General features: G+C 44.4%; 3 protein-coding genes across 3 annotated transcripts in view; 1 reads left to right on the forward strand and 2 right to left on the reverse strand.

The window, feature by feature from the left end:
- Positions 1-112,630: 112,630 nt before the first annotated feature.
- On the reverse strand, positions 112,631-622,980 carry LOC147679577 (solute carrier family 2, facilitated glucose transporter member 11-like). The gene is made up of 12 exons (XM_086943162.1): positions 622,846-622,980; positions 484,572-484,670; positions 470,823-470,983; positions 360,035-360,159; positions 356,485-356,614; positions 292,098-292,246; positions 275,677-275,864; positions 223,866-223,976; positions 213,564-213,665; positions 147,156-147,231; positions 120,963-121,090; positions 112,631-113,480 (listed from the first exon to the last, which is right to left on the reverse strand). Exons 1-12 carry the CDS (start codon positions 622,978-622,980, stop codon positions 113,283-113,285), a joined length of 1,602 nt encoding a protein of 533 aa, XP_086799288.1. The 3' UTR covers positions 112,631-113,282.
- A 180,622-nt stretch (positions 622,981-803,602) lies between these two features.
- Positions 803,603-1,043,580, reverse strand: part of LOC147679578 (solute carrier family 2, facilitated glucose transporter member 11-like) — a 573,370-nt gene continuing 333,392 nt past the window's right edge. The window contains exons 9-14 of the mRNA XM_086943163.1: positions 991,847-992,034; positions 905,684-905,794; positions 902,349-902,450; positions 810,449-810,524; positions 806,809-806,936; positions 803,603-806,084 (exon numbers count right to left, since the gene is read on the reverse strand). Of these exons, the coding sequence (XP_086799289.1) occupies positions 805,887-806,084; positions 806,809-806,936; positions 810,449-810,524; positions 902,349-902,450; positions 905,684-905,794; positions 991,847-992,034 (803 nt within the window). The 3' untranslated portion in view covers positions 803,603-805,886. The remainder of the gene's footprint in view (positions 806,085-806,808; positions 806,937-810,448; positions 810,525-902,348; positions 902,451-905,683; positions 905,795-991,846; positions 992,035-1,043,580) is intronic.
- LOC147679579 (uncharacterized) lies at positions 1,032,330-1,033,390 on the forward strand. The gene is made up of 2 exons (XM_086944665.1): positions 1,032,330-1,033,246; positions 1,033,327-1,033,390. Exons 1-2 carry the CDS (start codon positions 1,032,330-1,032,332, stop codon positions 1,033,388-1,033,390), a joined length of 981 nt encoding a protein of 326 aa, XP_086800791.1.

Consider the following 1,043,580-nt stretch of genomic DNA (forward strand, 5'->3'; position numbering starts at 1 on the left):
TATCACCTGCACCCCCCTCTTGCGAATACATTTGGCTAGACATCAACAGCAAGGGTAAACCTGTGTGTACGCTACACACCATTTATCACCCTCCTGGAGACAACCCCATCTTCATAGAACACCTCATGGACGTGGTCACCACATACACGGGACGACAAAACACCCAAATTTTCCTGGGTGATTTCAACCTTCATTGGAATGACCTCAATTATACTGTGGTCAACAGTCTTAAAAACTTCTTCAACGCCCTGGACCTCAACCAAATTTGCAACAGCCCAGTACACAATAAATGCGCAACTCTGGACCTAATAATCTCCAAGAGCGATTCCACTCACCTTGAGTCGATCCTCCCCTGCGATTGGTCGGACCACCACATCATCACCTTCTTTATCAATGAAACTATTAAACTTAACTCGGCTCAACCCACAAAATCCAAAGTTTGGAAAAGAGACTGGAAAAAACTCAACCCAAACATCTTACCCATCTCCAGCCACAATCCGCTCCTGCCACTCGCTGATGCCTACAACGTACATGATCTCACCAACCATTATCTCAACTCCATGACTACCATAATCAACAAATTTGCCCCCCTTCAACTTAAGAGAGCTGCGACAAAAGTCTCCAAACCATGGTTCAATGGCTCACTTAACGATGATAGGCGCTCTCTTAGAACTGCCGAACGCAACTGGAGATCGGTCCCATCCGCCAAGCGCCTTATGATCCTGAAAGAAAATAGAAATGCATACTTCCGTAAGATCAGGCTCACTAAAGCAGACTTCTTCAGTCATCAACTTGACCAAGCAGGAAACCGACCAAAAAAACTCTTTGAATTAATCAAAATACAATCTAAAGACTCGCCTCAGCGTCCACCAGACCTATCGCAACCATAACCCACATGTGAAGACTTCTCTGCCTTCTTCAATCTGAAGACTGAGAACATCAAGAAAGATCTCTTCAATGATCTTCTCGCTCACTCCTGTCCACTCACCAATACCTCCCATCTACCCATAAGTGCAAGTCCTCAATCACCCGCAAAGTATGTTTTAAAAAACAATGCATCATGGTCTACCTTTCACCTCTACTCTGAAGACGCTTTAGGTGAGTTTCTCATGGCCCTGAAGCCTTCCAATCACCTCACCGACCCTCTTCCCGCAAATGCGGTTAAGGAACTTACCCCATTGCTTCTCCCTCTCTGGACCTAAGTCATTAACAGCTCAATCCTACAAGGTTGCATCCCTGACTCCCTTAAGGTTGGGCAGGTCTCTCCCATCCTTAAGAAACCCACAGCGGACCCTTCGGACCTAAACAACTACCGTCATATCGCCAATATTCCCACGCTGGCCAAACTTCTGGAAAAATGTGTTCAACACCAAATAACTAAACACATTGAACGTGTTAACCTTCTTAATAAACACCAGTCCGGTTTCCGAGCAGGTCACAGCACGGAGACAGCCATGACTCATATCATTGACGATGCTCTCCAGATACTGGATCAGAATGCTTCATGCCTGCTTATCCTCCTAGACCTCTCATCAGCCTTCGATACTGTCAAACACAAGAAGCTGTCAGATCTTTTGAGCTCTAGAATGGGCCTGTCTGGATCAGTGCTCAACTGGTTTACGTCTTTTCTGCAAAACCGGACCCAAAAATTCAAGGTCAACAACTCCTTCTCCAAACCCTTGAGTGTCTCGCTAGTCGTGTCACAAGGTTCCTCGCTATCACCAACACTTTTTAATGTATTCATGGGACCACTCACAGATATGCTTCAAACGTCCAATGTGCAATTCCACATGTACGCTGATGATACCCAACTCTACCTTAGATCAACACCCTTCAAGACATCAACCTTCTCAACGCGACCCTTAAGACCACCCAAACATGGCTGGCAGAGAATCACCTCAAATTGAATGCCTCTAAAACTGAATTCCTCCTAATTGCCCCTCCTGCCAAAGTCCCCATAATGCACGAATGGATCAAACACCTCACGGCATTCAACGTTCAGCCAACTATTGTGGACTCAGCGAAATCACTGGGCATAACACTGGACTGCAACCTCAGCATGCAGAAACACATTGGGATCGCTACTAAGGGAGCTAACCTCCAGATTAACACACTGAGGAAAATGAAACCCTTCCTACCGGCCAACGACTTCAAAATGGCGGTACAAGCTCTAGTTTAGCTCTACCTCGTTTGGACTTCGGAAGTGTCTCACTTTGCGGTCTCCCTGCAGCTACTACTGCCCCCTAAGAGTCTCTACCAATGCTGCAGTGAGACTCATCACTGGCTCAAGAAGGACCCACATCTCCCCTGACCTTAAATCTCTAAACTGGCTGCCATTTGAAGCCAGAATTCACCTGAAAATAGCGTGCATGACGCATAAGGCCATACACCATAAGGCACCCAGCTATCTCACACAGAAACTTACATTATCAGGCGAACTAAGATCCACGAGAAGCTTGGAAAACCTCCTTCTGAAGCCACAAAGATTCTATAAGAAAAAAACGTATAAGCGCTCCTTCTCTGGAATGGCGCCCAGGATCTGGAATGCCCTCCCCCCGGGAACAAGGCTGAACCCTTCCACTGCAGCTTTCAAACGGTAAGTAAAAGACATTCTCATGGCAAAATTCTCTTAAACACAAGCGTTTGCTTCCTTGAGTTCCTATATACTTGTTATCAATGTATAGCACCCTATCTCTCGTTATCATCCGTCATCGTACTAGTCCGCTTTTCTCGGTCGCTTTGATGTTATTCTTGTTCTGATCTATTTACCGCTACTGTTTTAACATCACTCCTGTACTAGTTTTGTACTTGTGGTGCTATTATCCCCATGTACTGTAAAGCGCTCTGATACCCGCAAGGGTCTTATCCGCGCTCTATAAAACTTTTAAAATAAATAAAATAAAATAGACAACACCCTTGAATCAACCTCAAAATAACACTGTACTCACCACCCTTGAAAATATAACAGAATTACACCATGAAAACACATGAATGTCAACAAACACACAAACCAATGCATGACCCGTAAAACATAACAAACAACAGAAAAAGTCATTAAACACCAGTGAGCGATCTCTCACCCAGGTTATGACTCTAAACTCCATATGGGTGTTAACATTCAAGCTGAAGTAGCACAGTGGCTCCCTCCTGTATTGTTCCAAATGAAGTGCTTCACAAATCAAAATTCCTTGTTCCTCACCGAAGTACAGCATAGTTCCTACGCACAGCTATTAAGAAACAAGAGGGACACCGGCAGACTTTCTGTAGAGATATCCAGGTTCCGGTGATTGGGTAAAGTATGCGCCCTTATCTCTGGAATAATGTCCAAAAATAAAGAGACATAGCAAGTGATAGCTGAAGCAAGCCCCTCATACTGCCCACAGTTTTCCATGAGCTTTTAAACACTGGTACCAAAGAAATGAAAACAGTAGTTGAATGTTTGCATGACACTCTAGATTAGCAAGAAACCGGTCCCAAATGCAGCGTAAATCTCCACAAAGGCATACCAGGAGTCGAAATGGAGACTGCAGCAATAGATCCTGAATGAATCTTTATTAAACCAACAACGCGGTTGGCACAAAGACATGCTGGAGACTGCAAATAAGCTGATATATACTACAATCGAAACATGGCGGCATGTAATCAACGCCACGCCGGCTGGCTCACGGCGCATTGCTGCTTTGAAGGTGTCAATGGGCAGTGGAGAGGAACGAAGGGAGAAGGACGTCATCAAAGATTTCCCCTGCCTCCACGCAGCACCAAGAAGACGGTAAGGTGCGCATGGACAAATTTTGAATGTAAACGGTCTTCAACAGTTACGAGGGAAATTAAATATACAATGCGCTTCTGAAAACGTGCCGTAACTTTACAAAGTTAATCACTGCCACGGGTTATCCACACTGGCTCTTCCAAAGAGACTCTTGAAACACAGATCCCGTCACTGGCTCCGCCCAAAGCTCTTCCACGAGCACAGACCTACGAAGTGCTTGAAGTAAGCGCTACTTTTAACATCCATTTCGGCGCTAGACTTTATGGGTGTCAAAATCATGCTTCTGAGTAGACAGCCAGGCATTGACAAACTTTGCAGATGGGTTGTTTGATGTGTTGGCAGACAATGTAAACAAAGGATTCATGCCATAAAAGTCACATTTGCCAGTTTTCCCTGCACACATCACTGCTGCCAATTCCCAGGAACCAGTTGCTACAGCCACACCAAATTAGCAGCTTGTCCCACGACGGTAGAAAAAAAAACAGCTGGGCAAGAGCAACTCCTCCAAGGCAGTAGGATGGCAGCAATCTCCACAGTTTCTGCACTAATACCAGCAGTAGAAGGTCAAACGCCTTGGGATGCAGGCTGTCCAGATGACAAAGGACATTGGTGGTGTTGACCAAGGCATTTCCTTTCCTTAAGTTTTCAGTAGTTCCAAAATTGTATAGTAAATCCCTTCATTGCAGTAGCTTCGTAGCGCCTTCAAACACAGTCTCTTTCTTCACGCGTAAGTTCGTTAAATCGTCGCCAAATGTGGTAATTAAAAGTCCTTGGAGCCAGGTGTATAAAATAGATTGGATTTATTAAAGCTTAGTTCCAGGTTAAGTTCATTATAAGAAGCTTGGTAAAGGAAAATAAACTTCACCAGGAGCAGCCTCCCTGCCACTCAGCCTGCCTGCCATCAACTGCCACTCCACACACCAGCCATGTACTCAAACATTCCATGAGGTCAACAGGCATTCTAACACTCACACTAGCTGAGCAGCAGGGAAGTCACAGCCAGGGAAAGTAAAGACACAAGTCAAATATAACAATACGCTAGAGGAAGAATATTTTGTCCTCATGGACTCAGAAGAGAATTCACCGAAACCTTGACTGACGGCGCTTTACCTCAACCTAACCTGCAACCAATCCAGCCCTATTCAAATTTGGATAGCGCACTTGCTCTACCCAGATAAGTTCCCTTTATGTTGGATTCAGAACATCATGAAAAAGGGGATGGACGCAATTTTATAAGGAGAATCTATCTTTTGATCTTCAGTATGCCAGTGGATTAGACACTCCCCCTGGCACTGGTTTACATGCCCTACCTTGTCCCTCCACAGAGGAATCTGCTTCATTTTCCATTGTGATAAGGAGAGCAGCATACGTTTTGGAACACCAGCTCCAATCTGTTGAGGTGAAGAACTGTGTCGTCTCGGAAATCTTGCTTCCGAAACATACTTCCTCTGAACCCCCCATTCCATTCAGCAAAGATCAGCTGTATGTAGGGTTCGCAGGAGCAAAGAAAGGTAACCAATTACATAAAGGAGCCATTTAAAGGTGGATGGTCTTCGTCGTAACGATCTGGTATAAATTGGCTAAAGATTGTTTGACACTGAACACCTCACTCAGCTGACCATCCTGTCAGTTCTGGTGGTCTCTGTTTTTTGCAGGGACAGGGCGCTCTTTTGCAGATCTGGCATTGAATTGGCTTGAATGTGCAGCCTGTAGGGGTGTCCCTTGAGGCTTCCTTTGTGCTGTTGCTCTCAGGACAGACTCTTAAGTATTTGCAGCAAGTGCTCACTTCTCTCTAGGATGTTACACACAGAAGGCTTCCTATGGACCGTTGCATGAGTGCAGGGTAAGCAGTGTATGTTTCCAGGGTGAGTGGTGTGGGAGTACAAGGTTCAGTGGTGCCTAAGTGCAAACGTTAAGCGGTGCTTGACTATTCAGTCTTAATGTGATGTCAGTACAGGGTGGGCATACTGTGTGACTGCAAAGTGGGATGTATGAGTACAGATTGAGAGGTGTGTGAGTGCAGCATGTTATGTCTGACCACAGTGTGAGATTGCAAAATGAAAGGGGTCGGAGTCCAGGCTCAAAGTATCTTGCTGCAGGGTGAGAGGTGTGGAGGGTCGGGTGGCAGTATCTGTGTGCTGAGTGAGTGGTGTGAGATGTTAGGTCAGCTGTGTGAGATGCTAGGTGAACTGTGAATGCAGACAGGTGTGTGAGCGTGCAGGATGAGCATTTTGTTTATTGCGTCTAGAGTATGAGCAGTATGTGAGAGTACAGGGTAAGCTGTATGTCCATGTGCAGGGAGATTGGTATACGAATACAGGGTGAGTGTGTGTGAATGCAGGGTTAGTGGTTTGTGCATAGTGTCTGAGTGCAGGGCGAGCAGTGTTTGTGTGCAAGGGGAGAAATGCAGAGTGAACGATGTCTTAAGTGCAATGTGAGTATACAGGGTGAGATGAGGTGTGTCTGAGTGCAAGATGAATGCTGTCTGAATGCAGGGTGAGTGGTGTGTGAGTGTACAGGGTGGGTTGTGTGCGTATGGTCAGTTGTGTGTCTATAGTCAGTTTGTCTGGTCAGCGCTATGCGCAGGGTGAGCAATGAGTATGCATGGTGAAGTGTGAACACTGAGTGAGCGGTTTGTGCAATTGGTGTGCTACTAATGAGTGAGTGCAGGGTCAGAGGAATGAGTGTAGTATGAGGTGTATATGTGCAGCATGATTTGTGTGGGTGAAGGTTGAAGGTATGTCAGTGCCGGGTGAGAGGTATGTGAGTGCAGGTTGAGGGATGCCAGTACAGGGTATGAGTGAGCAGTGTGTGAGTATGCAGAATTAAAGGTATGTGAACTGTGTAATTGCAGGATGAACGGTGTGTGGGTCTAGAGGGCGAAGGGAATGAGTTCAGGGTGAGAAATCAATCAATGAGTGTTGTGTAAGCAGAGGGTGTGGGAATGTGCAAGGTGAGCAATGTAGAGTGAACAATGTGGGTGCAGTATGAGCAATGGTGGGTGAATGGTGAGAGGTGGGTGAGTACAGGGTGAATGTGCATGATTGTTGGGTGAGTGTGAGGTGTAGGAATGCAGGGTATGTGCTGTGTTACTAAAGAGTAAGTGCATGGTGAGTGGTTGATGAGAGGTGTATGAGTGTAGGTTGTGCAGTTTGTGAGTGCAGGGTGATTGATGCGCATGTGTGATTGCAGGGTGAGCGATGTCCCTCTGTGAATGCAGAGCGGGTGTCGCACTTTTGTGAAGTCAGGGTGCAGCACATTAAAGCCAGACCTACTGGCATTATAAATGTTTGTTTAAGAATTTGCAAGTTTGTATGAGTTTGGAGTGAGTGGTATATCTACTAATCATTATGCGGTTATAAACAGCTGTCAAAAAGCATAAAAATTGTGAAACATTTAATTAATGCTCTTTATTTAGGTTAGGCATGGTTTAATGTTGAAATATCGATGTTTTAATAGAATGGTAGATTTGCTTGAATTGTGATAAAGCATGAAAGTGGTGTTTTTTAACAAGCATTGGCAAAGGAAATAGGTCTATCCTATGCAAGAACTATCGGATTTAGAGTAGAGTGTCAATGTGGAGAGGTGTAAAGGCATAAAGCATAGAGTGTATCTCTCGCTAAAAGAAAAAAGAAATAGCTCTTGCTATGAGAGTACTGTGAGGCTACTCTACAGCAAAACCAAAGACTGGTGTAATACGCCAATTGAGTATTGTGATTTTCTGCACTATTTGTATTATTACTTACACAATTATCGAGTGTTGCTTTAACTTGTTACAGTATATGTTTTTCTTCACTTGTGTTTTTCAATGGAAAATTTGTGTATAAACTTCTGTACAAGCTCAATTGAAAGTATAACTATGTACATAAATGTTTGAATATTGGCAAAAAATTTAGCCTGAACCAAGAAAAAAGAAATATTGGTTTAGATTCCTGTTTGAATAAACAGCAAGATATATAATTAAATTGGCCAGATTCTCTCTTTTCACTGTATTAATCACGTTCTATCTGGCCACACTAGAACGTAACCCCTAATTGACCAAATGGAATAGAGTAGCATAGGGTGGAGTAATTTGAAGTGGCATGGCATAGAGGAAAGTGACGTAGACTGTTGTAGAGTGGACTGTCATAGAGTGAAATAGCGTGGAATGTGGTATAGTGGAGCTATGTGAAATGTCTGTCGTAGATTGAAGTGGTGTAGAATAGAGTGGAGTAACTTAAACTAGAGTATGTTTGTTTGGTAGCCCACTGCCATTTATGACAACACGTTTTCAATTTGAAATTACCATTACATTTGCACATCCAGTTTTACTGCTAAAATTGTACAGAGCTCAAACAATAATTTGTGGAAATTGCACCAACTAGTGTATTGATTTGTTTTGATTATATTCAAATGTTTATTTCCACCACACTTCAGAATTACAAACATGTGCTTCATTTATGTTTTCCTATTTCTGATATATTCTGAAATATTTGCACAGTTCATTTACAGACCATTAAATGTTGTTGTAAACTAGGAAACAACCTTACCTTTGCCCAATACCCAGCAAGATCGTCACATAAATCCTCTTACTTTGACATCAGAGAAAGAAAAGTAAACGCCAAGCTCCCTGGAAAGACTGGGTCTGACATTTGACCTCTGTCTTTGAATACACAGCAAATGTGCCAAGGTAACAACAACATGTAAAGGCCTGTATACAGAAAGCAAGCACTCCTGGACGAATACAAGGAACAAATCAGAGAGGTGGTAAACAGGGGCATGCTGGACAGCCTAAAACAAAGCTAGTAAATAGAAAGGAAGCAAATGTGAGTTACAAACCACGAAGTCAATGGTAAGCAATGGGCAGAATGCATTTCCAAGGAAGCTTTCAGCATGTCCCAAGACGTTTTTCCCCAACCAGACAGCTCCACAGTGTCGTAGGCTCCGACCAAATAAATAAGCCAGTGAGATCTTGACCCTTTGTCAACAGATCAGTAGAACTTCACACATGTTTAATCTTTGTAAGAAATTACCATTTCTATCTAATGAACACGTCTATTTAATTCTACATATGCGTCTGTTACTGTTGAAAGAGAAAATAGTAGGAACCATTCCACTGGGCAATTGGTCGCTTGCTAGCACAACGTTCCTTTATCTATTCCAAGCATATCTTGTGTGCATAGCCGAATGTTGTGGAGATGTCCTAATGTTTGGCAGAGTTGGAAAAAATGTCCAAAGATCTAAGAGCTAGCCAGTACCCATCGTCATTATTTGAGTTTAGGTAAAAAACATTCTAGGGAAATCAAAAACTGTAATTTGCCAATTATTTAAAAATTTTAATTTAAAAAAATACAGATTAATCAAATAATTAAATTGAATTTCAGTGGCAAAACAAATAAATTAAAATACTGGTTGGTTGAAAACACTAAGAAAAAAGCCAAGAACAGTTATATGCAATATAATACTTATTTTAAAATGATTTTTATTGAAACGTTGGTCAAAACAGAAAACCTCCGCTAAAGAACACAGTTCTAATATTTAAGTGGAAAAAACAGGTAAGGTGGCAAAGGTAGCATGCAGCTGTGTACTGAGAGGATAAAGACGGGGTCCCAACCTTTGGTGGGCAGTGAGCAACATTTGAGTGTCAGAGGAAATGGCAAGCAACATCTGGATTTCAAATACTACCTATTAATCTGGATATGGTGGTTAAGTAATTCATATGTGAATTAAAACAGAGAGGAACTTTATTTACATACTATATTAAGATATATATATATTTATTACATATTACCTACTGGCGGTCGCTATAGTTAGGACCTACTATCCATAGGAAATCCACAACATTCTATTAGGAATAACTTTGGCGCCGCATGGCAAATCTTTGCAAAATTTTAAAAACTGGTGGGGCACTCCGGTCCGCTCCTATCCTGAAAGTTTCGGGGTAATTCGTCAAGCGGGAGCCGAGAAAAAAGGGGGATCCCAAAACATGTTTCTCCATGCAATTTCCCATAGGAACCTTTAATCGCAGCTACAGCCCGAACTGCTGAACCGAATTAAACCAAAATTGGCAAAATGGTCGCCCTTGGTTCAGAGTCGTGCCTTTTGGTTAAATGGTGTAAATCCGTTCAGTAGTTCCTTAGAAGTAAAATCGCATATATATCTATGGCCGCGCAGGATCCGCGCACCCTGTTGTGCACGAGCTGTATGCTAATTGGCTGTCAACACTCCAAACCAGGATGTGTTGGCAGCCATCTTACCTAAGAAAATAACGCGCAAAGGAAAAATGGGGGCAGTGTAGAAACACCCTGACCCCCTAGGCCTGCTCAGGGGTCCCACAAGGACCCCAAAGGCCCAAAAAAAATAGTTTTTTTTAATCTGCAAAATCTGGGCAGGGTGCACAGATCCAGCCGATTTTGAAGAAAAAAAAACATGCGGGCTCTCGCGCTTCGTTAATATTCAACCCCCGGGGGGCCAAATCCTGGGGCCACTGTAAGAAATAGGGTGCAGGGCATTCTAAAGAAGAGAGTGGAGGGGCTCAAAGCCCCCCCCCCCAAGCCCCGGGGACCGCCACCCCCAGGGCCTTGCAGAATATATGCGGGGGGCTCATGGCCCCCCGCAGCCCTGGGAACCACCACCCCCGGGGCTTGTTTGGTGATAAATACCCTGTGTGGGTGGGCTCAAGCCCCCCCACACGCCCCGGGGATCCCCACGTCCCGTGGCTTTGTAAAATATGGGAGAGGGCTGCGCGGCCCCCCTCCTGGAGCCTTGTCATGGCCCTGGGGATCGCCACCCCCCAGGGCCGGCTCCTGCAGTGTCCCGGGGTGCTCACCCCCGGGACTCTGTAGTTTATAATGACAGAGCGGGAGCCTCGCAGTTCCCACTCTGTCATTGCAAACTGCTTTGCTTCATTGAAGCGAGAGCAGGAAAACCTGTTCTTGCTTCAATGAAGCAAAGCAGATTGCTTTTCCACATGGGGAGCAGCATGTTAGCTGCTCCCCATGTGGAAAAGCAATGTCGACTCCCTCAGAATGTGGGAACTGGCTGGGACAGTCGGGGGATTGGGGACCACCCACGGTCCCCAACTGAGAGGGCCAGCACCAGGGGATGGGGTCCCCGGGGCTACAAGTGGCCATGCGGCCCCCCTCCCCAAAAGTAAAAATAAATAGAAAGTCCGGCCCGAGGGATGGAGTCCTCGGGGCCATAAGTGGCCCGGGAGGGGGGGGCAAGCGGCCCCCCTCCCCAACAGTTTAAAAAATAAAAAAGGAAAAAGGCCATGCCCCGGGGGATGGGTTCCTCGGGCCGATTAAGGCCTCAGGAGGGGGGCCACGCTGCCCCCTTCCACAATTCTTAAATTTTAAAAAAAAATAGGGGGCTAGCCTGGGGGGATGGGGTCCCCAGGGCCAAAAAAATAGAAAAAGAAGGGGGGCTACACAGCCCCCCTTCTTAAAGAAAAAAAAAGACCAGCATCGCGCCGGAGGCCATGCCCCCTCCTTTCATCACTCTGCAAACGCGCCCCCTGGTGTGTTTGCAGAGGGGGAACGAATTCCCCTTGTACACTGGGGGTTCCTGGGGGCCAACTAGCTCACCAGGAACCTCCAGGCTGCGCCAAGGGGCTGCGTTGCAGAGAGGTGTTCTGCGGCCATGCCCCTTTTTACACCTCTCTGCAACGCAGATCTGTGGCGCTTACTGGAGGTAGCTGGTGGGCTAGTTGCATCCCAGGGACCATCAGTATTCAAGGTGAGTTAATCCTCCAACTTAAAACGGCCACAGGGAGCGTTTTCACAGTGGTGAAGGGAGGGGGCGGGGCCTGAGTTCACATGTGTGCAAACAGACCCTGTGGCGCGGTTTAAGTTGAGGAATTAATTCCTTGTCAATCCTGGGGGTCCCTGGGGACCAACTAGCTCACCAGGTACCTCCAGTAAACACCCTCAGGATTCAAGGCGACTTAATCAGACAACTGAAAACGGCCACAGGGAGCGTTTACACAGTGGTGAAAGGAGGGGACGGGCCTGAGGTGATGTGTGCAAACACGCCCTGTGGTGCGTTTTAAGTTAGGGAAATAATTCCCCTTCAATCCTGAGGGACCCTGGGGGCAAACTAGCCCACCAGGTACTTCCAGTAAGTGCCACTGCGCTGCGTTGCAGAGAGGTGGTCTAGGCCGTGCCCCTTTTTACATCTCTCTGCTACACAGCTCTGTGGCGCTTACTGGATGTACCTAGTGGGTTACTTGGACCCTAGGGACCCTCAGGATTGAAGGGGAATTATTTCCCCAACTTAAAACGCGCCACAGGGCTTGTTTGCACAGTGGTGAAGGGAGGGGATGGTGTAGGAAAGTGGCTCTATATATACTGGACCGAAGTAAAATCAGCTGAACTACGAATTCTGATTTACTCACCTGTTATCAAGAGAGACCTCAGTGCTGCATCTTTGAGCCCAGTACTGATCCTGAAAAGTAATTCTAACTGTATTTAGCAGTAACTTGAATTTCCTTCCATAGGTTAACATTGACTTGTTTCACTTGGAAGTGTGGAGTTTTGGAACTTTAAAATATTCCTCTAAAATCAGCCGAACTACGAATTCCGATTTACTCACCTGTTATCAGGAGAGCCCTTAGTGCTGCATCTTTGAGCCCAGTACTGATCCTGAAAAGTAATTCTAACCGTACTTACCAGTAACTTGAATTTCCTTCCATGGGATATCATTGCCTGGTATATAAAAAATATATAAATACATAAGAAATATATAAAATAAACTAAACAATATTAGAATTTCAATATTTAAAAAAATTGTTTTTCAATTTATATAAAAAATATGTAATGTAATTTAAAGGATAAAATATCTCAAAACAAATAGTTTAAAAAAATGTAGTAAATCGGTATCAAAAAATAAATATAACAATACATTTAAAAATTGTCATTTACAAAACCTTAGAAATTCATTGAAAAAAACACAGGTTTTAGGGGAGTTATAGTTAGCTGGACATTTCACTCGTACAGAACCATTAAAATTCCTCCGTACTAACTGTAACTCGCGCGCCCGCAAACCACTGCTGATGATGTCACATATTGCATCATTCATGACATGGCCAGTGACATCACTGATGACATCTCAAATGACATCACTGATGACATCATCCACGTGACAATCTGATACATCTCATCATACACTAGTATAACCTTTCAACACTCATTATAAAATATGGAGTACCATATTTGAAACCATTGACACACCAATACAAGTTTCTAAAAACCCACTCAGTGATTCACACATCTACACACACATCTAAACACTTACCTGTAGATTCACTCATACATGCTAACAAAGATCAATAGAACACTATTAAATATGCCTATACCCTACATCGACATTACAAACCAGCACACATCCTATTTACTTATGCAGTCATCCTACTCCCTTATGCAAACAACTGATCATACTTACATTTAGTAAGCTACACACTTATACAAACACCACTTTATTTATTCATATAGATAGTAACTTATACTTAGTGTGTTATAAAATCACTATTACAAGGATACAGTTATCCATACAGTCACTCATACAATCACAGAGTCTTATGTATACTTATTTATATAAGACAACTGTCACAAACCCTGCCTTTTATATTTCTACTTTGTTGGACATGAATGAATGAACAGCGTTTTATAATGCGCTACTTAGCCCAATGGGCGTCAAAGCGCCTAATCCAAATACCTGTCTTATGCCCGGTGAAAGCTTACTAATAGGCCTCTTTAAAATACGAAGTTTTTAAAGCCTTTTTAAAGAGGGACAACGATGGTTGCGCCTTAATCTCCGCAGGCAGGGAATTCCACAATCGAGGAGCCACAGCAACAAAAGCCCTTCCTCCCCATCTGACCATCCTAATACGAGGAATGCACAGAAGATTCATGTTGGAGGAGCGAAGGTTCCTGCTGGGAATATAACACGTTAGCAAGGAGCCTAAGGCATCCGAGGGGCCCGCAAATAAGGCTCCGAAAACCAGACATAGGATTTTAAATTAAATTCTAAACTGGATCGGAAGCCAATGAAGGTCCTTCCTGGCTAGCGTGGCAGAGGAAGAGATGGGAATGTCCAGAACAAATCTGGCAGCCGCGTTCTGAACACTCTGCAGGCGTTGGTTCAGGGCCTTATTGATATTTGCATACGAAGCGTTGCAATAATCTAGCCGGGAAGAGACCGCGCGACCACGGTCTGTTTTCGAGCTTGGGGGGACAGATAGTGAGCGATTCTTCTAAGAATCCTAATGACTCCTCAGCATGTGGCCACAGTTCTATCTAACTGAAGGTTCATAGACAACGAAGTGTCTATAAGAACACCAAGGTTCCTGGCTGAGTGCGATGGAGTAGGACAGGCTCCCAATGAAGGGGGCCACCACTCACTAGACCACACATCCCGGTCCTTGCCGAAGATCAGCACCTCGGTTTGATCACCGTCTAGCTTTAATGAATTTTGAATCATCCATTTAGAAACTGCTTGCATGCAGTTCCTGAAGCTTAATGCAACGGTGTCGACCGAATGAGCCAAGGACACCATGATCTGAGTATCATCTGCATATGATACCACCTCCATCCCCTGCGATTTTACTAACCTAGCAAGTGGGGCCACATAGATGTTAAACAGGGTCGGGGTTAACGCCGACCCTTGCGGCACCCCACATTGCACTGGTTTGGCAGGGGAGAGGAACTCTCCAAGCTTGACCCTCTGCTCTCTTAGAGCTAGAAACGAGGACAGAAGGCCAAGCGCTGGGCCCTGTACCCCTATCTCCCTCAGACGAGCTGTTAAAGTTGAGGGAGACAGGGTATCAAATGCAGCCATCAGATCAAGTAGGACTAGCAATGTGGTCTGTCCTTGGTCCACCTTAGCTCGAATGTTATTCATCACCACCGTAAGTGCTGACTCAGTACTGTGGAGTTTCCTGAACCCATGTTGGGACTGGTCCAGGAACCCAGAGGAGTCAAGAAAGGTGGTAAGATGAAAATTAAGGTGGGATTCCAACATTTTAGCAGGTGCTTCAACAAGGAAATGGATCTAAAATTTTTGAGTGTATTCGGGTCCAGGGTGGGCTTTTTAAGTAAGGGCTTAACTATCGCCTTTTTCCAGGCTACCGGGAAGATTCCCTGAAGTATCGCACCATTCATCATCTCCAATAATGGAGGTAGCAAGGTGTCCCTACATTCCTTCAAAACTTTCAACGGACAGGGGTCCAGTGGAGAGCCAGATTTAGTTTTATTCAGTAGGAAATCCAGATCTTCAATATTAAGAGGTGGAAAGACTGTAAGAGTCTTGGATGGATCTCTAGTCCAAGAATCTAGGCTAGTGTGGAATGGGCTGGGGCTAACAGCTAACGTCCTTCTTTGTGATTCTAGCGTCAGATGAATATCTGCGTTTTTAGTATGAAAGAAGTCTGAAATCCTGTCGCAGAGCTCCTGCGAGCCCACGACCGGGTCAGGCTCTTGCAGGGAGCACAGGGAGTCGACGATCTTAAAAAGCTCCCTTGATGAAGTGAGGGACGTCGTCCGCTTAGTAAAATATTCCTGCTTTTCCTTAATAATCCTAGCCTTATACCCTGCCAGCATCCGCTTAAAGGAATCTCTGTCAGAAGGCTCCCAGGTTTTACGCCATTTTCTCTCCTGCCTCCTACATCTCTGTCTCAGGAGCTTCAAGGGCTCTGTGAACCAGGGGGCAGTGGGTTTGGCCCTTGCTGAGTAGCGAAGAGATGCTGGCGCTATCACATCCACTGCTCTAGAGATGGAATTGTGAAGTTCCTGTGCAGCAGCACTGGCATCCCTAGAAGCCAGGAGGCCAACAGACCCTATTAGGGGGGCAAGGGCATTATTTGAGATGTTCCCATAGCATCTCTTAAGAGTTTTCTTGACGTGGACCAGAGTGGACCGTGGTTCAGAAGGAGATGCCAGTTCTAAGGGTACAGCCAAGTGATCTGACCAAACCAAAGGTACTGGGGGACCCGTGGAGAGCCTCGGGTCATTGGAAAACACCCCGTCCAAAATATGGCCAGCCAGATGAGTAGGGCTGTTCACCAACTGAAGCAGACCACATGTGGTGAGTGGGTCCATCAGGGACAGAGTATCTTTCGAGCTCATGTCATCTAGGTGGAACTTTAGATCCCCCAGAATGGTAAAATGAGGTTTACCAAAATAGGGTTCCAGGATTCTAAAGAGATCATGGCTAAAATAAGATCTGGGGCCAGGAGGTCTATAAATGAGAAGACCCGTGAAGGATATCGAAGGGGAGGAGGAAATAACGAAATGCAGAGCCTGAAAGGAGTCGGAGGGCTCAGAGAGAACTTGAATGCGGCAGACAGCAGAGGTTTTATAGAGAATCGCTAAGCCTCCCCCTCTGCGTCTCAATCTGTCCGATCTCTGTAACGCATAGCCTTCCGGGATCGCATTTAAAAGATCTGGACCCGATGACTCCATAGCCCAGGTTTCCGTCACAAAAACCCAGGAAGGGTCCCTAGCCACAACAAAATCATGGAAGGCTATATTATTCTTAATCAATGATCGAGCATTAATCAAGAAACCCCTTTCCGAGGATAAACGATCCCTATGAGGAGAAAGAACTTGTTCGCTTCCAACAGGCGAAACAGAAGAGGTGTCGCTGTAACACATGGGGCAGATGGGGGTGCTCAGTAGGTCCTCAGGGTGGACCCAAAATGACATGGTTGAAAGGAAGGCTTCAAAGCCCACATATCCCCAGAGGAATAAGCGTAAAGTACCTGATGTGCTGTCAAGGGCAAAACATCCTCCATAAACAGCCCGTCCTGCAGCCCGTCCTCAGCGCGGACGGGCGCAGAAGGGCAGAACTCGGGCATAACTCCGGCAGAAATCCGGCGATCCCGCAGCGCGAGTCCCCTGCGCGTCGACCTGACCTCTTTAAGTGGACGACTAGCGTCCTTGTGACGACTAGACCGTTACAGCGTCAGAATGGCGCCGCCGGACGTGCCTCTACCCCCCAATATGGCCGCCAAGGTGCTACAATGGAATACCCGGGAAAAGGACCCGCCAAACAGCGGTGCATGCAACTATTATTGTGCAAGTGAGTGGGCAGCTTTTTAAAAACAAATAGAAGTCAGATACTCCTTCAACTAAGTTTAAACAAATCAGCCAAAAAACAAGCGTATTAAAAGCCTAAAGCACCGCTATCAAGCGGGAAATGCAGCACAGCGCATTCAGGGCGTTAAAAACAACAGGCAAGACATGTATCATTGAGAAATATATTTACTCATCACCACACCCATAAAGAGATTCACTCACCCAGACAATCAATCAATCAATCTATCAGAGTACTTGTAAAGCGCGCTACTTACCAGTGAGGGTCTCAAGGCGCGGAGGGGGGGGGGGGTGCTACTGTTCGAAGAGCTGTTCAGGTAGGCTGGTCCGGTGTTGTAGAGTGCTTTGTGTGCGTGGGTGAGGAGCTTGAAGGAGATCCTCTTGTCAACGGGGGGGCAGTGAAGGACTCTCAGGTGGGGGGTGATGTGGCTACGGCGGGGGAAATTGACGATCAGTCGGGCGGAGGCGTTTTGGATGCGTTGTAGTCATCGTAGGTGTTTGGCTGGGTATTCCTGCATAGAGTGCGTTGCCGAAGTCCAGTCTGCTGCTGACGAGGGCATGTGTCTCCATTCTTCTTGTTTCGGTCTGGATCCACTTGTAGATCCTGCGGAGCATGCAGAGGGTGTTGTAGCAGGAGGAGGAGACAGCGTTGACCTGCTTAGACATGGAGAGGGAGGAGTCGAGGATGAATCCTAGGTTGCGTGCTTGTCGGTGGGTGTTGGTGGGTGTTGGTGTTGTTCCCAGTGTGGTCGGCCACCAGGAGTCGTCCCAGGCTGAGGGGGTGGTTCCGAGGATGAGGACCTCCGTCTTGTCCGAGTTCAGCTTCAGACGGCTGTTGCTCATCCAGCCGGTGACGGCCTTCGTTCGCTCATGGAGGTTGGTTTTCACGGAGTGCGGGTCCTTGGTGAGGGAGAGGATGAGCTGGGTGTCATCGGCGTAGGAGATGAAGTTGAGTTCGTGTTGGCGGGTCACTTGTGCAAGGGGGGCCATGTAGACGTTGAACAGAGTCGGCCTGAGGGATGAGCCCCCGGGGAACGCCGCAGATGATGTCGATGGCCTCGGATCGGAAGGGCGGGAGGCGGGCGCTCTGGGTTCTGCCGGAGAGGAAGGACGTGGTCCAGTCAAGGGCCTTCTCTTGAATTCCGGCTTCTAGGAGGCGTGTCTTTAGAGTGCGATCGCAGACCGTGTCGAAGGCGGCTGACAAGTCCAGGAGAATGAGGGCTGATGTTTCGCCGTTGTCTAGTTGGCACCTGATGTCGTCTGTGGCGGCGATGAGAGCTGTCTCGGTGCTGTGGTTTCGTCGGAACCCGGACTGGGACGGGTCCAAGATGTTGGTGTCTTCCAGGTGGCGGGCCAATTGTATGTTGACGATTTTCTCGATGACCTTTGCCGGGAATGGGAGCAGGGAGATGGGCCGGAAGTTCTTGAGGTCCTTGGGGTCCACCTTGGGCTTCTTGAGGAGGGCGTTGATTTCGGCGTGTTTCCAGCTTTACGGGAATGTCGCTGTTTCGAAGGAGATGTTGATGACCTTCCGTAGCTGGGGTGTGATGGCTGCGTCTGCTTTGTTGAATACGTGGTGTGGGCACGGGTCTGACAGAGATCCTGAGTGAATGGAGTTCATGCCCTTGCGTGTCTCGTCGTCGTCGTCGTTGACGTTGGACCAGGAGGTCTGGCGGTTGGCGCTGGTGGTGTTCACAGGGGAGGTGGAGTCTGGCGTAGTCGGGTGGTCTTGGTGTTGAAGCTGTCATGGATGTTAGCGATCTTGCGGTGGAAGAAGATGGCTAGTGAGTTGCACAGTTCTTGTGAGTGTGGTATGTCGTTGGCGCTGGGGTTGGAGAGTTCCTTTACGATGCTGCAGAGCTCTTTGCTGTCGTGAGCACTGTTATCCAGGTGGTCTTTGAAGGAGGACTCTTGGCTAATCTGATGAGGTGGTGATGTATGTGAGTGGCGTCCTTGTGGGCTGTGTGGTTGTCCGGGGTGCGTTCGTGGAGCCATATCTTCTCCAGTTTCCTGCATGCATGTTTGGAGGTCTGCAGCTCATCAGTGAACCAGGTGGCTCTCTTGCTGGCGTGATTGGAGGGTTTCCTAAGTGGGGCAAGGGTGTTGGCGCAGTCGTTGATCCACTCTCTGAGGTTGTGGGCTTCAGTGTCTTGGTTGGTGGGGCCGGTGGGAGGGTTTTGGGTGAGGGCGGTGATTAGCTGGTCTTTGGTGACTTTGCTCCAGCAGTGGCAAGGTAGATATTGGGTGCAGTGGTGCGTGGTTGGTTTCTTGAAGGTGAAATGGATGCAACGGTGGTCGGTCCAGTGGAGTTCAGTGGTGTGGTTGAAGGTGTCGTGGGTGCCTGTGGAGAAGACGGGGTCCAGCGTGTGGCCAGCGGCGTGGGTGGGTGCAGTCACGAGTTGTCTGAGGCCGAGGTTGGCGAGATTGTCGATCAGGGCAGCGGAGTTGGCATCGTTGTTGTTCTCGAGGTGGAAATTTAGGTCTCCGAGGAGGTGTAGTCCGTGGAGGCGAGTGCGTGGGTGCTGGCGAGGTCGGCGATGGAGAATTGAGCTCTGGTTCAAGGGGGCTTGTAGATGAGTTTGCCTCTGAGGGTGGTGTTGGGGTCGGTGTGGATCCGGAAGGGCAGGTGTTCAGCGGTGTTGAGGGTGTCGTCTGTGTAGGTGGCGACTTTGAGGGTTGACTTGTGGACGATGGCGATTCCTCCTCCGATTCCGTTGGTGCCATCACTGCGGGTGATCTTGTAGCCGTCTGGGATGGCTATGGCGATGTCGGGCGCCAAGGAGTTGTTCCACCAGGTCTCGATCAGGAAGGCCACATCTGGGGCGGAGGTGTCAAGCAGATCCCAGAGCTCGACGGCGTGTTTGCGCGCGGAGCGGGTGTTGAGGAGTATGCAGCGGAGGTGGTTGGGTCCAGTCCTTGGCGGTTTGGTGGCTCTGTCGCAGGTGAAGCTGCAGGTGTGGCAGGAGAAAGGTCCATGAGTCCATTTCGGGGCGGCTTGGAAGCAGTTGTAGTTTCGGCCGGCCATTCAATATCCCATACAAATGCTCACTTAACTAATTATTAACTAATATAGACTTTCACATACCTAGTAACCAACTTATGTAGTAGTTTAGACAACAAGAGATAGAGTGATACAGATATTCACACAGTTTAATCACTATCCCATATATTTAGTGATACACTTTAAATTAGTCACTTAGACAGTGAATCACAGTGCTACTAAATCCTCCATCCAAACACTTATACATCCACTCAGTCTTTAATGCAGATTGCTATATATATAATACTTATTTAAATATCGAACCAAGCCACATTCACTGGATGATGTCATCAGTGATGTCATCAGTGATGTCAATGACCTCAGTGATGTCACTGACCATGTCATGAATGATGTAATGTGTGACATCATCAGCAGTGGATTGCGGGCGCCCGAGTTATAGTTAGTACAACTAACTATAACGGAGGAATTTCAATGGTTTTGTACAAGTTAAATGTCCTGCTAACTATAAAACCCTAAAATCTATGTTTTTTTCAGTGAATTTCTAAGGGTTTTTAAATGCTAATTCCTAACTATAACATGTCTGAAACCTATGTTTTTTTCAGTGAATATATATATATATTTTTTTTGTCGCTCCAAAAGTTGTCCACCTTTAAGTAGCACACGACCAGCAGCTTGATTTATGTGTAGGTAAGGACGGGGATCCGCTTGCAGATGCCGCTCTGCAATGGATTTGCCTGACGCGTTTCGAAGCTCCATATGCTTCTCTTCAGAGGCTTTAACGGAAGCGGTGTGCTCAATCGCTGACCCACTTCACCATTTTCCATATGACACACCCACCAATGGGATGCTCAGATGAGACTGTGTATTATGTGAAGTGTAGTGCGGAGAGCACACAATCACGTCCTGTATGGACCCTGTAAGTAGGCCCGTTCACGATCCTGTATACGGCTGCTGTTGCACTTTCGTGACCCCCAAGAAGACAAGAAGTCCGCATTGTGATGAGACATGTGATGTTAAATTGGGATAGGTAAGACATTTCAAAAAGGGAGCATTCAGCAGCCTGAGCCAAATTCAACCAGGCTTTTTCCCTGAGTTCCTTCCTAACTGCTAGCGTCTCATATTGTTTCTTTAACAACTTAGGGCATGATTACGATGTCGTCCGGCAAGCAGTCCAACCGAATCAGTTTGGGAATGCTTTCCGAATGACTCGGGTTCGGAGAGTCTAACCGACCGATTACGGTGTGTCTGAACAATGTTCGGTTGGACTTCCATTGACTTGAATGGGAGCCTGTGTTCCGAACAAGAACACAGGCTCCCATTGAGAAAAGGGGTGGTTGGAGAAAACCTTGCCCTCTGTGATAGGCACCTATGGTGCCTGCCACACTGCATGCAGGAAAGGAGGGACCCATGGGTACCCCCACAGGCCCAATTTGCAGGGCCCCGGGTAAAGGGGGGCCTTCTACAGGCTCCCAAAGTCAGATTCCGGCAGCTGATCCGTGTTGGAACAACCAACTAGGAAGCGCTGTCCGAATCCAACATCCTAAATGCTTGTCCGGAAATGTGGCCCGTAGACCTGAACGAGTAAGCTCCGAACGACACCGTTACTCCGACTGCCATTCGGAACCGAGTCGGACAGTTCAGCTCTTTCAGGAGATCATGATCAGTCGTCCGGAAATGTGTCTGAGTCGGTCTGGAACAAGGCTTCTGAATTGGATGCCCTTCGGAGCCTTTCCGGACAGCATCGTAATCGACCCCTTAATGGTAGAGTGTTATTTTGGAACATGATATCAGGCTTCCCTTTGCTTTCTGGAGGCCTGTGAGCACTTGTGATTAAATCAACCGTGTCTTACATTTGGCCAAGATTTGGCAGGGCGCACTAGAAGAGAATTAAGGGCCCTAGTAATGAGCTAGAAGGCAGAAATCACATCATCATTGTCCACAACAGAAGCTAAACAGGTGTCAAACTCAACTGAAGAAACAAACAGGAGGTACCTGGTCAGATTTACTTATCTACGTGCTGTGTCGTGCCCGAGAGACCATTACACCAAACTGTCCTCACAGTGATAATACTGGGTTAGAAAAATCCCATCAGCCCACCCTTATTGGTGGAGTGTCGTCATGTGGGATGTAGACCATGAACCATGATTTCTCCCAATGCACCTAGTGATGATGCTGAGATAGGTTCTGGAAGGTGATATTCTTAACCACAGTATTTCAGAGGTAGGACCAATGGAGTGCAGTGCTTGTGAAAAAGAAAAGTGATTGTAAAATTGGCTCCTGGGACAAAAAATATGTTTATTCAGTATTGTCCAGGGTCAAGAGTAAAAACAACACCTCATAGTCTTAAAGAATGGCTATGTCATGGCGTAGTGCATAGTGGTCGACATGTTTCAGCTGGGGGGACAACTAGTCCGAGCTTTCTTCAGGACCTTAAGATGTTATGCATCTGCACTATGTGAAACAATAGGTGTAGTTAACATTTTGGATTAATCCTACCGGATCTTTGAGCCCAAAGTATTCCCTGATAGTCATCCAACTGGTCGTGATTTTCCTGAATAGGAAAAAAAGGGGGGTGTGAGAGGCAATTGTGAAATAATGGCACTTTAAAAACACAACACAACAAGAGTAAGCAGGGCGGCAGAAAACTGTTCTCCGCCTTTCAGAAGCTACATCAGTCTCCTGATTTATAACTCAATTAGTTACACAATGTTCATTGATCTATGTTCTACTCACCCAACAATCCGTGGGAGAACACCTCACCTCACCCGGCACCCACTCGGGAAGAAGGAGGCCCCGCTCTGTTAGAGATGGAAAAGTATGGTGACCTCTAATGAAAAATCTATTGAGGTTCAGAGTGTATATGCTCTACTTATCCATATATATATATAAACACTAACAAAAACTAGTTGATTAAAAAGAGACTCAACCCAGACAGAAAACATGGTTATGACTAGGCTAGGGGATGATACTAGTTGTCAAAATGGTTCTATAGGTGGGCTGTGGATACTGACTAGACCCACATTTAGGAGTTTATGTAAGAGAGACCAAAGAGGCTAAATTGGTGTAAGTGGGGCAACAAAACTAATGTTAAGTAAACCACAAAACTAAAGTTAAGTAAACAGGGCTCAAGCTTAATATTCCTAGTTACAAAGTCTTAGGTTCAGATGGAGCCATACCTGTCCGTCGGTACCCCAATGGCCAGCGTCCAAGTGGGAGTGGAGGTGATCTCAGCCATGTAAAGCTCTGTGTTAAATACACACTCTAATTGGTCAATTACGAGAAAAACGCGCGAAAAACTGCGCTTTTTCAATAAACCGAGCATGTCCATTGGTTTGCGCTGCCTGGCTCTTGTTACAAATGGCAGCGAACGGTTAACGCGCTTGCGCTAGAAGCTAGCACCACTCTGAGACGCTAGCGCACTGGCGCGTGTAGTGTGTAGGCCGCCGAAGTCGGAATGTGCATGTGCCGTGCAAGAACGCTGTGCGCCTGCGCGAAGAGACAGCACAGCTCGCGTATAGTAGCGGTAGCGGCTGCACTAAATAGATTGTAATTTAAGTGCGCGCATGCGTCATCCGGGGGCGCAGTGCGCATGCGTGAAGGGAGAACATCCTTCGCGTGTAGAAGCGGTAGCTGTAACATTAGATATATCGCAGTAATGCATGTGCTAAGCAGGCGGATTGCTCGTATTGTATGTTTATGTGTACCCAAAGCTGAGCCATGCCTTTGGAGAAATTTGTAACCACAGAACATCATAGCAGCAAAAGTAATCTGTGTTGCACAGGCATAAAGGGATGTAAATAAGCAAGCCTATTAAGGGAAAGCAGTACTAGGGAGGAGAGGATGTCGATCCACACACAGGGGACTCAAAAGTAGGCCATACATCTATAACTGTTATATGTGTTGTTAGCGCAGCCATGGTTAGTTATAAAGTCTTCTGCTGTGTGTTTGCAGATCAGGAAGTGGTTAGTGAGTTTGGTTGCCTGCTTGTTGCACCTGATGGTGCTCTTGTGCTCTCCAATCCTGATTTTGATTTTACGGGTTGTATAGCCAATATATCTGAGAGAACAAGGGCAGGTGATCATATAGATCACGTTCTCTGTATTACAATTAGTGTGTTTCTTAAGGACCCAGGTCCTCCCCGAACCCAAATCAATGGTATTGGTTTTACTAGTCTGAGGACAGACACTACAAGATCCACATGGGTGATGGCCAGTGACTGGTGGGAGATCCCATAGAGTGGTTGGTCCTACGGTATTTTGTATCCTGGGTCTCGTATGGACCAATGTGTCACGTAAACTTTGCGCTCTTTTAAATGAAAAGAGTGGTAAGGGGATGTTGGCATTTGTAGTATTGAGAATCCCCCAGTGTTTTCGCACTGCTTTCTGAAGTCTGTTGGATTGTACGTTGAAGATGCTCACGAATGTGAGTCTCTCAAGAGGTGGTTTAGGGGGACGTCTATCCAACAGTGCCTCACGATTGTTGTTAGAGGCCCTTTTCCATGCTCTTTTCACAAGATGTGTTGGGTATTCTCGTTCTTGTAATTGTTTTGAGAGGGTCTTTGCATGTTTATTGAATAGTGCTTGAGATGAACAATTCCTCCTCACTCTGAGGAATTGTCCCACGGGGAGGTTTTCCTTCAACGAGCGTGGGTGGTGGCTGTTGAAAAGCAGCAGAGAATTTCTCGCCATAGGTTTAGTGTATAATTCACTTTGTAGACTGCCAGCCTCAGGAAAGATAGACAGGTCTAGGAATGAGAGTCTGACGCAACTATGTTCTATTGTGAATTTTAGGAACTGGTTTCGTTCGTTCAACCATAGGTGGAAGGACTCGATCTCACTCTCAGTGCCTCGCCATACCATCAGGATGTCATCTATATACCTCCTCCATAGCACCACTTGGTGGAAGAAGGGATTACTATGGTGGAGAACAAGATCTTGCTCAAATTGATGGACATAGAGGTTGGCGAGGCTAGGGGCAAAAACGCTCCCCATCGATGTCCCTGAGACTTGAAGGAATAGTTGTTCCTCAAATTTGAATTTTTTTTCTTTCATGGCTATTTCTGCGCATGCAAGAATGAAGTTCACGGGGGTGATGCTGTCTAACTCTTCCAATGATAGAAGGTGTCTGATGGTGTCAAGAGTATCCTGCTGGGGTATGCAGGTGTAGAGGGACTCGACATCAAAGCTGGCTAAAATGTCGGTCTCTACATTAAACTCGATATCAGGTAGTAATCGTAGTACATCGGCAGTGTCTTCCAAATACGTGGGCATTTTCTTAACAAGTGGTCTGAGAAAGACATCTACGAAGGTAGACAAAGGCTCCAGTAAAGAGCCAATCCCGGAAATGATGGGACGTCCCGGAGGTGGTCTGGTGGCCTTGTGGATCTTAGGTAAACAGTAGAAACCAGGGGTAACGGGGTTCTCTGTTACCAAAAATCTTGCCTCCTGCGATGTGATCCACCCTTCATTCAGTCCTTCATCTACCAGATTCTTAATCATTGACAGTAGGCGAGGAGTGGGGTCTTCTGTCAGACGGCGGTAGAATTGCTGGTTGTCCAGTTGTCTAAGACATTCTTGTCGGTATTGGGCCATGTCTAGAACTACCGTCGCACCCCCTTTATCCGCCGGTTTTATAATGATTGTCGGATCTTTGGTGAGACTGGTGACAGCCTGTCTTTCTGCTTTTGAAAAGTTTTGGAAGGTTGTGGACTCCATGTCTTGTATTAGTGCAGCCTCATGTCTGACTGCTTGTTCGAATGTGGTTACAAGCGATGGCACTTGATGACTCAGGGGGGTGAAGGTGGATTTTGGTCGCAACCCGGTATTCCTGGGTTCATCACTGCTACTATCAGGAGATTCAGTTCTGTCTTTGAAAAAGAAATGCAGGCGCACCTTGCGAAAGAATTTCTCTAGTTCAGTCCTCATCAAGAAGGGGTCCCCTTTGTTGGTGGGGACAAAGCCAAGGCCTTTTCCCAAGACTGTCTGTTCTGCCGGTGTCAAAATACGGGAGCTTAAGTTCACTATTAGATCCCGTTCGTCTCTGCACTGCTGCTCTGTTGAGCTGCCTTCCTGCTCCGTGTGTTGGGAACTGAGATGTCGGGGTCCCATTGGACCGTTTGTTGTCCTCTTCTTTTGCCCCGGTTCTGTCCTCGGCCACGTCCTAAAAAAGACTGGTTAGGAAAAAACTGGGGGGGTTGTCCAAATGGAACTCAACTGCCCTTTGAGTTACAACTTCCTCAGTCTGCTCACTGGGTCAATTCCTGACCATCTGAGACATACTCCATTCAGTCAAACGAGAACATTATGTAAGATCTTTAAGGGTCTGCAGTGAATAAACTAAGTGTGCCGGGTGCAAACAGGGAAAGTGCGCCATAATACATAAAATGAGCTGCCCCCGGGCAGTAAAGGACTCGTGCTAACCTGGGGGCAGTGCATTCAAGTGAAATACAGAGCGGCTTTAAAGCAGCCACTTTGTGTTTCACTGTGTAGGAGGCAACCCACCTGCACTTATAAGGGGGATTAGAGATCCCCTTGCCGACTGGTGCAATGACTGACTACACCCACCTGCAAGGGGATCCATAGGACCCCCTTGCCCCCTCCAGAAGTCTGCTATCACAGGGCACAATGACAGTGCGCACCCTGACAGCTTCTTTGCCTCTGCACCTGCATCTATTTTAAGGCGCAAGCACAGAGGCAGAACACCCTCTACAGAGGCAGAACGGCCTCCGAAGAAAGCCCTGACCCTTGATGTGCGACAACGCTATCGGTATTACAAAAGAGGGAAACACAAGTGTCTGCGCCCCCTTTTGTAATACCAAAGTGCCTCGGGCACACAAAGCAGGCGCATGTGCCTGTTGAGACCATGGAGCACCTTGTATAATACGGCCCCATATGTTCATTTGTCGAACTGATTAATAATGGTCAATAGTAGAATGTGCACCCCTTCCCACAAACGTACGAATCGGGGGTTACCTTCCCGGATATGGGATTCCAACAACAGTACATCATATTTTTGTATCAACGTATTTAGATTCTTACCATACTCACTGTGTTGAAAGTGTATGGTACCTTCCCCAGCCCACTTAGTTAAACCACACAATTTGTCTAGGCTGATGGCTGCATCCTTGAATATTAAAATCCCTGACCATGCAATTGAACAAATACACTTGAAATGAGATAAGAATACATCCAAGTCAGATTCCAAAGCAGTGACAACCTTGCTATTGGTAGAGTAAAACACATTATTGTAGTCATTAATTACGATCATGTCATTCCCCCCCTTAAAAGTCAATCAAACTAACTGATAATATGGGTAGGGACCGATTTTCTAATAATTATGGACAATGAGTTTGAAATCAACACTTGTAGTCTATCCTTAGCTCATCCTGCAGGAGAAGGAGTAGATGCTGTGAACAAAGAAAATAAACCATCCACATGCAGAGGTATCACCTGCCAGGTTTCCTGAATGCATATTATATAGGAAGTAAGAGCAATAATTAGCCAATCTTAAAAGGTTACCTTACTCTGGAGCCCTCAAATATTCCAAGAAACAATATTACAAACCCTGTGGAAACTTGGTTCATCCATAGGGGGTAGTTAAGTTGACCCGACATGGGTTCCTGACCAAGTCCTCACAACTAGACGAGGCGCTACTATATGAGGCAGGAGTATCAACGATGACTAAAGGGATATTCGCATAACTGTGGGGTGGTTTAGTTAGAATTGAATGTTCATGTAGACCACCAAAGGGGGAGTGACCTCCGCGCCACACGTCAATCCACTGCATGCAGGTCATTGAGGGCATCATACCTATTTGAAAGTGTTAGGGGGAAAGATGATTACCAAATGGGGAAGGGCCACTTACACAGCTGAAAGTAATGACTGGAGACTGGGTTAGATGCCTATAAAAAAAAACCTAGGGTAGAAGCGAGATATTACCTCCCAACAGGGGGACAGATGAAGCACTGTGCAAATTCATCCCTGCAAATCTAGGGTGCCTAAAATGTATAATAACACAATTCCCACCAAATAGTTATTTGAACAGGCTAATCCAGCCCACCCTCCGTGTTAAAAAGATTTGATCTGCAGGTGTAATTGAGAATACAGATTTAGACTGTAGCAAATGAGGAACTGTATTACTTAATTGGATAGGTGGCTCAACCGAGTCCTGAGTCAAAAGAGGCACATTTGTTATTACTACTACCCATAGGCAACAGTCTAGAGGTAATCTAATCACATCTGGATTGGTATACCCTGCCCCCTACCATGCAGTTCTCTATTCCCCTTGCCCAGTAGGAAGTTGTCAGGGTGAATAGCAACAGGAGTGGGAGCTATATTAAAAGGCGCAACACAACCTGAATATTGTGTGTCCCGTGAAAAGTTGGGACCCTAATCTTCTTTTTGACCCCACCTAAGAGTTTTTAAAATGCCCTCCCTCAGTTGCCTGGGTGCCTCTTCCTAAATGCAGGATTGTGCATGAGGACGCTGAAGTGATAAATAGGAGCCGTCCAGCGAATTCTGCTGGAAATGAGGTGTACTGGAACAAGGGTCGGGAGGTGCCAATAAAGGGAGTGGTAGGGGCCCTCCAGGCTCCTTCGGGTATATAGGTGCATTAGTGGTTTTATGAGCAACTCCTTTTGTCTTCAAATTAATGTAAAGCTCTTCAATGGTCCCCATGCTAGAATGCAAAGGGGTGAGCACATTATTAATCACACTTCATACGTATTCTAGTAAGGACTTCTGAAAGAAATCCAAAACCACTGGATTTAGCAAAATAGGGTTCATAGTATGAACAGTTTGAGGTGCAGCAGGAAATTCTGACTTCCGAGTCCATTGATGCCTTTTTCGCTGCGCAGCTGGGATTATCTTGCTTGGTGGGGTAGAATCTATTACTGAGATCCGGTCAGTCTCAACTGATAGAGGGTCATTACTAGGTGATTTACATTTTCTCATACCCTTACACATTCAATATCTATCTATGTTCATTTAGATGCATTTCCTGATGAACTTTACGACTACTGAAAATGGGTCAGTCCCTCCTTATCCTCACCCCCTATTATGCACACCATATCTGTAGGTGAGCCTATATCTCCATTTCCCTCTTCCTGGGGTGATGTTGATGCAATCACCCACATGAACAATTGTTAACCCATTACTTGGGATGCATATGGTAAGGAGAGTATTCTATATCAGAGCCATCTTCACCCCAAAACCAAGTAAACTCTGATTAGTCATGAGGAAAACAACAGAACACAATATCAACAGTGTTAAATCGTTCCAAATTGAATGCGTCCATTTAGTGGTTCTTATTTTGGTCACCCCACTAGAGGTCCAGACAATATTTTTGAACAGGTAGGCTACAATGCCTCTATACTTATTTATCTTCCCAATGTATCTAGAAATGCATTCAAAACCTTAAAACACAGATGTCTCAAATCTCATAGAGAAACGCTAATTTCGGACAGTTGTTTCTTCACTATAAAAGAAGCTATAATTTCAGATCTAAATAACATAATGGAGGAAAGCCGCCCCAATCTATCCACAGACCAACCTCCACTCCATTGATTCTCCCAGGCCAGGCGCACACTTATAATACAGGCATGAGCAATGCCCCCTTCTCCGGGCATATAGACTCAGGCATTGCCCACCTGTTCTCACACATCTTTAGAAGCCAGACTAAGCATGATGGTGCAGGACCTCCAACTACTTAAGGTACATGTAAATGTAAATGTACAGGAATTTATAAAGCGCAAATCACCAAGCGGTTTCTAAGCGCTTGCTTAGGGAACCCGTCCTGGTATTCCCCATTGAGATAACCCCGGCAGGGTATCCGCAAGGTGAAAGCCAGGCATCCCGCCGCGAGGGGCCGTTGTGGAGATTAAGCAAGCTATTGCCCAGAGTCGCAGAGTGTGAACCAGTGAATCGAGTAGGCACCTGAGCGAGAATTGTCGAGTCCATGGACATTTTAGGACTCAAGACTCCGCCGAGCCGGGAATTGAACCATGGTCCCGGGCTGACCTCTGCTTCCAGGTCTGCCTCCACTAACCAGTGAGCCGCACATCTAAAAAGCCTCATAGTCATCACCTCAGGGTTGGCAAACAACAGAAGTAACAACACCCTACCTTTTAATTACTGCACGAGACTGGATTCACAACCCTCAGACAACAGAATCTCAACTGTCTTGGCTCCCCCCACCTGAAATACATAACCGTGCCCTACCCCAACACCATTTTGCAGCCCGCAGACTGAAGTATCCCTTTTCAGATAAGCACAATCACTCTCTCCTCCTCTCATATATCCCTATTCCGCTAACAGAGTCGGTGTGGCCCAAATCCAAACAGTTCCTACAAACTCACACAGAAATACAAGGCATAATCACAGAGCTGTAATCAAGTCGAACTTTAAGCAAGTGCCCATCACTCAGCCATCCTCTGTTGACACCAAACCACTGAAATTCATGCTACTTAATTCAGACCGACAGTGAAACATGCGGTGGACATCGTGGATCTCATGCTCACACAAAAGCAAGACATACTAATCCTGACTGAAACATGGCTAAATGAGACCTCCTCACCTATCCTTGACATACTAGTCATATCTAATCATGACATCATTAGATTAGATAGACCACACAGACCTGGTGAAGGTGTCACCTGCATACACAGAAACAACATCGCAGTGAAACAGTCACATAAAATGAACATAGCTTTATGCGAATACATGAACATTTTGAGCAACAGCAGTTCATTGTGCAAACTGCACACGATCGATCACCCAGCAGGTGATGACAACATCACTTTTATAGAACAAATGATGGAAAGCATCTTAATCAATGCAGGGCATCACAGCACCCACATTTTCCTTGGGAATTCCAACCGCCACTGGAATGACCCAAATGACGACGCAGTCAACAGCCCAACATCCTTCCAGCAGACCTTAACTTGACTCAATTCTGTGACAGTCCAACCCATAAGTTGGGTGCGACCCTCGACCTTATCATTGCCAAGAGTAACATCATACAGCTGTAATCTATCATCCCTGTGACTGGACAGATCATCAATGCATCCCCTTTCTCATCACTGAATCACTGAAGACAAGAATGGGCCAACCAAAGCAACCCAAACAATGGAAAAGTCGCCACCAGAGTATTAACTGGAACGATCTGACATCCATCAGCAACAACATCCTGATACCTCCCTTGGATATTGCAGATATCTATGACCTCACAAACCACTACAACAACTCCATGTTGAACATTTTAGACTCAGTAGCACCCTTTCAAAAGACTACAAAGCTTGGTTCAGTGGCTGCCATGATGCAGAAAAACATATGCTCAGACTGGCTGAACAAGCATGAAGAACCTCACTGTCCCTCAAAAACCTCATAATCCTGTGAGCACAGAGGAACACCCACAATAGACAAATTAGAAGCTCGAAAGTGAACTTATTTAGAACTCAATTATACAAAGCTAGGAATGGCCCAAAAACACAGTATGAACCGGTCAAGCTACAGTCCAATAAGCAACCCAACACTTCCCCCACAAGTTCTAAACCACAGCCTAATTGTTAGGATTTTGCCTGCTTCTATATGGAAAAGAAAAGAAGGATTGAAAATACCCTGGGTTAGCTGCAGAGCAGCTTCCTCTCACACCTCATTGTAGCACCCCCATACCCCTGTTTGATGAGACACCAATTATCCTCGCACGGACCTCCAAAAACAATGCTATATGGAGCATAATCAAATCTTTTGATGAAAGTGCCAATTTCAAAACCTTAACAGCACTAATACCCTCAAACCACTTTAGCAACCCTCTACCAAAGAGCGTCTTTAGTGAGTTCAAAAGGTGCCTCTCTGGACTAAAATAGTCAATTCAATTCAATCCACTCAGCTTTATTGAGTTAAAATACAAACCATAAAAGCATTCTCAAATATGTAAACCGTAAACATACATTATGTACTAGTTGTCGTTACCACAGTTTAAAATTAAAAACAAGATAAAAGTTATATCAAATTCCCTAAAAGGGTTTTACAGTAAATCAGTGGAGGACAATACTGAACATGTGATTAACAACTCATGTTATATTTCATCTTATCCATGAATAGTCTAAAACATTGAAACACAAAGAGTTACCCTAAGAGTGTATTTCCTATACAGTTTCATAAACTAGTGCCTCAAGATGCGAGTTAGCCTTCCTTCTTTTAATAGCTAATTAGACAAAGGAGGCCACAGCATAGCATGCTCTCTCAATAAAATTAAATGCAACTTTGTAAGAATATAATTTGTTGCTGTATAAAAGAGGACGTAAAATTCTCTTCCTAATATCCCTAGAAAAATTGAAAATGTAAAGTTGACTGATGCGCCTTACCAGAGTTACCAAATTGCAAGGGCAATTTGGTAACTTTTGATTCCATTTGCCCATGTCAGGCAAAGCTATTAAAAAATGGAGGGTACCCAATCTTAGCCTGGTAAGATAAAATCTATGTTGTAGTTTTAGTGCCCAAAGCAGATATTTTTGTATGCCATTCTAAGATGACCCTTCGCTGTAAGCCTTAGTTATTGGCTTTGCACATTCTCAAATTTTTCTTAGGGATTCTCAGGCCCCTATAAATCCCAATTTCAGTTTTTTCTTACTAAAACATAGTACTTTCATGGGGTCGCTTATATCAACATTCTCATCAAACTCCTTTAGGAGATTGTTGACATACGCCAGCCATGGAATTTTGTTGTTGTAATACGAGTCACACAATCACCTGTAATATCCTGAGTAAATTAAGTTCCAATTTTGCACCAGATACCATGCCAATGACACTGATATAGGCATTGATATAAGGAACTACTAACTCCTTACGTGCTATATAAGAAGGGTTGTATTTAGAAGCTGCTACTAATCCTTAGGAAGATGCTCTCTTGGAACTGGAGTGAGGCACAATTAGTCATTCCCCATAATGCAGAGCCATAGCAAGTTCCAATTAGGCACTTGCTCTTATAAAGGTTCAGAATGTCTCTGATTGGCTTGTTCCCCATCTTGGGAGAAAATCAAAAGATGGCCTCTATTGACCGTAAAAGGTTTAGTGTACACACTTTTATCTGCAGCCCCAATGACCTTTGGATGTAAAATATATGCCCAAGTATATAATAAAAATGTGGGTTTCAGCTATTGGTTCCACCTTGACATGACGTGTTCCACTTTTTGATTTCCCTTTTCCACATACATTGTACTGAAATAGTCAATGCCTCATTTCTTCAAGGATCGATACCTGATTGCTTTAAAACTGGGCAGGTTACCCCATTTTAAAAAACTATGGCAGTCATCTCAGACCTAACAACTTCTTCTCAATCTCTATGATTCCAACACTAGCAAAACTCCTTGAGAAATGTGTATATGTTCAACTGTGCATCCACATTGACTAATTCAGTCTTTTAGATCAATTCCAATTCGGCTTCCGCCGTGGCCACAGCACTGAATTGGCGCTCACACACATTGTTGATTATGCGATAAAGGACCAGAATTAATCCTGCCTGCTTATCCTTGTTATCCTCCTTGACCTCTCGTCAGTCTTTGATACTGTCAAATATGACAGCCTCCTAGACCTACTTAAATGCAGGATGGGCCTATCATGGACTGTTCTTAACTGGTTTGCCCCTTTTCTCCAGAACAGAACTCAAATAATCAAGGTCATTATGACTCTACCCAACACTTCACAGGTCCATCTAGGCGTCCCTCATGGATCTGCACTCTCATCCACACTTTAACTTATTGTTGCATGGATCCTCTAACTGATTTGTTGAATTTTTCTAACATCCACTATCAAATGTAAGCAGATGACATCCAACTGTGCTTAAAAATCTCTTCTCCTAGAAGGTATTAGGTCTCTAAACTCAACCCTACAAAAACCACAAAGCTGGCTGACAAGTAACCACCTCAAACTAAACGCTCTCAAAACACAGTTCCTTCTAATCAGCCTTCCCAAACACTTTCTAGACATCACAGAATGAATGAAACACTAACAGCACTGAATTGTGTACGTACCACACATAGTCAGTAGGATCTCTGGAAATAACGCTGGATAACATTCTGAACATGCAGGAGCACATCAGCTCTGCCACCAAAGAAACAAACTTTCACATGAGCATCTTAGGAAAAATAAAATCCTTCCTTCCCCCCAGTTGACCTCAAGTCTGCTATTCAAGCTTTAGTGATTCCCAGGTTGGACTATGGGAGTGTGATAGAGCTTAAACGTTATCTTTCATCTATCTCTACAATTTCACCCTGGAAAAATTATTTGTGACATTATTTTACCATAATGGCAATGTGTGATAAGTTTTCGAGTTTAAAGAAACACACAAATGAAGCCTAATTTAGATACTGCATTGTAAAAGCATGCAGAATGTTAGACATAGGTTCTGGTGACACTTAATCACCAATAAGCTATAGTAAAGATTTACAAATATATTTGAGATACGTTTTCTTTATGCATAGATGAACGAGGTAAACAAACAATACCATAGTAATTTCTATATAACAATAAAACTGTTTATGTGGTAGACAAATGGTTAATAACACAAGAATAACACAATAATGTGTAATGTGAGTACTGACATTGATGAGAGAGCTATACAAGAGCTATTCAAGAGATGTTATAATTTGTGCTATGTAAAGGTCTATTTTAAATATGCATTTCAAATCCTGAATGATTTACTAACCTCTAACATGCAAAGAGACTTGCAAAATAATAATAAAGTGTTAAAAAAAAATTAGGAGTACCTTATACTTCCATGATATAATTACAAATCCTTAATCTGTCTAATTGAATAACTAATGCACTGTTTGAATAATGTAAATCTATATTTTAGCACAAATTCATTTTGCACAAGCTGTGTTTCATGAAGGCCTAGTATGAACTTATGAACTGAATAGTCTGAAGCCTATGGGAAACGTTCGTAAAAGTTCTACTTGTGCCCTAACACTCAATGCTTCTTTTCATAGTTATAGCTTACTTGACTAGACTTGCAACACAATTGTTACTTGCTAGAGCACATGCTCGGGAGAGGACTGACACATGTTGAGAACATGAACTCGCCTATTTCCTAAATGTCACAACCAATTATATGACTAAAGTACAGTGGTCCTAAGGGAAAATGCAAAGTAATGGATTACTTAATTCTTCCTGATTTGTATACTTTTACATACTACACCATCTCATCCTACTGAAACTGACCAATGGAACAGAGTGGTCTGACAAATTTGGTGACATCATGGGGTGTATTCCAGAAATAGATGGAGTATAATTGCCTAAACTCGGAACAAGGGCAGTTCCTATCTTGTTCATCTCCCCTCTACCCATCTTGCGGTACAAAGTCTGAAGATTTGGACTTCCGGATACAACGCGAACTGTGATGAAATATTGCGCTGCTGCTGCCTGGTATGATTGCGTTGTGGAATGTTTCTGACTGGAAGGTTTCTGAGAATCTGCTGCATTACAGACAGGGATACATAAACCTGTCCATGAACTGGAACTGATCATTAAGAAATTTACTGAACTTTCATTAGTAGGGTTTGAATTGAGAGACAACTGATTTGTCTATAATATTTACTTTCTAAGGACAAAACCTCCCTCGGCTAAGGAAGATAGTTCCCTTAAAATTGGATTTCACAGCCTGTCAAACTCATATTAAATCTGTTCAATTTAAAACTAGATTGTATGCTAATCATTTGAAATTTGATAAAACAACAATTTGAGATAAAATGCTCTACTGATTCTGCTTCATTATTTGCTGGGGCTAAATTAAGCTGATCTATGCTCAACTAATTGGGTGGCAGAAATTGCTTTTTAAATACTAACATTTATCTTATTCCAGGTCCTCATATGGTAATTGTTCATCCTTAAGTATTCTGGTCCCTTTCAGCACAGAACAAGTTCCATTGGAGGACCTAATGGGATTGATGTGGAATCTGAGGTTATTCAGAGATAAAATAAAACGGGATCGACTAAAATAATGTATGAGGCCTACCCAGAACAAAGTTGATAGTGCTTGTGGCCTATCTTAGCTCTGCTGATAGACTCATTACAGTATCAATAAGAAACAATCACATCCCGTCTGACCTGAAATCACTTAAGTGGCTTTAATATGAGGCAAGGATTAATTTAAAAATTACCTGCATGAACTATAAAGCCCTCAATTTCAACACTCTGAGCTACCTTGGACGAAAACTAGAGCTGTCAGGTGGCGTCAGAGCATCTAGAAGCACTGGTTCACTACTGATGAAACCACCAAAATTTTATAAAAAGATTTACAACGTAATCTTCTCAGGTATGGCCCGAGAATTCCGTTACCCCTGAAATCAGAATGAATCCCTCATCTGCTTCATCCAAGAAGTCAAAAGGATACTGATGGACAAATGTATGCAGTTGAACACATGAACTATACTTCAGGACATGATTTATCCCTTGGACTGCACACATGCTTCTCTCTTGCAGACTACGTTCTTACTCGACTTTACTAGTTTTATCCACCTGGAATCTGCGGATTTCTCTTTATGAGATTCTCCCATACCTTGTCTCACCTTGATGATGTTATTTTTACTCATGCCCCCTTGATAATTGTAAAGTTCTCTGTTACTCGCAAGGATCATGTTCACTCTATATAACACTTTTAAAATACATATAAATAAATAAAGACAATAGAACTGGGGCTGGCTTATGGCCTTGATCCTGGCACAACATTACTCGATGGCACAGTAACAATATCCCCTGAAGATGTATGCCTAGCCACTACTGCCAGTGTGCCGGAAAAGCAGCATTCAACATGTTCGATCTCCTCATTTATTTCCCTATGGAGCCATTAATATACCATCCAAAGATGTAGAAAAGGTGCTTGGTTTGGATAAAATAGGGTATTACGTTTCCCCATCTTCACTAAAGTTAAATGTTCCAGACAGATGTTTAAAAAAATAAATACATTTAAAAAAAATATTCACTTTGTTACATAGCCTTTGAGATATCTAGGTTAACACAGTTTCCTTTGACTCATTCTCACATTAGACTCTTTAGTTGTGGACGAATTTGACCGTTAGTTGTGGATGAACCTATTTCTTCCTTTTGGATTTTTACCCTCCTCAGAATCAAGAAGAGCAACTCGACTTTTGTTCCATATTCTTCCATTTGCTGTCATTATAGCATTTTTAAATATTTTAAGATCTTTTTGCTCCTTTGTAAATTTTGACCACTTAACACAACCAACAGGAGCTATTATTTTAATCCAATCCCCAGTCTTAACTTCTACACTTCTGACATTTATTCTCACCATCAAAGCGTGTCTTCTGTTGTTTTTGAATGTCAGTTTCTCTGTACCTTCACTCACCAACCCCATTGAACTTCACTCCTTTGTCCCAATCCTTCCAACCAGGACTTAAGAGAGTTTTAGGTGTTCTCCTTTCAAACTATTCAAAAGGATACCTCTCTGTTGGCGAATGTGGAAAAAATCGATAAGCAGTGATTCTCTGTTGTAATTCCTCTTTCCAACCAAGGGAATTACTCTTGGCCAATTAAATGATTTCTTTAATGGTTTTATTGACCCTCTCAATGGCTCCATTCATTTTGCGATAATAAATTGAACTTCTTTTATGACATGCCACAAGACTCAAAATATCCAGTCTTTTCTCTTGAACAAAATTGAGGTCCACTATCAGACAAAATAGACTTCGTAAAATTCTCTTGTTTGAAAATTTCATTAAGAAATTTTATAATGCTAGCAGATGAGATGTTTGTTACATTACTGCCTTCTACCCATCTTGGATACAAGTCTACCAATACCATCAAATAATGGGTGTGGTGTTCACCTTGTAAAGGCCCCACAATGTCAATTGACACCTCTTCCCGAGGATGACCTGGTAACTTCCTACACACCATAGGCACTTAGTGAGATTTTAAAATCACTACCTGTACATTCAACACAGTCTCTGACTGTTCTTTCAATTTCAATATCCATCCCTGGCCATCAGAAATTGGTTCTCAAAACCTTTTTGGTTTTCACTATGCCAGGATGTCCCACATGTGTTTGCATCGTGAGTTTGCTTCTTAAACCAGTAGGTGGAATTAACTTAGTCCCTCTCAACAGCATGTCTCTATCAATGGGCAAATCCTCTTTTAGTAAATACCACTTTTTGTGCTCCTTCTCATACCTGCCACTTCCCACTGTTTCCATAACTCCTACTAGAGTTGAATTAACAACAACTCCCTCTTCTACTCTTCTTCTGACCCAATACATAACGTAATTTCATGTCTTCCCCCACATCACCCCCTACTTCATCAAGACATTTGTCATCCACCAAACGAGAAAGACGAACTGCTGGTAAATTCTTAACACCTGGAACATATCACACAGTAAAATCGAATTCCTGAAGAGCGAAGACCCACCAACTGTTTCTCGCAGATATAAGATCCACCTCTTTCTTCCTGAAAATCTCTACCAACGGTTTGTGACCAGCGTTTACTCAAAAACAGAGCCCCATAAGAAATTCGGGAATTTCCTCAAAGCCCAATAGATGGCTAGAAAGTCCCTTTCAATTATGGAGTACTTTTTGCCCTCCTCATTCAAAGTCCAGGAAGCGTAAGATATCAAATGTTCTTTGCCTTCCCTTCTTTGCATTAAGACTGTTCCTAAACCTTTTGAGGTGGCATCAGTCACAATATATGTGTCTTCACCAGGGAATAATACCTGCAAACAGGGTGCATGTATCAACTCATCTTTCAACAAATCAAACTCAATTTGACATGAACTACTCCACTCGAATACCCTACCTTTCTTAAACAATGATCTTACATTTATAGTCTTTCCAGCTAAATTCTTTATAAATCTACGATGCCTAAGAACAAACTAATTTCCTCTTTTGATTCAGGTACTTTTAATTTTATGATGGTGTCTACTAACTCTTGCTTGACTTTAAAACCCTCACCAGATAGTAAATGTCCAAGATAACCAACTTCTATGACACCAAAATGACACTTCTCCTTCTTTAACGTCAAACCGCTTCCATTAATCTCCTCAACACTAGCCTCACCCTTGTGTCATATTTAGGCTGTGGGGTTTTAGGTTTAAACCTATAATAACTGATAAACCCCACTGAAAGAAAAATAGCCCTCACCGGTGAAAACATATAAACACTGAAAAAACACCTGGACAACCACAAACTAAATGCCATTCAAATAAAGGAAAAAGAGTGAAAGATTCATTTTTTTCTTCCTGAAGGGGTCAATACAATGTAACTTTGTTATACAAGCTAGCAGTAAGAAAGACTGGCTAACATTATTCTGCTTGAGTTTTGTTCTTTAGGGATGCCACTAAAATATTGTTTCTTCTTCTTTTTACTTTTTTCAGTTTTGTGGCCTTTGGTCTAAAGATGCAGGGTTTAGTTTCATGTTTTAGGTCTAGTTTAATTATTTTATAAACTATAGAGAATCAGGAAATATCAAACTCATATTTGATATTTTGGCTGCATTTGATTCTTTCAATGATGGGGAAAATGGCTGGTTTCATAAAAATCTTTCCTAATATGTGTCATCACATTTACCCACAGAGAATGGGTAAAAACCCTTAACATCATCAGACCACAGTTTCTAGTGGATCAGTAGTGATAGAAGGTAAATTGCCAACACCTCAGGCTTTAAACATTCAATGCAAGGTATAGTGACAAGTATATATATATATCACCAAGCTTCTGGGACAGTGGTGAAAACATGGCACCAGACTTTTGGAAAACATGGAACCCAATGTCACTTGTAATGCTCTGCAAAAAAGGTTCTTCACAAGTTCAACAATGATTGGAGTGATATTTTGTTTGTATTTGCAGTGATTAAGCTACGTATATAAAAATGTTGTGTGATGACCCGTCAAAATTGATACCCAAGCTGAAGTGAGTCCCTGTAGGAGATTCTTGCCACTTGTTAGATGGTATGCTGAAAGCATCTTTACAATCTTCAGAGTTAATGAGGGATGCTATTGACTTTTTAGTCCATTCTGGTGCACTGTTTTCTCATGCACAGGAACTAAAATGCAAATATTTATCATTTTGTGCTTTATGTGGCATCAAAGAAAGACTCATCCCAACTGTGTCCCTTAACTGATGGTTCTCAACCCAAGGGGCTATGAATGCTGAGAGGGCCTTTCACAGAAGTTTACATGGGAAGGAAAGAGCGAGTGCACATGACCCAAAGACTCACTGAAGAAGTATTGTATGGTGTACAACAATAAGATTATTTTGCAAAAATCTATTTGGACCTCATATACACTACAAGTACACTGTCTAAATACCATGTTCTTTCAGTGCAGAAAGCAAGCAATAATAAAAGCAAAATGTTGGATAAACACCGGAAAAACACTTTTTCTGTTGTTTTTAGTGCCACGACAGTGTGTAACCACTGATAACAACTGTTTTTTAAGATTTTGAAAACACTTAAGAACCCCACCAGAATTTACCAAAAATAGAAACTGAAAACAGGAAAGCTTAGTCATATTCTTCCATAGTGCTACCGAAAACGAAGATGTCATCTTGATAGCAACGATTACCAATTATGTCCTTTAAAACTTTGGTCATGACATTCTGAAAGCCTGATGCAGCAGACACAGAGCAAAAGACATTCTCTTAAACTTGAATACATCCATGAGTGTAATAAAAGCAGTGAGTTCATGCAACGTACTATCCAAATCAATCTGATGATGCACCAAGCTGAGGCTGAGGTTTGTGAAAAATGTTAGCCCTCCCAAGGTTGATGTAAGTTCCTCCATGTTTGGGAGCGGAATTGTGTTCACTACTACCTCTCCATTCAATGCTCCCAGATCTGTGCACAATCTTAAATCCCCATTTCCTTTCTTAGTCACAACTATGGGGGCCAACCCCTCCATGGCTTCCACAGCTTCAATGACCCCAAATTCAACTAATTTTCTAAATTTAGTGTCAAACTATTTTTGTAGCCCCAACAGAATACATCTCACCTTAGCAGACCCGGATTGCACCCTTTTTCAATCTGATGTGGTGCTTATAACCTTTCATACAGCCTAAAGTAGTAGTTGAAATAATGCTAAAGTGTGAATTTGAGTAAAACCTCAGACGCAAATCTACTCCATCAACCTTCACCAGTTCACTGGGATGTTCATCACCTTGTCCAGTGTCCCAAGGTTGAAAAACAATTCCTTAGAAATATCTTGCTTCTCTTCTTTCCTTAATCTTTTCCTGCAGCATTTCAAAAAATGTCCTTCTTTCCCACAGCCATTGTGATATGCATTCAATCCTGGACCCACAACAGTATTTGCCCTGTGCCCAAGTCTACCTTATCTGAAACACACTCCAATATACTTTAAACATATCTCTTTCTCGGAGTCTTTTGTTTTAACTTCACACACCATTTCCCTTGTCTTCTCTGTGATTTAACTTCATTTCTCTTTCGAGCTGTTCAATTGAAACGTACATTTAAGCATAGGTCCTACTCGTTTGGCCACCAACATTACCTCTTCTAATGGTGCCCCATCTTTTAACCAAGTTCTTCCCTGATCTTATCTCTCATTCACCTCAAAAATTAATTGATCATGCATCCTCAACTGTTGCATCAAACGTACATGTCACAGCCAATTTCCGGAGACTGGTGATACGCACGGGCAAGCGTAGTTTGCAGATTTTCACTTCTCGGAATTCCACAGAAAAAATTCAGTGAAATTTTGCATAGTTCAATGTAGAGACGTAGTATTCAAGTTACTACAAGTGCATCAACAACACAAATTGAATTGGAGTAATAAGGTCTCTTGCATAAAATTGTTTTGCTACCATTTGTGAGCAAGGTATTAAAGCTGCTGTTTTTCTTACTCAATTCCTCCCCTTAGGCCTATTTCTCACATCACTCTCTCTCTCTCTTAAATCCCAGGCAGCTTGGCATCCACTTCCAAAACTGCCAGTGCCTGCTGTTGTCGGCTACCATGTTGTGAAGCCCTAGCTGGCAGCTACAGGAGCAGAGCCCATTACTGCCCCTTTACTGGTTCCTCCTCAACCACAGTGCCCGGGCTCCAGAGCCGCTATCCTGGATCTAGACGACAGGAAACAATCCATTGCCTGCCACACTTGGACCAGCCTTCCACAACCAATCCAAACGCACAATACTATAAGGTGGCTCTGATGTCATGGCAGGTGAAAGGAACTGTTCCTGTGTCTGGCAACAAACACAGTAGTTAAATTGGCAGTAGACAACGACCCACAGGCAAACCCATCCACCCCACATTATGGTGCAACCAAGGGAGACATCCAAAAAGAGCTGTGTATGTAAATAAACAGGTTGTGGTGGTGATGACAGCCAAGGGAGAGCGGTGGCCACCGTGTTAATGCGAATCTACAGGGAGTTGTGTGGGGGTAAACCATTTATGCAGACAATCAAGAATGGGCACAGGTAAACACAAGCTGATTTGCACCAAAATATGGGAGGATCAGCAACCATCCCTGGGCACCACGGATGAGGGCATTTACCTACCAGGATGACCTTGCCAGGCTGGGTGAGCTTAGCCTTCCCGGTGGCGGTGCTGCTAAACGGTGGGAGGTGAGTGGCTGGGTGGCTGCGCGGTGCCCAGGGCTGGTAGCATGATAGAGGGGAGGGGTGTGCGTTCTTCACAGAGTCTTCCAAGAACTGAGCAGGGAGAGAGGGACAGGCTGGAGAGGGGTGTGAAAAGGAAGTGAAGGGTAGAAAAGGAACAGGCAAAGACGTGGAGGTAAGGAGACCTTGAGAGCCAGACGGAGGGGGAGGCGGGATAAACCACAGAAGCAGTGAGGAGAGATGTGTTACAACCTCTAGGGTGAGGGAAAGGAAGAGGCATGAAGGGGAGAAGAGAGGAGGCACTGAGGTATGCTGCAGATCAGTCAGAGTTTGTGGGAGGTAGGACAGAGAGGGAGGTGTGAATGAGAAGTGGCGTAGCTAGGGGGGCAGAGGGGGCGGTCCACCCAAGCCGGCATTAGTCTGGGGGCGGCGGCCGCCCGGCAGATGGTGGCCCATGGCGGCAGCCGTTATCATTTTTTTGGGTACACTTGCTCTCGCGCTGACACTACTTTAAAATCGCAGCTTGTGTTTCACTTTAGTATCCGATCTTCGTTTGTTTATATTTCATGCTTTTTTCAGCTCTCTTGCCTGTGCTCGTCGTCATTATAGGAAGCTGCTGACATAGGCCCAGCACCAGTAGGAGCAGTGTTAGCCTGCCCATGGTGAAACACGATGCCTGCCTTCTTCTGTCTGCATCGTGCTCTTATCCTGCCTGACTTTGAGGCCGGAGCGGCAGCCTTGAAAGCACAATTGGCTCTGCATACCACAGCGCAGGAGATGCAGCACTTGCCACGGGCATCAGGTTTGTAGCCAGCCAAGAGGAACGTAATTTTTAAAAAAAGAAATCCCATACAATGAATGCTTTTTTTCAGGCATCGAAAACACGAGCAGTTTTCAATGCTCAAGAATCTTCAATGCCTGAAAAAACACGACAGGTGTGATTATATGATGTTCCAGTTCTTATTGGTAGATGGTATAGTATAAATCAATAAATGAAATATTGTTTAAACCATTGGGCAATCGCAACATGGTTACATTTTTATTAGAACTATGGAACCACCACAGTTCGCCAGTGGCAGTGATGTTTTGCTTGGCGCTGTTAATAGTATCTTTCAATATTACACCAGGCGACGTGCACTTGCCGCTTTCAGTTCAACCAGGCTCTTTCTATGCTGGACTACTGGTTTTGGGATCCAGCATGTTTTATAGTTCATGCATTAAGTACAGTGTTTATAATTTATCCGATAAACAACACTATTTGTTTCACATCCCATAAAGTCCGTTTTGCCCAGTGTGTGTCCCTTTGTGGTGTCTGGACCTTGGGGGATGTCTCATTTTTTATGTCCTCCTTTCCAATAGATATGAAAACATTCCAATTACGTTCCAAAATGTATTTTGCTTCCAGCGTATACAGGTAAAAGGTCCTAAAATAGGAGCTCATTTACCTGTCCTTGGTATCCCTATTCGTCCTCTAACCCCTGCATTAAGTGGCACCTGCCCTTAGTATGATGTAGGTTGTTAGACATTTCCACCCTTCTCTAGCTTTTAAGTACATGGAATTTGGGAAGTTTCCCTCATGATAGCCATAAGTGCTTGTGTGAAGTACACCTTGGATCATGGCTATGCAATGTGTGGTTTACAATGTGATTTGTGCTGTAATGTAGTTGAAGGTGTATAATGCAATGGTAACCATACATTGATACAGTATTGAATTAAAACAGAATACCCGGAGATCTCTATCATAGGGAAGCCACTATCTGGCCCCCCTTTCAGACTCAGCTTTTTAATGCTATAATGGAGGGTATGATCATGCCTCCCACAGGGGCAGGTGCTGAAATCATACCTATTTTCAAAAAGGGATCCCCTCTTCTGCCCCTGAACTATCGTCCCATTAGTCTCCTGGATGTGACCCGGAAAATATTTGCACGTGTTTTACTGGAGCGATTGCATAGCTGGATGGAGGAATTTAACATCTTAACACCTCTCCAAGCAGGCTTCAGAGCACGGGTTTCGACAGTCGATCAGATTTTCAGACTACAAATGATTCACTGGAAGATCGTGAGTATCGAGGGTGGTACTCTGTACCTGATCTTTGTAGATCTGAAATCTGCATTCGACTTGGTCCCTAGGGAGAAGCTGTGGTCGATTCTCTTAGAGATGGCAGTCCCGGAATATCTTTGCCATATGTTCGCTCGCCTGCATGAGGGCAATTATGTGCAAATTAGATACGGCAAATATGGCAACTTAACTTCCCCTATCCCAGTAGAACGAGGTGTCTGCAAGGGATGTGTTCTCGCCCCAGCTCTCTTTTCCCTGTTTGTTAACGGGCTCATAGACCATTTGAACAAGGGTTCCAATATTGATGCCCCTAAGCTTGCAGGGCGCAGTGTACCCGCCCAGATATTTGCCGTCAACACGTTGTTGCTCGACAACTTCGATTCCTTCTGCAAACATCGGGGCTTGGAGATTAACCTCCAAAGACTAAGTATATGGTATTTAATGGGGGCAAAAGTACACGTAATATCCCGACCCTGAAGGGGCAACCACTGGAAAGAGTTGTGGTGTTTGATTATCTTGGTATTACTGTGACTGAGAAAATGGATTGGGGCGCACCTACCAGCAAGGCTAACCTGAAATTAACCCAGGTTTCGGGAGGCATCCTAAAAAGTTTTTTAAAAGCAGCACAAAAGCAGGTTCTTCCGCCTGTGGAAGCCTATAGGGCACAGGCAAGAAGTGCTCCACTATATTGTGCAGACATTTGGGGACATTGTGCGCCATTAACTTTAGAACGCACAGAGAATGCATTCATTAGACAGCTCTTTAGCCTCCCAACAAGTACACCCCTAATTCCATTGAGAATGGACCTGGTAATTAGGTCCATTTGCGAGGAAGCTGCACTAAGACCGCTAACCTTCTGGAGATGCTTATGGAGTACCCCCCAGTTATCCCCGTACAGAGAGGAATTAACTGAAATATTGGATCTGAACGGGCGGGTAAGATACAGTGACTGAGACACCTAAAGTTGTTATGTGTGGAGTTGGGAAGGGTGGATTTGTGGGGGGAGCCTCGAACTGTGCCACAATCCATTACTAGGAAGGCCCTGGTTGAGGCTTACAGTGAACATCGGCTGTCCAATCTGATGAGTAAAGGTACAACAGGTCGGCTGACCAATGCTTTTTTTACAGTTAAAAGCACTTATTTGGCCAAGACCATTTTGGATAGCATCCAACCAACGTTGGCCAAAAAATTGTTTTTACAATTTAGATATGGGTGCCTCCCGCTCGTTTGTCAAAAACTGGGGGGACCATGATGTGATAGAATGCCCCACTTGTGGTGAGGTGGAGGAAACGGAGCTGCACGTTCTCTTCCACTGCCACTCTTACAGGACACCTAGGCGACGCTGGTTGGTACAAGTATGTAAGAATATGGGCACAAGACACTCCAATGAGGCTTATAGAATACTCAAAACTGAGTTGCACACCCCAATTGGCTATTCAGTCTCCCGTTATTTATTCTCCATGTGGTGCATAAGAAGGAAGTTCTTGGAGCCCGATCCCTAATGATTGAACACAACTTACGGTCCTTCCTTTTTTTTTAGAAACAAAATAATATTTATTAATTATGTTGCAGGATAAAATTTGTTTAATTGCAATTTTATTAATAACGAAGCTTCATCTTCTGTTCTGACAAGTTATTTTATTATTACATGTGTGCGGGTCCCGAGTATGGTTTTACCCTAACAAATTGCACAAACTATTTGCACTAGCACTTTATGGTCATGCTTATGTGTATGGTGATTTAATGGAAGAACTGTATTAATTTTTTTAATCGATTTTTTAACTCAAGCTTTTATGTACTGTGGACATTTATATGCTTTTATGGTCAATGTACCGAAATAAAGCTTTTCAATGAATGAAAACAGCATTTCACACGCATCTTTTATTTTTAAAGACATAATATACCTTACACATTATTCCTAGCCACAAAACGAAACCAGAACATAATTGTATGTCTATTCACTACAAGTTAATGAAATAATGGGGGATATGTAAAATTAAGCTCCTGGCTCCAGTTTGTGCACATGGAGAACTTCCAAGAGGTGCATTATTTAAAAAAACTAAAAAAAAAAACTGTAAAACTGTGCCGGGACCAGGGGCCAGTCATAATGCCGATTTTATTACCTCCACCTCGTCAGATCTCCACAACATGCAACATGAGGGATCTATGAACTCTCAGGCTAGGTGGGCAGCACTTAACTCTGGTATCTATGTCTCTAGCCCTACTTGCATTGGCCAACACATACGACCACCATCTGTTATGCTTCCCGAGTCCCCCTATTACCCCTCAAGACCGACATCCCCGGTCTTAGCCCCATTAGCCGTCACTTATCTAAACACACGCTCGATGGTGAAACATCAACTGGAAATCTTCCAATTACTTGACGCCAATACTATTGACATTCTTCTTTTGTCAGAAACATGGTTAACGGATGACTCTGCATTTATATCTTAGCCGCTATTCCTACTGGGTATTATATACTTCCATCCAATCGAACCCCGGGTAAAATAGGCTGAGGAGTTGCAGCTATCATCCATCAAAAGCATAATTTTATCATCTTAGAAAGGGTCTGCCTTCCCCGTGTTGATAGTCTTATTTTGAAATTTACCTCTCCTAAGTTTTCTTTTATTCTTACCCTTTTCTATCGACCCCCCAATCATATGCCTCTATATTCTCAGCTTTTTGGAGAATTGTTTTCTCAACTTGTTATCAATCATGCCAGAATCTTCGTCATTGGCGATTTAAATTATTGGCCTTTAGAGCCACGTGAAAGTAACTTGTCGGTTGAATTCTCGGAGCTTTTGACTGGCTTGAATCTCTCCCAACATATTAATAAAGCTACCCATATCAAGGGGCACATTCTGGACCAAGTCTGGACTGCTAACATTACAACCCCCCCCATCATTTCCCCTTGTCCCTGGTCCGACCATTCCTTTATCACCTTCATCATCACTCAGACCCCTTATGTTTCTCCGATCCCTATTAATAACTTCTTGGTCCGAAACTGGAAGCGGGCTGACCAGAACGAATTCCATAATCTCTTGATCTCTACTGCTCCTAAAGAACCAGCTTCCATCTCCGACGAAGCGTTAGGCATAGCGAGCTGGTTGGAATCAGCAAGTGATAAAGTCACTCCTTTGAAAATAATTAATACCAAGCGACCTCATGATGCTCAGCGATGGTTTTCGGACGAATTGAAGAAGGAAAAATTGGCCCTTCGGCAGGCTGATTGCCGCTGGCGGCGTCAATATACCCCCAAGGAGAAAACTAGTTATATTACCTTGTTAAAACACTATAAAAATGCTATATTACAAACTAAAACTACATATTTCTCTCAAAAAGTTATTCATTCTTCGTCAATCAATCAATCAATCAATCAGTGACACTTATAAAGCGCGCTACATACCCGTAGGGTCTCAAGGCGCTGGGGGGGGGGGGGGAGGGAGCCGCTACTGCTCGAACAGCCAGGTCTTCAGCTTCTTCCTGAAGGAGAGGTGGTCTTGGGTCAGGCGCAGGTCGGGAGGGAGGGAGTTCCAGGTCTTGGCGGCCAGGTAGGAGAAGGACCTTCCTCCTGTAGTCGCTCTTCGGATGCGGGGGACGGCGGCGAGGGCGTGGTTGGCTGATCGGAGGTGGCGTTTGGGAGCGTAGAAGTTGACTCGGCTGTTGAGGTAGCTCGGGCCTTGGTCGTGTAGGGCTTTGTGTGCGTGGGTGAGGAGGCGGAAGGTGATTCTTTTGTTGACGGGGAGCCAGTGAAGGTCTCTCAGATGTCCGGAGATGTGGCTGGTTCGTGGGATGTCGAGGATGAGTCTGGCTGAGGCGTTCTGGATCCGCTGGAGTCTCTTCTGGAGCTTGGCGGTGGTACCGGCGTAGAGGGCGTTGCCGTAGTCCAGTCGGCTGGTGACGAGGGCCTGGGTGACGGTCTTCCTGGTCTCGGTGGGGATCCACCAGAAGATCTTCCGTAGCATGCGTAGGATGTTGAAGCATGCAGAGGAGACGTTGTTGACTTGCCTGGTCATGGAGAGGGAGGAGTCCAGGGTGAAGCCCAGGTTTCGTGCATGGTCTGTCGGTTTGGGTGCGGTGCCCAGGGCGGGAGGCCACCAGGAGTCGTCCCAGGCGGAGGGAGAGGAGCCCAGGATGAGGACCTCCGTCTTGTCCGAGTTCAGTTTCAGGCGGCTGGTCGTCATCCACTCGGCTACCTCTTTCATCCCTTCGTGTAGGTTGGCTCTGGCGGCGGCGGGGTCGTTGGTCAGGGAGAGGATCAGCTGGGTGTCGTCGGCGTAGGAGATTATGCTGAGGTTGTGTTTGCGTACGATGGCCGCGAGGGGGCTCATGTAGACGTTGAAGAGGGTGGGGCTCAGAGATGATCCTTGGGGGACGCCGCAGATGACTTCGGTGGCCTCTGATTTGTACGGTGGTAGGCGGACTCTCTGTGTTCTTCCGTCGAGGAAGGAGATGATCCATTCCAGCGCCTTGTCCTGGATTCCGACGTTGCTGAGGCGCCGTACTAGGGTGCCGTGGCAGACCGTGTCGAATGCCGCGGAGAGGTCTAGGAGGATGAGGGCCGCTGTTTCTCCGTTGTCCATCAGGGCTCGGATGTCATCGGTGGCGGCGATGAGGGCGGTCTCGGTGCTGTGGTTGGCTCGGAAGCCAGACTGTGAGGGGTCGAGGGATCCGTTCGTCTCGAGGAAGGCGGCCATCTGCTTGTTGACGGTTTTCTCGATGACTTTGGCTGGAAACGGGAGGAGCGAGATGGGGCGGTAATTCTTGAGGTCGGTGGGGTCCGCTGTTGGTTTCTTGAGTAGAGCGCTGAGTTCGGCGTGTTTCCAGCTCTCAGGGAAGGTGGCGGTGTCGAAGGATGTGTTGATGATGTCTCGCTGGTGGGGTGCGATGATAGTGTCGGCCTTGTTGAAGACGTGGTGAGGGCAGGGGTCGGTTGGTGATCCGGAGTGGATGGAGTTCATTGTGCGGATGGTGTCTTCGGTGCTGATCGGGGTCCAGGCGTGGAGGGTGGTGGTGGGGGGTGGTTGTTCGGTCATGGTGTGCGTTGGTTGGTTGTTGAAGCTGTTGTGTATGTCCGCGATCTTGTTGTGGAAGTATGAAGCGAGGGAGTTGCAGAGGTCTTGCGATGGGGTGATGTCGTTGTTTCCTGCGCTGGGGTTGGAAAGCTCTTTCACGATGTTGAAGAGTTCCTTGCAGTTGTGTGCGTTGTTGTCCAACCGGTCCTTGAATGCTGTTTTCTTGGCGGCGCGGATCAGCTGGTGGTGTTTCCGGGTGGCAAGTTTGAAGGAGGTCCTGTTGTCCGGTGTTGGTTCCCTTCTCCAGACTTTCTCGAGGGCTCGGCAGTTCTTCTTGGAGCTCTTGAGTTCGTCGGTGAACCATGGGGCTTTCTTGCTGCCGGGTCTGCTGGGCGGGGTCTTCAGTGGGGCGAGTTCGTCCGCGCAGTTGCTGATCCACTTCGTGAGGTTGTCGGCGGCCTGGCTGGGGTTCGCTGAGCTGGCAGGAGGGTGCTGGCTCAGGGAGGTGGCGAGCTGGTCTGCTGTGATCTTGTTCCAGCTTCTGCGGGCGGCCTGTTGCTGGTGGTGGTGGGTCGTTGTTTTCTTGAAGGTGAAGTGGACGCAGCTGTGGTCCGTCCATTGAAGCTCTGTGGCGTGGCTGAAGTCGATGTCCTTGCTGGATGAGAAGACAGCGTCGAGTGTGTGTCCGGCGAGGTGGGTGGGGGTGGACACCAGTTGCTTGAGTCCCAGGTTGGCGAGGTTGTCGAGCAGGGTGCTGGTGTTGCGGTCGTTGTTGTTCTCCAGATGGAAGTTGAGGTCTCCCAGGAGGATGTAGTCAGCGGAGGGGAGGGCATGTGGGCTGACGAGGTCGGCGATGTCCTCGCTGAATTGTGTGCGTGGTCCAGGGGGTCGGTAGATCAGGGTGCCTCTGAGGGTGGTGTTCGGGTTGGTGTGGATCTGGAAATGCAGGTGTTCGGCGGTGGTCAGGGAGTCGTCGGTGCTGGTCGTGAGACGGATGGTGCTCCTGTGGATGATGGCGATGCCTCCTCCCATCTGGTTGGCGTTGCGGTCCCTCCGGACGATCTTGTAGCCCTCTGGGATGGCGATGTCGGGAGCTGAAGAGGCGTTCATCCAGGTCTCCGTGAGGAAGGCAACGTCTGGAGCTGTGGTGTCGAGGAGGTTCCAGAGTTCGATGGCATGTCTGTGGACGGAGCGGGTGTTGAGCAGGATGCACTTGAGGTGGGTGCTGCTGGTGTTCGGCTTGGTGGGTGCTGGTGCGAGGCAGGTCCGGATGCAGGTGAACTTGCAGGCGTGGCAGCTGAAGGGTCCGTGGGAGTGACGTGGTGTGGCTTGGTGGCACTCTGGACGTCGGCCGGTGTTGAGTGCGTTGAGGGTGGCGGCTGAGTACGTCAGGCGGGTCGGTCGGGGTCCCCGTGGGCCAGGGGTCCTGGCACTGGGCGCGGTCCAGGCACGGACGGGCGCAGACGGGCTTACCTTTGGCGCGCCTTCGGCGCACAATCGGCGCGCCCGCTGCGCGTGACCGCTGCGCGTTCGCACGGTCGCCATTTAAGGCGAAGTGCGCGGGTGGGCGGAGCAGCTGGGAGGCGGGAGCGGGGAGGGTACAGAATGCAAAAAGGGGCGGGGAAAAGCGGCGGTGGCGGGAAGGGAGGGCGGAGGGCGGCGAGGTAGGCGGACAACAAGGAAGGAAACCACAACACGGGGGAAATAAAATCTAAAGATATTTTCTCTATCGTTAACAAGCTCAATCAACCAGACCGGGTGCTGGTAAAACCGGTCCCCTCCCAGACTTTGTGCGACTCATTGACTGCCTTTTTCATTGATAAAATTATCACTATAAAAAACAATATTCTCTCTTCTATCCCATCCTCGGTTTCCATAACCATCTGTAAAAATCCTCTGGTGTTGGATCATATTCCTCTGATCTCTAAGGCAGAGTTTCTGACCCTTTTGAACAGAGTAATCTCAGACTCCCCATATGATTGCTGTCCTCCCCAGATTCTAAAAGAAGCCTTTCGGGCCTGTCCTGATCCCCCACTCTCATTCCTTAACAACTCCTTGATTACAGGTATCATCCCTGATACCTTTAAATGCGTCGCAGTGGTACCCATCTTTAAAAAAACTAACGCCGACCCCCTGGTGCTGAGCAATTTCTGCCCTAACTCCCTGCTCCCGTTCCTTAGTAAAATCTTAGAGGCTTAAGTGACCAATTGTCTCTTCCAAATTTTCAGACCCCCAGCAGGCGGGTTTCAAGCCGGCCCCCTCCACTGAGGCTGTTATTGTGGCTGTGATGGACGAGCTTAGGAGGGGAGCCGATAATAACATCACCCAGGCGCTTGTGCTTCTGGATCTATCGGCTGCTTTTGACACGGTCGATCACGATCTTCTGATCAACCGTGTCAATGGCGCTGGTATCCAGGGTGTGGCTCTGGAGTGCATCAGATCCTTCTTACTTCACCGCTCCCAGGCTGTTCATTTATCCACTTTTTCAGCCACTCCTAGGAAATTAACCTGTGGGGTCCCACAGGGGTCTGCTTTATCGCCACTCTTATTTAACCTGTACATGAAACCCCTGATTCGATCCCTATGTAGTAGTTCAGCCACTATCCTCAATTACGCTGATGATATTCAAAAGGTTTTTAATCTTGACTCCTCTCCCACATCCATTGATGACTTTTAGTCTACTATGACTTTTATTGGCGAATGGATGTGCCAAAGCCAATTGAAACTTAACCCCGACAAAACGGAGCTTGTTCTAACCGGAGGGTCTCTTAATCCATGGAACTCCAACTTCTGGCCATCTTCTTGGGGCTCCGCTCCCTCCCTTGCAGACTCAGTGAATAGTCTAGGGGTTATCATCAGCAAGGATCTTTCTTTAAAACCTCAAATTAATGCAGTCACCTCATCATGTTTCTTTCATCTTTGGAGAATCCGAAAAATTTGCAGGTTCCTGACCAATGAGGCCCTCATATTAGTCATTATGGCACTGGTCACCTTCCGCCTCGACTACGCCAATGCTCTTTATGGTGGCATTCCAGCCTACCAGCTTCGCCAATTACAACTGGTTCAGAATCAAGCGTCAAGACTCATTTTTCATCAACCTAAACACCAACATGTCTCCCCTTTGCTGAAGATGCTCCATTGGCTTCCGGTGGCACAACGCTGTATTTTCAAACTTGGCTGCACCACCTTTAGGTTTAAAGTATTTTATTAAAGTACAAAAAAACATGGGGAAGGGAATAGGAGGTCAAGCGAGCATACAGTACCAAAGGCGAAACGTTGCAGCGGTTCAGAAGGAAAGTAGGGAGGCAGGAAGCCCCAGAGGGTAACAAGGCATAAGTCTTAAGGCAATAAGGCATTGTGAATGACCCCCCCATAGACCCCCCTTCCCTGAGCAAGGCCGAGCTGGAATAGCGTCCCGCAACACAGTAAAAAAAAAACACACCATCCCTCCGACCCCCCGACCCCGGAAAATTAGAAGAAAGAGAAGCAAAGGAGGAAAAGGAAAAAAAACAATACCCCAACATCCCCGTCCGAAGGTCAGCATTAGAAGCATATAGCCCCACCTCCCACCCCCAGCCCCAGACCCCTGATCCCGCACATTCAATCCGCTGGAGCCACCGGCGGCGTCAGCCTAAGAAGTCGCAGGTACCGTGGACATGTGAGCTCGCGAAATTCCGTGGACAGCAGTGCCAAAAAGGGGTGCCAGAGCTCTTCAAACTGGTCAACATTCCCAGCCACCGTTAGCGACATCTTCTCCATGCCCAGTACCTGCCAGAGCCTGTGTAGCCAACCAGTGATAGAGGGGGCAGTGGGGGTACGCCAGAGTACAAGGATGTTTTGAACCGCGGAGCCTAGCGCAATCGCAATCTGCCTACCCCTGCGGGACTTCAGCGGGTACATCAGGTCATTGGGGAGGCCTAGCAAGACATACGCAGGGAAGCGCGGGAGCTCGATCTCAAAATGCCTATCCACCTCATCTAAGACCTCTTTCCAATAGGCCGACAGCACCGGGCACTCCCAGAGAATGTGCGTGAGGGTACCCTCCTGTCCGCAGCCGCGCCAGCAACCTTTATCGCCGAGTTTGCGCATCTCGTAGAGCCTCTCCGGGGTGTAATACCAATAGGTGGACACCTTAGTAAAGGTCTCCGTCAGCCCCGTGTGGTACGCAGAGTGCCTCGCCCGATACGCAATCCTGTCCCACTCCTTGTGGCTCAAGGTCCTGCCCAATTCCCTGTGCCAGCGCTCCCTCCCGGGGTTATGGTAATGAAACGGCGGGGGTTGGAGAAACTTGTACAAGTCGGTGATAAGCTTGGCATCCGAGGTTCGGGTCACCAGCCATCGCTCATAGGGCGTAATCGAACGGGCAGCGACGTCGCGCACTGGGGGTTAAAGAGCCCAGTGGCGGACTTGCATATAACGCAGTCTGTCCCCCTCCGTCAGGCCAAACTCCTGTCGGAGCTGCTGGAAGGGGAGCACGCCCTCCGGCCCGTAGATCTGGAAAAGCGCCCTGCAACCCGCGCTCACCCAGTGGGAAAAGGCTCCCGGTTCCAGGCCCGGAGTGAAGTCTGGATTGCCAGCAATGGGAGTGAACGGCGATGGAAAAGTGGTGAGCTCGCGAAGCTCACACACCGCGTCCCACACTCTCAGCGGAACCCGGGTGATAAAAGAGGCGTAGAGATTAGGCGGGCGGTGAGTGCGCCGCAGGAACGGGACTTCCTGGAGGGTACGGCCCGCAACTGCCTGGTCTTGAAAGAGCCAGTGCTTGTCCGATTCCCACCGGCTCCACTCCACCAGATACCGAAGTTGTGCCGCTTTTCATGCCGCCTGAAAGTACTTCCGGAGGTCCGGGACCCCGAGACCCCCCGCCTCCGGGGCAAGCATGGAGAGGACCCGCTTCATCCGAGGCTTACGGCCCTGCCACACAAAGCGGGAGATGTCTGCCTGCGCCAGCCGTATCCAACCTACAGGGGGCTGGAGAGGTAGAGCGCGAAAAAGATACAGGATCTGAGGCAGTATCGTCATCTTCACCGCTGCGATACGGCCCAGCCACGAGAGCAGGCCTTTGTTCCATCGGCCGAGTTCCTCTTTGATCTTTTTGCCCAGAGAGGAATAGTTAGCTGCGACCATTGCAGGCAAGGAGGGTGCAAGCAAAATCCCCAGGTAAGGCACCGTGGAGGAGGACCATTGCAGAGGAAAAAGACGCTGGAGGTCCCGCCTGGTGTCGACAGAGAGGGACACGTCCAGGGCGGCCGACTTAGACATATTCATTTTGAAGCCTGCCACGCGGGCAAAGGAATTCAGCTCCTGGACGCAGGCAGGGAGCGACCGCCTAGGGTCATCCAGGGTCAGCAAGACATCATCCGCATATAAGCTGACAGTATGCGTGTATTGCCCCATCTTCACCCCGATAGCGTCCGGGTTATCACGAATCCTCTGGGCAAACGGCTCCATATAGAGGGCAAACAGGAGCGGTGAAAGGGGGCAACCCTGTCTCGTGCCGCGCTCCATGCCAAAGCCGCTGGAGCTGTGTCCGTTGACACGCACCGATGCTGACGGTCCCCTATAACAATTAAAGACCATAGTGCGGAACTTCTCGCCGATCCCCAGTTTCCCAAGAACCAGCTCGAGGTACGGCCAATGAACCCTATCAAAGGCCTTCTCCGCGTCGACCGATAGCAGCATCCGCTCCCCCGGGACGCGCGAGGCCTTTTCTAGCACGTGCGTCACCCTCTTGGTGTTGTCGACCGTCTGCCTACCGGGTACAAAGCCGGCCTGGTCCGCCTCCACCAAACCTGGTAGATGTAGACCCAGTCTGGCCGCCAAGATCCCTGTGTAAAGCTTGAGGTCCACATTTAGAAGAGAGATGGGCCGGTACGAGCCGCATAGAGTCCGGTCCTTTCCCGGTTTCGGGATAACCGACACAGTCGCCGAAAGAAGGTCCGGTGGGATGGCTCCCGGTTCGGAGAAGGAATTGAATAAGCGAGCCAGGAGAGGCGCGACAGTGGGGCAGAAGGTCTTGTAAAACAAGGCCGTATAGCCATCCGGGCCTGGGGCCTTGCAGTGCCTTAGCCGTGCAATAGCGGAGATGACTTTCTCCACGTGAATATCCCTCTCCAGGTGGTCCGCCTGGGCGGAATCCAGAGCCGGGAGGGTTACTGATTCCAGATAGGCCTCAGCCTCTCCCGGTGGGGAGGGCTCTGCAGCGTACAGCGCCTCATAAAAGGCACGGAAGGAATCTGCCACCTCCGCGTCACCGGAAACCGGGACCCCATCTGCTCCCACTAGCTCCTTTACTACGTTGCGTTGCTGCGCAGCCCTGAGCCGGTGGGCCAGGAGCTTACCGCATCTATCTCCGCCGGTGTAAAAGGCATGTTTCAGGCGCAACGCCGCATACTCCGCTCGGTCCAGGTCCAGCGCAGAGAGTAGTTTCCGCGCCGCCTTCAGCTGCCTCCAAACACGAGGAGCCCCCGTCCGGCGGTGAACCTGTTCAAGTTCCCTGACCTGCGCCGTTAGTTCCTCCCTCTTGCGTTGACGCTCCTTGTTCTCCGCCGAGGAAATGGAGATAAACTCCCCTCTGATGACCGCTTTCAAAGCCGCCCACTGCGTTGCCAGGGACGTGTCGGAGTTGCTATTGTGGGTCAGGTACTCCTGGATGACCTCCTCCACTCGCATCACCACCGATTTCTTATGGAGAAGCGTGTCCCGAAGCCGCCACATCCCTCTGGAGGGGGGGGCCGCCGGCCAAGCAAAGACTCCGGAAACCGGCGCATGGTCGGACAGGGACAAAACCCAGATGTCTGCCGCCGTGGCGGCCAAGCGAAGCGGTCCGCTCACCAAGAGGTAATCCAACCGCGAATAAGTGCGGTGTGCGTGGGAGAAATATGAGTAGTCCCTATCAGCGGGGTGCATGGTGCGCCAGAGGTCATGCAGATCCATCTCTGCGATCTGATCCTGTACCGCCCTAGAAAGCTCCCCCGTCTGCGGAAAGCGCTGGGCCGACCTATCCAAGGTGGAGTCGAAGACCATGTTCAGGTCTCCCCCCAAGATGATGTGGCGATCGGGCGAGGCAGTAACGTCTACCAACACAGATTCCAGGAAGCGATCCTGGTGGTCATTTGGGCTGTATACGGAACCAACCGTAAAGGCAACACCCCCAGACGCATGCGATACACTAGAAGCCTCCCCTTCTGCTCGGCATGTTTATACAACACCTCACCCCGGAAGGAGCTGGCTAGAAGAATGGCTACCCCTGCAGTCTTAGTCGCAGCCGAGGAAAAGAGTTGCGTGGGGAACTTGGCAGAGCGCAACCTATGGCAATCTTTAGAGAGTAAATGGGTTTCCTGCAGGAGGCAGATGTCCGCCTGCGACCCTTCTAGCAGGGAAAGGATCGCCCTACGCTTCACAGGGTTATTCAGACCCTTAACGTTAAGGGTCACTACTTTCAGGGGCGGCATCACTCCCAGGGAAGCAAAGCGCTATGCAGCAAGCGAGGGATCAGTGGAAGGGGCGCGCGGGGCAGGGGCGCAAGGAAGGCCAGAGTCGGCTCCGCATGTGTTCGGACAGTATCGGACGGGACCCCCCCAACACCAAACCAGCTTTGAAACCCCCCCAAAACCAGCCCATGGCAACCAGCCAAAACCAAAAACAAGAAAAAACACCCCATTGTCTCAGTCTAGCCCAAGTGGGCGAGTCTGCAGAAAACAGTCAAGTGGACGTCCAGCCACACACCTCCAACCTCTCCCCCCCAACCTCCAGCCCCAACCCAGCATCGTAGAAGCTAAGAGTCTCTCCCCCCGGAGTAAAGTTAGGCCGTCTGGGCCACGCCATTGGATTCAGGCAAGTTCCTGGCCGCAGTCCTCAGGGCCTCTGCCATATCCGCCCTGATGGTAGGGGAGTCAGGGCGACTCGCCGTCGCCGACGATTGGCGCCTCCTCGATCTCCGTCGGCCCCGCCGCTCGGGGCGCCTCCATGCGGGTGTGGCCCCTTCTTCCTCTGTAGCTGTGAGTCCCAGTACCCCACAGACATCTTGTAAGGAGCGCAGTTGATGTAGCACCCCATTCCATCGGAAGATATGACGGAAGGGGTGACCCCAGGAATAGGCCGTCTCATGCTCTCGCAGAAAGTCCGTAGCGATGCGGAAAGACCTGCGCTTCTGCAGTGTGATGGCGGACAGGTCTTGGTAGAGCGCCACGGGTCGTTCTCGAAAGGACAGCGGCTGCTTCCTGCGGGCCTCCGTCATAATGCGCTCCTTTAGGGGGAAATCCGGCAGGAATGCCAGGATATCAGGCGGGGGTGCCGATGACTGGCGCTGGCGGCCCACCCTGTGTGCTCTGTCGATGCGGATCGGGAAGTCCGCTCCTTCTCCCAAGATGTCGCGGAACAGGTCCTGCAGATAGGCCACTAGGTCCGCACCCTCATCCGTGGACGGAATGCCTCGCACCCGGACGTTATTCTGCCTGGATCTGTTCTCGAGGTCCTCCGAGTGGGCCTGGAGCTCGACACACTGCTCCCGTAGGCGGAGGACGTCCTGCTGGAGATGAACTATCTCTTCGTCGCGACGCTGGGCCGCCGTTTCCACAGTGTCGACTCGCTCGCCCAGGCCTTCGATTTCTCTACGCACTTCACGGACCTCTCCGGCCACCTCGGTCTTGAGAGTCTGGAATTCCTCCTTGAGGGAGCTGAATAAGTCCTCCATGAATGACCTCGTGACCGGTGGTTCGCTCCCGGTGCCGTCCGTTGAGGCCCGGGAGGACCCCGGGGACGGCTGCGCCCTGTCGCGTAGTTGCTGGGCCCTGCCGAGCATGTCCGGTAAAGTGCGGTCTCCCCGTGCTGCGCCTCGTCTCCCAGCCATCCTGGCCTCCGCGGTGGGTGAAGCCTAGTGCCGGCCGCTGTAGACGCGCCCAGCCGCTCGTGGGCACCAGATGTGAAGCCCTCGCCAAGGACAAGGGTAGTGCGTCACAGGCGACAAAATGGCGGCTCGGGTCAGGGCGAGTCGACCATCGGGCCAGTCAGGGCAGTCAGCAATGTTCAAGTCGGAGGCTTTCAGCCGCGTGCTCCCAGGGAGGACAGCAGATGTGTAGGCACCAGGAGAAACCAAGGCGCCCGCATGACAAGGGCGCGGGCGAGGGTCACCAGCACTAGTCCCGCAAAGACAAGATGGTGGGAGGGCGGAACCCAGGAGGGCGACCCAGGCCAGCCAGTCTATGGGCGACCCTCAAATAGCAATGGGTCGGGAAAGTGCGAAACCAAAGTCTCTCAGTATCATCGGCCAGTACGCCCGGCTCGGGCACCGCTCAGACTCCACCGCCCTTCACTTCCAGGCTCGGGGTCCGCAAGGCGTCACACACCAATACCCATGGCAGGGGGGTAGATCGCCGTCGCAGGGCTGGGGTCTGTCGTCCAGCGATGGTTCTGGCCACAAGGGCGCCGGGCAGGAAGCCTCCACACTCCACGGAGTCCATCTAGTCCGCTCCCTCGGGATCTCCAGCTTTCAGCACTCGGCCCAGCCGAGGCGCGCGGACAGCGCCGCAATACGCTCCGCCTCCAGGCCCTTCTCCTCGGGGCGACCCAGGCTCCCCTCCTCGGATCGGTCGTTGAACAAACTTTTCGGGGACTTCCCCCGGGGCAACAGAAGTCGAAGTGGTATCAAAACGTGCCCCAAGAACTCCGGCACAGTTCTCTCGCCCGCAGTGCAGCCGCGGGGGGAGAGAAGCGCAGGAATCGGGGCTCGAGCTGAGCTGGGCCGGAGGAGCTACGGGAGGAAGCGTCCGCTCACCCCGCCATCTTGGCCACGCCCCCGCTGCACCACCTTTAAGTCATTAATTGGCCATGGTCCTGCGTTTATTGCATCTAGGATTCACCTTTATGTTCCATCCCGCAACCTCCGTTCTTTACACCATAACCTTCTCTCCGTTCCTTCCTTTAAACGGAAAAAACATGGTGGCCTTAGGTTTTCATTTCTGGCACCTAAACTATGGAATTCTTTTCCACACAAACTTAGATCTATCCCCAGTTACTCATCCTTCAGGAAAATGTTAAAAACTCACTTGTTCCACCAAGCCTACGATTAACACCTGCACCCTGTCTCCCACTCCTGCACACCCGTTTCTTAGCGCCATGAGACCGCTTGGTGTCCCAGCTTTTACATTACATTTAATTTAATGACAACAGGAGAAATTTAAAATGAAGTGTTAATTTCATTACACAGGAATATAAGGCTTAACTTTTCACTTTATATTTATCCCATTAAAAAAAGTATCCCACCACCGCAGTGGCCATATATATCTGTTGTAGATAGGGCCAATAAATAACAATAATGCAAATAGTGACACAAAATTCATACAAAAATATAATTGAGTCTTTTAAAAAATCATTATGTTTATTTCTCCTTCATGCAGAAGCATTTCATGTGAACATCAGATTACATCACTACATTGAGAGGCATTTTTAGAAATAATAGCTTTGGAACATGAAAGGATGGACTCTCACCATCCATGATGACAATGCTATATTAACAAACTAAGTGGCAAGTCGTGCACCATACATGTGGCATAAATTATTATCACATGGAGCAAATGTATAGTCTGGTAGGAGAGATTTTTGTACAGGGTTTTTGTACAGCGCACACCCTGAACTCGGGTATTTCAAGGTCCTGGCATGTGACAATGTGGAAAAAGGAGGCATGATGTAATAAAATAATTGTATTGCTGGATTTATATAGTGCTTACTACCCTTATGTGGGGCACTGAAGCACTACACGGTCAGCAAGTTGGTCCATGTAGGCTGTATGGTTGGAAAGGGGTTGTCTTTATTTTGTGAATCTATGTGGTAAGTGTTTCCATGTTGTGCGTGATGACCACTGAGGTGGGGTTACTGAGTTATGGAACATAGTAGTGTGGTGGATGAGCAGGTGTGAGAGACAAATGTGTAGCTTATGGGTTTTAGTATGCTGGCAACCGTGAATAGCACTGCAGCACTGCAGGGCTGTTTGATTTATTATGATTGTAGTCTTCTTAGCTGGTTACTACAGAGGTCAGGAGTACACACTGTGTTGAAGAGGGAAGCCGGGACTAATACCAGGCTCTCTGGTTTTATATTGTGCATTGCAGGCATTAAATGGATATTATTTATCCCTAGTCAGTAAAGCTGGGCAAGGGTGGGAAATAATGCACACATTACTCAGCCTTTTCTACCTCATGATGATTTTCATGGATCAGAAGTAGCTCTCACTACAGAAAAGGTAGGAGACCCCTAAACGGTTGGTTTGTCATGAGGGGAGGAAAGTATCTTTGGTGACTGTGGTGTGTGAGCATTCTCATTTTGGGAGTTGAAGAGACTGCGTCTCTCAAGAATAAATGAGCCATTACTCCCCTTGACTGGAGCCCTTAGTTTCTCACCCCACACCTCATTCAGTGAATCAGTGAGCCTCAGTGGCCTGGCAGCTTGTGCCTAATTAACCCCTAGACACAAGACAGAGGCTGATTATGAACCATGGAGGGTTTTACCGGATATCAAACGCCAAGGTTTGCTGCCTAACCGCTGAGCAGCCCCCTCTCCTGCTAGGGAAGTGCTGCTGGGAAAGCCTGGATTTTAGTGCGGGGGATCCGAACAGCTGATTCAGGTGGAAGTAAGTGGTGGAAAAGAGCATCTGTACAATTATATTTTAAAAGATGAATGAGTTTCTTGTTCCCATATCCTTAAAAACCCCAGAACACACTCATGCGAGGAGCTCTTCTAGGGTACCATCCTATCTCCAGGTCATTACTTTAAACCTACAAATGTCTGGTGTCAGGTGTCCTTGTCTAAGTAGTTCAATGGAAGCATAACATCACTACAAATCCAAGCCTGCATTAGGATGTTACAGAATAATCCAGGCCTGGAAGCGGAGCCTGTAGTGACCTGGAGTGAGCCAAACCATGGAAGGGACATGTTCTCAGCCCCTTAGTATGGCTCATTCAGAAGGTTGGGCCCTGATTATGAGCTTTGACCAACATCTATGCAAACAGAAGTTCCTAACAGGACTTAGATTTTGATCTGTGGGATACATATTGCATCTGCTGTTTTCCCGTGACAGTTTTTGGCAGGTCAAACGTGTGGAAATGTATTCGGCGGAAAAGGATTTTGAAAAAGAGAAAACTTGTTAAATTGGGTGAGTTAAATACTGATTCTGCACATTATGCCTCATTTCCAAGTGAAAAGCTTTGAGTGTGTTCTATTTCTCACAACCAGTAAACACCTCACTTGGGGTAAGTAAGTGTGTCTACTGGATGCAGTAAATACAGCATTCTATTCTCAGTTATTCGTGATCTAGTAGAACTAGCAGTAGAAAAATCTGCAGCAGAAAACCGGCATAGAGAAACTCTCTCAGTGGCCACCTCTCAACTCAAGACTGGATTTCTGTGGCCCCCAGCCCGACACTATACTTCTGCAGCCCAAGGGTGTGTCTGCACAATTATTTACTCGTATGAACTGACAAAACCTGACCAACAGGAATACCTTGGGTGCCTTCATTGGTCAATATCATCTCTGGTACAATGCAACAGTAAATGCAATTGGTTAGCTACCTCAGGCAACTGTCTGTGTTCTCCGTATATTCTCTCTCATGAAGTATTACATTGACAGTGATATGTGCAGACCCTTGCGCCAAGTCCACACTCTACAAATATTTATCTTGGTGTCTTAAACAAGTTAAGTTCGTCCAACAAAAGGCACCTGGATAGAAAAGACGAAGAGAGCTTGAGGCTGCTTAAAAGGAAGAGATAAGAGTGAGGGGTCTGGGCATAATGTGGCTCTGAGTGCCAACTGCATCCCCTGCTTTCTTTGAAAAGGGAAAAACACAGAGGGAGCTAGTGAAAGGTATAAAAGATGCGCCTTCCTACCTACTGTGTAGCCTTGGACAGTGTCCTGTATGTGCATGTAACTTGCATGATCGAGGTAACTATTACCCCCCCCCTCCTGCCTGCCATGGGCGGCAATCAGAGTGGTAGCCCCGGGCGCCAGAAGCTCTAGCTACGCCTCTGGAGTGGGCAGAATGAGGGGGGGAGAATTTGTGACTTGCGAGGGCAAGAGAAGTGCCTGATTAATGGAAAAGAGAGCGTCAGAGCCAAGGGGAGGGATAATGGGAGGAGAATAAAGGAACACGTCACAATTGGGGACACTTGGGAGAAGGATGCATGAAATAAACATAAGACACGGTATTTATTGTTCATTGACATGACAAGGCAGCCAGGGCTGTCAGATTAAATGTCAGAACACAGGCATATTAAAGGCCCCGCCCTGGTAGTGGTAATTCCACCTTCCATCGTAAGAGAAGGCCCTATTGTTTGAGCCTATCTCTTTTGGCGAGGTCACGTGCTGAAACTTCGCTCTGCAGCGGAATGCGAATTTAGCGGCATTCCCCTTTCCACACGGAGTGCGAAGTTCCCGAATTCTGCACTGCCCACCCTTAGTGATTTATTACTTCACCGATTCTTCTTTACCTTTTTTCCGCAGCCCAAAATGGTACCGTTCCATTATTTAGCTTTTCCTTGGTAGGTAATGATGATCCAAGCATAACAAACATGCCTAAAATTCATTCAAATCCCTCTGCTGCACTGCACTTAAATCTGGTGGATGTTCCAAAATGTCCTGCCCTTCAAACTCCAAACAATGCACCACACTCAAATTAGTACCTCACACCCTGGCATAATGCCCCACATTTTTTTCCATTTACTCCACCTCACTGTTTGCTCCCTGGGCTGCTCAAAACAAATGGAAGTGGAGTAACATTCTGAACACTCTCAATGAAACAGTACCTTAAAATACAAAGATGTCAATTACAACAGAATACAGCTGACACTTAAAAAAACCATTTACACACAATCTCGCCAAAATATTGTCTTGAATCAAACACAATTTGGCATAGAAAATATTCCTGTTTGTCCAAAAGTTAGAAAGCCCACCATTGGAAATAGACAGTTACCAATGGTATACATACCACCGCAGACGAGCTTCTATGCACTTGCAAAATGGACCAATCGGCAACTACCCAAAGCAAATATCTCAAGTGTGCCTGTCACTGACTGACAGCTTGCCAAACAAAGCACCCTTCGCAAAAGGCAAACAGACTGCCACCCGAAGCAAGAATGTAACGTGTGTCTGTCACTGAATTTTACAAACACTTTCTTCGTGATGCAGGCCGACACACTGAAATATGCTGTTTTTTCTGGTTACTGCAGCAGCAAGTAGAAATTGAAGCCCTGAACTCAACCTCCGTAGCGCACTTCCTCGACAAACGTACGTATGTTGTCCTTTTGTACCAGCTATTTCACAGTACCACTAGCATCTCCGTGAAACGATATACTACGTTTTGCTCAGTCACTCGTGCTGACTTAGTCTGTCTTGGAGAGATACATAGAATAAACAGGCTGGGCGTTTTCAATAAGTATTTATTGTTTATAGTTGTTATTCTGGTGTAAAATAGATGAGTTGCAAGAACTGTGAGACAGTAAAAGATATAAATGATTAGCAATACTATAAAAGTAAATGGATGGTAAAGTTCTACCATCTTCCGATACTGATGAATACATACGAGTATATAAAATACTTGACAATAAAAAGATGCATGCTCCTACGATGCCTCCCTAAATAGATGTACCTAAGTGTACCTAGCCTGTGTGTAGGTGTTAAGCCATTACCTGAAGTGAGCGACTGTGGGACCCCGTCCTGGTCTTGAGTTGGACACCCCGCGAGGGATATGGTCAGACCACTGCGAGCTGGAGTATCTGCATGCAGGATCCTCAGCATCTCTGGTCAGTGTGTCGGCCGGGAGTTCTGGTCTTCTCTGCCTATCTTAGCAAGATGTGTTGTATGTATACCCATAGGGTTCCTACCTTGCTGTATTACTATGTCGGATCTAGGATGACATTGGGCATGAACCTTATACATGGAAATTATACAGGAGATGGTAGTCCGGCTGCGCTTCCAAGAATCCTCATGCATAACGTATGAGATTTCGAACTAGGGAAAACCTGCGTTCTGAATGCAGTGTCGTATCTAGGTAAAAGGTCAGTCTCTGTAAATCGTTATAAGTGTAATGTAGGGAAGAATATAGGTAAAGGAATATGATGTTACCTGGGCCAATAAACATGGTACCTACATGGAATATAACACCCACTCCTCTTCCAAATGGACGACATAGTTAAATTCTAAACGTACTGCTAGGTTGACTAGATAGTGGTACGCAAATAGTTAAAAAAACATTAGTTTCTTGTTTTGCTAAAAAAAAGCTCAATTTCTTTTTTAAAAGGTGAAATGGAAATTGTCATTCAAGCCATAGCTCTAAGATGTCCGTAGGTATAATTCGAACCACTACAAGCAATTTGAAAGCCATGCATGCCCAAAAAGAATGCCAATTTTGTTTTGGAGTTCCAATTTTAGTTTGTTTTAAAAGGAAAACAATGTTTTCTTCCAGAACACGATGAGCCAAATGAGTCAAATGTTTGTGTCCTGGCTGGTAGAGGCAACATTTTCGTTGCCTGCCTCCGCAGACGACGGTCCCTGTAACAACTTGCATATTAGGTCAATTGAGCACAGATGATCTTCCATACTGTCCACAGCCAGTGCTTGGGCAGCCTGTGTGCCATCCAAGGCCTGGGTGTTAGAGGAGGAGCCATTGTCCATACCAACAGGGGCCAATACTACCTTTGGTGGCTCTAGGAAGGCCACCATCAACATTGCAATACACTGGGAACACTGCAGATCATGAGCTGTTATCGGGTCCAGTAAAGCATCAACGTTCGGTTACGCACATGATGGGAGTGTCAGACAGAGATCCAACATGCATTCTTCTCTCCAAAACAGGCAACGCAGGACAGGTAAGATCCAGTCCATCTAGACTGGATCTTAAATGACAAGAACCAAGCTGCACTTAGATCTCTTGGGCGGGGTGTGCCTAGATGTTGTACCATGCGCTCATGTTACTTACTCTCCTGGAGGGCCTTCTCCAGCTCCTTGTAAATGTAAATGTGTTTCGATTTATATAGCGCACTATAACCCAGGGGTCTCTAGGCGCTTGCTTAGGGAACCCGTCCTGGTATTCCCCTGTGAGATACCCCGGCCGGGTATCCACAAGGTGAAAGCCAGGCATCCCGCCGCGAGGGGCCGTAGTGGAGATTAAGCAAGCTATTGCCCAGAGTCGCAGAGTGTGACCCCATGAGTCGAGTAGGCACCAGAGCGAGAATTGTCGACTCCGTGGAATTTTTGAGCCCGAGACCCGCCGTGGCGGGGAATCGAACCCTGGCCCACAGCCGATCTCAGCTTCCGGGTCTGCTGCCTCTAACCACTGAGCCACACTTCTCCTTGGTGATGTGGACGTCCATTGCGTAGCAGAAAAATAACAATCAGGATGCCTGCTATTGGAAACAGGATCAGCAGCAGTCCTCCAAAAATGCTTCCAAATACGGAGTGTATAAAGTTTGGTATAACTCGGAGAACCTTCTGAAAGGTGCTTAATAGTCCTGAATCTACGCTCTTAAATAGGTGGGCGATGTCTGTCATATCAGACATGGTAAAGATACAATTTACCATTTCTGCGAAATGGAAGGGGCAGTTCGTACGTATGGGTGCCTGTTTCTCTGCTGAAGATCTGGAGATCAAAAGTCTCTTGAGCGAATGTTAAGGGCACATACATCTGTAAAAGCATTATTTTTATTCTGCTCAAAGCATCAAACTATTGATGAAACATTTAGCGAAAGCCATAACGCCACCTCCCTGACTGCATGTGTTGGTGGAAACAATAGTTGCAAACAGCAAGTAACCCTGGAGTTGACGGTCACCGAATATGTGATGCTCAGAAGCATCCCACAGCAACCTTGATCGTTCAGCACAAGTAACTCCCATTCGAAAGTAGCCTGAACACTGGAGTGATCACGGCAGCTGAGGCACCCCTCAAGTGCCAGGATAAGTTTGCTACTGAACCGGTACAGGCCCCATGCAGCATTATATCCTGACATATGAGTGATCTACTTAAAGCAGTGGTTCCCAAACTTTTTCCTCGTTGGCCGCGGCTCCCTATTATTATGTGAAATTTTTTCGAGGGTGGAGTGGACGGATGTAGAAAGGGATGGAACGCCTAGTTCAGTTGGGGCATTTATCACACACAATAAATGTCCATTCTTTTATATTTATGAAATGAAATGAAATGAATGAAACTTATATAGCGCACGACTTACCCTGGGGCATCTCAGCGCTTGCTTAGGGAACCCGTCCTGGTATTCCCCTGTGAGATAACCCTGGCAGGGTATCCACAAGGTGAAAGCCAGGCATCCCACCGCGAGGGGCCGTTGTGGAGATTAAGCAAGCTATTGCCCAGAGTCGCAGAGTGTGAACCCGTGAGTCGAGGAGGCACCGGAGCGAGAATTAACGAGTCCGTGGAATTTTTGAACCCAAGACCCGCCGAGGCGGGGAATTGAACCCTGGTCCAGGGCCGAACTCAGGCTCCAGGTCTGCCGCCTCTAACCCCTGAGCCACACTTTATAAGAAGGAAAAATGACTTAAATTACCATAGGAAGATCTACTTTATAACTTCAGGATGCCAAATATTGCAGTCTGTTCTCAGAATAAATGTTTGTGGTTACTTTGTAGCTAAAACTATGCTGTGGGCTGTCTGGCCATCAATGACAGAAATACAGCTTTAATGGTAAGTTTATCTTTGTAGTTAAAGTGTAAAGTCAGGGCACAGTTTTGCAAGGCCCTTGGTTCTGCAGATGGAATACACTGTTGGGCAGCATTGGTGGAACTGTGCTGCTCCCCCACCATCCAGGCTGGTGGTTGGTTGTGGTTTCTTCCTATCTCAGTTTCGTTTTAGCTCAGGGTGTGTGCTTCTGATGAGCAGATGTGTTTTGCAGTTCTGAAGAGTCCATAGAAGCAACTGACACTGGCACTGTCAGAACTGCCAATGTAGAGGTTGAAAGTGCTACATTGGTATGAGGGACAAACTGAGGATTATTGCAGCTTGTCATTGACCAAAGGTTCATGGGTGGATGTGAATCGCTCTCTGGCCCTTTATCATAGCAAAACTGTTGGAGTCGGTGGTGAGAAGGTATGCACTAAGGTTGTGGGTTAGCCACCGGCGACCTCTTACCATGCAGAGGCATTTGGTTGCTGGCTTCTTAAGCAGGAAATACGAGTAATCCATCTCAATCAGTAACATTGGGCTCTGAACTATCTATAACAAATGCTCTGCTGCCATCTGGTGGACAGAGGTTTTGTGCTTTTACTAAATAACTGCACATGTCAAAGAAGTTACCAGCAATTTATGACGAATTTGAAAATCTGAAACCTTTGAAGGGCGGCACCCCTGGCTACTTTGGAGGGCACACCCGGGTGCTGCGGCGAACAGATTGGGAACCACTGACTTAAAGTGTTCTCACAGTTTGTACTGTTTAAAAACACTTCTCTATCCCCACTCCGGCATCGAAATCTGTACGGTAAATCCCAAGATTCCTTGATGAATTCCTTACCCATTTCTTCATATCTGCCTGCTTGCTTTTGTTCTAGGCAATAATAAAATTGGAAAGTGGTGACCAGTAGAGTTATGTGGCCATGGATTAGCCATTCTGTGGACTGTGACTCTGCCACTGTAAAAGCTAATCTGTCCAGTTTTTCAATACTCAGCATAGTATATTTTGCTCCCCTTTGTGCCATTTCTATCTGGTTTTCTGTTAAATTGCATGAAGAAAACAGAGATGTACTGTTGCTGAAACGCCAAGGCACATAGCCTGCGCGCAGATTGCAGCGTCCAGCTTAATAACATAATAGAACGCAATTGTGATTGCCCGTGCTGTAAAATGGACAAATCTCATTCTAATATCTCTATTGCAGAAGATACAATGTTGTCCAGTGAATATATCCTGGAGGTTAGTGTAGTTAAACCATTATCAACCACGGCTAAAACTTTTTCTAGGTTTATACAATCTATTTCATGTAATCTTTCAGCGACCTTTTGTTGTGATATTATCCAAATCTCATTATAGACAGCCTAATAGAAATTTTTTTGACATGGCTTTCAAGGACATAATAAAATATCTTGTAGGTCCACCTCCTATGTAAGTAATGATAAGTGTTGTTTCACCTGTATAAGTGTTGAGGTTTTTTGCCAATTGAGGCATAACTTCCCAAGACTGTACGAAGTCACTAACCCTGTATGTTCTCTCAGCACATAGCTTGAATCCGACCTGTGGATATTAAATCCTTTAGTTTTACCCATGAACCTTTCCTGACATCTATTAGTGTCTGTGGGCCAACTCAACCATCCCTTCCAATCGGGTTCTGATCTATTGTATTACATGATTTCATCAAAACATAATCCCTTCTTGTGATGTTGTGTTACCCTCGGTGTGTGATGGTGTGGGCATCCGAGGTGTATTCAAGCCTTTGTTCTTGGCTATTCCAAGAAAGGACGTTTGTTGCACCGTGTCATTCGAAACCATGCTCTAAATAGTGCCTCTTTCCCCTGGACCTGATTTTAAGTCTATAATAATAATAATAATGTGATTTATAGAGCGCGAACAGCTACCTCACAAGGAGGTGTCCCGGCGCTGTAGGAACGTAGCACAGAGGTCCAGGGGCAGGAGGGGGAGACCTATCGAGGCTGGGAAAAGAGCCACGTTTTTAGCAGCTTCTTAAAGCAGGGTTCAGCAGGGGCCTGCTGGATTGCTTGCGGTAGGGAGTTCCATAGCGCAGAAACATTTGCTGAAAAGGTGCGACCACCAAGGCGTGCCTTTTTTGCTCGTGGTACAGCCAGCAGGATACGGTCATTCGACCGTAGTACACGATGTTGTGTATACCTAGGGAGGCGTTTTCTTAGGTAAGGAGGGCAGGAACCATGCAAAGATCTGAACGCGAGTGTCAGGGCTTTGAATTTTATCCGGTTGGCGACAGGGAGCCAATGCAGGGTTCGAAGATGCGGAGAGACCGACTGTTTGAATGGAATTTGCAGTAACAGCCTCGCAGCCGCATTTTGAACCACCTGCAGTTTATGGATTAAGAATTTAGGGAGGCCCAGGTAGAGACCATTGGCGTAGTCCAGCCGTGAAGTGACAGTTGCATGGACTACCATCTTTCTGCAACTCTCGGGAAGGAGTTTGAGAAACTTGCGAAGGTTTCTCAATTTACTTAGGCAGCAGCCGGCCACTTGCTGGATATGGGCAGAGAAAGACATCTTATCATCCCATCTCACTCCAAGATTTTTGGCCGAGTGACTGGGCAAGGGTGAGGGACCCATTTCCACCGGCCACCATAGCTCTGGGGTGGGGACAGGACCTTTACCAAAGAAGATGACCTCGGTTTTGTTGGCGTTTAATTTTAATTTGTTGGTATTCATCCAGTGTGCAATGTCCTGGAGACAGCCTTTAAAATTTGCAAAAGATTCCTGAGTCATTTCCGTGTAGGGGAATACCAACTGGGTGTCGTCGGCATATGAAATATAGTGTCTTCCCATAAGTCAAAACCTTGTTCAGACAACAGGGCAATAAAGGTAGCAGAATAAATCTGTTTGGTGTTTGTCAACATATGTTTCTGTGCTGGTTGATCAAGTACCTTACCTACATTGAATGTACCCCTCCCTATAAGGGCATATATACAATCACACTGTGTCTCTCTTTCTGGACCTTGTAAGGCCAACCCAGAACCACTGTACTCCCTAAACATATTACAACCCCAGGTTCTCATATCGGGGTACCCTTGTTGTCCCATACTTTCTCTCACTACAGCAGTTTGTACTGCAGTCAGAATTTCATCTGAATACAGAAACAATTAGCTCAGCACACTTTTTTCAAAAGTCAAACAATTAAAATATTCACAGTACAGTTGTCACACAAAGACAAGTCAAAGACGTATTTTTCTTATTGAACTTCATCCTTTATTTTCCTTTTTTTTTTTAAAGTTTTGCAACCGCCAACGCGTTTCGTCCACACACGGACTTCTTCAGGGCTCACCATGTTTTTTTATATATATGATGCGCTTTCACACAACCAATTTTGACTGTATTTGTGACCAGTAAGCCAGTGGGGTAACTGTACCAATCTATGAGGTATAGGGGATTGTGCCTCAAGCCCGTTTTGCACCTTTGAATTAGACATCTGGGGATGTCAGGTCTAGTGCAGGAACCTATGCTTTGATCCCCAAAAAATTGCTGTTAGAATTTTATTTGAAGATGCAAAACACATCTCAGCATTTGTGTACAAATGTGATTTGTATGTTATTGGTACTGTTTCAGCTTCATTATAAGTTAGGTAGGTGTACCCTGATTGACCTGCAACTATATGGATCACTAAGTTGCGTACATTTACTCACGTCTGTAAGTATTTTGAAGTTATCATATCAGCTTGTAGGGAACTAAGAATATCTGTTTGTTCATGTGTCCATTGCCTAACCGAAAAATCAGGTCTTATTAGATCGTAAAAAGGTTTAACCCTTTCTGTGTAATCCAAAATGTATGTTCTGCCAAAGTTATGGAATCCCAGTACTTATTGTAAGTTTTCAAATGATTTCGGAGCAGCTAACTTTTCTAAATAGTTAGCTGCTAAGCTTTTCCCTTCACTTGAAATCTCATATCCCAGGAAAAGGACATTGAGGTGGGCTATCTTTGATTTTTTTAAATTAAATTTGTAGCCTTCAGAGGCAAACCCCAATATTATGGTATTTACTCTGTTCAAGTGTTTTTCCAGGCCATCATCCATTAGATAAATAACATCCACATAGGACAATGCCTCTTCATCCAGATTTTGAACTAATTCAGTTACTCTGTCCGCAAACAACCCCAGGCTTTTCTTATACCCCTGGGAAAGTCTCCAAAATTGCCGCTGGGAGCCTAACACAGAGGATGCGTTCAAATACCGGCTTTCATGCACTATATTTTGGCAAAAAAATTCATTTGCGATATCTAGTGTTGTTTTGTATTTTTTCCACACAATGTTATTCATTAGTGCACCGCTGTGTGCATTTTGTACTGCAAATGTCTTAGTGCAACTGTTAGTAATCTAAATCTTGATGATATGTGTTGTCTGGTTTCATTACCGGAAACAAAGGATTATTAATTTGAGAGGTGCAAGTTTCAATCACGCCTTGGTATTCAAGTTGATCTAAGATCTCCCTGGCCTGTTTCTAAGCTTCTTGCTTTATTGGATACTGCCTCTGTGGAGTCAGAGTATTTTTTAATGGAATTATGTGGTGGTTTGAATCCTCATCCCATCCAGCATGGTTTCTATATAATGCCGGTGCTAGGGCAACCGCCCACTCCCATGCATATGTGTATTTTAGATATTCGGGAACCAGGTCTGAAAAGGCTGGTACAATTAATGTTTCTCCCCTAGGGCAGTCCATGACGAATGCCGGCGTCCAGTCTTGTCAGCTATAGGATGTCATATGCAAATGCCAGGTTCTCCCAAAGGAGACTACTAACGTTCCTGGGATTGTCCCCCTCCATATGGAGTGTTATTTTGTATAATTTATGTGGGACACTGAGCCTAGTGTCAGGTGTTTACATACGGTGATATAATCATTCAAGTCTGCTGTCATCAAAAATTCCATCAAGTTCTGGCAAGCTATTGTTACTTCTGTGGCACTGTCTAGCATCTTCAGAGCCCTTCCCCATTCAGCAGTTGAGTCCTCAGAATGCTGGGCATGTCTGATCTTCAGACCTGCAACCTTCTTCTTTTTGAACTGAGGTTTTGGTTTGGCTTTATCTTCTTTTTTGAAAGTATAGTCTTGCGCGAGCTGCTTGTCTCTGGACTTTGTACGCTCTTCTTGTCTGTCTGACCGTCCTTCTCTCTCTGAGTTTTTTGTTGAACCCTAAAAGGAACAAGAGGAACAAACAAGAAACCAGGGACCATCAAAGTCTTTTCTAATAGACTACGTTTTTGCCCCTGCGGGTGAGATAGTCAAGGTAGACAAAGCTGAATACCTTTCAGACCACTCGCTTCTCAGGGAAAAGGGAAGGGCCCCTGTTGGCCAGCAGGATGAAACTCAATGCATGGGACCTTAGGCTCCCGGAAACTGTGTGTGAGCTATGGATAGACTCTGAGCTCTACTTCGAGGAGAGTAAAAGTTAGTGGACTTGGCTGTATTATGGGACAGAGCACAGAATATACTGACTCGTAAAAGTAATGTGTCAAATTAGATGGAGGGACTTGAATGCCGGTTGAGAGATGCTGAAGGTGCCCCTGGTGAGCGGACAGATCCCATGAGCTCTTTGTGAGTTTGGGAAGTTCATAAACATCTCATGACCATGCCACACCGTCTCTATGATGCTAGTGATAAAGTAGGTAAGGTGTTCACATGGCTGAGCAGGAGAGAAGTAGAGGCACATTGGGTTAAGAGTGTGTTAGATGAGGCTGGAACTACCTATTTGTCAGACAGCAACATCGCAGAGGACTTCACAAGGTTTTATGCCTCCAATAACAGTGCCAGGCCACTGACTGACATGGCGGCCATACAAGCATACTTAAATATGGTGGACCTGCCAATGGTCCCACTTGAGGACCGATGACTTCTAGAGGAGGACATTGCATTTGAAGAAGTCCAGGCTGCAGTCAGAAAACTGAAACCCAGGAAAACCTCAGGGCCCAACGGCCAACCGGACACATTTCTTAAGCACTACTCCAACCTGTTGAGTCTCACCTGTTGGAACTTTTCTGGGAAACCAAAGACTCGCTGCTGCCGGATTTGCAATGTTCCACCATAGTCAATCCTTTAGAAGGGCAAGCAGGAGGCGTGTTGTAGTTCCTATCACCCCATTTCCCTTCTAAGTATTGAGACCAAGATACTAGCCATGATATTAGCCACCAGGCTCCTAACAGTGATTGTCCCGCTCATACATAAAGATCAATCTGACTTCATGTCTGGTTGGTACACCAGACTTATCCTTCCTCAGCTCCATAACTGGTTATCAGAGGTGGCTCACAGGACGGCGCCCCATATTTTCCTAGCACTTGATACTGAGAAGGCGTTTGATGCAATACACTGGCCCTACCTTCATCAGATGCTGCAGAGGTTGGGCTTTGACCTTGAGTACTGTTAATGAGTGAAGCTGTTCTAGCAGGCCCCCACTGAGAGTAAAGAGGGTACTCTCCTCAATCTTTCTAATTAGTAGGCACACCCACCAGGGTTTTCCCTTGTCCCCATTACTTATCATTCTTACCATTGAGCCCTTGGCGGCCAGCATTCTCTCCTGTCCTGACATTCATGGTCTCCACATCTATGAGGCTGATACTGAGGAAGAAAAAATCTCAGTACATCCAGATGGAATGTTGCTTTATGGCTCTTACCCTACTTCCACTATTCCAGTTATCCTCCATGAGTTTGACTCCTACGGCACTCATTGTGGGTACAGCATTAACTTGAGGATATCTGTGCTCTGTCATCTCTTTAGGCCCCTGGAGCTGACTACTCTCCCCCGAACACTCCAGGTAGAAATAACTAGATTCCAATATCTGGGCTTATTTGTAAGCCAAACGTAGGGAAACATGCATGTCCAGGAATCTGGGAAAGTGGTTTCCCAGTTTCAGGAAGAGGCGGAAAGGTGGATTGCAATTCCCCTCACTCTGATGGGAGGGTGACAGTTTTTAAAATAACTCTACCCCAATTGCTCTAAGCCACGCAAATTACGTACTACCTGGTTTTCAAAAGCCACATTCACTAAGATCAAAAAAGACCTGTGGACCTTACTATGGGATGGTGGTTATTCTAGGATACCATTTAAACCCTTCAAATCAATCCATACAATGGTGTGACTGCTCTCCTAGATGTATAAGCCTATTACTGGACCTCTCATATGGTGTTGTATTTCTATCTAGGACCCTAATTCGATATTCCCGATTCATGCCCTTATGTGGTTATAACTAATAATATCCTTATAAAGGCATAAGAATCATATCCATATTTAGTAATAGCCCATGCAGTCCAAAACACTGCAAGGCTACTCCCATAGACTCCTAGAAAGCACAACGCGTTCTTTAAACAAACCAAGCCTTCAGCAGCCCGGGAAAACCCCCTGCTTTTGTTTCGATTTGCACAAGAACTCCTAGAGTCCAGAAAGAACTGTTAGTTCTTAGTGATGTCTTATGTCCAACCTTACGTCATGGGAGAAAGTGAAGACGATAGGGAACAAGCTAGAATAACAGCTCAACTCATAGCGGATGACAGAACCATCCAAGAAACTGATCCGAATGCTATACTCATTCCGGTCAATATAAGAAGAACTATAACTCTTAAACTTATAGAAAATGGACTATCACCCAGAGGTGGTAACCTTATAAATATACCAACGTTGCCTTAAGCAAACACACGCTGGTTGGGAGCAGAGCGATGTTCTACTTGCCCGGGAGCCCAGCTGTTATGAGAGCCGACGGAAACCGCCCCTCCCCTTGACGCACTGAGAGAGACGCTGTCTTTTTCTCCAGCCGAGAATATCCAGCTCAGGTGTTCCCAAGTCATCCTCGCGGGTTACTGGGAGATCGAGTCCTGAGAAGCGAGATACAAGACCTCCTTCATTCTATAACCAAGGTAAGGAGCTGATTAAAACCTTAGAGAGAATTCTTGATTCCGATACTTGGCAAAAACTTAACTTAACTTAAAAACTGCATCTTACTTACTCCTTCCCACGTATTAGGCTGAGGTCAGGTACACCAGGGTAGGCGTATTTAGAAGCACCAGTTGAGTTCATTAGTCAATGTTTTTATGTATGTATATATTTTATCCATTTTAAAGTATCATATGGCTAAGAAACCATATCAATGCTTTTACAGTATTATTTCATAATACTACTTTTACTGTAGGCACTTTACTTTAAAATAAGTATTGCAATTGTGGCAATTCATTTCTCTTGCATGAGAAAGAAGACTGCTCAATAAAATAACACCTTTTATTGAAAACGCCCGTCTCTCTATTTCTCTGCACTCTGGTGGAACTAAGCATGCACGATTGACTGAGTGAAATAGTTGTCTATTGTTTTCACACGACTCTGGAGATACACTCTTTATTCTGGGGTTGCAAAGTTGTCATGCTTATGCGGTTGTCAGAAACTAATCCCTTCTTGTCTAAATCAGAACGGTTAACCCTTTCCTGAACATTCAAGAAAGTTTCTAGTGACCTCTGAGCTAGCTGGCAAAACTAATTAAGTCTAACATAGTCAGTAGAGACCTAGATGACCTCGGTCCTACGTCTACACTGCTGTTTATGTTATTCTAATGCGCAGAGCCTATTGGGAATATAGGAACTACACTACATGGCGCCCAACGTTTGGTAAGGCGATAAAACTAACGCAAGACACTAGAGTAACTCAGTCGTGCTTTTCACACAGACCCCTTTCTCCCGTAAAAACTCCAATAGACGTCTGGAGTGGGTGAAAGGTTAATATACGCCGGAACTTAGTAGGATGAGAATCCTAGGTATTAGTTCTTGTTTTAGTGAACGTTGAAGGATACAGTGTTCCAAAATATTGTGCACCTAATCTTTGTTTCCTTGAAACTTGATCTGCAACAAAACTTTCTGTCAGTAAGATGGGAGAAAGTGAAGACGATAGGGAACAAGCTAGAATAACAGCTCAACTCATAGCGGATGACAGAACCATCCAAGAAACTGATCCGAATGCTATACTCATTCCGGTCAATATAAGAAGAACTATAACTCTTAAACTTATAGAAAATGGACTATCACCCAGAGGTGGTACGGTCATATTTGTGATAGAGGCACATGAGTATCGGCAGACAGAGGTGTTCTACACATGGATACATTTTCCAGCAGCACAGGCTGTGACAAAAGATTTACACTATTACAAAATAGAGGAACCTCCGGATATATACACTCCTTTCGAGGACGTTGAAATCCCACTAACTTACCAAGAGCACCTGCTCTGGTTTAAAGGCACCCTAAAACATCAAAATCACCTCACCAGGCACGGTCCACTAGGTAGACCAGGAGCCAAGTGGCCGGTTCTAGCCAGCTACGCAACACATCCAGACATTGAAACAATGTCAAGCGAAGAACTCCTAGTTAAACTAAAAGAATTAACAAAGGAATATAGAGAATTAGTTCAATTGGCAAGGGACGATATAGAGTACCTCCAGAAATTGAAGGAAACAGATATAACAGACCAACCATTTGAACTTGCCAGAATCATAGAAAAATCCTATGAAGAGCTAGGAAGAGATAGTTTGGGTGGGAAACCGGTAAAACCCCAACTAATTGAAAATCCTGAAAAAACATTTATTAAAAATAATCTAAATACTCCAAAAAAGGGTCTGGAGGGTAATAAACAATCCACTCCCAAGGAAAAACGTTTCCAGTCCAGAGGAAGGTTTCCTTAATGGAGAGAAAGATATCCTGGCCGAGGAGGCAAGTCTCCCCAAAGGGAACCCTCTGAGAAAAGATACAGCCTTAGAGATACGGATAAATTAAGAAAACCTGATAGATATCAAGATATTGATACACGTCCCCCTCGATCTTTTCAGACTTCCTCACAGAAATCGGAAAGAAGAGGACGGTCTGAACACAAGGAAGAGCACGTCAAGTCCAAAGACAAAGAACCTGCTCATCAAAGTAAAAAATCAGAATTTCCCAGAAAGAAGGTAGCAAGTATTAAAATTAAACATGCTGCGGATTCTGAGGACACAACTGAAAAACGGAGAGTGGGCCCAGACAATGCTAGACAGCGCAGCAGAAGTGACAATAGCTCGCAAGATCCTGATGAATCTTCTGGAGACAGTGGACACGAATGAATACATTCAGGTGGAAACTGCAGACACACGAGTTAGTGTGCCCCATAAACTATATGAAGTAACATTACGCATAGAGGGAGATAAAACTAGGAAAATAAAAGGTCTCTTTTGGGAGAAACTTTCTAAAGGCTATGACATCCTGTTAGCTGAAAAGGACTGGCCACCAGAGTTTGTCAGGGAGTGCCCTCATGGCGAAGAAATGATTATGCTTGCCTTCTCAAATCATATTCCGATATATAAAAAATACACATTTGCAAGAAAATGGGCAGTGGCCCAAGCTCCTGCTTTATATAAGAATCATGTAGGATGGGATGAGGAGTCTCCTCCACACAAAATCCAGTTAAAAAGTCAACCCACTGCACAAAGGCAGTACCCAGTTAAACAAGAAGCTAAAAAGCAAGTCAGAGAGACCTTAGATCAACTTGAATATCAAGGGGTGATTGAAACATGCACCTCACAGATGAACAATCCTTTGTTTCCTGTCTCCAAGCCAGAATATTCATATCGCCTAGTTTTGGACTACAGACATTTAAACTCCTGCTGCAAAACTTTTGCAGTACAAAACTCACACAGTGCAGCACTAATGAATAACATCATGCGCAAAAAATATAAAACGACATTAGATATCTCTAATGGATTCTTCTGTCAAAACATTGCACCTGAAAGCAGGTATTTGACCGCTTTCTCAATAATGGGGTCGCAAAAACAATTTTGCCGACTCCCACAGGGATTCAAGAATAACCCAGGATTATTCTCAGAAAGGGTAACAGAGTTACTACAAATATATGATGATGAGGCATTATCATATGTCGATGACATCTATCTTACAGACGATGACCTGGAGACTCACTTAAAAAGAGTGAACACCATAATACTTGGGTTCGCATCAGAGGGTTACAAATTCAACTTTAAAAAGTCAAGAATTGCCCATCTAACAGTCCTATTTTTAGGATATGAATTATCAAGTGAAGGCAAAAGCCTGGCAGACAACTTCCTAGAAAAGTGTGCAGTACTCCAAGCACCAAAAACGCTGAAAAATTTACAATGAATACTAGGCTTCCTGAATTTCGGTAGAACATACATTCTAAATTATGCAGAGAGGGTTAAACCTCTCCATGAATTAATAAAACCTGATTTCAAAACAATAAATTTGACTCTGAAACACACAGAAATTTTAAGATCACTACAGACAGACATGTTAGCTAAAACAAAATTGCAAACTCGCGAAAACGTGCGCAACCTTGTAATTCGAGTCATCCCAGGAAGATGCGGATTCACATACCTGACCTCTAATGAGGGAGAAACGGTACCTATAGCTTACAAATCACATTTGTACACTCAAGCTGAAATGAAATTCAGTTCTACAGAAAAAATTCTGACAGCGGTTCAAACTGCTGTAGCAAAAGAAAGAGCCCTAGCCCAAGGCAAGAGAATAACTGTTTATAAAGCAGAATCAGCCCTTGAGGCATTAACAAGTCCACACAATCTGAATACAGTGGCATTAGATCCAAAATGGATACAATGGGAACATTCTCTTGCTACAGAAGACGTAAAATACTATTTTGACCCGAAACTGAAAATCTAGATGATCTAGAATATGAAAAAGAATATCCTCTGCCAATCAAAATTCTGCCTCTGGAACAATACACCTGCGTAATCTATATGGACAGATTCGCACAGCACTACGATGTAGGTAAAAAATCCTACAATGCAGCGTGCACGATTGTCAAAGTTCGCTGGCGCTCTGGTAAATTCAGACCTATGATTACCAAAACTGAATCACTCAGAAACTGTTTAGCTGAACGAGCTGAAATAAGATCTTTAAAGATGGCGCTTGAAAATGCCGATCGCGAATTCCCCACACTAAGAGTGTGCGATTTGCTTTACTGCGTCAAGTCATACAACAGTGAAATACAGACATGGAGCAAAAACGGTTACAAAAATGACACAGGTGCCACAATAAAGCATAAAACGCTTTGGGAACAAGTAGTTCTTTTACAGAAAGAACTACAAAAGACTTGTGTGATACATACACTGAGTCATCAATGTGATGGCGTTCACGTTGCAGGGAATTCATTGGCTTACACAGCCACAGCGGAAGCGGTTCAACCGGCTTCCATAGCCACAAAAAAGCGTTTGGAAAAACACATAGAAACCATGCTGGCGGTAAAAGCCTCACTAAAAGGCGATTATGCAGCATTAGCTCTCAACTATCCACTCAGTAATACATACATAATTGATGCAAACTCCGTTCCTTTTGCTCAAATCCCTGGAGTGGGGGATAGAGTAATTCCAAACACGAATCGGAGAGTTTTCTTGATTGAAGACGCACACATGGGACTGGGTCCGAGGCACCAACAGATCTTGAAATCTCTAATAGAATTACAATCAGAATACTGGTGGCCGGGGATGAGCTTGAAAATTTACAAATTTGCAATGGATTGTCCAGACTGCAACAGAGATCGCAGTTGTGAACCGGACCAGACTATTGCTAGGACACCTTTATTAGAAAGCATCAGGCGATCTATAACGCAGGAATCCAACCGGAGAAATGCGTCCCCATAATTATTAAGACAAAATAAACTTGAAAATGTAGACCCCAGCGCTCGGCTGATGCCAGAACTGTTATAAAAGATTTGCGAGTCTTTATCGGCACATACGCAATTGACATGCTACATTCTGACCAGGGTCCTGCGTTTAGCTCTCGAGCTTACAAAGAGGCCATGACCAGCATGGGCATTGCATTGCGGTACTCTTCTCCCTTCCATCCTGAGGGAAATGCGGTAGTGGAAAGAAAAAAACGTGACATAAAGCAATCTATAATGGCGAGGGTATTAGGTTCGGGTGATGGGTGGGTCAAACATTTAATAAGTGTCCAACGTAGTCTTAATAACATGCCAAGAAATTCTCTAGGAGGTATCAGTCCGTACGAACTATTGTTTGGTACTAGAATGATTATCCAGGATCTGGATCGTCAAACTTCAGTGGTGAAAGAAAAAATCTTTGATATCAAAGATCGTTTGACTGTTTTACAGGACTTGAATGAAACAAGAAAGAGTCAAAGTAACATAAAGTTTAAGCCAACAACCACTGAAGAACCACCTGTCCCAGCAAGACCTGTCTGGATTCCGAAGATTGGGGATCTGGTCAGAGAAAAGATTGCGGTGAAGAAGGAATTTGGGCCTTCTTACAGAAAAGCAGTACCTGTCTTAGCTGTCAGCAGAACAAGATCAGTAGTACTACTGCCACTTGCTGGTAAAAAGGAAAACAGAATTGTTTCCATCGATCTGGTGAAACCACAAACATGTGGCGGATAATAAATAGCAGGCCCAATGGACTACCAAGAAATAGCAGAAGACCAAACTTTGCTACAATCCAAGAGGTTCAAACTGAGTGACTAATCACATTTGATAAACCTGCAGTAAATAACAAGGGACTATGCAACAAAGCCATGGAACTTGTGCCTCTTGAAACCCAAATTGCAACAATTCGTGATGATACACCAATCTACAACGATGTAGCATCAGACTGTACAAATGTAACAAAAGAAAATGCAAAGATCAATGGAAATACCGAAGCAATCCCACCAATTGACAGGACTGCATCTGGCTATTTTATCAATTTTGATGTCTTTTCCGATGATACAAGTGAACATGGAGACAAGCCAGCAACAAAAACATTCAAAGAAAAAATAACCGAGCTTTTTCACCAACTAAGAGAAACATATCTGATTTCACCATGGATTGAATTTTGGACTGTGTTAGGTGTACTTTTTCTCCTACTTTGGCTCATCATGGTTTTATACTTGGGTAGATTCATTGATGGAAAATATAGTACAATGGACACAGCAAGCCAGAACATCAACTTGGTCCTAAAGTCTCACAGATCCTCTCACATCGAGAAAAGAGAACTATCATCAGTGAACATCACAGCCAACCGAATACCTGGTGGTATAGCATGGGACAAAACTGACTATGATATTTATGGCCCGATTGATCTCTTAAAGTATCCACACCAGTTTAAGGTTTCCTTAAGTGACTTTGTGATACCAAGTTCCTTCTCTGATGATTGGGATTTTGAAAATATTAATAATATGATGTCAGATTTGGTAATGTCAGCTAAATTCCAATTATGAAGAATTATACTGTTACAATCACTATGGTCATCACTATTTGCATAAGTCTGCACAAACCTAGAAATGTTTTTAATTATAATCAATGGGAACATTGTCCAACTCCGCCAAAAGGCAGCTCGAAGACATTCTATGAGAAATTCCCATACTTCTCAGGGTTTAACAATAGTGATCCAGAAATGTTTTATTTTAAAATGTTAAACAAAACAGGAATGAAAACAATGTTGACAAATACTACATTGATTTATTCTGAAAATTTTTATGACAAAATGACTACATTTGGTTTTGAGTTCTGGAAAAATAACATTGAAACAAAAACCATCTGGGGTACAAAAGACTGGTAGGTACAAGGTCTAGAATCATTATTTAGAGCCTGCATGATCCCAGAACAAATAATATTCCTGAATGATACCATTCAACAAACGACTTGTCTTGGTTTAGCTCAGATAAAAGACTTAAATAAACCGTCTATTCCGAAGTCTATACCTGATAGTAATAGCACTGCGGATGTGGAAAAAGACGTATCCCATATTTTTCACCAAAACAGAACAAATCCTGATTGGAAAAAATGGTTGATCTGGCCCACAGACACAAACAACTGTCAAGATAGATTCCTGAACAAAAAACTGGTTTTAAAAATGACCAGGCCAGACCCAAGATATTCCCAGAGAAAACATCCAGGGATAGTTACAACATACAGTGTAGGGAAATTATGCCTTGAGTGGCTACAGAAATCCACACTGGCTGAAATTAAGCAACACTTGACTTTACTTAAAGAAGGTGCTTACTTGCGAGATTTCATAATGGGACCTCGCAAACAGCGTCAAAAATGTTTCATAGCAGCCGGTATATACGCTGCATACAACGAAGCTTGGAAAGTAATGCAAATTGAAACAGCAGAAAAAATACGAGAAATTGATCGTATAAATTTGGAAAAATCACTTTCTGCTGTGGACAATGGGTTAACGACTCTGTCTTCCAGAATATATTCACTGGACAGTATTGTATCATCTGCCTTTGATATAATAGAGCAAGACTTACTAATGTTACAACATGGTCAGTCACTATTGCGTTCTATTGTACAGCTTGGCTGGATGTTGCAAAACCTACGTTCAGGCTACGTGCCATGGCGTCTAATCAACATAACGTCATTATTTTCTATCTTTAACCTTACTGATAAACAAATCAGTTTGGCACAAAAAGGAGCAGATTATACGATTCTGAGCATTGAAAAACTTGAGAGATTACCATTTACAATGTCAGAGAGACCTGTCATTGAATGGATAATACACGGAACCATTACAATTCCGATAACAACTTTCCAGTTTAAATATTGCCAAGAATATATACCAGCAGGCCAGTATAAAAGGTTGAGTAGAGGATGCATCAAATCAACCTGGGATTTACCTTACACACACAAATGTTATAGTGAAGGGAAAAAGGAGGTATTCCTTAGTGGCAATAATTATAAAAAATCACTAGGCGGTACACTTCTGTGTCAAGGTATTAACTTGCATGGACTCACATGATTCAAGAATAAATAGCGGGGAAAACATGGCGGCCGCAGGCTAGTGTGGTACGCATGTCTCACCCAGAGCTCCTGTTCCACGGCTCTACTGCTCCTGCAGGTGTGATGGGCCGGTGAAAACTCAATCTGAAAGCGGCCGACTACGGCCGAGCAGGACCATGTGAGTTAAGTCTTTTTTTTCTGACCCCCGGCGCTCAGAAAAATGAAGATTCGCGGCACACGCTTTCACAGGACAGAGATACCGTGAAAAAGCGGAGCAAACAGCGGAGCAAAAGCGTTCAGCAGCCCGGTATTGAGGCTTGGATTCGGCGGTTTCTGACCCGGGCCGTGTGGCGGTTCCTTCACCAGCGGGTCTTAGGGAGAGAGTCGATGTGCTGGGACTCGAGGGAGAGACTCCACCCCCCTGCCTGCCTGCCGAAGTGGAGACAAGCAGCCGTGGGTCTAAGGAGAGGATGCAGGGAGGCAGCTCGCGGGCTCCTGCAGAAAGGCTTGACAGGGGGAGTAGGAGGGTGGGCAAAGATTGCAAAAGTGGACCTCCAAGGCAAAGTAGACCCCACAGTAAGTCCCACGATACCTGTTAACAATAAAGGGCTGAGCGAAGCAGAGGGGAATAGTGAGGCTGAGGGAGAGCAGGAGGAAGGGAAAGTAGGCGCTAAAACTATAAAGAAGCAATCATTTGGGACACATCCGTAAAAAATAAAGGGAAAAGACAGGGAAGAGGAAAGGGCGTACGTGGTGTAAAATTGAGCGCAAAAACTGGTCAAAGCGAATTCGAGGTGCAGCACCTTCCTAAGATTTCCAGTTCAGTTAAAGATAAGGCAGAGGGGGGTTGTGGTTCAGATAATTCCAGCGAAAAGGGTAAAGGAGCTCAGGTGAATAAGGAGATTGGAAAAAGGAGAAAGGGCAAGGATAAGAACCCAACAAAAAGTGCAGCGCGAGTTACCCCATCACTTCGCTCCTTATTCAAAGTGCTACCTCAGGTCTTCGATATTAGCTCTGAGAAGTCCGGTAACCCAATTAATCAGGCAGGTATGGCAGAACTCAGTCAGCCTGTTTTTCCTGCATGATCAAAGTCCCTTACCCCAGTACTGCACTCATCTTCACAGACTCTTGCTCTAGGGGCATCGGTTCCCCAGCTCCCCCCTGCTCTCCCCTCTCACTCTGCTTCTTTTATTTCTACCCCTACTTCTACCCCAACCTCCAACAATACCTCTACTTCTGACCCTCCCAATGCCATTAAGGGTAATATCGAAGCAACCCATGTCCAGGATAAGGGGGGAATCAACTCTATGCCAGATATTCACATGGGAGACGGGGCGGGGGGGGGGGGGGGAGTCAAACAATCCTATTGAAACCATCCTGACCGCTATGTCTGCCATGAGGGAGGAGATTAGGAGTGATTTCGCAATATCTAAGGCAACCCAAACAGAAATAAGAGCTGCCTGCGAAATATTGGAAAAAAAAGTGGATGAACTGTACAAGAGAACAGAGAGTTTGGAGGGAGAGGTTGGGTCCATAAAAGCAAATTTGGAGGCGGCTCATTGTAAGATCCAAACACTGCGGAGGGAAGGAGATGCTATGAAGGAGAGGGTAGAGTCGCTTGAAAATTTCTCCGGAAGGAATAATCTGCGGATTTTGAAAATCCCCGAAGGAAAAGAGGGGGGCGACTTTAAAGTGTTTGTGATCACGTTACTGAAGGACTCTTTAAAATTAGATGAGACAGTCAAACTATTGGAAAGAGATATCCAACGGATCCATCGAGATCTCTTTCGCCTCAATCCTGCGAGAACTAAACCACGAAAGATCTTGGTAAACTTTCAAACTTATACCTTGAAAGAACATTTTTTGAATCTTGCTCTAAAAGCAAAGACACGTAAGGGACCTGACTTTCTGTGCGAAATCAGGTCAGACCTCTCCAAAGTCACATTAGACCGGCAATAGGAGCTGGGTCTGGGGATGGAGGGGCTCAGGGCAGCTGGGGCCACGGTCCAGATGCGGTTTCCCGCCTTTCTGCGGGTAATGTACAACAATAAAATGTACAATATCCGATCTCCCCTTGAAGCGGATGAATTTCTAGGGAAAATGGGGGAGAATTCAAGGGGGGGGAGCTAATAGCCTGGGTTAGTTGGATGTTTTTGCATCTTTCCCTTTCTATAGATAATTGGTAAAACACAGGTTGGGTCAAAGGGTTTTTTAGGAGTGGAAACTTCACTTAAAAAAAAAAATATATATATATATATATATATAGAAAGAGGGGAAGGGGAGGGGGGAGGAAGAGGGAGAGGGGAGGAGAGAGGGAGGAAAAAGATTTAAAAAAAGGGAGAAATAGAAAATAAAAAAGGAAAAAATAAATAAAAAATTAATAACAAAAAATAAATATATATATATATATATATATATATGTAGATCACCATCGAAACTTTAATTTGAGCTCTAAATAAAGTTTATATCTACAACATATAATACATATTAGAGAGAGATGAGACAGTAAGAGAAACTGTATCTATCTATACGATATCAGCTCAATACTTTTCTTTATTTTTTTTCCTCTTTTCCTTTTTTTCCGCAGGAGTAGCTCTCCCTGCCTCTTTTCTCTCTTTTTTGATGTAGTTCATATAGCAGTAAGCAGCAAGAGGGTCCAAGGGATAGGATTTTTAACCGGTATATATACTAATGAATATATTGCACTACCACCAATCACTTTAAGCCGTGAGGAAAACAGGGTGCAGAAGGGTAGGAGGGAGGGGGGTGAGACGTAAACCTTGCCATCCATTCGGCAAGAGTAAGGAAGGAGGGGTTTTCCAGGGGTGGGGGTGAAGTAGGGGGGGCTCAGGGGGGGAGGGGGGAAAGCATTAAAATTCCTCAGGAGCCAGATCTCATAAAGGCTAGAAAACCAGTCTGTCCTATAAGTTCTCTATCACTAGATAATTGGAATATCCAAGTTTTTGGCAATGCTGTTTCTACGGTAGGGGGAAAAAAATGTAGGGAGACGGCCAAAAGGAAGAAGGAAGGATGGGAAGAAAAAGATGATCTCCGTAAATTTTTTATCCTGGAATGTCAATGGCCTGCGTGTAAGGAGCCGAAGGCATAAAATCTTACAATATTTGAGAGACTCCCCAGCGCAGGTCATTGTCATTCAGAAGACACATTTACTAAAAGTAGAGGTTGGTGAGATCTTAAGGAAACAAATATGGGTAGAAAAGTTTCTATGCACAGACCAAACAGCTAATATTAGAGGGATAATAATAATTTTCAAAAAAACAATAAAAGTCCAAATTCTGGAGTGTAAGGAAGATCATAGCGGGAGATGGCTAATTTCAACACAACCCCTCCCATTTGAAAGCAATCCAGAACCATCTTATACTCTTTCATGACCCAGTTATCTGGGTTGGCGATTTCAATATTGTGCTCAATCCTCTTTTAGATAAGTCCTCTAAGTCAAGAGCTGTTGTTTAATCTAAATCAAGGGTGGCTCTGTTGGATATAATGGAAAATGTGGGTCTAGCTGATGTATGGAGGGAAAGGGCAGGAAATAAATTGGGGGTTTCCTTTCAAAACTGGAAGTACAAACATAAATCAAGAATTGATTACGCTTTTTTTAGCTATAACTTAAAAGACTCCATTATGAGGTTGGATAACCTCCCCTCACACATGTCAGACCATATGGCTATTGCATTCGACCTCCAAAGGGTTAATTATAAGAAAAAATCCTCCTGGTCTTTTGACCGTACGATCCTATTAGAAGAGGAGGAAACAACATTTTTGGTATCGGAGGCAAAGTTCTTTCTGGAACTAAATTTGTACTCGGCAGACATTAACATAGTTTGGGATGCCATGAAGGCTTATATGAGGGGTTATATTACCAACAGAGCTACCTATAGAAGGAAATTGTATCGGGAAAAAATCAAAACATTGAACAGGAACTCGCCAAAATAGACCAGCAGTTGGGTCCCGGTATGGCATCCCCGGGGGTGGCAGAAAATCAGGCCAACCTAAGAGGTCAGCTAGAAACCATATTACAAGAACGGTTAACTAAGAGATGGGAGGCCAGTAAAATCTCGAATTTTGAATTCGGGGAAGCAGCGGGAAAGGTCCTCGCATGGAAAGTTAAAGCAGAACAGGCAAGAAAGCACATCAAAGAGGTAAAATGTGAAGGAGAGACCACTGCTAGGAGCTCGGATCGAGAGATAGGGTCCGCTTTTCAAGAATTGTTTCAAGAGATTTACAAGGAAGAGGTTAGAGATGACCTGGAGGCCAGGGGTAGGTGGCTACATAACATTGCCTTGCCGTACCTGCAAACACCACAAAGGGTCCAGTTAGAGAGAGAGAGCTCAGAGGAAGAGGTGGGAAAAGCGATTAGTCACCTGAAAAAGGGGAAAGCGGCGGGTCCCGATGGGCTATCGGGGGAACTATATCGGGGGTTAGGCTCTACCTTAGTTCCAGTATTGACAACTCTTTTTAATGGCATCCTTCTGAGAGGGGAAAATCCACCTGCCTCCTGGAATGAAGCCACAATCGTCCTCATTCCAAAGCCAGGTAAAAATCTTTTGGAATGTGGATCCTATAGACCAATCTCCCTCTTAAACAATGATTATAAGATTTTTACATCCATCTTAGCAACCAGATTGGGGGAGGTAATAGGTTCAATAATACACTCAGATCAAAGGGGCTTCATAAGGGGGCATCAGCTGGCTGACCACACTCGAGATTTGGTGGGGGCGATCGATATTGCGACTACATTTTCTCTCCCACTGGCCACTCTGACTTTAGACGCCACTAAAGCCTTTGATAGGGTCAACTGGCCCTATCTGGTGGACATGATAAAAAAGTTTGGGTTGGGGGAGGCCTTCTGTCGGTCTGTCGAGAAACTGTATAGGGCTCCCACGGCTAGATTGCTGGTTTATGGCGCTCTAACAGATCCGATAAATATCACTAGAGGCACCAGACAGTGTTGTCCGCTCTCACCCCTTTAATTTAATCTTTACATTGAGACGTTTGCACAAGTTTTGAGAGAGGAGGTAGATATTTGCCCTTTCGCATTTGGTGAGTGGGAGAAACGATTAGCTCTTTATGCGGATGATATTTTGGTTTATACATCAGACCCGCAGAGAGCTTTCCCGATTGTAATTAAAAAGGCAGAGGAGTTTGGGCAAATCTCTGGCTATGACATCAATGCCAGCAAAACAGAGATCATGTGTTGGAACGTCCCTAATGTACAACTACCAGTTGCAACATCTATGAGATACATGGGAATACGTATCACTACAGAAATAGGTAATTTGGCACAGACAAATTTAGATTGGGTTGCCTCGGAGTGTAGGAAACTTTTAAAATCTTGGCCATTTCTGCCACTCTCCATCTTTGGCAGAACAAACCTAGCTAAAATGTACATCCTTCCAAAGTTTACTTTTATTTTCAATTCCATTCCTTTGACGTTCGACCAAAAAGCATTGGAAAAATGCCAATGAGAGATAAATTCATTTATTTGGAACTATAAAACACTTAGGTTGTCATGGAAGAAGTTGAGAAGGAGGAGGGAAAAGGGATGGCTAGCATTGCCAGACTTGCTATACTAAGCATGGGCCTTTCAGTTGACCTATTCCAGGATGCTTCTTAAAACTCCAGCAACATCATCTATGGGGGATATGTTCAGGGCTATGTTAGGAGGGGTGGAGATCCCAGTGGACGGATTTCTTTTCAAATTTGGAGAAACGAAGTATTCAAGAAAGTCAGATTAAAGACTTTACAGTCCGTTATAACAAACTGGGTGCAGATCAAAAAGAAAGTCGGGTTACACTACTATTCTAACTTCGCCCCGGTATGGGATTCTCAAGGGCTGCCACCATGTATGCAGGACAGTTTGGCAACCCCGTTAAAAGAGGCAGGTATAATTAGATGGGGCGAACTATTGGTGGAAGGGAGGATACAAGATTGGCAGGCGTTGAGGGATAAGGTGGGCTCAGCCCTTTCAAAGTTTAAATATATACAGTTAGACAGTTGGGCTCGAGCAGTAAATAGAAGGGGCTCTCAACTGGGGAAACAGAACCAGCTCGAATAACAACTGATAGAAAAACGAGAAGGGGGTAAAGAGGTGGCAATCTGGTATTGGAACATGGTTGAAGAGGCGGATGGGGACTTCACGTTGCCGGATAAGCTATGGGGAAATGAGATGGCCCTCCAGTGCGAAGATATATGGATGAGATCGTTTTCTCTTCTCTATAAAACAGTGAAGCCTGCCGGGTTAAGACGTAACAATTTGTTTACTTTGCACCGTTCTTATTTTTCACCCATGAGGTTATCAAAATTTCTGCCAGGGAAGAAATGTAATAAATGTAATCTGGGGCAGCTTCAGACATACATATGTTTATGGAGTGTCCCGTCATTAAACAGTTCTGGGAAGAAGTAAAGGTCACAATGGATTCGATCTTATGCATATCTCTGAACATAACACATCCATTAATAATATTCGGACTGGAGGAAAACGTAACCGGGCAGGCAAAGTGCCTTCTTTTTTACTCTATTATCCTGGTCAGGCGACAAATATGTAAATTTTGGGTCGAGACCAAAGCCCCATTGCACGCAGCCTGGTTAACATCGTTGTATGAAACCTCAAAGACTGACCTGGCTAGATCGTGTAACAATAGAAACATGTCCTTTTGGAATTTGTTAATTAACTGGAGATAGGATTACCAGGGTTTTTTTTAGTTTTTTTTTCCCCAGGTCCCATGATTATGCCGATGAGTCTTCAGAGGCCTTGGGAATTGGCCCCCCTCGAAATGCAAATCCCGGGTCTGTCAGGTGGGAATAACACTGTTGACTGGAGTTTCTCCGTTCTCCACTTTGGATGGAGGCTATGGCAAATGAGGACAAAAAAAAATGAGGACAAAAAAAAAAAGGTAATAACTTGCATGGAGCTTGCGAAGGGTCTTCAAATAACCTTTCATGTCACCTGCAAGGCACTCCTCCAAAACATATAGAGCCATTCTTCAGACAACTTTCCAACCAAAGCTACATTTTAATAAATGACCACAGATGTTGTGGAATGGTGCCAGGAGAATGTTATCTCGTAACTGTTACTTCCAGGGTCGTTTGCTGTATGCAAGAACTGTATCCAAACAGCAATCCAGACATGGAGGCGGCAATATGGCCTTATGTGAATATCTCTTCTATTCGAATTGATACTTTAAGCAGAATGAAGTCTATTCTTTTACAGACTACTGTGCCACTGACGTCGTCCAAAGAAACGTATGATCTACAAGTTGCAAGGACGACATCATAGATACATACCCTTCCATCAACAAATTGCCCCGTGCATTTCGTAGAATTGTTAAGTCAAATCTTAAACATGTCTGATACCAGAGGCATCGCACATGTATTTAAGACAGTTTTTTCGGGACTGTTAGCACCCTTTGAAACAGTTCTTTGCATCTTCCTGAATTTTGCCCATTCTGTCTTTGGCGGCCTACCTTTAATTTTGGGACTCGTGGCAGGAATTTTATTTTTATTCCTTCTGCTCCGATAAGGCAAGCCAATCCACAGACAAGACTCCAGCAAAGATGGAAGAAACGATCCTAGCGATACGATACCTAGACCGTATCACTAAGGTCCTCGGATTGGCCCGGCTAAGAGATCTGAGTACAACCTGGTTTCTTTCATTCAGACCAATCTGGCAGGATTGCATCTTACCAGTGCTTCGATGTCTGCTATGCGGAGAAGAATGCGTGTTGGACGTCTGTCTTACACTACCATCAGCAGTACCAATGGATATCGATACTTTGCTTTGTCCTGTAACGACTCATGCAACGTGTTGTCCCCAGCGGCTACCTATTCTGATGACGGCATTCGTTGAGACTTCACCATTACGAGTAGGAGGCGGTGAAGTACGAGAGGAAAGCAGCACCAAACAGGTACAACCTTCTGTGAGCATTGCTGATCCAAACATTGATGATAGCAATCACGCACAGAACTGCACAGTTTCAGTATTTTCAAACTTGGTCGAACTTTCACCTGATGTTGTAGACCAATTTTTTGCAAGCCTGTCTGATATGATGTTCTCCCCTGAACAACGAGAATAACTTTTAAAAACAACAAGCACACAGCGTTCCCTGAACTCTGAATTTGGCCTTCAGTTTTGTTAAACAAAGCAACTGAAAACTTTTGGAACTATTTCTTCCCCTGAAAGCAAAATTATTTTTCTTTCACATCAAAAATATTTACCATTTTTTCCGGCACATGGTACTCTGCTTAAAGTAGAACTATTCTTAGAGAACAGAGCTTCTATTTTTAGAGACGTTAGAGACAATATTTACCTCAGCCTCTAGCATATGTACAATATCGTATAAATATGTGATGAAATGGTCTCGACCTTCTTTTCTGTATACAGAGCCATTTCATGTGTAATTTCGCAATTCATTCAGCTGATATATATATGCATTTAGCTGAATGATAACCCTGCTTGAAAAGCGTACAGTGCCAATACTCATTTTTTGTGTATAAACCATACACCATTTAAAATGCAATTTATGTATTTTGGGGTGGGTTGGAAAACACACATTCATCGTTATATGTTTATATTGCTTATTATTAAGTAATGATGGACATTAATACGTGGAGTGGGTGTTGTATTTCTATCTAGGACCCTATTCCCGAATCATGCTCTTATGTGGTTATAACTAATGATATCCTTATAAAGGCATAAGAATCATATCCATATTTAGTAATAGCCATGCAGTCCAAAACACGGCAAGGCTACTCCCATAGACTCCTAGAAAGCACAACGCGTTCTTTAAACAAACCAAGCCTCCAGCAGCCCGGGAAAACCCCCTGCTTTTGTTTTGATTTGCACAAGAACTCCTAGAGTCCAGAAAGAACTGTTAGTTCTTAGTGACATCTTATGTCCAACCTTACGTCAAACCCGGCACCTTTCAGGTATAAATATACCAACGTTGCCTTAAGCAAACACACAGTGGTTGGGAGCAGAGCGACGTTCTACTTGCCCGGGAGCCCAGCTGTTATGAGAGCCGACGGAAACCGCCCCTCCCCTTGATGCACTGAGAGAGACGCTGTCTTTTTCTCCAGCTGAGAAAATCCAGCTCCAGTGTTCCCAAGTCACCATCGCGGGTTGCTGGGAGATCGAGTCCTGAGAAGCGAGATACAAGACCTCCTTCATTCTATAACCAAGGTACGGAGCTGATTAAAACCTTAGAGAGAATTCTTGATTCCGATACTTGGCAAAAACTTAACTTAAAAACTGCAACTTACTTACTCCTTCCCACTTATTAGGCTTAGGTCAGGTACACCTGGGTAGGCGTATTTAGAAGCACCAGTTGAGTTCGTTAGTCAATGTTTTTATGTATGTATATATTTTATCCATTTTAAAGTATGAGAAACCATATCAATGCTTTTATAGTATTATTTCATAATACTACTTTCACTGTACGCACTTTACTTTATAATAAGTATTGCAATTGTGGCAATTCATTTCTCTTGCGTGAGAAAGAAGACTGCTCAATAAAATAACGCCCGTCTCTCTATTTCTCCGCACTCTGGTGGAACTAAGCATGCACGATTGACTGAGTGAAATAGTTGTCTATTGTTTTCACACGACTCTGGAGATAAACTCTTTATTCTGGGGGAGCAAAGTTGTCATGTTTATGCGGTTGTCAGAAACTAATCCCTTCTTGTCTAAATCAGGACGGTTAACCCTTTCCTGAACATTCGAGAAAGTTTCTAGTGACCTCTGAGCTAGCTGGCAAAACTAATTAAGTCTAACATAGTCAGTAGAGACCTAGATGACCTCAGTCCTACGTCTACACTGCTGTTTATGTTATTCCAATGCGCAGAGCCTATTGGGAATATAGGAACTACACTACAATGGTAGCTCTCAATGACTGGTCTTTCACACTCCATGAACATTTGACATTTAGGCTGGAATGAGCCAAGTCAACATTCAGCCTTACACCCACTATTTATATGGCAGTATGGGTGCGCAGGGGTTGCTGCCAGCAACTCGAGAGGTGGTGGAGGCCTGGAAGATGACCATTAGGCATATAGGCTGGGCAGGGAGGGTTACATGAGACACTCCGCTCTGGGAGAGGGCCAGGCTAAGTGGACTGAGGAAACTTCAGAATTTCAAACCCTGGGGCATACTTGGGATTTCCCAGGTGGGTGACCTCCTGGAAGAAGGTAGCCTTATGCCCTGCTCCTACCTTCAGAGATATTACCATATGAGCCCTAATCAGTACTTTAAATATGCCCAACTGTGCCACGTCTTGCAGGTGGGGGCCCTGGGGGATTTGGATCTCCCCGGATTTGCCCTCCTCAAGGGTAGTCTGGTCATGGCAGAACTGCACTCAAAGTCATTCTCCTTTACTTATTAAACCATCAGTAACAACATGCATGACACACTGGTCCAGCTGAGGTCCCACTTTGGGGGGGGGGGGGGGTTGAGCTAGGGGGAGAACTTGAGGACATAGATTTGGAGGCAGCCCTGATGTACCCAAGAGAGGTCGCTATGAAGTCACGACTTTGTTTGGTTCAATTCAAGATTTTGCATTGAGTCTATTATGTAAATGTAAATGTAAATGTATTTGAGCTTATATAGCGCACAGCTACCCGCAGTGGGTTTCCCGGCGCTTGCTTAGGGAACCCGTCCTGGTATTCCCCTGTGAGATAACCCCAGCAGGGTATCCACAAGGTGAAAGCCAGGCATCCCGCCGCGAGGGGCCATTGTGGAGATTAAGCAAGCTATTGCCCAGAGTCGCAGAGTGTGAACCCGTGAGTCGAGAAGGCACCGGAGCGAGAATTATCGAGTCCGTGGAATTTTTAGCCCAAGACCCGCCGAGGCGGGGAATTGAACCCTGGTCCAGGGCCAATCTCAGCTTCCGGGTCTGCCGCCTCTAACCCCTGAGCCACACTTCTCCACTATTATGACGGAGACCTCTATACCATATTGGGAAGGACGCATTTTTGGATTGCTCAAGATGCGGGGAGACTATGAGAACGTTTATGGATGCAATTTGGAGCTGCCCCGCCATTCAGGGGTAGTGGAGGCTGGTGGTGGGAGAGCTTGATAAAGTGCTGGGGACCACATTCTTATTGAATATGTTTTGCTGAGGGTCCCATGTGATGTAGATATCCCAAGAGTGAAACTCCTCTTTTTTAACTTGGGGCTGGTGGTGGCCAAGCGTGATGTGGCAAAACACTGGGAGGCCCCGGAAGTCCCTACCATGAGGGAATCGAGGTCATGGATAGATCTCTACATTGCGGCAGTAAAAGTTACTTATACCAACAGAGGTTGCCCAGGCACATTTATTAAAGTCTGGGGGTGTTGGTTGAATCATTATGGAATAAAGTTTTCTACCACAGTGATTAAGGATGTTACCTAGAATACCTTTCTACATGTATTGTTCAGCTGTGAAGTCAAGGCAATTTATCCTAGTGTACCATGTTGATTTGGCTTTGAACTGGCCCTGTGAGGGGAGCAGCCTTTATATGCCCACCTCGTATTGCTGTACAGGTGTATCTATGAACTTTACGTTGTTTGTTTATTCCACCTTAAAAGAAAACAAAAATAAAAATATTAAAAAATGTGCTGGACCTCTGACACTATGACTTCATTGCAATTCTAGACCTGCGACTGCTCTGCCAGGAAGAACAACTGCTGAGCTGCTGAGAGGACTGGCGCTCTGCTGGACTGCTGCTTTGCTATATTCTTGCCTTGCTGTGCTGCCCTGCTGTCTGCTGTTCTCCTGCATGGGTTAGAAGTACTAGACCTGCATCACATAAACCCAGAGTGACGCCAAGAGCTTGCTGGCTTGCTTCCTGGACTGACGTCTCAGGGACATAACATAATTCCTACCCCTCTGCTGCTGCACCTGAATTCTACCATCTGTGATTCTGCCCTACCAAGTGGTACCACCCCAGTCCTGGACCCTAGGAAGTGAGGCCTAGGGTAGCTGCTTCAACCAAATCCATGCATCCTCTCTGGAACCCGCGCATTGACACCATTACATGTATCAGAACCATAGCATCAACACTGTTGTGTGGATCAAACCCGGCACATCGCATTCAGAATCAGCTTATCACATTTGGAAACAACACATCACTGCCGTTGTGTGGAGAAAATTGCCGCCTCTCCTCCACTCTGTGGTTCGACACCAACACATCACTTCGACTGCAGCCCGCTTTTTCAGTGATGCAACCAGGATCAAGGTGCTTTTGTTCAGCAGGCCTAACTAGGTCCCTGTATCCGGCCCGCACTCCATCATGGTCACCTAAACTTTTCACTTAGTCCCATTTCGGCATGACAAGATACCCCAATAAGCGCTTGCTGCTTTTAAGCGGTATTTTACAGTTTATTCTTTAAAAATCATATCTCAACTTCTACTTTTTGGAGTGTTTTTGTTTTGGTCTTGATTTATTTATAAAAGCTTTATTTTTCTAACAGGGTGTGGAGTCTTTTTGTGGTGTTTTCACTGTGTTACTGTTAAAAGTCTTGCAAACATACTTTACACATTGCCTCTTAAGTTAAGTTCTGTGCCAAGCTACCAGAGGGTGAGCACAGGTTAATTTAGGGAATGTTTGTAACTTTCCCTGACTAGGATTGTGGTTCTTGATCAGACTGGGTGCGTACCTCTGCCAACCAAAAACCCAATTTCTAACATGAATGGCATACAAATCAAGGCACTAGAATGACCTCCCTTTCCATTGCAGACATGTTCTTTCAGTAGTGCAATTCAGGAAAGATATAAACTCACCTTTTTCTATCTTCCCTATCCTATATTGCATCCCTTATCTTGCCCACCCCATTTGAAATGGTTTTGTCTGTATTAAAAAACATTCGCTGTTCTAAGTTCTCTTTGTAAATATACCTGCATGCCTCTGGCTTCACATATTGACTTAGGATCCAGTTGCCTTTTGCAGCACTCTGCTACCTTCTGAGCCTAGGTTTGTGCTCTATGTAGACAGCCAATAAAATAAAAGAACTGATAGAAGATGACTGGCCTTTCAGCTGCTTAGGAGAAGCGTCCTATAACATTCATATTGCACTATGGGCTACCGGTGTATTGTCAATAAGTAATGTGCAAGACTTCCGTTGTGTATAACTGATGGGTGGAGGACCTCGTTTGGGGCTAATCTTTATAAGGAGGATCTAAGTGTCAATATTATCAACACCTACGAAACTCTACTTTATTCTAATTAATTCAGTATTTATTTTGTATGTGTTATTTTAAGAGAGCACAAACCTAGCTAAAGAAATACAATGTCCTTTACATTATATTGAGGAAGGGGTAGCAGAAAGAGGCTACCCTAGTGTCGGGATACCCTGTTGGGTGATAGTGCACTCTACATATAGCATAACATTTTCCGGGGAAGTGACTAGGCATGTTTGGCAAATAAGTTAACTATCCAGGTAAATTAAGATGCTCTTGAATATCATGTCAAATAAGATCAAGAATTACATCGCATTACATGCACACAGCAGAGCTTCTCATAGTAAAGCTGGACTTCAGTAGAATTGCAAATTTTCCCAATGTGAATGGTGAAGGGTGACTCAGAACCATGATTTCAGTCCTTTTTTTGTCACTGAACACACAAACAAGATTAAAAAAAATGTTGTTCAATTAACATTACAATGTTGTATGACAAACAAAATAGTATCACCAGTGCAGCAGCAAAGTAAACATGGAGGATTCACAGAACTGATTTGAGACAAAATCCTAAACGTACTTCTTTGGATATTCACAGAAGGCATTTAGTGGTAGTAAAGTTAGGATTTTGTCTTAAATTCGGATTTTGTCTTAAATTAGGATTTCATCTTAAATTAGGATTCAAAAATTAAGACAAATTTAAGATTAACTTTTATGTTCAATTTATGACAAAATCCTAATTTAAGACAAAATCCTAACTTAAAGCAAAATCCTAATTTAAGGCAAAATCATTACTTTACTACTACTAAATGTCTTCTGTGAATACCAAAAGTAGTACATTTAGGATTTTGTCTCAGATTAGTTCTGTGAATCGGTCTCTTTTACTCCATTATTTTCAGAAACTGTAACCTCAATGCACAGTTAGCACATAGAACTTACCTAGATGAATGGCTGTAAAGCAAATGTGACTACATGTTATAAAATCTGGATTAGCAGTTAAAATGATTATTGTAAAATGCAAGTACGAAATTATATGCATTTGAAATGAGCAGACTGCAACAGACAGTCACAGCTAGGTGTATAGGCCATAGAAATGCTAAGAATTATAATATTTCTTGTTTGTATGAATGAAATGCATTACTGAACAGTACTTGCGTTTGATGCCTATCGGAACTATAGCTTATGTTTCCAGAACTTATCTATGTAATAATGTCTACAGTTAACTTGTGATAAAGCTTTGCAAGCTGCATGTATTTTCATGGGAAAAGGAAGAGTTAAAACAGTTCACAGACAAGTGCTGCCACTTGTCTGTGAATGGAAGAAGCTTGCTACAATGTCTCCAACATTTATTCAGGTTTTTTATATTAGTGCATGTTAGTAGTTAGATTCATGGCTTATTTTTGATGCTTTTCGATGCATGTTTTTCCTCCACTCATTACCCACCTTCATGTCCTAGACCAGTGCTCTTCAAAGTATTGCCCGTGGACCAGCAGACCTCTCCTTTTGGCTGTGCAGACATTCCTCTGGGAAAGAACAGCAGAGTAATAAAAGATGCACAAGTCATTTTTTACTACCCAAGCATTTTCTGCTTCTGGAATTCCTTTTCTATAGTGACGATTCAGGAGGAAGGCTCAAGATTTTTGAAGCCCAAAATGGCTTTATATTTGGTGTCTCCCACCTACAATTGCCTCTGTTTCAACATAAGCCATTGGGGAAAATACACTTCCTTGTTTTTTTAGTAAATCTCTCATTTTCCAGTTTTGCAAATGTGTTTGATTTTAACTTTCCTGATAATCTCCCATCCCTCCCTGTCTCCTTGAGGATGGGCAAGCATTGATGCAGCCCTCAAGCACATCCCAGATGTACTCTGTGGCCCCTGAAATAATATTTATGAGAACCCATGTCCTAGACTGACGGGTTGTCGCTACTGCTGCTTCTGGCAAAAATACGTCTTCCTGGAAGCGGAAAATGTCCCCACCGTGCACACCATGAGAACAGTTATCACTGTATATGTTTGTTCGAAGTAAACAAGTGCATATCATAACAATATAGTCGTTAGCTTACATGCACGTGCACCGCCCCCCATGCAAGCTCTGGATAAAGTCTCACTTGCACCCTACCACAGGGACGCCACAGCCATCGCACCGAGCTACGCTGGACAATCATCTGTTCCCTCGAGACTGCCCATTGCACCAGCAAAGCCAGCAGTGTCTCAGCTTATATGCTCCGTGCAAAACCCCTCCTCCCTTCCGCCTGATGTCTCGGTCTCATGTGCATCAGACTATGGTGTTCGACTTTGGCAAGGGATGCCTTAAAGACACATTTGTCACCTACATTGCCTGTATCTTGGCTGCTCAAAGCTACCTCTATGAACATCTGCATTGTTTACTAATAACTTGAATAGCCTTCAGTTATTCTTGTATGCAATATAGGTGCGACTTGACTTCAACAAATTGCTTAGTGATAACTCTATAATATTGCAAACATTGCAGTAGAAAATCAAATAAATCACACTTAGAGTAAGTAACATGAATTCCAAGGTGGGTGATTATTTTTCCCAATGCCCCTCCCCATCCCCTTGAGATTGAATGCCAGAACTAATTGTAGAATAATAGAGACGGCTATGTTGCCAAAAAAGGCAGTGAAAATGCCGGTTTAGGTTTTATTTAATACATTGTGATGGGCCTACAATAAAGAATATTCCTTTTCATTTAGTTGAGAGGAAACTTGTGTGTTAAAAGAATAGATATTTTGCCTCAGCTGACTGAAAACAGCTGAAATTAGATGCTTGCATTTCTCACTGGTAAACACACCCGCGTTCAGGATAAACTAAATGGTTCTGACAGAAATTGTCTAATGAAAGCCTTTGAAAATTCACGAAGGTTTAGAGGGGAACTGAGGAAGCAGCAGTTTTAAATACTTTTATTTAACCTCTATCCTCCCTGTGATATTTAAAATGTATGCTATTAGCTTTTCACAAAGTATTTCTTGTTTACATGACAAGAACTAAACAGTTTGTTGGATCTGGTGGTCTCAAGTTGGCAATGGTATTCAGCTTTGTCCAAATAGCGACCCTTACTTCTAAGTCAGGATTATGGGATTACACTCCTTAATAAAACCCGCTCACCCCCCTGGTAGCTTGGCACGGGCAGACAGGCTTATCTCAGAGGCAGTGTTTTAAGCATTTGTGAATATACATACTAATACAGGGATAACACTACAGATGGACAGAACACAGGTTTTATAAAAATAAGTATTCTTTATATAGACTTAAACACAAGACCCTAAACGACAAAAATCCATAATACTACACTTAAGATTACTTAAAAGTCTCTCAGATCAAGTTGCTGTTAAATGCGACAAGGTTCTCAACAAAGTACCTGGATGCATAACGCAAAGTAAACAAAAGGCTCGCAAAAGGGGAGATGCGTTGGTTCCGTGATCCGGGGGAACGGTTGCGTCCTGCCTCAATGCTTGCGCAGAGTAGGGGACTCGTCGCGAGCCTTACCGGCGGAGGTGATGCGCAGATTCTTGGCTTGCGGGCCTGTTGCGGTGCGCAAGATGGCGCCTTGATGCAGTGCGGGGATCCAGTTGCGATGCGAGAAGATGGTTCCCTTGATGCTGCAATGCGATGACGACCTGGCAGCCTTGCGACGACTCTGTACTTTGGAGCCGCGACAGGCCCTGCAACACGCTTCTCCGGTGATGCGGTGGCGACTCTCACGATGGCATCATGCTTCTCCGGTGATGCAACAGCAGGCAGCTTCTATGAACACCCGCTTCCAGGAATATGCGGCGAAGGCTCGCTTCTCCGGCGTTGCGATGATTTCAGCTGCGGCGGCGACTCGCTTCTTCTCGATGCGCCGCGCTTCCAGCTCCCAGCGGCACGCAAGTGACTTGAGTTAGAATTCCCAGCAAGGAAATTCAGGAGGGAGCTGGAGGTGAAGTCTTTTGTCCCTGAGACTTCAGCAGGAGGCAAGCACAGTTCAAGTCCTTGGGGAATATTCTGTAGATGAAAGTCCTTACAAAGTTCCTTCTCCTTTCCCTTGGCAATGAAGCAACCACTGCAGGCCAACCCAGCAAACAGCACACTGGCAGAGGGGCAGTCCAAACTCCGGCAGCTTCCTTGGTTCTTTTCCTTCGCAGACGGGTTTCTTGTTCCAGAAGTGATCTAAAGTCTTTGGGTCTGGGTCCCAATATTTATACCCCAAAATCCTTTGTTCTCTGAAGGCAGAGAGGCCTCTGCCTAGTCCAAACCAGTTCCTGAGCACTTTTATTTTACATGACTCTCTTCTTCCTTTCACTGTGCAGGGCAGAGATATCAGAGGCCCCCAGGAGGTGGAGCCAGCACAGGGGAGGGAAGATACAGCTCCGGAGCACTCTGTTGACATGATTCCCCTTCTTCTTTCACAGTGATGTAAATGTAAATGTACAGGAATTTATATAGAGCAAATCACCGAGCGGTTTCTAAGCGCTTGCATAGGGAACCCTTCCTGGTATTCCCCTGTGAGATAACCCCGGCAGGGTATCCACAAGATGAAAGCCAGGCATCCCGCCGCGAGGGGCCATTGTGGAAATTAAGCAAGCTATTGCCCAGAGTCGCAGAGTGTGAACCCGTGAATCGAGTAGGCACCGGAGCGAGAATTGTCGAGTCCATGGACATTTTAGGACTCTAGACCCCGCCGAGCCGGGAATTGAACCCTGGTCCTGGGCTGACCTCTGCTTCCAGGTCTGCCTCCTCTAACCAGTGAGCCACACTTCTCCACAGTGCAGGGCAGAGACATCAGACGAGCCACAGGAGGTGGAGCCAGCATTGAAGAGGGAAGGCCCAGCCCTATTCAGGTCCCAGGTACACCCCTCCCTCCCATCTGGATGTAAATCTCTCTATTCACCACTGGGATGTCCCAGCTTGTCTCCTGGAATTCCCCAGCCATGTCACTCACAAACCCAGACAAGGAATACACAACCCAGCAGAGGCAGGCTCAAATGGTTAGGCAAGCAAATACCTGCTTTCTAAAAGTAGTATTTGCAAACACAGAATATTGCAATAAACTTTACTAAAAGATGTATTTTATTATTCTGAGTTCAGGCATACTAAATTCGAATTTCTACCATGTTCCCTGAGTCAGTTAGGATTATAAGAATGTAATAATCGAAACTGCCCATTCTAACCTATGAGAACAGGTAGCCTTCAATATTGAAAAACAAAAATGGCAGTAATTCACTATTAGAACATGCTACATACATCAGAGCATGTCCTACCTTATACTTACAATTCACCCTGCCCTTGGGCCTACCATAGGGGTGTCTAATATGAAGCAAAGGGAAGGTTTAGGGACTGGCAAGTGGGTGCACTTGGCCAAGTCGACATGGCAGTGCTAGACTGCACATAGGCCTTGCAATGACAGGCCTGAGACACATTTTACAAGCTACTTCTAAGGGTAGCACAACCAGTGCTGCAAGCCCACCAGCAGCACTTGACTTACAAGCCCTGGGCACACATGGTACACTGTACTAGGGGCTGACAGATAAATCAAATAACCCAATCATGGAATCGAATCAGTATATCAATTTAACATGGGGAGCACTTGCACTATGGCACTGATGAGCAGTGGCACAGTGCCCAAAGCATAAATCCAGCAAAAACATATCAAAACAGAGGAGGCAATCCGTGAAAAATGGAAGGGAGACTCACGCCAATGATGCCAGGTCTAACACAGTTCACTGACCTTGACTCTGGAAATGCTACCAACCATCGAATCTAAACCCGGTGTGCATGCAAACTACCCTGACTGACTTCCACAACGCCCATTTGCACAGAGCAATCTTGGAGAGTGTTTCACCAGAGTGTGATTAACCTAAATGACTAGACTGCTACCCAGCGATATGCTGCAGCAGTGTTGGAATGTTGGCAGCCATGTTGGAATTTCTACGATGCCAACTTGTTCTCCAACTCCAGGGATCAAATGCTTCTTGATGGTTTTGTGAGGGGGAAATGGTGGCCAGATTTAAATAAGAAGGAAACCTACGGTGAGTCCTGACACATGGATTGTGCCAATCTAGCCATGAGAGAGAAATATTTCTCTTTCGAGGACCAACTTTACGAAGTGGATCAGCGACTCCTCAGATGAGCTCGCCCACCTGAGGACCCCGCCTAGCAGACCCGGTAGCAAGAAAGCCCCATGGTTCACCGACGAACTCAAGAGCTCCAAGAAGAACTGCCGAGCCCTCGAGAGAACCTGGCGCAGAGACCCAACTCCGGATAACATGGCTGCCCTCAAGCTCGCCACCCGAAAGCACCACCAACTCATCCACGCCACCAAGAAAACCGCATTCAAGGAACGACTGGACAACAAAGCACACAACAGCAAGGAACTCTTCAACATCGTCAAAGAGCTCTCCAACCCCAACGCCGGAAACAACGACATCACCCCTTCGCAAGACCTCTGCAACTCCCTCGCCTCCTACTTCCACAACAAGATCGCGGACATACACAACAGCTTCAGCACTCAACCGACGCACGCCACGACCGAACCACCGCCCCCCACCCCCACCCTCCGCGCCTGGACTCCGATCAGCACCGAAGAAACCGTCCGCACGATGAACTCCATCCACTCCGGATCTCCGACCGACCCCTGCCCTCACCACGTCTTCAACAAGGCCGACGCTGTCATCGCACCCCACCTGCGGGACATCATCAACACCTCCTTCGACACCGCTGCCTTCCCGGAAAGCTGGAAGCACGCCGAACTCAGCGCCCTACTCAAGAAGCCATCGGCCGACCCCACCGACCTCAAGAACTACCGCCCCATCTTGCTGCTCCCGTTTCCAGCAAAAGTCATTGAGAAGACCGTCAACAAGCAGCTGGCCGCCTTCCTCGAGACGAACGGATCCTCGACCCCTCGCAGTCTGGCTTCCGGGCCAACCACAGCACCGAGACCGCCCTGATCGCAGCCACCGATGACATCCGAGCGCTGCTCGACAACGGAAAAACAGCGGCCCTCATCCTCCTCGACCTCTCCGCGGCCTTCGACACTGTCTGCCACCGTACCCTAGTACAACGCCTCAGCAACGTCGGAGTCCAGGAGAAGGCACTGGAGTGGATCATCTCCTTCCTCGCCGGAAGGACACAGAGAGTCCGCCTCCCTCCGTTCAGATCTGAAGCCACCGAAGTCATCTGCGGCGTTCCTCAAGGCTCCTCGCTCAGCCCAACCCTCTTCAATGTCTACATGAGCCCCCTCGCAGACATCGCACGCCAGCACAACCTCAACATCATCTCCTACGCCGACGAAACCCAGCTGATCCTCTCCCTCACCAACGACCCCGCCACCGCCAGAGCCAACCTTCACGAAGGGATGAAAGAGGTAGCCGAATGGATGAAGAACAGCCGCCTGAAACTGAACTCGGACAAGACGGAAGTCCTCATCCTGGGATCCTCACCCTCCGCTTGGGATGACTCCTGGTGGCCCCCCGCCCTAGGCAGCGCACCCAAACCGACAGACCACGCACGCAACCTGGGCTTCATCCTGGACTCCTCCCTCTCCATGACCAGACAAGTCAACGCCGTCTCCTCGTCGTGCTTCAACATCCTGCGCATGCTACGTAAGATCTTCCGGTGGATCCCCACAGAGTCCAGGAAGACGGTCACCCAGGCCCTCGTCACCAGCCGTCTGGACTACGGCAACTCCCTCTACGCCGGAACCACCGCCAAACTCCAGAAGAGACTCCAGCGGACCCAGAACGCCTCAGCACGACTCATCCTGGACATCCCCCGTCGCAGCCACATCTCCGGACACCTGAGAGACCTGCACTGGCTCCCGGTCAACAAGAGAATCACCTTCCGTCTCCTCACCCACGCACACAAAGCCCTACAGAACCAAGGCCCAGGATACCTCAACAGCCGCCTCAACTTCTACGCTCCCAAACGCCAGCTTCGATCGACCGCCCACGCCCTCGCCACCGTCCACCGCATCCGAAGAGCCACCACAGGGGGACGGTCCTTCTCCTACCTCGCCGCCAAGACATGGAACTCCCTACCGACCCACCTCCGCCTGACCCAGGACCACCTCGCCTTCAGGAAGCAACTCAAGACCTGGCTGTTCGAGCAGAAGCGGACCCCCCTTCCCCCAGCGCCTTGAGACCCTCTGGGTGAGTAGTGTGCTATATAAATGCGATGATTGATTGAACTTTACTGGCAGGTTACTGGCACCTCTATGAGCAGTACCTGTGCTCCCAGCATGGCCAACCTCAGCATACCCAGTGGTGAATCCCTTCCACAGCAAATTATTACTGTGGAAGCGTTACATCAATCATATTTTGGTTATTTCAAAGGGCGGCCAAGACTCCTTAGTGGAATTCTCCATTTGGTTAAATTCTCTCAATATCCATCTGAAATTCACAACCTTTTCTCAATCTCAGATTATATCCAAAAGAAGGACAGATATATACTGAGCTGTATCAGAAGCCCATGTCTCCGAACGCCCTTTTGAACTACAGAAGTTTCCATCCTCATGCCCTCCTGGATAATCTTCCGGTGGGGCAATTTCTACGGGTGAGGAGGAACTGTTCTAACTACATATTACAAACATGCCAGCAATCTCAGTAAGAACCTTTTGATACATCAGTATCCTTCCCATCTGGTACATAGGGCAAATAAATGGGCCCGCAATAATAACTGGGAAGCACTGCTAGAGACCCACAACAAGGCTCCCTCTAACCATTTGGTGTGTGTGAGCACGTATAGTCATCTAAGTGCAAACATAAAGAAAGCAATCAATTCCACCTGGTACATTTTGAACAAGTGCAAAAAGGTTGCTAATCTGACCTACACCTCGGACAACTCACAAAGTATTTGGATGGGTCTACCTGTCCAAGGGCATTTCCCTTGTGGCACATGCGTGATTTGTCAACTTACCACACGTACATCACAACTCCGACTTGGGACTGAAAACACCTTGGAAATCGATGAGCCACACTAATTGTAATTCGGAGGCAGTTGTTTATTTGATTCAATGTTCCTGTAAGTTGAAATATGTGGGCATGACTACCCGTAAAGTAAAAAACTGGATTATAGATCATAAGAGCTCGATCAAACACAAGAAATCCAAAGCTAAGCTCACCCGCCATTTTCTTGATGCAGGATCTTCAGAGGAAGACTTTAGGTGGGTGGTCCTAGACAAACCTCACTACCAAGAACATATGGGTCCCCTAGAGACAATCCTGTTTCACAGAGAACAACGCTGTGTGTTTAGATTGGGCAGCCATCAGACAGGCCTAAATGATGATATACTGTGGTGCACCATTTGATGTATGTTTATGTTGCACACACTATGGCATGCAGATGCATGCTATATTTCATGTTTATGTAAGCACACTCTATATCTGTTCCTATGCCTATTATCACCATACTCTAGTTGAGGCCATCCAGGGCCACACTTATAGTCTGGTGTTGTGCACATGACAAACAGTTTGGGCACAATCTAATTCCTATATTGAGGCCAGTTTTTATGTATATATGATTGTTAGACCCGTCTGCTTCTGAGAGTCCCCTCACCACTATGATTTCTTTTGTTCCCCTGTACCTCCCAAAATTTGTCGCTTTTCTTTGTCTGCCAGGACTTTTTATCTGCTGTTTCATGGGGCTAGATGTTCCTTGACGCCCAGTTGCTCACAAGGTTTTTGGCACCTATTTACAAGGCGCCTGGCGAAACCTGCAGCATTATAGACTGAGATTGGCAACCTGTATGAATGGCCCTAAAATGGTGGCCATCCTTTTCCCTCTTGTGAGTGACTCCCCTTGGAGCCTCCATGAACTCTGGCTTTCCAAGGTTTTGGCGCCCTTTTGTCTGGCGCACATTCCTGACAGGAATTCCTTTATTTCCCTCAGGTACACAAAATGGCTGCCCTAGAACCACGGTATGGTGGCTGTTAGGGTCCAAAATACACCTCAAAAGTGCCATGTCATTGACATAGCCAGAGAAGGTTCTAGAACCTACTGGCACGAGCCAGCAACTCAGGGCACTGGCTATATAAGGTCCAGTCCCTGGCGGCCATTTTAGAGTAGGAGAAGAGTAGAAGAGAGAAAGGAGTAAAAGAGAGAGAGTAAGAGTAAGAGAAGAAGGAGATTCCAGACTTGACACCAGATTGACACCTGCCCTGTTGACCCCCGAGGTGGCTGGTAGCACGGGCAGTAGAGTAGCAAAGGTCATTGGCGTTGATTCTGACTGGCGTTCCAGTCAACTGCGTGAGCGGTGACCTTGCGCCTACAGCGCCTGCCCAGCGAGTGCCTCATTACCCCTAAGAGACTGTGGCCAATTTCGTGTGTCTCCCCGCCCCGGTGGTGAATCGCGACAGACTCCGCATGTCGCGAGGCGAGAGCAAGTTCGCCGCGACCGCGGTCGTCTTCTGTGCCCCCTTCGCGACAGGCGCCTCCAGCGAGGAGCTCGGACGTCTCCGAGCCCTACCGGCGTAGAGTGCTTCCTGCGCGGACTGAAGGTGAGGTGGTGCACCGGGGCGGGGAAAGGCCGGCCTTCGTTGGAAGGGACTAGTGTCTCTGCCCCTCCCCAGTGAATCGGCAGCTGTAGCTGTGGGCGGGAACCATCCCCGTATGAGGAAGTCGGAGGGAGGTCCGTGGAGCCCCTGAGAACCCCGTCGCTGGCGTGATAAGTGCTGTGCCCTGACTGAATCGCTTCCCGATTGCAGCGGATGTGAGGTGGGCCCGTTTCTTCAGGTGGGGAGCAGCGTTGTGAAGGAACTGTGAACCAGCATTTATTTGACTGAGCGCGAAGATTGTGTGACCTCGCCGGCAGCCCGTTCGTCAGTCTAAAGACTATGAACTGGTGCCGCCTGAGTGCTAGCGGTGACAAAGCCCGTAGGGGCGCTTAGACCTCACCGGCAAGCAGAGATCTCATCCCGTTGGCAGCAGAGTGTAAATGAAGTATTCATTGTGTTTCCTTGCCTTTTAGATACACGCGCATACTCCCCGAATGAACCTTAAAGAGTCCCAAAACTCCTTCTGTGCCCAAAGAAGCCTGTATACATTATCATTGAAACCAACACAAACTGTAAGAGTTATCTTTCCAAACTGAAGCGTATTGCAAGAGTAATGTTTCTGAAGTATTTAATTGGTGGCAGCGATACCAGAATGAACATGTGTTTGTTTAGTTAAATGAACCAGTATTTATTCTGCTATACAAAAGTGATATTTATTCTATTTATTGGTGATATTTATTCCTGATATTTATTCTATTTATTGGTGATATTTATTCCTGATATTTATTCTATTTATTGGTGATATTTATTCCTGATATTATTTATGGTATTTATTTCAAAACTGAAACCCAGAAATTTGTGACTAAAAGAAATGTGTATGTGCTTTCCCAATTGAACCCTATTCACAACAGAGAGTTTTTATATAAAGGAATCGTATTTTTCTACAGCAGTGGTGTGGTGTCCTTCTTTTTGGTGACTGCACAGGGAGTTATAATTGGGTCAGAGCCGGCTTAGCACTAAAGCCTTCACTTGCCTTGTCACTTGAGCCAAGCTACCCCCTTTGTGCTGGGCTTGCCCATCGCAGGTCCAACAATGATCATTACACACGATATATATCACCCATCTTTATATCCTTGTGCTATGGACATTGTACTTATGAATATAGCGACATACACTTTATTTAAACCTTCCTAATACATCTTTTCTAAGGGATTCTTTTCTACTGTTTCAAGTACTGACAATAATGCACTGAGCTTATTTCTGTCCCATCTAGATATCTAACGTATTTGTGCATTTTATCTACATTTTTCTGTCAAGGTCCACACTGACCTCTGATGAATTATTCTAGCCATTGACGCTGTCCTCGTTTTCTATTTACGGTTTGAGCAACGTGGAGGTATTGACATTTGATCATCCCACTATCATGGGTTTCAAAGCATGACTGTCATCACGTTAGTTTCTAACATTGTGTTTAGCCCTTTGCCATGGTTTTCTGACGTGTGCCCATCATCGAATTAGACGTAGATGCATGACATCATGGCTTACCCCTATCACTTCCATATATCTATGACACCAGTTACACGGCTCCGCACTATCTCCTGAGTCCAGAACGAATGCCGATACGGTATCAAAGGTGAGCGAATGCTCTGTTATGGTTTAGAATAAAATATAGCATGTAGTGCACACGTAAGACCGTGTGATGATTCTCACTACAAATTACCATATAGCCGCATTCTGGCTCGCATGCATCACGCTATTTAGCCTGACTAACTGTACATATTAGATTGTACTCTATATGAGTGTTTCATTTACTACAACTATGGGCCTATTTGTATGCATTTTTTCCATATGTTATCCCTTTTGTATGCACATGGAACGATGTATTACTTTCATGACCATCTTGCACAATATACGCTCCCCACCGACACTCTATTTAGGTTTGACCCAGAGTTATCGCGTGATACACTGCTACTACATTGTGTCTTATTTTGTTCGTAGGACACTCATTTCTATTTGTAATATATTTGTGTGTTTGGTTTTCTTGGTATGTCCATATTGCTGTATAAAGTTTCAGAATTTTAATTTGTACCTCCTACTAGTGGAACCGATATGGTGAGGGACTCTGTAGACGGTTGAGTCGGATTAGACACATTGATCATAGGTAAGATCTTTTTGCCGGCAAAAACATTTTTACCAGAGTAAAGGGCGATGGTGCACACTGGTAACATGTCATTTGATTTGTTATGATGTTATATTATAATTTTTTACAGAGCCTCCTGACCTATCATATTGATTGATACCCCGGTCAATAGTTGAGGGCTAAGTATCATTTTATTTTAGTTTTCGCACCTATTATTATTTTTGCACCATATGCCAGGAGAGTGACTTAAAGATACTGGTCCTGCTGAATGCTCTGAACTTAATTGTCAACCATGTTACAGAATGGGGGGTCAACCTAGAGGGTCATCAAAGGGACCAGGGTAATTATACAATATAGACAGAGTGGTCCCTGACCAAAGTGGAATTATTAAAAAACTTTTCAATGGAAAAACAATTAATGTCAAAAATATTTAAGAAAACACTATTGTTTATTCACATAGTGTTTCTGAGCATTTCATTGCATTTTTTTCTTTTTTGCATTGCTGTACATATAAATAACATCATTCACTGCCAAGTATATAGAGGGAGGTGGGGGGTGTGCAGTGATCAGGATAAGTGCAGTTAAAGGAGAGTGACAAGTCAATTGTATATTTCTTTTAACAATAGACAATGGCTTCTCAAAGGAGCCACAAAGGAGTACATCCAGAATTCTGTCCCCTTAATCATCATAACATCACATTACAACTGGTGTTCAAAATCACACTCTAGTCATGTGTTCCGATATAAAGGTCAACGTTGCGTCCCCGGCAGTCTCCCGTTTAACAGGAGACTGCCGGGGACACGGTTCCACAATCCGATTTGTCAGTGGCCGAGTCATTAAGTAATACGAACCCTGGCCCACGTATCCGCGCTGTGAACCAGGTGCACATTAATATTGAGAACCTACTGAAACACCAGTAAGGAATTATAAATTTGGAGGCAGCTCCACGTTCCATTATAAGGACATGCCCACCCCTTCCCCGTGTCCTGAAGAAGACCCGCCGTGTAAGGGACATCATCCCTACGACTAGGGTCGAACCGCTGACCTTTATAAGTTGTTGCCCCTACAGAGTTAGTTTTAATGCAATTTCACATTTTTGTTTGCACTATGTCCCTCATTGTCCCCTTAAGGTATTGAAAATATATGTGCTTTGCACTCCCACTCCTTTCCTCTCGTGGAAGTCATAGACCACACTGGGTACCTTGCAGTCCCTGTGTGTTGCATGTCACCCTTGGGTGAGTGAGGTTTTTCATCCACAACACTGTTGTGCCCTTCCCCTCCAGGCCCCTATACTAAGGGATAGGGGCCTGGTGGGAGAGTCTGATAGAGAAACCGCCTGATAGAGGCATATCAGTGTACATGAAGGCTATGTGGATTGAGTGTGTGGCTCCATATACATTCTCCACACTGTACCATCTAAAGACTTATGGTTTTACTGAGACTTTTAACAAGACCTTGAAAGTTATGATCATGGGCCTTTTTGACTCCCTAAGACATAAGCGGGATGTCTAGTTGCCACACCTGTTGTTCACTTACAGGAAAGCCACCCAGAAGGGAGTGTGCTTCATTTCTTTGAACTTCTGTTTGGGCACCTGGTGTGAGGATCTCTCAGTCTTGTGAAAGAAGGGTCAGAGAGGCATACAAGAAATCTTACCAAGATGTTAATTATATGTTACCCGTCAGAGTGAAAAAGGGGCACTACATGAAAGGGGCCACTAAAAAGTAGAGGCTTTCCAGGAAATAATCAAAAAATAATATGACTCGAAGCCTCCTCTGGTAGGATACCAAACTGGCCAGACAATGTGGGTCATGGAGCCTCGAGTCCTCCAGGATTGGTGGACCAGGCCCTATGTCATGAAGGAAAAAGAGTGCTGCCATCTAATTGGTTGACTTCCAGACAACCAGAAACACTTTGAGGGTCTTGCATAACAACAGTTGGCAGCCATACTATTAGAGGTCCGAAATAACAATGCTAATGGTGAGAGATGTTGGAGAGAAGGAGTAAAGTGAACCCCTCCCAGATCAGTAGAGGCAGTAATCCTCTAAAAAAACTGACAGAAGCAGACGGTGACCAAATGGACTGTCGCCAGTTGCTAATTGTTCTCACTAACTCCAAGGCTCACGAATCAGTGTGTCCATGAACTTGATATGGGGGGGCAGCAAGCCTGTGAAAAACAAGATTTACAGGCTGACTGATTAAGTAAGAGCCAGCATTACGGATGAGGAGCCCAGGATGTTGGATCTAAGGGAGATTGAACCCTCTAGTAATTCTAGGTCCCGTTCAGTAGTACTGGTATCATGGACTTCCCCACTAGAGAGCCTCCCAGAATAACAGTTGTGTGTGGACTACAGGGGCATTCAACTGAGTCACAAAAAGTGATGCACACCCCATGAGCTCATGGACAGCTGACCAATTACTCAGTAACTTTGTCTTGGTATCAAGGTATACACAGGGTGCCCTAAATGAGGTAGCCAAGGAAAGGTCAGCACTCTCCACACCAGAGGGGCACTTTTAATTCGGAGTTATGCCTTTTGGGTCGAAGAATGCCCTGTTGTCTTCAGCTCCAGCTAGGAAGACCACCTGATCCACCTGAAGGAAGTACCACAGGCCTACAACAGGCAGGTCTGACTATGAAGGCCTGTAAGTGACATATAGGGCAGGGCTCTGTCGCGCACATGGATTACCTAGTTGGTGGAGGACATGTACAGCCTCCCCAGACAAAGATCCAAACCATCCTGGCTTGGGAGACTTCTAAGACAAAGACCCAGGTGAGAGACATTTTTAGGTCTCACTGGATACCACAGGAACGTGATCTGGACACAGGTGTGTCAAAAAGATTTAACCCCTTTAAGAAGGCCATGTGCACAGCACCAGTACTCAAGGCGCCTGACTTTAGTGTGGAATGTGCTGTGCAGACAGATGCTACAGAGAATGGCATTGGGGCACTTCTCTTACAGCTCAATGAGAAAAGCCTAGACCAATTTGTACCATTTATCAGTAGATGGTTACTACTTGGGGAGCTATTGTGGAGTGGAATTGAAAGAAACACCTTCGGATTGGTCTGGGCACTGATGAAATTAAGACTACACTGTTTTGGAACACATGTCCAGGTTCACACATACCACAAGACCACAACCAGAGAAAAGACATATATGACACAATGCTCAGCTGTGGCAGACGTAGAGCAGCGCAAGCCTTGTTCTTTCCGGGAAAGTTTTTTTATTAAAAACATTATATTTTATGATCCACTGCAGATATTGTATGTTAGTAAGATTTATAGAGCCCGCGAATACCCAGAATTGTCTTGGCGCTGTGATTGCGGTAAGCCCAGCTAATGCCTTTAGTTCTGAAATAGCCACGTTTTTAATCCCTTTCTGAAGATGGTGAAGGAGCTTGCATTTCTGAGCACTGTTGGGAGCATCTTCCAGAGTTTTGCAGTGCCGCAGGAGAAACTTCGGCCGCCCCACTTTGAGGACTGTAATCTCTGAACTTTCATGAGTCTAGCACCTGTGGAACGTAGCTGTTTGGACGGTTCATACCAGGCAAATCTATGCCTCAGGAATATAGGTCCTGTATTGCTCAATGTCTTGTATGCTAGACACAGTGACTTGATTTTAATTTAATTTAATCCGTTGTGCCACCGGAAGCCAGTGGAGTTTATGAATTTCCTTGGCTACTGATTCATGCTTTGGGATGTTCAACAGAACTCTTAGTGCAGCATTTTGAACTGTGTTAAGCTGCTATTGATATTGCTTCTGCATGCTCAGGTAGAGCTCATTGCAGTAACCAGTTTTGACTGAATCAGTGTTTTTACGACCTTCTTTCTAGATTCAGTGGGGATGTACGGTAAAATCTTCATAAGATTTTTATCAAAAAATGAGAGGCAGAGACGACGGCTTTTGTCTGATAGGATAGTGTTAGTTTATTATCAATCATAACGCCCAGATTTTTGACCTTCTGAGCTGGTTCTGGCGGTTCACCCATCTCTGCCATTCACCAGATGTTATCCCATCTGGGTTGCAGATTACCGAAGACTACTACTTCGGTCTTCTCAGAGTTAAGCTTAAGACAGTGTTTTTTTCCATCCAACTGTTTATTTCCTTCATTCAATTTTGAAACTGTAAAGTGGGGGAGGCTTGATGTTTGTACACTGCCAACACTACCTGAGTGTAATCGGCGTAGGACGTGAGACTAAAGCCAAACTCTCGGATCAGAGGGGCGAGTTCAGATACGTACATGTTAAAAAAGTATGGACTCAGAGATGATCCCTGTGGGACTCCGCATGGGAGGACATACAGAACCAATTTATACCTGTCCAACGTCACTGTTTGTCTCCTTTCTGTTTCTGTAGAACTGGTGGTCTCAACATTACATGGCATTATTTATAAAAGACGTTTATACATTTGTGATGAATACATATATATTTCACATGGTGGACAACAATAGTTGGATCCTAAGCATAAATGGTAGTGCAACATAATATTTTAAGCTACACACTTTGTTGCAATAAACAGCAAATATACATGTGACTCTATGTTTAAGAAAACATCGAAAGACATAGATTAACACAATAACTAAGTGTTTAATATTTTTGTGCCATTTACAAGTCTGTGTCAACCACAATCTCTCCATTTTGTACAGGATTCAGGATGATTTTCCTTCTGTTCAGATGTTGAAATGATTCCTTAATTTCAAGAAAAGATTTGTTCTTGGTCTCCGGAATAATGAAGAAAATAAAAGTTGCTGCTAGAGAACACTCGACAAAGAAGACAAGGAAACAGTAGTGGTTTAGTCCATTCTAAAAAGAGAAAAGGTTTAATATTTCATTAGACGTCGGTGTGCATACACCGTTCATAAAGACAGTAGTTTGTAGATACCTACAAATGTCAGCCAATTTCACAAAGTTTAAATAATGCTCTTCAAACCCTAACTAAGGTCTCCAAACCATTATTTTGATTCAACCTCCTGCCTTAGAACACCCTCTCCAACATGTTTAGAATAGGTATTTAGATAAATGCTTTGGAAGTGTTTAGTAGAAGTTGTAATTCCTTTTCTGCATGTTTGAAAGGATGAATGAAATACTACTTCCATAGCACTAACCGCTGCTTCATAGAAGTATCCTGGTGCTAACCAGTAGGATAATTATTGATCAACAATTAACTTTGCTAAAAAAGGAAAGTCTTCATTTCCTTTTTGAACCAAGATGTGGAATCCAGTTTTCTAAGCATCAAGGGCAGGCATAGTTTATCTGCTAAACATGATAAGGTGCGTCCCCCATTTCTATCTCGATAAACTCTTGGTATAGCTAGGAGCTACTCATTGATGGACCACAAGTCTATCTTTGGCCTATCCCAGCTTAATCTCTGGTGAAGAAAGAGCAGGGCTTTCTGTTGTACATCTCTAAAAGTGATTAACAATGATTTGAAAATGATCAATTTTTCTGTCATCAGACAGTGCAACTCCATGAGATCCTGTCTCAGAGGGTGTCTTTCGGGATACCTAGAATGAGAGAAGGAGCTGAGCAACAACATTTTTGATAATCTGTAGTTTGTGGAGAGATTTAGCAGAAAACGCGGGAAAAGAGAGAGTTGAAATAGTCTAGAAGGAAGGTCACAAAGGCTTGTACAATTAATCTCCTGGTGTTCACTAATAAACATTTTGGAAGCTTAAATAGAGATTTTAAAAGTCTAAAACATAATCTAGTAATATCCAGATTATGGCATTTCAAGGAAAGATCTGAATCAAACCTTACCACAGGTTTCTGGGGGGAGGGGTTGGGTGAAGATCCACAGGGATTGTGGCCATAGGCAGCTCTGATCGAAAAGAGAGGGGTTGCCAAAATCCGATACCTCTGACTTATCAGTATTAAGTTTCACGCAAATTAACTCCATCAGGTTTGCAACTACCTCTATGCAGCCCTAAAATGCACTTCTAGTGATCTGCCATATTGGCTGAAACTAGAGTAACACTAGTGTGTCATCAGCATACAATGCAAGCTTTAAGCCCTATTCAATCACCTCTGCTATACACATGTTGAAAAGAGTAGGGCTTAAAGTCGAAACTTGCGGAATACCGAATCATAAATCTGTGAAACCAGATGTAAAAGGGGGGAGATGAACAGAATATTATTATTCCTTTTCTTATTTTTCTGGAGCATACTTTCACCTGTAGTTTCTTAACACTTATAGTACTAGAGTGGTTGAAAACCTAACTAGAAGTCCCTTAATGCAAAAAGCCTGTTTAAATAACAATGGGGCATATTATCAAGGGGGTTTATCTCCGCTTTTTTGGCTTTAAAAGCTAAGAAAGCGGAGATCAAATTATCTCCCTATTACCTAGCTGTCACTAACACCAGTTAGCGACAGCTAGTAGGAGATAGCGACCATCTTGGGCCCCACTTTGCATGTCAGTGATATTTATCACTAATGACATGCAAAGTGGGTGTGCCAAGATGTTAGCGACTGGAAACAGTCGATAACATCGCTATCTCTTATTAACAACTTTTGGAGATATTCGCTCTAAGCGCAAATATCTCCAAAAGCTAACACCTGCCCTGAGCAGTTCTTAGCCATGTTATCCAATGGGAGGTGGATAACATGGCTAAGAGAATTAGCTCGGTAATGCATGAATATCGCTGACTTTTCAGCGATATTCATGCAATGCGGCCGATTTCCATCGCATTTGCGATAAACCTTGGTAATACCAAGGTTTATCTGCGATAAAAATCGCCGCAGCTCAGCTGTAAATTTTTGTCTCTAACCAAGCAATAGCGATAATTATCGTTATTGCTTGGTAATATTCCCCAATGTTTTTAGCAATCAGAAAAAAGTTCATTGTCCTTCTCCAGCAAAATTCTATCTGATAAAGCATTCAATGTAGATGAGGCAAATGCAAAGAAGCTACAACCTCTTGTCCTATATTTTACACAATTTCGGAATAACCAGCTAGTTTGCCTCGCTGGATCTCAGAATTTTAGAAGGTATGCCCTTTTTCACTGTTTATGCCAAGAATATATTGCCAGTGTTGCATAGGCTTGAACACCATGCAGTACTCCTTAAATCAAATACACTCCTGCATTGTAAGCAAGGGCTTCTTTCTAAACAATGGCATAGAATGTGAATACTGAGGAAGGAGAAAAGTCAAATGTGCTGATTTATTCTGGAAAATCTGAAGTTTATTCAGGGCGTTGTGAGGAAGATCCGCAAACACCTTTTTAGCATAATCAAGTCTTGAATTGATAGCTGAAGTTACAATTAACTTCCTTGCTTCAAAAGACAGCAAATGTGCGTTCTTCCTCAGAGTTATTCACAAAAAGAGCAGTTTTACACTAAAGCCCCTACTTGGGTTTTTAATGATAGGTTTCCATCTATCACTACCCCAAAACTCCAAGCAAGGGAAACTGGAGCGGGTGTTGGACCAAGATCTATTGGCTAGAAGTTGGCACTCCAAAGATTAGCCCTATTAATCACATTATTTCAGTTTTATCAGTATTTAATGTCAAATGAGTTCTAGTTATCCAGATCCAACTAGCGATAAACCTCATAGTGTTTGAAACTTTTCATATGATGCTGGGGTATTAACCATGTGAAATAATAGTTGAAATATTTGTTCAGAATCATCCCAGTAATTATAAACGCTACATCCTGATGTTGTTACTGCCACTTTTAGTGATTTCATTGACAAATTAAACAAGTGAGTTGACAGGTAGGAGCCCTGTGAGACTTCACATTCAAGTCCACTTGCTTTGAAGATGTAATTTCCAAGCTTCACTGACTGTGTGGGACCTTGTATAAAGGACTTGACCGACTCAAGGGATTTGCCCTACATCCCTGTCTCTGTTACACAGTCACCCCTGTATCTGTTACACAGTCAAAAAATGGTATGATCAACTGTGTCAAAGGCAGCAGAAATATCTAAAAATAACCCAGGACTCATTCCTTCCATGATCCTCTTCTCATCTTAATTCATCTATAACTGCTGTTATCACCGACTCTGTACTGTGAGAAAGTCTAAAACCTGCGTGCAGTGGGGGAAGGAAGGTAGTTGTCTATAAGGAAGTAACGAGGTTGGAAAGTAGTTTTTCAAAACCATTGTATAGTTTCCCTGCTTCTTAAGCAGAGGAATTGCTTCTGCAATTTTAAAGTCTTAAGTACAGGTCCCTGCTGCAGCAACTTACTATTTAATGTTAATAATGGGGTATTTATTGCAATAGCCATTTGGTTTAGAATGGCTGGTGGATAAGTAGCCTTAGGAGATCCTAATTTAACTATGTTAAGTAGTTGTTTTAATGTATCCTCCCATATGACAGGGAAGCTGGGCATCACCATCGTACACAAAATCACCCTTTGCCTCACCACCTACACGGACAACCTCTCATCCAACATGGAGCACCTCAACTTCCAGGTCCAAACCATCCCGAACAACACCCTCCATTGCACCCTTATCTGCAGACCCCCTGGACCCCGCCCACTCTTCAGCGATTTCATCATAGACTTCACGGCATGCCACACTCTTGCCTCCACAGATTACATTCTCCTTGATGACCTAAACTTTCGCCTGGACAACCCCAATGACAAAAACACCTCGTCCGAGAGACTAGCCACAGTTGGACTAAAAACAACTGATCACCTCCCCAACCCACTCAGCGGGCCACACGCTTGACCCCATCTTCTCCGCCAGCGACAACATCACCTTCAGCCACACCACCATACTCTTGTGGACTGACCGTTGCTGCATCCACTTCCCGATCTCCAAACCCACCATACACCACCACGCCTACATCTGCCCTCGTAGAAGCTGGAACAAGGTCACCGGAGAACAGCTCACTACCTCCTTCAGCAAAATCCCTCCACCAACATCTACAGATGCCAACACTGCTGCACGCAACTTCCACTGATGGATCTCCGACTGCGCCGACACTTTGGCTCCTTGATGAAAGACCCAAGAAAGTCACTCTCTTGCAAATTTTATGTTCATAAGCAGTTGTTACAAAAATACGACTACAGGAGGAACGAATTTGATTTTAAAAAATCCTTGGTAGCAGCCCACTCGCTTGTAAGCAATGAAATGGGTATGGAATCGTATCTCTTTTTAACTCACAGTCAACATGAGAGGTTTTTAATGACTCGTTTTAGGCTCAACTTGTTACATAATATTTTATCTTACCCGACTGGTTTTGCACTAACAATTGAGCAGAAGGGTGCCTGCGGTTGCGACAATAGGTCTCCGCAGGACACCCTTCATTTTGTACTATTTTGTTCTTTTTATAAAATGCCGCGTTGAAGATTCCTGGTGGACATTTTAAAGGAATCAAAAATTTATCAGGCAAAAACTGCTTTATTATTTCAGCAAAGAGCAACTGAGACACGTACTCTGTGTACTATTATGAGCTTTTTAAAAATTGTGGTCAAATTAAGAAACACAAGGGGCTGAGGGAGGATGTTATGAATTTACTGCCCCCCTCTTTTGGATAAAGCTTGTAAATAACAACAATTCTTTTTATATCTGTTTTTTTATATTGTTATGTTCAGTTTGATTATATGTGGATATGTAATGTCATGAATTTTTATGATGGTTTTTAACCACCGAAATAAATAAAGAACTGAACACTATCCAAGAAAGCCAGATGGTTGCCTACCGCCCTTCATGAGTCCAGATGTAACTGTAGGCGGCTCAAGATGAGATGGAGTAGCACCAAGATCCCGGAAGACCACTCAGCCTACAAGGCCACTGTCACCGCACACCACCATCTCATCATTACAACAATGAAATTGGCCCTACAAGAAATGATCATCGCCAATGCACTCAACAGAAAGAAACTTTTTACCGTGGTCAAAGAATTTATCAGACCCAGCACAGAGACAGCAGACATCCCCCCCAAGACCTCTGCAATAACCTTAGCACCTACTTCCTCTGCAAGATCAAGGAGATATACGACAGCTTCAATAGCCTCGATACTCAAGACCCTTCCAACTCACCCGCAACCACCATACCCTACAACACCCACCCCAACAGACCCTACTCAGCTGGACCCCCCTAACCACAGACAACATCCTAAAAATCACGAAGAGCATTCACTCCGGAGCACCCTTGGACCCCTGCCTGCATCACATACAGAGCAGGCATCACTATCGACCTAGAACTCTGCCGGACATTCAACCCTGCCACCTTTTCGGAAGACTGGAAACACGCATAGATCACCCCCTTGCTAAAGAAACCCTCAGCTGACTAGACAGACCCTAAGAACCTCAGACCCATTTCTCTTCTCCCCAGCCAGGGTCATCGAGAAATGGGTTTAATGCCCAAGTTTCCGAGTTCATTGAAGCGAACGCATCCTGGACCTCTCTCAATCCGGCTTCCAAAGAAACCACAGCACGAGACCACCCTCCTCGCCACCACAGAGATGACCGAGTGCCCTTCTCAACTGAGGCGGAACTGCAGCCCTTACCCTCCTGGATTTCTTGGCCGCCTTCAATACCGTCTCTCACCACACCCTAGGCACGAGACTCTATGATGCCGGCATCCGCAACAAAGCCCTGTAATGGATCCGCTCCTTCCTCACCGGCCAAACACAGAGTCAGACAACCTCCATTCCTCCCGGAACCCACAGAGATCAGCTGCGGAGTACCTCAAGGCTTCTCCCTGAGCCCCACGCTTTTCAACATCTACATGGCCCTGCTTGCAGCCCTCCTCAGAAACCAAGCTGATTCTCTCCCTCATTAACGAACCCAGAGTCGCAAAGAATAACTTTCATGATGGGATGAAGGCTGTCGCAGCCTGGATGAAGCAGCTGCCTCAAGCTCCACCCAGGAAAGACCGTAGTGTTCATCATGAGCTCCACCTCATCTGCCTGGGATGACTGCTGTAGCCTGCTGCACTTGGAACCTCTCCACACCCAAAGACCACACGTGGCACCTCCGCATCATCCTGGACTCCTCGCTCACAAAGAACTGCTAGATCAATGCTGTCTCATCATCCTGCTTCCACACACTATGCCTGCTTTGAAAGATCTTCAAACGGGATCCCAACCGAGTCCAGAAAAATGGTCACCCACGTAATCATCAGCAGTAGAAGCTACAACGGCAATGCACTCTACACCGGCATCACCCCGAAACTCCTCAAGAAACTGCAGAACATTCATAATGCCTGCCAGATTCATCCTCAAAATCCCGCACCGCAGCCATATCGCCAGCCACCTCAGAGATCTCCATTGGCTCCAAGTCAACAAAAGATCACCTATAAGACCTCCACTCCACCCAAATGGCCCTGGCTACCATCCCACGTAACCCTATCCGCAAGACCACAACCGGAGGAAGATCCTTCTCCTACCTCACAGCAAATACCGGGAACGGCCTTTCTATCCACCACAGGAAATCGCCATCACTGCTTTAAATCAGAAAGGACCTCAAGACCGGGTTCTTCAACTGAGCCAAAACGCCTTCGATGGACCAGCAACTCCCCCCAGCATCTTGAGTAGTCATGCTTTACAAGCAATTGATTGATTGATTGATTGACTTTGTATTCAACTTGTCCCGTGCTATATTTTGTTTTAAATTCTTCTAGATGATATCTGCCCCACAACTGGTGCAGTTTAAGTTTGGCCTTCTGCAAATATTTGTTGAACCACGGAGTCGGTTTAGCTCTCTTGGTTATGTGCAGGACCACTGGATTTACTTGATTATGTAGCCACAGTGTTTTTTACATATTTGTAGATTTCTGACATTTCACACTATCAAGGGTGCCCCTATGAGTTAGTTTTGAGGTCTGGGAGAAAGGGGTGAAACTACAATCATAAATCAATACAGAGAACACCCACTGGAACTATATTGCTTTTATGTAGGCTGACTACAGCTCTGTGGGGCTACTCGCAATGAGTACATAATAAACATACAATTTTTATTTTATTTTATAACAAAATAGTAAAAAACATTCATTTAGTCTGTAGTTTCCTTCCATATTTCCATATAAGCAGTCAACAATTTCATCTATCACAGAAAGTCATCATGCACCTTATATTTTTTGACATGGACAATGCTATCTGTGTCACTCAGATACATATGTGTAACCCCTATAAATTGACCACATTGGAATACTGGCCTCTCACACCAACATACATACTTATGTCCTAATCTACCAAGCAGGCCTTAACAGAATGATACTGAGAAAACAGACAAAAGCTAAAAAATATTTTAAAGAAAAAAAGGTAGATTCATACCACAAGGGAAAGAAAAAACAATTTCTTGTTAAATTATCGTTTCATTAAAAAACGGTAAATACATACCACTATGAAAGGCATAAGCATCCCTATTATGAAAGAACTGATGCCTGACACACTCGCTCCAATCATTAGAGCTGCTGGGCGTGAAGGCTGTGTGAACATTTCAGTCATCAAAGTGACTGTAACACCACCTAGAAACGTAGAAAAAAAGACAACCTCAAAAATGGATTTCTACTACAGCTGTTAAATGTTCTTTGTTTTTCATGTAAATGGTTTATTAATATTAATATGTATTAAATCAATAAGAACTAGTCTGTCAAGTGTATAGATCGCACTTTTTCACATTTCTAGGTCCTGAAGAAAGCCAGTTTATATGAAAGTTCTGGCTGAAACATGTAGACCACCCACTGGATGCAGGAATTCCCTAATCACCACTCCACCTACATCCGCTGCCTTGTATTTATTGCTGCCAGAGGCCCAAAGATTAAAGTTAATCTCTTCTGGGTAATTGGGACCATAGGACAGCTTTTTATCTCACTCTTATGTCACCTACACTGCACACTCGATAAGTATACCAGCTCCGCTGTAACACAGGCGTTGTAGCACACCAGGGACACACTCAGTGTCACTAGGTGGGCCAGATGAGGAAGCATGCCACCAACTAGGTTGGTGGGTGAGGGCTGCATAAGAAAGAAGAACTTTCTTTCCTTTTCTGGTAAACAACACACTACTTAGAGTTTCTTATCACGTCTTGACAGACTAGTTCTTATTGATTTAATATATAACCTAGGGGATATGGACTAGTTCTCAAATTCCTCCCTCTCCAATTGATACCCTTACATTATTAATATTAATGAAATATATTTAAACCTGAGGCACATACATGCATACATATAAGTTCACTGAAATAAAACACCTTTATGGAGGAGTTATATATCGGAAATTATCATCAAACACCCTACAACATTTGCAAGTCATGGTTAGGACCACCAGCCATCACTTGCACAACCGACATGCAAACCATAACTCAAACACCAAATTCAGTCCTCATGACCTCAACCACTTGGTGTGACAGATGAAATTACAACTGTCTTAAATAATCTTTAAATTAGATTATATATCACAATACTCTTAACACTATGAAAGCAATGACTATGAATGTATTATTTTTTTGTGGTTTGAGTATGTATGGTTATTTATTACACTATGCTTTTATGTTGGTATTAATATTGTTAAGGCTTAAGCTTTGGATTTGGTGTGCAAGTTGAGGTTCAGTCTTAATTCACAACATTAACTACACTTTAACTGTAGTTTTAAGTGAATTTCTTTGTATATTGAAACATATGTTTAAGATGTTAGCAACAAAGCTAACCGTAACTGAATTTTAAACTTTTGTTCTAGTGTTTTTATCCTATATAACACATTCCCTGGTCAGCCAATTCCCAATTGCACAAGGCATTTGGCCATGCACAGCAAGAATTGGCAGCAGAGTGAGTCTGTGGTTGAGGCTGGCAGCCATCCTGGGCAGATAGCTGTTTGGAGTGTACAACTGTACTGCAATAAATTACTTTATTCATTTTTCTTCTTATTATTTTCATGAATCATAAGTCACCCCAGGAAGTTTACTACGGGACCTACAGAGTAGCAAGATGTTCGAATTTTACATTAAAAAATATAATTGTAATGTTTATTTTAATTCAAAGGCATTCTTTGGGGCCCCGCACTTGGCCCGGGTGTCAGGGAAGGCTCACTTTGCCCCATGCCCTTTTTGTTTTCATTTTTACCAACAGAGTGCATGGTCTACCATGTTGAGTAATGCCAGCCACAACTGGATTTTTTCAGTAATGGCAAGTCAATCGGAGTGGGTTGGATTTGTGAAACCTCTCACTCACGAAGAATCCAGAAGACACCAGACTCTGTTTTCAGGAAGGTATGAAGAACGTGGCAACCTGGATGAAGTACAGCTGCCTGAAGCCTAATTAAGAGAAGACCGAGGTCCTCATCCTCGGCCCCTGCACCTCTGTCTGGGACAACACCTGGTGGCCCTCCACCCACTGGAGCCCACCCACCCCTACAGACCACGTTTGGAACCTCTGCATTATCCTTGACTCCTCCATCTCCATGAACCGCCAGATAAACGCCGTCACCTCCACCAGCTTCAACTGCCTTCGCATGCTCCGTAAGACCTTCAAGTGGATCCCCGCTGACTGCAGAAGAACCATCAGCCCGCACTCATCACCAGCAGACTAAATTACGCCAACGCCCTTTACACCGGAATCAACAAAACTCTTCTACACAGGCTCCAGACCATCCAGAACGCTGCAGACAGACTCATCCTCGGTTTACCACGCCATAAGCACATGACCCATCACCTACGAGGTCTCCACTGGCTAACCGTCGAGAAGAAGGGTCACTTTCAAACTCCTCACTTTCAAACGCCTACAAATCCCTCAACAACATCAGACCCAAACACCTCAATAAAAGAGTATCCTTCCACGTACCCATGAGGAACCTCCGCTCCACCGACCTTGCCCTGGCAGAGGTCCCCCGCATCTGCAAGAACAGAACCGGCAGAAGAGCTTTTTCCCACATCGCAGCCAAAACCTGGAACGAGCTTCCGGTGAACATCAGATGCTCCCCGACCCTGCACACGTTCAGAAAGGACTGCAAGATCTGGCTCTTTGATTGATCTGGAGCCGCCCCCCCACCCCCACAGCGCCTTGAGACCCTCACAGTTGAGTAGCGTGCTATATAAACCCCTGATTGATTGATTGATTGATTGACAACAACAACAAAAAATTCCCTGGTTGAATGACCTGCCTTAACTTTTTTTAATTGGATCCGCAAGTTTGTAAAAGCACAACAAAATACCGATCCAGATATATCTGTCTTAAATTTACCCTTTCAAGCCCATCCAACAAAAAAATTGCACTAATTTCTAAAAAAATATTTACCATTCGGACATTGTTTTTGTATCAGAGACCCAGGAATCCTATTGGTGTTAAAATGAGAAATGTCCTTTTTTGACCCCCTTTTTTTGGCCCTGCTTGACTAGCATAACCCTCCTCAGGTCACAGATACCAGCGAGGGGCATGCCAGGCCTGAAACACGTGTCATTCTTGGAATTATTTGCTGCTTGAACATATTACCTGGCTTGAATTTAAAACTAATTATTCCACAATTTACCCATGATGTATTATTTTATGGAAATGTATTATATTAGGGACTTTAATTTGGAAAAGTTGTTTTCTGCAAAGTACACCTAATAACTGGCACTGAGTGGAATTAAAATATCTGAATTTACCTTTCATGAATAAATTGTGATACTACAATGGACATTGGTGACCACCAATGCATTTATATGATTAGGTGGCGTCAGTCTTCTCCAGCTAATTATGGACATATGACATTTGTCACTTATGACGTATAATTTGCAAAACTCATAAAATATGTTGTTTTAGCTGAAATGGATGAAAGTACGATTTGACAGAGAATATGCTGTATAATCTGCCTTTCTTACTACTTAATTTATATAACCTTGTCACATCATCCTAGTGGCCCTAACAGTGGTAACTCTGGAGAGAGATTATCTACCTATTGATATATGTGTGAATTTATATTACCTATTGGCGATTGCCAGTAGGTAGTTGTAGTTAGGACCTTGTTTCTATTCAAAAAGCATTTTTTCTTTTGCTAATACCTTTAGCGCCGTTTGACGAATCTTTGCGAAAGTTTCAAAACTAATGAGGCGTTCACGTCAGCTCTAGTATTGAAAGTTTCGGGATGATTCGTCAAGCGGGCCAAAAAGGGAGTGTCCCAAAAAGTGTTTTTTCCATGTTCATTTAAAAAGGAAAATTTAGGCACAGCTACGTTTGAACTGCTGAACGGAATTGCATCAAATTTGACAAAAAGGTAGCTCTTTGTCCAGAAAGCACTCTTTTTGTTAAATGGTGTAAATCTGTTCAGTAGTTGCTGAGAAATTTTAACATTTCTCAGATATCCAAAGTTCAAAAGTTCAAAATTACTTTACTCAGATAAGACCATATCCATAAAAGCACAATCACATTACAACAAGTTGCAAAATATGTTAAAAACCCATACAGCAAGTTTCTAAAAGGAGACAACACATTTCAAAATAACCACTAAAAACAAAAACAAAAACGCATTCTTCATAAGTTACACATTGTTATGCGAGCCCATACAACGGTTCTCAAAAAAAGTGCCAACTCGAAAAACAAATTCATCATCTTCGAGTTTAACACCTTAAGTGCTAGCGGTTTTCCCGCTGTGTGCTGGGTTTTCGAAAATCCCGAGTAACATGACGAGCTGAGCTCGTCATGAGTGTACGAGAGGCGTAACTCATGACGAGCTGAGCTCGTCATGAGCATTGAAGGGGTTAAGTATGTTCCTATATGCATCTTCTGAGTGTATGGGCTAAGTTGTTTTTTTAAACGGTATTAAATGCCATTTTGCATATTTTATATAAAACTTACAGAAGAATATATTTTTTTTAATTGTTTGACCACTCCGACAGTCACATGGACATGGCAAAGAATCTAAGTTTTCATTGTACCCATGGGGAAAGCAGAGCAGGAATTTTACAGTACCAGCCATTTAACGGAAAAGAAGTCCTCTCTCCCAATTACATATATGTTTTGTGAGATAACTAGGCGGCAAATCAGTCTGACCCAAGCCATGGAATGCCAGAAACCGGTCCTCGGAAGCTTGTTTCCGGTCCAGGGAAGACATGGCTTGGCAGTTCAGGCTGAACTGTTCCCATGAGGCACATGGTCAGACTGATTTTCATATAGCCATGTCTGAACTTGGGTGGCAGAGTGGGCTAAAGAACGGTGATGGATTAAACCCAGATCTTTTGACTGGGTGTGAGTGTTTGATTGATTCAGATGCTCCGTCCATCACCACCCCCTTTTGTACCGCTTTTGGACTTAAAAAGAGCCAGCCATAATTAACAATACTTAGACTCTGGCTCACTGCGGCAAGCCAGGGCAATATCCATTCCCTTCTCACAATTGAGGCAGTCTACTATCATCTCTCTTGTGAGGGATGCTGCAGGATTTTTCCATATAACTATCTAAAATAAAGCAGTACAAGCCCCTATAAAATCCTCAATGTAGTGTAATTTCAATTCACTGTGGCAAAGGTATTGAGAGGTCGATTTCTGTACACCCAATAGTTTCCGACAAAATTATTTTCCTCGCACTGAATATTGTAGTTTTTTGTAGTGCCCCAAACCTCTGCTCCATAGGTAGCTGTAGGTAAGCACTGGGATTTCAAAACAATTTAAATTGCTAAAATGGCCCCTGTCCTCTTTGACCGGGTGGGCTTAGAATTGAATTTGTGGCCTTTGAGAACTTATTCTTACAAAACTTCACATGATCAGACCAGGTGCCGTTCAAAGACCAACCCAAGATAAGGAAAGGAGTTAGGGATTGGTGTCACTACAACGCATGCTTTTACATCGCATGCCTTTACAACGTGGTTTTTACCACGCAGTCCATTACAACGCATAATGCTTTTAGGCGCTGGATAGTGAATTATTTAATTTACTATTCCAACTCCAGTCCCCGTGGATAGCAGGGAAGGTGTTGGATAGTAAATTAAATATATTCCCTATCCTAGAGCGCCCCCCAGCGCAATGCGTTGTAATGGTATGCGTTGTAATGGTTGCGATGTAATGGTAGTGCGTTGTAAAAAATGCGTTGTAAGTGATGTTCCCCGGAGTTAGTGCATTGTAACTTTTGATGACCCACAGATATAGAATTTAAGGAATGTTTTCTCAGCCCACAAGACATTATAAAAGGCCATGAAATCAACAAACCCCTGTACTATGGTGCGTAAAGGATTAGGTGTGTGGCCCATTAAGACCACATCAGTGTGTAATAACACGGGGAGTATGTTGCCATTAGTGAGCATGGTCAATGATTTACGCAGATTATTATTATAAATAATAAACAGGAGAGGAGCCAGGGCGCATCCCTGCCTGAGCCCTCTACAAACTGTAAGGTCATTGGAAACCTCACCTCCACTGTTGATCCTAACACGGGCCTTCACATCTTTATGTAAATAGGCCAAAAACTGCACTAATGTGTCGTCTAAACCATATTCTAAAAGAATGGACCATAAACATGAGTGGTTATCTGAAAAGCAGAGGCCAGGTCCATAAAGGCCAGGTATATTGGGGATCGCTGCGCCATGGTGTATTTCCCAATGATTACATTAATATTTAGGCATTGTTCATTTGTGCCTACTTTGCTCCTAATCCCCAGTGGACATGATTCTAAAATGCGGTTTTCCTCAGTCCATGTTTTGATCTTATTGTATAAAACTCTGCCTAAGATTTTCAGGGTGTTATCTATCAAGGAAATTGGTCTATAGGAGCTGGGTTGGGAGCAATCACCCTTTTTAAAAATCGAGACAATAATACTTGTTGACCATGAACTTTGTAGCAAGGCATTGGTTAGAATATTAAAAACATTTTACAAAAGTGCCGCCCACAAATCGGGCTTGTGCTTGTTAAAATCAATGTGTAAACCATCAGGACCTGGGGCTTTGTTACCCAGGCTCTGGTGGATGACTTCCTCGACTTCAGACAGCAATACTAAAATCCCAGTTGGGGCCCTATGCTCAAGGAGATCTACATCTTGTCCTGGGGCTGTGTAGATCATGGATAAATGGGCTTCCCATGCTTCACTGGTTATGTTACTGCTTATTGGGGTCAGTAACTGTCCCATTGACCTCAAATCCTTAACAGCAGCCCAAAATGCATACCAGTTCTTTAGGCTGACGGCATTAGCTAGAGCATCCCAGTGATCTTTTAATAATTCTTTCTAACTTTTAGAGGTGGCTAACTTATACTTTTGCCTTAGCAATTTAACAACTAAGTGACACCTCAGGTTAGTCGACAGGGCCTTGTGTAGCTGTCTGTTAGTCTCCGAACACTCACGATTAAACCATATAGGTCCGCGTTGCACAGCAGTAGTGGGTTTTGATAGTATGGATTTGATGGCCTCATAGAGTTTAATAAAAGCGCTGATTACCTCAGGATTAGGATCCAGTGCTGACAGACAAGAGTTGATGAGGCTCAGATTATTCTTTGCCATCGTCTAGAACAGGTCGGTATCATTGACACCCTGCCAGACCATTCTTAAGTTGTCTGTGGAGGGTGTTAGGTTCCTGGCACCACATTCATTATCATATGTTGACCTAGGGGACAGTCTGAGCACTGTTTTAATCAGATTGTGATCACCATAAGTAGTAGCAACAACTTTGGCTTTCAGTTAGCAGTCCTCAAGCGCAGGAGAAATTAAAACATATTCAATGGAGGAAGCGCTACCTCTCCCTCTAAATGTCGGCTCAGAGGAGCGTTATTATCAATTGTTACAGTGGCAATATCCATAAAGTTGATTAGATTACAGTTATTCGAATGTTTCATTAATTCCTCACCCCTTTGGTAAATTTGCCTTCTGCTGCTGTACCACTTACTGGTCCTTGTACAGCATAGCTTAGCATTGAAGTCACTTCCTAGACAGATACCAGCTATTTTATTAAGTACTTTAAAATGCTGTAGGGTGGTCACAAATTCGAATAAAGTATTAACATTTCCATTTGGTGTGGACTGAAAGTCATTGATGTAAAAATGAATTAACCCCTTCCAGGCTGATGACGAGCTGGGCTCGTCATGGCGTAGCCTCCTCGCACGCTGATGACGAGCCCAGCTCGTCACGTAAAGTGCGTTTTCGCAAATCTCAGCGTGCGAGCAGAATAACGCTAGCGCGCATGAGGTTAAATAGATAGAAACACCCCTTTTGTATAATAAGACTTGGAATCTGTCACCTTAACGCTTAAATCTTGGGTGGCCCAAGTCCCTTGAGGATGTCCTGTTGTCTTACCATTTTTAGCCAGGCAGGTTGGTTTATTTTTGACTGTAAGCTGGCCATGTTCCCACTTAATAGGTTCAAATCTGAATTGGTGGGAACTTTGGTTGGAGCGCCATGTCCATGAATCTCGATTGTAGGTGTAAGAGATACAAACATATGGTCAGCGTCGTAAGACTCCAATTGTGACGGTAGTCAATCATGGGTGTCCAGGTCAGACAGAGGCAACAACCTGTTATGTACTGTCGGGAAGGGAAGCTCATTTATGGAAGGACCAAAGCTTGGTTTATAAAAATAGCCCAAGGGTAGTGACCAAATGTTGGTACAGTTGGTTGTTGTAGTCTCATGAACTCTCAATAAGGATCTTACCATAGATGGTCTACGGAAGTTGATCACAATACAGTCTCCTTCTATAATCTTTGGAGAGACACCAACCCACCCTACTCTGCGGACCATAATGATCTCACTCATATCTAACACATTAAACCTCCTATTCTTTGATAGCCAATCCACGCATTTATGACGCAGATTGACCCAAGTTTTTCTCTGGTCCCTCTTAAGGGTTGGTACTCCTGCCAAAACCAACATATAGGGTAAGCAGCCAGTGGTAGTCCCAAAACATCTAAGTTGGGCCTAGGGTGGTTCCTGCTCAGGATGTCAAATGCATTATTACTAGGTTTGCCTGGCTTTTCCCTTTGCTGCTCGCCAACCAATCTATTAGTAAGATCAGGCATATGATAAAGGGCCACATTCGGGGCTGACTCATCTGCACATGACTGGCCATTATTGTTACGGAAAAAATTAGATGTTACACTCACCTTAGGTTAGAAGCACTCCCTGACTAGTCTACATGTTCTGAACGACCTACCAGCCAAGCTTGATACGTACACAGTAGGCAGCAACCCGAGAGGAGACAGCAGTGCAAGTCTGAGATCTGAGTACACAGAGCTCCTGCTGCTGTGCATACTTGGAGTAGGCAGTCCCTTAAACCTGCGACCCCCCAGACCGACAGCATCTCTGGGTGAAGGCAACACTGCAGAGAGCAGGCAGCACCACATCTCTTGAAGCCAGTGAGGTGCTTCAAGCCATCATTTTGAGGGACGTGGATGTATACGGAATACCCCAACCTAGGACTCTCGGCTGAGAACCGCAGGTTGAAGTGAGGAACCACGCGGTCCACGTGTTGAGGGCAGAAGCAGATGTGAAAGCAAATGAACCGCCCTGGTGTAACATTTTACTGATGTGCAAGATAACACTGAGCGTAGGCACATGAACAAAGAAGGACTGGAGTGAAGAAATCAATTCCAACCAAATCCTTTCTCTGAAGGTTACCTGATCCAACAAAAACATGTTATTTTTCTTAATTTAATAAGAAATCCATGTACAACACTGTATTCCAAAGAGTCATAAAATATGGCAGCTGCGTGATGGATCAACTCATTGCAAACAGCACCGCACCGAGGTATAAATCATTTATAAATAATCCCACTTGAACATAACAAAAATGTGTGAAAACAATTTCCTGGAATATATCTTCTTCTGTTTGATCAAGACTATTTGACTTGGCCTCCTAGTCATTACAATTGTGATATTTTTATATAGTGCCAAAACCCAGGGTATCTGTCATTATGGAGAAGTGTGGCTCAGGGGTTAGAGGCGGCAGACCTGGAGCTTGAGTTTGGCCCTGGACCAGGGTTCAATTCCCCGCCTCGGCGGGTCTTGGGCTCAAAAATTGCACGGACTCGATAATTCTCCTACCCTGACAGGGTTATCTCACAGGGGAATACCAGGACGGGTTCCCTAAGCAAGCGCGGAGATGCCCCAGAGTAAGTCGTGCGCTATATAAGTTTCATTCATTTCATTATTACCTAATCCGCTATCCCTGATTTATCGACAAGGGAAAGATGAGAGGCCAATGAGCGCAGTAGAAATGTATACCTTTTGGGCGCTAGTACGTTTTGCATGTGAGTGCATGGGTAGTACCTCAGTGAATGGTTGAGTGCTACGGTAGTGCCCGAGTGATTTGATGAGTACAAGGGTAGTGCCTGGGTGAATGAATGAGTGCATACGTAGTGCCTGAGTGCATGGATGAGTGCAAGCATAGTGCCTGGCTCATTGGATGAGTGCATGGGTACTGCTTGACTGATTGAATGAATACATGGGTAGTGCCTGAGTGAATGGATTAGTGCAAGGCTAGTGCCTGCGTGATTGGATACGTGCATGGGTAGTGCTTGAATGAATGGTTGAGTGTGATAATAGTGCCTGGGTGAATGGTTGACTGTAATATTAATGCCTGGGTGAATGGATGGCTGCACGAATAGTGCGTGTGGGATTGCATGAATGCATGCTTAGTGCCTGGTTGATTGGATGAGTGCATGGGGAGTGCCTCAGAGAATAGATCATGAGGAATACATGCACCTTCTTCTACAGAAACTCAGAGCACATGCGGTCTAAAACACAGGTATTCTATTATTTCTAGCTTTCTTTTCATGTATCATATCACTAGGAAAAGCACAGACACACGCATTGAAACCTTCGGAAACATGGTGAGACTTGTGTGGCATGACAAGGGTCGCTGTTTTATATTTGGCTAGGCCCAACATTCTGAGTAGTCGGTGAATAGTAAAGCTGCCAGAGAAAATTGAGGTTTAAGACTTGTTGGCAGTGGGATAAAGGATTAGGCTACTGCGTTTGCGTCTCTGTAAAGCTACACTTGAAGTAGGCCGTATAAATGTATGTGTCTGCTTACAATAGGAAGTGCGCTCTGTCAAGTTTAAAGGTCTGCATGCTCTCGTGACTCAGGTGTGTGTCTACTTGTACATATATTCTTACACCTGCTGTGCATGTGAAAAGCCTATCTTAAAAAACTGATAGCTTCTCATACAGGTGCACAAATCTTTTCAGTTGTACCATACCATTCAGTCACAGAAGCAGAGATCTGTTATCAATAAAACGTGTCACAGAAGTCTTACTGCAGCATTTGGTCACTAAAGTCTATCTCATTTACCTAGATATCGATCTTAGAACCGCTAGAATATAGAGTTAAAAATCTGAGTGCTTTGTATAATGAGCAAAAAGTAATGCATACATATTCTTATACAGAAATTTTTAAAATGAAATATACAGTAATTTATGGAAGTTTCTCATAGACTCTCAACTGTTTTCAGCTTTGCTAATGTACATAGTTAGGTATCCTACATATTTATTTGTTAAGAAGATAATGCCAATGTAATTGTAAGCAACTGCTTATAGGTTATTATGAATATTAATATACAATTAATCTAAAAAATGTAATTGATGTAACAAACTATTGAAACTATTTGTTGTTGTTTAGATATTTACTTTATTTGGAGAAAAAAATGAAGATGGCAAGAAAACATGAAAAGAGAAGAGAATAAAAAACAGTAGTACTTAAAGAAATGTAGAAAGAGCAAATTAGACAAAGTGCAAAAGGTTATACAGGAAAAATCGTCTAGTAGGAGAACTAAACAGATTCTTAAAACAGTTTTACAGAGGTTGAAAAATGTCGAACATTTTGAAAAGAAAAAAAGTTTTACGACAAATCACGAGGAAAACAAGAATTGTCATGGTAACATAACATCATTTTATGGGAGGAATTCATATTACAAGAAGGCAAAAAGAGCATAAGGATGTAAGAAGAAGAATGTTTAGAAGTAGTGTAATTCAAAATGTATTTAACCATTGTAAAAATTATAAAAGAAGATCAGCAGCCTTTAAGAAAAAGCAACAGACTGGAAGAGTAGTAGACAGAGCTTTCAAATTGAAACAAAATTATTCAAATTAATATTGAAGAGAATGAGGACATTGGATACAATAATGGTGTTTATAAAGGACAAAAGAAAAAGAAAAAGAAAAAGACTGGTTAATAGAAGTACCTTTTGTAAAACTTTTACTGGTAAATGGTAGCACATATCCAGTTTTGAGCCTTTCATTAATAAAGAAGGATATTTTAAAGAGAACACATTCGTACATGCAGTTGATACTAGTAGTTGATGCTATGAGACAAACGATCGTTCCCTTATTCAAAAATAAAAAATGAAGTTCAAGGGAGGCATACACAAGCTCCTGTATATAACTGAGATTGTAGCAGTGTTCATCAGGAATCTATTTACATAATATGATTTGGTATTGAGTATATGCAAAAAAAGATATTAAACATAAGATTAAGATGTTACAAGGACTAGATCCATGTACAATAAGAAAATATACTAAATTGCAAGGTCATTCCCTGTCTTATCTTTCAGGAAAAGCACGTCAAAGTATTTTTCATCATTTAAGAATGTTAGCTGTAAACAATTCTAAAATGCAGAAGTTAGTAAGGAGACTCTACTATTTAAAAAATCTTTCATTATATGTTTAAGTGAAATGAACACAGCTCTTTTGCACAGTTCTGTATCAGATTTACAGCGGAAAATCCGTTCCGCTCGCGGATTTTGCGGATTTTCGGGAAATTCGCAATCCGCGAGATTCGCGAATCTCCCGCAAAATCCGCAAATCCGCGAGCAGCGGATTTTGCTCGCACTGCTCGCACTGTTTGCGTGAGTTCGCGCCCCGCGAATAAGTGCAAAATTGCAGAAATACGATCTTAGCAAAACTGAAAGTAACTACTTACCAGGTTCAAAAGTTCAGGCTCATCATTAGTAGCCATTTCCTGTAGTGCTTCCTGAGGGGCCCCTCCAGAGTTCAGTTGCCAGTTGAAACTATTATGTGACCCTGCTCTGAACCTCAGAATAGTTACACATATGCCACAAAGGTCCTGAATTACAGCTAAGGGAGACAAGCAGGAGCCAGGCTGGAAGTTAAAATCCATTAATCAGCCCCTAATTCATTATTGTCAGTTGGGGCAGGGCAGGTGTTGTAACTAATTTTGCAACAATGAAAGCACTTAGCAAGTGCAAAAGATCACTAATCAGGGCGCACTAAGGAAGCAGGTGCCAGCTAAAAAAATATTCTGTGACACATTAATCAGCCCCAAATTAATTCAGGTCACTTGAGGCAGGGAAGGTGTGCTTTGCTTTGCCGAAAATAATGTACACTGGACAACCAGAGGGTGTGGTGATGAAACAGAGGGTGGCATGGGTGGGCCAGAGGGTGGCATGAGTAGTCAGAGAGTGGCAGTGGTGACAGAGAGTGGCAGTGATGAAGAAGAGTGTCCCAAACAGGCTGGACACGTAGAAACAACAAGTTCGCAAAACTTGCGACCCGACAGGTAAGTTCGCAAATTGCGAAATTGTAAAAACCCTCGCGAACTGGCAGAAACACGGGCGAACACAAAAAAAAAAAATCCGCAAATTCGCGGGAATTCGCGGATTTTGCGGATTGCGAGTTCGCAAATCCGCAAAATTTGCGAACGCGAGATCCGCAAAATTCGCCCATGCTTAGTGATGATATACAGTTTGATTTTTTTTGGTTCAGAAGAGGAGTGTAGACAAAGTGAGAGTTTGATAAGTGTAGGTTTAGAAGAACACAGGAAAGTCTAGATTAGTATTGATATGTTTTCATAAGAAATTACAAAGTTTAACACAGTTTCAGCTAAAAAATTAAACTGTGTTTGTATTTGATACCGACGTACTCACTATAGAAGTCAAGCTGGGAATGTTGAATTGTATTTAAAAAGTGAAAAAGAAAAAATGATAAGTGGCAGCAATTTTGTGTTTATTTGTTTGTTGAAAGTCTGTTTGACTTGGATAGTAATCAAGTTATTTGTAAGTACTTGTAAAACAAATTAAAAGAAAACAAAATGCCAGCTAGAGCAGTACAAAACAACTTAGAGTTGGTACCTATTACTCGGGAACTGGCAGATTTATATGCATATGAGTCTATTCTTATTCAATCTGTACACCCATTTCAGACCATGGCTCGTATGTAGCCTAAAACATGTAAGCTGCCACCAACAGTTTTGCAAACAGGTCTCAAAGGAAGAGTTGTCTATTTACCTTTAGAGTTTAAGAAAAACATTAAAACTGTTGGTGTAGAGAGAGAGGACAATGAGCCAGCAGTTTTCTAGTAAATGGTGTGCCAACAAGGAGTAGGAAAATCTGGCAAGAGTTTGCAGATGTTCATAAACTTCAAACTACTACATTATACTTGGCACAAGTTTATTATAAGAGTGTACATGTTGATGAACAAGTAATATGCTTACAAGATGAAACAGCAATGTCAAGTGGCCAAATTGAAAAGACGGACAAGTCCAGCAGTGAAGAGATTTATGAACATTATACAATACATCCTCTGCATTCGAAAGAAATCATCGGACATAGTTGTGAATTATTTCAAATGAAAGAAGCAAGGGAAACTCCCATGAGTGTATGGGAAAAAAGTTTAGAAGCTCATTGTTTTTCACAGCTATTCCCCACTGCAGAAGGTTGACGATTTGATGAGCGAAGTGTACGGATTCCAGCTTCAGAATACCGATCAACAAAAATGTAAAGATCCAAGATTTCGGCAGTGCATTCTGTATATAATTCATCTTCTGTTTGAATGCGATTTGTCAGCACATTTATATGCAGTGAACCATATATTAAAAACAGGAGTTCATCTTTACCATATTTTTGGAAAAGAGTTCATGGACACAGTTCAACAAAGAGATGAAGAGGTAGAAAAGGTAGAATCCCAGTTAATTGATTTGATGGCGTGCCAACGTCGTACCATTGAATACTGTTGTCATGGTGAACTTAAATGCATGTTAAGAAACTTAGGTACACCTACATGGTTTGTAACACTTAGCTGTGCTGAATATGCATGGGCTGAGTTACTTGAATTTCTATGAGAAACAAATTCAAATGGTAAAAACATTGAATTGAAGACAGCTGATTCCTTGGATACTGTAAATGGCTGCAGGTATTTTAACCATAGGTTTCAATATATTATGTCATTTATATGCAATAAAAACATTCCACCTCTTGGAGGGGGAACTGATTTCTTTTGGCGAAAAGAGTACCAACCTAGAGGTGCTCCTCACAAGCACATGCTATTATGGATAAAGAATGCACCAACATTTGGAACAGATAGTGATGAAACTGTTTTGTCATTCATCGAACAATATGTTACGTGTGCCATTCCAACAGAAGGAGGACAAATAGCTTGAGGCAACAAGTTTTACGCTTTCAAAGTCATAGATTCCCATGTCCTATAATTTCTAAAGGTAGAGTAAATCATTTTTTCTCAGCATTAAGACATACCATAACTCAGAAATCTCCCAAGAATATGTACAACTTAAAAAGAACAGGAGCTTCAAAGTACATTAATGACTACAATCCAGTTATTTTGAAATTGTGGAATGGAAACATGGCTATTCAGTATGTTGCAGATAATTCAATTGCTGTTGCTCGTTATGTTACATCAGATATGAAAACATTTGAAAAGACAGAGAAGAAAGAAATGTGAGAAGAAATTTCTGCAGAAAAGAGTCTTAGCTAGAAATTGTACAGCTTCAGTTTGGAAATGCTTTCCCATAGAGAGATAGGATCCTATGAATGTTCGGATGTCTTGAGCTCAGCCAGTTTATATTCAAAGTCAAGAGGAATACATTTGGATAAGTCTAGGTTTTGCCTCCACCCAAAATAGAGTATTGAAATCTTTACAAGAAATTGAATACTTAGCACAGTATGAGCCAGAAAGTTTTGATATTGTCCGAACTAATATTTTGGATAATTTGACGGCTTAATTTCTCTGGTTTTGTACGAGTTAAATTTTTGCCTAACTATAACTTTCCTGTAACCTGTGTTTTTTTCAGTGAATATCTAAGGTTTTTCAAATGCTAATTTTTAACTATAACGCACCTTTTCAGAGAATAGATATATACACTCTCCAGAGCTTTACCATTGTCAGTGCCTCTAGGAGGATGTGAAGACTGATTTTGGACCTTCCCAATTTGAGTTCAATCTCTGCTACATTCGAAAACTGCAATGGCTTCCTACCCAGAAGTGAATATTGTTTAAGGCTCTATGTATTGTTCATAGAACACTTCATGATGCCTTTCTGTCTCTCCCTCAATGTAGATAGTGAGAGGTTTTAGTCCCTACCCCCACTCTTAGTTCAACCCAGGGATTGGTGCTTGGTATCTTTGGTCTCTCTCAATCTGTTTTTCTGTACATGACTGGAGGTATTGAAGTTTTTCTCCTACCTCCTTACAGAAGGACCAACTGCTCCATTCTTCTGCTTGGCATTCACAGCTGTGGGAACCAAGGCTGCTCAATGGTTGTCTGCGTCATCTTCCACTCTCCTAACCAAGTGTCTTGCTGGGATGCACAGCAAGATTTTTTCCTTCCAGGTGTAATTCTTTTCCCAACTCTTTCTCCCACAACAGTAAGTAATATTTGTGGAGGTTTGCTGACTTAACTGATTCTTTTTTTTTCTTCCCAAAACCTTTATTGAGGCAGATAAAGATGACACAGCTTTTTTCGCCTACAACCTGGAAGCACAGGCCGGCAGCTACATCAGTGTCATTAAAGTAAATCACTTACTGAAAAAGAAACATATGTCTAACACGGCAAGCCGCCTACAACCCATCTGGGCCGGCCGCGATGAAGGCTACTGAGAGCTGCGTAAGGATGCATTCTGAAATGATGGAGAGAACTAAGTATACCAAACTGTGAATGCTTGAGGTTTCTTGAATTTTTTACTTTTATTTTACTGTCAAACCTAACAAACTTGTGGGTCTAGTGCAAACTGTTCCCTCCCATTGTGTGTCCAGCATACCGGGTATGTGGAAGAAAGAACCTTTCGGCGCGGAGCGCTAGTGTTGTATCTGTGGCAATTGTGTAATCATAACAGTCCAAACCTAATTCTCTCCGCACCTGGTGGATCGATCTAAAGAACATGGGGGGATGATATGACTAATGATTAGATAATGAACTTGACTAGATGTTGTCTATTATTACGTCATGCTAAGTGTATGACCTTAGGGTTAGGGGACTGCAACTAGGGAACGAGAAGTGTGACTATTTCATCGTTGTTACGACCATTGTAGCTGGTGTAAGATGTATATCACTAATATCACGGGTGCATAGCGGGTGATGATAAAGTATTGCAGGAGCTCTGGTATGTAGTACCACATATAATGGTACATGTGATGGACAAGGCCTATGTAATGAGGTGGATTTGATAGGTGACGTCATTTAGGGGTTCAGTTCAGGGCCTGGTATCGCAGAAGCGTCTTCCTGTTGCACAGTTTCATCCTCGGCCTGGGTACTGGCCTGAAGTCGGAGAAGGTACGCCGTAAGGGGACCCCATATGTCTCTGGGCCGTTATTTATGCGGCAAGAGTTCAGCATAATTATGCAGTTGGTCTTGCCATGTGGTCATCGTTGTTAGCCAGGTCTTGAATTTGGGTACCCGACCGCGCCCCCACCGGCACGCCACTTGTCGTTTCGCCAGAAAGAGGCCCAGCGTGAAAAATTTACGCTGAGCCTTCAACGCGGGACATGCCTGCCCCAACAAAGCAATTTTCGGGCAAGGTGACAGAGTCGTGCCAACCATGTCCAAATGCCCCAAACACTTCATCCCAGAAAGTCGCCACAGAATGACACGTCCACGCAAGGTGTAGGAAGTCCACCCCCTCGCCCCTGCAACGCAAACATCAGTCATCATCCCGGAGGCGAAAGCGGTGCAGTTTGGCCGGGGTATAATAGAGTCGGTGTAGAAATTTATAATGGACCAGTCTGAGACGCGTGTCACCCGTCACTACAGCGGTATGAGCGCAGCTCTCTTCCAATTGTTCCTCCGACAGTGGGGCGTCTAGATCATCGTCCCAGTCTCGTCTCCCTCTAAGAGAGGGGGGAGATGGGGCTGCCTGTGTATGTTTGTAAAGCATGGAGACAACATGTTTCGGGGTGTCTGACAGGAGCAGGGCATGAAGGGGCGCCACCGTGTTCGGTTCATCCGGAAAGTGGGGGGTGACCGCTTTGACTCTCTGTCTTAGTTGCGCATATAGAAACATATCCATGACCGAGGGGGTGTCATCTCCAAAGAATTGCGCCAATGTGCGGAAGCTGCCCTGGAGATACAGGTCACCCCATGTGTGAATTGCTAGCTTCGTGAGCATTTTACGGCCAATTTCCTCACAAGTTACACTGAGTCTTGGGTCATGCGCCAGGGTCATGTGTGGCGAGTGGAGAAACGGTGTTCCCATGGCCTCGGCTAGGCGCCTCCAGGCGAGCACCGTACAGTCAACTGTGGTGGGATCACGGTCTACTATCCTGGCTCCAGAGTAGAGATAGCCCGACGGTTGTTCTGGTCTCATATAGCCATCTTCAACAGCCAAGTGTGCCATGAATGGAGGGGGATGAAGCCAATATGCGGCGAAGTGGCTCTGTGCACAGTCATAGTAGCGCTGAAAGTTGGGCATATCAAATCCCCCTTAGTGGTAGGGTAGCATTAGCGTCTCTAAGCCAATCCGAGCTTGTTTCCCACCCCAGATGAGTCGTGACATTTGTGAGTTAAGGGCCCGGAAAAAATTGGGCGCCTGGATTATACGGGATATTAGTAAAAAGATACAGCAGTTTAGGTAATACTACCATTTTGATCAGGGAGATACGTCCCGCCATTGACAGTGGGAGATGAATCCACCTTGTTATGTTGTCAGTCAGTTTGTCTAGAACTGTACCGTAGTTGGCCCTGATGTGGGTATCACGGTTTTGAGTCACTTTGATGCCCAAGTATTTGATCTCATCCGACTCCCAGATTAAGGGATAATCCAAAGGGAATTGTGTGGTCCTATCAGTCAGTGGAAACAGGGCTGATTTTGACCAGTTTATGTGTATTCCCGCGATACCCCCAAACTTGGTGATCTCGCGCAACAGGGGGTTTAGGTTCTCCTGAGGCTTGTGCACATAAAGGGTCATGTCATCGGCATATAATGCAATAAGTAATTGCCTCTCTGGATATATGAGAGAGCGGTGATTGTGGTGTTTTGATTAGTTTGGCTGCTAATGGTTCAATTGCAATTGCGAATAGAACCGGGGATAACGGACATCCCTCCTGTGTGCCCCGGTGTATCTCAAAGGGGGCAGAACGGGAACCGTTTAACACCACAGAGGCCTGGGGTTGGCGATAAAGTAATCGGATCCAGTCAAGGAAACTAAACGGAAAGCCCATCCGTTCCAGTAACGCCAGGAGGTAATCCCATTCTAGTGAATCGAATGCCTTCGTGGCATCGAGGAAAATGGCGGCCGCCTCGCATGTGGGGTTGATGTCTTGTATTACTGCCTGAAGCGTTCGCAGATTATGGGAAGTCGCACGGTTTGGGACAAAGCCAGCCTGGTCTGGTAGTACAAGCCGTTCCATCAGTAAGTTGAGGCGTGATGCAAGTACTTTTGCCAATATTTTAATGTCCGAGTTCAAGAGGCGGTTTGCCCGGCTTTAACAGTGACGTTATAAGGGCTTCACGCATAGTGGTCGGCAGAATACCCTCCTCGAGAGCCGTGTAGTACACTTGTTGTAAGATCGGGCCAGAACATGAATATAGGCCTTCTAAAAATCAATTGGTAGGCCATCCGAACCTGGCAATTTGCCCGATTTCATGGACATTATGGCATCCGTTATTTCCTCTATTTCGAGTGGGTGGTGTAGGAATTTCTGTTGGGACGGGCCCAGTAATGCTAGCGCAGTGTCGTCTAAGTAAGTATTTAAATTGATCGGGTGGATCTCTGAGAAGTGTAAAGCGTAGAGTAGTGATCAGTAAGGACCCTGAGTTGTTCTGATAAGTTCCGCTGGGGCACATTATGTTCATCCAGTAGGGTGGCGATATAGTTGTGATATCGGGGGGGGGGTTAACAGTAGACGCTAGCGCCCTACCCGGCCTGTCTCCCTCACCATATCTACGTGCAGTGTGTGTTTTCCCTGGGAACTTACATTCTTTCTCTGATAACTCTGCATATTCATTTAGTTTCTCCCGAAGTTGAGCTTTGGTTGTGTGGCTGCGTGTGGTGTGGTCAATATCACGTTCCAATTGTCGTAGCTTTAGTTCAAGTTTGTGTAGTTTGTCTTGTAGGGATCTGAGGACACCTCCCCCCTTAGCAATGCACCACCCCATCACGGTGACCTTGAAGGCCTACCAGACTGTTGTGAGACTGGATACCGATGATATGTTATGGTCAAAAAAGTCTTTTATGCCTTGTTTTAGTTCCGCCTTGAAGGCCGAATCAGTTAGGTGTGTAGGATTGAGACGCCAGTTTAAGTAAGGGGAAATATCTAGAGGGATGGGTAGTGACAGGACTACTGGTGAGTGATCGGAGAAGGTACGGGCGAGGTGTGAGGCCCTGACCAACCAGGGAGAAAGGCCCGCTGTCAAAAATACGTAGTCAAGACATGCCCAGGTAGAGTGTATAACTGAGAAGTGTGTGCCCTGCTTGAGCGAAGGGTGTGCGTGCCTCCAAGCATCAATCAGGCGATGTTCTTCCACAATGTCTGATAGGGTGCGTTGCGTGTGAGTGTAGTGTGTCGCCTGTGGGTGGGATCTGTCCATACTTGGCCGAAGTGCGGTGTTAAAATCACCTCCCAGAATGACATGAGCAATACCCATTGATTGAATTTTACCCCAGAGTGTAAGGAGTGTAGTCGAGTCATCTGTATTAGGCCCGTAGTAGCATGCAAAGAGGACTGTGTGTGAGTGAAGTCTGCCCCATACCATGCAATATCTGCCACTCGCATCAGCTTCAGTCCCTGCCGGAGTAAAGTGCACCCCTCGTCTGACTAAGATCGTAACCCCCCAGCGTAATTTGAATAGGACGAAAATGCTCTACAAGAGGCCTAACGTGATGCAAATAAGGGGGGTTGCCTGACATTAAGTGCGTTTCTTGGAGCATGGCAATGGACACTCCCTGTCTATCCAGGTAACTCAAAATCTGCCTTTTTTTCCTCGGGTTGTTAAGCTCCCGTACATTCCATGAAGTCAGTTGCAGTTGTTGGCAGTTTGCGTGTTTGTTACGTCACCCATCCCAAGAAATACGGAAATTTGCAACACGTAAGCATGACATCAAAGTTCACATAATAAACAACATCATCAGTGCATCTAGAAATCCCGTAGCCCGTTTTGGCAGTCACGACCCACAGTAGCACTAATAATGATACCACCATCTCAGTAGTGTGTCGGGACATCCACCCTCCCACACCGGCAACCCCAACCCGCCGGGCAAAGAATACCCACCCACCCACCCAAAGCCAAAGAAAAACAAAACAACATGCTACGTTTGCCCCTACCCTATGGAGGGAGAGGTCGCAAAGAGGCTCGCCGGTTGGGGAATCGTCTCTAGGGGCGCCCGACCTGCCTCCCACCTCCTTACTTGCACCCACAAGACACCAGGTAGTAACCCGGTTTTCCGTCATGGGATGGAGGTGGGGTGCCGAGCACATAGTGTCACTTAGACCAGTGAATAGTAAGTCAGTAAAAGTACCTCACCGGAGACACAGCACCTCGTGATCAGCAATGTCCAGGTATGCGGGTCCTGTGGGCCAGGCAAGAGTCTAGCCATTTTCAGTCCTGTTGTTCCAGCGGTGAGCGCGATCTGGAGCGGCGTCCACCCATATCTCCCCCCGCACGGTCCCTCTTATGTTGCTTGAGGAAGTCCTCCGCTTGTTGTGGATTTGCGAAGATGTGGTGTTTGCCCTGGTAGGAGACCTTTAGTTTCGCAGGGTAGAGCATGGTGTAGGGGAGCTCCTGGGCTTGTAACTTCTTTTTGACCGCCACAAATTTACACCTTGCCCCCTACACCGAGGGGGTAAAATCCAGGAAAAAGGATAAGGTTGTGTTGCTGTAGTTCACCGTGCCAATCTTGCGCGCAAGACGTAGTACCGCGTCGCGGTATCTATAGTTCAAGAAACGTGCTATGATGGGCCTAGGTTTAGCCCCTGGAGGAGGGCGGGTGGCAAGGGATCTATGGGCTCTCTCAACGATAAGGTGTGGAGAGAAGGAATTTTTCTCAAACAGTTCGATCACCAGGTTCTCCACGAAAAGCTCAATTTTCCCCGTATTTGTGGATTCCGCCAGGCCTAAAATGCGGACGTTATTGCGGCGGGACCTAGCCTCCAAATCCTCGTTTTTGTCTGTAATTACCTTGAGGAGTCTGTCCATTTGCGTGACCTGTCGATTGGTAGAGGTGGTCCCATCTTCCAGTTCGGAGATCCTGTCCTCGGTCTCCTTTATGCGGGTGTCGTGTTGATCCAGTTTCACCACAACTCCATCCATGTGGGCATTTATGGTGTCGATCTTGGAATCGATTGTCGAGAGGCTTTGTTTCATGCCTAGAAGTAGGGATTTCCAGTCCTCCTCTGGTGGGGCCGATGTGGTAGGGCTACCCTCCGGTCCCGGCATCGTTCTGGAAGTCTTTCTGGCCTCAAACAGAATTTTGGACTGTTTGGCGTCGCCACGGCCCATGGCATGCCTCGGCGTCCGTGATGTCGCGGCTGATGAATCCGCCAGATTCGTGGTAGTCGAATTCGAGGGGGAGGCCGCCGGCCTGGCGAAGAGAAGGAGGTTGTACGTGGTCCTCCCGGTGTCCCAAGTATCAGTAATCGATTGTTTGGGTCCCCTCAGTACAGCTTGGGACGCAAGAATGAGATATCTCGTCTTTGAAGTGTCCAGAGTACCTTTGGTGGGTTCGCTCGATATGACCGAACCGTGGTGGGCCAACGTATAAGGCCACATGAGGGTAGCAGTGCAGAGCCCAAGGTGGGATCCAAAAGTGTGCCGTTGGCCCATATAGTGCGCAGTCGACGCTTTATGGTTGGGAGAAGGCTGCTGTTGAAGGCGTCTGCGAGCGGCACTGCAAATGTTCTTGGTTGCGGTATAATTGCGGGCTTAAACAAGCATTGGCGGTGCAGGCGGAGATGTATGGCGGGGAGGGGGGGCACCACCTAATAGAGTAAGCAAGGCAAGATGGATGGGCCTTGCCGGAGGGACGCGGCAGCCAGTCCGCGCCGCACACCACCCCAGACCCCTCGATGGCAGCGCCAAACAGTTCAGGCCTTACCCCAAGATGGCCGCGATAATATCGCAGGATATCTCCAGGGCGGACTTTTCCACGACAGGGGGAGCAATGGAGGTCCCGTCTCTAGCAGTGGGCTGCGGCAATGTGAGGCGTCCAAGCAGTCTGCTATGAGACCCGGCGCAAGCAGAGGAGAATCAGCATGGATTCAGGTAGGATCCGGGCGTTACACCACGTGTTGTGCTGTGGTGGCCATGCAGCAGTGGTTCCTCTCCCGACCCTCCTCGGGGCCCCAGAGGTGGCGTCGCTGTGGGGGGCCCAAGTCAGTGGCGTGGGCTGGGCGACGCGGGCCAACACAGCACTGGCGGCCACGGGGCAAGGCCCAGCGGCGCGTCGGGGCCGGCGTCTCCCAGCGATCCCCGGCAAGGAGAAGTCACGCAAAACAGGCCGCCCAGGCACAGGAGAAGTCAATTGGCAGTTCCGTAACTGCAGGGGCCTCTCACCTCACCGTCAGGCAGCCTCGGTGCGCCCCGCAGCAGTAGGGGAACTCGAACGTCGCAGTTGTCCAGGACGCGGATCCCAGGTCTCTCTTAGTAGGCTCCCCGGCAGGAAGGTACCACAGGACTGCGAGAGGAGCCGTGCGCAGGAAACAGGGCAGATTCCTCCGGCCCCTGATGCGCCACACGGGAGGTGCAGGTACCGATGTGTGCCTCTCGGCGAGGCGATTCAGGGCACACTTCAGGCGAGAGGTTTATTCCGGTCAGGATGGTGTGAAGGATGAATTCAGGCCCGGCTAGGCGAGAGCCTCACTACGGTCAGCCATCTTGGTCCGGCACCACCTAGCGCCCCCAACTTAACGGATTCTTTAGTGTCTTAGTTCAGTATCAATATGGACCACCCTACCATCCGTGAAAGTCACTTTATGCATAACTTATTGTGCACTGCAGTGCTTAACCAATAGCATATTGTCAGTTAATGGTCCATCTCTCAGTGTAGTCTCTTCGTGAACCAGATCTACTGTTTCACATCCTACACAAAAAGAAGGGTATTTAAACTACCATAATACCATGACATACCTGCAGCTACTGCAACATTAAAGAATCTGGGGCCAGATGTAGGTGTCCAAATACCGGTCGGAAACGGACAAAAATACTGATTTTCGGCCGTTTCCGACCGGTATTTGGACATTGGTATGTAGGGGTTTGAAAAACCTACAGATTTGGTCATTTTACCGAATCGGTAAAATTACAGAATCGGTAAATTTACCGAATCTGAAAATGTTACCGATTCGGTAAAATTACAGATCGGTAAAAATAACGAATCTGTAATTTGCTATGTAGGTAGCACTGTTAACTGTGCTACAGGCCATTCAGGATTCTGTATTTACCATGTAATACTATTACATGGTAAATAACGAATTCCTGTGTACATGCACATCTGTGCATGTACACCTGTGCCATGTGGCACACAGACATGCCCTTCAAGGCCCATAGGATTCCATAGCAAATACCGAATCGGTAATTATCGAATCGGTAATTACCGAATCTTACCGATTCGGTATTTTTACTGATTTTTTTACCTACATAGGGCCCGATGTAGGTGGCCATTTACCGACCGGTAATGGCCGATTTCGGCCGTTACCAACCGGTAAAGGGTCGTTTGTGATGTAGGGGCCCTATTTTACTGATTAGGTAAATTTACCGAATCGGTAAAATACCGAATCGGTATTTTTACCGATTCGGTAACTTGTAGATGTAGGTGGGACTCTTCTGAGTCCCACAGGCCTTACAGAATCAGTATTTTACTATCCAATCCAATTGGGTGGTAAAATACCGAATCCAGGTGTGCATGCACATGTGTGCATGCACACCTGTGCCATGTGACAGACAGACATGCCCTTAGGGCATGTCTGTGTGCCACATGTCGCACGTGCCTGAATTCGGGGTGCTAGAGGGTGTCAAAGTGACACCCCCTGCACCCTTGCAACATTCGGTATTTACCGAATCGGTAAATACAGATTCGGTAATGCCTATTGATTCCTATGGGCTTCAATGCCCATAGGAATCAATGGGCATTACCTAGTCGGTATTTACAGAATCTGTAAATACCGAATCAGAACGATTTTGTATTTACCGAATCTGAAATACCTACATCATCCCCCCTCCATGTTACCACTTCTTAAATACTGAATCGGTATGATTCGGTATTTATGAAGTGGTAAAATGAATTTACCTACATCGGGCCCATAGCAATTACCGAATAGTAAATACCGAATGGGTAAAATTGGTATTTACCATTCGGTAATTTGCTATTACCTACATCTGGGCCCTAGAGATCAATTTTCAGGTAGTGGCCTAGTCTCTAACGTATAAATGTAAGCAGCGAAAGTGAAAGTGGATGATCTAATGGAAATTGGCAAGTGCGTGTCTCATTTAAAATGTTGGTACGTCAGGCCAAGAATGAAATAAGCTAACTAGCAGCCCTTCCTGCAAAAGGGACAATTTAGGCATAAGAAGGGTCTGAGTTATTGAAGAATATCAGCACCCCTTCTAGGAACTGGGGTTCTATCTGACAAGCTGATTGTCATCATAAATTGCAATGCATAGTTATTAAAGGAAAATGCTGGCAGAAAATAAAGGAGGTTCGGCAAAGCAAAAGATGGTAAGGAAAAGGGAAGCAATGACAAACTCGCTCAATAAGTAGGAACTTGAAGTGACCTTTACAAACTTCCTTTCTATTAGTGGAATAACAACTGTGTGTTCTCTGGTGAGTGCTCCACAGAATTTGCAGGTCCTCTGGACATAACATGTTTAGGAAATTGCCATTGTTTTTGTACATACAGATGTTGATGTCTTATTCATGTAATGAGCCACAGTCATGTTTCTGTTTTCTCTCCTCATATGCACAATATAGAGTTGTTATTACTACAACTAATGCCTCACAATATAGAAGCTTGAGGTTGCAGCGACGTTGCCCCATAGTACATTTTTAGCTGTGCTTGGATATCTTTAGAATCCGTGACGATGATGAAAACAATTAGATAACAAATGGATAATGGTGGATAGGAAAACAACTTCTTTCACATGTATTATTACTACTGATGGTCTCTACTGTAGCACATGTAGGTCTTACTTAAACTTACTGTTTCACAAGTCAAGGTAAGATGTATTCTTAAAAGGAATGGAGATGGACATAGAAAAGGATTTATCTAACATGAGGGCTAACTCATTAGAATAGTATTGCGGTTCATACACGAGTTAGCCTCCTTTAAGGTTAAAGATTTCAATCATATGAACTGGTGTAAGAAATTATCATTACTATGTAACTCTTCAGCACACCTTTATTGAAAAGACAGCTACATCTGAAATATTTAATGAACAACAGCATAACTTGTGTAGAAACATTGTACAAACATACCTGGTCCTAATCCATAGCTTACGATATATGCAAATATGGCTGTCATGCTTAGATACGGTATCCAAGAAGAAACATCCTGAAATGACACACTGCATAAATCTCAGCTCTAGGAAAATGACATCAAGTTTTCAAGTATCTTATAGCTCAAGGGTAGTAAACATTTATGATATATGCTGATATCATGATTATAAGTAGTCATCAGTAAATGGAAATGTTCCATAAATTACAACATATAACTTTTTAACCATAACAAAAGATCCTTAAAAATGACTTACACATATTTTATGGAGCTCTATTGGGAGACTACACAAATAGCTCACTAAAATGTACATCACAGACTACTAATTTCTAGTTGTCTGCCAAAAGGCTGGTTGAACCTCTAATTCAGATTCATTAGTCGATAATTTACAATCATAAAAGTCACAAACATACATAAAAAGTGTCAATAAAAAGGTTTTGCACCATAAAAACCAACAATTCATGCAAAATGTTATACCAAACATTATCTAATCCTAACCAATACTATGAAGGTAAAAATCATCTGTAACATTTCCCTGCAGTTACTCTTTAGAAAGGAGGACTATATACATTAACATAATCAGATGCTAGATCTGGTTCCTCAACAGCCACCAATTTTTTCCTCCTCAATACCCAGGACCAACTCAAAAATGTTTTAATAGCAATGACTATATCTGGACGAGTATTTGTTAACAATATGCGCATAACTGTCATACAGGATCTAGAATCAAGGTTTGTGCACAGTGGCTTGAGCCACCTGCGGCGAGGGCTCTGATAAGCTGGGCACACAAAAAGCAGATGAGATAATGACTCTTCCCTGGTATTGCAAAATGGACAATTAGTGTTCAAGACCTTGTCCCATTTTGCAACAAACGATCTTAAATGGAGGGTACCCACACAGAATTGATGATATAGTTTCCTATCTCCGGGTTTTGTAATCAGATTCCAGTATGGTTGTGCTTTCGTTACAAACTTATGGTCGAAAAAGATACCTGTGAGCGACATACTGCTCACCGTTGACAGGGTCTTCTTAGTTATCATAGCCCAGTAAAGCTCTTTATAGTCATTTTTACTAGGGAATATATTCCCTATTGGGTCATCCCACAGATGGCTGAGGCCCATTTCAAACAAGTTATAATTCAAAAATAACTATGTGTTATATAACTTCTGAGGAAGAGAAACATAAAGGTATTGACCTTTGGCTTTTAGATACATGTGACAATAGGTATTTTAATTTCTCAATTGTAACTCGCTTACGCCTATGGGCATATGTGATTTTGAAAGATAATGCATATTACCTTTTTATTTTGAAATTACCTAGACTTTCATCATGATGCTTTCACTCGCTACACCACTCATATCTTTCAGGGTCCCTATTTTTGTAAGAAAAAGTAACTATGTTGACAGTAAAGGAGAAGTTTACAAAATAGAAACACCTGTAAGGAGGTAGTAGAGACAATTTCAAAATGTATACATTAACGTTGATCTAATCAATATGACTGAGCATTTCTATCTTACTGCAATTTCAGTAGCATCGATATTATTGGATACATATTTATTTTATTATGACAAAGTTAATAATTTCTGTAAAATGGTTTCAGTAAAGGTTATTGGAATGCTTTGTCTTAATTATTTAAATTGTTGAAGGCTTTCTTTGCTATTTAATCTTATATCAATTGTATCTATCAAAAATAAAACTATTGCCTTACTTATGGTTGATGTATCAAATAAATAATCATTAAAAATACTCCAAATTATATTTTCCATCCTGATTGCATTATGCTTGTTGATATTGCCCATGCCTTTTCTATTCATGAGCAGATGAAAAGAGTTTTGTTTTTCTCCCCCCGCCACCAAGGTTTTTTTGAATACACAACAGGAAAAGTGCCTTAATTGTTATACTGGATGAAGTGTCCAATCCTTTATAATTGTAATTATTATCTTAGCATATATTATAAATATATAGCAAAACTATTGTTTTTTATTCTTTATATTCATAACCTGAGTCTTTTCTTAACTACTGCTTGCAAGGCTGTCCATTTAAATGTAGTGTGGCTATTCCATCATTGTGGTATGCAGGTGAAGCAGTCTTAATAGCCTGGTCACTTTATGCACTATGTATATTAATTGTGTCCTTCACGGGCAGTTTCCACTTATCAACCATTTTTATTAAACCACAGATTATGGCCTGTGGCCCTACAAGATGCTGGGTTACATCATTAGACTGTGGGAGGAAACACTAAACCAATGTACACAATTTTTCAAATCTGGGAGTCATGTTTGACTCCTCGGGCTCATGGATTGCATATTTCATCCAGCTTTTTAAAACTATGTAGGGTGATTGAAGCACTTGAACCTGCTGTGGCCAACTGGTCAGGAAGCCTTGACTCGCTTCTGACTATATTCAAGCTTCAGTGCAACCCAATTATTTACCTGACTGCAAAGTGAGAGGATTTTGTAAAAGTGTTCTAGATGACAATCCTGCTGGGTTACAAGAAACCAATAGAAAGGCTGTAGGATGTCAGCTGTTTTCTGACGCACAACATTTAAAATTCAGGAAATTAACTATACACATATTTCAAATTATTTCAGCAATTAGGAAAGAACAATTCAAAATTTTTTCTGAAATTCTGAAGTAGGAGCAAAGCAAATCAAGGCACTTTACTTGGTGATGCACCAAAGATAAAATTTGCTGAAACCTAATTTCCACATATTCTCATTTTTGCGCTATATAACCTAACCTATGCAAATTTAGTGGCTGTTTCAACCAAAAATGTTCTGTCTATAAATGACACTGTGCTACTTCACCAGTGCTCCAGAAACCACAAGTCACAAATTAGATAGTACTGCTGGTGAAAGTGCCAGGAGTGGCACTGTTATACTGCCTGTACTCTACATGCTTGTGCTCTCCGGCCGGCAGGTGCTCACCATTCTGCCAGTCTCGAGATATGTACTCACCACTCTGCTAGGTGTGGGGCTGGTACAAACATCTCTGCATGGTACAGGACTGCTACTCATCTCTCTGCCATTCGTGCGGAAGGCACTCACCCCTCTGCATAGGTGTATTCACCTGTCTGCCATTCTCAGGGCAGGTATAATTACAGAGTGTAATGTAATGTAATGTGTCTTGTAAAGCGCACTGCTGCCCTGAGGCGTCCTGGCGCTGTAGACCGCTGGGGAACCCGTCCTGGCTATCCCTGTGAGATGGTCCCTACTGGGTATCTCCAAGGTGAAAACAGGTATCCCCGGCGAATGTGGGGGGCCGTTGTAGAGATGAGGCAAGCTAATGCCCAGAGTTGCCGAGTGTGATCACTGGTTAGAGTAGGCACCGAGGCGAGAATTATCGAGTCCGCTGACCCTGGTCCATGACCCTGCTGCGTCAGGAATTGAACCCTGGTCCCGGGCCGTTCTCTGCTTCCGGGTCTGCCGCCTCTAACCAGTGAGCCACACCACTCCACGAGTGCTGATTGTTCATCCAGACCAAAGGCAGGTTTCCCTGCCCCCTCAACTTTCTTTCTGCTTACATAGGAAAATACATATATTTGAAAAAAGGATGGCCATGTGTCTGTAATACATATATCGCTGCAGAGTTCAGTGTATCATATTACCCAGTAAAGGCTGTTTACCAGGGCCTTCCAATAAAATGCAGCTTAGAGAGAGAACAAGCGGGCATGTCATGAAATTAGTGTTGTGTGAGGAGAAAAGCCAGGTTTGATATCCAATCTTAAATTGTCAGAAACAGGTCAGACATTTTTTTCACATAGTAGTAGAAAAGCTTTATTCGAGTTATAGACTCATAAAAGCACAACATACATATTTATAAAAACATCACACTTAATCAAGGCATTTCATCCAATACATTAAAACAGTTGCGCAAGCTTAATCATTGTAAAACAAAACAATATACAAGTAAAACATAGTCAAGAAACATTAGGAGAAACAGAAAGAGCTCTCCGCCTAATGGACCAAGCCCACCCCAGGTACTTTGCTATTCCCATGACAATAGGCTCCTCAGAAGTAGTACAAATAATTCTCTGCGCCTCAGCTGCACTAGATGTCCCAAAGTTCTTGCAGGTAGGGGTTAACCAGACCCTTCTTGGGGAGGCATAAGCCTTACAAGCAAATAGGAAGTGTCCCACGCTTTCTTTAGTTGCGCCGCACGCTGGGCAGCACTGGGTATTCAAACTCTTCCACCTGCCTGTTAGATCTCTCAACGGGAGGGAACCAGATCTTAATTGGAAGAACAACTTTCTGTCCATAGGAACAGTTATACTGTCCCAGTAATTTTCTAGTACAGGACACATTTTACTTTCCAGAAAGCGACCTCCCATTGAGTCAGATTTAACCCTTCTCCAAAGCCTCTCGTCTATCCATTCCCAATATAGTGCTTTAAGTGTATTTTTACTTGGGAACACTTCCCCCGACAGATTGTCCCAAAGGTTGGAAAGACCTAGTTCACCGAGCAATACCCTTAGGTTTTTCAGCCATGGTATTTTATGGAATGTATCAATCTTGATTATGCCAGGAAGCCTTCCCCATAATGCCTAATTTCAGGGGTGGACCAAAGTCGCCTCCAAAATAAGATGGGACGCAGTCTGGCTCGGTCGGTTACCGATCTTCTTCCCAGGTCGAGGCTAAGAGGGACTAAGGGTGTACTCTGGGGCAGTCCCGTAATACCCCTAAGAAACCTGTTCTCAGCTATCTGTAATGAAGTTAAATTGTCAAAACCAAACAGCTCCGCCCCATATAAGGCCGATCCTATTGCCTTGGCATCATATACAGCGAGGACAGGTTTTATGGGTTTAGTTTTGGATCTATTGTGCTCCACCCGTAAGGCCCCCGATATTTGCTGATGTTTCAAGACCGACTTTTCTATGTGGTGGGACCAACCATAATTACTTGCGATTTGTACCCCTAGGTAGGTGAACTCCCTTACGACCTCAAGCCCAATATTATTCAAATGTATCCTAGGGCGAGGCTTCTGTCCTCGGGAAAAAGCCATCAGCTTGGTCTTGCCTATGTTTACTTCCAGGCCATGCTCCTGGCAAAAGTCGGCAAAAATATTCAGGGCCCGTTGCAATCCAGCTGGGGTTTTGGACATTATCAAAGTGTCGTCAGCGAACATCAGGATCGGAACCCTGATGCCCGCCAACGAAGGCGCATCCACACTAGCGTCCTGCATCCTGCTGACTATCCCATTGATATATAATGTGAAGAGCAAGGGCGCCATTGCACAACCTTGGCGCACCCCACGCTCCACAGGAAAGTCAATTGAGGATTGGCCATTTGTCCCCCACTGTACTTTGGCAAAATTGCATTCGTGCAACCTCATAATCAAAGTAAGCAATTCTGCGGGAATGCCTATCTTACTTAACACTGCCCAGAGCTTACCCCTTGGGACTAGGTCGAAGGCAGCCCGCAGGTCGACAAAAGCGACATACAGGCTGCCCCCACCAAGAAGAACTGTCCCCCACCGTAACATAGTAAACCGAAACACCTGGTCGATGGTACTGGTAGCCCTCCGAAAGCCTGCCTGAAAAGGAGAAAGAGAATCATTTTCGTCCACCCAGTCCATAAGTTTGTTTACCACCATCTTCCAAATTACTTTTTGGACGGTGGCAATCAAACTTATGGGCCTGTAATTAGCTGGAAGGGATCGATCTCCTTTTTTGTGGACGGGTATAATAATGGCTCCCTTCCACTGTTCTGGGACTTGCGCACCTTTTGCAATTGCGTTCCCCAATAGGAGCACATATCTGCCCCACCTATTTTTATCATTTTTAAAAACGTCCGAGGGTATCCCATCTAATCCGGGGGCCCTTCCCCCTTGAACGGAGCTAATTACAAGTTCAACTTCCTTGGCGGAAAACAAATCATCCTTGGGAAATACAGCCAAGATTACATCCCCACCACCCCACTCCTTTGTCTCAGCATATTGGGGCCTAAAGTAATTCACCCAGTCGGATTCAGCGACATTATTATCTGGTTTTTTTGGGGTACCGCCTCTGCCCCACTTTACTATCTTCCAGAAAAGCCTGGAATCCTTTGCTCCAGAGGCCTCCTTTAGTTCCTCCCAATACTTCTCATCCCAGTCTTTTTTGGCCAAGGAAATGCTAGTGTTATATTGCTTCCTGGCAGTTTTGATTGCTACCCTGTCCCTGCTTCTGATAGCATTACCCAGTGTTAATCTGGCTGCCCTGCACTGTTGGTTAAACCACCCTGCTGGTTTAGAGGAAGCTGTGCGATTACCCTTACATGTTCTCATAAAGTATGGCTTTAAGGTGGCGAAAAGATTATTGTGGATTTCAGTGATCGCCCTAGATCCTGGCAGTGTGGCACTAGCTAATTCCATGGAAACAATTGCTTTGTCCACTTCAGACCCAATAAAATCCATGGAGGCTGCATTCGCCGACACCGAGGGCCATTTCAATCCACGCATATTATTCGCCATGTCTTGGAGCAACCCATTACTAGCTTGTAGATTAGGCTGAGTGTGCTTCCACCAGGTATGGGTCACGCAAAGAGGGTTGTGATCACTTTCTATCCTGCCCTTGACTTCCATGTCACAAACCCCCTGCCAAAGATTAAGACTACAAATAACGTAGTCTATCCTGCTTCTATTGTGACCATTATCATATGTGCACACACCTTCCTTATCTCCCTTTGTTCTACCATTGAGGGCACGCATCCCATATTCTAAACACATAGCATTTAAGGATAGAATATCTTTTGACCAACGTTTGACAGGGGCAAGATTCAGGGAGGGAACACCCCATAGATTGTCCTCTTCCTGCCCTAATGGGTTTTCGGTACTGTCTAGGGGTTCAAAAGTCCTATTTAAATCCCCAGCTATTACTATTCTGTTCCCAAGGGACTTTGATTGCAGAAAATTAGATAGAGCCTCTAAAGTGGGGGAACTCCCATTATAGCAACCTCTGGCATAGACATTATATAAATCTATCACACCCCACTCTACTGAGGACATTTGTAGCATTTGAATATCTCTACAGCCCAAGTCCCACATTTTCACAGTAAGTTCGGAACTCTGTCTAATCCAGACTGTGAGGCCTCCTTTGGGTCTGCCCCTAGGACCTCGACATGCCGGAATCGAAAAATTTAGGTAGCCGTGGAGGTAAATAGGATCACAGGCCCAAGTCTCCTGAAAGAGACACAGTTCAAACCCATTAATGAAGTCGGCCCATGATTGTAACATCAACTTACTCCCCAATCCTGCAATGTTCCAAGATACAAAACTTCCTAGAGCAGGGCTATCACTACCCATTATATCAACAATGTGCAATCCCATGGAACTCAATTGTCCACCATCCTCGTCTCCCAAGTTGTGATCATTGTCCACAATATTTTGTTCCGTTAACACCTCACCACTCATGTTTTGCATTAAATCCCCGGTATTTTCCTCTACAGATGCAACCTTTTCATCATCCTCTGCCACCTTCAACACAACATCAGCACTCAATGCCGGGGCTTCAGGGACCCAACATGGCTTCCGGTGTGAAAGGCATCCCCTTATGTTAAGCCTTGGTCAGTATCCCCAGTTCAAACATTGAGTGTCTTCCAGATTATTATAATTTAAACCAATATTTTGGGGTTGCCATTGCAGTAGGGTGGAGGGTGGGGGTGCAATCCTTACCAACGGGGGATTGGTGGAACTATTTAGATTCATGGGCCCACCTTTTAATAAGCATGTTTGCCTTGGGTAAAAAAAAGAAAGATCCACAATGCCAATTCCACCACTACTTGTACCCCAACCCTTCCTTGTTATCCAACCAGCCACCCTGGGGTCTTGAAAATTGATGATAATACAGTCTCCCCCCAAGTTTTTACTGGTATACCCAATCCAGTCGATCCTCCTTGCCCCTATTATCAACCCGTCCAGCCCCCCGGTAGTGGTCTGTTTTCCTTCAACCAGTGCATTACTTTGTTTTTGAGCATCTGGAAGGTTTCTCTTTGACCGACTAAAAGAGGTGGAACATTAGTAAGAACCGCCACGAAAGGGTGGGAATCCGGGGTAAGATTCACAGGAGGAATCTTTCGGGGTTGTTTCTCCAAATAAGTCGGTGGTGGTCTATTACCCGGGGCACTAGAACAAGGGTTAGGGATATTTGATTTTTGTTGAGGATTTGTGGATAAAGCTTTGGTTGTCCTGTGGCCATTAAGGCCCTCTGCTCCAATGTTTGTGTGGGGATTGGAAATACTTGGCGTTGGCCGGTGGTTACTTGCAACGGTGTCGCTGTTTTGTAGACCCTTCTTATTCTTGTCCTTTACCATAGGGTTTTGGACCTTAGATACTTCTTCCCTTGCACTAGTGCTCGGGCAGACCTGCTCTGGTGAAATAAGCGGTTGACTTGGTCCCTTTGCCTGGATCTTACTTATAGTGCAGCCTGCTTGGGGGAATGTTACGACAACAGGCAGATTTTGTGCTTTTTCCGGAATTTCCTGAGCCCTACTAGACTCAGTTATCTTGGGCTGCAATTTAATTAGGGACTTAGTATGGAAAAAATTGTCCAAGGTAGCCTGCTCAAAGTGGTCTAGTCGGTCCATTAACTTATTTACTTTGGCCTCAATGGGTGTCAAAAGCGACCTTAGTAATTTTTCCAACTCAGGTATCAATGAGTCTATTAGAGGAATGTTCACAGCCAACCCGTTCCCCAGGGGCTCACTAAATGGTGGATTAGAACTCTCTAAAACTGCATTGTCCCCCTCATTTAATAAGTCGCCACTTCCACTTACCCCACCATTTGCCTTTTGTGTAAATAAAGGATTTTTTACCACTTTTCTAACCTTGTTAGGAGGTTTGGAAGGATGGGATTTCCTTGGGGCAGTAATCCTTTTCCTTTTTACACATGGTTTTGGGTCTGACATACTAGTTTTAACTATGGTTTTCACTGTAGATGGATGAACAATGGGGTTTATAGGTTGAGATGTGGACAAAGTGGCATTGTCCGATGTATGTAGTGAGCCGTCCTCAATCTCCAAAGTTGGGGGAGAAGTGTTTTGTATTTCAATCACCCCAGGCAAAGTTATAGAGGACAGAGGGGTTACCAATGCCGGATAAGCTTGCGGCAAACGTTTTTCCATGGAACTTTTAAGAAGCTCAATGGACAGCCTACGGTCTGCACGTTTTTCTGCCAGTGAGATCTCTTTGTCTATATCTTGGTTGGGACGATTAAAAAAGAATTTGTCCAAGGGACCTAGAATGGTCGTGCCACCCTCAGTATGGGGAGGTGGTAAGCTAGTGGTATTTAACATGTGGGACATAGCATGACTGTTTTCCCCAAAGGCAGTTTAAATTTGGCTTGGGCATGAAATTCCGCCCTGCTTGGGAAGTTTGCAGAGTTCTTTCCGCTCTGCGTAGAACACTGAGTTCACCCCCAAATGTTTTTTTAACCTTATTTATCACGTTTTCAGCTTACATAAAGTTGTACTGTACATTAATGCAACATATATGCACATAATGGAGAAGTGTATCACATACTTCAAATAGTCGTATTACAATCTAGTATGTACTTCAGATCACAACAGCTTTTTAACAATTACTTGTTGATAGAACATAGATGCGCACTTGGGGGCCGATTATGATGGCGGACGGACCTGAGTCCGTCCGCAACCATAGAGTAGGAGGGACCGTCCGCAGGGGCTGCGGAGGTCCCTCCGTGCAGATTAGGATGTGACCGCCAGGGTGGCGGTCACATCCTCAATCTTTAACATTGTAGCGGGTGTAGCTTCAAGCTGCACCCGCCGCAATGTTAAAAAAGTATGCATGGCATTTGCGTGCACAAAGCAGCAGGCACCGCGCGGTGCCCACCGCTTAGTCCATGCAAATGCACTGGGGTACCATAGGTACCCCCCATGTGCACCCCCTACCCCCATCACCAAGGGGGCCCGCAACGGGCCTCGAAGGCAATCTCCGTATGCTTTTCCACAGCGGAAAAGCCGCCGTGGAAAAGCATATGTTTTCCGCTATCCTAATATGGCTGGCGGTGTCTGACAGACACCGCCAGCCATGTTAAAGCTTTTTTGCCACGGTCGGAAGGCGACAGCGGCGGAAAAGCAGCGGACGGATTTTGAGACCCACCGCCATCCTAATTTGGTGGTGGGTCTTCTGTGCCTCCGCAGCGGTTTTCCCGCATCCTCCGGGCCGGCGGTGGCTTCCGGCGGCCCGGAGGTAGAAAAAATATTAAGTATTTCCTGTGACTTAATGTGCCTGCATCCTGTCTCATCTATTATTTCCAAAATTTGATTAGCGAATCTAGGGGGTCTGCTTGCTTCAGACAGGTCTCTACCAGGGCATTCACCCTCGCCATAAGATCTGGCCACATGATATTTGGAGCGAAATTTGAATTCTCTGTCCTCCTCCTCGGTGTACTTTGTTAATAGTTCTTTAAACTGTGCCCTCTGTTGTGGGGTGGGTGGAGGCCAGGAGCTCCTTTGTTTTTTTAATGTCCCTCTCTAGCCTAGTTAAGGTTCCCTTGATGGACTGCAGGATCCCTCCGCTTTTGGCTCTACACGACCCTCTAACAGTGACCTTGAAGCTCTCCCATACACATGCCAGTGTTGAGACACTGTCTTTATTGTGGAAGAAGAACTCAAGGATTTCTTGGCATATTTCTTCACAAAAGATGCTATCTAGCAGAGTTCTGGGCTGGAGGTGTTAAGAACGGTATGGAAATGTGTTGCCCGTCTCATGCGAACAGGGGAATGATCTGAGAAGGTTCACGCCAGGTGTGTCACGCTTTGGAGCCACTTGTTAAGACCTCTCAACATCAACCATAGATCTATACGGGACCAACTGGAGTGCACGCTAGAATGGAAGTTTCCTTCCCGGCCTGTGAGGCGTTTGGTTGCCTGTGGGTGTGAGACTGGGGTGTTGTTGGAGCGGTCAGCATGTGGGTATAACGTTAAATTAGAGTCCCCTCCCCATACAATATAAGTGGACCCTATTGCCAGGATGTGGCCCCACAGCATGTCAAAATACCAGGCGTTGTCAATGTGTAACAACTAGAAAAACCAACCCACCCCCCTCCCACAACCATGGCCCAAACCTGTGGGAGAATAGTGTCCCTCCCCCACCCCACTTTTCTTTCTGCCATACATATTATTTCTAATTAAAAGCTGGCACTTCCCATAGGATATGTTACTTAGCAAACATGAACCAATGTGCCAGAAGTAGGTCTCATTGCATCCTAAAGCTGATGATAACAGTGTAATCAAAAATGTAGTGACCAATGCACTAATTACAACAGAATACATAATTCGGGGAATTTACGCAGCGGGGATGCCCCTTCAACGCCGGGGATGCCTGGCTCCACCTTGGGGACTCCCAACCATTTGTGCTGACTTTTTTTAGGGTGGGACAAATACCCAGTGCTAAAAATCAGCACAAACTGCGCAATCTAACGCACTCCATTGTTTGTGTAACTCCACATAGTGCAGCAGAGTTTTGTGGTCATTTAGAACTCCGCCTACACCTAGTTTAAAGGAACGAATTAACACACACATTTTTGTTTACTTTTTTGCCTCAGGAGTTTCAGGGATGCAGATAGAATCACAGAATGTTGAACCTACGTTGAGACTCCAACCTAGCTCCCCAGTTCAACAGGTGGCGGTTCTGGTCATATTACTTGCCTTCCCTTCTCTGCTACAATATTCTCTCCCTCGCATTTGCCTCCTGTTTCACCTATCCACCATTTGGCCGCTCACCGCCTGCCTGAAAAATTGCTTTCTGGGCCATCCTCCCTTTTCGGCCACTTTTACTTATTCTTATTGATAGATGTCACATATTATGCCTCAAATTTTGCCTTCTGTGACCCGCTATCTTTTATTACCCCCTTTGGTTTTCACCACCGTTATCCTGCACGTTCCTCCCCACAATTCTGCCGTAATATTGCTTGTAATTTTACTTGCGCACTGATGCAAAGCAGGTAAAAAAATAGCAAAGCCAGTACATTTCGCTTAGTGCAAAGCATATTGGCATTGCTAATGCCTGTTTCACTTTGTGCTCGCTCACACTTTATACTTGAGTTTAGAAGTTTGGCTACGCCACTTTTAAAATCCACCAGCTGTCACTAATTTGAAGGGGGAGATAAGTGACTGCAACTGAATGGATGTGTTTATATATGTGTGAGATGCAATTAGCCTAATCCTGGCCACAAACCATCAAGGTCCTGTTCAATGGGATGCAATTATCTAGAGGTATTACAGAGAACGGTGAAGAGTAGACAGGGGTGAGGATCAACATGAAGGCTAAAGTGTCTGAAGAGTTAATGCATGAAAAGAAAAATCTTCCGCTCCTTGATGAAGTACAAGAGTGTGGATGTCTGTCAGAACCAGACGGGGTTGCAGTTCTTGAGGCACAATACAAGAATGCTTGATCTCTTATCTTCTGCTTCATGCACTTCTTGTCCCAAGGTTGGTGATTTTGATGCTGAGAGAGTTGCAGTAGCACTTGTTGTGGGTGGTCAGACAGGACAGGGTCCTCCTGTGAACTGCCTTGTAGATGGTACAGCAGATCCTGAATGTGAGGCATGCCAACTAGGGAGTCAATAGAGTTTACTGAGGGCAGCTATGTACTGACCTTTTTTTTAATTAGTTTATTTATCAGCTTGAAACACGTGAGTACAGAGTTCCATATGTGAACCCAGCCAGTTATATAACATCTATATAATATACAAGCATTTTCTTTGAGAAGTACAACAGCAAGCATAAACGTATCCCCCCTGCCAGCATCACCCGAGCTGCAATCCCTGTTGTTAGTCACATAGCAAGTTACACTTCACAGTTGTGGCACCTTAGATGAGTAGTAGCAAGCCGTTTATTTTTTTTCATCGTACACAGTTATGCAGTATACCTGCTGCAAGTCATGGTTCCCAAGTAGGTACATGGTTAGCGGAGTCCAGAAGACCTTAGATCTTGAAGCCTCGGGCAATTCTTCAGAATATGTCACCAGCTGCTCTTTACAGTAAACTAAATCCTGAACCCACTTTTGAACATTTGGGAAGGGTCTGGCGCCCCAGCATTGGGCCACTGCAATCTTGCCAAACAGGGTTGAAATGCGAAAATTCGCCTGTTGCATTGCTTAAGCTTCTTAACTAACCCCAGCAAACATAATTCCAGATTACAGGCCACATTTCCTAAAACAACCTCGGTAAGCACTCTAGTAACTTGATTCCAAAATGCATATATCTTAGCGCAGCTCCATGCGAGATGCATAAAGTCCGCGTCATCCTGCCCACATCTTGTACATTTGAAACACAGACATTAACTCGCACACAGGCCTCTGGCTCAGCATACGTTAATTTAACCCATTCAATGAAGAACTGTTGTGAATGTATCTAGGACCCTAATTAAGACATTCCTGATGTATGCCCTTATGTGGTTATAACAAATCATATCCTTATAAAGGCATAAGAATCATATCCATATTAAGTCATAGCCAATGCAGTCCAAATACAGCAAGGCTACTCCCATAGACACCTAGAAAGCACAACGCGTTTTAAAAAAAACCAAGCCTCCAGCAGCCCGGGAATTCCCCCTGCTTCTGTTTTGATTTGTCCTAGAACTCCTTGAGTCCTGAAAGAACTGCCAGTTCTTAATGACGTCTTATGTCCAACCTTACGTCAAACTCGGCACCTTCCAGGTATAAATATACCAACATCTGCCTTAAGCAACACACAGTGGTTTGGAGCAGATTGGCTATGTACTTGCCCAACGCCCTGCTGATGCGAGTGCCGAAGGAAGCCGACCCTCCCTGCTGACACACTGAGAGAGACGCTGTCTTTTCTCCTGCCGAGAAAATCCAGCTCCAGTGTTTCCCTGACACCCTCGCGGGTTGCTGGGAGATCGAGTTTTGAGAGAGAGATACAAGACCTCCGTTATTCTATACCCAAGGTAAGGCGCTGATTAGACCCATAGAGAATTCTTGATTCAGATTCTTGGCAAAAACTGTAACTCATCTACTCCTTCCCTGTACAAGGCTTAGGTTAGGTATGCCGGGGTAGGCATATCTTAGAAACACCAGTTATGTACGTTTAGTCATTTTTTAATCGTTGTATGTATTTTATCCATTTAAAGTATCTTATGGCTTAGAAACCATATCAATGCTTTTACAGTATTATTTCATAATACTCCTTTTACTGTACGCACTTTACTTTATGACAAGTATTGCAATTGTAAAAACAACAAGTGATGGACTGAATGTGGATCAATGTCACGCACTCCCCCAGTCAAAAGATCTGGGCCCAAATCCATCGTTTTTTGGACTGTATTGCAACTGTGGCAATTCATTTCTCTTGCATGAGAAAGAAGACTGCTCAATAAATAACCCTTTTATTGGAAACTCCCGTCTCTCTATTTCTCTGCCTTTCTGGTGAAACGAAGCATGCACAATTGACTGAGTAAAATGGCTATCTATTGTTTCCACGACTCTGGAGATATACACCTTATTCTGGAGGGAGCAAAGTTGTCATGTTTATGCGGTTGTCAGAAGCTAATCTCTTGTCTATTCAGGAAAGCTAAACACCTTCTTGTTTACTCGAGAAAGTTTCTAGTGACCTCTGAGCTAGCTTGCACACACAATTAAGTCTAACATATTCAATAGAGACCTAGTCGACCTCAGTCCTACGTCTAAACTATCGTTTATGTTATTCCAATGCGCAGAGCCTATTGGGAATATAGGAACTACACTACATGGCGCCCAACGTTTGGTAAGGCGATAATTTAACGCTAGATACTAGAGTCAAGTCAAGTCAAGTCAAGTCATAAAATTTGTATAGCGCACTACATACCCAGAGGGTTTCAAGGCGCTTAGGAAGGGGAGGAGGATTATTTGTCAAATATCCATGTTTTAAGCTGCTTTCTGAACGCTAGGTGATTCTGGGTGAGGCGAAGGTAAGCGGGGAGTGAGTTCCATGTTTTGGCAGCCAGGTATGAAAAGGATCTGCCTCCCATGGTGGTCTTGTTGATGCGAGGTACAGTGGCGAAGGCTTGGCTGGAAGAGCGAAGTTGGCGGGAGGGGGTGTAGAAGGACAGTCGAGAGTTGAGGCAATCTGGTCCGATGTCGTAGAGTGATTTGTGTGCGTGGGTAAGCAGTCGGAAAGTGATCCTCTTATTGACGGGTAGCCAGTGGAGGTCTTTAAGGTGACCAGAGATGTGTTCGTTGCGTGGGATGTCTAGTATGAGCCTGGCTGAGGCGTTTTGGATTCGTTGTAGTTTCTTCTGGAGTTTAGCGGTGGTGCCTGCGTAGAGGGTGTTTCCGTAGTCCAGTCGGCTCGTGACTAGAGCGTGGGTGACTGTTTTCCTTGTTTCGGAGGGGATCCAGCGAAATGTTTTTCTGAGCATGCGAAGAATGTTAAAGCAGGAAGAGGATACGGCGTTGACTTGTCTGTTCATGGAGAGTGAAGAATCCAGGATGACGCCAAGGTTCCGTGCGTGGTCTGTCGGGATGGGTGCTTTTCCGAGGGCTTCCGGCCACCAGGAGTCGTCCCATGCAGAGGGGGATGTACCTAAGATGAGGACTTCTGTTTTGTCTGAATTCAGTTTCAGACGGCTTTGTTTCATCCATTCGGCGACTTCTTTCATTCCTTCGTGTAGGTTAGTTTTGGCGGTGCTGGGGTCCTTGGTGAGAGAAAGGATCAGTTGAGTGTCGTCCGCGTAAGAGATGATGTTGAGGTTGTGTTGGCGGGCGATGGCCGCGAGGGGTAACTCAGTTGTGCTTTTCACACAGGCCCCTTTTCCCGTAAAAACTCCAATAGACGTCTGGAGTTGGTAAAAAGGTTAATATCCGCCTAAACTTAGTAGGAAGAGATTCCTATGTATTAGTTTTTGGTTTAGTCAACGTTGAAGGATACAGTGTTCCAAAATATTGTGCACCTAATCTTTGTTTCCTTGAAACTTGCTCTGCAAACTGTCATTAAACAATGTCAACCAATGGCGACAACAACGAAACCGGTGGAGGTGCAGTTGATGCAAATCAACCGGGTTTTGACGTTATAGGGTTTAATGAAAATGACCTGGATGCGAAAAACATCCCGGTAAATGTAAGGAAAACCTTAACTATAAAACTTATAGAAAATGGAGCATCGTCAAGAGGTGGTACAGTCATATTTGTTGTCGAGGCACATGAATATCGGCAGACAGAGGTATTCTATTCATGGATAACGTTTCCAGCAGCAAATGTTGTAACACACGAGTTCCACTACTACAAAACAGGGGAACCTCCAGCGGAATACGTTCCTTTCGAGGAAGTTGAAATTCCACTAACTTACTAAGAGCATGAGCTCTGGTTTAATGGCACCCTAAAAACATCAAAATCACATTACCAGGCTCGGTCCACTAGGTAGACCAGGAGCCACATGGCCGGTTCTAGCCAGTTATACACCACATCCTGACATTGAAGAAATGTCAGACAGAGAACTTTTAGTTCAAATAAAACAATTCATTAAAATACATGGACAATTGGTACAATATGTCATGCGGACTTTAACAGTCCAACCTGCTATAAAAATTCCACAGCACATCCCTCACCAGGGTAACACTAATAAAATTACACCACAGACCATACAATCAGTCATTGGTAAATTACCCGCAAAACGGGAAAAAATTCCGTTCTGGTTAGCTCAAAAAATTACCCAAATAAAGGCAGTATTTCCTGATACTACCCCTCACGAAAAACACAGAATTCTGACCATCTGCCTACCAATGGGGATTGCACCACATGTGGAGGACTGTGACACTTGTTTTTGCTTCAATCTACACAAAAACATATGGTGTTCCCTCTATGGCGGTTATACCAGATGTACTAAGACAGATTCAAAATGAGTACGGTCCAGAGCCTGCTTTAAATCTAGGTATGAAATTACTGAAAGACTTTAAGCAAGTCTCGGCTATACTACTAGCCAACATAAAAGGAGAAGCAGCATCCGTGGCAATCCGCCAGAAATTAAAAGAAACAGATATAGCAGACCAACCTTTTGAACTTGCCACAATAATTGAAAAATCCTATGAAGAATTAGGTAGAGATAGTTTGGGTGGGAAACCACTAAAACCACAACTAACTGAAAATCCTGAAAAGACTTTCATTAAAAATAATCTCAATTCCCAAAAGAAGAAGTGGGAGGGTAACAAGCAAACCACTCCCAGAGGAAAACATTTTCAGACCAGAAGAAGGTCTCCCCAACAAAGAGACAGATCTCCAGAAAGGGGGAAGTCTCCACAACGGGAGCCCTCTGAAAAAAGATATAACCTTAGAAATAGGGATCATTTGAGAAAACCTGACAGATATCAAGATATTGATACACGACCCTCTCGATCTTTTCAGACTTCCTCACAGATATCAGAAAGAAGAGGACGGTCAGAACATAAAGAAGAGTGTGTCAAGTCCAAAGACAAAGAACCTGCTCATCAAAGTAAAAGATTGCAATTTCCCAAAAAGAAGGTAGCCAGTATTAAAGTAAAACATGCAGAGGATCCGGAGGGCACAACTCAAGAACGGAGAGTGGGTCCAAACACTGCTAGACAATGCAGCAGAAGTGACCATAGCTCGCAAGATCCTGATGAGTCTTCTGGAGACAGTGGACACAAATGAATACATTCAAGTGGAAAGTGCAGACACCAGAGTTAGCGTGCCCCATAAACTATATGAAATAACATTACGAATAGAGGGGGACAAAACTAGGAAAAAGGTCTCTTCTGGGAGAAAGGCTATGAAATCCTTCTAGCAGAGAAAGACTGGCCACCAGAGTTTGTTAGGGAGTGCCCACATGGCGAGGAAATGATTATACCTGCCTTCTCAAATCACATTCCAATTCATAAAAAATACACATATGCAAGAAAATGGGCAGTGGCCCAAGCCCCTGTATTATATAAAAATCATGTAGGATGGGATGAGGATTCTCCTCACCATAAAATCCAGTTAAAACATCAACCTACTGCACAGAGGCAGTATCCTGTTAAGCAAGAAGCTAAAAAAAGAAGTCAGGGAGATCTTAGATCAACTTGATTACCAGAGGGTGATTGAAACATGCACTTCACAAATGAACAATCCTTTGTTTCCTGTCTCCAAGCCAGACGATTCATATTGTCTAGTTTTGGACCTCAGACACCTAAACTCTTGTTGCAAGACATTTGCGGTACAAAACTCACACAGTGCAGCACTAATGAATAATATCGTGTGCAAAAAATATAAAACGACATTAGATATTTCAAATGTTTTTTTCTGTCAAAACATTGCACCAGAAAGCAGATATTTGACCGCTTTCTCCAGCATGGGGGGCTCAATAGCAATTTTGTCGTCTCCCACAGGGTTTCAAGCACAGCCCAGGATTATTTTCAGCTAGAGTAACAAGGTTACTACAAAAATATGATGATGGGACATTATCTTATGTCAATGACATCTATCTTACAGACAATGACCCAGGATTATTTTCAGCTAGAGTAACAGAGTTACTACAAGTATATGATGATGAGACATTATCTTATGTCGATGATATCTATCAATGACCTGGAGACACCATCATACTTGGGTTCTCATCTGAAGGGTACAAATGTAACTTTACAAAGTCACAAATTGCCCATCAGACTGTCCTATTTTTAGGATATGAATTATCAAGTGAAGGCAAAAGCCTAGCTGACAACTTCTTAGAGAAGTGTGCAGTACTCCAAGCTCCAAAAACGCTGAAAAACTTACAATCAATTCTAGGTTTCCTGAACTTCGGAAGAACCACTCTACGAATTAATAAAACCTGATTTCAAACTAATTAATTGGACTCAGAAACACACAGAAATTTTATGATCATTACAAACAGACATGTTAACTAAAACAAAACTGCAAACACGCGCGAACGAACGCAACCTTGTAATCTGAGTTATCCCAGGAAGATGCGGATTTACATACCTGACCTCTAATGAGGGAGAAACAGTACCAATAGCTTACAAATCACACTTGTACACACAAGCTGAAATGAAATTCAGCCCTACTGAATTTTTTTTAAGTACGGTTCAAACGGCTGTAGCAAAAGAAAAAGCCCTAGCTCATGGGAAGAGGATATCTGTTTTAACAGCAGTATTAGCCCTTGAGGCAGTAACAAGTCAGAGCATTCCAAATGCTATGGCATTAGATCCAAAATGGATACAATGGGTTAATTCTCTTGATACAACTGACGTGATACACGCATTTGATCCCAGAATGAAAAAGCTAGAACATCTAGAATACGAACAAGAATGTCCTCTGTCGATTGGAATTCTACCTCTGGAACAGTACACTTGTGTAATCTACGCAGATAGATTTGCACAACACTACGTTGTGGATAAAAAAGTTTACAATTCAGCGTGTGCGATTGTTAAAGGTCGCTGGCGCTTAGGTAAATTCAGACCAATGGTCACTAAAACTGAATCAATCGGAAACTGTACAGCTCAGCGAGCTGAACTACGAACGTTGAAGATGGCGCTTGAAAATGCAGATCGCGAATTCCCCACACTAATAGTGTATGATTCGCATTACTGCGTCGAATCTTACAATAATTCCACGCAGACCTGGATTGAAAATGGTTACAAAGATGAAAGAGGTGGCACAATAAAACATAAACAACTATGGGAACAGGTAGTTCTTTTACAGAAAGAACTACAAAAGACTCATGTGAAACATACACAGAGTCTTCAACGTGATGGCGTTCACGTTGTAGGGAATTCATTGGCTAACAGAGCCACGCCGGCAGCTGGTCAACCGGCTTCCGTAGCTACAAAAAAGCGTTCTAAAAAACAAATAGATAGAGAAACGCTACTAGCAGTAAGAGCCTTAATGGAAGACAATTATACGGCGTTACCTCTAAACTATTTACTCGGAAATACATACATAATTGATGCGAACTCCGTTCCGTTTGCTCAAATCCCTGGAGTGGGGGATAGAGTAATTCCAAACACGCACCGGAGGGCTTACTTGATTCAAGAAGCACACATGGGAATGGGTCTGAGGCACCAAGAGATCCTGAAATCTCTAATAGAATTGCAATCAAAATACTGGTGGCCGGGAATGAGCTTGCAAGTTTATAACTTTGCAATGGATTGTCAAGACTGCAATAGAGATCGCAGTTATGAACCCGACCAGATATCAGACTCTAGCACAGTAATAGCAGCCCAGACACCTCGATTAGACAGCATTAGACTATCTACACGCAGGCGTTCGACCAGACAAATGCGATCCCATAAATATTAAGACGAGATTCATTTGGATGTGGCCCCAGCACTCGGCTGACGCCAGAACTGTTATAAAAGATTTGCAAGTCTTTATCGGCACATAGGCAATTGGCATTCTACATTCTGACCAGGGTCCTGCGTTTAGCTCTCAAGCTTACAAGGAGGCCATGGCCAGCATGGGCATTGCGTTGCGGTACTGTAGTCCATTCTATCCTGAGGGAAATGCGGTAGTGGAGAGAACAAACAGTGACATAAAGCAATCTATAACAGCAAGGGTATTAGTTTCGGGTGATGGGTGGGTCAAACATCTAATAAGTGTCCAACGTAGTCTTAACAATCTGCCAAGAAATTCTCTGGGTGGAATCACTCCATATGAACTTTTGTTTGGTACAAGAATGATAATCGAAAACCTCGATTGTCAGACTTCAGTGGTGGAACAAAAAGCTTTTGATATCAAAGATCGTTTGTCTGTTTTACAGGACTTGAATGAAACAAGAAGAAGTCTAAGTAACACAAAGCTAAAGCCAACGGCCACTGAAGAAAAACCACCTGTCCCAGCAAGACCTGTCTGGATTCCAAAGATTGGGGATCTGGTTAGAAAGAAGATTGCGGTGAAGAAGGAATTTGGGCCTTCTTACAGAAAAGCAGTACCTGTCTTAGCTATCAGCAGAACAAGATCAGTAGTACTACCGCCCCTTGCTGGTAAAAAGCAGAACCGAGTTGTATCAATCGACCTGGTAAAACCACAACCATGTGGCCAATAATAAGTAGTAGGCCCAGTGGACTCCCACTATGTAGCAGAAGACCAAACCTTGCTACAATGCAAGAGGTTCAAACTGAGAGACTAATCACATTTGATAAACCTGCAGTGAATAAAAAAGGACTATGCAACAAAGCCATGGAACTTGTGCCTCTTGAAACCCAAATTGCAACAGTTCGTCAAGAAACACCTGTCTACAATGATGTAGCCTCTGACTATACTAATATGACAAAGGAAGAAGCAAATCCAAAGATTAATGAAAATACTGAAGCAATTACAACAATTGACAGAACTGCATCTGGCTACTTTATCAACTTCGATGAACTTTCAAAGACAAAAATTACAGAACTCTTTCATCAACTTGGAGAAACATATTTGAATTCACTGTGGATTGAACTGTGGGTCGTGTTAGGTGTACTTTCCTCCTGCTCTGGCTCATCTTAGTTTTAATCTTGGGAAGAATGATTGATGGAAAATACAGTACAATGGATACAGCAAGTCAGAACATCAACTTGGTTCTAAAACCTCACAGATCCTCTCACATTGAAAAAAGAGAACTATCATCAGTGAAAATCACAGCCATTCTTAGACCTGGTGGTGTAGCATGGGACAATACTGATTACGAAATCTATGGCCCGGTTGAACTCTTAAAATATCCACATCAGTTAAAGATTTCTTTAAGTGACTTTGTAGCACCTAGTACTTTCTCTGAAGATTGGGACTTTGAAAATATTAATAATACGATGTCAGATTTAGAAATGTCAGCAAAATTTCCAGAACATGATTATTTACAAAGTTCATCGAATGATGAAGAAAAGTATTGCTTTAATCATTTTTGGCATCATTATTTGCATAAATCTGCTAATCCTAGAAATGTTTTCAGTTATAATCAATGCGAACATTGTCCAACTCCGCCAAAAGGCAGTTCAAAAACATTTTATGAGAAATTCCCATACTTCTCAGGGTTTAATATCACGGATCCAGAAACGTTTTATTTTAAAATTATGAATAAGACAGGAATTAAAAACATGTTGACAAACACTAAACTGATTTATTCCGAACATTTTTATGAAAAAATGTCAACATTTGGTTTTGAGTTTTGGGAAAACAACATTGAGACAAAAACTGTCTGGGGTGCAATAGAATCGCAGGTACAAGGACTAGAATCATTATTCAGAGCCTGCATGATCCCAGAACAAATAATGTTCCTGAATGACACCATTCAACAAACAACCTGTCTTGGTCTAGCCAAGATAAAATATTTAAACAACCTGTCTTTACCAAAGCCTATGCCTGATAGAAATAACACTACAGATGAGGGGTTAGGCGTGTCCTATATTTTAAAACAAAACAGAACAAATCTTGATTGGAACAAATGGTTGATCTGGCCCACAGACACTAATAACTGTCAAGATAGATTCCTGAACAGAATACAGGGGTTCAAACAGAACAGGCCAGACCCAAGATATTCCCAGAGACAACATCCAGGGATATAACATACACTGTAGGAAAACTATGCTTCGAATGGCTACAGAAATCCACAAAAGCCGAAATTAAGCAACACTTAACTTTACTTAAAGAAGGTGCTGACTTGCGAGATTTCTTACTGGGACCTCGCAAACAGCGTCAAAAACGTTTCATATACGCCGGTATATACGCAGCTTACAATGAAGCTTGGAAAATAACACAAATTGAAACTGCAGAAAAAATACGTGAAATTGATTGTATTAATTTGGAAAAATCACTTTCTGTAGTGGACAATGGGTTAACGACTCTGTCCTCCACAATTTATTCACTGTACAGCATTGTATCATCTGCTATTGATATAATAGAACAGGATATGTTAATGTTACAACATGGCCAGTCCCAATTACGTTCTATTGTACAGTTAGGCTGGACGTTACAAAATTTGCGTTCATGCAACGTGCCATGGCGTCTAATCAACACAACGTCATTATTTTCTATCTTTAACCTTACTGATAAACAAATCTCTTTGGCACAAAGAGGGGCAGACTATATGGTGCTGAGCATTGAAAAACTTGAAAAATTACCATTGACAATGTCAGAACGACCGGTCATTGAGTGGATAATACATGGCACCATTACAATCCCGATAACAACTTTTTAGTTTCAATACTGCCAAAAGTATATACCAGCAGGCCTGTATGAAATGTTGGGTAAAGGATACATCAAGTCAACCTGGAATTTGCTTTATACACATAGATGTTGGAGTGGGGGCAAGAAAGAGGTATTTCTTAGTGGTAACAACTGTAAAAAATCACTAAGCGGTACACTTCTGTGTCAAGGAATTAACTTGCATGGAGCCTGCGAAGGTTCATCAAATAACATTTCATGTCACCTGCACGGCACCCCTGCTACACAGATTGTGCCTTTTTTCTGACAGCTTTCCAACGGCAGCTACGTTCTAATAAGTGACCACAGCTGTTGTGGCACAGTGCCAGGAAAAGCCTATCTCGTGAGCATTACTTCCATGGTCACTTGTTGTATGCAAGTATTGTATCCAAACAGCAAACCAGACATGGTGGCGGCAATATGGCCTTCTTTAAATATCTCTTCTATTCGAATTGATACTTTAAGCAGAATGAAGTCTATTCTTTTACAAACAACTGTGCCTTTAACCTCGTCTAGAGAAACGTATGATCTGCAAGTTGCAAGGACAGCAGCAGAGATACATGCATTATTATCAACAAATTGCCCCGTACATTTCGTAGAAATGTTAAGTCAAATCTTAAACATGTCAGATACTTGTGGCATCGCACATGTATTTAAGACAATTTTTTCGGGACTGTTAGCACCCTTTGAAGCAGTTCTTGGCATCTTCCCGAATTTCGTACATTCTGTGTTCGGCGGCCTGCCTCTCATCTTGGGACTCGTAGCAGGAATCTTTTTTTTGTTCCTTCTGCTCCGATATGGCAAGTCAAGTCACAGACAAAACTCAGGCTACAATGGAAGACACGATCCTAGCAATGCAATACCGAGAACGGATCACTAAAGTCCTCGGCTTGGCTCGGCTAAGAGATCTGAATACTACCTGGTTTCTTTCATTCAGACCAATCTGGCAAGATTGCATCTTACCTGTTCTACGATGCCTGCTTTGCGGAGAAGAATGCGTGTTAGACGTCTGTCACACACTCCCATCAGCAGTACCTATGGATGTCGATACTTAGCTTGGTTCGGTAATGGCTCATGCAACGTGTTGTCCCCATCGGCTACCCATTCTGATGTCGGCATTCATTGAGACCTCACCATTACGATTAGGTGGCAGTGAGGTACGAGATGAAAGAGGCATACAGGATCAACCTTCCGTGACCATTGCTGATCTGAACACCGATGATGGCAATGCTTCGCACATATCACAATTTCTATTTTTTCGGACCTGGTCCAACTTTCACCTACTGTTGTAGACACATTTTTTACCAGCCTATCTGAGTTAATGTTCTCTCCTAAAACCGAGAATAACTTTTGAAATAGCGAGCACACAGCGTTCCCTGAACACTGAATTCGGCCTTCAGTTTTGATAAACAGAACTTCTAAAAAACATTGGAACTATTTTTCTTACCAGAAACAAAATTCTTTTTCTCCAGTTCCCAAAATATTTACCTTTTTTTGGCACATGATACTCTGCTTAAAGTAGAACTATTCTTAGAGAACAAGATTTCTAATTTTAAAATCTCTAGAGACAATATTTTTACTTAGCCTCTAGTACATGTACAGTCTTGTATAAATATGTGATGAAATGGTCTCGACCTTCTGTTCTGTATTAAGAGCCATTTCATAAATGTAAATTTCGTGATTCATTCAGTCAACAATCTAAATGTACAAAATATGCATTATCTGAATGACACCACTGCTTACTAAAAGCGTACAGTATTATACTAATTTTTCGTGTATATACCATTTCAAATGCTAACTATGTATTTTGGGGTGGGCTGGAAAACACATTCATCATTATATGTTTAGTATTGCTTAGTATTTAGTAATGATGGACATTATACGTGGAGTGGGTGTTGTGAATGTATCTAGGACCCTAATTAAGACATTCCCGAGTTATGCCCTTATGTGGTTATAACAAATCATATCCTTATAAAGGCATAAGAATCATATCCATATTAAGTCATAGCCAATGCAGTCCAAATACGGCAAGGCTACTCCCATAGACTCCTAGAAAGCACAACGCGTTCTTAAACAAACCAAGCCTCCAGCAGCCCGGGATTTCCCCCTGCTTCTGTTTTGATTTGTCCTAGAACTCCTGGAGTCCTGAAAGAACTACCAGTTCTTAATGACGTCTTATGTCCAACCTTACGTCAAACTCTGCACCTTCCAGGTATAAATATACCTACATCTGCCTTAAGCAACACACAGTGGTTTGGAGCAGATCGGCTATCTACTTGCCCGACGCCCTGCTGATGCGAGTGCCGAAGTAAGCCGACCCTCCCTGCTGACGCACTGAGAGAGATGCTGTCTTTTCTCCTGCCGAGAAAATCCAGCTCCAGTGTTTCCCTGACACCTTTGCGGGTTGCTGGGAGATCGAGTCCTGAGAGAGAGATACAAGACCTCCTTCATTCTATACTCAAGGAACGGAGCTGATTAGACCCATAGAGAATTCTTGATTCAGATTCTTGGCAAAAACCTTAACTCATCTACTCCTTACCTGTACTAGGCTTAGGTTAGGTACACCGGGGTAGGTGTATCTTAGAAACACCAGTTGAGTACGTTTAGTCATTATTTTATCATTGTATGTATTTTATCCATTTTAAGTATCTTACGGCTTAGAAACCATATAAATGCTTTTACAGTATTATTTCATAATACTCCTTTTACTGTACGCACTTTACTTTATGACACGTATTGCAATTGTGGCAATTCATTTCTCTTGCATGAGAAAAAAGACTGCTCAATAAATAACCCTTTTATTGGAAACGCCCGTCTCTCTATTTCTCTGCATTTCTGGTGAAACTAAGCATGGACGATTGACAGAGTAAAATAGCTATCTATTGTTTCCGCGACTCTGGAGATATACTCCTTATTCTGGAGGGAGCAAAGTTGTCATGGTTATGCGGTTTTCAGAAGCTAATCCCTTCTTGTCTATTCAGGAAACCTAAACACCTTCTTGTTTACTCGAGAAAGTTTGTAGTGACCTCTGAGCTAGCTGGCACACACAATTAAGTCTAACATATTCAATAGAGACCTAGTCGACCTCAGTCCTACGTCTAAACTATTGTTTATGTTATTCCAATGCGCAGAGCCTATTGGGAATATAGGAACTACACTACAGAACAGTGACATACACATTCTTAGCAGGACAGTAAACATGTATTCCCACTGCAAGAAGTCTAATGCTTTTGCTTCATCAAGCAGCACTGCCACTGCCTGCAAATCCGACTCGAAGTAGTGCAAAGCTTCAAAAATAGTGCGCAGGTTATGGGTCGTAGATCTCTTGGGCACAAACCCCGACTGGTCCGGGAGAATTAATTTGGGCACCCAAGGCTGTAACCTATTGGCAATCATTTCGCTACAATCTTAGCGTCTATATTTATGAGAGACAAAGGACTGTATGATTCGCACCTATTTGCCACTTTTTCTGGTTTCAGCAGTGTAACAATAAGTGCTTCCTTTAGAGTGGGAAGTACATTTCCAATTTCATATGCGTCTGCAAAGACATCGAATAGTCCAGGTGCTAGTTCTTCTATATACTCCTTGTAGAACTCACTCAGTAGCCCATCAAGGCCAGCTGACTTGCATGTGGGTAGGGACATCATAGCTATTTTTACATCTTCCACGCCAAAGGGTTGCGTAAGGTATTCCCCTTGACCCTCTGAGAGCCACCGAAGTGCGATATCATCCAGATATGCCCATATATCCGCTTCAGATACCTGTGTCCTATCGCCATAAAGTTCAGAGTAGTCCAGCACTACACTACGAATCTCTGACATATTGTGTTGCTCCTCCCCATCCCTGTATAGCAATTCAGTGATGTTTTCCTGGTTCTTGGCATGGCTATCTTCTGGGCCAATGGAAGGCTAGGCCTGCATTCCTCCCCATAGCACCTTGCTACACTCCCCTCGGATTGTAACTTTAAAGGCCTCCCATAGCATACCCGCACTATCAACTGAGCCCTTGTTGTCCATGTAATAGTTTCTGATTGCATTTCAAATAGTGCTCTTGAAAACTGGGTCTGCCAAGGAAGCCTGCTCCAATCTCCACATAAAAAGGGGACGCGCGTAGTCAGGGATCTGCAGCTCGAGAAGTACCTGAGAATGATCCGAGAGCATCTTAGCCAAATGACTAATATGGACTGCCCATGTGCATGTCACCTCGGACACGAGCCAATATTCCAACCTGGACTGTGACCTGTTCACTGATGAAATAAAGGTGCTCTCCCTTGTCCCTGGGTGGCGCAATCTCCATATGTCTTGAATATAACCTGCTCCCATCAATCCTAGCAAAGTGTCTGACGCCTGCTTGCCTTGTGCTACTGCACTATCCGACCTGTCCATGTTCACATCTAGCAAATGTTAGTCTCCTCCCCATAATATCTCCACAGGAGGATACATAGAGATACGATGCCAAACATCAGTAAAAAAAAAAGCGGGATCGTCCACATTTGGGCCATATATGTTTACTAGCAGTTTGCCCAGTTTGCCCAGGAATATCACCACCCTGCCCTGCTCATCTGTCTCTGAGCTAATCATAGTGAATGGCACACCTTTCTTGACAAGAATAATCACCCCTCTGGAAAGGAGGAGAAGAGGCAGCCACACGCACCCCAATCCGGCATGTTCCCTCATTTTTCTCTGAGATCTTAGTTAGGTGGGTTTCCTGTAGGAAAGAGACCTGTACATCAAACCTGTCCAGATACGCTAAAACAGAGCAAATTTTCTTGGGACTGTTAAGTCTGCGTATGTTCCATGTGAGAAATGTTATATTACTACCCATACCTGCTTGACACAATTTACATGGTCAGGCCCTTCTTGTTAAGTCAGCTGCAGTGTTTCAGAAGCTGTGCCCTTGCAGAATTTCAAGTGCCTACTTCCTCCCACCATTCCCCCACCCACTTCAGCAGCCCCAACTTGCTAAAGCCATCCCCGTTCAGAGAAAACAATCCACCCTGAATAAAGATTAACATTTGAAACATATGGGGTACTCTCATGAGGGGAGCGCCAGAGTGCTACTAGCCTCCCACAGAAGCAGGAGGTGGCTGATTTGTTCTACATCAAATCTAATAATGTCACAAACATATTCGAGGACCCCTGTGTGCCTAGCTAGTTTTAATTCCAGTTTACACCCAAACATCCCAGAACAGCATTGGGAAAAGTCTAAGGAATTTTCAACTACCCCAAGCTATATTCTCCTATAAGTAAAGGTCTCATCGCATATCAAGCTTTGAGCCTCTTCGTCTGGATCATTGGAGGATTCATACTGTCTCCTTTTCATCTTTTTTGCATGGTCGAGCGCAGCCTTTGGGTTAGTGAAGATTTTAAAGTCACCCTCCTGGCCAGTTCTGATGCGGGTGGGGTATAGCATGGCATATGGAATGCCCTCCGATTGCAATAATTTCTTCACTGTACCAAAGTCCCTTCTTGCTGCCTACACTGCAATAGTGAAGTCCGGGAAGAAGGCCAGTGTACACCTTTCTCTCGCAATCCACAGAATGGCGCTGCGGTCTTTATAGTTTAAATGTCTGGCGATGATGAGGCGTGGCATCGCCCCAGAGACTGGTCGCATCGCCAAGGAGCTATGGGCACGCTCGAGGATCAGCATAGGGGACAGATTCTCAGGGCCAAAGATATCTCTAATCAATATTTCGAGGTAGGTCTCCAATTTGCTTGTGTTTGGCCAGTAATTCTAAGGTTGTTCTGTCTGGACCTAGCTTCTAAGTCTTCTTTCTTCGCCTGTATGAGCACCAATACTTTCTCCATATTTAAGGCTTTGTCGGAGACCTCACTATGACCATCCTCTGTGTTAGAAACCCTCTGCTCAACCTCCCCTAGTCTTGTGTTTTTTTTCTCTAACTTTGCAGACATGTGGTCCATTCTTTGGTTCAATGCATCTATCTTTACGTCTATGGATTGTAAACTGTGCTGCATTGCCAGAAGCGTCGCTTCAAGCGACGGGGCAGCATCATTTTGTGCGTCTGCCTCTGAGTCTGATGCTGCCTTTGACTGTGTCCTGCTAGGCTTCCGCATTTCAAATGTAAGGCAAGGTTGAGATTTGTCTGCTTTCCCCATGATTTGTACCAGGCACTGAGGTCCTGCAGCTCAGGAATACTGCCACTACTTATACTACAATGAGTCTGCACTATCCAAGCCTGCACCGGACAGTTACTCACTTGTAGTGAGTTGCATGAGTACAGGCCCTGGGTTGTTTTTATCCCACCCCTCTTGACCAACATCTCTTTGAGTAGCCTTTTGTGTTATCTGTGGGAAGGTGCCTTCTATTCTTTATTACTAAGCACTACCAGGATTTTCAATACTGTAGCCCAGATTTACTGCCTGCATGCACTGTGTCTTTGAAGTAATTGCTTGGTCCCCTGTAGGCTGTGACATGCGACTAAAATCGCTGAAACTGTCCTTAACTAAACCATTTACATCACTTTTCTCGCGGAAACCTGGCTTAATGACCTTTCAACGAGCATACTCGACCTACTCTCCCCTCCCGGATACTCTATCCTCAGGAAAGACCGACCCATCAGAATAGGGGGTGGTTTAGCCATAATCTACAAAGATGAACTTCAGCTCTCCCTTGTTAACAACTCCAACCACACTACCTTCAAATACCTTGTAGCTGGACTAAAATTGCAAGGTTCCCACTCTATTCGTCTACATAATATCTACCACCCGCCTGGAGATCCTCTTCCCTTCGTTGATGAACTATCTGACCTTCTAACTCAATCCTCAATTTCCAATTCCAATAACCTCTTCCTTGGAGACCTTAACCTCCACTGGAACGATGATGATGATCCCACTACCACCCTCCTCAACAATCTTCTTGACAACTTTGCCAGTCCCCAACCCACACCAAAGGAGCTATCCTAGATGCCATTATCACCTAGAAGGATTTGGCCACCCTGTCCAATATCCTCCCCTTTGACTGGACCGACCCCCACCTTATACTGTTCCATAGCTACCATGGGCCCCCAACACCCACTAAAATGATTAAACCTCGGAAATGGATCAGAAATCTTAAGCTTATCCCCCATGGGGAATTGGAGTCTAAACTCCGAGCCCAGCTTCTCCTCACTCCTCTCCCCCAAAATGCAAATGACCTCACTGAACACTTTAATAAATCAGTCACTAATGTCCTAGATCTAATGGCCCCACACAATCTACAAAATCAAAGAAATCTCCCATTCTAATTGTGGTATAATATAGAGCTCAACAGCAAAAGACACTCACTAAAACTAATGGAAAGAACATTGAGACAGCATACTTCGCCCTCACATCTGGCACACCTCAGACTAGCTAGATCCATATACAAAAAACATATCTTTAACGAAAAGGCTTTCTTCTTCCGTACTCAACTTGATTGGGCCAAAAACAGACCCAAAGAATTGTTCAACATAATTGTTAACCAAACTTCCTCCGCTCCTCAAAAGCCGATTGCCTCTATTGCTAGATGTGAAGAAATTGGCAACTTCTTCTCTGAAAAAATTGCCAAAATTGACCAAACCTTCCTTTCATTCCAGATCCCATCCAACTCCCTACACTCTCTTGACATCACCTCTAACATTCATTCCGCAGTCCTCATTTCCGCTGATCCCACCTCTCACTTGCCCACTTTGCCACCTCTGCCTAACTACCCCCCATACCTACCTACAACCACACCTCCCCTGAACGATTCTATACACTTTCCCACTATGGCACCTCTGGAATCCAACAACCCGACCCCCAACTCGAAAACAATGCCTCCTGGCACACTTTCCACTCTGTAACTCAACTCGAAGTTTCCAACATCATTGCTAAACTAAAACAGTCATCTCATACGAAAGACCCCCTCACTTCCAAACTAGTCCAAGATCTCAAGCACATCATTGCCCCATTCTGGACTAAAATCATCAACAGCTCCCTGGCCACAGGGTGTGTCCCTTTCTCCCTCCAATTTGGTCAAATCACCACATGCCAGATGTAGGAAGCCTAATACCGGTCGGTAACGGCAGAAATTACCGAATTTCGGCCATTACCAACCGGCATTAGGCTTTTCAGATGTAGGAGGCCACATTTCAGGATTCGGTAAATTACTGAATCAGTAATTTAAGAAATCGGTAAATTCCTGAATTCTCAAAATACCGATTTAGTAAATTACAGCGTCTGTAATGTAGGGAGCACTCAAGTGAGTGCTTCTTTCATTTAAGGATTCGTTATTTACCACCAACTATTAGTTTGTGGTAAATAACGAATTCCTTTTAAAAAGCCTTTTTTTGCTTTTTATTCAGTGCCATGTGGCAGACATACATGCCCTTTGGGCAGCAGCCCGGCAAGCCTTCCTTGGCGGCCCGCGGACCTTGCAGACAATCATACCTGTGCTTAAAAAAATAATTTATTAAAGTTAGCAAACACCGCCACAGCAGCGCTTGACTCAGAGGACTCAGAGACTGATAATCACTGCTCCCCCGGCCCCCACAGAGCCGAGGCTTTGTTGTATTTCACCTCTTAGCGCCCCTGCATCTTCACTCTGACAATCACTTCTCACCCCGGACGCCACAAGGCAGAGTGGAGATGCAGGGGCGCTAAGAGGCGAAATACGACAAAGCCTCTGCTCTGTGGGGCCGAGCGAGCGGTGATTGTCAGAGTGGAGATGCAGAGGCGCTACAACAAAGCCTCAAAAACATGTAAATGGTCTTTTAAAGACCTGCAAAGTACGTTGGTGTGGCTGTCTGTGTGTGCGCGCTGAGGAAGCTGTCTCAGCCCGGGCTGAAGGCTGACACAGACAGACACACACACAGTGAGATGACAGAGGGGGAGGGAGAGGGAGGGTAGGAGGGAGAGAGAGATCGAGAGGGAGGACAGGAGAGAGAGGGAGGGCAGGATGGAGAGGGAGGGCAGGAGGGAGAGAGAGAGATGGAGAGGGAGGGCAGGATGGAGAGGGAGGGCAGGAGGGAGAGGGAGGGCAAGAGGGAGAGGGAGGGCAGGAGGGAGAGAGAGATGGAGAGGGAGGGCAGGAGGGAGAGGGAGGGCAGGAGGGAGAGGAAGGGCAAGAGGGAGAGAGAGGGCAAGATGGAGAGGGAGGGCAGGAGGGAGAAAGAGGGCAGGAGGGAGAGAGAGGGCAGGAAGGAGAGAGAGATGGAGAGGGAGGGCAGGAGGGAGAGTGAGATGGAGAGGGTGGGCAGGAGGGAAAGGGAGGGCAGGAGGGAGAGGGAGGGCAGAAGGGAGAGAGAGGGTAGGAGGGAGAGAGAGGGCAGGAGGGAGAGAGAGGGCAGGAGGGAGAGAGAGATGCAGAGGGAGGGCAGGAGGGAGAGAGAGATGGAGAGGGAGAGAGAGGGCAGGAGGGAGAGAGAGGGCAGAAGGGAGAGGGAGGGCAGGAGGGAGAGAGGGCAGGAGGGAGAGAGAGGGCAGGAGGGAGAGAGAGGGCATTAGGGAGAGAGAGATGCAGAGGGAGGGCAGGAGGGAGATGGAGAGGGAGAGAGAGGGCAGGAGGGAGAGAGAGGGCAGGCGGGAGAGGGAGGGCAGGAGGGAGAGAGGGCAGGAGAGAGAGGGAGGGCAGGAGGGAGAGAGAGGGCAGGATGGAGAGAGAGATGGCGAGGGAGGGCAGGAGGGAGAGAGAGGGCAGGAGGGAGAGGGAGGGCAGGAGGGAGAGAGGGCAGGAGGGAGAGAGAGGGCAGGAGGGAGAGAGAGATGCAGAGGAAGGGCAGAAGGGAGAGAGATGGAGAGGGAGAGAGAGGGCAGGAGGGAGAGAGAGGGCAGGAGGGAGAGGGAGGCCAGGAGGGAGAGGGTGGGCAGGAGGGAGAGAGAGGGCAGGAGGGAGAGGGAGGGCAGGAGGTAGAGAGAGATGGAGAGGGAGGGCAGGAGGGAGAGAGAGATGGAGAGGGAGGGCAAGAGGGAGAGGGAGGGCAGGAGGGAGAGAGAGATGGAGAGGGAGGGCAGGAGGGAGAGAGATGTATGTATGCTGGGTCTAGTAGCTCAGTGGATGAAGGCATCTGATGCAGGGACTTGTGTGCAACCTCATGTTCACAAGTTTTTATTTTTCTTTAGCCCCGCCCCCTCCCCCTCTGACCCCACCCCCACCTGTGCGGCCCTCGGCCACAAACCACACTGTAAATTTGGCCCCCGAGAGAAGGTTTGTGAGTACCCATGCCTTAGGGCATGTATGTGTGCCACATGTGCACCCATGCACTATTCAGGGGTGCAACAGGGTATCAATGTGACACCCTGCTACCCTTGAAAGGGTTCCCCCTATTACCGATTCGGTATTTACCAAATCGGTATTTACCGAATCAGTAAATACCGATTCTTAATTACCGAATCTTACCGATTCGGTAATTTTTACAGAAAAATGATCTATATCCCATTTACCTATTCTTAAATACCGAATTGGTAAAATTCGGTATTTAAGACTAGGTAAATTGAGATGACCTACATCTGGCCCCCCATCATCAAAAACCCAAATGCCAACCCGAATGACCTGAACAACCTCCGCCCTATCTATACACTCCCCCTACTTTCCTAAGCCCTTGAAAAATGTGCCCTGCTCCAATTAGACAAACACATCAAAAACACCCTACAATCAAGCTTCAGGAAAGGCTGCAGCACCATAACTGCCATGCTAAACGTTGTTGACGACATCCACCACTCCCTTGACAATGGCGAGTTCTGCCTAGTTATCCTCCTTGATCTCTACGCAGCGTTTGACACAGTCAACCACCTTGCCCTACTTAATGTGCTCAGAGATCGCTTCAGCCTCAACGATACAGTCCATAAATGGTTTGTCTTAATTTAATTTTAATTTAATTTAATTTAATTTTGCGTGTTTATATAGCGCTAGAATCACTCAAGGGGGAGTATCTCCGCGCTTCGACCGCTGCGAAACCCTTCCTGGCTTTCCTGAGAGATGGTCCCTTAATGGGTATCTCCAGGGTGAGACCAGGCATCCCCGGCGGTCTGGTGGGGCCGTTAGTGAAGATGAGGCAAGCTAATGCCCAGAGTTGCCGAGTGTGATCGCTGATCAGAGTGGGCACCGAGGCGAGAGAATTATCGAGTCCGCTGACCCTGGTCCAGAAACCTGCCGCGCCGGGAATCGAACCCTGGTCCCGGGCCGTCCTCTGCTCTCGGGTCTGCCGCCTCTAACCAGCACCGAACACAGCAAATCAAAATTCATGACTGCCTATCTAACCCCACTCCGGTCTCCCTAGGAGTTCCTCAGGGATCCATTCTCTCTCACTCTCTCTTCAACCTCTTAATGGAACCCCTCCCTCTCATTCTGAAGCAAGCCAGAATCCAATACCACCTCTATGCTGATGATACCCATCTCTACTACAAGATCAAAACCCGCTCGGATATCATTCATCTTAATAATACCCTCTCCAAGATTAGATCCTGGTTCCAATCAAATCATCTTAAACTCAACTCTAAAAAACTGAAATCATGTTCTTCTCCCCAAAAAAGAACCCACTCTTCATCCAATCCTGGATCTCCGACCTGAACTCCCTCAACTGTTCAATCACCCTGTCCAACTCCGTTAAATCTCTTGGGATCTACATTGACAAGAGCCTAACTCTCAATTCCACACCAAAAACTCAGCTAAGGGAGCCCTCTTCACTCTCTGTCAACTTAAGAAAATTAAACACTTTATTCCAACTGACGACTTTAAATTAGTTGTTCAATCTCTGGCCCTCTCGCTAATTGATTATGGCAACGCCATCCTCTCCGGAATCCCCTTGCTCCTCTCAAATCTGTTCTCAACTTTGCCGTCAGGCTCATTACCAATGGCAAACGTTTCGACCACATCTCCCCAGCCCTCAAAACTCTTAAATGGCTCACAATTGAAGACATATCCTCGTGCAAAACTGCATGTATAACACAGAAACCCCTCCATCAAAAAACACCGCTGTACCTCGCCAACAAACTCTGCAAAGCGGCAGCCCACGACCAATGAGAAGCACCAACACCCTCCTGCTAGTCTCACCCCTACTCAAAAAGAAATCCACACAATCCTGCTCCTTCTCAGGAAACGCCCCACAAATCTGGAATGCCCTTCCCAAAGACCTATGATGTAACCCTTCCTACATCAGCTTTAAAAAAGAGCTCAAAATTCACCTCCTCAACAAATATTGGGGATCTTAACCTATGCCCTAATTTCACCCGCACACCATTACTACTCCATTCAGCCCCTACTGCCCTACTGTGCCTTGAGCTGCTCTAATTATCTGCTTATCCAATATGTGGTAGCCCAAAGTTTTTCTGTTCTGTTCATCCTGTTGTTACTCCGGGCTGCTTACATTTTGTTTATACCGCTTATTAGAATCATTCTCCTGTCTCACATCTTTATACAATAGTTTGATCTCCCGTATCCATGATATATATGGTCATGTACCCTGCTTCTCCTATTTGTTCTATTTGATATGTGTTAACTCTAGCTGTTTTCTCTTCTGTTCACCTGTTTTTATAAATCATACAGCGAAATTATTGTAGTTTGCCTTTACTATCCTCATTCTCATGCACCTCCGGGTTCAGGCAGCGCTATATAAAACCTCTATATAATAGTTGTGACAAGTTCCATTCGCACACGCCGCTTTCACAGGTGGCTTATTTCCCCTGAGTTCGCCAGCCGCTTGAGCACTCTCTTCCAGGCAAGAACGGCCGCCATTTTACCCTCACTCAGTCGGGCCCTGTCACTTCAAATTTAAGCGTTTTACCCCAGCACAGCTGTTGTTCAGTGCCACTGCCCCACTCTGGGATGCCTAGCAGCTCAGTACGTCCCCTTTTTCAGCATAGATGCAGCATATTTTGGACGGATTATGGTCTGATTGTCTTCAGAACTGACTCTGCTTTTCAGACTTCCTTAGTCAATTTAGTGTATACCAGATAGCTTGTCAGCATTTGATACTGTTAAACACTATAACCTAATTTACCTCTTGGAGCAAAGGATGGGGTTATCTGGACCTGTACTAAACTGGCTTGCCTCATTCCTCCACAATAGAACCTAAAGCTTCAAGGTGAACCAGTCCCGTTCTCATCCTTCTTCGATCCCGCTGGGGTTCCACAGGGATCTGCGCTCTCACCCACGCTCTTCAACCTGTTCATGGAGCCTTTGACAGATATTCGGAAATCATCCAGCATTCACTATCACATGTGAGCAGATGATACCCAACTTTACCTGAAGATCTCCTCCCCTGAGGACATTAGATCCCTCAACTCAGTCCTACTGAAAACACAAAGCTGGTTGACACATAACCACTTGAAGCTAAACGCTCTCAAAACGGAATTACTCCTAATCGCGACACACAAGCAATCTCGAGTCAAAGAGCAATGGATGAAACAGCTGAAAGCTCTTAACTGTATGCCACACAACGTTGATTTCACAACCTCTTTTGGAATAATGCTAGACAACAGTCTGAACATGCAGGAGCACATTAGTACCCTCTTTAAAGGAGCAAACTTCCAACTCAGCATCTTAAGGAAAATAAAACCTTTTTCCATTCACATGATTTAACCCTTTGCGTCCTTCCAAGTTCGAAGACAGCTTCTCTTAGGGCTGCCCTCAATTTTGGTGCAAGACTCTTAACATGGGCTAAAAGATACAACCATATCTTGCCAGATCTGATATCCCTAAACTGGCTCCCACATGAAGTTCAGATAAAATAAAAAATTGCATGCATGGCACATGAAGCCATTAATACCGCCGATGTACCTTGCTCAATAACTGGAGCTCTCAGGTGGACCGAGAGCCTCTAGAAGTGCCTGCACTCTACTGATCAAACCACAAAAATTCAAGAAAAAAAACCCCTTCAATCGAGCCTTCTCCGGTATAGCCCCAAAGATTTGGAACTCCTTGCCCCTGAAGTCCTTCTACTGTCCTTTTCAAAAAGGAAGTCAAAGTGTTATTGTTGGATACATTTCTGCCTTACAAAGGGAGCTTCCAAGGAGACTGAGGACACCCTCACAGGTTTGAGTCTTAGCTGCCAAGGCTCCCGAGAGCACCCACCTCTACAAGACCGTTAACTTTGTTATTTGTGTATTCGGTTTTTACCTCTTGTAACCCTTCTTGACGTATAAACTGTAAAGCGCTCTGATAACCTCGGTGGTCATGTTCGCGCTAAAGAAAACGTTCTAAATAAAAAAAAAAATATATATATATTTCTGTAATAGCTTGCCATTTGAGGCATTATGAATTGTCAAATTCAACAGTATATCAACAAGAACACATAGATTATTGGTTTTAGTCAAGAATGTTCCTTTTCCATAAGTAACCAGTTACGCTACCATAAGACAGTTACCGCTGGCGACATTTGGAAGTGTTGGGGCCAGGGCCGGACTGGCCGTTACGGGCACCGGGCAATCTCCCGGTGCGCCGCACCGGGGGATTGCCCGGGGGCCTCTGGGGGCCGTTTTTGTTACAGGACCGTTTATGCAGCATAGCTGCAAAATCGACCCCGCAACAAAATCGTCCGAAACCGGCCCCGGCAAAGAGCTAGGTCGCACCCCCAACCTCGCCCCCTGGGGGCCGCCCGAGCACTTTGCCGGGGCCAGCTTTGGTTCCCAATCCGACTCTGGTTGGGGCAAAAAAACTTGGGATGAGCGCCCTGTGGCAAGAGAGCGAATTTGAGATATTCGGGGGTTTCTTCCCCCAAGAACATTTTTAAAAAACGAGTTGGCAAATGGTGCATCTTGAGGCAAACATGAGAAAGCAAGAAGGTTAATAAAGCAATTGGGATATTAGAAATGACCAGTGGGATTAAGTGGACACTGTTGAAACGCAAAAATACGTCCCCTTATGATCACGCCAAGCCCCCTCTCTCAGGGGTGTCAATCAAAGGGCCTGCTAAACCAGACCCATTCATAGTTTTAAAGATATCAACACAAGACATATGTACATACAATTAAGCTGAATAGGATCCATTCATTTAGTGAGTGATTATCCTGTAAATGTCACATGAAACCAGCCCCCCGGGCCTAGACTGGACAGCCATTGCATCGATAACACAGTGAGTAAAAACATGGTAGCAAGAACATGTCATGAGGGATTTCACCCCTGATTTGAGAAGAGATATGCGAACCTAGAAGTCGTGATTTAGAAAATCCTTCTGAAAATAACTCCCCTACCCACCGCAAGCCAACCTCACATCCCCCCGCAGTTATGCAGCTCATGTAAAATTCATTGTCACAAAATCTCTACATTCTTACAAAAAAAGTATTACAATATTAAGTGGTGCTTTAGAGACTGAGGGAGAAGAAGCGCTGACATTTATATTGGGAAGCAGGGGCCTCCAACTTTTTTAAGTGGGTAAATATTTTTTTTAGCCTCTGTGTGAAGAGAGATGAAATGTTACAGCTGAAAATAATGGCCGTTATTTCAGGGCCCCGTTTTTTTAATGGTATTACAATGTCTCCCAAATCCCAGTCAGACCTCTTATAACAAACGTCACTGCTGGCAATGTGGGCTTGGTTAGAGCGACTTGGCTTTCTGGTAATTTTTGGTCTACTTAACACTGGCTGATGCCTTTAAGAGTGTACTACAAGTATTTTGTGCCGAAACATTGGTCAGCATTATTAATGGAGGTAACCCACTGTTCAAAGAAGCCACACTTTCCCACTATTTAATCCATGTAATAAGTAATGCCACGAGCTGCCCACACCTTCACTGTAATTGCAGCAAGGAACCACACTTTCATCTCACCTGTGGAAAGCGTAGGTCATTTTCCCACTATTTCATCCCCCGAGAAATTTTCGCCAGGCTCTATGCCGGAAACACAGTTCATAACACCCTGATGTAAAGAACAAGTCTGCGCTGTAGTTAGGTTAGAAACGGGTCCAATTCTGACAGCTCTCCTGACCGATTCATTCCACTGCCACATCCTCCGAAAGTATTTCCCACAGCTTCTGGCCTATCAAAATGATATCAATACAAGCCTGTGTCTATTGATCAAGTTATTACGGTCCTATTTTAAAAATATCGACACTATAGCGAAATTGAACGATTCCATATCAGGCGCTCACCTGTTCAAGGTAATGCACTACAATCTACAAATCAGAGTTTCCTCGCATCTGTCATTTCCGCCTACATACCATATCCACTCCACATCAAACTGTAGCAAAAACTCAAAGAGAAAGAAAAAATGTCAGAACACTTCGGACATATTTAGAACGAGACTGCACTGTAACGGGATAGAAAAGCATTCTCATATAAACCCTCACCTGTCTCCATCTTAGACAAATGATCCATCCACTTGTCTGAATTTCCAAATAGCTAATGGCCAGTTGGCCACAAACATTCAGCCATTATATATGCTCCCAGACCTGCCTTCATCATTATTAATTCCATAGCATTAGTGACTCACTCACCGTCTGGTCTGGTCCGTCTCAGAGACCAACACTGGTTGTGACTTTGCCTCCAGGCGTGCATGAAACTTATGACCAACAGCTTGGCCCTCAGTCCCACTCCTGTGACACCTGAGCTCATCTAGATACTGCTCCCTTGCTGTTTATGTTGGGAAACAGCATGGGAGCAGCGCAATGATTGGCTCGTCAGGCGCTGATAACGCTCCTTAGAAGACTTGGGGGCTGTGGCGGCAATCACCCAGAGTCCTACATTGCAGCAGTAGGCAAGGGTTTAAGTGCACATGTCGAGCTGGTCAGAGCAAGGCACCTATCAAACCCGCAATGTGCACATCACTACAAGGAGCCTGACAATCTTCAGCTTTCAGTTTCACCCTCTCTCTCATGTTCGCCTGCCACACTGTCCTTTTATAAAAGAAAAACTTTGGGGCATTTGTACAAGTCCTAATCGCCACCACAACGTCACCTAAAGTGACATTGTGGTGGCAATAGGGGCTGCGCCTTATGTACAAGGCAGCGTTAAGCCACTTAACATGGCTTAACCCTGCCTTGTACATAAGGCCCCCTTTCACACTATAGTTAGCGTGATAGGGGTGGGCAGTGGGTGTTTTGGTCGGCATTCCACCGCAACACCCATTGATTTTTACTCTGCCCCTTATATACAAGGGTGGTGTACATAGGAGGCAGCGCCAAAATTAAGACCAGATAAAAACTGGTCTTAAGATGGCGAAACAAGGAGAAGTGCATTATTTCTCCTCGTTTTTGCTTTTTCCATGTGTACTGCATTGTCCAGCACACATGGAAAAAGCAAAATGACACTGTTTGTTTATTTACAAGAAGGTGTCCCTCCTGTACATAAACAAACTTTTTGTTTTAAATGCAGTTTTGTTACTTTCATGTGTGCTGCATGAAGCCGCATGCATGAAAGTGACAGAATGGCATTTTTAAGATTGTTTATGTGCAGGAAGGGACACCTTCCCACATATAAACAACCCTCCCCTGAACGCAGACACCCTTGCACTCGGTGCAAGGGTGCCTGCCAGCGGCGGTTCTACCATGGGGGCGTTTGGGCGCCGCCCCCCCTGCTTTCTCGCCGTGCGAGAAGAAGGCAGGAACAAATGGTAGTTCTTTATTTATAACTACCATTTGTTTCTGCCTGCCCTCCTCGCACGGCGAGATAGCAGTCAGCAGAACAGAACTTCGAGCCTTAGGGCAGGGGGAGTGGCTTGGGGGAGTGGCTTGACCAATGTTGTTAATACTGATTGTTTGGACAGCCTGGAGAGGCTGTCCAAACAGACAGTATTAGCAACAGTGGGCAAGCCGCTCCCCCCAAGCCACCTCCCACTCTCCATTCTGCAGGATGCAGACTAGGGAACATGACGAGTTTAGGGCAGCCGGCCGAACCAATCAGCGCCGGCTGCCATGGAGGGGAGGGAGGCTGCCTGCAGCCTCCAGTGATGACGAGAGCCCACACGACCACGTCAGACGCAGCGGTGGCACGGGCATTCAAATCTAGGAAGGCGGGAGTTTGCACTGCAGTTTCGGGACGGGACTCGGGAAGCCAAGGTAAGTTTTTTTTATATTTATTTTTGCCAGTGCCATGTGTTTTGATTAGCTTGCGCGGTGAGGGTGTGCAGTGGAGCTGGCATGTTGTCTCCTGGCGCTGGCGCTCCTTAATGGCAGTGTGGCAATCGCGGCAACTGGTGGAGGAGTCGGAGTATTAACCTGATGTGATCTGTGACCAATTTCAGGAGAAAGTGGACAGGTCTGCTCTAACTGTTTTGCTGGGGAAAAAAAAGGAAAATGTTGAGGCCCTATCTCTAGAAGCAACGCAAACGGAACACAGTCTGCTAGAACGTCACCTATCGGAACTGCGCATTAGAATGCAGGAGAGTTATATGGTCCGTTTTCATTTAAAAAGTGAACTCATTTGAATGAAGGCATTTGTGTGTTCGAGTCAAGGGAGATACCTTTACTTTGGTGGACCTTAAAGAAAAGATATGAATGCAATTCTCCTCCACCTTTAATTGGCTCAGCCTTGTCTGGAGCCCTCATTTGCCGAACAGCCGGAACAGGCCATCTGAGGGGGCCTTAGTATTCTCAGAAAATGTATTATATAGTCCGATTAAGCTGCTCTTCTCATTCTTACTTAACTTCATCAGAAGAAGCCGCATTTGCCTTTTCTACACAACGTTTGCTGCTTGTACCTGTATTAAACCCACATAACTCCGCTGAGAGAATGGGAAGCAATCACAGCCCTTTGAGCGCTCAGCCTCACAGAGGAGTGCCTCCCTACGGATCCTCCTGTTCTGCTTCCGCACAGTCTTACACAAAATGGCCGGAAAAACTTCTTACATCATTGGCAGGCATACTTAGAAACGGTGCGCAACTTGCACTGCCAGTCCCTGATTGTTATTGATTTCGGGCACGGACCATTTCATTATAGGAAATGTTTATTTTTTCTTTACCAAAAATCTAAAAATGTTCATGCTTTCCCTTACTGGCCGAGAGTTCAATTAAGAATACTACGACTTACAGGTTCTTGTAGTAAAAAAGATAATTTGCTGGCTTTTATTACACGAACCTGCTACCAAGCGTCATCCTGGTGGGAGTGTGTGTTAGGGCAGGTGTAAATTCACAGATGCCAGAGCCCATTCCCTGTGATCACGCACTCCCGTGTAGTGTGTCTAAGAGGCGTGTGTTACCAGTGATTTGCCTTTTCCCAATGCTTTTCAGTTTCTGGCGTCCAAGGTTCAGCAGGTTTGGTGGTTAGGGGTGATAGCTCTGGCACCATGTCCTTCTGCATCTTGTCAATTACAGAGCCATTCCTGCATTGGAGTTCATAAGTCATTCATTCAGTGCGGCAGTACGCCTTCAGTTCTGCAGCACTTCATTGGTTGTGTTGCATCAGGTTCCTGGCACCCTTATGGTGCCCGGCTGAAAGTGTCTTTGTTAGAGTTTGGTATAAATGGGAGCCGCTGGGTGAAGCGCAGGAGGTTTGAGGTGTGCTAGGACGCACAGGTATGAGGTGTTGCAAGAATATATGCATCCAAGCACGCTAATACGTAGCTCCTGTGCATGGGCAGTATTATAAATAGAAGTGGCCTTTGAGGGGGTCAGTCTGGTTACCAGAATAGGTACTACGTGATTTGTAAACAAGATCCCGCCATTTTGATTGAGTCCACCGTCAAGCACTAGGAGGCCTAACCTATTGAGACACTGAAAGATCCTCAAGTAACGGTTTAATGTGTGTGTCAATGACACTGTGCACACCTAGTGGAGGGTACCCTGTCTGGGGCTCCCTTACGGAGTAAAGGAGGAAGGGGGTGCGTCTGGAAGAAGGGGGGGGGGGACTTTGTACTATCATGTAATGGAACGGGAATGGCTGGTGAAATACGTTTCTATTTATTAGTATGCACTCGGAGTACAGAAACAATGTCATTCGCTACCAGTCCTTCATCTTGAACATTTACGCCCTACCACTTTCAAATGTCACCAGCCGCCACTGGTGCCTGCGTTGGTGCTAAGTTACTAAACTTAGCACCATTGCAGGGTAAAATGCAAGACTGCATCACATTCTTGTAAATATGGTGCACCACCCGCCAGATTAGGAGTTTCCTCCTTATATGGTGCGATTATTTTGGGCATTCCCACAGCAGTGCCTCTAAAAACGGGCTCTACAATGGGACCGCCAAAAGCAGTTCCTGTATGGCATGGACTGAAAAGTCCATGCCATTCAGAAACTGGTGTGCATCCACACAGGGGGCACATTTTGTGCCCCACTGTGTGCATCCGCAGGGCTCAGAGGCACAGAGGGCACAGTAGGGCCCCCTTTGTTTCCTCTCCACCAAAGTTTACATGGAGGAGGAACTGCCATGTAACGCCTAGCGGAGAGGAAACTCCAAATATGCTGTGCTGGGCTGCGGCGGTCCCGCCAAACATAAGAATGCCTCGTAACCGAAGCAACAACAAATGTTCCATGGCGCACGGGAACCCTTTTTTATTTTGGTGTAACGTTAAAGTGTTTGCAATATGAACCAAAGTAAAGGTTGGCGGATCCTTGCATTAACATCCTAATACTGGTCCATCATATTGTCAGCATCACAGACTCTGACAATGTATGTTTATGTTGACCTCCGTAACATGGCAGATGACTTACATGTCGGCCATGGAAGATGGATTATTAATGTAAGTCTATTTTTGTATTACAGTTCAAACATAAATAATGATTAGTTAAAAACTTCAATGACTGACGCAGTGTATTTTTACATGCATGTTAACATAAGTGTCCATCACTTTGGCCTACGTCAGTTACACGACCAAGCAGAAAATCATGTAAAGTGTTGTGTACATTATTTTAATTTGTAGTAATGTTAGAAATTTTGTACAATATGAGTCTGGATATCTGTTGTTTAGATTTTACAAAGCTTATTGTTACATTAGTTCTTTTTTTTTAAAGGCAACCTTTCACAAATGATAAAATGTATTAATCAAACATTTGAGATTAAAATTATACTGAAATATTTACATTAAAAGTAGAATGTCTAAAGAAACAGCATCATTTTACGTTGCAAAGTATAATGTGTGATTGCTACATTTTCATATATTAAGCAATTTTATGATGAGCTGCATGTGTTTTTACATTGCAATTGTTTTAAATTAAAGATTATTTTATATTATTATATTTTAGTGGACAAGAAACATCTTTCAATCAAATCCACGCAAATGTTATTTTGAATTTTATTTTCAAAATACAAAAGAAGTACGTTGTGTAGATAAACCTGGCTTACTATTTACTAAAAAATAATTCCTAGCATTTTCCACTTGTGGCCACTGAGGTTTAATTAAGTTGAAATATTTTTAAAACTTATAAAAATATACACCCATGTCAGCAAACATGATGTTGTTTGAATTATTGTTATTGTTTTCTGAAGAAGAAAATCCAGCATGTTTACATAAATAAAAAAGAAAGAATAGTTATCCTAAAGGTATACTTAAATATGTCATGGATCCAGGTAATGCAATATGATTTTATTCATAGATTAACAGAGGTTGGAGACAGCCACGGCCCGTGGAGGGAGTTCCGTGGGGCAGGCAGGCAGGGCAGGGGATGGGCAGGGTGGGGGTTGATAAACACCGGAATATGGATGATTGCAGGTAAGTAAACAATTAAATTAATAAAACGAATTTCGTGCTGTGCCCTGCATTGCAAAACGTGATGCAGACAGGGCCGGACTGGGAACCAAAACCGGCCCTGGCAAAGTGCTCGGCCGCCCCCGAGCTCTTTGCCAGGGCTGGTTTTCGGCCGATTTTGTTACAGGGCCGATTTTGCAGCTATGCTGCAAAAACAGCCCTGTAACAAAAACGGCCCCCAGGGGCCTAAAACCGGCCCCCACCCGTACGGCGCACCAGGGGATTGCCCGGTGCCTGCTACGGCCAGTCCAGACCTGCATGCAGGGCACAGAACGAAATTCGTTTTATTAATTTAATTGTTTACTTACCTGCAATCATCCATATTCCGGTGTTTATCACCCCCCACCCTGCCCCTCCCCCGCCCTGCTTGCCTGCCCCGCGGGAGCTCCCTCCACGTGCCGCGGCTGATGGTATTTGAAATGTAGCTATTTACCATTTAAGAATAAATGTAAACATGCTATATTTGTTTTACAATGTAAATTATTTTAAAGATGTCTCTAGGACTAATGATGTCACATCATCTAAATTTCTAATTTTCCTGCGTAGTAAAATCCACATTTTTGTTTTACACAAGAATAAGGAAGTATTTTCCGTAGGAACAAAATATTAAATAATAATAAAACAAATATTATACATACTAGCCATTAACTGATTGTGTTTTTAATCAAGATTAAACACATTGATGTGATACACTATTGTACAGCTACATTGGGTGGAAGATAATTTGTGTAATTACCCACACTATATATAAACCTTATTTTTATGGTACTGCATGGTACGTATGTGTGATATGGCACAGCCTGGAAGGAAAGAAGAATTAAATACAATGAGGACATTTTTAATTCATTAGTCAGAAAAAGATTATCAAATTGCAAACTAACGTTTTGTTATTGATTCCAGACAAACACATAAAACAAAGATAATTTAGATCCAGCTTATATAATTGATCCATAGATAAACTCTAATATAACAAACATTTTGTTGTTGTGATTGTTATTTGATGTACAATGAAATGTGAATACGTTATTATGTATTTAAGAAGAGGTAATGTTATCCAAATATGTAGATTGAATTAATTTATATCAATGGTGTTCTTCAGTTTTTCAAAAAAGTTATTTGTGGTATTATATGTAATTTATACATGTGTATTCCTGGTCTGGGAATTTGGTGGTTAATATATATTTATATGTACGTTTAGCTGTTACTGTAATTTTTAGGTTTGCTTGTGTGGTTCATTCATATTTGTGATTAGGCTACAGTTTATTATTAAATATTATTTTTGACCATAATTGACATTCAACATGAGACACCTAAAATGTATGTAAGAATAATGAATAATTATTGGCTAGTCGTACATGGCTATTGTCAATTTACCATGATCTCCTGCTTACCAAATACTGGGATCCTTAAATCCTCCCCTGAGCTCCCTTCCCTCCACTACCTCCTATTGCCCTCCTCCCCATCTCTCATCCTCCTTCGCCCTTAAACTCCTCTCTCCAGTCTTTCCTATATGACCTGCCTCCTCACACCTGGTGTTACCGAAACCTCCCTCCCCTCAGCCTCTCCCCATTCCCTTACACGTCCCCCATCTTCTCCATCCTTTCCCTCCCACACAAAGCTAATCTCTCAAGATTTGCTGTAACCCTTTGCAACACATGTAATGTGATGGTATAAAACTAGAGTTGTTTTTGACCTTCTTGTTGGGTTTTGAATACCACCTCACTGTAAACCTGTTACATGCAATTAATTTTATCTATTTATAGCTGTTTGAAATTGCGTTAGCTATCCCCCTCCCATACCTCTCCCCTTCCTTATCCTTCCTCCCTATTTTACATCGTTTCCATCTCTCTCTAGCCTAATCCCGCATGATTTGCTGTAACCCTTTGGCAACTTGTTTTGTTTAATTAGATTGTGTAATATTTAAATTGCTTTCTATCGTCTGTATTAATTTCTGAATACTACTTCATTGTAAATTTCGCTATATTACAATGTATACTCATGTAAAGCGCTCTGATACCCCCGGGTCCAGCTAGCGGTATATAAAACATGTCAAATAAATAAATAAAGAAAAAAAGAAAGAAATCCGATTTCCAAAAATATTGACACTTAAACAGGATGATAAGAAATACATAAATATTTTTAACAAAGGAATGCTCCTAAATATTGTAGGTGGCTGGGACGCTCACGGGCAGCCATGCGCTCTACAAATCAGTCAAATAAATAAATAAATAAATAGGTTGAGCATTTTTTTCAAAATGTTAACATATTGCACTTCTAAAATAGATTCATATGTAGATTGTTTATTCAATTTTATTTTTAGTGTTGCAAACACCAGGAAGAATGTGGATGTGTAGAAAAAAAGCAAAAGATTTGTTTAAGATAATACTTGTAAAACATATATTTAAAGAAATATTTCTTGATACATTTTTTTTTAGAGTTTTAAGTAGCGCAAACTAGACTGGAAGATATCAGGTATCAGAGTGCTTTATGTGGTATTCCTTATGTCATCTAGAATCTTCCCATGTCATTCCATGACCCTCTGTCATCTGGAATCTCTTCATGTCATTTAGAATGGTCTGTGGGGCTTAGAGTGTTTTCCCTTGATTGTAACAGTTACTGCCTGGCTGAGGGTATGAAGACATTTCCTGCTACCTGTGGTTGTCAAGCTGTTCTTCTTGTGAATAAATCTACTTGAACCTACTTCCAGTGTAGTCTCCATTACTACACAATTATTGGCGACGTTGGGAGCAGTGGATTTATGAAGACACCGTTCACTTATTTCTCCTTGTCTTCAATTTTATGCAAAAATTACTTTTGCCAACTCAAAAGAACTTCATTTGCGGTGAGAAACCTCATCTATACTCCAGTGAACCTTCTAAAGAAACTTCCGGACATTGACATTTCTACTAAAACGTAAGTGAGCCCATTTAAGTTTCTTTTGGATTCTCATCTCTATTTCAAGCATCTGCTTCTTCATCATCTAATCTCTACTCGACCGCATGCATCGAGCAGTTTTCACATTTATTAATTAAAAATACTTTGGCTTGCTCCTTTGAACCATCGCTCGTTTTGGAAATAAACCGCTCGTTTTGGAAATAAACATTTCAGAGAACTCACCTCGAGCTTCTGTCTCGAGCACTCTGTGTTCGTTTTCACTGCCGATCATTCGCAGTGCATCCTGGGACACGGGCGTCATCGCGCACGTCATCGCGCATGACTACACCCTCACGGCGGCCATCTTGATGTAGTTTGAAGCAATAGCTTCGTGTTTCCAAGCAACCACGTTGTTTTCTTCGTGGATTCAACGCGAACATTGGGATTTAAATACTTTCAACTCTATATCTACTTTAACGCTTTCCTGTACTCTTCAACGGTGATTTGCACACCTCTTTGGAATATTGCTGCAAATTTCTACGGTGATTTGCACACCTCTCTACAAAAAAAAATAATAATAATTTTTACTTTTAAACTTATTCACTTATATTGTTCTAAAAATCGTAAATTGTGTATTAACATTAAAATTTTATTTTCAGGATGTCTAATATCGCAGCACCACCTCACTTCCTTCAGATTGCAGGTGATCCTCCTATTGAATGGGATCTTTGGTTCCCCATGTTTATTGCATATGTCGATGTTTTAGAAAAAGAAGATTGTTCGTCTAAAAGAAAACTTGCCCTTTTAAGACATTGTCTTGGTGGCGCAGGGATAAAAGAATTTGACAATCTACCACCTCTTGAGGATGCAGGTGACATGGATGTATTTAACAAAGCCTCTAAACAAATGAAAATTCGTTTTGGTAGGAGGATAAATACAGTGATGGAAAGGTTCAAATTCTACTCTCGCGAACAAAAACCGGATGAAACCATTGAGGATTACGTTGCAGCTTTACGTTCACTTGCTTGCACTTGCTCTTTCGAAACTATATCATACGAGCAAGTTCTCAGGGACCAAATCATGATAAAAACAAAAAGCAAAAAGATACAAGAAAGGCTTTGGTTGGGTACTGAGACTACTCTTGCTGCAGTTGTGAACATAGCTAAGGGTATAGAACATTCTGAAATGTTTGTATCTGAAATAAGAAGTAAAAATCTGAAAGGAAATGTTCCTGAAGTTGAAGTGGCCATTGTTAAAACTCAATAGTAACTCACTAGTAACCCCACTTCGAACACTTTCAATGCTAGACCTACCTTTAAGAAGGAATATGTAAGGAATTCTAGTGATAATAAGAGTTTTACTAAGAAGAGTACAATAGTTTGTTACAGATGTGGTAGCACCAACCATGTTGGCAATTACAAAGGTTGTCCTGCCTGGGATAAAATCTGCATCAAATGTAAAAAGAAGGGACATTTTGGCAACGTGTGCAGATCTGGTCTTAGAATTAATTATATCTCTCCTGAAGAAGAAGAAGTCCTAAATAGTCTAAACTGTATACTTTCTGTTGATGAATGTATTCAAAATAATTTTCCTTCTTGTACAATTTGCACTGATGACAAACCCATTGAAATTTTTGTTGATTCCTGTGCATGGTACACCATCATTGGTAAAGATATTTTTGAACAACTGTGGAATAAGAGAGAACTCTTAAGTCCAGATATATATCCCGGTGGGTACACAGGACGTAAGATAGCCTTAGAGGGTTTCTTTTGGGCTAAATTGTTTTTTAAGAACTGGGATATCAAAGCTAAGGTTTATGTCGCTACCAAGGGTGTTTCTATTCTTGGTTGGCCTCACCAACGTGCCTTAGGGATCAAGCTCGATCCAAATTCTGTTCCACCAGTTTATGTTGATGAGCCCCGGCTTGAAAAGCACGTTACTGACTCGTTAGTTAACTTAACTTTGAACACATTTAGCAACACTGATTTCACTAAGAGTGTACTGAAGAATTTTCCTGAAATTTTTAATGACAAACTGGGAAAATATATTGGTTTCAAGCATAAAATTGTCTTAAATGATAATGCTGTTCCTGTCAGGCATAGGGTAAGGAATGTCCCTTTAGCCTATAGACCCAAATTAAAAGAAATCCTAGATGACTTAGTAAACAGGAATATAATAGAACCAATTGAATCTTCCCCTTGGGTTTCGCCTATTGTGATTTCTCTTAAGAGTTCAGGCGAACTTCGTTTATGTGCGGAGTTGCGCAGCCTCAATAAAGAAATATGGATTGATAAACATCCTTTGCCAAATATTCACGAGTTAATTTCCGCATTGTCAGGCGCTACTGTATTTTCTTCAATTGATTTGGCTAGTGCCTATCACCAAGTAGAATTAGATGAAGACTCAAGGAAATTGACTGCTTTTGTTACCCCAGAGGGCATGTTTCAGTATTTACGCATGCCTTTCGGGTTGGCAAGTGCAGCCTCCGTCTTCCAGCGTCTTATGAAAGAACTATTGACAGACTGCAAAGGGGCCATAGCTTTCCAAGACGATATTTTGATTTTTGGGAAAGACCATACTGAACATGATGAGAATTTATCTTGTGTTTTGGGGAAAGTCCGTTCTAAGGGTCTCACTCTGAAATATAACAAGTGCAAATTCAGACAAGACAAAGTTGAGTACCTTGGACATGAAATATCAAGTCATGGAATTAAACCTAAACTTAATCATGTCCAAAATATTGTCAATGCTCCCTCTCCCAATTCAAAGGAACAGTTACTTTCTTTTCTAGGACTGACTGAATTCTATGGCAAATTTGTTAAAAATTATTCTGATATTGTGCATCCCTTGAGAATTCTACAAAAAAAAAATGCAAAATTTGTCTGGGGGAAAGAACAAGAGAATTCATTTGGAATTTTAAAACGCAAAATTGTTGAAGCCCCATTTTTGAAACCTTACTCAGTGGGTAAAGAATGTATTGTTTATGTTCATGCGGTAAACATCGTTTACAACGATGTTTTCACAACGCGGTACCTTTACACCGCGGCTGTGACAACGCAAGTCGTTACCACGACTTGCGCTGGAGGGCGCTCAAGGTCTAAAAATAGATAATTTACTATCCTAACACCTTCCCTAGGGTCCACGGGGACTGGTGTTAGAATAGTAAATTAAACTATTCGAAATCCGCGCCCCCCCAACGCAAGTCGTGGTAACGACTTGCGTTGTCACGGCCGCGTTGTAAAGGTATGCGTTGTGACGGTACGCGTTGTACCGTCATATATCCGTTGATGCAAGCAATGTCGGTTTAGGGGCTGTTCTAATGCAAAAAGATAAATCTGGTGAGTTTGTTGTCTCTTATGCCTCTCGAGCTCTACGTGATGCTGAGAAGAATTACTCAACTATAGAGAGAGAATTACTTGCTTGTACTTGGGCTTCTCAGCATTTCAGACAGTTTTTGTGGGGGACAAAATTTTCTTTAAGAACTGATCATAAGCCCCTGATCACCATGTTAGCTGCTGGTGGTGGAAGAGTTCTTACTGCTCGCTTAGCGAGACTAGCGGCTAAATTACAGGAATACCGTTGTGAGGTTGTATATATTCCAGGTCGTTTAAATGTTCACGCAGATTGCATGTCGCGTTTTCCAGCCAGTGTAGAAGTTGGTGACAGCATAGATTGTGATGTTGCGTACTCATTTGCAGATGTCAATATAATTTCAGATCAGGAAAATTGTTTGATTCTTTCAGAAAAGAATTGGTCAGAAGCTATGGAGAATGACGTTGTCTTGAATCTAGTTAAGCAGTATTTGATTAAAGGTTGGCCTGAAGAAAGGAAGCTTTCTGGTGAGTTGGGGTCGTTTTACAAAGTTAAGGATGATTTAATGTTATGTCAAGACATCATTCTCAGATCAGATAAAATCATACCTCCCACAAGTCTGAGAGAAAAAATTTGCAAATTGGCTCATGAAGGGCACATGGGAATGTCCACCACCAAAAGAAGGATCAGGGAACACTACTGGTGGCCTGGTATTGATGCCATGGTAGATAGTTGGGTCAGGAATTGTTCCCCTTGCTCGTTGAGTGACAAATCTGTGAAGAGTTTGGCTGTTGACACTACTCCCATTGAGTACGCTAATGGTCCTTGGCGGAGGTTAGCAATTGACATTATTGGACCTTTCAGTTATCAGTCCGGTAAGGAAATGTTTGCATTAGTTCTAATTGACTACTTCTCTAAGTGGCCTGAATTAAAAATTGTTGAGAAAATTTCCTCAGAGCACGTAATCGATTTTCTTGATGAGATATTTGCTAGGGAGGGTTTACCGGAGGAACTTATCTCAGACAATGGGCCACAGTTCATTAGCAATGAGTTTGAGTGTTTTCTCAGAAATTGTGGTATTATTCACAAAAGGACCTCTAATTATTTTCCGCAAGCTAACGGCCAAGTTGAGAGGTTCAACAGAGTCATCAAAGAATCTTGCCAACTGGCTATTAAAAGTGGTTTGAAGTGGAAGAAAGCACTTCAAGCAACCTTATTAACCTATCGGTTGTCTCCCAATTCAGTCACTGGTCTATCCCCTTTTGAATTATTGCGAGGGAGGAAACCAGGCTCTCGGCTTTTACCCTGGTGGTTAAAAGGTGATTCTCCCTACGAGGTAGACTTTAAGGAGTTGAGGGATAAGATTGGGAAATACCAGGAAAGAATGATCCAGCATTCTGCTAAAAAGAAGTATAATACTTGCAGTATAAAGGTTGGTGACCAAGTTCGTGTAAAAATGGGTGGTTTGTTTCACAAGAATGTCTCTAGATGGTCTGATCCTGTCAAAGTTATTGAAATTTTTAGCAAGGCTGTCAGAGTCGAAGGGGGGAAAATATGGAATTTGAGAAGGATTTCTTTATGCAAACCCTTTGTTGCCCCTTCTCAAAAAACTACTCTTCCAGAGAAACTTGTCTCAGACCCTAATCCAGATGGTTTTTCTGGTATGCATGAGGTTTATGACAATTTAGAAAAGGTCATTGTAAATAATTCTGATGTTGTGATCAACTCTGATGTTCGACCTGTTCCATGTGTCGCTATAGACAACCGATCAAATGTAGAGTGTGAAGATATTTCGTTAAGACGTAGTGAGCGCGTGAAATGTGCTCCTTCAAAGTTTAAAGATTATATTAGAACTTAAATGCTTATTGTATTTTCTAGTTTCTGTTAAGGCTTTAGTTTTTTTTTTTTGGTTTTTTTTAAAGGGGGGGAGGTGTGTGGTATTCCTTATGTCATCTAGAATCTTCCCATGTCATTCCATGACCCTCTGCTATCTGGAATCTCTTCATGTCATTTAGAATGGTCTGTGGGGCTTAGAGTGTTTTCCCTTGATTGTAACAGTTACTGCCTGGCTGAGGGTATGAAGACATTTCCTGCTACCTGTGGTTGTCAAGCTGTTCTTCTTGTGAATAAATCTACTTGAACCTACTTCCAGTGTAGTCTCCATTACTACACTTTACATGAGCACCTGTTTCGTTACAGACTGACACATTAATTTGTTGTTAGGCACGGGGAGGTTAAATGATTTGCCCAGAATTACAGGATGTTGAGCGTTGGTGCCGAGACTCAAACCCAGTTTCCCAGGATCGAGGTCGACCGCTGTAGCCATAAAGCTACATCCTCTCCCTGTTATAGGTTTGAAAACAATCTTGACAGTCATACTGTAGTATTTGATCATTAAAACAAAAATATTTATTTTAAATTTTAACCCCTTTGGTGCACATGACGGAATGGCTCCGTCATGAGCACTAGTGTGTGTGTGCTCATGACGGAACCATTCTGTCATGCACACACAAGCACAAAATCCCTCTTCTGCAGACTGCAGAGGGATTTCCCTTTTCTTATTTTTACCTCAGGAGGTGGGGAAACGCTTCCCCAACCTCCAGAGGCTTTTGTTTTCATTTGTAATGATGATAGCAAGCATGGCGCGCTTACGTCATAACATATGAAACTGAAACTGAAATGAGCCGATCAGCTCGTTTCAGTTTCAGTGCTCCGGTGCTCGTGAGGCTGTGTCAGCCCTGGAGCACCCAATCAAATGGGAGGGGTATTGTTGGAAAGGGGAGAATCTCCCCTTTCCAATGGTACCCTTCCCTGGTGGATCTCTGCTTGGGGATCATCCCAGGAGGGCGATCCCCAGACAGGGATCCACCCATTAGGCACCAGGGAGGGGGGAGCAGCCCCTTGGCAAGGGCCTTTGCACCCCCAATAAAAATTTGCCATAATCAGTCTTTCTGTCCCCCCTGGGGGGCGAGGGTGGGCAGAAAGCAATCTAGACACCAGGGACTATTTTTTTATAGCTCAGGGTTGGGGGCTGCCCACATTGGCATGCCAATGCCCCCACACTGCCCCCCTCCCCAAATGCAATAGTCTTTCTGCCCCCTCCCCCCAGTAGGCAGATGGGGGCAATAGCTCCAGATCTGTTCCCCAGGAGGACAGACAGAAAACCCACTAGGCACCGGGGATTCGTTTTTTTTATACGTAGGGGTGACGGATTTCCCGAATGGGTCTGCCAATGCCCCCACCCCAAACAAATTGCCACAGTCTTTCTGTCCCGAAAGGCAGATGGGGCAATAGTCCCTGATCCTCCCGGGGCAGAAAGCCCACTAGGCACCAGGGTTCAAAGTTCATGGGTGAGGGCATTGGCCATTCAGTCAAACCTACAAAACCCAGACATTTCTGAAAACTAGACACCAGGGGGAGTCCAGGGAGGCATGGCTTGCATGGATCCCTCAATATTTTCCTTCCCAAAACCTTACATTTTGCAGATTTCTTTTCTCACATGTTGGTGTGAGAAAGTTGTGGGAACACTGGGCTGACACAAGTGTCCTACCACCCAGCAGTACCCCAGGTCTCCCGATAAAAATGATACCTCACTTGGGCGGGTGGGTACCCGAAGCAGGGAAGGGCCCAAAATGCATTGTGGAGACATCAAAATTCTGATGACTGATCTTTGAGTTAATGTAATTGAACTGCTTGCAATTAATGTTATAATATTATTACTTTCAGGATTGCTAACAAATTGAGAAATGCAACATTGAAAACATGTCTGGAAATGTAGCTGATTTATTAACATCAGAATATAGAACACTTACAGATAAAACTTATAAAAATATCTGTTTTTCAAGTTTTGTATCATATATTTTTTATTAGTGTATTTGGCCAGGGTTATACAGCACAATAACAATGAGTTGTGCAGTGATACAGTCTAAATAATAAATGTAGTAGATTAACACCAGCATTTAAATATTTAGAAGCTGCCAACATACAATTTTGCAAATTTTTTGTTGAATTTGTTGTCCTGGCGGTGTGCGAACATCTGCGGTCCATTCTGGATGAGGGTCAAACAGCGGCGCTGATCCTGCTCAACCTCAGCGCCGCGTTTTATACCGTCTCCCATCAGATCCTTCTGCGCCACCTGGAGGAGGTGGGGTAGTGGGCCGGGCCTTGGACTGGTTTCGTTCCTTTCTTGCAGACAGGACGTTTCAGGTCACATCGCCCACCTTTCTTTCTCAGGTCCATCTGAGCAAGCAGGGGGTTCCTCAGGGCTCGCCTTGAGCCCCTGCTTGTTCATCATCTATGTCCAGCCTTTGGCGAGAATAGCGCTTGAAGTCAGCCTGACCTTGGTGTCATATGCCGACGACACTCAACTGGTGGTAGCCCTCTCGGATGGCGGGGTCTGTGGCCCTGTGCAGTTCCGGACTGGGCTTGAGGCGATTTCTGAGTGGATGACCAATAACTGCTTACAACTTAATGCCAGTAAATCTGAAGTGTTGTTGGTGGGTAGAAACAAGGACCTCTGGAGCACGCAGTGGTGGCCGTCATCTATGGGTTATGCTCCAACCCCGAAGCCAGTGGTAAAGAATCTGGGGATTTGGCTTGACTCCACCTTGGGGTTTCAGGATCATACTAAAAAGGTGGCTGGCACTTGTTTTGGTCTCCTACGTGGCCTTAGGCCCATCTTGTTTTTTTTTTATTCTGCCACGCGCCAGTTGATAGTTCAGGCCACCATCTTGTCACGCATAGACTATGCAAACTCCCTTCTGTTAGGGGCTAACAAGGCGGACGTGCATCGCTTGCAGAGAGTCCAGAACGCTGCGGCATGGGTCCTGCTTAGGCTCCCTAGATTCTGTTCCACTTCCGGCGCCATCAGGCGACTCCACTGGCTGCCAGTGCAGAATAGGATCGAATTTAAAGCACTTTGCCTAGCATTTAAAACTTTCAAATTTTCCGCTCCTGAGATTCTATCGAAATTGTTGACCCCTTATATTCCCAACCGCCAGCTTCGTTCGGCGGAGCAGCTGTTGGCTGTGGTACCCCGTGTGTAACGTGCTAGAGCCGGGGGGAGGTCCTTCTTCTTTTTGGCTCGAGGCTGTGGAACTCCCTTCCTGCCCAGATCCGCCATTTGGATGATTTGTTCCCCTTCCGTAAAGCCATTAAAACTTTTTTATTCCCTTGTTAATAGTGTCGTTGCTTCTGCTCTTTGCCGCTAGCGCCGGGACGCCTCTTTGCTGGGGCAGCTGCGCGCTTTATAAAATTACCTAATAATAATAATAATAATATGAGCTGATAGTAAAACCAATAAAAACATAACAGCCATCCTAATCCTCATCTCACCCCAACCTAGCTGCCCATAGCCTCCAATACCAGTATATCTGAACTAATGCCAGTTTTCCACAGTGCTACGAATAAGGCAAAAGGGATGGAAAATCATCTCAACATATCGATATTGGAAGGTAGTTCATTAATTTGCATTGTAGTTACATGGCGTAAGAATAAGTAGTGAATAAAGTTAAAGTTTAACCCCTACATTAATGTATCTCATGGCTGCACAATGAAGTATTTCTGTAAACTGGCTCATTCCTCTCTGTGTAACACCTTCGCCTCACCCAGAACCACCTAGCGTTCAGAAAGCAGCTTAAAACGTGGATATTTGACAAATAATCCCCTCCCCTTCTCAAGCGCCTTGAAACCCTCGGGGTATGTAGTGCGCTATACAAATTTGTTGACTTGACTGGGTGAAATGAAGAGCACAAGACTGTTGTCCAGGCTACAATAATCGGGTAGTTGAGCTCTTCGTATATTGTGACATTGCATTTTGCTAGAAGAAGAGCAAGGTCAAGGGACCATTTAGAGGGGTTTAGGTCCAGCTGAATCTCTTCAGAGGAACTCGTTAGCGTGCGACCTGTTGTGCTGTACAGATACTCGAGGATTCTCTTCATGAGAGGAGCAATCGTGGGACTAGAGCATATGGAGCAGGTCAGCATTCAGGAGTGTATAGGAGTTTACAGTGAGATCACATAGCCACAGCGCTCCAGGATATATTTTTTTAAACCGGGTATGCCCGGTTATGATTATTAACTTGAATATATCTAAAACAGGAGTCATTTGATACTTTGTGGGGACATTCCAGAATCTTAGCCCATTTGGAATAATGCAGTGGTTTGGCCAAGTCTATCTCCAAAGTAGTCAGAGAGAAGCACTATATTGGCCCCCATGTTGCAAGAATGCTCTGTACACCCATTTTGCAGCTAGTCTCTGCTGTGTGAAGCATCTGGTATATATAACGTCTTTAGAGACTGCCTAATATGTTCTTGGGTGAGGAGTTGACCTGGTAGGAAGTCTAGCAACTAATTTTAACAACAGGTCCTCCAATGATAAAAGTCCTGTGGTCTTCTACTGGTAGAGTTGTACTGAACATACCCGACCAGTGTAAATGGGGAGGCCATGTAGGGGAATAGTGTGGGCAAAGGGTGTCACCACTCTAGTAAGCTTACACATTCTGGTGAGACAGCACAGGGCTGCGTGAAACAGCCCTTTGAGGTGTGGATTGAAATGAGTGGTGGGGAATAATATAGTAAGCCATCTTTAAAGTCATTGAAAGTAAACCTCATCATGATAGCCATCAAGCCACCTATTTAAGCTGTGAGGCAAAATAATAGCATTCAAAGTCTCGGACAGCTAGGGCACAAGCCACAGCAGATAAATTCAGAGTTGAGGGACCTACTTGGCGTCACTCCCTTCCAAAAAATCAGTGCAACAAGGGCTGTGCCGTGGTGCTGCAACAAGGAACAAGGGATGGAGCAGTGGGAGATTCACCACAAAACAGTACAATAAGTGAGGCAGCACTATCATCTTTACCAGAGCTATGCACCCCATCACTGACAGAGGAACAAAGGGCCAAAAGGTAAACTGGGCTCGGGGGCCTTAACCGCTCTGCCCAGGTTTCCAAACTATAAATTCACAGGGGAATAAGGGATGTTTATCCCCAAGTATAGAAATGTGACAAACTCAAAACCCAATCTGGGGTCCAACTGTATATGAAGGGGAAATTTATAATGCTCACGTAGGGGAAAAATAAAGGTCTTTTGCACTGTTTTTGCGGATGACTAAAATCGCGCAGAGTCTCACATGTTCAACCGAATGTCATCAGCACAGGGAGACACAGCATGGATAATGCAGCCAATCTCTACACCTTATTCCGCTCCAAGGAGATGCATGTAAACTAAGAAAACTAACGGATGGGTCCAGAAAGCCAATTGTCGAATGTGTGGAGCATGAACAACCCACAGATTCAGAGGTTCACCATCCAGATGGGCCTTCGCCTTTGCAAAACAGTTCTCAATGTCAGTCCCAACCTCCTACATCTGTAAAGGAACACTTGCCCAGATCCACAGTACAACCCCTGAGTGCAGGTTGAGAAGCCAATGCCAGAGACTTGACCTTTGCTGTTTTGATTGCTATTTGAAAACCTCAGAAGCTTGCAGATGTATCACCTGCAAGACGTTGAGCTGAGCCTTCCAAAGAGTCAGGGCCACACATACTTTGTATAGCTTTTGCAGCAAGTTCATACTCCTGAAATTCCATGAAATTAAATTAAATTATAAGAGGTAGTGAACTAGATAGACAGAGAGTGATTGCGCGCAAATGTGAGGAGCTATGGCATAGGACACCATAGGAAAGAAGAATCAAAGCATTGTGGTGTACTAGGACAAACTTTGCAAACAAACTGTAAATAAATGTGAAACTTGGTCAGATAGATCCTCAACTTATCTGTCTACAAAAAGAAAGAGAAAGCCAAATTGTAAATGGAAGGGTTTAAAAACAGTGACCCTTGGGTTCCCCAAGCAAGAAAAGGCTAAGGAATGGAAAAAATATAGACAAGGGCAGCACAGAGAGCAAACAATGATGAACTCCAAGTCAGACCCCTGGTCACAGCACAATAAAGGAAGCCATCAGTAGCATTTAGCATTTCAGTGAAACCCATTACATCCACCACAGACTGCATACACAAGAGTGATAGGATACAGCACTGAAATGAACACTGCCCCAATCTCTGAGAAGTCAAAGCATATCATTGATGGATAGCGATATAAACACCAAAGGTGTTATGGAGTCATAACCAAGTTCATCAGACAACTGGAGTCAGAAGAAAGCAGGTGTGATGTCACAGAGGAATCATGCAAGAAAGCTCCTGCGACTACCTCCTCCTGCTGCTCCTTCTAGCTTCGGCATGAATAGGACCATGCTGCTCAAGCCATGGCAATCCACCCTTTGCACAGTGGCCGAGAACTGGTCCATTTTAGGAGCGCAAGGTGAAGGGCAGCAGGACCGGCCTCAAGAACCCCTGTCAAAGGCATCTGCCCAGTCCCATAGCACCTCTGGTTGAGTAAAGAAGTGTGATCATTGGCCGTCTCTGATCTGTAGCTTTGCTGGGACAAGAGGAGTATATTTAAGGTCCATATCTTGTAGTTTCTTTTTGACCGGATGAAGGAAGTCTGTTGGCATTGGACCACTAAAGTGTAACCCGGAAAGAACATCACTCTTGTATTGTCCCAGTAGATTGAGTCTCTTCCTGGGGCTGCCGCAAAGATAGCATCACAGTCTTGGTTATTCAGGATCTGTGCTACCATGGGCCTGGGCAGTGCCCTCCGCGTGGGCACAGCTCTGGGACCCTCTGTGCTTGCTTGTTAATAAAATGAGGAGAGAGTGTATTGGGGGACATGTGCTTTTTCAGCCAATTCTTCAGGAAAATTGTAGGGTCTCCACCTTTTGCCCCTTCAGGCAAACCAGCAGTGTGGATGTTATTACGGCTCGGAAGTCCTTTGGCATATTCGTCTGATTTCATCAGTGAGCTACCACTGCAGAATCTCTTCTTCTGTTCTGTTCGGATAGGTCTTGAGTGCAAAGACAGAGTTCATTATCTGCCAGATCTTTTCCATTGACATTTTCTGACAATTTATGCTGATTTTTTTCAAAAGAATAGCAAAGTCATTTATCAGGGAATCAAACATGGCCTTAAAGGCCTTTTGAGAGTCTGCTATTGCCACCAATATTGTGTCAAGTTTGTACATAGGGGTCCCCAGCCCTGGTTAGTGTGGGTGGTTGCAGCCAGATGGGTACCAGGATTAGATTTCATGTGGTCCTGTCCAGGTGAGTTGAGAGCTACCAGGGTCTGCAAGGTCTGGGCCGGTTGCCCTGGAGGTTTATCTACATGAGATCTCCATGTGTCTCTGGACTTGCCCATTTGACAGAAAGATAGCAAGTGAAAGACAGAAGATAATCAATAAGTGGGAGTCACGAGGCTTGGATACCGCCTGATACGAGGCCCGTCTCGCCCAGAGATGACTTGCCAATGTTACAGCCAGTATGGGGGCAAAAGTATCATCAAAGTCAAAGCAGTTCTCTCAGAATCATAGAATTGTGAAGTGTTTCTGGTACTCGATGTAAGGCAGGGCGGTGGGTGAACTAGAAGAGTTTGCAAAGTTGGGAGGAGTGCACCCCTTAGGTACAATACCAGCAGTGTAGCGGTAACAAGAGTAGATATGATGACCGCGTCGCTCTGTATTTCCCAAGTCGTGGCCAGCAGTGTAGATGCAACAAGAGTCGGTATAACGACTACCTGGATCTGTGTTCCTCAGGCACTACCTCTGCAACCAGCACAAATCTAGGCTTCCTCCTGGGGCACCCCATGTACCTCCAATGGTGTCTTGTTGAGACTAATAACCTCTATGTATGGATGTGAGTGAGGTAATGGGAATCAGGCCTTATTGTCGAAGTCCCAGGGCCGCCCGAGCTTTTGTGCACTGAATGTAGGGGGGAGAATGGCCCACTCCATCAGGCACCAATCGCCTCAGGGACCCCAATGCTGGCCCATGTGGAGTCCCAGGAGTCTCCCCTCTGCGGCGGATGGTAGTGTGGAGTCAACAAGGCCCACAAAAGGGCTGCAGTTGGGTCCAAGTCCCCTGACACCCCCTCATGGGACTGCATAAAGCAGTAATCACCAGGGCGGCCAAATCAGGAAGAAGGAATGCATTTCCCCATGCAAGGCACTGGGCACAGGGGACTGGGCTGGGGGAGCCCGGCAACATTCCAGAGGAAAGGTCCTGGCGATATGGACCCCCTTGCAAGGATGGTGCCGACTGACCGTAACCACCACATCTGTATCTGGGGGCTTTTTTAGCATTTGATTCAAGGTACTATAGTCAGTTACATAAAAACCGAATCTAAATATTTCTATAAATCTCACTATATTTTGATATAAACATCAATAAAATATTATTATGCAGCGTGTGACTTGACTGCCAAGCATGGAGCTGCATTTTAGGAGAGCTTGGGCTCTCTGCTCCCCAGGGGAAAAGGCTTATTGTAGTGGGAGCTCCCCTACAAGACACCTTCATGCTTAACTATCAAGCCACAACCTGTACTATAATATTTTATTGATGTTGTGATCAAAATATAGTGATATTTATAGACATTTTTAGATTCAGTTTTTAAGTAACTGGCTATAGTACCTAGACTCAAAAGCTAAAAATTGTTCATTAACATATGTGAGCATTGGTACTTTCAGTTTGTGACCTAACCATATCACAGACATTAGTGAAATATCATTTTGGGGTGATATATGTCTGATATAAATAGGAAGGGAATTCTTACATCGCTCTTTTTCAAATAGCACCTAGGTATGTACATAATAGTTGAAGGGAGCACCTATAGAATAAGGTATATATCAATAACATTGACTCCCATACACATTGTGTTTCTTCTCTTTCATGTTACCAGCATGACATATTATCAGCCTTGAGAAAGTTCATTGTTGGATAAAACGTGTTGGCTCAACCATCCGTATTTTATATGATAGTGTGAAAAAAATAACTGCAACTACACTCACCACTTCTTTTGTGTTCCTGATTACTTGTTTGAAGAGGAGAAAATAAGGACTGATGCATTTGACCACAGGCAAAGATATTATATTTGTCGCAACACCATATGCAAAAATACGACTATGAGTGCTCCAATACTAATTTGTCAAATGTGATATGGGAGAGATACTCCATGGGTTTATGTTACTCTGTTTATAGACATCTTGCAACAGATGTCCAATATTGTATGAGCACAAATACTTGATCAAAAAGAATTGTATCTTATGGGTTGGGACGTGCAACAGTAGTACCATAGTTGCCTAGCTTTTTGTAGGAGTGTTGCCTATCTAGAAGAAAAACATCGTAAAAAATTGGGCTTTGAAAAATATTGAAAGTGTAGAGGAGCTCCAGAAGTCTGGATGTAACCTGGTTTTGGTATTCGACCTGCTCCCTATCATGTTCGGCCTACATTTAGCCTTAGGTTCTGGTGTTAAACTAACATTGGTAATGATGTTTTTGAAAATGAAGGTACATTAATAAATAAAAAATGCATATCTTTTCAACATTATGGTTTAGAAGCATTTTATATATGTTTACAAGTTGTATTATTTTGAAAGAGATATATGTAACATAAAATACATTTTCATATGTTATTAACATTCATTTTAGCTTTAAAAAAAAAGAAAAATGCAGAATACTCCTTAACTTCGATTTTCTGGTGGATTGCCATGCTTCTCTTCCAGCTGACAAAGGAGGGGGCCTTGTTATGATGGATGTGGATTTCTAGCTAAGAAAAGGGACAGAACATGTCACGGATGAAAACACCTATCTAAAACTAAATCAAGACCCGACAACGGAAATTTCAAAAACTCTTGATAAAATTCTTGACCAAGCAGAAAAGCTCCACTGGATTGACGAAAAGACAAGAAAATATCTACACCAAACTTATCCCAGGCATCCCTGGATTTACTTCCTGCCTAAAATACACAAACAATTGCACAATCCACCGTTTCGACCGATCGTATCCGGTTGTGGATCTATTTTTGAAACCCCTGGCAGATTCATCGATCATTTTTTAAAATCCTTTGTGTGTAAGTGGCCAACTTACATAGAAGACACTTCTGATTTTCTGAGGAGTTTGACAACAATTTCAGTAAACAACACAGAGGACTGGATTTTATGCACAATAGATGTTGTGGCGTTATATACGTCGATCCCACACCAATCTGGATTGGAAGCTGTTGAATGGGCACTACTTCAAGACGAAGGGTTGGAAAGCCAAAAATGCATGCTGCTACAACTATTGGAGTTCTATCTAATGAATAGTTATTTTGAGTGGCAGGGTGTTTTCTACAATCAAATGAATGGCACATCCATGGGTTTTCCTGGAGCACCTATGTATGCCAATACATTCATGGCGAAATTTGAACATGACCACATACTGACTGACCCTTTCTGGAAAGAAGGCCTGGTATACTTTAGACGCTACATAGATGACATCTTTGTAATCTGGCGACAATCTGAAAGTTCGTTGTTGAATAACATCACCCGCCTCAATCAAGTGGATCCAAGGATACAGTTTACATTCACTATCAGTCATGATGAAATTTCCTTTCTGGATGTCATGGTCCAATTGAAAAATCAGATCATTGAAACCAAGTTATTTAAAAAACCGACAGACAGGAATAATGCACTACTATATAGTAGTTTTCATCCTAAAAACCTTATTGACAATCTGCCCACATCTCAATTTATGAGAATCAAACGGATCTCTTCAAATCCAAATGACTGCAAAACATCACTTCTTGAACAAAAATCTAGATACATACAAAGAGGATATCCTGAACCTATTCTAAATAGACAAATTACAAAGGTCAACAACATGACAAGAAGTCTTTTGCTCACAAAACAAGAAAAAACCAGCACTACCAGAATGATATTTGTCTCCAAATATTCTTCAGCATCGAGAGACATTAAAAGGATCATTTCACGTAGATGGGAATTATTGGAAGTGGAATCTGATTTTCAGAATCTTTTCATAGATAAACCACTATTCGCATATACAAGAGCACAAAACTTGAAAGAACTTTTAACTAAGCCTTCAAGAGTAAAACCAAAAGGAGGATCCTTTCGCGGCACTCCTAAATGCTGGAATTGCAATAACTGCAACAACATGATACTGGGTAATACATTACTACATCCCAGAACAGGCGAGCAAATACCACTACATCATACGTCAGATTGTAACACTGATTTCATTGTTTATTCGATTAAATGTCCGTGCGGACTTTTGTATGTAGGTAAAACTACAAGAAAATTCAAAATTCGAGTATCAGAACATAAGAGCCGGATACGAAATCAGAATTCTACATCACCACTGGCGGCACATTGGATGGAGAAAAGACATACAATTGCGCAAATCAAATGCCAGATCATTGAAGTAGTACCCCGATATGAAGGCAGAGATAATGACCATACCCTCCTCCAGAGAGAGGCTTTCTGGATCAAAAGATTACAGACTTTGACCCCATCTGGGTTAAATGATAAATTTGAAATGAGCTGTTTTTTATAGTATGTTTACGCAGGCTTGATGACAGTTCTAATAAGCCACTAGGAATCCGTTCTAAAAATACTAGGTAAACACACATGATTACATATTAGATGTTTACAATTATAACACACTGGAAGATCTATTATGTTTTCTTACTAAACAAGGTTATTTGTTGTATATGCATAAGGTGTAAATAGCAGGCAGGTCATTCACAATTATTGTTGACGTTATGAGATTTGAATAGTAAGGTGTACCATAGGTATGTTTTGCAAATTCATTTTTTTCTAGTTTCGAACACATGCAGTAATTATCTACGTTTTTTTCTTTGGATAATATCACATGAGGTCCTGTATTTGTGAGGAATAAATGGTGCGTTAGGTTTTTGTTCGTGGCATAAAGTTTTAGGCGTTTTAATCATGGCGCTTTGTTTATCAGTTGTGGCTTTTCATCTATTTTTTACATTGTATTTCTTCATACTGAGATTAGCGCTATAGTAAATATATTCTCAACAAAGCTAGAAGTGTTCATACACATAATAACAATATGCGCGGTGCCTTCACATGGTTGAGAGGTACTAGTACGTAGCAAGGATAGTCCGTTGCCTATTTTTATTGACTACCCGGAAGTTTTGCTTATAAGCCGAGTACGATGACACGGAAGTGCATCATCGAACCAGCCAGGCATGTCAGTTCGGAGCGTCTCCGTTTGTTAAGAGGTAAGCTTGTGTGTCAGTCGTTCCGTATCTACCGACTAGTGATATTTTCAAAGGTACTGATGTTACCTTTACTCCTGTAGGAACAGACGACTTTCAGAATGCTTGTAGACGGTTTTCACAACTTCGTCTTGTTAGAGGTGAGCCCTTCTTTATATCGGCTTAACGTAATGGTTTGTGATATACTTTGCTGGTACTGATAGCATACACTTGTTTCCTCACAGAGTCGGCTATAATTAATATTTCATTATCGCTCAACCACGACGTTCGTCCTTTGTTGAGGTGAGCACGCGTTTTTCTAACGTGCATGTGTAAGTTTGAATGCTCATGTCTAATAGCTATAGCGACTGGTTCATTTCCATCTCCTTTTGTAGATAGAGGTTTTTATATCTTTTCGAGGCATGTGATTATGTTTACATTGGTAACAGCTTAACTCACGAGTTTCATTTAGGTTTAAGATTGTGTGCTAATGTACTTGCTAATTATAATTGACAGCGATTTTGTGCTTATGTACCTATTGGTCATACATGACTGTGATGATTCCTTGTTTATTGTAAACTACCATTAAGTTCTACAAGTGTAATGAAGGAATGGTAATTACACATTACTTAATGCTTTAGAGTGTATAATTGTTTATTTCAAACATGTATGTATGGCATCGTTTATATATTGTTTCCTTGTTTTTTCAGTCCACAACAGGAACCCCTGACGAATGGACAAGAACGTCCCGAAATGCATTGGGTGGTTGTTCATGAAATATTAACAAAATCTATATTGCAAGTCCAATATGATTTGATGTAATGAATATTGGATCGAAATGTTGGTTCAACATTTGAAAATGTATTAAATATACAGCTGAATAATTTGAAAAGTTTTGCATGAATGTTTATAATTCATACCAAGTAGTGCGCACTGTAGTCCTAGCAGCCCATGTGGTGTTAGGCCTTTTTTCATATCTCTTCCAGCATTGTCAGATACAGACCGATGCCTTGTAGCAACAGCAACATGTTTTTGAATTTTAGATGTATTTGTTGTGCCATCCTATTTATACTTTGTTTCTGTTGTCTCCCGTGTGGAGGTGGCTCTGCCATACCTACATCATCGAAAAGCCAAATTCAAATAGGGTGGCCAGAGGGCTGAGCTAACTTCATCTGTTGTGATTGGCTGATAACTCCATTGACAGAGAAAGAAAAATGTGTCAGAGGCAGCAGAAGTTTGATCGAGTGCCATCTATCAAACCACCAACTCTATATAGTGTGACCAGAATTCCATTGTTGAGAATGGCTTTACACGGACATTTCAACAGTAATACGGCATATGTCAAACTCTAAATCACCCTCGAAGGCTTAAACAACTCTTCATATTAAATGCGTTTGCTACATAATATTTGGTAGTTGAACTTGGCTACAAACCTGAAATATCAGTGTGACTGTTGCTACGAGGCACCAAAATGCCATTAACGAATATCCTCCAATAATGAGAATCCTTCTTCCTGTATATTCTATTAAAATACTCTGAAATCAGAAAGAAAAAGTGTATTTAATAAAAACCTTTACGCATCCTTTAATCCACTGATCATGACCATGTCTATTTGTATTTTTGTTGGTCTTACTTGGAATCGCACATTGCAATCACACATTATACCCCATTGGATAATCTTGTATCATATGTTTAGTTTTTAGATGAAAATGCAGACAGAACACAATATTACGAATATCATGACTAACATGCAGACATACTTGAATTGTACTTAATTGGAATGCCCACCCCCCTCTGGGCAGCATCACGCAGCAGAAATCAAGGTCATGTTCGAAGAATTGTAGTTCTCCACTATGTAATGATCATTTAGGCATGGGTTCTACTTCAATCTTAAAACTGTGCTATATTTTTAAACATCATTACCACATACATGGCTTTGACTGATTGTAAGACAATCCCATTATTAGCGTAAATTGAACTCTTGTGAACTAACTGAGAATTTGACAATGAAGATCCTGTTATTTCAGAGCCAAGTGGGTCTCCTGTTGGTTTAAAAAATGTATTTCTAGATCCAAACAACATTCATGATTTGCAAAGTTAGAATTTATTTAGGAAATTAATTAACCAATGTCAAAATATCTTGGACCCTAGGTGGTTATTTCCGTGGAATAAATAAGGGTTAGAAATAGGCAAAGGCGAAAACAGTATGCGCTGGTCATGAAAAAGAAAGAAAAAAATGTTGTGGATGTTCTGGAGCAAATGTCATCCTAGTTCCCACTTTTTAATTTTTTAAGTGGATGTGTGAAGGGAATAGCTCCTTATTTCATGCAGGTGCAAGAAAAAGAGCTCCTCTACAGGAAGACGATTTTCATATTGTGGAGATGCAATGGCTGTAAAAAAGACACAATGCACTTCAAACCAACTGCTAAGTGCAGAAGTAGTCTGCATGTACAGATCTTGTGTATTAACAAAAATAGGTAAATCTAAAAAAAGTAGACAAAAGTCTGTGAAATTTAGAATTGCTAATTTGTTGGCAAATTAGGAATCTTGTTTCTAACATTTCTCACACATATGGTTCACTTTGCCTAACCTATCAATAGGTGACTTGCCTCAGGGTCTGGCTGAAAAGGCTAACATCCTCTGTCGGATGTTACCTTCTTAGAGGTTCGGGGGTGTTACAGGAATAACAACTGTCATTATGTCCGCTGCTTTCCAGGGAACAATGAAGCGTTTCTTATTGACTCTTTACTGTGAGATGTGAAATTGCAATTCTTTTTTCAGGATATTGCATAATTTTCTGAATTACTTATTTCTCATCAGGTCACATTGCTTTAAAATATTTCTACGAAAGCTTTTTAGTGAGAAACCTACCTGCTAAAAGTCTATTTGAATTATTTTCATTCGAAAAATAATTAAGAACATCATTTTTCTTTAACTTGCCAAAACAAATCTTCAAAACATATTTTATGGAATTCGTAAAACACCTCTGCACTTTTGAAGAGAATCCGAAGCTTTTCATATTATCATGTAGCACAATTTGACTTAAGTTTTATAGTTACCTTGGGTGCCACATCTTGAAAGTTTTTTAGTTGTTTTCATTCAAAATATGGCCCAAGATGAGGTTTTCTACACCCTCTGACAAAAGCGCAGCCTCAATGCTAACCTATCAATTTGAGAAGGTAACCTGGTATATTGTAACCTCCCAGTCACCAGGGTACACTTTTAGGATGCTGAATTCGGCAACGATCAGTCCAGTAAGACTCACATGAATGTTTGTTTTTATTGGGGTTCACAACTTTTTTCACAATGAACCAACACACAAGAATACGCACTATGAGTATTTTTATGTTTTCAGTAAAACCGTGTTCTTATTCTTATGAAAATCCGTTGTATAGTTGTAATTATAAATATAAACAAAAAAGTGTCAATGAAGGTGAAGAATAGGCAAATATCAAAAGGAAAAAGAAGATACCTTGTATGAAAGGCAGACTCTGTGTTCTTATTCCTCTGTTGTTGCCTTCAGCAAAGCTGTCTTAGCACTAAAGAGTCTGTATGAGTTTCTAAAGTGGCCTTTTTCCGGCATACCTTGGCGAACAACAGACATGTTGTTCGGTATTGAGAAGGTTGTTCTACGCTTAGTACGTTGTGGCTTCCCCAGCAGATGGGTGACTATAGCCTTAGTTAAGGATGTTTTCAGCAGTGATTGCTTTAATCAAGTATACCAAGTAGCCAACAAATGTCCTCTCTGCCTTATGTTTGTCTGTACCGAGGTTACATACACTTTTCTGAAAAGGGCTGGCCTCATATTGAATGATGGCAAATAGAATAATTCCACAAGACATTGTAAATCATGGGAATACATTCATAGTTATTTATTGCACTATCAAACTATAATTAATCAAATGCATGTTGGACATGCACAAAAATAGTAAATGTAGCATGCATTCATAAGTGAGAAATCCGCACTCAATAAAATGAATATATGAAAAGAATGAGATGCAATGGGTGGGTGAGCAGAAGGAGAAAACTTGTCACTGTTGTTTTACCACACTATCTATATGAGCTAGTTGCTGTCTGTGACTAGTTTGGGATGTCTAGATACTTTAGATTAAAGAAATGTTATTAACCTGTCAGCCTTAGAGTGGTCTTCTCCCAAACGTTTTTCCTTCGCTCCTCCTAATTTTGCGGAAGTTGTTTTCACTGGCCCTAGGACTCTGTGAACTTTGCCACTCCTTACCAGTGCTAAAGTGCTTGTGCTATCTCATTTAAACATGTTAAAATTGGTTTATACTAGATTGGCTTAATTAATCTACTTATAAATCACTTTTAGACTGGTACCATATACCTAGGGCCTGTAAATTAAATGCTACTAGTAGACCTGCAGCACTTATTCCTCCGCCCACTTAAGTAGCCCTTTAACCCCTTCTCTGCGGGGTTTTTTCACCTCCTGTGTGGGGGGAGGGGGGCCGCGTGCGGCGCCGCCGTGCTGGTGACGAGCTCAGCTCGTCATGAGGCACAGCGGAGCTGCACTCATGACGAGCTCAGCTCATCACGGCCACACCCGTTTTTCGAACGTTCAGCACAGCGGGGAGATTATCCCCGCGTGCGAACGTTCCAATGGCCGTGACGAGCTCAGCTCGTCATGAGTGCAGTTTAACTGTGTCTCATGACGAGCTGAGCTCGTCATTAGCACACAACGGGTTTAAACATGTCCCAGGCTTGCCATTGCAGCCTGCATGCAGTTTTAAACAGCTAATTCGACTTAGCAAGATAACTTCTTTGCTAATCTTAAATTCCCATCTTATTGTATATAAGTCACCCCTAAGGTAGGCCATAGGCACCCCATAGTGTAGGATACATTGTAAACAAAAGGTGGTACATGAACGTTTATGTTTTATGTGTCCTGATAGTGTAAAAACCCCTACATTTATTTTTCCACTACACTACTCTGAGCCCTACCTCTCCCATAGGATAACATCGGGTTGCCTTATGATATTTAACAAGTGCTAACTGTAGAAATGCACCTTGTCAAATACTGTTATAGGCTGTTCTTTATGTCAGCAGCATTTTCTGTTGGAATGTTGCCTGTTGCTAAGATTATGGAATGTCAATGAACAAGCTCACAGTTGGAGCTGAGCTGCACTGAGCCTGGTGGAGTCCCTGCTGTTGTGGGCTCCAGAAACATGTAGCTGCAAATAAATCTACTTAATCTCACCCTACTTGCAGCGTCATCACTACAGATTTTTGGCGATGATCCTAGCTACATGGTGATACCCTGCATGCACTACTATTTCTACAGTTTTTCTCTGCCACATGGGCACACCTCTACACCCAGCTTTGGGCCAAAATTGGACAATAACCATAAGGTATGGTGCATGACTTTGTTATATTCGACCTCAGCTGAAAAATATTTCGATATTGCGTTTTTTTGCCTCTCACATTCCTTTTCATTGAAAGTACCCAACGGCCGTCTCGCTCAACTTTACCTGCATTAAACAGCTCGAGTGAAAGCCCACGTTTGCTCGTTGATATCACCTTACCAAGAGAGGACAGCCAGCATACTTGTTCCTCGCTCTACGCATTGAACACCTCGCTCTAAGGTCTGTGATCATTCCCAATGACGTTGTCTTAGCTTGTTCATTCCTACTTTGATTGTCACGCTTCACGTAACGCTGTCATGTTACGGTGGCAATTTTTACAGGCTGGAATAACCTGCCCTTCATTTCTCCTTCTTGATGTTGTTCGACGATGATACGAACGTCGGTAAGCTAGTGCGTGCATTCAACTCTTTTCTAGTATCAGCTAACGGTTAAACATCATGGCAAAACTTTTACGAGCTGGCAGAATCTCCACCGCTCCTACAAGTTCTATGATGACAAGCACATCCAACTTACACTGGTGCGTGTTTTTTTAAAATCGTGTCAGCTTACATTAACCTGGGAAGTTACGATTTTAAAATGTGAGGTATTTTTTTTCATAACTTATTATTCGTGTGTTTCTCGGTGACACACACCCCTCATGTGCTCACTTTATATTTTCTGCGACACACCTTGACTTTGCACTGTAATCATTTGTTTGTCACACATTGATACGCACACCTACCTCTTCGGCATCCTATTTCTCTGTCCTCTTCAATTTTGATTATGGCTACATATTAACCTTTTTAGATCTAAGCTACAGTTATAATGTGCACCATGCAAGCTGTGAAGCCTCCACCAGTATTTTTAAACACTCCAGGCGACCAACCTGTTGGATGGGAAATGAAATATGATATGACGCATCTGAAATATATTTAGGGGCAAACTCAAGAATAGGTTTGATAAACAGCCAAGCCTAATGGTACTTATACACTAATTCTTTAAAAGAAAACAGAATGAAGAAAAGGATGTGGACTCATACATATCAGAATTGCTGAGGTTGGCTGCATGTCAAATTTGAAAATGTCACTGATCAACTTATATGAGACCAATTTGTTTGCTAATGCAAGGACAAACACATAAGACAAACATTGTTCAGTTTGGGTGATCTGTCTTTAGACGAAACTATTAAGATTGCTTAGAGCATTGACATATCTATGTTCTCTTTGAAGGAGTTAGATGACAAGAGCACATGGTGTGTTAATGTTGTGAGTACTGGGAAATCACTTGTTAAGTCAAGAAACATTAGCTCCAATGTTGTTCCCAAAGTTGTAAAACCTGAAGGTCAAACTGTAAGTACTTCAAACACATGTCTTAGGAGCGCGAATGCCTCTCATTAAAAAAGTAGCAGATGTCCTGCTATTAGCCTGCAATTACTGCAAAAAGGAGAGCCGTTTCACAAACGTTTGTTTAAAATAAATGGAAAGCCATGTTTCAATCAGTGTTTGGTGACACCCTTGGAAAGATTAAAGGTTTTAAAAACTAAATTGTGGATAAAGATGGTACCACACCTATCAAACACAAACTGAGGAGTGTGCCATATAGTGTAAGACTGTCCTAGAAAAGGAATTCAAGGATTTGTGTGCGAAAGGAATTATCGAGCCTACGGAATCTTCATTGTGGCTTTCCCCATTGGTAGTGCTCACAAGAGGAGTGGTCAACTCAGAGTTTGTGTTGATTTGAGGTCTTTAAACAAATAGATATGGGTATATTTGCATCCTTTGCCCTAGATTAGTGACCTCTTTGCTTGTACCAGAGGAGCAAAATTCTTTTCCAACCTCGACTTGGCCAGTGTCTACCACCAAGTCGAGCTCCATCCTGAGTCCAGACATCTTACAGCTTTTGTGTCTCCATTGGGTACTTATCGCTGCATGCTGTTTGGGTTGGCATCGGTGGCACCTGTCTTTCAGAGAGTTATGAATAACACCCTTAAAGAGATAGATGGCGTTCTTGTTTTCCAAGATGACATTTTAATTTTTGCTACAGATTCATCCTCCCATTATCACACTCTTCCCAAAGTGTGGACATTGTTCAAGGAACATGGCAATGTCCTGAAGTCTGATAAGTGTCAGTTCTTTTGCCAGAACAGCTTACTGGTGGTCTGGCCAACCCCTGGAATTCCAACTTCTGGCCTCCACTATTAGGGAGTCCTCCTCTCCCAGTCAGCTTGGTAAAAAGTCTGGGAATCGTCATCAGTAACAGCCTAACCATGAAGGCTCAGATCAGCGGTCTCTGAGTGTTTTTTCCATCTCTGAAGAATTCAGAAAATTAGCAGATTCCTTTCCACCGCAGCTCTGACCCAAGTGGTTCTTGCCTTGGTCATCAAGCGTTTTGATTACGCAAACTCCCTGTATACTGGCATACCGGCCTACCAGTTGCATCGGCTGCAACTGGTCGAAAATCAGGCAGCTAGGCTTTTCTTTGGTTACTCCAAACACCCACATGTGAATCCATTGTTGAAAAGCCTTCACTGGCTTCCTTTGCCCCAACGCTACCTGTTTAAACTGGGCTTTACCATCTATAAAGCCCTCTCAGAACGCAGGCCTGCTTTCATCGCTTCCAAAAAACAGAGGTACATTCCAGCGCGTGACCTTCATTCTTCAAATAAAAATCAGTTGGTTCCCCATAGCTTCAAACGAAAGAATCATGTGGGTCTTAGATATACGATCTTGGCCCCCCAGTTCTGGAATACACTCCCCTCTAATTTGCGCATCGCCGCCTCCTACACAGAGTTTAGAGAATTACTTAAGACCTGGCTATTTATCCAGGCGTACAACTGAAGACTCATTCACTCTTGTACAACTGCCGTCCTCCCTCAGCGCCAAGAAACCACCTGGTGAATATGCACTCTACAAATTACTTTTAACATAACATAACATAAGAAAAAGTCGAATAATTGGGGCATATTGTTTCTCACCAAGGTGTCAGCCCCAAACCTGGATTACTGGAGGCTATTGTCAATGCCCCAGCTTCTTTTGATAAAACTAGTGTCCAGTCTCTTTTGGGGTTGTGTGAATATTACTCCAGATTCATCCCTGACTTTGCCACTATTGTCTGCCCCATTAGTGGGCTTCTCAAAAAGGGGGTGCTGTATCACCGGGGAAGTGATTGCGTGCAAGTGTTTGACCGCATGAAAACCCTGCTAAAACATTTCAAGGCCCTCAAACCGTTAGACCCTAGCCATACTTGCTGTGTGACGGTTGATGCCAGTCAGGTGGGTTTGGGGGCTACGTTGACACAGACCGTGAGATGTGTTGAATATATCATTGGGTTTGCCTCTAGAGTGTTAAGAGCTGCTGAAATCCAATACTCTTTTATCGAAAGGAACTTTTGGGTTGTGGTTGGGCAATTGAGAAGTTTCGCCCCTATATCTGGGGAAGTGTTTTTTTTGTGTTTTTTTACAAACTGACCATAAACCTCTAGTAAATATTTAGGGGGATAACATGGGTAAATGCTGTACACCAAGGATTTTGAGGATGGTTACAAACCTTTTACAGTATCAGTTTGATGTTAAGCATATTTCGGGGAGGAGGGGGGAGGGGAGAAACTGCAGACCGGATTCTTTTTCCCATTTCCCTGTGGGAAATAACGAACATGATGAAACCAAATTTAAGAATCTGATTGATGACATCTGTGAAGATTGCCTTGTCACTGCATTAGATATTCTAGTGTTGAGGATATGCTCTGAAGAAGAATGGAGATTCGCATTTCTTAACCTTTTCGCTGTGGCTCAAATCCGGCGCGCGCGGGCAGGGCTAGGGGGCGGGCGTGGCGCTCCCGTACTCATGATGGCTCCACGCAGTCATGAATCACGGGCGGTGTGTGCTCATGACGGCATGGAGCCGTCATGACCCCGCCCACTCACAAATTCACCCACACAGGCGGGGAATTAGTGCTGCGTAGGCGGAGCGTGGGCAGAGTGGCAGTTGCATGAGAGCTCCACGCGATCATGAGCACAGGCCGCCCGTGACTCATGAGGGCGTGGAGCCGTCATGAGCACGGAAGGGGTTAACGATTCTGTGTTACAAGATGTGTGTGCTTTGGTGAAGAAGGGATGGCGAAGGGAGAAGATTTTATCTCCTCTCCTACAACCGTTTTACAAGGTGGAGAGTGAAATCTCTTTGGAGGATGGTCTGCTCTTGAGAGGAGACAAGCTCCTTCCACCACATGTGTTCAGAGTAGACATAATAAGGAGGGCATGAAGGACAACTATGGGCCACGCTCACCAAACGGCACGTCCGGGACACCTTTTGGTGCCCTAGAATGGACACAGAAGTCGATGAGCTGGTCAGTGAGTGTTGTTTGTGTGTGGAGCATTGGACAAAAGTTTGAAGGTGTTTCCTCCTCCCATACTCCCCATTAAATGCTCTGATGGTCCATGGTTAAATTGATGTCATGGGACCGTATGATACTTTGTCAGGGCACTCTTAATATAATTAGGTTCTATTGGGATATGCTTCCAAGTGTCCTGAAAGCAAACTTGTCAAGAATGCAAACTCCAAGGTCAGCATTGAGTTCCTCAAGGAAGTGTTCATGAGGGAAGGGTTTCCAGAGGTTGTCGTTTCTGACAATGGTAAACAGTTTGTGAGCAGTGATTTTCAGTCCTTCTTGGAGCTCTCTGGAGTCAAACATTTGCGGAGTTCCCTTTATCATCCTCAAGCTAAAGATCTTATTGAGAGGATGAATTGTGTAGTAGGAGAGTGTGTCAAGTGGGCCACAGCTAATAATTATGATGTCAGTCAAGCCCTGAGCAGTATGATTTGGTTCTACAGGACTACACCTCATTCTTCTACTAAAATATTACCATTCAGACCCATGAGGGGAAGAATGGCGTGCACGACATTCAGGCCTGGATGGATGTCAAGGTTGTTGAAGTCTGATTCTGATGTGATGAATTTGATGTCTATTGTATAGGAGAACATTTGTGTGACCTAAACCAAACAGAAAGAATGGTTTGATGTGAAGGAAGGAGTTAAGATTTTGTTTCTAAATGTTGGCGACATGGTTAAAATTAAGTCCAAGTGCATGTGAAGAAAGGTGAAAGAAAATATAGTAAGCCTGCCAAAGTTGTGAAAATGGTGGGTATGCATACAAGTTGAGGGAGGGCATTGGTGGAATTTGGAAGAAGTCTCAAAAGTTCAGAATCTCAAGGTCCTTGGATGCTATGATCAAGGTCGTACCAAAATTTGTTTTGCTCCGCATCAGTTGAACTTGAGGATGAGTGGAAAGACATGTACTAAACCTGTTAGATTTAGGTAATTCTAAGGTCATTGTGTTTTTAATTTTTTTTTTCTTGATTTTTTTATTGTGGAAGAAGGAAAGGAATCTAGTAATAGACTTTGTCAATTGTTGTTATAGGCTGTTCTTTATACCAGCAGCATTTTCTGTTGGAATGCTGCCTGTTGCTAAGGTTATGGAATGTCAATGAACAAGCTCACAGTTAGAGCTGAGCTGCACTGAGCCTGTTGGAGTCCCTGCTGTTGTGGGCTCCACAACCATGTAGCATCAAATAAATCTACTTAACTTCATCCTGCTTGCAGCCTCATCATTACACTAACGCTTGATTGGGAACAGCAACATATTTTGTGTTTGGTGTCTGGGAAATTGTCAATAAAATCCTCTTTAATGGTAAAGTTGAATTTTAAGTTACTATTTTGAAAAGGCCAGTTTTGGAAAGTTGGAGCATACCACCACACTAGGGCAACCCAGTAACCCTCTAGAGGAATGCGAAAAAACATCAACACACACAGAAATCCCCTGAAGAAGAAAAAATTCATAAGATGCTTTGTTTGCAAACTAGCAGTAAGAATATCTGCTAACTTACTATATGCAAAAGATCGCAAAGACAAAATAGATTGTATCAGATATAAGAAGTTCATCTCTATATAATGAATATCAAACCCAATTTAATAATAAAAAACATTGAGCACAGTTCACCAGCATAGAGTCAAAACAATCATATCCATAAGTCGCACTATCCTGTGGTCCAACTCGGATCATTACTTATGAGTTTCAGTATTTACCATATATATAAATGTGGGCATATTGATAGATCATAATCCGAAATACTTTCAATAAACATAATTACTGTGTCTGGGGGACATGATGATAATCACTGCTCCATTGCAAACCTCGGGATGTAATAATCTTTTTGCCTGGTAACTAAGATTTACCACAACCTTTCCTTCTCTATTATTTGCCATATATTTTGAGAAGATCAGATACATTCATTGTCTACAGCAGCCAGCTGTACCTGTGGATTTTAGGTTACTGTAAATATTTCCATTCAGATAATCGATCACACTGATCATTACTTACACAAGTTATCACAGCAATTAATTCAAAAGCTCCTGCACCAACAGCAGCATAAGGAATATTTTGTTCAGGAAGTCCAGCGTTGGAAAAAATATAGGTTGCGTAGTAGTAAATCTGCAAAGGCAAATTGATAAAAATAAATCTATTTTATTGGCAATTTGGAGCAAAATTAAACTGAGCATCCTCCTTAGAATATCTAGTTCTATTTGACGCTGTTAAAAAACATCTCAGCTAGCCTTCAACATTTTTAAGGATTTTGATAGTAAATGCTCAAGATTTTTCACTTACCTGCAACTTTAATTCATATTTCAAATGCCCACAAATGAAACGCTCATGACTTCAGCATTGATGTGATAAATGTATTTAGAAATGTCATTAATGATCTGTGAATAATGTATTATTTTTTGGTGTGGGTATTTTTTGTTATTTAATGTCTCGATTTTAGTTGTTCCTTATTGGTAAAAATACTAAGAGGTCAAAAACATTGCATTCGGTGGTCGATTTATGGTTTGCATGACTGCTTTGAGAGTTATGGATTGCTGAGCTAACCATAAAAGGCCAATGTTAGTTGGAGTTCAGCTTTAATTTGCAACCATGAGAGTACTTACATGTCTTTTTTTCCCAGACAATGTCAAAGGGTTGTTTTAATGTATGTTAAGTGTGTTTTTGTGATTTTGGTGTAAATCAATGTAGTAGTTTTAAAAAAAAATGAAGGATCTAAATATATTGCTAAATGCAGGAGTACTGCAGGACCAGCAGATCAACATTTTAAATATGATTGGCTGCCTCACATCAACAAAGATGTTTGGCAGCCATTTTGGACTCGGGGCTCAGTCACAGTGTCCTGACAAAAAAGAAAAATAATATATACCCTAACCACCCTAGGCCTTGTGGGGGTGTACCAGAAGGACCCCCCAGGGGTACAGTAGTACGGCAGTACATTTTTCTTCTTTAAGTTGGACATGAGCCAATGTTGGACACTGGTCATTGCCCTTATCCACATTTAGTGCCAGATGTTAAGGCCCTTCTACCTGCCTTGATTAATAATTTCCTTTGCTGAGTGATGGGCATGTTTAAGATAGTGACATTGGCTATCCAAGGGTTGAGTAGTCCTAAGAAGAGACAGAACGTTCTGTTACACCTAGAAAGACATTCCAGTTTCAGTGCTGCAGGAGATGCATTTGTGAGCAGCTGAGATCTATACATTTGCTAGATCATGGGGCCAAAGAGTATACAATACTTCTTAGAGCACATATACCAGGGGAGTCACTTTGCAGGTAAGAAAAAGTATGCTTAAAGACGATCCGCTTTCGCGGGGATGAGCAGGGTTGATATACATATTTAGCTGGGACACTGCAGGGCATGCCAGTTATGCTGATTAATATCTATGCCCCAAATGTATGTTGCCTGAATTCTTTAATGAAAAAATGCAATTATGCAGACCAAACAATGTGATATGGGGGAGGGAGGGTTTATTTTGACCCCAAACAAGATAGTAATATTTAATCATCCACACGTGTCAAAGTTGTAGAAACAGTTGATTAAAGTGATTCGGTGACATTTTGAAGGAAGAATTGGGGGAGGAGTGGGCCTTCTCATTTTACTCCACGGTACATGTTGAACACTCATATCAATATCTGGCTGTACTCAGTGGAGGTGTTACTTTGGGTGGAAGACATCTCTAATCTGCCAAAACCCTCTCTGACCACCCCGTTTACTCTCACACTCGAGCTCCTAGACATTGGACTGATGCTTCCCAAATGGCATCCTTAGAGATTTTGCATTCTGAGAAGAACTCCAAATTGCCTTACCTTTTTTTTTTTAAAAAAAATAGGCTTAGTTGAATTGTTTGCTGCTATGTGGGAAATGTTCAAGGTATTTATCCTGGGGACTGCGCTGAGTAAATATGTGAGCGTTCTCAAGACAAAATGGACGCAGTTAGCCAAAGCACATAGAAAAACAATAAGAAAATGGCCCCAATAGGCAGACACTACTAGAGTAGAGCAAAGCCCTACAATCATTTCAGGAGTTTGCAGTCTAAAGACACAATAGCTCAAAACTATGGGGAAGGTAAATGGCCAAGCATGAACCTCTCCTGGCTACTGTAAAAGGCGCACCTGCACAATACACTCACACCTTTAAACCTGACACAGGAGACTCAGTTGGGGCACTGCAGCAATTGTACAGAGATTCCAGGCCTTCTACACACATGTATATCTCAGTAGAATTACTGCCAAAGACCTGCAGAACTATGTTGAAGATATTGCTCTTGCATGGATCGAGGATAGGGCCAGAGAATACTTTCTTGAAATACGAGATTCACAAAAGATAACACTGGCGATCAAGAGCCTCAATGGAGGTAAAGCCCCTGGAACGAATGGCCATACACTAGAGTTCTATAAAACGTTTAAGGTGATACTGGGACCACTACAGGCAGACTTGTACCAAGTGCCAGTGAACATTGGTGAATTAGACCCGACTACTGGAGAAGAGGTCATTTTCCACCGTACTAAAACCTGGTAGGGATGAACAAGATTGCAATACCTCTCTCGTTACTGAACTTGGATAATAAAATGCTTGCACATATTATTGCAAATAGACTTGCACCACTGATGTAAGTGCTGTGACACCATAGCAATACAAATTTATATCACAGAGGGCAACATTTAACAACCTTACAAATCTATTTGCTGTCATGCCTCAAGTCAGACCTGATGTGAGGGCTATTTCAGTCCAATTGGATGCTCGCTTCGCTTGAATGGCCCATCCTTTTTGCGGTCCTGCCTTAACTTGGCATACCCATACACTACAATGATCACATTGGAAAGGCACAACTGTACTTGCTGCACGTTCCGATCGCCAATAATTGTAGTCTACCCCTAATGCTCGATAGAGATGTGATATGCAAATTGCAGGGAGCTGGACTGGTGATGAAATAATAATTGTTTTTTGGTGGTAGATTTATCACTCTCCAAGGATGGAAGAGCTGTGACAGGTACAGACCACTTTCATGTCCTACGTTACTGACATGCTGCATCAATGGCGTCACCCTCCTCCTAGGAGGAACCACCTGAGTTTTCTCCTCTCTCCCAACCAGTCCGGAGAAATGATGGGTGTCTAGGCTGTATACACTATACACAGAAGCAAATTATTTTCTAAAAAGGCACTTGAAAAATGGAGGAATATCCTGGGGATTTATATCAACCTGGAAGTGTGGAAAATGGGTGTAGCCAAAATAAGCTCATATCTATCAACTATAGAAACAAGTTAATACATTTTACATTTCTTAACAGATTGTATTGTTCTCCCAGTTATTTGCACCAGATAGACCTGGATAAATCAGCACAATGCTTATGATGTATGTGTGATCCCACTATTTTTTTCCTCTGGCAAAAACTTTGTGCCTTTAATTCTGACTTTGTTTTTGCTGGCCTTAGGACTCATCACAGTTTACCACTGCTAACCAGTGCTTGTGTGCTTGTGCACTTTTCCTAAAGCACAGCAATATTGGCTGAAACCCATTAGCATATTTACTTTACTTAGTAGTCCCCAGTAATGTGCACTGCATGTGTCCAGAACTGGTAAATTAAATGCTACCACTGGTCCAGCCACGCTAGTTGTGCCACCTACTTAAGTAGCACTATCAACATATCTCGGTCGTGTGATTGCAGCGCCTGTATGTGCGGTTTTAACCTGCCATGTTGACCTAATGAAATCAAAATTTTGCCTGACCCAAATCTTCCTTTTTACTACATGTAAATCACACCTACGGTTGACCCTAGACACCCCCAAGGACAGGGTGCACTGTATTACAAAATGGTTGTGCCTCAGCACTCTAACATTTAACGGATACAACTTTAGTATCGTGGTTGGCTTCAAACAAATGGCCTCATCGAATAATCTTGTCTCAATGATTATTACTTGCATATGTTAGCTCGTAACTACGGAAACATGGAGTATTCACTACTTTCCACAACCTTTTGGATCTGTACATAGATAACCTTGGAAACTTAAAAGGGAGATTTGAGTTACTTTATTCTCAGCAGGTATTAGTGATGTCTTTCGGGATACAAAATAGATCACCGATCAGAACATCACTAGCAGACCCGGAATAGAATAATTCAAAAATATTACAATTATTTTGAAGATTACCGTAGTTTATTTATACATGGGACGGAATGTCTAATAATCTTATCTCTTTTACCTCTGAGATATACTTCATTTCTAAGACACACTATCCGATTTTGATCACCACGGATTAGGAACTTAATATTTACTATGGAATCTTCCGATTGACGTTTTTCTCACAGGTCCATCTATACCAGATCAGCCACTAGATTGAGCTCAAGTCCAGAACATTGTCCCTAAGGGTTAGACATTCGATAACAGGAACAAGGTCTGTCTTGAGTGTCTGCACATTTCCAGACCTCAAATCATATTTGACAATAAGTCCTAACCTAGGGTGTCACTATACTCATTGTTATACTTATGCCCTACAGGATCAATCAAATATTTCCAAATTTAGGTTTGGCAAGATTTATCTACTTTTATTCCCTACAACAGATTCATCAGCAACATCAATAAGGTACTTGATGTATGCGCTTTCTTACCAAACGCTTCATAACTTCTAGGCCACCAGTTTCTTAGTGAATGGGTCTTTTACTATACACACTAGACACTTTCTCTTTTCTGATCACTTCTTGGAGTTATTTCTTTGGGGTCTTCTTTTAAGGTAACGTAGGTGTTTTCAAATCTTCCATAGACATCACAGTCACTCACATATCACTATTATTTGTTGTAAAAATGTTAGAGAACATCACTGTATTCATTATTTTTTTTTAAACACATACTAATCACAAACACATTTCTATTGGGCACTATTTGATATACATACCAGACCAAGTATTTTATTTATGTATTTATTTGAGAGTTTTATAGAGCGCGAACAAGATCCTGACAGATATCAGAGCGCTATACAACCATTAAAAATTACTTATACATGAAATATAAACATAACCACACATATGTACACAGCATATTGTAAAAGTTGCATAGTAAGATGTATCATCCAAATGTCTTGTGGTTGAGTGCGCGTGTGCATCTCGTCACAGTGTTTCCAGAGACCATATTCAAGTGAATTTGGCCATGAGGATGGATTTTACTTCCTTTTTAAAAGAGGTAGTGGATGGGTTAAGTCTGGTTTCTGGGGGTAAGGCATTCCATATTCTGGGTGCCATCCCAGAGAAGCATCGGTTATAAGTTTTTTTCTTGTGGAATTTTTTTGGTTTCAGTAGTAATTTTTCAGCATTTCTTGAGGATCTGGATCCACCCGAAATCGTCAATTTCTATGCCAGGTAGCTTAGTGTCTTGTGATGCATAGCCCTGTACGTGATGCACGCAATTTCCAGCTGAATTCTAGCCTTCAGGGGTAGCCAATTCAGGGATTGTAGGTCCGGGGACATGTGGGAGCTGCGTTTAGACCCAGTTATGAGTCTTGCTGCGGCGTTGATCGATGCCCTTAGTGGTGCAGTTGATGCTTTGGGTAGGCCACAGAGAGAGACCCATCCGTATTCCACTCTAGGAATAACCAGAGCCTGTACTGCTTGCTTGAAGTCATTGTGTGGTAGGAAGGGTTTCAGTTTCCTCAGTGTGTTTATCTGGAAGTTTGCTCCCTTTGTGGCACTGCTGATATGTTTTTGCATGTTGAGGTTACTGTCTAAGGTTATTCCTAATGACTTGGCTGAGTCTACGACGGTGAGTTGAACATTGAGTGCTGTAATATGTTTGGTCCATTCTTGCGTTTTGGGGATTTGGGCCGGAGGATCTATCAGTAAGAATTCAGTCTTTAGGGCATTCAATTTGAGATGATTTTCTGCCAGCCAGATTTGGGTATTCCTAAGCACTGTATCAAGTTGTTTGATATCCTCCAGGGTGTGGATCTTGAGGTATAGTTGTGTGTCGTCTGCGTACATGTGATATTGCACGTTAGATGTTTGTAGCATTTCGGTGAGAGGTTCCAAGAAGAGATTAAACAATGTTGGGGATAAGGCAGATCCTTGCGGGACTCCCAGAGATACTGGGACGGGCTTGGACAGGGTGTTGTTGACTTTGAATTGTTGAGTCCGATTTTGGAGAAATTAAGTGAACCAGCTTAGCACTGACCCAGATATGCCCATTCTGTGTTTCAGGAGGTCTAGCAGGTTCTCATGCTTAACCGTATCAAAGGCAGAGGAGAGGTCGAGTAGGATGAGTAAACATGATCTGTTTTGATCAAGTATTTGTAGCGCATCGTCAATAATATGTGTCATGGCTGATTCCGTACTATGGCCTGCCCGGAAACCTGATTGGTGTTTGTTGAGAAGGTTAAAGTGATCAATTTGTTTCGTTAGCTGAAGATGCACACATTTTTCCAGCAGCTTGGCTAAGGTAGGGATATTGGAGATGGGGCGGTAGTTGTTTAGGTCCGTTGGGTCTGCTGTGGATTTCTTTAGAATGGGTGAAGCCTGGCCTACTTTGAGGAAATCTGGGATGCACCCCTGTTGAAGTGAGCTGTTAATGATCTTGGACCATAGCGGTAGCAACAGTGAAGTAAGGCCTTTGACTGCGTTTGCCAGAAGCGGGTCAGAAAAGTGGTTAACGGGGTTCAATGCACAGAGTATATTGCCTATGGCATCTTCAGAGTAGGAGGTAAATGATGACCAATCTACATTCATTTTTGGGTTGGACTTTGAGGGCCTCTGGCATGACGCAGTTCGGAGGCGACGGAGGAGTTGGTGCATTCATTCTTGTGTATGAGGTTAGATCCTTAAGGAGGTCGTTCCTGATGGTATCCCTCTTCATGGTGAAGAAGGTGGAGAATTCTTCACAATCTGGCTGCGGGCATTCTATACTTTGTGGATGATGAGTTGCCTCCTTGGATTGGGTATTGATCAGTTCAAAGAGTTTGTTGGGACGATTTCTTGCCTGGTCAAGTTGTAGGCTGAAAAAGTCGGCTTTGGTGCGCTTGATCTTTCGGTAATATGCGTTTCTCTTTGTTCTGAGAATCTTGAGGTGGTTGGCGGAAGGTATCGACCTCCAGGCACGTTCTGAAGTTCTGAGGGAACGCCTGTCCTTGTTGAGAGTACCGTTGTACCAAGGTTTTGAATCTTTCGAAGAGACTCTTTTTAGTTGTAGAGGTGCTACCTCGTTTATTATTGTTGTCATGGTCGAGAGGTAGGGCGCCCCCCTTGGGGGGCCCCGCCCCCCAAGGGGGGCGGGGCCATACTGCAGCTTCCTCGGAGCCTCGCCCGGTCTTGCTTTGCGTCTATTATCAACCCGAAATTGTTCCCTATAGACTTGGTCCAGCTCGGCTATTCTCCAGTGTCAGCACACGAGGGGGCCGGAGTGCGGGATGCAGACGCGAGTGTACAGCGTGAGTGTGATCTCCCTGCGGCAAGGGCAGCCCCCCTGTCTTTTTAGCTGCGGGGCTTCGCGCCTCAGACTCCGGTGTCCACTTCTGCCTCTACCGCGCAGCCCAGGGTCAGTGCTCGTACTCTAGCCAACCTGGGAGTCAGTTACGCTTCTGTAGGTGTCTGCCGAGGGTCGCTGACCTTCCTTGCAGCGTTGCGATTTATCGCGGAGACTGCCAGACGTGCGGATCAACTCTGCTGTTCATCGAGATTTAAAGCACACATGGAAGTCCCGATGAATAGCGCTTTCGGACCTCCAGTCTTCAGCGAGTCTCTAGAACACTTGTGTGAGTCTAAATCATGAATTCCAGTTACATTTGCGATTTCTTCCTGTTTCCTTTCAGTTTCTTGCGGTTTCTTGCATGCACTATTAGGGATATTCCGAGCAAGGGATCCCAAGCGCTTAGAGCTCTTTCACAGAGCTCCTATCGGCACTATTTTTTTTGCTTACTTTTTATTCACAGCCATGAGAAAGTTACGCGAACGTAACGAAACATGTGTTGGCTGTCTTCGGCTACATTTCAACTGCCACTGCTTCAATGGACCTAGAATTAGGACCTACATGTTTTCACATCTGTTTATAGTGCTCAACAAGATGAATATTCAAATGTAATATCATACACTCTAAACCATGTATTGAATCTGAAATTATATGGCTTGTGTTTTGAATGACATACAGTTTGTGCACTGTGTTTGGAATCGCACACAGTTCAAGTGCCAAAACTTTTGGATTGAATGACATTAAAATCATATAGTGAATACAATTCTTGGATGTTCTCTTCTCCTTAGACAACAGATAAAATCTCCATGTTTCTGTAGTTACGAGCTAATATATGCAAGCTATAACCATTCAGACAAGATTATTCTATGAGGCCATTTGTTTGAACCCAACCACGATACAAAAGTTGTATCCGTTAAATGTTAGTGTGCCAAGGTACAACCATTTTGTAATGTACTAACCAACTGTTTTTTTTAGACCTGTTGATCTATCATCCTTGGTAGTGGGATGTTTCTGTTACCTCGAAGGGCACTGCAATTTCAGCAATTGATACAGTAGAAATATACCTACAAGATAAACTTAACACTAGAAGTAGATGTGCGACTGTTGAAACCACCACTACCGCTGTGTGATATTGACAGGGTGCAGTGTATTGGACATGTACTTTTAAATTTTACATGTCCTGGCAGTGAAAAACTCTTGCATTTGTTTTTTGGTACTGCAAGGGCTATCTCTTTCATAGGATAACATTGGAGTTGCCTTATTACATTTTATAAGTGTGTTTTCCAAATAGAAACCGATGGCTGGTCCATGTTTGGTGTTTCTTAGCCTCTAATTTAAAATCCTAACTTAAGGTAAACTTGATTTTAAATGAAAATTCTCAAAATGCCACTTTTAGAAAGTTGCCATTTTCTTGCCATGGCCATTTGGTACCTGCAGCCTGTCTCTGGTCACATGTGTTGCTGGCAGTTGAGCTTTGTGCATTCCTCGAAGACAGCCACATATAATGAATGCTGAGGTGTGACTGACAGTGCCACCACTGTGAGGAACTGGGCCTATCCTCACTTACACCTGAATAGGATGTGTCCTGTCTCCACACAAAGGACTACATACACATTGTAGTTAGTCTGGAGCCAGGGCAGAGAAGCTATGTCTTTAGAAGGTACTCCACACTTCAAAGGCATAACTGTACATAAAAGAAGGACCTCAGACATCACCACTTCAGTACACTTCTGGATTGGTGGATACTTTGCCAGGAAAAGCACTGATGTACAGCTGAAGGACTGTCAATCTGCTGGACTGCTGCTCTGAAGGTACTGCTGCCCTGCTGCTTGCTGCCCTCTTGCCTGGGTGAGAAGGACTAGACCTCTTTAACCCAGAACACAGAGTGAGTCCAAAGACTAGTTGGCTGGCCTTCTGATCTGAAGCCTCAGAGACATAACAGGCTTCCAACACCCCAGCAAAACTGATAATGGGTAGTGATGGTTCACTTGGGGCGCACTACTATTTGGCAAGTGCCCATATAGGTTTTAACACAATTTAAGGAAAATGAAATTTAGGATGTGGTGCTAATAGGTACAGATACACCATACTACCCAAAATGTATCTAGTACTTTTGTGAAAAATAACTCCGTTAGCATACAAAGATTATGTACCAAAGCACTCAATGTCCATAAGCCAGTATTCTTGTTGTCATGCATAATATTACCGAACATTTCTCAACTTTAGAAGACAGGAGTCACAGATTTGTAAAATTAGTTTTGTATTGTGGTCCAAGATACTGCTGCGATGGCCCAATAGTACATCTGGGGGCCAATATTTTAGCATTGTTATTCTGCTTATTATCTATTCAGTTCCTTCTCCATTTGAATATGAGGTTGAGTGTGGTATGATTGTTAGCATGTGAGGATGTTGAGAGATATGTTTGTTACCAAGGGGTTATAATTTTTATATATTAATTGTGTTGTATATATTGATGATTCCTCTGTTTTTTGTCAGGGTTTTGATATGAATTGTAATTTTTTCCTTTGTGATTTTTGTGATGAAAATTAGTATTTAAATGAATTGAAAAACTTAAAAAATAAAATTTTGTAATGTTTTGAACCTATTTAGTATGTTTGTATTTATCACCCAAATAGAAAATGTATAGAAGTAATTGTACAAATTAAAATATAAGGCCATTGCAGGAACGTCCTCACATTGCAGTCCAAGATACAGCCAACACATGTTTCGTCACACAAGTGACTTCTTCAAGGCTGTAGTCACACATACATATAAATGAGTGTATCATGAATACTGACGTGTAGTTTTTATTCAAATCTTCGCACAATTCACTGTGTAGTGATAACTTATTTCAGTGAAAAAGTCACCTGGAACCAAATTACCGAAACTCCAAGCAAGAGTAAGTGATTCAAAGTGCGCACATGCAGGAAAAGTGTATCACAAAAACCTAAAAGAGAATTTCCCCAAGATTAATGCTTTGTGATTATCCTGATATGAAAAAGTAAGAGTTGGTAGATGGATTGAGATCAAGAGAAGCAAGAAGAATTTGAATGTCCATCACCAAGTAAAAAATAAAGTATAGTGACCCTGTAAAGATTTGAACAGAAAGTGTTAGGATGACTGACCTAAAAAATGAAAGTCTGTTGTCACCGTCCTATGAGTCAACAGATCTGGCAAAACAGTCAACCCTTGACTGTACAAATAGACAGGAAAGCAAAAATACATGGATAATGAGTAATAATACACAACCCATCAGAAAAGAATCTGTCTCTTGATAGTCAAGAAAAATTCAGAACTAATGTTACACTCACAGTCAGGTCCTGAGTCAAGTTGGTGACCCAGATCAGCAAAATGTGTTTCAGTCTCCTATGTACTGCTGTGATCTAGGCTTCCGTCTGTCAATTGTCACTTATGTTTAAAGGGACATATGATAGCTTTAGTAAGGTTAAACAGTTCAGAATCTAATGGTAGATAAACTACTACCGTAAGTATATATGTTACTCGAAGTAATAAACTCACAGCAGAGTGAATGATCTATACTTCCAAAGAGTCATACATAAAGGTGTTGTTTTGTCTTCTGGAATGAATAATACTGTAATCCCTAAAATTTCAGGGGGTATTCTGTGTGTATAGTCTCAACAACTACCTGTTCGGCCCTATTAAAGAAAATTCAATTCACATGATGTGGATAACGAGTTACAAGTAAGGAAGGACTGATAATTCAAGCAACAGAAGCCCATCTGAAGCTGTCTGTACAACAACCCTGCACCTGGGGTCTGCCATCTGTAAGTCTACCCTGCCGAGTGCTGTCACCTCAGTGCTGGACCCTTGGAAGTGGGTCTAAAGTGCTTGCCAGAAGAACCAATGCACCTCCTCTGCTGGGCGGCACATTTACAAGCAGAACTGATGCATCATCGCTGCTGCATGTATTGGACCCGTCGCAAAGAACTGCATCGCTTCTGTAGTCCTCAGAACCATTACATTTCCCTGATGGTGCGGTACATCACAGACCCAGGTCCTTGCATTGCTGGCCAAAGGCAGCCCCAACTACACAGTCAAACTCCGCATCACAGCCTCACAGCTCCTCAGAACTGATGCAAGATTTTGCATCTCAAGCCTGAAGATGGGATCCTCGATGCCGACGCACCAGGACCTCGCACTGCAGCCTCACCACATCTCAGAACCGAAGCATCAGTACGGCTGTGTGGCACATCTTTGGCGCTGATCCACACAACACTCCACAACCAGGATTTATGGTACTTTGGGGCATATTACCAAGCAATAGCCATAATTATCGCTATTGCTTGGTTAGAGACAAAAATTTACCGCTGAGCTGCGGCAATTTTTATCGCAAATAAACCTTGGGATTACCAAGGTTTATCGCAAATGCGATAAAAATCGGCCGCAATGCATGAATATCGCTGAAAAGTCAGCGATATTCATGCATTAGCGAGCTAATGCTCTTAGCCATGTTATCCACCTCCCATTGGGATAACATGGCTAAGAACTGCTCAGGGCAGGTGTTAGCTTTTGGAGATATTCGCGCTTAGCGCGAATATCTCCAAAAGTTGGTAATAAGAGATAGCGATGTTAGCGACTGTTTCCAGTCGCTAACATCTTGGCACGCCCACTTTGCATATCATTAGTGATAAATATCACTGACATGCAAAGTGGGGCCCAAGATGGTCGCTATCTCCTACTAGCTGTCGCTAACTGGTGTTAGCGACAGCTAGGTAATAGGGAGATAATTTTATCTCCGCTTTCTTGGCTTTTAAAGCCAAAAAAGCGGAGATAAACCCCCTTGATAATATGCCCCTTTGTTCAGTGGTCAAAAAAACAAGTGTTCTTTAGGTTGATCAGGGAGAGGGTATATTTAAGACTTCTGTCTGAATATGCTGCACACTGTCACTGGCTAAATCAACTCTCACAACTGTGTATGTGTGTCTAAGTAGTCCGCCACCGATCTAGCACCTCCCTGTATACTCCAATTGTGAAGAAAAAAGGGGAGGGGAGGTTGACAGTGCCTCACGGAAGCAACACCAAGGGGAGGATCTGACAGACTGGTACTCGCCTGATTCCTCACTTCTCATCATCAGCTGCTGTCAACCCAAAACAAAAAGGGGGAGAAAAATGGTGCAATCAAACCAAACAACCATCATGTGTTACACGTGTTACATTACCCAATTGTGGTGTTCCAATACCTCTACCAAAATGAGATACAGACATACCACCATTAAAAAGAGCTGAGCAAAACTGGCAACTACAACTTTATTCTGTGCTTTTGGCTCACTCTATTAAAAATCAACCAAAATGTTTCATCACCGTTATTTACTTTACCGGTGACTTCTTCAGGGTTTTGGGTCAGCATATAAATTGCACGTTATGGATTCTCCCCTTATTGTACCAGGTGGCCTCCACTGTGGCGCCTACCTGGCCCACGTGGAAAAATGTGTAACTGTTGGGCGCCCCTACACCTTTAGTGGGTCCCGTGAACCGCCTGTTGGTCGGTATTGTTACCGCGTGCTGGTGTGGTCTCTGCTCACCCTGCGGCCAGCAGAGGAGCCCTCGGCGGACCAATCCTGGCCTTTCTGTTGTTCCTGCTCCGCTGGCGCTGCTACCTCTTCCTCCTCTGTCCTCTTGCCCCTGGGGGGAGCTGATGTACAACATGAAAGAAAGACACAAACATGGATGATTGTTGTCAACCAAATCAAACATTTAAAAAAAACAATAACAAAATAATTTCGGGGAAACAGACAACAATTGCACTAAATTTATTGACCTATTGATGTGGTCTTCTTAGGATATTAGTATTGCTGGATTTGCGGACCGTCTAGTTGGAAAGTTATGTAACTCACTTAACCAACTACAAAAAGGTTCTACTAGGTCTGGCAGGCAGCACTCCGCAGCACGCGAAGTGACAGACACAGTCCGTCATGATTGCGGATCACTAAAAAGTTTCCTACTAAATAGTAAATAACCAGTCATAATATACTTAACCTATCAATCCACCACCACTATCTCTTCTTAGTGGCAGGAGTACAAAGGAAGGACTGGACTTGAATCTCTAGTATCTAGTATTACGCAGTTCTGTAAGGTACACTCATACATAATCACTCAGGCTAAATGAGCACAAAATTGAAAACAAGTAAGCATAGTAGCACCGCCAGTGAGCAATCACAGAAGCTTTTGAAACATAATTTACCTGCAATGTAATCTCTAGTGTCTAGCATTACGCACTTCTGTAGAGTACACTCATACATAATCACCCAGGCTAAATGAGCACAAAATGTAAAACAAGTAAGCATAGTAGCACCGCCAGTGAGCAGGCGAGCACCTGCAATCACAGAAGCTTTTGAAACATAAAAATGTACCTGCAATGTAATCGTCAGATTCTTGCTCTTTGGAAAAACAAATATTTGCAATATCATAACACAGAGCAGGAGGAAACAAAGTAGTGATTAAGTAGCTACTACTACTCACCAAGCCCAGGGATCTCCACGCCAAGCAGGTCGAGCAGGTCATGTTCCCGGTCCAGGATGTCGCACCACCAGTGCGTCGCCTGGTTGTAGGTGCGCCGGACCCCAGACTCCTGATACATGCCCGGCACACCTTTCCCCATAGCTAGCAACGCTCCCAGAGCCCGTACCCGGTAGCGGGCCTGCCGCCTGCCGCGACGGTCTTGGGGAGGTGGCGCTGGCCGAAGAAAACAAGTGCGGCCACCTCCACCGCGCTAAAGATCTCCCCGGCAATTACATCCTACCCCCTTAAGCGCCCGCAAGGGAGCCGGCTACGGGGTGCGGGACACTTCCCCTTAGACTTGCCGGCTCCATTTGCCATGGTCGTGAGTGAAAGAAGAAAAGAATAGGGAAAAAATAGTAAGTAAAAGAAAAGAGAGAGCTAAACAAAAAAAGCAGTTATTAAAGTAACAAAAAGTTGAAAAAAACACAATATATAGATGTAAAAAAAGAGAGGGATAGATAATGAGTAAAAAAGATTAAAAAAAAGTTCAAACAAACAAAGGATTGCAAATATTAAAGCATGATAGAAAAAAGCATGCCCAGAACCCTAGCAATGAATGAAAAACAAGATGGCTGCGCCCATTGCGACCACATGGGTAAGTTTGTGCGATATTTTCCCCGCGAGCACGCAAAAACAGACGCGATCACGTAATTGCGCCCCGCACGTAGGAAATGGCCAACGCGAGAATGCATATAGCACCCGGTAACAGAAATAGGCAACACGAACACTGAAAACAAGATGGCCGTGCCCATGTACGACTGCATGGGTAACGTCCCGGTAGCTGCGCTGAAAAAAAAACATGCGAACACGCAAAAATAAAAAATCCACAAATTCGCACAGATTCATAAATTTTGCGGACCGCGAGTACATATTCGCACAAATTTGCACTATGTGTGCCAGATATTTTCCCCGCGAGCACGCAAAAACAGACGCGATCACGTAATTGCGCCCCGCACGTAGGAAATGCCCAACGCGAGAATGCATATAGCGCCCGGTAACGGAAATAGGCAACGCGAACACTGAAAACAAGATGGCCGTGCCCATGTACGACCGCATGGGTAACGTCCCGGTAGCTGCGCTGAAAAAAAAACATGGGAACACGCAAAAATAAAAAATCCACAAATTCGCAGATTCACGAATTTTGCAGACCGCGAGTACATATTTGCACGAATTTGCATTCCGTGAATTTACAAATTTCGCCCATACTTAGTCCTACCTTTTACATACACTGCACCCTGCCCAGGGGGTACCCTGGACCTACCATGGGGTGTTCGATGTGCATAAAAAGGGAAGGGTAAGGCCTAGCAAGTGGGTGCACTTGTCAGGACAACATGGCAGTTTAACAAACTGCACATAGGCACTGCAGTGGCAGGCCTGAGTTCTCTCTTTAGGCTAATGATGTGGGTGGCACAATTAGTGCTGCAGGCCCACTAGTAGCATTTGCATTACCAGCCCTGGCACACATAGTGCACTTTACTAGGGACTTTACTAGTAAGGCAAACATACAAATCATGGACAACTAATTACCATTACACTTTACACAGGGAGCACTTGCACTTTGACACTGCTCAGAAGTGGCCAAGTGCCAGAGCATCTAAGTTGGCAACACTATGTCAGAAAAAATGTCTAGGGGGAAGGCAAAAAGTTTCGGGAACTTTAGCCAAAAAGGGCCAAGTTCAACAGTGTGCAGTTTTTTTTCACAGGCATGCTGTCTCCAGTGTCAATCTCATCGGTTCACCATGTAGTGACTCCTAGGGTGAGTGAAAACATAGAAGCAAACTGGTCCAGCATCTGGTGATATTCCCTCTGTTGAGCTACGGTTAGTGTAGGGGAGAGGTTTACGCCCTCCATACATCCATCCTGCTCCTTGGTTGAAAGGAGGTCTGGAAGAGGTTCATTCTCCTTTTCCATCCCATCATGAGTAACCAAGATCATGGTAAGCTCAGAGGGGATAGGATGCAGCCTAACAGCTAGGGCTGTCGAGACTCAAACCCAGTTCTGTGGAACCGGGTTTGAGTCTCTACAAGAACGCCAACATCATGTGATTCTGGCCAAATCACTTAATCTCCCTGTGCCTAACAAAAAATGAATGCGTCCTCATGTAATGCAACTGGTGCTCATGTAAAGCGCTCTGATACCAGAGACCTTCGGGTCAAGTTTGCGCTATATAAAACTCCGTAAAAATAAGAGTGGGACTTGAGACAATTGACATGCAGGGTTCCTGGAAGTTTTGAGGTCCACCAAGTAGTCAGTGCCCTGGCCACAGCAGGCACAGTGACAGTTCCCTGAAGGGTCAGCCTCTTCCTGGACCATGGGAGTTTCAGGAACGGATTTCATGCACCCATTGCCCTCCCTCATCTTTGCAGGCACATGGGCAATTATTTTCAGCACAGGGTCTTCTTGACCACCCTCATCAGCTGCCATGGACCGTGTGGGCAGGCACACCATCACTAAGGCAGCCCCAAAATCTTAAAGTGTGACCTGAGCGCCACTCCTTCCAGGCAGTATGCTCCAGGTTGTTACCAAGCTGACAATCCACATGCATCGATGGACTCACAGCTACCTTCAAGGAACCTGAGACCCCCCACTCAAAGAGAACCAGAGCCACTGAGTATTGACTCCCACGGGTGTCATCAGCAACAACTTGGTGGAACACATTAGAGACTACTTGCTCTGAAGATCCCACAGATGGTAGTCATGCTGTCTCCTTTGTCTCTCAGAACCTTCACACTTTGCCCATTAATGGTGACCCACTGATTGTACTTCCTAGTATTACTAAGCATGTGGGTTTTCTGCACCATCTCTGTCACCCAAGAAGTGTGGCTCAATGATTAGAGCGGCAGACCCTGACGCAGAGGTCTAGCCCGGGACCAGGGTTCAATTCCCCGCCTCGGCGGGTCTTGGGCTCAAAATTCCACGGACCTGATAATTCTCGCCTCGGTGCCTATTCCAATCATGGAGTCCCACTCTGCAACGCTGGGCAACAGCGTGCTTAATCTCTGCAACGGCCCCCACAACGCTAAGGATGCCTGGCCTCCACCTTGGTGGTGCCCAGGAGTGGACGCCTCACAGGGAAAGCCAGGATGGGTTCCACAGCGGTATTTGTACAAGCGCCTTGAGACCCTTGCGGGTGAGTAGTGCGCTATACAAGTATCAATTTACATTACAATTTACATTACAATTTACATTACCCAGGGATGCTAGGGTTACCTAGCTGGGACACATACCTCCCCAAGGGCTATACTAGTCAACTCCAGTGACTAATCACCAGTAGGGGGCTATGCCTGCTTGGCACAGTTGGCATCCCCTCTTGTAGTGTCCTTCTTGATGACAGTCATAACACATAGGGGGTGCCCTCTCTGTAGACTTACTGTGAGGGCATCACTTATTTTTCTACTCGGGAGGAAGATCGGAATCCTGACCTATGGAACTAGTTTGGTGGCCTTTAGAGAACTCTTTGCTATTGGTTTTGTCCCCCTCCTTCTTCTGGTGAGGACCATGCCCACTCTTGTGTGGATCCCCTGATACCTTCGTATGGACTCCTGGTGGTACCCAGCGTTCCGCCTTCTTAGCAACCTCCATGGGGGCAGAGAGCTTACTATCAATCGAGTGCTGGCACAGATCTGTAAAACAGAGACTAAACATGTGCTCTTTTGCAATCAAGTTTAACAGCACCTGGTAATCTTTAACATCCCTTCCCTTCACCTAACCACCCAGTGCCTTGAAAAAAGAGGCAACCCAATCCAATCAGGTCTGTGGGATAGATTCACACTGACTCAGAACTTCTGCCTATACTTTTCTGGAGTCAAACCATACTTCCTGATTAGGGGTTCCTTCATGGCAGGATACCTCATCCTTTCACTCACATCTAGTGCCAGAAGAGTGTCCCTTCCCTTAGTAGAGATATGCTTCTACAGACTAGCCCCCTCCCCCATCCACCTCAGGGATCTTGTGCATGTGTAAAGCAATCTCATATGACTTAAACCATTTGTTTATATTGCCCCCTCCTGCTCCCACACCATTCGCACATTCTGCAGAATCTTCAGATGGATCCAAATCAAAATCAGAAAGACCCTTACCCAGGCCCTCATCACCAGCGACCTCGACTATGGCAAAGCTCTCTTCACGGGCATCTCCACTGAGCTTCTCAAAAGACTCCAGAACATTCATAATGCGGCAGTCAGATTGATCTTGGATCTCCCCAAATGGACCCACATCACCACTACCTCAGAAACCTCCACTGGCTCCCCATTCAGAAGAGATGCCAGTTCAAGATCCTCATGCACACCTACAAAGCTCTGCATGATCAAGGACCTGTTTACATCAACCATTGACTGAACTTCCACCTACACACAAGACACCTGCGCTCCCCTCACTTCCTTGTGTGCACCCCCCACATCCACCACAGCTGTAGCTGGGGCCACTCATTCTCCTATATTCCTGCCAAGACCTGGAGCAACCTACACCTACATCTTTGAACAGCAACCTACCGACTTAAGAAAGAAACTCACGACCTAGTTCTTCAACAGAGACGTCGCACCCATAGCGCCCAGTTACCCATAGGGGTGACAGTACTGTGCATTGCAAATGCTGATTGATGGATTGATCTTCCACTCCATAGTCATGCACCAGACTGTTCGGTATGTTTACTCTCTTGTCAGAGGACAATGAAGAAATGCTGCCACCATCCTGACCGAAATCAGACTTTCTGGCATTATGTCAAGCTCTTTAAGGCTTCTCTCATGAACCAAAGACTCCACAGTAATTTTCTCCTTAGACAGTGACAATTTTTTATTAATCTCCTCTCTCCTTTCCCTTTCAGTTAATCTGGGGACAGTCCTTTGTATGATACACTGTTCCCTGCCGTGGTGGTCACCATTGTTCCTGGCAGGATGTTGGCCTCCTGCCCCACAAGTAGTCCCAGATTCTCTGGTGAATCCTGGTACAGATCCTCAACACCATCAGTTCCTCATTCTCTTCTTCTGGGGTTACAGGCACTGCATCATGAGCTTCTATCTCATCCTTCAGCACCTTTTGCAGCTCAACCTTTTTGCAGATGCTTCTCCAGAAAGAGACATGATTTTGGAAAACATTTTCAAGTGCCATTCAGGGAAAATTTAAAAAAGTTCGAATTGGTCTGAAATATGGATAATAGTGTACACCAATCACAGTGTTCACTGCACAAATACATGTCATGTACTCATCGCTGATCACCAATGTTAGAAATTAGATTTCTTGTGGCAGAGGTATGCACCCTGTCCAAGCAGGAACCACAATCCTAGTCAAGGAAAGTCACTAACACACTACAAATTAGCCTGTGCTCACCCTCTTGTAGCTTGGCACAGAACAGTCAGGCTTAACTAAGAGGCAATGTGTAAAGTATTGTTGCACACAACATGCAGAAAAACAGTGAAAACATCGCAAAAGGAGTCCACACCAGTTTAGAAAAATAACCAATATTTTTATGAGTAAAACCAGACCAAAACGACAAACAATCCAATAGGTAGAAGGCAAGAGATTAATTTTTAAAGAATAAACTGTTTTGTAGTGCTTAGAAACACAAAGCGCCAACGGGAGCTACCTGCTCACGCTTGACCAGGGAAAATCTAACAGTTCAGGCTATGTTAATATTGATGTTGATGTACACAATGATACATTTGTGCATGAAAAAAAAATCGAATCACTTTTGTCAAAATCACCTGAGATGGCCTCTCCATCAACCCTGAGTCAGAAATACGCAATCAGGCAGGTGCAGGCAACTAACTGACATATCACAGGTGGGGTGGCATGTAACCAGAAGAATAAATGCATGATCAGGAAATTCCCTAATGAGTCCCACAGATTAGCAGTGACACCACAATGGTCCGGGGAGATTGGCACCAATAAAACGCTCATGGCCGGAGAGGTAAGCGTTCCCAAAACATCATAAAGTTAGATTCCACATGAAGTTAGGAACACTCAGCCAATCAGGACACAGCACGTGAAGTGATCACATAATCCCCATAGCGAACATCTGGACTCATTACCCACTGGTCTTCACTCTGAGCAATGAGGAGGACAGAGTTGCAAAAACACAGTGAATTCAGCAGGCAGAGTGGTGTTTACTGACCACCCATAGTTGAGACCCACCTGCACTTATCATCAGGTGGGAGTCATTTATGGCTCCATGACTAGGCCCACATTCCTCTCCCTAAGCAGGATCTATGAATTGTTCTTTGATGCTCCTACCTCCTGTCTGTTTTTCTTTTGTTTTTCAGTTTTTTGTCTATCTGTGCCTGTTGTTTTTATCTCTTTTTGTCTGTTTGCTGCTTTTTTGCCTCTTTGTGCCTATTTTGTACTGTTTCTTCTATTTTCCCATTTTGCCTTTGCTCCCTCTTCCTGCCGCTGCTGTCCACCAGCCCCTCCCCCCACATGTTCCCACTCTCGCCTCCCAGCTGCTCTTCCTCCACCTGACCCCTACTTAATGGCAGCCGCTGCACGATAGGGTGAGCAAGACCTCTGACATTCTGGTCAGGGAAATTGCTCTTCCCTCGCACAGCTCCATCGCTGCGTCTCTGCCCCCTGCACCTATCTGCTTCCAGGTAGGTGTTCAAGACCCTCCTTCACCCGCAGGCTCCTGGCTGCTCCTCATCGCTGGTGGTTCAGTGGGAGAGCCTTGCTCTTCGTCTGGTCCACTCTGCCATGCTCCTGTCTGTTTTTATGTCTTTCCGTTGTACCTGCTGTTTTTATCTCTTTTTGCCTTTTTGTCTGTTTGTTGCTTTTTTGTCTGTTTGTGCCTATTTTGTACTGTTTCTTCTATTTGCCCCATTTTGCCTTTGCTCCCTATTCCTGCCGCTGTTGCCCCTGTTGCCCCTTCCCCACGTGTTTCTGCTCCCAGCTGCTCTCCCTCCCCTGACCCCTACTTAAAGGTGCATCTACACCACCGGGCTGCCCAATCGTGTCCGGGTGCGATTCAATATTGGAACTGCTGTCCCAAGTATGTGGATGTTTCCCTCAAACCCTTCCTGCCAGAAGTCCGCTCTTATCTATGGGACACCATGGAATTCATCAACAAAGTGAAGGGATTCCTGTTTGATCCAGAGATTCACGTCCTGGGGACAATGGATGTCACATCGTTATAAACTCAAATTCCCCAACAGGATGGGTTGGACGCAATTGAAATATACTTGGAAATGAGACCCAGACCACACCGGGTCCCAACGGAGTGTATCTTGAAATTGGCGACGCTGGCTCTCCGACGCAATTTTTTCAAGTTTGTGGATGAGTTCTTCATGCAAGTGAAGTGGATAGCCATGGGCTGTCACTTTGCACCAGAAAAGGCGGTGCTGTATATGGCCCAGTGCGAAGAAAAATTTGTATACCATAAAAATCCATACAACACCCACAATAAACAGTGGCTAAGGTATATCAACGATGTGTGGTGCATCTGTGAAGGGTCGGTACCATTGCTCAAAGAATTTCACGAATGGCTGAACAATCGCAGTCCTGATATTAAATTCAGTTAGTGAACGCGAAGGAGTATAGAATGAAGCACTATAGAGGGGGCATCTCATGCAAAAACTCCAGATTTCTAAGCTAAGTCCTTAATGACCCTATCCTCGTGGAAAGAGCTGAGCTAGGAGGTTCGTATACATCATACACCATCCACCTCAAGATCTATATGTAGTCAGAGAAAAGCCCAGTCTCTGAGCGAGCGCTCCCTGCCCATTGATTGGCTGTAGTAGTAATTTCGTACAGCGGTTTCTGGGTTTCTCTTTGAAGGCTCTCTACCAAGTAAAATTAACAATCCAGGGTAGATTAAGGGAAATTGTGTATTGTTAACTTTTAATTTTAATTTTAAATCAAAATACACAGCGCCATAGGAGTCTCGAACTCTGAACGCCTAGTAATGTTCCGAGTGCAGACTACATTTCCCATGGTTCCCTTCACAAGCGCGAGAGCGAACAACGTGACGACGCCTTCAGCGCAGTCACGTGGAACGCCCCAGCTGGTTAACAACATTAAGAGAACGAGGAAACACGGTGCGTATTATCTATGCAGTGTTGCGGTTTGTAGGTGACTGAGCCAGGGCGGGCCTACGGAACGGTAAGGAGAGGGCCCTACGGGGGTGAGCGCTTTCAGCGCAGTTTACAGGCAACACTTTAATCTTTAAGAACAGCCTGCGATATATCTATCAACAGACGTATATCAGGAGGGGGAGACTTGGCAGGTAACACCTCCTCCCGTTTTTTTATTTTTTTCAGATTGTGTTCTTTGGCGTCCTCCTCACCGGACACCAGTTCGAGTTTGTAATTTATATGAACTCGGTAAGTGAACCACACATTATATGTCATCATGAGTGGGGGCACGCAAACAGCAAGAGTTACAGATTGTAGTACAATGATGGTCCCTCGGTTATAGAGTGGGGCTAGGTACGCGGTACGGGTGATTACGCTAATACAGAGACATGGTTAATCATAAGGAACGGTGTCTTGTATACATTTGAGTACACAGGGACAAGTGATTAGTTGAGCAGGAGTCCGTGCATTACTTGCGTACGGGGTCTTTGACTCAACATTGAACAATGGATCTTAATGGCTATAGACATGGATGACATGTAATAATTTGAAAGAAAGAGATATGGATGACATGTAAAAAATTTGAAAGAAAGAGTAGGTGTATACTAATAAGGGATTATATCACCTTCTCTCTACTCTCTCTCTTTGCTGAAGTGAATGTTCTCCCACATTTGAGGGGACACTCTTCACATACAATACAGGAGAGGTACGGATCGATTTGACCTGCCCCCCTGTTGGGATAATATTTCTCCGAAGTACGGGGGTACCCAGAGTGACACCAAATGCGACGGTCCTCAAGAAGACCGGAGTGACCTTACAGGCGCATACAGAGCGGTTGAAACATGTTGACTCTGGCAGTGGTAGGAGGGATGCCTTGAGGTTCCTAATTACTTCTTAGAGGCTTATTCCCATCCTTTTCATCTATTTTTTAACCCTGGTAGGGGTGTCAAGGAAAGCTTAATAAAGGTTGTAATCTGGTTGACACCTTTAATCAGTTTTAATCACTCCTCATACTGCACTTTTTTGTCGCACTCCTCGGTTGAGATCACTTGGTGTTTGTACGATTCTCACCAATTTATGTGTTTAGTGTTGTCTATGTCCATTTGTCCTGACTATATGTCGTGTTAAGAGAAATTTATTATTTTTCCCCTCCCTTATGCTCCACCCTGAGTGGGGTACACCAGGACGTATTGTAAGCAGGCCCGATGATGAAGCATGTCACATACCTTGGTGGTATGTGAGTGAGGGCAGTTTTTTCAAATAGAGTGATTTGCCCTATCAGGGCCCTCTCTGTTTTGTTGTGCATACATGTATTTTTATGTTACCTACTCAATCCACCCCTTATGTGTGTACAATTGAGGTCTTTGGGGGTCTGGGGTGGTAGAGTTTAAACTAAGTTGACCCTCGCCCCTCTTTTGTGATTGAATATTAAATTCAGTTTGACATATGATTCCAAGAGTCTATCCTTCCTGGATGTAGAGATGAAAGCCACTCCAGAGGGTCTCATGTCTACCTTGCATATAAAACCTACGGACAAGAATAACGCTCTACATTTTCATAGCTACCAACCCAGGAGCCTCAAAAATAATCTCCCATATGGACAATTCTTAAGAGTTAGGATAAATTGTTCCAAGATAGAGGACTTTGATCTACACGCTCAGGAGATTTACACAAACTTAAGGAGAGAGGATACCCTCGGAAATTGTTCAGACATTCATTGAAAAGAGCCGTTGGACACCCAGAGATCATTTGTTGACACTGTAGTAATGCAAAGACCGGTCCTGTGGGTCTTCTCTTTGCCGAGGACACGCTGACTAATTGAAGCAGCTGTCAAGATCGGAGCGCAGTGAGAATACACGAGGCAAGTAGCTTGCGGCTGAATGCTGAGAACCTGCTAGGTGCCTACAGAGGCGCGCAATATTCGCCGAGCCTAACTGTGTAATTGTTTGTAATTGTTTGAGAGACGGCCCGCGGCCATTTAATCCTCGCACTCCCATAACTCTTTCAGAAGCATCTACCACAGACCGGCGCTGTACAAGAGATTAGGGCTATAACACTGCTTAGCGCTTCGCACTCTTTTTACAAATTTACTTGCACTGCCGTTTTAACGCAGGCCTTTTTTCTATTAGGATAAAGGATCACTGAACCTTCATAGCATTTCGAGGACAACGTTGGTCTATTAACGAGCCAGCACGATGCCTTCAACTGAAAGTATGACTTTTTTTTAGTTGTAAGCCACAACTTGCTGCTACTGAATTAGTTACACTCCGGCCAACATCTATATGTTGTGTTTGTCTTTCACAGCCTGATTAACGCCTATGACCATCTCACCCATGAATTTTAAAACAGTATATAGGAGCCTCCCTTTAAATCAGGTACTGCATTCTGTTCTAAGAATGTTGCAATCTATGCCTACATGTAACTAAGTGGAGGTGGGTCTACAAAACTTTAATGACACCACATTTTTTATATTCTTTACAGTTAAGACACCTCCAGTCCACGCCCTGAGGGGAACCCTAGAACACAGAAGGGTTGGCATTTTGGCTGAAGCTAACTAGCTTGTTGGGCCAAATATGGGAATTGGTCAAAGCAATTAACACCCACTAGTGATAGGACCCATGTGATGATGTTGTTGCCTTCAGCCTCGTATAAAGGCAGGACCTTTTGGAATTTTATAAAGTCTGCCTCCCCTGTATGCTTCATACAAGGACTAGTGCCCTCTAAATTCTAGGAGGACAATGAGAATATGAATGGTGGTAGTGTAATGCCCGGTAGTGACAGGACACAAGCCTTTTGTTGATAGCCCTACTTAATGGTGGCAGCTGTGCGGCCACACAGCGGCCACGCCGCTGGTACACCAAAGGCATGCTAAAGGCAAGCCCGTCTGCGCCCATCTGTGCCCCAACCACGACCAGCACCTGGTACCCTGGTCCTTCGACCACCCACCGCTACGACTCAGCTACCTTCCACACACTCAACCCCAGTAGAAATAACAGCTGCCAGCTGCCAACACCGAACACCACCCATGGCCAGTTCTCCTGCAGACACTGCCTCCGCACCTTCACCCACCTCTGGACACTGACTGCTACCTCCAACCCACCAGACACCAGCAAGCCCAAACCAGTAAGCTGCCTCCTCCTCAACGTTCTCTCCCAAAACAAACACACAGTAGAGATCTGGCACCTCCTCAACACCCTATCGTGTGACGTCGCCTTCCTCACAGAGACCTGGGCCAACCGCAGCTCAGCACCAGACATCGCAACCGCCATGCTGGATGGATAAAAGATCCAGAGGAAGGACCTCCCTAACCACCCTGGAGGTGGACCCGCCATTGTACACAAAAACTCCCTCCAACTCCACTACAGCCAGCAAGAACGACTCCTCGTCCCCTAAGGAACACATTCATTTCCAGATCAACCACAGGCCCTCGCCTCTATTGACTACATATTGCTCGGAGACCTGAATTTCCACCTCAACAATCTCAGTAACACCAACTCCACCTCCCGCCTGGACAACCTAGCTTCAGCCACACCAAGCAACCCCTCTGGACAAAACACCACTGCATCCATTTCTTCCTTTTGAAACCCAGCACACACAAGCCTACACTACGCCCCCCACGCAGGAACTGGAGCAAGGTCACCGAGAGCACCTCAACTCCACCCTAAATCGTGCTCCTCCACCCACCACGACCGACGCCAACGCTGCAGTTAACGAACTCCACAGATGGATCACTGAATGCGCAAACACGGTTGGCCCCCCTCCAGAACTCAGTCAGACAAAACCCCACAAAAGCCACCTGGTTCACCACCGACCTCCGAGAATCCAGACGCACGTACCGATGTCTCGATAAAACATGGAGGAACATGAAGGAACAGCAAAACCTTGGAAGCATGCACTGCCTACAAAACCGCCATGACAGAACACCACCTACTCATCAGATCCACGAAGAGGAACTTCATCCTGGACCGAACCCTCTCCAACTCCCACAACTCTAAAGAACTCTTCAGCATCATACAAGAATTCACCAAACCTCCCAGTGAAACCTCAGATGCCCCTCCCTCCCTAGACCTCTGCAATAAACTCGACTCCTACTTCCATCACAAGATCAAGACTCTACGAAAACGTCAACTAACAGAACCAAGGCACAGACACCACACCTACCACCAGCAGCACCACCCAGCCTACTATCACCGTCTGGACCCCTGTCACTACAGAAGACACCACTAAGATCATGAGGAGCATACACTCATGAGTCCCCACAACACCGGCTCACTGCACATCCTCCACAGAGCCGCCACCGCCATAGCACCGAACTACAACGTACTATCAACTTCATCTTCAAAACCGACACGTTCCCCGATGGCGGGTAATCCACATAAGGCAAGCCCCTTCTCAAGAAGCCCTTCGCAGACCCTACGGCCCTCAAGAACTACAGACCCATCTCTCTCCTCCCCTTCGCAGCCAAAGTCATAGAGAAGATCGTCAACAACCAGCTCACGAACTTCATAAAATCCAACTTGAACCTCAACACCACCCAATCCGAATCTCCCAGCAACAACAGCACTGAGACCACCCTCCTAGCTGTCCCAGACGACATCCGCACTCTCTGCAACCAGGGCCACAAGCCAGCTCTCATCCTACTAGACCTCTCAGCTGCCTTCGATACCATCTCCCACCGCACACTAACCACCAGACTCCAAGACACTGGCATAGAGGGAACTGCCCTAGATTAGATCCGCTCCTTTCTCCCTGACTGTACCTAAAGAATCAGACTGCCACCCTTCTTCTCCGAGCACACAGAGATCAGCTGTGGAGTACCCCAAGGATCCTCGCTCAGCCCCACGTCTTCAACATCTACATGGTCCCCCTCGCTACCATCGTCAGAAAGCACGGACTCAGCGTTGTATCCTAGTTCGACGACACCCAGCTCATCCTCTCCCTCATCAAGGAACCCGACATCACCAAATACAGCTTCCAGGAAGGAATGAAAGACTTTGCATACTGCATGAGCAGCAGCTGCCTGAAGCTCAACTTTGAGAAAACAAAAGTTCTTGTCCCCAGATCAACCCCCTATGCATGGGACAACACCTGGTGGCCCACCATCCTCGACCACCCTCCCACACCCATGGACCACATCCACAACCTCTGAATCATGCTTGACTCATCCCTCATCATGAACCGACAGATCAATGCTTTTTCTTCCATGCGCTTCAATACGCTCTGTATTCTCCGAAACACCTTCAAATGGATCCCACATAAATCCAGAAAGTCCATCACTTACGCACTCATAACCCACAGACTGGACTACAGTAACGTCCTTTACACCAGGATCAACAAATCTCTACTCCAGACCATCCAGAAAATCGCAGCCACACTCGTCCTCAGCATCTCATAACCACATCACCCAGCACATGCAAGACCTCCACTGGCTCCCTGTTGAAAACAAAGTGGCCTTCAAACTGCTCACTCATGCTCACAAATCCCTCCACAACACTGGACCCCAACACCTCCACAAAAGAATCTCCTTCTACGCACCCAAGAGAAACCTCCACTCCACCGAATTTGCCTTGGCCGAAATCCCACGCATCCGCAGAGATAGAAAGGGAGGAGGAGCCTTCTCCTGTATATTGCCGCCAAGACATGGAATGAACTCTCCCTCAGCATTAGACAAACCCATCACTGCAAGTGCCTTTGAGTAGTGCTCTTAACAAATCCCTGATTGATTGATTTATGCTCCAAGAAATGTATATAAATTAACCTATAAACTACTGTACTTGGAGACAGTCCTTAGTCCCAGACTCTGTAACTGTACTTCCAGCAGAAGTGTTTGATTAAACCAACTGTTTTTGTTTGGCCAAACGTCTCTTGTCTTTGTTTTTTCATGGGAAATTGATATTCGAGCAACATCACGATGGAGCACGGGTCAGATACTGGGACCAGGCTTGGCCCTCTAAATAATACCTTGGGTGCATTGACGTCGAGGGAAATGGGCGCAGTGAAGGAGGCATTGTGTCACTGTCAATCCTGCAGATGTAGGTGATGCGCCGGTTCCAGGCTGCGAAAAGTCAAAGATGCGTTGAGAGTCAAGATGCAATAAACATATGTGTGATGGGTCATTGTCAAACCATTCGGCTGTGGGCAACGCATGCAGCACAAAGCGATGTGTTGGCACCGAGCCACACAAAATCATAGATGCTTCAGAAACAGGGCACAATGTGTTGCGTCAGTGGCGATGCAATGTCCATGGGAATGCTTTGGTGTCAAAGGAAATGCGCCTTTTCTGATATGTGCAACATTGTAGATGTGTAGATTTATGGGTTTCAGCACTAAAAACTCACTTCCAAGGACCCATGACTAGATTGGCAGAGCAGGACTCACAGCAGGTAGAGTCCAGGTACTGGTTGTATTGTGAAGTACTTAATATCACTCAGACTTCAAAAACAGGAGGCAAACCAACAAGCACTTGGAGATACTTTAGTTCTGTGATATAGAGATGCAGGTCCAGTCCTTCTCATTCCCAGGCAAGAGGCAGCAGGCCAAAAGAGCAAAGCAGTTCAGCAAAGTGGCAGTCCCACATGGCAGCAGATCAATTCTTCTTTCTGGTAAAATGTCCTCAGTTCCAGACATGTTCTTTTTTTGGTGGTGTCTTCTGTTTTGGTGGTGTCAGAGGTCCAGTTCAATTACCCAGTTGAAACCGGGGAGAGTTCAAAGAGATGCTTTGTTATGTTTAGTTATGTTTTCTAGTTTTCTACAGTGCACAAATTACTCAAGCAGGAGCGCCCATTGCGCTAGGATTGCTGTTCTAACAGGAATAAGAAAAATCGAGAAGCAGCGCGAAAGGTGAAAAAGCCTCAAAAAGAGGGGAGAATGGAGCGAGAACCTGGTGAAAGCTGGTGCAATGGCACTAGGAGGAATAGCTTTGTCTAAACAGCCAGGTTTTAAGAATTTACTGAAAGTAGCCTCAATAGGTTCTACTCTCAAATTTAAAGGGACGTTATTTCATAACCTGGTGGCCCAAACAGCAAAAGAACAGCCACTCATTCAGGCTTTACTAACCCTAAGAGTCACCATGAGTGCAGTAGCTGAAGATCTGAGGCAACAGCCCGGTGAACAGGGTTTTAAAAAGTCCAGCAAGTTGCAAGGCCCTTGGTGGTTGAAGATTTTGTGACACAAGCTCATAGCCTTAAAGCTGATATGCTTTTCCAGAGGGAGCAAATTAGTTCTGCCAAAGGACACGTGTGCTTGTCACAGGAGCTTTAAGAGAAGGCAGGCCGCTGCATTTTGCACTGTTTGCAGCTTCTGGATTTTTTTTGTGGACAATCCAATGTACAAGCTGTTGTAATATACCAGGCTAAAGTTCACAAGTATGGCACAAAATTTTCCAGCTAGGCAGGAAATGTGGTCTTCAAAAGAAAGTTGAGCATCGAACCATATTCTGGGATGTTTTACTTTAGGCTTGGGGCAGGGGAATGAGCCTAGCATCCTCAGCCACCATGTAAAGGACCATACTGAGAGTTGTTTCCCAACTATGAGAACCTCAGCATTATTGGTCACCCCTCTGGCCAGTTCTACCATGCAAGTTCTAAAACGTATTGCAATCAATCAATCTATCAATCAATCAATCAATCAATCAATCAATCAATCAGTCAATCAATCAATCAATCAATCATATCATTTGTAAAGCGCACTACTCCCCCATGAGGGTCTCAAAACACTGGGGTGGGGAATGCTGCTATTGCTCGAAAAGTCAGGTCTTGAGGAGTTTTCTGAAGGTCAGCAGGTCTTGGGTCTGCCGTAGGTGGATAGGGAGGTTTTCCAGGTCTTGGCGGTGAGGTGGGAGAACGATCTGCCACCGGAGGTCGCTCTTCGGAAGCGGGGGACTGAGGCGAGGGCGAGGGCAGTGGAGTGGAGCTGGCGGGTGGGGGTGTAGAAGCTGAGTCGTCTGTTCAGGTACGTTGGTCCGGTGTTGTGGAGTGCCCTGTGTGCGTGGGTGAGGAGCTTAAAGGTTATCCTCTTGTTGACCAGTAGCCAGTACAGGTCTCTCAGGTTGGGTGTGATGTGGCTTCGGCGAGGGATGTCGAGGATCAGGTGTGCAGAGGCGTTCTGGATGCGTTGGAGCCGTCTCAGGAGTTTGGCCAAGGCTCCTGCATAGAGGGCATTTCCGTAGTCTAACCAGCAGCTGACGAGGGCCTGGGTGACTGTTCTTCTCGTTTCAGTGGGGATCCACTTGTAGATCTGCAGAGCATGCGGAGGGTGTTGAAGCAGGAGGAGACAGCTTTGACCTGTTTAGTCATGGAGAGAGTGGAGTCGAGGATGACCCCCTAGGTTGCATGCGTGGTCGGTGGAGCGGTTCCCAGTGCAGTCGGCCACCAGGAGTCGTCTCAGGCCAAAGGGGTGGATCTGAGGATGGGGACCTCCATCTTGTCCGAGTTCAGCTTCAGTTGGCTGTTCCTCATTCATTCAGCGACGGCCTTCATTCCTTCGTGACGGTTGGTTTTGGCGGTGTGGGGGTCCTTGGTGAGGGAAAGGATCAGCTGGGTGTCATCGGCGTAGGAGATGATGTTGAGGTTGTGCCGATGGTCGACGTGGGCGAGCGGTGCCATGTAGATGTTAAACAGAGTTGGGGTGAGGGATGAGCCCTGGGGTACGCCGCAGATGATCTTGGTGGCTTTGGAATGGAAGGGGGGAAGGCGGACGCTCTGTGTTCTGCCGGAGAGGAAGGAGGTAGTCCAGGGCCTTCTCTTGGATCCCGGCGTTGTGCAGGCGTGTTCGTAGTGTGTGGTTTCAGACCGTGTCGAAGGCGGCTGGCACGTCCAGGAGGATGAGGGACGCCATTTCTCCGTTGCCCAGCAGGGACTTGATGTCATCGGTGGCAGCGATGAGGGCAGTCTCGGTGCTGTGGTTACTGCGCAAAACCCGGACAGGGAGGGGTCCAGGATGTTGTTCTCCTCGAGGTAGCGGGTCAGTTATTCGTTGACGGTTTTCTCAATGACCTTTGCAGGGAACGGGAGCAGGGAGATGGGCTGGAAGTACTTGAGGTCCTTGGGGTCCTCCTTGGGTGTCTTGAGTAAGGCGTTGATCTCGCCGTGCTTCCAGCTCTCCTGGAAGGTTGCTGTCTTGAAGGAGATGTTGATGACTTTCCAGAGATGGGGTGCGATGGATGTGCTGGCTTTGTTGAAGATGTGGTGTGGGCATGAGTCTGACAGAGATCCAGAGTGGATGGTGTTCATGATCTTGATGGTGTCGTCGTCGATGTTGGTCCAGGAGAACAGGCGGTTGGTGCGGGTGGTCGTCGTGGGGGCAGAGGTCTCAGTGATTGTCGGGGTGGTCGTGTCAATTAAGCTATCGTAGATGTCTGCGATCTTGCGGTGGAAGAAGGTGGCCAGTGAGTCGCACAAGTCTTGCGAGGGTGGGACGTCGTTGGTATTGGAGCTGGGGTTGGGGAGTTCTTTCATGATGTTGAAGAGCTCTTTGCTGTTGTGCGCGTTGTTGTCTATGCAGGCTTTGAAGGAGGCCCTTTTGGCGGATCTGATGAGGTGATGGTGTCTGCAGATGGCATTCTTGTGGGCTGCCTGGCTGTCCGGTGTTCGTTCACGGAGCCAGAACTTCTCCAGCTTTCAGCAGGTTTGCTTGGAGGCCCGGAGGTCTTCAGTGAACCAGCTGGCTTTCTTGTTGGTGTGACTGTTGGGGAGTTTCTTGATCGGGGCGAGGGTGTTTGCACAGTGGCTGATCCACTGACTGAGGTTGCGGGCGGCGGGGTTGGGGTTGGTGGTGTCGGCGGGTGGGCTCTGGGCAAGGGTGGTCGTTAGCTGGTCTTCGGTGACTTTGCTCCAGCAGCAGCGAGACATCTGTTGGGTGCGGTGGTACGTGGTCGGTTTCTTGAAGTTGAAGTGGATGCAGCGATGGGCAGTCCAGTGGAGTTCGGTGGTGTGGTTGAAGGAGATGTGGGGGCTTGCAGAGAAGATGGGGTCAAACGTGTGACCGGTGGAGTGGGTGGGTGTTGTGATGAGTTGTCTGAGTCCGAGGTTGGCTAGGTTGTCGATCAGGGTGGTGGAGTTGGCGTCGTTGTTGTTCTCGAGGTAGAAGTTCAAGTCCCTGAGGAGGATGTAGTCCGTGGAGGCAAGGGCGTGTGGGCTGACGAAGTTGGCGATGTAGTCGCTGAACTGTGGTCGGGGCCCGGGGGGGTCTGTAGATGAGGGTTTCTCTGAGGGTGGTGTTCGGGTCGGTGTGGATCTGGAAATGCAGGTGTTCGGCGTGCTGAGGGTGTCGTTGGTGTTGGTCAAGACTCTGAGAGTGTACCTTTGGACGATGGAGATTACTAGTCCTGCTTTGTTGCAGACTCTCCTTCATCCTGGGCAAGAGTGATAATCAATTGTATGTCATCAGCATAAGACACCATGATCAAGTCAAGTCAAGTCAGAGACTCTTGTATAGCGCACAAATTATCGCTAGGTCTCATGGCGCTTGCAGAGGGTCCGGCAGCCTAGACCAGGTCCTGATTACATAATTATTGGTCAAACAGCCAGGTCTTCAGTTCTTTAGGAAAACTCCAGTGGTCTGCCATAGAACAGCAGTGGGAGGGTAGTTTGTTCCAAAGGTTGGGAGCAAGGAAGGAAAACGATCGACCTCCACTACGTGACGTAAGGACACAAAAGGGCGTGAGCAAAGATTTTGCACTAGATCTTAGTGTTCTGCTAGGCTGATACTTTTTAAGTTTTTTCACTAGATTGCCGGGACCAGTACCATATATACTTTTATGGGTGAGGCACAAGATTTTAAAATTACCTCTCTTCCTAACTGGAAGCCAGTGAAGAGACCACAGGCTTGGGGCAGGGGAAGATCTAGATGGAAGATTTAAGATCAATCTAGCCGCCGTTTACAAAACTGGCAATTTGGAATAGAGGTCTTCCTTTAGGGAAGCCAATAAGGCATTGCTATAATCCATACGGCTCACAATTAAGCCTTGGATCAGTGGCTTTCTGGCTTCGATAGGTAGCCATTTAAAAATGGTACACAGCTTCCTCAAAAGCCCATAACAAGTGCCCAGCACAATAATACCATGATTTTTCATTGATAACTTGTTATCAATTGTTACTCCTAAGTTGCCGACTACTTGTTTAGGGAGCGGGCAGGGGGATAATGCCAGAGGTCACCAGCTGCTAGACCAATACTCCTCGGCCCTGCCAAACAGAATGATCTTGGTTTTACTGCCATTCAGCTGCAGTTTGTTTATGCCCATCCAGTTATTGATATGAGTCGGGCAGTTTTTAAACCGGACCATTGTGTCAGCGGGGTCGGGACCAAACGTGATCAGCAGCTGAGTGTCATCGACATATGACACAGCCTCAAACCCGTATGACCTGTTTTTCCTGGCCAAGGGAGCTACATAAAGATTAAAAAGCATCGGGCTCAGGATAGGACCCTGAGGAACTCCGATGCTTACTGGCCTGCTACAAGCTGCCATGAAATCTATATGAACAGTAGTGGATCGGTCTTTTAAATAGTTTTTAAACCAGCCCAGAACTTTCCCTCTGACTCCCATCTCCCAGAGCCATTGCTCTAAAATGTCATGGGAGATGGTGTCGAAAGCAGTGGACATGTCCAGAGGAACCAACATAGCTGATTCTCTTTTATCTAGAGCTTACCGGATGTTATCCACAATCTCTACTACTGCTGTTTTGGTATTGTGTGCTGCCCGAAATCCTGAATGTGATGGATCAAGTAATCCATGACTTTCAAGATGGACGGTAAGCTGTTTGTTTACCAAGGATTTGGGCACCTTCCCAAAATAAGGCAGTAGCTAGATGGGACAGTAATTACCTGGCTCACTAGGATCTTAAGATGGCTTTTTAAAGATAGGCTTAACTTAGGCTGCTTTCCATCTTTTGTGCACCATCGCTTGATCTAGAGACATGTTCAAGATCTCTGTTAACTTTGTTATCAGCAGAGGTGCAAGTTTCATACAAAAACAGGGAGGTATGGAATCTGCAGGGGAGCCAGATTTAATCTTAGTGATGGCTTCTAATACATGGTCAGAAGTTACAGTTGCAAAGACATCCAGTAAAAGGTACTTGCAATTGACTGTTGGCCACTGATTGCGAGTCAAAACTGCTTGTATTGTCCTGAGGAAAGGATCTATAGATGGCTTTGACCTTTTCATCGAATGAAGAGGAGACTCTATTGACCCACTCTTGAGTGGGGGAAAGAGTACACTGATTGGCCTGAGGAGTAGTAAACTCTTTCAGAATTTTATATAGCTCTTTACTGGAGCTAGAGATATTATTAATCCTTGCTGTTATGTAGGTTCTTTTAGCTTGTTTAATCTTATTTAGATAAGAACAATGGGTGCGTTTATACTTAGTTTGATCTTCAATGGTTTTAGACTTCCTCCAATGCCATTCAGCAATTCTACAAGCAAGTTTCTCATTTTTTAATGCAGGTGTAAACCACGGGGATGCCTTGGCCTTGATTTTGACTCTTGACATCATCAGCAGCAAAATAAGTGGCAAATGAATTGGGAGTGATCTTACATCAAGATCTAGTTGAGGTGTAGTCATTGTCCTGATGGATTATCGGTGCCACCATATTGATGCCAAATTTTAACAGATGATGGTCCGCCCATAGCAAAGGTTGAGGCTGTTCCACAGTACATTTAGTTATATTAGTAAACAATAGGTCTAAAGTATGACCTGCCTGATGGGTGAGGCCCGCTACCGGCTGCATTAATCCTAAATTCTGTAGTGAGGTAAGCAATTAGTCTGTATCAGAATCTTGAACTACATCCACATGATAGTTAAAATCTCCTATGAGAATAAAATTCTTAACGCCCAGGACATAGGGTGCAATAAATTCCATAAGAGTGTTTACAAAATTGTTTTTTTGTCCTGTGGTTCTGTAAACTAACGGCCCCTATCCAGGTTTCCGATAGTTAGGTCGAGATTTTGAAAATCAATATCTCAGCTTTATCTGAGGAATAGGAATCTAACATGGTAATGTCCAATTTCCTTTCAGTAATCAGAGCTATCCCCCTCCTCTACCTATTACTCTATCTAATCTAGTCTGCTGATATTGGGAAGGGAAGGCCATCGTTATATCAGGGGAATCCTGATCATTGAGCCATCTTTCAGTTATAAAACAGACGTCTGGTTTTTCCAGATCCAAGAGGCTCCACAACTCTAAAGAGTGTTTAGGAATAGATCCAGCATTAAGGTAGAGCTCATGCAGATAATGTGAACTGTCCCTCGTTATCTCAGGACTAGGAGTGGTGATCTTAGATGGCTTAGATGGCTTAATCCTGAAAGTCTGAGCATCTCCTGTTGATGGTTTAAAATACACCTCAGTGCCTAATATATCTTTTGATTGTAAGATGGTAGTAGGCCTGTTTAAGCGTTTTAGCTCTTCACTAGAGTTGCACTGCATGGCCCAAAATGGATAACTCACCTCAGATTTTGTCCTGAGATCTTTGGGGCAGTGGGTATGGCGGCTGGCGGCAGTCAGGCGCGGATGGGCGCGGACGAGCTTGCCTTTGGGGCGGCTTTGGCGTGCTGCTGCACCCGTCCGCGCCCCTTCCTCGTTTAAGTAGACCAAAAGTCACTAGACCCGGGCAGAAAGTGTAGACATTATTAAGTATGGGCGAAATTTGCGAATTCGTGATATGTGAATTAGTGCGAAAGCGAATACGCGGTCCGCAAAATCTGCGAATTTGAACGAATTTGCAGATTTTTTTATTTTTGCGTGTTCGTTGGTTTTTTTTCAGCGCGGCTACCGCGAAGTTGCCCATGCGGTCGTACATGGGCGCGGCCATCTTGTTTTCAGTGTTCGCGTTGCGTATTTCCGTTTCCGGCGCTATTTGCATGCTCGCATTGTGCATTTCTTACGTGCGGGGTGCAATTGCGTGTACGTATCTGTTTTTGCGTGCTCGCGGGGGAAATATCGTGCAAACTTACCCACGTGGTCACAATGGGCGCGGCCATCTTCTTTTTCATTCATTGCTATGGTTCTGGGCATGCTTTTTCAATCCTCCTTTAATCTTTGTAATCCTTTGTTTGTTTGAACTTTTTAAAAATCGTTTTTACTCATTATCTATCTCTTTATTTTTGTACATCTATATTTTGTGTTTTTGTCTACTTTTGGTTACTTTACAACTACTTTTTTAAACTATCTTCTCTTTTACTTTACATTGCAGGTAAATTATGTTTCAAAAGCTTCTATGATTGCAGGTGCTCGCCTGCTCACTGGCGGTGCTACTATGCTTACTTGTTTTCAATTTTGTGCTCATTTGGCCTGGGTGATTATGTATGAGTGTACTTTACAGAACTGCATAATGCTAGACACTAGAGACTCAAGTCCAGTCCTTCCTTTGTACTCCTGCCACTAAGAAGAGATAGTGGTGGTGGATTGATAGTTTGAGTATATTATGACTGGTTATTTAGTAGGAAACTTTTTAGTGGTCTGCAATCATGACGGACTGTGTCTGTCACTTCTCATGCTGCGGAGTGCTGCCTGCCAGTCCTAGTAGAACCTTTTTGTAGTTGGTTTAGTGAGTTACATAATATCCTAGTAGACCACATCAGATAGGTCAATACATTTTGTGCAATTGTTGTCTATTTCCCCGAAATAATTGTATTGTTTTTTTTAAATGTTTGATTTGGTTACAACAATCATCCATGTTTGTGTCTTTCTTTCATGTTGTACATCAGCTCCCCCCAGGGGCAAGAGTACAGAGGAGGAGGTAGCGGCACCGGCGGAGCAGGAACAGGAAGGCCAGGATAGGTATGCCGAGGGCTCCTCTGCTGGCCCCAGTAAGTTTTCCTGTTAATATTATTAATTATACTTCCCTATCTTTTACAGTACCTATTTATTCCAAACGTTCCTCATAATTCTATTTTTTCCTATATCGTCTTTGATCTTCTTGCAGACTGTTTCTAAATTCTTATCCTGCCTCTGCTGTGACTCTCTGTGCTACTACTAGATTATTATTAGTCTGTCTGTGTAGCTAGCTAAGCTTGCACAGTTGGCAAAAGGTGTTAAACAAAACTCCTATTCAGCAATAGCTCTAGGCACTGAGTGCAGTCCTCTGGGTTGTCCATAATGTCTAATTGAAGTCTTCTAAATGTTTATGCTTTGACAATTCCCAACAATAAAATGTCAATGGCCACCAAGAATAAGATACTGGTTTACTTTTTGATTGGATAGGAGGACATACTACTACTGTTGCAGGGACTATTCTGCACATACAGAACTATGGACAAGAAATAGGGCATTGGTGATAATAGGCGCAGTTAGACTTTCCACATACCTCAGTCATAACAGACGTTGAACCCCCAATCTTTTTATTGACTAGCTAGTGTGTCAGAGTCATTATTTAGCTCCCAAATGCAGCAATGATCCCCAATGATTATACAACCCAGAACATAAGACTACGGAGTCAGAGTCCCGTCCTCTCAGAGTCATGGACTCATGCTTGCAAATTGCAAATCCTTTCGCTTACTTACTCATGACCAAGAATCACAGAGTCTTTGTACGTTTTAAAGCTTTATTAAAAGTAAAACAACTAGCTATTTGTGTACTCTGTATAAAATTGTGCAATAAAAACATTTATTAAAATTAACTTCATAGAAGATAAACTGTGAAGTCATGAAAACTCAACAGTGGCTGATTTACACAGTAATTGTGGGAAACCCCTCACCTGGTTGGAACTTAAAGTCTTGGTGGTGATGCTGACGACTCCGAAGAACATTCATATGATCTTGCTCTTGTTCGTAGAGGGGTTGCTTCTGTCTGTTATGAGAAAAATGGTGCATGTTAAAAAGCAAGCATTCATCAGTTGTGCCAAAAAGTGTAGCATCACGTTATGACTAAGCATAAATAAAAAACACCCTTCCCTGAAGAAGGGGAATTTTTACTTTGGAATAGAGAGTCACAAATTATTACATTTGTTTATGTAGTACTAGTAACATAATTTTTCATTCCTAGACAAAATAGGGAGTGGTGTATATGGCATCTAAAAACATTAAATGTATTTTCTAGGCATAACACCATCGGCACAGCCCACCACCAGTGCCGGGGCCAGCGCGGAGGTGGTAACTCCAGGGGCGGATGTGGTGCCAGCAGGAACTGCTGTGGGGGATGCCACGGTAGTGGCGGGCAGTGGTAAGCTATTATAGGCCAGATGTAGATAAAAGTAATTTACTGATTTTGAAATACCGAATTTTACTGAATCGGTAATCAAAAATCGGTAAATGAGATGTAGGAAAAAATCTGTAAAAAATATCGATTCGGAAAAATTCGGTATCGGACTTTCGGTATTTACCGAATCGGTATTTACCGAATCGGTAATTACCGAATCGGTAATGGCCATACAACCCTATGGGCCAAAAGGCCCATAGGAATGCATTGAATACCGATTCGGTAAATACCGGTTCGGTGACTACGGAATCGGCAAGCAAGTAAAAGTGAAACTAATGAAAACAGCCAATCAGGTGGTACCACCCTCCCCCACCCTACCAGGGAGTGGCTACCCAGGCAGCTGCAACTCATTAGAAGGTTCTGGGGAGGCAGTCAGAGCTTAGCAGAGAGACCGAGCAGCAGGGAGAATTTTGTGTGAATTGAAAGACTGTGATAATGGCAAGCAGCACAGAGAGCCAGAAGGCTGAAAGGAAACAAAAAATTAAGTTTAGCAGCATGGAGCTGCAAGTACTGGTGGAGGAAGTGGTGAGGGTCCACAGACAGCTCTTTGGGAGGTAGTCCCTCACAGTTCCAGAGTCAGCCAAAAGAAAACTGTGGACTGCCATAGGAGAGAAGGTGATTGCTGTGGGTGTGACCCCCAGGAGCATAGAGGACCTAAAGAAAAGGTTCTACGACATCAGGAGCCTCACCAAAAAAAATGGCAGAGATCCACAAGCAGGCTGGTGTCACCGGTGGAGGCAGGAACCCCGCGCCCCCCCTGACTGACCTGGAGGAACTGGTGGCCTCAACCATCGAGACGGACAGTGTTGTGGGAGTAGGAGATGTGGACAGCTCAGCCAGAGCTACTACAAAAGGTAAGAGGCTTGCGCAGCATGATACACCCAAGCAAACAGCTGCCCTTTAGCCTTTGTGTACAGGCCAACCCCAGTCCAGTACTGCTAGCACCATACGTGAGCAATGCATTATGGGAAATGTAGTCAGCTAATGTAGGACCATTTGTCAGTGCACATAAATCAGCAAGGCACTGAAAGCAAATGAGAGTAATGAAAGTGAAATGTGCAATGCTTTTATTAAAGTGACTGTAAGACATTTGCACTCAGTTTACATACGCTTCTTTATACCTAGGGGCAACATCAGGCAGTGGAGCATCTGCTTCACAAGGGACAGCACCAGCGAGGGAGGAGAGTGTGGTGGCAGGGCCAAGCACCATAGATGCCTCGCAGGAGGAGGAAGACAGCACTGCCATCTTCCATGAGGACGACCCTGTTCATCCCCTCGTGTTTCCCCACTCCCAACAACTATCTCAATCCCCCCATTGGTGTTCTCACCTGAGAACTCCCCGTCACGGTCCCTGCCAGCACCTGCTACTTCACCAGCCAGGAGGAGAATTGTGGCCCCAATGAGAGTCATGGCGGGAGCTGAGGGTGAGGCACCAGCACCCACACCAGTCACTCCTGCTGCACAGCAGTCCACCCAGCAGCCCAGCACCACTCGCCGCCGCCAACGCACTCCCAGCAGTGCAGGTCCACCTGGATAGGGCACTGTGTTCCGTGGCCTTGAGGGGAGCATGGTAGGCATCCAGAGCATGCAGGGTAAATCTATTCAGGCCTGCCACCGCCTATTCCGGACCCTCAATCTGCAAATGGGAGAAATGGGCAAGGGAATATGTGAGTTAGTGGAAAGCAACAGGGAGGTAGCAAAAACCAACAGTGACATTGCATCTGGAATGCTACACATGACCACTGCCATCAACCAGCCATGTGCTAAAATGGAAACCATCGAGCACACAAGGCGCAGGGATGCGCGTTTGCACAACAGGGCAATGAACAGGCTGGCCACGGCAACTTCCCAGCTATGCCGCAGAGGCGTGAACATGCAGGAGAGCCTAACTCAAAACACCGCGGAGGTGACCAGGGGCATGGCCAGGATCACCAGTGCCCTGGAGGCCATGATCATCTCTAATACTGCTGTCAATCCTGCCCTGGACGTGGCTGAGGCAGAGGACAGCAGTAGCCGCTGCAGCCTGGCTAGCGCTGTTGTAGAGCCACGCATGAGCACCAGGCGCTCAGCAGAGCCTGCAGGCCATGCTGAAGGGAGTGAGCAGCATCCCAATGGCACTGGGAAGCGCAGCCAAAAATGACATTGACAGTGTGGGTGAGGCAACCCGGGCATTACCAGTCCCCACCTTTAAATTAATGTTTTTTTTTGTTGCACATCAGTGCATGAACGTTGTGGCAACATTAAATTTAGTTTTTCACATTCATAACCTGTCTGTGTATTTTTACTCACTCAGAAATAGTTGTCTGTAATCTCCTCACGTCTGTATCTGCCATCACTTGGTGTTGACACTCCAGCAGGTTGTGTTTCTGGCACAGCAATGACGTCGTCATGGTCCTAGTAGTCTGACAACTCCACCTCAGTGCCCTTCTTCACCGCAAGGTTGTGCAACATGGCACAAGCAGCAATGATCTTACAGCAGGTGATGGGGGTATACTGCCTTGCACCTCCACTCTTGTGCAAGCATCTGAATCTGCTTTTCCATATGCCAAAGGTCGGTTCTACTACATTCCTTGTGCTTTTGTGGGCCCGGTTATACCTCCTCTGACTGGGTGTTGAGGGGTTGAGGTAGGGGGTCAGTATGAATGAGCGGAGGGCATATGCACTGTCGCCTAGAAGGATAAGGGGTAACATTACTCACATGCATACATGTACTTCACACTGCTATTGTTATTATGGGGGTCTGACAATGTGTCTCACCTAGGAGGTATCCTTCACCAAATTCCCCTGCCGTCAGCCGTGCATAGATGCTGCTGTTTTTAAATATGTAGGAGTCGTGGGTACTCCCAGGGAATTTTGCCACCAGGTCAGTGATGGCGCACTTTGCATTGCAAATCACCTGCACCTTGATGGTGTGTGTTGACTTCCGATTCCGGTATATGTATTCTGTGTCAGCAGGGGGGCAAATGGGAATGTGCGTGCCATCAATACAGCCAATGATATGGGGAATCGTGCCATCTGGTAGAAGTCTGCTTTTGTTTGTACCAGTTCCGCATGGGTTGCAGGAAAAGAAATGTATTGGGCCATCCTCTGTAACATGGTGTCAAGGAATTTGTGGAAAAACCTTGACAGGCTGCTCTGGGTCACCCCACCTACCGCAGCAACCACACTCTGATAGCTGCCAGACGCAAGCAGGTGTAGGCTGCATAGCACCTGCACGTGCGGTGGGATAGCGTGTGCCCTTGGGGTGGTGTGCTCCAACAGTGGTTGGAGGTCCCTGATGCGGTCCAAAATGGCGTCTGAGTCCAGCCTGTACCTCTGGAGGATCTCTGCCTCTGATCAGGGTGATCCTCTGTCTGTAGACCTGCTCCTCTCTCTGCCATTCCTTCTCTCCTTCCTGCTGTAGCCGTAGCCGTATTGCAATGACATAAAATGCTGCCATACTGCAAGTTGAATTGCATTTTGGGTCCTTTTTTATGGGTTGCAGTTGGTTACCACCTGATTCCAATCCATGGTAAATACCGACTCTTAAATACCGATTTTGAGGCTAATTCGGTATTTCTGTGCTTCCCTACATCTCAAACAACGTTTTTGCCACTTCTTATTTTCCGATTCGGTATTTTACCGAATCGGTAACTCTTCCGATTCGGTAAATATACCGAATCGGTATATTTACCGATCCGGTATGTTAGCGAATCGGTAAATTTACTGATTCTGTGTTTTTTCAGATTCGGTATTTTACCGATTCGGTAACTTTACCGATTCGGTAAATTTACCGATTCGGACGGATTTCGGACTCCTACATCCCGATGGCTGGATACCGGTCGGTAACGGCCGAGAATCGGTATTTTTGGCCGTTACCCACCGGTATTGGGCCACCTACATCTGGCCCTATATTCCTTACTTATTGAGACCGCAGAGTAGGCTCGCTGCAGGGGTATATATGTTGTACAGTACAAGTACACTTTACTGTTAAGAAGACCTACAAATTTAGAATGAAGTTTTTGTCAACCTAGGTAGAAGACAGTCACCTTGATTTCGTATTAGCAATAGCATTAGCGGCGGGAGTTGACGAGTAACCAATGGCCTCCTCTAAATTTGACTTCAACTCAGCTGTGAAAGTTTTATCGAGAAGCCAAGTCAGATCAGAGATGAACTTGATGGATTGGATGAACGAAAAGGGAAAGAAGGGTGTAAGGAAGGACGAGCGAGTTAAAATTAATTACTGGCAAAGAATGATACGTGTTTTTGAATGCTGCCCGAGGTAGCTGGGAATCTGATGCATGGCCGGTTGAAGGCTGAAGCAAGTATGGGTGGAAGGACAAAGAAAAGAGGACTGCCTGGGTGGGTGAAACAGAAACTGTATGTGTGTGCAATATATCCTTTGGTTCAAATTCAAATGCAAGTCACGCACGGATGCATGACTGGCGGTTTACAAAATAAAAAGGTTGTTTTTGGGTGAGAAAAAGTAAGATTTGTCCAGTTGAGACATTATGAAGAATGATTGACATTTACTTTGAATGGATGGATGCCTGGATGGTATCTTCCTCATAGATAGCATAGGTGTATGTAGACAGAGTAGACAGTCACTGGATGAAAAGTGTTACTTTGAGGAGCATGTAACACCGCACATCCGTGCCAGAGTAGCAAAGCCGAGGAAAGAAGTTGTAATTTTTCAGAATACTACCATGACTAGTAACAGTAGTTTGCAAGCCCAGCATATATCCGGCGATTACGGGGACCACTCACTACCTCTGTTAATAATTTTTTTACAACTCTGTCATTCATGTGTGCCCTATTGGTGTTCATTCAATTAAAAACAAAGCACCTAAAGTCATCCCATATGTAAGCAATATCCTGTGAAGGGATAGATGATCATATTATTTATCTTTTTCATTCTTCTCCTTTTGTAGTAGTCAGGGGCAGGGCAGGGTGAAAGTTAAATTAATTGAACAGTAGCCCTTGTAACAGAGTATGGCCAGTGCCACCCATAATAGAAAAGTAAGAGTTTCCCCACCTGTATGTACTGGACTGGTAACAGTAACGCAAGTCTGCGTCATCATGGCTTGCATCTGTTTTTCTTGGGTGCAAGCTGACTGAGCTGACATTATGCCGACTTCCACAAGTTTACGTACTAATTTCGCTAAACACGAGAGAAGGAGACTGGTGTACTGTCTGAGTCTAATGTAGTGAGTCCATACAGTGCTAGTAGAATTCCTGAAACTCCCACTAATGTTAGAGCAGAGGCCGACGAAGTTGGAGGTTCGATAGATACACACCACACAAATGTTATGTACTGTGCTTGCAAGTTGCTAGTGCTACTGTGACACAACTTTCTGTTGAATTATTTTGTGTTAGTTTTAAAGAGTATTGGACTTGGTTACAGTATTTTTCTTTTTCTTCATCTAGATACTCCTTCTTCTAAACTATCTTGGAAGGAGTTGGCTATCCAGGCCAGGCGCCGGAAGCTGGAGGCAATTTTTGCGGAATATCAGCGGCTGGTGGCCCAGGAGGAGGAGAAATCGCAGTCGACATCGACAACAGCTGCATCCTCCTCCGCTGCCCCTGGTTTATACGGTCAGCGCAATCCTCCAGCAGTATGGCGCCGTGGTCTGGTAGCCACCTGCCGCCGCCAAGCAGCAACAACAGCTGCCCCCCACAGTGCCTGCAAGGCAAGGATGCACCGTTTGTCCCTGCGAGTGACCTACCCTGAGCAGCAGGTGGCCCAACTGTCGAGGCAGAAAGCCCTGTTTAAGACCCTCCGTCGGGAGCTCCGCGACCACCTGGCCACAGGACACCGCCGGCGGAATTAGATCATGGAGAGAGACTTTCCCTTGCCCCTTTTTAAAAGACTTTTGGGGGGGTGGGAATTGGGCGTTCGGGTTTTTGAACTTTTGATTTCATTGACATTGGTTGGGGTTAGGGAGGGGGGTGGGATGGGTCTTGCGGGATAGTTTATTTTGGTTAGGGACAACATCATTATTTATTTTCTACTTAAACATAGCATACGCGTTTTATGTTTTGTGGGGGAGGCAGGGTGGGGTAACTAAACTGTACGTTTGTTTTCCTGAAACTTAACTGGCTGCTTGATTCTAATTGGACTAAGTAATCGCCCAAATTTCTACAAAAGTGCCACTGACAGAGTTAGTGAATTCAATTGTCCTACTACTTTACTAGTACTACCGTCAGTCTCTCCTCTCCTCCTACTCCATTATTCTTCCTCCCACAAAATGCTTATCTTACCTGTCATTAGTGTTTGAAAATAGGGCTAGGCACAGGGCTGGCTGCATGGTAAATGGCAATTAAGGTTGGCAATGGAATCCTGGACGGATGAAATGTCATTGTTGTGGTCTTAGTAGTAGTGGTACACATTGGCAGTAGCAGCATATGAAAACAAAGGAAATGAGACATTGAGTGGCCTGAGAGGAGCACTAGAGCATAAAGATAGTACAGTACACAAGAACTTTGCCATAAATAAAATTGTAGACTAAGCAATGCTAAAGTATTCAATCAAAAGTTAAGTTAACTAGTAGTTGCATGGACTATGGCTACTACAAGAACTAGTACTGAAGCACACAGCAGTGTAAACTTTCGTCTCATGTAGGAGGAGGTTGTTGTTGATGAATCCACTTGATGGCGGACATGAAATTCTGAAATGATTTGCAAATACTCATGGGTGTGTGTCAAGCAGAATAGGAATATATCCTCAGATTCTTTCACCTGCCTTTAAATTTATTTTCTGATGCTTTGACCTTATCCTCCCCAGCAAGTGTGTGGAATTATTGCTGTCATTTACTCACACACCTCAATGAAAACCACACAGCCTGGGGGAAGAGGGTTAGGTTTGAAAAATGGATGGGAATGGGAGTTTATGGGAACGTTTTTTGGAGAGGGAAAAAGAAAACACAGCATGGAGAAACAACAAATGAAGAAAAACAAATCTACGATACGACCATATCCATAAATCTTTTAAGGGACTTAAAGGGTGTGCATGCATGAAGTTGTTTGCTAAGTGGATGCTTAGGTTAATGAAAAGTAGTGCTACTTATACTACAACTTACTAACTAGTACTAAACAATTAGACAGTAAACGGCTGCAAGAATTACGCAATTTCACTTGCATATCTGTCCTCAGAGAGAATAAACACTTAGTAGTACATTACACTAGTTTTACAAATAGCAAAGAAACATATCAAATAGCTGTAGGGATGAATTTGAAGCAGAGAGCAAACACACCGAGTCACACACTCATAGAAGTTCACAAGCAACAATAACATTATTTAAAAGATAAGGACAAGTGAAATGGATACTGTAACTGTATGTTGTAGTTATCCTGGTCAAATTGGGAAGTTGCATGCATCCAGCTATTCCTCTTATTCGCGATACTCCTCCATTCCATCGGGCGCTCTGTCGATCAATCTTGGTGACCACACTGTCCACTGCCTGCCTGGCGGATGCGGAATTGCGGATTGCTGTGGTAAGTAATGTGTTTCCCATCGCACAGGGTAAGTGCCGGCCTGCAATTGTCGATGGAAAAACAGAAAGGGAAGGGATATTAAGACACCGCGGAGGAAAAATATAAGATACACAGGCACATGCATCAAGAGATTTTGGAATCGCAAACGGTGCGAATCGCAAAAATCGGCCATTTGCGATTCCAAAATCACTTATTGGGATGCATCATTTATTTTTCATGTATCGCAATTTAAGATTTCGCAATTTTTAGCGATTTCTCAAATTGCGATAGCATTTAAGAAATCGCAAAATTTGCAATTTCTTAAATGCTATGCATGATTCATTTTTTTTGCGAATTCGCAATTTTGTAGGAAAAAACTTACCATGAAGTACACCTTCATGGTAATTTTGCGAAAAGTGTAAAAAATGCAAATAAATGCATATTTGACACTTACATGTTACACACACACATGCCCTTGGGACATGTGTGTGAGTAAAATGTACTTACGTGACATTCCAGGGGTGCAGGGGGGGTCCTTTGGACCCCCCCCTGCACCCTTGAAATTACATTCTCATTTTGCGATTCCTTAATTGCGAATTCGCAAAATGAAAATGCCTTCCCATTGATTCCTATGGGCCTCTAGGCCCATAGGAATCAATGTAAAGCGATTCCTTATTTGCGATTCGCAATTAAGGAATCGCAAATAAGGACTATTAAGAAATCGCTAATACTTTTGCGATTTCTTGATGCATTGCCGTTTGCGATTCCTTAATTGAGATTCCTTAATTTTCGCAAATAAGGAATCGCAAACTGCACCAATGATGCAGGTACCTGACAGTATATAGTTCAAAAATAACACTTTCACTTTCAGAGGCGACAGTATTACATACATGCATCATTTCTAAAGTGCCTACTCTGAGTCTCTGTTTCCAGGATATAAATTAGCACACAGCAGGTCAGGGCCATGCAGACTGTCAAGGCAGGCAACACTGAGTGAACCAACCTCCATGTAGCCTACCTCTTGACACAGACTAGACAGACATGTAGTTCTGCTGTGGTTGTTGTTGACTTGTTTACCTGTTTGCCACTCACAAAATGGCCATAGTTCTTCCGTAAACCGACAACGATGATCCATCCATCCCAGTGAGTGACTGTACAGATATTATGTAACGTTTATCATCAAGACTCATCATCATCATCATGGTATTGGCAAACTCAATGTTGTTCATGCAGTCACAGTCTACACACAGTGGGGCATATTACCAAGCAGGGCGTTAGGCAATTATCGCCGGTTTAGCGACCGTTTTCAGCCGCTAAGCGGCGATAATTCTATCGCTCTATTAGCAAGCTGTCGCTAACAACAGTTAGCGACAGCTTTAGGCGATAGCGAGCGGTTTTGGCCTGCTTTGCATGTCAGCGATATTTATCGCTAATGACATGCAAAGTGGGTGTACCCAACCTGTTAGCGACTGAAAGTAGTCGCTAACGTCGCTATCGCCTATTAGCAAGGCAGGCGTAGCGATGGAAATATTCCCGCTATCGCCAAAAACCAACGCCTGCTCAGACCAGTTCTTAGCCATGTTATCCAATGAGAGGTGGATAAAATGGCTAAGAGCATTTCGTCACTAATGCGTGAATATCGCTGTATTCTCAGCGATATTCACGCATTTCGCCTGATTTTTGTCGCTTTTGAGATAAACCTTGCTAATAGCAAGGTATCTCAGCGATAATTTCCGGCGATGCTTAGCGATAAAAAATTTGTTGCTAAGCCTAGTTAGCGATAAATATCGCTAATCATTGGTAATATGCCCCAGTGAGTCCAAGGACATTTTCCATATTAAAAAATACAACGTAGTGGCCCCTGCAGTAGAAGTACAATTTGCATTAAACAAGGTAAAAACAGAGTAGACTTGAGTTACATTTAGTGTGTAAAAGATTAAATAATAACAGAACACATAGGATTCATTTCATGCACAACAAACAAACAGCAATTGCTTTCATCAGAGCCAGACAGCCAGTGTTGTCCAGTGCATGCCATCTCACCATTCATTCATTCATTACCTGTCCCACTTTTTGTCAGCATCTTATTTATAAGTGAAGGGCCACAGGGCAGACTCTCGTGTGAATTTCAGAAGTAACAGTCAGCATAGTCAGTAATTCCAGTCCCACTTCTTTTGAGGGGACTCGTCTACGAAACAACAGTTTCTTGATTCTGCGTAATCCGGCCATCTGCCTTGAGGGAAATTGATAGGGGGAGTCTGGAGGAGGAGGATAGAGGAGCATGACTGAGTTGCGAACTTGTGAACTTTAGGAATGCAGACAACGGCACCTTCAATATGGAAATAAGACGAAGACAGTGCTGCTGATGGATTTATTGTGATTAAAGTTTTGTTGTGCTAAAAGTTGCAAATCAAAGAAAGACACCCGGAAATAAAAGTCAATAAGGACGGACGAAAACAAAAACGTAAGTATTTCAAGCCTAGTTGTGAGGGAAGTAGAGCTCGTCCTCAAACTCTGTGAATTGAACATGGAGTAGATCAGCTAACAGAGAAGAACTTCTGTCAGCTAAGTCGGTGTCCTCTTCTTCCTGCGTGGATTCTGATCCAAATCATCAAATATCAGCAAAGAAGAAGGCATGGAGAACAAGAAGATTCTGTCCTGTCTGAAGAACCTTCTCCCAACTTGTCAGAAAAAAACATCTTGTAGCATTTAAGGGAAAGGTTTGCAAAGATTTTATTCACCGAATGAGTCTGGGCGCACACATGCAATTTCCATTTACAAACCACCATCAAATCAGCAATGACAAAAACTAAATTTTAATTAAGTTAAAAAATTCGCCAACCACAATATCAACCATGCCATATATAAAAAAACACACAAATGGTGGGAGAAGGTGGAAGAAGGTAGCGGAGAACCACAGAAGAGGTCTACATGGGCCAGGACATCAGGAGCTACCCCAACCCAGCAACAACTGACATTTAGAACCTCACACCTTTTTTAAAAAGCATATAGTACAGTTGCAGTAAGAAGCTAAAAATACATCTAAACTACACCCAAGTTCCTAGTGCAGGGCAGACTAGACCCCAAACAGTAAAACCACATCACAGTAAACTGAAAAATCAGTATTAATTTCACAAAAACACACAAAAAATTGAGAAAATATAAATATAACTCCAGGCCTCCGCCATCTAAAAGCACAAACATTTCTCCTTAAAAAATTGTTAATCCCACATAGGCCCATCTGCCCCAACCCAAATTCCAACCCACCCACCAACAAAAAAAATAAAAAATACATAGAGGAAAACAAAAACACTGTTTCATTTCCTTCCTCAAAGATCAAACTTTTTACAAAGTGCTGCATTTAACTTGATTTTATCCAAAAGTTAAGATTGCAATGGCATGGATGCAGAGAGAGTGATGCTTTCCCTCCAAAATTCAATTTGAAAGCGACCAAGGGTTGGACAAAGCAGAGGGAGGAGTCTTCAGGTCATGAAGAGGAAGTTGCTGCTATGCGTACAGTAGCCTTCTATGGCACTTCCTTCCTGTTTAAAAATAAAAAATGAAAAGTGCATTTCACACAAAAAATACCCAAATTGTCGGCTGGGGTAAAATATTAACTCAAAAATACTTTTTGTGTTGATTTCCCGGCAGCTCAAGTAAAATAACTGCCCGAAATGCTGATCGACGACTGCCTTTGTTTAATAACTGCTGCTGGCATTCTCAAAAAGGCAACTAAACATTCACGTTCTCACAATCTGTATTTTCCTGAACAGGAGAATCGGTTATGTGGTGTGGTGTTTTAGAGGTTAAATCGGAAATTACGCATCACAAGACTAACGCAGAATTAGCCAATTACTCCAGTGAAATTAAAATTCTGCCCGGCCTAGCCATAATCTTGCCATTCCTGGCATCATGGTATGCATCCCTTAAATGATGCTCACCATCTTTGCAATGTGGAAGCATTTGTGGCATGATGATAGACATCATTTGACAGTCAGCAACACTGATATACGGTGGCAACTCCAGGTGTGTGGTGACCAACCATGTGAGGGTCATGGTCATCCTTATCATCTGCCACTCATTGCTGACACAAAGTATGGATATCACGGCATGTGAAGCTGAAAGTTAGCATGTGAAGGTGTTCAGGAAAATTTGGGATTGTCTCTGTCCACGTGGGACGTAATTAAATGATTGTTTTTTTCAATCTGGCATATAAAAATGAAAAAAATAACCCAAGCATTTTAGTAAATAATGTAGCAGCGACTACAAAGATCTTCCTTCTGGAACATGCCTAAGACCTCAAACTTTCCCCCTCAAATTTGTGTATTTCAAGTATCAAACACCTTTACAATCATCAGAAGATTAACTGGTATTTGATATGTTCATTTTGGAGGGTGCAAAAACTAATGCATTTCTAAAAGAGTGGGGACTCTACTTCTGATGCTCGGGCTTTATTTTCCAGATATAGGTGGCATTATTTGCTCCTATGGTAGATGTTTCTCAACTTATTTGGAGGAATTCCATGTTCTATGTGGATAGTTTTCTTTGCATTATTACCATTATATAACTACTGCTTGTGGCTTGTTGGATCCAGATAGCCTACTGGATCTGCCTGCGGTCTGAGCCTCTATTCAGAACTCGACTCAAGATATAGGGCCATATGTATCAAGGCAAAATGGGTTCGCAAACGCAGAAATTCGCAGAATTCCGGCGTTTGCAAACCCATTTTCGCTAAATGGTATGCATGAAACATTTTTGTTGCAAAATAAGGAATCGCTAAATTTGCCATTCCTTATTTTGCGATTGCATTTAAGGAATTGCACATTTTGCGATTCCTTAAATGCAATGTATCAAGGAAGAAAACATTCCAAATTGCCATTGGTTGGTGGTAAGTTGCGAATTCTTTCAAAAAAGCATTATTTTAAAAATCAAAAGGTGCCATGTGACGCTCATACATGCCCTTAGGGCATGTATGTGTGCCTTATGCGCACATATGTCATTTTCAGGGGTGCAGCAGGGTGTTCTTGAGACACCCCTGCACCCTTGAAAATATTCACAATTTGCGATTAGCAAATTGCGATTCACAATTTCCCCTTCATTCCTATGGGTCTCCTGGCCCATAGAAATGAATGAATGAATGGGAAACTATTCCTTAATTGCGATTAGCAATTTGCTAATCGCAATTATGGAATTTTAAGGTATCGCTAAAAAGAAGCGATTTTCTACTTACATACCATTTTGCGATTTCTAAATAGTGATTCCTTAAAAATCGCTATTTAGGAATCGCAAAACGGAATGTTGATACATATGGCCCATAATTCTCTCCTATGCCACCAGTTAATTTATCATTTTTTTTGTATCTCTTGCTTCATGTAAAAGACTCATGCCATTAGGTCTATCCTATGTTCAAATTTTTTATAAATATATAATTAAAACACATTTTTAAACAGCATCTTTGAAAATGCTACTGTAAAAAGCACAGTTTGGCTTCAATTATTTCACCAGTAGCTAGGAGGAAACAGTCCAGCTCAGTCATTTGCTCGGTGCATTATCCAGCTGGCATTAGTTCCAACATTCGGAAAGTTGACTCGCCGACACTGACCAAGAATTTCTTTTGACTAAAAGCAGTATCTCACTATAGTTTTCATTTAATTTTGTATTGAATAAATCCTAACACATACCACAGGCCTAGTTGTTGCTAAGCTAAAATTGCTCACATATACAATTTTTGTTCTCGGCAATGATGTCACTTTGCCTATAGGCTCTTAATAGCAATTTGGGTGGAAACCAGTGTTTCAGCCAAATCAGTTTCGTGAGGCATGTGGTTATCAGGAATACAGATTTACCTCATGTTATATTTCAGCATTTCACTCCAGGGACAATTCCTCAAGGACAAACCTGGAGGCATCTGTACTACAAAAAAAGCACGGAATTATGCAATCATTAGAGCAAATAGATGCAGTGACATCAATTTCCACATTATTCTCTATTTAAAGGCATTCATTACATCTTAACCCCTCGTGCCCTCTCCCGCCCCCATGCCCTTGCACCTACATCCCAAGGTTATCGTAAAATCCATGTGCAGTATAAAAGCAATGGTTTTACCACATCACTTGGGATGTGGCATCTGCATTTTACGACATACTTACTGCATGTGTTCCGCTGAGTTGACAAGCAGCATTAAGAACGAAAATGGCAATGAGCTGCCATTTTATACTTGGATCTGTGAACATTTCCCATATTTTCTTTGTTTTCTCGCCATTTAACGCATACATTTCTTTCTTAATGTCATCAAACTCTGGCAGGTCATTCACAGAACCATGGAATGTCTTCAATGCTAATTCAAGAAAAATACATAGTTTAATCAGTGATATCCATTATATGGGGTGACATGCCTATGTTTTTATTCAGGGAAGGGGAGGGGTAGTGCAGTGTTCAGGATTGGTGTGGCTAGGTGAAGTGACAAATCAATTGTAAATTGCTTTTAACAATTGAAAATGGCTTCTCAGGGGAGCCTTGCAGGAGTTAATCCAAAGTCAAGTTAGCATTATTATAACATCATATTAGACAGGTGTAAAAAATCACACTCTAATTATGTGTTCCAGTTAGTAGTCAACGTTTCGACCCTCGTTGTAGGGATTGTGCCCCTTACATGGCGGGTCTTCTTCAGGACAGGGGGAGTGGGGTGGGCAATTCCTATAGGGGAAAGGTATTTAAAAGAGATTATTAAAAATCCACTCAATGAAGGCTATATACACAGGGGTACATCAATTGGCAGTTGAAACGTCACTTCACCTACCCGCACCAATCCTGAACACTGCACTACCCCTCCCCTTCCCTGTACAGTGGGCACTGTAAAGATGTTATTTATATGTGTATAAAAAAAACAATAAATGAAAAAATACAGTGAAACACGTATTGACACTATGTGAATAAACAATAGTGTGCTATAAATATATTTGCCAATGAATGTTTGTTACTAAACTTATAGTTATTCCTAATTGGTCAGGGACCACTCTTTCTATATCACTTAACTACCCAGGTCCCTCTGACTGCCCGGTTGACCCCCTAACTGTAATCCTATGTTTTAATTCAGGCATAAGAAGGTTGATATAGTGTGTATCACTGAATTGTGCAAAAACGATTACACCTTTATCACAGTGCTTTGAAACTTACAAGGAAGATATATAAATTACTAGTTATTATTATAGCTACAGGTCAAACCTCTGCAAACATGCACCAAATAATAAGCCCGTTATCGTGTCCTAATACCAAAGAAATCAATCAATCAGTCAGGTGGCTTGTAAACCATAAAGGTCTGAAGGCAACGGGGTGGAGGGACAGCTGGTCCGTCTAAGGCACTGTGGTTCAGTCAAAGAGCCAGGTCTTGGAGTCCTTCTTAAATTGAGGCAGTGATGGTGATTGGCTGAGGTGGAGAGAGAGGGTGTTCCAGACCTTTGCTGTGAGGTAGGAGAAGGATCTTCCTCTGACCGTTGTCTTGCAGATACATGGGATGGTAGATAGGGCCAGTTGGGGGGAGCGGAGGTCTTTGTTTAGTGCGTGGAAGGCAAGGCAGTGGTTAAAGTATGCAGGTCCAGTGTCATGAATGGCTTTGATGTGTGTGAGGAGTTTAAAGGTGATTCTTTTGTTGATTGGGAGCCAGTGGAGGTCTCTCAGGTCGCTGGTACAGTTGCTCCAGCGAGGGATGTTGAGGATACGTCTAGAAGAGGCTTTCTGAATGTTCTGCAGTTTCTTGAGTTTCTGGGTGATGCCGGTGTGGAGTGCATTGCCGTAGTTGATTCTTCTGCTGATGAGTGCATGGGTGACTTGATTTCTGGACTCAGTGGGTATCCACTTAAAGATTTTTCAGAGCAGGCATAGTGTGTGGATATAGGATGATGCAACAGCATTGGGCTGGCGGCGCATGGTGAGTGAGGAATGCAGGATGATGCCATGATTTGGTGCATGATCTATGGGTGTGTGGGGGGTTGCCAAGTGCTGCCACCAGGAGTCGTCCCAGGTGGAGGAGATGGAGCCCATGATGAGGACTTCGGTCTTCCCTGCGTTTAGTTTGAGTTAGCTGTTCTTCACCCAGGTGGCGACAGCCTTCATCCCGTCACTGTAATGTTTATTTATTATTACAACACAATACCTACACAGTAGAGTTTTGTTTTCAAACGAGCCAACCTAAGTTTAGTTATACTGAAAACCCTTTATTAAACGAAACTGGTAATGTTAGGATGAGGCGGTAAGCAACTACTGAACATTAAAGCTACTCAGAAATTGGTAAAATAAAAGTTAATTTTAAAACATTAGCTCGTTACCCAAAAGATTCACAAAGGTGCACTTTAGATTGCTAACTCTAAAAGAATGTTCAAAGACAGAGCCACCCAGTAATCCCGTGAGGACTGGGTATAATCAATAACAGAATTACAATCGTCCTCAAAGGAATTATTTACATAATCTTCATTAATTGATACTGTCACTCTAAGTGATCAATCATTCACCAGAAGCAAGGTAAGTACTGTATATTACTGTTTGTTTATTTTTCAACAGTTTTTGTTAGAATATCTTATCAAAATTCAGGCATGGCAACATAGATACTACCATAGTTGATTGATTTCAGTAGTATATAACACCTTATGCTATTTACATGGATAAAACAAAATACCATGTACAAAAAGAACTTCTCAATGTAATATGTTCTTTGTTGACAAAAAGAATTATATCATTATAAGCAAAACGGTGTCAGGCGTCGACGTTTCGGTCCTTCTTCGGTTAATCAATTCCATAGGACCATCATCAGGACCAGTTGCACAAATATATCTACAGATAAATATAAATACATATAAAAATATATATATATAAAACTCCTTGCATACCAGGTATCGTCTCATCACCCAAAAGGAAACCAAAGGGACCAATGTGTAACGAAAAATACATAAACCTCCACCAAAGTGCTCAAAGTGGGTTATAAAAACAACTTAAAGGTCTTACCAATAACCACCAGCCAGTGGTCGTAAGGCCTAAATGAGCAAAAATGTCTTCCCAAGATCTACAACCAAAACCAACATGCTATTAGACTCCAGCGTCTGAGTTCATCAAGTATGTCTAAAAACAGCAAATTAGGTACCATACTCACTGGTTGCTTGAATCAATCTTGCATATGAGCTGGAAGATTAATATTCCCTGTAACAATACACAATCAGTGCCAGTTCTATATTCGTCAGACCGGACCAACTATATCACCATATAAACCCCACCATACCACAGAGTGTAATGGACAAGATACTTACAAACAAAACACACAAAGCTATTTCGAACACCTAGAAACGAAAACAGACTCATTACTGCTTGTTGCATCAAGCGACCGAATGTAAAGTCCACGGAAACTTCTCATTCAAGAGGTCTTTATTTCTATAGCCAGCCAGATAGAGGAATGCCTCAAACAGCCCAAAGTGTTTGGGCACAGTGAGATGTATACTTTTCCTCGGAGGCTAACATGGTAGAAAGATTTCAAAGAATGAATACACCTGTGAAACTCCTCTTTCAAACTTAAGGGTGTACACCACTCAGCCCTTTCGGCAAAAGATTTACAGTTAGACTAGAGGGACATGCCAGCAATGCAAAGGTCTGCTCTGTTATTCCAAGCATCTCACCGGTGAGCGTAAATTTCTTCAGAATAGCACTACTCATTTAGCTTAGCCATTACTATTCAAAATCACAGGTCTTCCGGACAAGATTTTTACTTTGGTTAAGAGGTTCTCTATAGTCAGCTCCCCAACCAATCGATATAGAGTTCCCACATACCCTCAGTTCTATCTTTATTACAGAGTGATGCAGTTCCTTTGTGTGGCACCAACAATATCCCAGTGAACTTTGCTCTTTAAAATGAATGAATGCTCTGCACAATTTTAGAAGGTGGGTTGCACTCATTTTCCTCTCAACTCCATCTAATACAATCCAGTTCATTGCACTGAACATCAAAGAAATTCCATTGTTCCCTGATGACAGTCTCACAGTACTATGTTGTGACTTAATTCTCCCTAGTGCATCCTCTTCTTAGTTGCTCAGCCAGAATGAATGTGATGTCTGCGTGGAATGTTGGAATGCCTGATGACAGTGTGATTGGAATGTGAGTGTGCTTGTTGGGATGTGAGGAATGACAGTTGAAGAGTGTAGGCTGAGCAACAACCATCTAGCTTCTGGTGGGATTCCCTTTTGGACATCTAATGAACTTAACTTGACTTATAACTTATATCTAATGAAGCAACTAATAAACCTCTACATGGTAATACTTCATGGCTACCTCTTGTCATCTTTGGAATTACCTACAACATTTTGGCGACGCTTGGAAAGAAACTCTTTGTGCTGTGGACTGAAGTTTACTGAAGGTGAGACAACCTCCATCATTTAAATGAACTTTATTGATACAAGTAACCAATGAAAAATGAGAAACTTTAAAGTAAAGGAAAAACAAGGAAAAAAAACGCCCTCAAAAGTCCCACCAGTGTCCTTCTCCACCAGGACAGCCTACCCAGGGCGCTTCACATTTCTTGTAACTGTGGAACTTAGTTTTTTTTAAAAAGGAAAAACCACAGTGCTGACATGTTTTTCAGTTTCTGCCTATGTACCTTACTAAGCGCTATGATGTTCTCCGGCTTCAACTTGATCCACAAAGTCTCTAGAATTGATTACCAGCAATATCATTGACTGTTGCTTATCCATGGACTTGCCACCTACTGAAGCTATTTGTGAGATGACATTGGTTATGCTCGTAAAGTTAATTTATGGATGCATAAGAACTCAGTCTGCGTAAGACCCCCACACTACCAGCTGTGCATTTTTAATAAGACCTTGAGTGGGTATGATTTAAGTTACAAAAAGAAAGCTATCTCTTTGTCTTCGCTTTTTTCACCCGAGGCAATTTGGACTAATTTGGGTCATTTGTGCAGAGTTTTCAACGTCTTGAGTTGGTGAGTCTTTATTTTAATTTGGACCTCAAGCTTGTGTTATGAACAGGGTACACGTTTGTGCTGGTGAACATTGGGACTTCCAGATACGTGTGGAGACTTTGACTTTGCTGTCCGTTGGTAGTTATGGCGAGGCCGCTCATCAAGTTGCTGTTTGAATTGTTCACGAGCCATTCTTTTAAGATGTAATGCACGTACCTGCTACCTGCCTCCGTCATAGATCCTTCGTGATCGAGGCATTTCTCAGACGTTCTGCATCTCTTTTGCTGCTGAAGGACACTCTGCTGCGCTGACGCGCCGAGAGCCACCCGGACTAGCGTCAGAAAGCGTGCCACCATTTTGAGTTTGATGTGCTTGTTTCTTGCAATCTCCACCTTCAGTTTGTTCAGCAATCTCCAGTTGCTCTATGCCATCCGTGTTCACACGTTTTTTTTGGACAGTCAATAAAGTTATATTGACAGAGTCTCCATCCGGCTTCCCGTTTTCGTTTAGATGTTATTCACTGCCTGTGGAACTTGTCGGAAATGCCAGCGGAGACACGATGTCTTTTATTGGATGTTTATTGCTTTGCTAACGCAAATGAACTCACAGTTAGGCAACTTCACCTTTTAAAGAAAAAAGTTTTCACCTGCAAGGCCTCCACCTGCATCAGAGACATTAAGTCTTTCAAGGAAATTGGATCCTGTCAGTACATCTTAATGTGCAGTTATGTTGCAGAGGAGCAAAAAGGGAAAAAAACTTTGGGACTAACTTACAAGATGTGCAAAGAAGTATCCCTGAAAATGAGTCGACAGTGACAACCTTATTTGTTTTAATTTATTGTTTTTACAATGGTTAGCGTGTTGAACTGTGTTTACAATATTCTTTACTCATGTGGTAATCGGATGTTTGCTTACTTAATGTGTATTTAGTGGGATTTTAAGGGCACTATGTTTCTTTCTTATATGTTAGGGTAATTGTGTATAGGAGCTGGTCTTCTTGCACCCTTTCAATACTTCAGTGTGGGTGGTGCACACACCTTCTCACTGTCTTTACCCTATACTGTTTATTTTGTTGTACCTTTGTTACACTTGCATCATCCTTTAGGCATGTTTATTGAGCAGTGTGGATTTTGTTCTTTAGCTGTATTTTAAAAATCTGGTTTATGGTGCACTTTATTTCGTGCTCTTATTGTGCACTACTCTTGATACTTTATACAATGGGTGGCCTACCCATATTCTTGTTTATTCTGTGGGCTGTGTACCCCATTTTGTGGTGTGGCCTGCGCTTGGGCAGTGTTTGTTACACACTTTATTTTGTTTGCGCAATGGCACATCACTGTGTTTTTATTGGTTTGCATGCATTTTTATGGAGTACACCTTTGGTTCCGAGGTGTATTACTTTATTATGGCAAGTTGGACTGTGACAGTGGTGTGGAATTTACACTTCATGGGTCTCATGAGTGTCCTCTTCTCTCTGTGTCCTATGCTTTGCCTTGGTTTGCGCAGTGTTTCTTTTACATTTTGTTTTGTTTGCGCAATGGCATGTCTCTGTGTATTCAGTGGTTTGCATGCATTTTTCTGGAGTATACCCTTGGGTTCGAGGTGTATATTATTTTATTATGGCAAGTTGGACAGTGACAGTTGTGTGGAATTTACACCACGTGGGTTTCCTGGGTGTCCTCATCTTTCAATGTCCTACACTTTGCCTTGGCACTTGTTCTTCTGAGGTGCGTTGTGGGGGTTTTACCCACTTCTTGGTTGGCATTGCTCCTTGGGCGCTGCATTATTGTTGTTTTGTGCCTTAGTTGTACTTTGGGCTTTGTATCCTTCTGTGGATATATATATATATATTACATGACAATCCATACTGTGTTTGAGGTGTGTGGCATAGATTGAGTGTTTGGATATTTTTTTCCTTTCCTATTGTGTCCTCCACTCTCTGAAATCCACACCATACCTCCATGGTGCGATGTGTAGAGACATGGTTGGGTGTGGTACTTTTAGTACCGTATTTTCCGGCGTATAAGACGACCCGGCGTATAAGATGACCCCCTACTTTGCCTGAAAAATTTTAGGTTTTGTGCTATACTCGCCGTATAAGACGACCCCCACTTCCAGCGCAGTCCAACGCAGTCCTGCATAGCCATTCCGAGAATGTACCGGTATTTTGAACTTACCGTATTAGTCTAGTCCTCCTCCCTGTGGCTGAGCAGTAAGGCTTTATCAGTGGACAGTGTTACCTAAGCGTTTATTTTACAAACTCAAAGACTGAACTCAAACAAATTGGTTGTATAAACAATCTTGCTTTACTCACAATATTTTTATTTAGAACCATATGAAAAACTGTCACTTCTGAATATACCGGTACGGTACGGTAAACATAAATTAGTGCATGAAACAGTGCAAGTGGATTAAACTTCCCATAACTTTCCATAAATCCAAGGGATTTCTACAGGATTTACAACGTTCCCTTTAAAAGCCTTCAAAATCCTCCTCTTCGTCATCTGATCTCATAAGTAAGTCAATGAGATCTTGTGGTACATCTGTAAGGCAGTCATCGTATGGATCTGGTACCAATTCCGTATCAGATGATGTGGTCTCTTCTTCGGCATCCTCTTCACCTTCCCACAAATAGTCGTCCTCCATACCATCTAATGAATTTGATATGCCACACTTCTTGAAAGACTTTATTACAGTTTCTGCATCAATGTCGTTCCAGGCCTTTATAACAAAGGTGCACAAAACATCCAACTGTGGAGCACGCATGTTTCCTCCTTTTGTGAATGTTTTTTCACCGCTAACCATCCACTCATTCCACTGTTCTCGGATGCGTTCTTTAAATGGCTTGTTTAGGCACACATCCAGTGGCTGCACCAACGATGTCAATCCTCCAGGTATAACTGCAGCATCTGTTTTCATTCTTGCCAGCCTTTGCTTGGTGCTTGGAGTTAAATGAGCCCTGAACATATCCCACACCAGTAGACTACGTCTTTGTAGAAGTCCACCTGGTCGCCTGCTCCATACATTATCAAGCCATAGCTTTACCCCTTCTTCATCCATCCATCCTTTCTCATTCACATGCACAAAACAACCAACAGGGAACTTGAGTTTCGGCATTGTTTTTCTTTTGAAAATAACCATTGGTCTCAGCTTTGCGCCATCAGCTGTGCATGCTAGTACCACTGTGAAACTGGACTTCTCATGTCCTGTTGTTTTTATTAAAATTGTCTTTTCGCCTTTTTGATGGACAGTTTTGTTGGCAATCATATTGAAATTCATTGGAGTTTCATCCATATTTCCGATGCTACTTAGCGCATAGCCATGTTCATTGCGCAGCCTAATAACGTAGCGATGGAAGCTATGCATTTTGGCATCAAGATCCGCAGGTAATTTCTGGGCAATTTTTGTCTTTTGCCGCAATACCAGATTATGCCTTCCCATGAATCTGGTACACCAGGATACAGTGGCCTTAAATCTGTGGCTGAGATCTGGATTAGATTTGGCCCACTGAAGTGCAACCAATCGGATTTTATTTCGGGTCACGACATAACCGCTTTGCCGATGCTCGGCCATCATGTCTGCTACATGCTTTTCGAGTTCTGGCCAATGTGGGGTGCCTCTTCTTAATGCACACTTGCCCCTTGGCATACTCCGTAATGCTTTCTCATTTGCTCTCCAGACCCGAACGATCTTTTTTGTCACTCCATATTGTCTTGCAGCAGCACAGTTATTATGTTCCGTGGCAAAATCCACAACTTTAAGTTTGTAACTGGCTTCATATTTCCTTCTTCTTGCCACTCCTGGAGCCTTGCTGGGTTCTTGACTGCCAGCCATTTGCACTGGATGCGCTGCTGGAGCCTTGCCGGGTTCTTCACTGTCTGCCATTTGCACTGGATGTACTGGTGCTGTACAGTATGAACAGGTGCAGAGACTGTCTTCAACACCACACGTACGGTACGGCAAATACGGCATCTGCTCACCAGACTGCCTTTCCTCTTCGCAACAACCAGCCAATCACGGCAAGTGCTCTACTGCCTTCGGTAACATTCGGGAACATTCTACAATCCCCTTTCTATGCCCACGCCCATGTCAAGGAGAGAGGGGCGCGTGGCAAAACGTGCCAAACGTGTCAACACACCGGGCGCTGCCATCTTCGGCGCTGGCTGCCCGTTACCATATACCGTATTTCGGACGTCCTGCTGCCTCGTCCTGCTGCCTCGTCTGCCTGGGGATGTGCAAGCGGTTGGAGGCGCGTGTACAGCGGCAGCGGCAGTCGAGGTAAGACTCATGGCGCCATTTGCTCACTTGTGAAGCGGTTTGACACCTTCGAGTGAAGTCCTTGCTATGAAAAAAACGCTCGCTTTCGATACTTCATGGCGCGGGGCCTGGGTGTGGACGTTGCCAGGGCCGGTGGCTGTATTTTTTAACATAAGGTGTGTTGTTTCTTGTTACATACGGTATTTCCTATTGTGAAGCGGTCTGACACCTTCGAGTGAAGTCCTCGCTATGAAAAAAAAAACGCTCGCTTTCGATACTTGCACAATTCATGGCGCGGGGGCTGGGTGTGGACGTTGCCAGTGCCGGTGGCTGTATTTTTTAACATAAGGTGTGTTGTTTCTTGTTATTTCCTATTGTGAAGCGGTCTGACACCTTCGAGTGAAGTCCTCGCTATGAAAAAGCGCATGAAAACATACCATAACATTTTGTACCCGGCGTATAAGACGACCCCCGACTTTCCAGAAACTTTTAAGGGGTTAAAAAGTCGTCTTATACGCCGGAAAATACGGTATCTATTTTACTTAGCCTCCGGCTACACTTATGACCTGCACCTTTTACTCTTTTCCTATTCTGTCTCAATTCTGATTCTTTCCTTTATTCATCACTAGTACAGGATGCTTGAATATTTAAATTGTGCACCTTTTCTATTGTTTTCCCTAGGAAGGGGGAAGTGCTATCTTGCATCCTGAATAAGTACTGGGAGGAAGGGGTCCCAGCGTAAGTGTGATATAATATAAACAATCCAAAAAATTATTTACACAAACAATAAATGAATCCACATTGTTTTATTCACAATGGGACTAGGTATACTGAATATACAGATAACTAAGCAATAATTTCAATTGGTTGTACAGTGCCCTGGGGGGGAGAAAAGGAGGGGTGGTGGTAAGTGATCAGGTGAGGATGAGGTGATGGAAAGGAATTTGTGACAGTAAAATCAGTCAATTCGCAACACTGTATTAACAAGTTATATACAGTACAGTGGACCAATAGTTCAAAGCATTAAATCAGGAAATCATACTTCACATAGTACAATGAATGAAACAAATAATGGCGTGAAGTTGATGGCTAGATAGGTGACCATCAACTTCACGCCATTATTTGTTTAATCTAGATGCCCTGCAAGTTCTGTGAATTCTTGCCCAATGAATTGGGGGTCCATTGTCTGCCATGACTATTTCTGTGGTGTCAAAATCCACAAATATCTTATCCAGTTTTGGATATGCAATTTTACACTGGCAGGTGAGATTTGCTTCGCAATGGGGAATCTTGAATTTTCATGTATCACCACCATCATGTATGTGCTTGATTTATTGGCCAAGACGTTGAGTGTGGTGGTGTTCAAAATATCCTCTGGTAGCAAAGACATTTGAATTGAAGGTGGCTTTGATTTGTCACTCATAATTTGGCACTGGTGACATTCCTTTAGTGTGTCCTCCACCAGTAGGTCCAGTCCTGAGAACCATATACGATCTCGTAGCGTACCACTCCTTGGTTTCCTTTGCTATTTTTGGCTGAAGCCAGCATGGGAATTATTATCTTGGTATCCCTCAGTATTATGCCTCTTGGAGTCATTGCCAATCCTTCTTGTATTTTTCAGAAGACTGATATGTCTTTCAGGTTCAATCTCTGTGTTTAAATTGTCCTTTTTGTGTTCATCTCCCCACCCTCTGCCAGGGTACAGTCTGCTCGGGTGGCTTTTTCAATGTCTAAACAACATTATGGCAGTGGCGATTGACTCATTACAAAGTGTAGATATTCTTCGGCTGGTGTTGGTGTGCTTTTCCTGACAGTAAGTGGGTGGTAAAACGTAATCTGCTGGGGGTTTTCTTTCCCTATTTTGTGTCAGATAGAGTAGGAGTATTCCTGTAAACAGATTTACCATCCCCCAGTTGTCTGTGGCATTTTGGCATGGGAATTTCTAAGTATTGTCACAGTGACTTTTGATCAATCACTATTTCAAAATGTATTCTGAAGATGAAGATGTGGTGGTGGTTGTACCCGGACAACTTCTAAGCTCTCTTTTTCTGCTTGTGAGTAGGATCTTTCGACATCCAACAATCAGTAGCTTACCTAGGATATGATGCATCCTTCTTCACAATGTCATTGTTGTGCCAGAATGGTTCCCAACCCCACTAGACTGGCATCCTCTGTGAGGTCTGAGCGCCCCATTGGGTCAATTTATGTCACCTGAATGATACTGCTAACTCTCTTTTTAAATTTATTTAATGATTTTTCTCAAGCTGATTGCCATTCAAACTAGTACTCTTGTTTCATCAGTTCCCGAATGGTGGCGCCGATGGTCACATAGTCCTTATGTAATGCACACATTAGCATGCCCTTCCTAGGAATCACCTGACACTGCCTATATCTTTGGAGGTGGTGTCTCATTGAGTGCTTTGATTTTATTTGGATCTGGTCTCATAACTTGATTCAAAAAAATGTATCTGTAGAATTTTAGTTGGGTTTAGTGAAATTGACACTCAGCCAGATTTAGGATTAGAATGACTTTTTGGAGTGCTTTGTACACCTTCTTTAGCGCCCTGTCATGTTTTTCTGTTGTTTCAAACATCAAGATGTTGTCTCTATAATATACTGACTATACACCCAAACTGAGGACTTGTTATGCTGTTATTTTTATAGCGCAACGGTTACCCGGGGGTGTCCTGGTGCTAGTTACAACTCCTTGGGGCAAGAAATGGAAGGAAAGAGTATTTATTTAGCAAAGAGCCAGGTTTTTAGGGCCTTCCTGAAAGTGAAGAGATCAGTGGCATTTCTCAGGTGAAACGGCAAGTTGTTCCAGGCTTTTGCCGCACAACCTTTATAACCCCACAAAGCTTTTTTTGTGGTGCGTGGTACTGAGAGCAGTGTTCTTTTCGGTATGTACCAAGTGAACTGCCATTTGAGATAGTATGGCCCTATCACTTGAATTGCTTTAAAAACCAAACAGAGAGATTTAAAAAGCACTCAATTCTTTTCCAGGAGCCAGTGCAGTTCTTTTATTTCCTTGGATATGGAAGAGAACCTGGACGTGCCAGTAAGTAGTCTGGTGGCTGCATTCTGCAGCAGTTGAAGCTTATTCAGGAATCTTTGTTGAATATTTAAGTAAAGACGGTTGCAGTAGTCCAGCCTCGACATTACCAGAGCCGTGACCACTGTTTGCCACCTACCCGGGGGCAAGAACGGCAGTATTTTCCTGACTGTTCTAATCACATAAGCTGTTTTTGATGCCACTGAGTTTACTTGGTCACCAAAGGGAAGTCTCTCATCCACTAATACACCCAAGTTTTAACCTTTTTTGAAGGCATAGGGAGAGTGCCTATCGAGTCCGGCCACCACTTAGGTGTCCAGAAGTTGGTATCATTGCCAAACAGTATTACTTCGGTTTTGACTGTATTGAGTTTTAGGCAATTCTCTGCCATCCAATGGCTTGTAAAATTTGTGCTGTAGTGATGGTACTCCAAATGGAGTTGTTTTTAGTGAGATAACCCCAGGGGTATGGTAAATGTGGTAATGTGGCTCCATTTTTCATGAAGTTCAAACCGGTGGGTGTCCCTTGCAGAGGTCTAGCTTAAAAAATATTCCCACTCCATTGAGGAGTGGGATCATGTCTGACAGCTGTCTTGGGAAATCTCATGTCTACACATAGTCACATTTGACATTCATGTCGTACTTACGTACTATTGCTAATGGAGATATCCATGGTGTTGGCCCTTGTGGAAATCTGGTTTTGTGAGTTCTTAGAGTTATTGCTCCGCTGTTTCTTTTTTTTATAGCTGAAATGGCATTCTCCAGTGCTGCTGAGCCACAGGCTTGACCTGTTTGTTTAAGTGTAGGCGTACTGCAGAGTCTTTTTTTTCTTTTCTCATATCAGTGAATCATTTTTGATGTTGTTTCTCTATGAGTGTTACCTCTTCTACCATGTACAGGACTGCAATTAGCTTGAGTTGTTCAGCGGTGAGTTAGGCTGTTATTATGAGTCTGGTGGTCCACGGACTACCAGATTCACGGTGGAGGTCCCCCGACCGCCCTATTACTACTTAGCAGTCGGGCTGCCCTGGGACTGACGCAACCGTCACAACCGCCAGGGAACAACTGGTCCCTGGCAGTTGTGTGGTAGTCCTGAGGTCTCAATATGATGTGCGATTAAATGGCATCTTCATCTGTGAACTTGCTAAATTCACAGTTCTTGACTAGTCGACAAAAGCTTTTGATGAACCTTGCTATTGAGTTTCTTTTTTCTTGAGGCAACAGATTGAATGTGTACTGTTCACTGACATAGTCAATGGTCTACTTTGGTGGGAACTTTGCATCTTCCAAGAGGGAGTAGAGCTGCTGGGCTCCAGTTTGTGTTTTTTTTACCTTCCTGGTTTCGGCTCTCACTCGGCTTAAGCCACGCCCCCTTTTAGAGGCAGGCTATTTAGCCATGTCAACTGCTTGACTGCTCAGAGGGTGCACTGCATGTGTGCCAAAGGTGCACCTAAGGTAAGCCTGTCTGCCTCCGGAAAACACCAGGTGCAGGCCCCTTGCTCGGTCACAGTCAGCTCACTTGCAATACACTTCTGAGTTAAGTAATTCAGCCCCATTCACCTCGAGCCAGTGACTGCTGTCAGACATTGAATCCAACACAAGTGAGGCTCTGCTGCGGTAAGTGTAGCTCCATAGTTCAATCCCTGAAGGAATACCCAATACATCAGGGTATAAGATCACATGGTCTCTGCTTACAGCATACTTTTATTCTGTAAATGGCCATTCACTAGTTAGAAATACACAACTTTCTGACTGATTTACACACCTGATGCTATTTTTTTGTCTGAGACATGGCTGACGTAATGTTCAGCACCCAATGTACTCATGGCTATTTCCCAGGGATTTGCAATTATTAGACAAGACAGGCCTCTGCAAAGAGGTGACAGGATTGCAATTATTTTTAAAAATCCTGCCGCTGTTCTCTTTTAGGGGTAATAATTTCAGGAATAGAGGCTGCGTTTTTCTCTCTGGAACTATCTAGCCACTTTACTTCAGCAGGATTTTTTTTATCGCCCTCCCGGCCCAGCTTCATAAACTCCTTAGCTAATATACTGCCGGTGTAGATCATGAGGTATTCACATTTTACAGTTGTTGGAAATCTTAATCTCCATGTGGAGGACGCTGATTGTCAGGCAGCAGCCGCTCTGGTGGCCGATTTATAAGCTCTTCAGCTAGTTCAGTTGGTTCTTGTACCTACCCACATGATGGGAAATATTTTGTACTACATCTTTTACAACTTAACCAACCTGGTTGTGGATCCTCCCTTCCCTCTTCTGTGGTCCGATCACTTTGCAGTGCATTTTCAAATGTCCAGGAGCACACCACGCTGCCACCATCTAACGCTGGTCATTCAGGTATGACATGGAGATGGGCAAAGGTGACCTCGACTGCATTTACCCAAGTCTTGGATATGAGCTGCCCTGTTCTGGAGGACTGTGTAGACACAGCCAGCTCTCAACTGGTAGAATGGATTAATGGGGCTTTGGATAAAATTGCTCCAATGTCTAAGCGTGCCGTAAAAAGTTTAGAACGTATTTGGCGCAAACACTTTGATCTTACCGACAAGGCCAACTATTGAGCAGCCTTGAAGGACTCCCACAGGCGTATTAGGAGCACGCATCACACATTTTATGCAGGTAAGATAGAGATGGCCCAGGACTCCTCTCACAAACTCATATCGATAGTAAAATCACTTTCCTCTCTGGATCGTGTCTCGGCGTTGTTTCCTTTTAAGCTATGTGCATTCGCTACAGAACTTTTAACAAGGACCCACAATACCTCCTCTCTTGAGTCACATCCTACTCCCCAAGAAGAAATCTGAGGTCATCTGGGGCCTCTTTGGCCTTTATCCCCATCAATTAAAGAGCTCACATCAGATGATGCTCCTTAGGCTTCCTGGCCGCTAAGATGTGGCATTTGCTATTTCCTTTGCTTATGGGGTTCTCTCATTCTGGATCTCCGAATTGAACCCTTAACGCTGGGACACTTGAAGTAACTAAGTGGTCTATAATACCTTATTATATATTATTATTATTATCTGATTCCCAGATGATTTTTTGGGTCTCCTTCCCAATTAGGTTTTTGATTGTGGATATTATTTGCTTTTTTAAATCTTTTTCTCCATAGGGTTCTATGAAATTATTTAAATCGTCAAGACAGTGCTGCCATTTCAATTTCAGTCCCATAGTATTTTCTGAGGAGAGATATATCTGGTCCTTAGATTGGAAATATGCTGCTAATCTTTTGCCTATTTTTTCTCAGACATCATTATTTTGCCTTTAGTTATGTCATTGGTTTGCTTCCTTTAATGTTGTTTTTGCACAAAATGTGGTCTCACCTGTTATTAAACTGACAGATTCACTGTCTTTGGTGGCCTCCTGACTCTAAGATGGCATCTTCACTTGTTTTCAATAAGGCACCTGACTTCAAAATGGTTGCCTTATTGGCCTCAATGGTTTCTAATTGGCTGCCTGGTTTCAAAATGACCTCTTCATTGGTTCATATTGGTAGGCACCTATCTTCAATATAGCACCTCATGCCTCTGCTCCCACTTCGCTTCTTGTGTTTCCTGCCAGCTTCTCTATTGCCAAATTGTAAGTATACTGTCCTCTTGGTTTGTTCACTAAAAGTAACATTTTGGCCGCACTTAGTCTGTGGTGTGCTCAGGCTCATAGCCGCATTTTCTTACGTGCCTCTAATGTGAGGTTTGTGTTCCCCTTTGTCATCAGTGGTCTGTCCTCCAGAGACAGGCTGGAAGACTCATTGTATGTCATGAAGCAGTAGGGTCAGAGAGGAAAATTGAGGTGGCACATGGGTTACAATTCGTTTATTTAGCTACTTCACCCATTATATATAGTGGCCTACATGTACACAAATAACCTTCCCTATGCCCATACTCAGCCTTTGGGTCATTTTCCTGTGTCCTTTCTGGTCCCACAGCCCAGTTCAGGAAGTCCTGTTGCCAAGATGCCTAAACTGCTATGTCGCAGTCTGTCCATGTGTGGCAACATTGCAACACATGCCCTAGCCAAAGTAGACATCTCATTAGGTCACTGCAGTTGTGTACTGTCCCATGTCTCAGAGTTACAAAACTAAAGGAAGGAGGTCATCCCTAATTACAGATTTGAGTCTGGCAAACTAATTAAAAACTTCACATAAAATTATATTTTTTTTAAATTCCAGATGTGGTTTACTGCTGAGCAAAATCAATCCAATTGTTTTCTACATAATGCCAATCACATAGACCGAGGACATAGACCACGTTATGCACGTGCATATCACAGGCATTCATCAGCTGTTATTTGTTACCTTTTTTGCATTTTGTTTCCTCATTTCTGTCAATCAAGAGGTATCTTGGACTGTCAGGAAACCAGGGAAGAACCAGCAGCTGGGTGATTGCTGGAACACCACTTGTGCACACTAAGATGGGCCAGTACTCTTCTCCACCAAGGAGTTCCCTGATGAAAAAATAATAAAGACTGTAGAAGTACAAATTCCAAATAACGACACTAAGCACATTAGATAGTATTGTGTAAGGTAGTATCTTTCCTCATTATAGTCAGACACGCAAAAGTTTTAAGACAGCTTCATTACTGATTCAAGATACGATTTCCATACAAAAGGGAATACATTTCCAACAAGGAGCACAGAGGTGCTAACGCCATATCCTGGGGGTTGTTCATAAAGGTAAATTTACATTTGAGTAAATCTGCACATGTAAGTTTACTCTTAACTTTTGATTAACTTTACTATTATTGACTATTCACCATTTAAAATTAGCAACTCAAAATTGTAGACTTACATGTCCCCACCACTTCAAATAGGGGGTGGAGTCAGCGAAACTGTCAAATATGACTGAAGATTTCCTAATAATAGTGACTTTACTACCATCTGTGACATTTCACACACTTGGTAGAGACCTTGGCAATAGGTGAGGGAATTTCCCTATGGTAATGTATAGGAAAATTAACAATTGCTTCTATTACATTTTAATGTTAAATAATTTCACATATGAATTTTTGGAAACTCGATTTATTGGTTTTAAATTATTTTATTACATGTAATAGCAGAGGACAAGTCACTACAGAGAGTCACTGTTCCCGAGATTAATATTGGAAAAAAGTTTTTTTTATAGAAATGGAAAAGAGGCAGAGAGACTTTCACTTGATGCACTCACACACCCCGAAGGATGTCATGCTTTATCATGCGGGGGTGCGCCTTGTTGGGCCAGAGTTACAATGCCCTACGGGTCTCCTGAAGGGTCACTTTGTCAGAGAACTTTTTTGTGATTTAGTTGTATGGTGTGTGCGGGTTAGTGTGCATTGTTATTTTAGAGATGACAATTAAAAATGACTAGAGGGTATCTAAGGTAGACTAATTTTAATGAGGGGTGTCCCTCTGTCATAGTTTTAAAAAAACAAAAGGTTGTGCGCTGCTTGAGGATAGTTATGCTCCTCATTAGCTAGAGAAGTGCAGTGTTTGATTAAAAGGAGAATGGACTCGACATGTTTCATGCTATAGTGTGGTCTCAGGAGGAGATCCTTTGCGCTTCTTCAGGACCATAGGGAAGTGATTCGGTAATGGGAAAAAGGGGTTATGTGGTGGCCTTATTGAGTCAAGCCGTGCCACTCGGAGGACTCACATAGTGGTCCTATCTAAAATGACAAAAAAGAAGGAAGAAGGTAAGAGCACAAAAATTCAGTGAAGCAGTACTATATTAAAAAAGAGTGGTGCTCACCATTGGAGGACCATGGTATCTTGGTATGAACAAAGCCCACAAGTCACTATTACCCACATGTGGATTGGGTATGCGTGGGTAACATGAATAAACAAAAGAATGGAAAGTCTAGAACGAACAAACAAGCAACATGAGGAATAAGCCATTAAGGGCCAGATGTAGGTGGCCAAATACCGGTCGGTAAAGCCAAAATTCAGTAAATTTCATCTTTACCGACTGGTATTTAGCCATGTGCGATGTACGTATTACCGAATGCCTTCGGTAATAACGAATCGGTAAATCCAAGGGAAACAGTTACCGATTCCTTATTTACCGATCGGTGAACACCGAAACAAACAATACCGAATCGGTAAATAACGAATCGGTAAAAATTCCGAAATGCGATGTAGCAAAATTCGGTAATACCGAATTTGACCAAAATCGGTATTAACGAATCAGTATTTACCACTGATCCAGAGCAGGTGGTAATCAGGTGCAGTGCATAAAAACAGCCCCAAAATGCAACAGTGTGAACACAATGGCGGGCCTCTACCTCATAGCAAGGCGGCTACGTTTGAGAGCAGCAGGAGTGAGGTTTTGGAGACGGGAAGAGCATGTGTACAGACTGCGTGTCACACTGTTCCAATTGAATGAGCCTGAAACCCATGACAGGTACAGGCTACACCCACACACCATCCTTGACCTGATACGGGACCTGAAACCATATCTTGAGCATCAGATATCAAGGGCGCACACAATATCCACCCATGTACAGGTGCTCTGTTGCCTACACCTCCTGGCATCAGGGAGATACGTTATGTTATGTTATGTTAACATTATTTATACAGCGCACAGCTGCCCCAGCAAAGAGGCGTCCTGGCGCTTGATCAAGTACTAAAACATAACACGCAAAAGGAAGGAAACAGACGGCTAAGCAAGTACAGAAAACAGGAAAGTTTTGATAGCACGCCTGAAGACGGACAGATTATTCAGAGCTCCGAATGTGCACCGGGAGAGAATTCCATAACCCAGCGGCAAGCACTCGGTAGGAGCGGCCACCCATCCTGCTGAGTTTAAACCGGGGGCAGACCGCGAGATGAAGGGCCTCCGATCTCAAGGACCTCGAAGGAACATAGGGGGTGAGCAAGTTAGCAAGTGCAGGCGGCGAGGAGAGCTTCAAAATTTTAAAGGCCAAACAGAGTGCTTTAAACTTAATTCTTTGCCTAACCGGCAGCCAATGAAGGGCAGAAATAGTGCTGGAGACCGAGCAATGCCTAGGAAGACCAACAATGGCCCGCGCCGCAGCATTCTGTACCCTTTGTAGCCTAGATGCCTCAGCCTGGTTTACCCCCAGCATCAGTGCGCTACCGTAGTCCAGCCGAGACAGAACTGAGGCTTGGACCATGAGCTGCCGAGTGGGGGGGTCAAAAAATTTGAGGATTGGCCTTAATCCTCGCAGGATTTCATAGCAGGTAGCAGCAACCTTCTTCGTGTGACCCGTAAAGGTAAGAGCCGGATCCAGCCATACCCCTAAGTTCTTTACTTCAGAAGTAGGGACGGGGGTGACGCCCAATTCTGGAGGCCACCACTGATCTCCCCAAAGCTCTGCATGTTTCCCCAAAACCATAACTTCGTTTTTTTTGGCATTTAGTTGTAAACAATTGGTTTTTAACCAATTTGCCACTGCCACAAGTCCTGCTCGGAATCTGGGGGCATCCACTTCAGGGTCTCCACTCAGTGTCACCGCCAGCTGCGTGTCGTCTGCATATGAGGTCATCGTCAAACATCCACTGTTTGACGATCGCAGCTAGCGGTTTCACGTAGAGGTTGAACAAAGTCGGGCTCAACTAGGAGCCCTGTGGGACCCCCAGGTTCAATGGATGGAAGGTGGACTGGCAAGGTGGTATAGCCACCTTAAAGAAACGATCAGTAAGAAACGAGCGGAACCACTGAAGAGCAGTCCCTGCTACTCCAGCTTCCTCTAGGCGCTGAATCAGAATACGGTGGGACACCGTATCGAATGCGGCGCTCAGGTCTAATAAAAAGAGCGCCGCTGTCCGCCCAGAGTCGAGCTCCAGACGCAGATGCTCGGTCATGTAGAGCAAAGCGGTCTCGGTGCCGTGTCCCGGTCGAAAGCCATTCTGACTCGGATCTAATATATGGTTATGAGCAAGATGGTCAGTCAAGATGGAATTGACATGAGCCTCGGTGACTTTGGCCGTCCAGGGAAGAAGGGATATGGGGCGATAGTTCTCAGGCAAGAGCGGGTCTGCATTTGCCTTCTTTAAAACTGGGGTGACTACCGCCCGCTTCCATGCGGAGGGGACCATTCCTGTAGACAACGACAGGTTGATCAAGGTAAGAATCGGGACCCGACACAAGGGGGAGAGCATCTTAATTTGAGCTGGCTTCAGCGGATCCAGAGGGGAGCCTGATTTAATCCTGAGGCTCAGTTTATCAAAGGCCTCCATAGACAAATCAGGCAAGGAGGTCAGAGGCTCATAGCCCGAGAGATTCGGGCCAGCTGGCTCTGGATCAGGCAGAGACAGGTCAAATCCTCGGTAGATAGCCTGCACTTTCTACAAAAAGAAGGAGGCTAGACTCTCACAATGAGAGTCGGTGCAGATTTCTGCCGAAGTGGCTCTTTTATTCATAAGGTCTTTAAGGACCTTGAAAATTAATTTAGAGGGGTTGGTGCTGGTTTGGAATTCCTGGGCATAGAATGCGGCCCGAGTTCTGCAGATTGCCCTGTGGTAGGTCTTCAATTTGGCAAAATAAGAGGATTTCAGACTGGGGTCATAAGACTTCCTCCATTCCCTCTCAGCTTTCCGGCAGATTTTTTTAAGCTCGGCAAGAGAGTCATTATACCACGGGCTGGGTACCTTGGAATGACATTTTGACCAGCGCATAGGTATAAGGGAATCAAGGGCATCCGAAATCCATTTGCAGAACAGGTCGTATCCTTGCTCCACATCCAAAAAAGGGCTTAAGAGTTTCTGCTCTAGTATCCTATAAAACTCCTCAAGTTTGAGCTTGTGCCAGTGTCTTTTAAGGATCAGCCTATCCACAGGTTTGAATGGCGAATTATCAATGGGACAGAAGACTTCCACCAGTAGGTGGTCGGTCCAGCCAACCGGGATCGGGTTGGACACCTTCATCCTCTCCAAAGTGGAGAAGAAGGGATCAAGGATGTGTCCCCCAGTATGGGTGGGAGGTGTAACAAGTTGGACAAGTTGCAGTGCTTCAAGATCTGCAAGCAAAGTGTCTATGGCTGTGGATGACACGCGATCAAAGTGAATGTTAAGGTCGCCAGTGATGTTGAAGTTCGCACAGCTAGGTGCTAAAGAACTAACCATATCGCCAAGGGCGGTCTTGAAGGCTGTGTCATTGCCTGGAGGGCGATAGATAAGAATGCCACTCAGCGTGAAATGATGACTAAAGGACACTTTAAAGAGGGCGTTCTCACAGGCTGGCAACCCAAGGGCTTTCCATTCCGCGGGAAAGCACGATTTTACCGCCATAGCGATGCCACCTCCTCTCGTGGCACGATTCAGTGTGAAGACCGTATATTCCGGAGGAAAGGTAAGATTAAGAATAGCGGCATCCGAGTCCTGGAGCCAGGTTTCAGTGAGAAAAAGTAGATCGGGAGAGTCCTTTTCAATGAGGTCATGTATAAACTGGTGATGTTTGACCAATGACCTCACGTTCAGGTTCCAGATCCGAAGTGCACGAGCCGCGATGTTATTGCTCGTGACCAGATCACTCCCTTCCAAAGATCGGATCCTGACCGGTCTGTCAAGGGACCAGCCCCTGCAGCCACAAGCAAATGGGCAGGATAAGGGGTCCACAGGGTCGCATGAACCAACATCGACCCTATTCCCAATGGACAGCAGTTCAGCCCGAGTATAGCTGAATGTAGATAAAGCAGGCATGATGGTAATCAAACCTTGTGCCCAGAGCCCTGCCGCGACTCGCGCTTCCTCGTCGCTGACGGGCGCAGACGGGCAGGACTCTGGCACGACTCCGGCAACGCGACGGCGTCCCTACTGCGCGTCCCCGCTGCGCGTGGAGGAGCGACTTTAAGTAGGCGTCCCGCGATGTTGTCAGAGCGCTAGAACGCTCAAAATGTAAGATCCTTGTCCTGATCCAAGATGGTGCCCACAGAACACCAGCCCCGGGAACCGTACCCGCCCAAATGGCGGTGAGTCAACAAAATTATATGCAGTAAGTGGGCTCCCAATAAAAACAGGGTAAAGACTCTAAAATAGGCAAAAGCAAATAGCAAAACAGGGTTTTTAAAATATGCGCGAGCGCGGCAGAGATCAGCGCAGCCGCGTGGTAGCTTGTTCAGGCTACCAAAGAAACTAAGACCGCCTTAAGTAGGCGTCCCGCGATGTTGTCAGAGCGCTAGAACGCTCAAAATGGCGCTCGCCGATGTAAGATCCTTGTCCTGATCCAAGATGGCGCCCACAGAACACCAGCCCCGGGAACCGGACCCGCCCAAATGGCTGTGAGTCAACAAAATTATATGCAGTAAGTGGGCTACCAATAAAAACAGGGTAAAGACTCTAAAATAGGCAAAAGCAAATAGCAAAACAGGGTTTTTAAAATATACGCGAGCGCGGCAGCGATCAGCGCAGCCGCGTGGTAGCTTGTTCAGGCTACCAAAGAAACCAAGACCACCTTAAGTAGGCGTCCCGCAATGTTGTCAGAGCGCTAGAACGCTCAAAATGGCCAGTGTGTGATAGCCGCAGTAGGCGGTGTGTCACAGACCTGCCTACCCCTTTTTTTCAACACCTTCCTGGATGCCATGATGGACAGAATGCATCAGTACACAACCTTCCCCAGCACACTGGCAGAGCTGCAGAAGACCAAGCCGGATTTCTACCAAAAGGCACAGTTCACACACGTAATAGGCTGCATCGATGGGACCCACATACCAATCTGCCCACCAGCAGCAACAGAATGCATTTACCGCAGCCGCAAATTCACTCACTCCATAAACATGCAGGTGATATGTGATGCAAACTTCATCATCACTGACATTGTTGCCAAATTCCCAGGGAGTACCCACGGCTCCTACATATTCAGGAACAGTGGCATCTACACACGTCTGGCTGCTGGTGAATTCGGAGAAGGATACCTACTAGGTAAATCAATATCACACCTTGGATTACCCTATTGGTGACACAAATGAATGGCACTTTCTTTCACATTTAGGTGACAGCGCATATGCCCTCCGGCCTTTTCTACTCACCCCATATCTCAACCCATCCACCCCAAGGGAGAGGAGATACAATGTGGCACATAGTGGCACCCGCAACGTGATGGAGCGCACCTTTGGACTACTAAAAAGCAGGTTCCGTTGCCTCCACAAAAGTGGAGGTGCACGTCAGTACAGCCCCATCAAATGTTGCAAAATAATAGCAAAATGTGCAAAGCTACATAACCTTGCCACAAAAAAAGGAACAGCAGTGGAACTAACTAACTCTGAGGACGAGGGCGAGGACAATCCCCTGACAGAGCCCTGCGCAGCTGGTGTGGCAGCAGAACAGGATGGGAGACACAGACGGGCTGAGATAACACGCAACTATTTCTGAGTGAGTAAGGAGACAGAGCCAGTTACTGTATTTGTGTGATGGTGTTTAATAAGCAAACCACCAGGATCACATCACCCATCAAATGAGTCCCAAATCCTAGTTGGATCTATTTCCTGCAGCTTCTGCTCTCGGTGGGAGGGGGCGTAATGGTACTACGGCTAGTAGCTTCCTCACTGTCCCCCCGCTTCCATAGTGGCCACCTTCTCATTCTGCTGCAGTTCCAGTGCAGAGGTCATTGACACCATACCCCAAGCCACATCCCTACTACAATGTTACATCTTCTCCTGCATGGCTATTGACCGTCTGCACATTAGGGAGGTAGCAGTGGACAGCTGGTTCACCACCTTGGTATAAGCCTCAAGTCTCTGCCTCTCTGTGCGCCTAGAAAGACGGTCCTGCTCCGATTTGCTGCAGAGCTGGCTCACAGACGTCGCAACATCTCTCATGCCCTCAGACATGTTGTTGTTCATTGCACTTATACCCTTTTCAATTCTGTGCATGTGCTTGTTCATGTGAGACATCTCTCTATGCATTGACTGCATCACTCTCCATTGCAGGCGCTGGACCTTAAGCATGTTGCCTTCCAGTCCAGCGAAAACACTTTCACCCTGCTCTAAGACTTGAGGACTGGCTGGCCGTGCCCTGTGGCGTCTTGAGGATGTGTGGGCCCGCTCTGATGGTGTCTCAGCCCTTTCCATGTTGCCATCCTCGTCCACTGGACACTGTTGACCCCCTGTGCCCTCCTCCTCCGACTTCTCCATCTGCTGGAGGGTGGCCACGGCATGCCTCCTGCCTGACTGTGGTGGTGGTGGTGATTGTGGCAGTGGGGATAGAGTTGGGGGAGATGGCGACGTTGTCTGGTGCTGTGGTGATGGTGGGCAAGGAGAGGTTGTTGGTGGGGGTCAGTGGTTTTGTGCCCTGCAGGCGACCTCTCATCCTCCTGTTGTCTCCCTCTGGCCTGGGTGCCTTCGCTCTGCTCCCCTCTGCTGCACTACAAGATGTCTCGCCTGTAATGACAGAATGTAGATATACCCACTTCTCTGGCTGCATATGCATTGCATTAAACGTCATGCCTGCCAATCACACTGCTTGCTACTTGCTTTCACATGCTATTGGGTTTGCTAGACCGACCGTTCTGAACATGTGTTTCCTAAGACTACATCTCCCACAATGCATTGCAGGTAATGAGTAAAACATGAACTCGAGTGGGAGTCCCTATGCCTCTATGGGGATTGGGGTTGGGCAGGGGGAAGCACAGCATGCTGGGCATGCATCTTACCTTGTTTCCTGGCAGCTCTGGCAGAGCTGTCTGCGTCTCCAATGCCACTCACACTCTCCGGCTGGAGGGTGGACTCTACCATGAGTTCCAGTGCTGTTGGTGCAGGTGCTGTGCTCTTCCCTCCACCAGTTTTGCTGGCCTGCATCTGCCTCTCCGCCATCTTTGCCTTCGCCGTCTTCCTCAGGTCGTACCACCTTTTCTTGATGTCCTCAATGGAACGCTGAGTGACCCCAATTGAATTGATTTTGCTCTGGATCCCAAGCCAGATCTGTCTCTTCTGAGACTCAGGCACATGGAGGGACTGCTTTCCAAAAAGCTTCTCATGGTCCTTGCTCACGTCTTGGATTAGGACCTCCAGCTCCTTCTCGCTAAACTTCATCTTCCTTTTTCTTTCTGCTCCCTCCTTCTCTCTCTCCTGGCTTGCCATTTCCAAGGTTTGTTGTTTTTTATTTGAAGATGAGAGGCGGTGTTGCTCCTGGCTCCTCTGCTCAGCTACCTGCCTCACAGTCAGCTCCAGTGTAGCTGCCTGGGTGTGGCCACTTCCTGTTTGGGAGGTAATTGGGATGCACAGGATTGGCTGATTCATCAAAAACGGAATTTCTGAGTTACTGATTCGGTATTTACCGATTCGATAATGGATTCGGTAATAACGATTGGGTATTGGTGTTTCAGTTTTTTTTTTTTAACCGATTGCTTCCAATTCGGTATTTTTTTACCGAATTTTACTGAATCAGTAAATTTTACAGAATATTTACGTACATCGGAGATACCGATTCCTTAATACCGAATCGGTAAAATACGGTATTAAGGAATCGGTATTTCACGTTTACCTACATCTGGTCCTAAATCATAATGAGTGCTCATGGTAGTCATGTTGCTGTAGGCTGCCCCTTAGATGTTAATATTGACGAGGAACAATCTATGGTAGACAGTATATGGTCCAAAATTATCATATCGTGGCCATATAGCCTATTTGGTGTTCGTAGTCAGAAAAATGATTACCATTGATGGCAAAACCTTTTGATCCACACCGTGATATCGAGGGTAAAGGGGTGGGGGTAGGAGGGATGGGGGAGGAAAAGGAGATAGAGTTAAGGACCGCTTACCTATTTAGTATAGGTAGATTACTTCATAAGTCATAGTGAGAGAGTGCTGGCTGTCGCAATCTACATGAAAGAGTAAGTATTACTGTCACATATTCTAGTGGATTGATAGCAAATGCAGCACAACAAGGAGGAGTGATAGTACCCACAGTTTCAAAGGAGTAATAGTAATCACAATTTCAGCTCAGGGCACAGATTATCGTGGGTCAATGAAAAAAACCCCATTGATCAGCATAAATGTAGTTGTGCTATTGGCTATTGCTACTAGAGGTCATAGTGAAGTAGGGTGATGTGTAGCACTCGTGCCCGAGAGAGGAATCTGATGGTTCATCTATGAAGTTAGCGACTGTTGTGGTGTGTCATTTAGGGAAAGAGTCATCATGATGTCGTGACGAGAATGCCTGAAGGTGGCCAGAAGGATAATTATCTAGCAATTGGTGCAACATTCATCGTTGGAGGGACCAGCGCCTCTCTTGTGTGGCCTTATGTTTGTTATACAACACCATTATGGAACGACATTTCGCGCCAATCCGTCGCACAGCATCACAATGCCTTCTGGCACATTATCCATCACGTATACCATTTTTTATTCCAATTTATCATCCTTCTTCCAATACTGGTTTTTCCACATATTAGCATATTCCTCACTTGGACTGATCATGCCATTTATCCAGGTTTCTAATGTTCCCACCATGTCCATCCAGACCTTTCAGTGAAAACACGAATGAAGCATTCTTCGTTCAGGACAGTGTTTATTTGTTTAAAAACCCAATGCATTTCGTGCATAGTTGCACTTCTTCAGGGGTCACTGCGCTGAACTTTTACAAAACACCTCCCGTCTCTTAGACGGCTGAAATACTTTAACAATGATATGTTTGTTATACACACCGATCATTGTGTCTCTCTAAAATTCAATCCTGATTGAGTGTATTTAGGCGATATATCAATAAACTGGGGACTGGTAGATATGAGTGCTGTTGTATGTCCCTAAAGTGTATCTACATAATATAGAGAGTTACACCAGATAGATGATGGAGTGGCAGGAGATATTGATGATTCATAATCACAGAGTACCTACAGGGTAGACTGAGAGTTTTGGTTCAACTTTGTTGGTTGAAATGGTCATTGAGACCATTGATGTTTGAGTGCAAACGGAACACCCAACATTGTTTTTTTCAGAATAGGTTAGTTGTGTTCCAAGATGTATTGGCCTCCAGAATAGTCCATGTTAGTTTGTCTATGGTGTGCCGTTTCTCAATATAGTGGTTGCGCATTTTAGTTGTGCTGCAGCCACAGCAGATATTGCTCTTATGTTCACAAATTCTGATTTTTACTGGTCTGCAGAGGACAATGTCATACTCTACTCTTATATATGTATTTATTACTACAAATCCAAGCAACCATATTTTATATATGTATTTGACATGCAGAATTGTTTTTGAAAACGTCACAGTACTATTATTTGCTGTTATATAAATGTGTAATATATGTTAGTATATTGACCTATAATTGTTTCATTCATTTATTATGTATTGAAAGTTACTAAAAATTATGTGTAAAATAATTTTATTTATATTAAAAAAGTCATTACATTATTTTAAAATGAAATAATATTTATTCGTTATTTAGTTTACATTTCTAACATTAAATTAATTTAATGAATATTGTTAAAAAATCACATTAGTACATTTATTTCTTTTGAGATTCTATTTTAGTCCACACCTCCATTATTTTCTATGGCGGCTGTAGTAGAACGTGTGAGTTGCCACGGGTGATGCTGCTCTAGATCTGAGGTAGAGTATATTTATGATAGCTTTGGGTCCGTTTTGGCTGTAGTAACTATCAAAGTGCAGATTGTGAATAAGATGGGCTTGTGAGTGAGTGCATTTCCCTCCCTATTCCTCTCCCTAGCTCTCCCTTAACCCATCATTAATCCTCCTAAAACCGTTTCTCAATCATTGTAAATATACACCTTTTCCCAGCCACTTAACCCATCCCTCCCACATATACTACTGAAAAGTATACCTACGTATGTGGAGATAACTGCAGTAAGGGCAGTCAGGGCAGAGGTCTTCACACATAAAAGATAGGAGAAATGAAGGCATATATCTCTGTACTTAGGTTTGCAAATAGCATTTTGTGTATGTTAATACTACTATTAAAGTACTGCAAAATATGCTACAAAATGCAGTTTGTGAGTAGGTCCCACTGCCTCTAACTCTTCAGCTGTTGGTTTGTAATTTCTCACTGAACACTTCCTCATACCACACTTCATGCATCACTATACATGTACTAACACACGCAATCCAAGCATCCATTCACTCCAAGCAGTAGAAAGGCAGAACACTACAAGGCACCCAGATGGACATACAACACACCTCCCTCCTAACACAATAAAGAATATATTAAGATAGATCACACTTTCTACACAACAACACCCAAAAAGAAGACCCTTTGAATCAACAGAGGGATCACTGCATTGTTGCCTTGATTTTATGTTGGGGCATCATAGAACATGATGTAATTGGGGAATATGTATTTCCTATCAGACTATTCAGATTTGTTTTATCCAAAGCAACCTACTTCAAGCAAAAATGGCATAAGGTGAAGCTTACATAAATAGTAATTTGTGGCAAGAGAACAAGGAACCACAGCCTAGTCTAAGTACAGAAAAACATGATTTGTAATACAAAATGAGGTATTCCAGCACGTTTTTCCAAATACCATTCTATGGAACAGTAACAACGGTACCACTGTAGAGGTTCGGAAGAAGGCCATGAGAAAGACTAGTCCAAGCACACAGCAGGATTACCCACTTTAATGGAAGGAAAAAAGATTGCTTGCACCAGAGTAGTGCATTAGTGTAGGCCAGGGGTCTCCAAGCTTTTCTGTAGTTAGAGCTACTTCTGATCAGCGACAATTATTATAAGCTACTATAAGGCAAGCAACTTGTGCATTTTTCTGAGAGAGATCTCTGGCAAAGACCCCCTATAGAACATGCCCGTCGGGCATTGCAGTGCTGGAACAATGTGGAGCAAAAACCCAATGATGAAGCATGGCACCTACCTAGGCGTGGGAGGGCATTTGTTCCTACAGAGTCATGCTCCCTGCGCACCTTGTGGAGCTAGACCGACCTGAGTGGACGAACACCTACCATTTGGAACTGAGTACCCTTCTGACTTTGTCCTGATTTAAAAAGTATTTTGGGAGGTGATTCAATGTAAGTAAGCTTTGACAAAGCCAATAAGTAAAACTCCCATTTTATGTCCTGATTAAAACATTACAAAGACTCTAGCAGTATAAAAACAAAATGAAAATGATTGCTTTCTGTATGTAATGCATCTAACAGGTAATTATTATAATGTTTGATGATTGAGAGTACTTTTGGGTCTTCGAACTAGTTACTTATGCATTATAATGCAAGTATTCCATAAGAGTCATAATGGTAGCAAAACAGCAATAGAATGGGATGAAATAAAACTACTCCTCAATGCGGATTATGGCGCTCTCTTTGTATATTGTAAAGAATTGTATACAGGTCTTATAATGCAGTCTGTCTATTTACAGCTCTTTATCAAACTATGTTTCCCACAATGTATTTCTTCTTGTAGGAGAGTAGGGTCTGCTTTCCTATGGTCACCCCATTTTTTTTGCTTTTTGCTTCACTGGTTTTCGACTTAATGTGGCTGTGGGCCTGCTATTCAGACCCACAGCCTGCTGTTCTCTCTATAAATTCACATCCATGTACGTTAGGTACATACCCAATTGGACATTGGGTCACCTTATCAGCCCCTGTACAGTGTACTATAGGTACCCAGGGCATAGGTGTATCCAAGGCCTACCAGGGGCTGCAGCATATCTTTTGCCAACCCTGGCTGGCTATCCAAACTGACACAACTGGCTGATCACTCAGCTGGGGCAAGGTCGTGTAATCACCCCTTGCTTAAATATAGTATACCTATATCTAAACCTATATCTGGACACATATACACCTATAAGTCACTCCTATGGCAGGCCTTATCAATCCTGGAGGCAGAGTGCTTGGTTTTATGTGAGATGGTGCTCTAGCTTGAGCTGAGCATGTCTGCAGCTTTCGGGACCAACTCCCTTAGCTGTTCTGGGATATTGCCATACCATATATTCTTAAGTGCATTATAATCCTCGCGGTTACTTGCTAACTTTGGTTTGGCTTTATCAAAACATGTCGTGTAAGGTGCCATACGCTTTGGAATACTACCGCCTATCCAGTTCTGGCGATGGGGTAGCATTCCACCCTTCTAGAGGGAGAAGACATGTTACTTTGCTTAAACGCGGTTAAATCTAAGCAGAGCCCCAGCATCACAAAATGGATGCTGCTGCCACAGACACGAGTCTGGCCTCCTGCTGCTGACCAAAACTCTAGTAGGAGAGGCCTGGACAAATGGTATCCTGTCACAGGGAGGTGTTACACCACCGCAGACAGGAGATAGTGGATTGTAGCAGGGAGGGTTGAATGAAACTAGACCCTGCCTGGGGCGCACAAGGCACCCCATGCATAGTCCAGAGCTGGGGCACTCCAGCCCCAGCTCTGGCGCGAAACTGTACAAAGGGAAAGGGGTGTAACCACCCCCTTCCTGGGTCCCACCCATAGGAGGGACCTAGCAGGTGATCCAGCCCCTTGATTTGGAATAAAGGTAGGAGCTGTGATAATGCAAACTAGATTATCCTGACTGAAACTTTGAAACATACATCTGTTCCCTTCGACATCCTACTCGACGTAGAAGACTGAAGAATCTCCCTTGTGGTCAAGGAGTGGCCACCCTGTGCAAGCAGGCATGATCAGCGTGATGAGACTTTCTTTGCCGTTGCTCCTGCTGGAGCTTGAACAACAGAGACCGACAAGACCCAGACTCCCAGGCATCCAACAGCCCGATCCACAGTCCTGGCAAAGCTGAGACCCATGGAGGCGACGTGAGAAGTGGGACCGGCCATCTTGAAAAGTTAACGAAGGGCTTCCTGTGCAGCTCCCGAGGCTCCCTCGATGCTGTGCTTTGGGGTTTGAGAAGCCCCAGCCCCGAGCAGGCTGTGCTCCAAAGATCACTTGTCCACACTTTCCGAGTGCTGCGTGGGACCCTTTTGCACTTTTTCTGCTTGACGTGTTGTCCGGTCGCTTGCCCGTTGGCTAGTGGCCTCTGTGACGATGAAACACCAAAACTACACTGCTGGTCTGGTTGCCCCAGACTTGCCCCAGCTCCCCTGAAAAGGAGCCATCGATCTGACGTTCCTGGTCCGATCAAGAAGACATCTTCGAATCCTGCGTGGGTTGCCTTTGCCAAGGCTTGGTGACTCTGAATCGAGTACCGACACCGCCAACAGCAAGAGCATTTGTGGGACAGCTCGAATTCACCAGCAGGTCATCCTCGATCCTTCCTGGTCCACGTGGCAGCGGAGACAAACACCTCAACATCACTTGATTGCAACCCGACATCGCCTGGTTCCTTCCTGGTTCCTCGCTGGTCACTGGCTAGTGACCTGAACTCTGTCACCTCTGCTTTTAGGTACTTTACATCTTCGATCCACCCTTGGATCCAACCGGACTCTTCTCTCCTGGCCGCCTACAGCATCTTCATCTCCAGGCTCCATAGAACTTCACAACGAAACCCGACACACTTTGGCACCTATGCACCTGCTTCCTGTGGGTGAGGTAACCAGTTAACTCCGGTGCTCCTATAGTGGTTTACACCTCTAGTGTCCTAGTTTTAAGTGGCTAAGTTCTAGTCCAGTCGGAAGTCTCCGAAACCTTTACTTTCTGATTTTTACGCACCATTGACTTATATGGTAAACGCGGTTGCCTATAGACTCTGCACCCGTATCCTGTGGGCCTCTCCGACCTAACCTTCGTTAGTCCAGTGTAGGCCCAGCGATTTAAGGCCCTTGGCCTGTTCATTGTTCGTGTCGTGGTACTTATATCACTTTCTTAGTATATGGTTTGAGTGGCCACCCGGCCTATCCATAATTGTGCAGCTTATTGTATGTTATACTGTGTTCTTTGTTTAACGCTTGTGCTTCTGTGCTCATAAAGAGTTAAGGGGATTATTCTAGAAATAAATACATATATTTTATAATATATAACTTGTGTGGTGTCCTTTCATTTGGTATTTAAAGGGATTGCATATGTTAAAACAGCTGGCTTCACATGCCCTCTTGAGTTTAGCCTAAGACTGCTTTGTCCATGCTACCATTAGGATAGCTGGTCTATAAGGTTGACTTACAACTAATCACCATAGGGGCGTTTGGACTGGTACAAGGTGCTCACTAGAATTAGTGGTCATCATATACCAGGCCAACTTCTCACACTGCTAAATCAGGAAATACACTGTAAAGAGCAGCCAATATACTGAGGCTACCTGAGGACCATTCTACATTGGCTCCTCCTCTTTTCTGGCTGCTTAAAACAAATTAAAGTGGTGGTGCTCTCTTTAAAGGACAGAGCTATTGCTCTACATATTTATATTTATCATAGCACCCTTTTTTCCACTGTGTGTTAGGCATTGCTGTTTGTACTAGTTGTTAAATAGAGGATAATCGGTTCTCTTTGTTTATCTTCTTTTTCACACTCAAGTTGGCAAGGTAATTTGTTTCTTGCCGAACCGTTCCTTTCGACTCGAGTAGCAGAGGAGGAATACGTTTGTTTGTTTGTTTGATGTGCTCTTGACTTTGATCAGGGAGTTAAGATAATTGCTCCCCCAGGAGGTGTGTTTGTTCTACTCACGGAAGAGATTCTATTATAACATTTAATTTGAGTGCCTTCTTTCTGTTTCCAGCTAGGAACATTGCTAGCACGTCCTTAGGGTATTTTGAAGTGATTTTACTGTTTTTGCATATAAACTGAGAATGTTGGAATTAGTTTGCTATAGTTATCCCATATGATAAATCTAAAAAAAAAAATAAGGCAAAAAAGTGGCATGAAAAAAGAGAAAAATCAACACAAGTGGGGGTTCGAGAATTGCCGCATCTATATCTAAAGTGACGGTCTCTTCATTTAAAACAGTAGCTTCTGATATTGGGCAATCTGTGGTATCTGCCACATCAGGTTCCCGTACAGAATTGGGCGTAAAAAAACTGACATGTCAAAATGCAGTGGTGTGCGAGGACACACAGATGGGTGCGGTTCAGCTCCTGAAATTCGTGAGGACATCACTTCTTCTTGGCATGATTCATATCTGTATTCCATGACAGGTCGACTGAAGAGAGCATTGATTGAAGTTAACATGTTTATAATAATGACGACAGTTATTGTGACATGTTGTATGACAATGCAAATGTATCTACTCCTAAGAAGGCTAAGATTGATTTGGCAGGGGGCATGGTCTGGCCACGCAGGAAGATGGCCGCCTGCTAAGGGAGCTCTGCCGAGGGACGGACCCCTGACGAGCTTTTCTGACCTACCTGCTCAAGTGAGTCTTCTCTTTGGCGATGACAGGACTCCGGAGACCATGAGGGTTGATGCGGTGGTCTCTTCTTTCGGCTAGCGGCTCTTGTTCTCATCGTAGCGGATTGACGGTGAGGCGGCCGACTTCAGCAGTGCACGCCACGGCACTCGCTCGCTCCTGTGGCCGCGCCTCTCCTCAGCTAATGCTGCGCCTTCGATACCACAGGGCCGCGCCTCCTCAGATTCTGGGCCGCGCCTCCTCAGTCGGTGGGGGCGCGCTTCATTACGGCTGCAGGCTGTCTTTCTGTGTTTCAATTCCCATGTTGACAGTAAGCAGCACCCTCCTCAGGCTTATTTAATACTGGTTTTAATCACAGTTGCTAGCGATACCTTTTGATTGGAAAAGGCACCATAACAAGCAAGAAGGGAAAGCTGAAAGACTGGCACGCCTGTCATCCCACTGCAGCGCGTTTACTTAGTCAAATGTGCACATCTGACCAGCGGAAATAACAATTCTGGCAGGGCTCAAGTTGCTCGAATATTTACTTCTAATATTTGCCATTGCATGCGGAAGCAGACTATGACTGTCATTTGAAAAGGAAACAAAATACCGGTCCTGGCAGATTCACTTGCAGGAGTACTGGTCCATTTATCGCCTTGAAGCTCACCAACTGGTTTTGGCACTTCTACTTAGCCGCTTTATGTGCCATATGTGTAATTTGAGTCAGACTGATTTTTCCTTATCAGATTTATCATTTTATCATTCACGCTTATAAAGAGGGAGGCAGGAGGAAAAGGTGGTTTTTGGCGCGCAAGGCCTGCTGCTCTTGCATTGAACCCATTTTATACCGTATTGCTTGCTGTTTTGTGTGATGCCATAGTGATTCTTCAATTTGATACATTTTCGCTCTGCTGCATATGCTAGTCACTACCTAAGTGCATATACTTTTTTACTTTTGATTAATTGCTGTAACCTTGGTTTCATCATTGCCTCACACTCCAATACTGTATCGATTCGCTTTTGTAGAACACCTCTACAACGGTGCGCTACAATGTCCAATAACAGAAATGGGGGGCGTGGTCTCAAACCGCCACTTTTCACTGAAGTAATGAAACAACACTCTAATCCATTGGTGAAAGGAAATGGCTCCGGATCGCCCCCCTCATCGCAAACTGCAACATCTCAGAGTGACAAGTCATTGTCAGACACTATGCAACGTATTCTGCTAGAACTTTCTGGGGTTAATCGCAGATTGGAGGGGATGGACATCACAATGACATCTTTGGCTACAGAGACTGTGTCTATACGTGCTGAACTTACTACTTTCCATACACGGATTGATGCTATTGACTCTAGGATATCGGATGTGAAAACTTGACTGGATGCTGTCCAAGGCTCAGATCAAGATTTATTATTTTTGCATAGTAAAATTATTGACTTGGAAGATCGTAGTCGTAGGGACAATATTCGATTTTTTGGATTTCCGGAAAACATTGAAAAGCAGGACATGAAGCTTTTTCTATATGAGACTCTTCCCTAACTGGTATTTCTTTTACTCCTCCTCTTGAAATACAACATGCTCATAGACTGGGTCCTCCACGCTTTGGTGCTTCTGCTCGACCACGTCCAATTATTGCCTGCTTTCTCCGACATGAGCACACCCAACAGATCCTATCAATGGCTCATTCTCGTGGCTCTTTCCTTTTTCAAGGCCATACTATTCATATGGCGGCGGACTTCTGCAAAGAGACAAATGAAAGACGGAAGACGTTCCTCTCTCTTAGGCCTCAGTTGCGTCGAATGGACATCAAGTATGGATTATTCGATCCCGCACGTTTTCGCATTACCAGGAATGGTGATTCCAAAGACTTCTACGATCCTGCTCTTCTTCAGCAATTTTTGGATACCAGCGCGTCTGATAATATGGTAACTCAATCTGCCTCCGGTGCTCAGTCTTCTCAATCCATGGCACCATCTGCAAGCCCTACAGCGTCTCCTTTGAGATTCACTAATGACCCTCGGCAACGTGGTAGGGATATTACCCGTTTGCCTCGCTCTCAGGATGATAAGGCCTCAGCACTGCATTCAGTTTCCTCCCTCACTAATGTACCACAGCGGGATAAGTCTAGGTCACCTCTTAAACAGCTTTCAGATGCTGATTGATTTCTTGTTTCTGTTCTATTGTATCTTTACTACTTTTTCACTTTTGATAATTCCTGTTATCAGTGATGCTTTAACTGTTCGCTTGGCTATCTGCGGATTTCTAGTATTTTATAATATGATTACTGTGACTTTCTTTCTATTTATTTTGTGCTTTATGTCTTACTGTTATTTTGTATGCTTTCAAAAACTTTGCATTTTTATATAGGCTCTCTAGGAGTATTTACACATTTTAGGCATTGCTCATTGTATGCTACATATGTATTACCTGTTACATGGGAGCTTTCTTCCTGTTCATTCCCTTCTTCATGTTGTGGTTACTGTAGTTCAGCTTCATGCTGTTCATTTACTTAATTAGATACTCTGTTTTTGGCATAATGTATTTTTATTATAATGTTCTCCTTATTTAATTCTAAGCTGTTTCTATTTATACTCTCATGTTTCCTTATATGTGCTTCACTCCCCCTTTCTTTTTCCTTTTTTCTTTTCTTATTTACTACTTCTTTTTCTTTTCTCTATTTTCTCTGTTCTTTTTCATATATTATTTCCCATGTTTCATTAACTATTTCTTTTCCTCTTCTTTTATTGTATACTATGGGGGTTCCTTCATTTACTCCAACTCTTTTAGTTTATTGTATTTTCTTACCAAGTTCTTCTATATCGTATGGTAATTGCGCCATGCCTTTAATCATTTTCTTTATTCACTGGCTGTGTTTTATGATGGTATTTCATGTTTTCTTGCGACTTTTGAAAATGTTATCCTACTCTATGGTGCCTCATATATTGCATATTGTTCTTTGCTCTCTAGATCCCCACTCTCCACTTTCCTCGGAGGGGGTCCGGTTACCCCTTGGCGCTGCTTTCAGTGCGCCCATACCCGTAGATAACAGTCTAGGTTCTCTTCTCTTTTCCTATCTTATTTTTTCTTCATCTTTAATACTTGTTTTTCTTTTATGTCTACCTGCTTTGTTTTTTTTTTAGATACCCACTTTGCTCTTCTAAATTACTTTTACATCTTCTTTTCTTTTTCTTTTCCTTTCTTCTTCTCTTTCTTTTCCTTTCTTTTATTCTTATATCTTATTCGTTTTCTCCTTCTTTGACACATTTTGTCTTTTGTTTCCCAGAGTAACATTTTTCTTCTCTACCTTCTGCCTACTTTCTTCCCTTTCTTTTTCCTTACCTCTTATGTTTGCTTACCATGTCCTCCCCTCACTCGTTGTCTGTGATTTCCTGGAATGTTCATGGCCTCACTCATTATATCAAACGTAAAAAAGTCCTTTCATACTTGCGATCTAAGCATGTGGACGTTGCTTTATTGCAGGAAGCGCACTTAGATGATATTGACTCTAGTAAACTCAGCAGAGATTGGGTTGGTAAAGTGATTCATAGTAGTGTCTCCAAGCATGATCCTACCAATCCTAACCCTGTTCGCAAGTGTGGGGTAGCCATCCTTTTACGAAAGTCACTTCCTTTCACAATTCTCAAAACATGGTCAGACCCGGAAGGTCGATATGTGTTTGTAAAGTTGAAAATTGGGAACTCTTTTATTTGTCTTGGTTCTATTTACGCTCCACTAGGCGCTAAAAAACTGTTTTTTCTTTGTCTGAACTGCCTTTTCACTGAAATAAATGCCTCCCAGTTTCTCATTGGAGGAGACTGGAATTTGGCTCCAGATCCTGCTTTGGACAGGCAGGTTGCTTTGATACCATCAATGCTCCAGATAAAGCCATCCTATGGGACATTCTTGCTGATACTGGTCTTGTTGATCATTGGAGACTGAGTCACCCTCAGGACAAAGAATACACATTTTTTTCCTCCACACACGGTACATTCTCGCGTCTGGATTATTTTCTTCCTTCGCAACAGGCAGTACAATTGGTTACACAGTCCCAGATCTTGGAAGCAGTCATCTCTGACCACTCCCCTGTGCTCTTATCTCTCGATTTGGGTCTCTCCAAACCAGGACGTAAACCATGGCGCTTGAATATAGCCAGATATAGAGCTCCAAAAGGTAAACTTCTTTTGCAATCGCATCTCCAAGATTACCTTGTTCTTAATGATACCTCAGTCTCTTCTAAGAGAATGGTTTGGGCATCAGCTAAAGCAACAATTAGGGGTCAACTCATGCGGGACGCTGCTTTCGTAATAAGGAAAATGCAGCTAAGCAGACTGCTTTGGAGGACGACATTCGCCGACTTTCTCAATCATATATTTCAAATCCATCCCTCCAGGTTCGTAAATTACTAGAGCAAGCGCGTATGTCTCTTAATAGTCTCTCTACCTCTAAAGCCGAATATGCTCTGCAAAAGATGAAAGGACGTCATTATGAGCAGGGGGAAAAAGCTGGTCAGCTATTGGCTGTGCAATTGAGACAGAGGGAGGCCGCTATGGCAATTCCAGCTATTAAATCAAGTGGTGGCGATGTACTTACTCGACCAAAGGAAATAGTTGAGGAATTTGCTTCATTCTATCGATCTTTTTATTCCCCAAGCACTCATATAGACACATTTGCGATGTCCAAATTTTTAGATGCAGTCCATCTTCCAAAACTTTCTGATGAAAGCAGAGCCCTACTGGATGGTGTTAGTACAAAGGATGACATTTCTTCAGCTATAGCTGCCTTACCATATCATAAAGCTCCGGGAGATGATGGTTTTCCTCCCAAATTTTTTTAATGGACTGGTCAGAGTATGATTGACACATTACATGCTGCATTTGGGGAAGCTGTGGAGGAGTCTTCTCTCTGTCCTCTTTCCAACAAGGCCGTTATAGCTGTCTTGCCAAAACCTGGTAAGGATCCTTTGTTATGCAGTAGCTAAAGGCCCATATCTCTTTTAAATTCTGATATTAAGATACTTGCTAGCATTCTTTAGTAGGTTTTCTCGGAACCATTTACGCACTTTATCTCACGCTTTATGGTCAGCTAAACATTTCACTGACGATGCGTTACTTCTTTCTCTGGATGCTGAAAAAGCGTTTGACCGCATTGAGTGGGAGTACCTTTTTCATATCATGCAAAGGTTTGGGTTAGGCGATCAGTTTCTAGATAAAGTGTGACTGCTTTATGATGACCCATCGGCTCAGGTCAATTGCGTCGGTTTCTTATCTACTCCATTTCCAATCAGGCGAGGTACTCGTCAAGGCTGTCCTCTTTTCCCTCTTCTTTTTCTTCTTGCAATGGAACCTTTAGCTACTGCAATACTTCAATCTGCTACAGTGGTAGGTGTCCCCCTTCCAATTGGTCACTCTAAAATTTATTTGTATGCGGATAATATTCTCCTCACCCTCACTGATCTTCCCTGTTCTCTTCCTTCTCTCCTTCGCATCATCAATGATTTCTCTTCCAGTTACAAGATAAATTGGGATAAAAGTGAAGCATTACCCATGTCCATTGTACTACAAAAGCTGTGATATCCGGTTTCCCTTTTCATTGGCAATCATCCCGGCTTAAGTATTTAGGAATCTTAATTAATAGAGGGTTGGATAATATAGTCACGGACAATTTGACTCCTTTAATTGCGCAAATGCAAAGAGACTTTGATAAATGGAAGGCCTTGGGTCTATCCCTGTGGGGGCGTGTCCAGGCGGTCAAGATGGTTACTCTTCCTAGATTTCTTTATGTTCTAGGTATGCGTCCCTTTCACATCCCCTAACCACTCTGAGATCCATTGACTCCAAAATAAAACTTTTTGTCTGTGGCATGGCTAAACCGCGTCTTACCCTCGCGAAATTAAAATCTCATCAGTTACAAGGGGGTTTGGGTCTCCCCTCTATCGAGCATTACTCACTTGCTCTTCATCTTTCGCTACTTGTTTTGTTTCTGCCTAAATCTAAAGACATACCTCAATGGGTCCCACTTGAACGTCACTTATTGGCTTCTGGTCTTGGTTTGCCCCTTCTCTATGGCAAAGGGGTCAGTCCTTCTGATCCTAAAAATCCTATCCTATCTGCAATGTATAAATCTTGGCAGAGAAGTCATCGTATACTTAAATCTAATTTGCGTATCCATATCAAAGCTCCTTTATGGCTCAATTCTGCTGTTCGTGTTAGGGGCCGCAATTTGTCCTGGCCTGTTTGGCAGGAAGCTGGTATTCAGACTATAGATAAGTTGTTTCACAATGACACTTTTAAATCCTTTTCTCAACTCCGTGAGGAATTTCGTCTGCCATCCATGCAATCCTGTAAATACACTCAGCTTCAGCATGCTCTCACAAAACATTTGGGTCCTCCGCCTGACTTGATATCTGTATCTCCTATTTTGTCCTACCTTCAATTATGGGGGAATCTTAAAGGTGTGACTTCTGGCCTTTATAGGACTTTTTTGCATCTTCTGTTTTCTCAGCCTCTCTCACAAGCTCTTCAGCTAAAATGGCAATCTCGCTTATCAGTTGAATATTCCAATACTCAATGGGATCAACTATTGGAAGGGTTACATAAGGTAGTACGAGAAGCCTGTCTTACATTTTTTGCATTTTTAAAATTATACATGGATGGCATTGGTCTCCAGTTAAATTGCATCATGCCAAGTTATTATCACATATTTTGTGTTGGAGATTTTCAGCTTCTGATTGTGATATTACGCATATTGTTTGTGAATGTCCTCGTACGACTCCCTTTCGGCTTTTTGTACGGAAGACATTGGCCAATACCATGTCACTTCCTCTACCCTCTTCTTCTGTAAATATTGTTTTGCATGATTTTCGTAGCCTTCCGAAGCTTTCTAGACCACAAATTCGTATTCTTCATATGGCTCTAGCCACCGCCAAAATTTGTATACTGCGGCACTGGAAATCTCCTCTGCCTCCCTCACAGGAAGAGTGGTTGGTGGCGATGATGCAAATAGCTCTACATGAACGTACAATTTATAACTTGCAGGATCAAGCTTCCATCTTTCTCCAGGTGTGGTCCCCCTTCCTGGAAGCCAATGTGGATAGTGATCTTGTTTCCACTCCTCCTTCTCCTCTGATTATTCTCCCTTCTTAATTCCATTCTTCTACGTTCTTTTTTTCGTATCACTCAGCTATGCATTCTTTTCCCCTTACTTCTTTTCATACATACTCGTATTGCTCTGGGATTCTTGCTTTTTCTTTCTTTTTCCTTTTATTTTCCTCTTTCTTTCCTATCTTCCTTTTTTTTCTTTTTCCTTTCCTTTATTCTTTTCCTATAATATACTAATTTTGAAATTTCTCCATTATTATCATATCTAGGATTATGGAATTTGTCATATTTTTGCGTCCTCATATTTATTATATCTTCTGTAACTCTTTTCCTTATTGGTACTATATTTATTTATCAAAGATGTTATTCTTCTTCTTTGCATTTGTATTTTTATCTCAAAATTTCTGATAAAAAATGTCAACAAAAAAAAAAAAAGATTGATTTGGCACGCTAAATTTTTGTCGATGTTGAGGGAAACGCTAGGTTTGGCCCAGGCCTTCTCCAGCATCCAAACTCCTCAGAATGCTTTCCGCTCATGCTTATTGATAGTAAGGCTTTCTGGTTTTACTTTGGACAATTCAGGCACCAAAGAGTTGTCTGTTTGTCTCTCATTTTTACTTCATATGTTAATGTTTTGTTTACCTCTTTCTGCATAAGAGTTGAGCAAGCGTGGCAAGCAGAAGCCACATGACAGCTCAGCTCGATATGGGCTCGAGGTTTCAACAGGACCCCGAGCTGAGCCTGTGCCATGCTTCAGGCTCGAGCTTCCAGTGCCCCAACCACCTCAACTCAAAACATCGGAAACTTACTATTTTTGTATGTGTCACAATACTAAACCTTAGAAGTTTTTGCAGGCGTCCTCTTAAAAAGTCTGTTCAGGCAGACTCATTCATGCATGCATGTATTTGTCTCCAGCAAAAAAAAAATAATTTGGCTGATTACGCTTTACTACATATGACTCCACCCCCACAACATTGCTTTATATGATTTGCTCCATTGTGATCTTATCCTCTGTGTAGTTTGGTCCCCTGTGTGATTTACTCTATGTAATTTCCTTCATGTGGTTTGTTCCATGCTTGGTGATTTGCTTCACGTGATTTTTAGGTCTAGCCTGGGCAGCACTTGGCTGCTGCGAGGCATGCAGTAGTGGATTATGTCTTTGAAGCCCCGCCCATATTTCTTTTAATTTGCTTGTTTTTGTTATTGGTAAACCCTGGCTTCCGAGTCATTATTAGGCTTGTTAGTCCCTACTTGGTACCACCTTGTCTGCATTTGTTACCTCCCATAACAACTGGACTTTTACTAGTGTTGTTACATGGTCTGCTATATAAGTTGGTGATCACTATTTTCTTTAATGCTTTTCCCCTATTCCACCCACGACATCGCAGCACCCGCCCGCTTTTATTTTAATAGTGTTTTTTATTCAAATTACAACGCGGTTCGCTTAAACTATAGCTGTTGTACTTATTTAATTAATCAATATACAGTGCAGTCTGCTTTCACTTTAGCAGCCGTGCTACATACGTTTTTAAAATTCATTATTTTTAGGGTGAAAGAACCATATGTGCTTTCACTTTAATGTTGGCCGCACCTCTTTGTTTAGACGTTGCTCACTGTAGCCTGAATATGCGTGCAGCATCTACAAAAAGGGGCGCGGCCAACATTAAAGTGCTCTCGCATTTGCGAGAGTTTGAGCTCATGGCACTAAAAATAACAATACCTTTTATGTATGTGTTGCTCTTAAAAACACATAAATAAAAGGCATTGTTATTTACAATGACAGTAGCTTAAACGCTCGCAAATGCGAGACCTATTGCATTGAAAATGCTTGTTATGTACTGATGCTGCTGTTTTTATTTATGCTGTGCACTCGGACTGCAGCGCCTATTGTACCACTACTAAAGTGACAATGCAAAACATGTCTCCGTACCTTCCCATACAGCGTGGAAATGTAGCTTTAAAACTGCAAATTCAAGCTGGCAAAATAAACAGGTGCCCTGAAATGCATTGGGCATCAAAAAGTGGAACCTGCAAAACAAGAATTGCTGGATTGTTATATATGCTAAACATATAATCGAAATGCATATGAATCTGCAATGTAACTTAAGAAAGAGTTGTGTTTGCATATATTTGTTGAACAAAAACTATTAATAAAATTAAGTATTGTAAAGAGTATAAGAGTATTGGTGTAAAATGGGTAAAAGAAATATTAAATATTATATCTGTGCTCATGGGTTTGAGGTAAATTCTTACTTGAAAACATTTTCACATTATACTCATGGTGACAGCCAGCATTCCGTTCCTGTACAGCACGCTCAGCAGTGTAGCTTGATTAAGAGATAGGGTACAGGAAGAAGACAGGTGTGGTCAACTGTGAATTTGTTTTATAAAATAAACCTCCTGCCATGCCTAAAACGTCCTTTTTAATAATTATAAGTCACCCCAGAGGTGGGCCCTAAGTTCCATTGGGCAGGGTGCAGGGTATTTAAAAAGTAGGGCATGTACATTCTATGTTTTGCATGTCCTAGAAGTGAAAAACCGCCAAAGTAATTTTTCCCTTGAGCTAGACTGTCTCTCCCAAAGAAAAGACTGGATTATATTATAACACCCTATAATGTTTAACTTCAGTTTTGGAGTACCTAGAAAAATTATTCATGGACTCATTTTAATTGTAATCTGAAATACAATTTAATGGTCAAATCAGATTTTACATTACTAGTTTGAAAATGACACTTTTAGAAAGTGGTCTTATTTCTTCCTGAGCCAAATGTGCCTTTCTGCCAGTGTTCTCTGTCACCCAGGAGCTAAAAGGCTGAATAGCTCCTTGATTACAAATGAAGCGGCTCCCAGAGCTGGGAAAATGGCAGATGGCTGACCATCCCCTGGCAGGATGGCTATTTGAACTGTGCCCAGGAACTTAATTAACTTCAAGGGATGCTTACCCTCTCACCGGCAGATGTAGCTCACATGTGGGTCTGGCACATTTGTTGTCCTGCTTGCAAGCCAGGCACCAATCTTAGTCGAAGAGGAGCTGCCCCCAGACTGGTTTTTAGTGACCACAAGAGAGGGTTTGCCCATATGGCACAAGAAGCTCTGCACCTGGGATAAAAGTTCTGCCAATGTAGATTTTGGGAAGAGAGGGACATTGTGGGATAGTTTACAATAAAACACACAGGCAGTGCTGCAAAAGTAGATAGGGTCACACCTTGGAACTTGTACCCTGTTGGTTAGGGAGTGGCGACAGGCTAGACATGGGCATACTTGTGGCACCCCCAGTTCCCTCTTTGGAACATCTCCGGGCCTGAGGAAGGCATAAGAAACACTGCTCTTGCTGTTGTGACCTGTGAAGAGAACCTTAATGGCAGGACCTGGTCCCACTTGTACCCAGGACTGAGAAGTGGTCTGCAAGCGTCATTTGGCTGACATCCTGCAAAGCTTCAGAGACACAAAAGCTACAAGAATCCTCTTTCCTAGGAGAGCCTAGCTGACCAGTTACAACTGGATCTGCTCCAAACCTTGCTGGTGGCTTTTACTGGAGCGACTCATGACCTCTAAGTGGAGTCCCTATGGTCCTTGGGGCCTTCGGTAAGTGTCAGAGTGTACTCCTCCTGCCTACTTCTAAAACCGGGACTTAAAAACCTTTTCAAGGATTTTTGCCTGGAGAACTGACAAAACACTGGGATAAACCTGCTAAATCAATCTGATGAAGGTGCATTGCTACTGGTTCAAAAATTCAAGCTTTTCCCCAGCAACATGCAAATCCATTTCATTGGGACATCGCAGAAAAGGTATCCAGATCTGTAGAACCCTGTTTGGCTACACCTTGCAACCTTGCCCTGCTGAATCTGTGTTTTGAAAAATGTGACTAAGCTGAAGGTAAAACTCTTCACCAGGACGAAGGTGCTAAAGGTATCCGGCCAGCGAGAGAGCTTCCTTGATCTTGAATTTTGAATGTATCCCATTTAGAGTACAACCAACATGGATCGCACACATTTAGAGCTTTCCCAGCAAAAGTCAACAGCTTCACCGGGTCTGACGGCTATCCGGCCTCGTGGAACATATCGCGACTATAGCCTGGTGCCTTGTCTCCCTGCAAATTCTTTCTTCATTTTGAGAGGCCATGTCAGGAGGTAAAACTTTCAAATGGTAGGAATCTGGTCTCTGTATCTGACCAAGGCTCTATCCCGGGCTCCCTTAAACCTTACCCTTGTCCCAGTCAAGCACAACCAGATGACTGTGTTTGATGCTTGATGCTTTTTGGTGCTGTTTATGTCTAACACTTTAAAAATCATATCTCCAGTTGTTTACAAACTGAAGAAGGATTTTTATTGTGTTGTCTTTTTAGACGTTGGGTTTAAATATCCACGACTCTTGCCACCACTGCACATCTTTATATCACCACCCGTCACTGTAAACCACCCTCCTCCAGTACAATCCTATCCAAATCCCTCCACTCCATTCAAATTACCCCACTCCAAACACCCTAATCTAATCCAAGCCACCCCACTCCAATCTGATCCACCCCACCCCAAACCAATCTTATTCACCCCACTCCAATCCATACCAGTCAAGTCCACCTCACCCCATTTCAATCCATCCCAGCCCACTCCAATCCAATCATGCCCATCCAGTCCACCCACCCCAATCCACCTCACTCCACTCAATCCAAATAACTCAACCCCAATACAATCCACCCCAATCTACTCCAATCTAATGCACTCTACGACTCTCTTGCCCATTAAATCACTCTACTCTCCTTAACTCAACCCTGCAACACTCTATTGCCACTACTCCACTCTATTATGCTACTCCAACAAATCCAGTCTATGACACTCTACTCTGCCCACTCCACTCTAGGACACTCCATGTCACTAACTTTATAGCAAAGCTGAACAGGATCCACACTGGTTAACAACATGGCAAAAACACGTTGCCAAAGGCAATACCTCTTGTATAGGCGAGACCTGTTGGCTTTGCCAATTCTTTTTCTGGAATGTGGGTCTTATATAAGCAATTGTAGTAGTAGGTATTTATTATGGGATTGGGGAAGGGTCAGACCTGTCTGAATATGTGTGGGATGAGCTCAGTGTCAGTATAGATTAGGCCTTGCATTCTTTCTTTGTTACCTGCAGTATGAAAGAAGTGTTGGAACAGCTTGTGCTTGGTTTTATAGAGAAGTAACATATTTGCATTTAGGGTTGCCGCAGGCTGAATTGGAATTTAGTAAACATCAAGAGGTTTGAGGAGACATATTGTGTTAACTGGTAAGTGATTTGTGGTTTTGGTTTTGGTGGATGCTAAACTACATGGAGTTATAATGTGCTGGTAGGGAATAATGTCATGGATTATTTTAAACATGTAAATGTGTTGGGAGCAAGATGGCGGTGGTCGTGTGAGGTGCTATCCCGTAGCTCCCGGTCAGCTTCCTTATCACACGTCGGCTACGCCGTTGGCTGTGCCGGACTCGAGGTGCTTCCACACCTGCGTTTTCACAGGTGTGCCGGGCGGTGGTTTGTGCTTTGTTGCAGGAGGATTGCAGAGCCATTTGCGTCCAGGAGGCGAAGGTGATTTGGACCCGGCTCCCGCTTCAACCTGCGGGGTGTCCTCGCAGACGCCGACGCAGCGGTTCATTTAGTGGTGTTTCTAGTTCCCCATTGCTGCTGCAGCTGTGCCGGACGGGTGTGTGGATTCCGCTGCATCTCTACCTCCCCTCACAGCGCTCTGTATTATGTTCACTGGTGTTGATGCTCCTCGATACTGGCTGTGAATGGGACTGGAGAAACGGGAAAAGGATTGAAAGACCCAGTACTACTCTGCAACAGGCAATGCTGAAAAACAGCGAAAACAGCAACAACAAGTAAGCTAGCCTGGTGGATTCTGGGACTAGTAGTTTCTCGTCATTTAAAAATCTTTTTCTTAAAAGCATTTTGGACAGCTGTTGTTTAGAGAGCGGCATAACAGAGACTTGGCAATATAATTGCATATTGAGGAGGGGATACTGTGTCCTGATTCAACCTCCAGTTCAAAGGATGGCACCGAAGGGCAGGGGCACTGCTAGGAACAAGGGTGGGGAAGCGGTTGAAACATCAGCTGGCGCTTCAGCTACTGGAGAGCAAAATCCGGGTGCTGTAAGTACTAATGACAGTGACTCTAAGGCTAAGGGGAATGCTACAAAGATTAAGTCTGGAGGGGCTAGCAGCAAGCAAGCTCAGAGCGCGGCGTCCGAGGATACTCCGCTAGCTTCATCTAACCAAGCACTGGCATCGCAAGGTGCGCTAGTAGACATACAAAGTCAGTATCGTGACTCAGCGGTCCACCAGCCTCAGGTACAAGAGACACCTATCAAGCAGAAGACAGTCGCAGCAATATTCGACAAGAGACGAACTGTGAAGACCAAAGAGACTATATTGGCTGCAACAGTGTCATCAAGTGAAGTCAACGACCCTGTACAGTCAGGCTCAGGAGTTGTGCTGGAATCAGCTGATAAAACTGTTGAACTGGAAGCTGATGGAAAATTTTATTCTATGCCGGATCTAACTACTTTGTCAGATAAGGAGCATGAGTTAGATAGCTCCAGCAACCTGGGGGACTGGGCGGACCTACCAGACGATTTTGAAGGAGATGAGTTTGACCAGTCTGCCTCACTGTCTACAGTGACGAAAACGACTGATCTCACGGATGGAGTGCAGCTGGGTCCAATCCAGCAGGTTATGCAGCTAAACCTAGAGGAGGAGATGGAAGAGGAGCTGGAAGAGGGCTCAATAACTCTCGGCTTAATCTACAAGACTATCATGGCTCATCGAACCAAGACGAAAGCGGAGGGCTTACGCACGCAAGGAGCAGTAAGGAAATTACAGAATACCGTGAGACGGCTGGTCAAAACCTGTGCTGAAATAACCACAAGGGTGGTTGAGGTTGAGGAGAGAGTCTCTTCAGTTAAAGATACTTTAGTGAAGCAACAGAGGGTTGTGGAGTCCTTGCAAAGATCTGAGTCTGACGTAGAATGGAAGTTCACGACTTAGAGAACCGGGCACGCCGTAATAATTTACGCGTGCTAGGAATAGCTGAATCGAAGGAGGGTGCAGACCCTCGCAAATTTATTGTACAGCTGTTCAAGCAAGCTTTCCCCGAATTAAGTGCTTGGAATTGGGAAGTTGAAGTAATTCGGGCTCATAGATTCCCTTTTGTGCTGAGAAATCGGGGTAAGGAAGGACAAAGCGGTCAGAATCTCTACCCAAGGGCGATTCTAATTTGCCTGAATAATTACCTGTTACGTGAGGCCCTGTATGACTTGGCAAGGCCGGAGAAGAAAAGAGCCGCTATGGGATGTGAGTTTTTCGTTCGCCCAGATTTCTGCCCAACGATGGTTAAAGAACGCTGGCAAATGCGAAAATTAATTGCTCCCTTTCAAGAAGCAGGAGCCCAGGTGTTCCTGCTCAATCCTTCAATGTTAAAAGTTATTGTGAATGGGAAAGCGCGGTTCTTTACATCTTGTAAATCAGCACAGGACTACTTAAAGGAGGTAGCTGAGCATACTAAAAGATAAACACTATAATATAAAGCGCTTGCCCTGTCTAGAGGGAAAAAAATATTTTTCTTTTTTGCTGATTGGGCTTGATTTGTCTGTTGACTACATTTTGGACCTAGTTGGGGATCACCACTTAATTCGCTGTTAGTTTATGTCAATAAGTGCCTACTCTTTTTCCAGTGAACTCTACTCCTAAATTTTGGTCATTCAAATGCTTATGTTTGATATATTCGAGTACCCCAGAATTTCTCCCTTTATGACTAAGATATTAGTCGGGGCATAGAGGTTGATCGTAATGATTAGGCTATGAAGTTTAATAGTGTGTAATTGTGTGGGGGTCTTTTTTTTTTCTTCCTTTCCTTTTTGGTCTTGAAAAAAAAATTAGTTTTTCTTCTTTTCTGTGGTACCTAAAATTACTTGGATGTTTTAGGAAAGGAAATATGGTGCAAGGAGTAGAGGGGAAAAGGGGTGGCTCAGGTGCTGGTAGGGAAGCTGACGGGGGGCACGGTTATAGCATCGCAAAATCACTGAGGACTTGGTCCTTATGCCTTACTACGGGTGGTGGGGGTGTGGGGTGTGGGGGGGGGGTGGGGGTGGGGGTGGGGGTGGGGGTGGGGGTGGGTGGGAGGGCATAAGGGGGGAGGGGATGGGGTAAAAAAACAAAAAGAGTATTGGTTTGCATTGCAGAAATGGTATTACAGTTTGAGTATATGCACATCTTGTTCTGGTTTCTGATTTCTCTTTTTTGTTCTGATGGGGCAGGATAAATTGGCTCTATGTACATGGAATGTATGCTGCCTTAACGATGACAGAAAGAGGGCTCTTTTTGCTAAAATTGTTCATTTGATGCGGGCAGACATTCTTTGCATACAGGAAACTCATGTACCATGGGGGAAGCGAGATCTCCTCAGGCTGGCTAGCCATGAGCTCCTTATTTGTTCTAAACAGACCTCTATGATTAGAGGGGTCGCTTTATTTATGAAGCGGGGTTTAGGCTCCTGTAAAAAGACATTGGGGGACAGAATGGGTAGGTGGGCCATAGCTGATGTTTGTGTAGGTGGTAAACAATTAACGATTTGTAATGTGTACGGGTCGAATCTAGACGATCCGGAGGTGGTGCAACAGCTAAATGTGGAATTGGCAGCTTGGCCTACCCCACTCTTACTATGTGGTGATATGAACATTAATACTTTAAGTAATTTTGATTTAGCCAGTGATGCAAAATATGTGGGTAGAAAGCTAAAAGAATTTAAAGAGCTTCAGGCTCTCCACCAGGAGCATGGTTTGGTTGATCTATGGTTCCTACATAATAAAATGGAGGATGGGTTCACATATCACTCTATTCCCCATAACAAAAATGTTAGGTTAGATTATGTTTTTCTCACAGAGCAGGTGGCAATTGTTTCTTCTATTTCCTGTTTTCCTCGACTTATATCAGATCATAACCCATTAATAGCAGAGTGCGAATGGCCTTGAATTAGGAAACCCCCTAGGGAGTGGACGTTTGAAAGGAAGCTGCTTTGCGAAGATGAGTATCGGGCCCATATTAAAAAGTGGTTAGTTCAGTTTCTAAATATAAATATTGGGTCGGCATCTGATCAAGTGGTATGGGACACGCTGAAAGCTGGACTACGGGGGGAGACCAAAAGCTTCACTTCGTACAGATGGAAGTAGGAGCAAGAGCAGATGCGCAGTCGCGTTGAGGAGCTAAGAGAGGCAGAGATCGAACTAACTTTGAATATTAAGAATGGTTATGAAACTCAGTCAAGTCAACAAAAAGTAGCAGTCTTGAAAGCCCAATTATTGGAGCCACTCGGAAAAGATCTCGCATCGAAGTACTTGCAATATCGTACAGAGATGTTTGAGTTTGGGGAGAATTCTGGTAGGGTTTTAGCTAAGAGACTTCGCCAGCGCAGTATACAGAATCAGGTAGTAAAAATCCAAGATCAACATGGAATACTACATGATACCCAGGAGGCAATTAATAGAGTTTTCTTGGATTTTTACTCCTCTCTGTATACGGAAGATAGGGAAGATATCCCTAGGCCGGATATTGAGAGGGCTATGGAGGAGTTTCTTATTGATATGGAGACAATCAAAATTTCACAAGAACAGGCTAAATTTCTGGGCTCTCCCATTCAAATGGAGGAATTGGAACTGGCTGTTAAATCTTTAGCCAACGGCAAGGCCTGTGGTCCAGATGCCGTTCCACTGGAATTTTACAAAATTTTTCTGGACGAGATTAAATTGTTTTTCCTCGAGGTCCTTAGGGCAGCGCAGAAGGGCATAGTGCCGGAATCATGGCAAAATGCAACTATAGTCTTGTTCAAGAAAAAAGGGAAACCAGAGCTGCTTCCGTCATCATTCAGGCCGATATCATTAATTAATGGAGATTCGAAAGTCTAATCTAAAATCTTGGCTGGTCGACTTGCACAAGTGATTACTCCGTTGGTCTCCATATATCAGCATGGATTTATTCCAGGCAGGGACACAGCGGATCATGTAAGGCGCTCCATTGCACTGTTAGACTGGGCCCATGTCACGAAATCTCCCCTCGGGTTGATCCTGTTGGACTCCGAGAAGGCGTTCGACAGGGTCTCCTGGGGGTTCATGTGGGCGGTACTCAGATGGAAGGGTTTTCCAGATGGATTTATACATGCAGTGTCTGCTATGTATCATTCCCCAAGGGCCCAACTGCGTATCTCAGGGCAGCAGACTAGCTTTTTTTCTATCACTAGAGGCACACAGTAGGGGTGTCCCTGCTCACCCCTGCTGTTTGCCCTATATATAGATCCGTTTCTCTCTAAAATTATGGCTAATCAGGCTATAGTTCCAATTAGGGCTGGTGGCATCTCCTACAATCTGCTAGCTTACGCAGACAATATAGTTGTGATAACATCTAATGTCCCATCTGCATTTTTGGCATTGAAGGAACTAGCTAAACAGTTTGGAGCAGTGTCGGGTTATAAGCTCAATGTTTCAAAAACGCAGGTGGTTCAGACTCCCGACATGCCTATATCCGATGCCCCAGTTGTATCTGAAGCTACGTATTTAGGGGTGCGGATAAGTTGCATAGCCGATAGGATTCCGAACCTAAATATCCTCCCAACGATAGAAGCAGTCAACACTAAATTAGAGAGACTTGACAATCTACACTTATCCTTGTATGGATGTTGTAGCGTCCTTAAAATGATAGTCCTCCCAAAATTTTTGTATTTGTTTAGAATTATTCCATTGTTATTTTCTCAAAATAGTTTGATTAAGGCAGAGAGGGTGTGCAGTAGGTTTTTGTGGGGATATAGGCGATCGCGACGAGCAGCTAAGTGGATGTATCTTCCCCGAGATCGGGGGGCTGGGCGGTTCCCAGCCTTGTTATGTATTTCTGGGCAGCAATGTTGCAAACTATGGGAGTGTTGATATGTGGAGATAGGGCGAATGTACAGATGGCGAGTCAACCTACTATATATGAGATAGGGTTAGGTGAAGCTGCCAAGGGTATACTGTTGGAAGTTTTGGAGCCTAGCTATTACAAAAGGACACACTTCAAAGTTCTGATCGCTGCGTGTTCTATCTGGCGGAAAATTAGGAAAAATTTAGACATTCCAAATTTGAATCTCTATACACCATTCAAAAGCAGCAGAGTGTATCCTAGTATCTTTCAAGACTATGTAATGCTTGGTTGGCAAAGGAAGGGTGTTCATATGCTGGGTGACTTAGTGGAGGATGGGCCACCCTTAACATACAGTGACATTAGGAATAAATATAAATTACCCCAGCGCGATTGTTTTTAAATATTTGCAAATACAAAGCTTTGTGTACAAACAATTGAAGACCTTACCATCTATACTTAATAAGTTACCAATTATTGAGATAATTGGGAAAAGAAGTAGAATAGGGGCACTTTATCAATGTATAGTATCAACTTTTCCTGATGACTTGTCAGTACAAAGTGCCAAGTGGGAAACTAAACTAGGACAGACAGGTATTGACTTAGCCCCGGTAATGGAATTTGCCAGTAAGGTCATTGTATCAGGTTCGTTGAAGACACAAAGCTATATGGCCATGTTAGATCTTTACTATACGCCAATAAAAATCGCAAAATGGGGTGCTAGGAAGGGCAATACATGTGCTCGTTGTAATTCATCGACCGCGGACATAATACATATGCTTTATGCTTGTCCAGTATTAGTAGGGTTTTTTGACGACATCGAGCATTTTATCAACTCCGCACTCAAGATAAGTTGTTTATTGACTCCAGCACTAGTAATATTCGGGGTTGACGTGGGCAATAGCTCAGCTGGTACTCATTCCTTCTATAAATCCGCTCTTCTATTCATTGCTATGTCCCAGACACGTCTATGTATTACATCTCAGTGGTTATCTGCGGAAACCCCAACGTTCGCACAATGGCGAGCAAGATTGTTAGCCCTTCATAGGTTAGAATTTTCTGTATTTTCTTGTAAAGGGGGGAGGAGCCGGCAATTAGCAACTAGGATTTGGGCGCCGGTGGCTGAATGGGTTGGTTAAAGACTTACTGTGCTACGGGGTATTGATTGATTTGTGTTCTTTTTTGCTATGATAATTGCTCATTATTTCTTTGTTGATATTGATTCCTATTTTGTAAACCGCTACATTTATTTATTTATTTATTTATTATTACATTTCTTAAGCGCTCAGCTACCCATGGGTTTCCCGGCGCTGGGAGTAAGTGCCTATCATTAGATTATCTATATGTTATTTTGTAGCAATGTTTTTTCGGGTTTAAAAACCAATTCTGCAATGTGTATTGTAATGTGTCTCTCGTGTATTAACAATAAAATAAATCCAAAAAAAAAAAGTAAATGTATTGTGAGTAGACCAGAGCTTAGACCAGCAGAGAAGTGAATTGTGGTGTCTGTCAGCACGAATAACATTATATTTTTCTGGGACACCAAGCCAGTGACATACTGGGAATGTGCCTTCAACTAAGATTTAGTGAAGCAATGATTGTCAAGATTGTGGTCACAGATGAAGTTGAAGTGTTGAGCATTGGCCGTTCTGGCATTAAGGAGTATCCTAGTTAGAATGTACCTGGAGCTGGGTGATGGAACTAATGTAGTGAGTGTTTGCATACATCTGGGGGTAATGAACGGTTTGGTCTGAGAGTAAATGTGAAGAGAGCTTGAGAGGTGGATGACTGGAATCTAATAGTGGAACAGGATGTGGAAGCATTTGAGTAGAAAGTGTCCGTCGGCAGGCGTTGATTGTGAAGAAAACTAAGAAGAACGTGGTTTAGGATTTGATTGAGAGCAAGTTGAATAGAAGTTTTTTAGTATATAATGTGCAACAAGCAGTGCTGCAAAACTCCCGTTCTGATGGTTAGAGTAATGATATAAAGGTGGAATGATATGGAGGTGGAAGAGCAACTGAGAGGGTGGACGATTGGGAAGATAAAGCCCTAAATGGCAGTGTCATTGGCAATACGCGGTAAAGCTAGTCTGAAAAAGTGGGATCTAGATGCAAATCAGGAAACATTAAATCTGTTAGTACAAATATTTAAAATGGGATTGCCATATGAGGTTGAATAATTCAGATCAATAGAAGGAGGGTCTGCGAAGACTGAGAACAGGTTAGCAGTTGCTACAAGGAGTTATGGCACTGAGGTCTAGAGATGGAAATAGCATTCATTCAACTTGAGAACAGTGACAATGTTAGATAGGTCAGTGAGAGGAACGTGAAACCTACAACTATTGCAGAGCTGATGATAATAAGCTTGAAATTGAGGCTGTCCTGTCTGTTATGCAGATGTTTTAGTGCAGCATGTAAGGAAAATAAAAAGTACTCTTGGGAAGATAAGAACATTCACAATAACACCTAATTCTCTCTCTAGTGCCACTCCGTTCACCAGCTACACGCATTCAAGCAAAAAGACCCCAGACCCTATTGACAATTATAATACAGGTGAATACAAAAAATGCATTAAAGGAATTTGTTATTATTAAAAACTATATCTTTTGTCAAGTTCTCTTGATTTCATTCGAATGATCCAATTAATCACAATACATTAAAAATACATTTAAAACACATTATTATATCAAAATGATAATAGACAAAAACACACAAATGCAACCTATTAATCACATCTAGTTTTGGTTGTTCCCTATGGAATTCGTTCCATTATTTGTTAAAATGTCCACAGCCCTTCATATTCTATTGGGAAAAAACAAGTTCCCTGGATACAACCATATAAAAGAACAAAGACGGATCATACGAATGAAATCAAGAGAACTTGATAAAAGATACAGTTTTTAATAATAAAAAATTCCTTTAATGCATTTTTTGTATTCACATGTATTATATTTGTCAATAAGGTCTGGGGTCTTTTTGCTTGAATGGGTGTAGCTGGTGAATGGAGTGGCACTAGAGAGAGAATTAGGTGTTACTGTGAATGTTCTGATCTTCCCAAGAGTACTTTTTATTTTCTTCACCTGTGGTACCCCTTCTCTTGGGTAGTGGGGTCACTCCCTTCTCTTTCCAAGTTAGTGCAGCATGTAGCTAGAACATCTTGAGCTGAGTATAGACACAGAGACTATCCTCTGAACTGAGTGGGTCTGGTAATAGTGGATTGGAGGCTCTGTGAGTACTGTGTTTGTCAGACTGAATGTACAAGAACAGTGCACTGGAGAAGGGAGAAAATATTTCTGATATCTGCATCTTTCTTGTAGCTTACTCTAACAGAAGACAAGGAGAAAAGTTTGTTCACTGAACATTAGATGAGTTACCCTTCAGCTGAAGGTGGCAATGATTTAGCATGCTGTCTACTGTGAGACACTGTGTTAAAACCCCACTCAAGCAACAGCCACAGTACTTGTCAGACTGAACCACAAAAGTCACAAAATTAACCTGTGCTTAACCCTCTGGTAGCTTGGCACAATGTTGTCAGGCTTATATGAAATGCAAAAGTGTAAAGTATTTTTGCATGACAGAAACAGTAATGAAGTGAAAATACAACAAGAGAAAAATCCCAAACCAATTAGGAAAACCAGAATACGTTTCAATAAATGAAATGAGATCAAAATGAGAAACATTCAATCAGTGGAACTAGAGATATTTAATTTCAAAGTTTCAGGGGAGTATATAGCCTAACAGCACACATTGTCACATGCTGTCATCTGGTTGTGCTAGACCAGGGGCAAGGTAAAAATTCAGCCCTGCCATGAAGGAGTGTGGGTCAGATACAGAGACCAATGCAGTCAGTGACGGCTGGTGACTTTTGAAAGTGGTGAGCCGTAAAATGATTGTCCTACTGCACAGTAGCGAGCGGGCCCAAACAATCTAAAAGGGGTTCGGGGGGAGGGGGTTTCTCCCCCCCCACTCCCCCTCCCGAGAAAATTTTGAAAAAAGAGTGGACAAATGGTGCATTTTCAAGCAAATTTGAGAAAGCAGTAAGGGTAAGAAAGCAATTGTGAAAGTGCCGTTATTACATTAATAAAGAGATGTCATATAACATAGGTAGCTGCTTATTCACTACGGGCAGATCTACCTCACAGACACTCTCACCATTACACAGACCCCACACAGCATCTGGAAACATTATAATGAACTGAACTCACATGCAGATGGTAGAAACAGGCACTTGATATGATATTACATATACCATTTTGTGTAAGAACGAGGGCTTGGGGGAGGCAGTCGACTGGAGGGAGGACCCCCCCCCCCCCGGGCGGTTTGGGAGGGGCGGATGGGGGGATGGTTTGCAGCCCAACCGGCTGTTTTTTTCGATTTTGGGCTCCTTTTTCCTCCTAAATGGAGCCCAAACATAAATGCTCCTTGCTCCGCCTCCCTGCCACCATTTTAGGTTTGGTGACCTGGTGGCCGGGAGGTTGTGCTTGAAAAAAATTTCTTCAGCGCAATTCTATAGTTAGTGAGTGTATTTTTGTTAAGCCTAATGACGGCAGAGAATTATACGGTTTTAGAAGCCATCCGGCTTCTTAGTGAGGCTGGCAGGTTGGATTTGGTGCTGGGTGATTCGGCCGGGCCATCGCGTCCCTCGCGGCAGGCCTCGGCTAGAGTAGCGGCGGTGGTGGCGGCCTGTTTAACCCCTAAGCGCTCGAGGAACTAAATGGTGAGTGAACGGGCCGCTCCCGTTTGAGGAAGGCGGCGCGGGGATTAAAGCGCGTCGGCTGGAGGTTGGGGAGCTGAGTGAGAGCGCTGGCCAGTCTGCGGTGTGCATTAGGCCACCGCAGGAGATGGAGGTTGACACTGAGGAACCGCTGGTGTTATTGTAGGGTCCGGTGGTTCCAGCGAGAGCGGTGTCAGCCCCTGCACAGCGGGGGAAGCGCGGAGGAAAGGGAGGGGCTAAGAGGGGCTCTGCATCGGCCTTCGCTTTAGGTGCGCAGGTGTCCGCGACGGGAGGGGGGGAGGAGGGCACACGCAGCATGAGCTCACCGGTGCGTGGGCTGCAGCAGACGATAGTGATTTTCGGGGAGGGACAGGATGAGTTAATCGTCCCTCCCTCTAGCGAGCAGCAACTAGGTGGCTTGGTGTTAAGGGAGGGGGGGGCTGGCTTGTCTATGCCGGCTTGTCCTTCTTCTTGTCTGTTGCACGAGGGAGAGTTTTTGGTTGGTGACAGGCCAGTGCAGGTGGTAGGTGATGTTGACGCACGAGGGGCTTTGGTACCTTTTAGCCCCCTCCTTTTTTCTCCCCAGTATTCTGATAGGTACAAGGTGGTTTCTGTGCACACTGGCTCCGTGGGGGAGGGGGAGTGGGCACAGGTGGGGGGGTTATCCTATTGAAGTTAAAGGGCAGGAGTCAAGGATTTCCTCCCCCCCCCCTCATTCCTGGTCCTCTGGTAAGAATGTACTGGGGGTTGCTTTTAGGGCTCAGAATTTTTCCCCTGCGCAGGATGGAGTTAGGAGTCAGGTGGTGAAGGCTAGGTCCTGGGAGGGCTTGATATTTTTCCTTCATGGTCTGAGGGGGTGCGTGGGGCTGGTGTTGGCTAGGGTAGCGCTGGGTATGGCCACCGGAGAAGCGTTGGGGGCAGGTTGGAGTCACCCAGTTTGAAGGTGGAGGGCCCAGGTAGAGGGTCAGGGGCACAGGATTTGGCGCTTAAGGACAATAGTGAGCAGAGAGGCCACACTCTTGGTGCGGCATCGGCGATGGTACAGGCAATGTTAGATTGGAGCAGTGGTGAAGAAGGGGGTGAGCTTTCCTCCCCCCTCGTAGTGTTGCATTTAAGACAAGCGGTTCGTTTTCGCAGCAACGTGAGCAGAGGTCAGGTGCATTGTCCAGTGTACGTGGATCAGGAGGGATGGTGGAGTTTGGTTTTTCTGGTAGTAAGGGACCCAGCACATCAGTCAGCCTTTTTCTTCAAAGGTTAGGGAACGTCACGGAGCGGCGGACTTGGTAGGGTGAAGTGCGGCCCAATGGCGCTGATGAGAAGTGAGGGTGGAGCCTAGTGCGGCACATTCCGTACCGGCGAGGGATCCCGGCTCGGTCAGCAAATGCAGGTCTGACGCGACCTCACTGGCCCCAATATCAATTCAGGCACAACGTACTGAATGGACATATAAAAATCTGCGGATGAGTGGTCAACTTTTGGGGGAGTACCGACGGGTACAGTCGGCTCCCCCTCCAGGTGTTCTGAAAGGGGCTGGTAAGGCCCATTCAGGTTTTGAGGGGCCTGGGAAGGCCTACAAGAGGATGTCGGTGTCTGGCCCTCTTCAGGTGGAGGAGCCTTTGGTTTTAGATTATGATGAAGACAACCCAGAAGAAGGGGAATTGGGGGGGGGCAATTTCATGTTTCCCATAGTGTTTTACAGGCACCCGCGGTGGTGCAATCAAAGAATACAGTGGTGTCTGGACCAAGACGAGAGCGCGGCCCTTCGGTGAGGGTTCCTCGGATGGTGGACAATGTGGAACAAATGGCATGGAGGTCGGGGCTGGGTCAAGCCCCCTTGTTAAACCCAGGTGAGCTTTGTGAACCACAGGCCAAACCAAAAATGGTGTCTGTGGGAACGGGGGGGCAGTTGGTGGGGGGATTGAAGCCACATTGTATAAAGGACGTTAGGTTGAAGATAAAGGTGTAGGGACGGGCGACAGGGATGAATCTTTGGGCGCCAAGGTTGAGAGTAGTATGAACACAGAAACAGTTGAGTCAGGTAAAGACCCTTTACATAGCAAGGAGCTGAAAATTAAGAAACTACCCTATATGAGTGTAACAAAGCCTCTGGGGCACATTTGATGTTATCTACCAAAGAGAGGATTTGGAAGGGTGAGTATGTCGAGAACCTGAATTTGCTACACAGGTTCAAAAGAGGAGGAATACGAGTTGGCTAAGCGCCCAAATGTTCCACTAACAATTGAGAATTGGACGGCAGCTTTTTTGATATACTCTAGCGTATATTGTGAAAAGTTCCCAGAGCGCTGTGTTGCTATATTTAAATACATGGATGTTATCAGAAAGGCACAGATAACAGGTAGCGGTTTTGCGTGGTCCCAATATGATGAGGAGTTTAGAGCTCGGATGGCTTGGGACCATGAAGCCAAGTGGGGAGAATTAGATACGGATTTGTGGCAACACACTATGGGTGCCTCCGCCGGTGGTAAGACCATTTTCACTGCTAGTGGCTTACCGTTAGTTTACTGGCCCTTTCGGGGAAAGCCCACCCGGGGAGGGGTGGGAAGTACAACGGCTACACAGACTGGAGGGGAGCATGCTGGGATTTCAACAAAGGTTTGTGTACACGAGAATACTGTAGATTTCGTCATGAATGCTCGCAGTGTGGCAGAAGGCACCCCTTGGTTAGGATTTGGGGGTCAAGGAATCCAGGCGGCCAGCAGTGGCCACAGCAAAGTACTAGCACTTCAGGCCCCTCTCAGCAATCTCAGTCAAATAGAGAGGGGAAAAACACTCCAGTGGTTGGGCCCAAAGGCTCATACTTAATTTGGAACAGTTGGCAGAAGGATTGCGGGGGTATGGGGATGAGTGAGCACAACAGATTTTACTGGCAGGTTTTCGAAAGTGTTCCGTCTTGGTTATTCAGGGCCGAGGCTGCGGCGCTGGTCCAAGAATTTGAAATTGGCTGATGAACACAAGGCAGTGGTGCAGGATAAACTGGATAAGGAAGTGCGGGAGGGAAGGATGGCAGGTCCTTTTGATGATTGGCCTTTGGATGACTTGATCATTTCACCCATTGGAGTTGTCCCCAAAAAAGAGACAGGGCTGTACAGATTAATCCAACACTTGTCATGGCCGTAGGGGTCATCAGTCAATGACTTAATTGATGAAGAGGCAGCCTCTGTGTCTTATTCTTCAGTTGATGTGGCTATGTCACTTGTGGTGACAGCAGGCACATCTGCAGAAATGGCAAAATGCGATATAAAATCTGCATTTAGATTGCTTCCAGTCCATCCCGAAGATTGGAATCTTCTGGGGATCCATTTCAATGGAAAGTGGTACGTGGACAAGGCATTGCCAATGGGTTGTTCGGTGTCCTGCGCTCTATTTGAAACTTTCAGAAATGTTTTGCAATGGTTTTTCACACAACATTCCAGCCATGAGTTAGTAACACACTATTTAGACGATTTCTTTTTCGTTGGATCCCGGGCTCCTCGGAGTGTCAGGCTGCCCTGGACACATTCCAGAAGCTTATGAAACTTTTGGGAGTGCCGTTGGCACCAGAATAGTCAATGGATCCTTGCGCGACTATGTCTTTTTTGGGAATTGAGATTGATTCACGGGCAATGCAGGCTTGCTTGCCGGTTGACAAGAAGGTGAAAATGTTGGAGCTCTTGGAGTCAATGTTGGCAAAAACAAAGGTCTCAGTGAAAGAAGTACAGGTTCTGTTGGGCCATCTTAATTTTGCTTGTAGGGTGGTCAGAGCAGGTAGGACTTTTTGCAGACGCCTGGGTAGGGCCTTATCGGGTCATCACTTGCCTCATCACCATATGCGCTTGCCAGCAGGGAGCAAGGAAAATCTGCGTATGTGGGCGGCCTTTTTGCACTCTTTCAATGGAGTTCCTTTGTACAGGTAGGAGGACTGGGTGTGGGAAGTCCAGATTTTCTCTGATTCAGCGGGCAGTGACGGTTTTGGCCTGTATTGGCAGGGCAAGTGGTGTGCGGAGAAGTGGCCTGCCCAGTGGAAAAATGGGGACTGGAGCATTGCCTTCTTAGAACCTTCTTAGAACTGTTTCCAGTGGTGGTAGCATTGACACTGTGGGGGCAGTAGTTGGCTCACAAAAAGGTTCCTTTTCGGATTGACAACTTGGCGGTAGTAGACATCATCAATAGACAGTCTGCCAGGGACACACAAATCTTGAAACTGTTGCGAGTCTTTGTGTTGGGTTGCCTTAGGTATGACATCAGCTTTAGGGCCTTACACATTCCTGGTGTGGACAATGACATTGCGGATGCTTTGTCTCGTTCGCAGTGGGAGAGATTCCATGGGCTAGCCTCGGAGGCGGACAGGACACCGACCCCCATGCCGGAACACTTATGGTATGTAGGCGACACAGGGTCATGCAGCTGGTGGTAGGTTCGCTGTCTTCGTCTACTCGGCCCGCATATGATTTGGCTTGGAGAGATTTTCTGGCGTCCGGGGCCTGCAGGCGTGCACCTGGCTGGAGACGGTCAGAAGATGTTGCTCAGTTTATTCTTGTTTTTATGGACAAAGGGTTATCCAGAGTTACCATAGCACAAAAGTTAGCTGGCATTTCATTCATGGGCAAACTTATTTGGGGTTACCCCCCCTCTGCTGGGGAGGTTGGGAAGAGAATGTTCGAAGGTTAGGCCCGGCAGCGGGGACTGGAGCAGTCTGTCCGGAGCCCCTTGTCATGGCAGAATTTAGCTCGGGCATTAGAGGCATTGCCATTGATCTGCAGGGATGAGTTTGAAGCATGCCTTTTTTCCAGGCTCATGGTGTGGATGTTTTTTGGCGCGTTCAGATTTTCAGAGTTGCTAGGTTCTAAGTTAAGTGGGGGGGTTGGGTGGGGGACGTACATTTATCAGACAAAGGTGTTCATATCTGGCTACCTTGATCGAAAACTGACCAAAGAAGCAAAGGGAAAGGTGTTTGGTTGGAGGTGTCCTTCCCATCTGGGACATGCCCCTTACTGTGGGCTCGGCGATGGTGGGTTGTTTCCGGGGGGTCCTGGAGGTTTATGTTTTTCAGCATGCAGAGGGAGCTAAGGTCACGGACTACCAATTACGCATGGTGCTACGCAAAGCTTTGCGAGTATCAGTTTAGATGAGAAAAAATATGGTACTCACTCTTTTAGGATTGGAGCAGTGACTGAAGCCCATAATAGGGGTTGGTCTAGCCAGGACATTATGCACTTAGGGCATTGGTCATCTAACTGTTTTCAGCGCTATGTGTGAAATGAAGCGGGGGAGTCGCTTGCGTCATCCTCTTTGTTTTAAATCTGATACTGCTTTTCTCGTTTCAGGTTCTGTGGCTGGCCCCAGCTCTGCGGCTATGACTATATGGATTGTGGGGCATTCCTTCGTGAAACGGGCACATGTGCAAGCATGCAATAGCTACTTTGAATTTCTGTTGGGTTTTAACGAGCGTTTGTTCAATGTAATCTGGAAGGGCAATGGAGGCATGCTTTGGAAGGAGTAAATTCCTGCGCTTAACTCTTGGTTGGTCGGGGGCCACTGCCCAGATGTGTTGGTAATTCACTTGGGGGAAAACGATGTGTGCGGGGTCAAGGGAGTGGTTCTGTTGAGGGCGATGAAGAAAGACCTTTCTCTTTTGAAACAGCAGTGGGCAGGTTGCCATGTCTTGTGGACAGAGCTGGTTCCGCGGAGGACTTGGAGAGGTCCGAACAAGCCCAACGCCATCAATAGGGCTCGTAAGAAGGTTAACCTTGAAGTTTCCAGATTTTGTAGAGGCTTGGGTTTTGGTCGAGTGACTCATGGTGATATCCGTTATGACACAGTGGATTTTTTTCGTGGCGATGGGGTTCACCTTTCCAGGATGGGGATGGATTTGTATCTTCTGGAGTTGAGAGAGGTTTTGTCACGTTGTTTGAAGATTCGGGAATTTGCTAGCTAGATTACCTTTCGTTTCTGTTAGTGCTTTGGCACTGGTCTGGGGGCAGAAAGGGGGGTATAGTTCCCCCCCCCCTGCTTTCTGGGTGGCGGGGTTAGTGTTTTTTTGCCAGGATTGACAAGATTCTGTTGGTCATTTGCTTAGTTGTGGCATCATCAGGGGGAGTTTGGCAGGAAAAGTTGTTGGGGTGGTTCCATAGGTTGGGTGACCAAGAGTTGTTGGAAGGCAAACGGGGGAGTTTGTGTTATGGTTTGGGGGATTTGATAAGTTGAAATGATTATGCATGGTTTTGCATTGTTTGTATTTTGTAATGATGTAGTGTTCGGTTGGGGGCGGGGTTGATGACATTTTAGGGGTGTGGGTGGTGATTGGGGGTTATGGAAGTGTGCAATTTAGTGAGGATTCGTTTTGTAAGGCGTTGGCCGAGGTTTTAATTTGTTACTGTGCACCTGTTTCAATAAAGCAACCTTTTTCACACTCTAAAGCTGTCTGTTGGTCTGCTCGCCCCCCCCCCCACCCCTCCCTCCCAAGGGGGTTTGGGAGAGCAGCTGATTGGAGGGAGGCCCACCCCCCGGAGGTTTGGGAGGGTCTGGTGGGGGGATGGTTTTTTCGATTTTGGGCTCCTTTTTCCTCCTGAATGGAGCCCAAAAATAAATGCTTCGGGCTCCGCCTCCCGGCCACCATTTTAGGTTTGGTGACCTGGTGGCCGGGAGGGTGTGTTTTAAAAAAAATTCCCCTCCCTCCCTCCCTATTTATTCGGGTATTTTCTTTTCTGTATAGAACCCATTTTTTCAAATTTTTCCCCCTTATTTCTTTCTTTCTCTGGCCTTTGTTGGATCAGGTGGAGATGGGGTCTTTATTGTTATATTTGTCGCTTGGAACAGGTGCAGTGCGGTGGTTAGTGTTTTTTTCCAGGATTGGCAAGATTGTGTTGGCCATTTGCTTAGTTGTGGTATCGTCAGGGGGAGTTGGGCAGGATACGTTGTTGGGGTGGTTCCATAGGTTGGGGGACCAAGAGTTGTTGGAGGGCAAACGGGGGAGTTTGTGTTATGGTTTGGGGGATTTGATAAGTTGAAATGATTATGCAGGGTTTTGCATTGTTTGTATTTTGTAATGATGTAATGTTCGGTTTGGGGCGGGGTTGATGACGTTTTAGGGGTGGGGGTGGTGATTGGGGGTTAAGGAAGTGTGATATTTAGTGAGGATTAGTTTTGTAAGGCGTTGGCCGAGGTTTTAATTTGTTAATGTGCACCTGTTTCAATAAAGCAGCCTTTTTCACACTCAAAAGCTGTCTGTTGGTCTGCTCCCCCCCCCACCCCTCCCTCCCAAATGCCCGCTGTAGTGGTTCTGGTGCTGTAAATAAATTCTCCCGTGCATATTACATTCCTCCACCCTGGGGGAAGCCAATGTGTTGTGTTGCTTGTAAGCCAGCCTCACGGATTTTATGGAACAATTTGTTCCCGCGCCTTCCCGCCTGCACCTCCTTGGCAGGATATTTTCTTGTGAGAGCAGCTCTTCTAGATTGATTTTTATGACACCACAGTTGCAGCGGGGACAGGGCAGTTCACGAAAGCGAAGACTCGGGGACGGGGTGTAAAAAGAGAAAGAGGGAGTCTCCCAGAAGTGCTTGCAGCCACTTACCGGTGCTAACATATTATATATAACCTTGCAAGGGATTTCCATCGTCCCCTGGTTTGCAGTCAGTATCGACATGTTCACATGAAAAAGTGGGAAGAGCCCGGCTTGTAATCAATTATTCTTTCTGTGGGGAATCCGTAGTGGTGACACTCAGTAGGCCCGAAGCAATCAGCGCTGTATCTGTGTATTTAATTACACGCGACGCTATTTTTCACATGAACGGTGCTGGCGGGTTCTACCTGATGCTTGCTTGCACATCTGCGGCCCATAGTGTACTACTTCTGCATGTAACACGCACCACCGCTGTGTGGGAGACAGAGAGGGATAGAAAAAGTGGAAACAAAAGAGAAGTATTAAGAAGATGGCCATAGGGCAGAATCCGACCGTGAAATAGTGCGTGCGTGTGTGAGCGAGAGAAAGCGCTACATGGAAGGGAGAAAAGCGAGAGGGACTGAAAAGAGAATATGGATGTGGAAAGAGGGGTAGCACAATAAAGTGTGTGGGGAGAGCAAAAGAAGGAGAGCACGAGAAGGAAGGATGTGAAAGTGAGAAGGAATGGATCTGCGGGTGTGTCGTACGATAGCAACGAGAAGGGGCATGGCAGGAAATTAAAAATGCCTAGTATTCAGTTACAGATATTAATAATAATAAAAACATTTGAAAGCGCCTGGTTGCACTAGAGGAAACAGTGCTCAGACTGACAGAGAGGGAAGGTGAACAGAAGGACAGGAACCCCCTAATTCTAGTCTTTAGGGAACAAGTGGGTCTTAAGTTTAAGCCGGAACAGCGTTTCCGAAGGTTCCATCCGAAGTTCAATGGGGTATTCATTTCATTGTTTGCTGGCTAAATACCTAAAAGAACGACCCCCATCCGCGCTTTACGAATACAGGGTGCCAAAAATTGCATGCTACCCATAGATCTCAAAAGGCGTTTGGGACGATATATAGTCAGCATCTTTTGAAGATAGACTGGGCCTTTGCCCTGTGCAATACGATGGGTCATGCACATGGCTTTGAACCAAATGCGTTCCCGAATAGGGAGCCAGTGCAAGGTCTGTAAAGCACGCTTCCCAGACGACTTCCTAGGCAGGTTCAAGGCAAGCCTGGCAGCCGCATTTTGGACTCATTGGAGTTGGTTCAGCTCTTTTTTGCTTAGGCCACATAGCAGAGAGTTCCCATAATCAAGATGAGAAGTAACCATGGCATGTACTAATGTTTTCCTTGCTGTGATAGGTAGTAGGTCTAGAATTTTGTGTAGAACTTTTAGTATGCCATAGCACTTACCAGCCACAATTCCAATATGTTGGGAATATGAGAGGTTATTGTCCAAGACAACCCCCAGGTTTTTCACCGTAACAGAAGGAATATGTGTAGGACACAGGTCGGAGGGCCACCAGGCCAACGTCCAGATCGAGGGGGAAGAACCAATCACTAAAAGTTCAGTTTTATTCCCGTTGAGGCAAAGGCAATTGGTCTTCATCCAGTCGGCGAGTGCCACAAGACAAGCGGAGAAATGATCTGCCGTCTCCACTGGGTTGTAAGATAGGGAGACCACCAGTTGGGTGTCATCTGCATATGACACAATATCCACCCCTTAGGATTTCACCATCCTAGCAAGGGGTTCCATATACAGATTAAACAACGTTGGGCTCAATATAGAGCCCTGGGGGACCCCTTGTCTAAGAGAACGAGGTGTGGATTTAAAAGGGGGGCAGTGTACTTGAAATTTCCTGTCTGCTAGAAAAGAGTCCATCCAATCGTAAGCTGACTCGGCTACCCCGGCCTCGCTCAGGCGGGCAAGGAGCTTGGAGTGCGACACAGTGTCAAAAGCAGCACTCAAGTCCAACAATACCAGGGCAGCTGTCTGTCCCTCATCCACTTTCTGACGGAGCAGTTCTGTGGAAAAAAGCAGGGCAGTTTCCGTAGAATGTTTCGCCCTAAAACCAGATTGGGAGAAATGTAGAAGGTGAGAATCCTCCACAAATTGTTCCAGCTGGTTGTTGACCAATTTCTCCACCACTTTGGCACAGAACGGCACGTGGGGGATAGGGCAGAGATTATCCAGCTGAGATATACTCTGGTTAGCTTTCTTTTTGATAGGGACCACCTGGGCTAATTTCCATTCCTCTGGCACATAGCTTTCTTGAAATGATATGGTAGCCAAATTACCTATGTGATTACTCAGGAGGTGCATGTGACTCCTGAGGATCTTAGGAGGGGCAACATCCATAGGAGATCCTGATTGGTTACCCGTAATTAATTTGATCAATTCCTCCCTTGGAGTAACCTTGAACTTAGTGAGACATGTATTCTTTGAGAACTTCTGACCAATATCCGGGACAGGAGTGTCATCGGCCGGATTCTTCTGAAAAGACATATATATCTTCTCCACTTTGCTCACGAAGTGGTCAGCAATAGATTCACATATCTCGGTGGAAAATATGTCTTTGGTCACTGTCCTCGCGAGTAATATTAAGTCCTTATAACTCACAAAAAGCTCTTTGGAGGAATTTTGGGATGATTCAATCCTCTCTTTAAAAAATTTCCTTTTTGCCTTCTTAATCAGACTGTGGAACTCCCTCAAGCAGTTCCTGTTTAACTCTTTACGGGTAGTATCATAGTCTTTACGCCAAAAGCGTTCCAGACCTTTACATTTGGCTTTAGCTGCACGCAGTTCCTCACTGTACCATGGGGCTGACTAAGCATGGGCAAATTTTGCGAATTGGCAATTTGCGAATTTGCGGATTTGGGAATTGGCAATCTGCAAAATTCGCGAATTCGCGCGAATTTGCAGATTTTTTTATTTTTGCGAGTTCGAGGATGTTCGCGAGGCGCTTTGCATGTTCGCGGGTGTTCGCGAGGCGATTTGCAATTTCGTGTTTTTTTTTTTGCCTGCTTAATCACTGCCACCCTCTTGTTTTTTATGCCCATCTGCCCTCTTTACCACTTGTTTCTGTGCCCTTCTGCCCTCTGCCCCACTCATTTTTTGTCCCCTTCTGCCCTCTGTCCCACTTTTGTGCCCTTCTGCCCTCAGCCCCACTTAGAATGGCGCTGGCAAGCTGCCAGCGCCATTCTAAAATAGCTAGAAATAGCTTCAACAGGAAGCACTAATAGATAAAGTAAAGCAGGTGCTCCAGTTGAAGGTCAAATTAAGTTACACAATCATTAATCACCCCAAGTTTGGGGTGATTAATGATTGTGTAACTGAATTTGAGCAGCACCTGCTTTACTTTATCTATCAGAGCTTCCTGTTGAAGCTGACTTTTGTAACTATTTTAGAATGGCTCTGGCAGCTTGCTGGCGCCATTCTAAAAGAGTTACAAAAGTCAGCTTGAACTTTTGACCCAATCCGTCCGTTCGCGGATTTCCGTTCGCGGATTTTGCGGGAAATTCGCGAATCTCGCGGATTGCGAATTTACCGAAAATCCGAGAAATCCGCGAGCGGAACGGATTTTCCGCCCATGCTTAGGGCTGACCTAGTCCCTCGTACTGGGGTCTTTTGGGTCCATTGGGCCACCTTATCTAATGCCTTAGATACCCATTCCTCATACTCCTTCCGTGCTTCCTTAAGAGTCTCACTAAGTGGAGGGGTTTCCTGATTAAGTGCACGTTTGAATGCCTCATGACTACATTTTCTCCAATTCCTGCGTTTTAGTAGAATTGGTCTCTTGGATTTTTCCCCTCTGGGTGTGCCTGTTACTAAAAACGCAATAAGGTGATGATCCGACCACGGAATCTTGATAGGAGGGAGCACCTTAATATCTTCCCAATTAGAAAAAATGGAATCGAGAAGATGTCCCACTTGATTTGTAGGCATCCCCACTGAGAGTCTGAACGTCATTGGCTTCAAAGAGGCAATTACTAATTGTGCCTCTGAACAGTTTCCATCCTCAAATGTAGGTTCAAATCACCCAATATGAGGAATTTACTGTTACGTAAGGCCGGTTGAGTTACCGTTTCCAGTAGGCTCTCAACAAATTGTGTGGATCCCCCTGGGTAGTGATATATAAGATAGCCCATAGTCGTACACTCAGGGGACACTTAAATAGAAAACAGGCCTGCTTCACTATTGCTAATTTTCGCTGGCTCAAGGGAGCAAACCAACTCAATTTTATGCACCATAGCAATGCCACCCCCTCTTTGTACCCCCCTGTCGATTCTTAACAAACCGTAGGCAGGTGGGAGGGCCTCCAGAATCTCTGGTTCTGAAGCCTCATCCAGCCAGGTCTCCGTTAAAAAGAGTAGATCCGGCTGATAGTCAATAAGAACATCCTGGATGTCCAGACTATGTTTTTTAAATGAGCGACAGTTCACCAGAAATATGGCGAGTTGATCGACCATTTTCGCGTTCTCCCAGACAATTACAGAGTTATAATGGCATACCCTGCACTCTTGGAGCATGGTTTTAGGCCGCATACTGTGTTTACAGGCGGCATTCGGGGAAGGGGGAAGAGAAATGAGTTGGTCGCGTGAATATCGCGGACCTTTTACCACATACCTAAATATAGGAACAGGGATTCTGGCCCCTGGCCGCGTCCAGCCGCGGACGGGCGCAGACGGGGTTGCCTTGTGCGCGCCTTTGGCGTGCACTCGGCGCGCCCGCTGCGCGTGTCTGCTGCGCGGCCTCTGTCCTGTCCTCATTATGTAGGGGTAGGCCAGGAGCAACTAGAGCGCTAACCCAAGCCCTGAGGAGGCAGGAAGTGGTGGGTTCCTCACCCTCCGCACATACGCCCACAATGGACGCGGCGGACCGGGGCGGGACAAGGAAACAGGTAAGAAATTAGTAAACAAACGAGCGAGCAAACAGTAGATTACAATTTTAAAAATGACAAAAGATTTTAAAAACAATGGAGATCAAAAGATATATCCAACAGGATACGGGCCGAAGTAGCACCGTGTGCAATCAACAAACACCACCACATCAGTCGAGCATAATGATCACGAGTCCCCTTCATAAAGAGGCATTTGTGTACCCCACACACACTTCCCAGATGTAGAATGGCCAACTTTTTTGCACGTGGGGAACATTAAACTCGTGGAGACAGTTTGCTCAATCTGAGGCACCATAAGTCGTTTTTTGGGGGGAGAGGTGGAACTGTGTGTCACATAGCTCATTTTTGAGATTTCAATCTAAATCCTCCAAGTTAGGCCATCTTAAAAGGATTCATTTGAGTATAGTGAGTGCGATTACTATTCAAAGTGTATTTGTGTTCTTACTTCTTATCCCTTACCCAATGCTTTAAATGGACCGGTAATCACAGGTACAAAAGGACCAGTTCTGCATGTGAGTGACACACATACTGCCTGTTCTGCAGCTCTAAATATGTTAATTAATATGATCGGATCACATCACATGGAAGGCAGGGTGGGCCTTGAAAGTTAATTTCAAGGCCCACCCCGCCTTCCATGCGATGGGATGCTGGTTATGCATCTATTAATGTATTTAGCACGGCCCGCTCAAATAGGTTCTAATATATACGTATTACGTACCACTACTGAAATACTGAAATACATTCAGGCTTAAATAAAGTAAACACAAATAAACTTGCGGGGGTCGCGCCGGGGAAGATTAAAATAATATAATAAAAGAATGAAAAGTTACCGGTCCGCGCCGCCTCTGCACAACTGTTGAAGAGTGCGGGACCCAGGAGCAAACAGGAACAGCCGCAACGTCACTGCAGACAGTGCGAACCCCTCTACTGATGCTGCTCCAGCAGCGCCGCAAGGATTGGTTGAGTGCAGGGATATTCCCTGCCCTTTAGGAGACCGGGGGGCTGCAGCATCAAACCCTCGGTCTCTTAATGTGCAGCCTAGAGTGCGCATGTTCGGGCTGAACATAATAATGATCAGCTCAAATATGAATATGCGCACTATTGCTGGGACTGCAGCTGCGCTGCCTGCTGGCCTGTCACTCAACTACCTGTCTGAGTGCTGCTGCAGCCACGCCCCCACCCAAGCGTCCCTTGTTTTACTTCTCCGTTGCAGAGACGTTAATTCCAATCAGGACTGGAGTCCTGAGTGGAATTAGCGTCGGAGAAGTAGAACGAAGACTTTGGGGCAGTGGCATTAGTGGGGCAACGCCCCCAATGGATGCACCGCCACTGAATGCAGTCCAGCTGTAAAGGTTATCTTCTCAAAGTCTGGCATGGAGGCCATGCAGAACATGAAAAGCCTTGCAGACAGTCATCGCTGTAGAGCGATTATTATGCTGGGAGGTGGGGTCTGTCATCACTGTAGCATGAAGAGCCAGTCAAATATAACAGATGGTCAGTGCTGGAGGTTTGAGTTAGTGATCATCGGAGGCTGACTGGCATTAAAGGCCATCACAGACAGTTGCTGTAGAGGGGCGTGGCCTGAAGCCATTGTGAAAGGACGCAAGCTGCGGAGCTCCGTCCGCTGCTTTGCCCCGTAAGCATTAATCCTGAGCCCTGGTTGCAGACACAAATGCAGATCTGCGAACTGGAGCGCTCCAAGAGTTTGGGGCGACAGGAGGTGTGCCTCAAAATGAACCCAGAGGAGACCAGGCCAGCGGAATACCGAGCGGCCTGGCGCGGCTACCTCAACATCAATATGGTGGCGCCCATCGCTCACTGAGCGCGCCGAGAGGGCTTCGGCTGAGGAGCAGGGGAGCTCTCCACCCACCGGTGAACATGGACTTGTTATTGGGGTCCCGAAGTCACTTGGAGTGTCTAGGAGAAGTCAAGGTGAGCCTGAGCCACTCAGACAGCAGTCCCTGTGCCCCGGTTTCGACTAATACTGGCACATTGTGTCTGGCAACTAAATGGAGGCCACACTGCAGCGGGTACAGAGAGGGCCTGCAGAGCAGTGATTGTCTCCTGGTAGAGCGGAGAGGTTTGCCTACAGTGAGGCCTCACCGGTGGGAAATTAGAAGCCACAGCAAGCGCACGCAGTCTGGACATTCATGAGCCCAACACTATAAAACCGGGGTGGAGAAGCATGGAGGGGGAGGAAGAAAGATGGCGCCTGTGTCCTAATAAGCCGCACAGAGTGGGTTGGGATACTGAAGCAGCACAAGCAGCAGTGAGCAGGCGAGCCCGGTGACTTCCCAGCACGGGGAGACGTACCACCTGCATTCCATAACAGCATCTATGGATAGTGCTGCTACTTGTGAGGGAGTGAGAAAACCCTGTATCTGGTGCAGACACATGCAAGAATTGTCCATCTCAGCGACTACCCTTAGGAGACAGTGACAAACAAGGGCAATCCCCCAGCTTTTCCCACAGGGACCTCCAGCAGAGTGCGGGCTTGAAGCAGCTGGGACAGATCCTGAGGTTGAATCAAAGGAGCAGCAGGCTCTATGCTGTGGGACAAAGGACTGATGTGTGGTGTACAGCAAACTCAATTGCCTACAGGGAACTAGCTGCCCCCAAAAGGAGGCAGTGCACACCTAGATGGCAGCGGAGCCATTGAGAGATAGGGTCACAAACAAAGCAGGGAAGCTTGCGAGGTAAAGTGCCCTAAGGACAGTCAGACAACCCATTTCTCAATGGCATGAGAGCAAGGATCACAGGCAGTGGAAGCCGCCTAACCAGTGAACGCTATATAGACAAACAAAGGAGAGTGAGCTAAGAGCACCCAGAGACAAGCACAATCGGTAACAAAGAGGGGGATATTCAACTGAAGAAACCTCTGCGGCAATAGCGAAAAGGACAGCTTTGAGACCGCTGGAGGCGTGATGAAGACAAGCACCCACTGCACCACCAATGGGTGCCCACTGCTGTGCAAGGAAGATCTTAAATAGTTAGGGGATGCCAGAACCTAACCGAGGAGATAGGGAGAACTCAAAAGAAGAAAGAATGCACAGTTCTCAATGTGGAAGCCCCTGGTTCCCAGATGGAGGACGAAGAAGAGGTACTGGAAACGTGAAGCAGGACAACTCCCAGGAAACCAATGCTGACAGATATTATGCAGTCTATAGCAGCCTCCAGAGAGGAGCTGGAGGAGAAAATAGGAGTGATAGGCACGGACTTACGCATGTTAAAAGATGAGCTCAAGAACCGTATGCTAACTACGGAAAAGGAACTGCAACGCAGAAGATGCTAACGGACCTGGAAACTAAAGTCAAAGTTACTACCAAAGAAAAGGGTTCTACGTACGAGGGATCAATTGTGCTCAGCAGAGTACCTGTCTATGTGGCAAGTTTGTTTGACTAATTAAATGGCGCTACAAGGGGAGGGGTGACCCTAACAACCCCTCAAGAGCTGTTGTACAGAACAACAACCGTAATTACAAAACACAGTCCCGGTGCACACACAAGTAAGATATATATATAGTAAGTATAATTTCAAAACATTTTCGACTTGGTAAGAAGAAAAATGAAGGGTGAAGCCTTGTAGGTCTTGATGCTTTAATACTTGAAACAAGACGACGCCAGCCGACACGTGTTACGTCTGAGTACAAATAAACTCGGACTCTTCAGGGCTTACTTCCCATGGAAGCAAGTGGAACAATCCCTGAACCGGTGATAATTCCAACCCGGTTCGGGTGTTGATCAATTCTCCAATGGTTCTCAGAAAAATCAATAGTTGATGATCAAGCGGAGTCTGTTCTGTGCGTGGAAAATTAACCCTTATATTTCGGGCTGAATGCAATGTAGCCGTAGTGTTATTCTTAGAGGCAGACTAAATAAAAGGGAATCTTCCCGATGTATAGTGTGTGTACCGAAATTCGTATAGTTGCGGTTCAAACAGGTGCCGATCCCATAAAGGTCTGTGTATCTGTTCGTCTGCCCCACGGCTGCTTCGGCGTTCTCGTGTAATGGCGCAAATTGCTGCACTAAAGTCAAAGTGCTGGAAGTGTGGGAAGAAGATAGTGAAGGGCGTTCCCACAGGAATAATATCTGCGTCATCGGAGTGCCGGAGAAAGCGGAGGGAACGAACATGGTGCGTTTCCTGGAAGAGTGACTCCGAACGGAAGTAGCCCCAGAGGGACTGTCATCCTTCTACGCATTGGAAAGAACCCATAGAGTCCCAGTAAGGCTGCCTAAACCTGGTGCCCCTCCTCATCCGATAGTTGCTCAACTACTGCATTTTAGAGACAGGGACCATATACTACAGCAAGCTCGCCAAAAACAGGGATTGCAAACAACGACAACAATGCAGTAATGAATTTTCTAGACTTCACACGAGAGGCTCAGCGAAACAGAGCATCCTTTTTAGCTGTCAAGAAGAAACTTCGCCAGCTACTGTTGCCGTATGCCTTGCTGTTACCTGCCAGGCTCCGAGTGGCAGATGCCGCGGGCCCCCGATTCTTCACCTCTCCCCAAGAGGCCTGGGAATGGCTGGACACAAGGAGATCACCAATACGTCACAGCTCCCCATCGAACTCCTTGCAATAGAGCCCTTGCAGCAGTAAATCTGGATCCAGAGCTCCATCTCCTAGGGAACCCAGCTTGGAACGTTGCAGAGTGATGCAGGAAGTCGCAAAGCATAGCCAACAGGGCCCCAGTCCCACTTCAAGTAAAAACAGCATGGGGGCAGAACGGACGGTGGGTTCCCCAGATCCCAGTGAAAATGCTTCCTCAGACACAGAGCTGCCACAAGTCACACCCCAGACGATAGACGACATTGTCTGATGGAGTGGAATGAGTCCCCTGCACTGGAGATGTCAGAGGAATGCTTAGGACCTGACCTGAGAGGGCGAATAAAGGATCCTGCTGCTGATCTTGCAATGGAGAAGGACATTAGATGTCTGTTCCGGGGTGATGTAATTGTTGAAGGGACCGGGGGGGGAAGTCGGCGGAGATCTGTTCCCAGAACTGTCGGCTGATCACCGCTGCAACCACTAATGGACTTTGTGACTTTTCGTAAAGTTTGGATGGGAACTAGTTCACCTGGGACTGTCCTGGGAGGGTGATTTAGGCTTTTCTTTTGGTTACTGGGATGTTAGTTGAGAACAGGTGTGTCACAATGATAGAATATAGTATAGGAAAGGTATACCACATGCAATGGGTCCCTCACTAGATCTAAAATGTATTGCACGGAATGTACGGGGCATGCACACAATGGTACAGTGTCATGAAATCCATGCTTACTTGATCTGTAGGGGGTCCAGATTGTGCTGCTCCAGGCGACCCACATTATGGCAGCTGAAGGGGCAGCACTGCAGAGTAGATGGAAGGGCCAAATATTCTATACCAATTACTCAGAGTTTGCACATGGGGTTACTGGTCTAGATTAGGGCGGGGATACCCTTTCAATGCAACAAACGATTTATAGACCAGGAGGGCAGATATGTGGTGGTTTCCAGGAAATTAGATGGCAGGGACATAAGTCCGGAGAGTATTTATGCTCCTAACTCAGATCAATCAACCTTCTTTTCACATCTCTCAGGGAAGTTGGCCTCTGTTCTTACAGGTTCGGTTCTGTTAGGAGGGAACTTTAATTCCATTACTGATGTAGCACTAGATCACTCTCATCCATAGGTGTCCGCGGGGGTGGGGGGCAAGGAGGGGCGCATGTCCCCCCCCGGAGCACCCGTCCTTGCCCCCCCTGCGGACGCCCATGAAAACCGTGACTTCAAAACGGGGTTCTCACTCTCTTTCCTCTCCTTTCTTTTATTTGCTTCCCTATGAAATGGATCCGAAAAAGAAAGACGCTTTTGCTGCAAATGTCGTATTTTTCTGACATTTTAATTCCAACGTGCAGCATTGGAAATAAAAGGCGAAAAATATGAAAAATAGATAAATAACTAAATAAAGTAAGACAGAGTGGTAGCAAACTGCCCAAACTGATTTTATTCACACAGAAACACATAGCGCCACTTTTACAGAGTTTTCCAGTGAAGCGCTATTTTTGTTTTCTTGTCTTTGTTTTTCCTGGACTTGGAACTAGTGCACCAATCCTGGATATACTGCAATGTGTGGTTTGGAAAACAAAATGTGTGCTGCGGCTCTGCGTCCAGGGATGTGGTCTTTTTACCATACTGCTTACGTTTTGTGAGAATATAAGAAATGGCCATTGAAATGGGTCCATTCAGGGCCCTGTAGTCGTGTCCTTAACTTTTCAGGCAAAAGCACTCACTGATTTCTGAATAGTGAGTGTAAAAGCAATAAGGTAACCATGTTGTTCCTGCTTACATTTCCCATGGTTTGCTAAATGTTGCATTCCCTATAAGTGTTTGCTTTTTCCAGGATGTTGTTACTTTTTTTTTGTAGGCCGCATATTGCTCTTGTCTAGTGCGTAATTTAAATTGAGCCACATCCCGGTGTTTATAGCGGGCAACAATTGGGTTGTAGTTGAAGACAGTGGGAGTTTTTCTCAGTGGGGCAGTACGGTGTTCAGTGGGCGAGATGATGTGGCACTATGGTCAGAGCTGCTGAATTTGGAACTGGGAACCAGGTTCAGCCTTAATAACCAGTCCACCAGACCACTCTCTTGCGAGAGCACAATCCCATGCTAGACCTGAGAAGGCTTTGCAACACCTTGGAAACCCTGGTGTCTTTGCACCAGCTGGTGGACCCTAGCATGACAAGTGTAGGTTAACCTTCAAGGCTTGTCCACCACTAACCATACTGAAGTTCACCTCCAGTCTTGCGGGCAGGCCTATGAAGCATCACACCTTAGAACAACAGTCACTAAGGTCACAGGACCCTTGAGAAGGGCCAGCTCTAGGGCGGTGCAACCAGTGTGTCCGCACCAGGTGCTGACTTTAGGTGGAGGCATCATGTTTGCAAGTATATTATGGTTTTAAAAATGCTTGCTGCCTACTTCCTGGCCTCCAGCAATTTTCGGCAACAATAAAAATCTCATGATGACTCTGGTGATTAATGTTCTTCCTAGAGAGAGATCAGAATTTTGTCTAGTGGAAGTTCTGACTCATGGAAAGGTAGCTCAGAGGGTTAATGTACCAGCTGCAAAGAACATGTGCCATGCAGATCACAAAGTGCACATAATGTAAATAGGTCAGTGGGCTACTGCTTTTGTCAGAGAGATCCTTTTGTTACTTGTAGTTTATAAGTTAAAATCCTAACTTAGAACAGTGAGCTGTTAACTGTCATCAAAGAGCTGCATACAAACTGCAAGGTATAAATTATGTTTCACCCCCCTCCCAGTCTTTGAATATCCTAATGTCCCAAAAAGTGTTCTTTTGGACAGAAATCAATTCTGATTATTAAGAACCCTCCAACCATGGTATTACGTTTTAAATTCCGGGTATTGTGTTTCTCCAGACCAATCACTATAAAACTATATGGGCTACTAGTATGGTTGTCATGTGACTCCTACACCTTGTAGTCCTTAGTCTTATGTAACATTTTCTATACAGTGATTTACACATGTATTGATTGTATAATGTGTGTGATGTAAAGTGCTCTGATACCCTACAATGGTATGAGTGGCGCTGTAAATCAAATTAAATGCATCCGAGAGAGAGTGGTTATGGAGACTTGGGGGGCACAGGTAAAGGGTGGTAGTGAGGGAATCCATTGGAGAGGTGGTCATTGGGGGGCACTAACATACATTAATGCATAGGACACCACCAGTGCTAAGGCTGGCCCTGCCCTTGAGGCCAGTCTGCCTCACCCATAGGTACCTCCATTGGCTTGTTTCAGCAGTAGTAGCTGCAATTCACCAAGGATTGACAATGCGGGATTTGCACAGCGATACAAAAGGAGATGATCAAACACTCACCCCCAGTCAACTGATCTGGTTTTAATCCATCACAATTCTTTAGCTCACTCAGCCACCCCAGTTCAGACATGGCCATATGCAAATCAGTCTGACCCTGTGCCTCATGGGAACAGAGGATTTGCACGCACACCAAACTAAGTTCGCAAACTTCACGGTCTCCCTGATTCATTTACAATCACGTTTAACATGTGCTGCCTGCTGTGGGGCCACTGAAATTAATGATGCAGCAAAGGAGTGTTGACTAAATTATGCATTAAAAAAAGGCTGCAGTGTAATGCAGTATATTTTCAGACACATGCTAACAGTAAATGGAAAGATTTTGCCTTATTAGTACCAGTGTAACATACAAATGCCAAAGTGAGAAAGGTGACCAGTCAACCTTTGCAATAAGCCATCCACTCCGCAGCAACACAAGTCACATTTTTTATTAACTTTTGAGATGTTTGAGCTACAAACAATTTATTAGTTTAAATGGTCAGATCATGCAGCAGATCTTGCATTATGGGGCAACTATGGCAGAGCCATAATTTTAGAGAAAACATTTGCTAACTAGGATATTTTGCCATTCATGTTTGAACTGCTGTTGTGGAAAAAGGGAGAAGTGCTGATTGCAGAAACTCCATGGCTCGGAGACAAATAGCTTGTGTTTCCACATTTTATCGTATTTGGTACATTCTCTGATTAGAAGCATATTCCACTTTGTGAATATATTTTAATGTCAATAACTCATTATAACCTTAAATATTCATGTGTATCCATTGATTGATTAAACTCGGCAGTGAAATGCAAAACAAATACTAAAAATTGGGATGTATGCACATTCTGGCCACACCTCTGGCTCCACCCACAGATCCAATCTTTGGGTTATTCCCGCCCTCTGATTCTCCGCCCACTGTTCCCCTACTTTTTTTCCCCCACTTCGACCTCTGTGTAAGACTCAGCATCCCTGGGTCTGTGATGTGCCACCACTGCAGGCGCCGCATGTGCCACACATTTAAGGTGCAGGGCTTCCGCATAATGAAGCTGGCCATTATTGTATCCCTAAACGTGTGCACGTTGTCAGTTTGACATTGACTACGCGTAGAGGGACTCTAGGTTTCTTTTAAAAAGTATAGCTAACATTTGGACCTATACATTTTATTTTGTATACATTAATTGAATGTGTGTAAAATTTAGCAATGCCCGGCGAATTCTAGTAAAGGGAACACCCCTTGGCGAATCACTGGCGTGTGTAATTGCTGCATTATTTAATACTGACTTTGACGTTGTTCTTTAACTTTGGATACAATTTATTATGAATTCTAGCGCCAAGAAGCCAATATTGGTAAATATGTGCGCTACAAATAATCCCTAACATACACTGTGCATACAGTATATTTAACCTTGTGCTTTAATCATAGGCTGTTTTAAAGTATTCGATGCTGAAGACAGCCTACATTGGTGTTGGATCGAAGACCCGGAAGTCTGCACACCTAGCAGAAAGAGATAAAGCAGCTAGTCAGAAAGTTTAGCGTTTTCCCTACAGGCAGTGTTTGTTGGCCTGTGGCAGGGTGAGTCACATGTCCTGGATTCCTGTCATTTAATTAAGTCTATCCCAGTTCTGCGCCCCAGTGTTTCTTGTGCCCCACCTCCAGCACCCGGATACCCTGGATTACTGGTGTTAGGCAGCTAAATTAGCACTGCTTATACTTCAAAAGGCTTTTCTCTAATACACATAAAGGAATCTGACACCAGCTTATTGTCACCCCAGAAAATTTGGAGCCTTAACAGGGGAAGGGAAGAACTTTTCTGAGCCAGGCGTGGGGCTAGAACAGGCTTTCCCCCCACATATAAAGACTGGCAACAGGTATAAATATTGGACCTCATGAGAAGGTCTTCAGTACACTCCTGGACCTGTGGGTATTTTAATAGAAAGACTACCTTGTTCCCCGAGGACTGCCCTGCTGCTTGAGGCCTACTTTGTTCACGAGAGGACAGCCCTGCTGCTACCAGAAGACTGCCTTGTTCCCCTGAGGATGGTCCTACTGCTTGATGCCTGCCCTGCTCTATGAGGAAGACTGGACCTGCTCCATTCATTCCAGGTTAACCTGAGAGTCTCCAGAGGCCAGGTGGCTGACCATCTTTTCTGCGCTACAGGGCACAAGCTCCAGAGGCCTTCCTGCAACTACTCACCTCAGCAGCTGCAACTGGACCTGCAACTGGACCTTGATGCTGGCCTCTGCTAGAGTGAGCCCCTGATTTCCAGGAGGTGCCTCCCCAGGTCCTCGACACTTAACTGGCATCAGAGTGAACACCTCTTCAAGCAAAGAAGAAATCCTGAAGTTTTGGGCCCCTCATGACCATGAATTGGCCGGTTCCCACAGAGGCTCTACCGTCCACATCCATGTGGTGTAGTTTAATTGAATTTTTGTTTGACATTGTGCCAATTAGGCGACACAAATATACAACACATAAATAACTTCATACAACTTTAAAAACTATTATGATGCCTAAAACCTTTTGATATAAATTCATTAAATTCTTTGGTACTTGTAATACAGCGATGGGATAGCTGTCACATTTGATATGGAGAATCCCATCCACCAAACTCTAAATCAGGCCCTGCGTACCCAACAATGGACAATCTTTGCAACCATCATCAAAATCTTGCACTGCTGCTGCTTTCACTACCACTTTCAGGCTCCTCCACTTTTACATTATCGGTATTGCTCCATTCAAGAAGATGGGTTTGGTGTTTATATCAAGATGCACAAACACATGCCTCATTTGACTTAATCGGTTAACTATAATCTGTGAAAGCAACATTTACATCATAGCTGAATGAATTGTACAATAAACACAGAAATAACTGATTTAACATGTTTTGGAAATATTGCAAATAATTTCATAGAAATAGAAAAGTTTGATGTATCGCACTATATTTGCTGATTACCTTTTTGATTACATGAACTCCACATATAAAAAAAGATTTATTTACCTTCAGCTTCAGTAAAGTGTATACTTAATAACTGTCACCAGATGTGTTCAGCCAATAAATTATCATTAATAACAGAATACTATAGTCTGTGAAAGCAGCATTTACATTATAACCAAATGAATTGTACAATACATACACAAATAACTGAATGAACAGTTCCAGTCTTCCTTCTCAGGCAACACAGCAGGCTTCAAGCAGGAGGATTGTCTACTGGGGAAGAAGGCAGGCCTCAAGCAGCAGGGCAGCCCTCTGGAGAACAAGGCAGTCCTTCTTTTGTAATGTCCAGTGATACAGGAGTGTACGGAAGACAGTGTCAGGAGGTCCAATATTAATGCCTGATGCCAGTCTTTGTATGTGGGGTAACACCTTATCCTAGCCCCACATCTGGCTCTGGAAAGTTCTTCCCTACCCTTGTCAAGTCTCCAAACTTTCTGGAGTGACAATAGGCTGGTGTCAGGTTCCTTGGTGTGTGCTAGAAGGAAGCCCTTTGAAGTATAAGTGAGGTAAGGCACAGCTCCGCCAGTAGCCATCCTGGCAGTATTGCCCATTCTGTCCTCACCTAAGCCACTTTTGTGTCACTCTCTGGCAGCAATACACGATCCCCAACAGCCATGTGAGCTAGGATACTGCAGAAGGCACACAAGGTTAGGACAAGAAAATGGCAACTTTCTACAAGTGGCAAATTTGGAATTGTAGCTTAAAAACCCACTTCACCATTAAAAAGGGTTTCAAATTACAATTTATTTGAGTCTACTCAGAACATATCTATACTTAGTCCCAATCTAAAGATTTTAATTGATAAAGGTAATAAGGTAATCCAGAGTTAGTTCATTTGAGAGATAGGCTTTAGAGTACTGAAACATGACTTCAGGAGATTTTCACTCTCAGAATATGTAAATCCTAAACACACATATCCTGCTTTTTAAATACAATGCACCCTGCCCTATAAGCATTTAGGGCCTACCTTAGGGGGTCACTTCCAAGTTCCAAACATTACCTCATTCCCGCCCACTGTACTTAGTTTAGCTTAATTTAATTTCTGTTTGATATTGTGCCAATAAGGGTACATATATATATACAACACATAAATAACTTCCTACATTTTCATAAACTATTATGTTGCCTAAAACCTTATTTCACTATATCCTATGGCACTTGTAACAAAGTGGATGGGATAGCCATCACATTTGTGATGGAGAATCTCATCCTCCAGAGTCTAAATTGGGCCCTGCGTCTCCAGCAATGGACAGTCTCTGCATCTGTCAATAAGAGGTTGCACTGCTGCTGCTTTCACTACCAGTTTCTAGCTCCTTTACTTTTACATTATCGGTATTGCTGCCATTCTAGAAAATTGGATTAGTGTTTATATCAACGTGCACAAACACATGCCTCATTTGACTTAATTGTTTAAACATAGACTATAAAAGCCCATTTATATCATGGCTGGATGAGTTGTACAATGCACACACAAATAACTGAATTAACTTGTTTTGGAAATAGTGCAAATATTTACATAGCAATAAAAAAGTTTGATGTATCACACTATATTTCCTGATTTACTTTTGTGATTCATTTACTTTCAACTTCAGAAAATTGAATATTTTCTAACTGCCCCAAGATATGTTCAAACGATAAATGATAATTAATAACAAAATACTGTACCTCAGGCCAATTATTTGTCCAGCTATAATTCCTACAGTCGCAAATATAGTGCACCCCAAGACCATGGAACCCCTGAGGTTTTTCGGGGCAATCTCACCTAAGTATAAAGTTTGCACGACAACACCGATACCTACAAACAAAAACATGAAAATATGGTAATTATCACTAAACAAAAGTTACGAAGGTAAAAACTTTAAATGTTGTGCAAATCTCTATGTAGCTGAAGAAGTTTATGTGTGTGTTGGTTTCCAAGTGATTAACATGGCTCGATTAAAGTAATATGAAAAGAACTTTAACAGACAACAAAACATGCCTTTTTTTAGGTCACACTTTAGAGGGAGAAGCTGTGAATGTGTATAATTAAGTAAGAAGCCACTTCCACAATGATTATCTACACCATCCCACTATAACTCATCAGAAGAAAATTACATTAACCTGTTTAACTGTGATATTCATTGAAAGTATGGGAAGCAGAGACGAAGGGGCCGATTATGATGTAGTGTGGAAACTTTCCTCCTAACACCGTTTCGAATTCGGACATCCCAGGCTCCTATGGGGAAATGGGGTGTTTGCAGAAAACCCTGCATCCTGTCGCGGGTGCCCAATGGTGCCTGCCACACAGTGCAGGGTTTTACAGGGGGGTCCCCTGGGTACCCCCTCAGCCCCAAACCAGAGGCAGCTGGGTAAAGGGGCTCATTTCTGACAGCCTTTTTGTGTTGGACAGGCCAACTCGGAAAGGCTGTTGGAAACCGACACCGTTATCGCGCGGTCGGAAATGCAGTTTGTGGAGCTGTGCAGTGCAATGCAGTTCTGACCTACACAGATGCACCAAAAGCTGTTCAGAACCGATTCAGAAAGACCGTGCAGTTTTCAGTCCAACGGCAAACATCGTAATTGGTTGGGCGGATTATCAACCAACCGAGACAGTCAGAAGTGTACCAACATGGTCAAGGAGATTCCGAATGACAGGAGGAGGCTTTCCATCCGACATCGTAATAGCCCCCTAAGTATTTTATCTCACAAGTTATTCCTATAAAGAAATTCCTGATGACACACTGTTAGGAGTGCGGCTACCATATGTGTCCTTTTATTTGGCATTGAGGCAATAAACTTATTTCTGTGGATTTTTAAGTGCCCTGTGCCTTATGGTCAGAAGCCACTGTTTCTATATTTGAAGGGAAAGGCCAACGCTGATATTTCCACAATTTGGAAATCATACACAGTTTAAAACCATATTAAGGGAAGCAAGTACCTATGTGCAATTGCATATTTTTTCTCAATGGTACAATCTGTTTCCCCCTGGAGAAACCCTTCCCAGGCACCCTACCAAGAATGGGGGTGTTCAATCCCTTTTGCCACTCTGGAAAATAAATTTACTTGGGCTCTTTGCAGGTGCAAATCTCTAACCTTTTCCAGGCGTGGGGGTAGTTTTTGGGTCTTCATGTTACTGCCACCCAGGTGCACCATTCATGCATGAGTGCAAAATAGAAACTATCAAAGAGAAAGACTGATAATAGCAGCTTCAATTTCTGGCCCAGGATGAGGTTACATGTTCTTAACTCACTTTTCTACATAAAGTCCCTTTGGGTCTGTATATTCAACACATTATAAACACTGATGATTGTGCCCATATACACCAAAGCTGGAGACCCTACCAGTGCTTACTGAGTGTGGAAGTTATAGTACTAGTCAGATCACAATGGTTCCAACAATGCTTATGACCCCCACAACTTCAAATTCATTTATATATCAGCAGTTTATTACATCATGGAAAAGCCCTAATATATAGCAGGCAGATCGCTCTACATAAAGATTGTTTTATAAGTGTGGTTAAAGACAGAGTCATTTCAATGCAGTCATAGTTTTGAACATCTATGGCTAAAAATACAGCCATAAAAATATAATGTCTAGGGAATGTGAATGATAGTTATAGAATTTTAATGCATACAATCAGCAATAATATGGATATAACAGAAAGTAACTAGTGAATTATCATCAAAATTGTTGCATGTGTTCAATACAATGGCATGGGTGATGCGTAACTGCAAGTGCCGAATAGAAACCATATTTAAATAAATGCTAGCTACAGCTCAAACAGACTACGAAGCAGTTTTAATCTGCACTTTATCCTATCCAGGAGAATCTATAGGAGGACATAACACTGAAAGAAGAGGTTCTTCTAAATCTTTCTGAACATTCCAAATGATGATATGTTATTGCTCTCTACTTGAACTTACCCTTGTAGTAAGCCGATCTTGATTTCATAGATGTACCCTACGCGATTCTTGTACCATGGTCGTTGCTTATCATTTTGCATCATTCGTACCTCATTGTCACTTTAATGAGCAGATGCTGATTGCTGTGCAGTCTTCATCTGCTAACGTTTGTTTATCTCCCTCAAGCGCACTCATGATCACCTATTCCTACTCTTTGTAAATAGCTTGTTATCCCTCAAAGGGTTCTCGTGATCGCCTGTTCTGAATCTTGTAAATAACTGGTCACGTTTATGTTCTATAAAACACTAAATAAATGAATGAACAAAATGAGGATGTCCACATGGTAGTGGAATGAAATGCCACACTCAGGAAGCACTTCTCGAGAAGGATTGCCTTTTTAAAGACTAGAATTTCAAGGACGTTGGCTCTCTGAAGCTGGTGTTGACTGACTGAGATGACCAGTTCCTTGGTTAGATATTTCAGTGTCTCAAAGTGTAGTGCTTGTGATACGGCTTCTGGTTTGAAGATACTTCATTCCAGGTCACACAGATAAGAACATGTCCCAGTCAGTGACCAAGCTGACAGCTGCATGAAGTGCTGCTTTGAGAAGGGTTAGGTCAATTTTGGGAATTCATAATATTTGTGAGTTACTGTGGTCTAACCTTAAGAGCACAAGGGATTGAACTACTTCCATAAAATTCAGGTCTGGGGTGCAAGGCTTATTGTACACAGGAGTTTGAGATGAAACCGTGAATATCTTCTTCCAGGTATTTGTGGGAAGATGAGCAAGATTTAGTGGTTCAGTAGTCAGTAAGAAGGGGGCAGTGAGGAGAAGCTACAAGTAAATCAAACCACAAAGTGCAGTCTTATTTAACGCTATATAAATGTTAATCATCTGCTTGAGTCTTCACCATTTCTTTTGGAACTTTTGTTTATGTTGGCTCATCGGCATCAAAGCCTGCTTCATCACTATTTTTATAAGTATTTGACTTTTACATCAATGCTCTTTTAGTGGCTACCCAGACACATTAATTGTATTTGTAGGGCTGCATCCCAAATTAGAAGATATTAAAGCCTCAAAATGTGGTGACTAATATTAGAGCACTCTCAAGAAACAACAACTCTATTGAAAATATCTTTGGAATCTACTAACCAAGTACTTGTCATGAGGTACAAATTAGGAAGGGCCCTTTTGAGAATTAAATGTGAGTTAGAAATCAGTGTATACATTCTTCTAAAGACAAGTGCATTTATAAGCAAACATTGCATAAATGTGAGGAACTATTGCGCATTTAACTGCTCTTCCACAAACGTCTTTTTAAGAAATCACATACCTGCATTTATGCCAATAAGGAATCTGCCAATGATCAGAAATTCAAATATTCCAGAAGGATACGCGATTCCCATGAAACCTGTAGCAAGCAATGCTATTGAATTGTTCGTCAAAAGTGCTCCCTTTCTATAATAAAATAAACCAGAATTGATGAGTTTGCCCACTTGCAATTCATTTTTCCCAAGATGACAACATTATTTGTAAATACCTTGACTGAACGCAATTGATGAATGTAAAAAATGTGCCTCTTTTTACATGATCACCCCCTCAACTGTTGGACTGATGCTGCTGGTTTTTAGACTGTTGCACTGGGGCTCTGCCAACCAGACCCAGTGCATGTGCTCTGACCCGCAAAACATGGAGACAATTAGCTAATCCCTAATTGAGATATTTAGCTTGTCTGTAAGTACCTAGTATAAGGTACCCTACTGTCTCATGTTAAGCAGATTTGTAGAGGACACTATCACTTGAGAAGTGTATTCTGGCATTTAGCATGTGTTAGCCTAACCAAACCTAGGGCTTACTGGGACTACTTGAATAATCAGGTGCTCAGCGTCTTGCTGAATTCTAAAAACAAGGAGGAGGCTCTTATGTGTAGTGGCAGGCCATTTCACACTTTAGGAGCAATGTAGGAGAAGGCTTGACCACTGGATCTGGTTTTCCGTATGGGTGGGATGTGTGCAAGTAGGAGTCTGAATGAGTGGAGGTGTCTGGAAAGATTGTGAAAGCAGATGCAATTGTTGAGATTACTCTGGGCCACTGTTATGTAGTACCTTGAAAGTGTGGGTGAATAGTTTAAACTGTGCTTGTTTGAGTATGGGGAGCCATTGGAGCTCCTTCAGGTGTGGTGGGATCTGTGTACAGCTTGGGAGTTTGAGAAAGATTCTGGCTGCCAAGTTCTGAATGATCTGTAGCCTTCTGATGATTGTTTTGTTGATCTCAGCATAGAGGGTGTTCACATAGTCCAGCTTGCTTATGATCAAGGCATGCGTGGAAGTTTTCCAGGTGTATATTGGGTGCTATTTGAAACCCTTTCACAGCATCTTGAGCGTACGGAAGCATGAGGCAATAACAGTATTGACTTGGGCAGTCATGTTGAGTGGGTGTCTGTCCTAGCTCTTTTGGCCACTAGGTAACGTTCCAGGTAGAAGTGCTTGTCCCAAAAATTATGAATTGGGTCTTGTTGGTGTTAGCTGGTCTTCATCAAGTAGGCAATCAGCCGTGCAGTCATGTAGGCCCTGAATTAGATCCAGGTTTTCTGCCTACCCTGTATACTCAGGGCCTGGAAGTTAAATGCCTCTTGTGGACGGTGGCACTTATTGTCCCCACCACTAAAGTGACAAATGAAAACATGACTCTGGGCCTTCCACTACAGTCTAGCTAGACAGTTTAAAATTGCCATTTCAGCCTCTCAAATCCATCCTTTTATCACGCGTAATCTTTCTTTTTAATAGTAGTAAGTCATTCCTAAAGTAGGCCTTACCAGTCCTAAGCATTAAAAAGTAGGACATATGTAATTAATGTTTTTAAATATCCCTACAGTGGAAATGGCCGCAGACCGTTTTTTCACTAAAGCAAGGCTGTCAGTGGCATAGGAAACACTAGGTTACTTTATTTCTCTTAAAAAAAATAACTAAAGATTAGCACTAGCTAAAAAAATATTTAAAAGACTCATTTTTATAGGTAAACAAAATCCACATTTTTGCCAGAGTTGAATTTTGTCTAACTATACTAAAAATAATGACTTTAGAATGTCACTATTTTTCTGCCTAAAGCCTCTGGTATCCTTTTCAAAGTTAATCCCTGACTGTCACTTGGCAGCCTGATGGGAGGTGTGAATGGCTCCCAAGAAAGAGAAATAGTTCCTTGGCTTGTATGAGGTGCGAACTCTACCTGACAGGATGGCCTGGTGGATTTGTTCACCACTGCAGAAGCTTCTAAGGGTCATATCCCACAACTGGCAGATGTAACCAACACCACCGCCTATCCCTTATATTGTCCAGGGAGTCAGAGTAGCACCAATCATAATTTTAGCAACTAGTTTGCAGGAAGAGTTTCCCTTTTTCCTAAACACACCTCAGGGATGTGCCCAGTGACCTGGCTAGAGTAAGAAAGGTTCTGTCATGTTAGATTTTGGCAGACCATAGCAATGTGCAAGTCTTCAGGGGCAATCCCCTTGAAAGTAATGTCAAAGTGGATAAGGTTGGCCGTGGGAACTTTCTTCCTATTTTCAGTTAGTCTTCACTACCTATAAGCTAGTGGCAGGTTTAAACATGAGATCTATAGTTACCATCTTCAGAACACATCTGGACCTCTGGTAGACAGGCAAAAGTGTTCACCTGCTGTTTGACCAGTGGAGAAAAACCCCAAGTGCTGAGACTGCTTACACTTGCACCCAGGACAAAAGGTTATTCCCAAGAGCTAGTTGGCTAATCTACTGTTAAGCTCCAGGTACACAAAAGCTATACGATATCCACAGCTTAAAGAGCCCACCTGACTATTTCCAACTGGATTTGCCATGGACCCAGCTGGTGGATTCTGGGAGATTGAGTACTAACCCCTAAGTTGTGTCTAACCGATCCTTGACCATTGGCTGGTGTTAGACTGTATTCTTCAAAACTGAAAGACTAGACACTAAGGCCCGCTACCACACCACCAAACAGGTCCACCACCCACCCAGCAGATTAAGAGTATTTTTGTGGTCTGGCAGGCGGGCGGGCAAGTTCTTGCATGGCATGGACTGTACAGTCCATGTCATGCAGGAATGGGGTACATCTTGTTCCCCCCTGCATGTACCTCCATAGACAGGTTCAAGAGGGGATCCTGTAGGGACTTCATTCTTTCCTCACCGCCAGTAGTTTTGTTGAATAAAAACCTCCATGAGACCGCTGGCAGTGAGGAAACTCGTAATATGATTGGAGGTGCCACAGGGCACCACCAAGCATATTGCGGCCCTCAGACCATTGCCAGGGATCTCTGATACCTGGCGGTTGCAACTGTGCCATAGTGGTCTGACTACCCAAGTTGTAATCCGGCAGTCGGACCACTGATGCAGCGTGTGCTAGACAGCCACTGCTGCGCAACTGTGGAAACTCATAATTAGGCCCTTAGAAACTTTTTGTGAACTTGCCTCCAAAAGGACATGCAAGTGCTACTGAACCACTCCTAAGCAGTAGTTGCTGACATCAAACTGCCAGTCAGGCTGAACTTTCTGGTTTGCCCCACTGAGAATATCTTCACTTCCATAAAAGTTTCTAAGTTTGAACATAGAGGACTTTACAGCGACTAATGTCAAGCATGCTCCTCCCCACTCCACCCTTCCCAACGACAACAACTTCTAGGACCCTGCCTTCAGACTTCACTCACTGAGAGCTTTCCTGCCTTCAACATCAAGAGTATTGAGCATCCCTCTGGAGCCGAGGCTCACACTGAGCCAGCTGCTGTCTATGAGCCCTCTATCAGATCCAGCCTGCAAACCAACTCACCAAGCACCCCGTCAACAAGAACTTTTTTTCCAGTCAGAAGATAAACTTTCCACTAGGACAATCCTGGTACCTGCTTCCGTCCCATGCTCCATCACGGTTAGTCTTAACTTTTGACTTTGACCTGGTGACCAGATACCTGAGTAGTCACTTTTCACTTTTGGTGCTAGAATTATTAAACATTGCTTTAAATCATATCTCCAATTCCTTAGATATGATTTTTGACATTTTGATGTCTGTTTGGTCATTAAGATTTGCTCAAATTTTATAAATTGGAGTGGAATTCTTATTGTGATGTGTTTTCTACTTTTTAATTGTTTTGCTATTGATAAATTACACATTTCTCCTAACTTAAGTTTTCCTGCTCTGTGCTATAGCTAACAAGAGTTGAGGTCAGGTTTAAATCATACAGACCTAACTGGACCACTAGCATAATTAAATCTGAGGGGGCCCTTCGTGCCAACTTTAGTTGAGGATTGAATTCAGACTAATTTTCTTATCAGTCAGGGCTTAACAGATCCTGCAGTGGTACTTTACTCACAACTGGAATACAAGAAATAACATTGGCCTATTACTGCACCGATTCAATCTACCGTAGATGTTACTTTTAAGTAGTATAAAACACTAAGGGCCAGATGTAGGTAAATAGTATTTACCGATTCGAAAATACCGAATTTTACCGATTCGGTATTTTCGAATTGGTAAATGCTATGTAGCAAATCATTAGGTAAAAATTACCGAATTGTTAAGATTAGGTATTTACCGAATCGATATTTACCGATTCGGTAATGGCCATTCATTCCTAAGGGCCTGGAGGCCCATAGGAATGAATGTCAATTACCGAATCGGTAAATTGCATAAAATTGCTTTTTGGGGTGTTTTCGTTATTTACTTGTAGTTGGTGGTAAATAACAAATCCTAACATGGGATAAGCACTCATTTAAGTGCTCCCTACATTAGGAATTCGGTAATTTACCGAATCAGTATTTAAGACATCCGTAATTTACCGATTCCTTAAATTACCGATTCGGTAAATTACTGAATCGTTAATTTCGGCCCCTACATCTGAAAAGCCTATTACCTGTCGGTAACGTCTGAAATTCATTCATTTTGGCCGTTATCGACCGTTAATAGCCTTCCTACATCTGGCCCCAAATATATAATCATAAAAATGAATGCATAAAATACTATTGCAATCGCAGACAATTTTATCACAGTGGGTCTAGGAAAAAAGTTAGGGCCATATGTATCAAGCCTTTTGTGAATCGCAAACGGCCATTTTGCATGTTTTGGGATGTATGAAATATTTGCAAAATAAGGAATAGCAAAGTTTTGCGATTCCTTATTTTGCCATAGCATTTAAGGAATCGCAATTTTGCGATTCCTTAAATGCTATGTATGTAGCATTTTTGGGTTGCAGATTATGGTTAAGAATTCGTAAATTACCACCAACTTGTAGTTGAAGGTAACTTGCGAATTCTTTAAATAATGCACAATTTGGCATTTTTGAAGGTGGCATGTGATGCACACAAATGCCCTTAGGGCATGTATGTGCGCCATATGCACAAACATGTACATTTAAGGGCTTCAGCAGGGTGTCTTTGAGACACCCCTGCACCCTTGCAATAATCCTCAAATTGCGATTAGCGAATTGCGAATTCGCAATTTGAGAATTATTTCGCAATCATTCCTATGGGCCTCCTTGCCCATAGGAATGCATTGGAAATTATTCCTTAATTGCGAATTCGCAAAATGCGAATTCACAAATAAGGAAGATTAAGGAATCACTAAAAATTAGCGAAATTCTTCATACATACCATTTTGCGATTCCTAAATAGTGATTCCTTAAAAATCGCTATTTAGGAATCACAAAAGGGTTTGTTGATACATATGGCCCATAAACTTTAGGTGGTGTTAGGCTTTCAACACCTGACTTTTTAGGGCCTTACTTCTAATGATCCACATACAACCCAAGAACTTAGCAGTAGAGCAGGTATAAAGGGATCTAGAATCTCTTCTCAAAATCCTCAGACCAGATGTTTAGCAGCGCATGCCCAATTGCTTCCAAACAAGCTTAATCCACTTTGAACGCAGACTAGATTATGCATGAAAAGCAAATAAGACACGTGCTACTGTTTCGTTTGCAGAATTGCGACCAGGGAAAAGAGTGTATGCAGCACTGTTCATTGACAATTTTGACAAAAATGTTTTTAGGGGGAGAAAGCCATATTTAAATTGAATTTACAATTTTCTGTCCAAAGAGAGTTGAATATAAGGGGCTATTTTTTGTGTGCATTTTTTTGGAATGGAACCTTCAGTGGATATATGGTAGAAGGACACATTTCATTATGAAGTGGGTGAGTTATTGTATAAATGCATCTATATATGTGATATTTGTACAGTGAAAACTTAGTCTAAAGGCAGTTGAGTCTGTACAAGATCAAAGGAAAGTAGACAGTCCACAAGTGATTTGAAAAGCAAATAATTTGTGGACTGTTACTGCAATATGATGCAGTGTTCTTTAACCCCTTGGCCGCAGCGCAAATTTTGCCACGGCGCAGTGGGGGATGGGTGGGCGCGGCGCTTCAGCGCTTGTGATGGAACCACGCTGTCATGAACCATGGGCAGTGTGTGCTCATGACGGCGTGGGTCCATTACGGCCCTTCCCGCTCATTAATTCGCCCACACAGGCGGGGAATTAATGCCGCGTGGGCAGAGCAGCTGCAGTATGACAGAACCATGCCGTCATGAGCACACGCCGCCCATGGCTCATGACAGCGTGGTTCCGTCATAAGCAGGCAAGGGGTTAAAGAGGATCATAATCAACTCTTTTCTGAAGTCAAGCAGGGTTGTGGGGTAGTTCTGATGGATACAGTGATGTTAATTCAGACCCTGGCTGAGATGATAGAAAAGGCCATTTGCACGTTTGACAGGTTCAGCTGGTCCTTTGTACATAAAGCAATAGAAGCTTTCAACCTGGGAAGTATCTTCAAAGGGGAGGTAATTTCTCTATATAGAACCCCCTCAGCGCAAGTACTAGTAAATGGGTCCCTTAAGGAGAAGATATGCATTGGAAGGGGGACCAGAGAGGTGTGCCCTCTCTCCCCATTGTTGTCTAACCTTTATATAGAACCTCTAGCAAATGCCTAAAGGTCCAACCTCCAGATATCTCCCTTCAAGTATAAGAACTGGGAGAAGAAGGTCACACTCTCTGCAGACAATTTAATGTTATTTACGGATGATCTGACAGGTTCACTTCCAAGAATATTAGAGACACTTGAGCAGTTCAGAAAAATCTCTGGCTATCACATAAACCATCAAAAGACAGAGATCATGGAGTGGAACAGCCAGTGCAACAACGCTATGGTAAAGCAACAGATCAGGTATCTGGGCATTCAGATTGTGGGACAAATTAAGAAAATCGCCCAAGTAAATTTTAATAAAGTTCTAGCGGAATCTAAAAAACTCCTTAATGCATGGAGGAGTCTCCCTCTGTCCTTCCTTTGTCAGTCCAATATAGTAAAGAAGATGATACTCCCTAAATTCACTTATATTTTTAACTCCAGATCCCTAAGAGTGGTTCAACAGAATTCAGGGTGATATCAGCAGTTTCATCTGGGCTTCAAGAGGACTTGGCATCGCGTGGAAGAGGTTTAGGAAGAAGAAAGAACATGGCGGGATTGCCAGCCCGGACTTGTTCCAATATTACAGGGCTTTCATTTAAAAAACATTAGAGTACTATTTAAAGAACATCGGCTATACCCACAGTACATGCAAATTATGACAGTTTCAGAAGGAAGTTTCTTCTTTTTTTCTGCAAGTGTTAGGCCTAAATTCACAAATTTCTTGCTCAATTTTCTATTTTTTATTGTTGGTTAAAGACCCAATATTACTGTCCGCACTTCTTTGGGAACCTCCCAACCTGTGGCAATTCTTATTTTTTGTAGAACTTCCACCCAAAAAGCCTCCACTGACGGGCATGTCCATACCACATGTATGAAGTAAGCCCCCGGGGTTTGCCATCTGGGACATGTATTGGAGCGCTCAGGGTAAATTTTACTGAGAGTTTGTGGGGTAAGATAGACCAGATGAACAAAACTGTATTGTATTAATTTAAAGCGGGCATTGGAACTCCCTCTTTTTACCCCTTCATGGATCTTACACCAGTCCTTTTCTGACAAGGGTTCACCTATCGTTTCTTCCCATCTCGCCTGAAATGTGAATGGTTTCCACGGCAGGTCCTCACGATCACTTTGTAGAGGTGGGTTATCATATGCCTCCCATGCGCTATAGACAACATTACCTGTAGGGTTCTGGTTACCGGAGGTTCCTCTGGGAATGATGGCCATATCTCCCTGGCCACTTGTGAAATCTTTGCATATTGTAAATACTGTCCCGCGCCCAACACAAATGAGGCCTCTGCAGTATCCCATGTGACACACCGCCCGTTGTGATATAGGTCCCCCATAGGCAGGCAGCGTCCTTCTTTCCATTTGTGAATCGACATAGACTCTGCTATTTTTGCAAACCCTGGAACTGAAGCTGTTTCCTCACAACGACGTGCACCGTCCCTCGAAGCAGGAAGCAGGAACTGGGAGCAGAGACTGCGATGCTGGAGAGGAACCACGAGGAAAGAGAAGTAAGTGGGCTTGTGCTGGGGTGGGGGTTACTTTTGTAGGGTTTAGGGTCGGGTCAAAGTAGTGTTGTTATGTTTGTGTTGTGTGGGGTTGTGTTTTACGTTTTAGAGTACTTTTAGGGTGTTTGTGTAGTGTAGTGTAGTGTTTTAGGGTTGTGTCAGTGTTTTAGGGTTTAGTGTAGTGTTGTAGAGTTTGTGTAGTGTAGTGTTTTAGGGTAGTGTCAGTGTTTTAGGGTTTAGTGTAGTGTTGTAGTGTTTGTGGAGTGTAGTGTACTAGGGTAGTGTCAGTGTTTTGGAGTTTGGTGCAGTGTTTGTGTAGTGTAGTGTTTTAGGGTAGTGTCAGTGTTTTAGGGTTTAGTGTAGTGTTGTAGTGTGGTGTTTTAGGGTGGTGTAGTGCTTGTGTAGTGTTTTAGGGTTTAGTGTAGTGTTGTAGTGTTTGTGTAGTGTTTTAGGGTAGTATCAGTGTTTAGGGTTTAGTGTAGTGTTGTAGTGTTTGTGTATTGTAGTGTTTTAGGGTAGTGTTGTAGTGTTTGTGTAGTGTAGTGTTTTAGGGTTTGGGGTAGTGTTGTAGTGCTTGAGTAGTGTAGTTCATTAGGGTTTAGGGTAGTGTTGTAGTGTTTGTGTAGTGTTTTAGGGTTTATGGTAGTGTTGTAGTGTTTGTGTAGTGTTTTAGGGTTTAGGGTAGAGTTGTAGTGTTTGTGTAGTGTTTTGGGGTTTAGAGTAGTGTTGTGCTGTTTGTGTAGTGTCGTGTTTTAGGGTTTAGGGTACTGTTGTGGTGTTTGTGTAGTGTAGTGCATTAGGGTTTAGGATAGTGTTGTAGTGTGTGTGTGGTGTACTGTGTTAGGGTAGTGTTGGGGGATCGTGCAGGGTAGTGTAGTGTTATTGTAGGAAGAGGACTGGAGGTCGAGGGAGGGTTGTGTAGGGGTAGGGTAGTCACTCACCTTGCAAACTTTAACCACAAATATAGTTTTACCACGCATGCCTTTGCGTTTCTAATGGGATGCGTGGTAAAGGCATAGTCGTGGTAATTGTTTGTGTTGTAATGGCATGTCTTTGTCATTGACATCGCATAGTAATACCCGCAATGCAATGGCATGCGTGGTATTAGTATGCAATGTAATGACATACATTCAAATCTACACCTCTCATAAAGAACCATATATTCACCCTGCATTGAGCCTAATGGACACCAAAGAAACTGTCCAAACTGAGAAGAGGAGTGGTGAAAGAGTGTCCCAAATGTGGTGAGGAGAGAGTGGACAATATGCACATGTTCCGGCGGTGCCCCCAATTGCAGGTGTTTTGGGAAGAGGTGGGTAAGATCCTCTCTGAAGTACTAAACCACAAAATAGAGGTAAGCCTGCAGCTTGTCATTTTTGGATTGGAAGGTGATACGGATAGAAAGGGAGGACCCATAATAAACTGAAAGCAAAATAACCTGCTCTTCTTTTCCATACTACTGGCCAGGCGGGAGATCTGCATTAAATGGGTTAACCACAATCTGCCTACTCAAGCGGAATGGCTGGGGTTAGTTCATAGGATAAAGAAACTAGACAGGGTGGGAACACAAAGCAAGAGGCAAGAACTCTGGGATATATGGGAACAATACTGGGACTGTTGAATTGTTGGAATGGAGTACCAAGGAAAAAGTGGAAGTCCAATGATTAAGCACAACAGCAATAAGAAGAAGGGAGAGCTGCCGTTACAGGACTTGACTCCCAACAAGGGATGAGTGGGCAAGGTGCGTAGCGGGTGCCCAGCAGTGAATAGGATACCCTACACGTGTGGACCCCCAACCGGATAGGGTGTGTTAGGGGGCAGTGCCAGGGCAGCACGGTAAAGATGGTCCCCTCAATGCAGAAAAAATCTTGTCATATTTAGTCTACCTGTTTATGGCGCAATGAGGACTAACTACAAAAAAGAAAAAAAAGAAAAGGCCATTTGCCTTGTTTTGGTTTTTTTTATACTTCTTTATTTCCAAGTCAGTATATCCAAGTGACTTTTTATTGGGTGAAAGTTGAGGTTCAAAGCCACTAGAAATCATGATATTGTGTTAGGTTTGCGCTATTTTTGCTTGTTATTCTTGGCAAATAATTAAAATTGCGTCTTGGTCGTGCTGAACTTCAGGTAAGTGCTAGACATTCAGTTCTGGATGAGGCAGAGGCATTTAGAAGTCTTGAACATGGGAGACCATGAAGCAGAGTTGTGCATTGTTGGCATATTGCAGAATTTTGATTCTATTATCAGTGAGTAGATCCCCAAGAGACTCCATGTAGTTTTTGTAGTTGACTTCTACTGGAAGTTCAATGGTGGGTATGTGTAAAGGATGTGAACAATGATGAAGCATTGAGTAGTTCTGGGATGAGAGATGATTGATCTTTGTTCATAGCAGTGCAGTGCAGTGAAGGCCAAAGAATCAATCAATCAATCAGGTGTGTGTAGAATGCACTACTCACCTATTGGGGTCTCTCTTTTTAAAAAAAAATATGTGGTACAAAGATCAAAAATTGAGATTAAGAAATTTATTACAACCAACCCTCCCCCCCCCCACCATACACCCTAGGAACTAATACCATAAAGTTTACCAATAGTGGAAGCCATTTCCTTTGTGCATTAATCAATAGAATAAATGGGGTTGAAACCAACAGGCATAAAAGCACAGGTTCCGTCAAGGTAATCTTAACAAAGCAAATACGTCATACCTTTGTACAAACCTTGTACAAACATTATAGAAATAATAACCAAAGAGAAAAAGAGAAAAGATTAATAAATAGCCATTTCCTATTAAGATTACGATTTTTGTAAAACAGGCTACAATATCAACATATAATACAGATTATAGGAGCCCTAGCCATTCTTCTGGGTAATCCACCTAATTAAGGGTTCCCAAATAGTTAATACTTTTTTTTTTGCCCGGGTACTTTTTTTAGCATAGATGGCCTTCTCAAGATTGCAAGTTGCTACCAGTCGGGCCAGCCATTGAGAGAACAGTGGAGGATTTGGATCTATCCAGGAAGGGGCTATACAGATCCTATATATAGAGTCATGGCTACAAATATTAACGCTCCCCGTTCTTCCTACTAACCACGTCTTGTGCCCCTAGCATAATAATAGCTGGAGTTAATTGGGTATCCTGCAATAAAATTCTACTTAACAAATGTTGTATTTTATCAAATAGTGGCTCTCATTTCAATCAGGTAGCAAATATATGAACTGCGTCTGCACTAAATACCAAACATCTAGGACAGAGCTTTCCTTTACCTGTTCCCCATTTAGCAACTCTGCTAGGTGTACTATACAGAATAAATCCAGTCTTGTAAAATTGTGCCTGTAATTTAGCTGACAACAGATCACTCTGTGCATAGCTCAGAGGGAGAAGGAAATTATTGCAAGGAACATCCAATTTCTACTGCCATTTATTTTCTATTTTAGCCAAATCATCAGACATTTGGCTATTCAATGCCAAGTATATATACCCGATACGAGGTAAAGTGGATTCCCGCAGTTTGTCAATAAGGTCTATTTTTTGCGAACTCCGCTAACCCACCAACCTTGCAAGACAAGAAATACGGTATATCAAAATAATTAAAAACCTCAGATTAAATTGAGTTTTATGGTCACTAAACGGTCGGGTTCCTTCAGTGGTAAGCAAGTCTCCAAGCTTTAAAATACCTGCTTTATACCAGTTTGGGAGATATGTTTTCTCAAAAATAGCTGGTAAATTAGTATTGTTATTAATAGGTCTGTAGAAATGTAATCTACCTATCCCAAAAAGTCTACGTATATTGGAGAAAACCCTATGGGCCCTCAACAGGGTCTTGAATCTGACCCGTTTATATTACCCAAATTCAAGTTGCCACCACAAACAGCCCTGTGTCTCCTCACCAAGTACTAAAGTAAAAGGAGACGTGAGTCCCGTAGTGGCCATACCTAGCTGTTCATGTAACACTTCAGTACAATATTGTAATACTGTGGCCCAGTAATACAATTTTAAATTGGGAAACACCCATTCCCCTCTGTCCCGAGGAAGAGAAAGTAGCTTAAGGGCCCTCCTCGGCTGTGAATAGGCCCAGACAAATTGAGAGAAGAGTTTTCAAATTTCTGGAGCATAATCTTGTTAAATTCTAAAGGGATAGCCCTGAAGAAGTAGAGCTACTTTGGGAAAAAGATCATTTTTAAAACGTTGCACCACCCCACTATAGTCAGGTGTAGGTTTTTAATCTGGCTAAGTTACCTCTCCGTTTCTACTGCCAAAGGAATCATATTTTCTTGTAGTATTGATGATGGTAACCTCCATTTTTTGGCTTTGTGTACTACCCTACTGTCCACCCAGTTGATTCCTTCATTTAGAATAATCTGTGTTTTTTTCTTGTTGAGTGAGTATCCAGATATTTTCCCGAACTCCTGAGCCACTTGTTTTAGATTTAGTGGCTAATTGCGGGTCAGGGGCCACCACGGGCAGATCGTCGGAATGGTAGATTTAAATTTTCGCAATAAAGGGATCAATATATAGAGCGAAGAGCAGTGGAGAACAAGGACAACCCTGTCTTGTCCCGCATGATATTCTAATCAGCTCCATCAGTTTCCCATTTATTGAAATTCTGGCTGTGGGATTTAAATACAGACCTTGAATGGCTCCGCACGGCCTGCTATCCGGCATCACGGGGTCAGGCAAAACAGCCAACTGCTGATGTTTTGCGTTATGGAGTGATGGCAGATCGGGATTTTTTTTTACCTATTAGGGTCTCAAGGCGCTGAGGGGTGGGTGTGAGCAGCTCCGTTGGGGTCACTGAAAGAGCCAGGTCTTGAGGTCCTTCCTGAATTAGTGCAGTGTCAGGCTTTGTCGGAGGTGAAGGGGGATATCATTCCAGGTCTTGGCTGGGTAGTAAGAGAAGGAACTTCCACCTGCTCTGGTCCTGTAGAAGCGTGGGGTGGTGGCTAGGGAGAGGTCGGCTGAGTGGAGGTTTCTCTTGTGGGTATGGAAGGAGGTATTGGGGTCCGGTGTTTTGGAGGGTCATGTAGGCATGCATGAGCAACTTGAAAATTATTATTCTTTCGATGGGGAGCCAGTGGAGGTCGTGGAGGTGTTGGGTGATGTGGTTGTGCTGTGGTATATCTTGGATTAATCTGGCTGCGGCGTTCTTGAGTATGTGGAGGAGTTTTTTGTTGATTCTGGTGTAGAGGGCATTGCCGTAGTCAAGTCTGCTGTTGATGAGTGCGTGAGTGACCGCTTTCCTGGAGTCAAGGAGGGATCCATATGAATGTCTTGCGTAGTATGCAGAGGGTGTTGAAGCATGCAGAGGAGACAGCATTGAGAATCATATTTAAATAGTGCCCTATGCTTGGCTGACACACATGTACCAAAGTGGCAATAAGGGGTACTGAATCAGAGTTTGGAAAGGTAGAATAATGTTCAGATAGCACCTTGGTGCTCTGTCCAACTGATAACCAAGCTTTTGACCAGAGAGTTTGTCAGGGATTCAGTAGTATGCAATTGGCGTAGAGAATTAATATTTTGGTTACTGAGAAATTGGAATATGGAATTTGTACGGGTGGAGAGCATAAAGAACTTCAATGTCATGATGGAGTCAACCTGCACCCCTCACAAAAAGGAGAGGGTATGACAGTATCCAGAGATAAGCAGAAATAAATTGTGAGAATAGCAGCGGCAGAAATTGCTGCTAAATAAACATTTTTTTTCTTGGATGAGTTTATCATGGGTGAAATAAAGTGTGCCACCCCAGGCCACCCTGGAAATCAGACCTATATATGTTACAACACTCCACATTAAAAGGGGATGAAAATATTTCAGTGCAGGTAGTCTCGGACATATTGGATCCATTGGTGGCTGGCTGCCATTGGTTTTTGAGGATGTTCACTCCAAAAAATAATTTAACTAACAAAATGACACCAAAATGACAACATCATGTGATGACCCTTCTGCCAAGATCTAAATCTGGCCCTTAGTCTCTGAAATAAAAGTCAAACTCCTTCAGTGGGGCAAGGCTGCAACCTGTATCCAAGGAAAAAACCATAAAGTCAGGTAGGCATTAGCAAGGTCTTACTGAAGTGGCTAGTTTTGGCAGGAAAAGGTTTGAGCTGGAAAATGTAAATTTTATGGCTGGGAGAGTCCTATTGCTGTAACACACACAGAGGAGTAGGGAAATGTAATCCGAAGGTGGCACGTGACTACGAGAAAAGTAAAAATACGCTTTACGGAGCATAGAAGCACCATTTGGTGCAAAAAGTCAAACAGTAAAGTCACGACCCATTATCTGAAAGAGCACCATACAATAAATGACAAAGCATGGACAGTGCTGGACAAACCAAGTAATCCAAAAACAGGCAAAAAAAACACTGCTTCTGATGAGAGAACAGACGTGGGTATACAGACTTAAGAGCCATGAGATTGGACTAAAGGATGACATCACATAAAACACCCTAAATAGATAGGTCCTTATGAGGCCTGAGTCATTTCACATTGCCCGCTACCCAGACTTTTCAGTCTCGTGCCCTAGGGAATAACAGAGTAACATGTCCTGACTATGTACTTTGACATGCCAACTGGCCCTGTTGCTCTGCTGTGTTTTTAGTCTCACCTGTGCAGCCTCTCATGTACTTGCTGTGCCACCTGCCCTGGACACTGGCCCTGTTCCTCTGCTGTGTGGGAGTCTCCCCTGTGCCATGGACACTGGCCCTGTTGCTCTGCTGTGTTGTACTCTCAACTGTGCCATGGACACTGGCCCTGTTGCTCTGCTGTGTTGTACTCTCAACTGTGCCATGGACAGTGGCCCTGTTGGTCTGCTGTGTTGGAGTCTCCCGTGCCATGGACACCGGCCTTCCTGATTGTAGTTTGCTTGTGCAGGATATCTTGCATTTGATCAGCATTTTGTACATTGCTCTTGCGTACAGTTGTTCTACTGTCACATCTTTGCAATACGTGAATAAAGACAGTTACTCCTGTTGTGTGTTTTGTCAGTGTCCTTGTTGGTTAAAGTTATTTTTGTGTGTGCATTTGGTTGCCTGTGCCCCATGCTCTATGTGTCACTTCAACATTGCCAAGCTCTTTGGCAGCATCACATTTTTAAACAGGGGTGACAGGGTCTTCAGTCCATTCAGACACTGATACTTATGTTTTCTGTGTTGGCTCTTTTACCTGTCATGCAGTTCTATTTGTAGTGGTTTCCTATTGTTGGCTATGTTGTTGCCATGTCAGGTTGGGGTACCCTGCCAGCACAGGGTGTGGTGTTGTGCACAGGTTTGCATGCAGGCTTGGCACTGTCATGGTGTATGTGTGTTATTCCTGTATATGTTCCCAGCTGTGTATGTGTATGGTCATCCTGTGTTGGCCCTTAGCCCTGGTCCCCTGGCCTACATGAGATGTGTGTTCTTGGGTGGTGAGGAGGTGTGCAGTGTGAAGGGTGTGACTTTTTAGTGTGTGTGGATGTGTGTGTGCCCCTGGATTGTGATAGCCACACACGTGGCAGCCAGGAGTTGTGTGCCTGTTGTTTGGATTGTCCTGCCCTGTGTAAATGATTGTATGCACTTGTGTGAGTTGTCTGTTGTGCACTGTGCAGTGTGTTGGTGTGTCCATGCAGTTCTGTGTGACTCCTCCTTGTTGTTTTGGTCACTTATAAAGTGTGTGACCTGCACATCAGTGTTGTTTGTTTGATCATAAATGTGTGTTGTGTGTGTTTGTGTGGACTGTGTGTGCCGCTGCTCCTCACTGGCATTGTGTGTGACTTTCTCTTGCACTGCAGGCACATGGTGCCTTTTCTCCTCCTGTATGGCATGGTGTTTGGTGTGATGCCATCCCCTATGTGTGCCACTTGTGCCTAGACATTGTGTGTCTGCATTCCCTCTAATTGTGTATGGTACACACCTCACAGGTCTACTACTGACATGCAAGTCAGTTGATTTTGATGTCAGCTGTCCCCTTTGTTTACATGTGTATGTGCCTCCCCATCCCTTCATTTGTGAGACTGTGCCTTGTGGTGCAGTTTTTGGGCTAAGAGTGCTGTTCCACTCTGGACATGGCCACATTGGTTTATGTGTGATGTTCTTGTGCTATTCATCAGTGTGGATTGCCCTTGTGCACTTGAGGTGTGTGTGCTGCCCAGTGCTCTGGTGTAGCTGGTTGTGCTCTTGTATCCCAGAATAGTGCATCCTGTTGTTGTTGTGTTGCATGTCTGTGTGTTGACTGTGGTGTAGCTGCACTTCCTGGGTGTGCTGTTGCTTTTGTGCTGTGTTGATTCGTGGTGTGTGTGTTGAGGTTGTGTCAGTCATGTTCTGTGCTTGTTGTGCACACACTGCTTGTTGTACATACAGTGCTGTGGGTATGTGGGCTTGGCATTGCCTGATATGCATCCACTGATGTCCTATAGTGTTTGTTGATTTGTGCTTTCATGTGCATGTGTGGTTTGTTTGATGTGGCAGTGTAGTTCTGTGCAGATGCAATTTTGTGTGATTTGTGTTGTGTTGTGTGTGTGTTTAGGTCGTGAGTGATGATGTTGTGCATTCATGTTGTGTTTGTACTCACATTGCCTTTCCACAGTTTGGCTGGCAGGGTATGTCTGCTTCTGTTGGGGGGTGGGGTGTTCCTGTGGTGTTTGTGTGTAGTTTTGGTCAGGTATCTGTTCAGGCTACCCTGTGTGTGTTTTCTGTTTGTGGATACACCCAGGGTGTGTGTATGTGCTGGGAAGTATTGTCAGCCTTGAGTTTGTGTGGCACTGGTGTTTTGTGTTCCTTTCAGCCACTCATGCAGTGGCTGTATCCCTGGTTGTCTGTTGTGTGGTGCCGGATGTGTGCCTGCTTGTTGCTGTGCTTTATGGCCGAGATACCCGCCACCCCCTCTCAACACAATCCCCAAGAATTGGGAAACCGGAAACAGTTCTTGAATTTTTGGAAGGCGGGAAGGGAGTAAACCCTTCCCGGCCGTATTTATTAAAATATGAAACAAAATTAAAACATTAAAATAACAGTTTCATATTATGTACAATTTCATTTCCACATTACGATGTTTGGCTAACCTTAACAGATCTCTAATACAGAGGTTCTCCTAGCCGAACTAACATCCTACAAAACATTTGACTTGAAATTGTACATCCTAACGTTAAGGGCCAACAGCAAGGTCGTAACCGGTGTCAGATCCCTAACCCAGACATACCCCCCTCACTTGTGAGAGGAGCGACCGCACCGAGGCGTACCTCAAGTGCATCTACCAATTTCCCTTTGTACTTGACGGGGGCCCCAATAGACTCGACGCCATTTAACGGTCGTTCGAGGACTCGTGTGAGGTGTCTAAAAGGTAGCGTAAACCCCCTCCCGCACCCCACACAACTTACCCATCTGCCGTCGCAGATGTCCTGGCCCCGGGAAATTCTCCAGGAGGGGCCGTAGCCCCTCCTATCCAGGAAGGGGCCTTGACCACCTTTCCTTTCCTTCCGGCGGCCTCTCCTTAGACAGGACCGCCTCCCCGTTGAGGGGCCAATTGGCCACCTCCCCCACGCGCTCCCATCCGTAATGGGTGACGCCCCCTCATAGGGATCTTCCAATTACTGCTCACCGATCATGACCTTACCGCCCGACCAAAATAAATACGACAATTCTATCTAATTTACTAAACAATAAAATGAACATGACTTATTACAAGCATGAATACTGAACGACATTAGTGCAACATTACTTTATTTGCAAAACAAACTGAAAATAACCAATCTTTATTGCATATTCAAAATTTCACGACGATCATTACAACCTGCAAGAAACAGAGTTACCAGATCAAATCCTTACTCAACACAACTAGCTGTCCTCAGGGGCTGGTGGGTGGGTCAAAATTGGCTCTTCGTTCCGTCTCGAGCTCACGTGCAGCGGGGAGGTGCAGCTTCAGAGCACAGGAACAAGAGGATGCTTTCTTGGCTTCTGCTCCTTTTATCCGTCTTCAGGGTGGGCGTAAACCCGCCCCCGCCTGCCTCCGAGGGCGTGGCCGGCCGCGTTGGTGTCTAGGCCAGCCCACTCTAGGGCGGGAAAAAGGCGCGCCCCGGCTACGCCGCTTCGGGCATACCAGCCGAGACACGCCTCCCGCCCAAGATGGCTTCCCGGGGGGATCGTGGTACTCCACCATACGTTCGGGGGGACCGAATGGTCGCCCCTTTCCATATAGCCGAGATACCCGCCACCCCCTCTCAACACAATCCCCAAGAATTGGGAAACCGGAAACAGTTCTTGAATTTTTGGAAGGCGGGAAGGGAGGAAACCCTTCCCGGCCGTATTTATTAAAATATGAAACAAAATTAAAACATTAAAATAACAGTTTCATATTATGTACAATTTCATTTCCACATTACGATGTTTGGCTAACCTTAACAGATCTCTAATACAGAGGTTCTCCTAGCCGAACTAACATCCTACAAAACATTTGACTTGAAATTGTACATCCTAACGTTAAGGGCCAACGGCAAGGTCGTAACCGGTGTCAGATCCCTAACCCAGACATACCCCCCTCACTTGTGAGAGGAGCGACCGCACCGAGGCGTACCTCAAGTGCATCTACCAATTTCCCTTTGTACTTGACGGGGGCCCCAATAGACTCGACGCCATTTAACGGTCGTTCGAGGAATCGTGTGAGGTGTCTAAAAGGTAGCGTAAACCCCCTCCCGCACCCCACACAACTTACCCATCTGCCGTCGCAGATGTCCTGGCCCCGGGAAATTCTCCAGGAGGGGCCGTAGCCCCTCCTATCCAGGAAGGGGCCTTGACCACCTTTCCTTTCCTTCCGGGGGCCTCTCCTTAGACAGGACCGCCTCCGCGTTGAGGGGCCAATTGGCCACCTCCCCCACGCGCTCCCATCCGTAATGGGTGACGCCCCCTCATAGGGATCTTCCAATTACTGCTCACCGATCATGACCTTACCGCCACAGGCCGGATAGTTGACCGGCTATCCGGACCCCCCACAAAACACTCCTACCTAAAGGTCATGCTGCAAACCCTTCAACCAGGCTAAGAAGTCTCCTATGAGTAACTCGTTCCCCACCCGGGACAAATGAACACCGTCCCCCAAATACATACTGTCCCCTTTAATACAACCATGCGAAACAGAATGCAGTGTACTTGAACGAAACAATCTACTCATTTTATTATTAATTTTCCTTACTGAATGATTCAGCGCAGAAACAGAAATAGCCCCCCGCCACACTTTCCGTGGGATCATATGGGGCCATGCAATTGTGCACCCTGGAACTCTTCTTGCCAACCAACTTACCGTGGAAAGCATCGCCTCAAGAAGAAGTCGTCTACCAGTTGTCACCAAATCATTGCCCCCAAGATGTACTATGATTACAGACGGCGGTGACCTTGTCCGCCCTAACAAACCCTCGAAAAATGCTTGAAACTGGTCAATACAGAGACCGCCCTTTCCGTAGAAGGACATACTGTACCCGTATTCCCCAGCCACGTGAATCATGTCACCTGCTTTGAATACGTCCGCGGCACGCCTCACGTATGAGTGGCCCACGACCCACACCTCCTTTTTCACAGCCGGTAATGTCTGACCGCTGGCCCCCCGGTGTCGGGTCGACTGAACAGTCCGCCCCGCCTCGTAGGCTTGCGCAACTGAAAACCAAACAAAACAAGAAGCGTGAGTACATCGTTACAGCTTCACAACATGTGCAACCGTACATACCTCTTATAACAGTTCGAGGACCAACGCCCCACACGTTTTATTTGATCAACATTCAGACCCCTGGCTGTAGCTTCCGTAGCAGCCCCTATCCGAAAGGAATGGGTCCCAAAATCGCCAGGGTTCAAGCCCGCGGCAGAAATCGACATCGCAAGCACCCGCTGAAACTGAAACCTCGTCAGTGGGGTGGCGTCAGCGTGTCTTAACAATGTCCCCCCCCATGCTGCCCCCCTCTGCGCTAAATATGCTTCTACGCACCCAACAGGGCACATGGCAGACCCGGGGATTCTCTGGATGATTACACAGTCCCCGATTGCGTCCTGATCGGATTTGGACTTTACAAAAGAGACCGTCATTGTCTCCCCTCTGACCTGAATGTGTTCCCGGCACAGTCCCCCCATCGTATCCTGCTTGTTCTTTGCCACTAATTCGCTTATCCGCATAGCCCCATGGAATGCTAATGCAAATGCGGCTCGGAACAACACTGCTTCGTACTGGGATGAACATGTTACCGGTAGCACGGAAAATAACAGGGCCAACCTATCCAAACCTATCGGGTGCCTATCGTCTACTTTGCGACCCTCAAGGCGTTGCCACCCACGTAGCGCTTTCTGCACAACGAAAGACGCTGTCGGGTCCTGGATCCCATGAGCCCTTGCCATGAAGGAAATGGCGGCCCTATGCCTCTGGGCCGTAGCCACTGACTTGCCTGCGTGACGTAAAGAGAGCAGGAATCTTACTACAGACTCTTCCAGACCCCAAAGCCCCCTCCCGGCAGTACCCAAAAAGGCCCAATAGGAACGGAACGCCCCTTCATATGCCTTCCTCGTCCTGGGTGCTAAACTCTCTCCCACGAGGTCTTGTAGTTCGGGGCACCGAGAGACCAGAGAGCTTCGGGAAAGGGTGCCGCCACCGGGTCCGCTGTGGGCAGAAAACCCCAGAAGGCCTGCATACGGAAACGAGAGAGCGCATCAGCCGCTTGGTTCATCACCCCCGGCACGTGCCGCGCCCTAAACAGTACATTTAGTTGCATGCACAATAACACAATTTCCTTGAGTAGTCTCAGAATCAATTTGCAACGTGCTGCCTGACTATTGATACATTCAACCACGGTCATGTTATCAGACCAGAAAACCACAGAGTGACCCCTAAACCCTTCAGGCCATGTTTTCAAGGCCACCAGAATAGGGAACAGTTCGAGAAAAGCAAAGTTACTCGTCAACCCGCACTCGTGCCACCATGACGGCCACTTTTGCGCCGACCATTGTGTACCCAATATGGCGCCAAAACCCACACTCCCCGCCGAGTCTGTCCATAGTCCCAACTCCTCGGAAGACACTGCTGGTTTATTCCAGACAATTCGACCATTGAAATCCGCCAGGAATGCAATCCAAATGCGCATGTCCTGACGAACCTCCGCCGAGAGTCTCGTACGATGATGTCCTTCCTTCAAGCCGACCATGGACTGTGCAATCGAGCGGGAAAAGGGGCGCGCCATCGGCATTACTCTTAGGGCAAAATTCAACTGACCCACCACCTGTTGCAATTGATGCAAGTTCACTTTCGTTGAACGAATACATGTCTCAAGGGATAACCTGAATTTTAACACCTTCTCTTTAGGTAAACGAAAACAACCTTCCACTGAGTCGAGCTCGATCCCCAGAAACTCGATCAAGGTCGAGGGACCGACAGTCTTACCTGGCGCTAATGGCACACCAAATTGATTCATTAGGACACAAAATTCATGTAAGGCCTGTCCACACTCAGAATCCCCGGCTGCCCCCAGAAACAGAAAGTCATCGAGATAGTGCATAACATGTTGAAAACCTGTCTTCCTCGTGAATACCCACTGCAGAAAACAACTGAATTTCTCGAAATAGGCACATGAAATCGAGCATCCCATTGGCATACATTTATCCATGTAATAGCGACCCTGAAACTGGAAACCAAGGAGACGCTGATCGTCTGGGTGTACCGGGAGCAACCGGAACGCTGACTCGATGTCCGATTTGGCCATCAGCGTCCCGGGCCCCAGGCGATTCAACATGGCGACGGCCTCATCGAAAGATGCGTACCGCACCGAACATACTTCCGGATCTATCGCATCATTTACGGAAAGACCATGTGGGGCTGACAAATTGTGTATCAGCCGAAACTCCCCCGGGTCCTTCTTGGGAACCACCCCTAGAGGAGAACACACAAAATTAGCAACTGGCGGGAAATCGAATGGACCGGCGACACGACCTCGAGTCACCTCTTTCCTAATCTTTACCTGAACCACCGCCGTGTGCTGTAAGACCGACATTTGATTCTTACAGTCCGGTACCCCCTGAAAATCCCCCACTGGGATGCGGAAACCATATGAAAACCCGTTCCGCAACACCCCAGCGGAAGCATAATCTGGGTATTCGCTGAGCCAAGGAATCATTGCCATGGTATCAATCGGGGTCGGTAAAGGCGCCCCTCGGACTATATTAGACCTGTTTGGCGCCTCCCTTACCACCGTTATCACCCGTTTTGGCTCTGCACATGGACTCAGGATGGGATGGCTGCCCGCATCCCCCACACTCATGTCTGAATTTGCATGACCCCTGGGGCCTGGTACATTTGCCCCTGTTAAAATTCCAACATATCCCCCTTTTACCTGTGTTGCTACTCGGCTTCGTGTGGGACTCGTTACCTGAACTTGTCCGAAAGGGCGTCCCAGAGTTTTGGCGGGAGGATTCCCCCCCGTTACTCCCTACTAATGGCACCTTCAACATCCCTGTACTCTCCATTTTTTGCCAAGACACAGAGTCGTAACAGTCCCAGGACAACAACGGGTTATGTTCCTTAGCTTTTCTAAACAGATTATCATAGCAGAACCACTGATTGCCCCCATATGCCACAGAATACTCCATAATACGTGACTGATAGATGGGTAACTCGGTCAACAACTCAGGTCTGCGTTCCCCCATGATGGAAGTAAAAATTCCCCACGCTCTGCCCCAAGTACCGATGGTCTCATCAACCTTAAAGGCGGCCATTTTAGCGCGCCAAACACTCGGATGCATGAGCTCCTTTTGACTCTTTACATGCTCGATTTCGTAATGGTCGGTAAGCAATGAAAACATGTTTACATATTTGTCCGCCCAAATCAACTCCTTGACTTCTAGTGGGACGTGCTGGGCAATCTTCTCCTTTCGAGAAGGTGCAGAGTCCCCCCCTACAATCGGCAATGGCCGCTTACCTGAAGTAGACCCCACGCTTGTCGCTGAACTTGGGCCTGCTGTACTTCCAACCGCTGGGACCTGCGGGAGAACAGGAGATGGAGCTTTCGCAGCCTCCCTCGATTCCCGCAGTTGTCTCATCACTGCCCGGGCGTCGTCAGCCGTGGCGCCCTCGCTATCGTTCCCCAACCACGCTGCCAATTGCGCCGCCAACTCGGGGGGCATATCCTCCCTGTTCGCAGGGGTGACCACTACAGGGATTGGGTTCCCCTCCTTTGGCGCCGGGGTTGGCTCCTCTCGTGGCGCTTCGGGAACCGGGGTCTCCCCCCCAAGTGCTCCCCTTCTAGGCCTCTTGCTCTTTCCACCGGGAATTGTTCCCGCTAAAGGCCGTTTCGGTCCTCCCTCCCCGTCCTTGGCCTCAACCTTTCTCTTCAGATCGGCTATCTCCTTCATGAGCATACGGAGCATCTCATCGGTACCGACCCGCTTTCCGACCTTCTTGGGCATTTTTAGACGGGATATCTGTAAGACAAAAAGAGGGATTACTACGCTCAAAATTGGCTCTTCGTTCCGTCTCGAGCTCACGTGCAGCGGGGAGGTGCAGCTTCAGAGCACAGGAACAAGAGGATGCTTTCTTGGCTTCTGCTCCTTTTATCCGTCTTCAGGGTGGGCGTAAACCCGCCCCCGCCTGCCTCCGAGGGCGTGGCCGGCCGCGTTGGTGTCTAGGCCAGCCCACTCTAGGGCGGGAAAAAGGCGCGCCCCGGCTACGCCGCTTCGGGCATACCAGCCGAGACACGCCTCCCGCCCAAGATGGCTTCCCGGGGGGATCGTGGTACTCCACCATACGTTCGGGGGGACCGAATGGTCGCCCCTTTCCAGTTGGTGTGCATGGGGGTGCACAGGATGGGCACCTGGCCTGTGACTTGCTGGTGTGTGTTGATGTGTGGTTGGGGGTGGTGTGTCCCTGTGGTCTCTGTGCCCTTCCCATGTCTTGTAGTGGCCCTGCCTTCTGCATTGTGCGCATGTGTTGACCGCTTCTGTGACGAGCAGAACGTTGCTGCTAGTTCACGGTTGATGTTATGTTATGTTATGTTATTATGGGTCTTCTATAGCGCGCGGCTACTCCAAAAGGAGTGTCCCGGCGCTTTGTGCTCCAGACCCAGAAAAGGAAACTGGTAAAGCATAACAAAAATAAAAAGAAAGGCAGAACCAGAGGATAAGACTAAAAAGCTCTAGCCAGTGAAAAGCCAGGTCTTTAAACCCTTCCTAAAAGCGAGCAAGTTAGATGTGGACCGCAAAGACAGCGGTAGAGAATTCCACAACTGAGGGGCCAGCATCCTGAAAGACCGTCCTCCAATACGGGCTTTCTTTATACGGGGGACTACTGCGAGTGCCAGTGACTCTGATCTTAAAGATCGTGTCGGCAGGTAGAAAGCCAGCCTCTTTTGTAGGTATTTGGCACCCGTGGCGTGTAAGGCTTTATGAGCTAGTGTCATCGCTTTGAGTATTATCCTCTTCCGTATGGGGAGCCAGTGAAAGGTTTGCAGCAAATTCGAGGCACTGGCTCGACGATGCAGGCCAAAAATGGCTTGTGCAGCTGCATTCTGGGTCACCTGCATACGCTGTAGGAGGTATTCCGGAAGACCAAGATACAGGATATTAGCATAATCCAGTCTGGATCCAATAAGGGCCTGAACAGTTATTCTCCGATGTTCCTCAGACAGCAGTGGAAAGAACTTTCGGAGCATCCTGAGGATACCGAAACATGTTCCTGTGAGGGTCAACACCTGGGATTTGAGCGTAAGCCCGTTGTCAATTTTAATTCCCAAGTTCTTGGCCGACTCAGAAGAATGAGCTGGAGGGAACATGTCGGCAGGCCACCAACCATGCCAGTCCGGTTCCGATGGGCATCCAAAGAAAAGTATCTCGGATTTATCCGAGTTACACTTGAGGCTGTTCAGTTGGAACCAGTTAAAAACAGCCCCAAGGCACTCACGGATACTTTCCCCATCGAATTCTTCGCTCTTCCGGCAGGTGAAAAGAAGCTGGGTGTCGTCAGCATATGAGACGATCTGGGCCCGTAGGACTCCACCAATGTCGCCAGAGGGGTCATAAAGATGTTAAATAGAGTAGGGCTCAGTACTGAGCCCTGAGGAACTCCGACTCCCAAAGGCGACATTTCGGCAGATCCAGGGGAGGCCCAGACCGTTTGTCGACGGTTGGCTAGGAAGGAACAAAACCAGTTGAGCACTGTCCCCCTTAGACCGATGTCATGTAGTCTTGTGAGGAGATCCTCATGGGGGACGGTGTCAAAAGCCGCCAACAAGTCTAACATAACTAACATCACCCTGCCTCCGGCATCCAGCGACTCCTTAACAATCTCTGAAACCTCCAAGAGCGCTGTCTCAGTACTTAGGTTAGGTCGAAAACCCGATTGAGACGGGCCGAGCTAAGCTATATTCCTTCTGATTGAGGTTAATCTCTTAATCTCTTCTAGTATTCCATTATTTACTGTTTCTTATTGTTGTCACTGTTGGTTATATGAGAGCAGCAATACAAGCATTCCGGACAGGCTTGCTTAACTAGGGAAGGGCACCTTTTTGCGGGCCAGAAGATCTTTAGTTTCAGTTAAGCATGGGATGGCCTGGCTGCGGGGGGAACACATGGGATGACCATCATTCAGGGTTACTAAGTGATACTAAGAAGCTTGCGGTCTTCTTAGTGTCTTCTCGATGTGTGTCCCGGACGCAGAGGGGGGACTTGTTGGCAGGTGGGTGATGTAGGGGTGCCCTTGTGGATGTGTTGTGACCCCCAGCAGGGTGGAGGGGGTGGACTTGGACCCTGTGTCAGCCTGTGTGTTGGTTGTTGTATTTGTGTATTTGCGTACCTGCGCCGTCGTCCGCGGCGGCCCAGTTGATGAGGGTGCAGTAGCAGGTACATGACCAGATGCATATGTAGGGCTGGGTCCATGGCGTTCATGACAGGTGGTGACGACAGGCTCTGTGCTATGGCGCTCCGCTATCGAGTTTCCGCCGTCTCTGGTTGGGCGGTGTCTCCGCTGCGGTGAGTCTGCCTGTTTGGCCATCCTAATTTGTGGTGCAGGGCGGACGTCATTCCGCACGGCGGTCAGTCTCCATTGGCTACCACGGCCGCGGTGGCGGACGCACTTTGATGGCGGTGTGCGTCGCTCCGCCGTGGACGGGAAATGACCTATGTTTTGCTATACTAATATGGCGGACGTGAGTTCCGCTGCTCGTGGGCGGTAAAAGACGTGTTTCCGCCCCGCCAGCACCGCGACATCCTAATGGACCCCTTAGTAAGTACTATATAAATGGTTATTAATTGAAAAAGCTAATAGACAGATACATCTGATATTCTAAAAATGCATGCATATTTATTGCATAAAAACCTTAGAAAGGTAAAAAAAATTTAGCACCCCCCCCCTTGTTTCACCTTTACACCACTCTTATGCTCACCACAAGCACCACCACCAGTCTATCCCTCCTTTTGAAGAGTACCTGCACTTATTTTTGTCCATTTAAAGCACTGGGGTAGAGGGTACTGTTGCAGCCACGCCTGATTTTAGAGGGTGTTCCAGGTAGGTCAGGCCCCCCCAGGATCACCCCATGGCCAACCCAAGATCCATGCACAAAAAAAACATCTTGTGCTATTTTTCTTAATGGAAAAACAACATCACACAGGCCTGCAGCCTCACTATGGAAGTCAATTTGGTAACTTTCATGCATTAGCGCCAATGTCTTGGGCTCTTTAAAAAAAGAAGTGAAAAAAATCTTAAAGCTCCTGCCCTAAAGTCCTTAGCTCAGCTGCTTCAATACTGCCCTCCTCTCTGCTGCTATGGCTGTCTATGACACAATTGTACACCTGGGATTAACAGTGTTAGCGCACCATTACACATCTTTGTATGGAGTTTATAGAATGTTTTTCTCCCATTACCTGATTGTTATTTTTATATGTGTGTAATCCGGTGATTAATAGTGTTGGCCGGCTATGATCGCACTGTTACTGTTTACATTGCATGTTCTTCTCAATTAATGGATCCATCCAAACTAATTTTTAAGTGCTCTGAATCACGTTGTTATGTTGCTCACGTCTTGAACCTATATGTATTGGTTGCTCTTGTCTCACTTTTTGTACCCTACCTACCCACACAGTGAAGCACTCTGATACCCACCAGGGTCATGTTCGCACTATACAAAACTTTTATAAATACTTAGGAGCTCAGGACAGGGATGAGCTCACTGGGGATGGTTGCAATTACTGTGAACATGTAAACAAAAGGGGTACCTGAGATACCTCCGCTCTATCAAGATCGCAAGCTTCTTAGTATCACTTAGTAACCCTGAATGATGGTCATCCCATGTGTGCCCCGCAGCCGGGCCATCCCATGCTTAACTGCCGAAAAAAGAAGGAAAAAAAAGATCTTCTGGCCCGCAAAAAGGTGCCCTTCCCTAGTTAAGCAAGCCTGTCCGGAATGCTTGTATTGCTGCTCTCATATAACCAACAGTGACAACAATAAGAAACAGTAAATAACGGAATACTAGAAGAGATTAAGAGATTAACCTCAATCAGAAGGAATATAGCTTAGCTCGGCCCTTTCTTCCCACTGATTTCCTTAAATAATTCCCCAGCTTTAATTTCTGACAAACAGATCTGGATTGATCCAATAGTAATAACTTTTAATCTAGCTGGGATCATTAAGAACACCTGAGCACCTTGCTGCTGAAAAAGGGCTATTAGCTCGCTCTACTGTAGCGTGACAGAAACAGGCTTCGCAAAAAACATTCCCCATTAGACCCTTTCTGGGAGTTTGGGCGAGCCTGGTCGAAGACCGGCTGTCTAAGAAGAAAATTCTCCACAAAAGCTAAAAAGGTCCTGGGTTTTTCTCCCGCTGAAGCTGCTGCCGTCCTGTCGCTTTTTTAGATTAAAGGGGAAGCGATGTGCCCGCTGGACCTCATGATCCCAGTTCCAATTTGCATGATCAGGAAAGGTGTCAAGCAAACGTTTGACAACATATCGCTATGAGTCATCAGCCTCCACTCCTTCAGGAATCCCCAGTAGGCGTAGATTATTTCGACGTTGTTGATTCTCCTGATCTTCCAGCTTCGTCATCATATCAGTCAGACATGCTGCTTGGGAAGTGCCTTGTTCTTTTAGGGTAATTACTTTGACTTCTAAAATTTCTGTGCGACCTTCGACCATAGTCACACGATCACCAATGTCAGTGCAAATGTTGCTCAGCTTCCGCATAACTCCTTGTAGTTTTTTAGCGGCCCCTTTAGCAAAATGGTTGTCAGAGCGAACCTCTTCTTGAAATTGTTCAATTGAGGTCAATATGGAGGTCAGAATGGGTTCCGTTGCATGTTCCGGTGCTGGTTCAACATTCTCCCAGTGTGCCGTTTTGGTGGCTTCCTCACCCAGGGGAAAGGGGATTTGGGAATCCGAATAATACGATCTAAGCTGGCTGCATCTTTTATCCTTATTGCAACATTTTGCTCTGTTGCTGAACAGTTCTTATGTCAATTGAAGGATCAGGTTCATTGTTGTTCGAGGACCTATCATCACTTGAGCTAATCGCACCGTCCTCTGTTATGGACATAGACCCATCAGAAACTGAATACAAATGCTCAGGGGTCTGAGGAGCCCGGGGGCCAGAATTGTCCTCCAAGCCTTGGATGTGGCTGATGGCTCCATCCGTCTGAGAATTTGGACCCACCTCCACAGGGCTAGCAGCAGATTCGGGGGCTGAGGCGGGAGAGCCAAAGGCGGGTACAATCGCCAGCCGGGGATCGACAGTGGAACAATTATTTCCAAAGGAAGATATTAAGGAAGAGTCTATAGTATCAATAGAGTCTTTGTGGCTATCCTGACTACTAAGTTGGTCCCCATGTGCCATGGCCTCCCCAAGCTGAACAGAGGTAGAGGTTGTCTTCTGGTGATCGCCTGACTGCACAGGGCTCCCATCTACTAGATTTGCCATTGCTAATCAGCTAAGCTTATCCGCTAAAGATGATGTAAGGACAGTCGAGGGAGGAGGTGCTTTAATTGCAGGAAAATGTTTTACTATCGAAGACTGGAGACCAACACCTGTCCCAGCACCCTCCTTGAAGGTTCCTCTACCCCGGGTCTCCCTGTCGCCTTTTTCAGGCCACTAGTTTCACAGTTACCTTTAGGGAGATTGCCCATCCTCTCAGCATCTCCTTGAGCTGCACTGGCCAAAGCAGCTTTCGCCTTAGCATTCTTCGCTCCTCGGGTCGACATAGGCAGCCTCTGCCTTTGATTTAACCGAGGCGCTGACTCCACATCAATCAGGGCAGAAGCCAAGCAGAATGGCCAGCAAATACCACACCCCAAAGCCGCTCCGGTCAGAATACACGCCCAACGAAAGCCTGTTGTGTCGGGTGCAGCCTCAGTGATCAAAACGATGAAGCGAGTCACCGCTCGCGTTCACGCTCCACACAATGCTCTGACAACCTCCTGTACAACGTTCGCCTCTGTGCTCCGCATGGCCTGCTATCCGGCATCACGGGGTCAGGCAAAACAGCCAACTGCCGATGTTTTGCGATATGGCGTGATGGCAGATCGGGATTTTTTTTACCTATTAGGGTCTCAAGGCGTTGAGGGGTGGGTGTGAGCAGCTCCATTGGGGTCACTGAAAGAGCCAGGTCTTGAGGTCCTTCTTGAATTAGTGCAGTGTCAGGCTTTGTCGGAGGTGAAGGGGTGTGGCTGTGTAGTAGGAGAAGGAACTTCCACCTGCTCTGGTCCTGTAGAAGCGTGGGGCGGTTGCTAGGGAGAGGTCGGCTGAGTGGAGGTTTCTCTTGTGGGTATGAAGGAAATGTGGTTGTTGGAGGTCGTGGAGGTGTTGGGTGATGTGGTTGTGCTGTGGTATATCTTGGATTAGTCTGGCTGCGGCGTTCTTGAGTATCTGGAGGAGTTTTTTGTTGATTCTGGTGTAGATGGCATTGCCGTAGTCAAGTCTGCTATTGATGAGTGCGTGAGTAACCGCTTTCCTGGAGTCAAGGGTGGGATCCATATGAATGTCTTGCGTGGTATGCAGAGGGTGTTTTTGAGGATGTTCACTCCCAAAAATAATTTAACTAACAAAATGACACCAAAATGACAAAAATTTAATAAGGGTTTTGGAGAAATGAATTTTAGAATATTTGTGAGATATTGCCAAAACGCACAAAGCACCAATGATAGTCTAAGGTCGTGTTAGGTGAGAACCTAGGCACAATTTGAGACCAACCGTGATGGAGTGTAGGTCGGATATACCAACCAGGATTGAAGTGGTTGGAGGTTTTACCTTGAGATTTAGAGTCTGGTTTAGATGTTTGCTGATGGGTTACTCCATCACAACAGTGACGGATAGCCCATCCGCCAAAATATAAATCACATTATATCCTATGGGAATTATAGTTTGGCAGACAGGATATTCATCATCATGTGATGACCCTTCCACCACGATCTAAATTTGGCCCTTAGTCTCTGAAATAAAAGTCAAACTCCTTCAGTGGGGCAAGGCTGCAAGCTGTACCCAAGTAAGAACTCATAAAGTCAGGTAGGCATTAGCAAGGTCTTACTGAAGTGGCTAGTTTTGGCAGGAAAAGGTTTGAGCTGGAAAATGTAAATTTTATGGCTGGGAGAGTCCTATTGCTGTAACACACACGGAGGAATAGGGAAATGTAATCCAAAGGTGGCACGTGACTACGAGAAAAGTAAAAATACGCATTACGGAGCACAGAAGCACCATTTGGTGCAAAAAGTCAAACACTATACTCACGACTCATTATCTGGAAGAGCACCATACAATAAATGACCAAGCATGGACAGTGCTGGACAAACCAAACATCGAATTCTTTTTTAGGGAGGGGCCAATCGAGCTCCAGGGGGAGACAACGTTACAATCAACCGTGGGAAATGACAACCCGCCAAAAACAATACAAAAACTAACAGTCTCTCCAATTTTCAACCTCTCAAATAGGAATCTAACTAAAGCTGAGGAAAGTATCTTATCCAAAGGTTTATCCTTTGTACCGTCTAAAAAAACGGATTTTGTCAAGATGAAGACTGAGTTCATCGAATTCTGTCGGAAACTGCGCCTCACTATGTTTTTTGCGGACAACACATCTCCTACACCGTCAGAGGGTACCGGATTACGCAAAAAATCTACATTCTGCCCCCCAGGGAACAAAGTACCAAAAGAGGTAATAATCTTTGAAAGAACTGTCCTCTCTGCCATCTCGGACATGGAAAAACAAAAAAAGTTCGTCAAATTCAACCTTTCAAAAGAGGAAACAAATGCCCTTTCCACATTAAAAAATGACAATTCAATTACCATCAAGCAAGCCGATAAGGGCGGCTCCATCGTCATTTGGGACACCAACGATTATACAACTGAGATAATGAGACAGTTAAATGACCAGACTTGCTATCGTAAAATTGCCAAAGATCCTACGTTGGAATTCCAAAACCTTCTCTTTCCCATTTTGCAGGAAGGCTTTGAAGCAGGCTTTTTGGGACCAAAAGAATTGGATTATTTACGTAACAAACACCCCAAAACACCACTTTTTTACGTCCTTCCGAAGGTCCATAAACATCAAACAAAGCCTCCGGGGAGACCCATCGTAGCGGGGTGTGACTCCCTGTTGGAACCGATAGCTAAGTATGTCGACTGCTTTTTGAAGCAGTTCATGGATCTGGTTGTCTCTTATTTGAGAGACACAACGGACTTTATAACTAAACTGGAAGGAATAACATTCGAAAAGGAAAAAGATCTACTTGTAACACTGGACGTCACACAGCTTTACACACAAATCCCGCAGGATGAAGCTGTGGCTGTACTGGAATACTTTTTAGATCTAAGACCCAGACCCGTCCGGGTGCCCACACAATTCTTAGTGGACCTGGCAACTTTTGCCTTGAAAAAAAACTATTTTTGTTTCGGAAATGAATTTTTCCTTCAAACTAAAGGGGTCGCCATGGGGTGTCCCTTTGCCCCGGAGTTGGCAGTATTATTTATGTCACTCTATGAGGACAAATACATCCACAATAATAACCCCTTTAAAGATCACATCGCCACTTGGTGGCGTTTTATAGATGACGTCTTCATGATTTAGACTGGAGGTGAGGAGTCCCTCATACTGTTTCACAACTGGCTAAATACCAGAACACTGGACATACAATTCAGCATAGCACACTCAGCTAAAAAAAAAAATTGCTTTCCTGGATGTTGAAGTCTTTCCATCGGCAGGAGGATTGGTTACTTCCCTCTTTACCAAGCCCACGGACAGAAATAAGGCTCTGTTATTCTCCAGCAATCACCCGAGGAGCCTTAAAGAAAATTTGCCGTACGGGCAATTTCTACGAATTCGTAGAAATTGCACCTCAAACGAGGACTACAAATTACACGCTGAGAATCTAGTCTCTAAACTGTGCGACAGGGGTTACCCTAAAAAACTAGTCCGGAACTCCATGAAAAGAGCCAGATGGACCCCGAGGGACAGTTTGTTAGAAAGAAAAAATAAACCAGTTTCCAACAGACAAGTCTGTGTAACAACTTACTGCCCCAACGCCAATAATCTCAAAAAAATCATTAACCAAAATTGGCACCTTGTAAAAAATCTGGATGCCAGCCTTCAAAATCCGCCCCTGTTTGCTTTTAGGAAAGAAAACAGTGTGGCGAACCATGTAGTAAGAGCTGGTATAAGACCTAACGCACAACCTTCGTTAAGGCAGATGATGGGATTTCCCCCGATTACAGGCCACCACAAGTGTGGAACATGTCTGTGTTGTGAACTAACCATCGAGGGATCATTATTCCAACACCAGGGTATCTCATGGAAACATGATAACTTCAGCAATTGCAAAACGAAATATGTCGTATACGGAATTTTCTGCCCGTGTGGCTTACTTTACATAGGTAAGACCAATCAAGAAATTCGTACTCGAATTACCCAACACAAATCCAGAATAAAGAATGGAACTGAAAACGCGCCATTGGTAAACCACTGGAAACGTTGTAACCATTCCCTGAGTGACATCAAATGGACAGTGATTTCGCGTATTGAAAAGGATCCACGAGGAGGAGATATGGATCAAAAACTTTCAAAAAGAGAGGCCTATCTAATTGTCAAATTTGACACAGCCGTGAGAGGGCTCAATGAAATATCGGAGATATATAAATTATGAAGGAAAAACCCTAATTACTGAAGTCACCATCACTTTGACTTCACGCATGCGCAATTACGTACTACATAAAGAGGAGCTTCAGCCACTACATCACACTCTACGCATGCGCGAGGGACTAGTGCCATTGGAGACGCCGGTTATTCTCCCGAGTAGACCTTCCGCTTTTTCCGGTAAGCTCTTTTTCGTCCAGCTCCAATTCCAAAGACGCGGGTATTCACCCTCCGAACACTGGCCTGAGAAGCCTCAATATTCTTTTCTCTTTTCCAATCAGTGACTGGAAACTAACGAAGACTGAACCTGAACATTTGGAAACCAAGAGGCGGGACGCGACCGTCCACGATCCTCCGGTAAGAACCCAAATTCAGTACCAGTTTAAGAAATACAACCTCACGCCACCGTTCCACACTAATAGTGTTCGTCTCTCCCCTAGGCCATCCAATAGTCCTCTCGCCGTCCATTTTACAACTTGGATTTGTTTCACCGATGTGGCTGCTGCACACACCTTAGGTAATTGTTTTGTCCTAAACACTGTACTTCTAAGTCTCGGAGAAACACTTCCCTTCATTTATGTAGTCCTTATTGTTTTTGTTGTTGCACAGGTGATACATCTTTCCTTCGGATTTTCTCCGTTAGTGGTAAGCATTTGGAACCTTGGGCGGTTTCACACTCTAGCTTCTTGGTTCTTTTAATCTTTTAAGCCATACACTACAGAATCTTGTTCTTTTTCTTTTTAGAGCTACCTGGCCCTGATGAAAATCCCTCCCAACCTATAGGGATTTGAAACGCGTAGGCCCTTTCATGTCCAGCGTCTGCTTCTTTTCATTATTCCTCCCGTAGTGTGGAAACATCATCATACTACTGGTTACAAACTGTTGGATACATTGCTTTTGATTGCATCTTTTGAACCTTATTGATTTATTTTGATTGAGACGTGTATAACCCTTGAAAAAATTGTACACAATAACTGTATATATTAGAGCAGACCTAATACTCTGCTCGGTTATTTATTTGTATATAACCGGGTTGAGTATTTGTAGTTGTGTGTTGTACGAATGAAGATGAATGAATGTGATATGAATGAATTCGATATGCCTGTTGGATTTTAAACATTTTCACTGGTTTTTTGTCCATAGTATTTTCTCTTGGTGTGTAAAAACTGTATTTTCTGTTCAACTGTATATGACCAAGACATTTATAACCCTTTCTTTCTTTGACCCAGATGTTAAAATAAAATTGCAATTTATAAGCATACCCCAGTCTAGAAGAACTCTCCTTTCTGGTGGTTAAATCCCTCTTCAATTACATTCAGTATAGGCACTTGTTCTTTGTTGGATTCAGGGCCAACCCGACTTGTTCTCAGGGTACTCTCAACTGTGCCATGGACACTTGGCCTGTTGCTCTGCTGTGTTGGAGTCTCCCCTGTGCCTTGGACGCTGGCCCTGTTGCTCTGCTGTGTTGTACTCTCAACTGTGCCATGGACACTGGCCCTGTTGCTCTGCTGTATTGTACTCTAAACTGTGCCATGGACACTGGCCCTGTTGCTCTGCTGTGTTGGAGTCTCCCGTGCCATGGACACCGGCCTTCCTGATTGTAGTTTGCTTGTGCAGGATATCTTGCATTTGATCAGCATTTTGTACATTGCTCTTGTGTACAGTTGTTCTACTGTCACATCTGTGCAATACGTGAATAAAGACAGTTACTCCTGTTGTGTGTTTTGTCAGTGTCCTTGTTGGCTAAAGTTATTTTTGTGTGTGCATTTGGTTGCCTGTGCCCCATGCTCTATGTGTCACTTCAACATTGCCAAGCTCTTTGGCAGCATCACATTTTTAAACAGGGGTGACAGGGTTTTCAGTCCATTCAGACACTGATACTTATGTTTTCTGTGTTGGCTCTTTTACCTGTCATGCAGTTCTATTTGTAGTGGTTTCCTATTGTTGGCTATGTTGTTGCCGCGTCAGGTTGGGGTACAGTGCCAGCACAGGGTGTGGTGTTGTGCACAGGTTTGCATGCAGGCTGGGCACTGTCATGGTGTATGTGTGTTATTCCTGTATATGTGCCCAGCTGTGTATGTGTATGGTCATCCTGTGTTGGCCCTTAGTCCTGGTCCCCTGGCCTACATGAGATGTGTGCTCTTGGGTGGTGAGGAGGTGTGCAGTGTGAAGGGTGTGACTTTGTAGTGGGTGTGGATGTGTGTGTGACCCTGGATTGTGATAGCCACACACGTGTCAGCCAGGAGTTGTGTGCCTGTCGTTTGGATTGTCCTGCCCTGTGTAAATGATTGTATGCACTTGTGTGAGTTGTCTGTTGTCCACTGTGCAGTGTGTTGGTGTGTCCATGCAGTTCTGTGTGACTCCACCTTGTTGTTTTGGTCACTTATAAAGTGTGTGACCTGCACATCAGTGTTGTGTTTGTTTGATCATCAATGTGTGTTGTGTGTGTTTGTGTGGACTGTGTGTGCTGCTGCTCCTCACTGGCATTGTGTGTGACTTTCTCTTGCACTGCAGGCAAATGGTGCCTTTTGTCCTCCTGTATGGCATGGTGTTTGGTGTGATGCCATCCCCTATGTGTGCCACTTGTGCCTAGCCATTGTGTGTCTGCATTCCCTCTAATTGTGTATGTTACACACCTCACATGTCTACTACTGACATGCAAGTCAGTTAATTTTGATGTCAGCTGTCCCCTTTGTTTACATGTGTATGTGCCTCCCCATCCCTTCATTTGTGAGACTGTGCCTATTGGTGCAGTTTCTGGGCTAAGAGTGCTGTTCCACTCTGGACATGGCCACATTGGTTTATGTGTGATGTTCTTGTGCTATTAATCAGTGTGGATTTCCCTTGTGCACTTGAGGTGTGTGTGCTGCCCAGTGCTCTGGTGTAGCTGGTTGTGCTCTTGTATCCCAGAATGGTGCATCCTATTGTTGTTGTGTTGCATGTCTGTGTGTTGGCTGTGGTGTAGCTGCACTTCCTAGGTGTGCTGTTGCTTTTGTGCTGTGTTGATTTGTGGTGTGTGTGTTGAGGTTGTGTCAGTCATGTCTGTGCTTGTTGTGCACACTCTGCTTGTTGTACATACAGTGTTGTGGGTATGTGGGCTTGGCATTGCCTGATGTGCATCCCCTGTCCCCTGATGTCCTATAGTGTTTGTTGATTTGTGCTTTCATGTGCTTGTGTGGTTTGTTTGATGTGGCAGTGTAGTTCTCTGCAGGGGCAATTTTGTGTGATTTGTGTTGTGTTGTGTGTGTGTTTAGGTCGTGAGGTATGATGTTGTGCATTCATGTTGTTTTTGTACTCACATTGCTTTTCCACAGTTTGGCTGGCACAGTATGTCTGCTTCTTTTGGGGGGTGGGGTGTTCCTGTAGTGTTTGTGTGTAGTTTTGGTCAGGCATCTGTTCAGGCTACCCTGTGTGTGTTTTCTGTTTGTGGATACACCCAGGGTGTGTTTATGTGCTGGGAAGTATTGTCAGCCTTGAGTGTGTGTGGCACTGGTGTTGTGTGTTCCTTGTCAGCCACTCATGCAGTGGCTTTGTTCCTGGTTGTCTGTTGTGTGGTGCCGGATGTGTGCTTGCTTTTTGCTGTGCATGTTGGTGTGCATGGGGGTGCACCGGATGGGCACCTGGCCTGTGACTTGCTGGTGTGTTTTGATGTGTGGTTGGGGTGGTGTGTCCCTGTGGTCTCTGTGCCCTTTCCCATGTCTTGTAGTGGCCCTGCCTTCTGCATTGTGGGCATGTGTTGACCGCTTTGGTGACTTGACCGGGAGCGGGACGTTGCTGCTAGTTCGCGGTCGATGTGTGTCCCGGATGCAGAGGGGGGACTTGTTGGCAGGTGGGTGATGTAGGGGTGCCCTTGTGGATGTGTTGTGACCCCCAGCAGGGTGGTGGGGGTGGAGTTGGACCCTGTGTCAGCCTGTGTGTTGTGTGTTGTATTTGTGTATTTGCGTACCTGAGCCGTCGTCCGAGGCGGCCCAGTTGATGGTGGTGCAGTAGCGGGTACATGACCGGATGCATATGTAGGGCTGGGTCCATGGCGTTCATGACAGGTGGTGATGACAGGCTCTGTGCTATGGCGTTCCGCTATCGAGTTTCCGCCGTCTCTGGTTGGGCGGTGTCTCCGCTGTGGTGCATCTGCCTGTTTGGCCATCCTAATTTGTGGAGCGGGCGGACGTCATTCCGCACGGCGGTCAGTCTCAATTGGCTACCACAGCCGCGGTGGCGGACGCACTTTGATGGGGGTGCGCGTCGTTCTGCGGCAGACGGGAAATTACCTTTGTTTTGCTATGCTAATATGGCGGACGTGAGTTCCGCTGCTCGTGGGCGGAAAAAGACGTTTTTCCGCCCGCCAGCACCGCGACATCCTAATGGACCCCTTAGTAAGTGCTATCTAAATGGTTATTAATTGAAGAAGCTAATAGACAGATACATCTGATATTCTAAAAATGCATGCATATTTATTGCATAAAAACCTTAGAAAGGTAAAAAAAATGTAGCACCCCCCCTTGTTCCAGCTTTAGCACCACTCTTATGCCCACCCCAAGCACCACCACCAGTCTATCCCTCCTTTTGATGAGTACCTGCACTTATTTTTGTCCATTTAAAGCACTGGGGTAGAGGGTACTGTTGCAGGCACGCCTAATTTTAGAGGGTGTGCCAGGTAGGTCAGGCCCCCCCCAGGATCACCCCATGGCCCACCCAAGATCCATGCACAGAAAAAACATCTTATGCTATTTTTCTTAATGGAAAAATAACATCACACAGGCCTGCAGCCTCACTATGGAAGTCTAATTGTGTAACTTTCATGCATAACGCCAATGTCTTGGGCTCTTTAAAAAAATAAGTGAAAAAAATCTTAAAGCTCCTGCCCTAAAGTCCTTAGCTCAGCTGCTTCAATACTGCCCTCCTCTCTGCTGCTATGGCTGTCTATTACACAATTGTACACCTGGGATTAACAGTGTTAGCGCACCATTACACATCTTTGTATGGAGTTTATAGAATGTTTTTCTCCCATTACCTGATTGTTATTTTTATATGTGTGTAATCCGGTGATTAATAGTGTTGGCCGGCTATGATCGTACTGTTACTGTTTACATTGCATGTTCTTCTCAATTAATGGATCCATCCAAACTAATTTTTAAGTGCTCTGAATCACGTTGTTATGTTGCTCACGTCTTGAACCTATATGTATTGGTTGCTCTTGTCTCACTTTTTGTACCCTACCTACCCCAACAGTGAAGCACTCTGATACCCACCAGGGTCATGTTCGCACTATACAAAACTTTTATAAATACTTAAGAGCTCAGGACAGGGATGAGCTCACTGGGGATGGTTGCTATTACTGTGAACATGTAAACAAAAGGGGTACCTGAGATACCTCCGCTCTATCAAGACCGCAAGCTTCTTAGTATCACTTAGTAACCCTGAATGATGGTCATCCCATGTGTGCCCCGCAGCCAGGCCATCCCATGCTTAACTGCCGAAAAAAGAAGGAAAAAAAAGATCTTCCGGCCCGCAAAAAGGTGCCCTTCCCTAGTTAAGCAAGCCTGTCCGGAACGCTTGTATCGCTGCTCTCATATAACCAACAGTGACAACAATAAGAAACAGTAAATAACGGAATACTAGAAGAGCTTAAGAGATTAACCTCAATCAGAAGGAATATAGCTTAGCTCGGCCCTTTCTTCCCACTGATTTCCTTAAATAATTCCCCAGCTTTAATTTCTGACAAACAGATCTGGATTGATCCAATAGTAATAACTTTTAATCTAACTGGGATCATTAAGAACACCTGAGCACCTTGCTGCTGAAAAAGGGCTATTAGCTGGCGAAGACGCCACCTCCGCTCTACTGTAGTGTGACAGAAACAGGCTTCGCAAAAAACATTCCCCATTAGACCCTTTCTGGTAGTTCGGGCGAGCCTGGTCGAAGACCGGCTGTCTAAGAAGAAAATTCCCAACAAAAGCTAGAAAGGTCCTGGGTTTTTCTCCCGCTGAAGCTGCTGCCGTCCTGTCACTTTTTTAGATTAAAGGGGAAGCGATGTGCCCGCTGGACCTCATGATCCCAGTTCCAATTTGCATGATCAGGAAAGGTGTCAAGCAAACGTTTGACAACATATCGCTTTGAGTCATCACCCTCCACTCCTTCAGGAATCCCCAGTAGGCGTAGATTATTTCGACGTTGTCGATTTTCCTGATCTTCCAGCTTCGTCATCATATCAGTCAGACATGCTGCTTGGGAAGTGCCTTGTTCTTTTGGGGTAATTACTTTGACTTCTAAAATTTCTGTGCGACCTTCGACCATAGTCACACGATCACCAATGTCAGTGCAAATGTTGCTCAGCTTCCACATAACTCCTTGTAGTTTTTTAGCGGCCCCTTTAGCAAAATGGTTGTCAGAGCGAACCCCTTCTTGAAATTGTTCAATTGAGGTCAATATGGAGGTCAGAATGGGTTCCGCTGCGTGTTCCGTGCTGGTTCAACATTCTCCCAGTGTGCAGTTTTGGGGGCTTCATCACCCAGGGGAAAGGGGATTTGGGAATCCGAATAATCCGATCTAAGCTGGCTGCATCTTTTAGCCTTATTGCAACATTTTGCTCTGTTGCTGAACAGTTCTTATGTCAATTGAAGGATCAGATTCATTGTTGTTCGAAGACCTATCATCACTTGAGCTAATCGCACCGTCCTCTGTTATGGACATAGACCCATCAGAAACTGAATACAAATGCTCAGGGGTCTGAGGAGCCCGGGGGCCAGAATTGTCCTCCAAGCCTTGGATGTGGCTGATGGCTCAGTCGGTCTGAGAATTTGGACCCACCTCCACAGGGCTAGCAGCAGCAGATTCGGGGGCTGAGGCGGGAGAGCCAAAGGCGGGTACAATCGCCAGCCGGGGATCGACAGTGGAACAATTATTTCCAAAGGAAGATATTAAGGAAGAGTCTATAGTATCAATGGAGTCTTTGTGGCTATCCTGACTACTAAGTTGGTCCCCATGTGCCATGGCCTCCCCAGGCTGAACAGAGGTAGAGGTTGTCTTCTGGTGATCGCCTGACTGCACAGGGCTCCCATCTACTAGATTTGCCATTGCTAATCAGCTAAGCTTATCCGCTAAAGATGATGTAAGGACAGTCAAGGGAGGAGGTGCTTTAATTGCAGGAAAATGTTTTACTATCGAAGACTGGAACCCAAACACCTGTCCCAGCACCCTCCTTGAAGGTTCCTCTACCCCGGGTCTCCCTGTCGCCTTTTTCAGGCCACTAGTTTCACGGTTACCTTTAGGGAGATTGCCCATCCTCTCGGAATCTCCTTGAGCTGCACTGGCCAAAGCAGCTTTCGCCTTAGCGTTCTTCGCTCCTCGGGTCGACATAGGCAGCCTCTGCCTTTGATTTAACCGAGGCGCTGACTCCACATCAATCAGGGCAGAAGCCAAGCAGAATGGCCAGCATATACCAAACCCCAAAGCCGCTCCGGTCAGAATACACGCCCAACGAAAGCCTGTTGTGTCCGGTGCAGCGTTCACGCTCCACACAACGCTCTGACAACCTCCTGTACAACGTTCGCCTCTGTGCTCCGCACGGCCTGATATCCGGCATCACAGGGTCAGGCAAAACAGCCAACTGCCGATGTTTTGTGATATGGCGTGATGGCAGATAGGGATTTTTTTTACCTATTAGGGTCTCAAGGCGTTGAGGGGTGGGTGTGAGTAGCTCCGTTGGGGCCACTGAAAGAGCCAGGTCTTGAGGTCCTTCTTGAATTAGTGCAGTGTCAGGCTTTGTCGGAGGTGAAGGGGGAGATCATTCCAAGTCTTGGCTGTGTAGTAGGAGAAGGAACTTACACCTGCTCTGGTCCTGCAGAAGCGTGGGGCGATGGCTAGGGAGAGGTCGGCTGAGTGGAGGTTTCTCTTGTGGGTAGGGAAGGAAATGTGGTTGTTGAGGTATTGGGGTACGGTGTTGTGGAGGGTCGTGTAGACATGCATGATCAACTTGAAAATTATTATTCTTTCAATGGGGAGCCAGTGGAGGTCGTGGAGGTGTTGGGTGATGTGGTTGTGCTGTGGTATATCTTGAATTAGTCTGGCTGTGGCGTTCTTGAGTATGTGGAGGAGTTTTTTGTTGATTCTGGTGTAGATGGCATTGCCGTAGTCAAGTCTGCTAATGATGAGTGCGTGAGTGACCGCTTTCCTGGAGTCATGGGTGGGATCCATATGAATGTCTTGCGTAGTATGCAGAGGGTGTTGAAGCATGCAGAGGAGACAGCATTGAGAATCATATTTAAATAGTGCCCTATGCCTTGCTGACACACATGTACCAAAGCGGCAATAAGGGGTACTGAATCAGAGTTTGGAAAGGTAGAATAATGTTCAGATAGCACCTTGGTGCTTTGTCCAACTGATAACCAAGCTTTTGACCAGAGAGTTTGTCAGGGATTCAGTATTATACAATTGGAGTAGAGAATTAATATTTTGGTTTCTGAGAAATTGGAATATGGAATTTGTACGGGTGGAGAGCATAAAGAACTTCAATGTCATGATGGAGTCAACCTGCACCCCTCACAAAAGGAGAGGGTATGACAGTATCCAGAGATAAGCAGAAATAAATTGTGAGAATAGCAGCGGCAGACATTGCTGATAAATAAACATTTTTTTTCTTGGATGAGTTTATCATGGGTGAAATAAAGTGTGCCACCCCAGGCCACCCTGGAAATCAGACCTATATATGTTACAACATTCCACATTAAAAGGGGATGAAAATATTTCAGTGCAGGTAGTCTCAGACCTATTGGATCGATTGGTGGCTGGCTGTCATTGGTTTTTGAGGATGTTCACTCCCAAAAATAATTTAACTAACAAAATGACACCAAAATGACAAAAATTTATTAAGGGTTTTGGAGAAATGAATTTTAGAATATTTGTGAGATATTGCCAAAACGCACAAAGCACCAATGATAGTCTATGGTCGTGTTAGGTGAGAACCTAGGCACAATTTGAGACCAACCGTGATGGAGTGTAGGTCGGATATACCAACCAGTATTGAAGTGGTTGGAGGTTTTACCTTGAGATTTAGAGTCCGGTTTAGATCGTTGCTGATGGGTTACTCCATCACAACAGTGACGGATAGCCCATCCGCCAAAATATAAATCACATTATATCCTATGGGAATTATAGTTTGGCAGAAAGGATATTCATCATCATGTGATGACCCTTCCGCCAAGATCTAAATTTGGCCCTTAGTCTCTGAAATAAAAGTCAAACTCCTTCAGTGGGGCAAGGCTGCAAGCTGTATCCAAGTAAGAACTCATAAAGTCAGGTAGGCATTAGCAAGGTCTTACTGAAGTGGCTAGTTTTGGCAGGAAAAGGTTTGAGCTGGAAAATGTAAATTTTATGGCTGGGAGAGTCCTATTGCTGTAACACACACGGAGGAATAGGGAAATGTAATCCAAAGGTGGCACGTGACTACGAGAAAAGTAAAAATACGCATTACAGAGCATAGAAGCACCATTTGGTGCAAAAAGTCAAACACTAAAATCACGACTCATTATCTGGAAGAGCACCATACAATAAATGACCAAGCATGGACAGTGCTGGACAAACCAAGTAATCCAAACACAGGCAAAACAAAACACTGCTTCTGATGAGAGAACAGACGTAGGTATACAGACTTAAGAGCCATAAGATTGGATTAAAGGATGACATCACATAAAACACCCTAAATAGATAGGTCCTTATGAGGCCTGAGTCATTTCACATTGCCCACTACCCAGACTTTTCAGTCTCGTGCCCTAGGGAATAACAGAGTAACATGTCCTGACTATGTACTTTGCCAAGCCAACTGGCCCTGTTGCTCTGCTGTGTTTTTAGTCTCACCTGTGCAGCCTCTCATGTAATTGCTGTGCCACCTGCCCTGGACACTGGCCCTGTTCCTCTGCTGTGTTGGAGTCTTCCCTGTGCCATGGCCACTGGCCCTGTTGCTCTGCTGTGTTGTACTCTCCCCTGTGCCATGGACACTGGCCCTGTTGCTCTGCTGTGTTTTACTCTCAACTGTGCCATGGACACTGGCCCTGTTGCTCTGCTGTGTTGGAGTCTCCCCTGTGCCATGGACACTGGCCCTGTTGCTCTACTGTGTTGGAGTCTCCCCTGTACCATGGACACTGGCCCTGTTGCTCTGCTGTGTTGTACTCTCAACTGTGCCATGGACACTGGCCCTGTTGCTCTGCTGTGTTGTACTCTCAACTGTGCCATGGACACTTGGCCTGTTGCTCTGCTGTGTTGGAGTCTCCTTTGTGCCATGGACACTGGGCCTGTTGCTCTGCTGTGTTGTACTCTCAACTGTGCCATGCCCACTGGTCCTGTTGCTCTGCTGTGTTGTACTCTCAACTGTGCCAGGGACATTGGCACTGTTGTTCTGCTGTGTTGGAATCTCCCCTGTGCCTTGGATGCTGGCCCTGTTGCTCTGCTGTGTTGTACTCTCAACTGTGCCATGGACACTGGCCCTGTTGCTCTGCTGTGTTGTACTCTTAACTGTGCCATGGACACTGGCCCTGTTGCTCTGCTGTGTTGGAGTCTCCCGTGCCATGGACACCGGCCTTCCTGATTGTAGTTTGCTTGTGCAGGATATCTTGCATTTGATCAGCATTTTGTACATTGCTCTTGTGTACAGTTGTTCTACTGTCACATCTGTGCAATACGTGAATAAAGACAGTTACTCCTGTTGTGTGTTTTGTCAGTGTCCTTGTTGGTTAAAGTTATTTTTGTGTGTGCATTTGGTTGCCTGTGCCCCATGCTCTATGTGTCATTTCAACATTGCCAAGCTCTTTGGCAGCATCACATTTTTAAACAGGGGTGACAGGGTTTTCAGTCCATTCAGACACTGATACTTATTTTTTCTGTGTTGGCTCTTTTACCTGTCATGCAGTTCTATTTGTAGTGGTTTCCTATTGTTGGCTATGTTGTTGCCGTGTCAGGTTGGGGTACAGTGCCAGCACAGGTTGTGGTGTTGTGCACAGGTTTGCATGCAGGCTGGGCACTGTCATGGTGTATGTGTGTTATTCCTGTATATGTGCCCAGCTGTGTATGTGTATGGTCATCCTGTGTTGGCCCTTAGTCCTGGTCCCCTGGCCTACATGAGATGTGTGCTCTTGGGTGGTGAGGAGGTGTGCAGTGTGAGGGGTGTGACTTTGTAGTGGGTGTGGATGTGTGTGTGCCCCTGGATTGTGATAGCCACACATGTGTCAGCCAGGAGTTGTGTGCCTGTTGTTTGGCTTGTCCTGCCCTGTGTAAATGATTGTATGCACTTGTGTGAGTTGTCTGTTGTCCACTGTGCAGTGTGTTGGTGTGTCCATGCAGTTCTGTGTGACTCCTCCTTGTTGTTTTGGTCACTTATAAAGTGTGTGACCTGCACATCAGTGTTGTGTTTGTTTGATCATCAATGTGTGTTGTGTGTGTTTGTGTGGACTGTGTGTGCTGCTGCTCCTCACTGGCATTGTGTGTGACTTTCTCTTGCACTGCAGGCACATGGTGCCTTTTCTCCTCCTGTATGGCATGGTGTTTAGTGTGATGCCATCCCCTATGTGTGCCACTTGTGCCTAGCCATTGTGTGTCTGCATTCCCTCTAATTGTGTATGGTACACACCTCACATGTCTACTACTGACATGCAAGTCAGTTCATTTTGATGTGAGCTGTCCCCTTTGTTTACATGTGTATGTGCCTCCCCATCCCTTCATTTGTGAGACTGTGCCTTGTGGTGCAGTTTGTGAGCTAAGAGTGCTGTTCTACTCTGGACATGGCCACATTGGTTTATGTGTGATGTTCTTGTGCTATTCATCAGTGTGGATTGCCCTTGTGCACTTGAGGTTTGTGTGCTGCCCAGTGCTCTGGTGTAGCTGGTTGTGCTCTTGTATCCCAGAATGGTGCATCCTGTTGTTGTTGTGTTGCATGTCTGTGTGTTAGCTGTGGTGTAGCTGCACTTCCTGGTTGTGCTGTTGCTTTTGTGCTGTGTTGATTTGTGGTGTGTGTGTTGAGGTTGTGTCAGTCATGTCTGTGCTTGTTGTGCACACACTGCTTGTTGTACATACAGTGTTGTGGGTATGTGGGCTTGGCATTGCCTGATGTGCATCCCCTGATGTCCTATAGTGTTTGTTAATTTGTGCTTTCATGTGCATGTGTGGTTTGTTTGATGTGGCAGTGTAGTTCTGTGCAGGTGCAATTTTGTGTGATTTGTGTTGTGTTGTGTGTGTGTTTAGGTCGTGAGTGATGATGTTGTGCATTCATGTTGTGTTTGTACTCACATTGCCTTTCCACAGTTTTGCTGGCAGGGTATGTCGGCTTCTGTTGGGGGGTGGGGTGTTCCTGTGGTGTTTGTGTGTAGTTTTGGTCAGGCATCTGTTCAGGCTACCCTGTGTGTGTTTTCTGTTTGTGGATACACACAGGGTGTGTGTATGTGCTGGGAAGTATTGTCAGCCTTGAGTGTGTGTGGCACTGGTGTTGTGTGTTCCTTGTCAGCCACTCATGCAGTGGCTGTGTTTCTGGTTGTCTGTTGTGTGGTGCCGGATGTGTGCTTGCTTGTTGCTGTGCTTGTTGGTGTGCATGGGGGTGCACAGGATGGGCACCTGGCCTGTGACTTGCTGGTGTGTGTTGATGTGTGGTTGGGGGTGGTGTGTCCCTGTGGTCTCTGTGCCCTTTCCCATGTCTTGTAGTGGCCCTTCCTTCTGCATTGTGGGCATGTGTTGACCGCTTTGGTGACTTGACCGTGAGCGGGACGTTGCTGCTAGTTCTGTGTGTTGGTTGTTGTATTTGTGTATTTGCGTACCTGCGCCGTCGTCCGCGGTGGCCCAGTTGATGGTGGTGCAGTAGCAGGTACATGACCGGATGCATACCACGGCATCTCAATCTAATGGCGATTCCGATTCGGAATCGCCATTAGATTGAGACGCTGGATTCGCGGCTGTTAGGAGCAGGAGGTCCTGGATCAATCCGGACTTTTTCACATACTTTGTCGGTATATTCACCCGAGGAATTGCAGAACCTGAAAGCGGCCACAATTGCAGCTTTGACATATTTTAGAACACAGAAGGTTCCTGCTCCTATTTAGCGCTAATACTCGGCGCATAGAGCATGAGCGACATTGTTTTTACTTGAAGAAGGTGCAGGAGACGTTTTACACTCCTATCAAACAGTCAAAGATACCCTTACCGGGTTGGAATTATCACCGGTCAAGCGGAACTACAATACACGCCATTATAACAAGAAATCCCTGAAGAGTCAGAGTGACTTGTACTCTGATGAAACACGTGTCAGCTGGCGTGGTATAGCTTGAGCAATAAAAATAAACTATTGCTCTAGCAAGAAGAAGTGGATATCATTCCTTAAAGATTATACTGTGTGAACTGATACTTACACTACTTTGTGTTGGAATTTAATTGAGTGTGTGCGTGGGATTTGGTCCTTTATTGCTTAAGTGTGGTGAACCAACACCTTCTTGGAGGGGTTAAGAGGGTCCCCCCTCCCCTATAGCACCACGACCTGCAACAGGAGCAGCCAGACAGGCAGTCAGTAACATAGCAGAGCGCAAGTATTCCCTGTAGAGATAAAAAAAAACCTGTGTCTTTGGAGAACTAAAAATGAAATTCATCTGGGGTTGCTTAGAAAGCTGCAACAATCCTCTCAGGTCTCTTTACCTCTCCCTGGTGCACAGGTGCATCTCCAAGAGCTTGTCAGCTCAGTGGCTCAAGGGAGCCTTTTTAGGTTTAAAGTATTTTATTGCAGCATTGAAAGAAAAAGGAAACAATACAAACAAATAATCACAGGTGTCCCACCGGAAATAGTGCAAACAGTTCATTACAGACTTGCGATCCGCTCGTACAGTGTGTTGGGCACACCATTCTCCGGTTCCTTATGGCGAGTGCACCTGCGGGTGGGACAAACCAAAAAAGAAAAACAATACCCTCTCAACCAACTGCCCTCCTCCCTCCCCTCCCGAGTCCCTCCCCCCACCCTCAGTACTAACGATCTCTCCTCTCCCCACCATAGCAGCATAGTCATCCATTATTCCCCCCTAGCTATCCTCGCTCCTCCTCACGGATAGAGTGGTCGCTCCCTGTGCCCCTGACCTCAAGCTGGTATCGTAGCGCTGCTCTGCTAATATCTCTGTGATTCTTGAATTGCTTTCACCTGCTGTGTGCCTCGTGTAGCGCTTTGCCTTATTAGCGCTATATTGAATCAATTTGGCTGATTTTAACTTTAATATCTCTGTGATTCTTGAATTGCTTTCACCTGCTGTGTGCCTCGTGCAGCGCTTTGCCTTATTAGCGCTATAGTGACTCAATTTGGCTGATTTTAACTTTGTATGCGCATTTGCCTAGAGCGCTCCGACCTGCTCCTCCCCCGCCTCCATTTTGTTTGTTTATCATCCTCCTCGTGTGCCCGACCCGCCTCCCAGCTGAGACGCCCTCCCACGAGCTTTATACAGCGCTGCTCCGCTACAAACTCCGTGACTCGCTCCTTCTCACGGATAGAGTGGTCGCTCCCTGTGCCCCTGACCTCAAGCTGGTATCGTAGCGCTGCTCTGCTAATATCTCTGTGATTCTTGAATTGCTTTCACCTGCTGTGTGCCTCGTGTAGCGCTTTGCCTTATTAGCGCTATATTGAATCAATTTGGCTGATTTTAACTTTAATATCTCTGTGATTCTTGAATTGCTTTCACCTGCTGTGTGCCTCGTGCAGCGCTTTGCCTTATTAGCGCTATAGTGACTCAATTTGGCTGATTTTAACTTTGTATGCGCATTTGCCTAGAGCGCTCCGACCTGCTCCTCCCCCCGCCTCCATTTTGTTTGTTTATCATCCTCCTCGTGTGCCCGACCCGCCTCCCAGCTGAGACGCCCTCCCACGAGCTTTATACAGCGCTGCTCCGCTACAAACTCCGTGACTCGCTCCTCCTCACGGATAGAGTGGTCGCTCCCTGTGCCCCTGACCTCAAGCTGGTATCGTAGCGCTGCTCTGCTAATATCTCTGTGATTCTTGAATTGCTTTCACCTGCTGTGTGCCTCGTGTAGCGCTTTGCCTTATTAGCGCTATATTGAATCAATTTGGCTGATTTTAACTTTAATATCTCTGTGATTCTTGAATTGCTTTCACCTGCTGTGTGCCTCGTGCAGCGCTTTGCCTTATTAGCGCTATAGTGACTCAATTTGGCTGATTTTAACTTTGTATGCGCATTTGCCTAGAGCGCTCCGACCTGCTCCTCCCCCCGCCTCCATTTTGTTTGTTTATCATCCTCCTCGTGTGCCCGACCCGCCTCCCAGCTGAGACGCCCTCGCCCCTCCCCCTCCACTTTCCATATATGACAGGAGTTCCCGCGCGCAGCGTTCACGCGCAGCGTCCGCGCCCAATCCGCGCCGAAGGTGCGCCAAAGGTAAGCCCGTCTACGCCCGTCCGCGCCTGGACCGCGCCCAGCGCCAGAGCCCCTGCCCCTCGCATTACCTACGATGCCACCTCCCTCCTAGCCCTTAACCCTGGTCGCGCCCCCAACTGCGTCCTAGCCGCCCCTGGACGCACCCATGGACCGTTCTCCTGCTTCTCCTGCAAATTTAGCGGCACCGACAACATCTCCGCTACGACCACACCACAGATTCCCGAGCCCAACCACCTACAATGCATCCTTCTCAACACCCGCTCGGTCCACAGGCACGCCATTGACCTTTGGAACCTTCTAGACACCATCTCTCCTGACGTCGCCTTCCTAACAGAAACATGGATGAACGCTTCCTCCGCCCCTGACATCGCCATCGCTCTCCCTGATGACTATAAGATCACACGCAAGGACCGCACCGACCATACTGGAGGAGGAATCGCTATCATCCACAAGAAATCAATCCGCATCTCAACCAGCTCCGACGCCAACCTCGCTAACTCCGAACACCTTCACTTCCAGATCCACATCGACCCCAAGACAACCCTCAGAGGCACCCTCCTCTACAGACCACCAGGACCCCGCGCAAAATTCAGTGAAGACATCACGGACTTCATCACCCCACACGCGCTCCCCTCCAAAGACTACATCCTTCTGGGAGACCTCAACTTCCACCTTGAAAAGATCAACGACCACAACACCGCCACCCTCTTAGACAACCTCGCCAACCTCGGACTTAAACAACTGGTCACTTCCCCCACCCACATCGCAGGTCACACACTCGACCCCATCTTCACCTCCAGCAACCATGTCTCCTTCAGCCACACTACGGATCTCCTCTGGACTGACCACAGCTGCGTTCACTTCACCTACAACAAGCCGAAACCCATCATCCACCTCCAACCAACTCTACAAAGAAACTGGAACAAAATCACCACGGATCAGATCTCCACATCGCTCCTTCGATCCTCCCCAGTCCTCTCTTCTAACGCCAACGAAGCCGCCTCCAACCTCACCCTTTGGCTTTCCAACACCGCCGACACCTTAGCACCACTGAAAAAACGTCAACACAAACTTGGCAACAAGAAGGCCTCATGGTTCAACGATGATCTCAAAAAGTCCAAGAAACTGTGCCGCTCCCTTGAAAAGGCCTGGAAAAAAGACCCATCCACCAGCAACAAGGACGCCTTCAAAAGCGCCACCCGTACTCACCACCAACTGATCCGAAAAGCCAAGAAAACAGCATTCAAGGATCGACTTGACAACAACGCCCACAACAGCAAGGAACTTTTCAACATCGTCAAGGAATTTTCCAACCCCTCGGCCAACTCCAACGACATCACCCCCACCCAAACCCTCTGCGACTCCCTAGCCTCTTTTTTCCACAACAAGATTGCTGACATCCACAACAGCTTTGACAACCAACCCGGAAGCCAACCCACCCTACCATCTGCTGACCATCTTCCCCCCGTAAACACCCTTAACGCCTGGAACCCAATCTCCATTGAGGACACCATCCGCCTGATGAATTCCATCCACTCTGGATCCCCCACAGACCCATGCCCTCACCACATCTTCAACAAAGCAGACTCCGTCATCGCTCCGCACCTCCGAGACGTCATCAACTGCTCCCTCAACTCCGCTACCTTCCCAGAAGACTGGAAACACGCTGAACTCACCGCCCTTCTGAAAAAACCAACAGCGGACCCCACCGAACTCAAAAACTACCGCCCCATCTCGCTTCTCCCATTCCCGGCCAAAGTCATCGAAAAAGCCGTCAACAACCAGCTCGCCGCCTTCCTCGAAGCCAACAAATCACTCGACCCCTCACAATCTGGCTTCCGAGCCAAACACAGCACTGAGACCGCCCTCATCGCAGCAACAGACGACATTCGAACTCTACTGGACAAGGGAGACACAGTCGCCCTCATCCTCCTCGACCTCTCTGCAGCCTTCGACACAGTCTGCCACAGCACCCTTTTACAACGCCTCAAAAACATCGGAATCCAAGGAAAAGCACTGGAATGGATCACCTCGTTCCTCACCGGAAGAACCCAGAGAGTCCGCCTCCCACCATTCAAGTCCGAGGCCTCTGAAATCATCTGCGGCGTACCTCAAGGATCCTCACTCAGTCCCACCCTCTTCAACGTATACATGAGCCCCCTCGCGGCCATCGCCCGCCAACACAATCTCAACATCATCTCTTACGAGGATGACACTCAACTGATCCTTTCTCTCACCAAGGACCCCAGCACCGCCAAAACTAACCTACACGAAGGAATGAAAGAAGTCGCCGAATGGATGAAACAAAGCCGTCTGAAACTGAACTCAGACAAAACAGAAGTCCTCATCTTAGGTACATCCCCCTCTGCATGGGACGACTCCTGGTGGCCGGAAGCCCTCGGAAAAGCACCCATCCCGACAGACCACGCACAGAACCTTGGCGTCATCCTGGACTCTTCACTCTCAATGTACAGACAAGTCAGCGCCGTATCCTCTTCCTGCTTTAACATTCTTCGCATGCTCAGAAAAACATTTCGCTGGATCCCCTCCGAAACAAGGAAAACAGTCACCCACGCTCTAGTCACGAGCCGACTGGACTACGGAAACACCCTCTACGCAGGTACCACCGCTAAACTCCAGAAAAAACTACAACGAATCCAAAACGCCTCAGCCAGGCTCATATTAGACATCCCACGCAACGAACACATCTCTGGTCACCTTAAAGACCTCCACTGGCTACCCGTCAATAAGAGGATCACTTTCCGACTGCTTACCCACGCACACAAATCACTCTACGACATCGGACCAGATTGCCTCAACTCTCGACTGTCCTTCTACACCCCCCCCGCCAACTTCGCTCTTCCAGCCAAGCCCTCGCCACTGTACCTCGCATCAACAAGACCACCATGGGAGGCAGATCCTTTTCATACCTGGCTGCCAAAACATGGAACTCACTCCCCGCTTACCTTCGCCTCACCCAGAATCATCTAGCGTTCAGAAAGCAGCTTAAAACGTGGATATTTGACAAATAATCGTCCTCCCCTTCCTCAGCGCCTTGAAACCCTCTGGGTATGTAGTGCGCTATACAAATTCTATGACTTGACTTGACTTGACATCTCAGGCATTTCAGGTGGACGGGGCTGACTGGGACGTCAGCCGTAGCAGTCTGAGGTATCTAGGACAGGTAATTTCCCTAAATTCTGACTGTAACAATGTATGGAATGGCAGCCACAGCTCTTCAAATGTGTCCACATCCCCCGCCACCACCAGGGACATCTTCTCCATGCCTAGGACATGCCACAATCTATGTAGCCAACCAACAACAGTAGGGAGCGTGGTAGTGTGCCAGTGAATGAGTATGTTCTGAATCGCCGAGCCCAAGGCAATCGCTATCTGCCTACCTTTCTTAGATCTTAGGGGGTACATCAAGCCATTTGGCAAACCTAGCAGAACATAGGCAGGGAAGCGGGGCAATTCAATGTCAAAGCACCGGTCTATCTCATTCAACACTTCTTCCCAGTAGGGAGTCAGTAGGGGGCATTCCCATAGTATATGAGTGAGTGTGCCAGTCTGTCCACAGTCTCGCCAACAGGTCCGTGGAATGGTATGGTTCATTTCATGAAGTTTCTCGGGGGTGCGATACCAGTAAGTGGATAGTTTGGTGAATGTTTCAGTGAGCCCAGAGTGATAAGCAGAGTGTCGTGCCCGGTAAGAGATGTGGTCCCAGTCAGTGTGGCTTAGCGATCGTCCCAGCTCTCGTTCCCAGCGTTCTCGTCCGGGATTGTAGATATGAAAAGTGGGGGGCTGCAAGAGTTTATAGAGATCTGAGATAAGCCTGGCGTCTGAGGAGCGTGTAACTAGCCACCTTTCATAAGGCGTGAGCTTCCGGTCCGCCAAGGCACGTATCTGCGGCTGGAGCGCCCAGTGACGAGCCTGCATGTATCTCATGCGTTCCGTCTCGGGCAGGCCGAAGTCCCGTCTAAGGTCCTGGAAGGAAACGACGCCTTCCGGGCCGTACATATGAAATAGGGCAGAGCACCGGGCCGCACGCCAGAGCGCAAAGGCTCCAGGTTCCATACCAGGGCTGAAGTCCGGGTTTCCGAGTATCGGCGTAAACGGGGAAGGAAAGGTGGTAAGTTCATGTTTGGAAGACACGGCATCCCACACTTGGAGCGGAACCCGTGTGACGAAAGACGCATAGAGGTTGGGAGGTCGGTGGGCTCTGCATAGGAAGGGCATTCCTGCAGTGTTCTGCCCGCCACCGCCTGGTCCTGAAACAACCAGTGTTTATCAGATTCCCAACGACTCCACTCTACTAGGTAGCGTAGTTGTGCAGCCTGGAAATATTTGTGTAAGTCCGGTATGCCAAGCCCCCCGGACTCAGGCGTCAGCGTGGATAAGGTTCTTTTGAGCCTGGGTTTAAGGCCTTGCCACACAAAGCATGCGATATCAGACTGGGCTTGTCTGAGCCACCCCTTAGGGGGTTGTAACGGGAGGGCCCGAAAGAGATACAAGACTTGCGGTAGAAGGGTCATTTTCACCGCGGCTATTCTGCCCAGCAAAGACAATGTGCCTTTGTCCCAACGGGTCAGTTCTTCCTTAATTTTCTTGCTTAAGGCCGTGTAATTGGCTGTGACCATAGCAGGAAGAGAGGGGGCTAGAAGAATTCCCATTTAGTGCACTTGGTCCTTAGACCAGCTCAGAGGGAAGAGCCTCTGTAAGTCAGCTCTAGTGGTGTCAGACAGCGAGATGTCGAGGGCTGCTGATTCCCCAAAGTTCACCTTAAATCCTGCCACAGTCGTGAAGGTTTCCAGCTCCTCAATACAAGCAAGCATCGACCTCCTAGGGTCATCAAGCGTCAAGATCACGTCGTCCGCGTAGAGGCTAAGGGTGTTGACAAACTCCCCCATGCGGACGCCTGTCACATCAGGATTCTGGCGAACCCTCTGAGCAAACGGCTCCATATAAAGGGCAAAGAGCAGCGGCGACAACGGGCACCCCTGCCTGGTGCCCCTCTCTATCGCGAACTTCTGGGAGCTGCAACCGTTCACTCTCACCACTGCAGACGGGAATCTATAGCAGTTGAATATCAGGTGCCGAAACTTCTCTCCTATGCCGATTTTACACAACACTTTCTCTAGGTAAGGCCAGTGCACTCTATCAAACGCTTTCTCCGCGTCTATAGAGAGGAGCATGCATTCCCCGGGAATCCGGGAGGCCTTCTCCAGTATGTGGGTCACCCTTTTAGTATTATCAACTGTCTGCCTGCCTGGTCCGGGTCAACCATACCCGGTAGGTGGAGTGCCAGACGCGCCGCAAGGATACTGGTGTATACCTTCAGATCCACGTTCAGGAGCAAGATCGGGCGGTAGGAGCCGCACTCGGTCCGGTCCTTGCCCGGTTTAGGGATCACTGACACTGTCGCCTGGAGGAACTCCGGAGGGATAGCACCCGGTTCAGAGAACGAGTTAAACAGGCGCGTCAGCAGTGGCGCCAGATCTTGGCAGAATGTTTTGTAGAAGAGAGGTATGAAACCATCGGGTCCCGGAGCTTTCCCGTGTTTGAGTCGGGAAATGGCAGTGACCACCTCCTCAATCCGGATCTCCCGCTCAAGATGCTGGGCCTGGTCCGGCGTGAGGGAGGGGAGAGTTACCGACTCCAGATAGTCAGTCTCGGCTTGCGTTGAGGGGGGGACACCCGTGTAGAGATCGGCGTAGTATCTACGAAAGCCTTCCGCAATCTGGCCATCCTCTGTGACTGTTCCTCCGTCGGGAACCGACAGTTCTTTCACCCGATGCTGCTGATGTTGTATGCGGAGCTTATTCGCGAGGAGCCGGCCACACCTGTCTCCGCCAGTGTAGTATTTGTGTTTCAGGCGTAGTACTGCGTACTCCGCCCTGTCCATGTCGAGCGCGGATAGGAGCTTCCTGGCTGCTTTAAGTTGCCTCCAGACTCGAGGGGCTCCTGTCCGCTGATGCACCTGTTCCAGCTCCCTCACCTTGCATGTAAGTTCGTCTTTTTTAAGCTGTCGGTCTCTATTCTCCGCTGAGGAGGCTGCAATAAACTCGCCGCGGAGCACCGCCTTTAAGGCGGCCCATTGTGTCGCTGGGGTGGTTTCATCGTTATCATTGTGATGCTTGTATTCGTCAATTGACTCGCGGATATGTTTCACTACCAATTGTTTGTGCAGCAGAGTGTCCCTGAGACGCCAGGCCCCCCGTGAGGGAGACACAGGAGGTAGTTGGAAAGTGCCCTCCACCGGGGCATGATCAGAGAGGGACAGGACCCCTATACCAGCGGCCGAGGCCAGCTCAAACATCGGACCCGTCACCAGGAGATGGTCCAGTCTCGCATAGGATTTGTGGGCGTGGGAGTAGTAGGAATAGGAACGAGCCATAGGATGGAGGCGGCGCCATACATCATGCAGGTCCAATTCCTCCAGGCGGGACCTAATCGAGTGTGAGAGCTCCCCTGACTGCAGTCGTCTTTGCCCTGACCTGTCTAGGGACGTGTCGAAGACCATATTCAGGTCCCCTCCAATAACAATGCGTCTGTCAGGGGTAGTTGTCACTTCCTTAAGTGCCCTGTTCAAAAACTGTTCCTGATGGTCGTTGGGGCTACATATCGAGCCTACAGTGAACACCAGACCTCCCATCTTGACTCTGTGAGCTAGAAGCCTCCCCTTTTGTTCCGCTACCTTGTGTAGTATCTCCCCCTTGAACTTCCTAGACACCATGATCGCCACCCCTGCTGTTTTGGAAGTGCAGGAAGAGAAGAGCTGTGTGGGGAATTTAGGGGATCGTAGTCTGTGGCAGTCCTTAGCTAAAAGGTGGGTCTCCTGCAGAAGACAAATGTCTGCCTGTGTGTCATCAAGTAGGGACAGCACAGCCCTTCGTTTGACCGGATTATTCAGCCCCTTCACGTTCAGGGTGACAATCTTAAGGGCCATCAGTGAGGAGAGTACCAGTAGCGCTCAGCAAGTCGGGCTCAGCCCGCATAGCGAAATTCAAAGGCAACAGAACGCAGCCGCAGCACACAGTGAAAGCAAATGACATCATAGCACAGTACAGTCCCCGTATCCCCTCCCCCCCTACTGTGAAAATACCCACCCCGGAGCCCAACGCCACCCCATCCTCCTCGTCGTCCAGTGAACTCCCCAAACCCCAAACTTCCCCATTCAACTCCCTCGCCCACCCCCGCATCCCCAACCATGCATAGTACTTCATTGTCCCAGTCTGGTCCTCAACGGACAAGGTCGTGGAAAGTTAGTCAAGTGGACGTCCAGCCACAACCCCCAGTGCTCCCGCCACCCCCCTACCCCCGGAACCCCCGCACCTGCAATGAAGATAAGGCTACTGCAATCTCCCCCCGGAGTATGTTCAAGCCGTCAAGGCCACATCACCAGCCGCCGTGGTCCTGGAATCCTCTTGTATGGCGCTGGTCATTTCCGCCCGAATCGTAGGTGAGTCGGGTCTCGTGGGTGGCGGCGGGGATCATCGCCCTCGGGCCGGCAGCCAGCCGTCCCGTGTGCTTCGCCTACGACGAGGCGCTGGAGTGTCTGCGTCTGTCGTGGTGATTCCCAGCACTCCGCAAACGGCCTGGAGAGACCGGAGCTGGTGTTGAGCCCCATTCCAGCGGAAGATGAGCCTAAAGGGATGACCCCAAGAGTACTGTGTGTCACGTTCCCTCAAAAAATCCGTAGCAATTTTAAAGGTCTTCCGTTTCTGCAGCGTTATTGCGGACAAGTCTTGGTACAGAGCCACTTGGTGGTCTCGGAAACGTAAAGGCTGCTGTCATCTGGCCTCACGGAGAATCCGCTCCTTCAAAGGGAAGTCCGGCAGGAAGGCTAAAATGTCTGGAGGAGGCGCAGAGGCTCGCCGGGGTCGGCCCACTCTGTGTGCCCTATCAATTCGGATTGGGAAGTCTTCAGATTCTCCCAGGATGTCACGAAACAGGGCCCCCAGGTAGGCAGCCACATCTTCTCCTTCTTCACTGGATGGAATGCCTCGGACCCGGATGTTGTTGCGCCTAGACCTGTTTTCAAGGTCCTCGGCATGGGCCTGTAGGTCAATCTGCTGATCTCTCAGTCTCAGGACCTCTTGCTGTAGGTGCGTGATTTCTTCATCTCTGGAGTGGCCAGCCGCCTCCACCGTGTTCACTCTCTCTCCCAGGGAGTCAACCTCTCGCCGAATTTCTCGAACCTCCCCGGCCGCCTCCTGTTTTAAGGCTTGAAAATCCTCCCTCAAAGAGCTGAACAGCGACTCCAGAAAGGACCTAGTTACCGGAGGCTCCCTGCCCTCCGCACCCCGAGAGCTGGTCGGGGGGCTTGGGGCTGGCTGGTTCCTGTCTTGTCTCGGGGCGCCTCTGCCCAGCATGTCGGGTAAGGTCCGGTCTCTCTTTTTCGTTCCTCTGGCATTCGACATCGTGGGGTGGGGTATCACAAAGGCCCACGCGTTATGGCGAGGAAGGGGCCAGGGCCTGTACAGCAATCTTTCGTAGGGCGGCAATCCTCACAACTCGTGGGGCCTCTGGATTCCGGAGCGCCGATTCAAACTAGAGCTCCGTTGGGCGCTTCCAAGTGCCGGGCGCGATGGCTGCTCCACAAGGCCGGTGTGAGCGGCTCGCCCACGTCCAATATGGCAATCTGCCTCGTCCTCGAGGACCAGCGTTATTATGGTGCAGTCCTGTCCTCTGGGCTATATGTATGGTGCCCCACCTCGGCCGGAGTCGAGGCCGAGACCCCCCGCCACAGAGAGAGGCGCCACAGGACGGCTCCCCTTCCGGCCGTCGCTCAGCACTACGGTCTCCGACCTCGTCTGGGCCGCGTCCGTGGACAGCCACTTCTCCCTGGGCTCTCTGCAATTATCCGTCGTCCACCCGAGCCAGCCAAAGTTCCACGTGGGGAAGGCGAGGGGCGGGGGCCCCCCCAGTCCACGATCCGGCGTCCGGGCCCGCTCGATTGCAACTTGTCCCAAGGCCGGCCAAGTAGATTGCTCAGTGGTAGGGACCGGGGAAGGGTCAGGTTCTGCAGGCAGCGGGGGTGTTTCGGAGCGTTCAGTAGTCCGGAGTCACCCGGCAGGGGTGCAGGGCGGGGCTCGGGCTGGGCTCTACAGCACAGGCCTCGCGGCCTACCTGATCCCCGGGTTTGCGTAGCTGCTTCCTGCCGGCTCCGCCCCTCTGCTCTCCGCTAATTCGGCCTCGCTCCGCAGGGGATGGCCGCGTCAAGGCCACGCCGGGGTCTCGCTGTCGTAGCACCCGCAAGCCGCCGGACCCCTCCGTGCTTCAAGGCCTCCTCTCCGGACCTCCAGAGGCCTGCAATCGATGGTTCTCCGGCCTCTCGGCGACTTCTAAGACTGCTCTCGCCGTGGGCCGGCTCCGTTGCAGCATCGCCGCTGCAGCAAGGAAATTGGGGGTTGCGGACCACTCCACAACAACGTGGGGTGCACTGGACGTGTTTCCCGCTCGATCCGGGGGAGATCAGCGGCGTAAGACGGTGCAGGGTTTCCAGGGGCTCGGGAGCTCACGGCAAGAGCGTCCTCTCAGCCCGCCATCTTGGCCACGCCCCTCAAGGGAGCCTTTTTAAACAGAAGAGGGATGGGAGCACACTGCCTCACCTCCGAGCACAGTTCCCCCCATTAGCATCCTGGTAAATGCAGTTCAGTTTAAATGCTTACTTGAATTTTTGTTGAAGTGTTTCACCACAGTTGGTGCAGGTTAGTGAAGTGCATTAACCAGGATGCTAAGAGGGGAACTGTGGTAGGAGGGGAAGCAGTGTGCTCCCATCCCTCTTCTGCATTTATATAGTGCTTTCTACCCCTAGTGAGGTGTTGAAGTGCTTTTTCCGGTGAATAGCCTGCTACTTTGGAACCCATAAAGATTTAGTGGTAAATTAGTATAGTGAAATATACAATTTGAGAAGTGGACATGTTAGTCTGTTTTTTTTTTTTTTAAACCTTTATTAACTGTAATGAAGGAAGTGATAAACACAGTTCAGGGCCTACAACCCGCAGGGCCGGCCGCAGCACATAAATTCAACATCAATTTTGCTCATAAGTACCCAGCCGTAAGGCTGACAACCCTGGGGTCCGGCGGCGCATCATATTATCGTTTCTGACATATCACATTCTAATTCGTGGTGTAACGTTATTAGGTCTTTTTATTTTATATTTTTAATGTTATAAACCATAACTTGTAACCGTGGTCAAGCAGAATATTCACACTCAGTTGCTATTACCATGTCCACCTCTGTCCAGTGGGTGATGGCAATCATAAATCATGATGGGATCAGATGTTAGTACCTAAGGCCAGTTCAGTCCCCAGTTCCCCTTCTAGCCATGCCACCCCTCCAACCCTCTATTCACCATCCTCCTCGTCATCTGAACTCCCATCATCGTCCTCCGGCAAGGGTTCACATAGCTCCCCTCTGTAGACATTCCAGGCCATCTACACCTTGTTCCATTTACGTGGACAGGCCCTGAGTACATATACCGCCCTCTCCGTGAACATTAGCAAGTCCAAGTTCCTACACCACATGGGGACCGTGGGCAAGTCCGCAGCGCCCCACTTTTGTGTAATGTCTCTCTTGGCCACCATCACCGCCAGAGTAGCCCATATGAGGCCATACCTAGTCAGATCGTTTGGCTCCCAAATATTTAATAAGCACTTGCGTGGTTCAGATATGAGGGAAATCTGAAGTGCTCGTGAGATGGTGCGCATAACCTGCCACCAAAATTCCATTATGTTGGGGCAGTCCCAAAGTGTGTGGAACAGCGTGCCTTCTTCCCGGCAGCCGCGGAGACAAAAGGGGTGTGGCACCCTGTGTATCTTGTGGAGCATACACCGTGTGTAATAAATACGATGCAGGATCTTAAGTTGTATTAATCTAAATTTCGCTAAGATGCCCACTTCTTTCGGGGATGCAAGCGCCTCATTCCACTCCGAGTCATCAATATCCCCCACGTCTCCCACCCACTTCTCCCGTAAGGCCAGTGTGGGGTCTTTCAGATTATTAAGCAGTTTCTTATGTGTGAGGGAGGTTGCACCCTGCTGCATGTGATCAGTAAGTAGTCTGTCTTCTAGGGGTGAGGAATCTGGCACTTCGGTGCCCATCGGTATTGCTTGCAATATCGCATGCCTGATTTGTATATATCTGTAGGTTTCGTTTGGGCCTAGTCCATATTGCTGCTGAAGTTGGGCGAACTCGATCACAGTGTCTTTCTCCACAGGTCTCCCACAGTAGAGATGCCGATACTGTCCCATTGCGCAAAGCCTTTGCTGTGTCTCAGGCGCCCCAGGGCTTTCGTGTCCCAGAGAGGGGTTAGTTTTGTAATTTTCCCCTTCCATCCTAGCTTCGTCTGTGCTGTGTGCCATAGAGTGGCCGTATAGTTTGTGGGACCTGTCAGTCGCGCGGCCTGTTGTTTATTGTATAGTACGGACAGCATGCAGTCCGATCCTAGCTGTGCCCAATCAGCTCTATAAGCCGGGTCATCTCTCGGTGCGTGGATCCACTGGTTTATGATTTTGAGTTGCTCCGCCCAGTAATATAATTGTATGTTTCTTAGGGCTATACCCCCCTCATACCAACTTCTGGTTAATTTATCATGTGCAATGCGCACCGGACCGTTACACCACAGCAATTTGGAGACCAACGCTGTGACTTGTTTAAAATATCACGGCGCAATTGGGTATGGTGTGTTTTCCAGGACGTTTATGAACCGCGGAAGCACCATCATTTTGTACAGGGCCGCACGCCCAAGGAGGGTCAATGGCAGGGTTGCCCAGTGCTTCACGTCCGTTCGGAGAAGTTCCAGGGGCGGTCTCAGGTTCTTGTCAAAGAAGTCCGGGGCGTTATCGGTGATGTGGATGCCTAAGTATTTAAAGGAGTATGATGTCAGTGTGAGCTGGCAGTCTGGTGGCAGCACAGGTCTCGGTCCCTTCAGTACATAAAGCACTGACTTTGACCAATTCACTGTATAACCTGATGTCTTTCCGTGTGCATCACAGAGTTTTAAAAGCGCTGGGACACCACTTTCGGGATTTGTTAAATATATTAACATGTCGTCAGCATATAGGGACACTCGGTCCTCCCCGCCCTCCGCCCACCCAATTCCTTTTAGCAGCGGTGTTGTCCTGATCAATGTTGCCAATGGTTCCAACACTAAGGCAAAGACCAAGGGGGACAGGGGGCAGCCCTGTCGTGTTCCCCGCCCCAATGGGAATGTCTGCGAGATGTGACCGTTGGCGGTAACCTGAGCTACGGGATTAGTATAGAGGAGTCGGACCCAGGAGATGTACTTAGGGCCAAAGCGCATACGGGTCAGGACCGCAAATAAATATTCCCACTCTACCAAGTCAAATGCCATCCTGGCGTCCAATTAAAGGATCACCGCCACTTCAGGCAAGGAACGTGCTCGCGCAATTACCCTGTGGACCCGTCTGAGATTAAGGGCCGTACTCCTATGTGGCATAATGCCCGATTGGTCCGGGTGGACCAACAGTTGTAGATGGCTGATCAGTCTGTTGGCCAGCAGCTTTGCCAAAACTTTTGCCTCCACATTTAGAAGGGATATGGGGCGATAGGAGGAGCAGTCCGCCGGCGGTTTGCCCGGTTTTGGTATAGCCATGATCGTCGCGGTACGTTGGTCCAGCGGGAGTTCTGCAGCTGCCAGGCTCTCAACGTACATTGCTAATAGGGGCTTACTAAGCGTCTCGGACATCATTTTATATCATTCAATGGGTATCCCGTTGGGTCCCAGAGCCTTTCCCGATTGCACCGTCTGGATAGCACGCTGAATTTCGTCTCCCGTCAGATCGGCCTCAAGCTCCTGGACCTCCCCCGGTGGAAGCGTGGGGATGTCTATGTTATCAAGGGAAGCCATACCTTCCCGTGCCATGATCATCCGTTCTGGGGTATAAACGTCTTGATAATGCCATGCCAAGGCATGCACTATTTCCTCTGGGTGCGACTGCAGCTGTCCCTCTCGGGTATGTAGGTGCTTTATGCCTCTAGTACCCCCTCCTCTCTTGTCCAGCCAGGCCAGCATTTTCCCGGCCTTATCCCCCATGTCATAGATCCTATGTGCTGTATTAGCTATACTGTCTATGACCTGCGACTTGAGGTGGTCCTGATAGCGTTGCTGGCACAGTCTTAGCGTGTGTGCAGAGTCCGTTGTGGGGTCTGCCATGTGTGCCACGTTTGCCTCTTGCAGCGCTAGCTACAGCTCCGAGAGCTCCTGACGATATGCTTGTTTGTGACCCGAGATTGATGCGATTGCTCGCCCCCGCAGGACCGTCTTATAGGCTTCCCATAGGATCGAGGGCGATGACACTGATGGCGTGTTTTCTGCAAAGTAATATTTGGTTGCAGACTTAAGGTCTTTTTTAATTTTGGGGATTGTTAAATAATTGGGATAGATGAGGTAGATTCTTGCGCGTTTCTTTTCTTTAGTGGAGAGGGAAAGTAACACCGGAGAGTGATCAGAGATTCCTCTTGGTAGTATGTCTATGGTGTCTATTTCCCTCATTCCATCCCCTAGGAACAGAAAATAGTCTATGCGGGACAGGCTATTATGGACCGGAGAGTGAAAAGTGTATTGTTTCGCTGTGGGGTGGATGAGGTGCCAGGCATCTGTCAGTCCCAACTCCTCCATGAAGCCCGGGAAAGCAGAGGGCCCCCGTGCTCGCGACCCGACGGGAAACGTGTCCAGCGCTGGGTCTACAATAGCATTGAAGTCCCCTCCTATTATCGTGTCCCCCGTTGGGAGATTCAGTAGAAACTCTCCAAGTGCAGGCAATGCTATGGAGTGGAGCGCTGGCGGGACATAGACACTACATTTAGGAGCTTACCCTCCCATTGCCCATGAACAGCTGCAAAGCGGCCCTGATCGTCTACCTTGTGTCGGAGAACAATAAGGGGGTAGTTTTTTTTTACCAGTATGCCCGTTCCCCGTGAATCCGCCGTGAACTCCGCGTGCACCGCCATTTTATAACCTCGCCTATCGAGTGCACGACATGCCTTTCCCGTGAGATGTTTCTCTTGCAATAACACTAACGCGGGGCTCTGGCGCTTAATTGCCTGGAGGACCAGCCCTCTCTTTATCTTGTCCCCTAGTCCCCTAACATTCCATGTGAGTATTCGAAGGGGGGTACCGCCACGGAGTGCGACCTGTCGTCAGTGACTATTGTGTGGGACTGTTGAGTCATCATGGGATTTCAGGAGCGTTTCTAGTAGCCGTAGTGAGGGCGGTGATATGTTTTCATCGCCACCCATGGAGTTGTAGCTGCAGGCCGTGACATGGTGTGCTGTAGTTTGTGAATTGTGTACCAGAACCAACCAGATTAAGATCAAAACTAAAACCAAAACTCCCCCCTCCACCCCTCTCCCTGCTTCCCTGCTCCACAGACAGAACACCGCCCACTTCCCCAACTTCGCAGAGTGCTTAACCCCAATCCCATCCCTCTTACTCGTAGGGGAAAGAGTCTCTCAGCGGCACCGGCTCTGCCCACCTTACTCAGCTTCACCCAGTCTTAGGTCCCAGGGTCCTCTCCCCGGCACCAGAAATGTTCTCTTGGTCGTCGCGGAGTGGCAAATTGATAGGAGTCCGGCGGGCGCCCACCATCTTCCGATCTCGCCCGGATGCCCTACCCAGGCTCGTCGGGTCATCTGTCCGAGCTTCTGCGTGGGCTTCGTTACGTCCTCTGTTGGAATGGCGTGGTGCCTCAACTGGTCTCCATCCGTCAAGCCAGTCTTGCACTACCTCAGGCGTGTCGAAGAACCAGGTCTTCCCGTCGGCCACAACCCGCAATTTCGCTGGAAACAGCATTGAGTACGGCAGTTCCTTCGCCCTTAAAGCCTTCTTGACCTCAAAGAAAGTTTTACGCCGCCGGGCCACCTCTGCTGTGTAGTCTAGAAAGAAGGCCAGTGTTGAGTTCTGGATTTCGATGGGCAGCGACACTCTAGCAGCCTGTAATATGGCATCCCTGTCCCGAAAGTTAAACAGCCGAGCTAGGACCGGTCGCGGTGCAGCACCCGGCTTCGGTACTCCGCCGGGCACTCTGTGAGCCCTCTCCACTGAGAAGAACTGCTACAGACCTTTGGGTTGTAGTTCAGTTTTAATAAGGTCCTCAACGTAGAGGTCCATCGCTCTCCTCCCTTCTGTCTCCGGAATGCCCAGGACCCTTATGTTGTTCCGTCGAGAACGCCCCTCCTGATCATCCAACTCTGCATGCAGTTGTTTGGACACCACCTCCATACGTTTCATGGCTGTCTGCAGTTGCGACGTGTCTTCAACGAGCGATTTAGTGAGCACTTCCACCTGCGCCACTCTCTCTGACATTTTGTGTAGGTCTGCACGTAGTAAGTTGACATCAGTGGAGATGGAGCCCACCGTGGTCTGGACGCTGGAAAGAGTCTTCATGATATCCTCAAGCGTCACTTTCTTACAGCCGTCTGTCTCTTGACCCTTACCCGTGGAGGTGCACCCTTCTGAGTGCGTCTGGTTGTGTTTCTCATAGCTGTATTTATCTAGCTTGGCCTGCGCCAACATGTTCTTGGGCCCTCTGCCCGCCATGATTCTTGGCGTTCTTTGGTTGCTGTGCGGGGCACGCGGATCGGCAGTGTCCGTGGCAAAGACTATGCTGGTTGTTTCGTGGCCAAGAGCTCCTCGTGGGGTTGGTGTCTGTGCGGGGACGACACACCCAGTGACGTCAGTTGTGGCTAAGTTCGGCGAGCCTGGAAGCGATCTTTACCAGCCGATGACTATGGTTATAGGCAGCCGTTCCTCCAGGCAGGTTCTCACGCCACCACTCAGGCGCGCCTGGAGGACTAGGAGGCACACCTCTCAGGGCGCTGGGCACTCATTATTCTGGGAGCTGTCTGTGGTATAGTGTAGCACTTCCTTGCCTCTGCCCCCGGATCGTCACTCAGTTGCGGGTATCTGCGCCCCGGTTGTGGCCCCAAACGTCCTGGAAGTGCGCGTCAGGGTGGCTCACTGTGCTCCCAGCACTCCTCCGCCACCGCGCACACTCCGCTGGCTCCTCTCGTCACATTCACTGGCAAGCCGTTCAATCAATCACCACGCCGATAACGGAGGTGGGGGGGAGTTGCAGAAGCGATATGCGGCCGTTCAGACCGTCATTCCACATCCCCAGTCGCTAGGCCCGCTTGTCCTGATGGTACCACTTCCTTCAGTTAGGCAATTCACACCGCGCCTCCAATGTTGCCCCACTATCCCCCTGCCTCGTGTGAACTCCCTGCTCTGCTGCCCTCTGTACGGACGGTGTTATGCCTGCGGTATGCTCAGTCGGCTGCTCATCTCTCACCGCATAGCCATATGTCGGGCCCGCATTTGCCCCTGCCCGTGGCGCTCACTCTGAATGCCAGCTGGCAGTGCTTGCCTTCCCCCGCTGGAGCAGCTCTGTTGGCTCCGGCACTGGTAGGCCCTACCTCGCGGCCTTAAGTGCTTCTCACAACTGTCGGGGGGTCCGCACCTCACTCGTTCCCGCGGCCGTCTCGCCAGGTCAGAACCGCCTCTCCTCTGCCGGGGGATGCTGTCCCGAGTCTTCCTCCCTCACGGAGCCGCCACACCCGGGGCAATGTGCGGGGCCAGGAGCCGGATTGTGGAAGGCCGCACCAGCGCAGCAGTGACGGGTCCTGGCGTGCTCCAGTAAAGGTCCCCGGACGTCAAGGCACACTGTGTTCGGAACACTCCTCTGGCCGCCGCAGGTGTTCTCGCGAAGGCGCCGCAGACATCGGGCACTCCTCCGGTGAAGCGGGGGATAACGATCGTCCGTCGCCGGCCAGGCCGCACTTCCGCCGGGGCTCGTCACCAACTTGAGGCCGGCGCTTCAGCTATGAAGTAGGCCCACTCCTACGACGTGCGGCAGAATCAGTTCCCGACTCCCGATTTTTACCGGGATCGGGTCAAGCGGTGTCGTTCGACCCCGGAACTCGGGATCCGCTCCTTCAGGTGGGCTTTGTACGGATAGGATGTGCGGATTATTTAAAAGAGCCCCGATGCCTCCGAGAGCTCCTTCGCTAAGCAGTCACCATGCTTGGCTGTTAGCCACGCCCCGTAGTCTGGTATTTTGATTGAAAAGCATAGTGGAGGGATAGAAGAGTGAAGGATTTAGACTTATAGGCAAGTTAAAAGTATCATTTAGGAATAAGCCAATTTAACCATATTTAAAGGGGGCACACAGGCACTTTACTCATGTTTAGTGTATAGGGTTGAAAAAACAGCACAATCAGGGCACAGAAAAAGACAACATAAAAAAAGATCTGGGGTGACTATGCACAAAAGGTGGATTTCAAATACTGTCACACTCTTTTTTCAGAAATGGAAGGTTGAGTAGCAAGATTTGAACTTGTGAAGCCACAGATTGAAGGAATATCTCTGAAACAAGTGTATTAGCCCAGTATATATAACTTTAGGACCGAGGAGTAACAGCAGCACTATAACCAGGGCTACTGGAATTATACAACCAGGGAAGACCAAATAATGGAGCAGGGTTGAGTAATTATACAGCGTGATGCATGGTAGTATTGATTTATTATTTTGCCATATTGTTTATACATTAACACTGTGTGGAAAATGTTTCCTCTCATTAGTACCTCCTTTTCGGCATGGTCACCCTAGATTTTATTTGCTTTGTCTTTTTCTGTGGTGGGGTATAGAGATAAGAGACGGAGGTTGTTTAGAGGAGAGCACAGAGATAGCAATGAGGAGTCAGGAAAAAGATAAAAGGAAACAGGTGGATGAAAGAAGATTAAAGAAATATTTACATGGGAAAAGGAGAAATACGGCTAGTAGGTAATGGGGGTGTATAGTACAGGAGAAGGGGGTGATGAGTGTCATAGAGTAGAAAAGACGAAGAAGATAGTGTGAAGGGTAAATGAAGGAGGATGAAAAAGGAGTCTGAGAACATAGGATGGATGGAGCAGGGTATTGATGAGTAAAATGAAGGATGTGAGTTTGAGAGCAGTAAGCATGTACTGAGTCAGTCAGTGATCAGAGGCGAGCAGAGGGAGAGGAATACAGATGGGTGAAGTCAGAGGATTACACTTGTGAATGAAAGGAATGATGAGTAAGGATAGCGGTCACAAAGGAGGAATATAGGCAAACGGGTGTACAGATAGAATATTGAGTTTAAAATGTCAACATACACAAATATCAAGTTTTAAATATTGTGATACAGAAATCTCGACAGCAGTTGTTAATATCATTTGCAAAAATATAGTTGTTTAAAATATCGATGTTTTAATTAGTGTAATTTTTTTTCGTATGTATTTTAAAAGTATGTGATGTATTTTTTTGTATAAAAATGTGTTTTTTGTTTTTAATATATGTGTTACATTTTTATTAGTTATTCATTATATCTTAATAACATTTTGCGTTTTTACGTTCTGTAGCGGTTTGTGAGTTTATAGGGGAATAGAGTGGGAAGTTATTTAATTATAATAAATTAATGATTATTTTTATGTATAAGTATATATTTAATTTAGATTTCATAGTGTTATTTGTGGGAATTAATTTATGATTAATTATTAATTAATTAGCTGCTAATTATTATTAAATAATTCATTGGCAATTATGTTAATTGTGCCATTGTTTTGCAGCAGGTTGTAGGTTCATAGGGGAGTATGGTGGGGAGTAATTTAATTACAATAAATTAATCATACTTTTTTTATTTATTAGTATTTACTTATTTTAGATTTTATAGTATTAATTATGAGAATTGTTGTATTATTACATATTTATTAATTGGTTGTTAATTATTATTAATAATAAATTTGTAATTAATAATGTTAACTGTCATTTTTTTAGGAGTGGGTAGTAGGGTTTATAGGAGAATAGGGTGAGCGTTTATCTATATTTAATTATTATTTGTAATTAAAAATAATTAATTAATTAACATTTAAATATGCCAATTTTGTAATTAAGTTATGATTTAAGGTGTAGGGTTTATAGTGGTGAAGGGTGGGAAGTAAATTATTTTAAATTAATTAATACGTTGCTAATTGATATTCATTTATTAATGTAAACTTAGTTATGGAAATTGTGTAATGATGTTTAGGTGAGTTGTGGTGTTTATTGGGGAAGAGGGTGGAAAGTAATTTATGTTTATTTGATTAATAATTAGTGAATTATTAATATTAATTATGAATTGATAAATATTTATGGTACGTGTTTATTGTTAATTTGTTTGTGTTTTGTTTTTATAGGGGTAACATTTAGGGAGTAAAACATTTTTTTGAATGAATAATATTTGTCTAATTGATAATTAATTATGTTACCTATGCAGGTAAAACAACAAATTAAATGTGGGTTGTAAATTGTGTGGTGTTATACGTTAGTAAATAAAAATTATAACATTTATGTAATAAATAATATGTTTTGTTTATAAACATTTTCCATTGAAAAATGATGTATTGTTTTAAAATTATTATCGAATTTGTTTAAATAATCTTTCTAGGTATTTGTTAGATCTTTTTAACATTCTAATCTGTTTCTATCTTTTGTAATATATAACACTTTTTTTTTCTTTTATAAAATCTTTTGTGTTGTTGTTACTTTGTTTGTTTTTAATTTTTAACTGACTCCAGTGGAAATATTAAGTTTTACCCCTCCGCTATCCAACACTTTCCGTATTATTGCACTCACTGGAGTGGTAATAGTATTTTTTACCCCTCCGCTATCCAACACTTTCCCTACTGTTACGCTCACTGGAGTGGGAATAGTACTCTTTACCCCTCCGCTATCCAACACTTTCCCTACTGGTGCACTCACTGGAGGGGGGAAAGTCATTTTTATCCCTCTGGTATCCAACACTTTCCTTACTGTTGCCCATATTGGAGTGAGAATAGTAAATTTGACCTCTCTGCTATCCAACACTTTCTCTACTGTTGCACCCACTAGAGTGGGAATATTAAGTTTTACCCTTCCTCTATCCAACACGTTTCCTACAGTTGCACCTCTGGAGTGGGAAAAGCAATTTTAACCCCCCCCCCCCGGTATCCAACACTTTCCCTACTGTTGCACTCACTGGAGTGGGAATAGTAATTCTTACCCCTCTGCTCTCCAACACTTTCTCCACTGTTGCATTCAATCGAGACTATTAATATTTTTGTATTTATAATATCATGTCAAGTGTATGTGAATATATATTTATTTGTACATTTGTATATATTTATATCATTATAAAATAAATTGACATGAATAGTTAATTAATTGTTTTAAAGGAAATATATATATTACATTGTATATTTGTATGTTTAAAGATTTTTTAAATTAAATTATTGAAAATGTATTTGTTATAATGTATATTAAATCTAAATAATTTTTTGAAAGTTAATTTTATTATTTAATACAGCTAACATTAATTTTTATTTAAAAAAAATTGATATTTTGTACATCTATCTTTTTTACATTGATATTTCAGTATTTACAATTTTAATTTTCGATGTCAATATTTTTGGGCATCGATATTTGTGTATGGGGATGTTTTGGGAATCGATATTCTGTCAGTGAACCGAGCAAATGATCAGTGGTGGGTAGGGGCATGAGAAGGAATGTGAAGAGATTTGAGGATAGTGGTAGAGCAAGAATGAAGTGATATTGTTGGACAGGGTGGGTGATGGGTACAGGGGAGGTGATGGGAGAGACTGGTGGGAGACTGGAGAATTGGAAGGAAGAGGAAGCATGGCAGTCACTATTTTGGAGAAATAGTTAAATTTTTTGGCAGTCGTATGAGCTTGACGTTTCTTCTATGCAACCCTTAAGATACATTCTGCTCAAAAGACTGACAACAAAATAGTGGTTGAAAAACTAGCCACCAAATTACAAGTTCAGTTTGAACCTCAGAAAATCTACTTTTGGCATAAAGGGAGATAAGTATAGAAACAAGGCACTCATTTGATATCTGGTTTGGTTTTGTTGTTCAGGATGCCACCATTGATTCTGCTTCCAATTGTTATCTCACTTATTTAGTTAAAATACACATAGCCCCAGGTCTTTGCATATCTTATGTGTGCTCATAAGTATGTGCTATTTAATCCAGATCTTAGTGCAGCCACTGTTTAAAATGTGCAGAGTTACCAATTACCCAGTTACACAGAGCTACCAATTACCCACTCCCATGAACCCACACATGCACATCCCTCCTTTCTTTACATATACAAAATGATTGCCCATAGGCAGCAGCAGAGCAGGTGATGCTTACAGAAGATGGTAAGGTGGAGAATCCAGGAAGAGGCGGAGAGAGAGAAGGGGAGGCTGAGTAATGGGAAGATGAAGCAGAGACTGGAGAGTAATGGGGAGGAGCCTGCGGCAGGAGGGAGGATAGTGAGTATAAAAATGAGGATAATGAGGGCAAGAGAAGGAGGGTGAGTTGGAAAGACAGAGGAGGGAGAGCAAAACTGAGATGATGGCGAGTAACAGAGAGAAGGACAAGGAAGAGAGAAAAGGGTGAGATGGAGAGACAACAGCGAACAGGAAACAGCAGAGTGAAGTGAAGCGCTGATGCACAGTGAGAGAATTGTGAGATCATGAGAATGGAAAAGTTGGATAAGCCAAAAAGAGAAGAAGGTGATGTGAGAGAAATATGAGAGTAAAGTAGAGAAAGAGAAGGCCACAGCAGAGAAACAGGTGGATAAGGTGGCGAGAGAGAAGGGTCAGATGAAGAAAGTGAGGTGGGAGGAAGTACACAGTGAGGTGAGAGGGCCAGCAGTGTCAAGTGGAGAGAAAAGAGAGTGAAGTTGAGAGAGAGGAGGGTGACACAGAAGAAAAGGAGAGGGAATTGGAAAAAGCAGAAGAGAACAACCTCATAGGTTTAAAACCTTTGAAATTCAGAGTTGAAACTAGTAGAAAAAATCCAGCAGGGCACATGGTATGTAGCTCACCTCCATGGAAGACCATCCATCATAGCCGGAGCCAGCTCTTAGTTATGTTCAACTTAAAACTTTTTCCTTTCTTAGCCTGAATTGTAGGTCCTTACCTAAGCACAAATTTGAAATTCTTAACCTGTTAACGGACGAACAACCTGATGCCCTATTCCTCACAGAAACGTGGCGCCAGGAGAGCTCAGGTCCTGACATAGCAGTGGCATTACCTGACCACTACGCTATAGTAAGATTTGATCGTACAAACAAAACAGGAGGAGGGTTAGCTATTCTCTTTAAAAAAGAGTTTACTTGTGATTTTACTCACCTGCCCATGCCTAGCTGTGAAGCGGCTACATTTAAGCTTGCCCTCACCCCTAATTTTACCTTCTCTTGCGTTCTTATATATCGCCCACCGGGCTCTACCACGGCTTGGGCAACCGCCCTTACTGAGATCCTAAGCCCCTTGGTGATGAATGCTGATAATTTTTCCCTTATAGGAGATGTAAATGTGCACTTAGACAATCAAACCTCTACTCTGACTTCTGAGCTTGTCTCAGACTTAGCCTCCTTAAATTTAAGTTTACTGAACTCAGGACCCACTCATACAGCCGGTCATTTTCTTGACCCGATTTTCTCTAACCTAGAGGGAATCAGTGTTCTGGCCGCATGGACAATTTGTTGTTCAGACCATTACCTGATTAAATTTTCACTTCAAGTGACAATTTATGACCCTAAAGCCCCCTCCAACGCACCCACATTTATAAGAAACTGGAAAAAATTCGATATGGACACACTCAATTCCTTCCTTTGTTCCCACCTTCCTTGTACACAACAATCAATACATTCCCTGTCTACGGCAGTACAGAACTGGCTTCTGACAGCAATCGATACATGCCTACCCATAACCAAGCTAAAACGTAAGGGCCTTTGACCTCCGGCCCCTTGGTTTACGGAACTACTGAAAAAAGAAAAATCGGATTGTAAAACTTATGAGCGCAAATGGAGAAAGAACTACTCATTGGAAGCCAAAAAAAGTATAAAAGTAAACTAGCTGAATACCATTTTCTTTGCAATAGGGCTCGAGCCGAACATGTGTGCTCGACCATTTCAGAAGCTTTAAACCAATCCAAAACCTTATTTAAAATGGTAAAAGAGCTGGCAGGGTCAAAAACATCAGCCATGCAACCTGCGTTAAATAAACACCAATGTGACACCTTGGCTACCTTTTTCATACCCAAAGTAGACAAAATCCATCAAGGTATTACTATTGCCCAAAACAATAGCCCGCCAAAGGCAGAAACTTTGCCCTGCCCTAGACTGAGCAACAACAGCAATCACTCGGATGGGCCTACCGTTCCACATTTAAGTAGTACTCTGGTTAGTTGGCCCATGATTACTATCGAGACTCTAACCAAAGTTCTTAACACTATAAAATCAGGATCTCCTCTGCATCCTATTCCTTGTGCAATATTGAAAAAACTTGACCCCCTGTCTTTGAGCATTGTCATGGACCTTCTTAATACCTCCCTTCGTGAAGATATTGTCCCTGTCACTTGGAAGCACGCAATGATCCACCCCTTGCTAAAAAAAGCTGGATCTGATCCTAATCAACCTTCGAACTTTCGGCCCATTTTCTTGCTTCCTACTTTTTCCAAGATTTTGGAAAAACATGTACATCAAACTCTTACTGAATTTGTTGCTTCACAAGATCTGTTGCCTCCTGGCCAATCTAGATTCAGAGCTGGCTTCTCAACTGAAACCACTCTGCTTGGGGTTACAGAGAACATCCGCGGCCAATTTTACAAGGGCGGGACTGTGGCCCTTATACTATTGGACCTAAGTACCGCCATTTATACTGTGTCACATACCGTATTAATAAAAACACTTGGCTCTTTAGGCATTTGCGATTCGGCACTTAGATGGCTTATTTCCTTTTTAACAGATCGCACCTTTCAAGTTTTCTCCCACTCGGCTTGCTCTGACACCCATGTCTTCAAACATGGAGACCCACAGGGATCGATACTCAGCCCTCTTCTTTTTAATCTTTATATGAGCCCTCTGGCTAAAGTAGTTGAGAATGCCGGATTGTTGATGTATTCATACGCAGATGATTCGCAGCTGATTTTGTCACTCTCCTCTGAGAACACTGCCACCCCCTCCACACTTAAGGAAGGTCTTGTTAAAATATCTGAATGGATGCAAGATAACTTTCTCAAATTAAATGGGGAAAAAACCGAGGTTATCATATTCGGAAAAAACAAGCTCTTGTGGGGCCCCAACCACTGGCCTCAAGAAATGGGTGCACTTCCCGTGCCAGTCACACAAGCACGCAACCTCAGTATCATTATCGACAACTCACTTAACGTGAACCAGCAGGTGGAAAAAACCGCAGCCACGTGTTCTGCCATCCTTTGATGGCTAAAGAAAATCTGCTGGATGCTGCCTGACTCTACCAAGAAAACAGTAGTCAATGCCTTAATTACCTCCAGGCTTGACTATGGAAATGTGCTTTATTTGGGGGAAAATAAAGCATTGATTCGTAAATTACAGGTCATTCAAAATTCAGCTGCCAGGCTGCTATGCAAAATCCCCACATCTACCCCAACTACCCGATATCTTCGAGACCTTCATTGGCTGAGAGTCGACTGCCGAATCAAATTTAAGACACTTTGCTTTATGCACAAAATCCACACAGGCAGGGCACCAAAATACCTTCAGTCACTTGCCCATCTGCACCACCCTGTCCGCACCCTCCGTTCCTCCTCATCTAAAAAGTTTGTCATTCCAAAAATCAAGCTCACACGTATGGGTGGCCGGTCCTTTTCCTATCTTGGGCCATTGCTATGGAATGCCATCCCATTAGCAGCATGCAATGAAACGAACTACATGAGCTTTCGTAAAATCCTAAAAAACATATTATTTCATTTGTAGCAGCATTGTCCGCGTAACCTTACTTACATTTGCTTCACTTTTCGTTCCGGGAAACTCTTTGTGGGTAGCTGCTGCGCGCTACAAATGCAATAAATAAATAAATAAATAAATACCACACCAGGAAGTCTCTAGACAACCACACTCATCTGTTTGGCCTACCCATTTGTCTTTATTGCCCTCCCAAATCCCATAGCCTGGAGCCGGGTCTGGTTGCAGATAGTGTTACTGTGTGGAAATAAAAGCCCTGCACATTGTGTGCTGGTGGCACTTGCCGTGATGCACTGGTGAAGTGTTATTTCTAATTTTGGGTCCAGCATTAGACCAGATGTGCAGAGAAATACATTCTGCCTGTTTCACAGTTGGGTCCAAGCTGCAGTGTTGGCATCTGCTCTGGAGTTGGCTCAAAGCATATTCACTTCCAAAACTGCATGTTCACTTCTTCCTAAGCACACAAATGTCTTTAACTTGGAGCTGAGTTTGTTTTTAAGCACATTCCTTCTTAATCCTGGAGGTGAGCATTTGTTTATGCAAGCAACCCATAATACAGAGGTAGACTAGTTCCTAAGCATTCCAATTCTTAGGTGAGCGAGTTTATAAGTACATTCATCCTCAATAACGGGGTGAGAATGTTTATTAGAACAGTGACCCATAATACCAATGTAAACTAAGTTCTAATACTTAATAATCTGGTGGACATGTTTTCAAGCACACTTACTCCCTGTATGAGGGGGTTTCTTACCCTCTGTATATCTAACCCAGTAGTGATTGCGCTTCTAAACCCTCCCACTTTGAGCAAGAATGTAGCTGTAACTTCTGTTTAACCTTCCTCAGGAGGTGCTGAGTAAAGAGAATCCCCATCCTTTTAAAATAGTTCCAGTCCTTTGAATGGACCCCACAATCTGATGAAGTTGAAAGGGGGGGGGGGGGGTGAATGGAGCCTACAATCTGATGAAGTTGAAATGGGGGGGGGGGGGTGGCGGCGAAGGTCTTCTTTAGTCCTGCATTTAAAATGAGAAAACACAAAACTACACATACCATGATGCAATGGGAAAACGGGACTGGACGAACAATCCACACCTGACAAGGACAAGTTGAGTTTATGTTCTCACTATCTGCTCTTCTGGTGGTTGGGTTGTGGGGGTGGGAGGCGGTGAGTGTCCGATAAATAAATAAAACATTTCTCATCTCCTCTCCCCAGGCATATCAGAGATGCGAAGTCACAATGGCAGCAAAAGATGCATTCTAGGCGGGGTGGGCTGAATATTGGTTTTGAGATCATGAGTGCCCGCCTGACACTGATTTCTTTGTGCACATATTTGAGAGCTCTTGCTGGTAACTTTGACAATGTGTACAATGTAAAATTTTAAAAAATGGCACCTAGGGTGTAAGGAGGCCAGAGGGGTCTTTAATAACCCCTGTTAAATATGAAAGAGAGTGGCTTCTTTGTTGGTGGGGGTGCTACTGTTATAAGGTAGATGTTTTTTTTTTGTAAATCTTTTTATTGAAAGTAAAAAACATCAAGGCAATAAACACAATACCATATAGGATATCAGTCCGAATGCGGAAGTAGGAGTAAGTATCATACAATAAGGTATGTAAATCATATTAAGGGACGGGAGCAGGGGAGAAACAAGCTCAAAACCGATTACATTTAGTACATTACGAGGAATGGTAGGTCAGGGAGAGAGTGGAACTTCAGGTACCACAAGAGGAGGAGTGCAAATATCTCCCCGGTAAGTGTTCCAATAACTCCATATCTTACCCCATTTCCTGGGCCTCCCCCTCGCCACATAGACCGTTTTCTCCCGAAACATGCACCAATCCATGTTTTCCATCCAAGCCTCAACCGTGGGTGGCCTCTGGTGGCAACTGCGCTATGTCTCTTTTAGCCACCATATTTCCCAGGGTTGCCCACTGCTTCTGTGCCACATTATAATCAGTTGGTTCCCAAACATTCAGGAGACAACGTCTAGCCTCGGGGAGCAAATCAATACCAGTAGCCTCCTTCATCTTATTGTGCACCCCAGCCCAAAAGGCAGCTACTGCAGGACACTCCCAAATTATATGTAGAAACGTCCCGAGCAGCCCACAACCAGGTTTGCAAAGACCATCCTCTGAATAACCCATTCTAATCAAACGTGGGCCGGTCACATAGACTCTATGCAGAATTTTAAGTTGCACAAACCGGAGACGGGACGGAATCGCGACCTCCTTGGGAGAAGAGATCGCAGACTGCCAATCCTCATCATCTAATTCAAGACCGTCTCGGGTCCATACCTCCCGGAGGAGCACTAACAGGTCAGTCTTACCATTAATCAGTTTTTTATAGATCAAAGATATAGTACTATCTGGCACATAACCATCTAGTACTCCATCCTCAAGTGGAGAGGGCTCCGGAATTTCCGCACTATCAATAAAAACCGAATGCAGGGCATGATGGACCTGAGCGTATCGGAAAAATTCCCTGTCACTAAGATTAAACTCAACTCTTAGTTCCTCAAAGGTTTTAAACTTGCCTTTTACCCATAGGTCACCCACCTTACTAATACCGATCATATCCCATTTCTCAAATCCTTTCATTTTCCATAAGTTACCCAGCTTTTCGGAAGCAAAAAGTGGGGTCGCACGAGTCAGTCGATCCTTCCATCCCAAAGCATTGTTTGCACAGTTCCAAACCTGTACCGCAATCTTTTTGGGCCCGGAGAGCTTCCCTCTATCCACTCTAGAATAAAGCGCTCTATAATAATCGCCCCCGGCAACAGTCACCTGTCCATGGCAAACGCAGGGTTCAATCCGGGACTATACATGCCATGATTAATGGCTCCCAATTGAGAGGCCCAATAATACCGTTTGATGTCAGGGAGAGCGATGCCACCGTCATACCACGGGAGCGTCAACTTGGCGAGAGCGATACGCGAATGCCCATCCCAGATCAACTTCCTCTGGAGACCTTCAATAGTCCGAAAATAGCTCGCGGGAATTACATCAAAGGTGTTCTGAAGAGCACACAAAAAGCGTGGCAATGACATCATCTTAAAGAGCGCTGCACGGCCAAGCGGCGAAAGCAGGAAGCTTGCGCCAGCGCACCACGTCCAGCCTTAGCCGGGTCAGCGGCGGGAGCAAATTCTGTTAATATCGGGCAGCCGGGTTCAATGATACATAAACCCCGAGATACTTAAAACCCGTCTGCGTAACCTGGATGGGACAATCACGCGGCAATAGAGGGACATCTCCCGAGAGGACGTATAGATAGGACTTAGTCCAATTAATGACTAGACCCGAGTTCCTACCAAAGGAGGTGAGGATATCAAACAGAACAATCAACGACTTCCGAGGCGAAGTCAGATACAACAATATATCGTCCCCGTAAAGCGAAATACGATCCTCGAGGTCTGGGGTCCACTGAATGTCCTTCATTGACGGTTCCCATCTAATCCAGGCAGCAAGGGGCTCAAGGGCAAGAGCAAACAAGAGCGGAGATAATGGACAATCCTGTCTTGTGCCCCTTCCGAGAACGAAGGGCTCAGAGACCCGACCATTCACCACCATCTGCGCCAACGGGTCTTCATAGAGAAGCCTAACCCAGCTAATAAAGCCAGGACCAAAACCAAACTTGGCAAGTACAGCCCACAAATACGGCCACTCGACCGTATCAAAAGCCATCGTGGCATCCAAAGAGGCCAAGATGGCCGACTCACGCAATGACGAAGCCCTCGCGAGAACACCATGCAAACGTCGCAGATTTAGGGCCGTATTCCGATGCGGGATGAAACCGGACTGATCCGGATGAATAAAGTCACTAATCACCTTTATTACACAATTGGCTAACAACTTAGCGAGAATCTTGGATTCCGCATTGAGAAGTGATATGGGCCTATAAGAGGCGCAGCGGTCCCTTGGTTTCCCTTCCTTATGAATCACCACTATGGTCGCAAGACGCTGATCACGGGGAAGGGAGCCGCCATCTCGTGATTCCAAGAACATGTCACGAAGATATGGTGCAATTTTATCGGGGCACAGTTTATAAAGTTCAATGGGGAGTCCATTAGGGCCCATCGCCTTTCCCGAACGAACAGAACGGATAGCCAGAGCCACCTCTTCCGCGGTAATTACGGCATCCAGCGACTCTCTATCAGAATCAGATAAGCAGGGCAATGTTATGTCGCGCAACAATAAATGGGAATCTTCCTCCGGCCTATCAGATACGGGGGAATACACTTCCCGGAGATGTTCCGCGAAACTCTGGACGATCTCCTCGGGTTCAGTCACACACACACCATTCACTCTCTCAATCACAGGAACCACACAACTAGCCCTCTCTTTTTTATCTAACCATAACCATGCAATCAATTTGCCGGCTTTATCTCCGACATCATACAATCGACCCTGCTGCTCCCTGCCCATAACTTTCGCGGAATCCGTGACCAATGCCCTGTAGTCAAGCTGTTTAAGTCGCATAGCATGCATCTTCTCACGGGTGACGCCCGACTCCAGCTCACGCTCCAGCTCGGTGATCTCTGTCTGGAGCCTGACTACCTCCTTGTTTCTACTCTTTTCACACCAACAATCAATGATAACGCCTGATCTCGGATGACCGTCTTAAAAGCCTCCCTGAGCGATACTGCAGAAGACACCGATCCCAGATTCTCAACAAAATACTGGTCAAGAGATTTGACCAACACCACGCGGGTCTTAAGGTTACGGAGGTACCACGGATTAATTGGGGCTACCCACCCCTCCGAACCTACATGCGAGTCTATCCGAAGCCACAGTGGAGAGTGGTCGGATATTCCCCGTGCTAAATGATGAACCTCAGTTACAGAGGTGGCCTGTGCAGCTGGCATCAAAATGTAATCAATCCTAGAAAGGTTACCATGTGCACCGGAGTGGAAAGTGTATTGATTCTGGGCAGGGTGCAGCAGTCTCCAACAATCCACCAACCCTAGCATGTCTACGAAGCCCCTAAGCCAATTCTGTGTCCCCGTGAGGTCCCTGGGTGGGTGACGATCCTCTCTACCAGAGACAACTGAGTTAAAATCTCCGTCCATGACCAAAGTACCTTCAGGAAGTCCCAATACTATTCTCCTCAGTTCTGAAAAAGTTGTCGACTGCAGACCCAGGGGGACGTAAACAGAGATCAAGGATATAGTTCTACCCTCCAACCGTCCAGTAAGAGCTACGTAACGCCCCGTCGTCCAGGACCGTGGCATCTATTTCTAATGGGAGAGAATTCCTAATCAGGATACCCACCCCTCTGGATCCAGAGGTGAACCCCGCATGAGTAGCCAGGTGATACCCTCTCCGGTTCCTGGCGTGGCAAGTGTTACCAATCAAATGCGTTTCCTGCAACAACACCACATCAGGGGAAAGTCGCTTCAACAACTGTAACACAACTCCTCGTTTTATCTTATCCCCCAGCCCATTCACATTCCAACTCATTAGTCTCAACCCCCTACCCCCATCCCAAAGGTGAAAGCAGACCCCCCTTACCCCTTCGGAACTCAACACCCCAATCAAATAATAATATAATACGTTGCCTTGCATAAAACGAAAACACACCCACTCGAACACCCCCCCACCCTCAAACCTGAAGCCTGTTACAACTCCCCCCACCCTGCACCCCTGCATAAGACCAAATATCCACCCCAACTTGCAGTGTGCCTGTCGCCCTTATATCAAACTAGTCTACAAAAAGAAACCCCCGAGGAGGAGGAGACTTAACCCATCACCCCGCCACTCCCGGGTATGACATATCAAATCATACTATAAAAGTCATCGAACCATAGTCAGGGTTATCAATAAAGTTCAGGGGCCGAAAACCACACTCCTATTCCTGCTCCGTCAGGCCGCCCTCCGCTCCTCCAGAATGTACCTCCCGGTCACGTTGGTGTGGCAAAGTGTCAAGGCAGTCTCCTGCCATCTCCAGAAGGTCAAAAAAATATGTTTGTTCCTTGTATTCCACGCGCAGCCTGGCTGGAAATAACATTGCGTATTTCAGTTCCATCTCCCTCAGTCGTCGTTTCACGCCCATAAATCAGAGTCTTTGCTTTTGGACTGCCTGTGTAAAGTCCGGGTAGAAACTCACAGAGGTATTTTCGAAATTAGTGGGTCCACTCATCCGTGAAGCCTGCAGGATAACGTCTCTATCCCGGAAATTGAATATTCTGGCGATGAGAGGTCTCGGCGGGGCACCCAGCTTCGATTTACCACCCGGTACTCTGTGGGCTCGTTCAACTGCAAAAAAAATGCTCAGACCCTTAGGAGCTAGGTGTTTGGTGATGAGATCTTCCACAAACAAATCGGCCGCCGGATCCTCTGATTTTTCCGGGACCCCTATAATGCGTACGTTGCTACGCCGGGCCCTACCTTCAAAGTCCTCCAACCGGCGTGCAAAAAGATCGTTCGAGGTCCGCATCTGCAAGTCGGACACATCACCCGTTAGGCTGGAAGTTTTCAGATCCAAAGATTTGACCTTTTCATCAGTTTTTGATAAATCAGTACGGATCAAATTGACATCGATCGAAACCGTGTCCAGCTTGTGGGCAAGAGTCTCAAATTTTTGGCCGTTGGACGCCTTCATCCCATCAAGGGCGCCCATGACGTCTTGTAAAGTCAATTCTGCCATCGAGACCGGGTCCTCTTTAGTACCATCTAGTGATCTGCTCGGACCACCAGGGGATCCTTTAGATTGGGCATATCGATTCATATTATTTGCTTGGGTGTAGCCACCTCGCCTAGTGGTCTTGGATGTTTGCTGGTCGCCATCAGGTCTGGTCGCCATCACAGACAAGGAGGCCCTCCAAAGTGGCGTATCTCGAGAGAAAGTGGCCGCACCAGGAGCTGCGATCAAAGCATCAGCGGCAACTAGAGGGCACGGTCAGTCTAGGCCCAACGTGCACAGTCAGGACATCATCTTATGATCGCTAAGCCATCAAACAGCTTCTGTTAGTGCCGTTCCTTTCTCAGATAGGATCGGACTGGAGCCTCAAAAACGAAAGTGAAAGTACAAGTCAGTGTCTCCTCATACCGCTGTTGTTCAACTACTGACCGGGTACTGTACCAACTCGAGCTCCGAGCATCTCCGAGGGGCAGGCCGCAATATTCAAGTCGTTGTCATTCCGGTTCCCGAAGTCCGATTCAAATTTGGACAACGGTGTTCGCCTCAGCTATGGCTCGTCTTCAATAACCTGTTGATGTAATCAGGATAATTTTCAGAAGAGGCGTGGCTTGGGCGCCGATGGCGATGGTCGCCTGAGAGCTCGGCTCCGGGACTAAGCCCGAAATTATCCTGAACATCGGTGGCTGAGGGGCACCCCAGACCCCGAATTCGGTTGAGCGAGGCGACGACACCCTGCCGAGGGCCCTGGTGGAGTTTGGACGGGGGTGGCTTTGAAGAAATGCCGAAGTTTGCGGAGTGGCGGAGGACGACCCAATATGGCGCCCGGACCCCTTTGTCCCCTTGAACGGACCTACGGAGTTGAGGAGGTCTCGCGGATGTCGCCCGGCACCCGGCTTCACCAGCCTCAGTGGCTTTAGACATTGGACATTGGTTGGTTCGGACCCTCCACAGCGGGACCATACTCGATTGGACGACCGGGCGGGTGCCCACGCGTTAGAGGGCGCCGGGCACGGGTGCCCTCAGGTCCAGGTGGTGGTCTACACCGCGACTCCGCAGCTAGCTGCGAGTTCCTGGCCACCCCGACTACATGGATGGCGCGACACTCGGGCGCCTCAGGACAACCGGGGGAGTTGGTGGCCCTTGCCCCAGAGCTGTAGTGGGTGAACGGGCCTGCCCGACTCGGAGACGGGTGTCTCCGCCCCCTTATCGGTGCCCTCGGACGCCGTGGCGGTGGCGTGAGCCGAAACGGCGGAGTCTCCACAGGCTCTGGAGACGGAGGTCGCCCATTCCGGACTGGAGGGCGAAATCCCGGGAAAGTCGTGCTGGACACTTGCACACGGAGACGCCTACTCCGGGACCTTTGCGGAGAGCCCCTGGCAGCATGGGGAAACCTAAAGGAGCCAAGGGATCCAGCCAGGCCACCTCGGACTCTGAGGCCCAGGACAAGGAAGAGCATGGAGATCCTAACTGACCTGGTGGCGCACCACTCCAGCAACAATTCGACCGTGTACTGGAAGCCATAGAGGCAACTCGGTCGGCTCTACAACAGGACATTGCCCAGGTGGCGACTGGCCTGGGCCTCCTTAGGGCAGACCATGGTAAACTCTCAGACCGGGTCAAGGAGGTGGAGAGCACGGTGAAGACTATCGAACCGGCGCAGAGGACCCTGGCTGCGACGATCAAGGATGCCATGTCCCGAATCGAGACCCTCGAACGGAGGGCGGAGGATGCGGAAGGCCGAAACAGGAGGAATAACATTCGGGTAGTGGGCCTGCCGGAAAAGATTGAGGAAGGCGATATGGTGCGCTACTTGGAGACCTGGCTCCGAGACACGGTGGTCCCGGAGGGCCTGTCCTCCTTTTACACTCTAGAACGGGCCCACAGAGTTCCAGCGCGGCCCCCACAGCTGGGACGAGCCCCGAGGCCGGTGGTGGCGCGGTTGCTCCATTTCCGGGACAGAGATCTGATCCTAAACGCCGCCAGACACAATGGCCCGTTCCAGGTTGCAAACAGTCAGGTGAATATCTTCCCTGACTATACTTACGAGACGCAGCGCAAGCGGTTCTCCTTCCTGGCGGTTAAGCGTGAACTCAGGAGTGAGGGCATCCAATATTCACTCCTATTTCCCGCGAGGCTCCGAGTCATTGTCGACGACAAAACCCAGTTCTTCGACACCCCGGAGGAGGTCTGTGACTGGCTCGAACTGTACCGAACGGGGAAGGATGGTTGTAATGCCTCGACCCATCAGGCGGAGGAGCCGGAACAAAGGAGGCGCTCTAAAAGGGTCAGGAACCGCCGCGGCCGCACGGGAGGGCCCTCGACAGCGGAGACATCATCTAAGCGGAGGGGAGTGTTGGAAGTTCTGTCGGAACTGTCGGGAGCGAGGGGCGAAGACATCGAAGAGGAGGAAGACAACCCGGGTGCTCAGGGGGCACCATCGGACTCGGAAGACTCAGTGGCAGACAGTACCCACACACCGGTGATCACACCGAAATCGGTGGAGGACCTTTTGGACGGACAAGGGTAATGGGATAGGTTGCCGTGTTTTGGGTGGGGGCCCGGCAGGGGGGAGGCGGCTGCCGTTCTTTATTGCTGACAATGGGAGAGGGAGGGTTGGGAGGCTTCTGCTCTTGCCCCGAAAGATTTTGACACAGGGGGGGGCTTATTATAGTCCTGGTGGCCTGGGCGACGAGGGCCCACTGCCTCCGCTCAGCCCGCACCTGGCCCATAAGGCCTTCCTACGGTGGCGACCGTGGGACTAGTGGGGTTTTTGGGGTTGTTCTTCATAGAAGTTTGGATGGGATCTAGATGGCGCAGTTTGGGTCCTGTTCTGGGGTGGTTGGGAGGGGGTTTTGTTGGTTTTTGGGGGGTTTGGATCTGGTTGGGGAAAATGGCCGCCGTCAGCGCTGGGAGAATTGATGTCCTTTTTTTGTGGGGACCCGGACGGGGAGACTGTGCAAGAACACTCTGGGACAATGGCTGATGTTGCAAACTTGAAATGTATTACTTGGAACGTGAGGGGGCTTCACACTATGTCCAGGCGTCACAGGGTCCACGCTTATTTAGTGCGTAGGGGAGTGCAAATGGCGCTGCTGCAGGAGACGCATCTGAACAAGGCGGAAGGGGCGGCGCTTCAGCGTAGGTGGCGAGGGCAGGTCTTTTCCACGGCGTACTCTGCTTATGCCAGGGGGGCGCTAATATGGATCAGGGCGGGAGTCCCCTTCCAGGTCACGAGGACAGTGTTGGACCCAGAGGGGCGTTTCGTGGCCATATCAGGCACGCTGGGAGGGAGGGACTTGAATGTTTGTTGTGTGTATGCCCCTAATGTGGACCAGACTGCCTTCCTTTCCAGGTTATCGGGCTCGTTGGCTCACTTTTTCGCCGGTCCCCTCCTGCTGGGGGGAGACTTTAACTCCGTGGTAGATGTAGACATAGACCGCTCGCATCCCCCGCTCCCCGATTCCCCGGTCCGGCGGACGGCTAAGGGCCGTCAAGATTGGCAGACCCGCTGGGGTTTGACGGACATCTGGAGGGCGCATCACCCCGCGTCTAGAGATTATTCGTACTTTTCGAGCCTTCATGAGCTGCATGTCAGACTGGATGGCTTTCTCGGTTCGTCCGAATTAGTCTCGGCAGCGGCCCGATCGGAGTATTTATCGCGGACCATCTCGGACCATAACCCCCTCCTGCTGGACATTCGCTGGTTCCCTGGGACGCCGGCGGTACCCACCTGGAAGATGCGCCCCGAGATCCTCGAGGACAGTGTCTTCAAGGCAGACCTAGGGGAGAGAATCACGGATTATTTTGCATCCAACGGCGGCTCCGCGAGTACTAGGGCGTTCGAATGGGACGCTTTCAAGGTGGTGGTGAGGGGGTACTGTATCTCTAAGAAGGTGGGCATGCGGCGAGTTATCCTGGCTGATCTAGACGCAGCGGACCGAACGCTCCGCGAGCTCGAAATTAGCCGACCCGGACACCCGGAATTGCAAACACAAACGGTAGAGGCGAGGGAGAAGGTGGCGGTGGAGGTCGAACGGCTCCGCTGTTTCGATTATAAGGCCTACACGGTCCGATCTATAGCGGAGGGCGACAGATCGAGCGCGTTACTGGCGTGGTTGGCCAACCCTGCGCGCCAGTCCCAAACGACGACTGGGATGCGTAGGGCGGATGGGACTGAGGTGTGCACCCAACCGGAGATTCTTAATTGCTTCCGGCATTATTACGAATGCTTATACCGCAGTCGCTCCGCGCGTGACCCAGACCGGCTTGATAACTATCTTAGCCCGCTGGAACTCCGCACAGTGGAACAAGAAGTGGCAGACACCCTGGGATCTGACATCGGCTTGGGGGAGATCCGCGGGGCCATCAAACGAATGGCGAGGAACAAGACCCCAGGCCTAGATGGCCTGCCGGTGGAGTTCTATGCAGCTTATGCTGACCTCCTGGCCCCTCGTTTACTGGTGGTCTACAGGGAGGCGAAGAGGCTGGGTCGCCTCCCCGGCTCGATGTGTGAGGCGTTGGTGGTTCCTCTCCTCAAGCCAGGCCGAGACTCGTCTGACCCGGGGTCCTACCGTCCCCTCTCAATGCTGACGGTGGACTACAAAATATTGAGCAGCATCTTGGCCTCGAGGCTGTTAGGACATATGAGCTCCCTAGTACACGAGGACCAGGCCGGTTTCATCCCACGGCGAAATACGACCATGAACATCCGAAGGTTGTTTCGCTTGCTTGGGGAACCATTCGTGGATGCCCCGTCCCCGGTAGTTTTATCGGTGGACCTGGAGAAGGCTTTTGATAGCCTGGAGTGGGACTACTTAAGCGCGGTATTGCGGAAATTCGGCCTCGGGGAAGGATTTATCAAATGGACAGCAGTTCTCTACGCTTCCGCTTCAGCCAGGGTTAGATCGGGCCCTTTGATTTCATCGCGATATCCGGTGGAGCGTGGCACGCGGCAAGGGTGCTCCTTATCCCCGCTTCTCTTTGCACTAGCGGTGGAGCCACTAGCAATGCATCTTCGCTCGGGAGCCCACTATACGGGCTTACGGACAGCGGCGGGCCCGCATTACGTCTCGCTCTATGCGGACGACCTGTTGCTCTTCCTGGAGGATCCGGTCGACGCATTACGGGGAGCGGAATTAGCGCTTACGGAGTTCGGAGACGTCTCAGGCCTACGTGTGAACTGGTCTAAGACCTGCCTCTTCCCGATGCGTAGGGGTGTCCCCACTCCGGCGCTAAGTAAGGAGATCAGATGGGAACCCGACTGCTTTAAATACCTTGGGGTATTTGTGTACCACGACCAGCCCGACCTCCTAGACGGAAACATTGCCCGTTGCATACGTGCACTCCGAGGCAGCATGGACTTTTGGGCCACTCTGCCGCTCTCCGTGGCAGGACGCGTCGCCCTGCTCAAAATGGTGGCGCTCCCCCGATTATTGTATTACTTTCGGACTTTGCCGATCTGGGTCCCGCCGGCTACTTTTCGCCGCTTGCGTTCCATGGTGGTCGGGTTCCTTTGGGGCACGGGCCGGCGGCGGGTGGCCCTCAATACCCTGATGAGGCCGAAGGACGAGGGGGGGCTCGCTGTGCCGGACTTCGAGAAGTATTACCTAGCGGCGCAGCTCCAGACATACACCCAGGAGATAGCCAGGGAGTTCAGAGGCCCGGAAGACAGTAGAGGGACGGGTATGGCCAGGCACATCCTCTCCTTTATCGCGCTGCGACAGCGTTTGGTCCTTCGGGACCTGTCGATGGAGGAGCGGACTATCCGACTCTGTTGGAATCGGGCTCATAACAGAGGTCACCTGCGGACCCCATATGCACCTGAAATTCCATTGGGGATGCTGACGGCCCTCCCCCACGGAGGAGACTGGTCGCGACTGGCGGACTGGGAGGATTCGGGTTTACAGCTCGTCGGGGACCTGTATGAGGACGGAGTGCTCCTGTCCTTTCAGGATCTCATCGACCGCTTTGGGATCTCCCGGGGCGACTTTTTGCTGCACTCGGCCATTGTGCGAGTGATCCAGGCGCACTGGCAAAACGGACTAGAGGAACCTCAATTGTCCCAGGTGTGCCAGTATGTAATGATGTCGGCGGGCACAGTGAAGGCGGTCACTTGCCTTTACGGCAGGCTGATTACCGAGGGGTTGTTCCCTCTCGCCACACTGAAGTCCCGCTGGGAAGAGGACATCGGTAGGGAGATCCCGGAGACGACCTGGTCCCAGCTGGTGAGGCGAGCATGGAAGGGTACACGTAGCGCCCGTTTCCAACTGGTCCACTATTACGTTCTCCATAGGGCGTACCTGACCCCGGTTAAGATCAGGCGTTATTTTGCCACGGCTTCGGCGGAATGCCCTAGGTGCCCGGCTCAGGAGGCGGACCTCCTACACATGTTATGGGCCTGTCCAGGATTGACGTCCTACTGGCAGGAGGTGGCGACGACTTTGGAAGAGGTGACGGGGAGGCACTTATCGTTCGATGCGGCGGTGGGGCTATTGCATTGGTTCCCCCATACCCCCCGGAATAAAATCACCAGTAAATTTATCGACCTGGGGCTCCTACTTGCTAAACGAGAGGTGACCAGGAACTGGAAGGCACGTGCTGGTCCTGCGGGCGGCAGATGGCACGGTGAACTTTTGAAATGGGCGGCGGGGGAGAGCGCGCTGCGATATCAGTTGGCTTGGAGGCAAAGCAATGAGAAGGCGCAGGAGGCCGCGTTAGAATGGGAAACGCTGGTGCAGGCCCTCAGGGATTATTGTGCCCCCAGCGACTCCGAAAGCGAAGAAGCAACTAGACCCGAGTCCCGTTAGACACTAGCATTAACAGCACTATTACCTTCCCCGAGGGTCAAGCAGTGGATCCTAAAGTGATAAGATCCCTATGGTGGGGGGGGGGGGAGGGGGGAGTTTCACAATGACTGGAAGTTTGAGGGGGGGATACCTTTTGGGGGTTGGGGTTTGTTTAGAAAAGCAGAGGACGGACAGTGTATTATCCGGACCAGCTCCCGCATCCTACTGACCCCAGCTACATTCGCCGCCCAACCCCAGGGATATGGGCTGCTTGGCTGTATAGCAATGCTATGGAAGGGGGTCGGTGGGCTATATCTGGTAAAAGTTGGCTATAATATGATGCTGGTCGTTACTGTATTGTTGTACTGATTCCTGCAATAAAAATATATTTAAAAAAAAAAAAAAAAAAATCAGGATAATTTTCAGAATAGATGTGGGAGGTTGCGAGGGTCTCGGGAGCCCTGTGCTCACACGGCCATCTTGGTTGCGCGCGAATCTCCTCCTCTATAAGGTAGATGTTGATTATTCTTTACATGACATACATACCAGATTTTACACTGAAATCATAACATACACCTTACAAACGTTGACGAAAAGCATCACAGAAACAGAGAAAACGTTGATTTATCAGCACCGTAAAAGTGTACTTGATTAGTTAGAAACAGTAGGATTAATCAAATAATAAAGACAATCTGTGTAGTAACTATTTACCTAATAACAATAACATGTTATGAAAACTAATGAGAAACTTAGCATTTCTATTTATTTAAAATGCAGTGTTCCAACAAACTTGACATTGGTGCAATCTAATGTCGATAAAGATTGCATGTTTGAAACTTTCAGTGTAAGTACTTAACAGAATAAAGAAGGTATATTAATTAAAATTTAGTTTTAATGATTTTTAGAATTAGTTTACATGCTGCTGCTTTTGAAATTCATATGAGTAGGGCATATTTAGGATCCTTCATTTTTATACTATAATTACTGACACAACAGCTTTTATTTCCTAATATGAAATGTTTGATTTACTTTATCGTGTCTGCATAATTAATAATGAGTTGATTTATTAAAAGAAAGATTATAGTAATGAATTGAAATGTTCTTGCTTGGGCCGCATTATTTCATGGTCTAGTGAAATAAACTTTTACTTGTTTCCTTCAAATGTTGCTTTCACTGTTCCTGCCTAATGTAACAATTCAACTAGGAATGAAGCCTTATTCCTTGTGTGGACGAATTGGTTGGAACTGATCCTTTTTGACTGTACCCATAAAGGAGCTACAGATACATTTTTATTTTTGTAACTAAGCAGTGAGGATGGCAAAGACTGTGGTTTCTCATGACTAGCTTGGGAAACAATGCTGGAATAGCAAGTTATACCTGACAAACAGAAGATGACCGCACAATGGACAGACCACTGTGGTTCGATTGCTGATGTCACAACTGCGTCATCTGTACTATAAAGATTTTTATTTTCTTTATTGGCATTTTGATTAATTACATAACATCACAACAACAGAACCAGCCAGTCAGATGATACAGCAAACTTGGATCTTGGTGTAGACATAAATCATATAATAAGATGCAGATATACAATATATGGTCACGTTCCATCAATAACAAAGGAAAACACACATAAATCACATGCATGAAGTGATGAGGGACTAGAAAAAAAGCAAAAAACATGCAAAAAAGGCTATTTAAACGCATCGGTTCACCAACATCAGAGACAGAACCTCTTCTACCCATCGTTTCATTGGTCTCCTCCAGTGTCAACAGTACAAAGAAAAAGGCCTACCAAGTAATACGCAAAGAAGGAAATGCACTCCCACCTACTCCAGGGGGGGTGTAGCTGCGGGTAGCTCGGTGTCAGCAGCCATCGCCTGCACCTGGACCCACTGCAGAAAGGGCTCCCAAATGTCCCTAGGACAGGAAGCAGGTGGCATGAGTTCCCAAAATGTTACTAATTGTGTGTGGCCATACACCACATCAGCCAGCCAGACTTTGATCGTGGGAGCCCTCCTCCTGCCCCAACGCAAATCCACATGTCTCTTGGCAAACAAAAGGAGTAAAGCATGTAATTTACGTGTTTTGGGCGGAGTATGTTTGACGTATCTCAATATACCCAGTTCCGGGGACAGGATATCGGATCTACCAATAATTTGATTCACCGATACAACATTTTTAGACCAATAGCCTGCAAGCGCCGGGCATGACCAGACCACATGTAAAAAAGAAGTGGGGGAGTAAACGCACCTCCAGCAATCGTCCCCATCCCTGAGTCCCATCCTGTGCAGGCTAATGGGCATCCTGTAGAACCTGTGTAGGTTTTTGAAGTATATCAATCGCAGCCTATAATTAGGCAACAATTCCGTAAGCTGCCCACAACAGAATTCCTATTGGTCCATGGCCAACGAAGTCGGAAGATCATCATTCCAGTGTTGCAGGGACTTAGGTTGTACCACTGGTGCTGTGGCCTGCATCTGCCTATACAGTCTAGTGACTAGCTTGCGGGGAGACGGGGAACCCACCAAATATTCCAATGCAGGGAAGACTGGGGGGGCGGCAAGGAAATCTTCACTAATAGCACGGCATGCCGCACGGAGTTTGTGATACAAAAACAGTTCCAAGAAAGGCACCGTCTGCCCCTCCTCTGCCTCCGGATGGGGCATGAACTCGCCATCAGGGAACCGGTCAGCAAAGGTATACAAGTATAACTTCTTCTCCAAGGGTCTGCTAATTCACCCTGCAATGCATGGCAGCAAAGGGTTCTGCAACAACGAGGGTGAGGGGGCATCCTACACCGGATCTCTTGCCCTTTTGCGCATCCCCTCCCACACCCATCATAGCATTCCTGCGGAGTCCACATCCCCTCTAGGGCGTTTTGCCTTGGCACAGACAGCCACCCTCAGTGGGACAGGTGCGACTAGATCGTGTTCCACCGCTACATGGGGCTGGAAAGGAGTCGGATGGGTCCAAAAATGCAAGAACTGGACCTGAGCACTGAGCGAATATAGGTCCATATCAGGAGCACCCACGCCTCCCTGCTTCAAAGGCAGTGTCAACGCGTCCCAGGAAACTCTCGCCTGACCGTTCGCCCATGCCAAGGTGACAAGAAGCGATTTGAGCGTATTAAAAAAGTACGCTCTAAGCGGGATTGGAATATTCCCAAACAGATATAAAAATTTCGGTAAAATGACCATCTTGGCCAGGGCGATCCTGCCAGTAAGTGACAGAGGCAGCCTCGCCCAAATCTTTAACTTCACCTGCAGCCACATGACTGCTCTTGCAAAATTTAAATTCCAAATTTCCTACACATCCCGGCTTATCCATATACCCAAATATTTGACCATCTCTGCTTCCCATTTCAAAGGGTACTCAGAGGATACCTGTGGGGTACCGTCCATCAATGGAAAGATCACCGACTTAGACCAGTTGACAGAGACCCCAGCCAGTCCACTAAATCTAATGAATTCACGTAGCACCGGATCCAAATTAACCTCCGGATTCATAAGGTACAAAGTGACGTTGTCTGCATAGAGTGATATAAGAAGGCATCTGGAGCTAAATCCTATGCCGCGTGCTGTATGGTGTTGTCTAATTCAGGCAGCTAAGGGCTCCATAGCAATAGCAAAAAAGAGCAGGGAGAGGGGACAACCCTGTCTGGTGCCACGTGAGATAGGGAAAGGATCAGAAACCAGGCCATTCACCCTTATTCTTGCGCTGGGTTGCAAGTATACCAAACGGATCCAGCTAATAAAGAGCGGACTAAACCCCATGCGCGCCAATATGACAACTAAGTATGGCCATCCTAAGGTATCAAACGCCTTGGTGGCATCTAGGAATACCACCGCAGCATGTACCGACGGGTGTAGGTAGTGCAGTGTCGAGAAGATTGTCCTTATGTTATGTGAGGTCGACATGCCCAGGATGAACCCCGACTGATCAGGAAGGGCCACCATAGGAAGCAGTGGCTGGAAGCGGTCTGCGATCAGCTTGGCGAGTATTTTGACATCAGCATTCAGTAGTGAGAGAGGTCTATAAGAGTCCATCTCCCGTTCTGGTTTACCGGGCTTCAACAGTCTAATAATCATGGCTTCTCTCATGAGTTTAGGCTATGTCCCTACCTCCAAGGCCTCCTCATATACTGCCAATAGTCTGGGAACTAACTCCTCCACATAAGTTTTGTAAAAGGCGTGGTCAAGCCGTCTGGGCCGGGCGCTTTATCCAGAGGTAGACTCTTTATGACTTGTGCTACATCCTCTGTAGTTACAAGGAGGTTCATATTCTTCCTGTGAGTATTGTTGAACCAGGCAAGAGCGATCAAATCCATAAAGGATTCCAGTCCCCCTGGACAGGTCTCCTGTGTGGTGGTGTATAGACCGGCATAGAAACCCGAGAAGGCATCAAGAATGTCCCTCTGACCCCTAACCGTGGTGTCCGGTGCAACATGGACCTCGTGGATATAAGTTGTAGATTTGGGCGATCGGATCATACCCGCTAGTGTGCGACCCGACCTCTCACCCTCCCCATACCTCCTAGCCACAGCATATTTATTAAAAAATTTCACCTCACGATTTGCTTCATCAGCGTAATCTAACAGCTTTTCTTTCAATAAACCTGAGGTTACAAGGTCGCCAGTCTCATAAAACTGTGTTTCAAGATCTTTTATGCTAGACTCAAGAGAGGTCAGCGTACCCCTTATAGCCTTCAATACCCCCGCCTGGCGCGCAATGCACGTTACCCATATAACAACCTTGAATGCCTCCCAAAGTGAATCTTCGGTGTCCACCGACCCCGTATTAAGCTCAAACTAATCAGTAATGTCTTGGCGGATCTTCTCCTTAAAGGCTTCATTCAGTAGGGCATGCGGAGGGAGGCACCAGGAAAAGGCATGTTTCGGCCTGTTTGGGAGCAGCAATTTCAGTAAACAGGGCGCATGGTCGGACAATGAGCGTGGCATATGCTCCACGCCAGTAGCCCAAGTAGCCACATCTCCTGAAACCAACCAAAAATACAATCGGGACCATGCATTGTGGAGATCAGAAATTCAAGTGCCCTCCCTCAACGAGGGGTGTCTGGTGCACCATATGTCAATCAAACCACCATCAGCCATTATTGCCTTCAAAGCAGAGCTAGCTGCCATGTGCAGGGTCCGAGCGGTACCACGTCTATCCAGCGCATCCTCAAGGATAGCATTAAAGTCCCACCCAGTCGCCCTGATCTTTGTCCATATATCATGAAAGAATTCTGGGGAGTCAGTATTCGGACCGTACACTATAACCATGGATAGGCCAGATAAAGTACCTTGTATCAAAACATACCTACCCTCCGGATCCCCGCTGATCATCTCCTCCCTCCAGTCCAGTCCTCTTTTCACCAACACAGCCACACCCCGTGCATAATTTGAATATATAGCAGAATAAGTATGACCCCACCTCCCATGGCGCAGCCTCTGTGAAGGCATAACGTTCAAATGTGTCTCTTGCATGAGGCAGATGTCAACATTGTGGCGTTACAAATAAGCATGAACCAATCTTGACTTACGCCCATCATTAAGCCCCCTCACATTCCAAGTCAAACAATTCAATGCAATATCAGCCATGTATGTACACCCTTAGAACGTGTCTCAACGTGATCATTAGCAACGTGACATAGACCCATCCAGATTGACATTGGCCAACCACCAATTCACCTATATACTGGCATTTAAACAACAAAATTAACTCCCCCCTCCACCCACCACCGACACCAACCTCCCGATCAGGTTGTAGATGACCCACCCTAACAATAGAATATACCACCCAGAGGGGCAGCAAACAAGGGAAACTTCCCATGAGAACGTAGCATAGCCGGCAAACTACCTTGCATTATACAAGGTCGCCAGGAGATCTGCGTACGACCCAATGGTCAGGCCATAGGAAGTACAAATCATTAACATGACAGCATGGCTATGGGCAATGAAGCATGCAGTTACAATTAAAGTAAAACGGCTCTGGGACCTCGATATAACAGTGTGATACTTTCAACATGCCGGAGCATACGATACCCAATTTAATCATTGTCACTCAAGTGTCCTCCTGCTGCGCCTGCTGTTTCCACTTGACCTTTAGACTTCTTCCCTCCTATGTGTTTGGTGAATCTCAGAGAGGATTTCTCATCGTTGAAAAAGTGGGCAGTTCCATTAAAAGACACCTTTAGCTTGGCCGGGTAGAGAAGGGAGTACGGCATCTGAGCCTGTAGTAAAATTTGCATCGCCGGGAGGAACTCTCGTCTCGCTGCCTGCACAGCCGGAGTGAAGTATGGGTAGAAAGAGATCTGGCCCTTCTCCCTGGCTAACCTCAGGATAAGGTCTCTATCCTGATAGTTCAGAACTTTCGCAATAATCGGCTTGGGCGGCGCACCCACGGGGGTCTCTGTCCCAGAGATCTATGTGCCCTCTCCACCACGAAGACCGCCGATAAGTGGGGGTCGAACAGCTCATGCAGCAGGTCCGCAATGTAGGTCTCCATTTTAGATATGGCGGTTGTCTCCGGAATGCCAGTTACGCGGAGGTTGTTGCGTCGCGATCTGGCCTCCAAGTCATCATTTTTGGCCCTGATGACCCCAAGGCAGGGATTCTGAATGAGGGACCGCTTTGGAGAATGCGCGACTTGAAACATATAGGGAACATTTGCTGTGATCTTGGCCTTGGATTTCATTGTCAAATATATTAATTATATACATTATAGACGTCAAAGTCATTTAAAGGACACTTTGGGTCCTGTACAGAAAAACCATTTTATCTGGAAAACTGTGATTATGAAGGTGCTGATTATCCTTGTTTTTTACCTTGGCGTTTATGGAATATTTTTCAAACGCAGATCTTTATTATTATTGGACTAATTTAAAGACACAATAGCCCTGACGAAGTTCCGTCTGGAACGAAACGCGTTGGCTGATGTCCATGTTTTTCATTGAAACTAAATAAAGAATCTATATTGGAATATATACGGAATCCTTTGCCTTCATCCTGGTGCACCGTCCACTTTCTTTCAAATAATTTTTGGCCCTGATGACCCCCAGTAGTTTGTCCATGTGGAGCAGCTGCTCCTCGGTTTCCACATGGAACTCATGGAATGCAGTATGGCGATTCTCCACTGCGTTGAGTCGCGTTTCATGCGCGGACACCTGTGCTTTAACAGAATCTAGTTGCAACATCAGCGTGTCCAGTTTGGTGTTCATTTTTCGGAGACTAGATCTTATCTCCAGCATGAGTGTCCTCAAGTCTTCTCCTTGATCTTCGACGTAGGAGCTACATGGTTTCTCCACCTGGTGTTCCTGCTCGGAATCCGCGTGTCTAGTAGATCGCTTATTGTCAAAATTTAGTTTTGGCTGTTTGGCATTCTGTTTGCCCATGACTGCAGGGCACTCGATGAGTAGAGGGTAAACACAGAGAGCACAGTGGATCCTCGCATGTGCCTTACGTCATCAAAGTGTCAGTTCTGCACCGCGACGTCTCCTCCAGCAACCACAGCAGTTAGACCAGCAATGCGCACCACAGACAATGCCAGGATGCCGGGAGAATATCACCACACTCGCCAGATCTACCCACGTGTAAAGGTACAGGAGCCAGATCTCTCATGGGTATTTGCAGCCGCAGAAGCGAGCAATGGGCAAGACTAACGACCACGCAGCACTCTCTCCAACAAGTGGGCCCACAGCCGCTTCCCACCAGCGCGGGAGCCAACAGCCTCAATCCAGGCTTAAGCAGGGTCTCCACATGTAGCCTCAGCCCCCGTCAGCCAGCAAGGATAAACATACTTTTGAGAGCATGGGGGCCTAGACACACACAGCTGGAGCCCCCTCAGCGTTATATGTCTGCTCTCCGCTCGTCGGAGGAACCACGCCGCAGCAGGCTGAACAGCTCACCCAAGCAATGTCCTCCACTCCACAAAATGGCGGATCTGGGCAGGCCCACAAGCCGGCCCCGGGCACCATCAGCGGCGTGCACGGTGTTATGTAAAGGCAGGGGAGTGCGCACCTTCACAATCCCTCCTCTGTGCTGCCCTCCAAGTCCGTATTCCAAATCCTGCCGGCGTGTCACAGGATGTGCACTCACAGCGTGCAACGTCTGCGGCAGTTCACTCCTAGTAGCACAGCAGTGCAGGATCACCGGGGAACCGCAGGCCGAGAAAACAGGTGCGCGATCCAGGTCTCAGCAGATGTCCTGCAGCCCCCTGCAGCTTAATCTCAGCTCGCCTTGGCATGCCTGGGGAGCATAGGAGCGATAGCCAGGTCATTGTCAGCAATGCAGCCTCAGGCCTACCGAGTGCCAACAGCCCCGGGCTCAAGTGGACTCGCGTCCCAGCGGCAGTCCAGCCCAGTGATGCTGCGATTGTAATGTACTGGTTAGGCCTACCAGGCACACAGATTGGAGACACACAAGGTATTGCAGTAGTGGTCAGTACAATGCCTGCCACGCCCAGGGCCCTGGGCTTTTTATTACCTCTAGAACATGCCCTCCGTATCCACGTCGGGCGGAACCAATTGAACTTGCGTCTGGGGGGGGAAAACAGTACAGCAATACTGACCGTGGGCCAAAGTGGTTGCGCCCACCTAGTACAACACTACATTCTTCCTTTACCTTAAAGTAAAAACCAAAACAAACATAACATCACATATCAACTTTTCTGCTCACAGTCTCTGAGAGTTTCAAAATGCAAAAAGGAACAGTCTTACTTTTTGCAGCGGCTGAGATGCAGCTCGGACTCATAAACGCCCGCAACAGGCCACGAAGTCATGGTATTTCTGGGATGGCTTTTGGCAGGGGCGCAGATTATACCTACTCTGGCTGCGCTCGCCTGACTGGGTGGGAGTTAGTTCTTCCGAGTCTTTGGCCACAGCAGTTCCGGGGTGGCTTTGGGCCTCTTGCGATTCTTGTTCATTCCTGACTGGTGTTGCTGAATCTGCTTGTGGGGTTTCCTCCTCGCTGGGAGCGTCTTCCTCCTCTGTTTCTCGTGGGCCTTGGGTCAGTCTTGTGTCTTGCTCTTCCGAGTTAGGGAACTCGTCGTCTTCTCCATTCAGGATCCTTTTGAAGAATGACACGTTTGTGGTGACTTTCTCTCTCCCCTTCACTGCAGTGATCATGGTGCCATTGATATTGGTGACAGTCCATGGGTGTAACTCGAAAGGGAGGCGGAACTTTTCTCCGGGATGGCGATCTCTCACCAGCACCCGGTCGCCAACTTGAATGGGGCTGTCTGCGGCTCTTCTTCGCCTCGATGCTGTCCTGTTAGACTTTGTTCGCTGTTCCATGGACCGGTTGCACGGAGTTGGAGCTGAGGCCCACATGGGATGGTGCGGGAGAGTGTCCACAACTGCTCTGCTGAAACATAGACCGCTTGGAGGAATCCCGGTGGTGCAGTGGGGTGCCAGTCTGTACTCTCTTAAAAACTGAAAAAGGGCTAGTTCTAGGTTCTGGCCATCTGTCATGGCAATTTGGATGGTCTTATTTAAAGTTCTCAGCAGTCTCTCAACTTTGCCATTTGCTTGAGGCCATCTTGGGGTTATCTTCCGGTGTTTGATGCGGTGTGATTGTAGATATTCCGCTAGTTCACCGCCGTTGAAGGGGGGTCCATTGTCAGTGCGTAGTTCCCCTATGAGGCCATGTGTTGCAATGATTTTCTCTAGCTTAGGGATCACTTCAGAGGCTGTGGTGGAGGGCAGGATTTCAATTTCGGGGTATCTTGAGAAATCATCTACCACAACAAACATGTACTTCCCGCCCGGGAGGCTACCAAAGTCTGCGCTGGCCCGCGCCCACGGGGCAGTCGGTCCTTCTTCTTTGATTACAGGTGCTGGGGGGTTGGGCAGGCTGGTCGCTAGGCACACTGGACATCGCTGGATGACTTCTTCGACTTTCTTGTCGAGTCCTGGGAACCTGATTTTGGTGTGGATGCGATTCTTCGATTTCACAATGCCCAGGTGAGCGCCATGGGCAAGGAGGACCGCTTGCTGTGTGAGGCTGTCCGGCAGTACCAGGCGGGGGCCTCTCAGGAGGCATCCTTCTGGCGAGATGGACAGCTCGCTCCGGACTTGGTAGAGTGCTTTTAGCGTTGCCTGGGCTTCTAGGGTGCGGAACAATGCCGGGCTCTGGAGTGGTTTCCAGTTTTCTTACTGGATGGCCTGGATGGCTATTTGTAGGCAGTCATCGTCCTTGGTAGCTTGCATCACGTCTCCTAGGGAGATTGGCCAAGGCCTCAAACGCTCTACAATCATTCTGACATACTCTTCAGTAGCGTCGGCTTCTGCGGCTTCTGCTTCAGTGACCGGGCGAGCGTGCCTCGACAGATAGTCGGCGGGGTTCCTGGAGCCCGGCCGATACTCTGCTGTGAGTTGGTATTCCTGGAGCTGGAGCACCCACTTCTCGATGCGAGGGGGGCCGTGAGGATGATCCTTGGAATAGTGGGAGAAGCGGTTTGTGGTCTGTGATCACGATGAATGGGTGTCCGTATAAGTAGATATGGAAGTGACGGCACCCCCATAGGATGGCGATGGCCTCCTTTTCGATCTGTGACTATCTTTGTTCCGTCGCAGTGAGGGTCCTACTTGCATACGCGACGGGTGCCCACTCTCTGCACGGTTGTTGTTGGGTCAGGACAGCGCCGAGGCCGGTCGGGCTGGCATCCACCACGAGCTGCGATTTGTAGCGAGGGTTGAAATAGGCCAGAGCTGTGTCTGCTGAGAGTGCAGCTTTGGTCTTTTGGAAAGCGTCTTGCTGTTCCGGTCCCCAGTTCCAGGTGGCTGTGGATCTCGTGAGGTCACAAAGAGGGCCGGTGAGGTCGGATAGGTCTTTAATGAAACGCCCACAGTATGTCACCATCCCCAGAAAACTGCGGACGGCGGTCACTGACGTTCGGGGCGGGAGCATCATGGATGTTCTTGACTTTGTCGGGGTCCGGTCCAACGCCCTGGTCAGAGAATCTGTATCCAAAGAAGCTGATGTCTTTTCGGAGGAATTCACACTTCTCCCTGTGAAGGGTTAGACCCCGCTCTTGTAGCCTGGCAAAAACAGGTTGGAGGCACCGGATATGTTCGTCTAGTGTCGCTGCGTGGACCAAGATATCATCGCTCACGTTTAGCACGCCGTCTAAACCTTGCAGGACGGTTTGAATAATGTTCTGAAATACTTCGGCTGCACTGGATATCCCAAAGTTGAGTCTGGTGTATCTCCACAAGCCTGCATGGGTGGAGAAAGTCGTTATTGGGCGGGAGTTCGGGTGCAGAGGGATTTGGTGGTATCCGGACCTCAGGTCCATCTTCGAAAACCACTTTGAACCTGACAGTTCGCAGATGATGTCGTCTACGGTTGGCGTCAGATGGCGTTCTCTCTTGATTGCGAGGTTGGGAATGCGCATGTCCACGCAAATTCGCACAGCATCCGGTTGCTTCGGTTTCTTGGCCACCACAATGGGCGACACCCATGGAGTGGGCCCGCTAACTCTTTCTATGATCCCGTCCCTCTCGAGCACACGTTGTTCCGCTTCCACTTTGGGTCGCAGGTGGAATGCTATGCGCCGGTGCCTGAGGGTTACTGGAGCGACTGAGTGATCTATGTGAAGGCGAATGGCAGGTCCTCTCAAACAGCCAATCCCGTCGTACAGTGAGGTGTGTTGCAGCCCGAGATGGTCGAAGCTGTGTGCTTGGACTGTGAGGGCGAAGTGAATCAGTCCTAGGACTTGGGCGGTTCTGCAGCCAAGCAGAAACCCGGATCCTTCTTGCGACACATAGATTTTGGTGTGTAGGTGATGGGAGTCATGTGATACTGTTGTCCGGAAGACTCCGCACAGGCGGAGGGGTCGACTGGTGCCGTAGGCGTACACCTGCACTCTCGTGGGATGGAGTACTGGTGGAGTGTCTAGTGTCCGGTATACGCTGGCTGCCATTAGGTTGATCGTTGCCCCGGTGTCGATTAGGGCCGCACGCCTCCTGATCGTGTACGTTCACTGTGCACATAGGTTCTGCGGATGGTGTAGCGGCCAACGTGTTGAGCATTCATACCACGTGGACGGACGCTGCGTCCTCTTCGTCATCGTCCATGTCGCTGTTGGCGGAGGTACCTGGCAGTGGCTCTATTTGTCTCACTCTTCGGTGCGGGCCTTTGAGCTTTTTCCTTTGCGATGACAGGCATACACTCGCAAAATGGTTGGCTTTTCCACAGGCGCTGCAGATCTTTCCGTGTGCAGGGCATGCCCCGTTGTGGGGGGTTGCTCCTCCGCACCACGCACAGGGGTGGTCGTGAGGTGATTGAGCTGGGCCTGGTCGTGATCTTCGGGATGGCTTTGTGCGCGTGTCCGTGGTGCTAGTCTTGATGGCACACACAGGTTCAACTTTGACTGCGACCGTAGGTTTCGGCTCCATATGCGCAGCTCTGGCTTTCGATAGTTCTTTAGATCGCCCTAATGCCAGGATGTCACGCATAGGCATGTTGTCTGTTTCTAGGACTCTTTCTCGCAGTTTCGAGGAGGCGTATCCTTATACGAATTGAGCGCGGATCTCGCCGTCAGCATCTGGGAGGGTGCATGTGCTGGCTAGCTTTTTGAGTCTCGCATAGAAAACGTTGACTGACTCTTCTGGGAGCTGGCGGGCTTGGCGGAGTAGGAACCTTTCATAATCTGCGCTGGCAAAAGGTTCAAAGTATTGCGTGATGGCGTCGCGTAGCGTGGTGTAGTTTGGGGGCGGGCCCCCTTCCACCACGTCCTTCGAGATGTCATGTATGGCTTCCCCTCCTAGGTGTAAGAGCATTGCTCGCTGCCGCTCGACTGTGATGTCCGCTGCTATAAAGTAGTTCTCCAGGCGTTCCACCCATTTCCTCCACCGAGCCGCCTGAGAAGGGGGTGTGCCTGTGACCGTAAAGGGCTCCAGCGGCGGCACGGCGGCCATGGCGGCGGTCAGACAGCAAATGAGTGTCCAGTCTCTAGAGGGCCAAGTGTCCAAAAACATGCTGGGGGCGCTTGCAGGTGGCTGTGGGCAGGCGCTGAGGGGTCCTGTAGCGTTGCACGCGAGGTGCGTTAGAAATGGCAGGGCTTCCTCACGCGAGATGCGTGGCAGATGGCACAGTTGTTGCGGTGCACGTGTGATGCGTGGTGAAGAGCACGCCGGCGTTGCGTGGCAGGCCTACCGGGCTGGCGCGATGCTGAGGCGGGGAGCAGCCGAGAGCGGTAGTGCGGCTGGGCGCTGAGGCGAAGGGCACGCACCTGAGGCCACAAGGCCGGATCCGTTGGTTGTAGGCGGCAGGGCTCGAGTGACTGGATCGACCTGCCTGGAGAGCCAGGAGTCAGCGGTGAGTCGCTGAGGCAGAGCGGTGGGGCGGCGCTGCTGGACTTCCGCTCGATGAGGTTGATGTAGCTGGGCGGCCGGGGACGCTCCGCCGGTGGGTGAGAAGGCCAGCTGAGCGGGGCACGCTGCAGGGGCCACAGAAGCAGGCTCACCGCAGCTGAGGGGCGGAGCGTGGCACACGATGGGGTGGCGAGACCACCTCGTCGCCAGTGTAATGTACTGGTTAGGCCTACCAGGCACATAGATTGGAGACCACACGGTATTGCAGTAGTGGTCAGTACAATGCCTGCCACGCCCAGGGCCCTGGCTTTTTATTACCTCTAGAACGTGCCCTCCGTATCCACGTCGGGCTGAACCAATTGAACTTGCGTCTGGGGGGGGGGGAACAGTACAGCAATACTGACCGTGGGCCAAAGTGGTTGCGCCCACCTAATACAACACTACAGCGATCACCGGCACTCCACCTGCGGCTCTCACAGCTCCGTGCAGCAGTCAGCCGGAACCTTCAAACTTCTGCGAAGTGTTGTCCCTGCCGTCCGGCAGCTTAACTAATGGCCTGTGCATTACAGGGACCATCTGAAGTGCAGGATAAAGTTAGGACTTGTCCCGGCCAGCAGAGCGCACTCAAGAAGCGGCCATTCCGCTGCACAGCCGGCCACACCCCCCATCTGTACTAGATTAACTTCCCAAAGGAGGGGTATCAAAGAGCTCTCTTATTTTTTGAGATGCTTTTGCACCTACTGCTGTAATTGTCATTGGTTGGGACTCCTTTCCTTGACGACAACCTGAACTCAATGCTTATGATGTTTCTTTTCCAATTAATTTGCTTACTGCGCTCCTTGGTGAGAATACAGAATCTGAACTTTGCCGATTTTGTTCCTTTCCTGGATAAGGTTTTACCCCTTTAAACCATCCTCGTGCCCTCATTGGTACTGGGAGTCTGTAATGTTCCCACTAGCTCAAAAAATCTGTGATTAATGTGTGGCTTAATAAGATGGGCTATTAGCTACCGATCTACTTAAAATGTTACTTGTATGCATTGATTATGGATCATGAATGCAATAAAAAAACTTTTAAATTGCCTGAGTCTGTTATTGTGTCCTGATGTTCTTTCTCTAAACTGTGTTATTTGTATGATTCTAAAAGCGTAATGGTTATAGTCAAAGATTGTTTTCAGGACATCAAGTTCTGCTACTTTTATTTTGCATTCTAAAAGCAGAGGTATTGGTTTGCATAATTTTGGTCAGACTAAACTTCTTCAGGAGATTGTGTCTTCCATTTGCAATACTTTAATTCACCAGTATGTTTTTGAGAGAAGTGTATTTGAAACTCATTTTGAACTTGCGAGTTGGCTACTAATTGATGGTCCTCATTGTGTGGCTACAGTTTTTGGGACATCCTGACGTCTCACCCATCACTATGACAGAAAAAGATTAATCAGAGGACCAATGCCCCTCTGAGTAAATTTGTGATCAGTAGAAATTACGTTTTCTTATGGGCCCAGTGGGGAGGCTGAAGTAAGTGAAGCGAGAGATAAAAAAGACTTTCGCTGCATCACTACCTTCAAAACCAATTAAGGACAATCTCCATCTCTGCCTCATTAAACCACACGAATTACGTTTTTATCCTGGCTCCATCTTACCTAATGACTTTGGCCACTGAGATGGCATCTTTCCATGCTGGTCTTTTTGGTCTCTCCTTTCACCGATCATTGATGCCTGGCACTTCTTTAATTATGGTGAGGTGCATGTGGCTGAGCTTTTTGCAGCACATAATGTACACTAATCTTCATATAGCGTTAAAGCTAGTGGAAAGGGCATTTCTATTTATGATGCTTGGGTGCTACTTAAGTTAACTACATCCAGGTCTCAAACAGTTGAGGTTATGTTGTAATCTCTGTTCCATGATGAGCTATTTATCTCAAACATATTTACATTATATGATTGTTCTGGTGCATAATAAAGAAACTTGCTTATATAGTACTTGCTGATATAGTTGTGTAGTGCTGCAAGTAATCAAGACTTGCACAAAGGCTGGAAAAATAGGAATATCTTTTTCTATTCATGCATAGTGCTTACTACTTAGAATATAATACTTCTCAGCACTATGTTTTTTTTTCAGTTCATAGCTCTGTCTTGGCTACATCATAAAAAATGTGTGTGGTTTTTCTTTAACTCTGCATCTGCAGACATAATATTCCTTTTACCAACCTCCTTGCAATGTGGCCTTTTTGTGCAGCCTAGATTTTTAGGGTGGTATTTCAGAAGAGGCTAAGCTAAGGGCAGCAGAAAACACAGCACCGACACAGACTCACTAAGGAATAAAAGCAGAAAAACACTCCCTGGGGCAGTACCCATTAAATTTCACACGAGCAAGCAATCAGAGACCGGCAATAAATGTTAAGCCAGCCCAGTCTTATTTGTATACTATATCAATTTTTGACAGAGAAGGAAAGGAACCATGGTACTGTGAAAAACAGACATGATTATGTACACAATCCTTTCAAGTAGGGAAGTTGAGAAATGACACCCGGGGGGAGATTTATCAAACTTTCCTGCAGCGCAGAAAGCCACCTTGCTGAGCTGCGTGAAAGGACAGGAATGTGTCGTATTTATCATTATACATCCTGTCCTTTTCTTCCGCTAACGCACAAACTGCTGCCTAGCACCATCACCTGCATTACAGACAGGATTTTTTTTGTGCAGGATGGAAAACCTTCCTGAATGAAAACAATCATCTGAGGCAGATTTTTCCTCTTTCTATGTGTGCTGCGGACAAAGAAAGAGGAAACAACGAGGAGGAAGAAAGATATTACTCCTTGTTATGCCTCAACTTGGGAAGCGTAGTATTTTGACACATTGCCAGTCTACCAATAATGGTAAATCTGGGAATGTGGGAAAATCCATTGGAGGATGCATGGGAACAACCATGTTCCATACATAGAACATCTCACTGGGGTAGAGTAACACAATGCAACAATTTGCGCTGTGTGTTACTTTAGAGTCATCAAGCCAGTCACGGCCATGCAAGGCGGCTTTGCATGACTTGATAAATCTAACTTAGAAGTTGCTTCACCCTTGTGCCTTATTGCATTGTGCAAAGGCGATGCAACTGAATGATAAATCTGCCTCCAGGTTTCTTATTACCTGTTCATATGCATGCATCACAAGGAGAGGAGGTGCATTGAAATGCGGAACTTCCTGACAGAGGAAGTATATTGCTTGCATTCTTATGACGTGAGGGTGAAGGCTGGAGACTGGCTCCCTTTAGAAATTCAACAGATCAGTGACAGAATATCAGAAACACAAATATCGTGCGGTCAGAATATCGTGTCAAAAATATGGAGGGCAAGAATATTGAGAAGGTAAGTGGAAATTGGTAAGTGTAAATGTACTATTCTTAACTCCAGATCTACGTACCTTGATGATATATATTTCCCCCTGTGCCCTGCACCATGTGGATGCAGACAAGGGGGAACAACATGTGCCCCCCTGTGTGCATGTCCATCAGTTCCTCCATGGCATGGGCTTCCATGGCCATGGCGTGCAGGAACTGTTTTTGACATTGTCATTGCAGTGCTTGTTTTTAAAGGCGCGCCATGGGAATGCAAAAAAAAGACTTTGGGTTGACTGGCCAGCTGTCTTGAATATGTTAATAGAGTACCTGGAGAGCTTTGCAGTAGTAGATGTTTTGGTTAGAAGTGGGTGCAGTCCTTTTTGCTGGAAGGGCAACAACTAGTGCACTTGGTCCAGACTACTCCACCATCTTGGAGTAACAGTTGCAACGTCTTGGGTTGCAATTGGTTCTGCCTCATCTCTCCGGGTCTTTATCAAGCTTAAGATTCAAGGGGCTCTTTTCAATTGGCATGAATGGGAGCAGCCATGCAATGGAAGAGGGCAAATTCCTATCATTTGAAACTTTCCAGTCCAAATTTTACCTCCACACATCTCAATTCTAGTGAAATATTGACTTCAACTGTTGCAGCAAAGAAAATTCGCAGCCCAAGAAGGAATGCATGTTTTAAGTCACCAGTAACCCAATTCCTTTCCACATTACCCAACTTTAAAACAATCTACATATCTGTCTTGGTAAGGCAATTTCAAGTAGAACCTTAGAGAACCCAGTGTGGATGCCAGTGTTAATAGGCTTAACGATAGGCAATAACCTCACTCATGAGTAACTGTGTATGCTTAAAGAATAGACAGTAGTCACAACATTATTATCAGCAGTGACTAGTGAGGAGCCATAACTGTGTTATATGTATGCTTGATCTAAATGCTACATGAAGTGGAATCCTCTTTCCTGGCCATCTAAGGTATTCCCTGAAAATCTTCTTCCTTGTTATGGGGACATATTTTGGAGAATAGTATATGACAGAGGCATCACAAGGGACATATCACATTCTCATACTCATTATGATACCCAGAATATTGTAACAATCTCCGAGCCTGTTCAGACTAGGTTTTATGATTGTATACGACCATCGGCTAGCTGGATGCAAGCTATCTGCCTCCAGTTGAACTCAGATGAGACAGATGCCCTTTGGTGTGGGAGGCATACCCAGTTTTGGTAAAATGAGTGGTGACCCACAGACTTGGGGATTGCCCCCTCCAGTGCCTGCGGTTAAAAACCTTGGTGTCATCAACAGCGACCTCTTCATGACTCCACAAATTGCTAAGCTACCTGGCACCTGCTTTACCCTTTGCCCTATTGAAACAGCTTCTAGGATTATTAAGGTTCTTTCAGTAGAGACCTGATAAACAGTTGTGCTATCCCTGATTGTATCCAGATCGGACTAAGGAAATTCTTTGTATCTGGGCAGTACAGGGAGCTTGATTACTCACCTTCAGATGGTTAAGTATGCAGTGGCTAGTATGATTCTCAGTCTTCCTAACTCCACAAATGGCACTCCTACTGAGGGCAGCTCACTGGCTTCCCATTTGCAAAAGAGTTCTCTTTAAGACACTCTGACACCTATTAGGATGTTGGTCAGAGTTGCCTCTGATCAACACCGTCTTGGTGTGGGTACCGACCAACCGTAGGTCGATGATTCCGAACACTGCATTTCGATGTGACCTCACCAAACTCCCATTTCTCTATGGGAATTTGTGCGGCGGGCAGAAACCACCCACATCACAAGCTCCCATATAGAAATTGGAATTTGTGTAAATCCCTCACAGTGACTGCCACAGTATGGGTGCCCCCACAGGCCCCATCCAGAGGCTGCAGGGGGAAGGTCACTTTCCTACAGGCTTTCATGTCAGACATTCTGACATGGAAAGCATATTGGAAACTGACATTATAATGCAGACGCAAGAAACAACTTCGGCACAGGATTTTGTTTGGTTTGCCTCTGGCTGATGGGCTCCATGAGGCAGTCAGAAGACAGCCGGAAGACCGGCCGGTTTGAATTCTGACCGCCATAATCCTAATGGGGCAGTTGGAATTCAAACCAAGGATGTCGGTTGGAAAGCCTCCGATGTGCGGCCGGAGGCTTTCTGACAGACATCCTAATGAGGACCTCTGTCTGGTTCATAGGTCTTTCCATTGGGCTTGTACAGGATAGCTAAGAGTTCCATTCTACCACCTCTCTCACTCGGACTTTACACTCCACCAATGCACATCTGCTTTTGTTTCCTCTGCTACTTTACAGGAGGACGGGTGGCCACACTTTCGATTTTGTTGCGCTTAGAGGGTGGAATGCTCTTCCTTCTTTTATCAGACAAGAATCCTCTTTTTTTGCTCATGTTTGGGCGAACCACTCGATGAAAAATATTCGTGGCACAAAAATATTGTGTCAAGAATATCCAGATGTCAAAAATATCATTAAAATATCAAAGGTAATAAATATAGCTTTTAGTGCTGTTTTTAATACCTCTGTAAGAAAAATCTATTTAGAAAATATTGTTGTTTGTAATATTGTTTGCAAGTTTTATTTTACATATGTAATTGTAGTCTGTTTGATTCTATGTGTTCATTAATTTGGTTATTTGTGTTTTTAGTGCGTAATGTATTAATTAAGAAATTGTTGAAATGAATTTTTTATGTTTTATAAATGTCTAAAATTAAAGTATTTATATAGTTGTGGTTTTGTTAGCTGTGGAATATTACGCTTTTAGGGGAAGGGGAGATTTTAGTGCAAATTGAATGATAATCATTATAATGATATGCAAATAATATTGTGAAATGTTTCAATGTATGTTGTAATATTAATTATTATAAATCATTATTTACAATTAATTTGAATATATATTAATTATATTAATTTGAAACATTCCGTATGGTAAATATTATAATACATATTTAAATGCCACTTTTTAAACATTATAAATATATTGCAATAGAATCCAATCTGGTAAAATATTTGAAACATTTTTAACTACAAATAAAAAGTTGTAGATTTTTGTTAAAAATTAAAAATTATATGTTTTATGTAGAAAATTGTAATATAACTGTAAAGAAAAAATCTTAGGGCCTGATTTACAAAGGGCCTTTACACTTGTGGCAGAGGCCGCGCAGTTGTGGGGTAGCCTCCGCACTTGGGGTGGAATTTCTGTAATGGCAAATACCTCACATAAAGCCAAGAAGAAAAACATGTGTTATTACTCTAGGGTTGAGACAGCTTTTTGAATAGATTTTTTTTCTAATGGACAAATGTTTGGCAAGAAGGGAGTCATAGGTTATCACAAACTCATTCTCTGATCACTCAGCAGTTTCCACAATAGTCAAATTAGATGGGTTTGGGGTGAAAAACAGTCATCGTTAGCACTTTGATAAATCTCTTCTCGAAGATTTAGACTGGATCAAAGAGATGCAGCTTTTTATAAAAAACATTTTTGAAATAATGAGTACTCAACTTTGTATTCTTCATTTGGCAGGCTTTTAAAGCAGCTTTTAGAGAACAGGTAATAGGTTATAAGGCTGCGGTTAGTAAACACCAAACCCTAGTAATTCTGACATTGCATACAGTTGTGGAAAAATCGAGGGATAAGCTAAATAAGGCTAGCTCAGAATGTTAAAAAACTGCTTGCTAGCAAGATTAAGCCATAGCCAAAGGACAACTGAAAGATTTTCTTTTAATTGGAGGAGATTAAGGGCAGTAATGCTTATAAACAAAAACTCTAGGAGCAAAGCCAACATATAGAACAATATTTGGCTTGGGCTACTAAAGTGCAAATTGCAACGTAGTAAAAATGTAGTAGATCAGATTAGGAATCCCGAAATGGGTTAAGCCGAAGATTCAAAGGATAAGATCGCTAAGGTATTCCTTTGGCACTTTAAAAGTATATATGATCAAGCGCCGGATTTTGACTTTGAATTACTTGCACAATATTTTAAAACTTTGCAATTACCTTGCATTTCAAATAGTCAGAGGGATTCCATAATGAAGCCTATCTCACAAGAGGAAGTTACTATCACACTAAAAAGCATGGCCGATGTGAAAGGTGCAGGAAATGATGGACTACCTGTTGAAGTCTACAAGACGTTCCAGGCACTGGATTTACCTCTTCTGACAAAATGTTTTAATTCATTAAAAGATGGGGAGGACATATCAAAAAAATTCAAGGAAGCTGTGGTGGTATGCTTTTTAAAGAAAGACAAGGACCCAAGGGACCCCAATGCCTATGATCCAATCAGCCTATTAAACGTGGACTATAAGATATTTATGAAAATGGGCAACAAGATTGGCCCGTGTGCACAACAGGTGTCCATCCTTATCAAACTGTTTTTGTAACACATAGATTGATGGCCTCAAATACCTATTTTGTAAAACAAGTAATTGATTTACTGTTGGTCAGCAAGGATAAGGCGGTGATTTTAATTCTCGATGAATAAAAAGTGTTTGACCTTGTTGACTGGCAGGCTCTGTATTTACATATTACAAACATTCTACTTTCCCTTACAGCTGGTTAAAATGCTTCAATAGCTCTATGCAGAATCAGAGGCAAAAATTGTGATTAATAAAGAAGAGGTAGGACTAGTGAGAATCAGATATGGGAATAGGCAGCAATGCCCAACATTCCCTCTTCTATTTTTGTTATTTATAGAACCTGTGGCAATAAATATTCATAACAATCCAGGGGCATTATCTCCGCTGAATCAGATTCCAAAGATTACATTATTTGTGGGAGATATTGTCCTTTATTTATCAGCAGATCTGTTAAACATCCAAAATGCATTCAAGTTTTTACATGGATAGGGGGGTATAGACTAAAGCAAGCCAAGAGTGAGATTTTGTTGTTCTATGCCAAGGCAGAGTGTCTCCCACTCTCCCGGCAATGGATATAATCCAAACCAATTAGATATCTGGGTATATTTGTAACAAATAATTATGATCAACTATTTATCCTTAATTATGGAAACACACAAAAAAAGCAAAGAACAATGTCTATCTCAATGGCGCACAGCTCACGGGGCCTTTTGAACATTTATGCTTACCTTTTCTCCCCTATATCTGCTGTAAAGCCCTCCGATACTCTCCTGTCTGGCCAGCACTAAATAAAACCTCTTAAATAAAAATAAAAGTAAAATAAATTCAAAGAATTATAATAATATGTGTGTAGGATTCTTTTTAGGATATTAAAATCGTTGTTTTAGAGGGTGATCTATGATTAAGAAGTTGCTATTTATGAATTTAGAATTTTCTTGTCCTGCCTGTAGTAATATTCATGTATCTCTGTCGCAATTTTAGTTTTGTACTATTTTCACATTAGATATTTAGACTGCCATTACAGAGAATTCTGCTGTAAGAAATGTTGATTACTATTACTCTTGCACTTTTATGAATTTGCAACCATGTTTTCACCTAGTCAAATAAAAAACAAAAATATTTTAAAAAGACAACCCACTACAAGGGCATTGTCAGCAGGGCTTTCAATAAAACAGCGGGTTCTTCAAGGTAAATAAGAACTGTGGTAACCTCTTGCAAGATTTAACCCTCACCCACTATGGGGCCCGATTCCGATCTCGCTCAGAAGGGCTGCAGACGGGTTCCGTAGAGTGCGAGTCCGATTTGTAGCCTCGGTTTCCGAACGACTAAACCACTGTACGTGTGAGCAAGTACGATGTGAATATCGCCTTGTACTCCAAGCAACTCGTACCCGTCAGCAAAGCCCTCTGGACGACTACAACATGGTCGACTCGTGCAGCGCCATGGGTCTGATTTACAAGCAACCAAGTACGATGCAGGCGTTGATCTGCCGGATCGAGTCAGAGCTCTGGGAAGCGTACTTCGGTGGGCCATAGCGGGCCCCCCTTCACCTGTGGCCCTTCTGATCGGCCACAGGGTCCCCCCGATCCAAGCATGCGCAGTGTGGCGGGCACCATGGGGTGCCCGGCACAGGGTGTACACTTTTCCCACCCACCCATTTTCTGCAATGGGAGCCTGTGTACGCATCTGTAAGCAGGCTCCAATAGACTTCAATGGAAGTCCTAGCGAATCGAGTCTGTATGATTAAGGACGAATTGTACTCGGTTGCTTGGACGCCCGGAGCACTTTTCGTCCAGAAAGCCCTTGGATCCGAGCCGTACAGAGGGCTTTCCGAACGGGATCGGAATCGGGGCCCCAAGAGGAGAAGAGCACAGCCATCAACAACTTTGAGGACAAGATGAACAAAATAAAAAAACACATTAACAACACTACTGCACCCATCATCACTGTGACAATCCTATGTCATAGCATGCATACATGGATCTGGAAGACAATCCTATCCCCACTAATGATTTGACAAAATAATAATTTCTCAATTCCCCATCTCATGAAGATAACATTATCCAATAATCAATTGAAGCTCCTGTGAACACCAGCAAATCCCTTCTCCCTGGTGCCTTCCCAAACCAACCAGAAAAGACTGGAAATATCGTCTTCGTAGTCCTGCTCGTACCCAAAAAAGACAAACATGAACTCCAATTACAGTGCATGCTACTCTCCAATAAGTAACATACAATTCCTGGGGAAGATCACTGAGAAGGCTGTAGACATTGATCTGTATGAGAGGATTGAGAGCAATGTTTCCTGCAAAACTATTGGACGACAGTGCATTAAGGAGATGGCTATCCTTCTGGTCTGTATGTTTGCACCTTAGAGTTATTTGATTCTAAAGGCCTCATTCTTGTAAAAATTAGCTATTGCTCCAGAAGATTGGGTGCTTCTGCCACTTTGCAGAAGTCAACAAGAGTATGATCAGGTACAGAATATAGGTATTTGAGAAGGAACTCTACTGATCCTGGGTCCGTCCTCCAAATAAAGTCCCTAACCATGTAATGTAATAGTTAAACCCTAGTATTAAGCATAGCTTTAGTGTTCTCTGCCCACTCTACTTGGGGATTTCAGTGCTGAGCACACCCCTAGGAATACACTGACACAGAATTATTACGGTGAGCATAACTGAACCTGCAACACATATAGCAACTGGACTTTCACAATTACAAAGACCCAAACACCAATTTTCAAGCCCTTTGTAATACTAAAATGGGTATGTGGTTGTCAGTGAATTGCCAGTGATAAGACAACTGCACCCGGTATTTGGATAACTGTGTTAGTGGGTGAAATTGTGTCAAAAACATATTACAATTTATCAGAACATATAAATATTGTTAAAATCGGACACTGTCAGCGAACAAACAGTATATTAAAAGAACTATTTCTAGAACTCTTACCGGCCCAGTTTTACTGCTAGAGCTCCTCCAACATTAGCCCCAACGAGGACACCAAGGGTAAATATGGAAACAATTACTGACCATATAAGAGTCAACGTATTTTCATCCAAATCTTTTTGGTAGCGGTCTGCAAATGTTTCATTTATAAATTTCTGGATGTACTAAACAAGAAAAGAATACATTTTGTTACTCACATCTAAATCGGACGATAAGCCACGGTGAAAGTAGTCTGCATAAACTCCATCATAGATAGCGAAAAATAGTTCTTGATTACATAGTATCTATTTTTGCTTTGGGCTTTCCTTAGAATCAATGTGGAATTCACCAGATCAACACATGATAACAATAATGGTAAGCTTTAGCCTAAGTGTTGGTTTATGTACCATTGTTCTAGGCAGTTATCTCATGTTTTCTTTTTACTGTTCTGTAGAAGAAAGAAAGAGGGAGTGAGAGAATAAGCTGGGTTCATCCTCTAAATAAGATTCACAACACAAAACAAGAACCCAGCCATTCTGAGGGTCTAAGCCTCTCTGAGAGAAAAACATATTTTGTTGTAAAACCATCACCCACAAGGGTTACCTCTTGGTGGCATGCTTCATCATTGGGTCCATCCAGTTCCCCTATCGAATGAGGCATGCTGCGACCTTCAGGTTATGTGGGAGCGCTTTAAGTGACTAATGAATATTTTATTGTTTGGTTACTCAAAACCATTACATTAAAACCAAAATACAAAATTTACAAAAGTTAAAACCAAGAGACTATGCAATGACAAAAAGGATAATCAGTGAGGGAGGAGTGGGGGGTGTGTTCTGAGCCGGAGTCTCCCTGGTGGGTGAGGGTTTTACAAAATCTTTATGTTTTTTTCTTAGGGAGGATTAGACTTCTCAGAATAGCTGGGTTATTTTTGTTGTTGTTCACTTATTTTTAGGATGCTGCCTACTGCCATACAAATCTATTAACCATGTTAAATGATGCAATACTTGGCGTGGTATTTATGATCTTTCAATGTATCTGTATACTAATAAAGACCAATTACATTAAATCCATAGAACTGACAGTCAAAGGCATTAAGAAATAGCGTACCATTTTTTGTTGTGTATCGATATTTTTTTAATGTATTTTCATTAGATACCTGTTCATATTTACTTAAACAATAGAGTGGGGGGCATATTACATTTAAAGCTACTAAAAAAGTTATGATGTCCAAAATGATGTGGTGGCAAAGAGGGTGGCTTTTAAAATTTCACAGGAAAATTCTCCAAGACATTTAAATCAATACTGAATTTCAAATCCTGTCCCAACCATGATAGCATCTGACACTCCTTGAATTCAAGAACTCGCATGTAATCTTACACGATTTCTACATATGTGTCTTTGATGTTATTATTTGTAATATGCAACAAAGGCAGACAGAGATAAACAGTCTCAAGTTACAAAAAAAATGTAAATTAAATGACACTTTAAAATGAACATAAACTCATACTAAAGAGATCAATATATATTAGAGACATTGAAACAAACATATAACAAACTATCAGGCCTCATGGCCCATCCTTGGGGGAGGAAAGGCCCCGCCTACACCTTTTTGCAAACATGAAGACTGTTTGTCAGGCTGAGTAAAGGTCAGCCTGACAGACAATCTTGATGTTAATGTCATGCAACCAGGCTCTCTACATGCTCTAAATGCGCTGGCGACTGGGTGCCTGAGATGAACTTTGCCAGTCTGAAGATTTCACAGCCATGTGGGTGAGACCTCCTCAGTCCAGCAAAGCCTTCAGACGTCCTCCCCCTCATAATGAGCAGGTGTGTTACAGAGAGATTCCGATCTCGGTGGTTAATTTTTAAGTCCCGAAGGGCCCATGCAGACTGTACACCTGTGACACCTCTGTGATGTGTGAGGGACTGTTGAATCCTCTAATTTGCTGACCCATGACAAGGTCATCCACTGTGGCTTCCCTTTCACTACCGAGATTATTGCTGCAGCCCAGTAAGTGTTTTTTTTGTAAATGTTTGTGTGGGCATGCATGTGTGTAAAATGAATATATGTGTGTTTGTGCATGTGTGCTGTTAATGGGTGTGTGCCTATGTATGCGTTTGTGAATGTTGGATGTAGGTGTGCACACTTGTGAATGAGTGGGTGTGTGTGTGTGCATGTAGATGCATGTGTGTGTGTATGTGGGTGTATGTGTAGCCCAACCATGACCCCTGCTGCACTTGACGTCCACAGCTGCTTTAAAGTCCTTAAATATTTTGAGTTCAGAATTAGACTATAACTTCAAGATTCCACTGAGACTTAATTTCATTCGACGTTTCAGTTCACCAATGGTGATTTTGTATTTTTATAATATGTTCTTGAGATTCATTTAAATCAGTTAGGCTTTGAACTTGTAATAAACTCATTTAACCTTATCCATCGGTTTATGGTCTCACTGTGCGGCCAAATGTGTACACCATAATTGAGTTGTTTTGAACAATTTATCACAGTACTAGGTTTGTTGTAGTTACTTTGAGGAAAACAAACCCTTGGCACTATTAATTAAGTTGGGTCATTGGAAGTGGGAATGTCATCGTAATCCTGCTAATCAGATTCAAAACACATGATTTTCACAGCCCCAAAGTAATAACCATATGCAGTGACAAAGTGTGCAAAGACCAAGAGGGCAGAATTTCAAGGGGCCCCAAGCACCAGTGATGCAAGTTCCACAACCTGCAGCTGCACCCGCCACAATGTTAAATATTGAGGATGTGACCGCCAGGGTGGCGGTCACATCCTAATTGCACTGGAGGGACCACTGCTGCCCCTGTGGACGGTCCCTTCTCCTCTGGGGTGGCGGACGGACGCAGGTCCGTCCGCCATCCTAATGAGCACCTAAGTTTCAAACGTGAATAAGAGTGTCTTTCAGGAATAATAACCCAATGCAACAGTGTCCCATGTTTGATACAATCGAGAACTGTGGCTCCTAACAGTCAAATTGACGATGCCTGAGAGGCGAGGACGATTTCATTCTTGATGCAGACTTGGAGGTAGAGCAGAGTGGTTCATTCATAGATAGTGAGGTCAATGGCCACCCTGTATCATTTTTGATCAGCACTGGTGCTACCCAATCTACTGTTAGAACAGTAGCGGTTCCAAACCTACCCCTCTCTGCAAAAAGAATCCAAGCTTTAGAAGTCGCAAATAAATGAATGACAAGCCCCATAATGGAGGAAATACGATTACAAATAGGGTCATTTGAGGAGAGTCGATTTGTGGTATGTGATTCAAGTCCTGTCAGTCTGTTGGGACACAACTTGTTGTGCGAGTTGAATTGCACCATTTATTGCACACCAAATGGTGTGGAGTTCCAGACCCATGATGTTGCCATTAACTTGGTCAATCAAACATCAACAATTGAATTGTTTCCTATGATGACAAATGAAGGGTTAGCCCTAGATCCCAAAGACACGGTGAAGCCAGAGGTTTTGGATTTTTCAGGAAAGGACATTGAACTCATCAAATGAGTGGAGCCTGTCCATATACAAATAAGCTCAATGTTGAGTACCCAAAAACTATGCAATTTAACCTCACCTTTGAAACTTTGCTGCAATTACTCCAGTGATTAAGTCAATGATTCAACAACGCATTTTAAAGGAGATTATGTGGAATCCCTATAGCTCGCCCACCATGGGCTTACAGAAGCCTTGCGGAAAGTACTGCATTGTTCAGGATTTGAGTAAGATCAACACTATAGTCGTTCCTTGTTGTCCCATGGTAACATATTGAGCTTTGATTTTACTTCAGATTCCATGTGAGGCTGAGTGGTTCATTGTCATCGGCCTTTGCCGGCTTTCTTCTCCATACCATTGCATGTGGACAGTCAGTTCCTCTTCACATTTCACTTCTGCAACCCTGTTTTGGTATGGTGCCGAATCCCACAAGGGTATATGGAGAGTCCATCTATTTTCAAACAGATCCTTAAAAAGAATCTGGAGTCCCTGATCATGCAGTGTAACTCTGTCCTAGTGCAATACATTGACAACCTGTTGATTGCATCAAATAAACAAAAAGCTTACAAGACTGATACTATTGCCCTCTTGAACCATTTAGCTGAGAAGGGACAAATGAGTTGCAGTACGGTTTAAGGGAAGTTCTGCATCTCAGACATAATACTGAGAATGGAGCAAGGAAGGTGTTACAGGAAAGAATCTTTGCAATTATGCAAATGAACCCACCAACGACACAGTGAGAAGTCAGGATCTTTCTAGGAACAGTGGGCAACTGCTGTTAATGGATACCCAATTTTTCCCTAGAGGCTAAGCCTTTAAAAAGACTGACACACAAGGCTGTGCCATATCCAGTACCCTTGGATAACGATTGCTTAGTTGTCTTCCTAGAGCTGAGAGAAAGTTTCTCTTATGCCCCAGAACTGGGAATGCTTGATTACAATAATCCTTTTGCTCTTTACTGCAGTGAGACTAAAGGCTATGCTCTCTCAGTGCTTACACAAATACATGGAGGTGTTCGCAGGCCTGTTGCATATTTCTATGCTACACTTGAGGCATTGAGGCTGCAGGGCTGCTTCAATGCCTCAAATCTGTGACAGCCACAGGTGTCAACATAGAGAAGTTTGAAAGCATCATGATGGGTCATCCATTGACTGTCTTTGTTCCCCACTCTGTTGAGAAATTGTTTAACAGAACCCAAACACAGCACTTCACAAATAGCTGTCTCAGCAAGTATGAGCAAATCATACCCTAAGCTAAGTTCATTACACTGAAGTGCTATTCTGTTTTGAATCCTGCTACTTTCCTGCCCCTTCCAGAGAATGACAGTGATGATGGTGAAGTGGAACATGGAACATGACTGTCTCGATGTCACTGACCTGTGCACCAAGCCAAGACCAGATATACAAGATGAGCCACTACGTGAATCTGATTTTGCTCTGTTTGTGGATGGTTCATGCTTGCAAGACCATAGAGCAAATTTCAGACCTGCTTATGCATTTTATACAGTTTAAGTAGTTGAAGCTCCCTGGCTTCAAGGATTACTCTCCACACAAGTTGCTGCATTGGTTGCTCCTACAAGAGCATGCAGTGTTTCAGACCAAGTGAAGATGAAAATTTTCACTGATAGTCAGTATGGCTTACATATCGTGCATGACTTCGGACAGTTATAGCCCCAAAGGAGATTCATGACCTTTTCAGGGTCCCCATAAGAAATGGTGAGCAAGTGAGGACATTTCTTGAAGCGTTGCTCAATTTGTAGTTGTGAAATGCTTTGTAAACTGTAAGAGAGAGGATTATGTGACAGTGGGCAACAGGTATGCTCACAGGGCTGGTAAAGGACTGTGCTCACAATGCTTGTAGCTTTAATGGGGAGTATAGGAATGAGGGAACTGATGAGACCAATTTTAATCTTTTTTGTTAACTATTGCTGACACATGGGAGGAGTTTAAGAGGCTTTAGTAAGAGGTGCCAGAGGCAGAACGGAAAAGTTGGGTCGAAGCAGTTAGTGTCAAGAGAGACAATTACATTTGGGTTTAATGAGATGGAAGACCTGTTTTACCAAATAGTCTTTTGCCACCAGTGGCTAGGCATTTTCACAGACGTGCTCATGTAGGAAGGGATGCCGTGGTCCGCTTGTTTGGGCAGACCTGGTTGAACCCGAGATTCAGATTGATGGCTGAAGCATTGTGTCACAGAGGTGTTGTGTGAACAGATGATTGTACGGAAGAGATCTGCAGTAACACTGAGCCACATAGGAAGATCATATGGTCCATTCAGCAGGATGCAGTAGGATTTTATTGAGATGTCTGTGTGCAATGGGCAGAGAAAAGTCCTGGTTATTGTGTGTATGTTCTCACAATGGGTTGAAGCTTTATCCGACTAGAAGGTATGATAGTCTCACAGTAGCTAAACTGTTGTTGAGGAAGTTAATACCTGGTTTCAGGTTCCCGAGTTCTCTAGAGTCAGACTGAGGGACACACTTCAACAATGAGATGCTGAGAATGTTGAGTGCAGCATTACAAGTGGAACAGACACTGCATTGTAGCTATCGACCTGATGCTTCAGGTCTGGTGGAACAATTTAATAGCAAACTAAAATCCAGATTAGAAAAAGTGTCTGTTTCCATGTCTTTGAAGTGGCCTGATGCTTTGCACCTTGTGTTGATGAGTCTTTGCAGCATTCCTGACCAGAGGACAGGATTGCCCTCCCATGAAATTATCATGGGCGGAGCAATGAGACAGCCAGCTGTACCTGCAAATGCACTTGTGAACATTACAGATGACATGATTTATGATTACTGCAAGGGACTGGCTGATGTGGTGCGTTCTGTGACTCACAAGATTGAAGCATTTTCAGCCATACCTCACCAGCAACAGTGTCTTGACCTTAGTCCTGGTGACAGGGTTTTGGTGAAGAAACATGTGAAGAAGAGTTTTCTGGGACCCTGCCGGCGTGGCCCTTTCCAGGTGATCCTAGTCACCACAACTGCTGTGAAATGCGGTGGTATCCCCAACTAGGTGCATGCTGCACACATTCATAGGGTTCTATGTCCCCTTAATGATGTAACAGCATAACTCCCAGAAGTCCCAGTGGTGGTTGAGAGATCAGAGGAGCAGGTTAGTCACTCTGTAGGGGACTAGCAAGAGTCTGAAACAGCTCCCGTTTAGCCTGAGGGGGTTCTTAATGAATCAACAATTGGAGCTGAAGCAGGAAAGTCTTGTACTGTGGTGGGGACTGAGCCAGATCCAGACAATGACAATGGGTGGAGTGCTGTAGAACCGTGAGTGACAGCTGGAGAACGTTGGCCAGGAAGGCAAGAAAGATGGAGACTGAATCTGACAGATGAATGTGGACTTCAAACAGTTCCGGAGGATACTTAGGATGCTGAGGAGAGTGACAGAGAATCAATCAATCAAACATTTGTAGAGTTAGCTACTCATCCGTGAGGGTCTCAAGGGGTTGGGGGGAGATGCTACTATTTGAACAACCAGGTGAAGGTGAAGGACTTGCACTTAGAATATCAAAAAGAGATAGAGCACCCTGTAGGAGGCCCCTGATTGGACATACCTTGCTGCCAATGAGAGAGAGAGTTCTCAGAATTTTGGAAGAACAATACAGATTTAGCTGAAGCTGCTTGAACTGAGCATTCTGATTGAATTGCATTTTGAATTTGCTTTACCCTCAAATATATGGTAGCATTTCAGTCTGAATCTGATCAGTGCATATGAACTGGTCATCTACTAGAGACATGTATATAGATTTGTAGGAGGAGCAAAAAGACTTCAGAGGCCAGAGGCAGCCGAAGAAGCGTGAGGGTGTCATTTAGAAGAACCAATCAATCAATCAATCAATCAAAGACATTTATAGAGCGCACTACTTACCCGGAGGGTCTCAAGGCGCTTGGGGGGGGCGGGGTGCTGCTACTGCTCGAACAGCCAGGTCTTGAGCTTCTTCCTGAAGGAGAGGTGGTCTTGGGTCAGGCGCAGGTCGGGAGGGAGGGAGTTCCAGGCCTTGGCGGCCAGGTAGGAGAAGGATCTTTCTCCTGTTGTCGTTCTTCGGATGCGGGGGACGGCGGCGAGGGCGTGACTGGTTGATTGGAGATGGCGTTTGGGAGCGTAGAAGTTGATGCGGTTGTTGAGGTAGCTCGGGCCTTGATCGTGTAGGGCTTTGTGTGCGTGGGTGAGGAGACGGAAGGTGATTCTTTTGTTGACGGGGAGCCAATGCAGGTCTCTCAGATGTCCGGAGATGTGGCTGTGTCATGGGATGTCGAGGATGAGTCTGGCTGAGGTGTTCTGGATCCGCTGGAGTCTCTTCTGGAGCTTGGCGGTGGTTCCGGCGTAGAGGGCGTTGCCGTAGTCCAGTCGGCTGGTGACGAGGGCCTGGGTGACCGTCTTCCTGGTCTCGGTGGGGATCCACCGGAAGATCTTCCGTAGCATGCGCAGGATGTTGAAGCACGACGAGGAGACGGCGTTGACTTGTCTGGTCATGGAGAGGGAGGAGTCCAGGATGAAGCCCAGGTTGCGTGCGTGGTCTGTCGGTTTGGGTGCGGTGCCCAGGGCGGGGGGCCACCAGGAGTCGTCCCAGGCAGAGGGCGAGGAGCCCAGGATGAGGACTTCCGTCTTGTCTGAGTTCAGTTTCAGGCGGCTGGTCGTCATCCACTCGGCTACGTCTTTCATCCCTTCGTGAAGGTTGGCTCTGGCGGCGGCGGGGTCGTTGGTCAGGGAGAGGATCAGCTGGGTGTCGTCAGCGTAGGAGATGATGTTGAGGTTGTGTTGGCGTGCGATGGCCGCGAGGGGGCTCATGTAGACGTTGAAGAGGGTGGGGCTCAGCGAGGATCCTTGAGGGATGCCGCAGATGACTTCGGTGGCCTCTGACTTGTACGGTAGTAGACGGACTCTCTGTGTTCTTCCGTTGAGGAAGGAGATGATCCATTCCAGTGCCTTCTCCTGGATTCCGACGTTGCTGAGGCGCTGCACTAGGGTGTGGTGGCAGACAGTGTCGAATGCCTCTCAGAGGTCTAGGAGGATGAGGGCCGCTGTTTCTCCGTTATCCATCAGGGCTTGGATGTCATCGGTGGCAGCGATGAGGGCGGTCTCGGTGCTGTGGTTGGCTCGGAAGCCAGACTGTGAGGGGTCGAGGGATCCATTCTTCTTGAGGAAGGCGGACAACTGTTTGTTGACGGTCTTCTCGATGACTTTGGCTGGAAACGGGAGGAGCGAGATGGGGCGGTAATTCTTGAGTTCGGTAGGGTCCGCTGTTGGTTTCTTTAGTAGCGCGCTGAGTTCGGCGTGCTTCCAGCTCTCCGGGAAGGTGGCGGTGTCGAAGGAGGTGTTTATGATGTCCCCCAGGTGGGGTGCGATGACAGCGTCGGCCTTGTTGAAGACGTGGTGAGGGCAGGGGTCGGTCGGAGATCCGGAGTGGATGGAGTTCATCATGCGGACGGTGTCTTCGGTGCTGATCGGAGTACAGGCGCGGAGGGTGGTGGTGGGGGGCGGTGGTTCGGTCGTGGCGTGCGTCGGTTGAGTGCTGAAGCTGTTGTGTATGTCCGCGATCTTGTTGTGGAAGTAGGAGGCGAGGGAGTTGCAGAGGTCTTGCATGGGGTGATGTCGTTGTTTCCGGCTTTGGGGTTGGAAAGCTCTTTCACGATGTTGAAGAGTTCCTTGCAGTTGTGTGCGTTGTTGTCCAGCCGGTCCTTGAATGCAGTTTTTTTGGTGGCGCGGATCAGTTGGTGGTGCTTCCGGGTGGCGAGCTTGAGGGTGGTCATGTTGTCCATTGTTGGTTCGCTTCTCCAGGCTTTCTTGAGGGCTCCACAGTTCTTCTTGGAGCTCTTGAGTTCGTCGGTGAACCATGGGGCCTTCTTGCTGCCGGGTCTGCTGGGCGGGGTCCTCAGTGGGGCGAGTTCGTCCGCGCAATTGCTGATCCACTTCGTGAGGTTGTCGGCGGCCTGGCTAGGGTTCGCCGAGCTGGCGGGAGGGTGCTGGCTCAGGGAAGCGGCGAGTTGGTCGGCTGTGATATTGTTCCAGCTTCTTCGAGCAACCTGTTGCTGGTGGTGGTGGATCGTCGTTCTTCTGAAGGTGAAGTGGACGCAGCTGTGGTCCGTCCAGTTCAGTCCCGTGGCGTGGCTGAAGGAGATGTCTTTGCTGGATGAGAAGACGGCGTCGAGTGTGTGTCCGGCGAGGTGGGTGGGGGTGGACACCATCTGCTTGAGTCCGAGGTTGGCGAGGTTGTCGAGCAGGGTGGTGGTGTTGCGGTCGTTGTTGTTCTCCAGGTGGAAGTTGATGTCCCCCAGGAGGATGTAGTCAGCGGAGGGGAGGGCATGCGGGCTGACGAAGTCGGCGATGTCCTCGCTGAATTGTGTGCGTGGTCCCGGGGGTCGGTAGAACATGTACTAGGGCTAAGTAAGTCTCACAAAGATGTTGTAAATATTTTCATTGCATATTATTTGAACTTTGGTTTGCCATTTGCACAGGTGGATGCCAACAGAGAAGACTCTGCTGCTGCTATATTTCACCCATCAGTCTGCTTTTAGAGAAGCAATGGAGCCTAACCCTAACCCCATTAGATTAGGTGAATAATCACAGGTATATCAATAGTCGTAGCTGTAGTACTAATTATTTTTCTTGTAGGATTATATCCAGCAACATCTAGCACAGTGGAGGCTAAGCCCAAAGTTATCCCAAACCTTAACATCCTGCTGACACCAGTATGTACACACCAGTCATTAGAGTATTTTATGTAGATTCATCAAGAGGGGATCTTTCCTCAAATGATTATTTTAAATTACTTTATGAAAATGTGAATACCATGGAAGCAATGGATTGCTATGCCTGCATGCAATTACCTGCATCAGTTGCAGAAGCTATAACTTGTCACCACATAACTTTAATGTATGATGTCGCCTTCAGATTTTTGCTGAGTCTATTTAACAGACAGGGTTACTTGAACTTCTAGTTTTCAAATTATGACCTAGTGTTTTCAGAAGTTCCCTTGCTAAAGATTTGAATAGACATTCTATGGCAAAATCACTGACACAGCTAAAAGATATTTTACACATACCATGACACTAGATACTAATTTAACGTGCATTTTTAGAAGAAAGTTTTAAACGTGGTGGAAGCTAGGAGGAGGGAGATAAAAGTTAAAGCTACAAACCTAATTAGGGTACCTAAATGGACAAAAGAAGAGACTGATCATCAAGCAGCAGTAAACAAGCTGCAGTAGCCTTAGATTGGCAAAGGGAAATTGAAGTATGAGGAAAGTGGGAATTATTTCTTGATGGAAACGATCCTGTAGTTTATTTTATTTATGGAAAGTATGCTAATTTCGAATTGACCAAGAAATGGCATGCTTCGTGTTACATGGAGTAGTTTTCCCAAAGATTTATCATGTGGAACATTTTGTTAACCCTGTGTCAGAGCAGAAGTCTAGGTTCAAACGAGGAGTCAGTGCTGGAGAGGTGGTGGGAGATATTTTTGATATAATGATTCCATCTGTCGGTGTTATCTTGAATTACATCAAGATTATACATGTGCCCACCATAGTAGATAAACTAACCACTGGAACTTTATTAGTTGTAGATACTGAAATTTTAGCTATTTGACCTCTGTTTTTTGCTGAATGGACTTGAATTAGACATCCTTCTTGCAAAAGAGGGCGGTATCTGTTGATGTTAAAGGTCCAGCCATGCAGCACCTACATTCTTGACACATTTCTTTTTGCAGAAGTATATTAAGAATATTTCTGGTCTGAAGGAAGTGTTGGGAGAGTTGGAAGGGACAGGTGCTTGGGAAGCACTTAGGAGTGGATTTGCTTCAGTGCACAAATGGTTTGGACACCTGGAAAGTGGAATTTGGGTTCATCTTGAAACCCCTTGTGATAATAGCCCTTTGTGTGATATTCCTAGTGGTGATTTTTCAGGGATATAAGTGTATAAACCCAAGGCAGGAGTAAAAAGGAAGAGAGTGAATGTAGATTTAGAGGACAGTCAAATTAAATACTATGATGACATGAAAAGTCTGGAGGAGTCTAGACGAAAAATGATAAAGACTACAAGGTTTTAACTGGTCCACCAAATAAGATCTATATCTTGATTGTGATTGCTAAAGTTGCCATTAGTGGGGGCTGGAAACACACAATTTAAGCCCCACCCCTATAAGTCACAAAGGAGCAATACTAACATGTATTAGCACCATATATCTACTGTGTGCCTCAACCTTATTAATGTAAAGTGAACATATTATTGGAGTGCATTCATTGTAGAAATAAAGTATTCATATAAGCATGTGTTCTAATGTCTTCATTATAATGTTATACATTGTAGTTCTTGTTCACAATTATACTTGTGTATGTATTTTATGTTATACTGCTTTTACTGATTTTTTTATGTACTCATGTATTCATATTTTATTGTTTTGCTTCAATCATGCACACTGTATGTGCACATATTGTTATATTTCATATAGGTACTATACTATAGGCCTCACTTCATCACCCTTCACCTATATTCTCTGCCTACATTACACTTGTCACTGTTTACATGGACTGACCTTTTACCTAGATATTACACAGCATTCAGAACGCCGATTTTCCCTAGTTCAAAATCTCATACAGTATGCATGAGGATTCTTGGAAGCACAGCAAGACTATCATCTCCTGTATGAAACCTATGTACCAAGTTCAGTCCAGACGTCATCCTATAGGCCGACACAGTAACACAGCAAAGTAGGACCCCTGGGGAGACCTATGGATATATATATATCACGTTTTGCTAAAATAGCTAGAGGAGATCGAGATGACCCGGCTGACACACTGACCAGAGAAGCAGGGATTCCTGCATGCAGACACTCCAGCTCGCAGTGGTCTAACATCCCTTGCGGGGTGTCAAACTCGAGACCAAGAAGGGCTCCCACAGTCTCACTTAAGGTGATGGGGGTGATGAGATCCTAGAGGAATTCTTGGCTTAACACCTTCACCCATCCTAGGTAAAATTAGGTACATCTAGATAGGGAGGCAACGTAGGAGTACGCTCCTTTTATTATGTGTTTTATATACTTGAATGTATTCATGATTTTAGTAAGAGTTCGTCTGACACCAATCCTAGAGTGTATGTTGTGTAAACATGCAGATCCTGTGTATTTTCTATAGGAACTACACAACAATATAATCATGCATCTGAAAGTGCATATTGACTGTCTAACTAAGTTAGCTTAACCAGAGGAGTTAAGCATTCACGTCTAATTAAAGAAATGCAATTTTAGATGGCACTAGCTAATCCTACGCTTAAAGGCTTTGCTTTAAAAAGGGCATGAGGCTTTGTAACTATCTAGATTGGCGTGAATGACACTGTGCTAATTCTAGGGATTGGAGGTATGCAGATTCAGAGTTCTAGTTGTGTTGCAGGGTTCCCCATATAAAAGGGCTGCTCTCTACCTTTCTTTTTAACATAATATATATATATATATATTTGTAATTGGAGCCAACTATAATTCACACCCCAAATGAATATGGGCCCACAATATTTATACCAACCAATAAAAGCCCATTTACAAACAAGCCATTAACTGACAACCTACTTCCTAAAGAAATATACTGTGTCAGTAGTAATGTCTTCCATAATTCCTGGCAACTGTTCCATCCATCAGGAAAGTCAGGACAGGTGGTCGTTCGTTTAAGTATTTCGCCCAGAAACTATGGAATTCCCTTCCCGTCGAGCTGCGCCTCATTCCCAATCTACTGGCCTTTAGAAAGGCCTTGAAAACATGGCTCTATAATCAATAACTGTTATTTTCCCTGCTTTCCGTTTCTTCTCAGTCATGGGTCAGAAAGCGCCGGGACACTCCTCGGAGTAGCCGTGCGCTATATAAGACACCCATTAACATTAACATTAACATAATGTCAATGTAGGGTGATATGTAATTTTACCAGTGATGTCATCTATGTAATTTTGTATATCATCTGAGGCATCATGGTGCAATCATGAACATTGAATTTGGGCTGGCAGTTATGGTTTGGTGTTAACATGGACGGTGTAGCTATTTTATACGCCAGCCACAGTCAAGCGATATAGCTTTTAAATCAGGTTACATGGATATCATACACACAAACATAGATGTATCCATACTTCTATACATCTGCACAGTTTCTGTCTTACCTGGAAGAAAATATGTGGGTGACACTGACAAAATCATGAATAAAATCTATTGAATGTATTAAAAACTGAAAAAGAGAAGAAATAAAACACAGTTTTTTTCATGTTTCACTTACCACAGTAGGTGCATTGATAACTGAAATATTGTACCCATATTGAAAAGTACCTCCAATGCCCACGGCAAATACAGCTAACAATAGATTTCTGGTTGGAACCTATGGAAATACATGAAAAAACACTTAAATATTGCATTAAAAAGGCAAATGGCATTAACATTTCAGAGGAACAACAACTTCAGAATTTCGTTAATGCACATTGTGTTTTTATCCAAATTACATAACCTGTAGTACTTTTGGAAAATATATTCACAGTGGGATACTTTGTGCCTAGCTCGAAACTTCCCTTTTTATGTAAACCTTGGTTCTCAGATGTTCACTGATGCAACCCCACCTCTGCATACACCAGTCCACCCTTGTGTGACGTGTAGAGTATAAAAATGCACCAAAGTCCGTGTAGCAAAGTAACAAGGCAGGAGTTTATAGTATCTGAGTGCTGAAAGCTAGGGGGAAATTCTGCCTTCAATCATTTCTCCACTGCCGACTGCATCAGGACAGAGCACAGAACAAGCATTGGCAAAACCAATGGCTCTAGCTTTTACAAGAGTTAAAGCTATTGGAGTTGTAAATCACACTGCCTTTTACCCATGTGTTATGAAGTGGAGTGGATGTATGAGGTGTGGAGTAGAATTATGTGGGTTGGATTGGAATTGTTAGTTGTGGAATTGTGTGGTGTGGAGTGGATGTGTGTACTGTCATTATGTGGCATGCCATGTAGTGGAATTATGTGGATAGTAATTATGTGGTATTGAGCATACTGGAATTATGTGGAGTGGTAATGAGTGTGATGGAGTGTAATTTTATGAAAAGATATTTTGTGCTGTGGAGTGGTATGTGGTGGAGTTTAATTATGTGATGTGCTGTTGAATTTTGTGGCATGATGTGGAATGGGTGTTTGACCATTACTACGCAGGCATTACTTCGATATGCCTTTTCTACGCCTTTTTTACTACACGTTAACCATTACTACGCATGCTGCTACTTAGCATGCTTTTACTACGCGTTTACCATTACTACGCATGATTTTATGTATTGGCATGTGTTTTCTGTGATTACATTTGTTTATTTTTGCGATAGAATAAAGCTGTGACTCAAAGTGGTTTAAACGTCATAAAGAGGATTGAAGGCGTTGGGAAAATAAAAAAAATAAAAATTGATACTTGTATAGCGCACTACTCACCCGCAAGGGTCTCAAGGCGCTTGTACGAATACCGATGTGGAACCCATCCTGGCTTTCCCTGTGAGGCGTCCACTCTGGGGCACCCCCAAGGTGGAGGCCAGGCATCCTTAGCGTAGTGGGGGCCGTTGTGGAGATTAAGCTATTGCCCAGAGTTGCAGAGTGGGACTCCATGATTGGAATAGGTACCGAGGTGAGAATTATCAGGCTCGTGGAATTTTTGAGTCCAAGACCCGCCGAGGCGGGGAATTGAACCCTGGTCCCGGGCTAGACCTCTGCATCAGGGTCTAACGCTCTAACCATTGAGCCACACTTCTCCACTCAGGAGAGGTAGCATGCAACTTCGAAGCAAAGGTAATATCAATTTGCATTAATATTAAAGTATTTTAAAGTATGGTATCACAGTTTTAAAATATATTGGCATGTATTTTCTGTTTACACTTGTGACATTGTTTTTTTTAGAAATGTTTAATTTATTAGTAATATAGCATCTATGAAATACTTTATAATACATGGTATTACATTTTAAATGATTAATACATTATTTACAATAGTACAGTTCTTGTTATTTACTTTTTGAAAAATTAAATAATTAGAATGAATAAAATAATTGATTATAAGAATTAAATATTATTTTGAATTAATTTCTTTTTTTAACAATGCATGATTCATAATAAATAATGAAATAATATGTAATAGATTTACATTATTTTAAATACATTTTTAATAATTTAGAATGTTATTGCTGTATATACTTTCATTGAATTCCCACGGTTTACTATTGGATGCTATGGTTAACTTAGTCCTTTTTTTATTTTAGCGAAAAATGAAGTCAGTGACGCAAAGACACTTATACGTCATACGGCGCTTCGAAGACGAGAAAAGAGGCATGTAACTGTTGAACGGTTAAGATAATTTTTCATTACTATTAAATGAAATTAAAGTATTGAATGTATTATTAAAAGTATATTTCATAAATATAATCTGATTTTGTTTCTAAAAATTAAAAGTAAAAATAAAAATGTCGAAACTATTTACAAATGTTAGCCGGCGATATGTGTTAAACGTTGCATAAATTGAAATTCGTAAAGAAAAAAATGTTAAATTTATGATTTGGATTAAGGTTTTATTAAGAGGATTTCTTCGTTTGGAAATATCGTAAAAATGATACTCGTACAAAGGTTTACACCACATAATGAGGATCGACCGGGAGAGGAGTCGAACACTTTTACTTGGCTGTACTTGGGAGTACTTTTAATATTTTTAAAAGACAATAGGATTATAATTTGAGGATACTGTTTGTGATGATGGTTCAGATTGTTGATTATTTTGGTGACAAATTAGTTATAAAATATAAAAATATTATATTTGTCGATGGTGTTATTTATTTAGAGAAATATGTTTTAATAATTGGGTTAGGCATTTGTTAGCGATCATCCTCTGCGTGTTATATTGTTGTTTGATATTCAATAATAAATATGCTATAAAAGAAAAAATATTCTCGGCATACAAACTGAATGCATCGCCGTTTTGGCACATGTGTGCGTTCTTCTTCTGTTTATATTTATAATGCAAAAAAATGGAATTCAAGTGACTTCTTGAGCATGTATTTTATTAGCGATTTTTGTAGCTGCTACTGACTTGTCATATTTCTATTTGGGTGCGTGTTTGATGGTTACATTACACTGCCAATTATGTCTGCTATAAAGGAAAAAAGCTAATCTATGCGGAAAGCACCAACATAGTTTAAGAATGATCCATCATGTAGTATAAGTGAGTTTAAGAGATTCCGTCTTCTTTTATTGCTTCTTTTGATGCTGCTCTGCTAAACATTTAACAATGCGTGCTTCTCTTGCATAGACATTGCATGCCCCGCAATGCATTCTCAGTTAGTAACAGAGACAAATATTTTGTGGAATGAATATCTGGTAGTGAGATTTTAAGCTTTAGATGGTAGTCTTGATAGTTTGTGGTATTCCGCACTCAAAAAAATAGCTTAAAAAATGATTAAATGATTATGTGGAATGTTTTCAATTTGAATTATATCCTGTGTGTCTGCAGGACTTAAGCATGCTGTATAATAAATAAATAGGATCAACATATTATTCAATATGTTGTAAAAGAAAAAAGATTTCAAAATAGAAGTGTTTATTTACTTATTTCCAGGCAAAAAACAAATTAATAAGATAAAATTATATACATTTAGCTTTTGCAAAGTGTATACAAAAACAAAGATGCAAGGAAATTGTTGGGTGAACTTGCTGGATCTGCAATTGGAGGAAGGCAAGGTTGGAAGACGCAGTGGAAGGAATGTTTACTGTAAGGAGAGAAAGACAAATAGTTTTCAGAAAGGTTTTTCAACAATAATTCCTGCACATGTTGCAATAGAAATGCTGAGGTCAGGTGTTGTTTTTTAGAAGAAAATATGATTAATCTATTTTATATATTAGTATAATGTCATTTAAAAAAATGCTTTTATGCATTACTTAATGGATTATTACTTTACAGATGAATTGAATGGATAATTTTTTTTGTAAGCAAAAAATATTAAAATAAAATTTGGAAGGTTAAGAAAACATTCTTTTTTAATTATTTGGTCGTGGAATTTAAATCAAAACTGGGAAAAATATGGATGGTATTTCTAGGATAGTCGCCTAAAGACTGGATTGCATCGCTGGAGTATTTGTTGCGATTTTTGACCACAACATTTTTTCGGGATTTTTGTATTAGGTTGCGTTTTTCTAGGTAACGTTTCCAAATTTATGGAGTGCAGATTATTTTTTGGGTTTTGCAGATTTGGCATCTGTTAAAAATGTGTCCTTTCAGAATATTTTTTCAAACGCAAATGGAAAAACAGCTTTTTCAGAAAATGGAATGGGTTTCAAAGAGGATTGAAAAGTTTGAAGAGAGAAAAACACGAACAAAAATCAAAAAAGAAGACTTCCAAAGGTAAGGAACCAGAAATCTTAAATAATTAAAAAAACTAGTCATTTTGAAAAAAGCCAAAACAAAAAGTTGATTTTGTAGAAAAAACAGGGAAGTACTGTATTATTTATGGTAGTGCATATTAATAATAAAGGATATGCGCAAGATTATCAAGGTAGTCTGAAGACACCATCAACAATAAATATGGAAAGGGGCGACCAACTCGGTCCCCCCGAACGTATGGCAGAGTGCCTCGATCCCCCCGGGAAGCCATTTTTGGGCGGGAGGCGCGTCTCGGCTGGTATGCCCGAAGCGGCGTAGCTGGGGCGCGCCCGTTCCCGCCCTAGAGTGGGCTGGCCTAGACACTGACGCAGCCAGCCACGCCCTCGGGGCAGGCAGGGGCGGGTATACGCCCGCCCTGAAGACGGATAAAAAGGGACGCAAGACCAGAAGACATCCTCTTGTTCTTGTGCTCTGAAGCTGCACCTCCTCGCTACACGTGAGCTCGGGACTGAACGAAGAGCCAATTTTGAGCGTTTTGATCTTTCTTTTTGTCTTCCAGATACTTTGTCGGAGAGATGCCCAAGAAAGGCTCAAAGGGAATGACGACTGACCAGATGGTTCGGGTCCTCGTTAAAGAGATGTCCGAAATAAAGAAGCGGTTGGCGGAGCGAGACGGGGAGGAGGGATCGGGGCGTCCATCGGCTGGGGCAGTTCCTGGAGGGAAGCCCAAGAGGCCAAAAAGGGGACCAGCCGGGGGAGACGTCCCGGTTCCCAGTGCCCCGCTCGAGGCGCCAGCCCCGGTACCGAGGGAGGGGAATCCGATTCCGACATCCGCAGAGGAGATGCCTCCCGAGTTGGCGGCACAGCTAGCAGCGTGGTTGGGCGACAGTAGCGAGGGCGCCACGGCTGCCGAGGCACAAGCACTGATGAAACAGTTACGTGAGAAACGAGATGCAGCCAAGGTGCCCGCGCCGGCTGGGGGGATAGACAAGCCACGAGTGGCGGAAACAGCGTCCGGTGCAGGTAAGCGGCCATTGCCGATCGCGAGGGATGAGTCAGCACCCTCCCGTAGAGAAAAATTGGGGCAACATGTTCCTTTGACAATAAAGGAAAAGATTTGGGCGGGGGAATATGTGAATATTTTCTCCCTGCTTGTCGATCATTATGAGGTGGAAACAGTTAAGGGTCAAAAGGATCTAATGCATCCGAGTGTTTGGCGCGCAAAAATGGCCGCCTTTAAAGTGAATGAGAATATTGGCAACTGGGGCAATGCATGGGGAATTTTTACGTCGATTTTGGGGGAACGTAGGCCTGAATTGCTTCCCGAGTTTCCTGTTTATCAGTCACGAATTATGGGGTACTCGACATCACACCAAGGTAACCAGTGGTTCTGTTATGATAACCTTTTCAGGAAAGCGATGGAGCATAACAAAAGTTTAACGTGGGACTGTTATGATTCTTTAACATGGGATAAGATGAAAGAATCAGGGATGTTGAAAATACCGTTAGTGGGGGGTAATGTTGGCGAGTCCTCCCGCCATTATGCAGGGACGCCCTTTCGGTCAGGGGCGGGTACCGATGATTACTCGAGACCTGCCGGCAATACAGGGAAAAGGGGTTTCTGTTTCAATTTTAACAAAGGTAAATGTACTAGGCCTCAGGGATCGTGCAAGTTCAAGCATGAATGTAGTGGTTGCGGGTCGCCCCATCCTGAGTCCTCGTACAGAGCCAGAACGGGTGAGAATGGGGGTAGAGGAGGCGCCAAACAGGTCTAATGTAGTCCGAGGGGCGCCTTTACCAACCCCGATTGATACCTTGGCGATGATTCCCTGGCTCAGTGAATACCCGGATCGTACTTCTGCTGGGGTGCTGCGGAACGGTTTTTCATATGGTTTCCGCATCCCGGTAGGGGACTTTCAGGGTGTCGGGACGTGCAAAAATCAACTTTCCGTCTTGCAACATACGACCGTAGTGCAAGATAAGATCCAGAAAGAGGTGGCCCGAGGTCGGGTCGCCGGCCCGTTTAGTGTACCCCCGGTACAGAATTTTGTCTGTTCTCCTTTAGGGGTGGTCCCCAAGAAGGACCCAGGTGAGTTTCGATTGATTCATAATTTATCAGCTCCTCATGGTCTTTCTGTAAACGATGCAATTGATCCAGAGGTATGTTCGGTGCGGTACGCATCATTCGATGAGGCCGTAGCCATTTTGAATCGCCTGGGGCCCGGGACGCTGATGGCGAAATCAGATATCGAGTCAGCGTTCCGATTGCTCCCGGTACACCCAGACGACCAGTGTCTTCTGGGATTCATGTTTCAAGGTTCATATTACATGGATAAGTGTATGCCGATGGGGTGCTCTATATCGTGTGCATATTTCGAAACTTTCAGTAGTTTTCTGCAATGGGTCTTCACGAAGAAAACGGGTTTCAGGCATGTAATGCATTACCTTGATGACTTTTTGTTCCTTGGGGCCGCCGGGGATGACGAATGCGGCCAGGCCTTGGCTGACTTTTGTGTGTTAATGGGTCAATTTGGAGTGCCATTGGCACCAGGTAAAACTGTGGGTCCCACGACTTGCCTCGAGTTTCTGGGGATTGAGTTGGACTCTAGTGAAGGTTGTTTTCGTTTACCAGCTGCCAAAGTGTTGAAATTCAGGGCAGCCCTGCAAGTATGTATAAATGCATCTAAAGTTACGCTGCATCAATTGCAGCAACTGGTGGGGAAGTTGAATTTTGCCCTGAGGGCGATCCCAATGGCCCGCCCCTTTTCCCGCTCAATTGCTCAAGCGATGGTCGGCCTTAAGGAGGGTCATCATCGCACGAGACTATCGGCTGAGGTCCGCCAGGACATGCGTATTTGGTTAGCATTTCTGGCGGACTTCAATGGTCGAGTCGTCTGGAACAAACCAGCCGTGTCCTCTGATGAGCTTGGTCTATGGACAGATTCAGCAGGAAGCATAGGCTTCGGCGCCATTTTCGGCACAAAATGGTCGGCACAAAGATGGCCGACATGGTGGCATGAAGAGGGGCTGACGAGTAATATTGCTTTCCTTGAATTGTTTCCCATTTTGGTGGCCCTCAGAACCTGGCCCGAAGGGTTCAAAGATCATTCTGTCATATTTTGGTCAGACAATATGACCGTTGTAGAATGCATCAACAGTCAGGCAGCACGTTGTAAAAGGATGTTAAGGCTGCTCAAAGAAATTGTCTTACTGTGTATGCAACTGAACGTGATATTCAGAGCAAAACATGTCCCAGGGGTGTTGAATCAGGCAGCTGATGCACTGTCTCGTTTTCAAATGCAGGCTTTCTCGGGTTTCCTTCCCTCAGCGGACCCAGAACCGGCACCTTTTCCCGAAGCTCTTTGGTCTCTCGGTGCCCCGAACTTCGTCACCTCGTGGGAGAAAGTCTAGCACCAAGGACGAGGAAGGCATATGAAGGGGCGTTTAGGGCTTATTTAGCCTTTTTAGGGACTGAGAGAGAGGGGCTTTGGGGCTATGAGGAATGGGTAGTACATTTTCCTATGTTCTTGCGTAGGGCTGGGAAGTCAGTGGCTACGGCCCAAAGGCATCGTGCTGCCATTTCCTTTGTTGCCAGGGCACACAATATCCAGGACCCGACAGCGTCTTTCGTGGTACAAAAAGCGCTGCGTGGGTGGCAACGCCTTGAGGGTCGCAGAGTAGATGAGAGGCGCCCGATAGGTCTGGATAGGTTGTCCCAGTTGCTGGACGCACTCCCTGCCACATGCTCGTCTCAGTTTGAGACGTTTTTGTTCCGAGCTGCTTTTACGCTTGCATTTCACGGGGCAATGAGGATAAGTGAATTAGTAGCGAGGAACAAACAGGATGTGGTAGGGGGGTTGTGTCTAGAACACGTTCAGATCAGGGGCGAGACAATGACTGTCTCCTTTGTCAGGTCCAAGACCGATCAAGATGGGACGGGTGACTGCATAATCATTCGCAGGGTTCCTGGGTCCTCCATGTGTCCGGTAAAGTGTTTAGAAGATTACCTAGCACGAAGGGTGGCATCATGGGCGGGGACTTTGTTGAGACACGCGGACGCCACCCCACTGACGAAGTTTCAGTTTCAGCGGGTACTTGCGATGTCAATTACCGCAGCGGGCTTGGACCCGGGCGAGTTCGGGACCCATTCCTTTCGGATAGGGGCTGCCACTGAAGCTACAGCCAGGGGTCTTAATGTTGAGCAAGTAAAACGAGTGGGGCGTTGGTCCTCCAATTGCTATAAGAGGTATGTACGATTGCACATGTTGTAAAGCTGTAATGATGTACTCACGCCTCTTGTTTTTGTTTGGTTTTCAGTTGCGCAAGCCTACGAGGCAGGGCGGACTATGCAGTCGACCCAACACCGGGCCAGCGGTCAGACATCACCGGCTGTGAAAAAGGAGGTGTGGGTCGTGGGCCACTCATACGTGAGGCGTGCCGCAGACGTATTCGAAGCAGGTGACATGATTCACGTAGCCTGGGAATACGGGTACAGGGTGTCCTTCTACGGAAGGGGCGGTCTCTGTATTGACCAGTTTCAAGCATTCTTTGAGGGTTTGTTAGCGCGGACGAGGTCACCGCCGTCTATAGTCATAGTACATTTGGGGGGCAATGATTTGGTCACCACCGGTAGACGACTTCTCCTAGAGGCAATGCTTTCCACTGTAAGTTGGTTGGCGAGGAAAGTTCCGGGGTGCATAATCGCGTGGTCTCATATGATCCCACGAAAAGTGTGGCGGGGGGCTATCTCGATTCCTGCTTTGAACCATTCTGTTAGAAAACTTAATAACAAAATGAGTAGGTTGTTCCGTTCCAAGACATTGCATTCTATCTCGCATGGTTGTATCAATGATGACAGTATGTATTTGGGGGACGGTGTGCATTTGTCTCGGGTGGGGAATGAGTTACTCATAGGAGACTTCTTAGCATGGTTAAAAAACGTTGAAGCATGACCTTTAGGTAGGACTTTTGTGGGGGGCCCGGATAGCCGGTCAACTATCCGGGCCTGTGGCGGTAAGGTCATGATCGGTGAGCACTAATTAGTAGATCCCTATGAGTGGGCGTCACCCAACACGGATGGGAGCGCTCGGGAGAGGTGGCCATTGGCCCCTCAATGGGGAGGCGGTCCCTTCTAAGGATGGGTCGCCGGAAGTAAAGGAAAGGCGGTCAAGGCCCCTTCCTTTGTAGGAGGGGTTACAGCCCCCTCCTGGGGAATTTCCCGGGGCCAGTGACATCTGCGACGGCAGATGCGGTAAGTTGTGTGGGGTTGGGATAAGGTCTACGATACCTTATAGATACCTCACACGAGTATTCGAACGACCTTTAACTGGCGTCGAGTCTTTAGGTGCCCCCGTCAAGTCAAGGGAAATTGGTAGTAGTTGCACTTGAGGTACGCCTCCGTGCTGTCGCCCATCCCAAGTGGGAGGGGTAAGTCTGGTTAGGGATCTTGACACCGGTTATGACCTTGCCGTTGGCCCTTAAACGTTAGGATGTACAATTTCAATATGTCAAGAAATGTTTTGTAGGATGCTAGTTCGGCTAGGAGAACCTCTGTATTAGAGAATCTGTTATGGTTAGCCAAACATCGCAATATGGTAATGAAATTGTACATAACATGAAACGTTTAATGTTTTTAATTTTGTTTTAATAAATACGGCCGGGATGGTCACTCCATCCCACTTCCAAAAACTTCAAGAACTGTTTCCGGTTTCCCTCCTTTCGGGGATTGTGTTGAGAGGGGGTGGCGGGTATCTCGGCCATATTGAAGAATACCCAATGGTCTCTCAGACATTTTCTTTGTTCTTTTTGAAACTCGTAGGTTCAGGCTACCTGTTAATGCTTGTGAATTTCTCATTTCTTGGAAACTTCCTCAAAATTTCCAAAAAATGATAGAAGCTAGGATGTGGTCTTCCAATTGATTTGTTGAAGGAGTTAAGCCAACCCTCTTTGGCATTATTTGTTTTTGCTCCTCCCTCTAAGCAGGTTGTGTAGCAGTTCCACCACTCCACATGCGAACGTGGCTTTCTCCTGTGAACAGACCTGCTTAGATGGCCAATTCATGTCTTTTCGAAATAATTTAAAAGGGGTGCCAATTTTTCTTCATTTTCTGAATAATAGTCCGAATCAGTAATAGATGTGTAGTACTCATCTACACTGTCAGGAGGAACAAAACAAAGGGCAGTTAGTTTCTTTAGTCAAAATTGCAGTTTACTGTCAGAAAGAAATTCTTCAGCTAAGGATGTTTTTTGTATCTTACGCCAAAGTGCCTGTGAAAAGTGGAAAAACATCCTTGAATTTCGGTATCCATGTACAATTTTGTTATTGTATTAATCATCGGTAACTCAAAATCAATTAGAACTTTTCTAGGACTTTTGTTCATAGTTTTGGATTTAACCACTGATAAAAATTCAGTGTACGTTGAAGTATGTTTATCTGGCAGTAAACTGTACACTAAGGGTACTACAGTATTATTAATGTATGCATGAATAGTGTATATTTGAGTGAATGGATGGGGTGATGATTTAAATGTCCCATCATCATCAAATATCACTATTCCCTAATTTAGAAAGATTACGTGGTGTACTAAAGATAAGGATCCTTTAAAGAGGGTTTTGGTTATCATGCGAAAGAAAGGGTTTGTTATTTACAGTTATTGAAAGCTCACGAGGAATGGAGATGTCAGAAAATGATTGAGGTGACACACTTTGGGAGTTATTTTCCTGTTTTTTTCTCTGAATTATCTACGTAAATTAGGGATAGAAGGCATTGCACTTGCTACATGTGCAGGAATGTGTTGGGAAACCTCTGTCAATACTGAGCCACAGGTTTCATTGGAGGTGCTTGCCATTTCTTTCATTCGCTTTATATTTTGTCTAACTTCAATCTCCATTGCAGAGGCATAGTGGTTATGCTCTGTAGTTCGTAACACCTTATCAGCAAGAGTAACTGCTCAGCCTCTGCAAACGTAAGATTGAGATTGAACACACCTCCAATGACACCTGGGCTCAGTAAGTCTCTCCTTACAGTAAACGTATCCATGGTGTAGGAGTAGTCTGTTGCCTCTTTGTGACTTGATGTATTTGGCAATGTTTCTGTCTGCCATAATCTGTAAAACATAAAGAAATAAGGAAAAAAAAAGTTTATGAGTATTAAAATTGTTTGTCACAATTTTTTTCAGATTTACAGAATTTATTAACTCCCGCTATCAAACACTTTCAATACTTTTACATCCGCTTTATTTTTAATAGTAACTTTAACATTCCTGCTGTCTCATATTTTCTAAATATTTGAACTATCGAGTTTTGAATAGTAATTGTTACCATCACGCTAACCAACACTTTCCCTACTGTTGCACCTGCTGGAATAGTAATAGCAAATTTAACCCTCCTGCAATCTTACACTTTCCCTGCTGTAGCACCTGCTGGAGTTGGATTAGTAAATAAAACCTTCCCGCTATCCAGCACTTTTCCTACTGTTGCACCAGCTGGAGTTTGAATAGTACTTTTAATCGTCCCGCTATCCAACACTTTCCCTACTGTTGCACCTGCTGGAGTTGGAATAGAACTTTTAATCCTCCTGCTATCCAACACTTCCCCTACTGTTTTACCTGCTAGAGTTGTACTAGTAAATGTAACCCTCCCACAATCCAACACTTACCCTACTGCAACACCAGCTGGAGTTGGAATAGTAAATAAATCCCTCATGCTATCCAACACTTTCCCTACTGTTGCACCAGCTGGAGTTGGAATAGTACTTTTAATACTCCCGTTATCCAACACTTTTCCTACTGTTGCACCTGCTGGAGTTGGAATAGTACTTTAATCCTTCTGCTATCCAACACTTTCCCTACTGTTGAACCTTCTGGAGTTGTACTAGTAAATGTATCCCTCCCACAATCCAACTCTTACCCTAGTGTTGCACCTTCTGGAGTTGGAATAGTAATTGTTAACCTTCCACCATCCAACACTTTCCCTATTGTTGCACATATTGGAGTTGGAATAATACTTTTACTCTTCCAGCTATCCAACACTTTCCCTACTGTTGAACCTGCTGAAATTGAAATAGTAAATTAAATCCTTCTGCTATCCAACATTATTCCTACTGATAAGAATAGTAATTTGAACACTCCCGCTATACAACACTTTCCCTAATGTTGCACCTTCTGTATTGTGAATAGTTATTTTTACGCTCCCATTATCCAACATGAACCGTAATTATGAAATTAGAAAGTTATAATGAAATTACCTTTTGGTTTTGAAGTTTTCTTAAGTTCAAATTGTGTTCCCGCTTTTGTTGTTCTTGAAACTGATTTATTTTCTCCTCCGCAGGTCTGTAGAGTTTATAAAACAAATATACATTTATTTGGTTATAATAATATGTTTAACACTTTGTCAAAAAGCATGTATTATTTACTAGTCATTCTATTATATAGACTTTTTTGCCCCTTTAATGTCAAACTTGAATTTTCTTCAAATCAACTTTACTTAATCCTGCATTACAAATATTTTGAACAAACTTTGCTCGTAGATAACTGTTATGCTTCCCTACCCACACACCTATCAACTCCCTCAGCCTTCAATGAGACTCTCCTCCATCCCTTCTTTGTCTTTAATCTGTGACGCATTTTGATTTAAAGAAATAGATGAAATAGCATATTTTGGTCTTGCACTGCAGCAATGAGATGTTCCTGTGTTGTCAAATTGCTGTTTTGAGGCAAAATGTTTTTATATATGTATTGTTTTTATTTAGAATTGCAAATGATGAATTTAGAATTCAAGTAACATTATTTAACTTTATTTGAATTTAATTTCTTTGTTATATCTATAAACAACAGCCCAGTCCTCCTTCCACCTTGCACATATTCAATCCCTCCCTTTCATTTACACTACCCTCTTCCCCTTTATTTGTCTTAAACACCTGCGGCTGATTGATTTAACGAGAGAGTTACAATACCTTGTTTGTTTATAGATGTTGTTGATTGATTGTTTTGTCTTGTTTTACACACTTTAACTTTGACTCGCTGTTATTTATGCAATTCTGTTGAGATGTAAAGACATTTCTTTATTAGTTTGTGTTTATATTAAAGTCACATCGGTTAAATATTATCTACAAATTATGCTTTATGACTTTTGCCAAAGTAACTGTCGTAGGATTATCGAAAAAACATCCCTGCCCTCCTCCTACTCCAACACATTCCCTCTCTCCTCCTTGCATTACACTAACCTTTACCACTTTCAATGTCTGTTACAACTCAGACTGTTTTTGTGAATGAAAAATCATCACAATACCTTGTATGTTGTTTTTTGTGGTTGATTGCATGCTTTTCTCTGGTTTGGCAAACTCCCAATTTCAATAGCCGCTATATTTGCTAATCTGTTGAAATGCAAAACAAATGTGAACATTTTATTGCTTTGGTTACAAATTTTTATCATTCAACTAATTTATCCTTTAGAAATGTTCTGTATGTTAATTACATTTTTTTTAGCAACTTCTAGCACACCCCTCCTTAGCTACACTCATCCACTCACTCCTCTTTCAAATGCAACTACCCCACACCATGCTTGAAAGCTGATGCCACAACCTAAGCCTTCTGCAAATACCTTAAAAGGTTTATGTGATCTACCAACCGCTACATGACAAACTTGGAGCGTGGAGTTGCGCCATAGTTTGATGTTGTAGTCTTGTTAAAGAGTCATGATTTTCAATCAACTGACAGGCAACATTACAAAGGAATTTCCTTTTCATTAAATTTATAAATGATTCTTGCATAGGGGTCACCAAAATCTACTGCCCGCATTACTTTTACCCTGCCACATTATGATGGCAGGGGACCCCGGCGGACACGAAGACTGGCCGCTGTAGGCAATCCGGCCGATTGTCTATCGGGCGGAAAAGCCCAGGAATATGGGGCGGTGCCTTGCAGGCACCGCCATCCGTATCATCATCATGGGTGAAATCCATTTCCATGGTGGAGACCACCATGGAAAGGCATGCAGTTTTGTCTATGGGGGCCCGTTGCGGGCCCTCAGGGTGTTCGTGGGGGTGGGGGGTGCACATGGGGGGTACCTTTGATACCCCTTGCATTTACATGTACAAAGTGGCAGGCACCGCGCTGTGCTTGTCACTTTGTGCATTCAAATGCACAACATACATTTTACACATTGCGGCGGGTGCTGCTTGCAGCACTGCCCGCCACAATATTTAAAATGAGGGATGCTGCCGCCAGTCTGGCGGGTGCATTCTAATGCAATTTGCGGGGCCGCCGCAACAATGTCAGGCGGTCCCGTTTCCAGATGCGATGGCAGGCGGACAAAGTCCACCCGCCATTGTAATGGGGCCCTTAATGTTTATATAGTGCCACATCTATCGTCATCCGAAAATGATTACATTTTCATTTTATTATACAAATCAGAGCGAGGATGTTCCCTGCTCATGGCAAAACAATGTTTTTATGTATGTGTTTTCACCATCTTGCATTTAAAAAAAGCATTTTGTGTAGTTTTATATCCATTTTTTGCAGCTAAATGCACAATAAATCACAACAATCCCTCAGATGAATGCTAGGGGCATCCACACAAGTTGTGTGTTTATAATTTTAAATGTTATATTCCGTTGACTTCTGCAGACTCTAATTTTACAATTTGCATTTTGTTTCTTATTTTTGAGAATATTCCATGCCAGCACATGACCACGTCTCTATACTCCTGCTTCCATTATGACTTTAGCATTTACTCACAGATAACGGCTTATCAGAGCCAGTCTCCATGTTGAAATATTTCCTCTTTTATTGTAATGGCACTGTTACAGACACCACCAGCTGTTACCTAATCACTGCCCAACTCCCCTTATTATGAATAATACAATTTACCAATAGCTCTCATTTACCTCAAATCTGCCTTCTGACACTGTCAACTCTCAATCAGAGGCACTTAGCTAACTATATTGCACATCAAGTTGATTCTGCAACTAACCTTATTATGTATGTTAGAGATCCTTGGCATGTCCTTAACAAAACAAAAAGATATTCAAAGTTCTCCGGCAACGTGCTAGCCAATTAACACCTCGTGTCAGAAACTCCAGATAACTTTGGACTGGCATTTGCACACAGACAGACTCTCCGGACTTCAAAGATGCTCAATAAACCCTCTTTTTTTGGCAAAAAGTACCCTTGTATAGAAAAAAAATACCTGAGTATTTTTTTAAACTTATACTTCTCCCTCATTAACGCATATGACCAAAGTGTATAAAATATATTTCTAGTTTTTATTTTGTACTTCATTTACAAACAATTCATTTAAAAAAAAAATGAATGTCTATGTAATCATTCATAAACTGAGATGACTGTCCTCCTTTCTACCAAACCGCTTACTAAAGCTTACTTTCATTATAATTTTTTATAATAAATAGATTTGAAAACCTTTATACTCAATCCCCTGTTATATTTACAATATATATTGATTTTTTTAACCCCTTGCGTGCTGATGACGGCTCCCGTCCATCATGCAGCACGGTGCTCGTGTGCTGATGACGGCTGGGGGCCGTCATAAACCCACCCACTCTTTAAACGCGCCGCACAGGCGCAGAATCGCGGCCGCATGCTAGGGGTTAAAAGTATTCTTTCCGGTGTATTCATTGTGTGCTGTTTGTTTTATTTAATTTTTGAACTACTTACTTTTAACAGAAGATAGCACTGTTGAACAATTTAGTCAATGCTGGTCGCTCTCTCGTGATGAACGCGTCCTGACACTGTGAATAACAGCAGTCAAGTGAACACAAAATGGTGAGCGGCTGCTTATATATAAGTTTTGTCTGATTTATCGATAATTTACAATAAAATATGTTATGTAATGTGCTTTTAAATACGTTTGTTTATATGACTAAACTTATCATTTAAATTTTATCAAATAATCCTCAGGTTTATTAATGTGATCGTTTCGGATGTCAGCCATTTTGTTAAGTGTTGGCTTTTGTAGTTCGGACTGGACTGTTCCCATGGGGCACAGGGTCAGAGCTGATTTGCATATCGCCATTGTCTAACCCAGGGTGGTGAGGAGTGCAAAAAATGATGGATTTGGGCCCAGATCTTTGGACTGGGGCGAATGTGTGACATTGATCCACATTCTGTCCATCACCTGTTTTGTTTGCAAATTCCGCCATAAGTGCGCTGGGGATGCTCAGACGTGGGTCCCAGGCACTCCACACCACTGAAGTCAAGCTAGCCGGGCTGATGAGAGGTGTTACCTCGAAACCGGTCCGGTCCACGGATGCTTGATTCCGTTCTGGGAAGGACATGGCTTTTGTAGTTCGGACTGGACTGTTCCCATGTGGCACAGGGTCAGAGCTGATTTGCATATCGCCATTGTCTAACCCAGGGTGGTGTGGAGTGCAAAAAAATGATGGATTTGGGCCCAGATCTTTGGACTGGGATGAATGTGTGACATTGATCCACATTCGGTCCATCACCTGTTTTGTTTGCAAATTCCGCCATAAGTGCGCTGGGGATGCTCAGACGTGGGTCCCAGGCACTCCACACCACTGGAGTCAAGCTAGCCGGGCTGATGAGAGGTGTTACCTCGAAACCGGTCCGGTCCTCGGATGCTTGATTCCGTTCTGGGAAGGACATGGCTTTTGTAGTTCGGACTGGACTGTTCCCATGGGGCACAGGGTCAGAGCTGATTTGCATATCGCCATTGTCTAACCCAGGGTGGTGTGGAGTGCAAAAAAACGATGGATTTGGGCCTAGATCTTTGGACTGGGATGAATGTGTGACATTGATCCACATTCGGTCCATCACATGTTTTGTTTGCAAATTCCTCCTATTTTTTATGGCAACTGTGATTAACTTTGCAGATGTCCTGCTCCTGCTGTGCAAGTGCCTGCTGGGCAAGGTATTCTTCAACCTGTGGGCACAAGCTACAGCTGTGACATCAGGGCAGAAGGTGTGCCGATTTTCAATGCCCTGAATAAGGTTGGATTTCGGGCGCTTTCACAATGGCCCTGGGAGGAGTTCACAGAACTCCATTTATTTCAATGGCAGGGGGCGGGGAAGGTCGAGAAGGAGAACGAGGTAATGGATGGCGACAACTTAAACTCATCACGAGAGGGGCAGGCTGTAGGAGGGGTGCGGCTGGATTTTCCCTTCACCCCTCATGCGTCGTGTGCTTTCACTTTTGGAAACGTTTCTTTCCTGAGGCCTTTCTCTGTGGACACGTCTCTCATCTTGTACGACACACAGGCCCAAAAGAATACAGGTTGGCACCTATGTTTTCTTTAAGCTGCTACAACAAGCCCCCTGGCAAAATTATAATGTTATTCAGCTATTTTTTGCTACATAGATACGGCGCCAAGACTCGTCTGAGCCAAAGCGCTTGTGCATTGCTCCGGCGAGACTTATGTAGGGGCTCCAGGAAATGCTCCCAGAGGGCTTTGGAATGCGGATTATGGCCAGTGCATGTGCGCCGTGCGTGAGCTCACCATTTGGCAGCCTGCGACCACACTGAGAACAGCAAAGCGCTTTCATGGCTATCACTCCCCTGTCCCTCCCACTTCCTCCTGCACACGCACCATTTGGTTGCCGCCCACCACACCTCCTGCTCCCCCTCTCACAACATGCTCTCAGATACTGGCTAGTTTTTTCACTTTCAGCACGGCGAACGGCCAATGCTTGTTGCAGTGTTGTAAAGAGCTCACATTCACGCTATATAAGACCATCGTAACATTAATTTATTTTTATTCAAGCACAGGGACCTTACATACAATTGTTTTTCATTTGTTGGTTTAGACACGGGGCGATTACGCAATGTGCTCAGAATCACAGGTTCAGTGCCGCCGGGACTCAACCCTGGCTCCCCAGTCAGCTGTCACTCGATTGTATACTCTATTTTCTATTTCTATTTCAACTTATATAGCGCATTATCACCCCAAGGTCTCTAAGCGCTTGTACAGGAGAAAGAGAAACCGCCTCTACAGAAACAGCTGGTGACTTTACAGCCCTCCCCATGCTTCCCGTAAAAGAATGGGTTTTAGCATTAGACGGAAAGACAATAGGTTGGGCTCTTTGCGAAGATCCGTTGGTAATTTATTCCACGCTGCAGGAAGTAAAGTGGAAAAAGCACGCCCTCCCACAGTGGATAGGCGAAAGCGAGGATTGTTCAAGAGGGTGGCATCAGAGGACCGCAGCGCTCTACTCGGGACATAACTAGATAATCTAGTTTTAATGTAACTGGGCGCATTCCCGTAGAGTGCCTTATGTGTAATACACAGTCCCTTAAACAGTGCCCTCTGTTTAACGGGAAGCCAATGCAACTGACGCAGGAGAGGTGAAGCATGCGTTTTCCTAGGCTTCTTAAAGACCAGTCTCGCTGCATCGTTCATGACTATCTGAAGCCTCTTAAGTTGTTGCTTGGGCAGCCCTATGTACAGCGCATTGCCGTAGTCCAGTCTTCCCAAGATTATGGCTGACACCGCAGTTCTTAAAGTGGAAAACGACAATAGTTGGGCAATCTTGCGGAGCTGTTTCAATAGGCCAACACACGTGCCTACCACACCCGACACCTGTTTTTTCATGGACAGAGTGCTATCAATGTGGATACCCAGGCTTTTCACCACAGTTGCTGGCTCCGGTGTCCTGCCCAACTCCGTAGGCCAGAACCCGTCATTCCAGGGGCTGCCAGAGATGGCTATTGGCAGCACCTCTGTTTTTGCCGGGTTAATCTTTAGGGAGTTTGCAGACATCCAGTTCACTGTGAACCTTAGAATATTCTGCAGCCTAGCTTGTGCACCTGGGGAATCCTCTATTTGAATAACAATCTGTGTGTCATCGGCATAATTAAAAATTTGAAACTCCATCTGATTGAGAGCTGAGATCAGTGGCTGCAGGTAGATGTTAAAGAGGAGCGGTGAGAGGGCCGAACCTTGTGGTTCTCCACATTTGATGGCAGCTGATGTAGATACTAGGTCGGACAGCTGCACCTTCTGCGATCTATCTTGCAGAAAGGAGGTAAGCCAACCTAGTACCGGGCCCCGATGCCCAAGTCTCTCACACGCAGCAGCAATTGACTATGACACACCGTGTCAAAAGCCGCGGCGAGATCAAGTAGCACCAGGGCCCCCGGGATCTTCTTATCAGCTCTACACCTCAGTTCGTCCAGAATGGATACCATCACCAGCTCCGTGCTGTGGTATGCCCTGAAGCCTGCCTGATTATGCTCTAACAAATCATTGGCCTCCAGGTGTCTAGAAAGGTGTGTCAGCACATGCTGTTCCAAAACCTTTGCTAAGAAAGGTAATTGGGAAATTGGCCTGAAATTCGTTAAGACCTTTGGGTCCGCCCCTGGCTTCTTGAGCAGTGGGATCAGCCGGGCTTCCTTAAGCATAACCGGTACTTGTCCCGTTTCCAAAGATTTATTTAAAAGGTAGAGAACGTCTTCTTCTAACCCTGGCATAGCTAGCTTAAAAACCCTCGGGGGGCAGGGATCCACCTGAGAGCCGGATTTTACCCTCCCTACAAGACTAGCTAGCATCTCCTTTGTAATCAAGGGAAAAGTTTCTAAAGGATTATCAACTTTTGGAGCACGTGGAGTAACTTGTAGTGAACAATTTAGTACCGGGGCATGAGAGATCTCTAACAGGAGATCTTCAATTTTACTAAGGAAAAAATCCTGGAATCTTTGACAATCCTCCAAGGAGGCGTCAGGCCTCTGTTCCTTATTTTTCCTTAGTTCCAAGAGCACCTTAAAGACTTCTTTCTGCGGGTTATCCGATTCCTCAATTCTAGTCTCAAAGTATTCAGATTTTCGGGCCAGGATAGCCTTTTTATAAGTGGCCAGCTCTTGCTGATATAGGCTCTGTGCCGACAAGTTATAATCCCTCCTCCATGCTCTCTCTGCCTTCCTAAGTGCTCGTTTCTTAAGTCTCAACGAATCATTAAACCAGGGCGCTCCCCCGCCTTTGTCCCCCACTTTCACCTTTCTAGCTGGTGCCACTAGATTGATGGTATCAGTTAGTTTGTCCACCACCTTCTTACAAGTGACCTCTATATTATCACCCCCAATGGTTGGTGCCGTATAATTGCGCAAGCTTCCAACCAATGCTTCCTCATTTATGGAGTTCCATTGTCTCACGGTTTTCCATGTTGGTCTGGATCACCCTCCATCTTTTGATACCTCCTTCTGTCCTCTAAGCAGAAAATGGTCGGACCATATACATGGAGTACATACCACCTGCTTAGCCCCGGGGTCAGTCGACCACACCAAATCCAGCGTGTGGCCCTTATCGTGCGTAGGACCTACTACAAGTTGTATCAGTCCCAGCGCTATTAATGCTTCTTCTAAATGGCCAGCCTGCCCCTCTTTGGGAGAGATCTCCCAATGGAAGTTAAAATCTCTCATGATTAGCAGGTCCTTATAACGAGACCTGAGGTCATGAACAAGCTCTATGAAGCCATCCACGAAGTTGGGGGTGGCCCGAGGAGGACGGTAAACCAAAAGGATCACCAGACAGTCTATACCCACCTCGAATTTGACCCCAAGCAAATCTGCATCACCCAGGCTTTCAGCACAGACTATTTCAGCCTTACTCTGTGTCGCTGCATTGATGTTTTGGCTTTTTTTGAGTGTTGTAAAGGGCTCACATTCGCGATTTATAAGACCATTGTAACATTAATTTATTTTTATTCAAGCACAGGGACCTTACATACATTTTTTTTCATTTGTTGGTTTAGGCACGAGGTGATTAAGCAATTTGCACAGAATCACAGGTTCAGTGCCGCCGGGACTCGAACCTGGCTCCCCAGTCAGCTGTCTCTCGATTGTATACTCCATGTGCCCATTCTGGGTGCAGATTCAGAAGTCATGCGGAACTGTACAAGAACAAGTGGCACAGGTTTGCTCACACAATCTCTTCATCTATATGTACATAAAATAAGGGATGCAGGTTGATACGCTGCTATCGGATTACATCTGCATGTGTAATACCAAAGTGCAGCACTGATAACAGACCAGATGCTCTTTGTCTGAGATATGCACTCTCGTGTACAGGGGCGAGTATACAGGCACACATAGACATGTCCCTGGTAATCGTCCATACTCTGCTTTGCTCTAGTAGCCCTAACAGAACCAATGTGTTGTACAGCAGAGTGCTTCTATTAGGAACACTGGTGTGAGACACAGCACTCTAAGTAACCACAGCACATCTCACTGTGCACATACGTAAAGCCTCTATGTCACATCCTGTGGGGCGCACCATTTGGCAGCCTGCGGCAAAGCGCTTTGATCCCTATCACTCCCCCCATCACTCCCTCCTCCCACTCCCTCCTACTCACAAAGCCGGCAGCGCTTCATCTGAGGGCCGCGGTCGCTGCTTTGATGTTTTGGCTTTTTTTTGCAGTGTTGTAAAGCGCTCATATTCTCGCTATATAAGACCATTGTAACATTAATTTATTTTTATTCAAGCACAGGGACCTTACATACAATCCCACTCAGTGCCACATAATTACACGCCACATAATTACACAGCACTCAATGCAACATACACTCCAACTACCACTCAGTGCCACATAGTTATATGCAACATAATTACACTGCACTGAATGCAACATACACTCCAAATACCACTCAGTGTCACATAATTACATGCCACACTATTACACTCTACTGAATACAACATATACTCCACACAATACCTCTCAGTGCCACATAATTATATGCTACATAATTACACTGCACTCAATGCAACATACACTCCAAACAATACCACTCAGTGTCACATAATTACATGCCACACTATTACACTCTACTGAATACAACATATACTCCACACAATACCTCTCAGTGCCACATAATTATATGCTACATAATTACACTGCGCTCAATGCAACATACACTCCAAATACCACTCAGTGCCACATAATTACACGGCACATAATTACACTGCACTCAATGCAACATACACTCCAAATACCACTCAGTGCCACATAACTACACTCCACATAATGACACTGCACTCAATGCCACATACACTCCAAACACCACTCAGTGCCGCATATTTACACGCCACATAATTGCACTGCACTCAATGCAACATACACTTCAAAGACCACTCAGTGCCACATAATTACACACCACATAATTGCACAGCACTCGATGCAACATACACTCCAAATACCACTCAGTGCCACATAATTACACGCGACATAATTACACTGCACTCAATGCAACATACACTCCAAAGCCCACTTAGTGTCACATAATTACATGCCACATAATTACACTGAACTCAATGCAACATACACTGCAAGTACCACTCAGTTTCACATAATTACACACCACATAATTACACTCTACTGAATGCAACACACACTCCACACAATACCACTCAGTGCCACATAATTATATGCTACATAATTACACTGCACTCAATGCAACATACACTCCAAACCATACCACTCAGTGCCACATAATTACACGCCACACAATTACACTCTACTGAATACAACAAAAACTCCACACAATACCACTCAGTGCCACATAATTGTATGGCACATAATTACACAGCACTCAATGCAACATACACTCCAAATACCACTCAGTGCCACATAATTACACGCAACATAATTACACCGCACTCAATGCAACGTACACTCCAAATACCACTCAGTGCCACATAATTACGTGCCACATAATTACACTGCACTCAATGCAACATACACTCCAAATACCACTCAGTGCCACATAATTACAAGCCACATAATGACACTGCACTCAATGCAACATACACTCCAAATACCACTCAGTGCCACATAATTACACACCCCATAATTACACTCTATTGAATGCAACACACACTCCACACAATACCACTCAGTGCCACATAATTATATGCTACATAATTACACTGCACTCAATGCAACATACACTCCAAACAATACCACTCAGTGCCACATAATTACAAGCCACACAATTACACTCTACTGAATACAAAATATACTCCACACAATACCACACAATACCACAATACCAGTGCCACATAATTACATGCCACATAATTACACTGCACTCAATGCAACATACCCTCCAAAGCCCACTTAGTGTCACATAATTACATGCCACATAATTACACTGAACTCAATGCAACATACACTGCAAGTACCACTCAGTTTCACATAATTACACACCACATAATTACACTCTACTGAATGCAACACACACTCCACACAATACCACTCAGTGCCACATAATTATATGCTACATAATTACACTGCACTCAATGCAACATACACTCCAAACCATACCACTCAGTGCCACATAATTACACGCCACACAATTACACTCTACTGAATACAACAAAAACTCCACACAATACCACTCAGTGCCATATAAGTGTATGGCACATAATTACACAGCACTCAATGCAACATACACTCCAAATACCACTCAGTGCCACATAATTACACGCCACATAATTACACCGCACGCAATGCAACGTACACTCCAAATACCACTCAGTGCCACATAATTACACGGCACATAATTACACAGCACTCAATGCAACATACACTCCAAATACCACTCAGTGCCACATAGTTATATGCAACATAATTACACTGCACTGAATGCAACATACACTCCAAATACCACTCAGTGCCACATAATTACACACCACATAATTACACTCTACTGAATGCAAAACACACTCCACACAATACCACTCAGTGCCACATAATTACACGCTACATAATTACACTGCACTCAATGCAACATACACTCCAAACAATACCACTCAGTGCCACATAATTACATGCCACACTATTACACTCTACTGAATACAACATATACTCCACAAAATACCACTCAGTGCCACATAATTATATGCTTCGTAATTACACTGCACTCAATGCAACATACACTCCAAATACCACTCAGTGCCACATAATTAAACGGCACATAATTACACTGCACTCAATGCAACATACACTCCAAATACCACTCAGTGCCACATAATTAAACGGCACATAATTACACTGCACTCAATGCAACATACACTCCAAATACCACTCAGTGCCACATAATTACACTCCACATAATGACACTGCACTCAATGCCACATACACTCCAAATACCACTCAGTGCCGCATATTTACACGCCACATAATTACACTGCACTCAATGCAACATACACTCCAAATACCACTCAGTGCCACATAATTACACACCACATAATTGCACAGCACTCGATGCAACATACACTCCAAATACTACTCAGTGCCAAATAATTACACGCCACATAATTACACTGCACTCAATGCAACATACACTCCAAAGCCCACTTAGTGTCACATAATTACATGCCACATAATTACACTGAACTCAATGCAACATACACTGCAATTACCACTCAGTTTCACATAATTACACACCACATAATTACACTCTACTGAATGCAACACACACTCCACACAATACCACTCAGTGCCACATAATTATATGCTACATAATTACACTGCACTCAATGCAACATACACTCCAAACCATACCACTCAGTGCCACATAATTACACGCCACACAATTACACTCTACTGAATACAACAAAAACTCCACACAATACCACTCAGTGCCACATAATTGTATGGCACATAATTACACAGCACTCAATGCAACATACACTCCAAATACCACTCAGTGCCACATAATTACACGCCACATAATTACACCACACTCAATGCAACGAACACTCCAAATACCACTCAGTGCCACATAATTACGTGCCACATAATTACACTGCACTCAATGCAACATACACTCCAAATACCACTCAGTGCCACATAATTACAAGCCACATAATGACACTGCACTCAATGCAACATACACTCCAAATACCACTCAGTGCCACATAATTACACACCCCATAATTACACTCTACTGAATGCAACACACACTCCATACAATACCACTCAGTGCCACATAATTATATGCTACATAATTACACTGCACTCAATGCAACATACACTCCAAACAATACCACTCAGTGCCACATAATTACACACAAAATATTTACACAGCACTCAATGCCACATCCCCTCCAAATACCACTGAGTGCTGCATAATTACACACCACATAATTACACTGCACTCAATGCAACATGCACTCCAAAGCCCACTCAGTGCCACATAATTACACAGCACTCTAAGCAATAGACACTCCAAAGCCCACTCAGTGCCACATAATTACACGCCACATAATTACACTGCACTCAATGCAACATAGGCTCCAAATACCACTCAGTGCCACATAATTGCACGCCACATAAATACACTGCCCTCAATGCAACATACACTCCAAATACCACTCAGTGCCACATAATTACACGCCACATAATTACACTGCACTTAATGCAACATACACTCCAAATACCACTCAGTGCCACATAATTACACAGCACTCAATGCAACATACACTCCAAAGCCCACTCAGTGCCACATAATTACACGCCACATAATTACACTGCACTCAATGCAACATAGGCTCCAAATACCACTCAGTGCCACATAATTACACGCCACATAAATACACTGCACTCAATGCAACATACACTCCAAATACCACTCAGTGCCACATAATTACACGCCACATAATTACACTGCACTTAATGGAAAATACACTCCAAATACCACTCAGTGCCACATAATTACACGCAACATAATTACACTCTACTCATTGCAATATACACTCCAAATAATACCACTCAGTGCCACATTATTACACGCCACACAATTACACTCTACTGAATACAACGTAACCTCCCCATAATACCACTCAGTGCCACAAAATTAAATGCAACATAATTACACTGCAGTCAACGCAACATACACTCCAGATACCATTCAGTGCCAGATAATTACACACCACATAATTACACTCTACTGAATGCAACACACTCCAGACAATACCACTCAGTGCCATCTAATTATACGCTACATAATTACAATGCACTGAATGCAACATACACTCCAAACAATACCACTCAGTGCCACATATTTACACACCACACATTTACACTCTACTGAATACAACATATACTCCACACAATACTACTCAGTGCCACATAATTATATGCTACATAATTACACTGCGCTCAACACTACATACACTCCAAATACCACTCAGGGCCACATAATTACACGCCACATAATTACACTTTATTCATTGCAACATACACTCCAAATACCACTCAGTGCCACATAATTACACGCCACATAATTGCACTGCACTCAATGCAACATACATTCCAAATACCACTCAGTACCACATAATTACACGCCACATAATTACACTGCACTCAATGCAACATACACTCCAAACAATACCACTCAGTGCCACATAATTACACGCCACACAATTACACTCTACTGAATACAACATACAGTCCTCATAATACCATTCAGTGCCACATAATTGCAGGCCACATAATTACACTGCACTTAATGCAACATACACTCCAAATACCACTCAGTGCCACATAATTATCCGCCACCTAATTACACTGCAGTCAATGCAACATACACTCCAAACAATACCACTCAGTGCCACATAATTACACGCCACTCAATTACAATCTACTGAGTACAACATACAGTCCTCATAATATCCATCAGTGCCACATAATTACATGCAACATAATTACACTCTACTCAATGCAACATACACTCCAAATAATACCACTCAATGCCACATAATTACATGCCACACAATCACACTCTACTGAATACAACATAACCTCCCCATAATACCACACAGTGCCACATAATTAAATGCAACATAATTACACTGCAGTCAATGCAATATACACTCCAAATACCATTCAGTGCCAGATAATTACACACCACATAATTACACTCTACTGAATGCAACACACTCCACACAATACCACTCAGTGCCACCTAATTATATGCTACATAATTACAATTCACTCAATGTAACATACACTCCAAACAATACCACTCAGTGCCACATAATTACATGCCACACATTTACACTCTACTGAATACAACATATACTCCACACAATACCACTCAGTGCCACATACTTATATGCTACATAATTACACTGCGCTCAACACTACATACACTCCAAATACCACTCAGGGCCACATAATTACACGCCACATAATTACACTGCATTCATTGCAACATACACTCCAAATACCACTCAGTGCCACATAATTACACGCCACATAACTACACTGCACTTAATGCAACATACATTCCAAATACCACTCAGTACCACATAATTACATGCCACATAATTACACTGTACTCAATGCAACATACACTCCAAATACCACTCAGTGCCACATAATTACACTCACATAATTATACTGTACTCAATGCAACATACATTCCAAATACCACTCAGTGCCACATAATTACACGCCACATAATTACACTGCACTCAATGCATCATACACTCCAAATACCACTCAGTGCTGCATATTTACACACCACATAATTACACTGCACTCAAAGCAACATACACTCCAAATACCACTCAGTGCCGCATATTTACACGCCACATATTTACACTGCACTCAATGCAACATACACTCCAAAGACCACTCAGTGCCACATAATTACACACCACATAATTGCAGAGCACTCGATGCAGCATACCCTCCAAATACCACTCAGTGCCACATAATTACACGCCACATAATTACACTGCACTCAATGCAACATACACTCCAAAGCCCACTTAGTGTCACATAATTACACGCCACATAATTACACTGAACTCAATGCAACATACACTGCAAATACCACTCAGTTTCACATAATTACACACCACGTAATTACACTCTACTGAATGCAACACACACCCCACACAATACCAATCAGTGCCACATAATTATATGCTACATAATTACACTGCACTCAATGCAACATACACTCCAAACCATACCACTCAGTGCCACATAATTGCACGCCACACAATTACACTCTACTAAATACAACATAAACTCCACACAATACCACTCAGTGCCACATAATTATATGCTACATAATTACACTGCGCTCAATGAAACATACACTCCATATACCACTCAGTGCCACATAATTACACGCCACATAATTACACTGCACTCAATGCAACATACACTCCAAATACCACTCAGTGCCACATAATTAAACTCTACATAATTACACTGCACTCAATGCAACATACATTCCAAATACCACTCAGTGCCACATAATTACATGCCACATATTTACACAGCACTCAATGCAACATACTTTCCAAATAACACTCAGTTCCACATAATTACATGCCACATAATTACACTGCACTCAATGCCACAGACACTCTGAATACCACTCAGTGCCACATAATTACACGCCACATAATTACACTGCACTCAATGCAACTTACACTCCAAAGCCCACTCAGTACCACATAATTACACACCACATAATTACACGCCACACAATTACACTCAACTGAATACAACATACAGTCCTCATAATACCACTCAGTGCCACATAATTACACACAACATAATTACATTCTTCTCCAAGCAACATACACTCCAAAGAATACCACTCAGTGCCACATAATTATATGCCACACAATTACACTCTACTGAATACAACATACAGTCCTCATGATACCACTCAGTGCCACATAATTACACACAACATAATTACATTCTTCTCCATGCAACATACATTCCAAATACCATTTAGTGCCAGATAATTACACACCACATAATTACACTGAATGCAACATACTCCACACAGTACCACTCAGTGCCACCTAATTATATGCTACATAATTACAATGCACTCAATGCAACATACACTCCAAACAATACCACTCAGTGCCACATAATTACATGCTGCACATTTACACTCTAATGAATACAACATATACTCCACACAATACCACTCAGTGCCACATAATTATATGCTACATAATTACACTGCGCTGAACGCAACATACACTCCAAATACCACTCAGTGCCACTTAATTACACGCCACATAATTACACTGCACTCAATGCAACATACGTTCCAAATTCCACTCAGTGCCACATAATTACACTCCACATAGTTATACTGCACTCAATGCAACATACATTCCAAATACCACTCAGTGCCACATAATTGCACACCACATAATTACAGAGGGGCGTGGCCAACATGGCAGCGTAAACGGACATCTGGCTCCGGAGCTCCTGCTGACAGAAAACATTAGCACGGGCTTACCGGCCAAAATCGCAGCAGTCGGCCTTCCCTGTTGGTGGGCTGGTTCCTCGGGAGATGGGGGAGCTGAATTAGCCTGGCTGGCATCGGCTTGGTGACTCCTGGCGCCCGGCGGTGGAGGCGAGGCCGGAGCAGTGACGGAGGCCAGTGGGGGAAGTGCAGCTGAGCGAGCGGCGCGCTGGAGACCCAGGCACCCTGGCCTGAGCGCGAGCCGGTGATATCACCGGGGGAGTAGCGGGAGCCGCAGAAAGGTGCAGGAGCACATTTACGGGATCGGGGAGCAAAGGCATCTTACTATCCCCGCACATTGAGGCAGTGGAGCAGACCCGTCCGCCATCTTGTGATGGCTCGGCAGCTACGGCGGTGGGGCGGCCGAACAGCGGATCCTCCTGAGCCCTTTCTGGTGGCGGGCGGCTGGAGTCGCTGGAAAGTACAGCATGGGGGCATACCTGAAGTGAGCTGACCTGTACGAGTGGTTTGCTGACAGCGGAAGGCACGCTGGAGTGGTGCCTGTGGCACAGGAGGTGAGCCGCCATCTTGTGGCCCGGCCCCCGTGGTGAGGCAGTGTGGGCCCTGACAGGAGGTGACCGGCTTGGTCAGACTGGCATGGGAGGCCGGCGGGTCGTTTTGAGCCCGCTAGTGTGAGAGTGCCTTGCCCTGCCATCCCCTGAGGGGGTCACAAGGATCTGTGCCGGCTGGGTGAGGTGAGCAGTGGCATTAGACCCTAGGACGCTGTGCCCGGGCAGACCCGCCGACCTGCTAGTGCCGTACATTGAGCGCACTTTCCAGTTGGAGCCTGAGATATCATTCCATGAGGATTGGCCCTGGCGCTGTGTGAGGGAAGATTATTTGGCCCTGTTGGAGCTGGGGCTGGGGCCCAGACGAGCGGAGGCCTACTGACACGGAGCGGTGAGAGGGGTCTGCGGGTCGCTGTGAGAAACTGTGGCAGAGAGTGCCTCACCCCCCCCCGCAAACGGAGACTGTGCAGGTGGCTGTGTGGTCTGAGAGTGGTGCAGAGTGGGATCTGATGCTGGAGGACTGTAGGCGCCTGGTCGCGTTGGCCTGTGGTGCCAAAGGGCGCTCTTCTGCTGGAGCCTAGATCAATTTGCGGTGGGGCCGGCCCTGGAGTGGTGACGGGGGAACCCCTCTGACTCTGCCCGGGAGAGGGTTGGAGGTATAGCTGAGTAGGACAACGCAGCCTTGTGCGGAAGTTGGGAGACGTGAGGAGTGCTACAGAGAGCGGAGGTGGCGGTAGCTGGCAGTAGCAGAGTATTGCTGGGAGAATCTGGGGGTGCCCCCAATCTGGAGTGCGGGGCAGAGAAGCCGGGACGAATGCAGTGAGGAGCGCACCTCAATCATTGGAGGATTGAGCATTATTGCTGGGGACGCAATCCGGTCTTTTGGTGGATGCTGAGGTGGCCTACTGGGGTAGTTGGTGGAGCGCGCTGCATGGAGTTGGGGGCATAGGTGCTCCGCTTGCATGGTATTTGACGAAGACGGGCCCTGGGAAGGAGCAGCTGCCAACAGAGTGTGAGTGACCAGCAGGGTTCATAGAGGGCCACGGGCCTCAGCGGGCCTGGTTGCCAACCCTCGTAGACATTGAAGGCCGCTATGTCCACGACAAGGGTTCGGAAGGACAAGACTGTCAAGGACCTTTTTGCCAAGGCACAGGCAACACAGCAATTCAAAGAAATGTCGGCGAGCGCCACCCATTCCACCAGGGAGCAGGACCTATCACAAAGGCGTTTTTGGAATCGCTCTTTACCACCTTGCGAGACGCCATCCACACTTTGCAGAAGGAGTTCGCTGATGAGATAAAAGAGGTGCGGAGGGATGTGGATGGTATAGGGGAGCGTGTGGCGGACCTAGAGACCAAGAGTGATAGCCGTGACACCGAGATGGAGGCATTGCATCAAGAGATAGTGCGGATTCATGACTAGCAAGTCGACTTACAATCGCAATTAGAAGACCTAGAAAACTGCTCCCGCCACCATAACGTCTGCGTCCGGGGGGTTACGCTCACTGATGACACCAAGGACCTGCTCAGCTTTACTAGCTAACTTTTCAACCACATACTGGGGCGCCCTGTGGGCTGGGAGATCAGGATTGACAGAGTGGGCCCTCCGAGTTTGCCGTCAGCCCCCCTCTGGATATTCTGGCCTGCATGCAGGACTTCCGCATGAAAGAAGAAATTCTGCAGAGGGTGAGGAAAGAGCACCCTTTATCGTTTAGGGGCCAGTCTCTGGTGCTATACCAGGACCTATCTGCGCTCACATTACAGAAGCGCAGGACATTCCGACCGGTCACAACTTATCTCCAACAGCACAACATTTCTTATAGTTGGGGCCACCAGTTCCACCTGATCTTCCAGAAAGACAATAAGCTACGTCAACTCCGGTCATTAAAAGAGGCGTGTTGCTTGTTAGGTTTGGACCCCCCGGCGGAAGTCACTGAGGGGGATGTGCCCACCACCGAATCGGAGGATGGCAGACCGCGGTGGCGTCAACAGACCAGGCGACGCCGTGTCCGGAAGCCCCCTGAAGATGGCCAGCAGGCAGCCGTGGAGGCCGTCTCTTCGGGACCAGATGTGCCTCATCCTAGCTGAACTCTTTACAGACTTGGCATCTGGCTGTGTTCTCAAGCTTGTTGTGGGTGATGCTGTCGGCGGGAGGGAGGGCCACTATGCAGTGAGTAGTTTACCCCATTACTGTAACCTACCAATTACCTACGGATGATGGACACTATGTACTTTTTGAAATGTTGGGTGTTTTTTTGCTTTTCTTTTAGGGGGGCTATGTTGGGGAGGGTTTGGGGGAGTGTGAGGGGGGGGGTTCCAGGTCCAGGAGTTCCACCAAGGGAGTTGTAGAACTACATCCCTTATTGGTAGCGAAGGGTCCAGGTTTTGGTGCCTCTTGTGGGGTGGTCAGTTCCTCCAGTGTGGGCCCAGGACATGCGCTGCGTATCCCTTGGCCGTAGAGGTAGTGAATTCGACATGAATTATGCCTGCTGCTGAACTACGAATCCTCACGCTGAATGTGCGGGGACTTAATAATCCAGTGAAACAAAAGGCGGTCCTCTCTTTTTTAGAGCATTCTAGGGCTGATATTTGCCTTCTGCAGGAGACGCATCTGATGCAGAGGGATTGTCAGAGGTTGAGGTCCCGTTGCTTCCCGCTCCAATTTTTTTCATCTGCTTCTACTAAAACTGCAGGGTTAGCGATACTGGTGGCCCAGCATTTCAGAAGGAAGGTCCTGCAGAGGGGTGTGGAGGTGAGGGGGAGGTTGCTGTTTTATAGATTCTCCCTGAGGGGGGTGGTCTTCACGATCTGTTCTATTTATGCCCCTAACGAAGGCCAAGAGAAGTTCTTCCATTTGGCGCTTAGCGAAGTGGCCGCTTCCCCTGACCGACATATTCTGGTGGGAGGGGACCTGAATTTGGTGCTGGATACTCTTCAGGACAGATCGGGCCACCCCTCTTCTCAGGCGGGGACTCTATACGATGTTGGGTTGGCTAGGCTGGATGAGATGGGGATGGTGGATCTTTGGCGCAGCTTTCACCCGGGTGCTCAAAAATATACATATTACTCTAATGCCCATAAAACCTATGCGTGCTTGGATTATTTTTTAGCCTTCTGTAATGCACTATTCTGTCAAGAAAAGTGTCTCCCCAGAGCACTCAAAATCCAAATAGTTCAAATAAAGTTCAAATAAAGGTTCAAGCCATGTAAATCAGTTTCAGTGTGTTTCTTTACTTGTGCATCATTTCATGATTCTTCTCATTATATACACATATTTAACTCATTGGCCCAATGCATTTCGGGCGGAGCCCTTCCTCGGGGGCCCTGTAAAATCCTGTAATGATGGTGATAAAGTACAGTTTCAAAAAGCAATTCTTTAAACTTTTGTTCATACAAAATCAAACAGTATTCAACATTTTACCACTTGCAATGGGGGTAAAAAATCGGTGTTCATAGTTTGACATTATGCTAATGTTGCGAGATTAAATGTACTCGAGACTCTTTGCTGGGAACATGCAGGAATTTAGAGTGTCTAGGGGGTGGCCGAATAAAGTGCTCATAGAAAAATGCAGGAATTGATGGTGTCTAGGGGGTGGCCGAAATCGCCACGTGATTAGATAGAGTGCTCGTGGAATAATGCTTAGCAAACCTGTTCAGGCGTCTAAGTTAGCCGCGCTGATATGCAAGTTGTCTGTAAACAAACAAAAGGTAACAGACATTAAAAAAGCGAGTCTATGTTAGATGATAGTACCAACCTTGTGTATATGTTGAAGTGTCCATGTGGACTCCCATACGTGGGCAAAACATCCAGAAAAATAAAAACCAGGTTGACAGAACACCGCAGCAACATTCGCCTAAAATCTAAAAACTAGTTTGAGCGACCATGTGTGTGTTACTATGCAATCGCCCCGAAGGGCGCAGGGGTCCCTTGAGTGAGCTGTCCATCATAGTGGGTGAATGGCGGGAAGACGGTGCAAACCGCGAGTGTGTGCGCGGGGCCAAACGTGCGGGGCTTCCATGCGAGTTCACATGCCTCTTGTGTGCATAAAAGGTCAGAGAAAGATCAGTTCAGCAGATGAAGAGAAAAAGCTCCTGGTCACAGGAACAGCACAGGTATTGCGCTCGTGAAAGTCAAGGATGCAAAAGCCTCTATCCAGCACCACAGCTGATTTTCCACGGTAGATTTGGGAAGAAGGCACACCTGCCTCGACGACGAATGAGTCACAGGAAGGGTCACAGGAAGGGCATGTTGTAAATATTTTAGGATGGCGCTGGCAAGCTGCCAGCGCCATCCTAAAATACTTACTAAATTAGCTTCAACAGGAAGCTCTAATAGATCAAATAAAGCAGGTGCGAGCTTGCCGGCGCCATCCTAAAATAGTTACAACAGGCCAGGCTTGAACTTTTGCCCCCGGAAAAATCCGCCGCTCGCGGATTTACCGAAAATCCGCAAAATCCGCGAGCGGAACGGATTTTCCGCCCATGCTTAGAGGCGTGGCAATGGCACACAGTGCAGGAGATTGGTACCCGAGATGGGGGGTGGCTACGGAGGACACCGATATCGCGGCGGCATTTAGTGATTTTTACACCTCCTTGTATGCTGGCTCTTGGCTTGACCTCACTGCGGGTGAAATGTTCTTGGTGTCGGTTCCCCTCCCAGCCCTGACACCGGAGCAGGTGGATCTGTTAGAACGACCTATTAGGCCAGAGGAGGTAATCACAGTGATTTTGCGCCTCAAATTAGCGAAAAGGCGCCAGGGCCGGACGGCTTTTCGGCCATTTTTTATAAGACGTTCTGCTTGCAGGTGACCCCGTTACTGCAAGCCCTTTTTAATTCTTTCTCGGACCCGGGAGCGATCCAGAGGGATCTCCTGGATGCCACTATTTCAGTTATCCCCAAGCCAGGGAAGGATCATACGCGATGCAAAGCATTTCGCCCCATATCCCTTCTTAACGTCGACCCTAAAATCTACACCAGCATTTTATCAGCGCGGCTTGCGCCGTTGATGCCAGGATTGATTGACCCAGATCAGGCAGGATTCATACCGGAGCGCCAAACGGTTGAAAACACTAAAAGGGCATTACATTTGATAGAGAAGGCTATGCGGATGCCTGGCAGGTACATGATGCTTGCAATTGACGCTTTGATCCCTATCACTCCCCCCATCACTCCCTCCTCCCACTCCCTCCTACTCACAAAGCCGGCAGCGCTTCATCTGAGGGCCGCGGTCGCTGCTTTGATGTTTTGGCTTTTTTTTGCAGTGTTGTAAAGCGCTCATATTCTCGCTATATAAGACCATTGTAACATTAATTTATTTTTATTCAAGCACAGGGACCTTACATACAATCCCACTCAGTGCCACATAATTACACGCCACATAATTACACAGCACTCAATGCAACATACACTCCAACTACCACTCAGTGCCACATAGTTATATGCAACATAATTACACTGCACTGAATGCAACATACACTCCAAACAATACCACTCAGTGTCACATAATTACATGCCACACTATTACACTCTACTGAATACAACATATACTCCACACAATACCTCTCAGTGCCACATAATTATATGCCACATAATTACACGGCACATAATTACACTGCACTCAATGCAACATACACTCCAAATACCACTCAGTGCCACATAACTACACTCCACATAATGACACTGCACTCAATGCCACATACACTCCAAACACCACTCAGTGCCGCATATTTACACGCCACATAATTGCACTGCACTCAATGCAACATACACTTCAAAGACCACTCAGTGCCACATAATTACACACCACATAATTGCACAGCACTCGATGCAACATACACTCCAAATACCACTCAGTGCCACATAATTACACGCGACATAATTACACTGCACTCAATGCAACATACACTCCAAAGCCCACTTAGTGTCACATAATTACATGCCACATAATTACACTGAACTCAATGCAACATACACTGCAAGTACCACTCAGTTTCACATAATTACACACCACATAATTACACTCTACTGAATGCAACACACACTCCACACAATACCACTCAGTGCCACATAATTATATGCTACATAATTACACTGCACTCAATGCAACATACACTCCAAACCATACCACTCAGTGCCACATAATTACACGCCACACAATTACACTCTACTGAATACAACAAAAACTCCACACAATACCACTCAGTGCCACATAATTGTATGGCACATAATTACACAGCACTCAATGCAACATACACTCCAAATACCACTCAGTGCCACATAATTACACGCAACATAATTACACCGCACTCAATGCAACGTACACTCCAAATACCACTCAGTGCCACATAATTACGTGCCACATAATTACACTGCACTCAATGCAACATACACTCCAAATACCACTCAGTGCCACATAATTACAAGCCACATAATGACACTGCACTCAATGCAACATACACTCCAAATACCACTCAGTGCCACATAATTACACACCCCATAATTACACTCTATTGAATGCAACACACACTCCACACAATACCACTCAGTGCCACATAATTATATGCTACATAATTACACTGCACTCAATGCAACATACACTCCAAACAATACCACTCAGTGCCACATAATTACAAGCCACACAATTACACTCTACTGAATACAAAATATACTCCACACAATACCACACAATACCACAATACCAGTGCCACATAATTACATGCCACATAATTACACTGCACTCAATGCAACATACCCTCCAAAGCCCACTTAGTGTCACATAATTACATGCCACATAATTACACTGAACTCAATGCAACATACACTGCAAGTACCACTCAGTTTCACATAATTACACACCACATAATTACACTCTACTGAATGCAACACACACTCCACACAATACCACTCAGTGCCACATAATTATATGCTACATAATTACACTGCACTCAATGCAACATACACTCCAAACCATACCACTCAGTGCCACATAATTACACGCCACACAATTACACTCTACTGAATACAACAAAAACTCCACACAATACCACTCAGTGCCATATAAGTGTATGGCACATAATTACACAGCACTCAATGCAACATACACTCCAAATACCACTCAGTGCCACATAATTACACGCCACATAATTACACCGCACGCAATGCAACGTACACTCCAAATACCACTCAGTGCCACATAATTACACGGCACATAATTACACAGCACTCAATGCAACATACACTCCAAATACCACTCAGTGCCACATAGTTATATGCAACATAATTACACTGCACTGAATGCAACATACACTCCAAATACCACTCAGTGCCACATAATTACACACCACATAATTACACTCTACTGAATGCAAAACACACTCCACACAATACCACTCAGTGCCACATAATTACACGCTACATAATTACACTGCACTCAATGCAACATACACTCCAAACAATACCACTCAGTGCCACATAATTACATGCCACACTATTACACTCTACTGAATACAACATATACTCCACAAAATACCACTCAGTGCCACATAATTATATGCTTCGTAATTACACTGCACTCAATGCAACATACACTCCAAATACCACTCAGTGCCACATAATTAAACGGCACATAATTACACTGCACTCAATGCAACATACACTCCAAATACCACTCAGTGCCACATAATTAAACGGCACATAATTACACTGCACTCAATGCAACATACACTCCAAATACCACTCAGTGCCACATAATTACACTCCACATAATGACACTGCACTCAATGCCACATACACTCCAAATACCACTCAGTGCCGCATATTTACACGCCACATAATTACACTGCACTCAATGCAACATACACTCCAAATACCACTCAGTGCCACATAATTACACACCACATAATTGCACAGCACTCGATGCAACATACACTCCAAATACTACTCAGTGCCAAATAATTACACGCCACATAATTACACTGCACTCAATGCAACATACACTCCAAAGCCCACTTAGTGTCACATAATTACATGCCACATAATTACACTGAACTCAATGCAACATACACTGCAATTACCACTCAGTTTCACATAATTACACACCACATAATTACACTCTACTGAATGCAACACACACTCCACACAATACCACTCAGTGCCACATAATTATATGCTACATAATTACACTGCACTCAATGCAACATACACTCCAAACCATACCACTCAGTGCCACATAATTACACGCCACACAATTACACTCTACTGAATACAACAAAAACTCCACACAATACCACTCAGTGCCACATAATTGTATGGCACATAATTACACAGCACTCAATGCAACATACACTCCAAATACCACTCAGTGCCACATAATTACACGCCACATAATTACACCACACTCAATGCAACGAACACTCCAAATACCACTCAGTGCCACATAATTACGTGCCACATAATTACACTGCACTCAATGCAACATACACTCCAAATACCACTCAGTGCCACATAATTACAAGCCACATAATGACACTGCACTCAATGCAACATACACTCCAAATACCACTCAGTGCCACATAATTACACACCCCATAATTACACTCTACTGAATGCAACACACACTCCATACAATACCACTCAGTGCCACATAATTATATGCTACATAATTACACTGCACTCAATGCAACATACACTCCAAACAATACCACTCAGTGCCACATAATTACACACAAAATATTTACACAGCACTCAATGCCACATCCCCTCCAAATACCACTGAGTGCTGCATAATTACACACCACATAATTACACTGCACTCAATGCAACATGCACTCCAAAGCCCACTCAGTGCCACATAATTACACAGCACTCTAAGCAATAGACACTCCAAAGCCCACTCAGTGCCACATAATTACACGCCACATAATTACACTGCACTCAATGCAACATAGGCTCCAAATACCACTCAGTGCCACATAATTGCACGCCACATAAATACACTGCCCTCAATGCAACATACACTCCAAATACCACTCAGTGCCACATAATTACACGCCACATAATTACACTGCACTTAATGCAACATACACTCCAAATACCACTCAGTGCCACATAATTACACAGCACTCAATGCAACATACACTCCAAAGCCCACTCAGTGCCACATAATTACACGCCACATAATTACACTGCACTCAATGCAACATAGGCTCCAAATACCACTCAGTGCCACATAATTACACGCCACATAAATACACTGCACTCAATGCAACATACACTCCAAATACCACTCAGTGCCACATAATTACACGCCACATAATTACACTGCACTTAATGGAAAATACACTCCAAATACCACTCAGTGCCACATAATTACACGCAACATAATTACACTCTACTCATTGCAATATACACTCCAAATAATACCACTCAGTGCCACATTATTACACGCCACACAATTACACTCTACTGAATACAACGTAACCTCCCCATAATACCACTCAGTGCCACAAAATTAAATGCAACATAATTACACTGCAGTCAACGCAACATACACTCCAGATACCATTCAGTGCCAGATAATTACACACCACATAATTACACTCTACTGAATGCAACACACTCCAGACAATACCACTCAGTGCCATCTAATTATACGCTACATAATTACAATGCACTGAATGCAACATACACTCCAAACAATACCACTCAGTGCCACATATTTACACACCACACATTTACACTCTACTGAATACAACATATACTCCACACAATACTACTCAGTGCCACATAATTATATGCTACATAATTACACTGCGCTCAACACTACATACACTCCAAATACCACTCAGGGCCACATAATTACACGCCACATAATTACACTTTATTCATTGCAACATACACTCCAAATACCACTCAGTGCCACATAATTACACGCCACATAATTGCACTGCACTCAATGCAACATACATTCCAAATACCACTCAGTACCACATAATTACACGCCACATAATTACACTGCACTCAATGCAACATACACTCCAAACAATACCACTCAGTGCCACATAATTACACGCCACACAATTACACTCTACTGAATACAACATACAGTCCTCATAATACCATTCAGTGCCACATAATTGCAGGCCACATAATTACACTGCACTTAATGCAACATACACTCCAAATACCACTCAGTGCCACATAATTATCCGCCACCTAATTACACTGCAGTCAATCCAACATACACTCCAAACAATACCACTCAGTGCCACATAATTACACGCCACTCAATTACAATCTACTGAGTACAACATACAGTCCTCATAATATCCATCAGTGCCACATAATTACATGCAACATAATTACACTCTACTCAATGCAACATACACTCCAAATAATACCACTCAATGCCACATAATTACATGCCACACAATCACACTCTACTGAATACAACATAACCTCCCCATAATACCACACAGTGCCACATAATTAAATGCAACATAATTACACTGCAGTCAATGCAATATACACTCCAAATACCATTCAGTGCCAGATAATTACACACCACATAATTACACTCTACTGAATGCAACACACTCCACACAATACCACTCAGTGCCACCTAATTATATGCTACATAATTACAATTCACTCAATGTAACATACACTCCAAACAATACCACTCAGTGCCACATAATTACATGCCACACATTTACACTCTACTGAATACAACATATACTCCACACAATACCACTCAGTGCCACATACTTATATGCTACATAATTACACTGCGCTCAACACTACATACACTCCAAATACCACTCAGGGCCACATAATTACACGCCACATAATTACACTGCATTCATTGCAACATACACTCCAAATACCACTCAGTGCCACATAATTACACGCCACATAACTACACTGCACTTAATGCAACATACATTCCAAATACCACTCAGTACCACATAATTACATGCCACATAATTACACTGTACTCAATGCAACATACACTCCAAATACCACTCAGTGCCACATAATTACACTCACATAATTATACTGTACTCAATGCAACATACATTCCAAATACCACTCAGTGCCACATAATTACACGCCACATAATTACACTGCACTCAATGCATCATACACTCCAAATACCACTCAGTGCTGCATATTTACACACCACATAATTACACTGCACTCAAAGCAACATACACTCCAAATACCACTCAGTGCCGCATATTTACACGCCACATATTTACACTGCACTCAATGCAACATACACTCCAAAGACCACTCAGTGCCACATAATTACACACCACATAATTGCAGAGCACTCGATGCAGCATACCCTCCAAATACCACTCAGTGCCACATAATTACACGCCACATAATTACACTGCACTCAATGCAACATACACTCCAAAGCCCACTTAGTGTCACATAATTACACACCACATAATTACACTGAACTCAATGCAACATACACTGCAAATACCACTCAGTTTCACATAATTACACACCACGTAATTACACTCTACTGAATGCAACACACACCCCACACAATACCAATCAGTGCCACATAATTATATGCTACATAATTACACTGCACTCAATGCAACATACACTCCAAACCATACCACTCAGTGCCACATAATTGCACGCCACACAATTACACTCTACTAAATACAACATAAACTCCACACAATACCACTCAGTGCCACATAATTATATGCTACATAATTACACTGCGCTCAATGAAACATACACTCCATATACCACTCAGTGCCACATAATTACACGCCACATAATTACACTGCACTCAATGCAACATACACTCCAAATACCACTCAGTGCCACATAATTAAACTCTACATAATTACACTGCACTCAATGCAACATACATTCCAAATACCACTCAGTGCCACATAATTACATGCCACATAATTACACAGCACTCAATGCAACATACTTTCCAAATAACACTCAGTTCCACATAATTACATGCCACATAATTACACTGCACTCAATGCCACAGACACTCTGAATACCACTCAGTGCCACATAATTACACGCCACATAATTACACTGCACTCAATGCAACTTACACTCCAAAGCCCACTCAGTACCACATAATTACACACCACATAATTACACGCCACACAATTACACTCAACTGAATACAACATACAGTCCTCATAATACCACTCAGTGCCACATAATTACACACAACATAATTACATTCTTCTCCAAGCAACATACACTCCAAAGAATACCACTCAGTGCCACATAATTATATGCCACACAATTACACTCTACTGAATACAACATACAGTCCTCATGATACCACTCAGTGCCACATAATTACACACAACATAATTACATTCTTCTCCATGCAACATACATTCCAAATACCATTTAGTGCCAGATAATTACACACCACATAATTACACTGAATGCAACATACTCCACACAGTACCACTCAGTGCCACCTAATTATATGCTACATAATTACAATGCACTCAATGCAACATACACTCCAAACAATACCACTCAGTGCCACATAATTACATGCTGCACATTTACACTCTAATGAATACAACATATACTCCACACAATACCACTCAGTGCCACATAATTATATGCTACATAATTACACTGCGCTGAACGCAACATACACTCCAAATACCACTCAGTGCCACTTAATTACACGCCACATAATTACACTGCACTCAATGCAACATACGTTCCAAATTCCACTCAGTGCCACATAATTACACTCCACATAGTTATACTGCACTCAATGCAACATACATTCCAAATACCACTCAGTGCCACATAATTGCACACCACATAATTACAGAGGGGCGTGGCCAACATGGCAGCGTAAACGGACATCTGGCTCCGGAGCTCCTGCTGACAGAAAACATTAGCACGGGCTTACCGGCCAAAATCGCAGCAGTCGGCCTTCCCTGTTGGTGGGCTGGTTCCTCGGGAGATGGGGGAGCTGAATTAGCCTGGCTGGCATCGGCTTGGTGACTCCTGGCGCCCGGCGGTGGAGGCGAGGCCGGAGCAGTGACGGAGGCCAGTGGGGGAAGTGCAGCTGAGCGAGCGGCGCGCTGGAGACCCAGGCACCCTGGCCTGAGCGCGAGCCGGTGATATCACCGGGGGAGTAGCGGGAGCCGCAGAAAGGTGCAGGAGCACATTTACGGGATCGGGGAGCAAAGGCATCTTACTATCCCCGCACATTGAGGCAGTGGAGCAGACCCGTCCGCCATCTTGTGATGGCTCGGCAGCTACGGCGGTGGGGCGGCCGAACAGCGGATCCTCCTGAGCCCTTTCTGGTGGCGGGCGGCTGGAGTCGCTGGAAAGTACAGCATGGGGGCATACCTGAAGTGAGCTGACCTGTACGAGTGGTTTGCTGACAGCGGAAGGCACGCTGGAGTGGTGCCTGTGGCACAGGAGGTGAGCCGCCATCTTGTGGCCCGGCCCCCGTGGTGAGGCAGTGTGGGCCCTGACAGGAGGTGACCGGCTTGGTCAGACTGGCATGGGAGGCCGGCGGGTCGTTTTGAGCCCGCTAGTGTGAGAGTGCCTTGCCCTGCCATCCCCTGAGGGGGTCACAAGGATCTGTGCCGGCTGGGTGAGGTGAGCAGTGGCATTAGACCCTAGGACGCTGTGCCCGGGCAGACCCGCCGACCTGCTAGTGCCGTACATTGAGCGCACTTTCCAGTTGGAGCCTGAGATATCATTCCATGAGGATTGGCCCTGGCGCTGTGTGAGGGAAGATTATTTGGCCCTGTTGGAGCTGGGGCTGGGGCCCAGACGAGCGGAGGCCTACTGACACGGAGCGGTGAGAGGGGTCTGCGGGTCGCTGTGAGAAACTGTGGCAGAGAGTGCCTCACCCCCCCCCCGCAAACGGAGACTGTGCAGGTGGCTGTGTGGTCTGAGAGTGGTGCAGAGTGGGATCTGATGCTGGAGGACTGTAGGCGCCTGGTCGCGTTGGCCTGTGGTGCCAAAGGGCGCTCTTCTGCTGGAGCCTAGATCAATTTGCGGTGGGGGCGGCCCTGGAGTGGTGACGGGGGAACCCCTCTGACTCTGCCCGGGAGAGGGTTGGAGGTATAGCTGAGTAGGACAACGCAGCCTTGTGCGGAAGTTGGGAGACGTGAGGAGTGCTACAGAGAGCGGAGGTGGCGGTAGCTGGCAGTAGCAGAGTATTGCTGGGAGAATCTGGGGGTGCCCCCAATCTGGAGTGCGGGGCAGAGAAGCCGGGACGAATGCAGTGAGGAGCGCACCTCAATCATTGGAGGATTGAGCATTATTGCTGGGGACGCAATCCGGTCTTTTGGTGGATGCTGAGGTGGCCTACTGGGGTAGTTGGTGGAGCGCGCTGCATGGAGTTGGGGGCATAGGTGCTCCGCTTGCATGGTATTTGACGAAGACGGGCCCTGGGAAGGAGCAGCTGCCAACAGAGTGTGAGTGACCAGCAGGGTTCATAGAGGGCCACGGGCCTCAGCGGGCCTGGTTGCCAACCCTCGTAGACATTGAAGGCCGCTATGTCCACGACAAGGGTTCGGAAGGACAAGACTGTCAAGGACCTTTTTGCCAAGGCACAGGCAACACAGCAATTCAAAGAAATGTCGGCGAGCGCCACCCATTCCACCAGGGAGCAGGACCTATCACAAAGGCGTTTTTGGAATCGCTCTTTACCACCTTGCGAGACGCCATCCACACTTTGCAGAAGGAGTTCGCTGATGAGATAAAAGAGGTGCGGAGGGATGTGGATGGTATAGGGGAGCGTGTGGCGGACTTAGAGACCAAGAGTGATAGCCGTGACACCGAGATGGAGGCATTGCATCAAGAGATAGTGCGGATTCATGACTAGCAAGTCGACTTACAATCGCAATTAGAAGACCTAGAAAACTGCTCCCGCCACCATAACGTCTGCGTCCGGGGGGTTACGCTCACTGATGACACCAAGGACCTGCTCAGCTTTACTAGCTAACTTTTCAACCACATACTGGGGCGCCCTGTGGGCTGGGAGATCAGGATTGACAGAGTGGGCCCTCCGAGTTTGCCGTCAGCCCCCCTCTGGATATTCTGGCCTGCATGCAGGACTTCCGCATGAAAGAAGAAATTCTGCAGAGGGTGAGGAAAGAGCACCCTTTATCGTTTAGGGGCCAGTCTCTGGTGCTATACCAGGACCTATCTGCGCTCACATTACAGAAGCGCAGGACATTCCGACCGGTCACAACTTATCTCCAACAGCACAACATTTCTTATAGTTGGGGCCACCAGTTCCACCTGATCTTCCAGAAAGACAATAAGCTACGTCAACTCCGGTCATTAAAAGAGGCGTGTTGCTTGTTAGGTTTGGACCCCCCGGCGGAAGTCACTGAGGGGGATGTGCCCACCACCGAATCGGAGGATGGCAGACCGCGGTGGCGTCAACAGACCAGGCGACGCCGTGTCCGGAAGCCCCCTGAAGATGGCCAGCGGGCAGCCGTGGAGGCCGTCTCTTCGGGACCAGATGTGCCTCATCCTAGCTGAACTCTTTACAGACTTGGCATCTGGCTGTGTTCTCAAGCTTGTTGTGGGTGATGCTGTCGGCGGGAGGGAGGGCCACTATGCAGTGAGTAGTTTACCCCATTACTGTAACCTACCAATTACCTACGGATGATGGACACTATGTACTTTTTGAAATGTTGGGTGTTTTTTTGCTTTTCTTTTAGGGGGGCTATGTTGGGGAGGGTTTGGGGGAGTGTGAGGGGGGGGTTCCAGGTCCAGGAGTTCCACCAAGGGAGTTGTAGAACTACATCCCTTATTGGTAGCGAAGGGTCCAGGTTTTGGTGCCTCTTGTGGGGTGGTCAGTTCCTCCAGTGTGGGCCCAGGACATGCGCTGCGTATCCCTTGGCCGTAGAGGTAGTGAATTCGACATGAATTATGCCTGCTGCTGAACTACGAATCCTCACGCTGAATGTGCGGGGACTTAATAATCCAGTGAAACAAAAGGCGGTCCTCTCTTTTTTAGAGCATTCTAGGGCTGATATTTGCCTTCTGCAGGAGACGCATCTGATGCAGAGGGATTGTCAGAGGTTGAGGTCCCGTTGCTTCCCGCTCCAATTTTTTTCATCTGCTTCTACTAAAACTGCAGGGTTAGCGATACTGGTGGCCCAGCATTTCAGAAGGAAGGTCCTGCAGAGGGGTGTGGAGGTGAGGGGGAGGTTGCTGTTTTATAGATTCTCCCTGAGGGGGGTGGTCTTCACGATCTGTTCTATTTATGCCCCTAACGAAGGCCAAGAGAAGTTCTTCCATTTGGCGCTTAGCGAAGTGGCCGCTTCCCCTGACCGACATATTCTGGTGGGAGGGGACCTGAATTTGGTGCTGGATACTCTTCAGGACAGATCGGGCCACCCCTCTTCTCAGGCGGGGACTCTATACGATGTTGGGTTGGCTAGGCTGGATGAGATGGGGATGGTGGATCTTTGGCGCAGCTTTCACCCGGGTGCTCAAAAATATACATATTACTCTAATGCCCATAAAACCTATGCGTGCTTGGATTATTTTTTAGCCTTCTGTAATGCACTATTCTGTCAAGAAAAGTGTCTCCCCAGAGCACTCAAAATCCAAATAGTTCAAATAAAGTTCAAATAAAGGTTCAAGCCATGTAAATCAGTTTCAGTGTGTTTCTTTACTTGTGCATCATTTCATGATTCTTCTCATTATATACACATATTTAACTCATTGGCCCAATGCATTTCGGGCGGAGCCCTTCCTCGGGGGCCCTGTAAAATCCTGTAATGATGGTGATAAAGTACAGTTTCAAAAAGCAATTCTTTAAACTTTTGTTCATACAAAATCAAACAGTATTCAACATTTTACCACTTGCAATGGGGGTAAAAAATCGGTGTTCATAGTTTGACATTATGCTAATGTTGCGAGATTAAATGTACTCGAGACTCTTTGCTGGGAACATGCAGGAATTTAGAGTGTCTAGGGGGTGGCCGAATAAAGTGCTCATAGAAAAATGCAGGAATTGATGGTGTCTAGGGGGTGGCCGAAATCGCCACGTGATTAGATAGAGTGCTCGTGGAATAATGCTTAGCAAACCTGTTCAGGCGTCTAAGTTAGCCGCGCTGATATGCAAGTTGTCTGTAAACAAACAAAAGGTAACAGACATTAAAAAAGCGAGTCTATGTTAGATGATAGTACCAACCTTGTGTATATGTTGAAGTGTCCATGTGGACTCCCATACGTGGGCAAAACATCCAGAAAAATAAAAACCAGGTTGACAGAACACCGCAGCAACATTCGCCTAAAATCTAAAAACTAGTTTGAGCGACCATGTGTGTGTTACTATGCAATCGCCCCGAAGGGCGCAGGGGTCCCTTGAGTGAGCTGTCCATCATAGTGGGTGAATGGCGGGAAGACGGTGCAAACCGCGAGTGTGTGCGCGGGGCCAAACGTGCGGGGCTTCCATGCGAGTTCACATGCCTCTTGTGTGCATAAAAGGTCAGAGAAAGATCAGTTCAGCAGATGAAGAGAAAAAGCTCCTGGTCACAGGAACAGCACAGGTATTGCGCTCGTGAAAGTCAAGGATGCAAAAGCCTCTATCCAGCACCACAGCTGATTTTCCACGGTAGATTTGGGAAGAAGGCACACCTGCCTCGACGACGAATGAGTCACAGGAAGGGTCACAGGAAGGGCATGTTGTAAATATTTTAGGATGGCGCCGGCAAGCTGCCAGCGCCATCCTAAAATACTTACTAAATTAGCTTCAACAGGAAGCTCTAATAGATCAAATAAAGCAGGTGCGAGCTTGCCGGCGCCATCCTAAAATAGTTACAACAGGCCAGGCTTGAACTTTTGCCCCCGGAAAAATCCGCCGCTCGCGGATTTACCGAAAATCCGCAAAATCCGCGAGCGGAACGGATTTTCCGCCCATGCTTAGAGGCGTGGCAATGGCACACAGTGCAGGAGATTGGTACCCGAGATGGGGGGTGGCTACGGAGGACACCGATATCGCGGCGGCATTTAGTGATTTTTACACCTCCTTGTATGCTGGCTCTTGGCTTGACCTCACTGCGGGTGAAATGTTCTTGGTGTCGGTTCCCCTCCCAGCCCTGACACCGGAGCAGGTGGATCTGTTAGAACGACCTATTAGGCCAGAGGAGGTAATCACAGTGATTTTGCGCCTCAAATTAGCGAAAAGGCGCCAGGGCCGGACGGCTTTTCGGCCATTTTTTATAAGACGTTCTGCTTGCAGGTGACCCCGTTACTGCAAGCCCTTTTTAATTCTTTCTCGGACCCGGGAGCGATCCAGAGGGATCTCCTGGATGCCACTATTTCAGTTATCCCCAAGCCAGGGAAGGATCATACGCGATGCAAAGCATTTCGCCCCATATCCCTTCTTAACGTCGACCCTAAAATCTACACCAGCATTTTATCAGCGCGGCTTGCGCCGTTGATGCCAGGATTGATTGACCCAGATCAGGCAGGATTCATACCGGAGCGCCAAACGGTTGAAAACACTAAAAGGGCATTACATTTGATAGAGAAGGCTATGCGGATGCCTGGCAGGTACATGATGCTTGCAATTGACGCTGAGAAAGCATTTGACCGAGTCCACTGGCCATACTTGGAGCAGGTTTTGGTGAAGGCAGGGATGGGTGTGAAGTTCTGCACCTGGGTTCTGAACTGTTATACCTGCCCTACGGCGACAGTCAGAGTAAACGGCTGCACCTTGCCCCGATTTTCCATTGAGCAGGGAACGAGACAGGGGTGCCCCTTGTCGCCCCTGCTCTTCGCCCTTTATATGGAACCGTTGGTGCAGGCGATGTGGCGTGACCCGAGGGTGCGCGGTGTTAAGTTCGGGGTCTACATACACACCATCAGCCTCTATGCGGACGATGTCCTGTTATCCTTATCCTCTCCTAGCGATTAACTGCCGGCCTGTGTCAATATTCTGGATGCGTTTTCCCAGGTGTCGGGATTCACAGTCAACATGCCTAAATCGGTGGCTCTGGACCTTTCATTGGAGGGACACACTCGGTCTTATCTGCAGGAGCACTTTCCCTTTAGTTGGGCGTCGGATGTTATCCCGTATTTAGGGATTCAGTTGGCGCCCACGTTGCAGGACACGGCTCGTAACAATTATGCGCGACTTTGCCACATGGTCCGATGCAAGCTGGTTAGATGGAGATACCTCCTGCTGTTGTGGCTGGGTAAAGTAGCTGCCATAAAAATGACAATTCTGCCGCAGATTCTATTTTTATTTCACGCCATCCCGCTGCGGCCGCCCGACGGCTGGATACATCAGACCTAATCTGAACTTGCCCAGGTCATTTGGAACGGCAAAAGGCCGCGAATGAAGCTCAGATTGGCGACATTGGCCCCTGAGAGGGGAGGACTGGGTCTGCCTGACCTGCTGCTATACTACCAGGTGGCCCAACTGCGGACCCTCTTGGAGTGGAGCAGGTGGGAGTCAGAAAAGCATTGGCTCTTCCAAGACCAGGCTGTGGCGACCCGCCCGCTTCAGGAGGTTGCCTTCCTTCGTAAGCAGCACCGGCCCCTTAACCTCTATGCCTCACACATTATGAGGGTGCCGTTGGAAGTGTGGGACTGCACCAATCTTAAGCATAAGCTGACCACTTTCCCGTCCCCTCTTACTCCCTTGCTCGAGAACCCGGATTTTAGCCCTGGGCAAGATACTTCGGCCTTCGCGCGGTGGCGCCCAGCGGGATGCAGGTTCTTGTTTCATCTGTACACTAGGGAGGGGATTATTCCATTTGAGACATTGCGAGGGGAATATGGCCTACCAGAATCGGAACGCTTAGGTACCTCCAGACCCGGCACTGGGCGCTCAGCAGCCAGGTTCGGGAGGGGGCGGATCGTCGTCTACGGCCTTATGAGTATTGGCTAATCACGCGGGCAGTGGACTTGTACTGCATGCTCTTAGACCGATATACACACGTCTACAACTCCGGGAGGGCACGCTTGGAAAGGGACTTGGGGCGTACACTTAGCAATAAAGAGTGGCAGGGCATTTATTACCGAGCACGGCACTCCGCTTACCACATGTGGCTGACTGATACTCTCACTAAAATTGTGTCCTACTGGTATTACACCCCAGAGAAGCTACATGAGATATATTGCACGAAGGAGGCGACATGTTGGCGTGGGTGCATAGAGAGGGGTACACTAGTCCATCTGTTATGGGATTGTGCCCAGATCCAGGGGTACTGGAAACTAGTTCTCGATGAGGTAGATTCCCATCTTGATATGGAAATCCCGCGGTTCCCCTCCTATGTTTTACTGGGTTTGCCCAACCCCATTACCTATCCTTTGAGATCACACAGGGGCCGGCTGATTGCCATTGCTCTAGGGTCAGCGATACGGAACATCTTAGCTTACTGGCGTACCACACACATCCCCACATTTCAAGGGTGGTTGCATCGTCTCTGGAATGTCCTGGGTATGGAAAAGCTGTCTTTGGTTAAAGCTGGAGAGGGTGCTAAGTATGCGGAATTGTGGCAACCATTTTTATCCCTACTAGCCACGGAATTTAGAGAGGTTACATGCCCCACATATTTACGCTTGCTGCGCTTGTCCCAGGGTGAGGGTTGAGGTGCATTATGGTGGCCTGTCATGTTGCTACAGGGGGTGGTGGACCTGGAACGTGGGTGGGAGATGGGTGGGCCGGGGGGAAGTTGGGTCTAGGGGGGTGGATGGGGGGGGTTATTGTTTTTGCCTTTTGTATCCTTGTTCACTTAGGCAGTGGCCTCGGCATTGGTGTCGGCCTTACTCTTGCGCATGTCCCAGCGGACGTTACTGTTAGTCTTTTTTTATTTATTTTTTGCTGCATGCCTTCTGATGCTTTACATGGCCAAGGCCTTGTGGAAGGGTGATATATCTGTTTGTGCATTCACTATTGATAATGAGCGGATTTAATGCTAAAGTGCAAGTTGAGGGGCTACTGCTTCCAAGGGTCGTCGTACGGCCTTGTGGCCTTCTGATGCTTTAATTAACATGAGTGCTAGTACTTAGCTCTTCTCAACTCCCCCCTCCTTCTTAAGACGCGGCTGGCCCTGCTGGGTTGTAGGCGGCTTGCTGTGTTTAATATCTGAAGCTCTGTTGTTGTCATTGATTTGCATGCACAGCTGCACCTTCTTTGGCCGGCCCACGGGGTTGTAGGCAACTTTAACTGTGTTCCTTGTTTTGTATTCTGTCAATAAAAGAGATTTAATACTAAAAACAGCGAAGGCAGCAAAAGAATGAAAAGGAAGTAAAAATTAAGATTAGAATTGGCAGCGTTCATAGCACAGTACCAAGCCACACATCAGCTGGTCAAACAGTGTCCATGTCCTGACACATTAACTCTTGCTGATGTTTTGTAGAGATCTTGAATCACACAGTTGCCTAATACAAGAGACTTGTATTCTTTAAACTACATATCATTGACTCTAGACCTGCTCTTGCAGCAGGACCAGCAGTTCAGAAGTGGTCGAAACAAATTGGACTGCAGACAGAAAAGCAATGTGATTGCCTTCTGTGTTGTTTGTAAAACCATCTATCTGGAAGCGGTCTACCCGCACACCACACCCAAAGACAAACATAGAATACTGACTATGTGTCTTCCTCTTGGAATGGTGCTGCTGAAGAGGAATGTAACATTGCATTTCTGGAAGAGTAGCACAGAGACACTCCTAGGAGCATTTGTGCACTTTACAAATACCACTCATCATCATCATCATGTAACAGCTGGTGAAACATTTTGTATTGTTTTTGGTTATTTATGGAGTGCACTATGACCAGAATGGTATCCTGGTGCTAGTTAGCCAGAAGACCCATCAGTAAGGACAAAGGTGATGAAAAGAAGGTATTGCAATCGGAGAAGTTTCATCCCAGTAGTTAATGAGCGAAGAGCCAAGTTTTCCGGGGCTTCCTAAACTTAAACAGATCGAATTGTGATCTTACTGAGACTGGTAGTTTGTTCCATAGCTGCACCGCTTTCACAGTGAAGGTGCATCCTTCCTGCCGTACTTTATTGAATCTCTGTTCATGCACATAATCAAGTGTGGAAGAATAAAGAGACCTACCGAAGGTATATTACCTTAGTTTGGCCTGCAGTGGCTTTGGTCTTTTGCTATGCAATGCCTTAGAAACAATACAGAGTGATTTAAAAATAATCCACTGTTTAATGGGTAGCCAGTGAAGGTCTCTGAGAACCCCAGAGGCAGAAGAATTCCAAGATCTATTTAGCATAAATATAGCTGTGAATATCTGAATGTGTTCTGATTTCTGTAGTGGATAATTAGGGGCTTTCAAAAGGAGGGCATTGCAATAATCCAGTCTACTTAGTATTCCGTCCCTGGAAATCAGGGATCTTGCTTGGGGTGTTAACATGTGGTACAATTTCCTGAGACCGGAATCAAGGCAAAGCAGCTCCTAGCTACTCCGTTCACATGCTTTTCCAATGAGAAGTCCTCATCCAGCACTACTCCCAGTTTCCAGACTACAGTTGAATTTCTAAGTCGGGTCTCTGCAAATAAAGGCCAGAGATTGGCAGGCATGGATCTTGGGACTTTACTTGAGGGGCAGCACAGTAATTCCGTTTTACCTCCATTTAGCTTGAGGGAGTTTACATTCATCCAACTAAAGATATCTAATATGAGGGTCTGAAAATTGCTGATCGAGTCAGTCTGATTAATGTTTAATGACAGAATCAATTGAGTGTTGTCTGCATAATTAATAACTTTAATCTTGTAAGATTTGATAAGAGAAATTAATTGTTTGATGTAAACATTAAACACGATTGGACTAAGGGAAGATCCCTGGGGAACACCACTTTGAATTGCTCTAAATTTAGTGTGGAACTGGGGCACGGCTACAGATTGACAGTGGTCGTCAAGATTAGACTTTAGCCAGTTTAACACTGGGCTCCCAACACCTACTGCAGATAATCTAGTCAGTAGAGTGTCATTGTTCACCGTGTCAAAGACGGCCGATAAATCAAGGAGGACCAATATCACCATGCGCCTGCTGTCTGACATCCTACGTATTTTGTCAGTGGTGGAGAGCAATGCGGTCTCTGTTCCATGGCAGGGTCGGAAGCCAAATTGCTCTTCCGCTAGCCATGAATGGTCCTCCAGGTATTAGGACAGAATTTTGCTGACATGTCATTCTAATATTTTTATTGGAAAAGGGAGAAGGGAAATTGGTCTATAGTTGGCTAGAATTGTAGGGTCCGTTGAGGCTTTCTTTAATAATGGCTTAACTAAAGCCCTTTTCCAACATCTTGGCACCACCTTAGTTTCAAGGGATTGATTACAAAGTTGCAACAGGGGTGTCAACACTTAATTTTCCCATCTTTTCCATTGCTTTGGGGAAGGCAGTCAAGGTGGAATCCCAAATTAATAGATCTAAACATCGACTTAAATATTCTGTAGAGATGGGATCAAGACTGGTTAAATTCGCTGTGAAGGGGTCGGATAGGTGTGAAGTAGCATGCAAAAGTGGGCCATTTGTGTTGGAGGTGGAGATTTTTTATTCATACGAATTATCAATGTCTTTGAAAATCATCTTGATTTTATTTTCAATCAGTCTGATAATTCATCACATAATTGCTGCTATGGTGTATTTTCTCGCCTGGAAAGAGGAGGGTTTGTGAGATCACTGCATATTTGAAAATTCTTTTTAGCTTTATTAGAGGCAGCAGAGATTAACTCACAGTAATAGTGAGCTTTTGCATTCCTGACTTTGGTTTTGTAATCATTTAGGCTGTCCTTAAGTGGATCTTGTTGTCACTTAGATAGTGGCACCACCATCTTCTTTCCAGTTGTCTGCAGATTAATTTTGCCTCCTTCAAAGTTATAATGCACCAAGAGGCAGGTGAACCTTTGCAAGGTTTTTGAGTTGCCACAGGTGTCAGTTTACCTAGTACTTTCAAGATCTCGCATACAAACCCATGACAGTTTTTTCCTATGGAATTTAGAGCATTAAAAAAGTTTGATATTTTAAAGACAGGCTCCAATTCAAGCATTGAAAGTTTATGCCATGCTCTGGTTTCTGGTGTATGCTGTTATATTTTTAGGAGAGCCTTCCTTGCCCACAAGTAAATGAAAAGTAATCAGTAAATGATCAGTTCAACCCAAAGGAGTGATTTCCGTGACTGATATCAAACCCTCTGGGGAGAATATAAGGTGGTGGGTATGACTCCCTATGTGAGTAGTGTTACCAAAAAGGGTATACCAAATGAAGTCGCTGGGACCTGGGTGGAAAGTAGTACACAAATAGGGGGTCCCAGTACAGAACCGTTGGGAGGGAAAGTTAAATTTGAAGAAAAAAGACCGTAGAAGAAAAGTACATAACGTTTAGATTCACTGTTATTTAATCCCAATTAATCAGAACATGGAATGTACACACATTTACTTTATCGCACAGTTGTTTGTTCAAAAACAACAAAAAGAAGTGCCCCAGGGAGGGTGGAGAGGGGAAGATGGGCTCAGTGCAAGGTAAGTGTGTGGGTTACTGGGAATTTGGAGAAGAGTGCTGATCAGGATGACCTAATTCCTTAGAAAATTACAGCTGTTTTGTCTTAAAAGTATAGCCACACTCTTAACATAAATGTTTATACAATTGCATCACAAGCCATCATAAAAACATCCATTGTGAATAAATCGGCAATGTGGTCAAATGTTGGCACATAGGATGATTTTTCGACGTTTTGACCCCACAGGTTCTAGGTAGCAATGTGACCTTAGGCCGGGGTCTTCTTAAGGACATGAGGGATGAGGAGGGGGGCCGGGAACCTGGGGAATAGATGGCATAAAATCAGTACACAATCAAAAAAGAATTCCTTTCTGTGTGTTTCAATTTAGGTACTAGCATATATTTTGCACAACATCATTTGTTTAGACCAATTTCATCCTCATAACCCCATACAGTATATTTAAATCAAAACATAAAATTGTATATCTCTAAGTAGTTTTTTTATTAAAAAGATTTTCTTATAGTGAGTATAAGCAATTCATTAAAAACAAAATCATACATATTTTTCAAAACAACATATTAAACACATTCCCTAAATTTAACAATAAATCAATACATGTTTCTCAATACATCATTTAAAAAAACCAAAGTTATACATTTAAAATTCTGTGTGTCGACGCGTTTCGGTGCTTCGTTTTTTTAGAACACCTTCCTCAGGACAGGTTTAAAACCATCTTCTTTCTAAAATAAATGCATACAATTAATCAACTTGTATTATATGGGTGAGGTTAATTTTTACTCATGAACTATTCGAGTAAAAGGTCTTAAACATATCTTACATTCGTAATAATTTGTCTTTTAGGTACCAGATATATCCCGGGGGTTATAGTGAATGTAGAACCTCCACTTCCACTCTGTATTTTGTCAGAGGATCTGTACATAAGATAACATTGTTTTAGATTTTGACAAACAAATGCTACATTTAATGTCTGGTGGATATGGACATTTTTCTCTGTTATCACTTACTTATTAATTGCATGGGGGCACTACGCTCCGCAGCAAGGACTGCGTTTCAACAGACTTTTAGAATTTGTTCGTTCTGTATTTAACTTGCCCGGTGGAGTTCCTTTCTTTTGCTCCTCCTGGGGTCACGCAATAATCCTTCCTCTTTATTATTTGAGGGGATGTTCAGCGTCTAAATATACAATATATGGTATCAGGAAAGATGTTATGTAATCCTACTTGGTGGTACATACTGATTACTTCCTGGTAACACTTATGGGCATAGAGTATTATTTACATTTACATCCAACCCACCTAGTCATTAAGCTGGGGGAGCAGATTCCCTGCTCATTCCCTTTTACAAATAGTTAGTCGGTCTTGTATTGTGGCTTAGTTCCACAGTTTTTATACTATAGCCAATTCAGCAACCCCTAATTTAGTTTACTTAAATTATTCAGGCTTCCATTTATGGTGTAAAGTGCCATGGGTGTTAAACGGGATTCAAGGTGATGAAAAAATTCAAAGCGAGTTAACTTCCCTCCTAACGTTCCAGACAGAGTTTGCCTTACCTCTCATAAAAAACGTAGCAGTCCGCCTACCCGGTCTCCCTGGTTGCCCATGTCAGATAAGTTGCTTAACTGGGCCCTCTCTTTTTATACCCGGCAAGCTTGTAATTATTTACCAATAACAAACAGCTGAGTCCCGTTGAGCGATAATTGCTAGCTTTAACCGCCATTATTGTAGTTTCTATGTGTAGTTATCAAAGCAAAATAGAAAACGGACTCCCGACTACAACATCACGCAAAGGGGAACCTTCAGGAATAACTATTCCCTTACATCTGTCATCTTTTGGCAATTTATAAATACATGTTTATTCAAACGAATAAAACAGATTTAATTAATTTGTCTGAAAAATACTGCATTCATATTCGTTAGATTGTTTAGGGCGGCCACTCGCACCGGAGAGAACTGTCCACCATTTTAGTAGTTTTTTAGTTGAACTATAGTTCCGATATTTTCGAGCTACTGGGAAATTGAGATGGAAAATGGACTCCCGTATCCATACTCGTGCCTCCAACTTGTTTAATTTATTCAATATGTTAACCTTTTGTTATATACATTTTAGGACTACCTCCAACTTGACCAAATTAATAACAAGGAGTTTGATTTCTATTACATTGCATACAACCTATACATTGAATGCTCAATCTCTTTATATAAACTGGAGAAGGTTTCCTCAATGTTAACAAATCATTGCCCTCAGTATAGACATTCAACATAGAATCAAAAGACCACAATTTCATCTTTTTATAATCACATAGTTGCCAATTAAACAATTCCATTTCAGTTTATACAATACCATATTATTGACAAATCAACATAGTACCTAGCATTTTTTGGAATTATCAACTTCCTGTATTTATCGTACCACATAATCAACATTTTATGCATGGATTTCATATTATTCACAAATGTACAATAGGTCTCTGAATAAATGCTTGTATATACCTATATCACAAATCACTCTGTTACACATATGAGTTTTTATATAGATAGACATTATCGCATGTTGTTTGCCACTGCCAGGGCTCACATATTTCTATGTTCTATACTATTCATCTGAACATAAGAATGGTAACATCGCTATTTGATACGACAATTGTACATTCCTACATCTTTTCCCCCTAATAAATCATTTAGGTCGATCTCAATGTCCTAATCTTAAGCCTCATCAATTAACTGATTAAAGTTCCTGTAGTGTGTGTATTTGGAAGGCAACTACTTTTACCTGACCATTATTTCCCATTCTTCCCTACTGTTCAGGCCATGGGTATATGTTCTGTATTTTGACATAAAGAATTGTTCTCTTTGCTTACGTCTTTTTTCAGTGTCCCCTCCTCTCATGGATGTCTTAATTTTTTTCCACAATGAACCATTTAAGTTCATCTTCTTTGTGGTTTTCTGCCACCCAATGTTTGACTAATGGGGCATTTTCTTTAGATTTTTAAGGGCAGATCTATGTTCTGATAGACGTAACCGCACCTCTCGACCTGTTTCCCCAATGTAACCCTTTTGGCAGGGGCATATTAACAGGTATATAACATTGGACGTTCTACAGTTAACATGTTCATTTATCCAATGTGTGGTGCCGTTCAGTTCAGTCTTGTCAGATTTGATAATGGATTTACAGTGAGAGCATGTTCCACATGGTAGATTACCACGGATGGGTTTACCCTGGTCTATACTGAGTTGGGACCCTTTCTTAGGCTCTCTGTATGATTGAACCAAGCAGTTGCGGATAGTTCTATTTCTTCTATAAGAAAAGGTGGGTTTGGGTAGAGTTTTCTGTCCCACTTTATTCAAAATTGACCAATTTTTGTTGATAAGGTTTTTAAGGTTGTAGCTCATACCATTGTAGTCAGATACCATTACAATATTGGATTCTTGTTGTTGCGCCCTAATTGTAGGTTCAAAAAGGATTTCTCTGTTTTGGTATTTGGCTCGTTTATAGCTTTCTCTTATTAGTCTTTTAGGATAACCCCTGGTGAACAACATTTTTCTATTCAATAAGGATTTCTTTTGGTATCTGACTACAATGGTATGAGCTACAAACTTAAAAACCTTATCAACAAACATTGGTCAATTTTGAATAAAGTGGGACAGAAAACTCCACCCAAACCCACCTTTTCTTATAGAAGAAATAGAACTATCCGCAACTGCTTGGTTCAATCATACAGAGAGCCTAAGAAAGGGTCCCAACTCAGTATAGGTAAGGGTAAACCCATCCATGATAATCTACCATGTTGAACATGCTCTCATTGTAAATCCATTATCAAATCTGAAAAGATTGAACTGAACGGCACCACACATTGGATGAATGAACATGTTAACTGTAGAACTGTTAATATGCCCCTGCCAAAAGGGTTACATTGGGGAAACAGGTCGAGAGGTGCGGTTACGTCTATCAGAACATAGATCTGCCCTTAAAAATCATAAGGAAAATGCCCCATTAGTCGAACATTGGGTGGCAGAAAACCACAAAGAAGATGAACTTAAATGGTTCATTGTGGAGAAAATTAAGACATCCATGAGAGGAGGGGACACTGAAAAAAGACGTAAGCAAAGAGAACAATTCTTTATGTCAAAATTCAGAACATATACCCATGACCTGAACAGTAGGGAAGAATGGGAAAGAATGGTCAGGTAAAAGTAGTTGCCTTCCAAATACACACACTAGAGGAACTTTAATCAGTTAATTGATGAGGCTTAAGATTAGGACATTGAGATCGACCTAAATGATTTATTAGGGGGATAAGATGTAGGAATGTACAATTGTCGTATCAAATAGCGATCTTACCATTCTTATGTACAGATGAATAGTATAGAACATAGAAATATGTGAGCCCTGGCAGTAACAAACAACATGCAATAATGTCTATGTATATAAAAACTCATATGTGTAAAATAGTGATTTGTGATATAGTTATATACAAGCATTTATTGAGAGACCTATTGTACATTTGTGAATAATATGAAATCCATGCATAAAATTTTGATTATGTGGTACGATAAATACAGGAAGTTGATAATTCCAAAAAATGCTAGGTATTATGTTGATTTGTCAATAATATGGTATTGTATAAACTGAAATGGAATTGTTTTATTGGCAACTATGTGATTATAAGAAGATGAAATTGTGGTCTTTTGATTCTATGTTGAATGTCTATGCTGAGGACAATGATTTGTTAACATTGAGGAAACATTCTCCAGTTTATATAAAGAGGTTGAGCATTCAATGTATAGGTTGTATGCAATGTAATAGAAATGAAACTCCTTGTTAATAATTTGGTCAAGTTGGAGGTAGTCCTAAAATTTATATAACAAAAGGTTAACATATCGCATAAATTAAACAAGTTGGAGGCACGAGTATGGATACGGGAGTCCATTTTCCATCTCTATTTCCCGGTAGCTCGTAAAATTCGGAACTATAGTTCAACTAAAAAACTACTAAAATGGTGGACAGTTTTGTCCGGTGCGAGTGGCCGCCGAAAACAATCTAACAAATATGAACGCAGTATTTTTCAGACAAATTAATTAAATCTGTTTTATTCGTTTTAATAAACATGTATTTATAAATTGCCAAAAGATGACAGATGTAAGGGAATAGTTATCCCTGAAGGTTCCCCTTTGCGTGATGTTGTAGTCGGGAGTCCGTTTTCTATTTTGCTTTGAAAACTACACATAGAAACTACAATAATGGCGGTTAAAGCTAGCAATTATCGCTCAACGGGACGCAGCTATTTGTTATTGTTAAATAATTACAAGCTTGCCGGGTATAAAAAGAGAGGGCCCAGTTAAGCAACTTATCTGACACGGGCAACCAGGGAGACAGGGTAGGCGGACCGCTATGTTTTTAATGAGAGGTAAGGCAAACTCTGTGTGGAACGTTAGGAGGGAGGTTAACTCGCTTTGAATTTTTTCATCACCTCGAATCCCGTTTACTACCCTGGGCACTTTAAACCATAAGTGGAAGCCTGAATAATTTAAGTAAACTAAATTAGGGGTTGCTGAATTGGCTATAGTATAAAAACCGTGGAACTAAGCCACAATACAAGACCGAGGAAGGTGTTCTAAAAAAACGAAGCACTGAAACGCGTCGACACACGGATTTGTAAATGTATAACTTTGGTTTTTTTAAATGATGTATTGAGAAACATGTATTGATTTATTGTGAAATTTAGGAAATGTGTTTAATATGTTGTTTTGAAAAATATGTATGATTTTGTGTTTAATGAATTGCTTACACTCACTATAAGAACATCTTTTTAATAAAAAAACTACTTAGAGACATACAATTTTATGTTTTGATTTAAATATACTTATGGGGTTATGAGGATGAAATGTGTGGATATAACTCCCAGCAGTGCCCAGACATAGGAGGGGTGGGTGTACAGGACTCCCAGCACTGCCAAGACATAGGAGGGGTGTGTGGATATGACTCCCAGCACTGCCAGACGTAGGTGGGGTGTGTGGATATGACTCCCAGCACTGCCCAGACAGAGGTTGGGTGTGTGGATATGACTCCCAGCACTGCCCTGACATTGGAGAGGTGTGTGGATATGACTCCCAGCACTGCCCAGACATAGGAGGGGTGTATGGATACGACTCCCAGCACTGCCCAGACATAGAAGGGGTGTGTGGATACGACTCCCAGCACTGCCCAGACATAGGAGGGGTGTGTGGATATGACTCCCAGCAGTGCCCAATCACAGGATGGGTGGGTGGATATGACTCCCAGCACTGCCCAGACATAGGAGGGGTGTGTGGATATAACACCCAGCAGTGCCCAGACATAGGAGGGGTGTATGGATATGACTCCCAGCACTGCCCAGACATAGGAGGGGTGTGCGGCTATGACTCCCAGTACTGCCCAGACATAGGAGGGGTGTGTCGATATGACTCCCAGCACTGCCCAAACATGGGAGGGGTGTGTGGATATGACTCCCAGCACTGCCCAATAAAATGTTGGTGGGTGGATATGACTCCCAGCACTGCCCAGACATAGCAGGGGAGTGTGGATATGACTCCCAGCACTGCCCAGACATAGATGGGGTGTGTGGATAAGACTCCCAGCACTGTCCAGACATAGGAGGGGTGTTTGGATACGACTCCCAGCACTGCCCAAACATAGGAGGGGTGTGTTGATATGACTCCCAGCACTGCCCAATACAATGTTGGTGGGTGGATATGACTCCCAGCACTGCCCAGACATAGGACGGGTGGCTGGATATGACTCCTAGCAGTGGGCAACTGTATGGGGGTAGGTGCAAGGCTTAGGGCCAGAATGCTGCAAAGGGGATGGTAGGAGGGTACAAGGGGGATGGTGAAGAAGGTTAAACTTTGGCCACCCCTATCACCAATACTGTGTACGCACAAGCCCAATTGCACTCATCCCATATGGCCCAGGTACACACCCAGAGACCATGTTCAATGTACAGGGAGTGAGAAAGTACTGACAACATGGATGACACTGGTCCCTGGTGTATGCAGCACAAGGCCCTCCTGTGACCAGTGCAAACACAAACATCAGGACAACAAGGTCAGATATGTTGCACAGGACCTCACAACCACGGTCATGGCAGCATGCTCCATGGGTGGACAGCCACACGTTGACTGAGGCCCAGTTCCAACTCACACTCCAACTACCAGCACGGCCTGTCACACACACCCCTTACATAAACATAGCCAGCTGGGACAGGCAATGTAGTGCCCCACTGTCACAATTGTCATGTAACACAACAAATACCGATCTGATGAAGCATTCAAGCAAAAAATGCACAGGGCTGATTCACAAGTCACTTGCACTCATACCACGATGCAATAGCTACACCTTACTGACGCAGCGGACGCACAAATATTAATGCAATGGTGCTGGGTATCGACAAAGTGATGCACCTGGGAGATGTGCCACGTTCCAAAGCCCTGCGCCAGCAGTAGGTGTACTAGTAATGGTGTGGTCGTGGTGTGGTGTGCGGTGGCTGCCCATCACGGCGCAGCAACACCTCCCAAAAGTGGCTTAGTGAAATCTTAAACATTTCAACCAGTCACTTTATGCGCATGCTGCCTCAAAACCCTGTGCTTTCCTGAAGCTGACGTAAGGATTGACACAGCATTATGCAGATAGGGCCACACAGAGCATTGCTGGATCTGCATTGCACCAGCGACACAACTCTAGCAATGTGCCACTTTCATGGCACAGATGCGGGACGCAACTGTACTGTTATCACACTATGGTGATCCACAGTGTTAATGTGTTGCATCCATGCTGGCATAGCTGTGGTGCACAACGATTGCAAAATCCCTGCTGATATGCCTGGCTGTGCTATTCATTGTAAATAGACCCTCACATTAAAATGAGTCCAGAACACAGATCAATCTGACACCACAAGTGAACATTGTGAAAAATCCAAAGCAGGTTTAGCAGTGATAACGACAATGTATATGAAAATTTGATTTTGCATTAAATGGCATTAACATTGTCTGTCTCTCACACCCACAGGGCAGTGTGCACAATCTACCCCCAACCAGGGGGAAGATGGATCACAGTCCAAGGCTCCACAGGACCCTGATCCCACCAACAGCGTCGCCTCTCACCACTCCATGGATGACCCCGACCAACATGGCACCTCTGGATACCAAACCTGTGCAGCAGCTGGATCTGGGGCATCTGCGCCAACCACCACACCCATTCCTGCCACATCCCAGCAGACAGCTCGGAGCCTTGCCCACAATCCACAACTGAGCCAGTCTGACAATGAGGGACAAGGTTCGCCGGGCACCCAGGAGGTGGCAGACAACACCACCACTGTCAACCCTCAGGGGTCCCGTCGACCAGATGTGCCCACAACAGCAGGCCAGGCTCGTGTGGGCAGGGGTGGTGGGAGTGGCACAAGGCGGAGGCGAGAACCTGACTAGCAAGCTGCCGGGCCCGGTATATCTGAACTCAGAAACATCATGGAGGAATATCGGCGGGACAACGGGGAGTTCAGCCAGGGAGTGGGGGCCCTCATCTATTTAAAAAACCAACAGGCCGAGCAACACGCCAGTCAGCGATGACACCAAGAACGGATGGAGGCAAGACTGGCTGAGCTCTTGGCGGTGCACAGGGACATAAGCCATTCACTCCGTCGGATTGCTGACAACATGCAGCACCCTCCCTGTGTCACTAGGACACAAACATCCAGGCAAACACTGGCAAGAGGCACAAGGAGGGAGGAGGAGGTGGATACATCCGACGGAGAGTCCCACGCATTGTCAAGGCCTGCATAAGAGGGTCCCCCAAAGAAGGCAGGTTGTCAACGGAAAAGACGTTGAGAGGCAGAGGCCAATGCACATCTCCCAGGTCACCTGGTCTGGCATCTTGCCTTTCTGAGCAACAGCAACACCCTATTGATTGTCACACTCTCCCACATGGACTTGCTGGTCACAGTGTCACCAATGATGCCAAGCCCTGTCGTCTTGACTCTGTTGACTAAAACTGCACGGCATCTCATATCCCTCTGTGAACTTTGGATTCCCCACATTTTTGTACAGCACCTAACACCTACTCACATTTCACTCACAAGATGGAGAAATAAAAATAACAAACACAATACGTATTGATGTTGAAGTATTATTTTCCCTGAGTCAACAACATAGGTGTCGGGATATGTCAAAGTATGCCAGAGTGTTTAACAAACTCAAGCCATCCATACACTGGGATCTGAGTCTGGTTGTGGACACAATTAGGTCATAATGTATGATCAACTACATCCATGCAAGGAAATACTCACACGTGATGTTTACTATCTGCTGGGGAGGGGGGTGGCTTGCCATACTGCTCTGACAGACAGTTACGTAAGAGTCTCATGTAGGTGTACAGGTCATGGGTAATGTGTCGGTGACCAGGGAGGGACTACCAGGTCTGTTTGTTGATGTGGGAGAACTGTCACCCGCATGCAGTTGTACTGTGGAAGTGATGAATGTTGCCCAGGGCAAGGGTGGCTGGATGGACTACAGGCAACAGGGTGTTGGATGGGAGACGTCCATATTTGTTTTTTGGGCTGTGGTTGTGGAGTGCCTACTGAGTGTGGCTGAGGAGTATGAAGGTGATTCTGCAGTTGACAGTGGGACTCTAGTACGTATCTCAGGTGGACAGTCATGTGTCTGTGGCAGGGGATGTTGATGATGAGGTGTGCGCATGAGCCCTGGGTGTGCACATGTCCTCCTGGAGTCTAGCTCTTCTTCATGTGTAGAGTTTTTTGCCTTAGTTGAGCCGGCTGCTGTTGTGGACCAGGGTGGCTGTCTGTCTTGACTAGGAGAGGATCTATCTGAAGGTCATTTCCAGCATGTGGATGGACTTGCAGCATGAGGTAGCGATGGTGTGGATTTGGAGAACTAGATACAAACATCGATTTACCAATGTAGGATGGTGGTGTGTTTGTCCTCCAGCCAGGAGTTGCCCATTTATCCTGTGTAGGTGTGGGCCTGTGTGCTGAAGTAGTAGTCCAATGTCTGAGGAGCAATCAGTAAAGTGGTGTACCAGCTCAGTGGTCTCAGATTTTGACACAATTTATGTTGAAACCTCTCCGCTCGATTAGCCTATGTTAATCCACTTCCCCTACTGACCCCCTGCCCACAAAGCAATAAAACATTCTTGCAAAGAGATGACTATCAACACTTAAACGTCATGTGGAACCCTTACCTCAGATTGGTCTCTAACCCGGATGTCTGGAGACACATGTTCCTCCTGCCCATCTTAAGTAAAGGCAACACAGATCCTGTATAACCTTCCAATCATACACCAAAATCTATCTGTCAGTCCTGGCGAAGATTTCATTGAAATTTTCCTGACAGCAACTAATGCACTTTGTTAACCCTTTCGATGCTGATGACGAGCTCATCACCCACGGGTGTCGTGTGCTGATGACGAGCTGAGCTCGTCATGAATAATGGAATATGAGCATATCCAGCACAGCGCAAAAATCCCCGCAGCAGCCATGTGGTTAAAGATAATAGCCTCCTACATGACTCGCAATCCAGCTTCCATCCCACCCATAGTACACATTTGGCCCTCTTACAAATGGCAGACTCTATATGGTGGGAGGTAGACGGAGACTCCAAAGCGGTGTTGGTGCTGTTAGACATGTCTACAGCATTTGACACCGGAGACCATCACATTCTTCATAACTACATGAAGACCATAGGTGTGTGATCCTCAGTGCTGAACTGGATATTGGCATAACTATCTGACTGCACACATCAGGTCCGCACCTACACATTTTACTCCACAGTCAAACCACAGAAGTGGGGTATGTGGCAGGCCTCTGCTCAGAGCCCACATACTTTCGTAATATTTTCTTAACCCCGCTGGCTGAATTGATTGCCATGTCTGAAGTCTAAATGATATCATTTGCTGAGGATCTTCTGCTTGTAATCACCTAAAATCCAGTCAGAGCTGCAATTTTTGACCATCACCAAAATTGGTCCTTGGTGTTGTATGTGACTCTAGGGTGTACCTCATAAAGAATTGACAATCATACTCCTGGAATGTTGGTGTCGTTCTTGCGGGTGATCTAGTATCCGTCTGTGATGGCAATGTAAAAGTAGTGTGCGGGGCTTACGTACAACCAGGTCACAGTAATGAAGGTGATGTGTTGTGCTGTTGTGTTGATGAGGTAACTGAGTCGAATGTTGGGCTGCTCTAAGTAGTGTGTGTGCAGTACGAGGCAGATGACCTGCTTGTACGGACATGCACTGGTATGTGTGGCAGTGCGGTGTTGGCAGTATGAGTTGCACACACAGCCTGCAAAGCTGTCATGTGTGCACTTAGGGGTTGCCTGATACCAGGTGGATGATTGTCTGCTGTTCACTGTGTGGAGGGTGGCAGAGCATGAGTCTGTTGTGTAACCTGTGTAATTGAATGACCACAGTGCCTTGCACTGTGCACGTTGCAGGCGCTAATGGTTCTGTCTTTGTCATGGAGGTGGTGCAACTGTGGCACTGAGAAGCTGCTGCCTGCCTTAAGAATGGACGGATGGATGGAGGAGCATATTGGAGGCTTGTGTGTAGCAGAATCTGAGCACTGTGAATTGCTGTGTCACTGGGGAGGCAGCATCAGGAATGTATGAACACATTATGGCAGAAGGTGTGAGAAACCATGGAAAACTAGTACACAAAGACAAGGATTTTTGCAAGGCACCATGTTACATGTTTATGGAAAGGAAGGATTGTCTGGTTACTCATGGGTCACTGCTAGAAAATGGGTGAACAATCACAAAATCTCACAGCCACAGGATCAGGCACCAAAAGGCCAAGTGGGTCACAGGACAAACAGTGTCAGCAGGTGTTGCATAACCGTTGTGGGTATTAAGCTAAAAAAATACATGCACAACCATGTATGTCAATAACCTTATGGACCATGACCTATTACAAACACCATGCATGTTGACCCAGTACACATAACCACATATACACAATCATTTTAAAGTATGCCATAGATGACGCATGCAGACTGGCAAGAGATCTGCAGTGACAGTAATGGGGCACAATGTACACTTGGGCAAACTTTTACTACAGAAATGGTTCAAGTTTGTTCTGAGGTCATGCTGCTTTAGTCAATGTACATGGCCAGTGGCATTGGTCAGGAGAAAATAACTGTCATGCAATGAGGGTACCTGTAATGCTGGGGAAATGATCTCCACCCGACTGCCAGGGACTGTCGGTACTTTTGATCCTCAGATTTGTGCGATGCTGAAAGGGGTCCATCTCCAGATAGCCCCTTGGTCTGAGTATGAATAACAGACTCAAAAGGGTGATCAGACGAGGGAAGAAGATGATGGGAACAGCAGGGAGGGAGATCTGAAACAAAGGTAAACAAGCATAACAATTCAACACTTCTTGGCACTGAATCACATAATACCTCATGACGTATACTGTAACAGTTACACCTGTATAGTTTAACCACAGCCACTGTATCCAATTTGTGAGCACAGGTTTTGAAATGATACTACATCTGAGGTTTGAACAGGGACACATAAAAGGTAGCAGAGTTTCTCACCTGAATGAAGGGGGTCTAAAGCTCACCAGGGTGCTTCAATGCAATTAGAACCATGCGCTCATCAAGTTAGTCACAGTGTACGAATTAGGCTAAAAAATACAGTGAATTGAATGTGTAGCAGTGCTATTCACACAAACCCAAAAAACTGTAGTCAGCCCTGGGAATCAGTGAGTGTCATGAATGTAAGATACACATCACCGCAAGAGCTGTACTTAGCTCCGCCAAGGAGGAAGTGAATTATTGGAACACAAGGAAGCCTACCAAGAGCCAGTCATTGGCTCTTCCAACTGTGTCTATCAATGCCAAGCATGATAAGCAGGTGTGACCAAACTCTACAGAGAGCAATGAGGTAACAAAGCTACTAAACCACCCTTACCGTGACCAGGATATGCAGCACGGCGCACGAGATTGCTGGGATTAACATCAACCGACTGGTGTAATGGAAGTGTTTACATTTGCCACAGCGCTACGTTGATACGTCATCAGTGCAACATTCTTGGAATCATGGGAATATAAAGTTAACATAAACTTACCAAGACGGCTTGCAAAGCAGTGCTCTCCACCGGTGCTGATGTAGCGACGTTACAGTGACTTTACATACTGCCACAAGGGGCAATGAATCCATACGAACAGACCCACTGGACAGTTGTCAGAACTTGTGGGACATACACTGGCCCACACCTTCACAACATGTCATTAGGTAAACCAAACTGTACTGGGCCACAAGATTAATGTGATGAGCCAGACACATCCTGCTGCACACTGTGATGGTGCAATTCCACACGAGCCTGTGGTTGTGATGTCACACACAATGTCAACCGGTGACATTCATAATGTGTCTGGCACAAGGTTTCCACACATTGATGCATTCACCAGAGTCAACACTCAACAGCAGATGACTGACAAGAAGGGTGACTGTCCAGTCAAGGGAGTGTTGCAACATGAATCTTGATCCATGTTAATGACACATGTATGTATGGTTCTACAACATGCACAGAAACAGTTCCCATTCCCAAAGCATACCAACCCAAAAAAGCCTGCTTAGATATCTTACCCAAACGGACATTTCCACATGTCTGTGCATGGAACGCTGATTCGGCACACGTTGCAATCATCAGGATAAACAGCAGGAGTACCAAGATGACAGGAGCAGACAACAGGCAGAGCAACCTGTGAATGACAGCCACACAAGGGGATACATTAAAAAGATTTCCATACAGACATGGTCATGTGAAAATACATCACAATGTAGTACACATGTACATTCCGAAATCACTCATTGCACATATGCTTGGGATGTACGTTGTTACAACGCATGCTTTTACCATGCATGCCTTTACAACGCAGGTTTTTAAACGCAAGTCGTTACAACGACTTGCGTTGGGGGGTGCTGGATAGTGAATAGTTTAATTTACTATTCCAACTCCAGTCCCTGTGGATAGTAGGGAAGGTGTTGGATAGTAAATTAAACTATTACCTATCCTAGAGCGCCCCCCAGCGCAAGTCATTGTAATGACTTGCATTGAAAAACCTGCGTTGTAAAGGTACTGCGTGGTAAAAGTTGCATTGTAAAGGATGTTTCCCATATGCTTGTGCCATCACATCATCACTTGTGTGACACAGCACAACAATCATCAAAGTGACTTCGCATACAGTCAGTATGCAACATATGCCACTCTATGCCACAAGCTTGCACACAAATCCCCAATGACTCACCATTAAGAGAAGAAGTTGTGTATGAGCTGACTCCGGACATCATCCTCATCCTCCTCATCACTTTCATTGTGGTCAAGCCCTTTGTCCTCAACGGGTGGATGTTCCAGCTCCTCAGGATCCAGGATGAGTAGCACGGCCTTCTCAATTGCCATGTTGTGCAGCATGCAGCACACGATGAAGATGTTACACACCTTGACCGGGGCGTATGGGAGGGATCCGCCGGTCTTATCAAGGCACTGGAATCGGCTCTTCAGGAGTCCAAACGTTCGCTCAATCACTCGCCTGGTCTGCCCATGTGCATTGTTGTACCGCTGGTCTGCAGCTGTTCTTGGGTTGGGGGGCGGTGTCATGAGCCACGGCATGTTGGGATATCCTGTGTCTCCTACAAAAATAAATCTAAAAGTAAAAATGTGGGTCATGACATGCCGTCAGAGAAAACAAAAAATTAGACATACAGGACAAACTTAGTATACCCACCAACAAGACATGCCCGCTCTTTTCGCAGCTGCAGCATCATCTGTGGTACCCTGCTACACCTCATGATGAATGCATCATGGCACTATCCAGGAAAACGTGCACAAACATGGGAAATAAGCATGTTAGCAAGACACACCACCAGGGCATTTATTGAGTGTTAATGTTTCCTATTACGGTAGGCCTGCTCCTGAGCCTGTGGTGGCACCAAAGCCACATGTGTACCATCAATGGACCCAATGACATTTGGCATCCCTCCCAGGGCATAGAATTCACCCTTTACATCTGTTAACTCTTCAGGTTTTGGACATTTGATGAATTCATCAATGTGCTCTAACATGGCAGCTAACACATCACATAGGACACGGCTGAACATGGTTTGGGACATACCGCCAACATCAGCAATGGTAAATTGAAACGTACCTGTGGCAAACAAATGTAGGGCCGCCATCACCTTTAGCTTTGGTGTCAGCGCAGTTGGATACCTGTGTCGCGGTTGGAGATGTGGTTCCAGCCTGTCCGTCAAGTTCTGAATTAAATTGCGAATGAATCTGTAACGTCAGATGCAATCACGTTACCTCATGGTATCCAAGTCTGGAAAAGGCCTTGGTAGAGGCGGTGCCCTGCAGGACATATTTATGAAGAATGGAGAACAATTGTAGCCAACAACGATTCCAATCTACATAGCACATGCAACACTGCTACTACACATCAAGTTACTATGGGGTCTGGCGTAATCAATCCATCCTGGACACATATGCCAGCTTCCTGGCACTCCAAAAAAAAACAGATACATCTGTTGTTTGTGAGCTAAACATTACATGCACACGGATGTACCATGTTACAACGCATACCATTACAACTACCTACCATTACAACGCTACCATTACAACGCATACCATTACAACGCATAGCGCTTAGAGGTGCTGGATAGTGGTAAGTATAATTTACTATTCCAACTCCAGTCCCCGTGGACACTAGGGAAGGTGTTGGATAGTAAATTAAACTTATTCCCTATCCTAGAGCGCCCCCCAGCGCAATGCGTTGTAATGGTATGCGTTGTAAAAGTTGCGTTGTAATAGTATGTAGTTGTAAAAGTTGCGTTGTAACAGGTGTATACCCATGCGCACAAAAGAGTTGCTGTGCTGCTCGGAGTGAGCAGAGCAAGATATTACTGGAGTGACACATGTCCCCAGACCTGCATTAGAAGTTTGTCATCCCATACAGACAGCTGACTGCAAGGCACACACCCAGCTCACATGGAATATCTATTGGACATATCAGACAACTTGCTAATAAGGTGTGTCTGTGACAACGCAACACCACAGCTATTGTGACGATGCAGACATGTATGCATGGGGATCAATGATGTATGATGCCATCAGACCCAAAAGCCATTGGAAAAGCACATGTGGCATGGTGTGCGTACATGCTAAACCATTTCAGTCACAACACAGACCCATTATAGATGCACCAACAGCAGGTGCATTTTACGGAACACAAACAGCAAATGCAATCTTTAACATGACACACACATTACATTGTCACATAGGGACATGATGAGTGTCATATTGTCAAGTGAGGAAGTGCCATGGTCCCTGGCATCATGAGACAGGTGGCCGTAGTGATTACTGTGCCATCCCAGTGTTGATGTGCATGACATGTGCATGATGATACCAATGGGACAAGTGGAAAGGTGATGTGTACCACATACTGATCCATCACACGTCACATGTGTCAACAGGTCATCACACATCGATTGTGCAACAAGATTGATATACGTTGTTATATCAGTGCCTGGCACACCTTGGGCATGCTCATGTAAGTATGCAATGACAAAATCTAGATAGACATCCTTCTGTTAACCGTACAGCTACATCCCTGCCATGTGTGCGCCTCGTATCACTATTGTAATGCTGCCATACGTAAGCGTGTGCAATGTACCGTCTCCCTGCTTTGACATCAGCGTGTGAAACGCACTGAGTAAAACTCACCGTACCCCTGCATTCACATCAGCGTGTGAAACGCACTATGTAAAACGCATCGTACCCCAACATTGACATCAGCGTGTGCAACGATCTGTGTAAAACTCACCGTACCCCTGCATTCACATCAGCATGTGAAACGCACTGTGTAAAACGCATTGTACCCCATATTGACATCAGCGTCTGAAATGCACTGTGTAAAACTCACGATCACATGCTCCGGGTCCTGGAAGTGGTCATTCCAGACCTCCATAGGCAGTTGCAGGACGGACAGCAGCAAGGAGGGGGTAGGTACATGTCTGTTTGTAGTGTTGTGTGTCACATGCTACTTGAGGTGCTCTGAAGCCTGGAAACACTCCCACAGTTGGGGGTTCTGGTCAGACAGGCTATTTGTGCATTGTAGTTTCAATTCCACATACTCAGCTGATGCTCTTTTCCATCCCTTCCCCTCCTCCACATGTGTACCCTGGTTTGTGTTGTTTTAATTTTGCACATGTACTTCTAGGGTGCAAGGTAATTAGACTGCACATTGATTGACGCATCATGAGGGAGGGAGGTCTGTGACATGTGTTGGTACCTTGCCTGTGCCACATCCTGTGAACTGTGTTTGGCATATTTGTTTGCACTGATCATGAGTCTCAACATAGGAGTGTAATTTTAAAAATGCACACCCTAGAAGCATGCATGACCCATGTTGCGTACTCATACATGATGTACATCATTTGCAAGATATGCATAGTGACAAGACGGCTTAATAATGAGACAGTCAGCAATTTCTAGACCCACGGATCTGTGTGCCCACTACACCCTCCTAATCATGTGTTGCATCCAACACTGTGCCCATTCTATGTGGGTTCAGCATGGGTGTGCCTCAGTGGCATTGGTCCCTGCCATACTTTGTATTTATCATGTGTTAGCTACATGTGCACACTGTCCTTGGATATAAGATTTGGCTTGTGCATACTCACACTGGGCAGTGCCTGTGTGCCTATTCACAAAAATCTGTTGCTGGTTGTTTGTGACTAATATAGATTGGCAGCCACACGAGGTGACCTTGGTTTACTTTTTCAAAAGTTGCTGGACAGTTTTTGATACCCTGATTCAGAGTTTTCACTTCTTGAGCTGTATCAATCACATTAACGGAGTGATGAGGTTGTTGTGCAGGAGAGGTGTGATGGGCCTGCCTGTTTGGCCTGGTCAGTTGTGAGCTGTGTATGTAATTTGTGAGGTAGAGTTATCACCATGCACTTCCCCTGTGATGCTGGACAGTGCTGTCATTGGGGGCTTTACAGGCTATGTTGTTTGCTTACAGAGATGATTGTGCCTCAAAGATTTTTGCAACATGGATGTAGTTGTGGTGCTACGCTGTTTTGTCTTAGTGCGCACACTACAGTGCTCACATTTCCCATGTGGTTAAGGGTGTGTCTACAATGCAGCAATGGTTTTGATCTTCACAATTGTAGGCACATTAGCTTAAGCATTGTCCGGATTTGGGACATGTGGGCCACTTCACATGACAGCCAGTGTGTGTTACGTGCTAGCAACTGTATGATCTGGTGATAGATGCCCCTGTGAGGAGTGACACATTTGAAGTGATATCACATTGATGAATGTACCTAGGCACTCCCAACACTTGTTGAGAGTTGTTAATGTTTGGAATGTGTTCATATGACAAATTGTGTAGGTTACACTTATGTGTCTGCATTATAGTTGTCTCACATGTTAGTGCACACCACACAACACATGCAATGTGTTTGAATAAGCAGGCAGGTTTTGAATGAGACCAGTGTTGGTGGTTAATGGTGTGCCTTGATCTACATAGACATGTCCCCACAGTGGTCGTGAGTGCTTGAGACTCCTTTGCTGTCCATTGTACAGACTAATGTGTGTCAATCCATCAAGACCTCCATTGGACCATGTGTATGGTATGTGGTCCACGCCATTTGTTTCTAACAGTGTTTCATCTTGAAGTGTGCAAGCTGTCTCAATAAATGTGTCTATGTTGTTTATGTGCATTTCCTTGTGAGAGATCTTTCATGCAGGCACATACGTGTTATGTTCACAAGATGGATAATTTGCACATGTAATTCAAATTGAATATGTGAAGTATGAAGAGTGCCAAGATGACAAGATTTTATGACATTACTTTTCACCAAACAGTACTTCCTGGGCTCTGGGTGTGGTGTAACCTTGGGGAGTGAGGTGTGTTAGTTTGCCCTGAGGGGCAACACAACTGTTTATTTATTTCGGAAATTGAGGTGGAATAACTTCATTGTATAGATCAGCTCTCATGTAAACAGACAGAACCTCCTCAGTGTGACTTTCACTCAAGTTGTGGCCTGGTCTGCTATTTGGATCCTTGTGTCCAAGTAAAGTTGTGTCTATACCAACTGTGCAGTACTAGTCTTAAATATGTGCTGAGTTATGTGGCTGTTACTCATGATGCATGCCATGATTTGCAATGTGCCCAAATAATTTTGTGGTCATGTGTCAGATGTGTACAGGTGACTGAGGCATTTTTGTTAATTCTCCTTGCCAACAGCATCATCAACCGACACGCAGGAGACATGAGCACGGACCAGGAGGAGGGACCCAGCCGCAGTGCCACCAGCGCAGAGGAGTCGGAGGGAACCCGTGGCATGGAGGGTGAGGGGAGTCAGGCGGCCGGACCTTTGGAAGGCGACACTTCTTATCATGCGTACGGCTCAGCTTCTGACTCCCAAGAGGAGGGGGAATACGCAGCGACAGCATCTTCCACCACTGTGTCTGTCCCCACCTCCTCCAGACCCATCTTCACCCTCCCAGTTGCTAGAGTCCCTTCTGTCCGTACTGCCCCCATGTCTCCTTCATCCCCGGCACCGCAGCTCCAGAACCTGTCTCCCCTGCTGCTGCCCTCAGTGCCGAGTCTGTGGACCTACTCCGGCAGATTCATGTTGGTCAGACATCAATGCTGACTGTCCTCCATGGCCACACTACAATACTGACACAGTTGTTGTCATTCAAGGAGGGCATGTCAGCTACCATGTCTGACTCTTTTGTCCATATACTCGTCACTGACCGCAGCAGTTGCCCTCCTGCAGCGGACCGTCCCCCCAGTCCTTCAGACCCATCCACATCCCCCTCTCCCATACCTGTCCACAGAACACACAGACACACAAGATCACTCACACCAAAAGCCACCCAGCACACCACCACGGAAGTCTAGGCGCAGATCTCCAGGCACACAATCTCAGGGGGATGCAGGCACACCCACAGGGACTGGGGTCAGACGGCAGGCACGCAGCCACAGACAAAGTCCGCAAGACTCAGAGCCCTCTACCTCAACTCCCATTGTGTCCCCGGTGCAGGTGGTGGTCTGGCTGAACTCGCAGCAGTGTGCAGCGCTGAATATGTTTCCACCTTTTGCACTGCACAAGCCACTGAGGAGGATTCCTCCCCCCCCTGCACCCACAACACCTACCCTTCCCTCTACTGTCCCTGCAGTGTCGATCACTGACCCAGATGATGCCCCCCATGGGTCCACTACCCTTTAACTCCATCATGTGCAGGCAAGTTTGGGATTGACATTCTCCCCAACGTACCACCAAAAAAGACATTATTATGGACTGGCCATTGGCCTTCTTTGAGCCAGGACGTTTCAGACATCATTTTCCTTTTGGAACTGAATAAAGCATTTTATTTTTTATTCTAAACTATTGCATTTCAGGTACTTGCTTTAGGTGCTGTGTGCCTAGGAGTTGGTGTCACGGTAATGTTTTGGTATTGTGAAAGATGTCTATTTTATGATGGTAATGAGGTGGACCATAGTATCTATGTGCCATCACAATGTAGCATCAAATTATCTTGATTTGTGTGTGTTCAGTTTGCCTACAGACATTGTCCGAAAGAGTGTCCCTTCCTCAGTAACACATGAGATCTTCACTACAGACAGTTGCACAATTGTTGTGGTGACTTTTGCGCCGATTTCCTATTTTTTGGGACATTCCCTTCAGCAATGTCCATGCCTGCTCACAAATGAGTTCTGCTCATTAGTCTGTGCCATCCATGCTACTCACTGTACTTGTGTTTGTAGTATGTAGTAATGCATTCATGGACACCATCAGCCTTTTTCACACTATGCAGATGTATGATCACAGCCTTACCCTTATGTTTGGATTTGTTATGCAGGGTATTTGGGCACACGACTCACAATTTAGTGCTTTGTATCTAAGGGGTTTCAACCCTGTTCCTTCCATGAGAGAGTACATGTTTCACCACCTGGACATTCTTATCAGGCCCAGGATGTACATGACAATGTGTTTTTCCTTTTTGCTTTATTTGTTCGGTGGGCTGTTACATGACTATACACTATTGAGTCATGATGGGAGGGTGTGAAGAGTTCCTGCAACCTCAATGGGTGTATATGCATGTGGGATCTGACATCACACCCACATGTGGTGTGTCACGCAGTGTGTGACAAAAATCCATCCTCCGTGTAGTGGGACACTGCTGTAAGTGATGTGTTGCTTTGCAACTATCAGGACTGTCACAGGTTAGGGATGTAAACATTCACCCATGTAGTTGTTGTATGATGATGGTAATGCCAACCCCTATAACTGAGCACTGCTGGGAGTTCTTTGCACCCACCCCTCCTATGTCTGGGCAGTGCTGAGAGTCACATTCAGCCACCCGTCCTATGTCTGGGCACTGCTGAGAGTCATATCCACACACCCCTCCTATGTTTGGGCACTGATGGGAGTCATATCCACACACCCCTCCTATGTCTGGGCACTGCTGGGAGTCCTTGGCACCCACCCACATACTGTAGGCCTGTGCTTGGAGTCATATCCACACACCCCTCCTATGTCTGGGTACTGCTGTGAGTCCTGTGCACCCACCCACATACTGTAGGCCTCAGCTGGGAGTCATATCCACACACCCCTTCTATGTCTGGGCACTGCTGGGAGTCCTGGGCACCCACCCCTCCTATGTCTGGGCACTGTTGGGAGTAATATCCACACACCCTTCCTATGTCTGATCACTGCTGGGAGTCCTGGGCACCACCCCTCCTATGTCTGGGCACTGCTGGGAGTCCTGTGCACCCACCCACATACTAAAGGCCTATGCTGAGAGTCATATCCACACACCCCTCCTATGTCGGAGCACTGGTAGGAGTCATATCCACAAACCCCTCCTATTTCTGGGCACTTCTGGGAGTCCTGTGCACCCACTCACATACTGTGGGCCTATGCTGGGAGTCATATCCACACACCCCTCCTATGTCTGGGCACTGCTGGGAGTCCGGGGCACCCACCCCTCCTATGTCTGGGCACTGCTAGGCATCATATCCACACACCCCTCCTATATCTGGGCACTGCTGGGAGTCCTGGGCACCCACCCATCCCATGTCTGGGCACTGCTGGGAGTCATATCCACACACCCCTCCTATGTCTGGGCACTGCTGGGAGTCCTATGCACCCACCCACATACTGTAGGCCTATGCTGGGAGTCATATCCACACACCCCTCCTATGTCTGGGCACTGCTGGGAGTCCTGGGCACCCACCCCTCCTATGGCTGGGCACTGCTGGGAGTCATATCCACACACCCCTCCTATGTATGGGCACTGCTGGGAGTCCTGTGCACCCATCCACCTACTGTAAGCCTATTCTGGGAGTCATATCCACACACCCCTCCTATGTCTGGGCACTGCTGGGAGTCATATCCACCCACCCCTCCTATGTCTGGGCACTGCTGGGAGTCTTGTGCACCCACCCCTCCTATGTCTGGGCACTGCTGGGAGTCATATCCACACACCCCTCTTATGTCTGGGCACTGCTGGGAGTCATATCCACTCACCCCTCCTATGTCTGGGCACTGCTGGGAGTCCTGTGCACCCACCCCTCCTATGTCTGGGCACTGCTGGGAGTCTTGTGCACCCACCCACATACTGTAGGCCTATGTTGGGAGTCATATCCACACACCCCTCCTATGTCTGGGCACTGCTGGGAGTCCTATGCACCCACCCACATACTGTAGGCCTATGCTGGCAGTCATATCCACACACCCCTCCTATGTCTGGGCACTGCTGGGAGTCCTGGGCACCCACCCCTCCCATGGCTGGGCACTGCTGGGAGTCACATCCACACACCCCTCCTATGTATGGGCACTGCTGGGAGTCCTGTGCACTCATCCACCTACTGTAAGCCTATTCTGGGAGTCATATCCACACACCCCTCCTATGTCTGGGCACTGCTGGGAGTCATATCCACCCACCCCTCCTATGGCTGGGCACTGCTGGGAGTCATATCCACACACCCCTCCTATGTATGGGCACTGCTGGGAGTCCTGTGCACCCATCCACCTACTGTAAGCCTATTCTGGGAGTCATAGCAACAAACCCCTCCTATTTCTGGGCACTGCTGGGAGTCCTGTGCACCCACTCACATACTGTGGGCCTATGCTGAGAGTCATATCCACACACCCCTCCTATGTCTGGGCACTGCTGGGAGTCCTGGACACCCACCCCTCCTATGTCTGGGCACTGCTAGGCGTCATATCCACACACCCCTCCTATATCTGGGCACTGCTGGGAGTCCTGGGCACCCACCCATCCTATGTCTGGGCACTGATGGGAGTCATATCCACACAACCCTCCTATGTCTGGGCACTGCTGGGAGTCCTGTGCACCAATCCACATACTGTAGGCCTATGCTGTGAGTCATATACACACACCCCTCCTATGTTTGGGCACTGCTGGGAGTCATATCCACCCACCCCTCCTATGTCTGGGCACTGCTGGGAGTCTTGGGCACCCACCCCTCCTATGTCTGGGCACTGCTGGGAGTCATATCCACACACCCCTTCTATGTCTGGGCACTGCTGGGAGTCCTGTGCACCCACCCCTCCTATGTCTGGGCACTGCTGGGAGTCATATCCACACACCCCTCCTATGTCTGGCCACTGCTGGGAGTCCTGTGCATCCACCCACATACTGTAGGCCTATGTTGGGAGTCATATCCACACACCCCTCCTATGTCTGGGCACTGCTGGGAGTCCTGGGCACCCACCCCTCCTATGTCTTGGCAGGTCTGGGAGTCATATTCACCCACCCACATTGTATTGGGCACTTCTGGGAGTCATATCCACACACCCCTCAGATGTGACACACCGTACCCCAACTTTAATGGCGTGTGTGCGGCTCATATCACTATTGCAATGGTGATATACGCGAGGGTGTGACGTACCGTACCCCAACATTATTGGCGTGTGTGCGGCTCGTATCACTATTGCAATGGTGATATACGAGAGTGTGTGACGCACTGTACCCCAACATTAATGGCGTGTGTGCGCCTCATATCACTATTGCAATGGTGATATACACAAGCGTTTGACGCACCGTACAGGTACACTTCCGTTGTTGTGGTACGTTGTTCTCACAGTATGCGCCGTCGTCAGTTTCTGTGTACCAGGTCGTAGGCGTACAGGACTGGGATGACACGGTCGATTGGGTTCATGGCGTGTCTGGCCCGTACCAGAGTGCGGGTCGGGCAGGACTCTGCTTTTACGGTAGTTTTCCGCTCCTGTAGCAATAGGTCGCACGGAGTGTCGCAGAGAATAATCGTACTTGTTGGGCCAGAAACTGCTGCCTGTTTACGTACGGACGGCGTGTACAGCGTGACCGGGATATGTATCTGTTACATCTTGCTCATGCTTTACATTTCCCTTACTTAGATTTCCCCATTGCTTAGCCTCTGCATGTAATAGAATGTTTGATGTCATACTAGAATGTTAAGTACCTGATTGCTCTAGGTAGAGACAGTTGATGGCAGACAGGCTGAGCGAGAGAAGATCTGCTCCTGGTGGGATTTTTATCATTATATCTATTGATCATTTAACTTGGATTATTCTACAATAAATTATATTTACTTTACATACTGGATTCAAGAACTTTAATTGCTACAAATTGGCGACGAGGTACGGAACTGAACTTATGCGTGGAAGGAAGACGGATTTAATGTACTACTACTGCAACTAAGGAACTTTTCAAAGCTGAAAAGAAAAGGTAAATTAATTGAAACGCCCTGGTTAGCCCCACCAGTGTCCCCAGTCATCTGGACAGCCTCCCATCCCAGGGTGTTTGATTACAGACTGCGTGATTTGTTGACAGCATTCAAAAGAATCTCTAAACAGCTGCAAGTTAATTTCGTTTAAACAGCGTTTTTATTTCAATCTGAAAGACAACGCGAAGGCAAGCTGCAGTGAAGTGTAGAGTTAAATGATTACTAATTAATGCGCTCTGCATATGGACCTTCTGGATGAGCGCCCCAGTGCTTATAGTTTTGCCACGTTTGGGAAATGGACAGTGTTTGAGAAATCGGAAAATGACATTTTGTTTTGCCATGGCCCCTGGAGGCGACATTCTGTTATTACTGAACAGATTACTGACTGCGGTGTCTGAAGGAACATCGGAAATTCGACTGTTATGGTATTTAGAAGCCGAAGTTTTCTGGCACAGTTTTGATGCTTCTTTTCTACATGCTTGCTACTTTTCAACTCTTGGGGCGATTTTTAAAACTAAGAAAAACGACAGCTTACGTGTGCAATGCTTCATGCGCTCACAACAGTCTTTGAGCGTGGTCATCACCTTGACAACGCAGAGTTTGTTTGTCTTCTCTCCGTCCATGGAAGCTGCGTGCGCAATGAGACGTACGCGACGCAACGCAACGTTATTGTGTCATCGGCAATTTCATTTCACTTTGTCCTTAAACCGGAAGTTATTTCCTGTTCCGATAACTTGATATTCCTGAAGTCCGAAGGTATTTGGATGATGTTTTCTTCTCTTTTGTTGATCTTTGCAGTATGGTAGACTTCATTGAGGAACTCTGGTCCATTAAACTCAACGGACGATTTACTGTTTTGCACACATGTATTTTCGTCATTTTTGGAGCCGCTTTTGCAGTGTTAATTGACATAATGAACTATTGTCAACTGTGAGGAAAGTTGCATGGGTGATGCTTTTGAAGTTTTCAGCTGGGAATTTCCGTGTGCTTCATTCATAACCTCTAAACTGTTTTCAAGGAGGAAATTTCAACGTATTTCTTTGTACTGCAAATCTTTCTTTGTACTGCAAATCTTTCCACTTGTTTAAAGGAAGCCATTCTGAGATGTCCTCGGGTGATAAATCGTTCACCGGTGTTTTCTGGAAACTAAGATTTTTATTATAACTCGTTTTCAGAGGGAAGTTTCATTTATGTATTTATTGGGAGGACACCACATCATTTTAATTTACAATGTATTTCTTCTCATATTAGTTGCATGTGTGTACTTTGCTTGTGTGTACATTGCATGTGTGTACTTTGCATGATGTATTTTGAATGTGGGAGCCATGTTTATGCTCAACGGATGTTGAGGTGCCTTATCATTTTTATTCAGATTTCTGGTTTAGTTATTTATGGAGTGTGCCATTATTATACTCTACTTTTGGTTGCGGTGCTCTTTTTGTTTTTTTTATTTCTCGTGTTATTTGCTGATATTTTTGATTCTGATATGCTGTTGTAAACCACTATGTGCTCTAATTGTTGTGAAGTTTTCATTTTAGAAAATGAGTTGTCCCAGTGTTGGATTTATTGAATATGAAATTTTGCTGGAGCCACTTCGGTGCTCATGTTTGAGGCGCTCCACTATAAATATGTACTTTCTAGGAAGCCACTTCGGTGCTCAATTTGAGGTGCTCCATTTTCCTAGCTTTGGGCTGTGAAGAGCGGTAGGTTGTTGCTCTATTTTCCTTGATGTAAACTCTGAGGAGTTTGGATTTATTGTATGTGTAGTTTGCGGAGCCACATCTGTGCTCATTATGAGGTGCTCCATTTGTTTGATATGAACTCTGAGGAGTTCAATCATTCTATTGTGTTGGAGAGCAATAAGTTGCTCAATTTGCTTGTATGGACTCTGAGGGGTTCAGTTGCTGATGTTTAGAAGAGCCGTAGTTGCTAAATTTTCTGGTTATGGACTCTGAGGAGTTCCATTTTGCAATGTTGTTAAAAGCCACAAGTTATTCTATTGGCTATTATGAACCACGCAAGTGCTCTATGTTTAGAGGTGTTCATATTGTACGTATTTTGTTTTGAGAAGCCGCAGGTTACTCTATCTGGCTTATATTTATTTATTTATTTGACCCATCCATTCTCATTCCTATGGATGTTATTGTGTATTTAATTCATATTTTCCATTCTAGTGGATTTTATTTAGTTATACTTGTGATCCATGTTTTCATTCTAGTGGATAATTTTTTTTTTTTTTCTCTTTGGAAAGGGGATGTGGCCTTTAGATTTGAAAGGTCATTAAATATGAAAATGGAATCCTTCTTGCATTTCAACTGTTAATTAAGAATGCTATGTAATGTGTTCCTTTAGTCATTATATTTTAAAATGAAAATGCAATCCATCTTATTGTTCAATTATTATATTTTTATGAATGCAATGCAATTTATTCTATTATCTTTATTTGTTGTTTTATAAGGAAGGGGGATGTGTTACATCTTGCTCATGCTTTACATTTCCCTTACTTAGATTTCCCCATTGCTTAGCCTCTGCATGTAATAGAATGTTTGATGTCATACTAGAATGTTAAGTACCTGATTGCTCTAGGTAGAGACAGTTGATGGCAGACAGGCTGAGCGAGAGAAGATCTGCTCCTGGTGGGATTTTTATCATTATATCTATTGATCATTTAACTTGGATTATTCTACAATAAATTATATTTACTTTACATACTGGATTCAAGAACTTTAATTGCTACAGTATCATATGTATTTTTTGTTCGTATGGTGTTTTGATACGATTCGTATGTAGATATGCCTTCGGTTAGGATCGTACTACATTGTATGTGGGTGTACGAATCGTACGGGAAAAACTGTCCGTACAGCGAATCGTGGGGGACTTTACCGGATCGGAATCGACCCCTAGGTGTCGTTCTGTGGGGCTACAAAAATATGTTTCTCACATTCAATCATTGGTGCATTGAACTAAGTTCACTTGTGCAATTGGGGTGTGAAAACAAACCTTGTAGAGCTGAACCAGAGATTCAGTTTATGAAACAGCTAAATAAATGGTACACAGCTGAATGTGGTTCCATTAACTAAGCAGCTGAGAGTGACCTATTCTTTGAAAGTGTGAATGACTTACCATGACTGAGTGGGTCAAGTAGTGAGTGAAAGAGTAAGCCGGGAACTTAGTTTTCTCAAGTAGCTCTCACTTTAAGCCTACCTCCAGGTGATTTACGAAGTGCACCACTGGAAGATGCTGCTGAATAATAATCGAAGAAGATTGGAGGTTTGTCTCATAGATTGACCTTAAATATGTAAAACAGCAATAGGCATATGGTCACTGTTTGCTAGATCTTACTGCTGGTTTGACGACTCTGCACACTGAAACACGGCTGTCCAGTCGCCAAAAACTCCTAAAAATATGTTCAATTGATATATACCTAATTGGCACATTACCTTACCTACATGCCCCTAATATATGTTACAAAGTTTGCCCATGGCCCTTAATCTAAATGTCACTAGTGGATTTCTGCACCCATTGTGCCACCACTAATGTGACAATGCAAAACATGACTGCAGCCCTGCCACAAGTAACCCAAGTGTGCCGATTTAAACTGAAAGTTCGACCGGTCAGAATAACTCCTTTTGATAGGCCTAAGGCCTCTTTTTAAATAGTAATAAGTCACCCTTAAGTAGGCTTTAAACGACAATAAGGCAGGGTGCTTGATATTTAAAAGTATGACATGTAACAATGACAATGCTTTAAAAGCTATTTTCACAACGACAGGGTTAACTGTTCCATAGCAAAACATTGGGAAAGTTTTATTAAAGTAAATATAGTTACCTGCATCTAGGAACCAGATAAACAGTTCATTTTTTGACTTTTAAAAATATTTATTGCAAATGCAATTCATTGGTAAAGTCTAATTTGTAACAAATATTTCACAAAAGGTTCTTTTAAAAAGTTACTAACACACAAGGTACTTGTGAAATAAATGTGAGCAAAGTCCAACTCTAAAGAGTGGAAACTTCCTGACCAACAGGCTCATATAGAGATACTTAAGAGGCTGCCTCACCCATAAATTATCATGGCCTTTTTCATTATCAGCGATCTCACGCTCTGAAGTAGAGATACCACTCCAGTGGACTCAATCGGTATTTGAAGTTCTTAGATTTTTGTTATCACTGGGAAATTTCAGAGGTCCAAGTTTTAGGTTAAAAATACCTAAGGGCACACCCAAAAACATTTCTTTAATAATGGGTTCCCTTGATTTGGGTTAAAACCAAAATGTGTGGTATAATGGTAGAAATTAATGTTTCACATAACCACTTTAAATTGACAACATATTTGATAGAAAAAGGTATCAACATTGTTCAGAGGTCTTCTCCAGGGCTAAAGAACTCCCTTCCTAATTCTTTATTACATTCCATGCAAAAAAATAGGCTCTCATACCTGTCTGTTATTATTTAGTAAGGAACACAATAGGAACAAAAATAGTGATTCATATTCTTTAATTTTTTTTTATTTAAAAATCATTTCTTTCTTTATATACTTTTAGCAATGCATACTCACAAACATGTTAAGTTGAAGCATCATCTCTTGCTTTAGAATATAACTTTTTTCACATTTATTTCCCCTATTGCTCAAGTACCCTGTGTGTTAGTGTAGTGCAATGAGGAGGACATACTAGGATTGTTTTTACTCTGAACACTCTGTTGGTGATTATACATGCTTTTCTAAAGTTACCTTTTGGCAGCCTAAGACCTTTAGATTTCCATTTGCCTTTGCTTCAAACTATCTCCCAATAGCTGAATAGCTCCTTAATTAGGTGTGAATTGTCTCCTAGAGCTGAGCCAAAGACTAAATCAGAAGGTAACAATTTCTGACCTCAATAAACTGTTTTCTGTATTTGACTTGTGCTGCAGGCTGTTGACCTTAAATTGCATTAAGGTACTGGTCAATGGCAACCAGATGACCACGGTTGGCGCTTAACACTTTTTGGAGCTATATTTAAAACTTTAAACATTCATATCTGTGGTTCCACTCATTGACTTTTGGCATTTGGTGCATGTTGTTCACTAAAATATATGCTGCCTGGGATTTTTATTATGTTGTGTTTTCGACATCCTAACTGTTGTGGCACTAAATGCTTCACACATTTTCTTAAGTTAGTCCTGTCTGCTCTGTGCCATAGCTAGCAGGGTTTGATTTCAGGTTTAAATGACTTAAACCTTTCTTTGACCTAACAAGACTAGTGACATTAATACTTGTAGCGCACTACCATCCACCCCACTTTCTCATAACTTTGATTTCCTGTAACATTCCAGTTTAACATACCTAAAAGAATTAAAAACACCCTACTTTGTACTCAGAATGGTCAAGACGTGCTGTGAAGCCACACGTTTGGAGATCCTCTCCTGTTTATGTTTGGTAAAATGCAGTGTGCAGGTCCCTTCTAATTGAAAATCTCATGTGTGCTTAGTCATAAATGTCATTATTACTATAAGGTATGTACCACAGTATCTGCACCATTTGTGCTTGCCTGCAGTGTAGCTATGGAAAGAGCAGCAACATGATATGCGATTGCAAGTCATCTTGAAATACTGGACTCTTTGTAGAACACAAACAGTGCATGACTAAGGAAATGTTTTTGTCAGAGATACACTCAAATAATGTCAACAAAATATGTTTTCGTGATACGCTCATTACTGCCAGAGTGGTACTGAGAATATAATTAGGACATGAATCCAAAAGAAAGAGCCCATCACTTGCAGACTATGATCTTTTGTGGAACAGTGCTTGGTTAAAATCTGGACTCAAATTTTTGAGGGAAGCTTTCGTAAACTAAGGGTTTGAAAGCCTTATTCAGGCTCTTACCCTTCCTGGACAGTAATGGGGAAAAAAAGGAAGCAAGCATAGAGGACTCTGCAATTGCAAATACGCAGAAGGAACCCTGAGCAGTACCAGCCTCGGTTTGATCAGGGCTCCACTCTCCCAGGCACTTTCGAAGAGTTCAGCTGAATGTGCGTTAGCAGCTGTATCAATAGCTTACCTCTCCCTCGCTGCTTCTCTTACTCTATCTCCAATTATTATTATGTTTACCATTACTTGCTCTGACCCTCTTATCTCTCTCTGTACCTCCTTTTCTACTGTAAGTCACACTCTCTACTCTGTCTCTACTTGACCACTCTCTTTGCTTTACTCTCTTTCAGGTTAGTAGCTTCCACTGGTGCAGTAGGTGCAGTGACACTTGGGCCCAGAGGCCTCAAGGGCCCAACACACCCTGAATATGGTTGTGTTTCACAGTTCAAACTGCTACCAGGGGGCCAGTTCCCTCCATGCACTTGGGCTCATGGCACTGTTATCTCTACCTGTCTACCTTGATATCAACCTCATTTCTCTCTTTCTACTTCACCTATGTCTCTCTACAACTAATCTTCCTACCACTCACCTCTCTCGCGCTTCCTTTCTCCCAGCTTCACTACTCTTTCATGACCTCCTCTTTTATATCCCATTTCTCATTTCAGCCTTCATTTTTACATCCTCACAGGTACTCTACCCTGTGCTTCTATAGTTGTCTCACTACCTCTATCCCTCAAGCCCTCTACCAGTCTTTAACTCACTTTGCTAACTTACTTTGCTGTGATCCTCTGCCCTCTCTCTACATTTCCTTCTCACTCTAAAACGTCAGCGATTTCTTTAGCTCTTTTTCTCTACCTACATCTTCCTTGTTCTACCTCTCTGTATCTTTTTTCTGGCTACCTCAATGTTATCTCTTTAGCTTGTATCTCTCAGTGTCGCATAAATTATTACCTCACCACCATTATTGTCGACCCTCTCCCTCTTTCGTTCAGCCATACTTAGTACTTCTCTGTCCTTCTTTGGTCTCATACTCACCCAGTTTCTCTTACTCTGCAGAACTGATGGTGCCTGTGTAGCCAGAGAAGTATATGCAGTGAAGGAGTAGAGGAGGAGTTAGTCAGTGGGAGATAAACTAAGGACAAATTAATCCAATTTCACCCATTGAATAGCTAAAATCCTCAGAACAATGCTCTGACTTTCAGAGTTCCAATGAAAATTGCAGTTCTAAAGAACAATTTTGTAACTGTGAATGTTTGCTTTTCCTTCCCAATGCCTATAGATGGCTGTCCAGGCAGAACTGTTACTTCTGTTACCTCTACAATCTCAAGAATCCTTTCTCCTTCCCTTCTTAATGATTCTTCCTTCCCTTACTTGGCCTCTCTTTTCTATTTCTACTGCCCCTTCCATCTGTTCTCAGTGCTTCAAGGTGACCTTATGGAGGCATAAAGAGCTATACAAATAAACAACACAACATAGCTGAAAACAGCTTCTGCCAACTACCAAGGGTCATTTCAGTAAACGTCTAAGATATTTTCTTCACTTTAAGAATGCTCTGGTTTTGTCTTATATTCTGTGTTTGGCTCTCAGACTTGATCTTGCAATACCTCTCTTGATCTTTCTGTCTGGATTACTTTCTTTATCGCTTACTTTAATTTGTATTTTTATGACAGCTAAAATACATGATGCATCATCTCCTTCCCTACACCACTGAATCTTACCTCCTCTGCTCTTCACCCTTCTCTAAGTCCCTCCTTTGTCCTTCATTCTACATCCATATAGAGAGATCTTACCCCCATCCATCCCCCTTAGACATTCCCCTCAATATTCTTCTCCCTTCCAGGGTCCCTGCCCCCCCCCCCAAATCTACCACCACAAAAGCCAACTTATGCCTTAGCCTTCACCTCACTCCATTGTTTCTCCACCCTTCACCAGTCAGCACTTCTCCTCGTCTCACATTTTAAGACATTCAATCTTCCTCCTATATTCTGTCACATTACCTGTCACATTACCTAGCATCCTGAGATGCCTGTCCTGCCACCATACACTCATTCTTTACAAGCAACCATCACCCAAGACCCTGACAGTTCTAAGTCATTTGCAATGTATTTCTTCAAATGTTACTTAGAGAGCAGATCGTGCCAGGGAACTGTAAGTGCTTTTTGCACCTGAGGCACACAAAGTACTTCTGCTGATTTCTTCTGTTACGTGTTAACATAGATGTGACTAACATACTGAAGAGGGCACGTTTACCCCTAGTAGATCTCTTGGGGCTACTAACAGCCACCAGATGGTAATTGTTATCCATCTCAATGGCACTCGTTTTATCAACCTCTGAAAAATGAAAGGCTGAGTGGGCCCACAATGACTAGAACTTGTCAACCTTGATCATTTGAATTTATCACACTGACATTAAAACAGCCCCCTCGAGTGCGTATATGAATCCTAGGGTCCACCGTAACCGGCGAGTTTGACTTTTACCTGTTATATTTTTTTGTTTTTATTGTTTTTTAAAGCCTCAAGTATATAACGGGTGTTTTATGAAGAACTTCCTTTCCGCACTGTAAATGGGAAGCGTTCCATTGTGAAGTCAGTTATGCCCATTGTGTCTGTATGATGGGGATGAGAGGCGAAGATGCCCATGCTGCAATTCAGACCCATGCCTGCAGGTTACACATAGATCGCTGCAGTAGGTTCAGTACTGGTACATATACCCAGAATCATGGATATCACCTGCATTAATCCGAAAGATAAAACCGATGCCAAAATCCAGCATTTTCTGAATCATGTTATAAATGCCCTCAAAGCACTATAAAAGTAAAACAAACCACTATTAACATGTCCGTTCTAATTTCAGAGATTCATTTTACACTGAAAGGCAAAATCCTTCTCAGGTTGTGTCTGTCTTTTTTTGACTATGTTAATTTTCATTTACACCACAAACAATTATGTATACATAAAGCATTGTGAAACAGTTGTAATACCAGCATGGCATGTAAAAGAATTATCACACATCGAGTCCAACTGAAGAAAAGAAATCTAGAGTCCTCCGACTGTACCCAAAATTTGCGGTGTTCGGTGCTACGTGCAGTGGCCAGACCCTGCTCGTTAATTGTCTTTTTGCTGTATCCATTTGAACCAAAACCACAGATATTTATCTAGGCATTATCTAGCTATATGATGTGCCTGCACCACAAAGACGCATCTGTCAAAGCCTCTCCCACAATCTTCCATGGTAGGGTAGGTTTTTTTCAATGTCGTGTTTCGCAATCACGAAGTCTAGACCAACCAAAAACACCTGCCCTGCGGCCAACCTCCCATCCTTCCATAATCCCAGCAAAGCCACCCTGGTTTCCAAAGGAAATTTGAAGTCTAGTATACCCTCAATCTGCTATTGTATGCCAGCCCAGTATATGGGAACTCCATATGGTGTGCAGGAATGTGCCCTCAGGACTAGTACAAGAATAACAAGTGGCCATCACCCATCCTCCATAGCCTAGGGAGGGATGATATTAAATACTGGACAGAGACGTAAGCTGTATCAGTATATGTTAGAAATGGGTCTCTCTAGTTGGCAGAGGTAGGTACCTTTGTCCAAATAGGAACCCTTGCTTCTAGTCAGCGTAAAGGGGAATAGATACTTTATTTATTTTATTTTTGGAGTTTTATACAGTGCTTACATGACCCGATGGGTAGCATAGCGCGTTACAACAGCATACATGTATAGAAGCATAAACATTAGAGTACAGTGACTAGCATCTAGAGTACTGGAGGTCACATAGTTCGAGGTTATTAACCAGATGCATAGAGATGACGCTTGAGGAGAAATTATTTTTGTTGTCTCTAGTTCGTGATGGAGGGGTTAGTCCTGCCTGATGTGGGTAGGGAGAGAGTTCCACATTTTTGGGGCATTCCATGAGAAAGAGAAGGAAAGGGCTTTTTATTTATGTCTTTTTGGGGGAATTAAGAGGAGCGAGTTGGAGCTGCTTAGATTTCTTGATCGTCCAGCTTTAGAGATTTGGCTGTGAGGAAGTCCAGTTTGCCTGTGTGTAAGGCTTTATGGGGGAGGCAGGCAGTTTTGAAAGAGCAGTGTGCTTCGATGGGTAGCCATTTTAGGTCCTGTAATGCAGGGGTGATGTGGTCGTATTTCTTGGTACCTGTGACCATTCTTGCTGCTGCGGTTAGGGTGGTTCTCATGAGGGCTATGTGTATTTTAGCTGTCCCAGGTCATTGGAGGGTATGAAAGGTTTGATTTAGTTGAGGAGTTTTAGGCTGATGAGGGCGCCTTTTGCTGTGGAGTTTATGTGGGAGCTCATATTGAGACTTGCGTCTAGAGGGATCCCTAGTGATTTAGTTGAAATTGCTGGGGTAGGTTTGCAGTTCAGGGGGTCAAGGTTGTTTTTCCATTCTTGAATCTGAAGGGGTTGTTTGCGATTGGAGAAGATAAGGATTTCATTTTTTTCTTGGTTGCCTATGAGGTGATTGAGGGTTAGCCAATTTTCTACTTTTGAAAGTGTGGAGTTGAGTCGAAGGATGTCATTGAGGGATGATATCTCGAGGTACAGTTGGGTGTTGTCAGCATAGAGGTGGTAGATTCTTTTAGAATGGTAGTGAGCGGTTCAATATAAATGTTGAAGAGTGTGGGGCAGAGGACTGAGCCTTGAGGGACACCTTGAGTTGAGGGTGAGATGTCTGAGATTGAGTTTTTAATTTTTATGAATTGGGATCAGTTATGTAGAAATGAGGTGAACCATTTTGAGACATTGCCATCTGCTCCGATACGCTTTTGTAGGGCATCTGAGAGTAGTTTGTGAACTAGTGTGTCAAAAGCAGCTGATCGATCAAGGAGGACAAGTAGGCAGCATCTGTTAGAGTCAAGCAAGTTGTGAATGTCATTAGTTATGCTCAGTATAGCCGCTTCTGTGCTGCATCCCTTTTTGAACCCGTATTGGTGTGAGTCAACTAGGTTGTTAGATTCCAGGTGTTGGTTCATGTGGGCGAGAACTCATTTCTCCAGGATTTTAGCTAGGAAAGGAAGGTTGGTAATGGGACTAAAGTTTTTGAGGTCATTCGGGTCAGCAACTGTTTTTTTGAGAAGGGGGTGACTAGGCCTTGTTTGATAAAACAACAATAGGGCAACCCAATAGTCCCAAGGAACTGGGTATAATCAATAACAAATCAGCAAGTGTTCCTGAAGGAATAATTTAGCACTACTTTATCATTTATAACTTGTCACAAGAGTGAACATGAAATCATAATACTCAAGAGACATTTGTATCAAAAATATATTTTCTTTTTATATATCAATTTTTCTTTTCAAATATATACTTTTTTATATTGTACAGATATTGATCCACATATCCATTCATGTAAGGCAACAGAAATTGTACTGCATTTTTCTCAACATGTGCAGTACGTTTTTTATGACACTTTTTTAGACGTTATATGGGCAGTATTTACAGATCAGCCATATATACATTTATTTACAACATTTTTCATTGCTTGTCATTTATTACAAATGGAGGCAATATATACAAAAAAGCGTCAATAGCGTCGACGTTTCGGGCTCATAAAGTCATTCCAAAAGACCATCGTCAGGACTTGCGTTGCACCATGAATCTAAAATGATATAGGTATAATCAATAGTGTATCTACAGTCTCTTGAGAACACAACATAAACCGTCTGCTCACAATTAAACCAGTGTCAAAAGTCAGTGCTCATCATATCTACACCACTATAAGCCATCACCACACCAATGGTGACAATAGACCCAGAAACTCTCTTTTTCAGCAATGTAACTTATTTTACGTGTATACAGTGGACATGCCCCAAAACGTCATGCACCCACTGGACTAAGCAGCTGTACTATGCACTGCGACTTATTCCATTCACCGAATCTGTAAAACAAGCCAATGTAGTGGGTCTTGTTTGAGGCAATCGGGCATCAGTCCATTGTTTAGGGAGCTCTTGATGATCTTTGTCCACATTGGGGTTAGGGTGAGGTTGAGGTTCTTAGCCCGGGAGGCGGGTAGAGGGTCTGCATAGTGGTTGGAGGGTTTGGAGTTGGCAATCACACTGGAAATCTCCTCTTTGGAGAGAGGTTTGAAGTCCTTCCAACTCTTGGGGGAAGATGGGGGTCTTGGATGTAGGTTTATTTGGTGGTTCTCAGCTTTGGGGAGAATGTCGTGAACTGGGGGTGGGTTAGGTTTCGTTATGGGTGAAGATTTGCTGTGTTGGGATTGAGGGTGATGGTCTAGGGAGAGCTCAATATTGGTGATTTTGTCATTAAAGAACTTGGCCAGGTTGTTACACTGAAGTTTGGAGGCAGGGGGGGTTTACTTTGGTGGACTTGGAGGTCTGTTTCTGGATGATGCTGAAAAGTTCTTTGGGACCGTTTTTTGCTTTGTCTAGTGCACTCCGGAATAAGGAGGTTTTTTTCTTGATTATGTTTTTTTGTAATTACTACATTCTATTCTGAGCTGGAAGAGGTTGGTTGTGGATGGGTTTCCTCTCCAGAGTCTCTAAGCGGCTCTTACTTTTCTTCTTTCGGAGTTGAGATCTTTGTTGAACCAGGCTCTGATGTCTGATTCTTTTCATTCATTCATTCATTCATTCATTCATTATTCTTTATTTCGATTAAACAACCTTAAAAGAATGCAGTACAATACATTTTTAAAACATTCCAATACAATATATATATCTACACAGTACCGGGTTGAAATTAAGGAGAACTAGCAGCAAGATCCTTCTCGGTTAAATTAACACGCATATTCGAGGAACACTTAATAAATAACAATTCATTAACTTAAAAATAAAATAATACTATAGAGCGATAAAAACAAGGTACCAGGAAACACTAAGATCAGGCCAATTCCTATTATCATTATTCTAATTTAGTTTGCAGTATAAATCTAGGTCAAATTCAATTACAAGCACCACTTGGTAGTAATAATATCAATTCGGTTACATTTATAATTGCATATTACACACACTATTCCAGTAGAGGTTAGATATGTACAATTGATTCGGATACAATGGGGTACAAGTCAAAATACATTTCAGCTGCTAAACTACAATCATACCGACTCTGTTTACATTTTGTGGCCTTTTCTCTTCCTGACTATCGCTGCTGCTAGAAGGAAGCGGCTCAAACTGAATACTATTGGGCGTGCAGTGTCTCCTTTAAACACTCTTTCGCCATCTTTAATGTGGCGAAGACCAAAGAGTTGGCATATGGGTTTTAACCATTTTTTCCTCGCCTGTAAGTAAGTGGGGCATATGAATAACACATGGGACTCATCTTCCCTCAAGCCCATTTCACATAATTCGCATAAATCAGATCCAGTACTACCTCCTGGTCCTCTATTTCAGTGCCATTTCGAAGTCCTTGATTTAATTTGAAGGGCACTATAGCGAAATTTTAAGTATAGTGATTTGGCCATAGGTGGGTATATTTCGTCCATAAAGGATTCTAGTTTCATATCCATTTTTAATTCAAAGAACCTGAGAGTCAGAGTCCCCAGTTTGGGATTTCTCAACACAGAGTCTTTAATATATTCCCAATACCTATTCTTTAACAATTTCTTTGAATTATTGGTAATCGAATCCGGGTCTGACCAAAAACTGCTTAACCCCAGCTTTATAAACCACTTTTCGATATAAGCCAACCATAATAAACATGTGGAGTTTTTTATTGTCATTATCTCCTTTAAAGCCTCTCTATAGTCCACTAACTCATCAGTGGACCAGAGGCGAACCCAGTATAACAATGGGCGTAGTGCAGCGTGGTCATCTGATTGGCGGAAATTAAGGTCCCATACAACCGGGGTAAGGGGAGTGGAGACAGGTACACCTAACAGCTGTCTAAAGAATTTGTTTTCCTGAACAAAAAACGTGCCTTTCGAAATATGTCCCTAAAGTTCTGCACCATAAAGGGAAGCAGATTGTGCTTTGTACTTGAAAAGACTAATTGCTGGAGTGACTGATTTATAATAGCTATTTTTGTGTTTCCTTAGAATAGGGGCTTGATTCTGAACTAGTCTGATCTTTGAGGCTTCTAATTGGGATTTCCAAGATATTCTATTATCTAAAGTGATGCCCAGGTACTTAAAACTTTGGACTTCTTCGATTTTTTCATTATTTATAGAAAAAGTTTCTTTTCAGTTTCAAGGGGGGTAGTTGGTCAAGAGCAGTTGTCATTGTCCTGTTGTACAGTGTAGTGAACTCAACCGTGTTGAGGTTGTCTGTAGAGAGTGGGAGAATTGATGTTATGGTTTCCATGAGGTCAGGGAGGGGGATGGCATTGAGGTTTCTGCTCCTTTGAGGGGTAATTTGTGTTTTGATTGGTGGAGCTGTGGTTTCAATGATGTTGAATATAATGATGTGGTGGTCTGACCAGTGGATTGGGAAAATGTTATTGATGACTATTTTTTCCTTTTTGGCTATGATTGCATCTAAGGTAGAGCCTTTGTTATGGGTTTGACCCTTGCAGTGTTGGGTGAGCTTGTTTGTGAGGAGTTCATTTAGTGACTTATAACAGTGTCCTTTTCGTTACACCAGGGGAGGCTGAAGTGACCTAGGATGATGTTGTCGGTGTTGGATAGGGAGCAATGTGTAAGTAGGTCAGATATTTGTTCTCCAAATGCAAGAGAATTTCCTTGGGGGGTGGTGGATAAGATTGCATTTTGTTACTTTGTTGTTTTGATATGTTATGTTGATGTTGAGCTATTCAAAGGTGGAAAATCCCTGCTCAAACCCTTAGTAGCTTGGCACGAGCAGACTGGCTTACCCCAAAGGCAATGTATAAAATATTTGTACCCAAAACACACAGTAGTACAAAGATAACACCACAAATGGACACCACACCAGTTTAGAAAATTAAAGCATCTTTATCTAAACTCAACAAGACCAAAATGACAAAATCCAACCTACAGGTCATAAGATATTACTTTCGAACAGCTATTGCAAAAATAAAGCTCAGGGCTATTTCGACGTCATGACAGCAATAAATTCAAAGTACGGTGCTGACCGTAAGGTGTGTGGCACCTGGCATTGTGTCACACAGACCCCCAAACAGTACCTTTGTATAATAAAGTCTATGTCAAAGCACTGCGTCGTGGAGGTAAGGCCATGGTGCCGAGGTTAAGGCTAGCTCCCTGGCTACCGCGGGGGAGGTTAGACGTCATGTCCGCGAGGAGACGATGGATTGAGTCAGGACAGGGGACTTGTTTGCATTGGCGGTGAGGCGTCGGTTCTGGTGAGGTGATGTGGAGTCACCCTTGGTGGTTATCGGTGTAGCGATAACATGATGCCGTCACTGGCAATGACGGAGTCAGTGTGAGCACTGGCATTAGGAAATGTGGATAACTGCAGGCATCGCCAGCCTTCGAGGGGCGTTGGAGCTGTGGTACATGCCTGGGCTATGCTTAGTGCATTTCCAGAGTGGTGTACCTGGCCTCGATGCAGGAAAATGCTTCACAGCTGCGTCGCTGACGGCATCAGAGACAAATTTTCTTGCTTCTTTCAAGTTTCTTCTAGCTCCCAAAAGCAGGAACAACCTCCAGAAGGTTAAAACTGGAATAGTCACCTCCTGGCAGGTCAGAACTCTCAGCAATAGAGTTAAGTGGAGCTGGGGTGAAGACTCGGGCCCTGAAACTTCAGAACAGGAGACCAGCACACACAGACCCTTGGAGATTCTTCTTCAAGCAAGTTTCTCAGCAAAGTTCCAGTCTTTGTCCTTTCCTTGGCAGAAGCAGCCACTGCAGGCCAACTGCACACAGCACACAATAACGGGGCAGTACTCCTCCCCACAGCTCTACAGCTCTCCTACTTGGCAAAGAGTCCTCTTGAGTCCAGAAGTGATCTAACTTCTGGGGTTTAAGGTCCACTACTAATACCGCATTTTGTCTTTGTTCTTCTTTATGCAAGGGTCTCTGAGCCCAGTTCAAACCAGTTCTGTCCTCACTGTTGTAGTGTGACCATAGGGGGTGGAGACATAATTGTGCAAGTGAGACAGGCCCTATTCAGGTGTAAGGACAACTACTCTCACTACTCCATTCAGCTCAGCTCTGAGACATCCAGGAAGGGCCATTGCCCAAACATCACCAAGCTTACAAATGCCAATGAGGTTCCAGAACTGGGTTCTGGGTGGGCTAGTAGCCTGTTTGAGAAGTGTGCCATGCCACATGGGGGTCTCTGCAGTTACCCTGTCCTGCCATCCAATATTCTTACCTGATGTCTTCCAAATCTCTAGTGGGATTTTAGTGATCTTAGCATTTATTTTGTTAATTTTATATAGAGCAAACTTGACCCAAAGGTATCAGAACGATTTACATGAGTACCAGTTGAGTTACAGAAGGACGCATTAATTTTTTGTTTGGCACGGGGAGATTAAGTGATTTGCCCAGCATCAAATTGTTGAGGGTGTGGATAGAGACAGTGGCATAGAAAATGTGGGGTAAGATTATCATTTGAAATAGAGTCCCTCATCCAGTCAAATTGATTGGGAGATCGGCACAGTTGTCCACATCTCACTGGACTGTGCTCTGCACTAGGGCTGCAGTATGGTTAGAGCTGAGAGCCTGGCCGCATGAAATAATCATGCCCAAACATCTGAGATGAGTGGGGGCTATTGTCAGTTTAGAGATTAGAGAATTTTTCAATGGACACCCACCAGAGGCATATATGTTAATTTCCCCAAGGTAACCCTGAGACTTAAAGCCTAACTTTAAGCCTGGAGTTTCTGGAATATTCTTGAGATACATGGCCCAAGTTACTTCACAAAGAGTAGGAAATCGTCTTCGAAACCACCAGGCCACCTAAACTGCCACACCTTGGTGTCCCGTCTGACCCACTCTGAGAGTAGATTGCTAACTAGCATAAACAGAAGCAGATAAAGTGGACAACCCTGTTTTGTGCTGCAATTTACCTGGAAAAGGGCAAAAAGGACAGTGTTTAAGTGGACTTGAACCCAGGGGAAGCATATAGCACCTTTCAATACCAGGAAAGCATCAGCCAGATATTATTCTTTCTAGAACTGTGAGCATGATGGGCCAGTGCATCATGTTGGACGCCTTCAGAAAATCTACAGAGTAGAGCGGCTTCTCCCTCTAACCTGTGCATCTGTGCTAGGGGCATCTGCAGCCTACGAAGGTAGTGCCTGGTGCTCCTTCTTAGCATGAAACCATTTTGATTGGTGCTGATTAGAGTGTGAATTTTCTCTAATAATCTGTTTGCTCATTCCTTAGTGAGGAGCTTGGTTTTGCTATTTAAAAGTGATATTGTGGAGAAGTGAGGCTCAGTGGAGAAGTGTGGCTCAATGATTAGAGCGGCAGTCCCTGATGCAGAGGTCTAGCCCGGGACCAGAGTTCAGTTCCCCACCTCAGCAGGTCTTGGGCTCGAAATTCCACACACCTGATAATTCTCGCCTCGGTGCCTATTCCAATCATGGAGTCCAACTCTGGGCAATAGCTTGCTTAATCTCCACAATGGCGCCCACAACGCTAAGGATGCCTGGCCTCCACCTTGGGGGTGTCCAGGAGTGGATGCCTCACAGGAAAGCCAGGATGGGTTCCACAGCGGTATTTGTACAAGCGCCTTGAGACCCTTGCGGGTGAGTAGTGCGCTATATAAGTATCAATTTACAATTTACATATTGGTCTGTATAGCTGCATAGGTGGGATGGTGGCCCATGTTTAGATATGACCACAAAGGTAATGGCAAGGCTCACTTTTATCCATGCTGCTTTGTATGCCTCAAGAAGATGTGGTAGTAAGAAGGTGGAATACTTTTGAAAGAATTAAAAAGGAGCTCAGTTGGGGACAGGACTTTTGCCTGATAGTATCTCCATGATTGCCAGTTGTATGTCTTCTGTGTGAAGAGGCTGGTCGAAGTCTTTGGCATCTAGTGCCCAGAGCTTGGGAACGGTGAGATGCGGGGTGATCAGATCCCCCGTTCCATCTGAGAGGGCATTTGAGGTGCATATAACTTTTCATAGTGTCTTGCAAATGTGTGTGCGACCACAGCAGCTTTAAGTACTTGTTGTCCCTCAGTGCCAGGACCATAGGTGTGAACCCGGCATCTATGTTAGATTTTGCCAACCATACAAGAAGTTCACCCACCCTATCACCCCATTTGATATATTATGTTGCGTCTGGAGCCACGAATACTTGGTGGTATTTAGGAAATTATTCCTGATGGTGTCCCAGGTGGTCAGAACTGGTTGAAGAGGGTATAACCTCAGGTTCACAGCCATGTGACTGCCATTGAAGTCGGATCGGCTGGAGTATGTATATCATAAGCATTGAGTGGTAATCGGAAGGGATTGTCTGGAATAGACAGTTGAGCTGCTTCTGACTCTTTGGACTAACAATACAAACAACTGAAACTCAAAACCCTGAGCCCTCCCACCCATGTCAAAGAAGCAGCTGTTGCCTTATGGGGACGTAGTAACCTATTTTAAATCCTAGTAAAAGATTATAAAAAAAACCAGACAAAAATGGTGGGGAAACACAAATAGACAAACAACCAAGGAAAGAGGGTCAAGTGGCCCCATGCCAAATCTATCACAACTGATTTATTGTCTGAACTGTGCACTCAATTTATCAATTTTAAACTACAAGTAAATAGTCAGTGCTGTCTTGGTGTGCTCTCTGACCCATGAACACAATCTGCTGATAGCACAAAAATGCATATCATTCTCAAGACGCTCTGTATTTCACACTGCCTCCAGGCTCAATCTCCTTTTGAAACTGTTCCACGCAAAATTTGTCTCACTTTTTCAAATTGCTTTTAATGGAAAGTTCACAATCATTCATTGACATTCATCAATTTAGGTATGTAAATACATTCCATCTTAGTATTTCCTAATCAGCCAATAAAACTGTGTTAGCATAATTCTTAATGTTCCATTAATGGACAACCTTCACAAAACCTCTGTCCTATCAGCAAATTGCTGCCCACCCCAAATCTCACACCCACTTATGTCGCAGATGACTTATGTGACCATAGCCGGCTTCAAGTCTGAGCTCCCAAAATTCACACTAACCACACTTAGGGGTAAAAATACAGTTATCGGCTAGCAGCAGGGATGCCATATTGGTAAGTCAAGGATCTCATGGTGGTGGGGATGTTTCTTCCAAGTCTTGATCTGGGCATGGCTATCTGAAAGCCAACATCAGCAGGGAGCTGCCCTGTGGGAGTGTCACTCGTGTCATCATCAGGGGACCCTACCTTACAGGTATTTGGAGGTGGTTGTTAGCTGAGTCATTGTGTTCTGCATGGCACAAGTCTGATTCTCTGCTTCTGAGAGGCTTTTCTCTGCTTCGCCAACTCTCTCCACTGTACTAGAGGCAAAATGAAGGAAATCTGTATCAATATGAAACTGCTCTGCCACGATCTCCTCTCTTCTACAGAAGATGGCAAAAAGGAGGAAATCAATATGACACTGCTCTGCTAGGACCTCCACTGTACTACAGAGTTCCTGGCAGCACAGTGTCATAATAATACAGATTTCCTCACTTTTATGTTGAGCATCAGAGTGCATGCGCTGTCTGTAAGACCTGCTGTAATCACTCTACAGAGTGTATTTACACCTGCTTGCCTGCTATTGATTCACAACTCCATCGCTCCTATTTGCCGGCTCCTTATTGGCCAGTGCTCCTGATACATCATTTTCATTTTCAAGCCAGGAACACCGGCTAACGACAGTTTCCTTACACTATAAGTCCTTCTCTGTTTCTTTGAGGACTACTTTTTTTATTTCCCGTTAGTAATTAACAGGCGTATTCAGTTTTGGGACAGTGACCCGCTTTCATGTTTGCAACACAGGCTCCATGCTTTATGTTTCAGCGCGGCTCTCTGTGAGCTGGTGCATAAGCTGGTGTTCACATGCTTATTTCTGTGCTGTGTGTTCCTCTTTGTATATATGTCTCAGTTTGTTTGGTGATTGTTATACTATGCGTGTAGTTTGCCTGCCTGTGACTGCGTTTGTGAGTGTGTGCATGTTACACAAATACATTTTGTATACAGAACATTTGGCCATGACCATGATGCACCCTGTGTAAAGGCTGCCATTTATGATACAACTACTATTCATAATGGCATTTGTACCCTGATTTGAACACAGATTTGTCTAGAAAAGGATGTAGTTGTCAGTTTGCCTCTGACCCTTGGAAGGCACGAAGTTTGTTTGGCACTATAAACGTACGGCCAGGCCTGGAGCCTTGTTCCGGAGGCAGCAGCGTGCTGCTCGGACACAGACACGGCTTTTCCCTCGGTCTGAGCCGGGCCTTGTTTCTGTTCTTTACTCAGAGCACTGGTGTGGGCTCTGGATAGAAGCCCTACCTTGTCTCGCCCAGGCTTAGGGTGCCGTCACCCCCTACTCTCTCATAAGTCCACATTAAACAGAACACACATTTCTATTAAAAAATATCTTTTTCTTACACACCCTGGGCCTTATTTATGAAGGCCTTGCGCCGCCGGTGCGTCACTTTTAACATGGGAAAAAGTGACGCACCGGTGGCGCAAGGCCTTCATAAATAAGGCCCCCTGTTCTTAAAGCTCTCAACGCAGACATTCAGAGCATGAAAACCCACAATTTATGTAAAATACCACCAAAAACTTGGGCTGCTGATCTGAAATATTGGAATTGTTGAAAAGCGAGTGTTAAGCCAGTGGGGCAGGATGTGGTGTTAAAACAAGCACTGTGTTTTTACAGTTGCTTAAAATGCTGCAGTACTCAGAAGAAATAGAAAACGTACAACTGCGCCATGGGCAGAATAAAAATAGCACATTAATCGTGTCCTACAAACCTGAGTCACTGAAGAGTGGAGTGTTGTATTTGAATGTTAAAGTAAGTACGCTTTACATATGTCTTCTAGTAGCTTAATTGTTCTCGCGTGTTAGGCCTTCATAAAAGTTTACATCGTGTTCACAGTAAAACGCCAGTAAGTGAATGTAAATGTGTGTGTCTTGTAAAGCGCACTGGTACCCGGAGGCGTCCTGGCGCTATAGACTGCTGGGGAACCCGTCCTGGCTTTACCTGTGAGATGGTCCCTGCTGGGTATCTCCAACGGGATCCCCGGCGTTTGTGGGGGGCCGTTGTGGAGATGAGGCAAGCTAATGCCCAGAGTTGCCGAGTGTGATCCCTGGTTAGAGTAGGCACCGAGGCGAGAATTATCGAGTCCGCTGACCCTGGTTCACGACCCTGCCGCATCGGGAATTGAACCCTGGTTCCGGGCCGTCTTCTGCTTCCGGGTCTGCCGCCTCTAACCAGTGAGCCACACCACTCCACTGAATCTGGAGCAAACAGTCATCTCACAGCTCCATAAGTGAGAAAGAGGCATTACCTCACATATACCACTGGCAAAACACCTCTCAAATTGGTCCCAGTGGTGAGAAATGGCAGACAAAGAGGGGTTTGGGGGTGGGCGAACCCGGTGAGGTCTTCCCCCTGGGCATATTGGGAAGGGGAAGGGCTGGCCGATTAGCGGTAATTTTGCACATTGGGCTACTTTTGGGAAAAGCCCAATTGTAGCCCAAATTGGTGATGAAGTCAGGGTCCACACGCCCCCAGCCCCCAGCCCCCATTTTAGGTACTGGTGACCTGGTGGCTGGAACAGTGTAGGTAGAAGTAATTTTTGTCTAGGCTAGTTAGGAGTGTAGGTGGTTTAGTTAAGGGCAGGATGGCAGGTGAAGATTATAGAGTCCTTGAGACAATCCGGCTCCTAAGTGAGGCCGGGCAGCTGGATCTGCTTATGCCGAAGGCTTCTGGCAGTGCGCACCCCCCCAAGGCGCGCGTCAGCAGGGGTTGCGGCCACCATAGCAAGAGCTGAGAAGCGCGGCCGCCCCTATACCAGGAGAGTGGCCCGGTGTCTGCTACTGAACCGGAGCCTCGTGGCAGCAAAGAGGCTCGGGTGATGCCGTGCAGGGACGGGGCCTGCCGTAATAGCGTAGCTCGCATCTGTCCGCCGGGCTCTAGCATACCAATGGTTGTGCAGGGAAGATCAGCCCCAAGGCGTATAAGGCCTCGGTGGTGGGGGTGGGTCAAAGCGCAGGGAGGGTGGAAGAGGATGCAGGGAAGGGTGGGGGCTTGGAGAAGGCCCTCAACTGGAATGAGCTGGGGCCTTGGCCTGTGGCCTGTGGCCCGGGGAGGCTTTTCTGGTGGTGTTGCTCCGGTCCTGGATTTGGGCAGGAGTGATAGGGAGAGGTATTCTGGGGGGGGGGGTGGCCAATTAGTGTCCATTTTGCACATTGGGCTACTTTTGGAAATAGCCCAACTGTAGCGCAAATAGGTAATAAAGGCAGGGTCCTCGCGCTCCCAGCCACCATTTTAGGTACTGGTGACCCGGTGGCTGGAGCGGTGTGGGTAAAAGTAAGTTTCATCCCTCCCTCCCACCCTAACTTTTGGCATTGGGGGATTTTTTTCAGTGGGGGTGCTTTTGCTCTAGGGTAGGGCTAGGCTTGTTGAGACAGGTGCAAAGAGGTACGCTAGTTATATACATGTCGCTTGAGACAGGTGCAAACGGGGGTGTTAAAAATTTGGCCAGGATTGGCAGAGGTTTTTGGTTAAGTGTTGGAAGTTTGGGAGCAGGGGCAGGGAAAGGGTAGGCAGGTAGGCTAAGTTTAAAGTTAATGTTTGGTAGTTACATTTGCAGAAAGGCCAGTAGGGGTTTTGGGTTTCAGGGGAAAGCAAGATTTCTAACTGCAATAATGTGTAATGTGGTTATGTAATGTTATATGTTATTGGCAGGGTGGGGGATTTGATGTGGGGATCGTAGGGGCGGGGGGGTGACAAGGGATCAGGTATTGGATGTATAGTGAGGTTTAGTTTTGTAAGACAGTTGTCAGTGTTATTTAATGTGATATGCGCCTGTAGTAGTGAAGTAGTGTGGCTCACCGGTTAGAGGCGGCAGACCCGAGAGCAGAGGATGGCCCGGGACCAGGGTTCGATTCCCGGCGCGGCAGGTTTCTGGACCAGGGTCAGCGGACTCGATAATTCTCTCACCTCGGTGCCCACTCTGATCAGCGATCACACTCGGCAACTCTGGGCATTAGCTTGCCTCATCTTCACTAACTTCCCCACCAGACCGCCGGGGATGCCTGGTCTCACCCTGGAGATACCCATTAAGGGACCATCTCTCAGGGAAGCCAGGAAGGGTTTCGCAGCAGTCGAAGCGCCTTGGGACCCTCCGGGTAAGTAGTGCGCTATATAAATGCCTATACATTTACATTTACATCTGTTTCAATAAAGCAGCCTTTTACACACACAGATTGCTCTCAGTTTGGCTTGACCCCCTCCCTCTCAAACGCAATTTGTTTAAAGTAAATTGTGGAGATTCCACCTGATGCTCTCTTGCGGCCACCTCTCCTCATAAAATGTTGACACTGTTAAAGGAAAGCACACACTGCGTGCACTCTCTCATACATACACACAGTCATATATAAAAAACTTTGGTCAGCTTTTGGAACTCAGAGCTGCTTGTATTTTGCTGTTGCATCGAGTTGGTTAATGAATCCAGTGTGTTTGCAGTTGCAGCCCAGTGCATGCACGGAGCAAAACAGTTAACAGAGCTCTGCAGTTGCTCTGCCTGGCAGATATATTTATTGTCCAGCTATTTCGCAGGGCCAGTCGCTCCACGCACCGCACGGCTCCCCGTGTGTGACCAGGACTTCTGCCCTTCATCGCTGCTGCCGCGAGTTCGCCACTGCACCACCTACTGTAGGCCCGTGTTTTCTGAGTATTTTGTTATCTGTACCCAGTATTGTTTTCACTTTGTGCCCTGATTGTTTCCTGATTGCCATTGTATTTTCTAAATTTCTCCCGCTTCTGTGACGCCCCGCTCCCTGCTACCCGCCGCTGCTACCCTGCGACCCTGCCCCTTTCTCTTCTGTACCACGCCCCCCTCCTAACGCCCATTGGCCGCCCCACTCCCGCCTTCCAGCTGCTCCTCCCTCCCACTTCACCATTTATGGAGGACACCGCGTGGAAGCGCAGCGGATGGCGTGCCCGTCTGCCCCCGTCCGCACCTGGACCAGGCCCAGCACCAGAACCCCTGGCCCCCGCCGGAACCAGGACACCAGAATGAGATACGACGCCGCCGCACTCATCGCATTCAACACCGGATGACCACCCGCATGCTACCGAGCCACCCCAAAGCGCACCCACGGACCCTCCACCTGTCAAGCTTGCAAATTCACCTGCCCCCAGCCCCGCACCCCGCCCGCCAAACCTAACTGCAAAAACAACCACCTCAAGTGCATCCTCCTCATCACCCACTCCATTCACAAGCACGCTATTGAACTCGGGGACCTCCTCGAAACATCAGCACCCGATGTTGCCTTCATTACGGAAACCTGGATGAACGCCTCCTCAGTCCCCGACATCGCCATAGCCATTCCAGATGGCTACAAAATCACTCGGAAGGACCGCATCAACAATACGGGAAGAGGAGTCGCCATCATCTACAGGAATACCATAAGCGTCACGACCAACGCCGAAGACATCATCTCCACGCCGAACACCTACACTTCCAGATCCACACCAGCCCCCAGACCACCCTCAGAGGAACACTCATCTACAGACCCCCGGGCCTGTGCACACAATTCAGCGAAACCATCGCAGACTTCATCAGCCCGCACACCCTAGCCTCACCAGAATACATCCTCCTAGGAGACCTGAACTTCCACCTGAAGAAAAACAACAACAACGCCACCCTGCTCGACAACCTCGACAACCTCAGACTCGAGCAACTGGTGGACACCCCCACCCACCTCGCTGGCCACACGCTCGACGCATCTTCTCCGCCAGTAACCACGTGTCCTTCAACCACTCCACCGGACTACACTGGACCGACCACAGCTGCATACACTTCACCTTCAAGAAGATCACATCTCACCACCTCACGCATCTGATCCCCCGCAGATGCTGGAGCAAAATCACCACAGACCAGCTAACCACATCACTGAGCCAGAACTCACCAGCCGACACCAACCTACCTGACACCAACAACGCAGCCCACAACCTCGCACAGTGAATCACCAACTGCGCCAACGACCTCGCTCCACTAAAGAACTCCCAAGGCAAGACATGATCAGAAAACCCTCATGGTTCCCAGATGCCCTCAAAGCCGCAAAGAAATCCTGCCGAATATTCGAAAAAACCTGGCGCCACGAACGGACAACAGAAAACATGACATCCCTCAAAAACTCCACCCGCGAATACCACCAGCTGACCTGGGCCACCAAGAGGACATCATTCAAAGAGCGGTTGGACAACAACACCCACAACAGCAAGGAACTCTTCAGCATCGTCAAATAACTCTCCAACCCTAACGCCAGCAACAACGACATCACACCTTCACAAGACCTCTGCAACTCCCTCACCACGTTCTTCCACCGCAAGATCACGGATATACACGACAGCTTCGGACCCCAAACACCACCTCCGGGCACCAAAGCAGCGACCCCCACCCCCACCCTCAGCACATGGACCCCCATCAGCAGTGAAGACACCATCCACATCATGAACACCATCCACTCTGGCTCTCCCTCCGACCCATGCCCCATCACATCTTCAAGAAAGCCAACACCATCATCGCACCCCACCTTCGGAACGTCATCAACAGCTCCTTCACGTCAGCCACCTTGCCTGAGAGCTGGAAACACTCAGAAATCAACGCCCTTCTGAAGAAACCCACAGCGGACCCCAAGGACCTCAAAAACTTCGGCCCCATCTCTCTTCTCCCCTTCCCGGCGAAAGTCATCAAAAAGACCATCAACAAACAGCTGACCGCATTCCTCGAGGCAACCAACTCGCTCAACCCTTCCCAGTCCGGATTTCGAGCCAACCACAGCACCTAGACCCCCTCATTGCTGCCACAGACGACATCAGAACCCTGATGGACAGCGGAGATACAGCCGCTCTCATCCTCCTAGAACTTTCAGCAGCCTTCAATACCGTCCGCCACCGCACCCTAATAAACCCCCACGACAACACCGGAATCCAAGGAAAGGCCCTGAAATTGATCACCTCGTTCCTCTCCAGCAGAACCCAAAGAGTCCGCCTCCCCCCCTTCCGCTCTGCGGCCACCGAGATCATCTGCCGCGTACCCCAAGAATCCTCACTCAGCCCAACCCTCTTCAACGTCTACATGAGCCCCCTCGCCACCATCGCACGAAAACACAACATCTACATCATCTCCTACGCCGACGACACACAACTGATACTCTCCCTTGCCAAAGACCCAGCCTTCGCCAAAACCAACCTTCAGGAAAGGCATGAAAGATATAGCGCAATGGATGAAGCACAGCCGTCTGAAGCTCAACTCGGAAAAGACGGAGGTCCTCATCCTCGGACAATCCCACTCAGCATGGGACGACTCCTGGTGGCCCACGGCGCTGGGCACTGCACCGACTCCCACAGACCACGCACGCAACCTGGGATTCATCCTGGACTCCTCCCTCATGATGACCAAGTAAGTCAACGCCATCTCATCCTCATGCTTCAACACCCTGGGCATGCTGCGGAAGATCTTCCGATGGATCCCCACCGAAACCAGAAGAACAGTTACCCAGGCCCTTGTCACCAGGCGACTGGACTACGGGAACACCCTTTACGCAGGAACTAATGCCAAACTTCAGAATCGCCTCCAGTGCATACAGAATGCCTCTGCACGACTCATCCTTGACATCCCTCGCCACAGCTACATATCCGCCCACCTGAGAAACCTCCACTGGCTCCCTGTCAACAAAAGGATCACGTTCAGGCTACTCACCCACGCACACAAGGCGCTCCACAACTTGGGCCCCGAATAACTCAACAGCTGACTCTCGTTCTATACCCCCACCCACCAGCTCCGCTCCTCCAGCCTCGCCCTCGCCACCGTCCCACGAATTCGCAGAACCACCACCGGAAGAAGATTGTTCTCCTACCTGGCAGCGAAGACTTGGAACTCACTTCCCAAACACCTACGACTGACCACCTCACCTTCAGGAAACACCTCAATACCTGGCTCTTCGAGCAGTAGCAGCACCCCCCCCCCCCTCCCAGCGCCTCTATAAATGTCTTGATTGATTGATTTCCATTTTTAGGTTGAGACCTGCGTAGGCTGCGCTTGCACAGTCGCAGGTAGAGATCTTATGTTTACAGTGTGGGGGCTTGAACCCACCCCTCTTCTCAATTGACTGGCTTCCTAAACGGAGGCCAGCCATTGGAGGAGAGGGGCATCACTCCGTTAAAGCCCCGTCTTTTTGGGATTCGGGGGGTGTTTTTAACTTTCTTTCTCTTTTCGTTCTCTCCTCTTCCCATTGGCTGGAATTTTACCTTCCAGGTCCAGGGAAGGCATGGCTTGACAGTTCGGGCTGGACTGTTCCCATGAGGCACAGGGTCAGACTGATTTGTATATGGCCATGTCTGAACTGGGGTGGCAGAGTGGGATAAAGAACGGTGATAGATTCAACCCAGCTCTTTTGACTGGGTGTGAGTGTTTGATTGGTTCAGATGCTCCGTCCATCACCACCCCCTTTTGTACCACTTTGTTCGCCATAGGTTGGCAGGGTATGCTCAGACGTGAGTCCCTTGCTCACGTTGCCACTGGATTCAAGCAAGCCGGGCTGAAGTCCCTTGCTCACTCTGAAGCTTGTTTCCGGTCCAGGAAAGGCATGGCTTGGCAGTTAGACAACAAAATAAATAAATAGAAGGGGGTTCCCCGACGGGATTTAGGATGCTGGCAGGAAACAGGGGAAAAGAATAGGTGAATAGAAACAAGAACTACTCTGCCAGGGTAAACTTCAAAGTCCCATGGGGATCTTTACACTCAAGTAGACGGTGACGAAAATATACGTATCAGAGCCAACAATACATAGCACAGAATAAATTGACCTTTTTTGAGAAAATATATATAATTTATTTGTCATTTGTTAAGTTCATATAAAGTATTCATATAGACACTTAAAAAATATACATTAGTTTAGACTCTACAATACATATAAGGTGAAGAAAAAAATAATGGTGTTTGTGGTTTTAAGTTGAACCAAAATTAGGGTCAAGCAGAATGCAAACATTCAAGTCCCACACACTCCCAGAATCATCCACTAAATTCACATTCACTCTCAAACTCACTCATTACAGTAATGTACAATCACACACATAAAATTCATAAAAGTACATCAGGGCCTGCAGAAAAGATATATCTCGTGACTGCTAGGGCTATAATTACAATATGGAGGCAGAAAGATAGAGGGGAAGTGATTTAACAAAAACTACACTTTGGGCCATCCATACGAGTCACGCCAACGCGGGTTTTGATGCAGGGCCTAATTAGGCTGCACCTTCATCAGGGTGAGGATGTCCAGGGGGCGGGGACACACACACACTTTCCACGCTGTACAGAGAGGGCGCGATACGAGTATCACCAGCGTTTGTAGATGCTCTCTGCGTCGGTAGAGGAAGATTGTCTGGGAGACAGGGTGTATTTACACAGGTCCAGCTGCTATAGTTCTTGGTGAGCTGAAGGTTCGTGGATCGAGAATCAAGTCAGGCGTCCTTGTAAAGAACAAAGAACAGTAATCAGAAGGGTTGAATCAGGGGAGGTCCTTATTCAGAGTAGAATGCTCATCGTATCAGCGTTAAATACTCATCGAGTCAGATGGAGTTTTTCACGAATAGGAGGGGTGTTCCTAGATATTCAGTAATAGTGGCGCCTCATGGCGCTCAAATCTTCAAGGGTTCAGCACCGAGGGCGTTCTCCATCGAACAGTGGGACGCAGGCTGGATAGATGCAAAACAGGGAATAGCCCAGGATCATCGAGTTTCGCACAGACCACGGGGCGGCGTCCTCTCTCGAAAAGAATAGGAGCAGCTTGGCAGTTCGGGCTGGACTGTTCCCATGAGGCACAGGCTCGGACTGATTTGCCTATGGTCATGTCTGAACTGGGGTGGCAGAGTGGGCTAACGAACGGTGATCGATTAAACCCAGATCTTTTGATTGGGTGTGAGTGTTTGATTTGTTCAGATGCTCCGTCCATCACCACCCCCTTTTGTCCACTTTGTTCGCCATAAGTTGGCAGGGTATGCTCAGACGTGAGTCCCTTGCTCACTTTGCCACTGGATTCAAGCAAGCCGGGCTGAAGACGGCTGGAATGCCAGAAACCGGTCCTCGGAAGCTTGTTTCCGGTCCAGGGAAGGCATGGCTTGGCAGTTCGGGCTGGACTGTTCCCATGAGGCACAGGGTCAGACTGATTTGCATATAGCCATGTCTGAACTGGGGTGGCAGAGCGGGCTAAAGAACGTGATGGATTAAACCCAGATCTTTTGACTGGGTGTGAGTGTTTGATTGGTTCAGATGCTCCGTCCATTACCACCCCCTTTTGTACCGCTTTTGGCCGCCATAAGTGTGGCAGGTTATGCTCAGACGTGAGTCCCTTGCTCACTTTGCCACTGAATTCAAGCAAGCCGGGCTGAAGACGGCTGGAATGCCAGAAACCGGTCCTCGGAAGCTTGTTTCTGATCCAGCGAAGGCATGGCTTGGCAGTTCGGGCTGGACTGTTCCCATGAGGCACAGGGTCAGACTGATTTGCATATAGCCATGTCTGAACTGGGGTGGCAGAGTGGGCTAAAGAACGTGATGGATTAAACCCAGATCTTTTGACTGGGTGTGAGTGTTTGATTGGTTCAGATGCTCCGTCCATTACCACCCCCTTTTGTACCGCTTTTGGCTGCCATAAGTGTGGCAGGGTATGCTCAGACGCGAGTCCGTTGCTCACTTTGCCACTGGATTCAAGCAAGCTGGGCTGAAGACGGCTGGAATGCCAGAAACCGGTCCTCGGAAGCTTGTTTCCGGTCCAGGGAAGGCATGGCTTGGCAGTTCGGGCTGGACTGTTCCCATGAGGCACAGGGTCAGACTGATTTGCATATAGCCATGTCTGAACTGGGGTGGCAGAGTGGGCTAAAGAACGGTGATGGATTAAACCCAGAACTTTTGACTGGGTGTGAGTGTTTGATTGGTTCAGATGCTCCGTCCATTATCACCCCCTTTTGTGCCGCTTTTGGCTGCCATAAGTGTGGCAGGGTATGCTCAGACGTGAGTCCCTTGCTCACTTTGCCACTGGATTCAAGCAAGCCGGGCTGAAGACGGCTGGAATGCCAGAAACCGGTCCTCGGATGCTTGTTTCCGATCCAGGGAAGGCATGGCTTGGCATTTTGGGCTGGACTGTTCCCATGAGGCACAGGGTCAGACTGATTTGCATATAGCCATGTCTGAACTGGGGTGGCAGAGTGGGCTAAAGAACGGTGATGGATTAAACCCAGATCTTTTGACTGGGTGTGAGTGTTTGATTGGTTCAGATGCTCCGTCCATTACCACCCCCTTTTGTGCCACTTTTGGCTGCCATAAGTGTGGCAGGGTATGCTCAGACGTGAGTCCCTTGCTCACTTTGCCACTGGATTCAAGCAAGCCGGGCTGAAGACGGCTGGAATGCCAGAAACTGGTCCTCGGATGCTTGTTTCCGATCCAGGGAAGGCATGGCTTGGCAGTTTGGGCTGGACTGTTCCCATGAGGCACAGGGTCAGACTGATTTGCATATAGCCATATCTGAACTGGGGTGGCAGAGTGGGCTAAAGAACGGTGATGGATTAAACCCAGATCTTTTGACTGGGTGTGAGTGTTTGATTGGTTCAGATGCTCCGTCCATTACCACCCCCTTTTGTACCAGGAGGCGTAGTGGTGGCAGGTGCGGGGACCAGGTGTTCTGGCACTGGGCGCGGTCCAGTCGTGTTCGGGTGCAGATAGGCTTGCCGAGTGCCAGCAGTGGGACCGCGCAGCGGCCGGCATGTGTGGGGAGGTGGGAGTTAGGAGCAGCTGGGATGCGGGAGGTGGGGCAACAAATGGGCAGTCAGGGGGGCGGATCTGCAGGGGACGCATTTGCGGGGGCAGTGAGGGACAACGAAGGAAAGAGAAGGCAAAAGGGCACAACAATTGAGGGGGAAAGGAGTGGCTCAGAGGGCAGAAAGGTCACAAAAAGGGCAAAAAGGTCACAAGAATACAGGGGGAAATGAGTGACACAGAGGACAAAAAGGTCACAGGAAGGGCAACAAGTCACAGAAAGCGGGGGGAAACGAGTGCCACAGAGGGCAAAAGGTGACAAGAATGATCAGAAATGTCATAAAAAATGGGGGGAAACGAGTGGCACAGATGGCAGAAAGGTCACAGAAATGCAGTGGCAGCTAAGCAATAGAAGGCAAAAACGGGCAGAGAGACACGGGCAGCGAGGGGAGCAGAAGGAAAACTGGGCAGAGAGACACAAGGTCAGCGAGGGAGAGAACGGGCACAGGCTGTGCTGTGCAGAGGGGGAGCGACCTATATGGAAGGGTCAAGGGTCGCCCTCCGCACCGCGCAGCGGCCGGCCTACATGGGGAGGCGGGAGGGAGGAGCAGCTGGGAGGCGGGAGGTGGGGGTAGCGAATCAGCAGTCAGGGGGGTGGGGACGCAGCGTCGAGAGGCGACAAAGAAAACAGAAGGCAAAAGGGCACAATAATTGAGGGGGAAACGAGTGGCACAGAGTCAGAAATGTCCCAGGAAAAGGCAGATATGGTCACAAAATATATGGGGAAATGAATGGCACAGAGGTTCAGAAAGGTCCCAAGAAAGGGCAGAAAAGGTCACAAAAAATGGGGGGGAACGAGTGGCACAGAGGCAGAAAGGCCACAAGAAAGAGCAGAAGAGGTCACAAAAACGGGGGAAACAAGTGGCACAGAGGGCACAAAGGTCCCAAGAAAGGTCAAAAAAGGTCACAAAAAACAGGGGGAAACGTTTGGCACAGAGGCAGAAAGGTCACAAGAAAGGGCAGAAAAAGTCACAAAAAATGGGGGGAAACGAGAAGCACAGAGGTACAAAGATCACAAGAAAGGGCTTAAATGGGCACAAAAAGAAGGGGGAAACGAGTGGCACAGAGGGCACAAAGGTCACATGAAAGGGCAGAAAGGTCACAAAAAACGGGGGAAACGAGTGGCACAGAGGCAGAAAGGTCCCAAAAACGGCAGAAAGGACACAAAAAACGGGGGGAAACGAGTAGCACAGATGTACAAAGGTCACAGAAATGCAGGGGCATCTAAGCAACAGAAGGCAAAAACGGGCAGACAGAGACACGGGGGCTGCGAGGGGAGCAGAAGGGAAACTGGGCAGAGAGACACAGGGGCAGCAAGGGAGAGAACGGGCACAATCGGTGCTGTGCGGAGGGGGAGCGACCTACCTGGAAGGATCATGGGTCGCTGTCCTCACCGCGCAGCGGCCGGCCTATATGGGGAGGTGGGAGGGAGGAGCAGCTGGGAGGTGGGAGGTGGGGGCAGCAAATGGGCAGCCAGGGGGGCGTGGACGCAGCGGCGAGGGGCGACAAAGAAAACAGAAGGCAAAAGGGCACAACAATTGAGGGGGAAACAAGTAGCACAGAGGCAGAAAGGTCCCAGGAAAGGGCAGATATGGTCACAAAATATGTGGGGAAATGAGTGGCACAGAGGCAGAAAGGTGCCAAGAAAGGGCAGAAAAGGTCACAAAAAACAGGGAAACGAGTGGCACAGATGCAGAAAGGTCCCAAGAAAGGGCAGAAAAGGTCACAAAAAATGGGGGGAAACGAGTGGCACAGAGGCAGAAAGGTCACAAGAAAGAGCAGAAGAGGTCACAAAAAACGGGGGAGAAACGAGTGGCACAGAGGCAGAAAGGTCACAAGAAAGAGCAGAAGAGGTCGCAAAATGCAGGGGAAACAAGTGGCACAGAGGGCACAAAGGTCCCAAGAAAGGGCAGAAAAGGTCACAAAAAACGGGGGGAAACGAGTGGCACAGAGGCAGAAAGGCCCCAAGAAAGGGCAGAAAAGGTCACAAAAAACTGGGGGAAATGAGTGGCTCAGAGGCACAAAGGTCACAAGAAAGGGCAGAAAAGGTCACTAAAAATGGGGGGAAACGAGTGGCACAGAGGCACAAAAGTCACAAGAAAGAGCAGAAGACATCATAAAAAATTGGGGGAAACAAGTGACACAGAGGGCACAAAGGTCACAAGAAAGGGCAGAAAGGTCACAAAAAACAGGGGGAAACGAGTGGCACAGAGGCAGAAATGTCCCAAGAAAGGGCAGAAATGTCCCAAAAACAGGGGGAAACAAGTGGCACAGATGCACAAAGGTCACAGAAATGCAGGGGCAACTAAGCAACAGAAGGCAAAAACGGGCAGAGAGACACGGGGGCCGCAAGGGGAGCAGAAGGGAAACTGAGCAGAGAGGCACGCGGGCACTGAGGGAGAGAACGACCACAGGTGGTGCTGTGCGGAGGGGGAGCGACCTACCTGGAAGGGTCAGGGTGAGGTTTGGCAAGAATGGTAAACTGACCTCTCCTTTTCCCGTTGAGAAGGGGGTGAGACAGGGGTGTGTGCTTGCTCCGACCCTTTTTTCCCTGTTTCTCAATGGGTTAATCAAAGACCTTCTTGCAGTTAAAGATATAGATGCCCCAAAACTGGCAAGCCGCACATTTCCTGCACTAATGTTTGCGGATGACACCCTGCTCCTCTCGAAATCATCTATGAGGATGCAGCGTTTCCTAGAGGAGTTCGGCCTGTTTTGTAAGAGGAGGAATTTGGTGGTTAATATTTCAAAGACCAAGTATATGGTCTTTAATGCAAACTCCACCAATTGTCCCCACCCTACCCTTGATGGCAGACCACTAGAAAGAGTTTCTATTTCTGACTATTTAGGATTCTCTTCAAACGATAAAATGGGGTGGGCTCCCCAAATCAATAAGGCCAACCTAAAACTGACCCAGGCCACTGGAGGGATCCTAAAACTTTACAAAACTTCGGCTTGAAAGACTATAAGTCCCCCAGCAGAAATCTATAAAATACAAGCCAGGGGATCAGCTACATATGGGGCAGAACTATGGGGGCATTGCTCTGCGAATCCCCTCACGGTTACTGAAAATAATTTTATGAGACAGATCCTAGGCTTGCCCAAGAACACGCCTATTGTTGCACTCAGAATGGACCTGGGCATTTGTCCCATAGCAGATTTGATTTTGTCGCGTCCACTGTTATACTGGTGACATCTTTGGAGCACTCCAGAACTGGCCCACTATAGGGACGATTTGAAAGCTGTGTTGTCCACTATGGGGGCGGGTAAGATCCCTTGGTTGGCTTTTGTTAGGGATACAGCTAGAGCATTGGTTTTGGGAGATCTATGGTCCACACCTGAAGCTGCATGTGCTGAAATCTCAAAAAAATCTCTAGCATGTGCTCTGAAGGATTACAAACTGGCACGTATCGCACAGACAGTTGACACTTCCAGTTTAACGTATGGATTCCTGGACGCTAAGTCCCAATACAAATTTGAACAAGTGATAGATACTATGCAACCAGTACTAGTTAAATAATTGTATCTGCAATTTAAGTATAGGACCCTTCCGCTTAACCCTCGTACCAATAGGTGGGAAGGCGTGACAGCCCGCCTTTGTCCCGGGTGCTCAGTGGAGGAAGAAACCGTTACTTCTGTCCAGCATACAAGAGTCCCAGATATAGGTGGGTGATTCAATTTTGTAAAAAACCTGGGCATTAGGAACTATAGAGAAATCCTTAGAATCCTAAAATCAGACACTGACCCGGTTACTGTTGCTGTGATATCAAACTTTTTTATTTGGAATGTGGTCCAAGAGAAGGTATCTTCCTGCAACTGGTTTTGTCAACTTGTAAGGAGGACTACAAGGACGGTAATATACTAATCATTGGTAGGGGTTGCTGTGCTTGTGATGTTTTTATGTGATGATTTTATATGATCTTTTTTAGTTCGATTTTAAAATTTACATGTTAAATTATATTCTTAAGATATTTTTTTAGATTTCCCATACTGTTGTTTATTAATGGTCTAACCCCTTAAATGGAAACATTGTATTCGTATACTGTATGTATATCTATGCATTTGTGAATTTGGACTGTTCAGCGCTTTCTTAATTGGTTGTAAAAATTGTACTTTCTTTTTTTTCTAAGCACTTTTATGGCCATTTTGACCGAATTAAAGTTATTATGAATGAATGAAATGTTAAACTAATCATAAGTGTTGACTGAGCAAGCAGACAATCTGGTGGTGACACTGTTACCAGATGCTCCTTAGTGTGCTAGGTTGGAAAACACGCAAGTAAGTGGTTTACAGAAGAGGTAGGATATTCTGACATATTTAAAAGTGGTGGTTTCATGAAGAGGCTTTCATGTAGCGTGCAAGTGTATTTATTTGGCAATGTACGCTTTCACCCATAGGCTCAGTGATTTTACAAATGAATGACATTCCTTTTGTTTTTGGAATTCACCATCACAAGATTGGCCCCTACATGTTTAGGTATGAAAAAGGTTTATCTCACATATGTTTTAAAAGTGTGATAGAGAGAAAATCTATACCTACCCTCTCCTTCTTTCAGAAAGGGACTAGCATGATTAATTGGGCATTGGTTTATACACACAACAGCAGGTCCCTTCCTCTGAATGATTCAGTGCTGCTGCTCCAGGTAGTGTTGGTTCTGCACCCTAACCTTCCTGTCTCTATTTTCGGCCAGAACAAACAGGCATTGAACTAGCGTCCTTTCAGGAAAAATCTTGAGACCTGGCCATATCAAATGGTGCAGTGGCATGTGGGGCATCCGTGTGTAAGCTGTGGCTGTCTCAAGTCCGGTTCACTTCCCCTTAGAAGAGCTTTCGAATGCAATTTATTGGCCCCCCACATCCACCATGCCTATCTGTACCACTCTGAAGCCGGTTGACATTATTGGTAAAAGGCATTCTTATTTACAATACCAATAGCTAAAACTCTTTCTTTTTTTTGAAATGGAGTCCTGTAGGTATTTGAGGTTTCATAATTATTTATTTTTTGTGTACAGGGGTAAGTGAGTGTGCCAAGAGAGAAGGTCCAGATTTCTTTGGAAACACTTTACCTTCAGAATCACTGCTGATTCTTAAAGCAGTTTTGTGTTGAAATTCCAAGAAAGGAACCGTCCCACGAATTCGCAGAACCACCACCGGAAGAAGATTGTTCTCCTACCTGGCAGCGAAGACTTGGAACTCACTTCCCAAACACCTACGACTGACCACCTCACCTTCAGGAAACACCTCAATACCTGGCTCTTCGAGCAGTAGCAGCACCCCCCCCCTCCTCCCAGCGCCTCTATAAATGTCTTGATTGATTGATTTCCATTTTTAGGTTGAGACCTGCGTAGGCTGCGCTTGCACAGTCGCAGGTAGAGATCTTATGTTTACAGTGTGGGGGCTTGAACCCACCCCTCTTCTCCATTGACTGGCTTCCTAAACGGAGGCCAGCCATTGGAGGAGAGGGGCATCACTCCGTTCAAGCCCCGTCTTTTTGGGATTCGGGGGGTGTTTTTAACTTTCTTTCTCTTTTCTTTCTCTCCTCTTCCCATTGGCTGGAATTTTACCTTCCAGGTCCAGGGAAGGCATGGCTTGACAGTTCGGGCTGGACTGTTCCCATGAGGCACAGGGTCAGACTGATTTGCATATGGCCGTGTCTGAACTGGGGTGGCAGAGTGGGATAAAGAACGGTGATAGATTCAACCCAGCTCTTTTGACTGGGTGTGAGTGTTTGATTGGTTCAGATGCTCCGTCCATCACCACCCCCTTTTGTACCACTTTGTTCGCCATAGGTTGGCAGGGTATGCTCAGACGTGAGTCCCTTGCTCACGTTGCCACTGGATTCAAGCAAGCCGGGCTGAAGTCCCTTGCTCACTCTGAAGCTTGTTTCCGGTCCAGGAAAGGCATGGCTTGGCAGTTAGACAACAAAATAAATAAATAGAAGGGGGTTCCCCGACGGGATTTAGGATGCTGGCAGGAAACAGGGGAAAAGAACAGCTGAATAGAAACAAGAACTACCCTGCCAGGGTAAACTTCAAAGTCCCATGGGGATCTTTACACTCAAGTAGACGGTGACGAAAATATACGTATCAGAGCCAACAATACATAGCACAGAATAAATTTACCTTTTTTGAGAAAATATATATAATTTATTTGTCATTTGTTAAGTTCATATAAAGTATTCATATAGACACTTAGAAAAATATACATTAGTTTAGACTCTACAACACATATAAGGTGAAGAAAAAAATAATGGTGTTTGTGGTTTTAAGTTGAATCAAAATTAGGGTCAAGCAGAATGCAAACATTCAAGTCCCACACACTCCCAGAATCATCCACTAAATTCACATTCACTCTCAAACTCACTCATTACAGTAATGTACAATCACACACATAAAATTCATAAAAGTACATCAGGGCCTGCAGAAAAGATATATCTCGTGACTGCTAGGGCTATAATTACAATATGGAGGCAGAAAGATAGAGGGGAAGTGATTTAACAAAAACTACACTTTGGGCCATCCATACGAGTCACGCCAACGCGGGTTTTGATGCAGGGCCTAATTAGGCTGCACCTTCATCAGGGCCAGGATGACCAGGGGGCGGGGACACACACACACTTTCCACGCTGTACAGAGAGGGCGCGATACGAGTATCACCAGCGTTTGAATGCTCTCTGCGTCGGTAGAGGAAGATTGTCTGGGAGACAGGGTGTATTTACACAGGTCCAGCTGCTATAGTTCTTGGTGAGCTGAAGGTTCGTGGATCGAGAATCAAGTCAGGCGTCCTTGTAAAGAACAAAGAACAGTAATCAGAAGGGTTGAATCAGGGGAGGTCCTTATTCAGAGTAGAATGCTCGTCGTATCAGCGTTAAATACTCATCGAGTCAGATGGAGTTTTTTACGAATAGGAGGGGTGTTCCTAGATATTCAGTAATAGTGGCGCCTCATGGCGCTCAAATCTTCAAGGGTTCAGCACCGAGGGCGTTCTCCATCGAACAGTGGGACGCAGGCTGGATAGATGCAAAACAGGGAATAGCCCAGGATCATCGAGTTTCGCACAGACCATGGGGCGGCGTCCTCTCTCGAAAAGATTAGGAGCAGCTTGGCAGTTCGGGCTGGACTGTTCCCATGAGGCACAGGCTCGGACTGATTTGCCTATGGTCATGTCTGAACTGGGGTGGCAGAGTGGGCTAACGAACGGTGATCGATTAAACCCAGATCTTTTGATTGGGTGTGAGTGTTTGATTGGTTCAGATGCTCCGTCCATCACCACCCCCTTTTGTACCACTTTGTTCGCCATAAGTTGGCAGGGTATGCTCAGACGTGAGTCCCTTGCTCACTTTGCCACTGGATTCAAGCAAGCCGGGCTGAAGACGGCTGGAATGCCAGAAACCGGTCCTCGGAAGCTTGTTTCCGGTCCAGGGAAGGCATGGCTTGGCAGTTCGGGCTGGACTGTTCCCATGAGGCACAGGGTCAGACTGATTTGCATATAGCCATGTCTGAACTGGGGTGGCAGAGTGGGCTAAAGAACGTGATGGATTAAACCCAGATCTTTTGACTGGGTGTGAGTGTTTGATTGGTTCAGATGCTCCGTCCATTACCACCCCCTTTTGTACCGCTTTTGGCCGCCATAAGTGTGGCAGGTTATGCTCAGACGTGAGTCCCTTGCTCACTTTGCCACTGAATTCAAGCAAGCCGGGCTGAAGACGGCTGGAATGCCAGAAACCGGTCCTCGGAAGCTTGTTTCCGATCCAGCGAAGGCATGGCTTGGCAGTTCGGGCTGGACTGTTCCCATGAGGCACAGGGTCAGACTGATTTGCATATAGCCATGTCTGAACTGGGGTGGCAGAGTGGGCTAAAGAACATGATGGATTAAACCCAGATCTTTTGACTGGGTGTGAGTGTTTGATTGGTTCAGATGCTCCGTCCATTACCACCCCCTTTTGTACCGCTTTTGGCTGCCATAAGTGTGGCAGGGTATGCTCAGACGCGAGTCCCTTGCTCACTTTGCCACTGGATTCAAGCAAGCTGGGCTGAAGACGGCTGGAATGCCAGAAACCGGTCCTCGGAAGCTTGTCTCCGGTCCAGGGAAGGCATGGCTTGGCAGTTCGGGCTGGACTGTTCCCATGAGGCACAGGGTCAGACTGATTTGCATATAGCCATGTCTGAACTGGGGTGGCAGAGTGGGCTAAAGAACAGTGATGGATTAAACCCAGATCTTTTGACTGGGTGTGAGTGTTTGATTGGTTCAGATGCTCCGTCCATTATCACCCCCTTTTGTGCCGCTTTTGGTTGCCATAAGTGTGGCAGGGTATGCTCAGACGTGAGTCCCTTGCTCACTTTGCCACTGGATTCAAGCAAGCTGGGCTGAAGACCGCTGGAATGCCAGAAACCGGTCCTCGGATGCTTGTTTCCGATCCAGGGAACGCATGGCTTGGCAGTTCGGGCTGGACTGTTCCCATGAGGCACAGGGTCAGACTGATTTGCATATAGCCATGTCTGAACTGGGGTGGCAGAGTGGGATAAAGAACGGTGATAGATTCAACCCAGCTCTTTTGACTGGGTGTGAGTGTTTGATTGGTTCAGATGCTCCGTCCATCACCACCCCCTTTTGTACCACTTTGTTTGCCATAGGTTGGCAGGGTATGCTCAGACGTGAGTCCCTTGCTCACGTTGCCACTGGATTCAAGCAAGCCGGGCTGAAGTCCCTTGCTCACTCTGAAGCTTGTTTCCGGTCCAGGAAAGGCATGGCTTGGCAGTTAGACAACAAAATAAATAAATAGAAGGGGGTTCCCCGACGGGATTTAGGATGCTGGCAGGAAACAGGGGAAAAGAACAGCTGAATAGAAACAAGAACTACCCTGCCAGGGTAAACTTCAAAGTCCCATGGGGATCTTTACACTCAAGTAGACGGTGACGAAAATATACGTATCAGAGCCAACAATACATAGCACAGAATAAATTGACCTTTTTTGAGAAAATATATATAATTTATTTGTCATTTGTTAAGTTCATATAAAGTATTCATATAGACACTTAGAAAAATATGCATTAGTTTAGACTCTACAATACATATAAGGTGAAGAAAAAAATAATGGTGTTTGTGGTTTTAAGTTGAATCAAAATTAGGGTCAAGCAGAATGCAAACATTCAAGTCCCACACACTCCCAGAATCATCCACTAAATTCACATTCACTCTCAAACTCACTCATTACAGTAATGTACAATCACACACATAAAATTCATAAAAGTACATCAGGGCCTGCAGAAAAGATATATCTCGTGACTGCTAGGGCTATAATTACAATATGGAGGCAGAAAGATAGAGGGGAAGTGATTTAACAAAAACTACACTTTGGGCCATCCATACGAGTCACGCCAACGCGGGTTTTGATGCAGGGCCTAATTAGGCTGCACCTTCATCAGGGCGAGGATGACCAGGGGGCGGGGACACACACACACTTTCCACGCTGTACAGAGAGGGCGCGATATGAGTATCACCAGCGTTTGTATGCTCTCTGCGTCGGTAGAGGAAGATTGTCTGGGAGACAGGGTGTATTTACACAGGTCCAGCTGCTATAGTTCTTGGTGAGCTGAAGGTTCGTGGATCGAGAATCAAGTCAGGCGTCCTTGTAAAGAACAAAGAACAGTAATCAGAAGGGTTGAATCAGGGGAGGTCCTTATTCAGAGTAGAATGCTCATCGTATCAGCGTTAAATACTCATCGAGTCAGATTTAGTTTTTTACGAATAGGAGGGGTGTTCCTAGATATTCAGTAATAGTGGCGCCTCATGGCGCTCAAATCTTCAAGGGTTCAGCACCGAGGGCGTTCTCCATCGAACAGTGGGACGCAGGCTGGATAGATGCAAAACAGGGAATAGCCCAGGATCATCGAGTTTCGCACAGACCACGGGGCGGCGTCCTCTCTCGAAAAGAATAGGAGCAGCTTGGCAGTTCGGGCTGGACTGTTCCCATGAGGCACAGGCTCGGACTGATTTGCCTATGGTCATGTCTGAACTGGGGTGGCAGAGTGGGCTAACGAACGGTGATCGATTAAACCCAGATCTTTTGATTGGGTGTGAGTGTTTGATTGGTTCAGATGCTCCGTCCATCACCACCCCCTTTTGTACCACTTTGTTCGCCATAAGTTGGCAGGGTATGCTCAGACGTGAGTCCCTTGCTCACTTTGCCACTGGATTCAAGCAAGCCGGGCTGAAGACGGCTGGAATGCCAGAAACCGGTCCTCGGAAGCTTGTTTCCGGTCCAGGGAAGGCATGGCTTGGCAGTTCGGGCTGGACTGTTCCCATGAGGCACAGGGTCAGACTGATTTGCATATAGCCATGTCTGAACTGGGGTGGCAGAGTGGGCTAAAGAACGTGATGGATTAAACCCAGATCTTTTGACTGGGTGTGAGTGTTTGATTGGTTCAGATGCTCCGTCCATTACCACCCCCTTTTGTACCGCTTTTGGCCGCCATAAGTGTGGCAGGTTAGGCTCAGACGTGAGTCCCTTGCTCACTTTGCCACTGGATTCAAGCAAGCCGGGCTGAAGACGGCTGGAATGCCAGAAACCGGTCCTCGGAAGCTTGTTTCCGGTCCAGCGAAGGCATGGCTTGGCAGTTCGGGCTGGACTGTTCCCATGAGGCACAGGGTCAGACTGATTTGCATATAGCCATGTCTGAACTGGGGTGGCAGAGTGGGCTAAAGAACGTGATGGATTAAACCCAGATCTTTTGACTGGGTGTGAGTGTTTGATTTGTTCAGATGCTCCGTCCATTACCACCCCCTTTTGTACCGCTTTTGGCTGCCATAAGAGTGGCAGGGTATGCTCAGACGCGAGTCCCTTGCTCACTCTGCCACTGGATTCAAGCAAGCTGGGCTGAAGACGGCTGGAATGCCAGAAACCGGTCCTCGGAAGCTTGTCTCCGGTCCAGGGAAGGCATGGCTTGGCAGTTAGGGCTGGACTGTTCCCATGAGGCACAGGGTCAGACTGATTTGCATATAGCCATGTCTGAACTGGGGTGGCAGAGTGGGCTAAAGAACGGTGATGGATTAAACCCAGATCTTTTGACTGAGTGTAAGTGTTTGATTTGTTCAGATGCTCCGTCCATTACCACCCCCTTTTGTACCGCTTTTGGCTGCCATAAGAGTGGCAGGGTATGCTCAGACGCGAATCCCTTGCTCACTTTGCCACTGGATTCAAGCAAGCTGGGCTGAAGACGGCTGGAATGCCAGAAACCGGTCCTCGGAAGCTTGTCTCCGGTCCAGGGAAGGCATGGCTTGGCAGTTCGGGCTGGACTGTTCCCATGAGGCACAGGGTCAGACTGATTTGCATATAGCCATGTCTGAACTGGGGTGGCAGAGTGGGCTAAAGAACGGTGATGGATTAAACCCAGATCTTTTGACTGAGTGTGAGTGTTTGATTGGTTCAGATGCTCCGTCCATTACCACCCCCTTTTGTACCAGGAGGCGTAGTGGTGGCAGGTGCGGGGACCAGGTGTTCTGGCACTGGGCGCGGTCCAGTCGTGGGCGGGTGCAGATAGGCTTGCCGAGTGCCAGCAGTGGGACCGCGCAGCGGCCGGCATGTGTGGGGAGGTGGGAGTTAGGAGCAGCTGGGATGCGGGAGGTGGGGCAACAAATGGGCAGTCAGGGGATTGGAGCTGCAGGGGACGCATTTGCGGGGGCAGTGAGGGACGACGAAGGAAAGAGAAGGCAAAAGGGCACAACAATTGAGGGGGAAAGGAGTGGCTCAGAGGGCAGAAAGGTCACAAAAAGGGCAAAAAGGTCACAAGAATACAGGGGGAAATGAGTGACACAGAGGGCAAAAAGGTCACAGGAAGGGCAACAAGTCACAGAAAGCAGGGGGAAACGAGTGCCACAGAGGGCAAAAGGTGACAAGAATGATCAGAAATGTCATAAAAAATGGGGGGAAACGAGTGGCACAGAAGGCAGAAAGGTCACAGAAATGCAGGGGCAGCTAAGCAACAGAAGGCAAAAACGGGCAGAGAGACACGGGCAGCGAGGGGAGCAGAAGGAAAACTGGACAGAGAGACACAAGGTCAGCGAGGGAGAGAACGGTGCCAGGCTGTGCTGTGCAGAGGGGGAGCGACCTACCTGGAAGTATCATGGGTCGCCCTCCTCACCGCGCAGCGGCCGGCCTATATGGGGAGGCGGGAGGGAGGAGCAGCTGGGAGGCCGGAGGTGGGGCAGCGAATCGGCAGTCAGGGGGGTGGGGACGCAGCGGCGAGAGGCGACAAAGAAAACAGAAGGCAAAAGGGCACAATAATTGAGGGGGAAACGAGTGGCATAGAGGCAGAAATGTCCCAGGAAAAGGCAGATATGGTCACAAAATATATGGGGAAATGAATGGCACAGAGGTTCAGAAAGGTCCCAAGAAAGGGCAGAAAAGGTCACAAAAAGCAGGGGGAAACGAGTGGCACAGAGGCAGAAAGGTCACAAGAAAGAGCATAAGATGTCACAAAAAACGGTGGGGAAACGAGTGGCACAGAGAGCACAAAGGTCTCAAGAAAGGGTAGAAAAGGTCACAATAAACGGGGGAAACCAGTGGCACAGAGGGCACAAAGGTCACATGAAAGGGCAGAAAGGTCACAAAAAACGGGGGAAACGAGTGGCACAGAGGCAGAAAGGTCCCAAAAACAGCAGAAAGTTCACAAAAAACGGGGGGAAACGAGTAGCACAGATGCACAAAGGTCACAGAAATTCAGGGGCATCTAAGCAACAGAAGGCAAAAACGGGCAGAGAGACACGGGGGCTGCGAGGGGAGCAGAAGGGAAACTGGGCAGAGAGACACGGGGGCAGCGAGGGAGAGAACGGGCACAATCGGTGCTGTGCGGAGGGGGAGCGACCTACCTGGAAGGATCATGGGTCGCTCTCCTCACCGTGCAGCGGCCGGCCTATATTGGGAGGCGGGAGGGAGGAGCAGCTGGGAGGCGGGAGGTGGGGCAACGAATCGGCAGTCAGGGGGGTGGGGACGCAGCGGCGAGAGGCGACAAAGAAAACAGAAGGCAAAAGGGCACAATAATTGAGGGGGAAACGAGTGGCACAGAGGCAGAAATGACCCAGGAAAAGGCAGATATGGTCACAAAATATATGGGGATTGAATGGCACAGAGGTTCAGAAAGGTCCCAAGAAAGGGCAGAAAAGGTCACAAGAAAACGGGGGGAAACGAGTGGCACAAAGGCAGAAAGGTCACAAGAAAGAGCAGAAGAGGTCACAAAAAATGGGGGGAATGAGTGGCACAGAGGCAGAAAGGCCACAAGAAAGAGCAGAAGAGGTCACAAAAAACGGGGGGAAACAAGTGGCACAGAGGGCACAAAGGTCCCAAGAAAGGTCAAAAAAGGTCACAAAAATCAGGGGGAAACGAGTGGCACAGAGGCAGAAAGGTCACGAGAAAGGGCAGAAAAAGTCACAAAAAATGGGGGGAAACGAGAAGCACAGAGGTACAAAGGTCACAAGAAAGGGCTTAAATGGGCACAAAAAGCAGGGGGAAACGAGTGGCACAGAGGCACAAAGGTCACATGAAAGAGCATAAGATGTCAGAAAAAATGGTGGGGAAACGAGTGGCACAGAGAGCACAAAGGTCACAAGAAAGGGTAGAAAAGGTCACAATAAACGGGGGAAACCAGTGGCACAGAGGGCACAAAGGTCACATGAAAGGGCAGAAAGGTCACAAAAAACGGGGGAAACGAGTGGCACAGAGGCAGAAAGGTCCCAAAAACGGCAGAAAGGACACAAAAAACGGGGGGAAAAGAGTAGCACAGATGCACAAAGGTCACAGAAATGCAGGGGCATCTAAGCAACAGAAGGCAAAAACGGGCAGACAGAGACACGGGGGCTGCGAGGGGAGCAGAAGGGAAACTGGGCAGAGAGACACGGGGGCAGCGAGGGAGAGAACGGGCACAATCGGTGCTGTGCGGAGGGGGAGTGACCTACCTGGGGATCGTGGGTCGCTGTCCTCACCGCACAACGGCCGGCCTATATGGGGAGGTGGGAGGGAGGAGCAGCTGGGAGGTGGGAGGTGGGGGCAGCAAATGGGCAGTCAGGGGGGCGTGGACGCAGCGGCGAGGGGCGACAAAGAAAACAGAAGGCAAAAGGGCACAACAATTGAGGGGGAAACAAGTAGCACAGAGGCAGAAAGGTCCCAGGAAAGGGCAGATATGGTCACAAAATATGTGGGGAAATGAGTGGCACAGAGGCAGAAAGGTCCCAAAAAAGGGCAGAAAAGGTCACAAAAAACAGGGGGAAACGAGTGGCACAGACGCAGAAAGGTCCCAAGAAAGGGCAGAAAAGGTCACAAAAAATGGGGGGAAACGAGTGGCACAGAGGCAGAAAGGTCACAAGAAAGAGCAGAAGAGGTCACAAAAAACGGGGGGAAAGAGTGGCACAGAGGCAGAAAGGTCACAAGAAAGAGCAGAAGAGGTCGCAAAATACAGGGGAAACAAGTGGCACAGAGGGCACAAAGGTCCCAAGAAAGGGCAGAAAAGGTCACAAAAAATGGGGGGAAACGAGTGGCACAGAGGCAGAAAGGCCCCAAGAAAGGGCAGAAAAGGTCACAAAAAACTGGGGGAAATGAGTGGCTCAGAGGCACAAAGGTCACAAGAAAGGGCAGAAAAGGTCACTAAAAATGGGGGGAAACGAGTGGCACAGAGGCACAAAAGTCACAAGAAAGAGCAGAAGACATCATAAAAAAATTGGGGGAAACAAGTGACACAGAGGGCACAAAGGTCACAAGAAAGGGCAGAAAGGTCACAAAAAACAGGGGGAAACGAGTGGCACAGAGGCAGAAATGTCCCAAGAAAGGGCAGAAATGTCCCAAAAAACGGGGGGAAACAAGTGGCACAGATGCACAAAGGTCACAGAAATGCAGGGGCAACTAAGCAACAGAAGGCAAAAACGGGCAGAGAGACACGGGGGCCGCAAGGGGAGCAGAAGGGAAACTGAGCAGAGAGGCACGCGGGCACTGAGGGAGAGAACGACCACAGGTGGTGCTGTGCGGAGGGGGAGCGACCTACCTGGAAGGGTCAGGGTGAGGTTTGGCAAGAATGGTAAACTGACCTCTCCTTTTCCCGTTGAGATGGGGGTGAGACAGGGGTGTGTGCTTGCTCCGACCCTTTTTTCCCTGTTTCTCAACGGGTTAATCGAAGACCTTCTTGCAGTTAAAGATATAGATGCCCCAAAACTGGCAAGCCGCACATTTCCTGCACTAATGTTTGCGGATGACACCCTGCTCCTCTTGAAATCATCTATGAGGATGCAGCGTTTCCTAGAGGAGTTCGGCCTGTTTTGTAAGAGGAGGAATTTGGTGGTTAATATTTCAAAGACCAAGTATATGGTCTTTAATGCAAACTCCACCAATTGTCCCCACCCTACCCTTGATGGCAGACCACTAGAAAGAGTTTCTATTTCTGACTATTTAGGACTCTCTTCAAATGATAAAATGGGGTGGGCTCCCCAAATCAATAAGGCCAACCTAAAACTGACCCAGGCCACTGGAGGGATCCTAAAACTTTACAAAACTTCGGCTTGAAAGACTATAAGTCCCCCAGCAGAAATCTATAAAATACAAGCCAGGGGATCAGCTACATATGGGGCAGAACTGTGGGGGCATTGCTCTGCGAATCCCCTCACGGTTACTGAAAATAATTTTATGAGACAGATCCTAGGCTTGCCCAAGAACACGCCTATTGTTGCACTCAGAATGGACCTGGGCATTTGTCCCATAGCAGATTTGATTTTGTCGCGTCCACTGTTATACTGGTGACATCTTTGGAGCACTCCAGAACTGGCCCACTATAGGGACGATTTGAAAGCAGTGTTGTCCACTATGGGGGCGGGTAAGATCCCTTGGTTGGCTTTTGTTAGGGATACAGCTAGAGCATTGGGTTTGGGAGATCTATGGTCCACACCTGAAGCTGCATGTGCTGAAATCTCAAAAAAATCTCTAGCATGTGCTCTGAAGGATTACAAACTGGCACGTATTGCGCAGACAGTTGACACTTCCAGTTTAACGTATGGACTCCTGGACACTAAGTCCCAATACAAATTTGAACAAGTGATAGATACTATGCAACCAGTACTAGTTAAATAATTGTATCTGCAATTTAAGTATAGGACCCTTCCGCTTAACCCTCGTACCAATAGGTGGGAAGGCGTGACAGCCCGCCTTTGTCCCGGGTGCTCAGTGGAGGAAGAAACCGTTACTTCTGTCCAGCATACAAGAGTCCCAGATCTAGGTGGGTGATTCAATTTTGTAAAAAACCTGGGCATTAGGAACTATAGAGAAATCCTTACAATCCTAAAATCAGACACTGACCCGGTTACTGTTGCTGTGATATCAAACTTTTTTATTTGGAATGTGGTCCAAGAGAAGGTATCTTCCTGCAACTGGTTTTGTCAACTTGTAAGGAGGACTACAAGGACGGTAATATACTAATCATTGGTAGGGGTTGCTGTGCTTGTGATGTTTATATGTGATGATTTTATATGATCTTTTTTAATTCGATTTTAAAATGTACCTGTTAAATTATATTCTTAAGATATTTTTTTAGATTTGCCATACTGTTGTTTATTAATGGTCTAACCCCTTAAATGGAAAAATTGTATTCGTATACTGTATGTATATCTCTGCATTTGTGAATTTGGACTGTTCAGCGCTTTCTTAATTGGTTGTAAAAATTGTACTTTCTTTTTTTTCTAAGCACTTTTATGGCCATTTTGACCGAAATAAAGTTATTATGAATGAATGAAATGTTAAACTAATCATAAGTGTTGACTGAGCAAACAGACAATCTGGTGGTGACACTGTTACCAGATGCTCCTTAGTGTGCTAGGTTGGAAAACACGCAAGTAAGTGGTTTACAGAAGAGGTAGGATATTCTGACATATTTAAAAGTGGTGGTTTCATGAAGAGGCTTTCATGTAGCGTGCAAGTGTATTTATTTCGCAATATACGCTTTCACCCATAGGCTCAGTGATTTTACAAATTAATGACATTCCTTTTGTTTTTGGAATTCACCATCACAAGATTGGCCCCTACATGTTTAGGTATGAAAAAGGTTTATCTCACATATGTTTTAAAAGTGTGATAGAGAGAAAATCTATACCTACCCTCTCCTTCTTTCAGAAAGGGACTAGCATGATTAATTGGGCATTGGTTTATACACACAACAGCAGGTCCCTTCCTCTGAATGATTCAGTGCTGCTGCTCCAGGTAGTGTTGGTTCTGCACCCTAACCTTCCTGTCTCTATTTTCGGCCAGAACAAACAGGCATTGAACTAGCGTCCTTTCAGGAAAAATCTTGAGACCTGGCCATATCAAATGGTGCAGTGGCATGTGGGGCATCCGTGTGTAAGCTGTGGCTGTCTCAAGTCCGGTTCACTTCCCCTTAGAAGAGCTTTCGAATGCAATTTATTGGCCCCCCACATCCACCATGCCTATCTGTACCACTCTGAAGCCGGTTGACATTATTGGTAAAAGGCATTCTTATTTACAATACCAATAGCTAAAACTCTTTCTTTTTTTTTAAATGGAGTCCTGTAGGTATTTGAGGTTTCATAATTATTTATTTTTTGTGTACAGGGGTAAGTGAGTGTGCCAAGAGAGAAGGTCCAGATTTCTTTGTAAACACTTTACCTTCAGAATCACTGCTGATTCTTAAAGCAGTTTTGTGTTGAAATTAATTTTGAAAGTATAGGTATGATGGATTGGTAATAAGGTTTTCCAAGGCCTTTGGTGCGAAATCCGTCATTTTCAGTCCTCTAGGCAGTGTTGCTAGCTGCTTCTCTAGTCCAGTGTGTAATTCCTCATGCTAAGTCCCTACACAGTGCTGCTAGCTGCATCCTGGTCCCAGTGGTAATTCCTCATTCTTAGTCCTCCAGACAGCGCTGAAGCTGATTCTCTGGTCCTAGTGGTATTCCTCATTCTAAGTCCTCCAGGCAGTGCTGCTAGCTACTTCTCTGTCCCGTCGGTAATTCAACATTCTAAATCCCCTAGACAGTGCGTCAGCTGCTTCTCTGGGCCCGGTGGTAATTCCTCATTCTAAATCCTCTAGGCAGTGCTGCTATCTGCTTCTCTGTTACCATAATTAACTCCCCTTTTCTAAGTCCTCTAGGCAGTGTTGCAGCTGTGTCTCTGTCCCAGTGGTAATTCCTCATTCTAAGTCTTCTAGACAGTGCTGCATCTGCTTCTCTGGTCCCAGTCATTCATTCATTGGATTCTTTATTCGATGATTAAAAATCACCATAAAAGTGCAGACATACAATAGACATTCAGTTCATTTTAAAAACACCATTAAATTAATCGTGAATCCTAATATCAGTACAACAAAATCACAATGGGTAAAAGACATTGTAAACCTTTAAAAACAATCACAGAAGTCTCACAATTCCCCCCCCCCCCAGTTGCCCTTAATCGAACCGCTACTTTAATAAAATTAATGATACAGCAAAGTGTGAGGGGATCAGTTGACTGTTGTAAAAAAATCAAGGCCTCTTGAGCACATTTTATATTGGATTTTTTCAGGATGTCTACCAAGAATCTACGTCTAGGTTCAGCATAAAATGAACATAACAATACAAAATGAAGGGAATCCTGTGGGGACCTATTGTCGCAACCGCAGGTTCCCTTCTGCTCAATTGTAAGTGAATACCCTAATGGTGATCCCAATAAATACGGTAAAAGATTGAGCCTAAAACGGTTCATTAAAAACCTTTCCTGTGCATTATGTAGCAAATATAGATAAGGTTCTATTCCTTCTGTGGTTTTTACAAGGTTATATGCATGCACCCTGGATTTATCCCTTTCTTGCTCTGTTCTCTGTATTGCTTTGTGTGCAAAGAACGCATTTTTAACAATGTTCTTGTGCTTAGGGATAATCGCTGTCAGATCGGAAAAGAGATTCCCGAGGCCCAGAGTTTCCAAAACGGACTTGACGTAACTGAGCCACGGGATTCGCGGCCATTTTTCTCTGCCCAAGCAGTCCTTCATTATTTCCCTGCTTAAGATCGCCTCTGGGTTTACCCAGATTTTAAGCCAAGCTAGGATTGGCCTAACCTTCACCGAATCTTCAAGGTAGGGTATCCCTAACACCCTGAGTACAATTGCCGCTGCGAGACTATGAGGGGCTTTCAGGACAGTGCATAGATATTTATTCTCCTCCCGCTGCAGTTGGCGAATATTTGCAAAGCCCCACACCTCTGCCCCATAAATGACTTTAGAGCAACACATTGATTTGTACAAGTTCATCACCTGTTCGGGGCACCACCTTCCCAGCCTTCGACCATAACCTGCAATTGCCCCGTTGGTAACATTCATTTTACGACAACGATCCTCTAGCAGGCAGTTACATTTTAGTAGCCCGTCAAATAGTAAGCCTAGATATGAGAATGATTTAACCTTCTCTATCTTATGACTCACTATCTTGAAGGTGCATTTGTTGCAGGGTTTTTTGCCAGCGGATAAAACATAGGATTTACCCAAATTAACAGAAAGGTCTAATGAGCCCATAAAAGAAACAAAACCATCAATTAAAATCTGTAGACTCTTCGGTGTGCGTCCGAGTAGGACCGCGTCATCTGTGTAAAGTAACACAGGCACATGACGCGTCCCTACTCGTGGACAATCGGATCCCAGCTGTAAGAGATGCTGCTCCAGGTTATTAATATAAAGGGAGAATAAAAAAGGCGCCAGGATGCAACCTTGGCGCACCCCACTACTACAGTGGAAGGAGTCAGTACATCCGCCCTCCATGTTGTACCTGACTTGCGCTGAGGTGTTACTATGCAGTTCTCTCAAAATGTTAATGAGGCCAACCTCTATCCCCATGCTGGTCATCATGTCCCAAAGCTTGTCCCTATTAACATGATCGAAAGCGGCTGCCAGATAGCATTGGGGATCGTCCCTGCTACCCTTTTTGAAAATAGGAACAATGATAGCAGTAGACCAGGAGGGCGGTAAGCCACAGCGGATTGCAGTATTGATAACTCTTGTCATTATAGGGGCCCATAATTCCACAGAGTTTAAGAACAAGTCCGGTGGGATTCCGTCAAGACCAGGAGCTTTGTTTTTAGACAGCCGCTCAATCCCGACCTTGATTTCCTTTAGGGAAAAAACTACTGGCTGGCCTTGGTCTACATTCCCTTTTTCGTGCTGTGTGTCTGTTTCATGGTCATATAGACCCCTATAATGAGTAATCCACATGTCAGGCGTGATATTTGTTCCTAATTTGGGAGCTGTGTCATCCTGGAAAGTGGGTCTGTTGATAATTCTCCAAAATTCTGTCATGTCCCTCTTTTACCCCGCCTCCCTTAGGTCCGCCCAACTTTCTGCTTGTAATGCCTTTTTCCTCCTAGTCAACTCGCGCTTATATTTTTTTCTACAGGAGGCGACTCGTGTGACATCCCTGGGCCTTGTTTTAATACTATCTTTAAGCTCCCTCAGGGTTTTAGAGCAGTCTCGGTCAAACCACCGCGGCTGACTCCCAGTCTCTTTTATCGGGACACTAGTCTTTAACATCCCATCTACTAAATGCGCAATGTGTTTGAATGCTATAAGTAGCTGCAACCCTTCTATTGGCACGTCTAGACATGCCTCAAAGGCTGTTTTCCCCTTCTCCATCAGAGATTTATAAAACCTTTCTCCGTCAATCTTTGACCACCTTAGGCGTCTGCCCTGATCAGTAACCCTCTCAGATACTGCTACAGGCTTACTCCCAGTGGTAGCGGTCTGATAGTGTACATCTACCAAAGGGTTGTGATCACTGAACGGGTTCCAATCAATCCCAACCTTGGAGATTCTGTTTTTAAAAGCCCTTGAGGATATAGTATAGTCAATATACGATGAACATCCTCTGCCCTTGAAGGTGGGTGGCAGGATCTCATCCTCTGTAATGCGCACCATGTCCAAGGTGTGAACCAAATCCTGATTCTGCAAAAGTTTTGATAAAGCATCACCTTCTGATGAGTGCTCGAAGTGGGCTCCATTATACTCTGGGCATCGCGACCATGTCACATCTATTGGGAAAAGGGCTGGGCAGAGGAGACAGTTAAAATCCCCCATGACTAAACAATTTTGGGCATGAGTCCTGGCTTCACAAGTAGAATCTTGGCACAATCTATACTCCAGTTCTCTTATAAATGCATTACATCCCCCCGCCACATTATTGTAAACATTAAACATTGTCAGATTAAGTCCTTTACCCTTGAGCCGCACCTCTTGGATATCATGAGAATTACAATTTGAAGTCGACTAAGTGCCAGGGAGGTTCAAATCCACATATACTTATAACCCACCCATAGCCCTGCCTGATCTAGATTTCCTTGCTGGGACAAAGAAACATTTATACCCTTCTATATGTATCGAGCCGTTATCAACTGCCCAGGTTTCCTGTAAGCATATTATGGAAAATTTACTTATGTACAGGCGCCATTCTTTGTTGTTAATTTTGGCAGCCAAGCCCGCTACATTCCATGACACAATTCCGACTACCTCGTTAGCTACCTCCCCCCTTTTACCTCCCCAGCCTGAGGCTTGTGCATGATCTATTTGCCCCTCATCTTCAATTGCATTCTCAATCACTGGGTTTTGGGACCAAGTATGCTTTGGGGAAGGAACATGTACAATACTAGTTGTGGTTGGCTCTACGAGTGGGAAGGGGACCTTTTGTGTTCCAGCGACTTCTTTATCTACTATACCCCCTAAGCAAAGTCAATCGACTCCCTCCAAGCCTGCTAATGCTGCGAAGCGATTAAAAGTGGGCAGGGAGTAGTCAGCTTGATGGTGAAAGAATGGTCTAAGACCCCCCTCCTGCATTTGGAATGAGGGCCCAAGACCAAAATTCTGGTGACAAAGTCATGGGCCTGTATAGTTGCTCTGTTGATGAACCAGGGGCCTAAAATTGGATACCGGAGCGACTATTCCTCTGAGGTAAAAGTAGGTCAGATCACGTACAGTAATTGCGTTACCCACATTGTGTGGGAACCCGTTTAAAATGTATCTGACAACTCTGTCATCTTGGAAGTTTATTATAACAATGTCACCCATTAGATCCTTAGTTCTTTGACCCAGCCAAGGGAGACGCCTAACGTTAAGAATTGCCCGGTTTATTTGTGGTGGAAGTGGACAATTCTGCCTCAGCCAGTGAATGACTTTGTTTTTCAGCCCACGTTGATCTTCTACGCGACCATCAGCTAAGAGTGGCACCCCGGTGAGGACCGCAACATACGGAGCCGCTTCCGGGGGCAAATCTACTCTGAGCCTCTTGGCTGGGAGTATCTCGCAGGTTTTTCTTGGTCCATGGGTTTGGGGGCATTACCAGCAGGGTTCATTTTCGGGGCATCTCCTAGTTTATCTGATGTTAATCCTTTCTGTATCTTCTTACCATTATTTTTGCTATTTATCACTGCTGTGTTAGTGGGTAATGTTTTACAGGGTTTTGGTTGGGGAAAATTGGTGGTTTTTGTTCTATCCTGGGCAATAGTGGTTAAAGGCACTACCGGGGGTTGAAGTTCTAGCTCTGGTTTGATTAAATCCCTAATTGACACTTTGATTTCCCCAATGTCCTTTTCTAGCTTCTCAAATTGATGGGTTAATCCCTTCAGTCTCTCCATCAATGGCAGGGTAAACGATCTTAGTAATTGTTCTATACTGCCCAGTAAGTTGATGGTGGATGGGTCATTAATCAGAGTGGGTGTTGAGTTAACCATTATAGTTGGTATGGGTACACTAGGGGAGGGTTTTTCGGAGGGCCCAACATTTTTACAAATAGCCTTATTTTTACATAAAGAATTCCCCCTCTTTTTCCTTCTTTTGGGCGGTGGACCTTGGGCTCTGGGGGTTTTAGATGTTTTAGGTTTTCCCTTTACTATGTTAGTTAAATCCACTTGTGGCGGCAAAGTATCGGGCAGAGCTTCTGCCTCTGGGCTCATGTTAGAATTAAAAGCTGATTCATTTATAGTCAAATCACTGACTGCAACTATTGGGAGAGATATTTCTTGCAAGAGTAATGGGATACTGATATTTAAAGATGCCTCACTGTCCCCATTTACAGGTGAGGTGCAATGGATAGGAGAAATCATTGGCTTTGACGAATCTAAAGGTAATCTCTTATTTTTAATGGATTCAATAGAGCGACGTCTCTCAGCCCGTCGCTCAGAAAGAGCGAGTTCCTTTTCTGTTCCAGTGGTAACCCTAAATATAAAATTATCCAGCGTGCGCTGGTTGGCCCCTCCCAACAGTAGCTGTTTATCCTTTATGGGAGACGACATCATCGCTCAATAGTGGAGCTTGTTCTAGCACTCTACTGTGGCTCGTCAAACAATACAAGCCACTAACTTTACAAGCAGACTGGCTAAAAAATAATAGTGCCCACAGTTAACTACCTCATATGTGAAAAACGACTTAACCACAGTTCGGGCGATGAAAGGGAGGGGGCCCAGCCCAGTCTCCTGCAGTCTCCGAGGGCCCCAGAGGGCCTGCCCTTTGCCCGGGCTTCGCCCTGGGCGCTTCCGCGCGCGTCCCGCGCTGCGGAAGAGGAGGGTGAGTTTTATGGGTGTGTGTAGCGACCCGGAGGCGAAGCTAGCAGGGGGAGCAGGCCGGGTCACTCGTGCCACGCAGGGACTCCTGGATCAGTGAGTCCTGCAACGCTCCACCCCTGAACAGCTGCTCCATGCCACAACCACAACCGGGAACCTTACGGCAATCCTAGCGCCGCGAAGCCGGTGCGGCAAGGCGCTGATGGAAAAACAGAAGTCTCAGCACCCTCTGTCGAAGTCGAAGTTAGCGTCCTCAGGTCGGTAACCCTTCCAAAATCCTTCACAGTACTCCCCAGTCATAATTTATCATTCTAAGCTCTCTAGGCACTACTGCAGCTGAGTCTCTGTTCATGCATCCACTACACTCCAAACCAAAGCACATAGATAAAAGACATTGCTATTTACAATGTCAATTGCTCTAACTCTCACAAATGCGATACCTATTGCATTGCAAATGCTTGTTTCTTTTCAGGGCTATCTTGGTGCCCCTAATAGCTTGCAGTATGGCTTTCATGTCTGTCCTTGTATTCTATCTGTGTCAGGTACTGGCTCAGTGAGAAAAGGTAGAGCAGCCCCCTTTACAGCCTTCCATCTTAGTCTGATCCTGATGGCCTGCTTTCTCCTTCACCATCCCAAGATGTCAAAACCTCCTTCGGCGGGCTGCTTTTTCGCGGGAACTGTGTGTCAGTGCATACAGGGGAAAGAGAGTGCAGAGACTCAAACTGTATGCTATAGGCAGATGAGTCAGCCCCTTCCTTAGTCAAGCTGTAAATGGTGATGAAGGTGGGATCATTTTGGTGTGAGACTCCCCCAGCTAGGCTCCGCAGCAAGTGATGTAATCCTTGTGTCAAGGGAGGGGAAGCTGGATTTCCTTACCGGCCCGGGGAGCTCGGGGATATCAACCAGCCCGAGGCCAAGAAGGTGCATTGGATGTGAATATTGCCACCAGGAGCATCACCTCACGCTGTTGCGCCATCAAAGTGCCTTGCAAGCTTAGGGGCTGGAAGTAGGGAAGTAGGCAGGGGTGGCTCCTCGTCTAAGGCAAAGGAGCCCCACTGCTCTCAGAGCAGCAGCAAAGGGAAAAATGAAATTACAATAACAAAGTTATTATCATATTATTATTTTTCGTTGCTGCGGGGCTGGTTTAGGGTGGGCGGGGCTGGTGGCTAAGGGAGGAAGAATGGACTGTGCCCAACTGCTTGGCTGGCCGTCTCGGGCCGGCCAAACAGTCATGCGCACTTTGCATGTTCCCCACACAGGCTGCACTGCAGCCTGGGTGGGGAACATGCACATGTTCCCTTTCCCTGTTTGAATACAGAACCACTGTGCTCAGACCAATCACAATGCTGCGTTGCTGTGGTTAGTGGCAATATGGTTCAACCAGTGTGTCTTGGTTCCTAGAAGCCCTCTGAAAGTTTTAAGGGGGCAAGATTGTGCAGCATTGCGGGGTTGGGTGCTGGAGCCACGTATTCTAGCATTCACTATCTTTTGATCATATCATATTGCTGTCTTGCTCTCTTAATTACATTGAAATTAGAGTTGGTATCTTGCTTTTCTTTTAGTTGCTCTGCCTCCCGCACTGGAAGAGAACCGATTAGATTGAAAGGGTGGCTGACAGGGAAATGGAAGATGCTAGCTGGGGGGGCAGGGGGAGGGGTGTGGAAGTGGTAATGGTACTGGGGCACAAAATGTAATGGCAAAATAAACTGCCAATAATTCTTATGAGGCTGAACTCCATGGGACAGATTTACCAGCCCCTAGCGTAATTTTTGCGCCGCCATTGTGTCACTTTTTGTGAGGCAGCGGCAGAGTAAAAATGGGGCCTATTTACAACGTTTCACATCTAGGGAGATGCATCACATTGTAAAGCCCTGCATCACATTATACCTGCGTCCGGTAAATCGTATGCAGTGTGGGCGTTTCCACACAAAAAAGCTGTGTAGAAGTGACTCAGTGAAATCTACAAGATTTTACTACACCACTTCTAGGACGCCACTGCGTCAAAACCTTACGCCTGCTTGGAGCAGGCATACGGAGTGATACAGCACAATGAGGATATGCTTCCCCATGCATTTCTGGAGTTGTATTGAGCTTGCGACACAACTCTAGCAATGTGTGACTTTTGCACCAACAGATGAGTCAGAATTTCTGACGGATCTGTTGATCCTTGCACCATGTTGCACCGTATAATAAATAGGGTGCATCCATGGTAGTGCAAGGGTTTCTCAGGATTGCGCAGGGAGAGTGACGCATTTCTACAGATGCATCACTTTCTTGTAAATCTGCCCCCATGTTGGTATCCCCACTCCAGCCCATGGCACATCAAAGCCCTCTTCACTCTCGCCCCCGCACAGGGCACACATCAAAATGTATATCCCCAGGCCGGGTTATCCATATGTGCAAGCATGTTGGCGATGCAGCGTGGGCAACGAAATTCGTTTTATTTATTATTTTCGATACTTACCTCTAATGGTCCTTATCCCGTATTTTACATCCCCCCACCCAGACCCTCCCCTGCCTGACATCACCGCCCCAGTATAACGCCCGGCACGGGCCGTGCCTGCATATGTGCAAGAAAAAGGGCCATGCTGGATGTGTAAAATACACAGTTCTTGCTTGTCTCCCTTGTCACGGTACGTGCATAATAAGGGGGACCCTCATTCAAGAGACCAAACAACAGATTTGCCCCGTCAGAAAAAAAAGAAAACTCTACCGCAAAAAAAGTTTTCATTTTTCCCTCTCTTTCTTCCTACACGAACCCCAACGACTCACTACACATCCTGATAAGTTGCAAATCTGGAAGAGGCTGCAATGGCCCTTGGAGAAGGGACAATCCAAGGACTGTGACAAGAAAAACCTGGACTCAGAGTCATGAAGGTTAACGGTTATTAATCGGGATGTTTCAAGGGCTGAAGCAGCCTTAGTTTGTTTAACACTGAGCAGTCCTAGCAGCTGGGCTGACATGGCAGAAAAAAATCTTTCCACAGCTGGACCTCAGACACAGGCCTGTGGCGCAGTGTCCGAATGTTCGACTTGACAATCCCATCCTGAATACTGTAACAAATTCAACTGCCATCTAGAGAAAAGCATTTGCATGACTCAGCTGCAGATCATTTCCTTTGTGCCATTTTACTACTCAGAAAGTTACTGTACGTTATACAGACTTTAATCGTGAACACTTGTCTTGCATAGGTACCAACAGCCTTATTCATGAAGCCGAAATCGGCTCGCAAAGGGCCAGATTCTGAGAATCTGGCCCTTTGCGAGTGCGATTTTTGCATTTGGGATTCATCATCCCAAATGCAAAAATTGCTAATTGCGATCTCGCAATTTTGCGAGGAATTACATTTAAGGAATCTCTATTTGAGATTCCTTAAATGCAATTCATCATCCAATTTTGTTTTGCGAATTCGCAATTTCTGGCCGCAATTTACCGCGAGGTCAGACCTCGTGGTAAATTGCGAAAACTCAGAAAAATGCTTTTAAATGCATTTTTCTGAGTTGCATGTTACACACACACATGTCCTTTGGACATGTGTGTGTGCAACACCTGTGTAAAATTTCATTTGAGGGGTGCTACAGGGTGTCCTTTGGACACCCCTGGCACCCTTCAAATCGCTATCTTATTTGCGATTAGCTAATTGCTAATCGCAAATAAGGAATACTCCCCATTCATTCCTATGGGCCTTTTGGCCCATAGGAATGAATGGCGAGTTATTCCTTATTTGCGATTAGCAATTTGCTAATCGCAAATAAGGATTATGTAGGAATCGCATTTCTTTATGCAATTTCTACATGAATCCCGTTTTGCGAGTTCTTAATAGCGATTCGCTATGAATCGCTATTAGGGGCTCGCAAAACGGGAGAATGATGAATCAGGCTGCAAGTTTCCCAGGCTCATGCTTTACTAGTTAGTCAGTCCCGTTTTATTCCTCAGAATTCTGGAACTTGAAGTCTTATTTAATCCAGTATAAATCCAAGATTTCAAGTCCTAGAGTTCTTAAAAAAGAAGAAAGAAAACTGGCACAAACTAACTAATCCAACAAGGGCCTGGGAAACTTGCCATCTAGGGTGTGGGACAAATCTGCTACTGACAGAGAAGGAAAACTTTCATGCAACGTAGTATTCTCAATTTAAGAAAACACAGATAATCTCACAACTAGCTTCCCAAAAATCCCCATCTCGTTTGCAGCTGAATTGGTGGTACACATTTTGAAATACATCTAGATGATTTCCCGCAGACACATTTTGCCTGTAAAATGCAGATTATATTTATGCAGAAAAAAATGATAGGGGACATAATACAGACTTCTCTATTAATTACATATTAAGAGACCTCTTCATGGTGCGGTAATACCGCACACTGCAATTTCCAAATCGGAAGCATCAGTAATTTCAGATGCAGCATTACGTCAGGATTAGGTGCCGAGCGAGGCATGGAGCAAGAACGCTTCAAAGGTCTAGGAAATGAAATCTTGTGAATTTACATAGTAACTGTATGTAACAAAAATGGCGCGCTGCATAAATACATCAGTTATGGTGAATGATGTTTGATCATTTGCACTTTTTTACCTTAAAAAAAATCACAGGAACCGAGACTTGGATTTTGTAAATACCCAAAAAGTAGTAATATTACTCAAAAATATAAATTGTTCAAACGTGTATAGCCCCTCAATTTGGCAAAGACGTGTAAGTTACACTTTTGGAATAAATTTACAGACTGATTTTGTGAATAGCAAAAAAGTAGTAAACTTACATAAAAGTGTAATTTACTCAAAAGCTTAAGTTACCTTTGTGAATCAGGTCCAGTATTTGGTTGGACTTACCCTGCTCGGCTTCACTGGCGCTGTCAGCAGCGGCTGTGTCTCCATTTTGCTACCAGGCTCTCCCAGGGTTGCTTTCTGTAAGCGGTCGTGTAAGTCTGAGGACGCCATGGACTGAAGCCGAAGGCCATGAGACATCATGATGCCGTCCCCTCTTTTAAAATTTGAGCTGGGCACAGTGAAGACAGTAGACCTTATTATATGTCGTGCCAGCTCCCTGCGGGGGAACATAGGAGGCCAAATTTACAAAATATTTAGCAAGCTCTGTTTATCTCACTGAAGAGCACAGCTCCGCATTCGTCATGAGGATTGAATAACAGACTGCAGTTCAAGAAATCGGCGCGGCTAGTCAGCTGTTTATGGCCATTCAATGTTAATAACATCATCCAACGAGGGAGAGTTGTTTTAATATTTTTTTATAAGATGTTTAGAAGTAGTGGGAAGGCCAGGCACTGATACACTTTGAAGCACCTTGTAATTGTCAGGACAGGTACTCAACAAGTGAGACCAGAGCTGGAATAGGAAACATTTACTCCGGGAACCCATACATTGAAGGTCTAGGTGCGGTAGCAGGCACTAAAGCAAACGCAAGGAGATGATGGACGGAGTGCTGAAACATTTCAAACTCACACCCCCAGTCACAGATCTGGTTTGAATCCATCATAATTCTTAGGTCACTTTGCCACCCCAGTTCAGACACAGAAATATGCAAATCAGTGTTGACCCAGTGCCTCATGGGAACTGTCCAGCCCAAACTGCCAAGGCATGTCTTCCCTGGACCAAAACAAGCATCCCGGGACCTGTTTCGGGCTAACAACCCTCTTCAGCCATTCTAGCTTGAATCCAGTGGCAAAATGAGCAAGGAATCCACATCTGGGCTTACCCTACCAACTTAGGGCGAAGTAAGCAAATGCAAGGAGATGATGGACGGAGTGCTGAAACTTCAAATTCAGACCCCTAGTCACAGATCTGGATTGAATCCATCATCATGATATAGCTCACATTGCCACCCCAGTTCAGAGACAGCTATATGCAAATCACTGTTGACCATGTGCCTCATGGGAACAGTCTAGCCCGAACTGCAAAGGCATATCTTCCCTGGAACATAAGCAATCATCCTATCTGTGTGGCTGTCCATATGTCCACTCACTTTCCCATTTTGTCTCCCATCATGGTAGGCCAAGCTGCACCTTCGCAAGGCCGTGTGGAGGACCATAGCACGTGATGTACGGGCAGTGGGGGGGTGCAATAGGTGACACACACACTGCCACAAGCGATGGGACGACATCTCCAGGCTCAGCAAGAATGTGGCGGAGATGACACTGGGGCAGATTCCATGTACATCCCGGCTTACACGACGCACCATGACCCCTCTGATGCACCGTATCATTGCAGTGACTCATTCTGACCTGTCCGCCCGGTTGAGAGGGGATCATCAGCAAACTAGCGGTAAGCAGACTGAATGTGTTTGTGACTTGTGAGTGCATGCATGCATTGATGCCAGACGTAGTAGTGACATCCGTGGTGTGTATGTTGTGCTGCAATAGCATGTTGGTGCCATTATTGGAGTGTGCGTTGGCATCCATGTCAGCCAGGTGGACATACCAGTTGCATTGTAGTGCAGGGTCCTAGGACATGCCCTCGACACATGTGTGGTGGTCGGCATGCACTTCCCTGCTAGTTAGAAGTACATGTTTCACAGGCACCCCCGGTTCTTTGACATGAAGATGTATGGTAGGGGTGGTTCTTGTGCAGGATGGGGGCTACATGTTGGTCAGCAGTCAAGGTGTTTTGTAGTGCAATTTTTAATACGTGAGTGTGGCACTTACGTATACCTCTTTTCTCTCTTTCAGCTTTGGCCCAGGGCACTGACCCACAAACGACAGAGCTCAGTGGTGGCAATGCATCAGAATCTGGAAACACACACACGCAGACTAAGACTGAGAGAGCAGCCCCGGAGAGGGGGACAGGACTGTCCCTGAGGACTCACATGTGGAGACACCATCGTCATCATCTTCAGATGGTGTTGGTGAGTCAGCACTGTTGGCAGACACAGGGAGTGGGTAATCTACACAATCTACACAGTACACAGGGCCAACACTGCCAAATACTGCAACAAGTACTGCTCGTGCTCGCCAGAGTAAGGGGAGCAGAGTGGCCTTCGGTGCAGGCACCACTGCCCCTGCCCCTGTGACCCAAAATGCCCTTTGTGCTGAGGCTGTTGATCTGCTGCGACAGCTGTGTGTAGGGCAGATCAACATGATCAATGCATTCCTAGACCACGATAGGAAGTTGGGGCAGGTGGGAGCATTCGTGGAGGGGATGCATGGCGAAGTTGCTGGTCTACACAGAACAGTTCAGTCGTTAACCAGCACAGTGTCTGCAGCCATTAAAAATTCGCAGGCACAAGCTTCTACTTCAGTTCCCCCATCCACGCCACTTGATGTGTCAGCGGAGAGTGACATTTCTGAGCAGGGCTCCTTTTTGGGATATTGCACTAGAAGCAGCCACAGGCAGCAAGGCAGGGCACGGAGGGCACAGACACCATCCCCTAGGACAGGGAAATCTTTCACAGACCACGACATCAGCTACCCTGGAGTTGACACACAGGATGATCAAGGGGTGTTGGGTGACATGGATTCACATGTAACACAGGTATCCCACTCTAAAGGTACTCCCAGAGCAAGGGCACCTCTCAAAACAAGGAAACTTCCAAGGACAAGGACACTGCAAAGGAAAGGGCACCTCCCAAGGCCAGGGACACTCCCAAGGACAAGGACACTGCAAAGGAAAGGGCACCTCCCAAGGCCAGGGAAACTCCCAAGGACAAGGACACTGCAAAGGAAAGGGCATCTCCCAAGGCCAGAGACACTCCCAAGGACAATGACACTGCAAAGGAAAGGGCACCTCCCAGGGCCATGGACACTCCCAAGGACAAGGGTACTGCAAAGGAAAGGGCACCTCCCAGGGCCAGGGACACTCCCAAGGACAAGGACACTGCAAAGGAAAGGGCACCTCCCAGGGCCAGGGACACTCCAAAGGACAAGGACACTGCAAAGGAAAGGGCACCTCCCAAGGCCAGGGACACTCCCAAGGACAATGACACTGCAAAGGAAAGGGCAGCTCCAAAGGCCAGGGACACTCCCAAGGACAAGGACACTGCAAAGGAAAGGGACACTACAATGGGCCGGGACACTACTAAGGACAAGCCAACTCCCAGGGACAGGGCATCGCCCACGGTTCAGGCACTTTCCAGAGACAGGACACATCCTACAAGCAAGGCACCTCCCAGGGACAAGGGTTCTTCCATGGACACGAGCACCATCAAGGACAGGCATACATCACCCCTGGATGCCCTGAGGCTGATGTTGGAGAAGGAACGTAAAACACATGTGTCAGCGGTAGAGTCCCCCCATACCTCTACTCCCATCCACACCCCGCAGAAGCAGAGGAAGGAGTACACTGTTGTTGCATCCCCATTCCACATGATGCAGAGGGCAGAAGGCAGGGCCACAGCAAACATCAATCAGGGTCCAGCACGTCCCCGGAGAGCAGACCCACACCAGCACATGATCCACCTTTGATGGGTGATGTTCATGATGAGGCCACACCACTCACCAGTCCAGTCATTTCCAGGGTGCCCTTCCATATCCCAAAGAAGCGGAGACACACAACTGTGACACCTGCCCACCCCAATGTTGCTCAAGTACAGCTGTCCCCAGCTCCCAGAGCCACCCTGCCTCCTTGCCCATACAGCCCTGTGGCTCATCATTTCAGTTGTCCTAGTGGGTCAGCTGCAGTTCACTCTCATGTGTCAGAGAGTGGCACTGTGTCTGTTGTTCGCTGTCATGCCTCATGTAGTAGCACTGTGTCAGTTGTGCCCTCTCCTGTTTCAGGAACTACCAATGTGTGTGTCCGCTACTCTCATGTCTCAGATGCTGGCATGGTATTTGTTGGTCACTGTGCACGGTCATGTCCTGGCAGTGTGTCTGGGTCTATGGCTCATGTGTCAGTCACTACATCTGTGGCTGTGTCCCACATTCCTGTTTCTGGTGCTGGCAGTGTGTCTGGGTCTATGGCTCATGTGTCAGTCACTAGAGCTGTGGCTTTGTCCCACACTCCTGTTTCTTGTGCTGGCAGTGTGTCTGGGTCTATGGCTCATGTGTCAGTCACTAGAGCTGTGGCTGTGTCCCACACTCCTGTTTCTGGTGCTGGCAGTGTGTCTGGGTCTATAGCTCATGTGTCAGTCACTAGAGCTGTGGCTGTGTCCCACACTCCTGTTTCTGGTGCTGGCAGTGTGTCTGGGTCTATGGCTCATGTGTCAGTCACTAGAACTGTGGCTGTGTCCCACACTCCTGTTTCTGGTGCTGGCAGTGTGTCTGGGTCTATGGCTCATGTGTCAGTCACTAGAGCTATGGCTGTGTTCCCCAATCCGGTATCAGACACTGCCACTGTGTCCAAGGCTTCTAGATCGAGCACTCCACCAGATTCAGTGCAGTGAGGTGTAGTTCACATCACTCGCATGTCATTTAACTTGGTGTGTAGATAGTCCATTGTAAACACCCTTGCATTATTTATGTCCATGGGACAGGCCGCTCGACACACGTCCTTGTGCTGCCTCAGATGTACCTGTTCTTTGCCATGGACTGTTGATGCACTTAGCCCCTCTCATGTGCTGCCTCTGATGTACCTGCTCTGTGCCTTGCCATGGACTGTTTATGCACTTAGCCCCTCTCATGTGTTGCCTTTGATGTACCTGCTCTGTTATGGACACTGCCCTGTTGCTGTTAGGATGCTGCATTGTGCCCTCTCATGTGCTGCCTCTGATGTACCTGCTCTGTGCCATGGACTGTTGATGCACTTAGCCCCTCTCATGTGCTGCCTCTGATGTACCTGCTCTGTGCCTTGCCATGGACTGTTGATGCTCTGTGCCCCTCTCATGTGCTGCCTCAGATGTACCTGCTCTGTGCCATGGACTGTTGATGCACTTAGCCCCTCTCATGTGCTGCCTCTGATGTTCCTGCTCTGTGCCCTGCCATGGACTGTCGATGCTCTGTGCCCCTCTCATGTGCTGCCTCAGATGTACGTGCTCTGTGCCATGGACTGTTGATGCACTTAGCCCCTCTCATGTGCTGCCTCTGATGTACCTGCTGTGTGCCATGGACTGTTGATGCACTTAGCCCCTCTCATGTGCTGCCTCTGATGTACCTGCTCTGTGCCATGGACTGTTGATGCACTTAGCCCCTCTCATGTGCTGCCTCTGCTGTATCTGCTCTGTTATGGACACTGCCCTGTTGCTGTTAGGGTGCTGCATTGTGCCCTCTCATGTGCTGCCTCAGACGTACCTGCTCTGTGCCATGGACTGTTGATGCACTTAGCCCCTCTCATGTGCTGCCTCAGATGTACCTGTTCTCTACCATGGACTGTTGATGCACTTAGCCCCTCTCATGTGCTCCCTCAGATGTACCTGCTCTGTGCCATGGACTGTTGATGCACTTAGCCCCTCTCATGTGCTGCCTCTTATGTACCTACTGTGTGCCATGGACTGTTGATGCACTTAGCCCCTCTCGTGTGCTGCATCTGATGTACCTGCTCTGTGCCTTGCCATGGACTGTTGATGCTCTGTGCCCCTCTCATGTGCTTCTTCAGATGTACCTGCTCTGTTATGGACACTGCCCTGTTGCTGTTAGGATGCTGCATTGTGCCCTCTCATGTGCTGCCTCTGATGTACCTGCTGTGTGCCATGGACTGTTGATGCACTTAGCCCCTCTCATGTGCTGCCTCTGATGTACCTACTCTGTGCCTTGCCATGGACTGTTAATGCTCTGTGCCCCTCTCATGTGCTGCCTCAGATGTACCTGCTCTGTTATAGACACTGCCCTGTTGCTGTTAGGATGCTGCATTGGGCCCTCTCATGTGCTGCCTCAGATGTACCTGCTCTGTGCCATGGACTGTTGATGCACTTAGACCCTCTCATGTGCTGCCTCTGATGTACCTGCTCTGTTATGAACACTGCCATGTTGCTGTAATGATACTGCATTGTGCCCTCTCATGTGCGACCTCAGATGTACCTTTTCTGTTGTATCCAGTGACAATGCTCCTGCCTACTCTACGAGTTAAGTAGTACTAGTGCAATAAACATTGTAATTGTGTGTAGTGGTTTCTGTGTGTCTTTCCTGGTTGTCTACTTGCATTGTTGATATATTGGTGATATCAAAAATGCTGTTTACCCAACATGCACCTCCCCCCTCCCCACGTCACGGCCCCGGCGTCGTCGGCGACGGTCCATGACTTGTTGGTGGTGGAGCACGAAGAGGATCGGAAATGCTTTCAGAGCTGGGTCAATGACGGAGATCTGCCTGTGGTGGGTATCTCTGCAATGTTTTGGCTCTCCGCTGTGGTGAATCCGCTGTGTTCAGGCTGGTGGTTTTTTCGCTGCGATTCGCTGTGTCTTATCCGCTATCGTAATGACGTGGACGGTCGGAGACGTCATTCCATATGGCGGTGTCTCTGGTTGGTTACGTCCGCCGCGGGGTCGGGTGTATTTCCGCGGCAGTGCTTGCTCTTCCGCAGCGTACGTACTTTTGACAGTGATTCCCATCTTAATGTGGTGGACAGACCGACCGCGACTGGTGGACTGAAAAAAGGCATTTTCCGCCTACTTCATGTCGGTGGACGTCCTTCCGTCCACCATCCTAATGACCCCCTAAGTTGGCAGGGTATGCCCAGACGTGGGTTCCTTGCTCACTTTGCCACTGGATTCAACCTAGGCTGGCTGAAGAGGGCTATTAGCCCGAAACCAGTCCCAGGATGCTTGTTTATGTTCAAGGGAAGATATGCCTTGGCAGTTCAGGCTGGACTGCTCCCATGAGGGACAGGGTCAACGCTGATTTCCACATTCTGTGTCTAAACTAGGGTGGCAAAGTGAGCTAAATAATGATGATGGATTCAAACCAGATCTGTGACTGAGGGCGCGAGTTTGAAAAGTTTCAGCACTCCGTCCATCATCTCCTTGCGTTTGCTTTGTTCGTCCTAAATTGGCAGGGTATGCCCAGACGTGGGTCCCTTGTCCACTTCGCCACTGGACTTAAGCTAGCCTGGCTACAGGTATCCTGCAGCAGCCATGCACAGCACAGCACATGTGAAGGTCCCACAGCACACCGCCAAGATTGCAGAAGCCAGGAGTCAGTGACCACCTCATGCACACCAACATGTCCCCCACTGCACTTACCACCTGTCCGGGGGCACCGTAGAGCCGGTCATAGTGGCTGAGCACACCGTCCACAAGGATATCGAGCTCCGCTGCGGTGAAGGGACGAGACCTGATCTCTTGCAGTCTCGACATGGCAGGGTCGCTGACTGTGGCACAACAGCAGCAGTTCGAGGATTGGCCAGCAGCAGCAGGTAGAGGTGATGGGTGCAGGCAGCAGTTGGCGGACTGGTCAGCAGCAGCAGGTAGAGGTGATGGGTGCAAGCAGCAGTTGGCTGACTGGTCAGCAGCAGCAGGTAGAGGTGATGGGTGCAGGCAGCAGTTGGCGGACTGGTCAGCAGCAGCAGGTAGAGGTGATGGGTGCAGGCAGTAGTTGACGGACTGGTCAGCAGCAGCAGGTAGAGGTGATGGTTGCAGGCAGCAGTTGGCGGACTGGTCAGCAGCAGCAGGTAGAGGTGATGGGTGCAGGCAACAGTGGCTGGAAGCAGTGGATGTGTGCTGCAGAGATTCACACATATATAGGGCCCTGAACTGATTTCAGTGGCACACCTCTGCAGCAATTGGTTTTCCCGGGCTGCCTCTTTCAAAAAGAGCCAATGACTCGCCCTGCTGTGGCGGTGCACGGCTTCCTCTAGTATTTGAAATCGCTTATGCGCCCCGCGTAACCTGTTTCCATTGGCTACATGTCCAAGGACCGTCACAGTCACACACCGGCACTCCCATTACAGTCACATTGCAGCACACACCGCAGACCGCCGGGCCTGGCCGCTCACCCACCGCCGGGTGCGGACGGTGGTTGACTGCCGTGTGCGGGCAGTGGGTGACCGCCGTATGCAGGCGGTGGGTGACCGCCTGGTGCAGACGGTGGTGAGCCGCCCTGTGTACAGATATCAGCCTGGCATGGTTGCCCCTGGCCGCTCAGCCACCGCGGGGTGCAGGCGGTAGGTGACCGGCAGGTGCAGGCGGTGGGTGACCGCGGGGTGACTGTTCTGGTAGGTTCTGTTTGCTAATGGGTGTGGGAGATGGTGTACGTCCAATGCTCCCTGATGTGTGTCCTGTGATCCGCTTAATTTGAAATGAGAGTGGTTTGTGGGATGTTGCTGTATGTTGTGGTGTGATGGTTGTGAAACATTTTCCTGACCTGTGCTTGTTGCTCTCTCATTATCCCTAGGTCACTCCCAGAGAGACATGATTGTCAAGTACATTGGTACCTGCACCTGGTAATGACAAGTACTAAGACAAACCTTTGAATGAAACATGGAGGTCACATAGCATTGAGTGTTTACGTGGTGTTTATTTACAGGGTGTGGATTACTGTTAATGCATTTTTACAAATAGGTGTTGGTGGGGAAGTGAGAGTTGAAGGCCATATCAGATGAAAACACCGTGAGGACACCACATTGTGTGATGTACACCTAGTCCAACATACGTGTGCTAATGCTTGGCATTCTGGTGCAGGATAGTTCGCAGAGTGAATGCCAGGCTCAAGGAAGGGTGAAGTCAGTGGCGGCCCCTCTTTGAGCGGGTGGTTGGTGCATTGCCACTGCCGTGAGCTGGATCCAGCCTCAGACGGCCCCTCCGTCTTGGAGCCGGAGCGGTCCCAGCTGTGGGGGCAGGTTGTTCTGGGGCAACCTCCCTGTCAGTGGCCTCAGGTGATGGTGGCGGTGGTGTTGGTGCCCTGTCCCGCTGGCCACTTGGGGGAAGGGGAGGTGGTGTTGGTGCCCTAACCCGCTGCCCACTTGGAGGGAGGGGGAGGTGGTGTTGGTGCCCAATCCCGCTGGCCACTTGGGTGAGAAGGGAGGTGGTGTGGTGCAGGATAACCACTCCCTCCAAAGAGCTGTTTGCTGCCCCATGATGTCAACTATTTGTCCCAAACGGGTGTCCACTGACCGCAACAGCTGGCAGGTGTCTATGGAGTCTTGGTGGGCACGATCGGCCTGTGCCTGCGACCGTTCGTAGGAGACTTCCACTCTGGCAATGGCATCCAGTGTCTCTGTCCCAGGATAGGCTGGGTGTTGTTCACGGCCTCGCCTTGCAGCTGCACTCCTGTTTGCGACCTGGGCCGTCAACTGTGTCCTCACCCATCCACTCTCCCTGCTAGCCTGTGATGTTGATGGTCCATTATCGTCCGATGGGTCAGGCAGGATGTCAGTGGCAGGAGTGGTGGTGGTAGTGGTGCTGGTGGTGGTGGTAGCTGCACAGTTCACAGTGGCAGTAGTTGCTGTTGGTCCAGTGTTGATGGCGGTGGAGGCAGGGTTGTCCTGTGAGCCTGATGGCCCTGGGAGTGTAGTTGGGCCGGCATCGTCCTCCGCACCCGAGGTGTCCACCGGATCATCACCTGAGAGTCCATTCTGTGAGGGTGGCGACTGTTGCTGGCGGCTGCTGGTTTCTCCTGTGAGTTCACGGTCTCCTGATGGACAAGAATATGGAAATCAATGCTGTGGACATGACAGGTTTTTTGTTGTAACATTTCTATTTTGTAGGGCATGAGGACATGGTTGTTGGTGTCATCAAATTGGTGTGCTACATAGCACTGGGCATTATGGTGGTGGGGAGGTGGGGAGACAATACTTGGATATGTGTGGGCCTGTCCTGCTATTGGATGGTGCCCCTGTGAAAAAGGCTACATACATTTGAGTTTGAAGAGGGAGATGCAGTGGTCAGCACATGGTAGGCGGACTCCATCTTGCTGTGGGACGGGACATGGGGGCCTGTTGGGAGTTGTAGTGCTGGACCTACTCCCCCACCCTCCCCCATACTCCACCACCCTCCCTGTGAACATGGGGGCCTGTTGGGAGTTGTAGTGCTGGACCTACCCCCACACTCCCCCACCCTCCCTGTGAACATGGGGGCCTGTTGTGAGTTGTCGTGCTGGACAACCCCCCCACCCTCCCTCACACTCCACCACCCTCCCTGTGAACATGGGGGCCTGTTGGGAGTTGTAGTGCTGGACCTAGCACCCACACTCCCCCACCCTCCCTGTGAACATGGGGGCCTGTTGGGAGTTATAGTGCTGGACCAAACCCCCCATACTCCACCACCCTCCCTGTGAACATGGGGGCCTGTTTGGAGTTGTAGTGCTGGACCTCACCCCCCACACTCCCCCACCCTCCCTGTGAACATGGGGGCCTGTTGGGAGTTGTAGTGCTGGACCTAGCCCCCACACTCCCCCACCCTCCCTGTGAACATGGGGGCCTGTTGGGAGTTATAGTGCTGGACCAAACCCCCCACCCTCCCCCACACTCCACCACCCTCCCTGTGAACATGGGGGCCTGTTGGGAGTTGTAGTGCTGGACGTACTCCCCACACTCCACCACCCTCTCTGTGAACATGGGGGCCTATTGGGAGTTGTAGTGCTGGACTTACCCCCCACACTCCACCACACTCCCCTACCCTCCCGGTGAACATGGGGGCCTGTTGGGAGTTGTAGTGCTGGACCTACCCCCCACCACACTCGTCCCACCCACCCCACACTCCACCACCCTCCCTGTGAACATGGGGGCCTGTTAGGAGTTGTAGTGCTGGACAACCCCCCCATACTCCTCCACACTTCACCACCCTCCCTGTGAACATGGGGGCCTGTTGGGAGTTGTAGTGCTGGACCTACCCCCCACCACACTCCCCCACCCTCCCTGTGAACATGGGGGCCTGTTAGGAGTTGTAGTGCTGGACAGCCCCCCCCCCACCCACCCCACACTCCACCACCCTCCTTGTGGACATGGGTACCTGTTGGGAGTTGTAGTGCTGGACAACCCCCCCCCACCCTCCCTCACTCTCCACCACCCTCCCTGTGAACATGGGGGCCTGTTGGGAGTTGTAATGCTGGACAACCCCCCCCCCCACCCTCCCTCACTCTCCACCACCCTCCCTGTGAACATGAGGGCCTGTTGGGAGTTGTAGTAATGGACCAACCCCCCACACAATCCACCACCCTCCCTGTGAACATGGGGGCCTGTTGGGAGTTGTAGTGCTGGACCTACCCCCCCCCCCACACTCCCCCACCCTCCCTGTGAACATGGGGGCCTGTTGGGAGTTGTAGTGCTGGACAACCCCCCCCCTCCCTCACACTCCGCCACCCTCCCTGTGAACATGGGGGCCTGTTGGGAGTTGTAGTGCTGAACCTCCCCCACCCTCCCAGTGAACATGGGGGCCTGTTGGGAGTTGTAGTGCTGGACCTAGCACCCACACTCCCCCACCCTCCCTGTGAACATGGGGGCCTGTTGGGAGTTATAGTGCTGGACCAAACCCCCCACCCTCCCCCACACTCCACCACCCTCCCTGTGAACATGGGGGCCTGTTGGGAGTTGTAGTGCTGGACGTACCCCCCACACTCCCCCACACTCCACCACCCTCTCTGTGAACATGGGGCCCTATTGGGAGTTGTAGTGCTGGACTTACCCCCCACACTCCACCACACTCCCCCACCCTCCCGGTGAACATGGGGGCCTGTTTGGAGTTGTAGTGCTGGACAACCCCCCCACCCCCACACTCCACCACCCTCCCTGTGGACATGGGTGCCTGTTGGGAGTTGTAGTGCTGGACCTACCCTCCACACTCCCCCACACTCCACCACCCTCCCTGTGAACATGGGTGCTGGACCTACCCGCCCCCCCCCACTCCCCCACCCTCCTTGTGAACATGGGGGCCTGTTAGGAGTTGTAGTGCTGGACAACCGTCCCACCCACCCCTACACTCCCCCACCCTCCCTGTGAACATGGGGGCCTGTTAGGAGTTGTAGTGCTGGACAACCCCCCCCCCCCACACTCCCACACACTTCACCACCCTCCCTGTGAACATGGGGGCCTGTTGGGAGTTGTAGTGCTGGACCTACCCCCCACCACACTCCCCCACCCTCCCTGTGAACATGGGGGCCTGTTAGGAGTTGTAGTGCTGGACAGACCCCCCACCCACCCCCACACTCCACCAGTCTCCCTGTGGACATGGGTGCCTGTTGGGAGTTGTAGTGCTGGACCTACCCCCCACACTCCCCCACACTCCACCACCCTCGCTGTGAACATGGGGGCCTGTTGGGAGTTGTAGTGCTGGACCTACCCCCCACACTCCCCCACACTCCACCACCGTCCCTGTGAACATGGGGGCCTGTTAGGAGTTGTAGTGCTGGACAACCCCCCCCCCCACACTCCACCACCCTCCCTGTGAACATGGGTGTCAGGGATCAGTTACCTGAATATCCTGTAATCTTCTGTTGGGAGGCTGAAGATTGTTCAAACCTACCTCTGGACTTCTTACTCCAATGCACTGAAGAGAAACAGGGTGATGGTATCAAGAAACCCAAAGAAAGGGGGAAATTGGATAAAATAATAAATAGAGAAACAAAACACTGCTCCACTGGATTTTGGACCCTTAAGAGCTGGATTCTTGGCAGCGTGATATCTAAACAAATAAAAGTTAGGACAAACACTTTATACTTTTCTTGATTCTAAGATTTCTTACATATATATGTTAAAACATTAACATCAAAAATACCTCTCTGCTCTGGCTCAATAGCTCACCAGAATTGTGGACCTGAATTTAGTGTAGCTTCTTCCTTTAAACAATAACAATATCACATTAGGTAAAGTGTAGCTTGATTCAAAATAAGGATTCTAAATATTGATTCCGCCTGTATCCATGAGATGTCGCTACTCACTTAGTATTGGTCCACTGATGCTTATAAATAATCTCTGCTAAATTGCTTCATGAATTATAAATGAAATGAGACTAGAACCTCTGCTGCATTTCAAAAGTCTTTTGATTCAAACTCTGAATTCCATCCGAAACTGTTTCAACTCTCAAAATACAATTGTTTAATAAGCACTGGGATTTTTGTATTGATTTGGAGTAGTGCACAAAAGCGCTTTGTTCAGAGAAATAAACTTCTTTCACCTTCAAAAGTCAATGCGTTTGTATAGTTTGCAAATGAGTCTTGGATTTATCCACTGAGTCAGAATAATAAGTTTCAGTGCACTGGTATTCACGCGTGATACCTGATTAATGTCTTTCTTTTCTTCTGCCTCCTTATTGCAGATGGAACTTTGGCAAAAGATGTCCGAAGCTAACCGGAAATGCAGGGGACGACTCCGGAGGAGGACCAGCACAGATGCGATGACTTCCGGAGTTGAGGGAAGGAAGAATGAGGCTTCACGAAGGAGGACGACAAGACAAGAAATACAGGTAAGAGAGGAATCAAAGGAGGACGGAGGACACAGGATATGCAGGTAAGCTGAGGATCGACGATCACAAGCAACCGGCAAAGCTCCAAGCCGGCTTTTATAGGCATGGGCGGGCGAGGTCTCTTACGCTCTGCATGTTTCCAGATTCTACAGTTAGGAACATGCAGCGCTGATTAGGATTCTGGTAAACAGTCTTTTCATCATGTGCAACTGAAAACGAGCCCATCAACTTAATCAACAAGCCCTGCTACAGTCAAATGGACAAAACTCATTAACATGCACCATCATGTATAAATAATTGAAGAAACAGTTGTACATTAAAGTTCTTTACCAAAGTCTCTTAATGCTAATAGTATTTTGCTTTTGACATCTTGACAAGCAAACTTTATATAACGAATACAACTGGTCTCCAGCTATTTTAAAGGGAATGCTCTCTGTTTAAGGCAAACCCTAACAATGGTGGCCTGTTGGGAGTTGTAGTGCTGAACAACCCCCCCACCCACCCCCACACTCCACCACCCTCCCTGTGGACATGGGTGCCTGTTGGGAGTTGTAGTGCTGGACCTACCCCCACACTCCCCCACACTCCACCACCCTCCCTGTGAACATGGGGGCCTGTTGGGAGTTGTAGTGCTGGACCTACCCCCCACACTCCCCACACTCCCCCACCCTCCCTGTGAACATGGGGGCCTGTTGGGAGTTGTAGTGCTGGACAACCCCCCCACCCACCCCCACACTCCACCACCCTCCTTGTGGACATGGGTGCCTGTTGGGGGATTGTAGTGCTGGACCTACCCCCCACACTCCCCCACACTCGACCACCCTCCCTGTGGACATGGGTGCCGATTGGGAGTTGTAGTGCTGGACCTACCCCCCACACTCCCCCACACTCCACCACCGTCCCTGTGAACATAGTGGCCTGTTGAGAGTTGTAGTGCTGGACAACTCCCCCACCCTCCACCACACTCCACCACCGTCCCTGAGAACATGGGGGCCTGTTGGGAGTTGTAGTGCTAGACAACTCCCCCACCCTCCCCCACACTCCACCACCCTCCCTGTGAACATGGGGGCCTGTTGGGAGTTGTAGTGCTGTGTGATAGTGGTCATTGGTTTGTACTTACCAGCCTTAAGTCCCTCTTCTATTCCTTCAAGGCTCTCAGGGTGCAGTATGCCCAGCACCTTCTCCTCCCATTCTGTAAATGGTATGGGCTCCGGGGGAGTGCCGCCGCCAGTGTGGTGTGCCCGCAGGTGGTTCTTCGCCCTGATGCCTTTCACCCTTGCCTTGAGGTTGTGCCACCGCCTCTGGATCTCATGTTTGGTGCGTGGCACGGTCCCTGAAGCATTCTGCTCACTATCCTGCTCCACATGTTGGCTTTGGTTGCCAAGGTGGTCTGCTGGACTAGGTTGCCGAATAGATGTGGTTCCACACGGATGATTTCATCCACCATTATCTTCAACTCAGTGTCTGTGAACTGGGGGTTTTTCTTCGGTGCCATGGTGTGTGTTGTGCAAGGTGTGGGTGGTGTGGGGTGGGGTGTGCAGGTGTGTGGTATGTAGGGATGGTATTGTGGAGGTTTGTGTGGTGGGTGTGCTGGTTTGCAGGTTCTATGTGTGTGTGTGTGTGTGTCTGCTGTTTGTGGTATTCTGCCTCTTTCTTCCAGGTGTGCTATGATGCAAAGGATTGTGGTAATGGGAGGGATTCCTTTTATACTCTGTGTGGTTCTTGTGTCCGATGGTTGTTGGCAGTCAGGTGTTCTGTGAGTGTGGTGATTTGGGTGCTCTTGTTTGTGTTGGGGGGGCCTTGGGGCGTGTAGTTGGTGGTGGTGGGTGTTTCAGGTGGGTGGGTGTCCTGTTTTGTCTGTTTTGTATTTACTTCCGTCCGCCATTTTAGAATCGGTTTGACGCAGGGGTGATGTTCGTTTGTTCCTTCCGCTGTCATGCTCCATTTTCCGATCATTCCGCGGCGGTCGTGAGAGCTGGTGAGTTCCGTTGGGGTTGCGCGGTTATCCTAGTCATGCGGCCGGACCCTCCGCAGGTCGTGCGGCAGTTGGCCCTGTTTCCGTGGTGTTTGCGTCCGCGGCGGAGGGAATTTATGTAGTACCGTCCGCCTGTGTCGGTCTTTCATGTAATCCGTCCACCGCGGTCGGTGTTTGATGTGATCCATCCGCCACGGTCGGTGTTTGCTGTCAGTTATAACCTAATCGCTATCGCGGATTATCCGCGGAGCGGTCGGGAGTATTTTTACCGCGACCATGGCGGATGGAACACGTTTCCGTCCGCCATCCTAATCGACCCCTTAGGGTGAACGAAGCAAATGCAAGGAGATGATGGACGGACTGCTAAACCTTTTCAAACTCTCACCCCCAGTCGCTGGTCTGGATTGAATCCATCATCATTCTTTAGCTCACTTTGCCACCCCAGTTCTAACACAGCTATATGCAAATCATTGTTGACCCTGTGCCTCATGGAAACAGTGCAGCCCGAACTACCAAGCCATGCCTTCCCTGGTTAGGAAACAAGCATCCTGGGACTAGTTTCGGGCTAACAGCCCTCTTCAGCCAGGCTATCCTGAATACAGTGGCCAAGTGTGCAAGGGACCCACGTCTGGGCATACCATGCCAAATTAGGGCACAGAAAGCAAACACAAGGAGATGATGGATGGAGTGCCAAAACGTTTCAAACTCTCACTCCCAGTCACAGATCTGGGTTGAATCCATCATAATTCTTTAGCTCACTTTGCCACCCCAGTTCAGACAAAGCTATTTGCAAATCAGTGTTGACCCTGTACCTCATGGAACAGTCCATCCCGAACTGCCAAGCTACGTCTTCCCTGGACCAGAAACAAGCATCCTGGGACCGATTTCGGACTAACAGCCCTCTTAAGCCAATATAGCTTGAATACAGTGGCAAAATGAGCAAGGGGCCCACGTCTGGGCATACCCTGCTAACTTAGGGCGAACACAGGAAACGCAGGGACTGACAGGCAATTTATACAATTATGGGGTTTTTAACATGTCACAAATAAATTGGCTACAAGGACAAATGTGACAGTAAATCTGTTCTAGCTTACTTAATTGGTCACAAAGAGGCTGCATTTTAAAATAGCTTACAGGGTTAAAACACCTCCTCCAGATGTCTTCGTGGTCAAGCAATTTTCAGTGTACATTATTATAACAGTAAGATAATGCTAGTGGATAATACCGTTGCAGGAGAGTACTGTGTTTTGTCTAGTAAAAGTTTTGACTCATAAAGTAGCATAAAGGGTAATGTGCCAGCTGCAAAGTAGATTATGTAACAAGTAGATCACAAATATGAATTTTTTGTACATATATAAGTGGGTTTCTGCTATTGATACTTTCCTTTTGTTATTTCAATTGAAAGGGTTCAAAAGGTGTAGTTCTTCTAATGCAGCACCGTGAGCTATGAACTATCATCAGGGAGCTGCAGGTAAACTGCAAGTCATGGGTGTAGAGGCTTGTTACTCTCTTTCTAGATCTGGAGGAGTGTGGCTCAATGCTTAGAGTGGCAGACCTTGATGCAGAATGCTGGCCAGGGACCAGGGTTCGATTCCCGCCTCGGCAGGTTCGGGCTTAAATTCCTCTGACCAGATATTCTCGCCTCAGTGCCGATTCTAAGCATGGGTCCCACGCTGCAACTCTGGGCAATAGCTTGCTTAGTCTCCACAAAGGCCCCCGATGCACAAGGGATGCCTGGTTTCACCATGGGATGCCCAGGAGTGGACACCCCACAAGGAAAAGCCAGGAGGGGTTCCCTTGTGGTAGGAGTACAAGCGCCGGGATGCCTCCGGGTCACTGTTCGCGCTATACAAATACGCCACATTTACATTTACATTTACATCTTGTTATTCTCAGTTTGCAAGCAAGGATTCCTTTGGGTAGTAATACGTTTTGTTAGTACAGACAACCACAATCATTGTATTATTTTCTAAATTAAAATTTTGTGTATTCCCTAACTATTCAATCTTAAAGTATGTCTACAAGTACAGACAATATATGACCCCTATACTTTATAGCACTCAATTGTATTATGTAACATTTCCTGTACATTGATGTACACACTTGTGTGATTTGTTATCCCTGTGTCATGTAAAGGGATTGAAACCCTACACTGGGGTGATAGTGCTATAAAAGAATTAAATGATACAGATACATCTGACATTCTTAAAATGCATGCAAATCCAGTGGGAGTACTATTAGCGAAAAGGGGGTAGGTCGAGTAACAAACGCACACATAAAACCCGACTCACTCACACTCATGCATTTACACATATTGCACACACACATCCATTCACAATCCTCTCTCCCATATATATTCATGCATGCACTAAACATTAAAAAGAAAACCATACTTATCTGCGTTGTCCCAAGCCTCAGAGGTTCCAGGAGGGTTGGGACTGCTGCTTTCCCTCATTAGCTGCCCTTAGATCAGGCAATGAAGGAAGACAGTAGTCCCTCACTCGTCACAGAGTGGGATGGGGTCAGTGAGACTGATGACCCTACCATACTCTGTGACGTGGTCTCAGTGATTCACACTCAGCTTTGGGCACTTCAGGGCTTAGAACTGAAGCATTCAGGTCTGGGGCAATCAATGATGCTCCCCCTGAAAATGCCATGCTCACAGAAGCTGTGACTTCCTCAGCCCAGTAAACTCAATTTAGGAAGCCAAGAGCCTACACATTTTGCATATGTCTAGCTCCTGGCTGCCTGATTTGAAAATAGACCTTTGCTCATCCTGGCAGTCATTTTTCATAGTGGCTAAAAGGTGAGGGGCATGGCACTTTAGCCAATTAGGATGGGCCGAATCTGTGCAATTATCTTACCAGAGGTGTTGAATAAAGTCAAAAACCGACCTCCAAGTCAAAATATTTCTAAAGTCCTTGTCAAGTGATAAGCTGTGTGTTTTTGCTTCTTTCAATTGAATTAGTCTGTGTTAGGCGTCACATGGTTCCGAGACAGGATGATACTTTACCAAACAAAGGGCTGATGGACTTTAAATCAGGCCCTTGTTTTGGGCCAAGCTTATAGTAAAAAAATACAACACTGTCACTGCCTGCAAGTTGCAGCTCTGAAGTGGAAGAAGACAGTGCGCAGGCCCTGCTGGATTGTGTCCTGGTACCGGAAACTGACATCAGGAAAATTCTGGGATATTTCACAGGGTTGGACAGATCCCAGATCTGGCTCAGAAATACCTGTTGGAACCCGAATCCAGAGGGAGCCTCCACATTTCCTGCATTGAGGAGACAGGATAGATCTTGTTCCATACAGAATTGAAAACACCAGAGTGCCTCTCAGTGCTCTGCAAATTAATGAATCCCAGACCTCTAGTTTCTGAGATCACATATTCGAGTAACTGAACCAGTCCAGTTAACGTTTTTGCTTTACATTCAGGAATTTCAATTGCTTTTGCTTTATAACATCAGTACTGTAAGTCCCAGAATGCAAACAAAAAACCTGTACTAGATTAAGTATGCGGATATTGAACAGAGAAACTGGATAGTGCTGGACCAAGAGCCAATACTCAGCTCACAGCACACTGAAAACAGAGGCTCACTGACAGATTAAATCAGAAGCTGAGAAAGCCCAGACTGTGGCAGCAGTGTGACAGGTGAAAAGTTGAGACTAATGGTGCAGAGCAGGAATATCGATGTAGAAATATCGCTGGACCTAAATATCGCAGCAAAAATGTAGTGGAATAGAAATATTGACAACAGAAATATCATGGACAAGAATATCGACTGACAGGTAATTATTATTGATTTCACAGATATCGATGTATTAAATATTTTTTACAATAATATCGAATTATGAATAATGTTATATATTTTTGTGGTTTTAATGAGAATTGTTTGTCATTTTATTTTATGTTTTAAAATTGTAGTAGTTATTAATTTATTTTAAGTTTAATTTTGTGTTTTTAGTTCAGTAGCGGGTTGTGGGTGTATAGGGGAATAGAGTGGGAAGTAATTTAATTATATAGATTTAAATATAAGTTATAGTAGTTCATATTTTTTTTATTAGAATTTTGCGTTTTTAGTTCCGTTGCGTGTTGTAGGTTTATAGGGGAATAGGGTGGGAAGTAATTTAATTATAGAAAATGTATGGAATAATTATTGTTAATTGATTAATTAATAATAGTTCATAATTCGTTGTTAATTAATTTCAAATAAACAATTAACAATTTTTTGTGTTAATTGTTTAATTATTTTAGGTGTGTGTTGTGGTGTTTATATGTGTACATGGTGTGAAGGGTGGTAAGTAATTATTTTTTTAGTGATTAATGATTAAATAGTTATCAATTAATTTCCATTGATTAATCATGAATTATTCATTGTTATTGTGTAATTAATTGTATGTGTGTGTTGTGGTGTTGATATGTGTAAATGGTGTGATGGGTGGTAAATAATTGCTTTATTTATTAATTATTAAATATTTATAAATTCATTTCTATTAATGAATTTGTAATTATTCATTGTAATTGTTTAATTAATTTTAGGTGTGTGTTGTAGATATGTTAGTTTTAATTAATGTGTAATTAATAATGTTTTATTATCTTTGTTAATAATATATTTAATTCTATATATTAATTGTGTTAATATTGGAAATTATACTTAATAAAAATGTTAATGTTTTTGATTTTTATTGTTGTGGGATCCAGCACTTTCCCTACTGTTGCACTCTTTGGAGTGGGAATAGTAATTTTTCCCCCTACGCTATCCAACGCTTTTCCTACTGTTGCACTCACTGGAGTGGGAATAGTAATTTTTACCCCTACGCTAACCAGCGCTTTCCCTACTATTGCACTCACTGAAGTGAGAATAGTAATCTTTACCCTTACGCTATCCAACGCTTTCCCTACTGTTGCACTCACTGGAGTGGGAATAGTAATTTTTACCCCCTCACTGTACTATGTTTCCACTACTAATTTTTACCCCTACGCTATCTAGTGCTTTCCCTACTGTTGCACTCACTGGAGTGGGAATAGTAATTTTTACCCCCTCACTGTCCAATGTTTCCACTACTATTGTGTTTCTTTTGTTATTAAATGTATGTTTTATTTTTTTTAATAGCTTAATGTGTTAACACCTTACATGTTCATGACTAGCTGAGCTCGTCATGAGGCACAGTGCTCCGGTGCTCATGACGAGCTCAGCTCGTCATGAGCCATGGAACGCTCACATGCGGGGATAATTCCCCTGCTATGCTGAGCGTTCCACGGGAACAGGTGCAGCTGTGACGAGCTCAGCTGAGCACGTCATGAGCATGGGGGCACTATGCGGCCCCACGCCCCCAGCACAGCGGGGGAATTACCCCCCCAGCGAAGGGGTTAATTAAATATAAAATATTTTATTTAATTTTAAATAATTTATATATGTGTATATTGTATTTTTATATAATTTAAAAAGTTTAGAAATTAAATAAAGATAATAGTTAATAGAATGTATTTAAGTAAATATATGCATATGTACACATTTTTCGTGTTTCTATTTATTAAATCAAGTTTATTAGTTATAATTAGTTAAAATATATATTAAATTTAATATTATTTAATCCATATAATTTAAGTTATGTAATTTTTTAAAGTCAATATTGGTTACTTCTATATTTTTGTTATCGATATTTTCACATCGATATTTTTTCCATCGATATTTTTAATATCGATATTTTAACATGGAACCAGACTAACAGCCACTTTCTATTACATTGCGCAACATATGGGGCTGATAAGATGATTTGTTTAACTGAATGGTTGCTGCGGACTAATGCGCTGCTATGGAGGTCATGACTCAATACACTTCATATGCCAACAGCATCCACCGTGTGGGACTCTTTTCAGAAAAAATTGCAACCCTCTACCCACTGTTTAGGGAAGCCACAATTAAATATATTTATTAACAATCATGTGGTACATGAATACTTTCATACAACAGCAAGTGTAATAAATTGATCACAAAATTGCTGACAATGGTTTCTGTGGTTATCTTCTGTATTATTTTTCCAAAAATGATACATTCCGATAATAATATAGTTAATAACCTAAGTGCAGGCAATGCAGTTTTCCAGTGTGAGAAACAAATGCATGTTATACACATAAGACACAAAAAAGCAAAAGTTCATTGGTTTTATGTATAACAGAGGGAAATGTTTATTTGATTCAGGTATTGTAATTGTTATGTGTTATGTATTTCACTTATTTATGCTGGTTTTGTGTTATTTGTTGCATTATTAACAAGTATGACATTATTTTTTTATTGTATGTTACATTTTTGATTACTATTTATTGTATTACATTTTTCTTTTCAGTTCGATTTTCTTTTGTTTTTGATAAAATATACATCTTGGGCTGACTAATAACACTTATTAAAGTAATATTTATAAATGGATTCGTTTGGTAAATTTTTTGTTAGTTAAATTTGTATTTTAGTTTTAGTTTGGAATATTTGCAATTAGTTTTAATAGTGTTCTTGCTGTGACTTATAGGTTTGGTAGGCCTTGGTAGCTAACAAATGTTTGTACTTTGCGCCATGATGCTGTATACATTTTTTTTTCTTTAAAACTAAAGGTTTTAATTGAGCAAAAGATTGTTCAAGTCCAATTTGCTTATAGCTTTGTTATTTTTTAATATTTTTAGACTTAATAGAGGGTAGGGTGGCTTTGGTTATTGTGCCTTTGAATACGTTGTGCCACCTTTCCACTGCATTATTTGTCTTGGCTTGTTGAGCCATAGTGCTGGCATATACATTCCACTATAGCATTTTGACTTGCTTTGGCATCTGTGATTAAAACAATGCATTCTGCTAACCCAAGAATCTTCAAAGTAATTCATTTGAGGACTTAGGCTCTTATTACGAGTATGGCAGTCCATAGGATTGCTGCTCATGTGGTAGTCGGACCAGGACTAGACTGCCTGTACCGCTGGGATCAAGGATCCTCTGGGCCTGTGGTCATTCACTGGCAGGAATATGCTGGCGGTGCCACAGCCAGCACCATTGGAAATATTCTGAGGTACCATTTCAGTGCCCTTTTCACGGAGGTGAACTCACCATGAAAATCGGTGGCAGAATGACAACAAAGGGGGCCTCGGCTGGATTTCGCCTGGGGGTGTATGCGGGGGAGCAAATATTGTTCCTCGCTAGCTTTGTATCCCCTATTCCTGCCATGTGTTGCATGAATGCCATACCATGCAGGAAGGTGCGGTTGTGCTCTGATAGTAGCAGTCTACATGACAGGATATTCATAGTGCAGCACTTCCGCAAAACGGCCGACGGCAGCACCAGCGAGGTAGCGTTGCCATCGGTCAATGGCCGATGGCAGCATGGAAGGGGTTAAAGTGCTGATTGCTTTTCATCGTGGTTAATCTCTACGTTCTAGGGTGAGAAACTGTTCCTTTTCACTATGACAACTGCATCTGCTGCACTGAACACATGCTCAGCAGACACACTGGCTACTGGACAAGCAAGATACTTTATTGTAGGCCTGCTGAACACTGGCCATTGGTGCCTCTTCTCATACCAATGCTCCAATGGGTTTTGATCCAGATAGGCCTCTGTTGGGTCATCTGGGTAGGCCTGGACCATCCTCTCAATATTCATTTTAGCTCTAAATTGCTTAACCTCTTTTGCGTTTGCCTACTCACTGGATTTTAGCCCTGCCTTTGGAAACTAATCAAACGCAGATTTTAGGGCTGAAGCTCTGGTTCCTGTTGTTGTTGCTTGTCTTTTTGTTGTTGGTTTTGGATGCTGTCTTAAGGCTCTATGGAAGTTGAAGGCTGCACCCCAGAACTTCTGCTTCAGAGTGAGCCTCTAATTCTCAGCTGTTCTTTTTCTAGGTCCTTGGCTTGCTTAGCACTATACATCTTGTAGTTTGAAACATCCCTGTCTGAAAAAAGAATGAAAGTGGCCTGTAATTATTTGTACCTTGGATCAAGAATTGTGGCACGGATATAATGTTTGGGTGACACAATGTCTCTTGGCAGCCTTTTATTAACAGCCAAGCGAAAGATTAAGCTCGCCACCAACTAATGTGTATCTTTGTTTCATCCACACCTGCGTACATTTCAGACACCTCCTTTAGCTGTTCCTGTAGCATATGCAACAATGGGATAGCTTGGTCCATGTTACTGTCGTCCTTGCTGACGTCCTGTGTGAAAACCTAATAAGAAAGCAGAATGTCAGGCATTTGACTTCCACTCTTTGCAAGACATATTCATTGATCAGTCTGTACTGCTCAAACAGACACTGCTACATGTAATAAATTAAGTTCCAACATGTTGGCACCTCCTGTATGAGTGCTTTAACTAACATTCTATTATCACACTGAATGATCCTCAACTGCCTCTGGGCTTCAAAAGAATGCCTGAAATGAGTGCAGATTTTTCTGCAGGTGGACAGTATGTTCCTGACTCTGACTTCTTTTTTGAGAAAGTCTAGTAGAATGATGTTAATCCAGTGCGCCAAACACAGGACCCTGAAATAGCCACCATCAAACATGGACTTAACTATATTACTGCCATTTTCTGGGGCAACAAATCCTATGTAAAAGCCTCTGGGTTGCGGCCATTTAGAGACCTTGTTGTTTAATTCATGCAAGATGATTGCAGCTGTACATGATTTCTCCATGGCGAGCATGGCTACTGTTGCATGCTTCCCAGCGCCATTCAAAATTCAGCAGTGTCAGCAGATATAATTTCTCTAACCCCACAAAAGAGATTCAGTGTGCGGTGATACACATGTAATTAGTGGCTTGGCAACTGGCCACATATCTGTCATTATGCGGATCGTGTGAACAGCACTCTGCTGCAAAAATTCTTCAACAGATTCAAGCACACCGTGATGTTCCGCTGAAACATTTTGTGCAGATGGTCACCACAAATTCTAGAAAACCCACTCCTTCCATGAAAGAAGAAGAAGAGAGGAGTTCCAGCACCAACATTATAGCCAGCTTCTCATTATACAAAGCATGCTGTTGGGTGTGTGTGTTCATATGGCCTCCTGCCTAAATATGCCAGGAATAGAAGCCTGTTTTTTTTTTTCTAGTGCCACTGATGCAGGAGACTTCTTGAGAGAAGAAGGTGGTAGGCTCAATGTGTGGGGCAGTCACTGTATGATCTTGCCTTGGCGTCTCGACCTGACTGAGTCTTGCCCCATTGTGATGTTGCTGAAGTAAGCGATACTACTGCGCTACCTGGGACAGGGCTGATTTGTGTAACAAAAAAGTCACCCTCTTCTTCACCTTCATTTTCCACCATGATTGTAGCAGATCCCCTTATTTCACCACCTACACCATCACTGCTTGCAGTTTTTTAGCTGATATGTGCCCCAAGCAGATTGTGTGGTGTTTTCTCAAATGGGTTGTTTGAACTCCGGTAGCATAGTTTGTAACAAGCTTACCTCGACCTACACTTGCATTGCAAGTGGAGCATTTGGCAATCTTCACCTCCTGCTTGCTAACCGTAAAGAAGTCCCAAACTGGAGAGGTCCACTTTCTAACACTGATGCCACCACCAAAGTCATAAGAAGTGGCAGTAGGTGGGTGTTTTGACATTTGACTCTCTGAAATGGTTGCGGATATAGATCACAGGGGCCTTGCAAATATGGAAGCTAGTGGTGGTGGTATCTGTACAGGATGAGCTGATCTCCTCTGGGGCTGGGCTTCATACATCATGACTAGGTCGTCATACTCCTCTTCTTCATCCACAACTCTAAGGCTTTCAGGTACGTTCCTTTTCCCTAGCCTCTCCTGGCATGTCTCAGACTAGGGCAGAATCCAATTAGAGTCTTGATCATCAGAAGGGAGGCTTGCAGTAGAAGATGATGGAGCACCCTTCCTTTTTCCTGCTTCTGAAAGAGGGACTTCTTGTACTCCCTCAGCTTGAAGCTCAATATCTTGAAGTACTCCTACTTTGGGAGGAACTACTATTGCTGGCTGCGGCTGTTGTTCTTCACTTAGCTGGGTTTCCGGCAAAGAATTGGCTACTACTTTGCGAGAGAGATAACTTCAATTCAACATCACTGCACATCAACATCACTGCAACATCACTGCACGTTGCTGCCTCTGTGACAGATATTGGCTCGGTCAAAGGTTGGGGTGGGATCATTGATGCAGGAGTGCTGCTCCCAGCTTGCTCCCCAGAGGCCGGTTCAGCAGGCACACAACGTTTCCCAAAAATGGTCTATGGCAACATACCAGTGGTGGTAAGCTCCTTCTTATCACTGGCCACTTTCGTTGTAGCACTTTTCTTTGGGGCCATCTTGAACCTGTCAGTTGGCAGTGGCACTTGGCTTCACAACCTGAAAAGATGTCCATTGTATATGGTCAGATGTCACATGCACAGACCTTCTATCTGACAGTACGGTGAGTGATGTTTCTTCTCTTGTGCACCTAACAGCAAACAAGTAAGAAGAAGAACATCAGTGAAACATGGCATTGTTGCAGTTTTAATTGGTAGTACAAACAATATCCTTTGGTGTGGTTACTTAAGTTATAAATGATTAACGACATTATAATGAATCCATTCAAAAGTAAGACCATACCGACATAAACTTTAATTTACAATCAGGAAAAATAAGAAAAAGCAACACCATATAAATGTTACTATTTGCTTTATATGCATCAAGTTGGGATGTAGCACTCTTTGAGGTGCAGGTGATCATTAAATAATTGGATTTTTGGAACATTTGAAAAAGCAAATAACAAAAAAAAGGTACATAAAAATATATATATGATTGCAAATGAACTAAGGACTGCCATGAGAAACCCATTTGGATTGAGGAGGCCAGGAGTGTTGCAAGTGTAAAATGCAAAAAAAAGTATGTTTATTTATTAAGAAGTTTTATATAGTGCTGGCCAGACCCTAGGGTATCGGAGTGCTTCACATCAGTTGCATTGCAGAAAATAACACAATACATTCATAGTAAGTATGGGTCAAGGACAGAGAGTTCCAAATCGAAGTGTAGCAATGAGACACTGAGGATATTGAAAGTCTTGAAGGAAAGTTGCTGTCCTGGGTAGAGCTCCATTTTCCGGGAGGAGTGACAAGAACGGGGTCAGGGGAGTGTCGGGGGTAGAAGTCTTGAGGAAGACACGAAGCGCGGCGAGGTGTCTGCTTCAGCGTTCCAGCTGTTCCTATCGGTTCACTAGGGAACGATCGAGGAACAAGACTTTGAGCTGACTTTTTAATTTTGCAGCGGGATGAGTAGCAAAGAGTCCGAACTTCTGAGGTTCCTGGTCTGACTCGCTTTTTTTAGGTTGGAATGTAATACTATAAAACACTCTTCATATAGTACATTTAGTATGACCAATTAGGTACCAGGCCTCAAGTATAACACAAAAAATGACCTCAAGAATATTATTAATCTGATATCAGGGAAAGTAAAAAAAATTAGCACAAACAAAAAGGCTTAAGCTTCTGCATATAAAATGGTTTTGAAACTGAAAAATGTATGGTTGCACAACGGATGGTGCATGCCCTCTATCAAACAAACAACACCCTTATACAACAGTTTTATCACAAAAACAAAGTCCTCAAATCAAATGCTATATATGTGGCAGACAAACAGAGCGATCCTTCCAGCTTGAAATCCAAATGTGAAGTGATGAGCACAAATAAAAAGGTGTAAGCCTCTGCTTACAAAATGATTTTGAAAACTGAAAACAGGATGGTTGCACAAAAGGTTTGCCCTCTACCAAACAAAAAACAACACCATTGCTTATACAACGGTTTTAGCACAAAAACAAAGTCCTCAAATCAAATGCTATATATGCAGCAGTCAAACAGATGAATCATTCCAGCTTGAAATCCAACCTACATCACAAAAACCTGCGCCTGAAGTCGCTGGGACAGCCTAAATCCACGCTGGCAGCTGCAAAATCTTGCTGAGCATGTGTGCGGCTAGCAAATCTTGTGAGCGCCTGGTAAGTCTCATCACACTCCCTGCACATGCAAAATGATGTGACGACTGCACCAACAGAAAAAAAATCCACTCTGTTATAGAGTGCGGAGGTAATTGGTAACTCTGCGTTCTCAGAGGAACGCAGAGTTGGTGAATTTGGCAAACTCCGTGAGTGGAGCGGAGTTTTATGCCAAGGCCTAATTTGTTTCTCACTGTTCTGTTCTCTGTTTTCTTTACTGCTCTGTTGCTCAATAACAATTGACTGCACAGAATTAAAGCGGCAATGAGCAGCACATTAAATGGTATTAGGTTTATCAAAACTCTGGGAAAATTGTCAGGGTCACTGTACATTGAATTGATTAACTTGAATAGGATAACTTGTTGACACCTCTCCAGAGGACCGTGCCATAGCCATTTGCCAGCAAAGAGTTACAGCTCGATTTCAATATAGGATATTTCAATAACTCTGCATAATGCATGCCAAAAATCCAGAGATTAATAAAAGGGGCATTAGTAATGTAGTGTAGTTCCTATTTTCCCAATAGGCTCTGCGCATTGGAATAACATAAACAGCAGTGTAGACTCAGGACTGAGGTCAACTAGGTCTCTACTGACTGAGTTAAACTTAATTTAAGTTTGCGCCAGCTAGCTCAGAGGTCACTGGAAACTTTCTTGAATGAATAGGGAGGGACAACCTCCCCTTGCTCAGACAAGAAGGGATTCAGTTTCCGACTACCGCATAAACATGACAACTTTGCTCCCTCAGAATAAGAGTATATCTCTAGAGTCGTGTGAAAACAATAGACAGCTATTTCACTCAGTCAGCAGTGCATACTTAGTTTCACCAGATGCAGAGAAATGGAGAGACGGGCGTTTTCAATAAAAAGGTCTTCTTTCCCATGCAAGAGAAGTGAATTGTCACAATTGCAATACTTAAAGTAAAGTAAAGTGCGTACAGTAAAAGTAGTATTATGAAATAATACTGTAAAAGCATTGGTATGGTTTCTTAGCCATATGATACTTTAAAATGGATAAAATATATACATACATAAATACATTGAATAACGTACTCAACTGGTGCTTCTAACTAAGCCTACCCCGGTGTACCTGACCTAAGCCTAATACGTGGGAAAGGATGAGTAAGTAGCAGTTTTAAGTTAAGCTGGTTAAGATAATTTTGCCAAGAATCTGCATCAAGAATTCTCTCAAGGGTTTAGTCAGCTCCGTACCTTGGTAATAGAATGTGGGAGATCTGGTATCTCTTTCCTCAGGACTCGATATTCCAGCAATCCGCAAGTAGGCTGGAAACACTGGAGCTGGATGTTCTCGGCTGGAGAAAAAGACAGCGTCTCTCTCAGTGCGTCAATTCCGTGGGCTCTCGCATCAGCTGGGCTCTCGGGCAAGTAGATGGCCGCTCTACTCCAAACCACTGTGTGTTTGCTTAAGGCAACTGTTGGTATTTTATACCTGGAAGGTGCCGGGTTTGACGTAAGGTTGGACATAAGATGTCACTAAGAACTAACAGTTCTTTCTGGACTTCAGGAGTTCTTGTTCAAATCAAAACAAAAGCAGGGGGGTTTTCCCGGGCTGCTGGAGGCTTGGTTTGTTTAAAGAACGCGTTGTGCTTTCTAGGAGTCTATGGGGGTAGACGTGCTGTGCTTTGGATTGCATGGGCTATTACTGAATATGAATCTGATTCTTATGCCTTTATCAGGATATTATTGATTATAACCTCATAAATCGGGAATATAGAATTAGGTTCCTAGATATGAACACGACACCCACTCCACGGATTGATGTCTATCATTACTAAAAACTAAGCAAATAGTAAACATTTAATGATGCATGTGTGTTTTCCGACCCACCCCAAAATACATATTTCGCATTTGAAATGGTATAAGGTAAATACACGAAAAATGAGTGTTTGTACTCTACACTATTCAAGCAGTGTCATCATTCAGATAAATGCATATATATGTCAGCTGAATGAATTGCGAAAATTACACATGAAATGGCTCTAAATACAGAAAAAAAAGGTCGAGACCATTTCATCACATATTTATACAATGTGCTGTATATATGCGAGAGGCTGAGGTAAAATATTGTCTCTAGTATCCTAAAATAGAAGCTCTGTTCTCTAAGAATAGTTCTACTTTAAGCAGAGTATCATGTGCTGAAAAAAGTAAATATTTTGAAAAATGGGCAAAAATAATTTTGCTTTCAGAGGAAAAGGTTCCAAATATTTTCTGTAGCTTTGTTTATCAAAAATTGAAGGCCAAATTCAGAGTTCAGGGAACGCTGTGTGCTCATTGTTTTTATTAAGAGTTATTCTCGTTGTTTGAAGAGAACATTATTTCAGACAGACCTGCAAAAAATTGGTCTACCACATCAGGTGAAAGTTGGACCAAGTTTGAAAATATTGCTACTGCGCAGTTCTCTGTGTGATTGCTATCATCGATGTTTGGATCAGCAATGCTCACAGAAGGCTGTACCTGTTCGGTGCTGCTTTCCTCTCGTACCTCACCGCCACCTACTCGTAGTGGTGAAGTCTCAACGAATGCCGTCATCAGAAACGGTAGCCGCTGGGGACAACACGATGCATGAGTCGTTACCAGACCTAGCAAAGTATCGATTTCCATTGGTACTGCTGATTGTAGTGTAAGACAGACGTCCAACACGCATTCTTCTCCGCATAGCATACATCAAAGCACAGGTATGATGCGATCTTGTCAGATCGGTCTGAATGAAAGAAACCAGGTTGTACTTAGATCTCTTAGCCGGGCCAATCTGAGGACCTTAGTTATACGGTTTCCGTATTGTATTGCTAGGATGGTTTCTTCCATCGTTGCTAGAGTCTTGCCTGTGGATTGGCTTGCCATATCGGTGCAGAAGGAGCAAAAATAAAATTCCTTCCGCGAGTCCCAAGATTAAGGGTAGGCCGCCAAAGACAGAAAGGACAAAATTCGGGAAGATGCCCAGAACTGTTTCAAAGGGTGCTAACAGTCCCGAAAAAATTGTTTTAAATACATGTGCGATGCCACTGGTATCAGACATGTTTGAGATTTGGCTTAACACTTCTACGAAATGTACGGGGCAATTTGTTGATAAAAGGGTATGTATCTCTGCTGCTGTCCTTGCAACTTGCTGATCATATGTTTCTTTTGATGACGTTAGAGGCACAGTTGTTTGTAAAAGAATAGTCTTCATTCTGCTTAAAGTATCAATTCAAATAGAAGAGATATTCAACCGAGGCCATAATGCAGCCCCCATATCTGGATTGCTGTGTGGATACAATTCTTGCATACAGCAAATGGCCCTCGAAGTTACAGTTGTCAGATAGGCTTTTCCTGGCAGCATGCCACAACAGCTATGGTCACTTATTAAAATGTAACTACCGTTAGAAAGTGGTCTAAAAAATGGCTCTATCTGTTTTGCAGGCGTGCCATGCAGGTGACATGAAAGGTTGTTTGCAGACCCTTCGCAGGCTCCATGCAAATTAATTCCTTGACACAGAAGTGTACCGCTTAGTGATTTTTTACAATTTTTACCACTAAGAAATACCTCCTTGTTTCCTTCACTATAACATCTGTGTGTATAAGGTAAATCCCAGGTTGATTTGATGTATTCTTTACCCAAACTTTCATACTGGCCTGCTGGTATATACTCTTGACAGTATTTAAACTGGAAAGTTGTTATCGGAATTGTAATCATTCCATGTATTATCCATTCGATGGCAGGTCTCTCTGACATTGTCAATGGTAATCTCTTGAGTTTTTCAATGCTCAGAATCGTATAGTCTGCTACTTTTTGTGCCAAACTGATTTGTTTATCAGTAAGGTTAAAGATAGAAAATAATGATGTTGTGTTTATTAAACGCCATGGCACGTAGCCTGAACGTAGGTTTTGCAACGTCCAGCCAAGCTGTACAATAGAATATAATTGAGACTGACCATGTTGTAACATTAGTAAGTTCTGCTCTATTATATCAAAGGCAGATGATACAATGCTGTCCAGTGAATATATTCTGGAAGACAGAGTCGTTAACCCATTGTCCACCACAGAAAGTGATTTTTCCAAATTTATACGATCAATTTCTCGTATTTTTTCTGCTGTCTCAATTTGTATTACTTTCCATGCTTCGTTGTATGCAGCGTTTATACTGGCCGCTATGAAACGTTTTTGACGCTGTTTGCGTGGTCCCATTATGTAATCAAGCAAGTCAGCACCGTCTTTAAATAAAGTCAAGTGTTGCTTAATTTCAGCCAGTGTGGATTTCTGTAGCCACTCAAGGCATAGTTTCCCTACACTGTATGTTGGAACTATCCCTGGATGTTGTCTCTGGGAGTATCCAGGGTCTGGTCTGGTCATTTTGAACCCCTGTGATTTGTTTAGGAATCTATCTTGACAGTTATTCGTGTCTGTTGGCCAGATTAACCACTTTTTCCAATCAGTATGTGTTCTGTTTTGGTGTAAAATATTAGATACGTCTATCTCCACATCAGTAGTGCTGTTACTATCAGGTATGGGTTTCGGAATAGACGGTGTATTCAAGTCTTTTATCTTAGCAAGTCCAAGACAAGTAGTTTGTTGAATAGTGTCATTCAAAAATATCATTTGTTCTGGGATTATGAAGGCCCTAAATAGTGCTTCTATGCCTTGTACTTGCCAATGTTTGGAACCCCAGATTTTGTTTCAATGGTGTTTTTCCAAAATTCGAAACCTAATGTAGACATTTTGTCATAAAAATTTTCTGAATACATCAATTTAGTATTTGTCAACATTGTTTTCATTCCTGTTCTATTTAACATTTTAAAATAAAGCGTTCCTGGATCACTGTTATTAAACCCTGAGAAGTATTGGAATTTCTCACAAAAGGTTTTCAAACTGCCTTTTAGTGGAGTTGGACAGTGTTCCCACTGGTTAAAAGATAAAACAATTCTAGGCTGAGCAGTTTTATGTAAATAGTGATCACCATAATGGTTGTAGCAGTACAGCTCTTCATAATTGGATGAACCTTGTAAGTAATCAAGTTCTGTAAATTTGGCTGACATTACTAAATCTGACATCATATTATTAATGTTTTCAAAGTCCCAGTCATCAGAGAATGTACTAGGTGCCACAAAGTCACTTAATTAAATCTTGAGTTGGTGAGGATACTTTAAGAGCTCGACCGGGCCAAAAATGTCATAATCAGTTCTGTCCCATGCTACCCCACCGGGTATTGGAATGGCTGTGATGTTCACTGATGACAGTTCTCTTTTCTCGATGTGAGAGGATGTGTGTGGCTTTAGGACCAAGTTGATGTTCTGACTTGCTGTGTCCATTGTACTATATTTCCCCTCAATGAATTTTCCCAAACATAGAACCATGGTGAGCCAAAGCAGAGGAAAAGTACACCTAACACACTCCAAAATTCAATCCATGGTGAAATTAGATATGTTTCTTTTAGTTGTTGAAAAAGTTCAATTACTTTGTTTTTAAAAGTTTTTGTTGGAGGCGTTTCTTCATGCTCGCTTGGATCTTCAGAGAAATTGTGGAAATTGATGAAGTAGATTGATGCAGTTCTGTCAATTGTTGTAATTGCTTCTGGATTTTCATTTTCTTTTGCATTTTTTTTTTCATTTGTATAGTCTGAGGCTACATCGTTGTAGACAGGTGTTTCATGACGAACTGGTGAGATTTGTGTTTCAAGAGGCACAAGTTCCATGGCTTTGTTGCATAGTCCTTTTTTCTGTACTGTAGGCTTATCAAATGTGATTAGTCTCTCAGTTTGAACCTCTTGGATAGTTGCAAATTTTGGTATTCTGCTATTTCTTGGGAGTCCACTGGGCCTACTACTTATTATCGGCCACATGATTGTGGTTTTACCAGATCGATGGATACAACTCGGTTCTCCTTTTTACCAGCAAGTGGCGGTAGTACAACTGATCTTGTTCCGCTGATAGCTAAGACAGGTACTGCTTTTCTGTAAGAAGGCCCAAATTCCTTCTTTACCGCGATCTTTTCTCTGACCAGATCCCCACTCTTTGGAATCCAGACAGGTCTTGCTGGGACAGGTGTTTTTTCTTCAGTGGCTGTCGACTGTTGTTTCAACTTTATGTTACTCAGGTTTTTTCTTGTTTCATTTAAATCCTGTAAAACAGCCAAACGATCTTTGATATCAAAGGTTTTTTCTTCTACCACTGAAGTGTGACGATCAAGGTCCTGAATATGGATTCTAGTTCCGAACAATAGTTCGTATGGAGTGAGACCTTTTAGAGGGTTTCTTGGCAGATTGTTAAGACTACGTTGGACACTTGTTAAATGTTTGACCCACCCATCACCTGAACCTAATACCCTCGCCGTTATAGATTGCTTTATGTCCCGTTTTTTTCTTTCCACGACCGCATTTCCCTCAGGATGGAAGGGAGAAGAGTACCGCAATGCGATGCCCATACTGTTAATGGCCTCTTTGTAAGCTCGAGAAGTGAACGCAGGACCCTGATCAGAATGTAGCATGCCAATTGCGTATGTACCGATAAAGACTCGCAAATCTTTTATAACAGTTCTGGCGTCAGCCGAGTGCTGGGGTCTACATTATTAAGTGACTTCAGTCTTAATTATTATGGGGACGCATTTCTTCGACTGGATTTCTGCGTTATTGATAACCGGATGCTATCTAATAGTGGTATCTGAGCTACAGGCTGGACCGGTTCACAACTGCGATCTCTGGTGCAGTCCTTGCAATTTTTTGCAAAATAGTAGATATCTACGCTCATTCCCGGCCACCAGTACTCCGCTTGTAGTTCCATCAGAGATTTCAGGATCTCTTGGTGCCTCAGACCCAACCCCATATGTGCTTCTTGTAGTAAGAAGATTCTCCGGTTCGTGTTTGGATTTACCCTATCCCCCACTCCAGGGATTCGAGCAAATGGAACAGAGTTTGCATCAATTATGTATGTATTACTGAGTGGATAGTTGAGAGGTAATGCTGCATAATCGCCTTTTAATGAGGCTTTTACCGCCAGTATGGTTTCCCCATCTATGTATTTTTCTGAACCCTTTTCAGTGACTAAGGAAGCCGGTTGAACCGCTTCCACTGTGGCTGTGTTAGCCAATGAATTCCCTGCAACGTGAACGCCATCACGTCGATGACTCAATGTGTGTATCACGTGAGTCCTTCGTAGTTCTTTCTGCAAAAGAACTATCTGTTTCCAAAGCCTTCTATGCTTTATTGTAGCACCTGTGTCCTCTTTGTAACCATTTTTGATCCATGTCTGCATGTCACTGTTATAAGATTTGACGCAGAAATACGAATCGCACACTATTAGTGTGGGGAATTCGCGATCGCTATTTTCAAGCACCATCTTTAAAGTACTTATTTCAGCTCGCTGAGCTGAACATTTCCTGAGTGATTCAGTTTTGGTAATCATTGGTTTGAATTTACCAGAGTGCCAGCGACCTTTAACAATCGCACACGCAGCATCATAGGATTTATTTTCTACATCATAGTGTTGTGCGAATCTGTCCATATAGATTACGCAGGTATATTTTTCTAGAGGCAGAATTTCAGCTGGCAGAGGATATTCGCGTTCGTATACTAGATCATCTAGTCTTTTCAGTTTTGGGTCAAAATAGTATTTCACGTCTTCTGTAGCAAAAGATTTTTCCCATTCTATCCATTTTGGATCTAAGGCCACTTTAATCAGATTACATGGACTTGTTAATGCCTCAAGGGCTCATTCTGCTGAAAGAACAGATATTCTCCTGCCTTGGGCTAGGGCTCTTTCTTTAGCTACAGAAGTTCTAACTGCTGTTAGAATTTTTTCTGTGGAGCTGAATTTCATTTCAGCTTCAGTGTACAAATGTGATTTGTAAGCTATAGGTACCGTTTCTCCCTCATTAGAGGTCAGGTATGTGAATCCTTATTTTCCTGGGATTACTCGGATTCCAAGATTGCGTGTATTATCGCGAGTTTGTAATTTTGTTTTTGCTAACATGTCTGTTTGCAATGATCTCAAAATCTCTGTGTGTTTCTGAGTCCAATTGGTTTGTTTGAAATCTGGTTTTATTAATTCATAGTGAGGTTTAACCCTCTCAGCATAATTTAGAATGCATGTTCTTCCGAAATTCAGGAAACCTAGTAGTGATTGTAAATTCTTCAGCATTTTTGGTGCTTGGACTACAGCACATTTCTCTAAGAAATTGTCTTCCAGGCTTTTACCTTCACTTGATAATTCATGTCCTAAAAATAGGACAGTTAGATGGGCAATTCGTGACTTTTTAAAGATGAATTTGTAACCCTCTGAAGTGAGTCCAAGTATTATGGTGTTCACGCTTTTTAAGTGAGTCTCCAGGTCATCATCTGTGAGATAGATGTCATCCACATATGATAATGCTTCATCATCATATATTTGTAGTAACTCTGTTACCCTTGCTGAGAATAATCCTGGGCTATTCTTGAAACCCTGTGGGAGTCTGCAAAATTGTTTTTGCGATCCAAATATTGAGAAAGCGGTCAAATACCTGCTTTCAGGTGCAATGTTTTGACAGAAGAATCCATTAGAGATGTCTAATGTTGTTTTATATTTTTTGCGCACAATGTTATTCATTAGTGCTGCACTATGTGAGTTTTGTACTGCAAATGTTTTACAACAGGAGTTAAGGTGTCTGTAGTCCAAAACTAGATGATATGAATCGTCTGGCTTGGAGACAGGAAACAAAGGATTGTTCATTTGAGAGGTGCATGTTTCGATCACCCCTTGGTATTCAAGTTGATCTAAGATCTCCCTGAGTTGTTTTTTAGCTTCTTGCTGCCTTTGTGCAGTGGGCTGATTTTCTAACTGGATCTTGTGGTGAGGAGATTCCTCATCCCATCCTACATTGTATTGTATTGTATTGTATTTATTATATGTAACGCGCAACTGTCACCCTACGGGTATCCTGGCGCCCAAACAGGAAGTAGTCAGATGGTACTACAATACACTAGCTGTCAAGACATAGAACAGCCGCCGGATCTATTAAATAAAGTCACGGGGATTAGACTTTGGCGAATAGCCATGTTTTCAGGCTCTTTCTGAAACCCAGTAGGGTGCCAATTTGTCTGATGTTCTGGGGAAGCTCGTTCCACAGCCTAGAGGCAGAGATGCAAAAGGCTCTGCCTCCCATCCTCGACCTCCTGATCCTGGTAGTAGCTGCCAGACTCTGGGTAGAGGAGCGCAGGGATCTGGAAGGCCTATACCAGGAGAGCCTTTCCTGTAGAGGGATAGGTCCCGTGTTGTGCAGGGCTCTGTACACAATACATAGGGATTTAAAAACAACTCTACTCCCGATTGGCAGCCAATGTAGATCTCTTAGCGCCAACGCAGTGGAGGAACTGCAAGGTCTTTTAAGTGCCAGCTTGGCCTCTATAGACTGGACCCTCTGGAGCCCCTGTAGGATGTATAGGGGGGCCCCTAGATATAGAGAGTTACAGTAGTCCAGTCTGGCCAGGATCACACTCCTAACTACTAGTGGCCTGGACTCGTCAGGCAGAAGGGGCAAAATCTGTCTGAGTGCTTTCAACAATCCAAAGCAGACACTGATGGTTTTATTGGTCTGAGAGGTCATTTGGAGATCCGCATCAAACAGTACCCCTAGATTGCGCACGGTTTTAACTGGGATACAAGGTTCAGCTCCCGGCGCAAGCCTGATCTCGTGGGAAGGTTGTTGACTCAGTTTGGCTGACGAGCAATAGACAACCTCTGTCTTCCCCTCATTAAATTGAAGGGAGTTTATGGTCAGCCACCTGGAGACCCTGCTCATGCAGTTCTGAAAGGTCTCCATGCTCACCGCCTGTCTTCCTTCTAAGGAGAACACCAGTTGTGTATCATCGGCATAGTTTATCAAATCTATGCCGAAGGATTTAATCATGGGGATCAGGGACTGCAGATAAAGATTAAAGAGAATAGGGCTGATCGAGGAGCCCTGAGGTACTCCATGACTGACCAGGGACTTGGGAGATGAAAAGGGTGCTAGGGTCACCACCTGTTGTCTACCTGTCAGATAGGATTGTATCCACCTCAGGGCCTTGCCCTTCACGCCCAGTTTTTCCAGCCTACTTAGCAGCACTGCATGGCTAACCGTGTCGAATGCGGCCGACATGTCCAACAGCACCAAGACTGAGGAGTTGCCATTGTCGGCTCTCATTCGAAGGGTGTCCAACATGGTTGCCAATGCAGTTTCTGTTCCGTGGCCTGGGCGGAAGCCAAATTGGTCCTTATCCAATAGGCAGTTGTCTTCCAGATATCCTGACAGGGACCTACTGACCACCTTTTCCACAATTTTTATCGGGTAGGGCAGGAGGGATATGGGCCTAAAATGCCCCGGAATATTAGGGTCCAGCGAAGGCTTTTTAAGCAGGGGAGTGACCACTGCCTGCTTCCATGCATCCGGCACTGTGCCTTCCTCAAGAGATTGGGGACAAATCTGATGCATCCAGGGGAACAGCTCTGGCCCATATTCCTTCCAGATCCTGTGCGGAAGGGGGTCTAGAGGTGATCCAGATGACACATTCTGGGCCAGACTGAAAAAGAGCTCCTCTGTAAGAGGGGTGAAATTTTCCAGTGATGACAATATTGGTAGAGGTTCCTCTTCTTCTGTCTGTGCCACTGCATCTTTGCAGCTGTCCCTTTCCTCCTTCAGCCCCCCCCCAATTTTAGCAATCTTTTCCTCAAAATAGATCGCGATCTCATCGCATAGTTCTTGAGTAGCGACCACATTATTACTCATACAGGTGGGATGTGAGAGATCCCTTATGATATTAAAAAGGGTTTTGGTACTGTTAGGGGACTGAAGAATAGTAGTGGCATAGAAGTGTGCCTTGGCTTTGGCGATGGCTCCTTTATATTTTGCCTGTTCCACTTTCAACAATTTTTTATCCAGCTCTGAATAGCATCTACGCCATTTCTTTTCTGCCTGTCAGTGTGCATTGCGTAGGGATTTCAGCTCCTCATTAAACCAGGGAGCAGATGGTTTCCTCTTATTCTTTATAATTTTCAGAGGGGCAAGTCTATCCAGAGTCTTTGTGATGTGATTACAATATTTTTGATAATTCAGATCTACCGATTCCTCTGGATCATAGGAAACATTGCTCATAAAAATAGGCTTTGTTTTATCCTTTGGTAATTTGGACCAATTCCGTCCCTTCCTATAAGTCACCGGGCGCTCATTTCCATTCCCCTCTGTGGGTATGGAGATCTGGAAGTGGATTAGGGAGTGGTCAGTCCAGTGCTGAGGTAGGATATCAACCATCCTAGTGTCAGTCTGGTTAGCGAAGACCATATCTAGGATATGTCCTCCTGAATGGGTTGGTTTCTGTACCAGCTGATCCAGGCCCCAGTTTCCACAGTTGTCCTTCAGATCCCTCAGGTGACTACCCAGGGATCCTTTGTCCCAAAGATTAAAATCTCCCAGGATCAACATTCTGGAGTGGGACAAGGCAAGGGCAGCAATGGTGTCAAACAACGCCTGGTATTGTGTTTCCGCACCAGGTGGTCTGTAGCATATCAATCCGGTCAGGATCCTACCTTTTGGTTCTTGCAGGGAGAACCCCAGTAGCTCTACCCCCGCCACCCCATCGATCTGTAGAGGGGAGAAGTCCCACTTATCTTTATAGATCACTCCAAGCCCTCCTCCTCTTCCCAGTGGCCTAGATTTATGAAATAGTTTGTACCCTTCAGGGCATGACGAGCCCAACTCAACAGAGGTGTCCACAGTAGTCCACGTCTCCGTTATGAATAGGGCATCCAGGTCCATGTCATTTAGCAACTCTGACACTTCCAGGTGATGTTTTACTAGGGATCTACTATTGATCAGCCCACAATCCAGCATTACAGCGGACTGTGGTATGGAATTTTGGGGTATTCCCTCTACACTCTTACCTATGGCCAATAGCTCGTCCTTAGAATACCTACAAAAGGCAGCGGTCTTGGCCCTAGGCCCGTCCGGAGCACGGACGGGCACAGACGGGCTTTCCTCTGGCGTTCCTCCGGCGCGACGCTGCGCGTGTGCGCTGCACGCCTGCATACTAATCTTTAAGTAAGGTGTGGTTAAGGGCACTTTTGTATAAAGCAGGAGCTTGGGCTACTGCCCATTTTCTTGCCAATGTGTATTTTTTATGAATCGGGATGTGATTCGAGAAGGCAGGCATTATAATTTCTTCGCCATGAGGGCACTCCCTGACAAAGTCTGGTGGCCAGTCTTTCTCAGCTAACAGAATGTCATAGCCTTTAGAGAGTTTTTCCCAAAAGACACCTTTTATTTTTCTAGTTTTATCTCCCTCCATACGTAATGTTATTTCATATAGTTTATGGGGCACACTAACTCGTGTGTCTGCAGTTTCCACCTGATTGTACTCATTTATGTCCACTGTCTCCAGAAGATTCATCAGGATCTTGCGAGCTATGCTCACTTCTGCTGCGCTGTCTAGCATTGTCTGTGCCCACTCTCGGTTTTTCAGCTGTGTCCTCAGAATTCTCTGCATGTTTAATTTTAATACTTGCTACATTCTTTCTGGGAAATTGTAATTTTTTACTTTGATGAGCAGGTTTCTTGTCTTTGGACTTGACGTGCTCTTCTCTGTGTTCTGACCGTCCTCTTCTTTCCGATTTCTGTGAGGAAGTCTGAAAAGATCGAGAGGGACGTGTATCAATATCTTGATATCTATCAGGTTTTTTTATTTTATCCCTATCTCTAAGGTTGTATCTTTTTTCAGAGGGTTCCCTTTGGGGAGACTTGTCTTCTCGGCCTGGAGATCTCTCTCTACGCTGAGGAGACCTTCCTCTGTACTGGAAACGTTTTTCCCTGGAAATGGTTTGTTTATTACCTTCCCAACTCTTTTTTGGAGTTTTAAATTATTTTTAATAAATGTTTTTCCAGGATTTTCAGTTAGTTGGGGTTTTACCGGTTTCCCACCCAAACTATCTATTCCTAGCTCTTCATAGGATTTTTCTATGATTCTGGCGAGTTCAAATGGTTGGTCTGCTATATCTGTTTCCTTCAATTTCTGGCGGATCTTTATATCATCTCTTGCCACTTGAACTAATTCTCTATATGCCTTTGTTAATTCTTTTAGTTTGACTGGGAGTTCTTCGCTTGACATTATTTCATAGTCTGGGTGTGTTGCATAATTGCACAGGACCGGGCCCGTTGCTTCTTCTCTTTCTAGTGGACCGAGCCTGGTGATGTGATCTTTATGTTTTAGGGCGCCTTTAAACCAGAGCAGGTGATCTTGGTATTTTAGTGGGATTTCAATCTCCTCGAAAGGAGTGTATTCATCCGGAGGTTCCTCTATTTTGTATTAGTGGAAGTCTTTTGTCGTAGCATGTGCTGCTGGAAAATTTATCCATGAATAGAATACCTCTGTCTGCCGATATTTATGTGCCTCTATCACAAATATGCCTGTACCGCCTCGTGGTGTCAGTCCATTTTCTATAAGTTTTAGAGTTATAGTTCTTCTTACATTGACCCGAATGAGTATTGCCTCCGGGTCAGTTTCATGGAGACTTACGTCTTCCTCTAAGAGTCGAGCTGCTATTCTTGCTCGCTCCCTTTCTTCGTCACTTTCTGCCATTTAACTGACTGAAAGTTTTCTGTTGCAGATCGAGTTTCAAGGAAACAAAGATTAGGTGCACAATATTTTGGAACACTGTATCCTTCAATGTTGATCAAACCAAAAACTAAAAACTAATACATAGGATTCTCATCCTACTAAGTTCCAGCGGATATTAACCTTTCACCCACTCCAGACGTCTATTTATTGGAGTTTTTACGGGGAAAGAGATCTGTGTGAAAAAGCACGACTGAGTTACTTGTCTTGTTAGTGTCTTGCGTTAGATTATCGCCTTACCAAACGTTGGGCGCCATGTAGTGTAGTTCCTATTTTCCCAATAGGCTCTGCACATTGGAATAACATAAACAGCAGTGTAGACGTAGGACTAGGTCAACTAGGTCTCTACTGACTATGTTAAACTTAATTTAGGTTTGTGCCAGCTAGCTCAGAGGTCACTGGAAACTTTCTTGAATGAATAGGGAGGGACAACCTCCCCTGGCTCAGACAAGAAGGGATTCAGTTTCCGACAACCGCATAAATATGACAACTTTGCTCCCTCAGAATAAGAGTATATCTCTAGAGTTGTGTGAAAACAATAGACAGCTATTTCACTCAGTCAGCAGTGCATACTTAGTTTCACCAGAGTGCAGAGAAATAGAGAGACAGGCGTTTTCAATAAAAAGGTGTTATTTATTGAGCAGTCTTCTTTGTCATGCAAGAGAAGTGAATTGCCACAATTGCAATACTTAAAGTAAAGTAAAGTGCGTACAGTAAAAGTAGTATTATGAAATAATACTGTAAAAGCATTGGTATGGTTTCTTAGCCATATGATACTTTAAAATGGATAAAATATATACATACATAAATACATTGACTAACATACTCAACTGGTGCTTCTAACTAAGCCTACCCCGGTGTACCTGACCTAAGCCTAATACGTGGGAAAGAATGAGTAAGTAGCAGTTTTAAGTTAAGTTGGTTAAGATAATTTTGCCAAGAATCTGCATCAAGTTTTCTCTCAAGGGTTTAGTCAGGTCCGCACCTTGGTAATAGAATGTGGGAGGTCTGGTATCTCTTTTCTCGGGACTCAATATTCCAGCAACCCGCAAGGGTAGGCTGGAAACACTGGAGCTGGATTTTCTCGGCTGGAGAAAAAGACAGCGTCTCTCTCAGTGCGTCAATCAGGAGGGGCAGCTTCCGTGGGCTCTCGCATCAGCCGGGCTCTCAGGCAAGTAGATGGCCGCTCTTCTCCAAACCACTGTGTGTTTGCTTAAGGCAACTGTTGTTATTTTATACCTGGAAGTTGTCGGGTTTGACGTAAGGTTGGACATAAGACGTCACTAAGAACTAACAGTTCTTTCTGGACTTCAGGAGTTCTTGTTCAGATCAAAACAAAAGCAGGGGGGTTTTCCCGGGCTGCTGGAGACTTGGTTTGTTTAAAGAACGCGTTCTGCTTTCTAGGAGTCTATGGGAGTAGCCATGCTGTGCTTTGGATTGCATGGGCTATTACTGAATATGAATCTGATTCTTAAGCCTTTATCAGGATATTATTGATTATAACCTCACAAGGGCATAAATTGGAAATATAGAATTAGGGTCCTAGATATGAACACGACAGTAAAAGGAATGCAAGCTCACTGACATTAGGAGTGCGTGCTAGGATTATTACTCAGATAAAGGAACTCATGTCTGGGCAATATCAACTGCCTAAATCCCCTATGTTTCCACCTGTGCTACCAGCAACTGGCAACATCACAGCCTCAACCCCAATTAAAGTAGAAGAGCATGCTACCCAGTGACTTTACGAGATTAAATACATTAGAGCAATACCCCAAGCAAGTCTTCAATAGGCAAAAATGCAATTGACCCTCTGTTAACAACAACACTTGGTAACCGTTTGATTACAATTACCAGGGATTTTAGACCAGACACACATTGCAAGAGGATCAAAACAGCAGAGAAGCGCTCTCATGAAGGCACTTGGAACTTGCTCTCAAGTGTGCTAAACCAAGCAGGTAAACAATGCAACTCAAAAACTCCACTTGAATCAGCTGACCTGGCACAGAACGAACTAACCCCCCAAAGTAACCCTCCTATCATGTATTAAATGCAACATCAAAAAACAATGTAAGATTTAGAGGCCTCTTCCTTTGTACTTTCCCTTGATCTCATCAGTATGCAAGAATCATGGAGTGAAACACAACAGCCAGTCCCAGGTTATATGGAACACTACCCTCTTGCACAAAGAATAAACAAAATGAGACACGTCACAGGGAGACTTGCAACCAATGTAATAGCAACTGAATGCTTCGAAGGAAGTAAAATTTAGATTAATAATCCATCAGTGCTTGTGATCTTAATTAAAATTGGTCAGCATGTAAGTGGGTAACACCCTTACTCTTTATCAACCTGTACATAAACCCATCGCGTAAACTTTTGAGACAAAATATAGAAGCACTAATTTGACAGATCTGAAACTTCAATTCAAGGACTATAGTTGGATAATCACAGGAGATTTCAACACCAACTCAAATTATTCCATGACAAGAGGAACTCAATACCACATGGAAAACATCAAATTGGAAATCCAGCCTCAAGTCCCAAGCCATCAGAGTAAAAGAGATGAACATGTTGTCCTTTCAGAGAGACAGACAAAATCTCCACAGTCTTGTTTAATACTTTAGGCTCTTGTTAACTATTCTTTTATATCACAAATGTCTTTATTTTAAAACACGATTAAACAATGATTTATACGTTCTGCATTGCAAATACAAACTCTAATTAGAACATAGTAATAGTATTAGACCAAAGCATTGAATCATAATAGCAATAAAAGAATATGTTGAAGTTTCAAAGCCTGTGATATTACATGAACACTGGAAAATACTCATCTTACTGGCTTGCTGAACACCAACTCCAAACATAGGCTCAATCTGGGAAAAGCTACAGACATCATTGTTAACATGATTACATGGAAAGATGAAGGTAAAAAAACACATATATTCATCATCAACTGGTCTAATAGCTGGTACAATGAGTTGTGGCCATATTTCAACCTTAAACTTTTTACTTCCCTTTTTAATTCCCTAGTTCCCAAAACCAAGCACACAGAAATGTAGAGTCTGTAAATAAAAATCAGATAATGCAAATAGTCTACATATATTTGGTACTATTTGATCAAAACAGACAATGGGACTTTAGTTAACTGGCACAACATCCCTACCTGCGATCACGCAATCACCCTCTGTCTCAATGGGGAGCACCCTCAGCTCATTAATCAAATACATGACAGAAGCTGAATGGCTCTTAACCAACCTAGACCAACTGTCATTACCTCTTTCGAAAGGCATGTCAAAAATTGTAATACAACAGCTCATAGCACTTTCTGAATGATCTTCTTTAATTATAAAATGAACTTTAAACCCAAGCGTATAGGATGCCCTGTCATACACATCCATCTTCGGATTGCACAATACTCCTTAGAGACAATGCACCTAGCACTTCAAGGTTTGTATTTTTAACATTAGACTGGATCACTGACTGGATCCAATATAGAGGATCAGACTCCCTCCCTTCCTCTCTGAACCCACTGATATCAAGTGCGGGGTACCCCAAGGATCATCGCTCAGCCCCACGCTCTTCAATATCTACATGGCCCCCCTCGCCACCATGGTCAGACAGCAGGGGCTCAGCATTGTATCCTACACCGATGACACCTAGCTTATCCTCTCAATCACGAAGAAGCCCGAAGACACAAGACTCTGGTTCCAGGAAGGAATGAAGAACGTAGCAGCCTGGATGAAAGACAGCTGTTTGAAGCTCAACTCAAAGAAGACCGAGGTCCTCATCTTCCGACTCTGCACCTCTGCCTTGGACAACACCTGATGGCCCTCCACCCTCGGAAACCCACCCACCACTACAGACCAAGCACTAAACCTCAACGTCATCCTCAACTCCTCCCTCTCCATGAACTGCCAGTTCAACGCTGTCGCCTCCACCAGTTTCAACTGCCTACGAATCCTCCGCAAGACCTTCAAATGGATCCCCCAGACTGCAGAAGAACCACCACCCACGCACTCATAACCAGCAGACTGGACTATGGCAACACCCTATACGCCAGAATCAACTGAACCCTTCTACACAAAATCCAAACCATCCAGAACGCTGCAACCAGATTCATCCTTGGGACACCGCGCGTCACATGACCCAACACCTACGAGACTGCCGGTGGATCCCTGTCGAGAAGAGGGTCACCTTCAAACTCCTAGCCCACGCCTACAAATCCCGCAACAACATCGGACCCAAATACCTCAACGAGAGAGTATCCTTCCACGTACCCAAGAGGAACCTCCGCTCCGCCGACCTCTCCCTGGGAGAGGTCCCCCACATCCGCAGAAACAGAACAGGTGGGGGAGCCTTCTCCTACATCACAGCCACGACCTGGAACGAGCTACCTGTGAACACCAGACGCTCCCCGATCCAACACAAATTCAGGAAGGACCTCAAGAACTGGCTCTTCGACTGTTCCAGAGCTGCCCCCCCCCCCTCAGCACCTTGAGACCCTCATGGGTGTGTAGTGCGCTCTGTAAACCCCTGATTAATTGATTGAATGACATGACCAGTCTTATCTCTGCTGTCCAACATGATACTAACTTGTTTTTTATCAAATTGGCAGGGATAAAACGAGATCAAAACCGGAATCCCTCAGCACAAACGTTTCCCTCCTAAGCCATGCATCTTAAAAACCAAATTACCTAAAAATAGGTACTATTCGGTGGAAGTTACAGCCAGATCGGGCTGGGCTTAGCACCGGACAAAAGGCTCTACAAATGGTGTGCTAACCAGAGTAGCGTAATCTTTGGACCCGGGGAGAAAAATAAAACCCCGGGCAACTTAATGCTCCCATGACAACAAATGCTAAAAGGACCTACTACTTCGATGTCTGGCCCTAGCCAGATCCACCTGCAGGACGGATACCTGCCAGTCATTGAGGGAGGGAGGAAGAGGGTCCTTCCACTTTTTAAAGATCTCCCTTCTGGCCAATAAAATAGAATAGAACACCAGCTTTTTAGCTGCGGTCTGGGCCCCATCCAGGATCCTGAAAATCACAAGGGAAGCTCCATAGATACTTGAAAGCCCAGCGAAACCGTGAGAATGTTACTGATCGCATCCCAAAAGGTGGACAAACGGGGGCATTCAAAGAACCTGTGGGCATCCGAAGCGGCTACCGAGCCACACTACTATCTTTCCTGCGGTGAATTTAGAAAGTCTAAGGGGAGAATAGTATGCCCTTTGTAGGGTGAAGAGATGGTTTCTTTGTAACCAAGCAGGCTTCACGATGTTCCATAAAAGGCCAAATGAGGCGGACCACAGCTCCTGCAGGCTATGGCCAATTAAAGTCGATCCCCACAACTGGCCCGGTAACGTAAAGTCTACATCTGTTTCTTCGAGTATAGATTTATACCACAGGGAAATCTCCTTCCTGGCTGGAGCCATGTCCACTAACCTTGACACTAGCTGACTGTACCCCCCAAGAGGAGCGGGTAAGGAGTTGTAGGAATGAGTCCAGCTAACAATTTGCATATATTTAAACCTTGCAAAATTGGGGCCGATTTTGTTCCTAAGATGTTCCCATGTAAGCAGGTCAAACCTCAAAAAGAGGTCACCCCACACTTCCAACGCAGCTTCTTTTAAATGGACCGCTAAGCGGTCTCCTAACCAGGCGGGACTAAAGGAGTCCTACTGCAAAAGTACCCCAGCTTTATAGCTTTGGATAGTTCTGACCATGATTTGGCCATCCCTTGCAAGACCTTCAGCTTAATTTAGAAAAAAAAATTCGGGCTTCCAAATTTGAATAAGAAGCCAGGCTGACTGACTCCCTCCCCTTCAAGCAAAGCTGAAAACATGGACCCTACACCGTAGTCGATAGGCATTTTTAACAACATACGGGTATGAGATAACTAAAATGCCCATGCATATAATTTTAGGTCTGGGGCAGCCAACCCTCCGTTCTCCCTGCGCCGTCTGATTTTCTTCCATGCAATTCTTGGAAGCTTCCTGTCCCAAATAAAAGATGAAACTTCCGACTGTAACTTAGATATTAAGGATTGATTAAAGTAAAGAGGGATGGTGTTAAATAAGAAAGAAACTTTAGGTAGGATTGACATTTTAATCAAATTTACTCTCCCAATCAATGAAAGCGGAAGATGGACCCATGCCTGCATCAACTTACGACAGTCTTTAGCTATTGCGGAGAAATTTACTGAAGCAATTAGATTGAAATTTTTGATAATAATCAGGCCCAGATACCGTATCGAGGAAATAGACAGTATATTCGTGGCCCTCACATCACCATTCCATACCAGCATCTCAGTTTTTGCAGCATTAATCTCATAGCCCGACACTTGCCCGAAGTCTCGATCAATTTTTATTACTGCAGGAAGTACAGTAGAGATCTCAGATGTAAGAATAAGGACATTGTCTGCATATAGGGCTACTTTTCTCTCCCATCCTCTATACATAAAAGATCCCTAAGTTGTTGAGCAAAGGGTTCGATATAAAAATTGAATAGGAGAGGGGAGAGAGGGCAACCCTGCCGCGTCCCCCTTGAGATGGTAAAGGGGTCGGATAGCTCTCCATTGACCAGAAGGCGCGCTGATGGATTCCGATATAGAAGACCAACAGCATATCGATGGCCCCTATCAGGTCGTATGTTAACTTGTACAATTGGCGCCCCTTCACAAACCCCTTCTGATCTTGATGTAAGACCGAAGGGGCAACCAAGGCCAGCCTGTTAGCAAGAACTGTGGCAAAGATCTTATAGTCCACGTTCAAGATTGATATTGGCCTGTACGAGCCGCACGCATCCGCTGGTTTCCCAGGTATCAAGATAAGGCTAATTGAAGCGCTGTCCCAAGAAGCTGGCGGTAGCTGGCCCTCTAGTAAAATTTGTTTAAATTGTTTTAAGTTTAATTTAATTGGATGTTTTGTTTTATGCTTCAATAGTATTCATTATATATATTTAAAGTGATATGTCTTGAACATTTATTGAAGTGAATGTAATGCTTTAAGAAATATTTATTTTAATATTAGTATTGTTTGTTGTAATTTTATTTAGTATAGTAAACGTTGGTTTAATGCCATAATGTTTTTGGTTTAATGTTAGTTTGATATATTTTATAATGTATTTACACATTTCTTGTTTTGTATGTAAAATAAATTATTATAAATATGTAAATTAATCATTTAGTGGTGTAGAAGCTTTACAATTAATGGTTCAATCGATTTTAAATATAATGTTTTGTTTATTTGTAACAATATTTTTGTTTTTTGATATTCACATTTTGGTTAGTGTTCTCTTTGTTTAATGTGATTACGATATTTTGTATCTCTTTATCACTGCTGTCAATACAGGGTATTTTTACAACATATTTCTGTAGTCATTATTGCTGGTTTTCTTGTTTAAGAATAGGGTGATGATTTTTTGTGATCACTTTATTTTGGGTGATATTTCTGTATTTCGATATTCAATTCAATTCAATAATATTTATTCAGATATAAAATATCCATAAAAGCACAGAGCAAAAAAGCCAGCAAAAATGTACATTTTAAAGCATTACATGGTTAAAACAATAAACACATGGCTTAAAACAATGAATACACAGGGACCTATACATTGTGCAAAACAACGCAGCGAATTCATCATAAACGTATGGTTAGATCAAGACCGATAACAAGGTGTTTCATAGAATATAGCTGCATAATGTAGTAAAGTGCAAAAGGTTTGACAGATAGCAGCAGAATATTATCAGGACACAAACCAGTGTAAACAGCATAGTACTCAGTTTAGTAGCATAGTACCTAGATGCTCCTTGGAGCGATTGTTGCGCGATACAAATTGGCATTTCCATTACATTACATTACATTAAAGTGCAATCAAATTAGACTATAAACGTAGGACCATGAAATAAGTAACAAAACATTTTTCAGGGCATCAACCAAGATTCAAAATCATGTTCCTTATCAACATAAAAACCAAAATTTTAAAAGTGCAATCAGGTCTACTTGTAAGGTGTTCATGGAGATTTGTGAACAGATGGCCATTTTCAGAAAAGTGCTGACGCAAACATTTTTATTTTCCCTGTTAAGTTTAAGGATAGCCCAATAGGCTACCTTAAAGTCAGTAATGGCCAGGGCCTTAAAAAAGGAATCAACAAATGTTTGCTATATTTTTGGTAAAAGTTACAAAAAAATAGAAAGTGTAACATAGATTGATTGCCACAGTTACTGCAGTGGCAGGGCGTTTGCTCGAGATTGATGTTAAAGCCCAAAGGGAAGCACAGTAGATATTGTAAAGTGCCAACCCTAAGGCAAAAGAGCAAGCTTCATTCCAGAGGTCAATGACTTTTAGGAGGTAACTAGCTGGCAAATATGAGGGGGTCTCGTCAGCGTCCACCATGGATATATACAGAGCAACTGATGACTTTGAGAGTTCTTATTTGTGTCTTATGCCACAATAGTGTTCATTTAGGACCACCTGAATAATCTTTTTGGTAATACCCTCCATGCGACTTGGGTCTAAAAGATATGTTCAAAGTTTACGCTAGTCAGGCTGGCCCTAACAGCCACCAACCACAGTATATCTCCGCCCCTGTCACATTTAAGGCAGTCAACTATGATTTCTCTAGTGCAGGATTTTGCCAAACTTTTAGCCAGAATAGGGGCTGGCGGGACCTAATATAGTCTTCTACATAAAATAATTTTAACTCCTTGTGGCAAAAAAAGGATGAAGAAGAAATCAGTGCCCCCAAGATTCTCTGGCAGATTTTTTTTTCTTCTACCTGAATGCTGTTAATATTTGTATGGCCCCAAACATCTGCCTCATATGCCGTGGTAGGTATGCACTGTGTTTTATATATTTTCAATAGAGATAGCACTACCTCGATTTTTCTAGGTTGGGGAGGATCAAAATCGAGTTAACAGCCTTTAGATATTTACTCCGGCTGTGTGCCAGATGAGATGCCCAAGAGCCATGATCTGAAAATACTAGACCCAAGTATAGAAAAGTGCGAGTTCTTAGGAAATTTTCAGAACCAGAGATGATTACATTAACAGAGTATTTTTTGGGGCCACAACTCATTAAAAACGTTTCTTAAAATTTGTACAAAGGTCAAAGTCGTCCATAAAATCAACAAAGACCCTAACTAAAGTGCGCAGTGCATTTGTGGTGCGGCCCATTAGGATCGCATCGTCCGCATATAGTTGGGCAGGCAGTTTGTTACCATTAATCATCATGACGTCTGTGGTCAGTTTAGACTCATTAATGTATAAAATAAATAGGAGTGGGACCAGAGCGCACCCCGGCCTGACCCCTCTACCAATAGCTTTGTCCCCTGAAACCGCCCCATCCCTACTGATCCTCACTCATGCCCTCAGGTCCCTGTGTAAATAAACTAAAAATTGCACTAAAACCTCATCCAACCCATAGTTTAAAAGGCATGACCATAGACGCAATCTATTAACAAAATCAAAGGTTGAGGTAAGGTCCATAAAGGCGAAGTAAATGGGAGAGTGCCGGGCTATTGTATATTTGTCAATGATCAAATTAATATTGAGACATTGTTCCAGGGTTCCCAGATTACTTCTAAAACCTAGCTGACACTTACTTAAAATACTTTCCTCTCTGTGCAAGACCTGATTTTGTTAAATAGCACCCTGCAGAGTATCTTAAGTGTATTGTCAATCAGGGAGATTGGTCTGTAGCAGCTAGGGTTGGATCACACTCCAGGCCCGGCCACATAACAGGCCTCTCTTGTAGGCCCTGCTGCAGCTAGAGCGGGGCACATCATTGCTGGGTGGCTGCCGAAGGTCTACCAAGTGCCCGGTCCTGCTTAGCCCCGGCGCCAGGCAGAAAACTCAGGACCCGCTCCATGTTTCGGGTGTCCTGCAGGTGGGGCAGTGCACCAGGTCTGCTGGTCGCACCCTCGAGGCAACAGCACCTGCGGCTTCGCGAGTCCCAGAATTTGTGTTGACTATGTTGATCTGGTGTCAACACAACCACCTCCGGGCAGCTGGGCTGGAGATTACTCCAGATTTGGGCGGATTAATGGCAGGCCAGTGTGGAGCTCTTTGCTCTCGCGTCCGCCATCTTCAGCCGGCAAGCCACACTCCCATACTCTCTATCTTGTGTGAAATACTGTGGTGTTCTCTTCTATGAATGTTTTGTTCTTAAATATAAGTGGTGGGCATGTAAACAAGGTCATGAAATGACTTAAAGATCATTGTATCAATGATTTGGTGTTTTCGACTAGGAATTTATGAAACTGTTGATGCCAAATGGGGCATTTTAAAGCCAAACGGAGAGTAATGTTGGGCAGCCAATTGAGGCATAGACTTCTCAGCCCATTATTTATCAGAAAGAAGGATCTAACTGGTGCATTTTTAAACATGTACAGCCAAAGGCACAGCCCAGGCTTTGATAAGAATTTTAAAAACATACATTCTAAAAGGCTTGCTGATTTCCCCAGTACATATTCAGAAAATTGCCATAAAATCCTGCCTACTTAAGCACATTAAGCACCATCGGTCAACAAATATATAACAGTTAGAGATACTTAAAAAGTTCATTGGGGATTCTCTCAATTTTCCTTGTAAATCCTTTTTTACATTCGCAGTTACTGCAATGAACAGCCTTAAAATTGGACTACTTCATTAGTTATGATTCCGTAGCAGCTGCACAACATTTTTTTCTTTAGGTTCAAATGTTTACACCATTGTGTTTAAAATGCACTGTTTAACTCCATTTTTCTTTAAGAAAGTATTATTGAGAGAGATCAAACAAGCACACATCCCTTGTGTGGAGGGGCAGGCCTGCTCACTATACTGGCTTGCTTGGTGCAGTTTTAGCTTATAGTTGCCACATTGCTTCACGCTGTCAGGATACTCCTAGCCTTTATTTTGTTTTATTTAGAAAGCATAGATAGCCAGTGAGTTACTCTAATTGAGCTGTATAAAAGAACACTAAGACTACAGTTCCCAGAACACATTAGGCTGCCAAATGAAAAGACTGTGATCTGATTATACACAGGGGCTACCCTTCTTTACAGCTAGTATGCATTTTTTGTCACGGCTCAATTTGGTGCCCACTTCCACCATGGCAGCTTTCCATTATGATAATGATATTATTTACCTGTATTAATGTAGCTGTCACGACCAAGAGCGCACATCTTATTTTTGATCTGTTCAAGTGAAAAGGCAAAGCGCACAATAAAGTAATGTGACTAGATGGTTTCTCTAATGCAAAACAGTTTCACATTTCATGGTGGATAAAAAAAGAATATGTATTGTCTTCACTAAAACACACTAGCTACTATCATTTAGTATATCCTATTTTGAATGGTGTTCATATTCACAGTTTTGTGGGTCCTAAGCACTGACAAATATATTACCTAATTACTAATACTTAGGGGCTGATTACGATGGCCAGACTCGCGGTGATGGTGGTCCGGTAATCAACCCTTACTTCGCGGGTGCTAATGCGCATACCATTACTACGCAAGCGTTACTCTGCTTGCGATGTTATAATGCGTACCATTAGTATGCAAGTTCTAACATCGCAAGCGTTGTTACAACACATGCGTTGTAATGGTATGTGCTATCCACATTGTTATGACGTTGTTTGGAAAGAAACGTCATATATCCTGAAAAGCATTGTGGGAAGGATTTCACCTGCTTCCACCCTCCTACATGTGTGCTGATGTCACGTCCTGATAAAAGTCAGTGCCAGAGGAAAGCATCATGAGACGCATACTGCTTCCGTCCTCCTCCTAGCATGGTGAAGTCGTGCAGATCTGACGTCACAGGAAGCCGGAGAAGAGAGGAACCACAGGGGAGAGAGAGGTAAGTGTAGTTTTTTTGGGTTGTGCAGGGGGTAGTCTTTTAGGTTGTAGGGTTGTGTATGAGTAGTGTATGAGTTGTGTAATATAGCTAGGGTAGTGTTGGGGGTCGTGAAGGGTAGTGTGGGGAGTAGGGACAGGACTATGGTTCGGGGGAGGGATGTGCAGGGGGAAACAACCTTTACAACACAACTTTTACAACGCACTACCATTGCAACAAAACTTTTACAACGCAAGATTCATTACAACGCATGCCATTACAACGCAACCATTACAACGCATGACACTACAACGCATACCATTACAACACATACCATCACAACGCATAGTACCCTTACACTATCCAACACAATTGTCTCAAAATAGTTCTATTTGAGAACTACTTTGAATTCGACAACACCATGTACAGGCAGGCATCTGGAGTAAGTATGGGAGCAAGTTGTGCCCCAAGCATAGCCTGTCTGTACATGGGTGAGTTTGAAAGAACGAACATCTTTAATGAAATGGCCCCCTTCTACGAAAACGTCAAAAGCTGGAAAAGGTTTATTGACGATATTTTCTTTATTTGGAAGGGGGCCGAGGAACAACTTCGCAAATTCATTGAGTGGCTCAATGCGGCGGACGCCAATTTGAGATTTACTAGCCACTTAAGTACAACCAAAATAGAATTCCTAGACATCTGGATCGAGCACCACGAGAACATCATCAAAGTCTCACTATACACCAAACCTATGGCACGAAACACCCTACTCCAATATGCCAGCTATCATCCGCGTAGCCAGAGGGATAGTATCCCATACAGTCAGTTCCTTCGCATTAGAAGGAACTGTACATTTTTGGATGAATTCTTGAGCCAAGCAGACATTCTACAGGAAAAACTCCGTGTCCGAGGGTACCCACCCAGACTCATTAAGGAGTCGTTCAAACGAGCGAGGTACACCGACCGGGAGGCTATGTTTGTGGAAAGAGAGCCGGAGAAACTAAAACAACTTGTATGTGTGACCCGCCATTCTGAGTTGAACCACAAAATAAGACAAGCCATCAATTCAAGCTGGCATATCCTGAACTTAGAAAATGAAAAAACACATCTAAACCGCCCCATCTTTGCGTTTAAAAAGAACCCCAACTTTAAAAACCATCTGGTTCGGGGTAAGATCCAAGAGACATCTGTAAACAGTCAAACAACCATTACTGGATTGGATCCAGTATATGGCAACCATAAATGTGGGACATGTCACATTTGCCCACAGGCCATTACTGGAGATACTGTCAGCACAAACACCCGCACAGTGTCCGTACGACGTAATGCAAACATGACTAATTGTCGTACCAGCAACATCATCTATTTGATACTGTGCCCATGTAATCTCCCCTATGTTGGAGAAACTGGCAGAGAATGTAGGGTACGAATTGGTGAGCATAAATCAAATATCAGGAACCAAAAGCAAGCAGCCCCATTGGTAGCCCATTGGGTGGAGAAAAATCACACAGAGCTAGAACTCCGATGGTTCATCTTAGAAAAAATAAAAACCTGTCCAGGAACCAACACCACAAACCTCCGAAAAAAACGGGAGGTATTTTGGATTTTCTATCTGAATGCGGTGGAAAAAGGGCTGAATGAAGAATGCCCTTGGCACCAAGCAATTCTGTAGAAATATACTGGAAAGCTGAAGGCTTATACAGATGGAATACAGGGCAGTCCGACTGAACATAAGGTATAAATTGAATACCTAGTGTGAATATATATAAATGAACCTGATATAACTTGCGCAATTATACCTCCTATACCTATATGTGGATAATAGAATGTTTTTGGTCTTAGCGCTACCATCTTCTCTACTTCACATAATATTTGTAAAAAATGGTATAGCGAGGCTTCGCTACCCAGTTATAATAATATCATCCTCTATTAGTTATTAGAATGACTGGTTTACATAAGATGGCGGAACCTGTTTTTCTGTAAATGAGGAGCAGCTTTAACAACAACTCGGCCACTATCTGGTAGTTTAACCAAGATGGCGGGGACCGGGTTTCTGCAGCGAGAAGTCCCTTCTCAGTGTTCTCTAAATGTGAGACACGGCTGGGGAGAGTTTAGGAAAGCGCGAAAAAACCCTTATTTAAACGTCATCAAAGGGCGCGCAGACGAGTGTCCTGTATCGCGCAGTTGGCCGACCGAGGCAGCCGGCGGAACCCCATCGGAAGACGACGACCGACTTCATGACGGTAAGCACAGCTGAGCGACTGCCTAATTCCTCAAATGGACCCTGTAATGCCCCTACGTAACGAGCAGTATCCATTTCTCTCGTTTGTGCCCAGGAACCCGAGTGAGCGGTATTCCGTCATGATTCCAACATAGTCGGTGGAATCCCAATCTAAAAGCCCGGCTCTGTTTATTTTAAGGTAATCACCGTTTGTAATCCAATAACGCTGTAACCAATAGAGCTATCCCCAATATATAGCCCTCGTCTATGTATCCTCGAACTACTGTCCGACACTTCAAAAGGGTTTTTGTAAACTCCTACGCTATGGGCGTTCCTTACTCTTTCTGTCTGCCCTTGGGACCTCTAATGATCGTTCTCCTGTTAACGACCTCATGCAGTGTAACTTAACCAGTGGGATCTTTAACTCCGGTTCGGGTCCTGAAGGGAACTACCTTTGCAAATGAAAGTGATAGACACATAAGCAGGAAGAGTCACCCTTATTTACATTCTTCTTTCTTATCTGTTTCCTTGTCTTACCATCTACAGAAATATCTGACCTAATTGTTCTGACTCTGCCCGCGGCACTGAAGGCACAGTATTAGTGCGTGCAGGTAACTAATTTTAGATGAATCCTCTTTTCTAATAGAACAATATAGGCGAACTATGTAATTAATGGGTATGTCGCATTGCGCTGTGTTATTAACAGGATTACCTACTATCGCAAAAGTCGTCACAGACAGCAATGTGACAGGATCAACCCCCCACCTGATGACCAACAGGACTATCTTGAAGAGACGATAGAATAGTTGACAGAGTAACATCACGGAAGGTACAATTCCTGTCAGTTTGTTTCTATATAGTGGGGCGTGACTGCTCATTTAAATATAAAGGATAGAGATACAGTTACCTTTTCTCCTCTAAATTTAGAGAATACGACGAACAGCGACCGGCTATCTGTTGTCTCTGGTTACCCGACTTATATGAGCCACTTGGTTGAGCAAGGCGCCTTGTAAATCCTACCTGAGGAACCACGAGTTGAGACCTTATAGCTTGGTAAATTAATATCTCCTCTGAATGAGTACTGTATATAGTTTAAAAACTTTAGATTGAAAATAGTAACTATATGTACCCCTTCATTAAGGTAACAACTGGAATTCGTCCCCTCCTGAAGTTGTGAAGGTGGTCTTTAAATCGCATGCCTTTCTAATAAAACAACCAGGTAACCCAAATAAAAGCGAACCATTCAATGTAACATCATGTTTAAACAACTTATGATCTGCTTTTGGTTAAATAGGATAATCTGGTTACCCAACTGTGTGCAAAAATCTTTCCTTTCTTACTTTAACCTTCTCTCAAAAACAGAAATAAAAAGTGGTCGAATTAAACCATAAGGTCTTAGGTGGACGATACTGAGTGTGTGATTATAAAATGTGTGTATGATGTTGTGAATTAGACTCTACTGTTCATTTAGCCTAGGCTATCAGTTTGCCTTCTTTGGATTCCACGAAACAGGGAATCCTTTGGGGAGTGTCTCCAAGTAGTCTGTTACTGCACAGTGTCAAAATTGTCAACCCTGCATGTATCATATCAACACGCTTTATATATGTTTTTAAAAAAAAAGGAATATGAGGAAAATGAAATGTTGGAGTGTGTCTTTGTGTATACATATCAAGAATGAAAACTAAGACACAGTTTTTATTTCCAGATTTTACTTCTGTTCCCTGCCCAGCATACTACCCTGGCCCTGACGAAGGTGTGGCCACATTGGCCTCTCACCGAAACGCGCGTCGGCACGTTTTCCCAGGAATACGGCTATCTGTCCTAACTACACCAGGACCCGTATTAATACCATCTGCCTGGATGAACCCCCCGATTTAGACAACTTATTGAATATCTATTGTTGTCTACGCCAGGACTATATGAATGGATGAATGAAAGTTGAATGTTCCAACAATAGCTAGAGAAAACCCCTGTGTGAATGAGTGTGGTAGTTTGTTTGAAGTGTGGTCAGTACTGGGCAGATCTTAATCCCGGAAAGAATCTTTGCTATGTGTTTCGCATAATATCACTTTGACTATTTAATTTATACATGTCTGTCTTTTGAAAATTTCGAATAATATATTTAAAAAGAGAAAAATAAAAAAATATGTATTTTTTCAATATATGTTGTTGAGTCTGTTTGGATTGACCTGGTTTTTGTCCTGTGCAGCCTCAGCCTCTGGGCTAACCACCCCCCCTTCTCTTATCACGTTTGGATCCTCTAGCTAGGACCTCTATAAATATCAGGCAGGGTACCTTCTCTCTTTCTTTATACAACTATCCAACACTTACCCTACTGTTGCACCCCCTGGAGTTAGAATAGTAATTTTAACCCCTACACTATCCAACACTTACCCTACTGTTGCACCCCCTGGAGTTAGAATAGTCATTTTTTCCCCTACACTATCCAACACTTACTCTACTGTTGCACCCCCCTGGAGTTAGAATAGTAATTTTTACCCCTACACTATCCAATACTTACCATACATGCAATGTAATGGTATGCGTTGTAATGGTATGCGTTGTAAAGGTAGTATGCGTTGTAATGGAATGCTTTGTAAAGGTAGTTTTTTTAAATTCGTTGTAATGGCATGCGTTGTAATGGAATGCGTTGTAATGGATGTTGCATTGTAAAAATGCGTTGTAAAGGTATGCATTGTAAAAGTATGCATTGTAACGTCATACATCCGCAGGGGGTAGTGTTTTAGGGTTTAGGGTAGTGTTGTAGTGTTTGTGTAGTGTAGGGTATTGTTTTAGGGTTTAGGGTAGTGTTGTAGTATTTGTGAAGTATAGGGTAGTGTTTTAGGGTTTAGGGTAACGTACGGGGGTGCGTGCCGGGTAGTGAATGGGAGTAGGGACAGAAATGGGGGTAGGGGAAGAGTTGTGCTGGGGTAGGGATTTAGGGTTTAGGGTAGTGTTATGGTGTTTGTGTAGTGTAGGGTAGTGTTTTAGGGTTTAGGGTAGTGTCTGGGGTGTGTGCAGGGTAGTGTTTGGGAGTAGGGACAGGAATGGGGTAGGGGCAGAGTCGTGCTGGGGTAGTGATTTAGGGTTTAGGGTAGTGTTGTAGTGTTGGTGTAGTGTAGGGTAGTGTGTTAGGGTTTAGGGTAGTGTCAGGGCTGCATGTAGGGTGTGTTGGGGAGTAGGGATTGGACGTGGGGTCGGGGAGGGATGTGCAGGGGGTAGTATTTTAGGGTTTAGGGTAGTGTTGTGGTGTTGTAGTGTTTGTGTAGTGTAGGTTAGTGTTTTAGGGTTTAGGGTAGTCGAGGGGGTGCGTGCAGGGTAGTGTTTGGGAGTAGGGACAGGAATGGGGGTAGGGGCAGAGTCGTGCTAGGAGTAGTGATTTAGGGTTTAGGGTAGTGTTGTGGTGTTTGTGTATTGTAAGGTAGTGTTTTAGGGTTTAGGGTAGTGTCGGGGTGCGTGCAGGGTAGTGAGAGTAGAAAGCTAGCTGGGGGAAGGGGAGGGTCGTCCAGGGGGTAGTGATTTTGGGTTTAAGGTAGTGTAGTGGTGTTTGAGTAGTGTAGAGTAGTGTAGTGTTAGAGGGTTTGGGTAGTGTTTTAGAGTTTGTGATGTGTAGGGTAGTGTGTTAGTGTTAAGTATTTAGTCTAGTGTTTTTGTGTTTAGTACTAGGCAAGTTTTTAGTTTGCATACATTAACACTTGCAATGTAAAGGTATTTGAACTACAAATTTGCATAGTAGCAGTATTTGCTAAGTAAAAACATCGCAGTAAAAAGCTGTGAAGTAATGGTTTGCGAAATAGTGAGTCATATTCGGTGGTCCGTCTGCCTCATTACATCTTCAAAAGTCAATCGCGGCGGAGGACCATGGCTGTGCCAGGGAACAGTCATTCCATGGCGTTGGTGGAGCTGCACCACGATGTCACATGCACAAGGGACTGTGGGATGATACGCGAAGTAGGTTACATACAAGCATGCATCAATAACGTTTTGTTGAAAAAGGGGCTGTTAGACAATCGCATTGCTTTTTAATCCCTTGGTGAAGTTCGAGCGAGTATTGAGAAACCAAAGAGGCCCCGAGATCTCTATCAAAAGGTGGATCGATCAAACAGTGTGCTCGGAAAAGTGGGAACAACCAGAAAATGCGGGTGACCGCGGTAAATAAAAAAAGAGTACAGCAAACGAGTGCACTTACTCAGTGTTGCGTAAAAAGACTCTTACTAAGGGGATCATTAGGATGGCTGGGCCGGTCCATCACTAGGCGTATTGCCCACCACCGAATTAGGAGGGCGGTGGGCACCGTGGCCGACGCAAAGTCCGTCCACCGCTTCACCGCCAAAGGCCTGGCAGATGGTGCAGGGCTCCTAAAATGGTAGCGGTGCCTAGCAGCCACCATCCACCAAATTACGATTTGGGTGGAAAAATGCCATTTCATGGTGGCAATGCTGCCATGGAAAGGCTGGCGGGGATTGGGTTTGGGGGCCCGTTGCAGGCCCTCTTGTTTGGGGGGGTGTTGCTGCACTGGGGGTGTACTGATGTCTGCCCGCCATCGTAATGAGCCCCTATGTCACTTGAAAAATGGGTTGGTCACTGTTTTTTAAAGGAATTAGGCACAGTTCACATGCCAGCCAGTGGAATAAAACTATCAGTGTAACTGCTCTTGTAGTGCCAGACTTTTTTTATTGAAAATTCAATCAAAGATTCATGCTCATTCATATATCTATCTATCTATCTGTCTATATATCTATCTATCTATCTATCTATCTATCTATCTATCTATCTATCTATCTATCTATCTATCTATCTATCTATCTATCTATCTATAGATGTATACATAGATATAGATATATATCCATATCCTACCGGACCTAATTTGCATAGGAAGAGCGTTTTTTTATTTGCCAATATCTTTGGGGCAGTTTGATGAATCATGATGACATTTCCAGAACAGATATGGCGCTCACTTCAGCTGCGGTTTTAGACATTTCAGGGTGGTCCATCAAGCCGGGGCAGAGGCCAGAGAACCAGGGGGTGCTTAAAAGCACTTTTTCCCAATGATAATTCCCTTAGGACCTTTAGACACAGCTACATCCCGAACTGCTTAACGGAATTACACCAAATTTGGCAGGAAGGTGGATGTTGGTCCAAGGAAGTGTCTTTTTGTGTTTTGGTGTAAATCCGTTCAGAAGTTTTTGAAAGATAAAAAAATATAAAGATTTATAGGGACGCGGTCCCTCCAAGGATCCACCAGTCCCCGTGTTGCAAAGTGATTGGCTGCCAACACTTCCAACCAGCAAGTGTTAGATGCCATCTTGGGACTTGGCTTGAAACTGAGTTTCCGGAAAAAACATGAAAAATAAAAAAAGGTGGCAGGGTAGCAATTCCCCGACTCCCTAGGAATACTGGTGGGGTCCGTCAGGCATTAAAAACAATTTTTCTTTCAGCGGGAGTCATGCAGGATCCGCGATTCTCACTGAATGTTTTTAAAAAATGAACCACCGGCTCCTGCACTTCTTCAATAATTAGCTCCAGGGTGGGCCAGGTCCCACTCCCGGGCCATTGTGTAAACACAGGCGCCCCCTACAAAGGCTATTCTAAAACCCGGGGTTGCCACTTCCCCGGGGCAGTAAATGTAAATTAATCGCGGGGAGCCACATGGCTCCCCCACTGCCACAGAAACAGCCACCTCAACGGGGCACAAACAGAAAAATTAAGGGGGTCTGTTACGGACTCTGGTCCTGGAGACCATCTTATAGCTGGGGCTAAATACTTGAAAGAGGGGTGAAGCATGCCCCCCACCTTGAGGACCTCTATATGGCCCTGTGGACTGCCAAACCCCAGGGCTGGCTCTAGCAATGTCCCAGGGTACCCACCCCAGGGACATTGGTGTGTGCTTTGTCTTGGCAGGAGCATTACCACTCCCGCCAAGCTATAGCAAACACTGCTCTGCTTTCAGAAAGCAAGAGCATTAAAAATGCTCTTGTTCTGCTTCCTCTGCCCAAAAGCAATGCCAGTTTCCTGAGGGCATATGGAGTAAAGTGGACTTCTTCCTCCAACCAGTAGTTTACCAGGAGGCACCCTTGCAGAGTGTAAAAAGGGGGTTGGGCATCTGACAACCTCTTAGCAATCCCACTGCGTGGGACTTACCGGAGGAACAGGAGGGATAATTGGCCACCAAGGAGCCTCAAGATCCAAGGGGAATTCATCACCCAATTAGTAGTGAGCCATGAGGTGCGTGTGCAGAGTGGTGGAGAAAGAAGAAATGGCTTTGGACAACCTCTCAGCAATCCTGCTGTGTGGGACTTACTGGAGGTACCAGGAAGAGTAGTTGGCCCCCAAGGGTGGCCATTCTCTACCACTCTGCAAGCATTACTCATGGTACACTACTGGTTGGTGGATGATGTACAACTTTACTCCTGAGAGACCTTGGGGGCCATGAAGCCCTCCTGGTACCTCCTGTAAGTCCTACAGAGTGGGATTCCTGATATCTGGTCAGAGGCTCCTCCCCCTCTCTCCAACACTTGGCAGACATGACTACTACTTTAAAAACTGAAAGTAATTAAAAAATAATTATCATTAAAAAAACTTACAAATTCACTGAAAAAATCAAAGGATACAGGTATGTTATACTTAGGAAACGGAATTAAAAAAACCTTGTAAATTCACTGAAAAACCAAAGGTTATAGGGACATTATAGTTAGGCTCAAGTTTCACTTATGCAAAGCCAGTGAAATACATCCATTTTAACTAGTGAGATAACTATAACGAACTAGCCTGCAATGCACTGCTTATGACCTCAAATATTATATCACTCATGACATAGTCAGTGACATCACTGATGACTTCTCAAATGACATCACTGATTATATCATCTACAGAATCTCTGATGCACTCACTCATACCCACTCATACCCCCATATTACCTTTCATACAGCAACTCCAACTTCCACACTACCAGTCTCAAACCCATTTACACGCTCATACAAGTACTTACACAGCCACTCACTGTTTCATAAATCAACACACACATCCACTCACTCCACCATACAGCTACCTATATACCCACTCACTCACTAATACAACTGATAACATATCCACTCATACAACCATACAGTCACTTATACACTCAATCAGTCACCCATAGAGCTACTCACACACTGACTCACTCACCCATACAGTCAATCATATAACCACTTGACCCATACAGTTGCACACACACTCACTCACTTACTTATACTATACAGATAATAACAAGTGTTCACTCACCTATAGTCACTGACACAAACACACACTCATCCATACAGCCCCTCTCATATTCCCTCAATCACTTATACAGTCATTTAACAAAGCCTTTCACTCACCGACACTGCCTTTCACATACCTAGTTACTCACCCAAATACCACTGACACATACACTCGTTCACTGACCCAGCCGTACATACTCTCACTCACCCATACAACCCCTCACACATTCACTCACTAACTCATAAAGCCACTGACTCACCCACTCACTCATCCATACATGTACACACACACACCCTCACACACCCACACAGAAACTCAGACACCCATAGAGGTACTCAGACAATCAATCACTTATCCATACAGAAACTCACATACCCACTCACACACCCATACAGACACTTAGATAACAACTGACAGACTGATACAGACATTCACACAACCAGTCACTCACCCATACATTCACTGATACCTAATCACTCACTTATACAGTCAGTCACGCACCCACTAAATCATCCATACAGGCACTCATCCCTCCACTGATTCACCAATACACCTTTGTATATATATTTAACAGTCATAAAAATTTTGAAGACTCTCACATTCACATGATGATGTCATCAGTGGTGTCATTTGAGATGTCATCAGTGATTTCACTGACCATGTTATCAGTGATGTAAAATGTGAGGTCGTAAGCAGTGCAATGAGGGGGCGCAAGTTATAGTTAGCTCTCTAACGATAACGACTGAATTTCATTAGTTTTATACAAGTGAAACCAGAGCCTAACTATAACGTCCCTGTAACCTTTGGTTTTTCAGTGAATTTCTAAGACTTTTTTTTATAGTTTCCTAACTATAACTTCCCTGTAACCTTTGCTTTTTTCAGTGACTTTTTAAGGTTTTTAAAATGCTAATTCCCAACTATAACGTCCCTGTAACTTTTGCTTTTTCAGTGAATGTGTATATAATTATATATTCACTGAAAAAAAACATCGGTTTCAGGGACGTTATAGTTAGAAATTAGCATTTAAAAAACCTTAGAACTTCACTGAAAAAAACACAGGTTTCAGAGATGTTATAGTTAGTTGGACAATTCACTCGTACAAAACCAGGAAATTCGGACGTTATAGTTAGTTCAGCTAACTATACCTCGCAACCATGTAATGCACACTGATGACATCACTGATGACATCTCAAATGACATCACTGATGACAATATCCTTGTGACAAAGTGGCAGACCTCCTATCATCATAAAATAACCTTTGACACACACATTCAAAAATAGAAACTAACATTTTCTTAAAAAAGGAGAAACCAATACCAATTACAACAACTTATTAGGTAATTCCAACATCTACATACACATCCACTCATTCACCAACAGTTCTATATAGTCACTCATGCATGTACTTACTCATCATATGTACTCATACACCTATACATCCTGTTACACACTAATACTCATCCATATAGTTACTCACACACAAATTCACACATGCAAAAAACCATTTACTTGATTATACTGCTATATACACACCACTACACATACTTCTACAGAAACTGAAACATGTTTACTCTCTTAAACAATCAATTACAAAAACACATACTCACTAACCCACCCATACACACAATCATCCACCCATACAGTCTTGCACACATGCTGTCTTCAAAATACATACAAATAGTGAGTCACTCATTCATGCTTCTGTGCTCTAAGTAATATCCCCCACCGAACCATACAGACACTGATACTGATACTCAAAAAAACAACTAATAACCCATATACACACTCATGTAGCTACTCACCAACCCATGCAGCCACTTATACACAAAGTGAGACACAGATACAGATATTTAAATATTTAAACATTACTCGCTAATATATGTATTCTCTAAGACACATTTAATAAGTCAGTTAACCAATCAATTTTACACAAAAAAACATCCATTTAGACATTTATTTACCCATTTATTCTTCCATCAACCTTTAGATATACATATATAAAAAATATTTATTTTTCAGAAAGATACACATTCACTGGATGATGTCATCAGTGATGTCATTTGAGATGTCCCAGTGATGTCATGAGTGATGTCACTGACCATGTCATGAGTGATGTAATATGTGATGTCATCAGCCGTGCAGTGCACGCGCAAGTTATAGTGAGTCCAACTAACTATAACGGGGGAATTTCAATGGTTTTATGCAAGTCAAATTTCCACCTAACTATATCTGGTGTGAAACCTATGGTTTTTTCAGTGAATTTAATAGGTTTTTTAAAGGCTAATTCCTAACTATAACTGGTGTGAAACCTATGTTTTTTTCAGTGAATATATATATATATATATATATATATATATATATATATATATATATATATATATATATATTACGTCAAGTCCGAATCAGCACAACACACGCTCACGCTCGCGCTGAAAAACGGAAAGTTGAGTAAAGCCACAGACTCCGTGCTCTCGTTCTCAGTGCTTTTTATTCGTGATGAATAACAGCCCACTAGTCGCCATGACGCGTTTCACCTCAGCCGAGGCTTGATCACATGTCATGCAAAGAAGAAAGGAAGTAACATAAATAGCAAAGGTAAACACATGATCGGTAGTACATCCTGTTTGAATTAAATGGGTATACATCAAGTTAACATAAAGGGCGCAGTGCCCTATTTACACCATAGTCACATCCCAAGTAAAGTTACTCAATCATTTTACATTCACATCATATGTAAACAATCGATGCCGTGATTATGAAATAACGCGCAAAAAGAGGCAAAACTATAAATAGCACTTTAGAAAAATTCTAAAAAAAGTTGTTTTCAAAGAACAATTCCTAAATTCATGTATTTACACAATATACAATAAATATTTGGTTATTTACAATAGTTGTCATAAATAAAAACCCATTAGGCAGTCACCCGGGGAGGCTGCCTTAGTGTGCAGGCAGGCCTACGAGGCCAGGTGGAGAGAGAGCTGATAAGGGCGGAGGAGGCGCTACTGGATAAAGAACGGGAGGCGACGGGAGGCGATGATTCCCAGCTGATCTCGGCCAGAGCAGATCACGCTGCGTTGATGGAGTGCCTAAAGAACATTAACTTCGCGGCCCACTCCGCGCGCACTCACAACGCGGGGAACAAACCTGGCAGACTGCTAAAGTGGCTGATAGGCAAGACACGCAGTCTGCGCCGGTCCTGTCGATCCGTACGACCCAAGGCGTCGCGGTCTACACCCAGACACAGATCCACGAGGCGTTCACGTCACATTACAAGTCCCTGTATAGCACACGGCTGCGGGCCACCGTGGTGGAGATCGTGGACTATCTAACGACCCTACAGCTCCCAACAGCTACTGCTGCCCACCAGGCGGAGTTGGGTGCTGCAATTACCGGTGAGGAATTACGGGACGTGATTTTCTCCCTTTCCAATAGCAAAGCGCCGGGCCCTGATGGGCTCCCGGCAGAGTTCTATAAAGCCTACTCACTGGTGCTAATACCAGAACTGCTGAGAATGTATTAGGCGGCATTGGAAGATGCTGAGCTCCCGGCGTCCCTAAACGAAGCTAACGTGGTCTCTTTGCTGAAATCAGGTAGGGAGGCGACCGAACTTGGCTCATACAGACCATTGGCACTCCTCAACACCGATTACAAAATATTGGCCGCGACGCTCGCCCGGAGACTTGCACCGCTGGTCCCCACGCTGGTGCACGCTGATCAAAATGGCTTTGTGCCCACCCGGAGCACGTCCTACAACCTACGCCGGTTTTTTAAGATCCAACGGTATGCAACCCCTACCTGGCCGCGTTCAGGGTGCATCGTGCTCGATCTGGAAAGAGCGTTTGACTCGGTGGAATGGCCGTATCTCCTCCGAGTCCTTGAGAAATACGAACTAGGCGAAGCCTATATCCAGATGGTGGGGCTCCTCTATCAGGCACCCGAAGTGCGTGTTCGGACTGGGCGGTTGTTTTCCGACAGGATCCGCATTGGGCGGGGCACCAGACAGGGCTGCCCCCTCTCCCCTATGATATTCGCCCTGGCGATGGAGCCATTGGCGGAGCTGCTCCGCACCACCGGCGCCGCATGGGGCATCCCACTTGCGGACGGCATACACTCGGTGTCTCTATATGCCGATGATCTACTACTGTATGTCAGAGATCTCACATGCATACCTGAGGCAATCGCGGACATCTTCCGTATATTCGGAGATATGTCGGGGCTCCACGTTAACTGGGCCAAATCGGGAACCTACGCATTCAGTAGCGAGATGCCGCAATGTGAGGTGCGCATGATGGGGGAGACGCTCCGATGGCACCCGACGGTATTCAGGTACCTAGGGATCTTGATATATCGAGACCCCGTGGATCTCCTGGAGGGCAACCTGGTGAGAGCTATATCCTCACTCACGGCCCAGGTCACGTTCTGGAACTCCCTCCCACTGAATGTGCCGGCCAGAGTGGCACTGACCAAAATGATAATGCTCCCCCGGCTCCTCTATTATTATGCTAACCTGCCAGTGTATGTGCCAGCGCGCATATTCAGAGGGCTGGAAACTCTCACCAGGTGCCTTATTTGGAACAAAGGGAGACCCCGGGTAGCGTTAAAGACTCTATATGCGGCCACGGACGCTGGAGGCTTAGCCGTCCCCAACCAGGAGCTATATTACTTAGCAGCCCAGCTACAATGGGTCGCTTACTGGCTGAGCGGCAAGAACCTGATAGACACGGCCACGGCTGATACCACTCTGTCCCCCGTGCAGGTGCTCACACTCTTCCACCCCCTAACGCAAGGGCGACACCCCACACAAGTCCATGTGGCGATTGCGAAGCGGTGCTTTGCGCGGGCCCTCAGACTTACCAAAGGTACAGTGCCCTACGCTCCGAACCTACCTCTACTGGGAATTCCCTTGGGCACTAGCATACTGTCCTCGACTGCGCTACGCAGCTGGACGGCGGCAGACCTAGACGATCTGAGCGGCCTATATAGCGACGGAGTGCTGCTGCCCTTCGAGACCCTGACCACAGACACCGAGCTACCAGTGGGTCAATTCCTGGCACACGCCGGACTCCTACATGAACTGACGAAGGCATGGGGTGACATGAGCCAAGAACCGCCCACTCATCTTCTCATCCAGTACCTGCACGTGATGGGCAATGGGTCTCATATAGTGCACTGGCTAGCACTGGCACTACACACCCTTACTCAATTCTCCTCCCAAAAGCTGAGGGGGAAGTGGACGACCGACCGGGGCTCCGACTGGACGGACAAACAATGGACTGCAATATTAGCGGGCGCTAGAAATGTTCCCCGCAACGCGCGATTTAAAACCATCCAATATTATACCATTCATCGAGCATATTTGTCTTCTGACAAACTGAATCGCTATTTCGGACTCACTTCGTCGGCATGTCCCAGATGCGGCCTCCTAGACTCAGACTTCCTGCACGCACTCTGGAACTGCGCCCACCTCGCCTCGTACTGGTCAGCGGTCACTGACACGCTGACGGCGGCCTCGGGCGAAACTCTCCCCAAGACGTGGGAAGTATGCCTACTGGGGCTCTACAGGAGAACCAAGCAGACCAAGCTGCGGGCACGCTTTTGCGACTTAGGCCTCATTACGGCTAAACGCCTCATTACGAAACGGTGGAAAAACGCCAACCCACCGCGCCCTGCAGACTGGCGTCGCTCTTTTGGCAACTGGGCCAGTGCGGAGAGTGTGTCACTACACAGAGAGGAGACCACTGGCCTACGGAAATACCCGATCGCCTAAAACTGGGACGCTACCCTGATCGCGTACCACAGGGCATGCGCCCGGGCCGGTATAGAATGCCAACCTGACGCGGAATAGAAGGGGTCCTGTTACTTGCTGTCCATATAGGACACGGAATTTGCCCCCTCCCCCCCCCCGCTGCCGCGTCCCCCCACCCCCCCCCCAACTGCCGCGCCCCCCCTCCTTCCCCCCCGCCGCCTGCCCCGTCTACCGAGATCTTGCACAATGAGTGATGTCCCCTGCCCTTCCCCCCCGCTGCCTCCTCCCCCCCGCCTCCGCCCAGCGGCCGCAGCGACACCACATCCTCGATCACCCCCGCCCCTGCGCAGCCCATACAGGGTGCACCACACACAGCTAGGATTCAAGACACACTACCACACGCACATACACTAGTCCAGCAGTTGTTGAAATGTTTCTCCCTCCCCCTCTTCTTTTAATTCCCAGTTATACCTTTTGGTTGACGCAGAGACTGTTGATTTTGTACACGCGCTAATGCTCGACCCCCCCTCCCTGTTTCCGTATCATACAATGGCAACTGGGTGTTTTCATGTACAGGTAGCGGAAGCCCAGTGATCCATGTGACGACGGGGGATATGATCCTGCTCCAGCTCGCTACTGTACTGAACAGGGAACATAACTTAATGCAATGACTGTCGGATTTCTTACAGCACCCTGGTCCTAGCACAGTGCTATGAGCCGCAAGCGCTGCGGCACGAGACATTTCCTAGCACCGCTACTTGTGAACTAATGCATTACCACTGGCTACTGTTTATTTTCACTCGTATTTAATTGACATGTCATTATGTACTGATAACCGAGTACCGCTTGTAGTAGTGGTTTATTGTTATGACACTGTGTGACTGCTGTTTAACTCATCTGTGAAACTAAATAAAGTTTGGGACCGTTGGTCTTAAAAAAAATAAATAAATAAATAAAAACCCATTAGACAAGCCTCTTGAGTCCCAGACAGAATATATCATTTTGTTTATGTTGTTTACATGAAACTAGAACTCCAAATATTACATATTTCGTGATATGATGTTGTGGGAATTAAGTGACTATTAACGGTGTATGAAACATTGTACCCAAGTGGGTGATGATGATACCTGTTGTCAACTATCCGAAATATATTGTGTATATATTTTGCTAGTTACTTCCAAGAGGGTCATTAATATAAACATAAATTAAAGTGCCTGTGCAACCAAAATTCAAACTAATGCTATTAAAAACTGTTATTTAAAGTGCAGGCTGTCGAACATCTTCATATAGATCTTAAAGCATTTCATCAGCTGTATAATTGCCAGCAAGAAACAACATGAACCTCATCACATGGTCATAGACATGTGTAAAGATCTTCGGTGCTGTTCAATCCCCCAGGTTGTTTGCTGTTTAATTCGAGGATGCATCGGGTTTCCAGTAGACGCAATTTGCCATCTCTGTCTCCCCCCCTCCTCAAAGGTAGGACGGAGTCCACCAGGCAGTATTGTAGCAAATCTGGGTTGCTCTGATGGCATTTCTCGAAATGCCTCGCTACTGGGTAGGCTTGGTCCTTTCCTGAGATCGCTCTTAGGTTCTGTAGGATGCGCTTGTGGGCGGGAAGACGTGTGCTCCCCACATATTGTAGGCCACATGGGCACACTAATATGTATACCACAAATTCCGTCTTACACCCCAGCTTTTGTCTAATGGCAATAGGTCTGTCGGACTTACATAATGGGTTTTATTGATGGCGTGCTTGCAGGCTTTACAAACTTGCCATTTTTTAAAACCTGTGATACGTTCCCACCACTTCTTGGGAACGTCCAAGGTGTTACTGACAATGGCACTGCCTAATGAGGATGATTTCCTAAAAGTGATCTCTGGTCTATTTTTTACTAGATCACCTAAAACTGGATCCCCTTGTACAAGATTCCAGTTCTTAGAAAAAATCCTGCGAATCTCAGCATGTTGTTGGCTGTATGTGACAATAGCCCTACACTGCAATTTCTCTTGCGGTGCAATTATGGTTTCAATTACAGTAGTAGGGTCAGGACAAATTCCTAGTAGATGTTCTCTTCTCAGTTTAAACGTTTTCTTCATTGCATCATCTATCATTTTGTGGCTATAGCCTCTCTCCAAAAAACGCATTTTACACTGAAGTTGAGCTACTTTACATTCTTCCTCCGTGCTACAAATACGCTTTATTCGCAACATCTCCCCATAGGGGATGCTGTGAATAAGGTGGCGGGGATGGTTGCTAGAGGCATGTAACAGAGTGTTACCAGCGGTAGCCTTTCTGTGTAGTTTGGTTTCTATTCTGCTGTTTTTTACATAAACTTCTACATCAGAAAATTTACTGAAACATTACTAATTGTTGAGGTAAATTGAAGGTTTAAATCATTCACATTTAACCTATCAACACAATCAACAGCACTTGACATTGAACCCCTCCGGATAAAAAACAGATCGTCAATATACCTGAGGTACAGTATTGCATGTTGTTCCATAGTGCTTCTGTGCTGTCCCATTAGGGTCTGCTCCTCCCACAGCCCCATGTGCAGACACGCGAAGCTGGGGGAGAAGCAAGACCCCATGGCCACCCCTCTTAATTGCTGATAGGCCTGGCCCCCAAAAAAAAGTTCTGTTGTAGACATATACTCAGCATCCCCATAAGCATCTTGTTGTGCTGTGTGTTGTGAATGGGGCGTTTATTCAGAAAGAATTGTGTTGCCTTTAAACCGTCTGTATGCCTGATAGACGTGTACAGAGAACAAATGTCCAATGTCATTAGTAGGTAATCCTCACTCCAACTTTGCTGGGACAATTTAAACAAAAAGTCAGTTGTGTCTTTTATGTAAGAATTCAAACCTTTAACCTATTCCTGTAAAAAGAAATCAATGTACCTGGACAAGTTTTCCGTCGCGCTGTCAATTGCCGATATTATCGGTCTCCCAGGTGGAACTAGTGGGTCCTTGTGGACCTTCGGCAGAAGGTAAAATGTGGGAATCACAGGGAATTCCTTTTTAAGAAATTTAAATTCATCCAAAGTAATCAATCCACAGCTGCGCCAGCCCATGAGTTTTGCATTGAGGTCATTCCAAGCCGTTCTGATAGTAGTGATATTTGTTTTTCGATAACAGGCAGTATCATTGAGTTGTTTCTCGGCTTCAGCCACGTATTTGTCACGTGCCCACAGGACAATGTTGCCCCCCTTATCTGCCTGCTTCACTACTAGATTATCATCTGATTTCAGTTTCTTAATCAGGAGATTGTAACTTTGGTTCTGTCGTGCAATGGCTTGGCTCCTTTTGTTGGTATTAATATACAATTTTTTGAGATCCTCTATCATCAAATCCTGGTAAATGTCCAGATTGTCATGGGCCGAAATGGGGTTAAAGGTGGACTTGGGCTTGAAAGGTGTGCTTGCCATGTCCTTTCCAGTAGTGGCATTGGTAGCGTTAGACAGTGTACCCGAGTCCGCTGTGCATTGTTCAGTTTGTAATTCTCATATCTCTTCAAAAGAAGGGGCGTCTTCAACCGTTAGAAGATTAGGACTCAAAGGTTCTTTCTCAGTGTCCTTCTTGTTTTTAGGTCGGAGTCGGTGAAATTTGGTCAATTTGAGTTTTCTCACAAACCTATACGCATCCATGCGTGTTCCAGCATAGTCAAAGGTCATATATTTTGAGCACAAGAAGGGCGGCACAACCGGATACATTTTAAGTAGCTTTTATTCGCACTTTACAACACCCCACTGACGCGTTTCAGCCTCACGGCTTTTCTCACGGTCAGCAAGTCCTTTTTTTAGTTTTCATTTATATACTGCCCCATATTAGCCTTGAGGTGGCATTATGGGATACGTACTTTATAAGACAATTTTTAAAAAAAACAATTATAACAGACAAAGGACTGGTGTGTTTCTTTCGTTAATGTATAGTACATTACGTCCAAAGTTCATTTCACTTAGGGCATGTATCGTATAAATTTTCTTTCTACATGTGACTTTTTTCACTGTTTAGGGTATAGTACCCTTTTTCCATTGTTTATCAGCCGGTTAAGTTCATATTTACTCCAAACGTATGTGGAGATCCTCTCCAAAGTTCATGCCTCTAGGATGCTTTGTTCGGAACCGAACAATGAAACGTGATTCCATTTGTCGAAGAAGACGGACAGTGTCCCCTCCTCTTTCCAGTTTGGTGAGCATTTTCAATCCATAGAAGCTCATTGCTCGCCAATCCCCATTTTGACAGGTACTTAAATGTTTTGCTGTGGCATACAGCATGTTGGAATTTTTTACAGCACGGATGTGTTCCAATATCCTCTTTTTGAGCATGCATGTGGTGCATCCTATATACTTCATTCTGCACTTACATTCGATGACATATACCACGTTTTTTGATGTACACGTGATGTATTGTTTTATAGGCATGCTTTTCCCACCGGTTCCACCACATTTCTCATTCTTTTACCTATTTTGCACGCTTTGCATGAAGTGCAGGGTTTGAAGCCTATACTCTGTTCTGTCCACCATTTAGGTTGCTGCTTGGTCTGAAAGTAGCTTTTAACCAGTAGATCTTGAAGTGAGGTATTTTTTCTGTATGTGATGGAAGGATGTTTACCAGCCATTGAGCCTATATCTGGATCACTGGACATCAGATGCCAATATTTTTTCATTTTTTTGGCAATTACTCCACTTTCCTTGCTGTATGTGGTGACAAATCTTGGAGGATCTTTGTCTTGTGGGGGTTTTGGCTTTACAATCAAAGTCTCTGCTCTGCTGATCTTGCCCACTTTATTTTTGCAGTTTTTTAGGACATAATCTTTGTATCCTCTTGACTGAAATCTGGCTTTGCTTTCATATATTTTGTTTTCGGCATCTTCTGGTTTTGAGCAATTTCTTTTTAAGCGTACAAATTCTCCATATGGAATACTCTTCAGTAATGCCTTCGGGTGGAAACTAGTGCCGTGTAGCACACTGTTAGTTGCAGTTTTTTTGCGGAACAAAGTGGTTTCGAGCTTGCCATTAGAGATATAAACCTTGGTGTCTAGAAAGTCTATTTCTCTTTTATTTGTTGAACATGTAAATTGCAGCCCAACCTCATTTTCATTCAATGCGGCAAAGTATTTTTGAAACTGTTCATTGGTGCCGTTCCATACTAGGAAAAGGTCGTCAATATATCTGACCCAAAGAATTATTCGATCTAATTCTTCCTGGTTGGTGTTGTTCCATGCAATTGTCTTTTCCCACCATCCCATGGTGATATTAGCATATTTTGGAGAAAAAGATATCCCCATGGCAGTGCCACATTCCTGTTTGTACAGATCATTGTTATAAAGAAACACATTGTTCGTAAGACATAATTCTATCATTCTTAAGAGCATTAATGTATGATCCATTTCCTTAATGCTACGTTGTTGCAAGAAATGTTTACAAGCTTTCAAGCCTATGTTGTGTCTTATCGATGTGTAGAGTGACACAGCATCAATTGTCACCAGAAGGTAGCCTGGATCCCATGTCACATCCATTAGGATCCTAGGAAAATCTCCTGTGTCCTTCAGGTAGGATGGCATGCTCTGGGCAATCGGTGCAAGGAAGGTATCGACGTACCTTGAGACATTCTCATATAACGAGCTGCATGACGAGACAATGGGTCTTCCTGGCGGATTAATCAGTGTCTTGTGAATCTTAGGTAAAAAATAGATGCACAGAGTAATTAGATACTCCGTAGTCATATATTTATTTTCCTCATCGTTTATCAATCCTTTCGCATGCCAACCTTGCAGTAGTTCTTTCAAATCAGACGTCATTCTTGATATTGGGTTGGATTTTAATTTGCTATAGTGTTGTTCTATGTTAAACTGTCTCTCAGCCTCCTTGATGTAATCACTAGTATCTATAATAACGATATTCCCCCCGTGTCGGCGGGTTTAATCGTTATTGTTTCATTGTCCATCAGATTCTGGATTGCTTTACGTTCTTTCATTGACAGATTTTCTCTTTTGTTGTCTTTGATCGTTACGTTTAAGTACCTGTCAAAATGGGGATTGGCGAGCAATGAACCTCTATGGATTGAAAATGCTCACCAAACTGGAAAGAGGAGAGGACACTGTCCGTCTTCTTCGACAAATGGAATCACGTTTCATTGTTCGGTTACGAACAAAGCATCCTAGAGGCATGAACTTTGGAGAGGATCTCCACATACATCTGGAGTAAATATGAACTTAACCGGCTGATAAACAATGGAAAAAGGGTACTATACCCTAAACAGTAAAAAAAGTCACATGTATAAAGAAAATTGATACGATACATGCCCTAAGTGAAATGAACTTTGGACATAATGTACTATACATTAACGAAAGGAACACACCAGTCCTTTGTCTGTTATAATTGCTTTTTTTTAAAATTGTCTCATAAACTACGTATCCCATAATGCCACCTTAAGGCTAATATGGGGCAGTATATAAATGAAAACTAAAAAAGGACTTGCTGACCGTGAGAAAAGCCGTGAGGCTGAAACGCATCGGTGGGGTGTTGTAAAGTGCGAATAAAAGCTTCTTAAAAAGTATCCGGTTGTGCCGCCCATCTTGTGCTCAAATTAAATTTCGGGCTTTGATCCAGCCCTTGGGCCGAGCACACACTGCTGAGCGCTCTCGTTGCATCAAAGGATCGTCTTGTTGAAATATATATATTTATATATATATATATATATATATATATATATAAATATATATATATATATATATATATATATATATATATATATATATATATATATATATATATATATATATATATATAAAATTTCTATGGCAAAATGAAACCCCTCATTTTGTTCCTTTTCAAATTAAATGTATTAAGTGTTACCACTTTATTCCAATCAAGATGACTTCAGGTGTGCCATACTTTTGTCATAAGTAAGACTGTTAGCGTTCTAGTTGTTCTTTAGAACACTCTGGGACATTCTGTCATTGGGCTATAGTTGGGCTACATCTGGCTGATATTTGGGCTACATTTGGGCTCTTTTGTCCCTGGTGGCCATCTTGGGAGACTGCATATCAGAATGTTTTTAATGAAATATAAGAGGATTTGAGAAGTCACTCAAAATGTGCCCTAATTTTTCTTTCTTCAGCACTAATCATAATTTCTATGGCAAAATGAACCCCCTCATTTTGTTCCTTTGCAAATTAAATGTTTTAAGTGTTAACACTTTATTCCAATCAAGATGACTTCAGGTGTGCCATACTTTGTCATAAGTAAGACTGTTAGCGCTCTAGTTGTTATTTAGAACACTCTGGGACATTCTGTCATTGGGCTATAGTTGTGCTACATCTGGCTGATATTTGGGCTACATTTGTTTTTTTTGTCTCTGGTGGCCATCTTTGGGCTACATTGGGCTACATTGGGCTACATTTGGGCTCTAACATATATATAGCCAATGTAGCCAAAGTAAATTTTCGTAAAAACCACTGGAGCACATATCTTGAGACATAGGAAAGGCACATCGGGCTACTAGTCCCTACAATTTTGACAAGTTTGGTGGAAATCCATTCAGCCGTTCGGACTAAAAATGAGGTTGACCGCCCTATGGAAATTAACATGGGGAAAACATGTTTTGGGACCCCCCTTTTATCTCGCCCCCGCTTGACGAATCCCCCCGAAACTTCCGGGGAAGGACCGGAGCTCCGTGAGGCAAATTTGAGGAAATTTTTAGGCAGATTCGTCTACCGGCGCCAACGTTATTCACAATAGAATTTTGAGATTTTGCATTGAAAATAATCCTAACTATAACTACCTACAGGCGACCGATGTATTGAAGATTGAAGAATGAATGGGTGTATTAGTGTCTGAAGGGATGATTTAGTAGGTGCGTGACTGACTGTATAAGTGAGTAATTAAACAAGTCTTACTGAATGCATGGGTTAGTGACTAAACTGTGAGAATGTCTGTATTAGTCTGTCACTTGGTGTGTAAGTGGCTGCATGGGTTGGTGAGTAGCTACATGAGTGTCTATATGGGTTATTGATTGGTTGTCTGAGAATATGTATGGGTGCCTAAGTCTCTCTGTGGGTGGGTGGGTGGTATATGACTATGCATAGATGTGTGAGTAGGTGATTCATTCTTCAAAATATTTACAACAAATTCAACTATCTGTTTACATTTTCTAAAATAAACCCCCTCATTTACATTGCATATACTACAAAGATCAAAAATATGAACTGCTTCTTTCAAAAACAATTTTCTAAATACAATATCAAAGAATAAAAATGATAATTGAAAAAGTAAATCTTCACATCTTAGCTATAGGCCGAATGATGTTTGCAACAAAGAGGATGTGGTCCGACGGCTGCCAACTTTGGCGCTGAAAACCAAGGTTCGAGCCTCGGGGTCTCGTCCACATCCTGTGATTCTGGGCAAATCACTTAATCTCCCCGTGCCTGAATGTGTCCTTGTGTAACGTAACCGGTGCTCATGTAAAGTGCTGCAATACCTTTGGGTCAAGTTCGTCCTATATAAATCTGCATAAAGAAAATGAATATTTGCATTGAGAATATCCAAAATAACCTTCTTAATTCATTTCAATATCTTCCTACAAGGCCGAATGACATTTCTGAAATTGTTTGTATTGAAAATTTCCAAAATAACATCATTAATTCATGTTGACACCTTACCTATAGGCTAAATGGTGTTTTCAGAACTTTGGCATCAAAAATATTAGATGTGAATTTGGTAATTCATTAGGCAACTGACATTTGAATTCAAAATGAGCATCATTACAATGTGTCCCTCCTTCATTGCTCTTAAAATACACAGTATAGTGTCCAGGTGTTGTAGAAGGTCCATCATGGAAAATAATTGCCACTGTTTTAAAAGTTCTTCCTGATATTGACAGTTGACTTGCCACAACATTTTTAATTTTTGTTTCCAATTTTCTTCCATCCGCTGTACAACGTTGTATCATTAACCCCTTCCATGCTCATGGCAAGCTGAGCTCGTCATGCAGTACACTGCTCGTGTGCTCATGACGAGCTGAGGTCGTCATGAACAATGGGATTCAAGGGAGATCAGCACTCTGGAGGATTTGCCTTAGCATTGAAGGTGTTAAAATTATATATTGTCCAAATCTTTCTATAAATAATGTCGAAAAACATTTCTGGTTTTGCAGTGACTACCTTCCATATTTTGATTAGCTGATTTCACTATTGTTATAGGACACTGCTTTGCAATCTGGTATTGTCAAATATATGAATCTTTCAGTGTCAATTTCAGTGGTTGAAGAAAATGAACAGCTATCACATTTAAGGTCGCATCTGTAACATAGTCCAAACTGATTTTCAATTTGTATTCTCAATGGGAAAAAACAGAGATCCTTATTCTTGGGAGTAAGCCCGATCTGTGGGGCACTAAACATTGGCCGGTGGAAATGGGTCCCATTCCTCCAGCATCAACACATGTCCGCAACTTGGAGGTCATCATAGATCAGGGCCTAACAATGCAAACACAAGTGACGAAAGTGGCGGCTACCTGCTTTTCTATCTTGCGCTGGTTGCGTAAGATACTGTGGATGCTGCCACCTGACACTCAGAGGTCTGTGGTTAACGCCTTGGTGACCTCCCGGTTGGACTACGGTAATGTGCTCTACCTGGGGGTCACTAAGGTGGTTACCCGACGCCTACAAATGGTCCAAAACGCTGTGGCACGTCTTCTCTGTGGCTGCAAGAGGAATGAGCCCACCACTCGACTTTTCAGGGAACTTCACTGGCTCCGAGTGGAGAACCGTGTGAAGTTTAAAGCCTTGGGCTACATGTACAAAATAAAAGCAGGTATGGCACCAAGATATCTTCAATCCTTGGTGTCAACGTACTCCCCAACCAGTACAATGAGGTCATCTACCCAAGAACTTTTCTGTGTACCCACGGTCAGACTTGCCAGGATGGGCGGGAGGTCCTTTGCCTTCATGGGTCCTACTCCTAGGCTTTGGAATTCCCTCCCTCTGGTTATTCGTGTAGAACGTTGTTTCAGCCGTTTCCGGAAGGCAGTCATGATCTGGTTGTTTAACCAATAATCCTTCCTACTGTATGCTACTCTAATCTTTATTAGCGCCGGGAAACCCTGTCTGGGTAGCTGTCGCGCTCTACAAGCTGAAAAAAAAATAATAATAATAAATAAATATTCCTTCATCATCCAATACTGCAAGCATAAACATTAGAAATACCTAAGCATCTTGCTGTACATTCTGTGTAAATTGTGAACAACCAGAACATATATCTAGAAGATGCCGAATGCCAAAAGCACTTTGGATTTTAGTTTTATCAGTTGTCAACGTTTCGTAAATAGAATGTAATAAAGAACTAAATCTTTATTCTCGATTCTCCATAATTTGTTGTTGAAGATTTTGTAGAATAAATATGATGTTCACACAACTACATTAGCATAGCAGTTGATACCTGAACTATTTTCTAACTTATATCGTACAATATCTTCAACAGTGTCCTTTTTCTTTTTGTTGCAAACTCAACATTCTCTTGATTTTCTTCTTCTTTCCAACCTCACTACAAAGTTTCTCATATGTTTGTTTTCAACATAGTACACTCTTCATATACAGGATTTTCACCTAAGTTGGGAGAATACAATCTTCTTAACCGATTATACTCGCTTACACAATTTGCATCGGCACTAATCTTTCTCTCATCAAAATGAATCAAATACAATCCAGATAAAGTTCTGACTCGGGACAATGCAACATATGCCATACCCTCTTTAAACACGGTACTTCCAATGTTTACCAAAGCACAATCCACACTTAAACCTTGAGATTCATGAATAGTCACCACATATGCCAAAGAAAGAGGAAACAGTTTTCTACGAACATACAAGTCTTTAACAAGTAAAAAAAGGAACAGCACAACGTCCAATTTGTTTAACTTCTTTAATATGATCAAATTCAATCTTCAAAAATTCAATTTCATCTCTATTTTGATAATTAACAAAATCAGCAACTTTTCCCATTGCTCCATTTACTAAACCTTTTTCAACATCCAAATTATGCCGTAAAATTACCCGACAGTTTTCACATACATATAAATCCTTTTCTAAACCAGCAGTTTTAGATAAAGATTTTTTCAAAGAATCCAATTTTGTTTTTAATTTTTCTGTCAAACTAATAGTAATTCCTTTGTGTTCTATTTCATCAATAGCTTCCATTTTTATTATTTGTTGTTTTTCCAGCTTTAAAAGTTCTTCATTGAATGTAGAACATTCTCGCAATGTTGGCATTAGGCAGATTATAGTTTTGTTTTTCTCCAATTTTTTGTATATTATTTCTGGAGCAACATTTTCATTTGGAAACAAGTTTGTAAGTAGCCAACTTTGCAAAGCTTCTTTTCCATGTTCCGTCAAAACACCAATTCTTATATATTGGAGGATACTTCCATAATCTTCATCACTTGCCTGTCGCATATTTTTTCTAAGTTCTTTGTATTGAAAATATGACCAAATGTTGACATTCCCAATACTTCCCGAATATTTCCTGTTGTCTTCATGCAGAAGTGTTTTAAAAACTGGTTCCCCTTTTACAGGAGTAAGTTGCAGTAGATCGCCGAACACAATAACAAGTTTTCTCCAAATAGGATATCATAATCTGTTTTTAAAATTTGCTGCATTCGTAAATGTAAAAAGGCAAGCATTAAGTTTGAGACTATGCTCACCTCATCAATTATCAGAAGTTTTATTTTCTTTACTACTTTTGAAACTTCAAATCAAGCTTCTCCAGAATGCTTGTGATATTCCAACGTGTTTTCATGTTTAACAGTTAGCATTTGTAAACGGTCTAATGTAATCCCTTTAATGTTCTGTGCTGCTATCTCAGTTGGAGCGGATACAACACAAGATAAATGTGATTCAGTGGTTTTCTGTAAATAACTGGTCAAAACTTTAATTAAGAAACTTTTTCCTGTACCAGCTTGACCATTGATATATGTTCGGATAGGTTGAAATGATGTGCAGTTGCATTCTTTATTTTCATTTTCATTATGTAAAGTGGAGAGGTGTGGTACAGCGGCCAGTGCAGCTGACTTCGGAGCACAGGGCTTACGGTTCAATCCCCAGCTCTGGCAGCAGCTCAGCTCAGTACCATGCGACTCTGGGCAATAGCTCACATATTTTCAAGCTGGCCCCCAGCGCCTTGAGACCCATAAGGGTGAGCAGTTTGTGCTTTACAAATACAGATTTACATTTACATTTATTTAACCATGGTCGATCTGTTCTGTAACTTGCTGATATATTTCTTTCTGTTCAATATTTAGTTGCTCTTCCAAGTTTCCCAACTCCATATTATCCTGTTGAGCTTGATGCATTTCCGTTTCTACTTTACTCATAGCAATTGCTGCTTCATTTTCAAGAATTGGTTCTGCCAGCGGATCTTGACTCAGTGGAGCGCTCTGCTTTGACTGTCTTGAGAACGGTCTCTAGCAATCTCAGCTGCAATAGTAGCTTCTTGTTGAATCTCTTCATTTAACATTTGTAGATCATTTTGAAAAACTCTGCATTCAATGCTATATTTACATGCATTAAAAGTATCTTCATACGACTGAAAATCTCCAAGTAATTCTATTTCAGTACGCCAAGGCTTGAAGAGTTGCAGAAGTGCTAAATAGTAAAATTCCCTTTTATCTGGAGTATCGAAACTCAGTTTCCTGTGATTAATGAGATTTACTTTACTATGTCGCACCAAACATCCATTAGAACCAATCACTGCGTATTTCTCTTCATTTATATTCTCTGTAATATTTCTTTAAAAGCTGTAGTATTGCAGGACTTCATAGAGACATATTTTTTCAAGATAGGGACATTTTTTGGGATAATACTTATCCAACATGTTTGTTTTAACAATATCTGTGCTTTCCGGGTTTATTTAGTGCTAAATATTTGATTTCTTCTATAGATTTAAGTACTCAATTTCATGTTGCAGCAAGACCTAGACTAACCCACATGTTTCCTTTTGACTTTGAATATAAACTTGCAGAGGTCAACCAATCCGAACATTCGTGGGATACAATCTCTCGATGGGGCAGCATCTTCAACTACAGCTGTACAATTTCTTACTAAGAGTCTTCTCTTGGGGAAATTTCTTCCCACATTTCTTCCAACTCCGTCTTTTCAGATTTTGTTATGTATGACGTTACATACTGAGCAACAGCAATGGAATTATCCGCAACATACTGGATATCCATATTTGTATTCCAATTTGACAAAATCACTGGATTATAATCATTAATATAATTTGATTGTTCACTTCTTTTTAAATTGTAAGGATTTTTTGGGAGATGTTCTAGTGATAGTTTGCCTCACTCCTGACATGAAACTGTTGACTCTTCCTTTGGATATTACTGGACGTGGAAATCCAAAACAACATGTGGTATAAAACTTTTCCTTTGACTTGTATTTCCGTCGACAGTATTTGCCACATCGATGAGTTTGAAATAGACACCTAGGATGGGCATGGCAATGAGACGACCTCAGACCCCCGAATGACACATAGACCTAAATCCCCACGCCCCCACATATCTGATATTGTAACATAGACTGCCACCACAACCAAACACATAACCGTATTACACTAGTAGCTCCGCAACTGTTTCCCCAGTTTATCCCCATGGTTAATGGTTTTTCCCCTACATCGGTGGTTCTGATTCCGATGATATATTAATGAGAACACACAAGCCCAATGCCTAGCGAGAGCACACCACACAGGAACACGAAAATAATACACAATGATCCCTGATTGAAAATGACATACTCAGTCGAAGTCTAGTACATATACTACCACCAAATCAGAGGGCGTGCACGGGACAACACCGAAAATGTTCATCATACCATGTCTGCAATGTCGGAACATGTAATAAACGATGAATTCTGTTTTTTTTATGTGATCTCTCGATTGAAAATAGACAAGTCATTCATGATGAAATGATTTTGATTGATATTATAATTGATGTCATGAAATACTAAATCCCAATAAAAAAATGTTAACAAAAAAAAATCAATGAGTTTGAAACTGTAAAACTTGCTGCCTTAAGGTATTTTCTTATTTTGTTTTTGATATAGCCCATGTAACATAGTCTTCAATAAAAGATAAAAAAGTCTCATCCGAATCAGTTCCAAACTTAGGTGCATCTTTGATCCATAAAAGCATATGTACATGAGGAGCACCTCTAGCTTGGTACTCCTTTCTCCAAAAGAAATTAATATCTTCTCCAAGAGGTGGGTTGTTTTTATTGCAGATAAAAGAAACCTATGATTAAAATATCTGCACACATTTATGGGATCCAAGGAACACATCTCTCCAGCTGTTTTGAATTCAATGTTTTTAATATTTGAATTTGCTTCTCGAAGAAATTCAAGTAAATCATCTCAGGCATATTCAGCACAGCTTAGCATAACAAACCATGTAGGGGTTCCTAAGTTCCTTAACATACATTTAAGTTCTCCATGACGACAATACCAATACTCATTAGTACCACATTGACACGCCATCAAATTAATCACTTGAGATTCTAAATGATCGTCTCTCTGTTCTACTTTGTCCATGAACTCCTTTGCAGAAACATGTTGAAGATGAACTCCTGTTTTGAATATGTGGTTCACTGCATATAAAAGTCCTGACAAGTCACTTTAAAAAAATAAAAAGATGAAATATGTATGGAATACATTGTCGAAATCTTGGATCTTCTGAGTACAATCTTGTTGTACGGTATTCAGATGCCGGAATCTATACTGGTCGTTTATCATATCGTTCACCTTTTCCAGTGGGGAAGAGCTATGGAAAACAACGAGATTCCAAATTTCTTTCCCAAACACTCTTAGGAGTTCCCTTCGCTTTCTTCATTTGGAATAATTGTATAGTATTTCCAACCACTTCCTTTGAATGTAAAGGATGTTCACTATAATGTTCATAAATTTCTTCGCTTTTGCAGATGTCGACCTTTTCAATTTGCCCACTTGAAATTTCACTTCGTTCAACTAAATCTATTTCTTCTTCTTCCACATACACATTTTTGTAGTAAACATTGTTTTTTGTGAGATATAATGTAGCCTTTTGTACTTTGCTCACATCTACTAATTCTTGCAAAATTTTCTGACTCTTCGTAGGAACACCATTAACTAGAATAACTGCAGGTTCAGTTTCCCCTTTCTCTTTCTCTATACCAATAGTTTCAAGATTTTTTTAAACCTTTTAAGCCTCTTTGTAAATCTGATGGAGGCAGCTTACTTGTTTTAGGCTCCTTACGAACAATAGCTTGAAACAGGTGCATAGATTGAATCAGAATATACTCATACGTGTTTAAATCTACCAGTTCTGGAGGAATAGCGACCAACTGTAGGTTAATATGTACAGCTATAGCTGGCATTTTGTTCTTGTCTAATTTGGTGTAACAATATTTACAAATACGTTGATCTCTACCCAACTCAAAGCAATCTTCCACCAACAAATACGCTCCAAATTCCTTCCACTTATCATTATTTCTTTTTCACTTTTTAAATACAAATCAACATTCCTGGTTTGATTGTTATGGTGAGTTCATCAACAACAAATACAAACTGTTTGGTCTTTCACATCATATTACCTTAAACTTCATAATTTCTTCTTCAAACTTCTCAGCACTACTAACTTCCACGTCTTCTTCAGCACCTATACCTATCAAACTCTCATTTTCTCTACACTCTTGTTCAGGACCGAGTAATTTTAAATCTATTTCATCAAGAACTTTTTTTTACATCTGATACTGACCCATGCAAGAGAGCACTGTTTAAGTCACTTAAAATTATTGCAGGACTTTTTACATAGTACAATCTTCTTACTAACATCCGCATTTGAGAGTTATGTACTGCTAACATACTCAAATGATGAAAAACACTTTGAAATACTTTTCTAGAAAGACAAGCCAGAGAATGACCTTGTAAACTAGTATTTTTCTCACTTTGCAAGGATCTAGTCCTTCCAGCATCTTAATCTTTTGTTTAACACTTTTTTTACTATACGCTTGTAAGAAAATTTGGAAAATATCAATGGACTCCTGTTGTACAGTACAAACAGTACTACAATCCAGTGCATACACTGGGGCTTTAGTACGTTTCCCTAAAACTTCATCAGGTATCACTTCTGCTACATTTCTAGCAACCATCTTTTCTTTGTCAAATGTACAACTGTTCTTCACTTCATAACCATGACCATTGATATCAACTGCATGAACTACTGTATTGCTTTCAAAATAGCTTTTGTCATTAAAAAAGGCTCTGAACTTGAAGTGTGCTTCCATTCACCACCCAAAAAAATCACAAAAGTTAGTTCTGTTAATTACTCTCTTCTTTTTACTTTTGTCCTTCATAGAATGCATTGGTTTACCTAATGTTCACATTCTCTTTAAAACTAAAATCAACAATTTCCTTTTTATTTCAAAAGCCTTTCAAACACTAGTTTCAAACTGTTTATTCTTTTTATAAAAAGCAGATCTTTCTTTATATTTCTGCCATTGATCAATAAATTGTACAGTACTCTACTTTAAAACATTTGTTTCATTATTTCATCAAATAGATTTTTCTTTTAGCAAAGATTGTTTTATCAGAACGTGATTTGCCATTCATTTGTCCTTTTTTCATTTCATTCTTCTTTGTTCTAGAGGTATTTTTCCTATTTTCTACATTGTGAAAACCCTTTGTACTCCTTGAAAAGTCTTTTAAAAAATTATTTTGTTCTCTTACCGCAAGACTTTTTCTTTTTCCCACTAATTCTTGCTGTTGTCTATTCTGTAAATATCGGTTTCAGGGACCTTATAGTTAGAAATTAGCATTTAAAAAATCTTAAAACTTCACTGAAAAAAACACAGGTTTCAGAGATGTTATAGTTAGTTGGACAATTCACTCGTACAAAACCAGGAAATTTGGACGTTATAGTTAGTTCAGCTAACTATACCTCACAACCCTGCAATGCACTGCTGATGACGTCACATATTACATCATTCATGATATTGTCAGTGACATCACTGATGACATCTCAAATGACATCATTGATGACATCATCCAGTGAATATTTGTTTCTGTAAAGTTTAAATATGTTTTATATATATATATATGTCATGAGTGATGTCACTGACCATGTCATGAGTGATGTAATATGTGACGTCATCAGCAGTGCATTGCAGGCGCGCAAGTTATAGTGAGTCCAACTAACTATAACGTGGAATTTCAATGGTTTTATGTCAGTAAAATTTCCAGCTAGCTATAACTGGTGTGAAACCTATGTTTTTTTCAGTGAATTTACTAGGTTTTTTAAATGCTAATTCCTAACTATAACTGGTGTGAAACCTATGGTTTTTTCAGTGAATTTCATAGGTTTTTGAAATGCTAATTCCTAACTATAACTGGTGTGAAACCTATGGTTTTTTCAGTGAATTTAATAGGTTATTTTAATGCTAATTCCTAACCATATATGGGGCCTCAAACCTCTGAAATGTAATATTCTTTATAATGAATCCTATATTATATATTTATATAAATTTTTTTTTTGCCCAGGAGCGCTCCCGGTGCGCGCCCGGTGTGCGCACCGGAAAGCTTAGTTTTTCGTTGCGCCCCGGGGCGCGCACCGGTTAGCGTCCTGATAGCGCTATTGCCGCAAACGAAAACAACATCCTGACATATCGCATAGCTGCGTCCGCGTGATACGCACGGCGTAAGCGCACCCGGAAGCACTCGAGCGAATACGATCGCGCAACATAAACATCTGACGCACTTACGCACGGGCACATCGCGTAAGCGCATCAGGTCATGTGACCTGAACATAACACTTTTTATTGGTGCAGAATGTAGATGTCGCCCTGCCTATCTGGCGTTGCAATTTCTGGAAAATAACTTAATGACAAAATCTGTGGCACAGTATCTAAAATTATGTATTAGGCACAACACGAACTTATGAAACAAGACTGAGTACCCTGTCTAAAATGGATTCTAAAAAATGTTTTTAAGACACTGTTTGATACAGAATGAATAAGAGTTTTTAATATTTATTGTGTTTTTATGTACTTTTATGGCTTTCATAAATGGAAACCGAATAAAGATGATTTGATTTGATTTGGTGCAGAACAGTTTTGGTTTCTAAATGATGAAAGCCCGGGTCTTGTGACCCAAAAATAACAGTTTTCATTGGTTCAGGACAGTTTTTTTTTCCAAATGATGAAAGACCCCACCTTTTTTCCTTATTCTGACTTTGTCCTTTGACTGAGGAAGACCTGTTTGAACAACTTAGAGAAATATTTTGTACTTTAAAATGGCTATTGTAGCAGCAGCAGCTGGAGCATCTGCACCACCACCACCACCACCACCAAGAGGACCACCACAACATTACATTGGTGGTCAAGAAGAGGAGGAGGAGGAAGAGGAGGAGGAGGAGGGGAGAAGATGGCTACAAGAACACAATACCCCATACCAGTCAAGGCCACACATTGTATGGGAGTTTTTTTCTATCCCAGAGGGCAAAAAGAAAGTCAATGCGGCCAAGGTGACTTGCCTAATCTGTGGCATGGAACTTTCAAGGGGAAACCCGAACAAAAAATATTCTTTTGGTAATAATACCATGATAAGACACATGCAGCGCAAGCATCCGAACAACTATTCTGCTGCAGAGATGAGGGAACTGGCCCGTAACCCTCCCCAATCTTCAAGCACCACCTCCAAAAGAAAGCAACCCACTCCATCGGGACCAGAGACAAGGGAGACGATCCCTTGCATACAACCACGGTTTGGGGAATTTCCGTATTACATGTATTTTTTGTGGTAAGACCATCTCCTATGGTGAACAGAGCTTAAACCTCATCATCCTTGCTGGTGACAACCACATTTGCCCCAAAAAACCCTAATTTTTTCCTTTTTTTATTTTGCTCCAGTTGAGCCATTTTCAATTCCCTGTTTTTTCGTTTCTCCCCATAAAAATAAGAAAAAAAATATAAAATAGTTCATAAAAGCCAAAAAAAGTACAAAATGTTCAAAAAACACTAAAAAATATAAAACAACAAAAAGAAGAAAAAAAACAGTTCTTTTTAGAACTACCTCCAATTTATAAAAAAGGCTAAATTTTTTAAAAACTCTGTCATTCTTTTTTCCCATGGTCCGCTCCCCGGTCCGCTCCCCGGTGCGCGTACCGGGCGCTCCCCCACGCAAATCAAAAAAATAAAAAATATTTTGCCCCGTGGAGCCCCCACATCAAGCCTAGGTGGTCAGGGGGGGTCTACTCTGCCCCCTTATGGTCATTTCCCCCTTTGTTTTTGCCACCTCTTGTGTCTCGATCCTACCGAGACACAAGATGGCGGCCGCTCCAGACTGTTTGGAATGTTGACAGACACCCGCGAGCCAATCAGCTTTCCGTGCGCAAGTCGCGTAGCGCTCCCCGAGCGCTCCCCGGTGTGCGTACCGGGGTGCGGCCATAGATGTATATATTTTTTGGAACCTAAATTACTCAAAATCCACTGGAGCACATATCTTGAGACATAGCAAAGGCACATCGGGCTACCAGTCCCTACAATTTTGCCAAGTTTGGTGGAAATCCATTCAGCCGTTCGGGCTAAAAGTGAGGTCGACCGCCCTATGGAAATTAACATGGGGAAAACACGTTTTGGGACCCTCCTTTTATCTCGGCCCCCGCTTCACGAATCCCCCCCAAACCTTCAGGAAAGGACCGGAGCGCCGCGAGGCAAATTTGAGGAACGTTTCAAGCAGATTCATCAACCGGCGCCAAAGTTATTCACAATAGAATGTTTGAGATTTTGCATTGAAAATAATCCTAACTATAACTACCTACTGGCGACCGCCAGTAGGTAATATATATATATATGTGACCAAGCCCCGTTCGCGGGACGAAACGTGTCATGGGGGGCACTTGCTCTACACTTACTGCTTATTAAATGCACTGCTGAAATATATTTCCTGTGGCTGGCTCGTCTTTCAACTGGAGTGTTTACTTTTGGAGGTCTGCGCCCGTTTGACTGTGTCCAGAGCAGTTGGGAGTTTGCTTTTTATAGATATATATATATATATATATCTATATCTATATATATATATATATATATATATATATATATATATATATATATATATATATATAGATATAGATATATATATATATATACCAAGATGTATTGAAGAATGAATGGGTGTATTAGTGTCTGAAGGGATGATTTAGTAGGTGCGTGACTGACTGTATAAGTGAGTAATCAAACAAGTCTTACTGAATGCATGGGTTAGTGACTAAACTGTGAGAATGTCTGTATTAGTCTGTCACTTGGTGTGTAAGTGGCTGCATGGGTTGGTGAGTAGCTACATGAGTGTCTATATGGGTTATTGCTTGGTTGTCTGAGAATCTGTATGGGTGCCTGAGTCTCTCTGTGGGTGGGCATGGGTTGGTGAGTAGCTACATGAGTGTCTATATGGGTTATTGATTGGTTGTCTGAGAATCTGTATGGGTGCCTAAGTCTCTCTGTGGGTGGGTGGGTGGTATATAACTATGCATAGATGTGTGAGTAGGTGATTCATTCTTCAAAATATTTACAACAAATTCAACTATCTGTTTACATTTTCTAAAATAAACCCTCTCATTTACATTGCATATACTACAAAGATCAAATATATTAACTGCTTCTTTCAAAAACAATTTTCTAAATACAATATCAAAGAATAAAAATGATAATTGAAAAAGTAAATCTTCACATCTTAGCTATAGGCCGAATGATGTTTGCAGCAAAGAGGATGTGGTCCGCCGGCTGCCAACTTTGGCGCTAAAAACCAAGGTTCGATCCTCGGGGTCTCGTCCACATCCTGTGATTCTGGGCAAATCACTTAATCTCCCCGTGCCTGAATGTGTCCTTGTGTAATGTAACCGGTGCTCATGTAAAGTGCTCCAATACCTTTGGGTCGAGTTTGTGCTATATAAATCTGCATAAAAAAAATAAATCATTTGCATTGAGAATATCCAAAATAACCTTCTTAATTCATTTCAATATCTTCCGACAAGGCCAAATGATATTTCTGAAATTGTTTGTATTGAAAATTTCCAAAATAACATCATTAATTCATGTTGACACCTTCCCTATAGGCTAAATGGTGTTTTCAGAACTTTGGCATAAAAAATATTAGATATGAATTTGGTAATTCATTAGGCAACTGACATTTGAATTCAAAATGAGTATCACTACAATGTGTCCCTCCTTCATTGCACTTTAAATACACAGTATAGTGTCCAGGTGTTGTAGAAGGTCCATCGTGGAAAATAATTGCCACTGTTTTAAAAGTTCTTCCTGATATTAACAGTTGACTTGCCACAACATTTTTAATTTTTGTTTCTAATTTTCTTCCATCCGCTGTACAACGTTGTATCATTAACCCCTTCCATGCTCATGACGAGCTCAGCTCGTCATGCAGTACACTGCTCGTGTGCTCATGACGAGCTGAGCTCGTCATGAACAATAGGATTCAAGGGAGATCAGCAATCTGGAGGATTTGCCTTAGCATTGAAGGTGTTAAAATTATATATTGTCCAAATCTTTTTATAAATAATGTCGAAAAACATTTCTGGTTTTGCAGTGACTACCTTCCATATTTTGATTAGCTGATTTCACTATTGTTAAAAGACACTGTTTTGCAATCTGGTATTGTCAAATATATGAATCTTTCAGTGTCAATTTCAGTGGTTGAAGAAAATGAACAGCTATCACATTTATGTTCGCATCTGTAACATAGTCCAAACTGATTTTCAATTTGTATTCTCAACGGGGAAAAACAGAGATCCTTATTCTTGGGAGTAAGCCCGATCTGTGGGGCACTAAACATTGGCCGGTGGAAATGGGTCCCATTCCTCCAGCATCATAGATCAGGGCCTAACAATGCAAACGCAAGTGACGAAAGTGGTGGCTACCTGCTTTTCTATCTTGCGCTGGTTGCATAAGATACTGTGGATGCTGCCACCTGACTCTCAGAGGTCTGTGGTTAACGCCTTGGTAACCTCCCAGTTGGACTACGGTAATGTGCTGTACCTGGGGGTCACTAAGGCGGTTACCCGTCGCCTTCAAATGGTCCAAAATGCTGCGACGCGTCTTCTCTGTGGCTGCAAGAGGAATGAGCCCACCACTCGACTTTTCAGGGAACTTCACTGGCTCCGAGTGGAGAACCGTGTGAAGTTTAAAGCCTTAGGCTACATGTACAAAATAAAAGCAGGTACGCACCAAGATATCTTCAATCCTTGGTGTCGACGTACTCCCCAACCCGTACACTGAGGTCATCTACCCAAGAACTTTTCTGTGGACCCAAGGTCAGACTCTCCAGGATGGGCGGGAGGTCCTTTGCCTTCATGGGTCCTAGGCTTTGGAATTCCTTCCCTCCGGTTATTCGTGTGGAACGTTGTTTCAGCTGTTTCCAGAAGGCAGTCAAGATCTGGTTGTTTAACCAATAATCCTTCCTACTGTATGCTACTCTAATCTTCATTAGCGCCGGGGAACCCTGTCTGGGTAGCTGTCGCGCTATACAAGCTGAAAAAAAAAATAATAATAATAAATAAATATTCCTTCATCATCCAATACTGCAAGCATAAACATTAGAAATACCTAAGCATCTTGCTGTACATTCTGTGTAAATTGTTAACAACCAGAACATATATCAGGAAGATGCCGAATGCCAAAAGCACTTTGGATTTTAGTTTTATCAGTTGTCAACGTTTCGTAAATAGAATGTAATAAAGAACAAAATCTTTATTCTCGATTCTCCATAATTTGTTGTTGAAGATTTTGTAGAATAAATATGATGTTCACACAACTACATTAGCATAGCAGTTGATACCTGAACTATTTTCTAACTTATATCGTACAATATCTTCAACAGTGTCCTTTTTCTTTTTGTTGCAAACTCAACATTCCAACCTCACTACACAGTTTCTCATATGTTTGTTTTCAACATAGTACACTCTTTTCATAAACAGGATTTTCACCTAAGTTGGGAGAATACAATCTTCTTAACCGATTATACTCTCTTACACAATTTGCATCGGCACTAATCTTTCTCTCATCAAAATGAATCAAATACAATCCAGATAAAGTTCTGACTCGGGACAATGCAACATATGCCATACCCTCTTTAAACACGGTACTTCCAATGTTTACCAAAGCACAATCCACACTTAAACCTTGAGATTCATGAATAGTCACCACATATGCCAAAGAAAGAGGAAACAGTTTTCTATGAACATACAAGTCTTTAACAAGTAAAAAACGAACAGCACAACGTCCAATTTGTTTAACTTCTTCAATATGATCAAATTCAATCTTCAAAAATTCAATTCCGTTTCTCTATTTTGATAATTAACAAAATCAACAACTTTTCCCATTGCTCCATTTACTAAACCTTTTTCAACATCCAAATTACGCCGTAAAATTACCCGACAGTTTTCACATACATATAAATCGTTTTCTAAACCAGCAGTTTTAGATATAGATTTTTTCGAAGAATCCAATTTTGTTTTTAATTTTTCTGTCAAACTAATAGTAATTCCTTTGTGCTCTATTTCATTAATAGCTTCCATTTTTATTATTTGTTGTTTTTCCAGCTTTAAAAGTTCTTCATTGAATGTAGAACATTCTCGCAATGTTGGCATTAGGCAGTTTATAGTTTTTTATCTCCAATGTTTTGTATATTATTTCCGGAGCAACATTTTCATTTGGAAACAAGTTTGTAAGTAGCAAACTTTGCAAAGCTTCTTTTCCATGTTCCGTCAAAACACAAATTCTTATATATTGGAGGATACTTCCATAATCTTCATCACTTGCCTGTCGCATATTTTTTCTAAGTTCTTTGTATTGAAAATATGACCAAATGTTGATATTCCCAATACTTCCCAAATATTTCCTGGTGTCTTCATGCAGAAGTGTTTTAAAAACTGTTTCCCCTTTTACAGGAGTAAGTTGCAGTAGATCGCCGAACACAATGACAAGTTTTTCTCCAAATAGGATATCATAATCTGTTTTTAAAATTTGCTGCATTCGTAAATGTAAAAAGGCAAGCATTAAGTTTGAGACCATGCTCACCTCATCAATTATCAGAAGTTTTATTTTCTTTAGTACTTTTGAAACTTCAAATCAAGCTTCTCCAGAAATCTTGTGATATTCCAACGTGTTTTCATGTTTAACAGTTAGCATTTGTAAACGGTCTAATGTAATCCCTTTAATGTTCTGTGCTGCTATCCCAGTTGGAGCGGTTACAACACAAGATAAATGTGATTCAGTGGTTTTCTGTAAGTAACTGGTCAAAACTTTAATTAAGAAACTTTTTCCTGTACCAGATTGACCATTGATATATTTTCGGATAGGTTGAAATGATGTACAGTTGCATTCTTTATTTTCATTTTCATGATGTAAAGTGGAGAGGTGTGGTACAGCGGCCAGGGCAGCTGACTTCGGAGCACAGGGCTTCCGGTTCAATCCCTAGCTCTGGCAGCAGCTCAGCTCTGTACCATGTGACTCTGGGCAATAGCTCACTTAATATCCAAGCTGGCCCCCAGCGCCTTGAGACCCATAAGGGTGAGCAGTTTGTGCTTTACAAATACAGATTTACATTTACATTTATTTAACCATGGTCGATCTGTTCTGTAACTTGCTGATATATTTCTTTCTGTTCAATATTTAGTTGCTCTTCCAAGTTTCCCAACTCCATATTATCCTGTTGAGCTTGATGCATTTCCGTTTCTACTTCACTCATAGCAATTGCTGCTTCATTTTCAAGAATTGGTTCTGCCAGTGGATCTTGACTCAGTGGAGCGCTCTGCTTTGACTGTCTTGAGAACGGTCTCTAGCAATCTCAGCTGCAATAGTAGCTTCTTGTTGAATCTCTCCATTTAACATTTGTAGATCATTTTGAAAAACTCTGCATTCAATGCTATCTTTACATGCATTAAAAGTATCTTCATACAACTGAAAATCTCCAAGTAATTCTATTTCAGTACGCCAAGGCTTGAAGAGTTGCAGAAGTGCCAAATAGTAAAATTCCCTTTTATCTGGAGGATCGAAACTCAGTTTCCTGTGATTAATGAGATTTACTTTACTATGTCTCACCAAACATCCATTAGAACTAATCACTTCGTATGTCTCTTCATTTATATTCTCTGTAATATTTCTTTAAAAGCTGTAGTATTGCAGGACTTCATAGAGACATATGTTTTCAAGATAGGGACATTTTTTAGGATAATACGTATCCAACATGTTTGTTTTAACAATATCTGTGCTTTCCGGGTTTATTTAATGCTAAATATTTGATTTCTTCTATAGATTTAAGTACTCAATTTCATGTTGCAGCAAGACCTAGACTAACCCACATGTTTCCTTTTGACTTTGAATATAAACTTGCACAGGTCAACCAATCCGAACATTCGTGGGATACAATCTCTCGATGGGGCAGCATCTTCAAACTACAGCTGTACAATTTCTTACTAAGAGTCTTCTCTTGGGGAAATTTCTTCCCACATTTCTTCCAACTCCGTCTTTTCAGATTTTGTTATGTATGACGTTACATACTGAGCAACAGCAATGGAATTATCCGCAACATACTGGATATCCATATTTGTATTCCAATTCGACAAAATCACTGGATTGTAATCATTAATATAATTTGATTGTTCACTTCTTTTTAAATTGTAAGGATTTTTGGGAGATGTTCTAGTGATAGTATGCCTCACTCCTGACATGAAACTGTTGACCCTTCCTTTGGATATTACTGAACGTAGAAATCCAAAACAACATGTGGTATAAAACTTTTCCTTTGACTTGTATTTCCGTCGACAGTATTTGCCACATCGATGAGTTTGAAATAGACACCTAGGATGGGCACGGCAATGAGATGACCTCAGACCCCCAAATGGCACATAGACCTAAATCCCCACGCCCCCACATATCTGATATTGTAACATAGACTGCCACCACAATCAAACACATAACCATATTACACTAGTAGCTCTGCAACAGTTTCCCCAGTTTATCCCCAAGGTTAATGGTTTTTCCCCTACATCGGTGGTTCTGATTCCAATGATATATTAATGAGAACACACAAACCCAATGCCTAGCGAGAGCACACCACACAGGAACACGAAAGAATACACAATGATCCCTGATTGAAATTGACATACTCAGTCGAAGTCTAGTAAATATACTACCACCAAATCAGAGGGCGTGCACGGGACAACAACCAGAATGTTCATCATACCATGTCTGCAATGTCGGAACATGTAATAAACGATGAATTCTGTTTTTTTTAAGTGATCTCTCGATTGAAAATAGACATGTCATTCATGATGAAATGATTTTGATTGATATTATGATTGATGTCATGAAATACTAAATCCCAATAAAAAAATGTTAACAAAAAAAAATCAATGAGTTTGAAACTGTAAAACTTGCTGCCTTAAGGTATTTTCTTATTTTGTTTTTGATATAGCCCATGTAACATAGTCTTCAATAAAAGATAAAAAAGTCTCATCCGAATCAGTTTCAAACTTAGGTGCATCTTTGATCCATAAAAGAATATGTACATGAGGAGCACCTCTAGCTTGGTACTCCTTTCTGCAAAAGAAATTAATATCTTCTCCAAGAGGTGGGTTGTTTTTATTGCAGATAAAAGAAACCTATGATTAAAATATCTGCACACATTTACGGGATCCAAGGAACACATCTCTCCAGCTGTTTTGAATTCAATGTTTTTAATATTTAAATTTGCTTCTCGAAGAAATTCAAGTAAATCATCCCAGGCATATTCAGCACAGCTTAGCATAACAAACCATGTAGGGGTTCCTAAGTTCCTTAACATACATTTAAGTTCTCCATGACGACAATACCAATACTCATTAGTACCACGTTGACACGCCTTCAAATTAATCACTTGAGATTCTAAATGATCGTCTCTCTGTTCTACTTTCTCCATGAACTCCTTTGCAGAAACATGTTGAAGATGAACTCCTGTTTTGAATATGTGGTTCACTGCATATAAAAGTCCTGACAAGTCACTTTAAAAAAATAAAAAGATGAAATATGTATGGAATACATTGTCGAAATCTTGGATCTTCTGAGTACAATCTTGTTGTACGATATTCAGATGCAGGAATCTATACTGGTCGTTTGCCATATCGTTCACCTTTTCCAGTGGGGAAGAGCTATGGAAAACAACGAGATTCCAAATTTCTTTCCCAAACACTCTTGGGAGTTCCCTTCGCTTTCTTCATTTAGAATAATTCTATAGTATTTCCAATCACTTCCTTTGAATGTAAAGGATGTTCACTATAATGTTAATACATTTCTTCGCTTTTGCAGAAATCCTCCTTTTCAATTTGCCCACTTGAAATTTCGCTTCGTTCAACTAAATCTATTTCTTCTTCTTCCACATACACATTTTTTTAGTAAACATTGTTTTTTTGTGAGATATAATGTAGCCTTTTGTACTTTGCTCACATCTACTAATTCTTGCAAAATTTTCTGACTCTTCCTAGGCACACCATTAACTAGAATAACTGCAGGTTCAGTTTCCCCTTTCTCTTTCTCTATACCAATAGTTTCAAGATTTTTTTAAACCTTTTAAGCCTCTTTGTAAATCTGATGGAGGCAGCTTACTTGTTTTAGGCTCCTTACGAACAATAGCTTGAAACAGGTGCATAGATTGAATCAGAATATGCTCATACGTGTTTAAATCTACCAGTTCTGCAGGAATAGCGACCAACTGCAGGTTAATATGTATAGCTCTAGCTGACATTTTGTTCTTGTCTAATTTGGTGTAACAATATTTACAAATACGTTGATCTTTACCCAACTCAAAGCAATCTTCCACCAACAAATACGCTCCAAATTCCTTCCACTTATCATTATTTCTTTTTCACTTTTTAAATACAGATCAACATTCCTGGTTTGATTGTTATAGTGAGTTCATCAACAACAAATACAAACTGTTTGGTCTTTCACACCAAATTACGTTTAACTTCATAATTTCTTCTTCAAACTTCTCAGCACTACTATCTTCCACGTCTTCTTCAGCACCTATACCTATCAAACTCTCATTTTCTCTACACTCTTGTTCAGGACCGAGTAATTAAACTCTATTTCATCACAAACTGTTTTTTACATCTGATACTGACCCATGCAAGAGAGAACTGTTTAAGTCACTTAACATTATTGCAGGACTTTTTACATAGTACAATCTTCTTACTAACTTCCGCATTTGAGAGTTATGTACTGCTAACATACTCAAATGATGAAAAACACTTTGCAATACTTTTCTATAAAGACAAGCCAGAGAATGACCTTGTAAACTAGTATTTTTCTCACTTTGCAAGGATCTAGTCCTTCCAGCATTTTAATCTTTTGTTTAACACTTTTTTTACTATACGCTCGTAAGATAATTTGGAAAATATCAAGGGACTCCTATTGTACAGTACAAATAGTACTACAATCCAGTGCATACACTGGGGCTTTAGTACGTTTCCCTAAAACTTCATCAGGTATCACTTCTTATACATTTCTAGCAACCATCTTTTCTTTGTCAATTGTACAACTGTTCTTCACTTCATAACCATGACCATTGGTATCAACTGCATGAACTAATGTATTGCTTTCAAAATAGCTTTCGTCATAAAAAAAGGCTCTGAACTTGAAGTGTGCTTCCATTCACCCCCCCAAAAAATCACAAAAGTTAGTTCTGTTAATTACTCTCTTCTTTTTACTTTTGTCCTTCATAGAATGCATTGGTTTACCTAATGTTCACATTCTCTTTAAAACTAAAATGAACAATTTCCTTTTTATTTCAAAAGCCTTTTCAACTATAGTTTCAAATAGTTTTTCTTTTTATAAAAAGCAGATCTTTCTTTATATTTCTGCCAATTATCAATAAATTGTACAGTACTCTACTTTAAAACATTTGTTTCATTATTTCATCAAATTGATTTTTCTTTTAGCAAAGATTGTTTTATCAGAACGTGATTTGCCATTCATTTGTCCTTTTTTCATTTCATTCTTCTTTGTTCTAGATGTATTTTTCCTATTTTCTACATTGTGAAAACCATTTGTACTCCTTGAAAAGTCTTTTAATAAATTATTTTGTTCTCTTACCGCAAGACTTTTTCTTTTTCCCACATGTTGTAGTTCATCTAATTCTTGCTGTTGTCTATTCTGTAAATAGTATTGTTTCTTTTTTTGTTTTCTCTTTTTTTTTTTTTGTCATGGTAAGTCTTTCTTAATGATGATGAAGAATATCTGAAACAAAAATGTAAAATAATTTCATATTATTAATATAACTATATAGAAATATACTATTCTATTTCTAAAGAAACAGGTTCTACATAAAAAACAATGAAATGCTTTCTTTCGAAAACACATCGAGTTTGCTGGAATACATTGGTACAACCTGGGTAATTGGAGGAGTGAGTGTGTAGGTGGTTAGAGGACTGCATGGGTATTGCTCAGGGTATTGTAGAAGTGCATGTGTGACTTATCTACTTAACTAGATAATATATAATGATTCATCTATGTGTTCTGATTGTATTTATACAGTTATATGTATACTTAGTGAACTATTGAGAGGTGCCTGACCAATTAGAGTGCAAAAGTAGTTACTAGGTGATTTTAAAACTGGTATGCAGACAAAGGGGTCAATTCCGATTCGGGAAAAGCTGCTCCGAATAGCCGTTCGGAGCGTTTTTACCATACGAATCGTGCCCTGCAACGTCCTGTACGTATGTACGACGAAGTACGATTCATCCCAGAAGCAGGACTCGCGTACGAATCGTACAAAGACCGTACAACTCAAATCTCCGCACGAATCTCCCTCGGAACCCACTGTACGCGACATCTGTATGGTTTGCGGCTGCTTTTTTATGACCCGGCAAGTAAGATTTGTGTCGGGTACGCACCGTACGACCCCTTTTCTACGGGAGCTGAAAACAGCCGTAAAAGCAAAGTTCACCCTGAAACAGGTACGGAACGGCACCGTACCCCATGTTTGCTGGGTGTACGTGCGTACACCCTGCGATCGCGTGGTACGGTGCGTACACCCCAAGATTGCAGGGGTACGTACCGTACCCCTGCTATCATGGGGTGTACGCACAGTACGATGTGTAAGTGATTGTGTGCTTTTCCGTACGAATCACCCTTACCTGACGTGGACCGTACGAATCGCGTCCTCATACCCCGGTCCGGATCGTACTGGTCGGGTGCTACGGCATGTGTACGAGTCGTACGGTTCACTGTTTCAGCCTTGCAATAAGCACGGATCGCGACGATTCAGACGTATTGACGGAATACGGATCGTACTACGCGACTCGTACGAATCGTTCGGCGAAGGCTCCGGATGAAAATCGGACGGATGTTTTTTTTCCAGGATCGGAATCGCACCCAAAATATCAATGTTTTAATATCGGTATACCATAATATAGATTTTTTAATATCGAAGGGACATAATATAGAAGGTAAGTAATATCACATTTTTTAATATCGAAGGGACAGAATTTCGGAGGTAAGTTATATCGATGTAAGTAATATCGATGTTACTAATATTGATATTAGTAATATCGATGTTACTATTATCGATTTTTTATATGATTTTTATGTATATTAATATGTATTTATTATGTAATTTTTTATAATGAAATTTAAGTACATTTTGTATTTTAGTACCGTAGCGGGTTGTGGGTTTATAGGGGAATAGGGTGGGAAGTAATTTAATTATACAAAATTAATTATTAACTTTTTAGGAATTATAAATACATTTTTATTAATTGGTAATTCATTTTTATTAATTGGTAATTTATTTTAAATAATTGATTCATTGATAATTATGTTTGTAGCGGGTAATGGGTTTATATAGGAATAGGGTGGGAAGTAATTTAATTATACTACAATCACAATGATTAGAGCGGCAGACCCTGATGCAGAGGTCTAGCCCGGGACCAGGGTTCAATTCCCCGCCTCGGCGGGTCTTGGGCTAAAAAATTCCACGGACCTGATAATTCTCGCCTCGGTGCCTATTCTAATCATAGAGTCCCACTCTGCAACTCTGGGCAATAGCTTGCTTAATCTCCACAACGGCCCCCACAACGCTAAGGATGCCTGGCCTTCACCCTGGGGGTGCCCAGGAGTGGATGCCTCACAGGGAAAAGCCAGTACGGGTTCCACAGCGGTATTCGTACAAGTGCCTTGAGACCCTTGCGGGTGAGTAGTACGCTATACAAGTATACATTTACATTTTTTATACTACATTAATTATACGTTTTCTAGGAATTATAAATACATTTTTATTACTTGGCAATTCATTTTTATTATTGGTAATTTATTTTCATTAATTGATTAATTGATAAATGTGTTTGTAGCGGGTTATGGGTTTATAGGGGAATAGGGTGGGAAGTATTTAAATGTAATTAAGTAACAATTTATTTTCAGTAATTGTTATTGCTAATTATATTATTGTTAATCAATTATTAATTGGGGATTAATTTTTAATATTTTGGTAATTGATTTTAATAATTGATTAATTGATACTTATGTTAAGTGTATTATTTTATTATTGGCGTTTCTTGTGCGTTTATAGGGGACTAGTGTGTAAAGTATTTGATATGTAATTAAGTAGTTATTAAATCTATAGTTAGGTATTGATAATTAATTTATTGGATATTAATTATTAATCGGTAATTATTATTTAAATAAATATTTATTGGTTTTTGTAAATAGTTATGATTAATTCAATAAATAATGTTTTTAAAATAATTTAAAATATTAATAATTATTTTTATAAGTATGTTATTTTTAACTTCTACGCTATCCAACACTTTCCCTACTGTTGCACTCTATGGAGTGGGAATAGTAATTTTTACCCCTACGCTATTCAACACTTTCCCTACTGTTGCACTCTTTGGAGTGGGAATAGCAATTTTTACCCCTACGCTATCCAACATTTTCCTTATTGTTGCATTCTCTGGAGTGGGAATAGTAATTTTTACGCTACGCTATCCACCACTTTCCCTACTCTTGCACTCTCTGGAGTGAGAATAGTAATTTTTACCCCTACGCTATTCAACACTTTCCCTACTGTTGCACTCTCTGGAGTTGGAATAGTAATTTTTACCCTAACACTATCCAACACTTTCCCTACTGTTGCACTCTTTGGAGTGGGAATAGTAATTTTTACCCTTATGCTATCCAACACTTTCCCTACTGTTGCACTCTTTGGAGTGGGAATAGCAATTTTTACCCCTACGCTATCCAACATTTTCCTTATTGTTGCATTCTCTGGAGTGGGAATAGTAATTTTTACGCTACGCTATCCAACACTTTCCCTACTCTTGCACTCTCTGGAGTGAGAATAGTCATTTTTACCCCTACGCTATCCAACACTTTCCCTACTGTTGCACTCTCTCGGATGGGAATAGTAATTGTTACCCCTACGCTATCCAACACTTTTCCTACTGTTGCACTCTTTGGAGTGGGAATAGTAATTTTTATCCTTACTCTATCCAACCATTCCCCTAGTGTTGCACTCTCTGGAGTGGGAATAGTAATTGTTACCCCTACGCTATCCAACACTTTCCCTACTGTTGCACTCTCTGGAGTGGGAATAGTAATTGTTACCCCTACGCTATCCAACACTTTCTCTACTGTTGCACTCTCTGGAGTGGGAATAGTAATTTTTACCCCTACACTATCCAACACTTTCCCTACTGTTGCATTCTCTGGAGTGGGAATAGTATTTTTTACCCCTGCGCTATCCAACACTTTCCTTACTGTTGCACTCTCTGGAGTGAGAATAGTAATTTTTACCCCTACGCTATCCAGCACTTCCCCTACTGTTGCACTCTCTGGAGTTGGAATAGTAAATTTTACCCCTACGCTATCCAACACTTACCCTACTGTTGCACTCTTTGGAGTGGGAATAGTGATGTTTACCCTTACGCTATCCAACACTTTCCCTACTGTTGCACTCTTTTGAGTGGGAATAGTAATTTTTACCCCTACGCTATACAACATTATCCTTAATGTTGTTTTTTTGGAGTTGGAATAGTATTTTATTCCCTCTGTTTTTTTATATTTTTTGTATTGTTTTAGTTAATGCATTATATAATTATTGTAAAAATTATTCAAAGTATATATTTTTTTTATTTGTTTTGCATAATTATTTTAATTTTATTTATGTTATTATTTTATTTGTGTAGATGAATTTGCAATTTATAATATTTGTTATTATTTATAAGTTATTACAATAAATATTAAAACGAATTATCAAGTAAGTATATATACATATGTATGTTTCATAATTTTTTTATTAAATTATGTATATTTTTTATTAATTTTAAATAATATAACATACTTTTAACTAAGTTTATTATATTTTTAAGTATTTTTTGATAAATGTTACATTTTTTTTATTAAAAAAACGATATTTTTAAAAAAATGATATGTTTGACATCGATATTTTTTTTCTCGATATTTTAGTTCCTACGTAGTTCTAGATAGGATATCGATAATGTTTACATTGATATTATTGCTCCGATATTTTAGTATTTTGATATTTTGTGTATCTATATTTTGTCATAGATTCTTTAAAACTACATGAGTAATGATTGACTTAGTGCATATTTTGCAATCACCCAGTTAGCACTCATGAAATCACTCCGCCACTACCCAAATTCTTATGAAATCACCCAGGCACTAGTATTGCACTCTCCCAATCAGCCAAGCATAACCCATGTAGTTAGGCAATAAATCAAGCACTTATAAATTTACTATGTACTCTCCTTGCAGTACTCTAATCATTTAGTCAGTACCCATGTACTCATGCAATGACCCAGGCACTAACACATGAACTCCACTGAATGTGCAATAAACATTCAAATTCACACAGATATCTATGATCATTCAAGTGTAGAAGTATGGATGAATGTAGGGTCAGTGATTCCCCCCTACGGCCATGTTCCTCATGTTGTAGGACTTGAGTCACAGGGTGCAACATAATCGATAGCGCTCCGGGTGGCGCCAACACTACAACAGAGGCACATCCATTAGTTACTTCCTTATCCACCCAGGACGGAACCACCCCCAGAGCCCCGGGGTCATTGTTCACACCCCTATGTTAGACTGGCATACGCCAGGCCAGCCCACTCCGCTTACGGGGGAACAACAGCGCTACATATCTCAGGTCTTCCCTGTAGTGATCTCCTGATCACAGGTCTAGTTGTCAGCATGGCACAGCCACCCGCACATGGCTGATTTACACCCACGCCACATCCATCCAGCACAGGCGTCACAGGACAAGTGACCCTGCCAAAAAAAGGTCCGGGAGCACATGCTCCATGCCATTTCCAAACTCGATCTGGGTGTGTCTGTGTGGTTATTATTTATGCATGAGGGCCTAGGGACCTACCACATCACATTCCCCACTGCCGGAGGTGACATGATGACGTCCGCAGCGTGATTTTTAATCATAAAGGGCCTTTGACCTGAGGTGCACCGAATTGGTGGCAGCCGTGGTACTTTAGCCGACACGGGCCTCTCACCATGTGGCGATGACTTGCGGTATGCAGAGTTGGTGGCAGCCTACACATTTTGGTCGACACAGGCCTCCCACCACGTGGCTATAACTTGAGGTACACAGAGTTGGTGGCAGCCAAGACACTTTGCAACACACGGGCCTCCCACCGTGTGGTGATGACTTTAGGTGCACAGAGTTAGTGGAAGCTGAGGCATTTTGGCCCACACGGGCCACCCGCCACGTTGCGATGACTTGAGCTGTACAGAGTTAGTTGCACCAGAGCTGAGCGGGTGTGCAGCCTGTGATGATGCGTAGGCATCGATATGCCATCCTGGCAATCAAGACACAATTTGAATTGTGAGCTCAGCTGGACCACGTGTACACCAAAGGCAGCAGGCTGTACAGACATGACTCCTCGGCGCGGTGCAGCAGGATCCGCTGGGGGCCTATGGAGTGGAATTTAGCAACCACTGTGGAGGTTGCCCCGGCACTTGGTGGCCCCTTTTGGAGACACGCCAGTGGCGCCAGGTAAGCATTGCGGTCTGGGTGCGCAGGGTCGGGCAGTTATCGATGGGCGGCGGACCGTTCTGTGGACCAGTGCTGGGGTGGTTGCAGAAGATGCAGGAATCATGCACACTGCCTTGGAAATTTGCGACAACATTAGTGTACAGGCCCAGTGGTCCAGTTTTGCCTGCACATTGTTAGAATGCATGTGATTTCTGTTGCGTTGATTGTGAGCAGTGTTGACAGGGGGCACAAGTACTACATGTATGCAGTCAATTGCCCCCAACACATGCGGGAAGCCTGCAATGGCATGGTTACCTTGCTTGGTCTCCAGCTGTTCCTGTGCAGTGTGGGTGAAGTGAAGCTGCAGGTATATGAAGCTGAAATGAACCGTGATGTTTACAGGTATGATAAATCCTGTATAATGAGACCGTAACAGATGTTTGTGTGGTCGTAACCTTCCTTTTCTTTCCTATGAAGGTTATGACCACACAAACTTCTGTTACCGTCTTTTTGTGCAGGATTGATCATACCTGTAAGCATTCCGGTTTGCCCAAGTACAATACATTGTACCAGATTACTTTTGTGACCACACTAACGCTTGACCATTGTCACCATTTATCCAACAGGTTTCTAAACACAGACTTTCAGAATATTGAATTGCATTGGGATTTCCAGGACGATCTACAGTTATTTGGAGCCAAAAGTTGCCCTGATAATGTTCCCTGTTGGGAATGTCACTCCTTGCTTGATGTTTTCGTATTATTAATTTTTTGTAATAAAGCACTGTTTTTCCACTACTTATAACTACTAGAATTCATGACCTGGCGCACACCCATTTCATAAAACCACATTCTTGGATCTTGAGAACAGAGGCGCATGGCAACGGCTGGGGTTGGGATTGGTTGCACAGGAACAATACAAATTGGGACGAGCGTGAGGTGTGGATACAGATGTCCGCTGTTCCTTTTGTGGACATGCATCCAAGACATGTGTGAGAAAGTGTAATAGGGCTGGCTGTGAGACTCCTCCGACTCTGGCAGTTGTTGGTTGGAAGGTACCAGAAGCCAACAGGTGCAGCACAGCCAGCAGTTTGCCTGCGGAGGGATGTTAGTTGTCCGCTGTGTTGGTACCAATAGCCTGTGGGCAATATGGCAATATGCACCAACTTGAGAATGGGGAGTACATTCTTTCGCCACTTTTGCTACGCTAAAGAACGATAATTCTTTCGCCACTTTTGCTACGCTAAAGTGCTGATAACTCAACAATAAGTCCTTGAGAATATGCCACACTGTTGGGTTATACGGTGGCTCTAAAATGAGCCCTTGTGTTTATTAGGAGTTTGTTGATGCAAATCAGCAGAAAAGAGTAAATTTTTTTTTAAAAAAACAAGAAAAGTCGGCAGGGTACAAACACCCTGATCCCCTAGGCCTGCTCAGGGGATCCCACAAGGACCCCCAGGGCCCAAAAACACATAAAAAAAAAGCGGCTGGGTGCGTGAATCCAGACAACAAAATTAAATAAAAAATAGGCCGTATTCTCAAGGAATTATTGTTGAGTTATCAGCACTTTAGCGTAGCAAAAGTGGCGAAAGAATTATCGTCCCATTCTCAACCTGGTGCAACCTGCCTATATCACCAGTTTTCCAGCGATTGCTTCCAGAAAAAACATTGCCACGGATGAGAGCGACAACTAACGCTAATGATATGCAGAGTAGGCGTTCCCGTGCAAAAAACAAAAATACCACTTCGGGATATTTTCAACGACCAGCCAAATCTGTGATGCAATCAAAAACAGGCGATAACGCGCATTAGCAGTAGGAATTTAACACCTGTTGTTTACTGGTGTAAAGCAGGATGACTACCTTCAGTGTGAAAGGGAGCCCAGCCCAGAGCCACATCTGAAGACCAACACATGTCATGGAGCTACAAATCATGCAGCTCGGACATCCAAGAAGGCCACAACACCCACCACCCCCCCACCCCAACTACCACCAAGGCAGCGCAAAACAGGACAGGGACGTTCCGAAAATGGCATGGCCCCTCACCGACAGAATAGCTGAATGTTGGGAGAGGGGGGAACCAAGTATGTGTGAAGGAGGCAAGTCACCCATGAATAAGAATGCACACAATGCCAAGTGTAGCAGTGATGTGCTGGACAGACATCACTATGCAGAGCACAGACCTGTCCATGTGGACATATACTGCTGGTGCTTCTGGTGTTGTGGACAGTGGAGACAACCATGTTACCTCAGGCAGTGACTAAGATCTTAGACATGTAGCTTTGTCTCCCCTCCTGTAAGCGTAAGCGGAGTGGGCAGAGCCGGCATACGCCAGTACAGAGTAGGGGTGTGCAGAATGTGTACACACGAAAGGAGTGGGAAGAGTCAATATTAATACCATATATACTAATATGGTAAAGAATAGAGTCAGCCCCAATAGGGCAAATCGCTCTATTTGGAAAAACTGCCCTCACTCACATACCGAGGTATGTGACATGCTTCATCATCGGGCCTGCTTACAATACGCCCTGGTGTACCCCACACAGGACGGAGCATAAGGGGGCCAAGAAAGGGGCCCTCAACAAGAACCGAGAGGCATTACTTGTGAAAACTGTAAAACCGGAAATGAACAAACCAGTTTTCGTGTCAACCTTTAATACGGCCTCACATCACATCAAACGCCTGGTGATGCAAAATTGGAAAATCTTGAACACGGGGGAATGAATATTCCATCACCTCTTTTTTCATTCAGACAGAGCCAGAATCTGAAGGATTTACTGGTACACACCAGACCCAGGGAGCTGGGGGGAGCAAAGGAGACCAGCATACTACCAGGTCTACCTAAACTGACTGGCCACACGAGGTGTGGGTCATGTAGCGTTTGCCACCTTACACGCAATTCCAAAACCATAGATCTAGGCCTTCGCACTCCCTTGGAACAACGTACTCATACCAACTGTAATTCCCAGGGGGTAATATACTTGATCACATGCCCTTGCCATTTAATGTATGTAGGGATGACAAGTAGGAAGGTACGTGTAAGAATCACTGAACACCGCAGTACCATCAGGTGCGGGAAGACCAATACCCGTCTCACAGCCCACTTCCAGGAAAAGGGTCATTGTATAGATGATCTGGAGTGGACTGTAATAGAAAAGATTCAACTGGGGAGATACCAAGTAGACGACCAGAATCTATTGCTCCCGAGGGAGCAAAGATGGGTGTATCGTTTAAAAAGTCACCTAGTAGGACTAAATGATGATATTCCGTGGCAAGCTTTAAGTAGGCAACAGCTCAGAATACAGAGATCAAGCTATTCATGCCCCTAGATTAGAACCTGTCAGTCCCAACAACATGGCTGGTTTTATTACTAGAGGGGTCTAGATATCCCAGGCAAATCCACATAGGGCTCACTGAATATTTTGATGCGCCCTTTAGAACTGACTGGAGCATCCGCGCTAAGACCCATGTTGAATTAAGAAAGACGAAGAGGGGTTGAACCTGTCCAACAGGCTCCACTATTGTATGTATTCTCCCTTTTTGGAGCCCCTATACAAGTTGATCTGGATGTATATGAGCGGAGGCATGGGACATCACTAAGGGGAGCACACGCAGTAACCATAAACTCCTCCTTAGAGACTCACTTGTTAATGATCTGAATGCAACCTGACTTCTCTAGAAGTAGTTTGGTTTTCCTTTACATTTCTTATGCCATGATTTGGGTAATGTGAATGGCCATCGTCACATTATTTGAGGTAATTCATGCCTTATTACCAAGGGCGATTTACAAAAGGGGGTGGTGATGAACAGAGTGTCTGAATTGAGCAGACCACTCTTACCCAGTCCAAAGATCAGGGCTTGATCCATCACCGTTATTTATCTAACTGCCCCATCCCAGCTCAGAACCTGGCTATATGCAAATCAGTCTGTCCCTGGCCCAGTGCATCATGGGAACAGGGCAGACTAAACTACCAAGCCAATTCTTTACCAGAAAGGAGACAAGCTACCGGGGACCGGTTTCTGGCATTTCAGCCTCTTCGGCCCGGCTTGCTTGAATCCTGATGGAGCAGTGAGAAAGGGACTCATGTCTGAGTATACCCTGCCACACCTATAGTGGCCAAAATCGATTTACAAAAGGGGGTGGTGATGAACAGAGTGTCTGAATTGAGCAGACCACTCTTACCCAGTCCAAAGATCAGGGCTTGATCCATCACCGTTATTTATCTCACTGCCCCATCCCAGCTCAGAACCTGGCTATATGCAAATCAGTCTGTCCCTGGCCCAGTGCATCATGGGAACAGGGCAGACTAAACTACCAAGCCAATTCTTTACCAGAAAGGAGACAAGCTACCGGGGACCGGTTTCTGGCATTTCAGCCTCTTCGGCCCGGCTTGCTTGAATCCTGATGGAGCAGTGAGAAAGGGACTCATGTCTGAGTATACCCTGCCACACCTATAGTGGCCAAAATCGATTTACAAAAGGGGGTGGTGATGAACAGAGTGTCTGAATTGAGCAGACCACTCTTACCCAGTCCAAAGATCAGGGCTTGATCCATCACCGTTATTTATCTCACTGCCCCATCCCAACTCAGAACCTGGCTATATGCAAATCAGTCTGTCCCTGGCCCAGTGCATCATGGGAACAGGGCAGACTAAACTACCAAGCCAATTCTTTACCAGAAAGGAGACAAGCTACCGGGGACCGGTTTCTGGCATTTCAGCCTCTTCGGCCCGGCTTGCTTGAATCCTGATGGAGCAGTGAGAAAGGGACTCATGTCTGAGTATACCCTGCCACACCTATAGTGGCCAAAATCGATTTACAAAAGGGGGTGGTGATGAACAGAGTGTCTGAATTGAGCAGACCACTCTTACCCAGTCCAAAGATCAGGGCTTGATCCATCACCGTTATTTATCTCACTGCCCCATCCCAGCTCAGAACCTGGCTATATGCAAATCAGTCTGTCCCTGGCCCAGTGCATCATGGGAACAGTGTAAGAATTGGCTTTTGTAGTTTGGTTTGCCCTGTTCCCATCATGCACTGGGACAGGAACAGACTAATTTGCATACAGCCAGGTTCTGAAACTGGGATGGTGCAGTGAGCTAAAAAATGGTGTTGGATCTAGCCCTGATCTCTTGACTGGGTGAGAGCTTTCTGCTTAATTCAGAGACTCTGTCCCTCACCACCCCTTGTTGTAAATATTTTTGTCCACCCTAAGCGTGGAAGGGTATTCTCAGATGTGAGACCCTTGCTCATTGCACCATCAGGATTCAAGCAAACCGGGCCGAAGACGGCTGTAATGCCAGAAACCGGTCCCCGGGAGCTTGTTTCCTTCCCAGTGTAAGAATTGGCTTTTGTAGTTTGGTTTGCCCTGTTCCCATCATGCACTGGGACAGGAACAGACTAATTTGCATACAGCCAGGTTCTGAAACTGGGATGGTGCAGTGAGCTAAAAAATGGTGTTGGATCTAGCCCTGATCTCTTGACTGGGTGAGAGCTTTCTGCTTAATTCAGAGACTCTGTCCCTCACCACCCCTTGTTGTAAATATTTTTGTCCACCCTAAGCGTGGAAGGGTATTCTCAGATGTGAGACCCTTGCTCATTGCACCATCAGGATTCAAGCAAACCGGGCCGAAGACGGCTGTAATGCCAGAAACCGGTCCCCGGGAGCTTGTTTCCTTCCCAGTGTAAGAATTGGCTTTTGTAGTTTGGTTTGCCCTGTTCCCATCATGCACTGGGACAGGAACAGACTAATTTGCATACAGCCAGGTTCTGAAACTGGGATGGTGCAGTGAGCTAAAAAATGGTGTTGGATCTAGCCCTGATCTCTTGACTGGGTGAGAGCTTTCTGCTTAATTCAGAGACTCTGTCCCTCACCACCCCTTGTTGTAAATATTATTACCAAGGGCAACACTAGGACATTTTTTCCTTAAATATTAAGTTAGTTGAACGACATTGCCTTCCTCTGCTCCCATAGCAGCCTCGAACCCGGGGCTCTGTGTGCTATGGGTGTGTGAAACTACACTTCCCATGATCCCCGGGGCACACGCGGGAGACGCGTAGACGCCCGTCGACGTGATCACGTGGGACGCGAATGCATCCCAGATCAACAAGAAGGCGGGTGTACCACCGCGTACTCCATCTACGCGGTGCCACGGGTTGTACCAGACTTGTGGAGGACAAGCCTGCAGAACGGTATCGTGGGGTTCTAACTAGGAGAAAGGGGGTTATTGCCATAGGCATAAGCGGCTGCTTTTGAACTGATAAGGGCAATCGTGAGTGCACGGGTTTGGATGGATGAACGCTTCTGACATAAGCGGTTTGTTAAGGTGTAACGAGTGCAATTTGAGCGCTGAGTTGCGAGTGGGGATCGCTCCTGGCATAGGCGATTTCTCCACTCATGAATAAGCTGACAATTATACTGGAATAAGAACACGGGAGAGTGTTTGACATATACGAGGGACATATATTTTCCACCACGTTGTTCCCTCTATATGTATATGGGTGAACGCTTCTGACATAAGTAGTTTTCAAGGTTTAATGAGGGCAATTCGAGCACAGAGTTACGAGTGGGGATCGCTCCTGGCATAGGCAGTTTCTCCACTCGTGAATAAGATGACAACTACACTGGAATAAGAACACGGGAGAGTGTTTGACATATAAGAGGGACGTATACTTTCCACCTCATTGTTCCAGCTATATGTTTATTTACAGATTGTGTTCTCTGGCGTCCTGTACACCGGACACCAGTGCGAGTATTTGTAATACATAAACTCGGTAAGTTAATTAACAGTGTGCTACACCTACAGCGGGGATTCTACAACAGTTTTGGTTGCTGGTGTTTGGAATCAGTTTTTGTACTGTATATAGTGTTCTCTTAGTACTTGGGACTGCTGTCTGTACTAAGACAGTCAAATGGTTTATTTAAAAGCGATGCATGCCTAAAGATCCACAGACTATACAGGGATTCTGAAGGTTGTTTTTAATAGCCTATGCACGACTATGCATCTGGGGCTTTCTAAAAATCATCAGACACACCATTTAGTGGCCAAAAAGTACATTATTGAAAGTTGGAAAGGGTGGATATACATAAGGGTCCTCATCCACCCCCTTTGTTCTCTTTCTTTGCCACAGTGATTGTTTTCCCGAACTCAAGGGGATACTCTCCACAGATTATACAGGATTGGTTAGGATCCCTCGGACCTACCTCCCTGTAGGGGTAATAATTTTCCCCAAGATTACGGGGGGACCCCGAGAGAAACCGAATGCGACGGTCCTGATGAAGACCGGAGTGAACATACAGGCGCATCAAGAGCGGTCGAAAATTGTTGACTGGCAGTGGTAGGAGGGAAGCCTTGAGGTTCCTAATTACTTCCTGAAGGCATTTTCCCATCCTCTGTTTATTCATCTTTTTACTCCTGGTAGAGGTGCCAAGTAACGTTTAATAAAGTTGTTTTTCTAGTTGACACCTTTAACCAGTCTTAAATTCACTCCCTATACTGCACTATTTCTTTGTCGCACTTTTCGGTTTTGAAAACACAAGGTGTTTGCACTATTTTCACCACAGTGGTTGTATTAAGTGTTGTGTCTGTCCAGTTTGTTTGATTATATGTTGTGTTAAGTGGAATTTATTATTTTTTCCCCCTCCCTTATGCTCCGTCCTGTGTGGGGTACACCAGGGCGTATTGTAAGCAGGCCCGATGATGAAGCATGTCACATACCTCGGTATGTGAGTGAGGGCAGTTTTTCCAAATAGAGCGATTTGCCCTATTGGGGCTGACTCTATTCTTTACCATATTAGTATATATGGTATTAATATTGACTCTTCCCACTCCTTTCGTGTGTACACTAATGTTCTCTTGGGGGTCTCGGGGTGGCGGAGTATAAATTGTCTTTAACCCTCGCCCCTTCTTTGTGATTATAGTGTGCAGAATGTGCACAGGGCTCTGGCCGTGGTTTAGTTCTGGACTGGACAAGGAAGACATTAATGCATGTGTCTATACAATTGACAATGTGTCAATGGAGCATGCACCCGGAGGGTGGGCTCGCATGAACGGAGAAATGAAAAAGCGCAAGACCTCAGGGTCTTGTCTCATACATGCAAAGTGTTGTGTTTATCTGTATTGGTGCACTATGAGCCACATGAACTAGCCCTACTCACAGCGCAACTTCAGCCAGGCATGAACTCTACATCTGCGACCGCCCTATCCTTACCATAGGCCTACTCTCACGTGGCCGCCCACCTTCAACGGCCAACATCAGTGTGTCATTATCAGGCTAGCGGACATTACAGAAAAGCATGATAATGGTGAGCCGTAGGAATGCAAGTGATTCAACCGCGCAGCGTACACAAGTAAATTGGCTCGGAGGGCGGGAGGAGCAGCTATGAGGCAACGTAACACACAGTGATACCGCACATTTGCCTCATGCAAGACATGTCAAACATGAATCCCAAAGTCGCACACATCCCACCCCACCCCCAACAAGCCACATCACATTGCCGGAATACAAGCAGATGACAAACTAACGTTAGGGTTGAAAGCGCCTTTGTCTGAAATATCAGGCGGGAGCACACCTATTGGTTACACATAATAACCCTTAGCAACTGACTTCTACCCCCATTCTGCTTAAAGGCAGTTTCCTTAGTAACAGTTCATGGAACATTCAACTAAACTGATACGTCACAAGCTCGGGAAAATGAACCATAATAAACGACACCTTAGATGAACTACACATTTGTGCTGTATCTTCAACCAACTATCTAAAAATATGCAGCATCATTCTACTATACCTTTGTATAGACTTAAAAAAGAAGCCTAATTAATAATATCAATAATCATCTTAATAAATACACATATTACTGTACAGACTCTTTTTAAAAAAAACATTTAAGTACAATGAAACAATTTCAAATATACATCTCTACATTTAATAATATATTTCAAATAACACAGTTTTAGAATAATGTTATTTTTTTTAAAATAAACCTGACAAATGTATAACTCACCTTGCAAATAAATGTGTTGAATGAAAAATCTCACAAACTCATGACAGGATTTTCTTTTACACACAATCAATATAATGCACCACACTCAGCAAGGTAAAACCAGTAATGGCAAGGTTTCCCTCTCTTTCTACATAAAAATACACATAAGCAACAAATAACATTGCTTCCCAGAGTTTTTCAAATTGTAAAACACATTTCTATTGGTTCCACATAATAACCCTTAGCGACTGACTTCTTCACCCTTTCTGCTTAATGCCAGTTTCCATAGTAACAGATCATGGAACATTCAACTTAACTGACAGGTCACAAGTTCACCATATTTTAAAGTTCACCACGCAATGTTGCAAATGCAAACAGCAGGTGTGGTTGCTTTGCAAATCATGACATTATCCTTTCTACTGTACCTTTCAAACATTTTTTACTAACCAAAAAGAAACATGCTTTGTAAATACAGTAAAATGCACCCTGTTTTTGAATGTACAATTTTCTTAAACAGCCAATCAATTCTCTACTTTCTTAAAAACAGCATCTTGTCCACCTTTTTACATACCTCTCATTCTACCAACTGACTACCTTTGCTACAGACATCTTTTCATCCCTTCAAGATGCTTTCAGTGTGGATTGTTGGGCACAGCAATATTTTCTGGTGCCAAAGGTATGGTGAACGCAGAGGTATTAACAAAGACCTAGGGGCATATCAGCAAGGGCCGGAGTTAAAATTATCGCCGCTTTAGCGTCCGTTTTCGGACGAAAAGCAGCGATAATGTTAACTCCCTATTAGCAAAGACACGCTAACGTGTGAACCAATGCTTCTTCACCCTTTCCCTTAACGCCCAGCTTTGCATCTCTAATGAGATGCAAAGTGGGCGTTCCTCCCCAGGATAACGGGAGAAATGTTGCTAAGCGACATTTCTCCTATTGTCAAGCCTCATGCAAAGAAGCATAGCGACAAGAAAAGTAGTAATAACCTCTGTTATCGCTACTTTTCTTATGCCTGCTTTGAAACTGTCTTAGCCATGATATCCTGTGGAAAGTGGATATCATGGCTAAGTGTGTGTGGCCCTATCAGCAAGCTATTCCCAAAAGTTGTGCGATTACCGCTGGATTTCCAGCGATAATCGCACATTTGGAAGCTTGTGCTCTGAATTTTATCGCTTTGGAGATAAGCGTTGCTGATAGGACGTTATCTCCGCGATAAAATTCAGAGTTGGCCGGCGATAATTATCCTAGCGCTAAGTGCGCTTAGTGATAATTATCGCCGGCCCTTGCTGATATGCCCCTTAGCTTTGCAAAATGTAGACATTAAATGGATTGGACAGAGAGGATTAAAGTGGCATCAATTGATGCCTTTGGGTAAAACCTTTTTCCATCTCCAGTCCCCTGACCTCATGATTGTGCACTGTGGTGGCAATGACCTAGGCACATTGACTGGGGTAGGTCTGGAAATGCTAATGAAGGACACCTCTGCAGAATAGATGTTGTTTTTCCCCCAAACTGTCTTTGTATACTGTAACATATGCCAAAGACAGAAATGGAACTGGTCCAATCAATTTTATCCTCAGATTGAGAAAGCTATAAAAAATGTCAATAAAGCTGTTTCTGCTTACCTCAGAGACCATAGGATGGGCTCCATCTATAACCACAATCTACGTTTCCATATTGATGGCATCTACAGAAGTGATGGAGTACACTTCACGGATCAAGGCAACAGAGTGTTTCTCAACAACCTGAAACTCTGCATCAACACTTACATGTAGCTACAACAATCTCCCAATGAGAACAAAAGCTCTTTTTGAGCCAACCAATAACCCAACATATAACCAAGCTTTCCCCCAAAAATCTTAATCATTTTTGCTTTGAGCTGCGCACCCATCACGTTCACACTAGTGGGCCACGCTGGGAGAGGCGCACCCATCGCATTCACGCTAGGGGGCCGTGCTGAGCGCAGCACTCAAGTCGCAACTCCAAACTTTGCTGGACAAAAATAGTCTACTTCCATTCATTTATATTCGCCCCGGGGACCCCATCCCCCAGGGCATCCTCAAATGTTTTTTTTTTAAGTGGCCCCCCCTCCTGGACTATTTTTAAACCTGGGGACCCCGTCCCCCGGGATATGGCTACACATTGGGGACCGTGGCAGAGCCCCAAAGCCCCCACAGTCCCGCCGGCTCCCCGCCTCCAGCGGGAGCCGACATTGCTTTCGAGCAAGGAGATCTGCTCACATGCAGCTCACCTTGCCCTAAAGCAATCCTGCTTAGCTTTTTTTGAAGCAAGAGCTGGTTTCCCTCCTCTTGCTTCAATGAAGCAAAGCAGAGTTTGCTATGGCAGGGCATGAGCTGCACGGTTCCCGCCCTGCCATAGCAAACAGCAGTGTCCCAGGGGTGGGCACCCCGGGACATTGCAGAAACCGGCCCTGGTGGGTGGCGGTCGCCAGGGCCACTATGGGCTCCAGGAGGGGGGCCACGCAGCACCCCTTTCAACATTTCTAAAGCCCCGGGGAGGTGGTAGTCATCGGGGCTTGAGGGTCTGTAACGGATCCCCGAATTTCAATTTTAAGTGGCCCGGGGAGGTGGTGGTTCCTAGGGCTGCGGAGGAGACCACGTGCTCCCAGCAGTTTATTATCAAAGCCCGGGGAGGTGGTGGTCACCGGGTCAGCATGTAGAGTTTGGGACCCCCCATGCATTTTTTTTGTTTCAGCCCTGGGTGGTGGCGGTTCCTGGGTCTGCAGGCGGCCCCGTGGGCCCCCACAAATTATTTGCTGAGTGCCCCGGGAACCTGGCCCACACGGGGGCTTTGAAAAACGAACAGCGAAAACCCGCGTTTAAAAAAAAATCTTTTCACAGCAAGAGTCGCACACCCAGCGCAACTTTGAATTTTTTTATTTAAAACATTTATGGGAGGGCCTGGGGGTCCTTGTGGTATCCCCTGAGCAGGCCTAGGGGGGTCACGATGTTCCTACCCTGCCCCCTATTCTTCTCTGTCATCCTTTTTTCCACAGTTATCTTCTGACTCAGTAACCGAGTAACAAAATGGCTGCCAACAGTTCCTGGTTTGGGTGCCCAAACCCTCCTCGGTGCTCAGATATTAAAAGTTTATTTTTCTAATTTCTCAGCAACTACTGAAAGGATTTACACCATTTATAGAAAAGGGCTCTTTCTGAGGCAAGGGCTACTTTGTTGCCAAATTTGGGGTAATTCCATTCAGCAGTTCGGGCTGTAGCTTTGTCTAAAGTTTTCTATTGAGGACAGATATCATATTCTTTTTCAAATTTCTCAAGAACTACTAAACGGATTTACAACATTCTAAAAAAAGGGCTCTTTCTGAACCAAGACCTACCTTCTTGCCAAATTTGGTGTAATTCCATTCAGCAGTTCGGAATGTAGCTTTTTCTAAAGTTTTCTATTGAAAGTAATATGGGGAAAACGCTTTTTGGAACCCAGGGACTCTCAGGATTCAAGGGGACTTAATCCCCAACTTAAAATGTGACACAGAGCACCTTTGCACAGTGGTAAAGGGAGGGGGGGCAGAGGTGATGTGTGCAAACATGCCCTGTGGTGCATTTTAAGTTGGGGAATTAGGTCCCCTTTAATCCTGAGAGTCTCCGGGTCCAATTAGCCAAGCAAGTACCTCCAGTAGCACCACAGACCTGCGTTGCAGAGAGGTGGTCCAAGGCCATGCCCCATTTTACACCTCTCTGCAATGCAACTCTTTGGCACTTACTAGACATACCTGGTCGGTTAGTAGGCCCCCAGGGACCCTCAGGATTCAAGGAGACTTTAACCCCCAACTTAAAATGGCCACAGGGCGTGTTTGCACACATGTCAACTCAGGCCGTCCCCTCCCTTCACCCGTGTGCAAGTGCGCCCCGTGGCATGTTTTAAGAGGTAGTTTTAATCCCCCTGCCCTATTATATACTAGGGTCTTACAGAGGAGGACATGCCAATCACAGGAGTACCCCAACACATAGTGTTCCCTAGTGTATGTAGGTGTTTTCACTGTATTCTAAGTGTCTTTAAGCATAGCACTGGCTCTAGGCCTGGTTAGTCAGAGTCAGTTATCACCAGTACCCGTCTGAAAAAGTTGTGGGCACAGGATGATTTTGCAACAAGGCCTCTTTCTGCTCCTCTGTTGGTTCTTTCTGCACATGTCTTGCTTCTTCCTGCACTTTTCCTCATCTTTGTGGACTTCTGTTGCTTCTTTCTGCATTTCTTTTTTTTCTTTCTGTGCGTTGTTTCTTCTTTCATCACTTTTCCTCCCTCTGTAGGCATAGTTAGAAAGTATCATTTAAAAAAACCTTTGAAATTCACTGAAAAAACCATAGGTTTCAAGCACGTTATAGTTAAAAATTAGCATTTAAAAACCCATTGAAATTCACTGAAAAAAAAACATAGATTTCAGGGGCGTTACAGTTAGTTGGGCATTTCACTCGTACAAAACCAAAGAAATTCCCCCGTTATAGTCAGTTCAGCTAACTATAACTCGCGCCCCGCAATGCACTGCTGATGACGTCACATATTACATATATATATATGCACTGGAAAACTAAACACCCACTTCCTTTAGAAAGAAATGGAAAGTTTGCATCTCTGCAACCTCTCTAATTTTTCACCTCAGTCATCTTCCACTCAATCAACACAACAACCACAAATACACACACCTACTTGCTACTATTCTTGCCTAAGCTTATCAATTATTCTTCTTTAATTCAAATTCAAAGTGCAGGCCCTTTATTCAGCCTTCTTGCTAACTACTACCCGTGAATAGCAGTGGGTAATTTGCACACTTCTGTCCTTTCTTGCGTATTTTCTACCACACACTGCAGCAGGTTTACAAGCCCCTTGCGCCACTTTTGCATCATTTTTCCCACAACCTTGTAAATCTGCCCAACTGTGTGTACTTTATGCACTAGCTTTCTTCCTTAGTTGTTGTACTAGTTTCTCTAGCTCCCACTGCGGAATCCAACTTCCTATCTGTGTAATGACCTGGAAATCCAAAGATCCACTTCACTGACAATGCAGTGGGTAGTTTGCGTTCTCCAACCTTTCTTATTTTTCACGTTTTCCATCTTCCACTCAATCTACACATCATCCACACATACACACATCTAATTGTTCCATTCCTTAGCTGTGATTGTCAACTATTCTTCTATTTTATATTCATATTCAAAGTGCAAGCCCTTTATCGAGCCTTTTTGTTGTAACTACTGTTCCAGGAATTCTGCTCATACACAGAACTGTGCATAAAGACTTAGGACCTCAGTGAATTACGGTGTACCAAAACCCACCTTACTACACAAACCCCCTACCAAACTAGCAATCAGTGACTCATTGGTTCTTCGCCCTAAAGCAAAAATACCAGAACATGCGACTTAGATTACATGAAGTAAAGTGGATAACAAAAACACTCTTTCAATATACTCTTACACCAGTCAAAAACAAGATGTAAATAAAGACACGTGCAACTTTGAAATGTCATAATCTCATGCACAGTACCTTAGAAAATACAACCAAACATATTATCAGAAACAAGGTTGTCAGCATTGTTACTATTCTATTCTATGAAATACAAACGGAAAAAGCATCCTATAATGCTAAAGGTAAACAAATTTAAAATATACCTACATTTCACTCTCCCTACCTAGCAGATTAGTTTATAAATACAGAAGGTCTCATAGGATTACACGGGCAGACCCATACCTCTGGTACTCAGCAGTAGTGGATCACATTCAGTGCTCCACAAACTGTCAAGATACAAATGTTCTCCAACTGTGTGTAACTTTGCCTCCACAATGGATTATGAAACGCGCAAGTATCAGAGGTGGCCACAGCTCCATTTGTACTATGGCTCGAAGGTGTGAGGATCATTCTGAATAACAGACACAATATTCAAGATAACCTTGATGTTCCATGCTCTCACTACACACAAAACTAGCGAGGCAGTTTATAAATCTAGCATACCAAATTATTCTCATATAAAGCAAAATACTCAGCCTTCTCTAAACAATATCACAAGTACGTATCGTGTGCAAAGCAGAGCAGGAAAGCAAAAATAGCGTGTAAGCTTCTAATAAACCCATGCTAACTTAACAGGGTGTGAGTGCAACGCTCAGTCCCACGGCACCCTTTCTTGATCAAAGCACGTGATATAAACGTGGGCGAATTAGGAACGCAGAATCCAAGCCTAAAAAGCAGAGTCAAGTTCACATTTCCAAAAAAAGTTATTCGCTCTTTGATAGAAAACAGTAACTAAATAATAACGAATACGTAGAAAAATCAAAGAGTCTTAATCCAACAGCGTGTAAGCACAGTATGTAGCAACAGCCTCCAAGAGGAAGTCATTGTTCTCATCTGAAAACATTTCAGCCATCCAATTCAATAGTGGGAATGAACATACATGTTCCTCAACAACCGGAGCCTCTATCACCATCGGAGGAAAACTCGGGTCATCTTCAGTGTAACTGCGTGCCAAGAACTCAAGCACCGCTACAAAAACATTCCAACGTCCCATTATTCCATGTGTCGCTGCTAAGGCCATAATCCCGCCGCCAGAACAGAGCACGTCATGAACCAGTAAGGGGCTCATCAGCTGGTCATAATCTGCGTTGGGAGGCAACGCACTGCAGAGACACAAATCCAGGGCCCAGTCGAAATCACAGCTCAGGCAATGGAACACAGGTTGAACGCATGTGAAAAAGGAAAATCGACACGATAATGCATAAACTGCACTCAATGTAGCCAAAGGCAGCGCTGCATAGTAACTAAACATTCGGTTGCGGAGCAGCAACAGCCGGGACATATTATCGTTTGCTGCAGGATGTGCATCCATATTCATGTAACCGGCAACTAATGCGAGTATTAAGCGCAATCCACCAAAGATGCTGGAAAAAATCGAATGAAAAAATTCCAAAAAGACACCAAATATACTTTCTACAGAATTCACAAGGCCACTGCTTCTAACTTTAAAAAAGTAAGTTACCCCGTAGTCAAGGACACATTAAAGATTCTCTAAAGTAACTCCCCAAAATTCAAGAGCACGTCTATATTTAATAAATCATGCACTTCTGTGCGGGTGTTTGCTACATAAAGGACAAATATTTCTGTACCAGATATATGAGCGACCTCTTTTTGAGACAATAGCGCTCTTATACGACTCATTTGGTTGACTCTGCTTTCAAGGTCGTAATCGACAGCCAGATGGAAACATCCAGCTTCCCATGCAGAGGCGTTAACACAACTTTTTTTTAATCAAACCACACGCTCAGTTACCGTAATCATGTAAGCGATGCCTGCTAACATTGCACAACAATCTCCATTATTTCAAAGTAAATAACTCCCGTTTCCAGTAAACTGAACGTTGTTATGATAGCAGGTGTCGGACTACCTTTCAAAGTTCAGTCCAAATTAGGCGCATTATGTATACAAGAGCCATGCAATTGTATGTGCCTACAAATTAAGGAGTGATCTGGTACTATTGTGCAATCCTCGCCATTCACATAGACTTCTTTTCCCTCCCTCAGACACCTATATGTAAATAGTAATAACCAAGCTTCATGCAGATAACCACTCCCTAAACATTCATATCTGCCTATAGCATAGTATTTCATGCAAACCTCAAACTTAACCAGGTTAAAAAATAACGTTATGATATTGTGGATAAGCCACACACCTGAATTGGATCTCCAATGAGTGACCACTTCTAACCATTCTCATAGCGCGTCATGTGCTCTGATTTGACAGTGAGAGAGTGATTGCACTATAGTTTGTACTGCTAATCATTTTCAGCATACGCTACGAATATGTTTCGAGGTTACGCTTCGCATCAAAGCTTCCGTGTGACGTCATGTACGGCGCCCCGTACAAAAAAGATGCAAATGTTTTTAATTGTTTAAAAACATATATTCATGTATTTAATGAACATACTAACAGAAGACTTAATGTGGGATAATTATTGAATCATTTTTTTTTAAATCCTACATTACTTCTATATTGCATGAGTGCAGCTGTGTGCCCCTCCGCCTGGTACCCTAGACTCCAGCACGCCCAGGCCCGGTTCATAAGCACGCGTGATCGTCACCACAAAACCATTAGCACGCATATCGCTTTTCCACACATGCTTTTACAACTAGTATGTATTTACCACACATGATAAAAATGCATAATCTTAATAATGTTTTTTTGTTGACCAACACGTGTTGTAATGCCTGTGCCTTACGTCCTTCAAATTAGTTTCTAGGTATACGTGTGACCAAGTCTGATAAGATCGGAGGCCAAGGACAAACACTGTGGTATCTGTGGCACGAAATCTCATTGATCACAGAGAAAATATGCACAGGGTAAAATGAAAGTAACAGGTATAATAAAAATAACAGAGGAAAACTACTAAAATGGCGGTTGGACGGAGTATGTAATCAACGTTTGGCGCCTCGACACTACATTTCAAATAAATATACATACAATATGTTTATTAATATATTACAAAAGTATAGCACCGGATAACACACATGACCCGGGAAAAGAAAGCAGCAAATTTAATACCTAAAATCAGGAGAGGTTTGCTTGGCGAACTTGAAGAAAAGGAAAAAAAGTGCACTTGCAAACAAGGCTGCACATGCGTAGAGAGTACAACTGATGCAGCAAACAAAAATCCGGAAAGTTTTACATACTGTCATAGAAATATAGCTCTAAAAATTGCCCCCGTATTTGCCCCACCGAGACCCAATAAACAAAACGGACTTCTAGTTTTTTTTCACCTTTTCCACTGCGTACAAGTACTGCACGAGTACCCCGCCATTTTTGATTTTTTTTTAAAATAAAAATTGAGCCTAAAGATCTATGTACCACCCCCCGGCCAAGACTATAGTGTCAGAATGTTTCTACCCTGCCCCCTTTCCTTATTTCTCAACTTTGTTTTACTGTTTTCTTGTGACTCGGCTCTCGCGACAAACAAGATGGCTGCCAACATTTACTGGTTTGGAGTATTGACAACCAATCAGCATGCAGCTCTTGCTCGTAATTGTATGTATTTCCATACACGTACGTCTCGATTTTCCTTTAAAAGAATAAAAATAAAAAATAGAGCCTAAACATCCATGTACGACCCATTGAGCAAGCATAGAGGGTCAGAATGTTTCTAGCATACCCCTTTCCCTTATTTCTCAACTTTGCTTTACTGTTTTCTTGTGACTCGGTTCTAGCGAGACACAAGATGGCCACCATCACTTCCTGGTTTCGAGTGTTGACAGACAGTTCACAGCCAATCAGCATGCAGCTCACGCTCGTAATTGAACAGATTTCCGTACGCGTGCTTAACTCCGTCTCTAGATATGGCTATGATTTTACTTGCAATTTTCTCAGGAACTACTGAACGGATTTACACCATTTAACAAAAAGCACAATCTGCGAACAGAACTCTAGCTCTCTGCCAAATTTTGTGTAATTTCGTTCAGCCGTTCAGGCTGTAGCCCTGGCTAAAGGTCCCTATGGAAAATGGCATGGGGAAAACATGTTTTGGGACCACCCTTTTTTCTCGGCCCCCACTTGACGAATTACCCCCAAACTTTCAGGGAAGGAGCGTAACCAAGCAGGCCATTTTCTTGGAGAAATTCACGAAGATTCGTCCACCGGCGCCAAAGTTACTCCAAATAGAATGTTGTGGATTTCCTATGGAAAGTAGGTCCTAACCATAACTACCTACTTGCGATAGCCAGTAGGTAATATATATATATATATATATATATATATATATATATTTTTTTTTACTGGCGATTGCCAGGTAGTTATAGTTAGGACCTAGTTTCCATAGGAAGAAATGTTTTTGTTTTGCTTATAACTTTGGCGTTGTTTGATGAATCTTCATGAAATTTTCAAAACAAATTCTTTCTCCATATCAGCTCCTATGTTGAAGGTTTGAGGGGGGGGGCGAGAAAAAAGGGGGTCCCAAAAAAATATTAGACCAGGCTGCAGTTCGAACGGGTCAACGGAATTACCCCAAATTTGGCAGGGAGAAGGGTCTTGGTCTACAAAGCATGATTTTGTTTATTTGGTGTAAATTCATTCAGTAGTTTGGGAGAAATATTAAAATTTATAGATATCGATATTTGGGAATTCTGCCATCTGATTCGTTGAGGTGCTACAGGCACGAGCTTGCCGTTTATTGGTTGCGAGCGGTGCGAGCAGTTGCAACTAGGAAGTGTTGGCAGCCATTTTGTGATTCCGTTGAAGCAAGTATGGGGAAGGAAAGAGGAGGGTAGGAGCACTGTGAGCTCTGTAGGGTGGTTAGGGTGTGCTATAGAAGGAGTGTGAAGCGAAGTATTTACCCTTACCGGTGTGAAAGTGGTGCTTTGCCCAGAGTGAGATGGTGGTGAGGTGAGGTGCCGGTAAACTCAGGGATGAAAGTGTGCACCTATAGAGTGAGCTGAGTGCTGTAAAGTGATGTTCTGAAGTATTTACCTCTACCGGTGTGAAAGTGCTGTTTTGCCCGGAGTGAGATGGTGCTGAGGTGAAATGCTGGTAAACTCGAGGATGAAAGTATGTGCCTAAACCATGAGCTGAGTGCAGTAAAACTGATGTGCTGTGGGCGCTGTAGGATACTGGCCACAGTACCATACCTGTGTAAGTAGTGTTAGGATGCGTTTATACTATACAGGGAGTGGGAAGCTAGCTACTCACCCCTATCAGTCCGAAGACTCGAATGCAGTGTTTTAGCAAGCAGGAATAAAGAAAAAGACGTGAAGAATATAATACAGAATGTTGCAATGCCACAGTAGACAAATGGTGAAATCATGTGTGTGTGAGTAAGTGCCTGTGTGTAATAAAGCGATGGAGTTTGAAAGTTATATACAAAGTGTCTTTATTTAAGTGCCATAAATTGACCCACTGGTGCAATAGCTAAGGCATCCAGCTGAGGCAAACTGTAAGCTGTTTTGCTGGATTCAAACGTAAGCTCCTGTATCAGTGAATTCCACATTACATGTCACGGTTCCATGTGACATCAACAATAACTATTAGAGTTGAAAGACTCTAAATTCGATAAGAAAAATAAAGGAAGGATATGATCACTACATGTATCCTTTAAGAAAACTAAGGACATTTTTTTAGCAAAATGTAATTATCACACTTTTAGTTTTTAGGTACCCTGGTACTGCTTTTTTGTAACACAAAGTTATCAACAGTAGAACAGTCAGGAATCTGTTGTACAGTAGATTCTATCTGGTGCATGTCAGAATTGGTAATAGTTCTACCCACATTGGAACTTTGAGGAGGAACACAAACATTGCGCTTCTGAGAAGCACATTCAGTACCCTTCTTGTTAAACCATACTTTATTGTCTTCAGCTCTTTAAAAGAAAAACATCTTGTGCAGAGAGCTAAGGCATCGAGTTGAGGCAAACTGCAACGGCTTCCGCTGTATTGAAACCGAAGCTCCTGCATCAGTGAATTCCACATTAAATGTTACAGTTCCATGTGACATGAATTATAGCTACAAGACATGAATGACTAAATTGTATAATGAAAATAAAGGTAGGATACGATTATCACAGTGTGCCAACCAGTTCCTTAACAATGTCGTTTTTTTTAATCAAGATCGCCAGCTTGTGAGCACAGGCTGAAGAAGAGTAAATTTGTGTGAAAGGGCTTTGTGGATAACAGGCATGCAGAGTGAGATTTATGCACAAAAAATAGACATGGTTTCAAAATGGATGTCGGGTTTAGGCTAATTTAGCAAGTAAATAGCATATTTGCATAGGCCATACATCACCGATCCCTGGTTAGAGTGGAGACGTAAGGGGCAATAATGAAAACAGAGTTCAAATGTGGGAACATACTTAGAAAGTTATTATATGAAAATAATTCAATTTAAGTGTATTAAAAAATGTAAAGGAAAAAGTAAAAAAAGTTGGAAAAAATCAATCCAAGAATAACATGAATTTCTTACAAGTCTTGGAGATTGCTTTCCGGAAGTTCTTCAGCGGCTTGAGATGCGTAATGTTCCAAGAGGTCATTGTTGCCATCGTGTGAGAAAAGCGAAGCGATCCAATTCATATCCTCGAAGGTACAGTAATGTTCCTCGAATGTTGGAGCAGCAATTTGAATTGGCAGGCAATCTGCGATGTTGTCAAAGGTTGCACGTTATGTTATGGTTATGTTATGTTATGGAGCTTTTATATAGCGTGCAGCTACTCACAGGGAGTGTCCCGACGCTTTCCACCCTCAACTCATAATGAAATAACACAACACAGCTAAAAACAGGCAACAAAAACGGAACAAAAGCAACAGTGAGCAGTAAAAAAACACACTAAGAGTTAAAAAGCCAGGTCTTCAGGCCCCTCCTAAACTGGAGTAAATTAACAGTACTCCGCAGAGAAAATGGAAGCTGATTCCAAAGCTGGGGGGCTCTGCAGCCAAAAGACCGCCCTCCCGCACGAGCCTTCCTCACCCGTGGAACCACAGCTTTGCAAAGAGCTTCCGAACGGAGAGAGCGCGCCGGACGATAGAAAGTCAGTCTCCTCTGCAGGTATCCCGCTCCTGAACCATGCAGAGCCTTGTGCATCAGGGTCAGGGATTTGAACTGGATCCTCTTCCTGATGGGGAGCCAATGGAGCGACTGGAGCAACCCAGACGCTCGAGCTCGTCTCCCTAGACCAAAAATCGCCCGGGCAGCAGAGTTCTGCACCACTTGAAGGCGCTGGAGCAGATAGTCGGGAAGGCCAAGAAACAGAGCATTGGCATAATCTAGCCTCGACCCGACTAGAGCCTGCACTGTAGTCCTCCTATGCTCCTCAGATAACAGAGGCAGAAATTTGCGGAGCATTTTCAATAGTCCGTAGCAGGTGCCGGCCAGGCCAAGGATGTGAGTGCGCAGCGACAGCTGATTGTCGAGCTTGACGCCCAAGTTTTTGGCCACCACTGAGGACTGTACAGGAGGACTCATGTCGGACGGCCACCAATGCTGCCATTCCGGATCGGCAACGCAGCCAAAAAAAAGAATCTCAGACTTTCCCGAGTTGGCCCTCAGACCGTTCCGCTGGAACCAGTCGAAGACCAGCGCAAGGCAGTCCCGGACTCTCTCTCCCACAAACTCTTGGTCTTTCCCGCATGTGAAGAGGAGTTGCGTGTCGTCGGCATAAGAGACGATCTGGGCCCCATACGCCTCCACCAAGGCCGCCAGAGGGGACATAAAGATGTTAAATAATGTGGGGCTCAACACAGAACCCTGTGGAACCCCAACTCCCAATGGCGGCATCTCGGCGTTGCAGGAGATCTTTTGCTGCTGCGCAGGAATCCCATTCTGCCACGATACCTTTTCGCGTTGCATCCGCCATTTCTCCACTGCCTGAACAATCAAGTTCATGGTTTTCAAGATACTTGATTACTTGCTGGATATCCGGAGCAATTGTTGGGATGTTGGCAAGGCATAGATCCATTTGACAGTTAAATGGTCAAGTTTTGCAATAAAAAGATGGTGGTACGCAAATTGCATATGTTTACATAAATGTCATGTTGTAGCTGGCTCCGATAATAGAGAGAGGCAGGCAGCCAAAAAGTTGTTCCATTGTTTTACAGTATTATTATAGCTTCACGTAAAGGTGTATTCTGTCAGACATTGTTGTTAGCACAGGGAGCGCAGCCATTCTTTAAAAGCAAAAATAGAAGTAGAATGGGCGCAAAGAGTGCGAGAATTATGGGCACTATTCCTGTTATTCCATACATGATCGAATGAATGAAGTCTGGCATTATACCAAAAATGGTTTGAAAGAGTGTGTGAAGGCCGGGGGAGACCGTGTTAAAAAAAAGTGTGCCAGACCTTGAGTGTGAAATGTGTTGAAAATTGTGTAACAATTTACAAAGTGTAATGGGAGGTTCGTATTTAAAAGGGACTGCATTTTACTTGAAGTGCGTATTATCTGCAGTCGATAAATTTCTTTTGCAGAATTGAGGGACACTTCTGTTCTGAACAAAAGCTATTTCAGTTTGGTTACTTTAATGAAATCTGTTTTCAAAGTAGAGTTTGAAGGTCAAGTTGAGGTTTAGGAGTTGTTTTGTATGGGTGGGAATAGACATTACCATAGGAAGTTACTCAGTTTGAAACAGTAAGGACAGACGGTATACCAGCTCATATTCTGTAGGAGTGCATGTTATTGAGAAGCAGATAAGCGATGTTAGAAGGCAGTGTGAATGCTGGGCAGATTGTGTGAGTTGGCATGGTTTGAAGAAAGCACGCAAGATTGGGGGCTGTAAACTTGGAAGTGTTGTGCAGTTGGACATTCTTGGATAGTGATGATCGAGTGCTATTGTGGTCGCACTTTTCACCTGTGAGAAAAAGTTCTGTATCCTCTTTAAGACAGCGATATGTAAATGGGAGAAACAACTGCTCGTGAATAAACGTGGTACCTTATATAATGACATGCAACATGATAAACAACATGTACACCTAGTAGACACAACAACACACAGTATGTACTTTGGGAACCGTGGCTAGCCATGTATACAAACCAAACATGGCATGGCACCTCTGCCACACAATGCAGAATGTGGGGAGAGATGGGATCAAAGTATGTGCAAAGGTGGGAAGTGATTCTCTATTATTAAAGTATACAATGCAAAGTGTTGAGGGGATGTGCCGGACAGACTTGAGCATGCAGAGCAAAGACATGTAGATGTGAACATACATTTATAGTCTATTGAGTGAAGTAGACAGTGAACGCAACCATGATAGTACAGTCAGTAGGGAAGATTATGAAAACATAGTTATGCTTTTTATCTTGTATTGTACATCTCAGACTTGGTGAAAGGCATTATCAAAGCAATATATAGAAAACAGTAGTGGAGATGCTCAGCTTTCATAATGACTAACAAGAAACAAAGGTTTGCTATGTGGTATCTACATCCTTCGGAAATCCTGTTACATAACAGTACTTGTAAAAAACATAATCAACAAAAAGTGAGATATCCTGTGCTAAGTCAAAGAACTGCATGAAGATACAGGCTGTAGGTATGCCAAAATGTACTGGTAGAAAAGATAAGTTTGAAGGAGCTTATGCAACCTTAGATGACGCAATAATTAATGTATGTTCAGTGACAACATGTTAGTGGCTTTCCACAGAGAACAGGCTCTGCTCATCATTTTGGATAGTTAAAAGTAAGGAACATCCTAGAGTAGGGACTATTTTCATGACACATTTTATATATTGTGCAAAGTGCCTTTATTGTTATGTATTTTATCGAAGGGCAACCAGGGCAAGGAACTGAACACTAGTGAGATATGGTAAATTGAGAAAATTAACAAACTTGAACTCTTGAGGAGGGAGGTGAGACAGGAACATTCGTACTAGACATTTCAGATGATAAAAGTCTTACAGAACGATGTTTGAAAGTTAGAGGTCATAATATACGGTTTTGATTTATTTAGAACGTTTTTGCGCAATATCACAAACCTGCACCTTGAACAGCTTTCAAGTCTACCTTTTAATTTATAGGGAAAGTGGCAGGAATTCAACAATAGGGCAGTAAACTCTTTGACACCCCGTTGTAGCAGCAAAACTGTTCCTTGCATCTTGCCAGTGCAAAATGTGCTTCCGCACAGTCAATACTGCAGAATAGGCAGCACAAGCCTTTTCTGCAATTCTGAAACTCCCAGGGAGATGGGAGGAAGTTGAGACAAATAAAGGGTTAAGAAACCCCTTGTGCTTCCACAACACTTTTTGTAATTTGGCCTCTAGTCTTAACTACAGAATTGCTACTATCGGGTGTAAATTCAGGTAGCTGTATATCTATTTTGCACATATAGCCCCTCTTTTTCTGCTGGAGCCTTTTGTAGCTCTCTTTGTCATATACGTTGCACAAAATATCAGATCTATGAAATTGAGCTTTCTGAATAAGTGATTAAAGGACCCAGTTCGTTATGCTCAAGTTTGCAAAGCTTTTAAATTGGTGGCTCAAGCGATTTGTCACCTTTAACTGCTTCCTCCCTACTGCCATGGTCTGGCAGTCTTTAAAAAAGCCATAATGGTCTCCTAAAAAGCCAAATGTGGACCCTCTGGGCCAGCCAACTTCTGCCTGTTTCTCTCTTCGCCTCTGCAAGCTATAATAGGATAAAGATTCCATAGTAAATTGGCTACATTTATTGAAATTAGGGAGGCCAGAGACCCAATGCAAAAAGGTTTTTGAGCTGCACACTTAACTAAAGAGTTCTGCTTGCTGCCGTTAGGAAATCTGGAACAATCCTGGATCAGAACTTGGAGTCGTCCTTTAGGACTTCTTTGCGGCCTTGATAATTTAGTCACAGTACCTCAAATGAAAATTGCTTTCTCAAGGTCGGCATTCTTCAGCTTTTAAATGGCTCACATATTTTCTTTCTGAGAGGCAGCAATGTATTTATTTTTAGTTTTATTCTCTTACCTGCAGTGTTTCCCAGGGTTTCTCTTTGAGTCTGGCATCTTTAATTCTTAAGCCCCTTACCATGCTTCGTTGAGTGTGTCCTGTGACTTTTTTTTTTAATTCACTGCTTATAATCAAACAATACAAACATTGCAAACTCTGCCTTCCTGGACCACTTGCTTGATCGTCCATGGCGGCCATCTAATTGATGACCGACCTACTTAAAATTAATCTCCGAAAAGCCTGAACTGTTAATCTTGGCAAACGCTCCGCTGAGTGGTCGTCTCTTGGTTGCCACAAGTATTTGGCTCAATCTGTGCCTCTAAATCTTGGGTTCTTGATTGACTCTGGCTCAACAGGAGGGGTGGGCACTTTCCACCTGCCTCACTCTTGTTGCAAGATTTAGGAAAATTCTGCATTTTATTCCTCCAGATGGAAAAGCGGATGTGGTTCACAGTAGCGCCATTTTTGTAGGCCTGCCCAAATACCTCATCAACAGATTGTACAGAAAGCTGCTCTGCCTCTCCCTAACTTACTCCAGCATACATATATTACATGTCACTTAGACAAGTACATCATATTTAAGAACCTGTACTCACTCGTTTCCGGACATGAACTAGAGGATATACATTAGGATGTAGTTGCTTATACTAACGCTTCTGTCTGCAACTATGCTAACAGATTAAATTCCAAAGTTGGAATCATAGCTTGAAAAGGCTGATGCTTGTACTGGATTGACCAGTGAGAGGAAAAATATCCTGTCTAATTTATTGTGAATAAAAATATGGATTTGTGTTACTTTATGATTGGTAGCTGCTGCTAAATTGTTGATCAGTGATTGTGATAAAATAATCGCCTTGGTCAACGCCTTTGAATTTCAAACTCAGTTTCAGAATTTGCTTTCTTATCTTATGGGTTGATGTCTTATACATAACAAATCAGAGAAGGGTACTGTAAATATTTGCTGTAATAGTCATTATTGTAAATATATATAATAGTAACAAGCTAAAGATAGTTTACTGTTTAATGCAGTGATAAGAATGGAGTGGACACCTTCAAATGTGAAATATATAGTGTGTGTAAAACATTATAAAACAAAGTAATAACCATGTCTACGGATTTGAAAACTAGAATGGGACAACACCAATAGATTCTACCTCATTGTAGGCTATAGTGTCATTATTAAGCTATGTATGAATGATCAACAAATTACACACCAATTATGCAGGTTTATTCCCTCAACTTAAAAATTGAAAAACATATTTTTTTCTAAATGTTATCCTTGTGCTTGGAACCAAACATTAATGGAAGTTCAGTGGCGTAGCAAAACTTGAGGGGACCCCCTTGCAAAGTACTTGGAGGGGGCCTCCCTCTTCGACCTACCACTTTTGCTGAGGGGGCACCCTGGAGCTCAGTGGCCTCCCCGAACCACGGGGGCCTTTGTTACACCACTGTGGAGGTTTCGGTTGTTGAAGGTAAACATCTGGTCTTTTCAACAGATATTTTGCAGTCAGTTATATGAGTCAAAATAACGTCTGGTTAGTTATGCTTAAGGTATAAGTAAGCAGCACTTGCACTCTCATTCACTAACTAGCTGATCATGCTATCATGAGGAACATTTTCACATGGACACTGCATCTTCAAACCCTGCATTTTATGGACCAGTTGTTGTGGAGGAAGCCATAAGGGCAGCAGGAGTTCAGTGGAAACTCATCTCTTCCACACCTTTATCGGTCTCTCTCTGTTTATAAAATCTAAAAATAAAAAGTGTTGGTCAGCCTTCTGGGCTTTGCATATATCATCCGTATGACATGCTGTGCATTTCTAGATGTCCACAACGTCTTATAACTTAACCAATTCAAGACCAAATTCCTAGCCTTTTCTCTCTCCAAACACTTCCAAATAACTGTTCTGTCTTCTTTTTTTAGATAGACTCCACACCTCTCTTCTCTTGTCTCCCCATTAAACCTTAGCATTGATAAATTCCATGGCATCATGTGAAAAGCATTACATTCATATCGTCTGATAACTGTTCTAAAAAACAATTTTTCCATTTTATGTGACCTCCTTCAAACTCCGAACAATAATGTCCTAAGTCGCTCCAAAACAATCAAACTCCTTGTTGCTATTTTCTAACCAGTGTCTGAAAAGCCAATGGGTCTAGCCTATGAAAGGAGTTAGCCGACCATGTGGCTTTACCAATGCTTGTTGCAGGTGCTAAAAAGCATAATCAATTAGCACTTTTTTCATTTTTGCAGATGCAAGACAAATGTCTGGCCCAAGTGTGATGATGTATATGCGGACACGCAACTCAATACATAACACACAAGCATTATTATGCTGCAGTGGCCATTTATTTGTCACTTTTAACATTGCCAAACCCAAATTGAGGACTTGGGCGCATACGTCACCACACATGAGCACGTATGTCTCACCATGCTTGCACACGTATGCCTCATAATTCTCTGGTGCCCATTTGTTTGTCTATGTTTAATTTAGTGTTCTAAGATGCCCCCAATAAAGCGATTAAAAAAAAATAAAAAACATTGAGGCAGATTTACAAGGCACTTGCGCCACGTTTACGCCGCCGTTGCGTGACGCAATGGCGGCGTAAATTCGTTCAATAGTCTTTGAGCAACTAATGCTAAAAAATGTATAGTTCAGTACGCAGAGGGTCTGCGGGCCCAGCCGATCTCATTCTGAGATCTGAAGGGATGTGACGGCAGCCATCTCTGGACTCAGTCCTGAATCCTAAAATAAAGTTTAAAAAAATAAATACATAACTGGCAGGATAGGGATAACCTGACCTCTGAGGCTTGAGAGGGGTGGGGGGGGAGGTAGGGGGATAAGCAGAGTGTCCCAAAGGGGACTTGCCTTCCCTGCTCGCAGGAACACAATGGGTATTGTGATGAGGATAAAGACTAAACAAATGCAAAGCTGCCCTATCCTCAGCTAGCTATCTTCCTATATTGGCTAAACCCAAGTGAGCTTCCTCTGCAGCACCTGCCAGTGTGGATCCTGCAAAAATTTGCTCCTTCGGTATAGAACTATCAGGGAGCACTGAAATAAACAGTATATTAATTGTGAATCCTATATATCAGTGAATCTGGGTGTGGGGTTACTTACATATATTGACCCCTTGGATTAATCCCTTGATGCCTAGGAGAATAGATATGTGTAACTATCATTTATCCTTCGTTTACTACTCATTGTATTAGCCTTGAGTGCAAGCTAAAAACCTATTACCTTGCAGTTTTTGGCACAGTGGACTTTGCATCTATTGATCTCTCCTTACCAGTGGAGATCTGTTTTGCGCCTTTACTGTTCCTCACACAAGTACTTTTTCCTTTTTTCCTATCTATCTGTCCCTTTTCAACATTCTTTGTTCTTTGTCTACTTCCTTGCTCCTATTCCCTCTCACCTGAATCTTTCCCCTTGCCCACTTCATCGCCTAGTCCCCTGTCCTTTTGTGCCCTTTGTCTAAGCACTCCTTCTCCCCTTTTTGGGGAAAGATCCAAGATATATAAGCTGGAGTCTCAGCATACCCGCTGAGAGAATCCACAGCGCCAAGGAAGCCACTCCCAATTGAGGTATGGTATGGCACCCCTTGCCGAAGCACTCCTTCTCCCCTTTTTGGGGAAGGATCCAGTATAGTAGGCCTTGGAGTCTCAGAGACCCCTCTGAGAGAGTCCACTGCGCTTAGGGAACCTCTCACAACAGAGATGGGGAAATTATACCACTCTCCCTGGGTTCATAGCTTACTGGACTTTGGACACAGCTTTGACTCGCCTATCGGTTTGTGTCCCCATCACCCTCCCCCTCTTCTTGCCTTGCAGTGCCTCTAATCCTTCCCTCCTCTCTCCCTCCTCCACTCTCTGTCTACTTCCCCTGCTCCTACCCCCATTCCACAGAATATCTCCCCTTGCCTGCTTTCACCACCTAGCCCCCTGTCCTTTTGTGCCCTTTGACTAAGCACTCCTTCTCCCCTTTTTGGGGAAAGATCCCAGTAATATACACTGGAGTCTCAGTATACTCGCTGAGAGAGTCCACAGTGCCAAGGGAGCCACTCTCAATTAAGGTATGGTATGGCACCCCTTGCCAAAGCACTCCCTCTCCCCTTTTTAGGGAAGGATTCAGTAAATAGGCCTTGGAGTCTCAGAGCCCCCTTTGAGAGAGTCCACTGCGCTTAGGGAGCCTCTCGCAACCTAGATGGGGAAATGATACCACTGCCCCTGGGATCACAACTTCTGGACTTTGGGCGCAGCTTTTACTCGTCTACCGATTTGTGTCCCTGTCACCCTCCCCCTCCTCTGGCCATGCCGTGTCTCTAATCCCTCCCCTCCTCTTTCACTCCTCCACTCTCTGTCTACTTACCCTGCTTTTACCCCCCTCCCCGGAATATCTCCACTTGCCAGCTTTTTGCCCTACCTATATGTTCCTTTTTATGTGTCTCAACGCTACTTGTAACTAAAATTGCCATGCTCTAATAACTGTCTAAGCTTTGTAAAGCTGTAACCTGCAATTTATTGTCTGATACCCATGCAAAGCGCTCTGATACCTCCTGGTCTAGCCAGTGCTATATAAAACCTTTCAAATAAATAAAATAAATGAAATAGCGCGTATGTGACCCTTCACCCCCAAATCTTTAGCGTAGTGGGCTGGCTCAACGTACGCAAGGCTAGCCTAGGGGTATGAATAATAGGCATGTTTGTGTGGGTGTGGTTTTGCTCAGGAATGGCGAACGTGTCTGCCAGGTCTGCGCAGCTTGCACCGCCATGAGGTTGAACCCGTGAGTGAAGGTGGCTGCGTAAATGATGCTCTCAGCCTGCTGGTATCCAGAAATTGTCATGGCCGCTGCGAAGCACATATGCCCACAGTTCACCTTTCACTACTGCATTATGTGAAAGAGGGCCCACCACGTGCAGGGGGAAGCTCCTGGGCCGAGGTCTGCGAGGTCAGAAGGTTCCTGAGATCAACGCTGGCTACCGGGACACAAGCACACAGGGCCCAGCCTTAGGCCCAGCAACATGGAGTGCTCTGTATACTACTAACACAGTAGTCCAACAGGTACCAACAGTGGAACGGTGTTTTCATACCATAGTGGACATTGTTAAAACTGTATCTGAGAGTGGAGATGAAGGTACTCCCTTCGGCCAGGTGCAACCAACTTTAGATCCCAACAGTGGAACGGTGTCTTGATCCCACAATGGACGGCGTTAGAACTGCATCTGAGAGTGGAGATGAAGGTACTCCCTTCAACTAGGTGCAACCAACTCTGGGTCCCAACAGTGGAATGGTGTCTTGATTCCACAATGGACGATGTTAGAACTGCATCCAAGAGTGTAGATGAAGGTACTCCCTTCGACCAGGTGCAACCAACTCTAGGTCCCAAAAGTGGAACAGTGTCTTTATCCCACAATGGACAATGTCCGATATTACATCTTGCTTGTTTTTCACAGAACTCCCTCCATTGAGCTGCATCACACTTAGTGCTTTGATAGTTAACTGCTGCACATGATTATTGGGCTGGCTGATGGTAGTCGTTGGACTACACGGTGGTACAGCAGGTCCGAACAGTGCAACGGGGTCATTATTCAATGAATGAGGATGCCAGAAGTTAAAGTCTGTGATAATTTGTGTGTACCCCTTCTGACCAGGTGCAACCAACTGTAGGTCCCAACAGTGGAACGTTCTCTTGATCCCACAATGGATGATATTAGAACTTCATCTGAGAGTGGAGATGAAGGTACTCCCTTCGACGAGGTGCAACCCACTCTAGGTCACAATAGTGGAACGGTGTCTTGATCACACAATGAAAGATATCCGATAGTACTAGTTGCTTTGTTTTCATAGAACTCCCCCCGTTGAGGTGCATCAGAGTCTGAGCTTGCATAGCTACCTGTTGCACATGATTATTGGGCTTGGTTGACTGTAGTCGCTGGACTACACTGTGGTAGAGCAGGTCCGAACAGTGAAACAGGGTCTTGATTCTATGATTGAGGATGTCAGAAGTTATTATTATTATTATTATTATTAAATTACACTTGTATAGCGCTATCTACCCGGAGGCCTCGTAGCGCTCATGACTTACTCTTTATTATCGCGTGCGCAGGGCAGATCAGTGTGCTTTTGCATACAGGTGTGTTTTAAGGATTTTCCTAAAAACAAGATGGTTAGTGATTTCCCGAAGAGATAGGGGGAGGGCGTTCCAGAGCCTGGCCGCGTTATGTGAAAAGGAGCGACCACCCCATCGAGCCTTCTTGACTCTGACGGAGGTGGCCAGCTGAAGGGAGCCAGAACGGAGAGAACGCCCAGGCACGTAGGGGGTGGCCAAAGTCTGCAGGATTGCGGGACCAGTGTGATGGAAGGCCTTGTGTAAAATACACATAGATTTGAATTGCACTCTCGCCGCAATAGGGAGCCAATGGAGTTCTCTTAAGGCATCCCTGGCTGACTGTCGGCGAGGAAGATTGTAGAGGAGGCGGGCCGCACTGTTTTGGGTGACTTGGAGCTTTTGGATGACAAAGGAGGGGGCTCCCAAAAAAAGAGAGTTCCCATAGTCCAGGCGCGACAGTATCAGGGCCTGGACAAGAATCCTCCTGGCCTGAAAAGGAAGCAAAGGGAGCACCTTCCGCAGCATCCTCATCAACCCAAAACAGGTGGCTGCAATCTTAGTGGCTTGTACTGAGAAATTCAAGGCTGGGTCGAGCCAGATCCCCAGACTCTTTATCTGGGGCTTGGGAGTCGGGGGCTCACCCAGACATGGTGGCCAGATGGATGTAAAAGCAGAGGGGGGAGAATTCCCCAACAGAATGACATCTGTTTTCTCTCCATTGAGTTTTAAACAGGAGGAATGCATCCATCTGGCGACCGCCTCTAGACAGGGACCTAAGGTGTGGGACGAACCCTCCGCGTGGTCTAAAGAGACCACCAGTTGGGTATCGTCCGCGTAGGTGACAATACGCACACCGAAGGGTTGGACTATCCTGTCTAGAGGCTCCATATAAACATTAAACAGGGTGGGGCTCAGGGAGGAGCCCTGAGGAACCCCACACCTGAGAGAATGTTTAGATGATACTGCCTCACCCTCAAAGACCTGGAAGAACCGGTCGGTCAAGAAGGACGTCAGCCATTCCAGGGCCGCGCCCGACACGCCCATGTCCGTCAGTCGTTGCAACAACGTGACATGGTTCACCGTGTCGAACGCGGCACTCAGGTCCAATAAAATAATGGCGACTTTCCCGCCCTGGTCCAGCACAGCTCTTGCTTCTTCCGTAACCGCTAGAAGCGCAGTTTCTGTCCCATGTCGCGGACGGAACCCTGTCTGAGAGGCACGCAGGAGACTATTTGACTCCAGATAGTTCATTAGGATGTTGTTTACGTGCCTCTCAAGCAGTTTGCTCAACCAAGGGAGCAGGGAGATGGGACGGTAGTTTGCTAAATTACTTTGGTCAAGATTGGGCTTTTTTAGCAGCGCTCTAACCATTGCGCACTTCCATGGCGGGGGAACGGAGTTGGAGGAGATGGAGGTGTTAAGGACATCCAGTATGGTAGGGCGGATCGTATCCATCGCCAATTTGAGAGTGTTTGGGGGTGCTGGATCATTGGGAGAGCCAGAGGTGACTTTAACAGTCAGTTTATCCAGTGCTGGGGCGTCCAAGGGAGGAATAGTGTCTAGCCTACAAGAAGCCAAGGCATCAAAGGTTGGGGGAGTGGAGGGTTCCAGCTCGTTATTAGAGTCCTCAAATGAGGAGTAAATTGTAAGAATCTTTTGAGAAAAGAAATTAGCCAGATCATTGCAGCGGTTTTGAGCGCCCTCAATATCGGGGCATTCAACTGGGGGGGAAACAAGGGATTTCACAATTTTAAAAATTTCCCTAGGGGCATTGGCTGCTGCTTGAATTCTGCTGTCGTAGAAGGAGGTTTGAGCTACTTTTAGCTCCTGTTTGTATAGCCTAATATTGGTTCTATATTCATCCTTCTTAGTTTGGGAATAGTCCTGTCTCCAGGCTCTCTCCTGCTTACGGCAAGCTAATTTCATACTCCTAAGTGCGTTAAAGTCTGTTATAATTTCTGTGTACCCACTCTGACGAGGTGCAACCAACTATAGGTCCCAACGGTGGAATGGTGTCTTGATCCCACAATGGATGATGTTAGAACTTCATCTGAGAGTGGAGATGAAGGTACTCCCTTCGACGAGATGCAACCTACTCTAGGTCACAACAGTGGAACGGTGTCTTGATCCCCAATGAACGATGTCCAATATTACCTGCTGCTTGGTTTTCATAGAACTCCCTCCGTTGAGGTGCATCAGACTCTGTGCTTGCATAGCTACCTGTTGCACATGATTATTGTGCTTGGTTGACACCAATCGGTGGAGTACACTGCTGTACAGCAGGTCTGAATGGTGAAACGGGTGTTGATTCTATGATTGAGGATGTCAGAAGTTCGAGTCTGTGATTATTTCTTTGTACCCCGTCCGATCTCGTGCAACCAACTCCATGCTTTTGAATTCAACGGTACGTGGCTGTGAGGCGTTAATGAATAGTGCCTCTGGCCTACACTGCGGTCAGCAGGGTTCATAATTTAGATCGAGTGGTGATTGTTTAATTAAAGAATACAGTAGTCAAGTAACTAGAACTTCTATTGAAATATACACATTATCCTTTTAGTATACTTGCTTGAAGAAATTTTTTTAGATGACGTAGAGGTTTAGTACAATGACCAAATTTATCTTACAAGTGGAAAGGAACACTGAATACTCTACATTGTGGACAGCAGAAATCGGAATTTGAATTGTTTTGATTTATTTATTGCAGAGTTTTCTGTAATATATGATGTTGTATTTTGTGAAGAGGAAGTGAGAAAAAGTGTTCATGGATGGCTGTGTGAGTACTACCTTCAATTAACACTGCAGACAGCAGTGTTCACAATTCAGGTCAAGTCGGTATTGTATTTGAGGCAGTCCTGTAGGAAAAGACATTGCTCCAGTGCGCTCTGTCTGCAACATGCATATGTATCAATACAGGCTCTGCACACACTTTTTTTTGGTTTGCTTATGAGAAACTGGGCAGCTCAAGTCAATGCCATGTGGCTGTGGGCCCTTGCTGAGAGCTCTCTCTGGCATACACTGCAGACTGCAGTGTTCACATTTGATATTGAGTCAGTATTGTAGATGACGCATTCCGGTAAGAAAAGACATTGCTGCAGTGCACTTTGTCTGCACCACTCATACGCATCATGGCTGGGTCCGCACATGCTTTTTTGTTGCTACACGTACTGCAAACTGTGGAGCTCAAGTCAATGCCACGTGGCTGTGGGCATCTGCTGGCCGCTCTGTGTGGCCTACACTGCAGACAGCAGTGTTCACAATTCAGATTGAGTCGCTATTGCAGATGATGCTGTGTTGATGGCAACAGATGTTGCTCCTAGTACGGTCCACCGCAGCACGCATCATCGCTGGCTGTGCACATGCTGAATACTTTTGATGTGGCTATGTGAGTGCACTAGAACTGATGGAGTGTTTATGATATAATCTTTTTGTGTATTATTTCAGATCTATTGATTGTGTCTCAGTATACCACAAGTTGTGGTTGTTTTACGATAGAATTTTTTCTGTATTATTTTACATCTACTGTCCCTACCTTACTGCAGCACAAATTATATATTATTGTAATATTGTATCTCTGTGTGTGATCCAATGATTACTGTTGTAGTTGATGCTAGCAGCAACCATTCCCTCAGGGCTGCATTACACTCACCCCACACGTATCCAGCACAGACGTCACTGGATATGTGACCCTGGTAATAAAAAGGTCTTGAGCGCACATGCCCGTACCCCCTTCCACTATCTATCTGTGTCTGTGTGTTCATTATCTATGCATGATACTGCCTCTGGGCCGTACTACATTACATTGTGCTGTGGACAGCGTATGCAACCATGTTACCTGTGGTAGTGCAGAAAACTTTGGTTATGTAACTTTTAGGTGTATGGCTATCACAGGTGGAAGGCTACTTTACAAAGTATGAATATTGATAAAGATGATTGTTGCATGTTGTGTGTAATGTAAGATATGTGTACATTGCAAAAAGTGTGGAAAAAAGCTCTCTAAGCAGAAGAGGTGTGTCTTATCAAATGCAGTACAGAGATTGACTAAAAAGGGTGGCGTTTTCCAACTGTTACAATGGGAAATGTTATGAACTAATGAAATGCTTTTTTTATGGTCAAATGGCAATGGTGCACCCAGTGTGCACGGAGATCAGACCGATGATATTTTGAGAAAATATTTTTATTATAATATAAGTTTATTGCATTTAAGCATGGGTGGAAAATCCGTTTCGCTCGCGGATTTTGCGGATTTTTGGGAAATTCGCAATCCGCGAGATTTGCGAATTTCCCGCAAAATCCGCAAATTCGCACGCAGCGGATTTTTTTTGCGGCGTGCGGCGTTGGTGATACAATTTTTGCGGCGCGCGGCGTTTATCATCGTTTGCCGAGTTGTTTTTCTCGACAGTTTGCGAGTGCTGCGCCATTTTGGATCTTGCTGTGTGATCCCGCGGGAATTGGCGAGCGCGATTACGTCATCGCGGCTTGCCAGCGATAGTTTGTCAACGCGAGTACGGCGAGATCACGTCTCGCGGTACTTCGCAATTGCGAGATTTGAGATGCGGCGAGCAGCAAGAATCTCGCACAAGCAAAAATATAAAATTTGCAATTCTGCACAAGAAATCCACCAGCAAGCAGCATAAACCTTCTTGAAATGATGATTTTTATCTGAATAACTCCTTAGGTTGACATTTGCCTGCACTTTTTTAGCGAGGAGTCCATTTTGGGGAGGGGGTGAGGGGGGGTGGGAGGAAGGAAGTGCCCCACAGTCTTCAACTTCCTGTTCCTGTTCAGCAGGCTCCTCCCAGTGCTTTGTCCATCTCCTGGTCACTTTTCATTTGGATCTGGAGCTGGAAGGATTACTTTTTGTGGATGCTGCTGGATCTTTGGATTTGAGGCCTTTTTGACTTTCTTTGGATCACTGTTAGATTAGAAATTTTACAAGTAAGTTTGTTTGGGGCATTACAGTTGCTGCAACTAAAATTTGGGAATTTTCGATTTTTGGGCTGTTTTGGGGCCTTTTGCCCAGGGGTACTCAGTGGTGGGTGGACTGAGTCTTTCTGTGGGTTGTCTTGAACTTAAACATCACGGAGGGCATGGATGGATTGGGATTGTGCTGATTTTTCAGTGATTTTCGTTTTTTGGGGCTGTACTTGTGGCCTTTTCACCAGGGGTATTTGAGTCTAGCATGGGCCTAGTCTTTCTGTGGGCTGTCTTGAACTTAAACATCATGGAGGCCATGGATGGAATGGGATTGTGCTGATTTTTCAGTGATTTTCGTTTTTTGGGGCTGTACTTGTGGCCTTTTCACCAGGGGTATTTGAGTCTAGCATGGGTCTAGTCTTTCTGTGGGCTGTCTTGAACTTAAACATCATGGAGGGCATGGATGGAATGGGATTGTGCTGATTTTGCAGTGTTTTTCGATTTTTGGGGGTGTTCATGGGGAGGGACAGGCCATGTGGCTGGTGGCCATTTTGAGTGCAGCTACAGGCACTGGCCATGTGCTGGCAGGCAAGTGGCCATTTTGAATGCAGGCTTTGTTGTTAGGCCTGCATCCATTTTGCCTACTTTTCAACCTTTATTTATGCCCAGGGGTAGTGAGTCTTGCATGGGCCTAGTCTTTCTGTGGGTTGTCTTGAATTTAAACATCATGGAGGGCATGGATGGATTGGGATTGTGCTGATTTTTCAGTGATTTTCGTTTTTTGGGCCTGTACTTGTGGCCTTTTCACCAGGGGTATTTGAGTCTAGCATGGGCCTAGTCTTTCTGTAGGTTGTCTTGAATTTAAACATCATGGAGGGCATGGATGGATTGGGATTGTGCTGATGTTTCAGTGATTTTCGTTTTTTGGGGCTGTACTTGTGGCCTTTTCACCAGGGGTATTTGAGTCTAGCATGGGCCTAGTCTTTCTGTGGGCTGTCTTGAACTTAAACATCATGAAGGCCATGGTTGGAATGGGATTGTGCTGATTTTGCAGTGTTTTTCGATTTTTGGGGGTGTTCATGGGGAGGGACAGGCCATGTGGCTGGTGGCCATTTTGAGTGCAGCTACAGGCACTGGCCATGTGCTGGCAGGCAAGTGGCCATTTTGAATGCAGGCTTTGTTGTTAGGCCTGCAACCATTTTGCCTACTTTTCAACCTTTATTTATGCCCAGGGGTAGTGAGTCTTGCATGGGCCTAGTCTTTCTGTGGGTTGTCTTGAATTTAAACATCATGGAGGGCATGGATGGATTGTGATTGTGCTGATTTTGCAGTGTTTTTCGATTTTTGGGGGTGTTCATGGGGAGGGACAGGCCATGTGACTGGTGGCCATTTTGAGTGCAGCTACAGGCACTGGCCATGTGCTGGCAGGCAAGTGGCCATTTTGAATGCAGGCTTTGTTGTTAGGCCTGCAACCATTTTGCCTACTTTTCAACCTTTATTTATGCCCAGGGGTAGTGAGTCTTGCATGGGCCTAGTCTTTCTGTGGGTTGTCTTGAATTTAAACATCATGGAGGGCATGGATGGATTGGGATTGTGCTGATTTTTCAGTGATTTTCGTTTTTTGGGCCTGTACTTGTGGCCTTTTCACCAGGGGTATTTGAGTCTAGCATGGGCCTAGTCTTTCTGTGGGCTGTCTTGAACTTAAACATCATGGAGGGCATGGATGGATTGGGATTGTGCTGATTTTGCAGTGTTTTTCGATGTTTGGGGGTGTTCATGGGGAGGGACAGGCCATGTGGCTGGTGGCCATTTTGAGTGCAGCTACAGGCACTGGCCATGTGCTGGCAGGCAAGTGGCCATTTTGAATGCAGGATTTGATGTTAGGCCTGCAACCATTTTGCCTACTTTTCAACCTTTATTTATGCCCAGGGGTAGTGAGTCTTGCATGGGCCTAGTCTTTCTGTGGGTTGTCTTGAATTTAAACATCATGGAGGGCATGGATGGATTGGGATTGTGCTGATTTTTCAGTGATTTTCGTTTTTTGGGGCTGTACTTGTGGCCTTTTCACCAGGGGTATATGAGTCTAGCATGGGCCTAGTCTTTCTGTAGGTTGTCTTGAATTTAAACATCATGGAGGGCATGGATGGATTGGGATTGTGCTGATGTTTCAGTGATTTTTGTTTTTTGGGGCTGCACTTGTGGCCTTTTCACCAGGGGTATTTGAGTCTAGCATGGGCCTAGTCTTTCTGTGGGCTGTCTTGAACTTAAACATCATGGAGGGCATGGATGGAATGGGATTGTGCTGATTTTGCAGTGTTTTTCGATTTTTTTTGTGCTGTATAACTGAACTGATGTTCCTCTGTCTTCCATTGTTTTTAGGTGCACAAGACTCAAGAGAACCACCAGTGCCAGGAAGAAGTCCTGCAGTGGTGTGTGTGTGCAGCATAACGTCACGCGACGTCACGTCTGGCCTCAGACAACTCTACAATTCGTGCAACTGCGGCCTGCTGCCTGACCTGCTTTGAAGAAGATGGCCCCAAAAAAAGGTCTCCGTAGCTCCTCTAGCAAGAAAGTTGCTAGTAAGGAGCAGAAGAAGCAAGTTACCAAGGAGGCTGGTGTGCCACCCGCCACGTTTTTTGGGAGCAAAAAAAAAGTACGCCTGCAGCAGCAGGATCTGCTGGGGACCAAGCTGGGAGCAGCACCCCTGCTCCATTGGGTTCAGTGCCTCCACCACCACGCCAACTTAAGTCAAAGCCCTTGAGTGCTTCAGAGGCAGTCAGTGTACTTCTCCAATCACCATCGACCAGTGATGTTGGCTCATCGCAAGAAAGTAGCAGCAATGCCCCTGAATCAACACAGGTTGTTGTAACTCATCTGACAAGTGTTGAACAACCACAGCCGCAACAACAACACCATGTGCAAGTACACGCCCAAGTTCATGTGGAAGGAGAGGCAGCAAAAGGAGATGCGCAAGCAAAGGTGCATGGAGGTTCACAAGTGCCCACAATAGTTGTTCCTCCCAAAGTAGGGGCACATCAGGAAATCGACAATGAAGCAGAGGTATCATTGGAAGCCACTCCTCCTGATGATCATTCACTGTCTTCCATATCCCCAGCAAGGAAAAGATCAAGGGGGGTGTCTACATCTTCTTCAAGCCCACCTCCTACTGATGATCTGGATGACGATTGGGTACCATCACCGCAGCCTGAGAGTGAGGCACACCATGATCTGACAAAGGTACCTAAGCGTAAAAGGAAGGTCGTCGAAAAACTCATAGCTATGGAGTGTGATGAGGCTCAACAAGAAGTGACAGATACTGCTGGTGATGAAGCCTCTCACGATGACGACGAGCCAGTCATCACAAAGGTCACTGCAGCCCCACCGGGCATGCAGCAAAGAGACATTTTGACCCTATCCCGAGAAGCTGCTGAGCGTGATGATGATGTCGACGAGGAGGCAATGGAAATGGAATCATTATATTTGGAGTTAAGTAGTACACCAAAACATACCGCTTCCATATTTCTTCCTCGCAAGAAGGTACCCACCTCGACCTCAATTCGTGGTGGTGAAAGTGCAAAACGTACTGAAGTTCGGCAATCCACATCCTCCACTTCATCTGGCATTAGCAGCAGGACCACCACCACCAGTATCGCCGCCTCCTCTGGCCCCCAAAGACATTTCAAGTCTCCAGTTTGGTACTTCTTTAGTGTTTGCCCAAAAATGGAAAACGTAGCCATTTGTAGCATTTGTAAGGTTCGAGTTGGTCGTGGTAAGCTTGGTTCTAACTATGGTACCGGAGGCCAGAGAGGTCATCTTAAGAGAGCGCACCCTGTCCAATGGTTTCCGCACCTAGAGGCGTTTAAGCAAGCCGGAATAGCACGTAATGAAAACGTTGATTTTTCTTCTGATGATGACGAGGAGGAAGAAGACGATTCAAACACTTCACTTACACCCAGTACCCCTGTCAGCAGCACACCCCATGTGAGGCACACTAAGAGTGTGGGAGAGAGTGAGACATCAATGCGGAAAAGTTCATCAGCGAGCGTAACTGGGTCGAAGATATCATCATCATCCCCTAAATCCTTGGTCCAGGGCAACATTAAAAAGATGTTGTTTACAGAAGCGCAATATGAACGCAACCACCCACTGACGCGTCTGTATAACACTAAGCTGGCTAAAATGCTAGCTCTGGACCTTCTCCCTTTTTCTTTTGTAGAAGGGGTTGGTTTTCTAGAATTAGTGGCAGCGCTCTGCCCTAAATGGAAGGTTCCTAGCCGGTTTTGCCCGAGTTGCGGTTCCAGCACTACATGAAGATGTTCTGAAGGTGATTGGGGCAGCTTTGCAGAAGAGTGCTGTTCACACTATACATCTGACAACAGACATGTGGACCAGTGGCGCAGGCGCTGATTACATGTGCATCACTGCACACTGGGTCTCTTTTTCAGGGGCTAAAGCAAACCTAAACGCAGGTGTTGACACGGACATTGTTTTTAAAGCTGCTCGGAAACATGCAACACTAGCCATGTTTGGTTTGGAGAAACGTCACACAGCAGAAAACATTTTGGATGTCTTTAACACAAAGGTCCTTAACTGGCTGTCCCCACTAAAACGCCAGGTTGGTTATGTTTCCACGGACAATGGCGCCAATATAGTTAAGGCCATGAGGGACGGTTACTATTTCAGAGTGCCGTGTTTGGCGCACTGTATAAACCTGGTTGTCCATAAATTCTTGTGTAATAAAGGCAGTGCAGCGTACAGTGTATTGGACACCTGCCGAAAAATGTGCAAGCATTTCAGCCATTCTTTTAAGGCCCGGAAACAGCTGAGGAGCCTGCTATATCAACGTAAAATGCCAGTGAAAGCACTCATCCAGGAGGTGGTAACACGTTGGAACTCAACCTTCTACATGCTTGAGCGTCTGTATGAGCAGTATACGGAACTCGATCAATATTTCCTTACAGAGGGTACAGAGGAGCTGAGGATGGGTGGGGCGCAATGGAACATAGTTCAAAGCCTGACACACATGCTTCGTCCTTTTGAGTTCTTCACGCGTGCAGTCAGCAAGGAGGACTCTAATTTGGCAAAAGCTATCCCATTGTTGTACATGCTGGAGGACCAACTGAAGGAGGTGTGTTCTGTGTTTGAAAAAGATGACAAAAACCAAGACTCTTTGCTTCTGGCTGAGAAATTATTAGAGCTCCTACAAGGTGATGGACGTCTTAAAAAGATCCACTCAGAAGAGCATTACATTTGTGCTACTATTCTGGATCCACGCTATAAAAAGGCGCTGGCAGGCCAAGCATTCTTTCCTTTTGATGATCAACATGTTCCAAAGTACAAACGTTGGCTAGCCTTGTCAGCCAAGAGGTTTGAAAGAGAACGGCTGAAAATTGAAGGAAATGGCAGTATATCAGCAGGCCATCCCCAGTCAAAACAATCCACTTCTGCACCTGTGGCTGTGGCACAAGTGACCTCTCAGCCGTTAAAGACACCGGCAACCGGATCATCTGCACGAGACACAACAGAAACATTGGAGGCTGAAGAAGATTGGCTAGCTCTGCGTGGGTTTGGTTCTCAAAAGGTCAGAGGCACAGCAAGAGCTAAGCAAAGTGGAGGAACCTTGGATGAGGACCTTGAGTCGATGGTGAAGGACTATCTGAATGACTCAACAGAGGTCTATGTTAATTCTGACCCATTGGCGTATTGGCATGGGAAAAAAGAATTGTGGCCACAGCTCACCAACCTGGCTTTAAACTACTTGTCTTGCCCACTCGCAAGCGTGTCTTCTGAACGGGTTTTCAGTGCTGCTGGTGGCATTGTAACTCCCAAACGGAGCCGCCTCTCGCCCAAAAATGTGGAGAGGTTAACAATGATCAAGATGAATCAGCACCTCATACCACCAGATTTCAGAGTACGAGAAAGCGTGCCGGATGAAGAGGAGGTGGCCAGCAACATAGATGAGGGAATTTCTACTCTGTCAGGTGACACTGAGCTCACCCTGCCTGAATTCGCAGAGTATGATGACGAAGCCTTATTCTTATTCCTGGACCATGATACCGAGCCCTGAAAATGAGACAACGAATCAATAACTTTCTTTTTGGTCCCTATTCACTTTTATTCCTGTGTGTCTCTCTTTCTTTGTTGTGCACAGTTAATATATTTCAAACTTTAATCAGATAATCACAAAATCAAGCCCATCAGCAGAACTGTCTTCACTGGTTTGCTAATTGATTTGAAGTTGCCGCAGTCTGCATTCCTCAGGTTCACAAGTTCAGAAGAACATGCTCCTCTATCCTCCTCCTCCAGACTCCTATTTCCATCAAACCAGAGGGCTGGTTTACGCCCAATGAAGAAAGACTCAGCACTTGTGGGGGTGTTGTTGTACCTCTTTGCAGGTGAGTTGACGGCTCTGGGACCATTATTGGGAAGCTCTAATACCGGATAAAAGTGGTTTGGACCAAATCCCAGGAAGAATTTTTTTTGTGTTTTTGATGACTTGCTTGCCTTTTAGGTGCTCTTAGGGAAGGTTCCGTCTGTTTGTGGGTGAGTTTCGTGGTCTGGGAGCATTGCTGGGACACTCTAATCTTGATTGCATTTGCTTTTCAGGAAATCCGTCGTGGCAACCCCGACTTATGGCCTAGCTACGCAGCGCGTTTGGACCGAAGGCCGAGAAATATTGCAAGTATGAGATTTTGCTTTTGGCCTGTTTGGGGGTGTTATGCTTCTTGGCGGGTGGGTTGGCGTGTCTTGGGGCATTCCTGGGAAGGTCTAATACCGGGTAGAAGTGGTTGGGACAAAATCCAGGCCGATTTTTTTGTGGCTATTTCTGACATTTTGCTCAATGTAGCGTTTTCGGGGGCCTGTTTGGGGGGCTTCCTGGTGTTTGTGGGTGGGTTTCGGGGTCTGGGCGCACTGCTGGCTATATATACTTTACTTTGCAAGAGGTTTGAAGCAAATACATGGTGGCAGAGGGGAGTTAGGGCCTAGCTGCAGAGCGCGCGCGGAGTGATTTGGGAAATTTGTGAAAAATTGACTGTCCCCATTTTTGTACTTTTGCTCTTTGGCTGTTTGGGGGTCTTCTACTCGTTTTCTCCTGGGTTGACGGCTCTGGGGCCATTGCTGGGAAGCTCTAATACCGGATAAAAGTGTTTTGGACCAAATCCCAGGCGGAATTTTTTTTGTGTTTTTGATGACTTGCTTGCCTTTGAGGTGCTCTTAGGGGGGGTTCCGTCTGTTTGTGGGTGAGTTTCGTGGTCTGGGAGCACTGCTGGGACACTCTAATCTTGATTGCATTTGCTTTTCAGGAAATCCGTCGTGGCAACCCCGACTTATGGCCTAGCTACGCAGCGCGTTTGGACCGAAGGCCGAGAAATATTGCAAGTATGAGATTTTGCTTTGGCCTGTTTGGGGGTGTTATGCTTCTTGGCGGGTGGGTTGGCGTGTCTTGGGGCATTCCTGGGAAGGTCTAATACCGGGTAGAAGTGGTTGGGACAAAATCCAGGCTGATTTTTTTTGGCTATTTCTGACATTTTGCTCAATGTAGCGTTTTCGGGGGCCTGTTTGGGGGGCTTCCTGGTGTTTGTGGGTGAGTTTCGTGGTCTGGGAGCACTGCTGGGACACTCTAATCTTGATTGCATTTGCTTTTCAGGAAATCCGTCGTGGCAACCCCGACTTATGGCCTAGCTACGCAGCGCGTTTGGACCGAAGGCCGAGAAATATTGCAAGTATGAGATTTTGCTTTTGGCCTGTTTGGGGGTGTTATGCTTCTTGGCGGGTGGGTTGGCGGGTCTTGGGGCATTCCTGGGAAGGTCTAATACCGGGTAGAAGTGGTTGGGACAAAATCCAGGCCGATTTTTGTTTGGCTATTTCTGACATTTTGCTCAATGTAGCGTTTTCGGGGGCCTGTTTGGGGGGCTTCCTGGTGTTTGTGGGTGAGTTTCGTGGTCTGGGAGCACTGCTGGGACACTCTAATCTTGATTGCATTTGCTTTTCAGGAAATCCGTCGTGGCAACCCCGACTTATGGCCTAGCTACGCAGCGCGTTTGGACCGAAGGCCGAGAAATATTGCAAGTATGAGATTTTGCTTTTGGCCTGTTTGGGGGTGTTATGCTTCTTGGCGGGTGGGTTGGGTTGGCGGGTCTTGGCCTTGGTGCATTCCTGGGAAGGTCTAATACCGGGTAGAAGTGGTTGGGACAAAATCCTCGCGGAAAAGCCTTTTGGCACTTTTTGTAACTTAGGGTTCGTTAGGGTTAGCCCTAGCAGCAGGATTGCATGTGTTTCGGGGTGTTCTAGATTTTTGCAACTGAGTTCTGGGGTCTTAGAGCACTCGTGAGAATGTGTAATTTTGGTTGCAAGTCATTTGAAGAAAATCCATGGTGGGAAAGGGGGGATTTGGCATAGTTAAAGAAAGCCTTTGCCACTATTCTTAACTTAGGGTTCGTTAGGGTTAGCAGTATTTCTATTGCATGTGTTTGAGTGGGGGGATTTCGAGTCTTGGAGCGATGCTGGCTATGGCTACTTTTGCTTGGTTGCTTGCAAGTGGTTTGAATGCAATCCACGGTGGGTAAGGGGTAATTAGGAAGGGGGTACTTCGGCCTACTTTTACTTTCAGAGTAAGTTTTGTCACCAGTTTTCTGCAAGGCCTCGTTTTTTGAGATTTGATTGGGGGTCTTCTACATTTTTGCGACTGGCTTTAGTAAGGGTCTGGGTGGGAGCACTGCTAGGAAGATCTAATTTTGTTCTAAAACACAGTTTACAGTACACCTAGCTTGAGGGGAAAGATCCGCTACATTAATTTGCCCATACTTATTTATCCTTCAAAAGGTGACTCAGACAGAGTACACACTTTCAAAAATATTGTACTGTCTACTAGGAAAATCAAATTGTGACTTTTTGCACTCCACAGCCTACATACCTTATATTTATTTATCAGTGGTGTTGTAATATTATATCACTTCCTGTTTTTCGTTGAATAATTACAGGCCGGGTTTCAGTCTCTGCAATGGGGAAAAAAGGATGGAGTCAGGCTTCACAGTAGCGAGCCACAATTCAGCATCAGGCAGGCAGTGGACAGGGTGTCTTCTGGTGACCAACATCGATGGACGAAGCGTCGGCTGCAATGGAGGAGTGCCGCTAATAAGAGGATTTTTTTTCTGCAGGCAACTTACTTACCACTTCCAACAGGACAACTACAACCACATAGATACAGTATCCCTTGCCTTTTTCTCTGACTGTGACTGCATTTCTTGGATCTCTCTCTGCTTCTAAATTGATCCCTTAACACATCACTTAGTCCACTCCACTATCACATCTGCACCACACATAGTCATTTGTAAGTGCTCCTACGTAATTCGCAAGTCGAAGCACGCCCCAGGCCGTAGAGGACTGGGATGGCCCCAATGATGAAGCATGTCACCAAGGGGCAACCCTGGTGAGTGAGGGGACACCTAGAAAAAAAGCAATTTCTCCTTTTCTATCTACTATACCTTCCAGACCAACCCCATTGAGTGTTGCTGTGAATGGATTTATAGTGACCAGCAAGGCTCTCGGGTATCTGGCTACAGAGACCTTATGTTGAATATCGTTATCAATAATTCCACACAGGCCCTGTACTGTCGCATTCTTTCTTCCACAGTTGTCGAAAGTACTACTTACTTTTCACTGACATGCATGCAGTAGTGCATGCACTTTCAAAGATTGATGGATAGGTTTGTACCCAAAGAATTGTTTATGTTCAATTGTTTGTCTATGCTGTGCTTTTTTTACAGGGTGTCTTCTGGTGACCAACATCGATGGACGAAGCGTCGGCTGCAATGGAGGAGTGCCGCTAATAAGAGGATTTTTTTTCTGCAGGCAACTTACTTACCACTTCCAACAGGACAACTACAACCACATAGATACAGTATCCCTTGCCTTTTTCTCTGACTGTGACTGCATTTCTTGGATCTCTCTCTGCTTCTAAATTTATCCCTTAACACATCACTTAGTCCACTCCACTATCACATCTGCACCACACATAGTCATTTGTAACTGCTCCTACGTAATTCGCAAGTCGCAGCACGCCCCAGGCCGTAGAGTACTGGGATGGCCCCAATGATGAAGCATGTCACCAAGGGGCAACCCTGGTGAGTGAGGGGACACCTAGAAAAAAAGCAATTTCTCCTTTTCTATCTACTATACCTTCCAGACCAACCCCATTGAGTGTTGTTGTGAATGGATTTATAGTGACCAGCAAGGCTCTCGGGTATCTGGCTACAGAGACCTTATGTTGAATATCGTTATCAATAATTCCACACAGGCCCTATACTGTCGCATTCTTTCTTCCACAGTTGTCGAAAGTACTACTTACTTTTCACTGACATGCATGCAGTAGTGCATGCACTTTCAAAGATTGATAGATAGGTTTGTACCCAAAGATTTGTTTATGTTCACAATTGTTTGTCCATGCTGTGCTTTTTTTCTTGTCTCCCAAAACCTTTCCCCAAAACCCCCGTACCCATCCATTTTTCAAACCCTAACCCTCTTCCCCCGGGCTGTGTGGTTTTGATTGATGTGTGACTAAATTACAGCAATAAATCCACACACTTGCTGGGGAGGATAAGGTGATAGCAACAGGCTGGTGAAGAAATCCGAGGATATATTCTTACTCTGCTTGACAAAGACCCATGGCTAATGTCAAAGAACTTCAACCGAATTAGTAGTTATACTTTACCATTTGTTAGGCTACAATGTGGCACTGTTCTAGTGTACTTCTGTCACCTGCTATATTCTCAGTTGTACCGTTGAATTGCTCAGGAGGACAAACCAGATTTAATTTTCTTTTTTTTCATAGGCATGCAACTGCCACTGTGTCACACCACTAGTACCACCGCTATGAGGAAATTTTATCCGACCAAGATTGCCAACCTTATTCGCTGTTTCCCGTGGAGCCAGCCCTGGGTCTAGCCCTACTTTCAAACACAAATTACAGGTAAGATAAGCGTTTGGTGGTTTGGGGGTATAATGGAGTATTAGTAGGAGAGACGAGAGACTGACGGTAGTACTACTAAAGTCCTAGGACTCTTGGATTCACTTCACTTACTCTGTGAGAGGCACTTAGTGTTGAAAACATTTGGGCATTTACACTTAAAGGAAGAAAATGGAACTAAACTTTCAGGAAAACAAAGTCACTGTTAAACCCCCACCCACCAGGCAAGCAGTAAGAAACGGGTATGCTTAGATAAAGTTTGAAAAAGTATATTTATATCCCTAACAAAATAATCTCCCGCAAGACCCTCCCTAACCCCAACGATTGTCCTTCAAAAGTCCCCAAAACCCAACTCCCAATTCCCACCCCCCAAAAGTCTCTAAAAAAGGGGCAAGGGACACTATGGGTGGATGCTGTCTACTTTTTGGGCCAGGGCATCATGCTCCTGGCGGAGCAAGGCGTGCTCTACGCGGAGCCCATCCAACTCATTTGAAAAGTGGTGGAGCTCCTGCTGGAGGCGGGACACCATCAGGGTACTGCGGCGCAGGCGTGCCTTCAATGCCTTGCAGGTGCAACGGCTGTGAGAGGAAGCTGTTGTCCTTGCTACTTGGCGGTGGCGTTTGGTTTTGGCAGCCCGGCTCAGTCTGGGTGGACCACTGTGCTGGGTGGCACTGGCAGCCCGTGGGGGCACGGAGGCCGATGCAGACGACGTAGTTGTTGTGGTCGACTGCACACTTTCTTCGTCCTCCAGGGCCACCAGCCGCCGATATTCGGCCACAGTGGCATCGATCCTCCGTTGCCGGGCCGCTCTAGCCAGCTCCTTCCTCCTTGTTCGTTTGGAAGGAGAACCTATATGAAGAAAGAAAGACATAGTCTGTAACCAATGCTCTTTAAGATTAACTCAATCATTCAGCAGAAATTTGTGTTGCACTACAACTAGCAACTTGCAAGCGCATTACATAACTATTGAGGCCAGTATCTATCTAACCTCACACTTCTTCATCCTTGCTCTAACATTAGTGGGAGTTTAAGGAACAAATTCTACGAGCACTATGGACTTCCATTGGAGTCGACTATGAAAGTACACCAGTCTTATTCTTCTTCTTGTCTCTTGTTTAGGAAAATTGGTACGTTATCTTCTGCAAGCCGGCATAATGCCAGCGCAGTAAACTTGCACCCGAGAAAAAGAGACGCACGCCATGAGGAGTGACCTAGACTTGCGTTGCGTTACTGTACCCGTCCAGTACATGCAGGTGGTGAAGCTCTTACTTTTCTATTACGGGTGGCACTGAGAATACTCTGTTACAACTCAAGGGCTACTGCTTAATTAATTTAACTTTCACCCTACAGTGGAAATGAGTACTAGAAATGGAAAATTGAAGAAGATAAATAATCTGATTATCTATCACTTCACATGGGATGTTTTTGCTTATATATGGGATGACTTTAGGTGCTTTGCTTTTTATTGAGTGACCAGTGATACATCCACACATGAATGACTGAGTACTACTAAACTTATTAAGAGAGGTAGGGCGTGGCCACCATAATAACCGGATCTATGCTGTGCTTGCAATACAAACTACTGCTACTATTGATGGTAGTATTTGGACAAAATTAAAACTTCTTTTCCTTGCCTTTCCTACACTGGAACGGACGTGCGGGTGCAGTGTTACATGCTCTTCAAAGTTACACTTAGTTCATCCACTGACCGTCTACTCTCTCTAGATCATGGGTACTCACAAACTTTCTCTCAGGGGCTAAATTTACAGTGTAGTTTGTGGCCGAGGGCCGCACTGGTGGGGGCGGAGTCATAGGGGGCGGGGCTAAAGCAAAACAAAAACTTGTGACCATGAGGTTGCACACAGGTCCCTGCAGCAGATGCCTTCATCCACTGAGCCACCAGACCCAGCATTTACATACATCTCTCTCCCTCCTGCTCTCCCTCCTCCCCTCCCTCTCCATCTCTCTCTCCCTCCTGCCCTCCCTCTCCCTCCCCCTCTGTCATCTCACTGTGTGTGTGTCTATCTGTGTCAACCTTCAGCCCGGGTTGAGACCGCTTCCTCAACGCGCACACACAGACAACAACACCAAAGTACTTAACAGGTCTTTAAAAGACCATTAACATATTATTGAGGCTTTGTTTGTTGTAGCGCCCCTGCATCTCCACCCTGACAATCACTGCTTGCCCGGCCCCACAGAGCAGAGGCTTTGTTCTATTTCACCTCTTTGTGGCCTTGCATCTCCACTCTGCTCTGTGGGGGCCGGGGGAGCAGTGATTGTCAGAGTGGAGATGCAGGGGCGCTAACAGGTGAAATACAAAAAAGCCTCTGCTCTGTGGGGGCCGGGGGAGCAGTGATTGTCTGCAAGGTCTGCACACCGCCAAGGAAGGCTTGCCGGGCCACCACCGGCCCGCGGGCCGTACTATGAGTACCCCTGCTCTAGATACACATATGCTATCTAAGAGTCAGATAGTAGCATGATCCAGGTATATGGACACATACAGTTTCTGTGTCACCCACCCAGGCTGTTGTCCTTCCACCCATCATTGCTTCATCATTCACCCAGCCATGCATCTCATATTCTTGCCTTCCCAGCTAGTCTTCAATCTCAATAAGTAAGGAATATATAAGAGCTTACCTCTGGCCGCCACCACCACCGTCTCAACTCTCACAGCCGCCGCCTCCTCCCCTGAAGAATTGCCCTCCGCCTCCGTGTCGAGCACCACCACCTCCACGCTGGCCCCGCCACCAGATGTTCCACCTACAAAGTACATTTAAGAATGTTAGAATAAAGCACTCACTAGTCTTTGGTCTAGGAATGAAGACATGTGAAAACAATGTAATTTGTGACTGTCTACTTTAAAGTTAAAAAAATGTCCCTTTTTCCAGGGAAGGTTGTCTTGCTGCACTTTTTGGCACAACTGATGAAGGCTGGTTTTTTAACACGCACCATTTTTCTCAGACAGAAGATGGACTTCTAACAACAAGATCAAGTTGAAACCAGGTGAGAGCTCGGCTCGACCACAAGAAATGTCTTCAATTAATCGTCAGCACTAACCACTTTTCCATTATCAGTTAAACGTTTAGTTTTATTATGACTTCATTTTAATAAATGTGTTTACTTTTAATAAAGCTTTTAAACTTAAATACAATCTGTGTTTTTTGGTCCAGACTAGAGTGACTGAGCGAAAGGTTTTGCAATTTTTGCAAGCATGAGTCCAGATAGAACACTTCAAAAGACATTATGGACAATCCCAGAGGACTGCACTAAGTTGATAGAGCTATTGCTGACTAGAATCATGGGAGTTTCGCCAACTGTGCAATCTTAGTTAGCTACACAGACAGACTAATAAGAATAATCTAGTAATACCACAGGGAGTCATAGTAGAGGCAGGATAAGAATTTAGATACAGTCTACAAGAAGATCAAAGACAATTTTGAAAAAAGTCAAATGAGGAACGCTAGGAAAAATAGGTACTAGTCTAAAATGAAAACTTACTGGGGCCAGCAAAGGAGCCCTCGCCTGCCCGATCCTGGCCCTGTTGAACAGCATCCGCCGCCTGCTGCTCCTGTGTCCTCCTCTCGCCCCTGGGGGGAGCTGACGTACAACATGAAAGAAAGAACAGAAAACATGGATGATTGTTGCTTGTCAATGTCAACCAAATCAAACATTTCAAAAGAACAATAACAAAATATTTCCGCGAAATTATATTGATTAGGGTTAGTTTTCATTTATTTGCGGACCTGTGACTTCGAAAGTCACGTAACTCACTAAACAAAGTACTGAAAGGTTCACCTAGGACTGGCAGGCAGCAGTCCGCAGGGAAGACGCAAAGTGACAGACAAACTCCATTGTGATTTCAGTCAGATCAGTGACAACACTAACAGTTGCCTGCTACATTACCAGTCATTTAAATAGTCAAACTATCAATCCACCGCCACTATTTTTCTTATTGTCAGGGGTACAAAGGAAGGGGCAGATTTAAGCCCCTTGCGGCTCTTTTGCTCCGTTCTTGCGTGACTTTTGTGACGCAGCAGCTAAACAAAAAAGGGCGCCATGGTGCGGCGTATAATATTATAACAACGTGACGCATTTGGGAGATGCATCCCGTTATAAAGCCTTGCGCCGTCAGGGGGCGTTCCGGCGCAAGGGAGGGCATTCCTGCGCTGGAACACATCCTAAAAGTGGCTGAGGGAAATCTACAAAATTTCAATCAGTCACCTTTAGGACAATGATGCGTCACACAAACCCTGCACCTGCTTGAAGCAGACGTACGGCTTGACCCAGCATTGGGGAGATAGGGTACCCCAGAGCATTGCTGGAGCTGCGCCATCGTTGTGACGCAACTCCAGCAGTAAAGCTTCGGTGACGTTTTGGGCCCATGGTGCGCCGCATTGCAAATACGGCGCACCATGTTTGGTGGTGGTAGCGGGCCGCACAATTAATGGCGCATCCCTGCTACTTTGCAGGGATGCGACGGTAATTGCAATTCTGCCCCTTAGGGGCATACTTACGTACGCGTTCTGGCGCATCTCCAGAGATGCGCCAGATCAAATGCGTCACGCAAAACTACCCTTGCGACACGGCAGATGCGCCTCATTTACAATGCGGCGCGCCCTGACGCAAGGGTAGGCACTTGCGTGACGCATCTCGTCACGTAAGAGCGGCGCATCGCTGGAGTCACGTCGCCAACGCAATGCAACTCCAGTAATGCTCAGGGCCACCCAATACTTAACATGCTGTGTCAGTCCTTTCGCCTGCTTCAAGCAGGCATAAGGAATTGAATTGACGTAGCAGCGTCGCAGAAGTGCCTGCGTTAAATCTTGTAGATTTCACGCAGGCAATTTTGCGAGGCGCACAGCCGCCGGACCGCCCACCCTGCGTACTAGGAACGCACCCATTGTGGTGCAGGCCCATGGCTTTATATAACGTGACGCATCTCCCTAGATGCGTCATGCTGTAAATGACTCGCAGGGATGCGGCACGTTTACGCCGCTGTTGCGTCACGCAAGGCAACGTAAACGTGGCGCAAAGGGCTTGTAAATGTAATCTGCCCCCTAGTGTCTAGCATTACGCAGTTCTGTAAAGTACACTCATACATAATAGTTACTCAGGCCAATGAGACCACGAAATAGAAAACAAATAAGCATAGTAGCAACGCCACTGAGAAGGAGAGCAGTGCACCTGAAATGCACAGAAGATTTTGAAATATAATTTAACTACAATGTAATCGTCATCAGCGGCATTATTGGCTTGCTCCATGTAAAAAACAAATATTTGCAATACAACAACACAGAGCAGGAGAAAACATCATAGTAGTGAGTGATGAAATGGCTACTACTACTCACCAAGCCCGGGGATCTCCAAGCCGAGCTGGTCCAGCAGGTCGCGCTCCCGGTCCAGGAGGTCCGTCCAGCGATGGGTGACCTGGCTGTAGGTGCGCTGGACCCCGTAGAGGTGGGATATGGCCCAGCACACCTTCTCCCACCGCTTCCGGCGCTCCGGCATGTTGTAGCCGCCGGCCGCGATCCTGCCGCCTCCCGCGATGGTCCTGGGCAGGCGGCGCTGGACGAAGTAGACCAGCGCGCCCACTTCCTCCGGGCTGAATATCTCCCGTCGCGTCACCTGCTCCCCCCTCAATCTCCCGCATGCTGCACTGGGTCCAGGACTACTCCCCGCCGCCGCTGCGGCCCTCAAGTGCCTGGGCAGCTTCACGGCGCCTGGCTTGACCATGGTCTGGGCAGGTAAGGTAGGAAGAAGTAGAAAATTAAGAAAGAATAGGATAGGGAAGAAGAAAAGAAAAGAGTTTAAAAAAGTAGTGTAAAAGTAAAGAAAAATAGCAGAAAACACAAAAATATACAGCTAGGAAAAGAGAGGGATAGATAAGAAGCAAAATCGTAAAAAAAAAACTGAAAACAAGCAAAGGATGGCAAAGATACCAAGAGGATTAAACACCATGCCCAGACACAGGAAATGAATGAAAAACAAGATGGCCGGCGCCCGTTCACGAGCGCGAAAGTAAGTTCGCGCGAGATTTCCCTCGCGATCTTGTGCGAACCTCTACTCGCAATGCGCTTACTGCGCGAGATTATACATAGCGGGCGGAAACGGAAATACGTCACGCAAACAAAATGGCCGCGCCCGTACTCGACCTTGGGGTAAATTCGCGTGTTGCGCTGCAAGTGGCTCGCGAATACTGCAAAAAAACTCGCGAAACAACAAGCCGCAAAAAAATAAAAAGCTCATTCGCACGAATTGGCGGCTTCCGCGGTCGGTTTCGCACGACGCCGCGCCCCGCGAATAGCGCGAAAAAAACGAAAAACGATTTTTGCAAAAGCAAAAGCAATGAGCAGGTGCAAAAGGTCAACCTCATGATTTGTAACGATTCCCTGTAGTGCTTCCTGAGGGGGCCCTCCAGAATTCGGTTGCCTGCTTGCAACTATTGTGTGACCCTGCTCTGACCTTAACTGTATGCCACAAAGGTCCTGATTTACAGCTAAAGGAGCAGACAAGCAGGTGCCAGGCTGGAACTTCAAATTCTTTCAGTGACACATTAATTAGCCCCTAATTCATTATTGTCAGTTGGGGCAGGGCAGGTGTTGTTAATAAACTAACCCCAAATTAATTCATGTTAGTTCAAGCAGGGCAGGTGGGCTTGCTTCCCCCCCGTCTTCTACAGTGATGATGAACCAGAGGGTGGCATTGATGTAACAGAGGGTGGCATGGGTCAAAGAGAGGGTGCCAGTGGTGAAACAGAGGGTGCTGGGAGGCTGTGATGATGAACCAGACGTAGAAACAACATAGTCGCGACCGTTGCGAGCCGACAAGTAAGTTCGCAATTGCGAACTAGTACCAAATCCTCGCGAACTGGCAGAAACACTTGCGAACACAAAAAAAATCTGCAAATTCGCGAGAATTCGCGGATTTTGCGGATTGTGAATTCCCAAATCCGCAAAATTCGTGAACGCGAGATTCGCAAAATTCGCCCATGCTTAATTGCATTCAGAAATATATAAATGTTTAAAATATTTTTCATTATCGCTTGCTCTCATATACACTTTAAAGTTACTTACATATAGTTTTGAGACAAAAAAAATGAGGGAATGGCGGACGAGGCGAGACATTGTACGTCTATGACGTAATACAGGGCATGGCAGCGTGCTCTCATTGCATGTGCAACACGCAGCAGGCGCAACCCCATACATATATATGACGTAACGCGCGGCTTGGTGGTGAGTACCCGTCACATACCAAAGTAGCAGGTGGCACAACCTCATATGTATATGTTGTTACGCAGAACGCAGTGCCACAAACCCGTCGGATACGAAATGCACATCATTTAAATGTGGTGGCTAGGATTCGCATGCTGATCGAGTTGGTAGACTACCGGTACTGTTGTTTTGTAAAAATAAAAAAATATATATACATATTTTTGGGGGAAGATATAAAACATTACATAATTTTTAAAGTTAAAAAGGATAATAGAGTTGCAAAATATTAAAAAACAATTAGAAAAAATATAGGTTTTATAAATATTAAAATATGAAATTAACATTTAAAAAAACCTTCGAAATTCACTGAAAAAAACATTTGTTTCAGGGATGCTATAGTTAGTTGGACATTTGACTCATAAAACCATTGAAATTCGCCAGTTATAGTTAGTTGAGCTAACTATAACTCGCGCGCCCGCAATGCACTGCTGATGACGTCACATATTACATCACTCATGACATGGTCAGTGACATCACTGATGACATCACTGATGACATCTCTAATGACATCACTGATGGCATCATCCACGTGATAATCTGATGCACATACTTATGCTATAAACTTTGATATACCCACTTTAAAATACAGACTACTATTTTTGAAACCATACACACAACAATGCCAGATACTACATACCACTGACTATTTTCTAGGTCTATACACAATTGCAGTGACTTATACATACAGTTACTCATCAATACAGTACTATAATATGTACTCATATACCTATACATACAGTCACACTCTACTACTCATCCAGAGAGTTACTCACACACCTAGTCAGTCATGCAAAGAATGAATTACATACTCATTTACTTATGTATACAGGTTTACACACCAACTGAGTTATTTATACACACACCACATCACTTATTTATGCAGATAATAACACATACTTAGGGGCCGATTAGGATGGCGGAGGTCCCGTGCGCCGAATTAGGTTGCTCCTGCCACAGTGGTGGGTGCATCCCGCATTTTTAACATTGCGGCAGGCGGTGCTAAAAATGCATGTTGTGCGTTTCAAAGCACAACATGATAGGCACCGTGCGGTGCCTGCCATGTCGTACTTTGAAATGCAGGGGGTTACCATAGGTACCCCCCATGTACACCCCCCACCCACCCCTTTCCCTGGGGGCCCGCAACAGGCCCCCTAAGCAAAGACCGTATGCATTCCCCAAAGCCCATCCTAATATGGCTGGCAGTGTCTGATAGACACCACCACCATATTAGACTTTTTCCACCACGGTTGCAAGACGACCGCGGCGGAAAAGCGGTGGACGGTCTTCCCATCTGCCGTGGACCCCCCAGCCATCCTAATGGGGCGCAGGGTCATTTCAGGGAGGATGGCGGACGGATTGCTCCCACCGGGCCAGCGGTGGGTACCGCCAGCCCGACGGGGGCAATCTGTCCCCCATCCTAATCGGCCCCATAGTGTCTTATACAATCAGTGATACAAGCAGACACTCATTCATACACCCACTCTTTAAATAACTTACTCTCCCGTATTGTCATTTATATACTCCAACACTCACATATACTACCGTAAAACATATGTAGTTACTCACACATATACCAATGAGACATTCATTCACTCATCAAAACACCCATACACACACTAACTCACTCATACATCGCTTCACAGATGCACTTTTGAATCCATACGAGTGAATCACCCACTCAGACATTTGTGCACAGAGTTACGCCCCCCATCCACTGACCCACACAGACACTCAGGCACCTATACAGATACTCAGACAACAAATCAGTAACCTCTATAGACAGTCATGTAGCTACTCACCAACCCATGCAGCCGCTTACACACCAACTGAGAGACTAATACAGAGTTTCTTACAGTTTAGCCACTAATCCATGTATTCAGTAAGACACAGTTATACAGTCAGTAACGCACCTACTAAATAATCCATTCGGGCACTTGTAAGTCCACTCATTCTTTAATACACCTTGGCATAGATATATATGAAAAATATTTAAGCTTTACAGAAACACACATTCACTGGATGATGTCCTCAGTGATGTAATTTGAAATGTCATCAGTAATGTCACTGACCATGTCATGAGTGATGTAATATGTGATGTCATCAGCAATGCATTGCTGGTGCGTGAGTTATAGTTAGCTCAACTAACTATAACTGGCAAATTTCTATGGTTTTATATGAGTCAAATGTCCAACTAATTATAACGTCCCTAAAACCTATGTTTTTTTCTGTGAATATATATATCTATACCTATATATATCTATCTATATATATCTATATATATATATCTATATATATATATCTATATATATCTATATATATATATATATATATATATATATATATATCTATATATATATATATATATATATATATATATAGATATATATATATATATATATATATATATATATATATATGTATATCCTTGTCTGTATAGTGGTAGTCAACACTGTGGATGCAATATAGTTGAGGGTCCTTATCTCTGACCACATTATGGTGACATAAAACCGCTTCCTTTATTTGTCATCGTGGTGGCCACTTTAGGAATGAGAGGGTCAAAAGCATTTCCCGTAGGAATATACTAGGAATGATTCATCTTTCCAGTTGTCTGAGAGAGGTTGAAGTTTTAATAAATAACACGTCTTTATAAAAATTTAAGGGTAACAGACAATTTCTTTAGGGGTGCCTTTTCAGTGCCGAAATCACAACCAAAATTATTTCATGTGATCCCAATGTGACGGGGAAATTTAAAGAGGGACATACCGAGACTGGGAAGGGAGTGGGTGCCATACCCTAAAGAGTTGTGCAAATTTTTCCACTGTGGCACATTTCTATTTAATATTGTCTATTGTTTGCTAATGTTTCTTTGTTATATGGAAATAAAATCACCAAATAAACAAGTGATTTATAAATTGTATCTTTAAACCAAATTCTTTGTTGGATACTTAACAGGAGAATAAATAACTCTGGATATGACCTGCCATACTGCATAAGGTAGAATTGCTTTGCAAGCACTGCCTAAAACATAACATGAGTGAAAATGGCATAATATAGAACATATCTGTAACATATTACATTCACTGCAAAATATATGATAAGTCTGCACACAATTCATAAAATAAAACAGGATTTTACTGAATAGATTAAACAAAACAGAGTTGCAAATACTCAGATGCTATAAAAGGGCTGCACATATTGCACAAATGTGCAAATAGTGTATAAGATGGAACAGGATTGCCCAATGGCATAAGGTAAAAAATAGTAAAGCATAATGCAGTTTATCAAACAGGACTGGACAGACTGCATTACCTACATGACTGCACATAACTCAAAAGGCAGAACATGGGTCCACCCACTACATAGAATAGAACAGGATTGCATATAGTACATTAGCTAGAAGAAGACTGAACACAGCGCATGATAAAGAACATAACTCCACACACAGAATAATATAGAACAGCACTGCATATACCAACCATGCCTCTGTGGCCCCATTCCATTTGTGACGTTTTACAGTACAGGCATGGGCTAAAGCTTTATGACTGGGCTGATTTAGAATTCCAGTTGTACAAGTTGCTAGCTGATGGTATATCCTTAAGCTGTGTGGAATGATTGCAATGTACCCAAAACAACACATGGAGTTTGAAAATAACAGCACACCACCACCACTCATTGTCATTTTCATGGGGACCGACTTTCCTCAGCCATGCGGACCTCTGTGGTTGATTGAAACAACATATTTGCACATGCTTGTACCTGAGGCTCTGCACAGCATGACCCAACATACGTAAAACCTTATTAACAAACTCAATTTAACCACTTTAGCGTGAAGGATGTGATGTTCATATGCTCAATACTCCCATCACAATGTATTTAATATGAACATCACGTCATAAGAAAGAACAGGCCAGCATGTCCTAGCATTTGGTGCACACCCCATCCCTAAAGCCCAGCCGTTCTGCCCCCTAGGTATAGTTTGGTGGATTTATGTCAAGTCTGGCCTTCCTAGGGGGCTAAACTTACACTAGATATGAGGAATAGCTTTCAAACAAAATAGAATGGTATGGTTTCGACCCATCCTGGAACTAAGCCCACCCCTAAAGCTCACACAGTTTTGCTTAGGCAGAGAGCACACTAACCACCAGGGGAAAATTTTAAAAAACAATCGTTTTGGTGATGGCCAATACTGACATTGGATTGCATCCACCATCCCTAAGTTCCTCTCAGTCTTTCAGCCCCCGCTGTGATTGGGGTGTTTCCCCAAAACTGGACACCCCAGGAGGTAACAGAAAGCACACTAAATACTAACAGGAATTTTCCTTTAAAGTATAGGGTGGTGGCCTGCCCATTCTGGGATCAGGCTGCACCCCATGAAGCTAAAGTGCACCGTAGGGATAAACTGGGGGATATTCCTCCACTGTGTCCTCCTTGGAGCAGGGCAGAAGACACACTAAATACCAGGGCACAAGTCCTAAATAAAGAAGTGGGGGGACGCTCAAATACAGGAAGTGACGTCACGAAAGGTAAAAACATAGAAGTGGGGGATTGCTCAAAGGCATGCCGTGACGTCGCGGCCGGAAGTGACGTCACGAAAGATAAAAATTAGAGCACTCTTTTCACACATATCTGCACTTCCAAAACACATCTACGTAAATTAGTCCTATAGTGCAGTACATATATGTTGAAGAAAGAGAGCCTTTTTTTGAAAATGTCTTTTGAAAAAGAATAAAAAACAAAAGATGTTTCTGTAATTTCACAGACAGCCTAGCACTGTGGACCCAAGGGTTTTTTGCAGGGTGCAAAATCAACTCTTGCAATGTTATTTGAGCAGTCCTATATACATCTGTTAACATGGCATTACATACTTCACCTACGCCCGTCACATTAGTGAGTTTGATAACAAGCACTGGAAATGCAATAGGTCTCGCATTTGGAAAGTTTGAGCTATTGGTATTTTAAATGACACTTTTTTTATTGATGTGTTGGTTTTGAAAGTAGCAAAATTAATAGCTTTGTCAGTTACAATGTCAATAGTTCTAACTTTTGCAAATGTGACACCTATAGCATTTGTAATGCAATGTGTGTTGTATTTACGTGACTTAGATGTATTGATATTACAAATAACAATGGCTTTTAATTTTGTAAATAATTAATACTTAAATAAAAGTTATTGTAATTGATAATGGCAATAGCTTAAACGTTTGTAAATAACTTTTGTGAAGATTATGTTCAGTGGATGTGGTGATGGTGGATGCGGTGGTGGTGGTGGATGCGGTGGTGGTGGTGGTGGATGGGGTGGTGGATGTGGCGGTGGATGTCATGGTGGATGTGGAGGTGATGGTGGATGTGGTGGTGATGGTGGATGTGGTGGTGGATGTGGTGGTGATGGTGGATGTGGTGGTGATGGTTGATGTGGTGGTGATGGTGGATGTGGTGGTGATGGTGGATGTGGTGGTGATGGTGGTGATGGTGGATGTGGTGGTGATGGTGGATGTGGTGGTGGATGTGGTGGTGATGGTGGATGTGGTGGTGTAGTGGATGTGGTGGTGATGGTGGTGATAGTGGTGATGGTGGATGCGGTGGTGGTGGTAGTGGTGGTGGATGTAGTGGTGGTGGATGCAGTGGTGGTGGATGCAGTGGTGGTGGATGTCATGGTGGATGTGGAGCTGATGGTGGATGTGGTGGTGGTGGTGGTGGTGGATGTGGTGGATGTGGTGGTGGATGCAGTGGATGTGGTGATGGTGGATGCGGTGGAGGTGGTGGATGGGGTGGTGGTTGTGGTGGTGGATGCGGTGGTGGTGGTGGATGTGGTGGTGGTGGATGTGGTGGTGGTGGATGTGGGTATGAGTTCCCTGTAGTTCAGGAAAGACGCCTGTCAGATCACCTCACCTCCACACCTCAACCTTCCAATAAAAGTAAAGAGCAGTACTCGAATACGGCCCATGTCCCGGGCCTGAAATATATGCAGAACTACAGCTATAATCTGCTAGCCAACGTCCATGTTGTTTACTGGCCCCTGTAACTGCAAGTCTCAATCATGGGCCGTAGGCAGTCGGTAGGAGATATGTGCGCACAAATTAATTAGGCCCCTCGGAGTCGTCTCAAGGTGGGGGTACTTGCGCTTATGCACATAAATACATGGGGTTGAAAGTGCAGCTTTTAGCATACTTTTCTGACAGCCTCTCTAGCTTCCCTAGTTATGAAAAATATGTAATTAATTCTGCAACCCCAGCGGCAAACCTGGAATATAAATGTCCTTTTTGAGGAATTTTCTTCAAGTGGGGGGCTGCCGAGCAGCTTGTTAGGAGTGAATGAACACATGAGAGATGGGGCGGGTCGGTCGAGTGGCGGGGGCGGGGGTAGAGGAAGCATCGTCAGACGAATGGGTGCCCCGGTGAAGTGGCTTAAGCGAGACTGAACTGAAGTTGAAAAAGTCTGCTTGTATGTGTACACTTATTGATTAAAGTTGCGTCTAGATTGGTCTGTCGGTCATATTTGTACACATGGTTATAGAAACATGCAAGTACATTTAATGCCATCTTGCAATTCCTCTTAGAAATTGTTAAATGTCTTTAGCAGAGCCTATAAATAATGAAATAGTTGAGCCAGGTCGTAGTGAGCTAAGGTAAGTCAACCCAGATGCTCGTAGGTAATGATCCCGTCCCGGTTGCCTGAGCCTGGACTTAAAGAGTCAGCAAAAGTTGTGTCGTGATGGGTAGGAGTTCCCTGTAGTTCAGGAAAGACGCCTGTCAGATCACCTCACCTCCACACCCCAACCTTCCAATAAAAGTAAAGAGCATTACTAGAATACGACCCATGTCCCGGGCCTGAAATATATGCAGAACTACAGCTAAAGTCTGCTAGCCAACGTGCATGCTGTTTACTGGCCCCTGTAACTGCAAGTCTCAATCATGCGCCATAGGCAGTCGGTAGGAGATATGTGCGCACAATTTAATTAGGCCCCTCGGAGTCGTCTCAAGGTGGGGGTACTTGCGCTTATGCACATAAATACATAGGGTTGAAAGTGCAGCTTTTAGCATACTTTTCTGACAGCCTCTCTAGCTTCCCTAGTTGTGAAAAATATGTATTTAATTCTGCAACCCCAGCGGCAAACCTGGAATATAAATGTCCTTTTTGAGGAATTTTCTTCAAGTGGGGGCTGCCGAGCAGCTTGTTAGGAGTGAATGAACACATGAGAGATGGGGCGGGTCGGTCGAGTGGCGGTTGGGGGCTGGGGCGGGGGTAGAGGAAGCATCGTCAGATGAATGGGTGCCCCGGTGAAGTGGCTTAAGCGAGACTGAACTGAAGTTGAAAAAGTCTGCTTGTATGTGTACACTCATTGATTAAAATTGCGTCTAGATTGGTCTGTCGGTCATATTTGTACTCATGGTTATAGAAACATGCAAGTACATTTAATGCCATCTTGCAATTCCTGTGCTATGTTGGTGTTCATATTATGGTAAATTAACAATGCAAATGTTGGAGCCAAAAAGTATAAAAAGGGGAGGGAAACCTGTCATACTGAGCATCTTTTAAGAAACACTAACCCAAGTATAAAGGAGAGTCCCGGGCAGGGGAGGGGGCGGAGCGGGTTAAAAAAAAAAAAAAAAAAAAACAGACGGAGGGAAGGCAGAGAAGGGGAGGGGGGAGGAGAAATGCGACACAGCGGGCAGGGGAGGGGGCCGAGCAGGGAGAGCGGCGATGAGGGTGTGAAGCAGCAGGGGCCTTTGAAGTGAAGCTAAGCTTCACTTCAAAGGAGTGGGAGGAGTGCTGCTGGGGAACAGATGGCGATTTGGTGCAGTGCACGCGCATTTTAGGTCAATGCGCTTGCGCATTGACCTAAAAGCACACGGGCACAGCACCAAATCGCCAGTTGGGATACTAGTTGGGTAAAGTCTGCTTAAGTCGCTATAGTCTCGCTCTGCTGCATTGAGAGGCAAGACCTAAAAACGTAGAAAGCCATACAGGGTGGGGAGGGGATGTAGCATTTTTTAGGTCTCCCCTTTTCCTTTCCGCAGGAATGGAAAATGGAGAGAATTCTAGTGCTCAAAATACTCGTCAAACTAAGGCTTTTTCTGTGCGGTTTTCTTCGAGTTCCCGTGAATCACGTGACCAAATAAGCACGCGCATCAGCCTCCCTCCCTTCCTCCTAATTGCATTTTTTCACGGCCGCCACCACATCAAAGGGCTTCTCCTAGCGTGCGCTCTGCGGCTTCTCCTCCCCTAATTATTCATGGCTGGCCGGCCGTACTTTCAGTTTCCCTGCCGCTCATCTTCTCGCTTGCTACCTCTACACCTTCTCCCCTGCATCTCTCCACTTTATAAACTTCGCTTTTTCACCTTCACTCTTTTCTGTCCCTTTCACTGCACTGTCTCTTACCTTTATTTTTATTCCTTCCTTTCTTTCTCTCACTCTCTTTCATGATTCCTCTCTTTTTCTCTCTTCCCCTCCTTCTCATGCTTCCTCTTCCGTACTTTCAGTTTCCCGGCCGCTCTTGTTTTCCTACGCCTTTGTGTCTCCAAGATAACTTGCTTTGATAGAAATGCATTGGGATTGAAATACAAAACTGCAGTCATATTCCTTGGCCCGCTTTAAATGTAAGCACACATTAAATTATGCTAAGGTGTAATACAGCCCCCTACGAGTGAGACAATGTAGTCTCACACAAAGCAACTTTGACAGTCAGGCGATCGGCTGGTCAGGGTCACTTACCATGGTCAAAAGGTTTGTAGATCTGTTCTCAGGAAAAGTCTTGGTGCGGGCTTCGTGATGATTACGTTTAAGCTGCGTTACCATACCATACATACCATAATGGCTACCTTCTTTTTAGGGCAGGGAAGGAGGGATACAGGTGAATTCAGATTACAGAAGTGAGCAAGTAAATCAGCGTGAAACAATCAATGGACACACCGATATATACGTACACATAGTAAGGTGTTTTTGAGAAGTCCATTTTTGAGAGAACTGTGCGGTTTACCGTAATGTAGCTACGGTTCTCAAGTGAATGTGAACTGTTTGTGGCTGCAATTACATACATACCCAAGGGAAATCAAACCAGCAGAAAATGAGGGGTGGGTAGTACTGGGGTTAAAAAGTGACCACAGAATTAGATTGATATAATACAGGGCGGCACGAGGGCCCCGCGTTGCAGTCAGAGATACCAGGAAACAGTCCTGTAAATTAACGGCGGCCAATTTCTACAAAAGGGAAATGTCTTGAATAGACACAATGCATGAAAATGTTGATAGAAGGTCACTTGTCGTCCTCCACAGCCCCACCGTCTCATGTTGCATTCCTGCAAGGAGGGGCATATCTCTTCTTGTAATTTATAGCACTTACTACCCGTGTAGCGCTGCGACAAGGAACATTAAGCTTCCAACTATAGGCATAGCGCAGAGGGGCCCCACTGCTTTAGGGGTCCAGCGACCAGCCCATGGCCAATAAATACATCGTAAATATGGGAGACTCCCGGACCCTCATTCCGTTCTGCAGAGGGACGCGTCATTTTGTGTCACGCCACTTTCCCCAACAGGGATGTTCAGAGTTAAAGCCGGCCAGGGAGCTGGACTGCTAACCTTTATCATTGTCATGCTAATGCAGGTCGTGAAAAATGCCTCCGTGAAAGAGGCGTCTCGGGCCCGTCAAGGCATTCCTTCGGCTGAAGGACAGATTCCCCATGAGCATGAAATCCTGCGTGGTGGGCAGAGCTCTGAGGCACTCTGAGCGGTCAATATAAAAGAATACCAACCGCAGCCAGCATGACTCCACATAAAGCACCGCCCTGCCTGCTCCAGCAGCACTGCAACGATTCCCTGCTCTGGGCTGGAGTGCTACAGGCCCAAGGGGGAGGTGGTGGGGGTTGTCATCTTCAACTTGCTGCAGTAACAGTAGAGTTCTCGCTAGGCAAGGTCTAATGGTCACTAACGATTAATACAACACGTCAGCAGCAGATGAGTCAAGTTAAAATGCTACACGTCGTTTTAGCGCGATAGGAAACACTACCGTCTATTGTTGTGATACTGGCATTTGTATTGCGCACATTCTACCACCTTGTGGTACCTTCGGCGGTCCAGAGGTTACCATAGTAGACAGTGAACTGAATCTGCTTTTGATGGCGTGCTACGGTTGCTGATCCCAATCCACAAACATCAGGAACAGACTGTAAATCAACATAAGACTAGGAAAACACTCAAACCAGCACACTGAGGCCACCAAGCAATGGTTGAGCCATTTTAGCCCTCCATGCTTTGAAAATAGCTATTTGCCCTGCAGCCTACTGAGGAAATGCCAGAGTGGGCAGTACAGTCTTTGCAAAGATTTTGCCGAGTTGGTGGGGCTTACACTTGCTTGCATTACTCCTGACTTTCGTCTGGAATGCAGGAGTAAGCCATAAATACAAGGGTAAATCACAGTAAAATCTCAGTGAATTGAAACTTACTCAGTGCATACAGATGTCACTCAGTGCACACAGCCCTAACTCACACTGCACACAGGCCTCACTCAGTGCACACAGCCTTCAATCACACTGCATACAGTCCGCACTCAGTGAATACTGCACACACTCAGTGCACACTGCCCTAACTCACAGTGCACACAGCACTCACTCGGTGCACACAGCACTCACTCAGTGCACACAGCACTCACTCAGTGCACACCGCACTCATTCAGTGCACACAGCACTCACTCACTCGCACTGCACACAGTCAAGTCAAGTCAAGTCAAAAAATTTGTATAGCGCGCTACATACCCAGAGGGTCTCAAGGCGCTTGAAGACGGGTGGGGAATTACTTGTCGAATATCCACGTTTTAAGTTGTTTTCTGAATGCTAGGTGGTTCTGAGTAAGGCGAAGGTGAGTGGGAAGTGAATTCCAGGTTTTAGCTGCCAGGTAGGAGAAGGATCTACCTCCCATGGTGGTTTTGTTGATGCGGGGTACAGTGGCAAGGGCTTGGTTGGAGGATCGTAGCTGGCGGGGGGGGTGTAGAAGGACAGTCGTGAGTTGAGGCATTCGGGTCCGATTTCGTAGAGTGCTTTGTGTGCGTGGGTTAGGAGCCGGAAAGTAATCCTCTTATTGACGGGGAGCCAGTGGAGGTTTTTTTAGGTGACCAGAGATGTGTTCTTTACGCGGGATGTCTAATACGAGCCTGGCTGAAGCGTTCTGGATGCATTGGAGTTTTTTCTGGAGTTTTGCGGTGGTACCGGCGTAAAGGGTGTTTCCGTAGTCCAGTCGGCTTGTGACCAGAGCGTGGGTGACCGTTTTTCTAGTTTCGGTGGGGATCCAGCGAAATGTTTTTTTGAGCATGCGAAGAATGTTGAAGCAAGATGAAGAAACGGCGTTGACTTGCCTGTTCATCGAGAGAGAGGAATCCAGTATGACGACCAGGTTCCGTGATTGGTCCGTCGGGATGGGTGCTTTTCCAAGGGCCTCTGGCCACCAAATGATCACTCACACTGCACACAGGTGTTACTCAGTGCAAACAGCCCTCACTCAGTGCACACAGCCCTCACTGACACTGCGCACAGGTCTCACTCACACTCCACACAGGTCTCACTCACACTCCACACAGGCCTCACTCACACTCCACACAGGCCTCACTCACACTCTACACAGGCCTCACTCACACTCCACACAGGCCTCACTCACACTGCACAAAGTCTTTGATCGCACTGCATACAGGCCTCACTCAGTGCATACAGCCATCACTCAGTGCATACAGCCATCACTCAGTGCATACAGCCATCACTCAGTGCAAACAGCCTAACTCTCACTGCACACAGGCTTCACTGACAATGCACACAGGCTTCACTCACACTGCACACAGGCCTCACTCAGTGAACACAGCCCTCAATCACACTGCACACTGCCCGCACTCAGTGCACACTGCCCGCATTCAGTGCACACTGCCCGCACTCAGTGCACACTGCCCGCACTGAGTGCACACTGCCCGCATTCAGTGCACACTGCCCGCACTCAGTGCACACAGCACTCACTCGCCCTGCACACAGGACTCACTCGCCCTGCACACAGGACTCACTCGCCCTGCACACAGGACTCACTCGTCCTGCACACAGGCCTCACTCGCCCTGCACACAGGCCTCACTCGCCCTGCACACAGGCCTCATTCACACTGCACACAGGCCTCACTCACACTGCACACAGGCCTCACTCAAACTGCACACAGGCCTCACTCACACTGCACACAGGCCTCACTCACACTGTACACAGCCCTCATCACTCAGCGCAACCACAGCTTCACTGACAATGCACACAGGCTTCACTTACACTGCACACAGGCCTCACTCAGTGAACACAGCCCTCAATCACACTGCACACTGCCCGCACTCAGTGCACACTGCCCGCATTCAGTGCACACTGCCCGCACTCAGTGCACACTGCCCGCACTCAGTGCACACCGCCCGCATTCAGTGCACACTGCCCGCACTCAGTGCACACAGCACTCACTCGCCCTGCACACAGGACTCACTCGCCCTGCACACAGGACTCACTCGCCCTGCACACAGGCCTCACTCGCCCTGCACACAGGCCTCACTCGCCCTGCACACAGGCCTCATTCACACTGCACACAGGCCTCACTCACACTGCACACAGTCCTCACTCACACTGCACACAGGCCTCACTCACACTGCACACAGGCCTCACTCACACTGTTTACAGCCCTCATCACTCAGCGCAACCACAGCATCACTCAGCACCACCACAGCATCACTCAGCACCACCACAGCATCACTCAGCACCACCACAGCATCACTGGTTCAAATATGTTCTCTCAATGTTTCAAGCTTTATTACAAATGTCACAAAAAAATGTTAATATTTCACTTCTGTTCTTGGATTTTCGTCACTGAACATAATCTTCACAAAAGTTATTTACAAAAGTTTAAGCTATTGCCATTAAAAATTACAATCACTTTTATTTAAGTATTAATTATTTTTAAAAAATGAAAGCCATTGTTAATTGTAATATCAATACATCTAAGTCACGTCAATACAAAACATGTGACATTACAAATACTAAAAGTGTCACATATGCTAAAGTTAAAAGTATTGGCATTGTAAATCACAAAACATAAATATAAAATGTCATTTACAAAACCAATAGCTCCAACTTTCCTACTGTGAGACCTATTGGCAACGCCAGTGCTTGTTGTGAATAGATTCCCATGTGCTTACTATGCTTTTAACTACAGCTTCTATCGGGAACAGTCAGTGGTGGGACCGCGGGACGTTCCCTCTCCGTCTTTATATTTGTTGTGTTTTTGCATGCAGTTAATGGCAAGAATACACAATTCCTTAGCAAGGGCACCTTTGCAGGAGGGACGGCGTCCACCTGGTAAAATAAATTTAAATAAGTGGGGGGACGCCGTCCACCTGCGTGGTACCCCGACTCGAGCCCTGCTAAATACTAGGGACTTGTTTTTTTTAATCGGATAGAGGCTGTATTGGAGCACATCTCCAAGAAAATGAAGGAATACATTGTCCTTTTGCCCTCACCATATTACAGATGTAGGTGCGGTGGCAAAGAATCTGTCAGAAGGCGCATTGGCGGTGCACCACATAGAGATGATGCACAACCCTGAGAGCCCCCCCCTGAAGGAGTATTATGATTGCAGAAACACCTTAGGCACTATCCCCTTCATAGAGAAGACAGGCCACCCCCAGTGAAAGACAAAGTTGCGATTTCAACATACAGCCCTGTGTTTCACAAATGTGCTCCCCACAGCTCAGCCACAAACTGCCAGAATTCATATCTGTTCTAAGAACAGTGTTTTATTTTGTAATCATGCACACTGACTCTGTCTGTGCTTGATGAACATAATTAACAGTGCACACAAGCTAACATAGGGACCTTGCATCAAATGTGTAATTCAGGACCAGCAGTAAAAAGAAATTTGGGGTGGAAGCAGGTTTATCTTGGTGTCTCACCACACCCCCACCTCTGAAGTCCAAAGAGGCTCTCTGTCCACCTCCCACCAGCTTGGAGCCCATATAGAAGTAAAAATGTGGATTTCTTGGGTGTAGTTTTACATTTGGGTCAACAGACCGTGTTTAAACCCCTCCATTCTGCCTCCCGGGTGGCTGGAAGATGTGATGCTATGGGGTAGGACCTAATTCCAAGACAGGCAAATATCACACACCATTCCTTTTAGGACACCCATCACTGGTGTCAATTGGGCAGAAATACTCTTTGGTATGTGGGTGTGAAAACAGCAGTCCAAAACAAGAATGGACAAGCTCTTCTCCCAGATTATCTGATGGTCTTTCTGCTCCCACACGGGAGGGGCAGATCAGGGTTAAATGACCGAAACTGTCCACCGAGGATCCTGAAAGCCCAGTAGACTACCATGGAAAAAAGTGAGAAAAGGAATGGGGTGGAGCACTGAGCCATCTTGGCACCAGACCCCACCAGGAGAGGCAGAGTGATGGGGGGCAGCCCTTATGTCAATACTATGCCCAAATAATCCAATTTTCTCTCTGTTGCCTTGCATAATAGCTGCAGTATTTGTGCTGTGGGTGGGCCACCACCTAGGGACCCAGGGATCATTACCACCACTGAAAATTTCTGAAACATAGAGAACAAAGGGAAACCAAGTAGGTGTGAGCTGTTTGGATCCCTGTAAGTATTCCTACTTAGATTGCTCTACAAACATCAAGATTTACCTAAAGTACCATTTTCTTTCCCGTTTTCTACATGGGATAGCTGCAACACTTAGGCCCAGGGCCGACCACCACCTGGGATCCCTATCAACCCTGGGCATTTAAAAGCTTACAGGGGAATCTAGGGTGATGTGACATCTGTGAATCCCTCCACGCCTTCCTACCTACGGTGCCTTACAAACATCAAAGTATGGTTAAAAACTTTATTTATCACACATTTATGTGACCGAAATCTCAGGCGTTTCCAGTCAATTTTCCAAAGTCTTACAAACCTGCACCCCCACACTTCTCCTGATAAAAAAACAGTTACCCTTCATACGAAGGTGTGCCTAATACACTTTATAGGAATGGTACACAACTATAACCATGAATAGATCACACTGCTACTACATTGACTTCACATAGTCCATGTTTAGACTAGTTGCTGTCAGGGATGATAAGCCCACTCACACAAGTGGGGTACCTTTTTTATCAGGTGAAGTTTGGAAAGTCTGATGGGTGTTAAGACTGTGTTTTTAGCCAAAGTTTGCTGTTTGCAGGACATTTTAGGCAAAAAAAGTCTTGTGATCCATGTAAACCACACAACCCCACTTTCCCTTGGCTTGTGTCCCTGCATAGGCCTAAAATCCACAGCTACCCATATTGCAAAAAAAGAGGTACATTTTGGTGGAAAATGTTGATCTGTCCTTTTAATGTTTTGGGACCTTTCCTGTTGTGGGTGCTAGGCACTCCCACATAAGTGGGGTACTGTTTTTATTGGGATAGATATGGCAATGCTGGGAGTTAGGATATTTCTGGATCCCCACATATTCTGGAACTTTTCCTGAAAGGAAAAAAAGAAGAAGTATATGTTTTTGGCCAAAGTTGGAGGTTTACATGGTCTTCTAGATAAACCAAAAATGTGGTTATATCCACATGACTCATACCACCCTGTACTCCCTCAGGTATCTAATTGTCTGAAAAGTCTGGTGTTGGTAGTTTTCCGCGGGTGCTGACTGACCCAGTGCCCAAATACTGCAGCTTTCCACATCCCTAGAAAGGTTGAAATTCCAAGGAAAGATCTCACTGTCCCCATCTTACATTTTGGGGCTTTCTTTGTCAAGGGTGATAGGACCACCTACACAAGTGGGATATATATTATAGTGAGATCAGTGTGGAAACACAGAATAGTAGAACATTTATCATATATTGAATTTTCCTTTATTTTTGGCTTGTGCAAGAAAGAACACATTTTGAAAAAAAATGAATAAATACCACTCCTAAACTCATATTTGTGGGCACAATTCAAACATGCATAGCATATATTTATACCCATTTGTCATTCATCAGATTTTACCATGGTCAGCACCAAATGGAAAATCATTATAAGTGGCAGCTCGCTTGATGGCTCTGGGTATTATACATTTTGGGCAACCAAAAAGCAGCTTACCTCTGCTAGACATGTCGGTTTTAGGGTGGTCTTCACACCAAAATGTAGCCATACTCCTCCAATTTTGCTGATCTTGGTTTGTTGGTCTAGGACTCTGCACTTTATTAATGCAAGCACATGCTTTTGCTCACTCCCTAAAACATGGTAACATTGGCTTACAGCCAATTGGCACATTTGGTTGCTTTATAAGTCCCCAGTTAAGTGGTGCTACATGTACCCAAAGCCTACATATTCTACTAGTAGGTCTTCAGCACTATTTGTTCTAGTCAGTTTAGTAGCCTGTCAAATGTGCTTTAGGCTTTCCGTTGCAGCCTGTATGTGCAGTTTTAACTGCCATTTTGACCTGGCCAAATAAACCTTTTGCTAGGCCTAGGGCTTCCTTTTAAATATCTATAGTCCACAACTAGGGTAGGTCCTAAACTGTTCATAGTGCAGGGTGCAGTATATGTAAAAGGGTAAGTATTCACTTTCAAGTTATATATATCCTGGAAGTGAAAACAGTCTTAAATCTGTTTTTCACTACTGAAAGGCCTACCTTCCCCACAGAATACAATTGGAATACCTTATTACATTTAATAAGTAATAACTTTCAATTGGGAGCAAGTAGGAATGTCTAGTTTGGGTTCTAAAGAATTATACTTTAAAACCCTCTTTACCGGTTAAGTCAAACTATAAGTCACAATTCTGAAAATGTCACTTTTAGAAAGTTGGCATGTTCTTTTCCCAACCATTGGGTGCCTGCAGTCTGTATCCTTGGTCACATAACTAGGTGTAGCTGGGGGTTGGTCTTTGTGTATTGTTCCCAGAAAGTGAAAAAGAAGGGGGAATAGGTGCTGGCAGGATGAGACATCTATGACTTGATGGAGGAGACTGTGTCACCTAACACAATTGCACATCAAAAAGGATCAGCCTCCAAAATCTCACAAATGGTTTCACACTAGTCTTTTGTGCCCCCAGACAAGCAAGGGCCATGGTTGGGAGTTCTCAAAAAAATGGCTGGTAGGTGGTTGGGAGGTGGTGCCTCAGAGAAATACACACAAAAATGTGTTAATATAATGTGAAGAAATACATTGCTAATGACTTTGGGAGAACCACCCTACTTCCTAATATGTGGTCAAAGACGACATAGCAATATACAGGTCAACCTCCAACACACGCTAACATATAACGTCCATAATAATAATCAAACATTATCAGTAGTCTTCTTCCTTTTTTATTTTTGATTCTTTTATCGAGTTGTGTAACTCTTTAGCCTCATAAGCCAACACGTGTTTCGTTCGCTCAAAGGGAAAATATCCAGCAACTTCCTCAGGGCTATGTTCTCTTGCAAAGTTCCTTATGATCGTTTGTAATTCTGTACTGCTCTTTCAACTTGATATTTATATTACACTCCTTGTCTTTATGTTGGTATAAAACCTGTTACAATTTGTCAGTGTGTAGGTTCATCAATAACATGCTCCAAGAGTAAAGAATACCTTTCAGGTTTGTACCCGTTCCGGTACGATGAATCTCCTTCAGTATGACTCAAAGCGAGTATGGCATGGTAGGAAGGCAGGAAACTCCAAACACCTCTGGGCATGGAAACCTCCAGAACTTTCCCCTACTTTAAAGCTGTCACCATGAATAAATATTGAACCCTCAGATTTAAACCTCTGAACCGGTGGAAGAGTCAGATGAACTGCTGTGCTGCTCTGCTGAAAGAAGGACTACTAATCTGCTATCCAGCTACTCTGCTTCCCTTCTGCCTGAGTGCAAAGAACTGGACCTGCAGCTTGAGTCCCGTAGTACCAGAGGGAATCAAAGTCCTAACTGGCTGGCCTTCTGATCTGAGCCTCAGGGACAGAAACGGCTCTAACCATCTTGAACCAAGCACTTTGACTCTGTTTGCTGTGAGGTTTACCCCCTAGGAATGCTGCCCCATCGCGGTCCACAGGTGCTTATAAACTGCCACTGCGCGACTCATCTTCAATGTAGGATCTAGCGATGTTCTGCAACCCAGACTTAAGGTACCTAGTTCAGTTGGCTTAACTTGGTCCTTGTATTCAGCCCAAGCTCCATTGTGTTTGACCTGAACTTGTGACTTTGTCCCGGTCCAGCACAGCCAGACAACCACAGATTGTGCTTTATGCTTTTGAGCACTACTATTACCTAAATCTTTAAAATTGCATGTCTCCAGTTCTACTGATTGGATTTTTGTCATATTGGTGTCAAATAATTTATTACATTTTACTCTATTTTTCTAAACTAGTTTGGGATTTTTCTGGTGTTGTGTTTTCACTTTGTTACTGTTTAAAGTGGTGCATATATACTTTAGACATTGCCTCTAAGCTCAGCCTGACTCCTTTGCACCAATCTACTAGAGGGTCAATCACAGGTTAATTTGGGGTTGCTTGTGACTTCACCCTGACAGGAGTTGTGGCTGCTGCATGAGTAGGGTATTATCCCCCTCAACCAGAACTTCTTACATCATGTCTGTATCCAATGAGTCTGGAGGATGTAACTGCACATACTTACATCAATAAGCCATTGAGGAAAAAAATACAGATCAAAGCATTATTTTCTAGTTATTTCTTTTGTTTGATATCAATGATTAGTTTATTTGGGAAAACCATAATCGATTTACACCCAAAGACCCATCTTTGAGTGCATTTTGTCTACTTTTCAGAAATCTGCAGCTTTCCAGATTCACCCATTTTTTCCCTTTCTTCCTTACAAGCTGCAAGTAGCTAGACACTATGAAATTTACAAAATATTAACTACCATGTAGAAAACCCAAAAACTGTTCCTGAAAGTTTGGAAGAAGGAGATTGCAGCTTCTCAAAGCATTTGTTGATGCCATTATTAGAAAGAAAACTCACACTTTCTTGTACCGCCCTTTCCCATTTTACAAACAAAACAACATTTTTTACATTTTGAATATTTTCCCAGTTGCCTACTGGGGATTCGACAAACCCTCTGCAAAACTACTGAACTCGCCAATGCATAAACACCAACAGTAGTTATGACTTTCTGTTCAAGTCCATGGACATGAAAATCTGCCTTCACCAGCTTGTGGAAGTAATTAATGAGAAGCAGCCAATGCGATCTAATGATTGAAAGAGATTTGATAAGGACGTCCTCATCCGTCCGTGTCAGCTTAGTTGTGCTCATCTGGGACAACTAAGCTGACACGGACGGATGAGGAGGTCCTTATCATATCTCTTTCAATTTGGATGTGAGTCGGAGGTGTCGGCTGACACCGCTCCAAATATTGCTTCAAGTTGGATACACATGTATTAGGACCCCAAGTCGTTGGCTGTCACTTCCCCCCTGCCCTGATGAAGACCCGCCTCTGATGCCTAATAAACTGCACAATTGTTAAGGGTCAAAACATCAACGTTATTGTCTCAATTAGTCCACGCAATTTCCCTGACTTGAACAGAAAATCATAACTACTGTTGGGATGTATGCATTGAGTCCTGTACTTGAAAGTTAAATACCTTCCTGTGTTATATATATGGTATTTATGTCACCTTTGTATAGCACTATGTCACATATCACTACAAGTCACTAATTGTACACTGCAGTCATTTGTTTCTTAGCTGTATGTGTTTTATGTCACAGACAGCCATTTCATTGATTTGCATATATATATAAATATAAAGTAAAAAAATTCACTTTTTTTACATAAACAAGTTGTTCTTCTTGGTGTGTTACTTGGATAAATGAAAAAAATCTGTTGCACACCCAATAACAAGTACAGAAATAATGTCTCAATGGACAATTGCAAGAAATGGAGTCCACATAAGTAAAAAGAGGACGGTTGGTGGTAAGGTTCCTCTTTAATGTGAGATAGACCAGCCGACACGTGTTTCATCGCCAAAGGGATACCTTACCACCAACCGTCCTCTTTTTACTTATGTGGACTCCATTTCTTGCAATTGTCCATTGAGACATTATTTCTGTACTTGTTATTGGGTGTGCAACAGATTTTTTTCATGTACTTTTAGTGTGTGTCTCGGCACACATGCTTTGAGGGGTTTAGGGCTTTTTCTTCCCCTCTCTTGTATGCACCCCATCTTATCCGTTCCTGAGTTACTCACGTAGGCAGTGCGCCCAGTATTTCCCTCAACTAAAAAACCCTGGTCTTTTGAGTTTTACTTGGATAAATGACTGAGACATATTTCTATTTAAAGTATGTAATACTTTGTGCAAATAAGTTGATCTACCCGACAGAACCACTTTTTTCTTTAGTACTCGTTGAATACAGCATAGGATGGACAAGCTTTTTGGTCACTTTGCAGAGCTTTGCTGAAAGTAACTCCACGAACACCGCCCAGCCCTTATGATAATGTGGTGAATCTGAATCTAAATGTATCTGAAATCAGACCATGTTACCAGGATGAAGCTGACACCAGAATGCTATTACATGTAAAACATGCTAGTGAAAGTGGCCAGAAGTCTATAACTGTACGTAGTGTTGATTTCGATTTAGCAGTTATTGTTCTTTATGCATTTAGCAGCTTACATCTTTCAAATTTGTGGATTGATTTTTGGTATTGGGATACATCAAAGGCTACTGCCTATCCATGAGTATGGTAATAAACTTGGCAGAAGTGTTTGTGATGGTATTTTATTTTTCCATGCATTTAAAGATGGCTACACTGTATCTGCATTTGCAGGCTGTGGTGAGAAAACAGGTTGGGAAACCTGGTAAAATGTTCAGGCTGTCTCAGTAACATTTATTGAGCTATCTCATTGCCCAACTGATATTTCAAATAACAGTTTTAGTCAGCTTCAGAAATTTGTAATTAGATTATACAATAAGAACATTAAAACAGATTCTATTACCAAGTGTCAAAGAATGATGGTGACCAAACCTAATTGCTCTCTAGAAAGCGAGGCTGCTCTTTCACAGCATAGAAAGAGAGCTATGTTCCAAGGTGGTTCTAACATATGTCTTCTCTTAGTGGTGGAATGTGTATCCTGATATACCTGATCCAGCTCAGTGGGGATGGGAGAAGGAAAATTCTGGAAACTCTATGGTCACTTTTGCCTTATGCTTCAAAATACTGTAAGGAACTTGTTAAGTGAGGGTGTAAAACATGCTTGTAAAAGTAAACAATTGTCCCTTCCATGTACCTTTCTGTTTGCGATGGACAATGAAATCAAGAGGACATGTTTTGAATGACTATCCAAATTGTAACATTTAAAAAAACTGCTGGATAAAACAATAAACATTAGTAACAATATAATTTGCATCTACATTCTTTTTCAATAAAAAAACGTTTTAATGTTTAAATGATACAAAATCTGTTTTATATTGCAACAGAAAATATAGCAAAAATATGCAGTGTGTAATGAAAAATATTGTTATAGACTTTTGATATAACTTGTATGTTGGGTCCAAGTGCCCCTAAAATAGTAACAACATAAACTAGAAATTTTTTGATGAACAATGAATTTTGTTTGAAATTTCTATCTTTAGTCATTAAAACATTAAGGGGAGTGAGCAAAATATGTGGAACACCCTGTATATCGATGATATATCTGCATACTTATCATAGTGTCTAAACTGGGGTGGCATGGTGAGCAAACGAATAGTCTAAACTGGAGTGGCATGGTAGAGCGAAAGAATGGTCTAAACTGGGGAGCAAAAGAATACAGGCTCACCGTGCCACTGGATTCAAGCTATCTTGACTGAAGAGGGGTGAAACCCTGAAACTGGTCCTAGGATGCTTGTTTCCAGTCGAAGGGGGACCTGGCTCAGCAGTTCGGGCTGTACTGTTCCTATGAGGCACAGGGGCAAGACTGCGTTGCATACGGCCAGGTCTAAACTGGGGTGGCATGGTGAGCAAAAAAATGATGGATTTAACCCAGATCTATTGACTGGGGGTGAATGGTTTGATTTGTTCTGCATTCCGTCCATCAAATGTGTGTCTTTTGCTTTCTCACCCCAAGTGCGCCGGGTATGCCCAGACGTGGGTCCCGGGCTCACCGTCCTACTGGATTCAAGCTATCCTAGCTGAAGAGGGGTAAAACCTTGAAACCGGTCCTAGGATGCTTGTTTCCAGTCCAGGGAGGACTTGGCTTAGCAGTTCGGGCTGGACTGTTCCTATGAGGCACAGGGGCAAGACAAATTTGCATATGGCCAGGTCTAAACTGGGGTGGCATGGTGAGAAAGAAAATGATGAATTTAACCTAGATCTTCTGACTGGGGATGAATGTTTTGATTTGTTCTGCATTCTGTCCATCAATTGTGTGTCTTTTGCTTCCTCCCCCTAAGTGCGCTGGGTATGCCCAGTTGTGGGTCCAGAGCTCACCGTGCCACTGGATTCAAGCTATCCTGGTTGAAGAGGGGTGAAACCCTGAAACCAGTCCTAGGATGCTTGTTTACAGTCCAGGGAGGACCTGGCTTAACAGTTCGGGCTGTACAGTTCCTATGAGGCACAGGGTCAAGACTGCTTTGCATATGGCCAGGTCTAAACTGGGGTGGCATGGTGAGCAAAAGAATGATGGATTTAACCCAGATCTCTTAACTGGGGGTGAATGTTTTAATTTGTTCTGCATTCCGTCCATCAATTGTGTGTCTTTTGCTTTCTCACCCTAAGTGCGCCGGGTATGCCCAGACATGGGTCCCGGGCTCCCCGCCCTACTGGATTCAAGCTATCCTGGCTGAAGAAGGGTGAAACCCCGAAACCGGTCCTAGGATGCTTTTTTCCAGTCCAGGGAGGAGCTGGCTTAGCAGTTCGGGCTGGACTGTTTCTATGAGGCACAGAGTCAAGACTGATTTGCATATGGCCAGGTCTAAACTGGGGTGGCATGGTGAGCAAAAGAATGATGAATGTAACCTAGATCTCTTGACTGGGGGTGAATGTTTTGATTTGTTCTGCATTCTGTCCATCAATTGTGTGTCTTTTGCTTCCTCCCCCTAAGTGCGCCCAGTGCGCCCAGACGTGGGTCCAGGGCTCACCGTGCTTCTGGATTCAAGCTATCATGGCTGAAGAGGGGTGAAACCCCAAAACTGGTCCTAGTATGCTTGTTTCCATTCCAGGGAGGTCCTGGCTTAGCAGTTCGGGCTGGACTGTTCCTATGAGGCACAGGGTCCAGACTGATTTGCATATGACCAGGTCTAAACTGGGGTGGCATGGTGAGCAAAAGAATGAGGATTTAACCCAGATCTCTTGACTGGGGGTGAACGTTTTGATTCGTTCTGCATTATGTCCATCAATTGTGTGTCTTTTGCTTCCTCGCCCTAAGTGCGCTGGGTATGCCCAGACGTGGGTCCCGGGCTCACCGTGCCACTGGATTCAAGCTATCCTGGTTGCAGAGGGGTGAAACCTCCTAAACCGTTCCTAGGATGCTTGTTTCCAGTCGAGGGAGGACTTGGCTTAGCAGTTTGGCCTGGACTGTTCCTATGAAGCACAGGATCAAGACTGATTTGCATATGGCCCAGTCTAAACTGGGGTGGCATGGTAAGCAAAAGAATGATGAATTTAACCTAGATCTCTTGACTGGGGGTGAATGTTTTGATTGTTCTGCATTCTGTCCATCAATTGTGTGTCTTTTTCGCTTCCTTCCCCCTAAGTGCGCCCGGTGCGCCCAGACGTGGGTCCAGGGCTCAATGTGCTTCTGGATTCAAGTTATCCTGGCTGAAGAGGGGTGAAACCCCGAAACCGGTCCTAGTATGCTTGTTTCCATTCCAGGGAGGTCCTGCCTTAGCAGTTCGGGCTGGACTGTTCCTAAGAGGCACAGGGTCAAGACTGATGTGCATATGGCCAGGTATAAACTGGGGTGGCATGGTGAGCAAAAGAATGATGGATTTAACCCAGATCTCTTGACTGGGGGTGAATGTTTTGATTTGTTCTGCATTCTGTTTATCAATTGTGCATCTTTGCTTCAAAATACTATATGGAACTTGTTTAGTGAGGGTGTAAAACATGCTAGTAAAAGTAAACAATTGTCCCTTTCATTTACTAGTCTTTGTGTTTGGGATGGACAATGCAATCAGGAAGACATGTTTTGAATGACTAACCAAATTGTAACCTTTAAAAAAACTGCTGGATCAAACAATAAACATTAATAACAATATAGTTTGCATCTACATTGTTTTTCAATATTTTTTTAATGTTTAAATGTTACAAAATCGGTTTTATATTATGACGGAAAATATAGCAAAAATATGCAGTGCGTAATGAAAAATTTTGTTATAGACTTTTGAGATACCTTGTATGTGTCGGCCCAAGTGCCCCTAAAATAGTAACAACATAAACTAGAACATTTTTGATGAACAATGATTTTTGTTTGCAATTTCTATATCTAGTCATTCAAACATTAACGGGAATGAGCAAGTTTTGTGGAACACCCTGTATATCGATGATATATCTGCATACTTATCATAATGTACAATGAGTCAATTAAAATGCAGCATTTTTTAAATCCTTGGCTAAAAAACCCTTACAATTATGTGCTGAAAAATAATATTCCATTTAGGATAATTTACTGGTCCTTTTGGTGGCCATTTTGTATTATGAAAACAACGCCTAAAATGGGGGAGGGTCAGATGTTTGCGGTCTATGTCAAAAATCAGGGGTCATATGACTACCTAACACTGTGCCAGGTGCCATATTAGTATCAGATTTTGCACGATTCTTGTTGTTGGTTATATTTGACTCTATGCTATCTCACTCTAGCCCCCAAGAACAGCTGCTCTGTTTAACAAGGGCATGGGGGTGATGTGTGTCAAGGTCCTCGTCGCCAATATTAAGAAGTTTCAAGTGGTTCCATTGGCAACAACCACCTCATAACACCTTTATCTGTTCATGTCCTCACCTTCACCGAATGCGCAGGTCTAAAAAAGGTAAACAGCAGGTTCTTAGGTAAACAGAGAGACAAAGCACAGCAGGAGACTCACTCATGGGACAAAACATGCATGACATAACACTCAGCTCTGGCACACCCTGGCTCACTTTGAGCAGTGGAAGTCAGTATTTTTGCACAAGTGTTCTAATTAGAAACCTTATTTTTAATCACCCATTTTAAATGACCACTGTAGATATTGTAGAACAGGTGCCATCATTCCTTAAACAGTTCTGTCAATGTGTTATGTATAAAGATGTAGTTCACATGGTGGAGAGTAATAGTTGGCTCCTAAGCATTAACTGTAGTACATATATAGTATTTTTGAGCCATCCACCTTTTGCAATATATAGAAAATATATTTTTGACGCTACGGTAAAAAATATCCTTGAAAGACATAGAGTTACGAAATTACTAGGTGCTTAATGTTTCGTTCCTTTTACACGTCTGTGTCAAGCACTTTCTCTCCATTTTGCTCTGACAGCCGGATGTTATTCTTTCTATTCAAATGTTGGAATTGTTCCTTAATTTCAAGAAATGATTTGTTCTTGGTCTCTGGAACAATGAAATAAATAAATGTTGCTGTTAGGGAACACTCCACAAAAAAGACCAGGAAACTGTATGAGTTTAGTCCATTCTAAAAAAAAAAAAGAAAAGATGCAATTTGTCATTAAACTCAGGTATGCATGCACCATTCATAAAGACAGTAGTTTGTAAATACCTACAAATGTCAGCCAAATCCTCAAAGTTTAAATAATTCACTTAAAACCCCCACTGAGGCCTCCAAACAAATTGTATTGATTCAAACTCCTGCCTTGGAACACACTCTCCAGTATCTTCAGATGAAGTATCAGATAAATGCTTAGGCAGTGTTTGGTAGAAGGTTGATACCCTATCAGGCTGCTGCGATTCGTTTTTCAATGTTTCTGAGCAGAAATGGTCATCCTTTGCATGTGGTCATGCACCAAACTGCCATCTATCTTTCTGAAATCAGAAGTCACTATAATTGTATGCCCATTAGATGTCAGTGCTGTCTCTTAGACTGATGTTTGCCTTTTGAATGAGAACATGAGATTGACGGAGAGTCTCAAATCAAAGACTCCTGGTTATTGGGGTTTTAATCTTCCGCCTGCGGCATTTGTCCGATCATAAATAAAAATTACTTATTTACTAGAAATAGATGACAAAAGCACACAAATAAAGATTAATACTAGGCAGGTCTTCACATATTAATACTAGGATAACAGACAAAAGTTAAGAACATTCTTTAAAGAAGAAAAAAAGGTAAACACACACCAACAGGGATAAAAAACCATCATGTTAAAACAGGGATTTAAAAACAGAAAAAGGTAAAGGCATACCATTATGAAAGGAAAAAGTATCCCTATTATAAAGAAACTAATCCATTGCACAGATTCTCCTATCATTATGGCTGCAGGGCGCGAGGGCTGCGTGAACATTTCAGTCGTCAATGCCATTGTAACACCACCTAGAAATTTAGAAAAAAATAACAAACTCAGACATGAATTTCTGCTGAAGCTGTAAAACATTATTCGATTTTTCATGTGAAATAGTTCATAAATATAAATGAAACATACGTACGTAGAGGTACACAGACATACATATATGTTCACTTTAAAAAATCACCATTAAAGCAGTTATGAATGCGAATAAAAACCAAAAGCTATGGTTTGGACTGCAATCCATATCTTGCACAACAGCCATGCAAACAATAACTAACACACCAAGGCAGTCCTCATGATCTCACTCCCCACCCAATGCAATATCAAGTGTCTTAAATAATCTTAAAATGAGATTATATATCATATTATTCTTAACACTGTAAATGTGATCACTATGAATGTAGTATTGTTAATTAGTGTGAGTATGTATTAGTATTTAAAGTATTCTGTGCTTTTATGTTGTTAAAAATACAGGTATAGATATTAGTATGAATACTGTTAAGTCATAAACATTTCATCTGGTGTGCAAGTTATTGTTTGGTTTTAATTCACAACAATAACTCCACTTTGACTGTAGTTTTTAGGTAAATGCGAAGCTAACCATAGCATAATATTAACTGCTGTTGTTGTTTTAATGATTTTTCTATCATATACCACATGCACAGATTATTGGAAAGCCAACCCCCAACTGCACTTGGTCTTTGGCCATACGCAGTAACAGATGGTAGCAGGGTACGTCCATGTTTGGCGATCCCCTCTGCACACAACTGCAGGTCCTGGCAGCAGACAAACCCCAGGGGCGGCCAACCTGGGCATATAGCCAGTGTGTATAGGCAGCTGTATTCATAAATTCATTTTTTTAATCATCCCAGAATTTAGAAATCCTGAAACCTCCAAGAAGTCTCGGCAGGATCTATGGAATATCAAAAATACACAAATTACACATTAAAAATATTTTTTCAACTCTTATTTAATTACAGGGCATTCCTTTGGGGCCCCCATCACATGGGCCCAGGAGGTCAGGATAGGCTCACCCTTCCGCTTATGCCCCTTTCGTTTTTATTTTTACAAACACAGTGTTTAGTACACCATCTTGGGTAATAATTGCCCCAATCTAACTTTTTACATACCGGCAAGCCAAGTGAAGCATGGTTGATTTACGTTTTTAAAAGTTACAAGATAAAATATCTCTGGTTCAATGGTATACCTTTACTTTTTTATTTTAATCACAAGTCTGTAAATGTATTGTGCAGTTCTCAATGAAACATAGTACTCTTTCAGGAAAATAAACATATCCCAAATTAACATGTAAAACTGGCAAAAGTATTTTAAGGAAGTGGAATTGTAATTGGCTTGTACCAGTATTTAACACTGAAAAGGTGTAACTGGTAATCGGTCATCTTTTTTAAACTAATCATACTTTGGATAGTTATCCAAGGATCATTCAGGGATGAAGAAAAATTATGATTTCCAGCTCATTTCAGGATACAATCTTACTCTTGCTTTTAGAAGAATTTTGCAGAATCTTTTTCGATAGGTGAGGAGGCAAATAAAGATTTTAAAAACTCCAGAACATATTCTTTAGTAACATCTTTAAAACATGTTGATAGTGTTCCCTTCATTGTTGTTTTTGTCATCATTTTTGGGTGTAATCGTTAATGGCACCAAGCACAATTTTTCATAGATACTTGCTCCACTAAAGTACTGCTGCATGCCAATTAATCAACCTCAGAGTTTGGTTTCTACTTTTAAGTGAAACCAACCAGGTATGTCCTTGCCACTTTATGCTAAGGATCAGTAGGTATAAAAATGAGGCAAGTATGGATTGGGAATGATCTTTGAAACTTCCTGTCTGTCTCTCTAAATCCAAGGTAAAATGGCTTACATAGAGGGATGTTTCAATCCCTGCCCCCTCTCTTTTTCCTATCCTATGGTTGCTGCTTGGTAGGCATGGTCCCTTTCGATCTCCCTTTTCCTGCACATGACTGCAGAGATTGAAGTGCTTCCCCTTCCTCCATAAAAAAGGGGCCATATTTGCCTCAAACAACGCCTGCTTAATGGCGGTCTACATTGTCCTCTGCTCTCTTAGCTAAGTACCTTCCCAGGATGCACAACTAACATTTTTCCTTCCTGGTGTGAACCTTTTCCCAACTTATTCTCCCACAGTAGTAAATAAGATTTAGGGGGGATCGGAGACCCGAGGATTCTCTATGTGGGAAGGAGAGAGACTTCCTTCTCTATCAATATGGGCCATCCTACCCTCTGTGGAAGTCAATCTGTTTGTAACATACAGGGCACTATTCCATTTAACAGGTGACACATTGTCAGTTAATAGTACATCTCTCAGTGTAGTCTCTTTGTGAACCAGACCTAGTGTTTCAAATCCTACTTGTCAGTTACAGGCCTCATCTCTAATGTGTAAATGTAATCTGCAAATATGATTAATCTCATTCAAAATTAATGGAAACAATAGATTGTCGGGGGATATCTAAATAAAGACACTGGTAGGCCATGCCAAGAGTGAAAGAAGGTAACTTGAAATCTTCCCTGGGGTTTAAAAAGGGACTATCATCTTAAGACGTTTATAGCATATCGAAGACTGTCTGTCATACCTATTATACAAAATGTGGTTCCATGAGACGACAAGCTGATTCTCATAATAAATTGCATCACATATTTATTAGAGGAAAATGCTGGCAGCAGCTAAAGGACTGGGTTCAGCACTGCAACCATTACAAACTTCCTGTCTTTTAGTGGTATAACAACAATGTGTACTCTGGTGAGCGGTATGTAGAATTTAAAGGTCCTCTGGGCAAAACATATTTAGGAAATTGTCCGTTGTTTTTGAAGCATAGATACTAATTTCTTATTTACGTAGTGAGCTCCAGAATGTGTAGGACAGTCACCATCAGTCACCATCAGTAACCCTGTGTTGTTAGACAGCTCTCACAAGTCAGGCAATATAAACGCTGTATACAAGGTATCAGGAGCCTCTTGCCTCTTGTTTCTGTTTTTTCTATTTGTCGGTGAACTGTAGTTTTGTTACTAAAACTATTAATCTGTCTCAGTATTAAAGAATGGTGGATGTACTCGCATCAACCTGCCGTACATTTTTAGATACATCACATGGATTTAATGATAATAAGAACACTTAGATAACACACAAATAATTGAATTGAGAAGAACCGTTACATTCTAATTCATTACTGATATTTATGTTACATATTTAGCAAATGTAGGCCTTGCCTAAAACTTAGTGACTCACACAGTAAAATGAATTCTTAAATGGAATAAGATAGTCCAACAAAACCTGCTGATTAAGGTGAGGATTAATTTGTCTGCCTAATGCTGCAGTTTATACATGATTTAAGATCTTTGAAGGTTAAAGAATGTAATCACATGAATTGTTGTAAGAAACGATCTTTACTCGTGTATACACACTAAGCAAGTCTTCAGCATAGCTTGAAAGAAAAAGCAGCTGCATCTGAAATAATAAATAAATAGTAGCATCACGTGTAGGTTTACTGTTCAAACATACCTGGACCTAATCCAAAGCTTAGGATAAATGCAAATATAGATGCCATGCTTAGATATGGTATCCAAGGAGAAGCTTCCTGAAAAGACAAATGGCATAAATCACAGATCTATTAAAATGGCAAACAGTTTTACAATGTCTTATATCACAAGGGTAGAAAACATGTATGTTATGTGCTGATATCATGATTACAAATAGTCATCAATAAATGAAAAGGTTAATATATAATACATTACAATATATAAAGGTTTCAGACATAATAAATAATCATTAGAAATTACTTATACATATTTTAAAGTGCTTTCTCGAAGAGAACAAAGAAAATAGATCAGGGAAATATATACTACTGTCCAGTAATTTCTAGCTGTCTGCCAAATAGGCTGGTTGTAACCACTAATTAAAAAATAGCTATGAGTTGTATTTTGAAATATAGATGCTTTGCCCTTTGGCTTTTAGATATCTGACACTAGCTGTTTGAATTTCTCAATTCTAACTTGATCAGAGAAGGTGCATATGTGATTTTGAAAGATAACACATACTACTTTTTTTATTTTGTAATTGCCTTGACTTCTCCATGCTGCTCTCACTTACTATACTTCTCATATCTTTCAAGGTCTCTGTTTTTGTAGGAAAAGAGAAACTATGTTGACAGTTAGGGAGAAGTATAGTAAGAGAGAAATGCATGTAAGGAGACCGCAAAGACAATTTCAAAATGTATTGTGGCGAGCCAGTTTGCAGAAATATCTTGATATCTAATCAATCTGTCTGAGCATGTCTATCTGACGGCATCTTGAGTACCATCTATATTCTTTGATACACATTTATTTTACTATTAGAAAGTGAATCATTCCAGAAAATATTTTAATTGCATCAATAGTAAAACTATTGTTTTACTTATAGATATTGCTGTCCAGCTAATAATCCTCAAAAATACTAAAGATTGTATGTTTAATCCTGCTGGCATTATACTTGTTGGAATTGCTCATGCTATTTCAATACATGGCAATATGAAAATGGTTTTGTTTCTTTATATGCATTGCTGTAAAAGTGTCTTCTATGTTTTACTGAATAAAGTCTCCAATCTTACATAATTGTAATCAATAAATTGTGTGTTTACTTTTAAGTATGTTTTTGATTACTCAATACTTCAGAATACTTCTTATTCATACAGTAATGGCACTTTAGCACTGAGTGCATTCTTTCTTATCCTTTTTATTTTTCATTTCTTTCTTCTCCCCTCACTATCATTTGTTATGTATTTTCTCTCTCTTTTACATATTTCAGGTTCAATTAACTATCATGCTTAAAATGTTCACACTTAAATTTTATATTTCTTAATATTAGCAATTTAATTATATTGTATAGGTAATTATTCGAACAAGCCTTCTCTAGAATTTTCATTAATTCTATAACATGATTAGAAATATTGTATTCTTGTTCTGTATCAAAACTGAAATAAATCTCAAATTAGCAACTTCAATGTAAAGGATTGCATTGTGCCATGGGAAGCCCTTCTTTTTGTTGCATGCCTTTCATTATTAACTGTGAATTACTGACCCCATTGTACAAATGTAACTAGTTATGTAAAAGACAGTGGTGAAGTTACTGAGGATTGCTCAGTAATTAGAGGATTTTGACAACATTTTGTTTTAATCCTAACTTTGTTAATCTTTCTACAATCTACAAATAACTTCAAGTTACTGAAAAGATTTTCATACATTGGTCCCTTTTAAATCTGCTCTCCACTTGAAGCATCTATTTATCTATATGTAAGGCAGCAAATGCCAAATGCAGCTGATCCCTTATCCTGCTCAGATTTTGGCACTCACTAAAATTCCTGAAGCTATTGCACAATTTCTTCTGTAATAGAAAATGTGGTATTAACATCATGAAAGCATAATTTATGTTCTTGAGTATGAACCAATTCAGTGTACAGAAACTGTTGAATTATCTATAACACCAGGTTTAAAAAAAAATTAAGTTTCACTAACAAAATGATAACAGCAATGGCAAATGCTATACATATTATGTCATTCTATATACTATTTCCTCTTAATCCATTCAGTGCTCTATTGGGAGGGATAACAATAGATTTGAGGCACACAGGTAAGGTATTATGGCCTACTGGACATAGGTATTGTCCTATTGCCCTTATGAATCAGAGATATGAAGATAAACAAACTGAATTGTATTAAACCACTGTGAAATTTGCTAGGTCTAAGCTAGTGTCTTGTATCCTTTGCAACTCAATTCAAGTTGGTGGTAACTGAGCAAATCCTGGTCCCAAAACCTCTACTTCATTTACAAAGAAAGAAGTTGAGCAAACGTTGGATGGTGATTAACAACAGGCCAAAGACATTTCTTTAAAAAACACTCTTGTTGAATATTTGTGTTAAGACAAAAGTATCTAAAATGATGGATTCCAAATTAAATGACTCTTTGGAACAGAAATTTCAGGGAAAAAAGCTGGTTTTTCAAATAACAAAAGTGAGCTTTATTTTTTAATTTCCATTTTTTCAATAACATCCTCTGCTATTTTTCACTTTTTAAAAGTGCACAAAGGTGAGCAAATATGTTTGGCACTGTGTTTCTTGCCGTAACACTTTATGTGTCCATGAAGGTTACTACTTTTGCATTGGGTAGAAAGAAAACATTTTTCTTAGATTTAAACTAAAAGTCAATAATAGAAGCAAATAATACGCACATTTGTTTAAAAAATATATCAAGTAGCAGATATGAAAGTGACCATATTATAACTCATTGTAAATGTTAAAAATAAGTCCATGTTTTTTCAAAGTTATGAAGATTGTTATGTCTCAATGCATGAAATGATTCATATAATTAACACAATTCATATTTGACTACAAATCAATTACTGAACATACTGAAAATGACATTCATATTTGCAAAATTAGTGCTTTTGCCACAGAGATTGTTGTAAATTTAATACATCCTTTTGAACATGTAAGATCTAGTAAATGTAATGAGGCACCAAGTAAAATTAAATATAGATCTTCTTGAATGCTGTCCTATCCTTTGACTGATAATATGCAAAGGTTTAGTTCATAAAGCTTGTAATTTTGAGCTGCATGCTATCATATGCAACCAGTCACCTATTGGCTGACATCGTAAAACAATACAGAGAAGAGTCAGGATATAGCTCGAAGAGCAACTTTGGCATAGAGTGTCCATCTTGCATATAAGTTTGTATATCAATAGTTAGTGTCTCATAAAGTACTATTATAGAAAGAAGATATTTCCTTTAAAATGTGTGCACTGAGGTGGGAATAATTTGACTGTTATTTCAAGAAATATCATTTCTGGAGGCATTTATTATAATTACTTTGTTTTTACTATGATTGATTTTGTAACTGGAGACCTGTGAAAATTGATACAATTGCTCGAATGTATATTGAAAGTTTTCTTCATCCACCTTTAGATGCAAAATCAAGTCATCTGAGGACAGCTTGAGTGTTGAGTTAATTCTGATGGATACTGTGGCAATCTACTATAATTTGATCAGCATTTTCACAAATGCCTTTGGGATAATGCACCCCACATTACCAGATCAAGTACTTTTTCAGTATCCACAATTATTATTGCTGTCTTATTTGCATTTACAGGAAAAATGTCAATTAGTTTGATCAAGTAATTTGTATTGGTCAATTTCTGCCTACCTAGTAGAAAACCAGTTTGGTCTTTGTATATCACATCTTGGATATCCTGCATGAAACAAATGTCCAGAATGTTAGCAAAGAGTTTGTAATCAGTTTTTCATATAATAATAGGTCTGTAAGCTGCCATTTTTGTTGGATTCCTATCTTTTTTACAGTTGTGTCAGAAAATGAATTTGTTTTTTTGCCATATTTCAGAATATCATTATATGAAACACAGGAATTGCCTTGCAATAATGAAATGAACTGCTTGTAAAATTTACTCCTGGGTGACAAAATGTTCTTTCTTTAAGATGTGCTATAAATGTAAGCTGGTAGATGAAAATTCACTGGCATCACAGGTTTGGCAGGAAATAAAAACAGGATTCAAGACTAACACGCAGCTGGTTTCTCCACAAAGATTTACAATCACTTCAAGCGATTCACCTATAGGAGGCCGGGGCATCACTCAATGTTTTAAAAATAAATGGCTGAGCAATATGACCAAGATGTATTCACTACAAGAGGATAAAGCAACCTTCGTGAACAGGGTGCAAGCATTGCAGGTTATTAACATGTAAAGGATTCTTAAGGCTCAGCCCTATTTTGATCATTGGTAGGCTCACCACATAAAATCACAATTTATGCAACTCTGACTAGGCAATCACCCGATGCTGGATATAATGCCACATTGGGTAAATACAAAAGAAGATATGATAACCTGTAGGCTGTGTGGCTTGGGCAAAGAGTCTACAATCCATATTGACTTCATTTTCCTGCAATTCTGATAGAAGGAAGATAGCCATTAAGAGGCATATACAATCATCTCAAGATACAAGCATGCAGACAACCCCATCTCACGCCACTTAACCCTGAGTGCACTCACTTATATGTGCAGTTGGTCAAGTATATGGTAACATTCATTGCAAAGCATGGGCAGGCCAGATAGAAAATGATGACACATGAGTATCCTGGTAAATTGATTGATGTTCCTGACACCAGAGAAGCAGAGCGTAAGAAATTCATCATCAGGTAAAACTTTAATAATACTATCTACACTGTAATCCATATAATCAGATCAAAAAATCTATTATCGTATCTAGTTTTAACTATATTTAAGCCTGAAACCCGCTTTAAAATGAATAGATAATTGGAGGCACCTTACACAGAAAGTTTTAACATTGTTTCGCACTGTCACTTTAGTGCCCACACATTCAGATTGCAAGATGTGCATTATTTAGTGTAGTGTTTTATTAAATAATTGTAAACATGTCTTGTTTTTACGATTGTATTTTTTAATCATAATTATGGCTACCGGTTTTATGGTATTTATATTTTTTATATTTTTGTCTGTATTTATCAATATATTTTTTTTGCTGATTCTGTCTTTATTCACCCATTTTTACTGTGTCCTTAGTGTGCATACACATGCATGCTCATGTTTGAATGTATACTGATGTTTGAATGTCTAATGAGATTTAGTTGTTTACCGTACAATACAGTCATATGAAAATCAATTGCATTTTAGAACACCTCAAACAGCTGTATACCCATGGTTTTTAAGCTTCATTAGGAAATCTCTTTTCTTTTTTAACTCCCCTACCTGTCAGTCTGCACAGCTATTGACTTAGCAAACATGATTGACAGTAGTAAAAAACGTCCAGAAGAAAACCTATTTTCTGTATTTTTCCATATTTAAAAATAAATACAGGTAGGAAACTAGATTGTTTTTTGTCTACATTTACCTGTAAAAATCTGTACAAAGTGAAAACTGGAAGTCTTAATCATAAAGAGTGTGCAATGTTCATTTTGAGATTTAGAGATTTGCAAAGTTTTTAATTAACTATGTACTTTATAAAAAAATGTAATTTGTACAATTCTACTAATGTGCCATCTTTGCCACATGCCTTTCCATTTTTAGGGCCAGATGTTTCTAGTATAAGTTCAGCTTGAGTAATGGATTTAATCAGTGTGTGAATATTCTCTACTAGAATTGTGGTTAAAGGCAGTGACTTCAAGTAGTCTAGAATCTGATTTCTGGGTGGAGTACTCATTTCTTTATATAATGTTCTGCAAGACCTAAAAATATTTTTTTAATGATGATATAATTCATCATGTATTTATTGTGTGATAGGATTTTTGATTAACCTGATTTAGTTATGATTTCAGTTGACTGCCTATGCTAACATTTTACCAGTGTATACATTTTCATTTTCATGAGCGCTGACGAATTGTTCAGTTGTTAATTGTCTCTTGTTTTATATAAAAGCTGCATAAAATTTGGTGTGAGCAATCCCATTTGAGCTTCTTCTTGTGTCAGCCTGTATTTATAAATTGAAAGGCCGCTACTTCACTGGAAGACTGCATTAAAGTTAATTGAGTTCCTGATTTATATGGAAAGGATGAAAATGCTATAATCTGGCCACATAGGGTAGCCTTAAAACCATCCTACATAATAGCAAAACATGAAATTCCAGTGTTAATTTTGAAACATTCTGAGATGAAATTTGAATTGTTTGAGACCCAATCTTTATCTGTTCACCAACATATATTAAAGGAGCATCTGAAAATAGGGGTTTGTATATTTAGAATGACACTGTTTAAATTACCGAATGACCTGAGAAACAATTCAAAAACATTTCAGTTTTTCCCCTTTTTATTTCAAGAGATGTTTAAAAAAAGTAATTTAGCAGCAGTATTAAGACAGTTAGAAAACCACAAGTACTGTCTGGAAGTAGAAATATCCATCCACCAAGGATCAATTAGACCATACTCCTGCTGGATCTAAGAAATCACTTTTGCAACTCAAAAGTAGTGTTTTAAAGAAACTTAAAGTTGCCCCCATTTATCAAAGGCCCGAATTATTGACTAGAGATAGACATAGCCGATTAAAAAAATAAGGGTAATCTTCTGTTGGTCCGTGAATATATATACACATACACACACACACATATATATATATATATATATATATACACATTGAGTTCATATTAATATATATAATATATTAATTGGTACAGCGGCTTCTCCCTGATTCCAGTAATTGCCGTGAAGAACGAACCAGCGTCGGTACGTGTTCTACCGAGTCGGAGGGCTCGCCAGAAGACTGCGTACGCCGGTGAGTGGGGGCATTTTTGGAAGACGTCAGGAAGGGAGTTACAGCTAGCGGGTAAAGACAAGGAATAAAATTGACTGTTGTCATTTTATACGAACACTTGAAGCGTTTCGCAACACAGCCTGCCATGTCAGCGACGGCAGAACAGGAGAGAGAAAGGGAGTTGGCGGCAGAGAGCATGTTCTCTATCCAACCAGCGGGGGCGCGTAATACGCTACAGCGGCCGGTCCCAGAGCCTGATAAAGACAACGATGCAAAGAATCTCCTAAAACTCTTTGAAACAAAATCCAAACTTGAGTTTACAAAATGGTGGGAAAACAAATCTCTTTCTGCATACAGTGAGGTGGGGCGTGTGCCTCGTGGGCTGAGGATTCTGTTGGCCCCGAGCTTTGACTGACCAAATCCAGAAATGCTCCGTGAGTGGGGAGAGAGCAATTTACAAGCCTCTATGAACTTAGTTTGTATTTTGTGCAAGTATGCTAAAATAGACCGTTTGGAGATTTTAAAAGAATTGGAAGAAATCACTGCCAAAATTGAAAAATTACCCCCAACAGAGTTCATCAATAAAACCAAATTGGACATTGCAGAAAGACTCAAGAAGCACGAGGATAAAATCAAGGCGAGAAAAGCCCATAAGTTCGCTAGGGATCTGGCGGACTATGAAAACGGCCAGATTTTCAAGTTTTCCAGAAAATATGATCTTGCCAAACGGAAACAATACTGTGAAAAAACCTCGACCACCAGGAATGTAGAACAAGTGGATGGTACTAATTAAGACCTATCTAATGACACAGTGCCAGTGACCAGCGGCTCAAGTATTTCAAGTGCATCTGGGGAAACAATCTCTCAAAATCGTCCAATCCTTAACATGAGTGAGGAGCTCGATTTTTTAGTCGAGGAGAGACTGAAGACACTGCGTCCCAGGATACAAAAAAAGCAAGACGCAAGTTCAGAAACAAACGCAGGAGAGAACAGCGCAAAAGGCTCAAAAACCGCAACAAAAAAGAAAACATTCTGGAGAAAGAACAAACGCAACTAGACAACACTGTCATTAACCTAACTGACGTAGTTCTAACCAAGGCTGAACAACAACTTTTGTCATTGGGCTTGAACTTTTGTCCTGGAGAGAATTTTGACTATGCACGCACTAGAATTGATGTTTTCTGTTTTATACGAAAACTCAAACTTATGAAACATTATGCATTAAAAGCAGACAAAAATCAAAATCATGTGTCTGATAATAGTGTGCAAGAAAGTGGGGAAACTCCATTCTTACAGGCCGCAGATGTTGGGGGGGTAGTAACTATGCACGATCTTCTAGAGGAAGAGGAGCCCAACCGTCAAACTCTTGACCCTATTGATGTATCTACCCAAGACAGATTGCGAAAAAATGACTTTGTCCAACAGGGTGCGGGCTTGAGTCCTTTTAGAAATAAATCTAAATTTGTACCCCTAATGCCAAAAGACTCCATTGACACCTACCATGATATGGTCGTAAGAGATCTCAAACAGCTAAATGTTAGCACTAAAAAGAACAAATATCATCGAGGTGCTATGTTCAGGAGAATTGCATACAACAAATTGGTTAAAAAACTTGGTGACAATTGTAATATCGTGATAAAAAAGTCCGATAAAGGAGGCAACCTTGTGTTATGGCCTAAAAAACAGTACATAGAGGAAGCTGAAAAACAACTGGGCAACACACAATGTTACCAAAAAAACACCTCCAAAGAATATGACAATGCTAGACTATTGGTTTAAAAAATGATAGCTCAATGGAGAAGGGAAGGTTTGCTTTCCAATGAGGAGAGTAAATTTCTGTATAAAGAACATCCGGTCTTACCTGTTTTGTATCTTATTCCTAAGATACATAAACAGGTAATACCTGTACCTGGCAGACCTATAATTTCCGCCATTAATAGTGCTAGCGAGAATATTGGTCAATACATCGACCATTTCTTACAGGATTTGGTCAAATTGCTCCCAAGTTATGTAAAAGATACTGGTGATTTCCTTACAAAAATCAAACATGTGAATTGGTCTGATGATCTATGTCTAATGACCTTAGACATAGAATCCTTATATACCAGCATTAATCATACGCATGGACTAGCTGCAGTTAAACATTTCTTAGCCACTAGACCCATTGAAATGTATGCGCACAACAAGGTGATTGTAGAGCTCGTTAATTGGTGCCTACATAACAATTTTTTCCTGTTTAATAACATCTTATATAAACAGAGCAGGGGAGTTGCTATGGGGGCCTGCTTTTCCCCCAGCTATGCGTGTTTACACGTAGGCTGGTGGGAGGAGCAGGTCCTTAAGCATGAATATATACAGGTTGTAGATCAACATGTGATGTTGTATCTTCGATACATCGACGATGTTTTCATCATTTGGCGCGGAGACACAGCATCCGCACAATGTTTCGTCGACAGCATCAACAAAAATGATCTTAACCTGACTTTCACTTCCCACATTCACACTTCGGAAATAGAATTTTTGGATGTGAAGTTAAGAATTGTTAACAACTCTATACAGAGCACCTTACACAGGAAGAGCACGGCGGGCAATATTACATTGCATGCAAATAGCTCACATCCGAAACACCTCATCGCTAGCATACCATACGGAGAAGTCTTACGACTTAAACGTATTTGCAGCGATGAGGATGACTTCAAACAATGTGTTGACAATATGCGCACAAGACTCAGGGTAAGAGGCTACAGTAACAAAATCATTAATACAGCCATTCATAGAGCAGAAGAACGCCCTAGAAGCAGCCTGTTCAAAGATGACTCGGACCAATCCACCACTGAAAACACCATCTGTGACAATCCCAGATTAATCTTGACCTACTCACATCAGGAAAGGAAAATCAGGTCAATTATCCACAAACATTGGCCGATTGTCCCCACTGACAGCACTCTGGGCGAGAGACTATCTATTCCCCCTGCTGTAACTTTTAGAAAGGGAAGATCCATGGGCAATGATCTGGATAAAAGTTCACCAGAAACCAGAAAACCAACAATATGGCTTCAACCCACGAAGGGGTTTAAAGAATGTTCCACTTGTCGGGCTTGTAAATTTGGCTGCAACAAATCTACATATGAGACCCCCTTCAATACATCCCCTGTGTCCATCAAGGGGAATTTCAACTGTAAAACAGACTTTGCTGTCTACATCCTGACATGCACCTGTGGTTTAAATTATGTGGGAAGCACAAAGCTACAGGTGCATGTCAGGATCCTTCAACATTTGAGGGCCATTCTCCATAATGATGCTACCTATCCGGTGGCTAGGCATTTTGCCAAATGCCACAACAAAGACATCAATTGTCTTTCTAATTTTGTTATCGCCGCAGTCCCAAAATCTAAACGCGGTGGAAACAGAGAGAGAAAGCTAAGACAGCTGGAGACCAAGTTTATACTGGAACTAGACAGCAAGTGGCCTAGGGGCCTTAACAATTCGGAGGATATGTATACATATCTATAGAAAAACATAGTGCCCATAAGTTTTGGCATAAGATGCAGCTATCTTTGCACTGAAATTTCTGCCCAATTACAAACTATGTTCATTCCCTCTACCATGTCAGCTCCCATGAATCCCTCCTGTCCTCAGAATAGCCTATACTTACTTTTGACAAAACATAACATATGGTATCTAACTTCATTCCAGATGTAAGACATACACTGGCTAATACCGATTGCAATAATGAATTTTACAATACTGTATGTTTATGTATGCATAGTAATGTATGACTATAGAAACTTTAATTTACCAGTTTAGTGAGCATTTATTACGCGCCGAACACATTTTTTATCAATTTTTCTTTTTGCACTATTATCACAGGGAGCACTTTATGTCGAAATTTGTTGGAAATCTGTCATGGTTTAATAGTACTCGCATTATTCTGATTTTGAACACATGATTACAGGATGTAATGTACATATGGCATATACTAGTGGTTTAAGCAAATATATATTTTTTTAGGAGACTGTATAAATGACCCATAGCGGGTAAAAACTTTATAAATGGATTTAACCTGTCATTTAAAGCCTGATGCCATATATCAGTGGTCCTCACATTTGCATATTACAAAACCACTATGCCATAATAATTGTTCAAACCTGCATTTAAGCAGTTAGTAAAACATCACTTTTAATCAAAAATATATATTTTTGTAAATTAACCTGGGAAAGACGTAGATCCATGTGATAGTCTTTTTATCATGTTTAGTAATCATGTGACCTACTGACCATGCAGTGCAGGGGGGTGTGTACATTTGGTGTTGAAAAAACGTATAAAACTTTAAACGGTCGCGATATTTGCTGAATGTGATCAAGGGCTCTTGAAGCCCGAAACTCGTCGTTGCAGGCTGGAAAAGAAACGCAAATAAAATCTGCATCTTGCCTGACTCGCTGTGGTGGTTTGAGTTCCTTCCTCGCCGCACGCCGGAAGTGGTGGAAATTGTTTGGTGCATATATATATATATATATATATATATATATATATATATATATATATATATATAAATAAATCAGCCCACCTCCTCCGTTTGCACCGGGACCTTGTAACTGCGGTGCAATCCAGGGGCGGAGGTCGCCCTGTATTAATTGTTTTCCACCAAGCACAGCGGCCGCTGTGCATATGCACTTCCAATCCAGTTAATTCCGAAGAAATCCACGAAACAGTGCGTGTGCTCAAATTAGATTTATTTCTCCATTAAGGTTCCAGCATGTGATACACGGCAAGTATGGAACAAAACCCTGAGCACACGCACTGTTTCGTGGATTTCTTCGGAATTAACTGGATTGGAAGTGCATATGCACAGCGGCCGCTGTGCTTGGTGGAAAACAATATATATATATATATATATATATATATATATATATATATATATATATATATTCACACTCCTCGGTTGCTCCAAAAGGTTGCGGTCGGCCCCGCGGGAAGTGGCGTGGGCGCCGGTAGAGCCCGCCGGTAAATTCGATTGCCAACACCTCGTAACAAATTGTACCACGCTCTCAGGCACTCAATAAACGTCAGACATCAGCAGCAGGTTCCAAGGGTGTTTAATGACCCCTTACAACATGTTTCGGCTTACGGGAAGCCTTGTTCACGTGAACAAGGCTTCCCGTAAGCCGAAACATGTTGTAAGGGGTCATTAAACACCCTTGGAACCTGCTGCTGATGTCTGACGTTTATTGAGTGCCTGAGAGCGTGGTACAATTTGTTACGAGGTGTTGGCATATATATATATATATATATATTAATATGAACTCAATGTGAACATAGTATTTTGAATTAGGGCCATTACTATGCTCCAGCAGTCAAACTGGCCTGTGTCTACAGTTAACATTTCGCTGTCGGTAGCGTGATTGAAGAGCATTGCTACTCCACAATGGGCGTATAGTGCTGAAGGAAAACAAACATTTTATTACCCATTGATGAGCTCAAATGCTGAATTGGTTTCTCTTAATAGAGTTTCCTTAAGGGAAATATCAGGTTTTAGAAATGTAATCCACCTACACATAGACTTGTTTGTATTGAGACCACTGACACTGAATGACATGATTTTAAACATGCTTTAGTAGAATAGTAAAACAAAATAGCTTAAGTGAAAAAAGTACATTTGTATTCTACCATGGTTATATCTATCCCACTCATGATGTGTCCTTCCTCTGATGTAACCCTCTCACCCTGCAGGGAGCCCACCCTGTGCTATGTTTTAGGACCCCACCTGTCTTTAAATATGAACCTCTGCTTACTCAAACCGTTTATTCTGAACGTATAGCAAACTTTAATAAACTTTAATAAATGTCTGTAAATAATGGCTGTTGTGCTGACTTTATCTTGTTTTGCAACTTAATGACTGACAATCTTTGTTATTTTGAACTGATCTGCTTCAAAAAGCCTCGAGCATCTTTAATATCACTGAATGCACAAAGGGGGGTATTCCCAAGAACATGCAATAATCATCGCTAAAATTGGTTAAACCAATGTTTCATATAGCTGTCTATCGTGGGAAAATAACGCTGTTTTAATGTCCTATTCACAACACTGAGTTAACATGCAATATATTCGATAACACGTCAAATGTCCCCAATAAAGTCATCTGGCCGGCGATAAAAATATAAACCCTAACGCAAAAAACTTGCAATGGGCCCAACCGCGATATAAAAATGAGCAATAAGCTTCACCAGGCCTGCAATTCACACACTCTGGAAAAATCACTATAAAAGTAGAAAAAAATACAAACAAAAGCAAAACAAATGTGAAGCACAATGGAGGTAGCCAGTGCAAGTATAGAGGACAACCAGAACCCCACAAGCCCCCCCGGAAGACCAGCCTGGGACCTCGAGGTCAGGGAAGGGCAAGGACAAGAAGAAGAGGAAGACGAGGTTCATTCTGCAGGAAAATAGGATCCTGATAATGGAGGTGGTAGAACACCATCAACTACTGTTCATCACTTCCACTGTGTCATTGGCAACAACAAATGGAATATGGCAGAAGGGGACAATATAAGAGTTCAAGAGGCGCTGTAATGATGTGAAGTGCAAAACCAAGCAGAAACTCGCCAACAAACGGAAGGCAGCAATGCAGACTGAAGGTGGGAGTCCAGCACTACAGGAGGATCTGGACGAAATGGAGGAAATGGTGTCCACAGTCATCAGTGGGGAGGCGGTGGCAGGAGTTGGGGGACTGAACACTTCTCAGCATGACCTGACACAACAACACCAGGGTGAGTAATGACCAGGGACTGGGGAGATGGGGAGGTGGGCACAATGGCACACATGCACAATTAAGTAAAGCACATCTGCCCCAGACACCCAACTCCCACCAAGACACCAATGTACCCAAGTATGTAACATTCTCAGCACTGTATAAGCACAGAAGTCAAAGATACACCGCATGAAAGGGGTAAGGGCCAGCAAAATCAGAGCTGCAGGGGCGACTCCCCCAAAATGCTCACATACACATAACATGCAGAGCACATCAACAATGACAACAATGTGGTACAAACCGCAACACGTCCAGAACAGAACAGAGGGCACAAGTCGTGTCCCTTGCGTGTAGAAACTAGCTAATCACATTTGGCATTGCAGGGAAATGTGAGTTGACATTGTACAAGTACAAACACACATCCGTGATGTTGTTGAAATGTCCACTGTGCCGCATCAAATAGGCAGCTCCTCCCAAACAGTCACAATGTACACTGTCATGCAGTCTGTATGTAAACATGTACAATGCGTCAACATACATTTGAACACAATGTTAAATTGCATCTCCCCTTCACATTGCAGAGGGAAAACCAACACCTCCTGCAGAGCAGGCCAAACCTCTCTTCTCTGATATGAAGAGGACCACCACACCTTTGACACCGACGCCCTCCAAGAGTTCATCGACAGATACGTCAACCCACCTCCAGGAGCAGGGAGGCCCAGCTGCAACAAGGAGACCCCACTCTCTGCACAGACCACATAGCAGGCAGCACCCACCACCACGGCTGCCTCCCAGGACCCCCACGAAGAACACATGGCCTTCCAACGCCATTTGTTGGGGTACCATGAGAAGCTGGCTTAACAGGTGCGTGTGGAGTTCGACCGCATGGCAGCCAAACTAGATGCCATATGTGGGTGTCTAAGTCCCATCATGGACCACTCACAGTCCCTAATGGACACCCACAGTTCGCTCCATGCTCTCCAATGATCCATTGCTGACATCGCTGGAGTCCTGACTCAGAGACAAGAACAACTGTCTAGTCAGAGAGGCTCTAGCGATGTCACCCGGGAGTTGGGACACATGCTGAAGATCATTGAGAACATGGAGCAGATGCAGGCAAAAAGAGCAGCTGCCAAGGCTGCACACCAGCATGGGTTCCTCAATGCCCTGCAGACCCTCCTCATGGCATTGCTACCACAAGGCCTGGCGCGGATGAATGCTGCTGCTACCACTCCATCCACATCTCCACCCCTGAAGCGTCAGTGCCACACAGTATGGCAGACATTCCACCTCCAGCCCCTGAGGTATCAATGTCTCACAGTGCTGGAGACAGAACACCACCACCCACATGTGAGGCACATGAAACAGCAGAGGACGAAGATGCGGATGATTCCACCTTAGTGGTAAAAAGTACGCAGTAGCATTCATCTCTGCCATATGGCCTGTTTCTGCTTGTTTCTGCCCTCTGTATCAACACCTTCCACTGTCCACCGATACACTCTGCGACACTCACCTTGGACCTCGACATGGACTGCCATATTCTGTTTGGTCATCAATGACACAGCAATCAGACTGCGGACTGGACTCTTCCTCTTCCGATGAACTTGTCATTCCCTAGAGCACTCTGGCTGGCCCTCCACGGGCCAACAATGTAAAGTGGGGTTTGCATGTTCCTGTACTGCTCCAGCTACAACACTCCACTGAATGTGCATTAAACATTCATTTTCGCACAGATGTGTCATGTCTATGATCATTCAAGTGTGGAAGTATGGATGAATGTAGGGTCAGTGATTCCCCCTTACGTCCATGTTGCTCATGTTGTGGGACTTGAGTCACAGGATGACACATTACTTATTACGGTCCGGGTGGCGCCGACACTACAACAGAGACACATCCATCATTTACTTCCTTGTCCAGCTCAGGACGGAACCACGCCCAGAGCCCCGTGGTCATTGTTCACACCCCTATGCTGGACTGACATACGTCAGGCCAACCCACTCCGCTTATGCTCACAGGGGGATGACAATGCTACATGGTCCAGGTCTTCCCTGTAGTGATCTGCTGATCACTATAGGGAAGACCTGCTCACCATACAACAGCCCCTCCCTCATGGCTGGTTTACACCCACACTACACCCATCCAGCACACGTGTCACAGGACATGTGACCCTGCCAATAAAAAGGGCCCGGCGCACGTGCTCAACGCCATTTCCACTCTTTATCTGGGTGAATCTGTGTGGTTATTATTACTGCATGAGGGCCTAAGGCCCTACCACACCACATTCCCCACTGTCGGAGGTGACATGATGGCGTCCGCACCATGATACTCAATCATAAAGGGTTCATGACTTGTGTTGCACAGACTTGGTGGCTCCGGATACACTGCGGCTGGCATGGGCCTACCGCTGTGGGACGGTGACTTTCGGTGCACTGATGTAGGGGCACCTTAAGTGCTGAGAGGATGTGCAGCCTGTGATGATCCCATGTGCACTGATATGATCTCTGCCAATGTGAAATCAAGACCCAGAATCAAGTGGGTGACCTAGTGACCTGTGGCGCGGGGCTGCATGATGTGGAGGCTGCCAACGTCACGGGCACTGGGCTTGGAGCTTGCACTGGCATGTGGCGGGTCCTCTTGGAGACACGCTGGTGGCGGAAGGTGAGCAGTGAGGCCTGGGTGCGCATGGGCGGGCAATCACAGTTGGGCGGCTGAAGGGGCTGGGGTGCAGCAGCCTCTGTGCGCAGGGGCGGGCAAGTGATGATGGCGTGTGCAATTGTATGAACCCTGCCATTCATAGAGCTGGACTCCCTTTCAGATAAGGGACCTGATGGACTGCAGTGTATACCGGCATGTGGTTGGAGACACACCAGTGGCAGCAGGTGAGCAGTGAGGCCTGAGTCTGCAGTTTCAGCACTCTCTCTCTCTTTCCCTCCCTCCCTCTCTTTCTTTGTCTTTCTCTTCTGTACACTCTTTCTCTCTGTCCCTCTTCCTTTCACTTTCTCTCCCTCACTCTTCCTTTCACTCTCTCTCTCTCTCCCTCTCTCTCTCTCTCCCCCTGTTTCTCTCTCTCTCTGTTTCTCTCTCTTCTTTTCACTCTTGCTCTCTCTACCTCTTCCTTTCACTCTCTTTTTCTCCCCCTATTTCTTTCACTCTCTCTATCTCTCTCCCTCTTCCTTTCACTCTCTCTTTCTCTCTCTTTGTCCTTTGATGATCACACGGCACACCTTCTTATCTTGAATTTTGTCTTGCAGGCTGTGACTTACAGATTGTCCAGAGAAGACCCACCATGGCTCTTCCAAATAGTTGTTTTGAGTTTCATTTGAATAAAATGTTTTGCTTGGAAATTCAGAGATGAATGAGTGATTCTTCTTTTTCTGAACACACATGAATGTTAAGTGTTGTAATTGTGTGAAATCAGGCGAATTGTTTTGTTCATGATTTCGTAAAGTTGATGTGACATATCTTTGTCCAGAGAGGGGTGGGTTCCCGAGGTGGGGGGGGATGGGCCTGGGGCTGTCAGTTGATGTTGTGGCCCTCTTGGGTGTCCGAGCTGCATGATCAGTAGCTCCATGGCATCTGTTGTTCTTCAGGTGTGGCTCTGGGATGGGTTCCCTTTTATGCCGCAGGTTGTCGTCTAACTTTACACCAGGTAAGAGCAGGTGTTAAATCCCAGCTGTTTTGAGATCTTATCGTCGATCTGACTGGTCGTTGAGAACGTTGCGGAGTGGTGTTGTCACAGCTTTTTGCACAGGAACGCCTACTCTGCATCTCATTAACGTTAGTTGCTGAGGTAATCTGTGGCGATGTTATTTGCGGCTGCTATCGCAGGAAAACTGGTGATATCAGCTGTTACCACCAGCTTGTGAATAGGGCGATAAATTTATAGCCACTTTAGCTGCAACAAAGTGTCGATAACTCTGCGATAAGTCCTTGAGAATATGCCCCTAAATGTTCCCTTATACAGAGCTTTCAAGTTTGCTTGCCAAAACATTGCAGCATGAGCCGCTGTTGGTGTTAGTGGAGAATGTTTATGAATGTTTTTCGTCTCTGCACTGTTGTTTGAACAGTCGTGTCGGACAAAGTATGAAACTCATAGTCATTTTGTACTGAAAAAGACCTCTTGAATATGCCCTATCCTAATATCTGTTCTTTAATAACAGAAAATGCCTGCAAACTTCACTAAGACCGTTTTCAAAAAATCTAGAATGAGCAGGGGCATAGGAGGCAATTCTATTGTAAGACATATTTATAAGGTCCTTGGAAGAATCAGGTATTATTAATATGCAGTCTTTCATCATTTTTCAAATTAAGTTTACCACCTATAGTCAGTCTTCTTTGTGTTCCAGGATTGGATTGTAGTGCGGAGCATAATTTTCAATGTCCTCTTGCCTCAGTTTAATCTTTAAAATATCTTGTAAGTACTGCACTGATAGTTGCTGAAGTTTTTTTAAAGTATCTTTACAGTTTGAGGGGTATATTCTCAAGAACGTGCGCTAACCATCGCAAATTTTGCTTAATGCAACTTTCCATATCCCAGTCTATCAGCAGAAAATAATACATTCTTAATGTCCGATTTGCAACCAGGCGGCATTATGCGATAGTAGCAGAATAACGCACCAAATGACTGCGTAAATTCAACGCGGCGCACAGAAAATGCGAAACATGAACACCAAAAAAGTTGCGATGCCCCAAAGCGCGATACAAAAATCAGCGACAACCAGCGGCAGACCTGCAATTCCCAGGCGTCATGCGGGAAAATGCACTATAAAAGCAACAAAAAAAACCCACCAAAATCAAATCAAACTGTGTAGCACCATAGATGTACCCTGACCGAGTGCAGAGGACAACCCAAACCCCAAAAGCCCCACGGAGGACCAGCCAGGAACCCAGTGTATGGGGAAGGACAAGGAGAAAAGGAAGAGGAAGACGGTGTTCAGTCTGCAGAAAGACCAGATCATCGTCACAGAGGGGGCAGAACACTTCCAACAACTGTTCGCCAACTCCACTTCAGCACTGGCAACACAAACAGAAATATGGCAGACCATCATCAACAACGTCAATGCAGTTAGAGTGACGTGGAGGTCAATGGAGGAGGTGAAGTGGCGCTGGTCTGATGTGCAAAACCAGACCAAACAGAAACTTGCCGCCAACAGGAAGGCAGCAACGGCGAATGGAGGTGGGAGCCCTTCGCTACAGGAGGAGCTGGATAAGCTTGAGGAAATTGTGACCACAGTTACCAGTGTGGCGACTGTGGCAGGAGTTGGGGGTCTTGACACATCTCAGTATGACCTGCCCCAACAGCAACAGGTTGAGTAACGACCAGGGACTTGGGGGACCGGAGGAGATGGGCCCAATGGCACACATTCACAATCATGTGTAGCACACTGCACACACACAATGATAGTGGAACATATTCCTGATACCATTGGCACACTACAGCACACATAGAAACACAAAGTAGGCCCCTGTCCACTATGTTCACATATGGGCCCCCTCCATATCACCAATGACACAACCTACCCATGCACATGTGCAGAATCCAGAAAAGCAGCGGTTGTGTGAGCCACACTGACTATGCAAGTGACACTGCATGACCAATAGCATGGCTTCAGTCAAAATACATGACACTGTGCACAATACGAAATTGAGATGGCCCAGGGCGGATCACATCTGTAAAGGAGCAGGTCACACTCTGCAACATCCACGTGCACCTACAACCCATGACGTCCATTACACATCAGCAGACAAGCAATGTATTAGACCACAACATCTGTCCAAGAGCACAAATGACCCACGTCGCAAACATGTCAGCCCCCAAAAAGCACACTATTCAGAGGGACACCTCCTCAAAGGGAAAAGGGGCCGCAAAATTAGAGCTGCAGGGGCGACACTCCCACAATGCAGCACACACACATAGCAATCACAGCACATCAACATTGACTGCAATGTGGTACAAAGTGCAACACCTACATCACAGGACAGAGGACACAACAGGTTCTGCTTGTGCGTAGTAACTGGCCACTCACATATGGCATTGCCTGACACTGTGTGATGATAATGTACGAGTACAATCAGTCAAAAAGGGGTACGGTGGGCTTTTGAGGAGATCCAACGTACATGCCCTAATATACTGTACAAAATAGAGTACGGAGTTGCTCACTGGGTCATGGATCACAGTGGAAGGTAATGTGTGATGATAGGGGCTCTTTTTCGGAGTCACAATGTACATTGTCATGCAGTCTGTAAGTAAACATCTACTAAGCATCAACATACATGGGGCACTCTGTTAACCTGCATCTCCCCTTTACATTGCAGAGAGACGATCAACACCTACTGCAGAGCAGACCACAGATCTCATCAGTGATGATGAAGAGGACAACCTGCACATGTGCTCAGACACCCTCCAATGGCTAATGGACCGCCTCTGCACCCCACCCCCAGGAGTAGGGCAGCCCAGCTGTATCGAGTGGGACCCCATCCCCTGCACAGACCACAGAGCCGGAAACACATACCACCACAACTGACGTCCCGCTCCCCCCGAACATAACATGGAATTCCAACGCTGTGTGTTGGGTTGCCAGGTGGAGATGCCTGATCAGCTGTGGGTAGGTTTCGAGCTCGTGGGAGCCAAACTCCTTGCCATACGTGGGTATCTGAGTCCCATCTGGGACCACTTACAGTCCCTAATGGACATCCACTGTCTGCACCATGCTCCCCGACAATCCTTGGCTGACATTGCTGGGGCCATTACTCGGATACAAGAACTGTCTAGTCAGACAGGCACCAGCGAGGACAGCACAGAGTTGGCACAGATGTGTAGGACAATGGAGACCATGGAGCAGATGCAGGCTGGAAGTATGGCTGTCACAGCTGAACACTAGAGAGATGTAGCTGGGATGTTCCATGCCTTGCAGTTCCTCATCTTGCCATTGCTGCCACTGAGCCTGTCCCAGATAAATGCTGTAGGAACTTTGACACACACATCTCAGACCCCTGATGCGTCAGTGGCACACAGTGATGCAGTCCTATCACCTTCGCACCCTGATGTGTCAGTGGCACATAGTGATGCAGCCTTACACCACAGCACACACTGGACACAGAAGACGTATCAGAGGAGTAAGATGTGGATTGCAATTACTGTGTGAGGAAGGAGGTAGTAGCATCCCTCCCCGCCATATGACCAGTCCCTGCCTGGTTCAGCCCTATGCATCATGCACCTCCCACTGACCCCCGAAACACTCTGCGACATTCACCTGGACCCCTACATGGACTGCCATATCTACACTGGTTGCCAATTACACAGAAATATTGCTGCAGACTGACTCTCCCTCTTCCAATTCACTTTTCAATCCCCAAAGGATTCTGGTTGGCCCACTACTAGGCCACCATGTCATGTGGGCTTGGCATGGCCATGTACAGCTCCAGCTCCGGCATTCACTAGAATGTGAATAAAACATTCAAAATCACGCACATGTGTCGTGTCTATGTTCACTCAAGTATGAAAGGATGGATGGATGGAGGAACATTGATTGCACAAGGAGGTACACCCTGGTAAATGACATCAATGCGTATGTTTGACCCTGAGCCACATGGCCAATTAGATGACTGCGAAGGTGTGAACTAGCTGTGGCCTCATTGCAAATGAACAACAATCTTGCAACCCCCCCAACATTGGCACACGTCCATGTATTAAATAGAGCTGTGTTGTTGTATATTGGCAGCGAACGGAGTCAGCCATCTTGTATTTGGCAGCCATTTTGTATGCCATGTGCTACCTCATGCCCACCATGTGCTCTGTCCTACCTTTCTGTTGTGTACTCTTGTATTCTGCCTTAGCCTCCTCTGCTTTGCACATGCTCAGTTGAACCTACAGTTGTCTATGCAGCTGTTGTAGTCTGTAACTGTCAGGATGTGTTTACTAGAATTAACAACTGTTAGCTCCTCCCACTTGTTGCTTGTGCATTTTTGTGTATGACATTATATGTACCTAAAACCTTCTTCTTGTACTTGTACCGCCTTCTTTTGAGCCCCTGTGTGTGTGTATAAAAGGACCATGCTCCTTCAGTTCAGTGTTCTACTTCATACATTACCGAAGGGTGTTGTGTGAATGTAGTTCCACCTCATGAGGTTTAATAAACATTGTATTTTATATTCCAGTTTCCGTGCCAACTTCTATCCTATTGGCCTAAGGACTTTGTGCAGTGAAGGGCGAACCCCTCGCACTGGTAGGCCTAGCTGAGGCCCACCATGAAAGTGTGTAGGAATGAAAAAATCTGTAGCAGGCCAGAAGTGGTGTTCTCCATCACATGTGACAACAGAATTTCACTTTGCATACCTACTCACACACATCTGTGTGGACACATTCTGTTTTGATGTATAACATTGCTCCCCATTGCCAGAGTTTGGACACCATACTCACATTGCTGAAGACACGTAAGTGCACAGGTCTGCCAGCAACTATCCCAAACGCGTCTGGCTCACAGAGGTGGAGCTGTCAAAAGGGACCCACCCCCATTGTACATGCATCAGTCAGTCCCTCCCTGTGTAGGGATGATGCTCATTGTGGTACACGATTTGTCAATCTAATCAACACTCATCACAGTTAGATACCAGTGAGGTTGTGTAGACTTTATTGGCATGTGCGTGTCAGTACGAACAAGGCAAGGGCTACAACATGCAGGGAAATGCTTAAGACACTTACACACAGCATGGGAACATGTCGAGGTGCAAGAAATGGGGAGGCAAAAAAGTACAGAACAACATTATGGATGGCAACGGTCTCAGCCCACCTTGCCTTGCTGGACGAGTCATGTGATGTTTGGCTTCTGCTCATTGCCCAGTATGAGGGAACGCGACTCACTGCCCATGAGATCTGCATTGTGCTGTATCACCGGACAGCGCCGACTGTCTGCTCTGCTGACAGTGATCAGGTGAAAGAGTCTGACAAGGTCACATTTTGTACTACATTGCCATGTGTGTACTCTCCCCCAGCAGTATGTCCGAATTGGTAATGTTGCCAAACAAGGCTGTGCTGTTCTGACCTTGAACTGCATCACCTTGCACAGGTGTGGGAACACACGCGTAGTTCCACGCACATGGATTCTGACTCCAGATGAAGGCAGACATGTCAACTGTTGTTTCTAGGGATATGTGAGCATTCCCCAAGATGTAGCAAGTTGTGGGGACCTTTGCTGTGGGTGACACTCTGAGGTGGCTGCAGGAACGTAGTTACTCGTCCATGAATGCGAGCGCAGCTTCATGGGCAATCTGTTCCAATAGTATTTCGTTGTCGTGTCAAGGAATACCAGGATGAGCCAATCTATCAACTGGTCCGGGCAGATGTGCTCAGTCCACGCTGTTTCACCAATCCGCAACACAGCCCAAAAAGGGAGTGCCTCGATGTGGTCACTGTACACAAGGAGTTGTGCAATCTCCCATGCACAACTGCCAGCACATACGCCAAAGATCAGTGCATCCCATGCACGGGTATCCCGGTGACACTCCTGTTCGTAGGCCAACAGGGGGCGTACTGTCAGGTCATAATCCAATTCAACTACCGTTGCATTTGATAGGCAGACCTGCATGGGCCACTCGAATGTGCATGATCGACAGTGGAACCAAGCTGGATGCATGTGACGTAGGCAAGATGGAAACTCAGATGGAAACTGATTCGCAATACTGCTATTGACAGTGATCCCAACAGATGTAGTATTCGTGCACGGTACAGTTCCACATGACAGGGATTGTAGCATGTGCCCAGTATTCCCTGCCATTGCGTTTGTTGGTGTCGTAGCACTGGCAATCCTCAGACCGGTGATTCTTCGGTGGACGATATGCCACAGATCTGGGCAATGAGTCGTATGTGTGTGCACCGTTTGGACGTATGGGTTGTTTTTTATCAATGTGTCAAGGGCATCCCTTGCAGGTGTAGCTCGTGCCGGGACAAGTGTGTGTGGAGTGTGAGCAGGTTGGTCTTTAATTAGCACAGTTGATGGAGTGGGAGTCGTCGGAGGCTGGTATGGTATCTCATGCAGGGTGTGCCAAGGTCGGGGGTTCGGGGGTTTGGTTGTCCTTCCACCTTGTGTATTGAAACAAAGGAGCTTTAATACCAAATTTTAGTCTGACTACTGCCAGCATTTCTCAAATGTAATGTGGCCTTCGTGCTGACTTTGATGTCAGGCCTGTGATTTGGGGTGCAGCAATTATGAAACAAACGCAGCAGTTAGCATGTTTGAAGGAGCCAAGGGCCCGAATGGCCTTGCGCTCCTTGTTCATTCTCACTCTTTCGTTCTCTCGCTCTCTCTCTCTCTCTCTCTTTCTCTCTGTCCTTTGATGAGTGCCTGGATATTGTCTTGCAGGCGGTGACTCACAGATTGTCCAAGGATGCCCCGCCATGACTCTTCATAATAGTTGTTTTGGAGACAAATTAGAATGTGATATATTGTTTGGACTTTCAATGGTGAATGAATGAATCAAGTTATCTGTACTCACATGTATGTTGATTATTGTAATTGTGTGACATCAGGCGGGTGCTTTTGTTCATGGTTTCATGCCGTTGATGTGCAGTTTCTTGGTCCGGGGGAGGTGGGGGGTGCCCAGTGTATGGCCCGGGAGTGGTCCTGGGGTGGTGGCGGTGGGAGTTGTGGCCATCTTGGGTGTCTGGCCCGCATGATCAGTGGCTCCATGGCATCTATTGCCCTTCCGGTGTGGCTCTGGGCTGGGCTCCTTTTTCTGGTGCAGGCTGTCGTCCGACTTTGCACCAGGTCATAGCAGGTGTTACTTTCCTGCTGCTAACACGCCTTATCGCATGTTTTTGGTTCTTATCGCTGATCTGGCTGGTCATTGAGAATGCTGCGGAGTGGTGTTGTTGTGGCTTTTGGCACAGGAACGCCTACTCTGCATCTCATTAGCGATAGATGCGGGGGTCGTCTGTGGCAATGTTTTTTGCGGCTGCTATTGCAGGTAAACTGGTGATATGGGCCGTTAGCACCAGCTTGTGAATGAGGAGATAATATCGCGACTTTGGCTGCAATAAACTGTGGATAATTCGGCGATAGCTCCTTGAGAGTATGCCCCTGAGTACTTGTGCTCCATCTCCTTGAGTTGGAATTCAATTTAGTGAATTACGCGCCCAGTAGATCTAGCTGATTTTCAACTGCTGGACAACTGCTTGTGTTTGCTTTATTTCTTTAATTTCATTCACTGTATTCTCCACAATCTTTGCAAAGCTAGTTTTATCAGTTTCAAGTGCTGTATGCTGTAGTAGTTATTTGGGTTTGTTGTGAATATCTGTTCCCAAGCGCTGTCTGACTGTTATGATTCATTTCCGAAATGGGTGAGCTTACAATTATAACAGCACTCATATGAGGTTCTTGCCCAATTAATTTTACATGAGGGTTCTGTGGGCAAGCACTTGTAGAAAAGAAATAGAGGTTGTTAAGACAGTAGTATTAATGAAAAGAGTTAAGGTTGCCCCATTTACCATATTTTGCTGATCTATGTTTGAAGCACTTGCACTGGAACTGCGATCAGGGGCATAACACATGCACCCTCACTCAACGGAGCCTTCATGAATGCCCGGCCGCCCTCCCCGTAAATTAAATGGTGCACACAGCCACCCACACCACGGCCAGACAGCCTATTCAATAATTAAATTATGCCATGGCCACGCCCGGGGCCCGGCCGGGCCTCTGAGGCTCTTCATAATTAGGTGTAAGGCAGCTCGCGTGCAGTTATTTCCGGCCGCGTCTGCGCGGTCTTTAGGGTGAGGCTGGTGACCTGCAGGGGGAGCCTTAGGCACCTGCACAGGGCCACCAAACCCCAGGGGCCACCACGCCAATATATATCCTTAATATAATAATCCTCTGAGGATGGAGACCCCGCCCCTCTTCACTGGCCTCCGTGCTCTGCCCCGCCCGGGCCCCCTCTTCCGGGGCCCACTGCCTACGCTCCCTGCCCAGGGCCTCCATGAGCCTAGAGCCGCCCCTGTGACCTGTGACCACACTTGACTTGTTGTGTGGTATCCCACCCCAGACCCAGCCAGAGACAGGCCTCTGCTGCTAACTGACTCGCCTGTTTGACCCGATGGCTATTTTATTTCTGCGCAACCCTGGCCGGCCGACTCGAGGGCACTGTGTGAAGGAGAGGGCCCTGCTGCAATGCATCATCATGCCGTCAGGAGACGGCGGTCCGGTGAGAGAACTGTCATGATCCCTACTGCTTGTGTCAGCCGTCTTTCCTATCTCGAGGCATATTTGTCTCTATAATATCTTTTGCACCTTTTTGCTTTATTAGATGCAATGTCAAGATATTAGACCGTTGCAGTGTACTACAGAACAAGAACTGCAAAATGGCTTAGCTATACCACAGTGCTTATCAAGTCTCGTTCAGATCCATCGGGGTTCCTTGTGGCTGTTGCACAAAAAATAGACTTTATTTATATATAAATGCGAAATAGTTGTTGCTGACAAATTTACATATACCATGCTTTTAATATAAAGGGTTGTCCGAAGTTAACTAATGTATTCCAAACCATGAAGTAAACAAAATAGTATCAGAGAACCTATACAATGAATTTCCAATCAAAAACACAATTTTAAACTGCAAAGGAGGAGAGACGGTACGTAAGTGATCAGGTAACGGGAAAGTGGAGCATTTTCCAGTAAGGGTACATCAGTGCCACATGCTGTGAAATGCTGTTGCTGTATTTGTAGCCTTGGGTAAGTATCAGGGACCCCCTGTTAAGGATCTAGCTCCTGGGTAACCTAAAAAGTGTTGACCATACATTTATCTAAAATCTGTTTTGTTCTATCTAGAAAAAAGTGGCTGCATATTCTAAAGTCCTGATGAAGACAAAAGATTTGTCGAAACGCGTTGACACAGCCCAAGTCTAACAAAAAAATTTGGAGAAACAATTTTAAAACTAACTTTTTATTCGTTTTCTTTTTTCTTTTAACAATATATTAGAAATGTCATTCCTAATCAATGTATCATTTGTTTGACTATACACATTATGTACACACAGTGATATTTACTAAACCTCTTATTAGATTTATTTTTAAAAAACAAATGGAAATTAAAATGTATTTTTGATATCATAACAGTCTGTTGATTTTTCTGGTTTTTATCATTCCTTGTGTTTATCATATGTTGTTATTAAGATGCGTTGCGATTTAGCCAGTTCCTTGTAGCTAAAGTCTGCCTGGGTATATACCTTTTCAAAAATTATTGTTTCCCTGACCCAGGAGCTAGATCCTTAACAGGGGGTCCCTGATACTTACCCAAGATTACCCACGGTTGATCCGTGTGGGGCTGTTTTTCTTCTTTTTTATCTCCTCTTGTGTACAGAATCGTAGAAACCTAGCAGAGAACATTCCTATTTAACTTTATCTAAAATATAGCCTCTTTCTAATTAAGAATAATAACAATCCAGTGAATCCATCCCTCTAATAGACCATCAGAAGCCTGAAATAATATTATTCTTTTATACACAGAATGGCAAATCTTCAAACCTTTGGGTTCTCGGATGAGGATTTTGAAACATTAGTAGGGACTAATGTTAATTTCGGTGAAAATCAAACAAGTAACCAACGTAATAATAGCGACTATAGCAAACTACTAGATCTTCAGAAAAAGTTAGTCAGGATAGAGGCACATGGGGAGTTCATGCTGAACTACCTCAAAAATGGCATAATCCCCATGGGTTTAAGGATTCGAATTATCCCAGGCCTTTTTGTAGATATCAAATCCTTTCTAAAAAAGTGGAGTATGATAGCGAGCCGTTGCTCGAGAGATCTTATGATGTTAATTATTTCCACGTCAAAAGAGTTGGCAGCAGATATAAGGAAGGAAATAGAGGTACTTGAAGATAAACTAAAAAAGTCTACCACTTTAGATGAGGCAGAAAAACAGCTAGACTCTATCAAAAAAGACATATTGTCCTTCTCTGAATATTTAAAAAAAAGAAAGGAAGACAAGTTTATAAAAGATAAAAGATTTTATTCGGTTGAAAAGACTTATCCTTATATTGTTGAAGGCTTTTTTAACTGTGATCCGGCTTCAGGTGCTCAAGGACATACTTATCAACAAAGGGTTAAAAACTTCTCAAATTCATCAGGGTCAGAAATAGACTCAGAAGAAGAAGGCAATATGGGTTATCAGGACGATGGACCTTATGATCCTAGAAATGGACAAAGAAATAATCGCCGTCCTTTTTTAGGCCACCGAGGGGGGAGGGGGAACCGTCAGAGAGTCAGGTTCCAAAACCACTCAAGAGGCAATTATCAACCAGCCCAATATACCCCGGAACCTCAGAGATACCTGGAGACAAGGAACAAGCAATACTGGAGGAACGGGATGTGATCCCGATCTTCAACTTATCCTCCCATGTCCTTGAACCTTCAGATGTGTCCCTTCTATCGAAGGGTTTAACGTTTGTCCCTCATGCACAAGTGAACATCTTTGAACTTTATCGTGACATTCATTCCTTTCTACGAAAAATTAGACTAAAAAAGTTTTTCATCCTAAATGATTCACTAGAATTAGATAATATAGGTAACAATATTGTATCCTTACCCTCCAGTTTCACCCCAACTCTACAACAATTGGGTCCCGAAGTAGCTGTTTTCGAAAAGGTTATTATAAAAAGACTAGAACAGGCCCTTAAATTTATCCCTAAACCAAAGTACAATATATCTAAAGCTGAGCACGACTCCCTTGAGAAACTGAAGAATGACAACACGATTGTCGTCAAGAGTAGTGATAAAGGTGGAGGAATAGTCCTTTTGGACTACACCACATATGAGGAAAATATGCAAAAGATGCTTAACCACTTGGATGCTATGCTTCTTCTGGAACTTCAATGTAATTTCCATTGAAATCAATGGAAACTCCATGACGAGTTACCCTTGTCATTAGCGCTGAAGGGGTTAATGACACCACGTTCTATAAAAAGATCCACTCAAACCCCACGGAAAGAATAGTTAAAACCATAAACAAACTAACGACGAAAGCTCTGAATGAGGGAGTCATAAACAAAAAAGAATTTGAATACTTGAACAAGTCAGAAAGGAAAACATCTTGCATATACGGACTACCAAAGATCCACAAGGATCAGAATAATCCACCTTATCGGCCAATTGTCTCCACGATTGGAACCCCTCTGGAAGCAGTCTCGAAGTACTTAGATCAAGTTTTACGGCCATATATCTCATTATCTCCATCGTATGTAAAAGATACAGGCAATATCATCAAAAGAGTAGAGAACTTGTCATTCAATAAAGGTAGAGATTTACTCGTGACTCTAGACATAGAGTCATTATATAGCAATATACCCCAAACAGAAGCCATTGAAGCCACTCTATGGTTTATCGACCTACATCAGATCCCGTGCTGTAAAACATTCATTAGAGATTGTCTTACTATGGTGTTAAAAGAAAATTTCTTCGAATTTGGCAGTGACCTATTTTTACAAATCAAGGGCGTAAGCATGGGTGCCTCCATGGCGCCCTCAATAGCTAATATTTATATGATTTTCTTCGAGAGCAGATTCATCTATAATGAAATGGCACCGTTCTTCGAGTCTGTTTCCCATTGGTACCGTTACATAGATGACATCTTCTTTGTATGGACCGATGGGGAACAGACTCTGAAGGAATTCCTGCTTTGGCTGAATCTTACTGATAATAACTTGCGCTTCACCGCACATATAAATGAGTCAAAAGTTGAATTTTTGGATATCAACATACAAAATAACGAGGGCTCCCTTGAAGTGGACCTGTATTCAAAGCCAACTGCACGTAATACACTTTTACACTTCAGCAGTTATCACCCGCGGTGTCAGAAGGATAGTATACCATTCTCTCAATTTTTGAGAGTCAGACGGAACTGCACAAATATCAAAGATTTTGATGCCCAAGCTGCAAAGATGAAAGAAAAGTTCATTCAGAGAGGCTATCCGCACCGTCTAGTAAGAACAGCTTACAAAAGAGCTCGGTTTTATGACCGAGATATGTTATTGAATTCCCAAAAACAAAAAAATGATCCCAAATTAGTGTGCATAACAAAACATTCAACGATGGATTCAACAGTGAGACAGATAATCAATTCTAATTGGCATCTTTTGAACACCATTGATGACCAAGAAAAGATACAGAAACCTATGTTCGCACACAGACGGAACAGAAACTTAAAAGATCAAATAGTTCATTCTCGCCACAAACCCAAAACACAGAATACCACATTTATCCAGAAATCAATTACTGGATTAAATGCAATCAAAGGCACGTCACGGTGTGGATCATGCCACTCATGCGATAGCATCATGACTGGAGAAAGTATGCAATTCAAAACGATAACTATTCGGGCCAAAGAGCTATGGAATTGCAACACGAAAAACGTGGTATATTTGATCATATGCCCCTGTAACTTAGGCTATGTTGGGGAAACGTCACGCATGATCAAAACAAGACTCACGGAACATAGGTCAGCAATCAAAACAAAACGATTATCAGCCCCACTTGTGAATCATTTTTCAGAGTATAAACATAAACCAGAGGACATAAGATGGCGCATCCTGGAGAAAATTCACGTACAAGAGAACCAAGGTGGTAATGAAATACGAAAGAAACGTGAGGTCTATTGGATCTTTACCCTTGGGACTTTTGAACAGGGTCTAAATCAAGATCTACCCTGGGAGAATGCGATTATATAAGTATATAATCTGCCATTAATAAATACACTCCTTATACAATGAGGCTAAATGTCTAATCTCTGGATACATAAGTGGGCAATATCCCCTTAAATGTTAGCTCCGCCCCCTCCTTGGGTTAGGTAACTCTGTAAAATAGGTGATATCCTTTTAAAAACGAATCCCGCCTCCGCCTTTGGAAGTATATATAAAGCAATGGAAGAAGGACTTTTTGTGATCTTCCATTTTTTCCCTTGAACCCCTGACGGAAGGAGACGCACGGCGCTTTTGCTTCTAGAAATCGGTAAGAGCTTATCAAACTCCGTGTTAAGTCGTTTTGACTCGATGCAGACTTTTATGTCGGCTTTTAGCTGGAAGCCGTGTCTATTTGACTCGTGGCAAACTTCCCTGTCGGCTTTTTACTGAAAGCCGGATCGTTAAAGTTCCAATATAGGAACCAGACAATTACCGACTTTAAATCAATCACTAAGGATAGTAATTTCATTGTATCTCCCCTAGATTTCGAGTCAAGGCTGCACTGTCCCGGGCACCCCTGATTAACTTAATCGATACCCATATGGAGGAACCGCATTGAACAAAACCCTGAGAAGTACAAAGATATGTAAACGGCTCCACCTTCCGTCGCCATATCGTACTGAATCCAAAAGGTAAACAAACGCCAAGGGACTCGGGTAAATTTCTATAACGAGCCGAAGTCACCTCGGATCTATGTTTAAGGGATAAACACTATTTGATTGTTTTTCCTTCTATCTTCAGGGTGGTTTTAACTTCTCGATACTGAATAGTATTCTGACTATTTACCATCGTTAATCGCTAGACACAGAGAGCGGCTAGAACTGAAAAACATACTTGAAAAACCACAGCTCTACATCACACACCCTTTGGTTTGGGACAACTGCGTTCATTAGATGAGGTAATTTACGAAATAACCAACAACTCTGGATACTGCCTGAAGATGCCTAGATAATATCAACCTAAAGACAAGTAGATTGAATCCTTTTTCCCATCTGTATAGGAACATACCCCTTGTAAACAATTTAGTGGACCGTTCTGTTGCTGACGGCTAAAGAAACCGATCCAGAGCCACAGAAGTAAGAAGTACGCAGCGATTATTGTCTTCTCAGGTAAACCTCCCATGAATACATGACAGAAGTCAGAGTTGGCAAACCGTTCTGCATTTAACACCAAATGTGGAACAAATATGTTTTGATTCTTTTATTAAACAGATAGCGTTTACCGTCCACGTCAAAGTATAGAGAAAGCACTGCATTCCTGTTCAGTCTTCCCAAAAAAATACTACAGTGGAAGGTCACTACAAAATTCTCTCTTTTTCTAGGTAAGAGATTATTCAAGAATTTTGAGGAACCAATGGATAATATAGATATAATACATAGCTAGCAGTCATCAAAATAGTTCTTTAAACAGCAGTCATCAAAATAGTTCTTTAAACACTGACTGTTAGAATCAGCAACTATCTCTTACTGTGAAAGATTAGATATAAAAATTTAGTATGATAAAGTTCTGGATGACGTTGTTTAGTAAGGATTACATTTTTTTTTTAAAATGTTACGCAACCTACACAAATGGGAATATACCTCTCTCCTGTTCTGTCTCTAACAAAATGCTTACCTACCTGGTTTGCCAGACAATAGGTTCCCAATACGAATGCACTTTAGGGCCTCTACGATTCTGTACGATCATTCAATTGTAATACACAAGCCTGGCTAAGAAAATGAATTTTTATCTAACGTTGCTTTTTGATCTAAACGCATAACATGTTTTTATCAAGTATGGAAATTATCAACAGATTGTTATAAATTGCTGTTAACTGTTGGTCACCTTCGGTTAGTTGTAACAAGAACCGCTAAATGTAACCTAAAAAGTGTTGACCATACATTTATCTAAAATCTGTTTTGTTCTATCTAGAAAAAAGTGGCTGCATATTCTAAAGTCCTGATGAAGACAAAAGATTTGTCGAAACGCGTTGACACAGCCCAAGTCTAACAAAAAAATTTGGAGAAACAATTTTAAAACTAACTTTTTATTCGTTTTCTTTTTTATTTTAACAATATATTAGAAATGTCATTCCTAATCAATGTATCATTTGTTTGACTATACACATTATGTACACACAGTGATATTTACTAAACCTCTTATTAGATTTATTTTTAAAAAACAAATGGAAATTAAAATGTATTTTTGATATCATAACAGTCTGTTGATTTTTCTGGTTTTTATCATTCCTTGTGTTTATCATGTGTTGTTATTAAGATGCGTTGCGATTTAGCCAGTTCCTTGTAGCTAAAGTCTGCCTGGGTATATACCTTTTCAAAAAAGCTGTATTTGTAGCAACAGTTGCAGAATGGTCATCTTCACCAGTAGTGAGGGCTGTGTCTGGTAAAACCAGTGGCATGTGACTGTGCTGCTGCTACATTGGGGTTTCACGCACTTTCGCCCACAACGATGTCTGCTGTTGAGATTATGTCACTGTCTGTGTCGCACCTGAGCATTACGTGGCCATTATTTTGGTTCTGGCGATTACCCGTGCCAGACTGGGTGGCTTTTGATTGCAAGCAGACATCTTCCGTGGTTCTCAGCTGATGGTGCACTGAGTATACAGCCTTATTTCCAGGTAGGGGTGAGCTGTATGTATCTTGTGAACATGCACTTATCTGATGATAGGCATTATGTATGCATAGGTGGCGCGTGTGCACACTCCTTTGGAGGTGAGCAGCTCTGCTCTGCACATATCGCCTCTGTATACATGTTTTTTTCAGATTGACACCTTGTGTATAGAGAACGCTCCTCTGTTGATGGAAACTGTGTGTCGCAGCACCCTCTGTAAAGGGAAAGTGGGGAGCATCCTCTTGCTAACGAGCTCCCAGGGACCTTTTATTATTCATAGGTGGGCACACATTGTACAAATCGTATTTCCAGATGGGAACCTTCAACACTCCAGTCATCTGCATATAGACATGCTGCATACACAGCACTTATTCACAGGTGTCCCACCATCTGTGCACAGCGCCACTCTACAGCCAGAGCACCTCTACTACAGAAGGTGCATCTTATGTATACCGCAACTCCCCACAGAAAAGAACCTGCACCGAGAGGGCTCTAGAAAGATAGGGCACTGTACTCACTTCTTCACCGACTCTGAAAACATTTCCAAGGTGACGGAGGGCCAAATATGAAGGATGGGCTCTCGGGGTGCCAGGGAGGGGTGAATAGAGAGTGAGAGGGGGTGAACACAATTTGGAAGAGGTGAGGCGCAGCGGCCAGGGTGTCTGACTCTGGACCATGGGGTTCATGGTTCGATCCTGGGGGCCGGTGGCAGGTCAACCCAGCACCATGTGACTCTGGGCAATAGTTTGCTTAATCTTCCCGAGGGCCCCTGGCGCCGGGAAACCACTTCGGAGGTAGCTGTGTGCTTTACAAATTCAAGGTTATTATTATTATTAACACAAAGTGATGGCAGCTACAATTAGTCGATCAGCCGTGGAGCTTCTCACCCTTGGTGGCACCTACACCGACTGGAAGGAGGGTGGCGGCAGAGGAGAGGCAGACTGAGCATTGCCCAAGAGGAGGAGGTAGCCCCATACCAGGGAGGGCACATGAAGGTCGTCCAGACTGGGATAGTACAGGAGGACAATCAATCAATCAATCAATCAGCAAATTTGTAGAGCGCGCTACTCACCCGCTAGGGTCTCAAGGCGCTGGGGGGAGGGGGTGTCGCTACTGCTCGAACTGCCGGGTCTTGAGTTGTTTCCTGAAGGCGAGATGATCCTGGGTCAGCCGAAGGTGGGTGGGGAGGGAGTTCCATGTCTTGGCCGCCAGGTAGGAGAAGGATCTTCCTCCGGCGGTGGATCTGCAAATTTGTGGGACGGTGGCGAGGGCGAGGCTGGCGGATCGGAGCTGGCGAGTGGGTGTGTAGAATGCGAGGCGACCGATGAGGTATTTGGGGCCCATGTCGTGGAGAGCCTTATGTGCGTGGGTAAGGAGTCTGAACGTGATCCTCTTGTTGACAGGGAGCCAGTGCAGGTCTCTCAGATGTGCAGAGATGTGGCTGTGACGGGGATGTCCAGAATGAGTCGTGCAGAGGCGTTCTGTATGCGCTGGAGTCTTTTCTGGAGTCTGGCTGTGGTTCCAGCGTAGAGGGTGTTCCCGTAGTCTAGTTGGCTAGTGACGAGGGCCTGGGTGACCGTTTTCCTGGTTTCGGTGGGGATCCACCGGTAGATCTTTCGGAGCATGCGCAGGATGTTAAAGCAGGATGACGAGACGGCGTTGACTTGCTTGGACATCGTGAGGGAGGAGTCCAGGATGAAGCCCAGGTTGCGAGCATGGTCCGTTGGCTTGGGGGTGGTGCCTAGTGCAGGGGGCCACCAGGAGTCGTCCCAGGCAGAGGGAGATGGTCCCAGGACGAGGATGTCCATCTTGTCTGAGTTCAGACAGAGATCCAGTCCGGGATTTGTATGCAGGCAGGATGGCAATCCATGCTGGTGTGAGTGCAGGCGGGGTTAGTGCATGGTGATGGCACACCAGACGCTGCCAACAGTGAGTCTAGAAATGAACAAATATAAAAAGTGATAAGTAAAGAAAAACGGAATTTTGGAAGGTATGGAACTCGTAAAAAGCCAAATGAGGTGGGGTAGTTTGGCTAAAGACTAAGACTAATGGGGGTCTGTTTGTGCTACATTAGTAGGGATACGTGCACATTTGCAGGCCCAGGGGTCTTTTTAGTTAGCAATGGACGTTTGACATGCCTGTTTTAACCGCATCGCTGCGGCGGCTTTTCCCGCTGTGCGCGGCAGATTCGAAATTACCGTGTTACGTGACGAGCTGGCCTTGTCATCCGCGCAGGACAGGTAAGCGCGATGACGAGCCCAGCTCGTCAATAGCCTCGAAGGGGTTAATAAAAACATCAGTTTATAAAGCTAACAGTGGTACACAGAAATTATGTGTAGCTCTCCAATAAAATATACTTACTTCATCGAATGTCTGTTGTGGGAGAAACGGTGCACAAGAGACCGCTATATATTCATTGTCGGGTATGAGTGTTTCACCCTGGCTTTGAATTTTCTTTGCATTGTGATGTTTGTCATTATTTGTACCAAAATGCAAAAAAGAAAAGGAAAAAAAACATACCAAGGCGAGACACGGTGAATAAGTAGAAAACACTTTACCCCCCACCGATTACAAGGCACTAGGGTAGAGCCCTTTCATTTCTGATGCTTTGCAGATGGTTTAAGATCTTCTTAGAGTTTGTCTTTGCTCAAATGGGTGCAATTATTGACATTTAAATGTTTCCCTTGTCTGCATTGTTTGATTTTGCTCGGAAGAAAGTCACTTATAGTTGCACTGAAATTATGAAAATGTCACACATAGCAATCTGAAACCTTGGCAGCTATGCAGCAGTGACAGGGACTCCCAGGCCTGGCACTGTGCTGATACCCCCGCTGGGTCACAGCAGCTGACCCAGTGGTGGTGAGTGCAAAGATGCTGCACCAGGGATCCTTTGCACCTGCGCGGGGTCATGCATCGCTCAGCCCTGCCCCACCTTGCAGGCGCGTTATAGCCTGCTCTGGTAGTTAAATGAGATTTGTGACTTCTAGGCACTTGCACGCAGCCCCTGTGTCGAAGTCACTCGTCCTTGAAAATGAAGATGGTGTGAAGTCATCGACTCTTACAAAACAAGCCATTCGTTTCAAACCTGCCCTAGATCTCGACTGTCACCTGCGTTGGACATGCAAAGCAAAGTCATCCTGCCAAACTGGAATAGGTATAGAATCCTTTGTTGTAATTTCCTGGAGAACAGAAACTCTCCAGAATCGAAGGGGGCGGGAGGGTGCACAGATTGTGTCCTACGCTTCATACTAACAGTTCAAGTTCTTTGCAGTGTGAGTGGGAATAAAAGTAGAACCTAATATTATATAGTAGGCCCATGGTGTAACACAGGCCCCGTGTAGCTGGGGTAGGAAAGGGCGCACTACAGGGAAACCCGCACTCAGCGGAGCCAGGCCTCTTCATTAATTGATGCGCGGTGCGCAGATGTCTCCGCGGACTTCAGGGAGGGGGCTACAGATTAGCATGAAGGTGAGACTTAGGTCTGTAGTCAAATACACGTTAGTGTGAAGGTGAGGATTCGATTATGATCATGGTTAGTTTACATATTAAAGTCAGAGATAGAATTAGGGTCAAGGTTCAGGCAGGGTTGGAAAAGCAGAAAAAGAAAATCTGAACCAAATTTTCAAACTTCTGCTCAAATCGACACACAAGGACATTTTCGAACTATTTACAATCAAACCTTTTGATTTGAAGGATATGCTGTTCAAACTAATTGCTTCTGCTAGTCACCGAATCATAAATGCACCAGAAGTTTTCGATCTTTTAAGTCTTTTTGTTGATGCAACTCAAATGAACTAACATCGTATATACACTATCAAGAGGTGCTTCACAAATAACACATATACACACAGGCAGTAAACACCAACAAAGCAGATGCACGATAGAGAAGCACGTCTGCACTAACCGAAAAGGCAATAAAATACTTTTTTTTGTTCTATATAGCACGAACACAACCCGAAGGTATAAGAGCGCTTTACATATGCACCACAGCCGGACACATTCATTTCTTGTTAGGCACAGGGAAATGAAGTGATTTACCCAGATCAGGATGTTGAGCGTCCCTGCAGAGACTCGAGAACCCGGTTCCCCAGTTTCGAGGGCGACCTCTCTCTTTGATAACAATGCACATACCCAAAAATAATGATCATCAACCCTGCATACTCTCTAGCACGAAGGCTCTATACCAACAATGCATGGGCACAGTACCAACAATGCATATACAAGCACAAAAACCCATCTAACAATGCAACACAAGCACTTAGAATCTATTTACTAAGGATGCTTATGCCCATGAACACTAGAATAGTAAACCTATATAAGAAAACACAAAGAACATCTCTGCAAACACTGTATATATGAAAAGCTGCCCTTAAATAGATACTAAATGCTCTGTCCGCCAGTAACGTGCATGCCAAAATGTAGACCTTTGCTTATAGCGCTGTAGGTAGTGTAGAATGGATATTTTCCTTTATCAGTATACCTGTTCGAATGCAAAGGTCTATTCCTTCATACGCTCATGGTACATACAGAAGCCAGCTATCCCTAAACACCACCTTCAAGAGACAATACGGCTTTACACACTGCACATAATCACACACTAGAGACTCCTTCACTGCAAAAAAACAAACACTGGGGGGGGGAGAGAGGGTCATAACTGAAAATACCATGGGCTCTCACTTACTGCACACAAATAAACATATGGTGTACGGCAAGGAGGGAGCAACGGGACAGATGTCAAGGATTAGCTTTTAGCAGTTAAAGTTTGAAAAAAGTGGCAAAATTCAGATGAATGGATGATTTCGGGATGTTGTGTTTTTAGCCAGTCAATGCCCTTAAATCGAAAAGTTTGCAACAGCCTCAAATATTTTATGGGTTTGGGAATCATACTTGTAACAGCGTAAAATACTTTAAGTAATGCATAAAAATGCCTGTGTGTATAACTCACACACTGGTTTGTCACCAGATAACTATTACGCCATTGCTGTAACTCAGCACAACTTTGTTTCTAGCAATATGTTTTCCAGCCTATATTTAACTGGCAAATAAAAGTGACTTGTACATTTTAGTTAATCTTATAAACTAGGGGTTCAGTTAGCAATTTCACTATGGCTGTCATTCGGAAAATGTTATACTATATCAAACCCTAAAATTCCTTTGTGCCAGCATTCCTGCCCCGCCGTACATCCCCTCTGACTAACAATCTACTCCTGTGTTTCTGGGCCTCTTCTCTTAGCCCTGCATACATTGTGCTCATGAATAATACTGTTAGACAATATAATGAGTGAGGGGTGTAGGTGGTAGGCTGACATGGAGCAAGGAAATAGAGAAAGAGACATTAGGGGAAACACCTTGATAAAGGGACAAATAGAAAAAGTGATTATGAGCGAAAGAAAAATTAAGGATGTGAAATAGCAGATGGGTATATAAAGAAAGACAGAAAGAAAGACTGGAAGGAAAGAAACATGAAAGGAAATAAGGGAGAAAAGGCAGGATGGAAGGTGAAAGGAATGATGAAAGAATGAATGAATAGAGACGTGGAAGAATTGATAGAGGGAATGTTGAAATGATGGATGGAAGTGTGAAAGATCAATAGTTTAAAGAGTGAATGAATTGAAGGGTGAAGAATATATAGAGTGGGAAGAGTGAAGGATGAATAGTTTAAATAATGTGTAGATTGATCCCTGGATATAATGATTGATGGATGCATGAAAGAAAGACTTTAAATATGTGTATATATGAAAGGACTACAGCCTTCCGAACACATCCACCTGTCAGGGTTGGTGTACAGCAGTAGGAGCATGTCCCACTATAAAAAAACAAACAGCCCTGCCTCATAGTCACACACAGAGCAAAGCTCGTATTTTGAGATATAGTTGCCGTAGTAGTTTTTTCAAAATGTATTCAAAAGACTGAAGTGTTTCTACCGGAACCGTCTTTGTGGTGTTTTTTCTGATATTTATATGTGTTGATCATCTTTATTGCTTAATTTTACTCGCAAGAAAGTGTCACTCATAGTCGTTGAAATGTCACTCATAATTACACTGAAATTATGAAAATTATGCACATGACAATCTGAAACCTTGGCAGCTAAGCTCCCAGCAGCCCCCATTTTCCAGCCTCGAGGGGCCCCATCAGCGCTGTATCGCACACAGGCAGCACTACACTCTCTCGCCGGGGTTGGTTGCCCCAGTGAGTTGCCTCATAACAGTCCTACTTCATAAATGAAATGGTGTGCGCCGCATGCTGTGGGTGTAGGTGTCCCGAGCTTTCAGGCCCAGAAACAAGGGTTATTGAATGTAACTGCCTTGAGGTCAGAGACCATTTGCAAATGTACATACTTTTGTAAACTGGTTTCAAAGGCTTCGTTTATTTCTGGTTCCACTATTCCCTGGGCCCCCACTCTGCCTATTCCTTGCATTTGAAATTTATATTTACTGCTGTAGTGTGAGAATGTATTTCATGAAAAGGAATATAAAGTAAGTTCGCCAAAAGAAAAATGCCTGCCATGCGTTTAAAGAGCCTGGAAAGACCTCGCCTTGGCATTAAATAGGGTTATAAATAAAAAAGTATGTATTCATTTGTAATGGGGCAAAGTGGTAGGTGGTGGCCCGGGCCGGTGGGGGGGGGGGGGGGGCTCATTGTGCTTTGCAGGGGGGCCACCTCAAATTTCCTTAAGCCACTGACTGCGATTAGCATAGACAGAAAAATAGAAAATGATTTGCTGCTGAATTAGTCTCAATTACATCACCTCCTTTCTAATTTACTGGGTGCTACACACACCATTGCTGCTCCTTCTGACAGCTGCTATTGTTTCTATTGAGGCTGCACTGGCTGCAGCAGGTCTTTGCGGTTGAATGCAAGCTGACTGAAAGCATAACAATTTTGTCAGGGATTGATACTTGGAATTGAACTCACTTTATTTTAGGGGGTGTTTTATAATGTTGAGTCTTCACAGAGAGGCTTGAAAGGAGCTTGGTGTTAAAAGAACGAGGTTTCACTAGCACCCTTCTCTCCTGTATGTCGCCTTTATGGCATGTAGTGACACTTAACACTGTGGGAGAATTTTGAGGGCCATCATCTTCAATTGTTATTCTGCTTCCTTTTTTTATTTGCTTTTGCAGACTGAAAGACAGACATGGCACGTGATAATGGGCAAAGCCACCACTCCTCCTTGGTTCAGGCATCCTGGAGCTATATGTGCTAAATATGCAGGCTCCTGACTACTTAAGCTGAAAATGTCACAGTTCCTGTGGGCATGACTTCTTCAGGCAGAGACAGCACCTCAAGACCCTCCCCCTTGTGATGAGGGGAGCGTCACTGATTGCCTTGGACTTGGGCACTTCTGTTTTGGGCCCTGAAGTGGCCAGAGCCGGATGTCAATCACTGACACTGTGTCACAGAGTGGAGTCAGCCAATCTCATTGCCCCCCAATCCGCTCTGTGACAAGGTAGAGGTAGTCCCAACGGTCCTAGTAACTCCAATGCAGATCTGCACATGAGTGATTTTTTTAATGGTTGGTGCGGGTGTGTGTGCATGTATGTATGAATATTTGGGGAGTGAGTGTTATGAATGGATGTCTGTGTGCACTTGTGTGTGAATGCATAAGTGTGAGTGATTATGTGTGTGTGAGGCCCATCCGCCCCTGGCCTGCTAAAACTACCACCCACCACTGCTGGAAGATGCTTTCTGCCAGCAGTTAGTGAAAGGAACCAACCATTACAACGCATGATTTTACCCCACATGCCATTACAACGAAAATGGCCTTCTGTGGGGGGTATAAGGCGCTGGATTTAACTCCAATACCTTCCCTACTGTTGCACGGACTGGAGTTGGAATAATAAATTATACTATTCCAAACTCCAGTGCCCCATCCCACAGCAAGTCGGGGAAAATAATTGCATTGTAACTGCATGTGGGGTAAAAGCATGGATTGTGAGTTAATGTAAATAAGTAATGACAGCAATGTGTTATCTATTGCATAGTTACAGTATGGTTATATTTGTTTCAAAGTTGAAACTGTACCAAGCTGTTACCTTGTCCTGGGCATGTGCATTTTTAATAACTAAGTGTGTTTTAAAATGGCTGATTATAGTAACGTTTATTCTCTGCTGTACTCTGATGTTCCCAACAAATACCTCATGTTTATTTCCACTATACATGTCTCCAGTTTAGGCATAGTGTTAAAACAAATGTATCAAGTGTCTTCCGCTTGCACTCTCTATCATATTCATTCACACTGATTCATTGTTGCTCATGTAACTAGTTTGTTTTTACACCTTTGGATAACATTCGGTCAGAATAGTCGAATATATGTTTGTGTGTTTGGCTAGTGCTAAACCATGGAGATATGTAACTTTAATAATTCTTGTATTCTGATTCACTAAGAATGTATTCTTTTGCTCACACCATGCTAACTTTGCTGAATTATTGTTCTTTTATGGGAGGAAACTGTATATACCCTTGATTGGTGGGGTGAGCAGAATTCTTGGGAAGACTTTACAATGCTGCCAGAAATACTGCCACATTTCTTACTAATTTTGCTGCACCTTTGGGAATTAATGCCTGAATTCAAGATTGGCGAATGGATCACTCTGTCACATATATGACAGATATCCCGTCATCCATATAACAAATGCTATTGGATATAATGCACTTATAATACGGCATACAGGATGGGCTTAACATTTGTGACTGAGTAACCAATCCTCCGAACTCTAAATTAGGCCCTTAGGGGCACATGCATCAACCTATTTTGGAAGTACAAACGGTGCGAATCGGTAAATTCGGCCGTTTGCACTTCCTAAATACGTTTTTGGGATGCATGAAACAATTTTTCAAAATTCGCTTTTTTTTGCATTTCCTAAAAATGCAAATGCATTTAAGGAATCGCATTTGTGCGATTCCTTAAATGCAATGCATCATTTTTTTTAAAAATGCGAATTTTGAAATAGGAAGTGCAAATTAACACGATGTTGACCCTTGTGTTAATTTGCGAAATTCTTTAAAAAAGCACAAAAATGCATTTTTGAAAGTGTCATGTTACAGACACACATGTCCTTAGGACATGTGTGTGTGAAACATGCACTTTAAAATACATTTCAGGGGTGCAGGGGGGGGTTCTTTGGACCCCCCTCTGCACCCTTGCAATGCATCAACAAATTGCGAATTCCAAAAAAAAGAAATGCAAAACGGCATTGATTCCTATGGGCCTCTAGGCCCATAGGAATCAATATAATGCCATTCCTTAATTGCGATTCGCAATTAAGGAATCGCAAATTCCGAAAATTAAGAAATCCTAAAAAAGTTTAGGATTTCTTGATGCATAGGATTTTGCAATTCTTAAATTGGATTCCTTAATTTTCGCTATTTAGGAAATGCAAATTCCTACAATGATGCATGTGCCCCTTAGACTCTGATTGACTTTGCCTTATTCTGTACTCTGATTTATTGAGAGTCTTTATGGTACATTATTTACTGCAAGCCAATATTGTGTCCGCAAAATTTTGAATAAACCTTCATGGGTTTTCTAAAGTCTGCTCTAGAACCCACTTGTCTTTCCCAATTGTCTGTATTTTTGGAATTACCATTTGGCACCTTTTTAAGGACACTTGTCCTCAAAATATTCAGTCAACACCATCCCTAATCCATCCTACTTGTGAGTGTGCTTTTTAGGGTGTAATATATTTACGGGTATGGCGTGGTCACTGCACCATTGCGAAAGTATGATGCAGTGGAAGGCCTCGACCCACCACTAACAAGAGGATGGCAACTGAGGGTGTCCGAAACTATCCCTGGATGACGCGACATACCAGGAAGAGATAGCCTGCTACGAGAATGGTGCAAGTGTCAGAGAGGAAGACGACAAAGTCTTTGTGGTGTCATTTGCAGGCCAAGCTAATCATAAGCAGTGGCCACCCCCAATGTGCACAGTGAAGATCGAGGACACGGCAGTGAAGGTGCTCATTGACACAGGCGTGTTAGTAAACTTTATGGACTTTGAATTATACAAGAAAATGATGTCACATCCTCAACTCTCCCACACAAGAGCAAAGATTAACACTATGGGGGAACTGAGCCAATACAACTTTGAGTTGAGGGCAAGAGTGATAACCAGGCCATGAGAGCAAGGTTTCATGTCACGGAGGGAAGGACGTGCACCTACTTAGCTATTATACTGCTAAAGACCCCGAACTAGTGTGAGAAGTTGGCCTGGTATGTGCTGTCCACTAATTAAAGTGGGCACACTGCACCAGTCCAAATGACCCTTATTGATGATTAGGTAAAGGAGAACATTTAAAGAAAGCCATCCTAGTGGTAGCTGTGGAGAGCAGCCTTCAGGCTAAGTCTCGAAGGGATGTAATGCTGCTTGTTTCACCAGATTAGAGCCTCCTCAATAACCAAATGAAAGGAGAACCACAGAAGAGATATATAAGATATATGTATTCATTACGGAACACTCTCTACTAACCCCTTTATGAGATTAGAGCACAAATAACACCATATTAAATCACTAGAACAACAGTAAATAGCACAATACACAGTGGGCTCCGGGGGAGACCAAACCATGTACTAAGAAAGCGGTATAATTACCACGACTAGACACAGTGCCTAGAGCACATAGAATCACTGGGACCCCAAGGAACCACACAAAGTAGTGACAGAGGGGATCCACGGAGGACAGGTGCAGTGTGAGAACACAGATGTGAGCTTCGTACAACTCTATGGGAAAGGCGCGGTTGGAAAATTAAAGATTAAGGACACTTCAGAGAGGGCTTTAAGCAAACCCTTTGGAAAATAAAAGGTTCTAAGGACAGCACCATTGTGAGTACCCGTATTACCTATCCCAGGGGAGCCGGGTGCATAGGTGTCAAGTGATGTCAGAAACCTTCATTGTTTTCAATGGTGTGACTCAAAGAAGTGCTGCTGCCTGGGAGATGAAAACTGTCTGGTAGAATCCAAGCCTGGATTCAAGGTGAGACGAACCTGAAAGCAGAGGGGACAGAGTCTGGCTCACTTCAGGGTGACCAGGGGCCCAGTATACAAATGCCCAACGATGTTGGGTGCTTCAGGTGAGATGACGGGGAGCTTGACTCTGCAGCCATGGGGACCAGGAGATGTCGACAATGACCTAAGTCTGGAAGTGAGCTGCCTCATGAAGGATGTTGAGAGCTGAGGGGTCAGTGTCTGGATTGAACACCAACAACTCTTGGCAAATGCAACTCATGCAGGCCAAGGAAAGCAGGCCAGGAGTGGACCAGCAAAGTCCAGGGGACTCTCCAAGCTATGGGGCATCAGGGCACATCTGGTGCAACCAGGAAAGCCCAAGAGAAGTCAAGGTTACCTTCACAGGGACCCACAGGCCGGGGATCGCAAAGGGACCTCAAGCTGCATTACAAAATACCAACCCACTGAACACTTGTGGAGTGTAGGCCAGAAATCTTTGGTGCACTTACTGTTTGGGGTCAGGACTACACGTAGCCCAAAGCACAGCCTCAGGGATTACCCAAAAGCATATGCTGCTGCAAAAGTACCTGGTGCACAAGGGTTCAGATTTCATGGTCCCCACAAGGTCTACTGGTCTTGGAATCACTGAGAGGGCAGATCAACCTCAGGGACACTCAGGAACCCACCTCCTGTGTTGCAGAAATCTTCGGAGTCCTGAGGAGCTTGGGAGATGCAAACCAGTCCGATGCGTTAAAGGTGCCTACAGCGCAGGGGAGTAACTCCTTTACTCTGAGGGAGATTCTTCAGCATACAGCGTAGTGTAGATCATCGAAGTACTTGGTTTCTGCATGCAGAGTTTAGTCAATCAATCAATCAATCAGAACATTTGTAAAGCGCGCTACTCAACTGTGGGGGTCTCAAGGCGCTGGGGGGGATGCTGCTACTGCTTGAATAGCCAGGTCTTGAGTAGTCTTCTGAAGGTTAGCAGGTCCTGGGTCTGCCAAAGTTGGATGGTGAGGGTGTTCCAGGTCTTGGCGGCGAGGTGAGAGAATGATATGCCGCTGGAAGTCGCTCTTCAGAAGTGGGAGACGGTGGCGAGGGAGAGGTCGGTGGAGCAAAGCTGGGGGTTTGGAGGTGTAGAAGGTGAGACGTCTGTTGAGGTATGCTGGTTCGGTGTCGTGGAGTGCCGTGTGTGCGTGGGTGAGGAGCTTGAAGGTGAACCTCTTGTTGATGGGGAGCCAGTGCAGGTGGGGTGTGATGTGGCTGTGGCGGGGCTGTCAAGGACCAGGTGTGCAGAGGCATTCTAAATGCGTTGTAGTCAATTCAGGATTTGGGCCGAGGCTCCTGCGTAGAGGGCATTTCCGTAGTCCAACCTGTTGCCGATGAGGGCCTGGGTGACCGTTCTTCTTGTTTTGGTGTTTCCGGAGTTGGGAGCGCACCACTGACCTCTTCCGCCGTATCGCCCCACTGCATCATGGTCTGTGCAGTTCAAGTATTGTCAGGAACAGTTCAAAGTTCAATTTTCAAAGTTTTTTCACCACAATCGGTGCAAGTAAGTACTTGTGTAAGATCATCTCTAGACACGAGCCTAGCTCGTGTTTCGGGATTGTTTCCCTCATCAGTAGAGAAAGTTTGGGGGTTGCAGAACAGGTCACCAAACACCCGTCACGGGCCTCGTTGCCCCTCTGGCGCGCAGGTGCATCTCCAACTAGCTCGTCAGCTATTATGGCTACAGGGAGCCATCAAAGGGGATTCCGGAGTTGGGAGCACACCACTGACCTCTTCCGCCGTATCGCCCCACTGCATCATGGTCTGTGCAGTTCAAGTATTGTCAGGAACGGTTCAAAGTTCAATTTTCAAAGTTTTTTCACCACAATCGGTGCAAGTAAGTACTTGTGTAAGATCATCTCTAGACACGAGCCTAGCTCGTGTTTCGGGAGTGTTTCCCTCATCAGTAGAGAAAGTTTTGGGGTTGTAGAACAGGTCGCCAAACACCCGTCACGGGCCTCGATGCCCCTCTGGTGCACAGGTGTATCTCCAACTAGCTCGTCAGCTATTATGGCTAAAGGGAGCCATCAAAGGGGATTCCGGAGTTGGGAGCACACCGTTCTTCTTGTTTTGGTGGGGATACACCTGTAGATCTTGCGGAGCATGCGGAGGGTGTTAAAGCAGGAGGACGAGACGGCCTTGACCTGCTTTGTCATGGAGAGAGTAGAGTCGAGGATGAACCCCAGGTTGCTTGCATGATCGGTGGGTGTCGGTGCTGTTCTCAGTGCGGTCGGCCACCAGAAGTTATCCCAGGCCGAGGTGGTGGAGCCGAGGATGAGGACTTCTGTCTTGTCTGAGTTTAGCTTCAGGCGGCTGTTCTTCATCCACTCAGCCACGGCTTTCATTCCTTCGTGAAGGTTAGTTTTGGCGGTGAGGGGGTCCTTGTGAGGGATAGGATTATCTGGGTGTCGTTGGTGTAGGAGATGTTGTTGAGGTCATGCAGTCGGAGGACGCGGGCGAGCAGTGCCATGTAGATGTTGAACGATGTCAGGCTGAGGGATGAGCCCTGGGGTACGTTGCAGATGATCTTGGTAGCTTCCGAGCATAAAGGGGGGAGGCGGACACTCTTGGTTCTGCCGGAGAGGAAGGATGTTGTCCAGTCCAGAGCCTTGTCTCAGATTCCTGCGTCGTGGAGGCGTGTGCGTAGGGTGCGGTGGCAGACAGTGTCGAAGGCAGCTGACAGGTCCAGGAGGATGAGGGCTGCTGTTTCGCCGTTTGCCCAGCAGGGCCTGGATGTCATTGGTGGCGGCGCTGAAGGCAGTTTTGGTGCTGTGGTTGCTGCGGAACCCGGACTGGGATGCGTCCAGGATGCTGTCCTCCTGAAGGTAGCGGGTTAGTTGTCTGTTGACGGTCTTCTCAATGACCTTCACTGGAAACGGGAGCAGGGAGATGGGCCAGAATTTCCTGAGGTCCTTAGGGTCAGCCTGAGGTTTTTTGAGTAGGGCATTGATCTCGGTGTGCTTCCAGCTCTCCTGGAAGGTCGCTGTCTTGAAGGAGATGTTGATGGTTTTCCGGAGGTGTGGTGCGATGGTGGTGGTGGCTTTGTTGAAGATGTGGTGTGGGCATGGGTCTGACGGATAGCCGGAGTGGATGGTGTTCATGATTTTTATGGTGTTGTTGTTGCTTATGTTGGTCCAGGAGAGCAGGGGATCAGTGCGGATGGTGGCCGTGGGGATGGGGGTCTCAGTGGCTGTTGGGCGGTCGTGACGTTGAAGCTGTAGTGGATGTCTGCGATCTTGCGATCGAAGAAGGTGGTAAGTGTTAAACCTTCACTCACCTGAAATCCAGGTTGTTCAACTTGAGAACTGAAACGTTATTTCTCTTCTACCCCTAAAAACCTATACCCGTCCAACTGAATTCACAACGCAGTCTGACAAGAATAGATCTCCAGGGGAAGGGGGAAAATGGGACAAAATAATAAACAAAAAGAAACACTCCACTGGTTTCAACTTCACTTGACGCCACTCTTTTCTTTTGTTCAGAGTTTCAGGTACTCTTGCGTCTGTGAGCTGACATCTATTTAAAAACACAAATGAAACATATTAACTTGTATTCATAGACTATTCCTATTCAGTCTATCTATTAAACATTATCATTAGAAAAAAATATCTTTCAGTGCTTGTGGTTATTTTCACCAGAACAGTGTTCGTTAAAGAATGCAGCCTAAACTATATTTCTGACTAGATCTGCAGAGAAATAAAAGAATAACATTCACTATATGCACCAAATCTTTGCTCATAGTATAATGTGCTTCTTGTCTCTAACTTACTAATAACAATCTTCAATATAAATATATAGCGTCTCTTAAAAAATATGAATGAGTCTAAAAATGTTTTTAATTGTTGTCCTCTTCTCTTGATCTTATTTCTTTGTAGGCCCAGCTGCTGCCCTTCCTTGCACCAAAGTTTTGGGAAAAATTCCAGAATTCCAAGGTGAGTATTCGTAAAAGTATATTTATTCTCAAAGATCATTTTTTGTTTATGCATGCTAAAACAATGACAGCGTCTTGCCTTTAAAACCCTTGAATCGCTTTTGGTTGACCAAATGCATTGAATCCAAACTAAAGTAAGTATAAAATCAAGTTCGTAAATACCTTAATGCCTTTCAAAGAGCTACCGATCATGCACGCGATAACCTTACTTGAACTTCTCTTTTGTTTAGTGTTTCAGGTCAGAGCAGAAAGGAATCGGGACCGGAAAGAGGAATCACCACGTTGGCGTAGCCATGGAGACCCAAACAGGAATGGAAGCACCGAAGAAGAGATCCTCTCGCTGCAGGAAGGACACGGAGATGAGACTGGAATCCAGGTGAGGAAGAGGGCTAACGAGCGCAAGCACAAGTGATTGGATTTCAAGGGCTTTTATAGAGTTATTGAAGGGTGCGGTTCTTCAGTTGGAGAGGGAAGAAAACGTGGCTCACATAAAACAAGTATAAGTAAATACAATGATCCACTAAGCAAACAATAGAGCCTTACTGATATTCTGCATATTAATAATGAAACAAAGGCAATTGTAACAACTGTTCCACAAAGTACACAACTATAGCATGACTATAAGATGTTCTTAAGACACAGTGTGAAGCTGAGCTAAGTTCCTTGTACAAACCCTAACAGCAAGAGAATCGCACAGGTCTTGAGAAGGTGGGATGTTGTTGATGTTGGAGCTGGGGTTGGAGTGTTCCTTCACTATGTTGAAGAGCTCTTTGCTGTTGTGTGCGTTGTCATCTTGGCGGTCTATGAAGGAGGCCCTTTTGGCGGCTCTGATGAGGTGATGATGTTGGCGCATAGCGTTCTTGTGGGCTGTGTAGTTGTCCGGTGTCGGCCATGGTGTCCTGTCTTCTCTAGTTTTCTGCAAGTTTGCTAGGAGGCCCGGAGGTCCTCAGTGAATCAGCTGGCTTTAATGCTGGTTGGAGGGTTTCTTCATCGGGGTGAGGGTGTTGGCGCAGTTATCGATCGACTGTCTCAGGTTTCGGGTGGCGGTGTCGGTGTCGGTGGGGTCGGCGGGTGGGCTCCTGGCGAGGGTGTTTGTTAGCTGGTCTTCGGTCACTTTGCTCTAGCAGCAGCGAGGGATCTGTTGGGTGCAGTAGTACATGGTGGGTGTCCAGAAGGTGAAGTGGAAGCAGCAATGGTAGGTCTAATGGAGTTAGGTGGAGTGGCTGAAGGTGACGTGGGAGCTAGCGGAGAAGATGGGGTCAATCGTGTGGCCAGCCGAGTGGGTGGGTGTTGTGACGATCTGTCTGAGTCCGAGATTAGCGAGGTTGTCGATCAAGGGGATGGAGTTGGTGTCGTTGTTCTCGAGGTGGAAGTTCAGGTCTCCAAGGAAGATGAAGTCTGTGGAAGCGAGGGCGTGTGTACTGACGATGGAGTCGCTGAACTGTGGCCGGGGTTTGGGGGGGTCTGTAGATGAGAGTTCCTCTGAGGGTGGTGTTGGGATTGGTGTGGATCTGGAAGTGCAGGTGTTCTTCGGTGTTGAGGGTGTTATCAGTGTTGGTCGAGACTCTGAGAGTGTTCCTGTGGACAATGACGATTCCTCCTCCTGTTCCGTTGGTACGGTCCCTGCGGATGAACTTGTAGTTGTCCGGGATGTCTATGGCGATGTCGGGTGCCGAGTAGGGGTTCATCCAGGTCTCCGCCAGGAAGGCGACGTCTGGGAAGGTGGAGTCGAGTAGGTCCCAGAGTTCAACTGCATGTTTGCGGGTGTAGGGGGGTTGAGAAGGATGTATCTGAGGTGGCTGTGTTCTTTCATGATGAGTGGCTTGGTGGATCAGATGCTGGTGAAGCTGCAGTTCCGGCAGGAGAATGGTCCTTGGGTGTGCTTCAGAGCGGCCAGGAAGTGGGTGTGTGATCGTCCGGTGTTGAGTGCATGGAGGGTGCTGGCATCGTAGTGGTTTTGGGTGTTGTGGTGTTTGCAGGGGCTAGGGGATTTGGCACGGTCCAGGTGCGGACGGGCACAGACAGGCTTGCCTTAGGTGCCCAGCGGCCACCATAAGAAGGGGAGGTGGGAGGGAGGAGCAGCTGGGAGAAGGGAGTGGACGAATGGGCAAGCGGGAGCGGGGCCACAGGGGACACAGCAGCGGGAAGAACGGGGGCATCAATGGCGAGGGAGCAGAAGGCAAAAGGGGCACAGGGCACAGAATACAATTGGAAAGGAGGAAAAACGAAATAATTGAACAATATAAAAACAGAGGCAATACAGTAAAAAGCAGGGGGCGGGTCGCAGGGGACGCAGCGGCAAGAAAAATGGGGGCAGGAACGACGAGGGAACAGAGGCAAAAGGGGCACAGCACACAGAGTACAAAGGGGAAAGGAGGAAAAATGAAATAATTAAACAATAAAAAACAGTAGCAATACTGTACAAGCAAACGTACGGCCAGCCACTGGCCACCTGCGATGAGGCACACATGGTAGCCTGCGGGTTGAGGAGGGCCTTGAATTTGCGGCAGTGGCAGCAGCAGGGAGCAAGGAACACGGGCACAACAGGTGGTGCTGTCGCGGCATGGGGAGCGACCTGCCTGGAGCAGGGTCAAGGGTCCAGGTAAAATCTAAAGTCATGAAGTCAGGGTTCCTACTTTATACCCAACGAAGCAGTCGGACAAACGCTGGGGACCCAACTATGGGAGGGTCAGTACAGAGGGGTGGTTACACCCATGTCCTTTGTCCTTGTTTCGCACCAGAGCAGGAACAAATGGCTCCTGCAACCGGTTTGATCTGGACTATGGACAGGGACACCAAATGTGCTCCCAGTGCAGACTTCAACCACTCTCAGAGTGCACCCACCCAGCCCCAGTACACTAAATCCTGTCTGGGAGGTGGTCACACCTCCCTATGACAGGAAACCTATTGTCAAGCCTTCCCCTGCTCAAGCTTGGCTCAGCAGCAGGAGGGCAGACTTGTGTCTGTGGCTGGCAGCATCCATTTTGTGATGCCCAGGTCGAGAAAGCTGGTACTGGGTGCACCGGTGTGTCACATATGTCCCTTTAGGAGGGTGGAATCCTACCACCCCCACCAGTTTTTGACGAGGAGGTATGATTCCAAGGTGTTTGACACCAAACAGGACATGTTTCCATACAGCTCTTTTAAAGATAGCATTTACGGTAAGGTTTTAATGCACTTAAGTATATATGGTTGGCTGCATCCCAAAAAAACCCTGGGAATAGGTCCTGAAGGCTGCAGAAGGGTTATGCTCATGCAGGAGCACCCTATCACATAAAACCAAGCACCCTGCCTTCGGGATTGATAAGGCCTGCCACAGGGATGACTGGTAGGTTTATATGTGCAGCGATATAGGATAGATATCGTGAACCTTTATCTAAGTAAGGGGTTCATGCACCACCTTACACAGGCTGTAGTAGCAGACCTGTGGTGTCAGTTTGAATGGTCTCTCAGGGGTGGCACAATACATGCTGCAGCCCCTGGGAGGCCTCTGGGGTACCTATGCCCTGGGTACATAATGTACCATATACTAGGGACTGATAAGGGTACCCCAGAATCCAATCAGGAGTGTACCTAAAGTACATGCAGTCAATTTAGAGGAGAAAGCAGCTTGACTGAGGTCCTGGCTAGCAGGATCCCACAGTCTAAGTCGAAAACAGTGAAACATCAACAAAAAATGGGGGTAAAGAAGCAGATCCTACTCTCCTACAATTAGTATTCTTCACAAACCAGGTACATGAGTTCCATGAAGAATCGCTACTTGGTGAATTTCTGCAGTTGTTCAAGGATCTAACACAAACAGGCCAAATTACACATGGCTAAGTCCATCAAGCCCACTGCTCTGAGACACTGGAGGGACCCATGCCATCTGAGGCCCGAAGTAGAGTGAGAATTGTAAGCACTAGAGGACCTTGGAGTAATTGAAAATGTAACCGCCCGACTCCCAGAGTGTCACCAAAGGTAATTGCAACCTGGCTCAATATGCCAGGCTCTCAAACCACTCCATCAGATGGGAGCAGCACAAAACACATACAATGTGCAATATCATGGAAAGATCTAAATGGGGCTAAGTGGTTCTCAAAACTCGACCTTAATTCTGTGTTATCACCAGCTGGAGCTTGCCCCCAAGAGTTGATACATCACGATGTCCTCCGCACTCAGATGCATGAGTTTTGGCGTGTCCTCTGTGGCAGAGGTTTTACAAAATGCTATCAAGGAGACCCTATCAGGACTGCTTGGAGTCATCAACCTGATCTTGATTTTCTCAAACAGTCTCTAGGAGCACCATGTTCATCTGAGAGACACACTGCAACACTTGGCCGACAATGGCTTGGCACTAAACAAGAACACATTCTACTTCTGCCTGGTCTCCATAGAGTTCTTTGGATATATATTTTCCACAGATGGTCTATGTGTGTATCAGAAGAAGGCCATGTCCATACAGAATGCACTTGCTCCCAGGAACCCAACAGAAGTCTGCAGCTTCCTTGGAATGGCCACCTATTGCAGGAGATTTATACCTAATCTAGTAACCCTGGTGGAACCTCTGCATGCCCTCACACGGGCCAGTACATCTTGGAATTTGGGTCACAATGCTAACAAGGCATTCAAAGCAATCCAGAATGCCCTCATGTATAAAGTCACCATGGCATACTTCTACACGGAGGAGGACGGAACAGATTGTCGCGCCAGTCGCGTTGAGTTAGGGGCAATGCTCATGCGAGAGAGAGTGGACAGAGAATAGGTACTAGTAGTGAATGCCGGCCTAGCCCTTTCTGAGATGGAAATGGGCTATGTGCCGATTGAGCGGGAAGCTCTACCCATAAGGTGGGCCTGCCAACACTTTTACCTCTACCTCTGTGAACAAGAGTTCATTATAGTTACTGACTACAAGCATCTCCTCCCATTGTTCACTGGCACAACTTTGCTTGCTCCACTCATTATTGAGAGGTGGGTGGTGCAACTGTAAGCCTATACCTTTGATATTGTCTACCACTCAGTGGCTAACAGCCTGGTCCCCTATCTGTCACGCACCACTGGGGACCCCGACGTCAGTCATGGAAGAAGAACACACAGAAGAGTTTGCCTGAATGTTAGTTCAAAACGCCTGTCCCAAGACACAGACACTGGAGAAGATTGGTGAAATGATAAGACACAATTAAAACCTGGAAGGAGCCAGAGAGGCATTAGCTTAGAGGCAGTGGCAACGTTTTCTGAATGGGTCCCGATCACTGACCTCGGAAGACCAACTGGCATGATAACAATTGTGGAGAGTCTGTAAAAAACTGAATGAAGGCCAAAACAGACTCCTTTTACGCAGCCAGATGATTGTAGTGCCCAAGGATCTGTGGAGCAGGGTGATCAGTCTGTCACACCCGGGGCACTAAGTTATGGTGAAAACAAAGGCCCTACTCTGCAGTAAGATGTGGTTCCCAGGTATGAATGCATTAATTGATGAGGCAGTGCACAAGTGCCACTCAGGTGCCATAAAGAGTGGGGACCCCTTGCAAGTACCCGTACTGACAGAAAAACTGAACCTTGAACCCTTTTTCAAAATCAGCATTGACTGCAGGGCTTCCCCCAGTGGCCAGCTCACTGTGGTGATGATGAACTCACACAAAATGTCTGGTGGTGGAGGTGGTGCCATCTACCACCTTATCTCATGTCAGCACAGTGCTGGATAAGACATTTGCAATGCTAGGTCTTCCAAAGGAAGAGAAGTCATACAACAGGCTGCCCTACCAAAGGCTAGCAATTCAAGAGTGTCTCGCATTACTTGCTGTCAAACACCAGAAGATCACTCCACAGTGGCCCCTGTCCAATGGGGAAGTGGAGAGAATAATGCAAACCCTGAACCAAGCCTACCGGTTAGGAGTTAAACAGGGTGAGGATGCTGAATGCTGTCTACATAGAATCCTGAATGCTTACCGCCAGACCACCCAAAACACCAGCAACTGTGCGCCTGCTCATCTACCATTTCGAAAACCCACCTGGGACAGCATCACAGCCAATCCAGAATGGCGCATAGAAGACCAAGCTAGCGAGGCCACCCAAGCCAGACGGGAAGCCACACACCAAAAGACAAGTGCACGTTGAAGAGTGCAACACCCCTCATTGCAGGTGGGAGCAGCTGTGGTCATCAAAGACAGATACCATAGCTGGAAGTTCAGGACCCCATGTGAACCTGAGATCTGGAAAGTAATCAAATTATATGGCACAATGGTCCTGGCACAGAGAGGACATCTCATGGTAACCAGGAAAGTATCCTGGTTCAGAGAGGTGCCCGCCATACAGGTTAGAGTGGAGGATGAAGCCAAGGAGGCAGACAAAAATACCAGCAAGATGATAATTTGTCCAGGAGGGGAGAATGAATGCAAGTCATTGGCCAGAAGAGACGAACGTATGGTAAACAGTCAACATGCAGAAGTAACCCTGGATGGTCACAAGTGATGGCTCAGCTGGACAGGGATCCAGAAATATCTCTTGGAGCCAGAAGAATGGTCTTCGGCAGAACCAAAGGCTGAGAGACTTTATATGTGTTCTGCAGCCTGAGTGAGCCACTCATTACTTGAACTTTATAAAGAAAGGGAGGGATGTAGAGAGCCACCCTGCCTCTATTATACAAAATATCCACCTATGGATATATATATATATATATATATATATATATTCACTGAAAAAACCATAGGTTTCACACCAGTTATAGTTATCTGGAAATTTTACTGATATAAAACCATTGAAATTCCCACGTTATAGTTAGTCGGACTCACTATAACTTGCGCGTGCAATGCACTGCTGATGACATCACATATTACATCACTCATGACATGGTGAGTGACATCACTCATGACATCACTGATGACACCATCCAGTGAATATGTGTCTTTCTGAAAAATAAATATTAGTGAGTTATGTTTAAATATTTAAATACATATATTAGTGTTTCACATTGTGTAGAAGTGGCTACATGTGTTGATAAGTAGCTACATGCGTATGTATATGGGTTATTTGATATTTTTATTAGTATCAGTTTGAGTGTCTATATGGTTTGGTGGGGGTATTACTTAGCACATAGATGCATGAGTGACTGACTCTTTGTTTGTATGTGTTTTGAAGACAGCATATGTACAGGACTGTATGGGTGGATGAGTGTCTATATGTGTTTGTTAGTGAGTGAATGACTGTCTCACTAGTGTCTTTATCAGTAACTACATATGTTTTAATCTAGTATATATGAAGATTGATGTATATAAGTGAGTATATGTGAGAGTAAGAGATTGTAAGAGTTCCTGTTTAAATAAGTATGTGTTTCTATAAGTGATTGTTTAAGAGAATAAATATGTGTAATTTTCAATAGAAGTAAGGTGGAAGTGTGTGTATAACTCTATATTCAAATAAATGGTTGTTCAATAGTTTATTTGCACGTGTGAATATGTGTGTGAATAACTTTTGGATGAATGTCGGTGTGTAACAGGATGTATAGGTGTATCTCTTCATATGATGAGTGAGTATATGTTTGAGTGACTATATAGATAGAACTGTTGGTGAATGAGTGGATGTGTATATAGATAGTGGAAGTACAGAATTGCTTGTTGTAACTGATATAGGTATGTCCATTTTTTAAAAATGTCAGTTTCTATTTTTGAATATGTGTCTCAAGGGTTACTTTACACTGAGAGGAGGTCTGTCACTGTGTCACAAGGATGGTGTCATCAGTGATGTCATGAGTGATGTCACTCACCATGTCATGAGTGATGTAATATGTGATGTCATCAGCAGTGCATTGCACGCGCAAGTTATAGTGAGTCCGACTAACTATAACGTGGGAATTTCAATGGTTTTATATCAGTAAAATTTCCAGCTAACTATAACTGGTGTGAAACCTATGGTTTTTTCAGTGAATTTAATAGGTTTTTTAAATGCTAATTCCTAACTATAACCGGTGTGAAACCTATGGTTTTTTCAGTGAATTTCATAGGTTTTTTAAATGCTAATTCCTAACTATAACTGGTGTGAAACCTATGGTTTTTTCAGTGAATTTCATAGGTTTTGTTAATGCTAATTCCTAACTATAAGTTTCAGTTTATAAATAAGACTGTTAGCACTCTAGTTGTTCTTTTTAACACTCTGGTACATTCTGTCATTGGGCTACAGTTGGGCTACATCTAGTTGAAATTTGGGCTACATTTACATTTTTGGTCTCTGGTGGCCATCTTTGGGCTACATTGGGCTACTTTGGGCTACATTTGGGCTACATTTTGGCTCTAACATATATTAAGCCCAATGTAGCACAATACATATTTTTATAAAGTTAATTTTTTTACAAACCACTTCAGAATAGGGCTACCTGTCCCTACAATTATCCCATTTTTTTTTTTTTAATTTTTGGGGGGAGCGCTCCCAGAGCGCGCCCCGAAAAGCGTATTTCTGAAAAGCGCCCCCTGGCGCGCTCCGGGGAGCGTCCCGTGAGCGCCAATATCGCAAACGAAAACATGATCGTGACGTATCGCGTAGCCGCGTAGGCGTGAAACGCACGACGTAAGCGCACCGACGCGTGAAACGCTACGTGACCTGGGGCATGCCCCCGGGCACGCCCCTGGGCGCGTAGCGTAAGCGCGTTGGGTCATGTGCCCTAAAAATAACACTTTTGGTTGGTTCATAACAGTTTTGGTTTCATAATGATAAAACCCCTAGTCATGTGACCTAAAATTAACACTTCTCATTGGTTCAGGATATTTTTTTTTCAAAATGAGGAAAGCCCCCACCTTTTTTCCTTATTCTACCTTTTTGCTTTGAGAGAGGAAGACCTTTACTTTTATCTATAGAAACCACCACCACCACCACCACCACCACAAGGACCTCCTCAACTTCACAGTGGTGCAGATCCAGAACAGGAGGAAGATGAGGATGAAGAGGACAGTAGATTCGTCCCAGAGGACAACATAACATACAAACCAAAAGAGCACATCATTTGGCAATTTTTTTCTATCCCGAGTGACAAAAAAAAAGTGAATGCACCTAAAGCAACCTGCCTTATCTGTCATCAGGAGATGTCAAGGGGGAATCCCAACAAGAAGTACTCCTTCGGCAACCACACAATGATTAGGCATATGCTAAGAAAACATCCCAACACATATCTAGGGCAGAGGTCAGGGAACTGGCCAAAAACCCTGTACAATCTTCTGCCAGCACCTCCAAAACTACTGTTCCCACCCCATCAGGACTGGAAGTTAGGGAGACATGCTCCATCATACAAACCAACTTTTCAAATTTTAAAATGGTTTGTAAATTTTGTGGTCAAATGATTAGCTATGGTGAACAATGCATCACTCTTATTAATCGTGCTTGGGAAAACCACAAGTGCCAAAGGAAATATTAATTTGTTGCCCTTTTTTTTTCTCCTGTTGAGCCCGTTTGAAATGCTTGGTTTTTGTTTCTCTCCTTAAAAAATACAAAAAAAACAAAAAATGTTCAGAAAAACCAAAAAAAGCAAAAAAAGTTTAAAAACTCCCAAAAAAAATATAAAACAACAAAAAGAATAAAAAAACTGTTCTTTTCAGAACTACCTCCCATTTATATAAAATGACTTAAATTTTAAAATTCTGCCATTCTATTTTCTCCCAGGAGCGCTTCCCGGTGCGCGTACCATGCGCGCCCCCCGCGATAATCAAAAAAAATATATTTTTTTTTTTACCCCGCGGGGCCCTTTTATGGCCCCCCACATTAAACCTAGGGGGTCAGGGGGGGTCTACCCTGCCCCCTTATGGTCAATTCCCCCCTTTGTTTTAGCCACCTCTTATGTCTCGATTTTACCGAGACACAAGATGGCGGCCGCTCTGGACTGTTTCGAATGTTTACAGACACCCGAGAGCCAATCAGCTTTCTGCGCGCAAGTCGCGTGTCGCGCCTGGTGCGCTCCCTGGAGCGCGCACCGGTGCGCAGCTATAGATATATATATTTTTTAAAACTTAAATTACTCAAATTCTACTGGAGCACATATCTTGAGACATAGCAAAGGCACATCGGGCTACCAGTCCCTACAATTTTGCCAAGTTTGGTGGAAATCCATTCATCCGTTCGGGCTAAAAGTGAAATCGACCGCCCTATGGAAATTAACATGGGGAAAACGCGTTTTGGGACCCCCCTTTTATCTCGGCCCCCGCTTGACGAATCCCCCCCAAACTTTCTGGGAAGGACCGGAGCTCGACGAGGCCATTTTGTGGAAATTTTCAGGCAGATTCGTCAACCGGCTCCAAAGTTATTCCAAATAGAATTTTGAGATTTAACATTGAAAAAAATCCTAACTATAACTACCTACTGGCGACCGCCAGTAGGTAATATATATATATATATATATATATATATATATATATATATATATATATATATATATATATATATATATATATATATATATATATATATATATATATATATATATATATATATATATATATATTCTCTCCAATCCTGTCGATCTGTATTTAGAACACAGGCGCTGACTCCGTGGGGTCTTATTTCAGAAACAAATTTATTTTCTTTTAGTGCTCAGATTCGACGGTCACAACCGTCTTGCATATATATATATATTATCTTTATATATATTATCTTTATATATATATATATATATATATATATATATATATATATATATATATATATATATTCACTGAAAAAACCCTAGGTTTTGCACACGTTATAGTTAGGAAGTAGCATTTAAAAAACCTATGAAATTCACTGAAAAAACCATAAGTTTGACACCAGTTATAGTTAGCTGGAAATTTTACTGACATAAAACCAATGAAATTCCACGTTATAGTTAGTTGGACTCACTATAACTTGCGCGTGTAATGCACTGCTGATGACATTACATATTACATCACTCCCTATATTCTTCACGTTCTTTTCCATATTTTCTTTTGAAGAACAGACCTATTGGCTTTACTAACAGTGGACATTATGATTTCGTGTTGTTTAAATTTTGATCTTTTATGTGGACTACATTTGTTTTTTCAGCTACTCGATTTTCAACTTTATTTTTTTACAGTCTAATCTCAACAATTCTATTCCATATCTTATGTAAGGTTATTTCAAATGTACTCGATGCAAAACTCGCTAATATATGCTACATGTACCCTAATTAATGTGTAAATTTTAAACGAGTTTTTTATAACTGTAAACGCCATTTCACATCTCAACTGCTGATTTCCGCCTCACACGCCTCTGCTCCTTTAATTTTCTATAAAATTATTAATTTAAAATACTTTACAGAAAAATATGTTCTTTCAACAATATTTCCATTGTTACTTGTGCTGTATTTCACATGCAATACTGCAACCTTCAAAAGATATATCAATACAGTAGTTCTCCTCAATACTGATTTGCGCACCATCCAACAGATTACATACATGCACCTCTCGCCATTTTGTCGCTTTTGGCGCCTTTTTTCCCCGTACACAGTAACATAACACAAACTTGATAGTGCTTCGCATGTAGACAGCTGATTGATAAAGTAATGATGTATAACCACTTGCATTTTCATATATTGTTCCCTAACTGAAAGGCCAGAGACCTTCTTCCATTTATTAAAATATGATATACTTCCTTATAAGAGTGTACAATGTTTTTTTCCAACTATATTCATTTTTCTTCAACTATAGCGTTTGTATTCCATGTACTACTGACAATACCAATTACTGTGTTTTTTGCAATTTCTGTCCTCATATTACATAATGATTTGCCTTTAAAACAGTACATTTCTAAATAAACATTTCAAATATTCACGGTTTCTATTTTAATCCATAATCTCAACTGAAATGATTTCATATTGAAAAACTGTTCATGGGCTCCACATAACCTTAACTGTAGACACTGAGGACCTTATTTATGAAGACCTTCCGCCGCCGGTGCCTCATTTTTTAAAATGGGAAAAAGTGACGCACCGGTGGCGCAAGGCCTTCATAAATAAAGTCCTGAATGTTTTCTTTTCTCGACCTCACTTACTGATACTAGAACCTGCAAGCCAATTACGGCCCGTGAACTCTTTCTTAGTAGGTCGCGCACCGTACAGACAGTTATACCACTGTTAAAAATTTTTTTTTACTGTTACCAAGCACCGCCACAGTTCCGCTTCACTCAGACTTAATCACTGCTCCCACGCTTCTACAGGCCAAACGCTATGTCGTATTTCTCTCCTTATCACCCTTTCATCTCCACAATAACAAACAGTTCTCCGCCTGCCACCACAGAACAGAGTGCAGATGCAGAGGCACCAAAGAGTGAACCCATCACCAACTGCCATCTCCGGCTGTTTCCATGGTTACACCTCATTCTGCACCTTGCTGAAGGCACAGGTCAAAAGTTCATGTCTCAACGTTCTACAACAAACTAAGAAGACTATTTTCCCTCCAGAAACACCTGCCAATCCACAGCTCTGTTACATGTCTTGTTTTTTCACACCCAATAGTACTTTTCGTTTAACATAAACATTAACATGCCACGTACTGTTCAATCTCCACTTATTACAATCAACCAATCATTTTTATTTTTTTAACCACACCCAGCCTCTTCCTTTTTCTTTATTTAGAATTTCAACTTCTAACTCCCATTCCACTTCCAGAACCGATCGGAGGACGACTACAAATCCCTTGAAAATGAAGGTCTGGCTAATAGGACACAGTTATATTCACTGGAGTGAAAAATATGCAGTAAGCAGACGAATTTGCAACCTCGGCTTACCAAATGTACACATAACATGGATTGCAAAAAGAGGATTGAAATGTCACCAATTGATTCCATTGGTGAAAATTTTTATGCATCTCCCAGAACCAGACCTTATAATTGTGCACTGTGGTGGGAACGATCTAGGCACAATCACTGGGGTAGGTCTGGAAATGCTTCTAAAAGACACCTTTCGACAATTGATGACACTTTTTCCTCGATCTGCCTTGGTATATTCCAATATATGCCAAAGACAGAAATGGAATTGGTCCAATCAACATTGTGCACAATTTGAGAAAGCAAGGAGACATGTAAATAAATCTGTTTCTGCGTTCCTCAGAGATTATAGCATGGGTTCTATTTACCACAACAACTTGCGATACCACATGCAAGACGTCTATAGGAGAGACGGTGTTCATTTCACGAATGAGGGAAACAGAATCTTCCTCTGCAACATCAGGCTCTGCATCGGTACTTACTTATAAATGCAGAAAACACTCAATTAACACAAGGGCTTTTTTCAGAGCCGCCTTATATCTAGCCACTCAAACTTCTGATTTATCTCCATTTTCACACTCTTGTAAATAGGTGTGCACGACCGGGTGCGCGCACCCCGTATTTTTTTTCGGGAAAAAATTATATCTTTTTGCGTTTAACGCCCTTACTGCACACCCCGAGAAAAGCTACGCAGCAAAACAATCTCTACCTTCTCCCCTTTCCATGTTTCAACGCTTTGAAATGAACAATATATTTACTCGCAGTGACAAAATGGCGAACAAAACTTCCTGATTTCCTTCGAATCGAACGTTAACAGACGTCACACAGCAAAAAAAAATTCCGCTCATGCGCAGTCGCTTGAGTGCGCGCACGTCATCAGTGATGTCACTGACCATGTCATGAATGATGTAATATGTGACATCATCAGCAGTGGATTGCGGGTGCGCGATATATAGTTAGTGCAACTAACTATATATGCGAATTTCAATGGTTTTGTGCGAGTAAAATAAGGTTTTGTAAATGCTAATCCCTAACTATATATGGTCTATAACCTATGGTTTTTTCAGTGAATTTTTAAGGTTTTGTAAATGCAAATTCCTAACTATATATGGTCTATAACCTATGGTTTTTTCAGTGAATATATATATATATATCCAAAAGTTGCAGGCACCCAATTTAAGGACAGACCACACGAGTTTCAATGAAGTCCTCTTTTATTGATCAAATGCCTGCCAGCAGGCACTCTGTCAGGTACACGACTTCGCTGCTTCTCACACCAAACGCGTTTCAGGAAACCCCTTCGTCAGTGGCTGAGAGATGATTGACAGCGCCGTTGCTCACTTTATCGACAACACCTGCCTCTCTGTGCAATGTCCTTGGGCTTCTGGGTGTTGTAGTGCGCACAATAATGCCAAGTGGGTGCGCTGACATCATGGGTTAAAAAAACCAGTATATTTCTGAAGTACCTAGTCCTGCAAAGGTCCTGCCCCGCTTTCTGGCACTTGATCGGGACTGATGCACACACCAACCTGCTTTTGGTGCTGGCTTCTCCTCGTTCCGCTTAAGGCACAACCAGTGCAGCCACGGATCCGCTCTTCCCGCGGTGGGTCTCTCCTAACGACCGGGACCGGCCGTTTGTAAATCCAAAAGTTGCAGGCACCCAATTTAAGGACAGACCACACGAGTTTCAATGAAGTCCTCTTTTATTGATCAAATGCCTGCCAGCAGGCACTCTGTCAGGTACACGACTTCGCTGCTTCTCACACCAAACGCGTTTCAGGAAACCCCTTCGTCAGTGGCTGAGAGATGATTGACAGCGCCGTTGCTCACTTTATCGACAACACCTGCCTCTCTGTGCAATGTCCTTGGGCTTCTGGGTGTTGTAGTGCGCACAATAATGCCAAGTGGGTGCGCTGACATCATGGGTTAAAAAAACCAGTATATTTCTGAAGTACCTAGTCCTGCAAAGGTCCTGCCCCGCTTTCTGGCACTTGATCGGGACTGATGCACACACCAACCTGCTTTTGGTGCTGGCTTCTCCTCGTTCCGCTTAAGGCACAACCAGTGCAGCCACGGATCCGCTCTTCCCGCGGTGGGTCTCTCCTAACGACCGGGACCGGCCGTTTGTAAATCCAAAAGTTGCAGGCACCCAATTTAAGGACAGACCACACGAGTTTCAATGAAGTCCTCTTTTATTGATCAAATGCCTGCCAGCAGGCACTCTGTCAGGTACACGACTTCGCTGCTTCTCACACCAAACGCGTTTCAGGAAACCCCTTCGTCAGTGGCTGAGAGATGATTGACAGCGCCGTTGCTCACTTTATCGACAACACCTGCCTCTCTGTGCAATGTCCTTGGGCTTCTGGGTGTTGTAGTGCGCACAATAATGCCAAGTGGGTGCGCTGACATCATGGGTTAAAAAACCCAGTATATTTCTGAAGTACCTAGTCCTGCAAAGGTCCTGCCCCGCTTTCTGGCACTTGATCGGGACTGATGCACACACCAACCTGCTTTTGGTGCTGGCTTCTCCTCGTTCCGCTTAAGGCACAACCAGTGCAGCCACGGATCCGCTCTTCCCGCGGTGGGTCTCTCCTAACGACCGGGACCGGCCGTTTGTAAATCCAAAAGTTGCAGGCACCCAATTTAAGGACAGACCACACGAGTTTCAATGAAGTCCTCTTTTATTGATCAAATGCCTGCCAGCAGGCACTCTGTCAGGTACACGACTTCGCTGCTTCTCACACCAAACGCGTTTCAGGAAACCCCTTCGTCAGTGGCTGAGAGATGATTGACAGCGCCGTTGCTCACTTTATCGACAACACCTGCCTCTCTGTGCAATGTCCTTGGGCTTCTGGGTGTTGTAGTGCGCACAATAATGCCAAGTGGGTGCGCTGACATCATGGGTTAAAAAAACCAGTATATTTCTGAAGTACCTAGTCCTGCAAAGGTCCTGCCCCGCTTTCTGGCACTTGATCGGGACTGATGCACACACCAACCTGCTTTTGGTGCTGGCTTCTCCTCGTTCCGCTTAAGGCACAACCAGTGCAGCCACGGATCCGCTCTTCCCGCGGTGGGTCTCTCCTAACGACCGGGACCGGCCGTTTGTAAATCCAAAAGTTGCAGGCACCCAATTTAAGGACAGACCACACGAGTTTCAATGAAGTCCTCTTTTATTGATCAAATGCCTGCCAGCAGGCACTCTGTCAGGTACACGACTTCGCTGCTTCTCACACCAAACGCGTTTCAGGAAACCCCTTCGTCAGTGGCTGAGAGATGATTGACAGCGCCGTTGCTCACTTTATCGACAACACCTGCCTCTCTGTGCAATGTCCTTGGGCTTCTGGGTGTTGTAGTGCGCACAATAATGCCAAGTGGGTGCGCTGACATCATGGGTTAAAAAAACCAGTATATTTCTGAAGTACCTAGTCCTGCAAAGGTCCTGCCCCGCTTTCTGGCACTTGATCGGGACTGATGCACACACCAACCTGCTTTTGGTGCTGGCTTCTCCTCGTTCCGCTTAAGGCACAACCAGTGCAGCCACCCATGATGTCAGCGCACCCACTTGGCAGGTGTTGTCGATAAAGTGAGCAACGGCGCTGTCAATCATCTCTCAGCCACTGACGAAGGGGTTTCCTGAAACGCGTTTGGTGTGAGAAGCAGCGAAGTCGTGTACCTGACAGAGTGCCTGCTGGCAGGCATCTGATCAATAAAAGAGGACTTCATTGAAACTCGTGTGGTCTGTCCTTAAATTGGGTGCCTGCAACTTTTGGATTTACAAACGGCCGGTCCCGGTCGTTAGGAGAGACCCACCGCGGGAAGACCGGATCCGTGGCTGCACTGGTTGTGCCTTAAGCGGAACGAGGAGAAGCCAGCACCAAAAGCAGGTTGGTGTGTGCATCAGTCCCGATCAAGTGCCAGAAAGCGGGGCAGGACCTTTGCAGGACTAGGTACTTCAGAAATATACTGTTTTTTTTAACCCATGATGTCAGCGCACCCACTTGGCATTATTGTGCGCACTACAACACCCAGAAGCCCAAGGACATTGCACAGAGAGGCAGGTGTTGTCGATAAAGTGAGCAACGGCGCTGTCAATCATCTCTCAGCCACTGACGAAGGGGTTTCCTGAAACGCGTTTGGTGTGAGAAGCAGCGAAGTCGTGTACCTGACAGAGTGCCTGCTGGCAGGCATCTGATCAATAAAAGAGGACTTCATTGAAACTCGTGTGGTCTGTCCTTAAATTGGGTGCCTGCAACTTTTGGATTTACAAACGGCCGGTCCCGGTCGTTAGGAGAGACCCACCGCGGGAAGAGCGGATCCGTGGCTGCACTGGTTGTGCCTTAAGCGGAACGAGGAGAAGCCAGCACCAAAAGCAGGTTGGTGTGTGCATCAGTCAAGTGCCAGAAAGCGGGGCAGGACCTTTGCAGGACTAGGTACTTCAGAAATATACTGTTTTTTTTAACCCATGATGTCAGCGCACCCACTTGGCATTATTGTGCGCACTACAACACCCAGAAGCCCAAGGACATTGCACAGAGAGGCAGGTGTTGTCGATAAAGTGAGCAACGGCGCTGTCAATCATCTCTCAGCCACTGACGAAGGGGTTTCCTGAAACGCGTTTGGTGTGAGAAGCAGCGAAGTCGTGTACCTGACAGAGTGCCTGCTGGCAGGCATCTGATCAATAAAAGAGGACTTCATTGAAACTCGTGTGGTCTGTCCTTAAATTGGGTGCCTGCAACTTTTGGATTTACAAACGGCCGGTCCCGGTCGTTAGGAGAGACCCACCGCGGGAAGAGCGGATCCGTGGCTGCACTGGTTGTGCCTTAAGCGGAACGAGGAGAAGCCAGCACCAAAAGCAGGTTGGTGTGTGCATCAGTCCCGATCAAGTGCCAGAAAGCGGGGCAGGACCTTTGCAGGACTAGGTACTTCAGAAATATACTGGTTTTTTTAACCCATGATGTCAGCGCACCCACTTGGCATTATTGTGCGCACTACAACACCCAGAAGCCCAAGGACATTGCACAGAGAGGCAGGTGTTGTCGATAAAGTGAGCAACGGCGCTGTCAATCATCTCTCAGCCACTGACGAAGGGGTTTCCTGAAACGCGTTTGGTGTGAGAAGCAGCGAAGTCGTGTACCTGACAGAGTGCCTGCTGGCAGGCATTTGATCAATAAAAGAGGACTTCATTGAAACTCGTGTGGTCTGTCCTTAAATTGGGTGCCTGCAACTTTTGGATTTACAAACGGCCGGTCCCGGTCGTTAGGAGAGACCCACCGCGGGAAGAGCGGATCCGTGGCTGCACTGGTTGTGCCTTAAGCGGAACGAGGAGAAGCCAGCACCAAAAGCAGGTTGGTGTGTGCATCAGTCCCGATCAAGTGCCAGAAAGCGGGGCAGGACCTTTGCAGGACTAGGTACTTCAGAAATATACTGTTTTTTTTAACCCATGATGTCAGCGCACCCACTTGGCATTATTGTGCGCACTACAACACCCAGAAGCCCAAGGACATTGCACAGAGAGGCAGGTGTTGTCGATAAAGTGAGCAACGGCGCTGTCAATCATCTCTCAGCCACTGACGAAGGGGTTTCCTGAAACGCGTTTGGTGTGAGAAGCAGCGAAGTCGTGTACCTGACAGAGTGCCTGCTGGCAGGCATTTGATCAATAAAAGAGGACTTCATTGAAACTCGTGTGGTCTGTCCTTAAATTGGGTGCCTGCAACTTTTGGATTTACAAACGGCCGGTCCCGGTCGTTAGGAGAGACCCACCGCGGGAAGAGCGGATCCGTGGCTGCACTGGTTGTGCCTTAAGCGGAACGAGGAGAAGCCAGCACCAAAAGCAGGTTGGTGTGTGCATCAGTCCCGATCAAGTGCCAGAAAGCGGGGCAGGACCTTTGCAGGACTAGGTACTTCAGAAATATACTGGTTTTTTTAACCCATGATGTCAGCGCACCCACTTGGCATTATTGTGCGCACTACAACACCCAGAAGCCCAAGGACATTGCACAGAGAGGCAGGTGTTGTCGATAAAGTGAGCAACGGCGCTGTCAATCATCTCTCAGCCACTGACGAAGGGGTTTCCTGAAACGCGTTTGGTGTGAGAAGCAGCGAAGTCGTGTACCTGACAGAGTGCCTGCTGGCAGGCATTTGATCAATAAAAGAGGACTTCATTGAAACTCGTGTGGTCTGTCCTTAAATTGGGTGCCTGCAACTTTTGGATTTACAAACGGCCGGTCCCGGTCGTTAGGAGAGACCCACCGCGGGAAGAGCGGATCCGTGGCTGCACTGGTTGTGCCTTAAGCGGAACGAGGAGAAGCCAGCACCAAAAGCAGGTTGGTGTGTGCATCAGTCCCGATCAAGTGCCAGAAAGCGGGGCAGGACCTTTGCAGGACTAGGTACTTCAGAAATATACTGGTTTTTTTAACCCATGATGTCAGCGCACCCACTTGGCATTATTGTGCGCACTACAACACCCAGAAGCCCAAGGACATTGCACAGAGAGGCAGGTGTTGTCGATAAAGTGAGCAACGGCGCTGTCAATCATCTCTCAGCCACTGACGAAGGGGTTTCCTGAAACGCGTTTGGTGTGAGAAGCAGCGAAGTCGTGTACCTGACAGAGTGCCTGCTGGCAGGCATTTGATCAATAAAAGAGGACTTCATTGAAACTCGTGTGGTCTGTCCTTAAATTGGGTGCCTGCAACTTTTGGATATATATATATATATACACATATATATATATATATCACGCCCAGGGCTGAGTTAAATAATGGAGCATGTGGTAGGTCTGGGCCTTCGCTGACACCGAGACACTGTGCGCATGTTTATATTTCGGCACAGCGATCCAATGGCCTCCAGGAGGCAGTGTGGCCTGTCTGCCCCGCTACACCCTCCATGCGCTTTGTAGGGGGGCCCCCTCAAGTTTGGTTATGCCACAGGTTCTCTGTCCTTGCTCTGCTCAGTCCTCCCAAGAGCAGGGTGATACCAAGAGCAAATATAGAACAGCTACTTGGTAATTATTGCACCCAAAAGTAACAAGCAGTTACACTGACAGGACCTTATTGCAGAGAGAAGAAATGAGATCCAGAGCAGCGGAGACAGTTGGGACGTTCAGATAAAAGATATTACAGATGCCAATGACCCGTCATGTACAGGGATTATAAAATCCAAGAATACAAGAAAAGTGGAAGAATAAAGATGATTTTAAAAATGCTCGCCCTTAGGTACAATCGGGCTGAGAGCAAAAACGAGGCAGTCACACTTAATAGCAAAGGAGTATATGAGTGTAATGACATTGGATAATCCTTGTGTCCCTGGAAGTCCCTGTAAGAGGGGACAAGTCTAGAATAGGAATACTATACAAAGTGGGAGTCCATCCACAGCAAATTTAGGATAGAAGGAAACAGTGCCAGATGGTCACTGAGCTAGAATTTATGCTGAGATGCTATGATTTTAATTAATTGAACATCATTAAACTATTCTTAATGTGTGACAGACCTGCCACCACTGGGGCCAGACAAATTGCTAAATGTAAAAGGTCCTGTAGAGTCTGGGCCCTTAAAGAAAGAGGATAGTAAATCAAATGGCCAAGGCCGGTGACATCTGTAAAGGAAAAAATATTTACCGAAGTCACAGTATGCCCAAACAATAATAATGATTACATGCAGAGTTGCATGACAAAAGGGCTACCATAGCATAGGCCTCTGAATATCAACCCTTCTTAAATAAGCCGGTCAATACCAAACCAAATGGGAGATCTTGTGCAGAAATTGTAAGGTCAGGCAGTAATCCACCCTTCACTGGAGAACTAAGAGATATGGGACCTAAATAGTGCAGTCATATTCAAAAAAAGGGGTGCCAACTAGAAAGTCAAAATGGAAGACAGATACGTTAAATAAAAGTAACTGATCGCACGATGCATGGAAAGACAGTGTGAAAAAACAAGAGCACATGTACCGTTTAATATTGTCTGTCATTAATCATTTTTAGAAGCATGTTTGGAAGACAAAACCAAGTGAATGATGATGAACTGGCACTTTGCTCCATGCTTTCAAAGAAGATGCGGATGACTCAGAAACTTTCTAGCCCTATATCAATGGGCAATCCCTTTTGAAAGTGGGAGAAGGTGACTGCCTCTTACACTCAGCTAAGATGATACTCTACCATATCATTTCACAGTTCATTTGAGAATGGGATTGTTAGCTTCGATTACAGTGTGATCCATGTATCTAAAGAAGAGGCCGGGAACAGTGCAGTAATATGTTTGACAGAAAAAGCAACTGTTAAAAAAACCAAGGTCAGACCTGGCAATAGCAAGAATACTAGAAGTTGTTCTGCAACTGCTAATAAAGGTGGTTAGAGACTCCAAACAAAACATCAAAATTACAACAGCAATGTTGCTGCATCTGGCTGAGCCCTATTCAGGTGAAACAAAGCTACACACAATACTACAAAAAATATCAGCTGTTGTCTCAGCAAGGAAAAGTGAAAAATATGAATACAAAAAGGGAAAAGCAGGATGTGCAGATCACTCAAAAGGGGCAAGCAGTCAAAAGTGTACAAGTCAATATCTTTGACAGAGCCCACTGAACAGGTTAGGCATATGATCCCTAACATTAAGGGGCCGATTATGATATAGGTTGGAGTTGCCACATAATGATGATGCAACTGCACATGGTGCGGTCGCATACTCCCATTTCCCTATGGGAGCTTGTGCTGCAACCATAAACCAACCGTAGCACAAGCTCCCATAGGGAAATGGGAGATTGTGTTCATCCCTGCACTACATGGCAGGCACCTCAGGGTGTCTGCCACGTGGTGCAGGGATCAACATGGGGGCACTATAGATGCTCCCTCGGCCTCCATCTGGAGGCTGCAAGGATAAGGGAGCCCTGTTGGGCCCAGCATCGAAAGCCTGTCGAAAACCGAGCATCGTAAACCCAAAGTCAGATGCTCAGTCCAATGGGATTACAGGCTGGTCGCAGACTAGCAGCCAGACTCCTTTAGCCAGTCAGAATCCAGCTGGAGGGTCCAGCTGGTTTAATCTACGACCGGCTAGCTTGTAATTAGGCTGTTGGAAGTGAAACCTACGATGAGTGTCGGAAAGACTCTGACCTCAGGTCTGAGGCTTTCTGACACTCACCAAAATCAGGTCCTAAATTTCATTTGGGCAAGAGCTTGGCAAAAAGGAAAGACAGATCCTAGAGGAGGCTCCTCTACATAAAAATATTAAAGAGGAAAGGGAAGACCCAGGCAGAACAAATGAGGTATTCCCAAAAGTTCAAAAAACTGCAGAAGGACACACATAAGACAAATAAAAAGAAAATTATGAGAAGGATTAATAAGAAACCACACAGAAAGGTATGTTTTCATGGACCACAAGATAAAATTGTTCAGAAACAAGAGGTAACCCATTATTCAACTCGGAATCCATTACAGCCTCAGATGGAGTGTCATAAACAAATGGGATATGGAGAGAGACTCCTTAGAGTGCTAGTGGGTGTCCTATGGCAGAGAAGAAGGACAACAAATATCCTGGGATGCAGATATAATAAAGAGGCATAGGAATATCTTGCAAGTAGCAGGTGATTTGGTGGCACAGGATGTGAGGCTAGATGGTCAAGCAGGCTGACAGCCGAAAGAAGCACATTAGGCAAGGAGAAAGAGTATAGTCGGTGTATGTGTCCCGTCAATAAAACTCACTTGAGTACAAATTGTAGATATTTTACAGAGATGGTGACATCTAAAATTGTCTTAAGCACTCAAGAATGCTAACACTTTTTAGTTCAATTCCAAAACTAGTCAGTATCCTTTCTGGAGCGATCGCAGTGGTTTTACTTCCAAGAAAAATGTACGAAAAGATGTAACCATCTAGAGTCTACAACTATAAAACTTGATTGAAGGATAAGACTGGGTACTGTGGGAGACTCTAGAGTGATTCATGATGAACAAAGCAGGACCTGTGAAAAGGATGTACACATTTCAATTACAGATAAGCGATCTTGACGGAATACAACAAGGTTGGAATTGGATAGCCTTGACAATCTCCCCCAAAGGAATAGCATCTATACACTGCTGTTCATGATGGGAAGATAATAACAGTAGTTTCATGGAATATCGCAGGTCTATAATATAATTGGCAGTTTTTCAAAGGTATCTTAAAAGAAAAAGCAAGTATAGTGGTTGCCTTTCTGGAAACCTTTAAAATTGATGATGTAGTACTTCAGGAATATTAAAGTTCTACTGCAAAGGCAGATACAGAAAATGTGGGCACCACTGTGTGTCATAACTTTAATCTCTTTGAAAGCACATTTAAAGACCAAGAAAATTGCAATGGAGCACTCTGAGTTCCTGGTAATGGCCCTTATGGGTCCCGGGAGAAATGGTAGAGGGGCGTAGAGCTTCCCTAGACCAACTAGCAAATAACCAACAGCAATTAATCATGGTTTATGTTTTGCATGCCTCCGAAAGTGCAGAATGAGACGGTAGAGAAGAAGCTGCCTGCCCTCCTGAAGGACATAGATATCATCTCAAATAGTAGTATTCTGTGTGGGTATTTTAATGCAAAATTAAACGCAGTAAAAAGATAGGCCATAAGTAACTAGTCATTGGGAGAACAACATCTAAGAATAATAAACAGTATAACACGGAGTGAGCAGCCAGCAAAGGACACATTTAACAATGGAAGATCAACATCCCTGAGAGATTATGCAGTAATCTTTTCCTTCAATTTACAACGGGTTAAAGTATCTTGCTAAAGGAGAACTTTTTGGGAGTGACCACAAGCTCATATTGATTCTACTAGACCTTGATAGAAAGGAGAAAGTATTCTCGACTAAAATCAAGTTACAAAAATAAAAAACAAAGGAGAATTGTCTGGTCTACATGGTTGAAACAACAGACTGCTAAACTGATAAAATAGTTATTGAGTCTCTTTACAATGTAAAGCATTAAAGAGACATTGATAAATATACCAGTCTAATTAAACAAATGAAACAGGAGGCATATAAGAACAGAAAAAGAGGGATAAACCCAAAGAGGTATCTCCTATCCATGCAAGAGTGAGCAAGAAAGAAATTAAATAAAAACATAGGAAAAATTTAGAAAGGAAGTCAAGAGAGACAATTGATTGGATAAAGAAAAAAGATGAAGTAATAGTCACCTTACAGAGTGGGAAAATAACATTATTCTGGGGCCTTACAGATAAATCAAGGGAACTTTGAAAAAATCAGCATACACCAAGGACGTGGAGGCTTGGCCCTAACATATGAAGGACCTCTACAGGATAAAGATTAAGTGGGAAAGCAAGGAGTGGTGATCAATGCAGCACAAAACGTAAGCGCACCAGTGGGAACGGTGGCTCAGGTGATGTTGCCACTCACAATTAGGGAAACAGAAACATCAATAAGGAAGTTAACATCCTGAAGATCTCAAGCCCTAGATGGTCTATCAGCTAAAATCCTGAAACGTGACATCAATTTGTCGAATTTGACTTGGTTCACCTAAGCGATGAGGTTATACAGGAAAATACCATTCTGGAATCCAAGAGAACGAAGTATCAGGATCCCAATATACATAAGAAACACAGAGACCACCCCAGTAATTACAGAATGATTACTCTCTTGGACATGCCAAGAAAAATCTATGCCAAGCATCTGTTAAAGAGCCTCAAAGAAACCGATGTTGCAGATGACCCAATTGGGCTTAAGGTCCAGCCAGTTGACCATTGACAGCTGTGTGGCTCTAAATCTAACCACAGAAACACCTATTTTCAAATTGAAGCAACCGTTTTATGGTTTCTAGATAGATTTAACAGTAGCGATGATCCTATAAATAGAGAGAAACTGTGGAAAAAAAATCAAACAGGAGCATCCTACAGGAATGATTAAATCTGATCATCCAGTTGCATGAAAGGATCCTGGATGCAGGTCCAGTTAGGAAGTACTTGTGCATTATCCCAGACAATGTCTACATCAAGTGGCCTGCAGCAGGTTTGTATTCTCGCTCCACTGCTGTTCTCCATCTATATATTAGAATTCACAGAGGAAATGGGGGCAGTGCCTTCATTTCCACCAAAACTGGCCCCTGCTCCTATATCTCACCTTTTATACGCAGAAGACACAATGTTGTTAGATTTGACTCCAGTGGGCCTGCAGTGGGCCTGCAGCAGCAAATTCATGAATTTTCAGGAGAGCAAGAAGAGATCCCTGAAGTGGTAGTAGGCCAGGCAGCAGCTGGAAAGAGTTTTGGGATGCAAGTACTTGGGAGTCATTTTTTAACATTATTTACATTTCTAGACCCTTGTTGAGAAAGTGTCTCAGAGAGCAAGAATGGTAGCAAGCTCTCTTTGCAGTGTGGACAATGAAACTAGGATGTAGGTCGGCTTTAGTTCTGAAAGAGGTCTGCAATCTAAAAGTGGTAAGCCATCTGCTGCATGGAATTCTTTGATGCTAAATCAATATAGCATGTGACAGGGTTGTAGCATTTTGAAAAACTGGTTTGGTGTGCTAAAAGGGTCATTGAACAGCACAATATGACTGGAACTGGGTCAGATGAATATATAATTAAACTACTACCAGGGACTCGTAAACTATAATGATCAGCTTGAGGAAGCTATGTTTGGCAAAGTAAGGCATGAAATTTATACCTATTTGAAGAGACACAAGTCAACCATTTGACAGGAGAATTTGCAATTCATAGCAAGGAAATCAGATGCAGGCCAGGCACCCAAAGTTAGGGATTTCTCAAGTCTTTGCGGGAAAAATCTGGTAATACAAAGGGCAAGAAAGATCACATTAGCAAGTGATGCTGAGGATTATCTTAAGACACCTCAAACCACGCTCCACGCTACCTCACGTTCTAGGAAAAATGCAACCCTACTTAATGCATATAAAATGCAGAAACCCCAGGAGATAGGTTTTGAAGTTGAGACTATGTCAAGTTCCAGATGTATAGAGTGGAAGATGAGGGAGAATAATTATGTAATGACAACGATAAATATAGATTGTGTAAGTGTGGTGTTTTATCCCTTCAATATATGATTCTCCTCACCACATTCTTTTTGAGGGAAAGAAGGGATATCTTACTACCATTTTTCAGGTGTCCTCAAATTAGTAAAGTTCTATGGGGAACTATATCTTCAGCCAGGTTTAATCCACCTACCTCTCAAGCTTGGAGCTCTATGGTAAGGGGAGTAGTGTTGCCTATGGCGTCACCTGTAGCGGTGGGCAGAACTCACCAAGTTTCACTCAGTAGAATTCTGTTGAGTTGCCTGAAAACTCCTCGCTATTCCAAGGAAGTTCCAAACATAGGCAGAATTAGGCATTTTGTGCTGCGGAATTTTAGCAATAGGAGCTTATTCCATGATCAAAAAATCAATGCAAATGGCACCACATGGCTCACCAGAAGGCACTGCTTTTTGAGTTGATTTTGCTGCTACTCGAGTAGACTTTTTACTCTACAGACAGCTTAATGACTGCAAATGGTTGATATCATCCGCATTGGGGAAATCTCACTGGGTGCCCTCCTAACAACAGGAAATAGCAGTAGACTGTTAGAAATGGGGGTCTCTAGTGGGCAGAGGTAGGTAACTTTGTCAAAATAGGAGCCCTTGCTTCGATTCAGGGAATGGTGGATACACTCCTAAAATAACCCCTGCTCACCCCCTTGGTAGCTTGGCACAAGCAGACAGGCTTTTTTCAGAGGCAGTGTGTAAAGCATTTGTGAACACATACAGTAATACAGTGAAAACGCTACAAATGGACACCACACCAGGTTTGAAAAATAAGTAATCTTTATCTCAACAAAAACAAGACCAAAATACAAAAATCCACAATAAAGTATTAAAAATAAGGCTTTAAAATGGTAGAAATAGTTCAGTTCAATGCAAGTTGTAAATGCAACACTTTTCTGGAAAGTACCTTAGATGCGTCACGCAAAACAAACAAAATGGCCGCAGGGTAGGTGATGCGTCGATTCCTTACACTCATTGATTTCTTTGTAGTGTAGTTCCTATATTCCCAATAGGCTCTGCGCATTGGAATAATAAATCCTGTCGTTTACACGTAGGACTGAGGTCGACTCTAATCTGAAGTGTCGTTCATCCTCTTCACTATTGTTGGGTTGCACGATGGGAAACCTCGCGTTTCTGCCTCGTTCGTTGAAGGCGAAAGAACGAGGCAGAAACGCGAATCCAGAACGCAAGAGAACATATACAGTTCATCGACGGAGTTACGCAGACATATGCCCATTCAAGAAAGGTTTTATAAACTTTTAAGATACCCAAACAGGTGGCTAAAAGGAGTGGAAGCACCCACATAGATCTGTAAATGATAGAAGAGGTTTCCCATCGTGCAACCCAAAAATCGTGAAGAGGATGAGCGACACTTCAGATTAGAAGCCAAGAACGGAGACTCGAAAAAAACATCAATAGGGGTACTCTGTCTTAAACCCATATGAAAGGGTGTTAAGCATTATTCATTGAAGTCGGTGACCCCAAATACGGAAGTCCTGAAGAAGATGCTACAGTATCTTATGTTTCCTGCACCGAAACGCGTCGACGCATTTTTTTCATATATAGAATCCAAGTAGGGTCCAGTGAGCAATTGATATACACATATAAATGGTACTGTTGACGTCATTTCTATAATAACTAAGGACCTTTGGATCCAGAAATTAGCAGTGGCAAAAATATCAGTAAGCCACAGTGAGGGGGTTGCTTGTTTTTATTTTTTGATCTGTGATTCAATGAAATATCTGCCTGTGATATTTGTTTTGTCATGACTCTTTGTTTTAAATTCAATTTAAACTTGTTTACATATGTAATGAACTGTGATGAATATTTGTTTTTATTTTACTCTTTCAAAGAGTGTTCTTTGAAATTTTAACCTGTCATTTTGTGCTAATCTTCTTTTGTTATACTTTTATTAAAAACAAGACTGTGAACGTTCTAATTCTGGTGTGGAAATTAACATTTTACGAATATAGTTCACTAAACTAGTCTTTCCTGTTGATGCTTGAATGTTTAGACAGATGGGTATGAAAGTATAGCAAGTCCATACGTGAGTGTGCACCCAGGGATTTCTCTTTGACTGAGTGCTTCTGTGAGTGGCACAATCAGTGCCACAGCCCACTAGCAGCATTTGATTTACAGGCCCTGGGCACACACAGTGCACTATACCAGGGTCTGACAAGTAAAGCAAATATGCCAATCATGGAATCACTAAGCCATAACAACAATTTACAAAGGGAGCACTTGCACTTTGGCGCTGAAAAGCAGTGGCAAAGTGTCCAAAGCATCTAGAATAGAACAAGCATTTACAATGCAATAGGTCTCGCATTGACGCTAGTTTGAGCTATTGGCATTGAAAATAAAAATGCTTTTTATTTTTGTTTTCTTTTTAAAAACATAAATAAAAGGCATTGTAAATTACAATGCCAATAGCTTAAACTTGCATCACTGGGGGACCTATTGCATTGCAAATGCTTGTTTAACTTTGCATAGGTGCTATAATATAAAGCAGACAGTCTAGTAGTGCATACTCGAAGGGCAAACTTCCAGGACAAACACTGTGTTAGACCCATGGCCCAACCTTACACTGTAGTCTGGGAAGGCGGGGTGTACGCCCGGGAGAGCGCAGCGAGAGACCGGCTGCTCAGGGAAGCACGCTCCATGCGCTATAGTCTGCGACTGCCGGCAGGTGGTTGATGCTGGCTGGCACACCGCTGGGGCTGGGTAGGGGTCAGGGGCTCCGGGCTGCACTGAACGTGCACACCACAGGGAGGGGGGAGGCCTTCGGGCAGCCAATGAGCGTGCACACCACTGGGATGAGGAGGGGGGCACAGGGCTGTGTACACACCGGCACACTGCTGGGACGAAGGGGGGGGGAGTGAGACGGGTTCACACGGGTGCGTGCACACCACTGGGCGGGTGAGGGGGTAGAGGCTACAGGCTGCCATTGAACGTGCACGCCACTCGGGGGCAGAGGCTCCGGGTTGCACTGAACGTGCACACCGCTGGGCGGGTGAGGGGGTAGAGGCTACAGGCTGCCTTTGAACGTGCACACCACTCGGGGGTAGAGGCTCCAGGTTGCACTGAACGTGCACCTCACTGGGGGGAGGGGGACAGAGGGCTGTGGGCTTGACTGAGCATGCACACCGCTGGGGGAGCGGAGGGCGGCAGAGGGCTGCAACTAAGCGTGCACACCACTGAGGGGGGGCCGAGGCTGCAGGCTGCCACTGAGCATGCACACCACTGGGGGGGGCAGAGGCTCTGGGTTGCACTGAACGTGCACACCACTGGGGGGAGGGGGGACAGAGGGCTGTGGGCTTGACTGAGCATGCACTCTGCTGGGGCAGGGGAGGGCGGCAGAGGGCTGCAACTAAGCGTGCACACCACTGAGGGGGGGCAAAGGCTGCAGGCTGCCACTGAGCGTGCACACCACTGGGGGGGGCTCCGGGTTGCACTAAAAGTGCACACCACTGGGGGAAGGGGGAACAGAGGCCTGTGGGCTTGACTGAGAATGAACACCGCTGGGGCAGGGGAGGGCGACAGAGGGCTGCAACTAAGCGTGCACACCACTAAGGGGGGGCAGAGGCTGCCACTGAGCGTGCACACCACTGGGGGGGGGAGGCTCTGGGTTGCACTAAACGTGCACACCACTGGGTGGAGGGGGGACTGCGGGCTGTGGGCTTGACTGAGCATGCACACCGCTGGGGCAGGGGAGGGGGCGGCAGAGGGCTGCAACTAAGCGTGCACACCGCTGGGGGGGTTGGCAGAGGCTGCCACTGAGCGTGCACACCACTGGGGGGGAGAGGCTCTGGGTTGCACTGAACGTGCACACCACTGGGGTAGGGGTGACAGAGGGCAGTGGGCTTGACTGAGCATGCACACCGCTGGGGCAGGGGATGGCGGCAGAGGGCTGCAACTAAGCATGCACACAACTGAGATGGGTGCAGAGGCTGCAGGCTGCCACTGAGCATGCACACCAGTCGGGGGCAGAGGCTCCGGGTTGCACTGAACGCCCACACCACTGGGGGCAGGTGGGACAGAGGGCTGTGGGCTTGACTGAGCATGCACACCACTAGGGCAGTGGAGGGCGGCAGAGGGCTGCAACTAAGCGTGCACACCGCTTGGGGGGCAGAGGCTGCAGGCTGCCACTGAGCGTGCACGCCGCTGGAGGGCAGAGGCTGCAGGCTACCATTGAGCGTGCACACCACTGGGAGGAGTGGCAGAGGCTGTGGGCTACCACTGAGCGTGCACACTGCTGGGGGAGGGGGGGCAGAGGACTGCCGGCTGTCATGGCATTGCACGTGCACACCATTGGGGAAGGAGGGCTGCAGGCTGGCACTGAACATGCAGGTTGCTGGGGGCAGAGGGTTGCGGTAGCACTGAAAGTGCACACCGCTGGGGGAAGAGGGCTGCAGGCTGGCACTGAACGTGCACACTGCTGGGGGTGGGGGACAGAGAGGGCTGCGGGCTACCAATGAGCTTCCACGCTGCTGTGGGACAGAGGGCTGCAGGCTGGCATTGAACATGCACACCACTGGGGAAGGAGGGCTGCAGGCTGGCACTGAATGTGCACGCAGCTGGGGGCAGAGCGTTGCGGACTGGCACTGAACATGCACACTGCTGAGGGAGCGGGGGTGGAGGGGCAGAGGGCTGCTGGCAAGATTCTACTTTTGAGAGCATACCACACTGGATTCCGAGGTGAAGTGGGGGATGGTAGTGGGGACAGGGTTGGGGGGGTGTAAACGGTATAACATCAGAGGTGACCGGGTCGACAAGTTAATAGAGGGAGCCAGAACCGAGCGTTGAAAAGCTGGGCTTGCCTCAGAAAGTCCGTGCACCTAATGAACATTGAAAATAATTGGCATGTAAATCACGCAAACAATGTCAAGTAAATAAAAGCCAGAGTCTGTTCCGAATTCAAAAACAGTCTGTTTATTAACGCGAACAATCGTTTCACCTTAGTACTGCAGATTATACCAAGGCATTGAGAAGCACTTATAACAAGAAAAGCGCTCACATTCTTTCCAATCAACTATATTGTATCAATCAAACATCATGATGTCGCGATATTGCTTCAGTTGCTCTTTGAACACACGAAGACAAGAACATGAGAAGATTTGTAACAGCTACATACACTTCAAACACTACAAAGGCCGAAGTATAACCTAGAGAAAAGATCTTCAACTATTTACCAGAGACCCAAATTGGCAGGAAGGACTTCAAACAAGATGACCATTAACAATGCAAAAAAAATTGCTGAATCGATGTAAGAATGTAACAGAAATACTGTCCGTTTTTCTCACCGACAGCTCCGTTCAAGGTCATTTGGCCAACAGAGTGCTGTGCATTAGTCCAATAATACCACATCTCCAAGACATCCCATTATCTCTTCAGAAACAAACTACATAGTGCATAGGCAGTAATAGGGAACGCAGGAACATCATCCCCCAACACTAATTCACCCAGACGTTCTATAACAACACTTGCAATGCCAGCACACACCACTTTGGCAAAAACAAAGATTCTGTTAGTCCAACTCGAGCTCAACAAAACAGGACCCACCGAACTAGAGTCCATGGCATCTACTGCCAACTTTACCTGTGATTCCCTGGCATTTTCAGCAAAAACAGTGATGACATGTGGCTTACGTTATCACTGGAAACACACAAAGCACATATGTTCACCCTTTCTCCCACATGAAAGTACAGTTTATGCCACTAATATGTTTCCCACACCTCAACTCTCAAAGATCTGCATGATATTCCTTCTATTCTCTTACCAGTCTAATTATCTTATCTCACACACACACACCATTTATATATCCCAATGAGGACACACACCGCACACACACACAACATTGCTTATAAATCACTATGAGGACACACACACACAACACACACACTCACACCACACACACATGCACACACGAGCACAAACCTCACCTGTTGCACAGTTGCGCATGCTACCAGACATAAAGTTCGATATTTCCCTAACGGATGAAATATCTTGCCATCCACCATCTTTTCCCTATTTGGTAACTATTCATAATCTACTTCATGAAAGTGGCGAGAAAAGCTTCTTTGTTGTATGCTCCTCATTTGAAGTGGATCGTAGCAATAATTAAATAAAATGACCTGATACAATGACTCTCTGGAGGGCGAGTATCCTTTTTGTTGGTAAAAGTATTGTGCGGAATTTGATGCAGTCTGATCCTCGCGCCGGTCGAGCTGCACGCTGCATGGAGGGTTAATTGTTGGGAAAGTTAGAGAAGCAGCAGCGACCGACAGCGAACCTGAACTTTGTGCTGGAATTTAAGGTGAGAAATGGACACCGATGCCTAACATACTTTACCCTGTGAAGAGAAGTGGCGGATCTCACCCGAAACAATGAGGGGAGAGTCTCTGCCACTCGCCAGGGATCAGCAGTTCGAAACGGGAAACCACCAGGCCAGCGGAGTCGATGAAACTACAGAGAGGTAAGCGGCTGTGTACTGAGCGTGAGGGTGAAAGGAGTAAAACAGGTTCTCTGCCGGGACTGCGATAAGAGCATAGCATCGAAGGCCTCAGTCTATGACTCTGTACAAACGCCGGGAGCAAACAAAGGCATTCAAACGCGCTGCATATTGAATTAACATGACAGCGTGAGCCGCGCCAACTAATTAAATACATTGAATCACCTACATTGTGCTCTAGTCCTAAATCAAGGTATTTAAAAAATAAAAAGTGGGAAAACTGAACCAACTAATATTAAAATGGAAGCAAAAGTCTCTAAAATATGACAACAAGCATTGGCCGCTCGCGAGGAGGGGAGGAGGAGAAGCGGGAGTTATGTGCGCGCTCGGCCAATGCACACAAAAGCAAGCAACGCTGCCTGCTCTCAGCCGCACTGCCCCCCTCGCCCGGCACCTCCCGCTCCCTGTGGGCTCTTGCTCCACCTGAGCCGCGGACCCGTGCGCGAGACCATCTTTGTGTGGCTCCAAGGTATTCCGGACTAGAGCGGACTGCTGCGACCCCGCGTGTCTCGTCGGAGCCAGGGGCGCCTGTCTGTCACAGACCCAGAGGATGGCTGTCTCTCCGCCTGGGCACCAATGGCTCCGGCCGTGCAGCACTGTGTCTTCTCCCGTGAGCCCCACCCCCTCTGCCCCGGGAGGCGCCTGCCGCAGCCAAGGACTTCCACCACGGGCCCCAGCAGGTAGGACGGTCCCTCCCAGGGACTCTCGGCTGCTGGGCACTCTTAGGACATGCCATCTGCGGGGGGCACAGGGCATCACTGCAGCAGGTGGTCTACGGGGAAGCACCTAGAGGCAGCTCATGTGGGCGCTATGTGCTACCTGGGAATGTTCATGTAAACGGACGGTTCTGTATGTGGATATTGTGAAAACAGGTCTTAACAGCAGTGTTTACCAAGGAATGCTCGTGAACAGGCGATCCTACCTGTGGAATAACTTTGCAATATTTTTTTAAGAGTGTGTTCTAATTACCCTCTAAATGTTCTGTTGAAAGAAATGGGGATAGGAGTTTGAATCGGTAAAATGTTCTGGTAAGAGGAGTTTCGACCCATGGAGTATTCAACTAATATCTATGGAACGGTCTTTAAATGAGAAATATACTGAACAAGCGCCCGATCGAATATATATGCAGTGGCTGGGGGCGGCTGGTGCGCGTTCTAAATGCAAGTGCGTCTTACAAGCGCTGCGCGTACACAGACCACAATCTGCTTGTGCACCAGCTTGTACCACCTGGGAGGCAAGACAACAGCAATAGGTCTCGCTGGCGAGACCTAAAAATGGAGTCTAACACACAGCAAAAACACAGGAGGCAACAGCAAAAAATGGAACGGAGGCCCACGCCAATGGTGCCAGGTCTAACAGTGATGCCAAATCTTACTCGTGCTCACCAACTTACTGTTGGTGAGCTGCACATGAGAAAAAACTCCACCATGCGGCGGTTGGCAGAATTTGGACGGAACTCGTTGTTTCCCCAAGCTCTGTCAACTCTGCCGGTGGAGAAGAATATATCACCCATCCTTAGTCACCAGTAATCACCTCTCCTGTTCCTACTTAGGCTGCTCCATTGGCCCTTAGGAAAAGCAGCTCATGTGGCCCAGTTGAGGACAACACCCAACAAACCACGACCAAGAGGAAAAGAAAATGACTCTCTCATGTGAGAGCCAAAACTAATAGGTGCAATCACATTTTATTTCGCAATCTGCCAGCGACTTATGGACTGTTGTTTGAATCAATACTTTAATCGCTTGTTGACACAACATACTTTTTTCAGCCAACATAAAAGTTTATTCATTATCTGAAAATAACTCTTATTTGTGTTTATTTGTTGTGTGTTATGCATTTTTTAATTAATGACATTGTGGTTGAATAGTCCTTCAACAACATTAATAAATAATAACGTATCTATTTTATTTGCACTGCTGTGTCTTTGTTATATAACATATTATTGGAACAATTACCCGTGTGGGAATCATTTAAGTATGAGGGATCCAAAGGCTAATTCCTTTCGGATTCAATAAATGATAACACGACTGTAGAGAATAAGTACAGGGCAACCTTGGTTTCTATAAAAAAACGACATTCAAAAACCTGTGACAAAGGTGACTCGAGTGCAGATGATGCAGTGCTCAGACTGTGAATATATTTACAACATAGGACATTGTACAAGTCCATCTGATTGTATACAAAGTTTAAAAATTGTTAATCTTACAATAGTCTGAACTCCTATGCGGCCCCTTGTATTATTCAAATCTGGCAACCAAATGGGAGTTTTTTTCGACATTTTAACTCCATCTGATTGTTAGTGTCTTTTCAGGACATAGTCATCGCACTACCACACCTGCATATGAAGTAGACAGAAACCAATAGAAGACCTAGTGCTCAATTCTACTAACCTTCTTAATAGTATCATTCTACTCACTACTCACCAACTTAATCAATAGTACAATAGTAAATCCAGAGTCCTGGACTTCCAGCCATCTAGGGAAAATCATATCTAACCTCAGTATTATTGCCAAACTCCTGTTCACAGCCATCATCAATCCAAGGCTAGCTAGGGTGATCAACAACCATAGGTGTGTACCACAAATGTCATTCTATACCTAGTTGAATTTCACCCAAGGAAAGGTAGTGAGCTTGCTGGACCATGCAAAACCCACTATTCAAGGTAAGTAATCTCCAACCAAAACCCTTGGGAGGGTTTGAGACATTGCACCTCTTCTGGAAATATCATGTGCTTTTCATTATAGAAACCATCACCTGCTGTTCTGTGCCGTTCTGAGATTCAAAATGGCCTATGTCAAAACCTTAACAACACACTTACTCATTTCCTCAAATAGCACTCATGGCTACATTCCATAGTGTCTGAAGAAAAACCAATGTGCTTGTCTGCCTAGTTGAATTCAATGCATAACCCGGGGCAAGGTAGTGACCACAATGGCTAAATTCAATAGCGTCTGACTATCCTTTGTGTTTTAACAAAGGCTTCCATGGTATTATTATACAAAAGAATGTCATTTCGTAAAACAAACATTATACAAAACACTTACATAATTGACATGTTAGTAGTTCATTTTGTTTGTATTTTATGTTTTTGTGTGTTTCATTCATATTTGTAATTCAGACATATTTTGTTGTGTTTGACCATAATTGACAATCTTTCAACAAGCAAAATCTAAAATGTATGAGAGAATAACGGATTACTATTTTCTAATCCTTTTTTCAATATAACATGATATTTAAAAAAGACATTTTGCTGTAAAAATATTCACACTTAAATTGAGTGATTAGAAACACATGAATTGGACTTGAATGCTTTCAAATACTGTAAGTTGAACAATGTTTTTCAAAATGCTAACATTACACTTTCAAAGTAGACAGTTTATTCAATTTTCTGTTAGTGTTGCAAATAACGGGAAGAGTATGGATGTGTATACAAAATAAATATTTGTTTTAGATAATGATTGTAAAAAATGTGTATTAAACAATACTAATTGCTGATGAAATGTTAGAATTTGAAGCAATTATGGTTGAAGATCATACTGTATTGTTTGACAATTAATATAAAAAATATTTATTTACATTATTAAACTCTATTTTTCATGAAATATAATGCTGTTTCCTTATATGAACACCCATACAGCATATATCTGTATACTTTTGGCCACATGGAGATTTCCATGTAATAACATCAATAAACTGATTTAAAACAAATGAGCCCACAATCACAATGTAACAGATGGCATTTGAAAATAATAGGGGCATGTATATGCTTCTAAAAACTCATATTGTCTACTCTATGTTTGATTATTTTAATGGAGTGTGAGGGGATGTATTTTGTAATTCAAATGTTGAACTGATCTTTGGTTTACTGCAATCATTGCTGAACTATGTGTGATTAGTGCAATGATAATATTACTTTTAGAATAACTGAATAAACTGTAAATGCAACATTGAAAAAATGTTTAGAAAACTGCTAATTTATTAGCATCAGAATATGGGACATTTACAGTATGTTTTCAAGTTTTGTATGATAATATTAACTTATGTTTTTAATATATAGTGATATTGTGTGTGATTTGGCTACTTCTGGAGCAAGGGAATGGTAGCCATGCATTTGGGGAAGAACAAGAGTAGAGTTTTAAGACAGGCGCCACATCCATCAAAGGTGTTAGCAGCACTGGGGGTAAAAGGGCTGGCAAGGAGGCTACCGCAGCGATCAATTCTGAGACCCATGCCAGCTTTTAGTTGTGGCAGACCAACCCACTAATGATTAAAGGTCTGTTTCTGTGTTTGCCATCAACAATAGTTCCATCAAAACCCTCATACCCGTGTCAAAGATATTAGCCCTCACCCAATGCATAGATGAACTGGGGTCTCCTTTGCCCTTGGCAATTCCCCCTGCTAGTTCTAAGAGCATCTCTGTAGTTCAGACCAAATTGCTAAATGCCATCCAGGGTATTGGTCAACAACTTACCCAAACAATCACCATCCTTGATAGTATTCACTCTGTGTTTCCTGCCTTATAGAAAGCCTTATGTCCCTCAAGAACCTCTTCTGACACTAGTGCCTCCCCGACATTGGCACCCTTTCTATCCTTTTCCAGTCCCCTGTCACCATTTCAACATCATCCCCATCCAAACCACTGATCATATTCATCATCCCACCCCATTTTTGCCTTAACAATTCACCACTAGCACTACGCACATCAAACCATCTACACGTTTTACCCCAAAAACTACCTGCATGCACACAAACACATTCACAAGCATCAGTCTTGTAGACAACCAACAAAGCACACAAACATCTCCCATAACCTACCCATGTTCTTAAATCTTCTATCTCTCTAAACCCTCCCCTAACTCCTATCTCTTCCCAGATTTTACAACCCTCATGTGTTCCTAAGTCTTCCTATACCCTTAAGCACTCTGCTATTCCTACCTTTTACTACACCCCCAAAACAAGTGCTTGCTCCGACTACTTCCCATACCCAAAAACCCATCCTTGCATCTAACTCTCACCATACCCCTAAACCTCCACAGAATGGCTCATCCACATATACATCCAAAGTATCACAGTCACAAATATTCATACATACACTCAAAGCAGCACATCTTTTGCCTCATTATATTTTACATCCAGAGGATTATACTTTTATTTGCATCCCTTTACAATGAAAATGTATTGCAATACTATTTCTGAGGCAAGGTGTTTTTTTCATTATTACTGTCTGAGAAAATGGTTAACATAATATAAACATGACAAAAACGAAAAAGGAACTTAATAAGAAAATATTTGATTTGGATTACATATATTCAGGGATCAATTGTAAAAATATATTTTAACATGAAAAGTTATAATGCAATGTGTAACCTTCATACAAACCTTGAATTAGATTTCTAACATTTTTCAAGCTGAAGTTAGCCTTATTAACCTAAATAGTACATCCCAGTCTTCATGTATGGAACAGCCAGCTTTGCTACAGTGAAAATAGCTTTTGTTGGTTGTCACTGTGAGGACATGCTAAATTTAAAATTGTACATGTCCGACTTTGAAAGACTACACACCCTTCTTTATAGGTTACAAGGTTTGCATGGGGGTGACACATTAATATATAAAAGTAACATTGTAAGATGTCAGCAAGGATGATTATTGATGGACTGCATGCAGGTGTAAGAGCTGCAGCTGCTCGGCTACGCACAGGCTGGGCCTGAAGTTATGTTTACACAGCCACTGCAGTGGAAGGCACAATAGGTGCTGTAGTCAATTTCAATTTCAACTATATTCGATCATTCTTAGGTATGATCATAAAAGTACAGAAAAAACAATAAAGTTAAAAGGAAAACTATTCTCGTAAATAAAAGATGGTAACCATTTCATCCGGATTCTTGTACAAAGAAGTTAATAATCTTATAAAGTTTCAGTTTATAAGTACTAACATCTGCCAGATCAAATCTAAGTTAAAATGCAGAATACATATAGTTAAATACATTTTCCTAAAAAGTTTTATAATCCCAAGATCTTCTGCCTTTTTCTACAAGCCCATAGAATTGAGGCTAGGGAGAAACACACTAGATGGTCTGGTAATGATTTTAAAAAGAATAGTGCAGCCCTACATTGGACAAAATTATGGCTCTTTAAAATCAGTACAATGTACTTTTTCTTTTCTTTCCGATAGTGACCACAAAAGAACAGTATATGAAGATCTGTTTGGGAAGAGGACTTGTCAAAAGGACAGTTGATCAAATCCGAATGGTTATACTTTTTCGATGTGAACCCCAGCATTAGTGGGATCAAATTTAACCGAAATTGGATTAATATAAATTGTTGTGTGGTATTCTAACCTCCTCTAGGTAGGAGAATCCACCTGCCCAAATAGATAAATGTGGTTGATAAACCAGAATAGACTGCTTCCTGTGGTTTTTCTCCCTACGAATGTACTGGGCTTTCAGCATAAAAGTGTTGACCAGTCTTTGATTGGACATCAACCTGCAAGACATCGGGTCTGTAAAAAATACTTTCATCCCTACTCCGTCAATTCTCGCTCTGCATAGTTAATCCATCTGATTCTCTTATAATTATCGAGGCTCAGGCAATTTTTTATTATACTCTGAGTTAAAGGAAGAGTTTTACATCGCCAAATTGAAAACCACAGGAGCAAAGGAGCCAGTCTAATTGAATCCGTAATATGGGATTGGCTCAACTCAGTGTGGAGTATATAATTAGATGTTGATTGGGGAAGGGGACCAAGGAATTAAAAAACTTATCTTCAATGATTTGGAGTTGTTCGTGGTGTGCCAGACCCCAGACACCCGGTCCATTTGTGGCTTCAGATTTTGTTTTAGCTTGATAAATCTGCATAACAGTGGCCAAAGGTTTCCTGCCCAGCATGCAGGTAAATGCTTTTAATGCTCCAAGAATCCTTTCGATTCCCATGGCCCTTGCATCAATTAGTCTAGACCATGTTTGATTCTTATCAGAAAGCACCCCAAGATAGGGGAACGACTCCACTACCTCAATTTTCCCTGATTCTTTGTGGAGTTTTCCGTGGACACCCCCTTGGCAAGAATTGAGAACGATTTTGACTGGTTAACCTTCATGTCAAGGGAATCCATGAAGTCGGCATAAGTGGTGATTAGGCGACGTAGCCCTATCCCTGTTCTGGCGATAAGGACTGCGTCATCTGCAATTGGGAGCTGGATAGACTCAGACATGGGGAGATCAGGGTTACACCCAGAAGGGCATTCCCCACGCCGTTTGTATAGCTGGAGAACGGCACGAGAACACAGCCCTTTCTTACCCCCTTTAAAATCTTAAAAGGTGGGTACATTCCCCGTTTTTCCCATATCTAACCAATGCTGATGCCTCCGAGTACAATTGCCGGATAAAATCAATTATTGGAGGGTTGATCCCCATCTCTTCGAGGATATACCAGAGTTTTGGGTGGGAAACGTTGTCAAATGCTGCTGAAAGGTCCATAAAGGCAAGATAGATTTTCCCACCCTTAGCCCTTGTATATTTATCAATGATCAGTGAAAGATTGAGGCACTGATCTACAGTTCCCCTACCCTGTTGAAACCCATACTGGACTTGCATTAATATATTCTTATCAACTGCCCAAGCCTCTGTTCTGGCTAAAAGCAGATGGCCCATGATTTTCGCGGCAGAGTCTAAAAGGGAAATAGGCCTGTAGTTTTTAGGGCTACTCTTGTCCCCCTTTTAATAGATAGGCACTATTATACTAGTCTTCCATGAAGGGGGGGGCTACTATTGCTTTGTTGCCAAAAACAATGGTCAGTAAAGGAACTCAAAGGTCATAGTTGTCCTGGAATAGGTCTATTGGGACCCTATTGGGTGCTGTAGTCCACTAGTGGCATGTAACTGACAGGTCCTGTGTACACTTTGTTCCAAAAAAGTTAGGGACTCAATTACTTAGTAGTAAAACAATTCACACATTTTTAAAAGGAGAGCACTGATAATTTACCACTGGTTAGCAAGGTTGAAGTACACATAGTTCTACAGCCATCAAAAACAAAATGCCAAGAATATGGGTTAAAAATATACAAAATATGGTAATTTCACACAATTACCATCACTACTCGAATAATTGTGTTATATTACACTATTGTAGACAGTTAGAACTAGAATATTCATAAGACATTAACCCTTAGGGCAGTATGCATGGAGATGTATGTAAAACAAGACCCTGGGATTGTACATCTTTTACATTTATTTTATTAGGTTGCAACTTCATGACAGCATAGCATTACAAAGAAGATAATGTAATTGTAGATTATAACTAGAAAATGCACGTATTGGAAAATAATACATCATTACAGGAAGTAAGAATCATATTTGTCATACATCTTAAAAAATGTTGGTGTTCCAGCAATTCATTTTTGCTTCAATTAAATGAAATTAATCTGTCATAATAGGGAATATCTAGAGAAAACATGAAGCATATTTTAGCAAATGTTTTTAATATGGATAATAAGGTATTTTTCCCTCCTTTGAGAGGAGTGTCAGTTAGGGTTGAGCCAGGAACAAAAATAACTTTAAAAGAGGCCTAAATTCAACTCTTTCACTTGGTAACGTTGATAGTTCCTTGGAGAAAGGTGCTGTTTTATTCCAATATTTAGACAGGTAGCAAACACAGTGGAAGATGAGCTACACACAGAACCTTATTATATTGTCCACAGAAGAGAACCATGAATCTATTTTTAACAGCAACTGTGGTTGTGAAGAACAGCATGGGGCAGTTATACAAAATTGTGGACATTTTCACTTGAATGAAAAGGGTGAGCTGTATGTTGATTTGTAGTATATACAACATACAGTAAAGTCAAAGTGGGCAGTGTTACACAGTGAAATATATTAACACTGTGAAAAGAGGAATCAGTAGTAAGTACAACGCAGTAGCTGGTGTAACGTATAAATGTGTTACTACAAAGCGCATTTTTCAGAACAGTTGTTAGAACAGGCTAATTTATGAAAAATGTAATCGTACTGCTGTCTCTGACTAGAGAAGAGTTTAGAAGTTGACCAGCTCCCCTTATAAATAGAAGGAAACAGTTAGTTTAAGTAAGAAATAGGGTTTCTAGTTGGTAGAGGTATGCATCCTCTTCAAGCAGTAACCACAATCCTAGTCAGGGTAAGTAAGATACACCCTAAAAGTTAACCTGCGCTCACCCTTTGGTAGCTTGGCACAGAGCAGTCAGGCTAAACTTAAGAGGCAATGTGTAAAGTAGTTGTGCAACACAACACACAGTAACACAATCAAAACAGCATAAAAAGACTCCACAACAGGTTAGCAAATAGCTATGATGTTATAAATAAAACAAGACCAAAATGACAAAAATACAATGGGTAGAAATAAAGCTTTGTATTTTTAAAGATTAATTGTAAAAATAGCATTAGAAGCTATAAGCACCTATGGGAGATATCTGGTTTCACTGGACCAAGGCAAAGTCAATAGTTCAGGCTGACTGGAATGGAGCTTGGACTGGATACAGGAGCCATGCAGGCCCGTTGAACAAACAACATGTTAATACTATTCGTAACAGCAAAATGTGCAGTGTAGCTGAGCAACATGTCACACGCGTAGTCATGGTGATGCATCAATTTTCTTCATAATGTGGTGGCAATGCAATAGTTTTGAAGATGATGCGCCGAGATGTGTTGGGTCCGTGGATGATGCATCTAGTATCTACATGAAGTTGAGTGGATGCGTCGATCGTCCCAAACTGCAGCTGCAGCAATACGTTGCTTGCTCCCACCCTACATTCATCAAACTCAGAGGTCCTCTTACAGAGTGTCCATACTACAAAATCTCAAAGGGGCTGAAACCTACTCTCTTCTGTGGCACCTTTATGTGAGTAAAGAGAAGGCATGACAAGAAGACATTCCCATTACACCTTAGGCAGCCTTTGATCTTGCTCTTCAGGTTCTTGTTGAATCTTTCAGCAGCCCTTTGGTTTGTGGAGGGTATGGGAATGATAACTTGTAGGTCACTCCACTCTCCTTCCACCTTCACTGCCAATGGACCAGGCACAGAAGTAGGCAATGAGACTTTATTATCCCTGAGTCTCAAGCAACAAGGGGCAAGCCAACATGCCCTTGACGATGCCTCTTGGTACAAGGTAGAGTCCAGCTATACCTCAGCCGAGTCATAGATCAGCAGGCAGCAGGGCAGCAGAGAAACAGTTCTTCGAGAGCAGCAGTCTAGCACAATGACTGTCTTGGTAGCAGCACAGCAGTTCTCCTGACAGAGGCTCTTTACAGGTCCAGAAGTATATGATTTAGTGGGGTCAAACACCTTGTACTTATACCCATTTGGGCCTTTGAAGTAGGGTGACATCAAAGTAGGGTCTTAGAAGTGCTCAGAAGTCCTTTCTTCCCAGCCATAGCTCCAGGCTATCTATAATGGTTGTGGGTACAGTACATTGCCTGTTCAGATATAAGTACCAGTTCCTCCTTCCCTTCCTGTCTAGAATGAGCCATCAGGATACAGATATGCACTCAGACATGCCTAACCTTTGTGTGTGGCTGTCTCAAAGGAATGCACAAAGTCAAGCTATCACTCACCCCAAACGTATATTGGAGACAGGCTGCTGAACACAGAGCTTTAAAAGAGCAGGGAAATGTCCCCATTTTAAAAATGGCATTTCTAAAATAGCAATGCTAAATCAAATTTTACCATTCCAAAGATATAAAACATGACAAAATTACTCCTTTCCAATCAGGAATAACAGCTTAAATGGGTAATACGAAACTCTCAATGTTAACCTACAAAAGGAGTAGGTGTCACAGTAGTGGAAGATGAATTCAGGTGTTTTTCACTACCAGCACATACACAACTTGACAATGTCCTCCCTTTTACTCATACAGGGCACATGGGTGTCCTAGGGCCTACCTTAGGCATGCCTTATGTGTAAAATAGGGTAGTTCAAGGCTTGGCGAGATGTTTAACATTCCAAGTCGATATGGCAGTAAAACTGCACCCACAGGCTCTGCAGTGGCTGGCCTGAGGCATGTTTAATGGGCTTCTTGTGTGGTTGGCACAATCAGTGCTGCATGACCCCTGGTGGAATTTAATTTGCAGGCCATGGGCATAGGTAGTGCACTCTACTAGGGGTTTACAGACTTTAAAAATGTAAAATTGACACCATCAGAGGAGCTTGTGTAATATGGTTTTTATGTCCAACATGCACTCTGTGGGTTACCTGAATTTAGTCCTATGTACTGGTATTAACTTGACATTGGTAATGTTTTTTTTAAAAAGTGGATGCACATTAATAAAAACAATTTAAACATTTATGTGTGCATATCTTGTATTGCATTGAAAAAATATATTTAACATAAAATAAATTTTAGTCTGTTATTGGCACACATTTAAATAAAATCTGAATACGTCCTACCTTCGATTTGTAGGTGGATAGCCTTACTTCTCCTCAAGCGTTGCTAGGTGCAGGCCAATGCCTTGCACCAACAGGGACATGTTTTCTGAACCATTGGTTTAATTTTTTGTGCTATGGTTTACCCTATTTATACATCTGCCATCCCTATTTGATTCCATTATCTCTGGTGTGGAGGTTGCTCCCTCATAACAACATCATCGGAATGCCATATCCCAATATGGCGGGTGGAGATATGGTTGAGCTCATGCCCTCTATTGTGTTAGGAAGATAACTCCATTTACAGAGGGAAAAAAAGATGCATTGGCTGTAATGGATGTTTGGCGAAGTGTCGTCCGTCAAACGGCCTAGCTACAAATATGCAACTGGACCTTCATGTTGAAGTATGGCTTTAAAGATGACTTTCGACTCGGGTATTGCATCCGCCAAACTCTAAATAAGCCCCAAAGTCTTTAACAACTCCTCGTATGACATATATTTGCTAGATAATATCTGGTATTGAAACTTAGTTACTAACCTTATATATCAGTGTGACGGTTAGTACGAGGCACCAAAATGCCATCAGCATATACCCTCCAATAATGAGAATCCTTCTTCCTGCATATTCGATTAAGAGACTCTAAAATCAGACAGAAATAATACATTTACCAAACACTTTATGTAGCTGTTAGTCCACTGATCATGACCATATTAATGTTTATTCTTGATGGCCTTACATGCATTGAAATCCCACACTGTAGTCTGTTTTTACCCTCTATTGGATAATGTCAGATCATATTGTCAGTTTTTAGATGGAAAAAAGGAAAGACCACATTAGTATGAATTTCATGACTAAGATATGGACAGAGGACTAGATTTTGCCCCTTTCAGGCAGCATCATGTGGTGAGAAATCAAGGCAATGATGGTGGAATTGTAGAGAGCCACTATGAAATGCTCATTTAAGTATGGGGTCTAACTCAATGTGAAACATGCACCATATTTTTAAATTAAGCTAAAGACAACGGTCCTTGACAGGGAAAATAACAACTGCAATAATTATAGGCCACAATATGCACTATAATGAAAAAAAGTCCAGCCGGACTTGGAAATTTAATCAATGTTTAAATATGTTAGATCAGACGAACCAACAATGAAATGATTATGGCTCCTGCTACGGAGCGTGGTAGCCTGTAATAGGGCTCCTCGGGTTCACAATGGAACTCGGACCAGCGTCCCGGTGCACAGTTGCGCCGTAACAGGAGCCATGCTTCTGCATTCAGGCAAACAATGAATGTCCTGATGATGATCCATTATTGCTAATTGGATCGAAACGCCGTTGACACAATATGTGGTTTAAACACTAATGTACTACTATGTGCCAAAAACCATGTGTTTCCCACATATGTGAATCAAATGCACTTTAAATTTCCTTTTTGCTCCTGTTTTCTATATGCCTGAAATACCCCAAGTATATGTACTGTTCGAATGTATGTGTAGCACTGTGGATGCAGGATTGTGTTCCACTGTTTCATTGTTGGTTCGTCTGATCTAACATATTTAAACATTGATTACATTTCCAAGTCCGGCTGGACTTTTTTTCATTATAGTGCATATTGTGGCCTATAATTATTGCAGTTGTTATTTTCCCTGTCAAGGACCGTTGTCTTTAGCTTAATTGATACCCCAGGTCCTTGCTTACCTTGTGGGTTCCCTTGTCCTTTAGTAAAACCATATTTTTAAATGTCATTAATCCTTACCCAGTTTTGATTGAAAAGGCAATTCCATGCATTGGGGTGAACAGTACCGATGCGTTTAAGGCAGGGCTTAGGAGAGATATATTTAGCTATGCGGGGGTTCGTAGGAAGAGACAGAGAGAGGAAATATATCAACTAATAGGGGGGTGAACAGAACTACTGTCAACCAACTGAGAATTCAACAATAAAGAGCCTATTTCACAAAGGTTTTACCAAGGCCGCAACAGGCATATGCGTCCACTTTACGCACACCGGGGCACTTTGGTATAACAGAATGGGCCACAGACGCTTGTGCTGCCCCATGTGTAATACAGATAGTGCTGGTGCACATAAAGCACCAGAGATATCACCAAAGGGTGTTCCCTCATTTGCATGAGGGAGTGGCCCCATGAAAATGAAGGAATCCCTTTTCCTTTGCAACAGTGCCATATTATAGACGTGGGAGCAGAGGCAAAGAAGCTGTCAGGTGGTGCACTGACAGTGTGCTACCTAAATTGTGGCATACTGTCAGTGTGCACCCCGATGGAAGCCCTCTGGAGGGAGGAAGGGGGCATTTTGAATCCTCAGACAACCCCTTGCAGGCAGGTGCAGTCACTCACTGCACCCTGCTCGAGGATCTCTAATCCCTCTTAAAAGGGCACGGAGTGGCTGCTTCAAAGCTGCTCCATTTTTCACTTGAATGTGTTGTCCCCAGGGCAGCATGAATTCATGACTGCCCTGAGGGCAGGGCATTCAATTTAAAAGGGGACACTTTCCCTGTTTGCCCCCAGCACACCTGTTTTAAAGTGCATCATCATGCAAAGAGAGAAAGTTCTCCCTAACCATAATACAGCCTCTGTTTAAAAACATGGATTTCCTGATCCAAAACAACATTCATGATTCACAAAGTCAGAATTCTTTCAGGAATTTTTTTTAGTGATGTTGAAAAATTTCTGGTCCTAGGCAGTTATTTTCGTTGGAGTACGTGAGGGTTAAAAGGTGCTTCGGTTGGGCTGGCTATCAAAAAGAAGGGCACCACTTTTGATACTGTTCATAAAACATTTTCTTGTCACTTCCAGCTCTAGAGAACTTTCATCTGACATCATGTCAGCTGCTTTCCAGGCACCAATAAAGTGTTTCTTATGCATGTAGCTGTAATTGATTTTGCATGCACTTACATAGTCAATGTGTATTTATTTTCATCTGAAAAATAAGTGGACACATACTTTTTCATTTATCTTGCCAAATGAAATATACGAACCATATTTCTAGGAAATCTTGAAAGATGTTTTCAAATTTCAAGAGAATGCAAAGATTTTCACAATATTATATAGCAAAATCTGATGCCCTTTTCATATTTCCCTTGGAGCCACATGTTCGATAAGTTTTTAGTAATTTCATTCAAAATATGGCCAAGGATTAGGTTTTCTAGACTCTCTTGAAAAAGTCCATCCTCAATGCCGACTTACCAATTTGAGACGGGCACCTAGTAAACTATAACTCATAAGTTACCAGAGCATATGAAAATGGTGCATTTTAGCCAGCAATCAGCCCTGTGAGACTTACAGGACAATTAATTGTTCATGGGTTCCAAACCTCTTTTTGCCATATTGCCTGATGGAATAAGCCTCCATTTAAATTGATTTTGAAAACTGTAAGAACGCTTGTATATTTGATGCACATTGCAGAAAAATAGTAATTTCATTGTTTGCTCCTTTATTGAGTTTCTATGGCAATAAAGACATATTTTAACTTGGGTATAAGGTCATGTCTAGGTCTCTCTTTAACAAATCATTGGAAAATCCACTAAACAAAAAATACTGAACTACACTTCAGGAATTGCAGTATTTAGCATGTAAATGCATTTTAGATGTACTAATTGAGCATAATCCTGAATACACTTAATAACCGCAATTAGTGCTGGTGGGCATGTGGATAATCACTCCTCCGCTGCAAATTTCACAGTATAATAAATGTCTTACCTGCTAACTTACGCTTGTCACACACTATCACACTCTATTGTTTAATAAATGTTGAGAAAATGAAATTAATTTTCTGTAGCAGCCAGCTCTACTTTAAAGTTTTCAGTTAATTTACTTGTTTAAATTCAGGTAATCCATCAATCTGGTTATTACTTACACAAGTTAACGCAGTAATGCATTCACAAGCTCCTGTGCCAACCGTGATGTAAGGAATGTTTTGTTCAGGAATTCCAGCTACTGTAAAAATATAGGTTGTGTAGAAGTAAATCTGCAAAGGCAAATTGATCAAAATAAATGCATTTTATTGGCAACAGGGTGCAAAATGGAACCCAGCATCCCAATTAGAATCCCACTTAGAATATATGGCACCATTATAAAACAACTCAGCCATCCTTTAAATCAATAACACACTCAAGATGTTTCCCTTTTAACTATAAATCATGAAATCAGCCTTGATGTGCATTTGGTATGGAAGTAAGGGTTTTCATGGCTGCTTTGCGAGTTATGGATTGCTGAGCTAACCAAAACAGGCAAATTTCAGGGCGTTTTCAGTTTTAATTAATATCTGTAGGAGTACTTAATTGGCTTTTTCAGAGGATGAGGAAACTGAGGCTGTTTCCTCACAACAACGTGCACCACCCCTCGAACAAGGAACCGGGAGCAGAGACGACAACGTTGTGCGGGGTTGTGTTTTACTTCTTAGGGTATTTTAGGGTGTTTGTTTATTGTAGTGTAGTGTTTTAGGGTTGTGTCAGTGTTTTAGGGTGTAGTATAGTGTTGTAGTCTTTGTGTAGTGTTTTAGGGTTTAGGGTAGTGTAGTGTTTTTGTAGTGTAGTGTTTTAGGGTTTAGGGTAGTGTAGTGTTTGTGTAGTGTAGTGTTTTAGGGTTTAGGGTAGTTTGGTAGTGTTTGTGTAGTGTTTTTGGGTTTAGGGTAGTGTTGTAGTGTTTGTGTAGTGTAGTGTTCTTGGGTAGTATTGTAGTGTTTGTGTAGTATAGTGTTTTAGGGTAATGGTGTAGTGTTTGTGTAGTGTTTTAGGGTTTAGGGTAGTGTTGTAGTGTGTGTGGTGTAGTGTAGTGTTTTAGGGTTTAGGGTTTAGGGTAGTGTTTGTGTAGTGTTTTTGGCTTTAGGATAGTGTTGTAGTGTTTGTGTAGTGTAGTGTTTTAGGGTTAAGGGTAGTGTTTGTGTAGTGTAGTGTTTTAGGGTTTAGGATAATGTTGTAGTGTTTGTGTAGTGTAGTGTTTTGGGGTTGAGGGTAGTGTTGTAGTGTTTGTGTAGTGTTTTGGTGTTTAGGGTAGTGTTGTAGTGTAGTGTTTTAGGGTTTAGGGTACTGTTGCAGTGTTTGTGTATTGTAGTGTATTAGGGTTTAGGGTAGTGTGGAAGTGTTTGTGTAGTGTTTTAGGTGTTAGGGTAGTGTTGTAGTGTTTGTGTAGTGTTTTTGGTTTTAGGATAGTGTTGTAGTGTTTGTGTAGTGTAGTGTTTTAGGATTAAGGGTAGTGTCATAGTGTTTCTGTAGTGTAGTGTTTTAGGGTTTAAGGTAGTGTTGTAGTGTTTGTTTGAATTCAATATGGGGTCTACAACCTTTGATTATATCTGGGATGCCTACAAGGCCGGGTTAGGAGGGAGGCTCCATGGTATCATATGCGCCAAGAATAGAATGGAGGCAGGGATACTGAAGGAAATTGAAAATAGAATTAGACAGTTGGAGCTAGAGAGGAATAACATGCATAATATAGACCAGGAACGACTTTCCCAGATTGAACAGGAATTAGATCTGGCAAGACAAACATACAGAGGGAAATTAGATGCGAAGTGTAAAGCCCAATGGGATTCAAGTAGAATGGATAATTTTGAATATGGAGAGAAGGCAGGAGCATTGCTGGCTTGGAAATCTAGAACAGACCGGGCTAGGAATGATATTAAAGAGCCAATAATAAACAGTAATGGGGATACATCAAGTAAAATAGAGGATATGCAAGGATGCCTCCTCTCGTTATTTTCAGATCTATATAGAGAGGTTGTTAACCCTTCCTCTGAAGCTATACGCTCATGGTTGGTCAGTAAAAATCTACCAATATTATCTGAGGAGGGTAGGAATAGCTTTGATGCCCCTATAACAGAAGAAGAGATAGCAGTACAGATAAGGAAATCAAAAAACAAAAAAGCTGCTGGCACAGACGCACTTCCCAGTGAAGTTTATAAACATCTGATAAATGAATTGTGTCCAGTACTGGGAACCTTTTTCAACTCTGTATATTCGTCTACAGGTAGAGTCCACAACTCCTGGAAGGAGGCAATTATCGTTTTGATCTTGAAGCCCGGAAAAGACCCCGTAAGGGCGGATTCATATCGACCAATCTCCCTGCTGAATGCAGATTATAAAATCTTTATGGGCATTCTTGCGGGGAGATTGGCCAAATTGTCACCTAAACTGATACACACAGATCAAAAGGGTTTCGTGGATGGAAGACACATCGAAGATCAAACACACCTCCTACTAGGGAACATTGATTTAGCGGTAGAAACAACGGAACCCTTGGCCGTGGCATTTATAGACGCCCGCAAGGCATTCGATAAAGTCTGCTGGAAATATCTGTGGGAAGTGTTAGAAATAATGGGGTTTGGCCCAGTATTTATACATACCTTAAAAAACTGTTATCGAGGCGCCTCTGCACGGATCCTCCTAAATGGTACATTAACCTCGGCCTTTAAGATACAGCAGGGAACCAGACAGGGGTGCCCTATATCACCACTACTGTTCAATATATATATTGAACCAATGGCCCAGGCAATCAGGCTTGATGCCAGTATAACACCATTTGAGTCAGGCCTGTACAGTTCCAAGTTGGCCCTGTATGCAGACGACTTGATCTTATACACAAGTGATCCAAGTTCAGCCATCCCTCGAATCGAGAAACTGTCAGTAGAATTCGGGGCCCTATCAGTCTATGAGGTGAATAGACCCTAGACAGAGGTCATGTGTTGGAACATAGATCAATGCGAGTTTGCAAAAACAACAGGTGATGGACCGAATGAGGATCAATGTCACACATTCAACCCAGTCAAAAGATCTGGGTCCTAATCCATCGTTTTTTTGCACTCCACACCACCCTAGGTTAGACAATGGCGATATGCAAATCAGCTCTGACCCTGTGCCCCATGGGAACAGTCCAGTCTGAGCTACAAAAGCCATGTCCTTCCAAGAACGGAATCAAGCATCCGAGGACCGGACCGGTTTCGAGGTAAAAACATAGATCAATGGCATGGCACTGAGAGTCAGGAGTTTAGGTATCTGGGAATATATATTGTGAGGGAACTGGATAGAATTCCTAAGTTAAATCTTGTGAATTTCAAAGATTTTTTAAATGCTAATTCCTAACTATAACGTCTGTAAAACCCATGGTTCTTTCAGTAAATTTAAAAGGTTTTTAAATGTTAATTTCATATTTTGATGTTTATAAAACCAATATTTTTTCTATTATATTTTTAAATATTTTGAAACTCTATTATACTTCTGTTTTTTAACTTTATATCTTCCCCAAAAACTATGCATTTTTGGGGGGGGGAGAATACTGCACTCCCAAAGCTCCATCACCACACGAATCCTATCCGCCATATTGCTAAACTCGTAAATAATGCGCATTTCATATCCAACGGGTTCGTGACATCGCTTACTGCGTAACATCATATACGTATGAAGTCATCCTAGTTGCTACTTTGATATTTGATGGGTACACAGTACCAAGTAACGCGTTACACCATGTACATATGGGGTCACACCCACTGCGCTTTGCGTATTCGACGAGTACAGGCTGCCAGGCCCTGTGTTACGTCACAAACGTATAGTATCGACCCGGGTACGCCACTCTTTATTTTTTTGTTTCAAAAGTATATCTAAACAACTTTAAACAGTATATGAGAGCATGCGAAAATCGAAATTATTCTACACATTAATATATTTCTAACTGTAATAAACATATGATAAATATATTTTGTCAAAATCGCATCGGGTGAAGCCTCCTTGCGCCCTCGGTGTGCCATTGCCATGTGACCTTAACAAAAGGATTTGATTGGTTCATAACATTTCCCATTGTAACAGTTGGACGACCCCACCCATTTTACTCATTCTCTTTACAGCGTTTGATGAGAGACACCTCTTCTGCTTAGAAAGCTTTTTTGAAAAGTGTTTTCCTGTATACACATATCTTATTCTACACACATGCAACAATCATCTTGATCAATATTCATGCTCTGTACATTAGCCTACCACGTGTGATTCCCATGCATCTCAAACATTCCATCAAAAAAAAATGTGTTACACGATGCCCCTGGTGTATGTGTGCACATTATTGTGCTGCCTTTCCGCCTGGGTATTGGTGGCTCTAAGGAGTATCATCAGCCACGGGCAGACTGCACATCCTAGATCACATGCCATCTCATTAACGATAGTTTCTGCCCTCCTGACACATGCTACACTAATCAAACTTGCACACTCCGCGAGGTCAAAACTACAAAAGAAACACACATAAGTACACTTCCTGGCCAGACAGGAACTGAACAATGCCCAGATCCCCGGAAAAATTATTCACACCCCTACACTGGCCTGGCGTACACAAGCCGAGCCCCCTTTGCGTTCGTATAAATAGAATAACCATGACGCCACACGTCCCTCTTCTTCCACACTACCTCAAATGACATGCCGCATCCACCTCGCATATCACAATGCGCAATGAAAAAAAGAAATGGATCCGTGAGGTGTACACCATCCTGGCAATCAACACGGGCTCTAAATTGTGAGCCCTACTGTCCGTCGTCTATGAAAGGGATCCTTGAGGTGCACACTCGCCAACAATCAACACTTCATCTGAATTGTGAGCACTGCTGCCCGTAGTGCTTTCTCACACAACAATGACAGCAGATAAGTAGAGGGGACTGGGTGCATAGGGTCTCCAATTGAGCGTGGTGCGGCAGGAGGTGTGGGGTGCTTCAGCCTGGCAGCGCAGGTGCAAACAAACAATATTGCTGTGCGTAATGATGTGATCTCTGACCTCATTCAGTCTCATCTCTGTCTCATTTTAAAGACCTGCTAGATCGTACTGTAGGCCTGAGCAAGCAGGGAGTGCTGCCCTACAGACACCTCTTGAGTGCGGTGCTGCGGGAGGGATGGGATGCATCAGCCAGAGTGCTCACATGCGAATAGGCGATATTGCCATGTGTTATGATGTGATCTCTGACCTCATCAGTCACATCGATCTCATTTTAAGGACCTGCTGGACCATACTGTAGGCATGAGCCAGCGGGCAGCCCTGCCCTACAGACACGTGGCGTTGGCTTTTAGGACACTGTAGTGAGCTCCTTACCAAGTGTACTTGCACACAGGCTCCCGCCACTGCATTACACCCGCACATTATGCTTCCAGCATGCACTCTGTTCCTTTGTATGTGAACTTTGGTATAACATATTATTTAACCTTGTGTATTCTCGAGCACTCCAACTCCTCTTTGAATCACGATTACCAACTTCTATTTTCTATCAAGCTTAAAATAAATCTTCATTTACCTCGAGACGTTTCCACCATTACATTATTTCTCCCTTTTCAGACCTTCCATTGATTGCCTCAAGAAGGGCAGAGCGGGAGCTGACCCCGCAATGATGCCCTGGCATTCTGACACCTTCCATCGTGGTATCAAGACAACGTCCCCGACCGGAGAACTGGTCTACCGTACAAACGTACCCCGGATTAGGCGCTTGCACCAACACGCTCTGTCTCCTCCTCCCTCTCTTCTTTTGACTTTCCCTCCCCTTCTCCCTTCCACCCACTCCCCCTCCCTTCCATTGTCACTATGGTCCTTTCGTTCGGACTACCTTTCTTTACCTCTTCCACATAGCACACATACTTATGTTTCATTTTTGTCTTGCAGATTTCCTACGCTGTTTCTGCTGGAGTCCAACCCACATTTTTTTATTATACTGTTTCTTCTATTAAATTTACATTTCTATGTATTTGTGTTTTAATAAAGGTTACTTTTTTTCAAATAAATAACTGAGTGTACAGGTCTTCTTTTTCTGACAACCCTTGTCTATTATTTATTGTGAAAATCATCTGTTTATAGGAGATTTTAAGGACAAAATATTTAATATTAGAGTGCATCTACCAAACATAATCCAACTGACTATTAGACAAATGAAGCCTGGGTAATTGCACAACTGCAAGAGTTCTATGAGTGTATCACTTTATAACACCATAAGTACTGCCCGTGTGATTACAGAATGAACAAGGCACTGCCTAGGACCACCGAGGCTTCAGGGACTAACAAGGACCACTTTGCATATTTAAATAAAGACTCATGCAGTACAGTGACCAGAATGTAGTGAAGAAGCAGAGGAAGCGCAAAATCTAAAAATATAAATCCTACCAGAAGTCGGATGACATAGTTCAATGAGCCGACGACCCTGGCATGAATAGAAACAGCTACACGAAGAAAACGGGTCTTCAGCACAATGTTAGCAATTTTGAAATATTGGTGAGTGGTGCCTTCTTTTTGCCTTCTCCCGCTTGTCGCCAAAATTAAGTAGTGAAGAGGCAGACAGCAGTGGATCCAATAAGTAGATTTATTACAAGAAAACAAGACCCCTGAAACAACCACCAACAGGAGCAGACAGCAAAGCAACCCGTCCAATCCAGCACCATGTACAAACTCCGCAAGGTTCCCATCATGACAGCCCTACATTCAAACATTACATACTCAAATTCTAGTAGAATTACATACTAATATTCTAATAGGACTTACATTGGAATACTACACAGAGCACATGACTTTAAAGCAATGAGCACATGGTTTCATCCACAAGTCTTCAGACCGGTAGGGGTAGGTCTTTCTCTTCCCACTTCCTATATTACATAAATGTAAACTAACACTTCCTCCACAGGTATGCTAAAGCGCCCAGAGCACATCACCTCACAGCAATGAGCTCACAGTTTAGGCTCACGGTTTAATCCCCAAGTCTTTACACCAGTAGGGGTGAGTAGTTCGCTTCCCACTCCCTATATATTATAAACGCATACTAACACTACTCTCACACCATTATACTACAGCAGCTAGTATCCTACAGTGCCCAGAGCCCATCACTTTACAGCAATTAGCTCAGTTTCATCCCCAAGTCTTCACACAGGTAGGCGTAACTACTTCGCTTCCCTCTTCGGGTATACTCTCAACACACAGTAGCGGGCAGTAGTTCGCTTCCCACTCCCTCTATGGTATAAACGCCTACTTACACTACTTGCACATATCTACTACAAACAGCAGACCACATCACTTTACAGCAATGACCTCAGGGTTTAGATTCATATCAGCACCATGTCACTCTGAGCAACACCACACTTTCAGACCGTTAACAGTGATAACTGCCTTCTTGCGACCGCCAGCAGGTAATCAACAACAAATTTCAATAGTTCCTTGATTCTTTTAGCTTTCAAAATTTCTCTCTATTACTGTCTTTCTACTTTTACATATAAATAGTATTTTTAATATTCAGGTACACATCGAAGTCAGAAATGCAACATATTCTATCAACACACTTTCTAGAATATTCTACAGCAGGTGGAGGTTAAAAGTTCATCAATTTTTTCTAAACCGAATGATATTTTTTGCAACATAACATTTTCTTGAACATTTAACGGCAAGTGCAGGTTAAAGGTTCACAATTGTTTTTAAGTTCGAACAGTGCCTTCCAAATGCAAGTGCAAAAACAACAGTTGATGGACAGAATGCAGAACAATGTCATACATTCACCCCAGTACAGAGAACTGGGCCTAAATCCATCGTTTTGTTGCTCACCATGCCATTCCAGTTTGAACCCAGCCATATGCAAATCAGTCTTGACCTTGTGCCCCATGGGAACAGTCCAGCCCGAACTGCCAAGCCTGGTTCTCCCTGGACTGGAAACAAGCATTCTAAGACCGGTTTCGGGCTTCCAGCCCTCATTAGCCAGGATAGCATGATTCCATTGGCATGGAGAGCTCAGGACTCACGTCTGAGGATACCCGTCCCACTCGGGGTGACAATTGCAAAAATAACAGTTGATGGACAGAATGCAGAACAATGTCATACATTCATCCCAGTACAGAGATTTGTTCCCAAATTCATCATTTTTTCCCCTCACCATGTCATTCCAGTTTGAACCCAGCCATATGCAAATCAGTCTTAACCCTGTGCCACATGGGAACAGTCCAGCTTGAACTGCCAAGCTAGGTCCTCCCTCGACTGGAAACAAGCAGCATCCTAGGACCGGTTTCGGGCTTCCAGCCCTCATTAGCCAGGGTAGCATGATTCCAGTGGCATGGAGAGCTCGGGACTCACGTCTGAGAATACCCGTCCCACTCGGGGTGACAATTGCACAAATAACAGTTGATGGACAGAATGCAGAATAATGTCATACATTTACCCCAGTACAGAGATCTGGGCCTACATCCATCGATTTTTGCACACCATGCCATTCCAGTTTGAACCCAGCCATTTGCAAATCAGTCCTGACACTGAGCCCCATGGGAACTGAGCCCCATGGGAACTGTCAGCAGCAAGCTCTTGCTCGTAACGCCTCAGCCGATCAGATGGCAGAATTCCCAAATATTGATATCTGTAAATTTCGATCTTTCTCAAAAACTGCTGAATGAATTTACAGCAAATAAACAAAAGCGGGCTTTCGAGACCAAGACCCTTTTCCCTGCCACATTTGGGGTAATTCCGCTCACCCATTCGACCTGTAGCCTTGTCTAAAGTTTCCTATGGAAATTAACATGGAGTAAACACGTTTTGGGACCCCCTTTTTTTCGGCTCCGCCTTAACGAATCACCCCCAACCTTTTAACATAGGAGCTGATATCAACAAAGAATTAGTTTTGAGAATTTCGCGAAGATTAGTCAATTGATGCCAAAGTTATTGGGAATAGAATGTCACCATTTTCCTATGGTAACTAGGTCCTAACTATAACTACCTACTGGCGACCGCCAGTAGGTAATATATATATATATCAGGGGAGGTAACAGAGAGAAGCAACTCAGACAATTGGAGTCCAAATACATTTTTATGTTAGACTCTAGAATCCCTAACGGGCTGAATATGGGGATGACCTTCAAAATTTTCTGTAAATCTATCTAATATGGGCGTTTTTAACAATATAGTCTGGATCAGGGTAATAGTGGAGAAATGTTCTTTTAGTGTGATTAGTTGTACTGTAAATTGATTGTGTGTATAGTTATGAAATAGTTTCTGTGTAATATCAAAACACAGTTTTATAATGACTTATCTATTCATGCACTTGCACTTTAGTATTGTCAGGTATATCGGAGATTGAGCAACCTAAGACCATGGTTTTTCATATAATATTTAATTTATATTGTACACTTTAATACTTTGTATCCTGGGATCCAATGATATGATTGTAAATATCATGCTTTTTTTCCTTGATATTTAGCACACATTTTGCACAATGAATATTCGTACTTTTTTGCACTAGCACTTTTCTTAGGAGTTGATTGCATATTGTAAGTAAAACAGATAATATTTAGACAGATTGTGTTCTTAAATAATGATTCTTCAAGGTTTAATTAATTATGGCCACTTGGCCAGTACACCATATAATAAAAACTATTGAAAACAGTATGAATTAACTCTGATTTTACAGTTTTAATTTATTATTTGTTGTATATAGTAAATATTTTATCGTAATTTATATACTTGATCTTAAAAATATATTTATATGTTTTTGAGCTAGCAGTTACGATATACCATGTGAGAAGAATCCGGGACTCATTGAAAGTGTAATAGTATTTTGTCTGTTTTTACTAGTGTGGTAATTTAGCCTAACCAGGAAGTGTATGTATAGAAACTGAACACTAAATCCGGGGTGTCATTATGGAATAAAAGATTCATGCACTAATTGAATGTTTGGAGCTCGTTTGTGGTCTGTACCTGTCTCAGGCGTCTGAGGATTCCGAAGTTTCAGGACTGCTATATATATATATTTCTCCGTGAGAAATGCGCATGCGCGGCCGCCCGCGCATGCGCATTAGTACACAAGACGGCTGCAATGAAGAGAGCGAGCCCCGGGGACGCGGCGGGCAGCGGCGGGCAGCGGTGGGCAAGGAAAGTGCCTTTTAATTCTTTTACACGTTTAATTTAAAGTATTTAGGGAGGGCGGGAGGGAGGCCTACGGTGCGTAGTGGGGCTACGTGGAGTGCGGAGGTGGGCGTAGTTTCTCGCCCACTTCACGTAGCTCCGCGAAGCCCCACTACGCCCACTACGCCCAGGGTTACTATAAATGTGCAAAGTTGCATTAGAATTGTACAAATATGCAAAATAACAGCTGTAAACATAGTGTTTGAGGTAATGGTATTGTTAATATGGCCCCAGTGGGCTCCACTCAGTGTCCTGAAATTACTGCGTCCTAACTGCCCATCTATTGTGGTAAACCAGTGCTATGCATTACTTGAAGTTTAGATTCAATTTCCCATATTTTAGGCCAACAACCACTGTACCCTCAAGACCCCTCTTTTTTAGGACTACCACTTTGTGTAAGCATAGACCTTCAAAGACAGGCATGCATATCCTCACTCATGTTCAACCCGTTAGGTGTCTTGGTATTTAGCTCGAGGATGTATCGTGTCTCCAATACTCTCAATTGGGCCTCCCTATCTCCCCCTCTACGCAGCGGTGGAACCATGTCAATCGCAAAGTAGCTCAGACACCCCAAATCATTGTCATGGCAAGAGTTGATGTGCCTCGCCACTGGATAGGCCTCATCCCTATTGTTGTCTGCACGCATGTGCTGGAGTATGCGCTTGTGGACCTGCAACTTGGCACTACCCACATATTGCAGGCCACACACACACTCCAGCACATACACGACAAAGTCTGATTTGCAAGTTATTTTCTTAGATATAGGCGTTGGCACATCACTAAATGGAGTAATGTAGGATGTTCTAATCTTCCCCAATTTACACGCCTTGCATGAGGCACATTTGATGAAGCCTTTTGTGGTTTGTAACCAGGAGCTATTATTTGAGACCTCTGGACTACTTTTTACCAACATGTCACTCATGGAACGTGTGCGGCTGAATGTAATTGCCGGATTTTCAGATAACGTCCTGCCAATGATTGGGTCCCCCTTGACAATTGACCAATTCCTGCGGATAATGGTCTGCAATTGCTTGTGCTGTCTACTGTATGCGGTAATGAGCCTCGGTTGGTCTGAAACTGGCGTGTCAGTGGTTTGTGATTTCAATGTATCTTCCCTCTGATGTAACTGGCTTTGGTGCTGGTTGGCCTTGGTGATGGCTTTGTCTATCACCGCCGCCGAGTACCCTCTAGTCAAGAATGTCTCCTTGCTGCTCTTTTGGGCTTGTCTGCACTCCCCATCAGTACTATTTATCCGCCTGATCCTCAGAATCTCCCCAAAGGGGATGCTGCGAATCAGGTGGCTTGGGTGATGACTCGAGGCATGCAAAACTGTATTTCCTGCTGTCTCTTTCCGATGTAACCTTGTCTCCAGCCTGCCACTCTCAATGTAGACTTCCACATCCAGGAAGTTTACTGTGGACCTACTCACATGCCCCGTGAAATTCAGATTCAGATTATTTACATTTATATCTGCAATGAATGTCTCTGCACTCAATTCTGTGCCCCTCCAGATTATAAAGAGGTCGTCGATAAACCTATACCACGATACAATATTATTCGACATAGTCTCTTCAAACGTGGTCCTGAGGACCTGCTCCTCCCACAGTCCCATGTGCAGGCACACATAGCTATATACATGTATATATGTGTGTGTACATATATGTATATACATATATATATATTAGCAGATCTTAGTTTCTTCATCCAGTCTATAGGAAAAACGGACCAAAGCAGGTAGTTTGCAGTCTTCTCTATTTCATGTGCATCCCAATGACCGCCATAATGCGTTTCGGGCTCGATGAGCCCTTGACCACCTAACGTAGTGTAGGCAAGCCACACCATTTAAAGTGCTAGTACAAGTCACCTGACCACAAGGCCTAAGGACATAGAAAACAGCCTACGGCACAAGCTTGTTGTAGTTCATTAGAGCATTCACTAAAATCAATATGATAATCAATATACAATAATGACTCCACAATACATTTAATTGTTATAATCAATGAAACAGTAAAGTGCAATGAATTTCAGGCATGTGCAAAATACGCACTAAATACACAAAAATGTAAATTATCATTTGAAATGTGCAAACTGCTTATAAATGTGCAAAATACGCTGAAAATACTACAATCAGAGTACCTCTAACAGTTGGGTTGATGATATAGGTTCTCCTTGCCTAGTCAAAGCATAACTCATCATACCTTCTACAGCGTAGATATTAGTAGGGTGCCTAACCACCAATAATGGCTGACCCACAACAATACAATTGTATTATTCTGCTGCCACCCATAGTTTAGATGTACACACCTATTGGTGTAGAGCCATATTAAAGCAATAAAGCCCATGTGGGCAACTTGTGATGCGGTACCTGTCTTACGTCCAAACTGCCTTAAGATTGTGGTCTGTGAACAAATATGCATAAATATCTAAAAAGAAGAAACGAGAAACTCTTTTGTGCGTGTAGGTCATAAAGACCATCCCTCGTGTAAAAAAGTGAAAATAAATTTAAACATAAATTTTGAAACTTCTCTCGCGTACAGCCGTACACAGATTGATTCATAATTGAATTTAAGCATGCAACTTGGACATTGATAAACATAGTCCTGATGAATCCACTTCGGCTTCAAACCTTGGACCTAAAGCTATTTATAAACATGTATACAGATCCTCACTAGAGTTCAAACCATTTGGTGTTTTTGGAATCTAGCTCAAGGATGTACCGTGTTTCAAGTGTTCTAAGCTGGGCCTCTCGATCACCTCCCCTGCGCAACTGTGGGACCATGTCTACTACAAAATAACTAAGAAACTCCGGACTACTCCCATGAGTCAATTTAAAATGTCTGGCAACCGGGTATGCCTCATCCTGGTTGCTAATTGCCCGCATGTGCTGGAGTATACGTTTGTGAACCTGCAACTTGGTACTCCCAACGTACTGCAGGCCACACATACACTCCAGCACATACACCGTGTAGTCAGATTTACACGTCAGTTTTTTAGTTATGGGTACTGGTACATCACTAAAGGGAGTGACGTAAGAAGTTTTTTCTTACCCAGTTTGCACGCTTTGCAGGAAGAGCATTTGATGAATCCACTGATGGTTTGCAACCATGAACTATTGGTGCAAACCTCTGGGCTGCTTTTCACGAGCATGTCACTCATGGAGCATGCCCTGCAGAATGTGATAGCTGGAGTTTTGGATAATGTGCCACCAATAACTGGTTCACCTTGTACAATTGGCCAGTTTTTTTTACGTAGAATACTGCGCAATTGTTTGTGTTGTCTGCTGTGGGTGGTAATGAGCCTAGATTGGTCCAGAATTGGCCTATCAGTGATCGATGGTGTGACAATGCAGTCGACCTGTGTTGGTAAGTGAGATGTCACATTAGCTTTGGCAATAGCTCTGTCCAACACAGTAGAGGAATAGCCTCTGGCCAAAAATCTGAACTTGCTCCTCTGTTGAGCCTGCCTACACTCATAGTCGGTACTGCAGATGCATCTAATGCGCAGCATCTCCCTGCAGGGGATGCTGCGGACTAGACGATCCGGGTGATGGCTAGTGGCATGAAAGACTGTATTCCCTGCTGTATCCCTGCGGTGTAATCTAGTCTCTAGTTTATTATCCTCAATGTAGACTTCCACATCAAGGACATTCACTGAGATCCTGCTCATCTGACCTGTGATTTTGAGATTTAAACTATTCACATTGATTTCTGCAATAAAGTTCTCAGCTGACAACTCAGAGCCTATCCAGATGTTAAAAAGATCATCTAATGAGCGATACCATGCTACAATATGATTCAACATAGTGTATTCAAACTTGGTTCTGAGCACTTGCTCCTCCCACAGCCCCATATGCAAACAGGCATAGCTCGGGGAGAAGCAAGCCCCCATTGCCACTCCCCTCATCTGTTGAAAAACTTGACTCTGAAAAAGGAAATAGTTGTTATTGAGACAGGTCTGAATCATGTCAATTAACATTCTATTGTGTTGCAACATGTGGGCAGGTTTAGTTTGCAGATAATGTTCCACTGCACGAACCCCATCCAGATGGTTAATACTTGTGTACAATGCAGCTACATCAAGCGTGATCAGCAGGAAAATCTTGTTGCCAGTCTATCTACCAGTGTCCTGCAGGTAAGAGGGTAAACTTTTGACGTGTTTTTGAAGAAAGTAATCTATGTACTGTGAGGTATTTTCCAAAATGCTTTTTTTGGCAGAAATGATCGGTCTCCCCGGTGGTCTAGCAGGGTCCTTGTGCACTTTAGGGATTAAATAGAAGACGGGAATAACTGGGTCATAAGTTTTCAAAAATTTGAACTCATCGCCACTAATTAACCCTTCACTTTTCCAAGATATCAGTGTAGAGTTAAAACTGTTCCAAGCTGATTTGACCATTGGCCAATCGCTGCGTCTATAGCATTGGCGGTCGCTAAGGTGTTGCATAGCCTCTTCCATATACATAGACCTTGGCCAAAGGACAATGTTACCCCCTTTATCTAATTATCTTACCACCACATTGTTATTGCCTTGTAATTTATGCATCAAACTTCCATAGGTGTTATTTTGCTTGTGTTTATTGTTCTCACTTGATAGGGTGACAGTGTGTAATTTCTTAATCTGTGTTGTCACCAAATCGCTGAACACATCATTGTTATCGTGCATTAGAATAGGATTAAATGTGGATTTGGGTCTGAACTTTTAATCCTGGTGCATTCAATCCAACCTGCACAATAGTATCAGAGGTTGTCCCGTCAGTGCTGCCATCTCTGTGAAACTCCTGCAAGTCACAAAGTAACTCTTATTCGCTAGCTGAAACACTTGATGGACTGGAGCTGGATGTAGCGGTGGGTTCTGATATCACTCGGGTCTTATTTTTGTTGAGAAGGTGGAATTTCCTCAGCTTTAGTTTGAGAGTGTATTTAAACAAATCAATTTGTGTGTGAGCATAGTTAAAATTACTGGGAGGGCAATATGATAAGCCTAGAGATAATGTTTTAATTTCATTCGGGCTCAAATGCATTTCAGTCAGGTTGATTATAGATAAAGAGTCACTGGTGGGATCATTCATCTGTGCTCCAAATTCCTCTTCGATTTCTTTTTGGGAATTGATTTGTTTGCGCTGTCTGACCTTGTAGCAGCTCCTGCGTTCCCGACGATTGATGTTGGCACCCTGTCTTGTTTTTGATTGGGAATGCGTGGTCTTAGTGTTTGCCTGCGATCCTGTCTCAAGCAGTCCACGTCTTGAGCCAGTGGTAACTTGATAAACTCCAACCGAGCACTCGAGGTAGCTAGTTCACTGTCTCCTTCGCTCCCAGGCACTGAACTCAAATCAGACATGGAGGTTGAAGACTGGGCTGCATCACTCATAGCAGATGTTGAAGGCTGTGCATGAGTTATTACTTTGTCCTGTTTAAAAGAGTCATATTTCTTGGCAAAAGTAAAAATGTGCCCATTCTGGTAATCCAGTTTTTCTCTTTGAAATTTAAAGGTTTTACGCTTTTTAATAATATCCTCCTCTTTCGCTAACCTCAGAATCATTTCTTCCCGATAGTTTTTTCTCCAGGTCTGCTTCTCCCAACCCAGTAATCTGCTCATTCAGTTCAGTTATTTGGATTTGTAAGGCTGCTCTATCGCTCTCCGCATACTTCACCAGTATCCGTAAACAGCCGGCAAGAGGAATCTAAATTGCATTCAGCCCATTCAGATAGCATGTTAGGGTCCAGGTTTTCATAGCTGGGGGTCAGCATAATGCGCAGTCCAAGTGGGATACGACCCACTTCCAAGTAGCGAGAAAGTGATTTGTACTCCCACCACTTGGCCTGTTCTGTCCGCATTGCCTTCTCTAGTTGTTTGAAAGTATCTTTCATCTTACAGCCCCAAGCTTTTGCCTGTGTTGGAATACTCATCAGTTGTGTCTCAGTGACTGGCAAGTCATCAAACATTTCGGCTGCCGCTTCCTCCCGGCTTCTAACAACGTCGGCGGCCATGGTAATGCGTACGTTCTTGAGTGAATAAAACAAAGTGCCGTGCGAGACAATGCACCCAATGGCGTACCTCGCTTCACACTCCTTACTCCCACACCGGCTTGTCTTTACAGTAGTACAACCCCACACTTACTTGGGACTGGACTCAATCACGGCCGTGAGAGCCTTCCATCAGTAGATGCCGGGTCAGCGTGGGTGTTGGTAGCCGGGGGCTGCTGCGGATACTCCTCCACAGGAACTGCAGATGCTTCCGAGTTAGCGGGAGTTAGCTTTCTAACGCTCGGCCCTAAATGCAGGAGGGGTCCATTAAACACTTAGGAAACAGTGTAAAATATTAGCAGAACTTCGTTTCTTCATCCAGTCTATAGGAAAAACAAAAACGTACCAAAGCAGGTAGTTTGCAGTCTTCTTTATTTCATGTGCATCCCAATGACCGCCATGACGCGTTTTGGGCCCGATGAGCCCTTGATCACATAACGTTGTGTAGGCAAGCCACACCATTTAAAGTGCTAGTACAAGTCACCTGACCACAAGGCCTAAGGACATAGAAAACAGCCTACTTCACAAGCTGGTTGTAGTTCATTAGAGCATTCAATAAAATCAATATGATAATCAATATACAATAATGGCTCCACAATACATTTCATTGTTATAATCAAAGATTTAGCAGCAGAAACAGTAAAGTGCAATGGATTTCAGGCATGTGCAAAATACGCAATAAATACACAAAAGTGTAAGTTATCATTTGAAATGTGCAAACTGCTTATAAATGTGCAAAATACGCTGAATTTGTGCAAAATACTGAAATCAGAGTACCTCCAACAGTTGGGTTGATGATATAGGTCTGCCATGCCTAGTCAAAGCATAACTCATCATACCTTCTACAGCGTAGATATTAGTAGGGTGCCTAACCACCATTAAGGGCTGACACTCAACGATACGATTTTATTATTCTGCTGCCACCTACAGGTATATACATATATATATATACACAAATCTATATATATATATATATATATGCACATATAAATACTGAAATATACAAATATATACATATCGTTATGCACATATATATATACACATACCTATGTATGCATTTATCTACAAATATATACATATAAATACATATATATGCATATATACATATATACACATATAAACATACATATACATGTATAGATACACATACATACATATACATATATGCACACATATATGCATATACATACACACACACATTACCTACTGGCAGTCGCCAGTAGGTAGGTATAGTTGGGACCTAGTTTCCATAGGAAAATCACAACATTCTATTCCCAATAACTTTGGCACCGATAGACAAATGTTTGTGAAATTTTCAAAACCTGTTGCCCGCTCCTGTCTCTCCTATCTTGAAAGTTTCAGAGTGATTTGGCAAGCGGGGGCCGAGAAAAAAGGGAGGTCCCAAAACGTGTTTTCCCCATGCAATTTTACACAGGAATCTTTAGACACTGCTACAGCCCGAACTGCTGAACGGAATTACACCAAATTTGGCAAAAAGGTAGCCCTTGGTCCAGGAAGATTCCTTTTTGTTAAATGGTGTAAATCCATTCAGTAGTTGCTGAGAAAATCAAAATAAAATAAGTTTTGATATCTATGGCTGCAGAGGATCGGCGCATCCTACAGATTAGGATCCCCGCAACCTACAGATTAGGATTCATGCACCCTGCAGATTAGGATCTGTGCACCCTGCCAATCACGAGCTGCTTTCTAATTGGCTGTGAACACCCGAAACCAGAAATTGTTGGCAGCCTTCTTGTGCCTCGGTAAAAGCGAGGCACAAGATGGAAGTAAAATGAAGGTGGAAAACAAGAAGAGTGAGCAAAGTTGAAACACCCTGACCTCGTAGGTCTGCTTAGGGGGTCCTACAAGGACTTCCAGGGCTAAAAAAATGTGTTTAAAAAATAAAAAACTCCCAGATGCACGCTAGGTACGCAGATCCAGCTGTGGAAAAAAAAATGTGCTTCATTTAAATAAAGCACCCGGATGGTCCGGGTCCCCCCCACACTGCTCCGGGGACCACCACCCCCTGGGGCTATGTTTTTTAATGTTGTGGGGGGACATTCAAGCTCCTTCCCGAGCCCCGGAGACTGCAACCCCCTGGGGTTTTCATTAATATATTTGTAGGGGGGCACATGCCCCCCCGGTGCCCCGGGGACAGCCACCCTGGGGATTTTATTTTAAAAAGAATTCCCGTGTGTGGGGGCTGGAGCCCCCTTACATTACCCAGGGACCGCCACCTCCCTGGGGCGTAATTAATATAAATGGGGGGTCTGTGATGGACCCCCAAGTCCCGGGGACCACCACGCCTGGGGCTTTGTAAATGTTGGGGGGCCAAGTGGCTCCCCTCCTGGAACCCTTGATGGCCCTTGGGACCGCCACTCCCCAGGGCTGGCTCCTGCTCTCTCTTCCAAAATGCAAACCAGATTGCCTTTCCACACAGGGTGCTGCATGTTAGCAGCTCCCCATGTGGAAAAGCAATGCCGGCTCCTGAAGGACGCTGGGTGCCGGCGAGACCTTGGGGGCATTGGGGCTCCCTCCACGGTCTCCGCCATTGTGTATAGGCCCCGGGGGATTGGGTCCCCAGGGAGAATATAGATAAGTGGTAGGAGCTAATTTTGTTTTATGGAAAAATCTGGAGTCGCGACTCCAGCGTGGTACTCAGCATGGCCCCCTGGTGTGAACGTGTTGAGTGTGTGAATCTCACCGCAGCCCCCAGGTGTGAACGCGCTGGGTGCGTGACTCCCAGCGCGGCCCCCTGGTGTGAACATGCTGGGTGCGTGACTCACAGGGCGGCCCCTTGGTGTGAACGCATTGGGTGCGTGGCTCCAAAACGCGCTGGGTGCGCGACTTCAAACAAAAAAAAACTAATATTTTTCAAATATAAATCAAGCTTATATGTTTAGATCTTAGGTGGCTCTTATAAGAGCCCTTGTGTTTATTGGGAGATTTTGGTACCTATAGGCAAGAGTCTCAAGTTGCTGAGAAAGACTCTGTTACCCTCATCTGTGAAATGTACACCATCTCTCCTATAGATGCCATCCATATTCAAACGCAGATTGTTGTTGTAAATGGACCCCATCCTATAATCTCTGAGATAAGCAGAAACAGCTTTATTGACATGTTTCCTAGCTTTCTCAATATGTGGACAAAAATGACTGGACCAGTTCAATTTCTGTCTTTCGCATATGTTAGAATAGACAAAGGCAGTTTGGGGGAAAAGTAACATCAGTTCTGCAAAGGTGTCCTTCATTAGCATTTCCAGACCTACCCCAGTCAATGTGCCTAGGTCATTGCCACCACAGTGCACAATTATGAGGTCAGAGTGTTGGAGATGCAAAAAGGATTTAACCAATGGCATTAATTGGTGCCACTTTAATCATCTGTGTCAAAGCCATTTAATGTCTACATTTGGCAAACCTAGGTCTTTGACAATACCTCTGCTTTCAGCATACCTTTTGCATCAGAAAATGTAGCTGTGTCCCACAATCCACACTCTAAGAATCTTGAAGGGAAGTCTGGATGCACTCCGAAGATGTCTGCATGTGAAGTAAAAAAACAAGGGTGGTTGGGCCCCGTTGGAAAGAGGGTAGGTAGGGCCGCAGTATAATGTAAAACGGGGAGTTTTTACCTAAACCTCTGGGAATTAATTGAAACAATGAATGTTGTTTGACGGATAAACATAACTTTATTCGTTTACCCCGACAATGAATTTTGTCTTTTGTTTTTTTTCGATTATCACTATTTTTTTATCTTTTTATACACAGAACAAGGTCGCCATCAACTTCAAGTATGGCCATATATAGTTTGAAAAACAAGTTTGTAAATATTTACAGTGAAAAGATGCAACAATAAACATGTGAATACATATAAATCAAAAAGTGCTCATCATCATAACATAAACATGAACAATTAGATCATGAAATTTTGAGAAATCACAATTATACTTTGAAGAATCACAATTATCAGTATATAGCCTGGGGGGTGAGAATCTTTTCAGATTTAAATCCCAAACACTGAGACTGAATAAGTCAATACAATTCAGAGAAAATGCCCATTTTGTGCATCAATCGCTTTGACGTGAATATCAAATACGAGAGAAATGCCGACGCGTTTCGAATCCTGTTAAGAGATTTGCAGGATTCTCATCAGGGCGGTATAATTCTAGTCCATGGACACTGTTTGCAAAAAAAGAGGGGAAAGATTGTTTTAATCAAATGGGGTCCTCAAGCCAATTTGCTATTAAAATTGTTCAATTCACTAAGAGCGGCATACCTTGTATAATTCTTTGTCTAATTCACTTTTCTCTTTGACCTGGAGTAAAGTCTCTCTCGGGATGAATCTGGCTCTATTTTCTGAGTGTTTTAATAGCTTTTTGGGGTACCCTCGTTTCGGAAAATCACCGGTAAGCCTCGGCAGTTAAATGTGCCTTTCTTCACCCCAGTTTACATAAAAGGGATCAGCTCAGTGAATCCATTTCCCCTCTTATCCACACAGAAAGAAAACAGAACTCCGGAGCGAACAATTTCCGCGCCGGCTGTAACACAGAATAGTAAGTTTCTTAAGCCCCTGTTTACATAGTCGCAACGAAGTAGCGCAACATTACTGACCCCATCTTTTGTTAAACTTAATTTCAACAGAGATGTAACACAGTCGATACAGAAAGTAATTATCCGGAAACAGGCAGACCAGCCGCCGGATCACGAAGTGCAAAGGTAAATGCCCTTTCTTTCCCCGCATACTAATTCAGGCAAGCAACCTTTGCTTCCTTCAGAATATCATTTGACCCAATCTTCACTCTGTTGCAGTTCAAATTCCACGGCACAGACGTTCTCACTAACCAAGTGCAACCTTGGGCAAGAATTATACAAGGTAAGCCGCTCTTAGTGAATTGAACAATTTTAATAGCAAATTGGCTTGAGGACCCCATTTGATTAAAATAATCTTTCCCCTCTTTTTTTGCAAACAGTGTCCATGGACTAGAATTATACCGCCCTGATGAGAATCCTGCAAATCTCTTAACAGGATTCGAAACGCGTCGGCATTTCTCTCGTATTTGATATTCACGTCAAAGCGATTGATGCACAAAATGGGCATTTTCTCTGAATTGTACTGACTTATTCAGTCTCAGTGTTAGGGGTTTAAATTTGAAAAGATTCTCACCCCCCAGGCTATATACTGACAATTGTGATTCTTCAAAGTATAATTGTGATTTCTCAAAATTTCATGATCTAATTGTCCATGTTTATGTTATGATGATGAGCACTTTTTGATCTATATGTATTCACATGTTTACTGTTGCATCTTTTCACTGTAAATATTTACAAACTTGTTTTTCAAACTATATATGGCCATACTTGAAGTTGATGGCGACCTTGTTCTGTGTATAAAAAGATTAAAAAAAATTGTGATAATCGAAAAAAACAAAAGACAAAATTCATTGTCGGGGTAAACGAATAAAGTTATGTTTATCCGTCAAACAACATTCATTGTATGTGAAGTAGGCAGTTTGTAAAATAAGATCTTTCTAAAATGGTGGACAAGATGCCGTTTTAAAAAAAGAAGAGAAATGATTGGCTGTTTGAGAACATTATACAGTGAAAAATAGGGTGCATGTTTCTGGTTTTATAAGCATGTTTCTTATTGGTTAGTAAAACATTTTGAAAGGTACATTAGATAAGATAAGCTTGTACTTTGGAAAGTCAAGCACACTTGCTGTTTAAATTTGTAACATTGTGTGCTGAACTTATGACCTGTGCGTTCAGTTGAGTGTTCCATGAACTGTTACTATGGTAACAGGCATTAAGCAGAATGGGGGTAGGGTTGAAAGTTATGTCAATTGGCAAGGGTTGAAATGTATAACCAATAGACATGTGTGTTAACTTTTGAATTAATGTGGAAAGCAATGTGATTTGATATTTACAGGTATATGTGTGCAGAATGAGAGGGAAAGTTTGCCATGTTTTCGTTTTGCTAAGAGCAGTGCAGTACATTCATTGTGTGCATAAGAAAATCTAGTGTGTGATTCAGATATTTCATAATCTACAAATCAATTTGAAAGGTGAGTTAATTATTTGAGAGATGTTCTATGTGGTGCCTTTCTTTTTAATCATAAAATATAATTCATAAAATTTGAAGTGAGTGATATATTTTCTAATGAAGAAATATTTATTACATTGTTTGCAATGTATTTAAATGTTGTTTATATAGTTTGTATACTATTATGTGTGTTATGCAATAGAGATTGCTGATTATAATTGATTGTTTTATTGTGAGCATATGTACATTGGTGTTATAGTGCATAATTTTAGGTGTTGGTTTTAAATTGGAAATGTAGATGTTGAGTTAAGGTATTAGAGATAAGAGTAGTTTTTATAAGTGTCTACAGAGGTATAGTTTAAAAACGTGAAACAATTTTCACAGGGAATAGTCTTGCTTGTCTGGAATCACACTGTGAGTCTGTGTCCACTTGTGCAACCATTCTGTCAAAAGCATGGGGTTACTTGGGGCCAGATGTAGGTGGCTAAATACCGAGCGGTAATGCAGAAATTTCCAGAATTTCTGCGTTACCGACCGGTATTTGGTTGAGAGCAATGTAGGTGAGTTTAAACCTACTAGCAAAATAACGAATTGCAAAATTTGCGATTACTTATTTTGCTCTTGCATTTAAGGAATCGCTAATTGCAATTCCCTAAATGCAATGTAGGTAGCACAAAAGAAAGTGCACTTTAGGCTTAAGGAATTGTTAATTACCACCAACATCAAGTTGGTGGTAATTAGCGTTTCCCTGTTAAAAAGCACTTTTTTGCTTTTTTTAAAGTGCCATGTGGCACACATTCATGCCCTTAGGCCATGTATGTGTGCCACATGGGCACATATGCACATTTCAGGGGTGCAACAGGGTGTCCTTTTGACACCCTTGCACCCTTGAAATAGCTCCAGCTATTTGCAGTTCTTTAATACCGAATCACAAATAGTGAATATCTTTCTGTGTTGTCACCAAATCGCTGAACACATCATTGTTATCGTGCATTAGAATAGGATTAAATGTGGATTTGGGTCTGAACTTTTAATCCTGGTGCATTCAATCCAGGCTGCACAATAGTATCAGAGGTTGTCCCGTCAGTGCTGCCATCTCTGTGAAACTCCTGCAAGTCACAAAGTAACTCTTATTCGCTAGCTGAAACACTTGATGGACTGGAGCTGGATGTAGCGGTGGGTTCTGATATCACTCGGGTCTTATTTTTGTTGAGAAGGTGGAATTTCCTCAGCTTTAGTTTGAGAGTGTATTTAAACAAATCAATTTGTGTGTGAGCATAGTTAAAATTACTGGGAGGGCAATATGATAGGCCTAGAGATAATGTTTTAATTTCATTCGGGCTCAAATGCATTTCAGTCAGGTTGATTATAGATAAAGAGTCACTGGTGGGATCATTCATCTGTGCTCCAAATTCCTCTTCGATTTCTTTTTGGGAATTGATTTGTTTGCGCTGTCTGACCTTGTAGCAGCTCCTGCGTTCCCGACGATTGATGTTGGCACCCTGTCTTGTTTTTGATTGGGAATGCGTGGTCTTAGTGTTTGCCTGCGATCCTGTCTCAAGCAGTCCACGTCTTGAGCCAGTGGTAACTTGATAAACTCCAACCGAGCACTCGAGGTAGCTAGTTCACTGTCTCCTTCGCTCCCAGGCACTGAACTCAAATCAGACATGGAGGTTGAAGACTGGGCTGCATCACTCATAGCAGATGTTGAAGGCTGTGCATGAGTTATTACTTTGTCCTGTTTAAAAGAGTCATATTTCTTGGCAAAAGTAAAAATGTGCCCATTCTGGTAATCCAGTTTTTCTCTTTGAAATTTAAAGGTTTTACGCTTTTTAATAATATCCTCCTCTTTCGCTAACCTCAGAATCATTTCTTCCCGATAGTTTTTTCTCCAGGTCTGCTTCTCCCAACCCAGTAATCTGCTCATTCAGTTCAGTTATTTGGATTTGTAAGGCTGCTCTATCGCTCTCCGCATACTTCACCAGTATCCGTAAACAGCCGGCAAGAGGAATCTAAATTGCATTCAGCCCATTCAGATAGCATGTTAGGGTCCAGGTTTTCATAGCTGGGGGTCAGCATAATGCGCAGTCCAAGTGGGATACGACCCACTTCCAAGTAGCGAGAAAGTGATTTGTACTCCCACCACTTGGCCTGTTCTGTCCGCATTGCCTTCTCTAGTTGTTTGAAAGTATCTTTCATCTTACAGCCCCAAGCTTTTGCCTGTGTTGGAATACTCATCAGTTGTGTCTCAGTGACTGGCAAGTCATCAAACATTTCGGCTGCCGCTTCCTCCCGGCTTCTAACAACGTCGGCGGCCATGGTAATGCGTACGTTCTTGAGTGAATAAAACAAAGTGCCGTGCGAGACAATGCACCCAATGGCGTACCTCGCTTCACACTCCTTACTCCCACACCGGCTTGTCTTTACAGTAGTACAACCCCACACTTACTTGGGACTGGACTCAATCACGGCCGTGAGAGCCTTCCATCAGTAGATGCCGGGTCAGCGTGGGTGTTGGTAGCCGGGGGCTGCTGCGGATACTCCTCCACAGGAACTGCAGATGCTTCCGAGTTAGCGGGAGTTAGCTTTCTAACGCTCGGCCCTAAATGCAGGAGGGGTCCATTAAACACTTAGGAAACAGTGTAAAATATTAGCAGAACTTCGTTTCTTCATCCAGTCTATAGGAAAAACAAAAACGTACCAAAGCAGGTAGTTTGCAGTCTTCTTTATTTCATGTGCATCCCAATGACCGCCATGACGCGTTTTGGGCCCGATGAGCCCTTGATCACATAACGTTGTGTAGGCAAGCCACACCATTTAAAGTGCTAGTACAAGTCACCTGACCACAAGGCCTAAGGACATAGAAAACAGCCTACTTCACAAGCTGGTTGTAGTTCATTAGAGCATTCAATAAAATCAATATGATAATCAATATACAATAATGGCTCCACAATACATTTCATTGTTATAATCAAAGATTTAGCAGCAGAAACAGTAAAGTGCAATGGATTTCAGGCATGTGCAAAATACGCAATAAATACACAAAAGTGTAAGTTATCATTTGAAATGTGCAAACTGCTTATAAATGTGCAAAATACGCTGAATTTGTGCAAAATACTGCAATCAGAGTACCTCCAACAGTTGGGTTGATGATATAGGTCTGCCATGCCTAGTCAAAGCATAACTCATCATACCTTCTACAGCGTAGATATTAGTAGGGTGCCTAACCACCATTAAGGGCTGACACTCAACGATACGATTTTATTATTCTGCTGCCACCTACAGGTATATACATATATATATACACAAATCTATATATATATATATATATATATGCACATATAAATACTGAAATATACAAATATATACATATCGTTATGCACATATATATATACACATACCTATGTATGCATTTATCTACAAATATATACATATAAATACATATATATGCATATATACATATATACACATATAAACATACATATACATGTATAGATACACATACATACATATACATATATGCACACATATATGCATATACATACACACACACATTACCTACTGGCAGTCGCCAGTAGGTAGGTATAGTTGGGACCTAGTTTCCATAGGAAAATCACAACATTCTATTCCCAATAACTTTGGCACCGATAGACAAATGTTTGTGAAATTTTCAAAACCTGTTGCCCGCTCCTGTCTCTCCTATCTTGAAAGTTTCAGAGTGATTTGGCAAGCGGGGGCCGAGAAAAAAGGGAGGTCCCAAAACGTGTTTTCCCCATGCAATTTTACACAGGAATCTTTAGACACTGCTACAGCCCGAACTGCTGAACGGAATTACACCAAATTTGGCAAAAAGGTAGCCCTTGGTCCAGGAAGATTCCTTTTTGTTAAATGGTGTAAATCCATTCAGTAGTTGCTGAGAAAATCAAAATAAAATAAGTTTTGATATCTATGGCTGCAGAGGATCGGCGCATCCTACAGATTAGGATCCCCGCAACCTACAGATTAGGATTCATGCACCCTGCAGATTAGGATCTGTGCACCCTGCCAATCACGAGCTGCTTTCTAATTGGCTGTGAACACCCGAAACCAGAAATTGTTGGCAGCCTTCTTGTGCCTCGGTAAAAGCGAGGCACAAGATGGAAGTAAAATGAAGGTGGAAAACAAGAAGAGTGAGCAAAGTTGAAACACCCTGACCTCGTAGGTCTGCTTAGGGGGTCCTACAAGGACTTCCAGGGCTAAAAAAATGTGTTTAAAAAATAAAAAACTCCCAGATGCACGCTAGGTACGCAGATCCAGCTGTGGAAAAAAAAATGTGCTTCATTTAAATAAAGCCCCCGGATGGTCCGGGTCCCCCCCACACTGCTCCGGGGACCACCACCCCCTGGGGCTATGTTTTTTAATGTTGTGGGGGGACATTCAAGCTCCTTCCCGAGCCCCGGAGACTGCAACCCCCTGGGGTTTTCATTAATATATTTGTAGGGGGGCACATGCCCCCCCGGTGCCCCGGGGACAGCCACCCTGGGGATTTTATTTTTAAAAGAATTCCCGTGTGTGGGGGCTGGAGCCCCCTTACATTACCCAGGGACCGCCACCTCCCTGGGGCGTAATTAATATAAATGGGGGGTCTGTGATGGACCCCCAAGTCCCGGGGACCACCACGCCTGGGGCTTTGTAAATGTTGGGGGGCCAAGTGGCTCCCCTCCTGGAACCCTTGATGGCCCTTGGGACCGCCACTCCCCAGGGCTGGCTCCTGCTCTCTCTTCCAAAATGCAAACCAGATTGCCTTTCCACACAGGGTGCTGCATGTTAGCAGCTCCCCATGTGGAAAAGCAATGCCGGCTCCTGAAGGACGCTGGGTGCCGGCGAGACCTTGGGGCATTGGGGCTCCCTCCACGGTCTCCGCCATTGTGTATAGGCCCCGGGGGATTGGGTCCCCAGGGAGAATATAGATAAGTGGTAGGAGCTAATTTTGTTTTATGGAAAAATCTGGAGTCGCGACTCCAGCGTGGTACTCAGCATGGCCCCCTGGTGTGAACGTGTTGAGTGTGTGAATCTCACCGCAGCCCCCAGGTGTGAACGCGCTGGGTGCGTGACTCCCAGCGCGGCCCCCTGGTGTGAACATGCTGGGTGCGTGACTCACAGGGCGGCCCCTTGGTGTGAACGCATTGGGTGCGTGGCTCCAAAACGCGCTGGGTGCGCGACTTCAAACAAAAAAAAACTAATATTTTTCAAATATAAATCAAGCTTATATGTTTAGATCTTAGGTGGCTCTTATAAGAGCCCTTGTGTTTATTGGGAGATTTTGGTACCTATAGGCAAGAGTCTAAAGTTGTTGAGAAAGACTCTGTTACCCTCATCTGTGAAATGTACACCATCTCTCCTATAGATGCCATCCATATTCAAACGCAGATTGTTGTTGTAAATGGACCCCATCCTATAATCTCTGAGATAAGCAGAAACAGCTTTATTGACATGTTTCCTAGCTTTCTCAATATGTGGACAAAAATGACTGGACCAGTTCAATTTCTGTCTTTCGCATATGTTAGAATAGACAAAGGCAGTTTGGGGGAAAAGTAACATCAGTTCTGCAAAGGTGTCCTTCATTAGCATTTCCAGACCTACCCCAGTCAATGTGCCTAGGTCATTGCCACCACAGTGCACAATTATGAGGTCAGAGTGTTGGAGATGCAAAAAGGATTTAACCAATGGCATTAATTGGTGCCACTTTAATCATCTGTGTCAAAGCCATTTAATGTCTACATTTGGCAAACCTAGGTCTTTGACAATACCTCTGATTTCAGCATACCTTTTGCATCAGAAAATGTAGCTGTGTCCCACAATCCACACTCTAAGCATCTTGAAGGGAAGTCTGGATGCACTCCGAAGATGTCTGTATGTGAAGTAAAAAAACAAGGGTGGTTGGGCCCCGTTGGAAAGAGGGTAGGTAGGGCCGCAGTATAATGTAAAACGGGGAGTTTTTACCTAAACCTCTGGGAATTAATTGAAACAATGAATGTTGTTTGACGGATAAACATAACTTTATTCGTTTACCCCGACAATGAATTTTGTCTTTTGTTTTTTTCGATTATCACTATTTTTTTATCTTTTTATACACAGAACAAGGTCGCCATCAACTTCAAGTATGGCCATATATAGTTTGAAAAACAAGTTTGTAAATATTTACAGTGAAAAGATGCAACAGTAAACATGTGAATACATATAAATCAAAAAGTGCTCATCATCATAACATAAACATGAACAATTAGATCATGAAATTTTGAGAAATCACAATTATACTTTGAAGAATCACAATTATCAGTATATAGCCTGGGGGGTGAGAATCTTTTCAGATTTAAATCCCAAACACTGAGACTGAATAAGTCAATACAATTCAGAGAAAATGCCCATTTTGTGCATCAATCGCTTTGACGTGAATATCAAATACGAGAGAAATGCCGACGCGTTTCGAATCCTGTTAAGAGATTTGCAGGATTCTCATCAGGGCGGTATAATTCTAGTCCATGGACACTGTTTGCAAAAAAAGAGGGGAAAGATTGTTTTAATCAAATAGGGTCCTCAAGCCAATTTGCTATTAAAATTGTTCAATTCACTAAGAGCGGCATACCTTGTATAATTCTTTGTCTAATTCACTTTTCTCTTTGACCTGGAGTAAAGTCTCTCTCGGGATGAATCTGGCTCTATTTTCTGAGTGTTTTAATAGCTTTTTGGGGTACCCTCGTTTCGGAAAATCACCGGTAAGCCTCGGCAGTTAAATGTGCCTTTCTTCACCCCAGTTTACATAAAAGGGATCAGCTCAGTGAATCCATTTCCCCTCTTATCCACACAGAAAGAAAACAGAACTCCGGAGCGAACAATTTCCGCGCCGGCTGTAACACAGAATAGTAAGTTTCTTAAGCCCCTGTTTACATAGTCGCAACGAAGTAGCGCAACATTACTGACCCCATCTTTTGTTAAACTTAATTTCAACAGAGATGTAACACAGTCGATACAGAAAGTAATTATCCGGAAACAGGCAGACCAGCCGCCGGATCACGAAGTGCAAAGGTAAATGCCCTTTCTTTCCCCGCATACTAATTCAGGCAAGCAACCTTTGCTTCCTTCAGAATATCATTTGACCCAATCTTCACTCTGTTGCAGTTCAAATTCCACGGCACAGACGTTCTCACTAACCAAGTGCAACCTTGGGCAAGAATTATACAAGGTAAGCCGCTCTTAGTGAATTGAACAATTTTAATAGCAAATTGGCTTGAGGACCCCATTTGATTAAAATAATCTTTCCCCTCTTTTTTTGCAAACAGTGTCCATGGACTAGAATTATACCGCCCTGATGAGAATCCTGCAAATCTCTTAACAGGATTCGAAACGCGTCGGCATTTCTCTCGTATTTGATATTCACGTCAAAGCGATTGATGCACAAAATGGGCATTTTCTCTGAATTGTACTGACTTATTCAGTCTCAGTGTTAGGGGTTTAAATTTGAAAAGATTCTCAACCCCCAGGCTATATACTGACAATTGTGATTCTTCAAAGTATAATTGTGATTTCTCAAAATTTCATGATCTAATTGTCCATGTTTATGTTATGATGATGAGCACTTTTTGATCTATATGTATTCACATGTTTACTGTTGCATCTTTTCACTGTAAATATTTACAAACTTGTTTTTCAAACTATATATGGCCATACTTGAAGTTGATGGTGACCTTGTTCTGTGTATAAAAAGATTAAAAAAAATTGTGATAATCGAAAAAAACAAAAGACAAAATTCATTGTCGGGGTAAACGAATAAAGTTATGTTTATCCGTCAAACAACATTCATTGTATGTGAAGTAGGCAGTTTGTAAAATAAGATCTTTCTAAAATGGTGGACAAGATGCCGTTTTAAAAAAAGAAGAGAAATGATTGGCTGTTTGAGAACATTATACAGTGAAAAATAGGGTGCATGTTTCTGGTTTTATAAGCATGTTTCTTATTGGTTAGTAAAACATTTTGAAAGGTACATTAGATAAGATAAGCTTGTACTTTGGAAAGTCAAGCACACTTGCTGTTTAAATTTGTAACATTGTGTGCTGAACTTATGACCTGTGCGTTCAGTTGAGTGTTCCATGAACTGTTACTATGGTAACAGGCATTAAGCAGAATGGGGGTAGGGTTGAAAGTTATGTCAATTGGCAAGGGTTGAAATGTATAACCAATAGACATGTGTGTTAACTTTTGAATTAATGTGGAAAGCAATGTGATTTGATATTTACAGGTATATGTGTGCAGAATGAGAGGGAAAGTTTGCCATGTTTTCGTTTTGCTAAGAGCAGTGCAGTACATTCATTGTGTGCATAAGAAAATCTAGTGTGTGATTCAGATATTTCATAATCTACAAATCAATTTGAAAGGTGAGTTAATTATTTGAGAGATGTTCTATGTGGTGCCTTTCTTTTTAATCATAAAATATAATTCATAAAATTTGAAGTGAGTGATATATTTTCTAATGAAGAAATATTTATTACATTGTTTGCAATGTATTTAAATGTTGTTTATATAGTTTGTATACTATTATGTGTGTTATGCAATAGAGATTGCTGATTATAATTGATTGTTTTATTGTGAGCATATGTACATTGGTGTTATAGTGCATAATTTTAGGTGTTGGTTTTAAATTGGAAATGTAGATGTTGAGTTAAGGTATTAGAGATAAGAGTAGTTTTTATAAGTGTCTACAGAGGTATAGTTTAAAAACGTGAAACAATTTTCACAGGGAATAGTCTTGCTTGTCTGGAATCACACTGTGAGTCTGTGTCCACTTGTGCAACCATTCTGTCAAAAGCATGGGGTTACTTGGGGCCAGATGTAGGTGGCTAAATACCGAGCGGTAATGCAGAAATTTCCAGAATTTCTGCGTTACCGACCGGTATTTGGTTGAGAGCAATGTAGGTGAGTTTAAACCTACTAGCAAAATAACAAATTGCAAAATTTGCGATTACTTATTTTGCTCTTGCATTTAAGGAATCGCTAATTGCAATTCCCTAAATGCAATGTAGGTAGCACAAAAGAAAGTGCACTTTAGGCTTAAGGAATTGTTAATTACCACCAACATCAAGTTGGTGGTAATTAGCGTTTCCCTGTTAAAAAGCACTTTTTTGCTTTTTTTAAAGTGCCATGTGGCACACATTCATGCCCTTAGGCCATGTATGTGTGCCACATGGGCACATATGCACATTTCAGGGGTGCAACAGAGTGTCCTTTTGACACCCTTGCACCCTTGAAATAGCTCCAGCTATTTGCAGTTCTTTAATACCGAATCACAAATAGTGAATATCTTTCCATTATTTCTATGGGCCTCCTAGCCCATAGAAATGAATGGGCAGATATTCCTTATTAACGAATCTCAATTTGCGATTCGTTATCAAGAAATTTTAAGGAATCACTAATATTTTAGTGATTCCTACCTACATTCAATTTAGCGAGTCCTTAATAGTGATTCGGTAAAAATCGCTATGAAGGACTCACTAAATTGAATTTACTAACATCTGGCCCTTAATCTCTTTGCTTACACATAACTGCTTTAAAACCTATCCTGTTGTCAACTATTAGTAGTATTAGAACCCAGTCACTGCTTATGCATTTGCAGAATGATTCAGGCATCCACACAAGCAGTGCTGCAGTCAAATGTGTAGAATGTATGCGATCACCTAACCACTTCCAGACTAGTGAGGCTCTTCTGCTAAAGTCCAGGGAATAGTCTTGCTTGTCTAGAATCGCACTGTGAGTCTGTGTCTGCATGTGCAACCATTCTGACAGAAGCATATGGTTACTTGATCTCTTTGCTGACACATAGCTGCTTAAAAAGCTATCCTGTTGTCAACTATTAGTAGTATTAGAACCCAGTCACTGCTTATGCATTTGCAGAATGATTCAGGCATTCACTCAAGAAGTGCTGTAGTCAAATGTGTAGAATGTATGCAGTTATCTAACCCATTCCAGACTAGTGAGTCTCTTCTGCTAAAGTCCAGGGAATCGTCTTGCTTGTCTAGAATCACACTGTGAGTCTGTGTCCACTTGTGCAACCATTCTGACAGAAAAACACACAAGGTGATGGATGGAATGTGGCACATTGGCAAAACATTCACCCCAGTCACAGATCTGGGTTTAATCCATCGTTATTTTGCTCACCACGCCACCCCAGTTCAGACATGGCCATATGAACATCAGTCTTGACCCTGTGCCTCATGGGAACAGTCCAGCCCGTACTGCCAAGGCATGTCTTCCCATGACCGGAATCAAGCATCCTAGGACCGGTTTCTGGCTATCAGCTGTCATCAGCCAGGATAGCTTGACTCCAGTGGCGTAGTGAGCACGGTACCCACGTCTGGGTATACCCTTCCCACATAGGACGAACAGCAAATCACACAAGGTGATGGACGGAATGTTGCACATTGGCAAAACATTCACCCCAGTCACAGATCTGGGTTTAATCCATCGTTATTTTGCTCACCACGCCACCCCAGTTCAGACATGGCCATATGAACATCAGTCTTGACCCTGTGCCTCATGGGAACAGTCCAGCCCGTACTGCCAAGGCATGTCTTCCCATGACCGGAATCAAGCATCCTAAGACCGGTTTCTGGCTATCAGCTGTCATCAGCCAGGATAGCTTGACTCCAGTGGCATAGTGAGCACAGGACCCACGTCTGGGCATACTCTTCCCACATAGGGCGAACAGCAAAACACACAGGGTGATGGAATGAATGTTGCACATTGGCAAAATATTCACTCCCAGTCATAGATCTGGGTTTAATCCAGCGTTATTTTACTCACCACGCCACCCTAGTTCAAACATTTCCATATGCAAATCAGTCTTGACCCTGTGCCTCATGCCAACAGTTCAGTCCGAACTGCCAAGCCATGTCTTCCCTGGAACAGAATCAAGTATCCTTTGAACGGTTTCTGGCAATCAGCCGTCATCAGCCAGGGTAGCTTGACTCCAGTGGCGTAGTGAGCAAGGGACCCACGTCTGGGCATACCCTTCCCACAAAGGGCGAACAGCAAAACACACAAGGTGATGGATGGAATGTTGCACATTGGCAAAACATTCACCCCCAGTCACAGATCTGGGTTTAATCCATCGTTATTTTGCTTACCCCGCCACCCTAGTTCACCCTAAACTGTCAGGGTATGCCCAGACGTGGGTCCCTTGCTCACTCTGCCACTGGATTCAAGATAGCCTGGCTGATGAGGGTTATGAACCCAAAACCGGTCCCAGGATGCTTGATTCTTGTCCAGGGAAGACATGGCTTGGCAGTTCTGGCTGGACTGTTCCTATGAGGCACAGGGTCAGACTGATTTGCATATGGCCATGTCTGAACTGGGGAGGGGGAGTGAGCTAAAGAATGATGATTGACTAAACCCAGATCAGTTGACTGGGGGTGTTTGATTTGCTCAAACGCTCCGTCCATCATCCCCTTTGGTATCGCTTTGTTCGCCCTAAGTTGGCAGGGTATGCCCAGACGTTGGTCCCTTGCTCACTCTGAGACTGGATTCAAGATAGCCTGGCTGGGGGTTATGAACCTGAATCCAGTCCCAGGATGCATTTTTCTGGTCCAGGGAAGACATGGCTTGGCAGTTCGCGCTGGACTGTTCCCATGAGGCACAGGGTCAGAATTATTTGCATATGGCCATGTCTGAACTGGAGAGGTGGAGTGAGCTAAAGAATGATCATGGATTAAACCCATATCAGTTGACTGGGGGTGAGTGTTTGATTTGCCCAAATGCTCTGTCCATCATCCCCTTTGGAATCACTTTGTTCACCCTAAGTTGGCAGGGTATGCCCAGACATGGGTCCCTTGCTCACTCCGCTACTGGCCTGGCTGATGAGGGTTGTGAACCTGAAACCAGTCTCAGGATGCTTGATTCCAGTCCAGGGAAGACATGGCTTGGCAGTTCGGGCTGGACTGTTCCCATGAGGCACAGGGTCAGACTGATTTGCATATGGTCATGTCTGAACTGGGGTGGTGGAGTAAGCTAAAGAATGATGATGGATTAAACCTAGATGAGTTGACAGTGGGCGAGTGTTTGATTTGCTCATACGCTCCGTCCATCATCCCCTTTGTATTCGCTTTCTTCGCCCTAAGTTTGAAAGGTATGCCCAGACGTGGGTCCCTTGCTCAATGTGCCACTGGATTTAAGATAGCCTGACTGATGAGGTTTATGAACCCAAAACCGGTCCCAGGATGCTTGCTTCAATACCAGGGAAGACATGGCTTGGCCGTTCGGGCTGGACTGTTCCCATGACGCACATGGTCAGACTGATTTGCATATGGTCATGTCTAAACTGGGGTGGTGGAGTGAGCTAAAGAATGAAGATGGATTAAACCCAGATCAGTTGACTGGGGTGAGTGTTTGATTTGCTCAAACGCTCCGTCCATCATCCCCTTTGGTATCGCTTTGTTCGCCCTAAGTTGGCAGGGTATGCCCAGACGTTGGTCCCTTGTTCATTCTGAGACTGGATTCAAGATAGCCTGGCTGATGGGGGTTATGAACACAAAACCGGTTCCAGGATGCTTTTTTCTGGTCCAAGGAAGACATGGCTTGGCAGTTCGGGCCGGACTGTTCCCATGAGGCACAGGGTCAGAATGATTTGCATATGGCCATGTCTAAACTCGGGAGGTGGAGTGAGCTAAAGAATGATCATGGGTTAATCCCATATCAGTTGACTAGGGGTGAGTGTTTGATTTGCACAAATGCTCCGTCCATCATCCCCTTTGGTATCGCTTTGTTCGCCCTAAGTTGGCAGGGTATGCCCAGACATGGGTCTCTTGCTCACTCTGCCACTGGCCTGGCTGATGAGGGTTGTGACCCCGAAACCAGTCTCAGGATGCTTGCTTCCGATCCAGGGAAGACATGGCTTGGCAGTTCGGGCTGGACTGTTCCCATGAGGCACAGGGTCAGACTGACTTGCATATGGCCATGTCTGAACTGGGGTGGTGGAGTGAGCTAAAGAATGAGGATGGATTACATCCGGATCAGTTGACTGTGGGTGAGTGTTTGATTTGCTCAAACACTCCATCCATCATCCCCTTTGGTATCACTTTGTTCGCCCTAAGTTGGAAGGTTATGCCCAGACGTGGGTCCCTTGCTCAATGTGCCACTGGATTTAGGATAGCCTGGTTGATGAGGTTTATGAACCCAAAACCGTCCTAGGATGCTTGTTTCCGGTCCAGGGAAGACATGGCTTGGCAGTTCAGGCTGGACTGTTCCCATGAGACACAGGGTCAGACTGATTTGCATATGGTCATGTCTGAACTGGGGTGGTGGAGTAAGCTAAAGATTGATGATGGATTAAACCTAGATGAGTTGACTGGGAGCGAGTGTTTAATTTGTTCATACACTCCGTCCATCATCGCCTATGTTATCGCTTTCTTTGTCCTAAGTTGGCAGGGTATGCCCAGACGTGGGTCCCTTGCTCACTCTGCCACTGGATTCAAGATAGCCTGGATGATGAGGGTTGTGAATCCAAAACCGGTCCCAGGATGCTTGTTTCCGGTCCAGGGAAGACATGACTTGGCAGTTCGGGCTGGACTGTTCCCTTGAGGTGCAGGGTCAGATTGATTTGCATATGGCCATGTCTGAACTGGGGTGGTGGAGTGAGCTAAAGAATGATCATGGATTAAACCCAGATCAGTTGACTGGGGGTGAGTGTTTGATTTGCTCAAACACTCCATCCATCATCCCCAATGGTATCGCTTTGTTCGGCCCAAGTTGGCAGGGTATGCCCAGACATGGGTCCCTTGCTCACTCTGCCACTGAATTCAATATAGCCTGGCTGATGAGGGTTATGAAACTGAAACTAGTCCCAGGATGCTTGTTTTGGGTCCAGGGAAGACATGGCTTGGCAGTTCGGGCTGGACTGTTCCCATGAGGCACAGGGTCAGACTGATTTGCATATGGCCATGTCTGAACTTGGGTGGTGGAGTGAGCTAAAGAATGATGGTGGATTAAACCCAGATCAGTTGACTGGGGGTAAGTTTTTGATTTGCTCAAATGCTCCGTCCATCATCCCGTTCGGTATCACCATTCTGACAGAAGCATGTGGTCACTTAATCTCTTTGCAGAGACATAACTGCTTAAAAACCTACCTACAGGATTGCCTTATGCACACAAAATCGAAATCTTTCACAGTTGTTTAAATGTTTAGCACACAATTCAAACAAAAGCCAAAGTCAAAATAAAACAAGCAAAATCTTGGCACGGTATTGCTGTGGTTTCAACGGTTTAATGGTTCTACAACCAGGTCGTCAACGAATGATTTAGCACCTGCTGCTTCACGAACATGCGGTGTACTAAGGGCGATGGAGGCGGCCCCTTTCCGTCCGCGCTCTGGTCCCCAAGCAAGCGGCTCTACGCACCGGCCCCCTGAGAGAGTTGGTTGTGGAACCATTAAACTGTTGAAACCACAGCGATACTGTGCCAAGATTTTGCTTGTTTTATGTTGACTTTGGCTTTTGTTTGAATTATCTGCTAAACATTTACACGACTGCAAAAGATTTTTATTTTTGTTTGCATAAGGCAATTCTGTAGGTATTGTTTTGGTATGTTAGTTCAGTCTGACATACTGTTGAGCGGTTAGGTGGTTTTCTCTGCTCGCCTGGGGCACCAATTAAACCATTTTATCCCCAGCAACCCTTGCGTCTACTTCTGACAGAGCGCCCATGGTCATTCTGAGATACTAAAAAACCCTTCCTTCTGGTAACTGCTTAAAAACCTATCCTGTTGTCAACTATTAGTAGTATTAGAACCCAGTCACTGCTTATGCATTTGCAGAATGATTCAGGCATTCACACAAGTAGTGCTGTAGTCAAATGTGTAGAATGTATGCGGTCACCTTACCCCTTCCAGACGAGTGAGTCTCTTCTGCTAAGGTCCAGGGAATAGTCTTGCTTGTCTAGAATCACACTGTGCATCTGTTTCCACTTGTGCAACCATTCTGACAGAGGCATGTGGTTACTTAATCTCTTTGCTGACACATAACTGCTTACAAACCTATCCTGTTGCCAACTATTAGTAGTATTACAATCCAGTCGCTGCTTATGCATTTGCAGAATGAATCAGGCATTCACACAAGCAGTGGTGTAGTCAAATGTGTAGAATGTATGCGTTTTGCTAACCCCTTCCAGACCAGTGAGTCTTGTCTGCTAAAGTCCAGGGGGGAAACATCCTTTACAACGAAACTTTTACAACGCAGTGCTATTACAACGCAGGTTTTACAACGAAAACCATTACAAAGCATTGCACTGGGGGGCGGTCTAGGATAGGGAATAGTTTTAATTTACTAACCAACACCTTCCCTACTATCCACGGGGACTGTAGTTGGAATAGTAAAGTAAACTATTCACTAACCAGCACCCCAAAGCGCTATGCGTTGTAACAGCATGAGTTGTAAAAACTGCGTTGTAACAGCATGCGTGGTAAAAGCATGCGTTGTAACGTCATACATCCGTCCAGGGAATAGTTTTGCTTGTCTAGAATCACATTGTGAGTCTGTGTCCACTTGTTTAACCATTCTGACAGAAGCATGTGGTTACTTAATCTCTTTGCTGATGCATAACTTCTTAAAAACTTACTTTGTTGTCAACTATTAGTTGTATTAGTATTAGTATACACTTATTCTGATGATAACTATTAACACTATGAGAACCCAGTCACTGTATATGCACTTGGAGAATGAGTCAGGTATTCAGAAAAGCAGTGGAACAGTCAATTGAGTACAATGTATGCGGTCCCCTAACCCCTTCCAGACTACTGAGTCTCTTTTGCTAAAGTCTGGGGAATGGTATTGCCTATCTACAATCACACTGCGAGTCTGTGTCCAGTCACTGTGTATGCACTTGTAGAATGAGTCAGCAGAGTCAACAACGTTTATGATGATTTCAGGTGAAAAGCCAAATTATTCTTGCATTTGTTGCCGGCGAACTCACTATAAAAATTAAATTAGGACTGTTGATCTGTATTTAAATAGTGAGAGAGAAAATAATGATAAGTGGAAGGAATTTGCAACTTATTTGTTGGTAGAGAATTATTTTGATTTGAGTTCGGTTCAGCGTATTTGGAAATATTGTTCTAACAAATAAGACGAGAATAAAATGCCCACTAGAGCTGTCCCTAATAATCTTGAGTTGATAACTATTCCTCCAGAACTGATAGATTTGAATACGTATGAGTCTATTCTGATTCAATGTGTGCACCCATTTCAAGCTATTGTTCGTATGGAGCCTAAACCAGGTAAATTGCCTCCTACAGACTTACAGAGAGGATTAAAAGGAAGAGTTGTATATTTACCTCTAGATTTAAAGAAAAATATTGAAAATATTAGTGTAAAGAATGTAGGATGTGAACCATTAGTTATTCTAGTTAATGGGGTTCCTACTAAGAGTAAGAAAATCTGGCAAGAATTAGTGAATGTTAGGAAAGTGCAAAAGGCAACATTATATCTGATAAAAAACAATGATTACTACAAAAATGTGTATGTGGAAGAAGAAGAAATACTTTTAGGAGATGATACTGAAACATCAAGTAGTCAAATTGAAAAAGTGGACTTGTCCAAAAGTGAAGAAATCTATTAACATTATAGTGTACATCCACTTCATTTGAAAGAAGTGACGGGGAATACAATTGAATTATTCCAAATGAAAAAAGCAAAGGGGACTCCCATGAGTGTATGGAAAAAAAGTTTGGAAGCTCGTTGTTTTCCGCAGCTGTTCCCAACTTGAAAAGGTGGACGATATGATGAACGATCAGTGCATATTCCTGCATCTGAATATCGGACAACAAGATTGTATGCAGAAGATCCAAGATTTCGACAATGTATCCCATATATATTTTATCTTTTGTTTGAGAGTGACTTGTTTGGACTTTCATATGCAGTTAAACACATATTAAAAACAGGAGTACATCTTCAAAATGTTTCTGCAAAGGAATTTATGGATAAAGTACATCAGAGAGACGAACATTTAGAATCACAGCTTATTAGTTTGATGGCATGTCAGTGTGGTACTAATGAGTATTGGTACCGTCGTCATGGAGAACTTAAATGTATGCTAAGGAACTTAGGAACTCCTACATGGTTTCTTACCCTAAGCTGTGCTAAATACGCTTGGGATGATTTACTTGAATTTCTTCGAGAAGCAAATTTGAATATAAAAAACATTGAATACAAGACACCTGGAGAATTGTGCTCTTTGGATCCTGTTAATGTATGCAGATATTTCAATCATAGGTTTGAAGCTATTATGTCTTTTATCTGCAATAAAAAGAATCCTCTTGGAGAAGTTGTGGATTTTTTTGGGAGCAAGGAGTATCAAGCTAGAGATGCTCCTCATATACATATGCTGTTATGGATCAAGGATGCACACAAATTCGGAACTGATTCAGATGACACTGTTTTATCTTTTATTGAAGAATATGCCACATGTGCTATACCAAACAAAACAGAAGAAAACACCTTAAGGCAACAAGTCTTACGATTCCAAAGTCATCAATGTGGAAAATACTATTGACGAAAGTACAAGTCTAAGGAAAGGTTTTATACCTAATGTCGTTTTGGATTTCCGCATCCTGTAATATCCAGAGGAAGATTAAACAGTTTTATGTCAGCTGTGAGATATACCATTACTAGAAACCTCTCAAAAATACGTGCTATTTGAGGAGAAGTGAAGAATCAAAATATACCAATGATTATAATCCAGTGATTCTGTCAATGTGGAAGGCTAATACGGATATTGCGTATGTTGCGTATAATTCCATTGCTGTTGCCCGGTATGTGACATCTTATATTACAAAATCAGTAAAGACGGAGTTAAAAGAAATGTGGGAAGAAATTTCTCACAAGAAGAGTCTCAGTAAGAAATTGTACAGTTTCAGTTTGAAGATGTTATCCCATCGAGAAATTGGAGTGTATGAATGCTCAGATCAGTTATTATCTGCAAGTTTATACTCAAAATTTAGAAGAATCATTTGGTTGAGTCTAGGTCTTGCTGCAACGCGAAGTCGAGTACTTAAATCTGTACAAGAAATCGAATATTTAGCAGAAAAAGAACCGGAAAGTATAGATATTGTCAAAACAAACATGTTGGACACATATTATCCAAATAGAAGTCATCATCTTGGGAACATATGTCTTTATGAAGTGCTGCAATATTACACTTTTAAACGGAATACTACAGAAAACATAAATGAAAGAAAATATGCAGTGATTGGTTCCGAAGGATGTTTGGTGAAACAAAGGAAAGGAAATTTGATTAATCACAGAAAACTGAGTTGTGATACTCCTGATAAAAGGCAATTTTAGTATTTAGCACTTTTGCAACTCTTCAAACCGTGGCGTACAGAATTGGAATTACTTGGAGATTTTCAGAGCTATGAAGATTCCTTCAATGCTTGTAAAGATACCATAGAATCTACTGTTTTGTCAAATTATCTCAAAATGTTGAATGATAAAATTGATCAAGAAGCTACTAGTGCAGCTGAGATTGCTAGAGACAGTTTTCAAGACAGTCAAAATTCTGCCCCACTCAGTCAAGATCCACTAGGACAACCAATTCTTGATAATGAAGTGGCAATCGCAATGAATGAAGTGGAAACAGCAATGCATCAAGCTCAAGAAGATATAATGGATTTAGGAAACTTGGAAGAACTACTAAATGTTGAACAGAAAGAAATATATGAGCAAGTGAGACAACAGATTGACCATGGATTTCTTCATGAAAAGAAAGAATGCACATGCACATTATTTCAACCTATCCGAATGTATGTCAGTGGCTAAGCTGGAACAGGAAAAAGTCTCTTAATTAAAGTATTGACCAGTTATTTACAGAAAACAACTGACTCACATTTGTCTTGTATTGTAACTGCTCCAACTGGGTTGGCAGCACACAACATTAAAGGAATTACATTATATTGTTTACTTATGCTACCTGTAGAGCATGAAACTAAATTGGAATATAACAAACTATCTGGAGAAGCTTGCTATGAAGTTTCAAGAGTGCTAAAGAAAATGAAACTTCTGAATATTGATGAGGTAAGCATGGTCTAAAACTTAATGCTTGCTTTTGTGCATATAAGAATTTAGCAAATTCTAAAAACAGAGTACAATGTCTTATTTGGAGGAAAACATGTGATAGTTTTTGGAGATCTACTGCAACTTACTCCTGTAAAAGGACAACCAGTATTTAAAACACTTGTGCATGAAGACACCAGAAAGTCTTTGGGAAGTGTTGGAAACGTTAACATTTGGTCATATTTTGAATACAAAGAACTCATTACAAACATGCGACAGGCAAATTATGTTGATATTGGAACTATTCTTCAAGATATAAGAATTGGAGAACTGACAGAACATAGCAAACAAGCTTTGCAAACTGCCCTACTTACAAACTTGTTTCCAAATGAAAATATAGTTCCTGAAAAAATATATATGAAAATTGCAGAAAATAAATCTATAATCTGCTTAATGTGCGCAAGTGTTCTACATTCAATGAACAATTTTTGAAGCTAGAAAATGAACATATAATAAAAATGGAAGCTATTGATAAAATAGAGCATGAAGGAATCACTATTATTTTGACGGAAAATTTGAAAACAAACTTAGATTCTTTAGAAATATCTATCTCTGAAAGTGCTGGGTTAGAAAAGAATTTATAATATATGTGTAAACTGTCGGGTAATTTTACAGATTAATTTGGATGTGGAAAAAGGTTTAATAAATGGAGCAATGTGTAAAGTTGTTGATTTTGTTAATTTTCAAAATAGAGATGGAATTGAATTTTTAAAAATCAAATTTGATCAGATTGAAGAAGTAAAACAGATTGGTCATTGTTCAGTTCGTCTTTTGGTGTTTAAAGATTTATATGTTCGAAGAAAAGAGTTTCCTCTTTCTCTGGCATATGCAGTGACTATACAAAAATCTCAAGGTGTAAGTGTAGATGATGGTTTGGTAAACATTGGAAATACCGTATTTAAAGAGGGTATGGCATATGTTGTTCTGTCCAGAGTCAGAACCTTATCTGGATTGTATTTGATTGATTTTGATGAGAGAAAGATTAGTGCAGATGCAAACTGTGTAAAAGAGTATATTCGGTTAGGAAGAGCGTATGCTCCCAATTTAGGTGAATATCCTGTATTTGAAAAGCGTGTAGTAGGTCGAAAAAGAAGATATGAGAATATCTCGACTGAAGTTATAGAGAAGGAAAGAAATCAAGATAATGTTGAGATTGCAAGCAAAAAGAAAAAGGACACTATTGAAGAGATTGTCGGGTATCAGTTTGAAAATAGTCCAGGTATCAACTGCTATGCTAATGTAGTGGTCAATGTTGTATGTCATGGACAGCGGTGCTAGGCGAATCTTTAGAGAGCCCAGGCGAGCCAATGCATCACCTCTCCTGAAACAATTGCATTGGCTCCTGGTTGGACAGAGAACAAAGTTTAAGGGCCACTGCATTGCACATAAGGCCATCTATTGCCAAGCCCCTAGCTACATCAAGGACCGTCTTGCCAAATATACTCCCAGCAGGCTGCTACGGTCCTCCGACGTTTCAATCTGTCCTCGAGAGGAGGAAGAGCATTCTTCTCATCCATCCCCCATATATGGAACAACCTTCTGGAGAATATTCGCAAGGAACACGCCCTTCTCTTGTTCAGGAAGAAATAAAAAACAGTGCTTTTTGTGGAGGCCTGTGACGTAATCTAAACCCCCACACTCGAAGTCTGGATCTCTCCGGATCTCTCTGACAGCGCTTAGAAACCTGATGGTGATAACGCGCATAACAAATGGCAATTAACAATAACAATAACATTTGTAGATAATTTGGAAACATTGTGCATTCACTGCTATCTTTACATGCATAAAAAAATCGTCATAGCAGTCAAAATCTCCAAGTAATTCTATTTCTCTATGACAAGGCTGAAGAGTTGCAGAAGTGCTAAACAGAAAAATTCCCTTTTATCTGGAGTATCACAACTGAGTTTCCTGTAGGTAATAAGATTTCCTTTGGCATGTTTTACCAAACATCCATCACATCCAATTACTGCATATTTTTTTTCATTTATATTTTCTGTAACATTTCTCTTAAAACTATAATGTTGCAGTACTTCATATAGACATATGTTTTCCTGATGTGGACTCCTTTTGGGATAGCACATAGCCAACATATTTGTTTTAACAATATCTGTACTTTCCGGTTCATTCAATGTTAAGTATTCAATTTCTTGCAGAGATTTCAATACTCGATTTCAAGTTGAGGCAAGACCTAGACTTACCAAAATGATTCCTCTTTACTTTGAATGTAAACTTGTAGAGGTCAAACAATCCCAACATTCGTAGGATTCAATCTCTTGATGGGAAAGCATCTTGAAGCTAAAGCTGTACAATTTATTACTAAGAGTCTTCTCTTGTGAAATTTCTTCCCACATTTCTTTCAACTCCGTCTTTTCAGACTTGGATATATATGATGTAACATAACGAGCAACAGCAATCGAGTTATCTGCAACATACTGGATATCCCTGTTTGCATTCCACATTGTGAAATCACTGGATTGCAGTCATTAATTAATACTTTGAATCTTCAGTTCTTTTTATGTTGTAAGTATTCTTTGGAGATTTTCGAGTTATAGTATGTCTTACTGCTGACATGAAAGTGTTGACTCTTCCTTTTGAAATTAATGGATGTGGGAATCCAAAACAACATTTTGTATAGCATTTTTCCTTTGACATGCATTTCCGTCGACATTATTTTCCACATTGATGACTTTGAAACCATAAAACAGTTTATCCTAAGTTGTTTTCTCCACCTTTTTTTGGAATGGCACAGGTAACATAGTCTTCAATGAAAGACTAAACAGTTTTATCAGAATAAGTTCCAAATTTAGGTGCATTCTTGATCCATATTAGCATGTGTATAGGAGGAGCACCTCTGGCTTGGTACTCCTTTCTCCAAAACAAATCAATAACTTCTCAAAGAGGTGGATTTTTTTTTATTGCAGATTAAAGGCCTCATACGTTGAAACCTATGATTAAAATATCTGCACATATTTACAGGATCTAACTAATGCAGTTCTCCAGCTGTCTGCAATTCAATGTTTTTTACATTTGAATTTGGTTCTCATAGAAATTCAAGTAAATCATCCCATGCTTATTTAGCACAGCTAAGCATAACAAACCACGTAAGGGTTCCTAAGTTCCTTAACATACATTTAAGTTCTCCGTGACGATGATACCAATACTCATTAGTACCACATTGACACGCCATAAAATTAATCAACTGAGATTCTAAATTATCGTCTCTTTGTTGAACTTTGTTAAAAAATTCCTTTGCAGAAAGATGTGTAAGATGAACTCCTGTTTTTAATATGCGGTTCACTGCATATGAAAGTCCAGACAAGTCACTTTCAAGCAGAAGAATAAATAAGTATGGAATATACTATCGAAATCTTGGATCTTCTGAGTACAATCTTGTTGTATGATATTCTGAAGCTGGAATCTGTACTGGTCAATCATCATATCGTCCACCTTTGCCAGTGGGGAAGAGCTGTGGAAAACAACGAGCGTCTAAACTTTTTTCCCATACACGCTTTCTTCATTTGGAATATTTCAATAGTGTTTCCTATCACTTCTTTTGAATGTAGAGGATGTATACTATAATTTTCATAAATGTCTTCACTCTTTGAGTTATCCACTTTTTCTATTTGGCCAGTTGAAATTTCTCTTTCATCCGCTAAAGATACTTTTTGCTCTCCCACATATACATTTTTAGAATAAATATTCTTCTGTACAAGATAAAATGTAGCCTATTGAAGTTTGATGACATCTACCAACTCTTGCCATATTTTCTGACTCTTTGTTGATACACCATTAACTACAATAGCTACAGGTACACTTTCCTCTCGCTCTACACTAACAGCTTCAATATTTTTCTTAAAACCTAAAGGTAAATACACAACACTTCCTTTTAAACCTCTCTGTAAATCTGTTGGAGGCAGCTTACCTCTTTTAGGCTCCATACGAACTATAGCCTGAAATGGATGCACAGATTAAATAAGAATGGACTCATATGTATTTAAATGTACCAGTTCCGGAGGAACTTTATAATTAAAATGATCTCCAAAATGGATGGAAGAAATAAGGGCAATTGAAAGAGGACTGTAAATAGTAATCATGGAAAAAGGAGGTTACACAAGGACAGAAACATACAAGGGAAAGTGAAAAAGGACTTGTAACCCATAGAAAGAGAGAAAGGCATCACCTCTTTGAGAGATAACTAACATGGCGGACATCTTGCAAAATCAACACAAAGTAACTCCAGGAAGAGGATTTTACATAGTAACTATTTTAGAATTTACTTACTTATGTTAGAATATTTCCGCCATCAGGAAGACATTATCTAGCAAAAATGGTCGATAACTATTTGGAAGCGGCGGGCAAAAACTCACATGTCATAAAATATCCACCATATCTATCCAAAACAGCAGTCAAAAAGTTTAAGCACAATCTAATGAGGAAAAACCCGGACATGTTGATCTCTGACCCCTCATTTAACCTAAAGAAAGGCATAATCGTCAACGACTTGATATGTTTCACTAGAAGAACGACTAAATGGCGCAATGTCATCACAGAGAAGCTCAAAATAAAAACTGTTAACAATATACCACATGGCACAAAACTACTGATCATACCATAACCAAGACTTAGAGCAGACCTCTGCATAACATTATACAAGAACGGAATAGTGCTTATACAAGCGGCCAAGGACGAATTAGAGGAATTTGACAATATATTCCCGACCTTAAAAGAATGAGTAGAGAACCCAAGGGATCAACAACAACAACAACATCCTTAGACCGCACAAGTAGATAGCCTAGACTCCATCCACCCTAACACCACAGGCAACACATTGGCTAGACAAACGCAAGATCCACATCACTGAATGCCACTTGATGACGCAGACATCATGCAACCCAGAGAGCCACAACATCCTCAACACCCAACGCCACTAAGAGACACAACTGAGAAAGGAAACAGTTGGGACGGAAAGGACACAGAAAGCACAGAAACACTGATAATACTTGCCAATACCGTGCTGGCACACGCACAGAACGAAGAAACATCGCTGCCACAACATGCAACGACTCCAGGAAACGTAGCGAAAAGGGAGATAGACTGGTTGAAGAGGCTATAGAGAGGAGATAACTATATATAATACCGTGGAATACTGCTTCACAGCAAACAAGTAGGGAAGAATCATCGCTGCTCTCACTGGAGATGACCTTGCCTATTAATAGGACACTCAATAAGACTACAGTCTCAAGTGATAAGAAGATACCACCCCTACAGGAAACTCCTCATATACAACACAAAGACTAGCTAGGAACACACAAAATGCTCGCCACCCAATAGTGAATGAAAGATCACACGACACAGCTAGTGTGGAGCACCGCTTCCATAATGGAGTCATGGACAACAGAAGTAAGGGTACAAATGAAAGGGATTTGAGAAAAGGAACAGATCTTAAACATGTCAACTCAAACTATGAAGACCAAACTGGGAGGACAAATGCTGCTAATACATCTCTTCAGTCCCGGAGAGACATCAAAGAAATACAGACACAAATTGACAATATAGCACAGGACATCCAAAAGACTCTGAAAACAATAGTAAAGATCCTGGAAATTACAGCAGGAACACAATCCAAAGTTGAGCATATCCAAGAATTAGTGCGGAAATCGCTAGGAACTAGGAATGAGAGGGACAAGCCAGTAACAGATCGACACAATCGACCAGACAGAAACCTTAGTTACATAACAGAAGAAGAAACCCTGTTGTTACTACAGATTTACGAGCCGACAAAATACGGTCCGGGGGAGAAAATTAAAACAGTTCAGATTGACACTAATAGAACTTCCAAACATAAGACAAGGAAACCAAACCTTAACAACTTACAACAAGTCCAGCTATCCTCCAACCGGCTGGTAAGGGACCCGAGCAATACAAGAAAGCCTCTGAAATGCCTATTGCTCTACTGTCGATCCGCAGTAAAACACGCGTCAGACATCGCTGCACTTATCATTAACCAGGAAATCGACCTAGCAATCTTAACAGAAACATGGCTCTCGGAATCATCTTCTCCCTGCATGGATCTGTTAGTACCCCCGCAATACAACATAGTGAGACTAGATAGATGGAAGAAGATAGGGGGTGGGATAGCCTGCATCCACCGATCAGACATAGAAATTAAACCAATATAATCAGACCCTCCGGAATCATGTGAATATCTAGGTCTTAATATTAAATCAATAGACAGTCAAAGATGCACACTACATGCCCTGTACCATCCTCCAGGAAACAATGAGACTTTCATAGACCAACTAATGGAGATTATCACGGACAACTCTAACACTCACTCTAACAACATATTCCTAGGCGATTTTAACTTACACTGGGAAGAAAAGAAGGACAAACAGATCAACGCTCTTAAAACCTTCCCGACTAACCTAAATCTATCCCAAGCTTGCACACAGCCAACACACTCAAAAGGAGCAACACTAGACTGGATATTATCAAGAAACAAGAACTTAGTGGTCCACTCAGTTGTGCCGTGCGACTGGTCGGATCACCATGCCATAATCTTCCTAATTCCAACACTGGAAAGGAATAAGATATCACAGCCCATCAAACTCAAAAAGAGGACACAGGACACTAATGACCCGAATATTGAACGATTAGTAGAAAATTGTGAGAAAGATCTGAAGCCACCTAACAGCCTGCAGAATGTGAATGATCTAATGGATCACTACACTACGACAGTAACAAACATAGTTAACACTACTATGTCACTAAAACTGAAAAGATTCACGGAAAAGGACAAGAACCCATGGTTTAATGGTTCATTGAATGATGATAGAAGGAAACTAAGAATGGCCGAAAGAAAATGGAGAGAACACCCTGCAACACCAGAACTGAAAACACTCAGAAAAATCAGAAACAAGTACAACAAAAAGATCCTCAGGTCCAAAAAAGAATATTTTAGATCAGAGTTGGATAACGCCAAAAACAGACCACGGAAACTATTTGAAATCTTAAAGCAACAATCCAACAAACTAGCAAAATCAGCCCAAGAAACCACTAAAACCCAGTTAAGCTGTGAAGAATTCTCAATTTTTTTCACCGAAAAGGCCAACAAGCTGGAAATAGAACTCAAGACGGCAGCGGACCACCTGCACAACCAACCACACAGACTGATCACTGCCACACCGACATTCAACCACAATGAAGCAAAAAACAAAGCGCACTGGTATACCTTCAAGCTATATGATCAGAATACCATCGCCAAAACACTAGCGCATATCAAACCGAATAACCACTATAATGATCCACTCCCCGCCAAATGTCTACAAAAAATTAACCACATCATCATCCCAATATGGACAAAAATAATAAACGCCTCCCTATCACAAGGGATCCTTCCAGAATGCTTAAAACAGGCCAAGTGGCCCCAATCATCAAGAAACCAACAGCGGACCCAGCAGATCCTAATAACTTCCGCCCAGTTACAAATATTCCATTACTGGCCAAACTAATCGAGAAATGTGTACAAAACCAACTGAGCCAACACATCACTAATTTCATGCTGTTAGATGACTGCCAGTCGGGATTCAGATCAGGTCACAGCACGGAAACAGTGATACTACATATCGTCGATGACGCAGTACAGGCCCTTGACCGCAATAGGACATGTCTACTAGTCCTTCTTGACTTGTCATCTGCATTCAACACTGTAAATCATGAAAAACTACTAGATAGACTCCACTACATGATGGGAATGACGGGAAAGGTGCTGAAATAGTTTGAATCCTTCCTTCAGAATAGATCACAAAGATGTTGGGTCAACCAGACACTATCCACATCATGTCCGAATTCGATCGGAGTCCCCCAAGGATCGACACTATCACCTTCACTTTTTAACTTGTACGTCGAACCACTGACAGAAATCCTCCGAGACGCAAACATATCCTACCACATGTACGCGGACGACACGCAAGTTTACATCAAGGTCGAATCCCTGGAAGACATCAAGTTAATGAATGAGACTTTAAAAATGACATTAAGTTGGCTAACAAGTAATCACCTGAAACTCAACGCACAAAAAATGGAATTCCTAATAATCTCTCCACCAAAGAACCACTCAGAGGCAGAAGAATGGACCTGATTGATCACAGCATTGAACTGCACCCCTACGCTAGTGGACTCAGCGAAATCATTAGGAATCACATTAGATAAAAACCTAGACATGAAAGCTCACATCAACTCAATGGCAAAAATACCCGCTTTCACTTGAACTACTTAAGGAAAGTGAAACCATTCATCTCATCAGCAGATCTCAAACTGGCAATACAATCATTAGTAATCTCAAGGATTGAATACGGATGTACAACCTTAGCAGGCCTACCAAATATTTCCACGGCACCACTGAAAGCATGCCTCAATGCAGCAGCAAGGCTCATTACCGGATTGAGGAAATTCGACCACATCTCCCCACATCTAAAAGCATTAAATTGGCTGCCATAAGAAGCCATAATCCAATTCAAAATGGCATGTGTCACCCACAAAGCCCTACACTACAAAACACCAAGATACCTGGCCCAGATGATTGAGCTGTTGGGAGGAAGCAGACCAGTAAGGAGCACCAATTTGATGATGCTGAAACCACCCATCTTCCGGAAAAAGAAAACATGCGACAGTGCTTTCTCAGGGGCAGCCCCCAGAATTTGGAACTCACTCCCTCCAAATATCAGAAATATTACAAAAACGACAGCATTCAAAAGGGAAACAAAGATCTTCCTAATGAGTAGGTTCCTTACATAGCCAAGAAGGGACCTCACCGCCACCACGTACTAAATGCGTCAAATCTGAACTTTGAATGGAAAAAAGAGAAAGCTTCTACTTAGACGGGACAAGCTTGAGGCGCTTTATTTCCCAAGAACCGGGATCATGTGTTCAGGAATATAACATACAGATATAGTAGACTAGTAGGGTAACCTGGCAGATGCAGCCTGAAAGTATATAGAAAGGACTACTGTTATGAATCCATTGTACATAAGCTAGGATAGGTTCCTTAAAGACTTATACTTAACCTACCTCTTATCAGCGGGAAATGTTTACTATATAGCTTTATACTTTGACTTATACCCAACCTACCACTTGCCTAGGGAAATGTTCCCTACATATCGCTGTACTTACCTACCTCACTCACTATATGGTAATGTTATACAAATTATATGTATATGTATCTGTTTACTATATAGCTCTATACCTTAGACTTTACCTACCTACCTCTTTTCAGGGAAATGTTTACTATATAGCTCTATACTTACCTACCTCACTCACTGTATGGCAATGTTAGGCGAATTATATCTCTACACCATGTATATGTATCTGTGAAGCGCTCTGATACCCAAGGGTCACGTTCACACTATATAAAACTCTATAAATAAATTAAAAATTAAAAATAAAACTCTAGGTTATTTCATACAGCTCTAGCTGGTATGTTGTTCTCTTCTAATTTGCTGTAACAATATTTACAAATACGTTGATCAGTACCCAATTCAAACCACCTTCCACCAACAAATAAGCACCAAATTGAACCCACTTACCACTGTTTTCCTTTTCACTTCAACATTCCGAGTTTGACTTCTATAGTGAGTACGTTGACAACAAATAAAACCATAGCTTGGTTTTTCACAGGAAACTACCTTAAACTTTGTAATTTCTTCTTCAAACTTCTCAGTGGTACTATCCTCCACCTCTTTTTTAACATATACACTTATGACTTTGACTTTGACACTTATCAAACTCTCACTTTCTCTATACCCCTCTTGAGGACCAAAGAAACAAAACTGTCTATCATCTGAAACTTATTTTACATCCAATACTGAACCATGCAAAAAAGCTGTGTTTATTTTACTTAAAGATAATGCAGGACTTTTTACATAGTACAATCTTACTAACTTCCGCATTTCTGAGTGATGTACTGATATACATTCTTAAATGATAAAAAGTACTTTGACTCACTTTTTCTAGAAAGACAAGCCAGAGAATGATCCTGCAATTTAGTATATTTTCTTACTTTACAAGGATCTAGTCCTTGCAACATCTTAATCTTCTGTTTAACATTTGTATTACCATAATCTCGCAAGAAATTTTGTCACATAAATGGATTACTACAAATACTACTACAGTCCCACTTATACACTGGAGCTTGTGTACGTCTCCCTTGAACTTCTTCAGCTATTACTTCTTCCGCATTTCTAGGAACCATCTTTTCTTTTTAAATTGGACAACCATTTTTAACCTCATAACAATGACCACTAGTATCAAATGCATGAACTAATGTATTTTGTTGAAAACAGCTTTCTTCATTAAAAAAAGGTTCAGTACTAGAAGTGTGCTTCCATTCACCCAAATTGTTTTTGTAAAAGTTAGTTCTATTAACCATTATATTTCTTTTACTTTTCTCCTTCTTAAAGTGCATTGTTTTATTCAATGTCTTCACTCTCTTCAATACTAATATAAACAATCTTCTTTTCAATTAAAAAACCTGTTGTTTTTTCTTGTAAAATGCTGATTTTCTTTTATATTTTTTGCAATCCTTCAATAAAGATTATAGTACTCTACTTTTATACATTCTCTTCCTAATGTCTTTAAATTCTTTCATCCTTCTTTTAACATAGATTGTTTTCCCATAACCTGATTTTCCATGAATTTGTCCTTTTTTTGTTTCCTTCTGATTGGTTGTAGTACTTTTCTTTTTCTTTTCCCCATTTTGAAAATTCATTACATTCTTTTAAAGTCTTTTAACAAATTCTTTAGGTCTCTTACCAGAATACAACGTCACATGTTGTACTTCATCTAATTTCTGATTTTCTTATCTCCTTTAAATAGAACAGTTTTTTGTTTTCTTTTCTTTTGCACTTTTCTTGTCATATTGAATCTTTCTTAATTATTGTGTAGAATATCTGAAAAAAAGAAAAGTTTAAATAGTTTTGTTAAGTAATTTAATATTATTAAAATAATTATATACAAATATTCTCATGTATCAATAAATAAATATTTTTAATTGCATTCCAAAGCTATGTCATACACTGCACAATGCCTACAATTAGAAGACATCACAACCTATACAACAGAATAAAAAAGCACAACTAAAGGATTTCCGTACTGCTACCCAAATCAAATCTAAGGTGCAGCCTGTCAACTTTTAAGGCCTGCATAATGTTGTGATTGAGGTATGCCTCTGCTTGCACATGTATTCTCATATGTGCCATACATTTGAAGATGCTTTACATATAAAACAGAAGCATACATATATGGTTATGCTTCTTTTATATATAGTACAGTATCAAAAAGTACAGACTTATGCATGCATGGTTTCAGAAACATAATGAAACTTACAACACAAACATGTGAAGCGTGCTGCTTTGCTTTTACCTATACTCAATACCTAACTATTACCCCTTTATACATCCTTCTTCCCTCTTTCTACACCTCTCTTCCTTCTTTCTCCACCCCTGTTCTCTCTTTCTGCTCTTTTATATACTCTTTCTACACCCCTATTGAATGTTTCTGCACTTCTCTTGATTCTTTCTGCACCTCTCTTGCTTCTTTCTGTACCCCTGTTGCCTCTTTCTGCACCCTTCTTCTGTCTTTGAGCATTTCTGTTGCTTCTTTCTGCACCTCTCTTGCCTCTTTCTGCTCCTCTGTTGCTTCCTTCTCATCTTCTCTTGCTTCTTTTGGCAACTCCCTTGCTTTTTTCTGTACCCCTCCTGCCATTTTCTGCACCATTCTCCCCTCTTTGTGCACCTCTGTTGCCTCTTGCTGCACCCCTCTACCTTCTTTCTACACCCATGTTGCCTCTTTCTGCAAACCTCAAGCCTCTTTCTGCACTTCTTCTCTTCTTTCTGCAGTTCTCCTGCCAGTTTACCCACCTCTCTAGGCTCTTTCTACACCTAGTTCTATTTTTCTGCACCACTCTTGCCTGTTTGTGCACCTCTGTTGATTCTTTCTGCACTAGTCTTGCTTCTTTTTCCACCTTTCGTACACATTTTGACACTCCTCTTGCTTCTTTCAGCATACCTTTTTCTCCTTCTCCACCTCTGTTGGTTCTTTCTATACTACTCTTGCTTCTTTATACACCCCTCATGCTTCCTTCAGCACCCCTCTCCCCTTTCTGTACCTCTCCATCGTCTCTTTCTGCATCTCTGTTGCTTCTTTCTGCACTTCTCTTGCCTTTTTCTCTAGCCCACTTGACACTTTCTGTACCTCTCTTCTTTCTTTCTGCATTTCTCTTGCTTCTTTGTACACTTTTAATACTCATTCTTCACCACCCTTGCCTCTTTTTAAATCCTTCTTTCCTCTTTCTGAACCTGTCTTAACTCTTTATGCAACTGTCGCACCTCTTTCTACACCTCTTTTGCTTATTTATATACTTTTCTTGTTTTTTTCTGTACCTTTCTTGCTTCTTTCTGTACACATGTTGCTTCTTTCTTCACCCTTCTTCCCATTTTGTACACCTCTGTTGCTTCTTACTGTACTCCTCTTCCCTCTTTCTGTACCTCTCTTGTCTCTTTCTGCACCTCTATTGCTTCTTTCTGCACTTATCTTGCCTCTTTCTCTACCCCACTTGCCTCTTGTTCCACCTATCTTCGTTCTTTCTATCCTTCTCTTACTTCTTTGCATACTTCTGATACTCCTTCTGCACCGTTCTTGCCTCTTTTTACACCCTTCATCCCACTTTCTGAACCTCTCTTGCCTCTTTCTGAAACCCTTGTGCCTCTTTCTGCACCTCTGTTACTTGTTTGTGTACTGCTCTTGCTTCTTTCTGTACCTTTCTTGCTTTTATGCCCCTGTTGCCTCTTTCTACACTCTTCTTCCCTCTGTGTATACCTCTCTTTCCTCTTTATGCAACCTTCTTCCCTCTTTCTGTACCTCTCCTGTCTCTTTCTGTACCTCTCTTGCTTCTTTCTGCACTATTTTTGCCTCTTTCTCTACCCCACTTCCCTCTTTCTGTACCTCTCTTACTTATTTCTCCACTACTCTTGCTTCTTTTTACACTTTGTCACCCTTTCTGCATCCCTCTTACCTCTTTCTACATCCATCTTCCCTCTTCCTGCACTTCTCTTGAATTTTCTGCACCCCTCTTTCCTTTTACTACACCTCTCTTCCATATTTCAGCAACTTTCTTGCCTCGTTTTGCATTTTTCTTGCATGCTTCTGCACATCTGTTGCTTCTTTCTAAACCTCTCTTACAAATATCTTTACCTCTCATCACTCCTTATGTACCCCTCTTGCTTCCTTCCGCACCTCTGCTGCTTCTGACTGCACTTCTCTTGCTTCTTAGTTGTTTATTTTGACTATGTTCAATGCCTAACTAATAGTAAAATGGTAAAGCAGCAGCACCAGATAACTAATATTTAACATATGATGACTGACAAATTTATGATCATGATACTTTGTAAGACTCTCTGGAAAAGTTCACTTGAAGTGCACTAAATACATCCAAGTGTTTCTTTGAAATATGAAGTGCACTCTCTCAACTTTTAACCTCGTCATAATCTTTGGTTTAAGATATGTATGAACTTGCACAAGTATTGTGATATGTCTTATACATCTGAACATACTATACATATAAAACAAAAGTATAGATCTATTTGTATGTTTGTTTGATATATGATACTACTAACAAAAGGGCCAGACATATGCATGCATGTTTTTAAGAAAACTGTGAGACTAACACAAGAGACATATGAAAACTTGTTGCTATATCTTTCACTAGGCCCAACACCCTATGTAGTCATAGAACAACGAAGCAGCAACACAATAGTGAGGTTGAAGGCATATTAAGAAAATAATCAATTATAACGCTACTTTGTATTAGTCTGTGGAAAGCTACACTTCAAGTACACCACATTATTTTCATTATCTGCTATAAATCTGAACAGCAATCTGTCAAGTTTAAAGGTCTGCATGGTGTTGTAACTAAGGTATATCTCCACTTCCACATGTATTCTGAAACATATTATGCATCTGAAAATGCTAGACATAAAAAACATAAGTATTCATTTGTTTATATATTACTTTAATATATGATATTGCTACCAAAAGATACAGAAATATGTATAAATGGTTTCTGTAACATGTTAAGAATTACAGCTAAAGTATATGATGGGTGTTTCTCAAAGATTACATTAATCCATGGGTAGTGCCTGGACGATTGTATGTGTGCAAGGGTAATGTCTGTATAATTGCAGTCAATCAATCAATCAATCATGGGCATTTGTAAAGCGCGCTACTCACCCGGAAAGGTCTCAAGGCGCTGGGGGGGAGGGGTCCGCTACTGCTCGAAGAGCCAGGCCTTGAGGAGCTTCCTGAAGGAGAGATGATCCTGGGTCAGCCGGAGGTGGATCGGGAGGGAGTTCCATGTCTTGGCTGCCAAATAGGAGAAGGATCTTCCCCCGGTGGTGGCTTTGCGGATGCGTGGTACGGCGGCGAGGGCGAGGCTGGTCGATCGTAGCTGGCGGGTGGGTGCGTAGAATGTCAGGCGGTTGTTGAGGTACTTGGGGCCCAGGTCGTGGAGTGCCTTGTGTGCGTGCGTGAGGAGCCTGAACGTGATCCTCTTGCTGACGGAGAGCCCGTGCAGGTCTCTCAGATGGCTGGAGATGTGGCTGTGTCGGGATATGTCCAGGACGTGTCGTGCGGAGGCGTTCTGGATACGCTGGAGTCTTTTCTGAAGTTTGGCTGTGGTTCCGGTGTGGAGGGTGTTTCCGTAGTCCAGTCAGCTGGTGACGAGTGCCTGGGTGACCGTCTTCCTGGTTTCGGTGGGGATCCATCGGAAGATCTTACGGAGCATGCGCAGGGTGTTGAAGCATGATGATGAGACGGGGTTGACTTGTCTGGTCATCGAGAGGGAGGAGTCCAGGATGAATCCCAGGTTGCGTGCATGGCCCGTTGGTTTGGGGGTGGTGCCCAGGGCAGGGGGCCACCAGGAGTTGTCCCAGGCGGAGGGCGATGATCCCAGGATGAGGACTTCCGTCTTGTCTGAGTTCAGTTTCAGGCGGCTGTTCTTCATCCATTCGGCGAGGTCTTTCATCCCTTCGTGTAGGCTGGTTCTGGCGGTGGCGGGGTCGTTGGTAAGGTAGAGGATCAGCTGGGTGTCGTCGGCGTAGGAGATGATGTTGAGATTGTGTTTGCGTGCGATGGCTGCGAGAGGGCTCATGTAGACGTTGAAGAGGGTTGGGCTGAGTGATGACCCTTGTGGTACGCCTCAGATGACTTCGGTGGGAGGCGGACTTTCTGGGTTCTTCCGGCGAGGAACGAGATGATCCACTCCAGTGCCTTCTCTCGGATTCCGATGTTGCTGAGGCGCTGTACTAGGGTCCGGTGGCAGACAGTGTTGAACGCTGCAGAGAGGTCCAGGAGGATGAGGGCCGCTCTTTCCCCGTTGTCGAGCAGGGATCTGATGTCGTCAGTGGCTGCGATGAGGGCAGTCTCGGTGCTGTGGTTGGCTCGGAAGCCGGACTGCGAAGGTTCAAGGGATCCGTTCGTCTCGAGGAAGGCGGCAAGCTGTCTGTTGACAGTCTTTTCGATGACTTTGGCAGGAAAAGGGAGGAGCAAGATGGGGCGGTAGTTCTTGAGGTCGGTGGGGTCCGCTGTTGGTTTCTTCAGGAGGGCGCTGAGCTCGGCGTGCTTCCAGGTCTCCGGGAAGGTGGCGGTGTTGAAGGAGGTGTTGATGATGTCCTGGAGTTAGGGTGCGATGATGGAGTCGGCCTTGTTGAAGACGTGGTGGGGGCAGGGGTCAGTTGGTGATCCGGAGTGGATGGTATTCATCGTGCGGGTGGTGTCTTCGGTGCTGATGGGGGTCCAGGTGCAGAGGATGGCGGTGGGGGGCGTTGGTTTGGTGGTTGGGTGCGTGGTTGGTGCACCAAAGCTGTTGTGTATATCGGCGATCTTGCGGTGGAAGAACGAGGCGAGTGAGTCGCAGAGGTCTTGCGAGGGAGTGATGTTGTTGTTTCCGGCGCTGGGGTTGGAGAACTCTTTGACGATGCGGAAGAATTCCTTGCTGTTGTGGGCGCTGTTGTCCAGTCGTTCTACGAATGCTGTCTTCTTGGTGGTGCGGATCAGCTGGTGGTGTTTGCGGGTGGCGTGCTTGAGGGCTGTCATGTTGTCCGTGGTCTGGTCGTGGCGCCAGGCTTTCTCAAGGGTGAGGCAGTTCTTCTTGGAGGTCTTGAGTTTGTCGATGAACCAGGGGGCTTTCTTGCTGCCGGGTCTGCTGGGAGGGTCCTTCAGTGGTGCGAGGTCATCTGCGCAGTTGGTGAGCCACTGTGTGAGGTTGCTGGCTGCTTCGTTGGGGTCCGTTGTGCTGGCGGGAGGGTTCTGGCAGAGGGAGGTGGTGAGCTGCTCAGCGGTGATCTTGTTCCAGCTCCTGCGAGGACCCTGTTGCGGGTGGTGGTGGGTCATGGTTTTTCTGAAGCTGAAGTGGATGCAGCTATGGTCAGTCCAATGGAGACTGGTGGAGTGGCTGAAGGAGATGTGCTTGCTGGAGGAGGAGACGGGGTCAAGCGTGTGGCCGGCGTAGTGGGTGGGGGTGTTCACCAGTTGCTTGAGTCCGAGGTTAGCGAGGTTATCCAGCAGGGTGGTGGTGTTGCGGTTCTTGTTGTTCTCCAGGTGGAAGTTGAGGTCCCCTAGGAGGATGTAGTCGGTCGAGTGGAGGGCGTGCAGGCTGATGAAGTCGGCGATGTCTTCGCTGAATTGGGTGCGTGGTCCCGGGGGTCTGTAGGTGAGGGTGCCTCTGAGGGTGGTCTTGGGGTCGGTGCGTATCTGGAAGTGGAGGTGTTAGGCGGCGGTGAAGGTGTTGTCGGGGTTGGTCGTGATGCGGATGGTGTTCTTGTGTACAATGACGATGCCTCCTCCAGTCTGGTTGGCGCGGTCCTTCCGGGTGATCTTGTATCCGTCTGGGATGGCTATGGCGGTGTCAGGCGCTGAAGAGGCGTTCATCCAGGTTTCTGTGATGAAGGAGATGTCTGGTGACGTAGTGTTGAGCAGGTTCCAGAGTTCGACGGCGTGTCTGTGGACGGAGCGGGTGTTGAGCAGGATGCACTTGAGGTGGTTGTTGTTGGTGCTCGGCTTGTCGGGTGCGGTGCAGGTCCGGAGGCAGGTGAATTTGCAGGCTTGGCAGGTGAAGGGTCCCTGGGAGCGTTTCGGGGTGGCTCGGTAGCAGGCGGGGTTTCGGCCGGTGTTGAGTGTGTGGAGGGTGGCGGCGTTGTAGGTCTGTCATGTGGTCTGGCGTTGTCGGGGGCCAGGGGTTCTGGCGCTGGGTGCGGTCCAGGTGCGGATGGGCGCAGACAGGCTTGCCTTTGGTGCACAATTGGCGCGCCCGCTGAGAGCGTTCGCTGCGCGGTCGCTCTGAGGGTGTCATAAGTAAGGAGCCGGGAGGGAGGAGCAGCTGGGTGGGGGTAGCGGGGTGGCAAATGGGCTGGCGGGGGGCGGGCCGCAGGGAGTCAGCGGCGGGAAGAGTCTGGGGCGGGCGGCTCAGCGGCGGCTGGGTCGTCCGAATCAAAAATTAACTGGCAGCGAAGAGACTAGCTGGCAGGCAGCGGTGGCAGGCAGGAGACTAGATGGCAGGCAGCGGTGGCAGGCAGGAAACTAGCTGGCAGGCAGCGGTGGCAGGCACCCAGCAGTGGGGGCGACCTCCCCAGGTGACAGGCTCAGCGGGAGACATTGAATACTAATTAACTGAATGCATAAGTGTTGACATAGACATTGTGCGCATTGATAATGGCATGAATGGATTCTGAAGGCATAGATGACTGTATAAGTAGTGCCTACATGAATAAGTAAGTACACCAGTAGTGTCTAGGTGTTTGTATTAGTGCAACAACACTAGCTGGCTAATTGCAGAAAAGGATGAATACTAACTGGCTGATAACATGAGTACACTATTATGCTGCATCTTCACCATTCTACTACTACTCACAATCTTGAGCCTACCACATAAAAAGCAACAACACCTCTTTGTTATACATCATGCACCTTCAAAGGTGAAGACATATGAAAATACATATGCAAGTAGAGACATACTTGAGACAGAACTCCATGCACACCTTAAAACTTGACAGACTCCACTTCCAATTTGAAAGCAACACCTAAAATTAATCAGCATACTAAAAAAGGAACGTATCCACACATTAACACAAACTTTCATAATCACTAATCCATCTTCAAATATAAACATTTTACTATACAGAACCAATTTCAAACAACATTTAACTGTAATGAAACAAACTAAAATACACATTTCGTGAATAATTTTTAAAGATTAAAAATAAAGCTAATACATAATACGCCTCAAAAATTTATAACTCACCTTCCAAACTGATTGGTAGAATATGAAATATCACAAACTCATACGCAATGTAATGCACCACTCTCAACAAGGTAAAACCAGTAATGGCAAACTTTCCCTCTCTGTCTCCACAAAAATAAATGTAAGTAGCAAATCACATTTCTTCCTACATTATTTCAAATTGTTAAACACATTTCTATTGGTTAGACATATTAACCCTTACCAACTGACTTGTAAAAGTGATGAAACTGGTTCTGGAATTTTTTGGAGTCCAACACGATGGAGCCGCGAATCCATAGGGGAGTGAAGAAATTATGATATAAATAAAAATACCACTTCTAAAAATATTACCAAGTTTGGAAATTATACTTTAAAATATCACTTATATATAAATTATATTTTCACATTTTAAGTCCACAGTTAAGTTTCAACCCATACCCCATTCTGCTTAATGCCAGTTTCCATAATAACAGTTCATGGAACATTCAACTGAACTAAGAGTTCACAAGTACGCCATATTTTCAAGTTCAGCACACAAGGTTACAAATGCAAACAGCAGGTGTTGTTGGCTTGTGCAAAATATGAACTTATCCTATCTACTGTACCTTTTAAACACTCTTTACTAACCAATAACAAACATGCTTTTTAAATAAAGTAATATGCATCCTATTTTTGTGTGTACAATGTTTTCAAACAGCCAATCAATTCTCTACTTTTTTTAAAACAGCATTGTGTCCACCATTTTAGATACCTCTCATTCTACCAACTGACTACCTCAGCTACAGACATCTTTTCATTACTTCCAGAAATCCCTTCAAGATGCTTACAGTAAGGATTGTTGGGCACAGCTTTTTTCTTGTGCAAAAGGTATGCTTAACGCAGAGGTATTGACAAAGACCTAGCTTTGCAAATTGTAGACATTAAATGGATTGCACAGAGAGGATTAAATTAGCACCAATTGAGGCCTTTGGTTAAAACATTTTTGCATCTCCAACCCCCTGACCTCATGAATGTGCACTGTGGTGGAAAAGACCTAAGCACACTGACTAGGATAGGACTAGAAATGCTCTTGAAGGATACCTTTGCACAAATGATGTTGATTTTCCCCTAAACTGTCTTTGTATACTCTAATATATGTCAAAGACAGAAATGGAAGTAGTCAAATCAATTCTGTCCACAGATTGAGAAAGCTAGAAAGAATGTCAATAAAGCTGTTTCTGCTTACCTCAGAGACCATAGGATGGGCTCCATCTATAACAATGTACGTTTTGACATGGATGACATCTAAAGAAGTGATGGAGTATACTTTACAGATCATGGGAACAGAGTCTTTCTCAACAACCTAAAGCTGTGCATCCGCACTTACATGTAGTTACAACATACTCATAATAAAAACAAGGGCTCCTTTTACAGCCACCCTATAACATAACAGTAAATCTTATTCTTATTTAAACACTAGCTTACCCGTCGCGCTTTGCTGCGATCTCAGAAGAAAGGAAATTCAAGGAAACTCGTTATGATAACATTCAATTTACATTGTGTCATTTTTATTGAAACGTATTCATTTTAATATGGAAAACATTTCAAAGTGTCGTTTTAATTCTATTTATTTATTCGAGTGCTTGTGGATACACAATTTTTTTTGGTTTTCCGTCTGGTGCGTACACAAATAAATCAGAAGGTTTTCTAACGCATGAACTGGCCACATACAGTTGTCCATGTGAGAAGCACGGATTCTGCAGATCTAGTCCACACACTTGCAGCGATTGTCCTTGTGCTTTATTGATGGTCATTGCAAAAGCGAGTCGCAACGGAAACTGTAAACGTTTGAATTCAAAAGGCATATCTGGTGGGATCATTGGAATACGTGGTAACAGTACATCTTCCCCCTTGAATTTCCCATTCAAAATTGTAGCTTCGATGACATTGTTCATTATCTTTTTCACCGAAAGTCTTGAACCGCTGCAAAGTCGTGGTGGATTGATGTTTCGGAGAAGAATGATCGGCAAGCCAATTTTCAAAGTTAAAATGTGCGGTGGCATACCTGGCAAATCCAGTGAATTCAAGGATTCTGTTGGGTAATTGACAACTTCGTCTTGATTCATCACAGTATCGATGGACTTATACGTTGTCGCTTCGCCAGGTATTTGTAAATGGAAAAATTCAGTATTCGAAAGATTATGAGGGCCCTGGGGGGGCCGATATTTAAAAGAAATGTATGCCAGAAACCTTCGCGGGAGTGTACTCAACAACTTCCCAAAGTTTCATGGGGATCGGATGAATGGTGTAGTAATGCATAAAGGACAAACAGACAGACAGACATACATTCGTTTTTATATATATAGATAAATACTTTAAAAAAAAATAAGGATTTGTGAATCTGTCGAAAATCTGCGAAAGCATGAATTCAATGTACTACAACACAATCCACTTTTCAGGTTTTACTATTAATTTTTAATTTGACGTATTTTTAACAACTCTATCAATTGTAATCTAGTCATTAACTTCAATCCCAGTACCTCTTTAAAACGACTTCACAAATGAAACACTATCTTCTAAATTATATACTACTGAATCATTTATTTGAGGTAAATTTGTGAATCCAACACTACGTTACACGGGGGTGCCTCGACTCCAAAATACAAAGAAAAAAATGCCCCACTTCCATTATTCTGTATTCACCCTGGGGACCCCATTCCCCGGAGCCTGCCAGATAACAAAAAAAATAATCAGGGAGGGGGCCAGGTGGCTTCACTCCTGAGGCCAATTGTGGCCTCCGGGGACCCCATCCCCAGGGACCTGGCCACATTTTTTTTGGTAGGGGGCAACGGGCCCCACTTATCGTGGCCACTATTGGCCCCGGGGACCCCTTCCCCGCGGCCAGGCCAGCCTTTAAAAAAACATATACATATATGTAAAAGGAAGGGGGCCACGTGGGCCCCCTTCCCTGGGCCGCTATTGGCCCCGGGGACCCCATATCCCAGGGCTGGCCCTCAATTTGGGGACTATAGGGAGAGCCCCAATCCCCCCACAGTCCCTGCTGTCTCCCCACCTCCTGCGGGAGACGGCATTGCGTTTGGGCAAGGGGAGCTGCTAACATGCAGCTCCCCTTGTCCAAAAGCAATACTGCTTCGCCTCTTCGAAGCGAGAGCATGTTTCCTATTCTCACTTCCAAGTAACAAAGCAGTGTTTGCTATGACAGGGTGCCCAAGGAAACATCATTACTGGAGTCGTCCCTGGTGGGTGGTGGTCCCCAGGGCCATCAAGAGCTCCAGGAGGGGAGCCGCTCTGCCCTCCACCCATCAGTAATAAAGCCCCGGGAGTGGTGATCCCCATGGCCAGGGTCCGCAACGGACCCCGCATTTAAATAAAGAGTGCCCCGTGGAGTTGGTGGTCCCAGTGGGTTGAGGGGGCCCGTGAGGTCCCCGACACTAAAATAACAATGCCCCAGGGAGGTGGCAGTCTCCGGGGCTGCGGGAGATGTGTGCCCCCTGCATATAATTATCTAAGCCTGGGTGAGGGGGCTGTGGGGGCCCCCGCAGGACCCCGCTACATATTTAGACATTGCCCCACGATCTAATAGATCGGGATAGAAAACGAAGCGCAGGAGCCCAAGATCAGTTTTTTTTTACCGGATTCGTGCCAGAGCAAATTCAGTAGATTTTTTGTGAAAAAAATCTTTTTTGGGCCCTGGGGTCCTTGTGGGACCTCCTGAACAGGCCTAGGGGGTCAGGGAATTACTGAGCACCCTCACACTGCCCTGGTGACCACCACCTACCCGGGGCAATGTTTATCTAAATGCAGGGGTCTGTTGTGGACCCCCAGGACCATCACCTCCCTGGGGCTATCTTAACATTGGCAGGGGGCTGCGTGGCCCCCTCCTGCAGTCCTTTATGGCCCTGGGGACCGCTAACCCCCCCCCCCCCCCCAGGGCCGACTCCTGCAATCTCCGGGGGGGCCCACCCCCAGGACATTGCCCTTTGCATTGCTTCAAAGGAAACGTGCTCTCCCTTCTACTAAACAAAGCAGTATTGCTTTTGAGCAAGGGGAGCTGCATGTCAGTAGCTCCCCTTGTTCAAAAGCAATGTCCGCTCCTGCGGGAAGCAGGGAGCCAGCAGGGACTGTGGGGCCTTTGGGGCTCCCCCACGGTCCTCAATGCAATGGGCTGGCCCCAGGGAGAATGGGGTCCCAGGGTCCAGAAGTAGCCTGGGAGGGGCCCCCCTCCCTTTACTTAAAAAAAAAGAATGGCCGGGCCCCGGGGGATTAGGTCACGGGGGCTGAAATCGGCCTGGCACGGCCCTGCTCCTCAAATTCAAATTATGTAAAAAATGGCCAAGCCTTAGGGGATGGGGTCCCTGGGGCCAATAGTGGCCTAGGGAATGGGGGCCACGTGGCTCCCCTTTCCAGTAAATATTTAAAGAAGAAGATGCCATGCCCTGGGGGATGGGGTCCCTGGGACCAAAAGTGGCCCAGGGAAGGGGGGCCAAGCTGTCCCCTTTCTCTATAAATATATTTTTTTTAAAGGAGGCTATGCCCCGGGGGATGGGATCCCTTTGGATGAAATCGGCCTCGGGAGGGGGCTGCGGGGCCCATTCCCGTTTTTTATGTTATTTTTTTTAAAAAAGGTCAGGCCCTGTGGGACATGGTCCCCAAAGACACAAAAAAACTAAAAGAAAGGGGGCCACACAGCCCCCTTCTAAATATATATATATATAAAAAGCCAGCATCTCACAGATGCCCCACCCCCTCCCTGCAGCATTCTGCAAACGCGCCCCCTGGTGCATTCTAATTTGGGTAATTAAGTCCCCTTGAATACTGAGGTTCCCTGGGGGCCAATCATCCCACCAGGTACCTCCAGTAAGCGGTCCCTACTTTGGTGGGGAGCACACAGTGTTGTTTGAATACCCCTCACACACCAACAGGCCCCTTGGTGTCATGCTTCATCATCGGGGTCTTTGCAAACCTCTACGGGATGCAGCGTGCTGCGACCGACGACTACGTGGGAGCACTGTTAGTGGCCTATGTGTGGATGTGTGTGGGGGGGGTGTAATTTATGTGAGTAGTGAGGTAGTGAAAGTTAAAAAATACCTGGCACATGGGGTGAAAAATAAACTTTAATTAAGCCCCTGGCTGGTATCGTTAAAAGGGGTGCAGTGAGAGGTCGTTAGTGTATAATTATGTACATCAACCTCGTTAGTGCGTCTACATGGACATGTTTCGGAGTCAAAAACTCCTTCTTCAGGACGGGAAATGCACAACGTTCCCCACCTTACTCACATGAAATGTAAATGTTAAAGTGTATAATACAAAAAAGGGGGTGAACTATAGGTGTAATGTACCTAGTTCAGTATAGTAGTCTGTTAACGCTCATTATGCGTATAATGAAGACTTCATGGTTTTGACCAAATTGCCTCATGAGCCTTATGCGTGTTGTTGGGGGTATTTTCTCATGCTACATTCAGCGATGATTTTGGAGGATGCGATGTGCCCTCTTCCCCTCAACGCGGCTCTGCTCAACAACCAGCGGAGCCGCGTTGAGGAGAAGAGGGCACCTCGCATCCTCCAAAATATACCATAGGTTTCAGGGACATTATAGTTAGTTGGACATTTCACTCGCACAAAACCATAGAAATGCGGCTGTTATAGTTAGTCCAGCTAACTATAACTTGCGCCCCCTCAATGCACTGCTGATGACGTCACATATCACATCATTCATGAAATGGTCAGTGACATCACTGATGACATCTCAAATGACACATATGTGTGCATCCCTTCTAAACTGAGCAAACATTGTGTGAGCATTACATTTTTACTTGTTGTTTCCTCTCTTCTTTAATTTTAGAACAATGGTGGACCCCCCACATATTCAGGCCACCATCCTGGCCATTTCGATCCTTGACAGGCCAGTGTTAATAATAATAATGTTATGCTTTGCATGAGCACGTTGAACAGAGGGGGCCAGCTAATAGGCAGAAACACGTTGACCACTAAAGAAGAATATGTGTTAAAAAAAACACTCCTCTTTTTAACTCTACCCCTTTGGACCTACAGAATAAAGAGATTTTTGGCCCTCTGGAAGTAGTTTTAACCAACACCACATATTATAATTTTGTATGCACTCTGTTCCTCACTGACTCTATCTCCATTGCTCATCAAAACACCTCTGCTCCTCCCATTTTGGGAGTTGTAGCATACACAATGGACCTTGCAGTCAGGGTGTGAGAGGGGACCAAATGATGAAGCAGGTCACCCTCGGGTGAGTGTGATTTCTCGTCCTTAAAAAGTGTTGCTTCCATCACATCACAGACCAATTTATCATTTCTGATAGTGCATATCTCTAGGTAGTGTACTAGCCTCTAGCCCTCTGAATATTACTACACCAGGCGTACGTGTGGAATTGTGTAATGGTGGGATTAGTGCGTAGCTGGTTAGTCCGATCCCGTCATCCCAAGTGTGAATATTAGTAAAAATAATAAAGAACCCTGCCTGCCTAAAGGTTGCTGCTCCAAATTGAATGCAGACAATAAGTGGCACTGCCGAATTGTGTCCCGTGGTTGGAGAATGACACTAGGACATATTCAGCATATTTCCCTGGGTGGGCCGTATCCCAGATCTGGTCCAGAAATAGCTGCAGGAATCAATATCAGGTGTCATCCCCCCACTATTCAGCACTGATAAAGCCTATATATGAAGCAGCCTGGTGAAGATATTTGCAAGCAAAAACCAATCCAAACCATTATCATGGAGTTAAAGGGACATCATGATGCTCAGAAGCACCAGTACAACACAACAGCAAGTAGAAAAAATTAAAACGCTGGAGAAAATGCAAAGCATCATTTAAGAGACTCAACATCTCCACTCAGACTTGAAACAAACTGGCGTTTGCATCTGCCAGCCTGTTTAATCATGAGAGTAGGTTTGGCTTAACTGCCAAAGCTACCGACTTTTGAACTTGGAAACCAAGTTTGAGTCTTAATGGCAGGTGAACGTTCAGTGAACCTCTGCAAATCACTCACTGTTCCTGGTGCCTAAAAATCACTAAAACAATGATCCGCTCACAACCTCTAAATATGTCCATAAAACATTTTCAATGGGTTCGGCTGTTTGTCTGAGGAGATATCCCTCAGCCAACTGAATTGCAGTGGCATTCAATGTTTCCTATCCATGCCCTCCAATCATCACTTTGCAACTGTGCAGCAGCCATACTAGGTGACAGGAACCCTCCCAACAACCAATAGGAGTGAAAACAAGTGCTCTTTCAAAGGAAGGCCACAACTTCTGCCCAATCAAAACATGTACTCCTAGCTCCCAACATCTGGGTGGAGCCAAAGTCCATTTCATCTTGTGATTGCCACATAATTGTCTGGCGACTGCTGTGCTGTCAAGCCAGACCATAAAAATAAAGCACAATGATCCATTCAAAATCCACAGAACCCAGGGTGCACCATTGCCTCAGCTGTCTACTGATTGTCTTAGATGAATAAGCTCATGCTTGGGAGCGGTAAATGGCAAATGAAAACAGCACAGAGCTCATGTGGCCATGGTCCCTACTGAGGCCTATTTTGAGCCAAGTTTCTGGAGGGTCATTGAGCTATGCCCGTTCTGAGCAGCCGATTGTATTAGGTGCAGCAACTTGAAGTGCATATACTGTTTAACTGGAAGACAGTAGAGAGACTTCAAGGGAAGGAAGAGTTGGGCTATCTTTTAAAACTTCAGGCACATCATGGCCATCTGCCTGCAATCACACAGAACATTTTGTAAAGGTTGATGAACTGTGCAGTATTACTAGGATTGTGCTCAGCTTCTGAAGCTATTGCTGGCAATTTCATATATATTACATTAAGGATTACAGAGGCTTTTTTACTGACCAAATAAAGTGTGCAGGAGCGGTTCTAGGATATTCGGGGCCAGGACAGAAAGGGGATATGGGAGGCCCCTCTAATTTGCACACACCGAGACCCATTCAGGGCTGTTTGCATCTCAATAGATGACCCTGCTCCTAAAGGTGTTTTGGGCAGACATCTGCAGTGCTGCAGCCCATCCCTCTTAGCCACCTACCACCACCTCTTTTACAGCTCATAAAGGGCTCAGAGTGTGAGACTTGCTTCTAGGCAAAGGGGGTTAAAACTGCTGGGGCACTAAACTGCAGGACAATGGGCCTCCTGCTGCACCTCTGTATGAGCAGCAGGGCAGAAGGCCAGATTGCAGGGCAAACCTACAGATTGCATTTCCTTGCGACTGGGACCATAAGCGGGCCCTCCTTCTTTAGGCCTCACCTCCTACACCATAACAGCGAGGCCCAGGGGAGGTAGCCCCCCTCATGTGGGCAAAATTGCAACAAGACTCCTTGCTCTCAATTATATTAGCATAGGGCTAAAGTGAACCGGCTGTGGCGTACTGGAGCAGGGCCCTGGCAGCTGCCCACACTGTCTATGCCTAGCTTCAGTCCCCTTTGAAAACAGTGGTCATAAGTATGAACATACATATTTAAGTGTATAAGCATAGATGAAAAATCTCTGCAGCAGTGGCTGTTTTATATTCATTTCAGTAACTACTGGTAACACATGTCTTAATTGCTCGCGTCAAAAGAGCTTGGTGTGGGAAGAAGTTTAGCTGAATGACTGAATATCAATGGTAAGAAATTTATTTATATAGAAAGACTGAACTGGTGATGTTCAAGGCTCATTACATTTTTAAAAATAATATTTTCTATTCTTCTATGTGCTGGCATAAGTACTTCCCGCTTAATGTCTCTTGCTAAAATCCTCACCCACTCCTGGTCACATAATAGCAATAGTACTCTGAGACTTCTTTGCAAAATAGAAACACCAATGCACCTTACTTTTACACTACCGTGGAAACTGTGGCCAGTTCTTGATTGGCAAAGGTGAAGGAAAATAAACCATAGTTTCCCACTTCATCCTATATAAAATTGAAGACCTGGCACTGCAGTGTATTTATTTAACATTTTTATATAATTCTGAAGAAGTATTAGGGCACTGGATGATAAAAGCACTGATATATATGCTTCTGTAGTAAAATCACTTAATTGGCTAGGATTAACTTAAAAATGTTTAGCATCATTTGCAATCCATACTGATAAAGAGAGAGCCCAAACCTTTGAGGCGGGTAATCTCAGGAACCAAAGCACCAATCACAACACCCAATACAGCGTTGGAAAAAGCAGTTGCAGCAGAAGGACATAGGCTATGCAGACGCCCACCATATACATTTAAAAGGTAAAAGAACAGTGCCAGCAAAGTAGTCCCTTGTGGGCGTGTCTGGGTTGTGCTGTGGGCGTGTGCTGGGGGTGTGACAAACGCTGGGGGCGTGTGGTACGTTCAGCCCTTCATGCCATGTCTCATATTGTGTGCTAATCAGACCCTGCTTCCTTTAAATATCCCTGCATCCCATAATCATAACCCACCCTTACTCCTTAAAATACCCCAACACCCTTAAACACTAACCCATCTTAAACCTATAAATATACCCTGTACCCCAAAACCCAAACCTATCCCTAAACCCAAAAAATACCCCTGTACCCCAAAACCCAAACCTAGCCCTGAACCCTATAAATACCCCTGTACCTCAAAACCCAAACCTACCCCTGAACCCAAAAAATACCCCTGTACCCCAAAACCCAAACCTAGCACTGAACCCTAAAAATGCCACTGTACCCCAAACCTCAAACCACCCCATAACCCTAAAATACCCCTGTACCCCAAAACCCAAATCTAGTCCTGAACCCTTAAAATACCCCTGTACCCCAAAACCCAAACCTACTCCTGAACCCTAAAAATACCCCTGTACCCCAAAACCCAAACCTAGCACTGAACCCTAAAAATAACCCTGGACCCCAAAACCCAAACCTACCCCTGAACCCTAAAATACCCCTGTACCCCAAAACCCAAACCTATCCCTGAACCCTTAAAATACCCCTGTACCCCAAAACCCAAACCTACCCCTCAACCCTAAAAATACCCATATACCCCAAAACCCAAACCTAGCCCTGAACCCTAAAAATACCCCTGTATCCCAAAACCCATACCTATCCCTAAACCCTAAAACTACCCCTGTACCCCATAACCCAAAACTATATCTGAACCCGTACAATACCCAAACACCCCAAAACATATACCTCAGTACCCCAAAACATATACCCCTATACTCATACTTACCTTATCCAAACATTAAAAAAACATGCTTTTACCATTCATGCATTTACAACGAATTCCGTTGTAAGTGTATGCGTGGTAAAAGCATATAAAATGTAATGACATGCGTTCCAATGGCATTGCAGAGTCATGGTACATTCGTAATGAAAGTATGCAGAGTGATGGTATGCGGAAAGAAAGTTGCGGAATAATGGGTGTTTACCCTCCCCCGGTAAGTACATTGGTGGCACTGGGGCCCACATCTGCAGCAACATACTCATATTTTTTCACCACCCACTTGAAAAATGCACAGGTCTCTCTCATTGATGGCCAGCACTGACATACACTTTTAGACACACCTCCCGCCACAAGTTCTAGAATTGCGAACTTTAGAGCTGGGGAGCTACGTTCGAATCTTGGCATCAGCTCAACATCCTGTGATTCCAGGCAAATCGCTTTGTCTCCCCGTGCCTACATCAAATGAATGTGTTCTTCTGTAATGTAAATCGTGCTCATGCCATGTTGTCGGGTTCGCGCTACATAATATTGCAAGGAAAAATAAAGTAGGGAAACTCGAGTTCACACACTACTGAACGCGCACTCTTAAGTGCATCAGCAGTGCACTGTGAATCGGAGCGTTTCACAGGCCTGTCACAGATAAGAAATGCTATCAAAACAAAATCCTACAAAACAATATACTACTGGCCGGCAGCAATTCATACCCGGACAACGTCGGGACGGGCTGCTAGTGTCTTCTATAAAAAAGGGATCAAGGTTAGCCCAGCCCACTCACTATATCTGTTGCTAAACCAATCGAATTAGTCATATACAGGGACTTTAGTATGCATAGTTTTATAGAATCGTGTCTTATGAAGCCCAATAGCTTGTCCAGAGTTCTGCCTTTAAGGTGGTTCAGGAAACACCAGGTTTTTGACCATCCCTGCAAGCCGAGCATTAGTGATGTGTGCCCCTTCCCATGTCCTACCTGTTCAGTCCAAACTAAGTGAACCAGAAAAAGTGACCACTGACCTGGACCAACTCTAAAAGGTATCTGAGGGGGTCTTTGAATACAAGCAGTTTGTGTGTGTGTACAAATGTATGAGTGCATTTGTGTGCACATGCAAAAGCATACCTGTTTATGAATGTTTAGGTCCGTGTTTTTTCTGAGTGTATGTTGGTGTGTTGAATGAAATTGGGCATCCTTGTAATTATGGTGGCCACCCCTGACATACTGCTGCTTGCTCTGTCACAATGGTGGCCATCCTTGGCTTGATGCTGGCCATCTTTGCCACAATCTTGACATCTCTTGCATGATGGTGTGCATCCCTAAAATGATGCTCGTCATCTTTAGAATGTTGGAGCATTTGTGGCATGATGGTAGCCACCATGTAACAGAGAGCAGAACTGGTATTTGGTGGCAACTACAGGTGTGTGGGTGAATGGTGGCCAACCATGTTACGGTCATCTTTGCCAAATGGAGCCCATCACTGACACAGGGTATGATTATCATGGCACGTGAAGCGGAACCTTAGCATGTGCATGCAGATTTGGATGTATGACATTACAAGGCATGCTTTTACCACGCATGCCTTTACAACGCGGTTTTTACATCGCAAACCTTTACAACGCATAGCGCTTCGAGGTGCTGGACAGTGAAAAGTTTAATTTACTATTCCAACACCAGTCCCCTTGGACACTAGGGAAGGTCTTGGATAGTAAATTAAACTTATTCCCTATCCTAGAGCGCCCCCCAGCGCAATGCGTTGTAATGGTCTGCGTTGTAAATACCGCGTTGTAAAGGCACTGCGTGGTAAAAGTTGCGTTGTAAAGGTTGTTCACCTGCAGATTTACATGGAAATGTGGAATAGTCTGTCCAAGTGAGGCATTGATAAATGATTGTTTCTTTTAATATGTCGTATAAAAATGAAAGAACAGTTGAAGATTTTGACTAAATAACGTATTACAAAGCAGTGATGCCAAAGATTATCTTCACGGAACATGCATAAGACCCCAAACTCTCAAAAAACTATAGGTGCATTTCAAGTATCACAATTGCCAGTCAGTCATCATAAGCTTTATTCGACAGATGTCATGAAAGCAATTCACATTAAAACAAATTTCCAAGTTATAAAGAACAATGCAATATATTAAACATTTTAATAAAATGACAGAATCAGACAAATTAAAAGAGCATATACTCTATGTTAATAGACACAATTAATGCTGCTAATTGATACATAAATTAAAAAGTATCCCAGCATTAAAATATAGCTTGTTATTATTAGCGGTAGGAGTCTTCGTTCATCAATGTAGTAAGGTAGCTTAGATCTAATTGGTCACATCCATCTGAAAAACTTTGCCACTGATACTGCATATGGGACTATTGGATCAGAACACAATATTCTAAGTGTTACACTCGACAGGTGAGTACCCATGTTCCTACAAATGGGTGCCAACCAAGCTTTGCGGGGTGCAGCGTATGCCTGACAGACAAGCAGCACATGTGCATATAATTCTTCAGTGTCCGTTCAATTTGGACATTTGTCATTGGCCGCAGTAGACCATGCAGCTGTGAAGGACTTCATGTGTAAGCAGCCTGCTGTAAACTGAAAATACAGTTTACGATCTAACAGGTCAGTAATTACATCCCAGTAGTCCTCAATACATGGATTTGGTTTTATTTGTAAGAACTTCCCTGTCAGTGAGGTGGCATCGCTCATTCTATTTGCTTCTTGCACGATTAGTTACCAATACTTTTGCTTAATTCAATTTTTTGGCAGGAGCTCAGTGGAACTAGGATCATCCCACAGTGATGGCATACCTATACTAGTTAGTAACGATCTGATATTGCGTAGCCAACCAATCTTGTGGAAGTAATCTGCCTCCAATATGTCTTTAAGACCTTCCGCTAAGATGGCCAATTCTGGGATACGCCATATTCTACACCAGTAGAGAATAGGACATACTCTTGCAAGGTCTACTCTGGCTTTTCTGCCTAAATCATAGCGCATGGGGAGCAAGGGGGTGCTTTGTGGTAGGCTTGTGAACTTATTCTCAGAAACGGCTAGAGAATGCAGTTTCTCGAAGCCCCATAGCTCAGTGCTTCACAGAGCTGAGTTCAGTATCTTAAAACTATAGATCTGCAGCGCCGGGGTAAGGGGCTTAGTCAGTGATTTTTTGTGTTCCTTAATCATGGCTCCGGCCAACTGCCTGTGCTTTAGGGCCTCGGTATGAATATGCCGCCTCCAGCTTAATCCTTTATGCAGAGTGATGCCTAGATAAGTAAATGCATCAACCTGCTCCAAGGGTTGCCTGTCCATAACCATGCCCCCCTTGAATGACCTATGTTGGTTAAAGGTCATGAACCTTGTTTTTGAGCTATTGACTTTTAGGCACGTAATGAGCAAAATTCTTCAAAATGCAGCAGCGCACACTGTAGCCCACTTGGGGTTTTGGAAAGTATGAGCGTATCGTCCGCAAACATTGAATATTTGTGCCTACTAAAACCTGGGCATCTGTGGAGAAGGAAGCTAAAAAACGAACAATACCCGTTAATAAAGAGTGAGAATAATGTAGGCGCTAAAACGCAACCCTGGCGTACTCCCATTTCAACTGGGAATCAGACAGTCTTGTTTCCTTGCGCCCCCCAGCTAACTTAAGAATAGTTATGTTCGTGGAGGCGAACAATCAAGAAAAGTAGGTCAGGGGGCAGACCAAGTTCCTGCAGTACCATCCACAGTTTGGACCGTGATACCAAGTCAAAAGCAGACTTAAGATCAACAAAGACTGCATAAATGCTTCCTTTCTTTTCCAAGAGTTACTGTCTGCCAATAAATTAAATTCAATCGGAATACTTGATCAATAGTACTCATGTTAGCCTGGAAGCCGGCCTGGAGAGGACTCAAAATATTGTTATCATCGATCCAGGTTTGAATTCTTTATCAAAACAAGACGAGCTACGACTATCTGGATTTAATGTATCACGATTATTGGCCTGTAGTTCCCTGATAAGGATTCATCTCCTTTTTTCATAAATTGGGATGACCTCCGCCCCTCTCCAGGTATCCGGGATCAGAGCTCCATGTGCAATTGCATTTGCTAAAAACATTATGTACTGACTACATTTCGCTTTGTCCCGGAGAAAAATATCTGCGGGGACCGTGTCTATGCCTGGGGCTCTCCCACTGGTGACACTGCTCAGCGCCATTGTCACATCAGCTAAGTTGAAGATAGTATCTGATGGCTTAAAATAAAACCAAGAGGGATCATAATCTATTTTATCATTAGATGCATATTGATCTGAAAAAAACTTAACCCACACAGCAGGCTCCACATGATTTTGTAGTGATTGCCCTGTGCCTCCTGCACCCCATTTTACCAGGCTCCAAAAGCATTGCATGTTCCTCTCCTTACAAGCTTCTATAAGGTCCCGCCATCTTTTCTCATCCCTGGCCATTTTGGCAGACAAAAATTACCTTCTTGTATAGCTTCCTTGAATGTTGGACCCTAAGCTGGTCTCCTGATCTGATTGCCCCCACCCCCAAGGCTCTACGCGCTTTTGCCCTCATTATTATACCAGTGAGGATGATTTTCGCTTCCCTTGAACCTTGATCAACAAGGGATTTGGAAATGTGTGTGTATTATATCAAAAAGGGTATTATGTAAAAGTATTGTACCTTTCAATGGACGAGAGTCACAATGAAGAGACAACATCTGCGTTAGAGTATGTTCCAGGTTTAAGTTAATAGTTGATAGTATATCGGGACGCTCAATAACCTTTGGCCATTTGAGATGTTGCATGTCCTTGGTCAATACCAGTTCACCTGTCTATGAAAAATTGGAAGATTGTCATAGCTCTTTTTGGCCCTTAATTGTGAGTGTTGAACAGAGTGGGTTATGGTCGCTCTCGATTCTATCCATCACAACTATATACTGGACGGTATGCCAGATTTTCAAGCTAATTAACATATAGTCTATTCTGCTAGAATGATGGCCATTACTAAAAGTATGTGCCCCATGCTTGTCAGATCTTGTTCTTACGTTAACTGCCCTCAAACCAGGGTTGAGGCTTAAAGCCTTCATGTGTAGCGCAGCCTCCTTCTACTTTTGAATTGGGGGTATTTCCAGGGTTAGTGATGCCCCACTTCTTGTCCTCATCCCCCGCTAGATCTAATTCCCCACTATCAAAGGGCTCAAAGGTGGTGTTAAAATATCCCCCTAAATGACAGATGAAGACCAGGAGATGTTATGTAAAAGCTCATCTACGCCAGAAATTGTCTCCGCCCTACGTCCTCTGATATGTCCTCTAGCATAGATGTTATAAATATCGATGTCGCCCTATAGCCTGTACCCCAGGCGGATAGCAAGAATATCATTGCTCTCTGTCTGTAGTGGTTTTATGGTAAAGCCAATGTCCTGCCGGAACCAGATTGGGAGGCCCCCCCGAAGAGCGCCCCTTATTGCCTTGAGTAGCTGGTTTATAATCATTTAAATAACCCAAATGATAGTATTGTTCAACCGACCATATTTCTTGAAAGATACATATGTCGCTTTCCTCAACAAAGGAAAGCCAGTCGGGGGACACTCCCTTAGGCCGCAGCCCAGCAATGTTCCATGATACTATTGATAAACTTGGTTGTGATTGCTTGATGGACATTAAAGGCCATAGTTGCGGCGGGCCTTATGGAATGATCTGGCGCATGCACCAGATTTTCAGCGGTATTTTCCTATAATAAGATGCTTTCAGCGTGGGGCAACTGACGGTGTATTATGTCCCGTTCTAAGACACTGACCTGGGACTTGGGGACTACTAGGAGCGGGGTTAGCCTTCAATCGATCTCGTTCAATGGGGACCCATTATTTTGAAGGGCTGCACAAGATGATCAATATATTTCTGCTGGTAACTCTGGGTAGTTATACTTGAATCATATTTTAGTATTCACCAAATGTTCAGTGCGCAAATCAAAGGCCACCAAGTTTTCCACCAGATCAAGGTGCGTCAGTGTAAGTGCTATTATGTCATGTGCGTCCTTAGATCCTCCCAGATTAGGTAACCTTTTAGCCCTGGTTATGTCCTGTGTTAGACCTGCACCCTCTCACTCCTTAGTCTTTCAATATTACTTAGGTTATCAAGCTTTGCTTTGGCTGGCATGAGTTGGCCTGCCCCTATACCACAGCTGGGGTGGCTGTTAGAGAATCAAGCAATAATAGGGGTCCGGTATACGGGGCGTTACTTGCCCTTCCTGGTTTGAAACTGTTGTAGCTGTTATGGTCCCCTTTCGGCTGCCTCGTGGTGTTAGTACCCCCTTGGTATCTTTCTGAGTGTCTGATTGTGCCCATAATTGTCTATGGATACTCTGGACATCAGTATGAACCTTACTAAGGGAGGCTGCGAGGTTGCCTACAGCTGTTTTAATTGTTTTAATTTCCTGGGCTAAGTCAATTTTCTGTGATGTTTGTGTAGTGGCTTTATTAGCTTGAGCTGATAAATTACTAGGTGGACTAACCATACGCTTAGCAGCTGCTCTGTTGGAATTCATAGCTATCATATTTGATGCTAAAGCATCCACATTTAGGCATGAGTCAGCCAATAGCTTAGTTGTATCAGTCTGTGACCTCGTCGATTGTACTGAACTAGCTTGGAACGAGGCGTGGAATGAAATCTTGGATCCACAAACCCTGAAAAATAGTTCTAGATTCTGGGCGGTAGTCAAGAAACCATTCCTGGTGCAAGATGCAGGAGAGGGACTAGAAAGTGTTATAACTAAGGAGGAGTGGGTAGTACACTTTAAGCAATTATATGGCGGCATGGTGGACAATACTGTGAATATTGAGCCCGACATTGGGGCAACCTCCTTCAGAGTAAATAGAGGAGAGGTAATGGTAGGGATAGAGGGGCTTACAGCTGGTAAAGCGCCAGGTCCTGACGGCATACCCCTGACCTTTTTAAATCTGATCCCAAGTTTTGGGCACCGATTGTTGAAGCTGTTATCAATGCAGCCGCTAGAGTCGGGTGCCCATTTTCCTTGGGGGTTTCCACCATTGTCCCAATTTTTAAAAAGGGGAACAGGGACAGCCCACTCTGTTATAGGCCTATCTCCCTAATTTATTCCATGGCTAAAATAGTGGGGAGAATTGTACTGCAGAGACTTTCTGACTGGGTGATGGACAATAACATCATGTCTATCTCACAGTATGGTTTCTGCAGTGGCCGATCAACCATAACACAATGTATAAACCTTTACTCAATACTCAGCAAATACAGTATTGCCCAAAAAGGCACAGTCGACCTAGCCTTCATGGACCTATCCTCAGCCTTCGACTGTGTGAACAGGGGAAGGCTTTGGGGTTCCATGAGGGAGAAGGGGGTGGACAGTGGGATTGTTAATTTTCTTGTAGATCTACATAGTAACACAAGTGCGAATGTCAGGTATTCCCAAGAGCTGTGCGTAACTGAGAATTTTAGAACTGGGAAGGGTGTGCGCCAATGTTGCATATTAGCCCCTTTCCTTTTTAACTTTTATATAAATGAACTTGATAGCGTTTTGCAGGAGGTGAAAGCTGATTGTCCTAGGGTGGGGAGAAGGAGTATTCCTCTTCTTTTATACGCAGATGATGCAGTTTTAATATCTAGAACTGAAAAAGGTCTCCAATCGTTACTCAATGCTTTTAAACAGTTTATGGAACAAAGAGATCTGCTGGTTAATAACTCCAAATCATTTATTATGCAAGTTGGTAATTGACCAAAAAGACACTATACTTTCAAACTAGATTTATTTATTTATTTTATGTGGTTTATAGAGCGCACAGCTACCCCCGAAGGAGTGTCCCGGCGCTAGAACCTGAGCCTCCAGGGGAGAAGGAGGAGCGTAGAGCATGGAGAACAGCAGGGTAACATCAGAGTCCAGAGAAGAGCCAGGTTTTGAGTTTGGCTCGGAAGATGGATTCGGAGGGACAGAATCTCAGATCGATTGGCAAAGCGTTCCACAGTTTTGCCGCAATGACACTGAACCCTCTGCCACCCATTCTAGATAGTCTGAAACGGGGAGAGATCAGGAGGCGGAGGTCATTGGATCTCAAGGATCTGATGGAGCGAGATATAGAGACACGTTTTTTCAGGTAGTTGGGTCCGAGGTTGTTGACGGCTCGGTAGGTAAGGGTGAGGACCTTGAACTGGATGCGGCTGGCCACTGGTAGCCAGTGAAGTTCCTTACGATACGCGGATACTGATTGACGGTAGGGAATATTACCAATCAATCTGGCCTACGCATTCTGGACGATCTGAAGCCGGTCTAACAGATACTGGGGGGCACCAGCATAGAGGCTGTTAGCATAGTCCAGGTGGGACGTGATGAGGGCTTGGGTAACTGTACGGCGGGAATCCAGGGGGAGATAGGGGAGTATTTTTTTGATCATGCGCAACTTCAGGAAGCAGGCAGAGGTCACTTTATTGACCTGAGTTTTGCATGAGAGGGAGTCGTCGAACTGAAAACCCAGGTTACGAGCATAATGAACGGGAGAGGGGGCGGGATCAAGTGCCGTGGGCCACCACCAAGAGGAGGGGATGGGATCTTTCTGATTGAAAAACAGCACCTCCGTCTTGTCTGCATTTAGTCTGAGATGGTTATCAGTCATCCAGACACTGATGTTGTTGAGGCACTGGCGGAAGTTGGTGAATGCGGAGTCCGAGTGGTCTCTGAAGGAAAACACCAGCTGAGTATCGTCAGCGTAGGAGACCACCCTGACTCCGTAGGACTCCACAACGTCGGCCAGTGGGGCCAGATAGACGTTAAAGAACAGGGGGCTGAGGGCGGAGCCCTGTGGCACACCGCATGACAGGGGTTTTTCCTCCGATTTAAAAGGGCGCAACAGTACCCTCTGACTTCTTCCCGAAAGGAAGGACTTGATCCAGCTGAAGGCAGTGCCGCCAATGCCTATCTGTTTGAGTCGGTTAAGGAGGATGGGGTGGGAGACCGTATCGAAAGCTGCGGACAGGTCGAGGAGGACCAGCATGGCCTCCTCGCCCCTGTCCACGCATTCCCGAATAGTTTCCGATACTTCCAACAAAGCCGTCTCAGTGCTGAATCCAGCTCTGAATCCGGATTGTGAGTCGTGCAGTAGGGAGTGGTTTTCCAGATATTCCGTGAGTTGCAACTGTACGGCTTTTTCCAGGACCTTTGCGGGTTTGGGGAGAAGGGAGATGGGGCGGTAGTTAGCGAAAACAGTGGGATCGGCATCCGCCTTTTTTAGGATAGGAATCACCAAGGCCTCCTTCCAAGTGGTAGGGAAGAAGCCATGGTGAAGAGAGGCGTTCCAGATGGAGAGGAAGGAGCAGGCTAGCGAAGGCGCCAGTTCTCCCATGAGTTTCGCAGGGACAGGGTCAGAGGGGGCGCCGGATTTGCAGTGGGTAAGTAACCTAATAGCATCATCCCGGTTGAGTTTATTGAAGGAGAGGAAGGACGGGGAAGCTGGGGGACTAATGGGGGGAGGCAGGGGGACTAGCCCTTTAGGGAAGGAGACACAGAGTTTGTTAATTTTTTCAAGGAAGTAGTCTGAGAGTCCCTCGCATAGAGCCTGACTCGCAGTGGTCTGAGTGGCCCTAGCCGGAGGATTGATGAAGTCTTTGACAATGGTGAAGAGGGTTTTAGACGAGTTTTTGGCATTGGAGATTTGAGAAGAAAAATGATCTTTGATAGCGATTTTCTTTTGTTTGAGGAATTTTTTCAGGGCAGATCTGTAGGTAAGTTTAGCTTCAGGGTCGTAGTTTAGTCTCCACTTACGTTCGAGTGCTTTGCATCTGCTTCTCTCCTCACGGAGGGAGGTAGAGAACCAGGGGGCGGAGGGTCGAGATCTAGTGGAGGAAATGACTTTCTGGGGAGCAATGGAGTCAATAGCGTTGACAAGGGCAGCATTTAGCTTAAAAACATTCCCATCAATATCAGAGGAGAGGTGCTCCGTCTGGAAGTGGAATACCGGGTCCAAGGTGGCACATGTCACCTTGTGCCACTTTCTTCCCAACTCCTTCCTAGGGGCCAGGGGGACAGTTTTCCGGCCGAGGGCAAGAGAGAAGGGGATAAGATAGTGGTCGGACCAAGTGAGGGGGAGGGGTGGGAGGACAGTGATAGTCGAAAAATTGGCGAAGATGAGGTCCAAGGTGTGACCAGCCACATGAGTGGGACCGGTGACTAATTGTTTGAGGTGCAGGCTTTCCATAGTTTCCAACAGATTGTTCGCCTTCACGCAGAGAGGATTGTCTGCGTGGAGGTTAAAGTCACCTAGGACTAGAAAGTATTGGTGTTTGAGGGAAAGGTCAGCCAGTTGGTGAGTGAGGGCAGTGAGAGAGGGGGAGGTGGCGGTAGGGGGGTTATAAACTAATGTGCCAGCCAGTATAACTGCCGCGGAGTCAGATATAGCGAAGTACATGGCTTCAATTATACCAATATTAGTAAGTTTGGTAAAGGTCAGCTGAAGATGGGATTTGAGGATGACGGCTAGTCCGCCTCCAGATTTACCACCTGCCCGGTTCATGCATTTAATATCGTATCCTGGGGGGATAGCCAGATAGATATCCGGAGAGGAGGAGTCAGTGATCCAGGACTCAGTGAGGAATAGAATATCCCACTCGTCTGAGGAGATAGACATCCAGATGTCGTTGGCATGACGGGGGAGAGACCGGCAATTGATCAAGCCAGCTTTCAGAGTCCGGTGGTTAGATGAGGGGGGTTGCGGTGTGAGACGAGGAGGCAGGCAAGGTTGGTAGGACGGGAGAGTGAAGTTGCATTGAGGGCAATGGAAAGAAACAGATTCTAAGTGGTGTGGGTTGCAGCGGGTGGTAGCCGAGCAAAGGTAGGAGTTTAGTAGATGAAGTTGGGTGCTGGTCCAACACGTACGGGTGGAATCAGTGGAAGAGGCAGGGGGTCTGGCCCTGGGCCCGGTCCAGGCCCGGACGGGCCCAGACGGGCTTGCCTTTGGCGCGCCTTCGGCGCGCTGATGGCGCGCCCGCTGCGCTTCCTAGCGAGACACATAATTTATGTCTGTGGGGAGGGGCGTCATGGGGGCGTGGCCAGCTGAGGTGGGCGTGTCTGGCGTCGCGCCTCGCCCTCAGTAATGGCTAAGTGAAAGAATCGTTGCAGCGCTAGATCTGCTGTTTGTAAGCAAGGAGTGAGTGAGTTAAAATAGCAAAGTATCACACATAAATCAATTTTAAAAATACAGGCACACTCCCGGCTTCCGCCTCAGGAGACTCGAGGATCAGGGTGTCGCGCTTTCCAGCTGCGCGCACTTTATACTCGCCTAAGGGGGCGTGGCCAGCTGAGGTGGGCGTGTCTGGCGTCGCGCCTCGCCCTCAGTAATGGCTAAGTGAAAGAATCGTTGCAGCGCTAGATCCGCTGTTTGTAAGCAAGGAGTGAGTGAGTTAAAATAGCAAAGTATCACACATCAATCAATTTAAAAAATACAGGCACACTCCCGGCTTCCGCCTCAGGAGACTCGAGGATCAGGGTGTCGCGCTTTCCAGCTGCGTGCACTTTATACTCGCCTAAGGGGGCGTGGCCAGCTGAGGTGGGCGTGTCTGGCGTCGCGCCTCGCCCTCAGTAATGGCTAAGTGAAAGAATCGTTGCAGCGCTAGATCCGCTGTTTGTAAGCAAGGAGTGAGTGAGTTAAAATAGCAAAGTATCACACATCAATCAATTTTAAAAATACAGGCACACTCCCGGCTTCCGCCTCAGGAGACTCGAGGATCAGGGTGTCGCGCTTTCCAGCTGCGCGCACTTTATACTTGCCTAAGGGGGCGTGGCCAGCTGAGGTGGGCGTGTCTGGCGTCGCGCCTCGCCCTCAGTAATGGCTAAGTGAAAGAATCGTTGCAGCGCTAGATCCGCTGTTTGTAAGCAAGGAGTGAGTGAGTTAAAATAGCAAAGTATCACACATCAATCAATTTTAAAAATACAGGCACACTCCCGGCTTCCGCCTCAGGAGACTCGAGGATCAGGGTGTCGCGCTTTCCAGCTGCGCGCACTTTATACTCGCCTAAGGGGGCGTGGCCAGCTGAGGTGGGCGTGTCTGGCGTCGCGCCTCGCCCTCAGTAATGGCTAAGTGAAAGAATCGTTGCAGCGCTAGATCCGCTGTTTGTAAGCAAGGAGTGAGTGAGTTAAAATAGCAAAGTATCACACATCAATCAATTTTAAAAATACAGGCACACTCCCGGCTTCCGCCTCAGGAGACTCGAGGATCAGGGTGTAGATAATGAAGTAATTCCATTTTCTAATACATTTTCTTATCTAGGAGTTCTTTTTGAATCTAAGCTGTCATGGGGTCCACAACTTGCAAAGAAAAGATGTGATGTGGTTAGGGTTAATGCTTCTATTTTTAACTTTGCTTCAAAATTAGGGAAAAAGCCAACGCTCGCAATTAAGGGTGGGCGTAACATCCGTTTCGCGAGCGAATTTGCGGATTTTCCGTGATTTCGCGATCCGCGAATCTCGCGAAATCGCGGTAAAATCCGCGAATCAGCGGGGACGAATTTTCAGCCAAGCAAGGGTTACAGCAGCAGGTGCAAAAGTTGAACCTAATTTCTTTGTAATCTTTTACAAAAGGGTTACAAACAAATTAACTTCAACTTGGACACCTGCTGCTAATTGCTTCCTGGCGCCTCGTTACCTACTTGCAACTATTCTCTGACCCTGCTCTGACCCTTGAAGCAGGGTCAGAGAATAGTTACAAGTAGGCAACGAGGCACCTGTCCAAGGAATTAACCCTCATCAGGAAGCACTTACAGATATAAAAAACAGGAAGAAGGGAGAGGTTGGCAAATACACCCATTTTGAGTTTTCAGGAGGGGTTAAACTAAAAGAGACCTTTACAGCACAATTTTCATATGCATTTTGCTAAAAATAAAAAGCTGTATGTTCTGTAGGGGCAACTCAGGAATCTGGCCCTTCAGAGATCCGGCCTCTCTTTCTTTCTCTCGTTCTCTCTCTCCCTCTCTCTTTCCCTCACTTTCTCTCTCTTTCTATCTATCTATCTATCTATCTATCTATCTATCTATCTATCTATCTATCTATCTCTCTCTCCCTCTCCCATAAACAACTGCATGGGTAACTTCGCTATGCAAGCGGCTCGCGAAGACGCAAAAAGCCCCGCGAACACGCAAAAAACCCTGCGAACACGCAAAAAACCCACGAACACGCAAAAAAACAAAAATCCGCAAATTCGCACAAATTCGCGAATTTTGCGGATCACGAATTCGCAAATCCGCAAATTCGCGGATTGCTTATTCGCTAAATTTGCCCATGCTTACTCGCAATGATGAAATTATATGATGCCAAATCAGTAGCAACTGCAGTCTATGGTAGTGAACTTTGGGGTTATATGGCTTGTGAACAACTACAGATTGCAGAAAATGCATTTTTAAAACGCCTCTTGTGTGTCCCGGCCGCCACTTCCAACTTTGCAGTTCATGAGGAGTTAGGAGTAGAATATTTGAGCGATATTCTCTCACTACGCCCATTGACCTGCTGGTTGAAACTGTGGCTGAGCCAAGACATCCCCTTAACACACCTGATTGTTAATGACTTCATTTCTCATGATAAGGCACTAGGTACCCCATGGCAGAAGTATTTAAAAACAAGTTTCTGTGAGCTGGGCCGCCCTGAACTATTTGATCGTCCGACTGAAATTGTAAAAGGGGATGTTGAAGCAATTAAGCAGTCTTTTCTTCTGCGACGGAAGGCCGTGAGGGTGGGTGCCGAGTTACGGAAAACAAGTGTAAGGAAATATATCATGGTTAAAACAAGTATGACAATGGAGCCTTACCTACTCGGCACATTTAGTACCCATGATAAGTTCTTGTTACCAAGATTTAGATTGAATTTGTTTCATCATCTGCTTATAAGACCAAAAAAAGATGCTTTTAATAAACTTCCTGCACCCTGTGGCTGCGACGGAAAGTCTCCACAGGATATGCTACATTTTATGTTTTCATGTAGATTTTATGAATATCCACGTAAACGCTACCTGTTTGTCCTTTTAAAGAAACTTAATTTTATTCAGCTGCGACCAGCCTTTTTATATTTACAATTGTTGCACAGTGATAGTATCCTCCAAATAATTGAATTTTTTAAAATGTCTCTTAGAATGAGAACTTGTCTGGATCAATGAATGTTAATATATTAATGAATTACAGTTCTGTGGAACTAATGTAGATAGGTAATTTTATTTTTGTAATTACACTTCACCAATGTTTTATGTATGTACAGTATGAAATGTGTACTTTTATGGTTGAATCAAACCGAAATAAAGTCTCTTTTGAATTTGAATTTACTGAACTAGCTAAACTATTTGAAGCCTCCTCTGAGTCATATTGTTCTAGCAGTGGTGAAAAACTATTATGAAAGTGAAACGAAGACAGATCCACTGTGGTAGGTGGAGTAATTCTGACCCCACATTCAAAAACTAGCAAATGGTCGAGAGGAGTTATCAGATGTTTTGTTCCTACCTCCACATTTTTTGAGCATAGCTGGTATCAGGCTAAAGAATGCCCAAGGGCAGATGTGAGTGGTGAAGTGGACCTGAGGGGTGTCAAGAAGAACCTCATATTTAGCCAGTAGATCATCAATGCAGTTGAGAACACCTGTGTCCGCCATCGGGCTTGTTGTCCTTTGCTCCTTTTTTGCTTTTTTGGCGGAATTTTCCCTTGACCCACCCTCTGCTGATTTTCGCTTTCCCATCCTTATCACAAGCAATTCTATCAATGCAAAAAAGGGAAACAAAACCTATATTAAACAAGATAAGAATCCGCAAACGGTAAGGGGCCGTCTGGTGGAATACAGTTAAGTTCTGCTGGAGGCACAGTATCTTAAATTATTTGGAAGCGACAAGTTGGTCAGATGTTTGCAGTGAACGACAGGAAGGTAGCCCAGCCCGGCCTCCTCCAGCTATAATGGGCAGCGCAGGGGGCTTCTGGGGGTTAAAAGCACGTGAGGGCAGCGTCGTTGGTAGCGTGCCTGCAGGATGCTCTGGGGATAATAGGACCCTCCCTACGGTAGCGCTTGCCGTCCCGGGTGCAAAGGTAACAGAGTCTTATCGCAACCTTCCCTCAGTTATGTCCTGTGTGGAAAGAAGTTCCAGGGCAAAAGAGCCCAGCAAAGTACTGGAGCACCAAGAGAGTGGACCCAGCCCAGCCTTCTTCAGGCTCTGACGGGTGTGGATGGGCCCGCCCCTGGCCGAGGCTTTGCCCAGGTGCGTCCCGTGCCGCAGGAGTCCCTGAGCTTTCTTATGCACCTCCTGGCACAATGGACCTTGGGGCTTGAAGTTCCCCAACTGTGAAGGCTGGCTGACTTGCTCGCTTTACCAGCATCAGAAGAGAAACTGGTATGTCATATTTTCATTACACTCGGTGACAAAATGAATTAATTTCTAAAATGCCTTTAAGGCTTAAATGAGTGGGGACTTTTATTTTTGATGCTTCCTGGTGCATCTTCCTCCTGGTGCATCTTCCTCCTGGTGCATGGGGCATCATTAATTTGCTGCTACGGCCGTTTCTCTTCACCTTACTTGAAAGAATGTCATGTTCTATGCGGAGAGTTTTTTTTTTAGCATTATTAACATTATATCTCGGGGTTTGTGCCTGCTGTCTGAGGAGCCTCTATTAAAAATTCGCCTCAAGGTAAACGTCTCTCCTTTAGCACCAGTTAGCTTATCAACATTCACTTTTTGTTGTATCTCTTGCACATTTGTAGCACTCATGTCACCAGGTCTGCCTAATGTGCATACTTTTAATACATCAATAAATGAAACACATTTTCGAAAACAGCTTGTCCTCAATATTTTCAATAATAGTTAGGAGGAAGTAGTCCAGCTGTGTCCTTTGCTCAGTGCAGTTCCTAGCAGGCATTAGTTTCAACATTCTGAACGTTCCAAACATTCTGAAAGTTCCTAACATTCTGAAAGTTGCCGCCACTGACCCAGGGAATCTTTTCACTAAAAACAATTTCTCATCATAGTATTATTTTTTATTTCGAAACTAAATAAATCCTAACACATACCACAAACCAATGAATAATTATTGCTGAGCTAAAATTGCTCCCAAATACGATTTTTGTTCTTGACAATGAGGTCACATAACCAGTGGGCTCTTAAGCACTTTTTGTGGAAACAAGGGTTTCTGCTAATTCACTATCATTTATATAACGCATATAGTATTGCCTCTTGCCATATTTCTGCATTTTACTCGAGGGACAATTCCTCAAGGACAAACCTAGAGAATTTTGTACAACACAAAGACATGGAATTGAGCAATCAGTGTAGTGGCACCAGTTTATATTTAATCCCCTATTCCACAGGCATTCTATACCTAGTCTTAAAGCCCCCCCCCCCCCACCCCGTTCCCCAATTCTGAATCCCTGTAGTATCGTTAATTCCAAGGCTAGTTCTAGTATTACCACATCACTTGGGTTGTGGCATCTGTATTTCTCAAGATACTTACTGCATCTATTCCGCTGAATTGAGTTGTAGCATTTATTACAATAGTGGCGATAAGCTGCCATTTTTCACTTGGATCTTTGAACATCTCCCATATTTTCTTTGTTTTCTCGCCATTTAACTGATACATTTCTTTCTTTATGTCTTCTAACTCTGGCTGGTAATTCACCGGTCCATGGAATGTCTTCAATGCTATTAAAAGAGAAATACATTGTTCACTCAGTGGTGTTCAATACCTAAGGTGACATGCTTACTTTATTTTTCAAACAGTATAAGGTTGATACACTGAGTCCTGCTGAATCTTGCAAAAACAAAATTACACCATTATTACAATGCTGGTAACAGCTCTGCAACCTTCACCAAATAACAAACAGTTTATTGCGGCCAAATCCCAAAGAATACAGTAGAATGTGTATTCATTATTACAATAGAATTACGACACAATACATTTTTGTGTTCAAAATAACCAAACTAAGTTCAGTTAACAAAAAACACTTTCGCGAACCAAAATTGTAAGGATTGGATCAGGAAATAAATACCAAGAAATTTAGCTACTCAGAAAATTATCACATAAAAGTAAATGACAAAACAGTAGCTCATTCACCAAAATGTTCATAAGAGGGTAACATTACTATTGAGAGGGCTCACTGTAAAAGAAGCCAGTTACAGGAATGCTTCAACAGCCCAATAGTTTTAGTTCACAGTTGGTTACCTTGGTGAGATGGAGCGACCCTTGACCCTGTCCTCAGGCAGGTCGCACCCCCCTCGCCAGACAGCTCCACCTGTGTGCCTCTGTTGCTGTCACCGCCGCCGCCACAGGTTCGAGGTCCCTCTGCCTCGGTAGGCTGGTACTGCCATTTTTGTTTTCTGCCTTGCCTAATTCGTCGACTCCACATCCCCAGACGCCGCCTTCCTGACGGAGACCTGGATGAACCCCTCCATGGCACCCGACATCGCCATAGCCATCTCGGATGGCTACAAGATCACCTGCAGGGACCGCACCAATGGAACAGGAGGAGGAATCGCCATCGTCTACAGGAACACTCTGAGAGTCTCGACCAGCACCGACGGAACCCTCAGCACCACCGAACACCTGCATTCCAGATTCACACTGATCCCAACACCACCCTCAGAGGAACCCTCGTCTACAGACACCCTGGACCCCGGCCACAGTTCAGCGACTCCATCACCGACTTCATCAGTACGCACGCCCTCGCCTCCACAGACTACATCTCCTTCAGCCACACCACTGAACTCCACTGGACCGACCACCGCTGTATCCACTTCACCTTCCGGAAACCCACCACGTACCACTGCACTCAACAGATCCCCCGCCGCTGCTGGAGCAAAATCACTGAAGACCAGCTGAACATCACCCTCGCCCAAAGCTTTCCCGCCGACCCAACCACCACCGCCACCCACAACCTCAGGTGATAGATCGACGACTGCACAAATACTCTCGTCCCCATCAAGAAACCCTTCAACATAAACATCCAGAAGAAAGCCAGCTGGTTCACCGCAGACCTCCAGGCCTCCAAGCAAACCTGCCGAAAACTAGAGAAGAAATTGTACCGCAAAGACATCGGACAACCTCACAGCCCACAAGGACGCCATCCGCAGGCACCACCACCTCATCAGAGCTGCTAAAAGGACCTCTTTCAAAGACCGCCTAGACAATAATGCACACAACAGCAAAGAGCTCTTCAACATGGTGAAGGAGCTCTCCAATCTCAGCTCCAACACCGACATACCACCTTCGCGAAACCTGTGCAACTCCCTTGCCACCTCCTTCCATCGCAAGATCGCAGACATCCACAACAGCTTCAACACCCTGACGTTCCGACAACCACCGAGACCCCCGACCTCTCAGCCACCATCCACACCGATCCCCTGCTCATCTGGGCCAACATAAACAACGAGGACACCGTAAAAATCATGAACACCATCCACTCCGGCTTGCCTTCAGACCCTTGACCACACCACATCTTCACAAAATCCAGCCCCACCATTGCACCCCATCTCTGCAAGGCCATCAACATTTCCTTTGAGACCGCGACCTTTCCGGAGAGCTGGAAGCCAATGAGATCAACACCTTACTCAAAAAGCCCAAGGCCGACCCAAAGGACCTCAAGAACTTCCAACCCATCTCCTTGCCCCCGTTCCCGGCGAAGGTCATCGAGAAGACCGTCAAAAACAACTGACCCGCTACCTCGAGGAGAACAGCATCCTGGACCCATCCCAGTCCGGGTTCCGCAGCAACCCCAGCACCGAAACTGCCCTCATCACCGCCACCGATGACATCAGGGCCTTGCTGGACAATAGCAAAACCGCGCCCCTCATCCTCCTGGACCTGTCAGCCGTCTTCGACATTGTCTGCCACTGCACCCTACGCACACGCCTCCGATCCGAGGAATCTGAGGCAAGGCAATGGTATGGACGACCTCCTTCCTCTCTGTCAGAACCGAGAGCGTTCGCCTCCCCTTTTCGATCCAAAGCTACCGAGATCACTTGCGGCATACCGCAAGGCTCATCCCTCAGCCCGACATTGTTCAACATTTACATGGGACCGCTCGCTCACGTCGCCCGACTGCATGACCTCAACATCATCTTCTACGCCGACGACACCCAGCTGATCGTCTCCCTCACCAAGGACCCCCTCACCGCTAAAACCAACCTCCACGAAGGAATGAAGGCCGTAGCCGAATGGATGATGAACAGCCGTCTGAAGTTGAGCTCAGACAAGACGGAAGTTCTTATCCTCGGCTCCACCCCCTCAGCCTGGGACGACTCCTCGTGGCCGACCGCACTGGGAGCAGCACCAACCCCACTGACCACGCACGCAACCTAGGGTTCATCCTCGACTCTACATTCACCATGACCAAGCAAGTCAAAGCCGTCTCGTCCTCCTGCTTCAACACCCTCCGCATGCTCCACAAAATCTACAGGTGGATCCCCACCGAAACAAGAAGAATGGTCACCCAGGCCCTCGTCAGCGCAGGCTAGACTACGGAAATGCCCTCTACGCAGGAACATCGGCCAAACTCCTGAGACGACTACAACGCATACAGAACTCCTCTGCACGCTTGATCCTCGACATCCCTCACCACAGCCACATCAGACCACACCTGAGAGACCTGCACTTGCTTCCCGTCAACAAAAGGATCACCTTCAAGCTCCTCACCCACGCACACAAAGCACTCCACAACACCGGACCGGCATATCTCAACAGATGACTCACCTTCTACACCCTGAACTGCCAGCTACACTCCGCCAACCTCGCCCTCGCCACTGTCCCCCGCATCTGAAGAACGACCACCGGCGGCAGATCGTTTTCCCTCCTCGCTGCCAAGACCTGGAACACCCTCCTCATCCTCCTTCGGCAGACCCAGGACCTACTAACCTTCAGGAGGTTACTCAAGACCTGGCTATTCGAGCAGTAGCAGCACCCCTCCCCCCCAGCGCCTTGAGACCCTCACGGGTAAGTAGCACGCTTTACAAATGTTCTGATTGATTGATTGAGATGCATACTGTAGAACTGTTTCAAAGATTGAATACATTTGTAGAACTCCTCATTCAAGCATTGGGTCCCACACCATTCAGCCTTTTCGGCAAAAATATTAAGGAGGAGGCAGGACATGTCAGGTCTGCATAAGTCTTCTCTGTTCTTCCCAGCATCTCATAAGTGCAGAATTGCTCCATAAGAGCACAACTCACTTAGGTTTGCCATTACAATTCAAAATCACAGGTCTTGTGAACAGCATTTTGGGTTTGGTTCAGAGGTTCTTTGTGGTCAGCATCCCTTTCTGGGTCTAGAGCTTCACTGATTCAAAAGCAGCATCTTTCAATAGGGAGTTTGACATTAGCACAAGTCGAAATAGCCTTTTGGTACCTGTTAATCCTATAAGTGCGCAACAGCCCCCTTCCTGCCAAAGAACGCGAGGGCCCTGATTGGGGGCAATTGCACAGCCAGGGTTAGACACTCAGGCAGGAATCAATGCTAAACACTTGGACACACAATTAACAAGGAGTGAACTAATGGAACAGGCAAAGCAAAAGCCATAGATTGGTCATGTGATCCAGATGGTCTATGCAGTAGAGTCCTGAGAACTAACAATGCTATTCACACATCCGGAAAGCAGTAAAAACGAACATAAAACAATGAAGAAAGTTGGGGACAGTGTACCATAGTAGAAGGTCAGAGATTTATAAGTACCAATACACAGCCTTGGAGACATATGGGAGGTTGCAGTGATCCATAGTCTATGCCAGTGATAACTCTGTGATATATTTCATACATTCTCAGTAAGACTGTTCATTTGAACAACAGATATGTCAAAACAGTGTGAGACTGAGTCCACGTACACCATCGGGATGTTAGCCTTATTCCTGGCTAGTTCATAGTGCACCATATGAATACCTAACCATGCAAGGTAACAGGTGGTATATGCAACCACAGAACATGACAACCCTGACTTCCCAGGGAAATTGTGGAAACATAGAAGAAATACTCAACTTGGCATTTCAAACATTTATTGAAGCAATCAGATTCTTGTGTTAAATAATTGTGCGGCAATGATTAATTGAAGAAAACAAAACAGAGTAATCAGCATCACAAGGATGGTAAAGAATGTGAACAGTTCAACCATTGTGCTGTTACATGGATTATATGTTTAGGCTGCTCTACCTCCCCAGTTACCTGTGGGTATGTTTCATCTGGAAGCCCCTCCTGGTGTAGATCTGGGCACTATCCTTCTCAGGAGGTAAACCGTATTCAGCTGAGCTGGAAGTCCAGCATGGGGCAACCTGAACAGTGTCAGTGAAATGCTCTTATGTTTAAACAAATGAGTGATGTTGTTTATATAATAAACTTCACTTATGTTACTAGGCCAAAGCACCAGTCAAGACATCATTATTGACCCTATTCTTGCAGAGGTGTCATCAAGCAGACAACATCAAACATTAACGTTCTGTGTAGCAAACACAGTCTTCACACAGAATGTTAAATGCTGTCATAATACACCTACGAAGAAATGTAAATGTAAGACACCAGAATATTATCTTGATGGCTGATTTGAATAGCCAATTAGACAGATACATAGACAGTTCTAGAGCAATAGTAATACCATTAGGAAGATTTCCGTTGACATTACAAAATACATTGGAAATACTGAACCTCATCGAGATATGGAGGTCACAACAAGGTTCAAGAGGGGACATTCTCTTCATCCATCCCCTCATAACACATTTTCCCTTATAGAAAATACCTTAATGCACCTGATGGAGCAAGGTTGCCCACGTAAAGCGACTTGCTTGGATTCAGTCCTCTCAGAATAACGTAATATTATGCTAACCAATATGTTTTGTTTACTAATAATTGCACCACACAACATTTCTAGTATCTAGGGGAAGCTTGCCTATGTGCTTTTACTAACTGTAATCCAAATGCACTAAAATGGCCACCGCAAAGCAGGAACTTTACTGCACATGCGTCTGTCATACTCATGTGACATGAAGTAGTCTCTCTGCTTGATGGGAAAACTTTGCTTATGCGCACTAGAACTAAGATGCTTTCTCTATGTTTTCACATGCTAATGCTTGCATGGCCGCTTTTATTAAATTGTTTGTACTGCTTAAATCCTAATGCTGTAGTTAAAATAAAGTAATGGGAATAGAGTAGAGATAAGTGGTATACAGTGCATTATTTTTTGTTTGTTCTAAAACTGTTTCTCTTCTACTTTACTATTAGCTCGTGTTTGGACCAATCAAAATCAATGTTGCTCCATCTTGGTCTGAACATGTGCTGACTTCACCCGAGTCCACAAGCCATGGCATTGAACCCATGATAGCATCAGACTTGACTTTAAAAACTGAGAAAATGACCTGATGAACTCTCCAAAGGAAGAGAATAATATAAAATGTTAATACATTGTATTTGTTATTGATGCATTCACTGCCGGGTGGAATAAAAGTGCATGGGAAAATAAAATGATGGGAGGGAACATTCATTTGAATATATGGATGAGGCAACCTCATAACTGGTATGGTGTGATGACCTCTCCTCCTCTTTTGACCAATAAAATAATTGGAATACACAACTTGCAACATTGGGGGGTGGTACACTGCCCTGGAAAATGGTATATCTAAGGTAGGCTTAGCTAGTTAGATTGTCCGACTTGTCCGAATAGCTGACCTGTCACTGACCCAATGCACTCAATAGGCAATCGAGAACAGATCTGCTGGCGGAGCACTCTGTCAGAAGATTCAATAACCCAATCGGGGTTCTGGAAAGGAGTTTGATGACCCAATTGAGGTCCAACTGTTAGCTGCAGAGAGGGTTGCGACGCAGGCATTGCACTTTAGCTGTGGATGCCGGTCCTGACCTGCGGTGGTCATGTCCTGATCCAATTTGGTCCGTACTTATCCTGATTTCTGGTCTGCACCTGTTCTATCCTGTTGGCTCCTGCACTATCGGGGTTTCTCCTGTTCTTTATCCCAGCACTTGGCCAGCATGTGGCACGTGGCACCATTTTAGGTAAATATGAAATAGGGTGAACAAAGTCATTGAACTGTTTTCCTTTTCTTCCCCTTCCCATATTTTCTATGCTTAAAGAAAGTCTTGTTAAATATTTCCGCATCAGTTTTGCTTTAAATCCTAACAAACTTTGACTGATTTAGTATGGAAATTTGACACTTAAACTTATACATATATAAAGTGTTTAAAATGTTTCCTGAGTTCGTGGTTATTCTATGAGTGAAAATGTTTATTTACTGCCTATTATGCTAACACCCTTGATCCCTTAGGACTCTCGGTACCGGTGACTAGGATTGGTAAGTCAAATGGTATAGGTCATGATCTGGTTAAGCGTAGATTTACCTGTTCAAAGTGTGTAATGTTTTTATGGACCCAGGTGAGTATTGTAAAACGAGAAGGTGAGCCCCCGCTCTATCAGTTATTTTGGTAGCAGAGCAGTGGTTAGGGTTTAGTTAAGATAGGTAGTTAGTTGTGTTAGGATTATTGATTTGTATTTTGAATTTGATTTATGTATTACCCAAACTTGTTCGTACCTGTTATATGTTCGTTTTGGAATCCCTGGGGGCAGAATAGCGGGTGGTAAATGGAAGCCACACTGCAGTGAGGTCACTTGCCTGTGGAAGTACGTGCATGGTTAGGTAAAACCAGAAGCACTAGTTTAACGACTTTCTGTATAAATGTGTGAATAATTGATAGCAAAGAGTTCGCTAGTAAAACTTTGGTGTGATATCACCTAGAAAGGGTCACACTGAAGAAGTAACAGGTTCTTCTGAGCTTGATTAACAGCAAAGGGGTTCACTGGTGAAACTTTGGCCTTATATCACCTAGAAAGGGTAAGCCCGAGGGAGTAACAGGTCCTCCGATGCTTGCGTGAAAGGTAGACGGAAGGGATCTACTTGTAGTGTATGGAGAGTAAACGGAAGGGAGTTACTTGAAGTAAGTGCAATCTTCTTTCCTTTGAATTAGTTACTCAGCACAGTGGCGAATGTTTTTACGTCGTTAATTATTGAAGATTTACACTTAAAAGTGAAAAGAAGTAAGATCTTATATTACCTTGCAAAGAAGGGAGTCAGTTGCGGAGCTGCACTGACGTCACTTAGAGCTGCGCTGGTATTGGTTGAGACAGCGGGTGTGTAGCTGAGGTAATATTGTAAAGGAGGGGTGAGTACAGGAGCATGAAAACTTGTCTCACTGGAAAAGCCGCGCAGCTATCGGCAGGAATTATTTGAATTCTGATTGCCGATTGATCATTGAAAATTAAGAAACGAGCTGGTATTGGAAGTCTATTAGTAAACAATTGAGAGTCTTTACAAATCAAAAGCGGTATAAAATTACATGTGGCATTTAGACCCAGCAATAATAGGAATTAGACCTGATAGGAGGTATTTCGGTTTTGCGCAAGAGCAATACATAAGAGGAAGACCTCATATCATGTACAGGGAAAAAAGAAAAATGTTGTTCATTAAAAAAGTCAAAAATGTCTTTAAGAAAGATAAACCGATTAAAACCAGAGAAGGGGTTATTACTCCACCACCGAATACGCCAGCATCATACATGATGGTTGAAAGAGGCTATCACACTTGTGTGTGGTTAGAGAATTGGATGGAATACACAAAAGATGATGGTGTTTTAGCATTTCCAGAAAATGGTACCTTCAATGGTAGAGTTTTTATAATTTGAGGGCACGCATGAATGAATCAGATCCTAGACGTAGATTAACCCAGTATGAAGCATTAGAAGAATGGGAAACTGAGGCTTTTGAACGAGACGCGACAGAAATTTGAGTAAATTCTTTCCTAGATTTCCTAAAGAGACAAGAGATAAGCAAATGAAACAATGGCAACAGTCAATGCTAGTGGAAGGGTTATATCCTGTTTGAGCGTCAGAAGAACAAACAGGAAGTAAAAGTACTGAGAAAACTAAAAATCTAATGACTAGTAATGATCCAGAAGATGATTTCCTGGAGGATTTTTTAATGAAAAATCCGCCACCTTATAATGAAGAGCCAAACCTAGTTAATCCTAGTGCTCCGTTCTTAAAGCCACCTTTGATTCCTCAAGTAATGCATGAGACTTCATTAGAAAAAGTGTTACAGGAAAGGGAACGAGAAGCAATAAATAAACAGAGAAATTAGTTAATTCAGAAGATTACACAGTTAAATACAAGTCCCGAAGCCCTAACGATTCCAGTGACTATGGGTCCTGTTGTTCCCTTATACGGAGATAAACAAACTAGTCCTAGACCTCCCATTCTGACTACACCTGTAGTGCAGCCAAAAAAAGAGACATTAATAGTGGATGATCAAGCAAGTGAATTTTGAGTCAGAAATTTCTCTGATGGATTCACCTATAAGAGAACCGGTAAGTAGTTCAGCCAGGAAAACTACTCCTGTAAGCTGTAGAGAGGTGCGAATGGAAACATCCTCAGGTAACTCTTGGTTCTATATATGGATCTACTGGGGATGACGCTGACATTTTTGAACAGATAGATATAGAGTTGGCAACTTGGGCCCCTTATGTAGTGCTAGGAGGGGATTTCAACATTAATGGTGCAGGTGCACTGGGATTAGGGCTAGGACCTCCGGTTAAATATCAAGGAAGAAAAAGAAGAGTATTTCAAGCAGTTTCTAGCAAGGAATAACGGTCTATTAGATGTCTGGGATGCCCTCAAGCCAGGAGAGAATGGATACACGTATTATTCTGCGCCGCATAGAGTGAGTGTAAGATTAGATTATTTCTTGGTTAGTAATTCTTGTGTTTCTGGTGCACATATTGAAAGATTGCCAAGATTACTGGCGGATCATAATCCCCTGATTATTTATTTAAAAGGAATATCAGAGTTAAAGGGGGGCTCGGTCTGGACCTTTGAAAGAGCACTGTTAGAAGATGAGGTATATATTCAACATATGAAGCAATGGATCGTGGAATACCTGACAATAAATAGGGACACAGCAACCAAAGGTATGGTCTGGTATGGTCTGGGATAGCTTTAAGGCTGGGGTGAGTGGAGAGACTCTAAGTTTTGGTGTAAAGAGAAGGAAGCAGGAGCAAGAGAGAAATCATGCTTTAAGAAGGGAGATACTACTAGCTGAGGAAGAAGTAAGTGAGGGTGCAGTACATCAGGCAAACATACCCAATAGCAATGGGAATGTACTAGACCCTGCTATAATTAAACTAGCGAAGTTGAGAATGGAGGCGGAAGAATATATAGCATCCAAGGCAGCAACACAATATGTGACCAATAGGGAGAAATGCTATGAGTTGAGTGACCGAGTAGGCCAAATGTTAGCAGTTAGAGCAAGGCAAAAGTCAGCACTTGGGGAGATAAATGCAATTAAAGACAGCTGTGGAAAGGTGGTAACGGGCACACATCAAATTAGAGAAGTCTTTAGAAAATTTTATACGAATCTATATCAAGAAAGCCATGTAAAAGATTTAGGGGAAATAGCAACATATTTGAATGATTCCCCAAGGGTTGAGATGGATGAATCAGAGAGAAAGAGATTAGATAACTCATTGGATCAGCAGGAGATCGAAATGGCTCTTAAGAGCCTCCCATCTGGTAAAGCAGATGGACCAGATAAGATACCGCTAGAATTTTACAAGGTTTTTTGGGAAGAATTAGGGAAGGATATGGTATGTGCTATGCAACAGGCGCAGAGGGGTGTATCAATACCAAACTCGTGGTCCGGCGCAGAAATTGTGGTCATTTTAAAGAAAGGAAAGGCACCTACAGATCCGGGTTCGTATAGACCAATAACATTAATGAATACCGATACAAAGAATTACTCAAAAGCACTAGCAATAAGATTTGCTAGTGTAATAACCCCATTAGTTACCATCAGCCAGCATGGATTTATACCTGGGCGAGGAACCACTCATCACACACGAAAATTAATTCCTCTTTTTGATAGAATGGAAGTTGCAGGGGAACCATTAGCGGTATTGCTCTTAGATGCTGAGAAAGCATTCGATCGAGTGTCCTGGGATTATATGTGGAGTGTTTTAAAAAGGGCAGGATTTGGGAATGGCTTTCTCACTGCAATAAAGACACTATATAGATATCCGGTGGCTGCAATAAGAATAAACTCAGGGATAACTGAACAAGTGCAAATTAGTAGGGGTACTAGACAGGGATGCCCGTGTTCCCCTCTACTCTTCCCCATGTATCTGGACCCATTAATACGCAGAATGGAAAGGAATGGGAATATACCTCCAGTTACTACACCTAGGGGGGACTGCAAGATACCTGCATATGCCGATGACGTGGCTGTTGTAACACCAGTACCCACAGAGGCTATTAGACATTTGGAACTGGAGGCTAAAAATTTTGGAAAAGTATCAGGATACTCCCTAAATACTGGTAAAACACAAATTATAAAAAATGACAAGGCAATATGTCAAGACCCGCGGGTGGTGCAGACAGGAACATACCTTGGTATAACAATTACCGCAGAACTGGGAAAGATAGTAGAATTGAATATAGACCCTATTATAAGGAAGGTGGGTAAAGATTTAGACAGGCTTCATAATTTACATCTTACAATAGTTGGTAGAGTAAATATCATCAAGATGTTAGTTTTACCGAAATTCTTACATATTTTTAGGACAATCCCTTTATGGTTCGACAATTCTTGGTTTAAAAAGATTGAAGGTATGATCAACAGATTTATTTGGTCTAAAGGTAAAACTAGGAGAGCAGCAAGATATATGGCGCTCCCAAGGGAGAGAGGAGGGTGGGCTTTACCGGATTTGAAACTCTACTATTGGGCGGCCGCCTTACAATACATGGCTGGATTGATAGGTGGAGCAGAAGCAGAGGGGGAGGATGTCCTAGGATCACTATCAATATATGGCTTTTTGATGGGGGAAGAGGTAAAGAATATATTTTTAAGACACTTTAATACAGCTTACTTTAAAAGGACACGATTTAAGACCATTATGGGAGCCTATAACATCTGGAAAGCTTTCACTAAAAAATATGGTCTGGGGAAGATTAATAGATACACTAGAATAAAAAACAATTTAGCATTCCCTGAGGATATATTTTCCGACTCAACTTATTTAGAATGGCACAGGAAGGGAATTACAAGGGTGGGGGATTTGATGGGCACGCAGGGGATGAAACAGTTTGCAGAAATACAGGGGTAATATGATTTGGCAAAAGGCATTTTTTTAAGTATCTCCAAGTAAGAAGTTTTCTGGCGAATAAAAGGGGGGGTTCGAGTGGATTTTAGAAAAATTCCATACTTGAGGTGGTACAAAATGGAGTAAACTGTACTATTAAAAGGTTCTATGCAGAGTTAACTGAAACAAAACCAGATGACATGGATAAGTGGGGGGAAAGCTGGTCGATTAAGTTGGAGGCAGAATTAGAATGCTTTAATTTGTCACTAGAACTGGGTCAAAATATTTTGTGTTCTGCAGCACTACAGGCACAGCATTATAAAACTATATATCGGCTGTACTATACTCCGGCAAAACTTGCACAATGGGGGGCGGTTACTGGAATTAATTGTCCCAAATGCGGAAGTTTGCAGGCCGATATAATTCATATATTTGCAACCTGTCCGCACTTATCGACAATATTGAAAGAAATACAGAACTTTTCACAAAGAGCATTGAAAATAGTTGTCAACTTAACCCCTACGATTGTGATACTGGGAGTGAACTCAGACAGCACCCAGGAAGAGGGATGTTATTTTATTTTTGTGGCAATGGCTGTATTTAGAATATGTATTGCCTCAGCGTGGCTTGATCAGTCACCACCAGTATTCCAACAATGGTTAGCCAGGATCCTAAATATTTATAGTTTGGAAAAAGCAATATATTCTAGAAAAGGAAAAAAGGGGAGGAAACTAGGGTTGAAAATATGGGAGCCAATAACAAAATGGAAGGAAGAAATATAATGTATTATGATGTATAGGCTCGTAATGTTTATTGTGATAGGAGGTAGGGTTCTTAAGTGTCTAGTAAGAAACAATGTCCTGTATGGTCTTTTCCCCATTCCTTCTTGTTTACCTTTTTCTTATCTACTTGTTTATTTACTTATTCTTCGTTTTTTCTTTCTCTCTCTCTCTAGATTTGTTTTGTTACTTGTCGAATATAGTTAAAAATCTTGTATATGATGTATATGTTCCTCTGTTCGAAATGTACTAGTAGATTTGTTTGGTTTGGAAAACATGACTGGTATATAGTAATTTGTTCCTCATCCCCGGTGCAGGGGGTACAAAAAATGTGTTAAAAATTCCAATAAAAAGTATTTAAAAAAAATAAAAAAAGGAAACATCCTCAGGTACAAGAAGTACTAATGTAGTTACACCGGAAGAAATTGAGAAATGGTCCAGAGAGATAGAAAAGCCAAAATCACAGCCAAAAGCATTGGATATTTTTAAATTAAGAGTTGAATTGGAAGAATTGCTTGCTGGAAATGTGGAGTTAGACAGATTAAATACATTGAATGGTTGTTTATATGTCGAAGTATCACTCAAAATACAAAAACATTTCATGAAAAATTAACGAGTTTGGCCTCTGAAATGGGAATTGATATTGGTAAATCTAAAGTGTTACAGAAACCTTATCGAGCTTAATTTTCTGACAAAGATTTAGAAAACATGAATGTGTCAGGACGTAAATTACAAATTAAAAAAGGAACTATTATCACTATTGCAAAAGTGGGGTGATTTAGAAAGGTGGAAAGCTAGATGGATAAAGAAAAAGGAAGAAGCGCAAGCGAAAAGTACTGTATCCGAATTTGTATTGAAAGACCAGAAAAGGTAGAAAAATTGTGCCCAATGAGAGAAGTGCCAGGAGGAGGTTATGTGCATGTCCCATGGTCCCGACAGGATATTTTATCATTTACGAATGATTTCCCAAAACTTAGAGAGAAACAGTACAATGGTACAGGCAGGTCGAAAGATTTGTAAAAGTCTCAAAAGTGTTGCTAAAAGATTTGGATGGGTTGTTTTACATTGTTGTTCCTGTAGATTTATGGACAGAATGTAAAATTTCAATCGATTGGCCTAATGATGAGTACCCTAGAGACCCGAAGACAGGAGCCCCATCAGATGAGTTTATAAAGAAATATAATCAAGTAATTCTGTACTTAAAAGGAGAGGTACCCCCAAAAGGAACAGACTGGACAAGAATAGACAGAACTACCCAGAATAAGGATGAATGAGTACATGCATATTGTGAGAGCCTTTTACAGGTATTCAAGCAGTACAGTGGCTTGGAAAATATTGATACAAAAGACATGCCACATTTTATTTAACGATTTGTGTCAGGATTAAAACCAGAAATTTCGCAAATAATTGAAGATCATAAAATGTGTTGGCAGGCCAAGCCGATAGATGAAATTTTGAAATATGCAAAATAAATACTGTGGAGATGAGATTGACAATAAACGAAAGAATTTGGAAGAAAAAGTAATGTGGGCATAAGTAAAATTAGCAGAGCAACAAGAACTTCAATTAAGCCAAATGAAAAATAATCAGACCCAAGGAGATGGAAGTGGGGGTAAACCAAGGGGAAAATTCAACAGAGATGAGGCAAAGAAAAAGTCTCCCTGTCACAGGTGTGGAAAATTGGGGCATTGGAAGAATGAGTGTAAGGCTGTACTGAATAATAATATGCAAACTAACAATTTGAATTCACAGACGTAGAATGAGGTGTCAGGAAAACAGCAACAACAGGTAATACAGAACCAGTTACCACTAGCGCCTATGCCAAATTCTGGGAGTCAAGCCACATATAGTGTGGATAATACAAATTGGGAAGGAAGTGGTAAAAGGGATACAGTGACACCACAATTTCTTTTGAATGACACATACTTTGATGAAGACAGTTTCTGACAATGCCTGAGAGGGGAGGACTAGGAGTGTGTACTTAGCGCATCCTTGCCGGTAGATAAGTCAGGTCCATACATTGAAGTGAAAGTTGAAGGAAATGATGTTACTTTTTTATTGAACACTGGCACTACCCATTCTACTGTGAGAACAGCAGAAGTTCCAAACATACCCCTCTCGGGAGAAGCGTTCCAAGTAGTGGGCGTTTCTAATAAACAAATTAGTACCCCAGTTACAGAACCAATGGAAGTCAGAATAGGCAATTTTAAAGAGATGCTCACGTTTGTGGTATGTGATTCCAGTCCAGTAAACCTATTAGAAAGAGACTTGCTGTGTAAAATGAATTGCACTATCTTTTGCACACCAAGTGGAGTTGAAATTCAAACCCCAGATGAAGATGGAATTTATAAATTAATGTTAGAAAAACAGGAAACTGAAAATAAAAAGTTGACTCTAGAAGACTTGCCAAGAGAATTACAGCATACCATGAATCCTAATGTGTGGGATTTCACAGGAAAGGATGTAGGATTAATGGCAAATGTCGATCCAATAAAAGTGACAGTAAACGAAAGTGAAGTTTACCCAAATATTCGACAGTATAAAATGAGCCCAGAAATAAACGAAGGAGTTGGAGTAGAAATAAAGGCATTTTGCAAGAAATAATGAGCAGTCCATGTAGTTCACCCATAATTGGCATAAAGAAACCGAGCGGAAAGTACAGGGTTGTGCAAGACCTCCGTAAAATTAATAAAATTGTTGTCCCATGTTGTCCAGTTGTACCAAACCCTGCTGTGATTCTGTATCAAATACCGTGAGCAGCAGGTTAGTTCACTGTAATTGATTTGTGTCATGTATTTTTCTCCATTCCATCGCATCCAGATAGCAAATATATTTTCTCGACGACCATGTCTACGTCTGGAACCGTTTCCCTTAGGGGTGCCCAGAAAGCCCATCAATATTTAACCAGATTTTGAAAAGATGCCTTGAATCTTGGTACTGCCCGGACACTCAGTCCTGGTACAGTATATAGATGACCTACTGGTGGCGTCTAAAAGTCGAAGTGACTGTGTCATTGATACCATTGCTTTACTGAATCATTTAAGTGAAGGAGGACACATAGTATCACCTGAGAAACTGCAATTTTGACTACATCAATGAAATATCTGCAGCACCAGATAGAGAGAGGTGTCGGAAGGGTTAGTGGAGAAGTGTGGCTCAGGGGTTAGAGGCGGCAGACCCGGAAGCTGAGATCGGCCCTGGACCAGGGTTCAATTCCCCGCCCCGACGGGGGTTGGGCTCAATAATTCCACGGACTCGATAATTCTCGCTCCGGTGCCTACTCGACTCACGGGTTCACACTCTGCGACTCTGGGCAATAGCTTGCTTAATCTCCACAACGGCCCCTCGCGGCGGGATGCCTGGCTTTCACCTTGTGGATACCCTGCCGGGGTATCTCACAGGGGAATACCAGGACGGGTTCCCTAAGCAAGCGCATAGATGCCTGCGATGTGGGCGATTTGCGCTATATAAATACATGTACATTTACATTTATATTTACATTTACCTCAGAAAGAATCAGAATGATACGAAACATGGATTTACCTCAAACACAGAAATAAATCAGAATGTTTCTTGGAGTTGTAGGTTACTGCACACAGTGGATTGTGGGATTTGCAGTCCTAGCAAAACCATTGGTACAAATGACAAAGAAAAGAGCAAAGGACCCAGTAGAATGGGATGACAAAAGCATGTCATCTTTCTTAAAACTACAAGATTGTCTGTGTTCAGCTCCAGCATTAGAGATGCCTGACTACTCAAGAGATTTTGCATTGTTTTGTGATACATGAGACAATTGTGCATTATCAGTTCTGACTCAGACCCATGGTCTGATGAGACGTCACGTGGCATATTTTTCTTCCACACTGGATCCAGTGGCATCTGCATTGCCAGGATGTCTGAAAGCAGTAGCTGCAACTTGCAAGAGCCTTGAGCAAAGTGAGGCCATTATTATGGGACATCCAGTAACTGTGTTTGTTTCACATGCAGTTGTGACTTTGTTAACCAGAACAAAAACTCAGTATCTAACTCCTAGTCGGCTGACTAAGTATGAGCGAATCATTCTAGGTGCAGCAAATGTGACCATTGCTCGGTGTAATATTCTGAAGCCAGCAACGTTATTGCCTGATTCACATTTTGAAGAAGTCAAAAATGAAATGGAATATAATTGTATTGACCGTATAGAATACTGTACCAAACCTCTCCCAGACATAAGAGAAGAGCCATTATTAAATTCAGAACATGAACTATTTGTAGATGGTTCATGCATGCGACATGAAGAAGGAGGATTGGGTGCTGCATATGCTGTGTGTACTTTATGGGGTCCAGTTGAAGCATCCTATTTACCTGGAGTCAAGTCTGCACAAGAAGCTGAATTAATTGCATTGACAAGGGCTTGCATCATTGGAAAAAATTGGAAAGTACCAATCTACACTGACAGCCAATACAGCTATGGGGTTGTGCATGACTTTGGCCAACTTTGGCTGCAAAGGGAGTTTCTGACTTCATCAGGTACTCCTATTAAAAATTGAAATTATGTGAAAGACTTGCTAAAAGCAATCCAATTACCAGAAACAGTGGCTGTGGTCCAGTGTGCTGCTCACCAATCTGGCAACGACAAAGTGACAGCAGGTAACCGATATGCTCTGTGCCAAACATAAAATGGCAATAAACAAGAAAATTGATGCATGTGGAAACAGCTGCCAACTTATGTTGTATGGTTTCTCCTATGGCTAGGATGTACCAAGGAGATTCCCACCTAGGGCGGGACGCCATGATTAGGTTGTTCAGGCAAACTTGGTTCAATGCGAGGTTCAGGAACGTAGCAGAGAGTCTTTGCCATAGGTGCTTAATTTGGCAGCAAAAGAATCCTGGAAAGAAAACTGTAGTGTTACCAGGAAAGATTGGAAAGGCAGAAGGTCCCTTCATTCGATTACAGATTGATTTTATTCAGTTACCCCCTTTCCGAGGACTGAAGTACGTCCTTGTCATTGTCTGCCTGTTTTCAAAATGGGTGGAAGCTTACCCTGCTCGCAGAAACGATGGCACCACTGTAGCTAAATTACTACTGAGGGAACTCATACCACGTTTCGGTTTTCCAGTAACAATTGAATCAGACCGAGGAAGACATTTTAATAATGAAATAATTGGTCTAATCTGTGAAGCATTTAAAATTGAGCAAATGCTGCACTGTGCATGCCGCCCAGAGGCTTCTGGAGTGGTAGAACAACTGAATGGCACAATCAAGTCAAGATTGGGAAAGATATATGAATCTACTTACTGCCTGCTAAGATAGTCACTCAAGCTCCCTCACAGCTCAGAACTAGGTCTAAGCTCCTTTGGTAAAGCGGAAGCGCGGAGATACCCCTTTGGGGGTTGAATTCATGCGCTATACAAGAACATAAATAAATAAATAGAATGGCCTGATGCTTTACCTCTTGTTCTGATGGGACTCAGAAGCATACCAGACAGAAAAACAGGCTTGAGCCCCCATGAGACACTCGTGGGAAGAGCAATAAGGCAGGAATGGGTGTCAGGACACAAGCTGAAAAATATATCTGATGACTTAGTACTAGAGTACTGCAAAGAACTGGCTGACCAAGTGTGTTCTATCTCTCACCAGGTTGGAGAAGATACTGTCGCCAGACAAACAACTCCAGCACATGATCTGATTCCAGGTGACTGGGTTGTGATAAAGGAACATACTCGAGAATCTTGCCTAGCTCCAAGGTAGGGAAAGCCACATCAAGTGATATTAGTTACCACCACAGCTGTGAAGTGCATGGGAATTTCGAATTGGATCCATGCAAGTCACACCAAAAGAGTGACTGAACCTGATGAAACAGAAGCTGAAGGGTGTGCAGCTGAGGGGTCTCAGGAAGTTGATCCCGAAGTAGTTGATGATGAACAACTGAGCACCAGTCAGGATGAATAGATCCAAGTTATTGACATTCCTTCAGATTTTGTGAGAACCAGAAGTCAAACCTATTTAGATAGACAGAGTGATAATGAGTATGAGTCAGGAATAGAAGAATGTACTCAGATTACAGAAATCAAAGCCAATAGTAATTCTGAGGAGGAACAGATAAGCAGAGATCAATATACTCAGACTTTCAAGATACCTGTCACAACTCCAGAGTCTGAGGAGGGACTGATAGGTACTACGGCGAAGGCTCATGAAGAATAAAAACAAGAGATCGAGATACCTGAGCAGGACCAGATAGGTGTAGAAAAACGTGTTCTGGAAAAAGAAGGCGAACCAAATCAAAGTCAAAGTCAAATTCAGTACACTCCTGAACAAGGCCAGATTAGTATCCAGGCAGAATGGAAAGGGGCGACCACTCGGTCCCCCCGAACGTATGGCGGAGTACCACGATCCCCCCGGGAAGCCATCTTGGGCGGGAGGCGAGTCTCGGCTGGTATGCCCGAAGCGGCGTAGCCGGGGCGCGCCTTTTCCCGCCCTAGAGTGGGTTGGCCTAGACACTGACGCGGCTGGCCACGCCCTTGGGGCAGGCAGGGGCGGGTTTACGCCCGCCCTGAAGACGGATAAAAGGAGAAGCAAGATCAGAAGGCATCCTCTTGTTCCTGTGCTCTGAAGCTGCACCTCCTCGCTGCACGTGAGCTCGAGACGGAACGAAGAGCCAATTTTGAGCGTTGTAATCGTTCTTGTTTGTTTTTCAGATACTCTGTTGGAGAATGCCGAAGAAGGCGGGAAAGCGCATGACTACTGACCAGATGCTGCGCGTTCTCATGAAAGAGGTGACCGAACTAAAGAGGCGAATGGATAAAGACGAGGAAGGGGGACCGAAACGTCCTTTGGCGGGAGCAGCCCCGGGAGGGAAAAACAAGAGGCCTAGGAGGGGAGCAGCTGGGGAAGACATCCCGGGTCCCAGTACCCCGCTCGAGGCACCCACTCCCGTGCCGGAGGAAGGGAATCCGATTCCCGTTGTGGTCACCCCCGTGTCCGGGGAAGATATGCCGCCCAAGCTGGCAGCACAATTAGCAGCGTGGTTGGGTAAAGGTAGCGAGGGCGCCACGGCTGTCGATGCGCAGGTGCTGATGAAGCAACTGCGTGAGTCACGGGAAGCAGCGAAGGTGTCCACGCCGGCTGCAGCAGTAGAGAAGCCACAGGGGACGGGTTCAGTAGCAGAGGCAGCGTCCGGTTCAGGTAAGCGGCCATTGCCGATTGCGAGGGATGAGTCAGCACCCTCTCGTAGGGAAAAGTTGGGTCAGCATGTTCCTTTGGCTATTAAAGAGAAGATATGGGCAGGGGAGTATGTAAACATCTTCTCGTTGCATACTGATCACTATGAGATGGAGCATGTTAAGGGCCAGAAGGATCTCATGCATCCGAGTGTTTGGCGCGCTAAAATGGCCGCCTTTAAGGTAAATGAAAACATTGGCAATTGGGGCAAAGCGTGGGGGGTTTTTACATCGATCTTGGGGGAACGAAGGCCCGATCTGCTACCCGAATTGCCGATTTATCAGTCACGAATCATGGGGTACTCGGTATCACACGAGGGTAATCATTGGTTCTGCTATGATAATCTGTTTAGAAAGGCTAAAGAACATGATAAAAACTTAACTTGGGATTGTTATGATTCTGTGTCATGGTCCAAAATGGAGGATACTGGTATGTTAAAATTGCCATTAGTAGGGAGTAACGTTGGCGACTCCTCCCGCCAGTATGCGGGGACGCCCTTTCGATCAGGTGCGGGTACCGACAATTACTCGAGGCCTGCCGGCAATACAGGAAAAAGGGGGGTTTGTTGGAACTTCAACAGGGGTAAATGTACTAGGCCCCAGGGATCGTGCAAATTTAGACACGAATGTAGTGGGTGTGGGCAATCATCCCATCCTGAGTCCACGTGCAGAGCCAAAACGGGTGATAACGGGGGTAGAGGAGGCGCCAAACAGGTCTAACATAGTCCGAGGGGCGCCTTTACCTACCCCGATTGATACCTTGGCAATGATTCCCTGGCTCAGTGAATACCCGGATCGTACTTCTGCTTGGGTGTTGCGGAACGGGTTTTCTTATGGTTTCCGCATCCCAGTGGGGGACTTTCAAGGTGTAGAGAAATGTAAAAATCAGCTATCGGTCTTGCAGCATACGACCGTGGTACAGGATAAGATCCGGAAGGAGGTTACCCGAGGTCGAGTCGCCGGTCCGTTTAGTGTACCCCCGGTTCTTAACTTTGTTTGTTCCCCTTTAGGTGTGGTCCCAAAGAAGGACCCGGGTGAGTTTCGGCTGATACATAATTTATCAGCCCCACGTGGTCTTTCCGTAAACGAAGCGATAGACCCGGAAGTGTGTTCGGTGCGGTACGCATCCTTCGATGAGGCCGTAGCCATTTTGAATCGCCTGGGGCCCGGGGCGCTGATGGCAAAATCTGATATCGAGTCAGCGTTCCGGTTGCTCCCGGTACATCCAGACGATCAGCGTCTCCTAGGTTTCATGTTTCAGGGTCATTATTACATGGATAGGTGTATGCCGATGGGGTGCTCTATATCTTGTGCCTATTTCGAAAAATTCAGTAGTTTTCTACAATGGGTCTTCACAAGGAAGACGGGTTTCCAACATGTGATGCATTACCTTGATGATTTTTTGTTCCTGGGGGCAGCCGGGGATCCGGAATGTGGGCAGGCTTTGGCTCAATTTTGTGTCTTAATGAATCAGTTTGGCGTGCCATTGGCACCAGGTAAGACTGTGGGGCCTTCCACTTGCCTCGAGTTTCTGGGGATCGAGTTAGACTCCGGAGAAGGTTGTTTTCGTTTACCAGCTGACAAAGTGTCAAAGTTCAGGACATCCCTGCAAATGTGTATAAGTGGATCTAAGGTTAAACTGCATCAATTACAGCAGTTAGTTGGCCAGTTGAATTTTGCCCTGAGGGTTATACCAATGGCCCGCCCCTTTTCCCGTTCGATTGCTCAAGCCATGGTCGGCCTGAAGGAGGGCCATCATCGCACAAGGCTCTCGGCAGAGGTCCGCCAGGACATGCGCATTTGGTTGGCATTTCTGGCGGATTTCAATGGTCGAGTCGTCTGGAACAAACCGGCCGTGTCCTCTGAGGAGCTGGGGCTGTGGACAGATTCGGCAGGGAGCATAGGTTTTGGTGCCATCTTCGGCACAAGATGGTCTGCACAAAAGTGGCCGACATGGTGGCATGACAGTGGACTGACAAGTAACATTGCTTTCCTGGAACTTTTCCCCATTTTAGTGGCCCTGAGAACTTGGCCCGAAGGGTTCAAAGATCACTCTGTGGTATTCTGGTCTGACAATATGACCGTGGTCGAGTGTATCAATAGCCAGGCAGCACGATGCAAATGGATTTTGAGACTGCTCAAGGAAATTATTTTACTGTGTATGCAATTGAATGTGCTATTCAAAGCAAGACATGTCCCAGGGGTAATGAACCAGGCGGCTGATGCACTGTCTCGTTTTCGTATGCAGGCTTTCTGGGGTTTTCTTCCCACAGCGGACCCGGAGCCGGCACCCTTTCCCGAAGCTCTCTGGTCTCTCGGTGCCCCGAACTTCGTAACCTCGTGGGAGAGAGTTTAGCACCCAGGACGAGGAAGGCATATGAAGGGGCGTTCCGGTCCTATTTAGCCTTTTTGGGGACTGATAGAGAGGAGCTTTGGGGCCAGGAGGAGTGGGTGGTACATTTTCTGATGTCTTTACATCTGGTTGGGAAATCGGTGGCCACGGCTCAGAGGCATCGGGCTGCCATTTCCTTTGTTGCTAGGGCTCATGGGATCCATGACCCGACAGCGTCTTTCGTTGTACAGAAAGCGCTACGGGGGTGGCAACGCCTTGAGGGTCGCAGAGTAGACGAGAGGCGCCCGATAGGTTTGGATAGGCTGGCCCAGTTATTATCCAGACTCCCTGCTACATGTTCATCTCAGTTTGAGACAGTGTTATTCCGAGCCGCTTTTACGCTGGCATTCCATGGGGCTATGCGGGTAAGCGAACTAGTGGCGCGGAACAAGCAGGATGTGACAGGAGGTTTGTGCCAGGAGCAAGTCCAGATCAGAGGGGAGACAATGACTGTCTCATTTGTCAGGTCCAAGACCGATCAAAGTGGGACGGGTGACTGCGTAATCATACGCAGGATTCCCGGGTCCTCCATGTGCCCGGTAAAGTGTTTAGAAGATTATTTAGCACGAAGGGTGGCATCATGGGGGGGGACCTTGTTGAGACACGCTGACGCCACCCCACTGACAAAGTTTCAGTTTCAGCGGGTGCTTGCGATGTCGATTGCCGCTGCAGGCTTGAACCCGGGCGAGTTTGGGACCCATTCCTTTCGGATAGGGGCTGCTACAGAAGCTACAGCCAGGGGTCTGAATGTGGAACAAGTTAAACGGGTGGGGCGTTGGTCCTCCAATTGTTATAAAAGGTATGTGCGGTTGCACATGTTGTGAAGCTGTAACGATGTACTCACGCTTCTTGTTTTTGTTTGGTTTTCAGTTGCGCAAGCCTACGAGGCGGGGCGGACTTTGCAGTCGACCCAACACCGGGCCAGCGGTCAGACATCACCGGCTGTGAAAAAGGAGGTGTGGGTCGTGGGCCACTCATACGTGAGACGTGCCGCGGACGTATTCAAGGCAGGTGACATGATTCACGTAGCTGGGGAATACGGGTACAGTGTGTCCTTCTACGGAAGAGGCGGTCTCTGTATTGACCAGTTTCAATCATTTTTTGAGGGTTTGCTAGGGCGGACGAGGTCACCGCCGTCTGTAGTCATAGTACATCTTGGGGGTAATGATTTGGTCACCACTGGTAGACGACTTCTTCTTGAGGCGATGCTTTCCACTGTAAGTTGGTTAGCGAGGAGAGTTCCAGGGTGCACAATTGCGTGGTCCCATATGATCCCACGAAAAGTGTGGCGGGGGGCTATTTCTGTTCCTGCTTTAAATCATTCTGTTAGAAAGCTTAATAACAAAGTGAGTAGGTTGTTCCGTTCCAAGACACTGCATTCTATTTCGCATGGGTGTATTAATGATGACAGTATGTATTTGGGGGATGGAGTGCATTTGTCCCGGGTGGGGAATGAGTTACTCATAGGAGACTTCTTAGCATGGCTAAAAACGTTATACCATGACCTTTAGGTAGGAGTGTTGTGGGGGGTCCGGATAGCCGGTCAACTATCCGGCCTGTGGCGGTAAGGTCATGATCGGTGAGCACTAATTGGAAGATCCCTATGAGTGGGCGTCACCCAGCACGGATGGGAGCGCTCGGGGGAGGTGGCCATTGGGCCCCTCAACGGGGAGGCGGTCCCTTCTAAGGATGGGTCGCCGAAAGAAAAGGAAAGGCGGTCAAGGCCCCTTCCTGGGTAGGAGGGGTTACAGCCCCCTCCTGGGGAATTTCCCGGGGCCAGGACGTCTGCGACGGCAGATGTGGTAAGTTGTGTGGGGTTTGGGGGGGGGTCTACGCTACCTTCTAGATACCTCACACGAGTCCTCGTACGACCTCTAAGTGGCGTCGAGTTTTATTGGGGCCCCCGTCAAGTCAAGGGAAATTGGTAATTGCACTTGAGGTACGCCTCTGGGCCGCCCCTCACAAGTGAGGGCGATATTTCTGGGTTAGGGATCTTGACACCGGTTACGACCTTGCCGTTGGCCCTTAAACGTTAGGATGTACAATTTCAAAATTTCAAGTAAATGTTTTGTAGGATGTTAGTTCGGCTAGGAGAACCTTTGTATTAGAGAATCTGTTAAGGTTAGCCAAACATCGCAATGTGGTAATGAAATTGTACATAATATGAAACTGTTTATTTAATGTTTTAATTTTGTTTCATATTTTAATAAATACGGCCGGGAGGGTCACTCCCTCCCGTCTTCCAAAAACTTCAGAACTGTTTCCGGTTTCCCATCCTTGGGGATTGTGTTGAGAGGGGGTGGCGGGTATCTCAGCCATATGGAAAGGGGCGACCACTCGGTCCCCCCGAACGTATGGCGGAGTACCACGATCCCCCCGGGAAGCCATCTTGGGCGGGAGGCGAGTCTCGGCTGGTATGCCCGAAGCGGCGTAGCCGGGGCGCGCCTTTTCCCGCCCTAGAGTGGGTTGGCCTAGACACTGACGCGGCTGGCCACGCCCTTGGGGCAGGCAGGGGCGGGTTTACGCCCGCCCTGAAGACGGATAAAAGGAGAAGCAAGATCAGAAGGCATCCTCTTGTTCCTGTGCTCTGAAGCTGCACCTCCTCGCTGCACGTGAGCTCGAGACGGAACGAAGAGCCAATTTTGACCCACCCACCAGCCCCTGAGGACAGCAAGTGGTTTTGAATAAAGTTGATGGATAACTCTGATTTTCGTTTACAGGTTGTGGTATTATCGTGATGATTTTGAGTATGTAATAAAGAATGGTCGATTTGTGTTACGTTTCGCAAATAAAGAAATTCTGCTTTAGTGTTCATTGGTAAGCATGCTTTTAATAAAATTGTAGTTGCTACTGTCTTTTTTAGTTTAGTCATTTAGTTAGCATTGTCGTATTTATTTTGGTCGGGCGGTAAGGTCATGATCGGTGAGCACTAATTGGAAGATCCCTATGAGTGGGCGTCACCCAGCACGGATGGGAGCGCTCGGGGGAGGTGGCCATTGGGCCCCTCAACGGGGAGGCGGTCCCTTCTAAGGATGGGTCGCCGAAAGAAAAGGAAAGGCGGTCAAGGCCCCTTCCTGGGTAGGAGGGGTTACAGCCCCCTCCTGGGGAATTTCCCGGGGCCAGGACGTCTGCGACGGCAGATGTGGTAAGTTGTGTGGGGTTTGGGGGGGGGTCTACGCTACCTTCTAGATACCTCACACGAGTCCTCGTACGACCTCTAAGTGGCGTCGAGTTTTATTGGGGCCCCCGCCAAGTCAAGGGAAATTGGTAATTGCACTTGAGGTACGCCTCTGGGCCGCCCCTCACAAGTGAGGGCGATATTTCTGGGTTAGGGATCTTGACACCGGTTACGACCTTGCCGTTGGCCCTTAAACGTTAGGATGTACAATTTCAAAATTTCAAGTAAATGTTTTGTAGGATGTTAGTTCGGCTAGGAGAACCTTTGTATTAGAGAATCTGTTAAGGTTAGCCAAACATCGCAATGTGGTAATGAAATTGTACATAATATGAAACTGTTTATTTAATGTTTTAATTTTGTTTCATATTTTAATAAATACGGCCGGGAGGGTCACTCCCTCCCGTCTTCGAAAAACTTCAGAACTGTTTCCGGTTTCCCATCCTTGGGGATTGTGTTGAGAGGGGGTGGCGGGTATCTCAGCCATAGAAACAGAAACAAGACCTTGACAAAGTCAGATGGAGAGGGATACAGAAGAAGAAAATATACAAGTTGTGCCACAACTAAATGAAAATAAAAGAGCATTTGAAGAAAACCAAAGCACAGTGCCAGCTAAAAGACTCAGTAAAGGAGATAAGTGGTCTGGTTCTGTTAAAAGATTGAAATTTCGCCTCAAATTAATAAAGGAAGAACCAGAGCAAGTAAATGAAATATCAAGTAAAGCTGGGCCTTCCACAGAGCACCCAAGAAGGAGGAGTCCACGACTGCTGAAAAGACTGAATAACAAATTCAGAGGCCCTGAATGGACCTATGTCATCCTTGAAGATTTCGAAAATTTAGAACTTAGTAATGAAAGTGATGACAAACTGATTGATGACCCAACTGATGAAGAAGTGAGACCAACTTGAGAAAAAGATTTGCAGGTTAAAATTTGATGAAAAAGTCTCAAAGAGGGGCTAAGTCTCCTTAATCAAGAATGGCTGATCATATCGTTAATAGAAGACCAAAAAGAAACTGTCTAAAGACATGCTGTAGAATATGCACATGTAGTATAGTGATAGCACTCATAGTATGGCTAGGACTGACTTTAGCTATTCCTTATCTAATGAGTAAAAACGGGAAGAATAACACTAACATACATTAGAAGGTATATACACCTGAAAAGTTAAATACACACGCAAGAATAGGTAGTTTCAGTCAGCAAAAGGTAGATTTAGAAGCATAAGATGAGGAAGGATTACCCTATAGTAGAGTTCGAAATAGAACACATTTAACGTATTTGCTAATCTGTTAGTACATTATGTAGAAGCAATGGAAATAAGTGATTGCTATGTTTTTATGAAGTTACCTACATCTGTAGCTGAGGGTGTTAGGTACCACCATTTACCCCTGACATATAGTATTTCATGTAGTATTTTAGCCAGTTTATTTTATAAGAAAGGACCTTTATACTATTACTATTCTAATTCAGATGTGATTTTTTCTGAACTTCCTATTTGTAGTAACCTGAATCCTGTACATACTAAAATTGACGTAACTCATTATATGGTTAAATATTTCCCAACAATAGGTACAATAGATATAGCTGAAGCACACAAGAACAATTTAACATGCATTTTACAATATTTTTAAACTTAGTTGAGAAAAGGAGAGAGGATTTCCAGAGAAAAGCCACAGAACAGAAACGAAAGAATCCTAAATGGGCTGAAAATGAAGAGTTCACCTTGAATGGCAAGACTCACGCTGCTATGTTGCTGGATTTTGAAAAGAAAGGGAAACTCTGTCTCCACAGGGAGAGAATGAGTTATTATAACAATATATTCATTGGTTCCAGTGAATGTGAACACAATTATAAGAAAATTTGGGTTGGGGTTTCAAAGATGGAACTGAACGAGTATTCCCTTGAATGTATTACATATGTGGGAACAAAGCATATTATAAACTGCCTGATCATTGGTATGGGAGTTGCTATTTTGGAATAGTATTCCCAAAGGTATATCATGTAAATAAAATCACTGGAAGCAATGAAGAAACTATTGGACTAATACGTAGTAAAAGAGCTAGTCTTTCTGAAATTCTAGGTGGTATATTTAGTGCATTGATACCTTCAGTGGGAGTGGTTTTGAATACTCAAAGAATTTACAAATCGTCAACAGTGGTGGATCGTTTATCAACTGACACTGCTGGAGGATTTCTAATGATCAATACTGAATTGGTTGCGATAAGATCAATGGTTTTACAAAATCGACTTGCTCTTGATACATTATTGGCAAAAGAGGGCGGAGTCTGTAGACTGTTGAAAGTGCAACATTGTTTCACTTACATACCTGACAAAAGTGTTGAAATGAAGGGGTATGTAAAGAATATTACACATGTGGAAAAATAACTCAAACCACTGGAGGTTGATAGTGCATGGAAGAGACTTACAGATGGTCTCTCCTCTATAGGTAGTTGGTTCTCTAATGTAGGAAAAAATGTTGTAGGTAGAATACTGATGCCATTGGTAGGAGTAGACCCACTGATTTTAGGGATAACAATTTGTTGCAAATGTCGTAAGCACAAAAAGACATATAGAGTAAATAAGAAAGGAAAGAAGAGAAATATTGATGAAATTGAATTAGAAGAGTTGAATGGAAATTTGTGCAAGAAAGTGAAAAACTTTCACATGAATAATGAAAAGAAACAAAACAGAAAGTTTGAAGAAATTGAGTAGGGAGAAATGTGAAAGTTGGCATCTGTTTGATGGAGCAAGGTTGCACACATAAAGCGACTTGCTTGGATTCAGTCCTCTCAGAATAATGTAATAATATGCTAACCAATATGTTTTGTTTACTAATAATTGCACCACACAACATTTCTAGTATCAAGGGGAAGCTTGCCTATGTGCTTTTACTAACTGTAATCCAAACGCACTAAAATGGCCGCCGCAACGCGGGAACTTTACTGCTCATGTGTCTGTCATACTCATGCGACATGACTTAGTCTCTCTGCTTGGTGGGAAAACTTTGCTTCTGTGCATTAGAACTAAGATGTCCTCTCTATGTTTTCACATGCTAATGCTTGCATGGCCGCTTTCATTAAATTGTTTGTACTGCTTAAATCCTAATGCTGTAGTTAAAATAAAGTAATGGGAATAGAGTAGAGATAAGTGGTATACAGGCATTAATTTTTTTTGTTCTAAAACTGTTTCTCTTCTACTTTACTATTAGCTTGTGTTTAGACCAATCAAAATCAATGTTGCTCCATCTTGGTTTCTGAACTGAACATGCGCTGACTTCACCCGAGTCCACAAGCCATGGCAATGAACCCATGCCAGCATCAGACTTGACTGTGAAAACTCTGAGAACCTGACCTGATGAACTCTCCAAAGGAAGAGAATAATATAAAATGTTAATACATTGTATTTGTTATTAATACATTAACTGCCGGGTGGAATAAAAGTGCCTGGGAAGAAAAAGTAATGGGAGGGAACATTAATTTGAATATATGGATGAGGCAATCTCATAACTGGTATGATGTGATGACCTCTACTCGTCTTTTGACCAATCAAATTGTGAGAATACACAACTTGCAACATTGGGGGGGTGGTACTCTGCCCTGGAAAATGGTATATCTAAGGTAGGTTTAGCTTGTTAGATTGTCCGAATAGCTGACCTGTCACTGACCCAAAGCACTACCCCCTTTTGTACCACTTTTGGCCGCTATAAGTGTAGCAGGGTATGCTCAGACGTGAGTCCCTTGCTCACTTTGCCACTGGATTCAAGCAAGCCGGGCTGAAGACGGCTGGAATGCCAGAAACCGGTCCTCGGAGACTTGTTTCCGGTCCAGGAAAGACATGGCTTGGCAGTTCGGGCTGGACTGTTCCCATGAGGCACAGGGTCAGACTGATTTGCATATAGCCATGTCTGAACTGGGGTGGCAGAGTGGGGTAAAGAACGGTGATGGATTAAACCCAGATCTTTTGACTGGGTGTGAGTGTTTGATTGATTCAGATGCTCAGTCCATCACCACCCCCTTTCGTACTGCAAAGCACTAAATAGGAAATCGAGAACAGATGTGCTTGCGGAGCACTCTGTCAGAAGATTCAATAACCCAATCGGGGTTCTGGAAAGGAGTTTGATGACCCAATTGGGGTCCAACTGTTAGCTGCAGAGAGGGTTGCGACGCAGGCATTGCACTTTAGCTGTGGATGCCGGTCCTGACCTGCGGTGGTCATGTCCTGATCCAATTTGGTCCGTACTTATCCTGATTTCTGGTCTGCACCTGTTCTATCCTGTTGGCTCCTGCACTATCGGGGTTTCTCCTGTTCTTTATCCCAGCACTTGGCCAGCATGTGGCACGTGGCACCATTCTAGGTAAATATGAAATAGGGTGAACAAAGTCATTGAACTGTTTTCCTTTTCTTCCCCTTCCCATATTTTCTATGTGTTAGACCTGTCAGCCCTTTGGTTGCTCCCTCCTATTTATTATTTATTTTTATCCCTTTTTGCCTCTCAATCTTTTTATTTTTGATGCCCACTGGATTTTTGAGGTGTTGACCTAGGGGCTAGATGCTCTTTGCCCTCATAGTCCTTCTTTTCTCCCTGAGGCCTAGGTGCCTTTTCTGACTAAAAAGTATGGGATACACAAAATTGTGGCTATTAACTGCCATAACTGTAATTTCAGGAAAAAGGCCCATAGGATAATATAGGAATGATCTAGAACCTTCTAGCCAGTTCTAGTAGCCTGAGACCTGCCTATATAAGGTCAGGATCTAGGCAGCCATTTTGTGTAGTGACCGGTGGTTGCACGGGGTGGAACTGGTGAGGAGAGAGGTGGCTTGAAGAGGAGGATAGAGCACTATAAGGAGACAGATCGACCTGAGAATTGGCTGTTCTCCTGTAATGACCTGACCCCTCTTGTGTTGACCGAACCCTGCCAGGGCAGTCCACAAGCAATTTTTCCATAGTTCCCCGTGTAAATCCTAAATCCCTTGGGGGCTCGTGCTTTGGTGCCTCGTGGAAGCTGGGGACACCAAATTCAGAGTGGACTTCCCAAGTGACTGTGGAACTTGACTCACCCTCCGTATTGCCTGAGGAGAGTTAATACAGCCCATCTGTCTGAGGACTCATCGTGAGTGGGACTCGTGGAGCCATCCGGCGTCCCTGTGGTGTCGAGGCGTCCTTTTCCGGCGGAGGTGCAGCCCGTGTGCTGACGGAGGCGGGACCTGGTTGAGGCTCCGTGCTTCCTGAGGGAAATCCGACGCGGCGTCAGAGGAGGCGGGCTGGGGAAGGGCCGGACGAAGGCGGGGATTTCCTAACGTGAGCAGACGGCAGGGAGGAGCTGCCGGGAGTGCCGCCTGACACCGCGAAGACTAACGTGGCGGAAGCCGAGGAGAAAAGATGTGGCCGGGCAGGCGAGGTAGAGCGGCTGTGAGTATAGCCATCCCTCAGCCCCTACTGCGGTTCTGTGCTGCGGCGCTACAGTCCTGACTGAACTGCTCGAGAGATACAGTAAGCTGGGGGGTTCTTGGCTGGAGGCAGGTGAGGAGTGAAGCTGGGACTACATCGGGACATCTGACCTGATTGTGATCCTTTAACCAGGCTGCCGGATAGACCCTGTGAAATGAACTGAGACGCTTATATGTCCCCGCAGAAATTGGCCTTTTTGGGTTTCTCAGGGTTCCCCTGCTGGTGTTTTATCGAATGGCCATAAACAAGAACCCTGAAGTCAAAGCTGTGACTGGGCTATGTAATTGTGGGCTCGAGTGGAGAAAGTAAGGGGTCCTAGGAGTTGGTAAGATTCCAAAGCCAGTTGGTTAATTTGATTCAGCGAAATAGCAATTTGACTTTCTCCAGTCAGAACCCTAGCTGCACGCACTGGGAGACAAGAGTGCTAGTACGAAAACGGTACCATCCTGAGTATAAGGTTCTTGAGACTTTAGGGGTAGTGTGCAGCTCTGCCTTCCTGTAGAACTAAAATCTGTCAAGTGCTGAAACTTCTCCTGAGGCAATGAAGTGTATGAGATGTTTACTTCAAGGAAAGAATAGATTTCACAGTTCCTTCCAATTGAACCAAGAAAAGGGGATATTGTTAATTACCCACGGAGTGTGGCATGAGATAATAACTGTATGTGGAAATAATACGAGTACTGATATTGAAAACTGTTGGGAACCATAAATCTAACAAAGAGGTTTATAAAAGTCAACTAGTCCTGTCATTTAAAAGTGGGAGAGGGGGAATTCTGGACCAGCAAATGCAATGTACTGTGAAGTATTCTTTTTATTGATGCAACCAGGCGGATGGTGGAGTTTCTGATGTGAACAGTGTCTCAATTGTCAAATGAAATAGGCAAGAGTATACAGAATTATTTTATAAAAGTGACCCATATTTTTCTAAACTGGTGTAGTGTCCATATTTTTGAGTGGATGAACGTTATGTTGCTGAAGGTGTGACGCAAACTTAACACATGTACCTTTGGGATAAGCCTGTCTACCTTGTGCCAAGCTACCCTATGTAGACTGGTAACCCCAGGTCCAACACTATGCTTAAAGAAAGTCTTGTTAAAAATGTCCGCATCAGTTTTGCTTTAAATCCTAACAAACTTTGACTGACTTGGTATGGACATTTGACACTTAAACTTATATATATAAAGTGTTTAAAACTTTTACCAAGTTTGTGGTTATTCTATGAGTGAAAATGTTTATTTACTGCCTATTATGCAAACATCCTTTATTCCTTAGTACTCTAGGTACCAGTGACTATAATTGGTAAGTCAAAGGGTATAGGTCCTGAAAGGTTAAACAATCTGGTTAAGCGTAGATTTACCTGTTCAAAGTGTTTAATGTTTTTATGGGCCCAGGTGAGTATGGTAAAACGAGCAAGTGAGCCCGCGTTCTATCACACCCAGAACATATTGCTGATTTTGGCAAGGTGGATTATTTGTACAGTACATGATAGAATCATGCCCCTCATTCTGTTGACCTAGTTGGAGGGCTGTATTTTTCCCCAGTCATGCAGTGGCTACTGCAACCTAGAGCACTGAATGACACCCATATTGGGAAGAAATCAGGAATGCCATACGAGAACACTTGATCACAAACACAGGCATTGTGGTGAACTCTGCAAGAACACTGTAGGAGGTCTTCAAGGTCACAATTAGGAGGAAGTGCATGAATGCCCCGTACAATGTGAGAAAATAATTTACAAAAACTATAGATACCCTTGAATATACAAAAAAAGAAGCAGATGAAACAATGACAATGGGTCAGGGTGACTGAGAGGCTCAGAACGACCTTTTGGAGACATTACCACAAGTTAGAGATCATCTGAGTAAGCATGATTATTGAGTTTTCACTGAACATTGTGTTTCAGGTGCTAGATCCAGCCACACAAGGTGGGTATCATTTTTATCTGGAGATGTGCGGAAATACAGAATAGTAGAACATTTATTATCATCAAATGGATTTCTCTACATTTGCGCATTCCAAATGTAGTCCAGCAAGCATGAAAGAAAGATATTGAAAAAAATGTTCTTTGAGTCAAGTGCAAGTATCGGGACCCACAAATTGAGAGGTGTACAAACAGCCACTTATCCTAAACTCAATATCTGGTTTACTTTTCAGAAATACATAGGTTTCCGTTATACCCCTTTTTCACTCATTACGTTTTACTATATGAATTGCTCTACATTCAGTACTCGATGAAAAACCATTGCAAGGTGCAACTCTGTTGTTGGATCTGGGTATCTCTACTTCTTGTAGGGCCTAGGCACCTTATGTATCCCAGTGACCATAAATGTATAGTGGGCGTACAGATGTACTGCTTTTATAAATCAGCCATTGTTAGAAGAAGTTACAGATGAAAACCTTGTCACAAGTAGTTGTTTTTTATACTAATTTGTCACAGTTAGTTTATTTGGAAAACTTTAAAGGATCTACACAAATGATGCCTTGCTGAATTCAGAAGGTTGTCTAATCTTTAGAACTTTATATCTTTCCAGCATAACCTATGGGTTTCACACCTGTTTCCACCACAACCCATAAGTCCTTTGAAAGGACAAAACAATAGGAAAAAATGGGCTACCTTCTAAAAAGATTCTGAACCTGTGGAAAAACATTGCTGTATTAATTCAACTCTGTTTTCTTCTGAAAGTGGAAAAAAACACAGCAAACCTATTGTTGACACAATTTTTAGGAGAAAACACAAGATACTTTCTTGTGCAGCACTTTTCCCCATTTTCCCCCGAAAAAAACCCAAAATGTAGCTATAGAATGTCTATTTTCTCAGTCTCAATCCTGGAAATCCACAAACCTGGATACTTTTAGAATCTGTATGATTTGGGGAAAACCAGACATAAATTTGGCATGGACACATAAGCATAAAGTACCCAAAAAAGCATGAAATGTCCTCATCCCTGGGGTGAAAATGTCTCAGGAGATAAGGGTTTAAGGAGTAAGTTATCCACATTTCGCAGCAAGTCATCAAGTCGTAGAGCTGCCTGAGATTGTCAAATACAACCTTAGTCACGGATGAAATTCTTTGGCTATCTATATTACCTGAAGCAAAATACAGTCCCTGTAAAAATTAAATTTGAGGCTACTACTTTAGACAACGGCCTTGAGTTCATTTTGCAAGATACCCTGATAACAATAAGCTCAGTTAAGTGCGGCAAAGCCCTAGGCCCGATAAAAGCCCTGGGATCTTTACTGTTCTGAGCCTAAGGTCTGGGGCCCATGCATAAATGAAGTTTCAAATGCAATAGTGTCTGGGGCTGATATCCCCAGTCAGTTGGGAGGATGCAATAATTGTCCCCATCAATAAAAAGGGGAACATGGAGGACCCTGCTACCTACTGCCCTATTAGCCTAATTGATGATCTGCAAAACATATTTTGCAGACAATTGCTTAGTAAGCTGTCAGATTGAATGTTGGAGCACTCTATACTTACCCACTTACAACCAGGGTTTAGAGGAGACAGTAAGTATGATAGATCAAGTATTCTTCTTTCTCCTCGTTTACTGGAAAATGGTCAAAATAGAGTGTGGGCATCGATATATTGCCTTTGTTGATGTACAGGTACCATTTGACATGATCCCCAAAGCTAAGGTATGGACAGTATATGGGGAAATGGGTGTCACAAGCAACATTTTGAACACTCTCAATAGACTCCATAGGAAAACGTATGCTACGGTCAGATGGGGGCAGGTTAGGGACCTAATTGACTGTATTTCAATTAAAAAAGGGGTTGGCCAGGGGTGTGTTTTGGCACCAGCTCTCTTCTCACTTCATATTAATGGTGGCATTGAGTATCTTAAAGCCTGTAATAATGACTCTTATAAAATTGTTGGCAGATTCCCTTCTCTCTTATTTGCCAGTATTCAAAACTAGATCAAGTTGTGGGCTTCTGTGATGTTCAACGTCTCAAATTAAATTTTGAGAAAACAAAGTGTGTGAGTTTTGATTCACTTAAGTCGCAGAAGTATTTATTTGATGCAAGAGAGACAACAATAGTAGAAAGAATACCCCATTTTCACTATCTTGGGGTGAAAATCTCAAAGTCTATGTCCTAGTCCCCATACATGTCTAAGACCCTGATAGCACTCCAATATTCAGTACGAACTGTATTAAAGCATTTTATATCATTCAGCTACTAGATTAATATCACCACACTGGAGGCCTACAAGGCAAAGGTCAGAGGGACAGCTACCTATAATGCTGCTTTATGGGGCTTCGGTAATGTTGCTGGCCTTTCCAGGACTCAGAGTAAATTCCTTAAAACTCTGTTAAACCTACCTCATAATAACCTGACACTACCGCTTCACTTGGATATAGTTATTACAGGTATTGCAGATGTAATTAGGTTCAGCCCACTCTGATACTGGTGCATAATTTAGTATACAGAGGAATTAGCCCCATATAGAGGGTGCTTACAATTATTGATTATCATGGCATGACAATGTGACTTAAGTACATGAAATCTTGGCGGATGATCCTGGGATGCCAACAAGTTAGGGTTGAACAACCACAATTACTAGTGGCTCTTGCAGTCTTCTAAGTTCATGTTTTCGGTTGCATGTGAAGGGATCCTTGTGTCAATCAGTTAAAGCTGGAAGTATCGCTGATAATTGTTTGAACATATTCCAAAGTTTGAGAATTTTGTTTATATAATTATTCTATATTCAGCTAAACATTTATATATAAAATGTAAGTTTAGGATTTTACCTCTAAAAGGTTTTACAAGTATTTGGCCATCTTCCAACTCCCTATTGCTTCTTGTTTGCTGCCTGAGATGCATTTCACAGAAAGAAGCCGAGATACATTATCTTTTCTTCTGTTCACTATACATGGCTCAACGGAAAAGGTGGGTTATGCTAATATGCCATTAGCTAAGAGTTGCACAATATAAAGAGGCTTTGCGGTTATTGAAATCTGAGACAAGAAGTGCAATCGTTTTTATTCAAGCTCTTTTTGTTTTTTTTTACAAACAACTTGACATACATGAAGTAAATTTTTAATGAGGCAATGAACTGTTTGTATATGTACAAAATATTTTAGGCATTTCAGTATATATTTTTACATATGAATTTTAAAGTCGAAGGAGCAGATTTATGAGTTCTGGCGCATCTCTACAAATCAGCAGGGATGCGCCAGAACTGATGCGTCACGCAATTCCCTCCTTGCGGCACCACAGATGCGCCGCTTTTACAATGCGGCGCACCATGGTGCAAGGAAGGGCAGATGCGTGACGCATCTTGTGGTGTACGGGCGGCGCATTGCTGGAGTAGCGTCGCAAGTGCGACGCAACGCCTGCAATGTACAGAGGCCACCCATACATAACATGGTGCGTCACTCCTTAAGCCTGCTTCAAGCAGGCGTAAGGATTTGACGCAGCAGCCTCGTAAATCTGACTCAGTGAAATCTTGTAGATTTCACTGCGTCAGTTTTATGGGGCTTTCCTACGAGGGAACACCCACCCTGCGACAGAACGCCCACATGAAACCTGACGCAGGTTTCATGTGGCGCAGGGCTTTACAACGTGGCGCATCTGCCTAGATGCGTCACGTTGTAAATAGGGTGCAGGGATGCGTCACGTTTCCGCGCCGTTGCGTCACGCAACGACGGCGTAAACGTGGCGCAAGTCCGTCATAAATATGCCCCGATGTATTTAAGTCATTGTTGTTTATGGGCAACCCCCCAAATAAACATATATATATATTTTTTTTTTAAATGAGATTCAAGTTAAGGAAAAGAGCACAATTCTCCAGTGTTCCACTGTCAGAGAGAAAAACGTCCTCTTGCAGCAGGCAGAGAAGAATATACTTTCCTTTCTCAGGCTAGTTTCGAAACGTCAAAGATAATGTAGCATGGCATTGGTGGTTGATGTGAGTGATCCTAAACCAATTTGTAGAGAGTTTCTACATACCCCAAGTGCCAACTTTAAACCAGAGTGGTGTAATTCCGATGTATAGTGGCACTAACAATCTCACTAAATACTTTGTTCTTTAAAATGAGTGAATGTGCTGTACAACTTCTGAAGGTGGGGTTCTCTCCTTTGCCTTGAAACTCAACCCCATCCTATCCAGTCATTCCCAACCAGAATCAAAGGAATCCCAGTGTTCCTGAATATATTCTCGCAGGACTACATATTGGCTGTTGTACAGGCTGTGTTGGGACAAGAATGTCTCCTGCCCTGTCATCAAGCATGTGCAACTGTCCTGAGTGCCCAAACGCTGGTGAATCTAGTATTCTGAGTTTATATTTGGCCCTAGTCCTGGCATCGAATGTCCCAAAGATGAAAACGGAGGAGGCAGATGGGTTGCAATCCATTTATTTAGCTACCTCGCTAATTAAATGTAGTGGCCTACTCGTATTAAGCGACCCTCCAGTATGTCTGTCCTGTGCCTTTGGGTCACATCCCTTTGTTTTTTTCCGTCCCTGGCCACAGACCAGGAAGTTCTTTTGCTATGATGCCTTGACTGCTGACTATGTCCCAGCAGGGGCGACCGCCACCAACTAAAAGTGTTTTTACGGGGGACGAGGCACAGGGGATGGGAGCGGGGTAGGGTGAGTGCAAGGGGGGAGTTTAAAAATGATAAAAAATGAAATGAAAACTTATGTCAAGCTGCCAGCCGCCTCACCCATCTTGCGTCGGTCTTCCTCGTCCCACAGACTCCCTGTGCAGTCCACGCCACAGACTCCCTGTGCAGTCCCTGTGCTGCTCTTGATGGAGCGAGGTGGCAAACACAACATTTTGTGTACCCCTCATGAAATCAATGACCCATAACTATAATGTCTACTAATTGAATGTTTTGTGAAAATAACAAACCATAGAATAAGATGCACACGTTATTTTATTTTGGTTTTAAATTACAGACGGGAAATACAAATTCTGCTTATATGTTGCAATAATACTAGCTAATATGTATTGTTGTTGTGATGTGGACTAATGCATAGCTTCGATATATAAACAAAATGCTATTTGAATGTGCTTTTGTATATGTTTTGTGAAAAGAGAGGGTCGATTATGTAAGTATAAAACGCATTTGTGTGGCATATTGCTAGGTAACGACTAATGGGAAACATTAGCATGGGGGGAGGTAAACAGAATGGGCTTCATTATTAAAATTAACATGGATTTCTGTTTGTTTTATGATAGTTACGAATGTGGCCTGTGAGGCCTAGTGAGAAAATTGCCGCTCTGAGCTACTGCGAGTGGGTATTGGTCTGCGCAGGCACGCCAAAGATTTCTGCCAGCGCAAGTGAGCTGACTGTGCTTGAGGGAGAAGTTCAAGGTTCCAGTATCCGGAACTTAGGATGGGTACCAAGCATGAATAAGAGCATAACCAAGCCATGGGAAAGAAGGGCAATGTTGCTAAAATGCAATGTGCCTAGGCCACGGACTGCTTAAACAATGGACATTTATTAAATCGGCTGATTCATGTGAATAACAAATGCTGTAATGGTGAGGAAGTGCATATCCACCCGAATTTATCCAATCAGAACACAAGATGATGATGTTAGTTACTTTTCTAGATAGATTAAGTTGAGAATTAGGGTATAAAAACCCATGGACTTGTAAGGTTGGGGTCGCTTTTTCCATGTCCATCGGAGATGCTGCCCGTTTGCTGACCGATTCCTGGATGTAATACTCTGTTATTTTCTTATTTGTTTGCTTTGCAGGACTGTTAGGATAAGATGAGGGTGTTAGTCAGGGATGTTAGGAGAGATTGAATTTGGAACTATCTGTTCTTTGCTAAACTTTACTGAATTTTATAATAAAGCGATTTTTCTGAGCTCTTAATAAAATGATCATGATTCTGAAATAAAGTTTTAAGAATTACTGAATATTAAATGCATAATGTCGGACATACTAAAAGTTTGCTTTGAATAAAAATTAGATAAATGAAGTATTAAAAGCTGGTCTTTGTTTCTTCCTATGCCTAATTTTCATTCTAGCAGTTCCATTGCCATTATGGTGGTGTGTCTGAATATACGTTTTTAAAATAAAACCATGGTAAACTGTTTTGAATTGTTAGTGTAAAAATTAAATAGGTTTTTAGACGCTCCACCAAATGTTACAGCATTTCTCCATTGTGATTCACCAGAAGTCTTGAAGCCAAGTGTAAGTGAACTAGGCAAATGCGCAGTGTTATGGGCCCCACTGGTGCATGTTCTGAGTGTTTAAAGGTTTCAGGGAAATTGTGAGTGATGATTAGAAATAATTTCTGGAACGCTGTAGCAGTATTAGCTTGGTAGCAGAGTAGTGGTTGCTAAGGAAATTAGCTAGGAATATGTATAGAGTACCATATACAATTTTTGATGTATAGATTTATGATTAACATCTGTTGAGTTCATATTGTGTTATATGTAGTTTTGAAAAGGCTTCATAGAGTAGGGTGAAGCCAGTGCCTCCGACTGCAGGTGGAGGAAGTGTGGCAAGGTTAAGTCACACAGTGCATTAGTCTGTTTCAAAAAGTAGTAATGTCATATACTGCAGTGGTATCGGCATATATCACAGTTTAGGGACTTTAGGTGTGAAAGGATAAATGTATAATGAGGACAGTCTATGAAATTTCAGCCTTCAAGTATAGGGATCATTCTGTGCTTCCCGACTAAAACTTACTGCTGGGAGAGTAATAGGTCTTAACCCGAGCTTGATTGAAGGCTAAAGGGAGTGGCGTCTCTCTTTTGCTAACAATAGAGGAATTCTGTGGTGGGTTAGTGGACACGCTGCCTACTGGTAACACAGAGTTTATGTATATATTAATAGGGTTTTCTGTATGAACGTGCGTAAATGTAATTGCAATACGCGTTCAAGCGAAACTCTGGGATTGTCTCTAAGGAGGTGAAAAAGATCTCTGTATGTTCTTTCCTAGAGAAGTGAGATCGTTATTGCCTGATAGAAGGGTAAAGCCAGCAGTGTTGCTTTATCAGCGAATCTAAAAATTCTGAGGAGATAAGCGTCGTCTACTCCGGTTACAGAATACTTGTGCGACTGAAAATTCTATCCCTTTAATAGCGAAGCAGTTTAGTGGAAATGTTTTGTGTAAGTTATTAACTGATTTTTGAAAAATATCTTGTAAATACGACTTTCTAAAAAAAACCCTGTAAAAGAGAGGTCAGTCGGCGCTGCAGAAGCTGGAGCGCTGGTGACGTCAAAAGTGTCGCGCTGGGATTGGTCCGCGTGACCAAGTCAGAGTAGGAGCTGATTGGTTCATCACAGAAAGCAGCAGAAGCTGTTGGTTAAGCACTATAGTGACGCATCGTGTTCTAACTGGTGCATTAGTGCGAACCGCGCTGTGATAGGTTGGTGTTACGGAATCAGCAACAGAATAGTACGCGATCTTTTGAGAGAAGGGAAAGTTTAATTGAAAATGTCATCTTATTATTATGACGATGACAAGAAGAAACCTTCATGGTTTAAAAGACTGAAAAATGTGTTTGTAAAAGACAAGGAGTTAGTTACAAGGGAGGGAAAAATACTTCCTTCGACGAAAACACCTGCTTCTTACATGTTGTCGAAATATGGATATCATACGTGTGTTTGGTTGGATAATTGGATACAGTATACCAAGGATGATGGTGTGTTAGCCTTTCCGGAGGGAGGATCGTTTGATGTGGCAATTTTGAGGAATTTGAGAGACAAAATGATGAAACTTAAACCGAGACCTAGACCAACTCAGTTTGAAGCATTGGTTGAGTGGGAAGATGAGATGCATCAAATGGAAAGTGAGAGGCTGAGCAGGCATATTAGACCAAAAGGTAGAGGTAGAGATTTATGGGGAGAGACTCATGAGACTAGGATGCGGAGATGGAGAGACAGTAACATGTGTGATGGCATGTATCCGGTCAGATTAGTAGAAGAATATGAGGGACGAAAAAGTGTAGAGAAGAAAAGGAATATTGACTCAGGGAATCAAGGCTATGGTGACAGTGAATCAGAGGATGCTGTGTTAGAGGAAATATTAAATAGAAGACCGCCCCCATATCAACCAAGTCCTTTACGGACTACTCCGAATGCCCCAAGGATAGAAGAAAAAGTTAATGAAACACCAGAACAGCCATCAAATTTTAGAGATTTTCCTGAAAGAGTAGAAACGAGATATGTCCCGAGTACACCGATAGGAGAAGCTAGAATTACAGGTACACCTGTACGAAGTAATGATTTACACAGGATTGTTTTGAGTCTAGAAAGACAAAACAATGAGCAGCCAAGTATGTCAGAATACAAACGATCTGCACATGAGTTGGTTCAGAATTTAACTAGAAATATGGAAGCCGTAACTGTCCCAGTAACGATAGGACCTGTGATACCAGTATTTGATGATCAGAAAACAAGAGAACCGAGACTAACAATCCCATTACAACAAAGTTTGCAGAGAGCGAAAGAAAGTACTTATCCAGATTTATCAGAAATAAGACAAAATACGAGTGTAAATACGCCAGAATTAACTTTCAATAAAAATTTGACATGTGCATTACCGACAGGAGCAGAATCTGACTCTGCAACTCCAGAGAGAAGTACAGACAAAATAGATTTAACACAAACGCCTAGAGATCCAACAGACAAAGAATTGAGTGAATGGATTAAAACTCTAAAATTAAAAGAGCAGGAATCAAAAGTGTTGGATGTGGCCAAACTAAAAGTAGATATGGAGGAATTAATAATTGGAATGATTGGGACAGATAGATTAAAGAATTACCAGGATGATGAGCTCATGTTTTTATGTAAAAGTATAACATGGAGAGCTAAAACAATGTATGATCTATTGGAAGAAGTGGCAAGTGAATGTGGAATAGAGTTTGCAAAAATAAAATCATTGCAGAAAACTTACAGAGTGGATTTTGCAGAAAGATATATTGAGAACATGAATACTGCTATAAGATTAATTCAGATAAAAGATTTAATTGTGCTTTTGCGAAAATGGGGTGATGTATGCAAATGGCGACTAAAATGGGCAAAGGAGAAAGAGGAGAATAGTGATAAATCAACGTTAGCTTTTCCAGTTAGAGAAAAAGAAACAGAAGTAACTGAATTTCCTATGAGAGAAGTTCCTGGAGGAGGATATGTACATGTCCCTTGGAGCAGACACGATATATTGTCATTTACAAATGATTTCCCTAGATTAAGAGAAAAACCAGTAGAATGGTACCGACAGGTTGACAGATTTGTGAAGGTGTCGAAGGTATTGTGGATTGATTTAAAAGGATTATTTGACATAGTGGTGGCAGCAGATTTGTGGACAGAATGTAAAATATCTGTGGATTGGCCTAGGAAGGAGTATCCTAGTGATCCGAAGACAGGAAGGAGCTCCATCACCGGATGTGATGCGAAAGTATGAACAAGTGATAGTGTGGTTGAAAAACAAAATACCTCCAAAAGAGACTGATTAGGTAAAAATAGATAGGACCACTCAGGAGCCGAAAGAAACTGTGCATTCATTTTATGAAAGGTTGTTGTTGGTTTTCAAACAGTATAGTGGTTATGAGGAATTAAGTGAGAAAGATATGAGTCACTTTGTGTATAGATTTATATATGGATTAAGGCCAGAAATTTCAGATATGATTAGACATAGCATGATGGATTGGCAATCGAGTTCTGTAGACAAAGTATTGAGACAAGCAAAATATTGTAGTGAAGAGATTGAAGCAAAACAAAAGAAATTAAAAGAAAAAGCTATGTGGGCACAAGTGAAAGTAGCAGAACAGCAAGTAGCACAGATGGAGAACAAGAATGCGGGGATCAGAGTGGGTTTAAAGGCAAACCTAAAATGGTGGAAAACATTGATGATATGAAAAAGAAAACACAATGTTTTAATTGCGGCAAGGTAGGGCATTGGAAACAAGAGTGTAAATGTCCGCCTAGAGTTAATGGGGAACATACATCATTGAATCCACAGGTGCAGTTTGAGGTAAATCAGCAGCAGTCGCAGGAACAGCAGATAGCAAATCAGCAAAGTCAGGTGCCACAACCGCCACTGCCAAATAGTGGAAATCAGCAGAAATACAGTGCAGAGACAGGACTCAGCGGAGGTGAGCAGGTAACAAGACCACAAAGAGTAAATGCGTGTCCGCAATATTGGTTGCAAGAAGAGAATGGCAGTGAGCCGGATGAAAGTTTCTGACGGTACCTGAGGGAGGAAGAAGAGTGTATGCTTGGAGCCACTCTTGAGGTAGATCAGTCAGGTCCATTTGTGAGCGGAAAGGTGAATGATGTGGAAATAACTTTCCTAGTGGACACTGGTGCTACCCGTTCTACTGTTAGATCAGTGGAAGTTCAAAATCTTCCTCTCTCGGGTGAAACGATCCAGGTTATAGGTGTAGCCAACAGACAAATAAATACTCCCTTGACAAAACCAGTTGAAATAGAGATTGGAACATACAAGGATATGCATTGGTTTGTAGTGTGCGACAGTAGTCCTGTTAATTTGATAGGAAGAGATATATTGTCTAAGATGAACTGTGCCATATATTGTTCACATGATGGCATAGAATTGCAGACTCCAGATGAAGATAGTTTGTATAAATTGACAATGCTCATGATTGAGGCAGAACAGGATAAAATGTTTCCTGTGTTTGATAAAGAGAAAATTCATATTGAACTAAAAGAGGCAGTAAAAGAAAGTGTGTGGGATTTCACTGGAAAGGATATAGGGTTAATGAAAGGGGTTGATCCTGTGAAAGTGACCATAAAGGAAGGTGCTAGCTATCTGAATACACCACAATACAAAATGACTGCAGAAGTGATTGAAGGAGTTACTCCAGTAATTGACAAAATGATTGAGCAGGGAATTTTGAAAGAAATTGAGAGCAGTCCATGTAATTCACTGATTATGGGACCAAAAAAGCCAAACGGAACATTCAGGATTGTGCAGGATTTGAGTAAAATTAATAAGATTGTTGTTCCATGTTGTCCGATCCAGCAGTGATTTTGTATCAGATTCCTCATGATGCAGAGTGGTACACAGTGATAGATCTGTGCAATGCGTTCTTTACTGTTCCATTGCATCCAGAAAGTCAGCCAATGTTTGCATTTCGATTCCAAAATCGTATTTTAGCATGGTTGTTTGACCCGGCCTCGTGGCGTGACCCGCCCTGACCCGTAGTGACCCCTCCTGACCCGTGCAACTCCCCATGCCCCTGATTCACCCGATCATTCCCTCCATTTCCCTGGTACCCGAGGCCGATGCCTATGTCCCTGCACCTAAGATGGCCGCCCCAGCCCGACCTCGGCCTTCGGCGTGCCATACCTGGGTACTGGGGGGTAGAGCGCTCCCCGTGAGCGAGAGAGGGAGGAGTAGCTCGATCACACCTCCCACCTCCCCTCGAGAGATGAGTTTCGAGCACCCATCGGGCTTCCCTGAGGGCTGGCTCCAGGCCTGCTGATTGTCTGGGATCCCTCCAGACCCAACTTGAAAGGATGAAAGGAGCCGCCAAGGCGGAACCCACAACAACCGGCCCCCAGGTGCTAAGACCTCCGCCTGCGAGGACTCCGGACATCAAAGGGGAGCAGTCCTATATCAAGGGTTGCTCTGGGACGATCAAGTCAGTTGTAACCTGGACTACGTGAGCCCTGCTGACCTCGTTGCGGCTCCTACAGAGCAGAGAAGGACTTCTACTCGAGAATCATCTGAGCCCTGCTGACTTCGTCGCGGCTCCTACCTGGCAGAGAAGGCCTTCTGCCCGAAACCTCCTGAGCCCTGCTGACGCTGTCACGGCTCCCTTGCAACCTTGAGAACCACCTGAGCCCTGCTGACCTTGTTGCGGCTCCTACCTGGCAGAGAAGGACTTCTGCCCGAAACCACCTGAGCCCTGCTAACGCTGTCGCGGCTCCCCTGCCACCTTGAGAACTCCTGAGCCCTGCTGATCTGATCGCGGTTCCCTAAGAACGTAAGAAATACTACATCCTTGTTCGAGCCCTGCTGATTCGATCGCGGCTCAGAGACTATCCTGGTCTGGCTGGACCCCCGATCTACCCATATCCCCCGGCTCGAGGATTGAGAGCTGTGCGCCGGATACACCCAGACAGTGACTTTGAACCTTGAGACTGTCCCGCTACCCTGATCCCTACCGAGACTTTCTGAGCCCTTGCTCTGTTGTATATACGACCCTGCGGATCATAAAGATCCAATTTCGCTTGAAGAGATAAAGAATACGTTCTCTTGAACCCTACTGTGTGGTGTCTCTTTGTCGAGTAGTGCTAGCTCAGCGCGTGGGATCCTACATTCGGGATCCTCTCCCTGAGGGGTCTCCCGCCAGTGCTCGGCAGTGTTCCTAGGGGAGGTGGGTCACAGGGTGGTCAGGTGCACATTCTGGCCTCCCCTGGGGTCGCCCCTTCTAACAATGGTGTAGAATTCCACAAGGGTACACTGAAAGTTCATCAATTTTTAATCAGCTGTTGAAGAAATTATTTGAAACTTTGAGCATTCCTGGAGAATCTGTGTTAGTGCAGTATATTGATGACCCACTGGTCGCATCAAAAACAAAGGATGCCTGTGTAACTGATACAGTGGCATTGTTGAATCATTTGGCTGAAGAGGGACATAAAGTGTCTCCATCGAAATTACAGTTTTGTCAGAAAGAGGTACAATATTTAGGTCACAAGATTGCTAAAGGAATCAGACAAGTTACCATTGAAAGAAATAAAATGATACAAGGAGTGCAACCACCAAAAACTCAAAGACAGGTAAGAATGTTCCTGGGAATGGTAGGCTATTGCAGACAGGGGATAAGTGGATTTTCATTATTTGCAAAACCATTGCAGAGACTGACAAAGGCAGATATCAGAGACCCAATTGTTCTGACCAAGACAGAGATGGAAGCATTTGAGCAATTGAAAAACAAACTGTGTGAAGCGCCACATTAGGAATGCCTGATTATGAAAAAGAGTTTGAACTGTACTGTAGTGAGCGGAAAGGATGTGCTCTGTCAGTATTGATCCAAAGACATGGGAGAATGAGAAAACCGTTTGCGTATTTCTCAGCTGTTTTGGACCCTGTTGCAAAAGCTTTGCCAGGATGTCTGAAAGCAGTAGCAGCAACAAGTGTGAGTCTGGAACAAAGTGAAGGAATTGTGATGGGATTTCCTGTGAGGGTGTATGTACCTCATTCAGTAGAGATTCTCATCACAAGAGCAAAAACAGAGTATATGACTAACAGCAGATTGACCTATTATGAGAAAGTTGTTTCAGGAGCTGAAAATGTGACAATTGCAAGATGTGTGAATGTAAACTCATCTACATTGTTACCTGAAACCATTGAAGCAGAAGTGAAAGGTGAGCTTGATCACAAGTGTTTGGATGTTTTGGAATACTGTACCAAACCTCACCCTGATATTAAGGATGAGCCCTTGATTGAATCAGATTTTGTAATGTTTGTGGATGGATCATGTTTAAGAACAGAAAGTGGTGTTCTAAGTGCTGCATATGCTGTTTGTACAGTAGCAGAAGTGTTGGAAGCATCTTGTCTTAAAGGAATTCATTCTGCTCAGATAGCGGAATTGATTGCTTTGATACGAGCATGTGAGTTGGGAAAAGAGGTGAGAGTAACCATAGTGACAGATAGTCAATATGGTTACGGAGTTGTTCATGATTATGGGCAGCTCTGGTCCCAAAGAGGTTATTTGACTTCTGCAGGAACACCTATACGAAATGCAGAATTTGTGAAGACATTGATAGATGTGATTCAATTGCCTAAGAAACTGGCTGTGGAAAAATGTTCTGCTCATAAAAAAGGTGATGATTACATAACCAGAGGAAACAACTACGCAGATGAAATTGCTAAGCACTGTGATAAAAAACCAATTTCAATAAATCGGGAAAAAGCTGAAGAACATGTTCCAAGTCCTTTGATGCTAACCACTGTAGTTGAGACCTGGCAGGAAGTGAAACAGATGAAGGAAGAGGCAGGAACAGAGGAGAAATATGTCTGGATAAAATCAGGATGTAGACAGAGGGAAGAAGATGAAATTTGGGTTTACAAAGATGAAAGACCAGTAATGCCCGATAGCATGATTTCAGCAATGGCCCGAATGTACCATGGTCAGGCCCATATTGGAAGAGATGCCATGATCCGTCTTTTTAGACAGACTTGGTATAATCCCAAATTTAGAATGATTGCGGAAAGTTTGGGCCAAAGGTGTTTAGCATGCCAACAATTTAACCCAAACAGAAAAACTGTTGTAGGTCTGGGAACCATAGGATGGGAGGGTGACCCATTCATAAGAGTTCAGATGGATTTTATTGAGTTACCTCCATGTAACAGACTCAGATATATTCTTGTGATAATCTGTTTGTTTTCACGATGGATTGAAGCTTTCCCTACACAGAGAAATGATGAAATTACTGTTGCAAAACTGTTCTTATGTGAGATAATACCACGGTTCGGGTTTCCGGTCACAATTGAATCGGACAGAGGCCCGCATTTCCAGAATGAACTTCTGCAGATGATCTGCGAAGCTCTGGATATTCGCCAGAAGCTGAATTGTGCATATAGACCTGAGGCTTCAGGGGTAGTTGAGCAAGTGAATGGAACAGTTAAGAATAAAATTGCAAAAATGTGTTTGGCAACAGGAATGAAATGGCCAGACGCACTGCCGCTTTTCTTAATGACATTGAGGAGCATACCTGACAGAAAAACTGGATTAAGCCCTCATGAAATATTGATGGGGAGGGTGATGAGACAGGCTTATGTACCAGTTAATAAGCTGTTAGCCATTAATGATGACATCATACTGGATTACTGCAAGAATATGTCTGATGTGGTAACTTCTGTGCTCCACCAGGTGGGAACCGAAGCAAATTCCAAAGAGAAAAATCCAGCTCATGACTTAGTCCCTGGGGACTGGGTAAGAGTGAAAGTTCACCGTAGGAGAAATTGTTTGGTACCAAGGTGGCAAAGACCACGTCGAGTTATCTTGGTCAGTACTACTGCAGTCAAGTGTGCTGGACTGAAGAGGTGGGTTCATGCGAGTCACACAATCCGTGTGCCAGAACCTGAATACCGATACGATGGTGAAAGTACAACTGACTCTGATTCTGAAGGGGAAGCAGATAAGGATCCAGATACTGAAGATCGACAAGAACGTCGATATCTGGAAGTATCAGAAACCAGTTCTGCGTCTGAAGGTGAAGGTGACAGGGAGATTGTTGAAATACCAGATTCAGAAGATCAACTTGAAGATCTAGAATTGGTAGAAGCAAGCACCAGTAAAGATGCAACAGAAAGTGAAAAGAAAGTTGCTGAGGAGAAGAAAACTGAACCGCAAACTGAAGACTCTGGTAGCAGGAACGGAAATCCTGAAACAGGGGAAGAGGAAGTAACTCATGATGAAAATGAGATTCCAAGTACCAGTTATGAAGGTGTTCCTAACAGAGTAACAGTAGAGAAAACTAAATCAAATGAAGATCAAGACATTGTGAAAATCATAATAAATGATACAGTAGAAGACACTGAAAGTGAAACTGATGACAGTGCAGACGAGTCTCCATTAAGAAAAAGCACAAGAAAAAGAGCTTGGAGAGTGGAGCATAATATAACAGAGCCGAAGAATAAGAAAGTCTGCAAAGGAGACAACTGGCCTAAAGGAGCTGGAGGATTGAAATTCAAAATAGTGAATACAGCAAAAGAGCAAGAAGATCAAGTGAACGAGATTACCAGTCAAAGAGAAACACTGGGAAAATAGAGACTATTCAAAGGCCAAAAAGAGTGAGACGTCCAAATCAGAAGTACAAATCACCTGAATGGACATACATTGTCCTGCCACCAATTGTTGAAGTAAATAGTAGTCAAGAAAATCTGTACGGCCCAAAGCCAATTGGGAAAAGTGAGTAAAAAGGTTGATAAAGAAATAAAAAATTAGGTGCTCAAAGTATATGATAATAAAGTAAAAAGCCTGAAGTCCAGTGAGACGGAATTGTAAATATAGAGAGGTTCAGAGTTGACATAAGGTCGAAGAAAACTTGTTGGAAAACTTAAATATAACAGCTTTGAAACCAATCTAAAAAACTTGCAAGTTGTTCTACCCGAGAGTTCCGATATAATAGGATTAAACTTGGAAAATTTGCCTATTACAGCTACCCCTCCTGCTTCTCCGGCCTCACCTGCTCCTGGGAATATATTGCCCATTGGGAATTTAAGGGATGGCACAACCGGACAAAACGACAAATCCCTCGTCTCTACATCTCCCCATAGTGAGGTAAAGGTACCATCTAATATTTCTACTCCACCTTCACTGCCCTCTACGAATGCATCGACTTCTTCTAATGCCTCATCTTTGGACTTAATCTTGAAAACATTAATGGCCCATCGTCAAGAGGTACAAGAACAGTTTTCAAAACTAAGAGAAGACAATAGTAAAATACACAGCTGCCTTTAGGAAGTCACTAGCAAACTGAGTGGAGTAACAAAAGAAATTGAGGAACTACAACAAAGAGTAGTAGATGTCGAGGAAACCTTATCCACCACTACGGTTGCATCAGATCGACACAATGAAGAAATAGAGAGTTTGCAGAATAAACTGGAAGATTTGGAAAACAGGCAAAGACGCCAAAACTTGAGACTCTTTGGATTACCCGAAGGATCGGAGGGAGCAGATGCAAGAGCATACATTGTAAAACTGTTACAGAGGGCATTCCCGGATCTGTCTGATTGGGACTGGGACTCTCAACTTCAACAGGCACATAGACTCCCCATCATTCCTAGATCCCAAGAAAGCAAATATCCACTGCCTTTTTTAATCTACTTTGGCAATTTTTTGCTGCGACAAGCTGTCTCAATCAAAGCCAGACCAAACACCCCAGTGACAATTGATAATCTAACTTTTTTTGTAAAATCAGACCTCAGTAAGGCTACTATGGATAAAAGGTGGGGGTTACGTAAACTGATCGATCCCTTCAAGCCTCGTGGAGCAACGGTTTATCTTCAAGAACCCGCCCACCTTAAAGTTATAAAGTCTGGTCACACTCACTTCTTTCACAATGTTAAAGAAGCGGAACATTATCTTTCTAATATGGATTCTTAATTTTAATTAAGAAGAATAATAGGAAAGAAGGGAAAGAGTGGGGAAAACATGATTCATAGGACCCAGCTATCATTGATGCTACAGTCATCAAGAATTGACTAAGATAATTTTCTCAGTTCTCAGTTATGTTTATACTGTTAATTGGACTATAGGTGCTTTATCTTTTCTTTTTGTATGAGAATAATACAGAGGGATGGGGTTCCAGGAGAATCGTCTCTGATTGGCTGCCCCTCAAACGGCAGCAGGAGATAGAGGGAGGCTTCCGGGTAGGTACAGGGGGGAGGGATCCAGGGGGCCTAGAGGTAGGCTCAGGGGTAGAGTTGAGGGTGGGAGGGGTGGGTGAGTTTGCTTGTAAGGGTGGGGTAACAAATGGGGGAAAAAATTATATTGCAAGAAAGAATCTTGGCTCAGACAAAAGTAAAACTAGTTTTACTACTAAAGACGTTATTCAGAAGAAAATCAAACGCATAAAAAGTAGAAATGTCTAAAATTATACTATTAGTTTGGAATGTTACTGGTCTCAATAGCAAGCAGAAAAGGAAATTAGTACAAGAGGAAGTAGACATGTATAAACCACATTTTGCACTTATGACAGAAACACACATTAGCTATCAAGATAGAAAACTGCTACCTCAAACAGGGTATGAGTTGGTGGTATGTACAACTCTGGGCGCCTCCATCAGGGGAGTGGCTATTTTAAAACAGAAACGATTGGGGATGGATATTCTTAAAACTGCTTCGGATACACGGGGGAGGTGGGCAATTGCTCAGATTCAAACTGATCTCAAGAAAATTGTTATGTGTGTAATATATGGGCCTAATATAGATGATCCTAAGGTGTATGAGCAGCTGAGCATTGAATTATTAGAGTGGGAGGGGGAGGTGTTGGTCATGGGGGACTTTAATTGTGTTATTGATTATAAAATAGATTCTACGGGACATGGCACTCATACTAGAATGCGTAAGGTCAGATCTGCAATTCTGGAACTTGGCAGACTGCTTAATCTGAAGGATGTATGGCGCTCTAAATACCCGATTATAGCAGGACATACATACTATTCGGCGCTACATAGATCTTGTTCTAGAATTGACATGGTCTGGGCATCTGACCAAATAGCTCGCAACTGCAATATTGAACTGTGTCCGAAGATAACATCTGACCATAACCTGATAATATTTGAATTTCAAATAAGTAATCAGAGACAGGACACACGACATTTCACATTTCCTAGATACTTATTTATTGATTCTTGTTTTGTGTCATCATTCCTATGACAGCCATGTGCACAAAGTGGTAGGGAAATGCTTCGGGGTTATGAAGACCCTTAACCGTACCCTAGACCTCCTCCCTCTTGAAGCCAGGCGCACTATGACCCAAGCTCTAGTGACCTCGCGAATAGACTATGGCAATGTGCTTCTCCTCGGAACAACGCAAAAAAACATCAGGAGACTCCAAGTACTCCAAAACACGGCAGCACGCCTAGTCCTTAGACTCCCAAAAAGAGCAGCCTCTAAACCAGCCCTAGCCACTCTGCATTGGCTACCCATAAAATAGAGAGTCCTATTTAAAGCACTTCTCATGTGCTACAGGATCGTCTCGCATAAAGCTCCCCCTTATATGACCGATCTGGCTATCCCCTATGAGCCTAACAGAACTCTTCGCTCTGGAGGAACAGGACTGCTTAAAATTACCCGCATCAAGAAAGCCAGAATGGGTGGACGCTCTTTTCGTGTAGTGGCTGCCAAGGAATGGAACTCTCTCCCCATGAGCATCAGACTAGCGGATACAGAGACTAATTTTAGAAAACGTCTGAAAACTCACCTGTTTTCTTTATAATCTCTTTTACTTGGCCCTGACCTTTCTCCACAGCGCGGGGACACGCCGGGATGGCGTCACCATGCGCTTTACAAACCCCTTTTATTATTATATATTAAAAGAACACATTAAGGAATTTATTGAGCTTAATTTGAATTCAGCTACGATTAATGCAGTTTGGGATTCTTGCAAATGTAGCATAAGGGGTTTTGTTCAGC

Source organism: Lissotriton vulgaris, chromosome 11, assembly GCF_964263255.1.
Source record: "Lissotriton vulgaris chromosome 11, aLisVul1.2, whole genome shotgun sequence".
NCBI lineage: Eukaryota > Metazoa > Chordata > Amphibia > Caudata > Salamandridae > Lissotriton > Lissotriton vulgaris.

Coding starts and splice junctions, on each gene's coding strand:
- LOC147679577 (XM_086943162.1), bottom strand. CDS start 622,980: ATGTCTCATGGCCTTCGGCTTCAGTCCATGGCGTCCTCAGACTTACAC. Junction 147,232..213,563: donor CAGTCACACTGATATTTCAG/GTTTGTAGCCAA, acceptor GTGTCATTTCAG/GATGTTTCTTCTTGGATACC. Junction 121,091..147,155: donor AAGCTATGGATTAGGACCAG/GTATGTTTGTAC, acceptor CTACGTTTCTAG/GTGGTGTTACAGTCACTTTG.
- LOC147679579 (XM_086944665.1), top strand. CDS start 1,032,330: ATGCGGAGATGGAGAGACAGTAACATGTGTGATGGCATGTATCCGGTC. Junction 1,033,247..1,033,326: donor TACCAGGATGATGAGCTCAT/GTTTTTATGTAA, acceptor AATGTGGAATAG/AGTTTGCAAAAATAAAATCA.